The sequence below is a fragment of the Sarcophilus harrisii genome, chromosome 2 (assembly GCF_902635505.1).
Source record: "Sarcophilus harrisii chromosome 2, mSarHar1.11, whole genome shotgun sequence".
NCBI classification, from domain to species: domain Eukaryota; kingdom Metazoa; phylum Chordata; class Mammalia; order Dasyuromorphia; family Dasyuridae; genus Sarcophilus; species Sarcophilus harrisii.
Genome location: NC_045427.1, coordinates 45,707,327 through 46,825,685, shown reverse-complemented (window position 1 = coordinate 46,825,685; position 1,118,359 = coordinate 45,707,327). Strand labels below are relative to the sequence as shown.

The 1,118,359-nt window shown below is 38.9% G+C and overlaps 7 protein-coding genes and 4 long non-coding RNA genes across 15 annotated transcripts in view; 7 read left to right on the top strand and 4 right to left on the bottom strand.

The window, feature by feature from the left end:
- Positions 1 to 243,835: 243,835 nt before the first annotated feature.
- On the bottom strand, positions 243,836 to 245,203 carry LOC116421089. Its single transcript, XR_004231406.1, has 3 exons — positions 245,058 to 245,203; positions 244,143 to 244,240; positions 243,836 to 244,061 (listed from the first exon to the last, which is right to left on the bottom strand). It is a non-coding gene; the product is annotated as an uncharacterized LOC116421089 (long non-coding RNA).
- A 65,572-nt stretch (positions 245,204 to 310,775) lies between these two features.
- ACSF3 (acyl-CoA synthetase family member 3) lies at positions 310,776 to 537,174 on the top strand. Its single transcript, XM_012540377.3, has 10 exons — positions 310,776 to 311,081; positions 346,398 to 347,117; positions 348,749 to 348,904; positions 373,856 to 374,010; positions 378,375 to 378,520; positions 396,988 to 397,100; positions 432,775 to 432,901; positions 509,563 to 509,697; positions 513,304 to 513,415; positions 535,861 to 537,174. Exons 2-10 carry the CDS (start codon positions 346,425 to 346,427, stop codon positions 535,976 to 535,978), a joined length of 1,755 nt encoding a protein of 584 aa, XP_012395831.1. The 5' UTR covers positions 310,776 to 311,081; positions 346,398 to 346,424; the 3' UTR covers positions 535,979 to 537,174.
- Positions 537,175 to 596,798: 59,624 nt separating this feature from the next.
- On the top strand, positions 596,799 to 627,333 carry CDH15 (cadherin 15). The gene is given in 15 exon segments (XM_031950125.1): positions 596,799 to 597,045; positions 614,696 to 614,848; positions 615,585 to 615,740; positions 616,098 to 616,242; positions 617,013 to 617,173; positions 620,304 to 620,432; positions 622,344 to 622,529; positions 623,064 to 623,317; positions 623,474 to 623,616; positions 624,151 to 624,387; positions 624,927 to 625,009; positions 625,011 to 625,167; positions 625,369 to 625,505; positions 626,329 to 626,496; positions 627,116 to 627,333. Coding segments are annotated over 15 exon segments (2,520 nt in total). The 5' UTR covers positions 596,799 to 596,835; the 3' UTR covers positions 627,317 to 627,333.
- A 174-nt stretch (positions 627,334 to 627,507) lies between these two features.
- SLC22A31 (solute carrier family 22 member 31) lies at positions 627,508 to 640,442 on the bottom strand. Its single transcript, XM_012540371.2, has 9 exons — positions 639,931 to 640,442; positions 637,361 to 637,464; positions 636,959 to 637,113; positions 635,817 to 635,985; positions 632,665 to 632,807; positions 631,702 to 631,810; positions 630,680 to 630,894; positions 629,604 to 629,715; positions 627,508 to 629,099 (listed from the first exon to the last, which is right to left on the bottom strand). Exons 1-9 carry the CDS (start codon positions 640,303 to 640,305, stop codon positions 628,655 to 628,657), a joined length of 1,827 nt encoding a protein of 608 aa, XP_012395825.1. The 5' UTR covers positions 640,306 to 640,442; the 3' UTR covers positions 627,508 to 628,654.
- Positions 640,443 to 640,496: 54 nt separating this feature from the next.
- Positions 640,497 to 705,453, top strand: LOC116421308. The gene is made up of 3 exons (XR_004231623.1): positions 640,497 to 641,124; positions 655,580 to 655,670; positions 705,282 to 705,453. It is a non-coding gene; the product is annotated as an uncharacterized LOC116421308 (long non-coding RNA).
- On the bottom strand, positions 670,905 to 999,420 carry ANKRD11 (ankyrin repeat domain 11). Of its 5 annotated transcripts, XM_031950121.1 has the most exons (14): positions 999,339 to 999,420; positions 910,182 to 910,258; positions 833,334 to 833,420; positions 791,687 to 791,831; positions 744,163 to 744,301; positions 704,496 to 704,666; positions 703,818 to 704,021; positions 702,315 to 702,457; positions 701,883 to 702,030; positions 694,695 to 701,383; positions 677,537 to 677,635; positions 677,303 to 677,446; positions 676,290 to 676,382; positions 670,905 to 675,584 (listed from the first exon to the last, which is right to left on the bottom strand). In XM_031950121.1, exons 4-14 carry the CDS (start codon positions 791,771 to 791,773, stop codon positions 675,399 to 675,401), a joined length of 8,103 nt encoding a protein of 2,700 aa, XP_031805981.1. In that variant the 5' UTR covers positions 791,774 to 791,831; positions 833,334 to 833,420; positions 910,182 to 910,258; positions 999,339 to 999,420; the 3' UTR covers positions 670,905 to 675,398. The 5 variants fall into 5 exon arrangements, with proteins under 5 accessions (XP_031805981.1, XP_031805980.1, XP_031805982.1 ...); XM_031950120.1 differs by lacking the exon at positions 833,334 to 833,420; XM_031950122.1 differs by lacking the exons at positions 833,334 to 833,420; positions 999,339 to 999,420 and adding an exon at positions 938,605 to 938,871.
- LOC116421309 lies at positions 738,601 to 741,507 on the top strand. The gene is made up of 3 exons (XR_004231624.1): positions 738,601 to 738,685; positions 739,539 to 739,690; positions 740,518 to 741,507. It is a non-coding gene; the product is annotated as an uncharacterized LOC116421309 (long non-coding RNA).
- LOC116420959 (translation initiation factor IF-2-like) lies at positions 997,716 to 1,002,150 on the top strand. The gene is made up of 4 exons (XM_031949229.1): positions 997,716 to 997,736; positions 999,035 to 999,552; positions 999,769 to 999,877; positions 1,000,134 to 1,002,150. Exons 1-4 carry the CDS (start codon positions 997,716 to 997,718, stop codon positions 1,000,578 to 1,000,580), a joined length of 1,095 nt encoding a protein of 364 aa, XP_031805089.1. The 3' UTR covers positions 1,000,581 to 1,002,150.
- A 13,985-nt stretch (positions 1,002,151 to 1,016,135) lies between these two features.
- LOC116421307 lies at positions 1,016,136 to 1,018,400 on the bottom strand. The gene is made up of 3 exons (XR_004231622.1): positions 1,017,831 to 1,018,400; positions 1,016,633 to 1,016,682; positions 1,016,136 to 1,016,289 (listed from the first exon to the last, which is right to left on the bottom strand). It is a non-coding gene; the product is annotated as an uncharacterized LOC116421307 (long non-coding RNA).
- Positions 1,018,366 to 1,104,659, top strand: SPG7 (SPG7 matrix AAA peptidase subunit, paraplegin). The gene is made up of 17 exons (XM_012540383.3): positions 1,018,366 to 1,018,688; positions 1,026,106 to 1,026,208; positions 1,028,947 to 1,029,036; positions 1,050,655 to 1,050,896; positions 1,062,874 to 1,063,013; positions 1,065,907 to 1,066,009; positions 1,067,006 to 1,067,131; positions 1,068,198 to 1,068,360; positions 1,068,844 to 1,069,017; positions 1,079,695 to 1,079,819; positions 1,081,103 to 1,081,205; positions 1,083,376 to 1,083,486; positions 1,090,375 to 1,090,490; positions 1,092,462 to 1,092,618; positions 1,094,761 to 1,094,927; positions 1,096,426 to 1,096,503; positions 1,103,770 to 1,104,659. Exons 1-17 carry the CDS (start codon positions 1,018,377 to 1,018,379, stop codon positions 1,103,983 to 1,103,985), a joined length of 2,526 nt encoding a protein of 841 aa, XP_012395837.2. The 5' UTR covers positions 1,018,366 to 1,018,376; the 3' UTR covers positions 1,103,986 to 1,104,659.
- Positions 1,104,660 to 1,117,893: 13,234 nt separating this feature from the next.
- Positions 1,117,894 to 1,118,359, top strand: part of RPL13 (ribosomal protein L13) — an 11,052-nt gene continuing 10,586 nt past the window's right edge. Inside the window, exon 1 of the mRNA XM_031950119.1 lies at positions 1,117,894 to 1,117,916. The gene's annotated coding sequence lies outside the window, so the exon portion shown is untranslated. The remainder of the gene's footprint in view (positions 1,117,917 to 1,118,359) is intronic.

Sequence of the window (1,118,359 nt, the reverse complement as noted above, 5' to 3'; positions counted from 1 at the left end):
AAATTATGCATATGTTTTGAAAATAAAAAAGTTTTAATAAATAAAAAGAAAGAAATCTGTGTTCTAGATGTCTCTAAGATCTTTCCTAACTTGAAATCCTATGAGCCTACAATAGATTTTTTTAATTGAACCTGTAATTCCATTGGTATACACTCCCACTGAGCTCTGTCAATACTGGTTGGCACTTTCCCTGCAATTCATGATCTTTGTTATCTGGGCCACTGAGAAGTTAAGTGCCTTCCCCAGGGTCACCTAGTCAGTATTTGTGAGAGGCAATTCCTTATTCCATTTATAGCTTCTCCTAATCCTATAATCTTATGGGCTATTGCCGTCTATTGAAGATCCATACAACTAGATGGAGATGAAAGGTTGGAGGTCAAGGGGAGAAGCAACATATAAACATCCTGGATGATTGATTTGATCTTATAAAATCTACCTGATTTCTCCATCTCTTCACTCTCATTCTGGAGGCTAGGCAGACAAACTGTTCAAATCCTTGTATTCTTAGCTAAAAGCTGTAATCAATTTCCTAAACTAGAAGTGGGGAATTCAATCAATTGACAACTATTTGCTGAATAACCCAACCCTGTCATAGGCATTCTATAGGGTATAAAGAATTATTTTAGACAAATATTAGCAAAGTTCCTATTACGTTTCATGTTCTTTGGATAAAAATCATACAATACCATGATCTTAGAAGAATCAAAATTCCAAGTGACCCAGAAGGCAATGGAGAGATAAAAGGTGAGTTTCATCAGGCTCTGGTAAATTAACAATGATTATTTTCATGAGAAAGGAAGCATAACATACACCATCAAGGAAAGGTAAAACTAGAAACGGAGGTGGACCATTTATGTATTGAAAATGAGAGATAAAGATTGTAGGAGGAAGGGAAGAGGATAAGCATTTATTAAGTGCCTACCAAGTGCCAGACACTATGCCAAGTGCTTTACAAATATCTCATTTAAGTCTCACAACAAGCCTAGGAGGTAGGTGTTATTATTATGCCAATTTTACATCAGGGAAAACTGAGGCAGTCAGGTTGAGCAACTTGCCCAGGGCCATACAATTAATAAATATCTGAGGCTGGAATTGAACTCAGGTCTTCTTCCATGGCCAGAGCTTCCCTAAATGCTACCATTTAGAGATGGAAAGTATCATGGAGAATAAGGTAATAAAAAAGGGTAAGTGACTCATTGAGAGTCATTCACATTCACAGCTACTAGCTAAGTAGCTGAGGTAGAATTTGTATTCAGGGCTTCTTGACTCCGAGGCCAGCACCCGCCCCACTCCATCTTCACAATCAAGAGAACCAGAGGAAAATCTCCATTATGTTGGGTAGGTCTTCAGATGAAGATTTATGGAATGATATAGACAAGAATTGTACAAAAGGAGTAGAGGAAATACATATATTAAAGACATGGAACCATGAAAGTAGAAAAGTCTAATTTTTTTCTTTTCTAACCCTTTCTATACCAACATTCCTAGAATCTTTGTCTATGTACCGAGTTGTTCCCTCCTTCCATGAAACACTTTTCATTCTGCTGGAATAGCTTAAGGGCCTAAATTATTTTCATGCATGTATTTGTCAAGGCCATTTAGATTTGTAACACCAGACTTTCTCTCTGAAAAAATAAACAAAAAACAACTTTCATGACCTTCACCTGGATGTATTTGTTCACGTCAGTTCCCTGGGCCCTCAGGACTAACTCTTGAGAAGAAATGTAAAGGAGATTCTGTCCATGCAAGTGCAACCTGTCCAAAAATTTTTCACCAATATCTCCTTGTGCTTTTTCTTTGGCAGTTTGCCCAGGTAAGACTTGGTCCAACTTGGAAGCAAAGAATACATCCTGCTGCCACCAAACAAAAAGATGGGCAAAGGGAAAGAAAACCACATTTCTAAGTGAAATGAAGACCGATGAGTTCTGCCTTTGCTTCATCCTCATCCTCATCATCATCACCAATCATCACCACAGACATCCTGCTCAGAAATCTTTAGTGATTTCCTATTTCCTGCTTGGTGAACTTTACTATCCTTTTTCTAGTTTCCAAGGCCCTCCATGAAATGCGTACCCCCCAACTTTTCCAGGCTTCTTATTTCATTTTATTCCTTTTTCTGTTCTTTAAGTTCTAGCCAAACTGGATAATTATCTGGTAGCCTGAACAGATTCCCTGCTTTCCAACCCTTATGCCATTTCTCATACCACATTCCCTAAGTCTGAGGCTTCCCTTTGCAGCTATTGGGCTTCTACCTATCCATTAAAGACCAATTTAATATCTGTGAAATCTTCCCTGATCTTTCAGTCTATAATAGTTAATTTTCTTTGAGCTTACATAATAATTTGTTTAGTACCTACCTAATAAACTTATTATTTTTGAATTTAATCGTCATTCTCCCTATTCGGGTCATATTCCTATTTGATTTTCAGCTTCCTGAAGGCAGGGCTTTGTCTCTCCTAAACCTTGTGTAACACAGGTTGATTGCACTACAGAAAATATTCTCTTCTTTCCTCTCTTTCCTTTCTTCTATCAGTGTCCAGCACAGAATGAACACAATTAGTCCATACTAAGTGTAAACTCAATGGGATTGAATCAAAATAATTAGCCAGTGGGGAGATACCTTTGAGGACGTCAAATGGGGGGATATTTTGAGTTCCTCAAAACGTTCACCCATACTCTACTTATAGTTTCTAGGTAGGCTAAGGTGCCCTAGAATGTCATATAATCCTAGAATTCTAGAAGAGCTGAACCTGTGGTTTTTATCAATTGATCAATCAATTGGCATTTATTTCAATCTCAACTGATTTGACACTGAATACTGTAGCACTATAGACTTTAGAGCTGGAAGAAACCATAGGAATCACATAATCTACATCATGAATTCAACACAGGAGGAAACTGAAGCCCAGAGATGTTGGCATGTGCCCAAGATTATCCAGTTAATGAGTGACAGAGTTGAGACATGAACTCAACTCTTCTGAATCCAACCCAATGCTCTTGGGATGATAGTTTAGAGTTGGAAGGGACTTTGGAGCTTTTTTTTTTTTTTTTTTTAAAGGCTTATTCCTTTTAGATTAGGAAATTGAGTCATAAAGAAGGTAAGTTATTTGTATTAGGTTACACAAAATGATCAGTGGGAGAAGCAGGATTTGAACCCAGATTCTATGACTAAATCCAGTCCATTGTTTACAGATTGATCTATGATCTAAGGAGCAGCTAGAGGATTCAGGACACTTACTAGTTGTGTGATCCTAGGCAAGTCACTTAAACCATGTTTGCCTCAGTTTTCCAATCTGTAAAATAAGCTGGAGAAGGAAATGGCAAATTACTTGGTATATTTGCCAAGAAAACCCCAAATGGAGTCATTAAGAGGCAGACAGGACTGAAATGACTGAATAACAAACCTCTAGGGAATGGGTTGTCTCCAGAAGGGGAGATAGGACACTAGCGGGAGAAATCTTGATGTGACAGATCAGTATGCATTGCTTATGCTGTCAGTATGATGAGTTTTCCCTTTCAAACATGGGGGGGGGGGTGTGTGTGGGAACAGTTATATTGAGGTTACTTAGGAAACCGTCCCCACTGGTATGACCTTGACTTTGGTGATTTCTAAGATCCCCCTCGCAGCTCAGCATTCTCTGATTCATCCCTTCGGCCATAGAAACAGGGCCACTGTCTTCCTGTCTAGCCCCTGTGAAGGAGGAGGAGGCAGAGCTTTGATCCAAAGATTTAACCAAAGGCAAGCTGTCTGGCTCAGCCCAGCAGATACAGGGAATGGCTCTGCTGATAGGGCAGTTATCTCTCTGAAAGCAGAGGCTGATAACTGCCGTCCCTGCACAGCCAGGAGTGAGTTATCATCAGCCTCTTCCTCGCAGATCTGACCCATCAGGATCCATTTACTTATCCCTGCCGTTTGCACTCCTTTGGCCCTGCCAGAAAACAGAACTGCTCCTCCTTGGCTGAAGCACAGAGAGGAGAAACATTTGTTTTGACAGAGGAAATTGACTATATGTTGGTTCCAAAGGGCCATCAATCAACTGTTCTCCTTGGTGTATTTAAAATTCCTGACCACAATCCTCCTTGATTTCCAACTAGCCAAAGACCTTTAAAGGGGGCTTGGTGACATTCTGGTTCCTAGAAGGTGGGTTAAAAGAAAGACTCAGTAAAGATACCACGTATCCCTTTCAATTCAATTCATTTCAACAGGTGTTTACCAGATGTCTACTGGGGTCCTAGCCCTGTCCTAGAGGATGGAGAGGGATACCCAGGAAGGCTGTAAAGCCATCTCTTCCCTCGAGGATCTTCCTGAGAGGCAATGTGTCACGTAAGTAAAGTCCTGGACACATGAGGTAGATCAGGGTCATTTTCTCAGGGTGGGACCGTCCCACCCCACCAATCAGTGCCCTTACCTATTGTTCTCTCCACTACCGCACATTGGTCTGAGGGATATCTGTGCAATGGGAAGCACATGGAATTCAGGGGCAGAAGCTCTGGGTGCCTTTCCTGTCCTGGCACTACCGCAGAATAAGTGGCTTTACCTTCATGGGCCAGTTTCTTAGAGGATAAACCTATTTCTACCATTGGTCTCATGGTATAATTTTGAGGAAATTGCTTAGTGCAGACTTTAAAACAGCATAGAAATTGGACAGCTAGATGGTTCAGTGGATAGAGAACCAGCCCAAAGTTGGGAGGACCTGAGTTCAAATCTGGCCTCAAGACACTTAACACTTCTAACTGTGTGACCCTGGGCAAGTCACTTAACACTCTCTCTCTCTCTCTCTCTCTCTCTCTCTCTCTCTCTCTCTCTCTCTCTCTCCCTCTTTTTTGTGCCCCTTATCTTTCTCTCCTTTTTTCTCTTTTCTTCTCCTCCTCCTCTTCCTCCTCCTGCCTCAAAAAAAGAGAAAGAAATTGGAATCATTAATCACTGGGAAGACAAATTAAACAAATATGGTACATGGTACAGGAGAAGGAAGGCTAGATTTGGAATCAAAGAACCTGGTGGGCAGATCCCAGCTCTGTCACTATCTACTTGTAGCACCTTGGGTAACAAGATCAGCAAGAAAACACTGATTATACATCTCCTATGTACCAGATACTATAGTGGATGCTGAAAATACAAAGACTAGTGGGATAGTCTTTGCCTTCAAGAAAGTTACATTCAAATGGGCAAGATACAATGTGTGTGTGTGTGTGTGTGTGTGTGTGTGTGTATGTATGTATCATACAAATCAGATACCAGGTAATCTTGGTGAAGAGGCAACACTAGCAGCTGGGTAGACAGAGAAAGGCTGAGTCTTGAAGAAGACCAAGGTTCTCAGAAGTGTAGGAGCTCTAGAAAACCATTTGGGCACCAAGGTAAGCCATGTATGACATATGCCAGGAAAATCAGTTTGACTAAACTGTAGAATAATTGGACAGTAGTTATATATATATATAGATTGAAAGAGTAGGATGGGACAAGTTGCTTTAAATGTCAAACAGAGGGGGTTGTATTTGGACCCCAAAACAATAGAAAGCCACTGAAATATATTGAGTAAGAATGGGTTAACATGGTCAATCTTGTGATTTAGAAAAAACTTTGGCAGCTGTGTGGAGGCAGAGTGGGAAAATGGGGGTGTTATGTCCTGCCCCTTCTTCACTTCCAGTTGTGTCCAAGTGCCATATCCTTGGCAAATTACCACTCCCTTAGAAGTGCTTGCCATGTGCCAGTCATCACTTGTGTGATCTTGGACAAATCATTTAGCTGTTCCTGGCCTTAGTTTTCCTGTCTGTAAAGTGTGGGGATTGGACTAGATGGTGTCTAATGGTTCTTCTGGCTTTAAATTTAGACTCCTATGAAGGAGGTAACCACAATAACCACCTTTAATAGATGAAGAAATTGGGTTTAGAGAGGTAAAATGCATAGTTCATGGTCACATGGGTAATTGGTGTCAGAGGCAGATCTCAGATCCATGTTAGCTTGCCTGACTCCAGGGTCTGTGTGTCTCTTCATTACACCACCATTCAACAAACAACTTAGTGTTACGTGACTGTGAATGTAATCCATGGGTTAGGGTTATGGAAATAGGTTCTTGCAACATAGGGAGGATAGAACTCTGGGATTCTAGTCTAGGAGAATGAATAGAGTTGCAGGACATGATCCTGACTGCACAAAATATAAAATTCATTGTGTGTTTTCTCTCTCTCTCTCTTTCTCTTTCTCTCTCTCTCTCTCTCTCCCTCCCTCTTTTTCTTTCTTTCTTTCTTCCTTCCTTCCTTCCTCCCTCCCTCTTTCCTTTCCTTTCTTTCTTTCTGTCTTTCTTTCTTTCTCTTTTCTCTTCCTTCCTCCCTCTTTTTTTGTGCCCCCTGTCTCTCTCTCCTTTTTTCTCTTTTCTTCTTCTCCTTCTCCTCCTCTTCCTCCTCTCCTCCTCCTCTTCTACCTCCCTCTTCTTTTTCTCCTCGTTCTTTTCCTTCTCTTTCTCCTCATCCTTCTCTTTCTCTTCCTCTTCCTTCTCCTCCCCTCCTCTTTTTCCTCCTCCTCCTTCTCCATCTCTATCTCTCCACCTTCCTCTGTCTCCTCCCCTTCTCACTCCTACCTCCATGTTCCTATGATGTTGACAAACCCTAAATCACTTTAGAGACTTTGTGGGGGGAGGGGTTTGGGATGTTATGGTCTTCTTCTAAGTTTGTGTCTTGGACATTCTTGGTACCTTAATGGGGAGTCTTTTTAAAAATTATTCATTCTTCCAATCTTCTTTCTCCGCTTGGGAATTTGGATAGAGCCAGGCTCTGTGTTTCTGGAGGAAGAGTCATTTGCTGTAAAGGGATGAAACTCTGAGTTGATGTACTGGGGTCAGGCAACCAAGCACTTAAGGCTAATTACCGATTGGACAATACTCTATTAGCATATGCTTGGAAAATGGCCCTTCCTAGTATTCTGTGTTGGCTCGATCTTTTGGTGTATACTGAGAATTGTGGGAGGGATTAGAGGGTGGAGTAAGACAATCCAGAGTCACTTTGGTGGTAGATGAAGAGAAGGATGATCGTGGAGATACTGCGTCCATTCCTTTCACCCCTACCTCTAAAGACCAAGAATAAAGACCAAGGACTTTTGCTTATCCTAACTCCTGTTGATTCTAAGGTATCCAGGGTGCTTGCCTTATATGCTCTTGGTCTGTATTATTTGGGATACTTCAATGACATTCTTCAAGCATTAGGTGCCATATTTTTCAAAATGACAGGGTCAAGTCTTTGGCTTGAGTCGCCTCTGTGATCCTGGGGACCCTATGTTGTCTTCCTGGACTTTCTAGGCTTCAGGATTCTAATTTTGGTCTAGGCAACACAGTTTTAGACTTGCCCCTGGGTGGAGCTCCAGTAGACTGCAGCAGCTCTGATCAATAGTTGCTGACCCCAATCCAGTCAGATAATGGGAAGTCTCTGTAGGTTCACAGTGACAAGTCTGCCCCCCTATTCATATATCCTGTATGAGAAAAGTTCAAACCCGGCCCTGAGCTGAACTCAGACTTTCACAATCCTGCTTTGGGGGACAGGTCAACTACACTGCTGGGGTATCCTTTCCTGCCATGGTTACTTGCCGATGGATTGAATCAGGTTAGGGAAAAAATGACCCACTCTGGTTTCTCCTTACACTTACTCATCACAACTCAGTCTGGTGTCCTTTTTAGATCTTTGTTGGAATAGTTGTAAGGGAATTTCCTACCCCACCATCTTTGCTGATCTCCTTTTAAGTGCTATAGATATGTATAGTCTAAAATAAAAAATCAGGGACTTTTGTAATTGTAGGTCATAGATCACTATAGTCTCCAAAGAATTGAAAGTAACAATCATTAAAAAGGCAGTGGAGAGGTGCAGAGTGAGTATGAATGGGCTCCACCATATTTTAAAAAGCAACATCTCATCAAGGAGAAACAGTATAAAGCATATATCAATGAAATATTTTGGGGAAAGATTATGATGAGAAGATCAGATGGACTTACTGTGTGGTAAGGGTAAGGGATAGGCACTAGATGGCTCGTGTGATTCATTGGTGCCCTAATGATTTGGGTAACTTAAGGAAGGCTCCTTGCACATTTGTTTGATGCTCTATGACAAAATTTTGGGTGTTCCTGGGTTTGAATCTTGTGGAAATTCACTAGTTATATAGCCTCAGTTCTTCCTCATCTGTAAAATGTAGAAGTTGGGCAAAGCAATGCGAGGTCTCCTCTAGCCCCAGATTTATGCTAATATGATTTTTTTGAGGTTACATGGTGAGTCATTAGCAGAGCAGGGTTTAAACCTGTGTCTCCTGATTCTGAGACCAGTATTATTTCTACTCTCCCAAGCTTTCCCTCCTCCCACCCCTGCATCCTGCTTTTATGGAAAGGGAGGAAATGATGGGGGGGGGATGCTGTTTGTTATTAGAGATTTTTAAAAGCAGCTTCCAGAGATTTGGTCCAGAGTCAGCATGCATGCAATCTCTACTCCTAGGCTACACACTCTCGATTCCCAGTGCTGGATAGTAACAAACATAAAGAATGACAGTTCATGAAAAATCCAGACATCATCGAAGGATGGTCCCTCCCTTCTAGCTCTGTCTATAGTCCTTTGTCTAGAAGGCTGTGTATAAAACATATGGAAAAGTGAACTAAAGGGTTTCGTTTTTATTTCCAACCATAAGATTTTATGATCAATATGCAATTGATGAAAAAAAACATAATTAAACAGAATTCTTTTCACTAAAAATTAGGATTCATTGAGATTTGATGGCAAACTATTGATTAATCAGTTATCTATTAAGTGCCTTAAATGTGCTCAGCATTATACAGGGGTCTGCTGGAATCAACCCTAACTTGCTTGGGAAATCCTATTGTTAAATTTTCAATATGATCGTCTATACCTTGGGAATTGGTAAATGATACAAATCATAGCTTGATTTATTGTTTTGTTTGTTTAGATTTGATTGTTTAGACTTAGGAAAGTGCTAAAGAGTTAAAAAATGCCAATTAAACTTAAAATTGCACTATGCACACATTTTCTCCCTGAAGAGTCAGTTGTTAAACATTTACCAGCAGATCCCACACTTAGTATAGCATAAACCCTGACCTTGAGGAGTTTATTATCTATTTATGGAAAGCCCCATAGTGGAATAGAAAGGCCTTGGAATCAGAAGAACTCTGGAGTGTTCTCTTACAAAACAGAGTAATTAATTTACAGAGGAGTTGTGTACAATTCAATTAAACATATGTTTATTAAATACTTTCTATGTGCTACTATGTGCTGGCAATACAAAGATTGAAATGATATAGTCCCTGACCCTCAAGGAGTCACATTCTATTTGAGGAAAAGTAAGATATGTGCAGTTATGTAAATGTTATATACATAATAGTTACATATAATTTATAATATATTTATATGTAATACATAATATATGTATATGCATGTAATATATATTATAGATTATAACATATAAACATTCTATGCGCTATACACACACATGCACAAAATAAGATGAGGTGACAAGTTCCCTAGCAACAGAGGCAATGGCAAAGACTTCTTGGAGGAGGAGACATTTGAGCTGGACTTTGCAGGGGGTTGACTTCTGAGAAATGGAAGTAAGGAGGGAAGAGCATTCTAAACATAGAAGTGGATGGAGGATTGCGAATGCAAATGCAGGAAGGTGGGAGATAGAATATTGTGAATGATCTTTCAAAATTTCCTTTGCAAATTGTCATATTTTCCTGTTGAAACAACGATGCTCACAGTAGTTAACTGCCCAGGTCAACTCCACAAACATATTTCATCCAGACGACAATGACATATGACACATCACTTAACTGAGAGTCAGAATTCAGCGCCCTGGGACACAATTCCCCATCCCAGAAGCTGCTTCAGGTCTTTTGCTACCTGTCGAGAAGGGAACATAATGGTGGAGTTCTTTGGGAACTTGGTACAACATCAGCCAGACATGGATGAATGGAATATTCCTCACAGCAAAAGCTGAAGAATGCCTATGTGTAATTAACTGATACACCAGGTTGTAGAGACTTTACATCTGGGGCTAGATCTGTGATTTCATCTGGAGGGAGACCTCCCAGTGTTGAGACTCCCTCTACCTGAATGAGCTCTGAAGCTCCTTTGTAAGTCTGGGACACTGAAAGGTGAAATGCCTTCCGTCACACAAAGAGGTTCGCTGGGGAACAACTTGACTCCCAGATGGTTTTGACTCCAAAGTTGGTTCTCCAGCCCCTATCACAGGGGCTAAAAAAATCAATAGCACTTATTCAGCGCAAGGAAATCACTGTGCTACACACTGAGGAGACACATGGGAAGGGGACAGGCTTTATTTTCAAGGAGCTCGCATTGGAATGAGGAGACTAGTCGGCTGCCAGTAACATGGAACCGTCCCATGGTCCTTGGGGGCAGGAATAATGCAAATGCCAGGACGTCCTCCTTAGTGACATTCCCACGCAGGAAATCATATTGTTTCTAACCGGAACGACTGGGTAGCGCCAAGGACTTTGTCCATAAGACCTTTCTGTTCTGGGTCTAAAATGTGCATGTATGTATATGGGTATATGCATATGACTGTGGATGTATATGTGGATGTATATTGTAGATGTGTGTATGTATATTTAGTACAGATGTATGTGTATATATGTATGTGTATGTTATATATATATGCATATGTATATTGTGTCCACATTGCATATATATACATACACATGTGCATGTTGTGTCTACATATATCTATGTGCTCATGTGCATACATACACACATTAAAATGCTTTGTGTGTCCAAAATGCAAGTGTATGTATACCTATATGTTTATATATATATATCATATATTCATACATATGATAAATCTATGGTACAAAATCATTTCAACTCTTCCACTAATTAAATATCTCCTGGTCCCAACTCAAATTTTATTTATTAGGAGTAGTCTTGGGGATAGCTATTCATAGCCAGGAGCATGATACTTGCAAGAGATTATAAAGGAAGCCAGTGTGGGGTTTTAGTTAATTCCAGGAGTATTTGCCATGAGGATATGTCTGTGCATCCCTGTGGGCTGGGAGCTTAGGGGAGAGAGACAGAGAGACAGAGAGACAGAGAGAGACAGAGAAAGAGGGAGAGACAGAGAGACAGAAAGAGAGCGAGACACACACACAGAGACAGAGAGAGAGGGGGAGGAAGAGAGACACACAGAGAGAAACAGAGACAGACAGAGAGAGACAGAGAAAGAGGGAGAGACAGAAAGAGAGAGACACACAGAGAGAGATGGGCAGAGAGAGATAGAAAGAGAAAGAGACAGGGAGAAAGACAGGGAGAGAGACAGAGAAAGAGGGAGAGAGAGAGAGAGAGAGAGAGAGAGAGAGAGAGAGAGAGAAGCAGAGAGAGACAGAGACACAGAGACAGAGAAGCACAGAGAGACAGGCAGTGAGAGACAGACAGAGACAGTGAGAGACAGAGAGACAGAGACAGAGAGACACAGGGGGGAAGGACGAGAGAGAGAGAGAGAGAGAGAGAGAGAGAGAGATCCATTTATCAGCCAGAGAACAGTGAATGACTTTGGGGATCGATTGATATCCAACCCCACATGTGTCACCCACCACTGACAGTTAGTTATCGACAGTGCCCGAGAACCACAATGAAGCCTGTCAAGTGTCCAGATGAACCCTGTCCATTCTGGAGGCTTCCTGTGATCCTGGCAGCCAACATCAGCACACCTCAGCAAAAGAAAACCATTTTTCCTCCAAACAAACAGATAAAGAAAATACAACCCACCCACAATCCTGGAAAGACTCCTTTTGGCAAGATCTAAGCAGGAGAGAGAACATGGCGTGCAGTAATCCCGCTGGGAAGAAGGAGACATAGCTTAAGACTCTTCTTGGCTGAATTTTCTGAAATCCTGGGCCCCGTATCTGGAGACTTATTCAGCTGGAAAAATGTGTATCTGCTCAGCCCAGAGCATCCCCCTTCTCTGCCTGGCTCTTCCCATCCTACATCCTGCTCCTGCTCTTTGCCTCCTCTGGCTACCCAGACACAGCCATCTGCCTCAAGCAAACCCACTCATCATCCTGCCAGGGACACATGAATTCCCAGGAAAACAGCACAGAGAGGAGAGGGAGAGAGAGTGAAAGGTTTATGTGTTGTTAATAACTCATGTTTCTATTATACTTTTAAGATTCACATGAGTATTTCCTTACAACATGCTTTGAAGAGAATAATGCAAATATTTTTATCCATAGTTTACAGATGGGAAAACTGATCCTGGGGAGATGGGGTGGAGTTAAGTGACTTTCTGGTAGGTGTCAAAACTGAGATTTGAACTCAAGTATCCTGATGTCAGATTATTTATTCTAGAGGATCTCTCCCAATGACCACTTTAATTTACTTTTTGACCTGGCAATATCTCTTTGATTCAGTTCTTAACTTGCCTACTTTTCAAATGGATTAAAAAAAACAAACAAAACAAAAGTTCAATCATGGGATAGACTCAGAGTTAGGAAAGAGCTTAGAGGTCCTCTAGAGTTAACTCTCTCATTTTATAGATGAGGAAACTAAGGCAGGTGAAAAGTGACTCATCTTGAGAGATAATTTGGTCCAGCCCCTCATTTTTTCACTATTCTCCTCTTTATTTCTTGAAATTCTTAGTTCCCTTCTAGATTCAGCTCAAATATTTACATGATAACTTTTATGACTTCTCTCACTTTATCCCAATTAATCAGTTATCAGTACTCTCCCTCCCCTCTGAAATTACCTGTCTATACCTGTGCTTATTTATTTTGTAATATTATGGTTTTTCCCCTCAGTAGATTGTAAGCTCTCTGAGGTCAGGGACTAATTTGTCTTTGTAACCCCATCACAAAGCCGGATGCTTAGCAGACATTTAAATATCTTTTGAATTGAATTATTGAATTGCATTTTCTCAGTGCTGATTATACGGAGTGAGAAGATGAAGGGAATGAAGATAAAAGTGCTCAGCTGTGGTGGTCAGAAGTGAACACAATCTCAAACTGCCCGGCATGCTGCAGAAGCTACATCAAAGCTTCAAGTTCTTTGTCAAAACCATCTCTAAATGTCTCTAAAAATGAAATCCTAAGAGCTTTGGACATCATAGGCACTCAAATATTTGTTGAAGGATTTCATTAACTGCCCACCTACTGTGTACCGACTTGATGATTTGGAAGATACCAAGAATTATAAAGTTTTAAACTTCTCTTTTCCATCTCCTTCAGCTCCATCTAAATGGGAAGATTTGCCAGGTATATATGAAATGTTAGCATTATGTTATGGAAAGAATATAAAATTTAGCCTAAGAAAATGATAGTGACTTCACTATCAATGGAGATTTTCAAATGGAACTGAAATGATTATTTGTCAGGAACATCATAGAAGAGATCCTCAGTGAGACAGAGTTTGGACTCAGTGGCATCCAAGGTACCTATCATAGTTTGTGATTGTGTGATCTGGCTTCTGTGTGCCTCAGCATTCTCATCTGCAAAATGGAAGAAGACTCAATGACTGCTAGAGTCACTTCTGTCTCTAGATCCTATGACCCAATGAAAAATATCTAATGATTGGTATAAGTTGTTGGTAAATTAAACAATTGTTTGATCATTGATACAGATGATTGGAATTCAAGGAGAGAGAGATTACCTCGGGCCCATATGATCAGGGAAGACTTCAAGGAGGAGGTGAAACATGAGCCGGACTTTGAAAGATGGAAAGATGTGGAAAGGCAGAGAAAAGCCTGAAGCACACTGAGAAGAACCAACCACAGCAGAAAACAAACAAAAGCTACTCAGGTTTCTTCTTTTTGACAAAGTTACTAGACTGGTGGATAGGATGATTCTGGGTAAATCAGTTTCCTCAACTATAAAATAAGTTGGAGAAAGAAATGGCAAAACCTCTCCAGTATCTTTGCCAAGAAAATCCCAAATAGGGTCATGAAGATCTGAATGTGATGGAAAACTACTGAATGAGAAGAAGATGAAGGAAATGTTGTAGATACAATTTAATAAGAGCTTAGCAAAGAATTTGATAGTCTCTAATGCTACTCTTCTGGAAAAGATCAAGATAAATGGACCAGTAAATCATGCAGATATGTGGATTTGGAATTGATTGGATGGTCAAACTGTTTGTCTGATGGCTCTAGCACTTTGTACTGGCACATAGTAGGTACTGAATGCTTAGTTGACCTTCTGACAGTGTAATGGCTTATGAATCTATGCATGGCTCTGTGCTAGTTCCTATTCTTCTCAATGACTTGGATAAAGGCAGAGATGGCCCACTCATAACCAGTCTAAGATGGAGGAGGAGGAGCTAGACACATTCTTCTGAGATTAAAAACTCAAGAACATTGTGAGATATTAGTCAAGAAAACTGATGCAAGGAGGGAGAAAATGATGAGCCTGATGTTCCCTGTCCTGTTGCCCCACATCTGGAGTATTGTGTCCAGTTGTGGGCATCACGTTTTAGGAAGAATATCATTAAGCCAGACAGTATCTACAAAAGATACAAACCAAGGTGGTGAAGGGACTTGCGAGCATGGCAACAGTTTGTGAGGACTGGATATATTTAACCAGGAAGAAAGGAGATACCATCTTTAAATGTTTGAAGAGTGGTCACGTGGAAATGAATTTGTTCGGTTTCACCCCAGGGGACAAAACTAGGAACAATGGGTAGAAATTGCCAAGAAGTTACCAATTCAAGTTTGATTCAAGGAGCAGCTGGGTGATTCAGTGGACAGAGTACTTGGAAACAAGAAGACATCTTCATGAATTCAAATCTGGTTTCAGACACTTATTAGCTGTGTCTGGGCTTGTCACTTAACCTTATTTACCTCAGTTTTCCTCATCTGTAAAATGAGCTGGAAAAAGGAAATGGCAAACTACTCCAGTATCTTTGCCAAGAAAACCCTAAAGGGGTCACAAAGAGTTAGATATGGCTGAAATGACTCAACGATAAGGGGAAAAAACAAACCTCAAGTCTCCTATAATGAGAGCTGTCTAACTTGTACAAAGAGACTTTTTATTTCCTATCCTTTTCTATAACACTTATTAATTTATGGAACTGTTTTTTTTCCTTAGTGCAGTTTTGTTTCATGTGCCCATTGGATTACAAACTTTATTGAAAAATACAAAACAAACAAAAACAAAAAACAAAAAGAACTGTCTAAAAGAAGAATGGGTTGCATTCCCTGCCCCCATTGCAGGAGGTGATATGTTCCTCTCATTAGGGACCAAGGGCTAGATGACCAGTTGTCCATCCTGTTACAGAGAGGATGTTTGTCCAGGTATGATTGGACTAGCTGTTATCTGAGATCCCCTGCAACTGTCCAATTATATAATGGTGTGAAATCCACATGGTGTGTTTGGGAGACTGGCTCAAGTGGGAAAACTGGGCAAGTTGGATTAGAAACCTGAACGGGGAGGGGGAGAATCAAGCTTTATAAGATAAGGAGCTTTATGCTTTCTTTACATGTGTGTGTACATTTGATGGTGATGTGTGTTTCATTGCTATTCAGTGCCCATGGACTGCAATTTCCTCCTATTGAAGCCATAATTTACTACTGGGAAAATAAACATTTGTGTTTGTTTTGGTTTGACTGCTCATATGAATTTTAATAATTTGAAACCTGCCTGCTTTCTATTCATGGAGATATATATCTCATGTTACACGTCACTCAAAGGTGAAGGCTGCTTAGATGCATGATTTACCAGTGTGGTGTAGTGAAAGGTCACTTGGGCTGGAAGCCTCGAGCCCTGGATTCTAGCCCTGATCCTGCTTCCAACTAGTGCACGACCCTGAGTAAATAACTCTGCTCCTTTGGGTCTTGGGTTTCCTACCTACAAAGTGAGGGTGTTGGACTACATGACCCCTAAGATCCTTTCAAACACTGTTATTTTCTGCTCTTAGAATTGATAGATCACTGGAAGAGGTAGGAAGACTTGAGTTCAAATCCTGCATGAGACACTTACAAGTTGAGTGACTTAAGGCAAATTATTTCATCGATGACTGCCTCATTTTCTCTAATTGTAAATAATAATTATCAATTAATTATTATAATTGTAGTATTATCACCTGAAATAAGTGGAGGTAATAATAGCACCTACTTCTGAGAGTTGTTGTAAAGCACAAAAAATATGGTGTCTGGCACCATATTCGTAGGCCCTTAATAAAAGCTTATTTCCTTTCCTTCCTTGTCTCTTTTTTCTTCCTGCTCTGATGTTCTCTATCACAAAGTCTTTCTAGCTCTGACATTCTGTTGTAGAAAGAGAATTGAGGGAGAGCTCCTGGAATTAAATCCTGTCTTGCTGTGTGACCATAGGCTTGAGTTAATCTCTCTGAATCTCAGTTACCTCATCTATAAAAAGGAGATGAGACTAGGAGATAGTCGTTGTCAGGATTAAATTGAATAAGGTCCACAAGTGTCCTGAAAACTCTTCAATGCTCCGTAAACAGCTTTGAGGATGCTAACGTGAAAGCCCCCTCCAGTTCCTAAAGACCGTGTTCGATCTGCTTTTAAATTTTGGCGGTTACTCTGTTAAGACTTTGCTTATCCACCTATTTTTCCCAGGGAGACTTGGTAACTCCAAAGCATTTGGCCCTTTCCCTCCTCTGAATCCTCACTGCAGTTTGAGTTGGGATCACTCAGGTTCATGTTGAATGATTCTCTACTTCCTCACTTTATTCTGAGCTTCATTGGTAGAGTGGGAGCTCTCTGGGAACAGGGTCCTGGTCTTATCTTTCTCCTGCAAACCCCTCAGTAACAGTGCAAGGCTGGGCATATTGAGGGTCCTGAGGAAAGATCTTCTACAGATGAAGGATTGATGGTTTCTGTGTACATGGCAAACCCAGAAGGAGAGGGTGGAGGAGAGTGGAAGGTGGTTCAGGTGATTAGTGCTAAAGTATCTGGGAATGAGAAACTCCAATGGAGAATTCTTGGACCTTATGAGGTAGGTAATGATATACAGGGTATAGTGGAAAGCATATTGCTGCATCAATAGGCAGAGGTCCTGAGTCTGAATCCTGCCTCAAACACTTGCTACCTACTCTGTTTCAGCAAAGTCACTTCCCCTCTATTATTTCAAATGAGTTATTTGTAAAGTGATGAGCAAAGGATTTGACACATAGTACAAACGTAATAAATTTTCCTTTCCTTTCCTTTCCTTTCCTTTCCTTTCCCCTTTCCTTTCCCCTTTCCTTTCCCCTTTCCTTTCCCCTTTCCTTTCCCCTTTCCTTTCCCCTTTCCTTTCCTTTCCTTTCCTTTCCCTTTCCCTTTCCCTTTCCCTTTCCTTTCCTTTCCCTTTCCTTTCCTTTCCTTTCCTTTCCTTTCCTTTCCTTTTCCTTTCCTTTCCTTTCCTTTCCTTTCCTTTCCTTTCCTTTCCTTTCCTTTCCTTTTCCTTTCCTTTCCTTTCCTTTCCTTTCCTTTCCTTTCCCCTTTCCTTTCCCCTTTCCTTTCCCCTTTCCTTTCCCCTTTCCTTTCCCCTTTCCTTTCCTTTTTCCTTTCCTTTCCTTTCCTTTCCCTTTCCCTTTCCCTTTCCCTTTCCTTTCCTTTCCCTTTCCTTTCCTTTCCCATTCTTTCCTCTCCTCTCTTCTCTCTTGCTTTTATTTCCTTCCTTTATCTTTTTCTTTCCTCCCTCCTCCCTTTCTTCCTACCCTCTTTTCTCCCTCCTTTCCTTCCTCATACTCAATTTCCTCATCTGTGAAATGACAGGGATGAAATTTATCATCTATAAGATCCCTTCTGACTTAAAATAATCCTAAAATCTTTAGAAATGGCAAGCTTGTCAGAGGAGTTGAGATATGAAAGCAAAATCATTAAGGAAGGGAGAACAAAATTTGAGGATGGAGAAGGAGATTAGGAAGAAAGAGGAGGAGGTAGTCAGATGGGCATTTTTCTATTTATAGATGATCTCTACCTTAGTAATTTTTCACCAGGATGGATCATAGGATTGAGAGCTGGAGGGAACCTTAAAGATCATGGGTCCCCAGCCCCCTTATGTTTTAGATGAAGAAATTGGACTCTTTCCCCAGGTCACACAGTTGATAAATAGACAAACAAAAATCTGATCTCAGTTTCTTTGAGCTCCAATTCAACACTATATTTAAGAGGGGAAATATTTATTGATCTCTTTTGTCCTCAACGCTTCTTCTCTTCCTCCCAAAGAACCAAGCCTATACAATTCAAGGAAAGACAGGGTGTGTTTGTGCTGATAAATATTTAACAACCAGCTTTTCTCACCCCAAAATTGTAAACTCTATTCAGCTTTAGACTTAATCTGCATTTTTAAGATTTTCTCTGTCATTTTCTTAAGTTGTAATAACCAACAAAATGAGAAAACAGGCCCTGCCAATAGTGTTTGCCAGTTTCTGAGATGTGAGTGCTCAGACAATCTCTTCTTAGCTGGTGCCAAGTGGCTTCAGTGTATCCCTCCCAGGGATTGTCCAGACTAGAGTGTGGGTTCTACGAAGGGAGGGACCATTTCACTTTTGTCTCAGCACCTAGCACACTGCTTAGTATACAGTAGATGCTTAATAAGAGCTTGTGGGCTCGGTTGGCAAAGCCTCCTAGTATGATACTTAGAACATCTAAGAGCCCGGAACCCAAGTCAGGAGAATTAGTTTTAGTCCAGGCTCTGTGACGCTGGGCAAGTCATTTTTTTTCTTCTTCGAGTCTTAATTTCCCTATTTGTTCAAGGAGAAATTTGGCTAGTTCCAATAACCTATGAAATTTGTTTAATTATGAAGAATTGCTTGTTAATACTTATTAATAAATAAATGTGATGGAAGGAGAAAGAAAAAGTGGGAATTTTTGAAGACCTCAGCTGTTCTTTAGGATGCTGACAGGCAAAGACAAGACGGGAGGCTTCATTCTCCCGGGAGAATTGGTGATGGAATCACTGTTTCTAGAGCACTGAATTTGGAACACTTGGGTTTGCATCCTGGCTCAATCACTACTTTATGACCTCATTAATGACTCTAAGCCTCAATTTCCATATCCATAAAATGGACATGATACCAATCACCCCTAGCACCTTCACAAGATTGTTACAAGTGTCTGAAGAGACAATGTAGAGTAATTAAAGTGGCATATTAATTTCAGCTGTCACAGAACATGAAAAGCAGCGTGTGGTACAATGGTTAGAGAGCCAGCAGAGCGAGGAAAGCCTTCATTCAAACCCCACTTCTGACAGTCCCTGGCTGGGTGACCTCAGACAAATCAGAAGTGACCCAGGGATTGCTTTGCTTTGGGAGAAGGGACCTCCCCTTAACTAAGGAAATCATAAGCCCGGTTCCCGTCTGTATCAAAAAAGCAAGTCAATGAACTGTGTGAGTGTCCCCACCTGAATTGGACCCTTTTCTTAGTTCCTGGTTTTTTTGCTAATGAGGTTTGAGGCAGCCTCTCCATCACAAAGAAGGGACAGAGGAGAGCTTTAGGGAATACAGCGACTTCTGTTTGGGTTAGCATCCTTCCTGACTGTGAAGAGGGAGACAAGGGGAGAGGTGGGGGTGGGAGGGAGGAGGATGGAGGCTGAGGGAGAGAGGCTATGGGGGAGGGGAGGACATGACAGTCTCCTCTCAGCATTTCCATCTTCCCCAGCTTTTTTATCTTCTCCTTAGTCTCTGTATTGCTGCAATTACCGACACTTTAAAACACAATGATCTGGCTGTTAATGTGATGGATGACAGCAGCTTTCTGTCTGTCTGGAAACTGGTTTAAATCATCCCCCAGAGTGAAGGAAGTTTCTGGAATTAACCCTTTGTAGCTTTTTAAAAAGACCCTCCATTTTGTTGTGGTTTGGGAGAAGGGGATTGTTTTGAAATGGTGGAATAGTGATTGTAGGTATTAGATTCTTTGATTCTAGAGAAGCCAGAAAACCTTGGTTCCGGGAGGGAAATGAATTCATCTAGTGACATTTCTTTGCTAATGGTTCTATCCTATCGATTCACTAAATGTCAGAGCTGGAAGGGACTTAGAATGTTGAAATATCAGAGATGGGAGGGTCGTTAGAACATGGAATATCAGAACTGGAAGGGACTTTAGAATATATAATGTCAAAGATAGAAGGGACCTTAGAACATAGAATGTTAGATTAGAAGGAATTAAAATATGCAATATCAGAGGTAGAAGGGACCTTAGAACATAGAAGATTAATGCTAGTGGGAAGAATAGAATGTTCTAGTTAAAAGGGATCTTAGAACTTATAAAATAATAACTTCTTAGAGCTGGAAGGGATCCAAGAACAAAGCCATCATCTGAGGGACTTTAAACAAAGAATGTGAATCAAAGATTACAGAGCTCTAAAGAGAGACCTTAAATAAAATGTCAGACCTAGACGGGACCTTAGAATATACAACGTAAGAGGTAGAAGGGATCTTAGAACATATCATGTCGATACTAATAGAATTCACTAGATAAAAGGGACCTTAGAACTTACAAATCATAACATTTTAGAGCTGGAAGGGATTTAAGAACAAAGAATGCCATAGTTGGTGGGGGAAGGTGTTAAACAAAGCATGCGGATCAGAGAATACAGAGCTCTAGACAGGGACCTCAAATAGAATATCAGATCTAGAAGAGACCTTAGAACGTTAGAATGCTAAAGTTGGAAGGTACCTGAGAAAATGGATGTTCAGAGCTGAGAGAAATATGAGAAAATTGATTACCAGAGCTAAAAGGAATGTTAGAAATGACCTTGATCAGTCTCAGTTCCCCTGTGTGTTATGTAGGGATAAAATTTTTTAGCTCAGAGTATTGTGAAGAAAACATTTTATAAATTATAAAATTGCAAAGGAAGAGAGCTATTATTATTCTCATGTCATGAGCTCTAAGTCCTAGGCAGACCCCCCACTTACATAAGCATGATCCCCCTGAATCCTCCATAAGTCTTCCTTTCCTTTTCCTTCTCTAGTCTCATACAACAGTCTCCAAGCAGAGAAGACTTTCTTCTTTTTATAGCCATTTGGATTGGAACCATTTTTGTAGCCCAGGGAAGATATCAATGCTATTGGAAAAGAACCAAGGGTTATTTCTAGTGAGGATAATTCTGGAGCTTTCTAACACCTGTGAGAGCAGAGTAATGTTAATCTAACCTGACTCTGTCCTTTCATAGATTCAGGGAGCTGGAAAAAACTCAGAAGTTGTCTATCCCCACTGTCTCATTTTACATTTAAGGGGGTAAATTCCCTCATGATGTTTTTGCAGATACGATGGAGAAAGATGGACTAGATGCTTATAGAGTGTAATAAATATTTTTGGGGAGTCCCAAAAAGTAAAGTGATTTGGTCAACGTCACATAACTAGTTAGCCCCTGAGCCAGGTGTCCTGAAAGGAGACAGCGATCTATCTTCAGCTATCCACACATAAATGTACAGATTACAGAGTAACAAACAAGGAGCAACTAAAAGGGGCCATGAACCTGGAGTCAAATTCAATCTCAGAGACTGGGTTCTTGTTCAATCATTTAACTGTTTCTGGAACTATTTTCCACCACTATACAATGGGAATAGCAATAGTACCTCCCTCCTAAGGTTATTGTGAGGATTTATGAGATCAAGTTTGCCTCCTTAGGTCAAAATAATATATAGCTTTTTACCTATATAAGTATATAGTTAAATATCTAACTATTATTTTATCTGTATAGCTATTATTATAAACTAAGGAGACACATCGACTTTTTAAGTATCGTTGAGACTTGTGGGGGTGAGACCTTCATTTGAAATATAATACTGGCAGGATATAGTGTATCCAGAAGGAATAAAATAGTTAAAACTTGATGTATATTGTATATTAAGAAACATGAGAAAATTCAGGAACTGGAGGGGGTGGGGAAGATGGTGAAATGCATTTGGATGAAGATCAACAGAGGTAGAACCAATATTGACATTGGTGAATACTACAAACCACCTGGACAAAAAGAGGAAGCAGATGAATAGTTGGGGAAACAGATTACTTGCTAAACAAGGACATTATACAGGTGTTAAAGCTTAGAACAGACTTAAGGTTTTAAGGACAAACTTCATGGTCATGATGAAGGCCTTCAATGCTCTGAAAATCCAGCTCTCTGCCAAAAAGCAGACTACCCTTCATGATAATTTTGTGCTTCAGAAGGTGGAAGAACTAATGAGGTGAATTGTTCTGAATCTAAATCTCCTCCACAGCAAGAAACTGGTTTCTGGAATGGAAATGATGGGAACTTCCCAGGAAAGAGATGACTATTGTAGAATTTGTGATAAGAGAGGAAATGTAGATATAAACTGAGATGTATCTGAGGTTTTATGAGAACAGATTTCTGAAAATTCAGAGAAAGGCTCAGAACTGTCTAGGACAAATCAGCCCAGCTGATTTGGGAAACTCTCAAAAATGAAAGTCTGAAAACAAAGAGATAAATAATAACAATGAGGAGGAAAAGGGAGAGTTGTCTATTGAGATGATTGGGATGTGCTGGGAACTAACCAATTTAGGTTTCTAAAAAAGACACATATAGAAGATTGAATCAAAGGTGGATAAAGAAGGATACAAATTACAGACCCCATGGCTCAGGGTGAGTAAAATGCAATGGATGGACAGCTGAGAGAAGGCAGAGGTGGTCAATTCTTATTTTGGTTCTATCTTTTTCTGCCAAGGATAATGATAATTGAACTAGAAAAAAGGGAACAAAAATGACTGAAAGGGAGTTGATACTCAAGATAAGTAAGGCCATTACAAAGAAGTCCTAGCTGTCCTTAATGACTTCAAGCTCCCCAGCCCAGCTGTACTCCATCCATCCTAAGGGACTGAAAGTGATTTTTTTACAGATTATAAATGAGATTGCTGAGCCACTGTCAGTGAGATTTGAAAGATTGTGAACAATGTTCAGGAGGACTAGGAAAGGATAACTGTTGTCCAGTTAAAAAACAAAACAAAACAAAAAAAGGACTAGGAAATTTATAAATTATAGATGACAAAGTTTGATTTGGCAGCTAGGTGTCCCAGTGAATCAAGTGCTAGATCTAGAGTTAGAAGATTTGATCCAGTTTCAGTTAAGTCATCTGACTCTTAACCTCTATCTGCCTCAATTTCCTCATCTGTAAAATGGGAATAATAATAGTAACCTGCTTTGAAGAGTCATTTTAAGTATCAAATAAGATAACGTATATAAACCTCATTGTAAACCTTTAGGTAATCTATAAATGTTAGCTATGGGGAGCGAGGTGGCACCATAATGCATACAGTGCCAGGAACTCATCTTCTTGAGTTCAGATCTAGTTTCAGACACTTACTAGCTATAGAAACCTGGGTAAATAAGCCCATTTGCCTCAGTTTACTCATCTGTAAAATGATTTGGAGAAGGAAATGGCAAACCATTTCAATATCTCTGCCAAAAAAAACTCCAAATGGAATCATAGTCAAGCATAAGTGAAATGACTGAACAGCAACAAAATTAGTTATTATATTAAAGAAAGTGAGGATCACAAAGAGTCTTCCATTGTGGCTTTATTCAGGATAGACCATGCCATATGAAGCATATTTAATTTTTTTTGATCTGGTTACAAGACTTGTAGATTGGGGGATGCTGTGGATGTAGCTCACCTGGACGTTAGCAAAGCGTTTGATAAATTCCCTCATCAGCCCTCTTTGTAGTGGCTAGAAACTGGAAACTGAGTGGATGCCCATCAGTTGGAGAATGGCTGAATAAATTGTGGTATATGAATATTATGGAATATTATTGTTCTGTAAGAAATGACCAACAGGATGATTTCAGAAAGGCCTGGAGAGACTTACACGAACTGATGCTGAGTGAAATGAGCAGGACCAGGAGATTATTATATACTTCAACAACAATACTATATGATGACCAGTTCTGATGGATCTGGCCATCCTCAGTAATGATATCAACCAAATCATTTCCAATGGAGCAGTAATGAACTGAACCAGCTGCGCCCAGAGAAAGAACTCTGGGAAATGACTAAAAACCATTACATTGAATTCCCAATCCCTATATTTATGCCCACCTGCATTTTTGATTTCCTTCACAGGCTAATTGTACAATATTTCAGAGTCTGATTCTTTTTGTACAGCAAAATAACCGTTTGGTCATGTATACTTATTGCGTATCTAATTTATATTTTAATATATTTAACATCTACTGATCATCCTGCCATCTGGGGGAGGGAGTGGGGGGGTAAGAGGTGAAAAATTGGAACAAGAGCTTTGGCAATTGTTAATGCTGTAAAGTTACCCATACATATAACCTATAAATAAAAGGCTATTAAATAAAAAAAAAGATAAATTCCCTCATGATGTTTTTGCAGATACGATGGAGAAAGATGGACTAGATGCTTATAGAGTGTAATAAATATGGAACTAGGATAGCCAGAACCTAATTTCAATGACAACATGGTAGATCTAGTAAACTAGAAAACTAGTGAAAGGGAATCAAGATAGCTAGGATGTTGCATGACAAAGTCAAGATCCCAAAAGGTCCTTGACCAGTTAAAACACTGGGGGCATATCTTAAGAGATGAATTTTATAGAAATAAATGTCTTATGTTTCACTTCAAAAAATCACTTTTGTAAGTAAAGATGGGGAAAGGCTAGATTAGCAAATTTGTCTAAACAAAGATTTGAGACTCAATGAGAGTCCTTAACTTTACATATTGATTTATTGATTCTATTGGTACATATTGATAGATCTATATTGATGACATCATTCGATCTTCAGAGTAGGTAGTCCTCATTATGATTGACCACTATCTCAGCTGCCATTATAATGTCAGCATCTCAAAGTTAATGCAGGGGCTCCTTACATTGTGTCATAGTCCTTTTTGGTGACAAAATAGTGAAGCCTTCCCACTCGTTTTTAAATGCATCAAAAAATACGTAGGATACAAAAAACCCAATTATATTGAAATACAGTTATAATTTTTAAAAGTTCATAGACTCCCTGAATTTTTTCCATAGATCTGTATGGGAGAACATGAACTGGCTTAAGAATATTTGTTTAGAAATTATTTAATTTAAATTCCGGGGGCTAAGTCAACACAAGTTATAAATGACAAGCCCAGAATCTGAGCTTAGTTCTTCTCTTTCTAAATGATAGGCTCTCAACTAGACTCATGCTTGTTCTTCTTCCAGAAAACCACCTTCTTGCCTCAGGAGAAACTTCTGCTCTAAAATCCAACTCTCCTGATTGATGACTCTCTGGTCCAGATCAGACACTGTTTCGAGAGGAGTTCCCAGCCAACCTCACTTCACTCCCAAACCAATTCTTTTTAGACTTTTCTACCTCTTCATGAGCTGCCTTTCCCCTCCTTGGGCCTTCCTCTTTCTTTTCCAAATCCCCTTTATTTGTTGTCTTGGACCTGTATTTGTAGTTCTACCATTTGGCACATTTCAAGGTATGTAGAAAGTGCTTAATAGTTCTTCCTATCTCTTTCCCTTTCTGATTCCCCTTTTCCTTCTCTTTTTTTCCCTTATGCCCTCTCCCTCCTTCTCTTCCTCTCTGTCTCTCTCCCTCTCTCTATCCTTCCCTTATTCTTTCTTTTCTGTGCTTCTCTCTGTCTCTGTGTCTCTTCTCTCTGTGTCTCTCTGGTCTCCCTGTCTCTGTCTTACACACACACACACACACACACACACACACACACACACACTTCCTGTCCACTTTAGACCTCTGAATGTTAGCCCCAGTCTACCTACTCAGACTCTAAACCTTGTTCATGTTCTCTAGCTTGGTACTCAATCTGCCTTCCCTGTTTGCTGCTCTGTCCTACTGACCCAGATGCTGGGGTCGGTCTCCTACCCCTTCTCGGTCTGGCTTGACCATGACACACTATTGCTAATATTAAGATACTGTGGGAACAATCACAAGAGTAATTATTTTTGGACTTAAGACTGATGTTCTAAGAGAATTCCCAGGATGAAATCTATAACAGTGATTAGAAAAGAGACTTGGGATTGTTTGTATAGAGGCCAGCCTATGGTAGATAGTGTAAGGAACAAAGGGGAGGCTGAGCACCTAGGTTCTAATTCTACTTCTGAAATTTATCTTTGTGGCACTGAGAAAGTCATTTTATAAGGTTTATTCTCAGTCTTCTCATCTATAAAATGGCAATAACAATATTTATATTAGCACTGCCTACCTTCCAGGTCTTTTTGAAGTACTGTATTAATATGAATTGTTTTTATTTTAGAGAGGCAAGTGTGAAAAAAAAATGAGAGTGGGAAATGTTGAGGAAAGCCCCAGGCTAAGAAATCATGAATAATTCTTCTTTAAGTGACAGTTTTGAAATGTGAGATTTAAAAAAGAAATGACACTAGATCACAGGAAGTCAGGTATTAAGACAAGTAATGCTGAGAGAATGAAGAATACTTGAACTCATTTTAAATGTTTCTAAGAGCAGAGATGCTTTCCTGTTATTGGAACAACCGTTCCAATAAAAAATTTTCACAAAATCATGAGATGATGAAGTGGATTTGAGAGGAAGCCTAGAATTAAGGGTTGACTGGGGGACCTGGAAGAAGGAGGACCTGAATTCAAATCTTACTTCTTTCACTTATTTGTTTGATCACGGCAAACTCACTTAACTTCTCTGAGCCTCAGTTTTCTCATCTGTAAAACAAGGATATAATGCCTATAGAACCAACCTCACAGATTGTTGTGAAGATCAAAAAAATATAATTCTGAGAAAGAGTTTTGCTGCCTTAAAGTGTTACAAAAATGTGAGCTCTTACTGAAAACAAGAATTCATTGCTATCTGATTCGCTCTTTACAGTAGCCCTAGGACACAGGGTTATTGTTTTTGTTATTATTGTTGTTGTTATTATCGTTGTTGGTGTTGTTGCCTGTCCTCAATAGAAGAAACTTAAGCTTATAAGTTCCTGAGACAGGTTTCAAACTCAGGTCTTCCTGACTCTAGGTCTAGTATACTAGTATATAATTACATAATTATTGTTATATCTATAGATATATATCTAGCTATCATCTAGTCATCCATTTATCTATATATTTATCTATCTATCCATCTATCCTTATCCATTCATCCATCCATTCATCCATTTATCCATCCATCAATTCATCCATCCATTTATCTATCTACCCATCTATCTATCTATCCATCCATCTACCTATCTACCTACCTACTTACCTATCTCATCACACACACACACACACACACACATACATATATATATGTATATTTACATACATATATACATACACCTACAAATATTACCTGGCTGTGCCTGAATTTCCCTAGGAAGTATTAGAATGATTGGACCTTCCCAAATCTTCTAGCTCTAGGAACCATTTCCTGCATCATAACAGTAGGGAAGACCAGAATGTATTAATATGCTAAGATCCTTATGGAAAAATAGTTTACAAAGAAATGAGAGCCAATGGGCACAGCCCACATCTTTTTTGGAAGCCATTAAAATAGTTGATTCTGATTTCAGATAAAACAGGATGAGTAAACCACTGCCTGAATAGGAAGTAACACCACTATTCTTTGGCTTCATAAAAATCAAGAATATTTTACAATCTTCTCAAAGTCTGAATGCCTCACTAGAACTTTCTGGCATAAGAACTTTCCAACAGTGTCATTTGGAAGAGATTTGGAATCAGATGATCTTGGTATCAGTCCTGGCTCTGCCATTTCACTTGATAAATCACATCACCTGCTTATGCCTCAGTTTTCTAATCCTTAAAATGGAGATAATCTCCTTCATATATTCCTTCTCCTCCCCTCCTCCCCTCCTTTTCTTCCTCCACTTCCTCCTCTTCTTCCTTCTACCTACCATTAGGTAAATGACTACATAAATTGTAGGTACATGTAATAGAATTTTACTGTGTTGTAAGAAGTGATAACTGATGAATAAAGAGATAAACAGAACAATTTATACTAATTGAAGCAAAATGAAGTGAGCAGAGCCAATAAGATTTGCTTATCAGAAATAAGCAAACAATCTGTACAATGATTACAATAATGTAAATGTAAAAAACTAGGTAACAACAAAACAAAATTGAAAACAAATATTGAAACTATAACAACTAAACTCTTCTAAAGAAGAGAACTGAGAAAACACTTCTTCCAGCTCTTTTATATAAATAAGGATCCACAAGTACTAAGTACTTTTTTTTAAACATTAGTTTACTGAATTTTTCTTCCTTACTTACTTCTTTTCTTTCTCCTTTCTTCCTCCTTCCTTTCTTCCTTCCTTCCTTCCTTCCTCCCTTCCCTCCTTCTTTCCTTCCTTCCTTCTTTCTTTCCATCCTTCTTTTCCTCCTTTTTTTCTTCCATCCTTCTTTTCCTTCTTTCCTTCTCTCTCTCTCTCTCTCTCTTCTTTTTTCTAAGGGATTCTTTTGGGGCAGCAGTGAGGGCAAGGGTAGAGTGGGAAATAGTAGATGATATCAAAACAAAAGATATCAATAAAATCTGTCAAAATATAATTACTATCAAAATTATTACTTACCAAGATGCGATCTAGTAGCTAGAATTCTGTTCATCACAAGAGTTCTAGCTTTCCTGAATTTTCAGATAACAAATCTCCACATTACAACTACAGATTTTAAAATATCATTGAAAATTCAACCAACAAACTGCACAAATTGGAGTATTATCACAAATAAATTGTTCTCCACAATAATCTAGGCATATAATCAATTCAGAAAATCTTAAGAACAATATTTTGAATAGATGTTATCTTTCCAAACTACTCATAATCTACAAGCATGGAATAGAAAGTTTTCAAAATTTAGAAATCTAGTAGAAGAAATTAACTACTTGTGGTAACAGAATGAGGTATAAAATATACCCATCATCTTGTTTGCTACCAGAGCTAAACCAGCAATGAATTTACAGCCTAATATTTTTATTTAACTATAAAAATAACTTATTTTTAAATCAAGTTGTAGAACATTAAATATAAAGAAGTAGTAAGATAGTGACTTGTTCTAACACTTTCTGTGTCTAAATTCCATTGAACAAGATGAGAATTCTTTTAATTATTATTATTGCTATTAATAATCAAAATGCATCAATAAATCCGTTATCTTAAATGTCTTGGTAGAAATCTGTGATAATGAAAAACTGGGGCAACAAAGTTCCAAGCATTATCAATTTATTGGCAAAGATAGCAATTGCCAATAAATAGGATCTAAGACTCCTCAGTAGCCAAGAATACTGTGGAGAGTTTACAAAACTTTCTTAAATTAAGACAAATTACAAAATATTTAGTACTATGTGTGTTTATGTATTTCTAATTGATTGGAACAGAGGATGCTAGTCACAAGTTATATCAGCTTACCATAAGGTGGGTTAACACATCCTAGGAGCCTTGAATAAGGACAAGAAAAAAGAAATTGTGGTTCTGGAAATGTTGAACTGAACCCTAAGTAGTAAACACTCCTTTTCTTCGATTGGCTAGGTATTACACAAGCTTATTGATTAATAAACTATTGACCATATCAGTATTGTGGAAAATTCATATTCCTCATTAAAAATGAGGAATTATCTCACAGTAAAAGAGGAACATGGACTCATATGGAAAGAAGAGGCAATCTTAAAAACAATGTGCTTAGATTTACAAGATTGGAGAAGTTAAAATCTAACATCTTACTAATACAAGGTAGTATGATTAAGTTCAATTAATCAAGTAGACCTAAGCAAAAATCAGTCTGATATTACTGATTGAGTCTAATTCCGGATTTGAATTTCTCAAGTTCCCCCTTTGATCCTTGAGAGACTAAGCTCTCATGGATTATCTGGGAAATCATCAAAAGCTTCTCACTGATCTAAGGTTTGCGGAACCAGTTTGTCAGAGAATTGATCTAACTTTGAAAGAAAGAAACAGATTCCCTTAAGATTATAGTCAGTTTTCCAATTTCCAAAGAAAGATTCTTGGTCATTTGTAGTCGAGCTTTTTAAAATCCCCAGATGATGGAACTTCTTGAATTGAGACTTGGCCTTTATTGAGACAATATTTAATGCTCTCCTCAGACTGATTTTTTCCACATAGATTAAACACAAGATGAATACATAATAATAAGATATAAGACCCCATTTAATTTTAGTAGGGAACATCTTCCTCTGCCCTAAAATAACCCAGAATAATAATCAAGAAAACTGAGAAGAGGGATCCCACCAATCCCCACTATCTGTTCCATGTGTCTCTACTGATATCTGATGCCTTTCAGACATAATTAGTTGGAGTTCATTGATATTGATGACAGTATCTTCAGACTTATTAATGTAAGAGCAGCAAGACTGATTAATAACAGCACAAGCTCCTCCTGGTGCCCCAGCAAGAAGGTGTAATACTTGATGATTTTGTAGTATTATTTCTGCAAGGGAACAAATTTCAACCTGAAGGGAGGTGATGACACTAGATATTTCAGCTAAGGTCTTAGTTGTGTCTTAGGCTAGCTTTTCAATTTCAGCTGAAATATTTCTTATTGGCAGAAATATTCCATTCATACCCAATTGTGGGAGAAGAATCCATGACATTCTCTCTCGATGTTATGCCCAATATATTTCCATTTGTCTCAAACAGAATCATATCTGTATGTCTCTTCTTTTTTGTCTAAGCCACCATATCCCTAGATTTTTAGTGATTTTATTTCTAATTTAACCTGTAATTGAATAGTTTGAAATAACTGAAAACAGATGGGGGTGGGGGAAACCAATAGACAATCCCACATTCTCTATATCATTCAGAAGAGAAGCCAAGGCTTCTCCTGCACAAATGAAAAATTGACTTGAGGTCAACCAATCATCACAGTATCTAAAATTTTTTTGATATGTTCCAGAAGCCATTCTGTTATCATAAATAAGTGTTAATAAAAGTTAATGATAAAAAAGTGTTAATAAAAAAAGTATAGTTTCAAGGTGAGCCATTAGAGCTATTGAGCCAGTCTTGGTGCAAATCAATGATTCAGCTCCATTTATGTCAGGAAGTGGGAGAGTATAGTTACATTGTGTTGAGTTTCCTATGTTTATAAATTTATTATTGCACTCTGTTAATATAGAAAGGGAAAGTTGGCAAAAGTAGTTTGAGGCCAAGTTTTGTAAAAAAGATACATTGACCCCAAATGTGGTAAGAATCTGGGGGGTTTTGAGGGTCTTAACCATTATATGTATTTGCATATGCATTATATACATTATAACCATTATATGTGGTTTTCAAGTTAGTTAAGTCATAATTGCTACAATTAATTTTACAACTGACAAAAATGGAATAGAGCAAAGACAGAGATGTCTTAGAGATATCTTTGCTTTAATAAAAGGGTGGCCCAAACGCATTTCAAAAGAAGAGATATATAATTCCTATCTTGGTCTGCTTCACAGATAAAACAAACTTCCAAAGGGTTTCAGAACCACTGTACTCCTCTGGAATGGGCCCCACGGGTCAGAAGTACCCTGGAGAAGGTGATTGCAAATCCAACATACATGAGGCCCAATAAACTTAACATCCCATAAATTATGTACTACTTAACTATGAGTGTTAATAATGGCATTGTTCCTCAATCATATATTACTAGGAAGACAGGAGTCTATTTAAGTAGACTCCTTTAAGTTATTAAATTAAGTTATTAAGTTTAAGTTAAGAATATTGTTGTAAGAAAACTAGGAGACATATTTAAAAAAATACTATTGTTAAGGTTAAAGCTAAAGTCTTTTCCTAGTCCCTGTTCTTGTTGTCACAAGGGATAATGAGATTGTCAGGGATTCTGCTGGGGAATTGGTTGTTCTTTGCTTTCTTCAGGGAAATATATTAGAATCACTTTGGACTGGTGAGAGTGGAGACCATAGTCCCTGTCTCATTGTAACTTTTAGGAGTTGGGGTATGGGAGCTGGCTTTCTGCCATTAGTTAGGCTGGTGTTGTCTTGATCATTTGGTGTGCAACCAGTTTGCAGATAATTGATCTGTCCTGGTGGTGGTGGTCATGGTCAAAGCCTCCAAAAGCAAAGGATATTTGTCCCCCTACCTTCCAAGATGGCTGGACTAGAGAGGGCAATGGGCAAAATAGTATTGGAATCAGAAGAAGAGTTTGAGAAAGAGTTGGTTGTGAGCTTGGTCCTGTTCTACCACTTATACACACAAAAGAATGGCAAAGTGAAAAGCAGCCATTCTCCTAGAGATATCTGATTTTTCATTCTGAGAAGAATTTAGTCCACTGTGGAGGGTTGCTTGGGATAATATAAATGCTTAACAGACTGGAGCGATCATTGTTTATAGCCATATGGAGCATTGTTTCTAGAGGTAAGTTTTATGTGGCAGAGGGTATCCAAGAGTCCTTTCTCCGATTTTGATGGCAATCAGGATGGTTAGCAATGTCTGGAAAGTGCTTTCCCTGGCAGACTGAATTCCATGGATTCAGTGAAAGTTGTTGAGGTAGATCTTATTATTAGGGGGAGAGTCGGGTGGTGAAGAATCCAAAAGTTCAGTCTGTCCTCCAGTTCCTGATTCACAAAAGTATTTTGGTCTATTTTGTAGTTCCCAAATATAAGTAGCAATGGATGTATCTCCTCCCAGCAAAGATGTATAAACTGGAGGCAAAGGCTTTGCTTTAATAAAGGGTGGCCCAAAAGCATTTTAGAAGGAGAGATATGTAATTCCCATCTTGATCTGCTTCACAGATGAAACAAACTTCCAAAGAGTTTTAGAACACAGTTTGCTAATCCCGGTCTTAAATTCTTTATTCATATATTCAACCTAACCAGAACTTTGTGGGTGGTAGAGAGTATACTTAGGAATTATCCCTAGAGTGGATATATTTGGGAAGAATGGAATCAATGAAATGAGATTCCCTGTTTGAATCAATGCATGCTGGTGGATCATAGCAGGATACAATTTCTTTGAGAAGAATCTTACTACAAAAATCACTGTGGCATTAGAACTAGGAAATGCTTCTACCAACCAAGGGAGCTCAACTACAATAACAAAGTAAACTTTATAATGACCTGATAGCTATATCTATACATCTATATCTTTATTGATATAGATATAGCTATCAGGTCATTTTATATATATAATATGTATATTATATATATATGTATATATTTAGCATTTAACCAATATGCTTTTCAAAAATGTCCTTTGGGACATTTACAAATTTATATATACATATATATATAGATAGATATAAAATCAATTTGTAAATGTCCCAAACATATATAAGACAAAGGTCAATCACCACAGACAACTTTTTGAAAAGCATATTGGTTAAATGCTTCACAACTGGGACCGGCAGTAGTGATATGACTGGTAACTAGGGTAAGGCCATCCATGCCCACCGTATCGTATCAACAATTTCCTGAGTGCCAAAATAGCCCCCCTTATGAATGAAAGACACATCTAGTGATAAAAGTTTTGGGGAAGGAATGGTTTGCCTTCTAAAGTCACCTTGATCCCATCTACCTATTTAAACCACTGTTTCCATTTCTTGAACTCTGAATTCTTACAGACAAAATCAAAATTATCTTCTCTATGAAGGGAGAGAGGAAAAATATATTGAGCAGCAAAGTTGGCAATGGCATCTACATAGCTGTTCCTCGTGAGACACGATCGGTTCCATTGGTGTGAGGAGAACAGTGAACAATGGCCAATCGAGCCAGTAATTTGATGGCAGATAAACATTTTTTGTTAAAGTCTGCATTGGTGATGTCTTTGCCCGCAGAGGTTAGAAAGTCTCTTTTCAACCACAGCATTCCAACAGTGTGACAAATACCAAATGCATACCGTTACTCAATGTAGATGGTATCACTATGCCTATGGGCAAAATGGCAGGCTTCTGTTAGAACAATTAGCTCAGCTGCCTGGATGCTGAGATGAGAAGGCAAAGAGGCTGACCAGATGGTGTCATGGTTGGAGACCACAGCAGTGCCTGAGTACCGGATGCCATCTCTCACAGAAGAGGACCCATCAGTATACAAAAAATAATCAAGACTTGACAAGGGGGTGGAGAGGTCATTGTAAGGTTTTTCAGTCATGTTAACTGCAGAGATATAGCCCTGTGGTAATTCCTCAGAGAATGGTAAATCAGGGAGAAACATAGCAGGGGGTGAGGATGGTACACTATATAAGAGTCATATTCTCTTTGCCTAGCAAAATCACTTCATATTCAGCAAGTCTGATCAGAAAAGGCTTGATTTCTAGGATGAATGGCTCTTTTTGGTAGGTCGTGATATCAGGTTACTAGGTAGAAGAAGATCACTTACTACAGTCAAGCAGAGCTTTTTAAGGTAATTGAGCCTAAGTCTTGTAAGATTTGAAAGAAAATACCTTTGAGACAGGTTAGTCTATGTCCACTGTGCCTTTAATCCAGGTAAAGACAAGCAGTAATTGCAAATCTGGGTGAATGGAAATGCTGAAAGAGGCTGAACAAAGATCTATCACAGTAAAATAGGTAGCCTCACAAAGAATGGAAGAAACAATAGTGGCTGGGTTGGGTATTACCAGGTGTTTAAGAATAATTTAAGCATTCGTAGCATGTAAATATTGAACAAGTGATAAACAGGTTTTCCATGAGGGTCTGATTTAGTTTTAGTTTTTTTTCCTTACAGGCAGAATAGGAATATTATAAGGATATTTGCGTGGAACAATAATAGTGTGGTCTCTCAGAGAATCAATAATAGGCAAGATACCTTGAATAGCTTCTCTAGAAAAGGAATACTGAGATACAGATGCAGTGCCTCCACGTGGTCTTAATAGTACCAGGAATAGTTAATTTCAATAATACCACAATTTAGGGTGATATGGCCCATAAGGAGACAAGAATGTCAGGTGGAAGGTTTGAAATAGGAAATAAGGACAGCAACTCCTTTGCAGAGGGCCCCTGAAACTTCAAAAAGTCATCTTTGTGGTCCTCAGAAATATTTGTCAAGAAATAATCAAAGAAGATCCTTTAGGATATATAATGTTAGGGAATCACCAAGGGAATATGAAATAGTGGCCTTCAACTTACATAAGAGATCTTTACTTAAAATACTAGCTGGAGCCTAGGGCATAAAAGGAAACGAATGTTTCATTGAAATGTGGTCTATGGTAACTTCTTGGAAAGAAAATTTTAGGATCAGCTGGGACTGTCCAGGAACTCGAACAATATTCTATGATCCAATAGAAGTGCACTCAGAGTCCAGGACCTCAGTTAGGATTTGAACAAGCTGTCCAGTATCTATCAAGCAATCATAAAACATTTCACCAACCTTAGCAGCAACATGGTGTTCATGAGGATGAGGAAAGGCAAAGACTAGAATAATAGATGAGGATCAGGGAAAAAAAAAGAACCCTTATTAAAATATAGAGTCCCCGCTGTATCTCTTCACCCTCCTGCTGTAGGTGCCTTTTTTTCCCTCCCATTGGCTTCTGCATTCTTCAAGTCCTAGCTTTTCTTCTTGCATTGATTGTACTATCATTCACATGGCCTCTGGTTTCCTGATGGAGGATGAAAAAGAGTTGGGCCAATTTGGCCCATGGCCAAATTTGTTTGCATTTTTTGCTTGGGTTCTTTTTTGTCTTTTCTTTCTTTCCCTCCATAAACACAGAAGATGATACTTTTAAATTCACCTATACTCTCTTCATGCTAGCCAGAGCAGCTTTCGTGCAAGTATGTATTGATCTCTGGGATGGATTGGTTAACAAAAGTTGCATTAATAATCCCAGCATCTATTCCTGTATACAGCTTAGTGCTCTTGTATAGCCTATCATAAAAGTACTTAGGAGCTTCCTTTTCTTCCTGAAAGGCCTCCAGAAATTTATTCTAATTATCAAAATAGCTGCCACATGCTTCCATTCCCTAGATCAAGGATTACAGTCTGGTATAATTCCTTGGGTTATTAGGGTTCCAACTGGAATCTTGCAAAGGCCAGTTGGAAAGACACCTTCCCTTATCCCTACCCCCACAGAAGGCATGAGCTTGTGTTTGTAGCCTCTATGAAGGCAGTTCTTTTTGTTGGGTAGAGTAAGTTTTCTATTGAATCAGTCACATCTCCCCAGGTTAGGTTGTGCACTCTAAATATAGATTTAAATTGAGTTAAGAAAGCCACAGGATGTTCATTAAATTTAGGAGTATCTCTCCTCAATGTGGAATGGGTATAGAGACAGAAAGGTTGGTCAAGCCTTAAAAGCATAATATTTCCCAGCTGAGCAATATTATGTATGAATCTTTCTTGGACAGAAAAGACACCTGTAGCCAATTTCTCTCGTTCAAAAGAAATTAAATTCCTTTCCATAGTAGAGAGAGAACAGAGTGGAGGAGCAGAAGAAGATAAAACGGGATAGAGAAAAGAGGGCCCTTTAGGAGGCTATGAACACATCCCATTGGATGGAGCTGCCCAGTAAAACCTCAGTACATTTGCTTTGAGTGATTTTGTTTAATTGTTAGTCTTAATTTCCTCAAAGTACAGTAATCAACTGAATCTCTTACAGTCTTGGACCAAATATCACATAATTTAATGTTGCGCTATTTTGTCATACCTGTCTGAGTGGGAAGTTTCCCTTGGTTCCAAGATGTAAGGAACTTTTCCTGGGTGGAGGATGTCCTTTGGAACAGTACTAACTTGTCCCTCTCCTGAAATATTCCTCAAAGGGGATTTGAAAAAGAATTTCTCTGAGACTATATTCTAGAGAATATTTTGACAAATCTTTTTTTCCCTAAACCTCACAAAAATTTAGTAAGAGTTAAGTTCCTGCTAGCTAGTTTCTGGGCCCTTTGCCAAAGTAAAATGATGATGGGGGGTACTTCCCTTACAAAAAGCTGTCAAGGGAATAAGGGGGATCCTCAAACAAGGCTGTCTCGGGGGCTTTACTCTGCTCCTGGCTGGATCACCGATTGTTGCATAGACACGTGAGATAATGAGAAACTGAGGCAACAAAGTTTCAAGGATGATCAACTTATTAGCAAAGATAGCAATTGCCAACAAATGCCAACAAGATTCCTCAGTCGCCAAAGACACTATGGAGAATTTACAGAGTTTTCTTATAGTCAATAAACTGAGGCAAATTACAAAATCTTTAGTAACATGGCTGTATATGAATTTCTGAATGGTCAGTACAGAGAATGCTAACCAAAAGTTATATCAGCTTACCTTAAGATAGGCTAGTACATCCTAGGTACCTTGAATATGGACAAGAATAGGAAAATTGTGATTCTGAGAATAGGAAACTAGAATTGCAAAGCAGTAAAAACATTCCTTTTCTCTGATTGGCTAGACATTACACAAGTTTATTGATTAATTGGCTCTTGCCTTTATCAGTATCACAGTTTAGCTTCATGTGGATAATTTATAAGTTTTTGTGAGTCAAAATGAGGAATTAGCTTGCACTAGGAGAGGAACTTTGAAAGGAGAGGTCTTATATAACAGTGAGCTTAATTAAGTTCACAAGAATTGGAAAGTTAAAACTTTAACAACTTACTAATATAAGGTAGTCTGATTCAATTCAATAAATCATAGCAGGCCTAACAAAAATCAGTCTGATACTATTGATTAAGCCTAATTCTATATTTGCAATCCTCATGAGTGTTGGACTTTCCCTTTACCAGTAAAGATTATAACCCTCTCATCCTGGGTAATTATTGCCTAGGGGCTTTACTGGATCTTCTGTAGAAAGATTACAAGATTATGCCAGAAGAATTTGCCTTAATATTTTGTGAAGCACTCAAGGATTCTCTGTTATTCATCTGTCCACTATACTATGAGTGCCTAGAAAGCAGAACTGTCTTTTGTCTTTATAGGTATTTCTGGTGCTTAGAACAGTGCCTGACACATAGTAGGTATTTATATATGTTTCTTGACTTATCTTATTATATTGACCAGCCTGCCTCCTTTTCTCATCACTCACTTCCTTGATGTTTTCTTACATGCAAATTTTCACTGGTAACATGCTATAGCCTAAACCCATCCAGCATTTTTTTTTTTTTTTTTTTTTTTGCAATTTGCACTGATCTGACATCCCATAAAAATGTAATAATACTAACAATAGGAATAATGGTATTTTTGTTGATTATCAATGAAAAAAAAATCACATATTCCTTTCAGGTAGATTTGTTTCAAAGAATTTTTGATGTTTCAGTTGGTACAGTGGTTCTCAAAGTCTGGTCCAGAGCATCCTGGGGATCTCTGAAATCCTTTCAGAGAATCTACAAATTCATAATTAGTTTTTATTTTTAATGTGATCAATATCTATAACTATAAACCACATAAACAAAAACTCTTTGGACAGATCCTCAATCATTTTTAATAGGATAAAGATATTGAGAACAAAAGTTTGAGGACCACTGGTTTAGAATGACCCTTCTATTTTCCAGGTTTGGGTTAATCTGATAATTTTAATCCCAAAATAAATGAGCCACAAAATGGCCACTTTCTTTATATGGATTGGAACCTAATTCCTGTGACCCATAGACTGCTGCTGTTGCTCATTCACTTTCAAGCCCATAAGGAAATAAACTCTTATCCCATCTTTGACAAGTTGAATCAACACGGGTGGAGAAGAGTGCTTATGTATATTATTTTATGCTGGGAATTTAATACTCCAGCTGTGCATACATACACATCCTCTGGTCTGAGGGCAGACACTATAACATTGTGTGAGGTGACAGCCAGGTAGCAAGGTCTGGTGCTTAGGGATTCTAACAGGTGGTATGCACTGGATTGGGTGCCAAGTTTATAGCTGGTCATCTCCCTTTTGTAGATGGCAGTAATCTCCATTCCTCGAGATCAGACTTACTTCCCTAGAATCCCCTGATCCCAATGAAATTGTATTAACTTGTCTGAAATGTTGTAAAGGAAATTCATGTTTTAGAAACCAATTAAACTAAAGTGCTCTTGAATTCAGAATTCCCTAATTGTACTCTTTCTAAAGAGAATTGGATTTAGAATCAAAATTCAGGGCTTTAAACCTTTAACCTTAAACATTATCAGTGTGACCCTGGGAAAGAGCCACTTTACTTTTCTGGGAATCAATTTTTTCCATCTGTAAAATAAAAACAGTTGGGTGGATGACCACGGAAGATCCCATCCATACTAAAACTTATGATCTTACTTAGAGTTTCTGATGGTATTTTATTTTCTAAAGGTGGTCCATCACCATAGTTTTCTGTTTGTTTTGTTTTTTTAATCTGTTCTCTCCTTTTATCCTTTCCTTTTATTCTGCCCCTCCCGTCATTATTTCCAGTTTATCCTGTACTTATCTTGCTTGTTCATAGTTGATTGCATGTTGTTTCTCCTGACAAGATCATTTGTAAGGTCCCGTCCAGCTTTAAAATCCTGAGATTCTAGAATTGTTACTCCTTAACTTTTCTGCTTGGGAATAGCCCATCTAGTCTACTTAAATAGGCAGGCCATAGGTATTTTATGTAATGCTCCTATGCTCTACTTCTCCCAGAATATATGTTATTTGTTTAAATTAAACAGTCATGATCCTAGTGTGTGCTTGAAAGGAGGGATGGGGGCAATACCCTGTACCACAAGCCAAGGGATCTGATTCCAGTCTTATGTTTCAGATTCTGCTTTCACAGAGAAGTAAGTGTCTCTAAGAGACAGAGCACTGGGTTTGGAGTCTGGAAGTCATAAATTCCAATTCCAACCTCAGACACTTACTACTTGTGTGACCTTGGGCAAGTAACATAAGCCTGTTTGCCTCAGTTTTCTCATCTATAAAATGAGCTGACGAAGGAAGTGGCAAACCATTCCAGAAAAACAACAACATCCACCTCTAATTTATGGTGCGATCTTAAGCAAGCTACTTCCCCCTTTTTGGAGCTCTCTTCATCTGTAAAATGGGGGCTTGCTTTATATAATTCCTAAGATCTTCCTGGTAGACAATTCTATAATGTTCTCAAGGTAATATGTTTTGGGGATATCTCCCTGCCCTGCCCCATCCTTGAACCCATTTCCTTCCTTCCCTCAGTCCAACCACCACTTGAAGTCTTTCCAGATGCCCCCTGGCCTTTTCCTCTCTAAACAACAATAGCCCACACAGTTGTATGTTTAGTATTTTGTGTAAATTTTGTCCTTAAACAGCTGATCTTGGAGTTAAGAAGACTTGGTAGGTCAAGTCTCCCCTCTGATACATACAAGTTGTAGTATCTGGGGCAAGATACTTAATCGCTCTAATCTAGTCTAGGGCAAATCTCACTGGGATTCTTAATTAGGATTCTGTGAACCTTTAAAGAATATTTCCATAATTGTATTTCCATATAGTTGGTTTCCTTTGTAGTCTATATATTTTATTTTATGCCTTTAAGAGCAGCATTTTGAGAAGGGATCCATTGGCTTCAGCAGAGTACTGCCAGAGGGATTTAGACCCACTCCTAGACCATAACTCACAGAAAAGGTAAGGCTGTGTATGGGGAGAGAGAGTTTCTCACCAGGAGCATCCTATGCTAGTCAGTTCTGGTCAAACACTGGATCCATTTCTATGTGTAATTCTGATTTTCCCAGACAGAATGCAAGCTTCTTGAGAGCAGGAATTTTTTTTTTTTTCATTTCTGTATCTGTGTCCCTGTGCCTAACACACTGGCTGGCACGTAGAAGGTGTCCAAATAAATACTGACTGATGATTGACTGACTTGTTGGACTAAATGGCATTGAAGGCCCTTCTGAATCCTAGAACTCTTATGGTTTCCCCTTTCCTCCTGCCCTCCTGGAGTCTTTCTGCTTAGCTCTGGTCCCCAACATGAAAGTTGTTCATGCAGTCTTTCCAACTGCAGACACTAAGAAAAGCAAGAAGTGACTGGAGTTTGGTCTTGGAGAAACGAATGGATGAATGACTAAATAAATAAATAAATATAGGAGAACATTCCTCTTCCTCTTCCCTACTCCTCCCCATAGCTGGCTTCCTCATTCTTGTCAGCTTTGTCTGCTGTGGGAAGGGAGATTAGGCAGACTGGAGGGCCGCCTCTGAGATAAGGCAAGTCTAAGTGTAGGAAGGGCAGCTTCTAGAGGAGGCCGGCAGTGTGCCCAGTGGGGGAGGCCAAATCTGGAGGGGAAGGTAGAGATAGCTTGGGAGAGAGATGTCAGGCCAAGATCAACACAGGGAAAGAGATAAGGGGCTCTGCCCAGGACAGCCCTGCCCCGTCACACCCTTCCAACCTCCCCCCCCCCCCCCCACCCCAATCCTGATGACAATGGATGGCCAGGGGAGTGGATGCCCTAATGAGTTTCTGTCAGTCACTGGGACACATGATTGATGGCTCTGTGCGAGCCACCTGAGCTCCAGGGATTAAATGCACATGTTATGTCAATTAAAAAAGGGGGAGGGAAGAGAGGGAGAAGAAAATTTTAAAGAGACAGTGTTTCTTCTCATCTTAATCATGATACCAATATCTTCAAATCTTCCAAAGAATCAATCAACCGATCACTTAATCAACCAAGCATTCATTCCAAAGACTCATAATAACCCAGAATTGGAAAGGACCCCAGACTCCAAAGGGGATTTTGTGTGCAGTGCTAAGGACTGCGCCTAGACCTGGGATTACAGTGGCTCAACTCTTGATCAGAAACATCAATCTCCTACTAATATATTAATCTTACCTAGTAGTATACTCATCATCCTTCTGACAAAATGGCTCTTTTTAGTGATTCTAGAAGGGGAACTGACAAGCCCAAACAGTTATAACTGAAGTTTAGAGGTTTTTTTTTTTAAATTTGCAAAGTATTCTACATTCTTTCATTAGACCTTAATGACAAACCTGTGAAGTTGGGACTATAGGTATGATTGTTTCTATTTTAGAGATGAGGAAACGGACTCAGAGTGACTTATCCATAGTCAAAACTCATCACAGTTAGTCTTTGAACCCATATCTTCCCAGTTCCAAATCAAGATTTTTTTCCCCTACACCTGAAGGTCATGAAGCTGTTAAAAATTCCACAGATGGTCCTCAGAGGGGATATTTCTCCTCTATGTGTTCCCCCCTCCCTTTTTCTCTAAATGATTTTCATTTCTTTATATGCCTAGTGCTTAGGATAATCTGGCACATAAACAATAAATGCTTAATAAATGCTTGTTAATTAGCTGACTCTCACATGTATCAATGAGGAGAGAACTAGTGGCTTTCTTAGTTTAAAAGAATCTTGAAATAACATGCTAATGGAGCTTACCCTGCCTCTTTTTTATATTTTATTTTCAAAACATATGCATAGATAATTTTTAACATTCACTCTTGCAAACCCTTGTGTTTCAAATTTTTTTCTCCTTCTCTTCTCTCCACTCCTTGCCCTAGATGGCAAGTAATCCAATATATGTTAAACATGTGCCATTCTTCTATACTTATTTCCACATTTATCACGCTACAGAAGAAAAATCAGATCAAAAAGGAAAAAGAAAGAAAACAAAATGTAAATAACAACAAAAAAGTGAAAGTGCTATGCTGTGATCCACACTCAGTTCCCACAATCCTCTCTCTGGGTGTAGATGGCTCTCTTCATCACAAGACCATTGGAACTGACCTGAATTATCTCATTGTTGAAAAAGAGCCACATTTATCAGACTTGACCATCGTATAATTTTGTTATTGCTGTGTATAATGTTCTCTTGGCTCTACTCACTTCACTTGGTATTAATTCATGTAAATCTCTTTCTGAAATCATCCTGCTGATGGTTTCTATAGATAGTTTGGTTTCTATAATAGAACAATGATACTGCATAACATTCACATACTATAACTTTCACCTTGTGTCTTTATCCAATGAGATCAAGTACTTTGGGGAAAATCTACCTCTCTCTCTAGAGATTGTTGGTAGTTAATGTCAGATTGAGTCTTCCTTGGAAGTCTTCCTAGCTTCAAAATATGGGCCCTTTAAGTCCATCAAGAAGAGGTTTAAGGACACGGTTTCCAGTGATTTCCTTTACCTAGAGTCCTCCACTTGGAGGGTCTTTGGAGACCTGCTCAGTGCCAGCAGCTCCATAACTTTCCCCCTCCTTTGCTACAATATATGACTTTTGCTTTTTCCCTTGGAGACAGGAAACAACTGATCAGTCGTTACCTATTATTACTAATATTGTACCACTTTAAAAGTAGTGGTAGTTCCCCTAAATAGGTTTGTGATCATCTTCACTCAAGGTCAGAGAGACAGTGACTTGCCCATGTTCTTGAATCTGCCCTCAAGCATGACTCTCTGGCCCCCATGCCACACTGCCTTCACATCCTCGGAGGGCAGTGAGTCACCCCTGCTAGCCAGCTTTCTTGTCAGCAGGTTATATAACATTGGCTCCTCTAACCTTTCCCTGTGAGTCACATTTTTAATTATGAAGCCGGGGTTTGTCTTTGTCTGGTCCCTGGCAGGATGGTTCAGTGCTGGCTTGAGTGGCTTCTCCATCTCTCTTAAGCAGGGATGGAATTTCAGATGGGCTAATGTGTTGATTTATTTTGCCTGACTAAACTTATTCATCAAAATTCAGAGCTTTTCTTTGTGTGTGTATTGGGGAGCAGCTCTTTGTGGGTGATGATTAGGATAGGCACTATACGCAAGATTGCATTAGTGTACAGAACACACGAGTAATGACTCTCAGCTGATACAGGTCATCACATCTGCAACTTATGTTAGACTTATGAAAGGCACTGAGACTTGGTTAGGATTTTATAACCAGTATATGACAGACATGGAACTTGAAGCCAAGAGGACCTGGTCAATTTTCTATCTTATCTACTTTACCATGCTGCTGGTGATAGAGTGGAAGGAAGGAAAGAAGGAAGGAAGGAAGAAAGAAAGAAGGAAAGAAAAGGAGGAAGGGAAGCATAAAATAAAGGAAAGAAAAAAGGAAAAAGGAGAAGAAGGGAAGGAAGGGAAGGAATGGGAGGAAGGATAAAAGAAAGAAAAGAGCAAAAAGTAATGAAAGAGGGAAAGCATGAAAAGAAAGAAGTAAAGAAAGTAAGAAGAAATGACAGAAAGGAAGGTAGGTTAGCACCTTCTCTGCAACTTAGAGTCTATGAATTTCTTAAAACACTAAAAGATCAAATGACTTAAGCAGCTTCACATACTCAGTGTGTGACAAAGAAAGGACTTGAACTCAGATCTTTCTGGCTCCATGGGCTCTAAGCATGCACATTGCTTCTCGATTAATGTGTGTGTGTGTGTGTATAAGTAGAAAAATATATACAAATGTATGTATGTGCATTATATACATGCAATAAACATATATGTACATATCTACACGTGTATATACACATTCAAAAGGAAGTTGAAAAATGCAAAAGATAAATTTGTCATCACATTAAATTTAATATACTTAAAAACAAACATGATGAAGTAGCAGAAGCTTGAATTTTTACATATAATTGATTTTGTTCTTTGTTGAAATGTTTATGATTGTCAAGTTCATAATAAAAAGAAAAAATAAATTTTAAAAGCAGGGCTGGTACAAAGCAAATGTTGCTCTCCCCGTCCTCTTGTTTCACACTTGTGCTAATAAATCCTCATGACAGGTTGACCCTAAGTGAGCTATTGGCACCCAGCAATACACAGTGGAACCCTGGGTAAATCCTGATGGGCAGGAAGAAAATTCCCAACACGGGAGCCTGTGTGTATCCATCCCCATCTTTCCAGACCCCAACAGTAAGTTCTTTGAGGGTAGGGATCTTTTGAGTTGTCTTTATGTGCCCAATACCTGGGTCAGTGCCTGAAATCCAGTACTTGCTGGTTCATTGCAACTCTCCAATTTTGCTTAAAGCTTTACTTCATATGAGACTCCATATTTCTCCCCATCCCTGATCAGTTTTGGGGGATATAATCTCCATGTTACAATTCCTGGCCCCATGTACTTTCATGAGTGGAGAATATAGGAGGGAATCACCGATTCTTAGGCTAAGGGCAAGGGCCATCCGAGGGCAGGCTCTGTGCCCTCTCTCTGGCCTGGGCCCCACACTCCAGAGTGCCAAGGGCAGACCCAAGTACACTGTGGGGCATAGTGAAGATGATGAAGATGTCTTGATTTGGTTTCACTGGCATCCTGCTGGCCCAGCAGGAAACACAAACCGTTATTATTAGCAAATAGAAGCTGGCTGTGAGTTGCAAATGTCTGCTCAGTCAAAGCACAAGTCTGGGTGGGACTGAGCTCCTCCTCAGTGGGGAGGAAGACACAGGCAGCCCTCACAGGTTGGGGAGTGTGAGTTCAAGGAGCCCAGGATCTTACGAGAGGATGTGGTTTCAAATCCTGTCCCAACACTTACTACCTGTCTGGGCAATACATTTCCCTTCTTCCAGCCTCAGCATCTCATTTCTAAAGTGAGTGATTAAGCCGGATGCTTAAACCAGATCCTTTCTAGCTCCAAAGTCCAGAAGCTGTGATCTTACCCAGCCTTGAACAGATGATTTTACAGTTTGATAGTTAAAGCTTGGGGCTAATAAGACATTAGAGGAGAGGAAAAAGAGCCAGCAGCTCTGACCCAAACCCCAGCTCTGTCCTCTGCTACTTATGAGACTTTGAGCCAATTGGTTTGTTTCTTGGGGTCTCATTTTCCTTCTCTATAAAATGAGACATTGCTGAGGTCCTGTAGACTCAAATGTTGTATTCAGATTCTTGTTATAAGGTGGGGAAGGGGGTGGCTAGAGTAAACATGGAGACCAGGGCAGCTATCTCACTGAAGTCTACTATGGATCAGAGGCAGAACCGGCAGCAAAGTATGGGTGATTTCAGTGAAATCCATCATCATAAATGGAAATACAACTTAAAACATGTGTCCTAGGGGAAATCAATCAATATTCTTTCCTCCTTCCCTCTCCTCCTCTTTCTCTTCCTTCCCTTCCCTTCCTTTTCCTTTTTTTTCCTTTCCTTCCTTCCCTTTCCTTTCTTTTCTTTTCCTTTCCTTCCTTTTCTTCCTCCTTCTCTCTGTTCCTTCCATCCTGCCTTCTTTCCTTCCACCTCCCTCCCTTTCTGTTTCTTCCTTCCTTCCTTCCTTCCTCCTCCCTCTCTTCATTTCTTCATTCATTTTTCCTTCCTTTCTTCCTATTTCCCTCCCTTCCTTCTTCTTTTCCTTCCTTCATCTTTTCACCCTTCCCTGCTTTCCTCTATTCAAATCTATCCATTCATTGAAATAATATATCATAGAAGCACAGAATGTTAAGACTGAATAAGTATCATCATCCATCATCATTATCATCATCATCACTGATCTTTGAAGAGCACATATCTTATTTCACCTCATAACGCCCTATGCGGTGGGTGCTCTAGTTCTTACTTGCCCCATATGAGGTGAAATGACTTGCTCCTGGTCACACAAAGAATACGTGTGTTAGGCATAGAATTATTTATTACAATTTTCACATCATGGAGGGAGAAACTGAGGAACAGGGAGAAAAACCACTTAGAACAAATTTGGTAATTGGCTTATCACATGGCAGGCCCTGGAGGGTTTAGATAAAAGTACAAACAGTAAATATGATCGGAGTTCAGCAAAGGGGGACATCAATGGAGCATGGAATGTTCGGGGAAATCTTCATGGACGAGGCTGGATCACAAAGGATAGAGAACCTCTAGATCATCAGGAAAGAGTGGGGAGATATAGGTATGTCCCAAGAGTAGAACAACACTGCATTCTCCCTCCTCTCTGTCTATCTCCCTGTCTCTGTCTCTGTCTCTATGTGTCTGTGTCTGTATCTGTGTCTGTCTGTCTGTCTGTTGCCTCTCTCTCTCTCTCTCTCTCTCTCTCTCTCATAAGGGAACCACAGGGACAAGTAGGTGGTGCCATGGGGCATAGAGTCCAGGCACTGGAGTCAAATGGGTCTGAGTTCAAATCCAGCCTCCAACACTTACTTACCGTGAGACCCTGAGCAAGTTGGTTAACCCGGATTTCCTCCCCCTCAAAATAAATAAAGGCAAAAAAGGGAACAATAAACAATTAACCTTTTTGGAGAGCCTCACCCTGCCCCCCTGATTATCTGGAGACAGTACCTTGGGAACCTTATAGAAACTAGTGCTAACAGAGCTTCTGGTATTTTAGAGTAAAATTCTAAACAGGACAAAGGCCCTGAGGGATCAACTACTTCCACCTCCAAAGCAGGTTGGATGGTTCAGTGGATGGAGCACACTGATTCTGGAGTCAGGACAACCTGAGTTCAAATCCAGTCTCATATACATATGAGTTGTATGACCCTGGGCAAGTCACTTAACCCTGTTTGCCTCAGTTTCCTCATCTGTAAAATGAGCTGGAGAAGGAAATGGCAAATGCTTTAGTATCTTTGCCAAGAAAACTCCAAATGGGATCCTAAAGTGTCAAGACTGACACCCCCATTTTCCAGATGGAGAAACTGAGGCCCAGAGGGGAGACAATCTGTCCTTGGTCATACTTCAAGTTAATGTCTACAGGAATATATTCAGCAGAATGTCCAGGGCAACATGCTCCCTGAAAACTTTCTTCACTATCCCCTTAAACCAGTCATCACAGGGAGAGGGTAAAGGATAGATCTCAGAGTACGACTCCCTCTTCTATCTTATGACATCTCTAGGCCCTTAGAAGTTCTGTGAGGGCAAGGATGCTGGCTTGTACCTCTTTATATTCTACATAGCATTAAAAATACAGCCTCAATATTTATTGATTGAATGATTTAGAATCAGGCCCCCTTAACAACTTACAAATGGTCCCAGTGCGTCAACAATGTCAATAGTACATCATGTCCAAGGTCCTGATTTTGGCAGGAGCATCATAGGATGGATGGAAGTCTTTCCTGATTACCTAAGTATTAGGAACAGGTTTCCCTTGATTAATGTCACCCTTCCCAAATCAGGGCCCTCCTAGGAGCAAGGGCCTAACCCAGAAACTAAATCCCAGAACTCCAAGAATGCAGGCACTGAAAGGAACCTTAGAAACTCTTGAATCTCACCTTTTCATTTTACAGAAGAGGAACATGAGATCAAGAAAGGGAAATGTGACTTATCCAAAGTTACATAGTTAGGAAGTAATCGTGGACAAGAACCAACAAGGAACAAGTCGGCAAGCTTTTATTAAGTACCTGCTGGTTGTTGGGCAAAATCGTCCCTTGCCCTGTCGGAGAACATAACAGTTTCTATGTTATTGGAGGAGACAACATATATATATATATATATATATATATATATATATATATATATAGTCATGTACAAAACACATGGAGCTATTTATAGATAAAACATCTAAAGCAGATACAAGTTAACTTTCAAACTTATATTAGAATGTAACCTTCCTCCTTGGACTCTAAACTCTCTGCAAGTCAGAATTGTTTCATTCCTTGTATCTATGTCCCCGGTCCCCAGCATGGGACCTGGCATATAGTGAGCGCTTAATCATGCTTCTTGATTGGCTGCTTAATTGATGGAGAAGAAGGTATTAGCCCATTCAGAATGGCTTTGTACAGAAGGGCCTGAGTCCTGAAGGAACCCAGATTTCCCTGCTGCCTGTACAGCACTAGTTCTACTACATAGGTCAAATTTTAGTAATTTTAGGTTTGGGGTTCAGAAATATTTGGGGTCTTTCGGGACTTCTTACTGATACCAAGTGTGGGGTCCATTTGCCATAGATGGGTCACCTGGCTGCAGGGAAATTTTATTATCTGGCCCCATAGGCTTAGGATAGGGCATGACACACTTTGTATAGTGAATAGAACGCTAGAATTGGCCTCGGAAAAACTCGGATCCAGATCTTGCCCGATGATTACTAGCAGTGTGACAGTTTGATTAGAAAAGCTAGAGATGAGGCTCTTATAGTCAGAAAATCTTGATCTCTTGATGACATCTCTTGATGGGATTGGAATGAATGATTTCTAAGGTTCCTTCCAGCTCTAGAATCTCATTGATTCTACAAGCAAAAAAGGCTGGACATTCTAGGCATAGAGAACAGTGTGAACAAAATCACTAAGGCAGGACAGTGGAGTGAATAAATAGGTCACTTTGGAAAGGAGAAGCAAGAGATAAGATTGGAAAGGGAAGGTGGTCCCAGATCTTAGAAGGCCTTGAATGCCAAGCCAAGGAGTTTGAATTCAGTGGTAGGCAACAGGGAACTGAAGGACTTTGTATGAGGGACTATGAACAAGGTAATTGAGTCTAGAACGAGAAAAGACTATCGTTCATCTAGTCTGACCATTATCATCTTGCACGATGACACGGTCCTCTTTGTGAATGAAGGAGGAACAACAATTATTAGGCAAACTGAGGTCAGCCAGGTAAGTGACTCAATCACATACATGGGATTTGAAATTCTCTGACTCTAAGTTCGGTGCTTCTGCCCCACCCCCAACATGTGAAAGATGACTTGAGAGAGAGTGTGGGAAGGGGAGGCTTTTGGATTTGACCTTTGGGGCCTTGGAGAGCTCTCAGCCACAGAGGCTTCCTGTCCGAGATCTCAGACAAAAAGCAAACTGCTCTTGCCCGTCTCTCAGGGGCCTCCAAAAGGAGTCTGACCTTTGATAGTGGCTTTTTACTCTCCCAGCACGGTGGGATAGATGGGCCAACTGCAGCTGCCAGGTCATCTGCCTCCCCATCCAGATGGCTGTATCCTCAGAGCCTGGGAGCATTGATGGACAGGAAACCAGAAGACATCAGCCTCCAAGAAAACAAAGGGAGCTCCCTGGGGGAGTGTGTCGACCTGGGCACAGAAGTTTCCTGATTTGGTGAGTTCTGCTGGCTCAGGTGCCTCTGGTTGATTAGCTCAAATCCATCTGTTCTACAAGGGTGGTCCCAGGCTCAGCCTCCTGGGAAGCTCTTTTGGCTTGACATGGACCATCCAGTGGACAACTTCTTTGGATGGATAAGAAAAGCAGGTGGCACCTGGAAGTAGCACTTTCTCTGTCTCTCTGTCTCTCTCTGTCTCTCTCTCTCTTTCTCTGTCTCTCTCTGTCTCTGTCTCTGTCTCTCTGTCTCTCTTGCTGTCTCTCTGTCTCTGTCTCTCACTCTCTCTCTATGTATCTCTCCCTGTCTCTGTCTCACTGTCTTTCTGTCTTTCTCTCTCTCTGTCTCTGTCTCTCTGTCTGTGTCTATCTCTGTCTCTATCTCTCTCTGTCTCTGTGTTTCTGTCTATCTGTCTCTGTCTCTGTCTGTGTTTCTATCTGTCTCTGTCTCTGTGTCTGTGTCTCTGTCTATCTGTCTCTGTCTCTGTCTCTGTGTTTCTGTCTATCTGTCTCTGTCTCTCTGTCTGTGTTTCTATCTGTCTCTGTCTCTCTGTGTCTGTGTCTCTGTCTATCTGTCTCTGTCTCAGTCTCTGGATCTAGAGAGATCTCTGTCTCTCTGTCTGTCTCTCTGTCTCTTTCTGTTTTTATGTGTATGTGTGTATGTGTTTGTCCCTCTTGTTGTGAAATGCACCCAAGTCACAGCTGTCTCTATTAGGTCACGGAAGGGAAGGGGAGAGCATGACTTTCTGTCTGCCACCTTCTCAGGATAGCCCCAGCCCAGCCCAGAAGGGAAACACCTGATGATTTCAGTTTCCGACAGGAAGCCGCCTGCTTCTATCTCCCCTAGCCTGCTGGGTAGAGATGAGTGCCTGCTGCTATCTCCTCCTGCTCCCACCAGATCGTAATCTCTGATAATTATATTTGGTCTCAGCTAGCCCTGAGCCTGAACAGCACATCCCAGTAGGACCATCGAATCTGAATCCATTTTACAGAAGAGAAAAGTGAGGCGAGAGAGAAACTGACTTGATCAAGAGCATATAGCTAAGTGGCTGGCATGTGAAGCATGGTCTTCTCCCTCTAAATGTAAAGTTTGAAGAGATACTGGGGACTGGTTCATCCAGTGCCTGCCTTTTACACAGAAGGAAATTGAGGCCTAAAAAGAGGAAGATGATTGTACATGCTCACAAAGAAAATACATATCTTAAGTGTGTGTGTGTATATATATATATATATATATATATATATATATATATACATAGACATATATCTGTAGATATGCTTCAATGGGGACTTGAACTGGTTCTGTTTTAAGATAGAGATAAATGTAAATAAGTCATTGAAAGATCAAGAAAAGATGTCCTCACCCTTAATTCCTTTCATAGAATTCATGGCCAGCAGAGACCTTAAACTGGTCAGGAAAGCAGGAAGGAGATAATTTGGATAAGTATAGACCTGGATTTTAGATTTTCTGCATAGAATCAGGCAGATTAATTCAAAAAAGTTGAAGCTAGAGAATTTGGGGAAGGGTCTTATGGACCCTTATGGTTCTGAAAGTTCTATCTCACCTCTTTCCTCTTTCTCTCTCTCTCTCTGTCTCTCTCTGTCTCTCTCTGTCTCTCTCTGTCTCTCTCTCTCTCTCTCTCCCTCTCACTATCTCTGTGTCTCTCTGTGTCTCTCTCTTTCTCTCTGTTTCTGTTTCTCCATCTCTGTCTCTATCTCTCTTTCTCTGTCTCTCTGTCCCTGTCTCTTTGTCTCTGTCTTTCTGTCTATGTCTCTCTGTCTCTCTCTCTCTGTCTCTCTGTCTCTCTCTCTCTCTCTCTCTCTCTCTCTCTCTCTCTCTCTCTCTCAGCAGGACAGTGGAGTGAATAGGCCCCTGGATCAGGAGTTCCTGGCTCTAGCTGTGAGTGCCTTGCCTTCAAGCATCCCTCCCATTTACATTAAATAGATATTATTGGTGTCTACTTATGAGTTCATTGTCTTTCCCATAAGAATGTGAGCTCTTTGGGGAGCTTTTTTCTTTTTCTTTTTCTCATCCTCCTTGCTTTAGCACAGCGCTGGGATATAATAAGCACTTAATAAATGCTTATTGACTGACTGACCTATGAGAGAAGAAATTGCTAACAATCAGAATGGTCCCACAATGGGACAGGAAGTTCTATGAGCCAGAGGACAGTAGTGAAGATGGTGGGCAGTCTATATGAGAAGCCGTTCACCTCGACGTGGAAATCTTAATTCAAGCACATCTTCCATTGAGTAAATCTAGCCAATGAAAACCCAGATTTACAAAAAAGAGAATTATGTCTTTGATCTTCCTCTCACCAAAGAGATCCTTTAAATAACCTGCTTCCCTAGCATTATTAAAAAGTGATTTCAATTTGATTTACCTTAATGGAACTGTGGTTTCATTGGGGAAAAGAAAGCACTTGGAATTCCCCCAACAGGGGGGCAGCCCATACCTGTCCTGAGTCCTTCTTTTAGTGATTCAATGAATCCATGATCTCATTCACATGGGCCTACCCTCCATTGATACAGACTTTAACATTTTCGTGCCTTCTGATTCTGTGTGATTCTTGGTTTTTTTCCATCTTTTAAAGCCTTCATAGGGATAAAGTGTCAGAGAAGTACCTGGGCTGCCTGCCACCAACTGCCCCTCATTCTTGTCCCATGAAAGTGAACCCTAATACTGACATCATTCCATTCCTCTCTACCCCACCTTGCATTATGCCATACGTCTCCCTGTACATCTTGCACCATTCCATACATCTCAGTACGCCTTATGTTATTCCATACATCTCAATATGCCTTATGTTATTCCATATATCTCAATACGCCTTGCATTATTCCATACATTTCTGTATACCTTACTTTTTTTTCACAGGTTGAGACTTTTGGTGTCAGGAATTTCTGATGAGGAGTCTTTAAAAGGAGGCAGATCAGCAACATGATTACCTTAGAAAATTGTTTGGGATCCTGAGAAGTTCAATGGTCTTTCTAGTGTCTAGAGTCACAGAATGTGAACCCAAATCGCCCTGAGGCAAAGATTCCCTCATTCTTCCCTCTGCCAAGCTTCCCAAATGTTGCAGCATTTGAGATACTCCGGGCCCCTCCAGGACACAAAAACCGTCTTGGATGTATTATCTCACTTGATCAGGCAGAGTAGGGAAGGGAATGATTAAGGAAATGGGTCTGGGATTCAAACCTGAGTTTTCTGACCTTAATCCTTGTCCAGAGCTTTGTGTTTATTATTTTTACTCCTTTACTATGCATTAAAACTGTGCTAGATTTTAAAATCTTTTCTCTATCTTTACATGTAATTGGGAAAAATACTATTAAATAATTTTTTAAATAATCTTTTCTCATTAAGGTCTATTTCTGTGACTCATTATGGCGGGAGATGATCCTGGGGTCTTAATGGCTTCAATGACCAAACATGATATCTTAAGTCCTATCAACCTGGAAAGACTTTAGATACTAGCACAGTGGCAGACTCAAACCTGTTCTTCACTGCAGGGTTGGTCCCCCAGCAGATGAGATTTTTCAGCCACAGAACATCATGAGGACATGTCCTAAGGCATGGAGATAATTGCACTATTAGAAAGAATACTCTGATGAAATCACAAATCGGCAAAATATTGGAATATTTTTCTCTTAGGCATTTGTCATCCATTCAGCTTTCAACTGATAAATACTTATTAAACACCTACTGTATATCAGGTACAGTTCTAAGCACTGGAAATACAAAAAGAATTAAAAGACAATTCCCGATCTCGAGGAACTTATAATTTAATTGGGAGACAACATAAAACAAATATGTTTGTTTTTACAAAACAAGATTATCCAGAATAAATAGGTAATATTTAATAGAGGAAAGGCACTGGAATTGAGAGGAATTAATGAATGTTTCCTTTAGAGGGTGGAATTTTAGTTGGGATTTAAAGGAAGCTAGGGAGCTCAATAGATAGAGAAGAGTGTTCCAGGTATGGAGGACGGTCAAGGAAAACGTCTGTAACTGAGAGATAGTGTCTTGTCTATGAAACAGCCAGGAGGTTTAGTCTGGTTATGGTACATGGGGGAGTTTTTTCTTTTTATAATTTTTTCTTCTCTCTCTCTCTCTCTCTCTCTCTCTCTCTCTCTCTCTCTCCTTTCCTTCTTCCCTTCCTTCCTTCCTTCCTTCCTTCCTTCTTTCCTTCCTTCCTTCCTTCCTTCCTTCCTTCCTTCCTTCCTTCCTTCTTTCTTTCCTTCTTCTTTCCTTCCTCCCTTTCTTTTTTTTTTTTTTCAAAAACTGAATCTGAAGTAACACCCAATGAAGAAAAGCCCTTCACCAATGCAAATCAATAGAAACCCCTAATCTAACAGAGTTGCCTGGGGCTCTGAGAGGTTAATAATAATAGTTAACATTTGTATAATGCTTTAAGCTTTTCACATATTATCTCATTTAATCCTTACTACCTTGTGAGGACTCTCATTTTACAGATGAGGAAACGAAAATTGACAGAAGTTCAGTGTCTTGCCATGGTTCATACCATCAATAGTTGTCAAAAATGAGACTTGAACTCAGTTCTTCCTGATTCCAAAGCCAATTAATTCTCTTTCCACTAATGCATGTTGCCTCTGCAGGGGGAAGATAGCACCTCTATCATAGGCTTTCTGAGTTGGTGAGTGAGATATAATACCTAAGCTTAGGGGATATATTCTGAGCCATAGTATTACTTGGACTGTAGTCTAGTGAATTGCAATATGATGAGGGATTTACTGACCTAGAAAGGATACTCTTAACCAGAAAAAAAGATCCATTTTTTTTCAGGAAAAAGAACATATCATTTCAAACTTTACCATTGCCCCTCTTCCCCAGATGATTCTCTCTCTGACTTCATTCTTGATCCAAATCTCTAACTTTAACCTTTAAGGATCTCCAGTCCCTCCTCCCTCTAAAATATCTGTCACTGTCTTCCTTCCTTACACACAGATCCAGCCAAGTCACCCCAGTGCTTAAAAAAGCTTAAATAGTACTCTTCTGACCCTGAAAAAATCCCCCAAAATGTGCCTGCCATTCAAGGCCCTTTGTGATTTGGTATAATGCAACTTTTCCAGTCATCACATATTGAGGTGTATAGTAAGTTATTAATGTGTGGTTTTTTTCTTCCATTTGCTCATTCATTGGGGGTCAGAAGGGAATGATGGATTTGGAGTCAAAGTTTAAATCCTGCTTCTAACATCTATTAGCTGTATGACCTTGCACAAATCATTTAACCTCACTGGGCAAATCAATTTAACTTCAGTTTCCTTACATGTCAAAATTAAGGAATTGGAATAAATGACCTCTAAGATCATTTTCAATTCAAATTCCATGATCCCACAATCCTCTATTATTCTCCTCCCTTCCCTAATTTTATCACATACTCTACTGTACTCAGGTAGAACTGGACTGCTCTGTTTCTCTCCAAATGCCTTATACTTTCTCACTATGTCTGGAGTGTCCTCCCTTTCTCACTCTCATCTTCCCACTTGGGAATAATCTTCCTCCCGGATCCTCAGCTACCACTTTGCTTTGTAAGAGAAAATGTCACATCCTAGCCTTGGGTGTTTGTATGTAGGTCATATTGAAGGGGATATAGTTTCTAAGGGAAATATAGCAGTAATCCTAAGGTCCCCTGACTTTAGAGTGCTTTTGCTCTAACAATCTTTCTGTCAACGATTCTCAAGTCTTCTGGCCTTAGGATAGTTCTACTAACATTACTGATTGTCAGAGAGAATCTGTTGGTCAGTAATAGCCAAGTTCCTGAGACAATAGTGAATAGACCACCCCTCGAACCTACCTGTAAGCCATAACATTAACAAATAAGTAACACACAAAGCTTTGGTCTCTCTAACTTATCTTATAAATTTGTCTTCTTGCCCCTAGTTCTTTGCTAAATCCTTTTGGAATTTAGCCCACTTCAATTGGTGTTGCAATTACAATAAACTTTGCTCCTTGACTTGGAGATGGGGTCAAACCTGCAAATTCTTTTGACATGTCTCGAGACACTAGTCTCTTGGGGGTCTCCTGAACCTCAACAATATCTTCCCTATAGATTGTAAGGTCCATGAAGATAGGGACCAGTGTTTTTACCTCCTATCTGTGTCTTTCTTCCCCAGCACATTGCAAAATAAGAACTTAATAAACGTTTCTTGAATGAATGAGAGCTCTCATCACTAAGTTCCCTGAACTCAGAAACATCCTGTCATTTTCAATTGTCTTTCTCTTGTTTGAATCTGACCAAACCCAAATCTGACCTTTTTGATTTTCAAAAAGGGCTCTGGCGAATTGTTCACAATGGCTGGTTCTTTGGTCTGATTTGACCCCCTTACTTCCTGGGAATTTCCCTCCCCCCTTCTGCTGTTTCCCAGGAAGGGAGTCTGCTCGCCTTAGTTTCAGTGGCTTTCTTGCCACTGCAGATGTGCCCAGAGCAGGCTTTTTGCTTCTGCACAGGGTGTTCTTGGATGCTTATGGCTACCTGACAGATTTCTTGGGGCAATTGGGTTATTTCACTGTATGAAGATAGACTTTCCAGGCTAGGAGGAACAGTTTCAGCTGTGTCTCCTTGTGGCAGGCTTTCTTTATATGCTACCAGTGGGACTATACAAGGAGACTAGGGTTCAAGTCCTGGACCATTGGCCCTGGGACCAAACCATCTCAGTTTTCTTCTCTGTGAAATTAGGGGACTACATTAACATTGGGGCTTTTTAACTGAGGTCTAGGAATCTGAGCGTTTTTTAAAGTATATTTTGATAATTGTATTTCCATATAATTAGCTTCTTTGGTAACCTTATGGATTTTCTTTTACGCATTTAAAAAACTAAATTTTGAAAAGGGTTCACTGGCTCCCAAAAGGAGTCCACCCATGAATGGCAAAAGTTCTGATTTTCAAAAAAGAGAAGAGAGTGTGGACTCCACTTTGAGTCTAAGTAGGGCAGAGTAAAACAGGATGTCTAACTCCTGGATGCTCTGCCACTCAGGACAGTCGAACATTATATTCGTTTACTAAGTCAGACCAGTTCTGGAGACTATGATGGTAATCAAGAAAGTTCACCTAGTTTTTGGTGAAACAAAATCCTGCCATTCTTGGGGAAGATATGGAGACATGTGGGCCAGATGAAAGTCCAAGCAGATGGATTCAGTACTGATTGTGTGGACAGATCCTCAGAGTGTTGTTTGTCAGTTAGGGAGGAATACTGCAGGGAACAGTCCTCTCCTGTTTTCATTTGTATCTGTGACTGAAATAAAGGATTATGTGATTAGCAAATTTCCCTGTGTCACAAAGCTAGGAGGGGAGGATCAATGCACTTTGTGGGAGAGTCAAGATCTAGGAAGATCTTGAGAAGCTTTGTAGAATGTTGGGTCAGCTCAAATAAGATGAAACATAATAGGAATAAATATAAACTCTTATAAGTAGGTCCAAAAAATCAACTTCATGAAAAAAAGGGAGAGTTAGAATGGCTAGCTAGCAGTTTACCTGAAAAAAAAAATAATTGTACAGTTCATGGGAGTCATTAAAGTGATACAGTAAACAACTAAATCAGCACAACATTGAGAGGCAGAGCATCTGTTCTGTATTCTGGCAAGTCAGATGACAATGGAGTTTGGTGTTCAGTTTTGGGGACCATATTTTAAACAGGACATTGAGTAAGCTAAAGAATATCCAGAAAAGGGCAACTAGGCTGGAGAAAGTGGCGACCTATGGGGTTATATGAAGGCATTAAGTCAGTTTAGACTAGAGAAGAAAAAACTGCAGGAGACCATGATAATTATCTTTGAGTTTTGAAGGTTGATCACTTAGAAGAGGGATTGAATTTTAATTTTGATTTAATTTGAACTTTGTTAGACCTCAGAAGTCATAAATAATGGGAATTTGAAAAGAGGAAACTAAGTTTAACCCAAGTTAAAAATTTCTAATACTTAGAGCTACTCAAAAGTAGAATGAGTTGCCTCAGGAGGAGGGAACAGGGAAAAGGAACAAACAATTATTAAAGGCCTGTTACATGCCAGGCACTGTACTAAGCACTTTGTAAATATCTCATTTGATCAGTGCAGGCTGGTTCTATAATTAGCCCCATTTTGAAAGTGAGAAAACTGAGGTAGACAAAGGTAAAGTGACTTGTTCAGAATCATGAAGCTAATAAATATCTAAAGCAGGATTTGAATTCAGCTCTTCCTGCTCTATCTTTTGAGCCACTGAAGTGATTTTACAGGTCTGAGACAGACTAGATGAATCTTGAATGTCCCTTCTAGTTTCTAAATGTTGGGCCTGAAGTCAAGTAAAAAAAATGTTTAGGGAGTACTAGATATGATCAAATCAAATACTTCCTTCCTATGAATGATATTTTCTCAATATTCAACTGGCTACAGCATCTTCCTCCCTTAATTTCCCTCATTTTCCTCTCTTTTGGAAAGGGGGACCTATACTATATTTTCTGGTATCCCTATCAGCCCCTATGGTCCTCTCTGTTCCTCACGTCTGGAGATAAGGGAATAGCCTAAGTGATGTCCCACTCCAGGATGCCGTGATTCCCATCTCTGGCTGACGATCTAACACTCTTGGCTGGTAGCTGAAGGGTTTGGGAGGAAGGGAGCAGGTTCAGGAGAACAAGTATAGGGTTAAAGGCAAGGCCCCACTAGGTCACACATGTTGTATAGACTGTGGCCCCAAGTTGTACCTGAGGACTAGGTGCTTCCCAGCAAGCCTCAGTTCAGCAGGAAGCAGAGATATATCCCTGGGGTAAGCTCCCTTCCTCCATCCCTGGCAGCTCTTGAACTGGGAGAGGCTACTTAGTGAAGCTTTTGACTCTTCTCTGCTAATCTACCCCAAGCCTTCCCGTCTTCCTGGCTCCATAACACTTATTGCTTGGGCAGGCCAGGCTGCCTAAAAGGGATGATTTTAGGGCCCCATCCAGAAAAATACTCCCCCTTCCCCTAGTGACTTAGCTGATGCTTGAGATTCCTCTCTGAGGTTACAAAGTCTTTTCTTACACAGCTTGAGAGAAGGCTCACCCTATAAATCCCCCCTGGGAGAGGGAGCAAAAGGGCTGAGAGGCACATGTGGACTGAAATGAGTGATGGAGAACAGATCCTTTCCTGAGAGCACGTTTTGCTAGAGTAGAGGGGGGAGGGGATCATCAGGGCCCTGAGCATCTGAAGTGGGGACAGGCTTATTGGGGGAAGAAGTAAAGGGCAAAGAAGGAGAGGTTGTGGGCTGCAAAGACAAACACTGACAAAGCCCGCAGGAAGGGATAGGATTATGCAGAATTGTAGATCATCACCTCCAGTGGGCAGAGAGACATAATGAGTTACTAGAGGTCTAGTTCTGTGCTTCTAGTTCAGGCTTGGAAACCAGTTCAGGGGCTAAAGCGGGAATCAGGAGTGCAAATCAGCCCAAGCTTCCAACACAGAAAGTTCTCCTTTTTTGGGGGGAGGTTTAAGCTTCTTTTAGTAGCATGTTCTCTAATGTTATGTACAAAGCTGGGGGGGGGGGGGGGGGTGTAATGCTGATATTCACCATTTATTCAGGGTGTGACCAGTATTTCCTGGGCTGGGAAAACTATCTCTAAGAATGAGATAGCACCCTTCTATTGAGGGCTGTCCTGTCTTGGGGCATGCTATTGTGCCCACCTGAAATTACCTCTCCCCACGGGAATGCAGAGAGGCAAGAATCAGGAAGAAGATTGAGCTCTGGAGTCAGGTAAACTGGCTGGGAATCATCAGGAGATCACTGATTTAGAGCTAGAAAGGCCCTTAGTGGTGGAGCCCAACCCCCTCATTTTACAGATGAGACCACTGAGGCCCAGAGAGGTTAAGAACCTGCCCAGCATCTCATAATCAGTAAATGTCTAGCGAGGGATTTGAACTCATCTGCCTATCCCCAAGCCAGTCCTCAAAAAGCCCACTATCTCTCTTTGCCGTGAGTGAACCAGTCACTTAATTGCATCTACCCTTTGTAGATTTTGATTGGACCCAGTTGTTCCCATGCTATTTTTCTCCATTAGCATGGGAGCTCTTTGAGGTCTGACACTGTTTTTACCTTTGGTTTTTGTTTGTTTTTGATTTCTAGCACAATCCCTGTATAAACGGTCACACATATAAACATACGTACATATTTGTACAAATTTACACAAACATATGAACGGATATAAATTTGTACACACACATATTTTCCTGTAAATCATACATTTTATACACACACATATATGTATATGTGTATATATATGTGGATACACATCTTCACTTGCCTTTTATAGGGTTGTTGGGAAGATGAAATTAGAAAATAAATGTGAAGCTTTTCAAGCTTTAAAACCCTTTAAAATACAACTACCACTACTTATTATTAAGCACTTAATAAGTGCTTGTTGACTCATTTATGATCCTTATACTATCTCCCTCACCAGCTCTTACCCCTTGCCCCTTAGAGAACTCTGGAGCCATTATTTCTCCAAGTCTCCCCACCCATCCCAAGCCTTCCTCATCCTTCCAATTGTCTTCTCTCCCTCTTCCACGAAGCTTTTTCTCCCGGAGTGTTCCAGGCAGAATGCACTGATCTCTCCCCATCCCAATGGCCTCCAGGGACTTATCTTCCACCAAGCATTGCAGAGTTTATGATATTCGGTTTAGCACTTTATCATTAACTGTCGAGTATTGTTCTCTAATCATTTCACGTCTGTCTTGTTTCCCAGCTAAACCGTAAACTCCCTTCCCCGTGCCCCTTGCCTCTTCCCTCTTCTCTCATCCCCCTTCCTCCAGCACACTAGACTTTCATCTCTGTATGGATGTCCTAGCTGATCTCATAGGCTGTGGGAGGCTTCCTTGAGAACCTTGATGAGGTATAAGTAGGAACTAGCATGGAGTCTTGCATTACCATATGCGCTTAAATAAATGTCTGCTAAACTGAAGACAGAGGCTGTGTCTTGTACATTTTCCTTTATCCCTAATGGTGCCTGATTCCTAGTAGGTGCTAAGACTTGCTGAAAAAGTGAGACATTCTTTGTATTTGACAAAAAATACTAACAGAGGGCAGCTGTGGTGCAGTGGATAGAGCACCAGCCCTGAAGTCAGGAGGACCTGAGTTAAAATCTGGCCTCAGACACTTAACACTTCTTAATTGTGTGACCCTGGGCAAATCACTTAATCCCAACTGCCTTGGCAAAAAAAAAAAAAAAAAAAAAAAAATACTAACAGAGATTGATTAGAAAGTTTTCAGATCAAACCCTATTATTTTGTGGATAAGGAAACTAAAGCCAACAGCAGGTGCCCAGGTACACAATGCTAATAAATATCTAAAATAGAATTTGAACTCAAGTCCCTGACTTCAAGCCCACTATCCATTCTCTCAACTGATTATGGGCCTCCTAACTTGAAAAAGAACAACTGGGTAGAAATAGAACAACTGAGAACTCTGATGTAGTTTGTGGAGCTAGGAGGACAGGTTCTCTAAGAGAGGAACTGGCTTGGAGTGCTGATTGTTTGGACCTCTTTTTCAGATAGCAGTCTGATGAATTGGTCTCTGCTGTCTTTTTCAATTTTGAAATTTTGTGAGAATTCAGGCTTAGGGTTAGCAAGAAAAAGCAACCTGCATCTCTATGTTAAAATCAATTTGGAGAGGCTTCCGGACATCCAAAAGAGAGGGAAAGAGAAGCCAGAGAAAGGGGGGTACTGGAGGGGGAACAGCCAAGAAAGTGGTTTGGTTCCACTCAAGGAAGGAGAATCAATCAACCCTTTCTCAGCTTTCCATGTTCCTAGTTTAGGATCCAAGGATTATAAAATTAGGGAACTTAGATGTTATCTAGGTCAGCTCCTCCATTTCAAAGAGGAGAAACTGAGACCCAGTGAGACTAAGCCCAGAAGCTGTGATATGAACCCAGGTCCCAGAAATTGCAGGTCCAGTGTCATGCTTCAAATATACTAAATTATTTCTAAATGTTTCCAGGAGAGGAATGAAGGAGACCTGGAGCACCTGGATGGAGAGTGGGTGTAGGGAGAGCCTCTACATCTCTAGACTTTCTCCTGCAGCTACTGTAGACACCCAACCTCCCTCTGGCCACTGCAGTGGGCTTCCCGGCCCCACAATCACCCCTCCCTCAAGGCTCCTGTCAGTGCTGGAATTTCTCAGCATTGGTAGTGGTTTGAGCCTACTCTGATGCTGGGGGGGGGGGGGGAAGGGGGAGACTTGGGGGAGTTGGGTTTCCTTGCCCACGGACCCGAATCTCTTCGTCCTCACTGATCCACGCGTGAACTCCGGGGCCAGGCTCCTGAGCTCCGGGATTCAAGTGCGTCCGCGGCTCAGATCTGCCCAGGAGCTGGTCTGCTGGCAGCCCCACGCTCTCTTTTCAATTTCATGTGAAAGGGAAGCGCTCCCCCGCCCCTCCTCCCCCCTCCCCCCCCCTTCTGCCTGCCTAGGTTTTCCAGCTCTGTAATTCAATGCGGAATGCTCGCCGGAGATAAGGAGCTTGGTGCGCACCAGTGGGCTGGGAAAGACGGCTCACCCGCTCCCGAGTTATCACTCAGCGCAGCTGCCTCCACCGAGGTGACATCTGTTCGACAGGAAGGCCTTCTCGCAGTTTCTCTCTCCTCTCTCCTTTTTCCCCTGTCCTCTCTTTTCTCTTTGCCCCAGCTTTTCCTTTCTCTTTTTTCTCTTTACCTTCTCTCTTTTCTTCCTTTTCTTTCTCTTTTTATCCCTACTTCTTCTCTCTCCCCTCTCCTCCTCCTCTTCTTCTTCCTCCTTTTCTCTTTTCTCCTCTCTTCCTCCTCCTCCTTTTCTTCTTCTTCCTCTCCTCTCTTTCTTCTCCCTTTCCTCTTTCCTCTCCCTCTCCTCTTTTCTCCCTCTCTTCTCTCTCTCTCTCTCTCTCTCTCTCTCTCTCTCTCTCTCTCTCTCTCTCTCTCTCTTTTCTTCTTCCCCCCTTTTAGGAGAGAATACACTCACTGCCACCTTTTCTGGGAAGATACTGAGTCACCTGGCAGGGAAGTGTTTGGAAGCAGGATCAGGGGATCTTGCTCCAACCCCCGCCCCTGGGTCGAGGGAGGGCCGGAGAAGCGGGGAGGAAGAGCAGCCGGGGGCACGCTGAGGGCCCGACAGCCTCCGTCTGTTTCCCAGTTCAGTTGTGGCTCGGCCCCAGTCACATCCTTGCACAGGAAGCCGGGCCCAGGGTGGGGCGTCAGGATCTTGGGGGTCCCGGGCCTGGCCCCGACCGTCGGACCGTGTGACCACCGGCCGGAGGCTTAACCCTGGGCGCCGTCGCTTCCTCGGCCTCCTGCGCCACCCAGATAGCGCTGGCCCGTCGCCCCTGAGGATGGGGCCGGGTTCTCGCGGCCAGACGGGCCACTTTGAACCTTCTTCCTGCTCGGGCGTCGAGCAGCCCGTGTTGTTCCAGCGGGAAGCCGCCTGAGCAGGGGGATGGAGCTCCGGGCTCGGGAAGCGGAAGGGCCCTCTGTTCTATTCCTGGCCCCACCCCTGACACATGTTGGACAACCATGGCCAAGTCATCTCACCGGCTCTGTGCCCCTATAAAGGGGGAGGGGGGCGCATCTGGCAACAATCCCCCTCTCCTCTCCCTCTCCCCCTTGATCTATGAACACAAACCTCTGTTAAAATCCAAGACTGAAAGGCACTTAAAGAAGGCCAGAGCAAACAATTCAACTGATGATGTGGCCTCCTGGCCACCTTCAACTCCCTTCACATGCACTCATCTGGACCCCGGCCCCCCCACAGGTGAGGTTCCAGCGCTTAGGCCCCCCCGGGCAGCCCCCGAGTTCATCACTGAAATAAAAGTAGGCTCTTTATTCATTCCAGCGAATGCACAGGTGAGAAGCAATCAGGTATGGGCTCTAGGTTCCCTCAAACAGAGGCACTGGGGAATCTGAGCTCCTATAAATGGCTTCCCTTGCTGCTTCAAACCTTTCTTCTAATTACCCTAACCCTTCTCTGTGACCTTCTAGTGATACAGCAGAGAGGCTTCGGGATCAGAGAAGCCACGGGAACACAGAATAAGCCTTGGAGCAGAATGCAAATAATAGACCCCCTCTGGATAGCTTCCAAGATCTGATTGGGCAGGGTCACCATCGTTTTGCAGAAACTCTGCCCTCTCTTCTCTTTTCAGAGTAAGAATGAATTTCATGCTGAAAGTGCTTTCATGAGAAAGGATTGGGAACTCAGAACCAGGCCAAATCAGACTACATGTTCAGGAATGGGGGTCACATTGTAATTGATCATTTATTCAATCAGCTAGCAGGTATTAAACACCTATTGTGGGCCCTGTCCTGTGTTGGGCATTGAGTTACAAAGCCAAAAATGACACCCCCATCCCTCTACCTCCTCAAAGAATTTCCGTTCTATTGGGGGAGAGACCAGAAGAGAGACACTTTCTTTATTGGATTAGATCTATGATTTAATTGGTATATGCAGTTCCCAGTAGGGAAACTTTCCTAACCCAAACAGATTGGCACTGATTCTGTACATTATAGTATTAAAGAGTTAGCTGCTCCCCCACCTAGTTATATGTCGATGGCAGGATTTGCATTTCCTGACTTTAAGGCTGCTCTTTTCAGAGGGAAAGCACCAGTCCCCGAGCAAAAGTCTAGGAAGAATCTTCCAAAAGGAGTTCTGATTGAACTCTGCTTTCAAGAAAAGGAAGATCTCTGAAAGGTGGAGGTGAGGAGAGAGGGCATTTCAAGCCCAAAGGACGGATGAGGAAAAAGAGGGAGAGAATATGGAATGATCCATGTGGGGACTGCAGGGAGGCCAGTTGGCTGGACCATAGAGTTGGTGAAAAGGTACAATAAGCCTAGAGAAGTTGTTACCTCCCCAGACTCTTTGAGGATCAACTGAAATAATTTATTACGTCTAGCACTTTGCAAACCTGAAAAGGCTATTTAAGTGGTAGCTCTGATTGTTGTTATTTTAATATCTTTTCTAAAGGTTCCTACTGCCAGTGGCCATCCCATGTAGCCATGTTCAGCTGCTGCTTTCCTCCTCCCCCCACTGCACACTCAGCCTCTCCCGGGGGGGTCAATTCCAGGTTGCCACCCGCACCCCCCAAAGTCTCTCTTAAGTAGGCCATTTGCCAGCATGCCTTCGTTGCTGGGGTGGAACTAGCTGCATACGGCTATTTAATGATGGGAATTTAATTAGCTCTTGCTGCAGTTCCACCACCTCTCATCCCCAAGGGGGGAGAGGGGGAGAAAAAAATCAATATGAATGAACAAAAGTCAATCCAGCATGGTTTACTGTTGCTCTGTCACAGAAACATATTTGTAATAACAATTCCTGGTTTCTGCAGCCTTCTACAACATCCCTCCTATCATCCTGGACATTGTGGAGATGAGGAAGCGGCTCAGAGAGATGAGGTGGCTTGCTGCTGGGCCATCCGGCACTGGCTTTGGAACCCAAACTCCCAGAAAGGCAGTGTAGTAGGGGAGATAGAGAACTAGTCCCGGAGCCAGGAGAACCAGGGTCTGCCATGTACAAGCCATGTGACCCGGGCTAACTCAGGGATTCTGGAAAGGGAAGGTGCAGACCCGGGGAATCTCCTCACCAGCGAGTTAATGAAATCACAAAGCCAATCCCTATGTCTCCTGACTCCAGGTGCTGTGCTCCAGTCACGCTGCCTCTCCATAATAAGGATGACTGGCCCTGGAAGGTCTGCAAAGGGTTTTACATACATTATCTCATTTGAGCCTCACAACCTACAGGTATCATTATGCTCATTTTACAGATAATGAGATTGAGTCTTAAAGAGGTTAAGTATTTTCCCTGGTCCCACAGGTAGCAAGTGATTGTTGGAGGAAGGAGATTTTGACCTCAGGTCAAAGCTTCCCTCCACCACCTTGCTTCATCCTTATGGCACTTTTAACAGATAAAACAGGCTTGGGTTGGGTTTCTTTTTCTTACATTCACATTCAACTTTCTTTCATCCTTTATACTTAATTTTGGATGCCACCAGAGGGAGGGGTAAATGGTTTTAAGCCCCTAACTGGAATTCTGGAGAATTTTCTTTACTCCTAAGTGCACATGGCACCATGAGAAAAAACTCAACTATTAGTCTGGAAACTAGGGTGTCATTCCTAGCTCTCTACAATTGTGTCTTGGGGAAATTACAGGCCTCTCCAGAACTCAGTTCCTTCTTTAAAATGACAGTTTTCTCTCTAAATGTCTGCAGAGCTGTCAGGTGGAAGAGGAAGTCACTTATTCTGGGACACTGGACAGAACTAAGACCAATAGGGAAGAGAGACTTGGCCAGTTTCAGGGATACAGATTTGGGTATCATTTAATGGAGAGCCAGGTGGCATAATCTATTGAGTGCCAGGCTTGAAGTTAAGAAAACTCATTTTCCCCGAGTTCAAATTTGGCCTCAGACCCTTACTGGCTGTGTGACCCTGGGCAAGTCACTTTACTCTGTTTGCCTCAGTTTCCTCATCTGTAAAATGAGCTGAATAAGGAATTGGCAAGCCACTCTAGTATCTTTGCCAAGAAAATTCTAAATGAGGTCATGAAGAGTGGGACATCACTGAAATGACTGAACAATAACAATATTATTGTTATTGGGCTTTCTAATACCCATCATGGAATAGGAAGCTTTGTGACATACTGAGTCACCATCATTGGAATTATTCATCTAGAGCAATGGTACTTAGCCTGGGTTTTTTTTTTTTTAATATTTTGATAGCTATCCTTTTGTAATTCTATATGTTGTACTTTATGCATTTACTTTATGCAAAAACTTGATTTTTAGACTTCATCAGTTAATCAAAGAGGGCTAAGACACTAAAAGCTTATAAACCCTAGTCTAGAGTCTGCTAGACTCAGATCATTTTTAAAGCCCTTCCACCCTAAGCTCTGACAAATCTCTGATAAAATGTTGTCCCTCTCAGAGCTATTCACATTTTAAAACAGGGTGTGGAATTAGAAACTGTGGCACATTCAGGGAGGTCTTTGGGGGTGATCATCCTCACACCCCTCCAAGTATATCACATAATGGACCTCTTCTTCCTAGTGTGTACATGGATGTCCCTGTCCCTAAACTCACAATGTTAGAGAAGTATTCATCTCTTTACTTTCCCTCTTCCCCATATCCAACCTCTGAGAACCATTGATTTCTCCTTCAAGTTGTCCTTTTGATTTGTCTTCTTTCCTTTATTCCTATTTCTATCCTTCTAGATTGGGCCTTGTATCTGGATCAATACCACTGCCTGCAACCACCTACATGATCTTGTTTAGTCAATGATCACTTCTTCCTATTTCCCTTCCCCCACCCCTTTACATTTTTCCTAAATGACCTCCTAATCTCCATCCTTTCCTTTTTCTCCCCCAATCTATGTTGGGGGAGATTCCTCATGACACTCACTTGGTCCAGAACCCACAAAAGGTCCCCATATATGACAGCCCCTGTTCCAAGAGTCAGAAAATCCATAGCCACACGTGGTAAACTGCCCCAAGACCAGATTAACCCCAGCTCTCCACTCTGGGGCCACACCCATGAGCCATTGTTATCCCTCCTTGGTCCAATCCATTAAACACCTGGTTCTAAGAACGAAACTTGGGGACAAGATGGCCCCATGACTCTGAGAGTTCCATAACTGGGCTGGGCAAGGATGGCCAACCAAGAGGGGAATGATAATGCTCACAACACTAATCATCATAATAATCCTGGAAGGGAGAACCAGGAGAAGCAGAGCAAGACAGACAAGGCACATGTGAAATTGAGTAGGTGGAGAAAGATGAAAAGTCGGCTTTCCTGCCTCCCTCCCACCCTCTTCACACTTCAACCACAAGCCTCTCTGCTCCATCTCAATGGAAACCCCAGTTTCCCCACAGAAGACTAAAGGCAGGAAATTGGACGGCAGATGCTTTTCATAGTGGGGGCGGCTCTGCATTTTTGGCTTTGTTTTCAGAGATTCATGAAACCATACCATGGTCAGACTGTCTTCCTGTATGCCCACATTTGGACTCATTCTCCCTAGGGGGACAACAAGGCATCTTCTCTATGGAGTAAGCATGGGTTTCTCACAGCTGAGAGAGCTTAGTAGCCTGGAAACCTTAATAGTCCACACCCATAGATGGGCTGGAACTCCTTGAGAAGACCAGGACTATTTAATTTTTGTCTTTGTAGCTTCTGGCACGTAGTAGGTGCTTAATAAGTGCATCCTGAATCCTTGTTGACTGATATGAAGTTGCCTTTCTGCAAAGTGACCTCACCATCCCCTCCTGGCAGAGCTAACTTTGTGCTAGAGCTCCTCTTCCTTTCCCCTATTGTTCCTGGGAGGCAGGGCAAACAGGCTGGGCAATTCGCTCTTAACAATGATAGCTGGCACTGATTAGTTTGTAAAGGTCTCTACCTGTATATACTTTGAGCTCCACAGCAATAAGAATAAAAAAATCCCCATTGCACAGATGAGAAGACCAGTAGCAGCAGATTATGGAGTGGATGAAGGGCTGACCTCAAAGACATAAAAACTCCCATTCAAGTCCTGTCTGGGACACCTATGGATTGGGTGATTAGGTAAATGACAACCTCTCAGTGTCCCAGCTGTCTCTGCAAGACTCTACATAGCAGAGTAGTTTTCTATTAGCATTAGTTAGGGAAGAGTCTCTCAACAAGTCACCCTGTGGGTTTTTGGGAAAATTTCCCAAGATCTCCATTCTCCTAATGACCGAAAGGCATTAATGTATGGGAGAAAGAACCTTGCTCTTGAAGACAGAATGACTGAACCTGAATCCTGGTTCTAACTCTGGATGACTCACTTAGGAAAACACTCAACTGCTCAGAACCATGTTTTTCCCATCTGTAAAATGGGGATGATGATAATAATTAAATTACCAATCTCACAGGATAGTTGGATAGAAAGCATTTTGTAAACCTTCAAGCTCTGTAGAAATGTGAGCCCTGATGATTATTTTGTTATTGAATCCAGGTTTTTTTTTTGCCTCTTGGGACACTTCCTCTGATGTAGTCTGCCATGAGAGGGTAGAGCAGGCCTTACTCTCCAGGACTATGCTACTCACTGTGGAGAGATACTTCCCCTTCAAATGGCAGGTTCCTCTAATACAAGGGCTTTTAAACCTTTTTTGTGTGTCTGGAACCCCTTCTGGGGAAGCCTTCAGGACCCCTTCTCAGAATAATGTTTTAAAATGCATAAAGTAAAATACATAGGATTACAAAGGAAACCAATCATAGTGAAATATAGTTTTATATGTATATATATATATATATATATATATGCACACATGGATATATACATTTGCATATGTGCAAATATTGGTGTATATATATATATGCATACATATTGTTGAGTCATTTTAATTATGTCTGATTCTTTGTAACTGCTTTTAGTATTTTCTTGGCAGAGAAACTAGAGAGAGCCATTTCTTCTCCTTTCTTTATTCAACTCATTTTACAGATGAGGAAACTGAGGAAACCAATTAAGTGACTTGCTCAGGATCCATAAATTTGGATCTTCCTGATTCCAAATCCAGCACACTATCGACTGGTATTACATAATACGTATCACACACACACACACACACACACACACACTTATATGTATGCAGTCAGTTCTGTTATAACAAATATGCATTCCTAAAAATCACCAACTATGGAAAATATAATAAGAAACAAAGGTCTTGTGGGGCAAATGGAGTTAGGTCACTACACTCAAACACTTCATCAATGACAAATTATAGAAAAAAAGAAATGAGTCTAATAAAAATAGTAACACAGTTCTATATTGTCAAGAAATATATAAATACAACAATTAATAGTAATGTTATCCTTGATTTGGGGCTGCTGCCTGGCTTGCTTCCACTTTTGGGAAAGTTGGGGAGGGGGACTGGGCAACAGATGAGACACAACTTCTATTGCACCTGAAGATATACAATAAACATGGCACTTTACCTTGACAAAGACCTGAAGTTGCAAGTGGGCAGTAGAACTTGAGACCTACTTGAAACCACTGTGGTCATGACTTGAGGAACCTCTGCCTTGGGATCCAGATCACCAGCAACACCAGCCACTGCTCCATCAGGGCCATAGATAGGATAGCCTTATGACCAGGAATCAGAGACTGATGGTCTTGCCTCCTCTGCAAAGGACCTCAGGATCTACTGTCTAGATGATACTAGGGCCCCAAAAGCAGCCAATGAGGACCATCTCCCTGGGGCTTTTTCCTAGGCAGATGCTTTGGGAATGATAAGGGGCTAAAAGGTCCAGATCATCCACTGGCCAATCCAGGACACCATATGTCTCGATCTTTCAATGTTATTACCCTCTTATCACCCCCTAGTAGCTCTCACTCCAGTCTGGTCAAGGGAGGTGGCCCTTGCAGTGCTATTCCCTCAGTTAGAGTCAGACATGTCCCTTCTGTACAGGTTCTGTGGCCAGCACACATTACCAGTGGTCACCCTACAACCTCACCCATTGTATGGCTAATCATCTCTGTGGTACAGTTTTCCTTCACCATGACACTTTGTGTAAATAAATGCAAATTCACATTAAACTCAAACTATTCCTTAGTATATCAGTCATTTTGGAACAAATTTATATTTTCTAAACAAGCGTTAAGATAAACCAAATGTGTTTGGATACATAAGTAAATACAGATACATGCTATATATATGTGTCTATATGTGCATAAATGTGTGTACATACACACGTTCATAGATCGCAGAATCTCTTATTTACTGTCGTAAAACCAATATTTCTCATTGGCTTATATTTCTGGATTGCACAGGTCTTTCCATCTTCCTCTAACTCCTATCCACCTGCCTTCTGGATATTTCTCTGTTAATTCTCAGTCTGTCCCCGGTTTCCCTTTTCAGACTTATTTCACACTGTTTCCAGTCACACAATCCAATCAAAGAGTCCTATTGCTCAGCCTTATGTATTCTCTTGAGCTGGATCTGGAACTCCCTGCCTCCCTTTTTCTGGTAATTTTCATTCTTCTTTTTCTTCAAGGACTACTTCCTGAATTCCTTCCCCTCTTCCTCCTATTCCCCCAGCTCGGGTGGGTGAGTAGGTGGGGATCTTTCCCTTCCCAGGTTCCTTATAGGTCCTTTATCTGGACCTTTCATTGAATAGTGGAATTTGGAAATTCAGATTCTGACTCATCCTAGCTGACTGAGTCTCAACTTCTAGAAAACTCAGTTTCTTTATATGTAAAGAAGGGGGTTGGGCTGATGGACTTCCCTTCCTTACTTATATATATGGCAATACTCCCTACCCCATCCTCCACCCCACAAACTCTAAGCTACTTGAAAGCAGGGATTGAACTCTTTTGCTTCCTCAGCACTAGCATAATTCCTTGCTCATGGTAGAAACTTAACAAATGTATGCTTAACTGACATTTATATTAAACTTTTATACATATTTAATAATTAAATCTTCACAATAGCCCCATGAGGTCAACACTATGGTTATTATTACCCCAATATTTACAGAAGAAATCCTTTTTGTCTCTTTGTACTTATTGTGCCCTTCTTTTCCAATGTCAGCAAATTGAAGGACTAGTTTTCCTTCTATATTTGTATCTTCAGTGCTTAATATAACACCTCATACATACTAGGTGCTTAAAAATGTTTAAACTGAAGTGAGAAGAACTAAGAGATCATTGTACATAGCAACAACAAGATTATGTGATGATCAACGCTGATGGACATTGCTCTTTTCAATAATGACATAATTCAAACCAGTTCCAATAGGCTTGTGTTGGAGAAAGCCATCTGTGCCCAGAGAGAGATTTTGGGGACCGAATGTGGATCACAACACAGTTTTTTCACCTTGTTTTGTTTTGTTTGCTTTTTCTTTTCTTTCTCAGTTTTTTCCCTTTTTGACCTGATTTTTCTTGTGCAGCATGATAAATATGGAAATATGTATAGAAGAATTGCACATCTTTAACAAATATGGGATTGCTTGCTGTTTAAGGGAGGGATGGGGGAGGGCAGAAGGAAAATTTGGAACACAAGATTTTGCAAGGGTAAATGTTGAAAACTATCTTTGCATGTATTTAGAAATAAAAAGCTATTATTTAAAAAAAACTATTTAATTTGTATTGAATCTAAAATGTTTGGATTTGCTTACTGCCTCCATCTCCATCACCATAGAGCATGGACAAATGTTCCTAGGTAATGGGGTATTTCTAAGAAGTCTTTCAAAGTTCTTGACAGAAAGTGGGCCTGTAATCTCAGTCCAATATTATTGCTATGTTGAATTGTATGGGTGTCTCTCTGACTCTGGGATTTCATTATTCTGTTATTGAAAGAATCAACCTTGAAATCTATTTATATATGACAGGGATCAGCAACTTATGACCTGCCTAGCAAAGATAATACATGAACAGACCCATTTATTGGCATCTGTACCGGCTGTCATTACCTCATTCTGTTTCCTATTCAAAGTCACCATAGTACTCTCTTCCTATACTTGGGAAAATAATTGACATGTTATCACTTGTACCTGATATACACTCAATTTTTTCTTCTTTCTACCCAACCTTAACGAAAAGGCCACAATATAGTCCATATTCTGGTCCAGTCCCATCCTCCAAGGGGTCATAACCTTGGCAGATCAAAGTTCAGATGGTACCAATCTCTACTCATCATTGACACTATTGACTAGGTCCAACATTGACCATTCTCCAAATGGGTGAACTCTCTTCATCAGGATAAGTCAGTATAAGGAAGATACTTTGACCCTTAGTGCTACATTCCCATTTAGACCCCCAGCTATGGCTTGCTCCCCTCCATGACTTAGCTTAGTCAGTTTTTTGAGAATTCAGTTGCCGGTTGGATGGAGTCGAGCTCGATGCCTCCCAGATGTAAACCTCCCACTGAGCCTGGCTAACAAGTGGTGATTTGGTTCCAACTCTGCCCACATCCTCTTTCCCCAAGAACAGGATTAGGGACACTGGATCTGAAACATCCTTATCCTTCAGGGTTCTCCTGTGTTGTAATGGAGTTGCTCCGATACTGTTGTGCAAGGTGAAAGCTCCTAATTTTAGCTGAAATGGCAGAAAGCGCCCACAATTTGAACTTAAAAGACAGGGCTTCAAATCCTAACACAGCTCTTTACTACCTGGTATGACTTCTGGTAAATCACTTCTCCTGCCTGAGCTTGATTTCTTATCTCTAAATAAGAGGGTTGGAGAAAATGTTCTCTGAAGTCCTTTGCAACTTGAAAAATCTATGATCTTGTGAAAGTGACTCTGATATCTGGGCCACCAGCTGTCTGTTTCTTTGGAAGAGATGAGGACGTTGGCCTGGGCTTCTTGCTGTCACTTGAGCATCCTACTGGCAACTAGAACTATATTGGTCTCGAAGTCAGGAAGACCTCAGTTCAAATTTAGACTCAGATACGTACTTATTAGCTGTGTGACTCTGGTTAAGTCATTTAATCTTGTCTGCTTAAATCTCCTTAATTGAAAAATGAGAATCACAATAGCAGCTCTCTCTCAGGACTTTTGTGAAGATCAAATGAAATAATATTTGTAAAGTGCTTAGCATAGTACCTGGCACATAGTAGGTACTTAATAAATGTTCATTTCCTTCCTTTGAACCGATTCCCTCGATACCTCGATACCTAAAGAAATTTTATTCTAAAATGTAGAGGGCCAGAACTCTGGAGAATTATACTTGAAACAAGGTATAAATGCAGTGGAACTGATGAGGTGATAGTTCTCTAGTTCATATATAAACTTAGTACTTAGCATGGTGACACATATTCAGGATGCCGTAATGATGTAATTGTAATAAGGTATTTAAGGGCATGGAAATTATTCATTCCATCTTTTGACCAGCCTCATGATGGCTGTCCTGCCTTCATCTCTTCTCCATTAAGACCAACAACTTGGACTGATCCAAAGGACCTCCAGAAAGTTATCCTGAACATTACACTAAAAGAAGAAAGAAAATTCACTTCCCATATCCAATTAGGAAAGAGAATGGAAGGGCTTAGTGGCCATTATACTCTTGTTAAAACCATTGGGATTTGATCCTTTTCTGAGGTCGTGTTTGATGAGGAGAGGACAGAAGGGCACCATTCACCCAAAGTAAGAAGGGAAGAGGGTCACTGTTAAGATATGAGGTCTTGCTCTTCTCTTGAAATAATGACATGGAATAGTTCAAAGAATGCTGGTTTTAGAGTCAAGAGACCTAAGCCGAAATCACAGCTCTGCTATTTATGTCTTATGGGACTTTGACCTCAGTTTCCTCATTTGTAAAATATGGAGATTTGACTAGATAACCTCCAAGTTTTGTTTTGTTTTGTTTTAGCTTTGAGTCCTATGATTCTTGATGGGAATCACTGTATTTTTGCCTCCCGGGGTTAATGTGAGCAAGATTCTTGTAAGCCACAAAGTGCACTAAAATGGGCTATTGTTAAGGCCTTTGCCACAGCTACCCAGGATCACATGAAAAGTTAATGGAAATTCCAGGACTAGAATCCATATTTCCTAATTTCTAGCTCATGCTAAGTTCATCTTCATCATGCCTCGAGAGAAGTGATATGTACCTGTCCATTTATTAAAACACAGATATAATTCTATAGAGCAGTGGTTCTTAACCTGAGGCGAGTGAAGTTGTTTTAAAAATATTTTGATAACTGCATTTCAATGTGATTAGTTTCTTTTTTAATCCTGTGTTCTTTATCTTACGCATTAAAAAAAAAGCTCCATGTTGAGAAGGAGTACCGATGCCCTACCAAACTGTTGTCAAAGGGGTGGGTGATCTGATGACATAGACCTTGGAAGGACCTGGGGCTTTCTAAGAATCCCGAGCCAAATATTTAATGAACAGCACCTTCTTGTTAAAGATGGCCCCAGAGCAGTAAGTCTCCTGCAAGGGTGTCTTGCCAAGAAGCCAATTCTTGCAGCTCAGTCACCTGGCTGCCCAGAGAGATAAAAGACATTGAGGGACTTCTCATCTACCTACCCCAATTGCTCAGGGCCCTGCTTCTTTTTCAATGAGGTCTTTAGTTTTGAGCCTCTGGTTAAAGTCCTTATCTCCTTCCAACCTGCACAGATCCTAGAGACTTTTGTTAACAAGATGGAGTGGGGGGTGGTAGTGGTGGAAGTGGAGGAGGGCAATATGTGGTACACAGTAGATTCTAATAAATAATGAGTGACTGAATAGATAGAAGGGTAGAAGAATGAATGAATGAGCCAATAGGGCTTAGGAAAGATGGTGGTTATTGGGAAAGGCAGGTAAGTGAGCACGGGCAGCCACCTGACACCCACCCCTTTCTTGAAGTGTCCCAGAGGAGTCTGTTACATGATTATAAGGTGATAGGATTTAGACATATGAGACCTTAGAGTTGTAAGAAAACTTCTCTCATCCCATACAACCAAGTCAACCTTCTATACCTTTTAAGGCTGAAAAGAATCATGCAGGCAACAGTACTGGCAAACCGTACTGTGCCATTGCAAGGTTCCAACCTGCCCAGAGCCACAAAGCCTTCCTTTGTCCCAGTCCCACATAATTCCTGTCTGATTTTCATTTTCTTTCCACCTTAGTCCCTTTCCCATTTGTAGTTGCTTTTTAGGAAGCAGGACCTGTTTTTTTTTTTTTTTTCCTTCTGCTTATCAGCAGCAGGGATCCAACTCAATGAACATGAGAATCCACTTACGTGCACAGCCATCTGACAGAGCATGAACTCATCTTCCTCTTCAGGTTCATGCCTCAGAGTGGCCCCATCCCACCCTGCCCCATCTCTTCTCTGGCCTTAGCATCTGCCTCTTGGTCAACGCAGGAGAGGATACATGCCTGGCACCTGCTGGCACCCTTGCCAGTGAACACCTGCCCCAGCTGTTAGGGACCATTCCATTACAATGACACTGTTGTTGATATTTGGGGTGAGTTCTAGGGATGTCAACAAAGCTGAGAGCCTTGGGCATGATGGCTTGTGGGTGGGGAGTATTCCTCCCACCTGGCCTGCCCTGCCCTCCTGCTAGTCTCTTCCCCCACCCTCACCTCTCCCCAAGAGCTCCCTTCTACTTTCTTGAAGTTTTAATATCCTTACCTGGGCCACCTTTCCTAGGACCTCTGGGCCGAGGAGGAACGCCATTCTCCATCATGGAAGATGCTCGGGACATGTGGATCCAGTGTGTATTTGTGTGTGTGTGTGAGAGAGAAAGACAGAGAGAGAGAGAGAGAGAGAGAGACAGAGAGAGACACAGAGAGAGAGAGACACAGAGAGACAGAGACAGAGATAGAGAAAAATACAGAGAGAGACACAGACAGAGAAAAGAGACTGAGAAAGAGAGAGACAGAGAGATGAATGGAGTGGAGATCAGAAAGATCTAGGAGAGCCTTTCTAGGCAGAATGCCCAAGGCTGCAATCCTGACCTTGAACTCCCAGAGTTCTCGCAAGGCATAAAGCAGTCCCCCTAGTTTGGAGCTGGTGATCTTGCTGAAGAAGCTGAGTCTCTGCTCTTCTCTCCTTAGCGTCTCTTGGGTCCTTTGGTCTCATAGAACAGGACAGTCCCAACAGGGATATCCCATGGGATGAAAAATTTGAGGACTGATGGGGTCCCTCCCACCTCCCAGTACTCCTTGCTGTTCAGCCTTCCCCACTCAGTGGCTCAATGTCTTGGGGAAGGGGTGGGTGGCTGCAGGGTGCCCATGTGACAGCTGGGGCGGGTGGTGAGGGGAAGCTGCGGAGGGAGAGGTCTCCCCCGGCCAGAGGGGAAGGCAGCCAGCTGTGGCTCAGTGATAATGCAGTGAGGGGAGTGAGGGGGGAAAGCAGAAACGGGCAGCTGCACCCTTGCTCTTCCCCCAACAGGAACCATCTGTGACCAAGCCCTGCTCTGCCTTCCCTATCGACCATTCCGGTCTGACTTTCCAACAACTTCCTCTTAGCGTTAACACTGGTTCACCAAGCTCAGAGCAGAAGCCTTGGGGCTGTAGCGGCAGTCCTAGTCCTGACAGCCTCAACAGCAGCAGCAGCCTCACCTCCTTTGCACGGGCACATGGGACCATTTTGCATGGAGTCCTTCAAGGCTCTCTAAGGATGGTATGTGCCCTCAGTGACTTAGTGAGGGCCTTAGAAGCCCTTGAACCTCGGTCATGGACCCCTAAGGCTCTCTCCATTCTTTGGCAATTCAGCCGTGTCCTTAACCCTTACTCTATTCACTCTGACACAGTCTTCTTCCTCCAATCACAAAATCTTGGCACCATGTTCTTTCAGCCCTGGACTCCACCCTAAGTCTGGCCCAGTCAGGGCTCTAGAACAATCTCTCCCTCCTTCCCCCTCCTCCACACCATCTCCTCCTCAGTGCCCCACCCCAAACTCTGTGACTTCCCCCAGCCGTCTATCAAAGTCCCTTACTCCCACCAAAGGGCCTGCATCTTTGATATCATGGTGCATGCTGGGAAAGATCTGCCTTATTAATTCTTGGTCCTCCATCTCTAGAGTATCCTGGCTTTCAACTAGAGCTAGAGAAATTCTCTCCTGCTGTTACTTGCACTCAGTGATAGTCACATATTTTCATCCTCCCCTCCCTCCCTTTCCCACCCCGCCCCTTTCCTGTAGGACTCCTGGGACCCTCCTGCCTCATATCATCCTTACACACATGGATAGCAAAGAAAGCCTCTCATTTGTTTCTGTCTAGGCATCATAGCAGATCTTATAGTCTAGAGAGAGGGAGCTCTAGGTGCTAGCTGGGAGGGGGGAGGAGGGAGCCAATTCATCCCTCTTAAAAAAAAAAAAAAACCTTCCCAGTGTGTGAGGGCTGCCACTGCCCAAACGGATGTTCCTGCAGCTTCTAGGTCACACAGGAGTCCCTGGAGTCTTCTCCTAGTTTTTCTGGGTGTCCTAACCCCTCTGTCCCCAAACTACCATTCTAGGAATTTGGTGCAGCATTAAGGATGCTGAAAATACTTGTTGAATGAGTGAATGGCTCCTGACCAGTTCGGCTTTGAGAAAATGTCATGGAAACAGCTTGAAGAACAAGAAATAGACCCCAGTATGTTTGGGCTACTATTCTGGGCTGCTTTGGGAGGAGAGCAGAGCTATTTACTTTGGAAAGGCAAGCAATGGGCCTCCGCTGTAGGTCTGCCATTTGGGATGGAAGAATGTTGTGACTGCCCTCCCAAGGAGCATCATTTCCTGATAATTGCCTTCTCTGTTCCTTGACCTCCAGCAGTCCTCCGTGAGACATGATCTATATTCTCTATCAGGAGTGGTTAGGAGAATGGGGATGAGGGAGAGAATGAGGGAGAAAAGGCAGGAGAGTTGGGGATAGGGGATGACAAGGATCATTGAATGCCGCTGTTGAGAGAACAAAACCTGAATGACAAAAAATAAACTTGACTTTGATTGGTGTGTAGGTGTGCATATTTAGGGCAGGTGGGGCACCAGGGATAGTTAGTTAACCCCCTGTACTAAACATAGGATAGTAACTAGCCCTTCTCTTGCTGGGGCAGTCCCCACCCGCTTACCCAGAGAAGACCAGACAGATGTTCAGCTCCCCATAACCACCTGTGGGGGACTGCCTTCCCCTGCAGATGGAGGGCACTTCTACTTTCACGAGGACTCAGGATTTCCTTTCCTGACCTGCCTTCTATTCTGATCATCAGGGCCTGAGTGAGATCGATTAAGACTGGCAGAAGAAAGGAGAGAGGAAAAAGAGAAGATAGGGGAGAGAAAGAAGAGGAGAGGAAAAGAACAGAAGAGGGAAGGGAGAGAAGAGGAAAGGAGAAAAAGAAAGAAAAGAGAAGAAACAGAAGAAAAGGAGGAGGAGGAGAATAGGAGGAGGAGGAGGAGAAAAGAAAGAAAGGAAGTAAGGAGAAAAGAAAGAGAAAGAAAGAAAGAGAAAGAAAGGAAGGAAGGGAAAGAAAGGAAGGAAGGAAGGGAAAGAAAGGAAGGAAGGAAGGGAAAGAAAGGAAGGAAGGAAGGAAGAAAGAAAAAAGAAAGAAAGAGAAAGGAAGGAAGAAAGAGAGAGAGAAAGAAAAAGAAAGGAAGGAAGAAAGAGAGAGAGAAAGAAAGAAAAAGGAAGGAAGGAAGGAAGAAAGAAAGAAGAAAGAAAGAAAGAAAGAGGTACTGGAGACCAGAGGAGATCATTATTTCTAGGTTCTGATGCTAGTGACATATTGAAAGAACTGCTGTCTCCAGAATCAGAAATTCAGTCAAAGGTCAATCATCCTGGCCAAGGATTATATCATATCTCTGGTCCTGGTTCCTCACCTGTAAAGTGGGAATAATAATGCCCTCACTGCTTATCTCATAGGGTTATTGCATAGAAAGTGCTTTGTACATTTTAGGGGAGTGTAGAAGCTGAGTTGTGGTCTTTCTTCCATTTCATTCCGCTTAGGCAGCCTTGGGGCTCTCTCTGCTCCCATTCCTTCAGGACAGTCAGTTCTCACCCGGGATGCAGACGTTGGCTGTGGCTTTCGAGAGCTGCTAAGCCTCTGGTTGATAATAGTTTGTGGGAGGAAATGGTGAGAGAGCCAGGGGCTTGCAGTGAGCGTTAAGCTGCAGTTGGGTGTGCGGACCTCCCTCTTCTCTCCCCACCCTTCCCCACTTCACAACTGTAATTCTGTCACTCTTTCAAAAGATTCCTGCTTTGTGGTTTAAAAAGAAAAAAAAAAAAATAGCTGGGTTGGGCCCAGTGGGAGTGGAAGAAAAAAAGAGGGATGTTGAAAATATGGCCCAAAGTGATCCTCTTTGCCAGGGCATTTTTGCTTCCTAGATGGCTGAAAAAAAAATGTGGAATTTTGGACTATGGAGAGCAGCCTCCTAGTCTGCTTTTCTTAGGGGAGTTGATCCCTTTGGGATTGATCTTGACTTCTTATAAAAGGCCATCTTGATGTTGACACTGGGGTGTGACGGGAAGCCTCCTGGACTGAAGGAAAGCCAGATGGATCTGGTTTCTTTGCCATTGACCAGGTTAGTGACCTTGGGTCACTTCCTTTCTCTCACAACCTCAATTTTCTTTTCTGTTAAGTAAAAACATTAGACTAGAAAGAGGTCATATAATATAATACTCTTGTATTCAGAAGACCCTAGCATGATGTTCTAACCCTTCACTAGGCACATAATCCAAGGAGACTGATTTTTTTCAACCCATAAAATGGAGAGGAGGCGAAGACTTTCACTTCCTACCTTAAAGCCTCATTGTGAAAGAAATACTTTGTAAATCTTAAAGTTTACAAAGTAAATACTCCACATTCTACCCTCACTCCTTTGCACCAGTGAAACTTCTGCTGCTTAGAATGCTTCCATTTCTTCAAGGCTTATTTCACTTACTGACCCTTCCAGTGAGTCTTTCCCAATCCTTCCAGCTGCTAATGATCACCTCCCCTCACCCCTTCTCACATTATCCTGTATTTATTCATCCTATTGCAATGTTGTATCTCTCAAGGTCTGTTTTCATTTTTGTCTGGATTTTTTAGCACCTAATGGCACATAGTAGGCACTTAATAAATGATCATTAACTGACTGTATTTGCTAAATAGACACAATTTCCAAAATGCTATAAGGACGCGAGTTATTATGGTTACTTTGTCCTCTGGAGATGGTCTAGATGTGGACTTACAGCACCCTCCACTCCAGGGTAATCCAGACTAATTTCCCCCCCAAATTTGTGATCCTTTATTCACCTATGTGGTGAACCTAGGCAAAGATTTGGGGATCTTTAGGGGGAATGGGAGGAGTCGGAAAAGCAAATGATTGGGGGGAGGAGGGATGGGGTTGTCCGAGGGGAGGACTGGGTTGGCCCTGTCACCTGCTTTGTCAAGGATGAGTTAGTAATGAGCAGTCCCTTAGGGCCATTTCATTCATTCTTCACTCCTCAGCACCTGCTTCGGGCATCTGCCCCACAGGCGGCTCAGTCTGCCCTGGGGGCAACACTTCCTGGTTAAAGGCCCTTTCAACCTGGCTCTCTCCAGCTGACTGCGTCCATTGCCGTCTCACCCTCTCTTTCAGATTGGGAAGTCCCTCTTTCCAGCCCCAGTTTCTCTCTGACTTCTAGCTCCCGAGGGGAGCCTGGAGATTTCTCACATCCCCATCAGTTAGTGAATGAGGAAGGGCTGTTAGGGCAGAGAAGACCCACAGATAGAGCCAGATGTGTTTCAGTTCATCTCTGAAAAGAGAAGGATTTGGGGGTGTACCAAGCTTGAGCTTTGTCTCTGACAATTATTCCAGAAGCTGGGAAGATCAAAGGCTGTCTGGACCTAGTGGTGGGTGAGATGGGGTGAGCAGTGAGTAGCTTGAGGAATAAGGAAACATTTCTCGTGGAAAGTGTTACTTGGGCTGAGTTTTGAAGGAACCAGATTATTCTAAGGGGCCACCAGTGCAGATACTTCTTCCCTTTTCCTTCCCCAAGCCCCATTTGTCTTATGGAAATGGCCAGCTATGGCTCTAAGATAGAAAACATCAGTTTTCTCAAAGACCCCAGTCTTAGAGATTTTAAAACAGGCTCATAGCACATAACCCCAAACTGGGGGAATTAGAGAAACCAGACCGAATGAGAGGGTATCAATAATACATGAGAAAACTAATAATAACGAGATAAATAATAAATGAGGAGTGGAATGAAAAACACATGCATAGCCTCTCCCCCCAAACCTCAGCTCCCACCCCTCACCCCACTCTGAGCTCTCTAAACAGACCAAGTTTTAGCCCAGTGTTAAAAGATTCCAAGGAAAAATGTTCTCTCTGCTCTCTTCCTCCTGGGAGGAACCCCGAATGTCTTTTATACATGGACCTAAGAGCTTCTTGGCCCCTGATCCAGAAATGCAGCCACCTCTGCATTGAAATAAACTCCAGTTTTCCATCAGCTTCTCTTTCTGGGCCAGTATTACCAGTATACTTCCCCCAAGCCATTAGTGACTTCACTAATGGGATTTCAGTAGGGGAAAGAGGGAGAGTGGATAGTTTGCCTGATGAAAAAAAAAGCCACAATCCTCAAGCAAAAGAAAAGGTTCTGGATAAAACTTGGAGCCAGTAATTGAAGGTTTGAGCAAAGGGAGAAGTCTTTAGCTCAAGGTCATACGACTGGCTGCTGGTAGATCCAGAAATAGAAAGAATGCAGTTCTCCAGACTGCTTGTCCTCTATACCACACTGCTTCCATTGACCAGATTCAGTTGCAAAATCTCTTGTGAACTTCAGCCTCTTAGGGGAAGAGACTGCTTCTTATTATATAATGTCCACCTCATTAAGAAGAGGCCTCCACAACTAATATAGACTTTAAGCCATTGGATCTCTCTTTTGGGATAGTTTGTTGGTCATAGAATTTAGAGCTGGATCTCTCCAGTGGTCTTTCAGACCGCTAACTCTGAAATGGGGTTCTGATATTGGAATTAGTCAGCAAATCCTACTTCAAGTCTATCAAACATGTATTAGAGGCTTGAAAACAAACCGTCTTTCACAGAGCGCTGAGAAGTTGTTGATTTCTACTAGGCTATTATAGGAAAGTGGCAGTAATAGGATGCTCATTTTACATTTTCAGGTGGGTGTCTAGGAGACCAGTGGTCCTTAAACAGTTGGGGTTTCAATCTGCCAACTTCTGGAGATTTGTATCACTCAGATCTCAAAACCAGGCATTCACAAAAGCCAGAAGCTTCCCTGAACCACTGCCAGGACTAAGTTTTTCTAGTCTTGTTCCCTTGAATGAATTGTAGAATAAGTCAATTGGGTGAATTTCTGGTGCTAGGTCTGACTGCCTTGATGAGCTTTTCCAGTTAGCCAAAGTAAATATTAAAATGTGACAAGTGCAACCACACCAGATAGAGAGATAGATAAAGCATTTATTAAGGACTTCCTAAAGGCTAGACTGTGTGCTAAGTCTGGGGATGCAAACACAGATGAAACAAGTATTTACCAACAAGGAGTTTACAGTCTAAGGAGGGAAGACAAAACATATGTTCAGTCATGTCTGACTCTTCCTGGCCCTATTTGGGTTTTTCTTGGCAAATATACTATAGTGGTTTTCAATTTCCATCTCCAGCTCATTTTACAGAGGAGGAAACTAAGGCAAATGGGGTTAAGTGACTTGTCCAGGGTCACATAGCTAGGAAGTGCCTAAGGCTGGATTTGAACTCAGAAAGATGAGTTTTCTTGACTCTAGGCTCTATCCACCATGCTACTAGCTTCTAGAAAGCCAGCAGAGGGAGAAAGGAAACTTTCTGGGACCATGTAGAAAGGAAAAAGGAGACCGAGTCAGAGACAGTTGAGATGAGATTGGTTTCTTTCTTAACACTATGGTAGATGGTCACAGGGAGGAAGTTATCAAGGAGGAGGGGAAGGTCCCAGGCCAAGATCTTCATGTTGTAAGCAAATGAGGCAGATGAACAAAAGGGGGAAGAAATCTAAAATGTATGGGAGCAGTGTTGTTCATCTAAAAATATACTACCCTTTCACATTGACACAAAGTAAAAATTATATATGATCTAAAAACATTACAGTTGCATTATGTTATAAATACAAAAAGATGATAACAAATTATATTATAATATATCATACATGATATATTATACATATAATATGAATTTTAAATATATATATATATATATATATATATATATATATATATTCTGGTAAACTTACCATTCATTCCTGCTCCCCTTTATGTATTGTCTTCACTATCTCATTAAAATGTAAGTTGCTTGAAGGCACAGACCTTATTTGTTTGTATTTCTCTCTCTCTCTCTCTCTCTCTCTCTCTCTCTTTCTGTGTGTGTGTGTGTGTGTCTGTCTGTCTTTTATCTATTTAATATGCTCCACAGAAACAGTGACCTTAATTATTATAGGCATCGATATTTTTCCTATTCTCTCTTTTCCTTGCCATCATTATACAAAGGTATCATCAGTTTCTGGGATTCTATGGTGGCAATCAGGAACCCTATTAATGGATTCCTGCAGGAATGTAATATAGGAAAGGATAATGATGAAACTTGGCAATCAGGAACCTTATTAATCCCTTAATATAGGAAAGGATAATGTTGGAACTGGAGAGGAAAGTATTAATCCTCCATATTCCCACAGCACCAGCTAGGGCAGTTGTAAGCAAGAAAATTGTGATGCAGACCTGGAAAAGCTTGGTGAACTTTGCTCCCAGGAGGGCCCATTTAGGTAAGAAGCAAATGAAAACCATTTTTAGAATTTTGATGAGGGACTCCTGAGACCCCAGGAAACCTCCTTGCTGAGACTTTTATTTGTCCTTATCTTCCTGAATTCCTTTTAAACCTCATTTAAACTTGTGTCTGCATAAGGGCATTAAAATCTCTCTCTCTCTCTCTCTCTCTCTCTCTCTCTCTCTCTCTCTCTCCATATATATATATGCATATATATATATATATATATATATAATTTTTTTCCCTCTTTGTCAAAGGACTGATTCTTTTGAACCCTTGGGCCCTGAAGGGTCCATTGTACCAGATGCAAAAGAGAAATCTGAAATATCCCTATATGATCAATTCTGCCATTGTTGGTCAACTTAGAAATGCAAGATTGAATCCTGAGTGCAGGTCAGTAGCAAAAAGAATAAAACTGCTTTGTCCATGGCTGCCCTATGTGGTCCATCTTTGACCAAGTGGGGGATCATCTTTGACCAGTTCTGGGGGATTTGAGGCAGTTAACCTCCCATGATCTTTAGCAAAGAGCCCCCATCTCTTTTTCTATGGCCGCTTTGCTCATGAGTCCATCATACAAAGACTAGGGAGCCTAGACATCTCCCACTTAAACTCATAAGCTGAGTGAATCTGTCACAGCCACTGTTATCTTCTACCATGGTAGGGTATTAGCATAGGACACATAAATGGTTAAGTGATTAATATTCTATCCTGAGGCTCAAATAACCATTCAACTTTACCACTGGGTGTGTCCAAGAATCAGATATGAATAGTATAGCTGTCTACCCTCTCCCAGTTATTATCCTCAGTGTATCTTACTAAGTGTATTAACCATCTAAAACTCATTTTCTTGTGTTCCTTGATGCTTTCCTCTTTATCTCCACCACCCGTCATTGGCTGGAGGTCAGCATTTAGCCAATAAATATTTCTTTTACCCCTCTCCCCACCCATTGCAGGAGTCTATATTGCTTTTGGCTTATAGTTTTAGAGAACATTTTTAAAAAAAGTTTATTTGCCTCCATTTTACCTGGCCAACAATGATGGCTCTAAGGCTCAAACAATATTTGCAATTATTCAATATGTTGATTCCTGGGATGCATTTGGAAGAGGATGAGATCACTATAGGATATTATGATCTTGACCCCACTAGTTCAGTGGTGAAATGGACTTTCATCTTTACTCCCTCAGTACCTCACAAACATAAGTTCACCTACTGAGGGGACTATATTCCTCATTGATTTCCTCTGGAATCAGTGTCATTTCTAAGGCAGTATCTGGGAGCCTCTTAAACATCTCATTATTTCCTTTGCTTTAGTGCATCATGTAAATGACCTCCTTCTCTCATTAAGCCCTGGCTTTCTCTGTAGGGGAGCTCAGCACTCACAATTTGACTAAAGTTGAGGTACAGACCAAAGGCAGAGAGCATAAAAGCCAGGTCTTTTCTGTCTCCTTGGTGGCACTATTTCCTATTCCAGAGTCTTCCTCAAATACCTAGAAAAATTCTGTTATCTCTCTACAGATGTAATTCCTTTCATTTTGCTTTTGTGCTGATTTCCTACTCCGGGAGTTGAGGTGGTAGTCAGAAATGGTGGATCAGATGTCAGGGGTAGGGCAAAAGGATTGGGATGGTCAGACATCTCTAATCTGAATGATTCCTTCAGGTCTTCCCAAATGACTCTAATCATTGTATGTGTGTGTGTGTGTGTGTGTGTGTGTGTGTGTGTAAATACATGTATATTCATATCTGGGAGTGGACTCTTCCTGGCAGTATAACTACCTTCATAAACAATCACAAGCAGATATTTCTGCTGCCTTTCTGGTGCCCTTTGGGCATTCCTATTGGGAATCTTGCTACACTAACCTATATTCCTATAGTTCTTCCCACTTAGCCCAGTCCCATTCCATCTAGACAGAGTGAGCAACTGCCACCCAACACCAACAATCTTTCTACTGTGTTTTATTTTCCTGTAGTATTCCAGTGCAGTGATCACCATTCTCTCTCTCCCCATGACCTTACCCCAGACCTTCCCTATACATGGCAATCTCTCTCAGCTCTCTTGAGTTTACAGGAAATAGATAGACAAGAAACCTGGACTGGACACCATAAGTGGGTGGCCCTCCACCTCTGAATTAATAGGTTAGAAGCCTCTACCCTACCCAAATTAAACTTATGTCAGATCCCTAGTTAGTTTCTATTTTGGAAACCCCACTTCTTGTGCCTATTTGTCTTTGTCAAGTCTTATTTAAGTTTCTGCTATCAAAATTAATGAGTGTGCCAGGCTTCAAATCCCCAAAACATTTATTAGGGGCTTGAAAAGCTCCAGCAATGAAACAAAATACTACCCATGTGGCACTGAAAAACCATTGACCTTTCATGTGGCAGAAACTATAGAACTGTGACAAGCATATTGTGCGTGGCTGTGTTGTAAGGTGAGTGCTCTCGCATCCAAGTCAATGGTTCTGAAACAATCTTCATCTGGGATTTCCACGTGGCCTCTAGAGTCGAGCCTGCCTGTCACTGGAGACACAGTCAATTGCATATTAGCCAGGTGTCAAGGCAGGACATCATCTCATAGGCTATCAGCCTCTGGGTGAAGGCTTTTACTAGGCTGGGCACTGGTTCTTTCAAAACTCACGCTTTAGAGCAACTTAGTAGCTGGACTCCTGGTGGTTTATCCTGATAAATCAAGGACAAAAAAGTAGACCTAGATGATATTTCCTTCAGGGGCCAAAATGACTATGTAAATGATGAAGGACAATAACAGCAGAATGTGTAAGTGCTGAGTGTTGCAAACCAACTTAGCTACCCAATATATTCCTTCATTTTATAGAAAACTGAGAACCAAAGCAGTACAAGTAATTTGAACAAGGTTATCGACACCAATGTCAATGTTTGAATCCAAGGCTTTTGACAGCCCGTGATCTATGGGTTTCCAGCATGAGACAGTGGGAAAGTCAGTGATAAAGAGAAGATTGGGGGCAGCAAGATGGCACAGTGGATAGAGCACTAGCCCTAAAGTCAGGAGGACCTGAATTCAAATTTGATTTCAGACACTTAACACTTCCTAGCTGTGTGACCCTGGGCAAGTCACTTAATCCCAATTGCCTCAACATAATCATAAAAAATGAAATAAAAAAGAGAAGATTGGAAAATGGTGCTGAAGAGATGCAAATCCCTCCCCAGCCACTAGAGGGAAAGTGATCCTAGCCCCAGGGTATTTTCAACAGTTGGGGATCAGGGCAGAGGGGATAACTTCTCTTTTTGACGCCTGGCCATAGGAATAGGTAGCCAAGAGCCTAGCAGTCCTGGGCCTTCTGGCTAAAACCACACTTCCCAAGGCGGAGCAAAGTTGAGAAGCAAACCAAGTTTGCTTCCAGATCTTCAGAGCTCATCCCATTTGCAACAAGGCTCTGTTACCTAAGGATCAGCCCTACTTCTTATGTATCATATCCTCCTCTCTGCCTCCTCTGGCAATCAAGACTTTGCCTGGTTTATTAAATGGAAGAACTAGGAGATGATTTTTTAGTTCCAGATCAGTCAATGACAATTTTGATCTTGAAATTGTCAGTTTATTGTCTCAGTTTCCCATTCAATGAAATTGGGATAATTATTTGTCTTGTTTACCTCACAGTTAGTACAAAGAAGCTCGTGTGTTGTCAAGGGCTTTAAAAGGTTAAAAAATGTTCCTTCACAGGTTAATTATATACTATTTCAAAGTCCGATTCTTCTTGTGCAGCAAAATAACTGTATGGACATGTATACATATACTGTATTTAACCTATACTTTAATATATTTAACATGTATTGGTCTACCCGCCATCTGAGGGAGGGGGTGGGGGGAGGAGGGAAAAAATTGGAACAAAAGGTTTTGCAGCTGTCAATGCTGAAAAATTACCCATGCATATGTTTTGTAAATAAAAAGCTATAATAAAAAAAAAGTTTAAAAATGTCTGTAGCAGCTCTTTTTATCATGGCAAGGACTTGGAAACTTGCATGGACGCCCATCAATTGGGAAATGGCCAAATGGATTGTGGTGCATTAATGTAATAGAATACTATTGTTCTATAAGAAAAGATGAGCAGGCTGATTTCAGAAAAGCTTGGAAAGGCTTATGTAAACTGATGCTGAGTGAAGTGAGCAGAACCAAGAGAACATTGTACACGGTGACAGCAAGATTATATGATGATCAACTAGGAAAGACTTAGTTCTCCTTAGCAAGATAATGAGCCTAAATAATTCCAAAGGACCTATAATGGGAAATGCCATCCGCAGGCAGAGAAAGAACATGGAGACTGAATGTGAATGGAAGCATCCTATTTTCACCTTTTTTTCCTTTCTTGTGGCTGTTTCCCCTTTTGTTCTGATTTTTCTTTCACAACATGACTAATCTGGATATATGTTAAAAATGATTGTATATGTGTGACCTATATCATATTGCTTGCTGTCTTGGGGAGGAGGAAGGTAAGGGAGGGAGAAAGAAAAAAATTGGAACTCAAAATAAATGATGAAAACTATCTTTAAATATAATTAGAAAAATAAAATGCTACTAAAATGAAAAATAAGAAAGGACTGTTGTTATTTTAAGATTTACTTTCTGTGTTTGACTTACCCAGTAGTCTCAGCAAAATTTCAAAGCTCATGCAGCTGAATTCAATAAATACATGTGGAAAACCTCCATGAGTAAACCCTATTTGTGCTGTGTGCAGGGAGGGAAAGATGCAAAGGACTATAATGCTGTTCCTGACATCAAAAGCTTAAAATTGAATAGACCCAGAATCACTAAATTTCAAAGCTGGAAAAGATCTCAGAGACCATTGAGCTCAACTCATAGCTGACTGACCCTTCACCACACAACAATAATTGCCAGAACTTAGAGTGCTTTTAAGATTCACAGACCACTTTCCTTATGTTATTTCACATGATCTTCACAACCCAGTAGAGTAAGTACTCATAAACTCCATTTTACAGGTGAAGAAACTGAGGCAGCAGAATTAAAGTGACATGTCTTTCTGACTCCAAGTCTGGTGCTCTGGCTATATGTCACCTAGTTGCCTCTTGACATATCTGACAAGTGGTCATCTAACCTTTTTTTGGAAACATCTGTGGAGAGGCCTTTGATTCACCCCAATCTCACCTCCATCTGTGAAGTCCCTCCCTTCCCTCAAGGTCCAACTGAAGCCCAACTGTTTCCATAAAGTTTTCCTTGATCTCATCAAATGAAGACTTGCCTCCTTCCTCAAATTTTTCTCTGTACTTTGTCTGAATCCATTCTCTTTTAGGGTGGAGATTATGTTGTTTTTCATCTTTGTATTCCTAGCAATTGGTTTAGCACCTTACATCTGTTGTGATTGAGTCATATTTTAGTCACGTTCAATGCTTCATGACCTCATTTGGGGTATTAGCAGAAATACTAGAGTAGTTGTCATTTCCTTCTCTAGTTCACTTTACTCATGAGAAAACTGAGGTAACCATGGTTAAGTGATTTAAGTTAACCACATGATTAAGGTTTACACAGTTACTAAATATCTGAAGCCAATTGGAACTCAGGAAGATAAGTCCTCCTGATGCCCAGCCCGGTGCTCTTTCCATTGTACCACTTAGGTATCCTGGTAGTTATTTATCAAATTCCCTTATATAGGCTTATATTCTCTCCACCTATGATGGGAGTTTTATGCAAAAGCTTCATGCTTAAACCCTGGGAAGGGTTACAGTTGAGTAAAGTCCGAGAAACATAAAGAGGCACAAACAGGTTTGTGAACAAGACAATACTCCAGTACTTCATCGATCTTGGATTTTATTATTATAAAACTTCCATTCACCCACATATTTCACAGCTTTTCTAGGATGTAGTAGACAGTCTTCCACAGAATGGCTAGGCAGAAAAATTCATCACTGTGAGACCAACCTGGGGAAGAGGCTCTCTTATCTTAGTTCATGTGGTCCTTGGTTGACAGAAACATATACCACCCCATTGGACATGACTGGGAGGCTTTTCCAACTTGTTGAGAGAACCTGCTGAAGCTTATATATTGCCTTTCATAGCCTTCAACAACCCAAGGCCATCTCAGTGCCAGGAAGAGGCCACTAAAGAATTGAAGACAACATTCTTTGTAAATGGCATCCTAGGTGGACAGCCCCTTTGTTGATCTGCAGAGAGAGCCCTGCCACACAAAGCTTTGAGAGCATCCAGCACAGCCAAAGGGGAATTGGGACCCAATGAGTCATCCACCCACCACACAGGCTGTACATATCTCTACAGGAATCACAGGATCATGGATTCAGAATAGGACGAAACCTTTGAGATTATAGAGTCCAACCCCCTCATCTCGTTGATGAGGAAACTAGCCCAGAGAGCCACTACAAGTAGTAAATATTGAAGGCTGGATTTGAACCTCAGGTTTTCTAAACTTTAAATTCAGTACCCAAACCACTGTGTCCCTCAGTGCAGGCTCACTCAGAGCAGGCTGGATTATTTTTAAAGAAATTTTATGATTTTATTTAATGACTTCTATTTCTTCCCTCCAAAATTGTCCCTGAAATAAAGACCCATCTTTTTTTTTCTTTTCTCTTTTCTTTCTTTCTTTCTTTCTTTCTTTCTTTCTTTCTTTCTTTCTTTCTTTCTTTCTTTCTTTCTTTCTTTCTTTCTTTCTTTCTTTCTTCCTTCCTTCCTTCCTTCCTTCCTTCCTTCCTTCCTTCCTTCCTTCCTTCCTTCCTTCCTTCCTTCCTTCCTTCCTTCCTTCCTTTCTTTCTCTTTCTCGTTCTCTCTCTCTTTCTTTCTTTTTTCACAGTAATATTTTCTAGTGCTGCTGGATGTCTGTAAGTCATAGAACACTATAATCTCTTAAGAGCTGTAGTTCTTATCCCCCAAGAGCAATGGAGAAGTACATGTACAGGCAGCAAGAGCAGCATAGGAAAACAGGAACAAGAACCAGAGACTGGCTGACCTGGATGGGCCGTGTCTGCATCCTAGGAAGGAATAATCCCATGTTTTTCAGCACAGATGCCTTGGCCTATGGGTTGCTATTACTACCTGGACTCAACACGCTCAAGATCATCTGCTGGGAGAAGGGGTTTTCGAGATTTGTGAGTGATGTGTGAGGTGGGGTGGGTCCAGGAGAGTCCAGGTCTGGGAAACAGGCCTGACCCCTCCTTAAAGGGAGGAACAGAGCATTTAGAGTTGCAAGGAGCCTTCGAGATTATCTAGTATCTAGTGATTGTGGCTGCTTAATCTGGCATCGGTGAAATGATTCTTTCTTTCTTTCTTTCTTTCTTTCTTTCTTTCTTTCTTTCTTTCTTTCTTTCTTTCTTTCTTTCTTTCTTTCTTTCTTCCTTCTTTCCTTCCTTCCTTCCTTCCTTCCTACCTTCCTTCCTTTCTCTTTCTTTCTTTCTTTCTTTCTTTCTTTCTTTCTTTCTTTCTTTCTTTCTTTCTTTCTTTCTTTCTTTCTTTCTTTCTTTCTTCCTTCCTTTCTTCCTTCCTTCCTTCCTTCCTACCTTCCTTCCTTTCTCTTTCTTTTTCTTTCTTTCTTTCTTTCTTTCTTTCTTTCTTTCTTTCTTTCTTTCTTTCTTTCTCTCTTTCTCTCTTTCTCTCTCTCTTTCTCTCTTTCTCTCTTTCTCTCTTTTCTCTCTCTCTCTCTCTTTCTCTCTCTCTTTCTCTCTTTCTCTCTTTCTTTCTTTCTTTCTTTCTTTCTTTCTTTCTTTCTTTCTTTCTTTCTTTCTTTCTTTCTTTCTTTCTTTCTTTCTTTCTTTCTTTCTTTCTTTTTGACGTTTTGATAACTACTTCACTCTAACTGATTTTTGTTTCTTCTTATCCTGTGTATTTTATTTTATATATTCAAACAGTTGATCTAAGAAGAGGCCTGCAGGCGTCATCAGAATGCCTACAGGACACGCACAAAAGGTTCCGATCTCCGGGCCAGTCCCAATTTCTCATTTTACAAATGAGGAAACTGAGGCCCCAGAGAAGCATAATGATTGGCCCTCCTTCAAAGGCACGCGGCAGAGTCGGAATTTTGAAGCCAGATCCTCCGACCGGGAACCCGGCGTTGTTTGTTTTGTTTTTTCCCGCTCTGCCAGTCGGACGGTGGGGTAGGTTTGGGTAGCAGATGCCCGGGTGAGGGGCGGACCGTGCCAGCAGGTCCGGGAGCCGCGGCGTCCGGGCAGAGGCCAGCGCCGGCCCCCCCACCTCCCAGCTGCCGCTTCCTCGGTGGGGCGGGAGGCAAAGTGGGCCAAGCCGGGGGAGCAGCTGGTGCCCCCCACTCCCGTCCCCCTCCCCCGAGCCGAGGGAGGAGGGCCCCGCGCCGCTCTGCCAGTCCACGCCAGATTTTGCCGCAGCTCCCCGGCTGCTCCCCCTCTCCCCCACTGGAAGAAAATTGATAATTAACCTTTTGTGCACGTGGCTACCGCGTGGCCTCGGCGGCGGCGGCTGCAGGGCGCTGATAGGGAAATCGCGGCCCCGCAGCCCGCGGCGGCCGCCGGCGCCCGCTCGCCTCGCAATCCGCCGCTGCGCCCGGCCAGCCGGTGGGCAGAGATAAGCAGGTGCTCGTGCTCGCGGCCCGCGGCCCCCGGCACAGTTACCTGATCGCTCTCCAATCTCTGTGAAAAGCGCTACTTGAGGTTAGGCTAATGTGATAGGGAGGCGCGATTGGGGCGCGGGGAGAGAGCCCCGGCCCGCGCCCCCTCCTCGCCGGCCAGCCGCGACCTCCTCCGGGCGCCCGCTTCTCTTCTAGCCCCGGACCGCCTCTCCGACGGAGCAGCTTCTCCCCGCCCCGCGCCGGCCCAGCCCCGGCCACTCCTCTGACATCCGAGCTGGCTCCGTCTCTCCTTTTGTCCCCTTGTCCCCCAGTCCCCTCCGCTCCCTCCCCCTTCCCGCGCCCCGACGCCACTTTCTCTAAGGCCTCCAGATCCCCTTCTCCCTTCCCTCTTCCTCCCGTGTCATCTGTTCTCTCTGCCCCGCTTCCAAGATCCCTCTTTTGAGTGCCAATCAATCGAGGGCTCATTAAGCCTGGCTAATTAAGCCGTGAGGGCAGAGTGTCCCCAGCTTGTTACCGACATGGTATTGACCTCTAGAACCGGAGACCCAGAGGGACTGTCTTCTCTAACCCGCTCTGGCACATGCAGCTCACTCTGCCCACACCAAGGCACGGCTCCTGCCAGGGCCGAGATTGATAGCTTTTGAGCAGAATGGGACCTTAGAGATCGCCTAGTCACAGAATCTCAGCGATGGAAGGGACCTCCGAGGCCATCTAGTCCAACTGTACTGAACCAAAACTCTGCTCTACAAAATAACATGACAGGTGCTCATCCATCTTTTGCTTGAAGACCTCCAGTGAGAGGAACTCACCGCTCACACCACTTTGGGACAGCTCTAATTGTCAGGAAGTTTTGTCATTCATCAGGAAGCAACAGCTCTGTGTGATGGGCAGAAGCATAACTAGGACGGGGATAACAGGAACTTTTCCTAGACTGGCAAAATTTAGAGGGGGCATTGACAATATTTTAGTCCTTCAGCATCATAGAAACAAGAGGGCTTAGCAGGAACTAGTTAAAGTAGGAGGCTATCAGATGAATATACTGGAGGTGAGCTTCCCCCATCCCCACCCACTTCATCCTGATTCTGTGCCCACCCCACCCCCCAACTCCCAAGTGATGACTTCTGACTACATAGAGAGTTCTGTAGCATGCCTCTTCCCATCCCCCATCTCCAACTGAATTAAGGACACATTTCATACTGTCCCTGCTCAGCATCAAATCTCTAGCTCTGGCTCTGGTGATGCAGTGTAATCAGTGTTGTGGAGGATGCCCAGAAGAATAAGCCTGGGTCCCTACCATCACTGATCTGACAGTATAATAGAATGATAAGACTTATCCATAAATGACAGTCAAACAGGTAGAAAATGCAAATGTTGGAGAAAGAGACAGAGACAAAGAGCTATAATCAAAGGGCTGGAAGGGACCAGAGGAGTGAGAGGATCCATCTGCTGCAGGGTAGAGGACCCTTTAACTCTTAAAGCCCTTCAGACCCGGGGCTTTTCAGCCTCAGTGGCGATCCTCCTCTCCCACACTCTTCTCTTTGGCCAAATTGGCCTTCTCTTTTTTCCTTCCACGTGACACTGTCTCTGAGTCTTTCCCTTGGCAGTTGCCCATGCCCAGAATACTTTTCCTCTTCAATTCTGCCTCAGAGTCCTGTTCCTTTAAGACAGAGCTCAGGCACTATCTTCAGCCTGAAGCCTTCCTGATCCCCAATGGCTCCTGCTTTGCCTGCCCAACTGCCTTGTATTTAACTACTTCATCTGCCTTCAGAGTTATTAACTTTGTGCCTTATGTATGTATGTATGTGTACTTCCTATCTCCATCATTAGAACATAAGCTCATTGCAATAATGATTGCTTCATTCATATGCACTTGTGTCCTCAGTATTCAGCAAATGTTTGGCACAGAGCATGGACTTTATAAATACTTGTGGTTGAATGGATTTAGGAAATCTTGGGCTGGAATCTTGACAATCATATCGTGGTCTATTTGCAGTGTGATTTTTTCCCTTAAGAGGTCTTACATCTAGTAATTATCTGAGGGGATTTGAATCCAGTGCTCTATCTTCTCTTCCACCACTCACATACATGCCCATAATATAATAAAAAGGCTTTGATTGAATATTATAGTGTTATAAGAAAGGACAAACAGGATGATTTCAGAAGAACCTGGAAAGACTCACATGAACTGATATAGAGTGAAATGAGCAGAATCAGTAGAACATTGTACACAGTAACAGCAGTATTGTACATTGAAGAACAGCTAATGACAGCTATTCTCAGAAATATGAGAATCCCCAGACAATCCTAAAGGACTGCTAACATGCTAACCACCTCCAGAGAAAGAACTGATATTGTCTAAATACAGGCTGAAGCATATTCTGTCTGGTTCTCTCTCTGTCTCTGTCTCTCTCTCTCTCTCTGTCTCTCTCATCTTCTTGAACAAAATGTTTAATAAGGAAACATTTTAAAGGATTGCACATGTATAAAGTATATCCGATTACTTATTATCTCAGAGAGAGGATAGAGGAGAGAAGTAAAGGAGAGAGAGAATTTGGAACTCAAAACTTTAAAAAACCCAAATGTTAAAAATAATTTTTAACATGTAATTGTGGGGAAAAAATAAAATATTGTTTTAAAAATAGTTTTATATAATGCATTGGCTTGTATAAAATGACTTCAACACATGTATATATCTCTTAAGCTGGAGGTACCCATACAGGAAGTGTTAGGGACCTGCTTCTGGAAGAAGATATTCTGCATTTCCCTGCTTTGTAGGTGGGAAGAAACACTTCCTCCTACTCAGTTTAGTTCTTTCCACCTGTGTGATGGGTGAAAAAGACCTTTGCTCCTTGGAATCTGCCAGAAAAGAGAGACTATCTCAGTCTGAATTTTAAAAACTCAGTTTTCCCTATTTATACAGCCAGTGGATAAAATCTATCTCCCATTTACATGGCAGTTGAATATCAAATGTCTGGTCCCAGTAGTAGGTCCCTGCGATGGGCACCTCCATTTTACATGATCTGGTCCCATAAAAAAACCCATTACGTTCAGAATTATGGAATCTTCATTGAGAAGAGACTTTGAAGGCTATGAAGAATAGCCACTTTATTTTGTAGAAAGATAAATAGGTACAAAGAAATTATTTACAGCTAGTTAGTATTAGAACAAAGGCCAGAGCAGATTCCCCAATTTAGTGCTATTGCTGTCATACCATCCTGTCTCTTTCACATTTATGTTATAATTTCTCATCCTATCAATCTTTGATGTAGATAGGGCAGAGATCCTTCTCTCCGGGTGACAGATGAGAAGGTTTAGACACTTGCCCAAAATCATACAGCTAATTAATAGCAGGACTAGGATTAAGTAACTCAAGATTTCCAGTACATTTCCCCTAGTCTAGTGGCCTTTCCACTATCCCATGTGGGTCCATAGTCCTTCAATGATCTTTCAGTGATGTATTATCATCCATTAGATACAAGGGTGGGGAAAGAAAAGTGGCTATTGCATTCTGGAAGTATGGCAAAGGGAAAGAGATTGTGTGCCTTCCTACTGAAAAGGGAATGAAAAAGGAAAAAAAAAAAAACAAAAGGAGAGACCCAGAGGATAAAAGGGAAATGGTTTCTGAATAGCAAGGACAGGCAGGAAAGGCTTCTTAACTAAAGAAATTAGGAAAATAAAAGTGATTTGTAAAAGGTTGAAGGAAGAAAAATGAGAATCAGAATCATACTTTTGAGGGTTGTAAAACTGACAAGGGGGGAGGAAAACAGTGAGAAAGGAGTAGAGAGAAGTTGATGGGAGAGAGATGTCACAAGGGCATGAAAAACTGTGCCTGGTTTATTTTCTTCCCAGAGGAGATGAGACGCAGACAGGAAGAAATGGGAAACTGATGGAACTGCTCAAGATGAAAGTGCCAGGCAGGGAATGAAGCCGGTAGAAATTGTTGAAGATAAGGATGTGTCTGTTGGGAGCAGTGTTAAGATAGGGATGGGATCAGGGAAGGACACAGTTCTTTATCTCTGAATGGCCCAGAGAAAAGGAAGCATCCTCTCCAAATTATAACACCCCAGAATGTGAGTGGGAGGTTTTTGGAAGAGGAGATAGAGGAGTGGGGAGAAGAAAGGAGGAAGTTGGAGAAAGATTAGGAGGAATGAGAGAAGGAAGGGGATGATGGAAAAGAAAGGGAGTAGAATCAATGGAAAAGATCTTCGATGTAATTTGCATCAACAGGTACTTGAATATAAACATCCATCTACCTAATTATAGACAATTAGTCATCTGGCTTCCTTTTAAAGATCCCTGATCATTGGAAATTATACTAGTAAAATCACTAAGCTGCCTATATCCTTTGAGCTTGCAATTTCACTACTCAAAATATGCCCCAAGCAGGTCAAAGACACAGAGAAAGGTCCCAGATATTCAAAAGTTTTATAGTAGTGCTTTTCATGTACCAGAACCCCAGAAACCAGGTGGGTTCTGATAAAATGGGAAGTGACTGAGAGTATCGGGGTATATTCTTTTAAAAATAGTATTCTATATTAAGAGGCGAGGAAGAGGAAAAATTCAGAGAAAACAGAGAAGATTTAAATGAGCTGCTGCAGAGTGAAATAAATAGAACCAAGAAAACTGCTTACACAATAGTCACAAAAATGTAAAGGACAACAGCCTTGAAGGATATCAGGACTCTAAGTAATTCAGTGGTCAGAGGAAGACAAAGGTCTTCCTCTTCTTTCAGCAGAGAGGTGATAGATTATAGTTGTGGGATGTCATATGGTCAGAAGTGGACAATATATTGATTTGGTTTGCTTTAACTGCACTTTTTAGTTATGAGACAGGATTCTTTGGTTGGGGGTGGGCAGGAAGGGTGTGGCTGACATATAAATTGACCTACAAGACAAAGAATGACTTTTTTAAAGATATGAAGTGATGAGGAACTCACTATTTCCCAAGACAGCCAATTCCACTACTCAACTTTTGGACATCTCTGATTGTTGCCATTCCCCCCATCCTTGTTTGTTGTCACAGAGTGTGCCTCACTACAACTTTTGCCCAATTTTTTTCAAATTTTGGCCCAGCATAATAATTTTGATCTCTCTTCCGCAAGACAGATCTTGAAGTTGGCTATTATATCTGCCTGAAGTCTTTTTCTTCTTTAGGCTAAACAACCTTTGTTCCTTTGACCCGATTCTAAGACAACATGATTCTGAGCTCCCCTTCTTCTACTCTATTTGCCATTCTGTGTATATTTTCTAACTTGTTAATTTTCCAACTTCTAATCCTAAGAAAAGGTGCTCACAATTGAATATCTCCCAATAGAAAAGGTCTGATCAACATAGCATTTGGGATGATAGCATCTCCTTTTTGTCCAGTCACTGTGTTATTATGCTTAAGTTGTTAGTGTTTCTTCGATGTCCCACCCCTAGACCAATTTGTATAGTTTTATAATTACTTATCTGTATACATATTGTTACTTCTTAGTAGAATATGGGCTTCTTGAGGGCAGGAGAGTTTTATTTTTATCTTTATTTCACCAGTTCTGGTGTATGGCACATAATAGGTACGGAATTAATGCTATTGACTTGAATTGAGATTCAATTAGTTTTTTGGCTGTCACCTCATATTGTTAACTCATATTAAGCTTGTAGCTCGCAAAAAAAAAAATCCTGGGCTTTTCTGCATGAACTGTTAGCTAACCATATCTCCTCTGTCCTATATATGTGAGGTTAATGTTCTGTATCCAAATGTAGGTCTCTATGCTTCTCCCTATTAACCTTCATCTTATTAAATTCAACTCACTATTCTAACCTGTCATGAGCTTTTTGGATCCCAGTGCCAGGCAAACCTCATCAGCGCTGTATCATCAGCAGATATCATTAAGTAATTCGTGTATACCGTAAGCTCTGGGCTCACTCTCTTTAAACCCCCATTTCCACAAACAGATCAGAATGAGGTTAGCTGCCTTGTTGCTCTTCTAAGGGTAACCCTGAAGGATTAGGGTCTTTCTAATGCTGTCACTCATGAGTCCCCTATCCCCCAGTTTGCTTCCACATTGATTGTCATTTGATGTCAACTGGCTAATCATATCAATTAGCTTTTAGTTAGGAGAATTTACTAGGCCACAAAATGAAGCTCAAAACATTAACTTCAAAGATCTGGGACACACGGCCTTGCAAGCAAGTACAGGACTAAACCCGAGAGAGAACACGTGTAGCAACAGGGTAACTCACAGCTTCTGGTTGGATAGAAATCTTTTTCTCCTTTTGTGGAAACTGAGGCAGCTAGATGACTCAGTGGATAGAATGCTGAGTTTGGAATCAAGAAGACCTGAATTTAAATCCAGTTTCAGATACTTACTAGCTAGTGACTTCACCCTGTTGATGTTAGTCCACTATAGTTGGAAATAAAAAACAATTTCAATGTCTTTGCCAAGAAAACCCCATGACAGTATGGTCCACAGTCAGACATGATTGAACAATATTGACATGTCTGCTACATGATGTATTTCATTCACTAGGTTTCCTTGTAGAGTCCTGAAATTGCCAACTGTTCCCAGCCCAGCTTGGATAGACATTTATGGGAAGTCTATATCTCCAGGCCTTTTGGAACTCCCAAAGTTTACCTCTAGTCAAAGGTGTTGGGAGGAGACTCCCCTCATTCCCTCTCAGGGGTTTGACTGAAGTGCTCTCTCCTGGCTTACCCTTGGAAGGACAGCTTGTTATTTTATAAAAATCTGTGACTGGGTCTCCTCAACCAATTGCAAAACACTTCCTGTGTAGGTCCTTTCATTTCACCCAATGGCTTGAAGCCTTTGTCTCTTTCCCAAGTTGATTAATCAGGTTGTACAGCTTTAGCTCAAACGCTTTGTGATTGACTGATTCAACAGATAAGCTCTCACCCAACAAAGATGTCAAGGAATAGCATCTTTTTAGTTACTTCATTTGGGGTAGGATTGGTTGATTTATTGATTCCATTGATCCCCATGTTACATTTTCATTCCAAACACTGATAGAAATATCCGACAGAACAGGGCCAAGTAGAAGTCCCTGGGTACTCTGCTAGAAATTTCCTTCCAGACTGACATTAATGCATTATGTCCTACTTTGGGGAGTCTGGTCATTCAAGCAATTCCACATCTTTCTTACTGAACCATTGTCTAATTCATATCTCTCCATCTTGTCCATGAGGATATCATAAGAGACTTTGTCAAATGCTTCACTGAGATCCAGAGAGGCTGTGTCTACAGTATTCTCCCCTGGTTCACCCATCTAGTAAACCTGACAAAAAGGAAATTAGTCATCCTGTCTACACTTTGGTCATCTTCTTCCTGCCAGAAGCTGGACTCTGCCTCTGGGACCCATTATTCTGAAAGGAGAATTTCTATCTCCTTGTACCCAGACCCCAGGCAATCATAAACTTCTAGGTTACAACCAACCCAGGATGTGGGCCACATATTTTCTTCCTCTACCCATTTCCAGTGCCAGGTGCTGTCTTTTTCCATTAATCTCCTTGAGGGCAAGCCAAAAGACCCAGGTTCAAATTTTGGTTCTGCTAATTATCACTTGTATGACCTTGGAAAAACTACTTTCCTTCTCTGGTCCTTAGTTTATTCATCTGTCAAAAGAAAGAATTGGGGGGGGGGGCGGAAATGATGCAAGGATGTTGAATGGATGATCTCAGAGGCTTTTCCAATCCTCCATTTTTTATTCTATCATAGGCTTAGAAAACTCTTCCTAAAATCCAAGGGGCCTCTGGAGCCCCTAGATTATTGTCAGACGTGGGGGAGGGGGAGTCATAGGATTAGAAATTTAGAGCTGCAAAGTAGTCTAGAGATCATCTCCTTCAGTATCTGCATTTTATAAATGCAACAGATCAAGATTTGTAGGCTAGGTGGTTGGTTTTCCCCCCCAAGGTGTGGGGAAGACTTCAGGAGGAGATAGGTTAGTTAAGGGAGAAAATATTAGCTCTTTTTGTGATGCAGATCTTACACCATTCACTTGAGTATTTGAGCCCCACTAGTAGGTAGTGAAGTGGATAGAACACAGGGCTGGGGGGTCAGAAAGACTCATTTTCATGAGTTCAAATCCAGCCTTAGACCCTTCCTAGGCATGTGACCCTGGATAAGCTACTTAACCGTGTTTGCCTCAGTTTACTTCTCTGGAAAAAGGAAACAGCAAACCATTCCAGTATCTTTGCAAAAACAAAACAAAATCCAAATAATGAACACTCATGAACACTCAGACAAGACTCAACAATAGTAGGTATATCTCTCTGGATATATTCCAAAGTCTTTCCCCCACTCCCACTCATTCTCAAATCTAATTTGATCTGTCATAAAAAAAATTGACTCTGTGATAATTTGTACTTAAATTTACTTTATTTACTTTATTTATTTTAATTTACTTTATTGTTGTCAAGTCCAACACCAGAGTTCGGTTAAGTGTATAAACCACACTTTCTATCTGATATCTTGGATAAATCACTTAAATTCTTTTGCTCATTTTCTCTACTTGTAAAATAAGAGAAAGGAACTGATCATCCAAAAACCCAGACATTGGCTGAGGGACACCAGTGGGAGACATAAGACACTGAAAGGATATATACCCAGACCCTACCCCTGACAACTTTGATCCTAAGTCTGTGACATTTTCTGTGACCAATGTACAACCTTGAAAATTTAAGACATCTAGAGGATGTACCCATAATGCATATTATGCCCACCAAACCACCGATGGCTACCGCTGATCAACAAATTACACAGGGGGTCTATATGTCACTTCAATATAATGGATCTCAGGGCCATAGGTAGTAGGGATGAAAGGGACCTTAATGATTATCGAGTTCAATCCACATCTTAAAAACACATTTTGTCATTTTGTGGTTTTTTAAAATGTTGAACTTCAATACCAAATAAAAGGAGCATTTTCATATAGATAATAGAATAGGAAAAAAGGATTGTATGTGAAACTACAGATCTTTATTATTTACAGTTAGCTTTTCTTTTTAAGTAGATAATAAGATCAATTGCTGGTTTCCAAAGCTGTCTTGCTTGTCTGTGATTCCTTCTGGCCTTCCTTCTGTTCTCTTCTGTGCATTTAAAAATATGTTTCATTTACTCTCCTTCCCTTCCTCTATTCCTCCCTCCTTTCTTGCTTCCTTCTTTCTTCCCTCTCTCCCTTCTTCCTTTTCTCCTTCTTCCCTTCCTTTTTTTCTTCCTCTTTCTCTCCTTCTTTCCATCCTTACTTCCATCCTTCATTACTTATTCCTTCCTTTTTATCCTTTTCTTTCTCCTTCCCTCTTTTATCCCTTTTTTCTTTCTTTCTTTTTTTCTTTTTCTTTCTTTCTTTCTTTCCTTCCTTCCTTCCTTCCTTCCTTCCTTCCTTCCTTCCTTCCTTCCTTCCTTCCTTCCTTTCTTCCTTCCTTCCTTCCTTCTTTCCTTCTTTCCTTCCTTCTTTCCTTCTTTCCTTCCTTCCTTCATTTCTTCCTTTTTTTTCACTTTGATGAATTTTGAGCTAGTTGGCCCAGCATGGCACAGTTTCACTCTGTCTTCATCTTCAAACATTCTAAAAAATTGTGCCTAAATGCTTTCTCCACTTGGGGGGGGTATAAAAAACAAGATTTGTGAGATGCTGACCGAGCAGCCCTCAGGGAAGATCATATCCTCCAGTCCTCATATGTTCACTTGGACTGGTGATGCAGTACATCACAGTAATCTCAACTCTCTCAGGATACACATTGCATCCTGACTGGTAATGGAGTCCAATTGCATTTTGCTCCCTAACAACTCAGTGAATCAGTTAAGTGCAAGTTAATTAACTCCATTTTGATGAAATCCAGAGGCTCTAAAAAGGGGCAGAATTTTCTGAAGTTAACATAACCAGGAAATGGTGGATAACTGGTTAGAATATTTGAAGATATCTCAAACTGAACATATCCCAAATAGAAATCAGCATCTTCATCCTCAAGCCTACCCCTCCTCCAAACTCCCTTTTTGATGTCAAGGGCACCCTATTCTTCTACTTACCCATGTTCTCATCATCAGTCACCCTTGACTCTAACTTCCTTCAATCTTCTTGTCTAATTAGTTGTCAAGTCTATCTCCACAGCATCTCTTTCATGTGTCTCCTTTTTTCCTACTCAAATGGCCATTATCCTAGTACAGATCTTTACCATTTGTGGATTGTTCTACTGCAGTAACTTTCTGTTCGGGGGCTCTGCCTTGGATCTAGTCCTCTCTAGACATCCTCCATGTAGCTACCAAACGGAAAAATCCAGGTCTGACTACATACTCCCCAGCTTGTGAAAGTCCAATAGCTGCCTACATTGTCAAAGCTAGAAAATAATTTAGAGACCAAATCTATCTCACTCGTTTTATAGAAAAAGATCTGGAGCCCAGAGAGGTTCAGTGTAGGGATCTTGTTCTGCACAGCCCCAGATCGGGGTTCTTAACCTTTTTTATGTGTTCTGGAGCCCTTTGAGAGTCTACTAAAACCTCTGGACCCTTCTCAGAATAATAATTTTAAGTATAATAAAGTGCATCACATTTCCAAAGAAATCAATTCTATTGAATTGAATTTATCAAAAAAACAAAACAATAACAACAAGGTTACAAATTCCAGGCTAAGAATTTCTGCTCCTTTGACCAAAACCCAGGGTTGGAGAGAACGAGACCAAATGTGAATTTTTATGAGCAGGTGGGCTAATGTCAATGACATCACGTAAGGTAACTCTGCTGACTGGAGAGGCGGCTCAAAGTTCCCTACCCCAAAGCAGCCACTGCTTTCTGGTGACCTGGTCACTCCAGATCCTTAGGGTGATGGGCATCAGGAATTACGGCTCTCTGCACCAGGCTTCCCATTCTGCCAGGATTTACAGTTATCAGATGGAGGGCTCCAGCGCTGCCATTAATCTTCCCACTTGGCTTTCTGTTGTCTGAAGCTGCCTTCTGGCTTGAGCAGGGAGCTGGCTAGGAAATCCTGAGGCTTTTTGGAAATACCCAGTCCGAGGCTGCCATGTACTGTTACAGCAGGAAGGAATATCATCATCATCATCATCATCATCATCATCCTCCTCATCATCATCCTTATCATCACCATCACCATCATCATCTTGTAAGTTCCATAAGCCTTTATATACATTATCTCAGTGGAGTCTCATCATGTTAAGTAGCTGCCATGAGCATCCTATTTGATAAATTAGGAAAATGAGATTCAGAGATATAGATAGCAAGTGAGACCAGGGCAGTGAGTGTCTGAGACAAAATTCAAACTCAGATCATCCTGAATTTTATGGTGTCCTTCTGACGCTCATAGATTAGAGATTTCTTCATCTATCTCCTCATTTTGTTGATGACAAAAAAGATGGAACATGGCAGGATAGAAGCAGAGTGGGGATTAAATCCCAGACCTCCTGAGAACCATCTTCATGCTTTGGGTTCTATATGGTTCTATGTAATGTTCAGAGCCATGACTAGGTATTTTGGTGTTTGTGCTGCCGTTTTCTCTTCCCAGATGATCCTATAATACATTCTACTCCTCCTAAGTACCCTATAAGGTTCTAAATTTAGAATTAGAAGGGACCTCAGAGTTTTATCTAATCCAAACTTTTCACTTTATTGAAGTGCAAATGCATGGCTCAATGGATAGAGCTCTGGGTTTAGAGTCAGGAAGAACTGAAATCCTGCCTCAGACACTTACTAGCTGTGTGATCTTGGACAAGTCACTTAAATCATATTTGCCTCAGTTTCCTTACCTCTAAAAGAAGCTGGAGAAGGAAATGGCAAAACCACCCCAGTGTCTTTGCCAAGCAAATTCCAAATGGGGGCCACAAAGAGTTGGACACTGAATAACATAAGTGCCTTAGGAGACAACTTGGTGGTGAAATATCCAAAAGTCCCAGACTTAGAGTAAGAAAGAGCTGAGTTCAAATCTTGTATCAGACACTTATTAGCTGTATGATCCTGGATAGGTCACTGAATTTCTCATTGCCTCAGTTTCTTCCTCTATAAAGTAAAGGGGTTGGATTTTAGGGCCTCCCAGGTTGCCTGCCAAATCTAAATTTATGATTCATTTTGATGTCTCATTGAGGCGAGAAGTTCTTTGAAGAAAGAGAAGGATCTTCATCTTTGCATGATGAATTGCTTTGCTGGAACTTCATAAACGTTTGTGGAATAAATGCATGAATAACTGATTTTATAAAAGGGGCAGTAGATGGTTAAAGGAGGCTGCAATATTTCTCCAAGGCCTCTCAGTACCCCCAGAATTACAGAATGTCCAAACCAGAAAGACATCTGACATCAACTGAACCAAACCCCATCATGTTACAGATGAGGAAATTACATAGTAACTGGTCCAAGGTCATCTGGCTTGCGAATGGCAAAAAAGAACCAGCATCTAGGTTCCTAAATTGCAAGTCTGCATTTCTCCCATTTTCCAATATGGGCCTTTCACTGGAAGGGAAGAAGATAGCCTTTTATTTAGGATCATAACAAGGGGGAGGAATAGGAACGTTCCAGATCTGTGACAACTGGGCAGACAGCAGAACAGTATAGGACAGGGGTCCTCAAACTACGGCCCGCGGGCCAGATGCGGCAGCTGAAGACATTTATCCCCCTCATCCAAGACTATGAAGTTTCTTTATTTAAAGGCCCACAAAACAAAGTTTTTGCTTTTACTATAGTCCGGCCCTCCAACAGCCTGAGGGACAGAACTGGCCTCCTATTGAAAAAGTTTGAGGACCTCTGGTATAGCAGGTCAGCTATCAGGAAAATGGAATCTGGCTCAGCTTCCAAGATCAGAGTCTGGCTCTACCAGGAGTTTCTTTCATGCTTTCTTTTGGGGTAAGAGTCCCCCCAAATAGCAACTTTCCAGTGGGAAACAAGGAAGAAGGAAGATATAATAGTTTGGGGAGTCAGGAGATCTTGGTTTGAAAGCCAGCTTTATCATCTATTGCCTATGTGACTTTCAGCAAGTCACTGTGGCCCTCACTATTGTCATCTGTAAAATGGGCCAGTGATTCCTAAGATCCTTTCCAGCCCCAAATTCTAGTCTTCTTATGGTGATAAGTAAGTGATATTAACTACTGAGAGAAGCAGTAAAAGTTGGGCAGAGCAGAAAGGGGTCCTGAATTGACTCCTCACTTCTGTGTACCTTCCCCTCCTAGAGTTCTAGAGCAGAATTTGGCCTCAGGATTTTGCCACACCAGTCCCACCAGCCCTTCCAGAGCACAGAGGGCAGAGGGGCGAAAGAAATTTGATCTTCTTACAGGATTGGAAGTTGTAATGTAACCTAGAGACACTTTAGGTCCACTGCCTCCTCCTTCATCTGCCACCCTGAGTTTTACAGATGAGGAAATAGAGCCTCTTCCAGGTTCTCCGACTCCAAAGTCATTTCTCTGTGCCCTATAACCTGCTACCTTAATCTGTTCCAAACTTTTAGCTTGAGATATTCTATTGATTTGCTTCCTTGAACTCAACCCCCATTTCACCACCTGAACACAAGTATCACGTGGGTTGAGTTCTAAGACTAGGTGCCTGTATCTGGGGTGTTTATAATAATAGCAGCTTGTATTTATATAGTGCTTTGTATTCTTAAAGTGCATTTCCTCCACCATCTCAGCTGAACCTAATAAAAGCCACCCCTGTGTGAGGCTGTGAAAGTAATATTATGCCCATTTTCCCCCTCAGGAAACTGAGGCTCGGAGAAGAAGTGGCTTCCCAGGCTGAGCTTGGTGAGACTGCTGGTGCAACGTTCCCACAAGACCCTTCCAGGCTCACCAAGAAGGCAGACCCCTGTCTTGCTGAGTCGTTTCATCCCAGGTGGTGGAGAGAGACTCACAGACTGGCTTGAATGCTGGAGGCAAAAAATATGGGAGATTGGGACATATTTTGATGTAAATATTTTCAGCCGATGGAATAGCTGGGAGAGCAGGTCTTGTTACTGTATTGTCTCCATAGAGGCATGAAAGGGATGGGCCATATGGCGTGCTCACCAAGCTGGTTGGATCGCTGGAGGAAGGATATACTTGAGATGAGATTTGTTTTTTTCTCGGCAGACAGAGCCAACTGTTGCCTAGGTTAGCTGCTTCTCGCCTAGGGGAGGGGTGGAGGGAGAAGAAGGGAGAGTTTTCCTTGGGAAGATCAGCCACAATTTGGAAAGACGGAACTGATGTGTCCTTGCTTCTCAGACGCTTAGCCGGGGCTCCTTGAAGGCCACGGACCTTTTATGGTACAAAATGGAGGTGGAAGAGATCTTAAGAGTTCCTTAATGAATGAATAATGAAGCATTTTTTATTTTTTACTATGTTTTTACTATGGGTTTACTATGGATCAGACATTGTGCTAAACTTGGGGATATGTGTACAGGTAAACTTTTAGGGGGTGTTATATTCCAGTGGGGGAAGACAATTCAGAAAGGAAAGTTGGAAAGGAAGACCTATTGAGGAGGTCTCTGGTTACTGCACAATGATGTGACTCTGGATAAGGGGAAAAAAAATGAAAACTCACTTCTCAGAAGCCAGGTTGATTCCAGGGTTTCAGTTAGTTGGGGGTGAAAAGGATAAGAGAACTGGGGGGGTAGGGGGTAGGAATCCATCTAACCCAAAGTTCACATGGGGTCTGTCGCTTTTAAAAATATTATTTATTTCAATATTATTGTAATCCTATATCTTCCATCTTTCCTTCCTTCTTTCTTTCCTTGGTTCTTTCCTTCATCCCTCCCTTCTTTCCTTCCTCTTTCTTTCTCGATGTCTCCATCTCTGCGTGTCTGTCTCTCTCCTCTTTGTCTCTCTGTCTCATTATCTCTGTCTGTCTCTCTTCTCCCTCTGTTTCTTTCCCCTCTGTATCTCTATCTCTGTCTCTCTTTGTCTCTCTCTCTCTCTCTGTCTCTCTCTCTCTCTCTCTTTCTCTATCTCTGTCTCTCCCTTCCTTGCCCAAGATCACCTAATTAGTAAATACCTGAGGCAGAATTTGAAATCAAGCCTTCCTGACTTGAAGTCCATTACTTCCACCATTGTGTGGGAAGAACCCCTTCCCCCCCAATTTTTAAAATCTTTATTCCAGTGCAGGAGAGGGGCAAATATGGGAAGATGGCCTCTGGACTTTCTCTCTGAAAGGATGACTGGGAGACAGTCAGGATCTTTTGCTCATGCCCAAGACACACATTAGGCATTGTCTCCTATTTCTCACTAGGTCTGCATTTACTAGGTCTTAGATTATGAGCACATGGACCATCACAACTGGAGAGGACCCTCGAGCTCACTTAGTCTAAACCTCTCATTTTATAGATGAGAAAACTGAGGCAAAGAGAAAGTGACAGATAAAAGGCAGAGTCAGAGCTTAGATGCAGCTCTCCCAACTCCAGATCTGGACCATTCTTTCTAGATGATGTCGCCTTCTTTCTTCAAGGACAAGGTCATTCATTTCTGTATCCCGAGAATCAGAGACAAAGCACATTCAGAGCCACATAGTTGACGCTCAGCAAACACAGTTGCTGGACCCCAGCACTCTTATACAACAGTTATTATACAATGTTATTACTACAGATGCTTCTGTAAAATAAGGTAGTTATATAGGTTGAGTTTTAAGATCTTTTCCAGCTCAGCCATCCCATTACGTCTTTTCTACTTCGAATGTTCTCTTTTCTAAGTTCTCGCCCAATTCTAACATTTTACGTTCTAGGGTCCTTTCTTGTTCTCCCATTCTCTGTTCTAAAATCCCTCCCAGCTCCGACATTCTCTGTTCCAAGGTCCCTCCCAATTCTGTGTTCTAAGGTCCCTTCCAGCTCTGACGATCATAGTGGGACAATGTCTACAACAATTGTAATGTGATTCTTGTCTTTACAGGATATCTGGCTAAAGCACCAAGTTCACAGAGCTCATCCGGGACGGGGTTATCTCCGGGCCTCGGAACTTCCCCCATGCCAAGCCCAGGAGGTGCTGGGAGAGATACTGTTCACGGGAAGGGCTCGCTTTCCTGCTCGGGATATGATTAAGTAACAAAAGCGAACTCTGTTGGGAAAATCAGTTGTGGCATCCACCATCTGGCACTGACCCATGGCTCAGCCTTTTTCTGAACTTATCTCTGCTGGCACGGTCCTGTTACTGAACATGTTATCTTCCTGAGTCTTGATCAAGGGATTGTTTGGTGTAGGAGTGAGAAAAAACACTACCAATTATTTTTTAAAAAACCCAAAACATAAAGCCTGCTTGTCTCTGGGTCTCAGTTTTTCCATCTGTAAAATGAGGTATTTGCACAGGTTGAGCTCAAAGATCCTTTCCAACTCAGACATTCCATATTTTAAAGCCTTTCCTCCCTCTAATGTTCCTTTTTTTTGAAAAAGAGGTCTTTCCTGGTTCTAACATTTTATGTTTTAAAACTTCTACTAGTTTTGACATTCTTGGTTCCAAAGACCCTCCCACTTTTATCAATCTGTGCGCTAGGGTCCCTCCCAGTTCTAACATTCTGTGTTCTAAGGACCCTCCCAACTCTGATATTGTCTATTTTAAGGTCCATCCAAGTTCTAACATTCTAAATTCCAAAGTCCCTTCCAGCTCTGAAAATCCTTCCTAATTCTAACAGTCAGTGTTCTAAGATTCCTTCCAGCTCTGACATTCTCTGTTTCAAAGTCCTTCCCAATTCTATCAATTTGTGTTCTGAGGTCCCTGAGGTCCCTCCCAGGTCTGACATTCTCTGTTCCAAGGTCCTTTCCAATTCGATCCAACTGTGTTCTAAAGTCCCTCCCAGTTCTAACATTCTAGGTTCCAGTTCTAGTATTTTGTGTTCTAAGATCCCTCCCAGTTCTGACATTCTCTCCAGTTCAGTGGATCTGTGTTCTGTGGTCCCTCCCAGTTCAAGATCTCTCCCGGTTCTAACATTTGCATTCTAAAACTTCTTCCAGCTCTGACATTCTCTTCTCTAAAATTCCTTCCAGCTTTGCCACTCAGGGATTGTGGGCTTCTCTCTCTCTCTCTCTCTCTCTCTCTCCTCTCTCTCTCTCTCTCTCTCTCTCCCTCTGTCTCTCTTTCTCCCTCTTCTCTCTCTCTCTCTCTCTCTCTCTCTCTCTCTCTCTCTCTCTCTCTCTCTCTCTCTCTCTCTCTGTCTCTCTGTCTTCTGTCTCTTCTGTCTCTGTCTCTCTGTCTCTGTCTCTTGTCTCTCTGTCTCTGTCTCTCTTCTCTGTCTCTCTGTCTCTCTCTCTCTCTCTCTCTGTCTCTCTCTGTCTCTGTTCTCTCTCTCTCTTCTCTGTCTCTCTCTGTCTCTGTTCTCTCTCTCTCTTCTCTGTCTCTCTCTCTCTCTCTCTCTCTGTCTCTCTCTCTTCTCTCTCTCTGTCTCTCTGTCTTTCTGTCTCTCTGTCTCTGTCTCTCTCTCTCTCTCTCTCTCTCTCTCTCTCTCTCTCTCTCTCTCTCTCTCTCTCTCTCTTTCTTTCTCTCTCTCTCTCTCTCTCCTGTCTCTTCTCTCTCTCTCCCCGCTTCTGTTTATCCCTTTGCCAGCTGCCCGGCCACAGCTTGATTTCCTCATATAAGCCCTTGCCACTACTTCCCGAGACACTCCTGTCCTGCCCCCCACCCCCTCTCCCTTAGCTTCTCCTTCCCCTGTCCTGCTCATGACGTCACACACACCCCCCCCCAGTCCCAGCTCCGGCTGCAGAATGCTGTTTGGCTCTCTCACACCTGCGCTCTGTAATCAGTTCACATCAGCCCCTAAGTCTAACTGAATCCAAAAATATTAAACCGGGGCCCATCTGTCGTCCAACTGATGAACGCAGATGTGCTCTGGATTTCAGAGGCTGGCTGGCAACCAGTCAAAACTGTCATCAATTGCACCTGCTGCCACACATTTCCCCTTTTTCGATTTAGCAAACCCTCTCCTCCGAGAGAAATCCGACCACGCCAAGTTCTCTCTCCGGCCGGGAGCGCCCTGAGGGGTCCCTGCTCCCTGAGAGGGAAGGAGACTCCCGGCCCTGGCCAGGGGCTGGGGAGGGGAGGGAGTGGGATGCAGCGGAAACCAAGTGAATCGAGGTCATAGGATCTTAGATTTCTGTCTAGAAGGGACGTCGGTTCATCTTTTTCAGCTACTTCATTTTGCTGAAAGGGGAAACCTTGCCACCGAGAGCCTCAGAGGGACGATTTGAATCCGGGTTTTCTGATTTCAGAATCTATACCACCCGCTTTCTTCCATCCCCCAAAGCCCTCTCCCCTCCCTCTCGTCCCCTCCCCAAATTGATTCAAGGAGCGTGGGGAAGGGGAAGGGTTCCTAGAATTGGGTTCTATGTGGAAGATGGGACCTGAAAAAGTGTGGACCCATTCCCCAGAGAGTGGAAGGGCGGGCTGGGGGCGGAGAAGTTACCCTAAGGGGGCCGGTAAGCCGCGGGGTCGGAGCTGTGGGCCGGGAATCCATCTCCTCAGACTTTTCTCTGGACAATTCGTCATGTTTGCTGTATGAATGCTTTCAATCTGCTCTCCATAGCTCATTTTCATTACAGGATTATAGAGCTAGAAAAGCTCTCAAGAGATTATTTGCTCTAACCCCCGGAATGTCTAAAACATCACCATCGCCATCATCATCAGAGCCGACATTTATATAGGGCTTCCTAGTTTACAAAGCATTACCCATCCTTTATCTCATTTGATCCTCACGCTCACTCTGATTCAGGGGCTAGATATTGCTATCTCCTTTTTCCAGGGACTGTTTGTTTCTGACAGATTGCTATCTCCTTTATAGAGAAACTGAGGCTGACTGACTGAGTCACTTGCTTAAGGTTATAGAGCTGTTGAGTTTGAGTCAAGACTTGGATCCTGAAAACCGTAAGATAGGAATTGAAAGTCACTGGAGAAACCAACTGACATGAGGGGACCCAGAGTCACCAATCTATTAAGTATCTGACTTCCAATCTAACTCTAAAAGGGCAGTTCTCTGCTATCTGCTATCCCAAAGGGGTCAAATAGAAACTGGGGTTACCAAACTCTATGTAAGGATCCCTGAAAAACCACATATTAATATTATCTATGTTCTGTTGTATTTCGATTTATTTTATTAAATGTTTCCCAATTTTAATTTGGTTCAGGCCATATTCAGGAGTGTTGGGGGCTGCCCATTTGACATTTCTGTACTATACCACGCTCCCCATCTCTCCAGTTTTCAGATCCTGAATCCATTGTTCTTTCCCATAGTTCCCAGCTGCCTCTTGTTTAGTCATTTCAGTCGTGTTTAATTCTTCTGACTCCCTTTGGGGTTTTCTTGATAGGGGTTCTGGTCCTTCTCCAGCTCATTTTACAGATGAGGAAACTGAGGCAATTAGGGTTAAGTGACTTAGCCAGGTCCCAGTTAGGAAGTGTCTGAGGCCAGAAGATGAATCTTCCTGACTCCAGGACCTGCACTCTAACTCACTACCCACAACTGCCTCTTATCACCATTCAAACTTTTTTTTGAGCTTTTTGTTGTCATTGTTGTTGTTGTTTTGCACGCCTTCAAAATGTGTAATAACGGGCATGGGCTTCTCGTTGCATCATGATAGACATCAGCATTATTGCCCATCACTATCCTTACCCTAATTTACATTTTTTACATAATTTACATGATTTACATTTACAAAGTAATTTAGAGCATACAAAAATAGACACTCTCATTGATTTGTCAGAACAATTCCTTGAGAGAGGAAGGGCAGAGAGAACCAGCAGCCCCATTTTGTGGAAGAAGAGGCTGAAAGTCAGAGGGAAAGTGATGGGATGCCATTGCGAATAGGCAGCAGAGCCAGCCCCAGTTGTCGTCGTTGTTATTCTTTATTTGTATACCACTTTAAGGTTCTGCAAACTGCTTTACATGTGTCATCTTGGCTCCTTATGACAACCCTGCGAGGGAGGAGCTACCATTATGCTCATTTTAAAGATGAAGAGACCAGTGCTTTGACAAATTAAATGGCTTCATCGCTTGGAGAATGGTTGAGTAAATTGTGGTATATGAATGTTATGGAATATTATTGTTCTGTAAGAAATGACCAGCAGGATGAATACAGAGAGGCTGGAGAGACTTACATGAACTGATGCTGAGTGAAGTGAACAGAACCAGGAGATCATTATTTACTTCAATAACGATACTGTATGAGGATGTATTCTGATGGAAGTGGATCTCTTCGACAAAGAGAAGATCTAACTCAGTTTCAATTGATCAAGGATGAACAGAAGCAGCTACACCCAAAGAAAGAACACTGGGAAATCAATGTCAACTGTTTGCATTTTTGTTTTTCCTCCCGGGTTATTTTTACCTTCTGAATTCAATTCTCCCTGTGCAACAAGAGAACTGTTCGATTCTGCACACATATATTGTATCTAGGATATACTGCACCATATTTAACATGTGTAGGACTGCTTGCCATCTGGGGGAGGGGGTAGAGGGAGGGAGGGGAAAAATCAGAACAGAAGTGAGTGCAAGGGATAATGTTGTAAAAAATTACCCTGGCATGGATTCTGGCAATAAAAAGTTATTTTTTAAAAAAAGAGAAAAATTAAATGGCTTGTCCAGAACACACAGCTGGTAAGGGGAAAAAAAGACAACTCAGTGCCATCTAGTTTCCTGGTTAAATGGACTCAGGAAGATTTGTATTCAAATTCTTCTTTACATACTAGTTGTGTGACCTTGGACAAGTCATTTAATCTGCTCCAATACTCTGAAAATTGAGATAATAAAAGCCCTTCCTTTCAGGTTTGTTGTGAAGGTCAAATGAGATAATATGTGTGCATTGCATGGTATCTGGCACATAGTAGGTGCTTAATAAATTCTTATTTCCTTCCTCCCTTGTCTCCTTCCTTCTTTCCCTCCTATCCCTTCCTCCCTTCCTCCTTTTTTCTCTTCCTTGTCCCTCCCTTTCATTCCCCTCTCTTCCCCTCTCCTCCTCTCTCCTCTTCTCCCCCTTTCTTTTCTCCCCTCCCCTCTTCTCTTCTCTTTTCCCCTCTCCTTCCCATTCCTCTCTTCTCCCCTTTCCTTCCACCCTCTCTCCTCTCCTTTTTCCTTCCTTCCTCTCCCCTTCTCTCCTTTCTCCTCCCCTTCTATCCTTACCTTTCCTTCTCCTTTCTCTTCTTTCTCCCTCCCCTTCCTTCCCTCCCTCTCTTCTCTTCTCTTCTTCCCTCTCCTCTTTTTCCCTTCCCTCTCCTTCCATTCCCTCCTTTCCCCTCTCTTCTTCTCCCTTCCCATCTCCTTCTCTCCCCTCTCTTCTCTTCTCCCCTCCTCTCTTCTCTTCTTCCCCTTTCTTCCTCCTCTCTTTTCCTCCCCTCTCCTTTTCTCCTTCTCCTTCCCATTCTTCTCTTCTCCTCCCCTCTCCTTCCATCCCCTTTCCTTTCCTTTTTCCTTCCTTCCTCTCCCCTTTTCTCCTTTCTCCTCCCCTCCTCTCCTTGCCTTTCCTTCTCCTTTCTCTTCCTTCTTCTTCCCTTCCTTCCCTCCCCTCTCTTTTCTTCTCTCCTTCCCTCTCCCCTTTTCCTCTTCCCTCTCCTTCTCTATCCTCCCTTCCCCTCGCCTTCCCTTCTCTTCTTCTCCCCATCTCTTTCTCTCCCCTCTCTTCTCTTCTCTCCTTCCCACTCCTCTCCTCTCCTCTCTTCTTCTCTCCTCTCCTCTCTCCTCTCCTCTCTTCTCTTCTCTCCTCTTCTCTCCTCCCCTTTCCTCCATCTCCTTCCCTCCCCTTCTCTCCTTTCTCCTCCCCTCCTCTCCTTGCCTTTCCTTCTCCTTCTCCTTCCCTCCCCTCTCTTCTCTTCTCTCCTTCCCTCCCCTCTCTTCCTCTTCCCTCTCCTTCTCTATCCTCCTTTCCCCTCTCCTTCCCTTCTCTTCTCCCTTCTCATCTCCTTCTCTCCCCTCTCTTCTCTTCTCTTCTTCCCACTCCTCTCCTCTCCTCTTTTCTTTTCTCCTCTCTTCTCTTCTCTTCTCTTCTCTTCTCTTCTCTTCTCTTCTCTTCTCTTCTCTTCTCTTCTCTTCTCTTCTCTCCTCTCCTTCACTCCTCTCTTCTCCCCTCTCCTTTTCTCCTCTCCTTCTCTTTCCTTCCCTCCTCTTCTCTTCTTTTCTGTCCCTTCTCCTCTCGTCTCCTCCCCTCTCCTCTTCTTCCCTTCCTTTTCCTTCCCACTCCTTCCCTTTTCTCCTCTCTTCTCTTTTCTCCTTCCCTCTCCTTCCATCCCCTCTCTTTCCTTTCCCTCCTCTCCTTCCCTCTCCTCTTCTCCCCTCCCCTCTCCTTCCATGCCCTCTTTGCCTTCCCTCCTCTTCTCCCTTCTCCTCTTCTCCCCTCTCCTTCCTTCTCCTCCCTTCTCCTCTTTCCTCCTTTCCTCTTCCCTTCCCTCCTTTCCCCTCCCTTCCTCTCCTTGCCCTTCCTTCTCCTTCTTTCTCTTCCCTTTCTTCCCCTCCACCTTTGCTGTCTCTGCCACATCACCATCACCGGTAGCCTTGCCATCACCCTTGCTCTGCAGTAGGTGCCCATTTGCCCCAGGCTCAGCTCTGAGTGCCACACAAGTTTCCTGAACTGACCAATCCTGCTCTTGGAGAGAATGCCCAGCCAGAAGCAAAGGATAGGAAGATAAACCAAGATCCAAGCATCTCCCCAGACTCGGAGCCAAGTTGGCCAGGGTCCTTCAGAGGCAGAGATCGGTCTTCCAGGTCCCTGAACACGTGAGGGCTGAGCCTGGTGGGAACGAGGAAAGGAGCTGCACAATATGGAGTCCCATTTCTGTCAGGATCCCGAGCCAGGCCTGGAGGGGCCTGCAGGGAGGATGTGGCGGCTAGCCACAGATGTGCATTTTTCATAACCAAAAGATTTTAGCTTGAGGAGGAGGCTGAGTAACATATTGTACCTGTGTCTTCTATGCATTAGTCTTCGATCTTGTTTTAGAAGTGTCACACAACGTTTTTTAATAGCCAAAGTTATTATAGTAGAGTTTATTAATGTACAAAGTAGACTTATTAAAGGAGAGCTCAGAAGGAAAACAGTTGGCCCAAGATCACACAGCAAGGCAGACCTGTAGAATGTGTGAGCTGGAAGAGGCCTTGAAGGTCCCTGGCCTTTGGGATCCCAGGGGCTCTGCCATTAAAAGTCACCAGCTTTTAAAGCTTCTCTTTATCTTGAATAGAATTTCTTCCTCCCTCGGCCAATTGGGATGGCTGATGTTTTCATGGAACTGAGAGCTAGAACAGAAACCGAGATCATGGCTTACCCAAGATCTGGATTTGAACCCAAGACTCTCTCCATCCATCAAACCACACTCTCTCTTTGTTGAGTGCCCAGGATCCCAAAGATTGTTCTGTTTCTGTACTTCCTAGCTAATACACAAGGAATGCTGAACCTCTGCCAGACAAGAGACCGGGTCTCCTTCTTCCCACTTCTGCACAATTGTGCCAGGACTTGGGCACCAGGGTGCCATTCTAAGGGCGAGTGTGTGGAGTTTGTCTGACAAATGTTGGCTCAATATTTTGCAGGGACTCTGTCCCTTCCCCTACCAAGATTCCTAGAGAGCCCAGGGCCCTTCGGCATGGCTCAATGAGGGCCAAGGGCCGCTGTAAATGAATTTAGATGTAGACCCAAATGGGGCTCCATGGAAAAAGTAGATGGACTGAAATTGGTTTGTTTCACTGGCTCTGGGCTCCATGCCTCTAAGTGACCCACATTAGTCTCACTCAAGTGACTTGGATAGACTCAGCAGAGAAGTTGGTAAAAGTCAATTGGGTTAATAATATGGGTTTTGAGACTAATTCAAAAGTAGCACTTATTGAATATATCCCAGTGGTGTTTTCTAATAGGTCAATAATGAACATTTCCAAAAAAGAAGTTCCCCCAAAGGCGGGACTCTGGGGAACCGCATCAGGACTGGCATCTGTGCCCTAATCTCCCCACCCATGCAAATACGGCTCTTTCCCATTCCTCATATGCATATTTTATTTGTCCAGAAAGAACTGGAAAAGCCCGGCCCCAGCTGCAGTAACATGCATGCTTCCTTCCTGGCATCTTGGCGGGAATGGACTGTCTTTGGTTCACCGCGGGCCAAATCAGATGGCGGTTTAAGCTTCGGCTCACTCAGGGAACTCGACAGGGAGAAGTGGGACCCTGGAGCCAAGAGAGGGAAGTTATTGGAGGCTTATTGTTCTGCTCTCATAGGATGGGGAGTTAGAAGGGATCCAGTGTCTCAGCCCACTTATATGATGGAGGAAGAACCTTTTTTATACACAGGGTGAACTACTTGACTCCTAAAGTCCCTTCCCACCTACAAATTCTTTAATTTTTAGGACTCAACTTGGGGAATATAAATATATTTGTCCAATGTCATACGGGCAGGAACCAGGTTTGAACCCAGGTCCCCTGATTCCTATCTCACTGTGCTCTCTTCACTATTTCTCTGTAGTCTTGAGCAATTGCTCTAATAGAACCTGCCCTCCTCACCAGGCTCCCTCCTGACAAACGAAGAAGTTTCCTAGGCGACCACATTCATTCATTCAATAAACGTCAACTGGTACATCCTCCATATAAGTTTGTGTGCTAGAGATACAAAGAGAAAATGACAGTGGGATCCTCAGGACTTTGCAGTCTAGGAAGCTGGGAGTTATGTAGGCAAAGAATGCCAGGGAAAGGTAGAATGAGAAAAGAGCCACAAGAGATTCCCAGAGTGAGCTTAAAATTCTGAGAAAGGAGAAAGATTGCTTTTGATCTACAGGAAAAAGGTGTAGAGATGGGGTAGCTATATGGTGCAGTGGATAGAGTGCCAGTCCTGAAGTCAGGAGGACCTAAGTTCAAATCCAGCCTCTGACACTTAATACTTCCTAGCTGTCTGACCCTGGGCAAGTCACTTAGCTCTATTATCACACACACACACACACACACACACACATACAGAGAGAGAGACAGACAGAGAGAGAGACAGAGCAGTGGCTCCCTATTACCTCCAGAATCAAATATAAAATCTTGTGTTTAGCTCTTAAAGTCCTTCAGAACCTAGTCCCTTTCTATCTTTCCAGTCTTCTTATACCTTACTCCCCTCAATGTGTGTCTCCATCTGATATTAGATCCCATATCTTGGGAAGTGGGGTCTTTTCACAGACTATCCCCCATGCCTAGAATTCTGTCCCCCTTTACATCCTCTTCCTCTTCCTCCTCTTGGCTCCTCTAGCATCCTTCAGGACTTAGCTCATATCCCACCTTCAGCAACCCCTTTCTCACATCCTTCTGAGATCACTGGAAGATCAAGGGTCATTAGTATGGTACCAATATGTGTCTGTTGCCTGTTCATTTACTCTTCGTGTATCTTGCTTATTCATAGACACCTATATATGGTCTCTACCAGCAGAATGGGATAGCTTTGAGAGAAGAGACCATGGTTTTTCCTTTTTATAGCCAAATGAACATACATTTGTGGTTCAGTCATATCCTACTCTCTGAAACCCCATGGGGGGCTTTCCTTGGCAAAGATATCGGAGGAGTTTGCCATTTCCTTCTCTATCTTGATGAACAGATGAGGAAACTGAGGCAAATGGGGTGAAGTGAGTTAGCCAGGGTCATACAGCTAGGAATTATCTGAAATCAGATTTGAACTCATGAAGAGTTTTCCTGATTCCAAGTCTGTCCACTGCAGCACCACTTAACTACCCCAGCACTTATTCTTGCATAGTACACAGCAAGTGCTTAATAAATGCTTGTTGATTATCTGTACAATCTGACTCTTAACATCACATTTCTGGACTTATTTCACATGCATGTCCTTCACCCATTAGACATTCCAGTCAACTGACCTACTTTCTGTTTCTCCTATAAGATATCTCATTTCTCCCATCTCCTACCTTTCTACACGCTGTCCCAGTGCCTGATATGCTCTCCCTCCTTACCTCTGCTTCTTAGAAGCCTTATCTCCCTTCCATTCCCACCTCACTGGTCACTTCCTTCCCGAGATCTTTCCTCACCTCCCCAGTCATTATCCCAGAAATTATTTTGTACACATTTTGTTGTATTTGTTGTTCTCTCTCAGGAGAAAATAGGCTCCTTAAGGGTAAGCAATCTTAACCATGTCTTTGTATCCTCAATCCTAGCCAGATACTGTGCACACAGTAAGCACTTAATAAATGCTCGTTGAATTGTATGGGGGGAAATTGAGGAATCAGCTTTTACAGAAGGTGTTTGAATGTGACTTTGGTGGAAGGGGAAGATTGGGCAGGCTTTTAACAAGCAGTGATGAGGTATTTGAGGAACAGGGAACAGTACAAATAATGGAATGGAATAAGCATTTATATAGTGCCTACTGTGTACTAGTCACTTTACAAATATTATCTCATTTGAGCCTTACAAGCTGTTTTTTTTTTTTACTATTATCCCTATTTTGCAATTGAAGAAACTGAGGCAAACAGAGGTTAAAGGCTTTATCCAGAGTCACACATCTAATAAGAGTCTGAACGCTTCCTGAATCCGGACCCAATACTCTGTCCACTGGGCCCCCAGCTGCCTCAAAGCACAGAGATATAGGAAGAACCACAGACTTTGCTACGTCTAGATGGGAATTAAAAAAAAAAACCTGTTATAGAGGGTAATGTCCCCCCTTCCCAGGAGCCTCCCTTCTTTGACTCAGAGGGAAATTTATCACCTCATATTTGAGGGACTGATTCACTAGGTATTCGATTGGAATCATGTGATCTGGCGGATGACAAGCGTACAGGACAAATCCTGGCTCCTTCACCAAATTATCTAAGGGAGTCCTCACGGTTCCCCCCACCTTTGGGCATCAGCCCCCTTAGCTGGAGCTGAACCAGGTGTTTGGACTCAAAAGCTGTTCTCACATGTCAGCACCCCGACTCCTTTTGGGCTGAGCTCCCTGTTCCTTTCCAAGTTTAGTAATCAATGGGGCCATGATCTTCCCTCTCCAGAGGAAGGGAGGTCCGGGGCCCCCTCATGCTTCCTTTCGTTTCCATCTCTTCTCTTGAACCTGACTTTCTCCTTCACCAGCCACCATGTTATTTCCACAGGTATCCCTCCAGGGGTTTCCCCCCAATCCTATTGAAGCATATGTTCCTTGCGGGCAGAGGCTGTCCTGATTGCTTGTACTCCATTTGTGTCCCTAGTGTTTAGCACAATGCCAACTATATAATGTGATTACTATACTTGATCTTTCTCCTCTGTCTCTTTTCTCCTTTTTCTCTCTTCTTTCCTTTCTTTTCTCTTTTTCTCCCTTCATCCCTCTCTTTTTCTCTCTTCTTTCCTTTTTTTCTTTCTCCCTCTCCTCTTTCTTCCTTCTCTCTCCCTCTCTCATCCCTCTCCTCTCCTCCTTCACTCCCTCTTTGTGTCTGTATCTCTATCTCTATGTCTGTCTCTGTCTCTCTGTTCCCCCCACACACACCTCCCCTTCCCCCCTCCCCCCGCTGTCCCTCTCTCTGTCTCTGTCTCTTGCTCCCTCACTTCCTTATCCTATTCTGTCTCTGGTTCTCTCTGTGTATCTCTGTTTCTGTACCTTTCCCTTTTTCTCTCTAAGTGTCTCTGTGTCTATCTCCTTTTTTCTATGTCTGTGTGTCTGTCACTCTCTTCCCTTCCCTTTCTCTTTCCCTCCGATCCATCCTTCCTTATTCTTCCTTTCTGTCTCGTTCTTTCCCCTCTCTCCCTTCCTTATCTCCCCCTGTCTCTGTCAGTGTCTCTCTGTCCCCCTCCCTTCCTTATCTCTCTCCATCTCTCTCTTTCTCTTTCTGTCTTTCCCTCCCTCTCTATCAGAAGGGCTTAAAAAGCCATCTCCAGAGCTGTCCCGGGAATCCAAGGGGAGGCTGGCTCTGCAAGTGCTCTGCGAGCTGGAAGGCCTCTGTGGGGTGGAAGGGAGCACTGTTATTGTTCTGACAGGGCTGTGTCTTTTTTGGCTGACCCGAGATGAGCTCCCCGGCAGAGGGCTGGGTTCCCGAGCTGTCAGAGCTCCTGCGAAGAGACAGCTCCTGCCCCGGCACCTCCTCCTGGAGCCCGGACCCTCCGCTCTGCCACTTGGCATCCTGACTGGCGAGGCTGGAGCTCTAAATATAGGTGCCACCTTGTATAGGAAACAGATGGAAGGCAGGAGCCCCGCTGGGCCCGTCAGCAGCCCCGACACAGCTGGCCCCGGGCTGACAGCTCGATTTTGTGAACACTCAGCAGCAACAGTACTTTTGGCTGACAGTGGGGTGGGGGTGGGGGGAGGGAGCTCACCGGGGGCCTTGGAGCCCCAGTTAGGTGGGAGGCAGAGGATGGGCCGGGGGAGCAAAGAACAGAGAAGGTCAGAGGGGCTGGAGCTGAAGAGGCACGAGGACGTAGGGTAGGGGGCACCTTATCTTCAGGTGATGAGATGGGGGCAACCAGGAGAGCGGAGGTCCCGGGCCCAGCAGGGGATGACAGCTCACCGGCAGGTGACAGATGGCCCAAGATGGCCTGCTTTCCCTTCTATTGTTTCTATTTGGGGCTGGGAGGGAGGGAAGGGAATCCCAGGAGGCTTGTGATCCAGTAGGTGGATGCGAACGCTTCCTGCTGGTAACCTTGACCATCTCAGGCATTTCCTATCCCAGGGAGGCGGCTAGCTAGGTGGTGCAGGGGCTGGGGGCCCGCCAGGAAGACCTGCTCTCAGATACAGCCGGTGTGACCCTGGGCCAGTCATTTCACAGGCTGCATTCAGTTTCCTCAACTGCAAAATGGAGACAATGATAGCCTCCCTTCCAAGGTTCTTGTGAAGAAAAAAGAGATAATATTTATAAAGAACTGAGCCCGAGTAGAGACTGTGTAAAGCGAATTCCCTTCTCCCAGTGAAATGCAAGGAAACCAGGCTCAAACCGAGACTGGACACCGGATTTTTGCCTCAGGGCACCAATGTCTCGGCAGGAGCACGGTTCCTGGCCCACTGGTCCTAATCAAGCCCAGGCTGCCATTCCCACCATCCAGTCATCCTAGCTCCTGTCCCTGTCCCTGCCCTCTACACTCACTGTGCCCCCTCCTATCTGACCGCCTCCCCACTGCCACCTTCTTCCCGGGTTTGGGAAGGGCGAGAGCCACCGTGCTTCAGGGCCAGACTCCCAGACAGCACTACCCGGGCTTCCTCTGACCTCCGCCAGAGTTGGGGCCCTTTTCGTATGATCAAAGGCTCCATCCCAGCACCTTTTGCTGTAGCCAAAACCGGGCCTGGGAGAGTGAGTGAGTGATTGTTGACAAGAGGAGTAGCCGGGGGCAGATAAACAAATTTAAAGAAATATCATTGTACCCTGAGATGTGAGGAATATGAGAAATTTAGAGAAACATAGAAAGAGTTACATGAACTGATTCAGAGAGAAGAGGGCAAAATTGGGAGAATAATATATACAAGAGCGGAGAAAATGCAAATAAAAAGAAGCTGGAAGATCAAGCCAAGTCCTAAATAAATGATTTTAAGTATTTTTTTTTTTGCTTTCAGATATCTTTTGTTTTTATTTATCTTTTTAAAGAAAATCTACCTTTTAAAGAGATACAATATCTTTTTATATATTTTTGCTCATATATATATATTATATACAAATATATATATAGTATATATATATATATATATATATATATATATATTTTTATTTTTTTTGCTGAAGCAATTGAGGTCAAGTGACTTGCTCAGGGTCACACAGCTAGGAAGTGTTCAGTGTCCGAGATCAATTTTGAACTCAGGTCCTCCTGACTTCAGGGTTGGTGGTCTATCCACTGCGCCACCTAGCTGCCCCTCTTATATATCGTTTTAAAACAAAATATATCTTTTGTTTTTATAACATATAGATTTCTCCCTGTATGTCTCCCTTCTTCTTACTAGAGAGTTATCCCTTTCAATAAAGATAGTTTAAAAAATAATAAGAATAAGAAAAGGAGCAGCTGGAAGATCTGAGTTCAAATTTGAACTCAGACATTTAACACTTCCTAGCTGTGAGACCCTGCAAGTCACTTAACCACAATTGCCTCAGCCAAAAAATAATAATAAATAAAATAAGAAAATAAATTAATTAAAAATAAATTTTAATCTCATGTTTTATGCAATGAAGTCTCAACCTCTGCAAAAGGATGAGAGTGGAAGAGGAAAGAGGAAAAAAAAGTTGGTATCTTCTCTCAGAACTCTTCCTTGGGTTTAATTTGTTCTTTAGAATTTCACAGCATTCAGTTTTATCAGGTTTAGGTGGTTCCTTTTCCATGCCCATTATTGTCATGCCCATTGCTTCCCTGGCTAGGCTTACTTTACTTTTTATTCTTTTCAAATTTCTCTGTACCATAGTCTTCATCATTTTTTACAGCACAGTGAGATCTTTGACCTTATGCCCCATGAAAATGTTTTGCTATCCCTTACTCCTTGAGCTTTCTCCATGGTTTTTAGTTCCCGGATGCTGCAAAAAGGTTTGTTATTCAATTGTTTTATTCTTTGTGACCCCTTTTGGGGCTTTCTTGGTAGAGATTCTGCAGAAGTTTGCCATTGCCTTTTCCAGCTCATTTTACAGAAAAGGAAACTGAGGTAAATGGGGTTAATTGACTTTCCTAAGGTCACACAAACTTAACTTGAATTCAGGTCTTTCTGACTCCTCGCAGGATGGTTTATCCACTATGCTACCTACCTGTCCCATTCTAAAAACAATGCTTGAGAAGTCAAGTCAACATTTAGTAAGTATCTACTATCTACTATGTAAGTATCTACAGTCAGACACTGTGCTGATCATTTTACAAGTATTATTTTATCTCTCTTTATCTTTTGGGAACCCTGGGAGGTAGGTACTATTATTATCCCTATTTTACAGTTGAGGAAACTGAGGCAAGCATGTTAAGTGACTAGTTCAGGACCATACAACTAGTCAATATCTGACACTGACTTTTAATTCAGATACTCCTGATTCCAAGCCCAGTGCTCTATCCACTGTACTACCCAGTTGTCTCTGGAAACAGGGGACTACCGATGTGGAAAGCTGCATATGCTGTCAGATATGTTTACTGTGTAGATTGCTTTTCTTTGTTACGAGGAAGGGTACATTAGGTTAAAGTCAGGGGAAGGTACATTGAAAAATGATTATGTGATAGAAAAAGGAAAATAAATCAAAAACTCTTATTGATGGAAAAAGACAAATCAATAACTCTTATTAAAATCAAAGAAGTTGAATCCAATGGTCTCAAGAATCTCTTCCACCCCTAAATCCTATGATGTCCTGAAATCCAAGAAAATTGTATATGTCAAGTGTCTAATACTTGGCCTGAGCTAGTTCTGCTTGGGCTGGCTAAGTCGTAAAGTGAATCGAATGCATGCTCTGGAGTGAGGTACATCTAAGTTCAAATCTGATCACAGATACTAGTTGTATGACCTTGGGAAAGTCACCGAGTTTGCCTCAGTTTTCTCATCTGTAAAATGATCTGGAGAAGGAAATGACAAAACCACTCATGTATCTTTGCCAAAACAAAACTAAATGGAATCACAGTCAGATATGACTGAAAAATGGATTCTCATCATCACATAAGTTCTGTCTAGCTAGGTTATTCAGAGCTTTTGTCTTTGTCTTTGAGGCAGACAAACCCATTTTGATCCTAGCTAAATATATAAAGCAAATTAATCTCTTGAATCATTATATACAATATTGAGGAAACATGAAAGTGACTTGTTTATTTGTTTACCTATCCATTCAGCCATGTATTTATTCATCTGTTTATTGTTTTGTGTCTGTAGCTATCTCTTTCAATCTTCTTCTTCTTCTTCTTCTTCTTCTTCTTCTTCTTCTTCTTCTTCTTCTTCTTCTTCTTCTTCTTTTTCTTCTTCTTCTTCTTCTGCCACTGATGCCATAGCAGATAGACTGCAAATAAGGTTTCTTATTTGTTTTCATAAAAGGTATTTACTTTCTTTTCCACTTTTAGGAATTTTAGTCAATCAACAAGCACTTATTAAGTATTTACTATTCATAAAGGTACAAAGAAAGTCATTGTTCATAAGGAACTTATAATTAATGTGGCAAAAGCTAGGTATATCCAAACTTTGTTGTTTAGTTATGTTTTGAGTTGTATCCAACTCTTAATGACTCCATTTGGGGTTTTCCTGGCAAAGATACTGGAATGGTTTGCCATTTCCTTCTTGCTGAAGGCAAACTGAGGCAAATTGGGTTAAGTGACTTGACTAGAGTCACACAGCTAGTGGGTATCTGAAGTCTGAATTCAGGTCTTTCTGACTCCTGATTTTCTATCTACTGTGCCATCTAGCTGCTACCATATATATGGCAGATGGAAGGTAATCCCAGAGTTAAGTATTTGGAGTGGCTTGGAGGGGACTGTGGGGGAGGAAAGACCAGAATAGACCTCCTGTAGGACTTGGGATTTGAGCGGACACTTGAAGAGAGAAAGGTGGTAGAAACAAGGATTCCAAGCATGGGGGACAGCTGCTACTTTTGGGGAGTCTGGCCAAATTTGTTGGGAAGCCCTTAGGGGGATATGAAGCCAGCCTCTATTCAGGGGTCCTCAAACTTTTTAAACAGGGGACCAGTTCACTGTCCCTCAGACTTGGAGGGCCGGACTAGAGTAAAAACAAAAACTTTGTTTTGTGGGCCTTTAAATAAAGAAGCTTCATAGCCCTGGGTGAGGGAGATAAACGTCCTCAGCTGCTGCATCTGGCCCACGGCCGTAGTTTGAGGACCCCTGCGTCTATAACAATCTCCTCAGCCCTGTCTGCTTCAGCTCTCATGTGCTCCCCAGAATAAAAGACAATGGTTATGTCCTGTATTCTGGTGCCCCTTACCAATTCAGGATCATAGAATTCACATTTCCCCTGTAGGTCAGGCTCTCATCACCTCTGGTCTAAATGATTGCAACAGACTTTTGCCAGGGTCTCCCTGCCTTTACTTGCTCCCCATGTCAGCCTCGGGCACAGATCTGACCCCAGATTTCCATATTTAATACACTTCCATGCCTTCTTATTGCCTCTAGGATCAAATGTTTTGGGTTTTTTTTTCCCTTGGTGTTAATAATTAGGCCAAAATTTGCACAAGGAGCAGAGAATTGATCTACACTTGGTTGCATCACAGCTTCAGAGACTGCATTGAAGGTACAATCATCTGCACCAAGAAAACACAGGTGATCCATCAGCCAGACGTCATCTATATGTGGAACCATCCATTACAGCAAATGAAGAAGTCTGAACGCTGTGGATAAATTCACTCACTTTGACATTACGGTATCCAGGGATGTCCATACTGATAATGAGGCTGCCAGAGCTAGCTCTGTGTTTGGGAGGCAGAGAGGAGAGGTACCGGACTGACCCCACACTGAAGTCTACAGAGCTGTTGTCCCTGGGGGATCTGGATGGTCTGCCAGTACCGTGCCAGGAAAGTGGATCTCCTCCACCTGAATCGTCTTAGGAAGACCCTGAGGATCACCCAGCAGGTAAGATATCAGACACTGAGGTTCTTCCTTTCTCGAACTAAACTGCCAAGCATTCCAACTCTACTGCAGAGAGGGCAACTCCATGGGGCTGGTCACAGTGTCCGGATGCCAAATGTACACTTTGACATTTTATGGAGAACTCACACAGGGCAAGAGCTCACAAGGTGGTCAGAAAAAGCTATACAAGGACACTCTCAAGGTCTCCAGAATTGACTGTATGACACAGGAAACACTGACAAGGGACTGCCCCGCCTGGCAGGCCCTCACAAGCAGAATTGAATTAGCGCAGAAGAAACTTGAAATATGCAAAGTTAGAGAAGCGACTCCAAATGTTCAGAGGGACTTTTGTGTCCGACCTGTGGCTGAGCACTCCGAGCTCCTAACGGTCTGATCAGCTACAGTCGGACACACTAACTCAGCCCTAACTTAGTGATATCCTTTTGGTCCTCCCTGAGAATGGACAAATCAAACCAAAGCAGGATCAGATGCACCTCCCTGTTAGCTTTGTCTCTCCTTATCCCAACCTATCTGTCCAGTTCCCAGGGATATTCCTCTCCCTCCCATCCTCTGCAATTCAACCAACATGGCCTTCTTTCTGCTCCATCCCCAGGATTCTGCCTTTTAGGTTTCTGCTGTCCCACCCACCTCTAACGAATTCCTTCCTTATCTCTGACCCAGAGTCCCTCACTTCCTTTAAAAAGCAGTTCAAGCCTAATCTTCTCCTTGAAGCCTTCCTAATTGTCCCCCTACTGGTGCCTTCCTCACCAAATGGTCTTGTACTTTTACTACTTTTATATATTGTATATAATTGCTCTTTATTTATAGCTGTGCTGGATCTCTCCTCCCTCGAGAATATAAGTTATTAGGAGTGATCATTGCACTCTATGAATATATCCCTGCAGCTCCTGGCACATAGTAGGTGCTTAATAAAATAGATTGATTTTTCTTCTTTCCAGAAGATCAGTCAAGTTTATTTTATTGAATGAGAAAGAAATAAAGGAAATGCACATTTATAATTTATAAAACTCCTACAGATATCTTATTTTATCCCTTCAATACTCCTGGAAGATAGGTGATATTATTATCTCCATTTTACAGATGAGGGAACTGAGGGAGACAAAGACACAGAGGGTAAATGACTTACTTGAGAACACACAGCCAGGAAATATCTGAGACTAGATTTGAACTCTGGTCTTTTTGACTCCAAGCCCAGTTCTCCATCCATACTAGTTGTCTCCATTCATTGCTATTTGTCACATAAGATATTTTTTATCTCCAGTCTCTATTCCTCTGCACTGGTTGAACCATTTGCCCGAATGCCCTCCTACCTCACCTCCTAAATTCCTCTCTTTATTTCACAATTCTGCTCAACTAACCTTCTACTTTCACCTTGCTTGATGATTGATTAATTGATTGCTTAAGACAGCAAGACCCTGGGCATCAGGAGATCTGAAACATGTCTCAGCTCAGCCATAAATTGTGTAATCTAGGGCAAATCACCAACTTTCTATGACCACATAATCTTTAAAGTTTCTTCATACTTGAATCCTTTGAAATAAATGATTACTTCAGCTCATTTCATGCCATCTCACCCCAAGGTCATGATCATATTATATTCAATTATTGCATTATATTGTTAGGTTATGTCATGTCATCATATCACATCATGTGATATTACATTATATCACATCCCATCATTACATTATATATCATATCATTACATTACATTATGTCACATTATCACATCACATCATTAAAATCATCTATAATTTATATCTACAATATCTGTATATTATCACTTCAATGCTTGATAGTGATATATTATTCTCAGGTTGTTTCAGGAGAACTGAGAACATGTCTCAGAGGGCCTAAATGACATTGGAAAGCTAGGAAATATCTGTGACATAAGTAGTTGACTTCAATGAGACTTTGATTGATGATAGCTACCATGCTCCATCTCACTCTCAAGGTCATCTATTCATCATTTGCAATAATATATTTTTCAGGTTATGTCTCATGCATGGTGAACCATTTGCTACATTTCTCCTTAACTATTATAATTCTTCTCATTTGACTTATCACATCCATTATGTCATAAATTTATTCAATATAATTGATGACTTATAATGTTGTCTTTTAGTAGAAGAACTTCATCTGGGAGTGAAGACATTCAGGAGCTAATTCTGTAACAGCAAATACCAACTATTTATGAGTCAATAGGGATGCTCAAATGTCTCAACTTGTCCTGTGAATCAATGTTAGTCATTCATGATCAGTGATGACTTCATGAGGCAGAGGTCTTTAATTAAGGTATTAAATTGTTAGTTCTGACAGATATTCCATTGTGATTAAGTTATTCAATGATCAAAATTATATTCTTTTAGAAAAGTACTGGCAATTAAAGTATCTCAAGTTTCATGTGCAAAAAGAAAAGAATAAGTTGTATTCAGGTTGTGATTTCATTAGGGGCAACGAAGGACAGGAATGGAAGGAGTTGAGGAAGATCAGTGAGAGAAGGAGATAGGAGGAGTTAAGTTGAAGGCAAGGTTTAAAGAAGGAAGGAACTGAAGGAAGGAATATAGGTTTCAGTGATAAAGATTTAATTTGTTTGAAGAGAAGGAATGAAAGGATAGTTTTATGAATGGAAGAAAGGTAGAAGAAGAAGGAAAGGAAGGAATGAAGGAGGAGAAGGAGGAGGAAGGAAGGAAGAAGGAAGGATGAGTAAGGAAGGAAGGAAGGAGAAAAGGAAGGAAGGAAGGAGAGGAAGAGAATGGAAGTGAGGGAGGAAGGAAAAGGAAGTAAGAAGGAAGGAAGAGAGAAGAAAATAAGAAGATGGAAAGGAAAGGATGAGGAAGGGAAGGAAGGAAGGAAGGAAGGAAGGAAGAGAAGGAAGGAAGGAAGGAAGGAAAGGAAAGGAAGGAAGCGAAGGAAGGAAGAGAGAAGGAGGGAAGGAAGGAAGAGAAGGAAGGAAGGAAGGAAGGAAAGAAGAAGGAAGGAAGGAAGGAAAGAGAAGGAGGAAGAGGAAGGAGAGGAAGAAGAAGAGAAGGAAGAAAGGAAGGAAGAGAAGGAAGAGGAAGAAGGAAAAAGAAGGAAGAGAAGGAATGGAAGGGAAGGGAAGATGGAAGGAAGGAAGGAAGGAAGGAGAAAAGGAAGGAAGGAAGGAAGAAAAAGGAAGAAAGAAGGAAGGAGGATAAAGAGGAGCAAAGGAAGGAAGGGAAGGAGAGAAGGAAAGAGAAAGGAAGGAGGGAGGGAGGAATGGAAGGAGGGAGGAAGAAAAAGGAGTAAAGGAAGGAAGAGAAAGAAAACTAAAGGAAGGAAGAGAGGAAGGGGGAGGGAGGAAGGAGGAGGGAGGGAGGGAGGAAGGAAGGAAGGAAGGAAGGAAGGACGGAAGGAAGGAAGGAAGGAAGGGAGGGAGGGAGGGAGGGAACTGTGTTGCCCAAGTGGAACTGGACAGTTGGGTCCTCAGTGAGGCAGCTACTCCTCCTCACAGATGGCTGATTGGACCATGATACCAGGAAGGTGATGTCATGGCTTGTACATGAACTGGATTTAAGAGAGGCAGAGCTGCACCACATCATGCTGTATCATCCTATATCATCTTTTATCTTTTATCACATCATATACTGTTATATCACGCTCTCTCGGTTATATCGTCTGTGGCTAAGTAAGAAAACACATCTTTTCCCAAAGACATTGCTCCTCTTCACACCTAGTATTTCGGTTGTTTAATCTGATAATGCGCGCGCACACACACACACACACACACACACACACACGTTTGATTTCGTTTGGTTTTCCCCACAAAATTCAAATTAAATAAACATTTCCTGTTTTGTTTTCTCCAGAACAGAAATTCTTTTTTGTTATCTCAGCCTGGGTGAGCTGGGGTGAAGGGCCCGGGATGGGGCTAAGATTCCCCTCCCATGTGCAGGCAGGGTAAATTCTTGACATGCTTGAGAGAGGGATCTCGGGACGGGGGGAGTTCTGCATTCGATCACCAGACGTGGAGTGGAGGCTGATCTCGCTCTTGTCTGAAGGATGCTCTTCCCTGCTGCACTGTCCCCTCCCCTTCCTCCCCTCTCCCTCCCCCAGCTCATTAACTGGTTTAAGGAAATGCCCATAGGAGCAAAGGATTATGGTCTAGAGGGAACTTTATTTTAAAGACAAGGAAACTGAGACCCAGACAGGGGAAAATATTTCCCTAAGGTCACAAAGTTCCTAAGTGTCAAACCTGAACCTGTTGAGGTTTTGAAGCTGAAACCCAAAGTGTTATTGGGGCTCCTGAATCAAACCCAGATCTTCCAACGCCAGGAACAAAATTCCCCATTACTAAAGACCTCTTGATCTATGTGGCTAATAATTTGGGGATATCCCAAAACTGCCAAGTATGTGCAAGGAAAATGGGAAAATTTCAAAGCTTCAAACCAAACTGATTTTAAGTCACGTTAGTTTAAATAACAAATTCTCACAATCCATTTAGGGAGGCTCTTGGTTCCCTTTTCCTGGAAGTCTTCAACCAAAAGCTGGGGAACCATTTGGAATGACTGTATGAGGGATTTCTCTTCAGGTAATACGTGCCCCTGACCAATTTCCTTCTAGACCAATTCCTTCCTAGGGACCTGGAATTCTCATCTCCTGAATTTGGAATCCTCTCCCACTCAGCTAGCTGGCTGCAAACTAACTTGTTCTTTTTATATGTAGCCCAAGAGCCATGACTAATTTATTCTGTATTCCAGCCAAACTAGCCTCCTAGCTCTTCCCCATCTTTCAGTTCTGTCTCCCACAACATGTACTCCCTCCTAATCTCTGCCTCTCCAGGCTCAGCTCGGATGATAATTCCTGACATGAAGCCTTCCTTGATTCCCCCTAGTCGCTAATGTTCTATTTAGGCTATCTCATATTTATCTAATTGGGTACAGATCCAGTAGACATAAGCTCCCTGAGGATGGAGGATATTTTTGTTTTGTCTTTCTTTTCCCAGCACCTACAATGCATTATATGTAGTAGATGCTTAATAAATACTTTTAAATTTTATTGGAATCATGTATTGTATATGACTAGTAGCAAGCAAACCCTTTTACTTCAGGTCAAGGATGAATCAGTTTTTGTTTTTGTATCTTTTGGCACATCAAACAGTCCTGTATACACAGTAGGTGCTTAATAAATGCTTGTTGGAATGAGTTAATTCAAACCAGAGAGAGGATCATGGGAACTGAGTGTGGTTCACCACATAACATGTTCACTCTTTTTGTTGTTATTTGCTTGCATTTTATTTTCCTTTTCTTTTTTACTGGTTTGATTTGATTTTTCTTGTGCAGCACAATAATTGTATAAATATGTATGCATATATTGGATTTAACATATTTCTACCATGTTTAACAAATATTGGATTACTTGCCATCTAGGGGAGGTCGTGGAGGAAGGGAGGGAAAATTGGAACACAAGGTTTTGCAAGGGTGAATGTCAAAGAATTGTCCACACATATGTTTTGAAAAATAAAAAAGCTTTAATAAAAAAATAAATGTTTATTGGATTGAATTGAATTGAATTGTCCAAGGTCACCCAACCAATTAGTGGCAACTGGGACTTGAACTCCGGTCTTCTGAATCTTGATCCATTGATTTTTAGGGCACATCATGGGAATCGGTGATTTCTGTCTTCACTTTTACTGATCTTGATTGATTCTTTGAATTGGGAGGATGAGTCCATGAGTCAGTAAGTATCTATTAAGCATCTACTCTATAGCAGACACTGTGTTATGAGGTGGGAATAGAAAGAAAGACAAAAGGCAATCCTATCCTCAGGGAGCTCCCATTCTGATGAGGATAGAACAGTGTTATTAATCAAACAGTGCTGTGCTAGGACCCAGATGGCTTTGAAGGAGAAAAGGAATTTATTCTAAAGAATGAAGAGCTATCATTTTCTTGCAGCGACCTTTCCCAACTCCTTTCACTTGGGAATGGGGCCAGATCCTGGAAGTCATCATCATTGGTTTGATCATTTTGTCTTGTTCATTTGGATTCTTTGGTGCTTTTAGGAACTTATAGCTCAGTTGACATTAGCTTTGACTCTTGAGCTTGGAGGAAGTCCAGGACACATAAAAGGGATATAACCTAAGTGTGATGGAAGGAGAAAAATAGAGAAAAGGGACATGGAGGGCTAAGAGGCTGATTGGGGTCTGTTTGTATGAATCCCAATGTAAGAGTCTCGACAGAGATTTTTTAAAAAGGTTTGTCATAAACCAGGGACAGAGGATATCGAGGAAATACAGACTGGATCAAATTCTTGTTCTCTAAGTAAATGCTTCTAAGATGTGAAGAAATATATCTACTATGTTGTCCCACAATACCTGTCTGTCTTAACATCTTAGGATGTCAGAGCTGGAAGAGACTTTAGAGATCACTAAGTTTCAGCTATTTTTAACCTGGGGTCCATCAATAGCTTTCAGGGAGTCCATTAATTTTTTTAAATGTTTTTATAACTCTATTTTAATATATCTTATTTTGGACCCCTGGTGGTATGGTGCAGGGCTTCTTAAACTTTTCCCACTTCCGATCTCTTTTTGCCCGAGAAATTTTTATGTGATCCTGGGGATATACGTATACAAAATAGGTATATAAATAAAATATTTACTGGTAATAAATCATCATTTCATGACCCCCACATTCAGTTACACAATCCCACATGGGGTTACAACTCACAGTTTAAGAAGCTTTGGTGTAGTGGATAAGGAGCAAGGAAGACCTGAGTTCAAATCTGCCTTCAGATACTTCCTAGCTATATGACTCTGGGTAAGTCCTTTAACCCTTTAGTTTTCTTGTCTGTAAAATGAGCTGGAGGAAATGACAAACTAATCCAATATCTTTGTCGGACAAACCCCAAATGGGATTATGAGTTGAACATAACTGAATGACAACAATATTTTATTTTATGCATTTAAAAACATGATTCTGCAATGCCTAAAGGGCTATAAAACTCTTTGATAGAGTAGATCTCCACTAGATCTGTATCCTAAAGAGATTATGAAAGATCCCACATGTACAAAATGTTTGTGGCAGCTCCTTTTGTAGTGGCAAGGAACTGGAAATTGGGTGAAGACCCATTATTTGGGGAATGACTAAATAAGTTGTGGTATTTGGATGCAATGGAATATTATTGTTCTATGAGAAATGATGAGCAGATGATTTGAGAAAAGCTTGGACTTACATGAACGGATGCTAAGTAAAGTGAGCAGAATGAAGAGAATTTTGTACACAGTAACAACAAGATTATAAAATGATCAACTATGATAGATTTAGCTCTTCTCAGCAATGCAGTGATTCAAGAAAAATGTTTGTGGCAGCCCTTTTTGTAGTGACAAGAAACTGAAAATCGAGTGGATGCCCATCGAGTGGATGGGGAATGGCTGAATAAATTGTGATATACGAATTTTATGGAATATTATTGTTCTATAAGAAACTATCAACAGGATGAATACAGAGAAGCCTGCAGAGACTTGCAGAAACTGATGCTGAGTGAAGTGAGAACATTGTACATAGCAACAACAAGATTATATGATGATCAGTTCTGATGGATGTGGCTCTGTTCAACAACGAGATGATTCAAGTCAGTTCCAATGATCTTTTGATGAAAAGAGCCATCTACACCCAGAGAGAGGACTGTGGGAACTGAGTGTGGTTCATAACATAATATTTTCCACTCTTTTTATTGTTGTTTGCTTGCATTTTGTTTTTTTTTTCTCATTTTTTTCTGGTTTGATTTGATTTTTCTTGTGCAGCACAATAATTGTATAAATATGTATACATATATTGGATTTAACATATATTTCTACTATGTTTAATATATATTGGGCTACTTGACATCTAGGGAAGGGAGTGAGAGAAGGAAAATTGGAACACAAGGTTTTTCAAGGGTTAATGTAGAAGAATTATCCATGCATATGTTCTGAAAAATAAAAAAGCTTTAATAAAAAAAAAACTATATTTACCTGTAATTGGAAAAAAAATGCTATTGCAAAGGAAAAAAAGAATATAATTCTTACACACACAAACACACACACACATACACACACACACACACACTCACTCAACAATCCCAAAACAAAAAAGCCTGATTCTGAGAAAGGCTCCATAGGCTTCACCAGACTATTGCCAAAGGGTTAAATCCTCATTAGTTGAAATTCTTCCATATTTTTAAAGATAAAATGATGCACAGAAAACTTTCCCAAAATCACACAGCTAAGAAGTAGCAGAATTTTACTCCCTCCCTCAAATTTTGTCCCTTTAAAATCCAGAGGTAATCATAGAAGAATAGTAGGTCTAAAACTGGAAGGGATTTTAGAGTCCACATACAATCCCCTCATTCTGTTTCAGAGGATCACACCTGTGATAGCAAAGCTCCCAGCTGAAATGAAATATAAATTTGTGCTTTTTGGCTTAAATCAGGTATTGATGGAGTACTTAGAGCTCTAAATGACCTTGAGAACCACCAAACCTTTCATTTTACAGATAGGGAAACTGAGGCTCAAAGAGAGTAATTGACTTATCCAAATAATACCCCTAATAAATGTAAAGGATTTGAACCCATAGAGGTCTTCTGAATGCTTAATCCACCATTTTATACACTGCATTTAATGCCTATGTGACTTTGTCCTGCACTTCCTATGACTACCACCAAATCACTTAGTGATAACTAGCATTTATTTATACAGCTTTTAAAAGTTTGGAAATCCATGCATCTCTGCAATCTCACTGGATTCTCACACAACCCCAGGAGGGAGGAGCTGTGAGCATCTGCCTTTTACAGATGAAGAAACTGAGGTTAAGAAAGAGGGTAAATGATTTATTCAGGATCATAGAGCTAGTAAGTGTCCAAGACACGATTAAAACTTTCTCACTCCAGGGCTGACACTCATCCCCTTTGCTACTCAACCAGCCACCAGACTCCCACCCTCAGCTTCCTCATCTGCAGCATGAAGGGATGACTAAATAACTTTAGCTCTGGAACAATGAGTCTATCACTAGCTGGGATCACACAGCTCGGAAGAGTCGAGAATGCGATTTGCACCGGGACCTCCCCTGATTCTGAGTCTCAGCCTTTCTCTACTGTGCCCAACAGGCTCTCTCATCTACTATGGATCTGTCCCTGTGACTGACCGCACAGGAGCTAAGGGTCCTCATAGGAGATAAGACCTGTTTTCTGATAACAGAAGAGCCTATAAGACCTTCACCCAATTCTCTGCCAGTTCTAAATCTTACTAACTTAGAAGATAAAAATTGGCTTGACATCAGGGAACAGTGTGCTGGATGCTTAATAATCCATTCTCCAGAGGGGGAAAAGTATTTAGAGAACACCCTTTTAAACTTTATCCTGCATTATTAATACTTTCTCTATTGCAATTCTAAGTCTAGACAATCAATAAAAAGACAAAACAATAAATCAAACCCTGATTTTTAGCATTTGCTCACTGAAAATTTAACTATCATCTCTCTGGAACCAGTTCAAGCTGACTCCAGCAAACTCCTGGATGGGATCTTATTTTTTTTGGAGGAGTGGGGAAGGGTTAATTGGGAGGGTTAATTGCCTTGCCCAGGGTCACACAGCTAGTAAAGAATCTAAAGCCAAATTTGAACTCACGTCCTTCAGACTCCAGAACCAAGGCTCTAATCACCTTGCCACCTAGCTGGCCCTTGGATAGGATTTCAAAAGGCAAGTTTTTTTGAAGTTTACCTTCAAATTACAATGTAGCTCCAGGAATATGCTTGTTTCAGATCCTGAGGCTATGAAAACAATATTTGTAGATGAGAAGATGAACTGGGTCTGAGAAAGAACAGGCAGGGGCCCCCTGGGAATCTTGAGAAGATGCAATTTGCCTGTTGTATCTGTCCTCCTGTTCAGACTTAAAACAACTGAGCAAGGAGTTGCGATTTCAGAGGCATCATGGGTGAGGGAAAGACCCAAAGGATTCAAGGACTAAAGCTAGAAGGAAACCTGGGTGTAATTCCTCTGCTGACAATCACACTGCTTAAGCTGCCAGTCGGTATGACCTCATCTTTCTCAGCCTCCCTCTAAGACGGGGGATAGGGACAGGGATCAGACCCATGATGTCACTGGCGTAAGGAGTTGCCAGTTAGAGCAATTAACTCCTCTGGTGTGAGGGCTGCCCAGCCCTTTTCTAGACTGCTCCTCTACCTTTGGAGTCCTCCTGATTCCCAGCTCCCATCTGTGGCTCCCAGAAGCTTCAGGATGTGCAGCAGCCATACCCCAGTGCACAATGGAAAACCAACAGACTTTCAACCTGCTGGGGAGTTAGGGGGATGTCTACCCTAAGAAGGTGAATGTTCCTCAGTGGAATGGGAGATCAGTTTGTTCCAATAGCTAAGAAGCAGCTGGAGCAGCCCTCTGGAACACCTAGAGCCTGGTATCCACTGCATCTGGGAGCCATTGCCACGCCTCCTGACTTCTGTCCAATCACAGGGCTTTGAGGACTTGGGAAGAGAGCGAGTTGGATAACTCTTCACAATTCTGCCTCATTCCCATCCAATTCAGGTGATATCATTTGTCCTCTGTAAAAATGAAGACTCTAGGAGTCTAGAGAACTGAGAATATGTGTCAAAGGTGAGACCTGAATTCCTAGCTCCGAGTCTGTCTTTATCATCTGTAAAATGGGAATTTATGATAGCCATATCACCAGCCTCCTAGTATTGGTGGGAAGTTCCAAAGAGGTAACATATAAAACACATCGACAGCCTCAAGTGCGTAGAATAATGTCAGTCATTGTTAATAGACCATCAGAATTCTTGGAAAGCAATCAATAAGCATTTATTAAGCACCTGCTGTGTGCCAGGCATTATTTTACTAGGTACAGGTGATACAAAAACCAAATGAAACTGTTCCTTCCCTCTAGGAGATCCTATTCTCCTAGCGTTTTTCATTTGATCTTTGCAGCCCAAGCATCTAGTCCCAGTAGCAGCAGGTGTATAAATGCTCACAGGATTGAACTGAATTACATTGTGTGACTTTAAACAGACCACCTCTATCTCTGGTCTTCAGTTTTTCTCTGTCACATGAGATGACTGAGTTAAACGAACTGAAGGGCTCCCTCAGGCTCTAAGTCCTATCATCTTTAATAACAATAATAGTGGTATTGTTCAGCCACATCTGCCTCTTCATGACCCCCTTGGAGATTCTCTTAGCAAAGACACTGGGCTGGTTTTGCCCTTTCCTTCTTCAGCTTATTTTACAGGTGAGGAAACTGAGGCAGGCAGGATTAAGTGACATGTCCAGGGTCACACAGCTAGTAAGAGTCAAAAACAGGCATCTTCTTGACTCCGGGACACTTGGCCACTTTACCTAACAATAGCAATAGCTCCCATTAATAACAGCGTCATGTACGTAGTGCCTACGATGCTAAGCACTTTGCAAATATCTCATTTGATCCTCGTAACAACCCTGGAAGAGAGGGGCTCTTCAGCAGGAGAAACTGAGGCAGACAGAGGTGACTTGTCTGGGATCAGACCCTAGAAAGTGCCTGAATTCGGGTCTTCTTGAGTTATGTGTGAGTGTCTCTGCACTCGGCGGGCTGTGTGAGGGAGAATGAATCAGAGTCCGGATGCCTGTACAGCCAATGAGCTTGAGGGGATGTTTGAAGGTTAAACGGCCTACATTTGCCAGTGCTGTAATTACGAAGAGAATGGCATTTTGAAGTTTGGATAAAGCTTTAATTGAAGTCCTGGCTGCCACTAATTATGTTAAAAGGGGAGTGCAATGGGCTTTTTATTAGTTAATGAGGATTTTTCATTTTGAGGCCTAATGGTCGTTAAATTAAAATGGTTTGTTTTCCCCGTGGTGGGGAGCCTACTAGAAGCAGCCAGTCACCTGGGCTGAGAGGATGGATGCCTGGGGCTCGGAGGGGAGGCTGTGGAAGCGGAGGAGAGGGGGAGGTCCCCAGGACCAGAGACCCATTGATGGGTGAAGGAAAAGCTTAGATCCCTTTGTAGGCGAGCTTTCGCTGGCAAACAGACAGTATTTAGTGAAAGAACACTGAAAATGTGGGTTCAAATCCTGCCACCTGCCTTAGGTGTGTGTGGACTTGGGAAAAATCCCTTGAGCTGTCTAGACTCAGGTCTTTCCTTATGAAATGATTATATGATCACTAAGAGGGCCTTTTGGGCTTTAACTAGGTATGACTGGAGAGTCAGCCACTAAGGGTTATTCATTGCCTACTATGTGCATTGTCCTGGCTATGGGGCCAAAAGAGGTAAAAGTACCTGCCCGCAAGGTGCTTACAATCTGAGGCAACCAACACATAAACATAAATATACAAGCACAACACATAAAGGAGAAATTGGAGACAATCCCAGAGGGAAGGCGCTAACATTAAGGGGGGCCCCTAAAGGCTTCCCCTACAAGGTGGGGTTTTAGCAGGTACTTGAAGGAAGCCATTGCTGCGATTCAAATCCATCCCTTCGGCCCTTTTTGTCCAATCCCTTGGTGAAACAGTGATGTCTAGTTTGTAGTAGGTTTGATTTCTTTCTCTCTTGCACTCCTCAGATATCACTTTGTGCTCCCATGAAGTCCTTGCTCCTCCATGGGGGAGTAAAGTAAACCAACAGGCTTCAAACCCATCAGTGAATTAGGGGGTGTCTACCCCAAGCATATGAAGACTCCCCCCGAGAAATGGGCAGATGAGAAAAATGTTCCCGATGGCCATGAAGGGGGCTGAAGCAGGCGCTGGGGACGAGCGTGGTCAGCCCCTGAAGTCGCCCAAGTCGTCCACTGCATCTTGGGCCACTTGCCTTTTGTCCTGCTACTGGACTTCTCTGACTTAGGAAGAGAAAGCGAGACCGATGACTTTGTGCGATTCTGTCTTGCTTAAATCTAATTCACAAGCAAGTTAAAACATCTTCCAGGATGAAGAGGTTCCCGTTGCCTGACAAAGTTCAGGAGAGAACAGCTGGTGGGGAATGAAGATATGGCTAGCCTGAGCCAACTGCTAGAGCCCTTCTTCCAAGCTGCCTTGGATGTAACTACTTTGTCTATATATGTATTTATTAATTGTATATTTATTCTGCACAAATTTCACAGGTGTGCTTGTCTTGATTACATTAGGATGTAAACTCATTTTGAGGAGGGATTATTACATTTTTTTGGACTTGTGCTTCTAGGGCCTGGTTTAAAAAAAATACTTGTTAAAGGGCAGCTAGATGACTCTACAGGCCAGGAGGATCTGAGTTCAAATCCAGTCTCAGACACTTAATACTCACTAACTGCGTAACCCTGGACAAGTCAATTAACCCCAATTGCACCCCCCCAAAAATACTTGTTGATTGCCTGCATTAAATGGATTCTGATAACTCCAAGCACTATGGTAACTACAACTCTATGTTAGTGTTGAGAAGCCTATTATTTAATCAGATATTCCAGGTGACCTTGGACAAATACCATTAACCTCTGGGCAAAAACTGGGTCAGTTTTTAGATATTAGTCTAATATTATGTGGCTCTGTGATTCTCTTGTCATGAGGAAGAGGAATTCAATTAACTTTGGATAAGGTAAGAGGGCAAAATGAAGAGCAATAGGTGAAAAATACATGGAGACAGATTTCAATTCCACAACACTAAAGTTATAATTAGGGGAAGTTAACCAGGGCTCTATCACAAGGTGCCAATTTGGGGGAGGGCATGATGGCACCCTGTCTTTGTCCCATTGCCTTATGTCCCTTGTAGACTCCCCTATCAAGTCACTGCAAACTCCTCCCCTAGAGTCTGTCTTCTGTCTCTTCCATTCTACCATATCCTATCCTCTCTTGCTCGTTGAATGGGGAAGGCATGGGAATTGGTCCTTATCTCCTCTAGGAGAATGCCCTGTGTACCAAAAGGGACTCTCCTTTCTCCTATCCCTCTGATTATCAGCCACTTCTACTCCCATCCCCAAGTGGCTTGCTGTCTCCTGCAGCCTCTAGGGGGTTCCCCATTGGGACTAAAGCCTATGGAGCAAATTGTCATCTCAATCTCCCCTTCCTCCTGCCCAACCTGGAAAGAAAGGGAACAGATTTTCAGGCCTGATCTCTGTATATGAGAGACCTTCTGCCCCGCCACCAACTCTGCCCTAGGTATCAGAATTCTCATTATGACTTTGAATCGAGCAGTCAAAAAGAAAATCAACAAACAAAATGAGTTGAATTGTGTTTTCAATGAGAGCATCTTCTCATAATGATATGTATTCCAACAGAGGTTGGATCTAGGAACTGGAAATTTTTATTTTTTTAATCTTATTTTTATTGATGTTCTTTGCTTTTATATCACATATTTTTAAAAATCCTCCTCCCCTATCCAGTGTGCCATTCCTTGTAATAAAAAAAGAAAGAGAGAAAGAGGGAGAGAGAGAGAGAAGAAAGGGAGAAAGGAAGAAAAGAAAGAAGGGAGGAAGGGAAGGAAGGAAGGAAGGAAGGAAGGAAGGAAGGAAGGAAGGAAGGGAAGGAGAGGGAAAAAGGAAGAGAGGGAGGAAAGAAGAGAGAGAGAAATAGAGGGAGAGAGGGAGACAGAGAAGGAGAGAGAGACAGAGGTGGGGAGAGAAAGGAAGAGACAAAGGCAAAGACAAAGAGACCTCTCAAAAAGAGAAAAAATGCAAATTAGACATGCAGGGAAGAGAGAAGGGAGATATTCTTATAATGGGGGTGGGTGTGGGGGAAAGGAGGTTAGACCAGGATGGACAATTTAAAATCGGAAGGGCCCTTAGAGGTCAGCAAGACCAACCCACTCATTTTCCAGATGAGGAAGCTGATGCTCAGAGAGGCCAGGCCAATTGGTCATAATTATTAGAAATGGCAGCACCGGGATGCAAATACAGATTCTCGGACTCACAAACCAGAGCTCTTTCTCTTACAACCAGATGGCTGCCTCTCAACCCATCCTCATATTTTGTCAAGAGTATTATAAATTCATAATCAAAAATTATTTTAAAAGATATCAGGTCCCTTCCAGCTCTGAGGTTCTTTGCTGTTTCCTTTTTGTTAGAGTATTCAGACATTTCTCATGCTCTCTGTGGATTCTCAGAAATAAAGCTCTTTTAGGATTCTCAGGAACAGTTGCTTGGTCCGTGGCAAACATGATGCAAAGGAGAGTCAAGAAGGTGAGGAGTGTGGGGCAGCCATTCCCCTGCCCCATGAGCTTCAGCAGGTCCCTGTCACCTCCAGGTCCCTTATTGGGCATTTAAAGCTCTTGGTCTGGTGCCTTCCCAGCCTGATTCCGCTTTGCTCATCTCCATCCACTCTAAGATCCAAATACTCTGCCCACTTGTAGTTTTCCCAACACAACATGCTTGGGATGCTCTGGGCCCGGCCCACTTCAACTCTTCTGCTTCTTCTTCCAGGCTCAGATTAAGTCTCACCTTCTGGAGGAGGCATTTCCTGGGTCTCTCCACTTTTCATCAGAGCCCAACTGCTAATGCCTTCCACTACCAGATTGCTGTAGACATTTGTACATACCTAGTTATTTACATAATCTCTTCATTAGAATATAAGCTGACTCTACTGGATCTGTAGCCTAGAGATCATAAAAAAGGGAAAGGGACCCACATGTGCAAAAATGTTTGTGGCAGTCCTTTCTGTACTGGCAAGGAGCTGGAAACTGAGTGGATACCCATCGGTTGGAGAATGGCTGAATAAATTGTGGTATATGAATATTATGGAATATTATTGTTCTGTAAGAAATGACCAGCAGGATATTTTCAGAAAGACCTGGAGAGACTTACAGAAACTGATGCTGAGTGAAATGAACAGAACCAGGAGAACACTGTACACAGCAACACGAAGATTATGTGATGATCAACTGTGGTGGACTTGGCTCTTTTCGACAATGAGGTGATTCAAGGTAATTCCAAAGGGTTTTGGATGGAAAAAGCCATCGGCATCCAGAGAGAGAACTATGTGGATTACAGCATAATATTTCCATCTTTTCTTGTTTGTTTGTTGTTTTCACATATTTTTCCCTTTTAGTCTGATTTTTCTTTCATAACATAATATGGAAATATGTTTAAAAACATTGCAATGTTAAAAAACATTGTCTTGGAGAAGGGGAAGTAAGGGAGGGAAGGAGAAAAATTTGGAACACAAAATCTTCAAAAGTGAAAATGATTTTTATGTGTATTTAGAAAAATAAAATACTATTAAATTTTAAATTTTATTTTTAAAGAATATAAACTGAGTGGGGACAGAGATTCTTTTTGCCTTTCTTCAAGTGCTTAGCATACTAATCCCTTAATAAATGCTTGTTCACTGACTGATCTTCAGGGAAAATTGCCTGGAATAAACTGCTCTTTTGAAACACTTATTGGTGCATTGGTCCATCAGTTCTCCTTGACATCTTGTTGACTTCCCTGGCTTTCAACCCAAACTTTATTTCTACTACCTCCCTTTCCCTTTGGATTTGGTGACATCTCCTAGGTGAAGTCAATCTCAATCCCTGTGTCTCTGTCTCTTATCTCTCTCTGTCTCTTAGTAACAGTATACTTATATCTCCTCTACCAAGGACTCCAACATTTAATGTGTCTCATATTTATGTTGTTCTTGTTAATAATGGTTAAAAATAGAAAAATGTGAATATTAACTAATATAAATAAGTATAAAATATAAGAATATGATATAGCAATAAAATATATAAAATAATAATAACAGATATATTAAAGTATGAGCTCCTTAAAGACAAGAACTGTCTTTTTGCCTCTTTTTGTATCCCCAGTGTTTTTGCACAGTGCCTGACATAGAAAGAGCTTAATAAATGTTTATTGATTGACATTTTAATAGTATTTTGCTGGGAAAGCATACTGCATCCTGCATCCAGGGTGTCCCAAAAGTCTTATTGCAGTTTTAAGTTTTAATTATGATCCTCACAAGCATATGAGGGAAGTTTTATAGTTATTATTATCATTCCCATTTTACTGAAAAGGAAGCTAAGACTGCGAGACAGGGGCGGGGGGGGGGGGCGCAGCATGATATGGAGAGTAGGGCATAAGAGTAGAAGTCAGTGAGATGGTTCAGATCCCTCCTTAGCTTCCTAGCTGTTTGATGCTGGACAAGCCAACAGTTCATGATTGAAATCTCTCAATTGCAAATTGATGAGGTAGGAATTGATGAAGGTCCCTTTCCACTCTAATGTCTTATGATTTAATCAGGGTGACAGGTGCTGGGTCTGAGGTAAGATTTGAACATGTCTTTACAACTCCAACCCAGCGGTCTATTCACTATACTATCATGTGTCTTGTCTCCTTCCCTTCTTCCAAAGAATCTGTAAGAGAAGCAGCTTGGTGTTGGATAGAAGACCTGAGTTCAAATCTAGACTCATATATGCATTAGCTATGTGACCCTGAGCAAATCACTTCATCTGTCTGCCTCAGTTTCCTCATTTGTAAAAAGTGGATAATAATAGTATCTACCTCCCAAAGTTGTTGTTAGGATAAAAAGAGAGAGTATTTGTAAAGAGATTTATTCGCAAACTTCAATTGTAAAATTTGCACCAGATGCTTTTGTTGTTCAATTACATCCAATTCTTCCTGACCTCATTTGGGCTTTTCTTGGAAAAGGTACTGGAGGTTATTTTCTTCTCCAGTTCATTTTATAGATGAGGAAACTGAAGTAACAAGGGTTAAATGACTTGGCCAGGGCCACGCAGCTGATAAGCATCTGGAGCTGCATTTGAACTCAGCTGTTCTTCAGCACCATCTAGCTGCCCCATAGAAATGTTCAATATTATTTTCACTAGGTACTATCTGGGCTGAAGTCAAAGCTCCAGTATTTAATAGCAGTACAATTGTGGAAAAGCTCATTTCTCTGAGCTTGTTTTCTCATTTAAAAAATGGAAACATGTTTGCCACAAATTTTGAGAAAGCAATCAGCAAACCTATGGATTCGGAGAAGCAAGAGTTACTATTCTTCGAGGGCAAGGACGATGGCATTTTTCATCTTTGTGTCCCCAAGCTGTGCATACAGTAGGTGCTCAATAAATGTTTGTTGAATTTGGTTTCTGAGAGAACTCAGGATGTGTTGGAGAGCCGATAGCTAAATTTCCAATATGGGATTTCCATTTCAGAAACTGACAGTCAATTGCTATAAACCAGGACTTGATTTATGGTTTTGTTGATTGTTTAGACAAAAGGAATTGTTGATAATACAGAGTAAACTTTAAAGTGTATGCAAATTGCACTGCTCCCCCATTTGTTAGACATTGACCAACACACTTTTGGAAGTGCTGGCACATAGTAGGAGCTTAATACTCACTGGCTTGATCTGACAGCTTCTTAGAACTCCACATCATTTCCCAGGCTTTTCCCTGAATTAGATGGATTCCTCAAATCATCATCAGCGGGCAGCTCTTTCCATCCCTGGGGACTAGGGGAAGGTCAAAGATTCACCACCACCAATCCAAAGGGTCCTGATTTCCACACATCTCCCCTTTTAAAGCCACATGTAACCATTTCATCCCAGTTCCTCCCATTCCCTCCCAATCCCACCTTTACTCCTCCTCCCCACCCCCTCCTTCCTCCACTCCTATCTGTGTACTGCAATCCCTGGTTATCTCATCAGACTCACAAAGGCAAAGGTTAAAAAAATACACGCGCTCCTTTCAGTTTCCCCGGTCTGGCCTTCTTAGATTTATCAAAACTAAGACGATTTCCTCTTTCCTCGCCTGTGCCTGATATTCTTAAAGAATGTTCTTCTGTTGCCTTTTGTTTCCTGAACACAACATCCCCTCCATTAGCCGGGCTCTTCCGGACTCTCCCCCGCCCCATCTCCCAACTAGAGAGGTTCTGCGAGTTCTTTCTCCACCGGCCCCCGGCTTGGGAGCCACTTTCCTTGGACCGGGCCCACTTGGAGAGCCTGGCTGCCCATTGGGTCATCCTCCACTTGTTGGCCGAATGACCTTGGACCCAACTCTCCTCGGGACCTCGGCTGGGGGATGGGTGGGGTGGGCCAGACAATTCCTCCAGCCCTTAGCGGATCTAAATCGGGGACTCTGCCCATCTCTGAGGTCCCTCTAAAGTGGGGAAATTCGAAAGGGGAAGGAAGAGATGGGGGGAGGGGAGAAGTCAAGAGAGAAAGAGAGGGATGGAGCCGGAGGGAGAGAAGGGAGGAGGCCAGCCGTTCAGACCCCTCGCGGTCTCCTCCCATCCCATACATCACCCTCTCCAGCCTCCCCTTTTCTTCTATCCTCCCCTCCTCTCCTCCCCAGACTGGGGGGCGGGGGGAGGAGGGACAGTGTAAGTGATCAATAGTCATGCCTTGTTGCAAAGAAAATATTCACTGAAAGACATTAAAATGAAGTAAATAAAAGAGATAAAAATGGAAATATCAAGCCAGCAACTTCTTCTCTTCTGATTAGAAAGGCAGCGAGGGGCAGCGGCAGGCGGGGGAGCGGGCGCCGTCCCGGGAAGAGCCAGCTGCAGCAGCCGCCTGGGCCAGATAACGGGGCTCCCGCAGCCTGCACTGCCGAGATAAAACGCCGGCCCCGCGCTCCGCGGCCTCAATCCCAGCCTCCCCATCAATATTAATACGGCCTGACAAACTGGCATTTAAGATAGAATAAATATAGACTGCTTCTGCTATTACCAAACCTTATTAATCTGCTTGCAGGCATTTAAATGCCGTGGAAAATATGGAGTTTACCAGCCCAGTCTTCAATAGGGGGACAATTCAGCGCTCCTTTCTTCTCCCCCGCTTCTTCTGGGGGCCCATTGTCTCTGGGGCTTCAGTCTCTCTGCTCCAGGGTGAACTTTCTCGTGGCGGGGAGGGAAGGGCCGGGGAGGCGGAGGAAAGGGGGAAGGGGGAGTGGGGAGGAGGGAGGTACCAGTGGGAAGGGATGGAAGGGGGAAAGCTCAGGCCCGCCTGATGTCCCAGCGCCCTGAATCCCAGGCGGGGGTGGGGGTCAGCCCCACTTCGGGGTCTCTTTCCAGCTCTGCTCCCTGCAGTACATCTTTTCAGGCCTCAGTTTCTCCATCCTTCTAAGGCGATGCTTTTTGCCTTTGGATCCCCACAAGCTGGTAGGCTTAAAAAAAAAAAACAAAAAAAAAAACAAGCTTGCTGATGGATGGGCTGATAAGAGGGTCGGACTAATAATTACTAAGTGTGTGACCTTGGTCAGGTCGAGTTACTCAATCTCTCTCAACTGCAAGACCTCCAAAATCCCTCCCAGGAGGAAATGCTACAGGGAGTAGACTCAGAGAGGATCTAACTTCTCCAGAGGTCCAGTGGAACCTCTGATTTTTACTAGTGGTGACCTGGTGAAGATACATGCAGGGGAGGGAACAAACATTTATTAAGCACCCACATAATGCTAAGGACTTTTTTTTTTTTTTTTTAACAAATATTCTTTCATATGATTCGGGCCAGTTTCAATGGGCTGGTGATGGAGAGAGCCATCTGCACCCAGAGAGAGACCTGTGGGAACTGAGTGTGGAGCACAACAGTATTTTCACTTTTTTTTTTTTTTTTTTTTGCTATTTGCCTAGAGTTTTTCCTCATTTTTTCTTTTTGATCTGATTTTTCTTGTGCAGCACAATAATTGTAGAAATATATATAGAAGAATCACACATGTTTAAAATATTTTGCCATCTAGGGGAGGGGATGGGAGGAGGAATTTGGAGCACAAGGTTTTGCAAGGGTCAATGTCGAAAAATTAATCTTGCATACATATGTTTTAAAAATAAAAAACTTTAATTTAAAAACTCTCATTTGGATATTACAACAACCATCTGAATGAGCTGCTATCATGATCTTTCTTTTATGTTTGAAGAAACTGAGGCAGACAGATCAAGTGACCTCCCCAGAGTCACTCAGCAAAGGATTTTCAGGGGCTGGATTTGAACTTGTCTTCCTGACTGCTGGCCCAGAACTCTATCCATTGCACTATGTTGCAAATCGGTTTATCTCTTTAAACCATAGTTTACTTTTATCTGTAAAATGGGGCTAATGATGCCACGTATTCCCAACAGGATATTGAAAAGATTAGATGAAATCATGCATTTGAATAGTTTTCAAACTTAAAATCCATGATATAAATGTTAAGCTATTATGATGATAATCTATGATCCTGTGACCCGAAGTTCATATATTCCACATGCAGGTAAATCCCTGCTCTCCCTCCCAATTTTCAACATCACCAAGGCAACGTGGCAGGACTGAGGTTGGCGCCTGGCAACATCTCCTCTCCCTGTTCCCCTTCTTTCTCCTCCTCTTGCCACATCCCAAAGTGTGATAGAAAGATTTCTACATTAAGAATCCAAAAACTTAGATTAGATTTCTAATCATTCTTCTTCCCAGCTATATGACCAAGGCCTAATCTCCCAGGATTTCATTTTGCTCATCTGTAAAATGGGATAATAACTTTGACCCAATCATCTCTTTAGGCTGTGTGAGGATCAGATGGGAAGGAAGTAAGGAGTAAAAGAAGGAAGGAGAGAAAGAAGAAAGGAAACAATGGAAGAAGGAAGGAAGGGAGGGAGGGAGAGAGGAAGGAAGGAAGGAAGGAAAAGAGAGAGGGAGGGAAGGAGGGAGGAAGAAAGGGAGAAAAGGTGGAATGAAGGAAGGGAAGAAGGAAGGGAGGAAATAAGAGAAAGGGGGAAGAGAAGAAAGGGAAGAGGAGAGAAAAGAAGGAAGGAAGGGAAGAAAGAGAAAAAGAAAGAAGAGAGGGAGAAGGAACAAAGGAAAGAAGGCAGGAAGAAAGGAGGAAGGGTAGAAGGGGGAGGAAAGTAGCAAAAAGTGAGGAAGAGAAGAAAGGGATGAAGGAGGAAGGGAAAAGAAGGAAGGAAAAAGAGAGGAAGGAAGGGAGGAAAGAGATAAAGGAAGAAGGGAGAGAGAAGAAACAAAGGAATGAAGGCAGGAAGTCAGGCAGGCAGGAAGAAAGGAAAGAAAAAGCATATGTTGAGTGTTTACTCTGAGAAAAGTACTGTGCCAAGCTCTGAGGATACAAACAGAAAAAGGACTGAAGTCACTCCCAAGAAACTCAGAGGCAATATTGTTGCACAGATATAAAGTGTTAAACATAGGGGCTTCTGATTATGTTTCGTCTTCTTTAATTAAACCACAAGTATTCACTGAGCTCCTACTTTGTGTCCAGCACTGTACTAGGCATTATGGGAATAGAAAAAGAATATCCCTGGCTCTTGGCCTCGGTACTAACATACAGAATTATTATCCAAGGATTACAGGATGTGGTGCTGGATGGAAACTTAAGAGAGGCTCAGGGTCAACTCCTGAATATTACAGATGAGAAAACTGAAGTCCAGAGAAGAGTAACTCATCCTGGCTCATTCACACATAACAAGTAGATAAGATTCCAACCCAGATCTTCTGACATCCGGTTTAGAGACTGACTCCAAGGGAAATAGGAAATTAAGAAAGGGGAGTGGCCAGTATGGATTGAAGTAACTGGGAATGGCTTCAGGATTTAATGAGGCTTTAATGCTGGGTGGGATTTAACAAGCGTAGAGAAGGTGGGAGAAGGGACAGAGAGAATTCAAGTAAATACACACAGTAATTAAGCTCTGCCTCAGTTTCTTCATCTATGAAATGCAAATAATAATAGGATTTACTTCCCAAGGTTGTTGAGAGAACAAAACATTTTATATTTGTATTTGTAACATTTTTGTTTTTGTAATTTATAGCATTTGTTAAGTGCTTTGAAAAGTTTAATGTGCTATATAAATGCTAGAAATTCTGTTGTTACAAGCTCCTTCTGTATGCAGAGTGCTTAAGTAAGTTTGGGGGACCATTTGACAAATAAGATCAATTCCAATCCTCATGGACAATTCAATCTAGTAAGTTCTAATAACGGATGGGAATAATTAATGACACAAACATAGATAATTATAATAAATAATATCAGTCAAAAAGTACATTAGAGAGATGTAAGAGAAAGAGCTCTGTGAGGTATAAGGAGAAAGGCTGTTATCAATAGTATCAGATAGTTCACATTTCTCTACCTCCCTCCATTTCCATGTGAGCAATAGAGCTGCCATAGGTCTCTATGTCCCCTTGCCCCATCCCTACCAGCTTTAAACCTGGCCAATCCCTACCATCCCTACCAATTTTAAACATTCAGTTGAGAATCCTATTCAATTCAGATGAAGAAATTGAAACTATTTCTAGTCATATGAAAAGATGCTCTAAATCACTGTTGACCAGAGAAATGCAAATTAAGACAAGTCTGAGATACCACTACACATCTCTCAGATTGGCTAAGATGAGAGTAAAAGATAATGACAAATGTTGGAGGGGATGTGGGAAAACTGGGACACTGATACATTGTTGGTGGAGTTGTGAACGGATCCAACCATTCTGGAGACCAATCTGGAATTATGCCCCAAAAGTTATCAAACTGTGCATACCCTTTGATCCAGCAGTGTCTCTACTGGGCTTATACCCCAAAGGGATACTAAAGAAGGGAAAGGGACCTGTATGTGCCATACTGTTTGTGGCAACCCTGTTTGTAGTGGTAAGTAACTGGAAAATGAATGGATGCCCATCAATTGGGGAATGGCTGACTAAATTGTGGTATATGAATGTTATGGAATATTATTGTTCTGTAAGAAATAACCAGCACGATGATTTCAGAAAGGCCTGGAGAGACTTACATGAACTGATGCTGAGTGAAATGAGCAGGACCAGGAGATCATTGTACACAGTAACAACAAGACAAAAAATGATGAGTTCTGTTGGACGTGGCTCTTTTCAATAATGAGATGATTCAGGCCAGTTCCAATGGTCTTGTGATGGGGAGAACCATCTGCACACTGAGAGAGGGCTGTGGGAACTGAGTGTGGATCACAACATAACATTCAAACGCTTTTTGTTGTTGGTTGCTTACATTTTGTTTTCCCAGTTTTTTTTTCCTTCTTGATCCGATTTTTCTTATGCAGCAAGATAACTATATAAACATGTGTACATATATTGGACTTAACATATATTTTAGCATAATTAACACATATACTATCAGCCATCTAGGGAAGGGAGTAAGAGGAAGGAGGGGATAATTTGGAACAGAAGGCTTTGCAAGGGTCAATGTTGAAAATTACCCATGCATATGTTTTGTAAATAAAAAGATTTAATAAAGAGAGAGAGAGACAGAAAGACAGAGACAGAGAGAGACAGAGAGAGAGGGGGTGGGGTGGAGAATCCTGTTCAAGCTACTTTCCTGGAACTCATTTTGTGAAACTTAGTCAAAAGAGGAAAATGTCAATTATGGTATTGCAGGAATGACTTTGTGTGGGTTACATGCAAAAGACAAGAAGGAAAGCACCCTGGCTAGATTGTGGTGGGCATGATGTGGGATCCAGAGAAATAAAATTGAAAGAATGGGGCTCTGAGAAAGAAAAACTCATTTGCTGCCTGGGACATTTATCCCGATCTTACATGTTTCTGAGAACTCCCAGCTCAGATGGAGCACCTTCATCTTCCCAGGTTCCCTGGATGCCCCCACTACCAGACTCCTCTGGAACCTGAGAGAGAGAAGAATGGAAGGGTACCCGAAGAGCAGCTTCAAACCAGGGTCTTTGGTTTCTCTCTTCAAACCAGGACTTTGGACACAATGCCTTATTTCTCCAGGGCTCAGTTCCCTCTTCTCTAAATTAAAGGGATTGGAAATACGTTGCATAGTGAATAGAGCATTAGTTTTGGAATCAGGAACACCTGGATTTGAATTCTTCTTAAGTCATTAGTTATATTATCCGGGCAAAACCCTTGACTTCACTGTACTTTAGTTTCCTCATTTGTAAAATGAGAAAGTTGTATTCAGTTCTTGAAGGTTTTTAGTTTTAAATTTGTGATCTTATGATCTTGGTCAAGTCATTTGTCCTCTCTGTGACTCAGTTTCCTCAGCTGTTAAATGAGGAGGATGGATTGTAATTCTGCTTTAAGCCTATGTTCCTACATTACATGTGATGCAATAGAGATTCTATTGAAGTTGGAGTGCTTAACACAGTGCTTGGCACATAGGAGATCATTATTAAATACTAGCTAATTAATTGATTAATCAGAATCCAAGGGCCCATATTAAAATCCCTACTCTGTTGCTTTCTGCCTTAGAAACAATCCTGGGCAAATCATAAAACCATTCTGGGTCTTAGTTTCTTCATCTGTCAAGGAGCCTCTGAAATCCCTTTCCAGTTTAGTCCTATCATCCTATGACAGAAAAGTGAAGGTGATGGAGTGTCCTCTAGGATGGAGGACACTGGGCATTTAGTATTTCTAGCAGGACCTGCCTTCCTTGCACTGTGATGGTGGCATTTGAAGATTATCAATATGTCTCTTACTTACCCATAATTCTCACCGTTAGAATTTTATTCCTTTGAGTTGACATCTTTTCTAAGTTCCTAAAAACTCCCCTGCAAATGGACTCGAGAAGAGCATATCAGCTTTTTGGCGACCCATTAAGGAGATTCCATGGCAAGGAGGAATGGCCTCATCTCAGCTCTGCCAGACACTGGCCATCTTCCTGGGCATCTTGCCAAGTTCTTCCACTGCTCCCCATAGAGTCACAAATTATTATTATTATTGCTGAGGCAATTGGGTTAAGTGACTTGTCCAGGATCACACAGCTAGGACATGCTAAGTGTCTGAGGCTGGATTTGAACTCAGGTCCTCCTGACTTCAGGGCTGGTGCTCTATCCACTGCTCCAACTAGCTGTGCCTGAGTCACAAATTATTACAGTTGGAAAAGACCTTAGTGACCTAAAATTCTCTTCCTCTTCCTTCATCTTAGAGATGACAAGAGTTACAGAGAAGAATGGTGATGTGCTCAATATCATATAGCAAATTAATAGTAGAGATAAAACTAAACCCCGTTCTCCTGTATCTCAGGCTAGTCCCCCTGTCCATGAATGTCCATGGCAGTCCCTCTGAAGGATAACCCTCTTTGGTGAATTCCTGAGTGACCAGCAAGACTTGGACTTGAAAACAGACCACCAGAAAATTAAGTAATCTCTTCAGAGGCCAATTGTGTATGTCTGTATGTACATATATAAATATTTTGTGTGTGTTTGTGTGTGTGTGTGTGTGCAAATGGATGTTAAGAGGCAATTGGATCATGGGACACAGTGGAAAGAAAATTTGCTTTAGAGTTCAAAGACTTGGGCGCAAACTCTATCTCCAATGCTTACAAGTCTTATGGAAGCTTGGGATAATCATCTCTCAGTTAGCTCATGTTTCAAATTAAGAAGTTGGATCAGAGGGCCTCTGAGGCCCATTCCAGCTAAAATCTCTATGAACTCTCCATGTGTGCCTCCCTTCCTAATGTATATGTGATAAGCAACCTATATCAAACTGTTTACCATCTCAGAGAGTGAAAGAGATGAGGTGGGGAAAGAGGAAAATTTGGAACTCAAAAACATTTTAAAAATTAATGTTAAAATTTTTCTTTACATGTAACTAAGAAAAGATGAAACATTATCTTTAAAAATTAATGTATATGTAGACCTGAAGTGTTCTGTGCTGAACCAGGTCTCTACCACTTTCCAAATAATTTTGTTTTTGGAAGTATGGGGACAGGATTACACTATTTGAAGTTTAAGGTACCTTTTCACTCTGTGACAGTTGGGACCTTAAGTTTGAGAGACATAGTTTCTGGGTAATTGAATGATTTTTATTAATAAGGCCAGCTGGTTACTAATAAAAGGATGGTCATTTGACCAATTTTCTCAGACCAAAACAATCATGGTGGTGGACTCACAGTTTATATGCCCTCCATTAAAGGCTTATGTCACTCCATGGTCATATCACCCCAGGACAGAGAAAATATCTCTATACCAAACCACTCCCAGCTTTGGGCTATCTAAACAAAAGAACCTGTCTTCACCCAAGCTTGAGTAGACACAGTGGGCTTCCCCAGCTTAGATTAAATTTCTTGCAAGGTTGACTGAGGTCTGAACACTGTCAAAGAGAGTCAATTTAATCTCATAATCTGTAATATCCTTCTGAAGAAAACCTGAACTTTTAAAATGAAGGATTTTGAAGAAGGGGGAGAGCCTCTAAATCTCCCCAAGACATTGTTTATTAATAATCATTTCTCACATCATCTAACTATCCTAGGCTTTAGTCTCTTTGGGAATAAATGAAGGAGCTAGCCACATTGGGTCTCCTCCTTTCCAACTCTAAATCAATTAGACGTCCTATAGTGTATCTCACCATCCCCAACCCACCAGTCTCTGGGACCAGGGCTGCCATTAATATCTGTTGAATGAGAAAATAACTAATGGCAAAAAGCTACTCGATTCAGAAATGCATTGGTATTGTATTACAACAGAATCTACATGCATTTGAAAAAATAGTCATATGTATGTGTCAGGATATTCAGTCTACAGAAAGTTCATTTGCTGATGTTTTAAAAATCAGTTTTTATCAATATTTTTAGTTTTTTTGTCAAAATATTTTCCCCAATACCCTTTCCTCTTCCCCTTACATTATAACAAATTACATATAACAATTACATATTAACATTACGTTAACAAATAATATATTGAAAAGAAAAGGAGGGGGAGTGGGAGGGAGAGAGAGAGAAAGTGAAAGAGAGGGAAGGGGGAAGAAAGGAAGGAAAAAAGGAAGTAAGGAAAGAAGAAAAGAAAGAGGAAAAATCAGCATAAGCAATCAACATTTTTAAAAAATCCAACCACATGTACAACATGTAACAACTATGGAACTCCCACCTACCAAAGGGGTAGCTTGGATCTATCCTATGATTATTTTACTCCTTCAATCACTCCAACAAAATAGCTAGCATGAGTCAGCATTATAAATAAGAAAGCAATAAATAGAAAGCAAAAAAGAAAGTCCTAATGAAAAGGACAACTACATTCCCCTCCCAAAAAATCAAAAGTAAATGTTGCAAAATTATAAAAATCAAGTGTGACTGGAAAGAAAAGATATGAGAGGATAGATCCAAAAATACAAAAAAGGCAAAAAAACATGACCCTTGCTCTAATGGCAGCAGGAGTATGCCAGCTTGAACCAGCTTCGGGAACCAATTATTAAATTTTCGGTGTGAGCATTCACACTACAAACACTACACATAAAGGCTAGATTTATTGTTTTAATGATTGTTTAGACTTTAGAAAGTGATGAAGAAAATGTTAATAATGCAGATTAAAATTAAAAGTGTGTCCTTTGTTCATTCCCTATACCCTCACCTTCATTCTATTTAAAAAAAATTTCTTTTTTTTATTATAGCTTTTTATTTACAAGACATAAGCATGAGTAATTTTTCAGGACTGACCCTTGCAAAATCTTCTGTTCCAACTTTTCCCCTTCTTCTCCCCACCCTCTCCCCTAAATGGCAGATAGACCAATACATGTTACAGCAAGAAAAAACGGATTTAGAAATAAGGTAAAAATAACCTGAGAAGGAAAACAAAAATGCAAGCGAACAAAAACAGAAGGAGTAGAAATGCTATGTTGTGGTCCACACTCATTTCCCATAATTCTTTCACTGGGTGTAGCTGGTTCTTTTCATTATTGAACAATTGGAACTGATTTGCTTCATCTCATTGTTGAAGAGGGCCACGTCGATCAGAATTGATCATCATATAGTATTGTTGTTGAAGTGTATATTGATCTCCTGGTCCTGCTCATTTCACTCAGCATCAGTGCATGTAAGTCCTTCTAGGCCTTTCTGAAATCATCCTGCTAGTCGTTTCTTACAGAACAATAATATTCCATAACATTCATATACCACAATTTACCCAACCATTCTCCAATTGATGGGCATTCATTCAATTTCCAATTTCTAGCCACTACAAAGAGGGCTGCCACAAACATTTTGGCACATACAGGTCCCTTTCCCTTTTTTAGTATCTCTTTGGGATATAAGCCCAGTAGAAACACTGCTAGATCAAAGGGTATGCACAGTTTGATAACTTTTTGAGCAAAGTTCCAAATTGCTCTCCAGAATGGCTGGATGTATTCACAATTCCACCAACGATATATCCCACATCTCCTCCAACATTATCCTTTCCTGTCATCCTAGCCAATCTGAGAGGTGTGTAGTGGTATCTCATTTATTTTGCATTTCTCTGATCAATAATGACTTGGAACATCTTTTCATATGGCTAGAAATAGTTTCCATTTCTTTATCTGAAAATTGTCTGTTCATATCCTTTGACCATTTATCAATTGGAGAATGGCTTGATTTCTTATAAATTAGAGTCAGTTCTTTATATATTTTGGAAATGAGGCCTTTATCAGAGCCTTTGATTGTAAAAATGTTTTCCCAATTTACTGCTTCCCTTCTAATCTTGTCTGCATTAGTTTTGTTTGTACAAAAACTTTTTAACTTGATATAATCAAAATTTCCTATTTTGCGATCAATAACGATCTCTAGTTCTTCTTTAGTCACAAATTCCTTCTCCTCTACAGGTCTGAGAGGTAAAATATCCTATGTTCTTCTAATTTATTTATAATCTCATTCTTTATGCCTAGATCATGAATCTATTTTGACCTTATCTTGGTGTGTGGTGTTAAGTGTGGATCAATGCCATACTAATTTCCAATTTTCCCAGCAGCTTTTGTCAAACAGTGAATTCTTATCCCCAAATCTGGGGTCTTTGGGTTTGTCAAACACTAGATTGCTATAGTTATTGACTATTTTGGCCTGTGAATCTAACCTATTCCACTGATCAACTAATCTATTTCTTAGCCACTATCAAATGGTTTTGGTGACCGCTGCTTTATAATATAGTTTTAGATCTCGTACAGCTAGGCCACCTTCATTTGATTTTTTTTCATTAATTCCCTTGAAAGTCTTGACCTTTTGTTCTTCCAGATGAATTTTGTTTTTTTTTTTAGGTCATTAAAATAGTTTTTTGGGAGTCTGATCGGAATAGCACTAAATAAATAGATTGGTTTAGGTAGTATTGTCTCGCTCAACCTATTCCAAGAGCACTTAATATTTTTCCAATTGGTTAGATCTGACTTTATTTGTGCTTCACCTTCATTCTTAAATATTTATCCACATTTCCCATTATGGGTGAGACAACATGCAAACAACTATGTACAAAGAATATTATCTATCTGGATGCAAATCAATAACTGTATAACTTTATCTAAACTCTATAAATGTCCCTATGTCCACATAGATATAAATGTTTTAGGGATTAAATGAGAGAATAACAGAAATATTATGTTTATGTAAATATAGTCTATATATACACACAGATATCTATCTAGATATAGATCTTATGAAAGATAACAAAATATAAGTGTTGGAGATAGATATTAGATAGAATGATGGATGAATGGATAGGTAGATTGATGGATGGATAGACAGACTTGAAATTAAGATTTTAGCTGAGATATGAAGGAAATCAGGGAATCCAAGAGGAGGAGATGAAAAGAGAGCTCCTGGAATAAGGAACATCAAGTGAAAACATTTGGAATTTGGAAATAGACTGTTGTGTGTGAAGAAAACAAAGAGGTCAGAGATACTGGATCACAGAAAATGGAAGGAAGGAAGGTGTAAGAAGACTGGAAATGTAGGCAGAGGTCAGGTTATGAAGGACTTTCTGTTTCTTCAGGAAATAGAGAAATAGTATTGGCATAGAGGAAAGAAAATGTTGTGTTAGGAGGGGTCTGGGTATGAATGCTGGTTCTATGTGAAGTTTACTAGTTAATTTCTCTGAAACTCATTTCTTCTTCTATAAAACTGATATGATTCTTTCACCTGAAACATTTTCCATGAAGGAAACTTGATATAATCAAAATTTTCTATTTTGTGATCAATAATAATCTCTAGTTCTTCTTTGGTAACAAATTCCTAAGAGACTTAAGCTTGCCCAGTAAATCAATAACAGAGTTAGGGTCTCTTCTCTGTCCTATTGTATTGTTGATATGGCACAATAACTACACAGGAAGGGAAGGAAGAATAACAAATATTTACTAATATTACTAATTTATTAATATTACAAATATTTACTAAGCTCCTACTATGTCCAAAGCATTATGCTAAATACATTACAAATATTATCTCTGACCAGAAGTCCAGGTGCTTGGTCCTCCTTAGGCAGGGAACAGTTTTTCCCTCATACTAACCCAGCCTCCTCTAGCATTAGCTAGAGCTGTCCCAGGAGCCAACCCATCTCTCCCCTAGAGTGAGCCTCATGCCTTCCATTCATTGACTACATTAATGATTTTCCTGTGAGAAACTGAGTTGCTTAAATAGCCCCTTTAATTGCCCCCCTTTTGATGTATCTCTGTACATACCAGCTTTACTCATAAGAGTGACACAGTCATTAACCAAAGCACTTAACGAAATTAACTATTAATGAGCTTTCCGAAAATGGAGCCTGTTCTGGGGCTGTCTCTTGGGGAAGGATTCCTTTCAGAAGGACGCTAGTGACCTGCCTTCAGCCAAGAAAGCCTATTGACTTATTTTTTTCACGTAGTTATGGGCTTGCCCAGAACTATTCACACACAGTCTCTCAGTTTCCCGATTTGTGACCAATGGCAGGGATTTATCAGAAAGCTTGTCAGGATTTGGGATTCTTCCCACAGTCAGTTAATAAGCCTTTATTAAGCAGGGCATTGTGCTAAATTCTGGAGATACAAAAAGAGTAAAAAAAAAAAAACAGTCCAGGGAACAGATTTTTTTCTTTATGTGGAAAAACTAGTTTATCTGGAGAATGAATACATTTTTGGATCTTGGTCTCATCCATCTGCTTTCTCTCTAAATTCTATGCTCCACCTGCTAAGTTTTTCTCTTCTCAGTTAGCTAAGGAGACATCCCCCCCTCAATCCACCGAGGTGTAACTGTTCCCTGCTTCTCTCCCTAATCTCCATCAGAACCCCAGGGATCTCTCAAAAGAGCATTAGGCTGGGAAGTCAAGAGCCCTAAGTTCTGATCTTTATTTTGCCATCCCTTCTGTGACCTTGTCTCAGTGACTTCCTCTTCAAAAAATCCATCATCACTTGGCTACTGAGATGGTATTCCTAAAACACAGACCTGACCATGTCTCTCCTTTTCTCAAAAATCTTTTCCTTTCCTTACTGTAGCCAAGAAAAAATGCAAAATTCTTAACCTGTCACTTAGAACCCAGCCACAAACCTGACTCCTACCCCGGCCTTCCCAGTCTTATTTCCTACCCCCCCCCCCCCCCTACACACAGTTGTGCATTCTCCATTCCAGCCAAATCAGTCTTTTAACTGGTCCCACAATGCAAGATCCCTCTCTTGTTCTGGCCTTTAACAAAAATCTAGGAACTTCCTTTCTCACATCTTCCTCTCCTCCTCTCCCTCCTTACCCTTTTCCATTCCTTTTTATTCTTCATCCTTCTTTCCTCTGCTTCTTTCAAAGTGCAGAGTCATCCCACTTCTTCCAGAAGACATTTCCTTGCTTTTCCTTCCCAACTTCAGTCTCTTCCTTTATGTATGTTATCATTACCTCTGAGCAGCGTGTAAGCCCCTTAAATCCAGGGACTTTCATTTTTGTGGTTCACTCCAACTGTTTCTTGATATTATTTTTGGCCAGATCTTGGACTTCATCTATGTATGGAAACACTCATTGCGCAAACTCTCTCCAGCCAGTATAAGTCAGACAGAGGACTCAATGCAGGTATCCTGACTCTCAGTCCAAAGCTCTGTTCACTCCACTATTCTGCCTCTCATTGAACAAATAATCTGTCGTTCTTAGATCTTCTCTAAGGACCCTTCCATGCATGAACTTCCACATTCTTGTGTTGAATATTTAACATAATGAACATAATAGTTTATGTTTTAAGGTCTGACTTATCAAGACCCCTCCCAGTTCTCTCTGCTCTAAGGACCCTCCCAGCTCTGACATGTTCTATATTCTAATGTCCTCCTGGTTCTGACATAGTCTATATTCTGAGGTGCTTCCAGCTCTGATATGTTCTGTGTCCTGATATCCTCCCAGCTCTGACATGTTCTGTGTCCTGACATCCTCCCAACTCTGACATGTTCTGTGTCCCGATGTCCTCCCAGTTCTGATATGTTTTGCATTCTAACGTGCTCCTGACTCTGCCATGTTCTGTTCTGAGGTCCTCCTGGCTGTGATAGCCTATGTTTTAAGGTCTTTACATCTCTAATATTCCATGTTTCAGAAGTCCTTCCAGCACCCACTTAACATTGTGTCTAAAACAGCGATTCTGTCTCATTTGGGAATTCTTTCTCCTGGAGAAGTTGGGTTGCTATGTGACTATTTGCCTTCTGGCTAGGCACTTGCCTCCAGAACGAAGGCTTAGAGTTGTCCTGGATTCTCCAAGAAAATGGTCTCTGAAGGACTATTTACTATGGAAGGGGAAGAAACGAAATCGTCTTGGATCAGAAAATTCCCTGGGGAAAGATTAAAAATGCAATTAAATTTAAAATAATTAAATCCAATTAAAAAATAACCATGGAGGGAATACAAGGAAACCCCAACTCATTGTTTCCCAGTGGCAGAGTTACTGGGATGATGTCCTTGTTCTTGCTTGGCTGCCTTTCCACTCCCTCGTAGACCCTGTGGCCTCTGCTTTTAGGAAACAACATTGAAAGCCTTGATATATTTGCCCTTCTCCTCTAGGTGATCTCCAGAGGCCATCTGCCTCTGCTTTGGAAGCTACGGGGGCCCTGGGACCACTCAGTCCACATCTACAGTGATTAATGAGAGCACTTTGTCTCTGGATTCCTCTTTCCCAGTTCAGAACACTTTTCTGCCCATTCTGGGTCTGCCCCCTTCCTCAGTTGGCCTCCCGTTCTTTATCAAAACCCACTTTCAAGGACAGATGTTGGATCACAAAATGTAAAACTAGAAAGTACCTTCACCTCTACCTAAAATCTATTATTTAATTTTAAGGCAAGTCAAGGTTTTAAGCACATATTCGTCATAAATGCCAGACAGTGTGCTAAGTTCTGGAGGTACAAAAATAAAAAGATAGATAGACCCTGCTCTCAAAGAGCTTACCTTCCAATGAGAGAAGACAGGTAAGGTAAGGACAGTTTACCTGTGTGGTACGGATTGAAGTTTGGTAGGTCAGAGACACAGCTGGGAGGAGAGTAAAGTTTGGTGGATCCGGGCTTTTCTCTGCAATGGTGGTCCCAGGAAGAGCTTACCAATGCCAGAAGAGGGAGGAGAGCCAGAAAAAGAGAGCAATGTTTCAGGGAGAGGAGGTCCCAGAAGCAGAGGGAGGTTCTAAGGTGAGGTATAATTTAAAATATGATTTATTGGAGCATTTTGCCTGTACAATAGCCAGCCAGTCATTTCTAAGGTAAATAAACAGACCCCTCACTTCCCTCCCCCCCTCAGATTAAATTCCTTGTAGTAGGACAGATAGATGGCACAGTGAATAGTATTGGAAAACTTGAGTACAAATCCAGCCCTAGATACGTATTAGCCGTGTGATCCTGAGCAAGTCACTTAACCACTGTCTTCTTTCCTCATCTGTAAAATGGGGATAATAATGGCACTTATCTCCCAGATTGTTGTGAAGGTCAAATGAGATCATTGTAAAGCACTTAGCGCATAGTAGGTGCTATATAAAATTGTTATCATCATTATTATTATCGTTAATGACAAAATTACAAAAAACGAGAATGCGTCCAAGAACATACACAACATTCTGTCCTGGTCACCAACTCCATCATTAGAGAGCTGGTCAACTCAACCAGCATATCTTTTTTTATTATTATTTTTTTTATTTTTTTATTTAATAGCCTTTTATTTACAGGTTATATGCATGGATAACTTTACAGCATTAACAATTGCCAAACCTCTTGTTCCAATTTTTCACCTCTTACCCCCACCCCCTCCCCTAGATGGCAGGATGACCAGTAGATGTTAAATACATTAAAATATAAATTAGATACACAATAAGTATACATGACCAAAACATTATTTTGCTGTACAAAAAGAATCAGACTCTGAAATATTGTACAATTAGCTTGTGAAGGAAATCAAAAATGCAGATGGGCATAAATATAGGGATTGGGAATTCAATGTAATGGTTTTTAGTTATCTTCCAAAGTTCTTTCTCTGGGCATAGTTGGTTCAGTTCATTACTGCTCCATTGGAAATGATTTGGTTGATCTCGTTGCTGAGGATGACCAGGTCCATCAGAACTGGTCATCATATAGTATTGTTGTTGAAGTATATAATGATCTCTTGGTCCTGCTCATTTCACTCAGCATCAGTTCGTGTAAGTCTCTCCAGGCCTTTCTGAAATCATCCTGTTGGTCATTTCTTACAGAACAGTAATATTCCATAATATTCATATTCACCACAATTTATTCAGCCATTCTCCAACTGATGGACATCCATTCAGTTTCCAGTTTTTAGCCACTACAAAAAGGGCTGCCACAAACATTCGTGCACATACAGGTGCCTTTCCCTTCTTTATAATCTCTTTGGGATATAAGCCCAGTAGTAACACTGCTGGATCAAAGGGTATGCACAGTTTGATAACTTTTTGAGCACAGTTCCAAACTACTCTCCAGAATGGTTGGATTCGTTCACAACTCCACCAACAATGCATCAATGTCCCAGTTTTCCCACATCCCCTCCAACAATCGTGTTACTTTTCTATTTGTATCTCTACACTTGGCACACAGTAAGTGCCTAATAATTGCTTTATTTGTTCATTCACAGTGGGGTTCCTATATGGGATCTGGGTGACCGATGGACCTCCTGGCCAAGTCCTTTACCCATCAGAAAGATACAAGGAAGGCTCAAATTCCTAGATCCATCACTTTTTCTCTTTCAGTCTAAGCTGGTCTTAGAGCTAGTTTCCATGAGTTCCTTGTCTCAGAATAATTTTAAAACACAATACAGAGAATTACACAGGATTCTCTGCCTCCTCATTATCCTGTAATCTCCTTGGGAGCAGGAACTGTCTTTTTTCCTTTCTTTGTATTCCCAGAGCTTAGTAGGAGCTTAATAAAAGCTTGCTGACTGATTGCCTTACAAACCAGGTATATTGAAATATAATTATCAAAATATTTAAACAAAACAATTCCACAGACTCCAGTTTAAGAACTCTCCCTTCAGTCAGTCAATAGGCTTGAAAAAGGTAGTTGAAAAGACCTATCCCCACTCCAACCTCTGGTCTCCTGTATTCTGAATTTCCACCTTGAGGATTAAAGACATTTCTATCTCTGAGTTTTAAAAATTCAAGTTCTGCATTGGTAGGAGGGATGCTTAAGCCCCCACACGGCAGTGCTTGGCTGGATTTTGTGATGAGGAAGCAATCACCGAAAGTGGAGAGAACATCCCCTAATCACAGCCTCTCCTGGTTAGGTCTCTACTGGAAGAAAGCATCTCCAAGTACAAAGTCAAGTACAGGCTTTGACCCTCTGACCTTGCCCCAGTTTATTAGTGATAGCTCTAATCAAAGAGACCCAGACTAAGTGCCTGGATACTCACTGTAGACCTTGGCAGCCATGGAAACCTGAGAGTTTGGCTTCTTGAGAACTTGTTCAGAGGGAGAATTTTTCCTAGCAGGACAAATCATAATTCGTGTCTTGTCTTGTCCCAGCATCCATTCCTGGGTCAAATCATGTCAAGAAACACGGCCAGATTGGTGTACCATCTCCACCGGATCTTGACCCGGACAGTCGGGTCACCCATTAAATATTCAGGATGAACATTCACCCCTTGGAACCTAGCAACTTTCTTACTGTTTTGTTGATTGTCCAGGCTTCAGAAAGTGATGGGAAAAAAGTTAATGCTGCAGATTAAATATAAAAGTACAGGCTATACATTACCCTCCCAGAGAGCTGATTGTTAAACATTCACCAACATATCCCTGCCCCAACTGAGTAAAGTGATACTCTAAAACGATGGTACCCAGACCTAAACATGATACTTCATATGGGGTCTGACCATGGAAGATATAGAAGAAGGGGAAGGCATAAGAATAAGCATTTATTAAGTGCCTTTGCGCAAGGGAGGGGTCCTCTCTTACCTAGAACCAGCATGAAGCTGAATGTGGATTTGCCTTTGTTTCTCTTTTCTGTCTTTCTTTCCTTGTGCACGAGACTGAAAACAGCTGTGAGTTCCAAAGACAAGGGGAACAAGTCCAGGAAGTCCAGGAAGGGCGGCCGTCCTGGACTTTCACCTCTCCAGGACTGAGACGCCAAGAGATCACCTCTGGGACACAGTACAGTAGCTGATCCTCAGCCTTAATTAGTAGTTGCACCATATTTGGATGTAAACCAAAGCTATGTAGCAATTGTGTTAAGTCAGATCTCATTCTCCCCTGGAACCAGGGTGATTTGGGGAGAATATACTCTCAGATTTTAGGGGAAGTTAATATAGATATACTCTTCTTTTTCTATATCTTGCTTGTAAATTTGTTGTTTATTTTTCCATCATGTTTAACTCTTTGTGACCGTATTTGGAGTTTTCTTGGCAAAGACACTGGAGGGGTTTGCCAGCTCCTTCTCTAGTTCACTTTACAGATTAGGAAACTGAGGCAAACAGAGTGAAATGACTTGTCCAGAGTCACATCACTAGTAAAAATGTGAGGCTGGATTTGAACTCATGAAGAGGAGTCCTCCTGATGCCTCCCTATGCACTGTGCTATCTAGTTATCCTTGCTTGTAAATACTAGTCTTAAACACTGATAATAGAATGAGGGCTCAGGCTTTAGAGAAAAGATATCTGAACCCTTCAGGGGTCTCCTAGAATTCTGAGGAGAAAGTATAGCCAATCCTCTGAAGGAATGAGAATTTTATTATGATTATTATGAACAACAAATATTTATTATTATAAACCATTATTTTTGTTGACCATCCTTTTCATATTATTATTATTATTAACTATTATTACTAGCATACTATTACATATTAACAAATTATTATATACAAATATATTATTATTAATTATTATATAACATTATTATCTATACTTCAGAATCACCGAGTTTATGACTTCCTGAGAAAAGCCGCCCATAACTTCTCTTGAGGATCACCTGCTTGAGAATGTGATAGGTGGAAAAGGGCAACATAAAGACTTAGGGAATAAAAATGGATAGCTTGAAGTTAGTTTCAATTCAGTATAAGCTGCCCCTAGGCTCCCTTTCAGGCTGGGTAATTCTTGCACTCGTCTTCTGAGTTTTATCCTTAAACCAGAGGGAAGTACCAGGATACTGGCTACTTAGGAGGAGATCCCTTCCTTATTTGGGGGACTTTTTAAAGCTTATTTCTCCTAGCCTAGAAGTGTGAGGGTTATTCACAAGCCCAATCTCACTCCCATTATCAATGAAAGTTTTCCAACCTGGACTGGCTTGTCCCTTTTTAGGCACCCCAGTGTTCCTCACGATCATAACATCTTTTCAAAGGTTCACCATGTCAGCTATTAGCTGGTCAGCTTAGCCCAGTGCAGCCCAGAAATCCTGAGGTCACGAGATCCACTAGCCTTACCTCTGGTGTCAGGGATTGCAGATGGGTACCACAATACTCAGATCTAGGAGCTCTTATAATTAAGTTTCCAAGGTGTTGTAGAAAGACACTGCATTAAAATGTTTGTGGCAGCCCTCTTTGTAGTGGCCAGAAACTGGAAACTAAGTGGATGCCCATCAATGGGAAAATGGCTGAATAAATTGTGGTATATGAATGTTATGGGATATTATTGTTCTGGAAGAAATGACCAGCAGGGTGATTTCAGAGAGGCCTGGAGAGACTTATATGAACTGATGCTGAGTGAAGTGAGCAAAACCAGGAGATTATTGTGCATAGCAACAAGATTATGTGATGATCAACTGTGATGGACATGGTTCTTTTCAACAATTAAGTGATTCAGGCCAATTCCAATAGACTTGCAATGAAAGAGCTATCTGTATTCAGAGAGAGGATTATGGGTACTGCATGTGAATCACAACATATTTTCACCTTTTTGTTGTTTTTGCTTGTTTTTTTTTCTAATTTTTTGCCCTTTTTGATCTGATTTTTCTTGTGCAGCAAGTGATTGTGGAAATATGCATAGAAGAATTGCATATGTTTAACATATATTGGATTACTTGCCATCTAGGGGAGGGAGTGGGAGGGAAAAAATTTGGAAGACAAGATTTTGGAAGGGTGAATATTGAAAATTATCCTTACATATGTTTTGAAAATAAAAAGCTTTAATAAAAAAAAGAAAGATACTGCATTTAGACTGGGGGGAAGATCTGAATTCAAATTCTAGTTCTTTTACTTATGTAACGTTAAGCAAGGAAGGCATCCTCCTTTTCTGGGCTTCATATTTTTCCTCTTTAAAATGAAAGTCTTAACTTTGATGATCTCTAAGGATCCTTCCAGATTTAAATTCAATGATTTGTCTTATTTTATTTTTAATACCAGCTCTTTCTACTTTCCCCCTTTAACCATCTCCCTAAGTAACTCACGGTTCACTCTAGAGCATCCTGGGATTTGGGGAGAGAAGGGAGGAGGGACTAGAGCTCAGTTTGGGATGCTTAGTCTCCTCATTCTCCATCCTTCAGGGACATGGGAAGATTTTAAACCTTGGACTAAAGATGTTCATAGGGACTCCCTCCAGCCTGTATCTGTGAGGCTATCAGAAGTAAAACTCCAGCCCCCAGCCAGCCAGGCTGCCCATGGGGAGGATGCAGGCCATCTCTGGCTGGGGCTGAAGGAGGACAGCCCAGCTGGATGGGGCTCAAAGCCCAGCTAGGAGAGTCTCCAAGCAAGGAAGGAACTTCTCATTTTTTGGCTCAAGCAGCTCCTAGATTCTGAGGTTTGGGGGGAGGCAGTTCAGTAGCTGGGGAGGATACAGATGGAGTGAGGGAGCAAGGAGCCAACAGCGGGGAGAGAGGCAGAGCTGGGAAAGGTTGGTGATCTGAATGAACTCTACTCATTAGAAGTGCATTATTCATCAGCGGCTTCTGCTGCTCGCCATCTGTTCCTGCCCATGCAGCTACGCAGGAGCCTCCTGGCAAATGGCGGTGGCAGCGGGACCAGGCAGCCTCAGCCAGAATCTCAGAGCCCAGGCTGTCGGGGAGGGGGAGGTAGACAGGGTGGGGCCCCAGGGATACCAGAGCCATGCCTGGCCTTCCAAGGAGCAACACCAGGGGAGAACAAGAGGGAAGGCAGTCAGCTGGCCAAGAGTCTCAGGCCCTGCATCTCTGGCTGAGCATTCATGGGGTTATCAGGTCAAGACAGAGAGCCTTCCAACCAAAATTAGCCCCTGAAGAACTGCCAGGGTACAGGGAAAAGCATTCTTGATTTGAATCAGAGAACCTGGATTCGAATCCCAGCTCTGATTCATCCAAATATGATTTATTAAGCATTTTTATTTAAGTTTTGACAAATGGGCTGAACCAGACTTTCAGAGGAGCCTCTGATCTGATCAGGAGTCATAGAATAAATGAATGAATGAAAAAGTATCTATTAAGCACTTTACTCAAACTAGCCATTGGGCTAAGTACTAGGAATACAGAAATAAAAAGCAAGACAGTACCTGCCTTCAATGAGCTTACATTCTAATAGAGGAAGGCAGCCCATATAGCAAGTGGTGACTAGAGAGGAAGTCACAGAGACAGTGAACAGAGCCATGGGATAAATGATCAGTGGATTCTTTCCATGAGTGATAGTGCTTATTTGGTAATTATTATCAAATTTATTATCAAAATTAGAGCTAAAAGCAGAGAGTTAAGAAGGGAGGGATTGCGTGAAGGGGTTCTAAGAGTGGCGAGACGGGTCTGGCTTGGGCTGGATATAGAGAACTCTCATTAATAGGGAGTCTCGGAGTCGAAGATGGAACACCAGGTTTGAGGTAGAGGTGGAAGTGGACTGAAAAGGAATGGTATGGAATAAGTGACTGGGTTAAATTGGTGCCAGAAAGAGGCAGCCAGTGGTGCATTAAGCCTAGACCCAGAAAGGCTGAAGTTCAAGTTTGATGTCCAATGCTTACTAGCTCTGTGACCTTGAATTTAGTCTCTATTTACCTCAGTTTCCTCATCTATAAAATGGGAATAATAATAGCACCTACCTCCTAGGGTTATTGTTGAGTATCAAATGAGATAATATTTATAAAGTGCCTGGCATATAGTATATAAAATCTCTTATTATTACTTGTCACTCACTGTCTCATTCTGGCATGGGAATGACACAGCAGAAGAATGATCTACCAATTAGGAAGATTAAAACAAAATCAAAAGATGAGAAAGGAAATGGCAAAAGATAAAAGCAAAATATCCTCAGTGGGTTTGTCAGGAGGTTGGAATGGACTGTGTTCCTGAGCACTAAAAGAATGGACAGGTGTGATTGATGAGCCCTGTCAGTGGTCTCTGAAAATATGGTGATGAATGGAGGCTGGAGTTCTACAAGAAAGACATGTTTTTCCAATTTTTTTTAAAAAGGGGGGAGGAGAGGATAGAATCTTCAAATTATAGAGTGGCAAACTTCCATTCACACCCAAAGTTTAGGAACTTTATTAAAGAGATGGTTTGTGGGCATTTAGAGAGGGAAGCAACACTCACCAAAAGTCAGGGTCATGTGATTCTATTGTTCCTTCCCTGATCTTAAACTCTATCCAATGGTAAATTAATTCCTTTTATTCTCAGACTTCTTCCTTGCCGAGGCCTTCCTGGAATGATAGAATAGAAATACTGGACATAGAGTCAGGATAACTTGCATGCGAATCATCCCTCAAAATCCTTCTAGTCATGTGACTCCAGACAAGTCAAGGCACCTCTCAACTCATTTTTCTCATCTGTAAAATGGGGATAATAATAGCACTTTCCTTCCAGGAGACTTGTGAAGATCCAATGAGATAAAATCTTTATGCTGTATCTTAAAGTGCTGGTTAAATGCTATCATTTTTATTGCACTTGTGGAAATGGCTTCCCCTTGAAGCCATCCTTCCCAGTGTCTCCCTAGTAGAATACAAGTTTCTTGAAGATAGAAAATGTTTTTGTCTTTTCATCCTCAGTCTCTGGTGCATTGTCTGGCACAAACACAATTGGCACATAATAAATGCTTATTGAGACTTGTGATGGAAAATGCCATCCACATCCAGACAGAACTATGAAGACTGAATGTGGCTCAAAGCATAACATTTTTTTACCTTTGTTGCTGTTGTTTGTTTGTTTTTCCTTTCATGTGTTTTTTCCCTTTTGATCTTTTGCATAGCCTAACAAATATGGAAACATGTTTAGAAGAAACACACGTTTAGCCTGTATCAGATTGTTTGCTGTCTGAGAGAAGAGGGAAGAGAGAGAGAATAAAAAAGAAATAAAAGGTTTTGCAAAAGTGAATGTTGAATAAAGAGTGGTATCATAAGCAAATTCAAAGGAAAAAGGATAGTTTATCTCTCAGATCTGTGGAGAAGGGAGGAATTTTGGTCAAAGAAGAACTGAAATGCATTATTGAACAAAAAATAGATAATTTTGATTATATTAAATTAAAAAACTTTTTTTGCATAAACAAAACTAATGCAGACAAGATTATAAGGGAAGCAATAAACTGGGAAAACATTTTTACATTCAAAGATTCTAATAAAGGCCTCATTTCTAAGACATATAGAGACTGGACTCCAATTTATAAGAATTGAAGCCATTATGAACAATTTTCAGATGAAGAAATTAAAACCCTTTCTAGTCATATGAAAAGGTGCTCTAAATCACTATTCTTCAGAGAAATGCAAATTAAGACAACTCTGAGGTACCACTACACACCTCTCAGATTGGCTAAGATGACAGAAAAAGATAATGAATGTTGGAGGGGATGCGGGACACTGATATGTTGTTGGTAGAGTTGTGAAATGATCCAACCATTCTGGAGAGCAGTTTGGAACTATGCTCAATAAGTTATCCAACTGTGCGTACCCTTTGATTCAGCAGTATTTCTACTGGGCTTATATCCCAAAGTGATATTAAAGAAGGGAAAAGGACCCTCGTGTGCAAAAATATTTGTGGCAGCCCTGTTTGAAGTGGCCAGAAACTGGAAACTGAGTGGATGCCAATCAGCTGAAGAATGGCTGAATAAGTGATGGTATATAAATATTATGGAATATTATTGTTCTGTAAGAAACGATCAGTAGGATGATTTCAGAGAGGCCTGGAGAGACTTACATGAACAGATGCTGAGTGAAATGAGCAGAACCAGGAGATCATTGTACACAGCAACAAGACTATGTGATGATCAATTCTGATGGGCATGGCTCTTTTCAGCAATGAGATGATTCAGGCTAGTTCCAATGATCTTGTAATGAAGAGAGACATCTCCACTCAGAGAGAGGATTGTGGGAACTTAGTATGGATCACAATATATTTTCACTCTTTTTGCTGTTGTTTGCTTTCATTTTATTCCTTTCTCATTTTTTCTTTTTGATCTGATTTTTCTTGTGCAGCAAGATGATTGTATAAACATGTATGCATATATTGGATTTAACGCATATTTTTACCATGTTCAGCATATATTAGATTACTTGCCATCTAGAGGAGGGGTTGGGGGAAGGGGGGAAATTGGAACACAAGGTTTTGCAAGGGTTAATGTTGACAAATTATCCATGCATATACTTTTTTTTGCTGAGTCAATTGGAGTTATGTGACTTGCCCAGGGCCACACAGGATGCATATTTTTTAAAAAATTAAAAAGCTTTAATAAAAAAGTGAATGTTGAAACTATCTCTGCATGTATTTGGAAAAATTAAATACTATTAAAATTAAAAAGTACTAGTTGAATGTATGGCTATAGATGGAATGAATGAATGAACACATTAGGAAGACTGCAGACTAAGGTAGTATATCCCAACTCTCCATCACTTATTAGTTCTACCTTACCCCCATCATACTTTCTCATTCACTTCAGGGAATGGGGGAGGCCTTTTTCAGACTCTGCACTAGGCACTTTAGTCCCTGCTGCATAAATCAAGCTAGAGCATGGAAGCCTCCTCACCTTTGGTCCAAACCCAGCAACCCCCTTTCTCTCCCTCTCTAACCTTCCCTGGTCCAGTTCCTCCTCCCCCATTTGCCTTTCCTTCTCTGCCCCTGCACTCCTGGGTCTGCCTTGAGTCACATTCCCAATCTCGGCAACAGCTGGCTGCGCTTAATTAAAGCCCTGGGTGCACAGTTCCACCTGGCAAAGAATTAACAACAATTATAAAATAGCAAACATTAGAGGAGGAGGTGTGACTACGCTCGTGTGGCCCGGCCTTTGCCATTTAGGGATGCTCCCATTTCTTCCACTTTGTGGGGCTTGGTAACACTGGTTCCTGAGGTCCTCTTGCCCACATATCTGCCTGGTCCTAGAACCTGCTGGTGGGAGCAGACAGTGGTGGCCAATTCTCTGGCCTCTGTAGGTTCTCTTCAGGGCCTGGGAAGAAATAACAAAAAAGCAGGACCCTGGACCCCTTGTGCTGGTATGATGGAGTCGGGTACTCCAGAAGGGAGGGACCTTGGAGACCTTTCATGTTGCAGAAGAAAATACTGACCCATGGAAGTTGAGACTGATCCCAAAGTCAATCAATTGGTGAGTAACCTTATTAGGGCTAACCTAGGTGCTGGGAGGAGAAGGGGAAGGACATGAGGGAATGACAGGCCTTTTACCCACTTCCCTGGGGAAGCTACAGCTAGTGCTGGATTTGAGTTGCAGAGGCAGAGGGCAATGAAGTCAGAAGGGATTTTGAGAGAATGAGTACATATGGGGATAAGGACTCAAGGCTAGAATGGTGAAGTTCAAATAGAGAAATGCTCAGTCAACAAGTATTCATTAAGTGCCTACTACGTGCCAGGCACTGTGCTAAGTATTGGAGAGCCAAGGAAAAGCAAAAGCAGCCCCAGTCCTTAAGGACCTTACATTCTAATGAGGTTGAGGTGATGGGAAAGCATGATACAAAGCTGGGACTTGGAGTCAAAGACCTGCATTTGTAGGTTTGTTTTCCCCATCTATTTGTTGTGTATCCTTTCCTTTCTCTGGACCTCATTCACTTCCTCTGCAAAATGAGGGGATTAAACTGGATGATGGCTAAATTCTTTCCAGCTGGGTTTCATGGGAGATGGAGCTTGAAACTCTCTTCAAATACTTAAAAGTTGTGTGGCAAGTCACTCCTTCACCCGCCGTTTACTCATCCATAAAATGGAGATACTAATGGCACCTACTTTATAGGGTCACTACCTGGCTTAAATGAGATAAGGCCCTTGGCAAATTATAAAGGATCATATCTGTGATAGCTCTTCCTTGGAGACTTCCCTTGTGCGGCAGAACTGGGCAGGGATCTCAGGAAGATGGTTAATGTGGGGCCGGATGATGCTAGAGGATATGGTTGGACCAAATTAACAGAGCTGCAGTTAGGGGACTATTTTACAGAAGAGATTACGTGACCAGGGATGATCCAAACCAAAGTTATTAGGTACTCAAGTCTTATACACAGCCCAAGTTGTGCCTGGGGCTACATTCAAATCCCATTCTTGTTTATGTTATTTTTAGGGCATTTTCTGGATGACTACTTGGGATTGGTGTCAAGTCCCCTCCTTAGTGATTTTTCTAAATATGGCAGCAATCAGGGACTCCAATTCCTTCTTTTGACAGATGAGGAAACTGAGGCACGGAAAAGTATTTGTCACAAATCACATGATGACAAGCCAGCAACCAGTTGTAGTCATCTGAGCCTCAAACTAAGGTTTTGAGGTCAGTGAGCATCCTTGGAGAAAAGGTAGTCAGAATCTCAGAAGCTTACTCTGGATGGCACTTTAGCTAGCGTTCAATAACTAACCCAGGGGTTCTTAATGTGTAGCCTAGGGACCCTGGGGATCCCCAAGACCTTTTCAGGAGGTCCATGAGATCAATACTATTTTTATCATACTACTAAGATGTTTTTATTTAAAATACAATAAATATCAATTGATATAATCCACCTAAACAGAAGCTCTTTTTTTGGTAGGGAGGGGTTTCCTCAATAATTTAAGAATTGCTATTCTAATTCACATTGAAGAGAAATTTCTTCTACAACATCTCTGAGAAAATGTCATCTTTCCTCTGCCTGAAGACCTCCAGTGATAGGAAATCCGCCACCTCCTGAGGCAGCCCATTCCATATTTTGCCAGCTCTCATTGTGAGGGAGTTTCTCTTTATATTGAGCTGAAATCTGCTTTTTTTCAATTACATCCATTACTTTTAGTTCATCTCCCCGGGGCCAAACAGAACAAATCTCATTCTTCTTCTGTAAGACAGCCAGCTCTTCAAGTATTTGAAGACAGGAATCATGGCTCTCCTAGAGCTTTCCTCTAGGCCAAAAAACAGCCTCAGTTCTTTCAACCAATCTTCAAATGGCACTGAATGTAGGACATTAATAGTGGTGGTAATCACAGAACCGGAAGAGGCTTTAAAGAGCCCTTTGGTTTACTATCCTCTCCCTCTAACCCCCATTTTATAGAAGAGAAAAGCTGAGATCCAGAGAAGAGAAATAGCTTGATCCAAGATCCTTTGGAACAGAATTATAGTTTAAACACAGGTCTCTAGAGTCTTTATCCAGAGCTTTTGGACTCATTCAAGACTGGGTTCAACCCCACTTTTATCTTTCTCATTGACAGACACTTAACTGAGTCTATTTCCTTGTCTATATGATTGGAGATAATAACACTTATAATAATACTCTGATTTATAGGATTATCTAATAACTACAAAGTGCTTGCAAGCTTTTAAAGTGTTATCTCAAATGTTACGGGTTTAATATTATTATTATCACTACTACTAGTACTACATTAACTTTGTGCCCATTTCCTTTTCTCTAAAATGATTTCTTCACATTTTTGTGACCCTTTTCTGGTTTATAATGCCTCAATTTCCTCTTAACAACTATGCAAGGTATCTAATACAAGTATTATTCTCATTTTACAAAAGGAGAATCTGAAAGAGAATTGATTTGTAGCAAAATACCAAACGGAACAGGATTCTTTCTGATGTACAATATTTCCTTCCATCCCATGTTGGGATGAGAATCAATCCCTCAACCAACAAATATATGAAAGATAAAGAAAAGTAAAATTATATAGGGAGCTTACAGTTTAATTGGGTACTCAAGACATACACAAAACAACTAGAAAGCAATTCAATGCCTCCCCGAGTATCCCTGACAACAAGTATATTTGTAACTCAGAGGAAGGAGAGATCAAAGCAGACTTTCTAAAAGAGAGGACTACAGAAGAGACATAAGGACTTTGAAGGAAAAAGTTGTTCAATAAATCTGCTCCCAAAAACTCCAGCAGTAACTTAAAGCTGGTGGTCCTGTCTCTTAAACTTCATGAAAAATCTGAATATGATATTCAGTCCTAGGAATAACCAACATTTTCTGGTGGGTAGGCAAGCCTTCATCAGGAGAAGAGTGGTAAGAGAATGGATTTGAATTACGAGTCAAACATAAAAGTCAAAAGACTAGATCAGGCCATATTAATAATTCTTGGAAACTCTAAAATCAAAAGACTCAAATGTGATTATTTGGGTTAGGAAATCAATCAGTACCCTGATATAGGGATGAGTGGAAGAGATTTGACTTTTTGGCCAACTCAATCTGTTTCTTCATTGTTTTGGACTTTTATGAATACTGCAGTATTGTCTAATTAAACTTAGAATTTGAGGCCCTGGATCCACAATTTTGGGTCAAAGATTAAAAACTTGTGTGACTTTGGACAAATCAGTTATGCTCTATGAACATAGATAGCAGCATGAGCAAAGTTTGTGTCCTGGGTTGCTCTGCTGTTGGAAGCCTAGATGGGCTATCCATCCACATTGAGTGGGACATCTCCAGGTTCCACTTGAAGAATTATAGGATTCAGAGCTGAAAGCAATCTTAGATTTTGTCTAATCCAGCCATCTCATTTTATAAATGTTGAAACTGAACCCCAGAGACAGAGAATAATTTGCCTAAAGTCATTCAGATAGTATGTACAATATAGAGGGTCTTCATATAGTTTTAAGCTTTAATAGCCTTAAAATGATTTAAATAATAGCATTAATGATTTATTATTTACAATAATTGTATTATTTATACTTTAATAATAATGTAAATAATAGCCTTTAAACTATTAAAGCTTTAAAAGGCACTAAGGCTTTGGGGATATACTATATAGAAAGTAATAATACAGGTATCTGAACCCAGTGCCTCTGATTTCAAATACAGCATCTTGGCTGAGCTTGCATTTCTAGGGCATCCAAAGAATGTAAACAAGATTAATTGCACAACATTTAGTGCTTCTTAGAAATAAAGGTGGACCCACCAGGAAGACTTCTTTCTGGGTCTGTGGTGGGTGAGAGGAAGAAGAAGGAATTATAAGGGTTAGTGGAAAGATCAGGTTCTGGGAATGTGAAAGAACTCAGAAAGAATTGCGTGTAGGTCCTTAAGTGAAATGTTTTTCTTGGTTTCTCAAATATTTTCTTTTTTTCCCAATTACATGTAAAAACAATTTTAAACATTTTTTGAGTTTTAAAATCTTTCCCCTTTCCCCCTTCTCCTTTCATTGAGCTGGCAAGCAATTTGATAAAGGTTATACATATGCAATCATGCAAAACATATTTCTATATTAGTCATGTTGTAAAAGATAACAGACCAAAAACAAACAAACAAAAAAAAAACAACAAGAAAAATAAAGTAAATAAAGTATGCTTCAATCTACAATCAGACTCCATCAGTTCTTTCTCTGGAGAAAGATAGCATTTTTAAAAAATCATTCAAAATTGTCTTGGATCAATGTATTGCTAAAGACAGTTAAGTCATTCATGGTTGATCATTGTACAATTATACTGTTTTCTTTGGTATACTGTTTTCTTTGATCTGCTTTACTTTGTATCAGTTTATACAAGTCCTCCTAGATTTTTTATACATATAGATCCTTTTTCTTTTTTGGTATACAGATATAATAGTGATATTGTTGAGTTAAAGGATATGCTCAGTTTTATAGCTCTTTGAGCATAATTCCAAATTGTTTTCCAGAATGGTTGGATCAGTTCATAACTCTACCAAACAGTGCATTAGTGTCCCAGTTTTCCCATACCACCACCAACATTTGTCATTTTTTATGTCAAATTATACAATCTAATAAGTTGGTTTAATTTTCACTTATTTAATCAATAGGGGTTTAGAGCATTTTTACATGACTATAGATAGTTTTGATTTGTCTGAAAACTACCTATGCATGTTATTTGACCATTTATCAATTGGGGAATGACTTGTTTTCTTGTCAATTTGACTCAGTTCTCTATATATTTGAGAAATTAGGCTATTATCAGAGAAATTTGTTATAAAAATTTTCCCCAGTTTTCTACTTTCCTTAAAATTGGCTGCACTGATTTTGTTTGTGCAAAACATTTTTAATTGCTTTGAATCAAAATTACCCACTCTATATCCCATGATGCTCTCTGTCTCTTGTTTGGTCATAAATTCTTCCCTTATCCATAAATCTAAAAGTAAACTATTCCATGTTCCCCTAATTTGCTTTTAGTATCACCCTTTAAGTCTAATTTAGAAAATATTGTTTAGGTCCAACTTTATTTGTGTGAAAAGTGTTTTGTAAATGTGTTCATAGAGTTCCTGGGTTTGTATTGGCAAATAGAAACCCAAGTATTTTATGTTGTTGTATTGCTTACAGTTACTTCAAATGAAATTTCTCTTTCTATCCCTTGCTGCTGAACTTTGTTGGTAATATATAGAAATGCTGATAATTTATGTGTATTTATTTTATATGCAGCTTTATGAAAGTTGTTCATTGTTTTAACCAGTTTTTTTAGTTGAATCTCTAGAATGCTCAATGTATACCATCCTATTACTTGCAAAGAGTAATAACTATTTCCACTGCCTATTCTGATTCCCTCGATTTCTTTTCTTTTTCTTCTCTTATTGCTATAGCTAGCATTTCTAGTACAATGTTGAATAATTGTAGAGAATATATTTTCCTTCAATGGCACTGAAAGCAACCTGAAAGCACAGTGGGGAGAAAAGACAGTCACTACTATCTCCCCCGAGTTCCTACTATATCTTCTCCTTCTTATGGTCCAGGGAAGGCATGGTGGCCCCCAGACAGAGAGGTTCAGTTACCATCTGAAGACAGGAAGTAACTGGGAAGAGACTATTCAATGGGAGTCAGGAAAGTGTCCTACATAGAAAAATAAATTTGTCATTAGAAGATTGAAACTGTTTAGCATGGAGAAGAAAAAACTTAAGAGAAACATCATATGCTGTCATCAAGTATTTGATGGATTGTCACATGAGAATTACAGAACATGAAAATTGGATGGGTCCTCAATGGCCATTAAAATGATCTAAATCAGATAATGTATCTGATTAGAAGTTCTCCACTTCACACTCTAGTGTATAGACCTCCAAGGAGGAAGAAACCATCATCTCTCCAAACAGCCTGCATTTGAGGACAACTAATTATCAGGAAGGTTTTTTTTTCTTTCTCCTTGACTGTCTAATCGAAACCCTCTTCTTTACAATTTCTACCCTTTGCTTCTAGTTTGTCCTCTGGGGTCAGACAGAACAAGTATAAACTTTGTCCCACAAGACTCAAATATAGCTATCATGTTTTCAAATATTTGAAAACAATTATGTCAACAAGCTTTTATTAAGCACCTGCTATATGGCAGACACTGAATTAAGCTCTGGAAATATAAATCCAAACAGAAAGATGGTCCTTGCCCTGGAGGAGCTTATCTTCTAGTAAAAGCAAGGCAACACCTAAAGGAAGCAGAAAGGGAAGAGGGAAGAAGGAAGAAGAGGGCATGGCAAAGAAAATCCAGAGAGTCAGGAGTGAAAACTAGAAAGGAATGAGGATATGGCTGATCTGGGTGCTTTCCTTAAAATGGAAGTTCTGACAAGAAATCAGTCAGATAAAAAGGCTTGGGTGGCCTTTTGAGATGTTTAGGGATAGAGTGAAATTCCAGGGTGATAAGGCTTCCATGGTTGTTGATTGTTTTTGAAGAGGACCAAGGACATCATGTGATGATGTCTTGACTTGAGTGTGAATTGGATTTAAGTGAGGCACAGGTGTGCAATTGTCAGCCTCACTCTTTCTTCCAGAGTCACAGAAATCCAGTGGTAAGACAAAAGTCAGGATAACTGACAATGTCTCAGGATGCAGTGGATGATGGGATGCAATGAAAGATCTTGGTCTCTTCAATGCCTGACCAAGCTATAAGTGCTCCATAGTACCTGTTTCAGCCCCTTTCATGGCCATGAAACAAAATGTACTTATCTGACCATTCCCCCGAGGGGGGGTCTTCACATACTTAGGGTAAACCCCCTTCAATTCACTGACAGATTTGTGGCCTGTCAATCTGGTTTAGCCCAATGCCAAGATGATTTACTGGGCTGTAGCCACTGCTCATACTATAGGTTCTCAGAGTCACAGATAAGAGTTGGGTACAAATGGACACCAAAGGTGGATGAGCAGCTCTGAAAAAGGCTCAGCTAACCATCATACCAGAGGTACTAGCCCTCCTTGAATACCCTTTCACCCTGTGGCTTGGCAGAGAAAGTCTAAAGAATCAGGGGTAGAAGCTGTTCAAAAGAGTCCTCTCTGCAGCTTCTTTCCAAACAAAACCTGTCCAGTTCCTTCATATGGCATGGACTATCTTCACTATTCTCTAATGGAACCTTTCCAGATGATCAATGCCCTTCTTAGACTGAGGTGCCCAGAAATGAACGCGATATTCAGATGAGGTCTGATGTGGGGAGAGAATATCCAAGTCATTGTCCTCCTGTTACCTGAAGCTCTGCCTCTCTTAATATAGACCAAGATCCCATTAGCTTTTTTGGCTGCCACAGCACCTTGCTGACTCATGTTGAGCTTGCAGTCTACTAGAAATGCAAGATGTTTTTCAGATTTACTATTAACAAGCCATATTTCTCCCATATTGTATTTTTTAGATTCATTTTTTTTCAACCCAAGTGTATGACTTTAGCTTTATCCTTACTGAATTTCATCTAATTTGATTCAATCCAATGATCAAGATCATTTTGAGTCTTGATTGCTATCCAGTGTATTAGTTCTCCAACTAATCAATAAATGTTAAGTGCCTGCTATATGCCAGGCATTGTGCTAAACACTAATCTCTCCCTCCTAGATCAGTGTCATGTGTGAATTTGTTAAACATGCTTCTCTGCCAAATGCTAAACAGCCCCAGGCTAACTATAGATCCATGGGTGCTACTTCACTGGAGAATTTCTGCCACGTTGACATTGAAAATTATCTTCAATAATAATTCTTCTTTGAGTATGGCCTCATAATAAATTTTGAATCCATAAATTGTATTAACATATAATACACATCTTTATTTCTTCCACAAGAATAGTACGGTTTGTATCTATCAAAATCTTTGCTAAAAACCTAGGTCAACTATACCCAAAGCATTTTTTTCATCTAATGGTTTAGTAATCCTATCAAAGAAGGAAATAAGGCTAGTCTGGCATGATCTGGGTATTTTTGTTTTGTTTTGTCTTATAAAGTTAGCTGGTAATCACTGTTTCTCTTTCTAGGTATTCACTAACCAGCCTTTTAATGATCTAATCCAGGATTTTCCAAGGAATTGAAGAATTCCTTCACTGGAAGAAGGATCCAAATTCAGCTTGACTCCAGAGAACAGAACTAGGGAAAATAGGTAGAAATTGTAAAAGGGGAGTTTGGCTCAATGTCAGGAAGAACTTTTTGCCAATGAAAGGTATCCAAAGATGAAAAGCAGATCCTCAGAAAGGAAGGTCCTCTCCATGGGGGTCTTCAAGTAAAAGATGGATGACCACTTGCTGGGGGAAATCTTGAGGGAATTCCTGCTTGGATATAGGTTTGCTTAAAGAATCTCTGAGATAATTTCCAGGTTTGAGTTTATGTGGGTTTGAGTCCCAGTTCTTATGCTTACTACTTAGGAAAACTCAGGCAAGCCACTAAGCCTCTCCAAATCTCAGTTCCATGAACTTTAAAAAAGAATCATAATTATGCGATGATCAACTCTGATGGACGTGGCTCTTTTCAACAATGAGGTGATTCAGGCCAATTCCAATGGACTTGTGATGGAGAGAGCCATCTGCTTCCAGAAAGAGAGCTGTGGGGATTGAATGTGGATAACAACATAGTATTTTCATCTTTTTTTGTTGGCTTGCTTGCCTTTTTTTCTTTCTTGTTTTTTTTTCTTTTTGATCTTATTTTTCTTGTGCAGCATGATAAATATAGAAATATTTATAGAAGAATTACACATGTTTAACCTATATCAGATTACTTGCTGTCTGGGGAATGGAGTTGGGAAAGGGAGGTAGGAAAATTTGGAACACAAGGTTTTGCAATGGTGAATGTTGAAAACTATCTTTGCATAGGTTTTGAAAATAAAAAGCTATTATTTTATTTAAAAAAGAAAGAATCATAATAAGAGCTAACATTTATATGATGTGTTAAGGTTTGCAAAACACTTTACAAATACTACATATCATTTTATTCTCACAACTAACCTGGAAGTAGGTACTAATTTTATTCCCATTTCACAGATGAAGAAACTTGGGCAAACAGAGGTTAGATGACTTTCCCATTTAATTTATTTGTGCATCTGTGCTCTTTCCTTGGAAGGAAAAAAATAGTGTTGCTTATTGCCAGGTTTTTTGTTTACTTTTCAGATTTGTGCTATGAGATTTAATAATAAAACAGACGTTGGGTTTTGGGGGGAAGGGTGGGGGAAAGGATATGGTTTCTGATCCCAATTCTGCCCCATACCAAATTGTATGATTTCAAGGGGAACTTGGTTTTTCTCCTCATTAAAATGAAAGAGCTGGATTCAGTGTTCTCTAAGGTCCCTTCCAGCTCTAGGGTCATTTGCAGCTTTGGGTTTAGTCACTGAATCCAAGCAGTGACCAGCCACCGGATCAGGAGGCTTGGCTCAGCTCAGAGCTCCACTCCTTGGAGACTCGCTCCTAGCATCAGGGAGAGGTGAATTCTATTGGGTGGTGCTTAGAGCTTCTTCCATCTGTTTGCCTGTCTGCCTCTCCCTCCCTTCTTCCCTCTTTCTCCCTCCAATATTATTTCCCTCTCTCTTTCTTTCCTCAGACATATCCTCTCTGCAACAACAAAGAAAACAATGAGTGTCAGTTACCTCTTCTCCTCCCATCCCCAGGCTCTCTCTCTGACACACTGACATCAAAACCTATTTATTAATCTGTCTCTCTCCCTTTTTTTTTCTTTCTTTGCTTCTTGTCTTTATTTCTAGCTTTATGTTCTCTCCTCTCCCCTTTCTCTTTCTTCTTTCTTTGTCCTTCCTCCCTCCTTTTCTCCCTCTTCTCTCCCCCTTCCTCCTTCTCTCCCTCTCTCCCCTTTCCCTCTTTTCTCCTTCTCTCTCTCCTTTTTCCTTTTCTCTCCCCTCCCTCCCACACTCTCCCTTTCCCTCCCCCTCTCTTTCTCTCTCTTTCCACCCCCACCCCTATCGCCCTCCCTCTCTCCCACCCACCCCTCTTTCTCTTTTGAAAGGCAGGAGAAATGGAAGTCAAGATCTTCTCTTGGCGATAATTATTGAAAAGTTCAGTGCAGAGACAGGCAGTGATACTGTGAGGAGGAGCGAAGGGGGAGAGAATATTAAAATGCATGTGCACAGCTTGGCTTTGCAGCAGATGTTGGCATAATTAGAGAGGAAAAAATTATGAAATTAATTTGTGGTTCAATGTAAATTTCAGCAATGGGGGGAAACTCGGCTCCAATCACCTCATGTGCACAGATAGGCAGGCCCACGCGCGCACACACGCACAAGCACACACCAGCTGCCAGAGAAGTGGTAATTGTCAGAAAGTATCCAGGGGGAGAGAGACTAGCAGGAAAAGAGGGAGGGGCAGGGGAGGGAGGCAGGAGCCCCCTTCTTAAAGATACAGGTGCTCCCATCAACCGCAAGGAGACAAACGGCCCCCATGGCCGGGACTTCTGAAGTGGATGGGAGGCAAGGCGGGGTAGGTACCCTGGACAGCTCCCTCAGACTCCGGAGGCCATCAAACCAGTGGCAAGAGCCCAAGCTTCTGCAGTGTGGGGCCGGTCTTCCTAAGGTCCCCCTGAGCATTCCGAGGTGGAGGAGTCCTGAGAGACCACGGGTCCAGGGCTTTTGTGGACCCTTTGGTCAAGTATGAACCCCTTTGCAGAATCCTATTTTTAAATAAAAGAAAGACAATCTAGTTTGTTTTCTTGCTCATTTTCCCCCCTTTTTGAGCTGATGTTTTTTGTGCAGCATAAGTATATAAATATATATACATATCCTGAATTTAACATATATTTTTTCTTAGCATGTTTGTTGTGGAAATATGCATGGAAGAATTGCACATGTTTAACATATATTGGATTGTTTCCCTTCTAAGGGAGGGGAAGGAGGGGAAATTTGGAACAAAGGTTTTGCAAGGGTCAATGTTGAAAAATTGTCCTTGCATATGTTTTGAAAAAAATAACTTTTTTATAAAATAAAATAATAAAAATTAATTTTAAAAAATTAAGAAATTTTTTTAAAAGAAAGGTATGCTAAATTTCAGTGAGGCGTAAGGAAACAAAAAGGTATGAGGTTTTCCCCCCCCCCCCCATCCAAGTTCATAACCCCCATTGAAATCTATTCATGGGTCCGGGGTTAAGAACCTTTGATCTAGGCCAACCCTTCATTTAACAGAGGCAGAAACTGCTTTCCCAAGGGCAGTTAGGTAGGAAATAGCCAAATGATTCCAGCCTAGGCTTTCTCACTCCAAATTTAGGGCTTTTTCTGATTAAGCCACCCTCTCTCTGTTCTCCCCCACCATAGTTATGAGGCTTTTTTCCTTTTCTTTTCTTTTATTCCCTTCTCCCTTTTTCTTTCCTTTTTTTCTGTCTTCAATTTATGCTGTTTGTTCCTCTCCTTCCTTCCCACAATGTCTTAGGGGTTAAAAAGATTACTGAAACCTATCAATCAATCAATGAACAAGTATTTCCTGAGTTTCTACTATGTGCCCAGTCTTGGACTGGACCCTGTGAAGGATAGACATGTCCTGTCCTCACGAAGCTTACAATCTCATCATGAGAGAAACAAGATTTATGAATCCATGATTTCACTGATTTGGGAGTTCCTGCTCATAACAAGACTTTTAATTCATCCATGCTTACTCATGTTTACTAGTTCTTGTCCATGTCTTCCCATAAATGTGACCCAGGGTGTCTAGAAATGTGCTAGAGGCCTTCTTCATCTTTTGCTGATATCACGAGCTATCTACCTATCATCCCTCACTCTCACCACATGACCAAGTCAGGTTAAGTCAACAGGCATTCATTAAGGTCCTACTAGGTATCAGACAGTGTACTTAGTTCTAGAAATACAAAAAAGTAGGAAAAAAACCCAGTACTGTTCTCAAGGACTTCAGTCTACTGGTGGAGACAACATGCAAATAACTATGTATTGGAAATAATCAATAGAGGAGACTAACATTAAGGGAGATTGAGAAAGGTTTCTTACAGAATGTGGGGTTTTAGCTGGCCTTGAGGGATGCTAAGGAAACCAGGAAGTAAAAATAAGGAGGGAGATAATCCCAGATTTGGAAGAGACCCAGTGAAAATACCCAAAGACTGTATCATGTTAAAGGAAGACCAAGGTTTTAATGCCAATGGATCACAGAAAACATGGAGGAAATTAATTTATAAGAAGCCTGGAAAAGTAAAAGGGAAACAAATTAGAAAGTGCTTTTAAAAAGTCAAACAGGATTTCATATTGGATCCTAGAAGTAGCTGGGAACTATTAGAGTATATTGAATAAAGGTGTGATATGGTCAGATCTGCTCTTTAGGAAGATCAGTTTCAAAGCTAGTAGTGAATGGACTACAGTGGGGAGAGATTTGAGTAAACTATTAAAATAGCTCAGACATACTCTGCAACAGGATAATGACAGTGTCAGAGGAAAGGAGGGGACAGATAGGGAGATGTAATAACGGGGGAGGGGGAGATGGAACTTGACGCAGATTAAATATGGAGGATGAAAATGAGGAACCTAGCTTGTGATCCTAGGTGAATGGAGAATATTGGTGGCCTCAACAATAATAGGGAAGTTAAGAATGTGAATGGAAAAGATAATGAGTTCAGTTTTGTATATATCAAATTTAAAATGTCCAGAAGATATCTAGTTTGATATCCAATAGGCAATCGAAGATATAAGACTTATGATCAGGAGAGAGGTTAGGACTCAACAAGTAGATTTGAGAAATTTTGATCACAGATATGATAATGGATTCTTGGAGCCAAAAGATCACCAAACAAAATGGTAAAGAGGGGAAAAGAAGAGAGTCTAGAACCAAATCCTAAGAGATACTCATTGTTAATGGGCATAACCTGGATGAAGGTACAACTTTTCTCATCTGAACGTTTGATACAAATGCCATTTATACTCTTAACAAAGTCATCAATAAAACAAAACAAAACAAAACAAAAACATTAAGTAACACGGTGTCAAATACTGAACCCTGGAATATTTCACTGTAACACTATTTTCAAACTGATTTTATACTATAAGTGACTTCAAGTCAAGCCATGAAACCAATTGTAAATCTTTGTAAGTATATGATCATCTAGATCACATCTTCCACAAGAATAGTATGAGAGACTATTCATTGCTTTGTTAAGACTGAGAAGATCAATATATCAATACCATGCCTTTCAGCTACTTGGTCAGTAGTACTTCTGTCTAAAAAGGGAATACTGTAACGCTGCCATGACTTATGGAGGCCATGCTGGCTCTTGGTAAATACTACTTGCTTTTCCCAACATTTCATTCAAAATCCCTTCTAGGATTTTCCTAAGTCAAGCTCAGTGGTCTATAATATGCAGCTTCTATTCTCTTCCATACTTTGGAATTCATGTGCTTTCCCCCAGTTTTGTAGAACCTCTCCTGTTCTCCAAAACCTTTTAGGTATCACTCACATTACCAATTCTTTTATATATAAATATGTAGTTTAAATATATACTATATAGTTTTAAATATATAAACACACAGTTTATTGGGACCAGGTAACTTGAATTTGTCAAGGGCAGTTGAATATTCTCTTAGTATCTTCTTACTTAACTTAACCTGCTTTTATGGTTGAGACATTTCTATTAAGACCAACTCTGCATGACCCCATTTAGGGTTTTCTTGGCAAAGACACTGGAGTGGTTTGCCATTTCTGCCTCCAGCTCATTTTATAGATGAGGAACGGAGAATTAAATGATTTGCCCAGGCTATTAAGTATATGAGGTCACATGTTGAACTCAGGTCTTCCTGATTTCAGATTTACCACTCTCTCCACTGCTCACACTTGTCTTAGCTACCTTCTCCCTATCAGCCATTTCTATGGTGTCCTTTCCAGTGCATATCATTACAAACAGCGATCTTGTCCCTTTTTTGATTCTTTTCTTTCTCCTACAATAGTTTAAAAATCCCCTTTTTTGTTATTCTTAATTTTCCAACTATATTATGACACTCTCTCAGACTTGTGACCTGTTTCCCAAATTATTTCCTAATATAGTGCCTCTTTTTGTCCAGGTGGTCTGTATTTTATTCTGATAGCATCTTTCACTACTGATCTGCAATCAACCGCTGCCCACCATGCTTTCCCCTCTCTGGTTCCTGGATGTTGTCAAATGGGTCTTTGTACTATATAGGGCTATCTATTCATCCCTTTTTTTCCTATCTTTTTAAAAAATAAGGTTTGGTCATTCAGAATAATATTCTAATGATTTTTTTCAAGGTTATAGTCTAGTCATGGATTTGATCCTAACTAGTTTTAGTGATTCCAATGCAGTGAAATTTGCACATATAATAATAATAATGGCTTATATTTATATAGTGCTAAAGGTTTGCTAAGTGCTTTACCTGTATTGTCTCATTTGATTCTCACAGAAATCCTGAGGAGTAGGTGTTATTGTTATCCCCATTTTATGGATGAGAAAACTAAGGTTGAAAAATGTTATGTGACTTGCTTAGAGTCACTCAAAGTAATAAGTATATATAAGAATTCAAATCTTCTTGACTCCAAGTCCAACAATTGTACTGGTTTACTGGTCTTTCCTTATTGAGTTAGGAATTTAAGACAAATGAGATTAGATTATATAGTGGGAAGTTAAATTTAATGCCTTCCTCCCATCCCCCAGGATAAAAATATAAATGGATTCAAAGAAGATTTAGATAAATCCATAGATTCCAGGCCATAGAACCATTATTTTATAGAGAAGGAAACTAAAGGCCAGATTTGTGAAGTGACTCATCGCTTGCCCAAAATAACCCAGGAAGTAAGGAGCAGAACCAGAATTTGAACTGTGTATCATGGATCATTAAGGAAAGTTAGCAATTTAGGAGGGGAACATCCCTAACTTCTGAGTATTCCAAAAGTCAGCCTTTCCACTCTTCCACAAACTTTCTCCATCAATGCAGGGATCTTGAGCTGAACAAGCTATGGATTGGACTCTGGGAGAACAATTGGTCCTCATCTATCAAATGGGGATATCGCCTGAAAGGATATAATAACACCCAACTAGGGGCACAGTAGATAAGCTTGAAGTCAGGAGATTTGAGTTCAAATCCTGCCCCAGAAACTTACTAGTTGTATGATCCTGGCTAAGTCACTTAATCCTATTTGTCTCAGTTTCTCTATATGTAAAATGAGGATAATAATAGTATCCACTTCAAGGGACTATTGTGAGAATCAAATGAGGTAATGAATGACAAATGCTTTGGAAATCCTAAAATAAGTACCTTATAAATATTAGTGATTATTATTGTTATTTCATCACAAAGATAATAGAATGATTCCGTGAGATAAAATTTAAGTATAGTTATAGACAGATGAAACTTCAAATGCCTAAATAAACAAATAGACCAGAATTTGTTGATACATTCCAAGATCGTGCAGGTATTCTGATGTTCTTCCATTAAAGATGCTCAAAACATTTTGGACACAAACACAGTTGTCCAGCTGCACAGAATAATTGATGCCAGTCTTTTCTGAGAATAGATAATCAATATAAACCAAAGAGAGTTAGAACAGACTGTCCATGGGGGTCCAGGGCTAGGATGCAGGTTTGGGACTACCCCAGTTGAAGCATCCCATTGGTTTCCAGACTTTGCTGTGAGGAAATAACCCTAGTCCCTTGAAGCTATGAAATGGTTCTTCACCATCTTGATTAATCTGCTTTGAACCTGCTTCAGTGTATCAAGGACCTTCTTAAATTATGGGTCCTGAGGCCTGAGCACAATATTCTAGATGTGGTATGGTCAAGAAAAAGGACAGACAGCAGAATTATACCCTGTTGGATACAATGCCTCTCAATTTACTCTTATCATAAGTTTTTTTTTTTTGCCATGCTATAATGATTCATATTGAAATTGGAGACCATTATAACCTTTAGATTTTTTTCAACAAATAGTTGTCTAGTGTAGTTCCACTATTTTCCCCTAATAAAGTTGATTATTTGAACCCACAAGTAGGATTTTACATTTATCTCTATTAAATTTCAGTTTATTAGTTGGGGTCATTGTGCTAGCCTGCCAAGATGTCTATCTTGAATCTATCGTCCAGATCTAAACAGATGATGCTGTCAATCAATCGATATTAAGTGCCTACTCTATGTCTAGGGCTGCTAGGTGGCAAAGTGGACAAAGTGCCAGCCAGGAAGACTCCTCTTCTTGGGTTCCAATCTGCCTTCACATATTTACTAGCTGTGTGACCCTAGACAAGTCACTTAGTCCTGTTTACCTCAGTTTCCACAGAAGAAAATGACAAATAATTCCAATATCTTTACCAAGAAACCCCCAAAGTGGGTCATGGACAGCTGGACACGATTGAAACAACTGAACAACAATGTGCTAGATTTTGTGCTAAGTATTGGGATACAAAAGGAAGCCAAAGACAGATACTACTGTCAAGGAACTCACAATATAAGGATGCATTTTGCTAGCTATATCTCCTAGTTTTGTGGCAGATTTTAAAGCTTACTATCTCTGGTTTTATCCAATACATTGACTGAAATATTTAAGAATGAGACTTTACCCTTTGCAAATGGAATTCCAGGGTCCAATACAATCCATCTGAACCTCAATAAGAAGGCTGGAGAGTTCATCCTTCATGACACAAGAAAAGGGAATATGGATTTTTATAGCTCCTACTTTGTGTCAGGTACCATGTAAAATGTTTTTTTTAAACAGATGTTGGTTTCATTTCATCTTCACAATAACTCTGTGAAGTAGATGCTATTATTATTCCTATTTTACAGTTGAGGAAATTGGGATAAATAGAAGTTAAGTGATTCATAGTGTCTTGAGGACAGATAGGATCTTCCTGATTCCAGACCCAGTGATCTACCTACTATTGCACTGCCTATCTACTTCACTGTGTTTACATAGTGAAGGTTATGGCACATACACAACAACCTGACATTTGTTTACTCTACATCACCCAACAATCAATGCATAGAGTGCTCAGCCTTCTCTGGCTTTAAGCTCCTTTAACCTCATCCTTTATCCAATTGCTGGGATCCTGGTATTTTGGTACTCTATTCCAAGTCATCCAAGTGAAGAGGGATATACAGTGTCATTAATGAACATAGAACTGGGGACCAGAGGACTGGACCTGAATTTGTATCCTTGCCCTGCCAAATCCCTATGTTACCCTGAGACAAATCTTGAACCAAGAACCTAATCTGTCTGGGCCTCAGTTTCTCCATTTGTAAAATGAGAACTTAGAGTAGATGACTTCTAAGGATTCCTTCCAATTCTAAATCTATCTCTAGCTTACAGTCTAAGTCACCTTACTTCTGTGAGGCATCAGTGCCTATTATCACACTATTAGGAGTCAGAAACTCCAGTCAGTAAACCCCAGTGCTCTTTCCAGTAAGCCATTCTGCCCTTACTATCCCTTTCAGATGGTCCAAATCTTGTCCATAAGCCAAACTCATGGAGCTGATAGAAAGAAGATAATAAAGTATTTGATATGACCCTAGTTTTCAGTAAGCTCACCTCTCAAAGGGAGTTCAATGTCAGCTCCATGAGGATGACTAGTGTTGGGGTCACTGTTCTCCCTCTAGGGAGTCAAGAGAAAACCATCACTTTCTCTCTTTCCATTGCAGTGATCATATCCTTATTGTCCAGTGCAGATGACAGCAATTTAATCCAAGACTATTTGAGAATGTTCTTTGAGTGGGGGTGGGCTGCATTAAGCTGTTCATACTATCTTATCCAATCTCTTTTCTAATCAAGAACACACATACACTGATTGGGAGAAGGTTGAAAACAGTTGGGACCGTAAAGGACCATGGAATGGGGGGCTGGAGGGAAACCAAGTAGTTTCTGAGAAAATTAAATCCCCACACTTGCCCTCTCATCTACATGATTCCTTAATCAGACACACTAATTGATGGGCATGTCCCCTCAGACTTCTCACTGCATGCTCTGTCTTGTTTCCTTAGACTGGCAGACCCTGAAATTGGTAAGACTTAAGGTTACCAAGCAGGAAAGAAGGGCTTAACCCACATAGAATGTTACAGTTGGGAGAGATCTTCTTGTTGTTCAATTGACTTTCAGTCATGGCTGACTGTTCCTGATCCTATTTGGGGTTGTCTTGGCAAAGATACTGCAGTAGTTTGCCATTTCCTATTCCAACTCATTTTACAGATGAGGAAACTGAGGCACCAGGGTTAAATGACTTGCCAGGGTCACACAGTTAGTGTCTGAAGCCAGATTTGGATTCAGGAAGATGAAATAACTGATCCAAAGTCATACCAACAATAAATAGGAATTTGGGGGGTGGAGAGAGAGTGACTAGTTGGGGATGTTTAAATGTTCTGTCTTCTGACTGTATAAATATGTATACATATATTGGATTTAACATATACTTTAACATATTTAACATGTATGAGACTACCTGCCATCTAGGGGAGGGGATGGAGGGAAAGAGGAGGAAAATTTGGAACAGAAGGTTTTGCAAGGGTCACTGTTGAAAAATTACCCATGCATATGTTTTGTAAATAAAAAGCTATAACAAAAATAATTAAAATATTCTATCTTCAGTGAGGGGCTTGATATGAGAAGAATAGACAATCTGCTTTGAGATGCTCTAACGACTGAGGGAAGGGAAAGTTGTTATAGACATTCTATGCTCCTCTGACCTCTATCATCCTAGGTTGTTTTTGTTTCAGCACCAGGGACAGGATTTGAATCTAGATCTTTGACTCTAGGTCCAATGCTTTTTCTACTATATTATACTCTTGATAATGAATTAGTTCTGAATAGAACTGTGGTCACTCTTGGATAATAATAATGTCAGAGAGCATAAGTCCATGGGAGACTCACATGAAACTTGAGCCTGAGATAGCACTCACTCTGTTACCTTCTTGTCCAGACTGGAGCCTGAGGATTCTTTCTCTTAGCTTTTTCCCCATCTGACCTTTTGGGCAGAGCCCTATCTTCAGCTGTTGTTCTATCAAGAAGTGTCATGTCTCGATCCTGCTGGGAACTGGGTGTCACTTGTCAATCCATAGCTGTCAGTACCTTGTAAGGGCCTTGTTATGCACAAAGTGAGGGGCCACCACCCAACATGCTGACTTATGTCTGAAATCCCTGTGACAAAGGACAGGAATAGCCTTTTATTCTACACAGTTGCAACTTACACAAAGAAATAAATGATAAAAGTTAGATTCCCATCTCAACTTGTCCTGGCTTCCATCTTCCTAGTTTGGTCTCTGACTCTGGAGATGAAGTCCAAGGCAATGGCACCATCTTCTTGGAAGCCTGGCTACCCAATAATGAGACCCAAGGGGAAGATTCCCATCTACCTGTAGGGAAACAGCCACACTGGAGAGGTCACCCTTGTGCTCCCCTGACTGCTGAAATTGGGACAGCCTGGGATGGCAAAGGTCAGGAAAAGAAAATATTGGGGTTGAAGGGGTGGGGTCCTTCTCTGGGTCACAACAAAGAGCCAATTTGAATCAGATCATCTACTCTTCTCCTCATATCAAAGAGAGAAGACTTCAATGTCCCAACCCTGCACTCAACACTCGCCCAATTCACTCCTCCCTGGAACAGGAGAACAAGCATCTGAAATCAGGGTTGTAGCATTGAACTGATTTCTTTGTTTCGATTCCATTAAGATGGGAATGGGGTTTTAACAAAGCTGGAAGGACTAGTGTACCTAGTAGATCTGTGTATATTTGTGGATCAGTTTGTGATTGTATGTATCATCAGTGTGTGTGTGAATGTTTTCAGCAAGTACATGCTAATGTATGCATGTTTCTGCACACATATGTGTTCCTGTGTATGTTTTTAAGTGTGTGTGTGTGTGTGTGTGTGTGTGTGTGTGTGTGTGTTGGGGGGCATTTCCACCATCCCCTCCCTTCATGGTTCCACTTCCCAGCTCATTAAGGCTCTCCCATTATTCTGACATTTGTGCGCGTCACGTACCGGGAAGAAGTAATTTACTTAGAAGAAATTAAAAGTTCATTTTAATTGAGCGCACACTGCAGTATGCAAATGAGGAGCGCATTATGTACACTGATGCAGAGACAAAGGCTGTAATCAGCGGTTAACCCCCTGTGTGCTGGCCCCCTCCTTGGCTGCTGCCTCAGCCCCAAGAGCCCAGGAGAGATTGCAGACCATAATGGAGATGGCTTCCACTGTGTGAAAGGGGAGGGAGGGCACTGTCGGCAATGGCCAAAAACTCCTCTCCCCTGAGATCATTCCTGGGGGGGCAGTGCCCATCATCTCTCCCCTCTCCTACCACGTAGCCTGAGTCTTGCTCCCAGCTGCCCCAGGAACGTGAGCCAAAGATTTCAAAGTCTGACAGCAGCCAGATGTGCCCGAACCCAGCCCCTGGAAAAAAGCACACACAGGGCCCAGGGAGCCAAGTCTCAGGAGGCCCCATGAATCTCGGAATTCTATTCCAAAGGAAGCAGGAGCAGCCAGGTAACGAAGGAGCAGAATCTGTGACAAAGGTCCTGCATTGGGCCAGAGCTCCGTGGATCCAGGCTAAATATCTTCCCCAGTGGTGAGTGCTGGGTCTGAGCACATATTAGAGAAGCAATACAGGTCAGGAGACAGAAGCAGCAGCAGTTCCCTGGATCAGCAGCAGCTCCAAAGGTATCAAACCACAAACTCCATAACCCAAAGTGAGATCCCGACGAAGAAGTCCGAGATAGAAAGAACCGTAAAAACCACATGTCCTCAGCCTAGCCAAGGACTTTACACGACTCCTCTAGCCCTTAGAATATGAACTGGCTTGTTGTGCTTCTCAGGAATCTCAGAATCACAGGACTTGGTGTCCCCTATATGTAGGATCCATAGCTTTTCATTTGAGGCATCCTTTGAACGCCAGCTCTTCTTCTGTCCCATGCTACCAGGTCACCCTGCAAAAGAAGAAGCAACAACACTGGATGTTACTGAGCACTGAAATAGAGTCACAGCTAGTGACCTAATCTGAACCCAGATCCTTATCCCTCCTCCATTACGTCAGGATGCCATTATGGATCCTATGTGTAGGGACAGATGTTGGAATGGGTTTGACTTCAGGGAGAGAACACCCAAACCTGACAGCCCCTCAGAGGCTTAACTGGGAATTTTTACATCCCAAAGCAAGTCCAGGACAAGTGGTATGAGTTTAGGGTAGGGAGTAAGACAGGTCACCTTAGAGGGACAAACCCTGGGACCCAGGTTGGGGAGATGGCCATAAGAGATGGGGGAAGCAAGATAGGATAGGAGAAGGGTTGTTCCCAGCATGATGAAGGACCACAAATACTGTCATCACCCTCTATGTTTGGTGCCCCACCCTAAATACAAGTCTGGTTACCCCTAAGCCATGGACCAGGAGAGTTTGAATGTTCCATCATGAATGGCTTCTGAATTTTCCAACCTGTACCTTTGGTCTCTTTCAGTAAGAGAACCTACTTATCAGATTTAGGTCCATAGGCTATTAGAATTGGAAGCATCATTAGAAAACCTATCATTTAAAGTTAGAGTGGACCTTAAAAGTTATCTAATTCTTTGTATAAAGATAAAAAGACTTAAGTACAAAAAGAAAAAAAATAGATTTGCTCATAATGATACAGGTAATTAGTAATAGAGCCAGAATGTAAATCCAAATTTGATGCTGTCTTTGCTACCCAAAAAGCAGCACTTCATTTTTCTCACATTAATCAGCAAGAAGAGAGGGTCTCTATGAGATTGAGGTAAGGAGCGAGTGCATTCCAGGCAAGGAAGCAGACAATGGAAAAACATGGAAATGACTTCTCCAATAATACACGAGTAGGGCTGGGTAATGACAGTCACAATTCAAAATCATATCTTCCAACTTCTCCCTGATATGAATGTCAATGTGAATGGCAAATTCAATCATTTTTCAGGGCTCTCACTACCCCCACATGGGAACTGGACAGGCTGGGATGGAGTGAGGTTAACTGCTTCCAAGATGGATGTCCATCCCCTCTTACAGCCGGTAGAGAGAGTGGACAGTGGCACTCTAGAGGGTAAAAAGAATAGGGACATTGTTTTCTTTGGGTTCTAGGTTTCCCCTCCCAGAAAAGAGTCCTACAAATGCCCCTACAAGAGTCCCTACAAAAAGGAGATTAGGAGAAAAATAAGCACGATGTCAAGCTCAGCATCAGTATACATCCTCATCACCTCCTACAGAGGACCTCTTGAAAGGATTTCTCTGTCCTCATCACTCCCATAACCTGCCTTATTTAATGTTCCCAGGGACCCTATGTATTGAACACCCTGAAGAACAAATATTCCAAACTTTTCATTTGACAGGGAAGGAACCGAAGAACAGGGACAGATCTGACTTGTCCCAGTTTATTAAGCTATTAAGGGTCAGAGTAAAGATTTGAACTCAGTTTCTCTTATGTCAAATCTAGTCTGCTTTTCACTGTATATACTATACTGCCATTTCCCCTAAGTATCCCTAACCCCTGAACCTGGGATCAAGGCTTTAAGATGGATTGTTCTAGGTGCCAGAGTTGTTCTTAAGTTTGTGTGTGTGTGTGTGTGTGTGTGTGTGTGTGTGTGTGTGTATGTGTGTTTACTACCTGTCAGACCTGGGATTTTTTAATGACCGTGAAAATGAAACTAGTTCGCAGATGTGAGATGACAGCCAGCTGCAGGAGACAGACAAATTACCTCCAAACCCAGTTCATGACGCCCACAGATTCCAAACAAAGGGAGTCATCTCAGCTCACTTGGATGAGCAGGAGACAGCGGGGAGCCCAGCAGCAAGCTGTTCAGAGCCCTCCTCGGGAGCAGCGAGGCAGCCGGCCTGGAACCGGGGGCGGGCCACAGAGCCACCACCCGCACCAAGGATCTCCAATAACTGTTCTTCCCCAATCTTGCCCTTAACACACTCCCCAGAATTCCAAGCCAGCCTCAGCCAACCTCTTTGTGCCATAGAAGGCCACCTACAGCACACCCTCACATCTGGCCAGAAGTTTCCACTTTTAAGAACACAGGATTTCTGGCTGGAAGGGACCTCAAAGTCCAAAGATCTCATTTGCAGATGAGGAAAGTTAGACTCTGGAAAACAAAGAGATTTGGTTTAGCCAAGGTCACTAATAAATAGCAAAGTCAGGATCTGAATTCCTGTCCTATGCAGTGCTTTTAGCAGTTAGCCAAGATCTATTAAGCACCTGTTATGTACCGGGCACTGTGCTACTCCCTGGAGATACAAAGAAAGGCAAAGCCAGTTCCTTCCCTGAAGAAGCTCCTTGTCTAATGAGGAAACAACATGTAAATAATTATAACAGACAAGATATACACCAAAGGCACTGCCCCACTTTGGGGGCCATGTTCTAATCTTACTTTCCCAACAATCCATTGAGGTTGATGGCGGAAGCATTGTCATCTTCATCATCTAGCTTAGGGAACAGAAACATAGAAACCCATCCAAAGCCTTAGTCTGGACCAGAAAGTTGGCAGTATGGAGAAAGTGCTGAATTTGAGATGGGCACTGAATTCAAATTCTGGCTTTGCTCCTTACTACCCGAATGCCCCAGAGCTATCATTTGCCTCTTTTTTTCTGTGCCATCATTTCATCTACAAAATGAGGAGTTTGGATTGGATGACCTCTTAGTTCCCTTACAAGTCCGGACCTCTGATTTTCCAACACAGGGTTCAAAATTCTAGTCCAATGAGTATTCTTAGTCACAGATTTTTTTTTGTAGGACAAAGCCTTTGTTCTATGGTCAAAAGAATACCCTATGACTTACTGGTAGAAAAGAAAACCTTTATAGTGGTCCTCTATCTACTACTCATATTTTCATTATCTCACTACAAGAGGAAGGAAAGCAAAGGAAGAGGCAAAGAGGGGATTGGTCCAGACTAAGAATTTGGGGCTGGAGTTGGAGAAAAGAAACAGAAGAAAAGAAGGAGCCACAGAGTCACAATACAAAATATGGACTTCCTTGAGGTTTCCCTGGCATTTTCTCCCACTAATACCTTGCCATGGCTTAAGATCAGCCCTGAGACACAGTAAGACACTCCAAGAGGAGTCTTCTAGAATAGCAGTACCATCTCTCTGTGTGTGTCTGGTGCTTACTGGATATGGTAAGCACTTTCCAGCAACAGCAGCAGCAGTCACTCAAGGTCTACAGGCTCTGGTCTCTGAATACTCTGCACAGCCACCCTTGACCACTGGCACAACTGTGGATCTCTCAGAAGTCACTCCAAGACTACCAGTGGTATAAGGACTTTATTTTAAGACCACATTGATTTAAGGAAGAGAGGCAATCAATAGCTCCATTAATTAAAAAAAAAAACACCACCACTCCATCCCATCCCATCTTATCCCATCTAAATCAATCCTGAATTTAATAAACATCCCTTGTGAGTCGCTGAGCACCACTAACTTGGCCACTGAAAAAAAGTACCATATTTAGATAAGACAGTCCCTCTACAAAAACAAATACAATAATAGGGCATGTAAATATCCTAAGAGAAGAAGTGGGAAGATATAATTTCCTTCACCAACGCAGACTGCAAACCATCTGTGGCTTAGTAGATAAATCCTAAGAAGTTATAGGATTGGTCATACATCTGGTGTCAGAAATGAGATTTGAACTCAGGTCTTTCTCACTTGAAGGTCAGCATTCCATCCATGATGCCTTATATAACTTTCAAACTCTAACTATAATATATACTACATGATAAATTCCTAAAGAGGTGCAAATAATTTGCTTTGTGAGATGTCTGTAGAAAGAGACATAGTATACCATAAACAAAGAAGATGTGGAGGTGGGGAAAACATAGAACAGGTATGGAAGATGGTGAGTTGTCCATTTTAACTGAATCAGAGAGAACATGTAAGAGAGTGATGTGATAAAAGGCTACAAAAGGTAGAGTGCTGCCAAATAATGGAGAATTTTGAATGGCAAGCTAACATTTGAAATGTACTCATGGACGATAAAGACAATAGAATCATAAATTTGGAGTTGAGAAGCCATCAAGTTCTACCCCTTTACCCCATTTTTCAGGTGCGGAAACTGAAGCACAGAAAAGCTAAATTATTTTGAAGCAGAATTTGAACAAAGCTAAATAGAGAAGCAAACATCAGACCAAGTAAAATCAGCAACAGAAGAAACATCAGGTTATAAGAAGACATGGATAATGTGAATGACGGATTCAAATCCAAGAGCTATCCCCAAAGTCCTAGCAAGGAAATTCATGGCATGAGTGCAAGGTTGTTATTTTCTCTGTAATTTAGAGTTTTGGAGCATCATCTGGGCAATTCCCATCCCATGTGTGATCTTTCTTACTGCTTACTACTGTAATAGTAATGATAGTCTGGTCTATTAGGGCAGGGTTCTAAGAGTTAGCTAATCTGAAGAATAGTCTTTCCTGTTGCTAGCCCAGCAACAGTCCTCTCCAATTCTAAGGACTTAACCTCAATGGCTCCTAAATTCATGGCATTGGGTTTGGATTGTGGTACTGACAAATCCCCTACAATGGAAATTTATTCTACAATTTCAACTTGTCTAGCATTACGAAGCCAGTATTAGAAATGAAACTTGAACACAGCTCTTCCTGGCTTCTGGTTAACTCTTTTAATTGTTTTTTTTTTTAACCGGGAGTCTTAAGATTTAGTGGAACACAGCAATGGCCATTGGAAAAGAAGGAGTCTGAAGACCCAATTTCTAATCGTGATTCTGCCATGAATCCCATGTGATTACTTACTTAACTCAATTCTCTTTTCAATAGAGTGAGGAAGTTAAAGACTTGGGCTGATCTCCAGGTCTTGGTACTTACTAGTTATGTTCCTTTGAGCAAATAGAAGAGGTAAAAGTCTATCTTGCCAACTCTGTTTCCTCATCTATGACACAAGGACTCCAGACTATATAGTGTTACTAAGATAAGAATTGTACTAGCAAGTGTTGCCTCAACTCTGTGGGAGTGAAAGAACTAGAGATATTGTATCCTCTCCAGGAAGTTGTGAGGTGGTGGGAGCAGAATAGTGTATGATAGGATAGGGAGGGACTCACCTGGGGTGTAGCCACTGGGGAAATGAAAGGAATCATCTGGTAACTCCCAATTTTAATTTCATATTCTTGTTAACTGGGTCTATGTTGTAGGAAGCCTAGAAATGCTCTCAGTATCCTCTATATTTTGGCCCCCTGGAGCAAAGTACTGCTCATCCCACTTCAATTACAGTTATAAGGTTTCTTCTAGCAATGGTATTCTATGTTGAAAGGGCAATTCAACTCTAAAATCTTATGATTCTACTTTGCCTGATCCCTGGGACTGTTTCCTCCTCTGGGTTTTTTTATGGTTCCTGTGGGATGTAGGTCTGTCCTTTTAGATCCAGGTGCTTGAGGTGAAATTGAAAACTGAGAGGCAGTTGTTGGAGAGCACAGGGACAGGGAAGCAGCAGAAGCTCTGGACACATCCCCAAGGATTTGGTCAGCATCAAAATAAGACACTGTACTTTCAAAAAGAGTTCGTAGGCTATCACCTTGTCCCAAAAGGAAATGTACTGGCACCTCCAAGTCCAGGTAAGCACTTTATGCTTAGGACCTCTTCTCTGCTGAACATTCCCATGAAGCCTTTAAGAGATAACCTGTATAATAAAATCCCATTGTGGAAACTCCCTTCCCTAATACAGATCATCAACTATTATGAATTCATGATTTTAGAGGTACCTGAAACACTGTGATTTGCCCAGGGTCACAGAGCCAGGATATGTCAGAGGCAAGAATAGAAACCAATGCTTTGTAATTCCAAGGTTGACCCTCTATCTGTGCTGTCTTGGTAAATTCACTTCACCTTCAAAATCTTCAAAAGTTCAAAATCTAGAAGTGGGCAAAACTCAGCATTCAACTGGTTCAAACTCCTCGACTTACAGGTGGGTAAAATGAGGCCCAAGGTGACAAAGTTGTATGGCTATATAAGATCTCAGTAAAACATTATCAACTTAAAATACTTTAAAAGAGTCATGGTTCCATTGGCACTGGCACTCTCCATTCTGGGCCACAACCTTTCCAGGCCAAAGTAGAAAATCTTCAATTTCTGGGATTAAAACCAACTGGTCCCAACGTGATGGGTTGTGATAAACTGCATCGCCATATTTAGCTAGACTGGTCCTCAGAGGACAAATAGACCATCTGTAACTGATAGGAGTTTCAAAGTTTCTCCAGCCTCCAACCATACCTTCATCACTTCTGTCACTCACTGTAACCAGAATGGACTTTGGCCCGGGATACCAAACTGTAGAGGGAAAACAAGGTTATTGCTTTCTCTCCACTGGCATAGCCTTTAAGACCACAGAGTCACTTCCATGCTCATGATCAATCAATCAATAAGCACAGTAGGGAAAAGTACCAGCTCCGAAATCCAGGGAAATGAATTCAAACCCTACCTGTATCATTTATACCTATATGACCTTAGGCAAGTAAATTAACCTCTCTGAAAACATCATCTCCTCATCTGTCAAGTGAGGTGATGGGATTATATGGCCTTCAGCACTAGCTCTTATGATCTTAGATATGTGCCAGACATTGTATGGGTACAGCAGAGGATCTTCGTGGAGGTTGCCATTTGTAGTTGACTAAACTCAATACTTCTAGCAAAAGTTATATCAGGAGCCCCCTGCCCACCCAATATAACACCGATTCTCTGAGAAAGACATGGTTCTTTTCTTTCCCTTCCCCTCAGCCTCCCACTCAGAGCTTTCTTTCTAAGATTACCTTCCATTCACGTTGTATAGATCTTCAATGAACATCATTTTCTGAGTGTTGTCCTCCTCCATTAGAATGTGAACTCTCCGAAGACAAGAATCGTTCTTGCCTTTCTTTGTATCCAGAGATCAGCACAGAGCCTGGGAAATATCAAGACCTTAACAAAGGCTTGTTGACTGATTGACATCCATCATTCCAATTTGCTTTCTTTCCCAGGAAAAGTACTCATCATCAATTCACAGAATAACTTTACAGAAATCGTGGGCTCATCCATTTAAAATTAAAAGGACATTCATCTAGTCTAGTCCACCTTACTTTACATATGAGGAAACTCTAGGGTCTCTTCTGGCTCTGGCCTTCTGTTTTCTAGGATATTACCAGACCCTAACAATTTGTATTTTGACAGAATCTTGCAAGGAGTTCATTACCTCAACTCTATCCCCTTCGGTCCTCCCAGGAGGCAAAATTGTCCCTGACTCACACTAATATCTAGAGAATCCAAGGGAAGGCAGTTGGGATGGGAGCTAGAAGTATGTGGGGTTGGGGGAAGGGCAGACAGATGATCACAGACAAAGCCTTTGGGGGCTGAACAAAGAGAATTTTGGAATTGGGCCCTTCCCCCACATCTCTATCCATCAAAATCCAAGCTATTCTTCAAAGCACAGCTTAGACACCACCTCCTCTATGAAGTCTTCTCTGATTCCCCCAGATGAAAGTGATTCTTCTGTGCTCCAAATTACCATACCATTCCCATGGCTCTGATTCAAATAGGATCTGTGATTTCCTCAGGTGGGTAAGTCACACAGTAAGTTCAATGTGTGGGAACTCTGTCCATCAGTGCAGAAGCAGTCCTGAGAAGATGTCTCCAGTACAGAGAGGTTAAGGGTCCGAGTCTCATCGGAACCCAGGTATTCCCGAATTGAAGCTTATCACTCTTCCCCGCAGTTTGATGCTGCTTTTTCAGAGAACCACATAGATCTGGGGCTGGAAGGGAATTTAAACATTGGCTCCAATCTCCTCATTTTATAGATGAGGAAACTGAGACCCAGTGAGGTTTAAACGATTTTCTCAAAGTCACACGAGTATTTAGAGGCAGGCAGAAAGATAGATACAGACATAGACATTTACATATCATGTATACATAGGTTTTTATGTGTATGTAATGCTGCCTTAGGTGGGTACATATCTTATCTCTCCCAAAAGACCATAAATGTCCCAAAACTAAGGACTGATTCCTGGGTATATTTCAATTTGCCGACAGTATCAAGGACTGACTCTTTAATGAAGAGCCACTGAATAAATATTTGTGGAATGAAAAATAAAACGAATATGGCTCTAGAACCCAACGTCTGGTCTCTAGGTGTGCGAGACTGGTGCTAGTCTCATCCCCTTCCAGCTCACACTCACGAATACTTTTGATTTGGGTCACGTATTTCCTAGGAGTCGATGTCTGCTAGAATCGAAGCCGACTGTTGTATCCCCCGGCACTGGCTGCCAGCCAGCGGGGTTCATCACCTCACTGTCCGGTACCATGGGGGGTCCCGGGTCAAGGCCACGGCTCGGACGCTGGCTGAGTCCTAGGGGCCAGGGTCAGGGCAGACTACTCAAAAGCCTGCTGGGCAGAGGCGCCATTTCCCATGCCATGCCCGGCTCTCGAGCCACCCACGGCTCCAGATGGCGGGCCTGAAAGAGTTAAGTCCTCTGTGATCAACAGCAAGAAGCGAGTGGTAAACAATTTTTCTCTCCCTCTGCTAAATTAATATGCAAATTCCTAAGCCCCCCTCCACTCTTTTCCCCTGCCTTGAAATTAGCGAGGTAGAATGCTTGGGCTAATTATGCATTCAAACGAGCAGGCTTCGTTAATGTGGCACTAAGAGGATGCTGAAAATGATTGTGAGGAGATGAAATTGAAATTCGAGCGTGGCACTCCTGATGCATCTGGAACTGCTCTTGCATGGCCTAGCAGATGTAACCCGACAGTGACCGCCAAGCCTCGAGCCAGCGCCGGGGGCGGAGCTAATCTGGCTGCACAGAACCGAGACCCTGCTAGAACCCTGACCCGAGCGGAAGAGGGGACGGGGCTGGGGCAAGCCGAGACCTGCCGTGGCAAGCTGCCCCCCACAGCCCAACCCCGTTAAAGAACGGGCAGCAGACCCCCCTAAGGGGAGCCCCCTGAGAAGACTTTGGGTGGGCTCCCAATCACCCCCTTGAAGAAGGGAGACCCCACTGGCTGCTGCTGCTACCATATAAAGTCTCCAAGGTTTTCATGGGGAGCAGCCACCATTCACTAGCTCTTCGGTGGGGTAAGTGGGCAGTGGTGATGGTAAAGCATACAATGGCTGCCTGGATGCACAGGTGATGGCAAGCCAGTCACCAAAAGAAGAAAGAAATTCCAGGAAAATTAAAGAACCAAAGAAAGGAAATCAATTTAGGCACCTTAGTTTTCTATTTCCAAACAATCCCATTTCCCTTGACATAAAAGACCAAGTCATGGGACCAAAGGATTTCAAAGGTAGAAATAATGTTAGAGATGGCTTAATCAAATCTCTCTGTACAAATGAGGAAACTGACCCCCAAGAGAGGGGGAGTGGCTTGGACTCCCTCCTTTCTTCATTCAGTTTTATGGTGCCCCCTAAAATTATACCATATTTATTTTGAATATGGATTTTGTAATTGGAGGCTTGGTAGAGAGGAAGAAGAGCTGCTTTGTAGCCAGGAAGATCTGGATTTTACTCTTTGACCCAGATCGGCTGTAGGACCCTGGGCTGCTAAACTACAGAAGAGATGTTGTTCTAAGGGTATTTTCTATGCCAACAAAACCCACAGATTCAGTTTAAAAAAAGGTATTATTTTTGGTATTAACTGGCTTTCCACCTCTCCCTTGACTCAGTAGAATAAAACATCTTAGAGAGAAGGAACTCTTTTGCTTTGATTTTTATCACTGTCAGTGGTACAGTGAAGGCCAGACCTGGATTCAGAAAGATTCATCTTCCCTAGTTTACTCTGGGTTTGTATCTTGGCTTAATCCCTATCTGATCTTGAATGGAGCCCTTCCACTCTTCCAGCCTCACTTTCCTCCATTGTAAAATGAGATTAGACTATCTGACCTCTATGATTCCTTCCAAGTCAGTTAATCCTGTTTGCCTCAGTTTCCTCATCTGTTAAATGAACTGGAGAAAGAAATGGCAAGCCACTCCCGTATCTTTGCCAAGAATTCAAATCCATTAAATACCTACTACGTGCTTGGGGTGATAGTAGGTCCTAGCCAACTAAACAATAACAATAGCTAGGACCTACTATCATCCCAGGAACATAGTAGGTATTTAATAAATTGGAATTGAAGTGCCCATTATCACACATAAATCAACCTTGTGCAAATAATGTTCTTTTTATGTTATTCCATGTCAAAACACCTTAGTCTGACATTCTGAGCCATTTATTATGGGGCCTCAATTTTCATTTCCAACCTTATCTGCTTCCCTAGCTGACCTTTCTACTTCAATTTTTCTTCGTGGCCCCTTCACTGCCATGATGACTTTGCTCATAGCATTCCCTCTGTCAGACATGCCCTCCCACTTCCTCTTCTTGAGTTAATTCCTACTCACTCTTTAAGACTTACTTCTTCATGGTCTACCCCTGATATCTCAAACCCTTAGAAAATCTTTCTTTCCCATGAATTCATGCATCCTCTAACATCTGAGTCTTCAGCAGCCTTGGAGCACTTGGAGCTTGGTCCGACATCAACAGAGTCCTGGGCCAACACCAGTTCTCTTGGCTTTTGTCTTGCCACTAGACTTCAAGGACTTTTCAAGGGAGAATTAGGCTGATGACTTTGTGCAACTCTGCCTCCCTCCCTAAGTCCAATTCATACACAAGTCAAGATAGCGCCTGTTATGTCATTGGTCCTCTTTGTAATGAAGGATGAACAACAATGCTATCTGGGCTTCTCGTTTGACACGGCACATACCCAGCTTCTGGCATCTACTACATTGATAATTAGTTACTGTGTGAATAGTTCATTTCTTCCACTCGATTTCAAACTTCATAAGAACAAGGGATTGTGTACCACACTTTTATCCTCCCCACGATATGGAGCTGAGCATTTAGTAGATGCTTAATACACATTTACTAACTGAATGGTTGGCAGACATCCTTGGGCAGCCACTGCCTTGCTTGAAACTTGAATGTTGCTATCAAAAGGCAACGGGGAGGCTGCCTGAAATGTTTGCTGAAGGGTCTGTTCTAGGAGCTAAGCAAACACCTCTGGGGAAAGGAGTTAGAGAAGGAACATTCTCCTAGTACGGCCCGACAGTGTTCTGCACTGCACTGGCTCTGTGATCAGCAACTGGGTGTGAATCTTGGCTCAGCTTCCTATCTGAGCTTGAGTAAATCTTTTCCTCTTGAGCCTCATTTTTCCTCATTTGTAAAGTGAGATTAGGCTACATGATCTATATGATTCCTTCCAGCTCTAAATACCTTTCCCACTGGTGCTCACTGATATGGCTTCCTGGATCTGAGCCACACAATAGAGTGAAGACCCCTGGTAAAGGGTCAAGAAAGCATGGGAAAGGGCCTCCTCTTCCAAGTAGAGGGCTTGGACCATGGAAGAAGTAACTCTTAAAGGATGGGTAAGAATTAGAGCAAGAAGAGGAAGTGGAGGCACATGTCTGGTACTGTGAGCAAAAGTACCATGGCAATAATGAGTAAGACATCTGAAGGGACCTCAAAGAAAAACTGAGTAGAAAAGTCAGATAGGGAAACAAATAAGATTGGAAATGGAATTGGAGCCCCATGATAGATGGCTCTGAATGTCAGACTAAGGATGGAATAATATAGAAAGAACATTAGTTGCCCAAGGTTGATTTCTGTGTGCCCGCCATTTATTTCCTCTCTTTCCATTCTCACCCAGTACAACCCAAACCAATTCAGTACGGGCTCCATTCAATGCTCCAAGATCCTTCTGCATTCTAAGGTCCCTTCCAACACTGATATTCTATGTCTTCTCAGCTCTGACATGCAATTCCATGATTCGCCCAGTCTACATATTAATTAGCTCCTCTTGCTTCAGATTGTTCTGAAATATAATGGCAGCCGAGTCTGGCGGAGAATGCTTATTCAAACTGGGAAAGATTTGGAAAGTAAATGCCTTCTATGTGCCCAGTCCCATACTCTTTACCAGGAGAGGCAAGAGTTCTTTCCCTCTACTTCCTTACTTCTAGTATCTTCCATTTCCATTGTATGGGCCCTATATGTATATACCTTATCGATTGCCTATTTTCCCCATTAGAATATGAATTGCTCAAAATCAGGGACAATATTTTTGTCTTTCTTTGTTTCTCTCAGTAGTTAATGCTTAAGTAAATGCTTATTGATTAACTAATTTTACCCAGAAATAGAGATAGGGCTAAGTCTGGGCAAAGTTCCCTGAGCCACAGAATTCTATATTCATGGGGTTCCGTTGTTTGGAGCCTTGTCCCAAGTGCCTCTGGATCAATAAGAGGAACCTCCTGATCCCTTCTATGTAGAAGACCACAGGGGCAAGAAAATCAATAGAAGGCCAAGGCTTTGCTTTCCAGAGCCTGGGGTGAATCCTGCTCAAGGAAACCTACCTCCATTCTATGGATTCTATAAAATGACAGAAAGATGGCTTCTCCCTCCCTTCCCCACTTCACCCTGCAAAGCTGATAGTTGAGCAGCTACGTGGGACAAAACAAGATTTTGATGTTCCTTTTTTAAAATGTGTGTGTTTAAAGTGCCATAAAATCCCACTCTCCACAGAACAGATGTGTTTCTCAAGTCACAGGCGTTCTAGGGAAGGCTCAAAGTCCCCACTTTCCAAATCTTGCCCAGGTTACACATGCATTTTTCACCAGCTTCTGCTGCCATTATATTTCAGAACGCTAATCTGAGCCAAAAAGAGCTAATATCTACCGTGGGCAAATCATGCAGTGTCAGAACTGAAAAAAAAACAGAATATCATGCTGGAAGAGACTTTAGAACACAGAATGTCAGCTCCAGAAGGATCCTTAGAGTATTGAATATAAGCCCAGGAAGGGACCTTAGAACACAGAATGCTCTAGAAGGAGTTTTAGAGTATAAAATATCAGTGCTGGAAGGGACCTTAGAACACAGGATGTCAGTTCTAGAATGCTTAGAACATTGAATGTTAGCCCCAAAAGGAATCTTAAAGCACAGAGTGCCCAAATCTAAAGAGAATCTTGACTATAGAATATCAAAACTACGACCTCAGAGAATATGTCAGAGATGGAATGGACCCAAGAACATAGAATGAAATATAGACTATCAGAGCCGGAAAGGACCTTAAGAGATCATCTGCAAAGTCCGCCCCCCTCCCTTTACAGATGAAGAATCTGTGGCCCAGAAAGAGCTGGTTTCTTAGAGTAAAAATGTCATGAGACTAGGAGACAAGAGAAATGGCTTCCACTCTTGAATCTGCCATTAACTGGCAAAGCCTCTTCTCCAGGCTTCATTTTGTCCTTTTTCTTTTTCTTTCCTTTTTTTGCTGAGGCAATTGGGGTTAAATGACCTGCCCAGGATCACACAGTGAGGAAGTATTAAGTGTCTGAGTTCAAATTTGAACTCAGGTCCTCCTGACTGCAGGGCTGGGACTCTATCCACTGCACCACCTAGCTGCCCCCATTTTGTCCTTAATAAAAAGAAGAGGTTAGATTAGGAAGATCTGTGAGGTCCTTTCTAGCTCTAAAGTTAGGGAATTCCTCATTCTAGGGGAGTGACTTGACCAAAGACATTTAAATAGTAACAAATCTGACACTAAATCCCCCACTTCCTTCCTCCTTTCCTCTCCCAGGACCTCTTTATCACATGGTTGGAATTCAGGAACGAGAGGGAGCAGTGGGGGATGAGTGCCCATTATGGACATGAGGTTATTTAGGGGCCATCAATGCACTTCTGCCTCTGGTTTGGGGAAGGGAGACTAGCAGCAGTTTCTCCCCCTTTATCAGTCTTGAATGTATTGGATTCTGGCTTATCCAGACAGCTGTGTGTGAATGCAGAGCACCAGCCCCAGGCAGGGGCTTCGCTGAGCCCTGCCTGGCCCTGACTGTGGCAGTGATGGCTCCAGGGCAGAAGGAAGCCTTCTGGAATTCCCAGGGCATGGGGGTGGGGCAGGCCCGAACTGCTGTGGCCAGCTGGACATACATCTCCCTGGTGGTTCTTGTAAGTCAGTCATGAGATCCACTTCCTTTCTCAAGAAAAAGAAAACATGGATATTTCAAGGAACTTATAGCCCTTTTCACACCAGATTCTCTTGCATAGTAATGTGACCAGCTGTTTCCCATGTCCAGGGAGACCAGAGCAAGATGGAATGGACTTAAGCTACATACAAACCAGGGGAATGAGGCTGGAGAGTCTTAGACTGGGCTAAAATCAAGGAAGCTGCTGGAGAGCTCTCTTCATTAAACAATTGGAAGAAAATGGATGAAGATAACTTTCACAACTATGGCGTGAAGACGAATTTTTAACCAAACAACGGAAGAACCAAAGATGAAATAGATTACTTAGATGACCTGTACAGTGTACAAAACTGCAAAGTTTTTACCTGAACAAAATCAATGCAGCTAAGATAAAAGCACCTTACATGGGGAAAAAAAATCTTTTCTTTAAAGGTATCTAAATAAGAATCTAATAGCCCAGATAATATAATTATCATAAATATAAGTCTGAAAGCTATTATTCAATGCACAAATTGTCACACCATTCTCAAAAGAATGCAAACTATTAACAATCATATAAATGATTGTGCCAAATCACAGATATTGAGATACTGAAATCAGAACAACTGAGATTTCACCTTGACCCTAGCAAATTAGTAAAGTTTACATTAATTCCTTGAAGCCAGACGCTGTCTTTTGCTTTTTTGTGTGTTCTAAGTATTTCGCACAGTGCACATCACATAGTAGGTACTTAATAAATGTTTATGTAGAATTGATTGAAATATTCTATGTTGGAAGAGTTACAAGAAGAAAGACACACTAAGGCAGTGCCTAGAACACTTAATCAATGCTTGTTGGCTGACTGATACTGATCCCACCCTACTACCTCCAAATCTGTTGTGTACACTTTTTCATTATCCTCATCTCCCCACCTCCAAAATCTTGGACTCTTCCCCTAGGAATAGGAGGAAAGATGGTCATGACTTTATCTTGACTAAAACCAGACTTTAAAGTACTTCCTTTCACCTCCACACCAAACCTTGCCTTCCTTCCTTGCTTTCCTTCCTTATTTTCAGTTCCATATTCCTGTTTATATGTTGAATTCCCCAATAAAATGCAAGCTCTTTGAGGGCAGGGACTATCTTTCTTGCTTGTATTTGTATTCCTATACCTGACACATGATCAAATCAATACATTTTCTGTCTCTGTCTCTGTGTCTCTGTCTGTCTTTCTCCCCTCTCTTCCTCCCTTTTTCTCTTTCTTCTTTCTTCTTCTTCTTCTTCTTCTTCTTCTTCTTCTTCTTCTTCTTCTTCTTCTTCTTCTTCTTCTTCTTCTTCTTCTTCTCTCTCTTTCTCTCTCTCTTTCTCTCTCTCTGTGTCTCTGTCCCTCTGTTTCTCTCTGTATGTCTCTGTCTCTGTCTCTCTGTCTCTGTCTCTGTTTCTCCCTTTCTGTCTCTGCCTCTGGCCTTAGGCAAGTTATTTTTGATTCTCTAGGCCTCCATTTTTCTTTCTATAAAACGAAGGGATCAGATCACTAAAGTCCTTTGTATCCCTACATTCTATGATTCTTTCATTGTAAGTCATTCATTAGATGATTCAATTCATAATCCATCACTGGTGGCCCACAGCAAATGTTACCCAGACATGGACCTTGGATTCCTTATCTGTAAAATGGGAGGCTTGAAATAGGTCACCTTTTAGATCCCTTCCAGCTTGAAATTCTTCAAGTCCTGTTCTAGAGCAACTACTCTAAAGCCCATTTCAAAGAAAAGGAAATTGAGGTATAAAGAAAAATCTAATTCCTACAGAAAGGCAGGGCAGGAGCAGAGGCTAGGGGTAAGACTTCTAGTTTGATTCAGCAGGCACAAGGACTATTTCTTCCAAGCCTCTGGCCACTGAGCTTAAGATGCATCACAGGATTTTGAAGCATTCTGCAGCCTCTGGGAACCATCCTGAATTAGGAGATGAGGGTTCTTTGGCCACTCACACCTGGCCCTCCCCTCTTCACACCTATTCTCACACCAGTCGAGAACAAGAGAGACAAATCACACCACACCTGCTCTCCTAGCAGCCCACCCAGGCAACCCCCACCCCTTCCCTTCAGCTAGGAAGGAGAAAGGTCCAGCTTTCCAAAAGGAAAAGGGTCAAGAGGTCAAGTGGAAGCAAACAAACCCAAAGCCTAGCAACCGGCGACATAGATGGATGGATTATGTTAAATATTCATCAGACAGGAGGAATTTACTGGAATGGTCCATAAAGATGTAATGTGTAATTTGAAGCATTCTCCTAGCACCTAGGGCAGGGAGTTGTCAGCTGAACGGATGGAAGGCAGCAGAAGGAAGATGGATCGCCCCAGAGAAGCGGGAGATCGAGAAGCCACCAATGTCTACTGATCAATATGGATCCACAGACTCTGAGTGGCTCGATAGTAATAAATAGAAGAAATAAGTAGACAGGCAGATTAATTAGCCTCTGCACGGAGAGCTTTAGCTTTGAGAGAGGCGATGGGCAGCCAAGGATGATGACCAGAAGGAGGGATTGATAGAACAAGAAGGGATTGATAGAATTAGGAGGGATTGATAGAACTAGGAGGTCAAGAGGAACAATCAAGTCTAGACGGGTTCAAAAAGAGATCTAGGGGGAAAGTCATACAGGTTCCACCCCACTGAAGCCAAGCAGGTATAGTATCAAACTGGCCAGAACAAGGAGCCGGGGTCCAGGAAAGAGTCTCCGTCCCAGCCACAGGTCATTCTTGTCCAATAGCCAAGGACAACCGATGAAATGGCGGCTACCTCATCCCTCCCTTCCCACAAGAAATAGCAAGAGCCTTGGATTTCCAGTCAGGGGACCTGGCTTCAAATCCCACCTCTGCCATTTACTACCTGTGGGACTCTGGACAAGTCACCTCAATTCTTTGTGCCTCAATTTCCTCAGAGAAGCTGGAGCTAGGTTTTCTTGCAGTTTCCTTTCCACTCTAAAATTGATGATTCTATGAGAGTGGCCATAGGGACAGAGACACCTGGCAGATCCCAGAGGTGAGATCCCGAGCCCCAAACCCGGTAGTCTGTGGGGGAGGGAGGAGGTCCATGAGAAGGGATACCGATTCTTTCCTGAGCCAGCCTTCTTCCCCAGCAGTGGCTCCCCGACCCCCACCCCACCCCGCTTGGAGACACACAGCTCCCCGAATTTCAGGGTTCCGTGGGTTCTCTCCCCCCCACCCCCACCCCCGCCTCCCCCTCCGCCGCAAAGTGTTTTTGTCTCTCTGACTATGATGCATGGCGGTGCTAATTCGCCGTGTGCTGCCATTAATTCTAGCACAGCTGCTGCTCGCTCCCTCAAGGCATTTCGCTAATACTCGGCTTCAGAGCTGCTCGGCAAATTAACACCATTTGTTCTGCAGAACATGTTTTATTTCTACACTACATGCATAGCTTATTATTCTGCGAGCAACGCGGGGAGAGAGGGAAGAGAGGCGGCTGGGACCCGGGGAACCGGCTCTCGGGCCGGGGAACGGAGGGGAGGCGGGGGAGACGCGCCCCCAGTCATTACACGGGCCCCAGCCTCGTTCGGGCCCCAGCCTCGTTCAGGCCCCAGTCTGAGCCCGAGTGGAAGGAGGACAACAGGAAGCTGGAGCCGTTCAGGTGTCGGGCCTCTCTTTATGCCGGCTGCCAGTTTCCTTAGACCATTAGCCTAAGAGGTTCATATCTATTTACTAGCCATGTCCTTGGGATTGGTCATAGTGCCGTGGTTGGCTGGTCTCATTCCCTGAAGCCTAGACTTCTACGATGGCCTCCCAAATGGTCTCCTTCCCTTCATCTCATCCCTCTCCAATCCATCCCACACACAGACACCAGATTGCTGCTCTACAAACCAATATCTGACCACGTCACCCCCATCTCCCATTGAAAAATCTTCAGTGGCTCCCCATTGCTCAGTATTGAAAGTCCTCCCTATTCTGGCTCTGTTACCTTTCTCGTCTAATTTTATGTTATTCCCCTTCATGCACTTGCTGTTCTAATCAATCTAACCGGCTAACTTTTCCCCTGCAGGACATTCCATGACCTGCCTCTGTGCTTTGCAGAAATGGTCCCCAAAGTCTGGAATACTCCATCACCAAGGAGCAGAATCCCCAGCTTCCTTATAAACACAGCTCAGGAGCCATATTCATAAGTTCCATAAATGTCTCTCTTTTAAATTGCTTTGGACGGCCTTTGTATACTTTTCATTTAGTTACCTGTAAACATGGCCAGTGTTGAATGTAAATTTCCCCAGGACGGGAATTTTGTTGTCCCTGTTGTTCCCTCAGCATCCAGTACAGTTCTTTGCCCATAGCAAGCTCTTAATAAAAGTTGGTTGGATTGAACCGAACTTATCAGTGGAACAGGTTGCCAGGCAGATGCCAGGACTGATAGAGGAAGCAATAGTTAGCATTATTGTGAAGAGTTTCTGGGTCTACTATGATTGGATTAGATGATTTCTGATGTTTCTTCCAACTCTAAGTACTCTGTGATTCTAAAGAGAGCTGTGTCTCATCCAGGAATCGCTTCCCTGATGGTGGTGAGGAGGGGGGGAGATAGTATTGGAAGAAAAAACCCCAGGGCTCAAGTGGGTTTGAATCTGAAGAACTGGGAATAGGATACCTCACTTAGGAGCTAAGGAAGGAGACTTCAAGAGGGTAGTGAAAATTACAAGGCAGGGAATTCGTTCAAACCACTGGAAGTTTTAATAACTGAGATGAGTTTTGCCCAAGAGATCAAACAAATGACCACTTTTCCTCCTCTATGTTTTATGTTCAGAATTTTGGTCCTAACTACAGCTAAGGACTATTTCCAGCTGAAACTCATGAGATGCTTTCTATACTTTTTCTTCCATTATTCATTATCTCTTTAGGCTTCTCTCAGTCTCCACTGAACATTCTACCTTTTCTCTTCATTCCATCCAGTCTTTGTTTTATTCTTCCCTTTCATCTTGATTGACCATTTTAACTCTTCTCTATCTAACCAAATTCTCCTCCATCCTCTACTGTCATTCAACCTTTTCTCCATCTCCACAATAGTCCAGCCTTCCTTCTATTTCCCACTGTCCAAAAATCTTACCCAACTTTCTGTCAATCCTTTCTTTTTGGTAAGGCAATTGGGGTTAAATGACTTGCCCAAGATCACACAGCTAATAAGTGTTAAGAGTCTGAGTCCTGGATTTGAACTCAGGTCCTCCTGACTCCAGAGAAGGTACTCTATTCACTGCACTATCTAGCTGCCTCCTTCAGTTGTCCTTCCTTTATTTCACACTGATTGCCCTACTTTTAAGTGAGAACAAGAGGAACAAATGATGAGCAGTTAAAAATGTCCATTCCCTGGAAGGAATGTAGTATGGTAAGGAAAAGGATACCATTCATCACAGATACACTAAATCTGTTCCTTCCTTCCTTCCCTTTTCCTTTCTTTTCTTTTCTTCCTCCTTCCCCTCCTCCCTTCCTCTCTACTTACCTTCAATCCTTTTTTCTTCCTCATTTCTTTCCTTCTTTTCCTCATTTCCTTCTTCCCTCCTGCCTTCCCTCTTTCTCTCCTCCTTCCTTCTCTTTCCTTCCCTCCCTCGCTTCTTGCCTTCTTGACTTTTTCCTCCCTTCCTTCCCTTCTTCCCTTTCTCCTCCTTTCCCTCCTTCCTTATTGTCTTCTTTTCTTCCTTCCTTCTTGTCTTCTCCTTTTAATTTTTTCCATTTATACATTATACCATCTGGTCATCCAACAACAAGTTGGTACTATGTGCCTAGCTCTGTTCTGGGTCCAAGGAGGATCACAGAATCATAGACCCAGAACTGGAATTGATTTTAAAAAGCCACCCAGTTCAATCCTCTCATTTTTACAGACAATAAAGATACAGGAACATATAATAAATAGAACTTGCCTTTTCAGAGATCATAGCCTTGTTGGGAAGCTAAGAAAAAAACCAATGGAAAAATAACCTTTAATTTAAAATAGCCCAAGATAAAGATTAAATTGGATGGAACAAGTAGCCCTAATCTACAGGTTCACAGGACAACTACAGCAGTTATTTTCAGCAGCCACAGACCTAAAGGGGAGGCTTCTTCACCAGGTTCTAGAAGCATTCAAGGGAAGCTGTAGTGATTTGCTCTTTTGGGGAGGGAAGACTATGGTTTTTGATTCTATTGTCCTGCCTTCTGGGATGGGTGAACAAATGAAAATGAGATGTTGCTTGGTGTTGGGAAGGGAAGAGGTTGTCTGTCCCAAGGCAGTTATCCACATTCTCCACCTAGCCTCAGATCATGCCTTGGTAGCAGCTTAGTAAGTCAAATTGTGAAATGAGGAAGAAAAATCCATCCTAGATCAAGAGAATTTCTGGACACAAAAATGAAGACCATTCAGATTCTTTAAAAAAAAAAAAAAAAGGTAGATCTTCTTCCATTGATGTTGGTGCCCTGCCCATGACAGGATTCTCCAACCCAAGGTCTCCACAGTTGGCAAAATCAAGGGGGCTGGTGCTAGCTTTGGTTCACTATTGATTTCCTGATCTGATCTAGAGGGCTAAGTTCAAATCATCTGGAAAGGGAAATTTCTCTTCATACACTCTCTGCCTGAGATTGATAAGAGTTATGGGCAAAACTAGTTAGGGTTTTCCCTGTGACTTCCTCTCAGAGACCTTTCAAAGAATCAAAGCAGTCAGACTCCTTGAAGCTAGGGTAAGAATTCAATAAAAAATAAATGATACAATCCAATTCAAGAAAATTAATGGGCGTTGTGGAACTCAAAAATGGAAGAGATGGTAGAGATTACCTTTTCTGCTACCCTCCTTTATTTGATAAGTGAGGAAATAGTGGACTAGAAAAGTTAATAATTTGTTCTGATCACATAGGTATTAAGCATTTGAAGTAGGTTTTAAACTGAGATCCTTGACTTGGAGAGGAAAGAGCACTGAACCAAGCCTTAGACTTTAATTCAAGCCCCAAATAAGGCACTTCACTATTGTTGTATGACTTTGGCCAAGCAATTTCCCTTTCCTAGGTGTGAATTTCCTCATACATCAAATGATCTCTGGAGTCCCTTTCAGTTGTGTTAATGACCTTCAGTAAATCACTTTATCTTACTGGGCCTCAGTTTCCTCATCTGTAAAAATAAGGAGATTGGACTAGATGGTCCCTGAGGTATCTTTAAGCCCTACATCTCCATCCTATACCTCTATGATTCCAAATCCATTACCCAATTATTATCTATTATATTATATCTTTATCTGTCAAATGGTCACTATGTACTAGGCACTAAGCTAGGTACAGATATCGCAAACTTCCCCTCTTCCATCCCACCCACCATCAGCTACTTTCGCCCTAGCACAATGTGTTATTTAAAATGCTCTTGCAAATAAGAAACATCAACCTTCTCAAAGCAATGGGAAGATGAATGAGGATTTTTGTTTCTTGTTGGGTATAGATTGTCCTTCATCCTAAGCAAGTAAGCAAGTGACTTACTTGGATAAATAGGTCAATTCTTCATTGCCTCTAATTAAAGTTGCAATACTGGCAGGGCCTCAGTCCAATGTGTTGACACCAGTATCCTCAGAGATGGGTATATACTATTAACAGGTAACTTGGACTGATGAGGAAAAAGACCAGATCTCAGAGGATAAAGGAGTATGTATATATATATATATATATATATATTTCATATATATATACACATACATATATATACATATAGAAATATCTATGTATATATATACATACACATATAGAAATTATACACACACACACACACACACACACACACACACATATATGGAGTGGAATAGCAAATGTGAGATTTAAGAGAGACAGCAGAGATCACTTAATCTATCTCTCACATCACTAAAAATCCTTTCTTTAGTATCTCCCCCCCCCCCAAGTGGTCATTTAGCCCACTTGGAAACCTCCAGTAATAGGGAACTCACTACCTTCCAAGATGGGCAATTTTAGACCACTTTCATTGTGAAGAATCTTTCTTTCTACAAAATCTCCCCAGTCTTGCATTTCTAACTACCTATTGATATCTTGAACCGAATATCTCACAGACATCTTAACTGAACATGTCCAACAACTCATCCCCATGCTCCCAAACCCTTCTCTTTTCTTGATTTTCTCATTACTACTGAGGGTACCACTATCCTCCTCATCACATGGGCTGTCAATCTAGAAATAACTCATTTCCTTATTCCTCCCTCCTCCATTTGCATCCAATCATTTGGCAAGTGCTATTCTTTTTATTGTGGTGGCATCCCTCACATTTTCACTCATTTCCCCTCATCCCTGAACTACTGCAATAACTGATTGTCTTCCCAATCAAGTCTCTCCAATCCCAGTCCATCTTCCACTCAGCTGATAAGCTGTAAAAACACAATCATGCCATGCCCCTATTCAGTAAATATCAGTAGCTTCAGGATCAAATGTAAAATCCTTTGCATTGTTTTTAATGCCCCTCATATCCTGGTCTCTTCCTACCTTTCTGGTCTTTTTACACTTTACACCCTACATGTACTCTGAAATCTAGGAACATCAGACTCCTTTCTGTTCCTCGAACATGACAACCCATCTCCCATGTCTGGGCATTTTCACCAAATCTCCTCCATGCCTAGGACTTCCTCCCTTTTCATTTGGGTATCTTGACTTCCCTTGGTTTCCTTCTGATCTCAGTTAGTCTCACCTTTTGCAGTAAACCTTTCCCAACTCCTTTGATGTTTGTACTTCCTTCATCCTGTATATGTCTTGCTTGTCCATATTTGTTTTCCTGTTGTCTTCCTCCATTCAACAGTGAGCTCCTTGAGGACAAAGGCTCTCTTTTTGTCCTCTTATATATTTCTAGTGCTTAGTGTAGAGTAGGCACTTAATAAATTTTTCTTATTTATCAAATAACAACTTATTTAGAAACATTTACTATGTGTAAGCCTTCTCTTCTCTAGTTTAAACATTGTCCAAGAAGGTCTTATCCAACACCTTGTTCACCTTATCTTGGACATACCCTAATATCTAAATGTCTTTTATAAAATATGATGTCTAGATCTGAACATAATAGTGCACATGGGATCTGGTCAAGGTAGAAGACACCTATTTCACCATCTTTCTAATTTTTAGTTGACGTCCTTCACTGTTAATTGATATTGAGACTTTTTTCAATGCCTCAAAAACTCAGATCTTTTGCACATGAACTATTCTCTAAACACACATCCCCATCTTGTACTTATGAAGTTGACTTTCTATACCTATGCAGAGAACTTTACAAGCACCTATATTAAATTTCAATTAATTAGATTTGGCTCATCATTCTAGTCAATTGAGATCTATTTGGCTTCCTAGGAAGCTATCCCTGCTAGCTTTGTGTCATCAGTTAATCTGATAAATAAGCTATCAGTGCCTTCACAAAAGATCCTTTTAAACAAACTTCAGTTAATAGACATAGTAAACTGAGGCAAAGGGACCAGAGCAGCCTCTCTAGACCTTAATTAATAAGTGTGTAGATTCTGTCCTATAATATATGTCATGTCTATGTAGTATAAATACTACAATACTACACTATTTGATCCACTCCATATAATAATAAATTAAATGGCTAGGAATCCTTGTCCCTGGTACAGTTCAGTTTCATTTATCCATTTTTCTGTTCTTTTAGCTATTAAAAAATCTAGCTGTCTTGGTTCCCCATTGAAGTCAAGAAGGAAGAATGGGAAGGAGAGTCATATAGCCCATTGGAAAAAGATCTGGCCTTGAGTCAAAGAACATGAGTTTTTAGTTTTTGCTATCAATAATTTCGTGTGATATTGGGAAAGTTACTTCATCCCTCTAACGATGGTTTTCTCATCTTTAAAATGAAGGGATTGTACTGTCTGCATCTTGAATTTTTATGATTTGGCCAATTTTGAAGGGTTGGCTCCTAGTAAATTCCCAATATATGTATATATGAGTAACTGATTGGAAGAAATGCATTGTTTCTGGAGTCACAGGCTGTTGGTCTTATTGTTTGGCTGTTTTTAGTCATGTCCAATTCTATGTGATCCCATTTGGAATTTTCTTGCCAAAGATATAGACGTGGTTTACCATTTCCTTCTCTAGCTCCTTACAGGTGAAAAAATTGAGGTAAACAGGTATAAGCAACTTGCACAGGATCTCACAGCTAGGAAATGTCTGAGGCTAGATTTGAACTGTATCCACTACAGCACCATCTGAGTTCTTGAATTCAAATCCTAGCCTTCCTGTTTTTTTGCTGTGTTGTGAGTTCTTGAATACATCACTTAATTTCCCTGGGCCTCAGTTTCCTCATCTGTAAAAAGAGGGGATTAGAATGTATGGTCCATCCTGTCCTTATGATTCATATTCCATGGTCAAGTGTCCAAGAATTGTCACTTGTGAATCAACCCTATGATCACATAGGGTTTAGCTAATGAGGACCTAGAAGATCATTTAGTCAGTCATTTACAGAGGGAAAAGCTGAGACCCAGAAGGGTAAAAAACTGGATCCCAGCCTCCACATCCAAAGTTCTCTCTACTACACACCATGTCTTAGTTCCAGAATTTCCTGCTGACCTTTCTCTTTGAATGTTCTGGCCTAACAATCTTGCCTTATTTCAGATAGCCTCAGACTCTCGTTGAATTAAACAAGTGTGTGTGTGTGTGTGTGTGTGTGTGTGTGGTTGTGTGTATGTATGTAGAGGAAGGGAGGGGAGGGAGGGAGGGAGGGAGAGAGAGAGGAGAGAGAGAGAGAGAGGAGGGAGGGAGGGGGAGAGAGAGAGAGAGAGAGAGAGAGAGAGAGAGAGAGAGAGAGAGAGAAAGAGAGAGAGAGAGAGAGAGAGAAAGAGAAGAGAGAGAGAGAAGAGAGAGGGAAAGAGAGAGAGAGAGAGAGAGAGAGAGAGAGAGAGAGAGAGAGAGAGAAAAGACAGAGAGGAGGTGACAGGGAAAGGGAAAGACAGAGACAGAGATGAGAGAGAGGAGACAAAGAAACAGATAGGGAGATAGATACAAAGACAGTTATAGAGGGAAGAAGGAAGGAGGAGGAAAAGGAGGTGAGAAAGAAGGAAGAGGAGAAGAAAGAGAAGGAGGAAGAAGAAAAAGAGTAGAAGCAGAAGGAGGAGGAGAAGGAGCAGAGAAGAGAAGAAGAGATGATGAGATGGAGAAGGAGAAAGAAGAGAAGAAAGGAATAGTGAGAAAGGAGAGCAGAGGGGAGGGGAGGGAATAGAGGAAAAGGAAGGAGAAGGGAGGGGAAGGGAGAAGAGGGAAGTAGAGGGGAGGGGAAGGGAAAGGAGAGGAGGAGAAGGACAACAGAGAGGAGGGAGGGAACAGGAAGAGAGGGAAAGGGGAGAAGAAGAGAGGGACAGGGAAAGGAGAGTGGGAGATGGGGAAGGAAAGGGAGAGGAGAAGAGGGAAGAGGAAGGAAAGGAAGAAAAGAAGAGGGGAGGAAAGAAAAGAGGAGGGGAGCAAAGAAGAGGGGAAGAAAGAAGAGAGGAGGGGAGAAGAGAAGAGGGGAGGAAAGAAGAGAGGAGGGAAGTCAGATTTTCTATTGCTGAAACTTTTCCCATGGTAGTGGCAGATAAGGAAGGTTCAGGGTAAGAGGAAGGGTGGGCAGTGGATTCCAGGACACTCCTGCCATCTGGAAGGAGGGGAAGGTGGGCTAAAGCAGGTCCAGGTCAAGGATAAGACTTAGGAGCCAGGCAGCTCCTGGGGCTTTGTCAGAGTGCTGGGCACCCGGGCCTGGTTTCCATGGTTTAGAAAGCTGCAGAAGGCTTTCATGTCAAAAGGCAGAAAGACTCTATGAATATTTCATTAGGAAAGCAATGTGCTGTGCTGCGGGGAACATCTGGCTGGAGTCTCCAGGGACCTCTGGCTCAGTGCAGGAAGCAAGGACTGTGAAATGTGGAAAGAGAAGAGAAGAGGAGGAGGAAGAGCAGGAAAAGGAGGAAGAGAGAGACAAATGGAGAGAGAGGGGGGACTAGAGAGGGAAGGAAGGAGAGAAGATAGAGGGGGAGGGAGAGAGAGAGGGAGGAAAAGAGGGAGAGAGAGAGATGGAGGGAGGAAGAAGGAAGGGAGGGAGAAAGGAGGGGAGGAAAGAGAGAGGGAGGAGGAGAGAGAGGGAAGGAGGGAGAGAGAAAGGGAAGGAGCGGGAGGAGGAAAGAGAGGGAAGGAAAGAGGAAGAGCGAGGGAGGGAGAAAAAGAAAGAGAGACAGAGACAGAAGCAGAGACAGAGAGAGAGAGAGAGAGAGAGAGAGAGAGAGAGAGAGAGAGAGAGAGAGAGAGAGAGAGAGAGAGAGAGAGAGAGAGAGAGAGTGTGTGTGTGTTAAGAGATGTGCATGGAGGAGGAAAGGTCCTGTGCATAGAAATCCCATCTCCTGCTGTTTGGACAGAACACTGCTGCTCTCAATTCAATTTACTTATATTCAATAAGCATTAATTAAGTGCCTGCTGTGTGCCAGGCCCTGGTGATCCAGAGACAAACACACAACCCACTAACTTTACCTGTCCCCATGGAGCTAACAGTCTGCATAGAGTGGGCAGGGCCTTCTCCTACAGTGCATCAGTCAGGCACCAGACTCTGGCAGCACCATGGGATCATGGGTATAAAGCCGCTGTCAACCCCAGAGGACTCTAGAGGAAGACTGCTTCTGTTACACTTCTGTTCAGAGACATAGAGAAGCCCTGGCCAGGAAGCTGGCCTCCGTACTAGGAAGACCTGGATTGAGATTCCATGTCGCACTCTGGTTGGATGACCTGAGGAGGGTGCTTGACTCCTCAGGGTTCTAGGTCCATGGTCTAGGCAGCTCTAATTCATACATTGTAGAGAAAGTGCAAGCCCAGCCCGAAGAAGGTCCCAACACCAATGAAATCTCAGCTCCTGTCTATCTTCCGTCGCATGATTTTCTCTGGATAGGACTCCTCCAGGACTCTAGGGAACATAGGCCCAGTGAAGGGCATGAGAGAGAGTGTGGGGGCAGAACACAGATGGGGGCATCCATAGGAAGACCCCAAAATGGCAGCATAACAATGGTGCACGTTATTATAGAGTTTTATGGTTTACAGCACTTTTCTCACAATACACACACACACACACCGCTTGGTAGCCTGGATTTGGCAAAGGATGACTGCATTGTTCTCTTCATTTTCTCAATAAGGGCAGACAAGGAAGAGAGAGATAAGAGATGCTCATGGAGGAGGAAAGGAGAAGAGGGGGTCAGAGAGGTGATTTTCCCAGTTATATTGCAAATGAATAGTTATAGGGAAAGAAGGAAGGAAGGAAGGAAGGAAGGAAGGACGGAAGGAAGGAAGGACGGAAGGAAGGAAGGAAGGAAGGAAGGAAGGAAGGAAGGAAGGAAGAAGAAGAAGAAGAAGAAGAAGAAGAAGAAGAAGAAGAAGAAGAAGAAGAAGAAGAAGAAGAAGAAGAAAGGGAGGGAGGGAGGGAGGAAGGAAGGAAGAAAAAGAAAGGAAGGAAGGAAGGAAGGAAGGAAGGAAGGAAGGAAGGAAGGAAGGAAGGAAGGGAGGGAAGAAGGAAGGAAGGAAGGGAGGAAGGAAGGAAGGAAGGAAGGAAAGAAAGAAAGGAAGGAAGAAAAAGGAAAAAGAAAAGGAAAAAGGAGGAAGGCAGAGGAAGGGAGGGAGGAATCAGCATGGTTTAATGGAAAGGATGGTGATTCTGCTGTCAGAGGCATGAGGTTCATATCCTAGTCCCATCACTGGGGCTGTATGATCTTGAGCAAGGAACTGTTCTAAAATTTCTTTCTTTCTTTCTTTCTTTTTTTTTTACACAGTATATAGAGGGCTAAATCCTGAATTCAAATCTGACCACAGACACTTACTAACTGCATGATCCTAGTAAAGTCATTTAACTTTGCTTTAGTTTCCTCATCTGTAAAATGAGGATCCTAACAACCCCCACCTCCCAGGGTTGTTTATTGTGAGGATCAAGTGAGAAAAACATAAGTAAAATGCTTTGACAATCTTAAAGAGCTAAGTGAATGTTGGTTATGATTACCCCCCCCCCCTCCAAGGGCTCTTGTATATACATGGAACAGGAAAAGAAATTGCAGATTCATTCCACAAAGCTATAACACAGTCACCCAGTAACCTTCAAAACTCTCCTGCTTGTCTAGGCTTATTTGGGGCACTCTGGACCTCAGTTTCTCTATCTGTAAAGTGAGCTGTTGGACTAGATGGGCCTTTAAGTTCAATTCCATCTGTAAAATTCTCTGGACTGGGCAGCCTTGGTCAGGCAGCAGGATAGCAGAAGGGAGAATGGGGAGGGTGGAAGTTTGATTCCCAGCTGCTCTTTCTAGTTTGCCCCCTGTTCTTCTCCAGGTCCCCCAACCTCTCCTAGGTTTCTTATCCTTTTTTTCTACCCTAGCCTGAGCCTCCAAGGTAGAGGATGAGGCAGGAATCAGAGCCAGACCAGAGATGTAAAAGCCACTGGATTCTAAAGGGAGCAGGTGGGATCTGCTCTAGAGACATCCACGGAAAGCAAAGTTGGCAGTGAGCTCCTTAGAGGAAGCCTTACTCATCCTGGACCAGCAAAGTCGAGGACACCTGTTGCTTTCTGTTGAACTCTGGGTAGTTGGGGTGCCCAGGAAGCTCATTGTCTCACAGAGCAGGAGCAGTGAGCATCTTGTGTGAGCTGCAGTTTTTGTTAAATTTCAGGCTCCCAATACTTGTTGAGAGAGTACCAACCAATCCTCCACGGTGTCCCTCTGCCTCCCTCCTCCTCCATCCCTTTCAAATCCCTCTTGGAGTTAGGGGCTAGTCTGCCACGGGCTTATACCTGGTCCAGAAAGGAGGGGTGGGATATCCCATAGCCAGACTTGGCCATGGACTGAGGTACTCCCATCACCCTATCTATCCCACTGGAGGCTGACGGATGGACACAACTAGGCTATCCAAAGGCGGTACTGGGGGCTGAGGTTTTCCTCTCAGGAATACCCCACTGGAGGTATAACAGGATAGAAACAGAAGGTGTAGAGAACCAGATACTTCACAAAGTTATGGATGGAAAGAGATGACAATTACCCAGTGATCAAAAGGCAGAAGTGGACGTCCAGGGGAGGCTAAAACTCCAGCTGTCAGGTAGTGTGGTAGATAGAGTGCTGGACCTGAGTTCAAATCACCACAATGAAAAACAGGGAGGATCATAAGCTTTTCCTGCTACATGGAACCTAGCAGCACATGCTGAAAGCAAAGGATCCTGGTTCTCAAGAGAGGAATCTGAAGTTGTTCAGGCTTCCTGGAGTCAGGAATGAGCTTGAGGTCACACCCACCCACCCACACCCATACCCACACAGTATCCATGTTCCTTCCTTTCTGGAACCCATCAGCCCCCACACCCACAGGGATATCTTTGTCCCATCCCATAAGCTTTCTCATGTCCGCCATCTTGAATGAGAGCAGCGAGAGGTTATATGGTCTCAGAGAAGGAGCCTTAAGATCAAATGAAATCAGGGTTCAAATGTCCCAATTGACACTTCCCAGTTGGATGGCCTCAGACAATTTACTTATATCCTATCTCTTTGCCTCTGTCTCTAAAATGAGGATAATGATATTTGTAGCGGTTGCCTTCCCAGGTTGTGTTAAGGATCAAATGAGAAAATACATATGCAATATAGACACATTTAACCTATTCCTAGACCCCAGACAACAACGTACTGTTCCTGTAGATGAAGCCTCTGACATTCTGTGTCTTTTCTGCCCAGAAGAATTCTGGAACCTTTGTCTGATTGAGATCTGCCCAATGCCCGTCACCCTCTTTCCTTCTCTTCCAGTCTTGGATTTGCATGTTAGAGTCCCCTATCTCTCCCTCCCCTTCGAGGGTCTGCTCAGTGGACCTTGGGAGCTGTACAAGGAATCGGTACCCCAATTAGCCCTTATTTCTTCTTGCTCAAAAGCCTCTATAATCCCATCTACCTCTAAAGTGACAATCCTATGATCTCTGGGCTCCCTTTCCCCCCTTTCCCACTGTGAGCATGGCCATACCTCTGCTCCAAATTCTGCCTGCTAGGCTGAGAGAGCACATCCCAGCTCCTTTCTGGCACAGCTACTCTCACGGGCCACGCTCCTCCCCGGTTTCCCATTGGAACGGGGGTCCCTACCTGAGGCAGGTGAGGTAGGGCCTCTGGTGATGCTTTTTACCAGTTCTTGGCCCCAATCTGAAATGCAGTCCGACTTCTCTAGAAAAGAGCTGACTATCCTTTGAAACTAACAAGGGCAAAGAGTACCAGGGAAAACCTCATTTCCAATCTGTCCTTGCATCCTCCCTCAAGGAAGGGCATATCAATGTCAGCCTGGTGAATAGTCTTTTCCATTCATTTCAGCAGCTTCTAGGCTTGTCCTTCATAATCTGTCTTGACTATAGCTTAAGGACCTTTGTCAAAATCCTGCCATGGCTAGCGGCAGGGCATCCACGGGATTTGTGGGTTGAGTTGAGGATTCCCTTTGGAGGGAAGGAGAAGAATGTACCCCCAGCCCATCAGAAGCCATATACTGCTAGCGGAGAGATGAAGACTTGGACGCCTGGTCCCCAAGCCAAAGTCTGGACCAGTAATACTAGTTTGGGATCCCTTCTCTCCTATAGCCACTAAAAAAACCCCACGTTATCTGCGGGATTCACTTTCTGCGGCAAAGGAAAGCCCGCAGCCTGTGGCCCCAGCCCCAGTCTTGCCTGCTGTCCTACTTCCCACCTGCAGATCAGTCTCAGACTCAGAAGGATGATGCCCAGTTTGTTCCAGCTGCCCCTGGCGGGGTTGGGCTGGGGGGAGGGATACATTATCCTCAGAGCAAAAGGGATGGCCTGCCAAGTCAGAGACTCGGTCCTTTCCTAAGCAGCAGCCTGGCTCCTGGGCACACCGATATTTGAGATTTGTTCCTTTGCCCGCAATACTTGGCTGTGATCCCATCACTTTGCACATAGGGACCCCCAGTGCAGAGCCAGAGCTGAGAGGAGGAGGCATGGGGTAGGGGGTGAAGGGAAGGAAAGGAATCATGTCATGGGGTCTGACTCCCCAGACCTTCCAGGCTCCTCTCAGACCCCTCCTCTCCCAATACACACACTTCCCAGACTTGGCAACCTGTCCTTGGCAGGCAGAGGCAGTGGGAAGGAATAGACTGACATTCAAGGAAGGCTTTGCAGGAAGTCCCCAAAGAGAAGGGAGAACAGACTTCAGTGTCTGGGATGTAGGGAAGGGGCTAAAAACGATGAACTGATGGGGAAAACAAGGAAGGGCATCTGTTAGGAGGGGTGATGCCCAAGAACGGATTCTTCCTAAGATGGGTGGGGCACCCGGCAGATGGAGCTGAAGATGGTCGCCATGCTAGGGTCTGCAGAGCCAATTCATACGCTTGGTCTCGGGCTCCTGTCTGCTCAGTCCCCGTGCCCCTCCCCCTACTTCTCGCCTTCTGCCTCTGCCTGGGCAGTGCCAGCTCCCAGAGCCTTGACATATCCCGGTGGGAATGGATGGGGTCAGCACCCTGCCACCTGGAGTCCTCACACCTCTCAGCCAAGTTTGGCCCCAACCACGAGGCCCCAACAGCACAGGGCTGACTCCGTGCCCAGGAGCTGATGCCAGCCGATACACCCAGGAGGTCGGGAGGGCACCCCCACACGGGCAGAGGCACGGGCACGGTCGCTCCTGCTCACGGACCTCACCTCTCCCAGCCGATTTGCCAGTCCCACTCAGCCCTGGCACCACTCTCCCCAGCCCTCCCAACCCCGTTCGTTGGGTCCCCAACCTGGAAGTGACAGAGACCAGCCGGCCACCCATTACCTGCGCTGCATATGTCGCCACATCTCTCCCGGCTTGCTTGCTCACTCTCCGGGTTCGCCTGCATGCTGCAGCCTTGTCCTCCATGGCACCTCTGCCAACTCAGACGCCGCCTGCTTCAGGAGGAGTTGCCAGCTATTTGTTGTGGGTTTTGTTTTGTTGGGTTTTTTTTTTGGCCCCATGCTGCCTGCTGGCACTTTGGCAGCAAGAGCCTTGTCGCTCCATTGATGGCATGTGTCCATTTCTCCTCCCTTCCCAAATCACCCTCCCTCACCTCTTCCTTCTCTATGCCTCTGGAGTCCCCTGCAGTGCCAGCTCCGAGGGAAATTGGCAGGAACTAAACCGGAGAGATCCTCTCAGCAGCTGATTGTAGCCACGTTTTTTTTTTTTTTTTTTTTTTTTTTTTGGTATTTAAAACACACACACACACATACACACACACACACGCACATACAACCCCCCCACCCCCCAACAAACAGGCAGTCCTTCTGTCAGGAACAGACCCTAGCCAAGTGAGCCAAGAAGAGGGGCATGCAGCAGGGAGAGAGAGAGATGGGCTCCTTTGAGTGGGCTAGTAACTCTCTCCAGCCAATGACTCCATTTCTTCCTCTCTCCCCATCTCTCTCCCTCTTACGCAAACCAACGGGAAAAAAAAAAAAGGAAACTCAAATTCATGTCACATTTCTGAGCTTCCTGATTGGTTACACCTTTTTTTACTAGCCTGGTCCTTAAAAGCTCAGTTCTACTTCTCCCCACCACGTCATTCCCACTTTACAGTCTGCTTCTCTACTACCCTCCTGATGGGCTATTGGGTTTGGTGGGCTCTTGGGAACCTTCTGCATGCGACCAATTCTGTCCTCCAGACCTTCACTCCTCTCTGACCCACCTTTCCACTCCCCAGAGACAGATCTTTTCTTGGAAAACCTCCTGCTACAAGGAGAGTTTCTTGGATCCCTTGGCTACCATCATGAACCATTCCTAAGAGATTACTTGGGTCTTGAAACTCAAGCTGTGGTCCTCACTTGGTTTCCACAACCTCCCTTTCAGGACTCCATGGTCATGGCATCAAAAATGCCCACTTCATTACAGCCTCATGTAACTGATGCTTGGGGCTCAAGCATAAGACCTTCCATTGCTCTCATAGAATCATTGATTGACAGCTGAAAGAGCTTCTGGGAGGTAGGGGAGGGGAGGCCATCTATTTCAGCACCTCCGTTCCACCTTGGCAGATACCTCAAAGACATGGAATGACTTGTCCAATGTCAAACAAGGAACAATAGCAGGTCTTCACTCTGCACTCTTTCCAATAGACCATCCTGTCTCTCAATTTGGAACTAAAAAAAGGTTTAGGAAATTTCTAATCCAATACACTTATTTAACAGATAAGGAAAAAAAACTGGGGATACGATGTGATTTGCTTAAAGGATGCATAGGTGATGAGCTGGAGTTTGAACACCAAATTTTTGGGTCCAAATTTAGTGTTCTTTCCATTACTCCATGCAATATTTTCACTTCAGTCCCTACTTCTTACCATTATCTTCCTTTCCCTTTCCTCTTTCCCCCTCCCCTACTCCATTCCTTCTTTGTCTTGCATAATTCCCTGCTAAAGGTTAACTTCTGTGTTCTAATTCTGTTTCAACAATACTCAGTAGCATATGACTTTGAACAAGACTTTTCACCATTTAATTTGAGCTTTCAGTTTTCCTGTCTACAAAATGAGGATTTTGGATCGGAGCTGGAGCTCTTGACTCTTAATGGTATCCTAGACATCTTGAGGTGCCTATGGAGCCATCCTCAAAACCATGTTTTTAAATGCACAGAATAAAATTGATGGGAGCAAAGGAAATGAATTTAATTGAAATACAGTTATCAAAATGTTTTTTAAACTACTTTCAGGCACTCCAGGGTTAAGAATCCCAGGATTAGATGAATTCTTTTTTCTTTACCTAACTCATTTCTTATGACCTTCTCCTCCTCCTCATCTTAACTAGACATAGAGAAGGCCATACTTTTGATCTTTTTAAACTTAAAAGTATTTCATGTCCATATTCAAGAACTCTAGTCTTCCTTTATCCAGTCATAATCTGTTATCATTCCTTTCTCTCTACCTAACAACAAAAGAACAAACCCTGTTCTTTTTTCTTTTTTTTATTATAGCTTTTTATTTACAAGTTATATGCATGGGTAATTTTTCAGCATTGACAATTGCAGAACCTTTTGTTCCAACTTTTCTCTTCTTTCTCCCCACTCCCTCCCCCAGATGGCAGGTTGACCAATACATGTTAAATATGTTAAAGTATGAGTTAAATACAATATATGTATATATGTCCATACAGTTATTTTGCTGTATAAAAAGAATCAGACTCTGAAATAGTGTACAATTAGCCTGTGAAGGAAATCAAAAATGCAGGTGGACAAAAATAGAGGGATTGGGAATTCTATGTAGTGGTTCATAGTCATTTCCCAGAGTTCTTTCGCTGAGTATAGCTGACATAACCTTGTTCTTAATCCTTCTGATGACCTCCCATTCCTCTGAAGGGAATTTTACAACCCTTGCATGGATTACACTCTCCTGCCTTCCCTATCTTGACCCCTTGGGAAAACAACTCAACTTCATGGTTTCATTTTCTCTTGGGTCCTTTGCACCTTCATCCTATTGATAATCTTGCCTTACCAAGCCCCAGCCTTGTATTACTCCCAACATCTACTGCTTCTACTCCCAAAATACTAAATGAAGCTGAAGAAAATCACAAAACCTCTAATCAGATCTCTTACAATATGTTACACAATCTCAACTGAGTCCTTGCTGTGCCATGGCAATTCTTTCACACCTCCCTAACTGATTCATTTTCCCACTCAGCAGAGCATCTTTTTAAAATCTCTTCCTCCCCACTCAAACCTTCCATGATCCCCTTCTTCTCTTAGAGAACTTTCCTCACATTTACTGAAAAAATGAAGGCTGTTTGCATATTGCAGAAAAATCTGGAAAGACTCAAATGAACCAATGCTGAGAGAAGTATGCAGAACCAGAAGAACATTGTATATAGTAATGGCAACATTGTGCAATGATCAATGGTGATAGACTTAGCTCTTCCAATGCAATGATTCAAGACAATTCTAAGGGACTTGTGATGGGAAATGTTATCCACATCCAGACTCTGAATGCAGATTAAAGCATACTATTTTCACTCTTTTCCCTTTCTTGTGTTTTTTTTTTCCTTTTGTTCTGAATCTTCTTTCCCAAAATGAATTATGTGGAAATATGTTTAACATGATTGAACATGTATAATCTGTATCAGATATCTTGCTATCTTGGTGGGGGAAGAGAGAGAGGGAGAAAAATTTGGAGCTCAAAATCTTACAAAGATGAATGTTGAAAACTATCTTTACAGGTAATTGCAAAAAATAAAATATTACTAAGAAAAAATAAATAAATCTACAGTAGGCAATGGGAGTCTGAATTAGTCTGAATCTAAAGATAAATTGACAACTGCTTTCTTTTTCCCTCCTCCTCATCTTCTGCCATTAAAATGCCTTTTCCCATTATCACCTTCTTCATCCATGATCATATGAAGAGATTGTCCTTCTTGGCAAGGTAAACGCCTTGACAAGTACAAGGGCTCCCATCTCATTCCATCTTCTCCAGCACATTGACCCCTGCATCATCTCTACCCTCTCACTAATTTCATTTTCTCCTTATCTAAGCTATTTTCCTACTGACTACAAAAAAAGCCCATGTCTCCCAGGTCTCAAAAAGCCCTTATTGAATCAGTCTTTTCCCACTAGCTATCATCCCTGTATTTCTCCTCCTCTTTGTGGCTAAACTCCTCAAGAGAGCCATCTACAATCAGTGCTTGCATTTCCTTTCTTCTCTATCTCTTCTTAACTCTTTGGCTTCTGACCTCATCATTCAATGGAAACTGTTCTCTCCAAAGTTACTGTTGATGTTTAAATTGTCAAATCTTAATGGCCTTTTCTTAATCTCATCCTTTTTGACTTCTCTAAATCCTTATGTTTTTCTCTCTAGATTTTCATGACACTGCTCTTTCCTTGTTCTCTTCCTCACTTGTCTGATTGCCCCTTCTCTTTTGCTTGATCTTAATCCAGGTCACCCTAGTTAAAGTGATTAAAAATTATCCCCACAAAGTTCTGAACTAGACCTTCGTCGTCATCGTCGTCGTCGTCGTCTTCGTCGTCTTCTTCTTCTTCTTCTTCTTCTTCTTCTTCTTCTTCTTCTTCTTCTTCTTCTCTCTCTCTCTCTCTCTCTCTTCTCTCTCTCTCTCTCTCTCTCTCTCTCTATATATATATATATATATATATATATATATATATTACTTGATTATCAGCTCCCATGTATTCAATTATCATCTTTTTGCAGATGACTCATAGATCTAATTATTCCATCCCTAACTCCCAACTTCTAGACTCATGTTTTCAACTGTTTATTGAACATCTCAGATATCTTAAGCACAAAACGTCCAAAACTCAATTCATTCTCTTTCCTCTCAAACTTCTCCTTTTCCTGGTGAGAATATGCCCATGCCCTGAGACACCCAGGCTCATAATCTAAGGGTCAACCTCAACTCCTTACTAACCTCTCTTATGCAATCTATTGTCCAATTGAAGGTCAATCCCACCTTCAAAATCTTCTCAAAAGTACATCTCCTACCTTCTCTCTTAAGACAGAATACTCCTATGAGAAAACTCCAGAACACTAAGTTGACAAGTCTCATGGCTTATGAAGAAGGCTCAAAGTCCCCAGTGGGCAGAATTTCAAAGTGTGTCATGTTATAAGCCCTCATCACCTATATCTCAACTATTGCAATAACTTGGTATCTCAAGTCTCTTTTCCATTCCATTACATACTCTTAACTGTCAAAGTGATATCCCTAAAGTGTAGATCTGACCATATCACACACACACACACACACACACACACACACACACCCCCCTTTTTAATAAACTCCCTATGGCTCCCTAATACCTCCAAGATCAAATACAAAATCTTCTGTTTGACTTTTAAAACCCTTCATAATCTGACTCCCTCCCACTTTTCCAGCTTGCTTATCCCTTCCTTACTCAAGTCCACGTACTCTTCAATCCCATAACTATGACTCTTTGCTGATTCTTGAACAAGGCTTATCATTTGCATATTACATACATTTTCACCCGCTGTTCCCTATGCCTGGAATTCCCTTAATCTTCACCAACATTTCTAGGCTTTTCTAGCTACTTTAATGCCCAGTCCTGCCTTTTGCAGGAAGCCCTTTCCTAGGGACCCACATGTGCAGAAATGTTTGTGGCAGCCCTTTTTGTAGTGGCAAGAAAATGGAAAATGAATGGCTGCCCATCAGTTGGAAAATGGCCGAATAAGTTATGGTATATGAATGTTATGGAATATTATTGTTCTATAAGAAACAATCAGCAGGACAATTTCAGAGCGGCTTGGAGAGATTTACGTGAACTGATGCTGAGTGAAGTGAGCAAAAGCAGGAAATCATTGTACACAGCAACAATAATGTTATACTATGATCAATCTGATGGACATGGCTCTTTTCAACAGTGAGATGATTTAGGCCAGTTCCAATGATCTTGTGATGAAGAGAGCCATCTCCACCCAGAGAGAGCACTGTGGGAACTGAATGTAGATCACGACATGGCATTCTCACTCTTTTTATTGTTGTTCCTTTGCATTTTGTTTTCTTATTCATTTTCTTTCCTTTTTTGATCTGTTCTTTTTTTGTGAGGCAAGATAATTGTACAAATATGTTTACAGATATTGGAGTTAACATATATTTTAACATGTATAACATATATTGGATTACCTGCCATCTAGGGGAGGGGGTAGGGGGAAGGAGGAGAAAATTTGGAACACAAGGTTTTGTAAGGGTCAATGCTGAAAAATTATCTATGCATGTGTTTTGAAAATAAAAAGCTTTAATAATAAAAAGAAGCCCTTTCCCAGTCCCCCTTACAGCTAATTATTTCTCTCTGTGATTATCTTCCATTTGTCCTATCTATTCACGTTGCCTTTTCCATTAGATTGTGAACTCCTTGAGGACAGGGACTCTTTTTGCCATTCTTGCATTCCTAGCATGTCATGACATCACCCCCTTATGTCACGATCCTTTTCGAGAACAAAGAACAAACAAGAAAAATTCCTACCACTTACCACAGACATGGTAAGCATTTAACAGATGCTTGTTGTCTTGAATTAATTTTCTATGTTGTGTCCTACAATCTCTTTACCCTGAAAGAATCCCTATTTTGAAGTTTCTTTCATCTGGGACATTCTCCATTCTTAAGTTTGTCCTAGCTCAGATATTCTATGTTCTAAGACATACAGGAGATTAAAACAATACAAGGCAACATATAATAAATCCCAGAGGAACAACACATAGTTAGAACTGTGATTTATTCCTAGATTTCACTATCAACTAATCCCAGGGAACAGAAAAGGGGTCTTCAAGACCAAGGAAGGACCAGTAAACACTCCTTTAAATCTCTCCCTTTTCCTCCTAGCCTTTTCAGCGTCTCTCCTCTCCACCCTTCCCCTCCCACCTTATTCCCAGGCTCCACTTAGGACTTCACCTGTCATCTCTGATAGATCGTCAGAGTCAAGGGACACCCAGCTGGGGTCACCTCCCTGCTGCCTTAGGGGAATGTACATCTCATCTATCACCTTGGGGCGGCAGACAGGGTCAGCTGGAGGCAGCTCCCTGGAGCCAACCCACTGACACATACCTTCAGAAGCCACCAGCCCGGAATGTTAAGTACCTCCCTGCTGCTCCTCCCCCTTCTCTGCCCCTCTGAGATGGGGGAGGGGAGAAGAAAGATTGAGGGGGAAGGAGGAATCCCATCTCTCCGCTGCTAGGAAGGGGCAAAGTCACCCCTTGCCTGACCCAAGGAATTCGGGCTCTTACCCGATAAGCATTTACAGTGTTCCAGGTACCAACTTCCCATCCTGGGATTCCAGCCCCCCAGCCTAAATAATTCCCCACTGAGGGCTACCTTCTTCCTTTAGTAGGGTGCCTTTGCTGCTTTCTGGTGCGATTGGCTGCTTAGAGGGAAGGAGCCTCAAAAAAGAGGGAGGAAATAGAGTTAATGGAAGCCACCCTTCTCATCCATCCATCCATCCATATCTACAGCAAACAGCAGTGTTGGACTGTGTGAGCGTATGGACAGTGTGTGAGAAAAACAGTGGAAAGAACACTGAGTTGACAAGTCCCATGACAGGTTATGAGGAAGGCTCAAGTCCCCGATGGACAGAATTTCAAAGTCTATCTCTGTCAGAAGTCTGTTACAACAGAGAGGAGGCTGGTTTTGGAAGGGACTAGCTTTGAACCCTGGCTTTGTTATTTACAACATCCATGAGGTAAATCAACTCCACCTTTCTGGCCTCAGTTTCCTCATTTGTAAAATCAGGATGTTGGAATTAAAAGTTGCTTCCAGCTATAAATCTTGGATCCTATGATCCTTGCTCTTCACTCTAGTCCGGACTCCATTAACTAACTTCCTCATGACTTTAAACAAATCACTGTAGCTCTCTTTGGACTAGATCAGTGGTTCTCAAAGTGTGCTCTGGGAACACCTAGGGGGTTCCCAAGACCCTTGCAGGGAATCCAAGCAGTCAAAACTATTTTCACATTAATAGTGATGTTTTTATTTCTCATATGGTAAATATCAATAGCTATAACCCCCATAAACAAAAGTACTTGGGGTGGGGATGGGAGGTGGGGGTCCTCCACAATTTGTAAGAGGGTAAAGAGGTGTTGAGAGCAGAAGGTCTAAAACCCTCTGATCTCCAAGACCTCCCACTGGTTCTCCTTCAGTCAAATAAGGATTTTAGACTTCACCAAATGATTTCATAATTTTAATTATATAATTAGTAATATAAATAAGTATATAACTAATAAATAAATGATTTCATTTTACTATTCTGTGTGTGCATGCACCCTTCTGTATTAGAGTGTAAGCTTCTTGAGAATAGGGATTTTGTTCTCTGCACATATATCTCTAGAGTCTAGCATGGACAATGGCGTTTAGGAATCCCTTCATAAATAGTTATTGATTGATTTCTGGGTACTTCCTTCACTGGATCCTGGATTCGGGATGAAAAGGGAACTTGGAAGATGTCTAGCCCAAGGAAACAAGGCTCAGTAAAACTGAGTGACCTGCCAAAATGGAGCAGAAAATGGAGGTAGGGCTGGAGGATCCAGGTGCTTTGATTTACATTGAGAGTCTGGTCTCTTGCACTGCACATGCAGCCTCCCAACTAGAGGGAAGGAGAGGGTGACCCTAGAGGATGAAAAGAGCCATCCTTCTTCCGTGCAAGGGACGAACCATGAATTGTTAGAATTGGATGAGCTTCAGAGGACATGTATTTCAACCCCCTCATTTTACAGAAGAGAAAAGAGACTAAAAAAAGGTTATGTCACTGACCCCCCAACCACACAATGAGCAGCAATGCTGGTACCTCAAGCCAGTTCTCCATGTGGCAATCTTGGTGACTTTTGCTTTCACCATATTGTAAAGCAAATAAAGGAATGGAGTCAGGAGGACCGGAGATCAAATCTAGGCTTTGATACTTACTAGCTGTATGACCTTGGGCAAGGCTCAGTTCTCTTAACTGTAAAATGGGGATCATGAGAGCACTTACCTCCCAGAATTGTGAGGATCAAAAGAGATAATATTTTAAGTGCTTTGTAAACCTTAAATGCTATGTAAATACTAGTTATTTTGTAAACCTTAAAGGTGAGGTATGTATTATTAGATACCTAATGTGTGCATGTGTAAGTATATGAAAACTCTCGCTCTGTTAGAGACCCCTGATAACATTCTGGGAAACTCTCTTCAGTCCTTTTCATAAGGTCTAGGTCCTTCGGCTACTTAAAATGATGTTGACTACCTTTTTTGTTGTAACAAAAGGTTGAAAAGTAGATGTCCACAGATCAGAGAATAAACAAATTGTGGCACTTGATTGTAATAAATTGTTTCTGTACTATAAGAAATAATCTCTATGAAGAATTGAGAGAAGCATCAGAAAATGGATATGAGCAGATGCAGAATGAAGGAATCATACTCAGGAAAATGACCTATACAATAACTACAATAGGATTAATATATGGTATGACATCATATATCATATGATGATATGATATAACACCATATTATATAATATAATTCATTTCATGGCATGAAATCTTATCACATGATAAGACATAACAAAATAATATTATATAATATATCTTATACTATAATTAAAATATAATATTATATCATATAATATGATGACATAATACTATATGCTATAATATAATTAATAGATGGCATGTCATAATATCATATCATGACAGAGTGACAATATAACGGGATATAATGTGATTACTAAAGGACATCATGTCACATGACATTACAATATAATATAGAATAATATAAATATACATATGAAAAGTATAACCACTAAATCACTCCTACCTCTCTACCTGCCAACCCTGAAGTTGATAGTATATAATCATAATGTTCAAGTCTGACCCTGAAGAAGAAAGAAGAAAACAGATCCCCTTTCTTTCTTTGCAGTGGTGGGGAACTGTGGGTGAGGAACACTATACATAAGATCAGGCTCAGTTGACGTGTTGGTTAGTTTTGTGGTTGTTTTCTTTTCTCAGTGCTTTATTTTATTTTTTATTTATATTTATAGTATTACATTTGTTTATAAAGTACTTTATAAATGTTAGCTCATTTGATCATCACAAGAGCCCTGGGAGGTAAGTATTATGATACAAACTAACATTCAGGAGTTTTAAGACACTTGCCCAGTGAATATCTGAGAGAGGATTTGAATTCGGGTCTGCTTGAGTTTAACACAATACCCTGCAAATACTAGGTGCTTAATAATTGCTTGTTGACTTCATTTACTGATTCTAAAACCTTTACTGAAGAAAAGTCCTGAACACCACTTTGAAAGCTCTTACTCTGGTCTTTTATCTCACATAGAAAACATCTCTGACCAAAGTGGTAAAGTTTCTTGTCCTCTGTGCTCCAGTTTAAATGGCCTTTCCTCCAGGAAGCCAAGCATGATTTCTCCAGAAGACAATTATCTCCCTTTTGTCAGAATTTGTAGCCTATTTTTTATCGGTAGTACTTGTGAGGGAAGGTCTGAAGAGGGAGGTCAAAGTTCTGATTCTTTGATTTTATTTATATGGAAATTGAGAAAAATATTTAAAATTTAAAAAAAAGAAATTGAGAGAGATGACTTGTCTATGATTCATTAACTTAGTTACCTGGGGCACCCCAAGAGTTAAGTAATTTGGTCATGTTTGCACAGCTAGTATATGTCAGAAGTGGCACTCGAATCTAGGTCCTGATTTCAAGGTTAGGAAGGAAGAAAGAATTTATTAAACACTTATTATGTGCCAGGCACTGTGCTAAGCACTTTATAACTATTCTTTCATGCGTTCCTCTCATAACAACTCTGAGCGATGATCTAAATGATCTTCATTTTTCAATTATGAAAACTGAAGCAGGCTACTATTAAGGGACTTGTCCAGGATCATACAAGAAGGGAGTATTTGCGGCTGATCTTTCTGAAGCCAGGCCCATTGTTTTATCAGCTACACTACTTAGTTGCTTGATCAGGGATAGAGTTTTATGGATCCCAGTACAGTTCCTCTCAAGCTTCACTCATATGCTTTTTAAAAATAAAAAATCATAGAATGTTAAAAGTAGAGAAAAACTCATCCAACTCCATTATTTTACAGGTGAGGAAACTGAGGTCACAAAAGATGAATAAGGTTACAATTTGGTGTTAGAATTTGAAGTGATTTTTTCTAAAAGTGAGTTTACCTTCCCAAAGAAGGAAGATAAACTTCTACTAATCAGAAGATCTGGGTTAAAAAACATTTTTGAACTGTGTAACCTTCATCAATTTACTGCAAGTATCTGGACCTCAGTTTCCTCATCTATAAAATGGGGCAATAATGTTTCTACTACCTGCTTCAGAGGGATATTGTGAGGAAAAGGCTTTATTTCCCACAAATCATTAAATAATTGTCTTTTTATTTATTTTGTTAAATATTTCCCAGTTCCATTTTGGCATTTTTAAAACATTGATCTTTTGGGTTTTTTTCTTGCTTTCTCATTTATTTTTTCCTTTTTGATCTGATTTTTCTTATGCAGCATGATGAAATGTGGAGGTATGTTTAGAGGAAATGCACATGATTAACCTATATTGGATTGCTTGCTGTCTAGGGGAGGGCATGGGGAAAAGGGGGAAAAAAATGGAACACCGAGTTTTGCAAGATTGAGAGCTATCTTTGCATGTATTTTGAAAAATAAAAAGTTATTTTTATTTTTTAATTCATCTTTTAAAATTTTGAGCTTTAAATCTCTTTCTCCTCTCCCCCATCCATTGAAAAGGTAAGAAATGTGATATCAATTATATTCATGATGTCACAAAAAATTTCCATATTAGCCTTGTTGTAAAAACACAAATGCAAGAAAAATAAAGTCAGTGAAAAGATGAACTGTTATCTATTCTACATCTCCCATGGATTAGGGACTCATGACAATGAGGAAACCCATGATGCTTTGGGGATTTTTCGATTCTTTGGTCAAAAGCTTCTCCATACTTCATAATACAAGGATATAGAGGGATAAGGACAGGGATAGAGACTGGATCTGGATTTGGTTTTCACATTTGGCATGTGAACCTTCCATTTAATGAAACTCTTTCTCCCAATGAATGCAGTTATACCTTCTCTAGTTGTGCTCTAAGACACCGACTAACAATGGAACCTGCATTCTATTTGTTGTTCTTGCTGTTTGTCCTTTGTTCTCAAAGAGATCATAACACCAGAGAGGTGATTCCATGACTTCCAAGTCCCCAGCTTCACATTCTCCTCCCAAGCCATCTGATGTAGATCAGGACTACTAATTCAGTGGGAGACCTTGCTTTAGGGATTAAGTGGCTCAGCTAAAATCCTGCAAATAGTCTATACTGGAGGCAATATTTGAACCCAGGTCTCTGGGCTTTAAGACCAGCTCTCTATTCATACTTCTTATAATATCATTAATTTCAAGGTAGAAGGGACCTCAAAGGATATCAGATCCAATAATCTCACTTTATAAATGAGGAAATTTGAGCATAAATAGGGAGGTTGGTTTGCTTAAGTGCATTTGGGTAGTAAGTGCCAGAAGTTGTGAATTTGAACCCTGGACTTCTGGCTTTCATTCCTGGTTCCATTATTGAATGCCAAGTAAATACTCATGGAACGAATGAATGAGTGAGTGAATGAGTAAATGAATGAAGCCATTTAATATATTAGATTATAAGCTCCTTGAGGGCTGTATTTGGCCTTTCTTTATATCTCCAATGCTCAGCACAGTTCCAGGCACATGGTAGGTGCTTAATAAATGTTTGTTGATTGACTCAGTGATATATATTTGTGGGTCTCAATTAGCCATTAAGTCACGTTTGCACTGTCAGTTTTCCAGGGGCCAGTCAGGAAAGGGTTAGCTGCTACCTTGGATGGCAAGCTGGCACGAGGCAGACAGGAATCTAAAGCCCAAATCCAAGGCCGCAGAATGTCCCCTTTCAGGCTGGACCCAATCAATTAATCGGGTTTCTCCTGACTCCTGCCATATGGCTGGCCCCGCCAGCTCGCATTTAATTTACTCTGGACCTGAACTGCCGAGGCAGAGGCTCCAATTCATCCTGATTCAATCAGCCCTCATTGCCCAAGCAGCAGAGGCTGCCAGGGAGTCGCCCCCCAGATGCTGGCCTGATCTGCTCCGAGGGGCTGATGAGAGGGATTAGAGCAAGGTCAGATCAGGCTGAGCCTAGCAAACGGAGTGCAAGGGGTGGAGGGAGGGAAAAAGAGAAATGAAGATGAGGAAGAGTCTGCTTGGAAGATAGACTAACCATTTTCAGGGGAAGAGGGAAGACCAGGGGCCTCTAAGAGAACATCTGGCATGAGCCGGCCCCAAGAGAAACTAAGGTTGGGTAGCAGAATTCCTCAGCCTGGTATATGGGAGGTCCAGGCGGAGATACTAAGGTGAGACAGACTTGGCCAATGTGGGTGGAAAGTAGGAAGCAGAGGCCAGTTACTCATTGTTGAAGAAGTCCCTTAGGAAGGGGAGCTAAAACTCTGGATTCTGAGGGAATACAACAATCTGTTAGAAACAGAAGCATTGCAAGTCTTGGCAAGACAATTCAGGCCACATTTAGGTGGAGGAGAGAGGGGAGAATCATGAGAAATTAGGTAAGAGGCAGAGAGAGGTTCAATGACTCGCCCAGTGTCACACAGCTAGTAAGGTTAAGGCTTTATTTCCACACTCAGCATTCTATCTATTGCACTACCTACCTGCCCAGGAGAGCCAAGGGTTTGAACCTGGGTCCTCTGGCTCCAAAATCCAGTGCTCTTTTTGCTCCCCTTGTGTCCCTGAGGGATCCTTCCCTGAGGACATTAGCATAATCCAAGTGAGAAGCAATGAGTGTCTAGACTGGGATGTGGGAACGGAGAAGAAGGAGATATGGGAAACTGGTGAAGGAATAATTGAGCAGGCCCTTAGAGCCAGATTTAGCCCCTCTAGACAACACAAAATTAGCAACCAGCAGGAACAACCACAGGGACGAATTAACTTTTTAAGGTAAAAGTCGGTTAATCAGAGAAAGACTTTGGACTTTGGGACAAAAGGCCTTATAGGTAACATTCTATGAGGGAACAAAGCAAGAGCAGAAAAGGGGCAAATGGTCACTAGGGAAAGGGAGTGGTGCCTTCTGGGAGTTTGTCAATATGATTCATTTTTCTTGCTGATATCAGAGTCAGGCCTGTAAGCCAGGAAGATCTGGATTCGGGTCCTGCCTTTGACACATATTGATCTTGTGAATGACATATTACCTTGGGCAAGGTGCAATGGTGTCCTAATGGCAACTAAATCTAAGGACTGTTCGATAATTTAGAAAACCACATATTGTCCATGTTTTATTGTATTTTTATTTATTTTGTTATCTATTTCCCAGTTACATTTGAATCTGATTCAGACCACAATCTGGACATCTCTAAGTAACTACTGTAGGTTGCAGAAAAGGTACCAATCTGAACTGAGAGATCGTGATTTCTCAAGTGGAATGCCATGTACCCATGAAACCACAAGCCAGATTCTTTTCTGATCCCTTCGTGCAGAGGAGGCACTAAGCTCAGTCACTTCTACCCTTTGAGCACTGCCAATACCCATTAAATTTTGGCTAAAGCCCCAGTCACCCCCTTCCCACTTTTGGGACTGGAAATAGGTAGCCAACTAGGTTGGAAGGAGAGAGACAGTAAGAGACAGAGACAGAGACAGACAAGAGACAGAGAGCAACAGAGATTGAGAGAGAGATAGAGACAGACAGACAGAGACACAGAGAGAGACAGAGAGAGAGACAGAGATACACAGAGAGAAACAGAGACAGAGACAAAGACAGAGAGAGAGAGACAGAGAGAGACAGAAAGAGGGAGAGATGGAGAGAGAAAAGCAGAGAGAGACAGACAAAAAGAGACAGAGAGACAGAGAGAGAGAAGAAATTTTGGGAAATAGAGGAACACGTTCTCTTCTCCAGATTTGTCCTTCTAGCTATGTGACATTAAACAAGCTAGATAGTCACTCTGGGCCATAGTCCTTTATCTGTGAAATGAGAGGTTTGTGCTGGACAACCCCTGAAACCCTTTTTAGCTACTGTAAGGTTGAGATCTCAGGAGCCTACAGCTGATCCCCCGTTCTTTGTCCTTTACCCCCCATCACATGGACTAATGGACTCAGAAGACAATGCCGGCCTCAGGAGCTCAGGCTAGACAGAGGCCACACAAAGCCCCCTCCTAGCTTGCTCCAGCCCCATCTCCTCCTTTAATGGACACGGATGCAATTACCCACTTGCCACTTTCAGAGCGTGTGGCCTGGCCTTCTCCGGACCGGCTCCAGGAGAGCTCACCACAGGGCCGCTCGATTTGAGCATCCCCATCCAGACACCGGCCCCTCGACTCCCCAGCCTCCCCGAGCCAACCGCTAAATTGCTAATGGCAGCTGGCGCTGCCACCATGTCTTAAGCTATTGCTGGCCCCTCCTCCCCAGCCCCACATAAAACAGTGCTGTTTATGACACAGAAGTAATTACTCTAAAAAAAATAAATACGGATGTTACTGTGAGTAAAGGCTAATGTAATAAAAGCTTTTAGTTCAATCTATAATTAATCAGCCAGCAGCTTAATGTAGAGAGAAGGGAGCATTGTCTGCTCCGGACCAAGTGTTAAATGGTGTCCCCATTTAAGCTGGATCAGGGGCAGAGGGAAGACTTTGTAAAGTCAGATAATGGCAAATGCATGACTTGCTATTTCTCTAGGTTGGGTTATGGGTCTGTCTTTGGACCTTTGTTCATCTGAATGATAACAATAGGCCCTACTATTCTTGAGGAGTAGTAGGCAAAGTATGGCCTGATCCACTAAAGTATTCTCTTTCCTGGGTCATAAAGGAAGAGAGCTGGGTGCCCCTCAAAGCCAAATGATTTTTGGTTTGTATCAAAGCATTGAGGCCTTGAATGAAAGGCTGGAAGCCTGGAGAAGGTAAGGAGGAGGAAGGAAATACAATGCTTCTGCCACCTCCTGCCAAGGGTCCAGACCTGAAAATCCCTTCCTGTACAATACTGGGCTTTTAGCCTTTCAATATTTTGTGAGGGACAGAGAACAGGAGAATGAAGAAAGATGTTTATTCCTTTGAACAACTGTAGGGAAAGTTGGGCCTGACATTCCATCAAAAATAGGGTTATATAATCTGACCCCATTTTACAGATGAGGAAGCAGAGACCCAAAGCCATCGTATGACTGGCCCATCTTCATATGGGCAGTAAATAGTAGGCCTGGAATTTGAACCCGATTTCTCCAACTATAGATCTTTTGACAACATTATCCCATGCTGATTTTAGTGAGGCTCATTTCAAGAAATCGTGCTATTTAATGAGGCAGAAGACAAAGGACTGGGCATCTAAGCCACTGGACACTTGGGCCACTGAGTAATTGGGCAGTTAGGCTGCTGGACAATTGGACACCTGGGCTGGTAGATAATGGGGTACTCAGGCCACTGGGCAACTGGCACCTTTGTATCATTTTCTCTCTGAAATTAATCTGACTTTTCTACCTACTTGAAGACCTGGCTGGCCAGTGCCAGGGGCTCCCAAATACCTGACCTGTTAGATGTGACTCCAGGACTGAATCGGTGAAGAAATGTTTGACTCATAAAGAGTTAGAGTGATCTTGTTTGATCCTTTAGGAAATCAGGAAAAGCTGACCATCTTTGGGAAACCTCCACCTAAAGCCCTGGTAGGTGCAGCTCTATCTCAAATCATTACTGTTTTTACATCTTGCTCTCTCCTCCCCCTATACTCATAGATACCCGGAGTTGGAAGGGAACTTAGAGGCAATTTTAAAGACAACCTTGTCCTTTTACAAACCCTGTCCCTTTTATAAATACTTAGACTTGGAGAAAAGAAACAATTTCCTTGAGGAACACAAAGATGATCAAGGCTGGATCTGAATTCAGAACAGCTGACTCTGATTCAATTTTTACCTAATTATAGAGAGAAGCCACCTGTCTTCCCTTTACTCTCCTTTCCCCCCACTAAGATTTCCAACATTTTGTCATCCTAACTGGCCAAGGCCAATGAGTTTTCTCATATTCTATATTTAGTATCCTTAAATTATATTTTGAACTCAGTTCTTCCCCCTACCACTTTGAAGTCCCACCATTCCTTCTCTCCTGCTCTCCTTTTTTTTCTTTTCCTTTTTTCTCTTCTTTCTTCTTTCCACATAAGATACCATACCTTTACCTGAGGGTTCTCTGCCCAAATAAATTTTGATCCCTGAAACTTCTCTAGATGTCTTCGGGTTTATGAGCTAGGATCATGCTTCAAACCAAAATCACTGGCTTTCATTGATTGGCCAACAATAGGTTCCAGACCAAGCCCCACTTGGCCATTGTTTGAGCCCTGATTGGCTCAGATGAATGTGAATAGCAATTGTTTCTTTTTTTGGCCAGAAACACTGAGGGTCTTCTCCTCCCAGATTCATTTTTTTAATTAGGTAAAAGAGGCTATTCTCTGCCTCATTTCTTACCTAGCCTTAATCACTGAGTGGGTATTGCCTGAGTCAAATTGAGACCTGGAAAAGATCTTGGCTTAAAAAGGCCAAGGTCTCCCACTGCATCCAGAGCAGTCCTAGACTCCAGGTTTCCTGATCTATGTCTTGCTACTGGATCCAGATGAGTCTGGAGGAGAAAGTGAGGCTGGCCACGTTCTACAGCCCTCCCTTACTTCAATCCAATTCACTTGCACATTAATCATGGTTGTCTTTGAGAAGAACGGACAAACAACAACAACAAACAACAACCCTTCCTTTGGAATTAGAGAGGAAAAATGAGTTTAAATATATGCATATTTATACATATGTACAAATTATATAGTTATATAGATATTATTTGTAATATACAATTACATAGATAAATAATATATAACTATATAGATATTACTTATAAAGTTACAAATTACATACACATATGATGTACAATCTATCAAGAAAGAAAGTAACCTTCACAAAAATTATAAGGTCCTTCTCAAAGATCTTGAACTCTACAGCTCTTAGCTCTCTGGCCTGGACCACCAGTTCATTGACCTAGTCCATAGCTGTTCACGTGGTTTCCTAATAGAATGGCTAAGCCCTGTTTGGTTGAGAAGATGAATGTGTTTGGAGGTCACATGGGCTGAACATCTTGTTCAGGTTACTCAGGAGAAGCAGAAGAGCAAGGACAGAAGAGCATGGGGGATTGTATCAATGGGAATCCTGAAAGTATGGTCACCAGCAATAGATGAACAGATATGGGAATTCAAGTATAGACTCAAGATAATTTTAGAAAATAGTTGTTCTGAGATGTATTTGGGAGAGCATCCAGACCAACAGACGCTGTTGGCCACTAGATCATTTGTTCAACTATCAAATAATAATGGGGATTCTTGGAGATTTGATGTTATAGGAAAGAAGAATGAATTAGAAGCAAAAAAGAAATCTAGGTTCATATCCTAACTCTGCCTCTGATCCTAATCAAATTGCTTCTCAGTTTCCCTATTTAAGATAGGGACAATAATAATACCTGTACTATCTACTTCATAGGGTTATGGTGAGGCTCAAATTAGATGGTGGATATAAAATGCTTTGTAAACCATAAAGTGCTCTGTAAATGTCAGCTACAAAAAGGATAGCTGACATTTATATAATTCTTAAAGGTTTGCAAGAGCATTTTACATTCATTATAATTTTTGATTCCCACAATTACCTCATAATATATTATTATTATTCCCATTTTACAAGTGAAGAAACTGAGGCTGAGAGATGTTGAATGACTTGTTTGGTGACAAATTTCTAAACGACAACTAGAAAATATAGGAGACAGAATTTGAACTCAAGTCTCCTGATCCTAGATCTAGTATTCTTGCCACTACTCTATGCTGCTTGATTATTATTAGGTAACCAGGGTCCCCAATCATCACTGAGACATTCATTAATATGTTTGGTATTTTGGGGTAATTTTAATTATGCAGCTACTTATTGAGTTCCCTTTCGAATACATATTGTCTATTCACAGATTATGAATGATGCACAAATTATAGCAAAGCATTTAATTAAGACCAAAATGCAAAGTAACTCGTAAAGGAAAATAAATGTACAACAGAATCATCCTCAAGACACAAAATGGGTGCAGCTTCCTGAAGGATAATGTACTGGAGGGGAAATGACCAATTTCTAGGAGGATGGATAAGAAATAAGGAATTCCTGGATTCAGGAAGTCTTATAGCCAAGAAGGTCTGGGTTCAAACCCAGCCTCAGATATTTGCTAAACAAATAACTGTGGGTACATCATTCAACTTCCCTCCACCTCAGCCTCCTCGTGTATAAAATGAGGGGGTTGGATTAGACAGCCTCTTTTAAGTTGAGATTGATGATTCTGTGATTCCCTATATGAAAATGATTGTGTAGTTTCATCTTTGTAGTTATCCATTCGTTTTCTAGGTTTACTTTGTAAAGAGATTATCCAATCTTTCAACTGTTGGTATAGGATGGCTCTCCACTTTTTTTTACAAGGACATTTCTCTTTCTCTTCTCTTCTTTCTTCCTCCCTTACTTCTTTCCTCCTTCCTTTCCTTCCTCCCTTTTCCCCTTTCTTCTTTCCTCCCTCCTTTCCTTTTTTCCTTCCTTCTTCCTCCTTCTTTTTTTTCTTCCTTCCTCATTCCCTTCTTCTCTCCCTTCCTTCCTCCATTCTTTTCTTCCTTCTCTCCTCTCTCCCTTCCTCATTAATTTCCTGCCTTCCTTTTTTCTTCTCCTTCCTTCCTTCTTCCCTCACTTGTTTCCTCTACCCTTCATTCTTTCCTCCCTGTTTCCCTTTCTTCTTTTTTCCCTGTCTCTTTCTTTCTCTTCTTTCCTTCCATCCTTCCTTCTCTTCTTTATCTTTCTTCTTTTCTCTCTTTCTCTCTTTTTTCTTCCTTGCTTCTTTCCTTTCTTCCTTCCTTTCTCTTATTCTTTCTTTCATGATTTCATGACTTCTTTCATGATTGACCCAATCAGTCAACATGCATTTACTAAGTGCTTACTATGTGCTGAGCACCATATTAAGTTTTGGTGAAACAAATAAAAACAAAAATCAGTCCCTATCCTCAAGGATTTCACATTCTAATTGGGGACACAACAAACAACTATATATACCTATATACATATGTACCAGATAAATTGAACATAATCTCAGAAAGAAGACACTAGCAGTAGGAGGATTAGAAGGCAAAAGCCTCTTTCAAAATGTGGGATTTCTTGAAGGAAGTCAAGACATAGAAGTGAAAGAGGGGAAGAATCCTGGGCATGGGGCGGGGGCAACCAGTCTAAAGGTCCAGTGTTGAGATATGGAATATCATGTATGAGGAACAGTAAGTGTGTGGAGAGGAGTAAAGAGTAAGAAGTCTGGAAAGATAAGAAGGAGTCAGGTTGGGAAGGGCTTTCAGAACTAAATAGAAGATTTCCGGCTTGATTTTGAAGGTAATAAAGAGCCACTAGAGTTTATTGAATAGAGGAGTGGTGTGGTCAGAGCTATGATTTATGAAGATAGTTTTGGCACTGATTGCAGGTAACTTGCCTAAGGTCACATAGATAAGTGAAAATGACATGATTTGAATACATGACATGGTACACTAATCCAGTTTAGTTCTTTCTTAATTAAGTGTCTAAACTCTAAGATACCACTACACATCTGTCAGATTGGCTAAGATGACAGGAAAAAATAATGATGATTGTTGGAGGGGATGCGGGAAACCTGGGACATTGATGCATTGTTGGTGGAGTTGTGAACGAATCCAACCATTCTGGAGAGTAGTTTGGAACTGTGCTCAAAAAGTTATCAAACTGTGCATACCCTTTGATCCAGCAGTGTTACTACTGGGCTTATATCCCAAAGAGATTATAAAGAAGGGAAAGGGACCTGTATGTGCACGAATGTTTGTGGCAGCCCTTTTTGTAGTGGCTAGAAACTGGAAACTGAATGGATGACCATCAGTTGGAGAATGGCTGAATAAATTGTGGTATATGAATATTATGGAATATTACTGTTCTGTAAGAAATGACCAACAGGATGATTTCAGAAAGGCCTGGAGAGACTTACACGAACTGATGCTGAGTGAAATGGGCAGGACCAGGAGATCATTATATACTTCAACAACAATACTAGATGATGACCAGTTCTGATGGACCTGGCCATCCTCAGCAAGGAGATCAACCAAATCATTTCCAAAGGAGCAGTAATGAACTGAACCAGCTACGCCCAGAGAAAGAACTCTGGGAGATGACTAAAAACCATTACATTGAATTCCCAATCCCTATATTTATGCCCACCTGCATTTTTTATTTCCTTCACAAGCTAATTGTACAATATTTCAGAGTGATTCTTTTTCTACAGCAAAATAACGTTTTGGTCATGTATACTTATTGTGTATCTAATTTATATTTTAATGTACTTAACATCTACTGGTCATCCTGCCATCTGGGGGAGGAGGTGGGGGGTAAAAGGTGAAAAATTGGAACAAGAGGTTTGGCAATTGTTAATGCTGTAAAGTTACCCATACATATAACCTGTAAATAAAAGGCTATTAAATAAAAAAATGAATTGAAAACACCTTAAAAATAATAAAAAAATTAATTAAGTGTCTAAATGGCTAAAATTATTAGATTTTTTTTCAGTCTTCTTTATTGTTGCCATCAATGAAGCATGAAGGCTACAGGACTCCACGATTTTGCCATAGACTAAGAATTCTTCCAGGACATTCTGAATATACTTCATTTCTAAAAGACAATTTTTTCAAGATTGTTCTCCAAAAGATTGAGATCATCCGTGGACATTTTCTCATCTACCTCATACAATGTGTAGACACAGGTTCTCAATCTCTCCTCAAATGGCCTTTGTCTTAGGGGAAGAAAAGAAGAGAAAAGGCATTTATATAGTGCCTACTACATGATATTCTGCTGAGGATTTTACAAATATTACCTCATTTGCTATCCCAAGGTGAACTTTAATGGATCCATCCTTGATATGGAAGGCTCATTGCTTTTTCCCCTGCTCTCCCAAAATGCTTCTTTAACTTCCTGTATTTGCACAAGAAGTATGGATTTTCAGGGTGTTCGGATATTATACCCTATTTTGTCATTGAAATACTATGTAAGACTTTGAATGGCTTGGAGTCAGTGCCAATCAGTGCTGAAACTCAAAACCATACATGACAGCATCTGTGGTACATCCTGTGCTAGGATGGTAGGGATAGGGCAGGGAAGAAGAGAGAATCTTAAGACTAGGGAAGCAGGCACCTACTATTTTAACTGCTGCTCTGGGGTTTCCTTTTAGCACAGATTTCCCCTTTATTGGCACATCTAGGGCAGCCTATCCTAGTTGGTTACAATCATCCAAGTGTGACATTGGAGGAAAGGAAGCCTTATAAGAGGGACATGAGGACAACTGAAATCTCTGGCAATGTCATCCCAGGGCTAGATATGAAATAAAGAAGAGAAACAGGCACTATGGGACTGATGGAAGGTATCATAGGAAGCAAGTGGATTCTTTAAATGTTGATGCCCTAGAGAAAATCCCTAATTGCCTCAACTAGTTAAAGCTCTACTAAAACCTCTGAAATATTTATAGGTCCAGACCTGTCATGGGTGGGCCCCTTATTGCTGACACTCAAAACTCTAGTTTTGAGGAACTTCCAACTCACTAATAAGTCTAATAAGAATGGTGCTCTTCATTCACAGAGACCCATCCCCTTATAGGCTGTGGAAATCCATTGCCCAAATGTTTTCCTAGAGCAAATGAAATATCACTGTCACTTGGGATCCAATGTTTTGCTTAGCCAGACACTGAAACCTACAGTTCTAACAGACATGACAGCATTAGAAGCAAATATATCACCTTCAATCTTCACTGTTGCTGTAACACAAGTGGAAAGCACCCAGGAAGAGTTAGTTAAGCAAGAATTAAGTTTGTCAGAGCCTCTCCAACAGGAAAGGCTCAACCTAATACTAGTCTGTCTTTCAGCCATTTGGATCCAACCTTGTTCAGTGGGATCTGAGTGATATGAATTAGTCGCTTGTTTGGTGTTTATGGCCTCTACCTAACAATGGTCGTGGAGTCATTCATTGATGATCATAGTAGCTCCCACCAACTCCTTTGTCCATTGTTGTTGCCTTGATTCCCCTCACCAACCAAATCAACTCTAAGTAACTTCAGGATCATCCTTAATATCTATATGTTGCTGGTTCTAATGATGCCATTTTGTCCTCTGCCAGACCTTAATCTTTTGGGAAAGTCTATATGGTCCATGATAAGACTCTCCAGAGCACGCCTCCTAACCTTAACACAAAAGCAGACATCCTGTTCTCTTTCTCTCGAAGTGACTTTTTGTGTAACTTGAATAGCTTTGGCAGTCTGGAGAAGGCTATGAAACCTTTCTCAGAAGAACATTTTTTATTGTATAAAATAAAACAATAGAGTTTCAAAAGAAACCAGTTAGGCTGAAATGTAGCTATCCAAATAGTTTTCAAAAACAAATTCACAGCCCTCACTTTAACTACTCCAATAGAGGGTATCAAAGAACTTTTCAACCCTATCAAGGTAGCTGTCCAGTATATGAAGAGTTTTGAACATGATGCTGTTGTAGCTTCAAAATATATACACAAGGTTAAAAACTGGGGCACCTCTGCATCATCTGCATGGCATATTACAGGAGCACACTGATTTTCCTTTAAAGTCATTTGCTCCTTTTGTTTATGAGGAAAATGAGATGTAGACTGAGGTTAAATCAGTCAACTGATAATAACAACAGCAACAACAAAACAATATGCCAGACATTATACTAATAGGAATAGGAAGAAAAATAAATAATCAAAGAGCCCACAGTTTGATGAGGGAGATGACATGTAAACCATCATGTGCAGATAAGACATAAACAAGATAAATTACAGATAATCAGAAAGACTTCTTAAAGGATGTAGGACTTTAGCTGAGACTTTAAGGAAGACAGGAAGACTGAGAATGGAAGATGGGGAGGGAGAGAGTTACAGGCATTGGGAATAGTCAGTGAAAATAGGTAGAGTTGGGGGTAGGGTGGAGTGTTATATGTTGAAAAACAGCAAGGAAGCCATTGTCACTGAATCACAGAGTATTGTGGGAGATTGGAGGGAGTAAAGAAAGGTACAAGATGAATTAAAAAGTGGGAAGGGGTCAGGTTATAGAGGGTTTATAACAAAATAGAAGAATTTCTATTTTGTCCTAGAACTATAGAGAACCTGTGGAATTGATTGAATGGGGAAAAAGAAGGGACATACAATTAGACCGGTGTTTTGGGAAAATCAATTTGACATAAACGTGGAAGATGGACTGGAATGAGGATAGATTTGAGGCAGGAAGATCAACCAGATGGTTATTGTTCATCCTAGAGGATCAATTACATCACAGATGACACTTTAACTTGGTTGTAAATCAGATGTAAGTGAAATAAAAGTTGCATAGAATGATCAGTTGCACTCTCTCTTCCAGTGTCATCAAAATCAGTGGCGAGACAAAAGTCAAGACCGCTGGTAATGGGTTGGGATACAATGGATGACCTTGGTGTTTACACTATCCACTATCTAACCAAGCTGTAAGGGCTCCACAGCATCTACTTCAACTACTTTGGCCATTGGAACAAATTGTTCTCATCACTCCAATCTACCAGAGAATTCTACATGCTTGAGGTAGGCATCTCCTTAATTCACTGATAGGGTTGAGGATTGTCAGCTACCTTCAGCCCAGTTTAGTCAAAACTTGAGTTATGGCCATCGCACATGCTCTAGCTTCTTGGAGCCATGGATGAGAGCTGGGTGACAAAGCGACAACGTAGATAGATGAGGGTTTGACAGTCCACACATCAGTGGTACTAGTCCTCCCTGAACATCCCTGAACAACTATTGTAATAGTACATATGTAGAGAGATGAGAGCCTGCAACAGAGTAGCTAGTGTCAAAGGAGAGAAGAGGGCATATACATGAGAAGTTTTGAAGGTAGAAATGAGAGGACTTGGCCATAAATTGAATATGGAGAGTGAAGGAGTCAAGGATGACTCCCAGGTTAAGAATATGGGTGACTGAGAGAATGTCGGTACTTTCTGCAGTAATATGAAAATTAGAAAGAGTTGGGAATTTGGAGGGAAAGATAATGAAATCAGTTTTAGATATGTTGAGCTTAAAATGTCTGCAAGACATTCACTGGCATGATTGATAGAGTGCTAGGCTGGAAAACAAGAAAATTCATCTTCCTGAGTTCAAATCTGGCCTCAGACACAACTATGTGATCCTAATCAAAACATTTAATTCTATCTGCCTCAGTTTCCTCATCTGTAAAATGAGCTAGTGAAGGAAATGGCAATATCTTTACCATGAAGATCCCAAATGGAATTACAAAGAGTCAGACATGACTGAAATGACACAATAATTCAAGATGCCCAATAGACAACTGGAGATGTTGGACATCAGGAGAGAGATTAGGACTGTCCAAATAGATTTTTAAATCATTTGCATATATATGATCATTGAATGCATTGGAACTAATGAGGTCATCAAGGGAAATAGTATAGAAAAAGAAGAGGACCTAGGAAAGAACTTGAGGGGTTCCCTACAGTTAGTACATTTGATCTGGTTAAAGATCTAGCAAAGGAGACTGAGAGGAATAATCGGATAGATAGAAGAAACAAGAGAAAGTAAGGTTGATAAAACCTAGAAAAGAGAGAAGGAAAATGGATGATCCAAAGGGTCAAAGGCTAGAGTAGTGGCCAAGATGGATGAAGACTGAGGAAAGGCCATATGACAAGTAATCATTGGTAACTTTGGAGAGTAGTTTCAGCTCAGTTCATTTATCCAAGGCCATATAGTGGCAGACATGGGATTTGAATCTAGATTCTCTAACTCTAAATCTAGTCTTCCTTCCACTGGATCTAACCAGGTCTCCTATGGTACCTGTCCTGATGTTTTCTGTAGCCTTCAATATCAAGTCCTTTGTAGTTGTACTTTGTCATTGTTGGCATTAGGTTATTGATTGCTTGGAGAAATATTCTTACTTTCAGTAGACATTTATTAAGGAGGACATTTTATCTTTTTTATGCTATGAAGGTGTTCATCAACTCCTGTTCTTCAGTGGGGAATTTGGTGATTGACTTTCAACTATCTTCCTCACCATTGATTTCTTGGGGAGTTTAGGAATGCCTTGTAACCATTTCATCTGATTTTCAGTAAAATTGTTGTGGTACTTACAACCTACATACACACCTACCCACCTCCTCACCCCCCCCCCCACCATAAACACACACACACACACACACACAACATAATATAATATATCAACAAAAGCTTCACCTTTACTTTCAACTGGTACCCTCAAAATAAATAAGCTTCAGTGAGGATCTATTCCTACTACTAAGTACCTGTTGTCCAATATTTGAGTAAATATGGTAGCTGTCTACCCTGGCACATCAGTTGGTAATGTCACTTTCACACAGGGATGCTTTCACACACAAGGTCACAATGTTTGCTTGAATCAACTTAGCTTGCCTGGGAATAAAGTGTGTGCTGGAGAATGGCTGTCAAGTTGCAGACATGACCTTGAGGAGAGAAAAACATTCCTCAGTGGATATCTGTGGTACAAATACAGCAGCTTTACTTTTATCCAACACCCTTCATAACCGGTACATAGATACCCAGACAAAATTCACAAATTCTCATAGATGGTTTATAACTATTCATGAAAATCCATAAATACTTTTAATATCTCAAATGAATACCCACAAGTTCCACTCAGCTCTGGAACTTCTTGATAACTTGGATTCAGTGAGGACAGTTTGGAATAATCCCATGTTTGTGAAAATAAGCTTCCATTGCACCATGTGGTCTCTAGTTACAAGCCATGAAGGAGCCATAGATAAAATAACAGAGTAATTAAGACAACAGCAAGGCAATAAATACGTAGGAAAATAAATGGGTAACAAAACCATTCTCAACAGATCAATTCTTCCTCTTTGTCTCCCTTCTTCTCCTTCTCCCAGACCACAATATGAGAACAATCTCTTCTAGACTCATATGAGATAAGGAAGTAACCAACTTCAGGAGAGACTCACATGGCCAGTGGTAAGAAATCTAAGTTTCAGTTCTGTGCCCTCTTGGGTAAAGGAATTTGCATTGGCTTCAATTCCAGACTGCCTGCTGTTTGAAGTCAATTTTCTGGTTTACCTTTATCCACAGTTTCCAGACTTCAAATGTAACATGCAGCATCAGCACCTCCTGCTCACCCAACTACATTTCATGTCATCGGGGGGTGCCATTATTTTCAGTATGGCCTCCATGGCCAGAACAAATGCTATACTACTGTATTTGCCCCAGGCAAAGGTTGTCACCATTCCCATAACTCTCTTCTTCTTCATCTAAGCTCCTGCTTCCTGATGCAATCACTGAATTCAGGAACAGGTCTCATAGGAACTCGATGCCCTGGAGTTTGAACCGATGAATTGAAGTTGCCTTGCTTCAGCCATTATGTGCAATGAGGTGGGACAGAAATAAGCCTTTATGGGCAATCAGGTCAGAAGGGAGTGACAGTCCAAAGTGCCCCATTACAATTATATAGTGCATTAAAGATTACAAAGCCTGGAAAAGAGAAGGCTTAGGGGGAACATGATAATTGTCTTTAGTGTCTGAAGGACAATCATTTGGAAGAATTATTGGAATTGTTCTGCTTGGTCTCAAAGGGTAGAAATAGGAGAAATGGGCAAAAGTTGCACAGAAACAGGTTTTGACTTGATGTAAGGAAAACGTTCCTTAAAAAAAATAGTGTCTAAAAGTAGACTGGGAAGTTTTGGGAGATAAGAGGAGGGGGGCAGAGATAGAGGAAGAAAGAGGGGCTAAAAGAAAAAGCGGTAAAATGAAGACTGAATGGTTACTTATTGGGGAAGTTGTAGAGAATGTTTATGTACCAAATCGGTACTTAGTACAATGCCTGGCACATAGAAGGTGGTTAAAAAATGTTTATTGAATGATTTTGAGACTGATTCCAATTCTGAAATTCTATAATTTGATGAAGCACTTTCCTTACAACAAGTCTGTGACACAGGAAATACAGGTGTTATTATTATTTCTCTATTTTACAAATGATCTTATAGTACTTTATCCCACATTTGCATTTATTATATTCTAACTTATACTAAGTTTATCTGAAGCTCAGAGAGGAGAAATAACTTGACAACCAGGGTCACCCAAGTATATTGACTTTGGAAGTCAGGATTCAAAGTGAGATCTCCTGATTGAAAGTTCCCACTCTTTCTAACATCCCATTCAAGTCATAGAAAAGATTCCAGTGATGTAACTGAAACACTTACTGGAAACATCACCAAAATAGACTTTAGAAGAAAAAAACCAAACCCGTATAAATTTGGACAATGACTCAAAAGTCAATAGAGAAGGGCATAAAAGTAAAACCAGTTTTGTTCTAGTGATTGGGGTCTGGAGATTTTACACCCACAGATCAGATATTTTACAAAACTGAGAAATGACTGGTTTGGGGGAGATTGAGATGATATTTGCCATCTCCGTCCCAAAAGTCACTTATTCTATATTTATTATGTCAATAGGGCACATGAAATTCTGATGAGTTTATTTCAGATTCATAAAATCATAGAACTTCGGTCTAAAGAAGGACCCTCAAGGTTTCAGCTAATCCAGTCTTCTGTGGGTAGATACCACAGCTATATTTCCTTTTAGCCAATAGATTCATGGGATTGTAGATTCAGACCAGAAAGCAACCTTAAATGTCATGTAGACAAACATCCTCATTTTCTATATAGGGAATGTGAAGCCTGGGAGAGAGAAAATGCCCTTCTTTGAGATTATATGTTTTTAAGTAGCAGAATCAAATTTCTGACTCCTAACACACCTTATCTAATAGATCCAGCTGATTTTCATGAGGCAAGACCATTAGAGAAAGGTCAAACAACTTGGTAGCATACCTAGCATATAGAAGAGCAAGAATTATAACCCTGCTGTACAGTATACTGCTACCCATCTGAGTTAGAAAAAGCCTTGGCCATTGTATTCTGCAGCTCAGAAATATGCTGAGGTAGGTCGTAGTGATTGCTGATGTACAGTCATTTTCAATCATCTGTGACTCCTGGTGATCCCAAGTGGTATTTTCTTGCCAATGATATTGAAGTTGCTTTGCCATTTCCCCCTACAATTCATTTTACAGATGAGGAAACTGAGGCAAATACAGTTAAGTGACTTACTCAGGGTCACACAGCTAGGAAAAGTCTGAGGTCAGACCTGAATTCAGTAAAATGAGTGCTCCTGACTAGAGGTCTGGTATTCTATTCACCATTCTACTTAACTGCCCTATGCCCCATATTATAGTAGAAGACTCCCAAATGATGAATCACAGAATCAAAGAATCTTCAGTAGAGACTTAAGTAATCAATTAGTCAGACACATACCCAAAATAAAACCCCTCTACATGAGTGGGTGCCCCATCACCACCTCAGTCCCACACCTAGTCTAGTAAGTTTATAAGTAGCCAGTATAAAAGGGCAATAGCCAGAAACAAGATTGCAAAGGGGAAGCTGGAAATCACATACAAACCATTCTAAAGATCAAAAGAGCATAACTTACAAATTATATCATTGTTGTTCATTTGTATCAATACTATCAGATACTTTGTGTCCCTATTTAGGGTTTTCTTGGCAAAAGTACTAGAATAATTGGCTATTTGCTTTTCCTGCTCATTTTGCAGATAGGAAATGAGTCAGATGGGGTAAGTGACTTACCTAGGGTCTCACAGCTAATAAGCCACTAAGGTTAGATTTGAACTCATAAAGAAGAGTGTTCCTAATCCCAAACCCACTGCTCTATGCACTATGGCACCACCTAGCTGCCCCAAATTATATCCTATATTAACCACAGTTACATTCTCATATGAAGTTCCCATCTTCATAACATGTGCTCCAGCAGGGGAAGCTATCTTGGCTCTAGCTGCTGTAAATCCCAGACCAATTCCAGACTGCCATAGTTCCAAGCCAACCTAACTTAACTTGGGATGACATGCATATACTAACTCTGAAGTTTTACTGATAACTTTGAGATGACTTGGATATACTCATTTTGAAGTTTTACTGATAACTTTGAGGTGATTTGGCTATGTTAATAAACTAAGCCCAAAGTAGCATTGATCAGACTTGATCTGTTTCCCCCTTCCCCCCCAAAAAAACTCCTTATTAAATTATTAATTTAATTAAATTGAGACTTCAAACTCCTTACTCCTCTAGCCCTCAATTCTCTACCCCTCTAGTCCTCTTCCTTCCTCTCCAGATCCATGTCTTGTATACACAAATCGAATCCATTTTTATATGACTGATACTCTCTGCTTCTTCGACTCCCCATCTTCTTCCTCACACTGCCTTTCTTTACCATCTCATTCCCCCATCCCCAACCATGCCATCTGCTTCTGTACCCTTTTTGCACGCGTCTCTATGCTTATCAAAGTATGATTGCCTCCTTATTTTCCCCTTACCAATCATGGTCTGTCCCAGAGAATACCTAAAGGACTTGGAGTATCCCTGCCCACATTTTGTAATTTCACAAATTAATGATCAGTCCACACATCCAGCCTTTATTTGAAGACCCATAGTAAGGAGAAATTCACTAATCAGCAATAGTCAGCAAACATATATGAAGTGCCTACTCAGCTCCAGGTACTGTGCCAAGAATTCAAATAAGACAAAAGAATGACAGTTTCTGCCCTCAAGGAGATTACAATCTAATGGGGAACACACTACACAAAAGTATACAAGTAAAAATGTCTGGGGGAGCTCCTGTGGAAGTATCCAATGAGAAGCTTGGTAAAAAAAAAAAAAATCAAAGTTCCTAAATATTACAGCTAGTTTAAAAATAAGTTAATCTCTGTCCTGACCCCCCTTCTTAAATGGAGATTTTGGACTTCATGGCTTTGCCGTCTAATCACTACTTTCTGAGAACTTCATTCCATTTCTGGATAGCTCTAATTGTTATTCTTTCCAAGAAGCCCAAATTTCCTCTTTGCCACATCCACCAGTGTTCCTAGATCTTCCCTCTGGAGACTACAGAGTAAATCAGATTCCTCCTTCATGTTGCAGACCTTCGAGTGCATAAATACAACAATCTCCTAAATCTCTTCATCAGGCTAAATATGCCCATTTCCTCTGAATTGTCCTTATACGGCAAGAGCTCTGTAGACTCTTCACTATCCTGGGCGTCTGTCTCTTCATGCTCTCCAGCAATGTCCCCCCTAAAATGGGTGACCTAGAACTGACAATAATATTCCAGATGTGGGCAAAAATAAAGCAGGATTGTCACCCTTCTAAAGCTGGACATTATAAATGAAGTCCTGCTTCTCTTAATAATTAAGTGCTTACCACAGTGCGTGGCACATAATAAAATGCTATATAAATACATGTTCCCCACCCTTCCCTCTATAATGCTGCCTCGGATCTTCTTAATGACCATATCATATTGCTGACTTATTGAGCTTGCAATACAATAATGCTGCCCCCTACCCACCATTTTCCAGTTGAACAATCTATCCATAACTCACCCATCTTATTCTTGGAAAGTGGAGTTTTTTGAACCACAATGTAATCCTTCATACTTACCCCTTTTAAATTTCATCTCTTCAAGCTCCCTGTCTACTTGTACCTTTGTTCCCATTCCTTCTATTTTCTTCATCAGTTTGTCTCTCCATCTTTAATTTTCAATATTTATTATCTATTGTCATCTTTGTTCTTCCATGTCTATTGTCTCCTTCTTTGCTCAGACAAACTGCCACTTCCTCATCTTTTAAAAGCCTTCATTTGACTTTGCCATCCAGGCAAGTTGTCATTCTCCATCATTCTTCCCATTCAGAGCCAAAGACCTAGGAAAAAACTGTTTTGAAGAGTATCTCTTTACCTGCACGTCCTCTCTTGTTTGCTTATATTCCAATGTCTTCCAACCTCAATATGCAGCTGAAACTACCCTTTCCAAGGTTATCAATGATCTCAAATTAGTACCCTCTTTTCAGAATTCAGCAAAAATATATGTGGATACAACATAACTGGTCTATACTCTATATGCAGACCTATGAATCCTCAACCTTTTTAAGCTGTCTACACTACAGCATTTGATCTACTTGACAGCCTCTGTTCATTGGTACTTTCCTTCCTGGGTTTTTATGGCACTGCTCTCTCTCATCGTTTTCCACTCACTTGTCTGGTGACTCCATGCCCAGCTCTGCCTTGGGCTTCAGTTTCTTCCTCCAGAAGATGAGGGGATTTTTAACCCCTTATGTGTCACAGACCCCTTTCACAGTCTAGGGAAGCCCTTCGCAGAATTATAGTTGGTTTTGTTTTCTTCCTCTCAGCCCCTGGAACTCCCTCTGACTATCCACATCCATGGACTACTCTCCCTCTCCCCCTCCAATTCCTGATTTCCCTAGCTTTAAGTCCCAACTGAAATATTACCTTCTACAGGAAGCCTTCCTCAACACTTCTTAGTTCCAATGCCATCCCTCTTGTTAATTATTTTATATTTATCCCCAGTACAGCTTGCTTTGTATATATTTGTTTACAGGTTGTCTCCTCCATTAGATGATAAGCTCCTCGACCTGTGGAAAATCTTTTTGCATTCCCAGCTCTTATCATGGTGCCTGGCACATAGTAGGCACTTAATTGATTTTTAAGTTCATAATAAAAATTAGAGTTAGTGAAAATAAAGATGTAATTCTTTCCCATTTAAATTCATGAACTTCCTGAAATCTATCTACAGACTGCTTGAGAATCCCCCAATGTTAAGAACTCTTAGATTTGGGGCAGCTAGGTGACCCAGGGGATAGAGCACCAGCCCTGAAGTCAGGAGGGCCAGAGTTCAAATCTGATCTCAGACACTTAACACTTCCTGGCTATGTGACCCAGGGCAAATCACTTAACCCCAATTGCGTCAGAAAAAAAACAACTCCTAGATTAGATTATCTGTATGGCTTCTAGCAGTCTATGATTCTATTTATGATTGCCCCAAAGAGTTAGAGTATGATTTGGGAGAAAGTTCCCAGTCCTTCCTTTCTCAGGGCCCATAACTAATAGGGAGAAACCAGGGTCTTATGCCAAATTCTCAAATTTAGACAATGCTAATAGCAGTAATTGGAAATTTTTATTAGGTAAAAACGAGATTAAGATCTAATTGTCAAGAATAATTAGCCAAAGTAGTAGCATTCAGATGGCACGTTGGCCACACCCTAAATAAGCTCCTCTCCACTTCCTGTGTTCCCTCCCCCAGGGGTAGCCTCCCAGAAGCAGCCACTCAGTGCCCCCATCCCGGGGACCAGGGTCCCAGGGTCTCTGTCTCCCCCATGAGGCAATGCCCCAGAGTCTCTCCCCTAATAGACTTTTCGTTCAGATGTCTTTCCTTGAGGCTTCTGTCCTAGCCCCACTTCCCACCCCACTCTTCCCATGCTCTGCCAGCCGCTTGCCCTGGATGCTGGAATTACTGATTAAATCCCTATTTCCCATGGGCCAGGGAGGATTTCCAGAGCCTCCTCCCCAAGGCTTTAAAAGGACTTTGGTTAGACTTGGGTATCTGGGCTGCACCAGGCTGAGAGGCGCCGAAGTGAGGGGAAGGTTTGTCAGATCTCCCTTGATTCCTGAGTGTTCTGGAGGTTCTAAGCAGTAACTCTTGGGGTAGAACAAGGGTCCCTCTGTGGTGGGAAGGGGCGAGGGTGCATCGGAGCAGGTGTGGGGTGTGCGCACAGCTCAGAGGCTGCAGAAGATGTTCATCCAACAGGTGTGGGCTGGTCAAGCCCCAGAGGAACCAGGAAAGAGGAAGGAAGACTTGGGTGGGGAGAGAGGGATGGGGAACTAGAGGGGTGGGGGGAGTTTCCCAGCCTCACATCTGCTGTGCACACAGCCAGCTGTCTCATCAGTCTAGAAGCCCTGAGCCCCGGAAATGTGATCTGAGCTTTAACAAGCCAGTGACACTGACCTCTCTCCCATCCAACTCCCAGCCTGAGCCACGCACCCTGCCTGACATATGGCTCCTACGTGAAGCCTGCCATCCTTCTGTCTCACCACAGTCCCCGGAGCTTTCAGGGAAAGAAGGGCTGGAAGATCCCTTCCCTCCCATCCTACCTACACTGCATCAGGGCTGGGGCTTGGCAGGGAGAAGTGTGGAGGTCAGAGCACCGAACAGGCCTGATGTTTGCCACCTGTCAAGAAAGGGGTTGGGGTCCAGGACTAAGATGGGAAGGGGGCACCCTAACCAGCAGCTCAGAGGAGCTGGACATTGCCTAATCCTTGATGGGAACAAACCCATTCTGGACTTCTGAGTCACATTATCAGATAGGGGATTTTAGTGTAACATAATGGGAAGTGTCCAGAATGGAAATCAGGAGATCCAGATTTTAATCCTGATTCTGTCACTCATTTGCAATGTGATCCAGACACTTAGATACCCTGGGCCTAGTTGTCTCATTTTTGTGGAAATATCCAGCCTGTTTCAAGGGTTACTGTGACTCAAATAGCAGAAAATAGAAGCTGTTTTCTAGGTGTTAGAGCATCCTCATCCACTTGGTTTGGAAGTATCCAAGTGGTACCAAGATCACAGTATGTGGAGCATTTCTCCCCTTGGGTCACAAGGCTTCCTTGAGGTTCCTAGCTCATTTTGGTAACCAACACGGCTCCTGGATTTCTGGTTTTCTGGATGGTTCTGACCTATTCATATGCTTCTCTTTGACTGTCCTGACAACTTCATTTTTCTACTCTATAAAATTATTGGTTTGGACTAGATTAAGATGCCTTTTAGCTCTAATATTGTATGTTCCAAGTTCTATGTTTTATGTTCTAAGGCCTTTTCCAGCTCTAATATTGTATTCTAAGATCCTATCTAGCTCTCATATTCTATAGTGAAAGGCCTATTCCAGCTCTAACATGTGTTTTTGTTTTGTTTTTCCCCTGAGACAATTGGGGTTAAGTGACTTGCCCAGGGTCACACAGCCAGGAAGTATTAAGTGTCTGAGGTCAAATTTGAACTCAGGTCCTCCTGACTTCAGGGCTGGTGCTCTATTCACTGCACCACCTAGCTGCCCCACATTGTATGTTCTCAGATTTTTTCAGCACCAATATTCTATGTCCTGAGGTCATAAAGAATCATAAAATTAAGAGCTGGAATGGCCTTAGCCATCATCTAACCATCAAACCTTTCATCAGCAATTCCAAGCTCTGACCTACTTAGTAGGGTGCCTTTTCTCCCTGAGATGTTGTGTTCTAAGGTCGATTCTGGGGCTGTTTCTAAGCTTCTAGTTCCTTCTGACCCTGCTTTCTTTCCCTTCTTTCCACTCACTCATTTTTTCCCACCTCATTAGTCTTACTAGCTACCAAATTAGACTTACACTCAAGAGAAAGTTGACTTCAGAGCATGGTGGTGCCATCTATTTTTTGATGCTTTTTAATATTTGTTATATTTATATTTGTTGCCCTTTATTTTAGAAGAGGATCCATAATATCAAGGATAAGGTCTTGATTTGCAGATGAATTAGATTTAAGTGAGAGAGAAGTGGTCAAGTTCAAGTCAACCTCACTCTCTCTTCTTGAGTCATAGAAGTCCAGTAGCAGGACAAAAGGCAAGATGACTGGCAATGGCCCAGGATGCAATGTATGACTTTGATGTCTTCAATGTCCCACTGAGCCCTAAGCTCTCCTCAGTACCTGCTTCTGCCCCCTTTATGGCCATTGGAACAAATTGTTCCCATCTGCCCATTCTGCCAGGGAAGTTTTCACATGCTTGGGGTAGACATGCCCCTAACTCAGTGACTGGCTTGAGGTCTGTCGGTTGCTCTCCGCCTGGTTTAATCCATTTACTGAGACTGTTTTACTGGGATGCAGCCACTGTGTGTGCTATAGCTTCTTGAAGCTACAGATGAGAGTTGAGTGACAGATGGACACCAAAGGTGGATCAGCAGCCCTAAAAAGGGCTTGGCAACTCTCACAAAAGAGGTGTCTGATAGTCCCTCCCTGAACACTCCACCTACCCATTTATTAGCTTGTGGTTATTGGCAGATCACATAATTTACTTCCATATTTTGAAAATGGGGTCAATAATCCCTCATTGGGTTGTTTTAACAATCGAATAGAGACTTAATAGAATGTAAGCCTCTTGAGGGCAGGAATTGTCATTGCATTTTTGTATTTGTATCTCCAGCAACTAGCACAATGCCTGGAACATAGAAGATATTTAATAAATATTGATTGATTAGAGATAGTTAATAAATATTGATTGGCTGATTGGCCTGAAGTAAAGCATATAAAGTATCATGAAAACTTTAAGAGTCTTTTAAAATATATTTTATTTTAAATTATTTCTCCTAGAATTTTCTCTTGCCAGGCACTGGCACTCCACATTACTTCTATTTCCTAATGTCTCCTCACCACGTCCCTAGATAGGTCCTCTGCCTATTTCTTTTCCAGTATTGTCTTAATGTGTTGTCTTTATCCATTAGAATGTAAGGTTCTTAGTGAATAAGTGAACCTTACTCTCATCAGAATTAGCTCCAAGAGGAAATAATATACATACTTAATAGGAGTATAGAAATGTATTTTATCCTGCAGGAAAATAAGAAGGGAAGGAGATATGGGAAGAGGGGAGGGTGATAAAAGAAAAGGTGTATTGGGAAAGGGAGTGGTCAGTACCAAAACTCTTCTGAGGAGGGACAGGGGGAAAGGAGGGAGAGAATAAATGGGAGAAAATACAGTTAGCTATAGTAATTGTAAAAAAAAAATTCAAAGCAAGTTTTTCTGATAAGGCTTCATTTCTCAAACATAGAGGGAACTGAGTCAAATTTAAAAAAAAAAAGAGAGCTATTCTCCAATTTATTAAAGATCAAAAGATATAATCATGCATAAAGGTCTATAAATTCATGCATATCTTTTGACCTAACAACACCACTACTAGGCATGAATATCAAAAGAGATTTGGAAGAAATATAAGAAAAATGACCTATACATACAAAAAATATTCATAACAGCTTTCAAGGCAAAAAAATTGGAAATTGAGAGGACGTCCATCAATTGGGGAATGATGGCTCAATAAACTGTGGTATGTTTTTGTGATGGAATATTATTGTTCTATGGGAAATGATGAGCAGGATGCTCTTAGAAAAAAAACCTGGAAAATCTCCCATGAACTCAAGCAAAGAGAAATGTACTATATACAAAGTGATAGCAATATTCTGGGATGTAAATGACTTTGCTATTCTCAGTACAATCATCCACAATTACTTTGAAGGATTTTTGATGAAAAATCCCATCCAGAGAAGTAAGTGATTGTGTCTGAATCCAGATTGAAGCATTCTCTCTTTTTCTATCTCTCTCTTTCTTTTTAACTTAATTTTTCTTGAGGGCTTTTATTTTTAATGGGTGGGGGGAGATCTATGAATATTTTTACAACTTGACTTTTATGGAACTATTTTTGCATAACTTCACATGTGGTTTCTTAATTGTGGGTGGGAACAAGGGAAAGAACCTAGAACTCAAAAAATTTAAAAACAAATATTAAAAAATGTTGTTTTGAATGTAATGAAAAAAATTAATTTTTTAAAAAATAAAATAAAATTAGATAATGTACATAAAATGCCTTGAAAACCTTAAAGTGCTAAATACATTGTTATTAATTAATTAAGCACTTAGTAAAAATTAAGTTTTTTAATGAGAAAAAAAGAATGTAAGCTCTTGAGAGTGGGTACTATTTTGTTTACTTTAATTTTTTTATCCAGTGCTTAGCACAGGGTCTAGTATATAGCAATTGCTTAATAAATGTTTTCTCAATTTATCCATCTTTTGTTAATTTTTATCTGTATTTATATGTCTGTGTACATATGAATATGTCCATTTATCTATCTATCTATCATCTATCTATTCAACTATCTATCAATTAACCTACTTTTCTCTTTAGAGGACAACAGGGAGATTTTTTTCTTTCTCTCTTGCTTTAAATGTAAAAAGAAGACTTTACCTTCAATCATCACCTCCAACCTTCCCATCCTCTCCTGTCTTGCCAGGGTCAGGCAGCAAGTAACTTTTATACCTACCTTCTAATTCCTCAACTCGGCAATATGATTATTTTACAAATCATATTTGCTTATCCTCCTCAGAATGTCCTTTTCTTCTCCCACCCCCCCCCCAAATAATAATAACCAGCATTTTTATAGAATTTTAATATTCACAGATGTTGTTTGTTTGCTTGGGTTTTTTTTTTCCTTTCTCATGTTTTTTTTTTTTTCATTTTGATCAGATTTTTTTGCACGGCATGACAAATATGGAAATATGTTTAGAAGAATTGCACATATTTAACTTATATCAGATTGCTTACTGTCTTGGGGAGGAGGAGGGAGAGAGGGGGAGAAAAATTTGGAACACAATTTTTTGCAAAGATAAATGCTGAAAGCTATCTTTGCATGTATTTGGAAAAATAAAATACTATTAAAATTAAAAAACAAAGTTCAAAAAACACTTTACAAATATCTCATTTGTTCCTCATAACAACCCAAGGAAACAGGTCTATTATTATCCCCATTTTATAGTTGAGAAAATTGAGGTAGACCTGAGTTAAGTGACTTGACCAGCACATACAGCTAGTAAATGTCTGAACCTGGACTTGGAAATTGTCTTTCTGTCTCCAAGTCCAGTGTTCCATCCATTGTGTCACCAAGCTGCCTTAATCTTTTATTACAGCACTTAAGTATGAGACAGACAAAATGATCAAGATAGAACAGTCATTATTAGGTCTTGGTGCAAAGCTCTTCCCATTTCCCCCTCCTTGGGATAGATTGTACTGGAACCAAATTTACGTGACGGTATTCCATTGTTGTTGTTATGTAATCATTTTCAAGTTGCATCTGACTCATGATCCCATTTGGTGTTTTCTTGGTAAATATACTAGAGAGGTTTGCCATTTCCTTCTCCATCCCATTCTACAGATGAGAAACCTGAGGCAAATAGGATACAAAGCTAGTAGGTGTCTGAGACCAAATTTTAATTCAGGTCTTCCAGCCTGTTGCTTTATCTGCTGCACCACCTAATTGCCATGTAGGATTCTCTACAGAGCTCCCAAATTGGGAGCCCCAGACCAATTGCCGTGAAAACAATTAGATATTCATGATCTTAAGACCATGGCATATAAAGACTAGGTGAATAACTGAGAATTTTGAACATGGAGAAAAAAAGATTTGAAGTAGGTATGCAGGTATTTGAAAGACTGGCATAGTGAAGAAGGATTGGATTTATTCATCAAGACCTGAGGGCAGAAGCCAGAGGCAAGAAGTATAAGGTAAAGAGTCTGGTTTCAGTATGATCTAAGGAAATATTGCTAGCTATTGGAGCTACCCCAAAGTGGGATGGGCTGCTTTGGGAGAAAGGGGGTTCCCCATCCCTGAAGCTCTTTAGGGAAATGACTACATAGGGATTTTATGTTATAAATTTTACAGATTGAGTCAGATGACCTTCATAGTCTCTATCTTAGAAAAAGAAAGTGAACAAAACCATAAATAAGCACCCTAAGGAAAAAACCCCAGGACTGGTGGATTTACAAGTGAATTCTACTAAACATTTACAGATCAATTAATTTAATACTGTATAAAGTGTTTTTAAAAATAGGTAAAGGAGTCCTACCAAATTTCCCTAATAAATATTGATGCAAAAGAATTTTAAAAGATACTAGCAAGGAGAATGTAGTTATATGTCACAAAAATCATAATATGATGACCAGGTGGAATTTATACCAGAAATGGAAGCTGATTTATTATTAGGAAAAGTAGAAAAATAATTAATCAATAAATCAAAAAGTTATGTTATTATATCAAATAATACAGAAAAAGCTTTTGACAAAATTTAACATTCCTATTACAAACAGTGGAAAACATAGGAATAAATGGAGCTTTTTCTTAAAATGATAAGTGGTATCTCTCTATGATCAAGAGCAAGCACCATCTGTAATGAGTTATAAACCAGATCAAGAAGGAAGCAAGGATGTCCATTATCACCACTATTATTTAATATTGATTTAGAAATGATAACTCTAAAAATAAGACAGGAAAATAAATCGAAGGACCAAGAATAGGCAATGAGAAAACGGAGCTATTCTCTTTTGCAGATAATATAATAATATAATATAATAAGAGAATCCAAGAGAATCACCTAAAAACTAATTGAGATAATTAACTTTAGCAAAGTTATAGTATATAATATAAATCCATTTTAAATCATCTACATTTCTATATATTGTCAACAAAACCCAGTGGGAAGAGATAGAAAGAGAAATTCCATTTAAAATAACTGAAAAATATACAATACTTGAGAAACTTCCTGGCAAGATACACACAGGAAATATATGAAAATAATTACAAAACATATTTCACATAAATGCATATATAAACAATTGGAGAAATATTAATTGCCCATAGATAAAATGGTCCAGTATAATAAAAATAACAATACTTTCTAAATTAATTTATTTATTCAAAGCTATACATAATCAAACTACCAAAGAACTATTTTATAGAATTCTATAAAGTTCATCTTGTGGAACAAAAAGTCAATAATATCAAGGGAATCAATGAGTGGAAAAGTGAAGGAAGGCAATCTAGCAGTACGAGATCTCAAACTTACTTCAAAGCCATAATCATCAAAACAATCTGGTACTAGATAAGACATAAAGTGATATGTAGATGTGAAAGCATGCAGAAGTAAATGATCTACTGCTTAATAAGGCCAAAGATACAAGTTATTGGGCAAGAATTTACTATAAAACAAAAACTTCTGGGGAAACTGGAAAGCAATCTGGAAGAAACAAGGCATAGACCAACATCTCACACCTTACATTAAATAAGCTCAAAATGGGTTAATGATTTAAACATGAAGGATGGCATAAGTAAATTACAGAAACATGGAAAAAATTACCTGTCCAATTTGTGGATAAAGAATTCATGACTAAATAAGAGATAAAGGGAATTTTGAGAGATTAAGTAGACAGTTTTAATCATCTTATATTCAAAATGTTTTGCACAAATAAAGCCAATGCAGTCAAAATTAGAATGAAAGTAAAAAACTGGGGGAAATATTTTTAGAACAAATTTTTTTGATATGTTTCATTTCTCAAATATACAAGGAAAAGTCTCATGAAAATCATTTCCCATTGATAACTGGTTAAAGTATATGAAGTTTTCAGAAAGAGAAATTAAAGGTATCAATAGTCATATAAAATGTCCTAAGTCATTAATAATTAGAGAAATTCAAATTACAATAATTCTGAGTTACCTCCTTATAGCCTTATAGTCCCTAGATTGTCTAACATGATAGAAAATCATAAAGAAAGCTGAAAGAGATATGGGAAAATGTGTACTATTACACTATTACTGGAGTTGCCAACATGCACACAGGAATGGTTCAATCTTTCTGGAAAAAAAAAAAATTTGGAACTTTTATTGCCCAAACTGTCCAAACCATTTGATCCAGCCATATCACTATTAAGACTGTATCCTAAATATATCAAAGGAAAAGGAAAAAGAGCCATATGTACAAAAAGATTTATAATAGCTTTTTTGTGATGACAATGTATACTAATTGGGAAATGGCTGAACAAGTTGCGGTATATGAATATGATTATCATGCTCTTTAAAGGCAGAAAAATTCTGGGAAGACTTACCCGAGCTGATGCAAATTAAAGTGAAGGGGGAAAAGGAAGATTCTGGGAAGATGGCAGAATAGGTTGATAAATTTCAAGCTCTTCAGATTTCCCCCACCAATAGAATACATGTGCACCTCAGGGAAAACATAGACTGGTGAAAAATTAAGAATTAGGGCAGAACAGGGAGGAGATATAAAGAAAGTCCCCAAGCCAGGATTAACCCATGTGAAGTACAAAGACCTCCAAACTAGCTCCAGAGAAACATCAAGTGGAGAGCCCTGGGGCTAGCTGGGTTTGTCTGGAGTCTCAGTAGGAACCACAGAAATTTTCACCTCCCAAACAGTATGTGAAATTAAGGTCTGTGTCTGGGCAAACTGCTGGAACCTCATCTGATTAGGAGCACCAGGTCCAGCTGTGCTGCAGGGACACAGACTTGGACAAGAAGGAACCCACACATCCATAAGTCCAGAGGTGGGGGGGGGCAAGGACACTGCTAGCTGTGGTCACTTGCTGGACTCTTGATTTGGGGTTTCTGGTCAAAGGGGAGAGCTGAAGTGAAGCTAGAGGCATCAACCCCTCATTCCAGGATTAGAGGTGCTTACACTAATACCTCTTATTTTTAAAAAATGAACCAACAAAGAAGAAGACCTCATCATAGAAACTTACTATAGGAACAGGGAAGACTAAAGGTTCATCTTCAGAGAAGGATACTGAAATGAAAAGGGCTTCTTCTACCCCAAAAAGTAATGTGAAATGACTGCCCAGAGAGAGTTTATAGATAAACTAAAAAATAAATTAAAAATCAAATGAGAGACATTAAGGAACAACTAAAAAAATAAAAGTAAAAATCATCCAAGAAAAATAAGAATATTATGAAAAAAGTTAACCAACTAGAAAAGGAGATATAAAGTCTCAAAGATGAAAATAACTCTTTGAAAATTGGATTGGGCAAGGGGAAGCCAGTGAAGCTATGAAAGACCAAAAAATAACAAAGCAGATTCTAAAGAATGAAAAAATAGAACAGAATGTGAAACATCTTATAAGAAAACAACAGATATGGAGAAACAATCAAGAAGAGAAAATATAAGAATAATTGAACTGATTGAAAGCTGTGACCAAAAAAAGAACCTTGACACAATAATGCAAGAAATAATCCAAGAAAGTTGTCCTGAGAGGATAGAACATGAGGGAAAGTAGAAATAGAAAAAAATCTACCAATTACTACCTCAACAAGATCCCTGTGGAAAACACATAGGAATATTATTGCCAAATTTTGAAATTCCCAGATCAAGAGAACATTTGGCAAGAAACAAGGAAAAAAACAATTCAGATACATTGGAGCTACAATACAAAATGTACAAGACAGCAGCAGCCACAATAAAAGATTGCAGGTTCTAGAATCAAATCTAACAGTCAAAAGAACTAGGCCTGAAGCCAAAAATATTCTATCCAGCAAAATTATCTGTAATATTCAATGATAAAAATTAACATTCAATGAACTTGGAGATTTTCAGAACTTTCTATCAACCAAACCTGAACTTAATAGAAAATTTAACATATAAGAGCCAATATCAAAGATCAATTTCAAGGAATACAACATAGACAAATTGTTTATATTTTTTTATATGGGAAATTTATACCATATATTTAAGATTAACATCAAAAACACAGTAGTTGAAAAGAAAGATTGGGGTAGAGTTAAGGCAAAAACAGTAAATATGGTATACAAATGAGGTAAAGAAGAAAAATAGACACAGCGGCATTAGAGGGGGACGGAGGGGCTCAAAGTCCTGAAAACCTATTCACATTGAGAATAGGTTGAATAGGCCATATTCCATATATACTATGAAGGGTATAGGCCCTCCAAAATCTAACAAGAAATAAGAGAAGAGGGACAGGCAGCAGGGGAAATAAAGAGTGAGGGAAGAAGACAAGGTAGGGATCTATAGGTAGGGGAAGGAGGGAGAGAAAAGGGAGATGGCTCCATCCTAGTCCTCAGATTGCTTAGGCAGGATATGTTTTAATGACTTGTGACTAGGTAGAGGGAAGGGGCGTCTCCCACCTGACCCTTCGGACAATTTAGCAAGTTGTATGAGAGAAAGGGAGAAAGAGAGAGAGAGAAAGAGAGAGAGAGAGAGAGAGAGAGAGAGAGAGAGAGAGTAATAGCAAAGCAAATTAAGGAGCAATAGGGATAGGAAAGATATATGTATGTGTATATGGGGAGAGACAAGAAGGATACCTATGTATGAGAGAAAGGGAGAAAGAGAGAGAGAGAGAGAGAGAGAGAGAGAGAGAGAGAGAGAGAGAGAGAGAGAGTAATAGCAAAGCAAGTTAGGGAGTCAATAGGGATAGGAAAGATATATGTATGTGTATATGGGGAGAGACAAGAAGGATACCTATGTATATATCTACATAAGTATACATGACTATATCCTTTCTTAACTATAGTCTGCTTAAGGGTGGGAGGGGGTGAAAGGTAGAAAAAGAATAAAATAAAAAAGGTGCACAACAGAGAACAAAGAACAATTTACAAGGAAGCAAAAAGAAGATACTCATGAATATAATTTCTTCTATCTATATATGTATACATACATATATATATATATATATATATATATATACACAGATATACTTTCTTGATCTGGTAATTTATTATATATTTTGAATCCTCTCTGATGTTCTGCTGGACACATGACAATGTTCCCTTTTGTTTTGTTTTGTATTCCTTTTCTATTTTTTTCTTATTCTGTTTTTTAAATAAATTTTTTTTTTTAAAAATGAACAGGAAAGGGGGCAGGTAGGTGGCACAGTGGATATAGTACTGATCCCTAGATTCAGAAGAATCTGAATTCAAATCTGTCCTCAGACACTTACTAAATGTGTGATCCTGGGCAAGTTATTTAACCCCAGTACTTTTGGAAATAAATGACAATGCAGAAAGTATCCATGGGTCTTTTCCTAAAAAAAAGAAATGAAGAAATATGACTCCTAAGAACATTATAGCCCAAATCAAAGTCTTCCAGGTTAAAGAAAAAATACTGCAAGCAGGCAGAAAGAAAATGTCCATATACTAAGTAGTCACAATCAGGATCAACCAAGATTTATGAGTAATTACTATACAGAAACAGAGAGGTTGGAATAAGATATTCTGAAAGGCAAAGAATATTGGTTTATAGCTATGTATCATTTGTCCAGCAAAACTGAGTATCATCCTACAAAGAAAAATGGATCTAATGAAATAGAGATTTCAAATCATTCCTGTTGTAAAAGCCCATGGCTGAGTAAAAACTGAAAAACAAACATAGAAGTCATGACAAACATAAAAAAGTAAACACATGCAAGTAATCATAAGGGCTAAATAAAAATAAATTATTTAAATTCTAAAAAGGAAATAATAAATGGGTCCCCTCAGAATCCTATTAACATCAGAGTAAAAGAAGAAAGCTAATTCTACAAAGGACTTGGCATTGCTCTATTATGTTTCAGTTAGCTTAAAAGAAGAATAGAAATGGAGGGGAAGAAGAATACTTTATGTGGGAAATGGAAAAAGGAGAATGAGGAATATTTATATCCCAAAATTGGGTTGTGAAAGTAGAAATTTATATAGGAGGAAGAGATAGGGGAATGGATAACATTTGAATCTTGTTCTTTTTTTTTTTTTTTTTTGGTTTTTATTTAATAGCCTTTTATTTACAGGATATATGCATGGGTAACTTTACAGCATTAACAATTGCCAAACCTCTTGTTCCAATTTTTTACCTCTTACCCCACCCCCACCCCCTCCCCTAGATGGCAGGATGATCAGTAGATGTTAAATATATTAAAATATAAATTAGATACACAATAAGTATACATGACCAAAACGTTATTTTGCTGTACAAAAAGAATCAGACTCTGAAATATTGTACAATTAGCTTGTGAAGGAAATCAAAAATGCAGGTGTGCATAAATATAGGGATTGGGAATTCAATGTAATGGTTTTTAGTCATCTCCCAGAGTTCTTTTTCTGGGCATAGCTGGTTCAGTTCATTACTGCTCCATTGGAAATGATTTGGTTGATCTCGTTGCTGAGGATGGCCTGGTCCATCAGAACTGGTCATCATATAGTATTGTTGTTGAAGTATATAATGATCTCCTGGTCCTGCTCATTTCACTCAGCATCAGTTCGTGTAAGTCTCTCCAGGCCTTTCTGAAATCATCCTGTTGGTCATTTCTTACAGAACAGTAATATTCCATAATATTCATATACCACAATTTATTCAGCCATTCTCCAACTGATGGACATCCATTCAGTTTCCAGTTTCTAGCCACTACAAAAAGGGCTGCCACAAACATTCGTGCACATACAGGTCCCTTTCCCTTCTTTATAATCTCTTTGGGATATAATCCCAGTAGTAACACTGCTGGATCAAAGGGTATGCACAGTTTGATAACTTTTTGAGCATAGTTCCAAACTACTCTCCAAAATGGTTGGATTCGTTCACAACTCCACCAACAATGCATCAATGTCCCAGTTTTCCCGCATCCCCTCCAACAATCATCATTATTTTTTCCTGTCATCTTAGCCAATCTGACAGGTGTGTAGTGGTATCTTAGAGTTGTCTTAATTTGCATTTCTCTGATTAATAATGACTTGGAGCATCTTTTCATATGACTAGAAATAGTTTCAATTTCTTCATCTGAGAATTGTCTGTTCATATCCTTTGACCATTTTTCAATTGGAGAATGGCTTGATTTTTTATAAATTAGAGTTAATTCTCTATATATTTTGGAAATGAGGCCTTTATCAGAACCTTTGACTGTAAAAATATTTTCCCAGTTTATTGCTTCCCTTCTAATCTTGTCTGCATTAGTTTTGTTTGTACAAAAACTTTTCAGTTTGGTATAATCGAAATTTTCTATTTTGTGATCAGTAATGATCTCTAGTTCTGCTTTGGTCATAAAGACCTTCCCCTTCCACAGGTCTGAGAGGTAAACTATCCTATGTTCCTCTAATTTATTAATAATTTCATTCTTTATGCCTAGGTCATGAACCCATTTTGACCTTTCTTGGTGTTCGGTGTTAAGTATGGATCAATGCCTAGTTTCTGCCATATTAGTTTCCAATTTTCCCAGCAATTTTTATCAAACAGTAAGTTCTTATCCCAAAAGCTGGGATCTTTGGGTTTGTCAAAGACTAGGTTGCTATATTTGTTGACTGTTTTATCCCTTGAACCTAATCTATTTGTTCTTATCTTAATCTTATCTTAATCTAATTGTTCTTATCTTAACTAGTCAAAAGTGGAAAGCATGTACACATACATATAGTTAAGTACAAAAATACATTTATTCAACAGGAAAATAGAAGGGAAAAGAGAAAAGTAGAAGGGATGAGAGAGGAGGTGGGATAAATAAGTCCTAAGCAAAACAAACTTCAAGAAGGATGAATCTTGAAGAGATCAAAAGAAAAGAAAGGATAAGAACTTGTTATAGCATATGAATGTGATGAATACTATTGTACAATACAATAATATTAATAATGAAGGAGCTTAGGAAGACTTACGAACTGATGCAAAGTTAAATAAGCAAAACCAGTAGAACAATTTATAAATAACAATATTGTGATCACAAGAAATTTTAGAAACTCTGGTCAGTATACCCAGGATTTCAAAGGATGTGTAATAAATCATAGTGCCTATCTGATGGAGAGGTGGTAGACCAGTTGGGGCATATTTGGAAGATATGGTCAGCATGAAAATTTGTTTTGCCTGATTATGCTTCTTAGTAATAGGAATTGGATTTTTGTTGATTTCTTGATGTGAGGTGAAAGAATTGGGAGGGAGAGAAGGCAGATTTTCATTGATAGAAAAAAAATTTTTTACAAGGCTTGAGGTGAGAAAGGATGGAACATACACTCTTCTGATGCACATTCTCTCTCTTGCCCCCATTCTCTCTCTCTCTCTCTCTCTCTCTCTCTCTCTCTCTCTCTCTCTCTCCTTCTCTCTCTCTCATACTAAAATTGCTAAAAATTGCTCTCATGCTAAATTGCCTGAAGGGTTAGGTGGGAGACACCCCTTCCCTCTACCTAGTCACAAGTCATTAAAACATCCTGCCTAAGCAATCTGAGGACTAGGATGGAGCCATCTCCCTTTTCTCTCTTCTTGCCTTTGGCATAGGACTTTATAACCACTTGAAATATCTGCAAACTTGCCTTCCACGAGCAAGATGGCAATAGCAACTTACTTCAAAGAGGCAGTGACTGACATCTTGAGGAAGAATCTACATTGACCACCATCAGAAGAGACTGCTTAAGTAGAAGCAGAGGAGATTAGAGCCAGTGGAAGAATGAATATGTAAAGGAAACACCTAAAAGATCAAGATTGGCTGTTTGATTCAATGATTCCTAAAACAGAGCAAAACATAAAATGGCTAATTAGCTGAACTGCCCAACTATATTATGTCTTGATGAGGCTTAATATAGTAGTAGTAGTAGTAGTATAGTAGTATAGGCCTCCCAACCGATTGTAGCCTGGCTATAAATTGTTTCTAAATCTTGTTTAAGTCATTTTTAATGCACACAGTTATCCCTTTATGCTTAAGATTTCTTTTCTGTGTAGGAATAAAATACCTGTCCCAAATCCTATTCGTGTTTATATGTTAGGTACATTTTTTGCTAATTCCTTCTTTGGGGATTAGAGTCAAAAATATAATTTCCTCCAGAATAGCCAAGATGGGGGTGATGAGGCAATTAAAATGAGATTAAGAGTAGATTCACTTGAGGAAGGGTCAAATTTCCCAAGCATTGAATTGGGTATATGATATCATGAATGGATTCAGAACTGTGAGAAGGAAGACTTCAGTCTCCAAGAGTTCCAAGAGAAGTTGCCTCTAGACTTCATGCCAGATAAAGTATATAAATAGAACCTATAAGATTAGGAAATGGTTCATGTAGAATGTGGGAAATTAGTGAGTAAAATGGACAGTTACTCTGAACTAGAGTGGTCAGGGAAGGCTTCCTGGAGAAAATGGAACTAAAGCTAGTCCTTAAAGAGGGAAAAGTCATTCTAGAAAGTAAAAACAATGGGAGTTTAGAGACAAGAATGTGAATGGTATTCTTAGTGACCTATTTGGTTAAAGCAGAAGGACCTTGAATATTATCATCCCGCCACTATCTGGTCCCAAGAATTGATCACACTCTCCTTGGAGAATAAGAAGGGATAGCTGCTATAAACACTAAAGAGTCAACTAAGGCTCCTCCTGACCACTTTGGGACCCATATCCTTTCTACTAGCCATTACACTGACTCATAACTCCATTGAGCTGAAGATGGAGGATGATCAGTCAGTCACTAAGTATTAATTATGTACTTACTATATGCCAAGCACTTGCTAAGCACTGGAAATACAAAGAAAAGTAAAAATGACCCTTGATCTCAAGAGATTCTCATTCTAATGAGGGAGACAATGTGAAAATAACTAGGTCCATTCAAAATATATACAATGTCAACGAAATACAGTCATGACATATACAATGTCAATGGGAATGCATACAATGTCATGATATGTACAATGTCAATAGAATACATTACAATGTCATGATATATACAGTCAATAGAAAAATATGTCATGATATATACAATGTCAATAGAATACATACAATGTCATGATATATTCAATGTCAATGGAATACATACAATGTCATGACATGTTCAATGTCAATGGAATACATGCAGTGTCATGATATATTCAATGTCAATGGGATACATACAATGTCATGACGTATACAATGTCAACAAAAGACAGCTTCAGAGGAAAGGCTCTGAATGGGATGAGGATGGGGAAAACTTGGAAAGATCTGAAGAAGGCATGATTTGATCTGAGTCTTAAAGGAAACCAGGGAAGCCAGAGGCTGAGGAGAGTGAAAGCATTCCAGCTAAAGGAGTGGCCACTTGGAAACCATACTAGAGAAGATGCTAACTAAATTTTAAACTTGGGTTCAGAGTTTAGGTTCTTAAAAATAAATAAATAAATTAGAGAACTAACCATTATGCCACCCGGCAATTTCATAAGGCTACAAGTCCTTCAAGACAGCTGCAAGGTGCCAGAATGGCTTGTTTCTTGGCAAAAATAAAAACAAAACCTACAGGGGGAGGAATAGAACACCAAGTCAAAAAAACATAGAGCTGAATATTTGAAATATTGTCCAGAATGTGATAGACTCCCAGGACCAAGAATGGCTCTGAAAAGTCACCATGTTCAGCCTCCTGCCTCCAAATATTGCATTCCCTAGACTATTCTAAGCAAAATTTGGGAGCCTGTATTGTGAGGTTGTTCCATAATTGATGCATGTGGATCACAGGACTTTAGAGGTCATAGATTAATGCCCTTATTTTATAGATTTACAAGGAGTTTTAACAGGGAGTTTAACAGGGAAATTAAGTGACTTTTCCAAGGTCATATTAAAGTACAGGAGTGAGTATCAGGAGCTCTGGACTTTTAGTCTCACCTACCCCACTAAATGGTTTTATTATTATGACTAAGTCATTTCTTTCCCTATGCCTCAGTTTCCCTATAAGTAAGATAATCTCTGAAATCCTTTCCAGTTCTAGTAAATGTAGCCCTTTGGAAAGAGTTTGATGGAGTTCTGGCTTCCTCCCTCACCCAGCAAATATTGGTTCATCCTTGTCCCTCCTGCTTTCTCTGGCACTGGCCAGTGTAGGGGAGGAGAATGACAGATGGTAAGTGTGAAGAGATAACAGGAAAGCAGGTTGTACAGACACAAAGGAGTCAAGTCAGCTTTCTCCTGCCTACTTCAAGCTCATACTTCCCCAGTAGCCATCACATTGACCTGCCTAGAGGATGCAGGGCTCCATGAGCAGGCAACCTATGTTCTGAAAAACTGAGGAAGGAACAGAGACAACTTGAGCCTTTGGATGGGTGCCATTGAGTTAGAATCACAGGATTTAGAATTGAAAGAGGGCTCTTCAATTTACAGATAAGGAACATGAACATATGATGAGGGGGACATTACCTGTCCAAGACTCCTGATCTGAGGCTTGAAACCCCCACTTCCTAATTCCCAGGCCAAGCCTCTTTCTAATATACCATGATGTCTCCCTCACTTTGGGGTCACATTCTTGTTTCCAGGTAGCCACCAACAGGTTGATATTTGGTCTCTAAAGAGAAAAGGATGGATAACAAAGTAACAGTCAAGCTGTTCATTCACTGTGCCACCTGACATATGGCTCTTCTTCTCACTGAGCCTGGGGATCCCTGCCCCATCCCATAAGCAAAAATAAAGTCAACAATATTTATCAGCTGCCTGTGATGGTTCAGGGAGGTCTGAGAGATAAAGGCCACAGTGTGACCTGAGACAGCTCAGAGGACAGATACTGGGCTCTGTTCACCAACATCAGGTCAGAAACCTTCACTTGGAGTTGTCTGCAGAAAGTTTTATCTAAATCCTGAGACCTGGAACTAAAATGGTCCAGAGAGATCATCCAGTCCAGTTCCCTCATTTGACAGAAGAAAAAAACTGAGGCCATAAAAAGGGAGACGGCTAGCTTAAGGATCCAACTAATGAATAATAGAACCAGAACTCAACCTGGGTCTTCCCTTGCCAAATCTAGTGCTATTTTCCCCACCCTGCCTCCTCTATTAACAGAGGCCCAGAAATAGTTATAGAACAATACAAATAGAAGAAAGGGGACAGAAAGTGTTTTCTGTGGGGGGTCTGGGTGTCCACAAATAGGTCAGAATCTACCTCATTGCTTACGTTTCTGAGCTTGGGGTGAGGAGAGGCTACAAGTGTGCACATAGCTCACAGAGCTGTTTCATACCAGCAACATTCATTATCTCTACATGAAACATCAGTTTGCATACACAAATGAGCAGATATAGAGTTTAGGGACTCTTTTCTCCAAGCTGTCCTATTAATAACAAGATTTTTAACTGCTCAGCCAATATCGGTTTAGTTCAGCAAAGCGTCTCTGCAAAGAGACCAGAATAATTGAATCTCTGCCTTCTAGGAACCTGAAGATCTTAGAAAATATAAGTTTCTACTTCTCAAAATCACAAAATCTAGAATTTAGAGCTTAAAACTGATCTTAGAAACCATCTCTCCTAACCCTTTCATTTTTATAGATAGAGAAATTGAGGCTCAGAGAAAATCTGTGTAAGGTCTTGTATATATTTTTCAATGTTGTATATTCTATTTATTTTTAAAATTATCTTTTTTCAGTTATTGAACATTTAATTTTTCTTGCCTCCCACTTCATCCCTCCCCCAAACTTGGGGGAAAAACAAAAACAAAATCCTTTTAATAAATAAACATTGCCAAGTAAAATGAATTCCCATATAGTCCATGTCCAAAAATATATGTCCTGGGTCCATCAGCTCTCTGTTAGGAGGTAGGTAGTTGACATCCTCAATTAGTCTTCTGAAATCATAATTGATCATTGCATTGATGAGAGTTCAAGTTTTACAAAGCCATTTATCTTTTTGATATTGATTTTGATATTGATATTTGATATTTTGATATTGATACCTTATTGATATTGATTATTGATATTTGATATGTATTCCATTGACATTGCATTTATCATGACATTATTTGATCTGATTTGATATTTGATATTGTTTCTGCATAAATTGCCTGGTTCTGCTCATTTCATTCTACATCAGTTCATACAAATCTTAACAGGTTTCTTTGAAACCGTCCCTTCTGTCATTTCTTTTAGCAAGCATGTACATGATAAGGACATAAGATCACAGATTTAGATTGGGAAAGGTCATACTAGGCCATAGTCCAGCCCCTTCATTTTACAGATGATGAAGCTTTTGACTTCATTTGGCCAAAGTCACACTGGAAATAAGGCTCTGAGGTCAAGTTTGAAGCCAGATCCCCTGAATCCAAACCAATATTCTTTCTACTGTGTTATTCTGCCTTCCTAATTTGGGTATTTGAGTCCTGGCTCTGCACTCAAAAATTCTGTGCTTTTCTCACTACTCCAGGCTGTTTCCTGCTTATGAAAATGGGCCAGGCAAGAATGACATCCTTCTGTGTCTTCTGAATTTCCCTCCCAGAAATAGAAACCTGCACCCAGGAAGAATATTCTACTTTGCCCACAGGATAAATCAACCAAGTGGCTGGTCCCTTCCTGTCTCTGAGCCTTAGTTTCCTTATCTATAAAACGAGAGGACTAGACTAAATGAACTCACATTTCCCTTCCAGTTCTAAATCCTGTAACACTGTGGAAAAGCAGTTTCTCTCTGCCTGGAGACCTGGCATCCTGGGAATTTGCTGGCCCAGATTAGAAAAAGCTGCCCACGTTGGTAGAAAAGTTGTCCTAGCTAGGACCGCCTCCCCCCCATAATTTCCCCTTGCAGATTTTAAGCATTCTCCCTCCTATAGCTCTGTCAGACATCTGTGACTCCAGCTGTGGGCTGGGACCACTGATGGCAGAAGGAAACTTTAGCCTTGGGAGCTGTCCCTCTGCCACGGATGGCCACATGCCTTCACAGCTGAACATCCCATCACCAATGAGCCAGGGCCCTCACCCCTGAGGGGCTCAACTTTCCCAGCCAGGCCCCATGGGCCCCAACCCCGATTCATCGGTGCTGATGCGTTCAGTGAGTAGGTGGTGGAATGTTCCACCATCAATTCGCCAGACGCAGTTTGCTTCAGCTCACAGGAACTGAAATCTCTGAGACTGAGTATTGGGGTGAAATTGGGGGAAACACAATCCTGGTTATGGTCAGAGCAAGAAGGCTAGGGACTAACCTGTCAGAATTACCAAGTGTCAGAGGTGGGCCCAAATTCTCACTTATTTGGGGCATCCAATTTCCTCAAGACTCCTCACTAGCAACCTGGAGTGAGCTGTTTATTATCTAGAGTGAATAGGCTAGGAATAAGATCACATTCCCTAACATCCCATCTACCTCCCACCTACATCTGCTGTTCTAGCAAGATCAAAATTGCAAGGAGGGAGTGCTTCTTTTCACCCAGCCAATCAGAAAATATTTATGGGGTGCTAACTGTTTGGAAAATCCTGCAGCTGGCAGTTGACTTAAAAACTAAAAATAACAATAATAATACCAAGTCTACCAAGGTTTTACAATAATACTGTAAGGTAGGCACTAAAGGTCATAGACCCAAATAGGAGTTTTTAACCTGCAATCTTACTTTCAAAATATTTTGATATTTTAATATTTATTTTTATATATTTATATATAAATGTATATATTTAATATAATTGACTTACATTATGCCTTAAAAATATGATTCTAAGAAGAAGGTCATAAGTTTCACCAGACTGCCAGAGAGGTCCTTGGCACAAACAAACCTTTATTAAACCCTACTATATGCCAGAAACTGTGTTAAGTAATGGAAGGTATGCACAGCAGCCACACCATGATAAAAAACGACTCTGAGCAAAAGCTACACAAAGTTGAGGAAAAAATCTGTTGGCGAATTAGCAAAATGTGAAGCATATGAAGACTTCTCCTGGCGAAATGTGTGGAAGAGAACAATCTGTTCAATGGCCATTAAGCTGGCTAAAGCAATCACTTACAGCATGAACAGAATTAAAGGTAACATTGCATTCTGGTCCATTGTCCATCGTACTGACTTTAGTCTTAACACTGGACTTTGATGACTCCAGAAGAGAAAGTGAGACTGGGGACTTTGTGCAACTCTGCCTTCCTTAAATCAATTTATAAGCAAATCAAGACATTACCCATCATCCACTATTTTACCCCAACATCATGATGTCATTGGTCCTCTTAGAAAATGAAAGATGAACAAGTACATGAAATGGGGCAATGTGTACTTTCCCATTTAGGGGCCAAGAAGTCAAAGACAGACTGAAAGTGCTGGAGGTACTTTCATGTACTTCATGTCTCCTGGAGTACTGACTGCCATGGGTACCAGAAGTTCCTATGGGAACCAGGCTGAACATCAAGCCTCTGAAGCCACTCTTGCACATTTCTCTCTTCAGCCTCTGCCTATCTTTAGGACAATAGGATGATGGTAGAGAACATTCAGATGCGAGGCTGGAAGATCTAACTCCAGTGGATGACTCTGAGACTCTATTCTCTCCTCACAATTGGAAAATAAAGTATCTTCCTTTGTTGCCAACAAATATTTGTTGAATATCTATTTAGACTCTCCTGATTCTATGTATTCATTAGATTCATAGGTCTTTACATAAAGAAATGCAATCACTAAACTATTTATGCCTTTTTAAATCCAGTGATGCTGTTCTTTGGCAAGTTAGCCAAGGAGATTGAAAATAGAGAGAAAGGAAAGGACCCAGATGTGTAAGAATATTTAGAACCAGATTTTTTTTGTAATAGCAAAGAAATGGAAACCAGGTAGGTCCCCATCCACTAGGAAATGGCTGAAAGTATTGTGGAATATTAATGAAATGGAATTATGATGAACTTAGCAGATTCAGAGAAAGATGGGAATTGACTTGTACCAACAAATGCATAATGAATTCAGAAGGACCAGACAGCAAAAGTACAAGAAGTCAAGTCAAATCAAGCATTTATTAAGCAATTAATAAATGATAGCTATTATCTAAGTGCTGGAAATACAAATAAAAGCAAAAGGGGATAGTGCCTGGTCTCAAGGAGCTTATGTTCCAATTAGGGAAGATAACATTTAAGAGGAAGCTGAAAAGGGGGTAGGAGAGAGCATTTTCATGTAGGGATGGGATATACATGTAAAAAGTTCAGATAATTAAGAATGGAATCCAGAGAGTAGTGAAGACTTTCCTTAGTACTGCATATTTTCCTTAGTAGTTCTGGAAGGAAGTGACCACTCAAGAGGAAGGAACCACTAGATCAGAATGACCTGGCTGAGGTCAAGGAGCTGGACTGATCCGGTTGAGAGAGACCTTTAATATGTTTCATCATATTTAAGCATCTTGGCCCTTGGTCTCCACCAATCATCAACTGCTCCCGTGTCAGACAGAACCAGCTTCCAGCCTTCCCATTATTCCAGAAACAAAGTCCCTCCTGGAAGCTCCCAAGGGAATTCATCTCCTCCACATTGGAGAGAGTGATGGGACAGAGCTGATCTGTCTGAATGTAAGTACCTAATACAAGCCTGAACCCAATATCTACTCCTATCTTGACTACCAGGCAAGGACCAGGGACTGGACAACCACCTTACTTATTGCCATGTGCAGAAAATCTCTCCCATCCTCCTTTTTTTCTCTCTCAGGGAATGATCACCAAATCAATATCACCTTTACTAGGGTGGACAGTGTGACAACCTACAGCCTCTGAAACCCCACTCACTATTCTTGGGATGCTACTTAGTCCAAATATCCTCCCTTTGTTGTTGCCTCATTCCCATCCACAACAACCTTTTTCTCAGATATCCCCATGTCCACTCTTTTATATTCCACCATTGTGCTCTTTGGAACCCTTGTTCTGTCAACAAACTGTCTTTCCTATTAGATCTGGAAATCAAATCTCGCCTTCTGTCCTTACTAATAGCAATTTGAGGCAAATTACCTAATTTCTGTTTGCCTCAGTTTACTCTACTGTAAAATGGAGATATCCTATCACCTACTCCTTAGTTTATTGTGTGAGGATAAAATAAAACAGTATTTGTAAAGCATTTAGCATAGAACCTGGCACAGAATAAATGTTATATAAAAGGTAGTTATTGTAATTAATTTTATTATCATAACATAAGCTTCATATATTTTTATTTACTGTTATTTCCTTTCAATACACAGACCTCACCCTGCAAGGAGTCAATGGAGAATTTGGGGGGGGGGAGTTATGAACTTTAATAGGGAAAAAAATTGCACTCTAATTTTTTCTAACCTCTCACTGAAATTCAGCATTTCCTGCAATTAGTCAGTCAGTCAATAAGATTAAGTGCCTGTTATGCCAGATACTGTCATTTTGAGAAGAGACCCATAGGCTCCTCAGATTACCACAGGGATCTCTGATAAACAAAAATGATTAGGAACCCTTCCCTGCTCTAATAGAACGTAAGCTTCTTACGGGCAGGAATTGCTTTGTCTTGTGTTTAATGCCAGGTCCACGATAAATGTTAATTAAATGTGAGTGAGTGAAATGAATTGAACTTTGAGGAGATGCCAAGGTGGGCACTGAGCAGCTCATCCCAAAGCCCCTTGAGGGGTCTCAGGAGCTCAGAGTCAGCAGCTGTTCCTGTGTTATCTCAGAGGGACTCCGTGTGTACACACATCCTTGTCCTCGGTATTTGAAGACAATTCACTCTGCTGACAGCGTTGTAATCTCTGGCAGCTCTTGGGGCCTGGCAGACATGTGGCGGGCGGCCGTGGGGGCACTGAGCACACACACACACACAACCAGCTCTGCTCAGCAGCTGGGGCTCTTGTTTGCAAGGTATGACACCCGTACAGTACCTGGAGTCTCCGGAGGCAGATGAGAGGAGTGAGGGAGAAAAGAAGTCATCCTGCCCCTACTGGTCTGCTCTTCCTGACATTTGGGTCTCTGTCTCAGTAATGCATCCAACCACAAGGGAAGAACCAGGTTTCCTTAGGGTAGCTGCTCTTCATCCCAGGTGGATACTTCAGTTACAAATACCATGGGTGGCCAACATGTGTTCATTCAAACCTTCAGCCAAACCATCAACAACAAGCATTGATGAAATTTCTACTCCATCATTTTCAGCAGGTAGTACTATGGAGGAAACACTAAGAAGGATGAGCAAAGCATGACTCCTGACCTCAAGGAGTTTTCTATAGACTAACAGGGAGGTATATATGTAACTCTGCATTGGAAGCATCTCTATCTCCATGGAGATACATACATGTCTTTCTACATATATATAACTTTATATGTGCATAGGTATATATGTGGTTTACCTGCCTATATATGTATAGATACATATGTGTAAATGTTTGTGTGTATACATATACAGATTGATATCTAGATAGATATAGATGCAAATAAAGTTGTGTATATATATACATATATTTATATATGTATACATACACACATATAAATACAGATATACATTTATCTATCTATTTATCTATCCATCCATCTATGTCCCAGAATTCTCTTATCTCTTTGCCAGAAGCTTTGTCCCATCCCCACCAGAGGCTTCTAAACTGGGGTCTGCTCTCCAGAGTGCTGAATCCTGGGTATCACCATTTCTCGAGAGCCTCCAGTCATGTTTACTCCACTCTTTGCTCTCCTGACTTCATCTTCTAACTAACCTTTCTCTCTTTTTTTCTAGATCTCCTTAATGTGTTCTCTTTTGCCCTTAGAATGTAAGCAACTCGAGGGTAAGATCTATCTTATTTACTTGTCAGAGTGTCTGACATAATAAGCATATAATAGATAACTCATCTTTACAACTATCCATCTATCTATCCATCATTTTTCTACCTGTTTCTGGCCATCTATCACTCTCTCTTTATTCATCAATCTAATTTAACTAAGATTTTGTGTCCAAATAATAATGCAGACAAAAACTGATTTGAGTCAGGAAATAGCACTTTGGGCTGAGGCATATCATAAGATCACATATTTAAAGCTAAAAAAAAAGACCTTTGAATTCAACTAGTCCAAATCCCTCATTTTACAGAAGAAATTTCTTGTCTAAATGATACACCTAGGTGACAGAATTGGGATTTGAACCAGGTCCTTGGGCTACAAATCACTGGGGGATTGGAATTGAAAATTAAAAAATTAAAGAAAATTAAATCCATACACTAAAGGATTTGGGAAGGGGAGGGGGAGAACCTTCCAAGCATAGAAAACATCATTGGCAAATATCCACATCAATAAAAACTTTGGACTTCATATATTATCTTTGCTCATATTTCTATAATGTATTTATCCTATGGTGGTGTATTTTTTAATTAAAAATTTATCAACATTTTTTATTTAATTTACATCACCAAAAATTTCCTCAGTATCTCCTCATATATTATTATTATCTATAAATCAGGTCCTTGGGCTACAAAACACCAAGTGATCAGGGTGGGCTTCACAAAGGAAGGGGAGTTGGACCTGAGAATTAAAGAAAAAGTAGGATTTGGGAAGGGGAGGGAGATAACCTTCCAAGCATAGAAAACAACACTGGCAAGTACCCAAATCAATAAAGACCTTGGACTTCATATATTATCTTTGCTTTTATTTCTGTAATGTATTTATCCTATAGGGTTGTATTTTTTAATGAATATCTTTTATTGACATCTTTTATTTCATTTATATAACCAAAAATTCCTCCAGTATCTCCTCATATATTGTTATTATCTGTGTATGTGTCATACTCTTAATAGACTGTAAGGCTACATTTTATTTAAATTTTGAGTCTTCCCCAATGTCTAAGTGCTCTGTATTCAGACAGAGCTTAGTATTTGCTTATTGAATAAATGAATGAAGCTCTAAGTGAATGAATAGTATTATGAGAGTCAGGTTGCTCATAAGGCTTGGATTCCATGGGTTTCGGGAAAGCATTTTATAAACATTAAAACATATATAAATGTAAGTCATTACTGCTATTAATACTGGAGACTAAAGGCCACCCAAGTTACAAGTCTTTGTATAAAATGATGTCATTGTGAGTCAGGAGGAATAGGTGTCCCAGGATTTTTTGCTAGCCTTTCTTCTCTCTCATCTGGCTTTCAATGCCCATGACTTCCATCTTATTCAAAAAGTCATTTTCATGACTTTAAATGCATATTGAGATTTAATTTTTCCACTTCCAAAGCAGGTTCATGTATCAATCCACTCATCCATCCTTATATCCATACAGCCATCCAGACACCCTTACATAATCTATCCACCTACCCACCATCCATCTATCTATCCATTCAGACGTCTGTTTTTCTATCCATCCCTCCAGTACCCAACTATTCATCCATCCATCCATATTCATTCATTCATTAATTCATTTAACAGTATTTATGGAATACCCACTATTTGCTCATGTCTAAATGCAATTCTGATGTCTAAAGCAAACTGGGTTCTTTCTGGGGTTAATCTGAACTGAACATGGTGCAGTGGAAGGTATAGCTTACAAGCCCTGGATTCAAATCCTCACTTTGTTACTTGTTACACAGGTGATCGTGGACAAGTGTCTTTTCTGCCTCAGTGGAAAATGAATTGACTTTTGAGATCCCTCCAGGCTCTAAATCGATGCTCCTTTGAGTATTTCCTGGCCATGATGGAGTGCTCTCCATCCAAGCATGGACATATCCATGACACTGATTTTGCCCTCCTGTTTGGGACATATCAAGCTCCCAAGATGGAGAGTCTTAGAATCACTTGTATTGACTGAGGGTCTGCAGAACTGCTCTTTAGATTCAGTGTTGGAGCTCTTCTTCCTAGACTGAAGAGATAAAAATGAGCAAGAAGAGCTCAGTTCATGTCACTGGTGCCTTTGAGAAGCACATTCCCAGGGCATCCAGGGAAGGAATGGGGAAGCAGTTCAAGAAGGAACACTTATTGTCTTCCCTTACTCTCATTTCTCCCAGTCCAATCTCTCCATGACTACTTGTGTCCTTGAGTCAGAAGGACATGGTTCCAGAGTCAGCTGTGCATCCATCCCTTCTTCATACTAAGGTCGGAGGTGTCTGACCATCCATCCAGTGGGTTCTCTCTGCTGCTGTTCTCTGGGTAGATCAGCAGGGGGCACCAAACAACAGAGTGGCTGGACCCCACTAGTAAGAAATAGGATCATTTAGAGCTAAGATTGTAGAGGTCATCTAGCCATTTCCTTCATTGCACAGATGAGAAAAAAAATGAGGAACAGAGAATAAAATAACTTACCCAGTGTCACACAACTAGTTAATTAGCCAGGAATGGAGCCTGAATCCCTAACATCCCTTCTAGGGTAATTTCCACCATCCTGGGATTTGAACCTGTGACTTCTGACTCCAAATCATCATATTAGGGTTAACATAAGAGAAATAGGAAACTATAATTTTTTTGCTGAGGCAACTGGGGTTAAGTGACTTGCCCAGGGTCACACAACTAGGAAGTGTTAAATGTCTGAGATCAAATTTGAACTCAGATCCTCCTGACTTCAGAACTGGTGCTCTGTCCACTGTACCACCTAGCTGCCCTTGGCACTATAATATTAATCACTGACATTTCTAAGTGAATATTTCACTCGAACCCTGCAATAACTCTGTGATGAAATTGGGGCTCAGGGAGATCGTGCCTTGTACAAGATAATTAAGTTAGTAAATGAAAGGAATTGAAAACAGAGCATTCTATCCACATTATGCTTCAGTAAGTGAGCAATATTTCGATTCCATTATAGGCCAATGAATATTTCTTGGGCACTCATTTACCAGGATGTACTAGAAATTAGAGATATGAAGAAAAAAATGAACTGATCCTTTCCCTGAGGAAACTTATATTCTCCTGGGTAGTGTTGCTATGAGAACTGACTGGTCAAGAAAAAGTCATGGAAGCTATCTGATACTGTGGAGAGCAGACTGAAAAGGAGGGCAGCTGTTCATCGTTTTCTGAAACCTACTAGGTGCTTAATAAATGTTTTTCTGAAACCTACTAGGCGCTTAATAAATGCTTATAAATTGATTTAGGGCACTTTGCAAGATTAACCCCAGAAAGAACCCAGTTTGCTTTAGACATCAGAATTGCATTTAGACATGAGCAAATAGTGGGTATTCAATAAATACTGTTAAATGAATTAATGAATGAATGAATATGGATGGATGGATGAATAGTTGGGTACTGGAGGGATGGATAGAGAAACAGATGTCTGAATGGATAGATAGATGGATTGTGGGTAGGTGGATAGATTATGTAAGGGTGTCTGGATGGCTGTATGGATATAAGGATGGATGAGTGGATTGATACATGAATCTGCTTTGGAAGTGGAAAAATTAAATCTCAATATGCATTTAAAGTCATGAAAATGACTTTTTGAATAATCTTTGAGCTTAGGTCTCATGGCAGCTGTTTTATTCTGAACATTCTTTGGTGTTTGATATATACTTTTTAATCAGACCATTTTGTGAAATATTTTGAATTCAGTTTTGTATTTTACCTGAAAACAGCTGAATGGGAGGGGAAATAGGAAAACCACAAACCAAATAGAAAAATAAATAAATAACAATTCAATAAAAATCAGAACCAAACAGTGTGTGGCTCTGGAGCCCCACAGGCTAGATTATGCACTGGCTTTTGGATTGATCAAAATGTAAATGAGGAAAATAGTAAGAGAATGGAATGAAATTCGGGCTAAAGGCAAAAGATCCTTTCTAGCTCAGACTCAATAGCCAGGAATGTGGCCACCATCTTTTAAATATCAATGTGTCTTATGTCTACTGGGATCTGGGAAAAGAGCATGTCTCTTGCTCTCCTGGTACTCTCTGGTGGATAAGAGATGTCAAAGCATTTTCTTACTTAGATAGGGAAGGCATTTGAGAGAATAGAATGTCAAAACTGGAAGAAACTTTAGAACATAGACAGTGAGAGCTGGAAGGGACATCAGGACATAGCATGTCAGTGCTAGGAGAGACTATCGAATATCGAATATAGAGCTGGGAGGGACCTGAAAATCAAATTCAGAAAAGAGAGATTATCTAGTCCACTTAAAATTTTCAGATGGAAGAAAGATAATTTCCCCAAAGGCACACACATAGAGCTTGGATGAGTTAAATGAGTCATCCTGAGACTCCTTGTAGCTCCTTACACCAAACAGGATTTGAGTGTAGTCAACCCTATGTACAATTATACAACACAGCAGACCACTAAGAAGACCTCCTTATTGCAGTTTGTCAGGCCACATATGATGTGCTGAATTCTCATGAGAGGCAGCCAATGGCGTGTTCACAAAGAATGTGGTGAGAGATAGACACCAAGGTATATGAGAAAGAAGGCTTTCTGCAAGTTGGCAGAGAATAGGGTTGATGACCAATGGTCTTCAGACAGATGGAATAGTCTATTGCATTGAGAAATCCCAAACTAACCACTATCTCAATACAAATAATTAAACCCAAATGAGTTCTTTGGTAAACAGTGAATTCCTCATCATTAGACATCCTAAAGAAGAGGCTAGATGACCATGACCAGGGAGTAAAGGGAGTTTCTCCAGTACAGGTTAGACCAGATACTCTCTGAAATTCTTTCCGGCTCTGAGTTTCTGTACATGTAATCCTGACTTCCCTAGCTCCCCACCTGGTGAGTGTTGCTATAGAGATTCCAGACTCCAGAAATAGAGAATAGACTTTGCCCCCAAGTTCACAATTTTGTTGATGTCTTTGAACTCAGCTTTGAAAAGCTTGGGAAGTCTGGGGGAAGAGGAAACCAGAAGAATCTGATCATCCATTTTATATAAGCAGATGAGGATGGGGGTCAAGCCACATCTGAGTTCCAGAGGCCAGCTCTCCTGTCCCCTTCTTCCAGGTCCCTTGTGGGGTCCAGCAAGGTGGTAGCTCTGTCTCCACTCTATTTCCTGCTTGATTAAAGGAGGAAGAAACAAACCAAAAAAAGGGGGGGGGAAGGGTTAACCCCAGGCTGAAGACAAAGCAATAAGTGGACATTTATGGTATTTACCTGACAGGGTTCTAAATGCCCTTGTATTGTTATCCTATGTCTGATTTTAAACAAAGAAAACTCAGTGTTGCCATCAAATCTAGTGTGATTAATGCTGGCTTAGACAGAAAAATGAGAAGTTGTCTTTAGAGAGATGGGATATACAATTCTTCTTGTCTCAGCCTAAGAGCCTAGGACTACAGCAAGGGATGGGAAGAGTAGACATTGATTTCATATGGAAGTCCCTAGGCAAGAGAGACTTACTAATATCACCTCCAGAGGCAATCACGAATTTCTAGTTAATCTTAGTTTCCTTATCTGTAAAATGAGGGAATTGGATTAGATGATCTCTGACAGTTCCTTTCAGCTCTTATAGATCTTTTGATTCTATCATTTTTTCCTCTCTCTTTCCTAGCCAAACCTCTAGAAAAAGCCAGTTTTGCTTGCACTTCCTCTCCTACTCATTTCTCATTCCCTTGCAATCTGGCTTCCAATATGGTCAGTCAAGTAAAATTGTTCTCTCCAAAGTTACTAACAATCAATTAATCGCTAAATCCGATGGCCTTTTTTCAGTCCTCAACCTCCTTGACCCCTCTGTAGCTTTTGATGCTGTTGAAAGTCCTTTCAGCTGAATATTCTCACCAATGCAGGCTTTTAAGACACTGATTTCTCCCAGTTCTGCTACATAACTGACCTTTTTTGCAGGATGGTCAGTCATCTTCTGTCCCTTGAGCACTGGTGTGCCCTGTTGAATGCAGACATCAGAGGGGCAACCTGACCCTGATTTCATGATTGGAGCAGGTTCAAATCAGTTGTAGCTGGTCTTGTGTTTTCTCTGCACCTGGAGCCTGTTCTTCTAACCAGATGTCACAACTCTCTGAGCCTCCCCAGCTTTTTCTATGAACTTCTGCCTGTTTTGCAAAACAACTTATGTAACTGCTTCAGGAGGCTCTGCCTTCCATGAGACTCCTTTCCTGTTGAAGTATATTTAAATCCTGCCACTTCTGCCCCTCCTGGGTACTCCAGTACTTCACAGCTGTCCTAAATTACAATTCTCTTGCTGCAATTAAAGACCCTTATTGTTGCTACTTTGGTGGTTCCCTTTATTTCACATTGACAGCTCCAGGGTTCTGAACTGGTCTGTCTTCTCTTTTTCCTCTATACTATTTTTCTTGGTAATTTAGAGTTTCAACTAGTATCTCTTTGCAGAGGACTACCAGACCCTTTATCCAGCCCAGATTTTTTTCTCCTGAATTCTAATTCTGTATCAACAATTACTTATTGACTATCTCCATGTGATTGTCCTGTATCAAATCCAGTTCATTCAAACAAAACTCATCTTCTCTCCTAAAACCACTTTACCTCCATGCTGTCTTATTTCTATGAAGAACACCACTATCTTTTTAGTCACTCAAATGAACAACCTCAGCATTATTCTCCATTCTTCTGTCTCCTTCATCCCGTCATATTCAATTAGTAGATTTTAACCTCTATAACATCTCTTACATTTGATTCCTTTCCACTCCCTGGTTATCATCCTAGTTTAAATTCTCATTTTCTCTTGCCTACCACAGCCTGCTAATTGAATCTAATTTCTAATCTCTCCCCTTTCCAATCCATCCTTTACCAGCTGCTAAAAAACATCTTCCTAAAGCATGTCTAGTTTATACCCTTCCCTGCTCAAGGATCTTTAATGGCTCCCTATTACCAGGTAGTCTCCTCACCTTAACAAGTTGGCTCTGAAATGGGGCTCTACTCTACCTTTCCTGGGTTCTTCAACATCTTCACAAATCATATCTCAGATAAACAGGCTTTTTTTTTCTTTCCTAGATTCAATGTTTCATGTCCATGTGTAGAAAGTACTTCTGCCTCAGTCACTAGCTCTCTTCAAGGCTCCACTCACTCTCAACCTCCTCTAGGAAGCCTTTCCTGATCATGCTAGGTCTTTGTGCTTTCTATATCCTCAAACTACCATGTTAACATTTACTTATCAACAGGTTACATCCTCAGGGGCCCTGTAAACTCCTTGACTGATTTGTTGTTGATGGTTGCCCATGGTTTGTATCTTTAGCACTTATCTGGGTGCCTGGCAAGCACTTGGACACTTAATTGGATTGAATTGAAAACTACCAGATGATTTTCAAATATGAGCTCTTTCCTGCTCCACCTCCAAACCCACCCAGGGTCTTTGGTTCCCTTTACCACCAACTGGAAATAGGTGCCTTTTTTCTTGTTCCAAGTACAAAAATTCCTAGTTAAAAATCCTGCTCCTCGGGTACCCATTGTGTATATGGCAGAATCCAGATTCCTTGTCTGGACTTGAAGCCCCTCCACCCCACCCCCAGTAGAGTGAAACTACCCTTGCCAAGGTTTCCTACCTACTTTTCCGGCTTTGTTCCATATTTCTCTCCTTCATATATTCTGTGTTTCAGCCAAACTGAATTACTTGCTGTTTTTGAATCCCATCCTGACCTCTCCTGCTTATGTTCATTCTCTCCAACTGTTCTTCCTGCCTGCAATACATTCCTTCTTTATCACCACCTGCTGAAATCCTTCTCTGCCTTCAAGGCTCAGCTCAAGTGCCTCCTTCTCCAGAAAGCCTTCCTTAACTGTCCCCAGCTAAATGTCATCTCTGCCTCCACATATTTGTTCAAGAACAAAGGGTGAACAACATTCTGTGAAGAATTAAAAAATATTTTTATGTTTGCATTTCAATATAATGAATTTCCTTTGCAATCCTATACCTTTTATTTCATGTATTTAAAAACATGATTCAGAGACAGGAAACTTTCAGCTTCAGGGAACAACCTAAGGGTTACAAAAAAAAAGTGAAGAACCTCAATTTTTACCCTCACTTTGCCCCTACTTTCTTATCTCGTGTTTCATAGTTACTTATGTAGGTATCTTCTCTTCTCCTTCTGGAACAATTAGACCTTGTCATCCTGGACCATCCATGCTGCCCCCCACCATTTCCCATTAGTGAGTTCTTCCCAGGGACCTCCATTTTGGTGACAGGCCTGGATTGGCCATATTTCATTTTCCTTGCAACTGGATTTCTTACTCTTTGAACTTTGCCACTATATTCCTGAGCAGTTTGTTGCTGTTCCTCTCCCTTTGGGGTTTTCATGGCAAAGATATTAAATGTTTCCTTTTCCAGCTCATATTACAAATGAGGAAACTAAGGCAAACGGAGCTAAGTATCACGCAGCTAATAAGTGGTTGAGGTCAGATTGAATGGCCTGCACTCTATCCACTGAACCACCTTGCTGCCTTCCCAAATACGTACCTTCTCTCCCGCTCCCTTTCAGCTCCCTCTTATTTATCATTTTTATTCTCCAGCATGTAAGCTTCTTGAGGACAGGCCTTTTTTCTGTGTTTTTGTGTTCCCAACACTTTACAGTGTCTGGTTCTGCTGCCTTGCCCACTACTAAATTGTAAACTACTTGTGGGCAGAGAGAATATTGGCTTTCATATTTGTATTGCCAGCACCATAGCCCCGTCTGTAAAAATATTGACTTGTTTGTTGCATGGAACTGTACTAATTCATGGTAATTTCTCTGAGTGGCCCGTGAATTCTTTGTCTGCAGCAGCCTATGTAATTGCTGCCTTCGTCTTAGGTAATCAATGGGTTTTTCCACTTCATCTCACCTCTAGATTGGATACTCCCCAAGGAGGTGCTTGAATCCATCCCACTCCTTCTCAACTCTTGTGTTAGATGCACTATCCTAATCCTGTCAGCACTGAGTGCTGGACAGTGTCAAGGCCCACATCTCTGGCAGTCTTCCTCTTCTTCCTCTTCATTTCGTCTCTGCTCTCATTCAGCTTCCTCATTTCTATGGCGGACAGGTGTTGTACTTTTAGCTCCAGGGAGTAGTGTGGGGGCAAAAGCAGGAGGTGCCCCTGGCCAGAATTTGGCCCTGATTCTTGGGGAGGGAGAGCCCCTCAAAGAAGAAATGATAATGACATCCTAGAACCATGTGGTATATTAGAGCTGGAAAAGATCAGTCCCTTCATTTGACAAATTAGGAAACTGAGGCTGAAAGAGAGACAATGAGAGGGAGGGGGGTGGAGAGCTGTGACAGAGCGGGCGGGAGGAGGCTGGTACAAGGACAAGGCAGTCTGTGCAGAAAGAATGGCACTGTGCCGATTTTGCTCAGTGAAGGGAGCAGAGCCACAGGGGGGAGAGGAGGAGAGGGTAGGGGGGGCAGGATTGTTCAGCTGTCGTTTTGATTAAATCCAGATGCCCCCTTACTACACAAGGCAAATGTGCTCTAGGGAACATTTAAATTAAAAACACAAGAAACAGAGAAGTGTTCCTGGCAAAATGGAATTGCAGGGAGCCAGAGATGCAACAGCAGGGACCAGGGAAGTCGGCTCCTCGGCAGATGGAGCTGGCTTAGTAGGGTGGGTGGACGGGGGAGGGTGACAGGGTCCCCAGTGGACAGAGAACTACAGCCACCTGGTGAATTTCGTTGCTCTCGCCTCCCTCCCCAAATCACATCTTCTGGGAATCTGTATTGCAGCCCTCATCCCATCTCTCACTGTGTGTACACACACCTGTTCCAATCCCCCTGCTTCAGATGCCCAGGTATGGGAAGACAAGAGCTTCAGGGAAGGTTGATCGCAGATCACCGGGGTTCTAAATACATAATCAATGGACCTACATAGAGAAAGGATTTCACCTTGGGTACTGCCCACTCCTTCAGGCCTGGTTAATTCCTACATCCTTCTCTTGCCGTGGATGGTAAAGCTTGGGGTAAAATCATAAGGAGTAGGGGACATTCATTGCCAGCTGTCTTATGCTGATGTCTGGAAACACACACTGGGTTTGGAGCCAGAGGACTTAGGTTTATGAGGTTATGCATGGGATCATAGAACTGGAGCTGGAAGTTACCTAATGGCTGCTCAGAGGTATTCCTATAAATGTTTAACAACTGGCACACACACACCCCCCCCCCCCATCCAAATGCTACACAATGCGCTTTTATACTTAATATGCATTTTCAACATTTTCTTCATTACTTTCTCAAGTCTAGACAATCAATAAAAAAGTAAATCTAGCACTGACTTGTAGCACTGGCCAACTTCTGTGGTGTAAATGCTTATGTTGAAAGTTTAATAATCAGTACTCAAGATCCAGATTGAGTAGGCTCTAGTCGATAGATTGTCCAGTCTAATCAGAGAGGATTTGGGCTTAAAAAGACTTGCTACAAACCATACCTGACAGCAAACCAGGCCCTAAACTCAGCTCTGTCCCTTATGATCCATGTGACTTTCAGGCATTTCACTTCTCTGAGACTCAATTTTCTCATCTTTAAATTTCCTTCCAATTGTTAACTTTCTATAATTCTAGCTCTAAGAGGAGGCGAGCAGTCGAGTGCTTTTGTTAAAGATTCAGGTGGCCATCCTTCACATCTAAGGACAATGTTGTGCCATCTAGGACAAAGCTCCCACTGTTCCCTCCTCCTTCCTATCTATGTCATATCCTCTGTTTTCTTATCTCACTCTACCCCACCCATCCATTGTGTCCTTTGGAATCCTTATTCTATTGTTGTCAAACTGCTCTTCATGTTACACCTCAGAAGTTAGCCAGTGCGATAAATCAGCATTAGATTAATTTTTCGTGCCCTCTCTCTAGAAATTATTTGCATATATCTTATATTTATTGATATACCTACATGTAACTTTCTCCCCTACTGAATGTAAGCTCATTGAAGGAAAGGAGCATTTCAATCTGTTATTGTATCTCTAGTGTCTGATACATGTATTACTCAAGAAATACTTGTTAATTTGAATCGAATGAATGGCCAATGGCCATCAGATTCCCTTTCCATCAGTCAATGCTAGGATATCTCACATCTTTGGTCCTCAGGTTTGATTAGAATGGATATTAGGTACCTTGCCAGAGCAAAGGTAGGATTCAAATCCAGGTGATACATTTAGAGCTGGAAGGAATCTTAATATTTTCATTTTATAGAGGCAAATCTGGAATTTAAACCCAAGTTCTGGAATTTGAATTCCAAATCCTACAAGTCTCTGATACCTTCTTCCTTTCGGATAGCAGGGAAATGGCCTAAATAACACTTCATTTCAGGTCTAGGATCTAGCTTTTAAGTTAAGTAATTTGATCAATCAGTCAGGATGCCTGGGGACCTCTTAAAACATCGGTTGCATAAACACCCACAAGCCTACTGGTCAATAAGGAAAACCATAATCCATAGTCTTTTGAAAGAGTGACAATGAATCCACTGTGGCCAAACAACAGAGACAGAGAGAAAAGTTTCCAAGTACATCCTTCCTCCCCATCCTTCCTCTCATCAGTGCCTATATTAGGACTCTGAAAGTGATTGAGCCCAAGCTCATTAATATGCAGCAACAAGCAGTGCGGAAGAGGAATTCCAAGGTTTGGCATCTCCCACTGACACCAGTGACTTTTGATTGAAATGTTATGTCTCCCAGCTGACAAATGCATTATTGCCAATCCACGCTATTGTTCCCCTCTGCTGCCTCCAAGCTAATTTTGTCTTTTGTATAGCACACGTGTAGGGGTAGGGGGTGAGGTAAGCTATGTTTGTGCACGGGTGTGCAAGCATGTGTGCATAAGGGCTGGATTAAATAGCATGTGTTTGAGCAACGGGTAAATCAGTGAGTGGTGAAGATGTTCCTAGATGTCTCGCTGCTGTGGGCTCACGAACCTAAAATAAAAACTTCAGGCAACAAAGTTGTGTTACATTAAGAAATCTATGTTCCTGGGCAGCTAGATGGCTCAGTGGATAGAGTATCAGCCCTGAAGTCAGGAGGACCTGAATTTGAATCTGGTCTCAGACACTTTACACTTCCTAGCTGTTTGACCCTGGGCAAGTCACTTAACCTTAATTGCCTCAGGGAAAAAAAGAAAGAAAGAATGAAAAAAAGAAAGACAAGAGAGAAAGAAAAAAGAGAGAGAAAGAGAGAAAGAAAGAAAGAAAAAAGGAAGGAAGGAAGGAAGGAAGGAAGGAAGGAAGGAAGGAAGGAAGGAAGGAAGGAAGGAAGGAAGGAAGGAAGGAAGGAAGGAAGAAATCTATGTTCCAACAATGGCAGAGTTTGTAGGATCATGGATTGTAGAGATAGATAGACAGAACCTAGAGATTTCTAGTCAACCCTCACCCTTTGGACCAGTGAGATTTTATTATTCTCATTTCACAGGTGAGGAATCCCAGGGCCAGAAGGGTTGTGATAAATTATGCCCAAGGTCCCCCACACAAACATTCTTGAATCACTAAATTGAATGCATTGCTCCACCCATGGGAAGCTTAACCTTCTTGTGCAGAGAGAGAAACCACCCAAGAATCACTACTTACTTCTTATGACTCTGCCAGAAATGTCATGTTCTGGCCAAATGGGCCTCCTTGATGCTCCCTGTACATATGACATTCTGTCTCCTGGCTCTATGGTTTTCTAAAAGCTCTCCTCTATCCAGACAGATTCTATTTCCCCACCCTATGATTGAACTGGCAATGTTCTCTAAGGGGGGAAAATGTATTCATGACACATTTTTAAATTTAATCTTCATTATTAAAATTTTCTAAAGCCTAAAAAATAAAAAAAAAAATAAAAGAAATCAAGTTCTGATCTGTAGCATTTGCTATTTTCCAAGGTATAAATGCTGAAAATAGGCTCTGTTTAGCCAGTATAAGCTGACTCCAACACATACCTGTTGGGATGTCTTGAAAGCCTTAGCTTTCTCCCAGGCTCAGCTCAAATGCCACCTCCTACAAAAGGCTCTTTGTGATCCCTCCAGCTAGATGTGGTTTGTTTGCCCACATTTTGTTTCTCTCCAATAGAATGTAAACTCTTTGAGGGTGAGGACTGTTTTTGTCTTTGTAGATACCCAGTACTAGAAATAGAGAAGTAGTAGTATAGTACAGTAGTTCTCAAACTTTTGTTCTCAGTCTCCCTTTATAACTATAAAAATTGCTGAGGATATTCCAAAGATTTTTTTTTATTTATGTGGGTTATATTTATAGATATTTATGATGTTAGAAATAAAGACTAATTTTGAATTTGTAGACCCTCTGAAAGGGTTTCAGAGATCACCCTTCTCTGGACCACACTTTGAGAACCACTGATATAGTAGAACTCCAGATTGAGAAAGGGAGCACCTAGGTGGTACGATGTATAGTCACTGGCCTGGAGTGAACTCGGTTCAAAGATGATCTCAGATACTTACTAGTCTATGTAACTACTGATCTGGGGAGTCATTCAACTCTCTTTGCCTCGGTTTCCCATCTGTCAAATGGAGAAGGAAATGGATACTGCCACATCTCTGCCAAGAAAACCCCTAATGGCATCAGAAAGGGTCTACAGGACCCAATGAGATGGAGAAAAGGGACATCCAAGTTAAAGTCCCAAAGCTCCAGGCAAACTTCTTAACCTCCATGGGTCTCAATTTCCTTATCTATAAAACAAGAGGTTTGGAATCACTGGTCTCTAGGGTCCTGTCTATCTCTCAGGTTATCTGAAATGATTTTCCCCCTTTTTTCTATTTCTGTGTTAAGAGAGGGAAATGTCTTTCTATGCATCCCTTGCTTCTACGCTTCCCTTGGCTCAGAGATATGACAAAGGTGTCACAGCTCTCCCTGTCACTACACCTTGGAGAGCTCTCCCTCTAGGAGGGCTGACAGCTCTAACCCATGTGTGCCAGGGCTTCATGCCCAGGGTCTGAGTATCTCAGAGGGCTTCAGAGGCTGCTTCTGCCAACAAGCGCCATCTGGCTCATTCGAGTAGAGGGAGAGACTGAGGTGTGGAGCAGCCATGCAACAGACAGGACCTGGGCCACCGGCATCCCCGCCCACGGCACTGGCTAGGAGCTGTTGCTGCCTACTGAAGCCAAGCGGGCGACAATTTGGCATGAGAAATGGGAAGGCGTCAATCCTCGGGAGGCGCAGATGGCGGAGGGATGCAGAGCTCATGGGCTCTGCGGGCAAGGCGGAGGGGGTAGCGATGGGCTAGGGATGATGGAGACGGGAGAATGGAGGAGGAGGAGGAGGAGGAGGAGGAGGAGGAAGAGGGAAAAGAGGAGGAGGAGCGATCAAGGAGGAGGAGGAAGAGGAGAAAGAAGGAGGGGAGAGGCAGACTTTTCCATCATCTGTAATATTTGGAAACAAATCAAATTTCCAGCTGCGAGGAAAGGCGTCCGTAGCCACAGGTAGTTGACAAAGTAGCAATGCTTGGCATCCCAACTGGCGCTGGGGGAGGAGGAGGGGCAGGAAGCCCACCCTCTGGCAGCTGCTTTGCAAAGCTGGCAGATGCGCCCCGACGACGTGCCATGTGTGTGGAAGCAGAGCCGGAGTCTCGAAAGCAGGGGCCCGTGCCAAGTCGGAGCTCATCTGCTGGGAGACATGTTCTGGTACTCAAACAATTTCGCCCTATTAGGCTTGCCTCTCCCTGCTCAGCAGAAGAAGGTGTTCCCAAACAGGAGGCTGGGGGAACCCGCTGCTGTCGCCATGAGGTGGGGGAGGGAGTGCTGCCCAACTGGGACACCTCGCGCAATTAGCACCCAGCTCCCCCACCTCTGCTGTTTCCTCTCTCCTCCAAGGGGTTTGCTGTTTGTTTGTTTACACCTTCTGGGAAAGGAAGTTTGCTTGTACCACCTTTTCCCCCATATCTGCCGCACTGCCAGCCCCGGGGAATCCCGCCGCCTGCTTCTTCCTGTTATATGGCAGCACCGGGCCTCTGGAAGAATAACTTTGGCTTTAAAACCAGGTCACAGGGGCCGAGGCCGACCTGCCCGTGTTGCCCTGGGAGGTGGTCTGGGTTAAGAAGGAATGCTGGGTTTGTCATTACAGAATCTCAGAATTGGGGAGGGAAGAATTCTCAGAAACGGCGTCATCCAACATGTTGAAAATCCAACAGCATCATCAACAAGTGGTCATTCAGTCTCCTCTTGAAGATCTCCAGAGAGGGGTAACCCACTTCCTACTGTTCCCCTTTGGACAGTTCTGATTGTTAAGACATTTTCCAGTCATAGAACAAAGTAGCAGAAAATTGAATCAAATTTCCCTGAGCTTTGTTCTATGAGGGGAAAATGTCTTACTGATATGCCTTGTATAGACAAGCAACCTTAGCTCTCTAGCCCCTGGCTTTCTTCTCTGTAAAATTAGATAACCTTTAATGTTCCTTTCAACGCTAGAGACAAGGATCCCACTCCTCCATTTCGTTCCTGTGTTCTATCTTATCACAAAGGAGATTGATCAGGGGAATTCCCAAATCATCTTTAGAAGATGGTTGCCCTTTGTCTGGGACTTTTGGAGGCACTTCCCTCAAAAGAGGCTGGACATGTTCATTGTACCTTGTGAAAGGACAAAGGCAACTTGTAATGAGGTCTCAAGGATTCAAGTTGCCCCAAGAAGAATTGGCTGGTTTGGAGTCGCCCCTTGACACCTCCTAGGGTCTTAGTATCTCTGAGGACAGATGGCCAGTAGATATTTGGCTGGCTAGGACTCTTACCACTTCTGGACTTTTTTCCTTGTATCTTTCTTTCTAAGTACTGCAAGTGTTGCGTTAAGGAGGGGCAACAAGGATAAGGAAACACCTTGAGTTTGACTAAGTTGCAAACAAGAGAGCAGTTCATTCACATTGTTAGTCCCGGTAAAACTCTTATCTCTTAGTTAAAGAGGGAGGTATATCCTAGGCATCTTGGTCTGAGGTCATAATCTTCTACCCAGAGAAAATAGATTCTTGGGTCAGTGCCAGATAGAGAAGTTGGCTCAAGGATGGTTTTCAGGGCAAAAATCTGAGGAATTGATTCCCCAATTAATAAATGACCAAAGGATATGAACAAGCATTTTTCAGATGAAAAAAATCAAAGCTACCTATAGGCATATGAAAAAGTACTCTAAAACAACTCCAAGATACTATTTCACACCAATCACATTGCCTAACATGATAAAAAAGGAAAATCATAAATGTTGGGGAGGATTTGGGAAAACTTGAAAACTAGTGTACTGTTGGTGAAGTTGTGAATTGATCCAATCATTCTGGAAAGCAATTTGAAACAATGCCCAAAAGGTTATAAAATTGTGTGTAAGACCCTTTGATCCAACAATCCCACTACTAAGTCTTTATCACAAAGAGATCATAAAAAAGGAGAAGGACCTACATGTGCAAAAATATTTATAGCAGCCCTTTTTGTGGTGGAAATATTGAAAATTGAAGTGGTGCCCATCAATTGAAGAATGGTTGAACGGGCTGTGGTATAGGAATGCAATGGAAAGACTTGTATGAACTGATGCAAAATTAAATGAGCAAAACCAGAAAAATATTGTACATGTTATCAATAACACCATGTGATGATCAAGTATGAATGACTCAGCTCTTCTCAGCAACACGATGAGCCAAGCAAGTACAAAGGATTCATGAAGGAAAATGCTGTCCACATCCAGATAGAGAACTGATGTACACCCATTGTAGATCTGAAGCATATTTTTTCACTTACTTTATTCTTTTTCAAGTGTTTTTTTTCTTTTGATCTGTTTCTTTTTTCACAACTGTGACTAATATGGAAATGTGTTTTACATGATAACACATGTATAATCTGTATCAAATTGCCTATCATTTTTGGAAGAAGGGACAGGAAAGAGAGAGAAAAATTTGGAACTCAAAATCTTATAAAAATGAATGCTAAAAATTGTCTTGACATGTAATTGGGGGGAAAATACCATTTGAAAAAAAGGAGCTGACCTAGAGAGAAGAGAGAAATTTCTGAGCACAGTAACTCTTAGAGAAAGAAGTGAGTCATCCATGTGGCTGAAGTAAAAAAAGGATTAAAGATAGGGAAGCCAGAGAAATGAAGATTGTCAATTTTCCTGCTGCCCAACATCTCTTTATTCCATCAATTCAGAGCTGGCTATCCAGGAGTCCCAAAGTGTGTGTGTGTGTGTGTGTGTGTGTGTGTGCGCGTGTGTGTGTGTGCACGTGCGCACCTTCTGAAGGGAGCTCACACCACTGAGTAATAACATAAATTTTAAAAAGAACATATAAGACCTTGAGGGAAAGAGAGTATTTTTCCACAGTTTCATGGTCTTATCTTGTTGCTAACCTCAAGTTTAACTCTATTCTCAGGAGAGCTTATGAACTACAATGGGTGCTTTATATGTTTTCTATATCTGTTTATGGGCTCCTGGATATTCTTTGTGTCTTCTGAATTTCTGGTAGGATGAAATAAAGGTGGCCCTATATCTATAAGCGCCAGTTATCAGGGGTGCTTAAATAATTTTTGCAGGCTTTGCTGTCCACATTTATGGAAACCTAGACACTATATTTGGAGATTTCCTAAAGGAAAGCTCTATGGGCTTTATGAGCTAAAGAGAGATACTGATTCTTTAGCATCAGCTCCTGAAATCTGGCCTTGATTACATTGTTATTATTAGTTCTCCTAGGTGCCCTTTCATCCCTACTCTCAGAGCTTAAAATTGTGCTTATTTCCCTTTGTAATTGCCTTTTCTCCCACTCTGCTAAGTATTCACCTTTATTTTATAACCTCCTCTTTGGAGTTGGGAACTGTGATTAGTTTTGATGACACCCATCACTTAAGTGACATATATCAATGTGTTTCATTATATCATATACCTTAGTCCTTAATATCATGCAAGATACCAAAAGTATTACCCTATTAGCAATAGGAAAGACTTTTTAGTCTTAAATCAGATCTTTCAACTTAGAACCCTAGGATTCTGTCACTCCAAAACCCAGATCAAAATTTATAGATTTAGAGAAGGGACCTTGGTAACCATAAACTCTAACCCTCTCATTTTACAGATAAGTAAGTTTAGATTGAAATTGAAGCCATTTCATAAACAATATGGCATAAGGATTCCATTTGGAAACCATTTTTCAAGGACCTCTTCCTTCTTTGCTTTTCTATTAACTCTCACAGAATTCATCTTAAATATGCACAAATAAGAAAAGCATCTGATTAAAATGCATGAATGTTGCAGAAGTATTGGTGATTTAGCAATATCTGATTCCTAATTCCACTAATCTAAAAGATAAATTTAGAGTCATAGGTCACCTTAAAAATAGTCCAATTCCCTCCCATTTTTCATATGAAAACTGAAGTCCAGAAAAGTGAATGACAGAATGAAATAGTCAATATTTGAACCCAGACCTCAGGCTCCAATGCATTATGCTGCATCCTTATTAATACTCTCTATCTGACTCAAATTATCACTTATGTATTTATGTTTGCTCATTATTTGCCTAGTAGAATATTAGTTAATCCTTCTTTAAAGTGGCTCCCTGTTGATTACCTACAGGACCATAGGTTGGGCTCAGTGACTTCTAATATGCTTCCAACACTAAATCTATGATCCTTGACCTGCTGTTCAAGATTTTTCACTCTGTAAGTGCTTAATACATAACCTTAAGAGTCAGATCCTGAAATCTGACCCAGTTACTTACTACCCAGTGGAGCAGAGCAGGATCATTCCTAACTCTTGCCTATTTCTTTTCCCCCTTAAAATTCAGTTAACTTCACTTGACAAACTTCTAATATGCAGATTTTAATAAGCAGTTCCTGGTATATGGTAAATGTTTGTTGACTGATTGATTGAAAATACTATATTAAATAGTGGTAATACCAAAATGAAAGAAGACAAAGCTCTTGTCTTCAAGGGGTTCATAATCTAGAAGTACAGATAGAACAAGTCCACAAATCAGAATAATACAAGCTAGAATGCAAAGGAAAGATCCAAATGTAATGCTATGAGAAATTTGAGGAGAAGAGCTAGAAGGTTCAGGAAAGCTTCATGGATAAAATGGCACCAAAGATGGACCTTGAAGGAGAAAAGGGATTTTAATGATTATAAACTCAAGGTGGGGAATCCATCATGGTACAAAGGAATGGGATGGATAAAGCTACAAAGGAAGGAGAATGATGGGAGTAGGAAAAACAGGCTTTCCTTGATTTGAACTTAAAGTATGTGGAAGACTTAAGATAACCGTCAGGAGAAGATTCGAGCCTAAACTGTGATGGGCTTTGAAGGCCAGGCAAGGTTAGCTGCTGAATCATTTCAGTGTCAGACCTATAGATCAGAAAGATGACTCCAACTAGGGGCTAAAGGAAGAATTAGAGAGGAGGGAATCTAGAACTAGGGATGCCACATAGGAGGCTATTAAAATTGTCTAAGTAAGAACCAACGGAGTTTTTGCAATGGCAGCAGACAGGATGGAGAGAATATAAAAGATACTGCCTTTAGGATGGGCAGAGCTTAATTGACTGAAGATAGCAGATGAGGGAGAAGAAAGAGTTGTTGCAAATGTTCCTTCTTTTCCATTCTTTTTATTTTGCTGTTCAATCATGGCTAAATCCTCTTGACCCCATTTGGGGTTTTCTTGGCACAGACACTAGAGAATTTTTCCCTTTTAGGCCTAGCAAATTCTAACTATTGAGAAGCCTTTTTTCAAGCCCAAACTGAGCTCTTTTGTTTTTTCTGAACTATTGCAATTGTATTTGGTAGCTATGAATATACTGAAAAGCTAGAAAGGGAATTACGTATTGTGGCTATAGACAAGGAATGGATCTGAGCTCTCTAGATCTGAGAACATTGGGGCTCAGAGAAGGGAAGGATCTTGCCCAGTGTGGCAGAGGGAGTGAGAATCTGGGTCAGGATTCAAATTCATGTCTTCTGACTCCAAATTAAGTGCTGTTTTCACTCCTCCAGGGACCCACAGCGTGATGTGTCTAAGTACCAGACAGTGTATCTCAATTATTCTCTCATTGTCTTATTTAGTTTAGTTATATTTAGAACATCTGACATTTATATTGAGTGCTAAGGTTCATACCCATTTATTATCTCTCAGGAGCCATGATAATAATAACTGGTATTGAGTTCTTTATTTTAAATAAGGAAACTGAGGATCAGAGAGATTAAGAGATTTGGCTATTGCTTGCTAGTGCAGCCTTCATTTCTTTATCATCCCAGAGAAACTATAAACTTCCCAAAGGCAGGTATTCCTTTCTCCTGTGCACGTCACAGCCCCAAGCTCTGGGTCAGGGATGAAGAAGATAGCTGTTGACCAAAAACTGGGCCAGGAAGACCTTGGCTATCCAGAGAGGTCTTATTAAGATGCTGTCTATCGGATGGAGGTGGACACTATGGCCATGGGGACCACCGGTCTCCCAGCAGCCATCACTGATGTAGCTGTTGTTACTGCTGTGACAGTGGCTAGCTGGGAGCACTGACTGGGGCCCCACAATCTGACAGCCGGTCCTGCCAAAATCTGGCAGGGATAGAAGGCAGGGGGTGGGGAGGGCAGGGGCGGTGAGTGGGAGAGGAGGAGGAGCGTTATGATCCAAGTGACATTTTACCCTTGTTTCCTTCTCCCTGACTGATAAATCGAGTTGATGTGCAGGGTTGGGGTCCAGGTCTACCCTCCAAAGTGGGGATGGGAGATGAGAGCTGCAGCGAATCTGGGAGCACCTTTGGGAAAGCCAGTGGGGGGAGGGGAGCCTGCTGAGGCTGTTAGCAATTCAAATAGATTGCAGTTGAAAGGTAAAGCGTTCACAGTTTGCTGGAGTTCCCTTTGTGAGCAAACTGCTGGCAGCCAGATCTGGGTTTTGCTTTAATCTAGTGAAAAGGTGTGACCCAGACGCCCCCGGCAGTTTGGGCTCATTAAGCTGGAGGTGTGAAACGAAATGAGAAGGAAAGAATGAGATAATTCCAACCCAGTTCACTGCCAGCTCCCCAGCCTGTCCTTGTCAATGCCGGCTGCTGAAGGGATGGAGGCTTGGGAAGGCCCCTGGCTGGAACCGGGAGCTGGAGCGGGGCTCTGGACTCCTCAGAGTCACTTCTGGGTGGAAATGTAGGCTTCAGAAACGAGGCCGGAACGTGTGACTCAGACACAGCTAAATGGTTTCTGGGATCCTCATCTGTGAGAAAAGACCTCCTGGCTTTGGTTCTCAGGGTAGGGGGTTCAGGAGCACAGTCAGTAAACAAGCAGTTACTGAGAAGCATTTACTGAGAATCAGGTACTACATGAAGTGCTGGGAATATAAAGAAAGGGCAAAAAACATGATTCTTGCCTTCAGGGAGCTTTCATTCTAATAGGGGAAGAACTTCCAGGTCATGTGATAAACAAGAGAGAACTAAACATTTTCTCGAGCCCCTCAATCTCTCAGATCTCTCCTAAACAGAAATTAGGAACCAAAGATAAAGAAACTTCAGCTATTTCCATGTATTAGAGCATCTGGAATCCAAAATTGAAGGTTCAAAAACTAACCAACCAATCTATGAAATGACATCTACATGGAGCTCGCTCAGCATCCCTCCCCACCAGCAAGGAAGCAGGACTAGCCAGACCGCATAGGGCTCACAAAACCCAACCTCATACTCATGCTCTGGTCTCCTCTCCCCTTTGCAACATTATAGAGATCAACCAGCAGGCGGTGGAAACTCCAACAGTGTGTTATTCTGCCAAACATCTCTGCAGGAGAGCCAGGAATGGAGGGAAAGGGGTGGGTAGAACCATGTCTGGACTGGAAATAAAACTTACCACCACATCTCATCCTTTCTCCTCTCAGAGCCTCAGAGAACCAACTGGAAAGATCAGTGCACCAGCAAGACAGCTCTCTGAATTGGTGGTACTGGGCCAGAGACCCGAGGAACACTGGGAGTAGGACCCATGAAAAGAGAAGACTAGAGTGGGGGGAGATACTCCACTAACCCTGAAAGTATGCAGTACCCACCTGGGGGCTAGTTCTGTACACCTAAACCTCCTGCAGAGACTCTTTTAGGCTGCTGGTCAGTGAATTGCCTAGTGGGAGGAGGCTAAGATTGAGTTTCAGCCCTTTAGGGCTGAATCTGTGTGTTGAGGTTCAAAAGAGACTCCAAAAAATTGGGGTCCCAGACCTGTATCACAAAGTGTCTCAAAAGAATTTGCAGGCTTGAACCCATCTCCAAGTCAAGGGGCAAAATTTATTATAATTGTAATGCCAATCAAAGTGGGGTAAGTTCCCAAAGGATTTAGCAAAAAACCAAGAGCAAGAAGGTAAATTTTTAGGAAAAGATATAAAGATCTGATTCTTCATGTCACTGATTTGCTAACTTTATAGCTTAAAGGTAGGAATGAGGAGGGCTCTAGTATGCATCTCACCATTTGGCTTAGAAACTGTGTTATCACTAACCAACAGATTGTTACCTGGCAGTTAGCAATGTTTGGAGTGTAATGCCGGAGAAACCGAGGCAAGATAGAGATTAGAGAGTTTTTAATATTTCATTTGAGAGGGAGAGATTGTCTGGGGCCAAAACAGGATCCATGTTGACCCTAGCAGACTGAATGGGACTTGAGTCTCAAGACATTCAGCAACATGTGAAGAATTCCAGGGATTCTTTATAGGGCTCCAGCAATCAGGAGAGACAAAGGGGGGAGGGAGGTGTAGAGCACTGGTGAGTGGGAATTTTCTAGAATGGATGAAAACTTCCATTCTGACAGGTTGTGGGTGAAGACCATAAATTCTGATAAGAGGAAGGGGCTAGGAGCCACTGAGTCTGAGATAGGAGATATGCTTCCCTATCTCTAAATAACCTATCTACAATTTATGGCTCTATGGAATGCTAATGGTCAGAGCTAATTATCTCTATCCTAATTGATATCCATTCTAATGGTCAGGAAGGGAGCTTGCAACCAGGGGAATTGAGGCAGAACAATTCAGGGAAACTGAAGTAGAACAATTTAGAGAAACTGAGGCAGAAAATTCAGGGAAACTGAGGCAGAAAATTCGGGGAAACTGAGGCAGAACAATTAAAGAAAACTATGGCATAACAGAGACTAAACTCTAGTATTCCTGAGGCCAGGAGACTTTAGGATCATTGACAGATTGTTAGAACAATAGCATTTCTAAGGTCAGGGGGCCTCAGGATTACTGCTATCTTTCTCTTAGAAGTTGCACACCCATCAAGAGGGGAGGCTGTCTCAGTCAAAACATGAACAGAGGAAAAGAAGGAGGAAAGATAAATTATCAAAGATCTCAGGAAGAAGATAAATCAACAGGGGAAACATTAATGGCAGAAAGAAATATGGGTCCATATTTGGTAAATGTGTTCAGGCATCTATGAGCAAATGCTGCAAAACAAAGGAAAATGATCCAGCACTTGAGAGAGAAGACCCTGTGGAATTTGAGAACATGGAACTACCTCAGAACTACCATTCTTCACTGATTTAAAAGAAAAATGAGAATTAAGAGACCAGAATTTATGGCCTGTATCCCCTAAATAATGAGCAGAATAGAATAACTGAAACCTCACCAAAGAAACAAAAGGAAGAACAATATATTAGTAACGCAAATACACAGATGTGAAGGACAATCTAGAAGAGAAACAAAACCATATATATATATATTATATATAATATTCTCTATAGCATATATACTTTAAAAAGGACAGGGAAGCCAGGAGGCAAAGACAGAGCATTCCAGGGATGGGGGAGGGCAGCCAGTGAAAATGTCTGGAGTATAGTATGTGAGGATCAGCAATCAGGACAGGGTGGCTGAATCATACAGTGTAGAGTCAGGAATAAAAAAGGTGTAAGAAGACTGGAAAAGTAGAAAGGGGCCAAGCTGTGAAGGATTTACCCAACCGGGAGGGAGACTGATCATCCCCTCAGGTTGGACATGGCAAAAATCCTTTGCAGTGTTTACCTGCTGAACCTGGAATCCCATCTGCTTTGCCAGTGGCCATAGAACCCACCCAGACTGGTTCATTCTGATCCCCAATAACTAAGGAGTACCTGGAGACCTTCCATTCGAACCCAATTCCCTATACCAGAGGGTGTCTTGAAATTTCTAAGAATATCCCAGCCCACTGGCCAAAGCCACAATATGATTTCTTACTCCTCCATACTTGCATTGTATTGACTTAAAATTAGAAGTGCAAAAACTGGCTGTTCCTAGGGAAATGGAATCCTAGGAAGTTCCTCCATGACCCAGATGACAATAGTTGCACATGCCATAGTTTCAGTCATCTGGCTCTCCTAAAACTTTTCCCCTCAGAGATGGCCCCAAAACTTGGAGCAAATGGGAAAGGCACTCTTTCCTCCTCTTGGATTTAATTTAGGGAAGAAGCCACTGAAGGAGTAGATCATGAAGCACTATATTCCAGAGAGTCCCTGACTTCTAGAGATTATAAGAGCATGTCACAGACTGTAAGTCTTAGAGAAACTGGTGGGAACTTGGGATAAGTTTGCATTTATCTGGGAGTGGATTTGGATAAGTTTTTCTATTACTTTGCTTTGTTCTTCTGGTCCAATTAAATATTTTACTATTTCAATGTATAAGCCTACCTGGTCTGTTAAGTTGAGTGTAAAATGAATTTATTTATATATTTCTTTTATTATTATTTTTAGTGGAATGATAGATTTCATTCTGATACATTAGTAATTTCCCAATATCTTTCAAAGTACTTTCCTATTTAAAAGAGGTAAGCAAAACCAAATCAATAGTGTATGGTTCACTTGTAGTTTTTTGTAGTTTACGTCTAATAATACTAACCTTCCTAATTTGGAATTAACATTGTCCATTGTATTTGACTTAAGTTTTATTGTACTTTTGTGTTTCTTCATTTAAAGTTATAGCCATAAAATATACATTTTTTGTCTTCCTTCACTCTATATCAGTTCATACAATTCTTCCATGTTTTTAAAATTTTTTTCACATTCCTTGTTTCTTAAAAAGCAGAAAAAATTCCATTATATTTATAGCCACAATTTAGTTGGGTATTCTTCATTTGTCGAGCACATAGTTTGTTTCTAGCTTTTTCCTTTTGCAAAGTGTTGATATGAATATTTTAGTATGTACAAAACCATTTTTTTTCTGTCATTAACTTCCTTGAAGCATATGCCCAGTAGTCAAATTATTGTATGGACAATTCAGTAACTTTTATCACATAATTCCAAATTCTTCTCTAGAATAGTTTCCAGACTAAGACAATTCCAAAAGACTTAAGATGAAAAATGCTACCCACCTCCAGAGAAAGAATTGATGGTTTTAATACAGAATGAAGCATATTAAAAAAAAAAACTTTTAACATTTTTTCTTGTTTCTTTGTAATATTAAACAAAATGGCAAACTAATTCTTGAATTGCTTTATTGTCAGTGAATGAATAAGCCTGTTTTCCTACAGCCCCATTAACAGCAGATTTTTTTCATTTTTAATTATTTTTTTCAATTTGATGGGTATGAGGTGATGCCTTAAGAGTTGTTTTAATTTGCATTTCTCTAATTATTAGTGATTTGGAGCACTTTTTCAAAAAATGGCTGACAGTTATGGGGTCGCTTCCAGGATTAAAAGGGATTTGCTGAAATGGGCCCTTTTGTTTGCCATATGGAAGGAAAGGACACATGGCTTCCAGAAGGAAGCAGAAACAACAAAGGGAAGGTACTAGGGCAGTATATCAACCACATCAGGACCAAACCAAAATAGGACCTTTCAAGTGGAGAATTAGGGATAACCTCCAAGGCCTAATCAGGGAAGGATATCACTAGGCCATGACAGGAAGGAATCTGATCATCTCTCAAGAAGCTACTCTTAGGATCTAGTACATATCTCAAAGGATCTAGACCTAGGGCTGGGATGGACTTCAGAGGCTAACCTCTCATTTGACAAATGAACAAACTGAGGCCCAGGGAGGCTGAATGATTTTTCCAAACATTTGAACCCAGGTTTTTTGACGCCAGAGACAATGCTCCCTGTCATGGACCATTCTTCCACCGGTACAGGATGCTCTTGGGAGGATTCCTAGATCTATCTTCATTTCATGATTCAGGGCAGCTCAGAGAACAAAAGAAGTTCTAAGGTCAAGAGCAGATTAGTTATTCATAGGGAGAAATGTGGGCCTGTTCTGATGGGGAATTCTGGTTCCTCACCTCTGAGATCACAGGTTGACTGAGAAACTCATTCTCTAGCATAGAATCTTTTAGATATAGGAGATCCAGATATGGGAGAAGGGGATACACATTTCAAAACAGAGACAGAAGGAAGGAAGACTGGAGAATGGGAAGAAAGGGTGTGGACAACTTTTCTGGGTGAAGAAAGACTAGAATACAACATATTATAACAATAGTTTACTTTCTTCTTTTAGAAAATTGTTCATATCCTTTAACTGCCCATTAGTTTTATTTCCTATTGATTTAGGATTTCAGATATTTATTGGTGATCTTTGATAAGAGATATTTTTCTTAACTTCTACCCTTTTTTCTAATTCATAATTTTTAAAATAAAAGTTTATCAATTCTTAATTAAACAAAATAACATTTTTTGTTCTTTTACAGGGTTCTTCTATGTTTATAAGTTTTTTTCCCCCTATCCAAAACTGTAAAAGAAATAATATCCCATTTTTAAATTTTGCATGGTACATAAAAACACATATATAATATATATGCATACACATATATGCAAATATATATACATGTGCATGTGCGTGCATATGTGCATATACAAATAAGTACATACATATATGTATATACACTTACGTGACTATATACTTGGAATTTATTGCGCTACATCATGTAAGATGCTGCTCTAAATCTATTTTCCACCCAATAGTAGAGTTAAATTCAAATGACCTACAGAAATTTTCAGAAAACTGAATGGAGACTTGAGCTAAATAAGATTATATTATAGCCATTTTTAATACTTCCACATTATACCTAAACCGATCTGAATCTATAGTTGAGGAGAAATGTGTTTAATTTGTGAGAACCCTACAGGATACCAATGGAATTTAGATCAAAGGCTTTCTGCAGAGAGCTATGAAAGGTTATTTTTCCCCCCCAAGGTTTGGACTGTCATTGACAGTTGTTTATTCAACATAATGCCAGCTTTAAACCTAGCATTTATTAAGTGCCCAATGTTTAATCTAGGTAGGAAACAGGCAAGAAGGTAAAAAGGCAGAATAGTATAGTTGGGGGGGGAAGTACTTTAACACACAGAAGGCCTGTGTTTGAGTTCTGGCTGTATCTTATAATGAATATATAATATAATATATATAATGAATATATAATATAATATATAATGAATATATAATATAATATATAATGAATATAATATATAATGAATATATAATATATCTCTCTAATTCTATTTTCCTTATCTTAAAAAAGTGGAGTATGGGCAGTGAGATGATGCAATATATAAAATACCATCCCTGGAGTTAGGACCTTAGTTTAAATGTGGCCTCAGACACTTACCACTTACTAGTTGTGTGACTCTGAGCAAGCTCCAATTGTCTCATCAAAAGAAAAAGAAAAACAAAATGATACTTGTCTCACCTACCTCAAAGAGGTATTATGAGGAAAGCACTTTTTAAACTTTAAAGGTTATAGAATATGAATTTAAAAAGGAAATATCACGTTTTGAAAATAAAAAGCTTTATATATATAAAGAAATATCAGAAAGCTGTCCCGTGTTCTTTGTAGCCTCATCTAGCATCACACTCCATCACCTTCATGCTCCAACTATGTGACCTGGGTCCAATTTCATAAACTTGAGACAGAAATTTGGGGTTGAAAGTTAAAAAATAATGATGACTTGAAGATAAAAAAGATAAAAGCAATCATCGATCAGTTTTTGCTGCCTTTCTTAATTAGGTTTCCTGGATTGTTGGAAGGGCTGAAGGAAATGGTATCAAAATTATTACTAAACTTTAACAAGACCTGCATGACTGTGTAGTGTGATGGACAAAAAGCCATTCTCAGAGTCAGGAAGTTGTGGATTCATTTATAGTTTCAGACACATACTGGTTGTGTGATCTGGGCAAGTTATTTCACTAACTTGGCAGAGCTCTAAGATAATAAATTACATAACAGTTGCCTGAGGGAATTACCTCACCATAGAAGTTCCTTCCACAGATCAAAGGTCTGATCAAGACAAAAAAAAAATCAGCTTTAGTAAGCACCTACTATGTGCTAGATATTGGGATACCAAGAGAAACATGAAGCAATTTATGATACATTTAGATCAGACAATATACACAGTATATATATATATATATATATGTTTGTAGACACACACATATTGTCAATTGGCTAACTGCTTAAGATGAAACTCACTGGGAGGTGCTCCTGAGAGATACAATTTAGCATTGTAGACCCTCAGGATGCCTTGCCACAGATGATCTCTAGGGATCCAATTCTTTTTTTTTTTTTTTTTTTTATTTAATAGCCTTTTATTTACAGGTTATATGCATGGGTAACTTTACAGCATTAACAATTGCCAACCCTCTTATTCCAATTTTTCACCTCTTAGCCCCCACCCCCTTCCCTAGATGGCAGGATGACCAGTAGATGATAAATATATTAAAATATAAATTAGATACACAATAAGTATACATGACCAAACCGTTATTTTGCTGTACAAAAAGAATCAGACTCTGAAATATTGTACAATTAGCTTGTGAAGGAAATCAAAAATGCAGGTGGGAATAAATATAGGGATTGGGAGTTCAATGTAATGGTTTTTAGTCATTTCCCAGAGTTCTTTCTCTGGGCGTAGCTGGTTCAGTTCATTACTGCTCCATTGGAAATGATTTGGTTGATCTCGTTGCTGAGGATGGCCAGGTCCATCAGAACTGGTCATCATATAGTATTGTTGTTGAAATATATAATGATCTCCTGGTCCTGCTGGGATCCAATTCTTAAGACTAGCCAAGGGGTGGTACATGCAAATTGATGGATCCTGGTCGAGAATTTTAATTTCAAACTTTAAAATACATCAATAATTTACATATACAATAGTAATAACAAGTTTTACTCACAGTAAACAAATTCTTTTTTATTCCACCCTTGAAAGAAATGAAGCAAACTAATCCTACATATGATACATATGATATGTGATATAATATATAACATGCATGATATATAATCTATTGTCTTCCCTTATTTATGTTTATTCTTAATAATTCATTTGTACAAATTCGTTTGTTTGTTATGTCTCCCCTTATTTTGTAAGCTCCTTGAGGGCAGACTACCTCTTGACTTTTTGTATCCTTAGCACTCAGTCCAGCGCGGGCACAACGTGGGTGTTTAGTTGTTGTTCTGTCCTTCATTCTCAAAGAGAACCAAGTGAAATGGTTTGAGGGAAGGAGGGCGATGAAGTGCAAAGTCACCAGGCACACTTTTATCTCCAGAACCAAGATAAAGATCAGGAGGAAGGCAGTAGGTGCTTAATAAATGTTTACTGAATGACTGATATATACCCACACATGTACATGAATATAAGTATGTATCCATATAAACAAAAACAAGTATATGCACACGCCATATACACCATACACACAATCTAGGAATACTTACATATATACATGCTTATATGTGTATATATACACATATACATTAACAACTACTTGGAGAGGTCTAATTCTAGGGTTATCCAAAGGCAGCCTTTTTGTACTCAGAAACAGTCTTTCTGAGTTATTTTTGAGTTATATGTGTATACGTACATATGTACTATATACAAATATTATAAATATCACTATCCTTCCAGTCATCTTTTTATCCTCTCCGTTTATAATCTATCTTTCCATCTATCTATTCATCCATCAATCCTTCCATACATCCATCCATTCATTCTTCTATCCATCTATCCTATTTTTCTTTCTTTCTATCCATCCATCAATCCTTCATCCATCCATCCATTCATTCTTCTATCCATCTATCCTATTTGTCTTTCTTTCTCTCCATCCATCAATCCTTCCATCCATCCATCCATTCATTCTTCTATCCATCTATCCTATTTTTCTTTCTTTCTCTCCATCCATCAATCCTTCCATACATCCATCCATTCATTCTTCTATCCATCTATCCTATTTTTCTCTCTTTCTATCCATCCATCAATCCTTCATCCATCCATCCATTCATTCTTCTATCCATCTATCCTATTTGTCTTTCTTTCTCTCCATCCATCAATCCTTCCACACATACATCCATTCATTCTTCTATCCATCTATCCTATTTTTCTTTCTTTCTCTCCATCAATCCTTCATACACTCATTTACTTATCTCTTCTTCTATCCATCTTTCCGTCCATTCATCTATCTCCTCTATCTAACTCTCCGCCCACCCCTCCGTGTATACATCCATCTCCTGGTAGTTTCTGAGACAGAGGGGGAGGGCATGGGTTTCACTGGAAGTTTAGGCAGTCAGAGCGGAGTCAGAGACCCGAGTCCAAATCCCAGCTCTATCACCTGGGGCTTGTACGACTTCGGGTGTATCACCGACCCTCCGGGTGTCTTAGTTTCCCCACCTGTAAAATGGGCGGCCGTAGTTTGTTCTTCCTGCTTGAGGGGACCAGGATGATGTCATGTCTGGCCAATGGCCAGCGCGTCCGGCTGCGCATGCTCCCTTCTTGGAGCCACAGGGGAGCGCTGGGGCCAGGGGGGTACCAAAGGTGGAGGGCAGCAACAACCAATCCTCCTGAGCACGCCGTGCAATTCTGCACAATGGGTAGAGCCCCTCCCGCTCTAAATCTCCCATCCCGAGTGTGGACTTCAGCTCTTCCTCCCCTACTCGGAGTCTCAGTTTCCCCTTAATGACAAATAAGAGGCCCGGTCCCAGCATCGGGGACGTTTCCGCCGCGGAACCTCAGGAGCCGGGCGCCCGGGGCGCGGGGAACACGTTCTTGGACGCACGCGCACTCGCCCTTGCCCAGGTGAGGGTCCCTCCCGCCAGGACTTCCCGGCGCCTAGTCCCTGCCCCGGGCGGGGCGTGACGTCAGTGCCCGCTGCGTGCCCCCTCCCCTCGGCGGCCGAACGTAACGTGCTTCTCTTTTCTGCGGCCGAGGCAGCGGGCGGCGGCGGCGGCGGCGGCGGGGGCTGCAGGTGAGGCGGGTCTGCGCAGCCGCGGGCTGGGGCGTCTCGGGACAGGAAGAGGGCCGGGCAATGGCGGGGCTCGCGTCCCAGGGACGCTTCCTGTTCCGCCTGACCTTCCGTGGGGCCTGTTCTCCCGCAGACTGCGCGGGGCTCTAATAGGAAAAGGCCTGGCGTCGGCGTTGGCGGAGCCGGGTTTGAACTCTCTCCCTTTATGCGACCTCTGAGCCTTCGCTCCATCTTCCTGGGCTTCAGTTTAATGAAAAAGAATTGCACCCTCTCCCCTCCCCCCCCGCCAGAGGCTACCAGAAATCCCTCTTCCTTTGCTATTGTGTTACATTTTCCCTCCCGTCTTCTCTCCCGCCCCCACCTCTCTAGAACTCCCCGCGCACTTCCTCCAGCTAGTCAGGCAGCTCAAGTTCTATTTGTCCTGTAAAGAAATAGGCACGTTTCCTCCCTGACCCCGCCCCCTCCTAAAATCTCCCTGTTTCTATTGAAGGCGCGATCATCCTCCCCAACCCCTGGGAACCCTCCCGCCTACAGGGGGAGCTCCTAACCCGGGGTCCGATAGAGTCTAGAGGGTTCTGAACCTGGATAGGAAAAAAATCCCGCTGATGAATGAATAAAGCATTTATTAAACTCTTACTGTATACAGCACATGTCAATCACTGGAGATACAAATGAAGCAGTCCTGCTCACCAGGCGCAAGTCAAACGGGGAGGTCCCATGGTCTAAGCGGCCATAAATGCCTTCTCTCTAATGTTTTGCTGATTGTGGGATTAGGATGTTAGTGGCGGGATTTTTCCTTTCTCACTTGCAGGAGCAATTTCCAGGATACTTTATTTTGAATGAACTTTGATTTCTTTCATAATTCTGTATGTTTTATTTTAAGTCTTGAAAGTATCGTCCATAGACCTCTATAGATAGTCATATAGATCTGTGACACAAGAAGGGCGAAGAACCCTTGGTGGAAATCCCGTCTGCTTCATTACTCACCTCATCCAATCAGTTGCCAAGTCTTTACCATTAGAGAGAAAACGCACTGAATCTCATATCTCAACTGAACTCTGAGGCCTTGGCTAAATTAAGTCATTAAATAAGCAGTTCCTCAGTCTCCTCGTCTGTAAATTGAAAGGGTTGGACTACACACGCTCAACTCTAGACCACGATGCTTTTATTTTCTTTGTTCTTCTTTTCTGTTCTCTCCATCTGGAAGGTCATGACCCCATAATTAGATTTCTGACCTCTAGTCCCTCGCCTTTCCAATCCATTCCTGAAATTATGAAAATAACTTTTCTAAGGAATGACTGACCAGGCCATCCCCCAGCTCAAGCATATTCCGTGGTTCCCTGTTGCCCACTTGCCTTTAGGATAAAATACAAATCTTACACCATTTAAAAGCTCTTCATAATCCATTTTTAGGCTACTTTTCATTTCTATTTCACTACCTCCTACTAAACTGGCTTATTTTCTCTTCCATTTTTGATAGGTTGTATACTGTGCTTGGAATGTATTTCATCCTCCCTTCAGCCTCTTAAAAATCCCTCATTTTCTCTCAGGACTTAATCTGTGGTGCCATCTAATACAATAAGGAAATCTTTTCTGACTCCCTCTAGCTTTTAGTCCACTTTCTCAAACCACCATGTATATACATGCGTTTACAAATTTCAGGGGTCCTCAAACTATGGCTCTGGGCCTGATGCAGCAGCTGAAGACGTTTATCCCCCTCACCCAGGGCTATGAAGTTTCTTTATTTAAAGGCCCACAAAACAAAATTTTTGTTTTTACTCTAGTCCGGCCCTCCAACAGTCTGAGGGACAGTGAACTGGCCCCCTATTTAAAAAGTTTGAGGACCCCTGGCTTTACATGCTATTATGTGAACACTTTCCTCCAGCTCCTACCCTGTACCAACTCCTCAGTAGAATCTAGGGTTTTTAAGACAACTTTTTAGTGTTGTCTTTATGGCTTCGGTGCCTGACATAGAATCCTTACACAGAGAGGGTATTTAATAACTGTTTGTTGGATTGACTTAGGATGTCATTGAGTTCATCTCTTCTTATAGAAAAGGAAACTGATGTCCACTGATTTACCAAAAAAAGCATTCAAATGATAAGTGGTAAAATCAGGATTGGATTCTTAATCAGCTGATTCTTTTTTGTCTTTTTTGTTCTTCCCGTTACCCCATGCTGACCTCGCATCCAAACTGTCTTATTATTAAAGATCTCCGTATTTTCCCACAGAATTTTATTTCATGGTTCCCTCCTCTATCTCATTAGAAAGTTTTTCCTGATAACTAAGTTAAATATTCCTTTTAATAATTTGGGGATATTTCTTCCAAGTTATACCCTCTACTGAGACAGAAGAGCTGGTAAACACCTTTCCTAATTAATCCTTCACTTGGAATTTTAGAGATGGAATTTAGCAAGTCCCAAGCTAGTAATTTTGAATGACCTTGTGGGTCATCTCCAAGCTGTCAGAAGCCAAATCATATCTAAGGTTTGACTCATTTGCTAGGTAGAGAAACAAACAGATCTGATAAATGACTTCACCAATCACAAGGTTGTATGTCAAACTGGATAGAGCACTCAGCCTAACGTGAAAAAAGATGAATTCCAATGCAGTCTCAGACAATTAGGTGTGTGATTCTGGACAAGTAATTTAATGTCAAGTCTGCCTCAATTTCCTTAACTATAAATTGGGATGATAACAGCATCAACTTGACAGAGTTGTTATATCAAATGAGACATTTTTAAAATACTTAGTGCATAGTAGGTGCTATATAAATATTAGTTATTTTTACAACTACCACCACTAGTTACTACTAGAAAAATGCCAATATCTAAGTCCTGGTCTTCTGCCTACAAATACATTGGTATTTATGCTGTACTATCATGTGAATGGTATGCATCCACTGGCCTTTTCTTCTTCTCTTTTTCTAGATTAGATAATCCATAACTCTCATAGGGTAGTAGAAGGGGCATTAGTTATGCGTCAGAGGGCCTGGTTTTGTATCTTCCCACCTTCAAAATTTTCTACCTGCACAACTTTGGAAAATACTTCAATTTCTTGATCCTTAGTCTCTTCATCTGCAAAATAAAGGGATTGTACTAGATGATTCCTGAAGCCCCTTCCAGGTCTGTATCTGTAATCTTATGTACTCAGGACTGTAATTTCAGGATGTTTCTTTGGAACTTCTCCATCAAACAAAATTTAATTTATATTTCAGAAACTTTATAAATGTGGTCTATATTTAGATCAGCTTTTTGGGTTGTCTATCTAGCACAGTATCATAGTCTAACATTAGACACTTATCATCCACTTGGTTTTTATTGTGTAAATAATTAGGCCAATTTTTTGAACAATTGTACACTGCACTTAGAAAGTTCTATTGTTGTGGGGCTTTATATATTTGTATATAAAACTGTTTTTCATGGCTTCGCTTGAGAGCAGAGTGGAAGAGAGGGAAAGATTTTTGAACTAGAAGAAAATATAGAAGCCACCTAGTCAACCCCCTCATTTTACAAGTCAGGAAATTGAGGATCACAAAAGTAATTTCCCCATGGTCATACAGGGGAGTGACCATGACTGGATTAGTGGATTGGTGCATTAAGTTGGTGGGTTTGAATTAAGCTAAACACAAAGTTTAAAGTAATTGGTCAATAGAAACAACGTTTTACTTCCTTAATGATGAGCTGATTAGCAATGACTGGGTTTCAAATGTGTTTTTCCTCTTGATTTTCTATGCACCCCATGTAGTGACTATCGTGTAGTGCTGTGTAGATGTCTGCTACTTAAAAATAAAATTTTAACCTTCCCCACAGATATCAGGCTGATAGTAATATCTGGCTGCTGTAGTAACAGCACCAAAAAAAAAAAAAAAAACAAAAAAAAACTCATCACTATGTAAATAGGATGTAACTGAAGGGAAACATTCTTGAGGTCCATTTTAAATAATTATTTGGTTGAAGTTTGGGTGTGGTATCAAGTAAATTAGGTGTCTTTCCATTCATTTAGAAACCATTCTATTTTTGTTTGGAAGGTATTATTAGCAAACAACATGCATTTTTCTATTTTTATTAGCATATTCAGGCATTTCTAATTCGCTTCACTTTTACTGAGTCCTCCATCCCCCAGATGTATAGCTGGCACCTTGAGCAAAGGATATCAAAAACAAGAAATCAAAAGAGACTTTAAGGCTTAGTTCAGATGCCACCTCCATCAAGCCTTTTCTGATTTCCCCAGGTGCTAGTGCTCTCCCCACTTCTTTGTAAAATTTTTATCCCGAGTATATTATAAGCTTTCTGAAGGCAGGGACTGTTTTCTTGTTGCCTTTGTGTTTCCAGTATCTAGCACATATGTTTTGCACCTAGTTAGTAAGCACTTAATGTTTGTTGGATCAGTTTTCTCTGAGGAAATTTTTTTTAAAAATAGGTTTAAGCTAAGACAGGGTAGAGTTTAATAGAAGAAAGGGGTGTTTTTGTTAGTTTAAAAAAAACTTTCATAAAATTTTTACTTAAGTAGGTTATAGAGGTTTTATACTTAGTACTACATATGTAGTATGTATACATAGTAGTACTAAGGAAAGCAACAGACAGCCATTGACCTAGTTAGTGATTGAATCTTCTCACAAATGTGTTGTATGATCCTTTTCAGACTCAGTTTCTTCCCCTTTAAAATGAGAATGATAATAATAGTACTTTCCTCCCAGGGTTATTCCTGTGATCAAATGCGATAACATATGATATGTCTTTCTAACCTTAAAGTACTATATGAAAACAAGCTGTTATTATTTACTTTGCTGAGATTCTTTGCGGATTCCTCCTAGTCCTCTGACAGGGGAATGAATGAGGTTTGCATTCTCAGAGAACTCAAAGACTAGTTTGAATAGGTAGTTGGTTCATTCAGAATAAGGAGTGACAATAAAGTTTAAAATATCATTTGCTGTCTTTCATATGTGAAGATGATGTTACTAAACATCTACCCTCTCGCCCAATCCCTTTACTGACCAAATGTTCACATTTGTAAGAACAACTGTTCCAGCAACAGGACTTACATCCTTGAAGTGAGAAAAACGGACTCCACATGGAGGACTTCAAAGATGACAGTTTGAAGTTAATTCTTTGATGTGCCTGATCTCACTGATGCTGGTGCTCCCTCCGACAGTGTAGATTACAACACAAGCTTGCCTTCTCATCATGCCCCTCTCTGCTACTTGTTCTTCAGTAAATCCTCCCCAGGGAATCCATCAGCATGCTCTGGGAACACAGGCCATCCTTTGGCTAGCCTTTGCTCTTACTACATGACAAGCTCACCTTGTTTTATAGTGTGTAATTCTCTGATAGCTTTTTTACTCTTCTGAGCAATTCTTAGTCAATAATATGTTGTAGCCCATTAAAGCCCACTGTGCACTAGTCCATTGCCCCTTCGATGACTCAATTTTAATTCTTTGGAGAGAATAGTATTCCATGATCCTTAGCCATAGTGCATCACAGATGAATATTGATGTTGAAAGATGAGCCTTTGTTTCAGGGAGAAGCTTAGAGTCGTTAAAAGCACTATAAAATTTCCTAAAGCCAATCTACTCCTCTTGCTTTTTACATTTAAGCCCAGTCCATGATCCATTTGCAGTGGCTATCCAAAATATGTTTTCTAATAGATCGACTTTTGGGGCTGTCTATCCAAAATGGTTTAACATTAGGCATTCATCATCCGCTTGGTTTTTATTGTGTGAATAGTTAAATCAATTCTTTTTTTGAACAATTGTGCACCTCATTTAGAAAGTTCTATTGTTGTGAGGCTTTGTGTAATCAGTACAATGTCATGTATAAACAGTAGCATTTCTATCAATTAGCTAATTGTAAAGATGTCATTTGCTGTAAAATACTATTTGTGAAAACTTGCCTGTTCACTTGTATTATCATATCTTCCTAAATGTGTGTAAATCATTTTCATAAAGATTTTATAGAGATGGGAAAGTAGTTATTTGATTTGGTATTTACTGGCACATTCTCAGTTGCCTTTTTGGATAGTAATAAGAACTATTTTTTCCCCAAGAAATCTGGTATCCTATCTTGAAGATTGTTCTCAAATGCCTCAAAATTATGTCATCTCCTCCATAGATTTCTTCTGTGTATACCTAGTCTTGTCCATCTGCCCTTCTGCCTTTGTTTTCTTTAGTTTTGCTTCTGCTTCCTCATATAAAACCCATGAGGCTATGATCTTAGAATCCAAATGTAGTATCCCTTGACTTTTTTCCAACTTCATCCTTAAATGCCCTCAGATTGATATAACTTAGATAAGTATCTTGCCAAGTTTTCTTTAAACTTTTTTTTCCTTCACTGCTTGCTGTTTTATGAGATTATATTGCTCGTAATCTTTTACCATCTTCTTCTGCAAGTTCTTACAAATGAGTTTATAATAGAAAATGATGTTTCTCTTAGTTGGTATTTCTTTCTACATAGCAAGTTGAGGTATTGGCTGGCTAAAGCATTTACTTGGTACTTTTGGTCTTCTCATTGTGACAATTGAGCTAAACTTCCTTAAGGAAAAAAATGACTCTATGCACAATAGTATTTTTTCATTCCACATGTTTCAATATCAATAACATATTTAAATAGTTCAGGTTAAAGTTGCCTTAGTTATGTATCATTTTTATTCTTTTTTTTTTTTTTTGGTATTGGTTTTAGTCAAATAAATATTTTTTAAGCATCTACTATGTACCAGGCATTGTGCTAAGTGCTGCAGATCCAAATTCAAAAAAAAAGAAAGTTCTCAAGGAATTTACATCAATTTTTTTTTTTTTTGATGGGGAAGATAATACATAAAAGGAACCTGAAAAGGTGGGGATGGGAGAAGGCATCTGACTCAAGGGCCATAGTGGAGTAATCAGTATAAGAAGTCCCAAAGAAGTGCAGCCAAGTGAGAAATGAAATGTCTGAGCTGAGCCTCCTCCTTAAATAGAGATTTGGAGTTTATAGCTGTACCTTCAATCAGAGAGGCAGAAAATAGTGATAAGGTGGAGTCCCAAAGCTGGTGATATTTTTCTAATAATGAGCTTCTTGCAACATGGTGTAGAAATTCCTGGAGAATTCCTAAAGTAGTACAACCAAGTGAGAAAAGATAAAAAAATTTCATTTTGCTCTATTAAAATAATAGTGTAATTCTGCAAAGCTGATTTGTAATAACTCCTATATTAGTAACAAGTTGATTACTCTCTGCTGAAAAACAATTTCATTTTTTTGTGATGGCTGTTCATGGATTGACATGGACAAAAAATTGATCAACCAGTGGCTATGGGTGATTAGTCTCTGTGTAATTAGCCAGGCTTGGAAAACTAATGTAACTTGTTGCTGGACCACCATATTAGAATCTGCCAAAGACTGTGTTCCATTATTGTAGCATTTGAAAAGCTAGCGTCATCTCCACACCATTAGGAGGCATTGGACCAGGTCTTTATGGAGTTATTTGTATTGCTCTGCCAACTCAATAGATTGACCAGTCCATTATGTATCATTGGTCCAGTTTTGTTTTTCCTCTTAGAGAAATTATTATACTAACCATTGATTTGGGGAAATCAAAATCCTCATTTCAAAGTTCATTCTGAAGGTTGAATTAATTTTCTCCCAAATTTGTGAAATTTAGAGGAAATAATATAATCAAAGTTATATTCCTTCAATCCCTCATTGTAAAATTCATTTTTTCTCATTACTTGTTAACTAATCAGAGTTGATTGCCATCCCTGAGAGCACCCACTTTTCCAACAGCATATAAACTGTGAGCTCACTCCTATGATGAGTTTTTGGCATTCAAGAGTGTCACTGACCCTTATAATAATAAAATGAGTGATTACCCAGAAATTATGTCTCTCAAACTTTTTAAATGTCACACCTCTCTGAATTGTTAGCTTACTTCTTTAATCATGGATTACACTGAATGTTCCAGAGCTTGAGATTCAGGTTAGCACAACGTCCACAAGAAACAACATCAAGACTAAATCACCCTCTATAAAGAACCCCTCTTCCACTTAGAACTTAAGTATGAAACCTGAATTCATTGCCTTTCCCTCCAAGACCTCCCTTCTTCCTAACTTTTCTACTGCTATCAAATGCACCACCATCTTCCCAGTCCTTTGGCTTGATTCTTCCTTCACTCTCATTCTCTGGATTCTTCATAACATTTCTTATGCATTGCCCTTTCTTTCATCTGACACTACCACCCTGGGGAAGGCCATATTACCTCATACCTGAAGTAACACAGTAGCCTTGTGGTTGGTCTCCCACCATAATTCTCTCCCATAATTCAATAATAACTCAGCTATCAACCTATTTTCCTAAAGTGCAGATCAGGCCATATCCCCCTGTACAATAAATTTCAGTGACTCACTGTTTCTTCAGGATCAGATATAAAATTTACTTAGTCCTTGATAATCCAATCCCTTTGTACTTTTGTGCTTTTTCCAAGTTTCCCATGTACTCTTTGACCTAATTTTGCTCTCTTTGCTCTTCTTACTTATCTTCCTATATGATCTTTATCTCTCCACTTTATGCATTTTTCCTTGCTGTACTCCATGACTGGAATGCTTTCCTTTTTTTTATTCACTTCTTTGCTTTCCTAGATTTCTTTCAGTACTCAATTAATATCCCACCTTCTGCAAGAAGCCTTTCGTTAATGCTTATGTCTTCCCTGAGATTATTTCCAGTTTATCTTGTATATGTCTTGTTACTGTAAAGAGCTCTTTACATGTTGTCTTCCTCATTTGATTAAACTTTTTGAGAGATGAAACTGTTTTGTTTGTCTTTTTGCTTTTCTTTGTATCTCCATTTCAGTGGCACACATCTTTAGTGAGCATACCTCCTCTGCTTTGTCTTACTTGATGTAAATAATCTGAGAGGCATTGAATGGTTATTTCTGTTTCATTTTTCAGAGAATCTTTTAGAATTTTAAAATGTACATGTAAAAGTATTTTTAAGATTGTATTTTACTCCACAGAGTCGATTGGATATTTTTTTTGGAACAAAAAATAAGCATAGTAGAATCTTGTATTCTCTAAAAGTCACCCTGTCTCTTCCTATTTATTTGCCATCAAGGAATTATGTGTGTATCTTCCTAAAGATGAGAAAGTAAGCATATGGATTGAGAGTTATTAATTTCTAGTCTTTTTTGGGGAGAATGATTATCTGTGTTTTTTTCCTCAATCTTTTGGTATTTTCCCCTATCTGAGAAGTCTTAAAAAATGTGATCCCTCAGTATTTTTAAGATTAAAAACCATAGCATGGATTTCCTCTAAGAGTTCTTGTTCTCAAGTGGTTCTGGTCTGGCTGAGTTTTTTGACTGTCACTCTAAATTTGACTTCAAATTTCTTTTGTTGGAAAGTTGGTGATTTTACAGCCATTAATAATAGTGAAATATATTATTAAATTTGTGCCATTTTCCACCAATTTGTTACTTACCTTCTGTTGAATGCTTTGAGGAAGATGTGGCTCATTTATTTTGGTATTACACCAAGCATAAAGTACACTTGATTTTCCTTCAGCTTTTCAGTGTTTGTTGAGGTGATACTACTCCTAATTTCCCACCATTCTTTTTCTTTGGTGTTTCATAAATAAGTTTGTATTTCAATATTTGCTCTAGACTGCCGTTCCATTCTAGAGGTAATTTGCAGATTTTGTGGCTGAAGCAGTTTGGAGGATTCTTGATCTCTTTGTTGTGGCAGGCTGCTTCACATTGTTTAAATGTAGGCAGAAAGTGATGATAATCAAGGTCTTTGCCTTTATTGTTTCCTTTTTCCCCAACAACATTATTTGAATAGGTTCAAATTATTGCAATTGAATGCAACGTGTGTTTTCTCATATTTATCCTTCTATCTGATTCGATGCTTATTTTGACCTTCACTTTATTAGTTGATGGCCTGGCCACACAGAGAACCAGCTGATCTCTGTTATGATATTTGATACCCATGCCTTCTAACTCTTTTCAGGAAAGTATAAAGTACTTCTTCTCTTATCTCTGTGCCTTTGTGTTGGCTATTTCCTTTAATTTCTTTTTCTTCTCTTACTGCTAAAGTTAACATTTCTAATATAATATTGAATAGTTATGGTGATAGTGGGCAACCCCGTTTCACCACTGATCTTATTGAGAATGTTTCTAGTTTATCCCCATTACATATGATGGTTGTTTATGGTTTTAAATAGATGCTATTGTTGGTGCTTTTAAAAAAAAATCACATTTCTTTTTTTCCTTTTATTTATTTACTTTTGGTTTTCAACATTCAGATTTTGAGAAAGAAGAAACAACAACAGCAAAAAGTGAAAATATTATGGTTTTGATCCACATTCAGTTTCCATAGTTATTTCTCTGGATGCAAATGACATTTTTCATCCCAAGTCTCTGGGAATTGTCTTAGAACAATGTATTCCTGAGAAAAGCTAAGTCTGTTATAGCTTGTCATCACACAGTCTTGCTGTTACTGTATACGGTGTTTTGGTTCTGCTCACTTTACTCAGCATCAGTTCATACAATGCTTTCTAGACATTTTTGAAATCAGCCTGTTCATCATTTCTTATAGGACAATAGTATTCTATTACATTCATATACTATAAATTATTTAGCTATTCCCAACCAATGGGCATTCTTTCAGTTTCCCATTTATCACCTTAATACCACAAAAAGAAGTACTACAATCATTTTTGTATGTACGAGTCCTTTTCCTTGTTTTGTGATCTTTTGGTATACAGACCCAGTAATGGCACTGCTGGACCAAAGGGTATGCATTGTTTTATAGCCCTTTGGACATAGTTCTAAATTGCTCTCCAGAATGGCTGCATCAGTTAACAACTCATATATTTCTTAATAGCAATGAACTAATTAAACAAAAATTACAACTCACAATATGGTTTCTACCTTATAATAAAGAAAAATAGTGAAACAAAAGTGACTAACACTGCAACCATGTCTGACAGTATGGAAAGTTCTGCACTTCCCTACTTCTTTGCTAAGAAAAGTGTATTTTCTCCCCGTTTTTTGAGATCATGGTTGGTCATTTTGGACCAGAGTTTCCAACATAATTTTCAGGATCCTCCTTTACCATCCTAATGCTTAGCACAGTGCCTAGCACATAGTAGAAGCTTAATAAATATATGTTTTATTACTAAAGCTTTTTATTTGCCAAACATATGCATGGGTAATTTTTCTAACATGGACCCTTGCAAAACCTTTTGTTCTAAATTTTCCATTCCTTCCCCCCCATCCTCTCCCCTAGCTGGCAGGTAGTCCAATACATGTTAAATATGTTGAAATACATGTTAGATCCCATATATGAATACATAAATAAATAATTTTTGACTCCTCTTTGCCAGTGTTTGCTTTGAAGTCACTAAATATCGAAGTACATTTTTTTCTTGATTTGGAAGATCTTCTCAAGCTTGTTAAAAAATCTCTACCTTCTGTGCAACAAATTATCGATACTTGCCTTCCTGATTTTTTGTTGTTGTTGTTGTTGTTGTTTATGCCTATGAGCTAGGAGGCATTGTATTGGATAGAGCAGTGGGCCTGGAGTCAGGAAGAACTCATCTCCCTGAGTTCAAATCTAGCCTCAGACACTAGCTGTGTGATCCTGGGCAAGTCACTTTACCCTGTTTCCCTCAGTTTCCTTACCTGTCAAATGAGCTGGAGAGGGAAATGGCAAACCATTGCAATATCTCTGCCAAAAAACTCAAATGAGATCATGAAGCGTTGGATATGACTGATATGATTAAATAACAACATGAGTACTGCAAATGAGATGATCAAGAAATTATATTTCTTATGATTTTTCAAGAACCATCTAACTCTTGTTTCTTCCTTCCTCCCTTTCCATCTCTCCCTCCCTCCCTTTCTTCCTTTCTCCCCCCTTCCTTCTTTCTTCCTTCCTTTCCTCTCTCCCTTCTTCTCTCCCTCCTTTCCTCCCTTCCTTCTTTCCTTCCTCCCTTTCCTCCTCCCTTCCCCCCTCCCTGTCTTCCCCCTTCCTTCCCCACTCTCTCTTCCCCCCTTTTTCCTCCCTCCCTCCTTTCCTTCCTTTCTTCCTTCCTTTCTTCCTTCCTTCCTTCCTTCCTTCCTTCCTTCCTTCCTTCCTTCCTTCCTTCCTTCTTTTCTCTGCCTTCAGGCTGTCTCATTTTGTATATTTTCCTAGGTTTCTTTGAATTCCTCCTATTCATTATTTTGTGGAGGATGCAAAATATTCATGTCCCACAATTTTTATTTTGTTCTTTCCCAAACAGTGATCATCTACTTTGTTTCCAGATTTTCACCACCACAAAGGGTGCTATTATTAATTTCTTCCTATATATTGGACATTTCCTTCTATCATTGATCTGCTTGGGACATATGTGCCTATGAGTAATCTCTTTTTGTCAGAGGACATAGACATTTTAGTCACACACCCACACCCATGCATATACCCACAAATTGCTTTCCAGAGTGATTAAACCAATGCACAGCTCAACCAACAGCATGACACTGGAAATTGGTTAATGTGTGAGGATGTCTCTAAAAAGCATTTAGTGATTTTTTTCTTCACTTACCACTGAACACTTAAATTGCATAATTGAGAAGAATTTAATAACTGTCTGTAAATATTTAGTGCATTGTTGGTGCTAGGATATTAAATACTAATTAAGACCAGAGAAGAATTATTTATGGTGGTTAAAACCGGAATACAAGGAGAAAAATCAAAGGAAAAAAAGTCATAAAGGGCATTTAGCCAGCAGAGATCTGCTTTCTGCCTAGTTAGTCCCATGGGAATGAAGGAACTGGGTTAGCAGTACTTGGGGCTAGAGTCTGTATTGTTCAGTCACTTGAAATCGGGAAGATGAAGGTGGAAGGTGGGACATGTTTGATGGTTTAAACAATAAAGTAAATGTTTCATGAGTCCCCTTTAGTATAATAGTCTTGGAGTCGTTCTTTCTCTATAATAGCTGCATTTGGTTGTGAATTGAGTACAATTCCCATGTGGGCTCTGGAAGCATAAAGGAAAATATCCTAAGTAAGTAAAGTAAGTGAGGTGTATTTATGAAACTTTGGGAGAAAATAATGTATGTGTTTTGTATTGTGATTGTTTTTTTAACTAGCCATTTCAAAAAATGATTGTTTACAAGACTTTTTTTTTATTAGACTAGTTAAATATAATTTGGATATCATTTAAACTATAGTCAACAGTTGAGTTCTTTATGTTGAATTTTCTGATGTATATCAAATTGGTAAGGGAGTAATAACTGATACATAAATGTTGCAAAATTGCAGTCTTTTAAGTTAGTAGGGATCTTAGAAAACATTCATTTCAACCTCTACCATAAACATCTTTAATGTCCCTGGAAATCAGTCATTCAGTCTCCACTTGAAAATCTCCAGTTATGGGGAGCTTAATGGATGACTTAGTGACCTCGAATTAGACACCATTCTCTTCTGACCTTCATTTTCCTGTTTTGTAAAATGAGAATGATGACACTTAAACGGTCTACAATATAAGGTTTTGTGAGGAAAGAGTTTATAAAACTTAAAGTATTCCCTTCATGGATATTCTGTTATTCTGAGATAGCTAGTTTGAGAACATTTCTAATTATTAGGAAGTTTTTCCTTATGTTGGAATATATACATAATTCAAAATTCTTTTATGTATGTGTGAATATAGATGTATATGTATAAATATTATATATATATATATATATATATATATATATATATATATATTCTGTGGGGGGAGGGAGCGGTGCAAATTTCTTTTGTACTGCTAGTAGAAAACAGTTTGGAATGAAGGAACTCATTGATTCCCCAAATGATCTCCAGTCATCTTATTTTCCTAGATTTTCTTTTCTGGATGTTCTGGTTTGTCAATGTCTTCCTAAAATATGGAGCCCGGAATCCAGTACAGTGTTCCATGTACAGTAGGATTCTTATCGCCCTCATTTTAGATGCTTTGGTTCTATTAAAATTAAGTTAACTTTTTTTATCTTATGTGGCATAGTGATTTACCCAGAAGAGGTAATTAATAATTGATGCTGTTTCATTGACTTATGTGTTAGTTGACTCCTGCTGGTTTTGCAGTCTTGTATAGTTGGTTTTTCAAGGTAACTATAAGATTTTATACTCATTTCTGTTAAATTTTATCTTATTATATATAGTGCATCATTCTATTCTGATGAGATCTTTTTAGATAGTAATTCCATTATCTAATATGTTAACTATGCCTGTCACTTGAAAATTTGGTAAGTCATGTGTTCCTTTTCTCAGGACATTTGATAAAAATGCTGATCATTCGGGAACTAAGGACAAACCCAGAATTATAGAATCACACAAACCCAGAATTGAATCTTCAGAGTTCATCTTTTCTAGCCTGTCCCTGGCAGGTATTACTTCTAATATATCCTTTTCCCCCTTTCCTCTTCCTTCTTCCTTCCTCCTTTTCCTCCTTCTTTCCCCTCTTCCTTCCCTCCTCCTCCTCTTCCTCCTTCTCCTTCTTCTTCTTCCTTCTTTTTTCTTCTCTCTCTTTCCTCTCCCTAATTCATTCCCCTCTCCTTTTTAAAGAAAGTTGTATTTTTTGATTTAAAAAAAATCTATTTTTCTCCCTCACCTTTTTCTAATTTGTGGGGAAAAAAAAAAGGAAAGGAAAAAGCTATTGTAACAAAAATGCAAAAGTCAAGAAAAACAAATCTTTATGTTACCATGTTAAAAAAAAAAAAAAAAAAGTCTTATTCTGAACCCTGACTTCATTACTTTTTGTCAGGAAGTGAGTTCTAATTCCTTGAAATTGGAGTTGATCTTGGAGTTGATCAGACTTCTTAAATCTTTCAAAATTGTCTTTACAGGTTTGTTGTTATATAAATTGCTCTTTTGATTTTATTTACTTCACTCTACATCACTTCCTACATAACTCCCTAGTTTTATCCCAAACTGTCTTCTTCATCATTTCCTATGGCTTAATAGTATTCTGTTTCATTTATTTGCCATAATTTTATTTTTTCAATTTTTGAAACATTTTTTCAATTTTAAACATTTTTTCCTATTGCCTCCTAGTTCCATTGGGGGGGTGGGGAATAGAAAATAAAATATTAAAAAAACAACACAGGCATCAAACACAACAAATTCCCACACTGGCTACATCCAAAAATTGTATTTTATTCTTTAACCTTATTTCATTACTTTTTGTCAGGAGATGGATAACATGCTATTCAAGTCCCCTCAAATCATATTTGATCAATGCAATGAACAGAATTCTTAAGCCTTTAAAGTTGTTTGCTTTTTCAGTATCGTTATTGTATAAATTGTTCTTTTGGTTCTGCTAACTTCATTCTGCACCATTTTATACAAATCTTCCCAGGTTTTGATGAAATCACCCCTTCATAATTTTTTATATTGCAGTAAAATTTCATTGTATTCATATACCATAATTTATTCAATCATTTTCTAATTTGTGAGCCCCTTTTGTTTCCAATAGTTTACCCCACAAAAAAAAGCTGCTATAAATATTTGTGCATATAAGACCTTTTCCTCTTTCTTTGATTTCTTTAGTGTACATTCCTTGGAGTAGTATTATTGGGTCAAAGGGTTTGGGGGATATAGTTCCCAGTTGCTTTCTAGTATAGTTGTACCAGTTCACAGTTCTACCAACAGAACATTAATGTGTTCGTCTTCCCATGGACTTTCCAACATTTGTCTTTTATATATATATTTGGTCAGGTTTGCCTATCAGATAGTTGTAAAGTAGAACCTTAGAGTTACTTTAATTCATTAGATATTTGGAGCATTTAATATGGCTCTATATAACTTGGATTTCTTCTCTTGAGAACTGCCCATTCATATATCTCTTAACATTTAGCAATTAGGTAATGACATTCCTGTAGATTTGATTGTTTCTATCTTAAAAGTAAAATCTTATTGTTAACTTACTATAGTTAATTTTTTTTAACTTTCTAGGGCTTTTAAGAAAAATAATCATATCATTTGTAAAACTAGTAATTTTGTTTTATCTTCATATGCTTGTTCCCTCAATTTCTTTTTCTTGTCATATTGCTCTAGTTAGATTTTCTAGTTTTTTATCAAATAGGAGTGGTAAAAGTGGAAATCATTATTTTACTCCTGATCTCATTGTAAAAACTATTATATGTGGCATCTATGGATAGAGGGCTAGAATCAGGAAGACTCATCATCCTGAATTCAAATGTGACATTAAATACTTACTAGCCATATAATCCTGGGCAAGTCTCTTCACCCTGTTTGCCTCCGTTTCTTCATCAATAAAAGGAGCTGGAGAAAGAAATGGGAAACCTCTCCAGTATCTTGCCAAGAAAGTCCCAAATGAGGTCAGAAATATCTGACAAGACTCAATAACAACCAATATATAGTGCTATCTCTTGGTTTTAGATATATTATACTAATATTTAAAAAAGGTCCATTCTTATATTTTCTAATGCTTTTAATGGATTTTAAGGGAATGGGTTTAAAAAAAAACTTTTTCTACAGCTATTGCTTTAATAATTTTTTTTTTTTGGTTATTAATACAGTCCAACCCAGTATGTTCATGGTATGTACTCCTTGTAATATGTTGCTGTAGCCTTTTTGCTAGTATTTTATTTATATTTGGTGGAGGTTTTTTGCATCAGTGTTCATTAGTTATATTGATTTATGTTTTTCTTTCTCACCTTTGATACCTCTTGGCATAGGTAGCAAGATCGTATTTGTATCATATAAGGATTTTGGTTGGTAGAATTCTTTTCATCCTATTTTTTCAAACTATTGAGATAATTTTTTAAATTAATCATTCTTTGAATATCTGATAGAATTTGCTTGTTAATTTATCTGGTTTTAATGTGTTTTGAGTCTTTATGTTTCTTGTGAATAGCATGATGTTTTCCGTATCATTCTATTAGGTTCATCTATTTTCTGGGTAAATTTATCCCATTAACAGTTATGATTGTTAACTGTGTATTTTTCTCCATCCTGTTCTTTGTTCTCTACTGACTATTTGCCCTACCCCCCCAAAAAAGTGTACTGATGGAATAGTACACTCAGTACCAGTGATCTTTGCTTGATGCAATCATCTTATGCCCCTATGCTTTTCCTTCCCTCTCCCCTCTCCCCTACCACACACTATAATCATAGTTTTTTACCCTCTCAAACTCAACTTTATGCTCTATCCCCTATAGTGAGTCTGTTTTGCTTATGATGAATACTTCTCTGAATTTGTTCTCCATTTTATTCCTATTTCTCTTTCCTCTTTTCCTTCCATTTCTCTGTTAATTGTATTTATATACCACTTCTTTGTGTATGTATATATGTGTATATTCTATCTTTCTTGATAAGTTGAAAGGAAGGTTCAAGTGTTGCCTATTCTTTCTACCCCTTCCTCCACATCTGAATAGTCTTTTTCTTACATATCCCAGTTATGTGAGATGTGTTCCCCCAACCTTCCTCCCCATCCTTTCAGTAATGTATTCCTTTTTTTCTCCCACCATAGCTCTTTGGTACCTGAATCCTTTCTTTCCAGCTGCTTGCAGTATTTTTTCATTGACTGGAAACTCTCGATTTTGGCTGTGACATTCCCAGGAGTTTTCACTTAGGGGTTTCTTTCAGGAAGTGACTAGTGCATTCATTCCATTTTCACTCTGTCCTCTGGTTCCAATGGATATTATGAGCAGCTTCCTTTTATGATTTCCTGAAATATGCTCAAATTGTTTTGTTTTTGTTTTTTTCTTAGTCATGGCTCTCAGATAGTGCAATGATTCTTAAATTATCTCTTCTTGACGTGTTTTTCAGGTCAATTGTTTTTGAAATGAGATGCCTTACATTTTCTCCTATATTTTCAATCTTTTGACTTTGTTTTAATATTTCTTGTCATCCTGTGGAGTTAATAACATCTGTTTGTTTCATTCTAATTTTCAAAGAATCAGTTACATAGGCAAGAGTTTGTAGCTATTATTACAAAGATGATAATTTACCTTCTAAGTCTTTCCTCCCAAATAGTCATTCTTTTCCCATTCTTCCTTCTAGGATGCCTATTTCATCTACAAAATCATTTTTAAAGTCTTGATTTATTTTTTTCTAGAAATCCAAGTTGACCTTATGTTCAAGCTATTTTTCTTGGGGGTTAGGAAAGGGAATAACCATCTTCTAAGTGCTTAAAATCTACCAGATAACTGAACTAAGTACTTTACAAATATTGTCTCCTTTGCTCCTTACTGACTCTGGGAAATAGGTACTTACTGTTATCCCTATTTTACAATTGAAGAGATTGAAACAGACAAAAGTGAAATAATTTACAGATGTCAAAATAAGTATCCAAGGCTTCATTTGAATTTAGATCTTACTAACTCCATTCCCAGCACTCTATCCATTTAATCACCTAGCTGCCTGTTAGGCTTTGCTTTTAAATATTTTGGAGGTAGTTTTCTCTGGGGTATCTCTGGCGCCACATATGCCCCTTTATGTTGGGAATCTTTGTTTATTCATTCTTTTTGTTGGGGCCAATCTCTTTACACTTCTAGAAGGAATATTTGGGCCTTGTTTGATCCTGATTTGTTGGTCTGGAGGCCTGCTATTGCTTTCTCAATACATTTTCTTTCAGAATCTCAGGAGCATCTCTGAGCAGAGACTTGCCAACATGTACCCCAAGTGGTCTGACCTCGGGTAAAGTTTGATTACTGTCCTGGGCCAAACTTGCCGGATTCTAAACCCAGTTCAGTCTGGTAGATTATACTAGTACTGCTGCTAGCCCAATATCCTGTCATTTAGCTGGAAAACTTTTCAGGCTCAGAGTGATAAAACTATAGAATCTCTTTTGTTTTCAGCTTTGAGCTCTAATTTCTCAGATTAGGATGGAAGCCAAACTCACCATGGTACTCTAGAGTCACAAATATAAATGCTGCTTGCTTCTATCTTTCCTGATTCATAGCCATCCCTCTTTCGACTATACAGCCATCCGCTGTCCCTAAGCTCAGATGGCCTTGGTGCTGGTTCCCTCCCCAGTACAGATTTGTGATCTAACTACAGTCAGTGAGACAGAGCTGCCTATTGGCTGCTATTCCTATTCCATCCACAGCATCAGGGCTGTCCCTCCTGGATCAGTGATTGTTTCTAGACTAGTACATACCTACAGCTCCAACTTGAGTCTCAATACATAGCTTCTTTCCAGATAGTTCTGGTTCTCCAGACCTTCAGAACCCTTCCTGTCTCCCTATTCTGGCCTTGGCTGGAAATATAACTGATTTTTCTTTGGCTTTCTTGATTATGACTTGGTCTGGTTCTCTTTGGATGTGTATTGGGAAAGTTATAGAGCAGAACTTGGCGATCTTTCTTCCTCCTACTCTACTATTGTACCTGGTCTTTTGTCCAATTTTTTTGAAGCTCTTTAGAGGAAGCTTATTCCCAATCTACTTTTGGACTGTTCTTTTTTTTTTTTTTTTTTTTTTTTTTTTTGATGGCACTCTTTTAATGTAAACATTATAATTTTCTTTTTTTTTTAAATAGCTTTTTATTTACAAGTTATTTACATGGGTAATTTTACAGCATTAAAAATTGCCAAACCTTTTTTTCCAATTTTTCCCCTCCTTCCCCCCCCCCAGACGACAGGATGACCAATAATGTTAAATATGTTTAAGTATAAATTAATTAAGTAAATTAAATACAAAATAAGTATATATGTTGGACTGCTCTTATTAAAAAAATTTTTCCTTTGTTGTTGTTGTTCAGTCATTTTTTTTCCAACTATATCCAGCTCCTCATGATCCTGTTTGGGGCTTTCTTAGCAGAGATGCTGTAATGGTTTGCCATTTCCTTTTCCAGTTCATTTTACAGAAGAGAAAATTGAGGCAAATAAGATAAGTGAGTCACCCAGCATCAGATAACTTGTAAATGTCTGAGGCCAGATTTGATTTCAGGAAGATGAATCTTCATGACTCCAGGCCCAGCACTCTAACCATTATGCTATCTACCTGCCTCAAGTTGTCCCCAAATCTATTTTCCTAGAATTTCTACCTACTTTTCTTGCTTACAATCCACTAGAAATCCAAGCCCCTTCCAGGTTGATATCAATCCATTAATTATAACTGTTTTGGTCAGGACATGCAATTTGTTCTAAATTCTCCCAACCATACTACCATCTATATAGACATCTACAAGAATGTTTTGAAAAACTCGGTCAGATGCCTTCCTGAAATCCAAGTGTGCTGTGTCTGCAGCATTCTGCTGATCTGTCAGTCTAAATAAAGTGTCTGTTGTCTTTCTCATCACCATTGTCATTGTCAGAGAGCCAGAATCAGAGCCAGGAAATCTTCCCCAACAAACTCTGGCTATGTGATCCTGACCAAGACACTTAGCTTTTCCATATTTCAGGCAACTCTCTGAGTTGTAGAGAAGGTGCTGACTGCCATTGGCTTCCCACCTTTCTCCTTCTCTTAATAATAAAGAGTAATGATAATGATGATATAATCTCAGAATTATAAAGGACCTCAGATAACATCTGCTTTAATAGGACTAGATTCTTCTCTTCAACATTACTGATAAATGATAATCCTGCCTTTGTTCAGACCTCCAGTGGGAGGCCATCATTGCCAATTTTCATAGTTCTAGTTGATTATTCTCTTTGATTTCTTTTTAATTATGAATCTAAAAAACATCAAATAAACACAAAATTCCAATATACAAGAAGGGGGATGTATATGAAACCATCATTTTCTCTTCTGTAGTTTGTTTTTTTAAATAAGTATATTAAATTTAACAAGGTAGTAACAAACTTGCTTATTATGTTTATGTCACCCTCTTAAGAGAAGAAAGCTTCTTTTAAAAAATTTCTTTCTCTGTGTTTTCGTGTTTTATTGATGCTCTTTTCTTTGGCAGCTCTAATTAGTAGGAAGTTTTTCCTGACACCAAGCCTAATTTTGTTCTTTTCAATTGCAACCTCTCGCTTCTCCTTCTGCTCTCTGGGGCCAAACAGACCAAGTTAAGTTTCTTCCCCACTAATACTTAATAGCACTGACACACAGTTCTCTAGCTATTAAAGATTTATAAACTTCTTTCTTCATCACCCTGTGAGGTAGGTAGTAGAAATGTTATTCCCATTTTACAAATATGGAAATAATCTCTAGGAAATAAATTGACTTGTCCGTCCGTGCTCATGCCGCTAGTAAGTGCTGAACCTGGAATAGTGATACATCTACTTGTTTTGCCTTGTTTTGTGTCTAAATTAATATCTGACACTCAAACTTTGCTGTTAATGATTCTAGTTCATTTTTCTGCGGCAATAGATCATATCTCTGTAGAGCAGAGTTGTCCAGGGGCATATTTGAGGATGGGGTATTTAATATCCTGGAACCAATATGATGTTTTCTTTTGTTTTGCTTTATAATGATGTTTGCCTCCTAAAGTTTTGTATTAATTCCCCTAGCTTAGTATTTGCTTTATCTTACTTTGTACAAACTCAGATCTTAGTTGTCACCACAAAACCTTCACTGTGCCAGTTTTAATGTTTTTCAAGTGATTTTTGCAGTATCCACTCAAAATGGAGTGGGAACTGTGGAATTTATGTCTTTTGTTCCAGTAAGTCTGAATTTGAATCTGCATTTCACCCCTTTCTGGAGGTATCACTTTAATTTACTCTTTGAGGTCTGAATGCTATTTATGAAATGCCTGATCATTTATATCATCACTTTTAAGAGTTCTTTATTAGCACTTAATTCCCTATCATAGCTACTTTCACAAGTTATTAATGTTGTCTTAATTTTTTTAATAGAGAAATTCATCTAGGATATTTTTACTTTCAAGATTTACTAAGAGTCACAAAGGAAGCCAGTGTTAAGAGCCTACTATAGTAATAGGAAAAAACAGGATTAAAGTGTAAGGTACTCAGCTAGTCTACCCCTCTCATCTGATTTACCAAGAAACATGCAGATCACATAATCATTAGTGCCAGACCTGGGATTAGAACACAGATTGGAGGCTCATTAGAATTTAGAATTGTAAAGTACTTTAGAGAGTATCTAGCTCAAAGCCCAAGGGTGATCCCCAAACATCCTGGTCTATATCTTGCCACTGGATCCAGATGGCTCTAGAGGAGAAAGTGAGTGACTTTGCATAGCCCTCCTTTACTTCAGTCCAACTCATTTGGATATCATGGCAGCACCTTCATGGTGTCATGATCCTTTTTTGAGAATAAAGACAAACAACTCCAAGTCCTTATTTTTCAGAGAGAACCCTTGTTGAGATTTATACTTTCAGATAAATTGCCCCCAAGGCAATCTAAAGTTCCAGTTCATTCCTGGCCAGTTAGCTCATCTTAGTTTCTGTGACAGTAGGATTAAATAATGAGCAAAGTGCCTTTTCTCTTATGGTGATGGTACTGATGCTGCCCTGAGTGTGTACCAAGCCAATTCTCTGAAGTCTTTTAAGTGCACTGGACCAGGTCATGTTGAAACTCGTTGTTCTAGTTAATCTGGAAGGCTTCCATGGTGCAAAGAGGATAATGTAATTTTTGGAGCCTCTGAGTTGTGACATTGCAGCCAACACCTGCTCTTTGTGCCTTACAAGGAAAAAAAATGGAATAATCTGATAGGATTTCAGTCCACAGTACAGACCTTCTGTTTGAATAGTGAACTGGCTGCCAGGAATGCTGGGCTTTTTAGCTTCACTCTGGTAAGTGTAGTTTCTTCCAATTAACACCCCTGTTAACATCTCTCTTTCTCTTTCATCAGCAAGAATCTGTCCTTGAAGCCATAACCTCAAAGACTGTAGTAGTCCCTTTTCTATTTGCAGGCTCGCTTTGTTTTTATATTTCTCTCCAGTTTGTAAAGCAAATACCAAAGGATTTGTAAGAATTTGTTAGGCGTGAGAAAGGAAAACATGTTAAGCTATCATGGTTTGGTTTTCACTATTATTTTCCTTCCCCAAAAATATCTTATGTGTTTATTGCTTTTCTTGTCTTCTTCTTTTCTGAAATTTACCCCAGATGTTTCCTTATCATATGAAGATTTTCTTTAATGTAAAAAAAAAAAAAAAAAATTCAAGAAGTATGTGGAAAGTAGCAATTCATTTTAGAACTTTTTTTATAGGCAAACCAGATATGTTAATGTGATTCTAAAAAAAATTATAGTATTTTACTGCTTCCAATAGGGGAATTCCCCTTCCAATACTCTATTAACCCTTAGACAAAATTTGGTGTCAGAGTCTCATTTATTTAAATGTTGCCTATTTCAGTAACTGTATACTTACTTGGTGGAGCCTGGTGAGATAATGTGACTTTAGCTGTAACAAGTAAGAATCCCGTATAATGTTTAAAGCAGCATTGTTGAAGCTAGACTTAAGGATTGCATAAGTGTACTTTTGCTTTTTACCAAAATTCTGCCTCAAATCGTCTGCACTGCCTTTGGGCAAAGGAAAGAATAGAACATCTAAGCTATTCATTTTCTCCCAACCTCTCTAGGAGGCTAGAGGTAGCAGTTACTCCTGGTGGTCAGGAATGGCCAGAGAAAAAAATTCAGGAGAAGGCTATAAATAAGCAAAAAGCAATTTAATTTACTTCGTGAGGTGGGCAAGAGCTTTAGATAGAGAACTTAATAGAATTGATTCTACTTACTGGCCTTAAAAATTAAGAACATAATAACTGCTCAGCATCTACATGGCAAATAACATGTATTTCAGTTCTATGATATAAGAACATATATAGGCAAGAAAGACAAAAGTGCTACAAAGAAATAGAGGGGAAAACACTGTAAGTAAACATTGGACATCAGAGATATAGTTACAAAACAGGAGAGAGCTCCACATAGAGAAAATAAGAGATGGACATAGTGAGAAGACAAAGAGACAGGTGAGTTAAGGGTGAAGGTAAATTGCTTAAGTGACATCTTGTTCTTGGGCTGTAGGGAGCAGAATAAGTTATCATGCATTATCATTGTCTTTTGAAATTGTGCTGAGCTTTCTAAAAACATCACCAGCTTTTTATTTATTCAAAAAAATTCTGTCTTATTTTTGTTAATGCATTTTGCTTTGACATCACATTCATTTCCAAATATATCCATCCCTTTTTCCCTATCCATCAAGTTGAAAAATATAAAAGAAGGAAAAAAAAACAGATCAATGATGTCAACATGTCAACCATGTTCGATAAGATATGTACTATTTCACACCCATAGTCCTGTTGCTTCAGTGAAGGGGAAAAAGTACATTTTCTCAACTCTAGGGCCAAGCCCAATCAGTATAATTACTCAGTGTCAGTGACATATTTTGTTCTTTCTTTTTATATTGTTGTAGTTATTTTTATATTGTTTTCTGTTCTGCTTACTTCGATCTGTATCATTTCGAATAAGTTTTCTCATGCTTCTCTGAATTTTTGTAGTCTTCATACAATTGACTGAGTCCTACTTTTGTTTTCAATTCTTTGCTACCATGTAAAGTTCTTAAATTCTATTGATAGTTTAGTATATATAAAACCTGTCTTTCTGTTTATGACCTTTATGGGGTATATCCCTTGCAGTGGAATGAAGGACATAGACATTTTATTTTTTTAAGTCAACATTTTGTTTTTCCCCAATTTCCCCAATATAAAAACAATTTTAAACATTTAAAAAAATTGAATCTAAATTCTATTCTTCCCTCCCTTTTTTCCTCCCTCATTGAGAAGGCAGACAATTTGATATAGGTTATACATACACAGTCATGCAAACCATATTTCCACATTAGTCATGTTGTGAACAAAAACTCAGACCAAAAAAAAACCCAAGAAAAAAAAGTATGTTTTAATCTGCAATCACTTTCTATCTGTTCTTTCTCTAGGGGTGGGTAGTATTTTTCATCATATGTTCTTCAGGAATTATCCTGGATCTTTGGATTGCTATAGAATAGCTAAATCATTTACAGTTGACCATTGCACAATATCACTATTACTGTGTACAATGCTCTTCTGGTTCTGCTCAATTCACTGTGCATTGGCCCATGTAAGTCTTTCCAGGTTTTCTGAGCATCTTATATTATTCCATCACAACCACATCACAAATTGATGGCCATCCCCTCAATTTTCAATTCTAATATTTTTGTACATATAGGTCCTTTCCCTTTTTAAAAGAAATCTCTTTGAAATACTTAGTGGTGGTATTGTTTGGTCAAAGAGTACGTATAGTTTGATAGCCCTTTAGGCATAGTTCCAAATTGTCTTATAGAATAGTTGAATTAGTTTACAGCTCTACCCACAATGCCTTAGTCTTTCAATTTTCCCAAATCCATTTCAACATTTGTCATTTTCCTTTTTTCTCATAATTAGCTTATCTGATAAGTATAGGATGGTACCTCAGTTATTTTAATTTTCAGTTTTCTAATCAGTGATTTTGAGTGTTTTTTCTTTTAAAAATACTTAGTATTATATTTTCCCCAATTACACATAAAACAATTTTTATATTCATTTTTAGAACTTTTGAGTTCCAAATTCTTTCTCTTTCTCCTTCTCCCCATCATTGTGAAGACAAGCAGTTTGCTATAATTGTTATATATATGTGTAGTTATGTAAAACATTTCCTTAATAGTCATGTTGCAAAAGAAAACAAAAACAAAAAACTTCAAGAAAAATAAAGTTTAAAAAGAAGTCTGCTTCAATCTGTATTAAAATGTCATCAATTCTTTCTTTGGAGATGTTAGTAGTTTTTACTCCTTCAGAGTTGTCTTGAATTTTATTATTAAGAATAGCTAAATAGTTCAGAGCTGATCATCTTGTATCGTTGCTGTTACTTTGTACAAGGTACATTTCACTTTGCATCATCTTAGTCTATCCAGATTTTTCTGAGAGTACCTTGCTCTTTTCTTATAGCCCAATAATATTTTATCATAATCATAGAACACAATTTGTTCAGCCATTCCCCAGTTGATGGACTTCCCCTCAATTTCCAGTTCTTTGCCCTCAGAAAAAAGCACAGCATTTTTTTATGTTACTATAGATAACTTTGATGTCTTTTTTCTGAAAAATGCCTGTATCCAGGCATTTATCAGTTGGGGTATGGCTCTTATTATAATTTTGACTGTTTTTATGGTTACCGTTTTATAGTTTATGATAATATAAAATAAAATAATATAATAATAAACTATTTTATGGTTTATAATTATTGTGTATTTCCCTCATTTATCCTACTTTCTCACCTCTTACCCTGTCCATCATGAAAAGTGTTTAGCTTTTGCGTTTTAGCTTCCAACTACTACTTCTTCCAATTTACCCTCTCTTCTATCTACCCCCAATCTCTCTTCCTCCTCTGCTTTCTGTAGGGTAATATAGATTTCTATACCCAACTGAATGTGCATGTTATTCCCTCTTTGAGCCAGTTCCAATGAGAGTAAGATTCAAGTGCTCCTCCTACCTTCCCCAACTTCTTCATTATAAAAACTTTTATACCTCTTTTATGTGAGATAATTTGTCTCATTCTACCTCTCCTTTTCCCTTTCTCCTCCTGCATTCCTCTTTATCATTCCTTCATTTCACTTTTTTTTTAGATATCATATTCAACTCACTTGTTTTCCTTGTTTCCTCTTTCTATCTGATCTAATAATGATAAGGTTCTTAGGAGTTACAAGTATCATTTTCCTATGAGTAATATAAACAGTTTAATGTTATTGAATCCCTTATGATTTCTCGTTCCTGTTCACCTTTTCATATTTCTCTTGAGTCTTAGCTTTGAAAGGCAATATTTTTTATTTCAGCTCTCGTATTTTCATCAGGAATGCTTGAAAGTCTTCTACTTCATTTAATGTTTATTTTTTTCCTCTGAAGAATAATACTCAATTTTGCTGGATAGGTGATTCTTGGTTGTAATAATAGTTCCTCATATTCCAAGCCTTCCAGTCTTTGATGTAGAAGTTGCTAGATTTTGTATTATCCTTAATGTAGCTCTATGCTGTTTTTATTGTTTCTTTCTGGCTGCTTTACATATTTTCTCCTTCATCTTGGAGCTCTGGAATTTGGATGTTATATTCCTGGGACTTTTCATTTGAAGTTCTCTTTCAGGAGATAAATGGCAAATTCTCTCAATTTCTATTTTACTCTCTGGTTCTAGAATATTTTCCTTATAATTTCTTAAAAGATGATGTGCAGGCTCTTTTTCATGGTTTTCAGTTACTTTAGTAATTCTTAAATTATCTCTCCTTGATATATTTTCCAGGTCAGTTGTTTTTCCAGTGAAACATTTCACATTTTCTTCTATTAATTTTTTTGATTTGTTTTATTGTATTTTGATTATGACATCATTTGCATCTATTTACTCAATTCTAATTTTTAAGGAATAATTTTCTTCAGTGAGCTTTTGTCCTCCTTTTCCCTTTGGCCAATTCTACTTTTTAAGAAGTTCTTTTCTTCAGCGAATTTGTGTGTGTGTTGGCACCGAATGTGGGACCAAGAACCTTCATCTGTGACCCAGAAATTAGGATGGAGAAGGAATCAAATGGGTGCCAATGAGCTGTATTTGCCTTGTCCATCAGAGAGAAACAGAAAAAGAGAAAAAAGGAGAAGACCTAAGAACCATCTGACGCTGAAAGAGCATGGATGATAATGAGACTGTTACAGAACTTCAAAACCCACAGGAATCATTGGATTTCCTAAGATAAAAAAATTGTTGTTAAGACTGTTACAAAAGAAAGCAGGAGATATTATGGGCCAGAACTCTGAACTTGAAACAAAGGATTCTTACAGGGTGCTAAGTCAGTGGAATTGATAGAGACAATGGTTATCTAATTGAGTGCCAAAATGTAATATTCTCTGGTTCAGTTTCCTTGGGGTCTCTGGGAGCAGCCTTCGTTTCAGTTCAGTAATCACCACAAGTACAGCCAAATGTTAAAAGTCCAAATCCTTTATTGTCTCCTTCAAAGTCCTATCTCCTTCACTTGGGGCTTGGCTAGTTTTCTGGAGGCCTACCTCTGTCCTTGGTTCCGAGAGCTTGAGCTCCTGCCTCCTTCTCTGCCCGCTGAATCTCCCCAAATCCAAAGGTTTGTGCTTCAGCCTGCAGCCACCACAAAGGTGGATGATGGAATGACTGTCTCAGCCTCCGAGAGCATCTAGTACGCTTGTCTTTGGCCCTTGAGAGCTTCTCTTCTGTGGCTCTCAGTCCCTGCTTATATGCTCCACACTGAGTATACACCAATCATTATATCACTAGGAAACCATTATTTGTTGTAGGATTAAATCAATCATACTGAACCATGCTAAACTAGATAACCAATATCTCTATCAATTCCACTGACTTAGCATCCTGTAAGAATCCTTTGTTTCAAGTTCAGAGTTCTGGTTCGTAACAGGACTCTGTTCCTGAGGTAGAAGGATATTGTCTCAAGCTTCAGATGTTTTTTATAACTAGTTGTGGATGTTGATGAGCTTTCAGTTCTAATCTAAGGACAAGTGTGTCTCCTGGCCTGTGCTTTGGTCTTTCGGTGATCACAAGTACTTTTCTGCTTTGGAACTGTTATCAGGATTCATGCTCCACTACAGCTATAATCTCTAGTGTGTTCCTCCTTTCCCTGGGATTATGACCTAGGACTGTAACCTGGATCTGAGAATAGGGCCAATGCAACAGTCTTGTACCTATTTCTTTCTTTTTTTTTTTTTCCTGAGGCATTTGGGGCTGTATTTATTTCTTACAAAGGAACCCCTATAATCTCCTTTTGACCAATTAACCAACCCTCTTATTATCTGTGGGCTGAGAAATATGGAAGCAGCCAGTGCTGCTTTTGATTCAGTTATCTCCAAAAAGTCTATTGCTAGTTTGCTGGGGTACAGACTGTGCTCCATTCTCATCCCCTTTACTAGACTTTCCTACTCAACTTTTACATTGTTTTGGGCTGGAAAATTGTTTCATTCTATCCTTTTACGGGTTCTGCTGCTCCTGAGGTGTTATTTAAAGTTGTTGAAAATGTGGGGGAACTCAACTTCAGGTGAGTTTCTACCCTTTCCACTCCATTGATTTTAGTTACTTTTTAAAATCATAATTCTCATTTGCTTTCCAAAATAGTTGGGTTACTTTGCAGGTCCACCAACAAAGTATTTGTGTGCCAATTTTCTACAGTTCCTCCAACATGGACTATTTCTAAATCTGTTGTCATCTTTGCTAATTTACTGCATATGAAATAGAACCTCATAGATGTTTTGGTTTATATTTCTCTCTTTGTAAGTGATTTTTTTCCCTAGATCTTTCTGAACTAGGAACCAGATTTTCTGTTTTAAAATAGGAATTGTGTTTACAAACTTGAGTGTTCAACCTTTAAGTCAACAAACATTTATTAAGTGCTTACTATTGCTAGACAATATACCAAGTGCTGGCAATACAAATCAAAAGAAAGACAGTTTTTCCCTTCAGGGAATTTAGTGTTCTGATACAGGAAGACTACACATCAGAGTGAGCTGAACAGGAAGAGAAATGCATAGATGAAGGTACCAGATGAGAATGTCTGATAGAGTTGAGTGGAGCCATAAACATATGGCTAACCTGGACCTCCTTAAGATGGGGCGTAGGAAGGAACCATCCAATCAGAGGAGAGGAAGGCCCTTCCAGTGTATGAATTCCAAAGCTGGAGTGAGCTTCCCAGATGAAGAGGTTTCTAGTACTTTGTTAGAGAAAGTCCAGGAGAGGAAGACTTGACCTGAAGGTATCCTTACCTGTCTCTCCCTGATCTGTCTTTCTCTGATTTCTGACCTTCTTGGTGGCATTTAGAAGGTCTGACATATATGTGAATGAATCATTTAGATTTTCAGAAATTTAATTTGGAACTTGAGAGATCTGAGTCAACTTCTTCCTTCTCAATGGTCAGTTTCTTTCCCCTTCTAGAGCTGTCTGTTTATCCTCTCTTTGTCCAATTTTTGGTCCCAATAAGAATGAGTCCCAAACCCAGGGTGGAGGTGAGGGTAGGCAGTATGAGACCCTTTCAGGAACAAATAGGTTAAACATCACAGCTGGATGTCTGGAATCCTCTCTCTCCATTCCTCTGCCTTTTGGCTTCTCAAGCCTCAACCCACATCTCACTTTCCACAAGAAGCGTCTCTTGATCCCCTTTAATGCTAGTGCCTCCCATATGATGACTTTGTCCATGTTTTTTTTCTCTATATATTTTGTTTGTCTGTTTGCCCATTATCTCCCCTTTACACTCTAAGCTCCTTGAGGGCAGGTTCCAATTTTTGCCTTTCTGTGTATTGCTTCACTTAGACACATAATAGACATTTAGTAAGGACTTGTTGATTGACTTCAGCCTGAAAGATGGGATGGTGGGGTGGACCAGAGAGGGAACAGATTATTCTCAGAATTAATTCAGCCCATAATGAACAGAAGGTGTCTAAGCCTTCTCTGCAAGGCTTGGGGTCATGAATGTACTTTTCCTTTTTCCTGTGAAAGACAGTCTGGAAAGAGGAAGGGATTCCTATAAAGCTTAGAATTAGGAGTTGGGGTATCCAAATAGCTTCTGGCAAAGTTAAGCTATTCACATTGAGAATGAAATGTTTTCAGTTTTGCTCTCTATGAAAATAAGGTTTTAATATTCTTTAGATAACAAGAGACTAGCTTGATTTTTTAAAAAATTTAATAATAGCTTTTTATTTTCAAAATACATGCAAAGATAATTTTCAGCATTTACTCTTACAAAACCTTGTGTTCCAAATTTTTCTCCCCCATCCCCCCCATTGCATCCCCTAGATTGCAAGTGATCCAATGTAGGTTAAACATGTACAAGTCTTCTAAACATATTTCTGCATTTGTCATGACCAGCTTGATTTTTTTGAACTTTTAAGTTAAATTTCATTTGTAAACTGTTGCTAGTGCATAAGTAATTAGGAAAAGTCCTCCACTCCCACCCTCTCCTTAAGTACTTTGAAAAGAGACTTATACATATCCACTTAATTCTAGCTTAGCATTCTCAGTGGGAAGAATTGCCCTGTGGCAGGATCCTGTGTCCAGTGGTACGTGCACAAATTACACTCAAGTCATCAGGCTAAATTTGGCTAATGGGGAAAATTGGAAGGAGCTGCAGGAGGCTTTGGGGGGAAGCATTCCTAGGTCAGCGTTCTCTCTGGCTCACCAAAGGACTCCAGTTGAAAAACAGCCAGCTCTTCTGCCCTCCTGGTGAGCCCTCACTTGTGCTGTTCACTTGCCAGATTAATTAGGTTGCTCTTCAGTGGGATAGCAAATGGACAACATAAGTGTTGTAATATTAAAGAACTTGAAGAAGACCTCCAGTGTGTATATGGGGGAATAGGAGAAGGGGCAGAGAATGGTTCTTGTTAGGTGATTTACAGAAAGACCTGGATTGGGGTCACACAGGTCAAGAAGGAATAGATGTATTGTAATACTTTTCCACAGAGTCCTCACACTGATGAACTTAGAGTAGCCGATGGGTCAACCAAGAAACCTTTTAAAGGTACCAGTCAAAGAGTGAGAATGAAACTGTTCCTCCCTTCCTATATTCAGTCAGTGGAAGCATCATGTGTATATATATATTACATACATATACACATACACGTGTGTGTGTGTGTGTTTGTATGTGCAAAGCCGTGACCCGTTGGGGAGATGAGGAAATGTTTTATGCAGAAGTTGTTGTCCACCCTTAGCCATGAAGAAAACCAAAGATTCCAAATGACGACAGTAAGGTAGGAGGCCATTCCAGGCAGAGAGTAATAACTGATGCACAGACTTCAGGCTGGGAAATCAAGTGTCATATATGAGAAAGAGTAAGAAGCTGGACTATAGAGAATGAAAACAGAAATGATGTATCATGAAATAGAAATGGTTGGTTGCAATCAGGTTGTAAAGGGCAGGAGGTTTGTTAAGTATTGGGAGGAGGATATCAGGCTATCATTTGGCATGGCATTTAAACTTTTAAAAAGCAAATGCCACCCTTCTAGCATAAAAATTCACATGATTTTTTAAAATTGCCATTTACAGTGTGATCATGTGACATATAGGAAGCACGATAATTCCTGAAATGCTGAAGATGAAAACAGTCAAATTTCTTCATCTTTCTTCATCTGCTCATTTGAGTCCCTTGATGAGAAGAAGTTAGCTTTTATTAGCCAGGTTATTCATATTTTCCAACAACAAGGTTTTATTTTTGCTTTTGTTTTAATCATTCAAAACTTAACCTTTAGTATATTACTTTAAGATCTGTTTTGTTACTTAGCAGTTTTATTACATTTATGGGTTTTTAAAAATATATCACCTCCATTTCCCAAAATATTCTTATCTCTCCCTGAAAACCCTCTCTCATAACTTCAGAAGAAAAAAAACCACCAAAACAAATCATTTTATCAGGACAATTAGATGTTATTTTTTTATTTATTTTTTATTTTTTCAAAATTTCTTTTTTTTTTTTTAATTTAATATCCTTTTATTTACAGGATATATGCATGGGTAACTTTACAGCATTAACAATTGCCAAACCTCTTGTTCCAATTTTTCACCTCTTACCCCCCATCCCCTCCCCCAGATGGCAGGATGACCAGTAGATGTTAAATATATTAAAATATAAATTAGATACACAATAAGTATACATGACCAAACCGTTATTTTGCTGTACAAAAAGAATCAGACTCTGAAATATTGTACAATTAGCTTGTGAAGGAAATAAAAAATGCATGTGGGCATAAATATAGGGATTGGGAATTCAATGTAATGGTTTTTAGTCATCTCCCAGAGTTCTTTCTCTGGGCTAGCTGGTTCAGTTCATTACTGCTCCATTGGAAATGATTTGGTTGATCTCGTTGCTGAGGATGGCCAGGTCCATCAGAACTGGTCATCATATAGTATTGTTGTTGAAGTATATAATGATCTCCTGAGGACAATTAAATGTTAAAGTGGATATAATGCTGGGCCCGAAGTCAGGAAGATTCTCCTCTTCCTGAGGTCAAATCTGGCTTCAGATACTTAATAGCTGTGTGACCCTGGACAAGTCACTCAATCCTGTTTGCCTCAGTTTTTTTCATCTATAAAATGAGCTAGAGAAGGAAATGGCAAACTACTCTGGTTTCTTTTGCCAAGAAAACCCCAGAGAGGGTCCCAAAGAGTCAGACATGACTGAAAATGACTGAATAATAAATCAACTTATCAAAAAAAGTCCTACATAATGTGTAGAGTCTCACACCCATGAACTCACACTTCTGCATAGAAGCAGAGGGAGATGTTATTTCATATTTCTTTTTTGGAACCCACGCTTGGTCATTATGATTTAACAACATTCAGTTATGATTATTTTGTTGGTATTTTTTCCATTTCCACTGTTGTGGTCTTCATATATATATTGTTTTCCTGGTTTTGCTTACTTCAGTTTTTATCAGTTTATAGAATTTTTTCATGTTTTTCTATATTATGTTTATTGTTCCATTATAAGTTAATAATATTCCATTAAATTTATGTACTCCAATTTGCCTATCCATTTTCCAACTGATGAGCATCTACTTTATTTCAGTTCTTTACTTTCACAGAATAGCACTATTATAATTATTTTGGTATATGTGGAACTTTTCTTTTTTATCATTGATCTCTAATGGGACCTCTGAATTAAACATAAATATTCCAGTTACTTTCCTGGTATAATTCCAAGTTGTTTTTCAAAATGATCAGAACAATTCATAGGCGCATTTAGTGTACCTGTCTTTCCATAATTTCTCCAACATTGACTACTCATATCTTTTCTCATCTTTGGCAATTTGCTGAGTGTGAGATACAACCTCAGGATGTTTTAATTAACAGGTCTCTATTATTAGTAATTTGGAGTATTCTTTCAAATGATTATTAATCATTTGCTGTTCTTTTTCTTGAACACTGTTTCCTTTGGTGAGTGGCACTTGGTCTTATACGTTTCTGTTTTGTTAAATCTATAGTTTGAGTGTCAGAACTTTACAGAAATATTTAATCCAAAGATTTTCTCCGTAATACTTCCCTTCTTATTCTAAATATGTTAATTTTTTTTTCATGCAAAAGCTTTTAGTTTTTTTTTTAATTTAATTGACATCCTCTTTTTTGACATCACCTAATTTTCCTCCTGTATTTCTCACTTTTCTCATAACCATCTATTATAACAAAGAGGTTTTGTTTTTTTTTTTTTAAAGAGAAAATGAAAAAGAGAAACAACCAAAACTGAATTTAAAGCCTTTTATAGTCTAGCCCTCCCTACCCTACCTCTCATCTTTCCAGTCTTTTCACACGTTACATTTCTTCCCTCAACATCTGCAATCCAGTGACTGGTCTCCTTGCTGTACTTAACATAAGACAGTCCATCTCCTTAAACTACCACCCTCTCCCAGGCATTTTTTATTGACTGTCATATACTTGAAATTCTTTCTTGCCTTACTTCTGCCTCCTAACTTTTCCATGGCCTTGTATAATCCCACCTTTTACAAGAGGTTATTCTTGATTCCCCTCCTTCTAGTGCCTTTCCTCTATTGATTATCTTGTTTGTACGTAGTTATTTGCATATTGTTTCCCTCATATGATTGTAAACTTCTTAAGAGTAGCCACTATTTTTTACTTTTTTTTGTATCCCTAGCACTTAGCACAGTGCCTCCCATGTAGCCAGTGCTTAATAAATGTTTGTTAGTTACTGATTATAGATACTATGCCATCCATCCTTCTTACTATACAACTGACCTGTCTACTTTTCCAATTATCCATGTCCTTTATGATGGTTTTCCCATTATTTCTTGTGCTCAGGACATTGTCAGTAATATGTTATAGTCTGCCTACAGCTACCATGAATCTCCCCACTGTTTTGAGGGTTCTCTTGAGACTTTAATTCTACATGTAAGCAGTATAAAAAGAATATTGAAACAAAGTGGGCTTTTGTGGTAGAGAATAAATTGGGATCATTGAAAAAGTTTGCCTGATCTCTTCTTCATCTCCGGACTTGGCTCATTGTCCATTTGGTGGAAAGTGAGGAAGAGAGTACTAAGAATTGATCCATGAATTTTTAAATACTCAAAAATAGTGCATTGCAAAAGTATCAGTAGTTCATTTGTGTATGTTACTTTAAGCTTTGAAAAGTAAACTAAATTTCATTTTGATTTTATTTGTAAGACTTTAAAAATTATGAGCATTCTGACTCAAATTTACCTCTTTTATGTGGTAAGGAAAATGTTTATGTTTATATAAATAGTAACATAGCTTGTAACATGTTTGTTCATAATTCCTTTTTTGCAGCCTTGAACCTAGATAAATATAGGTGAAATGTTTATCAGCTTGAAGCCTCTCCATATGAGCTTGTCATTCCAGCGTCTAGTTCATGCCCTGACCTATTATCGGCAGGGTTCCTTAAGACTCAGAAAGCATGGCCATCTCAGAAACCATCTGCACACAACCAGAGTGACCTATTCAGAAAATATTGCTCCAGTGTTCACCAGAGCTTTGGCATATGGGGACAAAATCGCCCTGATTGACCACCGTGGACAGTATACATACAAAGACCTTTACTACAAAAGTCTTCGTTTGTCTCAGGAAATATGCAAGATTCACAACTGCCCCAATGGAGACATTAAGGGAGAAAGGATCTCCTTCATCTGCTCCAATGATGTGTCTTATGTCATTGCCCAGTGGGCATCCTGGATGAGTGGAGGTATTGCTGTTCCTTTGTATAAGAAGCATCCAGCATCTGAGCTGGAATACGTCATTCAGGATTCCCAGAGCTCTTTGGTCATTGCAGGCAGTGAGTATGTGGATCTTTTAACTCCCATTGTTAACAAGATAGGGGTATCGTTTTTGCCCCTTACATCGACAGTCTATGATGGAATAGCAGATGAACCAACCCAAGAGTGTGCTCCCCAATTGGAGTGGAAAGATAGGGGGGCCATGATCATCTACACAAGTGGGACGACGGGCAGACCTAAAGGAGTCCTAAGTACACACCAGAATCTAAAAGCAGTGGTGAGTTGACTTGCTGGTGTTGTTCTAGAGTATCTACCTCTGGTGAAAAATGTTCAGAAAGGGGTTCATAATAATATAATTGTCTCAAGAGTTTCCTGGTTTAGACTCTAGAATTAGGAGCTAATAACCTGAGGTAAAATTTGGAGGTCCGTTCATTTAATTTTCTCTAGGATAACTAGAAAGGTATCACTCCTTAGCTAAATTGTTGTTCAATCGTTTTTCAGTTGTATTCAAATCTTTGTGACCCTGGTTGGGGTTTTCTTGGCAAAGATACTGGAGTAATTTGCCATTTCTTTCTCTAGCTCGTAGATGAAGAAACTGAGGCAAATACAGTTTTTTCTGTATTTTCTACTTGCCCAGGGTCACATAATTAGTAAGTGCCTGAATCTGGATTTGAACTCAAATCTTCTTGACCTGACACTCTACCCTCTGTATCACCTAAAGTGCCTCCTTAGCTGAATTAGATCTTGGCTGATTCGAGTTATATGAAGAACTTATGTCATTTAGTTAAATAATCCCTTCCCTTTCTGCCTAACCCTCCACACAGTTTCTAATGATTTTTTTTAATCACAGATCTCTGACCCTGTCTTCCCCACTTCTTCCCACTTCATAAATTCCAATTGCTTTCTTACTTTCTCTAGAAATAAAATATAAACTCCTTTGTCTGGCTTTTAAAGTTGTTCAAAGCCTGGTCTCAACCTATCTTATCAGCCTCATTGCACCTCACCTACATGTCTGCCTTCTCTGGTCCAACCAAACTGGTCTTCTCTCTGTTCTTCACTCGTGGGTCACCCTCCTCACATTGCCTTTGTTCTGGCCATCTTGCATACTTCCCTTAACCTGAAAGAGTCATTTTCTTCCATCAGATGCAGATCAGGAATCACCTTTTAAGTAAAGTCTTTCCTGACACTGCCTGTGTCTCCAAAATCCCAAATTTACTTAGATCAATATTGTCTAGATCTATACATGTACATGTCTCCTCCCTGAGAGAAGGGATTATCTCATGTTTGTCTTTATTTCCTCACACACTAATTCAGTGCCTGGCACATTCATGCTAGAAATTTAATAATTAATAAATGCTTCCTCATTGATTAAAAGAGTTATGTATTACTTTTTATTAACTAATAATATGACTTTTTTGAAGATAAACAAGGGAAAATGATTAAGACAATAAATGCATTAATTGTCAGAAACTTATTTCAAATAAATAGTGGTTCTATGAGAGGCAATATGGAAAGAGTACTGAATTCAAATCTTGTCTCTAGATTTGTTAGCCGTGACTTCCTGGATATTGTTTTTCTCATCTGTAAAATGAAAGATTGCTTTAGCTATCCACTGAAGTTCCTTCAAGCAGTAACATTTCTCATTTATGTGTATTTTTTTAAATTAAGAAAATATTTTAAAATACATCATTATTCTTTCTTTGATTATCTTTGGTGACTTCTCTGGAAACTTTTATTATACACTATGTGTATTTTAGATTGAAAAGCTAACAATAATCGTGTTAAAAAATAGGAAAGCTTTCCACAAGAACCTATCCTAGAACTTCCTTTATTTAAGTCATAACAATGCTCATTGACACCTGCCTGTCATTCTGTGTTTTCCAAGGCCTTGTGTTTGCTTCCTTTCAGATAACGGGACTTGTTGACAAATGGGCATGGACAAAAGATGATGTGATCCTTCACGTGCTTCCATTGCACCATGTCCATGGTGTGGTCAACAAGATGCTTTGTCCATTCTGGGTAGGGGCTACCTGTGTTATGCTGCCTGAATTCAATGCCAAAGTGGTAAGTCTGATGTTATTCTAGCTTACAGAATTCACAGGTAGAGTGCCAGCTCTTGTGTGTGAATTATTGAGGGACAGGTCCTTCTCTCCTTCTTTTCTATCTCTTGGGCATTTTGCAACTTCTTAGGATTTCGTTCAGAAGATGAGGAAGATCAAAGAGAGAAGAGGAAATTCCCGTCTGCATTTTTACTAGCATGAGGAATGTAGTGGATAAAGATTTAGATAAATCAGGAAGACAAGTTTAAATGCTGCCTCAGCCCCTGAGCAAGTGGCTTACTCTCTCCAAGCCTCAGTTTTCTCATATGTAAAATGAAAGGGTTGGTCTTGATGGCCTCTGAGATCCTTTTAGTTCTAAATCTACAGTCTATGGTCCGTGAGCTCTCCCCACTGTGATGCTTGATTGAAGAACAGATTGTTGAGATGATCTGTTTACGTGATGATTTCTTATTTGTCTGTGGGCGGAGAGAGCCCTGGATTTGGACTTTCAGGGTCTGAATTGTCTTAGCTGTTTTACATATCTCTTATGTGACTTTGAGTCAGACATTTAATCTCTCTCAGCCTCAGTTTATTCCCCTGTAAGTGAGGGAGGCTGGACTAGATAGCCAGTTGATCTCTTCTAACTCTTAAGTCAATGATGCTACGAGCCTGTCATTTACTCACAATAGTCCTGTCCTTCATCAAGGAAAGCTGATAGTTCTCCAGTGACATTATGTATGAATTTGGTTGCAGTGTAGAATAAAATGTACTCTGTAGGTCTTAGAGTTTATGCTTTCTGGAGTGAGACAGGAGGAAGGCTGAGGTGACCGGAATAATTGAATGTGCTGTCAAGTAAGGTAGATTGCCCTTACTAGAACAAATGGCCCTGAAGCACATTTATGTGATGTTAAGAGGATCATATTTTCTGATTGATTAGCATTATAATGTTATACCACCTCAAAAGTCTCATTCATGAAAAAAAAAGTTTGACATTTTTGAAGAAAAATCCTAATTTTATGACCAAATATTAACAGCAGTTCTCAAAATAAATTACAAAATATGAAAACTATCTCATTTTGACATTTTTATACCTGAAATTCTATTGACATTTGGCTAAATTGATGTGTGCCAAAGAGGCCTAACGGACTGCCTGTCTCTTTAGAGACTATCTACTAAGGAAGGACATCTCTGCTTCCTATTTACACTTAGCTCAATGTCTGGCACAGAGTAGGCACTTAAATGCTTTTGGCTTGATTGGACTTGAAAGCCTATAAGGATAAAGTGGATTTCTCTGGCCAAAGCAAGTTTTTTCTTTAAAAATATAAAAAGTGATATTTATTTTGTGTTTGTTTTTATTGTAGTTATGTTATGTCTGACTCTGTGATTCCCATTTGGAGTTTTCATGGCAAAGATTCTGGAATGGTTTGCCATTTTTTTCTCTATCTCATTTTACAGATGAGGAAACTGAGGCAAAAAGGATTACATGAGTTGCCCAGGCCCATGTAGCTAGGAAGTATCTTGAGCCAGTCTTTCTGCTTCCAGGCCTAATACTATGTCTACAATGCCAACTGCCCCATTTATTTTGCTATGGGATTAAAAAAAAAACACACTAGGATTTCTTAAAAGTACATGATTTATTTGAAAAGATCTAATTTACTTTACATGTCCTGCTTCACTGGGGGAGGATTTATCCCATGATTTTTTTACATCAGATCTCTTTGATATGACTCTTCCAACAATGCTGGATAACTGTGAATTATGGAATACCTTAAAATTCATAAGAACCAAAAATTATAGGCAACCCAAAGGGCAATGAATGATGTCATGTTGGGTGCCAGTGATCCAAAGGGAAATGAATGATGACATATTGGATGAGAGAAATCCAGAAAGCAATGAATGATGTCATGTTGTGGGAGAAAGATCCACAGGGCAATAAGTGACATCATGTTGGACTCCAGTGATCTAGATGGCAAAAAGTGATGTCCTGTTGGGCACTAGGAACCAGAGGCATGAATGTTGCCATGATTAGTGCCAGAGGGCAATGAATAAATACTGTATTGGGTGCCATTGATCTGGAAGGTAATGAATAATATCATGTTAGGTATTATGAGGCTGTTTCCAGTGGTAATTTGTGGGTTAGAACTGGTGCAAAGATATCATCTAAAATGTTTGGATTTGGACTAAATATGAGGGATAATTGCTAGTCAACTGCCCCAAATTTATGCTGATATCACACAGAGATAGGTCTGTGCCATGAAGGTATATGGAAGGATATTGACAATTGCATGGGGGGAAAAAGGCATGAATGGAGGTGAGATCACAGTAAATTTCTTTCAAGTGTCTGTGTTGGAAAATACCATTTATAAAAAGAAAAAATTAATGGTCTTAAACTTATTTTTATGGCCAAAAGCTTTGATCTCTATCCCTGAACGATGGGTAAAAATAAATCATGCTCCAGTAAAGTTCTTTTTAGAGGATATTGTCATTTTTCTTCATTTCATCACACATATGTGTTGAACAGTATACAGTATTGCCCTTTCCTGGAGCTATTTGTGTGATAATCTTCATCATAATAACAACTCACATATATATTATTTCAAGGTTTCCAAAGTATTTGGCTCACAGCAACTTTGTGGTGAACTTGGTGCCAATATTATTATATACATTTCACAAATGAAAAAAGGGAGGTTCAGAGAAATGGATTGATCTTGACCTTAGTTACTTGGTTCATAAGTGTTAGAGCCTGTATTTGAAACTGGGCTTCCTGAGTCCAGCATTCATTCACTCTTTGCTTCCAGCCAACTGTTCATCCCAGCTGTGGGTCAAATCAGCTTTTTGAGGATGTCTAGAAGCTGTATAGAGGCGTATGTAAAAATCTCACTAAAGTCAATCACTAGTTTGAATATTTCTTGATGCCAATGGAAATATTTTCATTTTTTAAAAAGATACATTAAAGTATCATAAAACACATCCAAATCAAATAAATATTGACTAAACTATTAGAGATTTCTGAATAGTTGGGATTCCAGTGCTTTCAATTCCCAGTGCTTCTGATATCTTCGGTGAGCTCCGCCTTTATGTTTTTTCCTACTATATTCCATCTCAGTGATGAGCCACTTCAGCCTAAATGATGTGTTGGAGTAATTAATGGAGGGAAGAGGAAGTGTTAGGCTCAAAGATGAGATGGACCAAAACTGTATGCACACTTCTTTACGTCCTGTGGCATTTAGTGATTGATGGCCCCTTCCACACTCGTGTTTCTCTGTGCTGCTCTCCCAACATCCTTGGATCAATGAGCTGACGTTGAAGAATGGGTTCTGGAGGAGGGAGGGAAGAGGGGCACCTGAGGCTGCTCGCAGCACTCAGCAGGGATTGACAGCTAAGGGCAAGAGAGGACAGCAATTGAGGACATTTTATATTGACCCTGAAAGCTGACCTTGTGCAGGTGAGGGTTTGCTGAAGAGCTGTTTGCGATGCAGACGCCACGGGTAGCTTGGTCCCCAGAGTTCTGCTGTGCTGTTGGGTCTCTGAAGGATGTAAATTGCCCTTTTTCCCCTTGCCTCCTCTCCCCCTGTTTTGAGGGTCTCCCCTGAGAGTGGAGTGGTTTGATTGGCACTACAAAGAAGCCCACAAGGGTAAATCAGACTTTCTTGTGTAATTTAATGCAAGCCACCATTCAGTTTGAGCCTATTTTCACCAGCTGTTTACAGAATGCCCTTTGCTACTGAAATCAACTTTCAAAAAAGAAGCACAATTTCAATTGAGGTTTTATCAGGAGTGGGAGTTTTGCTACTTTAGGTTTAAAAGTGGGATGGGAGCTAAATCATTTGACAGGTGGACTGAAAAGGGGTAAAGGACTAGCCCATATCAGACACATATGGCCTTATGTGGCAGTGGGTCAAGAAAGTAATGATGGGTTGAGTCTTAATTTGTGACATTTTATTATATCAAATCAGTTTTTCTTTATCAAAAACAAATATGGATGGCACAGGTCCAGATCTGATGTCTGCTTGGTATCTATGAGATTCTGCTGGACTGAACTATATTCATACCTACCAAGGTGAAGAAAATGCACTCTACAGGATACTGTCCTTTGGAATAACATGTAGGTAGGACTTTGTGTTTCTAGCAGAGTGCTGGTAGAATCAAGTGCTAAAATATCACAGGAAAATAATAGATTAAAAATAAAACTAAGCATGGGTAATTTTCCTCTTCAATTAAGATAGATTCTCAGTCTAAAGACCAGTATTTTGTAAACCATGAACTCTGGAACTTTAGTAGTCCAGGAAGGTTACTGATGGCCATCACCTTCTCTCACTTTGCCTCTTGTTCCATGAGTGGACAAATAGCAGTGATTACATGGGAAAGAATATAAGAAATATCTCATGATTAGTACTTTTTCTGTCACTCAGGAGATTGAGAATTTTCTTTTATGTTTTTGTCCTCTCTTGGAGCTTCACTTAGGTATAAGAACTGAAATTCTGTATCCTTAGTCAAATATTCAGGATACAAAAACTTCTTTACTACAATGAGAAGAATTGGAAAATACAAAATATAAAGTAAGTGCAGGAAAGTAAATTACAAGTATTCAGTTTGGTGGTGCTTAAAATATAGCCTTAGTTTATCAATTCTAATTGTTTCCCAGGCCAGCTTATTTACTTAGCAGGAGGCCTCATACAGGCATAGTCCTTTCTGGCTGGGGCTTCTGGTCCACGATATTATCTGTGCTATTCTTCCACCCCTTCCACACTGACCCATTCTTTCTTCCTCTGGGTACCACAGTTTGTTTAGCTATTCCCAAATCAATGGATTAGGGCTTTTTTGTTTTTTTTTTTTTAATATTGCAATCTTATTTCAATAAACCTCCTCCTTCTCAAATCCTCCCACAAAGTAAGAAAAACACTAAAGACAAATCAACCTACATTGCTAATGAATCTGATCATGTACACAACACTCTATGCCTTTAGTCTTCTACTTTTCTACTAAAAGGAGGAAGGTTTTTCACACCATTTTTAGGTCACCTACAACTTGATACTTTAAATGTAAGATTTTTGTCAAGTGACCAAAAAATAGTTACACTATACCAATAGAAAAACTAAACAGCTTCCAAATTGGATTTTTCATTGGAAGTGAAATTGGAAGACATCAAGATGTTTTCCTTTTCAGCTTTCTCTCCTTCAAAGGGAAGGATGTACCATAGATTCTTCTCAATAAAGTGCCCAAAAGAATTAGCAGAGCTGGTTTAATCATATATTTTTAGGTAGTAGGAAATGTTGTTTCTTTGGGATACTAGATTATCTCATTTTGCAGGAATCAAGTATCATTACCTCAAAGATAATGGCAATAATATGCCAGCATTAATTACAAAGGATGAAGTAGAATAATTTAATAAGAAAAATGGGTAAGATCCTTCAAATTTAATTGAAATAATAATAATAATAATAAAAACATTCATGAGACTCCTTAAGATTTGCAAAGCACTTTACAAATATTATTTTGTTTTCATAACAATCTCTTGGGAGGGAGATAAGAGGTTCCAGGATAAGTTTCTATTCAGAAACCCACTACATCCAGGGCCAGACCAAAAGGAGTTGATTACCGTACCCTTTTAAAAGGCCAGCAAAGGGCAGATCTTGAACTGTGCACAAAGTCCCAATTGTGGAACTAAAGCTAGAAACATGAGTAAGTCAAAGAAAACACTATTTTGTAAGGTAGAATAGATTTAAGAGCACACACACACACACACACACACAAGAATAGGAAGTAATTTTGTAACAACTGGAGGTACAGTTCAAGGTACAAGATATTCTACATGAATATCTTGAAGAAATGAAACCAGATTTTAAAAAATGAAATAAAAGCCTTGGAAGAAGAAATCATTTAGAACAGATATGATAAACATATCCAAGAAATAGATTCCTTGAAAACTACAATTGAACAAACAGGAATCAATGGCTCCAAGAGACAGCAAGAAATATTAGAACAAAATGAAAAAAATTGAAAAATATAAGAAAATGTAGTATTTAATTTAAATATAAAACATAATATTTTAATATATATTTAAATTTAATATATGATTTTTAATTTAATATAAAAACAACTGACCTAGAAAATGAATCAAAACGAGATAACTTAAGAATCTTTGAATTCCCTACAGACTATGTTCTTAGATCTTCAGAGTCCTCTGTGGCATCTCAGGATCTTATCCTGGGCTGTCCCTGTCTCAATGCTGTTGTTCTATATTGGTCATTTCTACTTCCTGAATGCTTCTATGGTCCTTACCATCGAGCTTTCTGATGATTCTGATTGATAAAGGCTTTCTGACTTTCCTAAGCCATAGTGGATGGAGTTTCCTTGCCTATTGCTGCTTCCAGACACAGAACTCTATAGGAATCATGTGTTTCTCTGGGAAGCTGACTGTTTATATGCCTGTGGTAATACAGGGTTGGCTGTGTTGGCAGCTTCCTTTCCTATTGCTCATGGATTTCTGACCAGCTTTTTGTACAATTCTAGTGTAGAAAAAGTCATTTACTGTAGTTTCTAAGTGGATTTCTCGATCATTAGTCAGTCTGCTACAATTTTCAACTTTTTACTGGAATTGGCGCGTGAGAACTGGATGATCTACCCCAGTTCAGACCTCTATCTTGACCAGAAGTCTTGAAATTTATCAATACATGCCATTTGACCATCTCATGTTATTCTCATTCATGTTCTATAGACCCTCTACAGACTAGTTACCAAATATGCTTGAAGCCTTCTTCTAGGTCATGTTAAAGTTTATAGGTAGCACTCAGCCTATCTGTTATTTTTTGTACTTACCACATGACTCCATTCTCATTGACAAATCATCCATCTTGATGAATTTTCTTCTGTGACTTCTTGATCACTGCTAATCCACTGTGGCCTCCTTACATTCGCTATGCATAGCTTCCCTGACCTTTGCATCACCAGTACTGTGATTCCTGAGATTGCAATACTGTACAACTGTCAGCTGTTCAATATTGCACAGAGAACAATTATGTTGAAAAGTTGGGTCTTTGCACTGAGGATCAGTGGGAGAATCGTTAAAAATACTGCCCATTTTCCAAAGAGCAATCCAGCAAACTTTCTTCCTCCAATTCTGTGATTAACTCATTGTTCACTTACATTGCCTATCATCAATATATGTACTGATGCACATATGAATTCAACAGACTGGCCCTCCAGCTGCTTGTCATAATCTGGAGGATAGATATTTAGTTTTCATTCATTTAGGTTTTTACTTTCTAATCCACAGGCCATCTGCTCAATAGCCTCACCAGCAGCCTTTCTTCCCCCTTCCTTGACTACCACTCCTCTATGTAAGTTGTCTTCTTCCTCCAATTAAAATATGAACTTTTAAAGGACTGGACTGTCTTTGTTTTGTTTTGTTTTTAAATTATGGCTTTTTGTTTTCAAGATACATGCAAAGATAGTTTTCTACATTCACCCTTGCAAAACCTTGTGTTCCAAGTTTTTCTCCTTCCCTTACTCCTCCTCCCCTCCCTAAAAAAAGCAAATAATCCAATAAAGGTTAAACATGTACAATTCTTCTAAATATATTTCCACATTTATCATGCTGCACAAGAAAAATCAGATCAAAAAGAAAAAAAAATTAAGGAACAAAGCAAGCAAACGACAATTAAAAAAAAAAAAAAGGTGATAATACTATGTTGTGATCCACATTCAGTCCCCATAGTCTTCTCTCTGGATGCAGATGGTTCTCCATCACTAATCTATTGGAATTGGCCTCAATCACCTCATGTTGAAAAGAACCAAGCCCATCACAGTTGATCATCACATAATCTTGTTGCTGTGCACAGTGATCTCCTGGTTCTACTCACTTCACTCGTCATCAATTCATGTCTCTCCAGGCCTTTCTGAAATCAAGATATTGATCGTTTCTTATAGAACAATAATATTCCATAATATTCATATACCATAACTTATTCAGCCATTCTTCAGCTGATGGGCATCCATCCACTCACTTTTCAGTTCCTTGAAACTATAGAAAAGGCTGTGACAAACATTTTTGCACATGTGAGTTCTTTCCCCTTTTTTTAATGATCTCTTTGGGATACGGACTGAGATTATCTTTGTATCCCTAGTTTTTAGCATAGTGCTTAACATATACAGTAATTGCTTAATAAGTGTTTATAAGTATTTATGCATTCACATATAGTAAGTGCTTAATAAATGCATTTTCATTCATTATTCCAGTATGATGATTTCTTTGGAATAATCGTGGATCTCCTTGTGAAAGCTCCATAGTATTTCAAGGCTTGATGCAACAGCACAGTATCATCCATCAATAGGCGTTTCTAGTGAATTTCACTATCAGGTATTCCTCTTCCATTTGGACCTTCCTTAAGTATCCCTGTGCATATCTACAAAATATTAAAGACTTCTAGGTGAGTGGATTTTCCAAAGAAATAGGAGACAAGACTCCTACAGAATGAGAAGATTCTGAAGGTTGGCAGTAGGTACTGGTAGAAGAAAGGATCCCATATTATTGAGGTCATGGATTCAGCCAAGTATCAAAGAAGCAGTTCCAGACCTGCCATCTGGATTTATACAAAAGTTAAGTTTTGTGGGACTTATTTACTCTTCGCTTTGTAAAATGATTTCCTGTAGGATTCCTTTAAACAGCCATATGTCTTCATACTTAAAAATATAATTTGATTTGCACACAATTTTCCAGAACCTGTTTATACTGTGAAGTAACTAAGGTATGTGTATTCACTAAACACCTATAGTAGAGATCTTGACTGGGCAGGCTTTCCTTATTCACCCTGTTACTGTTTATAAGCCTCATCCTTGTTTTGGAGAGGACAGAGGAGAAAGAGGGAGAGAGAAGGAGAAGGAATGGAAAAGGGAAGGAAGGAAAACAGTAAGAGAGAGAAGAGCAGAGAGAAAGGATGGAGATAGAAGGATAGAGACAGAGAGAAAGGTGGAAAAGAGAAGAAGGGAAGGAAAGAGAAGAAATAGGGAGGAGGAGAGGGAGGGAGAGTAGGACACATCCTGTCGATTTTTTTAGTGTTGATCATGAGATTGCAGCAGCTGAAAAACTGGAATTTCACCCTGTATGTGGGGTGTGTATGTATGTGTGCCTGCGCATGTGAGATTACCTTCCTTGCTACTAATTATAGTCCTGTCTGATTTCTATGTGGGCCAGAGTACAAAAGGATTCTCGTTAATTTTAAGGGTTCATATCATTTAGTATGCCTGATAATAGCACTGACTGGCATTTACATAGCACTTGAAAGCTTGCAAAGTACTTTCTGTGCAATATATCATTTGAACCTTAGAAGAGCCCTATACAGTAGGGACTTTGGAAGTCTTACCCTCATTTTACCAAAGATCAGGGAGATAACCATCCCTGGTCACATGCCTAGTGAGTGTCAGAGCTGAGATTTGTACTCAGGTCTTTCAAGCTTCACTTCCTGCCTTCTGCCCATTATTCCACATGTCCTAATTGGCTGTTATCATAATTCTTGTATTTGCTATTTTGAAGTGAAATTTTAGAAATTTTGCTCCCATTTCCCCCAATTGTTTCTATTTGTTTCTTTGGAAACCAAGGATCTACCTAATATATTGAAGCAGTTATCTAATGTCTATATCTTGGTGGTAATAAATGTGCTTTATTTCCATATTGAAATCTTTTTTTTTTTTTATTAAAGCTTTTTATTTTTCAAAACATATGCATGGACAGTTCTTCAACATTAGCCCTTACAAAACCCTGTGTTCCAATTCCTCCCCCTCCTTCTCCCCTCTCCTTCCCTAGATAGCAAAGAGTCCAATATATGTTAAACATGGTAGAAATATATGTTAAATCCAATATATATATATATACATATGTACAATTATCGTGCCACACAAGAAAAAAAGAGAAACAAAATAAAATGCAAGCAAACAACAACAGAAAGCATGAAAATGCTATTTTGTGAACCAAGTATAGATGGTTCTCTTTATCACTGAATAATTGGAACTGGTTTGAATCCTCTCATTGTTGAAGAGAACCACGTCCATCAGAATTGATCATCGTTTCTTGTTGTTGCCATGTACAATGATCTTCTGGTTCTGCTCCTTTCACTTGGCATCAGTTCATGCAAATTCTCTGAAATCATCCTGCGGGGTCATTTCTTACAGAACAATAATATTCCCAAACATTTATATACCATCATTTATTTAGCCATGCTCCAACTGATAGACATCCACTCAGTTTCCAGATTCTCGCCACTACAAAAAGGGCTGCCACAAACATTTTTGCACATGTGGGTCCCTTTCCCTCCTTTGGGATATAAGCCTTATAGAAACACTGCTGGATCAAAGACTATGCACAGTTTAATAGTCTTTTGAGCATAGTTCCAAATTGCTCTCCAGAATGGTTGGATCCATTCACAGTTTCACCAACAACGTATCAGTGAGCCAGTTTTCCCACATTCTCTCCAACATTCATCATTATTTTTTCCTGTCATCTTAGCCAATCTGAGAAGTGTGTAGTAGTTTCTTAGAGTTGTCTTAATTTGGATTTTTCTGATCAATAGTGATTTAGAGCATCTTTTCATATGACTAGAAATAGTTTCAGTTTCTTCATCTGAAAATTGTCTTTATATCCTTTGATCATTTATCAATTGGAGAATGGCTTGAATTCTTATAAATTTGAATCACTTCTCTATATATTTTAGAAATGAGGCCTTTATCAGAACCTTTAAATATAAAAATGTTTTCCTAATTTATTGCATCCCTTCTAATCTTGTCTGCATTAGTTTGTACAAAAACTTTTGAACTTAATATAATCAAAATTACCTATTTTGTAATCAGTAATGATCTCCAGTTCTTCTTTGGTCACAAATTCCTTCCTCCTCCACAGATCTGAGAGGTAAACTATCCTTTGTTCTTCTAATTTATTTATAATATCATTTTTTATGTCTAGATCATGAACCTATTTTGATTTTATCTTGAGCTACAGTGTTAAGTATGGTTCAATGCCTAATTTCTGCCATACTAATTTTCAATTTTCCCAGCAGTTTTTGTCAAACAGTGAATTCTTATCCCAAAAGCTGGGGTCTTTGGGTTTGTCAAACACCAGATTGCTATAGTTATTGACTATTTTGTTCTGTGAACCTAATCTATTCCACTGATCAACTAGTCTATTTCTTAGCCAATACCAAATGGTTTTCCATAGTGGAATCTTTATGACTATTTCTAGTATAGGAATATAGAGTTTAGGGATAAAAGGGAACTTGAAGGTCATCTACTCTGACCTCATTTTATAGATAGGGAAACTGAGACTCTACGTAGTAAAGTTATTTCCCCCCCAAAAACACAGAAGTAACCAAAGTCACATAAGTAATAGCACTGGAATGTAAAATTAGGTGCTCTTTTTGAAATCTTGTGCCATTTCCAAAGCTAAATCACAGTACCATCCACATGGATCATGGGTTAGTATATTTACTTTTCATCTGAACCTCATTTAAAGTTTGGTTTTATTTTTATAGGATTGGGTTTTTTTGTTTGTTTGTTTTTTGGTCTTGGTTGGCATTCTGACCATGTGAAGAATCCTGTTGTAGGATAAAGAGACATAAGGTTAAATACTGAATTTTTATTTTGGGTTCCAGAAGAAAGCCCAAATCATGTATTGGTTCTCATATTTGCCAGAGTTTTGTTGAGTGAAGAATCAGTTCCTTCCTCAGAAGCATTTGTTATCTTTCCAGTAGTAAGAATTTCAATCCCTGGATTTATTATCCACAAGAACACTGGGTACTATTTCCAGGCAATATTGAGTTAGTTATCTGTGACCTGATTGTAAGATGATTTGGTTGAAAGTCAGAAAAGAAAATTTGGAGGACAGCAAGTAATAGATGTATGGATTGGGTTTGATAATTTCTTGGAAACTTTGAATCAAACAAGTGATAAAGTTTTCCTTTTCTGTAAATCTGTCTTTAGCCCTTAGCTTCCTTTCCAAAGTAATGTCTTTTGATGTGTGGATATAAAATAAAAAATGAAAGCCAGAGCCTGTCATGTGCATTTATATTTCTAGGTCCCAGGGAAAAAGCATTTGCTTCTTTCAGCATGCCTGAAGCATAGTAAGGAGTTTAAAAGCTTCAGCCTGGAATGCAGAGGGACCATCAAGTAACACTGATGAATAAATGATAAAAACCCAAGTCATGGGGAGCACAAACAGTTTCAGGTTCTAATGACATGAGAATGAAGCTACAGATGACCTGATTTCCTTTTGAAAAAAAGACTGTTTCTGTCTCATATATTGCTGTGAACAGCTTGTGTTGAGCTAACCACTGGGATTTCCACCGTTTAAGAGAGAGCAGAGTTCTTTGAGCACTGCATAGAGACTTGGTTCTCGTGTGAATAGAAAAATAAATTTAATAAGGCAATGTTGAAATTGTACCATTCTCTTCTGTGTGTTCGTCAGTGTTGGGCAGTATGCTAGAATTGCTGCATATCTGGGAGTCCTCTAGATCTTGTGACTTTCTGAAAATTGATTTCCATCTTACAGCCATGTTGACTACAACCCTGGGATCCTACATGGCCTATTAACACAATATTGTTTCTCTGAAAACTGCAAACCTTTTGAAATCCAGGAGAGAGAGAAAGGGCATGGGGAGGAGAGAAAAGGACTTTCCAGTTTTCAATTCAATTAACTTCACAGGAATTATTTAATTTGTAAATTTATTTTTATTAATACTAATTAATAAAATTTAGAGCTTGAAGGCACCTGAGAAATGATCTAGTCCAATTCTCAGTTTTTAGAAAAGGACTAGGTGGCTTGTGTTAGGTCCTATTACTGGGGCTTAACCTATGCTACTCTGACTCCAAAGTCAAGTGTCCTTCCCACAATAGCATGCTGTTGTTCAATGTAGGTCATTTCAACAAATATTCAATAATTTTTTTTGTCCTGTGATGGAGAAGATTCAAGTTTAGAAAAGACACAAGCCCTGCCCTTTTGAAGCTTATGGATCTATAAGGGTAAAACACCTTTCCACAGATGGGTGGATGGATCCATGCAAGTGTGGAAATAAATGCTACATACATCAAGATCTTAAAAAAGGTGCTGTTTAATTGGGGGAATTGAGGAGAATTGTTGAGCATGTTCATGGAGAAGATACCATTTGAGTTGGGCTTTATAGGAGGGGAATTCTACAAGGATAGATGGAGGGATATGATATTCTAAGTATGGGGGACTGCATGAACAAAGACAGGAGCAAGAAAGAGCTAGACATATTTGGGATCAGAGTATGAAGTGCAAGGAGGGAAATAATAATGAGATAAAATTAACTGAGATAAAAGTAACATCAGACTGAAATCTCTGGGCATTTTCTCTGGTTCTACTCCATGCCTGAAATGCTCTTCCTCTTCCCATTCCCACTGGCTTCCTTTTAAGTTACAATGAAAATCTACATCTTCTACAGGAAGCCTTTCCTAACACTCTTATTTGGAGCGCTTTCCCTCTGTTAATTATTTCCTGTTTATTCTGAACATAGCTTGTTTGTACATATTGTTTGTTGTTTTCCCTATTAGACTGTAAGCTTCTTAAGGAGCTTACAAAAGACTGACTCTTGCCTCTTTTTGTATTCCCAGGGTTTAGCAGAATGCCTGCCACATAGTAATAAATCTTGAGAGACTGAATGACTGAATGAATGTAGAGAGACCATTGTAGAGCACTGATGATTTAATTACAAGATTAAATTGTGAGGGGAAAGTTTTAGGTATGAAATCATGAGATAAAGTAGCACCAGTTTGTGAAAAAGCTTTAAATGCTAAGAAAAAAAGACTGGAACTTTGTTCAGAAGATAGTAGTGGAGACAAGCAGAGGTGTGACATGAGCATTTGATAGTAATGAAAAGGAAAAGCTTGAAGAGATTAAGGATACAACTTAGCCTGTATGAATAACAACAATAATATAAATCATTTGTATAGTACTTTAAAGTTTACAAAACTTGTTTGACATATTATCTCATTTTATCCCTACAACTATTCTGGGATTATTATTGGTGTTGGAAACTGAGGCAGATAGAGGTTAAGTAATTTTCCAGGATCACCTACTGGTAAATATTTGAACTTGTGTCTTCCTGACTCCAGGTCCAGTGCCATATCCACTCTACCATCTATCTAGCTGCTTCTTAGTGAAACTGCCATTTAAGAAAAGGGTATTGTTTCTCTTTTATTAATTAAGGAATGAAAAATAATTTAAGTACTCGGGGTAAATAAAAGCACCAAGCCTTACTAGAATATCTTCTCATGAAGTTATTTTGAGCAAAGCTTCTTAAACTGTAGGTTATTGATGCGGGAAAGATTCCAATCTTTGATTCCCAACCCTCCCCCACCCTCCCCCCAGCTAATGTAAATTACCCTTTGACTCACAAATCCTGGTCCCTTTGAATTCCAATAGAAGATCCGGACCTGTCCCAGCCCCACCCGGATCTGAGCCAACTACACCCCAAAGCCCCTCGAGCTAAGTCTCAGACTTAAAAGGACCACACTGGGAACCCCTCTTTGCAGAGATTCCAAACATGGTCGCCATGTGAGGACCCTCTGTCCACTGGACTCTCTGTCCAGTGCCCTCCTTATCTCTACCTTCACCCATCTCCTACTACTAAACTCAGTAATAAACCTCTTTTATTAATCTAGCTCTCTGGGCCAATAAATGCTTTTATTGGGAATCCGCGCCGCTACTAGAACTCATATACCGCCGTATCCTTGCGCCGAATCCAAGGGGGTTGAAGGGGAACTCTGTTTGACTCCCTGTACCCCAAACCTGCCACTAGACCTTAACTAAACCCTAATTTCATTTAGGTACCCCAAATGTAGACCTCAACATGTGGTCTACACCTCAACATTATGACCCCTAAGGGGACTGAAAACTGAATGTAGGGGTTGCAAAATTATGATTTATTATCACTAAATTTTGTTTATTTTTTATATACCTATTATCCGGGGTCACATAAAAATTTCTTGGGTAAAAAGGGGTCACAAGTACAAAAAGCTTAAGCCCTGATTTCGCAGCATTCAGAGAACCTTATTATCTAACTTTCTCCCAAAACACACCATTACCTGCTTTCTAGTGAATTCTCAATGAAAAGTAAGTCTTCTACCTCAACTCTGTTGCTACATGGCATCATTTCTTAGCTTTTGTAGGATTCCTACTGTGGGTTATTCGGCAAAGATCAACATCTTCTTCCTTAGTGATTTTCAGCAAAGTTGAAACTAATTTTCATTTGAACAAACCAGGAGAGTTCATTTTTTGCAATGAAATTGTTTTGCCAATATCATTTGGCTGATTTGATCTCCTTGGTTGCGTGGAAGATGCCTTTAGATTGCCTCTCTGCAGGCTGGAGCCAGTTTTGATGGGATCATTGCTTCCTTCCAATTTGTTTTTATTTTTTCCTGCCTTTTATATGTAAACTCAATGGGAAACATTACTATTTGTCATTTTCAGTGTGATTTTTCACTTCAGCCACATTTCCTCCTCACACCAATCCCTCAGTAATTTTGATCTCGCGATTGGTTAGGCTGTCTACAGAATTTTTCTTGACCTCTCCTGAACTTGTCTTTGACACCAGACTCTGCAATCCATTTGAAAGAAAAGTATTTGTCTTTTCTTTAAGTGCTGTGCTCTGAGTAGAAACCAAGCAAGTGGAATTTGGAATTTTTTAAAAATTTGTTGTTTGAGTTAGATGGATCTTTTTTCAAATCAGCTTCAAATTTCTCCCTCTCTCCCATCCTCTCATTTTGGTTTCTTATTACCCTTTTGCCAACCTTCTCATTTTAAGAGTTTGTTATTTAGCACATTTTTATATAGTGCTTTTTTGTTTGTTTATTTTGCTTTTTAGTACTTAATAAATGTCCATCGAAGTTCCTCTTAAAGCACATAAATTTTAGGTGTGGTGGTAATAAAATTAACTTTAGCATCATGTTCATATTGAAAAGTAGTCAGGTCAAGGAAAGGACTTTCCACTAGAGAAACACCTACTTTGAAAGTGAAGTTGACCCTTCATGATTCCCTGATTCAATCAGGCCTATCTTGCCATAATAATAGTTTAATATTTTAGCAGATTTCCCATCTTAATATTTTGGATATTGCCTTCTTCAGTATTGATCACAGCTCATCCATGTCTTCGATTAGGTCCTGGGTAACTAAGTGGGGTTGGCAGAGAAAACCTGAAATAAGGTAAGATTATTTCCCTGAGAAATAGAGAAGGGCATTGATAGAAATCAGCTCAATCTTACAGTTCATCCCTCATGGAAGTCTTTGGTAACTCCACTTTATTGTATCCAATCAGAAAGCAAACCCTCAAGCTTAAATTTCCCTTATAAATCTTCTCATAGTCTACATTTGCTGAATCTCTTTTGGGTTAGTCCACCATGATGTTCTGACTCATGATGTCTTTCTACTTCTTATAGGTAATGAACTCTTAAACTCCTATGAATTTAGCTTGTCAGTCAGTGTACCTGACTGACACCTACCTCATAATGTATTCCCTTTTTCCTGGTTGTCACCTCCACTGGGGAACTTATCTTTTCCACTGTTAATTGTTTAAAAAAAAAAAAAAATCTTTTCTTGCTAACTAGATGCTCTTCCAAATCTATTTTATGTTTACCACTCCTGGTACATATTTTATCTCTTCATTTGTCCTAAAACCTTTCATAAATAAAAATGCCTTTTGACAAAAAGAAAGGCCATTATGAATTTTTCACATTGCTACCAAACCCCAGCGTTTGGTGCCAATTGCTCATCCCAGGCTCATCACCTTCTCATTCATGTTTTCTCATACGTCTTCCTCAGAAAATCCTCCCAGTACAGTAGAGATCTCTCTCTAGGTTAAAACGCATACACAACACACACACACGTTTTCATATTAGTCATGATTGAAAAAAAGACAGTCTCCTCCCAAAATGAAAAAAATAAAGTGAAAAATAATATATCTTGATCAGGATTCAGATTCAGATCAGCAGATTATATTCAGATTCAGATTCAATTCGTTCTCTGGATATGGGTAGTATTTTTCATTATGAGTCCTTTGGAATTATTTGAATCATTGTCTTACTGAAAAGAACTAAATCATTTACATTTGATCAATACACAATGTTGCTGTTACTATATACAGTGTTCTCCTGGTGCTGCTCACTTCATTTTGTTTCATTTCATGTAAATCTTTTCAGATTTTTCTCAAATCATCCTGCTCATTATTTCATATAGCACGATAATATTCCATTACAGTCATATACAACTTGTTCAGCTATTCCTCCAATGATGACATCTTCTCAATTTCCAATTCTTTGCCACCACAAAAAGAGCTACCAAAAATATTTTTGTATGAGTAAGTTATTTTTCCCCCCTTCCCTCGTTTTAAAAAATCTCTGTGATACAGATCTAATAGTGGTACTGCTTGGTCAGAGGGTATGCAGAGTTTTAGAGCCATTTGGGCATAGTTCCAAATTACCCTATAGAATGAATGGTTGGATCAGTTAATTAACACCTTCACCAACAGTTCAGTGGTGTCTCAATTTTTATTGAAAGCTACTTTTGATAGACACATGATAAGGGTAATCACAGAACGAGTATTTGGGTTGAAACTCTATAAGGTTGATTCTAGTAATCCTGTGAGTGCACAAATAAACCGAGCTAAATCAAATGCACAAATGTATTATGAATTTACGGAGCTTACACTAAAACATGCACAGAGCTAGTCATTAGAAAGCCATAGTTACTTTTCAGCCAAACCAAAGGGCTTTGTTAGATCTTGGGTCAAAGGAAAATTGTATTCTTCTTCCAAGTTATAGTCAGTGATGTGTTGATGCCTAAAGGAAGTCATTGGACTTTCAGGAAACATTTTTCTCTACCTTGAGAGGACAGTGGTTGGTTTACCCCTAGATTTGTGATGATTGATCATACTAATTCTTCCAGTCCTAACTTTAGATACTGTTAATAGTTATGAAGTTATCTATCCTTTTAGAGAAGTGAAAATTTCCCTCCATGATTTACTCGATGACCTCCTATAGCAGTGAATTGCAAACACAGCCTAAATTTTTCTGTCCATTAATTTCATTGTAAATTCCCTTGTTCTCATATTATAAAACAGAATGAAAGCAAGACTGATAAATTTTTACTGTTGTCTCCATCATTTTTTAACATGACTAAATTCCTTTCAATTTTTTTTTCTTGGCAGAATAATCCTGTTTTTACCATTGTGGCTTATTTATGCCTATACTTTTATCATCTTTTATGATAATCCATTAAATGCAATAAGTAAACAGATCTAAGTGGGCTGAATCAGTATTTTGATTTCCAAGCAATACACAAAGACACTGCCAGGAGCCACGACGTTGGTGATTCATTAGTGAGCGTCCTTCTGAATCAGTCATGGACCAGTATGCTATTTTGCAGCGTAGTTGCCAGAAATCCTGTATCTCAAATGAGGCTGAAAGTACCATGGTGAATTGTTGGGAAGCCATTAAGACAAGTGCTAAAACTGGTTTCCACACTCACTGACTCTCATAGTTGCTTAAGAAGCTCCTTGCATGTATTCAACTAAGATTTTCTAATTTTAGACATCTCTAACTAGGGACTAGGTTTTCCCACTTTAAAATGTGGTGAAGGGTTAGGGTTTTTTGGGTGTTTCTTTTTGTTGTTGTTATTGTTGTTTGTTTGCTTTTTAATTACCTGTCATCCCTACAACTATGTAATTGTATCAGTTAAGTATAGAGTAACTGGGAACATGTATTCCTCCCCAGAGAAATGAGATTTTAGTTAATAACTGCATTTAGATTTAGAAGGGGATGCTGCCATTTATATGAGGACCTGTGGGAGTGATTTGCTTTTTTTTTTTTTTTCCCTGATATTATACTGACAACCATAACTTACCAAGAATAACCCTTGAAGTCTCCAGGTGAGTTCAAGAGCATGTTAGACCTTGGTTCTTCCAGTGTTCATTGTCCATACAGTCTCTTGCATGTGATTGATGTATCTTAAATACAAAATCCAAACCTAAAAATAAAAACCCTTTCACGGTATTATTGGATGACCAGAAATCTGTTGTTGCATTTAGCTGTTTTTAGAGCCCCTGGGCTTCAGCATGTTATCCAGCCAAAGAGAACAAAATAATAAAAACAGAATGATGGGTTGTCGATATTCTGCACTTGTGATTGATGAGTTGACAGTGACAAGCAGGAGAATAGACCAGGAGAGATAAATTGTGTTGCTCTAAATCAAAGGAAAGCCACTAGTGATGTCCTCCTCTGAAAAGCAAAATCTGGCAGTTTATTAGATTATCCAAAGTCCAGGATCAATTAATTGCCTCAGGTAATTCCACTCCTTGATTTCTTTGGATTGGAGGCATTTCATTGAGAGGAAAAAATTTCTAGTGGATTGGGCCCTGAGTCAGAGACAGATGACCTGAATTCATTCTCAGTTCCTCTACTGACTGACTCACCAGATGACCCTGGGAAAATTATTCAACTTTGATATCTGCCCTTTGCCTGCCTTATAGCAGTCTTATGTGCAGACATGGGAGATAATGTAAAGCAAAGTTTAATGCGCTTCCTTGTGAAATGCAAAACATAAAGATACTGTAGGATCTTTTATATTAAACTAATGTCAGAAGCAAGACTAACACTCATGAAACAAGGCTCATCTTTGGGTCAGACTTTTATTGCATTTGCAAGACTTGGTCAGAAAATAAGTTTTTAAGTTTAATTACTGTTGTATTGTTGTATTGTAGTACAGTGGAACTGTAGTATAGTACCCACAGTGCATCTGTTAACAGTTTAAATATTCTTTCCAGTGATGCACACCATAACCTACCCATCCTATGTAACACACAAGTCACTTCCCATCCATCCACTCAGCTATCAGTGATAGGGCAGGTTTGACCATAACATACACACACTCTGCTCTACTCAGTAAACTTTAGTGATTCCCTCACACCTTGAAGATCAAATATTAAATCCTCTGGCATTCCAAATTACATCTTCACCCCTTCACTTTACACCTTAACCCACTCCCAAATAAATGCCCATGTACTCTATAATCCAATGAAATTGTTCTTGCGTTTCTGTCTCCTGTCTTGTCTGTTTTTCCTTTGACTCTTAACTTCTTATAAGAAGCCTTTCCTGATCTCCCTTGACACTAGAGCTTTCCCTCTGTTGAGTATCTATAATTTATCCTATCTGTAGTTTGTTTGTTCATAGTAGTTTGTGAATCTTGTAAGCATCTTAATGGCAGGATCTGTCTTCCCCCCCTCCCCCTTTTTTTGGTATCTCTAGCACTTAGCATAAAGCCTGATAGATAGTAGATTCTTAAAAATGTTTATTAATTGATTGACTGATTTATATTCTTCCATAAATTTGCTACAGGAGAGTCCGCTGAGGAACCTGTGCTCAGGAGTCTTTTTTGTGTTCTCTTGAATGTTGTGAGGGTACAGATGGAGGACACAGATTGTCCATATGATGTAGTCATTCTGTTGGTAGCTTAGTATTTTGTTAAGCCTTTGGAACTTGGAGTCCTGATCCATCGTTAGTTAAATGACTATTTCCCTAGATACTTTGAAATATGGTTATTAATTAAAATTCCATTTCTTTAGTACTGGTGAAGTAAAAGCTGGGGTTCTATTTTTATGCTTAAAAATATCCAGGATTAGTGATTTCAACCTTGAGAGTGCTCCCTTTTCTTGCAGATCATGGCCCCTAGATGGCCTTTGAGTGTAGCTGTGCCAAAAAATACATTTCCATGGAGCCAGAATGGAAACGAGCCTTTGAAATCATTAAGAAGAGAGAGAGACAAAAAGAAATCTCTTCCAGCTCTTTCAAAGAGAATTCACAAGGAATCTCTAAGGAGGGGATTCGTTTGCAAAATGGGGGACATGTTTTTACTGCAGAAATTTGATCTTTTGGAAGAGATATTTTCAAGCAATTGAAGTTATATGTGAATTGTTTAAGAGAAAGGTAGCATCATAGATGTTTCTTACTTGGTGGTCATTAGAAAATTTATGCCAAGTCACAAGAAATTTTGGTTTCTGTTAGGCGATTATATTTTAAAAATAGCAAGACATTATTTAAAAACTTGTGGTGCAGTTTCTTAAAAGTACTTTGTAAACCTATTTCTGAATATACCCTAGATGAATGGAAAACATATGATTTGGCTCTAGAGTCTGTTGCCAGCTAAGAATGTTTTTTATATTGTGAACTCCTTGAGGGCAGGGACTGACTTTTGCCTCTTTTTGTGTGCTCTGAACTTAGCAAAGAGCCTGGCACATTGTAGGTATTTAATAAGTGTTTATTGAAATTGGCTGATTAAAAAATGTTTGCCATCTTATGATTTGACCTAATCTTTTTCCTTTGTTTCTGTCAACAAGGATTGTTGTGGCAGCAGGGAATAGTAGAAAGAACATGTAATTTGGTGTTCGGCTATCTGGCTTCAAAACCTTGCTCTGATGGTTACTTATGGTGAGATTGCAGGCCAATTATTTAATCTCTTGCAGCTTTTCTGTCTTCATCTGTAAAATTCCAATAGTAACACTTCTTACATTCCCTATTGAACAGGATTGTTTAGGAAGGCACTTTTAAAATATCGGAAGTGTTCTTACTATTGTTGTTGTCATTATTATTGATTATTTAATGCCAAATTAACTTTCATTAAGAAGGTGGGAGCTTCACTAAAGTAGAAAGTAATGAAACTGAGCCAGGGAACAGGATAGAGGGGAAAGTAGTAGAATAATTGGCCAACAGTGACAGCATGAAGGAGAACCTCTTCACATTTGATATATTTACATTTTGGCTTTTCCCCCCCATATCCTCATGTTCTGCTCTATCTCTATCTGAGAAGGTGGTGGTAGGGGATGTCCACTGTGGACTGAGGTGGGCATTGGGAAGAAAAAGGTAAAAAAAAATCAATCCCCCCTCAAAAAAGTTAGACATTAGGGATACCAAAAAAGGTGAAAACAGCTCCTGTTTTCGAAGAGCTCATAGTTAAATGGATAAACTGTGGGTCCTCTCATCTCTACCTATTGATTTACGCGTGATCCTTGAAGTTACTGAAAATGAATTGATTGAAGAGAAGCAAACAAAGCTTTTGTCTACATTTTTTTTTATATTACTGATCTGCTTTATTAAATCTTTCCAGAGGAAAGCTGACTTCTGCTGCTTGTAGGTCAAATATCAAATCCCAGTCACTCTTTGCTTTTTATTCTCAGTTATATCTTTGTCTTTTTGTGTTTCCTGCTGAAAAGCATGCTACCCTGAAGCAGGTCAGGTTAGAGGAGGTCCCCTGGTCTGAATCAAAGGTCATCCAGAGTGGGAGCCACCAATTACTTTCATTGGTCTCATTTCTGATTTCTGCTGATCCTATAGCTGATGCCTTCCTTTCCTTTTCCTCCCTGCATGGGAGGCATCTAGAGGAAAAATATTCCCTATCATAATTCAGTGCATGAACCATAGTACCATTTAAGCCTGTGCCTTTTTTGCATCCTCTTTACCAAACCTTGATGGCAGGAAACAATCCCTTGATGAGTAGAGGGAGGAATGGAGCCAAATTTCAGAGCTCCCCCTCCTACAGGAAAAGTGCCTTTGTTAAATGTGTCTTCCTGTATTAAGGGTGACAACATTTCAAAAGAGAGCTGATTGTTCTCAGGCAGTGAAACGAAAGACAAAGCAAGTGAGGGAGAGCAGGGAGAAGGTGGGGGCTTCACTAAAGTAGAAAGTAATGAAACTGAGCCAGGGAGCAGGATTGAGGGGTAAGTAGTAGAATAATTGGCCAACAGTGACAGCATGAAAGAGAATCTCTTCTTCACCTTTGATAAATTTACATTATGGCTTTTCCCCCCCATATCCTCATGTTCTGCTCTATCTAAGAGTGGGTGAAGGTGGTGGTAGGGGATGTCCACTGTGGACTGAGGTGGGCATTGGAAAGAAAAAAGTAAAAAAAAAAATCAATCCCCCCCCTCAAAAAAGCTAGAAGTGGTGGTCCTTTGGGGTGGGAAAGAACTAGTTGGGTGTAAAGAAGAAATTAAAAGGAAAGGTCAATCATGTGTTTATTAAGGGCAAAGTAATGATGCTGGGTAAACTCTCAGCTAAGTAACGTCCATAATATCTTGTGGATAAAATTGTCAGTATTGAACAAAATTGATACTAGAATTAAAAAAGTTTAGGAACCAAGAAGGGTTTCTTTCTTTCTTTAAAAAAAAAATAGCTTTTTACTTTTCAAAATACGTGCAAAGATAGTTTTCAATATTCACCTTGCAAAACCTTGTGTTCCAAATTCCTCTTTCCCCACTTCCCCCCTGTATTCAGCAAGTCATCCAATATCCAAACAATGTACAATTCTTCTAAATGTATTTACACATTTTTTCATGCTGCACAAGAAAAATCAGATCAAAAGAGGGAAAAAAACGAGAAAGAAAAACACAAGCAAACAAACAACAACAACACATCAAAAGGTGAAAATAACATGCTGTGATCCACATTCAGTCTCCATAGTTCTCTTTCTGGGTGTAGAAACATCACAAGTCTATTGAAATTCCCTTGCATCATGTCATTGTTTAAAAGAGCCAAGTCCATCACAATTGATCATCACATAGTCTTCTTGTTCTTATGTACAATGTTCTCCTGGTTTTATTCAATTCATTCAATCATATCAAGTACAGTTCATATCAAGTCTTTCCAGACTTTTCTGGAATCATCCTGCTAATCATTTCTTATAGAACAATTATATTCCATAATATCCATATACCATAATTTATTTAGCCATTCCCCCACTGATGAGCAACCAATCAGTTCCTTTGCCACTACAAAAAGGGCTGCCACCATGTTTTTGTACATGTGATCTTTTATGATCTCTTGGGATACAGCCCCAGTAGAGACACTGCTGAATCAAAGGGTATGCACAGTTTGATAGTCCTTTAGGCATAGTCAAGAACACTTTCTTGAATTCACCAGCAAGGGAACCCTTGTTGGTTCTTAAACTTTCTGGTTCTGTTATTGGTTTGCTCAACATTGACAATCTTAGCCACAATTTCTTCATCTGATTCAGTGGTCCCGGAACCATTAGACTAGGAGAAAACATGTGCTAAGAAAGGTTTGATACTCTGAAGCAATCATTTGAGGATTCTTCATTTTAAATTAGTTATGGAATGAGAGACAGAAGTAGTGTTAACTGGGAAGTTAGTCAACCCCTTGATGATAAAGAATTACTTGTACTGTCCAGAAACAAAGCATAAAATGTTGATATACTTTCTAATTTCTTTAATAACTTAGGAGATTAGGAGATAACATTTGGAAATTCTGCTTTAGATTATCAGGAAAGCACTGACTTTCTATATTCAGTCATATCTATAATATTTTGTTATATCGAGTCCAAGCTTGAATATACAGACGTACATTAACATGTATGTCAGTGTTATTGTATAGGCACATGTGCATGTCTCCCAAAGTGCATGTGTATGTGTGTGTGTACATATATCATATACCTTTCAGCAAATTACCACTTTTCATTCTATGTATATAACTTGCAACTGCTTTATAATATATAGGTATTTCAATAATTTCATTTTGATTGGCTTCTGCCAAACACATATTTCTTGTCTCTTTAGTCACAGCAGTAATGGTATTAATCTAAATAAAGTTCTGTAATGCTCTTTAAAAAAAAAAAAAAAAAGATTGATTTAATATGCTTTGTTGGTATTTTCCTTACAAACAACATGGACTAACCTTTGACTCTCCATAATCATCAGAGTCAAATGCTAATTATTGGTTTAGTATATACACTGACCCATTTTGGTGATAGATGAGGTGATTATTTGATTATTTTCAAATGAGCTATAATGTTTTAGAATATGCTTATTAGGATTTTCATGCTTAAGGAAAGATTTAAAGATGGAGAGCAATGATCTCTGTGATTCATCTGTTTTCTTTTTTATTCAAATAATTTTCTTTCTTTTCTTGCTAGGTTTGGGAAAAATTTCTAAGTTCTGAAAAGCCACGGATCAATGTTTTCATGGCAGTGCCTACCATTTATTCCAAATTGATGGATTATTATGATAAACATTTTACCCAGCCTCATGTCCAGGATTTTATACGTGCAGTTTGTAAAGACAAAATCAGGTAACTGAAGAACCCAAATATGAACTGAATCAACTCTGGGATCAGAAAGCTTGAGTTTGAGTTACTCTATCAGTAAGTAATTGGAGGACCTCAGTGCAGTTGCCCAGCTTGCCCAGGGCTCAGTTTTCCTATTTTTCTATAAAATGATCTCTTAAATAATTTTTATGTTCCTTCCATTTCTAAATATTCTGATTCTTTAAGGCTATGGTTTGTTCTTGAGAATATTAGTTCTGTTCTATGTTAAGAGACTTTACTTCCCATTTAACTTGAATATGACATATGGAATACTTAGAAAATTGCCCTTTGGTTCAAAGTCATGCCATTCAAAAACTGTAGTTCATGAGCCCCCACCAGTGTGTTTACTTTTATCAGCTGGTCAAGAGACATCAATTTAAAACAAAAGACATTTAATCAAAGCATATAGAAAATTAATTTAAAGACAAAGATTCCTACATGCAAAAATGGGATGTCTTTTCCCACTACTGCATTACTAGTCAGTCAATAAACGTTTATTTAATGCCTATTGTGTTGTCAGGCACTGTGCAAAGAACTTGGAATATAAAAAGAGGCAAAAGATAGTCTGTGACCCCACAGAGCTTACATTCTAATAGAGGAGACAAGAAGTCAACAAATTATATATTTGTGTGTGTATACATATATGTACACATACATGTACACATATATATATGTATAAACACACCCAAAATTGTAAATAATTAACAGAAGGAAGTCATTAGAATTAAAGGGGGTTGGGATAGACTTCCTGTAAAAGGCAGGAGTTTAGCTAGGATTTGAAAAGAGCCAGGGAAAGTAGTAGGCAGAAATGGAGAGAGAATTCTAGCTTGGGGGACAGCCAGACAAAATTCTCAGAACTGAGGTCACAGAAAAGCTATAAGGTCAGTATCATTATAGCAAACTGTAAGATATAAGAAAGATAAAAGGAAATTAGACTATAAAGGGCTTTGAATGACAAACTAAGAATTTTGTATTTGATTGTAAAGGACTGGAGTTTATGACATGATCAAACCTATTCTGTAAGTAAAATTGGCCAAATGTAGAATGGATTGGAGTGGAGAGACTTGGGACAGGCTGCTCACCAGCAGTAATTACAGTAGTCTAACCATGAGGTGATAAGGACCTGCACCAGGGGGGCATTGTCAGAGGAGTCAAGGGTATGTATCTGCATCACTTTCACCAGCTGGCCAAGAGACATTAATTTAAAACAAAAGACATCTAATCAAACCATATAAGGGGAAAGTTGACAGACCTTGTAACAGCTTAGATGTGTGTGTGTTGTGGGGGGAGGAAGTGAGAGATAGTGAGGAGTCCAAGGAAACCCTAAGTGGTGAATGTGAGGGAATGACAGGATGGATTTGCCCTCTACAGCAATAGGGAAGGTAGGAGAAGGGGAGGGTTTAAGGGAAAACGTGGTAAGTTCTATCTTTGATGTGTTGAGTTTTAAGATGTCTATTGGAGATTCGGTTTGAGATGTCTAAAAGGCAGTTGGATATGTGAGGCTGGAGGTCACCAGAGAAAAAAGGATGGTGATTAAATCCATGGCAGCTAATGAGATCACCAAATGAAGTAGTATAAAGGGAGAAGAAAAGAGGGTCCAGGATAGAACTCTGCAGGACACCTACAGTTAGGGCACTAGTGTCTGCGAGTTGAAGGAGATGCATTCAGAGAGCACAAATGGCCAGGTAACATACATGGAGGGCATATATGTAGGCAATACCTGTGACCGGGTCGTATTCATGAAGGAATTCATACATGGTCCAAACAACTGATAATTTCATTATTCTATGATTTCTGCTACCTTATAATGATATCATTATGCTATTTGCTGCTACTTTCTACTAAAAGTCACATCTCTTTTCTGAATGTGTTGTCTCTTCTGCCTCTTACTTCAGTGGCCTAATTGTAGCCAAGCTTTTTCTTCTTTTACTGGCATCTTCTGGGTTTTGCCTTTTCATGATCAGATGCTGGCTATCCCATCTTCCATCTGCTAAGGTATAGGGACTAGAAAACCCTTTCCAGACCATGCAGGGTAACAGACCTTTAGTCCATAAGGTAGGATACAAATCACCATACTCAGCTAAGGTTGACTGATCAAATGCCAGCCAGTATGCCCTCAGGCTAAGATTGAATCTAATCTTTTGACTGTGTTCCCTCCTTCTGATACTCTTCAGTTTAAAAAGCAAATGAATGTAAGCAAGGACAAAAAGTAAGCAAAGAAATCTGCCTTAATTATGAGACTCTGCCCATGAAAAACTTCTTGAGTTTTGTGCGTCTGTATTGCCAGTTGAAAATCTTAAAAAAAACAATTTTTTTAAAAAATTTAATTTCTTGGAAAGTTATGAGGAAGTTGATTGAATTAGTAAAGAGTGGTAACTTAGTTTATCTATCCTTTCTTTTCTTGGCCCATCATTAGTACTAAATCTGTTTTAGCTGTTATCCTTTTCATCCATGTACTTAATTGATTTGCTGGTCCTAGTTTCAGTTTGTTTCTGCATGAATCCAACCTTGGCTTCTATATTTTCCTTTTCTTTTTCTGCTCTTCAACTTTTCTGTCTCCCTTCTGGCCTAACATTCTATCTACTATGGCAATTTTAAATTGCTGTACCAATGATGAGAGTCAGTATGGTGTAATGGAACAGGGAAGGGAATAAGCATTTATTAAGTACCAAGTATGTTCCAGGCATTAGAAATATTATTTCATTGATCCTGGGAGGCAGGTGCTATTATTTTCCCCATTTTATTGTTGAGGTAACTGAGGCAAAAAAACGTTAAGTGACCATCTCAGGGTCATACAACTAGTTAGTGTCTGAGGCCAGACTGGAACTTGAGTTTCTGCCTCCAGGTTCGGTTCTCTATCCACTGGCCACCAGCTGAATCAGGGAAGGCCTTCAATCCTGATCATCTGTAAGACCACAGTGTGGTCTCTGGGCATCTGGGCACAAATGCTACTGGGCATCATCCCGCTGAGCCTCTCTCAAATGGTTCTCATCCTTAAAATGGGAATAATAGCACCTGTCTCACAGGGCTCTTACAAGACTCCAGTGAGATACTGTATTCAACTGTTATTATAAATATTGTTATAATTATCCTTTCCCCTCTCCCCTTATATCACTTCCAGATCAAGGTAGTTTAATAGGAACCTTATGTTATGTTTACTGCTTAGGGAATGCCTTGTATGTGGAATTTTATGTGTTTGATGTGGAGCAAATTTGGGGTAAGGAGGTAGAAAAAACGGAGTCTTTTTAAATGCAGTAATAAGATTTTTGAAAATCTAAACCTCTGGAAGCGTGGAAGACATAACTTAAGCATAGTTAAATTTTAAGTACATTTATATACATATCTGTATTCTATTTCATATAACTTAATTGATGATCTTAGAAAGGCTAGGGTAATAGATTGATTAACTTGACCCTCATTTTACCAATTAAATTTGGAACTGGCCAAAAGAAATCCATTAGATTTTGTTCCTATTTTCCTATTTCTTTGCTCTTTATTTTGTGTAGATTTTTCAGTGAAAATAGAGTCCCTGTTTCTGACATTCCCTGTTGCTTATCATTTACCTGAACTTGCTCTCTTTTGTGACAGACTGGCATTGTATGGCTATTGATGGAGATGTCACATTTCCTGTGCTAGAGATGTGAATGGGGAATAGGTATCAGGGCCCATTGAAATCTGAATAACCATAGATAGAAATCAGGTCATAGGAAAGGAAAGAAATAAATGTGATACTGAAATATACTCTAAAACCTCACTAATTTATACTAGTTGGAGAAAGCCAATCAGAATTATAGATTTTATTTAAGAAAATGCAGTACTTAACTACTTGCAAGTTTCAGCAGTCACTAAGACAAATAGCTAAATAAGCATTCTTTAGTAGAGTTTCTGTTGGACCTACTTTAAAGAATTAAGATTGAGAATCAGGAATGATTTGTAGTTAGTATATTTAAGGAATCGTTTGTAATTAGCACGCTTGAGGAATCGTTTGTAATTAGTACATGCAAATGGGTACTCCTGAAAATAATTTGCTCTTATGAGCTGGCTAAACAGGCCCCTTTCCTTCTTGTTTACACTCTTATAATCTGTAGAATAAAGCTTTTAAACACACACACACACACACACACATATACAAACACACAACAAGGTGAACTCCAGGCTAACCTGCAAGCTTGATCATGAATTTTAAAATAGTGAGGTCCAAATTAACAATCCCCCATGTGTTTTTGTTGCACTTGGAAGGAATTGTTGATTCTTTCTTTAAAATGTTGAACATATTCTTTTAGTGTAGAGTATCAAGATCTGTTAGGATTTAAGTACTTTTCCTTTCTTCTTTGATTCTCATTCCTTAGATTAATGGTGTCAGGATCTGCTGCCCTACCGGTACCCGTCCTACAGAGGTGGAAGAATCTTACGGGGCACACTTTGCTAGAGAGATACGGAATGACAGAGATTGGAATGGCACTGTCCAACCCACTGAAGGGTACTCGTGTCCCAGGTATGATCACTTTGAAACCAAGGAGGGCTCTTTCTATTTGATTTTCTATTCTCTTCTTTATGTGATATGGAACTTTCATGAAAGCAGGACTAATAATATGTTCTAGCTATTAGACTAGGGCTTTAAGTGAAAGTAACCCATGGCAAGATGGCAGACCTGCCAGCCAAGGTTCTGATTGTAATTCTCCCAGAAGCCTAAGCTTTGTGTTGCCACGACACCAGAGGAGAAATAAGCCATCTATCAAACATTCTTGCTCTACTTCTTTTTCCCTGGGTGTCTGTAGTGATAATATTGATGATTGAGTGGAGAGATGCTCCTTGTACCAGTGGTTTTTCTGTGCTTCTAGGATAGAATAAAGGAATGGAGAAATTAGTGGCCACCATAGTACCATATGTCACAGCATTTCTAAGGTGCATATGGCCTGGTAACTCTGGGAGAAGTTTCACTCTCTTGGTTTGGATCATATGACAGTGGTGAACCTTACATCTTCACTGGAATTCTAGCTGCTACTCTCCTGAATAATAAATCAGTAGCAGTAGCATTATAATAGTTGTAATAAGTCTAGGAGGCAGTATTTCTCTTGCTATTAAACCATTTCTATCTCATTTGCTTCCCATTCTGGATCTTTTAGTTTTTCTCTATGTCACTCCATATTTGTTTCTTTTCACTGCTTTCCTTGACCTATAAATTCTGAGCTACAGAGGTTTGGACTAAATCTGGAAACCAAGAAACAGTCCTAATTTGTTCTTTCTGGACCGTTGTGAATGCCTGGATCTTAGCCCTTGTGGATTCCTGCTTTTATCTTTTATAATTCTAATCCTAGATATGGTCAAATTGCATCAGTTTTTTAATCTATATTTTTTTCATGTGCCTAAAGTCTTAGATGTTGAGTCTTAATATAATCAAATGTTGCTTATACTAATGATATTTCCTGTTCCTTACTGAAGTTAGAGTCTCTTGAACTCTTGTTTGTAGATTTATGCAAACTAATCAATAAGAATTCCCTTTTCACTTTTTCATTTAACCACAAAGTCCTGCCTCTTGTCTTCTAGATACAGTTGTAAAACTAGTTAAGATTATGACAAGTTAATAGTTAGACCATTGTCATAATCTAGAGTTCATCATTGGAAGATTGCATTTAAAGAGAGTTCACTTCTTCCATTCCAGAAGTTTAATTCTGTTAATTTCATAGTTTATAAACTAAAAACACAGTATACATCATTGTGTTGCCTGATTACCTAAAAATGCCACATATATAGCATTGAATCAACTGTTGACTAATTTGCTAAAAACACAGTATGTTGTTGTTGTTGACTTGTGTTGATTGCTGCCTAGTTCTTTTGTTTAAAAAGCTTTGTGTTGGAAGGTGAGAAGCACTGTGGCCTTGCAGATAGACAGCCAAATTGGGAGTTAGTTAGATCTAGATTCAAACTTGATGCTCCAGATACTTAAGTCTAGAAATTATAGAAGAATTATCATACTAGGAGCTGTCTACTCTGACCAAATATGTTATAAGAATTGTCTGGGGAAAAAAAATTTTTTTTAAATTTATTTTTTTTATTTAATAGCCTTTTATTTACAGGTTATATGCATGGGTAACTTTACAGCATTAAGAATTGCCAAACCTCTTGTTCCAGTTTTCACCTCTACCACACCCCTCCCCAGATGGCAGGATGACCAGTAGATGTTAAATATATTAAAATATAAATTAGATACACAATAAGTATACATGATAAACTGTTATTTTTCTGTACAAAAAGAATCAGACTCTGAAATATTGTACAATTAGCTTGTGAAGGAAATCAAAAATGCAGGTGGGCATAAATATAGGGATTGGGAATTCAATGTAATGGTTTCTAGTCATCACCCAGAGTTCTTTCTCTGGGCATAGCTGGTTCAGTTCAATACTGCTCCATTGGAAATGGTTAGTTGATCTAGATTGCTGAGGATGGCCTGGTCCATCAGAACTAGTCATCATATAGTATTGTTGTTGAAGTATATAATGATCTCCTGGTCCTGCTCATTTCACTCAGCATCAGTTCATGTAAGTCTCTCCAGGCCTTTCTGAAATCATCCTGTTGGTCATTTCTTACAGAACAATAATATTCCATAATATTCATGTGCCACAATTTATCTAGCCATTCTCCAACTGATGGGCATCCATTCAGTTTCCAGTTTCTAGCCACTACAAAGAGGGCTGCCACAAACATTCGTGCACATACAGGTCCCTTTCCCTTCTTTATAATCTCTTTGGGATATAAGCTGGGGAAAAAATTTAAAAAGCATTTTCTTGCCCAAGAAAAAGATTGGACAAAACAATTGAAAGAAATTGTTTTGAAAACAAATTTTTGAAAAAAAATTTCTCTTTTGAAATCTTTCTACTAATAATATTTTTAAAAGACATTCAATGGAAAATATTAGATGCTCTGTTAAGTCCTGTAAATAAATATAAATGTTTTTCTTAAGTGTTTTACAAGGGACAGTTCAGTGATAGAATAATTTCAGGGAGAATGGTAATAAAAATAAAAGCAGCAAAAGTTTGCAGAAAGAGAGAGACAGACAGACAGACATTTTCATTCTGAGGATTATTACTTCCTCAGTCTCACAGTCTCTGGGAACATCAGATTAAAGTTAAATTAGACAGTTTCTTTAAGAGGTGGCCCTTGCATTTAATTCTACAGGAATGTAGCACATTTATTTTCCTAAGAAAACTATACTCAGCACCCTTCTAATACATAGTCTTCAACTGTTCCAGGTCCTTATGGACTTTGCAGTATTAAAATGCTTTGTAGTTAATAAGCGCTCAGAAGAATGTGAGACCATGCTGTATTCCTTGGAAAGAAGGGAGGTTATCTGAAAAAGGGAGCTATATATTAAAATATTTTAAATGCTCTAATAAGTCATTTGCCTCTGTGTAAATGTTTTTCTTAAGTATTTTCACAGGGGTCAGTTCAGTGATAGAATAATTTCAAGGAGAAGATACATAAAAACTTTGGAGAGAGAGAGAGATATTTTCATTCTGAGGACTATTACCTCCACAGTCCCACAGTCTCTGGGAACGTCAGATCAAGGTTGATTTGAACAGTTTCTTTAAGAGGTGGTCCTTGCATTTAATTCTACAAGAATGAAGTGCATTTGTTTTCCTAAGAAAAATTATACTCAACATCCTTCTAATACATAGTCCTCAACTGTTCCAGGTCCCTCATTCCTTGGAAAGAAGGAAAGTCATCTGAAAAAGTGAGAACTATGTATTAAAAAATTTCAAATTAGAGTCATTATCTGACTATTCTCATAAATTAGAAATGGAAATATGGTAGATACTAAAGTAGATTACCACTTCCTTTTCCAGCTCATTTGATGGTGAATAAGGGTGATGAGGAGGAAACTGAGGCAAGCAGAGTTAAATGACTTGCCTAGGATCACACAGCTAGTTAGTGCCTGAGACCAGATCTTAATTCACAAAGATGGCTTTTGTTCACCTCAGTCCTAATACTCTATTCACTGTACTATCTAGCTGTCCCTATCAGTTTCATATAGGAACATCTATGATAGTAATAGAAAACTATTACTTTATTTATATACATGTATTTATATGTATATATAAATACATATAAAAACATACAAATAAATACATATATTTCATTAAATATTTCCCAATTACATATGAAAATTTTTTTACATTCATTTAAAAAAATTTTGTGTTCCAAATTTCCCTCCTTTCTTCCCTTCTTCTATCTCTTAAGAAGGTAAATAATACAATATTATTTATACACGTGAAATCACACAAAATATATTTCCATATTAGCCATGTTGCAAAAGAAACCATATACACAAAAAAACCCAGAAACATTTTTTAAAAAAATGTTTAAGGTGTAATGCCATTACTTTGTCACAGTAATTCAGCTTAATTCAACATTTCTCTAACACCTATCATGTGGCTACAATTGTTGGTATCATGGAAGAGGAACCATGAAACAATAAAATAAATACAACATAATACAATACATATTTATCAAATGTCTGCAGAACTCTGTTAGTGTGATGCAAGTTTAGAATATTAGACATATTCCCAAGAATTACAAAATAGAGTGCTCTGTGAGAGGGCTTAGGGGAAAAGAGGGAAACTTCTTGGTAGCATTTGAGTTGGACCTTGATTAATTATTAGGAATTCTATGGAAGACAGCATGATATAGTAGAAAAAAGACTAAACTGGAAGGCTTTCACCCTGGTCTCAAAATGAACTAGTCATTTCACATCTCTGAAACCTGTTTTCTCTTCTCTCACTAATTCCAACTGTATCATTCTGTATACTAATGAGATCAAAATATATTTTTCAATTCTTAAAGTGCTATATAATAGTTAACTATTATTATTATTATCATGTTATAATGAGACTATGATAATTAGATAGTAATATATAATCAAATATCACTATGTAGGATTTAGATCTTGTTGGAGGTTCATTTATCCATTGGTAGTCATACAGCCATGGAGATTTATATAGTCATTGAATTTGTATAATCATTGGAACTTATGGAGCTATGGAGCTGTATACATTCATTGGGATTTATATATCCATTTATATATAAGAATACTAATGATCAGATGCACAGGGTTCAGTATCATTAGTTTCTTGCTGTTGCTCTTGATATTTTAGCTACTTTTTATGAGGCTCTTCATGTTTCATTTGCTTTATTTCTTGAGTAGGTACTGCTTTTATCCACAATCAAAAAAATGAGTTTTCCTTTACCAGCAGACCCTAATTCCTCACAGCCATGCCAGCACACTTACAGAGGTGCTCATTCATAAAGATAGACCAATGAGAGGAAGAACCTTGCTCTCACCAGTAAGACAAATTCCTTATTTTGAGTGTCCAAACTCTGCTTTATTTGTCCTTTGACTGGAATGATGAAAATGGCAACACTGAACAAATACAGCCTAGAGAATGGCTGATTTCATATTATTAAATTTGAACTTTGCCATTATGGAATTCATGATAATTTTGGACATGGACTGGGCTGAAGTTTACATTTTCACTCATGCAAATATTTGTTGATTGATTTTCACCGTGTATCCAAAGATCATTTTTTAAAGCTAAATTAAGAGGGATATTTATCCCACATTCAAACTTTATATTTTTATTTCTATTTTATATAATTTATTATATATAATAACATATATTTGTGTATTATGTATTTTTCTTTTTAAAAAATGACTTTATTGACACATTTTGCTTTTAGATTACCTTCACTTCCCAATATATTATTGCCTTAAAACCATTTTTTCAGCAGCAATTGACTATAAGTATTGTGTAAATCACAGATGCCACTTGCTCAATTAAAGTATGTCAGAACCTCAGCATATAACTCAATCCATATGTTTATGTTATTGTATATAATTCATTTATAAAGTTGTCTTTCTTTTAAAATAATATTATTTTTACTTCTCTCATTCAGATGGTATTTCCCCATTTTTCTAGATTTATAACGGTTTCTATTTTTTTAAGTATTTTTCTTAAGTCATTCTTAATAAACAGTGCCAATTCAAATGTGGTTCAGAGGTGTAAATAGAGTTCAAAACTACTCATCATTCTCCATAACTCTGATTATTTGCTTCCATATCTGATTCAGAGGTGGGCTCTCTTGTCAAGGTTAATCCCTTTGGTGGTCTTGAAATAGTGTTTGATAAACCCCAAAATCCAAATCTTTGGGGCAAGAATTCATCATTTGGCAAAAATCTCTAGGAAAATGAAAAAATAGTTTGGCAGAAACTAAGCATAGACAAACATGGATAAATAATTTAGACATGAAAGTGTTATCATAATAAGGGGACTTAGGAAAACATACCTGTCAGATTTATGGATAAAGGAGGAGTTGATGACTAGATATTAAAAAGGACATCAGTGATTTTTTGATTATTTGATTTGTTTTTAGTCTGATTATTGGATTACATTCCCTTCTTTAGGAAAAGCTAACCCTAAACTAAGACAGACTAACATGATCTCTTAAATCTAGGTTACCTAGAAATTTAGTGAATCAATAGATTAAGAAGACTTTGTCATTTAGTAGCAGATAATTTAAAATAACACATAGTAAAATAATAGTAAGATTACTCTTTTAAAAAACTAGGTTTTCCTTTCTGGCAGAAAAGAAGGTTTACTTTCTGGCAGCTGGAGAAAAGTTAGCTAGACGTTAAATTCCTTTTTCTAGTATTAGTGAACAATCTTTCCCTTTTTTTATCTTGAACTAGAGTCTAAATCGAATATTCTAAGGAAGATGCTAACTACTGACCAAAAGTTCCTCTCTGCCAGTACACTTTCTGGTTACAAAAAGCACTACCTGGCAGGAAAGAACTTCTGGCATAGGATTAGGAAAGTCTGGGAGAAGCTAATTAGTCAGTTGAATTGCCTTGTCCATAGAATTGTAATTAAAACAATTTCTGTAATTTTTCCAATTCCTTTTTTTTAATTGTAAAAACCATCTCTGTAAATCACTCTTTGTGGGGTTAGGTGACCTAATTTGGTATACAAATGCTACCCTTGCAAATCATAGATGGCTCAGTTACTTTTACCTCAGTCTCTTTTTTTTATTTCAGATAAATCAATTTTAACAATCTGACATAGGATTTGGGGAAGTAAAACATAATTGTGTTTACATGAAATTAAAAAACTTTTGCAACAAAACTAAGCAGCCAAAATTATAAGGAAAACAAGAAACTGGGCAAAATTTTATTGCAAGTTTCTCTGATAAAAACCTCATTTCTAAATATATAGAGAACTAAATCAAATTGATAAAAATAAGAGGCATTCCACAGTTAATACATGATCAAAAAAGATAAGAAATTTTTGGAAGAAGAAATCAAAGTTGTCAACATGAAATCATATGAAAAAATGGTCTAAATGACTATTAATTAGAGAAATGTAAATGAAATAAACCAAGATGCCATCTCTCATCTCTCAAATTAGCTAAAGTGACAGAAAAGGAGGAGATGCTGGAGTGAATGTACAAAAATTGAGATGCTGCTGCCCTGTTGGTAGAGTAGTCCACCAAATTTCTGGAGAAAAATGTGGAACTATGCCTAAAAGACTACAAAACTTTGAATACCTCTTGACCCAGAAGAGTGGTCAAAGAAAAGAGAACACAGCTTATTTTTTTGGGATGACAAAAAATTGGAAGTCAAAGGGATGCCCATCAATTGGTGAATGACATATAACTGTGATGGAATACTATATTGTTATTTTAAAAATGGTGAGTAGGATGCCTTCAGAAAAAGCTGGAAAGACCTATATGAATATCAGATACAAAGTGAAGTTAACAGAAGTAAGAGAACATTATACACAGTAATAACTATATTGTAAAGCTGATCAACTGTGAATTAACTTAGCCATTCTCAACATTACGACTAAGACAATTCCAAGGGATTCATGATGAAAAATGATTTCCAGACAAAGAATTGATGGAATCTAACTGCAGGTCAAAGTATATTCTTTTTCACTTTATTTTTATTTTTTTATTTTGTTTATGCCTTCTTTTATAACATGGCTAATATCAAAGTATATTCTGCATGTTATGTTGTTGTTCTGTCATATCCAACTCTTAATGACCCCATTTGGGTGGGGAAAGATGCTGGAGTGATTTGTCATGTTTCTAGCTCATTATATCAATGAGGAAGCTAAGCGAAATTGGGTTAGCTGGTAATTTACCTAGAATCACACAGTTAGTAAGTGTCTGAGTCTGGATTTAAACTCAGGTCTTCCTGATTCCAGACCTGGTACTCTATTCACTGCTCCATCTAGCTGCCTCCTTGTATAATCAGTATCAAATTGCTTACCTCTCAAAGAGTGTGGTGTGGCAAGAAGAAGGGAGAGAACTTAGTAGCTCAATTTTTTTAATGTTATTTTTTTACACATAATTGGGAAATATTTAATAATAAAAAGACAATTCAACATTCTCCCTCCCAAACCAAGAAACTCCCAAAGATTAGGATGATTCTAACCAGAAGAATGACATGTGGAGCCTTTGATTACAAGAATGAAATGAGGCCAGAGGCCAAGCATAAGGGCATGAAGAGATCCCAGTTTCAGGATGAAGGGCCTGATGCTGTGCTAGGAGCAGGAACAGATGCTAATAGTCAGTTCTTTTGCTCATTTGTCAGAACTGAGCTACAGATCCAATGCAGACTGTGTAGGAGACTTGTATCTAGTGTGCTGAACTAAGACAAAGAGTAGTCACACATCTGAGTAGGCAAAGAACAAGAATGGAAAGAAGCAGCAATTTATCACAGACCCTTGTGCAAATTCTTAGATTCATTCCTTAACCCAGTCTGAAGCTTATAGATGAATAACTAGAGAGCAGGGAGCTCAGACTAAGGGGGAGGCTATAATTCTGTTATTGTAATCTTCTAATTAGCTAATAATGCTGCTGATCTTTTCTTATAGAACAATAATATTTCATAACATTCATATATCATAACTTATTCAACCATTCCCCAGTTGATGAGCATCCACTCAGATTCCAATTCCTTGCCACTACAAAAAGGGCCGCTATAAACATTTTTGCACATGTAGGTCCTTTTCCCTTTTTTATGATCTCTTTGAAATATAGACCCAGCAGAGACTGTTGGAGAACCATAATTTTCTTCTTCTTCTTTTTTTTTTTTTTGAGCCATAATTTTTTTTAAAAAAGGATAAAATACCTATTACTAGGTGGATTTTTTCTTTTTAGTTTTTAAAAAATTTGTTTTGTTTAATTTTTTTACCAAGTGGATTTTAAAGTGAATTTTATCAAATATACAAAGAACAATAAGTTCTAATATTATATAATCTGTTTAAAATAGTAGGAAAAAGAGTCCCACCAAATTCCTCCAAAAATACAAGTGTGATCTTAATACTTAGACCAAGAAGGGTCAGAACAGAGAAGGAGCACAATAGCACTTATCTCATAGTTATTGTGAACACATGTGAAAACATATGTAAAACACTGAAAATCTTGAAATATTATGTAAACACTAGCCATCATTATCATCTAAGTTTCTTCTGTATACTATTCCTTTTCTCATCCTAGAAAGCCAAATTTATAACAGAATTTTTTTCAGTGGAAAAAGAGGAAGAGCAGAAAAATTCAGGAAATCCAATTAATTCATCCAAAAAAAAAAAAAAATCTGATAAACCAGCAATGTTCCATAGCTTTGAACGATACCACCCTCCCCTTACACATATGCTCCTTTTCAAAGGTGTGGGGGCAGGTGTCTTGTCATATCTCCTTTTGGAGGCTAACCTTGTAATTTTGTGACATTTTTTTTTTTTATTCTTTTGTGGAAATTCTTTCTCATTCATATCGTTGTAGTCATTATTGTTTTACTGGTTCTCCTCCCTTCACTTTGAATCAGTTTGTTTAATTCTTTCATGGTTTGCCAAATTCATCATATTTGTTGTCATCTTACAGCAAGGTATTATTCCATTACATTAATGTACCACAATTGATTTAGCCATTCTCCATATGATGGTCATCTACCTTGTTTCCAGTTCTTTGCTGCCAAAAACAAAAAAAGTGTTGCCATAAATATTTTAGTATAAATGGAGCCTTTCTTTTTATCAATGATGTCTTTTGGGTCTATGGAATCTCTGCATCAAAGGATATATAGAAATTTTAGTCATTTTATTTGTTTCTAGAATGGTTGTGCTCATTCATAGATTCACTCACAACGCATTTTTCTGTCTTTCCACAACTCTTCCCAATTAATATTCTTATTTTTTTTTTGTCTTTTCCAATTTGTTGAATGTGAAGTGAAACTTCAGTGTCATTTGACTTATGTTTTGCTTATTAGTGATTTGGATTATTCTTTTGTATGATTATAAGTAGTTTGCAAATCTTCTTTTGAGAATTATTTGTTTATATCCCTTGACCACTTATCTGATTGGAAATGGCATTTGGCCTTAGTATATGTTTCTGTTAGTCATATATATATATTTTTAATAGCCTTTTATTTACAGGATATATGCATGGGTAACTTTACAGCATTAACAATTGCCAAACCTCTTGTTCCAATTTTTCACCTCTTACCCCCCCCACCCCCTCCCCTAGATGGCAGGATGACCAGTAGATGTTAAATATATTAAAATATAAATTAGATACACAATAAGTATACATGACCAAAACGTTATTTTGCTGTACAAAAAGAATCAGACTCTGAAATATTGTACAATTAGCTTGTGAAGGAAATCAAAAATGCAGGTGTGCATAAATATAGGGATTGGGAATTCAATGTAATGGTTTTTAGTCATCTCCCAGAGTTCTTTTTCTGGGCATAGCTGGTTCAGTTCATTACTGCTCCATTGGAAATGATTTGGTTGATCTCGTTGCTGAGGATGGCCTGGTCCATCAGAACTGGTCATCATATAGTATTGTTGTTGAAGTATATAATGATCTCCTGGTCCTGCTCATTTCACTCAGCATCAGTTCGTGTAAGTCTCTCCAGGCCTTTCTGAAATCATCCTGTTGGTCATTTCTTACAGAACAGTAATATTCCATAATTTTCATATACCACAATTTATTCAGCCATTCTCCAACTGATGGACATCCATTCAGTTTCCAGTTTTTAGCCACTACAAAAAGGGCTGCCACAAACATTCGTGCACATACAGGTCCCTTTCCCTTCTTTATAATCTCTTTGGGATATAATCCCAGTAGTAACACTGCTGGATCAAAGGGTATGCACAGTTTGATAACTTTTTGAGCATAGTTCCAAACTACTCTCCAAAATGGTTGGATTCGTTCACAACTCCACCAACAATGCATCAATGTCCCAGTTTTCCCGCATCCCCTCCAACAATCATCATTATTTTTTCCTGTCATCTTAGCCAATCTGACAGGTGTGTAGTGGTATCTTAGAGTTGTCTTAATTTGCATTTCTCTGATTAATAATGACTTGGAGCATCTTTTCATATGACTAGAAATAGTTTCAATTTCTTCATCTGAGAATTGTCTGTTCATATCCTTTGACCATTTTTCAATTGGAGAATGGCTTGATTTTTTATAAATTAGAGTTAATTCTCTATATATTTTGGAAATGAGGCCTTTATCAGAACCTTTGACTGTAAAAATATTTTCCCAGTTTATTGCTTCCCTTCTAATCTTGTCTGCATTAGTTTTGTTTGTACAAAAACTTTTCAGTTTGGTATAATCGAAATTTTCTATTTTGTGATCAGTAATGATCTCTAGTTCTGCTTTGGTCATAAAGACCTTCCCCTTCCACAGGTCTGAGAGGTAAACTATCCTGTGTTCCTCTAATTTATTAATAATTTCATTCTTTATGCCTAGGTCATGAACCCATTTTGACCTTATCTTGGTGTACGGCGTTAAGTATGGATCAATGCCTAGTTTCTGCCTCTGTTAGTCATATACTGTAGATATTAAACCCTTATTATATTATTATATTATAATATATATTAAACCCAGAAAATTCATACTAAGATTTTTTTCCCCAGTCAATTGCTTCCCAAAAGGTAAAACCTTGCACAGGTAATATGAGATTTCCTCCATCTATTTCCTTTACAATCACAAATCTAGCATCTATCATAGTATCCTTTGCTTATGAGGCCACAATGAATTGTTCACATTTCTCACTCCCTTCTTGGACAAGTTCCCATTATTTAGTTTGCATGGATTTACTGATTAGGAGGTCATGCTTGATGAACTTGGGTTAGCTCCATTGACATGTGCTCAAAAGAATTAGGCAAAGGTGAGATCATTGTGATAATTTACTTTTACTGCCTTTCCATAATCCATAGATCCTGTCTAATCCATAGACACACAGTGTCAGTAGTTAAACTTTGACATGTTAAGAACTAGATGTAAACAAGAGCCAAGGAATTGGAAATAGCCATTTTAGAAGAGAATATGGGGCAGTATCAGGGTATGTAAGTGCTGAACTTGTTTATTCATATAACATCGGTTGAGTAGGGAAATATGGCCTTTGGGCAAAATTATAGTCAGGTTCACTTAGACTAACCAGCCAAGACTAAATCATAGAAAGAAAGATTGTGTCACTGGCTAAAATTGGGTTTTAGCATCATTCTACTTCAAAGAACATTTAGCTTTTTATTAAGTGACTGATTATCCAGCTTATGGATTATTGCAGAAGCTTCTGATTCCTTTTTCTCAAGTTTTTAGTCTGTTTTACTATATGTTATTGTGTTGCCTTCAGTATATGGGAAGGTACCTTGAACCAGTTCATCTTTCTATCTTACAAAGTCTTCAATAAGTTTTGGTCGGGGGAAGAATTTTCTATTAGATTATTTGTGAATTTTAACTCTTCATGTCTAAACTGGAGTATGGATCCCATTGCCAAAACTCCATACCTTTGTCTAATTCATATATGGCAAGTTATAGTTTGCAGATCAAAATTTGAATATATCCATTGAGTTAGAGATTTCTAGAGTAAAAATAGACCTTAAAGATTATTTATTACAGGGCTTCTTATCCTTTTTTGTGTCCTGAGTTCCTTGGACCAACCCAGCAAAGCCTATAGACTCCTGCTCAGAATCATATTTTTAGATGCAAAAAATAAAATATGTGGAACTATATAGGGAACCAATTAAGTTGAAATAAATTTATCAACATACTTAATTTGTAGACTCTAGATTAAAAACCCCTAATTAAGAAACCCCTAAGTTTTTCTTTTTTTAACTCCATTTTTATACAGAGAAGGAAATGGAGGCAAGAAAGGTAAATTGTCTCGCCCAGTTGGGCAGAACTCAATATCCAGACCAATCCTTTGTTCATTGCTCTATTTTTTCCCTTTCTGTGAAAGGATCCAACTCCCAATAATCAGAGTTCTTTAGAAAAGCATTATTAAACTGGATGAAGCTTGAAAGAGCAAGACCATCAACTTCTTGTCTCACTTGACTTAGAGAATCTCCTTAAGTAAGGTATTCACCCTTTGCTTCTTTCTTCAGTCTTGAGCTTATTGGAGTAAAAATCCTATTGAAACAATAATATCTGTATTGGGACAGAACATATATTAGAACATACTGTTAGAAAGATCACATTGAGGGTAGTTTATACAACCCTAGGCACCTGCAGGATATCCAGAATTTGAAAAAGACGAAGAGGGTTGTGAGGGGCCTCATGGGCCATAATTATTAGAAAGGATAAGAGGCTGAGACTGAAAGGAGCAGGCACTGAGGGAGCCAAAGAGAAAGTTCTTTATAAAAAGAGTAATTAAAGTATAGAACAGATTCCCTACGGCAAATGTGGGAGCTGCAACCTCAGGCATATTCAAATCAGAATTACACAGACACTTAAAGAAAGAAACCACTACTGGGGGATGAACGTTAGACAGAAGCTGAGTTCATTGGACCCAGTGATCATCCTCTGTCGCCATTATCACCTTCATTGCAAAATGATCGTTGTAACTCTCCACTAATTGAGGCAAGGCAAGTGATTATACACTTCTGGAAATGGAAAGTTTATCTGGAAAGAAATTATAGTGCAGAAATTCTTGAAATCCTAAATTAGTGGCTTTAAGCATTTACCCGAAGACACAAAGACAGTAAATGGAAAACGAGGGGAAGGAATGGGGAATATACGCTGGCTCCTGGAATTGTGAATTAAATTCTAATTGTTTGTCCTTTTACCTTAAACCATCAGAATGACAAAATTGGTTCTATGTTAGTTCTTTGGTTTTAAGGGAAAACATAAGATCCCATCCAAGATCCTATATTGCTTTCATTATGAGCATGGACAGAAAGAGATGGTTTTTCAGAGATACCCATCTCAAGTACTCTTATCTCTTTGTTATTGTTGATGTCATTGTCTTCTCCCTAACTCTCACTTCTAGTTTTTTTTTTTCTAATTTACTTTTGCCCTCCCCCCCAATATCATGAGATTTCTTGGAGGCTCGAGGGATCCAGAATCCTACTTCCTGATCACTTGGAGTCAGTGCATTTTTGTCTCCTCACACATTCTACTGTCATCCCAATTCTTTTTTTTTTTTTTTAACATAAAATGGGTTTTATTCTTCTTAGAATTTTCTTTTTTATTAAAGCTTTTTCAAAACATATGCATGGCTAATTTTTCAATATTAGCCCTTGTGAAACCTTGTGTTCCAATTTCCCCCTTCCCCCAATCCCTCTGCTGGGTGGCAAGTAGTCCAATATATGTTAAACATGGTAGAAATATATATTATCCTAATTTTAACAGAAAGAGATTTACACCATAATTGAAAAACAAATCTCCTTGAACTAGGCTCTTTCCTGGACTCTGCCTTTCTTTAGTAAACAAAAACAGTCCCCTCTTCTACTTCCTGGGGCTTCTAACCTTTTTTTTGTTTTTGTTTTTGTTTTTGGCTGCCTTCCTCTGGTCAGTTAATATGCTCTTCCCCTTGTACCCCTGCAGCTTTGGTTAGCTCATGAAGATCTAGTTAGTTTGTATCTTTATCTTATATTATGCAAGAAATAATGCAAGCTCTGAATCCTTTCCCCATCAGATAAGTGGTATAAATATTATGTGTATGTATATATTATATATATAATATGGATATATGGATCTAAGATCTAAGAGATCATCTGTCCATCTTCAGAGTGGAAAGTTGACCTGCCTGAAGTCACCCATGAATAAGTAACTGAGTTAGGATTCGAATCCAATGCATCTTTCTCCACATCCAGCATTCCTCCCACATCAGAATTCTTGGATTGTTACCACTGATGATTTCTGAAGTCCCTGAGATTATCACATAATTCTCTGAAATCTTTTTTTCAAAAAAAATCGAGATTCTAGGGGGTAAGGTTGAAAAAGGGAAGGAAAAAAAAAAAAAAAAAGATGTGAAAGCAATGTTTGCTTGTATATGGTTAAAGCCCTGTTTAAAATGCCTCTGTTTTCACCAATTCTCCTTCTAATCCCCCTGGTGCTATTACTGTGAAGGGAGATGAATAATTCATGGTCCGAATGCCTCACTGGGCCTAATCACCACTTTAATTGGAGGCTTAGATCAGAGGCAGCTAATAGCTCCTACTGCGGGACTCCGTGTATTGTTGACAGTGAGCTCGCTGAGTACCTTATCGTTGGCCTGTTTCAATTCTCCCAGGACACAACCACATATAACCGCATCAAGGTCCCCAGATACCAAGGGACAGAGACCGCAGGGCCAATTAAATTTATCTGGGAAGAGCTGACAACTTTTTTAAAGAGAGGAGAACTGTTGGAAGAATAATAGTGTCACTTCTTCCTGACTGCTGCCTGGAGTTTGACACAAGGTGGGCAGGCTGCCAACATTTCTTAAGATTCATGAGCCTTGGACTAGGGTGGAAAGGAGGGAAGAAGGTGGACTGGTCTCAGCTTCAGCCCGAAATGTGCCCCATAGTGGAGGGGGTTGGGAGGGAGACTCTGGGCCTGGTTTGTGCTTACCATCTGCTTGAGGTCTGAGCCGTTAGTTACCAGTGTGAACTTTATTTTAAAATATCACAGGGCCTGTGAAACTCAAGTCATTATCTTTGCCTGGAGATTTTAATTATATTGTTGCATTTGTGATGCTATAATTAAGATTCTGTCAGCACTTTCATTATAGATCTCGTTTCTCAACGGTTTGTAACTTTTGCTTTTGAAAGAGGGGGAAAAACACCCTTTCTGAACAAAGCTGGAGAGAAGGTTGTTCACAGCCAAGGAAGGGATTTTATGGGTGTGTCTGGTTTGTTGTGTTTAAAAAGAGAGAGAAGGAAGGAAGGAAGGGGAGAGAAAGGAGAGAGAGACAGAGACAGAGACAGAGAGAGAGAGAGAGGAAAAAAGAAAGGAAAGAAGGAAGGAGGAGAGAGAGAGAGGAAAAAAGAAAGAAGGAAGAAAGGAAGGGAGAGGGGAGAGAGAGAGAAAGAGAGGAAGGAAGGAAGGAAGGAAGGAAGGAAGGAAGGAAGGAAGGAAGGAAGGAAGGAAGGAGGAAGTATGGGAAAATGTTTTGAGAAAAGAAAAAAACAACATAGAAAAAACCTATAGGATATGGCTTCTGAAAACTGTGACAATCTATCATCTCAACATGTGTGTGTTAAAATGGAGAAGAGTGCTTTGGCAAGCTAAGCTTACTAGATTTCAAGTCCAATGTTCACTGATACTATTAACAAATTTTACATGGCTGGTATCTACTCATTTATTTTATAGCCAGAAGTCTCTTTTCTTGTTGTCTAAAAGAGGCAGTACTGATGATCAAAGAACAAAAAAAGATCAGGTCTGCTAAATTTTAATTCTATGTATGTTTAATCATACAAAATAATATATGTATGTATAATCATATGTACGGTAGAAAAATAAGAGAATATCATAGTATAACTTAACCCAAGTATATATCAGCATTATAGCACTATTATTATGAAAGTAAGTATATTGCAAGTATACTTAAGAACGTGGCATTCAAAGACCATAGATAATTTTCATGGTCTTCCTTGATTCCCTGGTTGAAAATTATCTTTTCTCTTATGGCTCTCATAATACTTTTTATAACTCTCTAATTCCCTAATAATATTTTTGTTATTCAGTTATTTCAGTTATGTCTGACTCTTTGTGATCCCATTTGAGGTTTCCTAGGGCCCTTTGCTTCTCCAGTTCATTGGACAGATGAGGAAAGTGAGGCAGACAGTCACACCACTAGTATGTCCACAGTTACACTGCTAGTGAGTGTTTGAAGCCAGATTTGAATTCAGCAAGCCCGGCACTCTATGCACTAAGGCGCATAACAATAACAAATGTCTTCAGCCTTCTAAATTGATGATTCCCTCTATGAGGACAGGAATTATGTCTTATCTAGATTTTCTTTCTATTCTAAGCACCTAGGACAGTGCTTCACACATAATGTATATTTAATAAATGGTTGTTAATTTTGGGGGTGGGGGTCCCAAAAGTAGGATTTGGGAAGAACCACTGGAATTTCTTAGGAAAAGAAAAGGATATTTTATACTTTGTTTTATATGTTAAGATGTTGCTACTGACCAGCACCTTTGCATCCTTCTCAAAGTGATGATGGATGTATGCAGTCTTTCCATTTCTCTTAGTATCAGTAACATAAATTTGCGAAATAACTTCTGGGGGGAGAGGGCAGGTGTTGGAACTGAGTGCAACAAACTGGAATTTAAAGGAATCAAACTCCAAACCTCATTAGCTTTCTCCTTTTTAGGAACAAACTGGTCACAAAGAGGACAAAGCAAAAAGAAATAGACTCTAATTTTAGCAAGAGGAATTGGAATTCTATATAAAGAACTTACCCAGAGTGAGTGTTATTAAGTCCTGGAACAGATTATCTAGGGAAGCTGTAGAATTGTCTTCTTCCTCCTTGTTTCTCTTCCTTTTTTTCCTCTTTTCCTTTTCTTCTTTTCTTCCTTCCCCATTATTGGAAATTATTTAAATGAAGTGCTTAAATATGGAAGTAAATTTCCATAGACCATGAATGCTTATGAGAGGTAGCATAGTATAGTGGAATGAGAACTGGTCTCAAAGCCATGGAAACCTGACTTCAGATCCAGCCTCTGAGACATATTAGCTGTATGATCCTGCCTAAGTCCCTGAACTTCTCCATCCTCTAGGCAACTCTTTAAAACAGGCAGTTGCCAAAAAGATGGCCCAGCATTTGTAGAGGGAATTTCCTTGTCTGAGAGTTCCCTATACCATTGAAATTATGGATCTAGTCCTTATGTGTATCCCGCTGGATGCTTAAAATAAGTTTCCAGATGGTTCTTTCCAATCTCCAGCTTTCTAAATAAAGCCAACCTCTGGTCCCTGATTTTCTTCAGGGTTACTCATTCTTATCCATGAAGGATGCTTATTAAAGCGGACCATTAGAGTCTTGGTTGCTGCAGACTTGGGAAATGCCAGATCAATGGACTATCTTGCAACTTAATAGGCAATTGTTCTTGACACTGTCAGATTTCTCTTGCTTTGAAAAATGAAACCTATAGGATTAATGAGTGTTTTGAACTCTGGTTTGCTCCTATTGTGTTTTATACACAATGTATTGATGTAATATAAAACCAAGGTAATTCTTTGCAGTTCTTACATTGTTCAGCCTTGCCTTTTCTGTCAATTCAGGGTGGTCCAGAAGTGACAAACTATGTAGCAATCATTTCTTTTTCTCTTGTTCACATATGGGCCCACATGGGCACTTGAGATCAGCTTGTAGAATTGTATTTCTGATGTGAGTACATGGTGAAAAGCATCTCTTTCATAGATTTAAAAGACTCTCGAATTAGTACGCTGTTCCAGAAATACTTAGGTTCAGGCTGTAAGAGCATGATTTTACTAATATGTGAGGGTGTGATGTTAAAGCCACTTAAAATCCCAATGATATGAAATTTCTGATAGCTAGATAAGTAGGTAGGCTTCCCCTTTATAAGTATAGTTCATGAAGCTTTTGGGGTTAAGATTTTCCACTAGTCTTCTTGTACTTAACATGATTTTTTTTGTTTTTCCCCTTTCTCTTCTTTTTCCTAATAGGTGCTGTGGGTACTCCATTACCTGGAGTGGAGGTGTGCATTGTCTCTGAGAACTCCAGGAATGAGAACTACCCATACCTCATCCATGCCCAAGGAGACCAGAATGGAACTAAGGTACTACAGAGTATGTTGAGCAGCCTGTTATCGAAATGCTTTTTCTAGCATTATTGTTAAACCCAATTCTTGACAGTAAGGAATGTTCCATCTGATCAGGAAGATAAGATTAATATACATGTCAAAATAAGAGAACAATTCCAATGTAAGTAAATTCTTACTTGGGCATTTAGCTGGCACCATAGTGCATAGAGCAGTGGGCCCTGAATCATGGAGATCTGAGTTCAAATTCAGCCTCAGACACATACTGGCTATGTGACCTTAGGAAAATCATTAATACTTACCTTAGTTTCCTTAACTGTAAAATAGGATCATAATAGCACCTACCTCTCAGGATTGTTGTAAGGATTAAGTATTAGTAAAGCACAATGCCTTGACCAAAGTGCTATACCGACATTAATAATAATTAGAATTATTATTATTATAGTGTAATAATACTGACTTCCTTGACTTCCTTCTAGTCTCCCCAAAAGTTCATCTTCTACAGGAAGCTTTTCTCAGCCCCTCTAATTCTAGTGTCTTCCCTCTTTTAATTGTTTCCTAGTTATCCTGTATATATCTTGTTGGCATATATTTATTTGCTTGCTGTCTTCCCCAGTAGATTATGAGTTCTGTGAAATCAGGGACTGTCTTCTTTCCTCTTTTTTATATCTCCAGAACTTAGTGTAATTTGGGTATACAGTAGCCATTTAATAAATGTTTATTGACTGACTAACTGTTGTTCATCCTTCATTTTCAAAGAGGACCAATGATACTTGACTTTTGCATGAATTAAATTTAAGTGAGATAGAGTTGCCCAAAGTCATCAGCCTCCTTCTTTTACTGAGTCATGGAATTCCAGGGGCAGGACAAAAGTCAGGACAACTTGTGGTGGTTTGGGATGCAGTAGATCAGCTTGACATAGCTGACTAGCCCTGGTGCTGGAAATCCAGAGGAGAGAAGGGGATTCTTAGAAGAAATGTTTCAAAGGAAGGATCAAGAGGATTTGGCAATGTATTGGAAATGAAGGATAAGAAGAGTAAGGAGTCCACTCTCACATCAAGGTTGCAAACTGGGGTGACTGGTAGAATGGTAATGCCTTCACCAATCATAGGGAAATGAGGAAGAGGAGAGGGTTGGCAATCGGCAACTAATTAACTAGTTGACGCTAATTAATTATGAAAGATAATTAATTAGTTCGGTTCTGAACATGTTAGTTTACCACAGGACATTTTGAAATGCATGATAGGCAATTGGAGATGTGAGATTTAAGAAAGGTACATGTAGAGAAAGGTACTATCTACCTGTCCATTCAGCTGTCTGTCAGGAAGAGAAATATTAGTATGACCAGAGTAATTGAGAAATGCTTGTTAGAGTAGGTAGACTTGGTTGAGCTGAACCCCTTGGGATGGGTTGGATTTATATAAGGAAAAAAGAGGGGGAATTGAATTGCATTTATTTGTCATTTTGTGGGAGGAAATTCAGCAAATTATTAATGTCTAGATCTTCCTTTACCCAGAAAAGGACTAAGAAAGGCCTTTTATAGATGAAAGTTCTTTCAACCTCTCCTGTTGTTTCCTATAAAATGTTTAGGGTTACACTTGAATGCCTGAATACAGTATGAATGAATAAAAAGGTGTTTTTGAGTCTTCATATGGGCAATGTACTAGAGATACCAAAAACAATCCTAGCTCTGAAACCACTTGCAGAATAATAAAGAATAGATAGATAGATATGGATAGATACAGGTATCTATCCATAACTAGATATCACTTTATCTATATCTATTTATATTACTATCATATAAAATGATCTGTATATAGACATAGTTTGATACATATAGGTAGATAATCTAGATATAGATGTAGTGATATTTATATATGTAAATATCTAGATCTCTCTATCTATGAGTTGCACTGCAGGGTATATAGAAGGCCTAGCAGTAAGACATGACAAGGTCCTGAATAGGTGTTAAGTAGGACCGAGTGGTCAAGCACTGCTGGGCTGATGGTGAAGGCCATTGGTCCAAATGTTGCTAGAGTATGGAGAAGAAAGATAAGTCATACATTAACTCATACTTAGTATCATTATCTCGGTCACTGGTATAATAGGATACTTTCATTTTTTAAAAAATTGTATACAGCTTTTAGAGGTGAATTGACAAATAGGTGATGGAAAAGGAAATATAGAAAGTAATTAATAATTTTTCATGGAAATATAAAAATTAATTTTAAATGTAAATATTTGTAAACATACATTGAATTAATTTTGTTGTTTAAAGTTGTGTCATTTTTCGGTGGTGTCTAACTCTTTGTGGCACCATTTAGGATTTTCTTGGCAAAGATACTTAAGTGGTTTTGCCATTTCCTTCTCCAGCTCATTTTACAAATAAGAAACTGAGGCAAACAGGGTTAAATGACTTGCCCAAGTTCACCCAGTTAGTTAGTGTCTGAGGTCAAATTGGAAGGTGAGTCTTCCTGACTCCAGATCCAGTACTCTATCCAAGATGGCACCACCTAGCTGCCCAATTGTTTAAAGTTAAATACAGTTATCTTTAAAATAAACTCACCTTAGAACAACAATAGTTACAAGCTTTGAGTATGAAACTTATCTGGGCAGATTGCCAAAGGTTACTGTTACATTTACTAATGGGAGAGTTCCTGAGCAGAGATCAGAAAACCAAGACATTAAGCTAACTTGTCTCCTCCAGTCATATTGCATAATCATGTTCATATAAATATGCAATTTTTTAAAATAAGATTTTGTAATGAGAAACAAAAGTTTAATAGTGACACATAAAGAATAATCCATTTATATGTATGTATATATACATACACACACCCCCATACATATATATGTGTATGCATACGTGTATTCATAAGTATATGTGTACATATATACAAAAACTCAAAAGTTTAAAGCCACTGATTTAGAGAACTCAAAGACTGATGGTCGGGTACCGCCTTTATTTTTAATACAGTTCTTTATCATGGACATAAAAAAAAATCACAAAACAAAAAAAGCCATACATTTACAATTATTTTCATGTAAAATTAATTTCTACATTCTATGGCTATAAAAGCCCTCTGTCTCCTTCCTATTTTCTGTTTGTTCATTGCAAATTTGTATATATTTTTATTTTAACATAAACATAGTGTGTATATTGTTCTGGTCTGTTACCTCTGCTTCATTTTACTTCATATAAATTTTTTCCCATTTCTTTATTGTCCTTCTATTTATCATTTTAATGGCATTGTAGCATTCCATTACATTAATTTACCATAGTTTATCCAGCCATTTACCAATTGTTGGACATTTAAGTTAAGTTGTTATCAATTCTTTGCAACTACTAATAATGCTTATATGTATATACATATTGCTGTATGTATAAATGCATTCATATATAACAGATATTTCTCTTTTTTTTCTTTTTGCTAATACTCAGGATATCTTGGTATATTTTGAATAATTTAGTCATTGGGTCAAAAGGCCTAGTTATCATTGTGATTCTTGTTGCATACTGCCAGATTTTTCTCCATAAACAATTCTGCCAATTTGCAATTCCATTACCTGTCAATCAACAAATATTTGTTAAATATGCTATATACCAAGTTTTGTGTTATGCCCTGGGAAAACAAAGACAAAAATAAAATGATTCTTGCCCCCAAGGAGTTTATGTTCTATCAAGGAATATAAGTATACCTGGTTCTCCAAATAATGTGTCTTTTCTCATCGATGCAATTCATGATCTACCGCTTACCTAATGGAGTCCATGACCCCTCTGGAGAGAGTGGGGCTGATGACTTTGTATGTCTCTGCCTCACTTAAATCCAATTCACTCGTAAGTCAAAACATCACCCTCCTGATGTCATTGGTCCTTTCTGAGAAGGAGGAACAACAACCAGAGTATATATTCTGTTGTCTTGTTTGGGAGGAAATAATTGTTGATTATAACAGAAGAGTCAGTAGTTTTCTTTTATGAGCTGTGGAGGGCAGGAGAGAGTGAAATGTAATTCTGCTTGTCCCAGAGCAAGTAATTATTTATTCTTAGCTGGTAACATTGAAGCCATTTTGTTAAATCTCCTTCTCTTGCACCTTTCAGGAGGTTAGGGAGCTGCTATACACTTTTGAGGACTAGTTAAATTTTGGCACTACTTTCAAGGCTCTCTGAGAACATTATTTACATTTCAATACTTCAGGAAAAGATATTATTTGCTGGAGAAAATATAAAAGCAAAAGAAATCTAGCTGTGGTACAGCTTTGTTTTGAAAAACTTTATCAGTTATCATTGTATAAGGGACATCTGCTCCTTGGTGATTAACATATTAGATGAATGTCATTTTTTCCTCTCTGATAAGAATTTGTGTTTTTCTTATTGCTTCCGCTAATAAGTCCTGATCTTGCAGTTTTTTTTTAAATCTGAGTTTGTGCTCACTATCTTGTCATTGTTAAAATTATTTGCCCTTATTTCGAACTAACCATTCATTTGTTGGTAGCTTAGATGTTTTCTGCCCTTGGAACTGGTGTGACTGGTCCATGGGGACACTTGACAACAGTCATTGAAGAATCTGTGATTTTGTCAGTTTGGATACTCTCTTTATTGATAGAATCTATTGATTGTCTTTACCACTGAGCATTTATTAAATACCTCCCATGTGCTAAATCCTGAGGATACAGAGAATCAAAAGCGTAGTCCTTGTCCTCATGTCTAATGGGAAAGCCAATATGCAAATACCTATGTTCAGCCAGGATTTACAATGTCAACGGAAGGTCATCACAATCCTTCTGCACCATAGTACACAAATAGTCTTCATGGGCTGATGTGGCCAAAAACTTCGCTCTCACAAGGCCAGTCTCTGAACTAAGCTGAGCTGGTCCTCAAAGAATAGCCAGGCTTTTCTGGCTTGGAGACCCTTCCAGATTGAATATGCTGCTAGCATAGTCTTTGGGACCCCATAGTCACCTCCATCACGTGAGGAGGTATCACAGGAGGACTTTAGGAGGGAAATAGACAGTAAAATGGATCTTTTCAGCCATCTTGATATCCATCCACAGTCAGGAGCAAAGAATCATTCTTGCCAAATTGCTAGGAGCTGAATGGAAGAATGTATATAAAAATCAAAAGACTGCACATGATTTAGAAATGCAATAGAATAGAGCATATATTTAGAACTGGAAGGGGTCACATAGATTATCTAATTCAGCTTCCTTGTCGTGACTTTAGCTAGTCTATAAAGATTCCTTTCTGCTTAGGACAGATTGGGCATAGAATTATATGTATATCTGGCTCAAGTTTGTTTCCTCTGAATGAATGCAGGTTTAGAGTTTTCCAACTGATTGATATATTTGTCTTAGCCAGCTTGTAAAAGTTCCTCACTGATATTCACTGACCTTTTTAATGCCCGAGACATCTCACCCCAGAGCCTTTGGTCCTGAACATCTCCTTGCTGGTGAAAACTATAAGCACATCCTTACACTGTCTGTCCAAGTCCAGGAACCTCAAGAGCTGAGAGTGCACATGGGGCCGCTGTAGCAGCCATTCTTGTGTATAGAATTTGCCTGATAAGCAGTCTGATGTGATTCATGAGTAGAGAGTGTGGTAAAATATACCTGGGTTCATCTATGATACTGTGGTGGTTTATGGGCCATCCTGATAAACCACTCACTGCACAAATGAAAGAAGGGATCCATACATGTGAAGCAGTTTACTCAAGGTCATTCAGTGATGAAGTAGCAAAGCTACATTCATGCCCATGAAGGGTGATGGGAGCATTGGAAAAAAATGTTGTCTAGTCATTTTTCAGTCTTGTCCAATTCTTGGTAATCCGATTGGAGTTTCTGGCAAAAATACTGGAGAGCTTTGCCATTTCCTTCTCCAGCATTTTACAGATGAGGAAACTGAGGAAACAAGGTTCGGTGACTTGCCTAGAGTCACACAGCTAGACGTGTCTGAGGTTGGATTTGAACTCGGGAAGATGAGCTTTCCCTACTCCAGTGAAAAGGAAGCTGATTGTATTAAAAAACCCAAGTTCAGACCTTGATTTTGAGGTTTATGAAGTTTAAGAAGTGTGGCCTTGCACAAGGGCATAACCCCTCACCTCAGTTTCTTCCTCTGTGGAATTGGGGGTTAAACTGGAGGATTCCTTGGGCTCCTTCCCACCCTAGCTCTGGGATTCCACATCCTCTGAAATCCAGAACCCTTTGCTTTGTGCCATCCTGTCTTCTGCCCTCTGAGGAAAGGAGGACATGGAGGAGGGCGGGAGGGACGCCGGAAATAAGGCTTACCTCACAAGTTGTTCTGATCAGATTTAACTGATCTAATCTTGACAAAAGGCAGGATGCTCCATAGTGCTAGGTTCTGATGGTACTATTTAGTCAGGAATATCACTAACAGAGATAGAAATGGCGAGTGATTTATTTAAGTGCCTAGTTCATTAAATAAATAAGATGTTAATAACACAAACAATATAACTTCATATTCTGTATTTGTCCCGTCCGCCAGGTGCTAGTCACCTGATGAGCTCAGGGGCTCTCATTGTGCACCCTGTTCTCCTGGAGATAACTGTAACATTGCCAGAAAGAAAGCGGGAGGGGGGGTGGGGGGGGGGTGAGAGTGGGGGAAGGGAGTATGTTTTCTAATTTTAAATTAAAAATAAAATTTAACTACTTCACACCTGCAGTGGCAAGCTAAAGCCCCCACCTGATTATTTTTCTGCAGTCTTCTTCCTGTTTGCCTGCGTTTCTTTAATCATTTATATCTACAGAGAGTTCTTCCCTGAAACATGCTTAAAATAGGAAAAACCTGGCAGTCCCAATCCCCTTATCGTCTTCACAATCAAAGGGAAATAAGCCTACACTTATTTCCACATGATGAAATAGCTCAGATGAAAAGAGGAATCCATTTGGCTGGTAAAGATGGTGTTGGGTATATTGATTGGTACTCATGGGCTCTTCTATTCCTCCTTATTTGTAAAAATAGGAGGAAATAAAGAAATGGAAATTTATTGTCATATTCCTGGCCCAGACACCTGCCTTAAAGACAAGATTCTTGGTATTTAAATATTAAAACACTATGGATATTGAACTAGTGACAGCTGCTTTTAGAAACCCACATGTTGACCCAGGAGAATTACAGGATAGCCCCAAAGACTGCTTTGGTGATAGCCACTCTGGCATCTTACCCAAAAGCTAAGGACTGCACTTAATTAATATGAAATAAAATAAAGGATGCTAATTTCTTCTCCAGAGTAGCATCACAGTTAAAGAATGTAACTCATAAAACATAGGCTGGCCCTTGGACCAAGTGCCGGAGTCACACATCCATAAGCTTATAAGAATTAGAGTATACTCACTTTTTAATTTGAAGTCTACCTGTGGGTCTTTCTGCTCCGACTTGTACATTAGTCAAGGGCTTTGGTGCTGCCTGATGTTTTAGAATGTACAGGTTGTATTTGTATTTGAAGGCGTGGGAGCTAATATGTGTTTTTATCACATTGGTTTCACTTGAAGATCAAAATATCAAGGCTCCTAACCTGGTGCATTTGATTCTAGGATCAAATGGACCAGGGCAACATTTCCCAAAGTTACTTGATGACAGAAGACTTGGATCTGAAATGTATTGAAAGAACCTGTCAGTGCTGCTGCTAGGGGCCAAAGGCATATGGACTCCCCCAGAGTTAAAGTAGAAATTTTGCACCAAAATAGAAGAAATTAAATCCATTTTCAAGCAAAAAAAAAAAAAAAAAGCCATAAGTCTTGATACATGAGTTCATATATAATATTTCAGAGGGGAAAAAAGATCACTAGCATAGAATTTTTCTAATCCAAACATAAGGAATACCAGGGTTTAGTGGAAGATATTTGAGCACAGCTTTGTAGAGTACAAGATAATGGTCACAGTGTATTAGCATCATCTGGAATTGAGAACACTACTTTCCTATTTTGAAGGACTTTTCAAGACAGGACTTTTCCTTTTCTTTCTAGTCTGTTTCGGGGCTTTGTCCTCTCTAAAAAATGGCAGCCCATTGACTGGCTAGTCTTTGTCAATGTTTGCCAAACCCCTCACCATACTTGAAGAAAGGAGCTGCTAAAATATTTGTGCCACGATCACTCTGGCCTTTTGAAAAGGGAAAATGGAACTGATAACAGCAAATAAATTCAATCTCACCATCCATTTGGGCATTTCCACATGCTTCAGAAACGGGTATTATTTTTCAGAGATAAAATAACAGCTTGTGAGTGTGTTATATATTCATGCTCCAGGCTTTTTCATATTTCCCATGTTTCCCAGAAAGCCTCCTCACTCTCTTGCCATCACCATCATATTATTATTAAGTATACAGTAAAACCTCACTAGACCAGACAAGCTGGGGAAAGGAACTAGACCTGAAGTAATTAAAAAAACCCTGAATTCTAGATTATTTGGGGGCAGGAGTGGTAAGGGGAGAGTGGAATTGGTTTTATCATTTCTAGAGATATCTGGTAATCAAACTTAGGCCAACAAAGTGTAGTCTAGCAATATTTGTAAGGAGACTTCCCTTAATGTTTTAATGTTTGTAAGGAGTTTTAAATATATTATCTCATTTTATCCTCATGATAATGTTGGGGAAGTGGAGAGGCAGGTACCATTATTATCCCCATTTTACAGATGATGAAACAAAGGGAGACAAAAGTTAAGGGACTTTTTCCAGTGTCATACAGATAGTAAGTGTCTGACACAGGATGTGAATTCAGATCTTTCTGATTTATCCATTGCACCCTGTGGCTGCCCTTTTAATTTGTAATTAAGCCAACAACTGTTAATGAGTAAATAAGACATTCTTAAAGACCAAAGACCTGTCTCAATACTTTAGGGTCCTATGATTATTGCCAGGTCAGTACTCCTCTCTCCCAAACTCTGTCAACTTGGTAGATGGTTATGGATTAAATATGCATTACCCTAGAGCTAATCATATGATATGTTTCTCTGAACTTAATTAAGCTGGTCCTTGGACAGCAAGCATTCCTTCTTCTTCTTTTTTTTAATTAAAGCTTTTTCTTTTCAAAACATGTGCATAGGTTCCTTGAAAAACCTTGTGTTCCACTATGCTCAAAAAGTTATCAAACTGTGCATACCCTTTGATCCAGCAGTGTTACTACTGGGATTATATCCCAAAGAGATTATAAAGAAGGGAAAGGGACCTGTATGTGCACGAATGTTTGTGGCAGCCCTTTTTGTAGTGGCTAGAAACTGGAAACTGAATGGATGTCCATCAGTTGGAGAATGGCTGAATAAATTGTGGTATATGAAAATTATGGAATATTACTGTTCTGTAAGAAATGACCAACAGGATGATTTCAGAAAGGCCTGGAGAGACTTACACGAACTGATGCTGAGTGAAATGAGCAGGACCAGGAGATCATTATATACTTCAACAACAATACTAGATGATGACCAGTTCTGATGGATCAGGCCATCCTCAGCAACAAGATCAACCAAATCATTTCTAATGGAGCAGTAATGAACTGAGCTAGCTATGCCCAGAAAAAGAACTCTGGGAGATGACTAAAAACCATTACATTGAATTCCCAATCCCTATATTTATGCACACATGCATTTTTGATTTCCTTCACAAGCTAATTGTACAATAATTCAGAGTCTGATTCTTTTTGTACAGCAAAATAACGTTTTGGTCATGTATACTTATTGTGTATCTAAGTTATATTTTAATATATTTAACATCTACTGGTCATCCTGCCATCTAGGGGAGGGGGTGGGGGGGGGGTAAGAGGTGAAAAATTGGAACAAGAGGTTTGGCAATTGTTAATGCTGTAAAGTTACCCATGTATAAATCCTGTAAATAAAAGGCTATTAAATAAAAAAAAAAAAACAAACCTTGTGTTCCAAATTTTTTCTCCCTCCCTTTCCTCACCCCCTAAACAGCAAGTAATCCAATATATGTTAAACATGTGCAATTCTTCTATACATATTTCCACAAGTTATCATGCTGCTTAAGAAAAATCATATCAAAAAGGGAAAAAATGAGAAAGAAAACAAAATGCAAACAACAACAAAAAAAAAAGTGAAAATACTATATAATGATCCACATTCTGCCCCCATGGTTCTCTTTCTGGGTATAGATGACTCTCTCTATCACAAGACTATTGGAACTGGTCTGAATCCTCTAATTGTTGAAAAGAGCCACATCCATCAGAGTTGATCATCACATATTTTTGTTGTTGATGTATACAATGATCTCCTGGTTCTGGTCACTTCACTCAGCATAAGTTCATATAAATCTCTCCAGACCTCTCTGAAATCATCCTGCTGATCATTTCTTATAGAACAATAATATTCATATACCATAACTTATTCAGCCATTCTTCAACTGAGGGGTATCTACTCAGTTTCCAGTTCCTTGCCACTACAAAAAGGGCTGCCACAAACATTTTTGCACATGTGGGTCCTTTTCCTTTTTTAAAAAAAAGTCTGGGATATTAAAAGAGATATTGAAAAGCTAATATAATATAGTATACTCTTTGGGATATAAACCCAGTAGAAACACTGCTGGATCAAAAGGTGTGCACTGTTTAATAGCCCTTTGGGCATAATTCCAAATCGCTTTCCAAAAAATTAGTTCAGTTCACAACTCCACCAACACTATATTAGTGTCCTAGTTTTTCTACATCCCCTCCAATATTCATCATTATCTTTTCCTGTCATTTTAGACAATCTGAGAGGTATATAATGATACCTTAGAGTTTTCCTAATTTGCATTTCTTTCATCAATAGTGATTTAGAGCATTTTTTTCATATGACTATAAATGATTTCATTTTCTTCATCTGAGAATTGTCTGTTCAGATCCTTTGACTATTTATCAATTGGAGAATGAGTTGAATTCTTACAAATTTGAGTCAATTCTCTATATGCTTTGGAAATGAGACCTTTATCAGACCCTTGGTTGTAAAAATTTTTCTTAGTCTATTGTTTCCCTTCTTAATCTTATCTGCATTGGTTTTGTTTGTACAAAAACTTTTTAACTTAATAATCAAAATTTTCTATTTTGTATTCCATAATGTACTCTAGTTCTTCTTTGGCCCCAAATTCCTTCCTTCTCCACAGATCTGAGAGATAGACTATCCTTTGTTCTTCTAATTTGCTGCTAGTATCACTTTTTATGTCTAAATCATGAATCCATTTTGACCTTATGTTGGTATAGGGTGTTAAGTGTGGTTCAGTGCCTAACTTCTGCCACACTTAATTAATTTCCAATTTTCCCATCAATTTTTGTCAAATAGTGAGTTTTTATCCCCAAAGCTGGAGTCTTTGGGTTTATCAAACACTAGATTACTATAATCATTAACTATTGTATCTTGTGAACCTAACCTATTCCACTAATCGACTACTCTATTTCTTAGCCAGCATCAAATGGTTTTGATAACCACTGCTTTATAATAGTTTTAGATCTGGTACAGTTAGGCCTCCTTCACTGACAGCAATCATTCCTTAAGTACCCACTATGTGCCAAACACTGCTAAATGCTAAAGATTTTTTTAAAAAGGCAAAAAAGACTGTCCCTGCTTCCCAAGAGTTCACAATCTAATGGGAGAGACCACATGCAAACAACTATGAACAAATAAGATATAGACAGGGCTAATTGGAGATAATCTCAAAGGGAAGGCATTATGATTAAGGAAGAAATTTAGGAGGAATGGCTTTTTCAGAAGATGGAATTTTAGTTGAATTTTGAAGGAAAAGAGAAGTTTTCTAGGAGGCAGAGATGAGGGAGTGGAGGTCAACCAATGAAAGGAGTGTTTTATATAAGGAATAGTAATGAGGCCCATGTCAATGGAATTGTAGAGCATTTTAGAAGTATTAAGATAACTAGAAAGAAAGGGGTCAGGTTACTCAGTATTTTAAAAGCCAAACAGAGGTACCCATCACCAGATCTATCACTTTGGTAGAACATGCTGAAGGATCTGTTCTTCCTACATAGACCTAGAGAACCCTACATGACCTTCATGTTAGGATGAGTTACCCAAGTAAAACTTTATTAGCAAGCCAAATAATACTTGAAAATAATTTGTTCTTTTAAATAATTTAAAGTAATCCACTTTCCTAATCTTGTTTGCATAATTAATATGTATTATATCTAAAGAAAAGATTTGATGAACAAAGTTAAACTTCTTTCCCACTCTCTTCCCGAAGTACTGATTAAGAAGGTTTTCTAGTGTTGCAATGTTAAAGCTTAAAATCCTAGTTTGCTAAGAATCACTCTGAACACGTGAGAGCCTCATCATTATTCTCGGCTTGCCAATAAACAACCCCCTGGACTAGAATATGCAGATGCAAAAATGCATTATACAGCAGTAAGCAAATGAACTGCCAAAGACTTTTTTGAGCCAATTGGACAGTAATATGTAAATGAACTGACTGTAATGTCTGTAGCCTTCACTATAATTCTGCGCTTACAACTGAACATATGCAGAAACCATGACTGGTTGTCATCTCCAGGCATGGTCCCAACCTACTCCTGAGACCTCATTACTAAAAATAATCCTGAACACTTAAAAAAAGTATAGGTCATATTGCAAGAAATATGGTAGACGAGCAGTCAGGATTCTCACCTTTAATGCAAAGACCAGTCTCCACCTACTGCTAAACTATGAGAGCAAAGGGTAGAGCACAAACCATGAGACTAAAAAGAAAAGACTCTAGAATAAACCCTATTGATAGAGGAAATAGAAGGATTATTAGATAGTTTTGTTGGGATCAAAACACACTGGCTGTTTGCTTACAGGAATCAAGAAAATGGAAAAAGAACAGAGGGGAGAAGGATATTCTGGTAGAGCTGTAACAGCACCAGAATCTGAGGTTGTCAAGATAGATAGCTGTCTAGATTGTAACATAATGACGGTGGAACTTTTTGATATTATTTTTTATTTTAAAACTGAAGTTTTTATAGAAATTCTACTCTATCTGCCCTCCTAGGTGTTGATTTTGTCACTGGGCTGTTATAGTAAACATTCAAAGCCTCAAGTGTACAGTTATGCAAAGGAGGCACATTTTCGATCCTAAAGATTTTGCAATTTCCAGATTTGTCTAGAGTCTATGGGAACCTCATCCTGGTTCTATGTTGGAGTTCCAAAGCAATTAAAATAATTCTCTATCAGTGATTATAAAGAAGGAAAAGGGGAAATGGGTCAAAAGTGTAATAGGTAATTACTATCTAAAAAATCAAGGAGATGAGTTGCTTATTCTATGAGGTGTCCCTTGCTTAAAAGTCCTGAATGATTCTGTTGCCTATAAAGTAAATTTCAGATTATTTCAGTGGCTTTTAAGACCCTTCATTTTTGGATTCTCTCTGTTCTTCCATGTTCTATACCACTTGGGATAAGATAAGGACAGAGACAGTTGGGGATATAGGATTTTCCAATAGACCCAAACCAGCAGATAATGTCTAATAATGGCCTATTAGCCAGGAATCTTAATCTTAAATATTATATAGCTCTATTGTATTCATCAATGGCTTAGAAACTTGGACACATGTTAGAAACATTGATTATCTAAATGCTTCCCCAAATGTCTATAACTCTAGGAAATCAAGTCACACTTGAAAGTAACACAGAAACAAATGAATGAAGCAATGTGGCACAAGTGTGAGGAGCATTGGGTTTGGAGCCAGGGGATCAAGGGGTACAAATCCCTCCTCTGACACTTCACCACCTGTATAGTCTTGGACAAGTCCCTTAATTTCCCTGAGCCTCAATTTCCCTCATCTGTAAAACAAAAGTATAAGATTAGATGGTCTCTGAGGTCCTTATAGATCTCAGCCCATGCCTCTATGCTTTTGGGCATCTCATTGAAACTTCACTTTAAAGATAACTGAGTCTTGACATGATCCTCTGACAATGCATCCTCTAAACCACTGGGTCTGTAACACTAGACCTTTTGGATGGCATCTGTGCTTTTTCCACTTTATTCTTCTAATTAGGATTGTGACTTCAGATCATAATAAAGTACTCTTAATATATTGTGTGTATTGAAAGATCCCAGTGCTCCCAGTCTAGGTTGTTTATAACAGGGAATTTAATGCTAATCAGTGTTTAAGTACCTGGATTCCCAAGGAAGCATACCAGTATTTGTCAAGGGTTAGCACACTGTAGTGTTAAAATATCATTTCATAAAATGTCTGCTTTTCTTATTCACAACACAATAATAACAGCTGACATTTACATAGGACTTTTAAGGTTTACAGGGTGCTTTTTATATAAAACACTTAAAAATGATGCAAGATCATTTTTCTGTCCTGCTTGTGCTTTGCAGTGATTTTAAAATTTATTCCCCACTGTCACATCTTAAAAAATAAGATATCAACATTATCTTAGCAATATATCACCAGGTCCATGAACACTTTCCATTTTCTCATTCAATCGCAAGTTGTTTTTCTTCTACTTTTTTCTCTCTGGTGGAGTCAACGATATAAGAAGAGCTTAAAATACTTTTCCCAAGTAGGTCTATAATACATAATCTGACACAGATGGTGTTTGGGAAAGGATGTATGTGTTTGAGTAAGGGGTTGAGGCCCATTGCCATGGCACAGCCTTGTGTACATGGGCCAAAGAAGAAAATGATACAACAGTCATTTCCAGCTCACTCCTCAGACACACCCAGGAGGTGAAGATTACCCTTTGGAAGCAGTACATGCTTAGCATAAGTAGCCCCAATATGATTTTTACATTATAGAATCACAGCCCAAATTCAACATTAGGATTATGGAAATGCAGGGAAGCTCAGTCATTGCTGATAGGATACAAACTTGGAGAAGCTTTGAATAACAATATGACAGAATAAAGTAAAGTTATTTTTTAAAAAGACAAAAACATTTCTCTTTGATCCAGTGATTCCACTGTTGGAAATATGCCCCCAAAAGATTATTATTTTTAAGTGTTATTTAAAAACAATGACAAAAGAAAATTATTTGTAGAAAGATAATGGCATTATATGTAATTGCAATCAAAAAATGGCAAAAACTTAAACATCCAACAACAAAAGAATGATTAAATAAAATGTGGTACATTAATATAATGAAATATAATAACATCATTAAGACCAAAAAGTATGAGGTAAAGAAAGAAAGCTAGAAAGACCTTTATGAAATAATGCAAATCTTTTTAAAAATGGAATACAGATGAACTTTAACTATAGAACAGTAAAAATAAATGGGAATGAATTGATAAACAAAGAATCCTAATGAAGACTTAGAGGGAGAAACTGAAAAATTGTTGCAATACTTTATGCATTGGAATTAATTAATTTGAATTTAAATAGCTACTAACTAAGTTTGGTTGATTATATCGATGTTCAATAATAAGTTTTTAGTAAAGCATTAATTTGTTTAAAAAGAATGGGAAAAAGGAATGCCAGCCATTTTTGTAAAGGACCAGGAAGCCCTTGTTTCTTAGAGACATGAACAGAACCACTCCTCCAGGCTTTTCTTTGCCAATGACTTGCTTAGTTATGTACTTAGCCTATTGAAGTTGGAGTTGAAGTAGTTGGAAGAGATTCTGAAATAAGATAATTTGATGGTGTTGCAGGAGAACAGAGAAGGGGATAACAGTCTATACAAACTTTCCATTCTCATTCTCATGTTAAAGCAGAAGACTCTTCAAATTTTTTGTGTCTTGAACCCTGTTGGCAGTCTAGTGAAGTCTCTGAAAGCCCTTCTCAGAATCATATTTTTAAATACATAAAGTTAAATTCATAAGATCATAAGGAAAACCAATTAGATTAAAATGTGGTTATCAAAAAAAAAAAAAGTTCATGAATCTCAGGTTAAAAACTATTTCTGAAAGGTAACCTAAATGCAGCATCCTTTCACCTGAATCTGAAAAGCTTTAAAAAGTCTCCCTTTGGGGTTGGCATTGTGTATTGCTTTTCCTGATTCATTATTCACCCATTGCTCCTGTTAGGCAGGATGGGTTCCCTGAAAGCATTTCTTTATCTTAACCTTCAGGTGAATCTTCTACCAGCAAAATGCTCCAGACTCTTAAGTTTCTGAGATATACTTCAGTTTATCTCTTTACTCATCCTTAGCCAGATAGCCTTTTATAATCTCCAGGCACTCTAGGCTAATGGAAGTTTTTTCCTGGAATTAGGGGATGGAGTTAATGGGGTGTGTACATGAGCTGCAAATTGAGTCCATCTTCTCTTAAAAGTGACCCATCTGGGTTTGATTGTTTCTGAAATAAAATGAACAGAACTCTTGATCCTTTAAAAAAAAAAAAAAAAAAAGGATGGGGGGAGGTAGGAGAGGTGGTGGTGGAAAAGGACAAATATTAAGACATTTTATTTGATTGCTTACTGATTTGTTTATTTGGACCCTCAATCAACTGAGACCATTTCTATCCTCATACCTATTCACCAAATTTTGGATCCTCCAGCTGGCTGCTTTTTCTCTTAAGAGATTGTAGCCATTCTTTCAGGGATATGATGCTACAGCTTCCTCAGCAAACTTCTTCCAAGAGTTTCCTTCCTTTTCTAAGATGATGCCTGCAAGGCCTGAGTCTCACTCTCATTATTTGGTTTAGAAGTCTTAATATCCTTCTGTGAACACATCCCTAAATCCTGGAGAAAGACTGCTCCCGAGACTTCTTTCTCCCTACATAAAATGAAGTATGGGGGCTTTGAATCCGAAGTCATACTGCCCTCGTGGCTCCCACTCACATTTCCTTTTCCACCCACCCAGGACTGCCAATGGCTAACTACTTGGCTAGCGCTGATCTTTGCATCTTCTCTCTGGGTTCTATGCAGGAGGGGGTTAACTTTCCCCTGCATCGAATATTTGTTTGCTTTGTTTGGTATGATGCATATTTCATATGCTGTAGCTTCCCAGCTGGCAGAAGCCTGTAAACCTTGTAAGCATATCGGGTATTGTCTCTTTATTTATTTATTTTTTATTTTTTTCCCCCAAATCGCTCACTTACACGAGAGCCAAACACCAGTCATTGACAATAGGGGTCTATCAATAGATAAATGGTTTCACAGCTGTATATAATGCTACACTATAACCAGAGCTTTTATATGAAATAATTTTCTCGTGCTGAGGATGCAAAGAGATCCACACAGGATGTGTAGATCACAGGGGCTGGCAGCAGGAGGACACTGCCAGGATGGGGTCTCTGCTTCTCTCTCTATTTCTTCCCTTTTAAAAAAAATTAATTATCTTGTTGTTTATCCATATGCAAGCTGTCATTCTGGACAGCAAACTGCTCTGTTATTGCTTCTCCTTTCTACAGCCACCAGTACCTCCCATCCTCTCCTTCCCTTCCTTTTCTTCCCTTCCCCATCCCCCACCTCCCAATATCGCCACCATCTGTTACTTGGTTGAGTGTGACCAACTGCTGTACCTTGGAATACATGCAGAGGGAAGTGGTAAGGGAGACTGAGGGGAGGACATGAGATACTGGGAAGAAAGCCCAGCAGGGGCCGGACAGTGCTAGGGAAGAACAGAAGGCACCCACTCCAATACACACTGGGAACCATAAACTTGACTGTGTACCTTGACTTTGGGGGTGTGGTAGATTTACCATCTATATGAAAAAAAAATATGACCAGGAGACAGCTCAGACATTGACTTAGGAATCCAAAAAAAAAAAACCTATATCTAAAGTCATTCTAGCTCTATGGCTACAATTCGGTTCTCCTCTACTCCTGATTTAGAAGTATAAAGGTAACCTCTTGACTGCTTCAAGTCTTTATATTTATCTTTTCTGTACAATCTCTGCAAAAAAGGGGTTACAATCCTCATTTTGCTGTTGACTTGGTATATCACTTAATTTCTCCAGGCTTCTTTTTTTATGTACAAAATAGATGTAATAATGTCTTTCTCTGTCCTAGTGTCCATGATACTGTGGGTCCTCTGTGAGGACACTGTCCAAAAATTCTGGGAATTGTGAGAATCACCCAGGCTGTGACTAACTCATTCTTTTTTTTTTAAATACATATTTTCATTGACATGGTTTGAAGTGTTTTTTAAAATCCTACATTTCCCAATAAATCTTTTCCTCCCCACACCCCACAAGAGCTATCCTCTTATAACAAAGAATAAAAAAAGAAGGGAGAAAAAACAGTCCTGCAAAACTAATGACATTTCTCATTCTTATTGCAATCACATATATAGCACATTTTCATGAAATTCTTAGTAGCTTTGTCAACGGCTTTCTTCCCTGTATACCTAGGGCACCTTAGGGCATTTTGCTTGAAGTAAATGGTAGTTAAAGAAGTAAGTCAAACTTTTCAATCACAACTACAGTACAATATCTCTAAAAAAGGAAAGAGCTAAACCCCTACCTGGGCAATTCATTTCTCTTATGACACTAGAAAATGAGCAGATTTAAAATCTATCAGTAAGGAAAAATTATTAACTGGTTACATTTTTGCCAGTGCTTATACACAATAAAAGATATAAAAATTAACATATGCCTCGACCCAATAATTCCATTATCCTGAAAGTCTTGTGGGTTTTTTAAGAGCTTTCTGTTTGAAGATTTTCATCATAACATTATCCATGACCACAAAAAACAAAAATAGCTCCCCAAACTGGAAATAACCTAAATCTGCAACAGTAGGAGTTAACTATGGGACATTAAAACAATGGAGTCCTGACATGCCATTAAGACCACTGTGTGTAAGAAATACAAAGAAATATGGAAAAACTTTTGTGAATTAATACAAAGGAGGAAAAAAGCAAAAGCAGAAGAATGGAGGGTAACCTTTCAACCATAGAAAAGGAAAAGTGACCAAGAATGAATGGTCAAAGGACATTGATGAGGAAAACTTATAGGAGAGAATTGAAAAAAATGTTATGATACTTTATTCTTCATAGTTAACTATTATAAATGTTCATCATCTCATATTAGCAGCTTTAGTTGGTTGTATTGATATTTAATATTTAGTTTTTAGTAAAAACAAAAATCAGTGTCAGATTGGGGTTGAGTCTATCTTCCATCTCTTAATGGCAGTAGAACTTTCAGTAGTTATGGACAATGTCAAAGAAATGTCAAAAAGCTATTTCTCCCAAATGTATAGCCCAGATATCATCTGGAAAGGGCACATGAGCTCTACAGTATGAGTGGGCAGCAGTATCATAGGTATGGGGGAGAAAGGCTTAGGGTCACATAGCATATGTTGATCTTGTCTGGTTTTTTTCCCAAGAAAGGTGAGAGGGAGGGAGGGAGGAAGAAAAAAGGAAAGAAGGATGGAAGGAAAGTGGGAAGGAGAGAGGGGAAAAGGGAGCTAGGGAAGAAGGAAAGGGAGAGAGTTGAGAAGAAAAAAAAAGAAAGAAGGAAGGAAGGAAGGAAGAAAAAATACAATCCTTAAAAATAATAATCCAGTTTTACAGAATCACAGAGATAGAAGGAACGTCACAGTTCATCTGATCCAAACCTTATCCAACCAAAGATCCCTCAGATGATGTCCCTGGCAAGCAGTCATCCAATTTCCATGTCAAGAAATGGAGACCCAGCTCACTGCCTCCTGAGCCAACTTTTGTTGTCTCCATGTTTTCTTTTGCATTAATCCTAAATCAGCCTTTCTGCTTCTTCCACTCATGGTCTGGTTCTGCTCTCGGGGATCACCATGGCAAGTCTCATCTCTTGCAGATACTTGGAGATTGCTGTCATGTTCTGCCCAACTTTTCTCTTCTTCAATATTCCATTTGGTTGATCTCTTAAGAGCATGGCCTCCAATCCCCTCAACATCTTAGATACCCTCTTAAGGAAGTTTCTCATATGTAATGCCCAGAACTCAATGCAAGACTCCAGAAGTCTCACTAGCCAGAAAACTAGGATTATCACCTCCTTATAGAAGCCTCTTTATACAAGGGCAGCTAGGTGGATAGAGCACTGGGCCTGGAATCAGGAATACATGAATTCAGATCGGGCCTCAGGCACTCATTCACTCTGTGATGCTGGACAAGTTACTTAATGTCTGTTGCCTTAATCCACTGGAGAAGGAAATGGCTCCTATATCCTTGCCAAGAAAACCCCATGGACCAGTATTGGTGTGCTGTGGTCCATAAAGAGTTGCATGTGACCGAATGAATGAACAATAATAACAGTGTTAGCCATTATACCTCTTTTAATGAAGCTTAAATTTACATTTTTTTTACCTCTGTTGTCTCACTGACAACTCACGTCATCACTTAGAATTCACCATTTCATTCATGAAGGATTTTTTTGGATTTTGTTTTCAAATTTAAAGAACATTTATTTTCTCTCTCATCAAATCAATCAGTATCTTTAAGTCTTTCAAAACTGTTCATTTTTTACATGTTGCTGTTATAATAAAATTTGTTCTCCTGGTTCTTCTTCTTCATCATCACAACTAGCATTTATATAGCACCCACTGTGAGCCAGGTACTGTTCTGAGGATGCTACAAATATTATCTCATTTGATCTTCACAGGAATCCTTTGAGTTGCCATTATTATCTCCATTTTGCAGCAGTTAAGGGACTTACCAAAATGCCCAAAGGTCATACACAGATGGTGTCTGAAACTCGATTTGAACTTAGGACTTTCTGACTTTGGATCCTGTGCTCAATGAACTAGGGTGCCACTTGTTGCCACTTTGTTGCCTTCTGTTCATTTTAATAGAAACATTTAAAAGGAAATTTTGTGAATGAAATAGTGTATTAAGGACCAATATCTGACAGTGGACTATGGGGAAATATAAGTATTCTGAAATTTAAAAGTCCCCTCAATGTGCAAATTGATGCATTTTTTTTTTATTCCCAACAACCAGCACCATGCCAGTAGTACATTGTGGTATATGCTTAATAAATATTTGTAGATTGATTGTGTACTCCAGCAAAACAACCTTTATTAAGACAACCTAAGTTTCTAAATAGGGAGCAGGTAAAGAAAACAATGGCATGAAAATTTTTGTATCTTTGCCCAGTTATGGCTGGCTGCCACAGAAGTTGAGATGTGCCTTCTCAAGTGTCCTTTTACACATCTTTAATGAGCAGGGTCTGGAAAGTAGGAAAACAATCCGATAGCTCACTGTATTTATTGCCTCCCCAAGCTCACTAACAAGAAAAATTTGAACTCTGGAGTACAAAGTTGTCGACTAGATGGTGACTCAGTCCTGATTTATGATGTTGAAATCTGTCTTAAAAAAGGTAGCATCCTGAAAAGCTCAGCGGAATCCCTTTCCAACTGGTATGGCCAAGCATCCACATTCTTGTCTAGGCTAACTTTGTCATGGGCAAAAACAGATAGAGAGACAGAGACAGACACACACACACACACACACACAGAAATACAGAGAAAGAGAGAGACACACACACACACACACACACACACACACACACATACACAGAAAGAAAAAGACAGACAGACAGAATGTGTGTGTGTGTGTGTGTGTGTGCGCGCGTGTATGCTTTCCTTTTTTCAAGATTGTTCTCTTCAGATCAACATCTTCTATTGGGGTCACATTCTTAGTATCTTCCAGGCCTTTCATCTTATAATTGGTAATCTTCTCAGATGGAAAATAAATGGATCTTATCATTCAGAACCTTTTATTAAAGTGAATATTCTATACTAGGATTCCCTAAAAAAACATGTGGTATGGATGGGGCTAGATTTGGAAAGTTCTTTTCTCCCTCTCCCTTCTAAATCCTTTAAAACAAAGTAAAACTTGTCACTTTTTCAGGAAGAGGGAAATAGCAGTCTTTCTAAATTACTTCACACTAACCTTCTTCCAGAGAGCTTGCCTCTGGCAAGATGAACATTTATACAAACAGTAGGATTTATTGGTAAGAGTTTTTATGGTAATGGAAGAATTAGGTCAAGTTCTATGTGTCCATAAACCAATTAAGAATAAATTGGATGGGGCTTTTTGAGATTTGAATTGAATTGTCCAGGCAGTATTTGTATATCTTTGTTTCCAGTCCAGAAGTCCAGTAACTGTGCCTATCAGCAATGAAAATCAATTCCCCAGAAGAGTGCCTGTCTGTGGATTGATTAGACAGCTGTTTGTATTCAGCTGCTGATCAGCACGTACCAGGAAGGGGTCATAAATGATGATTGTATTCTCTGATTATTACTGTGTATTGTGGTTCTGGGGAACTGCCCTCTGAGGGACTCAAAGTACCTTATGAATCTCATCTCATCTCTCCTTACAACTTGATGAGTAGATTAGGGTTTTTTTTGAATCATTGTTTTATAGATGAAGTTGAGTTTTGAAGTGATAGAGAAAAAACTTCTCAGCTGATTGGCTGAATCAAATTAAAAACCCACCTCCTAATTCCTGATTTGCCCTAACATCAAATAGACTCTCCTTTATCCCTGCTGGTTCATCTACATTGTGATATATGTCTTTTATACCTTATATTCCTTAAAAGTCAACTAAGATTATTGATGAGAAAAGTTAAAACTGTGGAGGAAATAGTGGTAGGTCACCTTATGGAAATTTTACCCAAGTTCATTAGGTACAAGGCAGGAGTGTTTAACATTTAGAATCTTCACTCTTCTGAAACTTGTCCTATGTAGCATTGATCTAGGACAGTGGTTCTTGCACATGGTCTTTGGTCTCTTTACATTTTTTGTTGTTGTTGTTGTTTTTTGCCTTCCATAGTTTATTTAAAATATGACTTTCATTAACAAAAATTCCATTCACAGACTTTTCAAGAACCTATATCTTGCATAATATAAGACAATGATATAAAGATTGTTTTTTTAATTTTGTTTTTTATTCCTTTATACTCTTAATTATCTAGACCCCAAAGAGCATTTGTTTATGCAGATTATATTTATTGTTGTTTGCTACTTTAGAATGTATTGATTATTATTATAGATTCCTAGAGAGGATCTGGGAATACTCAAGGGCCCTCAGAGTACACTATTTGATGTTAGGTCAACTCAGGAAGTAGGAGACAGGCTTCTGATTTGATTCAGCTGATCATAGCTAAGAAGTTTTTTTCTTTCAATCATTTCAAAACTCAACTTTATCTATAAAACAATAATTAAAAAAAACTCTTATCACTGATCTAGGAGATTTAAGGAGTAAGGGGAGTATATGTGAGAAAAAATAATCATAGATTTGGGATCATAGTGCTCAAAGGCTAATCAAAAGGTCATCCAATCCATTGTAGAGATTTCACCTAAACCATTTCACAAGGAATCATTGTAGTTTCCCTTAGTAATATTTTTTAGGACCTTGTTGTTCAACTGTTTGAGTCACAGCCAACTCTCTGTGACGCTGCTACAGTGCTTTGGTATTTCCTTCTCCAATTCATTTTATAGGAACTGAGGCAGGCAGACTTAAGTGACTTGCTTAGGGTCACACAGCTAGTAAATATCTGAAGCTATATTTGAACACTCTTAGATGAATCTTCCTGACTTCAGACCTTGTGCTCTATGGACTATGGCACCACCTACCTACCCAAAACCAATTTCTAACATCTTTGTTGATTCTTTTTTTGTAGTTTCAGTAGTTTTTTTTTTTTTTTTTCCCAATTACAAGATAGTTTTCAATATCCATTTTGGTAGGATTTTTGAGTTCTTCCAAATTTTATCTCCTTCCTTACCTTAGCTTCCTCCTCCTCAAGGCAGCCAGCAGTCTGATATAAGTTATATGTGCACAATCATTTTAGACATATTCCAATATTTAACATGTTGGGAAAGAAAAATCAGACCAAAAGGGAAAAAATATGAGAAAGAAAAAGCAAACAAACAAAAAAGGTGAAATTAAATAGGATGCTTTGATCTGCATCCAATCTCTATAGTTGTTTTTTTTTTTTTTTTTTTTTCTGATTGCAGATGGCATTTTCTGTCTCAGGTCTATTGGAATTGTTTTGGATCATTGTATTGCTGAGCAGAGCCAAGTCTATCATCTAAATTCTGTCTAACCTAACAGTAACCCATTTCTTTTTTATTTTTTTCTTAGTGAAAAAAGTCTAGCCATCCAGTGCTCCCTCTTATAATTACCTTTCATGTGTTTAATTGTAACAGAGTCACCATTATTCTGTCCCTCTTTGTCAGTCCTTTTTCTACTTAGCTTTATGTAAAAATCTCTATATGATATAATAGATAGAGTTCTGGCCTTGGACTCAGGTTATCTCTGAATTTAGATTCTCCTAAGATACTTTTTTAAATGGATGACCCTCTGAAAGTCACCATACATTTCTCTCCACTTCCATTTCCTTATTTGTAATATGAGGTAACAATAGCACCTACCTCATTGGTTCAGGGAGGAATAGGGAAGGGAATAGGAAATAAGCATTTATATATTACCAATATATATAAGCATTTATGTGATAAGCATTCAAATAGTATCTGTTGTGCACTACTCTCATTTGGAAGAAGATAACATATGTAAAAGGCTAAGTACATGCTTGCTATTTTTATTAGTTGTAGTAGTATCCCATTTTCTTATAAGATTTCTTTTTTAAATCCTTTCATCATACTTGTCTTTCTTTAGGCCCTTTAAATTTTTTACAGATCCCCTAAATTGAACAGACAGTAAACATAATATTGCAGTAAGGACTAACCAAGACTAAATATCAACAGAGAATTTCTGCACACTTCTCACATTCTTCTGTGTGTATTTCTCAATTTTTTAAAGTTTATTTTTATTTTATTATTTATTATTTTTTTTTTTAGCATTCTTTTCTTTTAAAATTTTTAGTTTCAAATTCTTCCCCTCCTCTCCACCCTCTCTGTTCACTGAGAAAGTAAGCAATATGATAGTTGATGGGATTTTTTGTTTCTTTAATTTTTATTTAATTTAAATTTTTTTAGTGAGGCAGGAAGGGTCAAATGACTTGGCCAACATCACAGAGCTAGTAAGTGTAAAGTAAAATGTCTGAGACTCAATTTGAATTCAGGTCCTCCTGACTTCAGAATCAGCGCTCTATCTACTGCATCACCTAGCTGTCCCAAATGTTTTTTATTTTCTTTTAACAGCATGACTGATACATAGTACATCCATACATATATGTTTATATACATTTAGTTTACTCTACAGTGACCTATATCCCAATATTTTTTGCAGTAGTTGTGAAAAGCTAATCTCATTTCAACCTTGTACTTATATAGGAATATTCTATCTTACAGCAAATTATTTTTTTTTCTGTTCTTGTTAACTGTAATTAAGATCTTATCACTTTTACAATCTTTGCCTAGTTAATTTGGAATCTCTGATGTTACCCATTTTATCCAAGATGGTGACAACTGTAGGCTTCCCAAGTGGGAAAGGAAGATTCAGCCATTAAAAGGGTTAAGTTTAGGTTGTACTTAACACAATGCTTGGCACATAGAGGACATTTAATAATTTTTTTGTTTGATTGTGTTAATTTTTTTTTTTAAGGCTCAGTCTTTATTTCCCCCTGTGAATTCTGCAGATGACATCATCATTTTGATAGGATGGTGAACTCCAAAGAAAATGGGATTAGATTCCAAATTGACTAGACAAAGTTTGAGTAAGAAGATATTAAAGTTAAAAGGTGAAAGGGTGAGGAGAAGGGATGATGCCCATCATAACTGGATAAGATAGGCCTCAGGAAGGCAAGTTGACATGATCTAAACTTGCCAAGCTGGCCACTCCATTTGGACATTCATTAGCCAGTGACTACTTCAGAAAGAAGAATTTCTTATTTCTCCTCTGGGTGACTGAATTAACTCCTTTCTTATAGTAGCATATGGCTAATTAGTCTTCAGCGTAACACAGTGAATAGAGGCTGCGATGTGGACAGTAACATACAGCCCTGCCATGTGGTCTATGCTGCACTGGGGAAATTTGAACTTTCTCTTCCAGTATAGATAAACTAGCTAGAAATTTTTACAGCCTATTTGAAAAGTCCTGTCCTTTTTTTTTTTTTAATGCAGTCTCAAAATAAATTATTTTAAAAAAGGTAAATCTATTTCAAATTACTATTAGAGTGAATCAAAAATGATAGAAATCATTAAATTGATTACTTGGATCAAAATGCATCATTTTTATTAGCCCAGTATGATGAAATGGTTATAAGCTTGGTTATAAATTGCTACAAGAATGTTCTTTTTTAATTCAGTGATCTTTTTCCACTTCTCTCTATTTTCTTTCCCCTAAGTTGTTGATGAGTGTGGAGGTCACATTTAGGATCCTTATGGTATTTGTCCCATTATTAGGAAATTAAATTGTGCCTGCATTTTCTTTCTGTTGGAAACAGATCATCTCCCACACATTGTACTTCAGCTAGTAACTTTGCAAACTCTAAATCAGTCTCTTATAAACCCAGGTTTTTTTTCCTCATAATAATAACTGACATTTATAAGATGCCTTAAGCTTTGCAAAGCATGTTGCATACCTAATGTCAGAGGCAGCTAGGTGACATGGGGAATGGAGTATAGGAAGTGGTCAGGAAGATCTGAATTTGCTTGCCCTTCTTCTTGTTTCCTCATCTGTAAAAGAGGCTCAAATGAGATTATACACACACACACACACACACACACACACAAAAGAAAAGTTTTGGTGTCATTTTAAACTTTCATAGCTTAAAAGCTATCTTAAATACTATAAGCTATTAAGACTTCAGACTGTACCAAAACTTTTGGGACACCATGTAGGTAAAGTGCTTTGCTTGTTATTATTAGTTATTGATTTCTTTTGATCTTTGCAAAAAGTTAAATGCAACAGATATCCCCATTTCAGAAATTGATAACAAGGATTCAGAGATTCCACCTTTACAACATCTCTCAAACACACTCCATTCTCTGATCTGATACTGCCCTCACTCTGGTTCAGGCCTCCTCATCTTACACCTGAACTATGGCTCTAGGCTGCTGGGGGAGTCTGCCTGCCTCAAGGCATTCCCCTACTCAGTAAACTCCAATGGCTCCCTTTCACCTTCAGGATCATTTAAATATAAATGCTTTGTTTGATATTCAAAGCCCTTCATAGCTTTTCCAGGTTTTTTACATCTTACTCCCTATCATGGACTCTTCTTTCCTGTGTCAATGGCCTCCTACCTGTTCTACAAATCAGACACTCCATCTCTCAGCTCTGGGCGTTTTCTCTGGCTGTCCTACATTCTAGACATGCCTTCCCTCTGCTCTGACTACTGACATCCCTAGCTTCATCTAAGTCCCAACTAAAACCACTTTCTACAGTAAACTTTCCCTAATCCCTCTTAATTCTTGTGCCTTCCCTTTATTAATTATTTCTGATCAATACTATATCTAGCTTGCTTTGTATATATTTGCTTGCATTTTGTCTCTTTCATTATATTGTAAGCTCCTTAAAAGCAGGGACTATTTCTTTTTGTTTCTCTAGCATTTAGCATAGTGCCTGGTACATAGAAGGTGATTAATAAATATTTACTGATTGATGGGTTCATGATCATATAGCTTTTAATTGTTAAATTAAATGGGCGTGGTTCAGACCCATACCTCTTCCAGCTTCCAAGTTCAAAGCTCCTTCCACGATACCATGTTGCCACATAATCATGATATGGCAATCCTTACTAATATATTCTCTTTATTATAATATCATTTCTATCAGGCTTACTATTAAAGAACTTCAAAAGTAAAAGTATAGCTATCAATGTATTGTCATCACCAAAGTCCCCCTTTTTATGGAACTTCCCTTTTTACCTAGAAAACTAATACATCCCCTAAGCTTTATGTTGCCTCCAGAGTACCATACTTCAGTCACCTATAGAAATATAATTTTTTTCATGTTTAGATTGCATTTCTGTTAATAATAGGGAACCCTATCCCTTGCTTCTGGAAGCAAAGATTAATTAAGAAGTTCTGTACTAGACAACTCTTTTTTTTCTGGCCTTGAGAAACTCAAGACTTCTTTGAGCTATCCCATAAGCTATCTTTATTCCAAGCCCTTTATCATTAGCAATCTTAGTTAGGTTACTAAATAACTAGCCCAATGCCTTTAGCATCAAAGATCCACCCAAAATTTATCACATTTCAGGGGCCTACCTTGTTATGTAGCCACCTCACAGGGTATTACAATGTCTGAAGTTGAACCTAAAGCCCTAGAAAAATCTGCTTCTCAGTGTTCCTTAAGAGTGCCAATGGATTCTGGACTTCCCTCCCCACCAATATGATAACTAGTTGCCCTCCCTTGATTCCACAGCACAGGAATTCTCTGAACTCCATCAATTACTTCTTTCTTTCTCAAGAACACTTTGGAGGCCATTTTTATATGATATCTTATATTGTACTTCAATTTCCTCATCTATAGGATGATCTGGAGAAAGAAATGGCAAACCACTCTAGCATTTTTGTCAAGAAAACCCCAAATGGGATCACAAAGAGTTGGACAAGACTGAAATGACTGAACAACAACAATAACAACAATAGCCTCAATCAAGCAAGGTTCTTTTTTGCCAGATAAGGATTCTCATATATATGTAAATATATTTTTAAAAATCCATTTTTGTTGCCCTCTAATTAAGGGGTAAAATCAAGGCCCATAGAGCATGCATTTTTTAAATCATTAAGATTTGACTTTATCTGTGGAATTTGTCATAACTCTTGTTTTCCCAAAACAAGTGCCTTATCTCTTGCACTGTCATTCAAGTGCAACCAGATGAATCTGTCTGTTGGTCAGTGGTTATCAAGCACTTATCTTCTTGGATTCTGAATAATTAAATGATAAAATTGTGACATTAAAAGAGTTAAAATGTGTATTAATAACCTACAGGACTATGAAACAAAAGGGACATTAATGATCATCTAGACTAGCCTTTTCATTTTGCATCTGGGGAAACCGAGGCCTAGATCATTGTAACATACTTAGTAAATTGGATTTTTTTTAGTGCAATGGCTTAATTGATTCAATATACACTCATAATTTAGGTCAGCGGGATCAACAAAGAGCAAGGAGGGAGAGACTTTCAAGATCTTGCAAAATAAGATAGCCATCTTTCTTTAAAAAGCAGCAGAGAAATGACTTGACTGCTTCACTATCAGAAAGGCACGTATATCATTAGAGGTGATGGATATATTCTAATCCACCTTCAGTCTCTCCCTTATGACCAACAGGCTTTGTGCTATTATTGAAATAAGTCACATTGTTTAGTTTTGAATTTAGATCTCCATGAAGGCCAGGAACATTAGTGTGCAGACCTTGTGAATCAGGTGTGAATGATTTGTCAGTTTGCAAAGCTTTAAACTTGTATTTTAATTTATGCCACTTCAAGGAATAGGGAATTCTGGCACCAAACTGGTGGCATCCTCTTTGGACACCAGGGAATGGTGCCAGTGACATTCTGCGTTCTGTGAGCAAAATCCTATTAAGATAACGTCACGGCCTTTCTGTTTTACTGTTTGCAAGCCAGCCATAACATCATTAAATTACACAACAGGGAGGTGCCTGCTGCCAAGGAGTTCCACTCTAGATAAGATGTGGATTGAGCCTCTGCCAAAATCTGAGTAGATATGACGAGAAATTTGGAGTTCATTCAGCGTACGATTCCTCTGAGATGGAGCAGCAGGCAGGTAAAGGCTCTGGGTGCAGTATTTCCCAAAGAGCAACACCCTGCCCTGTTTTGGGAGCATGTCAAGAATTCTGTATCGATCTTTGGGAGCTGCAGGCGGAAAGAATGGGTCATATTTCTGTCCAGGAGGGAGGCGCATCTTCTCTCTAAAGCACCAGGCAGTTCACCTCTGGAGGAGGCGCTAAGATTTTGGCCAGACTTTCAAGGACCCAAGGAAGAACATGAAGGGGGTTTGCTAAACATCAGTCCAAGCTCAAGAAAGATTGAGATTCTATTTAGACACAGAGACACTTCTGGGGCTCAAAGCCAGAACTACCCTTGGTTTCTCTATACATTACTATTGATTGGGCCAGTTCAGACAGGGAGCCAGGCACATGCTGGCAGGGAAACCTGTTTACAGTTAGTGTTTGAATGTGTACAAACAAACATATATGTATACATATACATGTGTGTATGCATGTGTGTGTGTGTGTATACAGATGTGCACATGTGACTGTGTAGGGGAGAGAGAGAGACCGTCAGGGGAGAGAGAGAGTATGTTTTTAAGTGTTAGGTCTTACTGCATGTGCAGTTATAAAGCATGGTTTGTGTTTTGAAGCATGGTAAGGGAGCCTTTGAGGCTATTGTTATTATGTTTGCATCAATTTTATTCAGATACACACAAATCACAGTCAGATAGTATTTTTTAGGTTTGTGCTAAGCACTGGAAATACAAAGAAAGCCAAAACAAATCAACAAAAACCAGTCCCTGGTCCCAGGAAGCTCCCTGTCTAGTGGGGGAAGCAGCATCCAATGACAGTGTACAAACAAGCTACAGATGGGATAAACTAGAGGTAATCACAGAGGGGAGGCACTAAGGTTAAAGAAACTGAGAAAGACTCCTTTCAAAAACAATGTGTTTTCAGCAGAGATTTGAGGAAAGTCAGGAGGTAGAGATGAGGAGGGAGACAGTTTCAGGCATTGGGGACAGACTGAGAAAATCCTGAGTCTGAAGATGAAATGCCACATGGAAGGTGCACGTGTGTATGTATGCAATATATTTGCATATAATATATAGATGGACTTGTATATACATTTATGCACATATATACATATGTATATGAGTGGAGGGAGAGTCCTTAGGTAGGCAGAGGGCAGAGACAACCCGTTACCAGATGGAACTTATAAATGAAGTCTAGCAAGTACTTGCTATCAATTAATTTCTTTAGTAGCTAAAGAGCAATGAAGAAACCCCATGGAACAGAAAGCCTAGGTGGGAAGAAACTTCTCAGACAGGATCAGTCAGTGTTAAGAACTGCAAGAATGTTTGTAGCCCATGACATTCTTACCAGCTGTTCAGATTTAACTCATGTCATATATGGAAATGGCATGCAAATAGTGTTCTTTTTTTTTCTTCCTTGCCTGTAGTGTAGGGACTAAGATCTGGGGCCAATATCAATAAGCACAGTAGATGGGGAGTTCTTTGAGAACAGTTTCTCAGTTCCCTCTTTGGATCTCTAGTCTGTATTTTGTTTGCTGAGTCCAGTTTGCTTGTTGTACGACTGATTCACATAACCTTGTGGCTTGAATTGGTATGACTGCAACCCAACAAGACGCATCTATCAAATCTACTTAAGACCTATTTAGTTTTCCCACTGAAGGTCCTTCCCGCAGAGCCAGATTTGAGACTATTGTTCACCTTGCCTCCTACATTTCATTATAGGTACTATCAAGGTTTGAATGGTCAAGGACCACAGGTGCCACCTGCTGCTATCTCTGGGGTACTGCCTGCCTGCCCCTTTGTCCGGTGGACTGTGACTCTTTGCCCAAAGCCTGGAAAAGTTAACACCAGGTTGGAGGTTGTCTCAGGGCTGCCAGCTTGGTGATAGTTATAGTCTCTGAAGCTGGAGTCACCCTAAGTCCATGAATGAACTGCCTTGGGAGCAGTTCAGTCCTTAAAAGTGGCACAAAAGGTGATAAGAGATGGTTACTTTTTCTTCAGGTATTGTCTATTTTAATCAACTTATTTTAAAGTGCCTTTCTTAATATTTTCAGGAATAACTATAGGATTTGGAAAGGAGATATCAGATGTTTTCCTCTGGGACTGCTCCTCAGTTGGTTTCCCTGGGCAGAGGGGGAATGTTACTTTTCCCACAAGATGGACATTTGGTAGCTGTTAGTACCGAGTGCCACACCTGGCAGCTGGTGTCCTCTCCAGTTGTCATTTTAAAGGCTGGGCCTTTTCCCAACTGACAAAATTATTCCAATTAAGTCAGCCAGTCCCCATTGAACATGTAAACCTGAACACTGAAAAGGCCAGTGTGGTTTCTTGGCAGACACCTTAAGGCTAAGGCTGAATAAACCACTTTCCGGGAAGGAGAATATTAGATCCAGTGACCTTTGTGGCCATTGAGTGGGAAACTTGGCAGAACTTATTTTGCCCACTGAGTCCAAAGTATATTTGAAAAAGACATGGAAAACAAGCAATATCTCTCACCAGGTTTTTTCCAGTGGTCATTTTACCTAGCAATAAGATCCCTAGCAGCAGTCTTCACTTCATTGTTAGGCTGATCTCAGAAAGACAGAATGTTTTTCTACTCATATTAGCAGGGAATTGAGGTTTTGGAAATATTGCTGCTAAATTTGGAGATGGGTGGAAAGAGAGAGGGAGAAAGGAAAGGAGAGAGAAGAGGCAGAAGGAACATAGAAGAAAATCAATATTGTTCCAGAAGGGGAAAAAAAGGCTATTATAGTGTTGTTATTTTTGTTATATTTACCAGGGTTTTTGCTAATAGGGTCCACTAGAGAAAAGTAATTCTCTTTGAGAAGCAAGCCAGCAAGATTGTAGATAAATAATATCACTTTATAAATAGTCCAGCAGAATAACCTTCAGCTGAGGCTCCTCTGTTGAAAGTAGCATGTGTTATATTTGTTTTGGCCTCCATATACTACAAAGAAGACTAATTATCTTGGACAATGTGTCTCCTGAAGAATCCCATAAGCACTCTGGTTTCTTTATGAACATAAGTGACTTCCCTATGTTCCCCTCTATATTTTTTTAAAATTAAACTTTTTTTCAAATATTAATCATTTATTTTTTCTCCATCCCCTACCACTGGGGGGGGGAAGGGGGGAGAAAACCAAAAAACCTTGTAACACTTAAACATTGTGCACATAATCACATTGTGCACATTAGCCATGTGCACAAATGTGTGTTTCACTTTGCATATTAGTCTATCCCCTTTCCATTGGTAAATGGGGTATCATCCTTCATCATCAGTCCTCTGGAATCATGATTGATGATTAGGTTGATGAGAATTCTTAAGTCTTTCAAAATTATTAATTTTACAGTATTTATTGATATTATAGTATAAGTTCTCCTGGTTCTGCTCACTTTACTTTGCATCAGTCCATATAAGTCTTCCAGCTTTATCTAAAGCCATTCCTTTCGTCATTTCTTATATCACAATAGGATTCCATTACATTCATATCCCATAATATGCCAATCAGTCTTTCCTTATTTGATGGACACTCCATTAGTTTCTAGTTGTTTGCCACAACAACAACAACAAAAAAAACTATAATAAAAATTTTATACCTATAAGATCCATAGAGCTATCTTACAGAGAAGTAGGATGAGTTGGATTTCTTGTTCTGTTAGGTATTGGTATAACTGTACATAATAATCTTATAGTATCTTAAGTTTCCATTCTCCCTATGTTTTCTGGAATACACAGGATGCATTATTTAAATTTTTAAAAATATTTTTGAAAGTCTTTCTGATCTTTTGCAGAATTTGTTGTTTCTGAATTGAATTGTTTAATTTAACCACTGTATATCTTAGAATTCACAACCGTGGGCTTTTTTTTTTTCTGGAAGTGACTTGTGAATTTTTTCCACTGGTATTTCATATTTTATATTCAGAAGTCCTGGGCAGTTTTCTTCTTTTTATATCTTGCATTATGGTGTTAAGAGGTTTTTTAGTTTGGTTGGTTGATTGGGTTTTTTGTCCACTCATCTTCTGTGAAATCATTGATGTTTATGTTGTCTTTATGAATGGTCAAGAAGAGTATATTTTCCTTGCATAGTGAGCATATTTTCTTTTAATGTTATTGTTGTTTGCTTCTTTTCTTTTAGATTGTCCTTCACTTCTATATATTTGCATTTAATATATGTTGTTTTCTCTTTTATTATTTGGTGAAGCTTTCTAGTTTTTCTATTCTGCCCCTTATTTTTGCTATGCAGACTGCAAATTTGTTCTCATATTTCTCATTTCTCTTTTTAACTTCTCATGGACAACATGTTAGGATTCTTTATGTTTTCACCTTCCACATGGTGCTCTGTTTCATCTAGTGCTGTATCATTTTCCTTTATTTTGCATTATTCATAGATGCCTGAACTTGTTTACTAGATCTGCAAGACATAGTTTCTTCTGTTGCTACTGTTTACCTATTGATTTATCTACTTATGTTTGAGATTTTTGAGTTTTTTTCTTCCAAAAATTTTTGGTAATTTCAGACTTTCTTCCTGGTTTGTTACTTACATGACCTGGAAGTGTATATCCTAAATTTCAATAAAAAACAGTTTAAAAGTCCTGGGAAATTAATTGAAGATGCCAGGAAGATCCTTTAATCCAAATTGTTGTGGACTATTGCAGAATACAAAACAGGACAAGACCTTGAATATGAGCTTTCTTGGGGAAAAGCCAACCAATTAAGGGCAATACTTGGGAGTTCAGAGCTACATATCTTATTAATATTCCAACTAGAAAGAGTCACAGAGTATCACTCCAGTCATAATGTAGATTGTCCTAGCCTTGAGTAATTTTGTAATTGGAGGCACTACAAGATCATTTGCTAAGCGGAATTAAAGAGATTTTTATCTAGAGTCTATCAGTCCATGGTTTTAAGGATGAGAAGCAGATTCCCACAGCTAGGAAAATCATCAGTTCTAAATATCCTCTAACCCCAGCTTCTCAATATCTATTTTTTCCTTTTGTAAGATATCCTGTTATTGTTTTTTGTGCCCCAGATACTTATATCTCCTTCTTTATACACTCCCCATTCCTTTGCTTATGGCATTCTACATGGCTAGAATGAATCTTCCTTTCTCAACTTCATCACCCATCCCATATTCATTTATCGGAGTCACTCCCTTCAAGGTTCAAGTCAGATGCTACCCTCTTCAGGTGAAGACTCTCCCTCTCCATACCATTTTAACCCTTGATGATGGTGATGATGAGGATAAGGGTGATGATGATAACTAACATTTATGTATCAGACAATGTGCTTTATAAATATCATCTCTCTTCTGATTCTTACAGCAATCCTAAAAATTGGGTGCAGTTGTTATCGAGGTAAACAGAGGTTTGCTTAGAGTTATATAACTAGTAAGTCTATGAGGCAAGATTTGAACTCAGCTCTTCTTGAGTCTAGGCCCAGAGTTCTATCCGAGTACCATAATTATTTGTATACGTATTTTTCTTTTCTCCTATTAGATTATAAATTCCTCCAGAGCAAGTTCTATTTTGTCTGTATTTTTGTATTTACTCTAGCTAATGTAGTATTTTGCTTCCAAGTAGTTGTTTAATAAAAGTGTAATTAATTAATGGATAGTTTTATAATTCCTTATTCTCATTCTGTCTCTTCTATTCATTGGCCCAGTTTTCACCTGTTGTGACAGTTTTTCCTTCATTCACTTCCTATTCCTATTCTTAGCCCCAACTCCCTCCATGGCACAACTGCTCCCTACTGGCTAGAACAGACCCTTGATTTCATCTACTCTGTGCAAGTTTGGGTTAAAAGCTGCCATCCAAATTTCAGTTTTGGGGCAAGCTTTGCTGTGTGCTCAGAGCAACATTTGACTTCATCACTGAAGTTCCCTAATTCCTGCAGTATAAGGAAAATCAGTTCTCTGATATTAACTGTCCAGGATCAAGCTGCAGGGTAGAAATGGCGGTAGCCAGACCCCTAGTCTATCAAAATGAATCAGTGACTATAAAAGTCTATCTATATTGGAAAAGTATTCAAGGAAAGAAAAGACTTAGAGTAGCTTTTGTTTTCTTCATTTCATTCAAAATCTAGCAAGCCCAAGGATGTAGAGAAAGGCTGCTGAAGGACCTCTTCCAGACACATAGGACACTTGTACCCTGCCCTCAAGTAGTTTACAATCAATCAACCATCCAGAGCTTATTGCCTGTCTTTACAGAGTCTTCTTTCTCCTGCTTTTCTATAGGTGACTGTGGGCTTGAAGGACAAAGAAGGGGAACTTTTGGTGAAAGGTCCAACGGTGTTTCGAGAATATTGGAACAAACCTGAAGAAACCAAGAATGCTTTCACAGCTGATGGCTGGTTTAAAACAGGTATGACCCAGTTATTCTTTTCATATACTTAATCTGAAAAAGAGATTCACTGAGGGTTGGTTCAGGCAGAGTGTAAGGGGCACTGACTCTGAGGTCAGAAAGCCCAGCGATAAAATTTATTGGGTGTGTGATTCTGGACAAGTGCCCTACCTCTCTGTGATTCTGTTTCCTCATCCCATAAAATGGGCACAATAGTACTTATCCTACCTCCCTAACAAGGTTGGGAGGAAAGATTTTAAACATGTACACATGTACACACACAGTGTGGGTTTTTTAATCTTTTTTTTTTTTAAGTCCCAAAGTCTTAGTGCCATTTTAAGCTATTAAGACATATATAAAAAAATAAAATTGAATAATTTTTTTAAAAGACATATAGGTATATATAAGCGCGCATATACACACAGGGTATCTAGAAAATATGAGTTTAGTTTTAAGCTTAAAATCTTGTATGTATATACAGACACATGCATGCATGTATGCACATATGTATGTATGTATGGAGGGGGGGAGGAAGATCCTAGATACTGTCTTGCATCTTTTGCATTCTTTCTTGGGGATCAGCCCTAGATTCCCTCTCAGAGCATCCTGAAGAACATAGGCATGTAGTGGAAAAATGATGACCAGATGAAGTGAGAAGACCTAATTTCATGGAGCAAGATAAAATGAAAGTGCCTGTGATTGACTCATGTGAGTCCTATCTGTGGGTTTTCTCTAATACCCAATTCAAAATGGAAACTACTCCAGGAACACTAGCCCTTCTGGTACATGAGAACATAACTCACTTTCCATAATGGACATGCTTTCTGAAAAGGTGTATAGAAATATCCCTAACTGACTTGTGTTGTAAATTGGCCCTTTCTTACATCAGTGCTGTTTTTTAATTTTTCTTTTAAAAGAGAGGCAGATCTGCATGAAGTATTGGTATCCCCTTTATGGGTCATTTTGGACTATAGGGGCTTGTTGTTTATCAAAGAGGTCAAATCGGTGAGATCACCTTGGTCCTTGTGGATCATTTCTTGGTCTTCTCTTTCATTCCCACTGACCCCTGATCCCAGTGGAATAAGTTTTAGGTCTATTTCTTCATAATATCAAAAGCCTCACACTATTAAGAATCCCATTCATTTATTCCCTCTGACTCTTTCCTGCTACTAACTAAGATCTAAAGCAAATTTTATCTGGATAGCCCAGAGGACTTGGAGGTAGTAAGTTGCTGTTTTTCAGTCATTTCCAACTTTCCATGGCCCCATTTGGGATTTTCTTGGCAAAAACATTAGTGTTGTTTGCTGTTTCTTTCTCCAGCTCATTTTACAGATGAGGAAACTATGGCAGGCAGAGTTGAGTGACTTGTTTAGGGTCGCCCAGCTAGTAGGTATCTGAGGCTGGCCCAGAAATCTATATATTATGATACCATCAGCTGTCCTGAAAATAAGTAAGATCTGAGTTCAAACCTTATTTCAATCATTTATTAGCCTTGTGATCCTAAACAAGTGATTTATCCTTTCCTCATTTATAAAATGGGGTTAATAATAACACCTATCTCACGGGATTGTTGTGAAAATCAACTGAGATAATTCATGTAACATACTTGGCAAACCTTGAAGCCTATATAAATGCTGGCTATCATTCTTCTTTATTTTACTTAACTCTTTTCCATACATTAAAGCTTCTTCTATATAGTCTGGCAGAGGCAAACCTGATCCATTATTTAAAGTAATGAAGGATGAAGGTACTTCATGCAACACTTGTCAGCAAGAGTCAAAGAGAACCCAGAATTAATTTCCATAGGATCTCGGAGGCTGTTTGTTTTGTTCATTTAAAGATGTCACAGCACCTCTGGAATTTACATGCAGGTCTCATTCCTGCTATGTCAGTGCATTCTTTCAACTTGGAGCATTTGAGAAACATCTGCTTCCAGCATGGCTCCCAGAGCAGAATTTTATGAAGGTGCCTCCTCTTTTTTGCCCCCCTCACCCTTGCCTCCAAACCTCACATTGTGCAAGAAGCTGTTAGGGTCTAGTCCCTTCATCAATAAGAATGGAAGAGTGATGTCAGAAATTGGGAGAGAGATCCAGTTTTTTGCCTATTTGTAACTTACCAGTGCCATAATCAGAGAAATGCAAGTTTAACAAATTGAGTCCCAGAATTTTCAGACTGGAAAGATCCCTGCTGTATGACCACTTAGTTCAACCTATACCCCAAAAGAAATCCCAGCTTACAAACTATCTGTTAAAATGGTTATCCAGTCTTCTCATGAGGGGTAACCCACTATGTCCTAACTCATTTATATAGGGCTAATAATTATGCACTTTTCCTGACAGCAGGTCTTAATGTCCCAAGTCCTTTTGTCAACAATTGTTGATCCCACTGACCCACTACACTCTTACAAAAAAATAGTCACAATTAGGAAGAAGGGCCACCATTTAGAACAAAACCCAGTCCTCCCTGAGGCAGGGGGTAAGGGGAGGTTAGTAAGAATTAACCTGATGTCTGTGAATTTTTTTTAAAGAATATTTTGATAACTTGATTGATTTACTCTGTAGTTTTATGTATTTTATTTTTCACGTTTTAAAACATAGTTCTAAGAAGGGCCTTTATCAAACTGATAGGGAGTCCATGGCACAAAAACAGTTTAAGAAGCCCTATCTAATATACCCTTACCCTAGAACTGATCTCACCCTGCTACTGCCATTATACATAAAGAGACATCCTCATGGGAGGATGGGTTAATGCTTGAAGCTGAACCCCAAATCCATTCCAACTTGGAATCATTTCTTAGAGATTTTACATCAGAATCTAGAGCAAGGGGACAAGAAAGGGATACTCCTGGGATTCACTTCACAGGGATACCTGAAGAACTTTGCAAGGAAAAGGAGCAGTCTTTACTCTTAAATGCTACATGTTCTTTATGCACAGAAAAGAACCCATTTTTAAAAACTTTAGATTCAAGAAGGGTTCTGTAAACATAAAGGGCACCTCACTCCTTAAAAAAGGGAATTCTGCAAATCAGGCCCTCCCACCCACTGCAGTAAATCCATGCTTCCTACCCAGATGTGGTTTTTCTTTCACCTCACTATTCTGCTCTCAAACAAGCTGCTTGGCCCCACTTTAAAGCTAAAGAGGGATCCCAGTGATAAAGCCGCATTATGTGGATGAGAGAAAGGGAAATTATTTGGGTTTTTTAATAATAAATAATATTGTTCCTATGGCCTCCTTGGAAGAAATGACTCCCAGGGTTCAAATCTCTCCGGGAGCTAGATTACATGGCTACTATGGCCAAAATTCTTCCTCCTGAATGCCTAGAGCTCTTAGTAAAGGCCAATGAATGAATGCAAGGGCAGGAGAGTGAGAGCCAGGAGGCTCCTCTGGGACAGCAGAGACTCTCCACTGCTCCTGAGACCCTGGTAACTCTCAGAGCTCCCACATGTGTTGTGCCCTGCCTTCCCTTGATGAAGTCCCCTGAGAAGGGAAGTGGGATGGGGTTCGCACACAGATTCCCTTCCCATCATTCCTCTCCAGCTCAGCACCTGTGGTCAGAGAAACCTAAGTTCACCTGCTTGGTGAGAAAGGATGAATGCATCTGCCCTCTCTCTAAAAGGGTCTGGCCTCCCATTTCTTATTGAATTGAAGCAGAGGGGATTGGGGTTTACTGAACTGGGAAAGGATTATTTGTAGAGTTCCTTAGGGTTTGGAGGATGAAAATGTTTATGACTAATCCCCAGAGAAAGTGGGTTCAAGACCTTCTCACCTATCACCCCAAAAATGTATTTCATATATATATATATGTGTGTAGTATGTATATTATAGATTTGTCATACATATAATATAGATACACATACATATGTCTGTATATACACATGCTACTCTGAAGTGTCTAAAAAAAAAGAATGTCACATATGACAAAATAAAAACACAGATAAGATAGCGCCATTCCTAATAGATTCACTCCAGTACTTGAAAACCTCTAGTAAATAAATACCTTTGCATTAATTTATTCCCTGATGCCTCTGTCCATGGTGGTATACTGTTAGCTTATTGACATGCATTCTCTTCGTATGTCCTGTTTTTCTTTTGTTCATTCTACCTCATTAAAGCAAGCTAATCTAGTAGACACAGAACTCTGCTTTTATTATGATTTTCATTCCATATATAAGAATCAGAGCATTGAAACCACTTCCCATTTTGATCTTATATATATCACTGCTGCAGCGTCCCAAACAGCCCTGAATTGGAATCCTGACTTTCTGGTGAGACTCCCTTTGTGGCCATCTTCCTTTATTTTTAACTTCACACTAAAAAAAATAAAAAACCTGCAAATATTTTTTCCCCTTCCTTTAAAACACTGGAACTGAAACCCTGTGAATTTTGCCAACAGCGAGGTTCAGTGAGTTGATGATGGCAGCACGCAATGGGAAATGTGGGGCAGTCAGCTTTAAAAAAAAAATTTTTTTTTTAGTCAACACTCCTGATGAATATTTCAGTTGAAAAGGAATAGCATGCATTAATTATTGTAAAGAGATGTCTTTAGGAGAAAATGATTTTGAAATTCAGTTTAATTTCATTGTAATGCGCTGCAAACAGGAAGGGAGTATGTGTGTTTAATTGGCTCTCGGGGGTGAGGCCTGGAAGATGGCATGCCTTTGTCACAGGCCATTAGCGATACAGACTGCATAATGAGAGAGTACAATCAGCTCACAGCTGCTGGCTCCGACGGGGAGAGAATGATATTAAATAGGAATCAGTATAAATTAAACTTAACCCTTTCCCTGTCCAAATCAAACTTGTGATTCAGAAGGGCTGAAGAGAGTCGGGGAACTGTGCAAAGAGTGGCTCCTAAGAGGGGTCAGAGGACCACTGGCTAGCTTCCCCACCTTCCTGCCCAGCTCCTTCTGTCTGCCACATATTTTTAGAAATTTTGAGAGGAAGAGTTGGACTGTGCTTTTATTACTTCTGTCCTCGCCTCCAGATCCCAGCGTGGCCTCATTCCCTTCCTCAGCAATGAAACCTGTCCTACTGCCTTTCTGGACTCAGTACTCTTTCTTCGGACTTTACAGCAAGTTATTTCCTTTCCCCAGGCTCTCAATGTCTGATAATCAACCACTCAACTTGGTATCTGACTCTACTTCCCTGTCGTTCCATTCCTAGGAGCATTTGTGTGCTCCCCATCAATTCAGAATGAGTAGGGAGTCCTGCTCTTAAGATGCTGGCTGTCTTCTGGACCACTGGCCATTCAATGTATTAATAATCCCCTGCTTTCTAGGAATCCTAGCCCACTGAGTGTAAGTGGAGCCTTGGCTTGGTCGAAGGGGTTCTTTAAGCTCTCATTTGGCATTTGGAATAGATAATAAATAATTTGCTGGGACTAAAGTTACTAGACTTTGTAGGAGTGTTAGGGTCCAGCAAATCAGCCAAAAAAGTTTGCTCTTCCCCCACCCCCCAGGAAGTTAACCTATATAATATATGCTAAGAAATTATCACAGAAAATCTCAGTAAAAATCACCAGGAGTTACTTTATGGGGAAAGCATGGGGTGGGGGTAGGGAAGGGAAGAAATGGACATGGGGAACAAAGGCAAGTGAGGAAGTCTTAACTTTTTTTTTTTGTACCATGGGCTCTTGGCACTCTGGTGAAGTCTTCTTGCATAAAATGAAATAAAATAAAAGGGGTTACAAAGAAAACCAATACTATTGAAATATAGTTATCAAAATTTAGGGGGGAAAATAAAGCAAGTTCATGGACCCCAGGCTAAGGACCTCTAATTTAATGCAATACGCCCAAGGGATAAAGATGGCCCCAGATGCAATGCCATAATAAGCTAGAAATTGCAGAAGGTGAAGTAACAACTGACCAACCCATCAACACAGATGCTAGACCATGATGAGAGCAAAATGCAGCCGTTTGGAATTTATGAATCTCCTGTACCTGCAGCAGACAGCTGTAGGGTAGGTTCACTGAACTTTCCATACAGAGCTTTTTAACATCTTTCCATCCTGCCTCCCCTGAGTCCCTGGGTGGATTCCATGAACAAAATGGAGAAACAACCTCATGATCCATTGAAGGCTCTCAGTCTTTTTGGCTGTAGCTTCCCAGACTGACTCCATGACTAATACCTCCTTATTCAGCTCCTGTGGAGCAGTCCCATATGCTGGGAAGTCTTAGCAGCGTCCTTTGGAAGGCCCTTAACAAGACGTTCACTTCAGTAGAGCCATATTTTCATCAGCATGCTCGATGGATAATCTTCGTGAATGGCTGGGGCCAAACATACTCATTCCCTGTTGCCCAGCGCTGGGGAGGAGCCCGTCTGAGTCCCACTGACTAGCCTTCACACCCCAGCCCCACACCATTGTGAGACTTGGCCTGAAAGGCTCCACAACTGGGTTTATCATTCAGTTTTTCATTCAGTAATTACTTGTCAGTCCTAAACATCCTGACCTCTGATTGGTTGTAAGTGATCCCAAGTATGCCAAAACATGGCTATGGAGATAGTGACCACATCTATGCCAGTCCCAAATTTGCAGGTGTCCCCTTCAGAATCACTTCCAAGTTTCAAAGTAGACCATCTGGAAGGATTAAGGCAGGTACCGTGGGATAAAAGTCCTTGTGACCTTCACTTTTCCTTCTCAAAGATGGGTATCATTATTTGTTGAACCTTAAGATTACAGATCCAGCCCAAAGCTTGATTTGCAGTTTTCCTTGGCAAAGGGGATGGGAAAGCTAAGTAGATTTGTCCCTTGGCGTCATCACTACTCATTCAATGGGGGTTTCCTCAGTCTTGTGGTCATTTTTACAGGGGCTAAGTCATGTGCAGTCTGCTCTTCTCCACCCTATGTCTGAGTCTCTTGTTAATCCTTAATCCTTCCTACTTGGGACCTTTAGGAACAAGAACTTGCTGATAATAAAAAAAAAATAAAAATAAAAAAAAAAATCTGTTATTAACTGACTAAAACATGAGGAAGAGGTTTGAATTGTGACTTGGGATGACAGTGATGACTTTTATAATACCCCATTTTGTTTTGTTGTTGTTTTTATGCTTACCACCATCCCCCTCTTCCCCTCATCCATGCACCCACTGCCAGCTCTTGAAGCAGAGAAGTGGCTTTATTTCCGATTCTGCAGGTGCCAAACTGTTTTAATGTGTCCCTACTGCTGATGAGAGGCAATTTGAGCATGATCACAGCAAGACCTTCATCTGCGTCAGTCTGTGGCTCCATGCTGACATCCAGCCCAACCAGTGGGATCATGGTGGGCCATTGACAGCATTTGTTGAGAACCCTTCAGGAACATGTGGAAGCCAGCACTCAGCTAGTGAAAGAATGAGAGAGGAATAAATCTGGGACTGGCATAGATGTGGTCACTATCTCCATAGCTATGTTTTGGCATACTTGGGATCACTTACAACCAATCAGAGGTCAGGATGTTTAGGACTGACAAGTAATTACTGAATGAAAAACCTTAGGAGTGTTGCCCTTAGGAGAAGTTGGACCTTCACTGGCTTTGGGAGTACGGCAATTCTCCAAAAGTCAGGATGTTAATGACGGGAGGAGGCTAAGAAATGGGAAGCAGCCAATAGAAGCAAAAGTGGAAGAGAAAACTCTGCAACTTTCAAGGGCTTTCTCCATATTTAATGTATCATCCTCATCATTTAAAAGATCAGTCACAGAAAAATGAGAAAAAGGAGTGACATCTCACTCATCATTCCAACTTATTTTAATAAGTACAAACTTATTTCTCTTTAAACTTATTCTTCCTGACTATTCAAATACTGCAACTCAGTTGGTACTGTGCAAAGTAAGAACTTTATTCAGATGAAAGTGGGGACTTAAATTTTGCCTACAATTTTAAGCCAGAATCTTGTGGAAGCCCTCAGATAGCCTCATGGATGGTTTGTGACTTTCACTCAGAATTTAGCCAGTGAGGAGGCAGGAGTTACTCATCATTCAGTTTAATTAGGGGGTCTTTCCCTTTTCTTGCAAGGAATATTCCTTTGGTCAGTAAATTGTAATTCAGGAATTTAGCAAAGCTATAGAAGTGAGATCATCTATGTAACAGGAAGCCTACATGTTAGAAATCAATCCCCATTCCTCCTTTTTAGTGGGTAGTTTTGACTTGCCCATAAAATTTCATCTTAGAGACACTAACTAATAGTTCAGTGAAGTGAGGGGAGTTTTTGGCCTCTGCCTAATCTATGAAGGCACTAGAGAGTCAGTCACACAGGGAAAGTGGTAAGGAGAGAAACCTGTGATTTTGCTGGTATAAATAGCTTCGGGAAGGACATCTTATCAGCACAGGTCAGCATCTTTTCTGCAACTTAGAACCTCGGAGAATTCCCCAGTGGCCTGAGATATTAAGGGACTTGTCCAGAGTCACATACTGTCACGCAAGCCTGATCCCCCCAAATGTAGAGTGGGAAGTTAAGCCAACAGACCTGGACCAGTTGCAGAGTCTGGTCCCTGCCTCGTTAAGAATTGGCTGCTCCATGATGTTTCCTCATCTAACTATCTTAGTGGAAAGTGCTAGTAGATAAAATTCCATTTGTGTTGGCAGAGGGAATCCTTTTTCCCTTTTGTTTAAGAGCCCATTGTGTTCAGTATCTTCTCTTGCCTTTTAGTTGTGGTTCATTTCTGCTGACATCCTGCAGATAAGTGAGGGTTTTCCTAGGGATCTTCTTTTGAGCTTTCCAAGTCACAAACCTAGATGATTCTTACCACTTGCTTTCCCGGGAACCTCCTCTCATAACATGGAAGAGCATGGGAAATTAATGCATCTGAAACAGATCCTTCATTCTTTGGTCTCTGAAGACTCAGGACTACTTAGCAATAACATCCTTCATTTCAAACCCCTTTAGTCCTGAAGACTTTCATGTCTCTTTTGAAATTCACTTATAATTTCTACATCTTGGCTCCACTTGTAAGAACTCGGAATTAGAGGTGACTGCAGAATCTTTCTTATGTTGCTCCTCCAACCATCATCAATAGCCCGCTCCCATGTTGGGCAGCATCAGATAGATCTCTGCCCATTGTTATTCTCAAGGCACTAAGGCAGGTAACATGCATTAGATAGAAACCTGGTATATAGTAACTATTTAATAAATGCTTATTGATCAATTCTTCATCAGTTCTGTTGTCTGCTGTTGTACATATCTTCAATCAGATAGCTTTGAAAGCAGCATTTCCTCCTCCCATTCAGTTCAAATTCATAAACTGCCTTTACATTTCCTATAGGTAAGTGGTGTCTGCTGGGACTTTCCCAGGGTATACATGTAGGTGTATGAAATGCATGGACATGTGGGGTAGGGGGGCAGGAATCCACATACACCTTTAGACTGTGCAGCCTAATCTCAGACAGTTTTCAAATGTGAAGCTGAATTTTTGTTCCCCTGAATTTGCCATTTCTTGATCTTTTCACTGTCTTCCTTTTTATTTGTCCTCAGTAATAAACCTTTTTTTTTTTTACCCCTGAAAATGTACAGTAGAGATTGTTGTAACAGCTAGCATTTATATAGCTCTTTAGGATTCACAAAGTGTTCCACAACTATTATCTTAGCTTCACAACAACCCTGGGAGGTAGATGCCATTATTATCCCCATTTTATGAATGAGGCAACTGAGGAAAATAGCTTAAGTGACTTTCCCAGGATGAGATTAAATTTGAACTCTGGTCTTCCTGACTCCAGAGTCAAGTAAGTACTCTGACCATTGAACCAATCAATGTAAAAAGAAATTCCAAAAGCAAGAAAAAAAGTTTCTAGAGAAGAAAGTTCAAGAAGAAAGGTTTTCTAGAGAAGAAAGAAAGTTTCTAGAGAAGAAAGTTTGAGAAGAAAGAAGGTTTCTAAAGAAGAAATTTTGAGAAGAAAGGTTTCTAAGGAAGAAATTTCAAGAAGAAAGGTTTCTAGAGAAGAAAGTTCAAGAAGAAAGACGGTTTCTAGAGATCTCTACCAGGATACAGTTTAGAGGCAATGTGGCCTGATGGAAAACATGTTTGACTTGAAATAAAAAAGCCATAATTTAAATCCTGACTTGGATTCTTGCTAGCTGTGTAACCCTAGGCAAGTCATGTAATCTCCCTGACCCTCAGTTTCATTGTCTTAAAAATGGGATGATAATTCTTATAGTACTGACCTCAAAGGGTAATGGTAAGGAAAGTGATTTGTAAAGAAATGGAAGTTGTTACCTTTAATGCTTCAGAGTAAGACAATCACTGATTAATGACAGTGGGACTTACTCTTTTGCCTTTAGCTTCGGGAAACAGAGTAGGCAGTGGAAGGTGATGTGTTCTGTTACATTTGGTGAAGCACTTTCATGAGGTATTAATGAGTGCAACTGGTCCAGTCAGTTTGGCCATGCAAATCCATAGACACCTATATGCCCGGGTGACCACTTAATAGACTAAACAAGTCAGATGGAATATGAGACATCTGGCATTGCTATTGGCAACTCCCCAGCCATAGAATAGCATGCTGGGGTAGCAGTGGGGTAGAGGGGAGAAAGGCTGCACTGGGAGTCAGGAGAGCTCTGGATTTGAATCCTGACTCAAAGATTTACCAGGTGTGTATGCTTGGGTACATTTCCCCTTCTGAGCTCTAGTTTTATCATCTGTAAGTTGGATATAGTTATACTTGTACTGACTACTTTGCATGATTGTTATAAGGAAATCTGTTTGTTCAGCTTTTGTTGAGCTATAGTTGTTATTCATTGATGTTCTCATGATCCTAAAGAATTTATGTTGGTGAGCCTATGGGAAGATAGGGACCATCTATACCCACTGGTGCAAGTAGAAAGTGGTTAAATTATCCTGGATTTCAGTTTGGAATTATACTCCAAAAAATAACTAAATTTATTCTTAATCTTTGATCTACTGATCTCATCTAGGAACAGACATACCTGCTAAATAAGTCAAAGACAGAACCAAAGATCACATATGTGACTGAACCAGTCAATCAATAACTATTTATTAAACTCCTTATAGCAATATATTGTGATACAATAAAGAACTGGAAAAAAATATATGCCCACTGATTGGCCTATGCCTGGGGGAAGGAGGAGAACTGCAATATATGCATTTAGTGGAATATTGTTCAGTAGGAAATTACTTATAAGTAGAATTTAGAGAAATTTGGGAAATTTTATATTAAATGATTGGGGTGGGGGGGGTTGGAGATAGAGAAAGGAGAAACAAGAGAACAGTCTATAAAATGACTTCAATAGTGTTAAAGAAAAGATCACTAAAGGAAGTTCAGCTCTGAAGTATTAAAAAGTCAGGGTAATTCTTAGGAGAACAGATATTGAAATAGACTTTGTTTTTCATGATTGTTAAGGAACTACTAGTACAGAACATTGTTGCATTCATTGTCAGATTGGATCACAGTATTGGATATTTTTGCCAAAATGTCAGAGTGAGCAGTCGAGAAAAATGGGAAATTATATAAAGACAAAAGGCATAAATGAGAGTATTTTTAGAAAATAAATATAGTTTGCAAAAGATACAACTTTCTCCTAGGCATTTCAAATAAGGAAGAATCTGATTAAGAAAATTCTTTCCGCTGCCAGTTTAACAGGTAATGGCAATTTTGTTTCATTGAAATGATTTAATATCAATAATAATAATAAATGAACATTTATTAAGAGATTATTATGTGCCAAGTATTGTGCTATGAGCTAGGGATACAAAAAAGGAGGTAAAAATCAGTCCCTGTCCTCAAAGAGCTTACAATCTAGTTGGGGAGATAACATGCAAATAAATATATACAAAGCAAACTATATCGAATAGAAAATAACATGAGTAAAGAGGAAGGGAAAAGGCTTTTTGTAAAAGATAGGATTTTAGTTGGGGCTTAAGGAAGCCAAGGAAGTTAGTATGTAGGGAAGAAGAAGGGCATTACAGGCATGAGGAACAGCCAGAGAGAATATCTAGAGCCAGGAAATGGAGTGTCTTGTTTATAAACAGTTAGGAGGCCAATGTCACATGGACATAAAGAGAAATAAGCTATAAGAAGACTGAAAAGGTAGAAACTAGCTTATGAAAGGCTTCAAATACAAACTATTTTGTTTGTTCCTGGATTCATTAAGGAGTCACTGGAGTTTTGTTGTGGGGTTTTTTGGCAGGGGACGGGGAGGAAAGTTTGATTGGACTGTGTCTTAGGAAAAACACTAGTGATTGAAAAGAGAGTATCAGAGACCTTGATTAGCAGTGTCAACGCGTTTAAATAACAACATAATGTACTTTGCCAAAAGTATATTATGCCTCATGTCTTATCAAAGCATGCATATTTGGCCCTTCCTCTCAAAAGATTTAGTAGGTCTGGAGTGTGAAATGGGATATAGCTGAAACATTTAGAGCAGGAATCCTTAAGGTTTCTGTGTGTCACAGACCCTTCAAGCAGTCTGGTGAAATCAATGTACCTCTCCTCAGAATCTTGTTTTGAAATGCATAAAGCAAAATGGTTAGGCTAATACTTGCACCTGCCTCCCAGAGTTATTGTGAGGATCAAGAGGGGTAATAGGTGTAAAATTCTTGGTAAACCTTAAATTGCTATGTAAATACAGGCTATTGTTGACTATTATTTTTAAAAACCAAATTCAAAGACCCCAGGTTAAGAACCCCTGACTCACAGAAAGGGGAAAGGCCAAGAGGCATGTTGAAAGCACATTGGGTCAAGAGAAGACAGCCATTTGAGTAAGCTTTGACAGTACCTCTTTAGAGAACTTCATTACTAGCATTTTTCTTGCCAACCCCTTGGCAAATGATCTGAGATTCCCAGCATAAGAGGAGAACTGGTTTCAGAAAACTTCCATGTGATTGCCAAGCCGCCTCCACCAAAGACAGAGTTGTTATTCTTTCTAATCACTTCCTAATAAAGAGTCCTTCCCAGTAGGTGATGCAGACCGTGGTTTTCCATTTTACTTCATCTGGCTTCCCACACTACACCTGGAGAGCTTCCCCAAACCCTTTTGTCTAGATCACTAATTTGGGGACTAAATCCATGCTTTCTGTTCTGTGTGTAAATCCTTGAAGATAGGAAGCATGCTTTAACGTAGTTCTGTATTCTCTGCCTTCCCCATCCTATCTACATCCAGCACAAGATTTGTAGAGTCATCCAACTTATTGAGATTCTTTGTACATCCCGAGTTCCACAAGCTCCCCAGGCCCCTGGGCTCCCTGCCTCTGCTCCTCCTGGAAGTGCTGGACACACTGGAATTTAAAGTCAAGGCCATCTATCTGGCAAGCACTTAACCTGTTTTGTCAGTGTTCTCCCTTTTCTCATACTTTTTCACATCGCCTTCATTGTTTCCCTACCTATCCTCAGCTCCCAAAGGGTAGTGAATTGTCATTTGATTGAAATAGGGAGAGTAATAATACTCTCTTTTGTTTTGCTTATTTTAGAATTTAATTAGATTCTCACCAGAGCTATGGTTTGTCCCTGTGGATAGAAGGGAAGGAGAGACAAAGATAAGACTGGATGTGTCTACTTGTAAGAGGGGGAATGGATGGATGGATGTTATCACCTGGCTGGGACACCTAGGAAAAGAGAAGGACAGAGATCAACTTTCTGTCTTGACTGTGATAAGTTGCCTGGAAAATAGCTCTATTTGTGTCACCTTTTAAATTTTTTTGTGAGGATCATTCACTCATCACAACAACTCCATGAGGTCGAGCTAATGTCAACTTCATCTAAAAAGTATCTGAGGCAGATGAACCTGACTTGTGAGTCCAGCCCTGTGTCCACCTCCCATTGAAAATGGCTTGCAGATTCACTTAGAAAACCACAAAGTAGCATTATCTATGTCATAGCATGCTTTTAGTTTTCTTTAACGCTTCCTACTCACATTTTAATCTGGTTGGGGCTGAGTTTTGCTGGCTGAGCCTCTTGCTTATTACTTCTCTTCTAAAAATATGTATAGAAACAGAAATCTCAGCTCTTTCCCCAAGTAAGTTTTTATCTTGAAGACCAGAACAGGGCACAGCAGCCTCGTCCTAAGGAATCTAGTCCCTCAAGGGACTGCATTGAGAGTTGACAATAAGATCACACAAGCACGATTTCCCTGAGGGAACACGGGCTGCCGTTAAAATTTGCCCATACATCCAGAAAATTAGAATCTGGTGTATTGGGGGAGATTTATTTTCAATTACAGGTTAAGGCAGAGACATGAAATAGCACTGGATTTGAAAGCAGTGCATAAATCCTGCTCTAAATCCCTGTATCTCAACCCCATATAATAAGATTTTATTGATTGCTATATTGTATCTGTCAGAATAAAACTCACTTAATGCATGCATCCAAGCTGGGAAGATAGGAGGCTCATTGGTAGGAGAATCTGATTCAGGAATCAATGCCCTTTGATTAATATGTTGTTAAGAAAGTAAGAGTTATTTAACGTGTTTGATGTGCATTTCAAAACGATGACTCATGTCTTTGAAGCTTCCTACTTGGGCTCGACAGAGAAACCCTAGAACAATTTCATATTTTTAAACCTTTCTTTCTTGAGTCCTTTGCAAATCTTTCTGAGATTATACTGCAGCTTTCATGAACTGGGATGAAAACTTATTCTGAAGACCCTAATTCACTTGATTGAGGGGTTAGAGCCCAGATGAATAGAGAATGATAGAATATTTGAGTTGGAAGGGTTCCTTCAAGATTATCATTTATCCAACCTCTTTCCTCATGCACAAATCATCTTTCTCCTTTCCTCCCTAAACAGAATTCCCAAACAGCTGGCAAACTCAAAGCTCTTCCCAATAGAAGGGAAGAAAAAACACAGGAGAGAATGCTAAGAAGCTGTAGAATATTTGGAACTATGTTAAGAGACTGTTAGTGGAAATGTGAAAATTCATCTCTTCTTTACTCTATTTCCAAACTTATATAGGTGCATGTTTGTTATATGTGTATTGTCTATCTGTGTCTGTGTGTGTGTGTGTGTGTGTGTAAAGATATATATATATATATATACATATATGTATATTTCTATATTATATATACATACATATATATGGAATTAAAATCTATTTGATCTTGAGGATTTGAGGCCTGATGTTTGGAAATGATTAGGAGTATTCAGGTTATTAGGCTAGTTAAAATCTTTAAGAAATGCATTATGGTATAATGAACTCAAGCCATGAAAAGGAAGGAAGGAAGAAAGGGAGAGAAGAAAGGAGGGAGGGAGGAATGGAAGGAGGAAAAAAGAAAGAGGGAAGAACTCATTTAGAGTCTACTATATGTGAGGCAATATGCTAAGCTTTATAAATATTCTCTCAAAACAAATCTATAAAGTAGGTACTATTCTTATGTCCATTATACAGTTGAAGAAACTGAAGCAGGTAACAGTTAAGTTATTGGCCACTACTGTTTAGACTAGATTTGAATTCAGTTTTTTCTTATTCCAGGCCCAACACTGTCCACTGTGTCATCTAAGATTAAGTTGTTGGATACATCCGGAGTTGGGAGTGGGGACAAAGGTGAATATCTAGAAAAGAAAACTGAGAAAGAATAGTCAAAGAACTAGGAGAAAAACTGGGAGAAAGTAGTATTGTGAGAAATCCAAGGAGGAGAAAATATTTAATCAGAGGAGATGATCAGTAGTTTTGGAAACTGTAGAAATAGCAAGAAGAATGAGGATTGAGAAAAACCATCTACTTGGGAATGAAGAAATTAGAGAAAAGAGTTTCAGTCAAGCAATAGGCTCAGAAGTCAGTCTATAAGGGGTGGAAAAGTGAGTGAATAGGCTGAAATGGAGACAACAAGTATAGACAGATTTAAAATTTTTTAATTTGCATGTGATAAGCCCAGTCAGTGGCTCCATGCACCAAGCATCGAATGTGTAGACAGGTAGTCCTTGTCCAATATGATCTCACATACTTAGTAGCTGTGTGATAGAGTAATCCACTTAACTTACAAGAGCCTCAGTTTCCTTATTTTGTAAAATGAACATAATAACAGCACCTACCTCTCAGGGTTGTTTTGAGGATCAAATAATATAACATGAAAAGTACTTTGCAGATCTTAAAACACCATGTAAATGCTAGCTATTATTATATGACCATGAGAAATGCCCTTCAGATCCACTGCAGTGGCATTCTATGCTGCTGACCCTGAATGTTAAATGTTTTGACTGATTTAATATAAGCTGGTTCTGAATGGCTGTAGCTTTACTTTTGCCTTACCATTCATTGTATTCTCACTCACCTTGGAGATTACATCCAGATCAGTTATTACTGACCAAGACACAGAGGTAGTTTTGCAGGAACACCCTGGTAATGTAGAAACAACCTCTGTGTGACTCTTAGAAAGTAAGCCATGATCTCCTTGCCCTTTCTTATACAATTCTCCTTTACAGTATTGTAGGAAGGAATAAATAATAGAAATGATGCCAGAGTGCACTGCAGATAAAAATGCTAAATAATAGCTGAGCTCACCACAGTGAAATGTTATTCCTAATGCTCTTCAACAACTGCATTCTGCTTCTTCTTTCCAGGACATGTCTACCTTACCCTGGGAGTAGGTTAGCTGTGATGCAAAAATTCTACAACTCAACTCTGTTCTAACCGTGTGCATCAAGGCTTGAAAAATGGTTCCAAAAATTAGTCTCAAGTGTCAAGGCTTAGGCATCCACATAACTTAACTTTTTTCCTTCTTTACTTCACTGCCTCCAGCTTCCACAGCTGGGAGTGAGATGAAGACCTTCCCACCTGCTCGAGAGGCAACCTCTGAAGTGTTCCCCTGTTAGTACTTTATTTTCAGCACATCCCTTCAGGAGAGGGGAAGACTGAAAAGAGGTTGATGGGGAAAGGTAAAAATGGATAGAGGAAGAGGTTGGGAAATATTGGTATGTTTTCTTTCAGAAAGAAGATACCCATGGAATAATGGAAAAGAGACAGGCATGGTATAGAGATAAGACAATAAGTCTGGATATGGTGAATTTTACTAGCTCTATGACCCACAAGGATTTTACTCGACCCTTTTAACCCTCTGTTTTACTATTTGTCAAAGAGGGCAAATAATACATTGTTCACTTCATAAGGTTACAAGAATAAGGTAATTTGTAAAACTGAAAGTTTTGTTAACTAGTATTAATCAGATTATTTTTCCATCTATCTCTTCTTTGGAAATTAAAGGGGAAAAGATAGGGGGAAAGTACAAGAGGTGCTGATTAAAGAAATGTGTTTTTAAAAAATAGTCATAGTAGTGAATATGAATGGAATAAATTCACCTATAAAGTGGAAGAGGTGAACAGATTGGATTTTTTTCCTTAGGCAATTGGGGTTAAGTGACTTGCCCAGAGTCACACAGCTAGGAAACGTGAAATGTCTGGGGTCAAATTTGAACTCGTGTCCTCCTGACTCCAGGACTGGTACTCTACCCACTGTACCATCTAGCTGACCTAACATTGGATTTTAAAATAGGATCCAACAGTATGTTTTTATGTGAAACAAAGATTCACACAAGTCTAGAATAGGATTTATTATGCATCAGGAGAATACAAAAAACCAAGGAGTTATGATCTCAAGCAAGGCAACAATAAAAATAGTTAAAAGAGGAGAACAAGGAAATTTCATTATACTTAAGGATACCATAAATAAGAGCTAATATTAGTTATAAATATTTTATCTATTAGCATGGCATCTAATTACTCTAAGGAAAACTTAATCAAATACAAGGAAAAATAGATAACAAAACTGTAAATAATTGGGGACCTCAATGTGAGGTCCAGATGTAGACAAAGCTCAGAGAGAGAGAGAGAGAGAAGAAAGAATTTAGGATGAGATTTTCTTTAAGTTAAAAATTATCTATTTATGATGATTAACAAATGGGAAAGAAATATGCATATATCTGAGCTGTGCAAGATATCTTTACTAAAGTTGACTGTGTGTCAGGGGTATAAAAACCTCAAAAACAAATGTTATTTGTTTATGAACTATTAAGCATATCTATTTCTATTAACTATTACTATGAACTATTAAGTATATCTATTATAGACTACAACCAATAAAATTTATCAATAAAGGGCATTTGAAGAAAAAATTCAAATATGAGTAAATCAAATCATTCTAAATAACAAATCTTAAAATAATAATATAATCAAAGAAAATAACAATGAAACACAAAACCAATACTTTGGAGATGTAGCTTTAAAAAGCCCTTAGGGAAAAATTTATAATCTCTATATATTTTCATAAACAAAAGAGAAAAAGAACAGATTAGAATTGGGCATGCAATCAAAACAAATTGAAAAGCAACAAATCAAAAAACCCCAACTAAACACAAACAGTGAAATTATGAAAATCAAAAAAGAAACAATTTTTTAAAGTGTGAGACTGACCAAAAGGAGAGGGGGGGAAAAGCTAGTAAAAATAGACAAATAGTTAGCTAATCAGATAATTTAAATGAGGGGAAAAACAAATTTTCAGTATAAAAAAATGAAAAAAGAACATTCCTAAGAAATAAAGAGGAAATAAGGGAAGTTATTTAAAACAATTTTGCTCAATTGTATGCCAGTAAAACTGATAACTTGAAAGAAATGCATAATAAAAAAAAATCAAAATTCCAAGATTAACAGAATGAGAAGTAAGAATTTAAATTATCCAATCCCAGAAGGGAAAAAATGAAGAAAGTATAAAGGAATTTTCAAGGGAAAAAGAAAACCCAGGACTAGCTAGATTTATAAGTGAATTCTATCAAATATTTTAAAGACTAATCAATTACAGTATTATATATAAAGTATTTGCCAAAATGAGAAAATAAGAGATAATCAGGTTCTTTTTGTGAGAAAATAAGTTCTTGACCAGGTAGAGCTAACTGGTTGTTGTCCTTTAGGCTCAAAGAGGACCAAAATAACATCATTATGTCTGGGTCAAGGTATAGTGTGTCTGACTGTGGCTGATCAGACCAATAGAAACTCAGAATGGAAACAGGGCACAAATAATCCATAGGAACCTTTAGAATGGGGATATCTTAATTTGCACATCTCATGTTTCTTTTGAGGTACCAAAATTCTGTTTTGCTCATAGAGCCAATGACTTCTTTGATGTGGGCACTCTACAATGAGCATGTGGTGTCTTGTGCGTGTCTCCCACATCTCACAATCAATTTTAAAGTTTCTTTAGAGAGATCCTGAGAGTGTCCTTCAGGGAAATGGTTGCCTTGTGTGAGTCCTCCATAAAACAGTCTTTTAGGCAACATACATTTGGCATTCAAACAGCATTGCTAGCCCATCGGCGTTGTGCACTCTGCAGTAGTGTTTGAGTGCTTGGCAGTTCAGCTCAAGAAAGGACCTCAGTGTCTTGGACCTTATCCTGCCAGGAGATCTTCAGAATCTCCCTAAAACAATTCAAATGGGCAGTGATTCAGTTTCCTGGCCTGACTGGTTTACCATCCAGGTTTCACAGGTGTACAGTAATGAGACGCTGTAGGCTTCAGTTTGGTAGGCAGCCTAATACCTTTTCTCCCACACTTTCCTTCAGAGCCTCCCAAATACTGAGCTAGCTCTGGCAATGGGTGTATCAACCTCAATATCTATGTGGGCATCCTTGGAAAATATACTGCCAAGATATGTGAACTAATCCTCAGGATTTCTCCATATATTATAGCTGATGGTCCTATGTACGAATGGTATGGTGCTGACTAGTGAAGAGCCTATTTCCTTGGTGTTGATTATCAGGACAAAGTTAACACAGGTATCAAAAATCAAACCATACTCTTTTGCACCTCAGCCTTAGATGCTGCATTGAATTCACAATTATCTTCAAACCAAAAGTCAAAACAACTCTCCCTCCACTTTAGTCTTGGCTTGGAGCCTTTTCAAATTAAATAATTTATCATTAGTGAGGTAGCTAATCTCAATGCTATATTTGTCCTTGTTGAAGGCATCTGACAATATTAATAATGCTAGAAACCAATGGAGCAAACACATAGCCCTGTTTCATCCCAGAGAAAACTCTAGGAAAAGGGCTGGGAAAACATAAGAGCATTATCCATTATCCAAAACCCACATAAGCTTGCCATCATGGAACTGATGTACATGATGGAACTTTTCTAGGCAAACAAATTTTGTCACGAGTTTCTGTAAGCCCTCATAAGTGACAGCATCAAAGGCTTTGGTCAAATTGAGAAATGGGTACAGATCTCTGTTCTTCTGCTGGCATTTCTCCTGAAGTTGTTGAACAGAAAATAACCATATCGATCATTCCTCAGCCCTCTCAGAATCCACACTGGTTCTTGGATAGATGACCATCTTCCAGGTGTAGGATCAGTCTATTAAAGAGGACTCGGCAAGAATCTTGCTGTCAATGACTAAGAAAGAGGCACTTCTATGATTGTTACAGATAACAACAGAAACCGGAGAAAGAAAACTATATGTCAGTTTCTTTCTTTTTTTTTTTTTTATTTTTTTTTTTTAATTTAATAGCCTTTTATTTACAGGATATATACATGGGTAACTTTACAGGATTAACAATTGCCAAACCTCTTGTTCCAATTTTTCACCTCTTACCCCCCCCCCCCCCTCCCCTAGATGGCAGGATGACCAGTAGATGTTAAATATATTAAAATATAACTTAGATACACAATAAGTATACATGACCAAAACATTATTTTGCTGTACAAAAAGAATCAGACTCTGAATTATTGTACAATTAGCTTGTGAAGGAAATCAAAAATGCATGTGTGCATAAATATAGGGATTGGGAATTCAATGTAATGGTTTTTAGTCATCTCCCAGAGTTCTTTTTCTGGGCATAGCTAGTTCAGTTCATTACTGCTCCATTAGAAATGATTTGGTTGATCTCGTTGCTGAGGATGGCCTGATCCATCAGAACTGGTCATCATCTAGTATTGTTGTTGAAGTATATAATGATCTCCTGGTCCTGCTCATTTCACTCAGCATCAGTTCGTGTAAGTCTCTCCAGGCCTTTCTGAAATCATCCTGTTGGTCATTTCTTACAGAACAGTAATATTCCATAATTTTCATATACCACAATTTATTCAGCCATTCTCCAACTGATGGACATCCATTCAGTTTCCAGTTTCTAGCCACTACAAAAAGGGCTGCCACAAACATTCGTGCACATACAGGTCCCTTTCCCTTCTTTATAATCTCTTTGGGATATAATCCCAGTAGTAACACTGCTGGATCAAAGGGTATGCACAGTTTGATAACTTTTTGAGCATAGTTCCAAACTACTCTCCAAAATGGTTGGATTCGTTCACAACTCCACCAACAATGCATCAATGTCCCAGTTTTACCGCATCCCCTCCAACAATCATCATTATTTTTTCCTGTCATCTTAGCCAATCTGACAGGTGTGTAGTGGTATCTTAGAGTTGTCTTAATTTGCATTTCTCTGATTAATAATGACTTGGAGCATCTTTTCATATGACTAGAAATAGTTTCAATTTCTTCATCTGAGAATTGTCTGTTCATATCCTTTGACCATTTTTCAATTGGAGAATGGCTTGATTTTTTATAAATTAGAGTTAATTCTCTATTTATTTTGGAAATGAGGCCTTTATCAGAACCTTTGACTGTAAAAATATTTTCCCAGTTTATTGCTTCCCTTCTAATCTTGTCTGCATTAGTTTTGTTTGTGCAAAAACTTTTCAGTTTGGTATAATCGAAATTTTCTATTTTGTGATCAGTAATGATCTCTAGTTCTGCTTTGGTCATAAAGACCTTCCCCTTCCACAGGTCTGAGAGGTAAACTATCCTATGTTCCTCTAATTTATTAATAATTTCATTCTTTATGCCTAGGTCATGAATCCATTTTGACCTTATCTTGGTGTACGGCGTTAAGTTATATGTCAGTTTCTATAATGAATACTGACGCAAAAAATATTAGATAAAGTATTGGCAAAAAGACTACAATAATATGCCCTTTTTAAAAAAGCATATGCAGCGTGACTAGGAATGCAGTTTTGATTTAATGTTAGAGAACTATAAAAATAATAGATCATAATAAAAATAAAAAAATTACAGTCATATCATGAGAGATATAGAAAAGGCTTTTTGAGAAAGTACAATACCCTTTTATATAAAAAAATGTGAATATGGCACAAATGACTATTCCTTAAAATGAAAAATAATATCTATTTAAAACCAAGAGCTAGACGTAGTTGTGATAGTCAAATGCTATAGGCCTTTCCAGTAAGATCAAGGATGAAGCAAGGATATCCATTGTCACTACTATTTCCAATGGTTCTAGAAATGCCCATTACTATAGCATTAAGATAAGAAAAAGAAATTGTAGGAATCAGCAAAAGCAAAGAAGAAAAATTATTGCTTTTTGCAAATGACATGATAGTTTACTTAGAGAAACTTAGTGAGTCAGCTAAAAGTTTATTGTGACAATTGATTACTTTTTCCATTCTTCTTTGCATAAGAAAATGTTCCTATGTGTTAATGTTAGTATAGTTCATAATAATGAAAAGGAAAAAATCAGGAATGAGAGAAAAATATAAAATTGTTGTATAAAAATGTGAGTAGTTATTATTCATTCTTAGCCAAGCCTTATCTCCTCTGCAAAAAGACGATTATCCCACAACCAAGCATATAACTCAAGAAGTTAAAGCCATGAACAAAGATAAAATAATCCCAAATTATTCCTTTCATAATAGTTAACATTTATAATAGTGCCCACTGTGTGCCAGGCACAGTGCTAAGTGCTTTACAATATTATCTCATTTGATCCTTACACTAACTCTGGGAGGTGGGTGCTTTTGGTATCCTCATCTTACAGTTGAGGAAACTAAGGCAAATGGAGCTTAAATAATGACTTGCTCAACACCATACAGCTCGTAAGGGTCTCAGGCCAGACTTTTTTTATGATGGAATATTATTTATTTTTTATTAAAGCTTTTTATTTTCAAAACATGTGTAGATAATTTTCAATATTCACCCTTGCAAAACTTTGTTTCAAAAATTTTCCTCCCTTCCTCCCTCCCCTAAACAGCAAGTAATTCAATATATGTTAAACATGTGCGATTCTTCTATATGTAGTTCCTTTTTTGTTTTATGTTAAAATCTGATATTGTATACATATTTATACAATTATCTTCCTGCACAAGAAAAATCAGATCAAAAAGGAAAACAAAATGAGAAAGAAGACAAAATGCAAACAAACAACAACAAAAAGACTGAGAATGTTATGTTGTGATCCACATTCAGTTCCCACAGTCCTCCCTCTGAGTGTTGATGACTCTCCTCATCACAAGACCATTGGAACTGGCCTGCATCAAATCAATGTTGAAAAGAGCCACATCCATCAAAATTGATCCTTGTATAGTTTTATTGTTCCCACATACAAGGACCTTCTGGTTCTGCTCACTTCACTCAGCATCAGTTCATGTAAGTCTCTCCAGCTTCTCTGACATCATCCTGCTATAGTTTCTTATAGAACAATAATATTCTATACCATTCATATACCATAGCTTATTTGGCCATTCTCCAGCTGATGGGCATCCACTTAGTTTCCAGTTTCTTGCTACTACACAAAAAGCTGCCACAAACATTTGTGCACATGTGGGTCCCTTTCCCTCCTGTAAGATCTCTTTGGGATGATTACAGGCCCAGTAGAAACACTGCTGGCTTAAAGTGTACAACCTGCCCCGTTTGAAAGCCCTTTGGGCATGGTTCCAAATTGCTCTCCAGAATAGTTGGACCAGTGAGGTCATATTTGAATTCAGTACTTCTTGACTTCAGCCTCAGTGCTCTATCCACTGTACGTAAAATATTTCACTTAATAAACACTGTGTTACCAAGAAATTTATAATAAAGTAATTCTCATAGATTTTCTTTCCCTCTTTCTTCCCCTTTCTTCCTATTTCCCCACTGAATGAAATGAATTTCTATACTCAAATGTGTGTGCATTTTTTTCTTGTTTTGGCCAGTTTGGTTGAGAGGAAGGTTCAAGCATCAGCTGTTTTTTCTCACCTCTTTGTGTTACTTCATCCATGCACCCTCATTATGTGAGATAATTTTCCCTAACCTTCCTTTCCCTCCCCCTGGGTCTTTTCTCCCCTTAATTCTTTTCTTAAGATCACCAAGACAAAAAAGCCCTCCCAGATTATGTCTAATTGAAATTTCTCTATGATCCCTGTACATGATAGGAAGCCATATGTTTGATCTCCCCATATGAATGTATGCAGTTTAATCTTAAACTCATTTACCTTTTCATGTAACTTCAGAAAAATAATGATGTATGAATGAATATAATAGAACAACATAATATTAGAAGCAGAGGAATTCAAAGAATCATAAGAAAGTTTAAATGACATAATGTAGGGCACAATAAGCAGAACCAAGAGAACAGTGTGTGTGTATATGTACATATATACACATATGTGTGTGTGTCCACTATAATAGTGTAACTAAATTAATAAAAAAAAAAAAAAAGAAAAGTGATCTCAGAAAATTTTAAAATGAGGAAAGATCTCAGAGAACAGATCATGAACATATATCTCCCCTCAGGTCAGAGAACTATTGTAGACTTGTCATCTGTGGTCCTGGGATAAGGTATTGTTTTTCTTTGATATGCAAAAGGGCCTAATCTGGAGGGGCAAGAATTGAAGGTGAAAAAAAAATGCTGCTTTTGAACCCACAGTTAAATCTGGAATACCTTGTCTTTCTTTCCTGGTGATAGGATCTATATTTCATTAATGTGTACCATATTCTACTACTCCCAAGACATACTTTCATTGGGGTTGGTCTACTGAAGCAGATTATAACCCCACTAGGCCCTGGTGAGTGGCTTTCAGGAACTGCTATGGCTAAGACATTTATCAGCCCCTTCCAAAGAAGAAATGAGATTATTGAGCCATCTCAGCTTGTCTTCTGGTAATAAACATTTTGTCACGGGGCCTGTCCTCAAAGCCTTTCAGTCTGAGGAAGATAAACCAGAATTAGCTCTGTAGTGGTATAACTTTTGAGAGCCTAGCCTCAGGTTACAAAGTTATGATGTATGAGTCACCCTTTAATAAAGAATTACTGAATGTTCTGCCAGAAAAAAGCCATTGAGTGGAGTGATCCAGCCCTGTGCAAGGGAGTTCCTGGTGTGGAAACTTCCTATACAAATGCAGACTAGCATCTCTTCAACAAGTTAGCACTCTTGAAGAACTGAGTGTTGTATGTGCAGGAATGCCCATTTCTACTCATTCTTTTAAACATGGACAAATCACAATAAAGTTCAGCCTTATCTGCTGGCAAAAAAGTCAGTAATCTTGCTTGAAGAGATACACAATCTCCTTCCTTCCAAGTGATTGGGAATAGTCTTTCCTTAGCACATTCCCCATCTCCGGAGACAAGCAGGTGTTTTCCAGTCAAGGGAATTGTTTACATTTGTGGGCGTAACACTGACACCTGAAACGGAAAATGCTTTAGCCTGATCAAAGCAGCTTATAAATAGAAATGCATCTAATTAGCATCCTAATATGCAATTTTTCTGTGTTTGTTTGCTACATTTGTTTCTCATAGTCATAAATTTGGTTAATACAAATTCTTTCTTAAAAAAATTATTGCTTAATTATAATCTCTTGCAGATGTTATGAGTGACTTACCGTTTTGGTAAACCCATACTTGGAAAGATTAGATCTCCTGGAGTTTGAGGGGGGGATTTTTTCCTAAGTCAATTTTTTTGGCTGTTAAGGACATTGGCCAAAGCTAGGCTTAGTGTACTCCAGAACTAGATGAGCTCTTTCTCCCTCCTTAATTTTATTCTGACAACAGCCCCCTGATAATTCCAGCCTAAAAATTAACAGTGATTTTTAACTTGTGAGAAAATTATGCCATGTGAAAATGTATCTAAGAGAATAATGGTGTTTCTTATACCAACTATTTCCCACTTTGTATTGTGAAAGTAAACTTCTGAATGCAGAAGTCTGACTGCCTCACTTCTCTGCTCCAAAGCCTTGAGTAGCTCCCTATTGTCCATCAGACAAAATATAAACCGCCTACCCTAGAATCAGAGAATTTTGTATCTGGTAGTGAGTGACCTTAGAAACCATGCCATTTACTGATTGTATTTCACATGGAGGCCTGGAGAGAGTAGATGGATTACCTAAGATAACATGGCAGAACCAAAATCTCCTTGGTCTTGATCCATGAGCTCCTTCTTTACACTGTGCTGTTTAAGGTCAAGCCATTTATGACCCCAGCCTGATTTCATGATATTCACCTTCTTATGTATAAAGAGCCTTTCTCTGGTTTTGTCCTGACTTCTGAAACTGTGCAAACTCCTTTGTCATTTCTGCTGGTTAAAATCCTTCTCTTCTTTCAAGATCCACTTCCATGGCTGCCTCCACCCCGAAACCTAATCCCCATCACCACCACCACCCTCATTTAACAACTGGAAGGGATCCTTCTTTCCCTCAATGCCTCAGTCCTCTGTTTAACTGCTCCAATGTACTTTAATCAAGCAATAATGAATAGGAACTATCTTGCTTCCTCACATATGTGTCCTTTGCTTAATAGAGCACATATATAAAAACTTAATACATGTTTTATATCTTATCTGATTGTCTATTAAATGCTAACTATATATATATATATATATATATATATACCAAGCATTCTGATAGGAACTGGAAAGACAAGTTCAAAGAATGAAACAATGCCTATCTTACTCTTTTCTTGCATGTTATTTGGGGTGATGACATATGTGTGTGTGTGTGTGTGTATCATGGTCATTCAGGTATATGTCTTATTCCCGTCTTTCTTCTATCACTTACATTTTAACTTAAAGAGCAAAGACTTTACAGTTTTATATTGGTATACCCAGTATTTAGCATAGTATTCAACATATACCAAGTCTCTAATGTTGATTGAAGTGAATTAAAGCCTTTTAGCAAGGAATGGAACTGAAAATAAGTTACTATAAATGTGGGCTTTATATAAGAGAGAGAAAGGGAGGAAGAGAGATGAAGGGAGGGAGAGAGATGAAGGGAAGGAAGGAGGAAAGGGGGAAGGAAGAGAGGGGAAGAGGAGAGAGGAAAGAAGGAAGAAAGAGATATGATAAATCAATGGATGGATAGATAGATGGACAGATGGATAGATAGGCAGATAGATAATTTATCAGGTACTTACTATGATGCAGGAACTGTACTAAATGCTGGGGATTCAGATACAAGCAAGTGAAGCAATAACTGTCCTCAAGTAGCTATTCTAATGGACAAAGCACACAATAAAAAAATCTGAAAACAAGAGGTCCCAGAATTAAGTCTTCACAAGCACATCTTTCCAAAAATTAAATTTTGTTCTTGTTTTAAACTAACAACACACATTTTCATCTCCATAGAGAATCCTAATTTAATCAGATTTAATCTATCTCAGTTCTTATATTGCCCAAATTTTGGAATATGTCATGGCAGCAGTTTTAAAGTAATAATTTTCTTGTATGTTTTGTAATAAGGAGCCAGCAATCTAAATTTAAAGATAGGTTAACATATGTTTGCCAATTGGCATTTTAAAAAAATTGGCTCATTATAAAAAATGACCTTCAAGTTGTTGAGGAAGTGCCATTTATGGTTCCTAGCTTAGAGCATTTCCAGTGGTCATAAAGTATGCCGGTTTCCTTTGGACAAGTAAGCAGCTTCCAAAAGCGCAGTCATTTTTCCTGCCCTTATTGCCTAGATATTCATTATTATAAATAGAAAGTTGCAATAAGATAGCCTGTCACGTTGGCATGGTTGTTTCAAGTTCACTGAAACACGGTAGAGTTGAAAGCAGAATGCTCCCTTAATTGGATACCAAAATTACCTCTATAATCGGGCTGAGCTCTTTAGCCCTTAATGTGCAATAAAGCTGAATTCTAATTATATAACACCACTTTGGATAACTCAGACTTAGGCTTGGTTGGTCTGTAGCATTCAGCACCGGTACAATTAGTTACTAGTGGATCCCTTCTATTCATTTGTCCTTTAACCCCTGCATACACACACTAGAAACCATCCCCTTCTATTTTATCCCTGGTAATCAGCTGTTGTCTCAACAAATGTGCCCTTGGCCTTAACTGCTCCAAGAGGAAAATTGGGTCCAACACCTTAAAGCAAAGGGCAGGTGATGGACAGTGAAAAACGCTTTGATACCCTCAGCTCCTTTCTGCCCTCTCCCTCTCTGGCTTCTGATCACTGCTCTACAAGTTATGTGCCCCCTCAGTTTACTAGGTCAGAAACATGTTCTTGATATGTTGTAGTGTCCTAGGTTTTCTTGGTCTCTTCTGCTTAGGTTTTTGCCACTGAGGTAGTGGAGGCAAAGGAGATATCCCTGATAGAGTATAAAGGGAGAATATTTGATGTGTTTGTTCTGTTTGCATGTATATATAAGATGCAGTATTTTATGCTGGTGTGTGTGTATGTGCACATGCGTGTTTTTGTGTGGAATGGTTTGATAGGTATAGCAAGGTGGGTAGAACTCATTCTCCACTGCTATGTCCCAATCAATCACCATATTCTAAAAAAGAAGCTGAGCAATAGGGTAAAGATCAATCATGACAGTGTACCAAAAGTTTGATGATATCCTGACCTTTCCAGTGCCTCTATTTGAGCATCAAGTGTCATCTTCCCTGTACCTTTCTCTTTAATATAGAACACTATCTCAAAGTACTATGGTGTTAATCCATTCAAGTTTTAGGCACTGAATTTCCTCTATAATAGGAATTTTAAGAGTTAAGTTCTTCTCTCTATCTCCAGGGGAAATGCCCTCAACTGGATTGAAAATCAGAAGAGAGAAGTTCATTCCAAGGAGAAAATCAATGATGTGAAATTGGGAACTTAAGACTTCTACACAGGGTTTAGCAGACTCCTTCTGGCAAATGCTGAGTCAATATGTGTAGGAAAAAAAAAAAAAAAGAGAAAGTAAAAAAACAAAGCAAAACAAACACTTGATTAATCAAGCAAAAGATCTGGCACAAAATTGGAAAAGCCCTCAAGAAAATAATGACATTAGTCAGATTTTGCCATAATGAACTCCAAGAGACTGTCCACCTTGTTGTATTTTTTTGGAATGTACAAAATCAGGTTAATGGTTTCAGTATTTATTGCTGGTCTTCCAATATTTGTTTTAGAGAAATAAGAAATATTTCGACATATTTCGATTTTGTTTTCTTAATTCAGTTTTGTTTTATTTTCAGTTCCAAATCTTCTTTTTCCTCCTCCCCCTTTACTGTATGCATTGAAAAGGAAAAAAATCATCAAAACCCCTACAAATATGTTTAATCATTCAAAACAAATTTACCCATTAACCATGCCAAAAAAAAAAAAAAAAGAATAAGAAGAAAGAAAGAGAAGAAAATATACTTTGTACTCTGAATCTATCAGTGTTCTCCCTCTATAGTGGTAGATAGCTTGCTTCATCAGAAATCCTTCTAACATATGACTGGTCATTGTGTTGACTAGAGTTACCAAGTCTTTCACAGTTGATGTCCCTATAATACTTTGTTCAGTGTATAGATTGCTCTCCTAATTCTGCTTCACTTTGCATCAGTTCATATACGTCTTCCCAAGTTTTTTTTTTTTAACTATCTCGATCATCATTTTTTATAGCACAATAGTATTCCATCACAATCATAAATCACAGTTTGTTCTCCCTAGTAGATGGAGATCTCCTCAGTTTCCAGTTCTTTAGCCACCATTAAAACATGTTATAAATATTTTGGGTCCATTTCCTCTTTCTTTGATCTCTTTGTGGTACATACCTAATAGTGATATCATTGAATTAAAGAGTATACATAGTATAATAACTTTTTGAGCATGTTTCCAAATTACTTACCATTATGGTTAGACTAGTTTCCAGCTCTATTGGGAGTGCATTACTGTACCTCTTTTTCAGCTTCCCCTCCAGTAGATTGTCATTTTCTTTTTTGTCATCTTAGTCAATCTGAGAGTTAGCTAATCTCAGAGTTGCTTTAATTTGCATCTAAGATGCAAATTTTTAGAGTATTTAGAGTATTTCTTTAAAGTATTTCTCTGAGTCTGATTCTTTTTGTACAGCAAAATAACGTTTTGGTCAGGTATACTTATTGTGTATCTAATTTATATTTTAATATATTTAACATCTACTGGTCATCCTGCCACCTAGGGGAGGGGGTGGGGGGGTAAGAGGTGAAAAATTGGAACAAGAGGTTTGGCAATTGTTAATGCTGTAAAGTTACCCATGTATATATCCTGTAAATAAAAGGCTATTAAAAAAATTAAAAAAAATAAAGTATTTCTCTGAAAATTGCCTATTCATATCCTTTAACCATTTAAAAATTAGGAACTGGTTCTTACTCAGGTAAATATGACTTAGTTCCCTATATATTTGAGAAATGAGACCTTTATTAGAGAAACTTACTGCAAAAGCTTTTCCTCCCACTTTCCTGCTTTTCTTATAATTTTAGCTGCATTGGTTTTGTTTATGCAAAAAACTTAAAATTTTATATAAGCAAAATTAACCATTTTACTTTCTGTGAAATTATTTATTTCTTGTTTTGTCACAAACACTTCCCCTTCCCATAAATCTGATGTGCAACTTCTTTTATGCTCTGCTAATTTGCTTCTATTACCCTTTAGATTTGAGTCATATATCCAGTTTGACCTTATCTTGGTATATGGCACTATGCCTACTTTCTAACAGACTGCTCTTCAGTTTTCCCAGGAGTGTTTGTGTTTTGTTTGCTTTTTGACTAGCAAGTTCTTGCTCCACTATAAGTAGGATCTTTGGTTTTATCAAACACTAAGGTTACTGTGCTCATTCTGCTTCTATATATTGTATACTTAATCTGTTATACTGATCAATCCTTCTATTTTTTACCCAGCACCAAATTGTTTTGACAAGTACATATTTTTATGATACTTTGAAATCTGGTACTTCTGAACCCCTTTCCTTCCCAATTTTTTCAGTGAGTCCCTTAATATCCTTGATTTTTTTTCCCAAATGAATTGTTATTTTTTTCTAGTCTAATATTATGTAGTTTAATATTCTAATATTTTCTATTTTTCTGTAAAGTAATTCTTTATAGTTTGATTAATATGACATTGAATAAGTTGATTTAGGTAATATTATCATTTTTATTATATTGCTTGCTTGGCCTATGCATGAACAATTATTATTTCACCAGCTATTTATATCTATATTTGTGTGATGAATGTTTAGTAATTGTGTTCATATAATTCCTGTGTGTGTCTTGACATATAGACTCCCAAGTATTTTATACTGCATTTATTTTAAGTAGAATCTCTCTCCCTGTGGGATTTTGTTGTTAAGATACAAAAATACTGATGATTTGTGTGGGTTTATGTGTAACTTTATTGAAGTTGTTTATTGTTTTGGTAACTTTTCAGTTGACTCAGGGTTCTTCCTGTAAACTGTCATATCATGTGCAAAAATATATAATTTTGTTTATTCATTATCCATGTTATTTCCTTCAATTTCTGTTTCTTATCTTATGATAATATCCTTCTTTGCTTCACCTCTGATCTTATTGGAAAGGCTTTCAGTTTATCTCCATTACAAATGCTAGGACTATGAGAAAAAAATAGAACAATTCAGGGAATGGCTTCTATAAGCCAAGGTTATGTCCTCTAGTCTACCAGCATTCTCTAGCAAATCACTACTCTCTCTACCTTAGATTTCTTGAATATAAAATGAGAGAATATAAAATAAGCTAAATAATCTATGACAAAACTTCCAACTATAAACCTATGGTCCTATTATTTTGCTGAACTAAATATTGCTTGAACAAAGCTAAACTGCCAGAGACATTGAAATCTTATTGTTCTATAGAGAATTTCATTGTAATGACATTTGTCACAACAGGATTTGACAAGTATAACTGAATTTAGTAGCATAAAACTATAGTAAACATTTTTCAGATGTTAGATAAGTAGATTGTCTTAGTCTTTTTTCTCTTCTAACCCTAAATACTCTAAGGAAGCAGAGGCTTTTGTTTCCTAATGTACACAAAACAAGACTAGATAGTTGTGAGTGGTGATTATGTGAAGAAAAATGCTTCTAATTTTTGAGACCCAAGGTGAAAATTTGCTTCCATTACATTATTAAGTAGATAATGGGAAAGGAAGTGGTAACCCCAAAGCTCTTAACTTTGGAAAGTCAATCCCTGTAGATTTCCCTCTAGACAAGTGAAGAATGTATTTACTTGAGTATAGTTTTCTATTGCTGTTATCAGAGAAAGAATGGGATTCCCTTTCAATTAAACCAATAATTTGATCAGGTCTCTCTCTTACCAGCCACTCTTTCTTGTATCTCCACTAGATACTAACTTTCTTGGTGAATGCTGGAAAAATCTTTCTCAAACAAAGAAATTGTCATTGATTTAGAAGGGAAAACATTCCAACAGCATTTATCAAGCAATTACTATGTGCAGAAAAGGGCTTACTGAACCCACTTCTGGGCTACTTATTCACCTTTGGTATCTACCTGCCCCCCCCCAAATCTCACCTGTGGCTCCATGAAGCTGCAGCATCTTCAGTGACTACACCCCAGTTAACCATTTCAGCAGATGGTTGAGGGGAATCAAAAGGCCTCAAACCCATTAATGAGTTAGGGAGATGTGTACCCCAAACATGAAGACATCCCTGCCCGTGGAATAGGTGGATGAAAACAATTTCTTCCAACAGCCATGAAGGTGGCTAAAATAGGTGCTGTGAAACCACTAGAGTCATTCACTGAATCCTGGGCCATCACTAATCAACTTACCTTTTGTCCTGACACTGGACTTTAGTGTTCCTGGAAGAGAGTACAACTCTACCTCACTTAAATCCAGTTCACACACAAGTCAAGACATCACCCCTTGATGTCCTTGGTCTTCTTCCAAAACAAAGGATGAAAAATAACTTTGTGCAAAACACTGTGATAAACACTTGTTCAGTTGTGTCTGATTCTTTGTGACCCCATTTAGGGTTTTCTTGGAAAAATACTGAAATATTGCGGTTTCTTTCTATAGTTCATTTTATAGATGGGGAACTGAGGCAAACAGGATTAAATAACTTGCCCAGAATCATAAAGCTAATAAGTGTCTGAGATTGGATTTGAACTCTAGAAGATGAGTCTTCTCCTACCTAGAACTATCCACTGCACCACCTAGCTGCCCCATGATAGATACTAGGGATTCAAAATACAAATATGAAGTAGTCCTTGCTCACAAAAAGCTTTCTTTCTGCTAGGGATACATACCAAGTAAACAAGCAAGTCAATACGAGATAATTTGAGGAGGAAGAGAGAATTTATCAGTAATAGGGATCAGGAAAAGTTTCTCATAGCAAGGGGCACCTGAGTTGGATCTTGAAACAAATTAAGGAAGAGGGAGTGAACTCCAGGCATAAAGGAGAGCCCAGAAAAATGCCATAGTTGGAATATCCAGCTTTGGAAACAGCAGGCAATTTTATTGAAACAGATTCTATGAAAGGAGGTAATGTGAAATAAGTCTAGAAAGGTAATGTGAAACCAAAATCGTGAAGGATTTTAAATAAAAAGCTGAGGATACTTAAGCAGAAAGAAGGTGGAGGATGAGATGGCCAGACCAATACTTTAGGAAGATGAGTCTATGTAGAGATTATAAAGAGACAAGACTACAAACTCAGAAAGCAACCCATAGACTATAACAGTGTGCAGGCAGGAGAGGAAGAGGATCTGAACTGGAATGGCGTCTATGTCTGGAGAGAACAAGGGACAGATCATAGGGATTTCATGAAGGTAGTCTTGGCAGCAGACTGGATATGGAGGGTAAAGAAGAATCAAGAATCAAGAATGAATCTGAGGTTCTGCAACTTGGTGGTGACCTTCATTAGAAATTATAAAATTGAGAGGATAAATGTGTTTTATGGGCCAGAAGATAAGGTCTGCTTTGTACATGATGAATTTTAGATGCTAATAGGACATGAGCATAGAAACAGATGTCCATCAGGCACTTGGTGATGTGAGTCTGAATCTCAGGATTGTAACCAGGTCTGGATATATAGATTTAGGGATCATTTGCCTAGAAGGAATCATTGACTCCATAGCAACTGATAAAATCCTTCTGAATGGAATGAGAGAGAAAAGGAAAAAAGAGAAGAAATGAACAGTTTAGCAAAAGAAACAAATCTGTCATTAATATACAGCATTAGACACCCATTTCTGGAGGGAGGGAAGTGAAGAAAGGAAGAAAAGAGGGAAAATAGAAAGAAAGAAAACAGGGGAGGGAGATCCTGACTCGTCTCTTTTTGAACCAAGCTTAGTCAATATAATTTCACAGTATTCCATTTTAATTGCTTTATAGAGTATGTTCTTTCTATTTATCTCATTGGAGTCATTCTCTTGCTCTTTCTCTTTAAAAAAAAAAATCTCTTTAAACTATTCATTTTGTTGGACTGTTTGGAATCAGGCTCATCTTTGTATTGGTTTACAATCAAACAGAATCACAAAATGTTTGAAATGGAAAAAACTTCAGAAGTGACCAAGCTCAATCTAGGCCAGCCTGTGCCCAACAAGAATTTCTTCTATAGCTCACTTGACAAGTGATCGGTCAACTTTTGTAAAAGCCCCTGAGTGTGAGGCAAGTCATTACCTCCTGAGATGACCCATTACACAAATATATCCCAACAAAATCACTCTTCATAATAACAATAACAATGACTTGTCTGAGAAGTATCCATCAAGCCACATTTATCAGACATCTACTCAATGTGTGCTAAGTGCTGGAGATACAAGAAGAGGCAAAAGACAGCCCCTGCCCTCGAGGAATTTACAATCTATTATTATGAGGGAGACAACAAGCAGAGAAATATATCCAAAGCTTGCTACATCATAAATAGGAAATAATTAAAAGAAAGAAGGTACTAGAATTAAGAGAAGTTGGAAAAGGCTTCCTGTAGAAAGTGGGTTTTAGTTGGGATTTAAAGGAAGCCAGAGAAGTCAGTAATTAGAGGAAAAAAAGGGAGAATATTCCAGGCATGGGCAATAGCAAGAGAAAATGCCCCAAACTGAGAGATGGGGTATCTTGTTTGTGGAATAGCCAGAAGTCTTGTGTCACTGGATCAAAGAATGAATACAGTTGGGAAGTAAATTGTAAGAAAACTGGAAAGGGGGGCAGCTAGTTGGTACAGTAGATAGAGCACCAGCCCTGAAGTAGGAGGACCTAAGTTCAAATCTAGCCTCAGACACTTAACATTTCCTAGCTGTGTGATCCTGAGGAAGTCACTTAACCCCAATTACGAGAGAGAGAGAGAGACAGAGACAGAGACAGAGACAGACACTGACTGGAAAGCTTTATGTTATAAAGCTCTGTGAAAGCCAAATAAAACATTTCATATTTGATCTTGAAGACAATAGAGGTCCAATGGAGATTATTGAGTAGAGAAAGTGACATGATTGGATCTGTTTTTACTTTGGTAGCTGAATAGAGAATCTTTTGAATTGAGGAACGAGGAGAGACTTGAGGCAGAGAGATAGATACCACCTCCTTCCAGCAGGTAGTGTAGGCTTGCAATAGTCTAGGCTTGAGGTGATGAGAGCCTCTGCCAATTGAAGTTGAGTAATATAATTTGTAGTGGACCTGGTAAACATAATTATCTCTACCTTCATTCAACAGCAAGTATATAAGAGCAAAAGCAATCTGAATTCCATCAGAAATTACCAGAATAAAACTATCACAGTGACTATAATAACCGACATTTACCTAGTACTTAAAGTTTGTGGTAGGTGGTTAATGATTTGATTAAAGTAACTTGCCAAAGGTGCTATGGATCACAAATAATTTATGTCCATTTACCATTTGCTGAGTTTGTTCTCATTTATTCTCCATTGCTGTACATTTACCATTGTTAAAGCATATGCTCTACATTATTTTTTCCATATAGGAGTGAACTTACAGTGATCCCCACATATTTTTTTTGCTTGGTATTCCTAGTCCTCATGACCAACAGCGTGAACTTTTGCAAAATGATTGCATTGGGCAAGGAATAATAATAATACCTGAGATTTGACTAGCCCTTAATAGTCAACCAAGCAATTTTCTCACAACAGCCCTGTGAAGTAGGTAGTAGTATTGCACTCTCCATACAGGTAAGGAGTCTTATCTCCAAAAGATTAGGTTATTTGCCTCAAGATCCCACAGAGAATTTTCTCATGCTGGATTCTAATGCTCTGTCCATCATAGCTTGCATAGCACCTCTCCAGTTTGTGGCAGTGAAGCCTGGCTGGAAGTTATGCTTGCCACTATGACTTCATCAACACCATACTAACCAGTAAGCTAATTGGACCAGATAAAAGTATTTTGGCAAAAATTGTACATTTTTATGGTACTAATCTGCCAAGATTTTTATATCTGAGACATTGTCAGCTCAGGCTTTCTTAAAACATTATAAAGAAGCATATAAAGAAACATATATTGCTGGAAACTCTTGAGCCACGCTTTCTCTTGGAAGGAGTCATTTTCCAAATAACCTGATGCTAGGTCTGACATTGGGATACTAAGATTTGATGGAGGTGACGTATTATTAAAATAAGAAATCTGAGAGGAAGATAGAGGTCTTAATTCCTTTACTTCTACAAAGAAATATTATTCCCCCAAGAAAGACAAAGAATGTACAAAAGACTAAAATAATATTCTTTACAGTTTGCCAGTGCTTCATGTTATCTCCTGATCCATCTGACAAGTCTATGAGACAGACATTATTATCCCTTTTACAGATGAAAAAAGCGAGACTTGAGAAAGGTTAGATGACTTGCCCAGATCACACAGCTAATAAATATCAGAGACAATGTTCAAACTCAGATCTTCCTGATTCTCCTGCCTCACACTGTATCCACCCCATTCTTAGCACCCTCTCCTCCTTCCCTGATAATGTTTGCCCAGTACAGGTAGTGTGGTCTGGAGCTTAGAGATAGAGGACAAGGCTGGTTTCTAAGCCTGACTCTACCATTTAGCCTGTCCTGGGTTCACCTTCCAGTCCTGTGCCTTAAGTTGTTATAGGGGTAGTCAGCTCTTCCTACCTACCTCACAAAACGGTGGGATATTGGTGAAAATCCTGTGGAATTATGCATCTAGGCTCTAGTGTCCAGCTGTTGGGACATACTAACTTGTGTCTGACCCTATGCAAATCACTTTTGTCTGCCTCCCATTTCCTCATTTATGAAATGGGGATAATAATAACATCCATCTCCCAGGGTTATTTTAAGGATCAAACAATTAAGATTTGTTAAGTGCTTAGCACAATACCTGCCATATTGTAGGTGCTATATCAATGCTAGCTCTCATCATCATTTATTATAATGAGGAGGACAAGGATGAGGATGAGCACTGGATTTGGCAGCAGAATACTTGGATTTGAATCCTGACTTTGCTAGTTATGTTTGATCAGTCAATAAGTATTTGTTAAGCACTTACTATATGCAGGGAAGTGCTGGGAATACAAAGAAACAGACTTAAACTCTAATGGAGGAAAAACATTCAAACAACGGTACATGTAAGATATAGGCAGGATAAATTGAATCATAGAGAAGATACTAATAGGGGGCAGGGATAGGGAACAAGTAATAATAGGGGGCAGGGATGGGGAACAAGAAAGACTTCCTGCAGAAGGGGAGACCTAGGACTTGGGCTGAATCTTGGAACACAAGGAGGTAGAGAGGTCAGGAAAGAGAGGCAGTAACAGACATTGTATGAACACTTGGTGCTGTCCTAAGTTCCAGAGACACAAACTCTACCCTCAAGGAACTAATAGTCGTACTTCAATTTCTTTCTTATAAAATGAAGAACATGAAGTGATTTTTGGAGTTCCTCCCAATTCTGAGCCAATAGAAACCCTGCATTCGTTTGGGGGAATAATTCATTTGTTCCCCCAAAGAGATAAGTGTTGTTGTCAGTAAGCAGTGGTTTTTAAAGCTTCTCTTCTAGCTCAGGGGCCACTTTTCTTTAGGGAAAAAAAAAAAGCATTTAATGCTTGGGCAGAGGCAAGAATCAGTATTGTCAGCAGAATTCCCTTTGTTCTTTTCTCCCTAAAAAGGTAAGAAAAAAGGTAGCATCTACTGGTCATCCTGCCATTTAGGGGAGGGGGTGGGGGGGGGTAAGAGGTGAAAAATTGGAACAAGAGGTTTGGCAATTGTTAATGCTGTAAAGTTACCCATGTATATATCCTGTAAATTAAAGGCTATTAAATAAAAAAAAAAAAAAAAGAAAGAAAAAAAAAAAAGAAAAAAGGTAGCACTAGAGCTCCCAGTCTTTCTGTCCCCTATACCAGCAAGGTCCAAGAACCACTTCCTCCAGGGGGCCAAAGAAAGCCCTTCCAATTATGTGGACAATTTTTAATGCAGCCGTAGAACTGAATCAAAACACCACTGAACCAAGTCCATGATATAATCCCACTCAGTAACTCGGGGGTTCCTAATATGTGAATTACTGGAAAGCAAAGCTACTAATGGTCCCGGGAGAGCTATTAGCATTCTCTCATGGAAGCTCATACTGAAGGACTCCTTAGGATGCATAGTAATTCCACAGCACTCATAGCACCACCTGATTGCCTCCATCCCATGAAAACAGTCATATTTAGAGATAGTGTACTTGAGGGCTTTCAGGGGAAAGCCCCCCATAACCCCATTGTCCAGGGCCTAGAAAGCCCTTATGATTTTTATAAAGACCCTAAAACTGAGTCCTAGGATAGAAGTCTTCAGGGGGAAAAAAAGCATCCCTGGAAAGATGATACAACTTCTCAGGTATATTCTAAAAAAAATTTGAGATCAGGAATTGGACAATAGGTTCTAGTCCTAATTCTGCCTATAGTATCCTGGGCAAGTCCTTTCTCCTGTCTCAACTTCAAGTCCCGCGTAAGTATTGTGATTTAAGTGGCTTCTGTGACTCCATTTAACACTGATACTCCATGAATCCAAGATTCCCGCTGATACCAGAAACTGTGTTGCCTCCTCTTTAGAGTAAAAAGGGCAAGCTACCCCTGAGGATTTACCAAATCTCACTGTAGGGCATGAGTTATAAATGGGGGAAGGTGGAAGGAAGAGAAATAAAAAGAGACAGAGACAGACAGAAACAGAGACAGAGAGAGTGTTAGAGTTCCTAATGGGAACAAACACTTAAGCTCAAATCTCTTGGAAAGGGATAATACAACAAACAGAAATTTTAGCTCTATTGCTTTCTAATGGCAGAAAATTTTATTTAGAAGTAATATTTTCCCCTTAAATTATAAAAGTGAAAATCTGTTTTGTGATGGTTCTAATGGTATAGGGACATAATAATGCTAGTTGCCAGTTTGCTGTGTTCCAAAGCCCCTCTGAGACAAAACTGGTTTATAAGAATCTTTATGGTGTGTCTAAAGCAGTCAGTAAGAACTGTTCAGCCTTAGAAAGCTGACTTGGTAGGCAAGAGGTTAGCAAAGGTGGGCATAGAGAAGAGAGAAGTGCTTTTCTTTGTTGCTGATTCTCCATGGCTCACTGGGCTGATTTCCTTGAAAGTGGCAGGAGTTTTTTCTATCAGTTAACCTGCAGGCAAAAAAAAAAAAAAAATTAATGGTGATAATACTAGGGCACACAGAGGACAAAATAATTAAAAACCAAGGCCAGAAGAACCTTGGAAGCCTGATGAGAAAGCACCTATTTCACTGGTATAGTAAATTTTCTGCCCATGAAACAAAAAGAAAACTAACTTTGAAGAATGGCACTCTCTAACAGCTAGATCTTTTGTTCTTCCTCTGGTCTGGAGAAAGCCAGTGGAAGACCACTAGAGGGCATTTTGCAAAGTCAGATGGCCCCAGTTATGAAAGTCCAAGAACTCTACCCAGGAGCCTGATCAAAAAATCCACTGATTAATAATAATAGGTTTCCTTCAAGAGAGGTCCTTCAAGTAGAATAGTAAAGGGAAATACCCATTAACAAATAATATCTTTTTTTTTTTACCAGCCCCAATTCACCCTTGACTGATGATCAGAAACCATGTGTTCTTGTCACCTTTCTATTCAACTTAATAATGGACTTGTCATTTTAGCAGGTGAGGAAATACTATAGGATTTCAGTGCATTTCTTTTATGCTGCCCTACATGTAAATCACACAGTCTGGAATGTCTAAATAAACTACCTGGCTGTTAAGTCAATGATGCAGAAAGCTCCTTATAGCCCCAGACATTGAATGGGCTCTGCTACACTGAGAAGGCAAAGAAAATTTTTGATTGTCAGATCTATTTACAATGATGCCAGCTACCTCCTTGGTTACATGAGGATTTTTGGTCATTTTAGTTGAAATTATAGGGGTGAGAATAGGTGAAACCAAAACCAAGGGCCTTGAAGAGCTCCCTTTGTAAGGATTTACCAGAGGTAGGAAGTGGTAAGAAAAAAGTTATTTTTTTTCTTCATTGACCTGTATCACCAAGTTTTGATGGCTCCTTTGGAGTATGAAGGAATGCACTTTTGGAAATTTAACCCACAAATAATAAAAAAAAAAAAAAAAAAAACTGGCCAAAAATGATTGGCTGCTTTCCAGTGGTAGGAGGATCACATATCTTCAATCAGATGGGAAATTAGATTGGAAAAAAACATATAGACATAATTAGAACAGTTATGCTCTAGCAGGATAAGGTGACTTAACAATTACTATCTCTTTCCTAATAAATTATCTGGATATTTTAATATTTGTCACCATGGTCATCTACTTTAGTCAGTCACTTAATATTTATTAAGCACCTACTATGTATTTCTAAGCCTTTGACAACAGAAAGCCAATTCTGAAAGATCTTACTACACTTGAAAGGTTTCAATTATGATCCTGTAAATGAACCAGCTTAGATAAATTCAGAAAGGCTCATTACCAGATATTTTAGTTACCATCCATAAAAGGTTTGATCAGTCAACAAGTATGATAAATTTTCTAACTATAGCATGTCTTGGGCTGTCTCTCCATAAGGTGGTTTTTGATCCATGTCTTTGAAGAGAGTGAATAAACCAACAAGATATAGGATCTTTGAATTATATCCTTTTGTTATGCTATCATCACACTTTGAGCCATCATGACTATGTTACCGTTGAGAAACTGAGATAGTTGATGACAATTTGGAAAAAGCATTCTCAATCTTGGATTTTTGCCTTTTACTATTTAATATCTTACTCATTTGTGTCTTTGATTCTGTAAGCTGGTACTTTTCATGCTTTTGAAAAAAAACTATTTTGGGGCTAATATTTGGTGATTGAATAAATTAATGAATCACTGAAGGAATCAATGACAGTAAGAAGCTGGGGAAAGAGGTTTTCTGCTTCATATAATAAAGACTTAATTGTGACTTAAAAATAAGAAGAATATTGATTTGTACCCAAATTAGTGCCACCCCAGATCAGGTTCCCTAAAAATTTGTAACCTTTCTTTGGTTCAGTCAATTCTTGTTTATATGTAAATGGAATACTTAAAGTTTGTTGGTCATTCAGAACCTCTTCTTTGCCGGTATTTTGAATGAAAACCAACCATGAGCACTATCACTAGAAAATAATTTTTAAAAAAGAAAAAAACAGGAACAGAATTTGAAGCTAATGAGTATTGAGAGTTGTCAAATATTGTTTTATTTGGAATCTTTTTCCTGTATTCCTGAAACAGTAAGAAGAATCAGCAGGATTTTTGAATAAAAGCACAAATGCATAAATATTTCTCAGGCAACTAACCAGGTGGCATGGTGAATAGTGCCAGATCTGGAGTCAGGAAGACTCACCTCTCTCAGTTCAAATCTAGCCTCAGACACTTTGTAACTGTGTGAATTGGATAAAGCATTCCATCCTGTCTGTCTCAGTTTCTTCATTTATAAAATAGATAGAAAAAGAAATGGTGAGCCACTCCAGGATCTTTGCCACAAAAACCCCAAATGGGATCATGAAGAGTCGAACATGATGAACTGAACAAGAGCAACAAAAATGTTGCTGCTACCTTGGAGAGCGAGCCATCTCCCCCCGCTGCACCACCCCCATGGGCCTCAGTTTCCTAAGTGTAAGTTAAAAGATTTGAACTAGATGTTCTTGCAACTCTGAATCCTGTGAGTTTCTTAGCTTAGGAAAAAGATTTTGTCCACCCATGAATATCCACTTAGGAACACTACCATGATTTGTAATAGATTACAAGAGCTAAAGAAATTCAGACTGCTTAGCTTTCTGCCAAACTGGAACTTCTCCCTGACACTGAATAGTAAGCTTGAATGTACAGACACTAGTTTACATATACTGAAGGTAGAAGACAGAATTAATGTGGTATCAAGCTCCTATTAGGAATAACTATAAAGAATTGTGTCCAATTTTTGTGTCTTTAAAAGACTACACATTGGATTTCTTGAATGGTTCTATAACATTCCCCTGTATGTCACTATAAACATTAGAGTTAGGATGGGATGAACAGTGAGTGGAGAACACTGACCTGGGAGTCAAGACATCTGAATTCTAATCCCTATTCTGCCAAAAACTTGCTTTGTGACCTTAGCAAATCACTCAATGTCTTTGGGTCTCCATTTTCTCATCTCTAAAACGAGTGTTTGGACTAGATTATTTTTGGATAATCCAAACTAAAATTCTCTCCCCTGCTCTAAAATGATAATCCCATAATCCTTAAGTGAGTTCTCCAGTGATCAGGAATCTTGAAACACAGCTCATCCACCAGCTTTTTCCATTCCTCCCAGCTCTACTAGAGAAGGGATGTGTGACACCTGGGTCTCCAGTGACCCACAAGCCTTTGGAAAGGTCATATGGATACCCTGAAGCACAATTTTAAGCATTCAGCATAGCTATATACTCTGAGGGACTCTGAATGGATTTCATTACTGGCAAAGACATCAGGGCTGGGAGAAAGAAGCTAAACCATAAATAGATAGGCTTTATAGACATTGGCTGGGATGACACTGCACTACCCCATGGACTGCTCTAGTGCTTTTGCATTAATGTATCAAGTGTGAACACAGAGAATAGATCAAGGGGGCCCAAAGAGGATATTTTAACCCAGAACCTAAAACAGTTCCTCATACATTGTGATATGTATAAAATGGAATGGCCAAAATAAGTATCAGTGTCCATTTAGTGAATTACACTAAAAATCAGCTGGCTCACAACATAGTATCTGAGGAAGAAGGGGTGACGGGAACCATTTGCAATCTGCATTGTCTTATCTGAGGCTTTTTGCCCCCCAGATGCTTAAAGAAACTCCCAAAGTATTTTCTATTCTGCTGCATCTCAGCTTTCATCAGCTCAGCTACATTGCCATTCCGGTGAGAAGCTGCTCATTAGCACAGCTCTCTGTAAGATGCCCTTGAGTGATTTTTTTTTCAGGTGTAAATGCCAGGGGAGGCTATACCAGGTCCTCCCATTCTTTCATCTCGGCAGGGTTTTGCCCTTTCTCACAGCGTGGCTTCGACAGAAGGCTCGGTGCTGCTGTGTATAGAATACAAACAAACTCCCTGGTTCAGAGCATGACAAGAATTCCATTTTGAGCTTTAAATTTTTTTCCTTTTTTTTTTTTTTTTTTTTAAATTTTAATGCTGTATGCTCCAGGGGTCTTTGGGAGAAGTTTTGAAAGCTTGCCTCTGTTTCTTAACTCCTTCCCACCCAGAGATGGTGTTCCTCCTTCAGAAAACGTTATCTGACAGTCTCCACAAAGAATGGAGAAAGAAAGACAGGCACTCAAACAAATGTCATCTTAATACCCTTCTGTGTGACTGAGAGGGGCTTTTCAGGCGGAGGCAGGAGCTGTTAGTTGGCAGGAGTGCTGAAGTTCAGCACACATCCATTCTGCCTTCTTCCTTTTGAGTTGAAATTAAGCATGGGCCGACATAATAGGGTAGCAGGGCTTGCTCTTCCGTGTGCACACACAGCAACGACCATTACTGTTAATGGGAGTTAGGCACACAGGGAGAGGCGAGTGTGCCCTGAAGCTACAAATCTACTCAGCAATATTATTATGTAAATAAATGGTGCTTGCACATACACCTGCTGTTCCTGCTTGTGGTAATGTTCATGGCAAGATATGTAAACAAACAGCTATTCAGTTCTAATAGATTTATTTCTTTTCCTGCAGCCCATTATATCACTTCCAGATTCCATCTAGATACTAATTTGGAGCCCTGCTAGATAAAGGATCCCTCCCTCCTTTTTTAAGTCATCTCTATCAGCCTTTAGTTTACCTAGGAACAGCTGGTTTATGATTACTGGTAAATCAGAATGAACCCCATAGCATTAGAAACCTACTATTCATTCATGCCAGGACGATGGGAAATTTCTGGGGATCACCTACTTGTTTATTGGCCTTTTAAAGAAAACAACCATTGTTATTGCCAGATGACGGTCTGTAGGGCTGCCAGGTAGGGGAACTGTGGAGAATTTCTCAAATTCCAGGAAAATTGTTCCTCCTTTCTCCAAAAATGGAGGGAGAAACCATCACTTAGTTTGAAAAAGAGCCCTAAGCAACATAGAATTGCAGGAGAGAGAAAGGAAAAGAAAGAAATATGATAATGGGAAGATAGAAATGAAGATGAAGGTAGAGAATTGTTATTGGTTTCACTCCTCAAAGTGTCCAATTTCATTTGGAATTATAGAAATTTAAATTCAACAAGTATTTAACATTTGTTTTAGATTATGAAAAAGGAAAACGAGGGAACACTGGAAATTGCCATTTTTGAATGGAAAACTAGGCTTCTTACTCCTGCTTTTCATGAGTAGAATGGCCCTGGAATGCAGTGATTTGATCTATAGAATCTGATACAAAACAGTTATGGTAATGCAGAAGAAATAAGAGATAAAGGCAGATATTTCAACACAAGTTGGGTGTTCTACATTTCAGGAATTAAGAGTATGAGTGATACAACTCAAAGAGCCTGGGGTTTGAATGTAGATTTAAATCATGGCTCTACTGCATAATATCTATGTGAGTTTGGACAAGTCACTTTTGCCTCTCCAGGACAGTTTTCTTCTCGGGAAAATAGACTAGATATTACATAAAGTCCTTTCCAGCTCTAAATCCCCTCTTCTTATTCTTCTTGCATATTCACTTAGTATAAAGGTACAATCTATTGAAGAGGCTTAATCACTTTTTCCAAGGTAGATCCTAGCAAAAGAGAAGACAAATCCATGACTTTTAAAATTAGCTAATACCTTCAGAGCCTGTGTATATGATTAACAAGCATGGTTTCTTTAAGAAACCAGAAGTTCCAAAACAGCTATCTTTTTTTTAAGATGGCTTTTCCCTTTCAGACTTTGATGCTCTATTAATGATTGGAGTGGAAACCACTCACATGCATAACCTTGATAGACAGAAATGTAAATGTATTCTTTGAACAGATTTGTTCCTAATATAAAAGCTTATTCATTATTTTCGGCCATTGCCTTTCCTTGGAGTATGAAAAATTTATTCTTCAAAGCCACTTTGGTGAATATATTAGGTTTACAGGATTGGTCCACCTTATTCTTTTCTAGATAACTCCTATTTACCTGTACTGTTGAAGGATCTGATTATGGCAGTAGCATGGATATTAGAAATATGGAAATAATCCAAAGACAGTAGGCTAGTATTCAAGTCAACAAACATTAAGGGTCTACAAAGTGCAAAAGCGCATGCTGGGAATACAAAGATGCCCTAAAGGTAGGGGTGGTGGTAGTGGTGATGGTGATGGTCATTGGCCAATGACTTTTGCAACTCTGCCTCATTTAATTCCAGTTCATGAATGAGTCAAGACATCACCCAAATTCCTATTGCTAGGAATATAAAGATGCTCTAAAGAAGCTCACAGTCTCCCAGAGGATGGGGAGGGAACATATACACAGACAAATATAAAACAATGTAGAGTTTGATAAGCCCAAGAATGATGTGCAAACCATTTTCTCTAGGAAAAGTTGAGGAGGATATAAGTGAATACTTCCATGAAGGTGTTAAGAAAGGCTTTATGAGAGAGGTAGTATCTAAGATGTCTTGATAGAAGAGAAGAATTTTGAAAAGTTGCCATGGGGTGGGAGGATAATAGAGGCATGAGGAATACCCTGTGCAAATGCATTTTGTGAGGGAAAGCATATTAAATTTAGGAACTGCTACGAGTTCAGCCTTCAGTTTCGATTTTCTCTTACCCATTCCCCACTTTTTCTAGAGCTACCAAAAAATAGGAGAATTGACAGATGAAGGGACTAGAGTAGAATATTTCTAAGATCTCCATTAAGCTTTAAGATTCTATAATTATAATTCACAAGCAGGAAAGGAAATTCACAATCCAGAGTTGGGCAGATCTTTGTGAGCCACAGAAGGAATTCCCTTTTTGCTTTTTTTTTTCAATTAAAGCTTTTTATTTTCAAAACATATGCATAGATAATTTTCAACATTCACCCTTGCAAAACCTTGTGTTCCAAATTTTTTTCCCTTCCTTCCCCCCACCTCTTCCCCTAAATGGCAAGTAATCCAACATATGTTAAACATGTGCAATTTTTCTATACATATTTCCGTAATTATCAGATTAAAAAGGGAAAAATGAGAAAGAAGACAAAATGCAAGCAAACAGTAACAAAAAAAAAGTGAAAATATTATGTTATGACCCACACTCAGCCCCCCAATCCTCTCTCTGGGTGCACATAGCTTTCTCTATCACAAGACCGTTGGAATTGTCCTGAGTCACCTTATTGTTGAAAAGAGCCACATCTATCAGAATTGATTATTGTGTAATCTTGCTGTTACAGTGTACAATGTTCTCCTGGTTCTACTCACTTTACTTAGCATCAGTTTATCTAAGTCTCTCCAGGTCTTTCTGAAATCATCCTGCTGATTGTTTCTTATAAGAACAATCATATTCCATAATATTCATATACCATAATTTATTTAGCCATTTTCCAGCTGATGAGCATCCCCTCAGTTTCTAGTTTCTTGCCCCTACAAAAAGGGCTGCCACAAATATTTTTGCGCATGTGGGTCCCTTTCCCTCCTTTAAGATATCTATGGGATATAGGTCCAGTAGAGACACTACTAGATCAAAGGATATGCAGTTTGAGAGACCTTTGGCCATAATTCTATATTGCTCTCCAGAATGTTTGTATCAGTTCACAGATCCATCAACAGTGTATTAGTGAGGGACTCTTTTTTTTTTTAACAAGGTTCTTACAGCTTGTTCAAAGAATCCCTATGAAAATAATAGACTTACAATAAAAGTTGTATCTAAATCTTCCCTTAAAGAATACCTATGTCCCTATGAACCCTGTGTTCGTTTGTGCACACGTATATTGTATCTCTGCTGTGGCATATTTAACATGTATAGGACTGCTTGCCATTTGGGGGAGGGGGTAGAGGGAAGGAAAGGAAAAATCAGAACAGAAGTGAGTGCAAGGAATAATGTTGTAAAAAATTACCCTGGCATGGGTTCTGTCAATAAAAAGTTATTAAAAATAAAAACAAAAAAACAAAACAAACAGACAAAAAAGAATACCTGTGCAGATCCTTACTCTGGTGCAATCCTTTTTTGGACTCCTGCATCTGTGAGTCTTTAACCTGCTGAAATGATCAGGATGAGGAACTAAGATTTCCTAGGATTTTCAGGAAGTCAATGTTGGTTCTGCTTGCCTTAGTGTTTTCTCTCACCAGGGATGAGGCAGCCAGGTATAGTGGAATGAGCGCTAAATTTGAAGCCAAAGGGTAGTGTGAAATCCATGCTTTTCTTCTGTGTGACATTGGGCAAGTAAGTATGTGACTATTTGAGGGCTCAACTTTAAATTGAGAGGCCATGGTAAGACATTCTTCAAGGGCCTTGCCATTTCAGAGACACAAATACTAATAGCTAGTCTTTATGTAGTGCTTAAAGGTTTACAAAGTACTTTTATTTTATCATCTCATTATTATCTGTGAGATAGGTGCTATTATGATTCCCATATTACATATAAGGAAACTGAGGCTGAGAAAGATGACTCTGCTTGCCTTGAATCAAAATTATAACTGGTAAATGGCTGAGACGAGATCTGAATTCAAATATTCCTGACTCCAGGTCCACCATATTGTTGCTTCTGCAACATTGGCTGCTCAAATAAATTAACCAAACTCGATGAAAAACAGATACTGATTTCTAGCAAAAGTTTCTCCATCATTGTCCTACTTATGTCAAAGAAGTGAGCATTTGTTAAGGAAATAGAATCCTAATTTGAAACAGTTACTGATTATTCTTTACCATTAGCTATAAAGAGGCACCTTAGGTTAATAAGGGATTCAGTAAATGGCAGTCTAATAATAATAATAATAACTAGCATTTACATGGTATTACTGTTTATATTACACTTTACATATACTATCTCATTTGATCCTCAAAACAACCCCGAAAGGAAGGTACTATTATCTCTATTTTACAAATGAGGAAACTGAGGCAAACAGAGGTTACATGATTTACTAGGGTCAACCAACTAGTGTCTGAGGCTAGATTTGGACTAAAATCTTCCTGACTCCAAGTTTGTCACTCTGTCCAAAATGCCACTTAGCTGCCCTATATCCAGTTTTGTCCTTGTTTCACATATATATCTTCCAGAAGAAAAAAATAACTACCCAGCTACAACAGAAAAATGAGAACAAGACTATTTAGTTTTATTATGAATCACTTTGGAGTCCTAGATAAAAAGTATTTGGATATATATATATATATATATATATATATATATATATATATATATATATATGTCATGATTTTCCACTATTTTTAAACTAATCCTTTTCAAGATTTTAATTCAGATCAACTGTGACTTATAAAACTTTAGACCTGTCTCTTAGAGAAGCTTCAGAAATTCAACAACCTACTTGAATTATTTATTCAACTTTCTCTATTAGAACGGAGTTTGGGGAGAAGAAAATTCACAGAATAAAGCTAGACTTACATCAGTTAATCGGTGAGCATTTATGAAGTGCCTGGTGTGTGCCAGGAATTCTGCTTGGCCGAAGCAAAAATGATCATCCAGATCTTATAAGGAAGAAAGGAAAAGAGGTAGAGGAAAAAGAGAGGGAGGAAGGAAGGGAGAGAGGAGAGGAAGAGGGAAAGGGAAAGAGGAAGGAGAGAGAGGAAAGATAGAAAAGTAAAGGGGAAGAGAAGAAAGTAAGGAGGAGAGATAGGGAAGAAAAGAAAGGAAAGGAAGGAAAAGAGATTTTAAAAAGCAAGGGAAGGAAGGAAGGAAAAGAGAGTAAGGGAGGGAGAGAAGAAATGTCACTACCTACTTTCAAAGTTGTGGTGAGGAAATCACTTTTTTTTTTTTTTTTTTTTTTATTTAATAGCCTTTAATTTACAGGATATATACATGGGTAACTTTACAGCATTAACAATTGCCAAACCTCTTGTTCCAATTTTTCACCTCTTACCCCCACCCCCACCCCCTCCCCTAAATGGCAGGATGACCAGTAGATGTTAAATATATTAAAAGAGGAAATCACTTTTTATATTTTAAAAGCCTCATATAAATAACAAGGTGCCATAGTGGATCAAGTGTGCTCGTCTCCAGAAATATCTAGCTCCATATTCATAATATTTCTGTGACCACAAGCACATCATCCTTTCTGTATTCCAGCTAACTCTTTAAAACTCACTTATAGAGGAAATACCTATCTGAAACAGTGGAGGTAATTTCCACATCAGAAATTTCCATATCAGCAAAGTCAGAGATCCAGACCAAACAATAAATGTGAACCATTAAGATAAAATGTATCTATATTGGATTTAATATATATTTTAACATGTTTAACATATATTGCATTGCTTGCCATCTAGGGAGGAAAGGGGATATTTGGAACACAAGGTTTTGCAAGGGTCAGTGTTGAAAAATTATCCATGCATATGTTTTGAAAATAAAAAGCTTTAATTTAAAAAAAAAAAAAAAAAGGTAAAATGTATCTGGAGGACAGCAACCAGCATAGTGGATAGTCTAGAGGCAGCTGCATGGCACAATAAATAAAGGGTTGGACTTGATGTCAGAAAGAAATGAGTTCTCGAACACTTACTAGCTGTGTGGTCCTAGGCAAGTCACTTAATCTCACTTTACCTCCTCATCTATAGAATGGGGGTAATAATTAGAACACCTACTGCCGGTGGTACACACCTGTGATCCCTACTCCCAGAGAGACCCAGTCTGGTGGGTCACTTTAAAGAGCTAAAGAGTCAGAATAAGTGTCTGAATTAAATCTGCCATCCGGAGTGGGGAGAAATCAAAACAGATGACGTAGAGGGAAAATATGAGCCTCCTGCTCAGAATTCCTGACCGGGTCAGAGTTTCTATGCTGATCAGCAGTGGGAATCAGGACCGTGAGTGGCTTCCAGCCAAACCTCAATGCTACTACTACTGCTACTGATAATAATACAATATTATTATATTATACTATTATACTATGTTGTCTGTCTCAGAGTTGTGAGAATCAATAGATAATACATAAAATGCTTTGAAAAACTTAAAACGCTATATAAAATGTGGCTACTACTGTATTATTATAGATTCAGAATAAAGCCAGAGAAGGAGCTGGTCATGTTCAGTCCAGGGAAGCCATCTTCAAAGCACTTAAAAGGCCTGTCATGGAGAAAATGGAGCTATTGCTCCAGAAGGCAGAGCCAGTCCCAATATGTCACAGTTTCAGACAGGCAAATTTTGATTCAAAAAGAGAATGTCAGGCAACTCACATAAAGTGTCTCCTATGTGTCAGGGGCTCGCTAAGTGCTAGAGATATGAAGAAAGGCCCTCAAGGAGCTCCCAGTCTAGTACTGGCAGTAACATGCAAATAATTATACATGTAGGATGCATATAGGATAAATTGGGGCATTTCTGATAATAAAGGTCCCTTTTACCTTCTCCCACAAAAAAATAAAACTTACCTGATGCCTCCTTTCAACATGAAATCCTCAAAAGGCTCCAGAAATACTTTAATCCATTTCTGTTGGGCGGGAAGAACTTTAGCTATGGTCCTGCCCGTAGACCAGGTTTGCTTTCTGAGATTCAGCCTAGGTAAGTATAAGGAGGCTTATCACCAGCACACTGGCCTTAATGAAGGAGAATTCTTTAATGACTGTATCATGAAGCAAAGAAAAATGTTTGAATAGGCCCCGGGCCCGTGTGACCTCATTTTGCTTCCATAGTGGTGGTAATAGAATAGTGTAAAAAAAGGGGGGAGGGAGGGTCGCAGAGGATGATAAAATCAGAGTGGTGGTTTTTGGCATTTTTTTTAAATCATCTATAATAAGGAACTAGAGGGAAAAGTGAACTTTATTATCAGAAATGCTCCAGTTTATCCTCTATGTCTTATATGTACATAATTATTTGTGTGTTCACCTCCTCCTCCAGACTGTAAGCTCCTCAAGAGCAGACTTTGTCTTTTGCCTTTCTTTGTATCCCCAGTGCTTAGCCCTGGCACCTAGTAGGCATTTAATAATTATTGACTTGACTTCCTTCTTTTGAGCCAGTAGAGTATCAATAAACTCTAGCACTTTAAATGTAAGCTATTTACCCAGCAATTAGTGAGTTCACATATATTGGAAGAACCAAACCGTTTCAATATTGACATTCTTGTTATAAGCAAACCCACAAGACAAAGCTTGATTGGAAGGATAGTCCTTAGGTTCTTCTTGGAGAGACAAATAAAGCAATATTCAGATGCAAAAAAATCTGAGAACTGGAAGGGACCTCCCAGACCACAATAGTCCAACTCTCCCCTGAATAATAATCCCTCCCCTCAACAATATACCTGACCCGTAGACATGCCATCTTTATTTAAAGGTCTCCAGTGAAGGAGAGCTCATTGCCACTCAGAGTAGCCCAACCCATGTTGATGACAGTTCTTAATTTTAGGATTTTTTTTCTAATCTTAACTTTGCTTCTTTTTTTTTCCTCACTTCCACTTATTTTTGGATATGCCCTTGCAGTCATACCAAACCAGTCTAATCCTTCCATATGATAATAACCATATAGACACTTTAAAGATAACTTTTATGTTCTCCCCTAAGTCATCTCTTCACTAGCCCAACCATCCCTTCTTTCATCACTCACTTCTCACTCTGCACAATTTTGAGATCCATGCCATCCTTCTTGCTTTCCATTCAACATTCTCAACTTGTTAATGTTCTCCTTAAAATAGAACCTAACACAGTTCTCCCCATGTGTCAGTGAACTATTATATCCCTAGTCCTGGTCATCATGCTTCTCTTAAGGTGACCAGAGGCACTTGGTTTTGGGTTTCAGGAACACATTATCTACTCATGTGGTTGGAATTCGATTCAATCCCGAGGTCCTCTTCAGATGACCTGTTATCTAGTCATGTTTTCCCATCATCTTGGACCTGTGAAGTTGATTTTTTAATAGGGATGCAAGAATCTCTTTAGCCATTATTAAATCTGTCAAATAAGACAGTTGAACTACATGATCTCTTAAGTCCTATGAAATAAATTACATTTTATTAGATACCATCCAATATCTAGCTTGTCAAGATTTTTTTAGATTCTGATTCCATCATCCAATTGGTTGGCTATTGCCCATAACTTTTCATTATCTTACCAGCAAATTTAACATGCCTGCTCCCTATGCCTTTTTCCAAATTATTGATAAGAAAGTTAAATAGCACAGAACTAAACATGGCTTCCAGGATCCTTGCCCTAGAGGTCTCCTTCCAAGGGGGCATCAGATCATGAATGACAGCCCTGTGGTTTCAGGCATTCTACCTTCTAGGTCTATCCAGATGAATTATAATTTAGCCAACATCTCTCCATCTTGTCCACAAAGTAACAGGAGAGTCTTTGTCTAATAGTTTCTTAAAAATCAACTAAGTCCCTCTAGTATCCTCCTGATCCAACCTGTTACAAAAGGAATTGAGGTTAGTTGGTTATACATTTGTTCTTTGTTGCTGGCTTTTTATGATCTCTGCTTCTGTTTCAGTAAAGTTAGAGCTGACCCCTACCCAGGGCTAGCAAGAAGCCTTACTTAGTACACTTCTTAGTCATCTAGTTTTGTGGTGCTTCTGCTGAGCAAAAACACCAGTGTAGAGTTAGCTACAGTTTACATACCATCTGTTGCAAAGGATGGAGAGATAGAGAAATGTTATAAAGAACTTGGCAAAATAACCTAAATCAAGTCAATATATAACTTGATATTTGGTGGTTTCAGTGCAAAAGTAGAGTATGGGACAGGGGAAATGGGTGCAGGGCAGATGGTGGAAAACATGTTGAAAAATATCTCTAGAGATTAAGACCAAAAACTTGTAGCTTACTCAGAGGCTTCATGTCATTCTCAACTTTCTGCTCTCTCACCACAGCCCCTTAGCCATCAGTTGACAAAGCATGTTGATTCTACCATTATCACTCTTGTGCTCCTTACTCTTTCTTCTATTGTGGACATCACTTTGCCATCACCTCACACCTGGACTATTGCAATCATTGTCTTCTGCTTGGTCTCCCTGCCCCAAATCTCTCCCTACTCCAGGCCATCTTTCACTCAGCTATCAGATGGATCAGAGGATCAGATGCAGGTCTGACCAATTCCACCATCCCATTCCACAAATTGCAGTATCTCTTTATTACTTCTAAAATCAGACATAAAATCCTCTGTTTGGTTTTTAAAGGCCTTTATGCCCTGGTCCTTTCCACCTTTCCAGTCTTATACCTTACTTCCTTCCAAGCACTCTGCAGTCCAATGCTACTGATCTCTTTGCTGTTCCTTGCACAAGACAATTCATCTTTCAATTTTGAGAATTTTCACCGGTTGTCCCCCATGTCTGGAACTCTCTCCCTCTTCATCTCTGCCTCTTGGCTTCCTTAATGTTCTTCAAGAGCCATCTAAAATTCCACTTTCTACAAGAAGCTTTTCTCCATTTCCCTCAATGATCCATCTTTTATTCTAAGGTTATCTTCAGTTTATCTTGTATGTGGCTTTTTTGTACATAATCAATCAGTAAACATTTATTATGTGCCTACTGTATTCTGGGCACTGTGCTAAGTGCTGTGGACAAACTAATGGGGAGACAACGTGCAAATAAGTCTGCATAAATAAGCTAGATATGTGCTAAATAGGAAATAATTAACAGAGGGAAGGCACTAGAAATAAGAGAGGCTTGTAAAAAGCTTCCTGTAAAAGATGAGATTAGAACTTTAAAGGAAGCCAGGGACATCAGTAGAAAGCGTTAAGACAGGAGCATTTTATGCTGTCCCTCCATGAGGGATGGTCAGAGAAAATTCCTGGGACCAAGAATGGCCAGGAAGCCATTGTCACTAGATTGAAGACTACATGTCAGAGAGTAAAATAGAAGGCTAGGGAGGTAAGAGGGGCTACATTATGACAGCCTTTTTTTTTTTTTAATTAACATAATTGGCTTATTTTCTTCCACATTAGATTAAGCCCTTTGAGAACAGTGATTGTCATTTGCCTTTCTTTGTTTCCCCAGTTCTTAGTAACTGGCTTCTAGTAGGTGCTGATTAAATGCCTCTTGGCTTACCTCTTGTTTGTATATCATTCAAATCAGTTCCACCATGCAGTGTGCCAGGTAGCGTGCTAACTGCAGAACATAGAAAGACAAGACTAAGATAGTCCCTGCCGTCAAGGACCATATAGTCCAGGGGCTGACCTGGATCCTTCCCCAATTTCCGTGAAATGTTAAAAGACCTAAGAGAACAACAGATAGATCCTCTACAGAACATTCATGGGAAGGGACAGAAAAGAATTACATAAGAAGAAACATAAGATGAGCTGTGAGCTTCATTATTAGAATAATGTCCTACGTGGAGGAGATCATAGATTCATGAATGTGTCAAATAAGAGGAAGAAATCTCTAATGATAAAGGCTGCCCAGAAATGAACTCTCTCTCCCTCTTCTATTGAAAACTCATCTTGTAACAGTGAAAAGGTCACACAAAACCAACAACCTAAAAGCCTCTAGATCTGACTCGTACACAGCATTCCTCATCCTTAAGCCAGTGTTGAGTTGGGGGGCATGGAGGGAAGGCGAAGGAAGAATGTGATATCCTGCCTAGAAGGATAGTTGGGCAGAAGAGGAATTCTTTATTCTGCTGGTCCCAAAGGACATCACTTGGAACGCCAGATGAAAAATGGAGAGAGACCTATTCTAGTTTGATACGGGAAAAGCATTTCCCAACAATCTAAGCAATTCACAAGTAAAATGACTCTCCTGGAGACAGTGTGTTGTTCTAGCATACGAATGTCTACTTGTTGGGGAGTCGTAGAAAGAGCTTCTCTTCAGGGACAGATTGTTCTAGGTGACAACTCCAAAATTCCATGAGTGTGGGAGTACTTTATTTTTTTATTCTGCTTATGAATTTAGCAGATATTTTCTATAAGGAATTGTATTCAAAAGAAAGTAATTTTTCTTCTCATAGCCATCTTCTAACCTTCAGCCTCTCCTAAAATAAGGCCATCAAATTTAGATGTTCCTGGAACTGCCATTCTGCATTTGGGTCATTACCAGACACAAATTGTCACTGGGTGACACTGAGCTCATCCCAGCCTTAGGATGGGAGGCCTCTAGTGGTGAACAGCGCAGGGCATCAGAATTTTACTGTTCAGAGCTCCCCAAATCATGGCCATTTGTGCGGGATTAAGCTCAGCTCAGAAGCATCTTACCATCGCCTCTGAAAAGTGTTCCATTCCTCCGGAGCACAGCTTGAGTGCTGGCATTGGATACTCAATGTCTACCGTCCATTCATGCCCTCCCCTCTCCCACTGCACCATAAATAAATTCTCCCAGTCCATCCAAGCACACTGTATCAATCTTGTTTAATAGACTGGAAAGCTTATTGCGTAGCGGCAGGTCGCAAGGAGTGTCGAGGTGATGGATTGTGCCTTCCCAGAGTCGGGCGTCGTTGATGTATAATGAAATATTTATGATTTATTCCAGCTAATAAACTAGAATGAAGTGTGTGATATATGTGAGCAGATGGGTGAACTATTGATGCTGCTCTCACTGTGCATGGGGGAAGGGAAGGTTTATGTCCCCATACTTTCAGAGTCTCTCTCTTTCTCTCTCTCTCTCCTCTCTTTCTCTCTCTCTCCCTTTCTCCCTTTCTCCCTCCCTCTCTGTCACTTTCTCTCTCTCTCCCTTCCTCCCTTTCTCCCTCCTTCCATCTCTTTCCTGCTCTCTCTTTTTTCCTTTCTCCCTCTCTTTTTTTCCTCTCTCTCCTCTCCTTTTTTGCCTTCCCTCTTTTCCTCCCTTCCTCCATCTCTCCATCATTCTATTCCCTCTTTTTTCCCTCCTCTCCCCATCACATAACAAAACATTTAGCTTGGTGGGACCTGGATGTGCCAAATCCATCATTAATATTTAACTCATCCCTGGTGAGAGTAAGAGGGAAGATTCAGCAATGTTTTGGTTGAGAAAAATTCCTGGTGTGACTGTGTACAAAAAACCCAAATACTTGGATCTAAATTATTCGCACCAAAGAAGAGTTTAGCTTCAGAAAGTGGCTGATTGAGGAGTCTTGGCAATGTCCCACCTATTGTCCCCAGTTCCAGTCATGGCAATCCAGACCTTTTAAGAAGCAAGGGACCTATGTGGCCAGTTCACTCTTGACAGAAGCCAAGCAGGGTCTCTTGCCCGACAATCAGACTCAGTTCCCCAAGTCCACTGAAGTCATTTAGTCCCAGTAAGGACCCAAAAGATCCTTTCTGACCTTGTGACTCACCCAAGTTCATAAACTGATAGAGATTTAAACCCAGGTTCTTTGACTTCCAGGCCAGTGCTTCCTTCCACTACTCTCAGTACCCGACTCCAGCTCTGCTGGTTCCTTGTTCCACTCTATCAACACCTCTAGCTGCCCTACCTGCCCCATCTACTTGACTTGTATGGCTTCCACTTTGACTCTGAAGTTGGTTGCCCTTCGCTTACAACTACAGCCTCCGACTCTGGCAGACCAGCACCTACTAACTTCTCATCCACCATCGAATGTCAGCCCCCAAAGGTGGTCCGTAATACCCTCTAGACACAGAGCAATTAGAATGAGAGCATTAGAAACTGTGAACTGAGCCTCCGAAGCCTTGGAGTCGAGCCCAACCTGAAAAGGAATCCCCTTCACCACCTCTTAAGCTGGCATCCGTCCTTTGCTTGCAAAGCTCCATGAGAAAGGCGTTCATCCTGAGGGGGCCATTCTATTTTGGGATGGCATTTTCTTACATCGGTCCCAAATCTGCCTCTTTCATCTAGTGAGTGTCTGAGGCCAGATTGAACTCAGGTTTGCCTGGCTCCAAGCCTGGCACTGTGGCATCTCCAGCTGCCCATTATCCCAGTCGTATTTGTTCTCTTCTAGCAATTTTCCCGAGACTGACATAAAGGAGTTCAGTCTGAGAGGAGACCAGACCCCAGAGCCTGGCACTGGCCCTAGCTGCAAACTGATCACAAGCCTCTTCACTTTTGTAGTTCTTTTTAAGTACTTGCATTATGAATAAGCATTAGTGCTATTGTCTTTGATGGGATGAAGAATGAGATGGAATTGAGTTCCACTAACCCCATTATCCTCTTTACTTTGGCAGAATCCTGCAAGGTCTTTTCATTTAAAAAATGAAACAAAACACCTCCCTGGTGGACCAAAGAAGGCTGTATTCTCTAGGATTCATTCTCTCTCTCTCTCTCTCTCTCTCTCTCTCTCTCTCTCTCTCTCTCTCTCTCTCTGTCTCGTTCTCTCTCTCTCTCTGCCCCTCCTCTTTTTTTTTTTTTTTTAGGAAAAAATTTTTTTTCCTGGGTCTGTTTAAAAGTATTCCTTCTTTCCAAAACCACCCAGAACGTTGACAACATCCCTTCCCTACTGTATGATTTTAAAAGGCCATGCAAAACCAAAGGCATTAGGAAGCCCAGAAGATATATTTCAATAATCTACTTTCATCTTCCAATTGGGCTATCACACTGCCATGTTAAGTGCTATAGGAAGATAAGGCAAAGTAAAGGGCTTGTATTTTCATGATAGCATAATCAGTTATTTTCTATGTGTGCTATTTAAGACAAAACCAGGGGTACAATTTTTCAATATGTAGACAGAAAAAATACATAAGCCATTAGATTTAGACACTTAGGAAGTAAAGAAAAACACATACTTTTAAGAGACTTTGAATTGTATTCCATATCCAAGATACATTCATCTTTTTAGCTTATCTTCTTTTGAGAACTAACGAGGAAAGGGGAGGGAAAAAAGCCAGCCTTAGAAATTCACCCATTTAAAATGATGTTAACGATTTATATATGGGGCTTAAAAACCAGATGATAGCAATTTACTTAAGATTGAAGCAATCCTTCACTTACTGTAGTTGAATATCACAGTGGTTTAGTCATATGAATAAGTACCCAAAAATCTGCCACCCATATAAGTCTCCTGCACCCTCTCAAAGCATGTACACATTCCTGTGTTACAGTTTAAATTAGGAAAGGGCAGAGAAGGGAGACATGACAAGGGATAGGGGGAAATGTTTTTCTTTTTTGCTTTCCCTTTTTCCCCCTAACTTGTTTCCTTTTTGTACAATCTTAAAGAGCTGAAGAAGACATTAGACGTCCCTTCCTTCCAGTAAGTGCTCAGAAATTATCTGCTAACTTAAATTCCCTCTGTCTAGGTTTCTACCATTGCAAGACCCCATCCACTAGCCTCTGTTTAAACATGCTCATTGATGGGGAATATCATGCAACAACCTGTTCTATTTTTATATCATAATCAGTTTGTCCTTATATTGAATTAGAAAATGTCTAGGAGTAAATTTTCATAGATCAGTCCTGTTCTGATCCAGCTAGAGAGACTGTTCCCTCATGCCCATGACACATCCCCTCAAACATTCAAAAACAATCCTTTGTATCCAGGAGGTGTTTAATAAAACTTTTTCAAGTGGATTTGAATTGAGAACAGCTCTCATATATCCACAATGCTGACTTCTCCAGGCCAAGCAGATTTCTTCAGCTGTTTTTCATATAATATCAGTTTCAGTCCTCCACCCTGGTTATCTTACCGGATTCAACCCCATCCAGTTTGCCAATGTTTCTCTTAAAATGTGGTACCCAAAAACAAACACAGTAGAACATCTTTTGCGAGCAAGATGACAAATTACCATCTTAAACTTGTTGTCCCATAGACATCTTAACCTGAATATGCCCCAAACTGAACTCAATATTTGTCCTCCTAAACCCTCTCTTCCTCCTAACTGTCCTGTAACTATCTAGACCAGGGCTTCCTTTTGTTATGTGATTCCAGGCATATAGGTATATAAAATGGGTGTACAAATAAAACATTTACATTTACTGATAATAAATCATATTTTGCAACCCCCATATTCAATTTTAATAACCCATATGGGGTCACAAACCACAGTTTAAGAACTGGGTACCATTCTCCTCCCATTTATCCATCCTGTCAACCTAAATGACTTCTCAGTCTCTCTCGCCCTCCATAGATTTTATTGGTTGCCAAGGCCCTATTGATTTTTAACTTCAAAACATCTTTCATATATCCCCCTTTTCTCCTCTCATACGACCACCACCCTAGTGCCAGCATCCATTCCTCATGCTTGGACTATCGCAATGGCGTGCAAAGGTCCCCTGCTTCCCATCTCCCCACTCAAGTCCATCTTCCACTGAGCTGTTAAATTGATCTGCCTTAAAGCTGACCACTTTGCCCTGCCCTCCCCCATTCAATCAATGACTCCCTATCACTTCCAAGTTCACATATCTTCCCCACCCCCAAATCCTTGGAGATCCTTCCCCCATCCCCACAGATCCTTGGAGATCCTTGTTGCTTCTGTCATTAAGACCCTTTGTGTCTTGGCTTCAGTCATTTTCACTGGCTTCCCTTAGGCCTCCTCTTCTTGTTTCCTGGCTTTCCTCAAATCTAAGCTAAAGTCCCTTACACTTAAACGCCTTTTCCAGTCCTCCTTTAATACTGAGCATTTCTTTCCTGTGAGACTATCTCCAACTTGTCCTCTCTATAGCTGATTTATATGTAATTGTTTGCATGCTATCTCCTGATTTGGGGGCAGAATTTATCCCAACCTTACCTCTGTTAAGGAAGGGTGAGAAAGGGAAGGGCATTACTTCCCAGGAGCAGCTTTGCTCTGTCCTGAACTTTGGACAGTTAATTTTTTTAAATATAAAAGTAGATTATAACTGTCTCTCATAAGTTTCATTTTACTGGTCTTCTAGATAGTAATCCTGAGCAGAAATCAACAAGATGAAATGCAACAAGCCAAGTGGAAAGTTTTCGCAAGGCCAAATTTTATTTAGGATAAAAATCATTTTGCTCAGCTTTGCTTTAAGAAAGCAAAAAGTGAAGGCAGGTGCATGGTGCACAGACCACCGGCTCTCAAGTCTGGAGGACCAGAGTTCAAATTTGAACTCAGACACTTGACAATTATGAGCTATGTAACCATGGGCAAGTAACTTGAGAGAGACAGAGAGAAAAGGAAGGAAGGAAGGAAGGAAGGAAGGAAGGAAGGAAGGAAGGAAGGAAGGAAGGAAGGAAGGAAGGAAGGAAGGAAGGAAGGAAGGAAGAAAAAGACAGAAAGAGAGAGAGAAAGGAGGAGGAGGAAGAAGAGGAAGGAAGGAAGGAATAAAGGAAGGAAAAGACAGAAAGACCACAAAGAGAGAGAGAATATTTGTCCTCCTCTAGTCCTCTCCTTCTTTACTTCCTTAAGCATCATAGGATACAGTTTATCTGCTCCCAATGACCTCTACTTCCAACTGACACCTTTTGTTTGGGATTTTGTTTGGGACTCTCCTTTGCTGCACAAACAAGCAGAGTAAGATTTGAGCAGTTCTTTCTTCTCTCCATTTTCTACTCTCATCATTCTTTCCACTTAAGCAGATATTTCTATATTCCTTTGATTCTCCTCTCTTCTTCAAAATAGCTTTTTCAAAAAAATTTTGGGGGGAAAGGGGATTTTTTGCCTTAGTTTGCTTGACCAGCTTCCGCTTATTATGTAGCACCTCTGAGTGAAGATAGCACTTCTGAAAGTGTTCTTCGAAAATAGGACCAGGCTTTTGTATCTATTCTTCAATAGAGCCATACCTCAGAGATATTCCAGAACTGGTCAGTTCCAGATCACTGTAATATTGTTTGCCCTTCATTCCCAAGGACATGACACGGGGAAGTGATACCATGACTTGCAAGTAAATTGAGCTCAAGTGAGGGAGGGCTGGGCAAAGTCACCAGCCTGGAGGCACCATAGTGCATAGAGTGCCAGGCTTGAAGTCAAGAAGCCTCAAGCCTCATCTCCCTGAGTTCAAATCTGGCTTCGGGCACTTACTAGCAGGTGACCCTGGCAAGTCGCTTCACCTACTGGCTTTAGCAATAACACAAATATCACAATAAAACAAATTACATGAATTTTTGTTTTGTTTCCAAGTTCATATAAAAGTTTTGTTAACACCATACTATAGTCTGTTAAGTCTGAGATAGTATTATGTCTTTTTTAAAAATGTAAAAATCTTAATTTAAAAATATTTTATTGTGAAAAAATGCTGAGCCTTCAGTGAATTGTAATCTTTTTGCTGGTGGAGAGTCTTGCCTTGATTACTGATGGCTGCTGACCAATCAGGGTGGTGGTTGCTGAAGGATGAGGTGGCTATGGCAATTTCTTAAAATAAGATAAAAACAAAATTTGCTGCATCGATTAAGCCCTCCTTTTACTTGAATACTTAGAGGCCATTGTTGGGTTATTAATTGGCCTAATTTCAATATTGTTGTATTTTGGGGAATAGGGAGAGCCTGAGGAGATGGAGAGAGATGGGAGAAAGGCCAATTGGTGGAGCAGTCAAAACGCATACAATGTTTATCAATTAAATTTGCCATCTTCCAATGGTGTGGTTTGTGACACCCCAAGATAATTACAATAATGATATCAAATACCACTGATCACAGTGGTAATAAACATAATACAAATAATTATAATAATGAAAAAGCTTAAGATATTGTGAGAATTATCAAAACATGATACAGAGACATCATGTGAGCATACACTATTGGAATAATGATGTCAATAGATTTGCTCACAGGGTTGCCACAAATTTTACAAATTTCTATTTTGTAAAAAAAAAAAGAATGCAATATTTTCAAAGTGCAATAAAACAAGGTATACTTGAATTTACTTACTCTTGCTTCTTTCTTTTGTATGTGTCTTTTTAAAATCTAAGTTGATTATTAATGAGTTCTCTGTACATTCATATTAATCTATTTAGACACCATCTTTTCCTCCTCTTCATTACCATTTCTCTTTGTGGCTCCAGAGTTTCATTCTTGGGAGTTTCCCATCCATTCTGGACTGGCTTCCTCTGTAGACTTTTAGCCCATGGGATACCATCTGTCCTTTCTTTGAACCCTTTGAAATCTACTCTCCTAAAATCTCCATTGCATGTCAGACAGCCAGCTTTTCTCTTCTCTATCACAGATTCTAAAACTGAATAATTATTGTCCACCCCATCACCACCCCAGATTCTCATCATCTTCCCTATCTCCAACAACCATTATCTCCTTAAAGGTGAAAAATACCTCCAGAGGAAATTTTCCCTCTAACCTTTGAAGGATTATCATTAAACAAGTGAAGAAATTGATAGTTGCTCAGATTTTGGCAGAGAGAGCTCCAGATTATTGACATCCTGTCGCTACTATATTCTTCTTTCTTGGCAAAGTCTGGGGACTTGAGTGTGCAATTTTAGTGACAGCCATCCCCTTTCTCCCCACCCCCACCCCCAACAATCACAAAAAGTCTCCTTCTTATTCATTTTTTTTCCCCGTAGCTTGTTTTGTTAAAGAAATATCCTAAGAATACCAAGAAAGAAGTTTGGGGATTTCATTCTATCTCCAGGGAAGATACACATTTTATTTTACAGGTTTTGCACCTCTTTTAATTATCCCAGGAGGCTGACCACTCACAAGGATTTTACCCCATACTTGGTTAAACAATAATTTAAAAAGTTTCTTCTTACTGAAAATCTGATAAGAATAGAGCTGAGAGACAGGACTAGGTGAAATATTAAATTAGAAAAATAGAGATGAAAATTGGGCTGGTGAGAAGACGTGAAAAGAGATTAGAAGGATAGATGATGAGCCAAAAAGAGCCAGCCATTAGAAAGAATGGGGATTGTTGATTTAAAGTGTTTTCCTCCAATTCTGAAAGTCCCAAAGAGATCATTGCACCCATTTTTATGATAGTGGAGTAGGTGAAACTAATCAGAATTTAATGCAGTTAGTCCCTTACCTAGCCAACAGACCTGGTCATTTTAGCATTCCTCTTTTAAAGGAATAATTTAATACTCTTATTTGACTGCTACTCTAAAATGAATGATTTTGATGAAATGAGTTGTCACATTGTGAGTAATGGCTACTTTTGACTTTCTACCTTCCCCTCTCATGGTCTCCCTGACATTCACATCACAGACTTCTCTCTATCCATCCCACCTACCCACCCACCTACCTTATCCATTGCTATATTCATTAGGGAGCTTCAGCATTCTTAAACAAATCACAAAAATACTTAATGGGAATGACCACCACCATCACAGAACAGTGTCACACAGTGCCTTGGTGAGCCGACTTCTCATTGCTTAAACCACTAGAGTTGAAAGTATATCCAGGTTACTTGTTGTCTGGGGGAGGGGTTGGAGGAAAGAGAAGGAGAAAAATTTGGAACATAGGATTTTACAAGGGTGAATATTGAAAACTATCTTTGCATGTATTTTGAAAATAAAAAGCTATTATCAAAAAATTTTAAAGGGGAAAAAAAAAGTATATCCCAAGGATTTCTTGTGTTTGAGTAGGAACAAGAACTAAATTTGGAATTTTCCAAGTGAGTAAAATAGAATGCCATCTTTACACCTTCTTTCTTTCATTGTCCCTTATTCTGAGAAGCAAATGCCCTGTTAAAGGCAGCATCCATCGAACCCATTCCGATGTACTTTCTATTTGTTTTCAGTTGACCAAGTGAACTGTCATGTATCCATTTAGCCCATAGTTTGTCCTTACCTATCAAGAAGCCAGAAATTTAATGGCAGCTGCTTGTAGGCTATGGAGGAAACAATACTGGAAAAGATTTCCACCTTGAAAAAAGAATTGCAGGGTACTTGTTATTTACTGGAGGAGAAGGAAGGAGAAGAAGGAAGAGGAGAAGGAAGTAGAGGAAAAGAGGAGGAGGAAGAGAAAGAAGTGGAAGAGGAGAAGGAAGTAGAGAAGAAAAAGGAAAAGAAAGGGGGAGGAAAAAGAGAGGAGAAGAGAAGAAGTAAGAAAAAGGAGGAAGAGAGGAGGAGAGGAAAAGGAGGTAAAGGAGGAAGAAGAGGGAAGAGAAAGGAGGAAAGAGAAAGAAGAGCAGGAGGAAGTAGTGGAAAATAAGGAGAAGGAAGAAGAGTCAAAGAAGGAAATGAGAGAGGGGGAGGAGGAAGAGAAGAAGGAAGTAGAGGAGAAGGAAGAGAAAGGAGGAGGGAAAGGAGAAGGAGGAGAGAAGAAGTAAGAGAAAGGAGGAAAAGAACGAAGAGAGGGAAGGAAAGGAGAGGAAAAGGAAGTAGAGGTGGAAGAGAAAGGAGGAGGAGAAGAGGAAAGAAATGGAGGAGGAAGAGAAGGAGAAGGAAGTAGAGAAAAACAAGAGAGAAGAAGAGAAGGAAAAGGAAGAAGAGGAGGAGAGAAGTAAGAGAAAGGAAGAGGAAAAGAAGGAAAGGAAAACGAAGTGGAGGAGAGGGAAGAGAAGTTGGAGAAAAAGGAGAAGGAAGAAGAGTCGGAGAAGGAAGAGGAAGATGAAGTGGAGAAGGAAGAGGAGGAATCACTGTCCTAGGCCCATTTAAAAGTTGTTATATCATCTTAATAGATGGCTTGTGCTTCCAACTGAGGGCAACATTTTACCTCAGAGCTAATGTCTCTGTGGCTTTAATCATGCCCTTGAAAGGTAAAATAAACGGTTAAGTGCTGGATCATTAGGTATCAGAAAGCCATGATTACTTTTTGGCTACAATTCAGGGCATCAGTATCTTACAGACACCAGTGTCCTTTACCAGTTACAGTTTGAAGCAGCACATCTGCTTAGGCACTGAGAGGATGTGAGGGGCTTCCATTTTGTTTGTGTTTCTCTTTCCTTCGGGGGACTCTTAGGAGACCTGACTGGATATAATTGTGTTCTTTAGATACAGTGGCAGCATCACTGACCCACTGTCAGTAAGACATGAATTTAGGGAGTATGAACTTGTACTAATATATCTCTGCCAGTTCTCCTCATGACCAGTGGCAAACATTCGTGAGTTGGCTGACTAGTGAAAACATGATGGACTTATCTCTTTCAACAAATATTTAATAAGATATATTTCCAGTTTGTCTCTTTCAGAGACCAGTGCTGTAGGGGAGAAAATCTTTTACCCATGTCATGATAAATCATATCTTAAAGTGAACCATTGTAAGGGAAGGAAGGTCCTTTTGACCTTTTTTGCCACTTCCCATACTTTTAACCATCTCCTCCTCCTGTATAGTCTCTCATCCCTTGGCTTCCATGATGCTTTTTTCCTCATAGTTCTTCAACCCATTAATCTCCTCTCTCTCTCCTCTCCCTCCCTTTCTCCCTCTCATATTGATCTCATCCAATCCTAAACCTTGCTCTTTCCTGAGCTCCAGTCCTACATCTATATCTCTACATTGAAGTCCAGTTGGCATGTCCAAACTCAACTGGACCAAAACACAACCCTTCAACTTTCCCACTCCAGATTTCTCTGTTTCTATTAGTGGCTTTACCATATTCCCAGCCATCAGATTCTGAAGTTGGGATTTATTTTTCAATCAGTCACTACATCTTGATTTTGAAAGTGAAATCAAGATATCTTTCCCCTTCTCTCCATTCACGCTGCAACCACTCTAATCCACCTCAGAACCACTCGCCCAGACCACTGTTATCATCTCCTACTTGATCTCCCCGCTTCCAGTCTTTGTTCTCCATAAATTCATCCTTTATGCACGCACCAAAATAACCATCCTACAGTACAGGTCTACATCACCTCCCTGTTCAGAAATTTTCAGTGATCTTTACTACATCTAGATAAATTCACCAGTCTGGCAAAAGTCCTCCACAGTCTGTCTTCAGCCATTTATTTCACATCACTATCCTTCATACACACTGTGCTGCAGCCAAACACAAACTATTAACTGTTCCTTGGCCATCTCCTCTCTTTCCCTAAGCTGTCCCTCACGCCTGACATATACCTTCTCCTCATCACTCCTGTCTTCATCATCATCATCCCCAAAAGCATTTATATAACACTTTTTGGTTTACAAAATTTTGATATGATCTTATTTGGTTTTCACAAGAGTTCTGCAATGTGCACGTGCATGGATATTCGTGGTATTATTATCTTCATTCAGCCCTGCACCTTTGTTTCCAGTTTCAGCTGCCACTTCCCTAGGATGGGTAAAAGTCCTTATGCCCTTCTCAGATAGTCATAGGACACCCGGTTGGGACCTCTGCTTTGCTTTCCTTACTCCCTGCTTCAAATGCTTTTCTATCCCCAAAGTAGACTGTAATTCTTGAGAGCAAGAACTGACTCATTTTTGTGTTCTCAGCTCTTAGCAGACTTCCTAGCACCTATTAGATATCTAATAAATGCTCATCCAATTGAATTGTGTGTCCATAAGTGTCTTGTTGCTTTTGTCAGCCTGAATATATTTATTATCCATACAAGTTCCCAAATGGGCAAGTAAAGGGGTAAGGGGTTTGGGTCTTAAGCAGCAACTGAATGAGTTGTGACACCAGCCAGTATAAATGAAGTGAATCTTGGGGTTTATAATTTAGTTAAAGAGATAATAGGAACACATTCACATGAATACATTGCTGGACCCTATGGCAGTGATTCTAAGTATGGTGGAGATTCAGATCACAGAATTTCAGGGTTGAAAGGAATTTCATTGACCATCTTGGCTAACCTATACTGGAAAATCTGCTCTATAACATACCCAAAAAGTGGTCACCCAGCTTTTCCTCCAATCTTCAAGTCTCTACTTGAAGAACACATTGCCTCCCAGATAGTCCATTATACCTTTGGATAGCTCTGCTCGGTAGGAAGCTTTTCCTGGCATCAGGCCTAAATTTGTCTCTTAGCAGTTTCCACTCATTATTTACAGTCCGAAAAGAACAAGGCTAATCCCTCTTTCCAGATGACAAACTTTCAAATATTTGAAGATCCCTTCTTCTCTTTCCCCAATGAATCATTTCCCTCCCTCAACTGGTGCTAATATGGCATGAATCCTAGAAAGGAGAGCTACATCCCAAACAAGGATAGCCAGAGACAGCTATATGAATAAGGGAGGGCTTGAGCTGAATCTCAAAGGAGGTATTTTTTGATGGAATATGCACTGAGGGCTAGGTCCTTTTCAGGATCTCACTTTCCTACTTTGTGAAATAAAGGAATTGGACTAGCCCCTTTCATCTTTGACATTTTCTGCTTTAAGATCCCTTCCTGTCTCTTTCTTTTCCAGATCCTAGTATCCCAAGTCATTTATCTCCTTTGAGCCCTATTTTCCCCTTTCTGTTCCTTTACCTGCTTTGCAAGGACTGACAAGCTGCAGTAAAATGTATGAACGCACTGTGAATCGTTTGGAGAGAGTGTTACAGAATACCAGGTGGTTGAGTGTCACTGTTTAAGTAAGAAAACCAAACTGAAGAAATGGAAGCGTATGTTTGCACATGCCGTTATCAACCTTTGGAAATGATTAACAGGCTATTAATGCCTGTCAGGCATCCCTTTTGCCATCAAGGATGTTGTTTTGTGAGTCTTTGGAAGTTGTAACAATCCTCAACGACGAAAGCATGTGGCCTGCCTCTGGACAGACCTGGACACCGTGGCCCATCGACATCGATGTGGAGAACAGAAGGCACCATCTAACATGGCAAAGGCTCTCTCAGTGGCAGAGGGGAGAACTTTTCGGGCCACCAACTTGACCGTCTCTGTTAAGGGACATTTTTAGCATTCTGCTGGCATGTCGTTGATCCAATTACATGGTATAACATTGATGATCTGAGACCAGAGTGAGAAGTAAACATGCCCTACCAGGCTCTGGATGCGTGGCTGGTGCCGGGTCTGGTTTCTGTGTCTGATGCACTGCCATTGTTTTAAAAGGAATAGCAAGATTTTTTTTTTTTTAAAGAAAGCCACATTTTTTAACAAGTCTCATTGGAGTTGGCAAACCTCATTGGCATGGCAGCTGCCTGGTGTGTTATTGTTCTGGACATGCTAGTTGTTAGTCTGGTAACAGCTGGTACGGTGCAGAGGGTAATTTCTGTCTGTCATCTGTGGTGGAAAGAGTGTACTTACATTTCCTTACCAGTCATTCCCAGGGGCATCTGCCTGAAGCAGAGGGATAGGTGCCTGTGGCCACATGGCGAACCAGAAGGGTCCAAAGTGAGAGTTTTAGAGAAGGCACCATATGGGGTGGGGAAAGAGGGAGGGCTGTTTCCTAACCATCATCGCCACTAAATATTGATTAAGTACTGATATCACAGGCTCTTAATGCTGGAAGGGACCTTAGGGATTCGATTCCCCCTTACTTTACAGAAGAGGAAACAAAGGCACAGTGACCTGTCCATGGCCATAAAGAGTCAGAATGAGAAACCACGCCTTCTGATTATGTGTTCTTTGTGTGCGCTTGACGCTCTGCTAGGGCCCACAGGAAAGAAAATTGAGCTGACTTACTTAGCCTAAACCCTTGGAGCACCTAAGGCAGGGGATATGTATAAACAGAGGTGCATTACAAATATCACACACACACACAAAAGAATAAGATGCATGTATCCCAGAGCCACTAATAGCCAACATCAGACTTGATACTTTAGGGGAAAGTTTAAAATGTTAAAATGCACCTGGCTAATTACTCCAAGAACAAAATCCTTTGGGGGTGGGAAAGGTTTTCTTTCCATAGATCTTGAAGTAGGAGAGAAAAAGAACTACTAAAGAACAGCTTCCTTTTTTCTCATCCATGACCACACCCTCCCATGAATATGTCATATTTGAGGGAAAGAAGGGGGCCTAGTATCACCCCATGATCCTTGGATCCAGAAATGGAAGGAGCCATAAACATCATTGAGTTCCACCCCCTCGTTATTTTTTTATTTAATGTTGCAAATTAGCAACATTCTATTTCCTTTTTTCTCACTTCTTCCCCATTGGATTAAAAATAAAACAATGCTCATGACAAATATGAATAGTCAAGCAAAACAGATTATTGCCTTTCTTTCAATCACAGGACCTGCCCCTTTTAGGCACGCCTGTTGCCTTGGCTTGACTATGTCCAAACAATTTATGTCTCAATCTGCATCCTGATTCCATCATATCTATTACTGGAGGGGGAGGGGAGGAGGCTCTAGATTAAACACATCAGAAATGGTCAAAATATGATTTTTAATTAAATGGCTAAGAACTTACTTGGGTGCAGTAGGATGGCAGAAACTCAAATTGCAAGAAACCTAGTCCAGCCTGAGACTTTGAGTCCCCCTCTGCAACATATCAAACAAGAGTCTATTCAACTTTTGTATGAAGTCCTGCACTGTGGTGCAGCCCTTAAGAGAGAGCTCTCATTATTTGAAAGTTTTCCTGTAATGGACAGATGGATTGAAATGACTGAAGAAACAAAGTTTTCTTAGTAGATCACTTTATTAAGTAATGTATGCCAATTGTATAACAAATGGGGACCAGGCCTTCTAAGCGTGTGGTGGACCCCAAATACAGAGGGAGACAGACTTTTATGCATTAAAAGATAACAATTAAAAAGATACAAACCAGGATACACAATTAGGTAATCTGATTTCTAATTGAAGGAAAGATGCTGGATTTTCCAACTTGGAAGGGGAAAGAGTTTCAGTTGAATTGGGAGGGGGCAAGTAGGTTTTTTCCTGTTCCAGAATTGGGAGATGCTGATTAATTGCATCCACCTACATTTTACAAAACAAGAGATGTTTTTTTTTTCCATTTTCTCATGAATAAATTACAGAAAAACGACAAGATGGAGGATAATACATGTGGCAACAAAAGATGGAGTCAGTGTTCAAGAGAGGGAATCCAATTGGTTCTCTTGATTCTCACAGCTGACCAACTCCATTTTGTAATCATTCTTCACTCTATTTCTTCATTCCTTGCATTAAGCCTAAATTTGACTTTTTGAAGTTTCTACTTTTTGCTTCTAGTTCTGGCCGCTGAGACCAAGCAAAATTTAAAAAAAAAAAAAAAAAGTTTATTCCCTTGTCCATGTGATGGCCTGTCAGAGATTTGAAGACAATTATCTTACCTCACCCTGAATCTTTTCCTCTCCAGGCTGAATATCCCTGGCTCTTTAACATTCTTCATATGGCATGGTCTTGAGGTCCTTTATGATCCTAGCTGCTCTCTGACCTGGCACTGTCTCATTCATCAGTGCCCTTCCTAAAATGTGGAGCCCACAAATGAACTCAGACAGAGTAGACAGTGATGTTGTCACGGCACTATTCCTGAATACCAGGCTTCTCACCAAAGCCTCCAATTACATTAACTTTTTCAGCTGCTCTCTCACATACTGACTCATAGATTTTGCAGTCTGCTGAAATCCCTCAGTTGTTTTCCCATAACAATACCTACCAATCTTGTATTTGTGAGGTTGGTTTTTGAACTCAAGTATAAGACAGCATTTATCACTATTAAATGGCATCTTATGGGATTCCTTAACTCTGCGATTGCTGGTACCCATATCCTAGAATGCAGTGGAAATTACTTTGGGTACATTTCCGTGTCCACTTTTCTGTGCACAGATACATATACTTATACTCTATACTCTATACACATACTTAAAAGCAAGAGCTATTTTTTACTTTTTGTGTCCTTAACATGGTAACATTTAGTTAGTAAACATTAATCAGACTTTTATGTGACAGGAATTGCAATAAGCAATACAAAAAGAGGGAAACAGGGTGCCTGCCTTCGAGGAAATCAAAATCTAATGGAGAAGACAATAAGCTACATTCAGGACAAAACAGAAAAAAATTAAAAGAGGAAAGACATCACAGTTAAGAGAGGTTGGGGAAAGCTCCCTGTGGAAGAAAGGATTTTTTGTTCAGACTTAAAGGAAGCAGGGAAGGCAATAGAGGTGAAGATCTTAGGTATAGGGGACAAGCAGGAAAAAATGCCTGGATCTAAGAGATATGAGTGTCTTGTTCCTGGAACGGCCATCTATCACTTGCCAATGTCACTGGATCAGTGTATGTTAGGGAATAAGATATAAAAAGACTAGAAACCTAGGAGGGGACTGAGTTATGAAGGGCTTTGAATGCCAAGTTCAGGGTTTTGTATTTGATCCTGAAGACAATAGGAAGTGTTGGAGGTTACTGAATAGGAGAGAGACATGATTGGACCCAGGATCCATGTTTTTGTTTTTGTTTTTTTATTAAACCTTTTTACTTACAAAGCATATGCATGGGTAATTTTTCCAACACAGACTTTTGCAAAAACTTTTGTTCCAAATTTTCCCCTCCTTCCTCCTATCCCCTCCCCTAGATGGCAGGTAGTCCAATACATGTTACATATGTTGAAATACATGTTAGATCCAATATACATATACATATTTATACAGTTATTTTGTTGCACAAGAAAAATCAGATCAAGAAGGAAGGAAAAGAAACTGAGAAAGAAAAACAATGTAAACAAATAACAACAGAGAGAGTGAGAATGCTATTCTCTGGTCCACACTCAGTTCCCATGTTTCTGTCTCTGGGTGTAGATGGCTCTCTTCATCACTGAACAAATGGAACTGCTTTGAATCATCTCATTGTTGGAGAGGGCCCCATCCATCAGAATTGATCATCGTATAGTCTTATTGTTGCCGTGTACAATGATCTCCTGATCCTGCTCATTTCACTCAGCATCAGTTCATGTAAGTTTCTCTAGGCCTCTCTGAATCATCCTGCTGGTCATTTCTTACAGAACAATAATATTCCATAACATTTATATGCCATAACTTATTCAACCATTCTCCAACTAATGGGCTTCCACTCAGTTTCCAGTCTCTTGTCACTACAAAAAAGAGCTGCCACAGATATTTTTGCACATGTGAATCCCTTTCTCTCCTTTAGTATCTCTTTGGGATATAAACCCAAAAGAAACACTGCTGGGTCAAAGGGTATGCACAGTTTTATAACTTTTTGATCATAGTTCCAAACTGCTCCCCAGCATGGTCCATATTCAGGACCCGTGTTTTTGAGAAAAATCACTTTAGTGACTGAAAAGAAGATTGATTGGACTGGCACTTATAAATGCTCATTGAATGAATTAATAAATTTGGCCCAATATTATAGCCTCCTATGATGTCTTTGGATTCTGACTCCATCATCCATTACTTTAGTTCTCTACTCAGCTTTGTAAGCTTGCCATCCATGTCTTTGTTCAAATCATTAATTCAAATGTTGTTTAACAGTTTAAAAAACCAGCACCTGATTTCTGGGGTCCTCCTAAGAGAATATTCATTCCAAGTTGACATCAAATCATTAGTGACTATTTATAGGATCATTCAACTTTTTCTGAAATATATTATATGTGTATATATATGTATATAATATGTTATATATATTATATTATATGTATATATATTATATGTATATATATTATACATGAATATACTCTAGTATAACATAATATAATAAATATAACCTAATATAATACATATGTAAATAATATATGAAACATATTATCTCTTAACCCACATCTTTGGAGTTGGTAGATGGTGTAGTGGATAAAGTGCCAGACCTAGTGTCAAGAAGATCGAAATTCAAATCAGGCCTCAGAAATTTACCATACACAGATTACTTACCCTTCTTCACCTTAGTTTCCTCGTCTGAGAAGGAAATGACAAATCATTTGAGTCTCTTCACCAAGAAAACCCAAAATAGAGTCACAAAGAGTCATTCATGGTTATCATGACTGAATTAGAATGTATTTCCCTACATTTTCCATTACAATAGCATTAAAGATTGTTCAAAAAAAAAAAAAGCTTTCTTAAAATCTAAGTAAACCATTTTTTCACCATTTCCCTGATTTACCTGGCTAATACTAACTACATTTATATGTTGAAGCATTGGTGAGGGAATTTCTTCACCAATGCAGTTTGCAGCCCCCATTATATTTCTGTTAAAAAATGATGGATTCAGAGAAGCATGGAAAGACTCACGTGAACTGATGCAGTGGGAAGTCAGCAGAGTTAAATACACACGCGCGCGCACACACACACACACACACACACACACATCAACTACAATAATGCAAATGGAAAGAACAGCCACAAAGCAATTAAATATGAATGTTTGTAGGAAAAAAGAAAGGAAACAAGCATTTATTAAGCAATTACTGTGTTCAGGCACTATTTTAAGTGGCAGAGGGATGCCCTGGGGTGAGAAGACCAATGAGTCCCGTTCCACTAATACAGCCTTGGCCAACCTTTAGGCGAAGGCAGAGGGAGGAGGGAAGGTGTCCTCTGGCCACCAACTTTAATTTCAGACTCTTGATAGGGGAAGCAGGGGGCTCTTAGCTTTAACGTATATGTCAGTCTTTCCATTTAAATTTCCATTAAATGGTTGTTCTTCCAGGACTGAGGGAAGTTCCAGGATGAGACAACAGCAGAGGTATATATGGTTTGGGATTTCAAAAGTCAGGAGCAGGGCAGAGGAGAAAATTTACAAAATTACAAAGAATAAGCATGGGTCCCATAGATGAGAGAAAAGATATACCACTGCACTTCTTTACAGAGGCCAGAAGTCAGTGGATGTGTTATATATGTTTTCAGACTTTTCTGGTGTATTGATCTATTTTGCTGATTATTTTTCCCCTTTTTCTTTCTTCAAAAAATCTTTCTTATATGGGACAAAATCCTTTGGGAGAAAGACAAGGAAAGGATACTGAAAATTTGGGTGATGTAAAACAGATAACAACAGCTCGATAAATTGTATTTTAAAAAATGATGCCTACTTGCCCATGAGGAAGCCAAGCCAGGGAAAGGTTAGATGGCTTGATCATATGACTAAGGAACTCAGAAAAGTCAAAAGCAGGATTTCCAGTGCAATTCTCCTCCTACCATACCATGAGCTTTGCTAGGTTGTAAACACTGCCTCTAGACATTGGAAACCTTCCTAATGGAGCACCACCTTCTGTTTACTTTTCCAAAGCAAGTGGACAGCCTCTATGATGGCCTGGGTTAACTTGGAATTTGCCTGCCATGGAATCACCCGTGGAACAAAAGGCTTTTCCATTGCCAGCAAATGCCTCAGTTTTCTTACCTCGGCCTAATTTTCCCTGCTCTCGAACTCCCTGGGCTCCGTTAATCCTGTCTCCTTCTGTACATCTGAGTTTGCTGATCTGCCCGGATACCATGGCCGGCTCCCGTGTGTGAGCTCTCCGACCACTGCAGAAAGGGCTGTCAGTGAAACCCCAGTGGGGACTCAAGCTCAGCATGTGGACACAATGGAACTTTGCATCGTTAAGGAGAGAAGAAAGATTGACATCTAGGCTAGAGCCGATTCCCCCCCCCCCCACCCCACCCCCGGTGCTCCCATCAAGAATCTGAAATTTAAATCAGAGGCCAGGGGACCCCTTCCTCCTCCCTCCGCCCTTGGCCCACAGGTTGGCCAAGGCTGCATTAGCAGAACAGGACTAATCACATTAAGCAGCCATCAAAGTGCAACAGTTTGTTAAGCATTTAGCCAGGTTGTGCTGGGATGACCCCGCTCCTCCATCTTCCCAGGACCCAGAAGAGTGGCTAATTACCAGAGCAGCCTGCCGTACTCTTTATTCTTTCCTTTCATTCTCCCACCCTCCTTCTGAACCCTGCAGAAGGAATTGACTTTCCTCTCCTATCATCCCCAGTGACATCGATGCCCTTTTATAATTACAGCTCCTCCCGCTCCCTCGCCTGGAAAAACTGCCAGCTCCTCTCAGAAGTCATCAGATTCACATCTCCTGGCTTTAGGCTGCCCTTACGGACTCCTTAATCTGAGGATCTCAAAGCTATTCGCAGTATGGTTGCAAGCCTCACATGCCCCGTTGCAGACAGCCAGCCCCAGAGATACTTAGTGATTTTTGTCAGGGACGCAGTGACGATGGGATAGATTCCGAGAGTAATAACCGATACTCCCAGAAAAAACCTGCTTGGGCTGCTCCTTTCTAATTTCTCCCGTGGCTAAGTCTTTCTTCTATTGAAGAATGGCGGAAAAAAAATATATAGATTTCAGATTCTGCTCAGTGTTTAGATCAAAAGATCTTTTAGGGGAATCAGTCGTCAAGCATTTATTGAGCACCTACTATGTGCCAGGTACTTTAGGAATACCCAAAAAAAGAGACAAGTTGGGACCACTTGAGGGGGGGGATAATTAGTCTATGTTCATTTGGCCGTCTCTTGGGTGATAGGACAAGACCATCAGCCAGATGATAAACACCCAGGCCTGGGTTTCACAGAGCTTTCTAGTTTTGTGGACAACAAGTCAACAAGCATTTATTAAATGCTTCCTAGGTGCCCCATTCACTGGGGATAGTGACAAAAGCAAAGCCATGTCCCTGCCCTCCAAGAGCTTCCAGCCTGCTGAGGGGGAGCATCATTATGTTGGGGAAATGGAAAAGACAAGATAACTTTGTGTGAAGCAATTGGAGATACTCAGCAGAGGAAAGATACTGGGATTGATGGGGTCCGTCAGAGCTTGTGCCTTACTGGCCTAGCCGCTGGCGGTCATTGTCCCCTCCACCCACAAGGAAACATGAAGGAGGACTTTAGTGGGGCCTGAGTGATCAACATTAAGTCTTTTACATTGCCTCTGGAGGCATCCAAGTCTCATTACCACTTGCCCCGTTCTCAACATTGATGGGACGGCCAGCTAAGACTCCTGTTTCAGGTGGTGAGTTGTCATGAATCAAATAGAAGTCATGTTTAGCCTTCTTACTACTGGGCCTGTATCCCAAAGAGATCATAAAAGAGGGAAAATGACCCACATGTGCAAAAATGTTTGTGGCAGCCTTTTGTGTAATGGCAAAGAATAAGAAATGAAGTATATGTCTGCATTTGGGGAAAGGCTGAGTAAGTTTGGGTATATGAATGTAATGGAATACCGTCATTCTGTGAGAAATGATGAACAGGCTGATTTCAGAAAAGCCTGGAGAGACCTACATGAACTGATACTAAGGGAAGTGAGCAGAACCAGGAAAACATTGTACAGTAATAGCCAGATTATGGGATGATCAACTGTAATAGATTTGGGTCTTCTCCGTGATTCATTGATCCAAGGAAAGAAAGCCCAATAAATTTTGGATGGAAGATATCGTCTGCATCTAGAGGGAACTGTGGAGACTGGAGACTGGATGTGGATCAAATCATACTATTTTCACTTCTTTTTCCATTTTTGTTTTGTTTTGTTTTTCTTTCTCATAATTTTTCCCTTTTGTTCTGATTTCTCCTTCCCAACATGACTCATATGGAAATATGTTAAAAGCAAATGTACACATATAACCTATATCAGATTGCTTGTTGATTAGCAGAAGAGGGAGGTAAGGGAGGGAGAAAAAAAATTAGAACTCAAAATCTTACAAAAATGAAAGTTTAAAACCATTTTTACATGTAATTGAGAAAATAATGTACTATTAAAATAAGTTTGTTTTAAAAGTCACATTTAATCCCACAACTTAAGACAAGAAAACCTCAACTTAATATAATGGAATTATCCAGTAAACCGAAGTTTAACAAAGTTAACAAGCGGTATTGTTCAAGGCATAAACACTAACAGAATTTGCCTCTTTTTTGTAGGAGATACAGCTGTATATAAGGAAAACAGGTATTGGATCATGGGCCGGACATCTGTGGACATCATTAAGAGTGGGGGATATAAAATTAGTGCTCTGGAAGTGGAGCGCCACTTACTGAGCCATCCGAATATCCTGGGTAAGTGTCTACTCTACCAGGTTCTTCTCCACTTATCTGAAGGGACTCCCTCTTTCACCTGGACTAGAAATGCAACAACCCTTTATTGGCCCAGTGCCAGGGCTGATAAATACAGAATTTTTACTCTGCTCCATTTTTCTAATCAGGGCTGCTTTTCCTCTCCTTAGGCAGCCTGGTAGCCTCTCTCCAGTGTGCTGGACTTAGTTGAGATACTTTATTGGTTTTAGCCCCACACTCAAGTGACCCACTGTCCTCAGCTTCCCCCAATAGTAACCAATCAATCAGTAAAGTACCTACTGTGTGCAATAGAAGGGGTCATAGATGTGCACCACCATACTGGCTCATTTTTAGAGTTTAAAAAAATTTATGTGTGATCTTTAATTTTAGTAAATTTTTAAAATTTTACATCATCTTCATTTCCAAAAGAAATAATAATAATAATAGTTATGTAGAACACTTTTAGAGTTGCTGGGCTAAAATGCCCTATATCGTATCATTTGATGCTCACAACAACTCTGGGAGGTGGTTGCTATTGTTAGCCCCTTTTATGGTTGAATAAACCGAGGCAGACAGAGAATAAGCACCCCAATATTCCAATGTCTGAAGAAGGAGGTAAACTTAGGGATTCCTAACTCCAAAACCTGCACTCTCTCCTCTGGAGCAGCTAACAGCTTTTTCTGTCACCTCTTCAGAGTCATCCCTTATAGGAAAGAATAAAATGGAAAAGAGATCAAAAGATAGTTATGCAAAATTGACCAATACATCGAAGATAATACATTCAGTCTTCCATACCCAGCATTCTATGCCTCTTCAGAGAAAGGAGAAAAGTACGTTTTCTCATCACTTCTTCCTGGCCAAATTTGACCAAAAATTAAGTTTTGTTAATGTCATTTGTCTTTGCATCATCATCAGTTGGGGAGGGGAACTCTTTCAGATTGAATCCTCCTTTATAACCACTTACTCCCCCCAAAAAAAATTTAAGCAGAGATACCTGGTACAATGATCATATATATATGATTTTATATATATATATATATACACACACACACACACACACACATATATATACACAGGATTTTGTAATCCCACCCTAGACAAGCTCACTCTCTGTGGAGAAAAGAAGGGCTTATTCTATCTATCCTTCAGGACTAACGTTATTTTATTTATTATTCTGAAGCTGGCTTCCTCTCATTTACATCGTTGTAGTCCTTATATTCTTTTGGTTCTGCTCATTTTAGTCTACATCAGTTCATACAGATCTTCTAATGGTTCCCTGAATTCCACATATTCATCAAGTCGGGCCATTTAAAATAATCCCAACAATGAGTGATCATTGCCTTGGGACATATTATTCCATCTCTCTGATGGTCACCCCATTGGCTTCTGATGGTAATGTTCTTTACCTTCACTAAATTCCTTTTCCACTGTCTTCCTGTGGCTTGGAGGGACCCTGGGCTAGTCCACTGGATTCGAATTCTGGCAAGTTCAGTGATAATCTAAACACTGATTTTGGTAAGTTCAAAGAACTCAAAATCTTACAAAAATCAAAGAAAACCATCTTTACATGTAATTGGGAAAATAATAATATTATTATTAGGCTTAAAATTCTCAAAGAATATCTCCTAAGTTGCATGTAATTTGTAAATTGTATGTAATTGTAAATGTGAAGTGTAAGTTGCAGAGTATATACCTCCATTAATAAAATCACATTGGAAAAGGGACTCAGTGGAGGAGATGAAAATTAACCATCAGAAAAAGCCCTGAGGGAGAAGTGACCACCCCCTGGACCTCTCCGGCAGCACTGCTGTGAGCCTCAGCTCAGCACCGGGTCTCAGGATTCGGTCAGCTCAGGCCATTGTGTCTGGCGAGTCTTGTGGTCTTTCCTGATGGCCGGTGGCAGTGCTAGCACATCTCTTATCATCATACACATCCTCCTCGCTTCCTTGTGCATCATTTTATATTAGAGAGACTTGGGTTTTCTGAGGATGAAACAAAGCCCAGGGCAAGGGAGGGCATTTCCCCCTGAAGCTCCTGCTGCCAGTCCCATGCAGTATTTATGCTGCTCCTATATCCAGGAGCAGGTACCCCTCACTCCACCCCATGTCACCAGCTATGGCCAATGCATCTCTATGTTGTTTTCAGTCTTCAGGGACCAAAAGTCCAGCACATCCATAGTTTCAGTAAAGGGCTGCTACCTCACAAAAAAGAAAAAGAAAAAGAACCCTGATAACTATCCTGGATTTTTCTTTGAGCAATACTATACTATTATTCATGCCATAGCCTCTTAATATCAAAATTTAAATATTGAAGAGTTTTGGTTATGGTATTAGTGATCACGTCATAATCTGGATCCTAGATCATCATCCTGAATGTCCTAGAAGTCCATAATGTCATCTAGAAAAACCAGAGAATAAAGCAGAGTCACTTTAAGGGGTTCAGTCATGGTCAATTATTCAGTGATCATTTTATTTAGTATAATGGGGAAGAAGCTGAATTAAAAATTTGGGGTGTCATTTTGGTTAAGAATCAAGGACTGATTAAGAACAAGTGGGACTAGAGAGACTGGTGATTTTTGACCTTAAAGATACCTCTGTCTCCTTTTAAGATTATATTCATTCTTTACTAGATCTGTTAAACTGTTAAAACAGTGTTCCTATAGACTGGAACAATTGAGTACACCAAAAGATAGGAATAAACAGAATTGTAGACTATTGCCAATCATATAAAAGCAGGCTCCAAATTGCTAACAATAAAAGAAGTGCAAATCAAAACAACCCTGAGCTTTAACTTTATACCCACCAAAATGGTAAAAAATGACAAAAGATGGAAATATCCGCGTTGGAGGGTTTGTGGAAACATAGGCCCACTGCTTGCTGTTGATGGAGCTGTGACTTAGTCCAGCCGTTTTGTGAAGCAATTTGGAATTATGCAAATAAAGTGGCTGCAATGCCCATACCCTTTGATTCAGAGATTCTATTATGAGACATAAAACCCCAAGGGAGTCACTGATAAGAGAAGGTCCCCATAGGCACTAAAATATTTATCTTAGCCCCTTCTGTGGTAGCAGAGAACAGGAAACAAAGCAGATGCATGTTGGTGGGAGAATGGCGAAAAAAATTATGAATTTAATAGACTATTAATTACCATTCTATAAGAAAGGACAGGCAGCCAGGTGGCACAGTGGACTCCAGGCCAGGCCTCAAGTGAGAAAGACTCATTTTTGTGAGTGCAAATTTAGCCTCAGATAGTACTTGTGTTACCCTCAGTAAGTCACATCACCCTATTTTCTTCATCTCTAAAATGGAAATAATAAGATTACCTCCCCCTACTCCATGGTTGTTGTGAAGATAAATTGAAATAATATTTATGAAGTATCTTGCAGACCTTAAAGCACTAAATAAATACTAGTTGTTAGCTATTACTAGTATTATTTCAACTTGGGCTTCCAACACTGACTATATTGCTAACTCTTCTAAAAGTCTGCACAGCATTAAGGTATTCCTTCTGCCATGTTCATTATTTGATTTATTAGCTGAACCTTCTAGATATTTTTCACTATATCCTCAGCTTTTCAGAGTGTCTTCAGACCACTTCTTTTGTCCACAGACGTGGCTGTCATCGGCGTTCCAGATATGACATGGGGCCAACGGATTGCTGCCGTGATCAAGCTTCGTGAAGGCCAGTCACTTTCTTACAAGGACCTGAAAGAATGGGCAAGGTATGGAAATTATTTGAGAACCACACACACTACATTATTCCTGGCGTCCTCCTAAACCAGTTTTAGATCAGCCTACATAAGAGTCTAGGGTCACTATACATACAGCATGATTTGGAGATTGTTCGCTAGGTAAACACTCCTCACCTTCTTTTCCCCCTGCCCCATAACCATTTCTCTCTAGCTCAGGTAAATAGAGCCTATACTTTTCTAAAATTTTTATTATTTATTTTTAACATCCTTTTCTTCTTAAATATGTTTGTTTGTTTTGAGGGGCCTTGCCCAGGGTGATACAGATACTAAGTGTCTGAGATCACATATGGACTCAGGCCCTCCTAACTCCAGGGCTGGTACTCTAGCCACTGTACCATTTAGCTGCCCCTCTTTTTTAAACTTTGAGTTCCAAATTCTCTTTTTCCTTCCCAGCTCTTTCACCCCCGGGAAGGCAAGCAAAAATGATACCATTTATATATGCAAAACATATTGTAATATTAGCCATATCACCAAAAAAGCAAGAAAATTGTACTTCAATTTGCAGTCAGAATTCATCAGTTCTATTTATGGAAGTGGATTTTTTCATCATAATGCCTTTGGAAATGCCTTGGATCACTGAATTAATCAGAGTAGCTATGTCTTTCTCAGTTTATCATTCCATCATTGTTGTTACTGTGCACAATGATCTCCCATTTCTTCTCACTTCACTTTGCATCAATTCATATAGGTTTCACCATATTTTTTCTGAAACCACTGTAACTCAGAAGTACTTCATCACAATCATGTGTCATAACTTGTTCAGCCATTTCTTAACTGATGAGCATCCCCTCAATTTCCTATTCATTGTCAATACTAAACGAGTGCCATAAATATTTTTGTACATATAGATTTTTTTTATCTTTTTTAAAATCTCTTTGGGATACAGAATGAATAATGGTATTGCTGGTCAAAGGAAATGCACAGTCTTATAACTCTTTGGGTATAGTTCCAAATTTAGGGTATAGTTCTGCAGAATGATTGGACTAGTTCATAACTACATCAACAATTTATTAATATACATATTTTCCCTCATTCCCTCCAGCATTTGTCATTTTTCATAGAAGTGAGGTGGTATCTCAGAGTTGTTTTAATTTATTTTTCCCTAATCAACAATCTAATCTAATTTAGAACATTTTTCATATAACTATAGATAATTTTTATTTCTTTATTATTGTTTGACCATGTATCAGTTGGGGATGGCTCTTATTTTTATAAATTTGACCATTTCCCTATATGTTTGAGAAATGAGGCCTTTATCAGAGAAAATTGCCCTTAAATGTTTTTGATATTTCTTCATTTTCTGTGGTACTTTTTAGCAAATTATAGTTTCCCCAATTATTTCTTTTAATTAGGTCTATTTTTGTCTTTGCTTTTGTGTGATATCATGATTGCTATCCCTCCCTTTTTTACTTCTACTGAAATATGATAGATACTGCTCCAGCCCTTTGTTTTCTCTTTATATATGTTTTTCAGTTTCAAGTGTGTCTCTTGTAAACAACATATTGTTGGATTCTGGCTTCTAATCCATTCTACTATCTGCTTCCATTTTATGGGTGAGCTCATCCCATTCATCTTCAGTTATGATCAATAAATGTGTATTTCTCTCCATTCTATTTTCTTCTGCTTATCCTTCTCTTTCTCTTTTTATCCTGTCCCTCCTCTTGTCTATTTTGCTTCTGACCAATGCCTCCCTTAATCCACTCCCCCTATCTTTGTTATATCCCCTTCTCCTCTTTCCCCACTGGAAAAAATAGATTTTTATATCCAACTGAGTGTGTGTGTGTCTTCTTCCCTCTTTGAACCAATTTCAGTGAGAGTAAAATTCAAGCATTGTCCACTATCTCCACCTTTTCTCCTCTTAATATAAAAGTTAGTCCTTGAGTACCTAATAGAAATTACACTTAAAAAGATATAAATCTTCTCCTTATTCTCACTATTGAGGACTGAGAAGTCTTTTAAACCAAATTTGGAAGTATTTCCTCCAGTATGACCTCAGGGAACCTGGACTTGACGTACAGAATGGAGCGTTGTGGGCAGACAAATGGGAACATATTGGGCAGAACCTTTGGGGGTTAACAAGTAATGGATATCTTTCTCAATCTGGAGAAGAAATCCAAAGGGGGGAAAATGTGTTTGACTCTCTCAGAGAAATCCATGTGGATGGAACTGAGATGCAAAGTAAATCCAGCTGTAGAAATAAATTATTCAGGATGAGAGGCATAGAGAAGGAATATTTGTGAAGAAGCAGACAGATTCCTTATTTCTTTATTCCTCTCTTGCCCCCAGATCAGGAGCAAGATTGTTAATTAGCTCTGTTCCAAAGGCCTGCTCTAAAATGCAAACACTCTTGGGGAGGAGGGGAGTTAATGCTCTATTTCACCCTCAAAACAGAAGTGTGGAGACCTCAATTGTCTTTGTTTGAAAGCAAATTTGACTCCTGAGCGCCTCACCCCTGAAGCTGCCTGCCCTCCTCCCTCCGTAATGTGACTGCCCTGCCATATACCACACTTGCCTGATGAGCATTGGCAAAGGGAGCCACTCACTGCCCTCTTTGGATTCCTACCATCTTAAGAGACCAAGTGTCCCTAAAACATAGGATGCTTTTGCCCACTTATTCTTGAAATGTCTCTCTTTTCTTATCTGGATGTTAATATCAACAAACATTTCCATCTCCAAAGAACCAAAAAAAGAAGTTGTATATGAGACCATGAGTTTCTATTGATGTGTATTCTGTTTCATGTGATTGTGATTTTTTTGGTCCCCCTTCTTTCTGTTCTTTTCACTCTTTGACACACTTTTCTTTTTTGGTATTACTCTAACTGCCCTCCCCTACCCACCTATTCACCCCCTGCCAAATAAGAGCCTTCTCTTGCAACAAATAAATAAATAGAATTCACAAATACTAAAAATGTATGCTTCGTTCTGCACCTCTGGTCCACCACTCGGTGCCAGGAGATGGGGAGGTCATCTGCATTCTTATTGTCAGTCTGCATCGTCACTAGACTTCCCTAGAGACAGTCACAGCCTAAGACCTTCTTAAAGGCAGTCTGATAAGCAGACTCTGCTCTTCCTCCTTTCTCCTCATCTCCCCCTTCTTTTTCTCTTCTTTTTGCCTAAACTTGCCATGGTTCTTAGTCCCTTCTTCCCTCTGACAATGTTCTCTCCCATTTCTTCCCCAGAAAGAGCTTGATGATCTCTGTTCTCTCTTGACCTCTTGTAGTCTCTCAGGGATCAAGGCACTAGTCTCCCCACAACTGCTGTTACTTGTTAGGTAGTACTGGTCACAATTCTGGACAAAGCCCAGGGTCTAAAAGCAGAGAATCTTGGTGGGAAATTTTCAAGCAAAGTGGAAATGGGCAAGCCATTTCCAATTTACCCAAGAAACCTTCCTCCTGGTCCCCCTTCCCCCATCACTTCCCACCCCAATTCGCCTCCTTCTCCTTAGCGCTAAAGATATTTTTGGCGCGTCCAACATGATTTCACAAACAGTAGGAATCCTTGTTTCATCAGGGGCGGCACAGCTGGGCAATTAAAGATTCCCCTGGATTTGCAAAATCACAGTTGGAAGACTACAGTTTAACAAAGGCAAGGAAGATTCTGGTTGGCCGGTTGCTGCTTTGATTAAACAATTACTTTGGTTTGGAGGGAGAAGGGGGGTGGGCTGCTTCTCAAGCACCCTAGGCTGAGAGCCTTCCTGGAGACAGCTTCCCAGAGTCCGGCTCCCCAGGTGCAAAGTTCTGCTGTCTGTCTAGCATTCAAGGCAAATCACACGTTAACCCTTTAGTATCCAAAAGAAGGTTCAGAGGAGGCTGATAGTCTGTATTTCCCATCAGCGGGGCAAGGCAAACCTGGTCCTGCAGACCTGTTCTTTCTGGCTCTTTCTCTGGGATCTTCCTTTGAGGTCTTCTGGTCCTTCCCCCAATGCTAAGAAGGTCTCCAGCTAAATGGTCATCCATCCTCCATGACAGACCCTCCCTGGCTAGAGATTTGTGGGTCTCCCTTCTGCAGCACTTCCCAGGGTTTAATCATACTTTCTTACTTGGAGTCCAATCCAGGACCCAGGCTAAGAGACTTTTTTTTAAAGAAAAGATGCTGTTCACTTCTCATAGCTGAGCTTGTCTTTCAGGAGGATTTAACCAGGTCATAAAACTCAATGCAAATGCATGGAATCCTCCCAGGGTTATCAGCTGCCAGAAAAGCAAGAACAAGACACTGGGATACAGAGCTCAGGGGGAGCTCAGGCAGGGGCTATCATGATTAGCTGAAACCAATGGCAAATGATTGCGTCCACACTGCTGCCAGGACATTTGAGAGAGAGCCAGGCAGTGCAACGGGCCCTTGGTATCCAGAGAGTGCTTTATATGTGGTGGTAGTGCTGGGAAAGAAGAGCATGTGCTCAGAGCAAGTCCAGGGGAAGGGGCTGATTGAGGCCGGGAGCTGTGGTGCAGCTGTGGCTCCTTGTGCTCCCCCCAGGCCTGGGTCCTTCTCCTTTGGGGTTGTCGTTGTGTTGAGGGAGGGTGACTGTATCCGTTGAGAGTATGACTTGTTTTGCTTCAGAGCCTCCACATAACATGAAGCTGAGCCAGAGGAGTGAGCCACAAGCTCCCCCTCTGTTTTGTCCCCACTGAGCTCGCACTCACTTTTCCATCACTAGAAAAAGGTGCTCTGTGGCAGGAGGGGTCATTGTTGATGTCCAGAGGAATTTATTAAGCTCCTGATGGGATGTGACGGGAGGCTAATGATTCCAAACTTCTCTCCTAGCAGTGACATGAAAAATAACAGCCTGGCTACAGAGCCATGGCTCGTTCCCGGCCTTTCAGGCTGGCCTCCTGCTTGCGCTGGGTCATGGCAGGCCTTTTCTGTGTATCTAGTCCTTTAAAGTCATAGCTGAGCTCTGTGAGGCTCCCCAAAGCACCTCGCCCTGCACGGAGAGCTCCATCTTCATCCAGAAACCATGCCCAGCTTTCGGGGAGAGGGGGAAGGAGAGGCTGAGGGCTTGCTGCCCCTTGTGTCCTGGGTCCCCGTTGCTCTTCACTGGCCCCTGCCTTTCTTCTGGCTCATCGCCAGCCCCCCAGAGTGAAGCTGGACAGCAGCCTGACAGTCCCCTGCCAGTAAAGTCTCATCCCAGGGGTCCTCCTCAGCCCTTGCTGCTACGGCAATGAGGGAGAAGAAGAGGCTGGAGGAGCTTGTGTTTTAAAGGTGCTAAAATGGTGATTGGTGCCCTTCTCCCTTTGCTCCATGCTGCATTATTAATCAATGACAAATGGAATCCCTCCGGTCATTTTTTTTTCTTGTACAGTCCTTTTGTCTTTCTCAGGATGGTGGTAGTCAGGCAGGTTTCCCTGTCCAAACAGCCCTGTAGCAGGGAACTTTTCCTTGATTTCTTTTTTGGAGATTTTTCAGTGTGTGTGTGTGTGTGTGTGTGTGTGTGTGTGTGCTCCCAGATTCTAGAACAGTATACAAGAGGGGTTTAATGAATGTTGGTCGGTTGATTGGTGCCATTACTCAGGTGCTCTAATTGAGTTACTGGACCAGAGCTGCTTGAAGCCAGCAGGTGATCTGAATTCAGCTTGGCTTCCTAGTGGGGCTACCTGAACCCTGTGGATTTGCTTCTAGCCCCCTAATACACGTGCACAGAACACATTTTTTTCCCTAGATGTAATCTAAATCACAGCCCAAAAATCTCTCAAGAAAGGAAATCTACTTGTTTCAACTTGGCAGTTGAGAAGGTTTTTTGTTTTTATTAACAGGTATGTAACTAAACCTCAAACCCGCAACCCTGGACTTTTCCTAGTTTCCCATCCCCCATGTCCCCTCCCTTTCTCCAGAGCCACAAAAATCCTGTGAATTCTAACCCCAGTGTCTCTGTCCCTTCCTCTTATGCTTTCTCAGGTCCTCGATCTTGTCTTCCCACCACTGGTTTCTTTTGATCCAGTTTGGTCTTCCTAGAGAATATTTCTGATCATGTCACATATACACGGGCAACTAGGTGGGTGCAGCAGATAGGGTGCTGGGCAAGGTGAGTTCAAATCCTGTCTCAGACACTCACCAGCTCTGTGACCCTGGGCCAGTCACTTCACCCTGTCTGCCTCAGTTCCCTCATCTGCAAAATGAGCTGGAGAAGGAAATGGCCAGCCGTTCCTTTATCTTTGATAAGAAAACCCCAAATGGGGTCATGAAACAACCCAGCAACAACAATACACATACACAGCCCTTCCTTCTCCTTTCACAAAATGTCTTTGGCTACTACTGCCTATAAAAGAAGGCTCAAACTCCTTGGGTTTGCTAAGGCTTTGGCCTCCATCTGCTTTTCTGGGTTATTTTTCTTTGCACCCCTACATATACATATACATAGTCAAGCTAGGTGACTGAGGATTCTCCAAGCACAGCCCGCACTTGACCTTCTACAGAGATTAATCCTGTTCCCTCTGTCTGAGATTCTCTTCGGGCCCTGTATCTCCACTTATTTAGATAGTTTGAAAATCCAAACCTTTAAAATCCAGCCCAGACAACAGCTCTTTCATGAAGCCTTCCTTGTCCGTCCCCCTCCCACCTTCCTGTGAACACCCATAACATTTTATTTGTACCTCTCATTTTTGCTTAATCATTTTCATTCATGTCCAACTTTCATGACACTTTTTGGAGTTTTTTTGGCGAAAATACTAGAATTCTAGTATTTTCCTTTCCTTCTCCACCTTATTTACAGATGAGGAAACTGAGGCAAACATGGTAAAGTGACTTACACAGCTCATGAGTGTCTGAAGATGAATTTTAACTCAAGTTCCTGACTCTAGGCTCGTATGTGGCACCTATCACATGGCCACCGTTTGTTTTAGTTACTTATTCCCTTTTGTTATCATGCTTGCCAGCCTATAAGCTCTTGGAGGAGGAGAGGGGCCACATCTTTATCTCCCCTGCAATCCTATTCCAGGTACTCGGCCGACTGCAAATACTTGTTGTTGAACTGCGTGGCCCATTCTGTCATAGATTAGGAGACACATTTCCAGGCCCCCAGTGACCTCAGTCCTTGAAAACACAGTCTGCAGCACAAAAAACACGACAGTGTCAAGTGGTGGTTTAATAGAACGTTTATTAAAGGCTTACTGTGTACCAAGAACTAAGAACACAAAAAAAAAGTGAGATGGTTCCCACCCTCACAGAGCTTACATTCTCAGTCCATAAAAACACCAGTCTGCAACATATAAAACATTATAAATGTCAAGTGGTTTAAATAGAATATTTATTAAGGGCTTACTGTGTACCAAGAACTAAGAAGAGAGAGAGAGAGAGAGAGAGAGAGAGAGAGAGAGAGAGAGAGAGAGAGAGAGAGAGAGAGATGGTTCCTGCCCTCACAGAGCTTGCATTCTAACACAGGAAGAGAAAAAATAAGGGGAGCTGAACATGGGACATGGAGGTGGGCCAGGCCAGAGGGTGAGCCAGTAGAAACGGAGCAGTGTGACTGGGCCTTCTTAGGACGAGGAGGTTCTCGCCCATCACCGAGTTGGCCTAAATAAGCACAAGAGACAGGCTGGTCCATAGAGACCCGTTCTGTTAATTTTCTGTTCATTGTCTTTGGCAGATGCTAACCAGACAATGCAGATCTTTTTGATTAGACTCTGTGTGTTGCAAATATTCTCCTGTAAAGGATAGTTTACCTCTCAGATCTGTGGATAAGGAAGGAATTTGTGGCCAAAGAAGAGCTGGAGTTTATTATTGAACAGATCATTTTGGTTATATTAAGTTAAAAAGTTTTCATACCTACAAAACTAATTTATTAGGTAGAGTTCCCCTCAATGCCCCCTTCTCTCTAGCTCCCATCTAGGATCACACAGCTGCTATCCCTCTGAGACTTTTTGTTTGGTGCTTTGAGGACATTTATCCACTGTCTCTGATCCAAAGGATCAGAGCCAAAGGAGGTCGACTATTCGGGACCATACATCTCCTTTATTCTCTGGGTCACCTGCGATTTTGGCGTGGGGGCTTCGTGAGCCAATCTTCCTGGGGCACCGGGTGCCCTCACCCTTGGGCATCCAGGTTGGCGAGGATGCCCACCCCAAGCCTTTCCCCGGCCCCCCAGGCTCCCAGGCTCCAGAGCAGCTGCCTCCCCTCTTCACTCTCCCTCTTGCCTCTCGCCCTGTCTCCCTCCTTTATTTTAAATGTCACTTCCATTTGTTTTCCCCACTTTTCATGCTCCCTGGCAGGAGACACATGTCCCTCTTCAGAGTGATTCATTTTGCAGCCTTCGCCTCCGATCGAGCTCTGCGGTGACAGGCGCCATCCTGCGTTGAGCCGTCCATCTGGCAGGAGGTGTCAATTGTCGGGTTTGGAGGCAGGTCGGGAAGCTTTGTGGGCTTGGCACGTGGTGCCGGAACCCGTGCCAGGGAGCCGCCTGTCAGCACTGGGCAGGGCCCCAGGCTGGTGACACGGAGGCAGCTGGGGAAGGAAAGCTCCCTCTCAAAGGGCGAAGCTACTGCTCCTCTGCCAGGGAGAGCACACGTGAAACGGCTGGCATTTACATGGCATATGTACATCGTTGCATCTGAGAGGCAGGAGCCCGCGAGACCTGTAGAAGAAGGGTGGTTCTCATTTCTCAGGGCAAAGTAAGATTTCAGGGCTGTTAAGTCCTTTACCCAAGATCACCACATGGCACTGACTGAGCTGGGACTTGAACTCGGGTCTTTGGTGTTTCCTCCATAAAGTCACTAAGTTGGGAATTTCTTGAGGGCAGGAGCTGTTGCATGTCTGTCTCTGTGTCTTCAGTGCCTGGATGTAGTGGACAGTTAATAAGCGCCTCTTGGTTAATGGATGGATTGGTCTACCTCCCCTGTGCATGTACCAAGATTGTGTGCACTCCAGTAGTGAGAAAGACTGCAGTGTTCCTTAGGGTTTTGACTTCTTAATAATGTAACTGTCTGTTTATCTGTTGTTTGGGCTCCATTACCTAATTTTAGGAGATGACTAGTATCTATTAAAATCTATATATTCTTCTAATTAAAGGGTTATGCTCTTCCTTTCCATATGCAAGCAGACTCCCACACAAACAGACTTGTAGGGAAGCGTCTGTCCCTCTCTGATTAGAGTGTGTGTTGCAAATACTCTCCTTTAAAGGATAGTTTTGCCTCTCAGATCTGTGGATAAGAAAGGAATTTGTGGCCAAAGAAGAACTAGAGTTTATTATTGAATGCAAAGTAGATAATTTTGATTATATTAAGTTAAAAAGTGTTTTACCAACAAAACTAATGCAAATCTTCTCCTTCTTTAGGTACAGAACAGCATTCTTCTAAACTTTCCTTTTGCAACATTGACTGTCATTTAGAATTAGACCACTCCCACTCTCCATGCCCCTGCCCCATTCCCTTGAAAGTTTCTGCTCAATGCTTTGGGGACCCTGATCCACTGCCCCAAATCTCCAAACCAAAGAAAGCCAGTTATTAAAGACAATATTTCAGCTTGCTTACATCCACCAGGGATCTCCCCATTGTATTCTGGGTCACCTGCAATTTTGGTTCTTCCAAGATCTGTTGTTCCTTGATTCCTAGCCATATAGCGTCCCCGAGAGAAGATTATCAAATGAAATATATGGGCAAAGCTTTTTGAACAATACAAAAGTTAGTCATTAGACTATATTCTTCTGGAATATAAACTTTATAAGCATGGGGACCCAAATCTTACTGACTCTTTGCATTTCCCTTACTGCCTTGTAACGTGCTCTACAATGGTGATGTCAAACTCTTTAGAAATGGGAGCTACTCTTCATTTCTAAAATATATAGAGAATTGAATTAAATTTATAAGAATACAAAGCATTCCCCTATTGATAAGTGGTCAGATAAAGAAATTAAAGCCATTTTAGCCAAATGAAAATATGCTCTGAATCACTATTGATTAGAGAAATACAAATTAAGACAGCTCTATGGTACTATTTCACAGATCTCAGATGATAGGAAAAGATAATGTTGAATGTTAGAGGAGATGTGGGAAAACCGGGACATTGATACATTGTTGGTAGAGCTGTGAACTGATCCAGTCATTCTGGAGAGCAATTGGGAACTATGTATGCCCAGAGGGTTGTTAAACTGTGCGTACTCTTTGCCTGCAGTGTCTCTACTAAGTCTGTATCCCAAAGAGATCATAAAAAAGGGGAAAATGTTTGTGGCAGCCCTTTTTGTAGTGGCAAGGAATTGAAAACTGAGTGGATGCCCATCAGTTGGAGAATGGCTGAACAAGTTATGATATTTGAAGATAATAGAATATTATCCACTAAAAAATAACGAGCAAGCTGATTTCAGAAAATCCTGAAAAGACTTACACGAACTGATGCTAAGTGAAATGAATAGAACCAAGAGAATATTGTTCATAGCAACAAGATTATGTGATGATCAACTGTGATGAACTTGGCTCTTCAACACTGAGATGATCCAAGGCAATTTCAATAGATTTGTGATGGAGAGAGCCATCCACATCCAGAGAGAGGATGGTGGGGACCGAATGTGATTCAAAACATACTATTTAAACCTTTTTTTTTTTTTTTTTTTTTGTGGTAGTTGGCTTTTTTTTTTTCTCCCGTGGGTTTTTTTTCCCCCTTTTGATCTGATTTTTCTTGTGCAGCACAATGAATATGGAAATCTGTTTAGAAGAATTGCATATGTTTAACTTACAGTAGCTTGTTTGGTGTCTAAGGGGAGAGAAAAAACTTTGAAGCACAAGCTTTTGCAAAGGTGAATGCTGAAAACTATCTTTGCATGTATTTGAAAAAATAAAAAACTATTATTTAGGAAAAAAAATGAAAGCTACTAAACCATAAATAAGCATCCTTGAAGGCCATATATCAACTTAGAAAATTACTTGTTAACATTATATGTTAGTTATGTTACATTATGTATGCATTTTTGTTTACTTTGTCAAATATTTCCTAATTAAATTTTAACCTGGTTTCAAGGACAGTCAGGAATATTGTGAGCTGCATGTCTGAAACCTCTGCTTTATATCCAGCAAGCTTTAGTAAATGTTTATTGAGTTAAATTGAATTAAGCAGCAAAAATGTATAAATGGTTTTAAAGTCTAAAAAAAAATACAACAAAACTTAATACCAATCAATGTTTCATCAGCCCTTTACATACTGATAAATGCATACTTTAACACCTCAGTACCTTGGGTTTGTTCTTTATTGAGCAACAGATCTTAATCAAACTACTTCTTTATCCCAATTATCCTTTTCAGAGGATGTGAGAGAGAATATAAGTGGCTGAGAAATAAATGGCTATATTATAAACAAGGATTTTCAGAAGAAAACTTGATATTTAAGGTCGCTATACAATCTTCTTAGTTTCTAGTCCAAGATTTTGATTGGTGTATTTTACCTTACTTTTCTTTCCCACTAAATTTGAATAGTGGCTTAAAATGTAGAAATGACAGGCTTCTGACCAGGAATGGAGCCTACCTAACAAAGCCTGCTAAGAATGATTTGCCTGGAGTTTAGCAAATCTAACAATATTAAATTGAAAGGGAAATAGTGTCTATTTATATCCTAGATATCACAGGAAGTAGTGATGAAGGAAGAAAGGAGGGAAGAAAGATAGATCCATGACCTCAAAATTACAAACAAAATGAACTAAAAAATCCTAATCTAAGGAAACAACTTTGATCTCAATTGTCAGTGAAACATAGTGGCTTAGTGGCTTTGGAAAGGTCAAAGAAACAAGAGATGAAACTAACTGATGGTGGGACAGTGGATTGAGTACTTGTATATTAATTAATAAAAGTTAAGGAAACTTACCATGTAAGGAAACTCAGATACCAGAGGTGGAGGATGTGAAAATCCAAGGTAAGAACAAAACCAATATATTCAGTTTCTCCTCTATACTATCTGGAGAGGAAGAGGAAATGATGAAGAGTTTGAAAAAACGGACTACAATCCTGACAGAAGTAGAATAGAGTAGTGATAGGAGATTTGTGTTATCCAGACTCTGCTGGAACTCTCAGACAAAAACAGAGCAGCTAATAATTTCTTGACTTTCCTAAATGATCATTTCATCCTTCAAAAGGAAAAATAACTAACAAAGGAAAAATTCTAATTTGGATCTGATTCTTGCCAACAAGGAAATAATAAACCGGGGTAGAAATTATGGGAACATTAAAAGGAAATAACTTTTCTGAAAAGTATGAATAGTCTAGCATATACACTAAAGTTTAGGAAGAATTAATATTAAAGGGTTCATGAAATATAACTATAATGAAATCATCTCAGGAAAAATGAGGAAGATCTAAAAAATGAAATTTGAAGGCACAAAAAAACAGTTCTAATGAAGAAAAGAGATAATGGTCTCAAGAAACCAATGTGGGTGTACATGAAACTCCAATCCAGTTTAGGTTTTTTAAAAAATCAGTGACATTTTTTTGTTTTTAGATAATCTTCATTTCCAAATATATCCCTCTTCACTCCCTATCTAGCAAATCTTGATATAATTTTTTGATATAAAGGGTTAAAAAGAGGGGGGGAAAAAAGACAGTTCAGGAAAAGTGTTCAACATTATCGACTGTATCCCATAGCATATGCAATATTTTACATCCCTTATTCTCCCACTTCTGTTAAGAAGAGAAGAAGGTATATTTTCTAAGCTCTCCCCCAGAGGCAACTTTGATCATGTATTGATCATATACTGATTATTTATATAATAATAATACAGAATGCCTATTTTAGTTCTTCCTGTTTACATAGTTACAGCCAATTATGTATATGTTTTCCTGGTTCTGCTTACTTCACCTTGAATCAATTTATAGATAGTCTTCCCATGATTCTCTGATTTCTTTACATTTGTAATTTTTTATGGTACAGTAATATCCCATTATTTTGTGTACCACAGACTATTCAGTACTAATTTATCAGCATTGACTTTGTCTCCAGAGCCACAAAACCTTCCAGTTTATATTTTTAAAAGATTTTATAGCTAATAATAATGATAGCTAACATCTAGATACTGTTTTAAAGTTTACCACTCACTTTACATGCACTATCTCATTTGATCCTCACAACAACCCTGAGATAGAGATGATAATTCATCATCATTTAACCTATGAAGAAACTGAGGCCGAAAGAGGTTTAATGTCCTGCCCAACTGTCTTGAGAGGGAATTAGAATTTAGGCCTGTCTAAATTCAAGTGAAAGGTTTTCTCCACTCTGACAATGGAAGCAAAGACAGATAACAAGATGAATACAAAAGTGGCTCAGACCTTTAAGAGGAAGGTCACCAATGTTAACATCAGAATGAGTTATGGCTGACAAAAAGTCAAGGGTAGCAAGAAGAATTTTGTTTGCATGTGTAGTGGGGAGAATTAAAGTAGAAATAAAATCTCTGCTTAGGATGAGTGGGCTAAGGATAATCAGCAATGGAGGGAAGACAGAAGCTGCTGAAATCACATTTTGCTTTCACTTTCTCTGCCAAGGAAAATTATCTTTGGATTTGAAAGAACAGAACAAAAATGGTTGGTGGGGAGATGATTGACATCCAAAATAAATTAGGAGATAATAACAGATCACCTAGCAAACCTTGCTGACTCCCAATCATCTGGTTCAGACAATATCCTTGGGTACCAAAGACTGACAAAAGGTCTGAGGTCTCAAGGGACTAGAGGGTCCCATGGTATCTTCAGATCAAACACGAAAGTAATCGTGTGTGTTTTGATGTCAACTTGAAAAGAGAGCTCTGTTAGAACGTTCTATAGACAGCAAAATGGCAGGTGACCTTAAGCTGGGAGGGATAACTAAAACACTAGATGACTGCACAAGCCCTGTCCTCCATACCTAGGAATGCTCTCTCTCCTCACTCCTACCTCTTAGTTTTCCAAGATTCAGCTCAAGCTCCACCTTTAATGGGAAGGTTTCACCAATAGTTCTGGTCTCCCCAATCCCTTTTGAATTGATCCTCCATTTACTATGTAGCTTATATTTACCTAGATATTCACTTGTGGGCTCCCCCATTAGAATGCCAGCTTCTTGAGAAGAGAGACCATATTTTGGGTTGTTGTTGTAGTTCATTTTTTGCCTTTCTTCATATCCCCAATGCCTACCATAATCTTGTTGATTGTAGAGAGGATCATTTTTAGATATTGATTGGACCACACGGCCTCTGAGCTCCCTTCTAATTCTGAAATTCTGTAACTCTAAGACTATCAATTGTTGTTCGGGAATGTCCAATTCTTCGTGACCCCATGAATCAAACTGTCCAGAGGGTTTTCTGGGCAGAGATACCAGTATCTCTGGTTTGCCTTTCCTTCTCCATTGGATTAAGGCAAACGTTAGTGATTTGTCCAGGGTCCCATAAATTTTAACCAAAGTTTTACTGACTCCAAGCTCAGCACTCTATACACTGGGCCACCTCCCTCCCTCAGAGGTTTCATTGTTGTTCACTCAGGTCCAACTCCTTGTGAACTCATTTGGTATTTTCTTGTCAGAGATACTGAAGGGGTTTGCCATTTCCTTCTCCAGCTCATTTGACAGGTGAGGAAACTGAATCAGATAGGGATAAGTGACTTGTTCTGGGTCACACATCTAAAATGTTGGGCCAGATTTGAACACTAGATTCTAGACCTAGATACTTTACCCACCACGCCACCTGGCTTCTCGATTCAGGGATTTTCATCTCCCTTTTGGGGGTTTCCTTAGCAAAGATACTAAAGTGATTTGTCATTTCCTTCTCCAGTCCACTTCTTTTTGCTGAGGCAATTGGGGTTAAGTGACTTGCCAGGGTCACACAGCTAAGAAATGTTAAGCCACATTTGAACTCGGGTCCTCTGACTTCAGGGCTGGTGCTGTATCCACTGCCCCACACCAATTAGCTGCCCCTCCAGTCCATTTTACAGATGAGGAAATTGAGACTGAGAAAGGCTACAGAATTTACCCATTGTAACACAACTAGTAAGTGGTTATGGAAAGACCATTCTTAGGGGGGTCCTCTCCCTCTCATTCCAATGTTCCTTCCACTTTCCAAAGCCTAGTCATGAAAATAACTATTGAAAAATGACTTGCTTTAAAAGGATCCCAGGAGATAGTCTATAATTTATCAGGAATCCATATTCAGAGGCCACCCTGTATGTAAAACCAGAGAAACTACCACTTTTCAATGAAGTGACTGATCTGCTTCCTCAAGGATTTCTGAGCATTAATAATATTTAAGCCAATGTCTTCAGTATCATCATGAGGTTCCTTATTCATTTTTATAATTTCTCTAATAGCCTGAAGAGTGATAGTTTTCTTTAAAAATGATACAAACATTAGGACATGTATCATGCTATACTGGAATTACAGTGAGTGGAACCCAGCCAACACCGTATTGAATAAATATTGGTTATGAAGTTTTTCAAGAAGATTTTTCTTCTTGAATTTTCTTATGCACATTTCTCATTTTGCTTCTCACCTCAACTCCCTTTTCTGATTCTGAATTGCACTAATTCAAGGCTCTGATTCTCGAAGCTCCCCTATTATGGTTGTTCCTCCCCTACTAGAAAACCCCCAACCTCCCCAACTTTAACCTGTCTCCGTTGTGATCACCAGCATCCATAGTTTGCCATAGATATGTTCCATGCTCTCTGTTTCTCTCACTTTCCAGATATCCTGGTCTACTTCTGCCTCCCACCTCCATTAACATGATTCCCTTTTGACCAAGATGGAAAATTTCTGCCCTGACTTAGATATCTAAGTACTTCTCTTTATACTTGCTCCTTCTGGGAGCTCATCCATCTTCTTGGATCTAGCTTCTGTCTCTAAATTATTCTCAGCCTCATCCTTTCCCATTCTGACTAGTCCAGCTATGTTCCATAACCAGTGAAACTGGGCTAGTTAGATGTACAGACTCCATTGTGTTCAGTAAAACATGGAGTCCTTATCAGCATCATAAGGTCATGGTCTTCAGGAAGGAACTTCAGCAGTCACTTGGTTAGAACCTAGTCTTTACATATATAAATACACACATAAGGATAGATAGATAGATAGATAGATAGATGATGGATGGTCTTTATATAAACCCTCACTTTTTTAGATGAGAAAACTAAGACCTAGAGCAGCTAAGTGACTCCAAATCCAGTGTCTTTGCTTCTCAAAAAGGGGAAGTTGTAAGACCTGCAACTCTTAGAGTGATCATTCTCTAACCCTGTGTGTTCTCTCATTTGACTCTAGCTATTCATCTTCCTTTGTACATCATCTACCTAGGTAAACTTCCCCATTACTCTGAATTATACTCATCCTGCTGAACCCAAAGTGCACAATTTAGAGTCAATTTCTTATTTTTCTACCCACTCAAATGCTATACCCTGGAAGCCTTCCCTCAGCAGGTCCTATAGCTACCTGCTGTGAAATCCCATGGGGTCCTAATCTATATTCCCTAATAGGATACTTGGATTTACTCGGGATCGGGGTTTGTGGACAGCTAGATATTGATTCTGGTGAAGGAAATGGCAAACCACTTTGTCAAGAATGCCCCGAATGGGGTCACAAAGAGTCAGACGTGACTGAATGACAACAATAAAATATTGATTCGTATTATTGTCGGTGACACTCTCAGAAATCTGTCTAGTTAAGAAGTGTATGAGATACGGAGAATGATTATGTCACTCGCTGATTCAAATCAGGTAACATCTGTTAAGCCCCTTTGATGTTCATAGCACAGTTCTCCATACTGAAGGAGAGGGATACAGGGCAGTCATTAGAGTGGGTAACCCGACGTGAACAATGAGTGCTTGTTAAGCAGATACAGGACAATAAGTGGACTGTCAACACAACGCGGGGCGGGGAAGGATGCTGGTCCAGTTGGGTCTAAGAGCGAAACCTCAGCAGCTGGTAGGAGAATTTTTGAGTCATGAGACAATGGGAAAGAAATACAGGAATCATAATGATGCTTCAGTGAAATGTTCTATATCATTATGCTTGCTAGAATGTGGCACAGATATTTTCAGCCATTAATCAGAAAACAAAAGGAACTGAATGTGGCAAATTATTTATTTGCTGGTAATACATTTTTAATTGCCTGTTCATTCTAATGGGGTTTGCTGTAACTATGCCTGAGTGCCGTGGCCTTGTGTTATTGATTCCTTTGAATTCCAAAGGGAACCGGAATATGGTTATTGGTTAGGAGGGATTGGGAGTGGACCACATGTGTCAAGTGTCACTGGATGGAGCAGGGGAGGTCACAGCTGAGAACACCTGGCACTAGGACATTTGTTTGAGGCGGGCGACCTTGGGAACCAGTAGAATTCTCAGGCAGACATCTGCCTTTGTCCTCCACTGTCCAAAGTCCAATTTATAAAACCCAAGAGAAGCATCTCTTGCAGAGATTGAGGAAATTTGAGATTATTGCAGATCCCAGAAGACAGTCCTGGGGTAATAGTCCAAAAGACACTTTTGGGGTAAATGTTTTTGTGGGGCAACTTGAAATGGGCCTTAACTCATCATTCACAATAGGAAAACACCTTCCTTACTCCCTTTGTTGCACACACATACACACACTCACTTCTAGTCTCCCTTTCCCAAACCATGGCTGTGTGAAACCTCCCCAGAACATGTTCATGCCTTTGGTTCTTTTACAGCCCCAGGTTCCTCTTCACAAGACTTGACATTCAGTCCAGACTGCCAGGACTCAATGTCTTCTGTTTTTGTACATTTGGGACCATACTGACCATACCGAATGTATTCAATCATTTGATGTATAGCACCTCCTATCTGACAGGTTCTCTCCTAGGTGCTGGTGATGTAAGTAGAATGAATGAAATAAACCCTGCTCACCAGGAGCTTGGGGCAATAATGTCCCAATTTATGTAATCAGAATACATATGAAAAAATTAAATGCAAGGTAATTGGGAGGGAAGGGCTCTAGTAGTTAGGAGGAATCAGGAAACAGTTCCTACACGGTCCTCATAAAGCTAGAGCTACACCTTGAAGGAAGGAAGAGAGGGATTGTATGAGGCAGGGATGAGGAAGAATTGTATTCCTGGCACTGGGTGTGTTTACACAATCAGTGTAATTTTTCTGAACACTCATTCAGAGGAAGGTGGCCCAGGATGGCGGGGAAGCTAGAAACCTTCCCTGTCAAAGGTAGATTGAAACACCTGAAACGTTTGTTCTGGAGAAGACTTGGGAGTAGAAAATTGGAGAGAGGCACAAGTGCTTCTTCAATTGTATGTAAAGACAGATTGATCTTGTTCTTTTTGTTCCCAGAAAACAGAGCTAGAACTAATGGGTAGAAGTTACAGGGCATCAGATTTTGGCTAAATATGAGGAAAATATCTGGATAATTACAGATAGCCCAAAATGGAATTTCTTGTCATTTGGAAGTGTTTAGTGGAGACTGGATGATCATTTATTGTAAATAGTTTAGAAGGGATGCTGGCATTGAGGAAGGCTAGATTTAATGACCTCTAAGATTTCTTCCAACTCCTCTCATTCATTAAACACTCAAAGTAGGAATGGAGGGCAAACTACCAAAAAGCCAAATGTAGGGAATTAGATGTGAAAATTGAGTTGAGCCTAGAAACCCTCTCATCATGACATTCTGCTGGCCATGGTAATAAATATCCACATGAGAAATTTTCTGTATAAAAAGTAGAACTTCACAAGAAGAAGAGCTCCCCATAAATACTTAAGCCCATCTTTTAAACAAAAAAAGCCCAACTCTCCCCTATCCACTTTAGAGAGTGATACTGGCTACCTTGGCCAGCATTTTCGCAGTAACCAAGTGTGTAGATTTATATTGTGCACGTGCGAACACACACACACAATCACGTCCTCGCAGGTCCATTCCCATGCCTGTGGCAGGAAGGAAGTCCAGAAATAGTCCTGATCCCACCAACAGCTGCCAGCGGCACACAGATGTTACCTACCCATGTAAGGTTGCCCACCCAAGGGGTTTCCAGGAACAGTGTCACCCACAATCGGGGCTTCACAGCTGTATCCAATCACAAGTCAGCACATAGTAGAGGGGCCATAAATTGCAGCTTCCATCCCAGGATCCCCTAGTGCTGATGGGTAAGCCATTGTTGCTGCAGGAAGCCATGGCTGTAACCCTGTCAGCTTGCAGCAGGATGCATTAACAGCACCATGTTATTGCGTGATAATGGCGCCATTAAGGCATATCACCAATGTACTCCGTCGTGTCCGCTGATGCTTGCTGGTTGTGGGCAGATGTACACAGACCTATAAGGCTATTAGACTCATGTTTATTCATAAACAGCACCATCTGTTAAGGCCGCTATTGGGGATTTCTCAGCCACATCCAATTGCTGGTGATGCAACATGACACAACTGGAAATACCAAAGAGTTAATCCCCTGCAACTTCCCGGAGCTTGGGCCAAGCCGGGCAAATGGCCACTTGCCCATGAGGAGTAATGGTTCGTATTAGACACGCGATTGAGAATGGTCATTTCACTTCCTTTACCTGTGCCCGAGCCCCGTGGGCTAAGGCGACTGTGGTCAAATAAATCCGGCCAGTAAAAAATGAGCCCTTGTTTACCAAGATGCACTAGTACACAGTAGATGGAGGGGTGGCTTATGGAGGCCTTGTGGCTATGGAGCTCTCTGATTTAGAGCACGGTCCTTGTAAATCCAGGGTTTGCAGTTTTGCTCTTTTTGACATCCTTTTTGACATCCTTCCCATGATGCCCTAAGTTTCAGAGGAGAAGCATGATGACTGTATTTAAGCTTCCGAAAGGTTGGCCCTCGCATGGGAGAGTAGTCTCCTGTGTGGGGACAGAACTTAAGGCCAATGGGTGGAACCAAACAAAAGGGCAGGTATTGACAAACAGAAGGAAAAACAAACTTTAAGGTAAAGGTGTTGAAGCTCTCGGGCTGCTTACGATTCCAAGACTCTCCGAGTCCATCAGTGGAATGATGGACTGCCATTGGAGTTAATTAAATTCCTCCTTCCTAGAAATGTTCAAACTGAGGTCAGGTGACCATCTGTCAGACATGCTGTAGAAAGGATGCCGGTACTGGACGGGAGATTGGATTAGGTGACCTCTAAGTGCCCTTCTAGGGTTGAGTCTGATTCTGTAAAATGTGGGCCATTGGCCAGAAGTGAAACAATCAAATCTATCACCATTACTGGAAAATCAACTCAAAGTGTGTCATCAGTTCACAGTAAGTGAAGTATAATCATTAGTGAGAGGAGAGGGAGGGGATATGGGGGTAGACGGAGACAGAGAGAGACAGAAATCGAGAGAGGAGGGGTCCCCTTCCCCTTTGCTCACTGCTATGTCTTTACATTGGAACAAATCTGCCCAGACTATGGACTAGACAACTCTTGGGAACCCCAAAGAATTGGACATTCAACAGGTGCTCTCATTCAAGGGACCTCTAAGCAGATGGGCACACCCCCAGGAGAAGGGGCAGTACGAGTTTTTAGGACTCTGCCAGTTCTGATGGCCAGAATGCTCAGATTGACCCTGGACAGTTCTTAGGAAAGTTACTCTCTAGTGACTTCAAAATGCTTCCAAAATATCCTTGAGTATTTGTCTGTGTCACTTGTTGTCTCTGATTAAAACTCAGCTCCCAGGAATTTATGTGCCTGTTCATGCTTAGTACATAGTAGCTGTTCATTAAATATTTGTTGGCTAAATCTGGAGTCATCACCCGTTTCAAGACAACATGTTGAATAAGTGTGCTTTTCATGTTGGTGAAGATGGTTAAGTTCTGTCAAAATACACATTGGCCCAGCCCAAGTAAAGTTCGATTCTTTTTTCATGGAAAGAAAGACAAGGTTATTATGGTGAAGCATGGGAACCAATGCAAACATATATTTCTGTTTTGTGATATCACATTGTCTGAGGACTTTGCATTTCATATGTGGATTGCCTGATTCCCTGCTAGGGTTTATGGACTATTGAATCAGAGAATCTGCCTGCTATCACTGGCTTTGTGACTTTGGGCAGACTTGGTCCTCTCTCAGCCTCAGGTTCTTTATATGTATATGGTGTATATAAGTAAATAAAGGGGTTGTATATAGTAATCATTCATTCATTCATTTAATAAGTCTTTATTAATTGGCTACTATATCAGACACTATGCTAAGTTCAGGGAACACAAAGACAAAAAGAGCATCTGCCCTCAAGGACCTTACACTCTACTGAGGAGAATGAAAGCACGCATGGGGGAGGAGATAAATGTAAAAGAATTTGGGGATCTAGGGTAAACACTGGCAACTAAGGTGATGGGAATAGACATCTAAGGTAGGAGGTAGTACTTCAGCTGAGCCCTAACTCAAGCCAGGCATCCCAGAAGGCAAAGGTGAGGAAGAAGTGCCTTCCAGGTCTGAGAAATAGCCTGTTCCAAGGCATCAGATGTTGGCTGGAGAATAGGAAGTAGAGCAGTTTAACCAGAATACGAAGTGCATGATGGGAAATAATTTGTCCAGAAAAGCAGAATGAATCCAGATTGGAAAAGGGCTTTGAGCACCAGAGGAGCAAGAGTTGATATTTGGTTCTAGAGATAATAAGAAGCCATCAGTGAGCAGGAGAATGATCCAGTCAGGTCTGCTGCGCTTTATGAGTACCAATGGGGCAGCTCCATGGAGGATAGAATAGAAAGGCAACAGCTTGAAGCAGAAAGCTCCATTAGGAGGCTATTGTAGTCGTCCAGGTGAGAGCTGATTGCATTATGGGAAAGAAGGGGATGAATGCAAGGGGATGTAGAAATAGAATCAGTGAGACTTTTGGAAATGAATGTTACTGGTTATAATGAAGAGTGAAGAATCAAGAATGACTTTGGGATTACAAACCTGAGTAACTGTAGACAGGTGAAGGGGTCCTCAATAGGATTAAGAAATTCAAAAGAGTGGAGAGTTTGAAGGGGAAGATTATAAATTTGACTTTGTTGACAGTGAATTTGAGAAAGTGATAGCATATCCAGTTTGAATGGTTTAATAGATACCCAGTGATGTTGAGACTGGAACTCAGAAGAGACCCACAAGCTGAATATTTAGAGCTAGGTGTGATCTGCATAGAGATGCTAAAATCCCTGAAAAAAAAAAAAGGCCCAGGACAGAATCTTGGGAGACATTCACAGTTAGGGAGCAGCAGAACATGCATGATGCTCCTGAGAAGGACCATCCATCATACACATAATGGTTAGCATATTGTCTTCCCATTAGAATGTGAGCTCCTTGAATGCAGGGACTGATTTTTTTCTTTCTTTATATTAACAGAGCTTGGCACAGTAGGTGCTTAATAAATACTTATTGATCATAATGAGCAAACAGTCATAAAAACCCGTCTTGTATGGTCTGCACAAGGACATCCAATCCAAGGTTGCTAATCGTATTCTTTCCTTCTTCTGTTCCTATCTCCTCCAAATCCATAACCAGAAAGTACTTATTTTCTAGACTCTTGGAAAGAACTGGTCCCTCTAAAAATACAAATATTTTTGTCTTTTCCAGAGAATACATGGCGGCCTACACCATCCCTTCTGAAATTATGTTAGTCGAGGAAATCCCACGGAACCAGATGGGGAAAATCAACAAAAAAGATCTACTCAAGCAGTTTTACCCTGCTTAGATAGGCCCAAGGCCTGACCTCCAGCTAAAGCCAAAATGACCGGGGCCCTCTTCATCAGAGTTTGAAGCTGCCCATTTGCTCTTATGAGTCCTCCTAACCTTTCACCACAACATACCTTTAATAACACAATACAGTTGGGCCTTGGAAAGAGGCAAGAACAGAGACATCTCTTTTAATCACCTGTTTCAGAGCTGCTTAAACAGAATTAAGCAATGGAGTATTAGCTTTAATCTGGTTTTTTCTGCAGTCTTATTAAACGCAGAGCAATCAAAATGCCTTCCCCTCCTACCTTTCTTAGAAAAAAGGCCACTTTTCATGCTCTCCTCCCAATCAGTATCTGAGGACGTTTAGTCGATCTTGCTTTTTTAATAAGCCTCCGGTGTGTCAATAGCAGAACTCCAGCATAAAGGTTCTGTATAGAAGGGGAAAGTCAGCTAAGGGGCTGCTGGGATGCTTTTCCCCTCAAATGCCCCTCCATCCCTCCTCTGGCTCTGGTCATCCGAGGCATTTGACTAGGGGATGGTGGGGAGGGCGGGGACGGCGGCCAGCTTCCAAGTGCTTTGGAGTGGAGTGCCCCTATCAGTGGGAGTCTCCCCAGCCCATCAAGCAATACCAATCGAAAGTTACCCTGTACAGGAGTGACAGAGCAAGCCCTGCTTTCCCTTCGAGCTCCACCCTCACCACTGATCCATCCACCAAACCTGGGCCCATTAAGGGCTTCATTAAGGACAGGCCATGCAGTCTCCCAGACTCTTGGCTCTTTACACAGTGATTGGTACAGTCGTAAGATATTTGCAGTTTAAGCCTGGGATCATTTCTTCTAAACCAGAATATAGGCTAAGTGGTCATTACCTCAGCAAGTTAATTCTTGGACTAAGCAGCCTGCCCTGCAGACCATTAGTAGTCACTTCTGTATCATCCTCCAATAGGAGCAAAAGTGTGGGTGACACCATTAAACTATAGAGTAAAAAGCTGGCTTGACACCTTCATTTCCTGGGGAGCTAACTTCCTCATTGCCTATGTAGGAACTTCGGGGGGGGGGGAGCAGAACTCTCATTCCCTTCCCCACTCCCAGCCTCCTCTCTCTGGGATGCTCATCTTCCATACTGTTTATATCGTTCAGCCTCAGGCCATATGCAACTTATCCCCAGATGAAATTGCTGTTTAAATTAAACTTCTCTCCTTAGCCATCTTCACTGATGCCTGCTAATTTCTTTCATTCCTTTCCACAGTTTTCCACTGACTTTCTGCCACCTTTTTGGGGGGGAAGAGGAGAAATGGGGGGGAGTGGGCTGAGAGGTGAGGTTTTTAAATTTCTTTATGGAGCAGTCAAGCGGACCATCATTTAGGAGGATTTAATCTCTTTGGGAGAATTTCTAATAACCCACTGTAAATTGATATGTGTCTGTTTGCATGCCCCACCACACGCCTCCTTCTGTTTTCCTACAGATGTGAAGATGCAGTAATTAGAGAAGCACAAATAAATACAAACTGCTCCTAATAACCCAGACTTATCCCAGGGGCGGGGGCAGGAGTGGGGCACTCTCTAGTTTGCTTTCTCTCCCTCCCTTCCCCCTCCCCGATCTTGTCACCCAAACCCCCCGGCAGGAGCTTCAATGGCAGAGTCAGGGAGAAGGCTGGGCGGCCGCCCCCTGAGAATGGACCCCGGGCCCTTTCCCAGTCCGTGTGTCATTTACTGATCCCGAGCAAGACCAGCCTCATGCACAGTGCAAGCCCTAAGGAGAAATGAAATTGCCCAAATGTGGATCGCAGTGTTCAGAGCCTGACCGTGGGCCAAGAAGCAAGAGCTCTGCCTGGGTCCTTGTTCTGGAAGAGAAGGTTGGTGAGGAGAGGGATGGTTCAGGAGAAGAAAGAACTGCCCAGAATCATGGAGCCCTGAACTCACTCCTTATTGTGTGACCCCGGGCAAGCCACTTAATCTCAGAGCAGCCTCTGTTTTCTCATCTGTGAAACAGGAATAATGAGTGCTACCTCAGGAAGCTGCTGAGTATCAAATAAAATAACACATTTAAAGAGCTCTGGAAATGACAACTGTTACAATATCCTCTTTTAGTTTGCAAAGCACTTTACTTGCATTATCTTATTTAATCCTCACAAGAGCTCGATGAGGTAGTCTCTGGTATCCCCACTTTACAGATAAGGAAACTGAGGCTCAACTTAAGGTTGTCATCAGGTTATACAACTAATCAATGCCCGAGACACTTAGGCCCTGACTGAGGCTTGGGGTCTTTCTGACTTTAAGCCCAACATTCTGCCCATTGTACCTTTTAGGGGCCTTCTATCAAAAGCTTGTGGGGTTTATAGCCGGAGAAGAATAAGATCAGTGGTACCCCCAGCCAGCGATGTGAAACATGGCACTCCCCTGGTGTTCCCACCCCCAAGGCTCTCTTTGGCTTTCTGCTGTATTGCAGAAAGTTAGTTTGTCTTAAGTCATAATGTTGTCGATCATTAGTTTTCTTCAAGTATTGGTAAATTCCAGAAGGGGCAGGTCTTAAAGCCAGCTCCTTCTCTGTCAGAATTTCAGTTCTTGCATGTTCCTACCTGAGTTTCTTAATGAAACCAAATTAAGATTCAGAGAAGGAAAAAAGCTGATATTAATCTAGAGGTAACATTCCATTTTTTGAATCATTCACTCATCTATCAAACACCTACTATGTGCTGGATGCTGGGGATAGAAATACAAATAAAGAAATAATCTCTCTCCCACAGGAGCTTACATTCACTGGGTACAAAATAAGAGAGAAAAACAGGAAGGGAAGGGAAGGGGGGAGAGAGAGAATAAATAGAATGGATAGATGATAGATGGATGGATGGATGAATGATAGATAAATAAGAGATGACAGGGGAGAGAAAGGGGAGAAAGATAAATAGAATAGATGGATAGATAGAAGATGACAGAGGAGAAAAGGAAAGAGGGAGAGGGAGGGAGGGGAAAGAGGGAAAAGGATGAGAGAATAATAGAATAAATAAATAGATAATGACAGAGAGAAGGAGGGATGGGAAAAGAGAATAAATAGAATGGATAGATGATAGATAGATGGATAGATAGAAGATGACAAAGGGAAAAGGGGGGAGGGGAGAAAGAGAATAATTAGAATGGATAGACAATATAGAGATAGAAAGATGATGGGGAGAGGAAGGAGAGATAGAAAATAAGTAGAATGGATAGATAGATAATGACAGAGAAAGGGAAAGAGGAGGGATGGCGGAAGAGGGGGAGGAGAGAAAGAATAAATAGAATGAAAGGTGACAAAGAAAAGAGAAGGAGGGAGGGGAAAAGAGACGGGAGGGGAGAATAAATAAAATGGATAGATGATAGACGGATAGATGGAAGATGACAGAGAAAGGGAAAGGGGGGAGAGAAAATAGAATGGATAGACAATATATAGATAGAAAGATGACAGAAGGAAAGGAAGGAGAGAGAGAATGGATAGATAGATCATTTATGAATGAAAGATGACAGAAAGAGGGGGAAGGGGGAGAAAGAATAAATAGAATGAAAAATAGAAGATGGTAGACAGATGAATAAAATAGATGAATAGATAAGACAGATAAAGTATTGTATATACTGTATATTCTGTATGAATAAATACAAAGTATTTGGTGCTGGGGATGGGAGAACAATGTCAACTGAAGCAAACAGGAAAACTTTTAGGGTCCATACCATTTGAGCTGAGTTTTCAGGGAAGCTATGAACTCAGGTAGAGGAGAGAAGGGCGTGTATTCCAGGCAGGGAAAATTCTGTGCAAAGGCATGGGGATGAGAGATGGGCTGTTGTGTGCAGGGGACAGTGAATGCCTAAGGCTGGTTTGCGTGACTGGTCATCAGCAAGGTTTGCAGCAAATTCCCATTGATCGGAAAGTCTGGTGTTATTTCTCCCTGCCCCACTCCTCGCCCCAGGCCCCGTATCAGTCACCCTGGGCTTCTCTTCATGCCTTCAGCGAAAGGGTGGCAGCGGTTTCCGTGCCCCTTCAGTCCTGCACAAACATTGCTTTCTTCAGACACTGCAGCCAGCCAGACCCCCCTGAAATGCTAAGACTCTGCTCTCAAATTAAAACCAGAAATCAGCTATCAGGGGAAGACTATTGCTGACAGCTTGATTAAAAACCCATTTGCCAATCTCTCCCCCTTCACTCACTCGGTCTTTTTGATCTCTGCTTTTGGAGGACTGGGAAGAGAAATGTCCCTGGAGCATCTCCACCGGGTTCTGATCCACTGAAAAGGAGATGGGAACAGTTTCAGTTAAATTGATGAATGGGACACACACTTTGGGAGCTTCATGACCTCTCCCTATCTAAGAGTATGGCGAAGAACTAGCTATGTTTCCTAAAGGGCATTTTTGGTCTTGCATAAATGAAGATTCTGTTATTACAATGATTAACAAAATTCTAGGTTGCCAAAGTAAACAAGGTGCAGGATGGAAGTGAAGCTTGTAAACAGGTTTAAAAAAAAAAAAACCTAAATAAGTCAAAAGAAAAGGAGGAAAGAGGGAGGGAGGAGGTGACGTGGTTGTTTTTTAAGTAATCCAAACTTCTAAACAAGCACCAAACATTTACCAGCCCCTAGGCAGCATGGGAAATGAAGGCAGTTCTTTTTACCTGTCACCAACAACGTACCTATTCTTGGACAAGTAAGCTATAACCTTCCAAAATGAAGAGACCTGAATTCTAGCAATGTAGCCAGCTGGCTGTGGGGTTAACTCCTAAGATATAATCAGGGAGCCTCAGTTTGCAAGATCCTGTGATGTGGCAACTACAAGGCTTTATCTTGCATCACTCGAATGCAACTACAAAGCTTTATCCAAGACAGGGTTCAACAAAGAGCTTAGGCCCTGAATAGTCAATAAATATTTAGTGATCATCTACTATGTTCCAGTCACTGTGCTGAGCATTGTAATACAAATACAAAAATACGGTCTCCTGATCTCAAAGAACTTACAACCTAATAAGACTTTTAAAATGTCCCCAAAAAAGTGATAATAGAAGGAGAAGTAAAGCCTTAAACTCCCAAGCTACCTTGACCTACCAGCCTGACAAGCCGATCGCAAATCACAAATTACTTCCGCCATCTGCTTTCTCTACATTTGGTCTCAGGCCATGGAGAGGGGCTGGAAAAAGACCCAGAACCCTGCAGATCTGGCCCATGCATATTCAGGCTGTCCAAATTTAATTCTATCTTTGCCATTGCTTGGAAGTTTTTTATTCATCCCTTATCAATTCCAGAAATGAATTTCCCACAGTGACTGGATTCTTGCTCCTCAAATTCTCCATCCCACCTTCATTCTTTTTAAATGTTTTATCGATGCTCTTCATTCTCTTGGTATCTGGCTTTGTCTTTCTCTCTATCTCTCCCTCTCTGTTTTTCTCTATCTCTGTCTCTATTTGTCTCTGTCTCTTTCTCATTCTGTGTGTGCATCTCTGTCTTTCGGCGTGTGTCTCACTCTATGTGTATCTTTGTCTCTTTCTGCAGTGTCTGTCTCTGCTGTCTCTGTCTCATTCTGTGTGTGTCTCTCTGTCTCTGTCTTTCTGCATGTGTCTCTGTCTCACTCTACATATATCTTTCCATCTTTCTGTGGTATCTCTGTGTCTCTATGTCTCTCTATTTGTCTCTGTCTCATTCTGTGTGTACATCTTTGTCTTTCTGCGTGTCTCTATGTGTAAATTTTGTCTCTGTCTTTCTGTGATATCTCTGTCTCTGCTCTGTCTCTGTCTCTGATTCTGTGTGTGTCTGCCTTTCTGCATGTGTCTTTGTCTTTGTCTCACTCTACACATCTTTCCATCTTTCTGTGGTGTCTCTGCGTCTCTCTTTCTCTGTCTCTGTGTCTTTCTTTCTCTATCTCTCTCCCATTTCTCTGCCTCCATCCCTCCCCCTCTTTCTTTTTCCCGTCCTCTCTCCTTTCCTCCCTCCTCTCCTTACTCCCGCATTTTTATCTCTAAGCTAACTCCTCTGTCTGTATTCCATCTCCCTCCACTCCAGTATCTTCAGTTTACCTCTCTCTACCATCTTTTTTTACTTCACTACCTTCAAACATACACAGGTTTCTACATAAAACAAAGCCCAGCCCTTCACTGGCCCCTTTCTATCTCCCTGTCTATAAGCTACTTGAACACAGAGCCTGCTTCAGTTTTACCTTTATCCATCCCCAGCACCTAGCACAGAGCATGACACAAAGGCCTTTGATAAATGCTTCTTAATTGATTCATTGATCAATCTGTTTTCTTTTGGGGATTCCACTTTCTTTCGCCCCCTAGCTTTGAGGGCTCCCCCACATTTCAGCTCTTGGTCTTCTGCATATGGCTTATCCTCTGAGTGCTCATCAAATTTTTATGACTTCGACTGCGCCTGATTGCTGATGATTCCTAAATTTGTATCTCCAGGTCTCTTCTTTCCTTTGAGCTCCAGGCCTGTTTCTAGCTCCCATTTGGAAGTTATAATTTCAGCCAACTCAACATTTCTAAAATCAAAAGGATAGAACTTAGTAACTGGTAAAACTCTCCGAAATCACATTGTTCAACACTTCCCTCCATCCTATTGTAAGTGAAGAGCCTGTGACACTGACTAATGATTTCTCCCAAAATCACCATGAGCGGGCTGTCTCCCAGTTCCTAATCCAGAGCCAATTCAGACCAATTTTCCCATGAGACCAGCTTCTCCTCTTGACTCCCCTGAGACTTCTGCATCTTCTGTATATTGTCCCCTTTTATCCCCCCACCTCCAGGCAGTCACAAAACCCCACTGGTGCTTCTTTTGACCTATTTCTCTTTATTGCTTTCCTTTAATTTTCACAGTCACCTTTCTCATTTAAGTCATTATCTCATTCCCAAATTACTGCAACAGCCTCTTACTGGTCTTCCTTGATTCCATTTTCTACTCTCTTCAATCTATATATTCCCTGTTGCTACCAGAATAATTGTTCTCAAATTTTGCCTTTCATTCCATCATTGTTCTCACTTTTTAAAAAATCACCATATACGCCTTCCTAACTTTCTGTCCCAAGGCTAAATTTCCATGTCTGGGTCTCCACATCCCATGACTCCCAGAACATCCTCATCTGCACTGCCTGCCTACAGCCTGGTCATACTGGACTGGAAGTGAGAAATAGAGACTTATGGCAAAAGGAGCACGGGACTCGGTTTAAATCCTGGTTTATTCCCTGTAATTTTGGCCAGACGTTCTCTGTCTAATTTTCCTCCTATGTATAATAAGGAGTTAAATCCAATGACCTGGGTTTAAATCTAACTTCTATTTCCTATTACTTTCACGACGCCATAGACAAATCATTTAACCACCCTGGACTTCAGTTTATCCATCTGTCAAATGGTTCAGTGGACTTGAATTAGGTCATCTCCCAGGTTCTTTCTCATTCTAAATCCTGCAATCTTTGAAATTCACTTTGTTCCTTCTTGCCTCCTTTAGTTTGGCTCTTACTTCCTAGAATGCCTTCTCCACTCCCATTCCTTTCTTTCCCGTCTAAATTCCTTCCCTCCTTCAAAGCCTCCTCAAAGCCCTCTTCCTTGCAGAACTTTTCCAGTCTTCCCATTAGATTATACACGGCTATAATATAGATAGTTATAAATTAGAGAATATTAGCATGAGGAAGAATCATAAGTGCTAGTAATATGTTCAATTGCCTCAGTCATGATCCCAATAGTATTTCACTTTCTTCTACAGCCATTTAACAGATAAGGAAACTAAGACAAAAAGGGCTAAGTGATTTGCGGAGGGTCATAAAGTTAAGTGTCTGAGGCTGGATTTGAACTCAGGTTTTCCCGACTCCAGGCCTGGGTGCGTTATGCACTTGTGCCATCTAGCTGTCCAGGTGCTAATAATAGCTAGCAATAGATAACCTGTCAAGGTTTGCAACGTTTCATTTTATCCTTACCTAATCCTGGGAGGCGATGCTATCATTACCCCATTTTACATATGGGAGAACTGAGGTGGACACCGATGAGGTCAGGATGACACAACTATTCGGTGTCTGGGATACAATTTCCGCTCCATTTTTCCTGCGGGGAAGGGCTCCATCCACCGAGATGCCCGGATGTGGCGGAGACTGAGAGGCCAGAGTCCAACCTTGTCCCTTTGACAAATGAGGAATCCAAGACCCAGAAAAAATCCAAAGACCAGAAAAGTAAACAACAGGAGGACTCGAACCCAGATCCTATGACTTTTGTGTCTTAAAAGGACAGAAATTGTTGGTCCCGTGAAAAGAGTTTTGGATAAATCTACCTAACATTTATAAGCCAATCAGGCAATAAGAAGCTCATTAACCACCTACCGCTACCGTAGCTGCTGCTCTAGCATTTCTCTAATGCCTACTATGTGCCTGGCACCTGCTAAGTGCTTTATAAATAGCTCATTTGCCCCTCACCACCAGGCTGGGGGTCGGTGCTGACGGGATCCCGATTGGACCGACGAGGAAACCGAGTGCAACCGAAGGGAGGTACCGTGCGCAGCATCCGCCGTATCTGAGAGCTGACTGGTTCTTCCCGGGGGTATAAGGCAGGGAAGGCGCCCCGTTCCAGCACGAGATTGGGGAGCAGCAGGGGTGAAGCGATCTGTCCCTCCAACGCAGCCGCTAAGTGTCCAGGACCAGGATTTGCACGCAGGTCCTCGAGCCCCTAGATCAGGCTCCGAGCTTCACGGCCCGCGGCCGTCGTTCCCCCAGCGAGGAGGAGAGAAGGGGGATGGCTCCCGGGATGCGGTCGGCCACAATCCCAAAGCGGGGGCTCGGGGACGGCTCCCGGCCATTGAAGCGCTCATCTGAGGCGGGGGGCGGGAGGAAGGGGCCGGGGCTCGGAGCTCCTCCGGGAGCGGGCCCGGCACCCCCGCGGCAGCGCTAGGCCCGAGCCCCCGCTCGCACTCGCCGTTTGGGGGCCGCAGGAAGGAGAGCTCTTTCTGCAGGCGCCTGATAAGAACTCGCCTTTGTGCAGCTCTGACATTGAATAACTCTTCCCCGGGCTTCGACGTGCGCCCGAGCCCCGCGGCCCCCATTGGCTGAGCCGCCTCCGGCGACTGGCAAACCATTGTTTTCCGCCTCGGCCCGGCTCCTTTCCTTTGGCCCCTCACCGAGGCCGGGGGAAAGGGAGGGGACGGGCCGGGGCATCGGTGCCGAGGGACTTGGAGAACCAGGGAGAACTGGGCGGGGACCCCGGGTGCGCTAGGGAGCCAAAGAGCCCCCGGAGAGAGAGCAGGGCGAGAAAGCAGAGCGAGGCGGGCAGGGACTGGGCGCGAAGGGCACCTCAGCCCGTCTCCGCCTCTCGGCTTCCCCTGCAGACAGTCTACACAGCGAGCACGGAGTTTCCCAGACCGGAGAGACCGCGGGTCCGCACCGGCTCGGGAAGGGGAGCGAGGTTTCTGAGGGTCGTCTCCCCAAACTCGAATGTTTGCATGGGTTGGCACGGGCGCCCTTCGTTGGAAATGGGATTTCATACCCCTAGGGAACTAACTCCGGCCGGAGAAAGCCGGCGCCGGGGCCGCTCCGAGACTCGGTGACATGCCAGGGACCTCCTCCATGTCAAGGGACCCCCGGAGCTCCTACGCGCCAGGCTGGACTGGAGGCCCGGCCTCCGACTCCAAGAGCAGCCCTCTCTGCACAGCTTCCTGCCTCCCCGCAGCTGGGCCAGCCAGTGCCGCGGAGTGGGGTGGCCGTGGGACCGAACTCAGGCTCGGAGAGCCGGGACCCTGTCCCTTAGTCTGCCAGTCTCTCCAGTCTGGGGAGCTGGGTGGGAATCAAGTCAGATAATACTCGTAAAGTCCTTGGCACACAGTAGGCACTTAATAAATGCGTCTTTTTCCCCCTTCTGTTCCTCCTACTTTTTCACTCTTTTTCCCCTTTCGGAATAGAAAGCGTTCAAAGGTTCAAGGATTCTTTGAACTCTATCCCTCACTTAGCCCACAGTCCTTAAGACCGAGTCTGATGATGAATCAGGCTGGTCTCCTTGCCCCCATCACGCTACTTGTAAGTGGCAAAGAGCAGGATTTAAATCCAGGCTCGAAGGGTCTCTATCCCCTTCTAGGGTTCCACTATTTGGGGGCCAGGTTCTGGGGAGAGCACAGAGGTTTAGCCCACAAATGATATTTTCTTATTCTGATTGTGTCCTGAACACTCATTTCCCTGCTCACCTTCAGGTCTGTCCCCCAATACTTCATTCTGAATTTTAAAAAAAACTGATCAGAAATAGCAAATAATCCATTGATTGTCTCAAGATAAATGCTCCCTTTTTACAGAAGCCATTGGGTCACAGAATAATAATACAATTATGGAATATAATAGCTGCTGCCCTCCATCCCTCAGCTCTGCTGTTTGAAGGTCATGTACTTCCTGGGGAATGGATTGCCTTGAATTGATGGAGCCTTGCCTTCCAAGCATGCATTTGTCCCCTTTTGACTTCAATGGTGTGTTGCAAACTGTTTGGAAACCTGGAGACCAGGTACAGAAAAAGATGGATCACTGAGAGCCCCTCTGGGTGGCAGAGAGAATAATCTAAGGTCTCGGAGGGAAGAGGACTGCCAAGGATGGGGAGAGAGGAAGTATGGGGGCCACAACAGAAACATCTTCAGGGCCTGGTTTTTCAGGCCCCACAGGAGCTGATGGGTAGCTTGGACCATCCATCTTGCCCACAGCCCGTGAGAAAATTGAAAGGATGGATGGCAGGGGTAGAAAACAATGGCAGTTCCAGGTGCCAGCTTGGAGGCGGGGAGGGGGATGAGGGAGCGAGCTGGGCACCTGGCAGTGAGAATGATGGAGCACCCCGGCTACTCCTATGGAAGGAAGGGAGTCTGCTGGAGTGAGTGCAGAAATTACTCAAGGAGGTAGGAGGAGAGAAGGAGGGACCAAGAGGGATTGGGGAGAAGGAAGATGGGGAACGGAAGGCAAGTCTGAAGGATAAAAGGGAATGTGACCCAGAGCCTCAGAGCAGCACAACTGCTGCTAACAAGCCCAGAGCCTCGGATCTGGAGTCAGAATCCATGTGACCTTGGCCAAGCTTAACCTCTCTGACCTTTCTCCATTTCCTTATCCGCAGAATGAAGTGGGTAGAACAGCCTGATCTTTATGCCTCGAGTTTCCCCCCAACTCCCATCTATTCTCCACTCAACCACTTATATTTTCCCAAAATGCAAGTCTGCTTCCCCTACTCATTCTACTTCAGAGGCTCCTATTGCCTCCAGGATCAAAGGCAAAATACTCTATTTAGCTTTCAAAGCCCTTCCTAACATACCCCTCTCCCCTTTTCCAGGCTTCTTGCATTTTGCTCCCCTTCATGTATTTTTTTTTTTTAGGCAATCAGATTAAATGACTTACCCAGGGTCACACAGTTGTTATTTGAATTCCTGACCCCAGGACCGGGCTCTAGCCACTGCAGCACCTAGCTGCATCCCCTCCATTTATTTTTTAATGCAGTGACACTGATTCTACCAACAAGACACCCCATCTCCTCTCTTGGGGCATCTCTCTGGCTATCCCCCATGCCTGGAATATTCTCTCTCCTGCATCCTAACTAATTTTCCTTTATGTCCCAACTAAAATCCCACTTCCCAAAGAAAGCTTTTCCAGCCCCTCTTAATCCCAGTGCCTTCCCTCTGTTAATGGTTCCTTATTTATCCTGGTTTTGGTTGCTTTGAATACATGTGTTTGCATGTTGTCTCCTCCATTAGACTGAGCTCCATGAGGGCAGAAAGTGTCTTCTGCCCCTTTTGTTTCCCCAGCGCTTGGCCCAGAACTTCGAATGGTGGTTATTGTTCAGTCTTTTTATTGTCTCTGATTCTTCATGATCCCAGATTTTCTTGGCAGAGATTACAGTGATATGCCATTTCCTTCTCCATCTCATTTTACAGAGGAGGAAACTGAGGCAAATTGGTTCAGTGGCTTGTCCTATAACTGAGGCTAGATTTGAATTCAGGTCTTCCCAACTCCAAGTCTGCCCACTTCAGCACCACATAGCTGCCCCTCCTGGCACAGAGTAAGTACCTAATACAGGTTTACTGAACTGAATTGTTTCTTCCTATGATCCTTTGTCTCCAACTTCAACAATGAGTTGGAAACATTTGACTGAGTAGGCATTTCTCTCAGGGGGGCAGTTTGATCTCTAGGTTGGAGGGAACCCCGGGAGGCTCCTGTAGTACATCCTAACCCTTTTCGGGCTGATTCATCTGTGAACTTATCTGGAAACAAGCAGAACTTGTGAGGAAGAGAGAGACAGAGACAGAGACAAACAGACACACAAAGAGAGATGGGAGAGGAAAGGGAGAAAGATAGAGACAGACAGAGACAGAGAGAGGAAAAAGAAAGACAGAAGCAACAGGGAGATCTCTCTCTCTCTTTACTTCTTGCTCCTTCCCTTTCCCCCCTCTCTCCCTCTCTCTTCTCTGTTTCTCTCTTTCTTTCTGTCTCTCTCTTTCTCTGTCTCTATATCTCTCCCTTTTTGTCTCTCTCTTTTTGTGTCTCTCTCTTTCTGTCTCTATATCTCCTCTCTTTGTCTCTCTCTGTCTCTCTTTGCTTTTCTCTCCTTCCTTTTCCCCTTCTGTCCCTTTCTCTTCTCTATCTCTGTGTGTGTGTCTCTCTTTCTCTGTCTCTGTCTCTCTCCCTCTTGTACCCCCCTCCTCTGTCTCTCTTTCCCTCTCCCTTTCTTTGTCTCTCTCTGTCTCTGTTTCTCTCTGTGTGTCTCTGTGTCTCTCTCCTTTCTTCTCTCTCTGTCTCTCTGCTTTTCTCTCCTTCTCTTTCCCTTCTTCCTCTCTCTTCTGTCTCTCTCTTTCTTTCTGTCTCTCTCTTTCTCTGCCTCTCTCTCCCTCCTTTCTCTCCCTCTCTCCTTCTCTCTGTCTCTCTCTCCCTCTCCTTCTCTTTGACTCTGTCTTTCTCTGTTTCTCTCTATCTCTCTTTCTGTCTCTCTCTTCTCTCTTTGTCTCTCTCTTTCTCTGCTCTTCTCTCCTTCCCCTACCCCCTCTCTCCCCTCTCTTCTCTGTCTCTTTTTGTGTCTCTATGTCTCTGTCTCTCTCCCATCTTTCCTCCTCCCTCCTTCTCTCTGACTCTTTCTCCTCCTCTCCCTCTCTTTGTCTCTCTCTGTCTCTGTCTCTTTCCCTCATCTCTCTCCTTCTTTCCAACTTCTCTGTTTGTCTCTGTCTCTGTCTCTCTGGTCTGTCTGTCTGTCTCTGTCTCTTTCCCTCATCTCTCTCCTTCTTTCCCCCTTTCTCTGTCTCTGTCTCTCTCCTAACCCTTCCTTTTCCTTCCTCAACACCAATCAGACTACCCACCAGTCTCGCTGTCTCTCTGCCCATCCCCAAGGCTTTCAGCATTAACCATCCACAAATCATCCACCATTCACCACCAGTCGCCGTCCATCTTCTTCACTATGGTCCCCACCAGCAGCAGCCTTCATGCCCTCCTGCTTTCACATGGATTTGTGGATCCAGGGAAGTTTAGATCAGGAAGATGAGGACCAATCCCTTTCCTAACAAAGAAGGGAGCTCTGAACAGGAGCTTAAAAAAATCTTAAGAGTTCCCTTTCCTACAGAGAAAGAAATCAAACCACAGTTGATCTTGTGCTGGGCCTGGAGTCAAAAAGGCTGAGCCTCCACTTGTGCCTCTGACAGAAGCGCACAGGGTCCCAACAGCAAGGGCAGTTTTAAGAATATTGTAAAACCACGCTAGGGAACCTAGTTTCAGGTAAAGCTTAATGCTGCACTGGAACTTTTGGGACGCTCTCTATAACCCTGCATCATTGTGATCCCAGCCCTTTGGAGCACTCCAAGGTCTCAACAAGCCCTGCCTATTTTGTCAAGTGTTCGGGAATACGAAGACTTCTGGTGGGAGGGCTCCCAAGCCCTCTCAGGGCTGCCTTCCACCTCGAACATCTGCCTGATCCACCCGCCCTCACCTGCGGCTCCAAGAAGCTGGAGCTCGGTAAAGCATTTTGGCCGATAGCTCGATCACATGGAGGATGACCAACAGGCCTCAGACCCCTAGTGGGGGGAGCCGGTGTCTGCCCCCGAGGAACGGACGGATGAGAACAATTTGTCCCACGGCCACGCAGCAGATGCTGGCCGTGGAACACTCGGAGCCCGGTTAGCCATCAAAGGAAGATGTCAGGGTCAGCCACAAGCCATCTCAGTCATCCTGACTCACCTCCAGACTCCCGCAACTCTGGAAGAGCGAGATCCACTACTTCACCTGTCTCCGTCTCACTTAAACCGAATTTGTGCTCAAGTCAGAGGACATCAGCCATTCTACCATTCTGAGCTTCCTCGGGGTCCTTTGGTGGCCGGCGAGTGACAAAGCAGCAGCTGCACTGGGCCATGCAGACATAATCCTACCCCACCGGGTCCAGACCATGGGGCCGTCTTCTCACTGGACTGAGGGATTCAGCAGCCCCCAGGGATCTGAGCAGCCTTTTAAGGACCACGTTGCTGCTCCCATCAGGAACTGTCCCAGCTCCCCGACTTGGCTGCTCACCACGACCAGCGACGGTCCCAACCTGGTACACAGAAATGCGCCCCACCTCCTGCACAGATGATTCCACTCAGCATTAGACGTGAAAGAAGAACAGTTCTTGTTGCAGAACTCGGCAGGTCACACACCTAAAGGGCAGCCCTTGCCAACAAGGATGGCAAACGGAGGCCAGGTTGTCCAAGCTGGAGCTGGATACGTTTCTGGGATGGCCGTGGTGAAGGGGAGCAACCTGAAGCTGCTATAGATTTTGCAGTCAAAGCTAATCTAGTCAACGACCCAAGGGAGTGTGAGACAGGCTCAGGATGATGCAATGGCCACTTTCAGGGCCTCAGTTTCTTCAACTATAAAATTTGGGGATGAACTCAATGACTCCTAAGGTCCCATCTAGCTAAATCTATGATCCTTTGGGCCATTATTCTTGGTCAAGAACAGGAATAAACCAGTTATGAAGCTAAAGCCAATGTCTTTTGTTATTGTTGTTATTTTTTAATTTTAGCAATAGTATTTTATCTTTCCAATTACAGATAAATATAGTTTTCAACATTCATTTTTGTAAGAGTTTGAGTTCCAAATGTTTCCCCTGCCTCCCTTCCCTCCCCTGATACAGGCAACAAGCAGTCTGATATAGCTCATATATATCCAATTATTTTTAAGCATATTTCCATATTAGTCATGTTATAAAAAAAATCAGAACAAAAGGGAAAAAACACCCCAAAAAGGGTAGAAATAGTATACTTCTATCTGTATCCAGTCTCCATAGTTTCCTCTCTGGATGCTGATGGCATCTCCCATCCCAAATCTATTGGAATTGTCATGGATCACTGTACTGCTGAGAAGAGCCAAATCCATCACAGTTGATTATCACATACTCTTGTTATTATTGTGTACAATGTTCTCCTGACTCTGCTCATTTCATTTAGTTTCAATTCATGTAAGTCTTTCCAGACTTGTTCATCATTTCTTATAGAACAATAATATTCCATTACATTCATATACTACAACTTATTCAACCACTCCCCAGTCAATGGCATCCACTCATTTTCCTGAGCTGTCACAAACATTTTGGCACATGTGGGTCCCTTTCCCTCCTTTAAGATCTCTTTGGGATATAATCCCAGTAGAAACACTGCTGGGTCAGAGTATGCACAATTTTATAGTTCCATATTTGTCCCCAGAATAGTTGGATCAGTTCCCAACTCCACCAACAATGCATTAGTTCCCAGTTTTCCCAAATCCCCTCCAACATTCATCATTATCCTTTTCTGTCATCTTAGCTGATCTGAGAAGTATGAAGAGGTACTTCTGAGTTGTCTTAAATTTCTCTAATCAATCGTGATTGAGAGCATTTTCATATGACTAAAAATGGCTTTAATTTCTTCATCTGAAAATTGTCTGTTCATATCCTTTGACCATTTATCAATTGGAGAATGGCTTGTATTCTAAAAATTTGAGTCAATTCTCTATCTATTTTAGAAATGAGGCTTTTATCAAAAAACTTTGGATGTAAAAAATTTTCCCCCAGTTTTCTACTTCCCTTCTAATCTTGTCTGCATTGGTTTTGTTTGTACAAAACCTTTTTAATTACTATTATCAAAATTCTCCATTTTGCATTTCATAGTGTTCTCTAGTTTGTCTTTGGCCATAAATTCCTTCCTTCTCCTCAGATCTGAGAGGCAGACTATCCCTTATTCTCTTAATTTATTTATAAGATCATCCTTTTTGTCTAAATCATGAACCTACTTCAATCTTATCTTGGTATAAGGTGTTAGGTGTTGATCAATACCTAGTTTCTGTCATAGTATTTTCCACTTTTCCTAGCATTTTGGGTCAAATAATGAGTTCTTATCCCAGAAACTGGGTTCTTTAGGTTTATCAAACACTAGATTAGTATAGCCATTGACTATTGTGTCTTATGAACCCCAACCTATTCTACTGATTGACTATTCTATTTCTTAGCCAATACCCATGACTGCTGCTTTATAATGTAGTTTCAGATCTGGTACAGTTAGCCCACCTTCCTTTGCATTTTTGTCATTAATTCCTTTGAAATTCTTGATCTTTTGTTCTTCCAAATGAATTTTGTTATTATTTTTTCTAACTCTCTAAAGTAATTTCTTGACAGTTTGATTGGTATGACACTGAATAAGTAGATTAATTAAGGTAGAATTGTCATTTTTATTGTCAGCCCACATACGAGCACTTGATACTCTTCCAATTGTTTAGATCCAATTTTATTTATGTGAAAAGTGTTTTATAATTGTGCTCATAGAGTCCCAGGCTTTGAATTGACAATGAAGGAGAATTTAGAGCGGAGTTTAATGGGGATGCCATCTTAGGTTCATCTGGAAGAACTGGGAATGTTCAGTGTGGAGAAGAAGAGACCAGCGGGAACATAAAAGTGGTCTTCAAGTCTTTAAAGGGCCATCATATAGAAAAGAGATCAAACTTCCTGTTTACCTCCAAAGGACAGAGCCAATTAGTCTTGTCTAGGAATGGAGTCAGGAGGTAGTGAGTCTCCCCACATTAGAGATTTCCTCGGGAAAACCAGGTGACCATATATCTATTATGTTGCAAGTAGGATTCTTTCTCAGATATAGACGGGACTAGATGGTCATTGAGATCTGTTGCAACTGTCGAATCTGGGACTCTATTAGCAAAATAGTAGTATTAGAGTCTCCACGACTAAATACAAAAGCTTTTTCTTTAAATACCATTGCTCCTCTCCATCCTGTGTAAAGATGGATTGGCTCTGACCAACCAATAGGCTCAGATGTCAGTCCCCACCTTAGCAAGCTTTGGAGATGGGCTAGCTCCCTGACCTAAGCAGTGTTGTGTAATGGGCTGAAGCTGGAGTTGAAGCACGTGAGGCTAAATAGTAATTGGACCATACTCTATTAATATAGATGCTTGGAGAAAGAATGGCCCCCACCCACTCTTTGTGCAAGTCCTGATGTGTTGTATAGGAAATGACCATTTTGATGGGTGGAGGCAGAGGGGTGGAGAGAGGTGGGGAGGGACTGCTGGGTGGCTTCTTGTCACAGGTGCTCACATTGCGATCATGATTCCCCTTCACCGCTGACCCTTCTTCACCACTACTGAGAATAAAGATTGAAGATTTTCCCTTAACCTGAATTCCTGACTCCGGCTGATTTTAAAATACGCGGTCATCACAGTGTTGTTTTTGATTGTAAATGTTTCTTGCTCATTTACATTGCCTTCATTTGAATATAGCATTTGGGACCTAACTCCAAGGGTGTCAAATGCAATGTAATTTATTAATTAACGCCTTTGTGTTCATGCCCTCTTATGCAAGGCACAACACCCATGAAATAGAGGAGAGGTGTCTAAACCAGTTCACAAGATATGTCCTAATGGGAGAGACATGATACACAGAGGAAGAAAAACAGAAGGCTAAGAGAAAGGGGCAGGTTTAGACCTAGAGCCACAGAAAAGTGGGAAAAGAAAGAAGGAAGCGTTTTATGTGCAACCTCGCTTTTCCTCCCTATCCTCCTCTCTCCAATTGATAGTGGGTTTTCCTAGCTCATCAAAGATGGCGGTCAATCTTTACGAAGACCTAGATTGCTTTTTGCTCTTGATAAAATGTGCTTTTGTCCAATGGACAGGAAGTGCCCTCACCATTGCTGGCTTCCCCTTCTGTCATTTTCTAGCTGTGTCACCTTGGTTGTCATTCCACCTGCCTCAGTTTCCCCTTCTGAAAAACGAAAGGCTTTGTTAGATCGATATCCCTCTTTGAGTCCAGAGAAGAAAGAAGTTATATTTCTTTGCTAATCAAGTTGCACCTACATCCATAGTGCCTAATTTCAACTGTGTTTTTACCTGTGAAATTACCACAAATTTATTCTTCATATATATCTTATTTGGACATAGTTGGTTAATATTGTCTCCTTCATTAGGCTGTGAGCTCTTTGAAGGCAACAGCTGTTTTTGCTTTTCTTTTTGTCACTTTTGTCACTTAACAAAGTGACACATAGTAAGTACTTAAATGCCTCGTGACCAACTGAATTGTGGGCTCTGGGGCAGATTCATGAGTAACTGTCCTTGGAATCCATCTCCATCCTCTGGGATCCATTCTGTGCCTTCTCTCCATCTTTCTCCAATCTCACCTATTCCTGTATCTCTCACTGAGCAACAGGGAGAAAAGACTCTAGAAATCAGTGGCAACTCATGTGAGGGACCCCTCAGCGTCACTATCTCTGCCACCCAGGCCAACAACATGGCCACAAGAGCTACTTTCCTCAGATCTAGGGCTGATACTCTGCCATCGTGTCCCTTTTAAGAGTCATCATCGTCTTCTGGGTGTGACTGGAGGTTCTCAAGGCTGAAATCCAGCCCGAGTCTTTCCTGAGCCTTCTCTGATCCCAAAGCCAGCCTCACTGCCCTTTTCCACTCTTTGGGGTCTATTTCTTCTCTTCCAACTTTAGACAGTGGTTAGGGCTATCCAGAGCCACCCTTTATCCTGGCTGCAGGAGGAATAAACAGTGTCCTTTGTTAAAACATCAACGATGCAGTAAATTTTTTAACTTACCAAATAGATCAATATCAAATTATCATGTCTCACATTCATAACTCTTAAGCAAGCAACAATGGGGGGAGACAAGGTCACTGGAGAATAAATAACAGCAAAACCTCTTAATGATCTATCATTCCAGACAACCCCAGGCATCCAGCGCCAGGCCACTGACAAGATCATTAATAAAACTCGGTAGGAGCTCTATTGATTGTTTTGATGGATGATCACAGGTAGCAAATACTGTAAAACACCTGGTTGTCACACACAGAAATGAGTAGCATGGGCTCCATGCTGGGGGAGGGAAGTGGGAAAGAGGGGGCTGTGGAGGGTGAGAGCCTAGATTTCAGTTGGGAGGTTTACTCTGGGGGATTTTCAAAGCAATTTCCCCTCAGAAGGTGAATGTGAATCCCAAGCTCTCACCCACCTGGCTAAGAGTCAAAGGTCTCTGGCCAAGAAGAGGCCCAGAACAGAAAAGGAGGGGAGGCTGGAGAGCAACTGGGGGAGAAAGGGTTGCGGTTGGAAGATTGTCATGACATCCTGAACTGATAGAATAGAGCTCAGGGCAAGAGGCTTCTGGAAGAAGGGATTGAGAGCCCCAGAGAGCATATTTCCAAAAGGAACCAAGAAAAATTAGCTTAAGGTGGAGTGTTTGTAAAGGGATCATTTTTAAAAATCATGATTCTGTACTCCTTGCACAATACCCAAGCAGCTGGTGGTGCAGTGGATAAGCAAGAAGACCTGAATTCAAATCCAGCCTCAGATACTTATTAACTGTATGATACTAGACAGTCACTTAATCTATGCCTGCCTCAGTTTCCTCTGCTGTAAAAGGAGGGTAGCAGTAGTACCTACCTCCCAAGGTTATTGTTGTAAGGAGCAAATGAGATATTATTTGTATAAAGGGTTTAGCACAGAGCCTGGCACATAGTAAGTAAATAATAAACATCCCTCATTCTCTCAACACATGTAACACCCTCGGACCACCCCCCTTTTTTCCCTTTCTGTTGCACTTATTTGTGGGATTGCTTGATCAGCACTTTCCCTCACTGAGAGAACTCTCAGTTCTCTATCTGGGGCTCATATCAACCTTGAGACCTAAAACCTGAGGGTCTCCCAAAAGCCACAAATCTCCATCCCACTCTGGTGGAGAGTCACAGCTAGAGCTTCTCTTCTCTTCCCTTCCCCATGAAATAATGCACAGAATCTAGGCTCCTTGGGCTCCCTTTTTGTCTTGGAATCCTGAGCACCCTGTGTCCTTGTGCCGCAGACAGTAGGAACCTAATAACCAAATCAATGAATGGCAATATGTTCACTCCGCATGATGGGCCCCATGCACCCTTGCATGCAGCCTGAGGACCTGACGCGGTTCAGAAATGTAATCCTTGAGCACTTTACACGGCCACGGCATCCGGCCACTGGTGTCCACATACCGCAAGAGCAATTTGTATTGTGGGATAAGGAGGGTCTTGTATCTCTCCTTAGGGCACTCAGATCACACAGCCAGTATGTTTTATGAGGTGAGGTGAGACTTGAACTCAGATCTTCCTGACATCAAAGCCAGCCCTCTGCCCACTACAAGATTATGGGATCATACAGTGAGAAGTGGAAAGGACCTCATGATCCAGCCCAACCTCATCACTTTACAAAGGAGGAAATTGGGGGGCTGAAGTGACTTCAGTGAGAGTTGGAAGGGACCTTAGACTCCTCCAGACCAACCTCGTCACTTTACAAAGGAGGAAATTGGGGTTCCGAGTATTGAAGTGACTTGCCCAGTCACACGGAGGCTCTGAGCACTTGTCCATATTGACGCGGTTGCATTGCCGGGGTGGGTTCATGTGTTCTTGTGTGGGCTGCGTACACCAGGGAATGTTTTCATGGTCCCCACCCCACCAGATCCTCTCCCAGACGTGAGCAAATGTGCCTGTCTCTGCCACCCCAGTGGGTGCCTCTCCCTTTGATTAACTTGCGATTCACGTTCACCATTGACAGTCTGATCATATATACACAACCATTCAATTACTCTGTAATGGCTACAGGCTATTAAGTCATCAATCTACTTCATTACAGCCTGCCAGCCCTTTCCCGACCACCACGCAATAAAAACCATTAAAACAACAGCAACAACAACAAGCCACATCTTTAATGCATCAGTGACATTCCCTTTAGTACCTGCCTTAATAGGGAAAAGCCATTTCTTGGTTAAAAAAAACAACAACCACCCTGGAGCCGCCCAATTATCTGCCTTGCTTCAAAAACACCCTCCCCCCTCCCTCCCACCTCAGCCCGTTTGTGCATCCAAGTGACAGTCGATAGCACAGAGCCGGAGCTGGGAGCCACCCATGGAGTGCCAGCCGTCACCCAGGGGCTGCCGATACAGTGACAGTGAGGGTGAAGCAGGAAAGGCTTTGGGAAGAAACCCTTTTCCCTTTTTCAAACCTTCCCCCAAAGCTAAAGGTAAAGAAGAACGAGATTCATCAGCTTTGTGGTCTCGGGCACTGGATGGGTGTTGCCTCAGACAACCTGAGACCTGTTAAGGACCTGAGCTTAAAAAGCCAGGGTCTCCCCCTGCCTCCAGGGCCGTCTCCAGTCCCCATCTATGTCTGGCCACTGGGCCCAGAGGGGTCTGGAGGAGAAAGTGAGGCAGTGACCTTGTACCACCCTCACGCACTCACTCAAGTCCGATTCACTTACTAGTCATTGGGGCTCCTCAAGGACAGAAGACAAACAACACTGACTAACTGACAATATTTGGCCGGGTCCAGCCGTCGGTCATCCAAAGGCTCCAGAGATTGGAGCTGGTGGGTGTGGATGAGAACACAGTCAGGATCCGCAGGGCGTGTGACTGAATGGGAATGATATTCTTACCGTAATGTAGACCATGTTAATCTGGGACAGAAGAAGCTTTTGAGGTCCCTACTCTGGAAAGACTGATCAAAACCCCAGGACGGGGAAGAGTGGGATTCCTGAAAAGCAACCGGATCAGACCAGCCCACTCAGCAAAGTCCAATATAATACAGTTACTTTCTCTAACCAATTAAGCCTAGTTCTTTCCTCTGAAGCAGAACAGAAGAAATGTGTGTGCCTTTGGCCCATTGATATTATAAGTAAGTCTACAACCCAAAGAAGTCAAAGTGAAAAGGTCCTATATATACAAAAATATTTATAGTAGCTCTTTTTTTGGTAACAAAGAATAGGAAACTAAAGAAGTACCCAATAATTGGGGAATGGTTGAACAAATTATGATATATAAATGTACTGAAATACTATCGAGCCACAAGAAATAAAAAAAGAAATCATTTCAGAGAGACCTAGGAAGACTTGTATGAACTGATGCCAAATGAAGTGAGAAGAATCAAGATAATGATTTATTCCATAATTTTATTATTGTAAAAATGAACCATTCTGAAAGATTTAAGAGTTCTGATCAACTAAATAATCAACCTTATCCCAGAGGAATGATGAAGAAAACATTGCTCACATCACGATAGAAAGATGATAGACTAAAACATAGAAAAAGAAATATATTTTTGGATGTGGCCAATGTGAGAATGTATTTTTTTAAATTATGCTTGTGACACAAGAGTTTGAGCTTTCTTTCCTTCTTTTCCTTCCTTCCTTTCCCTCTTTCTCTCCTTCTTTTTCCTCTCTTCTTCTCTTCCTCTCTTCTTTCTTTCCCCTCTTCCGCCCTCCCTCCTTTTCTTCTTCCTTTCTTCTTTGCCTTTCTTCCTTCCTTTCTCTTTATTTTTCTCTCTTTTCAGTGAATAGAAAGAGGTGAAGGGGGAAAATACAAGCTTGTTAAAAAGGAAAAAAAACAATTTTAATGAGGAGAGGGCCTGGGTGCCAGATTAGAAATGATAAGAAACTTCAGGAAAAGTTACCATTGCATTTGTGACAGAGGGAAAGTTGGACATACTCCAGGACTTTACAAATATTATCACATTAGATACTCAAAATAACCTTATGTTTTTGACCCAAAAGTGCCATTACTGGGTCTGTATCCCAACGAAATCATAAAGGAGGGAAAAGGACTCACATGTGCAAAAATACTTGTAATAGTTCTTTTTGTGCTAGCAAAGAATTGGAAAACAAGTATATGCCCATTAATTGGAAAATGGCTGAATACTTTGTGGTATATGAAAAAAATGGAATATTTTTGTTCCATAAAAAATAATGAACAAGCTGATTTTAGAAAAGACTGGAAAGATTTACATGAAGTGATGCTAAACAAAACAACCAGAACAGGAATACATCACACACAGTAACAGCAAGAATGTGTGGTGATCAACTATGATAGACTTCGTTCTTCTTAATGGTTTAGTGATCCAAGGTAATCCCAATAAACTTTGGACAGAAAATGCCATCTGCACACAGAAAAAGAACTGAAGAACATGAATATAAATCAACATGCTATGTTCACTTCTTTTTTGTTTTTGTTCTGATTTTTCTCTCCTGATATGATTCATAAAACAATGTGTATTTTTTAAATTTAATTTTAAAAAGATAAATATAGCCCACAAATAAAAAAACCTTATGAAATGTTGCTATCCTCATTTTACAGATGAAAAAAACTTAAGTCTGAGAAAGGTTAAGTGACTTACCTCACTGAAAAAAAAACTGAAGCAGGAGTTGAACTCAGATATCCCATGGAGAACTCCGCCCACTACCCCATCTAGCCCCTCCAACAGATATGGAATTTGAAGACAATACAAAGCTAAGAGTAACAGGAACTGTTGCATGGGAGAATAAGGATCCAAGAAGATTCCAACAGGCTAAAATGTGGGATCAAATCAAACAAGAAGAAATACTAGCATTCCATAGGATGAATTTAGAGAAACATGGAGAGAGATTGGTATTAACAGAAGTAAAACAAAAGAAGCAGAGTCAAGAAAAAAAAAATTACACAATGACTGTTCTGATGTAAATGAAATTATGCTAAAGGGCAGCTAAGTTCAGGTTAAATGTAAAAATCACTCTTTGTTCTCAGGGAAAGATGATGGCACACATTTCCACTCTCTCGGCAGAGAGGTGGAGGAATATGGGGGAGGAACGTTACATGTGTCGTAAGCCGAATCAGATGTCCTGTGGGTTGCTTTTTGCTTAACAGTTTTTCTTTGTTACAAGGAAGAATTCAAGAATGGTAATATTGGTAAAACATTATGGCACGAAAAGAGCATCAATAACAATTTTTAAGAAAGAGAACTAACTATAAAACCCAAACAATAACCAAGCCTGTCTCCTGAGGACCCACATTGAAGCATTTTCCTATCTCCTAAAAGAGGAGCAATGGACACAAGGTTCTAAGATGTACACTTTTTGGACGCATCACTTTGTGGATTCATTTTGCTTGTTTATAGTTATTTGTTACAAGGATATTTTTCCTTTCTTCTGGGTATGGGTGAAGATGTCTGGAGCCATTGTAACATTTTTTAATGATTAAAAGAAAATAGACAAATGGGAAAGTTTGGAAAATAACAAATAAAATTTACTACATACTTTTTAAAAACCAAACTGTAAAAAGAACATTCAAGGTTTCCTCTAGACTCCTCTTTTCTCTGTGTTTGGAAAGGCTTAAAAAAATTAAGTTCAAAAAAATATATAAAAGAAAAGACAGTCCTCCCCAAAGCCCTACATCTAATAGCCTGGCTTCTTTTTCTGCCCTGTTGAATTAATCAAAGAACCTGACCAGAGCTGCCCAGTGGCAGCACCAGGGATCTCAGGGAAGCCCCTCGAGTTGTGTCTACACTCCCCTCAATGATCTTCCCATGAGCAGCCAGTCGGTCTTGCTTTCCATCTTACTGACTATTAGAGAAATCATCACAGAGATCAGTGCATCTTGAGGGTAAATTGACCAGGGGTCTCTCTCTTCCTCCTGACTTGAGGCTGGAGGGTGAGATTAAACACAGGAAGAAGAGGGCACTATGAGACCAAATTGATTCTATTATAGCAATTGATCTAATCGGAATGGTCATTAATTTGATTTATACTGTTTGGGAAGCTTTGCTCCTAAATTTGTCACCAGTTCACTTTATATTGATTGAAACACATTAGCCTTGTTGAAGAAAGAAGCCACAAACAGCTCCCATAGCTAGCGGAGCCTTTCCTTTGGGGTGGGATGTCTCCTAAGTTGGAGAGTTTTCCTTTCTCTGATCTCATGTTGCTTATCTAAGGGCCCCATGAAGTCCTTCTAAATACAGAAGGACTTAAGGGGGGGAGTATTTGAGGACAGAGTTGGGTCACATTCAGGAAATAGGGCAACAGTGAAAGTTTCCAGCCAAGCCCAGTTTCTTCTGTGGTGACCTCAGAAAAAAAAAATAGCAGAGAAGCAAAAGATCAATAGACAGGATACGTGAGCTAAGAGAAAACCTGGTGAGGTAATCCTCTCCCTCCTGCTAATATACAACAAAATAAACCCAAGATATCAACTCATAATTAGAACAATTACTAAAGAGACCTCCATCCTCCTATCCACAGCCTCATCTAGAGCTGGGAAGGGGGGGGGCAAGAATGAGATAATAGAATCCTGCCTCGGTTCCCCTCCAGGAGACCTCAATGATACGTTAACCCTCCAGGACTATGGGATGGAAGAGGACACAGACTAAAACAGGGATAAACAGCTGCATGCAAGAACATGGACCCAACTTAAGGTATCTAACCAGGACTGTGATGTGGACAGCTCCTGGAGACAACCACAATTCCCGCAGGACAGGAAAGGGCACAGGGACATCAGAACTGATGCTCAGGCATCTTATCCAGGGCCACTCACATTTTGTGCCTTGGCCACATGGACTCCAAGAGTAGATGGAAAGCTCCTAAAAATATTAAAGAATTTTTTTAGCTCCTATTGTGTGCCAGGCACTGGAAATACAAAGACAAACCTGAACCTGACCTCAAGAAATTTTCTGTATCCTTTGGAGAAAAACGACATGTATGTATATAGAAATATATAAAATGTACTCAATGTGATTTGGGGAGAAGGGGATAATCAGAAAGGATTTCATGTTGAAGGTGACATTTGAGCTGAACCTTAAAGGAAACTTAGTGTGATTCTAAAAGGTAGAAGTGAAAAGAGGGTACCTCCCATGCTGAAAAAGCAGCCATTATGAAGGTGTGGCAATAGGAGAGGGCATACCATGTATGAGGTACATGAAGAAATTCAGTTTTGCAGCTCACATTAAGGATAAGGGGAGTGATGTGTAATAAGGCTAGAAAAGTTGGGGTCAGGTTGTAATGGGTTTAAAATGCTAAACACAATTTGTATTTCATCCTAGGGCTAATTGGGAACAATTATAGTTTATTGGTTAGGTTAATGACAAACAAGACATAAAGGATGAAATTCAAGTTCTTGAGGGAAAACTTGGAAGAAAAATAAACAGCCGAAAACAGAAACTAGAAAACCTCACTCAAGGCATGGGTATTCTGAAGAACACTGGAACAAACAGAATTAAAAATTTAATGGTACAACATGAAGTATTAAAACAGACCAAAAAAATAGAAGAACGGATGGTGTGTGAAGGGACATAGTTTAAGAATCATTGAGCTCTCTGAAAATCATTTTGAAACAAAAAACCAGGATGTTGAATTTCAAGAAATCATTTTTAAAACAAAATCTTCTTAGAACTTCTGAAACCAAAGGGCAAAGTGAAAATAGGCAGAATCCATCTGAAATTTAATCCATCCAGAAATTATTGCCAACCTCCAGAGCTTCTAAGATAAAGAAAATAATTTAAACAGACTAGAAAAAAAGAGATACCAAGGCATGACAGTCAATATCACACAAGATTATGCAAAAAATGCTACATAGAAAAGGAAAGCTTGGTATCTCTTGACATACCAAAAGGCAAAAGAAAAAAGACCTCCAACCAAGATTACAATGCTGATGAATACAATCTTATTGGCAGGGAAGGGATTTTTATAGATTTTTTAATAGATTTTTATAGATTCAATGACTTTTTTAAGCATTCTTGTTAAGAAACCCAGGGCTGAGAAATTTTGAAATAAGACAAAAGAAATCTAGAACAATAAAAACTTTCAAATAACTTGAAAGAGCTAAAGGATGATTAAATATTCACATTCCAGAAAGGGAAGAAGAAACTTGTTCCTTCAGAATCTCATCATCTTCAACAGTCAGTGAGAGGACAAAGAAAGAGAGGACAAAAAAAATCTTCAAAATGGTTTTTGTTTACCTTTTGAGAGAGAGAGAAAGAAGGAGGAGGAGGAGGAGGAGGAGGAAAAAGAACAGGAAGAAGAAGAAGAAAGAAGAAAAAGAAAAGAAAAGACCTTGGGCAAAGAATTTACTATTTCTCATGATTGGATATGACAAGGGAATATTCTATAAATTTCAAAATAGGACTTAGAATAACGGGCATGTCATAATTCTCTCTTTTGTTAAGCAAAGTAAACTTTCCGGTGGGGAGCAGAGAGGAAAAGAGTATAAGGTAGAAAGAAATACAATAAAGTCGATAGAAAACTCAGTGTGATCGGGGGAAAGAAGAGGAATTTAAAGATGGTAGAGAAAGGAATAGAATGGGGGAAGGCATAAGCGATATGGAGTAATCTGGAAGGAGAGAATTAGGATGAGATAATTCCAATTATACATTACTAGAGTTGATTTCATTCCCTATCTTTTCTCAACTTATTATTCCTTGTAAAGAGTAGAGTGGGTGCAAATACAGGGACCATTATCATAGGATATGATGGAAAGAAAACAAAGCTAATAATCATAATCATGAATGTAAATGAGAGAAACTCACCCATAAAAGAATAGAGAGTTGTAAACTGGAACAGAAATCAAAATTGTACAATATGTTAAAGAAAAATATTTAAAGCTAAAACAGGTGACACAGTGGATAGAGTGCTAAGCCTGGAGTCAGAGGACTGAGTTCAAATCTGTCCTCAGACACTTATTAGCTATGTGACCCCAGGCAAGTCACATAATCCTGTTTGCCTCAATGTCCTCATCTGTCAAATGAGCTGGAGTAGGAAACAGCAAATTACTGTAGTATCTTTGCCAACAGGATCATGAAAAGTTGGATATGACTAATCAACCAAACAACAACAAAAGCAAAATAAAGTTTAAAAAATAAAAATAACAAGCCCCATTAAGTTCAACAATAGCAAAAATTAAAAAAAAGAAATAAATCATAATGATTAGCATTGAATTCAAATAAGGGGCTAGACCAGAATATATCATGCCTCCATTGAATTTTTTAAAAGAGCAAGGATGGCAATCATGATCTCAGTTAAGGAAAAGTCAAAACAAGCATAATTAAAAGAAATAATCAGGGAAATTATATTATTCTTCAATTATGTTTTGTGTGAACATCAACTGCCTCCCTCTCCACCCTTCATTACTGCAATTGGTTCTACCATTTACCCCTACTCTATTTCATCCAAGCTGTTGAGTTAGTTCTTAATGGATCCTGACTCAATTATCTGGTGCATAAGCTTCCTGGTTTTAAGATAGCTGGCAGACCTGGAGTCAGGAAAACCTGAGTTCAAATCCAGCTTCAAACACTTACTAGATATGTGACCATGGTCAAGTCATTTAACTTCTGTCTGTAAGATAGGGATAATAATAGCACCTACCTCCCAGGTGTGTTGAGAGAATCAGTTGAGATATTTGTGAAGTATTTGTAAAGTGCCTGATATACAGTAGGTACTACATAAATGTTAGCTATTATAATTGTTATTAAAGCTCATAGGACTTACAAGCTAACAAAACTTTAGAATTCATCTAACTCAATCTGACTTTATCTCAGACTCCTCTGATGGACAAGATCAAAGAAATGATTGAAAATCATGTGATTACATTTTTAGCATGAGCATTTACAAACCTCAGAAATCGGTAAAGATTACAAATCAGGGCTTGATTTGTTGTTTTACTGATGGTCTAGACTTAAGAAAGTGATGGAGAAAAATTTTAATAATGCAGATTAAACTTAAAAGTGTATCATATTTATATTTCCCCCCAAAGATCCAGTTGTTAAATATTTACCGGCATAATTCTACCAATTCCACAATTTTTTAAGACCATCAGGGCTTTCAAATTGAGCTTGAGGGGCAACTAGGTGGCACAGTGGAGAGAGCACCAGCTCTCTCCTGCAGTCAGGAGGATCTGAGTTCAAATCGGACTTAACACTTCATAGCTGTGTGACCCTGGGCAAGTCACTTAACCCCAAATGCAAAAAAAAAAAAAAAATTGAACTTGAGCCCCTGAAAGAAAAATCTCTCTTAGGACTAGTCGGTCAATAAGCATTTATTGGGGCTTGTTATGTGGCAGGCACTGTGCTAAGTGCTAGAGATACAAAAAGAAAGCAAAAAACCCAGTTTTTGCTCTCAGGGAGTTTACATTCTATTGAGAAAGACAACAAGTACATAAACCAGGTCCAACATAAATACAAATTAGTCCAGGGATTCTTAATCCCTTATGGTGCCATAAACTTGTCTGGCAGTCATTTTGGTTTATGAATCTTTTCTCAGAATAATTTTTATTTCACAAAATTATATAACTGCGGTTATCAAAATATTTTTGACCCCAAGGTAATAGCCCCTCCCATGAACTGATGGAAAGCAGATGAACTCAGAGGTCCATAACCCACATCAGACAGGGGAGTTGTGTGACTGGGCAAGTTGCTTACTCTGTGCCTCAGTTTTCTCATCTGTAAAATAGGAGGGGAAAATGAGGGCATCTCTATGGAGATGGGTCTATGGAGTGCTGGAAGGCAAAGGCAGATAACGATTCTGTGACCCTTGCCCTGACCTGAGGGCATCAACAGTGCCCTGGCATAAGACTGGCTGGGGAGGAGCTGCTCCTTCTGATCTTGTAGGAGACCCCAGGTTGAAGCGTGTCTGTAATTCCAGTGATGTCTTTTAGAGTCCCTCCCCATCAAGTTCTCCCAGTGACGGGGACAATGGGTCCTGGTCCCCCATGAATCTTATCCCGGCCCCTCCGTGGCAGCCCTTCATCTTCTGCCTCCACAACCATCGGTCGTTTTTCTCCCCCTGCCCCCCTCCTTCCTCTTTCCTCCCTGCTGCATCATTTGCTTCCTCTTCTAGCCATTCTCCCTCCCTCCCTCCCTCTCTCCTCCTCCCCCCTACCAAGGCTCGCAGCTGCATTGGAGTCTTTTCAGAGGCAGGCAATGCTGGAAGAATAGGGAGGCAAATGAGGGTGAGATTCAAGTGGCCTGTTGGGGGGCCCTCGAGTCTCTATAGCCCAATCACCCCGCCAGGAAAGGAAATCCATCACCTGGGCTCCTTTTCTTCCCTCTCCTCCCTCACTTCCCTCTCCTGCCTTCCCCCATCCCAGCAGGCACCTTCACAGAGAAGGAAACAGCTTGGTCGACTTGTCCCAGATACTCCAGAGAGACAAGGTGGCTCCTCCTGGTCTAGACCAGGGGCTCCTTTTCTATGTGTCCTACATCCCTCCCAGAATCAGGTTTTTTAATGCATAAAATATTACAAAGAAAACTAAGTATATTGAAATTCAGTTCTCAAAAAAAACATTTTTAATAAAGACCTAAGGTTAAGAAACCCCAACAGCGATTGGTATGAAGACGCCAATTCCCAAGAATCAGTGTCATGGGTTTTATAAACAGCAGCAAATGCTAGAAAAATTGCCTTGTTCCATTTTACAGTTCAAGACACTGAGACCCAGAGTGACTTGCTGAGATCAAGTAAGTCTTGATGGTTCTCTCTGGGTGCAGCTCCTTCTATCTGTATTTGGGTGTAGGGGGCAGGATGGAGTAAAAAGGGAGGCAAGCTTCCCCAAATACAAGTAGCAGAGGGGGACAGATAGAGGAGACCTGGAGAGCTCAGAAAGCAGAGGTGGCTCCTAGAGGACAGGGGGGCTTTTCCAAAGGGTGCTTGCAAAGCTGAGTTAGGCATCCTGGACCCACGGGGGTTCTGGGACCCTCCTCACCCGATTTATGGCTTACATTAGACTTTAGGGGCCAGGCTCTGGTGGCTTTATTGCTGCTGTTCTGGCTATCAGCTGCTGCCTTCTCTCTCTCTCCTGTGCCCACCCGCTTTTTCTCCAGCAGCCCAAACTTCCCTGCCTGAAAGCACTTCATTTTTAGGGATTGTAATTGAGTAGGGTGAAATGGAGGGAAACAGGGGGCTTTCTCCATGATGTGCTCGCCTGGTTTATAAAGGGACAGGGAAGGGGCTCCCCATTTCCCAAAAGAACACCTGTCTGGGGGAACCAATAACCGGTTGAGGAAGAAACCATAGGGACCATTAGCCCTTACTCCCTCATTTTATAGATAAGGAAGCAGGTTGATTAATATGTCCAAGGAAACACAGCCATCAGTTATCTGATGTGACTTTTGAATATAGGTCTTGCCGACTCCAAGTTCAGGACATTTGGCAATGGTGAGTGCCTCTTGCCATCTGAAATCTAGTATTGGGGGCTCCCCACAGATCACCCCAAAATTGGACTGATACCTGGGTCTTCCAGGAGAGAGAGTTAAGCCTCTTCTTCCTGGCAGTGCTCATGGGTTGTACACCCCTTAGCTCTATACTACCCGTCCCTTCAAGGCATCCCAGTCTCCGACACTTAATATGAATTAACTGCTTGCTTCAACAAGTACTTCTTAATTACCTATAATATGCCAGGCAAATGGTGCTAGACTTTGAGAAAGAGACAAAAATCATCATCATCTCTGCCCTCATAGAGCTTATTTTCCACCAGAGGAACACACAGAAACAATCAGGATGGCCCACTGGGGCAAAGACAAGATCTGAATGCTGGAAATCTAATAGCAAGCAAGAAAATCAAACCGCCGTAAGGGCTTCAGAGGGTCCATCTTGGCTCTTATCTCTCAAGTAGACTGATATGAGATTGGATACATCGGTGTGACATAGGGGAGAGCCTGAGTTCTTGAAGCCCAAATGCTGCCAGTCCCCTCATGGTGGAAAGGCTAGCCACCTGTGGACCTAGGTCACGCCACTTAGAGGAACTATAGGGGGAAATAAGTGTATTTTTAGTGTATTAATAAGTGTATGCAAGTGGTAATGAATCACTTCCTGGGTCCAAGGACTGATTCAGGCCAAGCTGACCGATTTGCCTTCCCGGGAAAACTTTCCAAATGTATTTGTATGTTACTAGTCCTTTTTCCATCTCCTTGACTTACCCAGGCTTTCCTCTAGACCTAGAATTTTTTTTCTCCTTATTTCCACTTCTAGAGCTGCCTAGCTCCTTAAAGGCTTTAACAGTGTGACTCAAACCAGTTCCAATTGTCTGGTAATGAAGAGAGTCATCTACATCCAGAGAGAGAACTATGGGAACTGAGTGTGGAACACAACATAGCATTTCCACTCTTTCTGTTATTGTTTGCTTGCATTTTTGTTTTCCTTCTTAGGTTTTTTTTCTTTCTAGATCCAATTTTTCTTGTACAGCAAGATAACTATACAGATATATATATATATATATATATATATATATACATATATTAGATTTAACATATACTTTAACATATTTAACATATATTGGACTACCTGCCATATAGGGGAGGGGGTGGAGGGAAGGAGGGGAAAATTTGGAACTGAAGGTTTTGTAAGAGTCAATGTTGAGAAATTACCCATGCATATGTTTTGTAAATAAAAAGATATAATATAAAAAATAAATATTTATGGGGGGGAAAGACTTTAACAGTAAAGAGGGCATTCATATTAAAGAAATCACAGTTTATTTTGGAATATTGGCCCCCAATTACCTAGGACATTGTTTTGATATTCATGGAAACTAAGTTTAAAATTTTTTTTTAAAATTTTTTTCAGCTAGAAAGCATTTTTTCTCTTCTTCCACTTTGCATTAGAAAATAAAATTCTTGGAATGAATATGCAATAACCAAGCAGAACGAATTACCAAATTGTCTGGGGGAGAGGGGATTGTAGCTGTATCTTTAGGGCCCCTTTTCCTCCCAGCATCATCCTCCAATAGAAAAATATATAAATAAAAACAAACTTTGTGCAAGAAATATCCATAATCAACAAAAACAAATTCTATATTGGCCATGTCCAAAAATGGACATCTCATTTGCAACCTTTCTGGCAAGAGATGGCAAGAGAATGCCTCATGATCACTCAGGAATACTTGATCAGAGTCCCTAAGTCTTAAAAAAAGTTGTCTTTACAGTGTTTTTCTCACTGCATGTATCATTTTTCAGTTCATGTCACTTTGTATCAGTTCATAAATTTTTCTTAGGCTTCTCTGCATCTGTTTCTAAGGGCACAAGAGTATTCCATTTTCAACTTAAAATTTTCCCCAAAATGCATGTGGATATTTAAATTATTATTAATTTTGTTATTATTAATAATAATTTTATTGGATCTTTAATACAATGATAAATAAAAAATCTTTGATAACTGATAATGCAATAAATAATGAAAAGAGGAAAAAAGGGATATCACATGAGACTTGTTTGAAAGGAATCTAGTGTAAAGGGATTGTGTCGGTAGAATATATGAAAAAACTCTTCTTGATTCTCCTCCTTCTTCATGGACCACTGTGTTTTCTTCGCTCTTTGTTCTCCTCCAATCATGGATAGTTTCCAAGGTTTACCTCCATGTCTCTCCTGCCTGTCCCTGCTGCCTCCTTGCTGATTCAGGCCTTTTTCATCACATGCAGAGCTTCCTACCTTCTGTCCCTCCCTCTAATGCCCCTATTCCAATACATCTCACACTTTGACACCAAATTGTCTTAAATCACCACTTTGCTCCTGTCATTCCCCTATCTGAAAACCTGATTTAGCTCCCATTTCCCCCAGGGAAAAGTTGACTGGCACTCAAGACAATATCAATCAATCCTAGATATTTTCCAGCTTCACCTCTCACTATTTCCCCATGAGAGTTCTTCACCCCAAATTACTTTAAAAATCTGCACTGGCTCCCTATGGCCTCTAGGATAAGTAAAAATCATCAGCCTTTCCCGTTTTATTTCATATCATTCCCCTTCACACATTTTATATTCCAGTCAAGCTGTCCTGCTTGGTGCTCTCCACAAATGATGTCATATCCACAGCTTTCGTGCCTTTGTATAGTTGCTCAAGTCCCTCTTCACCTTGGAATCCCCAGACTCTTTCAAGCGACAGCTCAGCTTTCATTTCCTATACGAGCCTTGTCTTGGTCTTCACACACAGACACACATTCAACCTTCTCTCCCATTTAAAATTATTTTATGTTATTTTATATTAACTTGGCTGTAGACATACTGTGTCTCCCCCATATAATGTAAGCTCCTTAGGAAACAGAATATTATGGGTTCAGTACACATACTCTATACTGTAATGTGTGTGTATAGACACACATATACAATATAATGCAGTATAACACACTATCGAGACTATTATAGTCTCTATTCACATACACGATATGGTACACATAGTAGGTTCTTCATAAGTGTTTACTGTAGAGAGGGGGGCCATGTATGTGAGGAAGGAGGGAATGTGTGAGCATCGTCCCCAGGCAGGGGCGATCTCTGAACACTCCGTGGCGTGTGACAGACAGGACAGACAGACAGAACTCTCTCGGCTCTTGGCCGTGGGGTGAGTGCCTGACATGACCCCCCTTCCCGGGGCTGGCCCCAATCATCCTTCCCTTCCCTCCTGGGCTTTTTCCCCAGACACCTCCTGGTGTGGGTACCTTCTATCTTGCTGTTCCCAGTGCACACACAGTGACAGTACACACACGTGCAAATATACACCCCTTTGTAAATAGATCCACATATTTCCTAGTCCTAGAAACATAATCATTGTAACAGGAAAGAGGGTGTTCCCCCAGCCCCTTTTACTTAAAACAGCCCCTAAATGCCTAGCAGAGGGTGAGCTCCTTGAGAGCAGGAATTATCTTTGCTTTGATATCCTCAGTGTCCTCAGTGCTTAGCACACAGTAAGCGCTTAATACATGATTTTTTATTCATTCATTCACACAAACAAGCATTATGCTCCTGAGCCAGTTGCTCTGTATTGTTCTCCTGATGAGAATGGCGGCTGGGCGCTGTCCGTTGTAGCCTCTGTGCCATCAGAGCCTCCGAGTTGAGGGCATGGGCTGTAGAACCGGTCAGTCCTGAGTGGTCTCCATTTCACAGACCTCAACCCAGGGAACTTGACTTCCTACAACCCCCAGGCTAATTCACTGAGTGTTTCCATGTTCCCCACCCCTTTGTCTGTTCTTTCAGCAAGTCCCTTCATACGGGGCTGCGCCTATTTAATGACCACAGTAACTTACATTTCTAGAGGGTTTTGTTGCATATTTTTCTCACAATAAGGTGTGGGTAGTACAGGGAGAATTGTAGGACTTGGAAAGAAAGACCCCTAACTATCACCTTCTAAGTGACATCTTTCCTGATCTCTAACCTTCTCCTCCAGGTTCTAACAGTTTCACCTCCTAAAAATAATTACTGTATTTACAGGCATCTATGTTGTCTCTCTAAACTCCCTGAGGGCAGAGGCTTTTTTGTCTGTATCTGTAGTGTCCAGCTCAGTTCTTTGAGAGCCATCATAGAATGGCCAACATTAATAGAGCACATTAAAGCACTTCACATATGTTACAACTACCTCAGAAGAAGGTGCCATCATTAAATAGCACAACAAAAATTGTTCCCATTTTACAGATGTGGACACTGAGGCAGGCTTTATTTTCCCTAGATGATCTCTAAGGCTCCTTCCGTTTCTAATATCTTTTAATTCTATTTAAATCCCCAACGGGTACTAATTAGCAGGTTGCACAACTACCAAGCGCCTGAGGTTGGATTTAAACTTAGACCCAATACTCTATCTGCTGTGCCAGGGTTGCCACCATACTAACATCACAGTCAATAAGTCAGTCAACAAGCATCCAGGCGATGTGCTAAGAGCTGAAGATACAAAGAGAGAAAAAACCACAGCCCCTGCCCTCAGAAAGCTCCCAGTCTGAGGAAGGGGACGAAGAGAAACAACAATGTACACACAGGACATGTGCATTAGCCATGGGAAGACTGGGAAGAGACTTGCTAAATTTGAGATTTGGGTTGAGTCTGGAAGAACGCAGAGGAGGGAGGGGGGAGAGAGTATTCCAAGCAGGGAGGAAAGCCTGCTCAAGGCGGGAAGCTCAGAGACGGAGTGCCCGGTGCCGGGGCTGGACCCATAAAGTATAGGAAGCCTGGAAAGTTAGGAGGAAGGCAGGGTGTAAACACAGTAAGTACTTAATAAATGCACATTGACTGAAGATTATTTGATCTAATTCGACCTCCTTATTTTGCAAATGAAGGCACTATAACAGAGAGGTGAATCATCTTCAGGATCACAAATGCAGGACAGGGGAGAGACGCTATGCAAACAGAAGTCCTCTCATTCCAAATCCAATGTTCCTTCTCAGCCCCACTTCACAGAAGAGAAAACTGAGGTGGGAAGATATTAGTTTCCAACTCTCATACCAGCTCACCAGAGTTCTTATTAGAAACATCATGCTGCCTCTTTGCCCTGGTCCACTGAGATCACTGGACCAGATGAGGTCACAAGCCTTCCGTTCTGTCCCCAGAGAGCCCCCGTTAGCACACATAGCCGTAGCATCCTAGGGTGGCAGGTCAGGGGCGGGGGTCCGGGGGGCACAGAGTCATCGGGAGCCAGAGCCTCCAACAGAGAGACTCAGCCTTAGTGCAGCTGCCAGTGCATGCCATTGTCACTTGGCAGAGATGATTGGATTTGATCCCTCCCCCGAGAAGCCCCCGTTCTGCCCGGCTCTTCGATGCCAGTGGCAGGAAACATCTGTCTGGCCGCCCCCCGCTGCCACAGCACATTAGGGTCAGGGCCGGGCTGGCACGGCCAGGGGCTTGCCCAGGAAGCGGCCCGTGGGGAAGAAGCTCGAGCTGACTAGAGGCGGGCAGCGAGGGAGGGAGCCAGGCAGGGAAGCGGAAACAATTCCATCTCCTGCCAAGATGATCTGCCACCCGCTTGATGCTTGTCAAGGGCATAGCTGGGGGTGGCGGGGAGCGGGGGAGAGAAGGAGAGGGGGAGAGACGGCTAATCTGGGAAGGGGAGCGATGTTGCCCTGAGGTTGCCCCGAGGCTCTGCTCGTTGGGGCTGGGCAATGGCGGAGTCTTCCTCGACCCCTGAGCTGCTCAAGCAGGACCCACCTTGGGGGCTCCGCTCTCCGAAGCCTCGGCACCCTGTCCCTCTGCCAGGCTATCTGGGTATCATCTCCCCCCAATTGGCTGCATCTTCTCTCCACAGTCTCTGTCCGGTGTCAATGAGGAGAATGAGAATGGGGGGATGCAGAGACCACCCAACTTTTCCCCTTTCACTAAGGGAGAGCAAGAAACAAAAGCTTCTTTTTGACCCAGATGTCACACACTGTCACTGTCTTCTAAGCCTTCTCTCGTTTCCTCCATGATCCCCATGAAGCCCACAATCTCCTCTTCCCTGACACCAGCTTGATCATCAATCAGTAGAGCCCACATTTGGGGTCTGTGAAGTGCTTCCCTCATCACAGCCCTGGGAAGTAGGTGGGCGCAAGGATCTTATTCCCTATTTTACAAATAAAAATACAGACAGACTCTCTGACAGAAAGTTTAGATCCTTTTACCCCTCTGCTCATAGATAGAGACTAGAAATAGTTCTAATTCATCATGGGGGAAATGCCACTGTAATTCAACTCAAAAACATTTGTTAAATGGCTGCTACCTACCAAGCCCGTGGTGGGCTCCACCCCCCTCCCAGGGTTATCGTGAGGATCTAATGAAATAATAATCGTAAAACGCAAGGCCCAGCACATAGTAAGAGATATATAAACGTTAGCTGTTATTATTAGATCCTTTCTATAAAATAAGACCCTTCAAGGATCTGATCTCTAGGTTTCTTCCGGCCCTGAGAGCACAAGTGAGCTCTCCCGGCTCTGATTCCCCTTCTTTCCATCTAAGGCTCCTTCTCCCTTTTATTCTAATTGTATGGAGGTTTTTATTTTCCCTATTAGATGGTAAGTAAATGGCTCAAGTGCTGGGTGTTTGAAGGCCTGGGAATGGCATTTGCCGAACTGCTAAGTTATTTGCGAGGACTTAAGAGCAGCATCTTACTCAGCTCCCCAAATGTTTGTTGAGTTGAATTGAATAAATGTGGTCAGGGCTGCTCAGACCCAGGAGAAGGACGGGAGTCCCCGGGCGGAGACGGTGGCAAATCCGGCCCTGGCTCCGAGGGGGAGTGATGGCCCCCTCGAGAGCGTCTCCCCTGCAGATGAGGGCCAAAGGCACCTGGCAGTGCCGGAGAGCTTCAGAGAGGGGGGACTCCCTCAGGGTGGCTGCTGCCTTCGGTGACCCTTCTGCTGCTGACCGTCTGTGGCTGGGAAAGACTGGCCGACTCTGGGCCAAAGTCTCTAATTTTAAACCTCTCAGAACTTCGCCAGGCCGAGTCTTGCCTGATGAGCATCCCCCGTCTGGGCAGACCCGCACTCAAAGACTTTTTAAGCTCCGTAAATCCAAAAAGAAGTTTCCAATTCTCCGGAAAAGCTTTCGAGACCCTCTCCGCCTCGGTGGGGTTTCATAGAAGGATCCTAAAGAATCAACCAACGCATCAGCAGCACGTAGTCAGCCCCTACTGTGTTCTAGGTGCCGGGAAGACAAAGCGATCCAGGTGGGAGAGCAGGGAGCATGAGTTTGAGGAGGGGGGATGTGCTTGTGGGAAAGCAGCTCCATTGGGAGCTCAGGTTAGCAGAGCATCCTGCCCCCGACTTGTCTGTCAGCCGAGTTAAAAGGATGCCCCCCGCCTCGGGCCAGAAAGGGGCTTCTGGGACCTCTCTGTGGCAGTCCTGAATCCTGCACGGGGAGATCCTGAGGCAGAGCCACAGAAAGGGATGAGTTTGAGTCCTCAGTGAGCAAAACAAAAGGTGAGCCCTTTCTTAGCGCCTGCTGGGGATGGGCCAAAGCCAGGGGGCACGGGGAGAGAGCCCCGCTAGGGACAACTCCCAGGAAACTGGTCTCTGCGCCCTCCCCTTCCCCTCCTTCCTCCCCTCGTCCAGCCGGGTTCTCATCGGCTTTCCTTGGAGTCCCAGTGCCACCTGCTGGCCCAGGAGAGGACCAGCCCCTGGCTGCCAGCCCCACTCTCCTGACCTTCTGGGGGAGCAGCCCCGCCAGCGTTGGGGGCAGCGGCTCCGGGAGCTATTGGTGGCCAGAGCAGCTGTAGGGGAGCCCCGGGGGCCGCGCAGAGGCAGCCATCGCGCCGGCCTGGGCTGCTCAACTGGGAAAAACTTCGTCCGGTGCCCTAGTGAGAGGAAAATGGGGACTCACCAAGGCCGGAAAGCCCAGAATTTCTGGGGTTTTCGGCAGCGCTTGGAGCCTATGTCACCTTCTCATGTCCACACCATGGCTGTAAGCCGACGGTGAGTGCCTCCCGTCTGCTCTCTGACCCCCCCTAAAGACAGGAGCCGGCCTTTTGGGGTCCAGTCTTAGCCTCTGCAGCCTGGGAGCCCCATTCAAGGGCCCTGGAGAGCCCTCTTCCTCCGGTCCTCGCCACCCCCGGTTAAGCGGGCTGGTAAGGGGGGCTCAGATCCCACCTTAGATCCCAGCACAGGAGGGTGGGAAAGTGTCCCAGACTCACCGGGGAGCTGGGTTTGGACTTGGTCTCTGACACTGACCAGCTGAGTCTGAGCTCGTCATTTGTCTGTAAAATAGAAATATCTACGCGCCTCGGAGAGTTATTGTGAGGAACAAATGCCATCGGGTATTTAAAGTGTTGTTCAAATTCCAGCTCCTGCTATTATCTGAGCTTTCAGGGATATAAGTCAGGGAGGGAGAATGGGTCTGTGGAAAGAGGGCTGGCCTTGGGAGCAAAGGGACCTGCATTCAAATCCTAGTTGGAGATGGATGGCCTAAGTCAGTTTGGGGATGATAACGGAGTCTCTGGTTTTCTGAGTACAGAGGAAACGCCTTCATGACCCAAGGCTCCCCAACAGCAAGTATCATCACACAGGTCCTTCAGGGGCCCCCCATGTACCTTGTAGAGACCAGAGCCCACCCCCTTCTCAATGCTGAGCCTTGAAGGGACTCCTGGGAGGGTCTCAAGAAGCATTATATAGCAGATAGAGTGTTGGGCTTCAGAGGTGGAAAGACAGGGATTCAAATCTTGCCCCTGACAACAGCTAAACCAGGAGTCCTCAAACTACAATCCACGGACCAGATGCAGCAGCTGAGGACGTTTATCCCCCTCACCGGGGGCTATGAAGTTTCTTTATTTAAAGGCCCACAAAACAAAGGTTTTGTTTTTACTATAGTCCAACCTTCCAACAGTCTGAGGGACAGTGAACTGGTCCCCTATTTAAAAAGTTTGAGGACCCCTGGAAAAAGTACAGCTTAATACTGAGCCTTGAAGGGACTCCTGGGAGGGTCTCAAGAAGCATTATATAACAGAGTGTTGGGCTTTAGAGATGGAATGATAGGGATTCAAATCCTGCCCCTGACATTTACAAACAGTGCAACTGAAGACAAGATTCTTGAGAGAAATCTCCGTTTTCCCATCTATAAAATGGGTGTGCCATTAACCTCTCCAACTTCAGTTTCCCCATCTGTAAGATGAGAATGCTATTCAACCATCTAATCTATCTCCTCACTGATGTTTATTTTATCTAGCCTCTGTGTCTGCAAATAAGAGGTTCCGTGTAGCCTTAGCCTCAGTTTCTCCATTTACAAGGAGGGCTATTTAGCTCAGAAGGTGATTGTGGGGCTCATAAGATAAACTACCAGAGCCCTTTTTATATTATGTAAAAACCAGCAGCTACAAAGGCCGTGTTGGGCTAGACTTGAAGAGCTCTGTTGGTGCTCTCCATAATGGCAGCTCATCCGCTCCATCTCTGAGTTCCAGGTTCTCCGTCCTCACCCTCCCCTTTTGCTGATGACGTTCCCACTAGCACATAAAAGTCGACTCCAGTGACAGAGCCAGAAACAAACCTGCTGCAGCATTTGAGGGCCCGTGGGCTCCCCTGGGCAGGGAATGGATTCATCTGGACAACCAAAAATGGTAGGAAAGTAGAGGGATCTCCAAGCTTGAGAGCCCTGTGGGAAGTACCTGTGATCATTTGCATGGCTGCACAGGTATACCTATACAAATTGTTTGCCTTCTGGATGAAGACCAGAGGGGAGGGAGGGATGGAAGGAGAGAATTTGAAATCCAAAATCTGAAAAAAAAATATATTAAAACTGCTTTTATATGTCACTGGGGGGAAATAGTAAATCAGATTACATGATGCTTTACAATTTGTAAAGAGCTTTTTGTGTGTTATCTAAAACGCTTGGTCGTCTCAACAACCCTCTCAGGTAGGTGCTATTATTGTCCCTTGGATGGAGGAACTGAGGCAAGCAGAGCTTAAGTGGTATCATCTGAGCCTGGTTTTGAAGTCAGATCTTCCCATCTCCAGACCCAGCCTCTGTCCTCTGGGCCACTGTACGAAAGCTTGTGGGACAGGAGGGAAAGGGAAAGTGGGGGAGGGAGGTTGGGAGGGATTGCCCTGAAATTTCATTTTATTTGTTTTTTTTGTTTGTTTGTTTGTTTCAGAAATAACTCTGCAGATAGAGCACCAAGTATGGAGTCAGGAGGACCTGAATTCAAATCCAGCCTCCAATACTTACTAGCTGTGTGATCCTGAGCAAGTCTTTTAACCATGTGTACCTCGGTTTCCTCATCTGTAAAATGAGCCAGAGAAGGAAATAGCAAACCGTTCCAGCATCTTTGCCAAGAAAACCCCAAATGGGATCACAATGTCAGACGTGACTTCAACAACAACAACAACAACTCTCAGCCTGGTAAGCATCTCTGTGGGATGGGGAAGAATGGGCGGCCAGCCAAGGAGAGGCAGGCTGTCTCCTACATCCTCCGGCAGTCCCATACTGCTGCGCCATCTTGTCTGCCATGGGGATGGGGGATCCCCCCAAGCCCTATCCTAGCAACCACCGCAACTCTGTGCAGCCGGGCCCGGGCAGGGGTCAGCCTCAGACCCCTCCCCTGCTCCCAGGACCCTCTATCCCTTTAGTAAGTGAGATTAATCTCCCCAGTCGGGGCCTCTCTTTTACTTTTGGCTCCAACATTCATTGTTGGGTGAGGAAAGGGGAATTAGCCATTAGTGGGGGTGGGAGGGAGAAAAAATTGAAACACAAGGTTTTGCAAAGGCAATGTTAAAAACTATTTTTGCATGTATCTGGAAAATAAAAAGCTAATAAATATGAAACAATTGTATAGCACCTTACACATGTTATCCCACTTGAACCTTACCATAACCCTGGGAGGTGAGATGATATTACTATCCCCATTGTACTGAAACTGAGGCTTACAGAATTCAAGTGATTTTCCCAGAGTCACACAGCTCATAAATGTCTGAGGCAACATTTGAACTCAGGACATCATAACTACAGGTCTCATATTCTAAACACTGGGAGACCTGGATGTCCGTAGGCTCATTTGTGGTTGTTCAGTCGCTCAGTCCGGCTCTCCGTGACTCCATGCAGGGTGTTCTTGGCAAAAATACCAGAGAGATCTGCCATTTCCTTCTCCTGTTTTCTTCTTTAGAAAACCCGATTTTTACCGATTCATAAATAGAGAGAAAGGGGACTTGAAAGTTCATTTCACTCGTGTGTTAGCTAGAGAGATCAAGGTCCCATCAGAAGCAAAAAGCAAAACTGGTATTTGAGTTCCCATTCTCTGACTCCAAATCCTGTTATTTTACAGTGATGGAAACCGGTCAGGTGCTGGAGAAGAGGAGAAGGAATTAGGGCAGCCCAGCCCTCAGGGGCACTGGGAAGAGCAAGCTGGCGGGGTAGATGCCCAAGATGCCGGGACATTTGGGGCGACAACTAGGACCCACGGGCTTAGACCTCTGCCTTCTCTCTTCTTGGTCCTGTTTCCCTCCCCTTTGCCAGCCAGGCTATAAATCAGATGCCCCCTTTGTCCGGGAGAGGCTTCCCTGACCCCTCCAGATAGTTTGGGGAGTCTGATTCCTGGGGCCAGTGGCTGCCTAGGGAGGGTCTGAGAGCTGGAACAAGAAGCATCTCTTCTCTCCCCGAGGCCTCTGGGAAGCCAGTGCTGATGGCATCAGAGCCCCGAGGCCTCCCTTAGGCAGGCTGGCCTCCTTCCAAGCTCCACTGAGGGGACAGATGGTCTCAGCACCTGCACAGTATCTCAGCAATCTGGAGAGGGAGTGAGCACAGGCCGCCGTACTTTCTCCCATAGCCAAGGAGAGCTTGGCTCCCAAACACAGCCATACCCAGTGAGGGAGACGGGAAACAGGGGATGAGGGATGGGCAGGAGGGAGGCTAAGCCGGTCCCCAGGGTCCTGCCTTAACACAAATCAGTCAGGACGTTTTTTCTCTTGAATGCAGCCAGTCCACTGGGTCATCCAACAAATACCAGAAAAATGGTGCATTATGTTACTGACCAACTGAATCAAACCTCTCCTTCTTTGGATCCCCTGTGCTTAGCAAAGTGCCCGACACATAGTAGGTGCTTAATCAATGCTTACTGGCCTTCTGCTAAAAAGAACACTCAATTAAAAGTCAATAGAGTTGAGGTCTTATCCGGGCTCATTGCCCAGAGAGCTGGGTAACTGTGGATAATCTCTCTGGGTCTTCTTTTTTTCTTCCGCAAAATAACCCTTTCTTGCAAGTCTGATTTTTGTCAAAGCGGGCACTGTCTCTGCTGACAAGGATCACCGGCCCCTGACCGAGCTGGTGAGAAGCCATTCCCAACCCGGGTGGAGGCAATCACATCCAAGAGATACATCATTCACACCTGGACACGAAGCCTCCCCCATTTGGTTCACACTGGAGACTTTCAACACGCCAGAACTCACGCCCTTCCCCACCCTAAAAGCACAAAAAATTTTGTAGCAGCTCTTTTTGTGGCGGCAAAGAATTGAAAATTAAGGAGATGCCCATCAATTAGGGAATAGCTGAACAACTAAGGCGCATGATTGTGGTAGAATACCATTGTGCTATAAGAAAGGGGAATAAGTGATATTAAGTGAGAATGGATACTTCTGTGGTTTACAAAGCATACTATTCCATTTATCCTCCCAATAATCCTGGGAGGTTAGTGGTACAAGTATTACTTCCATTCTACAGATGAGGAGATGGGGTTATTCTACATGTACTTATTAAGTATTTATTACATGTCAGGGACTGTGGTAAGCATTGGGAATACAAATAAAAGCAAAAGGTCGTCCCTGTCCTCAAGCAGCTTACATTCTAATGGGAGAAACAACTACAAATATCTATATGCATTCGAGATATGTGGAAGGGGTTGGGCTCCCCCAATCACTAAATTCCCTTCCACTTCTAACAACAGAGTAGAAGCCTTTTGAAGTCAGAACTCTGAGTAGCAAGAGATACAAAAAGAAATTCCATTTAAAATAACTATAGATAATATAAAATATTTGGGAGTCTACCTGCCAAGGCAAAGTCAGGAGCTATATGAACACAATGACAAAATACTTCCCATACAAATAAAGTTAGTTTCAATCAATTGGAAGAATACCAACTGCTTATGGGTAGGCCAAGCTAATATAATGAAATATTATTATATATGATATGCATAATTATATATAATAGTTTAATATAATATAAATTATTATATATAAATACTATATAAAATATTTTTAAACAATTCTACCTAAATTAATCTACTCATTCGGTTCCATACCAATCAAACTCCCAAGAAATTACTTTACAGAGCTGGAGAAAATAATAACAAAGTTCATCTAGAAGAACAGAAGGTCAAAAATGTTAAGGAAATTAATGGGGAAAAAAATGCAAAAGAAGGTGACCTAGTTATACCAGACCCAAAACTGTGTTATGAAGCAGCAGTCATCAAAACCATTTGGTACTGGCTAAGAAATAGAATAGTAGATCAATGGAATAGATTAGATTCACAAGACACAATAGTAAATGATTATAGTAATTTAGTGTTTGATAAACCCAAAGACCCCAGCTTTTGGGATAAGAACTCATTATTTGACCAAAAAAAAAAAAAAATGCTGAGAAAATTGGAAATTAGTATGGCAGAAACTAGGCATTGACTCACACCTAACACCCTATACCAAGATAAGGTCAAAATGGATTCATAATTTAGATATAAAAAGCAATACTATAAGCAAATTAGAAGAACAAAAGATGGTCTACCTCTCAGATCTATGGAGAAGAAAGGAATTTGTGGCCAAAGAAGAATTAGAGTACATTATGGAATGCAAGACAGATAATTTTGATTATGTTAAGTTAAAAAGGTTTTGTACAAATAAAAACAATGCAGACAAGATTAGATGGGCAGCAATAAACTGGGGGAAAATTTTTACATCCAAGGGTCCTAATAAAGGCCTCATTTCTTAACTAGAGAATTGACTCGAATTTATAAGAATTCAAGCTATTCTCCAATTGATAAATGGTCAAAGGATCTGAACAGACAATTTTCAAATGAAGAAATTAAAGCCATTTCTAGTCATAGGAAAAAATGCTCTAAATCACTATTGATCAAAGAATTGCAAATTAGACAACTCTTAGGTACTACCACAAACCTCTTAGATTGGCTAAGATGACAGGAAAAGATAATGAGGAATGTTGGAGGGGATTCAGGAAAACTGGGATACTAGTGTATCGTTAGTGGAATTGTGAACTCGATTCTGGAGAGCAATTTGGAACTATGCTCAGAGTGTTATCAAACTAGGCATATCCTTTGATCCAGCAGTGTTATTACTGGGATTATATCTCAAAGAGATCTTAAAGAAGGGAAAGGGACCCACATGCGCAAAAATGTTTGTAGCAGCCTTTTTGTAGTGGCAAGGAACTGGAAACTGAGTGGATGTCCATCAATTGGAGAATGGCTGAATAAATTGTGTTATATGGATGTTATAGGTTATTGTTCTATAAGAAACGATCAACAGGATGATTTTCAGAAAGACCTGGAGAGACTTACATGAACTGATGCTGAGTGAAGTGAGTAGAACCAAGAGACCATTGTATACGGCAACAACAAGACTTACGATGATCAATTCTGAGGAAAATGGCTCTTTTCAACATTGAGGTAACTCAGGCCGGTTCTATTGGACTTATGATGGAGAGAGCCTTCTGCATCCAGAGAGAGGACTATGGGGACTGAATATGAATCACAATGTAGTTTTTTTCACTTTTTTGTTGTTATTTGCTTGCATTTTGTTTTCTTTCTCCTTTTTTTTTTCCTTTTTGATCTGATTTTTCTTGTGCAGCATGATAATTGTGGAAATGTGTATAGAAGAATTGCACATGTTTAAGATATATTGGATTACTTGCCATCTGGGGGGAACAGAACAAGAAAAAAAATTGGAACACAAGGTTATGCAAGGTGACTGTTGAAAACTATCTGCATATATTTGGAAAATAAAAAGCTTTAAAAAAGAAGAGGAAGACAGGGATTTGGGGAGAGTATCTTTAAATCCTCAATGCCGTTATTAAGTATGCACCCGAAAAATGTTGGATTGGGTCAACGTTCTATGATTCTACAGCAGGATCTTGATGGAAAGATGGCACCAGAAAAGATTTAGTTCCTTTCCTGCACTTTGATTGCTCCAAGCTGCCCAATCCTGACATCTATTTCTTCATAGTCCTGGATTTTGAACTGTCAGGCACCTCAGAGTCTACCTAATTTAATCCTCTCACTTTACAGAACAGGAAGAGGAGACCTAGAAAAATTAAATGATTGGCCCAAGATCACATTGGCTTTAAGTGGAAGAGAGAAGATTTGAACTTGTCCTTTGGGATCCCAAACCTCACTCTTTCCATTACATTACAGACTTAATTTAGATTCTCTCTTCTCCTCAGCAGAGGGTGCTCTCTCCCTACAAGTTTGCACAGGCTATGGAGCAGAGCCATTAGGCAACCCAGCTTCTTCTCATTCTCCATTCTGGGATATCCAAGTCCTCTCAGATACTAGCAGGATTTGGAGTGGAGAAAGAAGCCCTGGACTCCCGAGGAAATGCCTGGGTTGCTCACAGGAGATATCCCAGCAAAGGGAAAGGGTTTTAGAAGGCTGGATCCCCCTCCTGACACCGTTCCAAATCAATGCAAGAGAAGGCCTGCTTATCATTTTCCCTCTCCTTTCCCCAACTCTTCTATTTGCTGTATGATTTTGGGCAAGTTACTTAAGGCAATTTTCTTGATCTCTGTAAGCCTTAGTATACTCATTTATAAAATAAATGGAATTGATACTCTCTAAGACACTTGCCAATACCATTAGTAGGTCTATATCCCAAACAAAACAAAGAAAAAGAAAAAGAACCGATATGCACAACAATAGTCATAGCAGCTCTTTTGGGATGGCAAAGAATGGACAATTAAGGAGATACCCATCAATTAGGGAATAGCCGAATAATTGTGGTATATGGTTGTTGTGGAATACTATTGTGATATAAGAAATCACAAGCAGGGAGGTTACAGAAAAAACTGGGAAGACTTCGAGGAACTCATGCAAAATGCAATGAACAGAACCAAGAGAACATTGTGCATAGTAACAGCAGTATTGTAATGATCATCAGCTGTGAAAGACCTGGCTACTCTGATCAACACAATGATTTAAGACAATTCCAAAAGATTCATAATGAAAAATGCTATCTGCTAGGTGGCACAGTGGATACAGCACCAGCCCTGAAATCAGGAGGACCTGAGTTCAAATCTAGTCTCATGACATATAACATTGCCTAGCTGTGTGAACCTGGGCAAGTCACTTAACCCCAATTGCCTCAGCAAAAGAAAGAAAAAGGAAGAAAAGAAAAATACTGTCTATCTCCAGAGAGAAAACTCTGGTAAAGATCAAAACATACTCTTTTCACTTTATTTTTTCTTGTTTTATTTTTTTTTTTACAACATAGCTAATATGGAAATGTCTTACAATGATAATATGTATAGTAAATATTATATTGCTTGCTTCTCAATGGGCAAGGAAGGTCTGGAAGAAGAGAATATTTAAAATCAATAAATAATACATTTATCTAAGATAATAGCTCTACATCTATGATTTCTCAGAAACTCACTGTTCTATCTAAAATGGGTACTTGCTTTCCCACATACAGGATGTTGCATTCCCATTTTATGTTCCTTATATATACATAGAATTGTCCCTTATATCTGGCAATACTCTCCCTATCCTCTATCAGAAAGTTCCACTTAAAATTCAACTTAGGGGCTACCTCCTAGAAGAGACTTTTCCTGATTCTACCAGGTGTTCTCTTCCCACCAAAAAAAAATTGTTTTGCATTTATTTTGTATTTACTTATTCATGCATATATTATTTCCCTAATGGAATGGAATCCCTTGGGATGCGGATTCCTTGTTTCTGTGTCCCCGTGGCCTAGCACGGTATCTAGCACTAATCAGGTACTTAATAATGCTTATTAAATTGACTTAAATCTCATGATCCTACAATACCAAGCCTGGATCTCAAATAGACCGGTAGAGAACAGCCATTTTAGGATGCTGAGAGACATCAGAATAGAAAATAGGTCCAGTGAACATGATATATACTTAGACACCTGGGAGATTTATGTGAACTGATGCAGAGTCAAATAAGCAGTCAGGAAAACAATTTACAAAATCACTACAACAATGGAGAGGAAATGAATCATAAGAAAACGGTCAAAAATGAATATTGCAAAGTTATAAAGAACAAAGCTGACCTTGGAGAAGCAATAGGAGACGGTGTCTCACTCCCAACTTCTTTGCAGAAGTTTGGAAGGGAGGGGCTTTCCAATGACCAACTGGTTCTTCTGTCTATATACAGTCCAGAGTTTTCCCATGACATTTCCATTGCACATCATCACAATTCTCCCAGAATTGTGGGAGGAATCCTATCAGTTTAATACACTGATGCACTCTGTTCAGGTTAATGAAGACCGGGCTCATCGGCCAGTCCCGTTCAATATATCAGCACAGGAAGATATATGAAATACACAGCAGGAATAGGAAAACTATATACAACAGTGTAAAATGAAACAACAACAATAACAAAAACCTAAATTGGATGCTGTGCACAGTGTAACGACCAAGGCTGGTCCTGGCTAAGAAATGAGAAAATGTTCCTCTCTCCCTACCAGGCAGACTTGAGGCACTGTGCGTGTGATGTATTGCAAATGTTGTCAGACACCACCATTGGTGTTGGTTGGTTTTGCTGAACTATTTTTCTCTCTCTTTTAATTATTTTGTTCCAAGGGATGGTTCACTGGGTAGGGGAGAAAAAATCTATTTGGAAGTAAAAGTAAAAAACAAAATACGTGGGCAAAGGATATGCACTGACAGTTTTTAGACAGAAATCAAAGTTATCTATAGTTACATGAAAAAAGGCTCTAAACCCCTACTGATTGGAGGAGAAATGCGAATTAAAGCAGCTCTGAGGTGTCCGCCTCACACCCATCAGCTTAGCTAATATGTCAGAAAAGGAAAAGGCTGCAGTTGTAGTAATTGTGTACATTGTTCTGGCTCTGCTTTTGGGGGGGCTCTGTTTTATATCACCATATAGAAATCTTCCCATAATGCTTGCAATTTTTCATATCCACTTTCCTCCTGGATCTCAATCCTCTGTTACAGCTACAAACCACAAAATAACTATTCTACAATCAAGGGACACACTGTTTTCAATTTTTTGGTATCACAGTAGCACTGGGGGCAGCTAGATGGCGTAATGGATAGAGCACTAGCCCTGAAGTCAGGAGGATCTGAGTTCTAATCTAGCTTCAGACACTTAATATTTCCTGGCTGTGTGACCTTGGGCAAGTCACTTAACCCCAATTGCCCCAGAAAAAAAAATAGTGCTGATATGCTTTTTCATACAGATAGACCTTTTAGTGCATTCCTGGGTTGCTAAGTCAACAGTAGGATCAATCATTAAATAAAAGGATATGAAGAGTTTTGTGATTTTTCTTGCATAATACCAAAATATTTTCCAAAATACACGGACCAATCCATAGCTGCAACAGCAGTAATGTATCATGCTTATTTTCCTAATTCTTCAACACTGAAGCAGAGTCACATTTGTTTTACAGAAGTATTTTTACTATAATTTTTAAAAAGTTTATATGTCATAGGGAGTATTTGTTCTTTTAGTGTTTGACTTACAAATTTACAAATTTATTGGAATCTGGAATTTTAATAAATAACAATAAGCTGGTCTAGTAAATTTGTTTGATTGTTCTCTCCCCTCCTCACACACACACACACACACACACACACACATCCCTCAACATGACAGTTTTTTATGAATTGTTTGATTTCTCTGGCCCAGAGCATTGAGATTAAGTGATTTGCCCAGGATTTGGCCAGTGTATTTCAGAGACAAATCCATGTCTTCCTGACTATAAGATCAGCTCTCCATGAATTAAACCAAACTGCCTTTTGGCATAAAGTAAGTTCTTAATAGATGATTTTTTTGTTGTTGTTGTTCATTTATTCGTTAGTTAGGAGGCTATTACAGCAATCTACACGGGAAAGAGATGAGTACCTGAATTAGGGCAGTAGCAGTAGGAATGGGGAGCTAAAGCCATTTGGAAGAGAAAAATGAAAGGACTTATCAGCCAATCAAATATATCAGAGGAAAGAAGGAAGAAACAAAGAAAATGACAAGGGGCTAAGTCTGGGTTCCTGGGGGGTTGATGGTGTATTTATTGCCTTACTTCTTTCACATCACCTTCATCTTTGAATGCATCCCTCCTACTTCCCCACTATCCTTCGTAACAAAGAACAGAAAAGAGAGCGAAGCAATACAGCAAAACTAATCAATATGTCCACAGAATCTGATAGTGTATACTGTGTTCTATACCCATAAGTCCCCACTTCTGCCAAGATGAGAAAGAGGCGCATCTTTTCACTCTCCTCCAAAACCAAGTATAATCACTATAGTTGTACAGAAGTCCATCAGAATTTAATTTAAGAAGACATTTATGATGCAGTGACTATGGACAAGTTAGCTGATAGAGCTATAAGATATTACTATCTTATATATATTCCATGAGAGCAAGAACTGTCTTTGCTAATTTTGAAATCTCCAGAATCCAAAAGAGTGCTCTACATAGAATAGATGGCTTGATAAATGGGGGATGAATGAAATCCTGACTGATTAATAATTCTTCCAGGGAAAACAGAGCATTTTAAACCAGGGCCAAGGTGCATATACACCTAACTGGTATATACAACATTCTACCCCCCAGGGTCTCCTATATCTCTGCCATGAGGAAGGAAACTGGTAGAACTCTAACCTCACTTACCGTATCTGTGGCCATCTTGGACGTTTCTCTTCCTCTAACCTTACCAGAGAAGGTTCTGGGATTGGCCATCAGGGTTAGACACAAGGATGGACCCAGTTCATCAGAGTGATAACCCTAGGAGACTTTGAACTATCCAGAGTTAGGCAAAAGTGAGTCTTGGGCCCTCAGGATATGTGATGTGGGAGTCAAGGCAGGAAATAAAAATGGGGGACAATGTGTCTGAGGAAGTCAGAAAACACAGTTATGTAGACAGTGGAAAGAGAACTGGATTTGGAGGTCAGGAGAGATCTTTGTTCAGATACTAGCTCTGGTGCTTACCAGCTGTGTGAGCCTGGGCAAATCACCCAAACTCTCAGTTTCCACATTTATAAATTGGGCCCAATAATACATGGCATATCTCACAGATACATGGAGGAAACATTTTTATATTTCAGAATACTATGATGGATCATGGTGATCATGAGGAGAGCTAACAATGTTTTAAGGTTTATAATGCATTTTACATGGGCTATCTCTTTTGATCCTCATGACAATCCTGAAAGGTAGGTGCTATTTTTATCCCCATTTTACAGATAAGGCAACTGAAGCAGACAGTGATTTAGTGACTTTCTAATAAATGTCTGTGCCAGGAATTCAGGTCTTCCTGACTCCAAGTCCAAAGCTCAATCTAATGTGCCAAAAAGGAATATGTTACAATTTTATAATTTCATGATCTTTGTGTCCCCTAAGAGCTCTGTCTTCATGTGATTCTTTGTATTTACTGAATACCTCTAATGTGCCCTGCTTTGTTCTAAGTCCTATGGGGGCTTCAAGATAAATCTATGGCAACTTCTGGGGAACTTACAGTTGTACTGAGAAAATAAGACTAATATAATTCAACAATTAAGCACCTACTATGTGCTGGGGTATAAAGACATAAATAAAACAACCCCCGCCCTCAAGAGGTTTAGATACTATTGAAGGGAAACAACATGTATGCAGACAAATAAGATACAGATACGTAAGAGAGATTTTACATATTTCTATGTATAATATAAATATATTATAACAATATTAGTATAATATAAAATTATTTAATATATTTAATAATATTATACAAATATATATTATATGTATATACATGTGTGTATAGTGTGTGTATATAAAAATTATAAAGTAATTTCAGGATAAGGAAAGCATCAGCAACGTGAGGGTGAGGGGCAAAAATCTATACAGATTTCCTGCAGGAGGGCTCCCTGAGATGTTCTTGGGAGAAGGCTGATGGTTCTTCAAAGTGGAGCTGGGGAGAGAATATTTCAGAGATGGGGTGGGGGTGGGAATGGGCACTGTTTGGGCACAAGTCAAAAGGCAGGAGACCAAACCCTCTCTGCAGGGACCAGCAAGAGGCCGGCATGACTAGATCACAAGAGTGTGTGAAGGGGGACTGTATGACTCAATCTGGAAAGATGATCTGTTGGAGCCAGACTGTGAAGGGCTTTAAATGCCAGGCTGAAATACATTTTATCCCTGAGGCAATAGGGAACCACTGAAACTTCTTGAGCAGAGGAGGAACATGGTTACAGGATAACATGAAACAGTAACAGTACAAAGCAACATATTGGCACAGAGAGTAAGCAGTAGGGAAGCACTGTCGTGTAAATCCCTTGCACTCAGCAAAGTGTCCGGCACATCATTGGTTGGGCGTGAACCTTCATGCTAGGAGAGGACCCAAATAACCTCACCATGTCAGAGTCAAAGTACAGTGTGTCTGACTGTGGCTGATCAGACCTATGTGGGCTCGGGAGGCTCTACCACAGGTCGGGCACGAAAAGTGGGAGCGGAGATGTCTCCAAATCTGTGCATCTCACACGTCTTCTGAGAGCCGTAATTGTGCTTCGCTCACAGAGCACGGTGTGGGCATGCCACGCTTGCCAGTCCTGTGCCGGTGCCCCCATGTCACCCAAAGTTCTGGAGAGAGCTTGAGAGTGTCCTAGTGTCACCACTTTTGAGCTCTACGTGAGTGCCTGCTTTGTTTGAATTCTCTGTAAAATAGTCTTTTCAGCAAGTGTCCATTTAGCGTTGGAGCAGTGTGGCCAGCCCCAGGAGCTGTGCTCCCTGCTGGGGAGTTTGAACGCTTGGGAATTTAGCTCAAGAAAGGACCTCAGGGTCTTGCCAGGTGATCTTCAGAATCTTCCTAAGACATTTCAGATGGAGGCGATGCCGTTTCCTGGCAGGGCCTGATGGACTGTGCTAGTTTCACGGGCATACAACAATGAGGTCAGCACAACAGTTCTGTGGGACTTTGGCAGCCTAATATCTCCTCTCCCACACTTCCTTTCCCACAGCTTCTGAGCTTCCAAAACAATGAAATGGCTCTGGCAATGCAGCCACCAAGCTCATTGTCTATATGGATGTCCCTGGAAAATATAATGCCAAGGTAAAGTGAATTTATCCACAGTATTCAAAATTTCTCCAATTGCTGTAACTGAAGATTCCACATAGGGATAGCGTGGTCCTGGCTGGTAGAGATTCTGTTTTACTGGCATTGTCAAGTTAGAATTAGCACAAGCAGGGCAACTAGATGGGCAATGGATAGAGCACCAGTCCTGAAGTTAGGAGGATCTGAGTTCAAATTTGACCTCAGACACTTAACGCTTCCTAGTGTGATACTGGACAAGTCACTTAACTCAAAGAAAGGAAGGAAGGAAGGAGAAGGAAGGAAGGAAGGAAGGAAGGAAGGAAGGAAGGAAGGAAGGAAGGAAGGAAGGAGGGAGGGAGGGAGGGAGGGAAGGAAGGAAGGAAGGAAGGAAGGAAGGAAAAAAAAGAAAGGAAGGAAAAAAAGGAAGGAAGGAAAAAGAAAGAAAGAAAGAAAGAAAGAAAGAAAGAAAGAAAGAAAGAAAGAAAGAAAGAAAGAAAGAAAGAAAGAAAGAAAGAAAAAGAAAAAAGAATTAGCACAAGCAGCAGAGAATCCTTCCATACTCTGTTGCATCTCAGCCTCAGGGGCTGCACTGAATGCACAATTATCTACAAACAAAGGCACCCATCAACTCTCCCTCCACTTTAGCCTTGGCTTATATCCTTTTCCAGTTGCTCTTAACACTATTTTTGTCCTCACTGCAAGGACTGAAAACATCACTGAAAACTTCAGATTAAAAAAACCTGAAAGCAAGCACCCAGCTCTGCTTCACTCCAATGGTGACTGAGAAAGTGCAAGAGCCTCCTCCATTATCCAGAATTTGAGCAACCATCCCATCTTGAAACAGACATAAATACTGATGAACTTTGCCATGATTTCCCACAAGCCTTCATGTGTCAAAGGTCTAGATCAGATCAACAAACATTATGGACAGACCTCTGCTCCTTGCACTTCTCCTTTGAATTGCCAGGGAACAAAGACTATAACCATCACTTCTTGACCCTTTGTGAAGTTTACACTGGCTCTTGGGTAGATGATCATCTTCACCTGGAAATCTCTTAAGTTTTTTAAGGAGAATTCTGGCAAGAATCTTACTGGCAGTGACAACTGTGATTATCTCAGGACAACCTATTTCCCTTTCTTTTAAAGAGATGTACAATGGAGGCATGCTTGAACTCCTGGGGAATAACCTCCTCTTGCCATATAACCTGGAAGATTTCAGTATGAAAATAAAAATTTTATAGAAGCAGGGGACCCCCTGCCTTCTGAAATAGAATCAGCACCAGACACTTTGCCTGAGAGAACCTAATAGCATTCAAAACTTTTTCTTTCATTGGAACTTCAGCTAGAGAGGGATTCACTTCAACCCTAAGGTAAATAAATGGTCAATGGCTCTAGCATTGACTGATAATGGTTTGCTGAGAACACTGTAGAAGGTATCTTTAGGATTATGTCCTTATCACTAATCAATGTGGCTTCATAACACCGAATAGTTGAAATGCACCATGGGTCTTTGGCACATAACTAATTTTCAGACCATCATAAAAGCATTTCGGATTGTCACTAAAAGTGTAATACTGAATTTCAGCTGCTTTTTTTTTTTTTTTTACTGAGACAAGAATCCTGCTTCTCTCTAAACTTCACTTTTAGTGTGCATCTTATTTTTATAATAGCTTTTTAATTTTTAAAATACATGCAAGTATAGTTTTCAACATTCACCCTTGTAAATTTTTGTGTTCCATATTTTCCCCCTTGGATAGCAAGTAATCCAATATAGATTAAACATGTGCAATTCTTCTAAACATATTTCCACATTTATGCTACATAAGAAAAATCAGATCAAAAAGGGGAAAAAATGAGAGAAAAACAAACAAGCAAACAGCAACAATGGTGAAAATGTCATGTTGTGATCCACACTCAGTCCCCCTAGTTCTCTCTCTGGATGCAGATGGCTCTCTCCATTGCTGTTGTTGTACCTCACTCCTCTTGGGAGGCACATCAGCTTGTTGACTAGATTGGTTTTGATTGAAAAACTATACCAGTTTTCCAGCACTCCCCAGAAAAAAATGATTACCCAGCTCTGACTTGGGTATGCTAGCCTTCATTGGCCAACCTTGTCGCTCAGAGCTGCTATTTGGATCTGATGTCTGCTCAATTCTCTTGAACAAGAGCCGTTCATCTTTCAGATCTACTGGATTTCGTGTTGTCCACAAGCATGCACACATTCCATGTACCAATGGTGAATAAAATCATATTTCTAAAAGTTTTTTATGAATTTTTTGCGTGTTTTGACTACAGGTAGTCACAGTCAGAAGACCAGTTTGGGTAAAGTAGGCAATTTTAGGGGGCTTTTTTTAACCAACTCCTCATACCAAGAAATGAGAAACGTGGTCCTTCAAAAAGGCTACTCAGACACCCAGGCTGCCAAATCCCAAAGCTGCTTCAGTCCAGTAAGATTACCCTATAGCAACCCAACATAGAGCTCACCGAGTATCCACACCTACTTGCCCATTGCCACAGGACTTCCAGGTAATAAAAATGTTGAAATTATTCTGGGTGATGAGTTTTGACTCACACATAAATTGGATTTAAGGGAGGCAGAGTTGTGTGAAATTGTCAACTTCACTCTCTCTTGCAGAGTCATCAAAGTCCAGTGGCAGGACAAAATAAATGATCGCGGGCAATGTCCTGGAGGGTAGTGGGTGACCTTGGCATCTTGCATGTCTCACCGAGCGCTCTCCAGTGCCCGTTTCAGCCTTCATGGCCATTGAGACAAATTGTTCTCATCCACCCATTCATGCAGGGAAAGTCTTAACGTTCTTGGGGTAGAGACCCCCCCCCAACAAACTCACTGACAAGTTTGAGCCTGTCAGACACCCTGACTTAGCTTGTCTACCAAGATAGTTTTACTGGGATGTGGCCACTGCATGTGCCAACAGCTTCTTAGAGCCACTGGTTAACAGTGGGGTGAATGAGGAGCCCCGAAAAGGGCTCAGCAGCTCTCACGCAAAAGGTACTAGTCCTCTCAGAAGCCCGTATATCCCAATAAATGCTTATTGATAGAATGGCAGATTAGAGGAATTAAAGGTAAATGAGAATTGGAGTGGTTGGATAAAGGCTCTACTGGGCAAGTGGTTCTAGAGGTAAAATAGGAAGCATAATAGGATTTGGAAAAGTGGAAAGGGACAGATACCCTAAGTAGGAGGCAGAAAGGCACAAATGAGCAGAACGTTTGCTGCTCACTGCCCCATCTTTTGCCCTTTTTTGTAACCCCGGCACATAGAACAGGCCCTGGTGCATAGAAGGTGTTCAATAATTGACTGGTTGGTACTGTAATTTTCTAAGACAAAATAACAGCCTTTAAGTAATCAGAAGACTGTCATAGAGAAAAAGAGCTTAGGTAAAGTTAGGTAAAAATGTAAAGTCTTACACTTGAGATCAAAAAATACATCCCATGAGTACAAAATGGCAGAAAACTGGCTAGTTAACTAGTTCATCTTAAAAAGCTCTGGGAGGGGGGGATGGTCGATCCCTATTTGAATCAGAATCACTCCTTAGTCTGAAGCAGCAACCCAGACAGGTATGGTCACCCATGGCTACGTTAAGAAATGCCCAGAATTAAGCCGGGGTGCCATTACTGTAATCTGCTCTTGGCAGACCACATCTAATGCTCAATTCTAGGTTCCTCATTTTAGGAAGGATGCAGAGAAGCTTGTGAGCACTCGGAGGAGGACCAGGGTAGTGAAAAGCCTCATGATCATGCCATTACAATAACTGACTACAGGAAAAAATGACAATCAGTCCCAGCTGGGGAGGAGGATGGAAAGAAAGGCACCTTAGCTGTCTTCAATCATTTGAAGGACTTTGCCATGGAAGAGGTCCTAGATTTGATCTGCTTACCCCCAGAGGGCAGAACTAGGTGTGAGGGAGAAAATTTGCGGAAGCAAATTTTATAGAAACACCCATCTGGACCTTCCAAAGCAGTCTATCCCCACCTCTGGAGAACTCTCATTATTAGACAACTTTTCTCACTTAGACTAAGATTTCTTCAGCTTTCTTGCTGTTACCTCATATTGTTGACTCAGATGAAGCTTGTGGTCTGCAAAAACAGTGGGATCTTTTTCAGAAAAACTCCTGTTTCATCTTGTCTCCCCCAGTTTGTACTTGTGAAGTTGATTTTTGCACTTTTGTGATGCTTTATATTTACCCCTATTAAATTCCTTCTTATAAAGCGAGCCCAATCTTCCAGCCTGTTAAGATGCTTCTGAGGGCTCATTCCAATCGCTCAGAGTGTTGGTTCTTCCTCCCAGCACTGGCTCATCTAAAATCGGATAAACACGCCATCTCTGCCTCCGCTCAAACGTACAACGGCCCAGGGCCAACTAACTGCGCATTCCGAGGATATCTCACTGCTGACCTTCCTCTACATTGACATGGAACTATTAACTGTCTGGGTGAGAATATTGAGCCGTTTCAACTGCAACTACTGCAGATACTACTCTCTCTCCTAATTTATGTAATGGTCAGTTGTGTCCGGCTCTTCATGAACCTTTTCATTGAACCTTTTCATTGGTTTTCTTTGCAAAGATGCTGGAGGGGCTTGCCATTCCTGCTCTGGATTATTTTACAGATGAGGAAACTGAGGCAAATAAAGTTAAGAGACTTGCCCAGGATCACAGAGCTAATAAGTGTCTGAAGCTAAATTTGAACTTGTTTTCCTGACCTATCCATCATTTAAAAAAGGGGGGGGGGAGGAGCTAGGTGGAGCAGCCAATAGAGCACCAGCCCTGAAGTCGGGAGGACTTGAGTTCAAATCTATACTCAGACACTTAACGCTTCCTACCTGTGTGATCCTGGGCAAGTCACTTAACCCCAATTGTCTCAGAAAAAAAAAAAAAAAAAAGATTAGGATCTAATAAAAAGAACCTTCCTCAGCCAAGGAGAGGGAGAGTAAAAAGGGGATGGTCCACCCCAGTGAATTCCTCCTCACTAAAGAAATTCCCACCTGTGCTGGGGTGGATTCTTGCTCAGGGATGGGTTGGGAGGGAGAAGGCTTTTGAGGTCTCCTCCAAATCTGAGACTCTGTGATTAGACAACGGGAAGCAACAGGCAGAAGCTATAGAAAGGCAATTTGGAGTTTGGTGTTAGAAAAAACTTCCAAATAATTAATACTATCCAGAAGTACCATTGGTTGCTTCATGAAGTAGGGAAATCTCCATGACAAGAAGTCCTCAAGTAAAGGAAAGCTTCTTAAATTAAAAGTGGGAATCGTGAAAAATTAGGCAACAGTAAAAAGTATCAAATATTCCTTAATTCTTATTACATTTCCTTTTTTTTTCTTTTGCTGAGGCAATTGAGGTTAATAAATTTCTATTATATTTCCTTTTTTTCTTTTAAGATTTAATTCTTTATATAAAAATAAAGAAGCACATCCATCTCCTTAGCATGCAAATTTGGTTTCATATTTAATAAAGAGTAAAAGTATATTATAATAAGGAATTGGTTTAAAATAAATTTCTTTGTGAACTGATCCAACCATTCTGGAGAGCAATTTGGAACGAGGCCCAAAGGGCTATCAAATTGTGCCGGCACTGTCTCTACTGGGCTTGTATCCCAAAGAGATCATAAAAAAGGGGAAAGGACCCACATGTGCAAAAATGTTTGTGGCAGCCCTTTTTGTAGCCGAAAGGAATTGGAAATTGAGTGAATGCCCATCAGTGGGCTGAATACATTGTGGTATATGAAGATTATGGATATTATTGTTCTATAATTGATTGGCAGGATAATTTCAGAAAAGCCTGGAAAGCCTTACAGGAACTCATGCTGAATGAAGTGAGCAGAACCAAGAGAACATTGTACACAACAGCAACAAGATTATGTGATGATCAACTCTGATGGACTTGGCTCTTTTCAACAATGAGGTGCTTCAAGGCAATTCCAATAGACTTGTGATGGATAGAGCCATCTGCATCTATGTGTCTATATTTAGACTGAATGTGGATCAAGTTTTGTTTGTTCACCTTTTGATCTGATTTTTCTTGAGCAGAATGATGAATATAAAAATATGTTTAGAAAAATTGCACATGTTTTACCTGTATTGGATTGCCTAATGATTAGGTGAGGAGAGAGGAAGGAGGGAGGGGAAAAAAATTTAGAACTCAAGGTTTTGCAAAGGTGAATGTTGAAAACTATCTTTGCATGTATTTGGAAAAATCAAAGGTTATTATAAAAAATAAATCTCTTTATGATTTATTATCAGTAAATGTTTGATTCATATACCTACCAAACCCCAGTTTGAGTAAAAATTTCTCTGGTGAAAAGGGATGGGGAGTGGGAAAAATTTAAGAAGCCCTGAAGTAAAGCCTCAGGTTCCTTGTGAGGAATACGGTAAAGGGCTCAGGTTGGAGGCTGCCTGACCTACGAGATCTCTCCCGACGTGGAAGTTTCATGAGTTCTTGGCTGTAAAAAGAGGAAGCTGGAGAAGGTGACTCCCAAGTCAGATGGTCTGGGATTCTGCCTCCTCTCTGGGTGGCTAAGTAGCCTCCCTCTGGGCCGGAAGACTCGCCTCTAGGGTCAAACCCTATATCCTATCCTTATTCCCATAAACATTTCTGGGATGAAATGTTTCTCATGGGCGGACAGCTAAGTGGCAAAGTGGATAGCGCACAGCCCCTGGACTCTGGAGGAGCCGAGTTCAAATACGGTCTCAGACACTTACTAGCTGTGTGCTCCTGAGCAAGTCACAACCACAATTGCCTTGTCAAATATATATATATAATATTTATATATATAAAATATTATATATATGTATGTATAAATTAAAAAGCCTCCTCTCTTGAGTAATCCCCAAAGGGCCTTAGGACTTCTTCCCCGGCCACTCCTGCCGCCGGCGTGCCCCATTGGACCATCCTCTTTCTCTCCCCATTTTCTTTGGAATCGCTCCCCTTGCTTGTATTTCCCGGTACGTTCTTGAGCTCCCTCCTTACGGTGGCGGGCGGCAGCCCCCCTGAGGTCCCGAGCCCTCGGGCATCATCAAGTCCAGCTCCCACTTGCTGCCGCTAAAGGGTTAAGCTTCCCCTCCCCGTGGGGGAGGGGGCGCCAGCTGACCCCGGGCAGCCCCGGCCCGGGCTGGGTAATGGGGACAGCTGCGCTCCCCTCTCCCCCCTCGGCGCGTTAGTAACGCACCCGCCCGTCTGCCCCGGCCCCTTCCCAGCGCCAGCCCGCCCCGGCGCTCACAGCACATGTGCTGTCACTCAGCCAGCCACCGGCTTATTTTAGCTCGGAGCTCGGGCGCTCGCCCAGAGAGAGAGCGGGCACTCCGGCCCAGAGAGAGCGGGCACTCCGGCCCCGAGCTCGCGGCTGCCGCTCCCGGCCCTCGTAGCCCCGCTTCAGCTCCGGGGAGGGGGGCGATGGACACAGCCCTGCTTTTCGCCCTCTGCCTCCTGGCCCAGGTAAGCGGGGCTCGCCTGCCGCAACTTTGCCAGGCTCCCCGAGCCAGCCACTGGGCGAAGGGAGGGACGGGGAAGGCTTGGGAGGAGAGAGTCGGGGGTGGGGGTGGGGGTGCTGGGGAGACCTCTTTCTCCTTCCGCAGGAGAGTCGCACACAGCCCCAGGTGGGGGGAGGAAGGGGAAGCTTGCTTAGGGAATACCTGCAGGGGGAGGAGACTCCCCCAGCAAAGTGGGGAAGGAGCCAGAGAGGGAAGCGCGAGCTGGGACTTGGGGGGTGAGAGCTGAGGGGGGAGGGGGGCGCCGGACTCGGATCACTCAGGGGAACTCCGCAGACGGAGGACCAGCGTCCCGGCTCCGGATCTCCCCTGCTTCCAGCATGCTGTGTTCTGGAGTCAATGTTCCCTGCTCTGAGGTTCTTTCCAACTTCGTGCTAGGGTGGGAGGCCACCTGTGTGTTCCTGATCTGTGCCAGGCAGGGTGTTTGTGAATAGGTAGCCTGAGCCTCCTGTTTGTGTTTCGTGGGGGTAGAAGAGAATGATGGGGTGAATAAGGAACCGGCTTTCATTAAGCGTTTGATATTAAGCTGGGGGAACCGGACCCGACCCTCTGAGAAGGAGCAAGTGAAAAGAGGGCCAGATTTGGGGACAGGGTCTGGGTGGGAGTTGGAATTCGGATTCCTGTGTCCTATAGGACAAATTATTTTACCTCTCTGGGTCTCAGCTGTAAAGTGACATGTTTGGACTAATGGGCTTCCTTCCAGCTCCCCCTCTCCCTCAGCTCCCCTCCCCCTCCCTAACTCCCTCAGCCCCTCCCTTCCTCCCTCCTCTCCCTCTCTCATGAGATATACATATCACAGAAAGATTTTATCTCGAAGATCCCTTTAATCCCTAAATCTTGGATCCTATGAAATTACAAAGGGGACCTTTTAAGCTGAGGTTCTTAACATTTCTGTGGGTCCAGAGGCCCCTTTTTCAATCTGGGGAATACTGTGGACTCTTTCTCAGAATCATGTTTCTAAATGCCGAAGATAACTGAGAAAAGATAGAAAAGATTAATGAAATTATCTTTTCCCATTTCAGTTCACTGACCCCTTGAAACCTATGAGTCAATGAACCCCAGGTTAAGAACTTTGACTAGGGCCTTCCAACTATACTCTTTCTCCCAGGGGAGAACATTAGCCCCCCCCCCGATTTCCCCAGATTTCCCCAGTTCTACAGATTGTTGGGGATTTCAAAGTCAAATTGTCTTAGAGGTGGCTAACTAGTATCTCAGTGGTTAGAGTACTGTGCCTGACACATAGTAGGTGCTTATTAGAGTTTCGCTTCCTGACACCCAGGGATTCAGGATGCCAGTTACTGATGTCTTCTGGTGGCATTGAAATGCCCTCTCCCATTGACCCACAGTCCCTCATCTTCTAAGAACACTGGTTCTAGAAAGCATGGTCATTCCGTCAAGGGCTACATCTCCTCTAAAGCACTTTAGAAATAAGAGGGACATTAGAATGTGGAGCCTTAGACCAGAGAGTGGGCTGGAAGAGACTTCAGAACAAAGAGGGTCAGAACTGGGATGACCTTTGGAGCCAACTGGTTCCATAGCTTCATTTTCCCGATGGATAACTTGAGTCCGGAGAAGTCCAAGGTTACACAGGACCTGTGTCTGAAGAGATCCCCAGTATTTCTTGTGCTGACATGTGTGTCTCACATTCACACACTCACACTCACACTCACACATACACACTCACACTCATACTCACACACACACTCATACACTCACACACACTCATACTCACACACACTCATACACTCACACACACACACTCACACACACTCACACTCACACATACTCACTCACACACAAACACACACATACGCTCACACACATACTCACACTCATAGACACACACTCACACACACACTCACACACTCACACACACTCACACACTCACACTCTCACACTCACACACACACTCACACTCACACACACTGGTGAAAGAATGTCTTTCTTGCCCTCGCCCAGCCCAAAGCAGCTGGCTCTGGAGCGAAGCAGGACAGCTGGCTCTTTGCAATGTGTCTGCCTTCGTGCAGCACAGCAGCTGGGGCCAGCTCAGGCTGAAGGGGCCTTCAGGGAGACTGGCCTCTTGGCACCCAGGCAGCCCCTCCGGCCAGCCCCGCGCTGCCCAGCCAATGTGCCCCCGTCTGCTTCCTGCCCGGCCCCATCCTGGCCAATCTGCTCCCTCCCCGAGCCGGGATACAAAGGGCACGCATTGTCTCCATGGGGGCCCGTTGCCCATCCCCAAGACCCATCCCTTCCCAGACTTGGCCACAGTGCCGAGTCTGGACCAGAGCTCATGCCCATGGGATCCTGGCCGGAGCCAGCCTGAGTGAATCTGTCACTCACTATTGCCTTTCTGCGTGTTCTTTTGGTCTGAAGTGACCACTCCATCATGGGAGGTTGGGAACCAGCCCCACAAGCCTTTCAGAACCCGTAAGTGGGCTCCCCCCTGCAGACAGGGGATGGACAAGGCCCTCTGAACCCCAGTTTTTCACCAATTTCACCCAGACACTGAGATTCTCTACAGGATCACAGATGACTTGAGTGGACCTAAGCAGGTCTTAAGGGACTGAGCTGTCCTCTGCCTCGCAGGCAAAGCAGGGAGGCAAGGTCTCCCCAAGTCCGAGCCATGAGGTTCCTACCCTGTGACCCCATCCCTAGAAGGTTGAAAGCCTCCCCAAGGCCCTGTCCCCACTGCAAGGCCTTCAGTGCTCTCGCACTCGTGTCCCCATCAATGCAAGGAATTCCAAAATGCAGACACCCCCTCCGTTAGTGCTACTGGGCCCCTCTCTGAAAACCATAGTCTTAGGGGTGCTCCTCAGGCAAAGGGGGATTAAAGGGACGGGTTTAGGATTGTGCAGTCAGTGGGTAAGAGGCAGGCTTTGAACCTGGTCTTCCCGGCCATCCTGCTCCACTCCGGATGCCATCAAAAACATGTAGTAAATTTTTAATAAATATCTGCTGAATGAATTAAACTCTGGCAGAATATGGAAACACTACTCCCCAAAGCTTGGCCCCTGGGACCTGGTGTCTTGGTCTTGCTATGGCCTGGTAGGGTGTAAATCTGTGTCAGGTGATCACTGCTGGGCCCTCCTGCTCTAGCGAGGGACTGGGTCTGAGTTCTAATCCTGCTCCTCCCTCTCTGTGCTGGTCACACAATGGAGCTTTAGTGCTGGATGTCAGGGACAAAGGGGGCTGGGAAGCCTAGAAGCCCAAGGAGGGGGGCTTGGTGACTCTTGTCAGCTCCTCCCTAGGCTTGGCTCTGGCCCAGACCCACAGGCTCCAGCCTGCCCTGTAACAACTGGGTCCCTGGAGGGCACAGAGGCGCTTGTAGCTCCCTTCTACCCCCTTGGGAAGAGCAGGATTTCTTTGGAGACTCAGGCCTGGCCGGTCTCCAGCCTCCCCCGCCCCCATCTCTCTGCTGTCTCTCTAGAAGCTCCTTAGAGAGCCGCCACCTCTGGGCTGACCACGTCCTGCTGGCTCAGCTCTCCCAGGGTTAACCTCAGGCCCCTAATCACAGAGGGCAGTGTGGTGGCTCATGGAGAGCCAGGGGCTCATGGTGGGCCCAGTGGCAGCTCATGGTGGGCCTGGGGCTCACAGTGGGCCCGGGGACTCATGGTGGGCCTGGGGGCTCATGGCGGGCCCGGGGGCAGCTCATGGTGGGCCCAGTGGCAGCTCATGGTGGGCCCAGTGGCAGCTCATGGTGGGCCCAGTGGCAGCTCATGGTAGGCCTGGGGGCTCATGGCAGGCCCGGTGTTGGCTCATGGTGGGCCTGGCCCTCCAGCCCACTGCTGGACCCTTAAGCCAAGCCTAGTAGGGCACAGGTTGGACTGTCTGTAACCCCCAGGACTGTTTCTGGAGCCCCATAAGGGATCTCTCTCCTAGAAAGGCACAGATAAAAATAAATAACATTCCCAATATCTCTCCCTTTTCCTTCCCATATTTCCCCTCTTGGGGGTTTCTGTTCCCCTTTCCCGGCTGAAAGCTGCAGAGGGCGTGGGGGGGTGACTTCTGCCCCCGTCCTAGGCACAAGGCAGGCAATCCTTCTACACCCTCCCTCAGGAAGAGCATTAAAGCACCCCAGGGAGACAACAGGAGGTCTGGGCTGTGGGAAAGCCTCAGGCCCAAGGGCTGAAAGCCCAGGACATCAGCCAATGGGAATGTGGTTCCCAGGAGCTACTAAAGCTCAAATTAGCTCCAGAGGGAGGAGGAGGAGCACATCTCTTCCTAAAAGGCAGAAGGATGCCAGTGTCACGACCTAGAGAGCCTCCCCCCCCCCCAGCCCGGCTCAGCTTTCAGCCCTTTGTCCTCCTCGCCATCCCCCTCCCATCTGTGAGCACAGCCAGCTGTCCTGGGGCCCCTGACCTTTCCTCTTCAGCCCCAAGAGGGGCCCTCCCTCTGCTGGGGCCCCAGGAATTGGGGTTCTAGCGTATCCGGGGGCCATGACCTTTCCTCTTCAGCCCCATGTGGGGCTCTCACTGAGAGCAGACCTAAGAGGGGCCTCCCTCTGGGCCCCCAGGAATTGGATTCTAATCCTCTTTCCACCAATAACTTGCTGTGTAACCTCACAAACTACTGCTCTGGGTCTTACTTTCCCCCACTTTGAAACGGGGATTATAATTCGTGTCCCATCTGCCTAAATGTTGGTGGGTTCAAATCATGTACATCTATCATTCATTCAATCAATCCTTCATTCGCCTCTATTAATGAGTCACATTTTAATACATTTTATGACGTCATACGACATTCCGTTTTATAATATATTGATTCTACTTTATGACTGTAACATTATCTACAATGATATTCATAGTCACTGCGCAGAGTCGTACCAGCCGCTCTAGGAAACGCAGGAGATGTAAGACATTCTGTCCCGGCCTCCAAGGAGCCTCCAGTCTAGATGCAGGAATAGGAGAGCCCCTAGTACGAGAGATACGCCGAGGGAGGCCGTCCATGGGATACTGGATGGAACCTCAGAGATGGTTTTGACAAGGAAATCTGGGGCTTAAATATGTTAAATGACCTGTCCGTGGGCACATGGCTCCGAGCTTTGATTTACCTTTTGTGTCTCCATGGATGAGGGATTTGGCAAGAGAAACCAGACAACAGAGCGGGGGTTGCTCTGTGCAAACCCTTCCCCACGGTTGGGGAAAATCCATCTCCAGTCCCCTTTTTTGTCTGAGAATACACGGAACGGGCTCCTTCCTAACGTCCATCACTTGGAATTCCTTGCTTCCTTCTAAGCTCATCCCAAGAGCTGGAATCCCTGGCTTCCGCCGTCTGCTCCATCTTACCACAATATTCCTTAGCAGGTAGAGAACGTGCACATCAAGTGTGTGGTGCTCCCAACTCCCCAGGTCCTCTCCCTTCTTTATTTATATATATGTATGTGTGTGTATTTGTATATATTATATATAATCATGATATATAATATAAATATATATAATATAAAATATAAAATACATATATTTCTATACACACACATATATTTGTGGATATATATCCTTATTTAGTGGCTCTGTATTTATTTATATGTCCACAGACTGTCATTCCCCACTCCCTCCCCCATAAATGTAAGCTCCTCAAAGGCAGATCAGTGTCTTTGCATTCCCAGCACTGTGTACCAGGTACACAGTAAGCATTTAATAAATGCTCATTGAATAAATGAATCTGATGGATGGTGCAATCAGGATCAAGAAGTTAGAATTGCAGAGAATCTCAGGGCCCATTTTCTAGGGGAGGAAGTGCAGGTCCCAAGGAGTTATGTGCCCTATGAAGGACATACAGGGAGGGTCCCAGGGAGGATCGGAGCCCAAAGCTGAGGCTTTGAGAAGGAAGGCAGGATGGTCGATGACGGAGATGGAGTCGGCCCCTTAGAGTGGCAAAGTCCATTGGGGATGGGTAGGAGGGCAGCCTTGAGAACTTGGAGCGGATGGGATCAGGTGCCTGGAGGTGAGAAAGCTTTGGGATTTCCTGAAGAGAAAGGGGCTCCCTTCCCCCCCTCCCTCTCCGGGATGTGGCCGCCACCCAAGGAATGGGGCGTTGGGGCTGTGAGGAGGGGGCTCCCTCCCCCCCGACTCCTCGGCTCTGGGGCTCCTTCCCCTGGGCCGGACCACAGCTGAATCCATTCCAGACATTCCTGCTGCCTGCCGCGGACCCCCGGGATGGGCAGGCGGGGGCCCAGGGCCAGAAGGGCCAGGGGCCCAGGGCCCACCCCCCCCCCCCAGCAGCTAGACCCTCTCTCCAGGGGAGAACCTCTCTGCAATCTTGGCCCCAAAGGGAGAAGAGAGAGGGATCCTCTTCCCCATCATCCCATCTTTCACCTCGATCAAACCCCATGACTCGGCAGCCTCCAGGCCGGGTGAGTCGGCCTCCCTGATGTTCCTCGGCCTCCGAGCCTCCCCCAGGACACAGCACTTCTGCCCAGCGACAATGAAGGCTGGAAGGAACCACAGAAACCCTTCTCAGGTGAGGAGGCTTGAAGAAAGGATCCTGTCTGGGGAACGAAAGCTGCCTCGTGCTCCCCAAGAACGAAGCCCCGTCCCCACCACTGTGTCCCTCCCGTCTTCCAGGACACTGAGCTGTGCCCCCGGGTTCCTTCCTCCTCCTCTGCTCCTTGTCCCCAAAAAGAACCAAAAACGTTGGGGCTGATGTGAACGACTGGATTTCAGTGAGAAGAGAGTTGGGGGAATCTGGGGATCTGGCTCTTCCCGAAGTGACAGGACAAGGATCCGGTGGCCATCGATGGCCCAGGAGGCTGCGGGTGACCTTGGGGTCCACATTCTGACCCCGCTCAAAGTGCTCCACCCTCGGGGGCCTTCACGGCCATTGGAACAAACTCTTCCCATCCACCCGTTCCCCAAAGGAAAGGCTTCCCGCCCCCTAACTCCCCGCAGGCCGAGGCCGGGGGCTGGATTTAGCCCCTCTGCCACGAGGCTCTCCCGGAGCGTGGCCTTGTGTGTGCTCTGGCTTCTCGGAGCCCCTGGGGAGAGGGCTTCCACCTTCCCTGCGTCTCTCTCTGGCTTGGAGGGACCCCTGTCTTCCCGAAGGCACCGGGGGGCTCTCCAAGGGTGGAAAGGCTTTGTGAAGGGACCATTAAAAAACTCAGAGATTCAGGCCTTGGAGGACACGGAGCCCCCTCTTTCATCATGCAAAGAGAGAAGCTGAGTCTCAGAGAGCAAGTGGGTGACGATCCCAATGTCTGAAGCCACATTCTGATTTCAATTCCATTCTTTTCCCCTGCCCTGCTGCCCCTCTGACCAATTTTTGGCCACAGAAACTCTTAGTTTCTTTCTTACTAAGAAAGACTTACTCACAGAGAGGGTTTCAGCCTGCACAAGGAGAGACCGTCCCCCACATAAAATCACAGAAATAACAATACTGTGAAGTAGGTGGGACTGAGCAATATTGCACCCATTTCACAGAAGAGGAAACTAAGGCTCGGAGAGCTTCCATAATTTACATCTGCTTTCTAATCCTGGACTATCCACTGGAGACACCACGTATTATTGTGCAGTAATGCTCAGGCTCCGTGGGAGGTAGGGGGAGGAGGGGCGCTGGGTGTCTGTCTGTCTGACTGTGCGCCGGCCCCGCGGGCTTGTGACTGTGCCTTTGTGCCACATCTCCGCACGCATGTGGGGGTGCCTTGTTTGGGAAGCCGGGCACCCCGCGTTTCAGGAGCCGATTCCCAGGCTTTTTTTTCCCTCGGACCGGCCACGTCTTCTTGGAAAGGGGTGGTGGGAGGATAAAGAATGAGTGTAACAAATGCTCATTGAAGCCTGGGCATTTCAGAAGGAGCCCATCCCTTCCCTGCCCACCGCAGTCTCTGATCTGGGAGCAAGGGCCCGGGGCCAGAGGACTGTGGCTTCCCTTCGACCTCCTGAACCCAAGCTATGGACGAGCGGGGGCTCGGCGATTCCCAGGCTCGGGAGAATGGGGAGCCTGGCTTCCCGCCAGCCCAGCGGACCTCCTGGAATGCCCGCCTCCTGCAGCTGCCAGGGAGGGGAATGGAAGGGAGCGAGGCAGCCGGGATGAGACCGGTGGGAGCCAGCGGACGGGCCGTGATGGTCAGAGAGGGAGAGCCCCGGGCACGGGGAGGGGGGCTACCTGAGGAGGGGGGCTGCACAGGGAGGGGGGGCAGGGGAGGGGGCTGCTCGGCTCCTGAGAAGGTTCTTGCTCCAAACCAGCAAAGGCAGACTCTTAGATCCTCAGCGTGACCGGTTCCGAAGTTCCTGCCCACTGTTTCTTCTACTCTGGCTAGTCCAAGTTTAGGGACACTGGGTTCGCTCTGTCGTAGTTTGCTTGGTTCTAACCAGTCCTGGATGGTTCTTTACCTTAAACAAGACCTACCTCCCATCGGCTGGTGGTCTATATACCATCCAAAGATGGCTATAACCTGTAAACAAAGAAAGTGCTTTGAGTTAGAGTCAAGCCAACAAACGGGGGCAAGTAGGTGGTGCTCTGAGTCCTGGAGGCAGAGGCCCTAAGGTCCAGTTTGACCAGATATTTATTCATCGTGTGGCCTTGGCAACTATTTAACCCCAATTGCCTTTAAGAAAACCAAAATTAAACCAAGAAATGTGTATTGAGCATCTGCTAGCTGTCAAGAACTATGCTATATATGTAATTCTTGACAATATATTATATTATAGTTCTTGTATATAGTTATATATATAGTTATGGACAATGTATTATATGTATATAATCTATATTATATAAACATATATATATATGATATAAAGAAAGGCCAAAAACCAGAAGCTCATCTTGAGGAGCTGGGATGTTGTTATTTGGAATAGGGAAGCTCCCTGTGACTTTCTCCTCCCCCTTGTGACCGAGTCGTTTCATTTGCCAGATGGCAGGATGCTGTTGAGGATGGCCACGTGGCTATAAGACGGAATCTCCCTTTCTCAGGCACCTCATTTCGTTTGTACTGAGGGTGACTATAGAATCAGTCCCATTTCACAGATGAGGAACCTGAGGTCAGAAATGTTGAGATTCTTGACCATGATCTTTCATCGACCTAAAGGCAGGGCTTCAACCAGAATCCAGCTTTCCAGATTTCCACCCAGAGTTCTTTCTTTGTGAAAGGCAGGATGGTGAAATAAAAAGAATACTGGACATGGAGGTTACCTGGGTTTAAAGCTTGGCTCTGAGACTTACTAGCTTTGGGATCCCCAATGTCCCCCACCTTTAAAAGGTGATTGTTATTATTCCCACCAAACCATCCTCCAATTAAGGCAGAGGCTTTTAACCTGAGTTCATTCCTTCCCCATCACATCTATAGATAGATTTCAGGGAGTCTGTGAACCTGGACTGGAAGAAATTGCATCTTCGTTTTCACTTACCTCTGGTTTTCTCTATAATCTTGTGCATTTAAAAATAGGATTCCAAGAAGGGTCTATAGCCTTCCCCTTATGGACGCACAAAAAGCACAGCCGCCCTGGTCTCAAGCTTGGGTCGCTTGGTCACAAATGGCTTCTCTCATCCTGTGCAGACCATCCAAGCAGCACCTACAGCTTGGGCCCAGGGCCGCTGGGCCTTCTCTTTGTGCAAGGCAGAGCCAACCTATGGCAGACACCGTTCTTTAATGGGACAACACAATTAGAGGGAAGCAGGAGGTGAAGGGACAGGAAAGTACAATTTGACTCTGAACAGAACAGAACAGGAAGAAATAGAAATTGGATTTCAAGTGATTTTGAGTTAGACCTAAAGAAGGACTTTCTAAAAGATAGAGAAGGTTGGCAAGGGATGAATATGAATCCCTCTTTAGAGAAAAGCTCCAAACTTGGGGAGTATCCTTGTCTGCTTGAGGTGTGGTCAGTACAAAGGCAAGAAATAGGAGAGAGATGGGGAGAGAGAAAGGGATAGAAGGAAATGGAAGAAGGAAAGAAGGAAGGAAGGAAGGAAGGAAGGAAGGAAGGAAGGAAAGAAGGGAGGAAGGGAGGGAGGGAGGGAGGGAAGAAAGAAAGAGGAAATAAGACAAGAAAGAAAAAGAAAGGATGGAAGGAAACAAGTATTTATTAAGAACTGACCACCTGCCTCATCACAGATACCTTTTTTGACCCTTACAATGACTCTGGGAGGTGGGTTTTATTATCATCCTCATTTTACAGATGAGAGAACTAAAGAATAGAAAGTTAGTGACCTTATGAGCAGAAGAGCCAAATTTGGAGCTCCGGCCTTCTGACTCCCATCCTGCTGGTGCGTCTGCTCTGAGGCTGAGGGGAATGACCCAGAAGGTGTTTTCCAGCCTGGGAGACTGTCAGCCCGCCTGTGTTCTGTTGCTTTTTAGCTTCTCAGTGCCTTGTTCTGCTTCAGAAAATGTCTGCTGGCAGCCTGAGATATTAGGAGCACAAACAGGGAATGATTTGTGAAGGGATTTAATGGACCCTGTGGAAATGAGCCGGGATCTCCTTGGCCCCATCCCCTGCCCCACATCTTTGGTTGGTGCTTTCTGCCCCCCAAGCCTTAAGAAGCTGGAAGCAGAGTCTTGCCTGATGAGGACAGGAGGCAGAGGGGCTGAGATGGGGAGAATCTCCAAAGGTGCTGGAGGGCGGCCTGGGGATCTGGGAGGCCCGAACAGCCAGCAAGCGGCAGTCATCCCCCTAATGCAGGCAGGTTGACGCAGAAACTGCCCAGCCTGGAGATGGTAAATGGGAGGCACCGTGCCAGTCGCATGGTGGATGCTCTGGGGAGGGGAACTCTTCTGGTCTGCCAGCAGCCTCCTGATCGCCAGCGAGGGAAAAGCTCCAGCACAGGGCCTGAATGATAGGAAGCCTGGCTTTGTTTCCCTGACATTGGGTGCTCTACTGTTGAAATTGGCTCATTTGTTTTAGAAAATATAGACCCCTGAGGACCCCGTGCCAGACAGATTTCTCACCATGGGCTTTCTCGGCATATCTCCTGGGCAACCCTTTACAGAGCTAGAGGTCCAACTAAGCTCCCTTTCAGCTATGAGTCTATAATCCTGTGTTTTGGAGAAAGAAACAGACAAGGAAGGAAAGAAGGAAGGGAGGGAGGGAGGAAGGGAGGAAGGGAGGAAGGAAGGAAGGAAGGAAGGAAGGAAGGAAGGAAGGAAGGAAGGAAGGAAGGAAGGAAAAGTAGACTTGTGCTTTCCTTGGAGTAGGAACTAATTCATCTCTAACTTTTTCCCCTGGAAAGCCTCCTGGGGCAATGAGAAGTTCCCTGGTTTGCTCAGGGTCACACACCTGGTATGGGCCAACAGCAGAACCTATGCCAGGCCTTTGGGGCTCCCAATTCAGGTCACTCTCCATGATGCTCTGCTGCCTCTTTTGAAACAGTAATAAGACGAGCCGTGGGCTCTGAGCCAGCCCAGCCCATCTTGGCTTGGATTCGCACGACCCGGGCCGGTGGGTAGGTGCAGGAGGCTGATTTATTCCCCAGGGCCCCTTGACTAAGGCCAGGCCTGCCCTTTTCCCCCTGAGTCAGAGAGAGAATGAGACCCCACTCACCTAGATAGTGGTTTGGGGATGGGGGAGGAAGAGATTTTTTTAAAAAGTAGATATGAGGAAGGGGGGAGGGGAAAGGAGGCTCCATCACCTGTTGGAAAATGGATGAGTAGGGAGGGAGAAATATGCTTGTAATGCGGACCCCAGCTGCTGGCAGTGCAGCCCTTCGCATGCTTTCCCCTAACTTTCCAAGTCTTCCTCCATCCCCCAGGTTAGAATGTGGTCAGGGCAAGGCAGGGGTGGGGGCTCCATTCCAGTTCTCCCCCTCCCCCAACTTCTTTGACCCCTTCCACCCCCTTGGGGTGGGGGGAATGGAATTGAGGGCCTGCTCAGCTGTGCAGAGGGGGAGGGGAGGGAGGGTCTCCCTGAGCCAATGGGAACTCTCCCACATAGGGGGACTATTGGTCTAAAGCTGGTCTGTCACTGTGCCTGAAATTCCACCATTAGAGTGTCATTCATTGGGGTTAAGTACTGCCTTCTCCTCCCAGCATCATTTTAACAGGAATCCCCATGGAAGATTCCACGTCAGGCCATGCCATGGGCACCTCAGCCTTGGGGGAGCTCTGGGGCTGAAACAGGGGTGTTCCCAGAAGGCTGCCCTGGACGAGCTCACCGGGCCTCTCGGTTCTGTCCCCGCTGCCCGGGCCGAAGCCCCGGCTCGCTGACAGGCCCCTCCCGCAGCCAGACCGGCTCCCCCCCGGGCCAGCTTTGGCCCTTGTGCCATCTGCTTCGAGCCCGGAGGATGAGCCTCGGTCCTCTGATGAGAGCAAAGCTGGAGCCCTCCCTCTCCTCCCGCTCCCTCCTCCAGGCCGCTTGGTCCCCTGAGCCCATTTCCCCTCAGAGAGGGAGGCCCCCCACGGGCGGTCCCGGGCCCACGGGGGCAGGTCCCCCTCCTCAGGGCCCTCCCAGCATGGAGCAGGTCCCGGAACATCCAGCCTCCCAAAGTAGAACGGCCGAGGGGAGTCCCCACGCCGCCTCACGGGGCTCCTCCCCCGGCCGACTCACTCACCTGGAGGCCCAAGGACGGAGGCTTAAGGGGCGGCCTCTGCTCCGGGAACTGCACGGAGGCCACTTAAAGTCGGAGCAACCCCTCCCCGACGGCGGAAGCCAGGGCCTCAGAAGCAGGCGAGGGGCGTCAGCCTGGGACCCTGGGACCGGGAGAGAGCCAGAGAACTCCGGAGCCACGAGAGAGCGTCCGTCAGGACGTCCCAGGAGCCGGGACGAGGCGCCGAAGGCGGCCCTGACGGTCATGTCGGAGCTAGAACTCCGGCTGCCCCCCTTCCCCGGCGCGGAGACGTTGGGGATCACCGGCCTGGAATCATCAACAACCGTGGGAAGTGGAGAGATCTGCGAAGCTTTCTGATCCTTGGTTTTCTTTTCTACAAAATGGGAATGTTCCCCTAAAGGAGGCCGGATACTTCGGGGGAAAGACGGCTCATCGCTTCTGGGACCTATCGCTGCTTTTCCGCTTCCCCACCCGCACCCGCCAGCATTTGGAAGTGTCCCCGGCACGAGACCCGGCTCATAGGGCTCAGTAAATGTTCCGGATCCACTCACTTGGGCGAGTCATTTATAACTCTCTGAGACTCGGTGTCCTTATCATATATTTTATACACATATTTAGAAAGATCTTCTCTTTATAAATTATGTCTATGATACGGTTCTACTTATAAATTATAATTTATTTCCTTCTCTACAATCGGGCCGCTGAGGCGCCCCTGAGATCTCAGTGGCTGTAAATCTGTGGCGGAATCAGTGCTTTTCCTGTCTCCGGGGTCCAAAATCCAGCAGGTCTCCAGCTCCGCCACCCCCTTATGTAGTTAATGAATGGGCGTGGGGGTATATGAGCATATGTATAGATACACACGTAGGCAGAGGGGATGAGGGGGTGACTAGAGAATGGCCATTTTCCCCCAAGTGCCTCCTCCGGGTGCTCCAGACTGGGCTCATTCCCAGCTAAAATAGTCACATGTTCCTGGGGTTGGAAAGCAGGTCATTCTGGGAGTCAAAGGTCTGCTGGAGATTCCAGGAGGATCCTGGTCAGTCTGGGGGGTTGGCAAGGCTCCCCCTGGGATGGATCAAATTGACCCCCACGCTAAGGAGGTCTCTTTCCCGGAGCCTCCGGGGTTGGGGGATGGAAAAGGAAAACCAACTAATGTGAAGAGAACAATGGAAACATCCCCAGAGTTGGCCATGGGGGTTCAGAAGAGGCTGTCCCCATCCTCAGCCCCCCCCCCTCCCCTCCTCCGCACAGCCACAAACCCTTCTCGTCCCCACCCCTCCCACCCAACTTTTCCTGGCAGTCCCGCATCTCCTCCCCCACTAACCACCGTCCCACCCCGCCCCTTCTCCACCCTAACCATACCCCTAGTTCTTGGAGTACATAGGAAGTCTTACAAGTACATGGTTCAGCAGGAGGGGGGAGCTGGGCCCCAGGGCTTAATCCCCGTGTTCTTGAGCCCAGCTGTTTTTTCTGCAGCTGTTCTGGCTCATCAGGGGACATCTCCCTATCCCCCCTGGAAGACTACTCACTCCCAAGCCGAGGGGAGGGAGAAGGAACCAAGTCCGTGGGGTTATTTTGAAACAAAAGAAGTCGCTCCCTCACCCCGGGACAGGAGGAGGGAAGAGAAGGGGCTGCCTGCTGGGAAATAGGGCACAGGAGCCGGTGCATCATGGCCTGCTCCTCTGGAGCATCCCTCCACCCGTAGCTGCTTAGGGTCTGGAAGGGCCTCCTGGGCCTGCCTCATGAGGCAATCAGAGATGGCTCAAAATCACCAGCTGGAAATTGGAGCTTGGGTTTGGGGTTCCAAGGCTTGTCCTCTCTCCCCTGTCCCAAGGCTACTGCTTAGGGGAACTTGAGGCTCCTCACACGGACAGAGCCCCCAAGAGTATAGGGGGTTGTGATTTCTGTGTGGCGAGTGTTGGGGGACAGCAAACAGGAGATGCACGCCACAGAGGTAGAGCTTCAGGGAGCATGTCGCTCGGGATGGAGACTCCCAGGAATCAAAACAGTCTGAGCCCAAAGCCTGGAAAGGGATTTGTCATCTTATTGCTGCTCCCCTAATGGGAGTCCGGGGAGGAAGAAAATCAAAATAATGGCAATAATAATAATAATAATAACAACCGACATTTGTCAGGTGCACAGAAGTCCAGCTTACTAGCTGTGTGACTCTGGGCAAGTCACTTAAGGGCTGTTTGCCTCAGTTTCCTCATCTGTAAAATGGGGATAATAATAGCACCAGCTTCCCAAGAATCATCCTGAGAATCAAATGAGATCCTTGAAAAGTGCTTGACACAGAGTAACCTATAGAAATTCTAGGAATAATTGGTGTTATTATTATTATTTATAATAGCACCTACCATCCAGCGTTATTATGAGGATCAATGAGATAGTAATTATGAAGCATTTAGCAAATACCTGGCACATAGTAGGCACTATATATATGCTAAGAACTTTTATTACTACATTTGTATAGCACTTTAAGGTTTACAAAGTATATTATCAACAAGCATGTATTAAGCACCTACTGGGTACTGGGATGTTACTACATTTATATAGCTCTTTCAGTTTCACAAAATATGTTATCAACAAACATGTATTAAGTGTCTACTGGATACTGGACACTGTAAGCTTGAGCTTTAAGGTTTACAAAGTATATTATCAACAAGCATGTATTAAGTGTCCAGTACTCAGTAGGCACTTAATACATGCACATTGACAAGCAGAGATAACAAACAAGCTATCTATAGTTTTGATGGTGGCAAAATTAGACAGAAGGCACTAATGGTAGAGGGAACTGGAAAAAAGCCTCTTGAGGAAGGTGAAGGAAGCTACAAAGCAAGGTAAAAGGATCTGAGAGTCATCAACCGAGGATGATCACAGAATCTGCGGGAGCTACTGATATCACCAAACAAGGTAGGAGAGAGAGAGAGAAGACCAAGAAGGAGCCCGTGGGGCCATAGTTAGTGGGAATGTCCTGGATGAAGCTCTGGCAAAAGAGACCAAGAAGAGGCAGAGAGAGAGAGATGAACCAGAGGGAATCGCTCATGAAAACCTAGAGGAAGGATTACCTGGGAGAAGGTGAGTGATAATGTTACAGGATACAGAGAAGCCAAAAACACAGATTAAGAAAATGACATTGGGTTTGGAAATTAAAAGAACCTTGTTAACTCTGATTTTAGTTCAGTGATAAGGCTGGAAGCCAGATTGTAAAGAATTTAGAAGAGAGTGAAAGAAGAGGAAGTGGAAACATCAGTTTAAATGGCTTTTTCAAGGTTACTCATGTCCTGATGCATTGTTCATGGAGTTGTGAACTGATCCAAACATTCGAGAGACTAATTTGGAACTCTGCCCAAAGGGTAAAAACTGTTCATACCTTTTGTTCCAGCAAATACTGCTACTAGGTGTGGATCTCAGAGACCATTAAAAAGGGAAAAGGTCCTACATGTGCAAAAATAGTTATAGCAGCTTTTTGTGGTTGCAAAGAGTTAGAAACCAGGAAATGTCCATCAACTGGAGAATGTCCATCAACTGGAGAATGTCCATCAACTGGGGAATGTCCATCAACTGGAGAATGTCCATCAACTGGGGAATGGCTAAACGGGTTGTAGTATATAATTGAGATGGATCGCTATTGTGCTATAAGAAATGATAAGCAGGATGATTTCAGAAAAACTTTGGAAGACTTACATGAAGTGAAGCAAAGTGAATTAAGCAGAACCAGGACAATGTCATGATCAGTTCTGAAGAACTAGGTTTTTCTCATTGATACAATGATTCAGGACAATACCAAAGGGTTATGTTTAAAAATACTGTCCATGGGGCAGCGAGGTGGTGCAGTGGGTAGAGCTGAAGTCCTGAAGTCCTGGAGCCCTGAAGTCAGGAGGACCTAAGTTCAAATCTGGCCTCAGAAACCTAACACTGCCTAGCTGTGTGACCCTGGGCAAGTCACTTAACCCCAATTGTCTCAGAAAAAAATATACTGTCCACAACTAGAAAGATAAATGGTGGGTTTTGAGTGCAGATTGAAGCATATGTTTTATGCTCTTTATTATTTTGAGGGACAGTTGGTCTGGAGTTTTCTTTTGCAACATGGCTAGTATGGGAATGTTTTTATAATGTACATGTATAATCTATATCAATTTGCTTGCCTTCTCAGGGGGAGGGGGGAAATAGAGAAGGAGGGAAACAATTTGGAAATCAAAACTTAAAAAAAAAAATCTAAAACTGTTTACATTTAATTGGGAAAATAAAATTTTAATTAAAAAAGGTTAAGCATGAAAGGGAGAAAGCTATAGAATGATAGCAGGGATAGTCGGCTCAAATCAGGGTTTTTTTTTTTTTTTTAAGGATGGGACACATAGACATGTTTGTAGTCAGAGAGATTAAGGATTAGAGAGTGGGGATAATTGGAGGGGGTGGAAATCTGCTGGAAAAGGTGGGAGGGAATTTGGTTATATCTCATTTGATCCTCGGAACAGCCCCAGACAGACTGACTCAGTCCTCGTACCACAGCTAAAAATGCCAGAGCTCAACTTGAATCTCTCATGGGACTTTATGAACTCCCTAACAGCCCTTTAGGTCTGGCCACAAGAGAACGTAAGATTCTTTAAGGGAGAGATTGTCTTGCTGGTATTTGTAGCCAGCTCTTAGCACAGAGCCCTGTGTAATACTGGTCCCCTTCCTCCCCATCTGTCTCTGTCTCTGTCTCTGTTTCTCTGTGTGTGTCTCTTTCTCCCTCCTCCTCTGTTTTTTTTTTTTCTCTCTCTCCCCCCTTCTACCCCTCAACTTCTCTTTCTAATACCAGACAGAATCTGTGCTTGAACTAAGGTTCTTTCCATATTGCCATAGCCAGGGTTCAAGCTCCTGGGCTCACAGCTTGGGAGTCACACTTCCAGCTGGCTCAGCGCTTGGTCGTCCGTTCAGGTCTCAATCTCCCATCACACTCACCTGTGCTGCCGGCAAAGGCTCCCCTAACTGCTCAGGTTTCTTCTCTGGGGTCTCCTCCAAGGCTAGGAGATATCCCTACCTCACTTCCTATTAAGGGAAAGCCTTTGGGTAAGGTGACCCAGCCATGCTGGGGGGTGGGAATCAGATCCGTCCACCAATGCTTTCCATCCATCATCTAATTCTAGGGTCTCAGCCTCTCCCTGGGGATGACGGTGCCTCCCAGCCCACTTTATCTCTGGCGACATCCAGCTGGGCTGAATCGAGTCCGGAGAGCCTGGGTCATCCCGCCCATCAGCGTGTCCGAGAACCACAAGCGAATTCCCTACACCCTGGTGCAGGTTGGCAGGGGCGCTCGGGGGCCTGGGGCAGGGGCAGGGGAGGAGGCAGGCTTTGTAATTACACTGAAGCCCCTGCCACTTGTAGGCTAGGTTCTGAGGATACAGAGATGAAATAAGTATATTGTACCTACTCTCAAGGACCTCATGGTCTAATGGGAAGAGTCGGAGGAGGGATAGAAGTGGGAGGCTAATAAATAAGTATAAAACATGGTAATGTGCAGGGGCAAGGGAGAATCCAAAGGGTTCAAGGCCAGTTTGAGAAAGGACAGCACTTTGGATGGGAGGAGAGGTCTTAGGGAAGGCTTCCTGGAGGAGCCATAAAGTATGAGAAGGATTTCAGCTGAGGCACCTTATCCAGAATCCCTTGGGGGGTGAAAGCCCCTACTATTAGGAAATAGTCTCTAAAGGACCTGTATCCTAGGTTACAGGTCAGAAAATACACGTAAAGTCATACAATTAATCTTTCACCAGGAGGGATCATAGGGAAGATGGAGCCTCCAAAGGCTCATCCCATATCCCTGAGTTCCCATTTAGAGTAAGAAAGGACTTTAAAATCTCATCCAGAGCCATCACTTTATAGATGAAGATGTTGAGAACTCACCAAGTTTTAACTGACTTGTTCAAGGTCATATGGGGAGTAATAGGAAGAGCAAAATTCGAACTCAGCTGCCTCCTACTCCCTCTCCTATAATCCAGCTTCACTGATCTTACCAGTCTGTTCTCTCTCCCGGAGCAGATCAAGTCGGATAAACAACAGCTGGGGGGTGTCATCTACAGCATCAAGGGCCCAGGAGTAGATGAAGAGCCTTTTGGAATTTTCTCCATCGATAAGTTCACTGGCAAGGTGTTCCTCAACGCCATGCTGGACCGAGAGAAGACTGACCACTTCAGGGTAAGGGCTGCTGCCAGGAGGAGCCTGTTCTGGCCTAACCCGGACCCCACAGCTCAATGCTCCCACATCCTTCTGCCCGCTGCTCTTGACCTGTTCTTGGGCCCTGCAGAAAAGCCACCTGAGGCACCCAGCTTCTAGCTCTAGAGACTACAGTCCAAAGTCAGCCTTACCCAGAACCCATCCAGAGATAAATAAGTGAACTCTCTTCTGCTAAACAGATGAGAACCCCGTGATGCAGTGTAGTGTTAAGTAACCTTCCCAAAGTCTCTGGATTTCGGTCCCAAGCTCTTTGTGCTTCCCACGCAGCTGCTCGGGCAAAGTGCCCACCTAGCCAACCCCAGCTTTCTTCTCACTTAGCTAAAAGCTTTTGCCTTGGACCTGGGAGGATCTACCCTGGAGGACCCGACTGACCTGGAGATTGTGGTAGTGGATCAGAATGACAACCGGCCGGTCTTCCAACAGGAGGTATTCACCGGCCATGTCCTGGAGGGAGCCATCCCAGGTGAGGCTGGCCAGCTCTCCCCTCAATTCCTAAAATTCCCACGTGCCCCTGGGGGAAAGGCCTAAGACTAAGATAATCTGCTTTCCCCAAAGGGAAGAGCTCTGTGAAAATAAACATTAAAATCAGGCCAGAGACCACCTAGGTCAACAGCCATATTTGATCAGGAGTTTCCAAAATTTAAAAATGTTTCCAAAGACACAAAAATAGAAAGCTTTGGAAAATAAACTACCTGCAATGTATTTATAGCAAAAGAGCTGAAATCTTCCCAACAGAGGATAATGACCTTTCCCCTCCAAGCTTATCAGAAAGCCCTGGGCAGTGATGATATATGGAAATATAATAAGATCAGTGGTTTGACTTCCAGACCAGAGTTAATCTCATCACTAGAATTGTTTATGTTGAATATCGGATGATTTCTTTATTGAAAATGAATTCCATCTCCCTCCCCGATCTGTGATATCAGCTCCAGTAAAATCACAGGCTTTAACAGATTGGAAAACATGGAGCTAATGCTGTTTGCTCAAATACTGGAGAACTTTCACTGTGATGGTCCGGGGTCGACATTGGGACCTTTCCCAACAACTGCCCCTCTCCGTGGTGCTGGAATGTCCACCAGGCTCCCCGGCGTTTCCTATTGGTTCTTTTTGGTCTGATCCCGTAGATCTGTATGTACCCCAGTTTCTGGGGTGCTGAGCGAGCGAGTTCTCAGCTCGGAGGGTTTGGGGGCCTTGTTCTGCTTAGCTGGAAGGCAGCATGTCTGTCCCTCCCAGGCACCTACATAACAAAGGCCGAAGCTACGGATGCTGACGACCCAGACACAGACAACGCGGCCCTGAGGTACTCCATTCTGGACCAGGGCGAGACAGAGCTCTTCAGCATCGATGAGCACACGGGGGAGATCCGAACCGTGCAAGTGGGGCTGGATAGAGAGGTGAGGGCCCTGAGGAGCATGAGCTGGGGGGGGGGGGCAAGGTGCTGTCCTCCCCACAGGGCACCCTGAACATTCACCTGTGCATTACTATGTACATATATATAGTATATTTCCACATATATAGTACAATGATATATATATATAGTACAATTCTCTCTATATAGTATATTTCTATATATATAGTACAATTCCATATATATAGTACAATTCTATATATATAGTATATTTCCATATATATATAGTACAATTCCATATATATATAATATATTTCCATATGTATAGCACAATTCTATATATATAGTATATTTCCATATATATAGTACAATCCCATATATATATAAAATATTTCCATATATGTAGCACAATTATATATATATATAGTATATTTCCATATATATAGTACAATCCCATATATATATAAAATGTTTCCATATATATAGCACAATTCTATATATAGTATATCATATATATAGTACAATTCTATATATTTAGTATATTTCCATATATATAGTACAATCCCATATATATATAAAATATTTCCATATATATAGCACAATTCTATATATAGTATATTTCCATATATATAGTACAATCCCATATATATATAATATATTTCCATATATATAGCACAATTCTATATATAGTATATTTCCATATATATAGTACAATTCTATATATATAGTATATTTCCATATATATAGTACAATCCCATATATATATAATATATTTCCATATGTATAGCACAATTCTATATATTTAGTATATTTCCATATATATAGTACAATCCCATATATATATAAAATATTTCCATATATATAGCACAATTCTATATATATAGTATATCATATATATAGTACAATTCTATATATATAGTATATTTCCATATATATAGTACAATCCCATATATATATAAAATATTTCCATATATATAGCACAATTCTATATATATAGTATATCATATATATAGTACAATTCTATATATATAGTATATTTCCATATATATAATACAATTCTATATATATATATAGTACATTTCCATATATATAATACAATCTTATATATATAGTACATTTCCATATATAGTACAATCCCATATATATATAAAATGTTTCCATATATATAGCACAATTCTATATATAGTATATCATATATATAGTACAATTCTATATATTTAGTATATTTCCATATATATAGTAAAATCCCATATATATATAATATTTCCATATATATAGCACAATTCTATATATAGTATATTTCCATATATAGTACAATCCTATATATATATATATATATATATATATATATATATATATATATATATATATATTTCCATACATATAGCACAATTCTATATATATAGTATATCCATATATATAGTACAATTCTATATATATATATATATAGTATATTTCCATATATATAGTACAATTCTATATATATAGTATATTTCCATATATATATAGTACAATTCCATATATATATAATATATTTCCATATGTATAGCACAATTCTATATATATAGTATATTTCCATATATATAGTACAATCCCATATATATATAAAATATTTCCATATATGTAGCACAATTATATATATATATAGTATATTTCCATATATATAGTACAATCCCATATATATATAAAATGTTTCCATATATATAGCACAATTCTATATATAGTATATCATATATATAGTACAATTCTATATATTTAGTATATTTCCATATATATAGTAAAATCCCATATATATATAATATTTCCATATATATAGCACAATTCTATATATAGTATATTTCCATATATATAGTACAATCCCATATATATATAATATATTTCCATATATATAGCACAATTCTATATATATAGTATATTTCCATATATATAGTACAATCCCATATATATTTAGTATATTTCCATATATATAGTACAATCCCATATATATATAAAATATTTCCATATATATAGCACAATTCTATATATAGTATATTTCCATATATATAGTACAATCCCATATATATATAAAATATTTCCATATATATAGCACAATTCTATATATATAGTATATCATATATATAGTACAATTCTATATATATAGTATATTTCCATATATATAGTACAATCCCATATATATATAAAATGTTTCCATATATATAGCACAATTCTATATATATAGTATATCATATATATAGTACAATTCTATATATATAGTATATTTCCATATATATAATACAATTCTATATATATATATAGTACATTTCCATATATATAATACAATCTTATATATATAGTACATTTCCATATATAGTACAATTTCATATATATAAGTGCCATTACTGTACCGTAAGTTTTATTAAGAGTTTTTTTTACATATGTTAGCTAATTCTCATGGCAGCCCTGGCCTGGAAAGGGGTAGGCCCCGTTATTATCCCCATTTTACAAATAAAGAAATTGAGGGGGAGAGATCAGGCGAAGTCTTGCCCAGGATTACACAGCTAGTGAACTTCTGAAGCTGGGTTTGAAGTCAGATGTTGCAGAAAATAAGTCCATCCCTCTTTCCACTTTCTGCTGGAGGTGTGCCTACACTGCAGTGGAAAGGGGCGAGGGGGACTGTACCCTCTGGAACTTTAGGTCTTTCTAACTTTAGGCCATTACTGTCAGTAGAGGGGAGAAGGTAGGACCTTTTCTTTGCTCTACTTTCCGGTTCTTAAAAAAAGGTTTTTTTGGGGAAATTGAAACTGTGGAGGCTCATCACTTCTTCCCCCTAGAAGCAAGCCCCCCAGGAACCCAGAGGGCTACCAAGCACCAGCTGGGAGAGGGAGGGAGCTTGGAGGAGCAGGTGATGGGACCTCTGAAGCTACCTTCGATCCCCTCCTTCCAGAACTTCATCTCTTGGGCTTGGCCCCCAGGAAAACCCCCAGTCAGGGGACTACCAGGTTTTCAGTTCCTGAGTCTGAATCTCCAGAAAATCTCTCCAGAATTCTTTACCCCCCTCCTATTCTGCAATCCAGCCATCCCCCTGCCCTGACAATCAGGCTGCTCTCCAGATAACTGATGACCTTTCCCAGCTACCTAAGATGGTGCCTTTATTTCTGGTCTCTCCATCATTGCTTGACTTCTTTCCCTTCCCCCAGGTGGTCGGAGTATACAATCTGACTCTGCAGGTGGCCGACATGTCTGGGGATGGGCTCACCAACACTGCCACAGCCATCATCTACGTGGACGACATCAATGACAATGCCCCAGAATTCACGAGGGAGGAGGTATCGCCCCTTTCTCCGCTCTCTCCCCGTTCCCACTCCTGGCCCAACCAGCCTCCGTGAGAATTTCAGGTTCTTCTCCACTCCCAAAGCCAGTCCTGGTCTTAGCACCGAGATTTCTCTTCCAGAAATCTTTAAAGAACTTAGTTGTGAGTCATGGGTGGGATTTGTCTCATGGTTGAGAGTCCCAAAAGGGAGTCAGTCAATCGATAAGCATTGATTAAGTAAACGATGTGCCGTGCACCTGCTAAGAATTTGGAATGGCGGGGCTGGCTTATAAAGGGCTTTAAAGGCGTAATGGAGGCATTTATATTTGACTTTAGAGATAAGAGGGAACCATTGAGGTTTATAGAGCAGGAGAGTCACATAAGGAAAATCCCATTGGCAGATTTGTGGAGTATGGATTGAAAAGGGAAAAGACTAGAGGCAGGATGATCAAATAGGAAGCCATTAGGATAGTTCACTTGGAAGTTATAAGGGCCTACACTAGGGTAGAAGGTATATAATAGAAAGGAAGGATTCTATTGGTGAGAAGTGATAGGGATAGAAATGATGAGTGTTAGCAAAAGGTTGTATTTGTGTGATCAGAGTGAAGGGTCAAGGGAATAAGGAAATATCTTTAGATCAGTTTGCTTGCTGTCTTGGGGAGGAGGGAGGAGAGAGAAAAAAACTGGAAAACGAGGTTGTGTGAAGGTGAATGGGGAAAATTAGCTTTGCATGTATTTATTTATTTGGGGCTCTTTTTTAATTAAAGCTTTTTATTTTCAAAACATATGCATGGATAATTTTTCAGCATTAACCCTTACAAAACCTTGTGTCCCAATTTCCCTTCTTCCCCCACTCCTCCCGCTAGATGTTTGCATGTATTTTTAAAAAAAATAGTTAAAAAAAAAAAAGAATGGAGGGTCAAGGAGAATATTGGACTTATGACCTTGGGCAGCCTGTGAAAAGGCAGCCCCTTGAACGGTAATGGGTGGGTTTGAGTATAAAAATCATGAATTCTGCTTTGGAAATGTAGAGTTTGAGATACCTCGAGGACGTCCAGTTTGAAATACTTTGTTAGGCAGCTGATGACAGAGGAGAGTTCTGGAGGGGGCTCACTGAGGCTAGATTCAGAAATGCGTCCTCTCTGCCCAGAGATGGTCAGCCTTGTTTGGAGCCGGAATAATCAAAGCGGCTCATGTTCATATAGGGTTTTCAGGTTCACAGAGCGCTTCCCTGAACACAACTCCATGAAATATAGAGTGCAGCTGTTATAATCCTAATTTTTTAAACTATGGAAATTATAATTCACTAATTATGTGGCAGTTGGAGCATTTAAGGCTAGTTGTGGGTTAATGCATCTAAACTGACATATATCAGGTTGAGAAAGCATATAGTTAATCAGTGCAATGTATAGCTTAACTTCCACAATAAGTTAACTAGTTCAAATTTCTCTTTGACATTACGCTGCGGAAAATAAAAAACAAAAACCAAAACCCTTTCCCTTTAAAGATAAAGCAAAGAAACATAGTGTGTCTTATGCTTCATTTTGTGAAGCATTTTGCAGATGCCTTCTTCAGTTACTCCTAAACACCCGATTCATTGAAGCATTTTCCTTCATATTCATCAGTGCAAACTTAAGCTGGCTGAAGCAACCTAACAAAGTAGCGTCATGTTCTGGTCCTGAGAAAGTGACCTTTCAACAAAACCATTTTTAATTTTTAATAAGCTATTATTGATAGCTAAATAAAAATATATTTGAAAATAATTATTAAATTATTATAAATTATACAAATAATAAGATAAGGAAATTGAAGCCTGGAGAGGGTGACTTCGAGATCACCAAAGGCAAAATCCAGTCCCTGCAGGGCTCCCCTCCCTCCCACTGCCCTGTCCTTCCTGGGCAGTAACTGGGCATGGGGTCTCTCCTAGTTCTCCGTGAGAGCCGACGAGGCCGTGGGCGGCATAGATGTGGGGAGGCTCGAAGTTCAGGACAAGGACCTTCCTGGTTCTCCCAACTGGGTGGCCAAGTTCACCATTCTGGAGGGAGACCCCAACGGGCAGTTTGCCATTCGTACAGACCCCAAGACCAACGATGGCATCCTGTCTGTGGTGAAGGTGAGCAAGCCCGGGATGCAGACTGTACCATGTGTGTGTGGGGGGGGGGATTTCTGATTCACTGACTCTCTCCAGATGGGGATGGGCAGTGGGTCCTGACTCATTTCTCAGCCAGTTTTAGGAGCTGAGTTCTTGGCTCCTTGCCTGGAACCGGCTCATCACCACTCTCCCTAGGAAACCTGCCCTTTACTCCAGCAGACTGTCACATACTCTTGTTAATCAATGTGCATTTATTAAGCGCCTACTATTTGCCAGCACTGGGGATAGGAAGACGCCCTCCAGGAAGGGAAGAAGGAATGAGAAATGGGGGAGGAGGACCTATCTCCGTCCTGGAGCCTGCAGCTTCTGTCCCATCAGTCCAGGATTTGGGGGTTGTTTTATTCACATTCGGGCTTGTTAGTGTTTGGGAGGAAAGATGTGGCACGGCCCTAGATAAGCCCCCAGGCTCACAAATGTGAGCCCCGCATACTGGGGAGGGGAAGAAGGAGCCAGAGGCTCTCACAGGCAGCAGCCGGGCCTCTGTGCTTCCCACAGCCCTTGGACCATGAGAGCAGGGAGCGCTACCAGCTTCGAGTGGCCGTGCAGAACGAGGCCCCCCTGCAGGCGGCCGCCCCCAAGGCTGCGCGGGGCTCGGCCACGGTGGCCGTGGAGGTCCGCGACGTGAACGAGCCGCCCGTCTTCCACAGCAACCCTCTGCGAGCCAGCGTGGCCGAGGGGGCCGCGCCTGGGACCGCCGTGGCCACCTTCTCGGCGCGAGACCCGGACACCCGCCAACATCAGCGCATCAGGTGGGAGCCGGGGGGCGGTGGGGGGCTTCTGGCCAGGGCCGGGGGCGGGACGGAGCAGCCACGGGCGCCCACAAAGCTGCCTCTGTGGGCGTGGAAGAGCGCCCACGTGAAGCGCAAGCCCGGGCCCCCCAACATCTGACCCCCCCCCCCCCCCAGTTACTTCAAGGATTACGACCCCGAGGACTGGCTTCGAGTGGACCGGGCCACTGGGAGGATCCAGACCAAACGCGCCATCAATCCAGCCTCACCCTTCCTCAAAGACGGCTGGTACAGGGCCATTATTCTGGCCAGTGATGATGGTGAGGGGATGGGGGGCTCCTTTACCCCATGGAAAACCATAGGCTCCAAGGTCAATAGGCAGAGACCGCTCGTGCTGGCCACGGCCATGAATTTCATAGGTTACAGACAGGTCTGCAAGGACCAGGTCTGCATGTGGGGGGGGGGGGGGCATAGGAGTCCCCTGGTCTGGGGGTCCTGGGTCCGAGGGAGATGGGGCCTTTCAGCTGCAAGGACTTGGGGTTCCAGAGAGAAATCATGGGGCCTACTGGGAGGCAGCACAGCCTGTCAGGGTTAGAGAGACTCTATAGGGTCTTAAACTGAGCTTTTCCTTACCATGGACTGGACCACTGAGGCGTCCCCTCTGGCCCTTTCTAAGCAGAAACACCCTCTCCAATGCCAGGACGAGTGGCGGGTGTTTAACAGAGAAAAGCAGATTTTCCCATCCTCAAGCACCGAGTCCCTGTAGCTCACAGTTGTGTCCCGGGACAGAGGTCTGGGGCGGGCGGAGTCCCTGGGCCCAGAAATGATAGGCAGCCCCCCTCCTGTGCCCCCAGCCTCCCCGGCTCGCACAGCCACCGGCACCCTGTCCATCGAGATTCTGGAGGTCAACGACCACGCGCCCCTGCTGACCTCACCCACTGGCACCCTGTGCAGCGACCCCAGCCAGGGGTCTGGGCTCATCCTTGGGGCCACCGACGAGGACCTACCCCCACACGGGGCCCCCTTCCACTTCCAGCTGAGCCCCGGCTCCCCTGAGCTGGCCAGAAACTGGAGCATCAGCCAACTCAATGGTGAGAGCCAGCCCTTCCCAAGTCACGTAATGCACTCAGGAGCCACATTCAATGGGTCTGGGGGCTTTGGAGAGAAAAGGAGGGGCTGCTGGAGGCAAGGGGGTCTTGTAACAGGCCAGGGTCAGTGAGACCTCCAATGGGGTCCCATCGAGCTGGATCACGAACCTCCCTGAGGAGGAACTGATACCGACAGCGGACTCACGGGGTGGCCCCGGGGGTCAGGTGGGGACTCATGGGGCGAGACCCCCTATGTGCCAGCTGTTAATGAACACCGCCCATGGGGGCGCAAGAACCAGCAGACTGACCGTAAGGATGATCAGCCATCCTCAGTAGGCTGAAAAAGTAAATGATTTATTCGAGGTGTCAGCACCCAGCAGCTGGGACCGGAAGGCAGGCCTCTGGGCCTGGTACATGATGACTTGGCAGAGGGTGGGATGGGGGCAGACAGACAAGGAAGAGCTGGGGGGAGGGGGACTGTGTGACAAAGATGGGGGGCTGTTCTCCCCCATGCCCTCCCCTAATAACTCCTCTCCTCCCAGTGACTCACGCCTGGTTACGCTTGCGGACGGAGGCTCAGGAGGGGCTGTACAGTCTGGCCCTCCTGCTCCAGGACTCGGGGCAGCCCCCCCCAGCAGCTGGAACAGCTGCTCAACGTGACCGTGTGTCGCTGCGGGGAGGCCGGAGTCTGCACTCCTGGGGCGGCCGCCCTGATGGCCGGGGGGGCCGGCATCAGCCTGGTGGCCCTGGTCATCGTCCTAACCAGCGTCATCCTTCTACTCTGTGAGTGAACGTTCCTCATCTCCCCCCATCTTCCTAGAGATCTCATCTGTTTTAGCCTGATGCCCCCAACTCCTCCTTGGGGTCTCTCCCAGATCCTCCCCCACCTCCTCATAGGGACCCACAGAGACCCCCTACTTTCCATTTGGGGGCCCCTTGGCTCTTCCCCTCCATACCCATGGGAGCTTCCTTCCCCGGGGACAGTGCTTATATTGCTGGTGGCCATCTTTGAGCGCTTTCGCCAGCGAGTTCGGGAGAAGGGGCTGCTGGACGCACTGCCGGATGATGTTCGGGACAACATCCTCAACTATGATGAGCAGGGAGGGGGAGAGGAGGATCAGGTGAGAAAGGGGGAGGGGATGGAGAGTAAGAGAGGAGGTGGGTTGGGGTAGGAGAGGGGGGACCTGCGGGGGAAGGGGAGGAGGGAGGACGACTAGGTGACCGTCGGAGGACGACGACCTGGAGACAGGGCGAAATAGGGAAGAGGGTTTAGGGATGGACCAGGACCCAAGGACAAAGGCCTAGATAGTGTTGGGCCTTCTCCCAGGAACCCAAACTGGTAACTGAATTTCTCCAAGTCCCATAATCCTAACTTAAATAGCTTGTGTCTATATACATTGTGAGGTTTGCGAAGCATTGTAAATGTTCTCTCCTGTGGGGGATATCACCTCTAACTTGGTCAAAAATCCATAGTTCCCAGCAAGGATCAGTGGGGGAGCCCCGGAGCCAGAATGCCCCACAAGCGCTGGTGGGTTACCCCCTAGGGCTCAGCCTTTCCCCCATCTCCCCCAGGGAACATACTGAGACTATTGCTAATGAAGGGGGCCTGCTGGCAAGGGCTGCAGAATTGGGGCACCGGCGGGTACCCAGGACTTGGGTCCTGCTGCCACAGCCCACCCCGTAAATGGTCACGTCCCAGGATTCAGAACCGGAGGGACTCTCCAGCTGCCTTCCCTACCCTGTAGGGGAAGAAATGGACCCACAAGGGGACCAAGGCCCCAGAGTTACCGTCCCGTTTCTCGGGGTCTGGCGATCCCATGTGCCGTTTATCAAGGCCCAACTCCCCCTTGCCCAGAAGGCTGGCGAGCGGTCCACGGGTGAGCGTGAGTGGTTCTGCTGGGCCAGGGAAAGGGCGCTGCTCACATCGTTTGTCCCCTGCTGCAGGACGCCTATGACATAAACCAGCTTCGCCATCCCGTCGAGCTGGTGCCTCCAACGGCTTTTCGGGGGAGACAGCCCCTCCGCAAGGACGCCCCCTACCACCGGATTCCGGCCCAGCCCTCCCGGGCCCTGCCCACCAGCCCCTCGGACATTGCCGACTTCATCAGCGACGTGAGTGTTCCCAGGGCGGATCCAGAGACGGAGCTGCGGGCGGGCGGCCTCCTGGTCCTCCTTATGGTCCCCTTGTAGTGTCCTCCTGACGTGCACTTCACAGACCCCATTCATGGCATGTTTCCCGCTTCTCTTATGGCTAATCCTCCCAGGCCCTATGGCCACTGCCTCAGTTTCCCGAGGACCTCCTATCTCTCCCAAATCTACTGGGGATCTCGAGGAAAGGGAACAATAAAAACAAACAGCATGTAATGCAAAAAGCCATTTCATTCTGACTCTCCGATACACCGTCCCAGCAATTCTCAGTGTTGTCGGGGACCTCGTGGGTCCCCCAGACCCTCCACGGGGCCTGCGTAATAATAATGCTGACATGTTCTAGTTCCTAATACAGTGACTGTCAGTAGATTAACACGCAAACAGAAGCTCGATGCTTTTCTAAGAGCATAAAGGGATCCCGAGACTAGAAAGCGTAAGGAGCCCCCCCTCCATATAATTCCTCTTACCTGCACCTCTGCCTTCCCAATTGTTTTCAGTTAATTTTGCTCTGGGTTTTCTGTCCTTGGGGCACTGGCCCAGAACCCCCACCAACCCAACTCTCCCATCTTGCCCGTGTCCCCAGGGTCTGGAAGCCGCAGACAACGACCCCAGTGTTCCGCCCTATGACACGGCGCTCATCTACGACTACGAGGGAGAAGGCTCTCTGGCAGGAACTCTCAGCTCCATCCTCTCAAGCTTGGGGGATGAAGACCAAGACTATGATTACCTCAGGGACTGGGGTCCCAGATTCACTCGGTTGGCGGACATGTACGGGCAGCACTGAGGGGCAGGGAGGACTTGGGGGTGGATCGGGGGAAAGAAAGCCGAAATGGAGAGCAAGCCTCCTGAGGGGAACACACTGACTCTCACAGCTGCAGCCCTGGCCTTTGTGGGGCTCAGACCTTCCTGCGGCTGAGGGGCCTCTCCTTCCCTCCCAGGGGGCTTCCTGAGGGCCAGGGGAGCCCTTCTCCTTCACCCCAAGCTCTACCTCCTCGGACCAAGCCAGAGGGTCAACCCTCTGGGGGGAAATCCCTTTGCCTCCCATAGGCTCCCCCTGAGGTTCCAGAGAAGACCCTCAGGGGGACAGGGAGGAACCAGGGTCATCAGCCCCTGACTAGTCATGGTCCATCCAAGTTCCAATCGCTTTCAAGCATTGGATTGGACTTGCCTTATTCTTAAAAGGTCGGGGGTGCTGTCTGGTGCCCCACGTGCTCATGAGGAAGCAAAAGCTCTATGGTGCTACTGGTTTAAACCTCCGGGGAGCAATAGGAGAGAGGTCTCCAAAAGCCAAGAAAAATAATGGAAATCCGGGGACTGAGCCTGAGCCAGAGCGGCCCGCGGACGGGGATCCTGTCTGGCTGCCCAGACACGAGAGGGTTCGGTTAGCAAGCCTCCCTCTCCCACCCCCTCCCCGGCTCCCAGGCGTGGCGCGGACCCTTCTGTGAAATCCCCCCCAACCACCTCCCATCTCCTGTTTGCCAGCTCTGTGCTGTTTTTTGTATAAGAGGAATTAGCTGCATGAGGCAGTTTGAATTAAAAAAGAAAAAAACCAACAGCTTAGAAACCTTTCTGTATCAGGCCCTGGATCATCCGCAGGGAGCTAGCAGGGTGCCAAAAGCCAGGTTGGGTCTCCCTGAGCTCCCCGAGGAAGGAAGGGCGGGGGTCCTGGAAGAGCTAGGCAGAAACCCAGAGAAGGGGATGCGGAGGAATCAAGGCGGTTCTCAGGGTGCTTTTCAGTGAGGGGGAGAAGCCCTGGCTCCTGGAAGCCATCACAAAGCCGGACACTGCCCCAGAAAGAAACTGCTTTCTTGGGGCGAGGGCTCCTGGGCTGACAGCAGGGTGGCCAGAGGGGGCCTGTAGCCTCTCAGGGGGAGAGCTCCCTTGGTCCGGAACTCGTAGGGAAGTTGGGAATTCCTGCCCTATCCTAGGGAGCGCAGAGGCTCCGGGGCAGGGGCAGTTCAGGCTTCCCAGCATCCTTCCTTTCCTCCCATCCAGAAAACAGGGGAGTTGGCGAGAGGGAGCCGCCGCTCCCCATTACCATAAAGGTGACAGTGACAAAGCATCCTCCTGTTTGACAAGGGCTCCCTTCCCAGGGCTACAACAAGGGCACGGGTCGGGGTAGTCACTGCGGGTGCTGCTCAGTGGCTTGCACTCGCCTCGCCCCCCGCGTGCCCAGGGCCCGGGTGCCCAGGATATTCCAGATGGATTCGTGCCTTTCACCGCCATTCTCTGGGTTGGAGCCCAAAGTCCCCGATCTGAAGAGCTGCCGCTGTCCATAGTGGGTCTGCTGGTGGTGGGGCAGGAGCAGCGGGACATGAGGGTCCTGGGGGGTCCAGCAGGGCAGGAAGAGCAGGGACGACTGTCTGCCCTCAGCATCCTCCAGGGTGTCGGGGAGGGTCCGGCCCTGGCTCTCGGGGAGGAGCAGGATGCAGAGCATGGAGAGCACGGCGAAAGAGGCAAACACCAGGTGGTGCAGGAAGAAGCTGGGGGTTCTGGAGAAGCTCGTGATGGGAGTGGTCACTTGTCCCAGGAACCCGGCTGCCAGGATGACGCCCAGGCCGCCTCCTCTGAGAGACGGGGAGCAAGGGCAGCACTCAGGAACTCCCCCTCGTTTCCAGCCCTCCCCCCGCCCAACACAGGGCTGGCAGGGAGGGTGCTACCAGAGCCAAACCTGGCTTTCCTGCCCTGGAAATGGGAAGGCCTGAGGGAAAACCTCCTGAAAAACTGGGAAAACGACTGAGGTTTCTCCCTTTCTCCTCTTCCCTACCCCCCCCCCAAAAGGGAAGGGTCTCTTTTCCCTCCAGGCTGTCTCTATGTCCTCTCCTCCACTCTTTCCCTGGCAGTGCCAGGCTCAGATCAAGAATATTCAGGAGGTACCGGACTCACCCTCACCCTTGGGGGATCCTTCATGGGTTCAGGGCCCCCCCTTTTCCCAAGACCCACAGGGAGACAGTGAAGCTGGGAGGTCGGGCGGCAGGACCGCTGGGGCTGGCGCGGCCACGCGGGAAGGACCACCGGCGGTGGGCAGGCTCCTGGGTCTCCCGCACCCCTGGGCTCAGGGCAGGGCTTACCTGAGCACGGTGGGGAGGATCTCACTGGAAAAAAAGATGCTGAGCACAGAGATAGCCTGGGAGGCCAGGAGCCCCAGTCCGGAGAGGAACATCACCATCCACACCGGCAGGTCTGGGGGGAGAGGAGGGGGCCGGATCGCTGCTCACCCACCCCTTCCCTTGGCCCCCCGGCCCTGGCTGACCTCCAGCCCCTTCTCCGGGGGCCCGGCTTGTCACAGCTCAGGAAGTCTTCCCCAATTACTCTAACTGGCCCTGAGCTCTCCCGCGTCTGAATCTGGGCCTGTCTTAGAATCACTGTCAAAGGAGCACAGATCTGGAGCCGAGAGGGGCCTTACAGGTTAACTTGTCCCGATCACCTTGTGATAAGAAAAGCTAGAAAAGAACTATATTGTGATATGTAAACAATGTAAATCTATCAATAATAATCACTAAATCATTACAATTATTAATAATATATAAAATAAATATATAATAATAAATTATTGTTAATAATAATAATAATAACTAGCTTTTATATTGTGCTTTAAGGTTTACAGAGAACCTTACATATGCTTTCCCATTTGATTCTCAAGACAGCTCTGGGCTGCCAAAGACAGCTAGTATTATTATTATTCCCATTTTACAGATGAGGAAACTGAGGCACAGAAAAGTTAAATTACTTGCCCAGGGCCACAGTACCAGGGTAAGAGGCAGGATTTGGACTCGGGACGCCTAGTCCAAGGTTATACCGAGAATACGGGCAGACCTGGAGGGCGGAGCCCGGCACTGCGGCCCCCAGCTCAGCGCTCTCTGTAGGACATCCCACTGTTCTGTTATTTCATCTGTGTCCTCTGAATTCCTCAGCTAGACTGAAAATCCCAGAGGGGGAGGAGCCGTGCAAAGAAGGGGGCCCTGGGAGGGGCTGGGGAGCCCTGGCTGGCTGGCTAACCTTAGACAAGCTCCCCTCTGGGGGGTCAAATTCTCCATCTATAAAACAGGGAAGTGGAGACATTTCTTGGAGCCTGGAGGTCCCATTACCTGCTCACCCCCCCCATCTCCCCCAGACCCCATTTCTGCTCCCAAGGCTTTCCCCTTACCTTGGCTAAGGGAGAGAAGGAACAGGGAGACCACACTGATGATGACTGTCCACAGGAGCAGGTTAGCTCGGCGGCCATAGCAGCAGGCCATCGGGATCAGCAGGAGGCTGGCAGCCCCCTCCAGCCCAGCCAGCAAGAAACTGGCCGTGTCCATGGAAGGCAGGTGGGGCATCAGGTGCTGTGTGAAGTTATAGCGAATGCCGTACCCGAGGAACCTGTGAGGGAAGGAGGCAGGATGCGGTTTGGGGGCCAGGCTGACCTCGAGCCTGAGTGGGGGCAGGGGAGGCTGGGGGGTCAGCCTGGGAAGAGACCACCTGAGGAGCAAAAAGCAAATGTCAACGCTGGAAAGGACCTTAGATTTCATCTTAATTCAGGGGTCCCTAACATGGGGTTCACAGGGAGACTTCAGGAGGTCCGCAGACTTGAATGGGAAAAGCGTTATGTGTTTATTTTCACTAATTTGGGGTCTCCTTTAATCCTAAGCATTTTATTTAGTGCCTTTAAAAGCATTCTTCTGAGAAAGGGTGTCCAAGCTCCACCAGACCGGCACAGCCCAGCCCCCTCTACGGAGCTTTCCCTAATGACTCCGGCTGTCACCGGCCCCTCCCTCGTCCGGGTTTGGGGGCTGCAGAGAGTCAGCGGGATGCCCCAAAGCTCGGGTGCCCTGTGCTTGAACGGGGGCCATTTCCAGGGATGGGCAGGCAGCCTCTGCCAGGAGGCTCCCGGGGGGGCTGCAGGGTGCTCGCTGTCTCCCGAGGAGCCTCATTCCCCTCCGGGACCCTCCTAATTGTTGCTCTGCCGAGCTTAGACCCGTGTCTGCCTCTTTTCCTCGGAGGGGCCCGGGGAGAGGAGCGATGACAGAACTACAGCATTTACCGCTTGTCAGGCCCTCCCTCCCAGCGGCCCTTTTGGAGAGGAGGCTGCAGTTTGATTTCCACTGCACAGAAGGCCTGGCTGACCCTGCGCCGCTCCTCCCTCAGCCCCCGGCCCGGCCCCCCGAGCCCTCCCGGGGCTTTCCTTACGTGGTGAAGGACAGAATGAGGATGTTCCTCCAGGTGGTCTGAGTGCTGAAGATCTTACAGATGCAGTGATACTGGGGCAAGGGCTTCATGGCAAACAGTCTGTCCAGTCCTTTGGGTGTGAGGAAGGGAAAGAGTTAATTAACCACACCCGGCCCAGGGAGAACACAATGAAGTCCGAGAGAGAAAGACCTCGCCTTCCACCCGATCCCACCAGGGAAGGGTCCTAGTGGACCTCTGAGGAACAGATGCCTTTGTGTCCCGATGAAGCACCTGGGAATGGCCACCGGAGGAGCTCGGCACCTTACTCCCCCACGCCCCCAGCACTGCCATCGGGCTGAGGCTGCAAGGATGCGTCCCTAGTCTCTACCACGGCTTCTCACAACTGATGGGACTGAGTCCCAGCCTGGCATTCAATGCCTTCCAGAAACACGGCCTTTGTCGGCCTGACTTCTCCCCAAACACGCCCCTTGCACAATCCTATTCCAGAGACCAAGAGCCCCTGGTTCCAGCTTAGCAGATGCTCAGTAACATTGAGCACCAGGTGCTCCTCCTCCACCTCGGCTCCTCCACGTGGCTCCCAGCCCTATGTCCAGGAGCACCGTCACTACGTGCTCCTCCTCCACGTGGCTCCCAGCCCTGTGTCCAGGAGCACCATCACTACGTACTCCAGCTCCTCCACCTTGGCTCCCAGCCCTGTGTGTCACAGGGCCATCTCTACAGCCCTGCAAGCTTCCATCCTAGTGACAATCCGAACCAGAGTAACGTAGCTGGGAGGTACAAAGTCTCAAACCCCAACTCTTGCCTGCCTCAGTTTGCTCCGACCATAAACGGGAGTCCCGGCGTCTCTGAACGCCCGGGTGGCTCTGGGAGGAGCCTGGGGCTCCCTCTGAACCGCTCCTGGCGGGAGAGCCAGGGGGGCCGGAGGTGCAGGAATGAGAGCGGGGCAGAGCCGGCGACTCTCACCTGCGTCCACGGCAAGGTTCACGGAGCTGGACTCGGCAGGGCTGAAGTTGCTCTCGGCCATGTGCCACAGGACCCTCTGGGCTCTCTCCAGCTGCCGAGTGGCCACCAGCCATCGGGGGGACTCCGGTAGCAGGAAAGGAAACCTGCCGGGACATGACCGAGGGGAGCGTTTCCTCCAAGTGCCCCCCAGCCTCTCTGCCCCCCGCCCCCCTCGCAAAGCCAGGGATCCAGCTTCCAAGCCCAGCTCAGACCGATTTCCTGCAAGAATCTTCATTGAGAAACAAAGCCCGACCCTCAGGGGCTTTCCTGTCTCATCCGGAGCAGCTGGGAGTCTGTCTCCTGGCTGTTCTCACCCACAAGATGCGGGCTTAAGGTCGGTCAGAGCCGAGGGACCCTCACAAAATCTCCCAAGCTTCCGGCAATCCTTTGTGAGAGGAGGGGTTGGATCTGATGATCTCTGTGGTCCCTTCTAAGGCTAAACTACAATCTGTGATCTCGGCCACTCATCGAGGCCCAGCAGATGGGGAAGGCCAGCTCTGGATGGAGTTTTTCTGAACTTCAACAGGCCCCTGGTAACTCTGAGCCCACGATTCCCTGACGTGGCCTGTGTGCAGGAGTGTGTGCATCCCTCCCTCAACAAGCATTTATTAATGTAAGCCAGGCACTGCGCTGGACTCCAGAAATACATGAGGACCCCTCGCATTGGAGAGGGGGCAAGGAAAGGCAGGCGAGAGCTGACGGGGCCGGAGAGCCGTGGGGCTGCATGGGAAAGGGGCTACGGAGGTAGAAAGGGCAAAATCGAGCAACGGCTTGGAGACCCGAGCTCGGGGAGAGTAAGAGAACGCTGAAGTTACAAATGGGCAGAAATGGGTTAGTCTGGAAGAGGTTTGAGAGGAAGAGAAGTTGTTCTTCGTCAGACATTTTGCACTGGAGCCGTCTCTGGGACATTTGGCGATCTGAAAACTGAAATGTGCGACGGAAGCTCAAGGGAGAGACTGGGGCTGGATGTGTTGGTTTGGGAATCATCAGCACAGAGAGGGTCGTTAAGCCTCCAAGAACATGAGACGAGACTGGAGGAGAGGAGGAGAGGACCCTCCAGAGCCTTGGGAAACGTTCACATTGGGGGAGCTGATGTGGATGAGGAGCCAATAAAGGAGAGTGGGAAGGAGCCCACAGATGATTAGCAGGAAAAGCCGGGAAAGAACCGTCACTCAGACCCACAGAAGCAAGGAGAGCCGGTAAGAGGGAGCTGCGCAGTGTCGGATGCGGCACACAGGGCAAGAATCCGTCAGCTTTGGCAACCAAGCGATCACTGGTAGCTTTCGAGTGAGCGCACTCGAGCAAATGATGAAATCAGGAATCAAGATTACAAAGGAGCGAGAAGAAGGCGAGAGAAGAACAAACAGGAGCAGGGAAATATCCAGCTTTTGTCCCCTTTGGCCAGAGGGAGAAGAAATGTAGGGCAGTCTCTTGAAGGGACGGCAGACTCTAGTGAAGGCTTTTTAAGGATGAGGGAAATGTTTGAAGGCAGCAGGGAAGGACCCCACGGATAGGAAGAGATTAGAAAGAAGACAAGAGTAAGGATGCTGCCTGCTAGAGATAGGATGGACACGTGGAGAGGGCTTGCCCTTGGCAACACAAAGGGCCACCTCACTGACAGACACTGGGCAGGTGGGGGATGATGTCAGACGGCTTTGAGGTGAAGAGAAAGCTCCTGTTAAATGACCCTTAAGTTTTCTCAGTAAAATAGGTGAGATCTCCCGTGAGGGGAGGGAGAGAAGCGGGAGGCTTGAGAAGAGAAGGAAAGAGCTGTTTTAAAAAAAAAAAAAAACAAAAAAAAAAACTCTTGTGAAGATAGAGATGGTCAAGTCTCAATTATAGGAGAAAGGGAGCCATTGCCTGGAGGGAGGAGAGCCCAGGTGAAGCTGGCTGCCATGACTACATCCTGTGCCCCAAACAGGCATGGACAGGGTGTGACTTCATTCATCGTGTTCCTTCAAGCAGCATCACACGTAGGAGCAAACCCGAGCAGGCAGATGGTGGGCAGGAGGAGGAATGACCCAGCCGTGGCAAGGGACTGGCAGTAAGGGACCAGAGAACAGGGCAGAGTGGAAATGGGGGGAGAGGAATGATCTGAGGAAGGACATAAGGACTGGGGGAACAGAAGTCATGAGAAGGGCAAAGAATAGGCTTAAGAATGGTGAGACACAAGAAAGTGTGGAATGATGGGAGGTTATAGTCAGACCAGGAAGCCAAGGGTAATTTTTAACTAGAGAAATGGACAGGGAGATCCAGCCTGTGACTTAATCCTATATGGAATTACAAGAGCCAGCACACCCACAGCACTTGAAGGTTTGCAAGGACTTTCCAGATGTTATCTTATTTGATCCTCAAGACAAATCCTGGGAGCCAGGTGCTTTTATTATCTTCATTTTAAAGATTAGGGAACTGAGTGATAGAAGTTAAGTGATTTGATGATAATTATAATAGCCAGCTTTTGTGTAGGGCTTTTAAAAGAAAGACTTGCAAAGCACTTAGCAAATTTTAGCTCATTTGATCCCCCTTGAAGGTGGATGTCAATATTAGCCCCGCTTTGACACCCAAGGAACCTGAGGCAATCAGGCTGAGCGAACTGCCTGGGGTCACCCAGCTAGAGCCTGTCTGAGGGGGAGGCAGAAGTTGGAGCTTCCCGATTCCAAGCCCGATACCCTCCACTTTCTCCAACCATTTGCCTCCCAAAAGGTCACATGCTTTTGGGGGGATCAGGGCAGGCATCACCAGATGGACCACAGAGAAAGGGGAGCGTGGAAAGAGCTCTGCACCAGACTAGGGAGAAGGAACCCTGCTTTAGTCCTTCTGACCCTCAGCCTCCTCCTATGTAAAATGGGCACACCCTGATTCATACCATCTACCTCCCAGGCTATTAGGAGGAAAGTGCTTTGTGAACCTCAAAACACTAGAAATGTGATTATGAAGGAGGAAATAAGAGCCCAGAGGGAGAAACCGACCAGCCTTGGATTGGAGCCAAGAGCACCAGACCCTGTTGAACTCCCCCCCCCCACCTCCCGGCTCCAGCCCAGAAGCCTGAGGACCTCTTAGTCTGTCCCTGTCCCTGGAGTCCACCTGCCCCAGCAGCCTCGAGGGGCACTCACCCCCAGAACAGCAGCAAGAGGCCCAGGATGAAGGTCACCAGCCCCTCCAGCAGCCTCCAATCCTGACATACGGCCGCCAGCTCCGGCACCGAGACTGTCCCCGCAACGAAGAAGAGGTTGGCCACCATGGTGGCTGGGAGGCGGTGGTTGGGGTCACAGATCTCCAGCCCTGCCAGGAGGGAGGGAGGGGGGATGGGGAGACAGCACCAACAACGGCTTCCGGGGGAAGCCTCTCTGGGAACCCACTCGAGCATTTTCTTTCCCTCCCAGCTTTCCAATCTCAAGCAGCGACTTCCCCCATTGGCCCCCCACACTCTAGCTGTCCCAGGACAGAAAGGGGAGCCTTGACCTGACGCGCTGCATCTCCCTTCCCGGAGGAGTCTTGCAACATCAGAGCCAGGAACACTCATGCTTCCGTGGGCAAACACTCAAGCTCACTGGGCAAACAGGAGTGGGGCCCCTCACCTCCGCCTTGGGGCCCCAAACTCCCTCCCTCACATTCTAGAAAAGCTGCTTTTCCCCCCCTTTGCCTTCTGGCCCCTTTCCCAAAATCCCTCCCCCTTAGGAGCCAGTCCCGCTCCCTTACCTGTCACCTTCCTTCTGGAACCTGCCTCAACTTACTTAGGGCCAAAAACAAGGGCCCAACACTTCCTCAAAGTGGGGGGGACTAGAACTCCATAAAGGGAACCGCCTAAGGATCAAGTACTTGGGGCCGGGGGGATATGGGAAGGTTCTGGGGCCCCATCGAGCTTTCTAGAGCTCCCAGGTTTACAGAGTGCTTCCCTTAGAGCAAAGCTGTGAGGTCGGCGCCTCCTCTCTCCCCCAGTAAGAACCTGAGAGGTTGTACACAGCCGTACAAGCCCCATAAGCTCATCTCTACAATGGCCGTGGTGATTGTCCAAGGACCCCTCCTGGTTCTAAATCTGTCACCTCAGTGAACAGGGGCAAGGAGGGCAGGCTTCCGTTTCTGGGTGTGGCACGGGGTCCAAAGTTGAGCTGTTTGGCCAAGGTTTTAGTCTTTAAAGATCAGGGGGGAGACGTGAACCCTGGTTTCCCGACAGCCCGGCCACCACACCACTCTGCCTTCCAGATCACGGAGCGAGTGGAGCGGGCTCCCAGAACCCCTACTCCCTGATACTCACGGGTCACATAGAGCGAGAGGAAGGCGCCAGCCACGGAGGCCCCATACAACATCCTCAGGGACAGCAGCATGGGGTAGCTGATCGACAGGGTCACCCCTAACCCCAGCACCGTGGCCAGGGTCAGGGACAACACAAAGACGACCCGACGGCCATACCTGCAGGCACAAAGGGGTGGTGAGAGAAGGCCAAGAAAAGAGGGGGAGGGCCACCAGTTGACCAGCCAGCCAAGCTGGCAGAGGCTAGAAGTACCCTGGGGGAAATCCTTATGCCTGGCAGAGCTCAGGACCAAGGGATGCTCACAAAATGAGAATCGCTTCGCAGAGAAGGTGACTCCCTCAAGGGGAACTATCTCTTTCCAGGCTGAGGGGGGAAGAGAAAAGGGGCAAGGGCAGGGACCCTTACCAGTCACAGGCTGAGCCCAGGATCACACAGCCCGACAACCAGCTCAGAAGAAAACTTATCTGCTCCAGGGGCACCTTCCATCCATTCTCACACACGAGATTCCACTGTAGGAAAACGGAGAAGACACCTGTAAGGGGTCCACAATGGCCCCACCGAGACAATACAAGACTGGACATCATTTCATCCTCATTTTCCCCAATGAGAAGATGATCACAAAACCTCGGAGTTGGAGAGGGTTTTAAAAACCCATTCAGCTACTTCCTTTCCCAGAGCTGAAGTTTCATGCTTATGATCACATCAATGGCAGAGCTGAGATTAGAACTCAAATCTCCTGACTCATAGTTCAATACCCTCTGACTTATACATCAATACACTTTCCACATTCACAACCCCCCACTCCAACATCCTCTTTAGCATGCTAGAGTCAAGAGAACACAACATCAGGAATTAGAAGAGCCGGGTGGGAATCCTGCTTGAGTCAGTTACTATCATACAATTAACTGTATGACCTTAGGCACTTAAATAACTGCATCTCTCTGGCCCTCAGTTGTCCTCATCTATAAAACCGGGGGTTGGACTAAACCTCCTTCTGACGACCCTTCCAGGCCCTCCCTTCGTTGTTCCCCATGTCTGGAGACCAGGACTAACCACCTCTATATAGACCCCAGTTTTTGGGTAGAGGATATGCTGTTTCCAGCTAACCTGTACCAAGTCAGGGTGTCTCCCAGCTAGGAAGTAAAGAATAAATCTCAGTACTGCCTTTGGTGACTGGATCAGGATATACCCACAACCTCCCTCAAGCTAGAGTCCACTGGTCCATGGGAATTATAAGACTTCCCTACCCAACAATTGGGGGTGAGGGACAGTTGAAGGAAGAAAAAGAAAGAGAGAGGAAGAAAGCTTCCCACATGGCAAACTTTAAGTGCCCAGGATGGAAGCTCCAGAATGAGCATTGTCTCTGAGATGAAACATCATGGCACGTCCCAAAAAGTAGGGGTTTCTAATCTTTTTTGTCTCACAAAACCCTCAGGAAGTTTGATAAAAAGCCTGTGTAACCCTTCTCAGAATAATGTTTTAAAATAATAGAAAAAAATGTTAAATTTTGGCTACAGTTTTGTGACAATAAAGGTGTGTTTTTTTCCCCATCTAAAGGCCCACTCACTCATCCACGGGGATCCACAGACCCCAAGTGAAGAGCCCCTTCTGTTGAGGATCCAACCCAACTGTCATCATTTCTAGGCAACCACAGAACCATAAGATTTCAAGATGGAAGGCTCCTTCGAGATTATTTAATCTAATTCTGCTGTTTTACAGAGAAAGCAGAGGATTCAAATAAATTGCCCCAGGTCAGACAGCCAATAAATAGCAGAGGTAGAAGTATCAGGTACTCCTGTAGGTTCAAATCCAACACTCCTTGCATTAAATTGCATTTTTAGTCCCTGCTTTTATTCTTTAATAATTCTTTTTATCTGGACGCTCTCCCTTAGCATCCCAGAATGAGCTAGAGAATCTGAGCACAATCCAAATGACCCTGCCCTTTTCTATTGAGGAATACAGCCTGTTTCCTCTACTTGCCTCAGCTTTCCCTCACACCTTCATCCCCATGCTACTATGGGTCAGGGAGTTATCAAAGAGAAAACCACTGAAGAAGAAGTAGGTTTGAGACAGTCAAATTGGGATCAGATGGTTTTCCCAATCCAACTCACCCCTTTTCCCCTCCTGCCTCATTCTGGAATAGTATCAGAGGCAGACCTCCATCAAGGAGGGGACTTTCAGTAGTCTCTGGTGTGAGTCTCAAGCTAAGAGTAAGTGGAGGAGAGGAAGGAAAAGAAGGAGAGGAAAGGGAGGGAGAAAGAGGGGAGGGAGAAAAGAGGGAAGGAGAAAGAAGGGAGGGAACAAGAGGGGAGGGAGAAAAGAGGGAAGGAGAAAGAAGGGAGGGAACAAGAGGGGAGAGAGAAAAGAGGGAAAGAGAAAGAAGGGAGGGGAAAAGAAGGGAGGGGGAAAGGGAAACAAACAGGAGACTACAGCCCCCTCCCATCATTGAATTTGAACTGGAGAGCCCTGAGAGAGCTGCTTGTCCAGTCTACCCTCACTACAGTTCGGCTCCACACACTCTCCGTGAAGAGGAGCCCTAAATACTTCCTAAAAACTCTTAGGAAGTTTTATTTCCTGACACCAAACAGCCCCCGACGGTGCTCCGAAAGCTTGAAAGCCTCCATCGCATCTCCCAGCACCCTGTGCTCCAGGTTAAACACTGCCGCCAGCCCATAAAGCAGCAGGCCTCGAGGCCCCCTTGTCCCCTGCCTCACACAGTAGCGGACCCTGGCATCCGAGCGCAGATGCCCCGGATTGGGGTCCGCGCGCACCCAAGCTGAGCAGCCCCGGACTTTGGGGTGCCTGTCCCCCAGCTGGTAAAAGCGCAGAGAGAAGCCCAGATTTGGAGCCAAGAACCTGGGCCCGAAGCCCTGCTTACTAACTCCATGGCCGTGAGCGAGTCACCGCCCCTGGGCTTCCTCCTCTGAGGAATGGAGAGCGCGGGGGACACCGCCGTTCCCCTCGGGGCTCCGCACCTGGATGATGGGGGTGCTCAGCAGGCCGGCGGCGGGGCGCGCAAACTCCCAGCCTCGGGTGCAGGGCCTGGTGCCGTTGGGCTTGGGGTCCGGGCCCGGGTACTGGAGCAGCAGGCAGGGGCTCCAGCTGTTGGTGAACGGCAGCCGCGGGAGGCTGACGTTGAGCAGCGCCCGGCCGGCCAGGGAGCGCAGCGTCGGGGGCAGCAGCGCCGGGTCGGGCTGGCAGTGGTGAGGGGGCGGCTTATGGAACAGCAGCAAGTCGGAGGTCAGCGCCAGCGCCAGGGCCACGTTGGGCAGCCAGGAAGCGGCGACCACGAGCCGGAGCCGCGCTTTCCAGGTGCGCCACCGGAACATCCCGAGCGCGTCCAGGTCCATGGCCCCGGCGGCAGCACTGAGAGCCCCCGCGGCTGGGGCGCAGTGAGCCGGAGGGACGGGGCGGGGCGGGGAGGGAGGGGCGCAGCCCCCGCCCCACCCCAAGCCCGAGCTTTAAAAGGCGCGCGCCGAAGCCTGGGCGGGATTCTGGCCGGCTGTTGGGGCGTCTCGGAAGCTTCTCCCCTACTTTCCCCCCCCCCCCCGCCCCCACCCAAGGACCACCCCCTACCCCCCCAGGGAGACCCCAAGGCAGGACTACGGGCCACGGTGCTCTTCCCAGCGGCCCCAAAAGCGGCTCTCCAGGGTGGCTGTCCGGGAGCCCCGGAGAGGGGGCCGCTGGGCCCTGCCCTCGAGGAGCTTACAGTGAAACGGGACAACTTCCAGTGAGCTGGAAAGGAGCTCGGGGGTCCCCATCAGCCACCCTTTATCTCCCAGAGAAGCCGGAGGGGCCGCAAAAGCCAGCAGTTGCCCGAGTCAGGCAGGGGCAGATGGTCCTCTGGTTCTCCCGGATCCAGGGGTGAAAGCTGGCCGGGTACCCTGGGAAAGCCCACGAAGGGCCGCTGGTGGCCGAGGGGAAGCGCTGCCCTGGGATACGGGAGAGGGACGCCATTTCCGGGAGGCCTTGTTCTGACCCGTCTTAGGTTCCCTCCAAGCCAGCTTCTTTGACTTTGGGGAACGTTCCCCTCCCTTTATTGAGAGAGAAGCTGGGGCCCAGAGGCAGCGAAACCCCATGTCCAAGGAAGGAAACCAGCATTAATTAAGCACCAGGCACTGTGCTAAGCATGTATCAGTATTATCTGAGACCCACTACGACCGTGAGAGGTAGGTACTATTATTCCCGTTTTACAGATAAGAAAACTAAAGCACACCCTGGCCCAACTTCACAAAGTCAGTATCTGATGATAAATTTGAACACAGCCCTTCCTGACTGCGTCCAGAGCGCCATCCACTTGAACTACCTGACTACTACTGTCCTGGGGAGGAGGAGATTGCAGGGGACTGGTGCCAAGGGAAAAGGCAGGGAGGGAGAGATGAAAGGAGGAAGGAGAAGAAGGAAGGAAGGAGAGAGAGACACACAGACACAGAGACAGAGAGAGAGAAACAGAGTTTAAAAAAAAAAAAAAAAAAGGAAAGAAAAGGTCTCAGGAGATTTGAGAATTCCAGCAAAAACTGTAAACCACTTGGCTGGAAAGTCGGAGAAGGCATTTTTTATTCCTGTATGGATTACACCACATATCCTTTCCAGCTCCAAGCCTCTGTGATCAGTGTGATACAGGGGAAAACACCACATTTGAAATCAGAGGACTGGGATTCAAATATGGATTCTCCCACTTATTCTTCGTATGATCTTGGAGAAGTGATTTAATGTATCCACTGCAGTTTCTTCATCTGGAAAGGGGGAGGGAGAACAGGACAAAAGGAGCTTTATGACTCTTTATGAGTCAAGGACATCATCTCTACCCACCCTATGTGCCTCCTTTATCCGCAAGACACTCTTGCAGGGAACAGGTAGGATTTTTAAAACTCTGTCGGCTGGAGATCTGGATCTAGCAGCAGCTTAGGGATAGAGCCAGCGGGCAGGACATCCAAGTTCTGTCTCTGCCGCTATCTTTGTGTGACTGGATAAATCACTTCTCTTTGGCCCTTGGGAGAAGGAAGCTATTCTAGACCCAGCTCTACCAGAAACTTGTGTTACCTTAGAAAGCTCACCTAGCCTCTTGGGGCTCTCAGAGTTCAGCGATCAAGTGTGGATGATATCGTAAGCCATTGGACTTAGAAGCTGAAAAGGCCCTGGTTCATTATCTTGCCTGAGACATTTACTAATTCTCTGGCACACGGTAAATATTTAATAATAAACATTTGTTGAATGAGCCTCGGTTCCTACTCTGTAAAGTGAAATAGTTGAACCTGGTGACCTCTATGGTCCTTTTCCAACTCTAAATGATGCTATGATTCTATGAATAATATGCAAAATTATCATTTCCATGTCAACGATCATTTCTGAAAAAGGAAATGGACAGCAAAGGCAAACGCTGCTGTTTTTCAGTTTTTCTAAGAGCTGGTTCTGGAATTAGGGGCTCTTTTTATTGCGATCCATAATACACACAATCTGTGATATGATCAGACATATACCCAGCTATGGATTTCAGTAATTCTGGGTATGATGCGTTGCCCTGTCGACTGTGATCTGTGGTGTGCGGCTGCCACTCGGTGGTCAATCCGGGTATTAGCAACTATCCCTCCCAGGTTAGCTTCTCTATTCAGGAAGAAATAGGCAAAAAAAAGTGTAAATCATTTGCAGCTGGACCTGGAGAAGTGATTTCAGGTGGAAAGGGGAAATGTTGGAGGATGTGGAAAAACTACTAATTCGTTGCTGGTGGAATTGTGAAATGATCCCAACCACTCTCGTATCTTGCCAAGAAAAGCCCAAATGGAAGCACAAAGAGTTAGACAAAACTGAAAATAACTGAACCACAAATAAAAAAATCATGAAATCCTTTATCACACTCGTGCAGACCCTCACCACCTTACACCTGGATGACTGTAGTGGCTTCTGGCGGGTCTTCCTGCCTCAAGTCCAGTCAGTCAGCAAAGTCTGATCATGTCACCCTCCCTACTCAATAAATTCTAGTGGCTTCCTATTACTATTAGCTACAAATACTTATGACACTCAAAACCTTCATAAACTAACCCCCTCCTAGCTTTCCAATTTTCTTATACCTTATTCCCAGAGAGGTCATCTTTGACCTAGTGGCAATGGCCATCTGGTTATTTCAGAAGCAAAACCCTCCATCTCTTAGCTCTGGATATTCTTTCTGGCTGTCCCCCATGCTTGGAATAGTCTTCCTCCTTTGCCCTGGCTTCCTTTAAGTCCCAACTAAATCCCGCCTTCTACAGGAAACCTCCAACCCCTCTTAATTCTAATGCCTACCCTCTGTTTATACACACACACACACACAAACATGTGTAAGTATATGTGTGTATATATACACACACACACATGCATACACTTTGCATCATATGTTGCTTTCCCATTTAGATTGTAAGCTTCTTGAGAGCAGAAACTGTGTTTTGCCTCAACACAGGGCTTGGTTCATAATACACATTTATTAAATTGAATTTTACCACCGGAGGCAGTTATTCCAAATATTGTTAGGATCATTTACATAATAATAACTGTCATTTAAATACGCACTTTAAGGTTTGCAAAGCCCTTGACAGATATCTCATTTATCCTCACAACATCCCTGGGAGATGGATACAGTTATTATCCTTGTTTTACAGATGAGGAAGCATGTTCACATCACAAAGCTAATAAGTGTTTGAAGTCAAATTTGAACTCAGATCCTTCTAACTTCAGGCCCAAGGCTTCAGATTGCCTAGTTGTCTGAGGTGTTAAGAGGTTTTTTTTTTTTTTTTAAATTTTTGGAATAAAATAAGCATTTCCATAGCAGAGTACAATAAAAAAGATGATTATACATGAAACTGCACATCTACTATGTACAACTTGCTATTCCTTTCAAATCAAACAAAATCATCATGTAAATTTCTATTTTTCCCTTTTTCTTCTCTCATCCCTCCCTTAGAGATAGCTATCATTAGACATAAATATATGTACACACATATGTATGTATACATGTATATGTGTACATGTGCTTATATGCATTGCAAGTGTGAATATATGTGTATACATGTGTGTATTATACAGATGCACACATGTATATATGCATATACACACAAATATATGTGTAAAATTCTCCTAACTAGGGGTACAGTGGATAGAACATCAGTCCTGGAGTCAGGAGATCCTAAGTTTTCAAATTCACCCTCAGATACTTACTATGTGACCCTAAGCAAGTTCCTTAACCCTCATTGCCTCCAACAAATAAACAAACCTCCTTCTAAAGTTACTAAAGGTCTCTTTATTGCCAAGTCTCATGACCTTTTATGCCTTTGATGACCACTGAGCACTCTTTTCTCTTGGATAGTACTTGATCATATATTTTCATGAATGCTCTCTTCATGTTTTCTTACCTATTTAACCACTCTTCCTTAATCTCCAGGCTCTTCATCTGGATCACGCCTTGATAATGATATTCCGATCTTTTTTTCCCTTTTATAATTTTTCATTTGGTATTCTCAGTTCCTAAGGATTGTTATAATATCATTTATTAACATCATTTATCATTTAATTATTCTTAAACCTACTTATTGAAATGAACCAAACCTTCTCTCCTGATTTCCAGTCTTACAATCCTGATTGCCCATAGAACATTGGAACTAGGTATCTCATAGACATCTTAAACTCAGCACATCCAAAATTAAACTCTGTCCTCCCTGACCCAGTCAAACTTTCCCATAACTGTCTAGCACACCAGCATTTTCCTGGCCCCCGTGTTCACAGCCTAAGTATCAGCCTCAATTGCTCACTCTCTCTCACTCCCCCCCCCCATATCCAATTTATTGGCAAAGTTTGCGAATTTTACCTTTGTAATATTACCCAGCACACACTCCCTTCTTTCTTCTGACACTGCTACAATACAAATATCTCCCATTCCCCTCCATCCTCCCCAGTCACCGTCAAAAACACAAGTCTGACTATGTTACCCTTCAACAAACTCTAATGAGCTCTTTTCCATATCTTTATTGTGGCCCTATTATCTTTTTCAGATCTAAATCTATGATATTATAAGCTATTTGTCCCAGACTTATGTCATCTAAAGATTGAATAAACATGACACAGCTTCATTCAGGTCACTGACAAAAGTATTTTACAGCACAGGACCAAAGTATATGATTGGGTTGATCTCATGTGAGAGAGATAACCTACAAAAAAAAAGTTTACTTTCTATGTAATATTAAAAGATCTAGAAAAAGTTGGTCAGACCCACTCTACTGGAAGACACACGCACAATGGGATCACAAATAGAAGAATAGCACCAAGGACTGTTCCAAAGAATAATCCACTAAATATTTCCAAGTGACATGAACTCATTAATAACTACTTTGGGGGTCTGGTCATTCAAGATTCAACCATGTCTATAGTATTTCTCAGCTATGCCAGTTTTTCTTAAGTAATGCTATTTTTAAAAAGAAAGTTCAGTTAGTTTGTCATGACCAGTTATTGATGAAGCTATACTAGCTTTTAACGATCACCACATTCTGAATTCTAAATTTCTCACAAATTCTCACAAACCACTCCTTTAACCATACATTTTGGAATTTTGTCAGGAATTAGATTTGAACTTATCTAATAATGTGAAGATTTCATCTTATTTCCTTTTATGAAAAACAGGACATTTTTCCCTTCACTGATTCTTTAGTATCACTCCCATATAAAATGTACATTTTTTTTTCAAAGATCATCAGCAATGGCTCAGCAATCATATTGGCAAGTTCACTTCAATACTTCCAGGATCAAATATAAAAACCTCTGTTTGGTGTGTTCAAAGCAGGATCCCATAACCTCCCTCTCTCACTACTACTTTTCCAGTTTTCTCATGCCTTTTCCTTCTGTTCTCTGCTATCCAGTAACATCTCCTTGGGGGTATGGCGGTCTTTTGCTAATTATTATCATGGAAGAGATTCTTAAGTCACTGATAGTCTGGACAAAATGACATCTAAGTTTCTACTCAGCTCTGATATTCTGATTTGAATTTCCATCACAGCACACACAAGAATGTTATTGTTATATAATTATATGTGCTTCCTGTTTTGATAAATTATTTGTTCCTGTCCTTCCTGCATTAAAAAAAAAAAATCTTTTTAATCAGCAAAAATCCATCTTCTGTCCTTCCCACTCCAACTTCCCGCCACCAACTGAGAATGAAAGAAAAACAAAATCCTATTATAAACATGTATAATCAAGCAAAACAAATTTCCACACTGGCCATTTCCCAAAAAGTATGTCTCAAATGCAGCTTGAGTATTTTATTTCTCTATGAGGAAGTAGGTAACATGTTTAATCATTATTAGTCCCCAAGAGTTGTGGTTGATTATTATCCCAGAATACCTAACTACTTCAGAATAGCTTATCTTCACTATATTGTTGTCTCTGTAAATTATTCTTCTTATTCTGTTCATTTCATTCTATATCAGGTCATATGTCTTCCCATTTTCTTTCTTTCTTACAGCATAAAAGCATTCTACCACATTTATATACCATAATTTGTTCAACTATTCCTCAGTTTATGGGTATTCTTTCAGATTGCCATTCTTTGTCACCTCAAAAAAAAAAAGCTATATCAATACTCTGATTTATTTATTACTTAAACCTTATTAAATTCATCTTTAATTTTTAGGACCTATAATTTAGAGTTTACTTGGCGATTTTGGGTTTGTTCTTTTGCCAGTTTTTTTTTAATTGCATGCCCAATTCATTGGTCTGTTCTTTCTCTTTCTGTTCTGAGATAGAAATTTTTCTGTGATTCTTTCTTTGCCTGTATCCCATGGATTTTAGCATGTTGTCTCATTATTGGCATTTTCTTGAATCAAATTATTGTTTCTTTGATTTTTTTTCTTTAAACCACTCATTCTTAAAGATCAGGTGTTTCATCACCAATTAGTTTTTAACCTATGTTTCTAGGGTCCCTTATTAATGTAACTTTTGTTGTATTGTGATCTGAAGAGAATACCTTTAATATTTCTGCTTCTAATTATAAATTTTATATCCTACTATATAGTCAATCTTTGTAAAGAACTGCTGAGAGGAAGTGTTATGTTTCTTTTTCCAATCAGTTTTTTCCAGATAACTATCACATCTGACTTATCTAGAATTCTATTCCTTAATTTTGTTTTTATTACTATACTATTGGTATAGTAACCAAACTATACATTTGGTTAGATTTAATAAATTTTCAGAATTGAAGATTAAAGATTCCCTACTATCTCTTTACCTCTAATTCACTTAACTTTCAAAATTTTAGATTCCATTGTATTTGGTGCATATAACTTCAGGATAAATGTCTCGTTGTCAGTAGCATCTTGTATCAAAATGTAGCTACCCTGTTTATTTCATTTAAATAAATCTACTTTAGTCTTTAAAAAGCTATAAATGTTTTTGTATATCTTTAGAATTTGTTTTATTTAGGACAAATGCCTTTCTTAAGCCAGCCTTCCTCTAATTCCCCTTCTCCTTTTTTTCCCTCTTCCATTTTCCTGTGGAATGAGATGTATTTTTGTACTCAGTTCTCTTTGTGTGTCTTCTTCCTCCTTTTGTCTAGTTCAAATGAGAATGAGGTTCAAGTGTCAGCTGCTTCTTCACCTCCCTCATCTTTATTTGTATAGATGTCTCCTTGTGTTCCTTGCTTGTGTGAGATACTTTTTCCTAACCTTCCTTTCCCTTCCATCCCCCCATGCATTCCTCTTCCCTTTCCTTTCCAGTCTTATTTTCAGATTATCAAGATGTAACAGAATCAATCCCAGGCTTTTTGTTTATATAGATTCCTTGTATCATCCCTGATGATTATAACATTTAAAGAGCCACATGTATCATTTCCTCATATGAAAATGTTTATACTTTTTTAGTCCTTTGTTACAGTTTTTTTCATATTTCCTTCTTTATTTTCTCTTAACCTCAGAATTTAAACTCCAAAATTTCTACATAGCTTTGGTCTTTTCATTAAGAATGTTTGGAAGTCCTTTGTTTTATTAAAGATCCTTTTTCCCATCTTTAGGATTATATTCAACTTTCCTAGGTAAGTTTTCTTGGTTGTAAGCATATGTTCTCTGCTTTTTAAAGATAATAGTTCAGGTTCTCTACTTTTTTATGGTCGTGGTGACTAAATCTTGTGTGATGCTGATTGTAACTCCTCAATATTTGAATTATTTCTTTCTGGCCTTTTGTAGGTGTCTTAAAGCTAGAGGTTAATGGCATGCCCATTTTACAGATGAGGAAGCTGAGATTCTCTCAAAAATCTTGTCTTCAGTTGCATTGTTAGTAAGTGTCAGGGGCAGGATTTGAATCCTAGTCTTGCCATCTCTAAAGCCAGCACTCTGTCTGTTATATCATGCTTCTTGAGACCCTCTCAGGAGGCTCAACATTGAAAATAGAGTGGGTTCTCATGGCTGTGAGGTACATTGTAAGGGGAGGGCTGAAGAGCCAGAAGTGGCCCATGAGACAATCTTCTGGGGTTGGAAGGACCTCTTTCAGCACCTCTGATACTTTGTGCTGGCAGTGTGAGCCTGTGTGTTGGGCTGGTACTTCGCCTTCCATGCTGTGTTTGACTGGCTACCAGAAGATGATGGGTTCTGCTCTTTTTTTTTCCTGGAGTTTTGCATGTTCCTATCTCTTAGCACCCACAAATCTCAATCTAATAGAGTTCTTCTTTCATTGGAATTAAGGAGGCAGGATAAATGGTGACAACACTATCTCTAGAGTCCTTCCACTGATACGTATGACTTACTTTTTCATAAAACTAGCCCCTAGTCTTATTAATAATTTAATGGTTTTTTTACTTTCAACTTTATTCATCACTTCTTTGATTCTCAGGATTTCCATCTGGGTATTTAATTGGATGTTTTTAATATTTTTAGGGGTTTTTTAAAGTTTTATACCCAATTCACTGCTCTTCTCTTTATTTTATTAATGTAAGCTTTTGGAAATATAATTTTTTTCTTAAGTACTCTTTAAATATATCCCATAAATTCTAGTATCTTTTCTCATTGTTGACATTCTTTTTAATGAAATTATTGTTTCTATAATTTGTTCTTTGACCTATTCATTCATTAGGATTAGGTTGCTTAGTATACAACTGAATTCATGTTTCCATGGCCCTTTATTTAAGGTTATTTTGTTGCATTGTGATCTAAAAAAGATTTACTTCTGTTTTCTGCACTGGGTTGTGAAGTTTTTGTACCATAATACATGGTAAATTTTCATGTAGGTACTATATATTACTGAGGAAAATGTTTATTCTTTTCTATTCCCATTGAGTTTTCTCCAGAGGTCTATCATATCTAACTTTTCTAAAATTCTATTCATCACTTTAATTTCTTTCTTATTTATTTCTTGATTAGACTTATCTAGTTCTATGAGGCCAAAATTAAGGTTTCCCACTACTGCCTATTTCTCTCATTTACTTTTTATTTTACTATTTATTCATTTACTTTTCCTCTCAGAATTTGAATGATAATACCATTTGGTTCCTATGTGTTTAGATTCCACATTACTTCATTGTCTACAGTATTTTTCACTTCCCTGCCTATCTCTTTAAATTGCTTTTGCTTTGTTGGAGCTATCCCTACTATTTTTACTTCAATTGAAGCATTAATACATTCTGTTTCAGCCCCTTATCTTTACTGTGTGTGTGTGTGTGTGTGTACTTCAAGTGTATTTCTTCTAAACAACATAGTGTCAGATTCTGATTTTTAATTTACGCTGCTATTCATTTCCATTTTGTGGTTGACTTCATCCCATTTTTATTTATAGTTATGATGATTAACCATTTCCTTCCATCCTGCTTTTTTTTCCTCTGGTTATCCTTTTCTCTCTCCTTTTACCTTGTCCCTCCTCAAAAGTGTTTTGCTTTTAATCACTGCTTCTCCCCAACTGCCTTCATATTCCCTTATCTCTCTCCCCTTCCTCCCCTCCTACTACCCTCTAGGCTAAGATTTCTATACCAAATTGAGTGTATGTGTGTGCATGTGTGAGTGATTCTCTCTTTGAGCCAATTCCAATGAGAAGATTCAAATGTTGTCTGACATCACCATCCCCCATCTTCCTCTGCACTTTAAAAGCTTTTTATAACCTCTTTATTTTGAGATAATTTATCCCAATTTAACCTTTGATTATTTTGGAGATCATCCATCAGAGGCAGCTCAGACGTATGCCCTCCATCTGTGGACCTTTTTTTTAATATATAACTTTTTATTGACAGTACATATGCATGGGTAATTATTCACACCATTATTTATCCCTTGCACTCACTTCTGTTACGACTTTTCCCTTCCCTCCCTTCATCCCCTCCCCTAGATGACAAGCAGTCTTATACATGTTAAATATGTTATAGTATATCCTAGATACAATATATATATATATGTGCAGAACCATACAATTCTCTTGTTACACAGGGAGAATTGGATTCAGAAGGTATAAATAACTTGGGAAGAAAAACAAAAATGCAAACAGTTTACACTCATTTCCCAGTGTCCTTCTCTGGGTGTAGCTGATTCTGTCCATTATTGATCTATTGGAACTGAGTTAGATCTTCTCTTTGTCAAAGAAATCCAATTCCATCAGAATTGATCCTCATACAGTATTGTTGTTGAAGTGTATAATGATCTCCTAGTTCTGCTCATTTCACTTAGCATCAGTTCATGTAAGTCTCTCCAAGCCTCTCTGTATTCATTCTGCTGGTCATTTCTTACAGAACAATAATATTCCATAACATTCATTTACCACAATTTACCCAACCATTCTCCAATTGATGGACATCCATTCATTTTCCAATTTCTAGTCACTACAAAAAGGGCTGTGTCTTATGAGTTATAAGAATTGTCTTCCCATGTAGGAATGTAAACAGTTTAACCCTATTAATTTACCTTATGATTTCTTTTTTCCTCTTAATCTTTTTATGCTTCTTTTGAATCTTTTATTTGAAAGTCAAAATTTCCATTTAGCTCTGGTCTTTTCATCAGGAATGCATAAAAGTCCTCAATTTCATTAGATTCCTTTTTTATTTTTTTCCATTGAAGGGTTATATCATTTTGCTGGGATGTGATTCTTGATTATAATTCTAACTCCTTTGCCTTTCAGAATATCATATTCCAAGTCCTCTGATCCTTTAATGGTGAAGCTGCTAAATCTTGTGTTATTTTGACTATGGTTCCATGATATATTTGAATTGTTTCTGGTTTCCTGAAGTATTTTCTCTTTGACCTGGGAGCTCTGAGATTGGCTATGATATTCTTAGGAGTTTTCATTTTGGGATCTCTTTCAGAGAGTTGATTATTTCAATTTCTATTCTACTCTCTAGTTATAGAATATCAGAACAGTTTTCTTTGATAATTTCTTGAAATATGGTATCTAACCTCTTTTTTGTATCATGGCTTTTAGGTTGTTCATTAATTCCTAAATTGTGTCTCCTCTATTTATCTTGCAGTTCAGTTGCTTTTTAAGGAATATTTCACATTTTCTTCTATTTTTTTCATCCTTTTGATTTTGCTCTCTTGTTTCTTGATGTCTCATGGAGACATTAGCTTCCATTTGCCCAATTCTAAATTTTAAAGAATTTCTTCATTGAGTTTTTGTACCTCTTTTTCCACTTAGCCAGTACTACTTTTTAAGTGCTTTTCTTCAATGAATTTTTGTTAAGTCTTTTTCTATGTAGCTAATTCTGGTTTTTAAGGAATTCTCTTCCCTGAATTTTTGTTCTTCTTTTACTATTTGGCACTCTTTTTCATCCTGTAACTGTGACGAGGGTTATCACTCCTGCTCGTGCTCCTACTTACCACCTAGATCCCCGTTTGGGCAATGCAACAGAGTCCTGCTCTCAATGTCAGCAAAGGATCCCCTATAACCTCCTTCTCACCAGTTGTCCAATACCTAACTATCTGTGGGCTGAGAGCTCCAGAAATTCCCCCCAAGACATTAGCCATGGTCTGCACTGCATTGTTCTCCATTTCACTCTCATCCCAGTGAGACAAACTTATTCCTGCTGAATTTCTAAATATCTTGGATTTCAGTATCATTTCATCCATGTTTGTTTTGTCACTCCAGAATTCATTTTGAAGTGTTATGTCAATGTTTGGGAAATAATTTAGGAGAACTCAGGCAGATTCTTTTACACTCTTCACCTCTCCTTTTCCTTCCTCATTCCTGCATTTGTTCCTGGAAGTCCTTCTTTTACCTTCCTTTGTCCTTCCTTCCTTTCTATCCTTCTTATCCTTTTCTTTTTTCCTTCTTCTTTCTGTTCTTTCCAGCAATTCTAGCATTTCTATCCTTCCCAATTCCTTCAAATGAAAAAAAAAAAGAAAAACTAAACTTTTATAACAAATATCATACTTAAGCAAAACAAATTCCATCTAAAATTGTCTCCTTCAGCATAACATGATTTATCAATAGTCCTCTTGAATCATGATTTTTTAATTGCTTTGATCAGAGTTCTTTTTGTTTATTTATCTTTTAATAATTTTGTGTTTTTCCAAATACATGCAAAGATGATTTTCAGTATTTACCTTTGCTAAACCTTGTGTTTCAGATTTTTCACTCTCTTTCTCTCTTCCTCCCTCCCCAAGATAGCAAGCAATCTGATAAAGGTTAAACATGTGCGATTCTTCTAAACATATTTCCATATTTGTCATGCTGTGCAAAAAAAATTATTACTCAGAGTTCTTAAGTTTGTTACTGTTATTGGCTTTGCACTGCTCTTGCAGTGTTCAGTGGTTCAGCCTACTTTACTGCATTGATTCATCCAAGTGTTACCATGGTTTCCCCAGAAACAGCCCTTTTGTCATTTCTTGTGTCACAATGACATTCCATTACATTCATATGCAATGATTTGTTCAGCCATTCCTCTCCTTTAGTTTCCAGTTCTTTGCTACCACAAAAAGGGCTGTTATAAATATTGTTTACAGGAATTCCTTCTACAGTATACTCAAAAAGTGATCATTCACCTTTTGTTTGAAAATCTCTTGTGAGGAGAGCCTACAATTTCTCCTGGTAACCTACTTCACTTTTGGATAGCTCTTATTGCTGTAACCGATTCTGTATGAGACTCTCTTCATTGGTAGAAATTGATGATTCAATATTCCTTGACTTTTTGAGGGTCATGGTTGTTGGGTACTTGGGAAAAAATGAGAGATTTTGGTTTTCAGGCTTCTGGCTTCAAGAGATAAGATATGCGCGATACCAGACGTCCTTTGAGTCTCTTTAAGGGAGAAAAACTCTGGGAAGAAGCCAACATATAGAGAGTTGGCATCTTAATCATGTCCTTAACCCCAGTTTATTACACTGGAGACTTGAGGGAATTTTTTTTTTCCCTAGGTGAAATCTGGGACCTTCTCTCTTGTTTGAGCTAAGATTTCCTGCTCCCAATGGAAGAGTTCATTTACTCTATTATCTGCCATATTCTCATTTATATACTTTCTCTGTGTTCTTTTTTTTTTTAATCAGCTCAGATAAATGGGTTTATTTGCTATTTGTTATTTGTGTTCTTGTAGAATTGTCATTTGGGGTGAAAAGGGGTCAAGCTTTGATATAGATGTAAATATAACTTGGGGCACACTTTCCCCATTAAGAGATAATAATTGGGTGTGACCTAGCTATACCAGACTTAAAACTATATCATAAAGCAGTGGTTATCCCAAGTAGTTTGTCCTGGCCAGGAAATAGAGGGGTAGACAGTGAAATAAGTTAGGTATCAAGACATAGTAGTCAATGATTATAGTAATCTAGTGTTTGATAAACCCAAAGAACTCACTATTTGACAAAAATTGCTGAGAAAACTTGAAAAGCGTATGGCAGAAACTAGGCATAGACCAACATCTCACACCTTATACCAAAATAAAATGGGTAATGGGTTCAGGATTCAGACATATAGGATAATGCTTTAAGAAAATTAAGAGAACAAGGGATATTTGTCAAATACTTGGAAGAAGGGAGGAATGTATGACCAAACAAGAAAGAGAACATTGTAAAATGCAAAATGGATAATTTTGTTTACATTAAATTTAAAAGTTTTGGCAAAACAAAACCAATGCAGTCAAAATTAAAAGGGAAGCAGAAAGCTGGAAAATATTTTTTACAGCCAGTGTTTCTGATAAAATTGCTCATTTATAAAATATGTAGAGAAGTGAGTCAAATTATGAGAATACAAGTCATTCACCAGTTGATAAGTGGTCAAAACATATGAGCAGGCAATCTTCAGATGAAGAAATTAAAATCATCTATAGTCGTATTAAAAAATGCTCTAAATCACATCTGATTAGAGAAAGGAAAATTAAAATAGGCTAAGATAACAGGAAAAGAAAATGATAAACATTGGAAGAGGAGTGGCAAACTGGAACACTAATGCATTGTTGGTGGAGTTGTGAACTGATCCAACCATTCTAGAAAGCAATTTGGAACTGTGCCCAGAGGGCTATCAAATAAATAATCCATACCCTTTGATCCAGTAGTATCTCTACTGGGTCTGTATCCCAAGGAGATCATAAAAAAGGGAAAAGGACCCACATGTGCAAAAAATGTCTGTAGCAGCTCTTTTTTGTGGTAGCAAAGAATTGGAAATTAAGGGGATGCCCATCAATTGGGGAGTAACTGAACCACATGTGGTATATGAATGTAATGTAATACTGTTGTGCTAAAAAATACTGAGCAGGTGGATTTCAGAAAAACCATCTTACATGACCTGATGCTGAGTGAAGTAAGCAAAACCAGGAACGCTGTACACACTATCAGCATACTCAGTATACAGTACAGTATACAGCATTGTATGATGCTCAATTATGATAGACTTAATTCTTCTCAGCAATACAATGATCCAAGCAATTCCAAAAGGCTTGTGATAGAAAATGCCATCTATATCCAGAGAAAGAAGTGTCGCCTGGAGAAGGATGGGAAAAGGAAATGCTAGAATTACTTAGAACTCAAGTCTCCCTTTCTGCAACCCATGATCTCCTGATTAGTGACTGGGTCTTTTAGACTCTTCCCCCTCCCCCATCTCTGTCTTTCTCTCTTTGTCTCTATCTCTCTCTGGGTGTGTCTCTGTCTGTCCTTGTCTCTGTTTATGCCTCTGTCTCTCTATGTCTCTCTGCTCTGTGTCTGTCTCTGTTTCTTTGTCTCTCTGTCTCTGTGTCTATCTCTATGTCTCTCTAACTCTCTCTTTCTCTTTCTCTCCCTCTATCTCTGGCTTTCTCTCTGTCTCTTGTCTCTCAAATTCTCTCTGCCTCCGCCTTTGTCTCTGTCTCTCTAACTCTGTATCTGCCTTTGTCTTTGTCTCTGTTTCTCTCTGTATGTCTCTCTGTGTGTCTGTCTCTCTTTTTCTCTCTGTCTCACACACCTCTCAGTTTTAAAATTATAAAACACAATCAAATCAATCCTGCCCTTTTGCTTGGATTTCTGGTCTAATTCCCATATGTTCCTATTCACCATTTCTGTATCTTTTGGCCCAAAGTGCTCCTTTCTGGCTACCTCTCTTCTATGTGTGTAGCCTCCTCCATTAGAATGCAGTGTCTTGCCTTGAGGTCCATGACTTTTGTTTTTGAACCTCCATCTAGTTTTTTTGATCAATGCCTTTATTCATTCACTTAAAGTATTTTTCCATGTTCTCTCCTTTAGGGACAAGCAGAAAATACAGCTGATCTTCCTGCGTGATAACCATTCAGGGATCGAAGTCATCTCTTGGGTAAATATCCCCAGCCTTCAGAAGGTGAGCTGAGAACAGGTCTTAGTTTTTCGATGTCTATTCTAATATATTTCCCCTACAACTGAAGGCGGTATTTCAGAGGAGGGCTGACCCGACCACAAGATAGTGGATTGACCAGTTTCGTAGTCCTAGACACTCTGCCCTCACATTAGCTTTCTTGGCTACCCGGCTCTACTGCTGACTCATTTTGCAATCCAGTTTAACACTCAGATCGCATTTGCGATCCAGTCCATACCTTGTCCTTGCTAAGTCGATTTTTATTTTTTTACGTCAAATGCCAAGTGTTGCATGCATTTGAATTTTGGCTTACTGTTTTAGTTTAGCAGACATGTTATCTCCTTCCTTTGTTTGGCATCTACCACAGGCTTCCTAAGTGTGAATTTCCCATTACGCTCTATTCTGGACTTTAGGTTTCTCTTCATTATCCCCCTTGATCTAAGCAGCTCCCAAAGGTCCAATTATCTCTATACTAATGACTAACAAACCTCTATATATTATATATATAGATATATATATTACCCCACATAATGTGATGATGTAACTGAAACAGAGTGAGAGGTTTGGAATCAGGTTCTAAGCTTGCATCCACATTTTCTCTGTAATGCTGGCCCGGTGCTTGACTAATTTGTGCTTCAAGCAACTAGCTAGGAGTTATTTACTAACTATGCAGATAAAATCACACATCCCACTCTTATGAGGAAGAAATAAGAATACATACACATGCATATATATATATATATATATATACACACATATATAATGATATAAATGTCAGCCTTTATTAACTAAATAAGCCTATAATTTTCCTTAGTGTTGTCTTTGAACCAACATTCTATTTGCATGAAAATGAATTGGTAAGAAAAGCACCTTTTTCTACAATTGGAAACAATTTGTATGATATCAGGGTTATAAGTTCTTTGAAAATTTCAGAAATTCCTCTTTTGAACCCACTTGGTAAACCTTTCATTATACAAATATAATTTCCTGAACTCCGTGGAACAAATTGTACAAACCACTAGGAAAGTAGGCAAAGTTCTCCTGTGTGGTACAGAATCAAGTGCCAGGGGGTAGAGGAAGACAGGAAACCCCATGTGATGTCATCCTTCTCCTCTCTCTCCCTTTTTTTTCCCCTGAGGTAATTGGGGTTAAGTAACTTGCCTAGGGTCACACAGCTAGGAAACGTTAAGTGTCTGAGACCAGATTTGAACTCAGGTCCTCCTGACTTCAGGGCTGGTGCTCTATCCACTGTGCCACCTGGTTGCCCCCCCTTTCCCTTTTTTAAAAGACTTTTAGGCTCACTAAAATAGAAATGTGTACATACACACATATACAGATATACATGGACATGTAGGTATAAATGTGTATTTTGTGTAAAGAATTAAAGGTTAAAGTTCATATACACATATACATGGACACATAAATATAAATGTATATTTTGTGTAAGAAATTAAAGGTTAAAGTTCAGGTTAAAATTCTCTTTGTTCTTATTTCTCCTTATTTATCACTTTCCATTGGTATGATATTTAAATGGTTTGAGAGACATAACTTATGGGTGATTAGTCATTTTATTAATAATGCTAGCATTTTATTAATAAAAGGATCAGTGACACTCTCAAATACCAAAGACCAATCATGGCAATGGGCTCACAGTTTATATGCCCTAGAATAGGGGTCCTCAAACTTTTTAGATAGGGGGTCAGTTCACTGTCCCTCAGACTGTCGGAGGGCCGGACTATAGTAAAAACAAAAACTATGAACAAATTCCTATGCACGGTGCATATATCTTATTTTGAAGTGAAGAAACAAAACGGGATACAGTATTTAAAATGAAGTAAAGTTAAATCAACAAACTTACCAGTATTTCAGTGGGAACTATGGGCCTGCTTTTGGCTAATGAGATGGTTAATGTCTGGTTCCATATTTGTCACTGCTAGTTGTAACAAGTGATGCAAGTGTTCCTCCATTAGTCTTGATCTGGTTGGAGATTTCAAATGTTTCATTCTAGAAAAAGTCTGTTCACAGACATAAGTGCTGCCAAAGATGGTTGCCATTTTGAGTACATGGTTGCTGAGATGAGGATATGTCATAGAGGGGAGAGATGCATAGAAATTATGAAGGCTGCTTGACTTGAATGTGTCTTTCAGAGAGTTATAATTCTGCAGTTCAGCCAGATCCATTTGGTAAATTGTGTCCACATTTTCAATGTCAATAGAAAATGGGTTACAGAAAAGCTGTTCATGGAGATGAAACTCTTTAAATCTAAATTGGAATTCCTTTTGCAATTTTTCCAGTGAATCCACACATGTTTTGTTTGGGAATGCAATCAGCGGTTTTTCTGATAATAGATTTTGAGTTGTGGGGAGGTGGCAGAAATTTTCCTCCTTCACTTGTCTGATAAGGAGGCCTAATTTTACTTCAAATGCTTTGACATGTGATTGCATATCACAGATGAGCTTCCCCTTTCCTTGAAGTTGCACATTGAAATTGTTGAGTAGCTCTGTTACATCTGTCAGAAAGGCAAGGTGCCATTTCCATTCTGCATCATTGAGCTCTGGTACTTCTTTGTTTTTTGAAAGCAGAAAAGTTGTAATCTGTGGAAGTAAGTCATAGAAACGTTTCAAAACTCTCCCTCGACTCAGCCAGTGGACTTCTGTGTGATATAGAACACCTTCATATTCAGCATTTAGCTCAGACAGAAATTCCTGAAATTGTCTGTGATTTAGTGCATTAGCTCTAATGAAGTTAACACAAGATACCACAATTTTCATAACAGAGTCCCACTTCAGTGATTTACTACACAGCGCTTGTTGGTGGATGAGGCAGTGTATGGCTATTGGATGAGAATGGTTATGTTTGTCCATCTCCTGGTTAATTCGAGCAATTACTCCTTTCTTAGACCCCACTAGACTAGGAGTACCATCAGTTGTCACGCTGGCTAGTTTAGCCCAGTCCAGCTCCAAACCATTCATAGTTTGGCAAACCTTTTCATAGATATCCTCTCCTGTAGTTGTTCCTTTGATGCTTTGCAGTGCAGCAAGCTCTTCTATGACTTCAAAATAATCATTTGTCCCACGAATAAAAATTAGAAGTTGTGCAGAATCATGAACATCATTGCTTTCATCAAGTGCCAAGGAAAAATGTGAAAAATTTTTTTATGGAGTTTTGCAAATGCTGATGCAGATTGTCTCCCATTTCTTCAATCCTCCATGTAATTATAGGTCCTGAAAGACTCACTGTACAAAATAAATCGGCCCTCTCTGGACACATCTCTTTGGCAACAGAAAGAAGGCATTCTTTAACAAATTCTCCCTCCACGGATGGTCTGCCAGTGCGTGCTATTAGCTTGGCAACTTGAAAACTTGCAAGTTTTCAGTGTTTTCAGTGAAATATTTAGCTGCTTGTGCTTCACAAAAGTATTTTGCTGAGTTGTCAATGTATTTTTCAGTTTTAATATTTTATTTTTTCTCACTTCTCCAACCAAACTATCATATTTTATATCTTTATGTTGAGTTTCATAGTGTCGACACAAATTATATTCTTTGAACACAGAATATAGTGTCTGGCATATCAGACATACAGCTCTTTCCTTGTACTACATGAAAAAGTAACCATAAGTCCACTGTTCTTTGAATATCCTATACTCCCAGTCAATTTTTCTTTTTCTTGACATCATTATTTCCTAGGGATTCCAAATTGCTATTAGTAAAATACCAATATATATATATACAGCGCTACAAAAACAATATACCAGCAATAACTTTGCCCACACCAAGACATACAGACTGCAATGCCCAACTTCTTCCAAGCTGCCTCTGCGCTGTGATGCCTCCGTTTCCCACACTCTCCCTCTCGCTCTTCACACTCCTGCTTCCGATCTTCATTGCTGCAGTGAATTCCCCCTGCAGCTGTGACATGCACAGCATGCACTGTACACCCCCACACCTGTCTGTTGTAGTGGCTGCCATTACTGTACAAGGCCACGGGCGGTCAGTTCTTCATCTTCTGCATCTCTCTCCCTTCCCCACGCCACACACCCTGGCCTAGGAACTCGCCTCACCTAGTATCACCTCACACTCTGTCTCTGCCGCCTCAGCCTAGTGCTGGAAGTGTGAGCTGCTAATGTAAGTTCAGGCTGAAGTCACTTCTGGTCTGATTTTGCCATAGCCCAGCGGGCCACATAAACGTCCTCAGCAAGCCCATCTGCCTGCTGGCCATAGTTTGAGGACCCCTGCCCTAGGAGAATGGGTGTTCCTGAGGATGGAAACCAACTCTGATTGGTTAGAAATTAATGAGAGAGAATGAATATTACAATGAGAGTCGGACCTATTCTAATGAGGGGTTGGGAGCTATAACTTCGATTGTGTCATTCACTTCTAAATTGTCCAGCCTTGGGCAATCTAATCAGAGAATCCATCCTCTGTACAATGGGTTTCCCCACATCAGATTAAATTCCTTGTTAGGTTGAGTGGAATCTGATCTAGATTGAGGAGAAAGTTAATTCATCCTTCAGAGACTGAGTTTTTTGAGGAAAAGAGCAAAGTCTTGGATCTCCCCAGATCATTGGCTATTAATAATCATTTTTCTCAGCCAGAATATTTGTTTTATTTGAGAGCCCTTAAAAAGTTCTTGAAAATCCTGAAAAAATATTGGACAAGATCTTTGGGCTCCTTTCGAGCTCTGTGATTCTCTGACCCAAAGGAATGAAGCTCAGTAGTGAGCAGCAGCCAGTATGAGAGGAGGTATTTGGTTTTGTTTCACTAAGGCTGGAGGTAGGTGTAAAGGGAATGAATATCTCTCAAATCCACCTATTAGCAAGGGCAACCCTCTTCCATGGGGTTATAGGAGTTGAGAGACCTTAGAGAACATCCAGTCCTACCCGTTTATTTTACAAATGAAAAAACTCAGAACTAGAAATTGGAAGTAAGTTGCCCAAGATCACAGAATTGTTAAATAGCAGACCTAGGATTGGAACTTGACTCCAAATCCTGCACCATATTGTCTTCTCCATTTTTTTCTTACCTTCTCTGTTTTTCTTTTTTCTTCTCCCAGTCCTCTAGCACCCATGGACTGCTAGAGACTGCTTTGGTGCCCTGGGTGATTTCAGTGGTGAAATAGTTGCTCCACTGATGTAGGTAGTCCAAAAAGTGAGAATGCATGAATTCATGGGCATCCCCAAGGGGCTACCAAAAGCCTTGGTGTTCTCTTACACACCTGAACATCTCTCAAACTCTTTTTGAAAGAGTTGTTGTGTGAACAGTATCATCAAAGAAAGGATGTAGCATGAGAATTCTGAGGGTCATCCCCTACCTTTTTCCTTTGCAGCTCACCTCCTATTCACCCAAGTATGTTTCATTCTTCCCTAAAAACATAGTGGAAATATATTTAAAACTTCTTTTTAGTTCAGCTGAAAATATAAAGAAATGAACATTTCTTCAGTCCAAGAAGATTCTCTCCAAATTTACTTGCAGGAAGAAAACTTTATCCTTCATGGAAAACAATGTTCTCCACTAAGAATTCTTTCTCTTAGACCTAGCCCCTTTCTCTTAAGAAGGTATATAATGTGTGAAAGGCCTTGAAAAATGAATGAATGATGATAATCAAACTTAGGACATCTAGGTGACAATAGAATACTGAACTTGAAATAGAGAAAATTTGAGTTTGAAATTGTGCCTTCAACACTTAATTTTGTAAACTAAGGACAAGAAGGTTGAGAATATGATAAAATATTTGTAAAGAGATTTTTAAATCTTGAAAGTACTATATAGATGCTAACTGTTTTTGTTATTTCATTAGATTGTGAGCCTCTCGAGGGCAGGGACTGTCTTTGATTTTTCTGTGCATCCCTAGTATTTACTTAGTACAATATCTGACGCATTATAGGCACTTAATAAGTGCTTTTCAAGTGACTGGCTTTGAGAGGAGTGGTTAAGAAGAAATTGAGTGACTTTAAAAGAATGATTTTCCAGGGGGCATTTTCAAAAAAATCAAGGGATTATTTTTCTTAGATAAATTAAAATGTTGGCACTAAAGTAAAACTTTTTTATACAATATTCCTATAAATGTCTTATGTTAGAGACATGTCTAAGGGGATAAGAAGATTGGCAGTTGGAACATCTCTCAAGTAGATCAGTTCCTTAATTTAGAATAATGAAAAATGAATTTAAATTTTTTTTTAAATCTGGGAGATTTGTACCTAAGATGTAGATTATGATCATAATCATTTCCCCTTACTATAGTTTGCATGTTCCTTTAGTTCCCTGCTTAGAATGTGGCATCCCCTCCCCCTAAATTCTACCTGGCCCAGGCCAAATCTCCCCCTTCCTCCCTGAATGTTCGAGAATAATAAGAAATAAACATGGCTGAAAAAAAGAAATAGAAGATTACATACTTTTGCAGAGGAGAGGGAGAAGGAGGGCTCTCTGTTCATATATTATATGGACATTATATATGTTTTCAATTCAATAGCAACTCAATTATATCTCTCAATTCTTTCAGTACATGGGGATATAGTTCATACAAGCCCAAGCCCTATGATTTCAATTTCTTTGAAAACAGCAATTTGATAGCATCTGACCAGTTCTCTTCACTTATTTTGGGTTTCATCTCTCTATTAGTCATTTTTGTTCAATCCTTCCTCTTTCAAAAACAGAAGAAAAATAAGAATTGAATTAATTCTGATTCCTTACAATTATGTTAGCATTAGCTCATCTAACCTAAGACAGAGAATCAGTCTCCTTAAATATTTTCTAATTTACTTCCTCATTTGAATCACTAAAGTTTGAAGTCTTAAAAGTTTTGTTCTTCAGTCTCCTTAAATATCTTCCCCTTTCCTCATTTGGATCACAAAAGTTTGGAGTCTTAAAATTTTGTTCTTGAGTGTTTTCTATCCCTTTTTGGCTGACTTCCCACTATAGAATTTCAGGCCACAGCCTCCTATTCATCCTAACTCTGAATTCAGAATTCAAACTGTAACTGGCTTTTGCCTCTTTTTTCTTTCACACATTCTTAGATAGCATGATCATGTTCTTAAGGCTCCTATCATATCTACTTAGGGAACTGGTTTTTGGCATTGGTTAGAATCAAGACTAGAAGAGCAGCCCACTTTGGCATTTCCTCTACCTTTAAATTTCATGAGAGTAACTCAAGATGTAATCAATGGTTCTGCTTTTAGTGGAGAAAGTAGTGGAGAGTTCCAGCCACTATGTGGATAGTTGAAATTTCCCATCACTGCAGTATCTTATCTCCATGACAAGATTGTGAAGTGCTTCCTAAACTCCCCATCCATGTCTCCATTCTGGCTCAATGAACTATTGTTAACTTCTTATCATGTTATTACTTCTGTTACTCTTGTCTTAATACTTTCCATCATGTTTTTGCCATCTTAGCTAATAGAGCTCCTTATACGAGTATCACCACCTTCATTTAATGTTCATTTGAATCACTTTTCTCCTTCCAAAATCCAGTCTTGAGCCACATTCAAAAAATGATGGAGAGAATAGTTTCAGAAAAACCTGAAAATTCTTGTATAAACTGATGCAAAGTGACCAAAACCAAGAGAATATAATTTATTATAAAGTAACATTTTAAAGGCTAGCAGACTTAAGAACTCCGATCAGTGCAGTGAACAATCATGATCCAGAGGACCAATGATGAATCATGCTACCCACCTCCTCATGGAGAGGTTATAGATTCAAGATTTGTATTGAAATGTATATATATATATATATATATATATATATATATATATATATTTCAATATGGCCAGTTCAAGAATTTATTTTGCTTTTGTATACTATTTGTTACAAGTTTGCTTTTTTTAAAAATCTATTTTGGGAGGAGGAAGAAGAGGGATTTTCCCTCCTCCCTCACTGCTTTATAATATAATTTTAGGTCTGATAAAGCTAAGCCACCTTCCTTTGCTTTTTTTTTTTATTATTAATTCCCTTGAAATTGTTGACCTTTTGTTGTTCCAGATGAATTTTATTATTTTCCTAGCTATATAGAGTAATTTTTTTTGGCGGTTTGAGTGGTATGGCACTGAATAGATTTTTTTTTTTTTTGGCTGAGGCAATTGGGATTAAGTGACTTGCCCAAGGTTACACAGTTAGGAAGTATTAAGTGTCTGAGAACAGATTTGAAGAACTCAGGTCCTCCTGACTTCAGGGCTGGTGCTCTATCTACTGCACCACCTAGCTGCCTCAATAAATAGATTAATTTAGGTAGAATTGTCATTTTTATTATATTAGCTCAGCCTACCCATGAGCACTTGATCTAAACAATTTCCAGTTATTTAGATGTTATAACTTTATTTGTGTAAAAAGTGTTTTGTAATTGAGTTCATATAGTTCCCGGCTTTGTCTTGGCAGGTAAATACCTATATTTTTATATTAACTACATTTGAGATTTTTCTTTCTATCTCTCGCTGCTGGACTTTGATGGTAAAATATAGAAATGCCAATGATTTATGTGTGTTTGTTTTATCCAGCTACTCTGCTAAAGTAAATTGTTTCTAGTATTTTTTTAAGTTGATTTTCTCTGCAAATACAACATCATATCATCTTCAAAAACTGATAATTTTGTTTTCTCATTACCTACTCTAATTCCTTCAAATTCTTTTTTTCCCTCTTATTACTAAAGCACACATTTCTAGTACAACACTGGACAGTAGTGGTGATAATGGGCAACCTTGTTGCACCCCTGATCTTACTGTGAATGCTTCAAGTTTGTCCCCATTACATATAATAGTTTTAGATAGATATTACTTGTCATTTTAAGGAAAACTCCATTTATTCCTATGCTCTCTTAATATTTTTTAGTAGGAATGAATGTTGTATGTTGTCAAATGCTTTTTCCACATCTATTGATATAATCATAATTTCTGTTAGCATGGTTATTGATAGGGTCAATTATGCTGATAGTTTTCCTGGTATTGAACTAGTCCTCCTTTTTGGTATGAATCCTAATTATCATAGTGATAAATTGCTGTAATCTCTGCTAATGCTTTATTTAAGATTTTTGCATCAATATTCATTAGGGAAATTGGTCATAGTTTTCTTTCTCTGTTTTGGAACTTCCTGGTTTAGATATCAGCATCATATCTGTGTCATAAAAGGAATTTAGTAGAACTTCTTCTTCCCCTATTTTCCCCAAATAGTTTATATAGTATTGGAATTAATTGTTGTTTAAATGATTGGTAGAATTTACTTATTTAGTTTTAGGGGGAGTTTTGAGAAGCAATTGGGGTCCAATGACTTGCTCAGGGTCACACAGCTAGTAATACATGTTAAGTATCTGAGATCAAATTTGAACTCAGGTTCTCCTGATTCAAAGGATGGTGATCTATTCATTGCACCATCTACATGCCCCCAAGGCAGAAATCTATCTATCTCTGGAGATTTTTTTTTTAAGAGAGTTCATTAATGGCTTAATTTTTTTCTTCTTTTTTTTTTCTCCAATTCTCCAATTTTTGCAATTGGAGTTAAGTGACTTGCCCAGGGCCATACCACTAAGGAAGTATTAAGTATCTAAGACCAGATTTGAACTCAGTCCTCCTGACTTCAGGACTGGTGCTCTACTGCATCCCTCAATTTTTCTTTTTAAAGTGGGAATAAGTAATTTATTTCTTCTGTTAATCTGGGCAATGTGTATTTTTGTAAATATTCATCCATTTCACTTAGATTATCAGATTTATTGGTATACAATTGGGCAAAATAGCTCTTAATCATTGCTTTAATTTCTTCTTCATTTAGTGGTTAAGTTCACCCTTTTCATTTTTTGATATTGGTAATTTGGTTTCTTCTTTTTTTAATTTAATTAACCAAAGGCTTATTTTGATGGGGGTTTTTTTCATAAAAGCAACTCTAAGTTTTGATTACTAGCTCAATAGTTTTCTTTCAATTTTATTAATTTCTCCTTTGGTTTTCAGAATTTCTAATTTGGTATTTATTTGGGGTTTTAAATTTGTTCTTTGTCTACCTAGTTTAGTTGCATGCCCAACTCATTGATCTATTTTTTCTCTATTTTACTCATGTAAGCATCTAGAGATGTAAAATTTTCCCTAAGAACTGCTTTGGCTATATCCCATAAGTTTTGGTATGTTGAATTATTATTGTCATTCTCTTGGATGAAATTATGGAATGTTTCTATGATTTATTGTTTCACCCACTCATTTTTTAGTGTTAGATGATTTAATTTTCAATTTTTTTTTTACTTTATCATTTTTCCTGGCCCTTTATTGAATGTTATTTTTATTGTATCATGATCTAAAAAGATTGCACTAAATATTTCCATATTAGATTGTGGGGTTTTTATGCTTCTAATACATAAATTTTTGTACAAGTGCCATGTACCTCTAAGAAAAGGTATATTCCTTTCTATTTCCATTCAATTTTCTGCAAAATTCTATTCATTTCTTTCTTATTTATTTTGTGGTTAGATTTATCTAGTTCTGTTAGAGAGAGGTTGAAATTCCCCTACTTGTGTAGTTTTCCTGTCTATTTTCTCTTGCATCTCACTCAAGTTTTCCTATAAGAACCTGGATGTCATACCACTTGGTATATATGTGTGTGTGTGTGTGTGTGTGTGTGTATGTGTAGTATTAATATTTCTTCATTATCTATGGTACCCTTTATCAAGATGTAGTTTCCTTCATTATCTCTCTTAATTAGATCTATTTTTGCTTTTGCTTGATCTAAGATCAGGATTGCTACCCCATTTTTTTTTTTTACTTCAGTTGAAGCATAATAGATTCTGCTCCAGCCTTTTACCTTTACTCTGTATGCATCTCTCTCTGCTTCATCTGTGTTTCTTGTAAACAACATATTGTAGGATTCTGGCTTTTAATTCACTCTGCTATCTGCTTCCGTTTTATGGAAGAGTTCATCCCATTCTCATTCACAGTTAAAATTACTAACTCTATATTTCCTGCCATCCTATTTTTCCTAAGTTATATTTTTCTCCCTCCCTTTCCCTCCTCACCAGTGTTTTGCTTCTGACCACCACCTCCCTCAATCTGCCATCACTTTTTTTCAATCCCTCCCCCTTTTTATGCCTTTTCTCTTCTACTTCTGCCTTCTCTTCTATTAACCTTCTTCTTTCCCCTTCTAGTTCCTATACAATGACAAATTTCAAAATCTAACTAAATATGTATGCTATTCCCTCTTAAAGCCAAATCTAATGAGATTTAAGATTCAAACAGTACTCATTGCCTTTTTTTCCTTAACTGTAATATGTCTTTTGCACCTCTTCATGTGTGTAATTTAGCCCATTTTATCTCCCTTTTCCTTTTCTCCCAGTACAATCCGCTTTCCCACCCTTGATTTCTTTTTTTATAACTTCACATTAAAGTCAATTTATACCTATACCCTCTAAGTATACCACTTCTAACTTCACTGACAAAGATAATAGTTCTCAAGAGGTATACAATTTATCTTCCCATGTAGGGATTTCTCTTGAGTCTTGTATTTGAAGATCAAATTTTCTGTTCAGCTCTTGTCTTTTCTTCAAAAATGATTGAAAATCGCCTATTTCATTGAATGTCCATCTTTTCTGAAAGATAATGCTTAGTTTGGGGAGGGAGGGTAATTGATTTTCTTGATTGCCGTCGAAGCTCCTTTGTTTTCCAGAATATCATATTCTAGGCCCTCCAATCCTTTAAAGTGGAAGCTAGGTACCCTGGGTAATCCTTATTGTGGCTCCTCGATATTTGAATGGTTTCTTTTTGGTTCCTTGTAGTATTTTCTTCTTTTGATAATTTTAGAATTTAGCTACAATATTCCTTAGAGTTTTCATTTTGGGATCTCAGGAAGTGATTAGTGGATTCTTTCAATGACTATTTTATCCTCTGATTCTATGATATTAGAGCAGTTTTTCTTGGATGAGTTCTTGAAAGATGTGGTCCATCCTCTTTTCACCATGGCTTTCAAGAGTGCAGTACTTCTTATTTTGTCTCTCCTGGATCTATTTTCCAGGTCAGTTGTTTTTCCAGTGAAGTATTTTCTTCAATTTTTTCTTTTCTTTTTTTTTTTTTTTTTGGGGGGGGGGGGTATTTGTTTTTTGATGTCTCCTTGCGTCATTCGCTTCCATTTGTCCAATTCTAATTTTTGGTGAATTATTTCATTCAGTTAGCTTTTTGTTTTATCTCCTTTTGCATTTGGCCACTTGTACTTTTAAAGGAGTTATTTTGTTTAGTAGATTCCCCCCCCCCCATTTTGCCAATTCTCTTTTTCAAGGAATTTTTTTCTGTTTCACCAAATTTATTTTTTAAGAAGTTGTTTTCTTTAGTATATATTTTTTCATTTCATCAAACTTATTTTTTTAAGGAATTGTTATCTTCAGTCAATTTCTGTATTTCCATTTATAAACTGATGACTTTTCCCCACCCCCAACCTTTCATATTTTTCCTGCATAGCACTTATTTCTTTTTTCCCATTTTTCTTCTCTCTCTCTCTCTTTTAAGATCCTTTTGGAACTCTTCCAAGAGAGCCTTTTGAGCTGGAGACCAGTTCATATCTCCTTTGAAATTTCACCTGAAGGCATTTTGCCTTTGCCATTCTCTTCGGAGTTAGTGTTCTGATCTTTGTCTCCATAGTAGCTTTCTATAGTCAGAGCTCTTTTTACTTTTTTGCTCATTTTAAAAAGTTGAGCTCTGCTCTTAGGGCACAGGGGAAATTATCCTCAGTTCTTTTGCAGGGGGACAGAGACTTCTCACTGACTTCACTGGGCTAGGGTTGGGACTGGTGCTGCTGCAGGCTTTCCCTCCACAGAGTGGGCCTAGCTGAGTCCCACCTGTTACACTAGGGTTTGGAGGCTCACAATTTGCTTTCTGCACTTGTGTTGGAAGTCTCACAGCTAAGCTAGTCTGCTGATCCACGGGCCTTCTGAACTAGGACAAGACTGCTGTATTTTGGCTAAGGGCCTCCTGCTAGATTCCCCCCTGCATTACCTCCCTCTCCAATGAGACAGACTTTTCTTGTTTCCTTACAAGGTATCTTAAGGTGCCAGAAAAATTACTGCATTCTGAATGTTTGAGGGTTCTGACACTCCAAAATCCATTCAGAGGCTTGATCTAGCATTGCTTCTGAGGGAAGCTGGGGAGACCTCAGGCAATGTCCTCTCTACTCTCTGAATAAAGTGGGGGTGGAGCCAACATGGCAAAGAAAAATTTTTTATTAAAAAGCTCTCATTCTCCACATTTTCCTCCCGAGATGATGTTCTCTCCAGTCCTCGCTAGAGTTTTAATTTCCCAATTAAGTATTTTTGTTCTCATTTTAAAGATTATTCTTGCTGGGGGGGGAAAAAAACCTGAAATGAGAGCAGTTTCCAATACTCATATAATTATAGTCCCCACCACTGTGTCCTTTATATCTTCTTGTTGCTGGTGATATGTGGTTTCTTAAGCCCTTTCATTTGACCACTTGGCACGTCATGCATTATTTTACTTTGCATTAAGAGATGAGCTTTAAGTATGAAGATGCAATTCAGTATAATACTCATTGCTCCAAAAACTCTTCAGAACAAAGGCAGTAGAGACAAGAAGAAACTCCAAGCATCACTTACCCAGGCTCTTAAAAACTTGGTGTTAAGTAGTCATTATGCAATTAGTAAGTACCTACTATATAGAGACCGCTAAGTGCTTCAGAAGTGGGTCAGATGGAAGATCTGGGTTCAAATCCAGCCCTAGATACTCTCTAGCTGTGTTACCCTGGACAAGTCACTTAACTGCTGTAATCTACTGGAGAAGGAAATGGCAAAGTACTCCAGTGTGTCTGCTAGGAAAGCTCTCACGGACAGTACTGATGGGATATAGTCCAAGGGGTCAGGAAGAGTTGGACGTGACTAAACAATATGTGAGGCAACTGTGCTGGGCTGGATAAAACAAAGTAGGGTAATCATTACTAACAAAGGCTTTTGGGGAAGAGTGGGAAGACTTGCATGACGTGTTATAGGGCCCATTAAGGAGAACCAGGACAATGACATACACAGAAAGTACCATGAAGTATGTACATGTGAACAAGAAAGCAGAAAGTGAATAGTGTTTATTGCTCTAACTTGGCCCCAGAATAGAGGAAACGTTCCTTTTCTTGAGGATGGGATACGGATATGGATAGATATAGAATACTTCCATATGGCACCAAATTTGGTTTGCATCATGCTTTTGCTTGTAATCTTTGGTACAAGGAAAGACTCTCTCAGTAGGGGAGGGGGAAGATATTTGGCCATAAATTCAAAAGTAAAACCAAAATCTTGAACTAAATGTCACTGCTTCTGATGTAGACCTCTTCCCTTCTACCCTTGGCCGTTTCTTAGGATTCATCAGTTGATGTCCCTTTGAGAAGTTTCCTTCACACATTTCGCTCATCCTCATTTCCTTCATTCATGCTTATCCACCTTTCCTAGCTCCATAACACTCATAAACTGGCTTCCTCTACCAGTCCTGAGCTGGAAGTCCTCTCTGCTTCCATTGGAAATGAGGATTTTGTATGAAACACTATTCAGTTTCTGCTTTGTCAGCCACAGTTACTGTACTTTGTTTAATCCAGCCCAGCAGTGCCTCGCATATTGTTTAGTCACGCCCAACTCTTCAGGGCCCCTTGGACTATATCCCAGCAGTACTGTCCTTGAGGGTTTTCCTAGCGGAGACACTGGAGTACTTTGCCATTTCCTTCTCCAGTAGATTACAGCTGTAAGTGACTTGTCCAGGGTAACACAGCTAGAGAGTCTGGGGCTGGATTTGAATCCAGATTTTCCTGACCCACTTCTGAAGCACTCAGCTGCCTCTGTACAACAGGTACTTAATAATTGCATGTTGACACCTAGCGCTATGTTTTTTAAGAGCCTGGGTAAGAGATGCCTGGAGTTTTTTCTTCTCTCTACTGCCTTTGTCCTCAAGAGTTTTTGGAGCAACGGCTGTAGGTGGCTGTGTGGGAAGACACAGTTTTGGTTGGGTGCCAAAGTTCATCCTGAACCGTGTCTCCGGCCTTTCTTGGAAAAGCCCCTTCATGATTTAGGTTGAAGCAGCGACAGCTAAAGACCTGTCTTGTCTCTAGAAGCTTTACTGGGGAGGGGCCGACCCCTTCAGGGTTTAGGTTGACGGGGTCTGTGGGAGGAGGAAGAGCTCGTAGCTCAGGGAGGTCTGAGGCGTCAGCGGCCGAGCTCCCTGAATGATGTTTGACACAAATACTCGGCCCCCATCTTCCCCCACAGCCCCGGGAGACTTAAAAAAGACAGACAGAGTGATGGTGGTTGTTTTTTTTAAAATTTATTTACGAACATTATCTCTGAGGGACAACAGCATGTCTCTGGCGCTCATCTCTGTACATGCAACTGTAGAAAATAACATTTGTATTCACTTTGTCTCTTTCTGCAGGAAGTTGTACAGCTAATGACAGTACTGTAGCGGCAGAGCTGCGCCGGGGCAGCACCAGCACTGCCAAACAATATGTACACAAACTACATTGTAAAAAAAAATTACATTGTTACATTACAGACAATGCACTCTCGCTGCTGTTTTAACCCCACATTCTACGCAAATGGACCTAGTACAAAGAGAAGGGTGTGAATTGACCTGTGAGCTATTTACACCTATGTACACTCAGAAGCATTACAAGGAGGGAAATTTACACTGTCCAGGGGGAAATCCACAAAGCACATGGGTCAAAGGTAATACATTACTTTTGCTATTGTTGCTTGAAATTGTTGATTAAAAGGACTCTCCATGCTTATACAGATTAATTTATGGTTATTTAACCAAAAAGAAAAAAACAAAAAACAGCAAAAACAAACAACAAAAAAAAAAACCCGGGGCTTGAAAGATATCTGACCATAATTTGGTATTTCCCTTCTAGAAGGGGGATGGAGGGAGAAGGGGGAGAAAGACTTAGCCCAGTTCATTCTTTCTGAAGATATTGGGGTATTTCTTCTCCCTTCTCCCTTCACCCCTGGAAATAAATCTCTGCTGGCCCTTCCACAGTGAGGAAAACCAGCCTCTGAATTTGTTAACTGAGACTAAAAGAAAAAAGGGGTTGGGGGGGATGTGGGAGGGAGAAGAGAATAATAGGGGTGGATGAGGATCTGAAGAGTTTAAGATAGGAAGGAAAACATTTGTAATACATCCATGAAGCTCAAAAATACTGGCTTGAGGGGGCCTGGTCAACATTCCACTGTGAGCACCCAGAAGCGCATCCTCACTGTGCACTTGAACAAGGTCGGGGGCGTAAGGGAAGGGGGGCTGCACGTAGCACCCATGGACAGAACATGCCTGTGGGGGCAACTAGATGTCCAGAAGAAAAATCAAAGTCAGAGAAAATTCATAGCAAACTGCCCACCTTACACAAAAGCTGTAAGTTCACTGCCCTGGCTGTTAGCCGCTAGGAGGGCGGCCGTGGACTTGTGAAGCAGCCCTCGGCCTTCTCCCTAGGCCTGGAAATCTAAAGGTGTCTGCTCCAAAGCCCCCCATTCTGTTCTCTCTAAGGGGGGTGTGGAGGCACAAAAGCAGATGGCCACTTGGTTGCTGATAATGAACAAAGGAGCCCGGGAGGAAGTCTCCTTTGACTTGCCATCTCTCCCATCCCCTCCACCTCCCCCAGCCTCAAATTGTCTACAAAAATATCCTAAAGATTCTTTTAAGAAACCCCCCCCCCCCCCCCCCAAATACTCCTCCTAAGTCCCACAGCACCTGGCAGTTGATGCTGACTCTTCCTTTGGGAAGAGCTGGTCTGAACATAGGGCGCTTCTTGGGTGCTCCCGCCCCAGACCCTCCATTTGGCTCCTCGCTTTGCCTTCCCAACAAGGGTGTGACTCCTAGACCCCCAGGGTATGGGTGGAAGGGAGGAAGGAGAGGTGACTGGTTAGAGGAAGGATTCCATCTGTTTCTCCCATGGACAAAGCCAGACTTCCTCCTCCTCTTTAGCATTCAGGGACATCAACACAGGAAGAGAAGACACCAGACAAATAAAACAATTGAAAACACTTTAAAAACGCTGATAAAGTTGGACTTCTTTTCAACAAGTCAAGAGCATACAGCATAACAATAATTTCAAGTCACCATTTGTACAGCACCAAATGTCTCTTTGCACACATTTCTGGGCACATTTGTGGAGGCCCAGGGTCTCAACTGTCATGCAACTAGCTCGTTTGGAAGAGGCTGGAGGGAGGGGGGGGAGAGGGACATATCTCTCACTTTAGCAATCTCCTAAATTTAGCATGGAGGACAGGGTTAAAGAAGTACTTAGAACCTGTTTCCACCTAAAACTGTTTCCACCCTTCATCCTGGTTTTGAATTTAAGCACTTCCCACTACTGCTCCAAGGATGGGGCCTTTATTAAGGCAACATAATCCAAACCCTAACCTGCCTGTCTCTGCATAATGGCTACTCGGGTTCCGTTTCGCCGCTCGCTCTTGGAAGCCCTTCACATGTGCTCTCCAACCAAACTCTGTCTCTGAGAAACGATCTCAAGGGGCACACTTGTGTTGCCACACAGCAGAATCCCCAAGGAAGCTTTCTTTCACTCTTGGCCCCTTCCTACCAAATCCTTGGCTCCCTTTTACCATCTGACGTCCGCCGCCCAGCCATCCTTGATGGTGTCCTATAGCCACCATGGAAACCAACAAGGTTCCACTTACAGTGAGATGCAGTTGGCAACAGCTCCTGCGGAGACGCGCCAAGGCAAGGAGATGCTTTCTCAGGCCATGTGGCTCTCTGCCCTTCCCCTTTGCCCCCAAACAAACAACTTCTAGAATAGAAACCTTCACACTATGTCTTATTTCTAGGCAAATGGCACAGAGCTCAACCGAGGTGACATTGAGTAACTGACCCAACGATTTAGTGGACGGTTCTCCTCGGTCAGGGGGGATGAAAGCATCTCCTGTGTGGCCTTCCTTCCTGTTCTCCATAGTGGCCCTGGTGTAGAGGCAGGACAGAAAGGAAAAAATGTCAACTTCTCCTTCCTGTGCACTAGTCTGAATTGAGTTCAATTAAATAGACAAGCTTCTTCCAAACAGGGCCTTCGGTGGTCTCTGTGGAAGGAAGGAGGAGAGTACAATGCTGGGAATGACCATCCTTGCCTGCCAGAGAGCTCCAGATTCCCCCCATCCTTAACTTAAGGTCATCTCTTCCACAAAATGCTAAGATTTCCTCCTTTGATAAATCACTTTCCATGCTTTCTAAGGTAACAATAGCTTTTCCACTAGAAAAATAAGACCGTTTCCTACGGGTCTAAGGAAGCTTAGCAACTCCACTACAGAGCAGAGAGTGAATGAATCCCCCTCCACCGAGGGCAGGAAGCTCATCTTAAAGCAAGAGTGGGAACAGCCTTTTCTTCCAGGCCCCTCTGAGCTAGGCCAGAGCTCTCCCTCCCAGCCCCAGCCCCCTACAGAGAGGAAGACCCTGCACAACCCCAGGGAAACAGATGGCCAGCTGGACCATGTGGGTTGGTAGTTTTGCTACTTGTCCTAACTTAAAAGGACGGGGGGGGGGGGGGGGGGGGGGGGGGGGGGAAGAGAGAAGGGGAGGGGGAAGGGTTAAAAGTTTTGAGAAGGTGAAGAATGCAAATTTCCAAGTGGAGTTATCTTGTCTTTCTTTTGGTTAGAAGACAGGCTTCAGAATACTGAATGTTGCACGCCATTTTGGCCCTTCTGTTTCCTTGAAAGGGAAAGTGCTGCCTAATGTGAACTATACATATACAAAGATAATTTTAATTAATTTATTTATTTCTTTACACATAACTGAAAGTGATGTTACAGTACATAAGTTATTTACAACTGTGCAGTAATGTGTTGCAAAATAAATTATCTAGAAGGCAGCAAAAGTACATTGTTAATGTATATAAAAACTGTACAGCATTTATGGGATACATTTTTATATGAGTATTGGCTCTGTAGTGTTTCAAGTTATGTTCTCAGAAAGAGAAACAAAATGCCCAAGATTAAAGGAAAAAATATATAAACCACATGGATTTGACTCCATTAAAAACACAATTGGCAGAGTCCTAGCTCTGGGTCACCACATGCCCCTGCGCCTTCTGCAGGGGTCAGATGGCGCCGCCTGGGCCCTCGCTAAACACAAGCGTCCACAGCCCAGCTGTCTGAAAAAACGGGGACCGGTGGCTGCCCTGGGATTTTAGCTGGAAAGCATCCTTAGACTTGGAAGTCTATTGGCTCCACCCCATTATACCTTTGTTCGTGAAAGGCGGGTGCGGTGCCTTTTACTTTATTTTTTTCTATTAGATCCAAATGGAACGAGAAACTTAAAAAAAAAAATATGAATTCTCTTCTGCAACTTCTCTGAAATGGATCTGCAGCTGAATGGAAAACACAGATTGAAAATTGCTGTCTCCACAAAGATGGAAACCCCCATGGCTGCTGGCCCCTGCTCAGCAGATGGTGGCAGGGCGCCCTCGAGCCCGTGCAGGCCTCCAGCGGCGTTGCTGTCTGGTCAGACCACGTAGTGTGCAAGCTTTTCACCCTCCGCTGAAGCACCTGGTTTATACAAGAGATGCGGTTCCCACTTCTGTGGCTGGGGGCCTGCCATCAGTCCAGAAGTGACGGATACATTGTGAAGAAAGTGCAACTGTTCTCTCGCTCCCTGTCCCCCACCCCCCTGAGAGATGCTTCTTCCTTCCCACCCAGGGATTCATCAACAAGCATTCGGGATGAACAGGAGCTCAGCCATTCGTTCAGAAGGGCTCCCGCCATTGCCAGTTTCCTGTAGGACTGTCTTGGGATCTGGTCTTGTCATGCTGGCAAGAGCACAAAGTCATCGTTGACATCGACCATTGGCACATAGAAGGACGGCACCTCGTTCACGCAGAGAGACTTGTGACCAGCGGGGTCCAGCTCCTGGACCTTCAGCTGCCACTCCATCCTTTGCACCGCATTGAGAGCCGCCGCTTCATGTTGCTGCCGCATCAACAGACATGTCTGTGTAGGAGACAAGACCAAATGGTGAGGAGGGGAACCTATGCTCAGTCACCCCTCAGCAGGGGGATGTTCTGTCCCTGAATGGCCACCGGAGTCAAGGGCACGTTGAGCTCCCAACAGCCTGGGAGCTTTCAGACAGAACAGCATTCCCTCACGTCCCCCAATAACATACTTAGTACTACACAGCCCCATGGCTCTCCCTTTAAATTAGGATCTCCACCTGACACTAGGACCATCGGGTCACTAAACGTGACACAGCAAGCTGTCTGATGGAGGTTCAACCCAGAGGACAGATCTGACCCTGAGTTATGGTGACCTGGCCTGCACTTAACCAACCCTCATGTGACAGGGGGATCAGGTAGTCAAGCAGCGACAGCGTCAGGATGATGAGGAAGACCGCTATGAATCCTTCCCGGCGGACAGAATCGAGAGGGTCTCGTCCTGTAAATTCTCCTGGGGTCAAGACACGGCTCTGCCGCAAGGAGAGTCCCAAGGAAAGGGAAGGCCCCATGTCTCCCTGCACTCAACTACATCACCACACTGACTATACTAGCTTTCAGAGATAGAATTAGAAGATGAAAACAAAAAGAGACAGAAGTAAATTTGTAATGTTTGTAAAAGTTTGATGGAACAATGAAAGACTCCACAAATGGCTTCTTTGGGCCTAAAAATACTTCAGAGTGCAGAGAAGGAAAGGGTTCTGACCTTCATCCGGTCGTATTTGTCATCCACATCCTGTAACCAGGAAATGAATTGTCGAGCATTGAAACGATCTCTCACTGACTTATTTTCATCCCCCTGTGGAGCCAAATAAGGAAAGAGAAGTTTAATAAAGGGGAACAGATATGATGGCTAGAAATGTCCTATCCCATCTTCTAGGGAAAGGAATAAAAACACATTAAAAAAACTGACACCAGAGACTCCATCCTGCCTAGGGAGAGTGGTGAGCCATCAAGTCAAACAGACCATGTTTATAACTCAGACCTTTTGAAATCTTTGGAGAAGAAGTTTCTTAGCCACAGGCATCAGTAAAAGTCCATCCGTCCTATTGCTGGCCTCATGGCAGATTAGCACAGTAACAACAGCCACAGACAGAAAAGTTTAGGAAGAGACCAGGGAGACTGGGCTACCTGTATGATTCCAGTGGGCTGGAGGCTCAAGTGCCCTCCCTGGGAAGGCTAGAAGGGCTGGGCCAGAGGCCTGGCTCTGCTCACCCCCACCAGCACTGTCTTCCCGCTGAACTTGACTTGTGTTCCTCACCAAGGGCCATAACGAACTTCAGAAAAGCAGGAAGTTCCAATGCTCCTGATGCTTTTTAAGTCAATAATCACTAAATATGTAAGTGCAGGAAAGCCCCATGTTTCTGATTTGTTCTGGCCTGTCAGGGACTCAACTTAAAATATAGATTAATGCAACACTGTGGTGACCTGGGAGGAAGGTAGAAGAAAAAGAACAGCTCTGGCTGATTTTTATTGGTTTATATCATTGGGCAAGGCAAGCCCAAAAGAGATGTGGAGTTGTTGTGTGCTCAGGAGGAAGTAATTGTTGCTCGGAATTAAAGGTTAGGTCAGGATGGCAATTGAGAAGGATGAATTAAGAAGGAAGAACTAGTGGGCCTCCACTTCAGCCTTTTCTCTTGCAAAAAGGAGCTATGATATCAGAAAGATCCTCCAAGGACAGCCAGAGAGGGCTCCCCACGCCTGGAGGAAACCGCTGACCTGACTTTCCAGGGGCATGTTGTAGACTTCGGAGTCCAGCAGCATCGTACAGGCACTGAACGGGACAGCCTGGTTAGCTATTGTCCGCGCTGCTCGGCAGTGAACCCGCAAGATCTCCTGTTCACAGGAAACAATCAGCTTTTCCTGAAAACAAGAGCAAGAAGTGATTGAAGCAGAGGACTGAGATCCAGTCAACAAGTTCTCCCATCTTGATCCTCTCAAAAACATTCTTACCCGTTCTATGCTGTGCTGGAGACGCAGTTTCCCCCTTACAGTCTCCTGCTGCTTAAATAATTCCTTCAGTGGTTCTGCCAGAGATGGCGGTGGGGCAATCTGCAGACCCAGAGAGAAGCATACACCAGTTATATGTGGCTGACAGAGCCTTTAGCTACTGTCAATGACAAGGAGTGGCAGTAACAGGAAGCTTCCTTTACTTCTTTCCCCAAGTTGAACTGATTATTTCCAAAGGCCAATCGGCTACCCACCCCATGATGCAGCATGACTTTTGCCAGGTCAGTCTTTCTGGATTCCACAGGCAGCTAGGTAATGCCATATAGTGCACAGAGCACCGAATTGGGGTCCAATTCCACCTGAGACATTCACTCGTTATGTGACAATGGGCACGTCCCTTAACCTGTCTGCTCATGTCTCCCAGATATAAATAAAATAATGGCATATAGCAGGCACTTACTATATGTCTCTTCCCTTTCCTTCCCCTGTATTAAAAGGAATTAGCAGGCTTGCATAAAGTTGCTCCAAAACCATCAAGCTCTACTCAGCTCAACACTATGGAGGGTTCCATGGGCCTAGTACCAATGGGGCTAGCAGAGTTCCCTCAGCCCCTCAGCAGTCTTAAATGGTTCCTACCCTAGATTCTGCCTCCCCTGCCTCAAGAAATCTTGATTCCAACTTGGATTTGCTCAGTGCTACCCTGAGGCTTAGATCCCAAATCCTTTCCAATCCTTTTCCCCTACAGAACTATTCTCTTCAGCTTTACCTGGGCACTTAACTCTCATTTAGAATATAAGTAGTTCTGGGGCAGCTAGATGGCACAGTAGATAGAGCATCAGCTCTGAAGTCAGGAGGACCTGAGTTCAAATTTGATCTCAGACACATAACACTTCCTAACTATGTGACCCTGAGCAAGTCACTTAACCCCAAATGCCTCAGAAAAAAAAAAAAAAAAAAAAAAAAAAAAAAGAATATAAGTAGTTCTCCTACTTATAGGACTCAGAAGGACTGAGGTTATAACTTTCCCTCAGTATGGAGAACTCGGTGAATTCTACAGTGACTTACATCTTGAACAATCTTTATTTTTACCACGGCCAAATGGCTGCTACCCATAATAATGCATATTAGTTTCCTTCTTATGAGTAAGTAAAAAGACTATAAGAAATCTAATATTGAGGAAAACCAAGTTTCTTTTTTTAAAAATGAGGAAGGACTTTATATGAAAACAAAGAAGAAAAAGGATTCAAAGAATGAGGAAGCACTTTATGTGAAAACAGAAGAAAAAGGATTCAAAGATAGTACAACAGAGAATAGAAGAAAGAGGGCAACCAAACACTTGGAGTCAAAAGCAGATATTCCCAAAGAGGAGATACAGGCTGAAGATAAACCTGCCTCACAGGGATTAGATAAAATCATGTACTTACCCAGAAAATTAAAAATAAAAATCAGGTTATTGAAAATGAAAAGGAAGTAGAAGGGAGAAAGCTATTTAAGTAAATACACTAAGCTAGATGCAATGATAATCAGTCTAGCAGGAAAATCACTTGGAAGATCACACACAGGAAAATAAAATGCAGACCAGGAGCCACTGAAAACACAATGCTTTAGAAGCAAGGTGATGGCCCTGGAATTAAAAGACCAATCTTCACATCCTAATTATCACCAATGTAACTCTGTCAAGTTATTTAATATCGTTTTGGGACTGTTTCATCATTGGTAAAATGATGGGGTTGGGGTAAAGCTCTGAGATTCTTCTAATACTAAAACTATAATTTTAAGTCTTTACCCAAAGAAATGAATAAAGTATGAATAACAGGCAAAATAAACAAGGCAAATCTCTCACTGTAATTCTTACTAAGATTTGGTGGAATAAGAACTATGACAAGATGGCGGCTTTGGAAGAGGATTCCAAAGTCAATGAAAACAGAATAGGTGACAGAGCAGTAAGTGACACTGTATTTAAGAAAACATAGAATCAGAGCATGCTAGGAGCATTTCAGTGTTGACCAACAAAAAGAAAAGAAAAACAATACTATCATCAGAATAGAATGCTGTTGTTTATCCTTCATTTTCCAAGAGTATAATATCATCACGGGGAATGGACTGGACTGCAAGAAGCTCTTGCTAAGCACTCTTCAGGATTGCTCATCTACTTTTGGTTTCCACCTGTCAACTCTCATAAGCACATACTAAAAGCCTTGGAGAAAAAGGCAAAAGGGAATAAGGTTGACATTGTTAGGACACAATAGTGATTTCAGATGTCATATTTCCTGGAGTTCTCTCTCAATTTAAGATGGATCGGGATCAAGAAAGAATACTTTCTTGATTTGCCTTATTGAAAATATCAGCATTCAAAATGCTGAGTAACTTCAAAAGGGAAATCATATTCTGAATTTCATTTTTACCGCTAAAGAAGAACTGGTATCCACTGTGAAAATGTCAGCCTCGGATGCTCAAAAAGTTATCAAACTGTGCATACCCTTTGATCCAGCAGTGTTTCTACTGGGCTTATACCCCAAAGAGATACTAAAGAATGGAAAGGGACCTGTATGTGCCAAAATGTTTATGGCAACCCTGTTTGTAGTGGCCAGAAGCTGGAAAATGAATGGATGTCCATCAATTGGAGAATGATTGAGTAAATTGTGGTATATGAATGTTATGGAATATTATTGTTCTGTAAGAAACGACCAGCAGGATGAATTCAGAGAAGATTGGCGAGAACTGATCATGAACTGATGCTGAGTGAAATGAGCAGAACCAGGAGATCATTATATACCTCAACAACAATACTGTATGAGGATGTATTCTGATGGAAGTGGATTTCTTCGACAAAAGAGAAGATCTAACTTAGTTTCAATTGATCAAGGATGGACAGAAGCAGCTATACCCAAAGAAACACTAGGAAATGAATCTAAACTGCTTGCATTTTTGAGATCTTCTTCCTGGGTTATTTATACCTTCTAAATCCAATTCTCCCTGAGCAACAAGAGAACTGTTCGGTTCTGCACACATATATTGTATCCAAGATCTACTGTAACCTATTTAACATGTATAGGACTGCTTGCCATCTGGGGAGGGGTGGAGGGAGGTAGGGGAAAAATCAGAACAGAAGTGAGTGCAAGGAATAATGATGTAAAAAATTACCCTGGCATGGGTTCTGGCAATAAAAAATTCTTATTAAAAAAAAAAAGTCTTTAAAATAAAAAAAAATTAATTTAATTTAAAAGAAAGGAAGGAAAGGAAGGAAAGGAAAGAAAGGAAAGGAAGGAAAGGAAGGAAAGGAAAAGAAAGAAAGAGAGGGAGAGAGAGAGAAAGAGAGAAAGAAAGAAAGAAAGAGAGAGAGAGAGAGAAAGAAAGAAAGAAAGAAAGAAAGAAAGAAAGAAAGAAAGAAAGAAAGAAAGAAGAAAGAAAGAAAGAAAAAGAAAGAAAGAGGAAAGAAAGGAAAGAAAGAGGAAAGAAAGGAAAGAAAGAGGAAAGAAAGGAAAGAAAGAAAGAAAGAAAAAGAAAGAAATCTAGATTCCAGAAGAATGGATTTGAAAGAGTTCAGAGGAAGGATCAATAGGATGCCATGGACTAAAATCCTCTACTGAAAGTCATCCCACACAGGAGGGATGGGAACTGCTCAAAACTAAAATTTTGAATATAAAAAAGAGAAGCAATTCTCATGGGGAAAAGAAAGTGGTTTATAAAGAGACTGACAGATACACAGAAAACACACATACCAATTTAAAATTTTTTTTTTAAATGGAAGGAAGGCTGGAAAAAGCAAATAGAAACAAAAGTATAACATGATTCTGTAAGAATTATGTCAGAAGTGTTAAAAATTCAGATGAGCTGAACCTAGAGCGGAAAAATAGGTAATACACTTAACTATAAGCACACAATTCACAGCATTAAATGACTAGAGTAATCTAAAACTTTTGGGGGGAAGAGTTCACAATTTGACAACATTTACTAGGAAAACTGGAGAGCAGTTTGGCAGAAACTAGGCATAGATCAGTATCTTATACCTCATAACAAGATACAAAATGACATAAAGAGCGATAGCATAAGTGATTAGGGGGAGCATCATTGTTAGATCTGTGGATAAGAAAAAGAGTTTATGAATAAAATAAAAGATAGAAAAGACGACAGGAAGTAAAACATCATTCTGATTATATGAAATAAAGTTTTTGTACAAACAGTACACAACTAAATTTAGAAGCAAAAGAGGAACCTGGAAGGAAAATTTTACAGTAAGTTTTTCTGATAAAGGCTTTGTATATTAAATTTTGGGGAATGGAGTCAAATCTATAAAAATAGAAACTAGTCCCCAATTAGACACTGGTCAAAGAATATGAACAATTTTCAGAAGAAGAAATCAAAGTTATCAATAGTCACATGGGGAAAAGACTCTAAATCACTATTGATTAGAGAAATTCAAATTAAAACAACCTCTGAGGTCCTCATCGATACCACTACTAGATCTATATTCTAGTTCTTCTTGTGATGGCAAATAATTGGAAATCAAGGGGATGCCCATCAATTGGAAAACAGTTGAATTTGTTCAGTTTGATGAACATCCCCTTGATTTCCAAGTTGTGGCATATAAATGTGATGGAAAACTATTGTGCTACATAAGAAATGACAGGCAGATGTTTTTAGAAAGACCTGGGAAGACATATAAACAGATGCAAAGTGAAGTGAGCAGAACCAGAAAATCACTTGGAACAGCAATATTGAAAGGATTATCAACACAATGATCCAAGATAATTCTAAAAGACCCATAAGGAAAAATCCTCTACCTCCAGAGAGAGAACTGATGAACTCTTTGTCCAGATGTTTTTATTTCCTTTATTTTTCTTGTTTTTTTCTTTTGTGACATGGCTAATAAGGAAATGTGTATTCTATAATTTCACATGTATAAGCCAGGAGGAAAAAAATTGGTAACTCAAAATTTTAAAGAAAGAATGTTAAATTTTTTTTTAACATATAATTGGAAAACAGATAAAAAAGGATCAAAGAAGAAAGAAGACAGCTGAGGTAGGATAGTTTGAGAAGGTAGAGAGAAATTCTCAGCTCTTATTTTACATTTATTTCCTAAGCCAAACAGAATAATTAAGATAGTTCAATAAGGATCTTGTTCCAAATGGGAATAGGATGTCTAATTGTTTGTGCTGAGCTCAAAACATCAGGCACGCTATCCTATGATGAAAAAAGATACAGATCTAATTACTAAGCATTGTGGAAAACAACACACACACACACACACGAATGATTTTTCAAATATCCTAAGCTTCCAATTCAAACAATAATTCCTATGACTTATTTCTCCATGTACCCGAGTTATAAATATAAAAAGTTATACCATTCACATTATTATTTCTAACTGTTCTACTTTATAAACTCTGAAATTCCTTTATTGGATAATCACCTATTGTTCCATTATTCCCAGACCCCTAATCCTGTTCTTTGTCTTCTTCATGGCTACGCCTCCTGTTCTAACTCCCCTACCCTGGCTACATTCAACTCCTTTCCCTATTGGTGAAACAACTTAATCCTACACTATTCTCTGCTTTCAGATTGCCCAGACCCACTGGTTACCAAACCTCAACCTTGGATTACTCTTGACACCGCCTGCCTTACAAAAATGCTGACTTGGGTATCATCTCACCTCAACTGATCCCTTACTGCAGCAAGGCCAACATTTTATTTCTCCCTAATTGAACCACTAGTCCACTCACTCTCCACAGCAATTATGCTAAACATTCTCCTCTCGCTTTTAGCTCCTTTTCCCTATTCTCTCAACTAAAGACCCCAGCAAAAACAAGGGGGGGGGGGAGGGGGGAGGGAGGGAGAGAGAGAGAGAGAGAGAGAGAGAGAAAGAGAGAATTTAATGAGATTTCTCCCTTCTCCATTTTTATTTTATATAAATTAAGATACTTCCCCTCTATATTTTCTGTCTCACACATTCTCATTTAGGGTTTTTCATTGTCAAGGCCAAGGCTTCTGACATGTACTCTTGATGCCATTTCTTTTAGCAGACTGAATATAAGAATACAGAAATGTGAAGGGGGGAAATCTCTTATCTGTTGACTTTGACGTCCTTCAACCTAAAAAGACGTCCATATTTCCCCTACTCTTAAAACCTCTCTCTGCAGTCAAATATTTTCCCTGATAGCTATGTCATCAAGGTCACAAGAATATATTAAGCACCGAGAGTGCTAAGCACTGTGCTGAGTGTTGGGGATACAAAGAAATGAAAGAGTCTCTTCTGAAGGAGCTCACAGTTTATCATCACATGCAATCAATAACAGTTGTCCCTTACACACGGAAGGGGTTGGGATGCCAGCACAATTGTGATCTGAAAAATCTACACAAAAAGTTTTAGCCCTCCAGAAAGAAAAGTCTGAATTTTTCCTTTTCTGAGTTTACTGTACCTTATTATAAAATTTGGGTTGTTATTATGCAATAGTATTCATTATTTTTATCTCTTTCTCAGTTTTTAAACTTTTTCTGTGTCATCTGCTGGCCTTCAAGTGTGGTTTCCTGCTTCTGCAGAACTCCCCCCAAATTCTCATTTAATTTTTCATGCCAGCCTATGACTAACTGAAACTGTGATAAGAAAAATCACAATGTGGAGGGAATACCTATATATATATATAAATGATATATGCAAAATAAAATGAAAATAATCACAGTGAATAAGATTAAGGAGGACTAGGCTTCTTATAGAAAGTAGATCTTTATTGGAGTCTCGAAGGAAGGCTAGGGAAGCAAGAAGTTAACAAAAAAGGAGAAAGAGCTAAATATGGCAGAAAGCCAGTAAGCACGAATGACATCAAGCTGTCTTGTGTAAGATAACAGAAAAAAAAAAAAAAATGAATGTAAAAGAGTTGCAGAGTTATGCAGAAGGGAGTAAGATTTAAGAAGGAAAAAGGAGTAAAGGGTCAGATTATAAAAGTCTTTAAAATCAGGACTTTATACAGTGTGTGTATGCTTGTACGCACCTTGTACAAATATAAGTAATGGTAGCACACCAGAGTGATAGCAGTGTCAAAGGAAAGAAGGAAACTTATATGTGAGATGAGGGGAAGGTAAAATAACAAGATGTGTCAGGTGATGGGCTATAGGTGAGAGAGAGTAGAACTGAGGTTGGGCACCTGGGAAGATGGTGGTACTCTGGAAAGTAAAAGGGAAGTGAAGAGAGCAGATAGGGTCATTTTGGGAGAAGGGGAGAGAAGGTAAATCAGTTAAATTCTGGACATGCTGAGTTCCAGATGTCGATGGGAGGTCAGGAGAGAGGTTAAAACTGGACAGGTAGGATAATTAAACTCTACAGAGGGAGAAGGGGACAACTGGCTTCTCAGGAGATGACAGCCATTAGAATTTTGACTCCACGATGAATAAGGATCATAATAGTACCTATACCCTAGGTTGTTGTGAATCAAATGAAACATTTGTACAACACTTAGCCCACTGCCTAACGCAAAGTAGGAGCTTAATAAATGCATGTTGTATTCCTGAAAGGGGTGGGTAGCTCTAAAGGGATGTTGGGGAGACTGATGAGATCACTGAGATGGGGACTATTAACAATTGAAGAATTAATTCATGTAGGTTCTAATCTTCTCTCTCTCTATCCCTTCATGGCTTACCGTCTTGGAAAGCCATGACATTCAGTGCATCTTCCCTTTTCCTCTTACTACAATGGAAACCTTTTACCAATGGTTCTAGCTTCTGACCTCATCATCCAAAGGAAACTTCTCAGGAAACTTCTATCTCCAAAGTTACCAGTAATCTGTTATCTGACAAATCTCATAGTATTTGCTCAATCCTCATCCTTCTTATTATCTCTGTAATATCTGACAACATTCACTGTCTTCCCCTGGTTCTCTGCAGTGCTGCTTTTCCAGATTTCTTTGCAGATTTTTCATCCATGACATAGTCACTATCAATATTCATATCACTGCCCTAGGGCCCCTCCAACTTTATATTATTTCATTTAGTTATGTTAAATCTGTGGTGTTCAATATTTATATATTTGTATAAATGATCACTATATCTCTCTGTTTGACCCTAATCTTTCTGCTGGACTCCAGTTCCATACCAAGTGCCTGCTGGACATATTGATTGATCTGTATAACACAGACACATCTGAAGTTCACTATGTCCAAAACAGAAATCCTCTGTCACTATTTGATATCAAGAAGAATGTTTCCAGGCACCAAGGATCCCAATCTTGGTGTCCTCTCTGCCTATTCAGTTTCATCCCACATTTCCAAATTGGATCATTTTGAACGTTACTTTTTTTTTTTTTTTGGACTGTATTCACATCCCCTTCAAACTCAACCTCAAGACATTCCATTTTAATGCTACCCACCCAGCACCTATTCCATACCAGGTAATATGCTTTGCTCTTCTTGTTCATTAGAGACCCTTCTGTAGCATAGTAGATAAGTCCTGGCCTTTGAGTTAAGAAACTCAAGTTCAAATCCAGCTGCATTCATCCACTAGCTGTGTAACCCTTACCAAGTCATTTAGCTTCTGTGTGCCTTTGTTTCCTCATCTGAAAGAGGAATAATAGCACCTACCTACCACGGTTGTTATATCAAAGAGTTATTATCTAAAGTGCTTAGCACAGTGCCTGGAATATATATGAGTTTGTCTAACAAACCCATCCTTCCTTCCTTCCTTCCCTCCACTCATATATACACAACTCCAGCTGACGTCGTTATCAATTTGCACTAATGAGTTGGTTTACCTGCCTTAAGTCTGTCCCAACTCCAAGCCACCATCCACTTGACTGTCAAGGTGGTTTTTATCTAAAGCACAGTTCCCTAGCATCAAAGTCCACCGCTTGGCAAGGAAAGCTCATAAGGCTCCTGCCTACATTTCAATTCATCTCATATTTTATGATCATTCTGCCCCAGATACCTACCATTCCTTATATCTGAAGCCATCTGGTTTCTGAGCCTATAGTGTTCTGCCCCCTCACCATGATGCTCAAATCCCACCTTCTGAGGAATGCCTTTCCTGAGCTGCTTACTTGCTCATGCCTTCCCCTGTTATAACTAATTGCCTTCTCCTCTAAAAATTATCTACTTTTCTAGTTTTTTCATATGTTATGGCTTCTTGAGTGTAAAGATCATTGTAAAATTGGCTTGTCCCAGTTTCTGTCACGTAATGCTTAATAAATGCCTGCTGACTGTGTAGTACTGATAGTCTAATGAAGAAAGACAAATAATACTGTTTGGATATTCCAAGAAGGGAAATGAAAGCCACTTTCAAAAATGTGGAAGAAAATAGTTTTATGTTTTTATGGAACTAGTTAACATCCTTAGGTGGGAATATCCTCACAATTACTCTTCATGTTTAGGTTAAAAAACAAGGAAAAGAATGAATCAAAATTGGTACCAAACCCCCTGCTTTCTTCTGAGGCAGGGCTCAAATATTCCTAGAAGAACCTCGATCAAATCTAAGCTACTTTTTAAAGGACTTTCACCTTGTTGCTGGAGCCATTAGCAATTTACAGTAGTTGTTCGAACAGGTGTTTTGATATACCACCTTTGCTGTTAGCAATTTAAGGCTTGTTTATCCAATCTTATAGAACACACCCAGTTTTAAAACAGGCTCTGGTATTTCCTTAGCTTTCTAAAAAGGAAGGTGCCTTGAGGAACAGGAAGCATTTAAAATGGAGTCTGATGATACAATTCCAAGTAATCCTATTAGGGAAAATGGGGGAAAGCCTTAAAATTAAGAAAAACAAAAAACAAAAGAAAAAGGGGGTATCACAGCTCTGTTTTGATAAGGACATATATAAAATTCTGTGATTCTGAAGAGATGAAACTAAAGGCATGAAACAGAGAACAAAAGTAAAAACATAACCCAGTCTTGTGAGGACTGGATTCAAAGGTTAAAGCCCAGAATGCAGTGACTTTCTAAGATAGCAGAAGGGCAGGAGCAAAAGACAAGTAAGGGATTGGGATGCTGCCTACTACAGGTCCTGGATAAGAAAATATGCAAACCTCTGTTCTCTGCACTAGGAAGAATTGACTTTTTTTTTTTTAAACAGAGAACAGAACAAATGTTGGAAAGAGAACTGAACCTCATGAGAGACATTTAAGTGCTTGCCTACCTACTATGTGCCGAGCACTGTACTAAGAATAAAAGAGAACATTTAGTGCTTTACAAATTCCAAGTTACTGGGTCATGATAGATACTTACTGGGAAACTTAAAGATGAAGTTATAAGAATGGCAGTTCCTGGTACTTTATGGGGGACAAAAAGACAGGGAGAATGGAAAATTATCCTGGGGGAATGGAGACTTGAAAACGTGTCAATTTGTGCCAATTAAAAAAAAAAAAAAAAAAAAAAGCTCATTCAAAATGTTAGGCCAATGAGTTATGTTCACTCCTGGCATAATTTTAGGACAAATAAAATTAAAGGAACTGTCTGTGAGAGAGAAGAAATGTTCATTATTGAGTTAATCTTATTTTCTTTCTGAAAAACGTTACTAGAGGCAGGTAAATGCTACAGACCTATAGTACCTGGATTTAAATGTTCAAATCATGAATTTCAGCAAGGAATCTTAACAGTGTCAGATAGAATTTCATGACAGTACAGACTCAGAACTGGATAAATGTCTGGCCCCAAAGAGTGTGGGGTATTTAAAGTATTCATGACAGCCTGACACAGGATTTTGGCCTTGGTCCAGATAATATTTTCTCTCCTTTTTTATCTAGTTCACTAACCCCCTTCCCCCAAAAAAACATTAATTGTATAGATGACCAAAAGATAAGGATAATGTATTAGTTGTCAGAACTGGGACTAAAAAAACCCAAACAAGCTAAGCAGAGCAGAGAACTAAGGTGATATTAAGATTAAATTTATTCCTATTAAATGTCAAGTCATGTGTTTTAAATTTTAAAAACCAAGTATATAAAGCATAAAATGGGGATGATATGGCCAGAGAGCAGTTCACAAAGAAAAAAAACAAAAACACAAACTTGATAGTTCACTTGAAAAAAAGTTTATACTGCGTGGCCAAGTCATACCTGCAATGTGGTATCAAATTCTGAAAGATGTTTTTTAGGAAAAATACTGACAGGATGGTGCATGTATTCAAAAATATGACCAAAAAACATGATGGGGAACAAAAACAGACCATCTGAGACAGGATCAGCTAATATAACTGGAAATGTATAATCAAGAGAAGACATCCATTTAGGACTTTACCTTTCCTAAACTTTTATGTCTCCAGGGGCTCAGCCCAGAAAACGATAGATACTACAGAATAATTAACATACATTTGTTTTAAGTATAGGGGGGCAAGATCACCACCCTCACACATATGTGTAGTATTAATTCCACATTAGATGAAGGTCCTAAATGGCAGACAGAACTAGAACCCAAAGTTCTTTGTGGAGGCAAAATTTGATTCAAAAAATACAAAACCCTCTATAGCAATTCAAGCTCTCCAGAAATGGGATAGGATGGTTGAAGACATATCAAGTTCCTTGTCCCTGCAGTCTTTAAGCGAAATGATATAAAAAGGATTCTTGTCTTAGCTCTGTGTTATACCAGACGGGTCTAGAAGGCCCTTCTTGTTCTGAGATTCCATGATCTGATAATAAAGAATAATACTAAAACTGGCAACTAAAACTTTATCATTAAGAAGAATGTTGAACATTCTCAAAAAAATGGCATGTCCTGTCAATATTCAGGGAAGTGTCCCTCTTTCCACAGAAGAGGAATCTGTAAGAATCCTCAACCTGCCTCTCAAGGTGCTTGAGAAGGTAGAGCCTAATAAGCTGACCTTTGTCACCAACAACATTATGCTTTACAAGCACCAGTTGGAAGGATTAATTTGGCAAAAAGCCTAAAGATAAAATAAGTAGACTACTGAGGCTTGATTACTAATGAAAAAAAAAAAAATTAGGGGCTACACTAATGATAAGTGATTAATTTTTTCTCACTCTTTTCCAATTTCACTGTGGCTGACAGCACATTAGATTATAGACTCCAAAAAACTGTATTTAAGGCTTGGAAAACCTGACACAAACATTTCACCTTTCTCATCCCCTGAAAATATATAAAAATCATACTGTAATCAAAATTTTCAAAGATAGGCAGATTTTTCAAAAAGTGATTCTATATATTTAGTAAATACTGAGTACTGATCTCTTAAAAAGAAAAAGTCATAACGGTTCTTTTTAACAATGTGGTAATTCAAGACAATTCCAATAGACTTGGGATGGAAAGTGCCATTCACATATAGAGGGAATGTGGAGATCGAATTTGCATCAAAGCATAGTATTTTCATCTTGCTGTTGCTCTTCGCTTGCTTGTTTTTTCCCCCTTTTGTTCTGATTTGTCAAGCATGCCAAGCAAAAAATAATAAATCAGAAATATGTTTAGAAGAATTGTACTCATTTAACCTATATATCTCACATTGTTTACTGTCTAAGGGAGAGAGAAAAATCTGGGAACACAAAGGTTTTGTGAAGATAAATAGTGAAGATTCTTTTTGGAAAAACAAAATACCATTAAAAATATTTTTTTTTTAAATAAGAAAGTTTTTAATGGTTCTGTTCCCAACTCAAATCTCCCAGTCCCAGGTCAGTGAGCAATGCCCTTTGCTGGGCACTTTTAAGACTTGAATAGCACTCTGCAATATGACATTTCACTGAATCTTCCTAGCAGACAGGGAAATGCACGTTGCAGATGTGTTAATTATGCCAATTTTAGAAATGGTAATCTGTACATAGTGTCCCATAGAACCATCTTTTTTTTTTTCTTTTAAAACAATAGCCTAGGGAGAGTGGTAGCACAGTAGATAGAGCACCAGCCCTGAAATCAGAAGGACCCGAGTTCAAATTTGGTCTCAGACACTTAATACTTTCTCACTATATGACCTATGGCAAGTCACCTAACCTCATTTGCCTCAGCAAAAAAATGAAATGAAATAAAATAAAATTATCTTTGTATATATTTTCAGAATAAAAGACTATTTTCAATATTTACCTCACAAAATCTTAAGTAGAACCATCTTTAGAGCCAAATTCTCAACTTTCTTTGAGATTTGCCAAGGATTTTCAAGTACTAAGGAACAATGCTGCCAAAAATGCACCATAAGCTTATGCTGGGGTGGGTTCTCCCTCCCTTCATCACTCAGTAACCTTTCCTTCTTTGAGGTCCATACAATCCTTATCATCCACTCACCCAATCAAAATCCTAGTATTTGTTATCTACAGAGCTCCCTTTCCTTCCTTAATGAATTTGGCACATGGCTCACAATTGTTTTTCTCCTTCAAACATACATGTTGACTGTCCCTCAAACACTCCTAACTACTTGGTTCCTCCATCTAAACACTCAGCTCCCACAATCTACTTCTAAAGATGCTCATATCCTTCAATCTTGCCACCACTGGCATGTACCACACACTTCCTTATTCGAGACTTTGAAATCTCCTTTTCTGACCCTAATCTATTATCTTCCCACTTTTCCTTCTTCCTTCCCAAAGCAAACCCTAATCTCCATCTGCATTATGATGTCCAATCCTTCAACCCCACTCTGTTCTCTCCCAGGTCACCCAGCAGTAGATCATCTCTCCTCTTCCCTCCATCCTGATCCTCTAGTTCGGCTCTCCTTTTCTTCTCTTGAATCCCTGGCCTCTTCATCATACTGCCAATTGTGTCCTGCTAAGCCTCAGCCTTGGATCACACTCCCACCATTGCTAATTTTGCTTACATGTGCTACTGAATGAAGGCAGGAAAAAACCATGCAATCATTCTGACTGGGTCCCACTACAAATTTATGTTACAAAATCTCAATGAGGCCCTTGATACAGCTGGGCAATTCTTCTATGCGTCTCTTGCCAACAAACCATCCCACTCTCCATAGAGCCTCTTCCAACCTTTTTCATCCATCCTCAAACCTCCTATAGCTTCCCTACTTCCTAACCTCTCAGCTGAGAATCTTGCATCATATTTGACAGAAAACATCTCCAGAGTCCTCTTCTCCCTTCTTTCTCAAATATAACCCTAATACTTTGTGCCACGACCTTCACCCTTATATCACATAATGAAGTGGCCCTTCTCTTTGTTAAGGAAGATCCCTCTATAAGTAAGCCCATTCATTCCAACTTGTCTCTTTCCAAGAAAATGCTTCTGCCCTGCCCCAAGACACCCATATTCTCTCATTTATCTCCAGTTTTTCCCTAGTGAGGGTCTCAGGGCAGCTAACATACATGATGGATAGAGTGATGGACCTATAGTCAGGAAGACCCGAGTTCAAATATGGCCTCAGACATGTCTTAGCTGTGTGACCCTGGTCAAGTCACTTTACCCTATTTGCCTCAGTTTCCTCATCTGAAAAATGAGCTAGAGAAGGAAATGGCAAACCACTCCAGTATTGTTGCCAAGAAAACCCCGAAAGGGGTCAAGAAGAGTTGGACCTATCAACAGTTCTTTCTACTGGCTCCTTCCCTATTACTTACAGTTACGTCCATGTTGCTTCTTTTCTTAAAAAAATCTTTACTGTATTCTTCTATCTCCCATGATTATCATTCTCTTTGTGGTAAAACCTCTGGAAAAGGCCATTTACACTAGATGCCTCCATTTCCTCTCTGCCTAATCCCTGGATCTCCTAACTGTCAAATCCAAAGGCCTTTCTTGTCTCAATCCTTAACTGTCTGGAACTCTGGTACTTGTAGCTTTAGACACTGAAGATCTCCTCTTTTTCTTGACTCACTCTTTCTCTTTCCTGGCTCTCCTTCTCCAGAATCCTTTCTGGAGTCTCATGCCATGCCCTTTAGTTAGAAGTGTCCCATTAGGGCCCTGTCTTGGACTATCTTTTCTTCTCCATCGACACTTCACCTGATAACCTCATCAGCTTCCACTATATGTGGATGAGTCTCAAATCCAGCCTTAACTTCTCATCTCCAAATGCCTTCCATGTATCTTTAACACAACACGTTAAAAATTAAACATTATGTCTTTTCCTCTAAATACCACCCCTTACTTCCCTATCCCCTTAATTCCCCAGGACTGTAATCTAGAAGTGACATTAGGATAAACAAAGCTTCCTGACTACTACTCACTCATTTCTCATGCAGCATTCCCAACCTGGTGCCCAGGCCTGTCAATGCCATCTCCTTTCTGCCCTCCCTCATCCTCTCATGCCTCCACGACTTGCCAGGGATTCTCCCTGCCTCAAGTCTCTCCTCACTCCAGTCCATCCTCCCTACTCTGCCACCAAAGCAATTTCCCTAAAGTGGAGGATCATTCCCCCCTTCAGTAAGCTCCAGTGGCTCCCTATGCCTCCAGGATCAAATACAATATTCCTATCCCTGCCTACCACACCTTTCCAGTGCTATTTCTCTTTACTCTCCCATCACATCCTCTTTGATCTTGGACTCCTGGCTATTCACAAACAACATCCTTCATCTCTTGGCATTTTCTCTAGCTGACACTATGGAAAGCTCTCCTTCCTCCTCTCTGACTACTCTCTTCTCTGGTTCTCTTCAAGTCCCAACTAAAATTACACCTTCTACAAGAAGCCTCCTCCAGTCCTTCCTAATTCTCTCTACATAAGCTTGTTGACATGTTAAACTGTAAGCTCCTTAAGGGGAGGGACAGTCTTTTCTGCTTTTCTTTTTATCCTTAGTGCTTAGGCACTAAATAAAAGCTTATTGACTGACTGATGAAAGTAGTTAATTATGGCAAACCAGAATTTTTCCTTAAAGATTCATACACCTCATGAAGAATATTGACAGTCAAGTCAGAAAAGGTGGGTATGGCATTTAGATTGTTAATGACTTAACAAGTAAACAAGTTGCTTAAAACTAACAAAAGCTTGGTAATAGGTCAAGCTTCAAATTCCTTGAGCAACACTAGAAGCGGATAAAAATATAATTAGGAATGCTAAACAAAATAAATAAAAATGCAATAAAGATATAGGTAATGTTAATTTGTGGCTTTCTGAGTCAGTATACAATCCGACAGAAACCTATTGTTATTAGGGTCTCTGGTCCCTTGGAGTTTTAAAATCCCATGACAGAAAGCAAAATGGTGTAAAGGAAGAAAGGGAGAAAAGAGGTTATGATGCTTATTAGTGTGATTTTTCTGGGATATGTAGATCACAACCCTACTTCCAAGGTAATTTATAAATATTTATTGCTAGGGAGACAAAAACCCAGGAAATCTTTGCTAATTAGGGAGAAAGTCCCAAGTCAAGTGATCCTAAAACTAATAGCCATAAGCTAACGCTTCTCAAAAACAAAACAAAACAAATCGGTTAACTTTAATGTAAACTATAAATGCAACTAGTGTTTGCTTAGAATGGGCAGGGAAGATATTTCAGGTTTCCTGGTTTACTCAAAATTGTCACTATGGTGAATTACAAGACTAAAAATTATTTATCAAATACACACACACTCACCATACCAAATATAATCTTTCTTTGATGATCCAAAACCCCTTAGGATCTGAGTACATTATAGGATCATCAATGTAAATATTAAGTCATGTTATACAAGCAGTAAAATAAGAGCCTTGACTAAATCTGGACTGATTTTCTGGCTTGGAAAAATTCCCTATCCCAATCATCTTCTCTCATAAGCATAATGTGCCAAAAAGAGAAAAAGGGGATTCTAGGAGATACATCCAAACAGAATAGATTTAGAAGGACTCCCCTTGATTTTCCTTGATTTTAATCTCCAAATATGCAGAAGAGGAAGGGGCAGAGAAGCAGACTTAAACAACAGGGGAACATCTGCATCTTTTAGAAATACATTCAGGAAGCAAATATTACCTCACTCTAGAAGGATCACCATGTGACTTATCCACCCCAGGACAAAGAGGTCAAATTTTACTTCTTCAGGTCAAGCGACGTCACCGCCTGGATGGCTTTCCTACCTTCTAATTATCAAGAGAGTCAATAGCCCCAGTGTACTGACTATAGTTAGAGGATGTTAATTAGGACTTGTATGTCAGAAGACTAATTGTGGATCTCAGGCCAGTCATTTATCCTTTTTTTCTCACTAGTAAAATGGGGATAACAACAGCACCTTCCCCACAGGGTTGTTAAGATCAAATGAGATAACACACCTTAAAGTGCTTAAAAAAAAAAAGAAGTCAAATTGTTGTTATTAATACCTCTCCTCCAGAGAGTGCAACTTACCACTGGAATGTGAAGCTTGCTGAGAGGCTTGCCATCCAACAGGTAAGAACCTGTGTAAGTGACATATTCAGCATAACACTGGGGGGCCTGAGGAGTGATGTAGCAGAGAATTTTCCGCTTTTCCTCAATCTTTTTCCTGATCTGAAGGTATTCAAAATATGGATTTGACCTATCACTATGATAAGGTTCAATGTCATCTAGTTTTATAGCATCTACGATGGCTGCTAATGTCTGCTGTATCATCTCCCTTGTTTGCTGGGTGGAGGTATTAATTTGCTGCTGCAGCTGTTGGTTGGAGCGTTGGAAACGACGTTTCCGGGGGTGTTGGGCTTGAGAATCTTCTTCTTCTGTGACTCGCCCCTTTGCTCTGGTAGAAGGAGTCGAAACTGGTGGAAATTCTTTTTCCGAGGGGGAGGTGTTTTGTTTATTTTGATTAGCTAGCATTTGAGCACGGTTCCTGGTGATTCGTTGAGGAATTTCTTCAACTTTGGGAGGTTTTGGAACTTCAGGTACTGGTTTAGGTACAGATTCAGCAGTTTCTGACTGCGTGTTGCCTTGGGGCAGTTCCACCTGGGAAGAAACTGTCTGACTGACAGTGCTTCCTATGACTTCCTCTTGAGTACCCGCACCATCGACACTGGCTTGGGCCAAGTTCTTTTCAGCACAGCTCTCCAGGCCACAGTTTGTTACAAAGGAGTCTTCAGGATTTGTTTCTCTTTCCTGGTCACCTGTCTGAGGAGGAAGTTCAGCCGAGGCCGCTGGTGGAAAAGAGTGGGCTTCTAACTGTTCGGACGTCTTCTCCTCAGACATGCTCCCTGCTTCCACAGCAGCCTCCACACAAAGAGCTTCTGGCTTCGGTTCCTCTGGTTCTGGCCCTGGCGCCCCAGGCAGGAGGGCAGCTGCCTGGCTAGTGGGTAGCTCCTCTTGCTCTTCTGCAGTCAATAAAGAAAGGTTCCCACTGAAGACTCCCGGATCTCCAGGATTTGTACTTTCTGAGGCAACAACAGTACTGTCTCCTATAGGTTCTGCTTCAGTCATTTCAGCATCTGGGACATCTTTATTTTGCAATGGAAGTTCTGGTAAAGAGAAGGGACCCAGATCTAAGTCATCTTCTGCGTTGGTAAAAGGATCAGGCCATGCTACTGGTTCTTCTTGATTTATGACAGAAATGTTATTTTCCAAAAAGTTGTTTTCCAGGGAGCCCAGAGCTTCGACCTGAGTTACAGTTGGTATGCATGTGGATTCTTGAACGATTTCAGGAGTTTCTTCTGGAAGAGGCTTACAGTTAGTAAAGAACGAGTCTAATCTAGAAGGGGGCATGTAAGAAGTCTGTTCCTCTGATGATGTTATTTCTCCTGGAATTGCTTCTTCAGCAACTTCCTTTACATCATTAAGGCCTGGTTCAGACACAGACAAGGGGTATGAAATAGGAGAAACTGGGTAAGGAGAATCAGAAGGTATAAAAGGTACAGGAGCTGGATGTATGGGATCTGTAGAACAGAAAGGTTTGGGAGACTCTGAAAATCTCTGTGGGGATTTAATCAGAAGTTCAGATCCAACAGTCCAATTAACAGGGGTTTCAGAGGAAGTTCCAATTAAACTTTGAGTAATAGGTTGCTCTGAGTTTCTGGGAGGGTTTGCCCAATCTGCATTATCCTCTTCTGATATAACAGCATTAAAGGGGCCCTCTTCAATTGGCTGCAGATAGCTAGGCTCTGGTGGAATAATAGCAGCTGTTGCTTGTTGGTCTTCTGTGGCATCCAATGGGATGCCCAAATCAGGGGGAAGAGCACTTTCTATAGATGGGGCTAATAGCTCATCTCTATGAGAAGGAGAGGATTTTGCTTGCAAACCAGAGAAAACACTTTCAGGAGATGGGGCAACATTTCCAATAGCCCCTGGCGTACAATGTAATGTTTCAACTTTAGGTGAAGGAATCCCATAATCTGGAGAATAGTATCCAGGAGACAAACATGGAAACTTTTCTGCAGGAACAGATGGTAAAGGAACCTTTTCTTCCATTAAATGCTGCACAGGTGAATCATAATTTGATGTAGCAGGTACACTTTGCTGTCTGAAAAACTTATCCCCAACAGTGAATTCCTCTTCAGGGGTTCTCCTGATATCAACAGAGATTGAACGATAAAGGTTTGTAGGGAGAGTCCTTGTGGGAGTTTGATTTGGGTTTTCTGGAAGCCCTCCAGAAGTATTTGTGTATCTGTCAAAAAAGGATGGTGAGCATGCATTCATGGACATGGTGGAGACAGGAATAGAATGCTGGGAATCAGCACAGTCAAACATTAAATCAGTATAATCTTCATTGCTACACGAAGGCGTTCTAGGAGTCTGCATCACTTCCTCATAACTAGGACAAGAAACCACTGAGGCTGGAGCAGGAACCCCAGTGGGGCGGCTCTGGTCTGGTCGGGGAGAGGCAGGCAGGATTTCTTTCATGTGAGGACCAGCTAGCCAATCTTTAGAGTCAGTGCCCACCACGGGGTGGGGCTTGCTTTCTGTTGACGGCCCAGGAGTCAGCGGCCCAAGCTCCTTCATCTTTTTCTCTTTGAGCTGAGAGTCCGGTCCAGGTGGTTTTTTAGAAGGCAGATCGAGGCTCCTCTTCCTCACCTCTTCAGAGGACTTCACTTTATCCTTCAGTTTAGGGTCCCCAGACCTGTGTCTCATCTTCTCCATCTGCTTCATTCGTTCCTTGTGCCTCTTGTGACGCTCTTCTATCTCCAGGTCTTTTTGGCACAGCATTCTCTCAAAACTTGTCATCATCAGGTCACCATCTCCTAGAAGTTTTTCTCTGGGCCTGGTGTCTTTCTTTGCTGTGTCTTTGGATGGTGGAATTTTGTCATTTCCATTACTGATCTTCAATGAGTCAGATTTTTCTTTCTCTTTTAATCTGCTTTCACTGAGCTTGATACTTTCATCCTTTGATTTATCTTTGAAAGTATTCACTTGAGAATTGTCTTTCTCTTTATTCACAGACTTCTGTTCATCCTTGTGATGCTTAAAAAATCCATCTGTGTGTTTTTCTCTGTGTTTCTCTTTTTCATCTTTCCATTTTTCTCGATGCTTATCTCTTTTCTTCTTGTCTTTAGTTATACTGATGGAATTTGAAGTGTAAACTTTTTCCTTTTCTGACTTCTTGGAAAGTTCCCTCTCAGAATCATTTTTGTCTTTCTTTTCAGTTGAGAAAAATTCAATAGTTTTGTCCAATTCATCTTCTACATCAGCTTTCATGTTATATGACATGCCAAAAGCATCACCATCCAAGGAGAAGTCTTTTTCATACTGTGCTGATTCTTTTCTACTGTCCTTAAAATCATCACCTTTTTCTTTTTTCTCAGACTTCTCTTTCTTGGCTTTTTCCCTTTCATGACTTTTCTTTGATGAAGATGAGGAATGCCTATGTCGCTCCTTTTCTTTCAATTTGTCTTGTAGGGAAGAAAAGGACATAGCATCCTTGAACTTGTCCTCAGCAGGTTCTGTGAATGATGATTCAAGGAGACTGTTCATGCCTGGATCCTGCCCTCGATCTGTAAAGCTATCAGATGAGAGTTCACTTATCTTATCATTGGAGTCATCTCTATATTCATTGAGAGCTTCTTCTTCCAACTTCTCCAACAAGCTTTTCTCCATATCACCCCCCTTTGAAGATTTTCTCTCTTTGGAATGTTCTTTATCTGACTTTTCTTTATGTTTGTTTTTAACTTTGTCATCAGTGGAGTGTTTCCTTTCCACCTTTTCAGGAATTTTTTGTTTACTTTTCTTTTCTTGAATAGAGTCAATAGAAGTTCTATCTTTCCTATCCTTATATTTTTCAATAGAATCTTTGTCTTTCTTCTCTTTGTGTTTTTCAAAGTTTTTTTCTTTTTTATCTTTTCCTCCTTCTATTAATCCCTTTTCCTTTTTCTTCTCTTTGGATTCTTTGTCTTTCTGCTTATCTCCAGAGTGCTGCTTATCGGAAGAATATTTCCGATGTTTCTCTGAAGTGTAAGGTTCTTTATCCTCATCTTTTTCTTGTACATTCTCCACTCTTGGCACTTCACTGCCAATAGTATCCCCAATTTTGAATCCACTGGTATTATACTCCTCTTTTTCATCTTCACTTTCATCTGTGAAAATATCTGCAATGTACCAACTTTTGTCTTTAGTCTTTTTTTCATCTCTTTTTTCAGCAAAGTCCTCTGAGATGGATCCTGAAAAATTTTTGTCTTTCTTTTCTTTAATTTGATCAAGGGAAGACTTCCTTTCTTTGTCTTTGTTATGCAAATCCTTATATTTTTCCTTTGTCTCTTTTTTCTCTTTAAAACATTTATCCAATTCTTTGTCTTTCTGATTTTTTTCCAGGATGGATTTTTCATTTTTTTCTTTGTCTATTTCTTTAGATTTTTCTTTATATTTCTCTGATTTCAGCTTCTCTTTTTTGTCCTTGTCACCAGTATCTTTTTTATCCTTTTCTTTCCCTGAATGATGTCTTTCCCAAGTTTCTAAATTTTTTCCAAATTCTGAATCTAATTTGTCCTTAAAAAAATTCTCACAACCATATTCTTTAAGGTCATCTCTATAGGTTTCCTCTTGTTTAACTTTGGCATCTTTCCTGTCTTTAGAACTATCAAATGAATCTTTTCTCTCTTTGCAGCTATCACCCATATCTTTTTCTTTCCGATCTTTAATGCCATCTGCGGAATCTTTCCTCCTTTTCTCTTTTTCTGACAAGTAACTGGGAATACTTTTGTGTTTCTCGGCTGGATCTTTCTTTTTTTCAGAGGTTTTGTCCAAATAGTCTCTATCTTTCTTTTTAAAGAAAGAGTCTTTTTCATTACGTTTTTCATTATATTCTCTCTTTTCTTTATTTTTGTTATCCCTCTTCTTTTCCTTTGTTTCCTCCTTCACTGTCTCCAAGATTAGCTTTGCTACAGAGTCATTTTTTATCTCCCTATAGTCTGTCACTGGAGAATCCCAACTGTCTTCCCCTTTGAAATCAAATGATGAGTCAGATAAATCAGAAAACCATCTCTCTTGTTGATCATCAGAAAGGCTGAATTTGGTATCTTCATTCTCTAAAAACTGACTTTTATTACAAAATTCATCAAAACCAGATTCTTCCCTATAAACTTTTTCTTTTTTAAATTTTTCTTTATCTTCTTTAAAAGTCTTTTCTTTCTCAGATTTGGACATTTTCTCCTCCTTCAAGTCATTTTTCTTCTCTGACTTTGATTGTTTGTCTTTTGATTTTTTCTTTCGTTCTTCCTTGTGAATTCTAAGTTTTTCCTCTTTTGGAGACTTTTCCTTTAATGATTTCTCCTTTTCAGTTTTACTCGATCGGTCTTTCTCCTCTCTGAAAGCTTTACTGAGTTCTTTGTTCCCCTCTTTGACTCTTTTTAGTGACTTTTCTTCTTTGGAAACTTTTATGATCTCATCTTTAAACAACCATTCTTTTTCCTCAGATTTAGTTTTGATTATTTTCTCTTCTTTCTTGAAATGTTCTCTATCATGCTTTAATACTTTTAATTTATTTTCAATTGGATTTTCACTATCAACAATTAAGGCCTTATCTGACTTCTGCTTAGAGTCCTCATAATCATAAGGAAAACTTTTCATTTTAATATCTTGATTGTTTGAACACTGTCCTTTATCTTTGTTTTTGTGTTTATGTTTTGTTTTATGCTTTTTAACAACTTTTCCCTCTTTATCTAGTTTTGGAATTGCTCCATCCACATTGGAATGGAATGAATTCTTCTTTTCAGATACGGTATTATGAGGAGTATTTTTCTTTTTGTGTTCCTGTTTCTTTCTAACTGGTTTTAGTGATGCCAAGCTGGAGTCTTCAGATGTATAATCAGACTCACTTGTCAGTCTTGTCCTTGTAGAGTCTGATAAGGAACTGACATCTGACCAAGCTGGAGAAGAAATGGTTTTCCAATTATCCGTTCTCCAGTGCTTGGAGTGCTGTTCTGCGAGATTCGAGTTATGTTTCTGTGATGCTAAACTTCCATGAGAAGAAGTAGATGAGGCAGAAAGTGAGCTGAAAAGTGAGGGCTCCTTTAACACGATAGTGGAGTCCTTGATACAATTAGAGCTTTCAACAGAGTCTCTATCATCCTCATCACTCTCCAAATTCTCACTCTCTGACTCTGAAGAGCAAAACTTATCATTTTTTTTGCCAAATCGAACTTCCTTGCCTTTTGTCTCTTTCTTCCGTTTCTTTTTAACTTTATTTTTCTCTTTCTGTTGTTTGATGTTAGATGACTCTCGTGCCTTGTTACTGGGCAATACAGAATGAGCTGAAAGTCTTAACTTCTCTCCAGTGCCCACAGTGACACTTGCATCCTCTTCATCTGAGGTGTCTGAAAGGATGCGATGGGCAGCTTTCTTTGGTGCAATTGTGTTATTTTTAGTATATGTTTTAACTTCCATTTTGGGAATAGATATAAAACTATTTGATTTAGTTTCTTTTCTGTAATCCTTTTTCAATAAATGCTTATCATCAACTGGAGGAACTCTGTCTTGTTCATCATCCTCATCAAATTCATATTCATCTTTCACAGGAGTAACTGTTTTTGGTGGCTCTTGATTCTTGGCCTTATGCTTTAGGCCTTTTTCAAATTCAGAGTCCGTGTTATTGCCATCAACTGAACTAGAAGGTGCAAAGGATGGGGCATCTTCTTCTTCTGAACTCTCTGTTAGAAGTAAAGACAAGAAAAGAAAAGCATTGGAATGGAAGGGTCAGAAATAGAAACTTTCATTCCCTTAACAAAAAGAAGGGAAAGTGCACCTTTTTGAAACAGGTATATTAATGTAACGAATAAAGAAAAACAGGAAGTCTCCTTCCACTTTATCCTCCTTCCGGGTAACCTATACACATTCCAGGAGAAGTAATGATCCTGATTCAGTAGAGCACACAACTATTGCCCCCAACTTTTTAAATTTAACAGTGGTAAACAGGAAACTGAGAAACAACAATTGGAGACAGTTACAATCCACTGTAGGTGAGGTCTGCAGGTATAAGTAGTAATGAGTTCCCAAGATTTGATAGCCCAAAAGTTTTATAAACTCCACTTCTTAAGATTACGTTAGAAGTCCTCATAGTTTTCTAATCATGACAGTAAGTAGCTATAATCTCTGTGTTAACATGATCATACACTTTAATACCTACACTGAGAAATGCTATCTTCTTACCTGTTGAACTCTCTTCACTGGAGGTATAGGTACCCTTCCCCAGTAGGAGATTCACCATTGTTGGAGAATTGGCTACTTTCAAAGGCGTCTCTCCTTTCCTGTTACTCTGATGAGGATTCCCTCCATATCGCAATAGTAACTTAACCACCTAATAAAACAAACAATAATCTCATTAGAGAATCTTTTCTGCAAGTGTAATTCATTTTGTAATATGAATATAGATCAATTTTTTCTCATTAAGAAAGCTCTTAAGACACAGAAGAGTGAGGAAACACCAATGTGCGGATCGTAATAACAATACAAGAAAGTATTTAGAAGACCAAGAAAAAAAAAAGGGAGGGGAGGTTACCTATAGAAGCAATTTGAAGGATAGCTGTCAAAAAAGAATCATGGTAGAGCCCGCAGAACAACCCAGGAAATGAGGTTACTCACCTTGTAGTGACCATTATTGGCTGCATCGTGCAATGGGGTGTCATCATCCAACCCCTTTGTATTGACTTCAGCACCTGCAGCAAGCAACTGCTTTGCAACATCATAATAACCTCGGTTACATGCCTCGTGCAATGCTGTCCAGCCTGAAAATGGATGTGTGATATTTAATATTGGTGAAATGACAGTTGAAGAACATATTGGTATGGACTCTTTTAGATTTCTGTGTCCCAAAGACTTCAATTCTTCTTAACTTCCGTGAAAAAATTCTAAAATCCCATCTCAGAGACAGTGTTCTATTTATTATTATTATTATTATTATTATTGGACAATTATAATACTTGGACAATCTCAGAACAATGTGGAAAGAAATCTGAATTGAATGAACCAATTCTCCAAATAACCTGAACAGGCTCAATAATCTTCGTCAGTGGTGTGGAAGAAATTCTTTTTGATTCCACAGAGAAAAGAGCCAGATAATTTAAATTCAGAAGCCCCAAAACACAGACCCACACCTTCAAAAACTATAAACAAATTTAACACTTTAAAAATTCCAATCTCAGATATATTTCAGGAACCACAGAAAAAGGAATACAATTTTGTTTAAATACATTCACTTCCTTTACATTTTCCATGAAACACTGATTGTAATGATACATTCTCAGAAAAATGAAATTACATATAATATATATATATATATAAAAAACTCTTCATATAAGAAAAGATACCATTACATATGAAACACCCTTTTCCAAGCCCTAAAAAGAGAAGTTAGATGGAACAAAAAAATTTAAACAGAATCTCTTCAATGGTCACAAAATATCAGTGATGGAAAGGACCAGACCTTAGAAGAAAGCATCATTATCCAACGTCCTCATTTTTGGTTACTTTCAATCTTCATCTTCCTCTGCTTTTCCTCTTGCTACATAAAAATATTATTAATACAGATAAAAGATGAAAATGCCTTAATGTGTCTTTCTATTTAAGGGAGTCTTTCTGGCATTCAAATACTGTCATATGATACATTCCAGGTACGTACATGACAATAAGAGAAATATAAAAACCTGAAGAGTCTGAACTCAGGCATTCTTATATATATCTTTATCTTTTCTAAGTACATCTGACTGTTTGTAGAAGGGAACTTGGTTATATTTAGTAAGACATAATCCACTTTTATGGGTGAAAGTGGATTGGAAATTGAAGAGAATATAAGTTCCATGAAGATAGAAGACTCTCTGAGTCTGTGTGTCCCTAATACCGAACACACTGTCAATACCACAGGTGGCATCTGTATTTGCTGAACTGAACTAAATAAAGCAAGAGCACAAGCCTTGAGAGATTAAATAACTTACCTGATTTCACCCAATCAGAATGGGAGTTCAAGTGCCTCAGTGCAACATCCCAGCTTGTGGCTCAGCATACCACTGGCTTCCTCCAGGCTAAGGAACTCCCATTCCTCCTATAGATGATCCCAGGGAAAAAGACAAGGCCACACTGAAGGGTTACCTGCAAAGTCTTTCACGTTGACATCGGCTCCCTCATTGATGAGCTCTTTGATGCGCCGGGCATCTCCTCTGATGGCAGCTCGATGCAGTCGAGTTTCTCCACGCTCATTTCTCTTATTTACTTTATCTTTGGTTTTGGAGGCAGAGTTAGGAGTTCCCTTCTGACAAACTGTAGACTGAGAGGGATGCTTTGGTGTTGTGTCTACTGCTCAACAAGGAGATCACAAGGGAAGAGTTTTACCAGAAAGGAAACCCACAGAGGGAGCTGTTGCAGCATTTCAAACTCTCAGAGCCGTCAGCGCCCCCCCCCCCCCATCCTCTCCCCTAAATCGCCACAATGCCTGGCACGACTGGGTAGGGTAAGCACAACGTGTGCTCTTTGCTGTAGGAGGCTTAAAGCTTTAAATGTGAGGTAAATTACTTAGCACTTCCATGGAAACAAGGTACATGAAGATCCACGGCCAAACAGGTTTTTCCTTTTTGTTTTTAATTGTACGGGGAAAAGAAAAAATTCCATCAGGGACACCACAGGCAATGTGAGGCCACCTCCTATCTTCAATGCAGCAGGGCCCTCTGAGGTCCCTTTCTGAATGGAGCCCTGGCTCAGAAAGGCTGGGTTCTACCTGGCACTGAGGCCATGGCCTACCCCTGCCCCCAAAACCATCACTTCCACGCTCACCTGGGCTGTTTGCAGACTCTTCTGCTGTCATCTGCATGAGAAGGGCGACCTGCTGGCGCTCTGACAGTGGATAACCTGCTCTAATTCCAGATAGCCCCATTCCAAACAGTAAACCAGGTTTCCTGGTGGCGGGCTCCTTTTTAATCCTCTTCCGCTCAGGACCCTGCTTTTCTGTGAGGTACGTGAAAGGGGGGAAAAAAAAAAGGGAGGGGAAGATTTCATCTGGTGGAAACTTTCACAAGTGAAATAGTGACTAATTTTTAAGGGAAGAACTAATAGCGGCATTTTCATTCAATCTGACAGCTTAAAAGAACAAAAAGAAAGGTCATTGAATATAAAAAACAAAAAAAAATCGGAAACACTGATGCTACCCAAGAATGACTCTCCTGGCATTACTTCTGAAATGTAGAGCAATTTAAATGCCCTACAAATCAGCCAACAAATTCAATACTAAGACTTCAGCTATCAAACCTTCACCCCACTGTGCCTTGGCAGTAAAACACACAAGGTACAACCTCATTTGCTCTTTTGAACTTCTCAGTAACATTTGGGGCCAAAAAAATAACAACATACATGGGAAACCTTGTTTAAAAGCACTTTTTTTTCTGATATGGGTCAGCTTGGTTGCACATAAAGCAAGTTTTTAGCCATTAAGTAAAGGTTGCTATTAACATTTCTCTTTCCCCCCTCCCCCCAAAATAATGCAGAGGTAAAAGGGGAAAAATAGTTAAAAATAAATAAGTCAAGGCCAACTGATCAGTACTGTACCTTTCTTCTTGCTTCTAGGAACCTCCATTTCATGCCATGATGCTTCGAGGAGTGTACCAGCCTTGTAGTACCACAACATGGACTGAACTGGAGGCATCTAAAAGCATCAACACAAAGCACTAACAAGATACAATGTAACAGCTCTGAAATGTTTCCATCTCATTCTCTTCATAATAAAGCAAATCCTCGACTTATTGTCTGAACCGTTACAAAATATCCTGTCAATTGGTAGCAAAAACACATTGTGCTTTTCTTCCTTTAAAAAAAAAAAAAAAAAAAAAAAAAAAAAAAAAAAAAAGGAGTTGGAGGGGGACAGGGGAGGGGGCAGAGGAGAGGGAAGGAGGGGAGGAGGGGGTAATACCTTCAACTTCTTTATGGATGTTTTCTTCCCATGCAGACAATTGGGAAGTCACTAATCTTTGACTTCCTGATCAAGGCCGCAGCAAAGCCAGAATCTAAAGCTCTTCTTGATTAGCTAGAGCCTGGCTGCTGGTACCTGGGATCTTGACAGAAATTTGTGATCTCTAGGTTATTATATACATGGGGATCCTGGGAGTGATGGCTTTTCAAAAAGCAAATTGTTGTATATCTTTTTAAAACTCTTTGTAGGGAAAGTAGGAAAAACCATAAACTGGAAGGTTTCTCCTGAACTATTTCTCTGCCAAAAATCTTTAAATTTTTGGAATACAACTTGAAAGTCAACATGATCATAGCATCCATAATTCCTAGTAATATTTGGTTCTTTCTAAAAGTTCATTTGAAGTGAACACCAAAGACTAACTCTTAAAGAATTATTATTAGTTTCTCAGGAAAAAAAAAATTTTTTTTTAATTTAAGAGCCCAGAGAAGTGCCTGTTCTGTTATTAACACTTTGAAAAGAGGCATATTATTGTTTAAGTGTGAGCTACTCATCTAAATCCAAAAAACTCAAATCAACTGTAATTGTATTTATAAAATTTTCCCATATAATGTACATAAATATTGAAATTCCAGAATATGTCTATTATAATGCTACCACCTCATGGATGCCTCTTAATTGACGTGGATAAATTTCCATTCCTGGGGATATTTGTTCCTCATTTATATTGTGACTTCCATTTTAAGACCTTTATTAATAGCCTGCACCATAAATTAGATTTGCTTCCTATATGGATTTTACTGTTAGAAAATGGCTAATAACATGGCTCTCAAAGTAGTCATCCCATCAAAAAGGCTGATTTCTTGAAAAGTATATTGAGATAGTTTTGCTTTTTACACTGAATCTTTTACTTTGCTAGGAATGTGTATAAACAGACTATATGTTTGTGTTACTTGGACTCCTAAATACATTAACTTGCTTTATAAATATCTGGCAAGTCTGCCTAAATACATAGAGCAGGGGTCCTCAAACTTTTTAAATAGGGGGCCAGTTCACTGTCCCTCAAGACTGTTGGAGGGCTGGACTATAGTAAAAACAAAAACTTTGTTTTGTAGGCCTTTAAATAAAGACACTTCATAACCCTGGATGAGGGGGATTAAACATCCTCAATTGCCGCATCTGGCCAGTGGGCTGTAGTTTGAGGACGCCTGACATAGAGCCAAGAGAAGCATGGGAACATGTCGGGTAGAATGTGTGCACAAGAATAGGGGGAGAAGATAGAAAGTTGTTAAAATCAACTACACTAGATTTCATGAGGTTAAAAGAGAAAATAAATTCTAGGAAAGAGATTCACTAGAGAAAACTCATCTAATATTGTGAAATTTAATCTCTATTATTCTGGAGATATACAAGCAGACTCAAAAGGTCAAGTTAGCAAGGATAGGTATTTTGTACATTTTTTTTTTTTTTTTACTCTAAAGCCTAGAAAGGCTATTATTATGCTTAGGGATAGAATTTGTGAACTTTTAGATAAAACAGATTTCTAAAAGTATGCTCCCTGTAGTAGATAGTTATAAATATCTTTTTTAGGTTCAAAGGCTAAAAAAGTTCCATGCTTAGAGAATAAGCACGATTTTCTATCCTTGTTCCTATCTATCTTAACCCATCCAGGCATATTCAGAATGTATCAAAGACTTACAAAAAAGTGGTATGGAAAAAAAGCTACTTCTATATTTCAGCAAAACTGTCTAAGACAGTGGTATCAAATTCAAGTAGAAATGGATGCCAGAAAACCACACATTAACATTACCTGTGCTTTACTGTATTTTTATTTATTTTGCCAAGTATTTCCCAAAGACATTTTATCTGATTTGCCACAGCCTGGAATCATAATAAATGACAATACTGCCAGATGTCTTCTTTTTTCTCTCCAAAGACAGTTCAAATTTCAGGATGTTTGAGATAATATTAAAGGATCTCTTACCAAAATTTTTCTAAATTATGAATTTATTTCTATGTAGTTGTAAAAAAATTTTTAAGATATGTGTCCATCTATTTTAATTCTGGCAATGTGAAGAATATATGTTTCTAACACATGCTTATTATCCTGTCTTCCTGTCTCTCTAATGCCCATTCTACAAAGCAGTAAGGAAAGATAAGACTGCTGTAGAAATCTGTTGTACATGTCACCCTACATAAAATAATTTAACGATATCCTGCCAATACCTCCATGCTTAGTAACCCAATACTACTAGAACTAATTTTTATTATGAAGGATCTGGCAGAATATTTCCTGATACCAGAATATTTCCTAGTGCCAAATAAAAATCTGATCTGAATCATTAAGAATGTAATTAATAATAAGGAGCTGAAACAGGCCACGGTTATAACTAGAATGGACCATATTCAGTCTGAGTGATCAAATCCAAGATGAAACAGGTTAAAACAGCTGGTTCACATAACCCTAAAAATGGGCTTACATATATAGCTGAGATTTGAACCAAAGAATCCCAATTCCCACCCTCCATCTAGGGCCTAAAGAAAACGTTGATGCCAGGAACAAAGTCAGTCACTATTTAAGATGCTGTGCTAAAATGCTTTGGAAGCAACAAAGGACAAAAAGATATCAGCCCTTAGGAAGCTCACAATCTAAAGGATGAGACAACAAGCAAACAAACTTGAGATAACAGAAGACTCCAGCATTAACAGGTATCAAAGGAGACTTCCAGAAAAAGATGCGACATAAGATCAGGGAAGACGTGAAGAAAGAAAATGTGAGGCAAGAAAGACAGTCAATGAAGCTGGTGGAGAGTAGAGAGTCTTGTGAGAGCACAAGCAGACCAGTGACACTAGGTCACATGGGCTTTAGAGAACAACTAGAATTGACTAAAGAATGGGAGAAGACGACAATATGGTTCATAAGACAGATGAGGAAAGATCTGAGGCAGGGAAACCAAGCAGAAAGGTCCAGGGGGAGATACCAAGGGCCTGCATCCAGAGAGGGCATCAAGAAGATGGAAGGATGGGGGAGAGGGGAGATCAGTACAAAAATATAAAATGATACAATTGATAGATTGGAAAGTAGGGAAAGGTTGAGAGAGATTGAGTAATCAAGAATAGCAACATATTGTGAGCTTAGATGATTTAGGAGGAAGATGATACCCTTCACAGTAATGGTGAAGTTGGGCAGTCATCAAAGCAGTAACAAATACATGTTATTTCCTGAAATAATAGTTAACAGGATTTTAAAGAGCTTCAAAGTTTGCAAAGCACTCTACAAATTTTATTTCCAAAGTCCTCCATAATCCAGTCCTTTTCCACCTTATCCCTAGCCCCCAAATATTTCCATTCCAGTAACACTGGTCTTCAGATCCAGAGAGAAAGCCAAAAGGATGGGCCAAGTATAAGCAAGAGTAGCCCCCTTGAAGTCCTGAGTGAAAGTTTTGTTATTCTTTAAAGCTCCAAAGTTGGGCAGAGGAGAAGTTTTGTTTCCAGGATTTTTCTATATATTATGAACTTCTATAACAATTACAATCTTTGAATGAAAAGTCACCTTGATCCACTATGAACAAAACTATCATGACTATGATTCCAGAGTAACTTGGAACCTGAAATGTCTCACTAAAATTAGTAAAAAGTCAATTCCATTTAAATATAATACAACAAAATTATGATGTCATGGAAGGTACACAATGAAAGTATCCTAAGCTTCTCCCTATAGTTGAATGGCTCTTCTAAAAATTTCTCCATTTAAAGGAGTAGTTCAGGCTAATTTGTTCTGAGATCAAATGAGATGATATTTTATCAAATGAAATACCTGTAAAGGGATTAGCAGAATGCCAAAAAGTAGGCACTTAAATGGTTATTCTTCTCTCTTCCCCTCCAGGTTAAATTTCTCTAGCTGGGAATTCTCTGTTCTTTTCAATTCTTTTCACATGATGCTTTCTCCCACTAAAATGTAAGCTCCTCAAGGACTGGGACTGTTTTTCTATTGGGACGTAGTGAATTCTTAAGAATGCTAGTTGATAGAGTGGATGCCCATCAGTTGGAGAATGGCTGAATAAATTGTAGTATATGAATATTATGGAATATTATTGTTCTGTAAGAAATGACCAACAGGATGATTTCAGAAAGGCCTGGAGAGACTTACACGAACTGGTGCTGAGTGAAATGAGCAGGAACAGGAGATCATTATATATATTTCAACAACAATACTATATGATGACCAGTTCAGATGGACCTGGCCATCCTCAGCAATGAGATCAACCAAATCATTTCCAATGGAGCAGTAATGAACTGAACCAGCTACACCCAGTGAAAGAACTCTGGGAGATGACTAAGAACCATTACATTGAATTCCCAATCCCTATATTTTTGCCCACCTGCATTTTTGATTTCCTTCACAAGCTAATTGTACAATATTTCAGAGTCTGATTCTTTTTGCACAGCAAAGTAACCGTTTGGTCATGTATACTTATTGTGTATCTAATTTATATTTTAATATATTTAACATCTACTGGTCATCTTGCCATCTGGGGAAGGGGGTGGGAGGTAAGAGGTGAAAAATTGGAACAAGAGGTTTGGCAATTGTTAATGCTGTAAAGTTACCCATACATATAACCTGTAAATAAAAGGCTATTAAAAAAAAATGCTAGTTGATAGTGACTCTCATTTGATCCTCACAAACAGCCTTTGTGAGTTAAGTGACATTATCTCCATTGTACAGGACAAGCAGACTTACCTAGGTAAAGTCACTTATATAAGCAGCTATGTGAGGATGATTCTGAACTCAGGTCATTGTAACAAGTGCTGATCTTCATTGGCAATGAACTCTCCTACCCCCACCCCCAGCCCAGTTCCTATTATTGATAAAATCACAAAAACCTTCAGCTCTTATTACATGGGAAATATTTAATACCTGTTGAGTGATCACATGATATAGTGCAATGAAATGACAAGAATCAACCCAAGCTCTCATCTGCTGGGTGGCCTCAAAGAACTCAGCTTCCTATACTCCATCATTCCAGTTGCTTGTACTTTATCTATTTGTTTGTTTGTTTTTTGGTAGCAAGTCCTTCTGTAGCTTTATTGTTGTTGTTGTTATTATTATTATTGAAGCTTTTTATTTACAAAACATACGCATGGGTAGTTTTTCAACATTGACCCCTGCAAAACTATGTGCTCCAAATTTTCCTCTCCTTCCCTCCATCCCTCCCTTGGATGGCAGGTAATCCAATACATGTTAAATATGTTAAATCCAATAGATGTATACATATTTATACAATTATCTTGCTGCACAAGAAAAATCAGATCAAGAAGGGGAGAAAAAAAGCTAAGAAAGAAAGCAAAATGCAAATTGCTTGTACTTTTAAGTGTCAACCATTATCACAAAGGATTATTGTGGGAATCAGAAATGAGAACATAGGAGTTTCTGAAAAATAGAAAACACTCCAGACTTGCACAATGCATTACTACCATTTTAAGACAAGTTTGGTGACCACAGCAACAAACAATTAACTGAATTATCTACCTTATGGTTCATTAATGTAAAGTTTGTCTAACCTAGTGGAGAAGCAGTTCCCTTAAGCTCCAAATAACAGTTTGATTCAACCATGACTGTATTGTGTTCAATATGGAGCCTCATTGTTTTATGAGGAATTACTAAACACATTTTTCTAGTCTGAACCCCTAGTTTTCCTTTTAATATTGCATCTGAAGACTTATTTGAATGTACTATCTCTAAAGAATGTCTCTCTCTCCTTTTTGGTTCATGAATGAATAGCTGCCATATCTTTTACTCAGTCTTCTCATTTATGCCTGGCTATCCAGGAATAGGATGATGAAAACGTAAACTCTCCACTACTTTTTCTACCTTTCAAATTCGGTGACTGAAAGTTTCAAATACTAAATTATTCCCAAGCTAATTCTTGGATTTTTTGCAGTTAGATTTTATACATGTGCATGGACATATCAAAGCTAATCTATTTCACAAAATGGTGATTAAACTCCAATATAACAAAATATGGGAAAACTCAGAAATTAAAAAAGTCATGATTTTTTCCAACTTTTTCCGAAACTCTTTCATTTGCAAAAATGAGCTTTCAGTTATTTCTAAGTCATACAACCTGGGACCTCTTACAATCAGTATTATTCTTACCTATTAATCCCATTTACCACATAGCATGCACCTTCCTCCCAGGTCAAATTTAGTAAACATATATATATGTGTACATATAAGCATTACCAAATTCTCTCATACAAGTGCAAAAAGATTCTGTTCTGATATGCATATGCACCTAGGTACATCATTACATAATATATTTATCTCTTGAACTGTATTATTGGGGGAAAAAAATTTCTATTTCATTATGGCATGGCAGTATTATTTGGGGTCCTAAACTATCATTTTAGGATTTCAGGCTTTGCCAAGTCAAACTTTATTATTAAGCTAAGGCAGTCAGGCACTTTGCTAATCACTGAGGATACAATGCTCACAATCTTTATTTCCACACACATTAACCAAGACTAAAACAATTTCAGTATGGACATGGCAGCAGACTACATGCCAACTGTTTGAGCATTTTTCTAACTAGTCTTTATCAAGCTGATAAGCTAATTAGCTTCAAAGTGATAATTATTTTTTTCTCAAAGACCATCTATTTGTGGAAATCTATACAACTTTAGGGAAACATCCTTTTTTCCCCCCTCCCTGAAGCAATTGGGGTTAACTGACTTTTGCCTGGGGCCATACAACTAAGAAGATTTAATTGTCTGAGGTTGGATTTGAACTAAGATCCTCCTGACTTCAGAGCTGGTGCACTATCTGCCTCAAGGAAGGATCTTGAAAACAAAGAAAAAAGAAAACACTCCAAACATGCTGGAGGTAGTGTTTTTTTTTTTTTTTTTTTTTTTTTAAGTTGCTGCATTGTCAGGAGCTAATTTAGTCTAATCTCTCACTCTAGTTGAGGAAAATGAGATCCAGGAAATTTAATTTGTCTAAACTAACTAAAGCTGTGAGAGGCAGAGCAGATACAACTCAAAAGAGCTTCCCCAACTCTTAAGGTTTGTGTTCTTTGCACACATGATGTTCCAATAGGACCTATAATTCTTTCAAGGCTCAAGCATTCTAAAGTTCAGAATAAGAATGAATTTATTATTACTTGAAGCACAGAACAATGTATTATAGCAAGTCATGTTCGCCAGAGGTAGCAAAGACTAAGGAAAGCAAAGGTGAAGAAAAGACTGGTCACATGACATCTCATGGCTTTTCTCAGCACTATTCACTGTCACTGCTTTGCCTCCTAGAAGCTCAACCTTTCCTATTCCAGCAGTCTCTGCAGCTACTGGCCCACCACTTTCAGATGTTCACAAGCCAGGTGTACTCCATCCACTCCTTACTCACTCTTCCCCATATTCTATCTTATCGTCTCATTCTCTTTACTATGTATGTTCCATGAATTGCTAATGGTCTTAGCAACAACAAAAGTTCCAAGTAATGGCATAACCAGTAAGCACAGAATTTAGAGTCACAGCACTTGGAGACTTTGCCTAAGTTACTTCTCAGTTCTGGGCTTTATCAATAAATTGCTATAAGAGTCTATACTCACTTAAGAGGGGGAAATTGAGTTATAATTAGCTCAAGTCACAGAACCAGTCATCTTTCAAGCCTCTTAAAATGATTAAACAAGCTAGGAAAAGGGAAAGGAAAAAGTCAAATTGCCTTGTTCAAAAATATTGGGAATTTTTCAAGTCACCAGTACTAGGTCATTCATTGTAGTTATGATGAACAGGAGAAAATTAGCCTGTCTTGAGCAAAAATTGATGAATTAAGCGGGAAAAATATTTCCTAACTGTTGTGTTATATGACACAATCTAGCTCTTGGGTGGCAACACAAGCTTTTCTAAGAAGAACAACATGGAAGCTAATTTCCTATGCCTGAAGATAGAAGGTGAATCACAGAAACAATGATGTTCATTAAGAAACGTGGAATTGAATCTTATCTCTGTTACTCAGGTTCTTTGACCAAGTTAACTTCACCTGTGAAATGGAGTTGAAAGTGATGAACTAGGAATATGAATATCTAATGGGTAGAGCTCTGTACCTGAAGTAAAAACGATCCAGGTTCCAATCTTGCCCCTGACCCTGACACCTTGGACAAATCACTTAAGAGCTTTTCAACAGAAATTGCTAATCTTAATAATGAGTATAATACCTAATTGAGTACCTATCCTATAGAACTATTCAATTTTAGTGTATTTTATTATTATTATCATCAAGAAAGGCTCTCCTACAAAAACCTCAATGTAATTGAACATCACCATTTCTTTCCTTTTGCTTTAGACTGTTAATTTCTCTATAAGACATGCTCAAATGTGCAAATTGTTGAAAAAGCTTTTCCTTGACCTAGCTTATAACTTAAGTCACTATTCTTTTCCTTCCCTTTCTTGCCAAACTTGTCAAAGTACAGTTACATTCATAGTCTCATATCCACTCACTCCTTGATAAATTAGAACCTTACCTCTTCCCCTCCCCCACTCTACTCTTAATTCTTCTAGTTCTTTTCTTTTCTGACTTATCATGACACAGCTGACCAACAAGGTCTTACTTGAATTCTCCATCCCACTGACAACTGCAACATTCCTTTCTCCTCATATTTTTTTCTCAACTTGTCTCCTTGATGGCTTCATTCCCATCATAATCAGTTTTATGAGGAAATTCCCCAATCTACATTTCCACAGTTTTAACAACTGTGTGCCTGTCTGCCTAGTGAAGGGGAGTCTATGATTCAAAAAATTGTTGCTATCTTTTGATTTTTGCAAGTGAAAGGGAAAAAGCCCATCGAAAAATTTATTAAATCTTAAGCTCCATGGTCTCATCATGAATGTCATACCTCTTTTGTTCTTGCTTGTGATCTGCTTAGACAATTTCTTATCATCAGTCAATGCGCCATTCCTACTTCTCTCATGTGATTCCAAACACCTTGGGTTGACCTTTTTCTCTGTTGCCCTTGAACATCCTTGTATAACTTGGATGCCTAATTAAAAGGCACTGAGTTCCAGGCACTCACTCACTGCCTCAAATCCTAAACCTACTTTAGATATGAAATTAATATTAAGAACCTAAATGTCAGTCACAAAAGAAACAAAGAATTGTTGAAATTAACAGTCTTCATGCATATACCCATTTAGTTATATAACTATCAATACTATTGTTTTAGACTTCCTTTAGATTATCATTTTTATACTATGTCTAGTAACTACCACAGTAATAAGTGCATCAATAATTACTTCTAAATGCTATTTAATAAGAGATTTGCTGCCACCATAATCGATAAAAGCTCTCTTTACCTTTTAAAATTCTCACTACTTAATGGAAAAGTAAAATAAAATCAAGCATTCCCAATGACACAACAATGGAAAAAACCCCAAATATAAAGTTTGTAAATAAAAAAGTTTCTGCTTTAATCTTAATAGAGATGAGAAAACCTAATATACCAGCAATTCCAAGAAAGATTGTTTCACAGAGATCAGAGAAAGTCTGGCTCTCTTTCAGAACTTTTATTGGAAGGAAAACAAATAAACAAAAAAGCTGGCTTTTCAATTGGGTGAACTTTGATAGAAACAAATATAATATTGTGACATATTTAACATGTATAGAACTGTTCACCATCTCGGGGAGGAGGTGGAGGGGAAGGAGGGGAAAAGTGGGAACAGAAGTAAGTGCAAGGGATAATGTAAAAAATTACCCAGGCATGGGTTCTGTCAATAAAAAATTATAATTATGAAAAAAAAAAGGAAAAGAAACAAATATAATACTTCTTCCTCTGACACATTTAAAATTTGAAAAATATTTCCTACTATAAAAAGTTTAAAAGGATTTGGGGAAAGCACTTTATGCCTAGAAAAAGCATTTTTCTCTGTATTCACTTATTTTCTGAGACAAACAACTAGACACACATTTCAAAATGCAGTTTTCTAATTCCCCAGAATTCTAGTGCCATCACTTCATCACTTCAGCTTTATCACAGAACTCTCTTGTTTCTTTATAAGGGCTAATATATTCATTATTTTTTTTAATCATACATTATCTTCTCACCTCTTTCTCTCTCTCAGGGCCATTCTAGAATCTCCACCTGCTCCCAGCAGCAGCTGGCTGCTGAGGCAGAAGCAAAGGCACTAACAGTCCCCAGGGACTCAATGAGGGCATCCTTCCCACTCAGACCCCGGGAGAATGCTTTAACATTCACCCTAAACTCATTTCCAAGATGTTGTGGATTAAAATAGCCCAGTTGAATGACATTTTTAAGGCTGGCCTTGTATGAGAGTCTCTGGCCCAAATTGAGTGAAGAGAGAGACCACCATAGCACACAGCCATTAGGGAGCAGTGGTGAGCTGTTGCTTTAGTTATGCTCAGGAAAAAATTTTTGGCTTTGCCACAATTTAGGCTTCAGCATTCCAATATAGATTCATTCAAGCTGGCAAAAAAGCATAGCCTATGTCTTATATAACCTTAAGTGGGAAAAAGCATTTCTGGGTTTTTCAGTAGCCAAAAAAAAAAAAGTTTCCTTCTCCTTAAAAATCCTTAAGTGATTTTCGGGCATCTACCCTACCTGAGTATTCATTCCAACTTTACTTTCCATACCAAAAGGCATGGAAAATCAGTGAAAAGATTTTTTTCCAAGAAATTTTTGCAGAGCTAAAATTGTTCATTCAAAACAGCTCTAACTTTAACCATGAAGGTGCCATAAAGAGTACAGACATTATGATGAAAGTATTTTGTTTAACTGAGTAGATATTTAAATCTCACAGAACATTAGATTTAAGGATTTGGGGGAAGAGGAAAAGGGGAGAAATAAGAGGTCTTCTTTTTATATGTCTCCCTCCTGCCTGCTAAAGGAAGAAAAAAAAAGTTGGGGGGGAGGGGGAAGAAGAGAAGGGGAGAGAGAGATTCAAACTGATCTTTGTATTTAGTCAAGTCTGAAAGTATCTGGTGGTACTCTACCACAGTACCTCACTCTCTGAAAAGATGGAATGAAGGAATTTTTATCTTGATACAATGGAATTATTTCCAACTGGTTAGGATGTTACACTTCAATAGCAAAAACTGCACCTACACATGATTCATTCTATGTGATCCTTTTCCATGTCCTCCAATAAAAACCTCCACCGAGGCATTAGAGATCCAACCCACACAGAAGAGATTTCCCTCAGGTCTTTAAATGTTTCATAAGTAATATTGTGGCTACCCAGTGTGGTAATCAGGTGATTCATATTTCATCTCATACTTTTGCTACCTGGCTTTGCTGATCATACATTTCCTCAAAGATATATTTTACATCATTTTTCTTGAATAATTAGAAATAGAATATAGCCTACAAATGCTCACAAGACATCCATACACACATTCTAACACAGAGCTACATGTGGTATATGTTTATGTAAAATGATGGACCTTACTGATTATTTTCAATTTATCTTGTCTGCAGCCTTTTTGTACATAGTGGTTTACATATTGTGCCATATTCATTAGACTGTGAGTTCCTTGAGAGAAGGCATTATCTTTTATCCTATTCTCTATCCCCACTGCCTATATCCCCTACAGTGCCTTCTACAGAGTAGGATATTTTAAAATGTTTATTGACTAAGTTAATGGGCATATCATTAAACATTTAAAATGTAAACCTTCTGACTAACTCAGAAGAAGAAAGTACAAGCACAATACTAATGCTTACTTGAGATCGAGCCATTTTTGTACATCTAGACCAGAATCCAAGGACGTCATTACATTACAACCTCAAAATGGTTTTTTCCAAATGTTTTTCACTTTGCTAATGTGATTCTCTCTCAGAGGAATTTCCTGAGTATGTGTATATGTATGTGTGTATATATATATATATATATATATATATGATCTAGGTTCTATGGAAAGATATAACATTATATAAGGCTTCTGATGAGATTAAGATGGAAAATAACTTCTGAAAGAACCTCTCTGCTATACCCTTGGTGTGATGAAGTATTTCCTTCATTCTTTATGCCTATTTTTAGAGAAAGTTGTGGTCATTCTTATGCTTTTTGTTAGTCTGATATTTCCTGTTTCATAATGAATAAACAACTTTTTTTCCCCTTTCCTAGTTCCATTAATTATATTACAGACAAATTGGACCTGATTTCAACATTTTTAGATTTTTACACAAGTTCCTGGTTTCTTTCCAAATAGGCGCTATTGTAGTCAACTACAGCAGAACAGAACAAAGGTCTATCTAATTTTCTTGGACACTGCTGCTATTTGCTTTGTTAACACCATTTGACTCAATTATCCTACAGTAGCAGTTTATGTTTCATATGCTAGTTTCAATTCTCGTATCAACTTGTAAATAAGTAGAAAAACTTATCAACACACAAAAAAGGGTTTTGGTAAATTTTTATTTCCATAAATCTGTGCTGATACAAATTAGCATTTCATTATTTCCTACTTGCTAGAGCTGACCTCTCACCATGCCAACTTCTGTTAAAAGAAATGAATATTGGACATTTGATTAACCTCCTGGATTTTACAGTCCCATTTCAAATACAGCCTGCAACTTAAACATTTATATTTTCCATACAAGGTTTAGTAAGGACTGAATTATATAGCATAAATATAGCATAGGGTTGTATCAGAATCAATACACAGAAACTTAAAAATCAGAAGAGACCTTACAGAAGCCATATTACTTGAACAATATTAATAAATAGAAAACAAGATAGAAAAGAAAAAGTAGAAAACATGCTTGGACTCTCCCAAATCCCTCTCCCAATAACTTTTAAAATGCCTCAAAACAAATTCTGGAGTGGCAAAACCCATAAAAGTATGGGATGAAACAATTTTGTAGTCAAAAAGACAAGGTTAGCAAGAAAGTTATGTTGCATCTGGGTAACAGTAGATTTCAGTCCATCTCAGGCTGTGCTAATGCAGACTGAATCAATAGCAGCAGCTGTGGCTTCTGGGGAGTTCAGCTGACAGATAGTAAGGGGGTGGAACAACTGGTCAGGAGGAGATTACAGGAGGATCTTTGTTGGCAGTGGTTGGAGGGCTCTGGCCCTAGACTCACACTCAGATCCCATTTGCAGTACTGGATGGCAATTCCAGGGCAAGGAGGAGCAAGAGCACACCAGAGCCTGTAGCAAGATATCTATCCTATCCTTAGGCTGATAGGAAGAGCAACAGATTAGAGAGGTAGTAGTAAGAAGCAAAATACTTTTGAGGATGGACAAGATGAAAGAAGAGAGTAGTATAAATAGGCAAAAAAAAAGGATAGAGGAAAATGCATAGCTAATAATCATAACTGGGGATGGAGGATGGGGAAATAAGAGTAAAATTTTCACATCAAGGCTTCATTTATCAAATCTATCAATAGTGTATATATGTGTGTGTGCACACACACACACACACACACACACTTACAGCACTAAAACAATTTTGAGGTACCACTTCCAAAATTATCAGTTTAGCTAATCTAACACAAAAGGAAAATGACTAACTTTGGAGGATATGGGAAAATTGAGACACTAAATGGACTGTTTGGTAGAGCTGTGAAGTGATTTTGATCATTCTGGAAAACAATTGAACTATACAAAACAACTAGAAAAACAAAAATATTCTTTGACCCACCCACCAACACCACTACTAGGCTTATATCCCAGAGATAACGCCTACCTATATGTACAAAAAATACTTATAGCAACCTTTTAGTGGTAGGAAAGAATTGAGAATTGAGGGGATGCCTATCACTTAGGGATGCCAATCCCACTTAGCAGAGGTAATAAATTAGATTAAAATGTAGACAAGGCAAGACAGATTTTGATCTCTAACACTAAGGGATCTGTCTGAATTACCATGAGGATTTAGATCACCTTTATCTAAACAGAAGTTCCCAGAGGCAGTCCAGCCTATGTTTGGAACATATTACTAGGAAGTTTTGGAGCACTTGGTATCTACATCTGCCTCTGACCCTGGCTTCTTATGCTGCCCCGGAAAAACAAAGCCAGTCCCTGTTTTAGTTGATGGCTCTTCAATACTGGATGACTACTATCATATTCTCCTGATCTTTTCCCAAGTTCCTCAGTTAATTTTCTTCCCTCAGTTAATTCTCATACAGCATGTCTGAGGCCCTACACAATCCTGATTCTATCTCATAGATATGCCCCAGATTACCTATGAATTTCCCCAAACCAAAAATAATACTCCAGAGATAATCTTAGTCAGGTAGGGGTGTGTGTGTGTGCTTTATGTATAAGAGAAGGTGAGACACTACCATCTATCTCCCTAGTTTCAAATTTCAACTTCCTTTATAAAGCTTAAGATTCAAGTTTTCTGAGAGCCATATAGACATGTGGTATCCAGAACTGAAGACAATCTCTAGATGTGGCCTGATTAGGTAACATGAAAGTAGATGATTACTACCTCTCCCCTACCCCCCCCCCCCCTCCCGCCCCGGTCCATGTTCTAAACATCAAACTTCTTACAATCAAATGCCTAAACAACAACAACAACAAAACATTTCTGAAGCAAGATTTAAACCCATGGCTTTCTGGCTCTATTACAAATTCTGGAATCAAAGAATTTCAGAGTTAAAGGTCCAATCTATACCTGAAAGAGATTCTCTTATGACACAACTGACAAGTGATGGTCAGTTTTTTTATCGAGACACTCAGGCAGAATGTGCCACCTTCCCAGAGGGCTCATCCACTTTCAAATAGCTCTTTATTAAGAAGCCTTTTTCTTACAAAGACAGATCAGTCTGCCCACTGGAATCACCATCCCTGGTTCCTCGTTCTACCTCTTGGAACTAAAGAGAACAATAACAATAACAATCCTTATTCCACATGAAAGAGGTACTTTTTTTGGGGGGTGGGGGGGAGGGAAAGAGTATGGTATGGACTTGGAACCTTCACCTTAACCCTTAGAATTGTACTAAGATTTTTGAAATGCTCCATCTGGGTGGTTTATCTTCCAAAAAACAATTCAGAGTTTCTTTCTTTGCTCATCTTCTAAGTGCCCTGTTAAATCCTGGAGCTATGATCCTTAGACATATGGTTTAGGCTATGTTTATATCTGATACCACTCTTGAAATAAAATTAAAAACCTCTCCCTTTCCCCCAACTCTCCTTAAAGAAAGCAGCAGTACAATACAATCAAAATTGTTAGGAGTTTAAGGTACTGGGTTGACTCTACCTCTGGCAATTGTAACCTGGCTGACCCTGAGAAATTCAACTTCCCTTAAATAAGGTGAAGTTTAATAATGTGCAAAATAAAAGCCTTGGATTAGATGGCCTTTAAGTTTCTATCCAGGGCTAACTGTACAGGCAGGTCAAGGAATCCTATGTCTGAAGCTGCTCTCCAAAAATCTGGAGGCAACTACAATGAGTATAACCTCTATATGTCTCACATGGAAATGTTACAACTAAAAAGAACTCCACAAAGTATTTTCAACCATAAAGAAGCAGCATTTAAAATTACTATATTCCTAGAGAATAAATAGAAGTGTGTCCTGGATATGAGAGAATACATGCACATAAGCAAGGGAATGTAAAAGGGAGTAACAAAAATGGGAGTGGAGGGGGAACAGGAAAGAGGGGCAGAAAATTAAGTCAAAGACTAGAAAAAAGAGATTCTTTCAGCTTACATCATTCCTAAAGTTAGGATGGATAGCTCTGAAAACTAATTACTGTTCTTCATAAGAACCTATTTGTAATCTATCCCAAAATGTCCTTGTAATCTATCCCAAAATGTCCTAATGATTTTTTTGAAAATCCATGTCATGGAAAAAAAGACTCCCCAGTTATTACCTATCAATAAAAAGACACTCTGATTCCTCTCTACTTAAGTCTTTATATGATTCATTCCAACAAACAACTGTGTATATGTAAATGTAAGGCGCTAATGGATTATAAAAGATTCTGACATGTAAAACAAAAAGGAAGCAATCCTAGCATTCAAAAAGCCTGAGTTTTGCTGGACCTCAAGAGGAAAGAAGAAATTAGCATGTTTACAAATTAGTATATAAAACCTTTCCTGAAACAAACTCTTAAGTTCCAAATCACTGACTGACTAGACTAATAGTCTATCTAGCTCTTACCACAAGCTACTTTGAATTTCCTTATATATAATATAGAAATTATAAATCTTTAAGGGTAGGATGAATATGATGCCTTACTGAGATAGACATACAGCTTTCAGTCAATTTTCAATTGCATCTGCCTCTTCTTCATGACCCCATTTAGGGTTTTCTTGGCAAGGATACTGGAGCACTTTGCCATTTCCTTCTCCAGCTCATCTCACATATGAGGAACCTGAGGCATAAAGTAACTTGCCCAGTAAATATCTGAGGCCAGATTGAACTCATGAAGATGAGTCTTCTTGTCTTCAGGCCTGATGGTCTATCCACTATGGCGCCACCTAGCTGCCCTAGAAATACAGCACAAAGCCTTGAATAAGAAATATATTTATAAATCACAAAATTATAATTAGATATTTTAAAACATACAGTAACCATTTATAAAAGGTACATTAAGTTAACCTGCTTTAAAATGAGGCACTTTTTAAGGAACAACGATGTAATTTTATAGCTTTATTGAAAAATCTTGAGTATATCTTGTAGAGAAAGAAAAATGCTAAAATGAGTTACTATACATTCAGTAAAGGTCAGAATCTTTTCACAATGAAAAAGGTACCTGAATTCTGTAGCTACATCAGAATTTCAGGGACAAGAATTTCAAGTAAGTGGATCAGTGGATGGGGTTGGAAATCTTTCTGTCATAGAGAATTCTTTATGTATTAGAATATAACATTTAGAAGTTGGCAATGTTGAATACTTCAGAATTAGTTATAAAAGTATCTGACTTCAAATTGTGCCATGAAGAATTTTTTTCCCAGTCACCTAACAGCTGCTGATATAAAATATGAACACTTTCAAATGCTAGACATTTTCATCTTACATACAACTCTATAGGGTAAATATTGTTCAGTTATTTCAGTTGTCTGACTTTGTGATCCCATCTCGATTTTTCTTGGCTAACATAGTGGAAGGGTTTACCATTTCCTTCAGCTCATTTTATAGGAAACTGAGGCAAACAGGACTAAGTGATTTGTCTAGGGTCACACAACTAGTAAAATGTATGAGATCACATCAGAACTCAGGAGATTACAAACAGTAATTGTCTCAAACAGTAATTTATACAGTATTGTTCAAAAAAGTAACTCAATTCAAATTCTCCCAAAAGCTTCTCTTCTTTCTATTACTGGAGAAGAACAAAAAGAATAATATCTAGCTGGATTTCCTTGCTAGATTTTCCCCCCATCTCTTTCCTTTTCTGTCTTCACTCACTAGAGGGATTCCTCCAAACTTGGAATTACAATGAATGACTCTCAAGTCCCTAGATCCCAAGGATTTTTAGGCACAAATGTTCTGAGTAATCACCTGATCTATCAAATGCTACATTTTTATAAATGATCTCATTATTAGTAATTCATTGCAAATTATGAAAATTTTCTGATTTTTCTCTAACCACATTTTATAGTCAAAGTTAAGTTCTAAGCTGAAACATATTTTTATCATGTGATGGTACATACAGGTGGGGTTCCATTCATTAAAATGTAAATTTCCTCCACTTTTTATAAAATGCACTAAGTCAATATTGGCTATGATGTGTAAAGGAGACTAAGAGACAAGGATGTGGACAAAGCAACACATTTCATCCTTAAATAATTATACTTGTGATTATGCATATGTAAAGGGGAGGAGAAAAATACCTAATGATGTCTAAATTGGGAGAGGGACATATAAAATGATCCTGATTACAACCTCCAAAGCCATCATAAAAGTTCATTTGTTGTGCCTATAAAGTTAGTGGATACTTTCAAAAACTCCTTCCTTCTTCCTAATCATCTCGTCCAAGAAGTGTCAGGTGTGGAATAGATCTAAACATGATTCCCCTGAGATTTCCCCTCTCAGATTGGAGAATAACAGACTGAATGCTCTTCCTACTGATGAGACCCTGAATGTGTTTTGGACCAAGAGAAACCAAAGAATTGATTCCTGAGGTAAGTAGGCAGAAGGTTCTGACAGAGATCAGTTTAGCCCTTTGGGGATGTGGTCCAATCTGAAATCCAAGTAATGTCAAACTCCTGAGATTCACCGTTGGTAGAGGTCTTACCTACTATGTCCTGTCAAGAATTCCAAAGAGAATGGCCATTGTGAATTCTTCACATGACCGAACTCCACACCATAGATCACACATCACTACAACTAGAGGAATAAAGTCCTATATAAGAGAAGCCTGGCAAGATTCCAAGTATATAACATGTATGTTTTTAATGTAACATCACCCCCTCCCCAAGTAGTCTTTCCATGATAACAGCTGACAACTGTGCTTTCTGCTTGAATTCCACTGAATTTTAAATGAAGACATGACTGATTTTTCTTTCTCTCCATAGACCAAGGGAATTCTATAAAACTTAAGTCTTAGAAATTGTGTGTGTGTGTATGTATGTGTGTATAGTGTAGTATAGTGTATGTGTATGTATGTATGTATATGAATAGGAGGGAGGTACCCCTAAATCCACTAAATTAAGTCAGTGGCTCCCATACAATTAAAACAGGAAAAGATAAACATACAGAAATATTTTCAAAGGTCCAATAAGAAATCAAATTTTAGAAGGCACTGATTTTTCCCCCATGGATATATACAGAACATTGAAACTAAAACATCCCCCCAAAATTCAACATATGCAGATACCATGCATAGGAGAATTAGAAAGTATCACAATGTGGCTCTCGTCAACAATGAGATGATTCAAACCAGTTCCAATTGTTCAGTAATGAAGAAAATCAGCTACATCCAGAGAGAACTATGGGACATGAGTGTGGACCACAACATAGCAATTCTACTCTTTTTGTTATTGTTTGCTTGCATTTTTTATTTCCTTTTCAGGTTTTTTTTTTTCTTTCTTTCTAGATCTGATTTTTCAGGTACAAGATAACTGTATAAATATGTATACATATATTGGATTTAACATTATACTTATATTAAACATGCATTGGACTACCTGCCATCTAGGGGAGAGGGTGGGGGAAAAGGAGGGGAACAGAAGGTTTTGCAAGGGTCAATGTTGAAAAACTATCCATGCATATGTTTTGTAAATAAAAGACTATAATAATAATAATTTCTTATTAATTATTATTAATAATTTTTTTACAAAAGATGTGAATACTCAAAAAAAAAATCACAAAACAAAGATCTATAGATTTCCCAATATACTCATGCAGAATTTATAACTTCTCATGTGTAGCTGGACTTTTGTAATGGATAGATAACTATTCAGAGAGGCATACTCTACATACAAAATATAGTCTAAAAAGCATACCAAATATAATAGCATGTTGTTGCATATGATTTAATGATTTTGTCTTAACATAAGGCCAAGTAAAGTCACCTGAACATCTTGCATGCTACATAAATACTTGCTTAAGACAAAGCAGAAATCTAGTGGTTTGCACCATTTGAAAATTGAAGTCACCCTTACTTCAAAAACAGGGAGTCTCAGCTACTACTACTAAATCAGGGAGTTTCAGCTAATACTTAGTTCAAACACTTCACCTCCTATGACTATTTCCAATAAATATACTTATCTATTTTTCTGGTAATATGCCCTACCTACTCAGCAGGAGGCAGATACTGTCAAGTGGTTTATATGGCCAACATATGTATTAATGAACATTAGAGGGAACAGGCTACAAAATGTGATGTATGACAAAATGATTAATTTCTGACATTTTTGGAACGTACTCTATCCTCCCAATGGAGAAAGTACAGGTAGACAACAAGAAATGAGGTTCATAAACAGGCTTCATCAGTTTTTGTGTAGTTTTTTTTTTAAATAAAAAAAGAATTTTTTTTTTTAATTTTGGAAATTAAGAAAAATGTCCATATTTACAAACAATATCCTGCTATTCACTACAATACTAACAAGAATTTAATACTGAAATAGCTAAAATGGAACTGCTTTGAATAATTTCACAGGTATAATCACTGTCATATTGTTCTTCTTAAAGGGAAAGGGAGCAGCAAGATGGAGAAAAAAATTTATAGCACAAAAATTTGTTAAATGAATGTAAAAAAATAATTCAATTGATAAATATTAAATTAAATAAATAAGAATGTTTGGCATTTTTTTTTAATTTTAAAGAAAAATCAATGGTGATTTCTTTTCCACATGATGGAATTGCATCTGAAAGGGCATAAACTGAAACCTGAAATGAAAACTTTAATTTCTCCTCTCAATGAAGCTCTTGGGGATAACCATTCATATCTTCTTATAATATTTCAGGTTTACTTAGCAGTCTTAGTGCCTACCTTCCTATGCAAGCTGTAAGAAAAACAAAGAAAATAGAAATACAAATATGTAGAGATTCCAAAGTAACACAACCCAGAATTCCATCTTGATTTCTTGATATGATGGAGACCTCCCTCAGAAAGAAGGCAAACTAGGTTTTATATAGAATACATGTGTATATATATGGCTGAGCAAATACCTGTCTATGCACGTATAAAAATGAAAATGAAGAGAATGAAGTTAAAGACAAATGAAAGAGCAATTATTAAAATAATTAACTAATAAAAAGCAATTAAACTTGATTTACAAATTTTAGTAAATTTTGTTTTATCACAAAACTATTTGTTTTGTTTATTTTTGTTAATTTAATCTGTTTATTTCTAACAAATTTATTCAAATTCCAAATTAAATTTGTTCAATTTTAACATGGAAAGTTAGTACAAGGAATTAACTTTTTTTCAGTTCATTGTATAGGTATAAGGAAAGGGGGCAACCAAAGGGGTTAACACAAGACAGACAGGGAGAAAGCACAATGTATATGGCATTGACTCAGCATCTATCTAGGATAATTAATAATTGTTAGTAGGAAGAAAAAATATGGTTAGTTTCACCAGGGCTTTTATGTTCAAGCTCTAGATTGAGCTTCAAATTTTTTTGTTTTGGCAACATAAATCTAAAACTGTTCAGACCACCCTGCTGCTAAAGGTAATGGACAGTATAAGAAGCAGTTTCTATTCAGTTTAAAAATATCCTAGAGCCAACAAAATGCTAGGAATGGCCATACGTGACCATACTGAGTGATCTTCCTTTGGTTTACCTTTTGGTTTGCCTCTTCATTTCCTGCTCTCCAAAACCCTCTTTATCAAACTCCCCAATTCTTTCCACGATTATCTTTTCTGATTCTGGATTGCTTTGCCACTAGCTCCTGACTCACATTCCTCAGATTCCTTTAAAGGGCAGCCCGCCCTTAGGTTCTTGATATGATAGGCCCTCAGAAAACTCCACTTTCACTGAAATTATTCGTAGACTGGTGAGACACCCAAGGAAGTATTAGAAAGAACAGAAGTGGTAAAGAGAAAATTAAAGCAGTTTTGAGAGACAGCAAAATCCAAAAGACAAAAAGCAGAGAGTATAGGGCACCTTCCAAAAGTAAGGAAGCCTTTCAATGTCCTCAGAGTCCCAACCTAATACAGTACCACCACCTCCCTGCCTTCCCATTATTAGTGCTTTCAAAACAAAACATTCAGAATCTTTTATACCACACTCTAGTGCTTTAGAGGAATTGACAAATTGTATGACCAATAATAATTCTATCATTGCATTTCTATAGTTCCTTTTTTTCTGAAAATCTCAAAGCATTTTTATATGCAGTAATTTCATTTGTCTTTGTAATATTTCTGTTAAGTGGACAAACACAATACTATTATCCTGGTTTCACAGATGTTTAAAAATAAGTTAGAGACTTTAACTTCTAAAAAAACTTTGCCCAAAATTGTGGAGCCAGTGTCAGATTACATGACACTTCTTATCATATCTCCTAACATGCTTTTTCCACTAAATTCTGTTTTTCTCCTATCTAACACAACACTGAGCTCCACAAGCCAATGGGGGAAAAAAAAAAAAACACATTAGTTCTTGTTAGCTAGCACACATTTCCATTCCTCTTCTGAATGCCTTTCACTTCTGGCCTAGCAGAACTGCTTTTGACAGTTACCTTTTGCATTTAAAAGCATGAGAGCAGTTTTTTGCTAGCAATTGATTCTTTTTAAAAAAAAAAAAATAGACATTTTCATTCCATGCTTTATTGTATAAGCACATAAATACATATGTACGAATAACTCCTTTCATTTTAGCCTTACCTAAATTAATTGTAGTACTTGAACTGAAAAGCATATATGTAGAATTTTAGGCAAACAAAATTTTATCCTGGGAAGGCTTTAGTATCTGAATAAGAGAGAATACACAACTTATAATAATGTTGAAGACAAACAAGCATCTCTGGCAACATCCTCAACTGAATTGTAACCTAGCATTTCCAACATCACTCTCATCTTTGTCATATGAACAAGAGATTTTCCATCCTTGACACTCTCAGCTTAGAGACTCTGCATCATGATCAAGAATCATTCAACAATTTCTCCTTCTGGGAAGGCCACATTATGTACATCATCTTCATATTATCACATAAATTTAAACCCCCTCAACTACTGATCCAGAACAGCACTATATCCTCTTACCTTCTCTAAATCATCCCACACATTTCTCTATTAAATTATCCTCTACAAAAAGAGTCATCAATAGCTCCTACTGCCCACAAAATTGTTCAGCCTATTATTTGATATGATGGGCCCACTTTCATTTAAATTATTTGTGGATTGGTGAAGAGAAGAAGAAAGCATTTATAAGAAAGTTCCCTCTCCAATCTGACTTCAAATAAACAACTTCATCAGACATATCCTCCTGTACTCTTCATGCACTCAACAACCTTAACTAGTCTACTTAAACAATCAACAACCATGCATTAAGGGCCTGCTATGGTATGCTTTGGCAATATTCCTCCCATTGAAAAAGCTTATACTTAGTCTACATATATACATAAAATACACAGAAGGTAAATTTCTGGACAACAACATAAGAAGGACCAGGAAAGATATGATTTACTGAAGGAGTTTTAACCAGATCAATTTTAAAGGAAACAAGGAATTCTACAAAGCAGTAGAGGTAAGATACATTCTAAGTATAAACATGTTTTGTACTTTGCTACTTGACATAGTTTCCTTTCCATATTCACCCACTTAGCTTCTATCTATATCCATTGTTGGGTGATTACAATGCCCATCCACAAAGTCCTAGTTAAATGTGAAATGTATATTCATCTTTTAAATTAAGTGGATTCAATGTCTGCTTTATTTGTCCTACTAGATGAATGTCTCCAAGGAGATATCCAGATCTCTGGACATAAACACTTAAACATTTAGTGAAAATATATTAAAATGCAGCTTTCAAACAAGACAGGTTTGAAATGGCAAAGTAATTTATTTCAACAACTAGATGCATATCTACCTACTCCTATCCAATCGATTCCCTCACCAAAGCAGTTGCCTTGAACTTTCTTTTCTTTCTCACGACATCCCATCTCCTAAATCCCTACTTCGCTGGGAAAAAAGAAAAAAAGAAAATCATTGGTTGAGAATCCTCTTTCCCCTCTCATTTCCGATCCCAGAAGTCCTTTCTTACTTTGTTTCCTTTTCCACAGTCTTTGCTCAAACCAGCATATCATGCCCTCACTTCTCATTCTCACTAGTTCTCCGATTCTTCTAATTTTCAATCCTCTCTAACTCCTGGTTCCTGTTGGTTTTTTTCTTCTTTAAAGTATAATAATAAGAGTTCTCTCTGGGAGAAAGCAGGTTTCTCGGGGAGGTTTTCTAGAGGCAGCCTTAGTTTCAGTTACAAGTAAATAATTACTCCAAAATCGCAGCCAGCTGATAAAAGTTCAGATCTTTTATTGTGTCCTTCAATATATCCCGGTTAGCTCAGGCCTATCTCTCTGCTTGGTTCCAAGAGCTCTTGCAGCTTTGTCCTTGGCTTCTGCCTCTGCTTTCTTCAGCCTCCAGCCACCCCCAAGGTGGAAGATGCAATGAATCTCTCTTGCCCCGGAGATAGAGCTTGTAGGCTTCCTCCCAGAGTGCTCCTCTCCGACCCCAGTCAATGTTCCGGGGGAAATTCTTCTAAGCTCTAAGAACTTCCTCCATATATATGATCTCCCAAAGGTTAACTCCTCCTTCTGGAGGCAGGGTTTAAGGGAGGTGTAAATTCAGATATCTCATATCTCATACTAAACCGTGTGAACTCCAATGAGAACTTAAATATTTCTTGTTTCTATGAGCTCTCTAAAGATGTGAACACAAACATTATTGTCTATCAGTATTAGCAACCCATCACCCTGCAAGGATTAGCTCTAAGGTGTGAACCAACAAGCACTGTATCAATTCTATTGAGTTAACAACAGGACCCTGACATCATCCTTGAGTTTTCACCTTTGTTTCAAGTTGAGGTGACACTAGGATTCCAACAGGTTCCTTCCAGTTTTCTTTTATCCTTAAAAAACCCTTCCTTAGATCCTTCTATCCCTGCAAGTTACATCATCCCCATAGCCCTTCTTATTTATTAGCTAAATCTCCCTGGAAAAATTTTCTACCTCACTATCTCTGCTCCTTTTTTCTCTCTTCCAAACTCCTACCAACTGGTTTCTGACTTCAGTTAACTGAAGAACCCCTTTTAATGACTTGTTCATTGCCCAACTTCCTGGCCTTTTATTCATCTTCATCCTTCTTGACTCCCTTGTACCAGCTGGCACTGTGACCACCACCCTGCTCATCTCCTTGCTCTCTAGATTTCCGGCCTGATTACAAGGCTTCACCCCAGGTTTTCTCTCTTTCCTGCTTTCCCCTTGTAATCGCATCAGCTCCCATAGCCTCAATGACCCTATATGTGCAGGGCATTCTTAGGTCTTCTTATCCAGCCCTAGCCTCTTTGCTGAGTTCCAGTTCGACATCACCTGAAATTTTCCCCATGAGAAGGCAACTCCTTTCAGGCAGTTCTTTTTCTTTATATACCCAGAATTGGTGGCACTTGTCAAAACTTGAGTATTTAAGTAAATGTTTGTTATAAAAGGTGTGAAAAGTATAACAGTTAGATCACAGAAAGAAGCCGAGGAACATTTTATTAAAATATTTAAATAAAGTCATGCTTGAGGAAATGCTAATCCCAAGTTTTATAATCAGAAACTCACTATTATTAAATAATATTTTTCTGCAAGCTTATGACCTCTTTAGCAGAAGCTCAAAGAAATCTATCAGTAAGGGTCAATAGTAAGGGTCAATAGAGACATATAGAAAGGCTGACATGATAGTGTACCTGTATAAATAATATATTTATACAATGCTATTGAAAAAATCAAAACTGATTCTATTTTGTAATTGATTCTATTCTGTATAACTGCCAACATTTCATATAGCTGCCTAAATCATGTTTCTTTGTCTCTGAATTAAGTTCAGAAGTTCAGTTTTCATCTCTCAGTTAAGTTGAAAAGTTCATTTTCCCTATAAATCACTTTAATTAAAAGAAAGACAATTATCTCTAGCTGCCCTTGTACAATTAGAAGAAATTTGCTATGTGTCATTAGTTATTCTTGCAAGTAGAATAAATTAATCAGAATTTTCTAGATGGAAGGAGAGTTTGCTGCTAGCCTACATTTCTGATTTCTAGCCAATAACATTCCCAAGCGTTCAATGTTTCAGATTCTGTAACCAATCACAGTGCTATCCCCCATCTAGGATGCTAATTTTCTAGATGGAAGGAGAGTTTGCTGCTAGCCTACATTTCTGATTTCTAGCCAATAACAGTCCCAAGCGTTCAATGTTTCAGATTCTGTAACCAATCACAGTGCTATCCCCCCAGTACTCCTTTTGTTTGTAAAAATAATCCGCTTTAATTAGAGGTATTTAGGCTTGCTAAAATCCCCTTTTATAGTTCAGTGCTAGCCTTGATCAATAAATTAAATTGCTTGATTTCAATTGCAAAACTTAACTGGAAGGACAAGATAAGCCTCCATTTCAAACCTGTTCTAACAATAAGGCCTTGCCTGACCCATGGTAATGCAGTATGGAGAGGGGAACATCAACAAGAAATAATGTATGTTTTTATTACAGATATAAGAAAAAAGCAAAATTCAGATGAAAGTATAAGACATTCAAATATGCTGAGATCAAAAGATGAATTATATAAATGTGCACATTCACATTTAATATGTTCATCATATAGTCAACAGAATGTCAAAAGTTCATTACTTCCTCAAGAAAACAGAAGTTGGTACCATAGCAAGTAGGAAAATACAGTTGCAGCTTTGTTTCCATTATGAATCTTTCAACTAAAATAAAAATGGAATCTAATTCAATAATAATAATAAAAACTTTATTAAGCATCAACTGTATGTACAGGACTGTATTAGGGAGCTGGGAGAAACACAAAGCTAGAATTGAAACAGACATACAACTCTAAAATTCAGTCATTAATAGTGAGAACAGAAACAAATGGTGATAATAATAAAAAAAATGCATTTTGTGTGCATAACAAATACAAAGGAGAGAGGAAAAAAGTTATTGCTCACTGAAGGAATTAGGACACACTTCATATTAGAAAGAAACGAGGGTAAAGCCTTCTAAACATATGGCATAGTCTATACAAAGCAGAAAACACATGGTATGTGAATAGGAAAAGTAAAGAGAATCTATTAGAGTATGTGTAGGGCATAGTATAGGAAGGCTAGAAAAGGAGATGAGTTTATGCCAAGAAGAGGTGTTTCAAGAGATAAAAAGGCTCTTCAATTTACTTAGTAGACAATAGAAAGCAACATAGGGTAGAAGTGACTGTGAATGGTTTAGATAAAAAGTGAACACCAGCATTTTCTTGAAGAATATACAATTTATTAAATTTTCTTCAAGTATAAAATGTGTGAGAGTCTTAATAAATACATTTTATTAATGAAGAAACTATTACTCCACTATTAATGCTGCTGCTGCTGCCACAACCAATGATCACCATGATCATTACTAGCTACATAAGCACTTGTTCCAGACACTATACTAAGAGCTTTCCAAGCTTTCCAACTGTTATCTCAATTGATCTTCACAAGTACCCTAGAAGGCAGGTGCTATTATGTCCATTTTACAACTGAAGAAAATTGAGACAGAAGTTAAGTGACTTGTTTATGGTCAGAGGTAAAAAGTATCTGACGCTGGGTTTGAACTCAAGTCTTTCTGATTCCAGGCCCAAGGCTCTATCCATTGTATGACTTAGCTATAATTGAAATGTTGGTTATCTTGGTTTCCTCATCTGTACTTTTCAGAATATAAGTTCTATAAATGTTTAATAATTGTACTGTAAGTAGCCGTTTAACACAAAATCCTCTTAACTTTACAAAGTTCATCTAAGTTTCAAAGGAATGGGCAGACAAGCCAACCTAGCATGATAACTAAGGGAGAATCAAGAAGAGGCATGTGCAAGTGGAACCATCCCAAACAAACTGACCACTGTGTGTCCTGTGCTCCTCCCTCCCAAAAGCTCGATGGATAATAGTTAGAATCTTGAGCCAAAGAGCCTTGGCAATAGCAGGCTACCACATCTGGGAAACTAGACCTAAACCCAGCCCCCGACAGGAGAAACTATTGTGGATAAGGGAGCCACTTTGCTCAGCACCAACTGCGTAAAGGCACAGGATCCTAGGAGTGATCTGGTAGTGCCCCCAAAACGGATTTGAGCCCAGCCCTCACAGCCATCATCCATGAAGAAGGCACCTACTATCCCCACCAGGGCCAACTCATAACCACAGGGAAGGCCAGTCAGGCTCGCTGAAGCAGCAGGTGAGGGACCCTGAGAGAGAGCATTCAGATCACCACTTGAACCATAAGTTATCCTGGGAAACTTGCCCAGAAAGGGCTACAAGATCCAAAAACAAAGTTTCAGCCACAAAAGAAATCCTTTAGTACTGACAGTGAATCAGGAAGTAATCTGATTTTATCAGTAGAAAATAATACAAAAGAAAAGGCATTGATATCTCTTTTCTTTGATCAAGGAACCTTTCCATCTGTTATGTATCATCTCCCCCATGAGAATCCTTGAGACCAGGGACTGGTTTACTTTCCTAAATCTCAAAGAATTTATTGCCAGATAAATGTTAAAGAAAAAAAAGTTTTGATAGTGATGGGTATTAGAAATTTTTCTACTAAAATACGAAAACTTTCTAAAACAGAAAAAAATAGAGCCTTTCTTAAAATGATAATTATACTGTACTAATTATTTGTAATGGGGATAAATCAGAAGCATTCCCAATCATATGGGGTGAAATAGGAATGTCCATTATCACCACTGTCATTCAACATTGTATCAAGAATGCTACTTACACTCTTTTTATATTGGCAAGGAACTGAAAATTGAGTGAATATCAATCAACTGGGGAATGGCTAAATTAGTAATAGCATATGAATGCAATGGGTTATTGTTCTATAAGAAATGATAAGCAGGTTGATTTCAGAAAAGCCTGAAAAGACATGACCTGATGCTACATGAAGCGAGCAGAACCAGGAAAACTATATACACAGTAACAGCTAGATTATGTGAGCATAATAATTAATGATAATTCTCTCAGCAATGCAGGAATTCAAGACAATTTCAATAGACTTGGGATTGAAAAGATTATCCATGTCCAGAGAGAGAACCATAGAAAATACATGTGGACTGAAGCATACATAGTGTTTTCACCTTTTGTTTCTTCATTTGCTTTTTCTCGTGTTTTTCCCTCTCTTGGTATGATTTTTCTTGTACAACACGACAAATATGGAAATATGTTTAAAAAGACTGCTTGCTGTTTTGGGAAGAGTGAAGGTGAGGGAGGGAAGGAAGGAGGGAGGGAAAACTTAGCAAGAACACATTACAAAACTAAATGTTGGAAAGCATCTTTGCATGTACTTGGAAAAATAAAATTATTATATAGGGGGAAAAATCTAGCTATAAGACAAGAAAAAGAAATCAAAGGAACAAAAAATGGCAATGAAGAAACAAAAACATCTCTCTCTACAGATGATATGATGGTATATTTAGAGAACCACAGAGAACTAGCTAACAAATATAGCAAAGTTGCAGGATAAAACATAAACTCATATAAATCATTATTAACATTTCTGTATTTTATCAATAAAATTCAGCTGGAAGAGACAGAGAAATTCCATGGAACATCACTGCAAACATTACGAAATACTTGGAAGTTTATTTGCCAAGATAGACCAAGGAACAAACATAATTATGAAATACTTTTCATACAAATAAAGACAAATCTAAATAACTGGAGAAATGTTAATTGCTCATGGATAGGCTGAGCAAATATAATAAAAAATGATGTATCCAAGTTAATTTACAAATTCAGTATCATGCTGATTCAAACTACAAAAAAAAATTTTTTTTTATAAAATTCATCTCCAAGAACAAAAGGTCAAGAATACCCCCCCCCCCCAAAAAAAAAAAATCAGTTCAAAAAACATGAAGGAAGGTAGACTACCAAGTTTCAAACCATACTACAAAATAATCTGTTGGGGCAGCTAGGTGGCACAGTGGAGAGAACATCAGTCCTGAAGTCAGGAGGATCTGGGTTTAAATTTGTTCTCAGACACTTAACATTTCCTATCTGTGTGACCCTGGACAAGTCACTTAATCCCAAATGCCTCAGGAAAAAAAAAAATTTAAAAGAGCAAATTAAGGAAGCAAGAAAAATTTTATCTGTCAAAACTTTTACCTGTCAGATTTATGGATAAGGGAAGAGTTTATGGCAGGGACAGAGAGGATCACAAGAAGTAAAATAGATAATTCTGATTTTATGAATAAAAGGTTTTGCGTGCATGTGCACACACGCACACACACACAAAATACAACAACAAAAACCATTGCAACCAAAATAAGAAAGCAGATAATTGAATTAAAATTTAACAAGTTTGTCTGATAAAGGCTTCATTTCTTAAATATACAGGTAACTGAGCCACATTACTAAATATGTACAAAAATAGTTATATATCAGCTCCTTCTGTGGTAGCAAAAAATTGGAAACCAACTGGGAAATGGCTGAATTGTGGTATATAATTAAGATAGAATATTATTGAAATAGGAAGGATGAGCAGGATAATATCAAAAATCTGAGAAGACTTATATGGATGATGCAAAATGAAGTAAGCAGAATCTGTACAATATTCTCCTAAGTAACAGCAGTATTATAAGGATAACCAACCATGAACTACTTTTATCTACTCTGATCAAGACAATAAACCAAAACAATTCCCAAGGATTCATGACTAAAAATACTATCTAGTTCCAGAAAGAAAACTGTCTGAGGGCAGATTAAAAACAAAACAAAAACAAAAACAATTTTTTTTTCAATTTCTTCATATTTCTTGCTTCTAATTGTTAAACAGTTTTACATGACTTCACATGTATAATAACATATTTGTCTTCTCGATGGGTAGGGGAAGGACAAGAGACAATTTGAAACTCAATTTTTAAAAACATGACATCAAAAAACCAAAAAGTAAGTAGGTCATATAGTAAAAGAAAAATAAAATGGACTCCCTGAATATCAAACAATTTAACCTCATTATTGTTAATGTAGTTATGATTGTACCCTCCTATTTTAGCTATCCTTAAATCCATGCTGAAGTAGTCAGTCTTCTATTTAAATTATTATCTAGTCTTACATATTCAGATTAAGTCTTACATAACTACTTTCAGGTTTTTAAACTCACTAAGTTTTATTATGGGCAATTCACACAATGTGCTAAAGTTGTAAATAAATAGGATCATAATTTGTTACCTATAATTCACAGATTAATTTAGAAATATATTACAAAATAATACTTTCAAATAAAGTGAGGTAGAAAATAAAATCTAAAGTCAAACTAAGTACAGTAATGAGGAAAATGTTGCAGTTTCAAACATGCAAACATTGTGGGATAAGCTTCAAAGTATAATAGATATGATTTGAAAGAGAGTCACAAGCTGTTTGGGGTACCTGGCAAAGGAAGGGACCCCAAAGACTAGATGCTACTTTAACCAGATACCCCAAGTCAATCACAAACCAAATCAATACTGCAATCTTGCCAGCTTCTTTTTTGAAAATTTCATTTCTATTATGTGGCATTTGAGATGAACTGCTTAGACTCTAAAAAGATACAAGTATTTTTGGAATAAAAAGAAAATACATTCTAATCAAAGGGAAAAGGTGAAATAAGTGAAGAGAAAAAGCATTAATTATCTACTATGTGCTACTAGTCACAAGACTGCTTTACAAATATTCTAATTTATAAAACCTAGCCCTTATAGACAATATTAACACGTAAATTTATTATTCAAAAATCTATCTTAAATCATTCCTCAACTTCCACTTCCTAATATGTACCAATACTAGTGTTTCTAAACCCAAGGTTGTCATCATGCACATTCTCTATCCCCTACAACACAATCCCCTAATTTCCATTCCTATCAATCAAGTCCCTACAATATCTCACACAAAAATTAGCTACTATTTCTACAGTGCCTGCTAGAATGCATATTGAATAGATAAAAATACTCAAGCTTTTTATCTTAAGCTTTTTCCTTTCTTGCATACTCTGAGGCCTGGATCCATTTTGATGACACATCTTTCACATGATACCTTTCTGGCACTGATTATAATTGACACACTGATCATGGGAGAGTTGGAATATTCCTTTCTCTCCATAGCTGCTTCAAAGTGCTATCACTTCAACTATGACTCAATATAACCTATCCCTTCTTTTGAAATTCTTTTAATCTATATTTATAATCCAATAAGATTCTGATGGTTATTTTCAATAGTCTTCTGAAATACTCTTTCCTTCCTTCCTTCTCTTCTTGTCAATTTTTGTCCCCACACTAGGAGACTTCAAAATATATTTTTCAATGACTTATTCCTCAATTCTATGTCAGCTACATCCAAAGATCATGGCCCCTGGTCTTAACCATCACCTGCAAGTGATGTTTCACGTTAATGAATTCTGACATTTCTTTATTTGATTAGAAAGTATTATTATTCTACCTCTCCTGCCTGACAACCTAAAAACCTGTTCTTCATCCTCATCAGACCATCAATCCCTCCAGCTCTCAATTCTTCCCCAGGTCATCACCAATGAACTACCTGTACTCTCTTCCTTTCTCCTCTGTAAAAGCAGCAGTCCAACACCAATTTTCTTTTTCTCTCAAGAAATCTCTCTCTCCTCTTATGCTATTGTCAGTCTTACCCTACAATACTCCCACCATCTCCTACCCCTGCTCTTACATGCTGCTGAATGAAGCTAGGGAAAGTCACAAAAGCATGATTACGGGGAATGCCACAAATTCATATTATATAATCCTGTGTGGGCTTCCATTACAACGAGGTAATCCTTTTATACCTTTACATTATCATACTCAGTAGAGTGGATTTTTCTAAAACTTTTCAGCACTCCTCAAACATCCCCTAACGTCACCTCATTCTTCTGTAAAAGCTCTCATATATGTTGCCTTCTTTCCCCTAATACTGCTCCCATCATGCCTCCATGCCTTCATCACCTCATACCTGGACTGCTCATAACAAGGCCATCTGCTAAGAATTCCCTCTTTTATTGGCTTCTTCATCTTACATCACTCAGATGCCTTCTGCCATTATTGCTTCCTTCACCCACTATACATAATAAGATGGCAAAGCTCTTCACATCACAAGTGATCCCACTTGATCCCATCTTCTCCAGAAAACTGTTTCCTCCACCTTCACCACTGTGTCACTTCTTTATCTCTGCTGGCTGCTTTTCTACCTGCCCATGTGTCCTTAATCATGAAAAAACCTTGATCTACTCATTCTTGCCAGCTACAGTTTCATAGCTCTCCTCCTTTTTGTGGGCAAACTGCTTTCTTTACTTGGTGTTTTGACCTCATTATACTTGGCACTGACTATACCTAGCTGTAGCTAGCACTGTGTACCACCCAGTTTTCCTTTCTTTGCCCTAGATTTTGATGATTCTGTTCCTATTTGTCTGACTACTCATCTCTGTCAACAATGCTGGATCTTCAGCCAGGTCACTCCCACTCTTTATGGTAAGTCCCCCAGGTCTCTGTCCTGGCCCCTCTTTTTCCCCCCTATTATCTCAATTGATGATCTCATCCAGTTCTGGGATTCCATTTTTATCTTAATGCAGATGAGTCTCACACCTGTTTGTCCCCTCCTGACTTCTCATCTCCCATCTCCAAATTGGCAGTCTCATAGAATCTTAAAACTCAACATCTTCAAACGGAGCTCATCATCATTCTCTCCAAGCCCTCCCCTCTTTTTAACTCCCCAACAACTCCTGACATTATGAGACCCACATTCACAACTTGAGTGTCATCCTTGACTCTCCACTGTCATCCTCCACTGGCAATATTTTGGCAATATCTTATTAAATCTTATTTCCATTTGTGTAAAACCTCTCGTATATGTTGCCTTCTCTCCCCTGATGCTGCCCCCATCATGCCCCCATGCCTTCATCACCTCATACCTGGACGGCTGCCACAGGCCAATGATTGCTCTCCCAGTCCTAAGTCTCTCTCCACCCTAATCCATCTTACATTCAGTAGACAAATCAATCTGTCTAAAGCATAAATCTGATGATTTCACACTCACACTCTAGTTGATCAAATCCAGCGGATCTCTACTAGTCTAAGAGAAAATACAAAATTCTCTGCCTTTCTTACCCTTCCATCCACTCTGTATACTCTTAGGTGTACTTGTTTATAAGGATTCTTTCCACTGCCCCTCTAGAATGGAATTCTTTGTGTCTAAAATTAGCACAGTGCCTAGAACATAAGTGCTTGGTAAATGTTGGCTGATTGACAGCCTCAATGGACATCCCCTCCCCTGTGCACACTCAGTTAGCCATCCTGACAAACTGTCTTTTCCTCTGTTCCTCAGACGCTCCATCTGCCTTCTCCACGTGGGCTTGTGCTGGTCATGTGACATGCCTGGACTACCTCTACCTCACAAGAGAACCTGTGAGACACAGCCTTCTGCAGGAAGCCTTTCACAGATCCTGGGGCCCTCCTTTCCCAGACAGTTTTTTAAAAGTGGGTATTTATTTCCTATTGTTGCTATATCTGTTTATAAGTACTTTCCTGTACTTCTTTTGAGTATAAATTATTTCATTCTTTGTATTTGTATCCCCAGTATCTAGTTTAATGCAGATGTATAGTAGCTAATTAACAAATGCTTGTCAATTAAGGATCCCTTTATCATTGAAGAGAGAAGTCAGAAAGGTCACCTTGGTATAAGACCCAATAACAACCTAGGGGAATAGAGAACTAGAATCTGAGAGGCCAGAGGAAAGTTTTGATTTTTTTTTTAAACAAGAGAAAATAGTATTTAATCAGAATGAATTTGGGATTTTTCATGATCAAGCAAAGCATGAAGTTGGCCTGAGGAAGAGTAGACCAAGGAGGATGTTAAAATGTCATTTTTATGGCAACTCAAAATGTGGAATTATCAAAAGGTAATAAAATGCATGGAAATGGGGTTAGATAGTTGTATATCCACAATACAACTATCAAATACCAAAAGCATGTGCCTTAGAAAAGATGCTAGTTAATCAGAATTTAAATTTATAGGTTTTGGGTAAAATAAGCATAAACCTAAGTCATAGGCTATAGGGGAAACCTACCACTTAAGAAACTTGAAATTATGGAAAAAAGAATTACAAGCACTCACCACAGCATACCTTCTATCTATAAGCAGGTGAGACATGATACTCACAAAGCCAGAACTATTCTGTCACAAAATAGACATTATACTGTTAGTAGCCACATTAAATATAAACAAACCAAGATTCTATGAAAGTAACAGGACTTAAGTCAAATGGAACAACTGTTTAATATCTAAATATTATTCTTATTTTCAGGCTTTCTGCAGAAGCAGCTGACAAAGAGAGTTTAGTCATATCTTCACTAGGAAGGAGTGCATTAAGTGTTATAGACACCAAGAAAGCAAAACAACTCTTATTACAGAAGTATCTGTGAGACCTATGACATTCACAATTTGAAAAAGTAAATTAGACAAGAATTATATTATTTGTAGTGTAATTGGATATGGATCACCGGATATGGATCACCATTACTTGTGACACTCTTTTGATAGACCAGCAACTCAGCATATTTTTGAAGTCACAGGATCACTAAAGTTTAGGAAATATTTTTTCTACAAGATTATGGGAGAATCTTATTCTTCACCCACGAGATCAGATTAGCATATGGAATCCCTAGGATTTTAATGTATATTCTTTTGACATATGAGGGACATTATAAGACAGACATGACATAGGCTAGGTATATGTAGGCTAAAATCACTTATGTAAAGGACTAGAGACAGAACTTCTCTCTCCACTCTGACAGAGTCACACATGAATAAATTCGACTCTCAAGCTTATCTGCTGCAGAATTTTGTGTGTGTGCGTGCACATGCATGTGTGTGCACATTCCTAATGTTAATTAGCTCCCAGCATAATATAAGTAAATAAGTAGATAACAGTCAACCAAGCAAAAAGAGCATTTGTAGAGTTTAGAGAAAGGTCCATCCATTACCATTTTATAGATGAAGAAATTGAGACCCACTGAAGAAAAATGCTTCACAGAGAGTAAGAAGCATAGCTAAGATTTGAAGTCAGGTGCTCTTGACTACAAACCCAGTTCCATCCTGATTGCTTGAAATAGAGTCACTTTGCTGGATGAAAAAGAGAATTTCAAAATACAGGTCAAGTAAATTTTTAGGAGAAAAGAGAGATACTAAACATCACAAATGTTCTGTATATTCTACCACCAAAACCACAATACTAAAAACATTAAAGGCAGATGTACAGGGAAGTTGAATTTTTAAATCAGTTGCCAAAATTAGGGGCAGGAAGAAAAAAAGAAAATATTTACATATTCATTTGCATAGACCTGCTACTTGTACAATTAAGCTTGAACTCTTCCACATTTACATTTTATAAAGTAGTCCTTCTGTCTTTGAACTTAATATCTAACAATTCCTTTCTACAATATTCCTTCTAGCTTATCACTAGGATTTTTTTGGGGAATACCAAGTTTAAAGCTTTGATTTCAAAAAGAAATCAAAGTAAAGTTAGAGACACTTTTAGTACATTAAGAATAGTCTAGGAGCCCAGAATTAAGATTTCCAAAGGATTGACTTCCAGAGAACAGATTTTTAAAATTTAAGATAGGGGGCAGCTAGGTGGTGCGGTGGATAGAGCACCACTCCTAAAGTCAGGAGGACCCAAGTTCAAATCCAATCTTGGACACATGACACTTCTTAGCTTAGCTGTGTGACCCTGGGCAAGTCACTTAACCCCAATGAAAGAGAGAGAGAGATAGCGAGAGCGAGAGAGAGAGAGAGAGAGCGAGAAAGAGAGAGATTGAGATTGGTTTAAGAGAATTTTGATGTTAAAAATACTTTCTACTGATGTAACAAACAAAAAAAAATGGTCATGATGAACAAAAAAATCTCTACAAAGATGTCCAAAGCTTACTAGGAAATTCTTATCATGATTTCCTAGTATTTAGATCAAAAGAGAAGCCACCAAAAGTCAGTACATCTATTTTCCAGATCCTCAGAAAGTAACTATTCCCAAGGTTCAGCATTGACTGCTTCAATTGACCAGCGATCTTCAAAATTGGGACCGTGCACTCCAATGTACAAGGCAAAATAATTAGTGAAGTGTGGTAAGACAACAAAATACTCCCATCAGTGTCAGGAGCCGTTCTATCCAGAAACTACAAATGGCAATGGGGCAACTTGCCCATAACTCTCTCTTTCCCTTCACACCTTTCACCAAAGGCTGGGCAACAGAGATAGAAGCAGGATGAGCGTGGGAGCAGAACAGCTGGAGACGAGCCTGAGACTGAAACTAGAGCCTCTTGAGTCATGAGGAACAGAGACATGGTATGTCTTATTCATGCAACAGACAGAAGGACAGTGTCACTAGCTGGAAGAGTAGGGAATGCGGAGTAAAGTGAAAGAAGACTGGAAAAATAGGAGGACAAGAGGGTTTGAAGGGTTTTAAAACAGATCCTTTTGCATTTGATCCTGAAATCAATAGAAAATCACAGAATTTTACAGAGTAAGCAAGGGGGACACGATGAGACCTTCAGTTTAGGAAAAATCACTTAGGAAGCTGAATAAAGAACTGATTAGAATGGGGAGAGACCGGAGTCAGACAGAGAACTAGTTGGCTAGGTCCAAGGGGTGGGGATGGTATTTGAGGAGAGAAGCAGACATACCAAGACGTTGCAAACGTAAAATTGCTTCAGCAACACCTTGGATATGAGGGGAATGAGAGAAAATGGAATCTAGGATGACTCCTAGATTGTGAGCCTGGAGGACTGGGAGAATGGAATTGAAGGAAGGTAGACAAAGGAGAGAATGAATTCTGTTCTGAACATTTGGAATTGTGATAAATGCTGAAAATACAACGAAAGTCAGAAGGTAGTCCTTGATGTCAAGAGCTCAGTTCTAATGGGGGAGACAATATGCAATAAACTATACTAGGATACTCTCCAGTCCACTTTTCTATCTCCTTATTGAGCAAAAAGCAAAGACAAGTGGCAAATCTAATCTCTGTGGCTTTCCCCAAGGCCCATTTAAATTTGCATAGAAACAGGCAACATAACAACTTCCCATCCTCACAGGTCTCATTTCCACCCATCCTTCCATCCTCACAGGTCTCATTTCCACCCATCCTTCCAACACCTGAGGATATTTTGAAGAATCTAAATATTACTCTTCTCTATCTTGAGATCTAGAAAGTTCCAAAATTAACAAAAGAACAAACAAGTTTTAGGGACCTCTCTCATTTTTTTTACTTTTTTGTCCTTTGGAGAAAATTACATCATACCTTTCCCACCCTCCCTCTCAAGATTTGGTTCAAATAAATACTTTTCTTTACTCGTGTATAATACTGAATATTTTGAATGGGTGTCTAGGAAACTGGGGGTGGTACCATAAGCTTTGAGTAGGGAACTAGTCTCACCTTATCACCATTTCATACTGTTCAACCATTCCATTCACGAGAGTGGGTGAATGAAGGTAGAACTTGGGTTGGGGGTTTATCCCTCGCCATCCCTTGTTTAAGATGAGGACATTTTGTGGAGGAATTAGGATTTAAGGAGACTTGAATGAAAAGAGGAGGTGGTTTGGCAGATAATGAGATAAAAGGTTGTTACAGAGTGGCCTGGAAGAAGTCAGAGGAGGGAACAGGAGAAAGGAATGGAGGGGAATACAAGGAAATTAGCTTTAGTTTGAAGACAATAAGACATTGGACAGCCAAAGGAAGAAATGAATCACTCTAAACTTACTATTTTCTAAATAATCTTAACATTAAAACAATTGTTTTTGTAATTGATTTGGCCTCTGGCTTTCAATTAAATATAGAGAAAGGCAGTCTTACTGAGATTTAATCAGGAGATATTTGTAATTAATAAAAATTGACTTGCAGAAGCTTAAAATCTGCCTTCTGTGCTAAGTGTCAATTAAAATCATATTGATTCTTTACCTGTATCTGAGTCTTTTTGATCTCCATTTGTTCCAACTGTGAAGGGCAACTTCCGTTTTGTAGCTCTTTCTTTTACTTCTTTCCCTCCATCACTCCGGTCCAATTTTGGAGTCTTGGTTAGAGAAACTTTATCTTTATCCTATAAAGAAAAAAGAAAATTTCAGATATATGTTAAAGAGCAACAAAGAAAAATACAGGAACAAAAAGTCTTAAATTGTTGCTTAATAAACAGTAAGTCAATTCAGTCAAGCACCTACTATATTCCTGGCACTGTGCTAAGCATTTTATGATTATCTAACTGGATTCTCACAAAAACCCTGGGAGGTAAGTGCACTTATAATTCCCTTTTTACAGGTGAGGAAGCAGGGTCACACAGCTAAAGTACTTAAAAAGCAGGTCTTTCTGATTCCAAGCTAAGCAGTCTATGGTTCACCTAGTTAATGCTGAGTTCTCCACATATAAATAACATCTTTAAAAGAACATTGTACATGACAATAACTATTATACAATGATCAAATTCTGATGAACGTGGCTCTTTCCAACAATGAGATGATTCAGGCCAGTTCCAATGATCTTGTGATGAAGAGAGTCATCTACACCCAGAGAGAGGATTGTGGGAACTGAGTGTAGATCAGAACACAACATTCTCATTTGTTGTTCTCATTCTTTTTGTTGTTCACTTGCATTTTGTTTTCTTACTCATTTTCTTTTTTTTTTTTTGGATCTGATTTTTCTTGAGAAAGAGCAAGAGAATGTGTGTGTGGTAAGCCAAGTATATAGTTTAACAATTTATGCAGTTTCCTAATAAGAGTATATATGTGTATATATATATACATATACACACACACACACATATATACATATATATATACACACACACACACACATACATACATACATACATACATATATCCTCAGACTCCTTATTAAAGGGTGGTAGTATAGTAATAAGGAAAGATCACTGAAGAGGAAGTCAAAAGGGGAGCTTCTAATCTCAATAGACTGTGAGCTCCTTCAAAATACTATTTAGGGGTTGAGAGAAGTGGGACCTTGGAGGTCTAGCACTTTGTACAAATGTCAGCCCATCAAAGGATTGAATGTCAGTTGGCTGAAAGTATAACCTTAGAAAAAAATATCCAGCTTGTATGAAGTCTCAAGTTTTAGAAAAAAGAACCTGTCAATACTATATTTACATTTGGTTAGATACTCATAGAGTTTGTATTCAAGTGAAAAGACAATATGAAAAAAAAAAAAAAAAGTAAAGAATAAGTGAATTAATAAGACAGACATACACATACACCCACACCCCTCACAGCAGAGAATGTTACTTAGTAAAATGAACAAATATATGATGTGAGAGATTATGCCGAAATGTACTGAAATATGGTAATAGCTAGCATGGGGTAATACAGGAGTATTTCTTTACTTGTATAGAATCTTTTAAACTTTTGACATGTGGTGAAAAAGAAACAGAATGGACAATAATACATGTGGAATCTAGGAAAAAGTAAAAAGAAAAAGATGTACTAGACACAGAATTAGAAAGATGGACCACCAAAGGAGGAGGGTGGACCAATAGGAAAGTACTCTGGAAGAGAGAGAGGGCAGTGGCTCATGCTTAAAAGTATGCCAACAGATGTGTTTAAAAAAAAAAGGGGGTGGGGGGGTGGGAGTCATATGGAAAAAGTGTACTACATGTGGCACAAGGAAAGTGAAGGGAACCCTCTGGAAGCCTAATGAGGCCTATAAACACATTGTCAGAATCGGGTTTTTAAAAGGATAAAAGGAAACCAAAGGTTAGTGAAAACTAACTCTGGTGGAGAAAAAAACTACATCTTTGTTTTCACTTGACAAGATTCTACTTGACACCCAATGATTAGGGGTCCACTGGCTCCTGGGAAAGCCCATTCCACCACTGAACAAAGCTGTTGGGAAATAACACATTAAATTTTCTTCTTTGGAATTCCTTGTACTGTTGGGCTTCAGAGACAAGACTCCAGAGAATTCAGGCCTTTAAATATTAAAACTTGGCTATCAGGGATTGAGTTCTGTGTAGAAAGGCTGCATACATCCTAATTCCAGTGGAAATACCATCCCTGAGCCATAATGGTTAGGGTTTCAAAACTGTTATCTCAGAACTCCTACATATGCTTAAAAATTGAGGACCCTAAAGAATCCTAAAGGACGCTATTTCTGAAGGTCATATCTCTTAAATTTAAATTTATGCAAAATTAATTTAATATAATAATAATTAAAACTTATTTCCAAAAGCAAAAAACTTTAATGAGAAGGGTTGCAATGTTTTACAATTTTGCTAATGGAAATGATCATTACAAATATTAACCTAGTTGCTTCTAGAATAATCCTTAAGAACTGAAAAAGACATTCTGATGTAATATGATTTTGTGGTCCCCTGATTTTAGTGAGGGGTAGGGTAGAGAGGAAGGGGAGCATAGGTGGGCACTTCTGTTTTAACAATAAGTCAGTATATTCTAAATCTTCTGGTTTGGTAGTCTACCTCAGGGGCTTCCTACACTCCCAATCTAAGAATAATCTGTCAGGGTCTAAATAGACCACTCACTCCTCAATTCACTGCTGATTGATAATCTTGTCAATAAGAACCAAATGGAGACCAATTTATCTCTGGGCCACAGAATTAGCAAGTGAATAGAAAACTGGATAAATCCGTTTCTTTGCTGCTTCTGTTTTCAATTTCTTTGGAATTTAATTTGCTTGCAATGGCATTACAATTACAATAAACTTTGCCCCTTGACAATGAAATGGGTTCAAATTTGTGACACCTGTCTGGGATTCCAAACTTTTGAGGTCCCCTTCCCAACTGCAACATTTCGTGGCCCAATACAGGGAAAGTCTGGCCTCACCTGACTTGATTCCCTCCTTGTCAAGGTAAGCCCCCCATTTTTTTCTCCCACAATCCTGTAGTGGGATACTCCAAGTCACTGGGAAAAGGCTTGTCTGAGTCATCAAGAGTTTTGTGTGCAGCAAATTCTCCCAGACTGGGAGATTCTTGAAATATTTGGCAAAGTTAACCTTGCCACTCTTTCACCTTCTCTGGGCCGCCACAGGATAGCTTTCAGCAAAGATGGGACAGTTCTTTCATGTCATTTTGTCTGTGTCTGCGTATCTGTGCAGAATTTCTGTGTCATGTTTGTTCTGTAGAATAGATTGCTAGATTTTGTTAACTGGAAAGATTTAAAACACAACTAAGAGGGGAAAAGCTTCATTAGACTTTTTAAGAAATTTTCCCAGCATTCGAAGTTTTGTTTTATGAACTTCAGCTCTGGCCAAGCTGGAGGCTACACAAAAAGGTTAGCTAATTTAAATTAAAATAACACCTTAGCAAATTCTCAAAGTTTTGAGAACAATGACTAAGAAGTTTGGCAATAAAATTCCTAAAACACTAGGGATATTTCCAGGAATTTCCCCATTCTGGAAGAAAAGAAAAAGGAAAAACAAACTAGGTAAATACTAACTTTTTGCTAATCCTTCCTTGACTCCTATCTTGTCCTGAGTCCCCCTTCTGCTCTTTTGGAAAAGCATCCCAGAAGGTATTAAGGGATCCTCTCTACTTCGACTTCCACAGAAATGGTCCTTATGTATTTCACAGTTATGGGAATTGCTAACAAGATCAAGATAGCCCAAGTCCCTCTGTTTTCTAACCTTTTTCATCTCAGATCAGATTAAAACTCAAATTCTGCCTCACTTGTGGAAACAGAGGAAGCAAAACCATGGGGCCCCTAAACAACCTTGCCGAAATACTTCCCCAGCACAGCTTGGGGGAGAATGAGGATAGAGTGGGCGTCAGGTAATATGGTCAGCATTTCCTGAGCCCTGGACCTGAAACTACTATCAAAGGGATATCCTGACACCAGGTTCTGTCCAGGAACCCAGCATGAGATGAGAAACCCAGTCTCATTTGGTAACTCTACATATGGTAAGACCACTATTCTATGTCTCAATTGTGGATATGCATTAGCTATGTAATTTATGGCAAACTTTTATCTCTGTCCAGTTTTCTGATTTGTCAAGAGAAATAATAGTTGCTGTGAAGACCACATGATTGCAAAAGTGCTTAACATAAAACCTCCTATATAAATGTTAACTGCTTTACTGGATATAATTGTTTGATATTTGATAACTTTATGGAGTTATTTTTAGATGTGACCAACTGATAAATGATTTCTGTGTAAATAAATTGAAAATTTGTCTGAGATATAATAATAAAAGCAATTTTAAAGGTGGTTATTTTCAAATTCATGACAGTGTTAACAGAAGAATTTTGAAAACTTAGGAACACAGAAAAGCAGTTTTCCACTGCTTTGAAAACTACTTGTCTAGAGACTTCTGAAAACCCTGTCAGTAAAAACTGGCACATTAACCCTTTTCCTGGCTCACCAAAAAAAAAAAAAAAAAAAAAAAAAAAAAAAAGGAAAATAACCAAATTGGAATTCAGTTTGTCTAGGTCATTTAATCAGAATCTAGACAATCTCATTAACTAAAGTTAAGTCAAATTTTAAAATCTATCTCAATTTTAAGATTATCTCATTTTCTGCCTAAAAGAGAAATGTCTTTAAGGAAATAGAAATTACAGGTAAGACTACTTAGGAAAATTCTAAACTTGTTAACTAAATTACTTGGAATTATTGTCATCATGTTAATAAGCCTTATCAGTTTATCTACAAATATGAGGTGTGAACTCCTTTCCCCCTTCACAGAATGGGGGGAGGTATCAAACAGCACAGGAAGCTCAGCCCCTTCCTTGGGTCTTTGTTAACTCTCCTTAATTTGTTAACTTGCCAGTTTTCTTGAAATCATCAGGGTAAACATGGTCAGCAGCATTGAGAACTGAGCCTGTTTTAGGATTTATAATTTTGAAACAAGGAATACGCTTATGAAGAATCTATAAGCTTGCTTAATGACTGATCCTTTGCACCAGGATAAATTTAAACATATAAAACTAACAAAATCTCCTATGTGGAAAAGTCCTAGTAAACTTTTAAAATAATGTATCTAGTCCTAAGCTGTGATTTGTAGAATTAGAGATAAAATCTCTTAGGACCAATATTCTTTTGAGTTCTGAATTTGATAGTTTGATCATTAAATCAGTAGCCCACCATTCGAGCAATGCTGTGTCTGGGTTAAAGCTGGGAGGACAACTTTAGACTTTGCTTAAAGTAGGATCCTTCTGACTCAGTTTCCCACCTGATTATTTCTGACTCTGGCTAATTATTAATGCATGATCAGCTGTCAGATCTCAGGATGCCTTATCCTATCATGTATGTGCTCTGAAGCTGAGGCCTGAAAGACCTGTTTTGATGCCATTATAATCATGTCCCTGCTATTTCCTCTTATAGCAAATTTCCGTAATAGAGTAAAGCCATAATAGAGTAAAGTAAAAACACAAAGGTTTTCCACTCTAGATCTTTATGCAAAAGGAAGCCTCTTTTGCATAAAGACTCACAATTCCTCTTTGCCCTTAAAGGGGCAAATCCAGAGGAACATAGCCCCCACACCAATGCACATGGCCAGTATGGGTTAGATGATATCTTGATCTGCAGCCCCACCAGAGGGGCTTCTCTGGTTGCAGCCATACAAACCCTAAACTTCATTCATGGTTCTGTGTGGAGGAGGGGAGCTAGAAGAGGGGAGCTTCTAAGTCCCAGAGGCCAGCCAATGGGAAATTCTTTCTGACCAGCCCAGCTCTCTGGACAGTGGCCCAGCCTTCACTTCTCAAATAACTCACAAGGTGGCTGAGACTCTTTAAGATGAGCTTTCTTACTTTTCTTATTTTCCACTTTTTCCAGGTGTCCCTCTAACAAGACTTTGAGGACAAGAGCTTTGCTCTTAGAGATACTGTGTCATCACTCTATGGCCCTTGCCAATAGGGAGATAGCTCCTTAGTCTTTAATCAGGCTAGGGAACTCCATGGACAGTGGGGGCATCTAGGGTTGTTAGGTGTGCCCTCAACATCCTCAAGGCAGCCCACATATAGGACCTGACACATTATTTACAAAGGCCTCATTCCCAAATGTCACCATCCCTATGCTGGAAGCCACCCCATCTGTATTAGCTACTTCCCCAGGTAAATAACTTTAACCTATCCCCTTGTCCTTTTGCCAGAAAGGACTTCTTACCAGCATAATATATTATGTATGTTGATAACCATTCCAAAATTATCCTGGTAAACTCCCCTATAATGCTTCTACAGTACCTTTCTTGAAGCTTCTTCATAATCTCCTGAGAACTAACATTCCGACCGATATAATGTCATGTAATTCATCTTTGGGGATAACTAACTAGGAAGCTACTACAAAACTTGACCTCAGGTACTATCTGTGCACCTAAGGGATATGCTTTTCTTTGTAAAAGTTGTTTTCCATTCCCCAGGTCATCAGAGCACTCCTTTCACTGTGTATAATGCCCCTGCTTCAGACACTGCCCCTTCAAGGAAACAAAAGTGGGGATTTGGAGGGGAACATTCTTGGGTATAGCCTCATCTCCCCACCTCCCAACTTTTCTCTGGGTGGGGTTCCTAAATTTTTGTCCCTACTAACTCCACTTTTATTTATTTTTGCTCATATTTGGCCCCTGCATTTTTAACCTGTGAGATTTTCTTTCCTCCAGGCTCCAAGCTATGAACTTCCACCCATTTATTCATCCTGAATACCATTGGCTAGCTAATTGATCCTGATACTGCAGCACCCTCTGAATGCTGTTGCTAACATCTTGCCTCCTCTCCCTGATCTGGGGACTAGACATGCCCTTTAGCATGAAGCAGCTTCAGAAGATGAGCTCTCAATTTGGGGTACAAACTGCTGAAGAGGGAAAAATGATGGAATATGATTTTGTGGTCTCCTGATTTTTTTTTTTTTTGGGGGGGGGGAGGAATTCTATTCTAGCAATAAAGCAATAAATGTTAAATCTTCTGGCTTTTGGAGTCTGCCTCAGGGATTTTCCACACTCCTAATCTAACAACAATCTGTCTGATTCTGAATAGACCACTCCAAACAGAGAAATGGTTCAAACCCACTTTTTTTTTTTTTTTTTTTAAAGCTGAGGCAATTGGGGTTAAGTGACTTGCCCAGGGGCCATCCAGCTATGAAATGTTAAGTGTCTGAGACCGGATTTGAATTCAGGTTCTCCTGGCTTGAGGGCTAGTGCTCTATCCACTGCACTGCCTAGCTGCCCCAAGCCTGCCAATTCTTTTAGTACCACTTATGTTTGTTGCCAAGTACTCAAAGATCTTCAATGATGAGCCAAAGTTGATACCAGAGAAATTTAAAAGTTACACAAGTCCATCTATATCTGTAGATTTAACCATTTGCCAGGTAAAAGTATAGTCTTGCAAATGAGATGCTGTTGTCATGTTTGCAGCTAAATCTTTAATTCACAAGTCTGCAGATTTGAGGAAATATCACCACATACATGAGGATGAAACTGAAAAAGTCAAGTAATGGTTTGGTATCATTATGAAGGACAATTAGTTGGCAAAGACCTGTTTGAAAACATCTTAGAAGAAAAGGAGTGGAACAAACCTTGAACAGTGGTTGTTTTCCAGCCAGCTATGCCCCTTTATTCTTCATCAAGCTCCGCATACCAATGCCTGTCTCCTTGCCCCTTGACAGGTTAACTTTTGGCTGTTTACGTTCTGTGATAAATGCTAGGGATATAAAGACTCTAAAGGATCCTACCTATAATAGAATTAAAGGGGGAGAATATGTAAAAGATGTAGTGCTGGAGTATAAAGACTAACCAGCATGGGACAAGGAAACCCTTAGAGATGAAACAGGTTTGCCAGCCAGAAGGATCCTGATGAGGTTAACTATGACTTAAGTCATAACTAAGTTTGCCTTCCATCAGTATTAATCCAATCAACTCCAGTGCCTCCATAATACCTCTAAGATCAAATATAAAAATTTGTTTAAGATTGTAAATCCCTCCATTATTCAATCACCTTCTGCTTTTCTGATCTTTATACACCTTTCCTTGTGCTACTTGACCTTGCTCTTTTTCCAAAAATTCTCCATCTCAGGATATGACTTTTCATTGACTATCCTTTACCCCTGTCTTCCTAATCTCTACTTCCCTGCTTCTTTCAAATCTTCATTTTTTCCAATCCCAGAAATTAGCACAAAGAACCTAAAATGTAAAAGGCATCTAAAAATGCCAACTGACTGACTAGTTAACTGATTGAATGCCAGTTTTTTTTAATAAACAAAACAATTCAAATATCCAAAATTAATATTGTTCTGCAAAACAATTTGGATAGTACATTCATTCAAACAGGGCTACTGATACTTAAAAGACTTTTAGAATGGTTTCTTTTGCTTCCAGAGCAAGTGAAATAGCTACTTAAGTCTCAAGTTTTTGTTTTGTTTTGTTTTAAAATTATGACCCCTTGCTGGGATAAATATCACATTTATTTTGTTCAGTTATTTTTCAGTTAAGTCTGACGAGTGACCTTCCTCGTGCTTACATGATTTCTAGGAGAATCTGAGAAAAGTTAGCCACAGAACAGATAGGGAAAAAATTTATGCTTGAAACAAAGAGCAATTAGGTGTTATTATGTACCATATCTATTTTGCCACTTTGAAAATCATGTTTGTGTCCAATTACCTAATTTGCAAATTGCTCTCCTAATTTCACCTTCACAATAGCAACATAAAATGATGTCTCTCAAGTTACTATCCTTATTTATCAACTTTATTTATCAATCATTTTCTACCCCTTTGGGGTTTTCTTGGCAAAGGTACTGGAGTGGTTTGCCATTCCTTTCTCCAGCTCATTTTACAGTTAAGAAAATTCAGGCAGAGTTAAGTGATTTGCCCAGGGTCACACAGCTAGGAAGTGTCTAAAGTTAGATTTGAACTCATTAAGATGAGTGTCCCAGATTCTAGGCCCAGTGTTCTATCCGATGTGCCATCTACCTGCCCCATTGTGTTCATCACTATGGTTCTAAATTACTTTTGGTTACTTCAAATTATTCTGAATAAAAAAGTAAAGGATTTAATGAAATAGGAGACACAAAGAATGTGCTGTAATTATAGAAGAGAATTCCCCAAGAGGAGTGCACTTTACAACACCGCTTGGAAAAATAGATGACCTCCCAAGATTCAGAGTCTTTACTAGGACTCAAAATTATGAAGGAATACCCGGATCCCCAAAGAGTTTGCCTCACCCCAATGGCTGGCTACCCTCTGGATTCAAGGTGAGACTATTTCCCTTTCTCTTCTAGAAGGCACAAGGCTGAGAAAAACAATCCCCATCTTCTCCAATCCCCAACGTGTCCCTCCTCTGAGGTTGAATAGAAGGGGGCAGTGCTGGTCATCAACAGAAGCTGTACTGATACAAGACTCTCCAACTTGTCACAGTTATACTCTACTGATGGAGTCTAAGTTCAGGATTAACAAGGAAAACCAAACAGGAATCAATGAAAATGATGGCTAGGGCCGATTTTTCCAAGACAAGAAAACCTAAGAGCTACCAACACTTAGTCACCAGCTTCCTAACTCCTCCATTGTTGTAGTGCTCTATTTAGAGAGCAAAGGAAGACCTCAGTGTTTCTCTCCTTCTAACAAAAGCTCCAGGCAATAGAAATTCTAGTTATGGCTCTGAAAGATGGCGACACCTATGAGGGAACAACATTCATTTGGATCTACTTTAATATATCTGATATGTTCAAATATGTGTTTTTAAATTGTTAGATCATACATACATACATACTTTCTAGACTCTTCTATCACAACATATCTACTCTCAAGTAAGGAGTCTTACTCCACTCTGATAAAAAAAATTTTAATGAAAATAAACATCTTCAAAAAGAAAAGCAAAACCTTAAGAAAAAATAAACCATCAAAAAGCAACATTTTGTTATAAAAATGTCTAAAACATTCTGTAAAGATATGAGAAAATATGCAAATAAATTTTCTAAATACTCTCATACGAAAGTAGCCCATAATAGCAAATGAAACAACAGAGGGCAAATGTCCATTTCATTTTTAACAGTAGATGACAGCAAGGCCAAAGAAAAAGGCAAGGACTGGTTTTATATCAAAAGAAAGATAGAGCTGAGTGAAATGAGCAGGACAAGACGATCATTATATACTTCAACAACAATACTATATGATGATCAACTCTGATGGACTTGGCCCTCTTCAGTAATGAGATGAATCAAATCAGTTCTAATAGAGCAGTAATGAACTGAACCAGCTACACCCAGCGAAAGAACTCTGGGAGATGACTATGAACCATGACATAGAATTCCCAATCCCTCTATTTTTGTCCGCCTGCATGTTTGATTTCCTTAACCTGCCATGGGGAGAGAGGAGAAATGAGGGGAAAAACTGGAACAAAAGGTTTGGCAATTGTCAATGCTATAAAATTACCCATGGACATAACTTGTAAATAAAAAGCTATAATAAAAAATTTTAAAAAGAAGTGCTACTATTCAATATGGAACTTTTAGAAATCCCAGCTATGAGTCTTAAATTTGAAAAATCCTCAAATAATGGACACAAAAAAAATTACATTACACATCTTGAAACGCATTCCTAAGGCGGAGCTTCTTAAACTTGGGTTCCATAAATTTTTATTTAGTATTTTATTTTTCCCCATTTACATGTAAAAATGATTTTTAATATTTATTTTTTAAACTTTGAATTTCAGAATCTCTCACTTCTCCCGCTCCACCCTCCCCCCCACTGAGAAGGCAAGCAATTCAGATAAGTTATATATGTGTAGTCATGAAAAACATTTCCATAATAGTCTTATTGTGAAAGAAAACAGACAAAAACAAATCAAAAAACACATTCAAGAAAAATAAAATTTTTAAAAAATTATGCTTCCAGCTATATTCAGATCCCATCAGTTCTTTCTCTGAAAATAGATAGCATTTTTTGTAAAACAAACAAACAAACAAAAAACAAAAAAAAAAAAAAACCCATTTTTTAAAAATGTAGATAACTGGTTACCTTTGTTATCTTAAGCATTTTACTTGATATATTTTACAAAGAGCTCAATAGACTTCACCAAACTAGAAACATTAAAAAGACTGACACTACATAAATACACATAGGAATAAAACATGCACATCATATTAGATTTTTAAGTTATATTTTAAGAAGGGAAAAGATGAGAAGACAAGAATTAATGGAAATGAGCTGGTGCCAGAACTGAAAAATGGGAGGGCTGGATTGCCTACAATATATTAGGAAGTTTACTTAACAATGCCAAATATCTCCCAGAATCAGAATTTCATCTTGTTAATGCCAGTATTTTTGGATGTAGATATATAACTGAATGATAGAAACACCCAAAAGGAAATGGAGACAATAAGGTACATAAGGCAAGTTGCGATATAATATTCAATATAAGGAATAAAGAATACAGGAGCAGTAATGAACTGAACTAGCTATGCCCAGAAAAAGAACTCTGGGAGATGACTAAAAACCATTACATTGAATTCCCAATCCCTATATTTATGCACACATGCATTTTTATTTCCTTCACAAGCTAATTGTACAATAATTCAGAGTCTGATTCTTTTTGTACAGCAAAATAATGTTTTGGTCATGTATACTTATTGTGTATCTAAGTTATATTTTAATATATTTAACATCTACTGGTCATCCTGCCATCTGGGGAAGAGGTGAAAATTGGAACAAGAGGTTTGGCAATTGTTAATCCTGTAAAGTTATCCATGTATATATCCTGTAAATAAAAGGCTATTAAAAAAAAAAAAGGAATAAAGAATACAATTTTTAAAAAATTAACTGCTCACATAGAAAAGTAAGAGGTAAAAGGGAAGGTCACTAACATGCTAAGCAGATCCTTTGTGATGAATTTACAAGAGGACATGGAAAAAGTACACAGAATAGGCAGGTATGGAGGGACTGAAATTTACATCATTTATAGGAATACTTTAATGAAGGAAATCACAGGATCATTTGAGTTTCTGAAAAGCAAGATTATTATTACTATTTTTCTTTTTCATTAATATATGTACAATATTTGGAATTGACCAAGTATTCTCCTGACCTTCTACTCTTCAATCTTTCCTTCTAGTTAAATTTTAGCCACAATACTACAGAAGCAAAAATGAACTTTCAGGTTTAAAGGCTGAATAAAAATTTCAATGCAGAGTTGTTATTGTTAGTAAATGAATCATTTGTCAAGAAAATCATTATGAAATCAAATTTAAAAGATTGTGGTTTTATAGTCACAAAACTTAGAAATAGTAAAATGAATTCTACACATTACCTATGGATTACTTATAACTGGGATTAAAAAGTGATGCCCACCAAATCTGGCAAAAATATTAGCTCTTCAGTATTCATTCATTTACATTTTTTTTAAACCGATGTCTTTTATTATATTGCAGACTTCTTCTTGTTACTAAATTTGAACCTTCCCCTTGCAACAAATTAGGCAAAAACATCTGCCACAGAAAATCTAACAAAGAAATGAACCTTGTATGATCCCATACACAGTACTTTGTTATAGCATTTCCCTCATCTTTACTGGCAAGAGAGGGCTGGGTATGTCTTATTATCTCCTCTCCAAAACTAGGGTCTTTTAAAGCTCTCTGCTGACTAGTGAACAACTCCTCTGTAGGTTTTAATTATCACATTTATCCAGATAATCCCCTGGCTCCCTGAGAGATATCCCAGGACACACTTCAAAGCTCCTCCTTGGTCTGTTCTGGCCACCCGACACCCCCTACCCCAGGCACAGCCCAGGCTTATGTTCAGGACATCCATGACTTCTCGCTCCTTGCGAAGTCAACTGTGCCTGTCCTTTTTAACCTTTTGTTCTTGCTGTTGTCCAGTCGTGTCTAACTCTGTGCCCCTATGGACCCTAACATGCCAATGATGTGGAACAAACAGGTGAAGTGACTTGTCCAGGATGAGGCCACATTTGAACTTGGGGCTTCTTGACACTAGACTGAGCACTCTACCTACTGCACCACCCAGCTTCCTTCTACTTTCACCATGTTTCTTGGATCCTCTTTCCAGGCCCTCTTTGGTCCTGGCCTTGAATTACAGACCCATCTCCCTCTTTCATGTCTCTCCACACTCCCACCTCACACTGAGATCACTGCTCAGACAAATTCTGACAAGTTCAGGTCAGATTCTGCCAGCCCCCTGCTCCAAGAGCATCACATCATTTTCTAACTGTAAGAGCAAACCAAAACACGTTTCAATATGGTCTGTCCCTACTTTTTCCAGATTTCTTGTACTATATTCTCCTTGGCCTCCATATTGATGGACATTACACTACATCTCGTCTCTGACCCTCTGCACTGGCTCCCCTTTACTTTGGAATAAATGCTCTTATTTCTCTGTACTATACTTAGTTGCCCAGAATACTCCAAACTTCAAGAGATGAAAATCCAGATCCTCATGAACTACTTCTGTCTCTTCCTCTCATAATACATTCATCTATTCCAGAGCTAATAAACTTGGTTTTTTGCTATACTGATAACTATAATGTATCTACTGTGAAGTTAATTATGTAAAAACATTATTCAGGAGAGGTACATGAGATTCAACAAACTGCTAAAGTCTCCCTCCCTCCCCTGATTTACTCAGTACATACCTCATATACACTTAGTGATTTTCATGTTGTTTAAAAAAATAAATGGACACTTCCTCAGAGGAAGTGTTTCTGTTTTTGCTTGGTAGCAATCAATTAACTCAAAAACTTTTTAAGCAGCTACTATGTATCAGGTACTTTCATAAGTACTAGGGATGCAAAAAGGGGCAAAATCATGGCCCTCAAGGAGCTGAAAATCTAATAGGAACTCAGGCATTACCAAAAAAAAAAAAAAAAAAAAAAATTAGGAATAGGAAGAAATTAACAGAAGGAAGGCACTGAATTGAGAAAGATTATCCAGTAAGAGAAGGGATTTTAGTTGAGATTTAAAGAAAGTTAGAGAGGTCAGTATTTGGGTGGAGGAAGAACGCTACGTAGTAAAAAGCTTTAAAAAAAAAAAAAAGGACTAAAGCTAAGAGAAAGAGTAAGGCCACTGTCAATGGGTCAAAGAATGCAGTTTGGGAGTAAAATATAAGAAGTCTGGAATGGTGGAGAGGAACTACGTTATAAAGGACTATGAAAACCAAGCAGACGATTTTATACACCTAGAGGCCATAGGAAGACACTATGGGGTTTTAAGTAGTTAATATTGACAAGATCAAATCTGTTTTAAGGAAAATCATTTTACTGGATGAATGTAAAGGGGAGAGCCACGAGGTAGACAGATCCACCACCAGGCTATTGGAATAGGCCAGGCATGAGAGAGGGCCTCTGTCACAGTGGGGACAGATCAGAGAAGAGACAAGAGCACAAATGATAGTCCAAAAGTAACCTCGGCAAGGTCTTGGCAAGAACATGGCTGTGAGTCTTCGGGGCTTGGAGGACATGCCTGGGGCAGTGGTAAGAGGGAATGGGGATGGTAGCATAAAAAGCATTTCAGAGCCTGATTAATACAATCTCCAAGGTCTAATTAAAAAATGCTTCTAGAATACACTCGTTCTCTTGACATTTTTATGTCATTGCCCACTCTTAGTTCGGCTTCTTGTCTCTTCTTGTTCTCAGCTTCTTTTCTTCTGTCATGGGCTCCTTCTAAATATTTTCTTTTTCTTGTGGTTTGAATTGAGAATTGAAGGTTGATATAAGAGTGTTCCAAATCACTATTGATCACAGAAATGCAAATTAAGACAACTCTGAGATACCACTATACACCTGTCAGATTGGCTAGAATGACAGAGAAAGATAACGTGGAATGTTGGAGGGGATGTGGGAAAACAGGGACACTGATACATTGTTAGTGGAATTGTGAACACATCCAGCCATTCTGGAGAGCAATTTGGAACTATGCCCAAAAAGTTATCAAACTGTGCATATCCTTTGATCCAGCAATGTTTCTACTGGGCTTATACCCCAAAAAGAACATAAAAAAGGGAAAGGGACCTGTATGTGCCAAAATATTTGTGGGCAAGCCCTCTTTGCAGTGGCTAAAAGCTGGAAAATGAATGGATGCCCATCAATTGAAGAATGGTGGGGTAAATTGTGGTATATGAATGTTATGGAATATTATTGTTCTGTAAGAAACGACCAGCAGGATGAATACAGAGAGTATGAACTGATGCTGAGTGAAATGACCAGAACCAGGAGATCATTATATACCTCAACAATGATTCTGTATCAGGATGTATTCTGATGGAAGTGGATTTCTTTGACAAAGAGAAGATCTAACTCAGTTTCAATTGATCAAGGATGGACAGAAGCAGCTACACCCAAAGAAATAACACTAGGAAATGAATGTAAACTGCTTGCATTTTTGTTTTTCTTCCTGGGTTATTTATACCTTCTGAATCCAATTCTCCCTGAGCAACAAGAGAACTGTTCAGTTCTGCACACATATATTGTATCTAAGATCTACTGTATCCTATTTAACATGTATAGGACTGCTTGCCATCTGGGGGAGGGGATGGAGGGAGAGAGAGTAAAAATCGAAACAGAAGTGAGTGCAATGGATAATGTAAAAAATTACCCTGGCATGGGTTCTGTCAATAAAAAGTTATTAAAAAATAAATAAATTAAGAGAGAGAGAGAGAGAGAGCGAGCGTGCGCTGAAGATTGATTAGTGTCCTACTGATTAGAGTATCAGATTTCGAATTCCAAGGCATAACAATCCAGGGAAATCTAAGTTCCAATCTTGCCTCAGACACTTAATAGCTATGTGGCCCTAAATGTAAGCTATTATTAGTATTATCAATATTAAGATGAGGGATATATATATATATATATATATATAGTTCTCTTCTGCAATTCAGTTCCAAAAGCATCTCAAACTGAACTGTCTAAATAAAAAATAATAATTTTTTTCATTTTTCCTCTTAAAACCATTCTTTCCCCAAATTTCAAGAATTCATCATTCTTAATCCAACAAGCTGTAAAATCTCTTCAATCCATCTCCAAATCATTTCTAAATTTCATTATCTACTCTCCCTGTGCAGCCACCTTAGTTTTAGTCCATATAATTCAATCTTGTATTGTTAATGAAATAATCAACTGACAAGACTACCTTGTCCCAACCCAAGTCCTGACCCAAGCCCAAAGGCCAATCCTGATATACTAGTAAGACAGGTTTGAACATGTCAGTTCTCAGCTTCAGTGACTTAACAGAACTAGAATAAAACAGAAAATACTTTGGTACTTAAAGTTTCATACAATCTGGCTTTAGGCTTTCATTATAACCGTACTCAATAAATGCCTACTCAGAGTCAGGAAAAAAGTAAAATAATTGTTCCCCCTCAAGAAAGTCAGTCTAAAGAAAAGAAAGAAAGAAAATAAAAAAAGTCACAATCTAATAAGGGAGACAACAAAGTATTATGTAAAATAAAAAGACTAAATTGGTAATAATCAACAATGAGAAGATACTAGCATTAAAAAGGGTAAAAAAAGAAAATGTTTCTCCTAAAAGGTGGGATTTAAGATGTTACTTGAACAAAATAGGGGAGGGAGGGAGAAGAGTGCACACTGTTTCCTGACATGGGAGACAGCTAGAGGGGAAGAAGTGCACAATAAGAAATGGAGTGTCCCACCTGTCAGATTGGCTAAGATGACAGGAAAAAATAATGATGATTGTTGGAGGGGATGCGGGAAAACTGGGACATTGATGCATTGTTGGTGGAGTTGTGAACGAATCCAACCATTTTGGAGAGTAGTTTGGAACTATGCTCAAAAGTTATCAAACTGTGCATACCCTTTGATCCAGCAGTGTTACTACTGGGATTATATCCCAAAGAGATTATAAAGAAGGAAAGGGACCTGTATGTGCACGAATGTTTGTGGCAGCCCTTTTTGTAGTGGCTAGAAACTGGAAACTGAATGGATGTCCATCAGTTGGAGAATGGCTGAATAAATTGTGGTATATGAAAATTATGGAATATTACTGTTCTGTAAGAAATGACCAACAGGATGATTTCAGAAAGGCCTGGAGAGACTTACATCTAACTGATGCTAAGTGAAATGAGCAGGACCAGGAGATCATTATATACTTCAACAACAATACTAGATGATGACCAGTCCTGATGGATCAGGCCATCCTCAGCAACGAGATCAACCAAATCATTTCTTAATGGAGCAGTAATGAACTGAACTAGCTATACCCAGAAAAGAACTCTGGGAGATGACTAAAACCATTACATTGAATTCCCAGTCCCTATATTTATGCACACCTGCATCTTTGATTTCCTTCACAAGCTAATTGTACAATAATTCAGAGTCTGATTCTTTTTGTACAGCAAAATAATGTTTTGGTCATGTATACTTATTGTGTATCTAAGTTATATTTTAATATATTTAACATCTACTGGTCATCCGCCATTTAGGGAGGTGGGGGGGTAAGAGGTGAAAAATTGGAACAAGAGGTTTGGCAATTGTTAATGCTGTAAAGTTACCCATGTATATATCCTGTAAATTAAAGGCTATTAAATAAAAAAAATAAATAAATAAATTTAAAAAAAAAAAAAAAAAAAAAAAAAGAAATGGAGTGTCCTATGAAAGAAGCATCAAGGAAACCAGTGTCACTGGACTGCAGAGAACATGAAGAGGGAGAAAGAAGAGCAGAGGAGTGGAGCAGTTTTTATGAAGAGCACTAAAAGCAAAAGCAAGGTTAGTATATTGATCCTGGAGGTGACAGTAAGCACCGGAGGATGTGGTATGTTTGTACAAGAGTGTATATAGGGAAAAATAACAACCTTAGCTTTGGACAAATTGAATTTAAGATGTCTATGAGATTTCTACTTCTAGATAGAAATAATAAAAAAGGAATTGGAGAGATAAATATGGTGGTTAGGAAATAGAAACTAAATTGAAACATCAGTATAGGGATTATAAATGAATCAATGAGAACTGATGAGATCACTAAATGAAATAGTATGGAGAAGAAATGAGCGTATAGAACAGCTTCTAGAAGTTAGCAGGAGTGACCTAGATGAAGCAAGTGAGAGGAAAGGATGTCATAATATGGACTGTGGGTGCCTTCTCAAGGAGTTTGCCCAGAAAAAGGAGGAGAGCTACAGGACAGTAGCTGATAGGGATGGGTGGATCAAGTGAAGGTTTTTTCATGACCAAGTAGACACAGGCCAAGGGGAGAAAAAGCCAACAGAGATAAAGGAAAAGTAAGACAATGTGAATGATGGAGAAATTTCTGTGAGAAAATGGGATCAAATGAGATCACTTGTGTCCGTAAAGAGCTCTACCTTGGGAAATAAGAGAAGCACCTCTTTGTGTGTAATGGTTAAAGGAAGCAATGACTTTAATATACTTAACATTTATTGGTTAACCTGCCATGGGGGGAGGGAGGGAGGGAGAGGGGAAAGGGGGAAAATTGGAACAAAAGGTTTGGCAATTGTCAGTGCTGTAAAATTACCAATGCATATAACTTGTAAATAAAAAGTTATAATAAAAAAATAAATAAAAAGAAAAAAGGAAGCAATAATGACAGAATGTATTCAAGTAATGTGAGGTGAAGAGGAAGTTAAAAGAGGGAATTCTCCACAAATGAGGAAAAAAACAGTAAGATTTAAAGAAAATAGAAGTTGATAAGTGATTTTTCAGAGTTCAGCAACATGAAAGTAGTGCAATGTTGACACCAAGAGTGTAATCTGTATATAGATGAGGTAGCATGGAGGAATGGTTCATTTGAAGTATGTTTAATATGTTTGAAAAACATATTAATATGCATGCTTAACCCCCATATAACAGCATGAATTAGCAAAGAAAGTTATTTCCTACAATTCAGCCAAACTGGTCAACAACTTTTTTAAAATTGTAGTAAAGTTTATTTGAAAAACACATTGCTTTATGAATCATATTGGGATAGAAAAATCAGAGCAGAAGGAAAAAATCCTGAAATTAAAAAAAAAAAAGGAAAAAAGAAGTGACTATAGCATGTGTTGATTTTCAGTCTCCTTAGTTTTTTTCCGGATGTAAATGGCACTTCTTGTCTCTGGACATTGAGATTGCTTTGAATCACTTAGAAGAACCAAGCCTTTCATAGTTGATCATCACACATTCTTGCTGGTATCGGTTACAACATATTCCTGGTTCTGCTTGTTTCACTCAGCCAGTTCATGTAAATTGTTCCAGGCCTTGCTATAATCAGCTTGTTCATCATTTTCTATATTAGAATAACATTCCACTACCTTCATGTACCACAACTTGTTTCAGTCACTCCTTAATTGATGGGTATCCACTCATTTTCCAATTCATTGCTACCATAAAAAGAGCTGCTACAACAGAATCAAGATTAAAAGGAAAAAAATTTCTGATAAAGGTCTCATTTCTAAAACTATATATAAAGAACTGTGTCAAATTTATAAGAATACAAGTCATTCTCCAATTGATAAATGACGAAAGAATACGAACAATTTTCAGATGATGAAATTAAAGCCATTTATAGTTGTATGAAAAAATGCTCTAAATCACTATTGATTAGAGAAACACAAATTAAAACACTTCACACCTTTCAGATTGGCCAAGATGGCTTCAGATGGCTAAGATAAATGTTGGAGGGGATGTGAAAAACTGGAACACAAATACATTGTTGGTGGAGCTCGGAAATGATTCAATTACTCTGTAGAGCAATCTGGAACTATTCCCAATGGGCTATCAAACTGTGCTTACCCTTGATCCAGTAATGTCTACTGGGTCTGTATCCTAAGACAATCATAAAAAAGGGAAAAGCACCCACATGTGCAAAAGGGTTGAATCCTCCCCTCCCCCCATATGTCATTCCATTTCCCACCTCTATGTTTAGGCACAAACTCTTTCTAAATTTGGAATGTTTCCCCCTTTTTTCCTTCACTTTTTTGAATCCTTCAGATTCCTTCAAGATTAAGAGAAAAACTGTTAAGTAGTAAAATATCTTTGTGGTAATTGGCTCTGAAAAAGGTCTTGTTTCCAACATGTAAAAGAAAAGGATATAAATATATAAGAATCAGGACATACTATTTGGCAAATGCTTTAAAATGATAAATTCAGTTCTCCAGAAAAGAAACCCAAGCAATTGACAACAAAAACAGTGTGCCAAATAAATCATAATTATAAAAATGCAAATTAAAGCAATATTGAATTTATACCTCAAACCAATAAAGTTTACAAAGATGACCACAAATTTTGGAGGGACTTCAGAAAAACAGGCCCATTAGTGTCTTGTTTTGAAATTATGTACTGGAAAGCAATTTGGAATTTTCCTCAGTTACAAAACTAACTGAATGAATCTGTAACCCAACAATTTCAATAGAAGATCTATAACCAAAAGAAATCAAAAATGAAAGGTTCAATATTTACAAAAATGATAATACTGATTCTTTTTACAATGGAAGATTTGGATACTAAGGGATAATTTCCATTTATTGAGGAATGGCTACACAAATTATCATATGTAATTGTAATAGTATACTACTGAGCTTTAATAAAAGATGAGATGGATTCAGAAAAATCTAGAAATATAATTGATAAAGAGTAAACTGAACAAAATTAGGAAAATATGTGATGAAAAATAAACAATTATAGAAAAATAAGATGTTTAATCCACACAATGATCAACTTCGACTTCAGAATATTGATAATGAAAGATAATGTCCAGTCTATGACAGATGAAAAACCATTAAAAACACATGTTTGGATATCATTAATGTGGGAATTCTTTTGCTGGGCTATACTAACATAACATACGGTTTTGGTTTTTACATAAATGTGGTGGAGAAAACAAAAAAAAAAATTTTTTTTTTCCATTTTCAAACTTTTATTCCTTTTTTTTTTTAATTAGCCAATATATTGCTGGTTTGGTGGCAAAAGACATTTTTTTATTCAGTGAAATATTTTCTCTTCCTAGAGCCCATGTAAAAGACAGTTATAAACATATGGAAACACTATGTTCAAGATGTTTCTCATCTCCTAATTCATTGGAAAATTAAAAGGATTAAAAGAATGAAGAAATAGCTGAGCTCTAAAAATTAGTGATTATAATATATTAAAGTCAACAAACACTTATTAATCATTTACCCTATGCACCAGGGACACAAATATGAAAAACACACACAAATCTCTATCTTCAATGAGTTTATAATCTAATGGGGAAAAACAAACAGAAAAGGAACATGAAGTAGGGGCAGAGGAGAGACAGTAAGTAATGTGAGGGGCAGGATAGAAATGTTAGAGAAGTCCCAAAATGGTGCAGTCAGGATAGAAATGATGAGAATACAAGATATAAGACATTTTTAAGATATTCTGTAACATTTTATTCCAATGCTTAAGGAATTTGCAATTTGCTTAGTATGGGTAGTCATAACATATCTCCCAGCCCCAACCCCTATTTAACAGTTGGTTTTTCAATGTTGCTATGACTAGAAAATGCCTGGAGGATTCAGCCCCACAACTCCCACCTTAGAAGTACCCTTTGCCCTGGGACCCTTTCCTTCCCCAATAGAAAGGTAGAAAGCTTCCTTTCAAGACCCCCCTTTAAGGAGGACACAGGCTTGATCATCTCTTCATGTTCTCCATTTCTTTCATGTCCTTCCATGCCTCCATTTCTGAGTCCTCTACCCCTATTATAAGGATAGAACTATCTTTCTTTTTCCTTATTTAGCACATGATTGGTAATACTGACTGGGACCAGGTAAAGATTTCTCAAAAACTCCTATGATGTTAGGCCCTAGGCCAAACTTGCAGAAAGTCACATAATCTCTAGGCCTGGAGTTCTGGAGGGCAGTAAAGGTCAGACCTTGGGCCTAAGTCACATGATCCCTATTCCCAAAGGGCTATAGGGCAGGAAATGATGTGACCCACAGGAAAATAACTGCTTGGGCCTCTCCTTGCAAGGACAGAATAAATGCTTCCTTTTTGTATCTGAAGATGTCTCTGAGTAGTTAATTGGAGAAGGGAGTCTCACACCTGGCTCACACAGTTGATGAAGACTCATCCAGGATCTGTGACTTCCCACAGAGATGGCAGGGGGTTGTGATGCAGGGCAGGTGCCAGGTTGGGTTTTCTCTGACCATCTTTGTGATCAGGCCCTCAGCCTCCCTTCTCTGTGAAGTGTGGACCTAGGAGAATTACTCAGAATCAACAGGAGAACAAAGGGCAAGTGCTCAGTCAGGTAACATGTGCACAATAAAGGGATAAATGGGAAGGAGCAGCCCAGATTCAAGTCCAGAGGTCTGTTGGAATCTTTACTAAAGTGTTAAGACATTTCTTTACAAAGTGTTAAAGACATTGGAGTTAATTTAATCTTAGAGTTATTTTGGGCCAGAACTTGAAACAAGATAGTAAGTGGAACTGATTGAACAATGCTTGTGTTCACACCTTTAGAGAGCTCATAAGTATCTAAGTACTCAATGGAGTTCCCTTGAGAATTCAGGGGTGGCTTAGTCTGAATTCACACCTCCCTTGAAATTCTTAGGACCAGAGAGCACTCTGGGAGATAACCCATAATCCCTGCATCGAGAAGGAGGAGTTAACCTTTGGGAGATGATATTTATGGAGGAAGCTCTTGGAGCTAGGAAGGAATTTCTCCGGAATATCAACAGGGCTCTGAGACAGAACACTCTGGAAGAAAAGACTACTCGCCACAGACTGGAGATTGAGAAGTCACGAGTCGGAGCTGGCTGGAGGCTGAAGAAAGCAGAGGCAGAAGCCAAGGACAAACCTGCAAGATCTCTTGGAGCCAGGGAGAGAGATAGGCCTCAACTAACCGGGCTAATTTGGAAGGAGAAATAAATGTTTGCAATTTTTACCAGCTGGCTGCGATTTTGGAGTAATTATTTATTTCAACTGAGACTAAGGCTGCCTCCCAGGAAAACAATCACAGAGTTAACCTCTGGAATTGGATCTGCTCTCCCCAGGGAAATCCTGTGTCCTGGGTCTATCCTTAATCTTGACAAACAACCCAGAGCAGGGGCACTCTGGATGACCGCTGGATTGGATTTAGGGACCCTAGTGGAAAGGGCAGCTCTGTATACTGCAAGATCTCAAGTTCTGACATTGGAACTGCTCTCCTCAGAGAGAGGGAAGAGAACAGCCCAAATCAAATCTTTGGAGCAAAGTGCATTTAATGAGATATTTCTGTTGTGGGGGGGGGAAGGAATGGTCCTCTCTTCCATGTAATTTTTGTCTATGTCTTTGTACAGAATATCTGTGTCATGTTGGTTCTGGAAGCTAGATTTTGTTACAAAGAGAAAAAGGCCTGAGTTTTTCCTATAGATTTCAGCTCTGGTGAAGCTGGGGACTGCAGAAAGTTAGCTAATTTTTGAGACCAATGACTTCTTTATCAGATTTACTTGCTTCATATTTGGTAACTATATGGGTTTTTAGATGTGACCAACATATAATACCAACATTGAGATAAATGAATTTTGTGTGTGTGTGAAGTAATTTGAAAGCAAATTCAACAAAATTAAGGCCTCTGTGAGGAGCATAAGTGGATAATATAGTCTTTTTTTTCTTTCCCCTTACCCCATTCCCTGACCTAAGCAAAGGTAAGTGGGACTAAGGAGTGAGAGGGGAAGGCAGAATAGGAGTCTGTTCCACCAACCACACCCATGGGACCTCTTTCTTCTCTCTCCCTCCCCCATGTGTTTCTCCTCCTCCTCAGACCAGGCCAGCCCCTATTGCTCTGCCCCCAACAATCCTCCTTATTAACTCCCTCTACTCCTCCTAGACATCTGAGGAGGGAAGTAGATCAAGTTAAAAAGTTTTCTGAATTTAGTGAAATCCATTAGATAGTGGATTTTCTGATCCCTCACCAATCTACACCTGGGGCCCATATGCACCTATTAAGAGGGGTTCCTTTAGCCCAAGGAAGGTTTAGGGTTTGTTAACCTCTTAGAACTACTGAGGAGAGGAATTTTGAGGATATGAAACTAATGTAAACTGTCCCCTGTACAGCAATTCTGGAGAGCAATTTGAAACTGCATACCTTTTGATCCAGTAGTGTCTCTGTATTTGCCTGTATCCCAAAGAGATCATAAAAAAGGAGAAAAGACCTATGTTTACAAAAATGTTTGGCTGTAACAAACATTTAACCCCTTAGCACTACTGAGGGGAGGAATATGAAACTAATGTAAACTGTCCCCCTGATTTTTTTTTTTTGGGGGGGGGAGGGTGAGAGTGAACCTGGGTTGGAAAGACCCTGAATGGAGACCTCTCCCAGTCTTTGAGAGCAACCCCACCCTCCTGTTCCTTGGGGAAACTCCCAGATGGTGACCTTCACCTGCAATTCAATTGGAGATATTGGCCTGGGGCATTCTCAATTCATTTCTTATACCTCAACAAAACCACTTATGGAAGACCCAATGGGTCTATCTAACAATTAGATTAGTTGTGGATCCTAACATATATACCAGGGTAAGTTAATGTCTATATTAAATATATTGTTCTCTTACTGAGAACTGTAGAGGGAAAAGGCCTCCATGGCAGAATGAGAAAGGCAATCTCCCTCAGCTGGGGTAGTAGCAGCTGGTCAGAAATACCCCAATCAGGACCTCAATGGCACCAAAACAATGAGGTTCATTGAGATCACTTGCAAGACCTAAGGGATTTAATAATTTTAGGAATTAAAAGTGCAGTGCCCAAACCTAATTAAGGCCTTCGACATAATACAAGAGAAGGAGGAATCCCCTTCTGAGTTCTTAAAGAGTACTGAAAGAAAGGAGGAGAAAATACTGGATCCCTGAGACCTGAACAAAGAATCTGTTAAGACTACATTCTGTAACAAACACATGTTCACACATAAGCAGTTGCAAAAGATAGCTGAAATCACAAGCCATTAGGAGACCTACTGAAGGAGGGACAATCTGGCCAAAATATGGGTCTTCTGAGCATTAGGAGTGTCAGAAGCTAAACTCGCATGTGAATGGGAAAGTTCCTCTAAATCCATAAGTAGTTTATATAAACCTCTGAGGCTCATCATTTCCTTTCACAAATAAAGAAGGGTAGGAAGGCAAAAGAAAAAGATCTGTTGGCTTGGAAAGGTGAAGATTTAACTCATCCTCCCACCCCCCACTAGGTGTGGTTGCTTTTTAGAAATGAGAACAAACTGCACTCACTTGAGAAACCTACCCACCCCCACTGGAAAATAGAAATTACTTTAACGTTAATTACTTTTATTGGTTAAAGGAATAGCTTACATGTCCATGGTGTAATAATAACTGAAAGTTTGTTTTTATTTTTCAAGTCTATGCTGCTTTAAGGCAAGGTCATTTTTAATACTTTAGCAAAGATTGCACCCACTACTTGGCAATGCAAGAGGTTTTGTTAGAACTGCAAGTGCTCTGAAAATGATTATTTCTACCAAGGTCTCCAATCTTCAGCAAATTAATTAATATTTACTTAAGTGCATAATGGCCTGTTTAATGAATATGATAATAAATATGATCTATAGCTTTCTTGAAGCACCTAGAGCAGAATTTTAACCTAATATCTATCCCAGCACTAGTTTTGACTGTCTCTTGCAAGCACAATTGATAGGCTATACACAATGGTTTGTAAGATATTTTAACAGACCTGAAACCTCTGATTGGTAAAATTTGCTATTAGATAAATTCTCTTAGGACTATAACTGACATGCTTTTGACTTCTGAATTGATTGAATAATGTAAAGTGATTTTGTGGTTCTCTACTGTTTGGGGGGTTTCTAATAGATCAATGGTCCCGAGTCTTAGGGCTTTGGAATCTGCCTCAGAAAACTTGCATACCCCTCTAATCTAATTCTGACCAGTCCTTAGACAGATAGGTTCTGGCTTTAGGAAACTCACAGATCAAACTCCTGAGACAATAGTGAATAAGATCACTCCTCAATTCATGGTTGATTGGTAATCTTGTCAGTAATAATGCAGTCACCTGGGAACCAAATTTTGGAGACCACTCCTTCCTCTACTCTTTCCTACTACGAGAATTAGCCTATCTATGATTGAAAGCTGGATAAACTTATCTCTTCAGTTTCTTTATTCCCTTAGAATTCAGTCCATTTTGTAATGTCGTTACTATTACCTTCAATAAACTTTGCCCCTTGACTAGGAGATGGGTTCAAGCCTGCAAATTCTTTCCAGACGCCTTGTGTCACTGGTCTGTGACACTTTTGGAGTCCCCCTTTCCCAACCTCAACATTTGATGGCCCTATGGGGAGAGTCTGGCCTCCCCTGGCTTAATTCCCTCCTTGTCAAGATAAGCCTCGAATTTTTTTCTCCCACAATCCTATAGTGGGAGCTCCCTAAGCCACTGGCAGAAGACTTGTCTGGATCATCACGAGCTCAATGCTAAGTTTTCCTGGACTGAGGACAGATGCCCAGGACTAGGAAATTCTTACAGTTTTTGGCAAAGTTCCTAGGGAACCTTTGCCACTGGAGAAGAGGGAATGCTATAAGATAGCTTTGGGCAAAATTGTATGGCTTTTTGGCAAAGATGGGACTGTCCTTTTTCCATATCATTCTATGTGTGTCTGTGGCTCTGTGTAGAATGTCTCTGTCATGTTTGTTCTGTGAGCTACATTAAAATTGAAAAAAAAAAAAAATCCTGAAACATCTCAGTTGTGGGGATTGTTAGCAAGATCAATAATAGTGCAAGTCTCTTCTGTTTCCTAACTCTTCTCATCTCAGAACTGTAGGGAAATTCAAATTCTACCTCACCTGCAGAAATGGGGGAAGCAACACCGGGGGGAAATGGGGGGAACCCCACACAACCTAAATACCCCGAACCCAAATTGGGGGAATGTAGATAGAGCTGGGGGGTCAGGCTCCATGGTCAGCATGCCCTGAGTCCTGGCACCAGTCACGCCAGCTTTCAGCAGGTTCTTTCTAGAAAGTGACTGGGAAGAATTTGGGTACCCCGGCAGCACCCAGAAAGCCAGTTAGCCTCTGCATTTGGTAAGACCACGATTCCCCATCTTAAATTATGGATATATATATTTCATAGTATATGTGTGTATGTATATATATATATATATATATATATATATATATATATATACACACACACACACACACACACACATATATATATATAAACACTATGAAATTTATGGCAAATTAATTTCTCTGCCCAGTTTTCTAATTTGTCAAGAGAATAATGTTATTGTGCAGTGCTTAGCATAAAATATGCTATTTAAATGTTAACTGCTTTATTGGATATAATTGCTTTAAAACATGCTATATGAATGTAAACTGCTTCATATTTGATAACTTTATGGTTTTTTTTAAATGTGACCAACAGATAAATGATTTCTAAACAATTTTAAAGGAAAGTTTACAAAAGGAATCTATTTTCACTGGCAGTGCTAATTAGAAGAGTTTTGCAATTTTTAGGAAAACAGAAAAGCAGTTTGCCACTGCTTTAAAAACTGTCAGACTTCTGAGGGTCTTGTCACTAAAAACTGGCACCTTAACCAAATAGAAATTCAGTGTGTCTGATGGCTCATAAACTAAAGTCAAGTCAATTTTAAAATCTATTCTATATCAATTTTAAGAATTGTTTCCTCTGGCTCAGCAGAGGAAAAAAGCTTAATCTGTATTTTAAGATTTCCTCATCACTTTCTTAAGTTTAGACAGTCAAATCAAATCAAATCAAATCCATTTTCCCCCTGTCTCCCCCCCCAAAATGTTTTGTTTTCTACCTAAAACAAAGGGAAACATATTTAAGTGAATAGGAATTACAGCTAAAAAAAAAAAAAAAAAACTATTTGGCTATTTAGGAAAATTCTAAAATTGTTAACTAAGTTACTTGAAGTTATTGTCATGTTAAGCCTTATCAGTTCCATTCCCTGTTCAGAGTACAGGAAGATGTCAAAAAGCCCAACCCAGGGAAAATACTAAGAATACTGTTGAGGTAGGCAATTTAGCAAGCTTAGCCCCTTTCTAAGATCTGTCAATTTCCCTTAATTTGTTTCTCAAAACCAACAAGTTATGTATCATCAGCCCTGAGAAGTAAACCTGTTTAACATTTATAGCTTCTAAACAAGGAATGCATTTACAAATTTTTAAGTCTGTATAATGATTGATCCTCTGTATCAGGATAAGTTTAGACATATAAAACATGTCTAACAAAATCTCTTATGGGTTTAAATCCAAGTAAATTTTTGAAATAATGTATCTAGCCCTAAGCTGCGATTTGCTGTTAGAGATAAAATCACTTGGGACCTTAACTGATATTCTTTTTAATTGAATTGACTGATCATTAAATCATTAGCACACCCTTCCAGGGAAAAGGGATCACCTTTTGACCTGTCTCACTCAAGGTGAGAATTAAGAAGCAGGTTAATTTATGAAAGATTCGGGGAAGTTACCCAAGGAGTTGAGGAGAATCCTGCCCTCTCTTTCAGGGGCACCTTGTAAAGGCTTTAAAAAAAAATACTAATCTGGACCCCACTGTTCTCAGCATGCATTTTATTAATCACTCTGCCCCACATATTCCGAGGGAGCTGAAAAAGTTAGCCTTGAACTCAAACTTCTGAAACAGCTTTTGGAGCAACCAATGCTGCTGCTGCCGCCTACAAATCACTTGTCTTCCCTTTTCCGTCCAGAGCCCCTCTGGTAGAGCCACCTATACACCCCTCCTCAGCTTGAAGCAGTTCCATAAGATGAGACCTTCGTCCCTTTGTCCCAAATGAAATCTGAGTCTGGACCACTTGAAGTGAGAATGATGTGACAATGGCCCTGAGGTCCCAGGCCCCCACAATGCTGTCGTTCTACAGATAGCACTGGCTGCCAGATGCCATTCAATGTTTAGTGACTGACAAGGAGACAGAAACTAATGCATAAAGTCATACTGGTAAGAGTTCCATACCCAATATGTACAAGGAATTGACGCACATTTACAATGTCATTCTTTATTATTATTATAATAGCTTTTTATTGACAAAACGTAAGCATGAGTAGTTTTTCAACTTTTCCCCTCCTTCCCCCCACCCTCTCCCCTAGATGGCAGGTATTCCCATATATGTTAAATATGTTGAAGTATATGTTAAATACAATAAATGTATACATATTCAATGTCATTCTTCAACAGGCAAGCACTCAACAGGTGGCTTCATTAGATTCAGAAGTCATTCATCTCACAAGAGATATGTATCAAGCATCTCCTTGCTATCAGGGCATGGTCCAGACTTTATATGGCTAAGCTTCTTAAACTGTGATTCACAACCCTAAATGGAGACTTGTAACAATGATATTGGAAAGAAATCTAGAATTATGCAAATAAAGTTTTTAAAAATTCATCCATTTTAATTCAAAGATCCAATTACTGGGCACAAATGCAGTTCACAAGAGGCCAGAACCAGCAGTTGTATTTCATATTTTTACTCCGACTGCTCAACATTTCCTTTGGAGGAAACCCTTCCAAAATCTTTTTTTTTTTTTTTTTCATAATCTCACTACATACACTCCTTGATATGTTTCCCTGTTCACCCTTTCCCTTGCCACATCATCATATGGGAGGTGAAGTTAAAATGCATGAAGCTCATTAAGCAGGCTCAATTAAAAATTAGCTTCTCTGGGCATAAACACAGGTCATTCACACTCTCAACCAGCAGCATCAGTTACTTTTGTTAACTTAAAACATTCTTTAATTCTCTTCAGCTAGGATGTATTGATCCCAAAACTTGTATCATATTCTTTTTCATCACAGCAGTGAAGAAAGAGGCTGTGAGACTCTAAAACTTTCAATTTTACTTCTTTTTTTTTTTTTTTTTAATAATTATAACTTTTTATTGACAGAACCCATGCCAGGGTAATTTTTTACAACATTATCCCTTGCACTCACTTCTGTTCCGATTTTTCCCCTCCCTCCCTCTACCCCCTCCCCCAGATGGCAAGCAGTCCTATACATGTTAAATATGTCACAGTATATCCTAGATACAATATATGTGTGCAGAACCGAACAGTCCTCTTGTTGCACAGGAAGAATTGAATTCAGAAGGTAAAAATAACCCAGGAAGAAAAACAAAAATGCAAACAGTTTACATTCATTTCCCAGTGTTCTTTCTTTGGGTGTAGCTGCTTCTGTCCATCATTGATCAATTGAAACTGAGTTAGATCTTCTCTTTGTCAAAGAAATCCACTTCCATCAGAATACATCCTCATATAGTATTGTTGTTTACGTATATAATGATCTCTTGGTTCTGTTCATTTCACTTAGCATAAGTTCATGTAAGTCTCTCCAAGCCTCTCTGTATTCATCCTGCTGGTCTCAATTTTACTTCTTACACATATCAAAATAACTATGGTGTGTCATTTTTTGTATTAACAAAAATTTTAAAACACAGTAAATGTATATCAACAGGGGAATAACCAAACAAAACAATTCCGAAATGAAATCACTGTGGTTTTAGAAGTGACAAACATGATGAATACAAAAAAAAAATTAAAAAGTGAAAACCTAAATTAACTGATACAGAGTAAAGTAAGGTAGAGCCCCCCCAAAAAAACCCAAAACCAAATGACTTTAACAAAGCAAAGGGAGAAAACAACTACATGTTGTTTTTAAAAAATCAAAAGTAAATGTTACAAAACCATAAACACAAGCATGGCTCAAAAGAAAATGTATTTAAAAACACTCATAGCCATTATCTTTGTAACTATGAAATACTGGCTTGGATTATGGACTTAAAAAATACATACACAAACACACATACACACACACACACACACACACACACACACACACACACACACACGTCTTTAATCTGAGCCTATACAGGTCTGGACAAAATTTGTAGCAATTAAGAGAGTAGATACCCATAAGAATATGTACCTATATACTATATTATGTAAGTATATTTGTATAGTATACTATTAAACGACATGTTATACCTATGATGTCAAGATTAAATATGGCAAAACAAGATGAAGCATCTTGAGATGAGAAAAAGAAAGGCCAGATGGGGCTGAACTCACAAGGAAGATATTACTCGGACCAAGTCCCGATAGTAGAAAAATGGAGGAAGATGAACAATTCTTTAAGAAATCATGCTCAGGACTTATTAGTCACTGCATATTTTCATCATTCCTGTTTGTTATAGAAATCTCCACACAAAAAGATCTTGATGACACAAGCAAAGTCCAATGATTTTTGAGAGTGAAGGGAGGTATTAATCAAGTGTGTCTGAAAGGATTCCCATCCTTGTCATCCTAGGCTGGCAGATGTGGGTTTAGTCTGGCAAAGTAATCAAGGTTACTTATGAGAGCATGGTGTATGGTAGAGGAAAGAAAGATTATCATCACCACCACCATCCCAAAAAAAGGTAGGGAGGGAAATACTGGGGAAGAGAAATAAAGAAAAAAAACAGGGGGAAACAAGAAAAACTGAGAAAACTAAGCAAGGCACAAAGAGACTAGGGGAAGAGAGAGCAGGAAAGCTCTGTGGGGTTGCTGGACTCTGTCAAGCCAAATCTAAGGGAGTATTTTCAAAACCTATGCTAATTTAGGAAATGTACTGACAGATTGGACTATATCTGGATGAGGACTGCCAAAATAGAGAAATTAAGTAGAGAGCAAATCACCAAAATGGGCAGTCACAGTGAAGATATATCTTGTTCTATGGGGCCCCAAAATGTAGATCAAGGAAGTATACATAGAGTGACAGATTTCAGCTGGGGAAAAGGAAAAATTTACTGACAGATTGGATTGTACCTGGATGAGGACTGCCAAAATGGAGAAATGAAGTAGAGAGCAAATCACCAAAATGGGCAGTCACAGTGAAGATATATCTTGTTCTATGGGGCCCCAAAATGTAGAACAAGGAAGTATACATAGAGTGACAGATTTCAGCTGGGGATAAGGAAAAATTTCCTCAAAATCACTGTCATTTTTAGCTGTGTCTGACTCTATGTACCCTAAGTTTCTTAGCTAAGATAATGGAGTATTTTGCCATTTCCTTCTCCAGCTCATTTTACATATTGGGAAACCGAGGCAAAGAAGGTCAAAGTGATTTACAAAGTGTGAGAGAAAAAAAAAACTGATGATTCTAATTTTAGGCATAGGTTGAAACTAACAAATTAGGAAGAAAAAAAAAAAGAAAAGTTCTGGAAACAAAGTTTCAGAGAGATGAATATGCATTAAAGTGGGCTTCATGGACACTAAACAACTTTTATGACCTTGGGCATGTGAATTAACATCTTTGAGAATGTATAATCTGTGGGTTTTTTTTTTTAAAGACATACATTTTTTTCATTAATAAAGCTATCACAAGGAAAGCATTTTGTAATCCCATTTAAGTCTCCTTGAACAGAGAAGAAAAAAGAGTCAGATATGAATAGTAAAGAAAATGAGAACAGAAATGATATGTAAATGAATGACAGATTTTAGGAGGAACCTCAGAGGCTACTGAATGTAACCCATGTCTAGAAATTTACTCAACAACTATCAGCAGGCTGATCTCTCTGCCCCCAAAACCATCAAGGACAGTTGTTCCATCTGACTCTTCATAACCCACCTGGAGTTTTCTTTGTAAAGATACTGCCCTTTTCTTTCTCTAACTCATTTTATGGACATAGACACTGAGGTAAACAGGGTGAAGTGACTTTCTCCAGGTCACAAAGTGTGTGAGGTCAAATTTGAACTCGGGGCCTCCTGATGCTAGCCTGACACTTTAGCCACTGTGCCACTTTGCTGTCCATTTCTTATTTCTCAAAGTTTACCTTTTAGAAAACTTGGTGTTTTTCCCTGACTTTTAAGCAGAAATCTGTCATACCAACATTTCAGGTGCCCTCTGGAAAAGGAGAAGAAGCATAATCCTTTTTCTGTCACAACAAACCTTCAAATTCATCAAAGACTGTAGAATTAGAACTGCTTGGAATTTCAGATAGTCCAACTTATGAATACACTGATATCTTCTCCTCTTCAGACTAAAAATTCCACAAGCAGCTAACATAAGCCCCCAAATGTAACTGATCAAGTTTTAACACAATACAAGCTTCCCAGGCCAAATCACCCCCTACGTGAGCTTTGGGGCCACTATACCAGACTGCCGCCACACTGACAGCATCGAGCCAGCCCTCACCTAGGTGGGACTGAATCTTACAGTCCTCCCCAGTGGCCTCACTCCTCCACTCACACTTCTTTACATTTACATTCACACCACCATAATCTTAAGCTCAAGTCCATTTCTTCCGAGTCCAATCCGTCTTTTATCAGATTGACTCAAGCACAGTTCTCACCATGTCCTTTCCTGACCCAGTGAGCTTCTATATGATCATTACCTCCAGAATCAAATACCTCCAGTTTGGCATTTAAAGATCATCATAACCTGGCCCTTTGACATATTTCCATTCTCCTCACTGTCTATAATTCAATTGCACCCCATATTAAGAATAATTCCTGAAATTAGCATTTCCCATTTTTGTGTCTTTCTACTGGCTATACTCCATGTCTGAATTGCTCTCAGTTCCTCACTTCCTCACTTCCCTCAAAAAATTGTCTTTGCCATCAGAATTCAGTTTAATTTATACTCCATAAGAGGTCTTCCATGATTTCTCCAGTCCTCTAAGTACTAATTCTTTCCTCTTTCAGATTTTATCTACTCAACATACAACATATATGTAGCTAGTTATTTAATCCTGTTCTTGCTTCCAACAACTCCTTTGAGGGCAGCAACTACATTTTGTTTCTTTATAAGCTGAAAACTCAGCACCTGAGCTGAAATACTTAATTAACTTAAAGCTTGCTCACTAATTTATCCTAATTTCATCATAGTGACTATCATTCATTAAAAGGAAATCAATGACAATTAGTGAAAACTGCATTCAAACCCAGATCTAATATTCAAAAGCTTGATTTCTTTACCCTTCCCTCTAAAAAAACAAAAACAAAATTGAAGATAGTTACTCTTACAGATTTGGACATTTCTGTATAAGAACCAAACCTCATTTTTCTAGAACTGAACACACTCACACAAAATTAGACATATGCTCAAATATTCGATTACCATAAATACTGCCTCTATTGATACACAATATAACTAATGCATATCCACCCATCTTGTGATTTTTGTCCAAATGGACCAAGTTTTTCTTCCACAGCTGGTCCAGTCTAAGTCTAATGCACTGAAGGTCTTTCTTTTGACAAAAATTGAGCATACAAAGCTCATACACATAATGTATACAAATATATGCATAAACATGTATATAAATTGCACACAAATAACACTCACAATATACTTCATTCTAGTGATATTATCAGTCCATTTTTTTCCCTAATTCAGTGCTAATTCATTATTCATTTGTTATGTCATATCTAAACCATATGCCTCTCCAATGCACTCTATAAGAATCTCAAATTGTAATGATAATCTGTGGGTGATTACCACATACCAATGGTAAAGTAATATTTTTTTTAATTACCTTTGTTTAAGGGAAAAGTTTGGGTCAGTATTGTGCTCAATCACTTGGTTCACCAGGATAACAATTTTTAGTGAAATGAAAATATTACTATAGCTGACAATTTATTGGAAAGAAAGAAAAAAAGATAAGGATCATTCCAGCTTTACAGAGAAAAACGTGCTGTAGTCAAATCAAACTCAGAGCAAGTAAAAGGAAACAAAAGAAGAACGATCATTACCCAGGTTCACACACATACTCTTCCTTTCTCTCCCTCTCCCTCTCTCTCCTTCTTCCTCATCTCTTTCTCTCCCTCTCCCTCACTACCCCCTTCCCCATTTACTCGATATTTCTCCACCAAATTGGCTAGGAATACAAAAATAACACCAACATTGAACAAAGTCAGTTTGATCTAAAAACGAAATCATATGTTATCTAAATAAAATGCTATCTACTTCCTGAAAAGAGAAATGATAGATTCAGGGTGAAAATCGGGAAATATGTTTTACATATGGTATAGATAGGAATTTTCTTTGCTTGATCAGATATGTTTGTTACAAGGATTTGGTTTTTCTAGTGTGCCATAAGAAAATAGTGAAAAAAGGGATGGACTCCATGAAATTAGAATGACTTACATGAAGTGACTGATGGGAGAAAATGTTGAGCAGAAAAAATTTATACAGTAACAACATAACACTGTAAAAGCAAACCGTTCCCAAAGGACTTGAACAAACTCAACGATGAATAATGTTCCAGAGAACTGATGAAACATGCTACCCACTTCCTAACAGAGAGATTATTAAATTAAAGTGCAAAAGACACATAGGGGTTAGGACTTCGAACAAAAGAGAAAGGAAGTAAGTATTTATATAGTGTGTCTACTGTCCTAGCTCAAATCTGTGCATGATCTTCAAATTATCCCTGTGATTAGGAGCTATTATTATCATCTCAATTTTACAAGTGAGGATGACTTGTCCAATGTCATACAGCTAAAAAGCAAACTAGGTCAATGTGAAACTCTGGTCTTCCCGACTTTAGACTTATCAATCCATAGAACCATAAGATAATAATTACATGCCCTATGGGAAAACATTTTGCTTGATTACAAGATTTCTCCCCAACCTCTACCCCCATCCCATCTCCCAATAGAAAAAGAGAATATAAAACATTAATTGGCAAAAGTATTTATTCACTGAAAAATAAAATTAATTTTTAAAGACAGGGCCAGTATTTCCTGTTCCAAAAAAAATGGGATCAAAAATCTAAAATTCGGATGGGGAAATGCACTGTGCAAGATAAAAAATATAACAACATGTTACAGGGTTTAGCCATATTCAGTATTCGTTCCACATTATTGTCCTATCTCCCATTCCCCTAATGTTTCAAAGACAAACCTGATTCATCATATCATCATTCATTTTATTTTTTTAAAAAATTTTTATTATAGCTTTTTATTTACAAGTTATATGTATAGGTAATTTTACAGCATTGACAATTGTCAAACCTTTTGTTCCCATTTTTCCCCTTCTTCCCCCATTCCCTCCCCCACCTTCACGGGCAACTTGACCAATACATGTTAAGTATCATCATTCATTTTAAGAGGCACCCAAGTATCACAGAAGAAAGAACAGCAGGTGCAAAACTGGGAAAGTTCAAGACAAAATACTGCACAAGATAGAAGCTCTCTCTCATCTTAAGGATCATAATTCAGACTTTTCAGAATATATTTAAAAGGTGCAAAATTTTAAGGGTATGCTGACACATGAAATAATTACAATAAAAATAGTATCTAGTATTTACAAAGAGGTCTAGATGTTTACAAAACAACCCACAACATACACATGGGATACCAAGGTGATTATTACTTGCATTTTTAAAGTGAAGAAACTGAGGATGAGTGATTTGCCAAGGATCACACAGCTATTCAGTGCTTGTGGCAGGATCTGAAGCAAGGCTTTTCTGACCACAGGTCTAGTTAGACTCTGTGCATTGGACCTATATATACCTACAATTCTTCTGTTCAGTTTCTAGGTTATATATGCACATGTATGTGTGTACAAGATCTTCAGAAGTTGGATAATGGCTATGGGATTGTCCCCCCAAAATTTTATAGTCATTTGTAATTAAGTACACCAATAAATGCAGGTAACATTTCAAATATATAAAATGCTTAAAATGTTATTTTGATTTCACAATCAGGACAGCTAGGTGGCACAAGGAATAGAGCACCAACCATGGAGTCAGAAGTTTAAATCTAATTTCAGAGACTTAGTAACTGTGTGACCTTGGCCAAGTCACTTAACTTCAACTGTCTTCCCTCTTCCCCAAAATAAAGTGACTCATAATTGGTACCATATTGACTTCTGGAAATAATTGGATTTTTCCTAATTTCTTTTTAACAAGATTAAACTGGCTATATAAACATATAATTAGCAAACTCAGGACCTTACTCTGAATATAAAAATATATGGTTATCTTTAAAAAGCTATATAATAAACAACCAATTTTGGGATCAAAACACATGTTGGATCTAGATTTCAGCTAGGAATTAAGACAAAGAATAATGAATTAGGGTTAGATGGAGAGTAATCTCTAGAATTCTGGTATTTCCTATGAATTTTGAAAATATACTCTTTCCCTTCATGATTCTAAAAAGATCATTTTGAAAAAAAAAAAAAATCATTGATTGGGAAACAGAAGGCCTTAAGACACCAAGAGTCCAATGTCCTTATTTTACAGATGAGAAAACTAAAGCACAGAAACATTAAGTGACATCACCAAGAGTCTGAGACAGGATTCAAACCCAAATTTTTCTGATTACACAACCGTTGCACCATCTCCTGACTTGGGGAATAAACACATTATCTGCATGAAAATATTCACAACAGTATTATGCAGAAAAACAAAAACCTTAAAATAACCCATGTGTCCAACAGATGGTGAGTGACGAAGCTAACAGTGGTTTAAGAACCTAATGGAATATTGTGGTACCCTAAGAAATGACAACATGACAAAGCTCAAGAACCTCATAACAATGACATGCAAGACTTCCTTGGACACACACAAGAAAAAGACTCTCAGGACTCGGGCCAAGTTGCATAGCTAATCTGTGACAATCAGAACAGGGAGGGTTGGATGCCTTTAGTTTGCATAGAAAATCCTCCCCCAACCGTACTCCTTCAGTCACAACAACAGCAAAATAATTGGAGGTACAATTTCTACTCCTCCAAGATCTAAGATAATTATGGGAATAGGAATGAAGGGAAGGGAGGGGAAATACAAGCAGAGGAATCCCAAGATTCAAGTAATAAATAGGCATAGGCATTTGCCCAGAGAAAGTCCCTTCTGTTTATTCTATTTTGCTCTTTTTTTGTTATTTCTTCTACAAATTCCTATTAGGGACTTGTCCCTGTCTTTTCCTACCCCAACAAAACCACTGTCTTCTCTTCTGAGTTTGCATCCTGAACTTGTCATCACTACAGAAACTGTTAATAATCAGGTTCTTTTATTTGCTTCCTCATTTTCCAGTCTATTTCTTGACTGTATTATGTTGAGAGTTGGATTCTGCTCACCTGGGGATGAGGGTATGATGGAAGATGACTTGATCTGGGGGGGCCTGTATGCTGTGGGTGTCATTTCAGAATTAGTTATTTTTAAAAGATAATTTGGAAGTCACATATTGAATAGCTTAATACTTAACAAGAAGCAGAGCCAAGATGGTAGAAAAAAGGCAGGAACTTATCCAACCTCTCCCACAAACTGCTCCAAATTCTTTTAAATGATTAAACAAATTTTAACAGTTCTAAGGCAGAAAAAAGAGCTTGTGGTCAGGTCCCCAGAAGGAGCTCTAAAAACAGCTGCCCCAAATTCCAGAAGCCTGGGACAATGCACCCTCCATCCTGGAAACAGGCCTCCTTTAACAAAGAGTTAAAAACTCAGTGATAGGCTGGGAAAATGAACAGGCAAAAGAAAAAATTTCAGATCACAGAAAAACTCCTTACCATATGGTAACAAAGAAAATCGAAACACAGTCAGAAGAAGATAAAGTCAAAGTTCCTACATCCAAAGCCTCCAAGAAAAAGAAGACTTGGTCTCAGGCTATAGATTAATTCAAAAGGGATTCTGAAAATCAAGCAAAAGAGATAAAGGGAAAATTAGGAAAAGAATTGAGAGTGGTTCAAAAGGAAATACAAAAGGTCAATGAGGAGAAGAATGACTTAAAAAGCGAAATTGGCCAAACGGAAAAGGAGGTAAAAAAAAAAAAAAAAAAAAAAAAGTCACTGAGGAAAATAATTCCTAAAAATTAGAATTAATAAGCAAATGACTTTATGAAAAGCCAAAATACAATAAAGCAAAACAAAAATGAAGAAAAAAGAAAAGAATGTGAATTATTTCATTCAAAAAACAAACAGATCCAGGAGAGATCATTTAAAAGCTATTGGTCTATCTGAAAGTCATGTTCAAAATAAGCCTGAACATCATCTTTCAAGAAATTATCAAAGAAAAGAATCCTGATATTCTAGACCCAGAGGGTAAAACAAAAATTCAAAGAACCCACTGATCACCTCCTAAAAGAGAACTCAAAATGAAACCATCAGAAATACTATACCCAAATCCCAGAACTCCAAGGTCAGGAAGAAAACACCGCAACTTCCAGTAAGAAATAATTTAACTTTGGAGCAAGAGGTTTGGCAATTATTAATGCTGTAAAGTTACCCATGTATATATCCTGTAAATAAAAGGCTATTAAATAAAAAAAAAAAAAAAAAAAAAAAAAGAAATAATTCATAGAATAAAAAAATTGAATCCAAAAAAAAAAAAAAAAAAGAAATAATTTAACTACAGTGGAGCCACAGTCAAAATAACACAAGATTTAGCAGGGCTTGGAATATGAGGATTTCTAGACAGCAATGGAGCTAAGATTGCAACCAAGAATCATCTACCCAGCAAAACAATATAATCCTTCAGGGGAAAAGATGGACAATGAACGAAATGGAAGATTTTCAAGCATTTGTGATGAAAAGACCAGAGTTGAATGAAAAATTTGATTTTCACACACAAAGGGAAAGAATTAAGCACAGGGAAATAATCAGGAAAATGTTATCATAAGGAATTTAATAAGATTTATCTGTTTACATTCCTACATGATACTTGTAGTAACTCATTAGAATTTTTTCATTATTATGGCTATATGGAAAGGGAGAAGTAGAATAGAGTAAATTATCTGTCATAAAAAAAGACAAGAAAAAAGTTTTACAGTGAAAGGGAGGAGGAGGAAGAGGACAAAGTGACTGAGTGAACCTAATTCTCATCAGAATTGGCTCAAAGAAAAAATAAGATATACATTCAATATGAGTACAAAAATCTTATCATGCAGGAAAAAAGGAGGTGAATGAAACAGAAAGGGGTAATGGTGATAAAAAAGAGGGCATATAAGGAGAGGGAGTGGTCAATACCAAAACACTTTTGCGGATGGGCAGGGTGAAAGGAAAAAGAATAGAAAGGAGAGAGAAAAAGAATTAGAAATAGTAACTGTGAAAAGAATTTTGAAGCAAGTTTTTCTGATATGGCCTTATATTTCTCAAATAAGGAACTGAATCAAATTTATAGAAAGTAAAAGCCATGACCCAATTGTTAAAAGATCAAAAGATATTATCTATGCTCAAAGCTGTATAAATTCATGCATATGCATTCACCTAAGATCACTGTTAAGCATGAATCCCAAAATAGATTTTTAAATTTTTTATTTTTTTTTACTGAGGCAATTTGAATTAAGTGACTTACCCAGGGTCGCACAGCTTAGAAGTGTTAAGTGTCTGAGACCAGATTTGAACTCAGATCTTCCTGACTGAGTCACCTAGCTGCCCCTCAAAATAGATTTTTTAAAAAGGAACAATAACTGTATGTACAAAAATATATACCTACCACCTTTCTTCTCAGGGCAAAAAATTGGAAATTGAGGGAATACCCATCAATTGGAGAATAGCTGAATAAAGTGGTTGTGATGGAATGTTATTATTCTATGGGAAATGATGGGCAGGATGCTCTTAGGAAAAAAAAACCTTATCAAGTTCTCCACAAACTCAAGCCAAGTGAAATGTTCTGTTATGATCAGCTGTAAATAACTTTGTTATTCTCAGCAATACAACCATCCACGACTACTCTGAAGGATTTATGATGAAAAATTCTATCCATACCCAGAGAAGGAACTGATTAGTGTCTGAATATATATTCATTCTCTCATTCTCTCTCTCTCTTTCTCATTCATATTCTCTCTCTCTCTCCCCCCCCCCCCACCCTCTCCCCCTTTTCACAACATGATTTTGGCGGAAATTTTTTGCATAAGTTTACATTGTGCTTTCTTAATTGGGCCTAGGGGTAGGAATAAGGGAAAGAATTAAGAATGCAACAGTTTTAAAAACAAATGTAAAAAAATGTTTTAAATGTAACTGGGGAGAAATAACAACAAATAGTGCAAAAAAAAACAAAACATAATAATGGGGAAGGGTTAGAGAAAGGACTGCAAGGAATGAAAAAATGACTGCAAGGTTCAATTTATCTGTAATTCTCCCATCCCTCATTTATTTCTCACTCCCTGGAGTTAAGTCTTCTAATTTCAGATTTCTCTCCCAGACCTACACCTTAACGTTTCCATTCAAAAATTGTCTACTTCAAAACATGTTTCAATCAAACTTTCTGCTTGAACTCATTCAAACTAATGAAAGATACCCTGTTCTTCTGCCAACAGATCATTTGAATTGTTAATAACATAACTCAAAGATATTTAACTGGTAGAATTTCAAAAAAGGGAACAAAATTACAGCATATAGAGAAGTACCTAAGTAGAGCGGGAGCGTGAGCTGGGAGCCTTTGACCTTTTCAACATTAAGAAAGCAGTTAAACTGTTGAAAAAATTTAAAATAACATTTGTTAATTTTCCCCAAACCAAAAAGCATATGTTTGTGAACAGTGCAACACTGTTCGTTTCAATTGAAATGATTTTATCTCTTCTCATTTTAAGGAATATGTTATAGTTGAGAAGGAATCCAATATACCAATCCCAAATAATAAACCTTTTTAAAATAATTATGTCAGACACATTCTCCTGGACAGTCAGCTACAAGAACAAAGTTTAAGTTTTCCTGTTTAAGAAAGGACCACCCCAGCTGCAGTTTAAAAGAAAGGATTCTACATTCTTTACTGGAAACAGGAAAATCTTCCTTCTCTTGAGCAGCTGTTGAATGTCACATTAGGCATTCAGCTCCAGCTCACTTCACAGGGGAATTTTCTTTTAACCCAGAAAAAAAGCCGCAGTCAGCCAAGAATTATCAGAGAAGCAGCCAATAACCTAGGAGAACCAAGGCTGTCTTGTTTTGTGGTTATTTTTTAAACACAATAAACGGAAGAGAAGAACTGACTAGTCAGTAGAGAAATAATAAATTATTTGTCTCATGCTCCAGATGTTCAAAAATTTTAATAATCATTGATCAACACAAGCAGATAAGGGGGGAAGACATTCCCTTATTCAGGAACTTTAGTGTTTGCTTAATGAAAGCCAAGTCCAAAAAGAGCATGGGGAAGAGATTGGCAGATAAAGTTAATGATGAGAGATCATGTCAAACTAGAAAGTGAAAATATACAAGAGAAGTTCTAGGTTAGGCATGTATCCTAAAGAATTTAAAGATAGGATAAAGACTATATATAACACTATTTTTTGTTGTAGCTATAAAGTAGAAGCAAAGGTACATGACCTGTACCAATGAAATGGGTGAACAAATGAGGATATTACTAAAGTACAAGAAATATTATGGAATCAAAAGTCTTTTGGAATAATACAAAAACCAGGAGAAAATTCCAAAGATGATTTTAAGATTACAAAGGAAAATACTTCTGAATGATTTGGGGAACTCTGAAAAATATAGTGATCAATCAAAACTTCTAAGAAAAGTAAAGCATACTTACTGACTTTTAACACCAACAGGCAATTGTACAGAAACAGAGATATGTTGCATTTTAAGTAAAATACAGATTTATTTTCTCTGACTACTCTTATTTTCGGATGGTTTCAATTTGTTTTGTTTTATTTTTTAAGATGAGGACAAGGGAGAATCTGAGTTAGGAAGCTGGTAGATGGTAAAGTAAAAGAAGACTTAAAAGATCACCAGTTTGTCTTATAGACAACATTAGAAGGGAAACAATAAACTGGGAAAACATTTTTACAGTCAAAGGTTCTGATAAAGGACTCATTTCCAAAATATATAGAGAACTGACTGTAATTTATAAGAAATCAAGCCATTCTCCAATTGATAAATGGTCAAAGGATATGAACAGACAATTTTCAGATGATGAAATTAAAACTATTACTACTCATATGAAAGAGTGTTCCAAATCACTATTGATCAAAGAAATGCAAATTAAGACAACTCTGAGATTCCACTACACACCTGTCAGATTAGCCAGAATGACAGGGAAAGATAATGCGGAATGTTGGAGGGGATGTGGGAAAACAGGGACACTGATACATCGTTGGTGGAATTGTGAACACATCCAGCCGTTCTGGAGAGCAATTTGGAACTATACCCAAAGGGTTATCAAACTGTGCATACCCTTTGATCCAGCAGTGTTTCTACTGGGTTTATACCCTAAAGAGATACTTAAAAAGGGAAAGGGACCTGTATGTGCCAAAATGTTTGTGGCAGCCCTGTTTGTACTGGCCAGAAGCTGGAAAATGAATGGATGCCCATCAAATGGAAAATGGTTGAGTAAATTGTGGTATATGAATGTTATGGAATATTATTGTTCTGTAAGAAATGACCAGTAGGACGAATACAGAGAGGATTGGCGAGACTTACATGAACTGATGCTGAGCGAAATGAACAGAACCAGGAGATCATTATATACCTCAACAACGATACTGTATGAGGATGTATTCTGATGGAATTGGATTTCTTCAACAAAGAGAAGATCTAACTTAGTTTCAGTTGATCAAGGATGGACAGAAGCAGCTACACCCAAAGAAAGAACACTAGAAAATGAATGTAAACTGCTTGCATTTTTGCTCTTCTTCCCAGTTTATTTATACCTTCTAAATCCAATTCTCCCTGAGCAACAAGAAAACTGTTTGGTTCTGCACACATATATTACTGTATCCAAGAGCTACTGTAACCTATTTAACATGTATAGGACTGCTTGCCATCTGGGGGAGAGAGTGGAGGGAGGGAGGGGAAAAATCGGAACAGAAGTGAGTGCAAGGAATAATGATGTAAAAAATTACCTGGCATGGGTTCTGTCAATAAAAAGTTATTAAAAAAAAAAAAGTGAGAAAATCAAGTCTAGGATGATACATAATCTCTAGACATATAATATCACTGTAATTCTCACGTTGCAAAAAAGGAACTTCCTGGTTTTTGTTATAATTAAGATGGGGCAGCTAGATGGTGCAGGAAAAAGCACAGGCCCTGGAATGGAGGATAATAATTAAGAAAAAGGGAAGTGGCAGAAAGAAGAAAGAAGGTAAAACAAAGTGCTCCATAGCTTCCTCGGGAGAGAAAGTTTGTCAAATGTAGACTTTAAATATTTGATTCATATCCCTAGAATTCTGAATTCTATACAACTGCTCAATTCAACACACATTGGTAGACAATAAATATGAATAAGAATAGATGAATTCCAGAATCCATGATTGTTAGTTATGCTTATACTGCAAAACCATTTTTAAGGAAATCTATAAATCAAAAATTTTACTTTAAAGAATCCATCAAGTGACTGGAATTACACATGGAGAAATGTGTAATGACATTCCTTATCACCATTTTTCGTTTGTTCCTCTCATGCCCAGAATCTTAATTATTACCTCCTTGCTAGGCTAGTTCTCAGAGGAAGTAGCTCCTTCTATGTAAAGGAAGTCTTTCATATTCATCCAGATTTCCATCTCGATCAGGGATATTCAAACTTTTAAAACCATGTTCCTGTTTTGAGCAACCATTATATAACTATACACTTACTCAAAAACTATAAACAAGTAATAATGACAAAATGGACCAAAAAAAACTTCATATCTATCCCTATAGATATGTAAAATACAATAGATGCAAAAAAAACTTATACTGAAAGATGAAATAATATTTCATCTCAGAATCAATGAAAAATCACTATTGGAGAATAATATGTCAGATGTGTTCATTTTCAATACATTTGGTAGCAGTGTAAAAAATGGGTTGGAGAACAAATACACTTGAGACAGGGAGACCTTTAACATCAATATTCTTGAAGAAAAGTGGTAAGGGCCAAAAATGAGATGGTGATATGGGTCAAAACTGAGATGGTAGTGGCTATATAAGGAAAGACAAATTGACTGATGCAAAGCCAACATATGTTATGATGGGAGAAATGACAAGATTTAGTAACTGACTAGATATAAGGGGGATTTCTCCCACAGACTAGAGCAGGAGATCTTAATTAGGATCTAGAAATTTATTTTGAAAAAATTTTAATAACCACTATTTTCCTTTATAACCCTATGTATTTTAATTTATAATCTAATAATCTGGGGAGAAGTTTATATATGTTTCAGACTAATAAAAGAGCCCATGACACAAAAGATAAACATTAGAAGAGCAGAGATAGGGGAGGTAGGTCATAGCTGGAGTAATAAAGGGACAAGCATCCCAGGATAAGAACATTATAGTTGTGAAAAGAAGTTCTGGATCAAGCTATCATAAAATGAGTATGTGGAAAGGAAAGAAAAAGGGAAGGGGGGAGGGGAGGGAGGAGAGACAGAGGGAGGGAGAAATCATGGAGAGCTTTAAAAACCAAACAAATGACATTGGATTGATCCAGATAATGCCAAGGTTAGTTTTTGGTTTTTTGTTTTTGTTTGTTTGTTTTGATATTCACAATATATAGACAGTTTTCAACCCTTGCAAAATCTGATGTTCCAAATTTTTCTCCCTTCCTTCCCCTCCACCACTCTCCTCCCCTAGACAACCAATATAGGTTAAACATGTTCAGTTCTTCTATACATATTTCCACAAATATCATGCTGCACAAGAGAAATCAAGTCAAAAAGGAGGGAGGGTGGGTGGAGAAGAAAAAGAAAGCAAACAACAACATAAAAGTGAAATTACTATGTTGTGATCCACAGTCCTTTCTCTGGGTATAGATGGCTCTCTTCATCACAAGATCACTGGGACTGGCATCAATCATCTCATTGTTGTAAAGAGCCATGTCCATCAGAATCGATCATTGTATAAACTTCTCATTGCCGTGTACAATGATCTCCTAGTTCTGCTCACTTCACTCGGCATCAGTTCATATAAGTCTCTCCAGGCCTCTCTGAAACCATCCTGCTGATCCTTTCTTATAGAACAATAATATTCCATACCATTCATATTCCATAACTTATTCAGCCATTCCCCAACTGATGGGCATTCACTCAGTTTCCAGTTCCTTGCCACTACAAAAAGCGCTACCACAAACATTTTTGCACATGTGGGTCTCTTTTCCTCCTTTAAGATCTCTTTGGGATATAAGCCCAGTAGAGACACTCCTGGATCAAAGGGTATGCACAGTTTGATAGCCCTTTGACCATAGTACAAAATTGTTTTCCAGAATGGTTGGATCCCTTCACAGTTCCACCAACAAATGTATTAGTAGTTCCCAGTTTTCCCACATTCCCCCCAACATTCATCATAATCTTTTTCGGAATTTTACCCAATCAGAGGTGTGAGGTTAGTGTCTCAGAGTTTCTCCAAGTTATCTTAGAGTTATCTCAGAAATTTGCATTTCTCTGATCAATAGTAATTTAGAGCATTTTTTCATATGACTAGAAACTTTAATTTCTTCATCTGAAAATTCATATCTTTTGACCATTTATCAACTGGAGAATGGCTCGAATTCTTATAAATTTGAGTCAATTCTCTATATATTTTAGAAATGAGAACTTTATCAAAACGCTTTGACTGGAAAAAAAATTTTCCTGGTTTTCTTCTTCCCTTCTAATCTTGGCTGCATTGGTTTTGTTTTTATAAAAACTTTTAAACTTAATATTATCAGAATTATTCATTTTGCATTCCATAATGTACTCTAGTCCTTCTTTGGTCACAAATTCTTTCCTAATCCACAGATCTCAGAAGTGGACAGACCATCCTTTGTTCTTCTAAATTTAATGCCTAAGTTCTGATAAGGTATACAATTGCTTGTATTTTTTTTTTTTAATTAAAGCTTTTTATTTTCAAAACATACATATGAGATTGGATTATTTGAGATCACTATTTGGTATTCAATTAGCTGGGGTTTTTTACATTTCTGAAATCATTCTTCAGTTTCTTTTGTGTTCTCATTCTTTGTTATATATCTATGCATACTAAGTTCTGATCATTCTTTTTTATCTCCTTTACATTTTTTTTGTAATTTCACTTTGAGCCTTTCCTATTTTATTTGATGTTTTTATACTCTTGAATTATATTGGAAAAACTTTATTAGTCCTTTTTTTGGTTGTTGCTGAGGCAACTGGGGTTAAATGACTTGCCCAGGGTTACACAGCCAGGAAGTGTTAAGTGTCTGAGATCATATTTGAACTCAGGCCTCCTAACTTCAAGGCTGGTGCTCTCTCCACTGCACCATCCAGCTGCCCCATTTTATTAGTTTTTTCAAAGAACCAACTTTTAAATCATCACTTGAGTCTAGTTTATATGTTGGGTTTCTAACTTTCTTTAAATGCCTACTTAGTTCATTAATTTTTTTTCCTATGTCAGTTGTGATATAGAATATTCTTTATTTCATCATTATCTTTCACAGAATTATCAATTCTTTCTATGATTTGTTCTTTGACCTGCTTGTTATTTTAGGAATTCACTGTTAAATTTTCAGATTTTCCTGAATTTTAGAGTCTCCATCTTGTTTGTGCTCCCTAGACTGATCACTATTTTCATTATAACACTGTCTTCAAATGACTGTGAAGACCAGCTCTCAGAATGTGATTCGACCGGTCTCTGGACAACAGACAATCTCCTTTTCAACTACACCTGAATTCAAAGCCTCTCTAGGTTCATAAGACCAGGCAGGGCTTAAATAACTTCATGCCTTAATGAGACATAAGAGGGTAACTTTATAAAAACTACCAATTACCTTTTTCCCAGTTTGTTTCTCCACCATGTCGTTGCTGAGAGAGAAATCTTCTAACTGTGGTGCTTTAGAACACCCACCCTTGGGCATCGTTCTGCTTTCCTTACTTGATCTTCATTTATGCTGCCATCGCTTCATCATCAACCGTCTGTTCAAAACAAAAAATAAAACGTTTAAATAGCTTTCAGACCTTTAATTCCAATAGTCACAAAACCTGCTAGTCTCATGCTAGACTAAAAACAATCACTAATAATTTACACAACAGAACTTGAAAATGAACATAACCAGCTATTTGCCAAGCTAAGATACCTGAAGAGAAAATTATAAGAATGTGAATATGACAGAGAAACCTCTGTGGAGAATCTAATGCTGATAGCACTAAACTGAGGATTAACTTTACCTAGCTTTATCTCAAAAAAGGCTGAAAGTGGTTATGATTATTAGAAATCAGCAAGGGGCTATCAATAAGTCAGTAGGGGATAAATTCATGTCATTTACTTATGACTTGCCTATAGGCAGGAGTTATTTTTTATGATTTCTTCCTTTGTAGAAGTGGTCTCCAAACCAAGCTCTATTACCCAAAAGACCCTTGTGTCCATTTCAAATTCCTCCCCTTTAGTATTTCTCTCTATTCCCAACTCTCTTTAGGTTCAAAGAGACCCAGCTGTTCCAATACAGAAGAAGGCTAAATCCTCTGGGCTGTGATGTGTTGAAAGGATTTTAAAAAGTGAAGAATGTGGGTTCCGGTTCTGGATCTGTCTTGGGTTAAGTTAATTTCCTGGACCTTGAGTGGATTTCTAAAATTGCCTTGGCTCCAATGTGCTCCAGACTTAGAGAGAAGTCAACAGACAAGATCCCATCATGGGCATCTTTTCCCTGACATTATTAGAGCTCCTGCCCTCCCCCTCACAGGTATTCCCAGATGCACTGCTGAGGTCCAGTCAAACTTTTGCCTCTATTACTAGGTGACAATCCAGCACGAAGAGTGACCAGGGGGGCACATATTTAGGACCCTAACAAAGATATTTACAACTCACATGAAGGGACATGAGCTTGTCTGACCATTTCCAAGAGCCTAGTCTGCAATCTATGGTTCAGAAGGGTCATGTGCTGTAGCTTGTAATAGGAGGAGCCAAAGGTAGGAGCATCTTCCTATCTTCATTCCAAAAGTCAAACATGAAGTGTTAACTTTTAGCCACAAAACTTTGAACCTACTGAGAACTCCTTTCTTAACAGCTGCTGTGTCACCTTTTATCACTCTGAGAATTCAAGGCTTCAACTTTTTTTTCTTCTGAAAAGAACCAAACATAGCCAGAATTAAGGACTATGAAATGAATCCACAGAACTCGTCTGAGCAAGCATTCTTAGTGAAAACAAAACAGTGTTAGAACAACTCTACTCCTTCATATGAAAAAGTTAATGACATGTCAATGTTCCCCGGGGTACCTGAACAACAATTATATTTAAAATCGGAGCGCACATTCTGGGGATAGTCTTTATTCAAAGAAATAGTCTTTCCACAGAAAATTGACTTTTCTAGCCTCTAAGATCTGTTACAATCTCCCTCTCTTCCAAATAAGAACATTTGGAAAAAAGAGATAAATCGAGATTTATTCTTCACAGAATATGTGATGTACTTTAATCTAATATACATTTGTTAACATTAAAAAAAAAAAAAAAAACCAAGTTTACAGTGAAGATGGCTTTCTCTACTGAGTCCATTTTATTCAAAAGACTTATAAATAAAATTTAAAAAAATAATAAAATCTCTAGAACACTGGTTCTGGAGTCATAGAATCCACCACTCCCAATGCCTACTTTAATGGGCACAATTCACTCATCCACCTATCCCAGTTTTCTCCCATTATGAAAAGTTTTGAATATTAGATTTGGAGGTTTCCTCCATTCAATCTATAATCCTGTTTTTTTTTCAGCTGGCTATGATTGGTCTCTGTTTTGAGTTTGATTATTAAGAGCAAAAATTAGACTTTTTATCAAGTTGGATCTGGATTTGAATCCTACCTCTACTTTGTAGAATTTCTGAAGATCATGTGAATTAATTATCCTCTCATAGTCTGATTACTTAAAAGTAAAATGGGGGAGATAACAGCTTTATCTCAAAGTGACTGAGTATTAAACCTGCTGGGCAAATAGTCATAACTGTCACCATCATCATTGCTCTCTGGCAAACACATGGACCTAGTAGCTCTGGTGTGTAAAGAGAGAGGTCTGGGTAGTGTGAGGAGAGAATCTCACATTCCAAACAGGGTAATAACAGATTTTTTTTTTTTTTTAAGTTCTGAAAAAGATGTGTTAGTGGAAATTGAGGATGGACAAAAACAAAAGGAAATGTGGTCTTGGTGGAAGTCTACAGTTTTAGGAGTTTTCTTCATAAAAGAAAAAAATGAAGCCACTTGAATAAATGAAAATACCGAAGAATAAGTATAGAAAAAGAGACAGGAATGGACATTGAGGAAACAGCACAGCAGATTTGTACATATAAGGTATAGTTCATGAAAAAGAAAGATAGCAAATCGTTTCACATAGTAAACAGAACGAAAAGGAATGAGGACATTCATTGATGAGACTTCTGGATTGGGATTACAGTGAACTCATTATGATGCATGTCAGTATGTTAGTTTTACACAGAGCTATAACTCTTAGTGTAGAAGAATTAGATTGGATTAACTCATTTTAAACAATATATTCTATTTTCTTCCAATTTGATTCTATATTATTGACAAAACCATGTATTTTGAATAAACTATTTCTAAACAGAACATAGATACTTGTACTTATTGTACTGCATACCTGTGAGTAGCTCTGTACAATTAATTTCTTACCATAAGGTAGCAAAAGTTTTTTTAAACACATTTAAAGAGCATCATGAAATCTAAGCCATATGTTCTTATATGATTACAAATCAATTTCACTCAAGATGGAAGACAAAAATTTTCCAAATGCAAAATATGATTAAAATCTTAACTTTATGGGTCCCACTATACAAAACTAAAGATGCATAATAAAATCCTATCATGTGATAAAGATGTAGACTTTAAGTCAAAATTAAGATTTGATTTTGATTATGTCTAGACCTCAGTCCACATGTGCTTTTATTCTTTAAAAAATTCTGCCCACAAAATGTCATTTAATTAGCTTGACTAAGATATCTATCTTTTCATGTAAGGCCCTGAAACCCGTTTTACCGAAAAAGTGTCAAGCAAATAAAAGCCAAATAGTCTTTCCACAGAAAATTGACTTTTTTAGCCTCCAAGATCTCCTATTACAATCTTCCTCTCCTCCAAATAAGAACATTTGGAAAAAGAGATAAACGGAGATAACCATCTTCACAGAATAGGTGATGCACCTTCTTCTTCATCTAGTTGACTCATTACCATTGGAAAGCTTTTTACCTCATGTAAATAGAGTACTGACCTATAATAACACTTTTAGAGAATGTTACCTTTACACAACAAAGACCAATAACTCACAATTCTTATTTCATTATAAAAGTACAGGTGAAAAGTCTATTGAGTTTAAGTTGGTATCTGAAGAAAGATCATAGGAAAAACAGGACTTTGGCAACAAAAATGGTATAATCTAAGTTTCCCATGCCATTTAGCTCCAATTACTTTTTATTACAATATTAGTCATAAAGCTCTTTTTACATCAAATTCAGTTAACTGCAAGACAATTAGATTTTTTGAAGGGGGGTTGGGGAGAGAGGGACTGGACTATCTGTAGTACTGGAAATAAAAAGTCAAATATATTGTGCAATATTACATAATTCTCAATACTTCCATAGAGTAACAAGAGAAAAATGTTTACATTTTGGGAAGTGGCTAATTACATTGCTACTGGACTTTTATAGTCAGCTAGCAAGCAAAACTCTGTCATTCCCTTTTCTGAATGGCAGCTATTCTCAGAGGCATTTCTCCCCCTTAAAATTAAAGAAAATTGTGCCAAAGAATTCCATACAGAAAAGAAGAGTCAGTTAGGAGCCCATCACTTCAAAATTCAAAGCATCAGTGACTGCCCATTAGGATCCTTCTTCCACTGACAAATCAGAATACCACTTCATAACAAAGTGGAGGAGCTTCATAAATAAAATGGGGGGAGGGGGGAAGGAGAGAATCACCTGATATTTGGACTGTGGTCAAATCTAAGTTCATCAGTTTGCTAAGACTTGAGAAAACCTGACCTACTGGCATCAACCCAAACCACAATTAGGTGTCTGAAGATTTCAGGGAAGACTTCATTAAAACTTAACTTTTATATAATGTCTTTATTGCTGTTGTGCTCTTTTAAATTCCACTGAAGAATCAGTGTAATACAAACCTCATTTTATCAATGAGCCTATGAGGTCTTCAGCACAGTATAAACTCTAGACTTAGCTCTTAAGATCTTAGGATTTTTCTTGCTTTGTTTTGGGCTATGAATATCAAAATAACACCAAAAGGTGGGGTTGTACAACTTTACATTGTAGGAGATATTTTTTAACATATATTTCACATTTTTAGACATAACACACTCCTAAATACATGCAGATGTATATTAAATATGAGAATCAACCAACATCATTTTAATATTTGTGCTTTCTCTCCAGTCAACCTGTGAGACAAGGAAAAAGATATTTCCATTTTAATACATGAAAAATACTAAGCTTCTAAAAGTACAGGGAAAAGAGGACTGAGTTGGAAATCCTAGTAACTTGGGTTCAAATCCTCCACCTGCCAATTATTAAATAATTAAGTGATTTAACAAATCATTTAAGCTCTATGGGTTATACTTTTGTTAACTATAAAATGAAATTAACTAGATCAGCTCTTGAGATCCTTCCTATCTCTAATCTCTAATCTTCAAACCTAAATTAAATCCCACTCATTTAATGATCCTATTCAGATTATGGCCCAAATCTTTGTTCCACAGGACACTTCATTTGAACTCCAGAGCAGCCCATGCAAATAGCCCCTGGACATATTATTTCCAAATTTTGCTTCTTTGCTATTTCTGTGTGACTAAGTGATGGCCCTAAATTTTGAAATCAAATAATTATCTCTGAGTTCAATGTATAACCTATGAGAATAAGAGGAACTGTAAAATGTGAATGGAATGCTTAATGCTTGCACTGGAGTGGGAAAGGCCTAGGACGGACCAAGTTTCCTCTCAGGAAGATCCTAGAAGGATGAACAGAAGCAAAGCAGGCCACTTCTTCCTCTCTCACACTCAACCTCTAAAAAGTGGAGATAATATTTCCTTAAATTGAATTAAGTACTTAAATGACATAAAACAGGTAAATGAATTTCATGATAAAACTTGAGAATGGCTGACTTGCTCCAATAGGACTTTCTTTATGCCATCTGAGTCCTCAAGACCTCGATTGCACTGGCCCCTCACCTCCATCTGCCCTTCTGAACCCACAACTAGTTCATACTATTCCCCTCTCATCTTTCTTCATCCTGGTTATTTATGTGTTGGTGACTCCAAAATTAGGATGTGAGCTCCTTGAGGGCAGGGAAGATTTTGCTCGTCCTTTCTTTGTATCAGCAATGCTCACATAGCACCAAGTTTATTAAATGCTTGAGGACTGACTAAATGTTAACAATTGTTAGAATTAAAAATTTTGTGAATTATTGGTTTTTTATTAGTTTTTTCATTTTTAAAAATATTTTCTTCAATAACACATAAAAATAATTTAAATATTCTTTTTAAATTTTAAATTCCAAATTCTTTTCCTTCCTACTCTCTCTAGGGATGGTAAACAATATAGATTATAAATGTGCAATAATGCAAAACACATTTCCACATTAGTCATGTTATAAAAGAAGCAGCAGATATCCATTAAAAAAAAAAAATACTACCACCAATATCCCCGTCAAAACAACATGAAGAATAATAAGCTTCCATCTGTATTCAGACTCCATCAGTTCTTTCTGTGGAAATAATTTTTTCCACTGTAAGAATTTGGAATTTTCTTGGATCACTGTATTTCTGAGAAGAGTTAAATCATTCGCAGTTGATCATCAAACAATGTTCCTGTTTGCTGTGTATAATATTCTCCTAGTTCTGTCCTTTTCCCTTTGCATCAGGTCATTTAAGTCTTTTTAGGTTTCTTCTGAAATCATCCTGCTCATCATTTCTTATAGTACAATAGTATTCCACAATTTCTTTAGCCATTCCCCAGTAAATGAACAACTCTTGAATTTTCAATTGTATGTGTGTGCCCACATGCATTTTTACAAATAGGTCTTTCTTTCCCCTTCTTTTAGACTTCTTTGGAATATAGACCTGGTAGTAGTATTGCTAAGTCAAATGGTATACACTGTGGTGCCACAGTTTCCTTTTATTGTCCTGCCTCAGTTTCCCTAAATTGTTCTGCCTCAATTATTCTGGTTGCTTCCTGACCATTAGCACTGAGATAATAAAGGCTCAGAGCCCCAACTATTAGCATTCTATAGGCAAATAAGTTATTTAGAAATATGTTTACATCTCTTAAGTTCCAGAATTTCTGTCTCTAGTGAATATCTCCTTCACTCTCATTTTATCAGAATTTACGGGTCCCACCCCCAACCTGTCAAAATCGAATTGATGGTCCCTTCCTTGAAATTCCTCTCCACCCTTTGCCTTTGTCTTCCCTGATCACTTGGAGCCATATATAAATTATTGGAATCTCACATTCTATGCTGGATTCTTTGAAATGAAAGTCCAATTCAGCCCAGGAGGCAGAATGGATTCCACTCTGCTGCCAGACTCTCTCTCCTTCTCAGAAACCCAAATAAAATATTGAAAATTCTCTAATCTCAATCTTGCCTCAGTTTTTCCTGTATTACAAAACAATTTGGGAACCTTTGGGGTACAGTTCCAATATGTTTTACAGAAGGGTTGATTAGTTCACAATTCCATCAACAGTATTATCAGTATCCCAATTTTCCCACATCCCCTCCAACATTTATCATTTTCTTTTTCTGTCACATTAGTCAATCTGGTAAGTATGAAGTGTACCTTAAAGTTTTTTTAATTTGCATTTTTCTAATCAATATAGGTTTAGAACATTTTTCATGCGACTACAGATAACTTTGATCTGAAAACTAGCCGTTCTTGTTCTATGATCATTTATCAACTGGGGGGAAAGGGTGTAGGTTGAGGAGGGATGAGAAGGAACTTTTATTCTTATAAATTTGACTCAGTTCTCCAGATACTTGAGAAATGATGCTTTTATCAGAGGCACTTACTGTTAAAACAAAACAAAACAAAAAACTGTTCCCCCCCCCTACATTTTTGCTGTCCTACTTGGTTGCATTGGCTTTAATTGTGCAATATCTTTTTAATGTAATATAATCAAAATTATCCATTCTACCTCTGTCTCTATCTCTCTTATAAATTCTTCCCTTCTTCATAGATCTGTCAAGTAAACTACTCACTCTAATTTTAATGATATCCTGTTTATGTCTAAATGTCTAATTATTTAAACAAAAATCTCTTAACAATATTACAAAAAGAACCACTGCCCCAGTACAAGAAGAGTGTACAATTTAATGGGGGAGATATCACTCAAAGAAATACATAAAAGTAAGTAATATATATGATGAATGGGAAATTAACAAGAGGGAAGTTACTGGAGAGTTATTGTCCAGACCTCTTTGAAGACTTCTAAGAAGGAGGAACCTATCACTAATCCTGGAGGTAGCATATTCTACTTTTGGACATCTCTAATTTTAGTGCTTCCTGACAACAAGCCTAAATTTAGCCTCTGTGCTAACCCACCCATGGTTCCTTCTTCTGCACTCAACAGCCCAAGAGAACAAGTTTAACATGTCCTCCACAGCAACCCTCTGTACAAAGTTATCAAATTCCTCCTAAATCTTCCTTTTTCTCCAAGCTTTAAAAAAAAAATCCATTCTTTTATTCAAGTGCTATTTCTGTATCCTAGACTTAAGACCTTTTCACCAAACATGATGGTTAACTCAGAATACCGAGATTCAACACTAGGTTCTTAAACTTAGTGCTCATCACTTTGTATGTAGACTGACCAGAATAGAGAATTCAGTGGGATTATCACCTCCCTAATTCCTGGAAGTGTTTTACTTCTTAAGGAAACCCCAAGGTACCATTGCTTTTTTTGGATGCCTATTTACACTGCCTCCTACTAAATTTGAGCTGCACTAAAGCACCCAGATCTTCTTTAAACTGCTATCTATCCATGATAGGATATTGTATATTTGCAAAACTGTTTTTTTGGTATCCAATTGAAAGACTTTACATTTATTCCTATTAAATTTCATACTCCTAAATTTAATCTTAATGCCTTTTTTAGCTTGTCAAGATCCTTTGGATTATAAATTTTCCAATGTTGGCCCTTCATTTCATTAACTACATATTTAATGAATATACCATCTATGTTTCATCCAAGTCACCATTAACAATGTTAAGTAGCAAAGAGCGAACACAAGATTTGTAGGGTAATTATATGGGGACCTCTAGGCACCCTAAAATTTAATCATTAACAACTGGCTTCTCAGTTGTTTACCTCCTGGAAGACTTCACTATCCCCAATTTGGAATTTTCTTGGCAAAGATACTGAGGTGACTGTGATTTGCCATTTCCTTCTCCAGCTCATCTTACAGATGAGGAAACTTTAGGCAAACAAGATTAAATGACTTGCCCAGGGCCACACAGCTAGAAAGTGTCTTGAGACCAGATTTGAACTCCGAAAGAACTGGAGTCTTCCTGACTCCAGTCTGGCACTCAATCCACTGTGCCACCTAGCTCATTACCTTTAGTCTCTGAATTTTTTTTTTTACACTGAATACATGTTTTATTAGTTATATTATTTTAAAATCATAAAAACCCTTGAAAGTGTTACCAGAGATAAGTCAAAAGTCAATAAATGTTTAGAAATATAAATATGGAGGGGAGTGGGGGGAGAGGAGACAATCTTAATGGACACACCACAAAGGAAAGCCCAAGGGGGAAAAATATAGGGGATAAAATACGTAATAGGCAGGAGACATAGTAGAGAAATTATAAAATAGTGCAGAGACAATTGAAAAATGAGAGGTTTGAGATAAGCCCCTTCTTGGAAGGGAGGATTGAGAATCCATGGTCCTAGAAATGACCAACAGGATAATTTCAGAAAGGCCTGGAGAGACTTACACGAACTGATGCTGAGTGAAATGAGCAGGACCAGGAGATCATTATATACTTCAACAACAATACTATATGATGACCAGTTCTGATGGACCAGGCCATCCTCAGCAACGAGATCAACCAAATCATCTCCAAAGGAGCAGTAATGAACTGAACCAGCTACGCCCAGATAAAGAACTCTGGGAGATGACTAAAAACCATTACATTGAATTCCCAATCCCTATATTTATGCACACGTGCATTTTTGATTTCCTTCACAAGCTAATTGTACAATATTTCAGAGTCTGATTCTTTTTGTACAGCAAAATAACGTTTTGGTCATGTATACTTGTGTATCTAATTTATATTTTAATGTACTTAACATCTACTGGTCATCCTGCCATCTAGGGAGGGGTGGGGGTAAGAGGTGAAAAATTGGAACAAGAGGTTTGGCAATTGTTAATGCTGTAAAGTTACCCAAGCATATATCCTGTAAATAAAAGGCTATTAAAAAAAAATAAAAAAATATATTAAAAAAAAAAATAAAGAACTTGGGGAAACAAAAAAAAAAAAAAAAAAAAAAAAGAGAGAGAGAGAGAGAATCCATGGTCCTATTCTCTAATTAGACGAAGAGAAGGTAGTGATGGAATTCCAAAACTGATGAAATCTTGCAGGGTACTGTTTTCCCAATGAGCTTCCTGGAACATAGAGAAATCCCAAAGTGGGGTAGTCAGCACCTAGATGAATAAATATTTATTGATTGTCTAACAATCCATTCATTGTCTCTCATTCTTTTTATCCATAGGAATGAGAGAGACTTTATAAAAGTCAAACTAAAATCTAGATAAACACAATATTCTTCTCATTAACTAGTTTAGTAACATTGTTAAATGAGGAAATAAGGTTAATTTGTTATGACTTGTTCTTCTCAAACCATCACAACTCTTTTTAATCATGTTTCCCCTTTTTAGTTATCCGCCAACCCCGTCTTAAATGAAGGTATCTTTGAGGAAGTTATAGAATTCTTAAATCAGCCTGAGTCTCTAATTCTTTTAGTGCATATCAGGCACCTTCTGGTTATGGTTCACTTGAAAAACAAGAATACTTAGGAATGGATCAAAATTCATACAGAATCTGAATAAAAGAGACTGTTAAGAGTAGCCACATTAGGGGTAGCATGAAATGAGTTGTGAATTAATTCAGTGTTTTAACAAAACCCTTATCTATCATATTATAGAAAGAAATGCAGACTATCCCAGTTAATGTGATTACTAAATGGTAATTTAGTAATTTTTTTTTTGAAAGACAACATTAGCCTGGGGAAGTTTGATGTATCTGACAAGGGAACCCCAAAACTCTTTAAAAATCCTTGAAGGAGAAAGTCTCCTTGAATTCTGTGCCTCTAGCCTCAGAACAAACAGCTTCATTCTGTTATCTAGGTGGAGCTAGCTGAGTCCTAGCTGAGCTAGGTAAGGAAATGTCATTCTACCATAATAGGGGTAAGGGAGAACATCAAAGATGGACTCAGTAAGGTTCTGCCCCATACAAATACTGCATATTAGAATTTTCACAAACCAAAGAACCTATCATGCAAAAAAGATAAATCTGGTCAGTCCCCAGAAATACTTGGCTGGGAGGGAGGAGGCTGCTATCAGCACTGAGACCCACCTGCTCTCATCTTTTTGATGGAATAAAAAAAATGCCAAAAATACTAATCCTTTACAATCAATATTCTACAAACTATATTATAGGTGAATCATATCATAGCTTTGATAATTAAGATGTAGTATCACAACCAGTTCTCTATCCTTTGGAAACTTTGATCTTTGTATCTTAGAGATTATGAGTATTTGAAATATCAATATTATTTTTCTTGATTTTTTAATGAACCAATGATGAACCAATATCAACCAATAGATGATACTATTCAGTCTGTGGATAATGGTCTGGGACCTACGGACTTAGTACAATTTGCTGTTTGAGCTTTTTAGAATATACATGTCACCTGGGAAAGCCAAAGTTAATAAAATAATTTTGGTCAAAGAATTATGGATAGCTAGGTCATGTCTAACTAGATATTTTTTGGCAGAGGCTGCGTTTTTGCAGCACATCACTCTATTGACACTTTTTCCATTGCATAGTCTAAATTTTCATCCAAGTACCTTAAGGATACTCCTTCAACATTTTCACTGATTATAACTTAATGCTGAATTATCATCATAAACTTCTCAATGTCCACAAAGAAATGTGTATCAGTCATTCACTAACATGTCCTTGGTTTAGTAAATGAAGAGTCATTTGACTATTCTCTTAAATCTTATTATTTCAGAGTTATACCCAGATGACAGCCACTTTCAATGGTATACCACAAATCAAAAGGGCATGTATGTAATGAAGCATTTAACTGTTTGGTGGAGGTAAAAAACTACAAATGACCTGAGAATAGGAGACATATTCAAAGACAATCCCACAGAATAGCCAGGATAATGAACCTAAGGACAGGTAATTTCTTAGGCTAGAATTTATTACAGATAAAGTTTAGGAGGTAATCCTATGTTATTACAGGTTAAGCCAACCAACATTTAATATCCCATTATCAAGATAAAGTTGAAATAGGTCTTTAATTTGGTTTTAAAGGGTGATAGTATAAGTTAATTAGGAAAACAGATCTGTGGAGAAGGGAAGAATTTATAGCCAAAGACGATATAGAGATCATTATAGAATACAAAATGAATAATTTTTGTTACATTAAATTAAAAAGATTTTGTACAAACAAAATTGAAACAGCCAAGATTAGAAGGGAAAGCAGAAAGTTGGAGAGTGGGGGAGGTTGAATTTCTAGTTATTTGAAAAAATGCTCTAAATCACTATTGGATCGAAAATGCAAATTAACACAACTCTGGGGTATCACCTTCATCTCTCTCAGATTAGCTAAAATGAGAGGATAAGATAATGATGAACATTGGAAGGGATGTTGGAAAACTGGGACACTAATACATTAATGGTGAAGTTGTGAAATGATCCAAACATTCTGGAGAATAATCTGTAAATATGCCCAAGGGGCTATCAAACTGTGCATATCTTTTGATACAGCAGTGTCACTACAGAGTCTGTATTCCAAAGAGATCATAAAAAAGGGGAAAGGACTCACATGGGGAAAAATATCTGCAGTAGCCCTTTTTGTGTACAAGGAACTGGAAATTGAATGGATGCCCACAGTAGGTGAACGACTGAATAATTTATGCTATGTAATTGTAATGGAATATTATTGTTGTTCTATAAGAAATGATGAGCAGAATGATTTCAAAAAAGCCTGAAAAGATTTCCATGAACTGATGCTAAATGAAGTGAATTCAAGAGAACATTACATACAGCAATAAAATTATGTGATGATCAACTGTGATAAATTTAGCCGTTTTCAACAAAGTGATGATTCAAGGACATTGTGATGTTCAGAACTATGGAGACTTGACTGAATGTTATTGTCTGCTTGTTTGTCTTTTTTCTCTCATTTTTTCCCCTTTTGATCTGATGTTTCTTGCGCAGCTTGACAGATATATGTTTAGAAAAATTGCACATGTTTAATCTGTGTTGGATTACTTGATGTCTAGGGAAGGGGATAGGGGGTGGGGGTAGAGAAAACTGGAACAAAATTTGCAGAGGTGAATACTTGAAAACTACCTTTGCATATATTTGGAAAAATAAAACATTTTAATTAAGCCAATTACAGGTCTTCTAGGACCTAGAGAATGGGGGTGGGGGAGAAGAAGAGGAAGAAAAGGAGGGAGGGAGGAGGAGGAGAAGTTAAGTTCAATTCTGTCAAAAACCTAAGCTACTGGAAAGATAAGTGGTCTTAACTGGATGCACTTTGATTTTGCAAATTTAAATTCAAGTAGGACCACTATCAGGTCACATCTTTCCTTTGTTGTATATTATAAGAAAGATAAATTTCTCAGGATGCTGAATTTGATAGTTTCAAATAATTATAAATAAAATAGCACTAATGATTACCTTGCTAACTTTAACAACTTATTCATTCTCTAAACAGTTGCACCATCACTAGGAAGTAACTGAATAGTAGTTGTTTTTGCTATGTAGAAATCTTTGGTTCTTAAATATTGCAGAAAAGTTGGGAATGATTCGATATCAACATCTAATTGCATTTAACTGGCCAAGAAGTATTTCACAACATGGTAGAATGCCTTGTCTAACATCAAAGAGCAAATGAGAACAATCAGAATAGTCCATTCTACTCTAGTTCATAGGGCTTCTGATAAGAAAAAGGATGAAATTAGGATGGAGCACCAGTTGAACAAATAACTTTTTTTAAAAAAAGCATTTCTCTATTGATGACAAATAAGCAATGAGCTAGGGGGCACCACAGTGCACAGAGCTCTCCTTGAAACCCCACCTCAGACACTCAGGAGCTATGTGACCCTGGACAAGTCCTAATACATCAGTTGCCTTAATTCCTTCATCTGGAAGCTGAGCTGGAAAACAAAAAGGCAAATAAGGAAACTAAAAGCCAAGAACACCTCAAATGGAGTCACAAAGAAGTATTCACAACTAAAAAGACAACAAACAACAACAACAACCACCAAAAAAAACACCATGCTTGGGCAAAACAAATCCATAATCTGCCAACTCAGAAGGATGTCTATTTCATTTGCCCGTTTAATCCCATCATCCTTCCGTCAAGAGATAGTAGCATACTTCAGCAACCACCTTCTACAATCATGGCTGGTCTGTATCCAGCCTGCTGGTCCTGGTCCTTTCTGTTAAAAGTAAAAGAAGAGATTTCATAGCAGCTGAATAAGTCTGCCTGTTAAGACTGTCTTTCACCTAGAACTCAAAAGATAGATGATAAACAATTCTAATGGTGACTAACCAAATAATCCTAAATTATCTTTAGGCCACAATTCATCCAAAAAACTAATAATAATAAATCAAATGATAGGTGTCTGAGTAATGCAGAGAAGCATTCACAGTAGAAATAAGTCACACTGTGAAAAGACACTATTCTCCAACAAATTCTTACTTGTGAATCCATTAAACTTCACACTAAATTAAGTTCTCCAAAGAGAAGATAAGGTATCTTGAACATGATAATAGGTGCATAATATTGTTTGAATTATTCACATATATCAGGGCTGAAAGTATAATGATCTTTAACCTTTAAAATACACAGCCCCTAGAATCTGTCAGAGGGAGGAAATGTGGAAATCACTCCCAAATTGGCAGACTAGAAAGACCAATCAATGAGGGGTCAGAAGATTTACTATTTATTAGGTGTGTGACACCCCTTAAGTCACAACCTAAGCTTCCATATATCAAATCTTGCTGATGCACAAAAGCATTTGGCTAAAACACACACTGAGTAATGCTGGGACTCTGGATTCACTATAAAGTATCTTAAACCTCATTACTCCCCTAATTTTACAAGAGACAAGTAAGACCCAAAGATAATTAATTACTTAATAAAGGTTATGTAAGTGCTAAGAAGGCAGAAGCAAAAAATAAAATGCACAACCAGAATTCACCCCCCCCCCATAAAAAATGCTATCTTATATTTATTTAAGATTTATTCTAAAGATACTTCAGAATATCTTTTAAGTCCACCACCAAATGTAAAATCTTTTAGAGTAAAGATTGTTTCACCTTTTACATTTGGATCACAGTGCCTAGCACTAAGACCAATAATACTTGATGTTATTTAAGGCGCTTTAACATAAACTAAGTACTTTTCATCTATTATCACATTAAATCCTCACTATCACCATCTCATGTTATTGAAGCTTAGAGGGCAATCATTGATCAAAGACTTCCAGAATTATGGGGATAAAGCAAAATTTGCACAAAGGAATTGATAGCCCAGCCCAAGTCTGAAGGGATCCTAGTCAAGTGATCACTAGAGAGAGGGCAAAAGATCATGGGGCCTAGTGGAGCAAGCAAACACAGCAAGGGGGAGAGAGCTAAAGCAAGTAAAAACAATGGAAAACAAAGTGAAAATGGGAGACAGAAGAGAAACAAATACAGATAGATCAAAAGGCAGACACACATACCCTGACAATTTGTTTTAGCCTCCTAAAGATTGAGATAATGTTTGTGCTATATGATTTCCCGTGGTCTAAGATGTATGTCAGAGAGAAGCTTTTTGTGTCCCGCTTGTTTATGGGGTTTTCAGGATACAGAAGAGGACCCTTTTACAGATTTCCACTCTAGAGTGAGACTGTCCCTTTTCCATGCCTTGACTTTACCAGGCTACAACAATATAGACAGTTGGATTGAAAAGAAAAGAGCCTGGAAACGATGGAGAAAATATAAAAACAAGCAAAGAAACGAATATTTTATTAAGGAATGCCCTCCCCCCCCTTTTAAAAACGGGGGGAAAGTAACTTATTTCAAGTTAATTTTAAGTGTTTATTGATTTTTGTTTTCTATCACCTTTATTTTATTTTAATTTTTAATTCAGCAACAGAAAATCTAAAGTAAAGAGGTTAGGGCTAGTGAAAGTCAAGAAGTGAAATCCATCATCCATTAAACAGTGCTGCTTCTCCTCAGGGTCCTTTGTTGGAACTTCAACCAGGGACTTGGTGTCCCCCGATTCTTAGTCCTAGGCCCTCTTTTCTTCCTGGATACTGTCTGCCACATAGATAGATAAGTAGGTAGATAGATATCTGATCAGTTCCCATTAGTTCAGTGGACTATATATATGTATGTGTACGTATGTATGTATGTATATATTTATGTGTGTATAGATGAGATCAGTTCCCATGAATTCAGTGACCACTATGTTGAAAATCCCCAGATCTGTCCTGAGTTCCAGTCTAATATTACTAATAGTCTCTTATTTGGAACTGAATATCCCAAAGTCATCTCAAACTGAGTCTACTGTGGGCAGCATCACTCTCTCAGTCTACCAGGTTTACAACTTCTGTGTCATCTTCAATGCCTTCTGTGAGTTTGTTCCACATCTAAGTTTTTGTTTCTATTTTCATAGCGCACTATAATTCTATCTACACAAACAGCAACCATCCTAACCCTGACCATTTTACACACACAGGATTATCATATAAAGGGGAAAAACCAGATTCTTGTATATGAGGAAACACTGTGTCTGTGTCTGTTTCTGTCTCTCTGTACATATATATATATATATATATATATATATAGATATATATATATAGATATAGAGATAGAGATAGAGATAGAGATATATAGATATAGATATATAGATAGATTTAGAATTGTGAAAACAGAAAACAATCATTGTTAACTTAAGAGTTTTAAGTCTATTTTGGGCATAAATTTTAATTGTAAACAGTAAGGATTCTTAAAAAGTGCTTATAAGGATTAAAACAAGCCTTTAGCCTTATGTCATTATTTTAAAAATTAAGAAAGGAAAAAAACTTACCCAGAGATGCAGAGTGAGTTAATACCATAAAATATATTAAAATGCAACGCAATATTATGCAAGGAAGACAATGTGTTATAAAGGCCTTAGCATCCAAGGCATACTGGCCTTCTGATCAGGATAATTTATACCTCTGGTTGCCTCATGCAAACCTCTTCCCAAGTTTTAGATGAAATACAGTTATATTTGGAAGGATGGGAGAACATATCTACATTGGGAGTTCTCCATGCCAATGAAATCATTTCTTATTATCCAAAGTTCACAACAAATAAACTGTTGCTCAGGATTTTTACCCACTAGACCCCTCTGTTCCAGGAAATCTCTCCTTTCTTATTTATTTCCTATTTTCCTGGCTTTCTTAACAACTTCTGCAAAAACTCTTTTCCTACTTAGCCTTAATGTCTCCCATATGAAATGACCTCCAATTAATCTGTGTCCGTCTCTCTCTCTGTTTCTGTGTGTCTGTCTGTCTCTCTTTCACACACACACACACACACACACACACACACACACACACACACACACTACACTTAGACCCTTCCTAGACAACTTCCTTTCAATTTTATTTTTACCTCTATACCTTTTTTTGGTGATTATTACTCTCAATAATAATGCCTTCTCCATTTGAGAAAAAATAATCAAAAGCATTCCAGAATTAGTATATATCCCTTACTTTTCCAAACAGGCAGATTTATCCACCCCAACCAGACTCCTAACAGCACAAAATGCCAACTTTGCTTCCTCAAACTCAAACATGGCAGAATTCCCCTTACTTAAATGCAAAGCTTGCCAAATGGATACAAAAACAAGTCTAATTACCAACAACTAAACTATCCCAAAATAAATATAAACCACGTCATCTCCTCCCCAAATCTCAGACAGCCACGTGCAGGCCACTGTGTACTAACATTAAATTGTGAAAAAGGAAATCAACTAACAAGGACAGAGAACAATTTTTAAGCATATCTAAAAAAAAAAAAAAAAAAAAAAAAAAAATCTATAATTCTATATAATTATATTTGCAACCAAAATTTTCACTATTTTCAATTTTACCTTTGGCCTAAAATAAGCAAATATTCTTTTTTTTTTTTTAACTTTTAATAGCTTTTTATTTTTCCAAATACATGCAAAGATAGTTTTTAACATTTACCTTCACAAAACTTTGTGTTCCAAATTTTTCTCCCTTTCTCCCCCAACCCCCTCCCCTAGACAGCAAGCAATCCAATATGGTTATGTATGTGCAATTCTTCTAAACATATTTTCATGTGTTTCACAAGAAAAATCAGATGAAAAGGTTTAAAAAAAAAAAAAACATGAGAAAGGGGGTAAACAAACAAACAACAAAAATGTGAAAATATTATGCTTTGATCCACATTCAGTCTCCAGTTTTCTCTCTAGATGCAAATAGTTCTTTCCATCACAATCTGGAAGCTTCTTCTGAAACAGAGACTTTTTTTTTAACAAAAAAACTTCTGTGATTCTGTTTCGCATCATGTACACATATTTTAGGAGCTAATATATAAGGCCCAAAAAATTCACAGCATCAGAGATCTCATCTAATCCAAATTTCATCCATTTTACTGTGCTTTTTTTTTTTAATCACTTTTTCAAATTCACTAGAAATATAAAGAAATTATATTTCTCTGTTCTAAAACTTCTTTCCAGACTTGGCCTCCCCCACTTCCACAAAAAGTACTTCTTTCAAAAATGAATTGAAGGTAGAAATTAAACTCTGAACAAGTAATTGTCACCATTTAAATCACTGGCTTTCAGACTCCTCTTTTCCCATCCTTTTAAAGGGAATGACCACACTTTTCCAATCAGAAAGGAAATTAATATTGATTGCAGAAAGAAATAGAGAAATTCATTTTTATTTGTTCAACAATTCAACAAAACATACTCACTAAACAAATATTTTCAAATGCAGAAAATATCAAAAAGACTAAGAATTGGAAGTATCAAGACAAAAACAAAACCAAAGAAGCCTGTGCCTTTTAAGAAATTTGTATAGTTATATGTTACTATCTAAGCATTTATGTTATTTATATTAAATGTCAATTATGTGATAGGCTTTTGCTAAGCATTTAGAAATATAATCTCATCTCTAAAAGCCAAAAGAAAATTAGAAAAGGAAACAGTAACATCACTATAGTATTCTGGGACTAACTCCAATAGTAGACAAGTTACTGTAGCAGCTATTTACTGCAAGTAAAGTCACTGAAGCCGTTCAAAATACCAGCAGATGAAACCAGATTCTGGAATGGATGAGAGAAAAGTTTGCATAATATTCACTACTAAGTCATCTTCTTGTAAAGTCAGACACAATCAAACAACAATAATCTTGGTGATCAATGTAATATGCCCATATTCAAGTCTATCTAAAAAGTACCAAACTTACTATACTTCAACTTTATTTTTAATTTTATTGATGCTTTTTTGAGATATAATTACATTCTGGTATTTAATGATTGCTTAATGACTAGCAAAGGTCAGGAGAAAAGATCATCTATAGAATGACACATGGTACAATTTTCTCCTCAAAATAATTTCATGTAAACAGTGGACACTTCTTTAGGAAAATATGATTCACTGCTCACATTTCTATGATCATGCTCCATTGGGTTTCTCCAACTTGCCCTATATACATCTTATGGCAGACCACTTCACCAAATGTTAATTGTGCAAACTAGACACATTATAATGGACAGCACAGATCAGTATCCTGGCAACAAAGCAAAAGCAAGCTTTATGAACCCAATTTCACATATTAATTTCAATTTTTCCTCCTGCCTATCGTAAGGAGAGGAATAAAATAGCCTGATACAAAGTATACCTAGGTAATTAAAACCAGAGCAGAAATCAAAGGGCGAGGCCAAATTGTTAAGAATAGAAAGAGAAACCCAGTCTTGTCTTTATAAAAAATCACAGAAATAAAGAAATTCTATAATTGCAACCACACTATAGAGGTACAATCCGTTTCCCTTAAAAATACAAAGAAATGGAAAGAAACACTTTTATAAACTGACTTTAGTTGGTGTTTCAAGTGCCTTTCACTAAGATAGCTGAAATCATTAAACCCCAGAAAACCAATCTGAACGATGGGATTTCAGGTCAGCCAGCCATCTTTACCTCCAGGTCTGCCAAGCAAATGGCCAGAAAGATAAAAAGTCAATCAGCATGAAAACCAAATAAGGATCAATGGAAATTAAGGGGGAGGGAATGTTCAAATTCATGAGTCCTTATTACTGTGTTGTTCTTCCTCAAATAAGAACAAAAAGAGAGACCAAGAAAGGAACAACATAGTGAATTTCTGCCATTAGCTAGAAAATCTGGTCCTATAGTGCGTGTAAAATGAAGTTCTAAAAGATTACACTATGGAACAGTTAACCAAATAATTAAATAATTCATTGCAATGAACCATTCTATTATCTGGTAAGATCATGACTAAAATAACCAGTACCTTTTAAGATCCCAAAGTGTCCAACATTCTGTTCCCATCAATGCCAATGCCTGTGTAATAACTAAAACATTTATTAAGGATTCACTACAAGTCAAGAACCTGTGTAGAATTGAGGAGAAACACACACACACACACACACTCAAGAAGCTTATTTTCTAAAGTTAAAAACCAAAAGAAAAAGAGGGGAACTGATATCCTCTCCCAATCTGGCGTGGCTGATCTGGGTTCCAGGAAGAATTCAACAGAACAAGGGACCCACAAGAACAAAATGAGGTGACAAAGTAGTAGCAAAAGGTGTGGAAGAGAAATAAAAATATGCATTAAGCATTAGTGTACATAACTCCATAACATAGACAAAATAAACTAAATATGATCTATATTTATTTCTCTATAATACCTGGTGAAAGATCTCTTTTAGGAAAAAAATACTTAAATATACCAATTGACTAAAAATGAATGGACAGACATAATATGTACAAAACAATTGGAAAAATTAAAAAAGCAATGTAGCACTATGTATACTTTTTTTTTATTTTAAATTTTAGACATCATGAGTTTTTTCCCATTTTTTATCAATATACAGCTTAAGGAAATTTTTCATTTTTAAAAATAAATTGCTTCTCTTATGATGACTATATTTCCAAAGTATTCATAGTCTATGAAATCCTAAATGATTTGTTGTTCATTCTAAGACAGCACTCCATTTCCTAGCAATATCATGAAAATTAAACTTGATCAATCCATTCAAAAATAATTATCAACTATCCCATTACAAACAATAGAAAACCTATTCCTTGCCAAGTCCCTGAAACATGGAATTTCTTTGTTTGACATGCTCCAAAACCCTTTGGTAGATGAACTTCCTGGCAACATTCAGTTTCTTTCCGTCTCTCTCACTCTCTCATTTTTTACTCCTAGTAACAACAGGTTATTTACTTAAATGAAGGAAAATTGTGGGGTTTTTAAAGCTATATTTAACCTCAAAAAATAAACACTGTCATTTTATTAAAAACAATTCCCAACCCCTCCCCCCTCAAGAGAGCAAGCCAAATCACACCCAGGCCTAACATTATTAAAATGTTAATAATCTAACAAGACTGGTTGCAAGCAAAACCTGCAGTCCCATCTGCTCTTATTCTGAATATTTAGTTTAAAAAAATAAATAAGTCAATATCTCTAGAATGAATGATTATTAACAAATACAGTTAAACGGTATACTAGGAAGTTAAGCACATTTCAGCCAATAAATAAATAAAAGTATTCAAATGTGACAAAACTATTCAATTTCTACCAACTGCTGTCCAATATAAGATTTGAGAATCAGAGAGATTATCACAAGGTGTTTGTGAATAAAAAGTAAGCAAAGCATTCTTACTATCTGTCTCAAACTTCAGTAGAAACTTTCCTGTAGTAGAGGCCCTCCATAAACAATTAATGACTAAACAAATCTTTATCTAAAGTTCAAGAGAACCCCAAGTTTCCTCTCACATAGGCAATACCATACAAAGAATTAATAGAAGACTTAAGTGTGCTATAAAAATTAAGTCATATAGCTATGATTGTTATTTTATTTTTCCCTCCCTCCCTTTCCTTCCCCCTCCCCCTAACATGGATTAATTCCCATCTCTAGGTAGATGATTCTCACTTTTATTTTTACAACCCTAATCTCTCTCCTGATTTCCAACTGCTTACTGGCATCTCAAACTATCTATCTGTGGTCACCTCAAATTCAATATATTGAAAAATATGAATCATTAGGCTCTCATCACATATACCCCAGAAGTCTTCTCTCTTCCTATTTGCTCATTATTGAAGGCAACAATAATCTCTTAGTCACCCAAGAGGTAGGAGGTCTAAACAGTTTTTGTAATAGTTGTTAACCGTATTTTTTAAGTGTAAAATAATCTGTATAGTAAAAATTCCTCCAAATTTTCTACCACAAGTCTTGTTTGCCTAGAGTAAAATCCCAATTATGAAATCTTAATTTATGTATTTGAAAACTTAGAAACATTTTTGGAATTTAGACCGAATTATGAAAAGGAGAAAGGAATACAGAATTCATAAGACAGTTTAGTAACAAAACTGGTATAGGAAAGTAATATATTAGTGACCTTTTTGCTTCTCTTTTCTGAAAGCAAAAGATGGTGGGATATGATTCATAATACAGTAATTCAAACAATGTGGGAGTGTAATGATTCAAAGAACACTAATTTGAAAACAAGCCTCTGCTTGAAAATAATCTTTGGCTAAATATATTTAAATTGATATATACTTTAACTGAGATTTGTTTCAAGCTCAGTAACAGTGTATTTGTTATCTATCTCCAGTTTAAGCTGCCAATACTATACTAAGGATGACTGGTCAACATTTCAAAAAACAAATAGAACAATTCACATGACAAGATATGGGGGGAGGGGGTAAGGGAAGAATAGAGAGGAAAGGAGATGTAATATGCAAAATTATTAAATTTAAATTTCAAAGACTGAGAGTAGTAAATAATTTTCATGGCATGAGTTAACCTAGTGTCTATAAACATCAACTGCCTATTTCATATGAGAAATTAAAATGTGCTTTCTGAGATCACATTTGGCATGGAGGGCCTTTGACTGTGACAGGCAAATGGATCAATTCCATTCAGAAGTAACCGCTGCCATGGCTTCAGCAAAAAGGTGAACACCTGGTATTCACCAAACACGTCTGGTGAACAAGGAAAGGTTAAGGAAAAGACTTCAAAATGTTCAAGATGCTGCATCCTTTATATTTAAATTTCATATATGCTGATTTGTTCAGAGAAGCCAGTGGTCCATAGCCATGTAATCCATGGCTACAAATTACACATAACAAGGCTCCCAAAGTAGTTGTAAAGATTATCTTAAAACAAGGGACGTGTTTGTGAGAGAGACAGGTAGACAGAGACATATACCATATAGCACTCAGCTTTCAAAAACAGTAAAGACATAGGGAACAACGAAGATGATGAATGTTGCCAAGAGGTCCAGAAGGATAAGGACTGAGAAAAAGTCACTAGATTTGATAATTAAGAAATCAAGTCAGATTTAGAAGGTTTAGAACAGAGTGAGAAGGGAATGAAGCCACTGATTATAATTTTTTCAAGGGATTTAGCCAGGAAAGAAAGGAATTATTAGAGAAAGTTATAAAAAATATAGTGTCCACAACAGCATCTGAATCGTGAGACTTCAAATTTTCTTCTTGGATTTTGTCTCATTTAGAGTTCAGCCCTCTCAGTGAATGAGGAATGTGGAGGGAGAAAGGTGGAGATGACCCACAACACTCCTGAGTCCAGCAAGAATCCTAGTTAAATTTTTTAATTATTTTTTAAAATAACATTTTAAAACTAAGTTACTATGGAATCTCTAGGAATCCTTATATAGAGGCACTTTCTATTTCATATCTGAGGTCTAGATCTAGAGGCCGGGATGCCAAAGAGAGTGCATTAAAGTCCTGCTGATTTTAAGTCAGTGATTGAAATTCACAAAAGTACAAAATTTTAGAAACAGTTAACTAACTGCCTTCTAGGCATAACTCTGATATAAATATCCTTAAACTGGCAGGTGAAGAAACTAAAAATACATAAAGGAATTGACTCAAGAACATACATCTACTTAGCTGCCAAATCAATATTAAAACCATAGTATCCTAAACTATGCATGGATTGGTGAAATCCTGTCTCTTAGAAATAATGAAATTACACATATGTTAATTGGTTTCCCTGAAATTTTTTGGAAGAGAGGAGGGGAAATAGAAGAGAGAAGGAAAGGGAGGGAAAAAAGAGAGAAGGAAGAGAGGAGAGGGAGAAGGAAGGAGAAAGGCTTCATGGCTTTGTTATATTGGAAAGCCCTTACTAAGGAAGTAAAGAAATACAAGGAGAAATATAGATTATATAAAAATAAAAAGTAGTAATAAAAATCTCTTAAAATAATCACCCATTAAAGGTGAGAACACACTAATTATACATCCTCTCGTGTGTGTGTGTATAATCTGTTTCTGCATCTGAAAAATGGAAAATAAGACCTGATGAATACTAAGATCCTCTCAAGTTTTAAATCTTTGCCTATTCTTAAGTTAAAAATCAAGAAGGAAAAAAATAAAATAATAAACTGGGAACAGTTGTTTGACTGATATTCAGAATTTATTCTTGTAAGCACAATTCTAAAAAGAGACTGCAGAGTAGCACAGCGAATAAAAAATTAAGTGTGGTTCTACGTGCAACAAAAGCTATATGACCTTAAGTTAGGTCATTTTAGCTTTCCATGCTAGTGCTCTCCTCTGACAGTATGAATTTTTCTACAATACAGGTGTGTCAGACAGCAGAGGACCTCTTGTCCCCCATAAACACACTACTCAAGCCAAATTAAAATTTAAATGGAAAATGTTTAATGAAATAAATAATGTGGTTTTTCTTTTTCTCTCCCCTCCCCCGGCAATTGGGGTTAAGTAACTTGCCCAGGGTCACAAAGCTAGGAAGTTGCGTCTGAGACCAGATTTGAACTTAGGTCTTCCTGACTTCAGGGCTGGTGCTCTATCCACTGCACCACCTAGATGTCCCTGTGGTTTTTATTTAAAGCAATAATGGAACCCCAACACCATGGATCTTCTTGACAGATTTAATGGACCCCATTTCCAATTCTGACAATGAAATAACAGGTCTGGTTATTATCCCTGATTTAAAGAAATTATCTATTTTTAAAGAACTCAGCAGCTACATTATTTGTGAACCTAAAGTGATATCTGATTTAGGCTAGATTTCATTTCACATGTAAAATGTTTTCTATCATGTGTAAAATATTCTGATATAAGGTAAGATCTAATCCAAAATATAAAAACTTAAAAGTATAATCTTATGGCTACATTTAATCATAACCACTCATTTTAGGATAGAAGAAGTCCCGATGCTACAATTTAATGATACTGGTGACAAACATCAGCAACTACCTTAATTATGGTCATTCTAATTAAGGGCATCAAACTCCAAGTACACAAAATTTCCAAGAACGTCAAACCAATGAGATTAAAATGCAATCGGAAAATGTTTGACAAAATAATTAAAAATCAACATGTTGCAGAGAATGTTAAATCGTACTTCTCTACTCAGCATTTCAAATTGTCTTTGTAAGAAATAGGATTTAAGGTACATTATGTCTTCTAGATCGGAGCTTCTTAAACTTTTTTCACTCAAGACCTCTTTTCTCCCAACAAATTTTTATGTGACTCCAGGTATGTGGATATATAATTATATAAAGTGTGCATACCAAATGAATTATTTATTGATAATTCATAACTTCATGACTCCCACATTCAGGTATATGAGCCCAGATAGGATCACAATCCACAGTTTAAGAAGTTTTATTCTAAACTATAAAGCTTAACTCTCCAACCATTACAATCAGAGAGCGTTTCTTTAGAGAAAATATATTAGGCATAAAACCAAAAAGAAATATCAAATATTTAGTTAGGCAGGAGAGGAATGATTTACTTAAAACTAATAGTTTTATTAATCTTGATTAAATTTATAGTTAGAATTCTATGATTTCATTCAATGGAAAAAAAAAAAAAAACACTTATAGTAGAGCAAAAAAAAATCCAAGCTCAAGTCATGTGATAAGGAATGTTCTTAAACAAAAGGGTGTGTTATAATACAGTCTATAGGTTGATGATTACTATAAAATAAATCAAATGAGGTCTTTCCCACTCTTCATTTCAAATAAAATTTTTTAAAATCAGCTCATCTAGAAGGGATTGTCAGTATGTTTTACTGTTCATCAACAATCATAACTCATCCAGCATAGGTGAGTTGTTAAACTACAATGTGATTCATACCAAAAACTTTTAAAATTTAAAAATAACTTTTAAAAAAGATATTCAACTAATTTGTTTAAGATCAAAAAAGGAGTATGACATGTATCGTAACCTTGTTTAACTTATCTGCAGATAAGAATACCTTACATGAAATGTCAGACGAGATGAATAAAAAACCAAAATTAAGGATGCCCACAGAAATTTATCAGTTCTCTTGGATATACAGGCAATATAGCATTCTGATAGCAAAAATGAAGAGAAATTAATAAGTTTGCTGATGAGGAGAGTTAATATCAAATAAAACTAGGATCTTGGCAACTAGTACCATCATTTCCTGGAAAATAAGGTAAGAAGAAATGGAAACAGTATCACATTTTACATGCTTAAACTCTAAGATAACTACAGGTGGTGACTGCAGCCATGAAATTAAAAGACTCTTCCTTGGAAGGAAAGCTATGGCAAATCTGGACAGCATACTTAGAAGCAGAGACATCAATCTATCAAAGCTACAGTTTTCCCAGAAGTAATATATGGCTTTATAATCACAAAATAGAAAATTTCGACTATACCAAACCGAAAAGTTTTTGTACAAACAAAACTAATGCAGACAAGATTAGAAGGGAAGCAATAAACTGGGAAAATATTTTTACAGTCAAAGGTTCTGATAAAGGCCTCATTTCCAAAATATATAGAGAACTGACTCTAATTTATAAGAAACCAAGCCATTCTCCAATTGACAAATGGTCAAAGGATATGAACAGACAATTTTCAGAGGATGAAATTGAAATTATTACCACTCATATGAGTGTTCCAAATCATTATTAATCAGAGAAATGCAAATTAAGACAATTCTGGGATACCACTACACACCTTTCAGATTGGCTAAGATGACAGGAAAAAATTATGATGATTGTTGGAGGGGATGCGGGAAAACTGGGACATTGATGCATTGTTGGAGGAGTTGTGAACGAATCCAAACATTCTGGAGAGCAGTTTGGAACTATGCTCAGTTTGATAACTGTACATACCCTTTGATCCAGCAGTGTTACTACTGGGCTTATATCCCAAAGAGATCATAAAGAAAGGAAAGGGACCTGTATGTGCACGAATGTTTGTGGCAGCCCTCTTTGTAGTGGCTAGAAACTGGAAAATGAGTGGATGCCCATCAGTTGGAGAATGGCTGAATAAATTGTGGTATATGAATATTACGGAATATTATTGTTCTGTAAAAAATGACCAACAGGAAGATTTCAGAAAGGCCTGGAGAGACTTACATGAACTGATGCTGAGTGAAATGAGCAGGGCCAAGAGATCATTATATACTTCAACAACAATACTATATGATGACCAATTCTGATGGACTTGGCCATCCTCAGCAATGTGATCAACCAAATCATTTCCAATGGAGCAGTAATGAACTGAACCAGCTACACCCAGCGAAAGAACTCTGGGAGATGACTAAGAACCATTACATTGAATTCCCAATCCCCATATTTTTGCCCACCTGCATTTTTCATTTCCTTCACAGGCTAATTGTACAATATTTCAGAGACTTATTCTTTTTGTACAGCAAAATAACGGTTTGGTCATGTATACTTATTGTGTATCTAATTAATATTTTAATATATTTAACATCTACTGGTCATCTTGCCATCTAGGGGAGGGGGTGGGGGAAAGAGGTGAAAAATTGGAACAAGAGGTTTGGCAATTGTCAATGCTGTAAAGTTACCCATACATATAACATAAATAAAAGGCTATTAAATAAAAGAGAGAGAGAGAGGAAGAGAGAAATTGATAGAGAGAGAGAGAGAGAGAGAGAGAGAGAGAGAGAGAGATTGATTGAGATTGATTTGGACTATAAGAAAAGCCAAATGCTGCAGAATTGCCACTTTCAAATTGTGGTACTGGACAAGACTTCTAAGAGTCCCTTGGATAGTAAGATAAAATCAGTCTGTAGTTAAAGAAACTAATTTGGGCTATTTAATGAAAGCTAAAATACTGAAGCCAAAGCTTAAAATATTTTAATTACATAATGAAAAGATGGGACTCACTAAAAAAGACCCTGATGTTGGAAAAGATTGAAGGCAAAAGGAGAAAAGGATGATAGAGGATAGATATGGATAGATAGAGCTATGGAAAAAATAAACACGAACATGGACAGGTATACATTAACTGAGAATAATATGAGAAGGACAGCAGAATGTAGTAAAGTATTTTGAAATTAGGGTAGAAGGGGCACTAGATGGCAACATTGGATAGGACTCTAGGCCTAGAGTCACAAGGACCTGTGGTTCAAATCCAGGTTCAGATACTTGCTAGCTGGGTGATCCTGGGCAAGTCACTTATCCCCAAATGCCACCAAAAAAGAAGAAAAAAAGAAATGAAACTATGAGAGAGAAAAAAGAAGAGATGGAGAGAGAGAGAGAAAAAAAGGACTGCAAGGGAATTTTGCACTTGTCTAATATTTTTCCATAGCCATATTACTGGATTTAAAAGCATTAAATGGTGAAGTTAACCCCTCTGGGTTAGTCGATTTACCCTAAAATCAGACAATCTGCTCCTAGTAAACTGCCAATGAATATATCTACATGAAGAGAATAACTACACCAAACCGTTTGTCTGCCTTTCAAACAGTGACTGGGGAGGAGGAAAATTCTGAAGCTAATCACTGTAGCAACGGGTCTAAACATATGTGCAGTGACATCAGCAAATTGCTAAAGCCTGCAAATAGAGGATAATAGCAGAATAAATATGGATTAATGCCAAGGACCACCCACCTCTCCTCTCTTTTCCTCTCCGTTCAGTTCCTTTTAACCAAAATAATTTAATACAATGTATGCAACCTTTTTCTTATTCCTTCCCATGCCCCAAACAATCTTCATCATCCATACTTATATAAAAAGTGAGGAAAAAGCTGGATCAAATATCCTTACGAAAACGTGCCTTGGAACAAGAAATAGCCAGAAGAGAGGAAATATCTATGTTTAAATTTATAAATACAAGTTTGAGTCAGATATGACTATTTATGGGAAACTCACTGGTCCACCACTTGCCCTTATCAACTATTCAAGCTAGGAAGTTAAGGGCCCCAAACAAGTGAATGATATAACACTAAACAATAAGATGATGAGGTGATGGAAAAAAGGCTATTGAAGCCAAATCATCATAAACACAAAAAAGTATGTGAAGCTGGGAATGGTGAGAAAAGAACAAAAAGGCTAAATCCCGGATCCTAGTAGGATCCAATTTGTGTAACTTAATGTAATTATCAACATTTGGTCACCAGAAGGAAGCATCCATCTATACAACAGTATAATCAATTACTCAATACAAAAGAAAAAGTGTTAATGAGTAATAAACAGTGAAAATAAAGGCAAAATAATACTTTATTTATTGACACCTCTCCGCTACTTGACATACATAGAACCTGAGCAAGATTTATCATCATGTTTAATTTTATTTACAAAGCCAATAGCTAACAACAAAATCAAAACTTCCTTAATTCAAGGGGTTAAAATATTTTACAGAGTAAATTTGTTTTAAGTGGCAATATTGTAATTAATTTTGTATGTAAACACACACACAGCTTTTTTTAATTCAAGAAAACCTCATCAGAAAAAAGTCGGTATTTTAGAGCACTATATAGAGACCACTTAGATTATTTGCTTTCAGCTAAAAATTGGTCACTGACTTGCAGATTCCAGGGAAATGTTAACAGGAAAAACAGAACAGGATCTGGAGAATTGCCTGAATTCTGCTTCCTTTTGTTATTATCTCTGTTGTAATCCAAAATGTTTGAAGAATATGGTGAATTAAAAGGCATCTAGTGGTCCAGTAGATATAGCCCTGGACCTGGAATCAGAAAGACATGGCACAGATATCAGCATGACCTTGCTCATGAATAGCACTTAACTCACAGGGTTGTTGTGAAAATTAAATGAGATATTTATAAAATGCTCTCAGCACAGTGACAGGTACGGTAAAGGCTACATCAAATGTTTATTCCCTCTATCTTCCTCCCCTAAGACGATCCATAAGAATCTCTGAATTAGATACAGGACCACCAGTCGCCCCTCCATCCCCTGACCCAGAAACTTTTATAATCCATGCTTTCATTCCACTCTCTTTTTATTTCTACTTGGATCTCTCCTAATAACCAATATTGATCTAGCAGCTACCTGATTGTAAGAGCAAACCAGTCACCTTAAGCAGAAAACTTGCTATGTTCAGCGTGACCCTGGAAGCTGCCCTGAAGAAATGAGGACTACCATCATGGATCATTTTTATCAAAATTGATGGAGAGCTTGATGAAACAAAGTTTTCAACATGTTCCAAAGACTAGAACTGAGGGCCTGATGACACACCTGGCCCTACCACACCAAGAACATTTTAGGCCGTTAGTATTTTTCACTTAGATGGTAACAGTGGATAAAGTTCAAAACCGGGAGTCAAGAAACCTGAGTTTAAATCCTGCTTCAGACTTAAGTAGCTGTGAAACCCTGGGCCTCCCTGTGTGCCTCTATTCCCTCAAATGTAAAATGAGCAGGAGAAGGAAATGGCAAGTATCTTTGCAAAGAAAACCTAAAATGGAGTCCTGAAGAGTCAGATACAACTGAAGAAGAACTGAACAAAAAATTTTTTCTCCGTGACAATTTTTAAAAAGCTATTATAAAAAGCCTATTACTTTACCCATTATTAATCTGATTTTTTTGTAAAACACTACTTGCAACCTTTCTTTTAAATCTCATAACTGTTCTAAAAGACTAGAATGAGTACACTGGTATTTTGTTTGAAAGGTATAATAGATCTCAATAAATAGAAAAGGGAAATATATTATTATATGTTCAATACCTTTTCAACCCTTCTAAATAAGGTATTAAGTCCACATAAAAAACTCCAAGTGACTCTTCCCTACTATTTCAAATGAATGATGAATGACATGAAGATGATAACATTTTATTTTATCGTGTTAAAATTTGGGAAGCTTTTAGAAAAAACAAGGCAAATAAAGAAAAAGGCATAAATTTACAGGAGTTGGGGTGACAGTGCATTGTCAAGAAATAGACTTCATGTGACTTTTTAAAAATCCATTTATTGTACCATTACTAATACATCTCTTAATATGAGATGCAATATTTTCCTAAGGTACATATTCAATTTTCTATGCAATTTTCTATTTGCTATTTGAATGAAAAGCCAGACTGAAAAACTCTATATAATACAGAAATGCTAACATAATTAACTCGAGTTCAAATTCTAAATTATAACAACTAAAATAACCAATAACTACGTAGTGCCTATTATGTGCCATACAGAAATTAGGAGTTTAATTATTGTAATTTCCTTTAATCCTTGCAAAAACCTTGGGAGGTAGGTGCTATTATTCATTCCCATTTTACCAATGAGTATACTGAGACAGACAGAAGGGAAGTGACTTGCCCAGGAGCCTATCACTGAAGCCACCAGAGGATCTTAACCTCCTCTCCCAAGTTCACATTTCAAATAACTGATCATCATCTGCCAGTTTTCTCCTTTCTCCCAGTCTTGGATAATAACTATCATTTCCTGTCATTTCCAAAAACTCCTATTTGGACCCTTGATCTCAAAGACTTCAGCAGGTTCAGTATGGACTACAGTGGACTAATGTTCAAATCCTTTTGCACTGGTTCCTTCTCTTCCTACTTACAAACATGCTCAAATTTTTCTTTCTTGAAAAATAAAAAGAGTAAGATTTACCCCATCATCTTTCTCCTGAAATCCAGTCCCACATGCCCAAACGATTACTGAACATCTTGTAAGTAAGCGCCCACAAGGCATCTCAAACTCAATATATCCAAAACAAACATCAACTTCACTCTCCTAGCATTCCAGTTTCTATGGACACCACCCATTCTTTCAGTCATCCTAGCTCATAACTCTACATTCACAATTAACATTCAGCTACCAAGTCTTATCAATTTAAAAACATTTCAATTTCTATAGATTACATGTGCTGTCTACTCACAATACAACCACCCAATTTTAGGCACTGGTATGAACTTATGTTGTACGGTCTTAATTTTTTCATTCTCTTCCTTTTCTCTTATACACAAAAATGCACATTCTGAAGTATGAAAGACCTTATTCAAAACCATCAATGAATCCTCATTTCTTGTAGAAGAATTGTTTCTGGCTCTATACTCTGAGTAACAAAAAAAAAAAAAAAAAAAAAAAAATCTGCCATGAATCCAAATAATTTGTTAAATTACTAGTAATGTTTTTTTAAATGATTTAAGTATAAACATTAATTAATAAAATAAAACCTGTGTGTGCCAGATACTGTACTAAAAGTGGTAGAATACAAAGAGAAGGGAAAGCTCACAATTTAATTAATGGAGGAGCTGACAAGCAAACAAATATGAACAAATAAGATATATACAAGATAAATAAAAAACAGATTAAAAAAAAAAAAAAAAAAAAAAAAACTAAGGGCACCAGAATTAAGAGGGCATTTCCTGCACAAGGGGAAGCAAGGAAACTAAGATGAAGAGGAAAAGCATTCCAGGTATGGTAATACGAAGAAAATGTTGGAAGATGAGAAATGAAATGTCTTATTCCAGGACTAGCAAGGGGTACAGTAACTCTGGATCAAGAGTCCAAGGTAAGAAAGCTAGCAGAGGATTAGATTATTGAAAGGTCTTTGAATGCTAGAGAACTGTATATTTGATCTTAGAGGTGATTGGGAACAATGTAGATTGTTGGCAAGAAGTGGGTGTGATCTGATAGTAGCTGAGTTTTGAAAATCACTGTGGTGGCTAAAGTGAGTACGGATTACAGTGGGAAGAAGCCTGAGGCAAGCATATGTGCCAGTAGACAATTAATACATTTATCCCCAAATGAGGTGATGAAATCCGAATCAGAGTGATAGTGCTTTTAGGGAAAGGAACAAATTCAAGAGATTTTACAAAAGGCAAAATCAAAATGCCTTGACAACAAAATAGATATAAGGAGTGAGAGTGAAATTAAGGATGATGCTTCAATTGTCAGCCCAAGGAAAGGGGAGTGGGAGGATGGTGTGTTGTCCTCAACATTAATATGGAAGTTTTGAAGGTGGGAGGATTTAGTGAGACAGCTAATGAATTCATTTTTGGATGTGTTGATTTTAAAATGTCTGTTGAGCATCCAATTTGAGATCATTGAAAAATTGATGTATGAGACTGGAAGTCAGAAGTTAAAGCTTACAGAAGCTACGATGATAAAACTTTTGCCCACCAAAAAACCAAAATTACATTTCACATTATGATTATTACAAAATGATATATGTAAGTAGGAAAATTCTAAATATAAAATTATGGATTTCTATTATATAATGTGGCTATTTATGGGAAATGTCACAAAAATTAAAATCAACAATCCAGCAAGATTATATGCTTACTTTTCTCATGTGCAAAATTTCTTATTAAATTTCTTTACAAATTTTATTGAACACAAACATTTTTATGAAATAAATTATGACATAAAAAAGTTAGGCTGGACAAAGATCCACAATATTTGGTTCAACATTTAACAGACACAGTATTAAATCAAATTGAATAATGAGTTTATCTGTTTTAATTTAAAACAGGAAGAAAGTGAAAATGTTCATGTGAATATGGCTTTTAAAATTGTTAAAAAAAAAAAAAAAAAAAAAAAAAACCGGTATGGTTTTATAAGTTCTCTTGATGAGAAATGGAAATTCATTTTATATTTTTACCAAAGTATTTGATTTTCTGCTGCAGGACAAAAGCAATTAAAGATTAAATAAAATAATTAAATAATAAATTTTGTAAGCAAAATTTACATATGAACAAATTTTTAGGAATTTCTCAACTGCTGCACTTTCATAGAAACTGTGGGTGACTGACCAATGTTGTCAACCAATTCATATGAAAATATACCCAATATAAAAAAGTAATTTAAGTAATAAATATGCTGAACTAAAAAAACAGCCTTACACAATGACAAACAATAGAAGGTTTATTTCAGTAGACTGTGAGGGTTGGTGATAGCTGAGATTTGTCAAACATGTTCAGTAATTGTGGTTTTCAGACAGCCTAAAATTTGTGCTACAAGAACAGAAATATAAGATACTGATGTCTCTTGATCATGTGACTATACAACTGATGATATGTAATTACAGGGTAACAGGGGAATCAAGCAGTTCCTCTGGAGCAAAATACAGAAAACAAGTAAAGGTGTATATGTGTCTAACAATCCACTGGGAATCTGTTTCCACTCTCAAATGTTGAATCTTTGTGGCAATTAGGAAGCAATTTGATCTCATGTTGAGAAACTGCAAGAACATTAGTCAACAATTTATTGAATCACTGTAAAGATAAACCTATACTGTTTTAAACCTATATGTATGTTTATTGACACAGAGAAAAAAATATATCTGTAATAGAAGTGGACCACTATTTACTGCCTACGGCACAAATAAAGATGTTTTAGTGTGGAAGCCCTGGGACCTCTGTCACCAACCTTTAAGGGTTCCCAAATTACTACGTGGGAATTCCTGCTATAAGAGAAGCAGACTTGCCATCTTGCTGGCTGGCTGGCCAGCCCTGATTTCAAGCCCTTCACAATCTAACTGCAAACCATCCTGTTAGCCTTACTTCCCATTATCCCATTAACATTCACATATTCCTTGTCACATAGCTATGTTAATCTTACAAGGAAAGACTCTCTTATGCTTCTCCTTATGGCTCAGTCTGACTGTCCACCATGAGCTTTATAATACATTGCCTGTCATACCAAAGTGAAGCTGTCTATTCCTGGCTATGTTTTCCTGAACTTTTCTATGAATTTTGTCAAATAATAAAGCACCAAGTATGTATAATACAACATAAAACACGATTTTCAAGATTTCTGTTTTCATGCATGTTTTGATTTCAAAGGTGTCAAGTTATCGTCCACCTTTTACCATTGTTACTCCTTCTTAACAATAAATTAAAATAGCAACTTTTCCAATTCTCAAGTTTACAACACTGTCAATCTCTGCCCAAATATTTTTTTTAGTCTGCTGTGCATTTTTGAGTCCAGTTATTTAAATAACAACATCCTTTAACATATAGCCACCAATGAAATTAATTCCTACTTCCAAGATAAAAAACTGTGTGGTATAGCATTTAATAAAAAAAGCTGGAGAGATATCTAGAAGCAAAGTTTATTATATGTTCTTGAGAATCGGGGGTCCCACCCATCGAGCAGACAATCGAAAGGAGGAAGCACCGTAGGGGGCAGGGTCAACACTTTTTATCCCTAATGTAAATACCCCCTCCCACCACTGACCCTCATCCTTATTGGCTGAGGATCTTACATTCTAAACGCGGGAACTACCCAAGAAATTGAACTTGACCAATAAGTACATAGTTGCCCATATTTGACCTAACAGAAAGACACTGATGTCATAGGAGGATAACAAGGGGATTTAAGTATGCCCTTAGGGGATAGCAGGGAGGGAACTTAAGTATGCCCTTGATTTGATGCTTAAAGTCCTTCAGGCCTACTCAAACTTTGAAATAGATGGAAGCCTTACTCGATTTTCACAACTGTCTTGAAAGATCTCACCTCGTCTCGTTCACAACCCACAAGCTACTGCCCCAAAGTAGTAAGCTTGGAGTCATGTCTAACTATCTCTTCTACACTAGTTAGTAACAGATTAAGTCAGTTTTCTCTTAAAATCCATTCCTAAGTTGACTATATAACCTAGAAATTTCATATTCCTTTAAAATGGAGGGGAGAAAAAGGAGGGGAGTCACCCATAATACTAAGACATTTTTCAAAAATCACACTCCAAATTCCAAAATCAATATTGATAAAATTATTTTCAACCAATTTGAAGTTCCTAAAGAAAGATATGTTTCCATAACCCACAAAAACCTATAATGTATAGAGCCAAAAAGGGCTTTAGAACAAAGTGAATTTCTCTCATTTGACAAATTCAAAGAAATAACAACCCAAAGGGAAGAATTTAGTGAAAGCTCAGGAATTTCATTTCCAAGGGCAAACAATCAAACAAAAACCATTTATCAAGTATCTACTATGTCTAAGGTACAGACAAGTCTAGACTCTGGAGATAAAACTACAAAGAATAAAAACACCATGTGCTTTCCAGGAGCTCCCAGGAGCTTCCAATCTAACAAATCTGTAAAGGCACCAAGCTTGCAAAGTAAGGGGAACAAGTCCAAGAAAGGAATTAGCCTAGAAATCTACTTCATCATTTCCTCAATCACTTTTGATATGCAGATATGTTCCCCAAATTCTTTCTGTGAATTGTAGTGAGACTTGTAGCTAATTAAAGGTTCTCTTTTCAGTATCATGACCACCACCACCACCATCTCCTTTTGGCAGTCTGGTGAAATCTTTATAACTCTTCTCTAATAGTGTTTAAGTGAATGAAATAAAATTAGTAAAATTACAAAAGAAATTTATTGAAATATTGAAAAGGTTATCAAAATTTTTTTTTCCAAAACAGCTTCACAGATCTCAAGTTTAGAATGGCTCATGAAAGGGAAGTATAGGTCAGAGCAAAGCAGGTGTCCTACTAGAATGATGTGAAACTGGTAACTAAATGGCAAGAGACAATTCTGTAATAAACATAAAAATCATTGCAATCACTTTTCCCCACTTGGAACTTGTAACACATAGTATCTAATGATACCAGTAACAATGCATTAAGATAGAAAGGATTTTTTTTAAAAGAGTGATGGCATCTATTCAAAATATATAATTTTTAAAAATGAATTTTGGGGAAAAGCTAAAAAATAATTTGTTTTTGATAAATGACATACATCTAATAGCTAATAAATGCAATATTTAATATAAGTACTATGTTAAAAAAAAAAAAAAAACAATAAGCTGGTAGGGAAGAACTGACTTAGAACCACTAGAAAAATCACTCCACTTAAAAAGGTAGAAGAGACTTTAGGAATATTAAGAAAATAGACTTAAAGGTGAAAGGAAATTTAGAAGCAGATTATGTCACAGATAAGGAAACTGAAGGTCCAGAAAGATTTGAGTTACTTGCCTAAGGGTTACACAGGTGGCAGATATATTATAAAACCCAGGTTCCTAGATTTAAAATTCAATGCTGTTTTCACTATCTTAACAGCCATGTTAAGATAGAGCACTAAAACAGGAAAGGAAAGATGCCATTTTTAAGACTATGAATGCAGTTAGAAATCACGCGTTATCACCCTCCTAAATAAGATATACAGGCAGAGCCAAACAATACACAGGTTTCAAGATTTCTTAGATGGTTTTTTAAATTTTTTTTTAAAAATTAGCAACCTCTTTGAAAGTAATAAACCAAAATAAGACAAAACCTTTGAATCCTTTCATGCTACTTTAACAATGGATTAAATTAGTGAGCAGAACACCAGCTGGGCAAAAGGCTGGGAACAATGAAGGTAAAGTTCGAATTCCACATCGTGACCCTAGCCAGGCTGTGGGCCAAAAGACTATAAATAATTGACAGGAGCAGCCAGCCTAGGCAGTCATCGAGCTAATGCACAGAACACCATTCCCCATTACATCACTACTCTTCTCCTCTATCCTATCAGCAATGTAATTTCACTGCTTTTAAATAATAAATTGCACGGGTAGTTGAAAATACTCCTTGCTCATTCAAGTCTTTCAGGGTGTTCATCTACTCAAATGAATTTTACATATGGTAAAATAAATTTTGCATTAAGCTAAACAAGAGTTCTCACTGCAAAGCAGCTAAACTGCACTTAGTAATTTAATGGTCTGCTTTCTTTTCCATCCCTTGGACAAAAAGAAAAAAATAAACATAGAACGGGTATATATATATATATATATATATATATATATATATATATATATATATATATATATATATTAGTAGATCTCTCAAAAGTTGCAATTGTTTGCACAAATCACTATCATAGTTACTAAATTAAATTTAACTTGCTAAGTCCAACTCCCCAGCATCAGCAATTTCACCATTTAATACTAGTGATAGATAAATAAAGCATTTAAGTGCTTACTATATTCCAGATACTGTAACAGCTGGAATTTTTGCTGCACTGGAAAATTCTGCTGTTCTAATCACTTTTGTGGGAGGTAGATAGTGTACAAATGTCTTCATTGGGCAAAAGAGGATTATTCAAGTTTTGTATACCCAAATATAAATAAGCAAGTTTTTAAAAAATCAAACATACACACAATTATCTTTGGTTGTTGGGTTTTTGTTTGGTGATTTTGTTTTGTTTGTTTTGCTTTGTTTGGGAGTGGTGGGGGAAAAGGAGTTATCCCTGGACCTAAAAAATTTCATAGCATGTGAAAAGTGTTTAACAAACATATGCTGAATTGAATACATTCTGCATATCTTTAAAATGGACATAAAATGAACCCAATTTTAAGCTCTACTAATCAAAAATATTTGAAATGTTTTTACCCACTAACCTCTAACAAGAAAATACTGAAATGACTCTCCTAAAATTAGCAGGTACATTCTGTTTTTTTTTACTTTCCTTAAAAGAATAAAGTCAACTAAGAGAATGATGATGTGTGCTTGTGCACACACATACTCACAGATTTTTCTAGTAAAAGCTCTAAAAGTTAGTATAGTATGCCTGTATGAAAAATGGCTTTGATTGCTCTGCTTCTCAACAGGGTCTCCTTAAAAATGATACAAAGCCATGGCATTAGAGGAACTCACATTCTAATGGAAGTTATAACCTACAAACTACATATACAAAAGGACAGATTAAAAGGTGAGACAGAAGGCAACTGGGAAACTGGAAATAATAGACAAGGCAATATGGAAGATTAGTCAGTAAGATTTAGGATGATAGAAGAAGCAATATGCTAGAGAAGTTAGAATATGAATGAGATCACGGGTGCATAGAGTGATATTTTCCTTAGCAAAGAAAACCACTACTTTCTTTATGGTAGCCAGGTAAAGGAGAGTAAGAAGGAAGACACCTGAATGATGTGAATGAAAGAAGAGAGAAGAAAGCTCTTAGTGAGAAGCCTTAATTTTTTCAGTGAAGTATAAAGCAAAGTTCTCAGAAGAGAGTGGGTGAAGTGAAAAAGTTTACACTGAGAAAGGAATTTAAGCAGGTTTTCTGGGATTGTAGAAAAAAAAAAAGTTTAGAAAGGTAGTTGTGCTGTGTGGGACAGTAATATGTTAATAAAGTATAAAAGAACTGCCTTGCAGCAGTGAATGCCCTGTGGAGATAAGAGTACCTAAATTTGCAGGGAACTGAAGAGAAAACAGTGGGTGAGACTAATCCAAAGTTATTGTTTCATAAGTTATGTCATAGCAAAATAAGGAAGGGAGGGGACTCGCATGGAGAAGACCTGAAATGGGTATATCCAAGGAGATAAGACAGGAAACCTAGGAAATTGGAGCCACTGAAGACATGATGGCCTGGGAAAAAACTGAGAAGTAAAGGAATCACAAACCATGCCAAAGATAAAGAACAAGTGTAGTAATTAAAAGGTTAAATTCAGATTAAGGAATTATAAATTTCATAAATATGGAAGTAGAAAGTTCAGGATTTTTACAAGATCAAATATTTCTGTGGAAGATTAAATCATGGAAAATGAGCAATTTGATAAATTAAGAGATTAGTTTGTTGAAGGGAGTATCAATATGTATGATGAAATCCTCTACTATAGATTCAGAAGTTGGAGAAGAAAAAAAGTATGAGTTAGATACTTAATTCTTAGAAGGACAGAGAATGCCTTGGGGGTTCTTAGAAATAACTACTAGATAAATACAGATTGAATCTCGAAAGAAAAGAGGTAACCTTAGTGGCAGTTGTAGAGGAAGAGTCTGGGAGAGCAAAGAATATTTAGTCCATTTTTTGCTGTCACCTTTTGAGTAACTAGGGAAGAATCATAGAGTGAAGATATATTAAGCTTACACAGAGGAAGAAGTTTAAGTAGGTTTTCCAGGACTTTAGACAATACCATTAAGGGAAGTCTCTCTTGGATGTGTTTCATAACCCAAGTACATACAAGATGTATAACAGCAAAAGTAAATGGAAAATCATTGAGAACTCAGAACAAAATTTCTTATAAAAAGTAACACTTGATCTGAATTTTGAAGGAAAAGGATTCCTTGAACACGGAGTAAAATGCCAGTTATGCAGCAAAAGTCACAGGAGCAGGAGGCAAGTGATATGATTATGAGCTAAAAGAAATTATAGGGGTGTCTAAAGACTGTCAGTTCCAAGTCTCTCCTTTACAGAAAAGGGAAAATAAGATAACTGAGATCACTTTCCCAAAGTTAGAATTTACATATGATAGAAGGTAAGTGGCACAAAGAACAAATAGGGCAGTGTATCTAGATAGGGACATCCTCTCAATGCAGTCTACAACTCTATATGATAGGGTTGAAAAGCCTAGAATGCAGGAACTAATTCTTTTCTCTATGTTCAGTGGTTAATAGAGTTCCCAAATACACAGAGGCTTTTATTAAATGCTTCCTGATCGAAAGCTTTTAATCCAAAGGAGTATCTAGAGGATCACTAAAACTTATTTATGAGAGAAAAATAGGTTTGACTTATTACTTGAGAATATCAATTCAGATTTAATTTTGGGAATGCAATAGCAAAGCAAGGGGAGAAGACAGAAGAGAATAAAATTAATAAATAAGCTGTTAAAAACAGAGAAGAGGTAGTGTCTGTGGAGAGATAAGGGAATATTCATAAAAAATGTGGTGAAGGTTAAAGAAGAGAAATACGAGTTTTAAACGTAGATAACTGGAAAGATGGCAATACCCTTGCCCAAAAAAGTGAAGTTAGGAGGGAGGGTGGGTTTGGAGGATGGGAACAAAGATATAATGCCCAAATGGTCAGCTATAATGATTGAAGTTTAAAAACTCTCTTATTTAATATAAGGATGAATCCTCATAAAAATCATTTTAAGAACATCTGTGTAATAGATTACATGGAGAGAGAAAAAACATAAGCAAGGACAAACAATTTTAAAAGAGCCAAGCAGAAAGGAGATAAAAGAACTGAAATGAGGCACAGTGAAGAGACAAGAGGAAAACAGAAGGTGGGGGAGAATCAAGATTTAGCAACTGACAAGTCAGGTGAGATGAGTGATGAATGGAGGAAAATATGATGATTGTGAACCTTGATAAGACAGTAGACCAATACTGTGAAAGGAGAAACAATCAAAGTTAGCACCATTATACTGCACTACTCCCAAACACAGCTGCCAAGGAGGAACCCTGCCCCAAGACCTCTCAGATTTTAGTCACAGAAGCAATGAGCTAGAAGTCCAATTCTAAAGCTCTGAGGAATTAAGTGATTTCCTCAGGATCACACAACTAATGTGAGAGGCAGGATTCAAAACCAGAGCCCTTCAAATTTTGGACTTCTATTATACCAAGTAAGATTAAAGGTATTAATTAATTTGAGCAGATGAAATATCAGACTATTCTCCAATTCAAAAGAATAAAAAGCTGATGCCACAAAACTGAACTAATGTATACATGGTTCTTAAGCACTTCCACCATTTGTTTCATATAGTTCTCATTCATGAATTCTTGATAAAGACTCAAAAGAAGCTAACTTGACTAAGCCTTTAAACCCAAATCACCATGGCATTCACTGACTGGACAATACCACCAATCCAAGTCTCATCTGTTTGTTGTTTGGATTCTGACAGTTCAGAGTGAGTGTAAATAGAGTAAAATAGCAATTTTTGTTCTGGCCAGAAACTTCCAGGCTCTTCCCTTCCCTGACCTATTCTTTTGACAAGTCAAATAAGGCCATCTTTTCCTTTAATCGCTGCAGGGATGACAAGAGTTGGGAAAGAGCTTAGCTTACAAAAGCCAGGGTTTGCCATTGCCTCTGGGGTCAAGGAATCATTTCCAGTAGTCCTGATTTGGGTCTTGTCACTGGATTCTGCTGGCCCTGGAGGAGAGAGGGAGACTGATGACTTTGCATATCTCTGCTTCACTGAAATCCAATCCATCATTTGCAAATCAAGATCTCACCCTCCTGATGTCTCTGGTCCTCTTCAAGAATGAAGGTTGCCTTCATCTAAATATTTCTCAGGACAGAGAGACCCAATTTAGTTTCAATTGATCAATGATGGACAGAAGCAGTTACACCCAAAGAAAAAAACACTGGGAAATGAATGTAAACTGTTTGCATTTTTGTTTTTTACCTTCGGAATCCAATTCTCCCTGTGCAACAAGAAAACTGTTTGGACCTGCACACATACATTATATCTAGGATATACTATGACATATTCAACATATATAGGACCGCTTGCCATCTAGGGGAGGGGGTGGATGGAAAAATCGAAACAGAAGTGCGTGCAAGGGATAATGTTGTAAAAGTTACTCTGTCAATAAAAAGTTACTGTAATTAAGAGAGAGAGAGAGAGAGAGAATATATACATTGTGTTGAACAGTTTCTATATTACAAGAATAAATTGCTTCTTAATGTTTTCATATATAAATAAATATTTCTCAGGATAATGAGGTAGACAGGCAGATATATATCTATGTACATACACATACAGATGGATGTGTGTGTGTTTGTGTGTGTTCAGTTGTTCTTCTAACTTCTAACTTCATGATTCCATTTGGGATTTTCTAAAGAAAGATAAGTGGAATGGTTTGCTATTTCCTTTTCCAGCTCATCTTACAGATGAGGAGCAAATAAGGGTTAAATGACCTTTAGGTAGTGAGCTTGTAAAGACAGATCTGAATTTAGAAAGAAAAGTATTCCTGACTCAAGGTCCAGCACTCTACCATTTAACTGCACATATACATTATACACATTTAAATTAATGTGTATATCTATTTAAATATACATGCGTTTATAGCTTTACATGTACACAACAACATGAGTATATGCCTAGATGCACATGTCCTCTGTTCCCAACTTTCATTGCTATCACTACTCAGAGATCTTCTTGAACCAGAAAAAAAGGGCACTAGTTAGAATAAGAAAACTGAGTTCAAATCCCATCTTGGATATATTTTGGATATAGTGTATCTTTGTTATACTACATACACATACACACATACACACACATTATAATTTTGGAAGTCATATCAATGGAGAATGATACCATCTCTTCAGCTCCAAGCACCATCGCCCAGTCATCATCTCAAACCCACATATCCCCAACCCTAAATGCTCTGCAAACCTCCAGTCTCACCTCCCTAACTCCCCACTGGAGAACTAGATTTTCAGGAGATACAAATGGCATATGTTCCAAACTGAACTCATTTACTTTTCCCACAAACTCTCCCCTCTTTTTAACTCTCCCATTACTGTTGGGGGTAGCCCCATTTTGCCAGTTTCCTAGGCTCACAACATAGTTGTCCTTTTTAATGCTTCACTCTCTTGCCTCTTATCCCCCATAGCTAATATGACCATTCCCACCCCATCTAATAAACAAGAAGTTCCCTATCATGTCCAAGACCAAAAAAAAAAAAAAAAAATCCAATTTAATGTTGAAAGGACTTCATCATTAGCCATCTCCCATACATTTTCTGTCTTATATTATACATTTATATATTATATATTATACGCTCCCCCAAAAGTATTTTTTGAAGCAATGACACTGGCTTCCTTGCTATACCTTAAATAAGACACTGCCATTTCCTGGCTTCCAGGCATTTTTGCTGACTGTCCCATTTTTGACTTCCCTGCCTTTCTTTAAGCTATATATAAAATCACATATATTCTAAAGGAAGCTTTTCCTTTTCTTCTTTACTTATCGTGCTCCCCTCTGAAATTATCTATGATTTCTATCCTGTATATAGCTTATTTGTATATAATAGCTATTTACATATTATCTGCCTCATCAAACTGGGGATTCTGGGAGAATAAGAGCCATCTTTTATCATTCTTTTAATCGGCATGCTTAGCACTTAATAAGTGTTTAATAAAAGATTTGATACCCACTGTGGAGTTCATTTTTGTCACCCTAAGGGTCTCCTTAATGAGGAGAAAAAAAGGGAATTTTCGATTTCAATCCCTTCCTATAGAAATACCCATTTTATGATGAAGGTGAAATTAGGAGAGCATTTTTCAAATATATACTGGGACACAATTATGTGTGTGTATGCACATGATGTAGTATTTAATAGACTGTAGAGAAAATGCTGTAAATGTAACACATAATTGTAATGTACTTCTCTAAAATATAATGTTCTCTGGGAGCAGGTTTCTTGGGGGGCTTCTGGAGGCAGCCTTCGTTTCAGTTCAGTGTAATCACTCCAAATGTAGCCAGGAGTTAAAGTTCAAATCCTTTAGCCTTTCAGATCTTGCTTTCAGTGTTCTCCACAGGACAGCCTGCCACCACTTCTCTATCCTTCTTTGTTCTGCCCAACTGCGGTCTCTGGCTTGTGAATCTCCTCTACTGAATTCTGGCTTGTGAATCTCCCGAAGTGCATCCTGATTGAGGCTCCTAGCTTATATATGCTCTCTTAAAGGTGTGAATCTTGTGGAACTGTAGTCAGTACTAAATACATCTAGAGAACTATTAAGCACCCTGCTAAAGAACCACTGTCTCTATCAATTCCACTGACTTAGCACCTTATAAAAATTCTAACACATAATTACTCTGTTTTCAAGCATAAATACCTTCCCTATACACTTTATGACTGATCTTTCTCGCTGAGATTCTCCCAGGAGTCACAAAACTTGAAAAAGGTAGATCTGTTAACTTAAGAAGTCAGCACTGAGTGAGTCAGAACTCCCAGGAAACAGGCAGGGAAAATTTTGGTTGCAAGCTAGGCTTCCAAGAAACTATCATAAATGACAGTAATGACTGCAAATGGGGGAAAGGGAGTAGAGTAGGGCTCAGGGGCAGCCTTCTTATGTTAGTATCACAAGAGTCAAGAAAGAATAAGGGGGAAAAAGGAAATATCAATACTCCACCTTTAAAAAATGTTTCAGGACTGTACATTCTGCACACATATATTATATCTAGGATATACTGTAACATATTTAACAGGTATAAGACTGCTTGCCATCTAGGATAGGGGGTGGAGGGAGGGAAGGGAAAAGTAGGAACAGAAGTGAGTGCAAAGGATAATGTAAAAATTACCCATGCATAATGTTCTGTCAATAAAAAGTTATAATAATAATAATAAATGTTTCAAGGCAGATGGCACAAATCACTAATGCAGAGACCACAAGGGCACATAAAATTGAATGCTGATATAGAGACATTACTATCCAATATCTTATCACCAGCTTCAGGTGATAGCTTCATACTGCTGAGGAATATGATTACAGAATCATGGAAAGCAATAACAGATGCAAAATTAAGTAAGCAGAGAGAAGAAAACAGCACACAAAATTAAATCAACATACACGGAAAGAAAAGCAAGGACAAAACAAAAAAGTAATGTTTCAAAATTATAAAGAATCAGCTTGGCCTCAAAAAAGAAAAATGGAAATAAACTTTCTCTTTCCTCCCACTTTACTCCCTAATCAGCATAAAGGCTCTGGGATAACTATGGATGTAGAACATCATACATAAATTTGGGGGAAGGTGGAGAGGAAATGTATTAACTGATTTTGATGATTTATATTGCTGGAGATAGATTATTCCACATAAATTGAGGAAAGAAAAAAAGAAAATTACCTTATATTCTATAATTTAAGTAGCTACTAATAGGGCTAAAGTGATTGGAAGAAGAGCATCTGGAAAAGACTTCATCTAGCTGGAAAGCAAAGACAATCATAAAGAAATATTTATTTCAGGCAGCTAAGTGGCGCAGTGGATAGAATACCAGACATGAAGTCAGGAGGATCTGAGTTCAAATGTGACCTCAGATACTTAACACTACTTCCTAGCTGTGTGGCCCTGGGCAAGTCACTTAACCCCAATTGCCTCAGTACAAAAAAAGAAATATTTAATTCATAGTAAGGATGAACTTTTAAGATACTTTCTAGTTTTAAAAATCTGACTTTTAAAAATAATAGCTCTTTCACGATACCTTCCATGACCAATGGAGACAGTTTTTTAAAAGATATCTTCTACTTTGGAGCCAGCAAGGTTTAAGAAATCTGGAAAGGGACAAAGGAATGTAAGTTTTGTACAGCAAATAATGTTTTTCCCCCCTACAGGTAACAGGAAAACACTAAAGCTCAGTCGATAAAACATTAAGTTTCTATTATGTGGCAGGTATTGGGACACAAATGTGAAAAAGAAAGACAGTCTCTGACCTCAAGGAGCTTACAGTCCAATGGAGGAAGAGAACATAAAAGAGAACTGAAAAGGGGAAGTGAACACGGAGATATAGTAGAAAAGCAGGTGGAACTAATGAAATGTCTTAGGAGAGGTCAGTCTTGTTGCTTTCTTCTTAAAGGAAGAGTTTGTGGTTTCATTCACCAAAGAGCAGAAGGCCAGAGATGAGTTATCATAACAAGACTGAATGGATCTTATAATATGATGAGATTTCCCAATAATAAATTTCCAGGGGGATTAGTAAAAAAGCCAGAGAATCCCAAATTAAGTGCAGGTGGTTAGGTAATGAGAAAATATCTGAATTCTGTGCATAGAACTATGTGACAGGACCAGGCCTAAACTTTAAAAAAAAAAAAAAAAAAAAAAATCACCTTGTAAACTGAATAGAGGAAAAATAGGAAAAAAATAGGAAATGGAGAAATCTAAGGACTTAGATTTAAGGCAATTGCTAAGAGGTTCACCAAGGATAATAAGGGCCTGAACTATGATTGTAGCATGAGCATATGGAATGTGTAGTGACAGAAAGTAATATACATAAAAGATGTTATAAAAGACAAAAGACTATAGTCAAAAAGACATTAGACAAAAGACTATAGACAAAAGTCTATCAACCGCAATTCTTTCATCTAGAAACTAGGGTGGTAGAGTAATGGCAGTGAGATACAGTAAAGTGACATCAGCAGAAGTATACTGTATATCAGCAGAAGTATACTGATTCCTATGCCAGGATTCTGAGTGACAGAATTATAGGAAATTACAGAGTAAAAGACCTTCACCACAATCTGTCTTGACCTAGAAGTATTCAAGACAGCCTTCAAAAATTCCTCAAATATATTTAACCATAGATCATATCTCCTTAACTCCACTCTATGAGGGGTCTCAAAAAAGTCAATTTATACCAATGCTGGAATACCAATACTTAAGATATTAACAATTCAATCCCAAAGTTAATTTTATGAATGCAGATCTTATTTACTAATTCCAAAAGTGGCATTATAGTGTAGAGGCAAGCAAACATAGCATTTTCCAAGAAAACTTTTCACGATGACCCAAATATCTAGGGAAGTATTTTGTTTTTGCATGTAAACAGAATGTATTGAATAGAAGACTAGAGGAAACTAAGAGGATATACTATAAAATCTCTTCCCTCTGCCTACTTTCTGCTCCACTTGATAGTCAAACAACAATTGTGCAGCTAGATTCTTATTTTTAACAGACTTAATTGGATTTTTACACTCCAGAGCCTCTGCAGTAAGAGACTGCAGAAAGCCTACAATCCTTATTGTAATCTGGGGAGAGAAAGAAGATGAGGGAAACTGAATTTAGAAAAGGTAGGTAAGAGATACATCTACATCATATAACAATGCAGTAACAATGCAGTTAGAACAAACCAGGGCCAGTTAAGCACTATTTTGTTAATCAAAGGATATAACAATATCTTGGAAAAGGATCAACAGCCAGCCATTTTTGGTGCACTAAAGCAAAGAATTTTAAGATTTAAACATAATATATTATTATAATAGTCTCTTAGTGTGAAAATGAGAGCGTTTCCCATGCAAATAAACATCCTCATCTTGAAACATGCATTTTCTTCCTTTAACATTTCAGTATGTGGGTACAATTATAATACTGCTGTTTTCAGTTAACAAAACAAAGTTTATCCTCTATCAAAACCAATCAACTTTCCCCACTGTTTTAAAAACAGTAATGTATAAGTGGAATTGCAAAGAACTTCCAATTTAAGATAAATCAATTTGGAAATATCTTATATTTGCACTATAATAATGCAATGAAAGAGAAAGCATTATTTCTATATTACATAGGATTCAATCAGAAATTAAATTGTGTCGAAATCCTTCAGGCTTCTTTATATGTTGGCTATTTATAAAAATTATAGCTCATCAGAAATGGTCCACACTTGGAATCTTCTTCCTCACATCATCTACAGCAGTCTTTCCCTTTTTTTCAACTAGTATCTTTTGCTCCTTATATCTCCTACTCTTTTCTTTGCCTCATTTTCCTTCTCTGAATTCAGCATGCAATCTTTCTCTGTTTTAGGCAAAGGCACAAATATCCCATTTTATGGGCATTAATGTGAGAATAATAATAGAGATGCCTAAGGCACCAGCAGCAACCTGCTCAGAACATCAAGTATATATCTAGCGTAAGTCACTTTTAGAAGTCAAATTTTCAAAAAAGATGGGAAGGGAATGACATAAGCTATATTTCTGCCAATAATCATTTTTATTATGGGATTAAAAGTAGCAATTCCTAGAAAGGCCAGAATCTGTCTATTTCTTAGGAAAGGCTCCTAATGGGCAAAGTTTTAGTACATCACTACTATAAGAGGCAAAGGGGTAGAATAACGCCCACACACCCCCATCCACCCATCCACAAATGTGAAGGCAATTTCTGTGGTCTTCCAGTTCTGGCATGGAGGTAGTAGGAAGAATGTATTGATGTTGAGTGCTTTTTTTTTTTAACTTAAATTATTATTTCTCTAGGTTGGAGAGAAAGGAAAGGCAGCAGGGAGAGTGGAGAAAAAGAAACCACGAAGTCTTTGAAGTCAAGGCTTTAATTCTCCCTTACTTAATCTATTCTGCACCGACAGCTGCAAATCTTATTTTTTTAAAGCTTGAATAGCACAATAATCACATCTTCCCATTAAACTAGGCTGCTTATGTAAGTGGAAAGACTTTCTCTTAGACTAAAGGAATTCCCCTTCTTCCAAGGGTGCGCTAATAAACTAGAGCACAATGAATTTAGACTGAAACATAACATAAAAATGGTATTAAATCTCCAACATGACCTGATTTTGTATTTCCCCAAAGTCTAATAATAGGTACACCAGAAGAGAAAAGTTGAATGACATCTCTTCTCAATACTTTATATTATTCCTAAATCAGCACCAGCATAATAAATCTTATAATAAAAGATGCTTGCTTCTCACATAGGACAAAAGTTCTGGGTGCTCTGTACAACATATCTAAAGAAAATTTTGAAAGAGAGGAGAGGGAGAATCTAAAATCTTTCTAGATTTTTAGGACCTTCTTTAAATAGGCACATTTGACAAATTTTTAGGATAATTAAATTCTAAAATTTTATTTCAAAATAATATTACCAACATTATACTATTGTGCCACAGTGCTCTTTTATTATCGTGACTCAGTTTCCCTAAATTATCTTGCCTCAGTTTATAATTGTTCTACTCAATCCTGCAAAACCACCCCTCCCTCTTAATCAGAATATTTGATAAGGATAAAAGATCTTATATTTTAGAATATCAGAATGCCTCTTCCCAATTCAATTTATCAGAATATCAGATACCATCTTATCAAGATGCCTCTCCCCATCTTTGGGGTGCCTCCCCCCTATATGTCATCCCAATTTCCAGGGGCTCCCCTTACCCTGTCAGAGCCAGATTATCAGAGTCCCGTTCCTGCTCTTTGCACCCTGACTCCGCCCCTGCCTCAGTCTACCTCCTGTGTCTGAGCCATGTGTATATAGGTCATTGAGAACTCACACTGTTTCCTGGATTCTTGGAGACGATAGTCTCATTCAGCCCTGACACCAAACCATGGATCCAATCGGTCCCAGTAAATCTTTTCCTTTTAAATAAATTATTAAATACTCTCTAATCTCTATCTTGTCTCAGTTTCTTTGGCATTACAATGCCTTTAAGTTAAAAAGGTATAAAATTCACAAAAAAATCAAGAAATAAGGGGAGTGAAAACTGTCTTTTAGTTTGGAACACTTGCTTGCATTCTCTAATGAAAAATAAAAACAGCTGTCTTTTTAGCTTACTGAATATAAATTCTTTTCCTTCTAAATAGGCAAGTGGCCATTTCCCAGAGTCCATTAAAGTCTAAAAAGAAAATAAAGCACAGAATTTGAAACGATGTTTAGATCCAGTAAAACAAGGTATGCCTTTCCCAATCCTAATACTACTTCATAAGCGGGTTGAAAAAAAATTTATCACTTCAAAGTTCACTACCGCATATAACACTTGTCAGTCAAAATGATATATTGCATAGTAATAAATTTAGTCTAACATATTTATCATTAGCTTCTTTACCATTACAGTTACACAGTGTCCTAAAATATATGTGCCCAGTGCTTGACTCAAATCCTTATGTATAGTAAATGTTAGGATTCCTTTATTCTAGCTAACTCCAGAAAGGATAAAAATAAATTATTATTTCTATTATTTCAAAATGGAAGAGAATCAAGAAGGATTGTAATAGTGCATTTCTGTCCCTCCCCTTGGATGACTAAAAAAAAAGGATCACCTTGAAATAACCTCTTCCTTTGGTCTCCAGAGGTGATGGTGTTTGTTTGTCCTATTTTCTAGAAGACCATCATATCAAGGAAGGCTGAGCAAGATCCCTTTTCCTCTCCAATGCCATCTGGGTTCCAGTTATCAGATAGAGATCAGGACAACTGGAAAAGGCCCTGGAAGCAGTAGGAGACAAGGGCCTTTTTAAGCTAAGGTCTTTACCAGGTCTCAGTTTGACCTGGTGATTAAGGTGAGGTAGTAACTGAGTCAAAGAACAACCTCTTTCACCTACCCTACATGGATGGATGGATGGACAGACAGACAAGACATATATAGCTACAGATACATAAATAAATAAACCACATGACCACATCCAGATAAATGAACAAATAAAATAAACAAAAGAATGAATATATACATATATATGTATATGTATATATATATATAAAAAAATATAAACACACACACACACACACACACACACACACACAAATGAACAAATAAACAAATGATGAATACCACATAGATACAGGCATACAGATCTGGGAGGGTGAAGAGTCTCAGGGTTTTTGGCCAAAACAGAAATGATTGCCATGTACATTCGCTTAAAGTCAACACGGACCCAAACACCCTGAAAGAATCCTTCCCACTTTGGCAGCTTTCTCTTCCTCAGAAAGTCGAACAGTTCAGTCATCCTCCCTTCTCTCTGGGGCTTCCACTTTGTTTCCTCACCCCCGTTAGAGTATAAAACCTTCCCTGGGAGAGCAGTAGCCATACATAGCCTGATCCACCTGTTTCATTTTTCCTTAGACAGTCTGGTGCCTCTCCTGCTGCTCCCTGGCATCCATGTCATCAGTGCCATAATTAGTGGGATCCATGGAGAGGCTTTAGCCCAACTACAAGACAAAACTCTCATGCTCTGCTAGAGTACTTCCCTCAGAAGCTCAGCCGAGAAATTGTTTTGGCATGTGTTTGTATTCTTAGCAATTAACATACTTCTAAGCATATATTAATAAATGCTTCTTGAATAGACCTGACTTCTTGAATGAAATCAAAGAAAATTCCTTGAATAATCTGAAAAATCCCTCTATCGTTGAAATCATAGACAATTATCACTATGCTTACAAAGACATATACATATACAAATACACAACACTATTTAATATTAGAATTTTTAAGGGGCCGATTTAGTGAACCAAAGGATATCCATATGCAAGATTGACAGTACTCAAAGGTGATTTACAAATAAAATACAATGGGGGAGAGGTGGGGGAGAGGTGAGGGAGAGAAATTATTTCCTCTGCCAAATGTGATAAGTCTAATTTACTCTGGGAGTGATGTGATGGGGCTTCTAGGGAAGATGAAACAATAACCCGAGCTCACCTGGCCTTGGGAGTGATGTAGCTGGAAATGTTTTCCCCCTATGTTTACTGCTCCAGTTTATTCTATACGACCAAAATGCTATGGCTACTATATTGCCAGCTGTCAGATAATAGCCTTTTGTTCAATTATAACAGAGTTTCTTAGACTAATTAGCAACAATAATAAGGTGCTTAAAGTTGATGCAGGCACAGAGCAAAATTAGGTGTCCCCCACTTGAACATTCAGGCCTAAAAGCACACCTCTGGAAGGTTACCACATCATCTATCCAGAGAATTGTGGGTATTTATTGCACTTGAGCACAAAGTCAGAACCAGACCACGCCTCAATTCCACCTCTAAGCCATAAAAATAGCATATTAGTGACAAACACCTGGTTTCAACTTTTTCCTATAAATTTATCTGCTTGTCCAGGCTTCTTTGCTAACTTCTTTTAGAACTTAACCCATTTTAACTGGTATTATAATTATAATTTATTCCTTGACTTGGAGATAGGACCAAGCCTACAAATTCTTTTGAGAAACTGGTCTGCAACCACAACTTTTGGGGTCCAACTTGAACTCCAAACGAGTACTGAAATGTAAATAAAAGGAAAGTTTCTCAATTATGTTTATGTAAGGGAGGAGACTAGAGAGGAGATAGGAAAAGTATTTAAGGAACACCTAGACAAGACGAGGGCTTCCCAAGCCCAACTTATTTTCATTGACTTGGTCCCCTAAAAAGAGAAGAGGAAAGCCTGTATTCTTCCTACTATACAGTAATGAAATAACCACCCCCAAGAACCTAAAGATTATTTATATGGTAAATCTAGACTTAAAATCCATTGGTGATTACAAGCTTCTGTGTGCAATTAAAATCTAACCCATCCTCTCTCAACCCCTGCTGATAAATTCATTTCATACAAAGGGAACATATGAATTCTAGTTACAAAACCTTTACCAAAATAATAACTAAATGAGGTACTGCCATTATAAAACCAAGGTCTTCTAACTAAATGTCATTCCTGAAGATATTGGATACAGTCTTCTAATTAGTATCTATCATGTGTTAGGTATATATAAAAAACACAACAATATATCAATAATAGAAGCATAAATGCTTTTTTTTTTTTTTTTTTTAAATGCTGGGGTAGAAGGAGGAGGTACTCAACACCATGGCAGAGGCAGGATACTAGAAGCTGAAATAATATGAAGTAGTATCAACATAGAAGGTCCCACTTGAGTTGATCTTTCAAGTGAATAAGACATTCCAAGACACGGAGAGAAAAATGACTATTCTAGGTAAGAGACTTGAGGATGAGAAAGGATGAATGGCTTGCCTCACAACTCTAATGCCAAACCTGCAATAAAGGAAAGGATTGCCAAAAACCTCAAAAAGGGCCTAATGCAGAACTCCTCCATTTGCAAGATTTTACAAACATATACACAATTTTATCCCAAAACTGAAATTGGAATAAGACTCCTAGATATTTTGTATGGGAAAAAAAAAAGTAGGGGAGAGAAAAATGAATCTGGGATAGCTACTTCCTAATTCTAGTAATTTCTACTTAATAATACTGTGCCTATATTTCCTTTCTCATTCATTAATCCCGACACTTTCAATCTAAAGGATTTAAGTTATGAATAAGTGTAAATAAATATTTCAATTTCCCCCTTTGGTTTCTTTTTCTCAAAATAAGTCAGATTACTGCCTAGGATATATATGGAGGCATACATGCACTACTTAGTAATGCAAAAATGAATTCTACTTTTCTGTCACTTATAAGCAAATGTTTAATTCAGTATACTCTATTTATTCACTACAGTACTAATCTAAAAAATAATAATAATGTGTTTTACCCATTATGGAATTGTGGAATGTGGAATTATGATAATAAAATGGTTAAAATATATATAATGTTTTTATCCCAATGCATGGCATATAGCTCAAGGAAGTCAATGATTGTGGGAGGGATTTGGAGTCCAAATATCCTAAAATATTTAAGATAGGGCTTTTTGTAGCAGCAAAGAAGTAGAAATTAGGAATATGTCCATCTCCAGGAAAATAACTAAACAAATTGCGTTACATGGACATAATGCAATATTATTAAATTGTAAAAAATTAATGTGATTAATGCAGAGGAAGCATGAGAAGATAAAGTACCTGATACAAAAATATACCTACATCCACAATAGCAAAAAGTGAAACTGAATTCTGAACAATAACAAAGACCAAGCTTGAATTTTAAAAAAAAAAAAAAAAAGTGAAGAATCTATCTCCTGATCTTCACAAAAAAAGATACCTACAGGGATAGAATAACCAATATATTATTGGATTTAGCTAATACATTGGTTATTTGGTTGAACATATTTTATTCTTTATGAAAGTTATAAGAATAAGCATCATTAATTTGCATTTTTGATGACTGATCTGTGAATCATCTAGGACAATGCTCTTTTTACTTCTTACACAATCACATATGCTAGATATCAGAAGCTTTTTTTTTGGAGAGGGGGGAGAGACACATTTTTCTTTTCTTTTCTTTTCTTTTTTTTGGGGGGGGTTTCATAAATTCTTTTTTTTTTTTAAATTATAATATAACTTTTTATTGACAGAACCCATGCCAGGGTAATTTTTTTACAACATTATCTCTTGCACTCACTTCTATTCCGATTTTTCCCCTCTCTCCCTCCACCCCCTCCCCTAGATGGCAAGCAGTCCTATATATGTTGAATATGTCACAGTACATCCTAAATACAATATATGTGTGCAGAACCAAACAGTTCTCTTGTTGCACAGGGAGAATTGGATTCACAAGGTAAAAATTACCCGGGAGTAAAACAAAAATGCAAACAATTTACATTCATTTCCCAGTGCTCTTGTTTGGGTGTAGCTGCTTCTGTCCATCATTGATCAACTGAAACTGAATTAGGTCCACTTCCATCAGAATACATCTTCATACAGTATCGTTGTTGAGGTATATAATGATCTCCTGATTCTGCTCATTTCACTTAGCATCAGTTCATGTAAGTCTCTCCAACCTCTCTGTATTCATCCTGCTGGTCATTTCTTACAGAACAATAATATTCCATAACATTCATATACCACAATTTACCCAACCATTCTCCAACTGATGGGCATCCATTCATTTTCCAATTTCTAGCCACTACAAACAGGGCTGCCACAAACATTTTGGCCCATATAGATCCCTTTCCCTTCTTTAGTATCTCCTTGGGGCATAAGCCCAGTAGTAGCACTGCTGGGTCAAAGGCTTTGCACAGTTTGATAACTTTTGGGGCATAATTCCAGATTGGAGGGACATATTTTTCAAACGAGGTTTTCTTGAAAGAAAAACTGACAGTTGAGGAGATATCATTTCAGAAGGCCACAAAATTTCATAGATTTAGTTATTAGGATGCCAGCAAGCACCAAGATTAGCACTGCTATGTTAAGCTTCATTTATACCAAGACTTTCAACACTGTTTGGTCATTCTGAAGCATCAGGACTGAAAGTGCACTCTAATGGTAATTTTTTCCACTGGTAAGTTCTCTACCTATTGGACTCAAATTCATGTACAAAGATGTGAATTTAAATAGAACAAAGCAGAGCCAAAGAAAGCCAAAGGGAAAGGAAGATGAGGACAATGAAAACCAAAAACAAACTCATCCTCTTCCCCCTAAAAAAAAAAAAAAAAAAAAAAAAAAAAAAAAAAGGACCAGAAATAATTATGTTGTCCCCCTTTAAAAATAACTGAGATTTGAACTACTGAGAACTGGTGTCCCGCATTCCAGAAAACTTCAATTAAGGAATCATGTTGTAGACAGGGATATTTTTAGCAAGTACTGGAAAACTTTATCAGAGAATAGTCAGACAACTTGTTTCCCTTTTAACATATTTCAATGTGTCACAAGTTAGGTTTTATGCTCAAGATTCAGTATCATTATTTTCATTTCCAGATGATGACTCTTCTTTCTGGTAGCTTAATACCAGAAGAGGAAGAGACAGACAGAGACAGACACTACATTTTTCATAAACTTCTTTATTATAATGGTATCAACAATTAAAAAAAACACACAAATGATTACACTTACTATTATTATAGGTATGAAATACTAAAAGGCTTTCTGGTGATGTGATCTCCCACCACCACCATCCAACATGAATTCACAATTTCTTTCCCCTCCCCCCAATTTCTTTATTTTCAACACCCATTTGCTTTGTGAATCTTTTGGGGAGAGAAAGATCAGAGCAAAGAGAAAAATCATGAAAGAGTCAAAAATAAAAAACAACCCCCCCCAAAACAAAACAAAACAAAACAAAACAAAAAAACACCAGAAAGAAGTGAACAAACATAGCATGGGATGATTTACATTCAGTCTCCTTAGCTCTTTTTCTGGATGCAGATGGCATTTTCTGTCCAAGTCTATTAGGATTGTTTTGGATCACTGAACCACTAAGAAGAACCAAGTCTCATAGTTGATCATTGCACATTCTTGCTGTTATTGTGTACAATGTATTCCTGGCTTTCCTTGCACAATTTCATTAGCTAAAAGGAACAATATTATCTCAGCTCATTATATAAGAATGAGCTAGCTAATTATTCCAAATTGACTTCAGGATGAGGAATAAAATGGTCACCTCAGCCAAAATGTTCACATATACAGAATCAAAACTATTCACATTCAATAAATTCCTTCTATGAAACTGCATTAACAATAAAACTACTTATTGTACAAGACTCACCAGTACTTGGAGTTAATTCCAAGATGCTTTTATTAACATGCTAGTCAAAAAACCTCTACCAAAAAATTCATGAAAACTAAAAGTAAAATAATATTCCTTAATAAATAGTTTAACACAAAAATCCCACTCCCAGACAAAAGCTGAATTCTACTGAGCTGTCCAAATGTGTCTCTCTCATTTAAATTATAATTTTTAATAATATTGTTTTAATCTTTTTGCTAAGTCATGCAGAAGCCTGTGGAAGCCATTTTACAATTCAACTAGAGCCTCCACATGGAAATCTCAGAAGGGGCTGATCTGCAACCAGAACCAACCCATTTCTCTTCCCCTCCTCCCACCCTCCCACCACTGCGGCACCGCAGATGGCAGCAGTGTGACCTCGCTGTTCCTGCCTCCTTGTTTTGATCCTGCAGAATTGATTGTTCAGGCTAATCCCACACTCTGAGCTTGGCCTGCAGCCAGAACTGTTATTAATGGCACAAAAGCTTCTCATTTCAGCTACTTTTACATCCGCTAATGCTGCTGTTCCCCTCTCTCCCTCCCTACATATTACAACCTAGAGATGTTATACTTTCATGAGCCACCTTTAACAGTCCTCACACATAATTCTAAGAGTCCAGTAATATTTTAGGTATTTAGGCCAAAATTATAATCACTAAAAGATTCAAAATAAGGAACAGGGAGGCATTCCTCAAATTATCATGTAAAATCTACAAAATAAAAAACCAAATAGAAAAATTATTAACACAATTTTTAAAAACCCAGAGAAAACATATTCTTTTAAGCAATGGTACTTTACTTGTACATTATTTAAATTCAGGGAATAATACACTATCTCCTAAAACACTTAGGGAAAAACAGAAGACCAAGCCTTGAAAGACCTGAAATCAAATTGTTGCTTTCTAGTATTTAATTTTCCTTTTCATATAAAAGACTATTTTGACATGAAAACAGGGACAATGTCATATGCTTTGGAGTTCCTAGATGAGAGATTAAATCAATGGACCCAGGCCAAATTCTCTATGATAAAAAACATTCAAAGAGTTTCCTTTTCCCCTTCACACAAGAGGGGCAAGAGTTTCTTTTAGTTGTTTCATATCATATAAAATGTACATTATTGGTGCCTGCTTATACAAAGTAGGAGATAAAAACTGAGACAAAGAAAAATATTATAGTCAATTATACTATACAAAAATGCTATAGTCAATTCAGTCACATAAGAAAGCTGAAAGTCTGCTTCTTTGCGCCTTGCAGTCCACCTAGTCCCCACCCTCTCCACTCCCTTAACTACTCCTTACCTATTGACACCAGCTTGATGTTGATTGAAATGCAATTGGTATTTCATTTTCCACTGGTACTTCATGGCATGTTAAGCTTATTAATAATCCTCACACCTCCTTATCTTCCAGATCTCAGATGTTATCAAATCTTGCTATTTGTTCCTTCACCAAAACCACTCTTCTCAGACCATCCAGCCCTGTACCTGTTGTAGGCCTTTTTAATTATTTCCCACAGTAAGTCCCAAGGGTAGGAGGTGTCTCAGCATGTTGAGCTTCCAGGTGGTGAAACTAAGGGAAAACTAAGGGAAGCAAATGCTCTCTAATTCCTTCAACTCTAGCGCTAGCTCTTTCTCAGATAAAGCCGTTTGTCTCTCATTACTCCACTACAATCAAGTTCACACATTTCATGTAGAAATCTTTTTCAATGCACTAAACTATGCAGACTCCCCTCCTTCAAAAAAACTCTACACAGTATGACAACAAATTTGAATGTAAGCTTTGAGATTTAAAAAACAAGAGCTCACTAAACCATAAAAACTGCCTCTCCAATCCTACTATACCCAAGTTAAGACTATTTACTATCAACTAATCTGATGTTTTCCATTCCTAATATTGCTCTTTGAACAAGACTGACTATTCTGATTTTTTTTTTATTAAGCATCCTTCTTTCCTAAACAGAACAATAAACATGCCAAATATCAAACTTCAGAGATTAAAATACAAAGCATTAATACTTCTAAATCAATGAAAACTACACCAGAACCCAGGTTTAAAGGGAAGGTCAGAGTGTTCTTTCAAACTTCCAAGTTGATAAATACTCCCCAGCCAAAATGAGATGTGTGCAGCAAAGTTCACCCAATCCCAACTTCTGTGGTAATTATGGAACAATAATCAGATATACTTCTCAAATTTAAACCTAAGTATTTGTTACTGTAGGGGACAATCAAAATACTCGACATAAGATAATAGAGGACTTAATTTTTTTTTTCATCATACTACATACATAGTATCCTAAAAGAAATCTGACCTACAGATATATTTAACTCAGTTGTCTTGAGGCCATTGTGTACATGTGTGTACAAGAGCATCTATGCTCTTGTTGGCAGACGTATTTGGACAGGCCGGTTTACAGAAATTTCCAGCAGTGCCTTCAAACTGAAACAGAGCCCAGAAAGTTTTCTTTTCTGTTCTATTGGCAACTCATCTCAGCAACTTGCCTGAGGTACTCAGAGAGTAAGAGGCTTGGCCTAAAGTCAAACAACCAGTAAGCCTAAATCCAGCAGGACTCACTTTGAAGTCAACTCTGTTTAGGTGCCTCTTCAGTAGGATTCTAGCAAACTTATAGAGCTAACAATTCATCATAAGTTCAAGATAATGAATTCTACTCAAAGTGGAATTATTATTAGGAAATTTAGTTTCACGGTGTTAAACAATATTGGGATTATACATGCTAGATAAGAATAAATCATTTTTTTCAATCACTCAAAAGAAAACGTAACAAAATAAGATGGGTTTGATTTTTTAAAAATAATGACAGCTGGCATTTATATACCACTTTTCCCAGAAAAATATGATTCTGATGGCGCAGAGATAAATACTCAGATATTTCTTTTTACTCTTAAAGAGTAATTTCAGGAACTATAAGTGTATGTGACTGGACCAGGGTCACATAGCTAGTATGATGATGGATTGGAACCCAGATCTTTCAAACTCCAGGAAATGCAGAAGTTTGCAAAAAGCATTTCTCACAATTGATGCCACCATGCTGGAGAACAATTTAGAACTATGTGCAAAAAGCTATAGAATGTGCATATTCTTTGATCCAGCAATACTGTTACACATTTGTATCTGAAAGAGATTTGAAAAATTCAAGAAAGGGGAAAGTACCTGAATGAGATAGACAGGTGAAGCTTTCTCAAGAAGTCCATGAGACTAGGCCTAAGTCACGTGATCCCTATTCCAGAAGTCTGCAGAGCTAAAAGATCAGGTCTTGGGCCCAGGTTGCAAGAAGTCACATGGTCCCTAGGCCTAGAAGTCCCTAAAGGCCAAGATCCTAGGTCAGTGGCAGGAAGTGACATGATCCCAAAAGAAGCAGACCACATTGGTGACCATTGGTAAATAAGGATTTAGTCTATCCAATGAAAAGGCTTGGGTCTTTTGCTATTTAACCAGCTTTCCTGTTTCTGGCTTGTCAGGTCGAGGAGTTGAGATGTTTCCCAGGCCTGCTTGGGCCTCTCCCTGCAGGGACTAAATAAATGCTTTCTCTTTGTACCTCAGGATGCCTCTGATTAGTTAATTTGGGGAAGAGGGTCTAGCACCAGTCCCACACATACCTATTTTGTGAGTGTGTATATAAGGTAGATTAGAGAGGAAAGGGGTAAGGGAGGAAGGGAGGAGGGGAAGGAGAAGGGGAGTGGAGAGACAAAGATATCTATCAGTTCTTTTTGTGATGGTCAAGAATTGGAAACTGAAGGGATGTCCCTTGACTAAGATATGGCTGAACAAGTTGTAGGATATGATTGTAATGGAATATTGTACTATAAGAAATGACAAGCAGGATGATTTTATAAACTCTTGGATAGATTTACCCAAACTGATGAAAAGGAAGAAGTGATTAAAACCAGGAGAATGCTGTACATGTAATAACAATATTGCACGATGGTGGTCAACTGAATGACTTAAGTCAGTCTCCTCAATATAGTAAATTATTTATCACCCAAAACAATTCCAAAGAATGGTGAAAAATGCTATCCACCTCCAGAGAAAGAACTGATGGTATCTGAATACAAAGAGAAGTATACTTGTTTTCTTATTTCACTTTTTTTTTTTTTTTTGGGGGGGGGGGGGGGAATTGGAGTTTTCTTCAAAAAAAAAATGTCTCATATGAAAATAGTTTTACAGGATTGTACATGTATAACCTATATCAGATTGTTTACTGTCACAGGAAGGGAAGTACAGAATTTGGAACTTAAAACTGATGACTAACTTTAAGACTAATACAAATAAAGGGATATTTTTATTAAAAAAAAAAAAACACGTAAAATTTTCCTTAAAATTTTTTAAAAATGCGATGAGTGTTACTAAGTCAAGGAAGATGAATTTTATGACCTATCAAGATTAAGTGAGGGGAATGGGGAACGACTTTATTTTTAAGCAGAAGAAAATGTGTCAAAAATGAGAATTGATGAGTTTAATTTCAGTGATCCTTCATTATCACTACACTATGGACAAACATATAGCATTAGGCTTTAAGAAATGATAGATAATATATTTGTTGAAGGATTTTTCACAGTCCACTTTTAAAATCAGTTTTTATATAGAACTTGCCTAATATATGGAGTTTTTCCAAAATGAGCTCATAAGGGCCTGAAAAAAAAGCTCAATGATCCTTTTGGACAAAAAAAACGCAAGATAATGTTCTTATTTTTCAATTATCTACTAACATTTAATAATTGCATACAAAACTCAGGTAATGAGATAGTTCTCACCAAAAATACTGATATTTTTCAAATTCAAACTACCCGATACCATTGCTTCAAGTAACAACTGGAAAGAGTTTCTTTTTTCTTTTTTTTTTTGGACAATACATTAATTTATCAAAAACTGCTTTTTATCCCCAGTAAAGAGATAAAGCAATAAAGAGAAGTTATTATATGCTAGGAACTGTGTAAACCCGGGGGATATAAATAAAAGCAACTAAGGCTCTGTGGCCAGCAAACCAGGCTCAAAGAGAAAGAAAAAAATTAACCCAGTCTAGTTTCTCTCACTCAAGAGATGGGGTTGAAAAAACTAAGCAGCATGATGTGGAAATGGCCTAGATTTTCAACTTCAGGCATTTGGAAATTCCTAAAACACATAGGTCGAATGTATTCTTATTTCTAGAAATGATTAAGCTGGCTTTCTTTCTTCTAGCTAACACACAGGACTTGGCATACAGTAGGTGTATAATAAATTTCAACTGATTCGACTTGCAATTCTTTCACTTAAAATGTTTTATCTCCTCTTTCTCTCCCAAAGTCCTAGTCATTCCAAATGACAAATGTTCAAAGAGAAATCCTCTTAGGTCATGAAAAGTTCATAAAATATGCTGGCCAAAAAACAGCTTTCTTCTATGAAAACTAAGGGACAATAGGCAAAACTTTGTCCAATTACAAACACAAAATAAATAGTCCATATCCTGAAGCTGAGAACATTCTACATTATACCACAGACTTAAGAATTAGCAGGAGAAGTAAATCCAAGAAATGGGAAAAGTGAAACACTTACTGGCTAGGTAAGAGAAGTCCTTCCAATAAAAATATCAGCTAAATTCAATTTTCCCAGAAGTTAGGGATTCTGAGAAGAAAGGGGAGGACGACAACAGAGCTGGACTGAATTGGGGAACAATCCAGGCAGAAATGACAGTCTGTTCCAAAGAGTTGGAGGACAGAATTTCAAGTTGAGGGAGGAAAAGCAAATAGGCCAATTCAGTTGCAATAAAGAAAACATGAAGGAGAGAGTACTGAATTAACTTGGGAAGGATGGGCAGAAAACTAGATTTGGGGATGCTTTCAATTCCAGAACAAGGGAGTTTTTATTTAATCCTAGAAGCAATAGGCATTTAATATTTGTTAACAGAAGAGTGATAAGACAGTTGTGTGTAAGATGAAGTGGAGAAAGATGAGCTTTGAAGTAAGAAGACCAATTAGGAAGCTATTACAGTACTACAGGTAATAAAGAGAAAGGGGAAGTGAATAACAATACACAGATAATGGTTTTTATTTTCTTTTTAAAAAGGAACAGGGGCCTTGTATCCATCAATAAGAGAGGGAAGGAGACTGAGAATGAAACAGAAAAAAAATCAGGAAAGGGTCAAGTTCGCAGAAGAGTATGAGGGAGTAAGGAAAAAATGTAGGAGTTGAGATGAGGTGCAAAAAAAAAAAAAGTCTACTTCCTCTTCTGACAGAAGTAAATATGGATTTGAGAATAGTGGATAGAAGTTCTTTGATAAAGAAGACCAACAAGGAAGCTTCAACGACCAATGTGACCTCTTTTTCCTAAGAAAAGTGAGAGGCCGGGTCCTCAATCAGAGTACTAAGGTAAAAGATGCTAAAGGAGAGGATGACATGTAATCGAATCAGGTAAAAAAAATTTCCCTATAAAGATGAGGGCTCAGCTGAGATTGTTTCCCTGCTATCTCATAATAAGCCTGTAAGCACCTTGAGAGCAGGGACTGGTTTTGGCTTGGCTTTTCTTTCTAGACACTGAATCTGATACATAGTAAATCTTTAATAAATAAATAAAATTCACAAAGAAAACAGTTTGTCAACATAATTTTCTCTAAACAACCCACATCAACTCCAAAGCAGAAGACAAAGGGAAGGAGCAATAGGGAGAAGTCATGGACAGGGGGCTAGTATGGGCTAGACAAAATGTCAAGAGATTCAAGGACAAAAGAAGGCATGTGGTTCAACTAGTCAACTCTAAGCCAAAACTAGGAAGGCCGGAGAAATTATTATGAACTGGGAGAACAAGAAGGGACAGGGGAACAAAAATTCAAATGACTTGAAAAGGAAGTTTAAGAGAAAGAAGGCAAATTAAAAGGTAGAAACATAGAAGGTTATAATTGGACAGAAAAATTTCAGTTTTCAAGATATTGGTAACACAAATGATAGATACCTAAATTATGACAATCCCTCTTCATAAACGAAGGCATTAAAAAGATGAGTGATGAACTGTAAACTCTAATATCAGAAGTCTATGAGCCAGGTATTGAACTCCTCCAAAAAGTTATATCCAAATTAATTCTTAAGCCCTAATACTAGCTGTCATATACCTAAATTCAATTAATCTTCTTTGCAAAGTGTCTTTTGATACTGAATATACAACTATATTCTGATTAGAAAGCATAAATAATGCCACCATATTATATTCTTGAAACAATGCAAGTAAAAAATCCAAATAAATAGCTTCTTAAACAAAAAAAAGGAAAATAGCTCTCATCTTTTCTTTTTTTTTTTAGATGTTAAATATATTAAAATATAAATTAGATACACAGTAAGTATACATGACCAAAACGTTATTTTGCTGTACAAAAAGAATCACACTCTGAAATATTGTACAATTAGCTTCTGAAGGAAATCAAAAATGCAGGTGGGCATAAATATAGGGATTGGGAATTCAATGTAATGGTTTTTAGTCATCTCCCAGAGTTCTTTTTCTGGGCATAGCTAGTTCAGTTCATTACTGCTCCATTAGAAATGATTTGGTTGATCTCGTTGCTGAGGATGGCCTGGTCCATCAGAACTGGTCATCATCTAGTATTGTTGTTGAAGTATATAATGATCTCCTGGTCCTGCTCATTTCACTCAGCATCAGTTCGTGTAAGTCTCTCCAGGCCTTTCTGAAATCATCCTGTTGGTCATTTCTTACAGAACAGTAATATTCCATAATTTTCATATACCACAATTTATTCAGCCATTCTCCAACTGATGGACATCCATTCAGTTTCCAGTTTCTAGCCACTACAAAGAGGGCTGTCACAAACATTTGTGCACATACAGGTCCCTTTCCCTTCTTTATAATCTCTTTGGGATATAATCCCAGTAGTAACACTGCTGGATCAAAGGGTATGCACAGTTTGATAACTTTTTGAGCATAGTTCCAAACTACTCTCCAAAATGGTTGGATTCGTTCACAACTCCACCAACAATGCATCAATGTCCCAGTTTTCCCGCATCCCCTCCAACAATCATCATTATTTTTTCCTGTCATCTTAGCCAATCTGACAGGTGTGTAGTGGTATCTTAGAGTTGTCTTAATTTGCATTTCTCTGATTAATAATGACTTGGAGCATCTTTTCATATGACTAGAAATAGTTTCAATTTCTTCATCTGAGAATTGTCTGTTCATATCCTTTGACCATTTTTCAATTGGAGAATGGCTTGATTTTTTATAAATTAGAGTTAATTCTCTATATATTTTGGAAATGAGGCCTTTATCAGAACCTTTGACCGTAAAAATATTTTCCCAGTTTATTGCTTCCCTTCTAATTTTGTCTGCATTAGTTTTGTTTGTACAAAAACTTTTCAGTTTGGTATAATCGAAATTTTTGTGATCAGTAATGATCTCTAGTTCTGCTTTGGTCATAAAGACCTTCCCCTTCCACAGGTCTGAGAGGTAAACTATCCTGTGTTCCTCTAATTTATTAATAATTTCATTCTTTATGCCTAGGTCATGAACCCATTTTGACCTTATCTTGGTGTACGGCGTTAAGTATGGATCAATGCCTAGTTTCTGCCATATTAGTTTCCAATTTTCCCAGCAATTTTTATCAAACAGTAAGTTCTTATCCCAAAAGCTGGGATCTTTGGGTTTGTCAAAGACTAGGTTGCTATATTTGTTGACTGTTTTATCCCTTGAACCTAATCTATTCCACTGATCAACTAATCTATTCCTTAGCCAATACCAAATAGTTTTGGTAACTGCTGCTCTATAATATAATTTTAGATCTGGTACAGCTAAGCCACCATCATTTGATTTTTTTTTCATTAATTCCCTTGAAATTCTTGACCTTTTGTTTTTCCATATGAACTTTGTTGTTATTTTTTCTAGGTCATTAAAATAGTTTTTTGGGACTCTGATTGGTATAGCGCTAAATAAATAGCTCTCATCTTTTCTTTTGAATCAAGATACTGACAAAGGATTAAGGGGGAAAAAAAGTTTGCAATTAAAGGATGGCAACACTATGTTAACTCCTCAAAAACTCAGGCTACATTCAATTTTACCTTGAATTTATTTAGTATCTTTTTATTCAACCAGGTTCTTTGGGAAGTTGATATGGCAACTTTCTCAAAGAGGTCTAACCAACAACATATTCAAAATATACTCTCTTAGCTTTCCCTTTGCTCTCCCCATCTCACAAACCTTGCACAGCAAGGGATACTCTACTGAAAAGCAGGATTTTAGTAAAATGTGTTACAGCTGAATTCCTTAGGCAATTTTTAAAGAATTTGGTGTGGAGAGGTTCCACAGGAAGACATTTTAAAATGATCATTAATATCCTTTTCTCACTCTCACTCCACATGTTTTTGTTTTTGTTTTTTTAATTATAATTCTAAATTTATAAAACATATGCATGGGTAATTTTTTCAATATTAATCCTTGCAAAACCTTCTATTTCAAATTTTCTCCTCCTTCCCCCCACTCCCTCCCCTAGACGGCAGGTAGTCCAATACATGTTAAATATGTTAAAATATATGTTAAATCCAATATATGTATACATATTATAGTTATCTTGCTGCACAAGAAAAATTGGATCTAGAAAGAAAAAGGGAGGAAAAAAAAAAAAAAAACCAAGAAGGAAAACAAAAATGGAAGCAAACAATAACAGAAGAAGGGAAAATACTATGTTGTGGTCCACTCTCTGTTCCCATGGTTCTCTCTCTGGGTATAGATGGCTCTCTTCATTCCTGGACAATTGGAACTGGTTTGAATCAACTCACTGTTGAAGAGAGCCACATCCATCAGAACTGTTCATCATATAGTCATCTTAGTCAATATGAGAGGTGTGTAGTGGTATCTCAGAGTTGTCGTAATTGGCATTTCTCTGATCAATAGTGATTTGGAGTACCTTTTCATATGACTAGAAATAGTTTCAATTTCTTCGTCTGAAAAATTGTCTATTCATATCCTTTGACCATGTATGGACTGGAGAAATAGTGGTTTTGTTTTTGTATTTGTATTTGTTTTCCCCTGAGGCAATTGGCCTTAAGTAACTTGCCCAGGGTCACACGGATAGTAAGTGTTAAGTGTCTGAGACCAAATTTGAACTCAGGTCCTCCTGATTTCATGACTGGTGTTCTATCTACTGTGCCACTTAGCTGCCATTCACTCCACATGTTTAAACTGCTGCTCCTTATTACTTAATACAGGTTCAAATATAAAGTCAATCAAGTATTTATTTAGCTCCTACTAAGTACCAGGTCTATGCTAAGCTGCCAAGAGATACAAAGAAAAACCAAAACAACTCCCCTAAAATAGCTGCAAAAAGTATACAGCAACTAAAAATACTAGCAAAGAAGAATTTTGCATTCCCAAGAGAGATAGATACACAAAAGGGAAGAGAATGGGGCAAGTACAAGAGAAAATTTTCAGAGTACAAGCAGGAAGGGAATGAGAAAATGAAATAAGTCTGGCCTGCCTCCTTATTTTAGAAAAATTCTGAGAGAGAAAGGCCAGGGGGTTAGAAGGTGCTTGCAGCGTGTCATTTCAAGGCCGGAGTAATGAAGCTGTAGCACCGCTGAAATTCAAAGCACAGTTCAAAGGTGAATAATTTACCTTCTTCCCTATCCAGACTTATTCCAGCTTTTTTTCCCCCCAAGTTGGTTATATGTTCTTCTCTTCACCTCTACCTCAGGGGTGCAATGGAGAGTACTGTGCTAAGAATCAGGAAGAACTGAGTACCAAGCCAGTTTCTGACTCTGCCTAGCTGTGGGACATTAAACAAGTGATCACCTCAAACTGCCTCAGTCTCTTCATCTGTAAGATAGGGTTAACAATAGAAACAACTTCTCAAATAAGATGACAATTATATAAAGAACTTACACGGTGCCTAATACTTAATGGTGCTATATAAATGCTTATTCCATTCCCTTCCCTGCACTAAGAAGAAAGATTAACTCCCAAAGTACTGGACTAGATCAAGACACAAAAAGACACACAAAGAGGACCTGAAATTTCCCTGATGATGAAGCTGACTGGGGTCCAGAGAAGTTAAGTTTCAGGTGCACCCAAATCCCACTGGCAGAAAGTGGCAAAAGCAAACTTTGAACCCAGATCCTTAGAGTTCAAATCCAATGCTAGGGGAGTGGGAGGACCCTGAAGGCACTATGGGTGTATAAACAGCCTTCATCTCTTTAGCATTTATAAATTTATAAATATATATAAATTTAACATAACTCCACAAGGTAAGCTAAAATGTAAACTGAGGCTCAAGTCAAATAATTGTACTACTTTTCTCTCCAACATGGAACCACACTTTGTTCCACATTGCACACTTTTAGATTAAACCAACACCCTCCCCCCCCAATAGAGGTGGGTAGTCCACAGCCATTATACACTGAACAGCTTTCATACTTTTTTTCATACTTTTCATATTTCATTCAATATAATCTCTTCCCTCTCTAAAAATACTATTTTACAATAAGGGGGTATTCTCTAGCACCTACTAAACATTTTTCCCTACTGTTCTGGATATTTTTTAAATGACAAAACAAAATCAAACATTAAGCATGCAAGATGCACAATATATTGGAGTAATATTGCCTTGAAAATGAAAGTTTTATATTAAAAAATGAAATAAAAGTAACAATTAGTAAGAAATTGAGTACTGTATAAATAATTTAAATACCATGTATACACATGTGCTAAGCTAAATAAAGGGCTTTTGCCCATTTCTTAACAATTACACTTAGAATATCAATTAGCAAGTCAGTAACTTGGATTCAAATATGTCCAATTTCTTAAATACATCCCATCTACATGCCTTACAAGTAACTGAAAAAAAATATATTATGCAGTCTTGCATCATTTGTTTTTGTAGCACTGCTTGTTTCTACATTCTGGGTGTCAAGGTGAGAAAATATGTCTGACCAAAAATAAGTCTCTTCATCTGACACCACCCAAAGCTCATGAATTCATGAGCAAGTTCATGTATTAAGTGGTATGGAGAAGACATGAGGCCTTCTCAAAAAACTGACCCTGCCACAGTATGGGACTACAGTTCCAGGAAAATCCCTTTGTTTATATCCTTGCTTAATCTCAAACCAACCTCTTTGTAATCTATAGTCCCCCTGTTCTTGCATTCAGAGGGTGGAGTGGATTCCAGGGATAGACTGTGAGTCCTGATATGAAGTCAGGGACAGATGGGGCCCAAGATGGGGTAAAAATTACTTTAGGGTATAAAAACCCAGGCTTTGTAGCCTGTGCTTAGCTTGACTTCACTAGATACCGGTGAAGGTGACACCCCTTTTCTGCACGAAAGTTCTGGCTCTAAGAACTGTCTTTTTGAATTATTTTGGATTCCTGGTCACTACCCCACAAAGTTTGATGACCTGATGTACAAATTAATAACCCGGGAGATTCTTATCCATATTAACTATTTATATAGCCAATTCAGCCCTTTCTGTTATCATTTCTCTCAAAATGCATTTAACTAGTACTTGCTATACTAATTGAATTTTAAACAAAAAGAGCTAGGAATTAGGAGTGTCTTCTGTGGCCCGTTTAAGACAATATATGACATCATTTGAGCATGGAAATTACAAATGACAAGGGGAAAAAAACGAGAAAAATAGTCCCATGAAAAAAGAACATAACACATATGTTTATAAGAATATTCCCTTGTTCACACTGACATTTTCATTACCATCACCCCTTGCTACAAGCAAGTCTTACCTCTGATTCAGAGTCTTCTCATATTATACTCTCCACATTTGGCAAACCTACAGCCTAAAAAAAAGCATTCTCCTTTCTCCATCAATTAACCCACCATTTTATTTTCTCAAAAGACTTACTGAAATTTGAAACTTTTCAAGAAATGTTCCAACTAAGCTCAACACTAAACTTTCCCCAATTGCTAAACTTAGGTAGATTCCCAGGAAATTTCTAAGAAATTGCCTAGCTGGAAAATATCACATCTAGAAGTCTTTGTAACATTCTTAATTTAGTTCAGTAAATGACTGATTAGTGGTCTCCACTGTAACTCATATGAGGATACTAATGCTGTGCCCTTTGTATTGTGCATATAGAACGCCCTATGTTTAAGCATTTAGTACTGCCCCAAAACAATTAAATGAATATGGACATAGCAGAAAATCTCATTTAAAAAAAAAGTCTCGAGGTCAAAAGAACATGAAAATGTAATTTCAAAACAATAATACATAGCTGTTGATTATTTAAAATTTTATTTTTTTCTTAATGAGAGAAAAAAAGTACATTTATTATTGTAAGAAACAAAATATCTTACTAAGAACTTCACTGGCTCACAGATGAATGCAGAAAAAATTTGATATTCTTGCAAGAATTGGTGCCTAAAGTGAATAGACATACCTTTGAAACTCCAAAGGCAGCATTTTATTTCCAATCCAGAAGCACAAGTGGTCTCCCCTGATTCCTCATTAACTGGATGTTACAGAAGTTACTTGACAGGACTCTCCACCCCTCTTTACACAGCCAGTTCCTGCTTGTTTCCAAGGAGCTTACTTTCTTTTGGGGGGAAAATAAACTCTACCCTTGATTATTCCTTGATGTTCTTATTGGTTTCAGTTTTCTAAGAAGTTTCATTTCTCCAATTTGATTTTCATAATTGTAGAAACCAAATAAATGGCCATCCAACTATCAACTGAGTTACTGCATCACTGAACTAGAGGAACCTCTTAAGACATCAAGACCAACCCCATCATTTTACACATGAGGACACTGGAATCTGGGGAGGTTAATGATTTACATAATATTATAATGGAAAAGAGTCAGGAATTAATTGAAGTGAATCCAGCAACCAGTGACAATCTAACATGTCATTCAATTATCAAGAGCAAAGGCAAAATGATTTAAGATGATATAATTTTAGTTTTGATGTACTCTATCTAGCTTTAAATTTCCATAGCGCAGGTATGCTTCCTATTAAGGGAAACCAATAACAAAACTACTCAGATACCACAATGAAAAAAAGATTACATTTCACATAACTATATTTCTTTAGAAAATAGTACAGTTGTCTCAGGTGACTTTTTTCTTTCCTTCTTAAAATCAACTTCTTGGTTTCTTTTTGGGGGAGGGGGGAGAATATTGTGACGCAAATCTGTATAACAATGAGATAAATGAGATGGTGATTTAAAAAACAAACAAACCTAAAACTACTTTTCTCAGTGAATGTGAATGAGAGGGGTGGAAAAAAAGAGAAAGTTCCAAGTAAAACAAATTTGGGATCTTAATCTGATAGAGAGAAGGGATGAATAATTCTGCCAAAGAAATCAACCGGGTTATACCTTGGAGCAACCAGTTTGCCAATAGGACTACAAGTATAACAATACTTATTGCCCATGTACATTCCTCCAAACAAAAGTATCATCAATAAAAACAATCACTCAAATGCTATTTTTAAATAACTCAGTTGTATTCATTCTCCCTCTCCCTTTCCTACTCCTACTCCTGTAATATTCCTGGTTCCTTCATTTTTTGGCTTTTTTTTTTCTCCTATAGTGATTACCATTAATTTAAAGGAGCAGGAGCAGCTGCATGGCTTGCTTTAAAGCACTGAGTGATTAAGGAGTATAAACCATAAGACAATGAAAACTCTATACCAAAGCTGCTAAAGAAGAGCTCATTGATTTATCTAACGACATTAAAAATTAAGGGCCATTTAACTAACTAAATAAAAACACAATAGAAAATAATATTAGCAGTTTTCTAAATCAATTATGTAATTTACAATTCCAATTTGAGCTAAATCATTAAAGGGGGATCCTTTAAAAAAAAAACAAAACTAAAACTATCAGGGTACCAATAGTGCTAATAATAGCCACTTAAATAACTAAGAAGAGCAAAACTAAATATGAAAGATCCACACTTTGGGGAAACAGAAGCACTTTCTATTTCCTCTAACAACACTCTTATGCCTTTGTATTTTTTCACCAATACTCTGAGCAGATTATAGCACACAGCACAAAGAACCAAATCAAATATATGACACCTAAACTGCACTCTCCCTCAGGGAGAAAAGGAAATTTAAGAAGCAAATTAATGTTCTTAAGGTCCATATTTCAACTTAATTATTCATCACCCTTTTGGGGGAATGAACCCCTTCCTTCATCACATAACATCTCGCTAAAAAAAAAAAAAAAAAAAAACACACACCTTCTGATACAGAAAGGCTTCATTCCCAATAAACACTTAATACTTAATTACTCATCAAAAAAAAAAAAAAAAAAAAAAAAAAAAAAAAAAAAAAAAAAAAAGAAAGAAAGAAAGAAAGAAAGAAACCAGCTATTTTTGGAATGCACGTTTTCTCCTGTAATTAAATGCATAAGTAGAGTGAGATCTAAAATACTGCAGAAGCTTGTTCTCTAAAGGAAAATAAGAATGATGTCAGTGCACAAGAAAAGCATACAGTTGGAAACTAACACTAATCACAAAATGTAGTAAGTCTCCCAAATGACCTAACCAATTAAGATTTTCTCAAATACTAGGCTTTAAAATCTAGAGACAGAAGTATACTATACTTCACAACTAAAGGATTTTGGTATATTAGTGGCTCACATTACCTATCTCATAATCACAGCAACAGTAAAGCCTAAATAAAAGGAGTATAAAACTTCCTTTTTGCTCAAATTTTCCTCCCTCCCTCCTCTCTCTCTCTTTTTCATCCCTCATAGACACACAGCATGATTATAGAACTATGTAGTTAAGGGAACCATATTTGGCCAAACTCTAAAATGTTTTTCGAAACAAATCCAGCTCCCCAAACTGTTCCCTAGAAAGATAAAACAAAAGGAAAATTAAAGGAATAAGTTTGTACTATTTGCTAATTTTTGGAGTAGGAAAAGAATCACAAACAGAAATCTCTTTGTTAACTGTTAATTAACAATTAAGACTATATAGAATGTACCATAAACAAGGATACTATAAAGCCACGACAAGTGTAGAATATTTCACAAAAAAATTTCAAGAAATTACATGCTTTATATAAAGTAGTGCATCTATTCTTATTACATTTTCCCCCTTAACATTATTAATACCCTCAGCTAGTTCACTTTGGTTTCTGTGCCCTGAGGACTATTAATCACTTTTTAAAATGCTTTGAATCCCCATCTCCATTATTATCAGAGTAAATAGAACTTTACAAATGTTGGCTTAAATTAGTTCTGCTGAAACTCAACTACTGATAATTCCTAAAGCCCCAGATAGAAACAAACCAGTCTGGTACCTTCACTGTCATTCTAGCAGAAATCCAAAAATGGCCCACACCCAAGAGCATGGCTCTTTACCACATTAAGAATCAGGACACACACAACAGGAAGACTGGAGACTCACTAGAAAATATCAAGGTTAAGAACTGTTATTTGGAATGTTAGGACCAATTTGCTCTGAAAGGCTTGAAGAATGTGACACGTAATTGTAATTTACTTTTCACCTTACTAGGCCTGGTCTCACCCACGTAGCACTCTTTATATATTCCTTCAAAAAAAAAAGAAAATCCTATTAAGTATCACATCTTCATAAAAACTATATGACATATTCAAAACATCTACTTTCCCACCTTCATCACAGCCTTCCTTCTAAAAGCCCAGTTTGATTGGGAAAAGTTGTAAATTTCCTATTGATAACTCTCTTCAATATTAATAACAAAGGAAACTAATAAAAGCAGAGAATTCACACTACCTCTTTAAAGAATTACAAAGTGTTTTATAGTAGGAAACTAGTGGAATACAAGTTATGTTTTTAAAAATCAGATGTTAAAATATCTTTAAAACATGGCATTAAAATGCAAGCAAAGAAAAATCCCATAAAGTATAGAACTAAATTAATCTTTCCTTAATGGTGTAAATATCTATATAAAAACAAAGAGCAAAGATCATAGGACACATGGATAAACTATAGACCTAATTAATAAGATCAAGATAAAATAAAGCTGGCCATATCAGCACTATAACAAAGTATTAGAAAGTATATAACTATAGGAAAAAGACAAAGAAATTAGGGGAATAAGCATAGACAACAACAACAAAAAAAAAAAAAAAAAAGAAAGAAAGAAAGAAAAGAAAAGAAACCTAGAGGGTTAGTAAAAAAAAATAAATAAATAAACAATAACTTCATAAAAGTTCTGGATACAAAATAAACCAACACAAATTATTGGTCCTTCTACAGACACATCCCCCTCCCCAAAAAAGGAAGGAAAAGAATAACTGGACAATGTCAAACCCAGGAACTACAGTACATCACAAAATAATCTACAGAAATATAGGTCTGAATAAACTGGTTACACGAGGCCTACGTAACAAAACAATTTGATAGTTAAAAAAAAAAAACAGTCAGTTTATTTATTCAGCATCAGACCTCTCAAATTACCAAAAAATTATTTCATACTCACCTAATAAAGGAAACAAATAGTCAAGCATCTCTAGGGAAATAAATTTTTAAAAGAAAAAGATGAAAGAAAGTCTAGCAGTACAAATTAGACGAAAATAACCACTCAAGTGGTTTGGTACTGCTTAAAGAAAAAGGAAATTAAGGAGCCCTGCATAACTTACATTAATTATGATAGTATTTTATAAATGCAAAGGTGACAAATACAGAGTAAAGGATTCCTCATTCAACAAAACTGCTGGAAAACCAACCGTTTGGCAAAAAGTAGATTTAAGATAGACAGAGCAGAGCCAAAATGAAAGAGAAAAGGCAGTGACTTGCCTGAGCTCACCCCAAAACCCATCAAACCACCTTTAAATAAAGCTAGAAAACAATTTCTGGAGTGGCAGAATCCACAAAAGGACAGGGTATAATAATTTTCCATCAAAGCCAACTTAGAAGGTCAGCAGGAAAGGTCTATCTTACCAGAGTGAGAGTGGAGCACAAGCCAGCATGGCTCGAACCCTAGCAAATTATGACTAGGCCTTGGAAGCCAATGAATCAGCAGCCACAGGAACTACTTCCAAAGTTCTAAACTCAAAAATAGTAAGGGGGTCAAATAACTGATCAGAATCACAAGGGGTTTCTGCTGACACTAAGGCAAAACTGGTACTTTGTCCATACCTGGATTGTGGATGGCAGTCCCGTGAAGAAATGCACTAGCATACCAGAGCATTTAGCCCCTTGAAATGGGAACCTTTCATCACAATTTCAGAACAGAAACAATTTGTCATTGCTCACAAATACAACACAAGCCAGAAGTAGTAAAAATTACTCTCCTTAAATCCTAACCTCTTGGGAAAACTGAAAATTTACAGGTCCCCAGAAGTATTTTTGAAAATAGCTGTACCTCAAAACCACTGAAGCTTGGGACAATCCACCCTTCAGACTTTAAGCAGAGCCTTACTTTACCAGTTAAAAGTACATAAGCTGGGGAAATGAACAAACTGAGGGAGAGGAGAGAGTGTTACCATAGAAATTTACTATGGTAAAAAGGAAGATCAAAGCACAAAAGAAAGTAACGAAATCAAAGTTTCTATATCCTAAACCTCCAAGAAAAGCATGAAGAGCTGAAAAACAATTTTGAAAATCAAGAGACAGAGGGGAAAAATTGGGAATAGAAATGAGAATAGTGTAAGAAAAAGAATAAACAACCTGGTAAAGGGCACATACAGTCATAATCTAGTGAAGAAAATAAAAATAAATATAATAAATTAATATATAATAAAATAAATAAAAATAAAATTTAAAAAAGACTAGGCCAAATGGTTTTAAAAAAATAAAAGGCACAAAAATGCCAATGAGGAAAAGAATGCCTTGGAAAGCAAAACTGGCCAAATAGAAAAAAAAAAAAAAAAAAAAAAAAAAAAGAAAAAAAAAAAAAAAAAAAAAAAAAAAAAAAGCATTAAATAGTAGTATTGGCCAAATGGAAAAGGAGATACTAAAAGTTTAATGAAGAAAATAAATCCTTAAAAATTGAAATTGAAAAAACAGAAGAAAAATCAAGAAATAAAACCAAGAGAATGAAAAAATTTTCCAATCTCATCAGAAAAACAAATGACCTTAAAATATTAAAAAATTAAAAAAAAAATTAAAAGCATAACCAAAGAAAATTGCCTTGAAAATCTAAAAGCAGAGGGTAAATAGGAAGTAAGGTGGAAAGGGAAACCATAAGATTAAACTGTTTATGTTCCTACATGAGATGATAGTCATAACTCTTAACTTTTTTATTATTAGGGCACTTAAGGTGTGGGTATGGGGGGAGGGGCGGGAAGGGATGAGAGAGAGAGAGAGAGAGAGAGTGTGTGTGTGTGTGTGTGTGTGTGTATGTGTGTTACACACAGAAAGACAAGAGGTCACAAATGTTGCCTGAATGATATCTTTAAAAAATTAAATGAAATTGAGAGAAAAGGCGAGGAAGAATTACTCTATTTAATTTCACACAAAAGAGTCAAGAAAAAAGCTTTTACAATTGACAGAAAGAGGGAAAATGAGTGAATCTTACTTTCATCAGAATGGGTTCAAAATGGGAATAATATCCACAGTCAATTGGATATAGAAATCTATATTAACCCATAAGAAAGTAAGAAGAAAAGTACAGAAAAGAAAAAAGATGGGGATAGAAGAAATAGCAGGTTGGAGGACAGAATAGTCAGGAGCATAACATCTTTAAGGAGGGATGGGGTAAAAAAAGAGAAAGAATAGAATAAGTGGGGAACTGTGGGAGTAAGGGTGGAGAGAAATAGCAATATAAACTGTGAAAAATATTGGAAGAAAGTTTAATAAAGGTCTCATTTCTGATGTGATGGGCTGAGGTTTGAGTTGATGCACTGAGGTCCCAAGTACATGAGGCTAAATAGTAATTGGGCTATACTCTATTATAAATATACATGATTGGATAAAGAATGGTCCCTGCCCACTCTCCTTGCAAGTCCTGATGTGTTGTAGAGGAAATGACGATTTTGGTGGGTGGAGGCAGAGAGAGGAACAGGAAGAGAAGCTGGGAGAGATTGGACCTGGATTCTTTTCTCCTAGCTGCTGGTCTTGTGACTGCTGATCCAGCTAGCTTCTTGACTCAGCTGCACACATTGCTATCGCCGATTCTCTTCCACCTCCGATCCTTCTTCACTGAGAATAAAGACTGACGATTTTCCCCTAACCCGAATTCCTGACTCCTGCTGATTTAAAAATACACGGTCTTCACACTGATACATACAAAAATGAGTTAGGTTTATAAAAAGTTATTCTCCAATTGATTGCTAAGCTATTGAAGCTAAGTATAGCCACATTAAAAAATGTTCTAACTCATTATGGATCAGAGAAATACAATGTACAATTCTGAAGCAATAACCTCATACCTATTAGATTACCTAATAGTAGGACAGAAAAGAAAAATGAGACATTAGTGCACTACTTCTGATGAAGTTGTGAACTGATTCAACCATTCTGTAGAACACTTTCAAACTAAGTCCAAAGGTTATAAAACCCTAACCTAGCAATAATACTACTACTACTAGGTCTATATTGCATAAACTATTTAAAAAACTAAAGTGAAATGGAATTATCTCTACAAAAAATATAGCAATTCTTTTCTGATGACAAAGAACTGGACATTGAGGGGATGTCCATCAATTAGGAAATAGCTGAACAAATTGTGCTATGTGATTGTAATAGAATCCTGGTCTACTATAAGAAATGATGAGCAGGGTGCTATCAGAAAGATGTACACGAGCAGATGAAAAGTGAAATGAATTGTGTATAAAGTAAAAGCAATACTGCAAGATAATTCGCCATTAATGACTTACCTATTCTCAGCAATAGAATGATTAAAGACAACTCTGAAGAACTTGATGAAAAATGCTATCCACCTCCAGAAATAGAACTGTTGGTGTCTGAATACAGAATGAAACCTATCTCCGCCCGCCCCCCCCCCCCCCAAGCTTCTTTATTCCTCTTGAGGTTGAGGGAGAAGGGGGATGGGAATTCTTATGTATTTTTTCACAACAGAGACTATAAAGAAAGGGAGAGAAATAAAATTAAACTCCAAATAGCTATTTCAACAAAACAAAAAAGTTCACATCTTAAATTCATCAGAGGAACAAGAAAAGAAATAACCATTTTAATGAAAGATAATTGTGCTTTATTGATAGATACAAAAGACCAATGAATCTGAAAAATAATTCTGATTACATAAATCAAAATAAAAAATTCTCATCATTAATACCATTTACATTAAAAGGGTATATGGACAGGTAGTTATCAAAGGAAGAAAAGTTATCAAGGGACACATATTTTTTAATGCACCAAATCATCAATAATTATAAAAACGCAAATTAAAACTTTAAAGTTCAAAATTACACCAAACAAACCGGCAAACAAAAAGGCAGGAGTCTGTGACTTTGGACAAAAGATCTACAGAAAAACATTCCAAAATACTGTTAAGACCAATTATTCTAGAAAGGAATTTTAAATTATACTCACAAAATTGCCAAACTGTACATACACTTAAGATTCAGCAACATTATCACTACAGTCACCACAATATATATAACAAAAGGAAAAGGATTTATATATTTTGTTGTAGTAAAATAATGGAAACAAGTATGTGTCAATAACAAAAGAAGTGAAATATATTTTATCCATGAAATGGAATATTGTGTCCTAAGTAATAATGAAAAAGATAGTGTAACACAAACCTAGGCAGTCTTTTATGAAATGAGATAGAATGATATGAATAGAGAGCTGAGAAAAGATATACAATAATATTTTTCAGAACCACTTAGAAATGTTGAATAAAGTAACCACCAACTTTCACAGAATTGGTAATGCAACATGTTACCTCCTAACAATGAGGTGATAAAATCAAGGCATGGTCTAAGACATATACTTTTGAACATGAACAATGCAGAGATTTATTTGGCTTGATAAGACATATTTGGTTTTGTCCCCCCACCATTCCCCCAATTTTCTAAGGGGGAATGGAAGAATGAGAACAGTGTAAGCAGATATTGAGTTACCAAAAGGAAAAACAAAGAAAAGTAGACCACTGAAACATTTTAATGAAAGGGAAAAATCAAACAACCTTGAAAACAGCATAAAAAACATTTAAGACCAGGCAAAAAATATTTTTTAACATTTGAGCACACTCACAGATACATACGAATGGTCTTTCTATTATGTTTTCTTAATGTTTATTTTATTTAAGCTCAAATTTTTTAAAACAGCAAAATAAATGAATGGCTAAAAAAATAATAATAATCACATAATGAATAAAGGAAACCCACATTTCCTCCCTATTGCTTCCCTTTCCTGTACTTACTACTGTCAGGAATAAATGAAAACTTATATTATTCTAGAGCACCAAAAAGTTAACAGATTAATATAGAAAAACATTAGTAGATGAGCCGATAAAATACATTCTTATCATAATCCATCACATCAAATGACCTCAAGCTACAGAACTGGCTGAAATATACCAATCAAATTCATGCTTTGCATACCCAATATTTATTATACTCAAAAAGATCATACATACATACACACACGTATATGAATGGGGGAGAAGGAGAAAGGAGAGATACAAAGGAGCACAAAAGCATGGGGTAAATGATTTCCACTGACTCAAGCTAGAAAACAAAATGTTTAAAACTGATTCATCATGTAGCAGAGCAAATCAAATTAAGACAGGAGTTTCACATTTAAATTTCTTGCTTTGAGATTTTAAAATACAAAAAGTGAACAATAGGTTGTAAAATTAAGTGATTTACTTCAAAATTTATCAGTTTGGGGCAGCTAGGTGGCACAGTGGACATAGAACACCGGCCCGAATTCAAATCCTATCTCAGACACTTAACACTTCTTAGCTGTGTAACCTTGGGAAGTCATTTAACCCCAATTCTCTTGTTGCACAGGAAGAATTGGATTCAGAAGGTAAAAATAACCTGGGAAGAAAAACAAAAATGCAAACAGTTTACCCTCATTTCCCAGTGTTCCTTCTCTGGGTATAACTGCTTCTCTGTCATTGGAAGTGAATTAGATCTTCTCTTTGTCAAAGAAATCCACTTCCATCAGAATACATCCTCATACAGTGTTGTTGTTGAAGTATATAATGATCTCCTGGTTCTTCTCAATTCACTCAGTATCAGTTCATGTAAGTCTCTCCAAGCCTCTCTGTATTCATCCTGCTGGTCATTTCTTACAGAACAATAATATTCCATAACATTCATATACCACAATTTACCCAACCATTCTCCAATTGATGGGGATCCATTCATTTTCCAGTTTCAGGCACTACAAAAAGGGCTACCACAAACATTTTGACACATAACAGGTGAACAACTATCTCAGTAAGGAGTCTCCCTGACCCCTTGCAATTTTACCCAGAACAACCAAAGTCACTTTCTTGCAATCCAGTTCTGACTAGGACTCTCCAATTCATCCAATTCCAGGTACTACCACTATTTCTAGGGAAAAAAATGCAAATGCCTCTGTTTCAGCTTTTATAGCCTTGGGGCTGTGGCCCCCAACCTATACAAACTTACAGAGAAAAGCAGTAGAGACCCAAGTTCAAGGCCAGCCTCAGAGACATACTAGCTGTGGAGCCCTGGGCAAGTCACTGGACAGCAGCATACACCTTACTTGGTTATAATGTAGAGGATCAAATGAAATAATAATTGTAGCCTGCCAAATGCAGAACCTAGAACAGATCAGACACTTAATAAATTCAAGTTTCAACACTGTACTCTACAATCTAGCTCAAAAAGGTCTCTCTATTCTTCTACACTCTACTTCTAGTTTTTATACTGGCCTGTCATGGTTCCAGATGTGCTCCTTCCTCCTTTCCTGCCTGGCACCAACTAGATAGACAACTTAGACAAGACAGACAGACAGACACATACACACACACACGCACACACACACACACACTCATTTTATAATTATATTCTGGATGTTTTATGTGTGCTTATTATTATCTTGATTAGAATATACACTCCTTACAAATTGTAATTTAGACCCTGAAGAAGGAATCTTCATCAGCTACTGAAATTATTCATTTTCAAATGAGGAAACTGACATTAGGAGAGATTAAATGAGTTTGGCTAAAATCGTACCAGTCAGGCAAATCCAGAAGCAAATACCCCAAGATGAAACCTTATAAATCATACCCTAAGATCAGAATTAGACGAGTTAGTAGGCACAATGTCATTACTTGGTATATAGAAAGATAAAGCTGGATGGTAAAATTCTTTCCTGATGTCACTCATAGAAAAGAATGTATAAGAAAATCATGACCCCTTATGACCCCTTATGTTTGTGGTCACCATCACTCTTTCTCTGTCCCAGTCATCACTGCTGAGCCCTCTCACTGATTCAGCCTTAATTTTTAGATCTCATAAAACATATTCAGAACCATGTTCCATCAACATGTGCTTTCCACAAAAGAACCTTCATACTTTCAGCCAAGAGTTGCAAAATCTGATGCTATCTGATGCTGAGGTCAAAGTAAAATGTTGTCCCAGAAGACAGGGAGATATAAGAATCAATGATATACTAATTAGAACAAAAATCTTTTGGAAATCAAAAAATTTGCTTTCCAAATAAACTCATGAAGATTAAGTCCAATCATAAATTGTGCTAATACCCCAAAGCCATTGTAACCCACTGATTTACTTTGTACATAAGGATGTCAGAACAAATGCAACTGGGCAAGTGAATTTTAGGAACAAGATGAAACAACTGGCATGTGACATTAAAGACATATGGGCAATATCCCTAATTTTAAAAAAATCAGTAATCATATCAAAGCAATTCCTCACTTGTAATACATAACCCATGTTTCTTCCCTTCTTTCCATATTTCCCATCACCAAGAAGTTATGTGCTCTCAATTTCTCTTACCTGAATGTTATCAATGGTCATCCTCTTCTCATATTTCCCAACCAAAATAGAAATCCCATTTGAACCTGACTCATCCTCACTCCAAGACCAATATTCTATGCACTTTCCATACTGCCTTTCATTTGACTCCTATAACACACCAAAAAAAAAAAAAAAAAAAAATACCTGGCATAGAGCCATTTTATAGTAACTGAATTAGCTGGTATGCCTACTGCCAAAATGTAGCAGATGCTATACATATAACTGCAGCCTTTCAGTGAATTTTCTTATTCTAAGAACCATAAGAGTATAAAATTATATAACTAAAGCTTTGTTTTCCATGTGTGCAATGCTCAGTGATGCATGGCATAACTGGGGAAAACCACCCCTTGTTTCTCCTTTAATGCAGTACATTTTAAAATTCATTTGTATTCTTAGCCTCAAGAAACAAAAGGGGGCAAACTCCTGCCACTTAGAATTTGTTTTTAAGACTGTTTTAAATAGGATTAAGACCTAAAGTACAAAACTTATAATCCTTTTAAAAAAAATAAGCATTCTATACATCCTGAGAGAGTAATGGTGAAGCTTCTTAGATTACACCAAGTTTGTTACTATCCAAGTTAGAAGGAAAATTACCCCAAAAGTCACTCTTTGATAAAGTTTTAGCCTGATGTCACACTGAAAATTAAGGATACCTCTGGGGTTCTTGAAAACTGTGATGAAAGAAAAACACCAACTTCAATAGTTTCTTTCTTCCTTTAGTTCTTTTCAACAATTTTTATTTTCTGAAGAGATACCAAACTTAACAATGAAGAAATTCATCTCCATAGGCTGTTAATTTCAGGATGACTTATTTGGTAATAAGAGCACATTAAACAAAATCCAAAAACTCCCCAAGTGACACTCATGTCTTTTGTTTATTTATTCTGTGGTATTCGTTACAAAACACTTCCTAATAATATACTAATATAAGAACCAAATGTTAACAATTTTTATATGATCACTACATTCACAAGAAAAAGGATAAAAATATTACAGATAAATATTCTCACAGGTCTTTTTTGGAAAAGAAAGTAACTAGCTGCTTGCTTTGGTTTCAGAATCAGTCCAAGGCAACAAAAACATCATTCCATGGGGCATGTGATCATTTCATGTTGCAATGCTTGTGTTTAAGGAGTTAGAAAAAAACAATTTCCACTCATGAATCAATAAACATTGTACAACAAATTTTGTTGTAGAGGATGAGAACCAGAAAAATTCCTTTAATAACTGCGTAAAGACTTTCTAAATTAAATCAACATATTCTTTAATCTTAAAATAATAGTAAACACAGATAAGGACAATGAAAAGTAAGTTGAAAAACGTGATTCCAGAATAAGAAGAGAAAGTAATGGCTTGAATAGAAGCCTCATTACTATATGCCATGAATACTTTAAAAAAAAATCATTAAGATCATCAAAGTCATAAAAAGTCATGTCAGAAACTTAATAATCTCATGAAAAGCAGAAGATTGTGTTTCATTTTTTTAAACTTTTTTTTTTTTGTTTTTCTTTCTTTGTTTCTTTTTTTGGCTAAGACAAGTGAGGTTAAGTGACTTGCCAAGGGTCACACAGCTAGACAGCATTAATGTCTGCAGTCAGATTTAAACTCAGATCCTCCTGACTTCAGGGCTAGTGCTCTATCCACTGAGCCACCTAGCTGACCCAGAACACTGCATTTCAACAAATACAAAACTCATTAAATGATATGAGTATTCCTAAATTTATATGATGGATTTCTGAGAGCAAAAATAAAAATTAATAAAGATAGAGGAAAACGTAAAAAAAAAGACAGAGAGCAAAATATCTATCTAACATTTATATTATTTAAATGCACAGGCACACAAGGACAAAAAGTTTCATATATAAATTTACAGGGAAAATTCCACAGCAAACAGAGCAAACAAAGCAAAACAAAACACAACAAAACACTTTAAACCGTCTAAGTTAATAAACAATTAACATACAAGGTGGTGGGAACAAATGGCAAGACTGGTTCAAAATATTACTTAATTGTAAAACCTTCCGAAGGAAAATGGAAGAAAATTCAAACCATTATAGCCCCATAAAAGAGTGACAAGCAGTAGAATAAAGAAAAACAGTGAAGAAAGGTGTAATGGAGAGACCTACCTTAGCAATGTCACTCTAAGGGAATTTAAAGATGAAACTGAAAGAAGGGCAAAAAACATATAGAAAAATCTGCAAAGATTTTCACCCTTATCTCCTAGCCACCAAAGACAGAAAAGGTTATATTTGTTTTACTTTTAATGATAGCTTTTAATTTTCAAAACATGCAAAAAGTTTTCAACATTCACTCTTATGAAACTTTGTATTTCAAGTTTTGTTTTGTTTTTTTGATCCCCCCCCACACACACACACACAAAGAGCAAGCAATCCAAAAGCAATTGGAATTGGCAGGAATCCCCTCACTGTTGAAAAAAGCCAAGTCCATCAGGGTTAATCATCACATGCTGTATAGAAAGAGTATCTAATTCTACTCCATTTAGCATCAGTTCATATAACTCTCCAGCCTTTCTGAAATCTGCTTACTTTCTTTGTTAGAGCACAATATTCCATAACATACAGATACAATAACTTATTAAGCCATTCCCCAACTGATGAGCATCCACTCAAAGAAAGGTTTTATTTATCAACATCGTTTCCTGGATAGATTTATAGAATAAGCAGAAATGGCACTAAATAAACTAAATTGTGGGGGGAGAAAGCAACTATGAGAACTGTGTATTTAGACAGACTATGCATGTGGACAACGGACTAGATGAATTTTAACAAAGTTCTTCATAGTAGTTTTAAGTATCTTTTTGGAAATAAGGTTCATCTTTTTTTTATTTTTTAATCTGAGTCATATAGCAAGAGCAAGAAATAACCAAGGGACAACCTATGTGTCTCAATAGTTTCCTCATAGTGCCATTACAACATGAGAAGGCTCACCCCAAAATGGATCTCCCTGGAAAATTCAAAGAAGGGACAATAATGATAATTATACAAGATAGAAAGACGCAGACATATATTCTGATTTTCATCCCCTAACAGCTTGCATGCACGTATGTGTGCGTACACACACATCCCTACCTTGACCAATGAAATCACAGAGCCTGGGAGAATTTTGGAAGGTTGATTGAAATTAGTCTGTGAGCTTTTGGGAAGAGAGCTTTTTCTGGTATTTGTCTTTGTATTCCTAATACTTAGTACAGTGTCTGACATATAGTTGGCATTTAATAAATGCTTATATTCTGTAAGATATGGCAAGCAGTTTCATTAACCCCGCTGCTCATTAACTCTTTATTCTTCTCCATTATGCGAAATGGGGAGGGGAAAGAGAAAATGAGAAAGGACTAGGGAGAAGGAAAAATGCCCATAATAAAATGGATATTATGGCCAAATGCTACTTCTTTGTGTTCTACATGTGCACAAGTTTTGTAAAAGATATGATTCAAAAAACTGTATAGTTAATAAAAGGAGTGAACTGACTAGTCCTAGGGGAAAGCAAGGGATAACAGAGCTATAAAAACCTGAATACAATTAAAAGACTTCAAAGAAAGCCTCCAGTTTCAATGGGATAATAAAGGAGTGGGGGACAGAGTGCTGTCTAACCAGTTCTACTGGATAATTAACCAAGTGCCACTATTTAAACCCATCCCACAAACTTGTTCTATGTCTCCTTGTCTTTTTTCTTAGTGTATTCATCAATCAATGGGCTCAAGAATCATCTCTAAGTAAAGGACTCCCAAAAAGTAGTCCTCATTTTTGTCTGATGGACAATGCTCCTTAGAAATCTCAAACCTAGTTTTGTCCAAAATAGTAGGCATCTGCCTGAAAAAACCTCCTCCAAATTTCCCTCGTCTACCATAACAGTTGCCCAGTTTTACTGATTACAAATTAGTAATATATAACTTCTATAATGCAAAGCCACGAACTAACCTAAATTCAGGCTCCTCATCATTTTACCTCAAACTGTAGCTTCCTAATTAAGACTACCTAGTTCCTACAGAAATTATTATTATTAATTATTGTTCTGTAAGAAATGACCAGTAGGATGAATACAGAGAGGCTTGGAGAGAATTACATGAACTGATGCTAAGTGAAATGAGCAGAACCAAGAGATCATTATATACGTCAAAAACGATACTGCATGAAGATGTAATCTGATAGAAGTGGATTTCTTTGACAAAGAGACCTAATTCAGTTTTCATTGATCAATGATGGACGGAAGCAGCTACACCCAAAGAAAAAACACTGAGAAATGAATGTAAACTGTTTGCATTTTTGTTTTTCTTCCCGGGTTATTACTATAATTAAAATAAAGAAAGAAAGAAAAAGAAAAAAATTCAAGTTATCAAACTTCAAAGCCTCAAAAATAAAGTATTAAAAAAGTTTAAAAAAAAAAAAAAAAGAATACTTAGTTCCAATTATTTCCTTATCTCCTGTCTTTCTGCCAAAATAATGTTATTAAAACACTGGTAGGTCTGATCACGGTGCTTTTCTGCTGAAGAATTTTAATTTCCAATGGAAAATACACAAACTCCTCTCTGTTTAGAATATGATGGCACTCAAACTAAAGATAAATCAATAAGAAAACAAAATGCAAGCAAATAACTTGCTTGTTGATAACAAGATGTTATAAATTATATTAATTTATATTATAATATAATATAAATTATATTATATTAAAAATAAGAATGTTATGTTGTGATCCACATTCACTTCCTATATTCTCTATCATTACAAGAACATTGGAACTAACTTCAATGATCTCATCCTATGATCTTCAGTCTTGACTTGTTAGTCAATTTAGTTTTGCCTTCCTATTTGTTAGATTCTCTAAAATGCTAGTGTCGCACAAAGGAAAAATTGAAAAAAGGACAAATATCTTAGTTTTAACACCAATGCTATTCTGATAAATCATTTTTTCCCCCTCTTCCTGCAAAAAGTTTTAGGATATCCTATGTTATAGGAAAAACTTATCTTGTGTCCCGGCATATGCTTACTACATATATACTTCTACATATATACTTAATACATACTTATTACATATATACTTACTACATACAGACTTCCTGATAAACCTAGCTAAATTTATTTAGGTAGAATAAAAATATTATTTGAAGAAAGGAAAAAGAGTGAGTGTGTGTGTGTGTGTTTGCTGAGACAACTGGAGTTCAGTGATTTGTGCAAGGTCACACAACAAGGAAGTAGTAAGCGTCTGAGGCCAAATTTGAACTGGGGTCCTCCTGACTTCAGGACTGGTGCTCAATCCACTATACCAATTTTAGCTGCCCCTATACAAATATTTTTTAATACAATAAACATTTACTAAAGCATATATTCTGTTCCAGGCACTGTGTAGGCCTTAGGGTTCCAAATAAAAAAAAGAAAAAAGTCCCTCTCTCCCCAAGGAGCTTTCTTTCTTTCTTTTTAAAAATAGTATTCAATTTTCAAAATACAAGCAAAGATAGTTTTCAACATTCAACCTTGCAAAACGTAGTATTCCAAATTTTTCTCCTTCCCTCAACCCCTACCCTTTTCCCTAGAGACAGCAAGTGATTCAATATGTGTTAAACATACGCAATTCTTATGATGTAAGTATTTCATATTTGTCACTTGGCACAAGAAAAATCAGATTGGGGGGGGGGGGGGGGGGGGGGGAGAATGGAAGGGGAGGAAAGTAAGCAGACAACACAAAGGGTGAAAATACTATATTTTAGTCCACAGTCCCCACATTCCACTCTCTCTTATAGTCCAGATGGCTCTCTCCATCCCAAGTGTATTGGAATTGGCCTGAATCACCTCATTATTGAAGAGAGCCAGGTCCATCAGATTTTATCATCTTATTATTTTGTTGCCTTGTGTAAAGTTCTCCTGGTTCTACTCATTTCATTCAGCATCAGTTCATGTAAATTTCTCCAGGCCTCTCTGAAATCATCCAACTGGTCCTTTCCTAAACAACAATAATATTCTATAACATTCATATATCATAACTTATTCAGCCATTCTCCAACTGATGGGCATCCACTCTGTTTCCAGTTTCCTGTCATTACTGTCATTACTGAATTCCAGTCCAATTGGCCTGTCATTACTGAAAACAAACATTTATTTAGTAAGTCCTTTTCCTTCACACCAACCATTGTGCTAAAGGCTAGGGATACAAGAAAAGCCAAAAAGAGCCCCAGCTCTAAAGGAACTTAAAATCTTTTTTTTTTAATTTCAATGTATTTTTCTTTTCTTTTTTTTATTATAGCTTTTTATTTACAAAATATATGCATGGGTAATTTTTCAGCATTGACAATCGCAAAAGCTTTTGTTCCAACTTTTCCCCTCTTTCATCTCACCCCCTCGCCCAGATGGCAGCTTGACCAATACATGTTAAATGTTAAAGCATAAGTTAAATACAATATATGTATACATATCCATACAGTTGTTTTGCTGCATAAAAACAATCGGACTTTGAAATAGTGTACACAACCTGTGAAGGAAATCAAAAATGCAGGCAGATAAAAATAGAGGGATTCTGAGTTTTATGTAATGGTTCATAGTCATCTCCCAGAGTTCTTTCACTGGGTGTAGCTGGTTCAATTCATTACTGCTCTATTGGAACTGATTTGGTTCATCTCATTGTTGAAAAGTCATGTCCACCAGAATTGATCATCATATAGTATTGTTGTTGAAGTATATAATGATCTCCTGGTCCTGCTCATTTCACTCATCATCAGTTCATATGAGTCTCTCCAGGCCTTTCTGAAAATATCCTGCTGGTCATTTCTTACAGAACAATAATTAATAATAATAATTTCTGTAGGAACTAGGTAGTCTTAATTAGGAAGCTACAGTTTGAGGTAAAATGATGAGGAGCCTGAATTTAGGTTAGTTCGTGGCTTTGCATTATAGAAATTATATATTACTAATTTGTAATCAGTAAAACTGGGCAACTGTTATGGTAGACGAGGGAAATTTGGAGGAGGTTTTTGAGGCACAACAGAACAATAATATTCCATAACATTCATATACCACAATTTATTCAGCCATTCTCCAATTGATAGGCATCCACTCAGTTTCCAGTTTCTGGCCACTACAAAGAAGGCTGCCAGAAACATTCTTGCACATACAGGTCCTTTTCCCTTCTTTAAGATCTCTGGTATATAAGCCCAGAAATAACACTGCTGGATCAAAGGGTATGCACAGTTTGATAAATTTTTGAGCCTAGTTTCGAATTACTCTCCAGAATGGCTGGATATATTCACAATTCTGTTTTTTTTTTTTTTTTTTAACAACTTTTTATTGACGGAACCCATGCCACGATAATTTTTTACAACATTATCCCTTGCACTCACACTTCTGTTCTGATGTTTCCCCTCCCTCCCTCCACCTCCTCCTCCAGATGGCAAGCAGTCCTATACATGTTAAATAGGTTACAGTACATCCTAGATACAATATATGTGTGCAGAACCGAACAATTCTCTTGTTGCAGAGGGAAAATTGGATTCAGAAGGTATAAATAACCCGGGAAGAAAAACAAAAATGCAAGCAGTTTACATTCATTTCCCAGTGTTTTCTTTGGCTGTAGCTGCTTCTGTCCATCCTTGATCAACTGAAACTGAATTAGATTGTTTTGTCGAAGAAATCCACTTACATCAGAATACAACCACTGTATTCACAATTCTACAATGTATCAGTGTCCGTTTTCCAGCATCCCCTCCAACATTCCACATTATCTTTCCCTGTCAGTCTAGCCAATCTGATAGGTGTGTAGTGATATCTCAGAGTTGACTTAATTTGCATTTCTCTGATTAATAATGACTTGGAGCATCTTTTCACATGGCTAGAAATAATTTCAATTTCATTTTCTGAGAATTGCCTGTTCATATCCTTTGACCACTTATCAATTGGAGAATGACTTGATTTCTTATAAATTAGAGTCAATTCTCTATATATTTTGGAAAAGAGGTCTTTATCAGAACTTTTTACTGTAAAAAATGTTTTCCCAGTTTATTACATGAATTTACAATCTAAAGTGGTGACCCAACATGTAAACAACAATATATAAACAAGATACAGAGCAGCTAAAGTGGGAGTCATCTCAGAAGATCTTCTAATATAAAGAAGATAAAGAAAGCAAGTCAGAGAAATCTAGAAGCAGAGAATGAAGGGGGGGGGGCGGGGGGGAGGTAGGAGTCGGGGAGAGTTTGCAGGCATGGAATGAAAAGAGTCTGAAGGTAAAATGCCCTGTTTAAGGAGCAGTAAGGAGGAAAGAGAAGGGATGGAGCAGCAGCAGTAAACAGACTGAAGGATTCATTTTATAACCTGATCCGAAGGAGGACAGGGAGATCCTGAAATGTAATGAATTGGTGGTTGGAGTGGAGAGAATGTCAGAAGATTTGAGAGACATTTGCATAGATAACATCATTCAAACTGTCTCAAACACTGCAACACAAACTGACACCCTCTCAGTGAGAGAAAGAGATCAGAGAGTCTTGGGATACTCCACAGGCCTGTGTGAGGATCCAGCTCTGCCAGAAGAACTTAAATGCTTGTGGCAGCTCTTTTTGTAGTGGCAAGAAACTGGAAACTGAGTAAATATCCATCAATTGGAGAATGACTGAATAAATTATGGTATATGAATGTAATGGAATATTATTGTAACATAACACACAACTTACAAGAGAACAAACATAAAGAAGAGAGTGGATCAGTAGTGTCAAGAACTTCAGAGACCTCAAGGAAACTACCAAAAAGGTCATTAAATTGAGGCTCTTCACCTCAGCAAGGGAAAGGGAGAATGTGGATAGTAGCAGGTTCAAAGGAATGATCACCCTTTTGTGTAGCGGAGGTAGAGTGGAAAAAGTGGTCATGGGAAATGAGTTAAGTTGAAGAAGTATAAGGTTCAGATGTTCATGGAAATATCAGTAGGTATTGGGGGAGGGACAGTGTCTGGCAGAGACAAGACAATCCTCAAGGGGCTGTGGGTGGCAGAAGAAGGTAATCTTGAACACCATGAGATGATGTACGCAAGACAAACCTTGACATGCTACGCAAACTCCACTTCAATTTGTGTTTTCCAAAAGACAAAAAGGCGAGTAGGAAGAATTCATTAGCACAAAAGAAAAACACAGCCACTGTTTTATATATCTATGTAACTCAACTATACTATATTATATAACCAGAGCTTACACAATGCCACAATAAAACATGGGAGGCAGTCTTAAAGGAGAAGACATCAGCAGCTCAGAATTTGGATGCTCTCTTTCCACAAGGTTGTGTCTGAGCTGAACACAAAGTAGTCAACAACTGAGATGAGACCATTCAGGACTTGCCCCTCTACATTCTAAGGTTCCATCAGAGGTTTATCTCTTTCCACAAGGTGATTATGTCTCTGTGTAACAGACTAGAGGACAGCTCTGTCCTGCAACTCAGGAGCAGCATCCTGACAGCTCCACAAACTGGGGAGAGAGGAACCAGATTGACCGGGCTGCTGGCCATAACTTTTCAGTGTCATTCCAACAGAAAAACATTTTGCCAGTTCCCATTAAAGAGTTTATGGTCTAAAAAAAAAGTCTGCTATGATCTGTACGGAAAGAGCAGTACAATTTAAGACCAGTCAGGATAATATAGATTCAGAGAATAACTTAAAGTTTTATCTGTAGCTTTGGAAGGTGTTACATGGAAAAGCAATGCTCTGCTACAATTCAGTTTTCCAAATAAGTATTACATATAATTGATCATTTTCCCCCATGAACTGGGGGGAAAAAAATGACACTGGCATTTGTATGAAAAAAAAAAAATCACCTTTTTATAGGAGGATTTTTAGAAACTGCTTCTGCAATTTATAAATTTATATAAATAAGCTATGTAGCTTTGCAGTTTAAAAAGTAAATCTGTTATCTGGAAAACATCAGAATGTTCCATGTAAATATGATTAGAAAATTATTGATCAAGAAATGTTTTCAAATTTGTTACCAACTCATAGAACTACAACCAGGGATACAAAGAAAAACAAAACAAAGGTGGGGGGGGGGGGAAGGGAAAGGACAGGGCAGGGCAGGGAAGGGAAGGGGAAAAGGGAAGGGAAGGGGAAAAGGGAAGGGAAGGGAAGGGAAGGGAAGGAGCTTACCATTTCTTCACAGGAGATTAAAGGAAAACGTTCATTATCAGACAAAATTAATACATGGTAACCAAAGGGAAACATGGTTGTAGCCAAGTTTTTTTTGTTTCGTTTTCTTTTGTTTGTTTGTTTTTGGGGGGATAATGAAGGAACAATAATTGAAGGATCAGTAAAGCTAATAAGAGAAATCAATTGTGCTTTGAACCAATAAGAGGTTATAAAAGAAGGAGGCTTGAAAAAATAAGCAAGTCCAAGTGTGAAGCTCTTTCAATACCCACAGAGAGATTGGTGCTTGATGCTAGAGAGAATAAGGAACCACTGGAAGGTTATTAAGAAGAGGAGGGGCTGCCTCCCATCTGCAGTGAAGCAGAATTACTGGTAGCTGTCCAGAGGATGCTGTGGTGATGCAGTATGGATAAAAGACTCACTAAGCCTCTAGAATAAAATACAGCTGTTGGGCGTTAAAACGCCATTCCAACCTAGTCCACCTCTCCTAATTAAATCCAGGAAACCCAGCCTGTATGCTTTGCACAAGGGATTCCATTTCTTGCATTTTGCCTTTGAGTAGATGCCTCTCCGTCTGATGCTCTCTTCCCTTCCCCTCTATCTCCTGAAATCCCAAATTCACTTCAAAGCTAACCTCAAATGCCACTTCCTACATGAAAACTTTCCCTGATCCTTCTATTACTGCCCACCCCTTATTAAACTGACATTGGCTTTATATGTATTTTATATCATCTTGTATGCAAATGTTGTTTCCTTATAAAATGAAGGGACTTTGAGGATGGTCTCTACACTAAGTCTTCAGCTTGGGATACTTAATAAATTCTTGCTGAATATAGAGATAAGGACCTATTTTGGGTCTACATATGATCATTTCCTGTCACAGGGAATAGGCAAGAGAGCAAAGGAAGGCATAGTCAAGAAATGTGATGACTGTACTCTGGCTTCTTAGTAGCCTTTCTGACATAAACATAACACACTAAATTGTCAAAAATGTCCCCTTCTCTTTTTACTTGGCTATATTCCCAGGTCACCAAGTCTCCGAAGCCACAAAGCAGTAGCTCTAAAACCACTACCATTGAGGAAAACAAAAAAGATACCATAAAACAGAGTAACAGTGAAGCCAGCCAGTTTCCTAGTGTCAAATACCTGACAATACAGTGAATGGTTGGATGCAATAGTCAAAGTCAGGAAAGAGAGAAGCTATGCCTCACTCTGGAATGTGATTACTCTCATATACTTCCTCTATCTAGCTGCTAAGCTCCAATTTTTGATAGGAAAAGATGAATGAAAGGGTTAAGGACCAGGTCAATTCCCCAAAAGCCTCCACAGCTGTGGCTCATAACATCTGAAGGAGTTGAAGGGCAGCCTTTGCTGACATAAATGTTGAGGACTAGGAATAAGATAAATTGGAGGCTGAGGGAAGAGGAGAGAGGTCAGACAACATAACGGCTTCCCAGTCAGAGAACAGCAACTGCCTCTCAGTCAGAGAAATTGGAGAACAACTTGACTCTCAGTCACCTTGTATCATCCTCTCACAAGAGGAGATCCAATCTGGGTTGGATCTCATGCACCCACTGCTAGGTGACTCCTGTATATTTCAGCAGTTCTCCCGTGTATTCCAACATGAAAGTGAGAGCCAGATACAAGGAAGGGTTTTAATAGATTACTCTTTCCATAAAACTCACATATGCTGAGATCAAATAGACAGTTTACCATGAAGGAGACACCAGATGTTTAATAGATAAGTAAGCCATTACTATACTAAAAACCTCGTGGGAACTCCCCTTACATAGAGGACTGAGTTTAACAAATAAATGCATGCAGTGGTTAGTAAGAACATAGTACCCTCCCCCTTGATGGAAAGAATAGGAGAGACCCATAAAAACAAAGAGAAAAAAATGGAGACAGAAGAAAAAGTGCAGAGAAAAGAGAGCAAGAGAGCAGAAACCAAAAAGTCAAAAGCCAGAGCATTTCCAATTTCCTGTGTTAGGTCCAAAAGTGCTCCACATTTAAGACTAAAAAGCTGCCAGAGGCATGCCAGAATCAGTGTGGTAAACTGTAGGCTCCAAACAGGAGAGTGAGTCAGCCTCCAAGCACTGTGGGTGACTCCATCAGGTTCAAGGTCAGGATCTGAGAATACCCAGTTAATAAATGAGAATCAGAAATGGGATTGAATGAAGACGCCAAGAAAGTAGTGCTTGTGAGACCCAGAAGGCCTCCAAAAAAAAAAAAAAAAAAAAAAAGCTGGACTTTTTTTTCTCCTTCCTTAAGCAGCTACTTGAATCTCAAGTTATTCTGACATAAAAATAGCAAAATTTATCATAAAATAAATGGAACTGAATTTTTAAAAAATTAGCATTTCCCAAATCTTCTATAAGAGAAATGTAAGCAACAATAATTTAGAAAACAGGTTAAAACTAACCTTCCCAAGGGGACAGAAATTAAAATAGAATAGACATGAGGGAGGATTATTCACTAAATAACATTGAATTTTTGGGTGTCTAACATCACTCTGAATTGGCTGAGTGATTGTCTTAATAGAACTTTCTCACAATTCTGCTGAATAATAAAAAATAATTTGTGCACGAATGTTTGTGGCAGCCCTCTTTGTAGTGGCTAGAAACTGGAAACTGAGTAGATGCCCATCAGTTGGAGAATGGCTGAATAAACTGTGGTATATGAATATTATGGAATATTATTGTTCAGTAAGAAATGACCAACAGGATGATTTCAGAAAGGCCTGGAGAGACTTACACGAACTGATGCTGAGTGAAATGAGCAGGATCAGGAGATCATTATATACACTTCAACAACAATACTATATGATGACCAGTTCTGATGGACCTGGCCATCTCCAGCAATGAGATCAACCAAATCATTTCCAATGGAACAGTAATGAACTGAACCAATTACGCCCAGAGAAAGAACTCTGGGTGATGACTAAAAACTATTACATTGAATTCCCAATCCCTATATTTATGCCCACCTGCATTTTTGATTTCCTTCACAAGCTAATTGTACAATATTTCAGAGTCTGATTCTTTTTGTACAGCAAAATAACGGTTTGGTCATGTATACTTATTGCGTATCTAATTTATATTTTAATATATCTACTTTATCTATTTTAATATATCTAAAATTTATATTTTAATATCATCTACTGGTCATCCTGCCATCTGGGGGAGGGGATGGGGGGGTAAGAGGTGAAAAATTGGAACAAGAGGTTTGGCAATTGTTAATGCTGTAAAGTTACCCATATATATAACCTGTAAATAAAAGGCTATATAAAAAAAAATAATTCTTAGCTCATATATTTCAAAACCCTTAACAGAAGAGGATATTAAGATTTGGGGATTAAAAGTTATTTACTAGAAAGCTATAAATCTAGTGAAAGACAGAAATGGAAACAGAACCCAAATTCCCTGAATTCCAATTCAGTTCTTTCCAATGTCTAATGTTTCTGAAACCATCACTAAAATACCTCAAAAGAATTAGCACTTTTTTCACAAACAGGTCTAAGTTAAAGTAAAACTCCATCAACTTAAAAGAGGCATTTCCCTGTGAAAAACTAAGCATATGTACACCCTAAATATCAAAATCTACAACATTCTAAATGGAGGTCCTTATAGGTTCTGCTAAAAAAAAAAAAAATTTAAACGAAAACTTACTGATCTTCTATAAGAGGATGTTTTTAAATAAACCCTTTTTTTGGGTCAATTTTACATACAACTAAAATTCATACTATTACACACTTACTTCTATAAAAATTGTCCTTTGGGCTGTATCCTCAGTTTGTCAATCTCTAAACTAGAGAAACATGCTCAAAAAAACAAACTCAGCTCAAAGGTCCAAAGCTCTATAAATAATCTCTTCCCAACAGAGTAAAGCTTCCCCTATCCAGAAGATAAGAAAGACAAAGGTTCTCTCCCTTCCCTTCTCCTCATCCATACGTTAGCTCCCAGAAACAAATGTATGTAATGCTCTCTACTTTGGAGCTAGGAAGGCTAAGGAAGAATGCCTAGAGACAAACAACCAGCTTTCTCCAGACTTGCACTTGCAGCTGTGGTATCTAATGAAGAAGAATTCTTTACTGTTATCCCTCAAAAGTCCTACTTGGTGGTGGGAGGTTAAAAAAAAAAAAAAAAAAAAAAAAAACTTTTACTGCTTATAAGAGCACAAAGAACTGAAAATAATGAAATGTATATTTTCTAACATTTCCAAAAACATGAATCAAAAGCAGACACATTTAAGGTCTTCCCTCTCCTCCCCCCCCAAAACTGGCTTTTCAATAAATATGATGTTTAAAAGTGGGCTAGACGACATGATGCTAATTTATATCTTATTTTGAAATGAGGAGTGCTATGATGATATATAACAAGGATTTATTTTCAATAGTCAATGAGCAAAAAAGATGGTATTTAATTGGAAAATAATTTACAGGAGAAAAATCCGGCTCAAATGCAACATTTCAGTGGAAAAGAGCAAAAGGAAAGAGAGATAGAGAAAATATGCATTTATTTTATAACAACAATTGAGAAAAACTGTGAAAAATACTTTATGTCAATATTTTTCCATTTTAGCCAATCAAATCTAAGAAACAGGTCCAACTATTATCCCTGTTTTGCATTTTGCAGGTGATATAAATGTCTATTGTCACATTTGAACTCAGGCCTTGAGCCCAAATCTAAGCACTCCACCTCCTGTTATTTATCTATCCAACTTGGGGGAAACAAGTCAGTCAAAATTCCTGTTGTCAGTAAGAGTGTGTATCAGAAGATCAAGGCCAGTTCAAAGTGTATCACTTTCTGTCCTCCTACCTGGACAAAGGAACTGAAAAGGTAAAAAGGTGATAGAGGTATCATGTGTGTTCAGACCTAAGTTATTAAAATACTCCAGCCATGCAGTGGTAAGAGGGTAAGAGAAGGGAATAAATTATATAAAACACCAATTAAGTGCCAGATACTCTGCCATATGTAAATTATTATCTCACGAATCCTCAAAACAAGCCTACAATGTGGATGCTAGGATACTCTGATTTTGCAGCTGAAACTGTAGATTTCTGCAACTAAAAAAATGGCATAAAATGGCAAAAACTAAAAAATGGCAAGCAAGATTAAAATGACTCCCCCAGGGTAATACAGCTCCAAAGTATCTGAGGCTATATTAAATTTGGGTCTTCTTAACACCAGACTCAGCCAGCTGAGTCACCTAAGGGAACAGGGAAAACAGCAGCATTAAGAACTATATGAACAAATCATATATAAAGACAGATATAAATAACTAGAGAATTACTTGGTTGTGACTGAATCAAACCAATATAATAAAATGACAAAAATACTAAAATTAATTTACTCATTCAGTGCTATATCAATCAAATTACCAAAGATTACTTTATAAGCTAGGGAAAAAAATAATAGATTCATTTGGTGCAACAGAAAGCCAGGAATATCCAGGCAATCATTGGAAAAAAGGGGAAGTGAAAATTTTGAGTATATAAAATTAAAATTTTCTTCAAAAAAAAAAAAAAACACCTAAGCAGTTAAAATTGGGGGTGGGGAGGGGATAAAACAAGAAACAGGAGAGGGGAATCTCTGTAGCAACTTTCTCAGAAAAGAAGATCTCATTTATCAAAAATTTAAAAGAATAAAACCCATTCCACAATTGATGATTGGCCAAAGGATATGAATAAGCAACTTTTAAAGAAATCAAAGCTATCAACTTATATGAAAAAAATAGTCTACTGATCCAAGACTCTGGGGTAAGCAATTTGGAACTATGTGCAAAAAGCTATCAAACTGCACACCCTTTGATCCAGGAGTGTTTCTATTGGGCCTATCTCCCAAAGAGATCTTAAAGGATGGAAAGGGACCAACATGTGCAAAAATACTTGTGGCAGCTCTTTTTGTAGTGGCAAAAAACTGGAAACTGAGTAAATGTCCATCAATTGGAGAATGACTGAATAAATTATGGTATATGAATGTAATGGAATATTATTGTAATATAAGAAATAATCAGCAAGAGGATTTTGGAAAGGCCTAGAGAAACTTACATGAACTGATGCTAAATGAAATGAGCAGAACCAGATCATTATACAGGGCAACAAAAAGACTATATGATGATCAATTCTGATGGATGTGGCACTTCTCAACAATGAGATGATTCAGGTCAGTTACAATGATCTCGTGACGAAGAGAACCATCTACACCCAGAGAGAGGACTATGGGAACTGAATGTGGCTCACAACATACCATTTTCATTTTTTTTGTTATTGTTTGCTTAAGTTTTATTTTCTTTCTCATTTTTCCCTTTTTGATCAGATTTTTATTGTGCAGCAAGATAATTGTAATTGTATAAATATGTATGCCTCTATTAGATTTATATCTATTTTTACCATGCATATATTGGGCTACTTGCCATCTAGGAGAAGGGATGAGGGAAAAAATGGAACACAAGGTTTTGCAAATGTCGATATTAAAAAATTATCCTTCCACGTGTTTTAAAAATAAAGAAAAAAAAATGTTCTAAATCACTAATAAGAGAAATGCAAATTAAATAACTGTATACCCCACCCCACCCCACATCACACACAGATGGGCTAAAAGGACAAAAAAGGAAAATGACAACTGTGGAAAAACAAGCATACTAATGCACTACTGATAGAATTGTGAAATGTTCCAACCATTCTGCAAAACAATTTCCCAAAGAGTTATCAAACTGTGCATATAATTTGATCAAGCAACATCACTATTAAGTCTGCTCCAAAAGAGGAAATATTGCATGAGTACAAAAATGTATGTAGTTGCTTTTCTGTGGTGGCAAGAACTGGAAACTGAGGTGATAATCCTCAATTTGACAATAACTGAACAAGCTAAGACTTGTATGAAATGATACAAAGTGAAGCAAGCAGAACAAGGAATACAATTTCTGTAGTAACAGCATATTATAATCAATTTTGAAAGACTTAATTGATCAAATAAAATTCCAAAGGACTCATAGAACACACATGTATTATATATTATATATTAATATGGAATTATTATCATATAATTCCATATTAAATACATACTAATTAATATATATGTGTGTGTGTATGTGTGTGTATATATGTATATCCCTCTTCAGAAGTAAAACAGATGAATTCAAGTGCACAAACTGAAGCAGATTTCTTCCTTTTTTTTTTTTTTGGTGAGGAGTGTTAGGCTATGAGAGAGAGAGAGAGAGAGAGAGAGAGAGAGAGAGAGAGAGAGATAGCGATAGCTAAGGGAGAAATTTTTTTTTTAACATGAGTATATTTGTAATGGAGTTTACTTTTCTTGACTTAGCAATGAAAAGGGAAGAAGAAAGAATTTGGAAATGTAAAATTTTTAGACAGTAGCAAATTTATAGAGAACACTTTTAATTTCTAGGGAAAATATATTTAAACTTTTCAGTCAATGTTAATTAACTTAAAAAGTCAAAGTAGTAAAAAATAAGCAAACTGACTATAGAGTTTAAAATATCCTGATTTAATTAAATCTATCCCCAAATTTAGAGATATTAGAGGTAGAGGTGTTCTTCCAAAGAAGGGTAATAATCACTTTTACATAACCTTTAGTCCAAAATTAATTTCAAATCTTCATCCTTACAATGTCTGAAAGAAAGACATTGTATAAAATTGAACACAATTAATGACCTTGTCTCTAACACCCTTGGCTTTCTCATATATGATGACTTCAACGCATCAATCAATATACATTTATTAGACATTCATTAATGAGAATACAAATATGTAGAATAAAATAATCTCTACTTGCAAAGAAGATGTATATGTATATGGGAAAGACCCAAAATACAATTACACACTGAATAAACATTAAGGGACTAAAAATTCCAGGAAACAAAATATCAAAGAAAGAAAGAAAAATTTGTTAAGTAATAGTTTGAGTGAGAGCAGTAATGTTTAAAGGGAAAAGGAACCATGAAAGGCTTAATTTAGAAAGCAGGATGCAAGAGGAAAGAAACCATGTCTAAACAAAAACAAATGGGCATCTAAGATGTCAAGAATAAAGATTTTTGCTAGAATGGCAACTGCAACTTGAACCAAAATGTGATTCAAATCTTCTAAATACTGGTTCAATGGGCTCTTTCTCTTACAAAACAGAATTAATGAAAGCAATTTTTCCATTTCATTTAACAAGGAGCAAGCAAGAATCGCCATCCTCTTATAAAAGCCTTTAAGTTAAAAAAGAATTGGGGATTTTGACCTACTAAAGTCACTTTCTATGCCATGTTCACCACAAGAGAAACTACACAAGCAGATTGCTTAATTTTGATCAAAAAGAAAGGGGAATTAACAAGATTTTCATTAACATTTGTTTACAATGTGTGCAACCTATTATTATATTTAAAGTACAGTTACTGCCATTTAAACAATTTTTAAATAAAATTTTCAAGCTATGTTTGAGGGAAATAATGTGTAATAAAGATTCAAAAGGTAGAATGAAGCTAGATTGTGAAGGGCTTTGAATGCCTTTTTTTTTTTTAATCCCCGAGGCAACAGGGAGCCACCAAATTTTTTTGAGCAAAAGAGTACCAAGCATGCCTTTGTCTATTAACATATATTATGGGCTTACAAAGAAATAATCTCTTCTCCCAAAATATTGTATATTCCAGTGAGAAAAAATATGGGGAAAAATAGTGTTATAGGGGACCGAAAGGATTCTCCAGACAACAGCTATCTTTTTTTTTTCTTGACACAGACAGGTATTTCATAAGAATTCAAAGGAATTCAAAGATCAGAATCTAGTCTAATCCACTCATTTTATACATTAAGAAACTAACAATCAGAAGGCTTGCCCATGATTTTGCAAAGGCAAAAGTGGAATTTGTAGCCTCTGGTCAGGGCTTTTCCCCACTCCATCAGACTCTTTAGTTTTTAGTCTTTTCTTCCCTAACAAGGGAAGAGATCTTGAATAATCAAGCCATCATTGTGACACCATTGTGTCAGTCTCCAGTTCCATTACTGAAAAGGGCTTCAAAAGAGGTTCCACAACAGAGCATTAAGGTTGTATTTGAAGACTTCAGGAGCTTTAAAAAAAGACATACATGGTCGCCTAGAACTCTTTATCAACATCCTACCCACCATGAGGGAAAGCATTGCAGTACAATGTAAAAATATACTTGGTGTCAAAAAGCTGGGTTCAGAAGTCTTGGGTGCTATCTTATCAACCTTAGAACTAGATGGTCTCTAAGATTCCTTCCTGATCTGGATATATTCTTCATTCACAAGTATGTTATTCCTGTTGCCTCACCCAAATAGCTCATCTTAAAATCCCAACATACTTAGTCTTGTTTTGATCTCAGGAAAGATGGAAACTATACCAACATCAATCCAGTAATAGTTTTCAAATACATTGTTGTTGATGCATGCCTATTTTTGGCTTTACATTATCGTAAACCATAAAATTTATTAATTATTATTGTTAAAACTAACGCCCCCAGCTGAATAATCTACAGCTCACAAATAGAGAAAAAAAATAAGTCTGATTGGGCAAACAGAATTAAACTAAGGTCGGGAGAAAAATAATACTTATTAGTAAACAATACTAGATTAGATTAGATAACTGGCCAAATCACAACCTCTTTAAACCGATTTTGTTATTTAAAATATTTTTTTAAAATCATAATAGCATAGTATTGCTATATATCTAGATCTAGCAAAATTGCTATAGCAAATAATTTTGTACCAGTTTCAGAATCATTGTAGAGAAATGTAAGGATATATTTTGAGTTTGCCAATTTCCTAGGAACTACAATTATTTAGTCATGATTCTCGAGTTTTGTGATCTCCTCAAAAAATATTAAAGATCATCCTAAGAATAGTTAAGAATATAAAGGACAAAATCTAACTTGAAAATTGTGAGATGGGGGCAACTGGATAGCACAGTGGATAGAGCAACAGTCCTTAAGTCAAAAAGGACCTGAATCCAAATCTGATCTCAGACACTTAAGAGTTAACTAGCTATGTGACCCCCAGGCAAATCACTTAATCCCAAATGCCTCAAAAAAATAGAAGAAAGAAATTATACTACCACCAATTATACCATCACCAATTATATTTGTCTACAATTCTCTTTTTATGCCTTTATCTTTTGTTGGTCTAAATTGTCTGTGTGGGGGTCTACTGTGACTATATCCACATAAAAGAACTTTGGAGACATACTTTTGAATCAGAAGCTGTTTCTTTTACAGTTATTTTTTTTTTTTTTCTGAAAAGACTAAGACCTTTTTGGTTAATTTTAACATTTTATAGGTAATTACTACAATTTCTTTTAAATTCTCCATTTTCCTAACATATTGCATAGTAGACTCTCATAATTTTATTTTGTTGTTGTCATCTCCATTTATTCATTTTTCATTCTGATGGTTTGATTTAGTTTCCTTTTCATTTGAAGACAAAGTGTGCTGTTTTGGACAATGTCTCAAGCCAGGAAGACACTGGTTCAAATTCTATCTCTATTAAATACTGAGACCAAATTGCATTGGGAGAGTGAAGAGAAATGCAGGGAAAGTCTGTCTCCTGAACCAGGTTAATTGGGGTCTATTGATTTTAGTAGTTACTGGGTTTATCAATTTCTCCTGGTTGTAAAATTTTCCTATGTTGCCTTAAGTTCAATTTCTAACATATTAAAACTGACCCTTTTTTTAAAAAAATCCTGCATCTGTTATTTTTATTGTTAAAGCTTTATATTTTCTCTGTGTAGAGATGGCTCTTTTCATCACAAGATCACTGGAACTGACCTCAATCATCTCATTGTTGAAGAGAGCCATGTCCATCAGAACTGATCATCACATAATCTTGTTGTTGTATAATGATTCTGCTTATTTCACTTAGCATCAGTTAGTGCAAGTCTCTCCAGGCTTCTCTAAAATCATCCTGCTGGGGCGCAAATTTAGTGCAGTGGATACACCAGCCCTTAAGTCACAAGGACCTGATTTCAAATCTGCCCTCAGACACTTAACACTTCCTAGTTGTGTGATTCTGGGCAAGTCACAACCCCAATTGCCTCAGCAAACAAATAAAAATAAATAATTTTTTAAATGATATATAATAAAATCATGCTGCTGATTGAGTCTTATAGAACAATAATATTCCATAATATTCATATACCATAACTTATTCAGCCATTCCCCAACTGATGGGAATCCACTCAGTTTCCAGTTTCTTGCTACTATAAAAAGGGCTGCCATAAACAAATTTGCACATGTGGGTCCCTTTCCCTATCTCTTTGGGATATAAGCCCAGTAGAAACACTGCTGGATCAAAAGATATGCACAGTTTGAATGTTCTCAGAAAGATGACTTTTCCTAAGATGACTCTTATCTGCATCTCAAAAATTTTGGTTAAGACTCACTATTATCATTTTTTCACACAAATATTGCTTTTACGATGTGTTCCCTGATCTATTCATTGTTTAGGATATATATAAACTAAATATATTTAAATGTGTTTGTTTCTATGTCTATTTCCTATGCTACAGAATTAATATTTGTTACACTATCTTTAAAAGACATATTAAAGGATCAGTTGAAGAAGCTCAGGATGCTTACTATGGGGAGGAGAAAATTTTGAAGGATTTGAAGACAGCTATTGTATCACGTCTAAGTCTCTGGTGCGTTGAATATTGTACTGGCCCTGGAATTAAGAGGCCTAAATTCAAATCTAGCCTCACCTAATAGCTATATACCCTGGGCAAGTCACTTAACCAATAGCATTGAGACAAAAAAGGACAAAACCTGAAACCCTCAGATTGCTTAGTGCAAAGCAAAGTGTGAGAAGGGCACTATGTTCCTTAAGGAAGGGACAACAACATGCAGATATTTTCATTCAGTTTCCTATACTCAACAGTTCTAGATCTAATTTCTTTATGTATGGTCTAGGGATACAAGAAGTCAAGAAAACATTTCTTAATTTTTTATTTATTTATTTTTGAGGCAGTTGGGGCTAAGTGACTTGCCCAGGATCACACAGCTAGGGACTGCCCGAGGTCAAGTTTGAATTCAGGTCCTCCTGACTCTCAGCACTGGTGCTCTATTCACTGTATCACCTAGCTGTCTCGCCAGAGATATTTTTGCGAAAAGTAAAAATAACAGCTAGCAGTGGGAAACACAGATCGAAACTCATACTTTTTCACAACAAACTTTCTCTTTACCTTCTTCTTTTCTTTGTTTCCTAAAAGGAGTGGCTTATCTGAATTTAAAAAAAAGACAAGTACAGGGCACTTCTACTAATGCAAACTACCTACCATATTAAAAAGAAAGGAAAACTCTCTAGAGCTATCTTGTCTAAAGGATGACATATAAACATACTACTATCATAATAACCTATTTTATAGTATCTTGAAATTTCCTCCTACTAGAGGAGGCAACATAAAATCCTTGAACAACATAGTGGTGAATATCAATCATTTAAAAACTCATAAATTACAGCACACGCAAAAAAAATGTTATCACACTTGAATATAGGAGCAGCAAGGCTAGAGCCTTGGCAGCTTGACCAGTCACCTGGTTTAAATTTTGGTTCTTGCAATGTCTAGTTGCAGTCCAAGGTGGCAAATATCTAGGGTCAGCAGAATTTTTATATCCTAGAGAAAGACTAATCTCCACACATGGAATTCATAAATTTCTTAATGAAGAATGGGACAGATAATTCTTCCAAATAGTTTCTGGCAAAGACAACAGTATGACTCAAAGCAGATACGTAACCACAGCAGTACAGAGGCTTAATAAAAGAAACATGACCAAAGACACAAACAGATCTGATAAGGTAAGGAAATAAAAAAAAAAAACATGGAAAGGTACAAATGCACAAAGGGAAAAGAAAGGGAAAGTGCTATCTCTAAGCTTCAGTTGTTATGGATTCTATTATTATTATATCTATGCAGATGATCCCAGAACTATACAGATACCCTAGTCCCTCCCTTAAAATATATTTTCACAATAACACAATATAATATAAACCCAACTTCATCATAACATATGGTCTTTCCAACATGTGATTCTACTAGGTTCCTATCATTTTAAATCTTAGAAATTTTGAAATTAGAAGATCACATCACAAAAAGGTCAATAAGACATGAAAAAAATTATGAGACTCAGCAATGAATTTCTGATTAGAAATTTTCAACTCTAAAGACTAACAACATCAAATGAAAAAGAAATCAATGAATTAGACATGCAATTTTTTTTAAAAGAAACAATAGAAAGATTCTCAATTAAATAATGAAGTAGAAATACTGAATGCTAAGGCTTTTAATAAAATTAGGAGCAAAAGTCCACTTAACTGATAAATAAAAGCAGTCAGATTTGGGGGGGGGGTGTACAAATAATCTTATTTTTAAAGTAAGAATAAAGCCAAATTACCCATTTTTTTTTAAAATTATGATTGGGGGCAGGAGGGGAGGAGATTAGAAGGAATTATTTTACCCAACTAGATACTAATAAAACTGATAGCTAGAGGAAATAGATGACTATTCCCCAAAGGATTCAGCATGACCACAAAATAAATAAATAGCTTTGGGCAGTTCAGTGTGTGTGTGTGTATGTGTGTGGAGGGTGGGGGGGCAGGGGGGGAGAGAAGAGGAGAGGTAAGAAGGGGAGGTGAGAGGAGAGAGAAGAATTCAACAAGCCATAAATGGATTCCCAAAGAAAAAAAATTCCAGGACCAGATGGATTCACAAGTGAAATGTATCAAACATTCAAACAATTTGAAAGCCACATAGACTGCTTACAATAGTTGTGTGCATGTGTGTAAGTGCACCTCTTCATCATCATTATACAAATATAATAAGGGTCTTGGTAGCTAAACCAGGGAATCAAGTAGAAAAAGAAAACTACAGACCGATATTTGCTAATTAATATTGAACACAAATGCTCTCTCTTTTAAGAAGTCCTTCCTGATACTTTCCAGAAATAACAATGTATTTATTTTCTACCTACATCACCATCACTACTAAGTACTCACTTTGTATGTAACCTGTATAAAGTCTGGCACATGAGCTATAATAAACACTTGATCAATTGCTTTTAGCAAGTACAACCCAGAGCTAAGTTAGCCCTCTTAAGTATTACTGTCCCCCCTGTATTAAGTCTTGTTCAAGATTACATACACTGCTAGCAATGTGAACATATCTTCTCAATTCCATGGCCAGAGCTACTTTGTTACTCTAGGTTGCTGCTATTTATCATTATTATCATGTTTATTTTTTTTTTTTTACCATTTTTTTTTCCATTTCCATGGGGAAATGGATGAACAAATTCATACTACATGACAAGTAAATTAATATAATTGCAACCAAAGAACAGAGAGAGAGAGAGAGATTGGTATTCCAAACACACTTGGAAAACCTTATAATGGAGAGCAAAAGTGAGGAGAACCAGAAGAATACTATAAACTTTTGCATAAAAATTTAAGAATTCTTTATAAAAAATGTTGTACAGAAAGATTTAAGAATTCTAATCAAATTCAGCCTACCACCTGTTTGTTGTCACAAAGAACTAAGAACAGGAAATGGTTTTTCCATTTTTGTAATTGGTTGGGAGAAAAAAAAAAAATCAAAAGAATATTCCTTGACATAAAAATTACATAAAACTTAAAAATTTCAGTATCCATAAATAAAGTTTGATGGGAAAATAGCCATGCTGGTATTAGATATGCTTTCCACTACCATGGCAGAGTTGAGGAGCTGTAACAGAGAACCAATCTGGCAATCTTTCCTTCCTTCCCACTACGCTTGGTATACTACAAACTACAGTGAAAAAATTTTACAACATTTTAAGTGCCACATTAAAAAAAAAAATCATAAGCGAATATCCATCTTTTCAAAACAAAAGGGGAAAAAAGAGATGAAAAAGGGAAAATTATTTTATTAGGATTTTTCAGCTCAGGATCAAGACTGGAATTTTTTCAAACCAAAAGTACCAAATCATTATAATCAACATTGAATGGCTTTGAAGATTAGCCTTTTCCCCAGATTTGATGCTTTTTAATGAAGCAAATGCTACTTATGTGAAACATATTACAATGATGTCAAGCTTTATTATATACTTCTTGTACTGTCAAAACCTTGATGAAAGTGGAAAAGAAACCTTTACAATTCAAAACCTTTGCAATTATAAATAAGCTTTCCCTAATCTTTGATTTAAATGTTTAAGATATGCTAAAAGACAAATAAGGAGAAAAATAGGATTCTATAAATGTCATCCAACTAATGAATGTGATCAATTAAAATCATATATTCATGGACAGCTGTATTTGAAGTACCTATCTGAGTGAAGACATTTTTAAAAGTATAATACAAGGTAACATTAACAGATAAACGGAATATAATCTAATAAGAGAGAATACCAACTTTGAATTCCAGTTATACAAAATGTTATGCCCAGCAAAGGCTTCTTATTATTATTAAGTCACTAATTATACTCTCCCTTTTAAAAATTTTGTTAATAAAAAATTTGTGAGAATTTGTTTTCCTCCTTGTTATATAAGCACCTACACACTCTCAATTTTATATCCTGGTATGCAAAACATAAAATATTAACTGGCTCTATGCTAGAAAACTTTGCCAAATCTTGCATTATGCATTATTGCATTATGCAATACCATATCACTTAGAATCTAGTTGTAAGCTAATAAGATGATTCCTATATCTATAGAAATTCATTATTTTCCCCCTTGAGGCAATTGGGGTTAAGTGACTTGCTCAGGGTCACACAGCTAAAACATGTTATGTGCCTGAGGCCAAGTTTGAACTAGGGTCCTCCTGACTTCAGGGCTGGTGCTCTATGCACTGTACCACCTAGCTGCCCTGGGAATTCATTCTCAAAAGCCTCAAACTTAAAATCCCCATATCCCATGGTCAACCTCTCTTTACACCCCCACTCCCTCAAAAAAAAATCACAGGAAACCAAGGCAAACCTTTCTAAGAAAGTTTATCTCAATGCACAAACAAAACAAAATTAATAAAAGTCTAACAAGTCGAGAACAGTAGAAATTTGCTTACATGGATTGCAGTCATTATCACTGATGGAAATTATACACATTTTAATCCTAATACATCAAGCTATTTAATGCACTGCCTGCACAGAAACAAGAATCGGGAATGTAGCCATTTAATCACTCTCAAATGTCTACTATGACCTACTACAACTCCAAAAGGGCTACCTCAACCTTCCCATTCCTTCACCTCTACACACAGTTGTCTAAACTTTGAAACCACTACAGATATCCCAATAACTGCTCAAGACCCCTCTGGAACCTCCCAATCTAAAGAAGGTCTACTCAATCTCCATTACATGTTGAATCTATCCAATCTCTTATCCTGTCCTACCACTACATGGGAGTTACCAGCTAGCTCTATTTATCCAACTCTAAATTTTCTCCCACATCTGCCTATTAAACATATTGAACAGAATGTCTTATAGAGATCTTAAACTTCACATGTCCAAAACTGAAGTGATCCTCCTCACCTAAAAACTTCCATCTCTTTTATTTCCTTCTTACCTCACCTCAAACTTCAACTACTGAAACAGCTTTCTGATTGATCTTCCTGCCTCCACTCTCTCCTAACTACTTCCATTATATGGTGATGATTTTTCTTTAGCAAAAGCATTTTGGTGGACAATGTATTAGAGTACAGAAAGACCTAACTAAGGCAAGAAGATCAACCAGAAAGTAGATGCAAAAGTGAATGGAGCCAGGGAAGAGAATAACTGACAATATATACAAACACAAACCAGCAGTTATGTCTCACCAAAGACATAAGACAACTGATTAGGAATGAAATATATATATATATATATAAAAGAAGCAAAAAACTAACCCTATGCTAGATAGGAATGAAATATATATAAAAGAAGCAAAAAACTAACCCTATGCTAGATAGCTTTTAATTACGTTAAAAGACATATGCTATCCATACATGCAAAACACTAAATCTCAGGCCAACAAAAAATTCTAACATCATAATGACCAAAAATAAATAAATAAACTAGCTGCCTAGAACTTCTCAACACAGAGACAAAGGAGGAGAGGGGAAAAGAAGGGGAGGAAGAGGAGGAGAGAGACAGACAGTAAAGGTTAGGGGAGAAAAGTGAGGAGAGGGAGAGAGAATGAGATTATGAGTGTCAAGGATGAAAACTCCAAGACAAAGTGGTTAAAAGTTGACAATTCAATTAAGAAAAAATAAATTCTGCAAGCAACCAAGGGAAAACAACTTCAAATACAAAGGAAATGAAATTGGAATAACACAAAATTATTCTGCACCCACCAGAAAAAGGGAGAGGGAATGTGTTCCAAAGAGCAATGGAGCTCAGGATGCAGCCCAGGGTGACCTACCCTGAAAAATAAGAGGTGTAATCATAAATGAAAAAAGAAATGGCAGTTCAACATTAGAAGCATTTTTATAAAGAAAATCAAATCTAAAGAGATTTTTTTTTGCTTCTTAAACACTCCAGATCACAGAAATGTATAAACAACGAATAAAGTAGCCAAGGACATCAACAGCAACAATGAGTTTTAAAAACAAAACAAAACAAAAAAATTCTTTCTAAATGTACACAAACAGATAAAGTGAAAAAACACTGCACTGGTGGTGGGAAAGAGTGGCACTCCTTCCACTGATAAATGCTCCGCTGGGTATTAGAAGAAAGATATTCTGTAAAGAGAGATGAGGACTTTTGGTATTTTCTGCAAGGCTTAATACTTGTCTTGGAAGGCAGAGCATTAGAGCTTTTGGAGGTAACTGGCCATTGAGGGAGGGAGTAGTGTAAGAAACCAGGATCTTAACTAAGAATCCACTTACTTGCTGATGAAGGCAGGAAAAGTCTTTATTTTAGGTTCCTGCAATATAGATTTGGTGTATAAGCAAGTATAAGCATACCCTTAAAGCACAAAAATACAGTCTTTTATTCTCTGTCTGGACACAAGTCTGTTCCTATATCTGGGTGCTATATAAGATTGTATCCTCTGAAAGGCCTAATTCCTCTAATAAATGAGCTTTAAAAAGTTTGGGGTGAACAGGAAGAGAGAGGGGCACAGGACAATATGCACAATTTTCCACAAACACCACAAAGAAAGAGCATTTTAAAACAAGATGAATGACGTTTTGAAACAACTATAATTTACAAAATTGTTCCTCATCTTTCCCAGCAGTTGAAAATGGTATTCCTCTGACATTTATATACCTTTTATATTTTATACAATTTTGTAATAAAATTTATATGCTATTGCACATTTATCTCATTCTCTGCATTTTTTGAAGGAGAGAAGCAAAATAATGTGTGGGTATTTCCAGTTATATTTTCAAATACTGGGTCACAGAGACTCACAGGAACTTGGCCAAAATAAATTACCAAAATAAATATGTTTGAAGGTTGTCTCAGTAAGGCCACTTGCAAAGTGAACACTACAAATTCGCTCTTGGTACCACTTTAAAAACTGGTCATTCTAATTATTGAAGCACCCACCTAACTAACACAATCAAGTTATAAGAAGTCACCTAAGTTCTTACCTATTATCTAGGAATGTAGCAAATTTCCATTCTATTTTTGGAGACCAGCACATGTTGATCCTTACTAGCTAATTCTCCCTAATATCTTTTTACTTATGAGCCCACCCTAAATCCAAACAACATCCAGCCATCTGGCTAGATTCAAAAATTAGACAACCACAAAGACAACCTAATTCTCCTCTATTATATTCCAAATATATTGGATATTTTCAAATATTCTCAAGGAACAACTCATGAAAAGGGCGAATTATTTTAGGGAGCTTCTATGGTTAAATACTTTGCTGTGTTACTGGAATAACTGATTCAAAAGTTCACAAAATGAGATACATTAAATGCCAACATCATGTTTTGAATGATCATAAAATTCCCTTTGTCACAAAAAATATTACAATGCCAATACCCTGATTTGGAAGAGGTTAAGATAAAATATAACTGTGGAACTGAAGTCATCCAAGAAGATAATAACTAGAGCAAAATATTATACACCCACTAGCAAGGTCAGTAACTACTTAACAAGCTTTGACTTTGGAGGAATGCAAAGCATGTGAACAGACAGTCTCAGGTTGCCCACAGTGTGATATCAACCTAGAAAGTCAACCCAAGCCTACAGTGCATCAAGCAATAAATGCTTATTAAGGGTCTACTGTGTGATAAGTGCCAGTAGTAAGCATTGGTGACTCATAGTCCCTGTCATCATTTACAATGAGGGAAAGATAGCAACCACACAAAGGGATGCTGATGGGGGGGAGAGGGGGGAAGGCAGAGGAGAAGAAAAGAACAGACTTTAAAGGCAAAGTCTAAAGTTGTTCAAGAGTGCAGCCACATGGGAAATGAAGAAATGGAGGGGCTGTCACTCTCTTCCCCGCCCCTTCCCCAGGAATTTCAAATCAGAGAGACAGAGAAGAGGAAAGAAGTTTAAATACCAAGGCTGCCTGGATCTAGGCAAGTCATTCTTGCTGCCTACTTTGTTGTCTTTCCAATATTACTTGAAAGTTCAAGTCAGAATACTCCAGGCAAAAAATAAGGATTGTAAGTCAGAAACATGGGAACAACTCTTAACTACAATATGAACATTAGACTGGATCCTAAACAAGTGTCATTTGGGACCAAGAGAAAAGCTGTCACTACAATGTACACCCCTAACTTCTTTTTTTGTTTTTAATAAAGCTCTTTATTTTCAAAACACATGATAGATGACATTGACCCTCGCATAGCCTTTTGTTTCAGATTTTCTCCTCCTTCCCCCCACTTCCTCCCGTAGATGACAAGCAATACAATATGTTAAACATGTTAAAATATATGTTAAATCCAATATGGATAAACATATTTATATAATTCTCTTGCTGTACAAGAAAAATCAGACCAAAAAAAGAAAGTAAATGAATGTAATGTTGTGATCCACACTTCAGTTCTCTCAGACTTCTCTCTGCAGGTAGATGGCTCTTTTAGTCACAAGATCATTGGGGCTGGCATCAATCATCTCATTGTTGGAAAGAGTCATATCCATCAGAATTGATCGTTGTATAATCTTCTTGTTGTCCTGTACAATGATCTCCTGGTTCTGCTCATTTCACTCAGCATCAGTTCATGTATGTCTCTCCAGGCCTCTCTGAAATCATCCTGCTGGTCATTTCTTATACAGAACAATAACATTCCACAACATTCATATACCACAATTTATTCAATCATTCTCCATTTGATGGGCATTCTCTCATTCTCCAGTTTCTTGCCACTACAAAAAGGGCTGCCACAAACATTTTTGCACATGTAGTCTCTTTACCTCCTTTAAGATCTCTATGGCATATAGGCCCAATAGAAACACTGCTGGATCAAAGGGTATGCACAGTTTGATAACTTTTGAACACAATTCCAAATTGCTCTCCAGAATAGCTGGATCTGTTCACAACTCCACCAACAATGTATTCGTGTCCTAATTTCCCACATCCCCTCCAACATTCATCCTTGTCTTTTCCTGACATCTTAGCCAATCAGACAGGTGTATAGTGGTACCTCAGAGTTGCCTTAATTTGTATTTCTCTGACCAATAGTGATTTAGAACACCTTTTCAATAGAAATAGTTTTAATTTCTTCATCTGAAAATTGTCTGCCTAACTAACTCTTTCAGGCTATACAATAAATTAACACGTAATATGATACTTTTGTGACGGTGTTGTTTTTAGTCATGTCAGACTCTTTGAAATCCCCCTTTTTTGGGTCATTTCCTTCTCCAGCTCATTTTACATATTAAGAAACTGGAACAGACAAGGTAAAGTGACTTGTCCAGGGTCACAGTAACTAAGTGTCTGAGGCCACATTTGAACTCAGGTCTTCCTAACTTCAGGGATAGAACTTTACCTACTGTGCTGCCTAGCTGTCCTATGGTATAGAAAAGTATAAAGAATAAAAGAATTTCTTCCCTTTGTTTTTATGTAGTTGTGAATTTCATCTCTACTTAGTTCTACCTCAATCTGTTCCTGCCCAGATACAAAGGCCAGTAACTAATGCAGAATTTTTGAGAGAAACTATCTACCTAAATAATTAAGAGGGGTTGTAGATTCCCCTCAAAGGCCTTAGGAATAACCACACTTGAAAATACTGAATAATATATTTAAAAATACTGAACAATACTGAAATATGACATTCTAAAGTCATTGATTCCTTGATCCTAATCCTAATTAATCCTGATTCCTAATTCTGTCCATAAAAAAAAGACACTTTTTCCTCTCCTTCCCCCCCCACACACCTGCAACACAATTATCATTTTAGACCTAACATAAGAAGCAAAAAAATTCTTTAAAGTAACAAATGAGTTATTCCTAATAGCCAACATAACAATTTCTTGTCTAAAAAATACCTCCTCTCTTTTTAGTTTACATTAGAAAACACAGAAATCAGAGAACAGCTCCCTACCAGTTTGGAAAATGCAGAGGAAGAAAGAAGCAGCCACAATTACTACTGGCTAGCTCAGCTTGTCTGGTACAGTTGGTGTGTGGGTGGAATTCAGCTCTTCCCTTTCTTATTTTACCTAGCTTCCAATTTTTGTGTACCTGATGTTTCCTGCCAATTCCATCTACTTGAAAGATGGGATCGTAGCTGTTACTGTTTTACAATAGTTGCTGTGTTTCTAAAAAGCTAGGAGTGCTTAGAGGGAAAGATTACATAACAGTCCATTTCTATAATTAGAAAAATACAGGTACTTTTTCTTTATTAGCATGTAAAAGTATACATAATCTAGATTACCTGTAGATTTAGGGTAATTTATAGTAGAGCTACATTTCAGTAAACTATTTTATCAAAACTAATATTCCAAAATATATTAAATGACACCTTATTCAATTACTTGTTCTTCCCTTTTTAATGAAAAAATTCACCATAAAAAATACTAACATCTATTTTTAATTCCTAACAAGAATTATTTAAATGGAACGAAAATATTTTATCTTTGTCATGGTTTTATTTCTTCTTTCACAACATGATTAATATGGAAATGTTTTACTATCATGATAGCACATATGATCTATATAAAATTGTTGTTTTCAAAATGGAAGAACAATGTAGAACTCAATAGTTTTAAAATAAAGGTTTAAAATGTTTTTACTTGTAATTGGAAAAATAAAATACTATTCAAATAAAATGAATGAAAATAATTTACCCAAGTCAAAGTGAAAAACATGGCACATCATTAAAAATATATATATATTTTTTTTAACCTAGGCCTGCCAGTAATGTCACAGCAACCTAGCAAACATGATCAAAATATCACAGGAAAATATTATATGACAAGTGTTTATCATGACTTTCAGACAAATGTTAAAGAGAGAGGTGGGAAGATCAGGGGCAGAACCAGACAACCTCCACATTTCCAGGGACCCTCTCCCACAGTTACCATATTTTCCACAGTGTTCCTTATCCCAAACTCATCCCCTCCACCCCCCATCAGTTACCAAATCTTACCATTTTTATATCATATATCCCTCCTTTCTGTCTACTCACACATCCATCAAATCTATCTATTACTCCCATCCTTTTGCATTGGTTCTCCACCCCACCCCATCACAAATGAATAAATTGTACTACTCCTTCTGTCCATCAAGTCAGTTCAAGACCCATGAAACCTGTCCTGATCTCCCCAATTACCTTGTATTAAACAACTACCCTGATTCTATCAACCAATCAGTAATGTCTTAAATGCTGGCTATATGTCAAAGATACAAATACAAAGAATGGAATAATTACTACTTTCAAAGAAACTTGTATCCTGATGAAGATGACAACAAGCATGTGTTCAAACCAGTTCAATATATGATTTTTAGAAGGATAGGCACATGCATTTGAAAGAAAAGAGTCAGGAAAGTCTTCTGGGAGTGAAGGGCAATTGCCATGCAAAAGAACAGAAATGAAAGATCTTTCTGAGGAAGAGAGAGGCCCACTTTGGGTAGATGTAGAGTGTGGAAGGGGGAGTGATGTCTAGGTTGTAGAGGAATTAAAAAGTCAGCATTTATTTATAGTTTTACTGGAGACAGTAGGAAACCAGTGAAGTGGATGGAATACAGAAATAATGTTGGTCAGTTCTGCAGTAAGGAAAATTCCTTTAATGATCGTGTGTAGGCCAGATTGGAGTAGTCCTGAGAAGGGTGAGAAAGGGAAAGCATATATATATATATATAAATAAATGTATATATCTCCCCCCTAGAACATAAGTTATTTATTGAAAGGTAGGATTATCTCATTCTATTTGCAGTCCTAGAGCCTAGAACAGTGCCTAAAACATAGCAGGTTCTTATTAAAGGCTGACTTGACTGATTTATTTAATTAACATCACATCAAGTGAAAGTGTTTTTCTTTGGCTGAGGACATTGACCAGAAATTTGGGCTTTTACCAATCCATCATCTTTTCAGAAATAGAAAACCTCCTGTCTTCTCAACTATTTCAACGTGCCCAAGATCTGAAGCACCAAAGATGATGTAAAGTAGTACCAACCCAGGTTGTGAGCATGTTTTTCTTGCCAAAGTCTTACAAAATAAAAATCACACCAACTGCTGTTAAAATAGTAAGCTAAACTAAAGAAAGGTTAAAAATACATGATATATTCTACATGAGATCAACAAATCTTGGGGCTAGAAAAGGACTTTGAAAGAGCATCGAGGATATTCCTCTCCCTTTGTGAAAATCACCCTTAAACAATGACCAGATGGAAGAAAATGTTATTTTTAAACAATGTCCATTTGAGGAACCTAATAAGTTTCAATACATTTTTTCCTTTACATTTACATAATGCCATAGGCTTAATACCACTTTCAGAAAACAAAATATTACAGTATAGATGACTAAAGAAAAATACATGACAAAACAAATAAAAGAAAAGAGAGTCCCCATTAATACCTTTTGAGAAATTCTTCCCTATAGGTAAAAAAGGCACTGGAGTTTAAATCTGAGGGGGGAAAAAAAATAACTTCTCTTCCTGAAAGTGGCTGTTAAGATTAAATAACTTAGTATGCATAAAGTCTCAGCACAGTGCTTAGAATGTAATTTAAGATATGCTTTATTCAATGATATTCCTTTTCAATAATTTTCAAGGTTGAGGGTGAAGGGGGGGGGAAGAGCAACAGACACATAAAGCTCATTTAAGTTTATGATTTCTCAATGTCTTAGTTTCAATGCCCATGTAAATAAGCTTCTCTAACTCCATTTTCTCAGTTCTATGATACACACTCTCACCCCATTTCGTGAAGGTCACTAAACAGAAGGACTAAGTTAAGTGAGGCTGGGCCAATAAATCAATAAGCATGAGTCAAGAGTTGTGCACAGTCCCTGGAATACAAAGAGAAAGGAAACAATCCCTACTTTTGTTGGCTCCCCACTTCTAGCTCCTCAGTACCCAGCACTGAGGTTGTGCATAAACTGATTTATATAAAAAATACATATACCCAACTCTATTAGGAAAACAAATTATAAATGTCTTAAGGCAGCAATTAGTGACTTTTGCCAAAGAGGAAATAACACCATTTCATTCAAATACTGTTAAAAAGGACCAAAGAGCCACTATCATGTGAATGGATTTTTAGTTTAGTTATAGATGGCGACACTAAACATCCTAAACTGATTAATATTCTGTACTGAAAGATATAATTTCCATGTCACAAAAAGTTTCTAGACAGAAATATATTAACAAAATATCTAGTATAACCTTTCTAGGAAGGAGAGCTCTTTATAATTCTAATTCAAGGCAATAGAGACTTACTGATAAGACTGCTTTCTTTTTGTCAAGGATATCCTTTTTAATTACTTGAAATAATATTGAAGGGAAAACTTGATCTCAAAAGGTTAACTATTATTGAATTACATGTTGTTATATCTACTCTCTCCATATCCTCAAAAAAAAAAAAAAAAAAAAACTATTCATAGATTCCAATTCCCAAATAAAATAAAATCCCAAATTAAGGACCTCAAAAATCATAAATTGATCTTTCTTTTGGCTATGCAACACAAAACCCTCTAACCATAACAATCCTCTAAAAAGGACTTGCTTATTTCAGTTTCTTATACTATTTCTTCTACTTACCCTACCTATCTCTTAAAGCATAGCTCAAGTGAAGTAATCAATCAACGAACATTCACTAATTACTCTGTGCCCCAGCAATATTGTACACAAAAAGTCTGCTTGACTTTACTCCAGCCCAAAGATCTTTCCATTCCCAAGATGTTGCCTCCCTTAGCATGCATTCTTGCTTCACAGATAATCCTTTTATTGTTATTTATCCATTCTACTTTTGTCTCTTTAACTAGAAAATAAATTTTCACAGGGGGAAAAATGCCCCATCCAAAATGAAGTGTTCAGGCTGTTTTCACAACTCAAATGGACCCTCATTCAACTGAATCTCCTAAATGAATATCTCATTATTGCAAATAAGTTTTGAAACATTAACAGATCCAACTGTATTGGACTCCACTCTTTTCAACAATGAGGTGATTTAAGGCAATTTCAATACACTTATGATAGAAAGAGCCATCCACATCCAAAGAGAACTATGGAGACTAAGTGCAGATCAAAGCATAGTATTTTCACTTTTGTTTTCACTCTTGATATGATTTTTCTTGTGCACCATGATGAATATGGAAATATGTTTAGAAGAATTGAATATGTTTAACCTATATTGGATTGCTTGCTGTCTATAGAAAGAAGGGGAGGAAGGAGAAAAACTTGGAACACAAGATTTTGCAAGAGTGAATATTGACAACTATCTTTGCATGCATTTGGAAAAATAAAAAACTATTAATAAAAGAATTAACATTCAATATTTCATTAATTGGATTCTGCTAACTACAAAAAAATTCACACAAACCTCATTCCTCAGTCATGTTGATTCCTCTCTCTCATCATACCAATACTAAATAGCAAACATAAGAATATATATAATCAGAAGCATTTAAGTTCCCTTTCCACAGAAAGTCCAAATTTCAACAATAACTAAAAGGCAAACAGCTAGAGGAAACAGTGACAAGTCAGCAGTGTGCTTCCAAGTATCCTACTTCACTAAAGACTGAGATTAAAATAATAAAAATAAGGAAATCTCCTTGAGAACAGGCAAGCAGAGGAAAGAATTTCTTTTAAAATCCAACTGGTCCCGTTGCCTGATTAATTTTAAAGAAAAGGCAAAATTTAACAGGTTTTACTAGTACTTTATCTCCTTACAAAAGTATTGGATAATAAAAATGGTAACGTGAATAACTTGCTTTGCCAACACTCCTACTAGACACACCCAGTCAAGAAAATCATAACCTGACATTAATTAACATTTTTCCTTCCCACTCTTCCTTCCACAAAAGAAGGAAGAATCCTGCTCAGTTTGTGGTCACTAGTTTGAAAATAGTCATGTGCCATGTAGTGGAACTTTTCTCAAAACCACAGGGAAGGTCAGCCAAGACAGACCCAATGCATGGCTAACAAAACTTTATTACCTTTAGCTGTGATTATTTTAAGACTAAAACAAGAAATCCTATTTTAAAAAATGAACAAAAATAATATTAATGATCGTCCCTTTAAGGTCTCTGAAAACAATAATACTAATTCACAAAAGTATAAAAACTAATATTATCCCAAATTGTCAATACTTAGAAACTATAGAATATTTGCTCATTCTTTATTATGCATCCCTACCTACTGACTTGACAACCTTAAGTGATTTTTATCTCAGAGGTAAGATTCAAACACCTAAAGAGAACACAAAAAACGGATAGACTTATATCTATCTACTCATTTAATTACACAAAAGAATAATACAATATAAAAGCTATTCGTTGATATCTAAAAGCGAATTATTATCACACTAAGAAAATACTGAAAACTACAGTAATTTATCAAAGATACAGGATAAAACTAGACTCTAGCACAATCACATAAAAAAGGCAATCATTTAGCTAAAACTTGTCATTAAGACCCAAGAAAAACAACTTGTAAAATGATATAGTATTTTCACAAGATCTCTGCAAAACAATTTAAACAGCATAAAAAATTGAGCAAAAGTAAATCACTAAAATATTTACCGATTCCATAGCTGAAAGCAGTCTTTTATCAGGATGTATTAAATCCAACACGAGTGTGTCACAAAGCAACAGTAATTCTGAAACAAAAGAACAAAATTAGTCAAAGTAAATATTAACTTGTTAATTCCATCCTTTAAAAGGAAATCTTCGCATTTGGACAAAATATTAAATGCAAAATATGCTAAAATTATAAAGCTAGTGTTATACACCGAAAATCCTGTACCCATTACCAATCAATAAGGTTGACCAGTTCTACTGACAAACATTCCCCTCCCCATGCATCTCTCATACTCTAGTACTCAATAACAAGCAGTCTCTCTCCTCCCATATCCCTAGGGGCAAAAACAATACTAACATCACACCTTCCAGAATAGAATGTAGCTGATTTGAGGTGTAGAGGGGAGAGGAGGTCAGTATCAAAGCAAGACCTTCAATGAGATCCATACTGACTTTATGTGCAGTAAATAGAAGAATTATACTTTTGCTTAGAATACTCAATCTTCCCTTGAAAACAAGAGACGAAGAAGGAAGGGGAAACTGCTATCAAATCACCAAGGCTTGCACTTTTTATGATCCTCAAATCCTCACACCTGTCACATCCCCCAAATATTCTTTGTAATTTTCTTACTATGGTCAAAAGTATCATTAACTATCCCAGACTCTCATCCTAGTTGTCCTTTGACTCCCCATCCTTCTATCTCAATCTTTATCCAATCTGTTACCAAGGGTTATCCTTGTACTCTTGTAATATCTGTTATATATACTTCTTTCTCTATAAGTCTGTCAACAACTTGATACAAGTCTGAATTTCCATGCCTGATACAGGTGGGAAAGCATGCAGGCTTGTCTCCCTGACTAAAATCTCTCAACTCTAGTGACTCCCCATTACCTCCTGTGTTTGAAGATCAAAGACTTCAAAAGTTATTCCTCCTCTTCTATCCCCCAAACTCATACTTTAAGCAATCCAGTGACATTGGCCTCAATGTTCCTCACAGATGATACTGCATCCCCCAATTCCAACCATTTTCAAAAACTATTCCCTGTAATTGTCTCTTCACTTACATTTATTGGACTCCTGCCATCTTTCAAATCCCAGCTAAAATCCTACCGTTAGCAGGAAGCTTTTCCCTATAACCCTTAATGCTAAGTGTATTACTTCTATTAATTGTCCCCAATTTGTCCTATTTATCTTTTTTGTACATAGTTGTTTCATGTCCTCTTCCTTTCCTATTGGACTGTGAACGCCTTGAGAACAAAAGCACTGTGGCTCTGTGTGCATTGAAATGTTTAGTATCTATTTTTATTTTGGGGTATTTTTCTTGTAGGGAAGGAGGATGAGAGAGAAATGTTGACCTTCCAGGGAATCCCAGTGTTATCAGTGTCTGGGACATAGGAGAAGCTTAATGGTTCTCCTATGTAATCTTCACTAAATTCTCAGTCATCGTCGTCGTCATCATCATCATCATCATCATCCAGGCCCTTCGTTACCTCTTTTCTAAATTTTTTTTTAAAGTCTTTATAATTCCATTCCCTGACTGAAAACTCTCTCCATAATAAACTATTTTCCACTCAGCTGACAAAGAAAATTTCTAAAAACAGGTCTAATTATGTTCCTTCCTCCCTTGCCCACTAAGTTCTAGTGGATCCTATTCCTTTTATTGTTTATCATATGACCTGTATGACTCAGCTTCGCTGGCCACATTAAGGTTCCCAGTCAATAAACAAACATTCAGTAAGTGCCTACTATGTGTCATACACTGTCCTAAGCACTGGAAAGCCAAAAAAAAAAGGTAAAAAGAGAGCACCTGCCCTCACTGAGCTCAACTTATGTGAGGAGTCAATGGTGCAAAGAATTATCTTCAGGCTGCAGGAAGAGTTGTGAAGGTCAAAAAAAGGATTTACTATTGATCCTGGAGATAACAGAGAGTCATTCAGGATTACTGAATATGAAGCTGATAAGGTAGGATCTGCACTTAGGGAAATAACATTGGCAGCTGGAGAACAGACTTGAAGGCAAACAAATAATTTAGCAGACTCCCAACAATCCAGGGTGACAAGGGTGTGCACTGTGGTAGTAGGAGATCATATATTCAAGAGATATTAGAAATGTAGAATAAAATAATACTCCCTGGCAAAAATTGGAGGTTAAGGATGAGAGAAAGGAAAAAAATGTGGAATTATTACCCAAAGGTGCGTATTGAAAACTATCTCTACATGTAATTGGAAAACCTTAAATACTATTGGGGGGGAATTTATAAAGCATGAGATTTTAATAGGGACATGAAGGAAGCCATGGAAGCCTGAAGAGATGAGGAAGGGGAGAATTTCCAGCATAAAGATCAGCCAGTAAAAATGTCACATAGTAGGAGATGGAGTATATTGCTATAGAAATTCTGAGGAAAGTAATGTCACTGGATGGCAGAACCGGAGAGAAAATGCCCTACTGTAGTACGAATATTAGAAAAAGAGGGGCCTAGTTTATGAAGGACTTTAAAAGTCAAAACAGACAAATTTTACCAGTATCCGAGAGGTAACAGAGAGCCACTGGAATTGAATGAGAAGGGACGTATGGAAAATTTAGATCTGTGTTTTAGGAAGATCAATTTAACAATGAAATGAAACATGGACTAGAAAGACTTGTGGAAGGACAACCAAGTACAACATTATTGCCACAAGCCAAGTATGAGCAGATATGGGCCTGTACCATGGTAGTAACAGCATCAAAAAGGAAGTATATTTAAGAAATGTGACAAACTTAAGAGAACAGCCCTTGGTAAATGACAGGATGAGGGGCAGGAGACAGTAAGTAGCAGAGGTTTGCTAAAAGAGTGAGGAGTTGAGGATGGCACCTAGATCAAGAACCAAATTACTAGGAAGACTATCAAACCATCAATGGTGACAAGAAGATTCACAAAGGAAGAGTTTGGTGACCAAAGTAACTGATGATGTTTGGCACATACTGAATTTAAACCGTCTTCGGGGCTTCCAGTTCCAGATGTCTAATAAGTGTTTGAAGATGAGAGACTGGAGGTCAGAGAACAGGTTAGATTTGCAAAGTAGATATGATCATCATTTGCAGGATACCCACCAAAGGTTAACAAGTGGGACCTTATGGAGCAATTTATTCAACAACAATATTATAAAGACAAACTATTTTGAAATACATGGGGAATTCCATCCACAAAATGACCAACCACAATTCCATACAGTTAAAGACGAAACATGCTGCCCAGATTTTGATAGAGGGGTGAAAATTCAGAACAAAGTAACCTTTAGGGCATGGTCAATATGGAAAATTTTGCCCAACTATACATTTTCACATTGACCAAAGTGTTCTTCCAAAAACCTAGGTTTAACAAAATCATATCTCTGATTAATAAGATACAGTTTGTCCCCATCACCTCTAGGATCCAACAGAACCTCCCTTCCATTTAGTATTCAGAGACATTCATAAATTGATCTTTCTATCCATTATTATATCCTACTCTTTCTCTTTAGTACACTTTCTTCCCAATCATACTAGATGCTTTGCTATTATCAGCCAAAGCAAACACTCTGTGTTGGTCTAGGTTACCCGCCTTCCATCCTGCCACCAAAGGATCAAGAGTTGTCTAAGTTAAGCTCAATAGTAGACAGCAAAATTCCCGAACTGTGAGTTAAAATCAAGAGGCACTATTTGGTAAGGGATTAAGATTCATTCATTTTCTCTTGTACTTTTCTCCAGAACAAAAAAAAAAAAAAAACTGCAGTCAATAAATCAATCAATAAGCATTTATTAACCACCTACATTCCAGATTCAGTACTGCAATACAGCCCTGGAGACACAAAAAAGGTCAAAAGACAGCACTTTCTAGAACTCAGGAAATGTGGGAGATAACAAGAAAATATGTAAACAAACAAGCATATAAAGAACAAATAAGAAATAATTAAGAGGAAGGCTGTACTACAGTTAAAAGGAGTTATGAAAGGCTAACTTTAGAAGAGGGAACTTTAGTTGTGACTTAAATAAAGCATAGAACAATCAATATTACAGGACAGAAGAGAAGTTGGAAGGAGTAAAATGCTAGAAAATTGGAGAGGTGCCCCTTACCCCATTTAGGTTAGGAGAAATTTTGCCAAATGGAGAATTTTGTATTTGATCCTAGAGGTGATAAAAGATAGCCACTGGAGTTTACTGAGTAGGGAAGAAAACTTGCTAGAGAATTTGTTTTCAAGGACCAAAGAATCCTTTTGTTGATTACAGTATAAAACAGAAATTTGACACTTACCTCCTAATAGGCTCTAAAGGGATTCATATGTTTTAATAGTCTAGAAGCAAATTCCCTTGGCTTTTGCTCCTTAAGTGTGCTAAAAACTCAATCTCCAAGAAGCACTTCACCAAACTAATTTTCATTGTGTCTTTTGATCACTGGGGCTCCATGTTTTAAAAAAAAAAGACTCCCATACTTGATTAAACAGATTTGACAAATCTAACATACTTTAAAATAGGACTACATTTTATGAAATGATATGTGATAAGTTAAAAAAAAAAACAAAACACTGATTTCATGCCTTTTATAATCAAAACAATTCTGAGAAGGTAAAATAAAGGTATCATGCCATTGAGGGGATGGATAGGTGAGCATGAGGTCTAGGTCTTAGATAGAGGGTACTAAAGTTTTAAGAGTATAAATGTATTTGCATATTTTATATTTTGATGTATGCACACACACAAGCACAACTTTGTACTTTATGTCCATTTCTTCACTCAAGATTTATTACCATCTCAAATATTTATATATGGCCTGTATGTGTGCTGTTGTTTGCACAGTCTTCCCCAACTGGAAATATAAGCTTCTTATGGACAAAAGCCAGTCTTTTTACCTTTCTGTGTATCTCTAGTGATGAATAACAATATCTGGAAGGTAGTGCTTAATAAATGTTTACTAAGAAAATCATTAAACCCTAATAATATGTTTAACACTTCCCATTAAAAAATACATTTGAAGCATTGTATTGATATCATACATTTAAATTTCCACTATACAAAGAGGGTAAATAAGCACTACATTCTGGAATGGGGGATATTTTTAAAACACTCATCTTGCAAAAAACAAAACAAAATAAAATAAACACAAACACCTTACAGCAACTCATACAGTGTGAAGACTCAAAAACCTCTGTGTCCAATATCTAAACCTCTTGTATTCTCATATAACAACTTGGTATGGCAAGATATATAGGTGAGCAACTGAAACAAGACTATGGCTTCTCCTGGTGCCACACCTTTATCTACACCAAGATCTTGGTGCAGGCAATTCCTAAAGTATTTGACAACAAAAACAAACCAAAAGCACCATCCTAAATTATAAAATTAAATCATTCCTATAAGAGAAATAACAACAAGCACTTCTTAAAGGAACTACAGGACAGAGTGAGAGAACACAAGACTAAAAGATTTCTTTACATAAAAATTAATTTCAAAAGCAATATATATATATGAAATAATTTGAATGCTTAAGCCAGTAAGCAAGTACAAATACTAGATAAGAAAAATATTCAATTAACACAAAAGTCACTCTGTTTTCAAGCCACATAAACCTGTTATTTAAATTCAACAAACTTTTTTGGCAAAAAGGAGGTAGGAATAAGAGGAAGGAATTATCTAAGCCAGTTGGGAAACACTCCAGGAAAAGCTATCGCATATAACAATAAGTAATTTATTGTGTGCAAGACATCATCTATTAGAATTGCTTACAGATAAGAATTCTTCACTTTGGACTAGTGTTAAAAGTATCCAATTTTGTTGTTTAAACAAGAAAAGTAGACTGTCACATAAAAGGCTAAAGATTGTCATCAAAAAGACATTTCTAGCTAATAACAATTGTGGCAAGAACCTTGTTACTAAAGAGTTGTGTAATCTCTGTAGATATTTTTAAAAGTAAAGGAAGCGGTAACTGTAATTAAAAATCAAATCTCTTCCACACCCATTCATTCTTTCCCAACATTTGGCAACCTTCCATCCTCAAACACTTCCAAAGAAATAACCTAGGAAAGCGCTGTGCTTGGAGGGGGTGTGTTAGGGATAGGATACTGTATGAAACAAGCAGTACTAACAAAGTACTTTACAAAATGCTTATACATCTATTCATAATTTCTAAAATAAAGTAACTATTTCCTAAACTAGACTGCCTTGGTGCCAGAGAACTGGGGAGATTCAGGGCCTAGACACTTGAGTTCAAATCCAGCCTCAGACATTTATTATCTGGGTGATCCTTGGGCAAGTCAATTAACTTTTTTTTTGGAGGGCGTTGTCTCAGTTTCCTCCATTGCAATATGGAAGAGTCTCATCTATTTCATGTAATTGTTGTTAGACTTACATAAGATTTTTTCTTAAGTCGTTTAACATAGTGCCTGGAACATAGCAAGTATTATCTAAATGTTTATCCTCTTTCTTTCCTCACCAAGAAAGATTCCTCAAAGCTGCCAACTGAGAACAAAAATGAAACAGGGAAGGGTTAATATTAACGGTAACAAATGAACAAAGTAGCAAGTCTTTCCCTTGGAGGCCAAATAAATTTAAGCAGTTTCATCAAATGATCAACTCTGATAGACTTAGTTCTTCTCAGGAATGTGGTGATCCAAAACAATTCCAAGAGACTTGGAATGAACAATGATATCTACATCCAGACAGAGAACTATGAAAACTGAAGGCAGATCAATTTTTACTTTTTTACTTGTTTGCTTTTTCTTCCTTCTTTATCCTCTTTTGGTCTGATTTTTATATGGAAATATGTTTAGAAGGATTGCATGCATTTAACTGCTTGCTTAAATCAATCAGACTGCTTGCTGACTTGGTAGAACACAAAATCTTTCAGGTATGACTACTGTGGCAGCTAGACAGCTCAGCAGATAAAGCACTGGCCCTGGAATAGAAGGACTTCAAATTTTGCCTCAGACCCTTACCCACTTCCTAGCTGTGAGACCCTGGGCAAGTCACTTTAACCAATTACTTCACCTGCCTTACCCAAAAAAAGAAAGAAATGAATATAGAAAATTATCTTTACATGTATTTGGAAAAAGAAAATATTGAGGGGGACGTAATGTTCTTAGTGGAAAAGAAGACTGTTTTCTAAACATCTGTCCCATTTCAGCTGAAGCACTAGTTTATCCCTTTACAAAGTTTCCTTCTTGTCTATTTCTGTATTCATCTTAATTTCTGGGTCACAGATGTAGGTCCTTGGCCCCATGTTGGGTGCCAAAATTTAATGTTCTTAGTTCAGTTTTCTGGGGGTCTCTGGGAGCAGCCTTCCTTTCAGTTCAGTAATCACCACAAGAATAGCCAGGTGTTAAAGTTCAAATCCTTTATTGTCTCCTTCAAAATCTTGTCTCCCTGCCTAAAGCTAGTGTCTTAGAGGTCTTCCAGAGTCTTGGTTTCAGTGGAAAAGCTAAGGACAGTCCTGCCACCAAGGTGGTGTGAGATGCAATGAATGACTCTGAGTCTGAGGGCTTCAGCCTCCAGTCTGCTTGCCTTGCCTAGCTCTGAATTTGAGTTCTCTCAGTCCCCAGGAGCTTGACTAAAGGTGGAAATGAATCTCTCTCCTTGGCTCTGAGAGCTTGGTTTATATGCTATACACTGAGTATAAATCAATCATTATATCACTAGGAAACCATTATTTGTTCTAAGATTAAATGAATTATACTCAACTTAGAGAACTATTGAGCACCACGCTAAACTAGATAACCATTGTCTCATCAATTCCACTTAGATGGAAGGAGTAAAATGCTAGAAATTTGGAGAGGTGCCTCTTACCCCACTTAGGTTAGGAGAAATTTTGCCAAATGGAGGACTTTGTATTTGATCCTAGAGGTGATAAAATAAAGCCATTGGAGTTTACTGAATAGGGAAGAAAACTTACTAGAGAACTTGTTTTCTCAAGAACCTTGTAAGAATGCTTGTTCACTGAGCTAGCTATGCCCAGAAAAATAACTCTGGGAGATGACTAAAAACTATTACATTAAATTCCCAATCCCTATATTTATGCACACATGCATTTTTGATTTCCTTCACAAGCTAATTGTACAATAATTCAGAGTCTGATTCTTTTTGTACAGCAAAATAATGTTTTGGTCATGTATACTTATTGTGTATCTAAGTTATATTTTAATATATTTAACATCTACTGGTCATCCTGCCATCTAGGGGAGGGGGTGGGGGGAGGTAAGAGGTGAAAAATTGGAACAAGAGGTTTGGCAATTGTTAATGCTGTAAAGTTACCCATGTATATATCCTGTAAATAAAAGGCTATTAAAAAAAAAAAAAAAAAAAAAAGAATGCTTGTTCAGAGTTCTGACCTATAACAGGATAGGAAAAGCTAGCTAGTTGGGGAGATAGGAATACAGAGAGAAAACAATTCAACCTATAAAGTTCCAATTGATAAAGTAAAAATGGGAGAGAGGGAGAAAAGTTTTATTAAATATGGAGTTCCTAAATCACTAATCTTCCCTCTTGAAAATAAATAGATGTGGGCCAGACTGGTGGCACACACACCTATAATCCTTGCTACTAACCATTGCCCATTCTAATGGCCTCTTTTCAATGCTCACTCTTCTTCACTTGCCTTTTAACACAGCAGACTATCTTTTTCCAGATAACAAATTTTGTGAAAAGCAGACAATATTTTCAAGTTTTTATCCATTAAATCGTACAATGAACAACTACGATGGTATGAGAATTCTTGAAAAGATAAAAGTCAAACTAGAAAGCATGATATTTTTTTCAAATTGGAGACTGTGATTCCAAGATATAATCTACAAACAATATTTCAGAGACCCCCAATCAATCACTTAGCTGATAGAAAGAGCCAAGATCAGAACTGAGGCACTCTAAGATTAAATCAAACATTCTTTCTACCCCATCATATCACACATTACTTCTGGCAAGAAAAAACAATTTGGGGTTTCATGCCCCGCCTTGTTCTTCTTGTCTCTTAAGGTATCTGTCTTACTGACTCTTCAAAACATGGACTTCTGCTCACTTAGTCCAACTCACATGATTGACAAACAAAATAGTAGCTGCCTTCAAGGAACTTACATCCTATGAGAAGGAAACAAAATGCATGAATATTAGTGAGGTTTTTTTTTAAGCATTCAGGGGAATATATAAGAATAGACAACATAATAATGGGGAGGAGGAGGACAGTCGGGGGGGGGGGGGGGGGGGGGGGGGGGGGGGGAAAGGAGGGGAGGAGAGGAGGTTACACATAGGCAGTTCCATGAGGTGGGAGCAAGGAATGGGGGAATTCAAGGAGGAGAGAATCCCAGGACTAGGATGAGAGGAATCTTAGCTTGGGCAAAAAAATCACGAAGATGGAATAATTTGCATGATAAATGGTAATCAAGGCAGTCTGGCTGGAATGGACAGTGGAGGGAAAGAAGTAACAGCACTACAGCTGGAGTAAAAGATTCTGATGCTAAAAAGTAGCTTGCATTTTATTGGAGAGTCAATAGAAAGCCATTGGAACCTACTGGTCAAGAGAGTGACCTGAAGTTATGGTATACGAATGTGACAATACTACTGTGCTGTAAAAAATGATGAAAAGATTGGTTTCAGAAAAACCTGGGAAGACTTATATGAACTGTTTATTCAGTAACAGCAAAATATTGTAACAACAGTGACCTACCAACTTTCAAAAGGACTAGTGACAAAAAATGCCAAAAGATATAAGACCAGAAAGCAGATTAAAGCATATATTTTCTCTTCCTCCTCCTCCCATCCCCTACCTCATGGAGCTTAAGCTAATGAAGAATTTTTTTGTTTTGTATGATTTTCTATGTATAATTGGTTTTGTATTGTCTTCTCGCTAGATGGAAATCAGAAAGAATCTGAAACTAAAATTAAAATACAATAAGATAAATTGTAAATAAAATTTTAAAAAAGAACTGTTTAGCAAAGTGCTTTAGGGGTTACATATCACTTTGGCAACTAAGGATGACATCAAATTTGAGATCTAAACAACTGGAACAATGGTGACAAAAAACAGGAAAATGTGCAAAAAGGATGACTATTGAGAATATTTTGGAGAATTTTTGTCTTTTGTGAGGTTCAAATGCATATAGGACATTCAGTGAAATACAGAAGTTATAAGAATCTAGGGCTAAATGTATGAATCTATGAATCACTTGCAATATAGATAATAAATGAACCAATGGGAGCCAATGTGATCATTAACTGAACAACAAAACACTAATGATGGTCTCAAAAAGGATACAGACAAAAGCAACCAGAAAGGAACAAAAACAAGACAGACCAATGCTATGGAAATGTAAATAAAAGAAAAGTTCCCAGGAGGAGAAAGTGTTCAATAACAATGAATAAAGAAAAGAGGATACTTGGGAAAGACACTAGGAGCTTGCAAATTCTGGCTTTGTAAAAGATAAATCACTATAAATCACCATCGTAAAAGTCAGCTAGCCACCACCATGCCTCCAAAGTTCATTTTAATTAAATAACTCTCAATATTTTCCTCATATAGAAGTAAAACACAGAAAATAATATTGTGATACATAATATAGATTTCCCTATAATACCAGGAGTACAAATAAAGTGAATCAGAAACTATTCAAAGATTAAAGTCTCACGGAATTCACAAAACCTTATTCTAACTGCTTGAGGCAGCTAGACAGGACCGATACTTCTAAAGACTAAAAAATCAAGTGATGCCCCCAATTATTCCTGGCTGTATGACTCTGGGCAAGTCACTGAACCTCAGTTTTCTCAACTGTAAAATGGGAACAGAATCCCAGAATCACTCTAGGATTATATGATTTTCCTTCTGCCACATAATCAATATATCAGAAATAAAATTTGACTCCAGAGTTTCCTGAATCCAACATGTGCTCTCTTTCTACTATGCATTATTTCAACTAATATGACCTATGTGTGACTTTTATGATATTGTTGAATAATCAAGAAACGTAAAACTTCTGAAGTTATTTTGGGTTATATACGAGTTAATGAAAAGATTATTGGACATGCAATCAGAAGATCTAGATGTAAAACTGGGCTCCCCTACTTACTCACACTAGCTTGATTTGAGTCCTGGGTAGCCCTGATTTAATGACAACTCCTCCAGGCTTCAGTGTCTTAAGCTATAACACAAAAGATCTAAACCTTAAAGTCTTATCAATTATCATGATCACCATACAGAAGGAAACCAAAAACCACCTTTATTTTATGGTCCAGAACTTTTAGGGAAAGGGGGAGGAGAAAGCATGTCCCTGGATACACTCATGACTCCCCAAGTAAGTGGCATACATTAAAGCAAGCAAGAGGGAGAAAGTGCCAGAAAGGAAAAATTTCCATTTGAATACTGAAAAGGTCTGGGAGGAAATGATATGAAATGTGCATGATTTAAAATCTAAAAGCTAATAAAAAAAATATTATTAGATGTCAAATCGAAACTATTGTAAAAAGCTTTACCTAGTAATTATGGGTTTGGTTTAAATCCATGTGTTAAAAATATCATGACATTATAGATTAAATACTAAAAAAAAAAAACAAAAAAAAAAAAAACAGGCTCTACCACTGATTGCCCATATTAGCTTAGACAAAGACATGTAATTTTCCTGTGCCTCAGTTTCCTCAACTATAAAATAGAACTCTATCTGGCCAATTCTTAATCAAAAGGTCCCTTGACCTACACGAACACAGCTTTTCCATGGTTAACACTCCCTTTTCCATATGAAAAGTTTCAGACTTAACTCTTAATTTCGGCATTACACGCCATGCCATGGCCTACTCCTGAAAGAAGTGTCATTTTCACTGCTTTCATTCACACATGTGAATGACATTCATTCACACATGTGAATGAGGTATCACTCTACTCCTTTCCCAATTCTTCTTACAGCAGCATACAAAATTTAAACAAAAATTGTTTAAAATAGTTCAACATCCAAAATTTTCAATTATAAAACAGTTCTTAACCCCAATTACCTCAGCAAAAAAAAAAAAAAAAAAAAAAAAAAAAAAAAAAAGAAGTTAAGCGACTTGCCTAGGGTTACACAGCTATAAAGTGTCAAGTGTCTGAAAACAGATTTGAACTGGGCTGGTGCTCTATCCATTCTGTCACCTAACTGATCCTTACCTAACATTTTTACAGCAGCTTTCTGATAATAAAGTCTCAGTGCTTGGACCAAATATCTCCAAATCACATAATGCCTCAGCATTTTACCATTTCTTATAGATGATTACTAATTTTCTAGTGAGAAAGTTTATTATCATAATATAGAAAGTAAACTTATCTATACGATGAAAATACTTTCATCTGACTAAATCTTTGAAATACCTATCTTCAATATATAGTTCAGCTAAGCAAACCACTAGTTAGTTATGAAGACTGCCCTTTGCATTTCTGACACTGAGAAGCCAACACTCTTCTGGTCTCAGCAACAATCAAAACAACAAAACTCCCAAAGGTTGGTTCTGGTAGCCTCGGCCTTCATATCATTAAAAAATATTTGACCAAGAGGATTGGTCAAGACAGTCACAGAAATTTACAAGAGGAGGGTCCAAAAAAACAAAGAAAGAAAAGAAAAGAAAAGGCCAACGACAAATTTTTGAGAATATCATCCACCTTAAAGAATAAGTGATTCAATCACATCTACTGCCTGTTCCAGTTTTATATTGATATATAATACTATAATTGAAAAACTACTTTAGGGAATATACTTTGATTCTAGATCTTTGCTTTATTTTGTTGGAAAACTATAGTTTTTAGAAATAGAATGGAATCAAGGCCAAAAAGAACATCTCTTACAAGAGCATAGCTCCTCCCAAGCCTAAAAACAGACCATCAGAGCCTAACAGACTACTGCACCAGAGGAAAGGCACAAACCTTCCTGTTCTCTACACCTCCTGATCCTCCCTTGACTTACTGCTTCATTCCCACTTTGCCAAGAATGCCCACTATTGCTAAATGTGGACCTCTTCACACCCCCACTTCTATTGGAAACCCAGAACCCAACCCCTCTGATATCAGCTCCATCACTTCTAAGACCCTTTTGCACCTCATCTCAATTACAACCCATTATTTTCGGCTGCTTGATAAAACAAATATAAACATTAGCTTTATATGTTGCCTCTAACCAATATAATGGAAGCTTACTGAAAAAACAACTGCCTCAATTTTTTTTTCAGTATTTCAAATACTTGGCAGAGTGTGTGGCACATAAGTAATATGAAAGATTTAGGTAGTATAAGATCTGCCTGTACACTTAATCCCCTCAACTAAGAGACTTGAAGACAAAGCACAGTGAGGAGGGAGCACTAAGGTAAGAAGATATAAACAGGATCCATTTTGTACTAGATTCCACTGATAAAAATGGTTAATAGGAGAAAGACTAATAACTACAAACAGTGTAACAAGGAAAAAGGAGTCTTTTGAAAAATCACTGATATTACTGGGCCCCTAAGTATTATAATTGGAGATCAAGAGAGGAAAGGTATTGAACAAAGACAATAGATAACCATATTCCTTTTAAAAGGGGCAAAAAATGTTTGTGGTAGTCCTTTTTGTAGTGGCTAGAAGCTGGAAAGTAAATGGATGCCCATCAGTTGAAGAATGGTTAGGTAAATTGTGGTATATGAATATTATGGAATATTATTGTTCTCTAAGAAATGACCAGCAGGATGAATACAGAGAGGCTTGGAGAGACTTACATGATTGAAATGAGCAGAAATTGAATTGAAATAAATAATTGAAATGAGCAGAACCAGGAGATCAACATACACTTCAACAACAATACTATATGAGGATATATCTTTGACAGTGAGAAGATCCAATTCAATTCCAATTGATCAATGATGTACAGAATGAGCTACACCCAGAGAAAGAACACTAGGAAATGAATGTGGACTACTGCATTTTTGTTTTTCTTCCCAGGTTATTTTTACCTTTCTGAATCCGATTTTTCTTGTGTAACAAGAGAACTGTGTGGATCTGTACACATATATTGTCTTTAAGATATACTTAACATGTTTAATATGTATGAGACTGCCCGCCATCTAAAGGAAGGGGTGGAGGGAGGGAAGCGAGTGCAAGGGACAATGTTGGAAAATCACCCATGCATATGTTCTGTCAATAAAAAGCTATAATAATAAAAATAATAAAAAAGGGAATGGCACATTAACACACACACACACACACACACACACACACACACACACACATGCAAGTTCTCCCAGAAATAAATAACTAGTCCCAGGGAAACAAAAGCAGATAATCTAGGCAAACAGAAAACATAATAAATGCAAATGAATGGTCAAATAAAGGTGGCAAATTGCATAGAGCAAAATAAGCATTGTCTCAGCCAAATTTAAACAAATAAAAGCATAATTTTAGGTTCATAGAATCAACAGTATTTGAATTCATAAAATTTAATCTGTTTAGACTAAAACCAAAAGACTAATCTGTTTAGACTAACATCAATAGAAACACACATTAAAAAACATTTATTAAACCAAAGAACTGTAGATAGCTGCAGTCACATCCCCCCCCCCCCAAAAAAAAAAAAAAAAACAGCTAGCAGCAACTTGCCTCAGAAATCTGAGAAGGAATTCTGATGGGGATGGGGATGGGGATCTGGTTACCATTACATACATTTCTTTAGAAAACAAAACAAAGCAAAGCAAAGCAAACACCTTGTCTAACAAAAGATCAGCCTAAAAGTAAAAATTTAGAAATAAGTAATGAGAAATTCTTAACATTAATAAGAAGTAATAAGCAGCAAGCACTAGAGGCCATGGAGCTAAACTAGAGCTTTTAAGATCGGTATAACTGTCAGCAAACCACCTCATTCCCTTAAGATTCATTACTTCATTTGTGAAATGGAAGTAATCTGACTAAATTTCTCAAGATACATTTCTATTCATAATCATATGAACTTAAATATCTACATCAATTTGGGAAATCTCTAGAATATCACAAATTCATTAGCAAAATCTAAAGATATGAATCACTGTATGCTATGCACATACAAACTGATTACTAAATTCACCATTTAATGGCCAGATCAAAAGACATTACAAATAGTTGTATCCCTCATCAAATGAGGGAATTAGGGATCCTCTATATTTAGAATATATCACATTCCTCTTCAACCTTTTTTCTAAATTTCTTCAAAACTTAGATCATGCACCAAAATCTTTTGAGACCTACTCTCTATGGTTTGAAGGGACTCCCTCCATGCCCAATTATCATCAATTTGTTTCATATTTACCTAAAGTTGCATCTACTTGACTAGAATATCTTGTCTCACAACATGAGAACAAGCATTTCTCAGGCACTGAGTTGAAAAGAAGGGATTTTACTTCTCTCTCCTTTATCTTCTTCAAGAGTCACACCTAGTACATAAGTAGTTGGTACATAGATGCTTACTGAGCCCAAACCAAAAGTTAGCAGCAAAGGGAAAAAATTTCTTTTTAGTAAACAGCTTTGAGAACAAGGTTGACTACTAAGCTCACACTGACTCAGACAGCAGAATTAGGTGCTGCTAGCAAAACTGCCTTCTGGGGGTGGGGAAGGGAGGAGAACAGAAGCAACTCAATGGACCTCAAATGCTATGGGGAGTAATTATTTGGTCATTTCCTCATATCTTTCTATTTTAACTTAACTTATGCAGCCCAGTGGATGACTAATTTCAATAAGAAATTTTTAAAAATTAAAAGCAAACTGTTCACCAACTAGAAATTTTTTTATTATTAAAAAGGAAAGGATTTTTAATAAGAACTAACTTTCATGTAGCTCTATTTGGCAGGCGCTGTGCAAAGCACATTACAAATATTATTTCATTCAATCCTTCAACAAAACTATGCACATTTTTACAGTAGAGGAAACTATGGTAGACAAAGGTTAACTGACTTGCCTGGAACATACTCAATATCTGAGACCCAGCTTTGAACTAAAAATTTTCTTGATTCCATCTATTGTACCCCTTAGCTATAAAATTACAAAAACCATAAATGACTTCACATTTTCTGTTAGAGATGGGATTTTAATGGAGTCTTAGAAGGAAGCCAGGAAAGCTGAGGACGGAGAACATTCTGGGGATAAGGAACAGCCCAAGAAAATGCACAGAACTGAGAGACCAAGTGTCTGCTCCATAGAACAGTCAGAAGGCCAGCATCAATGGATAGAAGATGACATGTTGGGGAGTAAAGCCAAACAATATTTTGTTTTGATTGAGAAAGTGATAGGGAACTACTGAAATTTACTCTGAGTAGGAGAATAACAGGGCTAGAACTAAGCTTTGGGAAAATTCCTTTAGTGGCTGAATAGAGGGAAGATTGCAGGGAAGACAGACCTGAGGTAGGTACCCTATCAACAGGCTACTCAAAGTAAAAGAAAAAGCCCAAGAGACTGTAAACCTTGGAGTCTACAATAAAGAGAGTTCAGATTACTGAAAAAGAGAATCCAAGTAACTGGACAGAATATCCTTGGTGGGAAGAACATGTTTCTGAAGTAAAGGTTTGGAATAGATTCCATAACAAAGATTCAAGAGTCAAAAGGGGGAAATTAAAAATAAAAAAGACTGCATTACAATCAAAGTTAAGATGAAATGAGGTAACAAAACTGTAGAAAAATCCACTTAGTGAAACTGCCTGATCTCCAGTTATATTAGTTACCTAGGATTTTTACAATCATCTTTTCCAGTTTCTCATTTTCCAGTCCATAATTATAGCAAAATGATTACTGATGACCAAGCCTAGCTATTACTATAGCAAGATCAAAGTTTCAAATGTCAATATCTATATTAAAGTGTAAAAAGAATTCAAGTTACATGACATAATGAAAATGAAAAAGATTCCAAACACAGATTGAAGCAAATAAAGAACTAGGGCACATACAAGGGGGAAAAAAAAAAGAGTACCAAGACAAAATTATCTGTATCTGGTCACTTTCCTAAGATGCATTTTACATCATATTTCATTAACAGCTCAGCACAGTTACACAATGTTTATCAAATATTAAGTACACAGCTTCCTGAAGCTTCAAAACTTCCTCAACCAACATTCCTCTGATCTACCAATCAAATAGCTCCACCCAAAAATAAATATGTAAATATTTGGTTGGTTTGACTTGACCTGTTCCTGACAAAGCCCCTTTGTAACTAACCCTTCATTTTCTGGCATTTAATAACATATTGTTACAGATTTTGCCAAGAATCTGCCTACAAGATTTCATCCTGTTCCCATTTTTTGAAAAGAACCTTCTCCAGGACTGAGATACCTATTCTTGTCTCAATCCTTCAACTGTCACTGACAGAAGGCCTGCAATTATACCAGTTAGTTCTTTCAATAAATAAAAAAGTATTTAATAAATGTTTTCTGATTGACCAATCAAGTGAAAGAAATACAAAGAAAATTCAAGGAGAGCTCTAACCACAAGATGATTAGACAACAGGGAAAGGCCAGGAGTTTATGAAGGCTAATCCTCCTCCTCCTTCCTTCCCCCCATGCTTGGAGTTCAACTTTAAACAATTCTCACAGAAGATAATACCTCTGGAAAAGACCTTTGGGAGACAGTGCTACCTACTCTGGCCTGTTAAATTTCAATGAATAGATATGTGTTTTATTGTTATTAGGTAGAATTATCATTTTTATTATATTCTATTCATCATTTCTTTTATTGACAAAACATATGCATGGGTAATTTTTCAACACTGACCCTTGGAAACACTTCTGTCCAATTTTTCCCTTCCTTCTCTCCACTCCATCCCCTGGATGGCAGGCAGTCCCATACATGTTAAACAATCATCACTTATTTTTAAAATAGCTTTTTATTTTTCCAAATGCATGCAAAGATAATTTTCAACTTCACCTTTGTAAAACATTGTGTTCTGAATCTTTCTCCCTCCCTTCCCCCCTTTCCCCAGGCAGCAAGTAATCCTATATAAATTAAACATATGCAATTGTTCTAAACATATTTACACATGTCATATTGCACAAGAAAAATCAGATGGGGGGGGGGAGTGGGAAACATGAGAAAGAAAAAGAAAAAAAGGTAAAAATACAATGCTTTGATCTACATTCAATTCTCATAGTTCTTTCTCTGGATATGAATGGCTCTTTCTATCACAAATTTTGAATAAAGCATCTACTGTACTATTCATTGTAATACAAAGAAACAAAAAAATTCCTACCCTCAAGAAGATAACATTCTAATGGAGGAAACAAGCTATAGAGGATAAATAATTAAAAGAGTGGAGGGAATAGACTTAAAGAGGGCTCGAAAAAGGCCTCCTGTAGAATATGGGGTTTTAGGTAGAAGTCAGTAGTCAGAGATACAGAGGACGTGCAAAGTCTAGGAAATGGATAATAAGCCCATTTGACTGAAACGTAAAGTGCACAAGAGAGAATGATCCAAAATAGGGGAACGGAGGAAATATCAATGACACACTTGAGAGAGAGAGAGAGAGAGAGAGAGAGAGAGAGAGAGAGAGAGAGAGAGAGAGCACAGAAAAATATTCAAAAGGAGGAAACAAAGCAAATCACTGTTGGCATGACTATTAAATTTCATATATATTTTCTTTAAAACTTGTAAAAAGAGATTCATAGGGTCATATACAACCCACTTTCTGTTGTATGTAGAAATGTGGGCACTGACACAGAAATGTTGCTATTTATTTAAAAAAGGGAAAAAAATAAGATGGAAAATGTACTAACTGGAAAAGTTGTCCTAGGTAGTCTAGTTATAGAGAACTTTAAAATTCCAGGAAGGATTCTGAATTGTGGAAATTTTTCATTTTCACTCAAAAAAGAAAAATCAAGAAATACACTTGCATCTACCAAGGGAATTTTAGACAACCGTCACTTGTTACATATACTGAATGAAGAAGTTAACAAAATTTAAAGCTTTCATTAAAAAAAAAGTTTGAGAAGAATTATAAACTGGACTCAGGATGGGAATGGGGTAAACATCTGCCAACACAATTTAAATGACCTGATGTATTAAGATATAGCATAAATTTCCAAAATGCTACAATTTCAGGGAAAGGAGCTTGCCATTGCACATCTATGACATCAATGCCATAATTGCTTTCCTAAAAGTGTTTTTAAAAAATATATAGGTTTGGGAAAATACACAATTACTATCTGCTGTCCTCTTGATGGAGTTCTATGGAACATTTGGGGATATTCAAGATCTAATGCACTTTTCATGTCACACCCCTTCCTCTTCTTCAAAAGCCTTTCTTTAATTTACTAAAACAGAAAGACAATCCAAAAGAAGATGAATTTTTAAAAAAATTCTTTTCCTCTCAAAAACTAAAGGTGCTTTTAGAGACTGCACAATACATTTTAATATTCTTTTTTTTCCTAAAATTCATTTCATTTTTTCTAATATTTTAATTTTTCTCCAGTTATATAACAAGACAGTTTCTGCACTCATTTTTACACAATACAGTTCCATATTTTTCTCCCTCCCCTCCCTTCTTCTGAAAATTGATAGCTTAATATTGTTCATACATGTGCTATCATGTAAAATATATTTCTATAAGTCACAGATGATACGTATTCTTTTTTAACAAGTTTAGAAAAGTGTAGGAAAAGAGGGCCTAGGAAGAAAGGAATAAGAGAATGATGAAACCCACACCAGAACCAACAGACAGACCACCAAGCAACAAATCCAAAATGTTCAGTGGCCCTTGACAATTTGACCAAGTTCATAATGTCTCCTTCTCTGGCATCATCTCTTGAAAGGTGACAAGACACTGTATGGTATAAGCTTCCCTTAATACATTATCTCCAAGTCTCATCAGGCTGTATACCAGAAAACATGGGAGAGATGTATTTTTATCAGCCTTTGAATTCTTAACAGAAATGTCCTTTGCTCTTTTATCAGATCAACAAATGGGGTACAGTGACAATATCTTCACAATATCTTATCACAGATCAGTCCAACCAATCCCAAAGAAAGTAAACAGTGATGATACTGAGCCTAAATATATGAAAAACTGAGCTTGCATATCCTTAGTTACTATTCTCTGTTCTAAAAAAAAGGATGTTGAGTATAATTTTTCTTAGGAAAACAAATGCGCTCCATTCCTGTAGAATTAAATGCAAGGACCACCTCTTAAAGAAACTGTCCAAATCAACCTTGATCTGATGTTCCCAGAGACTATGGAACTGAGGAGATAATAATCCTCAGAATGATTCAATCTCAAATCTCTCTCAATCCTCCCTCCCTTTCCCTGACTTTGGTGGCAAGATTCTAGCCAGAGTCCTTCTTGATAGGCTGATCCTGGAAGGAGGTCATTTACCTCACAGCCAGTGTGGCTTCAGAAGGAGCTGATATATGATGTTAGCTACACAATAACTCCAGGAGAAATGCCAGGAGCAGAACCAGATCTCTACAGACCATTTGTAGATCTTATTAGGCTTTTGATTCTGCCAAATCGTGAGAAATTAAAGAAAATTATGTAAAAATTTGCTTGCCCTAAAAAAGTTCATCAGAATTGTATGTCAATTTCACACAATTTCTGGCCAATAAACATTTCTCTTGAGCTTTCTCAATCACCAATGTGTGTCTGCTACCATGCTTTTTTAGAATCTTGTCCGCCATGTTGTCAATGCCTTCAATGAGAATAAATATGCCATCAAAGTCACCCATTAGTGAGGCAAATTCTGCAACTTGAAAAAGCTGCACAGTAAAGCAGAGAAAGTAGCGATACATGATTTGTTTGTTTGCAGATGATTGTGCGCTCAATGCAGCCACTGAAGCTGAAATGCAACTAAATATGGACTGATTCTCTACTGCTTGCACTACTTTTGGTCTAACAATTAAAACCAAGAAAAAACTGGTACTCCATCAGTCAGCATTACTTTATTCAAATGTGAAACCAACGTTACAACAAATGGAGAAGTTTTGAATGCTGTGGATATATTCACTTACCTTGGCAGTATACTTTCCAAGGATGTCCACACTGATAATAAGGTTGATACACACTGTCAGAGCTAGCTCAGTATTTGGGAGGTTTTAAAGGAAAGGTCATATACAATCAAGAAACAGGAATCCAAAAAGAAATGTACTTAAAAAATAAATAAATAAAAAAGACTCCAAACTAAGCAAATGAGATTCCAAATCATATCTGGCATAAGCAATCAGGAGCAAGCAGTATGCAACACTCTACCTGCCATAGTGTTACCATAGTGATACTAGCTATATACAAACTGAAGAACTGCTTACACACCACATTAATATTTATTTTGTAAAAAGTTTTTAATTATCTTTGCATCTATTTGAGAAAAATACAACTTTAAAAAAAAAACTTTTCAAAAGTCTTGACAATCTTTGCCTTACACGACTCTAAAGTATCAAGTAAGATCTTTCCCATAAAAATTTAAAAAAAATTTTAAAGACATATATCACCTAACAAACCACTGGCAATTGAATAGATGCTGAACAAATTATGGCATATGAATGTAATCGGATATTATTGTGCTATAAGAAATGATGAGTAGGCATATTTCAGAAAAATACAGAAAAAAGAAATGACATAGGCAAGTGGGCAGAACCAAGAAAACATTGTGCAAAATACTACTGTACAATGATCAACTTAGTTATTGTCAGCAACACAAAGATTGATGGCAATTTAATGCTACCCACATCCCAAGAAAGAATTGATGGAGTCTGAATACAGATCAATGCATAATATTCTTCACTTTATTTTTTTTCTGTTCTGGTCTGTTTCTTCTTTTACAGGATGACTAATATTGAACTATATTTTACATGATTGCATGACAATGTATATAACCTATATCAGAGGGAGGGAAGTAAGGAAGAAAATCTGGAACTCAAAAAAATTTAATTGGGAATTGGAAATATAATTGGGGAAGAAATAAAATACTATTTTAAAAACTAAATTTTAAAAATACCACCCCATAACTATAACTGCCAAAACAGCAATATATAGTTAAAGTTTCCAGAAAGTTATAGTCATACAGAATAAAAATTGGGACTGGAACTCCATAGTGAGTTTATCATTATAATGATAAAATAGCCTAACAGAAAAGGGAACAGAAGGGACAAAGGACAAGACAAAATTCAATTGTATCTCCTCTTCTAAGCCTTATAGATATTAACACTCATATAATGAATAAATGAAAAGAGGGAAGAGTAACTTTATAAAACTCACAATACCTAGAGAAAACTACATCTTTTTTTCTCTCTCAACATTCTTTCATTTTTTCAAATACATTATACATATACAGTACTTTTAAATATATTTCTATACTTTTCATGTTGTATAATATTCTTCTCTAAAATGTAATATTCTCTGTTGAGATTTTCTTGGGGTCTCTGGAAACCGCCTTCATTTCAGTTCAGTAATCACCCCAAATGCAGCCAGGGATTAAGGTCCAAATCCTTTATTGTCTCCTTTTTATCGGGCCCAGTTAGCTTTCTTAGAAACCTATCTCTTTCCTTGGTTCCAGGAGACAATACTTTTGTCTTCTCTGCTTCTGCCAGTTTCTTGAGGTCCTCTTGAATGTGTCTTGGTTTCTGTAGGGGAGAAAGGAAGACCGACACCACGGTCTCTTGTCTTCCCTATAGCTCTCCTGGCTGAGTTTGTCCCAGCGCGCGAATATCCTCTCTCATCATAGGTGTGAATCTTGTGGAACTATAGTAAGTACTAAGTACATGTACTGAACTAGAGAACTGTTAAGCACCATGCTAAATAACCATTGTCTCTATCAATTCCACTGACTTAGCATCTTGTTTAAGTTCCGGCCCATAACAATCTTATGAAAAATGTCAAGAAATGTCAAGAAAAATCAGAAGAGAAAAAAAAGCATGAAAGAGAAACAAAACAAAACAAAAAACAGAAAAAACAAAAGATGAAAATACTATGTGTAGATCCACATTCAGTCTCCATAGCCTCTCTCTGGATGAAAATGGCATTTTCCATCCGAAGACAAGCACATTATTTGTGAAATCTTGATTGTCAGCATGGACTTAATATTCAATATCAATATTCAAATAATTTTTATTCAATTTAAGACTATAAATGAGATAGAACATAATAAGAGTTAAACATCTAGTCATTCTTCTCCTTTCCATGAAAATTGGCAAAGTAGCCAAGGAAAAGGCCCACATAAGTAAATACAGATTGATTCTGTAAGGCAGTAGAAACTACTGTAGATGGAAAGGTACAAAAATGTAATTCACATAAAATAGCTATAAAAAAAGATTTTTGTAAATTGAGAAATTAACTTGTTAAAAGATATCCTCTGGGAGTGTAGTAAAATATTTTTCCATTATCAGAATCAATGTACCAGAAGCCTAGGCTTTTCCTGATGATGCAGGAGGACTGAAAGACTTTAAGCAATTCTCCTCAATTGGCTTCTTTCTGCCTGCTAGGGACTGAAAGAATCGGTAATATCGTGTTCCCTTTACCTTTCTCCTGACTTGACCTGCAGGGAAGGAGAGAAAAAGTCACCCCCTCCCCAAAAGAAAAAAAAGTTACACGTACAATCTGTAGGCAGCTACCAGCTAGCTGCCTAAAAAAGTCCTTGAAAGGCCACCCTGAGGGTCAAATCACTAGAGAGGTAAATAACCTAACTAAATCAATTCCTTAATCATTAGTATATTCCTACCCAGTAATTCTGAGCCCATCGGATATTATTTATTCCCCTAGTATCAGATCTAAAACTGGATTATAAAGCAGCAAACATTGAAATTGGATAATAAATAAATAAAAACTCAAAGGCTCAAGCTTTTGGGAAAAGAATTCACTATTAGACAAAAATTGTTTGGAAAGCTAGAAAATACTATACAAGAGACTAGGCATTAACCAACACCTAACTCCCCATTAGCAAGATAAAACTGAAATGAGTTCATGATTTAGATATAAAGCAGGGGTCCTCAAATTTTATAAATAGGGGGCCAGTTCACTGTCCCCTCAGACTATTGGAGGGCCGGACTATAGTAAAAATAAAAACTTTGTTTTATGGTATGTGCCTTTAAATAAAGAAACTTCATAGCCCTGGGTGAGGGGGATATAAGTCCTCAGGTGCTGCATCTGGCCCGCTGGCCTGTAGTTTGAGGATCCCTGATATAAAGGGTGATACTATAAACGATTTAGGAGAACAAGGGAGTCCAACTCTCAGATCTGTGGTGAAGAACCAGAACTAATGCAATTAAGATTGGAAGGCAAGCAGAAACTAGGGGAATATTTTTTGCAGCCAGTGATTCTGATAAAGGTGACATTTATAAAATATAGAGAGAACTGATTCAAATTTTAAAGAATACAAGCCATTCCCAAATGATGGGTATCAAATGGTCAAAGAATATGAAGTCATTTCTAGTCACATGGGAAAAAAAAGTTCTAAATCACTATTGATTAGAGAAATGCAAATTAAAACAACTCTGAGGTACCATTTTACACCTCTCAAATTGGCTAAGATGACAAGAGAAGTGAATGACAAATGCTGGAGGGTATGTAAGAAAAGTGGGACACTAATGCTTTTTGGTGGAATTGATACAACCATTCTATAGAGCAATTTGGAAGTATGCCCAAAGGAGAACGAAACTGCATACCCTTTGATCCAGCAGTGCCACTACTGGGTCTGTACTCCAAAGAGATCATCAAAGAGGGAAAAGGAACCAAATGTGCAAAAATGTTTGTAATGGCAGTCTTTCTGTGCTGGCAAGGAACTGGAAATGGATGCCTACCATTTAGTGAATGACTGAATAACTTATGGTACATAAAGGTAATGGAATATTATTGTTCTCTAAATAGTAATTATAGGGGCAGCTAGTTAGAGCAGTGGATAGAGCACTAGTTCTGAAGTCAGGAGGACCTGAGTTCAAATCTGGCCTCAAACACTTAAAACTTCCTAGCTGTGTGACCCTAGGCATGTTATCAATTGCCTTAAAATTGTTGCATAAAGTTTACTTTCCTAGTTTAGTAGTGAGTACTGAACAAGACAGATTCAAAAACCTCACTTCAAAAAAGATTTTTCTACTGTTCTAAGTATGTATACCTGTTTTTACTCATGTTTTACATTTTATTTTCCATTTTAAAAGTTAATAATCTAGAGTGGATGCCCATTAATTGGAGAATGTATCAATTATGGTATATGAATTATTTGGAATATTATTGTTCTGTAAGAAACGATCAGCAGGATGATTTCAGAGAGGCCTGGAACTGATGAACTGATACTAAGTGAAATGAGCAGAACTAGATCATTATACGTGGCAACAAGAAGATTATATGATGATCAATTCTGATGGATGCCTAACCCTAAATGCGCGCTGGCTCTCTTTAACAATGAGATGATTCAAACCACTTCCAATTTGTAATGACCTTGTATTTTAAAATCAGCTGGAGTCAGGAATTCAAGTTAAGGGAAAATGTTCAATCTTTATTCTTTGTGGAGGTGAAGGGGGATAGCATAGCAATGTGAGCAGCTGTGACAGGACCCACCCAGCAGTCTCTTTCTCCTCTCTCTCTGCCCCTCTGCCTCCACCCACCAAAATTGTCATTTCCTATACAACACATCAGGATTTGCACAAAGAGTGGGCAGGGTCATTCTTTCTCCAAGGATATATATTAATAGGGTATGGTTGAATTGCTATTTAGCCTTCCCATGCTTGGGACCTCAGTGCATCAACGCGAGCTTCAGCCCATTACACCAACTGTTCAGTGATGAAGAAAGTCATCTATACCCAGGGAGAGAACTGTGGGAACCGAGTGTGGTTCACAACAGAGCATTTTCACTCTTCCTATTGTTGTTTGCTTGAATTTTGGGTTTTTTTTTTTCCTTCTTGATCCGATTTCTTGTGCAGCAAGATAACTCTGTGTGTGTGTGTAGGATTTAACATATATTTTACTATATTTAACACGTATAGGACTACCTGCCACGTGGGGGGAAGGAAGGAGGGAAAGGAGGGGAAAATTTGGAAAAGAAGGTTTTGCAAGGGAAAATGTTTTGTAAATAAAAACCTTTAATAAAAAAAATAATCTAGATTTTTTTTAAATATACAAAAAAAACCTAATAGCTTTAAATTTAAGAAATCATGAAAGAAGCTTGATCAAATTCATGGGAAGGATAATCTGTAAATCCAAATGAAGGATGATGGGTTCCCCTGTCATTATCAAATTTTAGGATAAAACTTACAACTAATGCTCATACTTCATAAATAAGAGAGAAGCCTAATAGATCCTCTGATGGAATGGGATAAGAGAAAGCATATATAGGGGAAAACTTGAACTGCAAGGCTGATAACAAAGTTTACTTTTATTGTCAATAACATCTAAAGAACAAAGAGACATCTATTTTTTTGCTATTCTTTTAAGATTATTTCCTTTTATTCTCCAGAAATGTTGATATCCCTAAGCTATATTCTAAGATGCTCTAGAAATCATACATCATCTTTAAGCACATTTTAGATGCTTTTCTTTGACATTAAAATTTATTTATTCCCTTGTCATCAAAGTTTTTGCTGCAGACAAAACTTTTAAAAGGCAGAAATCAGATAATTAAAGTACAAGATAAATACTGAAAATTCATATCAAATAGCTTCCAAATTAAGACTGGGTATGAATTTCTTTTACAATATGTGTACTTTCGTATTAATTTTTCCTCCAGAATTCTATAAAGAATTTATAACTAAGCTGACACATTAATTACTAATTATTACATGATATAATCTCCCTTCAAGGAAAGAAAAAATTGTAGACTAAACTGCCTTTAACTGTGAGCAGTTACTACTATCTGCTAAATCATCATTCATCCACTCTGTGTGTTAAAACTTTGCATCCCAATTCGCATTGTTGGTTCCTTACAACCAAGTTTGTCATTTAATTAGCCTGAATACATAACTTTATAATTGTCCCAAAACTTTGGGTATAATGTGGATACTGAGATTGTCAGTCACCCTAGATTCTATGTAGGAGTGAAAAGAAATATAATAAAAGCAACCTGGGTAGATGGAGGGGGTTGGAGTGGGGGGAGAGGGAGAAAGAGAGAAGGAGGGAAATGGAAGGGAAGAGGGAGAGAGAGGGAGAAGGAAAAGAGGGAAGAGGGAAAGAGAGGTAATGGAATTCTTCTTCCGCTATCTCCCATCCCCCACCTCCCCAATAAGCTTCCTGAAATCATGGACTTTAAGTACCTTATAATTGATAATTGAATGGCTATCACTATGAAGATCTACAAGTCAATCAATAAATATTTATTAACCATGTCCTATATTCTAAGTTACACTGAGCTAAAAGCTGGGGGAAGAAGCAAAAAAAGTCCTACTCTCAAGGAATCACCAGTTTATAGAGACAACATGTAAACAATGTACAAACAAGTTATAAACAAGATAATTGGAAATAATTAATAGAGTGAAGGGAAAGGAAAGCACTGGGACGTAAGAATGTCATAATTTGCATTCATGACAAACCGTAGAGTAAGATCATATAGAAACATTGCTATTAGACAAATATTGACACAGGTTAAAATATTTTATTTGTTATATCCAAATTCCATTTTAATCTCTTCTTTTTCTTTTTTCTTTTCTCTTCTTTTGCCGGTTCTATAATCTTGTAGCAAACTGCAATATAGAAAGGCTGACTATCCTGGGAGAATAAGATCAGAAAGAGAATGACAGAGCAATGCAGTCCTATCCACTAAAAGAACTCTTATCTTCATCAATTTGAAAGTATCTGGGGCTTATTTATAGCAATGTCTTTAGTCCACAAAGACCTGGAAAGGAAATGCCTTTCTATCAACTGGGAAAAGGTTAAACAAATTGTACTATAGGGGTACAATTGAATATATTATGGTATAACAAACAAAAATTTCGATGAATATATGTAACTATGAAAAGATACTAATGCAGTCTTGCAAATAGGCTATTTAAAAATAATAATAAAAAAAAAACTCCAAACAAAACTGTTAAAACTCAAAAGTTGTGAAATTTAAAATGATCAAGTTCAGACCCAAAAAGGAACTAGCAGAAAATAGCTTTCCACGTCCCTTTGCACATACATAGTAATGGATAAAATAACATTTTATTCAAGGTCAACTTTGTTTTCATTCTTTTTTTTTTTTTTTAATGTAAGTAATCACTCTCTAGGGAACAGTAAAGAGAATAATAAAACAGGAAATGTCAGTAACATTAAAAAAATCAATAAAAAATATATTTTAAAAAAATATAAGTTCTGAAAGAATGAACAGTTCCCAAGCAACTGTATTTCTAGCGATTGCCTTTTCTTCTTCAGTTTCAGTGCAAGGCAAATTTGTTGTGCCCAGATGCCAGAATGAAGTTAACAACAAAGTATCAGTAGGTAGGTACCAGTAGGGTCAATAAACATTAGTTAGTAAGTAAACATTATTTATTAAATATCTACTATGTTTCAGGGCACTGTGTAGGGATACAAATACACAAACACTCACTCTTCTTCTCCTTGTTCTTAAGGTTAAAATCTCATTGAAGGAGACAATACACAAAAGGAAGGTGAAGAAGTAGAGTCTGAGGAGTACACTTCAAAGAAAAGTAGCTGGTGGGAATCTGGCACCCTCTTTAAATAGTAGCTTTTCCAGGCAGAGGGGAGACAGTACTGATGAGGTGAATGAGTCTCGAAGTTAATGCAATCTTTCAGGATGATGACAGGTTCTTAATGAAAAGGAGGAAATGATGGTCAAAATTTAAAAAATATATATCAAACTGACATACACACATGCATGTTACACAGCTCAATTTTTAAATAAAACAAAAGGCTCCATCTTTTGTCCTTTTTTCCCCTTAACTGCTATGATAGATAATGTCTTTCTTCTGAAAGATGAAATAAAATTAGAATATACAACATAACTTAAAAAGGAATAAATTGTTAATAAAAGATTCATTTCATTTACAAAAAAAATCAGGCAAAGAAAAGATGCTATAGACAAAAGTAACAAATTTAGACAAGTTTGTAATCAATAGATTTGTGGCTTCATGTAAAAATTTTTATTGCAAAAACTGAAATGGAATAAATTGACATTTCTTTTCAATTATGCATATAACATGCCCATCTTATTTAATGTAAAGTACAGAATAAACTTTTTTTTTTTATTTTAAAAGGAAGACAACCATGTTTTCAGCAAAGTTTGACAACTTTGGTTGGCCCATTGGTTAGGACCATGTCAAGAAGGAACTGTTTTTTTAAAGTTTTTTTGGAAGGGATGCCAATGAGAGGTTTAATGGGGTACCTCCTAGTATTCAAACCAACTGAATTATATTGGCTACTTCTTTATATTCATATACTTATATAGCATGTCATAAAATATCATAAGACACATCTACAGTGAAAAAGGTAATCCTAGAATGTAGAAGCTTGTGGCAAGCAATAACATAAGTAACTTAACAAAATACTGAGAAAATAACCTCTCCCCAGAGTGGATGATCCTGTCTGAGCTCATCATTCGCTCACCATATATAAATTAGTGAATCACCCAGTTCTCCTTGGGGGTTCATTCCACTTTCTAACTATTTAGCTTATGATTAGAAAAGAAACTCTGATTAGAGTTGTCCCAGCTGCTTGTACCACAGATCTACTAGGGGATATGTGAGGCTACCAATACACATAAGAAAGCTGAAGAAAAGAGAAATACCGATGTGTATTAGTTTGTACAGGGACTGTCATGATGATGACTGATATCTTCACTGGTTTATGAAAGAAGAGTAGCAAGGATATCAAAAAAATTATGTTACATAATCTCAAATGCATTCTCACTGTAGCAAAGCAGTTCTTCCACACATTGCTGACAGAATCACGATCTCTTTCCCTTTTCCCCTCTTCAAAATCCTATGACTTGCTCCCCACATTCTCAGATGAGAATGCTTCCTAGAGAAGAGAAGAGAAGAGAAGAGAAGAGAAGAGAAGAGAAGAGAAGAGAAGAGAAGAGAAGAGAAGAGAAGAGAAGAGAAGAGAAGAGAAGAGAAGAGAAGAGAAGAGAAGAGAAGAGAAGAAATCATCCTCAGAGAACTTCTTTATCTTCCTCCACCTACCATCATTCATTCAAATGGCTTCCCCACCTCCTTCACTCATATCACATGAAGGTGAACCTGGCCCTTGCCTCCATACAATATGCAATCTTGATCCCAGTTTTGGTTCCCATCTTCTCTAAGCAAAATGTTTCATCATCTGTGTTCTCAGTTATCTTCAATCTCCCCCCTGTCTATTTGCTGCTTCTCTAGGGTCTATAAACATAGACCAGATATCTCCCATGCTTAATTTTTATGCACATTGGATACAAACAACTTGGGAAGGTGGAGTGGTAGGGGAGTTAACTATTGTCCTATCACTCTGCCTCCTTTCCTGGCAAAACTTGAGAAAGCTTTCAAAAACGAGTATCCTTAGGGCAGCTAGACAGGATGATGGAAAGAACACCAGCCCTGGAGGTCAGGAGGACCTATTCAGATCCAGCCTCAGAGGCATAACAACATAGGTATATGATCCTGAGGCAAGTCACTTAAAGCCCACCCCAAAAAATGAAATAAAGTGATGTCAATGGACATATAATTCAAAATGTTGCCTCACACCTCAAGATTGGCTGACAGGAAAGATAATGATAAATGTTGGAGGGAATGTGGGAAAAATGAGACACTAAACATTGTTGGTGGAATTGTGTATGGTTCCAGCCATTCTGGAGAGCAATTTGGAAATGTGCCCAAAGGGCTATTAAACTGTGCATAACCTTTACCCAGCACTGGGGTCTGTATCCCAGAGAACATAAAAAAGGAAAAGGGACACCCATGTGCAAAAATATTTGTAGCAGCTCTTTTTGTGGTAGCAAAGAATTGGAAAATGTGTAGATGTCTGGAAAGATTTACCCAAACTGATGTTGAAAACTATGGAGCTTGAATAAATCAATGCTTTTTTCTCTCCTTTGATTTTCCCCTTTATTCTGATTTTTCTCTCCCAGCATAATTCATAAATCAAAATATACTAAAAAGGGAGGGAGGGAAGAAGGAATGGAGGGAGGGAGGAAGGAAAGAAAGAAGAGATGGGTACCTTCCTCTTTCTCCTCTGAAGCTTTTTTTTATAGTCTAGCTTCAAACTTTATCATTTACCTGAAACTGCCTTCTCTCTAAAGTTAATTCCCAAATGTAAATGCATTTTTAAATTCTCATTTTCTATCGATATATTTTCTGTTATCTTCTTCACCTTGATACTCTAGGTTTTTGTAATACTGCTTTTCTGGTTCCCTATTTAATCACTCTTTCACAATCTGCTTTCCTTCATCCAGCTCACATCTCAAAAATCCTGGGTGTCGTCCCCCCCCAAATTCCATCTTAAGCATTATTCTCTTCTATTTTATTTTGCTTGGTGATATGTTAAAGACTCAATGGACTCAATGACCATCTCTTTGCTTTTTATTTAACCAACCCTAACTTCTCAAATCTCCAAACTCCCACTGGCAACTGCCAATTGTACACCTTTAATTCAATAGTTTCAAATCTAAACTCATTACTACTCTTTACCCCAAATCCTCCCCTTTTCCAAATTTTTTATTGTCAAGAGTAGCACCATCCTCCCCCCCAGTTAACCAAGTTTTAAAAAATCAGATTATGTCCTCTCCTACTCAGTCACCCCTAATATCCCATTTACTTCCAATCTCTGTCACTTTTGCTTTCAAATGTGACACAGTGGGTGGTCAACCAGGTATAGTATCTACCTCATGTATAAAGTATTACAACAGCCAGAAAGTGAACTCCCTGTCTTACCTAAGTCTTTCCCCATTCCAATGCAACCTCTGCAAAGTAATCTTCCTCACTAGAGCCCAATTCAATAAACCCTAGAAATTCTCTACTACTTCTAAATATAAAATCCTCTGACTTTTAAATCCTTCACCCACAATTTGGCCTCTAACCTCCTTTTATTCCACCTCGAGTATACTACGTACACATTGACCTTCCTGGTATTATTCATCCAATTATACATTCAGACTCTGTATATGTTATCTCTCATCTCCAAAGAACAATTCCTTAAATACTAAGCTAAAACACTAATTTCTCTGAAAAGCCTTTGTCACTCTCTATCAATGCTCGGATACTCCCTTTGATTCTGCCTCCAATTTACCCTGAATGTATCTTGTTTAACAGAATTGTTCCCATGTTCTTTCCCCTCACTAGAAAGGGACATTAGAGCAGGGACAATTTTTGCCTTTATTTTGTATCCACAAAACTAAGCACAGTACCCTATGAAATAATAAGTAACTTAAACTGTAAGTTTAAAAATGCTTTTTGATTTCACTGCAATATGACAAAAGGAATTCATAAACTTTTAAGAACAATAATTTTCACTAGCACAGGCAAGGCTTGCCACATAGTTACAAACTTGGTTTAACTCTACATATTATAGACAATTCAACACAACAGACGTCGACTGAATATGTACTATGTTCAGGGGCACTGTAATAAGACAAGTTCCTGAACACACAACTACTCCAGATTCTGCAGGTGGGCAATGATCTGGTACAGAATAGGAAAAGACTGAAAGAGAATTTGGGAAACTGTCCAGTGTTTTCAATAATCTCAAACTGCTCACTACCAAACTGTTCTCCTGAATTTCAAAACAGTGGTACAAAGGTAAAGACACGTGATGACTATAAGTAAGCTCAAATCTTTGATCAATATTAAATTGTTTGAGAGATGTGGTATAAAACCATAAAGATCAGTTGACAATTCCTTAAAAGCTGGTTTCCATCACTACACTGAAACTCCTCTTCAAAGTTACCAGTAATCCTTATTACTAAATGAAAACCCAATGGTCTATTATTAGCATTCATCATTCTTGAACCTTCCATCCTGACACACACTATTGATCAACGTGGACAATCTCTTGCCCCTCAGCTTAGTTTCCTTGGCTCATTCTATTGTCTTACCACACCTGTTTCATTTATTAGAAAAATTATTTATGTTTTTCTAACTCCCTAAGGTTCTCTGCTAACATTTGTTTTGTTCTGTCCATACCATCTTCCCTTGGCTTTCTCATCAACTCTGCAAGTAACTACCAACTTACACATCCAGCTCGAATCATTTTGCTAATATCTGAAGTGAAATGTTTTATGCAGGAAACACAAATACAACATACATAAGAACAGAACTCAACCTTCTTCCAAAATCTACCCGACTGCCAAATTTCCCTATTCCCATGACATTATTTTCCATTCACCCAAGTATGCCATCTCAGAATTACCATGTTCCTCCTGACTATGCTTCTGACTCTTAGGATTTTTTCTACCATGACTAGGCTGCACTCTCATCCTGGAATTTTCTCTCCAGGCCAGGAATCTCCCAATCCTGCTTTTTAACTGGGGCCTCCACTTTGGGCCAAGGTCAGGGTAGCTAGGCTTCATTTTAGACATGTTTCTCACTCTGTGGAAATTCACTCACCATTATGCCCCATCTGGGGATGGTCAACCATTGGGGTAAGAATGAAGTTAGCCCCAATTTGGTAGTACATATTAAAGTGCATATAATTTTAAAGGAACCACAAGTTCTAAACCTTTAAGGAAGGTTTTTGGAGAGGCTTGGGCAAAAATCACAGTAGATCTACACCCAGAGAAAGGTCTATGGGGACTCAGTGTGGACCACAATATAGCATTTTTACTCTTTTTGTTGTTTACTGGCATTTTGTTTTCTTTTTTTTTTTTTTTTTTTTTTTCCTTTTTGATCTGATTTTTCTTGTGCAGGAAGATAATTGCAGAAATATGTATAGAAGAAATGCACACATTTTAACATATATTGCCATCTAAGGGAAGGGAGTAGGGGAAGAGAGGGAAAATTTGGACCACAGGTTTTCCAAGAGTTGATGTTAAAAAATTATCCGTGCATATTTTTTGAAAATAAAAAGCTTTAATAATAAAAAAAGTAGTATGTATATAAAAAAAATCACACTAGCTAAAACATGGGTGGTCTACTTTCACTGGTGAAAAAAAAAGGAAGATAATGAAGTATAAAAGGAGATGGGATGCTGAACTTGGAATCCAAGGAATTCCTGAGTTCAAGGAATAGGCACTTGTCAGAGTCATTACATAAGATCTGGGTGTCAGGGGCATTTTAACGTCTGGAACTCCATTTAACTAATATGTAAAAAAAAAGGTGACTGGACACAAAAACTTCTACCTTTAAATATAAGATCTTATGACCTTATGGGAGGCAAATGTAATTCCTTGAAGATAAATAATATCTAAATTTCAAAAAGTATTAACATTTCTTCTATAAGGAAAACATTTAAGTTTGGATCTCAGCATCAAAAAATAAATAAAACCAAAAAGATATTTTATATCATTAGTCAAAAAAATTAATCAAATCATTTTATTCAAGTATACTCTTAAGGTTTGAAATCTAAGCTTCATTCTTCATTGAATATTTCTAAAATTTTCATTTTATAGTTCCATCAAAAGGTACATGGTAAACTAGTGCATCTAAATATGTTACATTCATCATCTCAATACAACTTTTCTCAATTTTCATGGTATTGTTTCATTCAGGCCTCAAATTATTTTGTCCTAAGAACACACAATTCTCACACTTAGAAAGGAGCTTTATATTCTTAAATGCGGTCTGTTATGATTCTATATCGGTTCCAACCACTGCCCAATCACTCCCTATACCAATACACCCTTCCTATCCTTTTTATTTCTAATGTGTGATTCTGAGATAATCAACTTTCAAAATTCAGCTTGAAAAGTTTCTCATTTCTAATGTCCTTTACTCATTTCATTGATATTGAATACCATACCATCCTTTTCTTTGCCACATTCTATGTTCCTTTCCCAAGAATTCTATTTCACTTCTTATAATGTCATAAAAAGCTATAAAAGTTGGAAATGTAATTAATCCTATTATTACTCTATAAATTCATTTATAAAGTAATAATAGGATTAACTAGGTCTGTTACCTCTTTTTTAAATACAGAAAAACTTTGATGAATGTGAGCCTAACTGACTTTCATATCACTATCAGGGCAAAGCAACAAATTTAAAGAAAATAATTAGATAGATAATAGAGATCAGGTATACTCCAGTTTCAACTTCAGACCAACGACTACAACTTGAACATGCACTTCATTATTCAAAGATGACTGCTATTCAGTATGACAATCCTTAATCAGGGAAGGATAATCAAAGGCAAAAAAAATTCAACGTACTCAGACATGTACTTAGTAAATGATTATTAATGGCAAAGACAAGGAAAGACAGGTGACCCTTTCTTTATTCTACCCAATTAATATTTTCTCTACCATTTTCTTACCTTTAGACACCTGACTAAACAATAAATCAAGCATTTTGATTAGATACAAATGACTTGTAGCCTTTTGTTTCTGATGCGACTCTAAAAACATTATCAGCTCTGGTGCGTACTGACTCCAACACATCTCTGGACTACGTTATGAGAAAGTTAAAAACGTAATTTTTTGGTACCATGATGTTTGAATTTTTTTTCAGAATTAAAGAATAAAAAATAACCACAAAAGATATGAAATAAAAAATAAGATTTTACTAAAAAGAAAAGATTAGAAATTCAAATTATGTGAAACATTTATTTTGTGTTTTATATGCTAGGCACTGTAGTAGGTACTGGGTTTACAAACAGCATCTGCCTTCAACTGGAAGTATGGAAAGATGTATGAACAAAATAAGTACATTAAGTACAACCAAATAATTTCAGTGAGAACTCAAAGCACTAAAAATTAAGGTGACATAAAAAAGTTCAACAAGTATTAAGCACTTTACATTTATCTCATTAGGTTCTCAAAAAATAACCCAATAATCTAAGCATTATTATTACCACCATTTTATAGCTAAAGAACAGAGGCAAACAGAGGTTTATAACTTGTCCATTAAGTATTATTAAGTACCATTTGAACTCACATCTTCATGACTAAAGTTTCCTGGAGAACTTCCTAGAAAGTTGGCTTTTCTAGGAAGATGACTTCAGTGTTGTGCTCTGAAATACCAGGATTTCTACATGCAAGAAAATAAAGAAAAAGGGCACAGAGGAAGGACCTGATACAAAAATTAATTTAAAAAAACAGTAATTCATTAAAAAGAAAATTAATTAACTCTGGGAGTCAGGTTGCCTTGGTTGGACTATTTCTTTAGGTACCATTCTTTAGTCCAATGCAAAGAGCAAGAGGTTAGAACTAACAAATCAATGTAGTATTCTATCACTTCATTTTCTAATTCTTTGCCACTATAAAAATGTCATATAAATATTTTTCATATGTGTCCTTTTTCTTTGCCCTTGATCTCTTGAGTTATAGACACAGTAGTATTGCTAAAAGAATGACAAAAATAAAAGCTTCAGAAAAGCCTGAGAAGTCTTAGTAAATTGATTAAATGAGTAGAACCAAGAGAACACTATACATAGTAACATTTTAATGACCATCAACTATGATGGACTTAATACTCTAATCAAAACAATGATTGAAGACAATTCCAAAGAATCCATGATGGAAAATGTTACCCCACCCTCCAGATTAGTCAGAAGCTATAAAATGTAATTTTTTTCACTTTTTTCTTGCCTTTTTTTGGGGGGATTGGGAGAGGACTTGAGGGGGGAGGGGTTCCAACATGTCTGACATGTTTTGCATGATTTCTTATCTGATACAATGTCACTTGCCTTTGCAATGACTGCAGAAGAGGGAGGAGAGAGGCTGAGGATCTGGAACTAGAAATTTTTAAAAATTTAAATTAAAACAATTTTTAAGGAAAAAAGTTTACATATAATATGTTCATATCTTTTGAAGCAGAAATCAATCTTGTAAGCATATACCCCAGAATAATCAAATATAAGAAAAACCTCACCAAAAACCAAAATACCTACAGTAGCACTTTTTGTACTGTGAAATGGGTAAAAATGTCAATTGGTGTTTTCAAATATAAAGATTTTTATGAATTGATACAAAATAAATGCAGGACCAAGAAAACAAAATGTATGATGACAATATAAAAAAGAATCACCATTATTGAAGCCAGAAGCTATGAAATAATAACCAAGCTTATCCCCAAAGAATAAATACAGGAATGAATTCCCTCTTCCACTTAAGAGGATGGAGGAACAGGGGTAAAAACTGTGGAAGAGGAACACTGCAAAAGTTAAATTTGAATGTTGTGGTGTTTGGCTTTATTTTTTTTTTTAATGTTCTTAATTTAAATTTATATGGGATAGGTATTTGAAATGAGATATACTGGGAAATATGGGTGAAGTAAAAACACAGATTTCTCATGAAATGTCTTAAAGGATATATTATTTGAATTTAAAATGCCTATTTCATGATAATTATCTTTTAATTTAACATGTAATTCTACCTTCATCTAGACATTTAATTTTTTAAAAAATAATCTTTCAATCTTGTATATTTAAAAAGGACAAAATTTTGGGTTTTTTTTTTAACTTTACTTTTTTTTTTAAACTGGTACTACTTTTCTTCTTTCTACTAGAAACTACTTGAAAGTCACATGAAATCCTTCACTATCTTCTTCCATTTATATATTTTAAATTGGTATAACCCATGCTTACCCACTGACAAAATACCCTATTTCCATGTACTTTTATCTACGGGGGAAAAAGATCACTGGTAGAAGCAATTATTTATATGTACCATTAAATCTTACTTGTCTTAAATTCTCTATTCCATTTTCCTTAATCTACTCAAGTATTACAGAAACCATCTCCCCAAACTATTCATAGTAATTTTATTTTTTTTTAAATTAAGGTTTCAAATAAGATTTTTGAGTAAGTCATTTTAATATCAATCACTAACTCATGCCTTACAGAACTTCAAAAAGTAAATCATCATTATCTATATATGCATCTATGTGAAAGCTATGTTATAATATAATTACTGTTGTTCATCCATTCTCAAAGAGGAAGAGACTCTAAAATGATCTTAACCTCTTCTCCAGAAAAAAAAAAAAAAATCTAATTCAAACTTGGGATTCTTAGTTTCACTTTTTTTTTTTAAAAAAAGATATTTAAAAGGGCACCCGACCCCAGCCAATGTTAAGGGGAAAGATGCTGTAAGACCTGATAACTTCATCATGTGACAATACCCTTAATAAATACCTTTATAAAGGTATAAATAAAATAACTATTATCCTGCAAATTTCTATTAATTCAAAGTCAAAAACTAGATGGCAAAAAGATTTAATCAATTTGCAAAGAAAGGGAAATGTTTCCATACAGAAAATCTATAGGAATTAACTGTAGAAAATTAAATTAGTTACTCAACTTAAATTAGGAACTTGAAGTAGCTGTGGAATAGCTCAGACAAAAGCCCTCAATAAGAAATTGGGGAGAGGAGAGAGGAGTGTCTTATCTTTTCCCCATTTTCTTGACTAGAGGAAGACTTTTGATCAGAAAGATCAAAAGACTTGTCCAGGTTTGATGGTGTTCCTGGGAAATGTAACCAAGATACTAGAGAGAAGCCAGGAAATCACCTAAGCTCTCCCCAGTTTCCCTCAGAAACAACATTAAATGAAACCTCTAAACTGATTCTGGAGTGACAAAATCCACAAAAAGACAGTGAAATAATTTTCAAGCTTAAGATAACTGACAAGGACTTCCAGAAAGGTCTTATCTTAACTTGGGTAGAAGGGAAGCACAGCCCAAACTTGTCAGGGGAAGTCATGGCACAGTTCAGCAATTGAGAACCCTTAATCCTGGCTCAGCAGGCTAGGAGTAGAGTACACCAGCTCTAAAGCCTCCAGTGTCAGTACAGAAAGCAAACTGCAAAGCCCAAGAAATCCCAGCATAGGAAACCAATAAATGACGCCTAGCAAAAGAAGCTCAAGATAAAAAAAAGAAAAAAATAGAGACAGAGAGAAAGAGCACCCCAACCGTAGAAAGCTACAATTGTGAAACAGAAGATCCAAACACCACTCCGAAGAAAACAATGTCAAAATGCCTACTTGTGAAGCCTCAAAGGGAAATAATATGTTTCAAGACCAAAAAATCCTCCTAGGCGGAGAGCTCAAAACTATTTTTAAAAATCATATAATATAGATTAAAGGAAAACTGGGGCAAAGAAAAAGTATACAGGAAAAGGATGAAGAAGAAAGTCAACAGCTAGAAAAAGAAAACAAAAATTGACTGAAGAAAACACCACCTTAAAAAAATAGAACTGGACAAATTAAAAAAAAAACTCATTTAAAACATAGAATTAGCAAAATGGGAAAGGGGAAACAAAAGTTCAATGAAGAAACTCATTCCTCAAAAATTGGAATTGATCAAATGGAAGCTAATAATTCTAAAAGACATTGAATCAGACAAACAAACTAAAAAGAGGGAACAAATAGAAGAAAATGTAAAATACGTCACTGGAAAAATAAATGACCTGAAAAATAGATCCTGGAGAGATTAAAAATTACATGAAATCTGTAAACAAAAAGAACTTCAACAACATCTTTCAAGAAATTATCAAAAGAAACTACCCCGATATCCCAGAACCGGAAAACAAAATAGTAATGGAAAATCACATCCTGAAAGAGGAATATTTTAGCAAATTCCAGAATTATTCATGTCAATTACTCAGAAAGAAACAATTCAAATAGCATGGAGGCAGTTAGGATTACCTAGGACTTAGGCAGTTTCTATATTAAAAGCTCAGAGGGCTTAGAATATAATATTCCAGAAAGCAAAGGAGCTTAGATTACAACCAAGAATCAAATAACTAGTAAAAATTAATATAAATTTTTCAGGCATAAAGATGCTCATTCAATAAAATAGGTAACTTTTCAATTTCCAAATTCCTGACCAGAATTGAACAGAAAATTTTAATTCTTCAAATACAAGATTCAAGAGAAGCACAAAATGGTAAAGAGGAAAGATTAAAAAACAAGCATGTTATTCTGTAAGATTAAATTGTTTACATCCCTGCATAGGAAGATGATACTTGTAACTCTTGAAAACTGTCTCTCTACTAAGGGAGTTAGGAGGAGTATTCATGGACAGAGGGTGTCCTTTGATATGTTTATATAAAAAAATTTAAGGAATGAAGAAAAAGAATTCTACTGGGAGAAGTGAAAAATGGAGATGGCAAAATAGGGTAAATTATATCATTTGAAGAGGCACAAAAGACAATAGAAGTCTACAGTAAAAGTAAAGAAGAAAAGGGACCGAGCACTGTATGAACCGTACTTTCTTCAGATTTGGCTCAAACAGGGAACAGCATACATACACTGTTGGGTACAGAAATTTTTCTTACCGTATATGGAAAAGGGCAAAGGGGAGAAAAAGAAGAGAGAGACACACCCTGGTTTAAAAAGTGGAGGGCAGATTGAGGGAGGCCATGGTCAAGAACTGTTAATGGGCTGAGGTTTGAGTTGATGCACTGAGGTCCCAAGTACATGTGGCTAAATAGTTATTGGACTATACTCTATTAATATACATGATTGGATAAAGAATGGTCCCCCGTCCACTCTCTGTGCAAGTCACGATTTGGGTGGGTGGAGGCAGAGAGAGCAAGGAAGAGAAGCTGGGAGAGATTGGCCTGGGTTCCATGCTTTTAGCTGCTGGTTGCTTGGCTGCTGGTCTAGCTAGCTTCTTGACTCAACTACACACATTGCTATTGCCCATTCCCTTCCACCTCCGATCTTTCTTCACTGAGAATAAAGATTGACGATTTTTCCCTAACCTGAATTCCTGACTCTGGCTGATTTTAAAATACACGGTCTTCACAAAGGACACCCCCCCCTTCTTCTCCCCCCCACCCCCCAAAAAATACATAAATAAATCTAATCCTAAAAAATTAATATGTCAAACAACAAACCATGGAAAAAATGAATTTCAAAGAGAAAGACAACAATGAAACAAAGTGACCACACCCAAAGAAGTCCTTAGAAAAAATTTTATACATATAAATGCTTGCATCAATAAATTAAAGAAAGAAAAGATCAATGAATTGGGTATGCAACTAAAAGATAGGGAAAAAACAAATTAAAATTCCCATTTAAATATCAAATTCAAAATTCTGAAAAATCAAAGGAGAGATTAATAAAATTGAAAGAAAACTATTGTACTGACAAATAAAAAGCTACTTTTTTATAAGAAAAAGTAAAATAGATAAATCTTTGTCTAATTTGATTTTTAAAAAGAAAAAGAACATCAAAAGTGAAAAGGGTGAATAAACCAAAGAAAATTAAAGGAATAATTAGAGGTTGTTTTGCCCAACTAACTGCATGACAATAAATCTGACAATTTAAGTTAAATGGATGAATATTTACAAAAATATGAATACTCCAGATTAACAAAAGAGGGTTTAAAATACTTAAAAATCCCGATTTTATAAAAAAAAAAAGCTAAACAAATCATCAATGACTGGCTAAGAAAAATATCAAGGGCCAAATGTGTTTACAAGTGAATTCTACCTAACATTTAAAGAACAATTAATCTCCCTACTATATAAATCATTTGGAAAAATGAAAAAGCAGTACTGCCAAATTCCTTTTATGACAGAAATATAGGGCTGATACCCAAACCAGGAGCCAAAATACAAAAAGACAATTATAAAGTAATTTCCCTAATAACAATTGGTACAAATTTACTTAAATAAAATATCAGCAAAGAGATTACAGCAACTTATTACAAAGATAGCAAATAAAAAGTTTTCCTTAAAATGTTAAGCAACATCAATCTAAAACCATCAGCAAACACATATATAATGGGAATAAGCTAATGGCATTCCTAATAACTTGAAGGATGACACATAACAATATTGATGACAAAACTTTTTCATTATACTGTACTAGAAACGTTGAGCTTTTGAAGTAAGGGAAAAAAAAGAAATTGTAGGAATTAGAACAGGTGAGGAGGAAACAAAACTATCACTGCAGATGCTATGATGGTATACTTAGAGAATCCTAGACAATCAATTAAATACTACTTGAAATAATTGAGGAGCAAGTGGATCTCAAAAAACCTGGGAGAGTCTTAACATGAAGGGATACTAAGTGAAGTGAGCAGAATCAGGAGAATATTGTTGTACAGCAACACTGTGATAAATAACTATGAATGACTTAGCTGTTTTCAGAAATGATCAAGATAATTCCAAAGGACTCATGATGGAAAATGCTATCCACATCCAGTTTCTTTTATTTTTTTTCCTTTTAAATATTTATTTATTTAAATTGTAACTTTTTACTGACAGAATATATGCCTGGGTAATTTTTTTTTACATTGTCCCTTGCACTCACTTCTGTTCCCACTTTTACTTTTCCCTTCCCTCTCTCCATCCCCTCCCCTAGATGGCAGGCAATCTTATACATGTTAAATATGTTACAGTATATCCTCGATACAATATATGTATGCAAAACCTAACGGTTCTCTTGTTGCACAGGAAGAATTGGATTCAGAAGGTAAAAATAACCTGGGAAGAAAAACAAAAATGCAAACAAGTTTACACTCATTTCCCAGTGTTCCTTCTTCTGGGTGTAGCTGCTTCTGTCAACCAACTGGAACTGAATTAGATTTTCTCTTTGTTGAAGAAATCCACTTCCATCAGTTCATGTAAGTCTCTCCAAAAGCCTCTCTGTATTCATCCTGCTGGTCATTTCGTACAGAACAATAATATTTCAATTTCATCATCTGAAAATCCACATCCAGTTTGATTAGCAGATTGAGGAAACTATTTTCAATTTTTCTTTTGACATGTAACTGAAAAAAATATATAATACAATTATGGGGGTGGGAGAGAATTCCCAGAATACAGTGGCTGGTGGCAGTATCTAAATGGATACAGCAAAGAATGGACCTTTGGAATTTTAAAGGGCTGTTTCTCAAGGGAATTTCAGGAAAACTTAATTAAGGGTGAGGAAATCTTCCATTAAAGCCTAGTTCAATCTGTATACTTTTGGAAGATATGAACCAGACTTTGCGGAGATGTAATTGGAATTCCACCTTTGAGATTCATTCTCAGTATATAGCCCTTTGTAAAAGTCAATTCATGTTTATTGATATTGGGGATATAATAATTGGTTAAATGATATTGGATCTGACATTAGATGATGGCTCATGAGTAACAGTAGTAGGAGGACAATCATACACTACCAATATACTAGGATATCCCAAAGAAGGAAAATACTTGCTGGACAATAACTTGGTTTGTTTTTTTTGTTTTTTTTTTAAGCTGAAGACACACACCTCTTTGGGGGGGGGGGCGCGCGCCGGGGGGAGAGAATGGCCAATTTTACCAGAAAAGACCTTTGGGTATGTAAGCCCAACGCCAATTCTCAAAAAACCTCCAGGGAATATTCATTAAAATTAGCTAAATACTTTTAATTTGAAATTATAAAAAGTCACAAGGAATTGTGCAATTATTTTTAATTCCTCTTTTTGCTACCATTTTAAGTCATTTTACAATTACTTTTCAACCAGTATAACATCCCTTTGAAATAAGGTAGTGAGTGACTGTTCTCCATCTCTCTCCTTTCTAACTGAGAAATAACTGCTCCCCGACCCATCCCATACCCTGTTTCAGGCATATGCACTAAAGTCTTTGTATGAGAGTGGAAGCCTTCCACTCTGGTGCATTGTCCATCCATGCAGTATGGTAAGAAAATGTAACAATCTATTATGATTAGAGCATCATAAAACTGCAATTTTCTTTTAAAATAAGAAATGAGAAATTGGGTCTCATCTACTAACAGTTGCGGGTAGCCGTGATCAAATAACCAGCATTCAAGATAGTCCATCTTCCAGCTCCTTTCATTTATTCATAACTTTACTTAAGATGTCAAGTAGGTGGTGCAGTGGATAGAGCACCAGCCCTGAAGTCAGGAGGACCTGAGTTCAAATTTGACCTCAGACATTTAACACGTCCTGGCTGTGTGACCCTGGGCAAGTCACTTAACCACAACTGCCTCAAAAAAAAAAATTATGTCTCTACCTGAATGGTCTATATCTAAAGAACAGAGAAAGGGAATGTTTGATTATATCATATTGAAGTTTTTGTACTAACAACTAATGCAGGCAATATTAGAAGGGAAACAATAAACTGGGAAAACATTTTTACAGTCAAAGGTTCTGATAAAGGACTCATTTCCAAAATATATAGAGAACTGACTGTAATTTATAAGAAATCAAGACATTCTCCAATTGATAAATGGTCAAAGGATATGAACAGACAATTTTCAGATGATGAAATTGAAACTATTACTACTCATAGGAAAGAGTATTCCAAATCACTATTGATCAGAGAAATGCAAATTAAGACAACTCTGAGATACCACTACACACCTGTCAGATTAGCTAGAATGACAGGGAAAGATAATGCGGAATGTTGGAGGGGATGTGGGAAAACAGGGACACTGATACATTGTTAGAGGAATTATGAACACATCCAGCCATTCTGGAGAGCAATTTAGAACTATGCTCAAAAAATTATCAAACTGTGCATACCCTTTGATCCAGCAGTGTTTCTACTGGGCTTATACCCCAAAGAGAAAGGGACCTGTATGTGCCAAAATGTTTGTAGCAGCCCTGTTTATAGTGGCTAGAAGCTGGAAAATGAATGGATGCCCATCAATTGGAGAATGGTTGAGTAAATTGTGGTATATGAATATTATGGAATATTATTGTTCTGTAAGAAACGACCAGCAGGATGAATACAGAGAGGATTGGTGAGACTTACATGAACTGATGCTGAGTGAAATGAGCAGAACCAGGAGATCATTATATACCTCAACAACGATACTGTATGAGGATGTATTCTGATGGAAGTGGATTTCTTCAACAAAGAGAAGATCTAACTTAGTTTCAATTGATCAAGGATGGACAGAAGCAGCTACACCCAAAGAAAGAACACTAGGAATTTAATGTAAACTGCTTCCATTTTTGTTCTTCTTTCCGAGTTATTTATACCTTCTGAATCCAATTCTCCCTAAGCAACAAGAGAACTGTTCGGTTCTGCATACATATATTGTATCCAAGATCTACTGTAACCTATTTAACATGAATAGGACTGCTTGCCATCTGGGGGAGGGGGTGGAGGGAGGGAGGGGAAAAATCGGAACAGAAGTGAGTGCAAGGGATACAGAAGTGAGTGCAAGGGATAATGTAAAAAATTACCCTGACATGGGTTCTGGCAATAAAAAGTTATTTAAAAAAAAAAAAAAGAGAGAGAGAGAAAGGGCTAGGTAGAGCATAAAAGAATACCATACATGTATAAGAAACTCATTAGTCAAGAAACAATTAGAGTTTTTCTCTAGAGTTTTCTTGAGAAAGTTCTCAAACTTTCCTAAAATGGGGAGAGGAAGTAGACAAAAGGGGGGGAAAAAAAATCACAGTGCTCTGCACACAGTAGGTGCTCAATATTTAATTAATTCATTTTTATCGATACTTAAGGAATAAAGTTAAATATTCAAAAAACTGACAATAGCTCATAATTACATATATTTTAGAAATAAAAATGCATTATTTTGCACAACACTTCAGACATGAAAATATGGTAAAGGAGATTAATATGAAAGAAATAACAAGGACCTACTGCAGATTTTATAATAGAATATTTTTGCATCAACAATGGACTAATGTTTTATGTACTACACACAAAAACATCACTATCACAACATCTGGTGGATCTTGACAATGTTCCAAAGAACTGATCCCCCATAAAAGGAGAAAGGAAGAAAAAAAAATTAAAACCATGAAAAAGTGAAAACCCTTCCTGTCTTGAGGCAGCAGAAAACAATGCACCACTCCCTTTCCTCTCAAAACCTGGGATGCTTCTATATGCACTCACTCTGAGCACTCCCCAACATGGGATAATCATCTTTCTTCATACTGAGAAACAGCTGTTTCAACGGGTGTTAAAGTCTGGAGGAAGTTAAGGGACATGGCTGTGTAGAAATAACTCTTCCTTCCCCAAAAGCTAGAAGCCTTTCTTTCTTGAACTTAACACAGTAATTACATACGTGCACCACAATGCTTCTCCTATCATCTAATTTCTCCTTTTAATTTTTCTCAACCTCGTGATTGTTCACAAATTCTTTTGAAAAATCAGAATTCATGCTGAAACTATGTCATACTGTTTTGTGGTCTTAGACCTCACCCTCTGATTTAAAAATTCCAAGGGCAAACATGAAAAAAAATTTTAAAAGCTAGGGAAGGGTGAATAAGAAGACATGCCAGATAAGACGAGAAAAACACAAGTAGCTGCTGGTGCCTTAAGTACAGGGAGCTCCTCAATCTTGGCAATTACCCACAGTGTTGCCAATCTTAGTATAGACACCAGTCCAGAATTCTTAAACCAAAGAGACTCACAGGTCCCATTCCAACAGCAGCAGAGACTACAGACTTGTGTCTATTCCAAGAAATTTTCAGAAGGATCAATAATTGAAAAGTGAAAAGTTCCTTCCCTAATTACTATTCACTTGCAAAAAGTATAACTTATAAATATTACTGAACTCTTTCCATTGATTAAGGTGATAAAAGTATGTGAATTCTGAAATGGAACACAATTTAAAGTTCAATACAACTATTAAAATTTCTAATAAACTGAAGAAAAATGTCAGTAAAGTTAGAGGCTTCCTTTGTTTAGTACTTGGATCAAGAAGGCAAAAAGTTAACTAATCAATTTAATGTTGGTGATGCTAACACTGGAAGCAATGCTAACTGCAGTACAATGTTGATAAAATAAACTGATACATTCTTTCTAACTGGTAACCAGGCAATATAAGAATTATAAAACCCAGAGATCCCCTACCTAATATTTAATAAATTGAAAAAAGTGAAAACATATGGAAAGTCAGAAAGACACATACATAATAATACTCTCCTTAAAATAAGAATTGGTCCAACCATTCTGTGAAACAAATGTTGAATTATGCTCCTCCAAAATAATTTAAATGAGCACGATACATTTTTTATATGTGAGACTGCTGCTAGTCACATATACCAAATCAAGATGATGAAAAGAAAAAGAAAGGCCCTAAATATACTAAATGTTTGGGACTCTCATTATACCTTAATAAACAATGAATAAGGAAGTCTAAGAAATATTGAAATATCTAATTCAAATGCGGCAGAGTGAAATAGAATCAGGAAAATATGCACAGTGAGTACAATAATGCAAAGAAAAGGGAAAAAAAGCCCCAACACCTCTTAATTATAACAAAAAAAATCTTGGTTCCAGAAAAGACCAAAAAAAAAAAAAAAAGTACTTCCTTTTTCTTTTGTAAGAGAGGTAGAGGACTATGAACATGAAAATGCACAAGCTGTCAGAAAATTCAACTTGAGGGGAAGGGGGTTAGGAAACACGCTGCAGGTTTCAAGTAAACTAGACTTGAAAGGGGGAAGGGTTTCAGAAATGAACACAAATTCAGTATAAAAACAAGCTGAGGGTTTATTTAGGCTCAATAAAAATATTTAAAGTGTGTGTGTGTGTGAGAGAGAGAGTGGAATGGGGGGAGTGATTGTGTGTGTGTGTGATTTAAACTAAATGGATAAAAGGCCTTCCATTACAAAAATATTTACAAATGGTTTTATGTACAACAAAAAAATGTTTAATTAAAAATGGAAACAACTCATTCAATGAGTAAGGAACAGCTGAGCAAATTGAGCTACTATAGCAAGCAATGTAAGGGAATATCATTGTGCTCTTAAAGAGAAATATGATAACTATAATGATTATATAAACAAAAAAGTTTAAAATAGTTATATAATCATACTCTATTGATGGTGTTATGCCTTTTTAATGTTCATCGTATGGTTTTACTGGGATATTTAGTCCTTATTTTTATTCAGTCAGTTAAATTTTTGATTTAAAAAATAATCTGGCATACTACTGAACTTCATATGTGGAAATTATTTGAAGCCAATTTCTACATTATAAACTCAAAAACTGATGAACCTGAAGTCCTTAATTCTAAAGTCATCTGAAGTATACAACACATGGTCCGGTATAATTACTTTATTATTTTTTTAAAAACTGAAATAATCCCCCCTTCAACTTTATAAGAACATTTTGAAGGAAAAAAAGAATTTCACACATAAGACTGCTGTTCCAATCAGAAGTTTCCTTGGGTGATACTAATTAAATGTGGGAAAATGTTACAGTCATTTTAAGTCCATAATTATCAGAAGCTATAATTAACATACAACAGTCGTTATGGAACACACAAAGAGTACTTTTTATAAAAATTCTTTTGAAAATCACTTATCCAGTCAATTTTTTCTACTGATATAAAAAAGTAGTAAAGGGAAAGGCCTTCCCTATGCCATAGAGCTTATCTGTGTGGTTTTTTAAGGGTCTGTATATAAATAATAAAACTCTGAAAAACAGTTCTGTTCTTCTATCCTTTTATTATTTGACTGTCATGTACACCTTTCATATTTAATCTAACAAATAGATATGAACATATAGATATAGACATGAGATGGATACATATGAGAAGAAAGGAAAGAGACAGGTACAAAACAACCATTCCATAACAGATAAACAGTCAAAATATGAGTACTTCTTTAAAAAACTGCAAATTAACAATCACAAGGGAGGAAGTTCCAAACCACTAATGAAGAAATACAAGTCAAAACAACCCTATGGATTCTTCTTACACCCACAAAATTGGGGAGATAGGGAGGAGGGGAAACAGAAACAGAAGTCAGAGAAGATAGTAATGTTCCATATGTTGGAAGGGTCACCGGAATGAAGATAAGCAGTCTTGTGCCTATTGGCTAAAGGTATAACCTTTTTGCCAATATATATAGTATATACTGGATAGCCACTTTGGAAAACAATTTAGAATTATGCAAATAAAATGACTCAAAAGTCCCCATATATCTACACAAAAAAATTTTTACCAGTTCTTTTTGGGGGTTATTAACTGGAAATTCAGAAGATTCCCATCAACTGGAGAATGGCTAAACAAATGATGTTATATGCCTATTAGATACTATTGTGCTACGCGAAACGACACATAGGATAACTTCAGAAAAACTTGGAAAGATTTATATGAACTGATTTGAAGTGAACAGAATTAGAACATTGTACATATAGTAACAATAAATGCCATATGATGAAAAACTGAATAACTTAGCTATTCTCAGTCATGATCCAAGATAATCCCAAAGGACTAATGATGAAGCATACTATCTGTCTCCAAAGAACTGATAGTTTCAATACAGACTTAAGCAAGCTATTTTTCACGTTCTTTATTTCTTTCTTTTTCTTTTGAGTTTTAATATGGAAATGCTTTTTATGATTGCAGATGTATATACCAGATTGCTTACCTTCTCATGGAGAGAAGGCAAAGAGAGACTTTGCAAAAAAACCTTTTAAAAAATATTTATTACATGTTTTTAAACATGTAATTACCAATAAAAATAAAATGTTAAAAATTTTAAAAGTTCATACTTTTGACCTAAAAATTTTCATTACCAGGCTTATTATACTTCAAGGAGGTCAGTGACAGAAAACCCCCATATACACCAAAACATTTATAGCAGCACTTTTTGATAGCAAAGAGTTGGACACAAAGTAGATGCTCAGTAACTAGGGAATCGTTAAACGAACAGTGGCATAGGAATGTGTTACATGAAAAATTACTATGTTGTTAAGGTAAAGGGAGAAAGAGAGGAAGGGAAGAGATGATGACAGGAATGAATAGATTTGTACACTCATACAGAGTGAAATAAAATAATATGCATAATGAGGACAATGTAAACAGAAAGAACCATTAAAAAAAAAGTTTTAAAAACCATAAAGAACATAACTCCAAAGAAGAAAAATGACAAGATACCCTAAACATTCTGTAGATCTATGTATCTATTCTACTCATATTTTTAGACTTTTATGATTTATTAAATCAGTGTTACTGATTTTTCTTTTTAAAATATTATGGGGATAATCCTCTAGGAGTAACAGAAATTTTAGTTATGAATAGGTATCAATGAAACAAAACACATTTTTAAAAAATGTTTATTTACTCCTTCTCAAAAGATCACACACTAAATATTTATTAAATATCTATTATCCACTAGGTACCATGCTAAATAAATATTAGGAATACAAAGAAAGGCATAAGACAATCCCTTCCCTGAAGGAATTGAGGGAGGGGAGAAGAGAACCAACACATTAAAAAGGTGGGGGGAGGGGAGGGAGAAACTGAGTGTGGACCACAATATAGCATTTTCACTCTTTCTATTATGTTTGCTTACATTTTGTTTTTTCTCAGGGGTTTTTTTTCCCTTCTTAATTCAATTTTTCTTGTTCAATAAGATAACTGTACAAATATGTATACATATATTAGATTTAACATGTATTAGATTACCTGCCATTTAGGGAAGGGAGTGGGGGAAAGGGAGGGGAAATTTGGAACAGATTTTACAAGGATAAATGTTGAAAAATTACCCATGCATATGTTTGTAAATAAATGAACGAGGAGGAAAAAAGCTCAAGGGAAATGCTGAAAAGGGAAGAAAGAAAGGATCTCTGGCATGATGATGTCTTTCAGCCAGATGGGGAAATAAACAGGGGTCTTCCCTTAAAAAGAGGACCTGGGAGGGGCTGAGTTCAACTTCCATTCTCTCCAATCAGAGAAGGAAGCCTAGGAGACAGGCGATTCACAGCTGATTTGATTTCAGAAGATGAGTTTCTGAAGATAAGTGCAGGTGAGCTGCTATTGTTCATAGTTCATTCTTGAAAAGGACCATGACATCGGGGTGGTGAGGCCATGACATGGATTTAAATGAGTGTACTGTGCAAAGTCACCAGGGGAATAGTTAGGTGAGAAATGATGAGATGTCTGCACTAAGCCTCCTCCTTAAATAGAGGATCCAGGCACTGAATATACAAAGACAAAATAAGAAACAGTCTCTGTCCTCAAGGAATCTGCATTCCAGTGAGAGACAACATAAAGATCAATAGACACAAGCAAAATGGACAGAAGGAAGGTTGTGTTGGGGGAAGACACCAGCAGGACATTATTAGTCACCTTTAGCAAAAATCTATTTACCAAAAATCATAAATAGACGGGACTCTAAGTTCTCATTCAAATCACATTCTGTGACTTCACCGACCACCACACTGGGAAAAGAAAGGAAGGCAGCATCTGGGGAGTTAATACAACCACCACATGAGACATCAAGTCCAGAGTTTTCCAACATTATCATATACAAATTATTAATGTTTCTGAAACACTTCAAGCTTACCTGCCAAAGAGCCTTGTCACTCAATATGCCTAATATAAAAAGGCATTAACTAGAAGGAAATAAGGCTAGGGTGGCAAGGTCTTTCTTGTATTAAAAATTGGTCTCTTTTTCCTTAATTTCTTGGAAAGGTAAATATTCAAATATGTAAGGGACCTGGAGGCTGAAGGCCTAGGCCTTTGTGAATCATAATTTGGCTGTAGGATTGTTTGTTAACATGGGTAATATTTAGATTTAATGATTATCTCTAAAATATTCTTTAAACTCCTTGAAAATCAGCATGTTAGAAGTGCTGGAAAGAAAGCAGAAATGTCAGAAAAATGAGGTCTGCCTAACAGAAATGAAGGCAGTAAGTGTAACCAGTTATGCACCATTTCTCCAGTGTCAATCAACAGAAAAGAGCAAGTCCTGGACTATTTCCTCTCAGAGGATTGAAAGATAAAGTAAAATAGCCTTTTTTTTTTTTTAAACAATCTAGTAGAACTGTTTGGACATAAACAAAATCCTTCTACTTCTTTGTCCAGTTTATTACCTCTCAGAAAATGGAATAAAAACAGCGAGGTGGTACAATGGCTGAAGCCCTAGATGTAAAGTCCAGCTTCTAATTCAGGAACACCCAAGAACAAATTGAGCCTCAAACACTGGCCGTGTAAACTCAAGTAAATAATTAACCTTTCAGCTTCAGTTTCTTCATCTAGAAAATGGGATGGCAGGAATAATACCTATCTACCAGGATTGTTATGACAGTAAAATGAGATTTGAAAGGTCCTTTGCAATCTTGAAAACACTATATACATATGCAGTTTTGTTATGTAATAAAGTTCTGTATTAGATAATTAAAAAGGCAAATTGTTCTTTACTCCATATAAAAATGAGAAATTTATTACAGAAAAAGAGGTAGGGCCTTATTTAATTAATCTACATCTAACCTTGAAACAGTATTTGTTCTATAAATCCATTGGCAATAACAATTGACACCAAGCTCAACCTCAGAGCAATTCATAACTATGCAAAATTTATTATTTTATAATTCACTAAAACAACATGGTGGCCAAAAATAATTATTTCAGACATAGATGCATTTGCACTAACAATACAAAGTTATTAAAACACAAATAAAATACATTTTCAAGATATTAACTTGCCCAAAATGATCAAAATTGCCCTCTGGGTCTCTTTGGAGTGTTTTGTTTTTTTACCTATGCCATCGTATCATTCCCACCTGCCCATTCATATATCCTGAAACTTAGAACTCTTAAGACTAAACAATATTTTAAGAATAGAAGACTTTAGAGTTAAGTAAGAAGGTCCAATTCAGGACCAAGAAGCAAAACCATGACCTTAATTAGCAACATTCAATTCCACAATTCTAATACTTTACATGATACTACAGAAACTTTGACTACCTTCAAATTCCAAGCATTGAAAGGTACATGTACACAAAACTGAAGACCTAAAATTTTGTGAGAACAAGATTTCAGATCTGAAATTATAACACGCATATCCTATTCCAATTATTTAGTTAGTTCCCAAGATTCCCGTGACTAAACAGCAGCAAGGCAAGAGACAAGACAGTTTTGTGCTCTTACCCCTCCCCCGAATACCAAGCTGCTTTTACTGAAAGCAGCAGGACGATTAACATAGAACTCCATTCTAAAAGCAATGTAACCTAGCACTTGATTAGCAGTCACTACCACATTGGACTGAGTTTCTATGACAACCAAGAAGAAAATATTCAGCAAACCAGTTTTACATGGAAATTATTCTTCATTACAATAAAATGTTGCAGCTAGGGAAAGGATTTTTATCAAAACCAAGCTAGACAGAAGACACCAAGAACATTAAGTGTTATTTATTCTTACACTCAAAGCATACACACAAAAAGGCTATAGGATTCTAACAGTCCAGTAACTCTGGCTCCTTATACCAAAGGTCTAAAACCTGTTTTACTAGCACCACCACATAATTATGGGGAAGGTAGATGCCTCATCTTACAGGAAGGAAACCATATCCAAACAGTCATTACCCAGACAGCAAATCAAAGGAGAACAGACAAGAAAACCAGCACAAACGCTGTTTTGGCCTTTGAGGCATCGTTCCCTAGATATATCTCGGAGGAAAAAAATCACCTCAAAAGCAATCTGAGAATATAACATGGCACATACACTGACCAAAACTTGATCAGAGAGAAACTAAAAATATCATTAAATGAGGCATAACACCTGTAACTATTTTTATAATTGAGCAGCCAAAAATCCAATAAATATCACAAATAAAAATTTTTTATTAAAATCTTCTTTAATATTTCTGCCATTAATTCTTACCCAGTAATAACTTCATATTCCTAACACAGGGACAAAAGTCTTTAAAAGACTTTACCTCCACTTCCTCATAACCAATGGTATGAGAACATTAAATTAGAAAAATTCTATATTATCTTTCTGCTTCTAAGCCAATTTATAATCTAATCTATAAAATAATAAAATAACTGCCGTGCTACTATGCAATTATTCCTATGCAAATCTGAAAAGGAAATAAAGCTTATGAGCCAAACTTAGGAGGGATGGCACAGATAGATTTAAAAATCAAAACAATCAAAAATTTTCCTCCAAAACTCCTCATACAGGTTTTACCAAAAGGAACAACATAGGTCAACACACCCTGATTCAACATATGAATGGAACCACTGAAAGTTATCAGTGGAAATTCCTAAACAAAACAACTTTACATATACTAAGCTTGGAGAAAGGTAAAAACCCATTTGCAAATGTCTTCTCAGCCTTCCAGATCTCCCTGAAGCTTTTACTTAATTATGCTAAAATTAAGAGGAAGTGGATCACAATAGGGTTAAACACATCTCTCCCAATATTGCAGCCCCAAGCAGAAAGCAGGAATGGGTCAGAGGCCAGTGGGCTACAGCCCACTCTTAAAACAAATCTGCACGGTCTGTAAACTCCTTGAGGGTAGAAACCCTCACTTTCCTTTTCAGTAATCCCAAAGATTACTACAGTGCCAAGCATACAATAGAGCTTAAAAAGGCTTGTTTGATAGATTGAATTAAAGAAAATAGGGCTCTAAAATAGTGGGGTCAAATGCAAATAGAACTGGGTGGCTCACCCTGACAGTGGAATCTTGCCAGATAGTAAGTATCCAGATTTAGAAAATCGCCTATTAACATCATCTAGGGTCTGTGATATTCACTTTTTTTTTAATTTTGTTTTGCCTTTTGTTTATGAAGGTTGGAGATGCCTGTATCGTATATGAACCATCAAAGAAATCCCTGCTCCTCTTTACAGACTGAAAAGGTAGCCCGTTGTTCCCATAATCTCCCAATGGGAGGGCCCAAAGATGATGATCACATCACCTCATTATTTCTGAATTTCCTTTCATAATTTATAAAATTTCAGATGTCTTATTCTTCTATGGAGTTGAGGGAGGGGGACCTTGTACATTGTAAAAGAAACTATGACATAGAGACTAGACAGACAGCCTGCCTCAAACCCTAAATTCAAGTTCCTCTCCAGGTTAACCCTAAGCAAACCACTTCACTCGTCCAGGCTCTAGGAAATCATCCACAGTTCTAAGTTGCAGACATTCACCTGGAAGTTTCCTAAACCTGTGACCTCTCGGGTCCCTTCTCTATCCTTATCTCTGCCTAGAGTCAATAATTTCTTTTTGCTTATAAAACCAAAGATCAAAAACACCCAGAGGTGTTTATATCCTCTGGGGAGATATTCCATGTCTGCCCTTACAGAATGCTTTTTACCCCACACTTGGAGGCCACTCGGTACAATGCCAGGTTAAAAGTGGGGACAGCTATTTGACACAGTGGATAGAATACTGGCCCACACTGCCAGATAAAGTGGCCTATAGCTTTTGGGACCCCAGAGACCCCTTTCCCATTTTAAGGGTTCATATTACACCTCCATATCAATAACACATTAGGAACTATACAAAAATAGAACATAAAAGATCTCCATATCTAGAAAAATGATAAGAAATATAAAAACACATGCATCAGTATAGAATTTTTTCCTTTTATTAATATATATAAATATATCTTTTACAAGTCAAAAAGAGACTTCCCAAAGCTAAACTTTAAGTTAATAAATGGTTAGAGTTTGGTAAACGTGAAGAATGAGAATATTCCACATAAGGACCAAATCACAAAATGAACCTAAAAAAAATTCAAAGGAAAAGTAAGATGTTTCATTTGGACTTTATAACTATTTCATTAGATTAGTTTGATAGAATTTATACCTCAGGAAGCTATATCGATTTCAAAACAAATGTCTTTTTCAGTGCTTGCAATTTTCATTTTTAAAAATACATGTTCCATTATGCTCAAAAAGTTATCAAACTGTGCATACCCTTTGATCCAGCAGTGTCTCTACTGGACTTATATCCCAAAGAACTACCTACTAAAGAAGGGAAAGGGTCCTGTATGTGCCAAAATGTTTGTAGTGGCTAGAAACTGGAAAATGGATGGATGCCCATCAATTGGAGAATGGTTGGGTAAATTGTGGTATATGAATGTTATGGAATATTATTGTTCTGTAAGAAATGATCATCAGGATGAATACAGAGAGGCTTAGAGAGACTTACATGAACTGATGCTGAGTGAAATGAGCAGAACTAGGAGATCATAATATACTTCAACAACAATACTGTATGAAGATGTATTCTGATGGAAGTGGATATCCTCAACAAAGATCTAATTCAGTTCTAGTTGATCAATGATGGACAGAAGCAGCTACACCTAGAGAAGGAACACTTGGAAATGAGTGTAAACTATTTGCATTTTTGTTTTTCTTCCTAGGTTATTTTTACCTTCTGAATCCAATTCTTCCTGTGCAACAAGAGAATTGTTCGGTTCTGCACACATATATTGTATCTAAGATATACTACAACATATTTAACATGGAAAAGATTGCCTGCCACCTAGGGGAGCTGGTGGAGGGAGGGAAGGGAAAAGTGGGAACAGAAGTGAGTACAAAGGATAATGCTGTAAAAAATTACCCATGCATATGTAGTGTAAATTAAAAAGTTATAGTTATAAAAAAAAAATAGTTCTTTAGTTCAGTATGATTGATTTAATCTTACAACAAATAATGGTTCCCTAGTGACATAATGATTGGTTTATACTCAGTATGTTGTAAATGATCTAATTATAATTGAGCATATAAACTGGGACAAACTCAGCCAAGGCAGACTCAGAGACAGATTCATTCCATCATCCACACCTTGGTGGTGGCTGGAGGCTGGAGCACAAGTCCTTGTACTCGGAGAGATTCAGTTCATCTCATACCACCATGGTATGGTGGCAGTCCTGTCCTCTTGCATTTCCTCCACTGAGACCAAGCTAGCCTGGGACCCCAGGCAAGGAGACAATAAAAATGATCTTGGGATGATTTCGCTACTGAAAAGAAGGCTGGTCCAGAGATCTCCAGAAAAATCAACCAGAATACTATAAGTGGAGATGGAAAAAAATTGAAAACTGAAATAATTTCCATTGTTTGTTGTTGTGGAATGGTTGAGCAAGTGTAATAGATGAATGTAGTAGAATACTACTATTGCAGAAATGAGTTTCAGAGAAATGAGGAAGATATGTGTGAATTGATGCAAAGTGAACAAAACTAAAAAATTTATAAAATAGCACAAATATTGTTAAAAAAAAAAAAATTTGAACGACTCCCTAAGAACCCTGTTCAATACAATGGTCAGTCATGACTAAAGACAACCTAAGCCTCACCTCCAGAGCACTGATGAACTTATATACAGAATGAAATGTTTTTATGCAAGCTTAATGAGTTTTATCTGCATAGTAATTCTTATTTCTTACAAAGCTAAGTCAGACCTCTCTGTATCCCACTCCTCCCTCTACACACATACACCAATCAAGGAAAAAGTATGGGGAGGAAAAAAAAAACTTGGAAATTGACAAAAATATGTGTATGTATACACACATACATAAGATATGAAGATGTCTAACACACAAATATACACATAAATGACAAGGTTAGAACTTCAGGCTTTGAAGATGGGAAAAAGACAAAAGCATTTTCTTTATAGGCTTATTTTTTTTCCCTGACTTGGCAGATTAAGATAATATTTTAATTCATGTTTGTCCATTTGCTTATGTTAACTGTTAAAATGCTTATTTTTAAAATTATGCTCATGTGTTCTTTATTTTCCTAAGTATGAAAATTACTATGATCTATGATTCCAAGATGTTTCCAGGCAGGTATCATAATTACCTTTCATAACATCCTAGATTTAGAGCTGAAAGTACCCTTATAATCCTTTAAATTATCCAGTCCAAAACTCCTATTTTCTTATTACTTTACTAAGGTTGTCTTATATCACTGTCATTTCCCAATAAGTTTCCTTCTCCTACTAGCTTCCCTTATAATAACTGAAAAGGAAGTTAAACAAAACCAAAAGATATGGTAACTACTGTCTCTGACAGCACAGCAACCTGAAGAAATCTGAATCCGTCACTTCTCTACTTGGTCTCTTAAACCAAGGTTGGTCACTTAATTTAATATGAATTCTTATGTTTTTGTAGGGAACTACAATATCATCTAGGGGAAGGGTGAAGAGAAGGAGGCGAAATGTCAAAACAGAAATTTTTGCAAGGGTCAATGTTGAAAAATTACCCATGCATATGTTTTGTATATCAAAAGCTATAATTTTTTTTAAATGAATTCTTATGTTTTAAAAAATTATTGAAATTTATATGGATCTACTTGTTTAAATTAAATTCAACACTATGTACAAGGCACTGTGATCACAAAGATAACATAATCCCTACCCTTGAGAAGAAATTCAACTGAAGGGGATTCAATATGTTTACAAGTAAATAAATAAAAAGGAATGTCAAAAGAGCCAGATGTATACCAATATCAAAATCAGTAACAGACCCAAGTGGGAAGGTGGTGGTAAGATGCATTCTGATGGGAGCTCAAGACTTCAGGTTTTGGAGGTTAAGGTAGTTTCCACTTATAAAGAAGACCTGAAGACAGGAAATGCACAGGAAACAGCTATAGGCGATTTGGGGCTATATAAGGAGAAAGTGAAAGAGAATATATAAAATAAGATCATAAAGACAAATAAAAAGCAACATAGGAAAATTTTTAAATGCTATACTGAAGTACTTGTTTTTTACTCTATAAATAATAAGACTTAATGAAGACTTGAGAGTAGAGAGTGGAAGGAAGAAAGATCAGAGCTATGTTCAATCAAAGAGCACTTATAAAACACATAGGAAGTAGCAAACACTGGGAAAATAATATTACCTAAAATGTTTGTAAATTTGTAAAATGCAAGTATAACAAATCTAGAAAGGCAAGGAGGGGCCAAGTTAGGAAGGGCTAAAATGTCAAACAGAATATTTTATATTTAATCCTAGAGAAAACTGGACACCAATAAATACAGTGGAATAGGGACAACAGAGGTTAAAAGACAGTGAAGAACAGGCATAGGGAAAGTACCAGTGAGAGGAGATGAAATAGTAAAAAGGTCAGTTTGTCATGACCACGGTGTGAATAGAGGGGAACATAAACATAAAGTAGAAAAGCTTGGAAGACTAATAAGGGAGCTAATGTAAAGGAGAACTGAAACTAGGGCAGATGCTCTGTAAATAAAAAGAGGGCGAGGAGGCCAGAAATGCTATGGAGATAGGCCTGAGACAACTTGGCACTTGATTGGAAATGAAGGTGGAAGAAGAAAGAAGTGGACAGGATAAGCCAAGGTTGAGAACCTATTTGAATGGACAACAGAAATAAGCAAATCTGGAGGCAAGAAGAGTAGGGGGTGGAAGAAAACTGAGTTCCATTTTGGACATCCAAGTAGATTGTAGCTGGAACTTAAGAGAATCAGAATTGATATATATTTAGGAGTTATTCACACAAAGATGAGAATTCAATGTACAGAGAAGCTTATTAGGCTACTGTAAGACAGCCTAAGATTTAGAAGAGAATAAGGTGAGAGCAGGCATAAAGGAGAACAAAGCCTAATAACACAGGTGTATCAAGGAAAGAGATGGTTTCAAAAGTTGCAGAGCAGTAAGGAATACATGAATGAAAACTAAATTTTACTACCTCTAAGAACACTTGGGCTTGAACGAGGAAGCCTGGTTCTAACACTAAATTCATTGCGGAAGTGTGCTTTTAACTCCCTAAACTTTGATGAAACTCTTTTTCTCATCTATAAAACAGAATTAATAATACTTGATACTTGTATTGCACTACCTCATAGTGCATATCTTTTGAGGTAAGAGTAAGTCTTAAATATGCTACTGTTTTATAATATTGCTGCTTTATAATAGTTTTAGGTCTGGTACAGCCAAGATCACCTTCCTTTGCATTTCTTTTTTCCATTAATTCCCTCGATATTCTTGACCTTTTGGCCTTCCAGATGAATTTTGTTATTTTTTTCCTAGCTCTCTATAAAATAATTTTCTGGTTGTTTGGTATGGCACTGAATAATTAGATTAATTTGGGTAGAATTGGCTTTTTTTTTATTAGCTCAGCCTACCCATAAGTAATTGATATTTTTCCATTGTTTAGATGACTTTGTGTAAAAAATATTTTATAACTGTATTCATATAGTTCTTAGGTTTGTCTTGCCGGTAGACTCCCAAATATTTTACAATGTCTGCAGTTATTTTAAATGGAATTTCTCCAAGTCTTGATGCTGGGCTTTATTGACCATACATAGAAATTCCTGATTTATGTTGGTTTTATTTTATATCCTGCAACTTTACTAAAGTTGTTAATTATTTCAAGTAGTTTTTTAGTTGATTCCTTAGGATTCCTGAAGTATACCATCAGAGCAAAGAATGATAGTTTTGTTTCCTCATTGCCTATTCTAATCTATGGATTTCTTTTTCTTTTCTCAGTACTAAAATTAGCATTTCTAGTACAACAGTGAATAACAGTGATAAAAATGGGCATTCTTGTTTCACTCCAATCTGTTTTTATATTTTTAATAGCACTACAATCATAAATGGTATCCTGCTGCTCTAACATCTTTCTCCCTTTGTCTTATTCAAAATTTTCTGAAATCTACTTCCTTCCATGACAACTTTCCCAAGAAATGTATACATGTCAGACTACATCATACAACATTCAACTCAGACTCTCCTGAAGCCACCAAGGCATCAGGAAATGAATTCGTGGAATCCAATTTTTTCTATATTCTTGCCATTTACTTCATAGCTGGAAAATATACCAAGGGTAAGACATTCTTTGGATAGGACACACATATACTTATAGTTTAGGGGACAATCAATATTTATTACCTCAAAAAGTTCTCTTTCCCAGACACAGAAAAGGGGTTTAATCATAAAGAAAAAAAATTATACATATAATCAAAATATTCAAGAATTACACATAAATGCAGCAGTATTCCAAAGTATTCCAAATTAGAAAATTAGTCATTCTAAGCAAATAACAATTTATCTATTTAAGGACCAAAAGAATTTTTGTGTTAACATTCTGGAATGTAAATCATTCTCAAATATATTACACAATAATCTGCCTTCTCCAATGGACACCTGGAACAATTTTATAGGCTCTCTTTGATTCAGGTTACTCATATCTGTACAATAACATTACAGGCTTTTTTCAAACTCTCCCCAGGTAAGATTTATACCAATAGCAAAGTCTTTCTGGATCCCTTGATAATGTTTTTAGGCCTGAAGAAAAATAGAATGCTTTACAAAATAAAAACAAAATACTTAATTGTCCCTGAGTGTCTTTGCTATGAGAAGTATCAGAACCTCAAATATTTAGGAAATCAAGTCCATCTATTCCATCTTTCCAAACCATGAATCCAAACTACACCATCTACAAGTGGGCATTCAGTCTTAAACCTTCAGGAACAGAGAATTTGCTGTTTTATGAAGTAGTCCAATTAATTTGGGATATCTTTATTAGAAATGTTTTCTTTAAACTGGGACACATTGATGCATTGTTGGTGGAGTTGTGAATGAATCCAACCATTCTGGAGAGTAGTTTGGAACTATGCTCAAAAAGTTATCAAACTGTGCATTCCCTTTGATCCAACAGTGTTACTCCTGGGCTTATATCCCAAAGAGATCTTAAAGAAGGGAAAGGGACTTGTATGTACAAGAATGTTTGTGGCAGCCCTTTTTGTAGTGGCCAGAAACTGGAAACTGAGTGGATGCCCATCAGTTGGAGAATGGCTGAATAAATTGTGGTATATGAATATTATGGAATATTATTGTTCTGTAAGAAATGACCAACAGGATGATTTCAGAAAGGCCTGGAGAGACTTACATGAACTGATGCTGAGTGAAACCAGCAGGACCAGGAGATCATTATATACTTCAACAATAATACTATATGATGAGCAGTTCTGATGGATCTGGCCATCCTCAGCAAGGAGATCAACCAAATCATTTCCAATGGAGCAGTAATGAACTGAACCAGCTACGCCCAGAGAAAGAACTCTGGGAGATGACTAAAAACCATTACATTGAATTCCCAATCCCTATATTCATGCCCACTTGCATTTTTGATTTCCTTCACAAGCTAACTGTACAATATATCAGAGTCTGATTCTTTTTGTACAGCAAAACAACAGTTTGGTCATGTATACACAGTAAGTATACTTGACTAATTTATATATTAATATATTTAACATCTACTGGTCATCCTGTCATCTGGGGGAGGGAGTGGGGGGTAAGAGGTGAAAAATTGGAACAAGAGGTTTGGCAATTGTTAACGTTGTAAAGTTACCCATACATATAACCTGTAAATAAAAAGCTATTAAAAAAAACAAAAGAAATGTTTTCCTTATACTTAGTCAAAAGCTGCCTCCTAGGAATTTCTACCCACTGTAATCAGTATAGTGCAAGGCCAAACAAAAGTCTCACCTGACTTCCAAATGAAAATCCTTTAATTATTTGAAGGCTGTTTCAGATTCCCCTTAAATCTCCATTATTCCAGGCTAAACATCACCTGCCCTCTTCTAGACTCCCTAAGTGTACACAGTAAAATTGGTTCCCAGAATTGGACTGCAGACATGATACAAAAAGATAAGCATTTAACAGACTGAGCAACCTTCTAAACACTAATCTTCCTTCAGCAGGTAATGCCTCCAAGTTTTTGCCTAAATTTATACTAAGCATGCAGGCTCCAAAACCCCTTTTCCATCTTTTAAAAAACTAACTGATTTACAATTTTATCTCCTGAATCTGTGCTTAATGAAGCATAGGACTTAAAATTTAATGGGGAAAATGAAAAAAAAAAAAAAAATGAAAATTATATGTCAGAATCAGCCAGTGTTCTTGCCTATGATCTTTTTAGATCTCAATTCTTTTATGCAAATTATAAGCTTTCTCTTTCTGTTTCATGTGAGCTTAAAATTTACTAAGAATTACATTAATCCAAAATACTAGTTTAAAATGCTGAATCAAACAGAACTTTGCAGGACTCTTGCTGGTTACTCCCCATTTTGATCCTAATTTATTAATCAACACTTTTAATCCAATCAATTATCAAGGTACATGAACTGTGGAGCAAGTATTTGGCGACTTGCCCAACCCCAATGCTGTTCATGCTACCATTTTCTGCTGGTATGTCAAATAGGTACAATGGCTGAATCATTGTGTTTTGAATAAAAGAGATGTTACTATAGCAACTTGAATGATAATACAGATTAACCTTGCTTCATGCAATTAATATAATTTGATTTGCAAATACATAACTCTTCAAAAAACATTTTTTAAGAGACTTACTTTGAATTGGTCCCAAATGCAGTGTAATGACACTTTCCTAAAGCAATTAATGAACCCCAACAATTTAGTTTTTTATATATGCACATATATACATATTTTTATATATGCACATACATATTTGAAAGTGTGAGTGGGGGTGCAGAATATAGTAGTGTGGATAGAGGGGCCAGTCTCAGTATCAAGAAGACCTTGATTCAATCCTATATACATCTTATATTTGGCTGCCCTGGCAAATAACAACCTTTCATTGCACCCAAGTTCTGCTCCAATATTATAAATTGCAGTACATACATTTGCTTGTCTACAAGAGTAGCAAGTTTCCCCAGTAAAAGCTACCTGCACTGAAGGAATCACAGATTCAGTATACAATGTTTTAAAAGTCAAGACCTAAAATGCTTTAAAATTCACTAAGACTTTTGGAACATAATGAGCATGTGTCAGAGATATACTGAGGTTGCTTAAAACATTGCAGAGCCATATGCTGTACCAAGCAAAAATTGTCATTTTATGCCTCAAATATATTCATTAAAGAAAATAGTACAATATGTTATAAATTTATGATTTATTTATTATTTACATTTATTAACATCCTGACCTAATTTTATTTTATAATTGCTAACCAATTTTTATTACTCAGATCTTTATTAACACTTAAGAAACAGATTCCTATTTGTATAAAAATTACATTTCTGAGAAACATTGCTTCTCTCTAGTTGTTCAAGTAAAGCATGATGACTTTTTTCACTACCAACAAGAAACTTTGTAACTGGCTTAGTGGGCTAGAAAGAAACCAGTATGCTTAATAAACCTATCACAATGAAGATAATATTAGTCTGTAATGAGGAGAGGGAAAAAATTTCTTCACTACTGCACTCTATTTGTTTTCTTTAAGAAGAAAGAAAACCGTGTGAACTGGGGATTCATCTGTGATATTTGCCAAAAAAAAAAAAAAAAGGAATGACTTTGAGGGGGACAAGTTTTCATTTTCTGAAGAAAATCTAGAAAGTGAGCCCTTTGTGAAAAATTTGTCCTAGTATACCGTTTTCTTTTCATGAATATTTTTTGAGGTTTTTACCTAGAGTAAAATAGACAAAGAATCCAAAAGTCTATGAACCAAGATAATTTATTTTTAAATGTATTTATTCAATTTTTTAAAACATCTTGCTTTCATTTTGCGTGTTCCTTTAAAGCATATCTCTCTTCTGTCATTCTTAAATGGCACTGTTCTATTATGTCCCTCATTTCAGTGGCTCTGTATCTTCAAGCCTAAAACCTAAACTTACTGGTTCAAGAAAACAAGCCCTCTTCTGAAATCATACTTGTATTTCCCAGTCTTTCCTTCTGCTCCTTTTCATAAACCTTTTAGTCTCCCCAAAAATTCAACTCCAAAACTTATCCAAAAAACATACTTATCCTCATATACAAAGCACCACCCCCACTATGAAATCCTACACATTCTGGCAAGGACTTATTTGAATGATGTCCTTTCCTAAAACCTGACTTTGTCAGAGATGAACACAAATAGCACCACTTACTATTTTTAGGATCCACTTAACGACGATATTACCAATAGTTATCTAGTCATATGTTATACCTCACCGTAGATCACAGTAACAATCACTTGAGGGCAAGAATTGCATTTTTTGACCACTTCTCCAAATTCACTCTTTAAATATTTGTTTATTGATCAAAAGAGTGTCCAGAAGCATGGTACTAAGCACCAGCACTATCATATTTAATAAGATAATTCAATACTAGTTTAAATTTCTCTGAGAAACCATCAGTGGCATGGTTTCTCACAGAAATACCAAACAAGTGTCCCATCAGTGTCCCATCAATATTTTCTAAACACAGCTACTATTTCCAGAAAAAGGTCTGGAAATGATCAATCTCATCTCTACCATACATTTATTAAATATTTGTTCAGCCAAATTTTTTAAATGTGGTAAAACATTGTGTCAAACTAAATATTTCCTTTCATTTTAAATTCACAAGCACAGGTTGACCAAAGAAGTCTCCTGACATGAACACTTTAGTTCCAAACAAGCTTGATTAAGACCACTAAGTTATTTCTATTTAATTTGATTTGTTAAGTACATAACCTTTAAAAAGCTTCAGGGCAAACAAGTATAAAACAATAAAACAAAAGATTCAAAAAGCTAGTCTCTTTCATACAAAGCCCTTTAAACTAATCTAATAAAAAGCTAAACAGATCTGCCTCACACAATGACCTTTAAGATAATTTTAATATAATTATTTCCTTCATTGACAACTATTTTAGTTGCTATATTCATGGCTGCAAACATGATCATTAAAACTACCCAATAATTTCCATTATATAGCCAGATTTCAACACAATATGGCTTTTAAATCTACTAGGCACTCTTAAGAAAGGAAGAGTTGGAGAGTATTATTTTGCAAATCTCTGTGTATTTACATATAACATACTCACATAAGTATAAATACTAGACATAATGTGTTAATAGCAGAAATGACGAAAGGTAAGGAGAGGAAAAAAAAAAAAGAGGCACCAAAAGGAGAGGAAATAGACCCTCAATATCAAATGCCATATTGCAACTCCCAATTTTTTCTTCTTTTTCCTAGGGAAATTTTTTCCAGAATCCTTGATGGCAATTCAGTCTCACTTCAAGCAAACTTCCATCCAGTCCAGACTCCAGCTAGAAATTTTGCTTCTTTTGAGTATAAAAGAATTGCTAAATTTTCCTGGGACACTAATATATTGGTAGTGGAGCTGTGAACTGATTCAACCACTCTGAAGAGCAATCTCAAACTGCCCAAAAGGTTATCAAACTTGCATACCCTTTGATCCAGCAGTATTTCTATTGACCTTATATCCCAGAGATTTTTTTTTTCTCCCAAAGAGATCTTAAAAGAAGGAAAAGGACCCACAAGTGCAAAAACCATTTGTCCCAGTCCTTTTTGCAATGGCAACAAACTGGAAACTGAGTGGATGCCCATCAGTTTGGGAATGGCTGAATAAGTTATAAGTGTGGACCACAATATAGTATTTTCACTTTTTTGTTGTTCGCTTACATTTTGTTTTCTTTCTCATTTTTTTCCTTTTTGATATGATTTTTCTTGTGCAGCATGTCTATACAATATGTATAGAAGAATTGCACATGTTTTAACATACTGGATTGCTTGCCATCTAGGGGGAGAAGTTGGGAGGAAGGGAGGGAAAAAATTTGGAACACAACGTTTTGCAAGGGTGAATATTGAAAATTATCGATGCACATGTTTTGAAAATAAAAAGAAGAAAATTAATGGAAGATATCCAATAGAGGGAAACAAAGAGTATTAAAGGAAATAAAACTGGGGGTCAGTAGTAAGGCTAGGGCTTGGAAAGTAAATCTGAGCATCCTAAGTAACCAATGAGTTAATAAACCTATATAGTAAAACAGCCTAGAGAAAGGAGAGAAGAGAATGCAACAGGCCACACACAATCAACCAGCAAAGGACACCAAGAAGGAAGAGAGAGAGAGACCCCACAGTGGTGTCATCAGTGGGGGATCCACAATGTTAAAAGCTTTAAATAAGTCAAGAAGGATGAGAATTAAGGGGAAAATTCATTCCACTTGGCAACTTAGGAATCCTTTGTCAACTATGGAGAGTACTTCACTTATATTATGAACAGAAGAGAAGGAAAAGCAAGTTATACCACTGGGTCTGGAGCAGTGGGCCCAGAGTCAGGTAGAAACAAGTTCAAATCCATCCTCACAAACTCCTTGCTGTGTGATACTGGGCAAATCACTTCACCACACTTTGCTTCAAATTGTTATCTGTAAAATGGGGGAAATAATAATATCCCCACAACATCCAAAGTTGTGACAAATCAAATGGCGTGATAATTATGAAGCCAAGCTTAGCCCAGTGCCTGGCACATGATGGTAGTGGGAATGAGTTTAACAGTAACAATAATAAAGGAGCAGCAGCTGGCATTTACAGCTTGCTTAAGGTTTTGCAAAAAGCACTTTAATACAAATTGTCCCCAAAACACCCTGAATTACCTCAGTTGACCTTCACCATGATGGGAGGTGGGGGGAGGAGGTGCTATTATCATCATCCCTTTGTAATTGCCATGTCAAGGAAACTGAGGCACAGAATAGCTAAGAGACTTGCTCAAAGTCACAGAGCAAAGAAATGTCTAAAGAGGCATTTGACCTGGTCTTCTCGTCTTCAAGTCCTACTCTTGAAATAAGATGAAGTATAAGACTGGGAAGAATAAAGCTAGTGAAAGATTCTATCACAAGTTATGATGATTAAATAATCAATATCAGTCTAAGTAATAATAATAAAATCAAAAGATAGTCCTTAACCTTCAGTCTAAGATCACAGTTTTAGGTGACTAAAATTTTCTATTATCTCTTCCCATCTGGTTTCAAGTATTAGTCCTATCATAATTTTCAAGCTGAGTCAGAAACAATACTAAAAAAAAGGAAAATAAGACCTCCCAGCAATTCATTGTAAGAAAGTATCTTTTTTTTTAAATTGTTACACGGGCATTCTGTCAAAATACTTTTTTTTAAACCGCTCTAAAAGTAACACAGAAAAGACCAGAATAAAACTTTTGTTATAATTCTTGTTTTTAAATGCATGGTTTTAAAAATATTTAATATTTTTTACTTTCCAGTTACATATAAAACGATTTTTTATATTTGTTTTTAAGACTTTGACTTGCAATGAGATGAACCAAATCAGTTCCATTTGTTCAACCATGAAGAGAATTAACTATGGAAAATGAATATGACCCACAACATACCATTTCCACTCCCTCTGGTTTTAGTCCGATTGCATTTTTGATTTCCTTCTCAGGTTATTTTTACCTTATGTCTAAGTCCGATTTTTCTTGTGCAGCAAAATAACTGTATGGATATGTATACATATCTTGTATTTAACATATACTTTAACATATTTAACATGTATGGGTCTGCCTGCCATCTGGGGAGAGGGTGGGGGAAAGGAGGAGAAAGGTTAAAAAAGAGGGTTTTGCAAGGGTCAATGCTGAAAAACTACCCATGCATGTATCTTGTAAATAAAAACCTAAAAGACTGATTTGTAAATTCTCTCCTTTTTTCCTACTCCCACTGCCCCATCAAGGCACACATGAAGTTGTACAAAATATTTCCATAAGTCATTTACATACATAGTTAAAGACATTCTTGAAATCATCCAAAATTCCCATAACTTAGCCAGCAACAAAAAACAAGATGAGTTAATGTGCATGCAGTGAAAAGAAAAGATACAATCAACTTTGCTAGACTGTATTTCTCAGACATACAAAGATTCATAGAAAAATACTATCCACATTCAGAGGAAATCTAAATGCAGATGGAAGTATATTATTTTCACTTTTTTGTCTTTTCTTTCTCTGATTTTCCTCTTTTTGTTGATTCTTCTTTCACAATCTGAGTCATGTGGAAATATGTTTAATAGGGATTATACCTACATGACATAACTGATTGATTATCCTCAGGGCAATAAGAGGGGGTGGAAGAGGGAGGTAAAAAAAAGATAAATGGTAACCTAATATAATATATAAACATAATAAAGTGAATGTTGAAAATTAATAAAATATTTTTTAAAAAAGAAGAACCACCCAAATAAATAAATAAGGAAAGAGTTGTCTGGTCTCTCCTCTAGACACACTCCTTCCTGTCCTTTTGGAGAAATTTCTGAAAGATGGTCTAAAAAAGAATTGTAAACTCCCTCAGGGCAAGTACTGTCATCTGGCTCTTTTTGTTTGTATCACCAGCACTTTGTCTGATATAGTAGACTTTTAATACACTTTCTGATGATTTTTGAGTCCTTGTCTAAGGCTTTTACAAAAAGGAGAATTCCCTTGGCACCTATGCCTGTGACAAAAGAAATAGGAAGTTCATTTCACCTTTTCATAAAAATCCATGACTATGAACCTATACCACAGAATACCAAGTTCTGCTGTGAAACTAGTCCAAACTATCACGGATGCAAACTTCCTTTGTTACCTCTATTTCCTCACTCCCTTAAATTTTCCTTTACCTGAATTAGCAGCCTAAAGAAAATTAGGTTATAATTCTCTCCTTAAACCTTTTCTAACACCATAAGTGGGCAAGAAGGCAAAAAAGTGCTATGTACTTTGATTTTAAATTACACATTTTATGGTATATAATGTTGAATCAGTAAGAAATCAAAATTCAATAAGAAATTTTCTAAAAATTCTGTGATTTCCATGAACTGGCATTAAGTGATCTTCAAATGCCAATATTCACACAAGAATTTAGAAACAGGAACAGTGTTCAAAACAGGAGGTTCTCAAACTCAGTTTAACCTTATTAAAGGTTATTTTAATTAAGAAACTGGAACTACTACCTATTTCCACCAAAATATACTCAATGAAAACCAACTTTATTAACTCAGAAGACTCATACTCTTAAATGCCAAATGGGTAAAAGAACTGTTTCCTACTGAATGGATGCCCATCAATTGGAGAATGGCTGAATAAATTGTGGTATATGAATATTATGGAATATTATTGTTCTATAAGAAACAACCAGCAGGATGATTTCAGAAAGGCCTGGAGCCACTTACATGAACTGATCATGAGTGAAATGAGCAGGACCAGGAGATCATTATACACTTCAACAACAATACTATATGAGGATCAATTCTGATGGAAGTGGCCTTCTTCAACAATGAGATGAACCAAATCAGTTCCAATAGAGCAGTAATGAATTGAACCAGCTACACCCAGTGAAAGAACTCTGGGAGATGACTATGAACCACTACATAGAATTCCCAATCCCTCTATTTTTGTCCACCTGCATTTGTGATTTCCTTCCTAGGCTAATTGTACACTATCTCAAAGTCTGATTCTTTTTGTACAGCAAAATAACTGTTTGGACATGTATACATATATTGTATTTAACTTAAACATATTGGTCAACCTGCCATCTGGGGGAGCGGGTGGGAGGAAGGAGGGGAAAAGTTGGAAAAAAAGGTTTTGCAATTGTCAACGCTGAAAAATTACCCATGCACATATCTTGTAAATAAAAAGCTATAATAAAAAAACAACACCCCCCCCAAAAAAAAAACAAACTGTTTCCTTCATTATCAGCTGCAAGGTAAAACAGCAGGAGACAAATGGTTCATCAACCAAGCCTAAGATTTAGGTTCCTAGTCAAATGATTTTTTAAAATATATATTTATAGTCAGTCTTCAGATCTACTTGTTTTTACCCATAAATTTTTTTTTCATTAGTCTTCCTAATTTCAACTTGTTTTCATCTAGTACCACCATCTGTTGCCTTTTCTAACTTACTCCAATCCAAGTGATTTTATGCTCTTTATTTTACTATCTACTTCCCCTACATGAATATTTTTTTTTTTCATAAGGAAAAAGTTTTTGGACTGGACTATTAGTTAAGTTCATACTTTATTTATTTAAATGAAGCAAGCTTTTCAAAACTTTGCATTTAAATGGATCTTTGTTTTACATAGTTTTCCATGTGCCTTCTGATAGGAAGGGGGGAGAGAGGAAGAAAGAGAATCTGGAATTCAAAGTTCTAAAAACAAATGTAATAAAATCATTTTGTATATAACTGGAAAGATACATATACACACACAGACACGCAAATAAATTGATCTTTGAAAGATAAGTCATACATACACACACACACACACACAGGTACAAACAAGTAAAATGATATTTGGAAACTATGATAAAAGTGCCACGAGCAATTCAAAAGAAAGAAATAATCTAGGAGTTCAGGCCACAGAAATTATCTCTGACTTTTTCATCCATCACAGCCTTTCCTGGTCCCTTTCCTTCTTCCGAGTCACCAGACCCTGCCAGTTCTATCTACACAAGGTCACACAGGGGACCCACTTATTTTACAGAAGAGGAAATGGAAGACAAAAGAAATTAAGTTATTTATCTAAGGTCACACAGTTCACTACTGATAGAACTTAAACTAGAATTCAGGTAAGTGCCCAAAATATTTTTTTCCCCTTTGTTCTACAATAGGAAAGCTTCCCCAAAATATCTCATTTTGCTAAAAATTTACTTGGCATATATCTGTCCTTTCTTTTTCACTCCCAATGAGTTAACTTGTTACCTAGGAGACAAGTCAAATATGCTGTGAGTATGGCTTCAAAGTATAATTAGGAAATATCAAACATAATAAATAAAAACACAACAGAACATAGATGTTAATGTGTTTTTCTAAATCAATATATGTAGCCCACAGAGTGGCTCTCATTTCTACTTGAATTTGACACCAGCATTCTAGACTATAATATCCCCATATCATCCACCTAATACATGATGTCACCATCAATATTCCTACAAGTATAACTCGGCTTATGTCGTGTATTTACACAAAAATTTTCAATGTCTAGCAAGCAAAGTAAAAACTTTTTAGTTTGCTGACATTCAAGACTAGGAAGCCCCAACTTATCTTTCCAGCGTTAAGATGCATTATTATATCTACAAAATCAATTGTCCTTTGTTCCAACAGGAAAAGATAATGAATGTTGAAGGGGATGCATAAAAAATGGGACACTGATAATCCAACCATTCTGGAGAGCGATTTGGAACTATGGCTAAGTAGTTATCAAACTGTGCATACCCTTTGACCCAGCATATTTCTACTGGGATTGTATCCCAAAGAGATCTTAAGGGAAGGAAAGGGACCCAACATATGCTAATTACTAAATTACTAAACATAACCAATATTTTCCTGGGTCTACACTTTTGCTCATGCCATTCTGTCTGTACACAAGGAGAATGCCCTCCCTCCTCAATTTTACCTAACAAAAAGCCAAATCAAAGTCTAGGTCAAAGGTAGTTGTTTGCCAAAATATTTATTATAGTACTTTTTGTTATAACTAAAAAATAGAAACTAGGGAGATATCTATCAATTGTGAAAATGACTGAACAATTTATAGTACACATGAATATGATGGAATACTACTGTACTATAAGAAATGTTGGGTGTGATGAATGCAAAGAAAATGTAGATTATGTATGAACTGATACAGAGGGAATCATGCAGAGCCAAGAAAATACACAAAAATATATACATAACTAAAATAATGTACATGAAAAAAACAAAGTACCAAAAGAAAAAAAATTAAACTATGAAACAGAATTATAAAAATAAGACTAAATTGAAAAAGTCTGAGAAGACACTCCCAATTTATCTGGTTAGGATATGAAAGATCCCTGAAGGTACAAGCTGCACATTTTCAGGCTCTCAATGTCTTAATCAAGAATGCTGTTTTTTTTTCACCCTCTCTTAAAAGAAAATACTACTTGTCTTATGGGTTGTTTTTTTAGTAAGGGGAGAAGAAGGGTAAATGGGATATTTAAGGTGATTTAAGAAAAAGAAAGGGTCTACTAAAAATTATTTTTAAAAAATGCACCAATCATAAAAAAATATTGCTCCCTTAATTAGCTATACAACTATGTAAAAACTGTGCCAAGAAAATGATTACTCGGATTTTAATATGGGCCTAAATGAAAATGGTTCCATTCTAGAAAATAATGGCCAGAGTTGTTATTTTCAACTTTCTCTTGAATTCCCCACCATTGCCATAGTCTATTTTTTGAGACTAAAAATAGGGGCCAAAGGAATCAGACTGATGTTCTTGGTTCTTAACAAATTCCATGATCAAAAGATTTTTTTGATTCATGAATTAAGAAGGCATTATTAAAAACTCACTATGAGCAAAGGACTCTGCTATAAACAGAAGAATATATAAATTGATAGTGATCAATCAGTTCCTGGTCTCAAGGCATCTAAAAATGGAAGCGGCACAAAGATATGGAAGATTTCAGCATCAAGTTAGATAAAAAAGTCCAGCAAAACATTTTAATGCCTCTTCTTTCATATTATTACCACTGATAAATCAAATCAATTTGAATGAGACACATACTCAAGATGGCAGAGTAGGGACCTAACTGAACTCCAACATTCCCCTTTGAACAACTTGCCAAACATTGGTGGCTTTAGAAAAATAGAAAAATAGGAACCAGATGACAGGTTCAAGGATCAAGGAGAACACTGTAGAGCAGCAGAAGCCCTACTTTGATAAAAACAAGAGGAATGACCACATCTTTCTCCTAGGATCACAATACCTTAGAATCACCAAAAGCTTGCAGAAATCCACAACTAAGTCTAAAAACAGTAGCACAAATAAATCTCAAGTTTGGCATATTGCCTCTCCACCTCAAGATAAACACAGTTGAACTTTAACATAAAATAAAAAAGTCAAGAAATAGGCTGAAAAAATGAGCAAACGAAGAAAAAACTTGATAATAAAAAGTTACTATAGAAGGAAGACTACAACAATCTCAGAAGACAGCAATGCAAAAAGTTATAAGCAAAACCAGAAAAGAAAAACACCAATTTGACTAAAAAAAAAGAATTCCGGGAAGTTAAAAGAAATCAGGAGAAAAGAGTAATGCAAAAAAATTAAGAAGCAAAACTTAACAGTTGGGTAAAAGAGGTGCTAACCTGAACAAAATATACTGTTTAAAATGTTATCCTGTTTGCTTAGTGGCAAAAGAGCCATGCGCACGCACACACACACAAAAAAAATCACTGAAGAAAGTAACACTTTAACAAGCAGAATAGTTTAGATGGGAAAAGCACAAAAATTCACTGAAAAGAACTCCTTAAAAAGAATTGGACAAATAGAAAGAGATACAAAAGCTTACTGAAGAAAAAAGTTTCTCCAAAATTAGAACTGGGCAAGTAGAAGCTAATGACTCCAATAAACAAATAAACCAATAAAACAAGGCAAAAACATTAAAAAAAAAAAATAAAATAAAATAAAAGAAAATGTCAACTATTTCATCGAAAAAACTGACTTCGAAATGGAGATGATACACTAGACAAAGAACTAGAGATCATTATTGAACACAAAATATATAATTTTGATTATATTAAGTTAAAGGTTTTGTAAGAACAAAACTAATGCAGACAAGATTAGAAGGTAAGCAATAAACTGGGAAAACATTTTTACATTCAGAGGTTCTGATAAAGGCCTCATTTCTAAAATATATAGAGAAGTGAGTCAAATTTATAAGAATTCAAGCCTTTCTCTAATTGATAAATGGTCAGTATATGAACAATTTTCAGATGAAGAAATTGAAACTATTTCTAATCATATGAAAAAGTGCTCCAAATCACTATTGATCAAAGAAAAGCAAATTAAGACAACTCTGAGATACCACTACACACCTTTCAGATTGGCTAAGATGAGAGGAAAAGGTAATGAATGTTGCAAGGGATGTGGAAAAACTGGGACACTGATACGGTGTTAGTGGAATTGTGAACTAATCCAACCATTCTGGAGAGTAATTTGGAAGCATGCTCAAGGGGTTATCAAACTGTGCATACCCTTTGATCCAGCAGCGTTATTACTGGGATTATATCTCAAAAGAGATCTTAAAGGAGGGAAAGGCACCTACATGTGCAAAAAATGTTTGTGGAAGCCCTTTTTGTAGTGGCAAGAAACTGGACACTGAGTGGCTGCCCATCAGTTAGAATAATATGAATGTTATGGAATATTTTTGTTCTGTAAGAAATGACCAGCAGGATGGTTTCAGAAAGGCCTGGAGAGACTTACATGAACTGATGTTAAGTGAAATAAGTAGAACCAGGAGATCATGGTACACAGCAACAAGATTATAGGATGATCAATTCTGATGGCTGTGGCTCTCTTCAACAATGAGATAATTCAAACTAGTTCCAATTGTTCAGTAAGAGAGCCATTTACACCCAGAGAGAGGACTATGAGAAATGAGTGTGGACCATAACATAAAATTTTCACTCTTCCTGTTTTGTTTGCTTTCTCAGTTTTTTCCTTTCTTCTAGATCCGATTTTTCTTGTGCAGCAAGATAACTGTATAACTATGTATAGGTTTATTAGATTTAACATATATTTTAACATATTTAACATGTATTGGACTATCTACCATCTGGGGGGAAGAAGGGATAATTTGGAACAGGTTTTACAACGGTCAAAGTTGAAAAATTACCCATGCATGTTTTATAAATAAAAAGCTTTAATAAATTAAAAAAAAAAATCACTGGACTGCCTAAAAGCTAGAGCCTAGACATCATCTTTCAAGAAATTAACAAGGAAAGCTGCCCCAATGTTTTAGATCAAGAGGATTAAACAAAATTGAGAGAATCCAATTTCCTCCTAAAAGAGATCCCAAAATGAAAACTCCCAACAATATTATACCCAATCCAGAGCTCAAAACAAACACCATTCAAATGTCAGGAAGTCATCAGGATCACACAAGATTTAGCAGCATCTAGATTTAAAGAACACAAGCCTTGGAACATAAGCCACATTCCAGAAGGCAAAAAAGCTAGGATTACAACCAAGAATCTCCTATCAAGCAAAATTGAGAACAATCTGGCATGGGAAAAAAAGAGCAGTCAATTAAATAGAGAATTTCCAAGTATTCCTAATGAAAAGGAACTAGAGCTGAATAAAAAACTTGACTTGAGAAGAATAAAAAGGCAAACACCTGCCAGAGGCTGCTGGAGGTCTAACTCAGACCTGTAGAATGGATCTCTTCATGTGAGAGGATGATAATGATACAGGGAAACTGAGAGGCAGTTGCATTCTTGGACCTCTCTCCTCTCTCTGTCTCCAATTTATTTCATTCCCAATACACAAGGAACATCTTCGAAGGCTTTTTTGCAACTCCTTTAAGTTTATGATTCACAGATGTGGAAGCTCTCAGAGAATTGACCTGCTCCTTCACTTAGGCATGGTTCTTAACAGAAAAGAGATCATAAGGGACTCAACAAAGTTCCCTGTAAAGGGCTTGAAACTCTTAAAAGGTGTCTTTGAATCAGACAACCTAGCACTTAAAGCTAATTACCTATTGGACAATAACTCTATTAGCATATATTTGGGAAAATGGCCCTTCTCACTATTCCACACTGGCATGATCTTCTGGTGTATACAAATAATCTTGCAGGAATTAGAGGGTGGTGAAACAAGACAGACTCACTTTGCAGCAGGACCAGGAGGTTGGTGGAGAGCTTGTGGCAGTTTTGTCCATCTCCTTCACTTCTCCCCCTAAAGACCAAGGACTTTTGCTTATCCTAACCTGAGGTCTCCAGGGAGCTAGCTCAGAACTTACAGTTCCCTATATGGGAAGGTGATATATGTAAGCTCTTAAGAACTTTATCATTGCTCCAAGTCATTATTAATCAGAGAAATGCAAATTAAGACAACTCTAAGATACCACTACACACCTGTCAGATTGGCTAAGATGACAGGAAAAAATAATGATGATTGTTGGAGGGGATGCGGGAAATCTGGGACATTGATGCATTGTTGGTGGAGTTGTGAATGAATCCAACCATTTTGGAGAGTAGTTTGGAACTATGCTCAAAAAGTTATCAAACTGTGCATACCCTTTGATCCAGCAGTGTTACTACTGGGATTATATCCCAAAGAGATTATAAAGAAGGGAAAGGGACCTGTATGTGCACGAATGTTTGTGGCAGCCCTTTTTGTAGTGGCCAGAAACTGGAAATTGAATGGATGTCCATCAGTTGGAGAATGGCTGAATAAATTGTGGTATATGAATATTATGGAATTTACTGTTCTGTAAGAAATGACCAACAGGATGATTTCAGAAAGGCCTGGAGAGACTTACACGAACTGATGCTGAGTGAAATGAGCAGGACCAGGAGATCATTATATACTTCAACAACAATACTATATGATGACCAATTATGATGGACCAGGCCATCCTCAGCAACGAGATCAACCAAATCATTTCTAATGGAGCAGTAATGAACTGAACTAGCTATACCCAGAAAAAGGTCTGGGAGATGACTAAAAACCATTACATTGAATTCCCAATCCCTATATTTATGCACACCTGCATTTTTGATTTCCTTCACAAGCTAATTGTACAATATTTCAGAGTCTGATTCTTTTTGTACAGCAAAATAACGTTTTGGTCATGTAAAAAAAAAAAAAAAAAAAAAAAAAAAAAAGAACTTTATCATTACCACACTTAGAAGTTTACATAAACAAAGAGGCATGGATCTGAGTTGATTATCTTAGGATAATCTCAAAAAAAAAATGTAGAAGCAAGAAGGAGGGATGCACTGGGATAAGAGGGAAGAAAACACAGAATAGGGAGAATTTTCTCACATAAAAGAAACTAGCAATGAAGAACTTCTATTATGGGGGTGAGGATATGGGGGAATAGTACCGGGTATGGCATGAATCTCAGTCTCATCAGAATTGGTTCAAAGAGGGAAGAATACACCCACACACATTTACTCATTCCATATAAAATAGACAAAAAGGGGAATAAAAGACATGAGAAAAAAATGATAAAGGGAAAGGGAAAGTACTATCAAAAGCAAAACAGACTTTAAAAGAGGGTCAGGAAGGCAAAAGGGGAAGAAAGGATAAACAGGGGGAGAGGAATAAAGGGAAATGCACAGTGAATGAATATAATAGGAGAATGGAAACCAGAATCCAACAATATGTTGTACACGAGACACTTGGGATAAGAAAAACATAGAATTGAAATAAAGAACTAGAGCAGAGCCTACTATGCTTCAGCTGACATGAAAAGGGCAAGGGTAGAAATCACGATCTCAGACAAAACAAAAGCAAAATTAGACCTAACTAAAATACATCATCAGAGAAATGACATTTTGCTAAAAAGTTAATGAAGTAGTAATAAAAAATTTCACAGCAAGTTTCTCCAATAAAATCCTCATTTCTTCTCTCTCCCTCCCTCAATAATTCTTTTTGTTGTTGTTTACATCAATATTTTTTTCCCCAAATACATGTAAAGATAGTTTTCAACTTCAATTTTTATAAGACTTTTTGTTCCAAATTTTTCTCCCTCCCTTCCTTACTTCTGCCCTCCCAAGTCAAAAAGCAAACTGATATAGGTTAAATGTGCCATAAAGTCCTCATTTCTTTAGTAACTTTAAAAAAGTATATATGTAAAGATAGTTTTCAATATTCACCCTTGCAAAATCTTACATTTCAAATTTTTCTGCCTCTCTCCCCACGAAAACAAGTAATCCAATATAGGTTAAAGTCATGCAATTCTTCTAAACATATATCCACATTTACTATGCTGCACAAGAAAAATCAGATCAAAAAGGGGGAAAAAATGAAAAAGAAAAAACAAACAAGCAAACAATTTTTTTTAAAAAGGTGAAAATACTGTGCACTGTGATCCATGTGCGATGATCCACATTCAGTCCCCATAGTCCTCTCTCTGGATGCAAAGATCTCTCTCCATCGCAATTGAAATTAGAAAACACTCATTACTGTAGTACACAGGGAACAGAGTCAAATTTATTAAAATAAGTATTCTTCCATTGATAAATGATCAAAGACTATGAAGAGGCAAATTTCAGAAAAAAGAACCAAAGATATCTATAGTTATATGAAAAAAAATCTCACTATTGATTAGAGAAAGGCAAACTAAAACAACCCTGAGATACTGCTTCACATTTATCAGAAATGACAAATGCTAGAGAGGATAAGGAAAAACAGATACTTTAATGAACTGCTGGTGGTATGTCCAATCAACTATGCCCAAAGGACTCTTAAAACCATGCATATTCTTTGATCCAGGAATAATACTACTAGGTTTGTACACCAAAAGGATCAAAGAAAACAGAAAAGGATATAGATGTACAAATATATTTATACCAACTTTTTTTGTGGTGGCAATCAATTAGAAATTGAGGGGATGCTTATCAGTTGGGAAACGGCTGAATAAGTTGTAGCATATGATAGTGATGAGCATTGTTGTGCTATGGGAAATGACAATGGGAGATAGAAAGTCAGTAAAAAAAAAAAAAAAAAAAGGCAAGACCTATATGAATCAAGGCAAAATAAGAACAGGAAAATCACTATGCACAGTAACAGAAATATAGTAATGATGATCACCTATGAAAAACCTGGCTATACTGAGTAATACAATGATCTAAAATAATTCTAAAGGACTCAAATAATACTATTCACCTTCAGAGAGACAAATGCTAAAATCTAAGAGCAAAATGAAATACAATTTTCTTGTTTTTCTTTGATTTTTTATTGTCTTTGTTTCTGGAGGGGCTTTTTGGTTTTTTTGGGGGGGGGTTTGCAATATGACTAATATGCAAGTGTTTTACAAAATTTTACATAAATATAATTGATGACATAATGTTTGCCTTTTCAGTAGGTAGGGAGGAATCAATGGGAGAGAATAGGGAACCCAAAATTTAAAAAGCAACGTGGTATACTGAGATCCTTAAGAATAAATAAATAACGGATTGGAAGCCAAAAAAACAAATCAAGTTTCTGGTGCTGATGCAGTGCCAAAGGATTTCTTTGGTGTCAAGAATTTTCTCTATGATTCTTAGTCTTTTTAAGAGCATCTGCTTCTTCAAGAGGAGCTTCCTCTTCCCAGATGTTTCTCAGGATGCCATCTGGGGGGACTCAGCTATTCACCAAGGCTCTTGATCTTAAAGCTAAGGCATCTCCATTGTAGTCTATTGTTGTCCTTTCCATCAGGGAGCACTGTACCATTATTTTGGCTTCTCCTCTATAAAGTTGCCTCTTTCACAATCTAATACCCTTAGATTCTACTACATGGAGGCAGAGGGGTCAAATGGACAGAGAGCTAGCCTAGGAACCAAGACTATCTCCATTCAAAAGTCCTGCCTCCACATATGTAGGCTGCATGAGTTTAGACTTAACTTCTCAGTGAGGGCTCCTCCCCCCATACTCTCTGGCCACACACCATTCTAAGGCTGTAAACTCAGAGACAAAGTATTACTCTGCACTAGTGGAGAAGGCTCCTTCTACCAATGAAGTCACGGATATTGTCCTTATGTGATTCTGTACTACTCCCTAGGAATGGGAGTGGAGGAGAAATAAAGGTTGAACAAGAAAGAACTGAGGCAACAGAGATTAAAGAATCTAAGAAAGACTACAAAGACTAAATTTTGATTCAAGGATTTTCCCTCATCATTTACAAGACTTCATTATGAAATGAGTTATTAATTAATCTTTTTTTATTAAAGTTATTCCTTCAAAATAGCTCTTTTAATAAATCAAACAGGATAAGAACTCAAATTTTGGAAGAATCGGGATCTAATCTCTTCACCATGGTAAATCAGAAACTTCTCTCATAAATCCCAGAAAGCTTACATCTGATGAAAATTATTTAAACCACAACCCAAATGGATTTATCTATCCCCCCCCCCCCCAAGTTCCAAATTACATGCCAAATTTTAACATTTTATTGATACAGTTCTTCTGGCATTGTTATAAGAAAAGCTTCTGTAAAAATGTTCAATGTTAGCACTCTGGTCTAATGTATTAATCTTGGCAAAAGTCAGTTTCAAAACCAAGATAAGGGAAATAGCATTATGGTCAAAGAACTAAGCATTCTAGAAATAATGATCAAAAGTCTGTCATGGGACTTTAGCAAACCCCCAAGAGCCTTATTCATACTTTTCAGATATCCTAGTCTGTTTCAAAAAATGTTTCCAAAAAGTAACTAGAGAGAAACACTTTTAAAAATTATGTATATCTTTTCATTAACCAGACAGGTTAGTTTTTAAGAAAAATAAGTTAATTCTTTTTGAAATTCTTCTTTGAGGGACTTTTTTTAAATTTTTATTTCCTGTTTTACAGGATGTAAAACCACATGTAGAAGCATGTTGCTTACTAACAAGATTTAATTTCTTAAAAGAGTAATAAAAAGGTTCTTCCTCTATTTCTCCCCCATCACTAGTTTAGACATGTTCAAATAGCATATTCACAATGATCTAAAGTTTACATTATCATCCTGATTTAAATGAAATTTCTTTTTTTTAACCTTTTCTAGATATATGATTAGGGAAAAGAACCAAACAAAATCTTAATGACAAATTTATGAATCAACAGATCTACTATTCTTCCCATTAAAAAATATTTCTGAATCCCAGAACAATCATTAATTACAATGAGTCCAAGTCTGGAAGCCACCACCATTAGGAAAAGGGATCCAAGGATGCCTGCTTGCTACTGAAGAGAATCAGGTGAAAGCAAAAATGAGGTCATTTTGCTGACTACTCCATTTCACTTTAAATGAAGTTGTTATTATACCCTAATTCTTAAAGCATTTTAAAAATCTCAACTTTTCAACCATTCAATAAAGGTCATTTTTTTCTAGAAATAAAACAGCATTGGTAGAGTTCTGAATTTTATTTAATTCTGACAAACAGAAAAAGATTAGTTCAAATTTACCAATAAGAACATTTTTGTATCCAAAATAAGGTGATTTCATTTTTAAACTGCTAACAAGTACTTACTGGTTTTTTTTTACAAATTTAAAAAAAAAAAAAGACTGCCTACTGATTTTTATAATAAAAGATAATTGACTAGACAGATGCTAAAGGCAATCCTGGAAACTTAAGTCTTATATATACCCAGATGGTAAGGATCCAGTAATTTAGATACGCTTCACATTATCAACCTGAGAATGAATTCAACCTTGTTCTTGGGGGAGGGGAGGGAGAGAGGGAGAGGGAAAGAAGAAGAGATTTAATAGTAAACTTCTTGATACTGAAAATTCAATCCTATGGCTATACTTTCTTTCTTTCTTTCTTTTTGGCCAAATAACACAAAGAATTCTACAATTGTCCGGACAATAGAACTCAAGTCTATCAACAAGCTTTTTTTATTTTTATTTTTAAATATAAATTTGTTCTTTGTTTTTAGTAGAGACATTAGATTATCCTAACTTGGCTCACTTAGCTTTCACATGCCACTGCTCCACCCTCCTTCTCCCCTTTGTCTCACCAAGTATCAGACTCCATTACTGTTCCCTTACTAAAAGTCCAGGACTTCCCTAGGCCCAAACATCCCCTCAAGCTATTATTATTCTATCACAACCAAAAATCTAAGAAAAAGGTGTCTATATTCATTGCCTTTACTTCCTTCCTCCCCCTACCACACTCATTCCACTACACTTTTCACAATCAGACTGTGATCTCTAAATTGAAACCGTTTTCTCCAAAATTGCCAATGATCTTTCTCTTAATTTCCAAGTCAGATACTCTTTTTCTCAATCCTACCATTTCAAGACCTCAATGCAACATTTGATGCAGCTAAATGCCTTCCCCTCTCTACAAATGGTTCCTCTCAAGGTTCCATACATGGTCCTTTCTTCCTTTCATATGCTTAATCATTTTATTCAATTCTACAAATTCCTATGCTGATGACTCCAAGATGAAAAATATCCCCTTCTTCTTAGTCTTCAATTCTCCATCAACAATTTTATAGACATTTCAAATTAATTTTCCTGAAGATATATTAACCTAAGCATAGCCAAAACATGGAAGATCTTCCCCAGATCAGGAAGTTCTTAAATTGGAATCTGTGAACATGGGCTTTTTACAATGTATTTCAATAAAATTGGTTTCCTTTGCAATTCTTTGAATTTTGTTTTATGCCTTTAAAAAAATAATTGTGAGAAGAGCTCCATAAATTTCAAAAGACTGTCCATGAATCATATCTATGACACCAAAAAAAAAAAAAAAAAAGGTTAAGAACCCCAAGTTCATAATTTCAGCATTTTTCTCAACTCTGTACTCTCCCCTCACCCCACATATTCAATTAATTGACATATCTTGCCCTTTCTATCTCCACATCTCTCACATCTGATCCCTCCTCTCTCTACTCACAAAGACCACCTTATCTCAGACCCTCATCGTTCAGATTGGTCTCCCTGTCTACAGTCTCCCTCCTTCCAATACATGCTATAAGTGCTGCCAAAATAATTTTCTTTAATTTCCATTAACTGCAGATTTTGACCATGTAACGAACTCTCTTACTAGATCAAGGCCATTGGCTTTCTATTGCTTTTAGAATAAAAAAAAACTTAAGGCCTTACACAGCCAGGCCCAAACCTCTCCTTCCACCCTTCTCCTACACTACCAGATCTGGCCCAACTGGCTGGCCTCGTTCCCTCACACTCCAGCATTAGGCCCCAGCTTCTGCACTGCCCAGCCCCCAGGCCTTCAATGCACAAACTCCCTCCTCCTCACCTACCAGTCAAGAGTCCTTTTTCCTTAAGACACAGCTCAAGAATTTCTGCATTAGCCATTTCTGATTTCACAGCCCATCACTTCTGGTGTCCTCCTTACCAAACGAACTTGTGTATATTTGTATTCGTTCAGTTTATAATTATAGTTATACATTCCAATGCAAACTCAACAGGAATAGTCTACTGTGTTTTATTCTTTATATCTCTATGCTTCATATCTCAAACCATCCAGGGAACAAAATAGGAACTTTTTGCTCTCCACACCTCTCAGGGATGTCATCACAGAATCAATCGCCATATTTAGGCAAATGACTCTCAAAAGTAAAAGAAAAAAATCCTAATATCGAAATCTAGAGCTGGAAGAGAAAAGAGAGGTTAATACCCACATTTTAGTACTGAAGAAAGTGGTGCTCAGAAAATTTAAGTGACTGCAACCTTACAGGTTTTTTGCCTTTGTATGCCCAGCACTTGGCTCATTCATTGCCTGGCACATGGTAGGCACTTCATAAATGACTAACCCAAATTAGTCATGAAAGTGGAATTCTGCCTCCAAAGACTCATCTTCCCCTTAAATCTCCTCCAAACTCCTTTCTATGGAGAGTGCTACAATTCCTCCAGTCACCCAAGTTTACAGCTTTCTAGTTGCTAGCAACTCTTCCTTACTCATCACCCTTTAGGTGACAATTATTGCAAGTTCTACCTGTGTGACACCAGTCTTCCATTCTCTTCACTCAAAAAACCACCTACATACTTCAAAGTTTCATCACTTCTCTCCCAGACAAATCTTCTAATTGTTCCCCTGGATCTATTTTTTTCTCTCCTCCAATTCATTCTCCAAACATCTCCCAAAATGCTCTTCCTCAAATATAGGTCTACCCATGCCATTCTGCTGCTGAAGAATCTTTAATTGTGCCCTATTGCCTATTATTCATCAACATTCACTATTTTCTTGTGGAAGGAGCCTCTCTATTACTATTACAAGCACATAACCAACCAAGTTTTAAGATGAGATCAAGTAAGATTCACCAGTTTCAAGATAAGACTGAAGAAGGTTCACAAAATTTCAATTCAAACCCCTAAATAGGCAACATGTGTTTTATGAAGACATGAATACATATACATACACAGAACACATAAAAAGTATTTTAAAATTTTAATGACAATGACAAACTGGCAGACATTGGTATAATGAAAAATCATGTTTTGCTATGCAACTATTAACTGGTACATATTTTGCTATTTAAAAAAGCCTTAAAAATGGCAGTTTTGAAAGATCTGTAGTAATGGACAGACCAAAACATCTGTATTTTGGCAAATGATGAAGATTCTTCTTTGAACTAGCATTTACTGATACATTCTAATTATTTAATTGATGATGGGCTCATTGCCCATATGTAAAACAAGTATCCTCTTCTTAGTGATTAAACATAACTTTAGTATGTCAAGACTGCTTTAAAACCCAAACCATACAAAGCTTTATAAATATTGTCAAATGCAAATAGCATAGTTCCTTTTCTAACTAAATTTTTACAAAGTCCTATTTGTCACTATGTCAACATGATAATCATAGCAAAAATGACAACCACTAGTCATAAGCAGCCCATCTGGTTTTAGTAAGATGAAAGGCAGTGTGATTAACATGGCTAGTCAACAGAGAAACTATAGAAAAACATGTGACAGTTGTACTCCAAGTTAAACAGTTGCCACACAATCAGAACAGCAAATAAAGAATTGAAAAACAATTTCACTTTAAAAAAAAAAATTTCCTGCAAATTAAGACAACTCTGAGATACCACTATACACCTGTCAGATTGGCCAGAATGACAGGGAAAGATAATGCATAATGTTGGAGGGGATGTGGGAAAACAGGGACACTGATACATTGTTGGTGGAATTGTGAATACATCCAGCCATTCTGGAGAGCAATTTGGAACTATGCCCAAAAAGTTATCAAACTGTGCATACCCTTTGATCCAGCAGTGTCTCTACTAGGCTTATACCCCAAAGAGATACAAAAAAAGGGAAAGGGACCTGTATGTGCCAAAATGTTTGTGGCAGCCCTCTTTGTAGTGGTCAGAAGCTGGAAAATGAATGGATGCCCATCAATTGGAGAATGGTTGAGTAAATTGTGGTATATGAAGGTTATGGAATATTATTGTTCTGTAAGAAATGACCAGCAAGATGAATACAGAGAGGATTGGCGAGACTTACATGAACTGATGCTGAGCGAAATGAGCAGAACCAGGAAATCATTATATACCTCAACAGCAATACTGTATGAGGATGTATTCTGATGGAAGTGGATTTCTTCAACAAAGAGAAGATCTAACTTAGTTTCAGTTGATCAAGGATGGACAGAAGCAGCTACACCCAAAGAAAGAACACTGGAAAATGAATGTAAACTGCTTACATTTTTGTTCTTCTTCCCAGGTTATTTATACCTTCTAAATCCAATTCTCCCTGAGCAACAAGAAAACTATTCGGTTCTGCACACATATATTGTATCCAAGATCTACTGTAATCTATTTAACATGTATAGGACTGCTTGCCATCTTTGGGGAGAGGGTGGAGGGAGGGAGGGGAAAAATCGGAACAGAAGTGAGTGCAAAAAATTGTAAAAAATTACCCTGGCATGGGTTCTCTGTCAATAAAAAGTTATTTAATAAAAAATAAATAAATAAATATAAAAAAATAAAAAAAAATTTCCCTACTGGGCTTATATCCCAAAGAGATCTTAAAGAAGGGAAAGGGACTTGTATGTACAAGAATGTTTGTGGCAGCTCTCTTTGTAGTGGCCAGAAAATGGAAACTGAGTGGATACCCATCAATTGGAGAATGGCTGAATAAATTGTGGTATATGAATATTATGGAATATTATTGTTTGGTAAGAAATGACCAACAGGATTGATTTCAGAAAGGCCTGGAGAGACTTACACGAACTGATGCTGAGTGAAATGAGCAGGACCAGGAGATTATTATATACTTCAACAGCAGTACTATATGACAATCAATTCTGATGGATCGGGCCATCTTCAGCAATGAGATGAACCAAATCAGTTCCAATGGAGCAGTAATGAACTGAACCAGCTACACTGAGTGAAAGAATTCTGGGAGATGACTAAGAACCATTACATTGAATTCCCAATCCCTATATTTTTGCCTGCCTGCATTTTTTTTTATTTCCTTCACAGGCTAATTGTACAATATTTCACAGTCCGATTCTTTTTGTACAGCAAAATAATGGTTTGGACATGTATACTTATTTTGTATTTAATTTATATTTTAATACATTTAACATGTATTGGTCATCCTGCCATCTAAGGGAGAGGGTGGGGGGAAAGAGGGGAAAAATTGGAACAAGAGGTTTGGCAATTCTCAATGCTGTAAAATTACCTATGCATATAACTTGTAGATAAAAAGCTGTAATAAAAAATAAATAAAAATAATAAATAATAAAAAAAATTTCCAGTTTGGATCAAATTACAGAATTTATCTTGAGTAGTTTTTCACTAAATATTCACTAGACACCCACAGTGTCAAGGGAAAAAAAGACCAACTTGACCTTTGGTCCCTTCTCGTTCTATCTTCAACATTGTTAAGTTCTTGTTCTACATCTTGAAATACAGAAACAGAATGGCTGAATGGGGGAAGAGATGTAGAGAGGACTAAAGACATGGCTGTTCAATTCAAGTTTGAGAATCAGAGGTGAACAAATTATTTTCCACCTTTAAGTTGGAAAGCAACCTAAGACTGCTTCTGCAACTCTCACAATACAACTAATAGATCTTCCAAGACTATTAATATTTCAATGAAATGATTGGATGGATCAAAAAAAGTATTAGTGCAGATAATAACCAAGCAAACAAATGACTTCAGGGTTCTAAGAACTACCTAAATTACATCACTGAATGAATTTGCCCAAACCAAGAATATGCAAAGGCATCTTCCAAAAAGTTGATATAATCATAGATCACATCCCTGGGGGGAAGGGGAAGGAAAATGCAACACAAGCTGGATTCCATTCCTGTGGGAAATGATATATGTGGAACTCCCCCCACTAATTTAGAGAATAACAGTATAATGAAAAGAGCATTAGATTTGGAATCCAGAAACCTGTTCAGATTCCAGTTCTGCCATATACTACTACCTGGGCCCTTATTGGTCTTGTTTCCAGTCTCTCCTATCTCCACACTAATGTGAATCTAAGTGCCAAATTAATATTCTTAAAACAATGCTCTTGATCATTATCATTACTCAAAAAGCTCCAAAAGAACTCTATCAGTTTTTAGGAAGAAATACAAATTCCTTTTTTTGGAATACAAAGCTTTTGCCCTCACTCTGAATTAGCCCTCTTCACAAACTCCACGGTTCAGCTAAATTGACTGATTTGTTACCTCCTCACATACCACTTTGCACAAGGTAATCCCCTATGCCTGGCTTTGTAAAAAGGCCTCAATTACAAAGTTCAGCTTAAGGACCTACTTCTATTCCAAAAAAGCCATCATGATTCTGCCCCATGCCAAGGTGCTCACTGTCTTGTCTTCTCCCGGAAAAGATTTGAGTTTTTTCCCCCATATAAGTAGTCCAGGCAAAATACACAACCTCCTTGAGAACTGACTTTTCTATCTTTATGTCCTGCCTTTGAAACTTATTTTGTGACCTGGAGCAGGTCATAACCTCTCAGGGCCCCAGTTTCCTCATCTGCAAAACAAAGTTGGAAATAAGATCTTCAAAAGAGCGTTCCACTCCATATCTATGATCAACTGGAAATTCTCCCTAATTTAGTTCTAGAGAGTTGCTGAGACACGGAGCTGTTAAATGCCTTCTCCACTGTCAGTTATTATAGGTCTGAGGAAAGCCATAAATCCAGGTCCTTCTGCCTCCAAGGCCAACCAGAGCTTTTCACTTATGGCCAAGAAAGGAAGATAGGAAAATTCTAAATACTACGCTTCATTTCTAGAGAGTGAGAAGGGCAAGGGATGTTTAGCCCACGGTTCAAATCACTGCTTTCAACACTCACTCACATGAGAAAAAAAGAAAGCTATTGTACAATAGGTACACTCACACCTGCGCCAGGGCTTCAGGAGGCCTTATCTACCTACTGCTCGCCAAGTCTTTTTGATCCAAGTATCCAAGCCACGGAGCAGCTCCTCCAAACCCAGTCCAAGTTAGTACTTTAACGTGTTTCGCAGAAAACAAAACAGAGGCAGAGCAACTAGAACAGAACCACAAGCACCGAGGAGAATCTCGGCTCCTCAAAAAAACAGCAAGCAAGAAAAACAATAAGAATAAAAGAGCCCAATCCCTAGCAGACTGACTTGGGGTAGCAAAAGCGACCACACACGCACGCACACACACACACACGCACACACAACACCACACCACCCAGCCAGGGGATGATGAAATGAGGAACGGAAATTAACATTTCAGGCAACGTCTCACATTGTTCCTTGAAGCCCGATCTGCTGTAGGAGCCGCTACCGCGGCGGCTCCGCAGCTCCCGGCCCCTTGCCCCCTCCCCCTCCCCCTCCCTCTCTCTCACTCTCACACTCTCACACACACACACACACACACTCTCACGCGCGCACTCACATAACACGCACAGCCCGACGCTGGCTACCCGCATTCCTCCCCCCTTCCCGACGCTGCCCCCAGACGCCCCCGCACTCCTTCCGGGGGCCTCCTCCTCCCCCTCCCTGGCGCTGCCTCCCCTCCCCCGCTCCGGAGCCCACCCTGCTCGGGGTCGCCTCTCCGGCCCCACCCCCTCGGGAGCCCAGGCAGTCCTCCATGAACAGCTCCCGGGTTCCCGCGGCGCTGCTTAGTGGGCCTGGGATCCCCGGCGGAGGCTCGGCGGCTTCAGCGGCGCGGCCGGGCCCGGGGATACCGGGGCCGCCGCCACTGCCCGGCCTTCACCACACCCCCTCGTCGTCGTCCTCGCGTCCCGTCCCGCGGGCTCGGGCCCGCTCCGCGGCGGCCTCTCCCACGCCCCGCCTGCTCGCTCCCGCCGCCGCCGCCTCCCCCGGGCCTGGACTCCGGCTCCCCGCCCCCGCCCCCAATCGCGGGCCCCGAGGGAGGGCTCGTGCACCGCCCGCCGAGCCTCGCCCGGATCAGGCCTCCCCTTCCTACCTCCAGAAGGCCGCTCGCTCCGGCCGGGGCTGCGCGGGGCGCGAGCGGGGTCAGCGACGCCAGGCCCGAGCCCGGCGGCCGCTTCCCATGAAGCCCCGGCCGCGTCTGCCGTAGGGGCCGCGTCTGCCGCGGGGGCCGCTTGCGAAGGCCCCGCTCAGCCGCGGGAACGACGGGCCGTCGCCGCCGGCCTCGGCCTCCCCGGGAGTCGACGACGGTAAGAATCAAGCGCCGGAGGCCGGGATAGCCGGGGCGGGAGGCGCGCCCGCCCCTAAAACGACGGCCCACGGCGAGGGGGCGGCGGACGCGGGCAGGACGAGGGGCTGGGCTGCTCTCTTAGGGGGCCGTCTGGCCGCAGACTTCGCGGCGGCGCTTCCTCGCCTGGGGCTCCCGATCCATAGCGCACAGTTCCAAGGCGGCCTCTGACTTCCAGGACCCAGCGGCGGCTGCGGCGGCCGCAGACCCACATGAGACGCGCACTCCCATTGGCCCGCCGTGTCCGCCGACGCGATTGGCCCGCCGGACGGAGCACAAGAGACTGCGTACGTCACGCCGTCGGGGAGGAAGTGCGCTAATAGGGGGCAAAGGGGCGGGAGTGGGGAAATGGGCATACCCTCCCCTCCCCCAGAGGACAGACAGAAGGCGGGACGAAAAGGCACGATTGGTCGGGGCTGTTTTCGACGGTGTGTAACTACGTAGGGTGGGCGCGCGAGGAGGAGATCGGTGGATTGGCTGCCAGCCCGGATTGGTCATTGGGTGGTTCTTTAGCGTTTCTCATTGGTGATTGGTCCTTTCTAGATGCCGGAAATGATCGGGAGAGCGGCCCAGGGCTCCAGTGTGAAGTGGAGGAGCTCTCGAGCGGAACTCCCTGGGATTCTCGTCTCCTTGGCCCTACGCGGCCTGACCTGGCCTGGGATCTCGCCCGACCTCCATGGCTCCTGCTCCGAGGGCCGGGCGCCCAATCCCGCAGGGTCACGGCGGGCCTTGTCCTTGCATTTATCCCCGGGTGGCCTCCGGGGAGCCCAGCCCAGGCCCGGCCCTTCCTGGCGGGAGGAGCGTCCTTGGATCCCGCCGCGTAAACACGGGGCTCGGGGAGCCGCCCCTGACGCGGCCCGCCCGCCGCCCCACCCCCGGCAGTGCCGAAGCGCGGGGCCAGGCCTGCCCGGGACCAGGAAACTGTGGGGCTCCCCTCTGAAGGGTTTCCTTCGCAATCCCGTGCATTTTCATTGTAAAAACTATTTTTAAACTACCCGGCGCGGGGTCTGGCGCTCCCAGCCAAAAGTAAAAGACCCTCGGCTTTTTAGCTCCCCGAGAGCCTTCAGAAATGGGAGATGTGCCCTCTTCCCTCCTCTCTCCTAAAATCGCCCTTCGCAGCCTAGAGCGGGGTCTCGACAAGTGCTTGCTGGCCACAAGGCCCCTTACAGGGGAAGAGCCGCTTCCGAACTTCCTCTCGGGCCCCAGCTCCGGCCGGAGTCCCCGGTGCGCATCGGTGTCGGTTGGTTACAGAAATGTTAGTGCTTTGGAAACGCTTCCCCACAAAACGAAAAGGGAAGGAGTAGTACAAATAATGATGAAAAACCAGAATTGCTGCTACTGGGCAGCGACTTGCCGAGAAATCGTTCCAACGTTTAAGGGGCCGCTTGGGAGGGAGGCCGAGTCAAAACAGGAAGAAAAGGAACAGACGAATGAGCGGGGAGGGCGAAGGGGCGGCCGAATGTAAAGGAGCACACTGCTTGGGCTCGGCTATTTGAATCTTAGAGAATAGTAACTATCCGGAGCCAAGGAAAGCTTCCCGTAGGAGATGGCCCCGGCTTGATTGAAGGAGGAATAAGTGCAGAACCTTGGGCACAAACGCTGAAAAACCGAGTACCCGAAGGAGAGCAGTGGGCAGTAAATTTGGTCAGGAGGCTGGGACAAAATGATGACCAGCCTTAGATACTAAATAGAGTTGGAACCAGAACCCCAAGCATAGGAGCCTCCTGCTCTTTCCATTATACTAGCTTTGAATATTAGATGAGGAGGCGGCAACTGGAGAAACTGGCCTGATAAAAAGACAATGGGAAGCCTTTCCCTTGCCCCCCAAATACCATTTACTGTAGAACCCAAGCACAGAGCTGTACCCCACTACTTCCAAATGCTGAGTATTCTACCCACCTCCTTCCACTCCCCTCCTCCCAGTCTTGTACACAGGAAGGACTTAGAAGGTCATGTGTCCTAGGAGGGATTGCACTGGCTGCCAGTCTGTTTAGAGGTAATATGATTATAGGATTTTAATATTGAAAGGCTTTACGTCATGTAACCTACTCCCAACCCCCATTTTACAGATGACAAAACTTTGAGCAAAGTAATTACTATTTACTAGTTACCTCCCTTCTTTGTGTAAATATCAATGAATAGACTAACCCCTCTTGGCTTCAGATTTTCCACATTAATAACACAAGTTGTGACATGCTCGGTGTGTATAAATTTTTCATTTAACTTATTGACAATATACACAGTGAAAAATCACAGGTTCTTCATAACCTTTCACTATGTGGAAAACATCCTGTTCTAAGTATAAATAAAGTATGAATTGGAGACTGCTATGTGATGCATAAGACAATTCCCTAGACATGGATTCTGAGAGCTCTTACTTGAAATCTGACCTCATACCCTTTGTTAGCTGAACAAGTTAGGTCTCTGTCACTGGCCTACGTTTTCTCAACTGCTTCCCACAATTGGGAGAATCAAATGAAATTATATTCATAAAGTGATTTACAAAAATGTTATCTAGTTGCTAGATATTCTTATCCAAGCAAATTTCAAATTCTATAAAGTCAACTGAACTAAACAAGCATTAATTAAGCAGTTCTAGGCACTGTAGGTTCCTGCCCTCAAGGAGCTCTCATTCTGAGGAGAAAAGCCAAAAGTAAATTCACCCCAACAAAATACTTGGTTAGGGAATGGAAAGTAAAACTAACCTCAGAGATTGGATGAAGACCAGAAAAGGCCTCTTACAGAAACTACCTCCTTGAGCAGAGTCTTGAAAGAATTATTCAGAAGCAATACCCTTCACTTATGTAATATAAATGCAAGGCTTTGAAAATAAAAATTAAACAAATGTTAAGAGACAAGTAAAGAATGTGCTTTTTATTTTACTCAAAGACATATTTAGAGTGGGAAGGGAAGAATATTCAGGCGTCTTAGAACCAGGACTGTGTGTCATCAAGTCCAATATCTTCATTTTACATATGATCAAACTAAGACTCAGGTTAAGCAATTTGCCCAAAGTCACACAAAGCCCCCAAACTTAAAATCCAGCTAATAATGACTCACTCTTCTCCCTCTCCCTCCCAGAGAATGTCTGCTGACTTAAGGAAATTCTCCACTTCATGGGGTAGATCCTCTAAGAAAAATTAATGGAGAAATACAGGAATGTGTATCTCGGAATGAAGTGGTCCAAACCTCAAAAGGGAATATAGACAATGATAAGTCATGGAATAGTAGAGAGTTGTGGGCTTTAAAAACATTCTTTTCTGGTTGGATTAAAATAGAACAAAGTATTAAGTAATCCTAAATCCTGTAAGCAATTTCATAAATCCCAGTCAAAACTTGTGTTCATTGGAAAGAATTGTATGTTTATCTAAAGAAGGGCAGAGGAAGTGGAGAAAAGGAAGGTTAAGTGGGGAAAAGGCCCCATTTCCATTGTTTCACAACAAGCCAGGCTGTTGGGACACAAAAAAAACTACAACAGATCCTTTCTGGATCCTGCCTGTCTGCTGTTCAAGGCTCCTCCCACAAGAAAAAGTGATTCCCACCTCTGGTAATCTTAAAAAAAAGCTTGAGGATAAAATATTTTTGCCTACTTGCACCAAACAAGTAACAATTTTAGATAAATGAGTGGAAAAAATGCTAATTGGATTCATTTTAATTCCATTGTTTTTCACTAGGGGTATAATGGCAACCACTAAACAATTTCCAAAGTAGTGACAGCTTTGTTTTTGCATGTTTTTCTTTTGACTGAGAAGGGTGGAGGTGGGGAAAGAATATGAGGAAATGTTCCTGGTATTAAAAAAAAAAAAAAAAAGACAGCAATAAAACTTTTTTTCTTTTACTTTAATGGACTGGGAAGTTTGTTGAACTTGTTTACAATGTTACTCAGAATGAAATAAGTACATGTTACAGTTAGAGCATTTTAATTTTAAGTTATTTATACCCTCCAAGCCATGTATGAAACCAATCAACTAATATTTATTAAATATCCAAGTTTGCTTTCTGTAGCTGTACAACAAAACTAGATCTTGTTACTCTCAGTCCCCTTTCATAATAAAGTGGAAAACAGTAAAAATCGATCAATAAGCATGTATTAAATGCCTACCATGTAGTGAAAAATAGTAGTAGGGGATGATTTCAACATCATTTGGAGCCCTTTGCAAATGTTACTGATCTAATTACATTCTGGGTTTGCCTGACATTAGGTAGTACCCTTGTACTGAAATAAGACTTTTTTTATATTTAAGTTGTAGATTTTTTTTTGTCTATGTAAAGAAGCTGAGCATTTCAATATTTAATCTTTCTTTTAACAACCCAAAAATCATATGTGAATGGTCCATCTAAAATAATTTTTTAAAAGTCTCAAAAGGATTTTCCTCACTGTTGTTTATGAAAATCTGACAATTTGACATACCCTTTAAAAAGTGGTGGACATGTGACATCGAGGTGCTAAAGCACATGGAGCCGGGAGAACCTATATTCAAATTTGAATTCAGACACTTAGAAGCTCTTTGACCCTGGACTTTACCCTGATTGTAGCAAATAATATTTAAAAATAATAATAATTTAAAAAGACTTATTTAACTTAGAAAAACTAATCTTGAAAAATAAGTATCATTAATTTGTGTTAAGATTTCAAATCAAGACGCAAAACATAAATCTGAAATAGCTTTTATCTCAAAGTAATGAGATTTGCTTAGGTTTACTAGAGGCAAATAAGTTGAAACTTTTGTAAAGCCTTGTTCAACCTCTTCCCAAATTTGTAACCAAGCCAAAGATGAATTGGCTGTGGAGACTACTATTTTCTTAGCCCTAAAAGTGACTCCTTGGAAGCACAAACGGGACAGCAGCACTTGTGACTGGTGCCAAGGCTGAAGTGTTTCCAGGAGTGTCAACTCAGAACTAATTCAATTAATATTGAATTCTGTCAATATTTCAAAAATAATTCTTTCCCATGTGTCCTTGTAATGTCATGCAGAGAAGAGCAAATGAAGTCTATTATCAGTTTCCACTAAAAATCAACTGTACTCTCAAATAACTGTTCAGAAAAATAAGGTTTATTAGCTATTCCATGGCCACCAGTACAATTGTGTCACCTTTGTCTATCATTCTAAGATCTCCAGAGTACTTTCCTCACAAGCACCCTGGAAGAGAGGCAGTACAAGTGTTACATCCACTTTCCCCCCAGAAGCTAAGACTTAAGTCACTTAATAGACTTCAAACTCAGGATCCTATGGACTTCACCCAGGTTCCTTCCATGTCACTAGACCACATGTTCTCCAAGGTTACAGTTCTCCCAGCCATTCCTGAAGACTCATTGATAACATGCAAGCAGCTGATCAGAGTCCAGAAATTCCAAAGTGTCACATGTCACTGAAAATGGAGTCAAGATAAGCAGCCGTTTATTTGTGTGTGTGAATTCTTTCACTGAAGTCCTATCTACTCCGTTATTGTATAAAATGAGCAGAACCTAGAGATCATTGTATGTGGCAACATCAATGTTATAGGACAATGATTCAGATCAATTCCACTGATCTTGTGATGAAGAGAGCCATCTGCACTTAGAGAGAGGACTGGGAACTGAGTGTGGATCACAACATAACATTCACTTTTTTGTTGTTTGCTTACATTTTGTCTTCTTACTCATTTTCTTTCTTTTTTGATCTGATTTTTCTTGTGCAGCAAGAGAATTATATAAATATGCTTACACATATTGGATTTAACATATCTATTTCAACATGTATAACATATTTTGGATTGCTTGCCATCTGGGGAGGGGGTGGAGGGAAGGAGGGAAAAATCTGAAACACAAGGCTATGCAAAGGTTAATGTTGAAAAATTATTCATGTATATGTTTTGAAAATAAAAAATAAAAGTGGCCCTAAAGCTGTCAGCAGAGCTAGAACTTTGGCAGGTCCCACAAAACTGGAAAAGCTGATAGGGACCCAGCAATAGACTGTCAGGCTGTGGTCCAAGGACTATCCCAGCTAAGCTCTCAAAGAGACTCAGACATTCTGTAGGTGATGAATTTCATAGCCATGGAAACTTTTGAAAAATTACCTTTCTACAATATCATGAAGGGGTTTCAAAATTCATCATCAGAGGAATAAGAGAATAGGGAAAATTGCTGTTTGTTGTTCAGTCTTGGCAAAGACACTAGAATGGTTTGCTATTTCCAGCTTATTTTACAAATGAGAAAACTGAAAATTAAATGATGTAGTCGCACAGCCATTTGTAGTCTAAGGCCAAAATGGAACTGGAATTCTTCTGATTCCACTTTATTACCTAGCATAATTATAACCTGACATCCTTCCACAACTTAGAAAAACTACTTTCAGAAATCTAGGGATGGAATTCTTATGAAATCTATAGAGTTATGTTTCTATAGATAAAAGCCTGCTATTTTGTGAGATTGGTAATTTGTTTCCATTTGAAAAATAAATCAAGTTTAAGTTATCTTTGATGTAATTAACATTTCTTTTGTAATTAGTACACAAGGTCTACACTATCAGAATATCTACTGAAGCAATATTTTTTTTGGTAATCACCTCAGTTTTTTGTTACCAATAAAAATCAGAGATTTAATTTTTCAAAGTCTTCTAGATTGATTTTTTAAAAATGTTTATCTGATTTTAAAAATTGTACCCTATACAGGGTGCAATCTAAAAATCTATGTATAGAATTAAAACATTAAACTAAATCATACAACAATAGGTGCCGTGATAATAGCAAAAGGCAAATTTGTTTGTATTTTATAAAATAATCCCAAGAATCAGGCAGTACTCAAACACTGATTTAAAAGCTCACTCTTACATCATAACCTGAGTGTCCATAGACTCAAACCTTTTCAAAGCAGGACAGACAAGGCATTTCACAAAGGGCCTTTTGAGGAAAACACATTGCCTGAATTCCCTGTAGGAAAAACTTGATAGTGTACGATAAAAGTATACCAGTTTTTTTCAGTAGTCTTAATGGGGAGGAAGGGAAGGGGGAGGGGAGAAATTGCTCAAGTGAACAAGGGCCCAGGCAAAATTATGGCTATGTTAAAATCAATTCTTTCAGTTGGAGTAAAAACTCAAATAATTAATAAAGACCATAAAGCTGTCCCCGCTGAGTTTTTTGTTTGTTTGGTTTTTTTAAACCGAATGGATGGGTCATTCATATTGGCTCATACTGTCAGACAAAACATATTAATATGGACTTTGCATTGTAGACATAAACCTGCCAGGAACAATTTTATTTATTTCAACATTATTCTATGTACAAGATATTTCTGTTCCCCTCCTATTTTTCCAGTCTTCTTTCACTTTACTCTGCTCCATGTAATCCAAAATCTAGTATCTCTGACCTCTCACAATATCCTTAATTTCCTTAATTCAGTTTATTTTCACTGTCTGTTCCCATGCTTGGAACTCTCCCCTCCATACCTGAGGGTGAGCCTGCTTACTGGCTTCCTTTGAGTCTCTTTCCTGCTCTTGATTATTTCCAAGTTATCATGTTTTCATCTTGTTTATATATAACAATTACAGATCTTTTCCCAATGAAATTGTGAGTTTCTAGAGAGCAAGAACTGTATTCTTGAATTTCTCTATATTCTCAGCACTTAAGTACCTGGAACATAATAGGTATTTAATAAAAGCTTGTTAATTTTTACTTTAATTAGAGAAAGATCCAAATTGGCATAGTCCTTCCATACCCTTGAGACGGACTCTTTGCCTCAAGATTATTTAAGGTAATGTTTATAGGAATTTTGAAGAAGGTAAAAGATATGTCAAAGTACAATTTGAATTTCACATTCCAAAACAATACTCACTACTCAGTTCCTAAGTTACCACTCTTCTCAAAAACAGAAAAGGGACTCCTCCCTGTAATCATATCAATACCTGGAAATGGGGTAAAAGGTCAGTAGTCCAATATGTCCAGGGATGGGGAAGGCCACAATCTAAACATGACCAGAAGCATTCTTTGTTTGATTTTGATTTGTTTTAATCCATTTCCCTAAGAAAGGTCTGGAAAGGCCTATTGTCTTTGATCTAACCCCTTACAGTCAGTGAAAAGTTTATTCATTTATTCTATTATTTATTTATTTATTTATTCAGTTTTTTAAAAATTCAATACTATCCAATTTAATATTTTTAATCACTTACTATATCAGTGAAGTTTAGAAAGAACTTTTTGAGCTGAGAAATATTTTCTTCATTTTTCCAGAAAAATTAAAAGGAAAGGTCTTAAAAATTCTTCCACAATCCCTAATGTCCATTATACAAAGAAGATAATCAAGAAATATTTTTTTCAAAATAGATCTAAGTGCTTTCTGTGGCCAGAATTCTTACTATTTTTATGTCATGAAGGTTACAAAATTTAAGGTCTCTGAGTCTATCCATCAAGGAAAGACACATATGGATATCAAAGTCAAGCCAAAATAAAAGTATTTTCTAGGATTGTTGAGAGGTTAAAACCTTACTATGTAAATGATAGGCTATCATCATCAACAACAACATTCTTATTAATGATAATTATAATAATAACAATTATGAAATCAATAGGTAAATAGGCTCATTAAGTACTGTTAATGAATGAGAATGAACAGATAAAGAGCATTTATTAAAACTTGTTTTGTGTTAAGCATTTCTTAAAAAGTGAGGACAGAAACTTACAGTTTAATTGGGGGAGATAATACCTTAAAAGAAAATTCAGCTGCAGAACAGATGGAAAGGACCAGAAAGTCGAAAGGATCCCGTGGAAATTCTTGTGCATATTGTATTTAATTATACATAGATTTTCCACTTACAAAAATTAAAATTCAGTGATTATCTCAGGCATTATAAATTCTGCATGTAAGCAAAAGACAAGGATTTTTATATCTAATAAGATTTGCAAGAAAAATATTTTTATAAATTTAAATAAATACACCATAGTTCAGAGATTCAATAAAATGCTATTCAAACTTACATATCATTTATTTGTCTTATAATTTCATTGATATAGAAATTCCCTCCCTCCCTCAATTAGCAGAGATCCTTGCCTTGTTTTTCCTAGCAGACTTTAAAAATATATAAATCAATAGTCATAGTTTCATAGCCAGAAAAAAAAATAATGCTTTTAATTTTCAAACACTAATATTTTGTAATTTATACCTTTCAAGATACTTTCATTTACATTATGTTGGTTAAACTCACAGCAACTGGGAAAGGATTCAAGCAGAACTCATTGCTGAACTGGGTATCAGAATAGACCTGTGTTCAAATTCTGCTTTATTTTTATCTCTAAAAGACTCAGTTTATACTTAGTGAAAGAGGAATTTGACATAGATGGCCTTTAAGGTCTCTTTCTCCTCTAAATCTTGGAGCCTGCTAGATAGAATTGATTAAGAACAACAATTTTGCAAATGGGCCTGTAATTTCATTGACATTGGGAGCTACCTAGTGAAGAAATGCCAGGTTCACCTAGCAGGTATGTGTTAGAAGCATGACATGAACATAGTTCTTCATAATTTGAATACTGAATCTGTATTCCATAAGCCAAGCATGCTCCCTCTCAACTATTAAGAATAGTTCAACACTGCAGCCAAAAGTATCATATCCAGAAAAATTATCTATAATATTGAGGGAGAAAAAAATGAGCAATTCAATGAAGTTGTATATTTTCAGGACTTTTTATTAGCTAAACCAGAATGTAATAGAAAATCTAATATATAAGAGCTAATATCAAAGATAAATTTTAAGGAACTGACACAGACAAATTGTTTATGTTTTTTTTTTTTAAACATGGGAAATGTATACCATATGTTTAAGATTAACATCAACAATAAGGTAGCTCAAAAGGAAGACTGGGGCAGAGTTAAGTTAAGAGTGAAATTATGTTGTGTAAATGAGATGCGAAGGAAGAACAGATACAGAGGCATTAATAGGGGTAGAAGGGCTCATAGTTCTGAAAATCTACTCACATAGGGAATGGGTTGAATAGACAACATTATATATACACCATGAAGGGTATAGAACACCAAAATCTACAAAGAAATAAGGGGAGGAGGGATGGGTGGATAGGGAAGCAAAAGGTGAAGGAAGAACACGAGGGAGGGATCCATGGATGGAGATAAATTAAGTAGAAGCAAGAGAAGTTAAGGAGCAGAATTAAAGGAAAAGGCAGGAATAGGTCAGATGTGTGTGTATGTGTGGGGTCAGGGTGTGTGGGTGTGTATATATATATATATATATATATATATATGTATATATATATATGTATGTATATGTATATATGAATACATAAATATCTCCTTTCTTAACTATATGAAAGGGGGAGGAAAAAATAAAGTAAAAAATGGTGTATATGGTGTAAATTATTAGTTGTGTATTAGTGTAAAGTAAAAAATGGTGTAAATAACAATTTACAAGGAAGTAAAGAAAAGATGGACACCTATGAACATAATTTCTTCTAATAATATATATACTTTCTTGAATTGTAATTTATTGTTATATATTTTGAATCCTAGGCACCTGCTAGGCACATGACAATGTCTCTTTTGTTTTGTCTTATTTTGTATTCCTTCTCTATTTTTCCTTTTTCTTATTTGTTCATTTATTTATTTATTTTTGATGAGGCAAGTGAGGTTAAGTGACTTGCCCAGGGTCACACAGCTAGGAAGTATTAAGTGTCTGAGGACAGATTTGAATTCAGATCTTCCTGACTTCAGAGCTGGTGCTCTATCCACTGTACCAACTAGCTACTCCTCTTATCTTGTTTTTTAAATAAAATAAGTTTTAAAAAATGAATAGTTCAACAATACTGGAAAGCAGATGCTGTTATTATCCGAATTTTTGTTGTTATTCAGTCATTTTTCAGTTGTATCTGACTCTTCATGACCCCATTTAGGGTTTTCTTGGCAGAGATACTAGAGTGCTTTGTCATTTCCTTTTCTGGTGTGGTTTACAGATGAGGAAACTCAGGCAAACAGGATGAAATGATTTGCCCAGGGTCATACAGCTAAGACATATATGTGTATTAAGTCATCCTACAATGCTGGAATTTTCAAGAGGTATGGAAATGCCAATGCCTTCAACTCAATGCCCTCAGCCAACAATTATCCTAAGAAGGAAACCCTATGTAGAAGCAGACCCAGCAACTGCTTCTACAGGTAGTATTTTTTATCCACAAGTTCTGAATATAGTTCTTGCCATCCAATTTCTTGGAGTTGTCAAATGGTTCAACATCAGAAATCATTTTCACTTTATCAGTGGATATGAAATCAAAGAGGAAATATTACCATATTCTTTGTTGCTGTCCCCTGGGACCATGGGATCCTTCCATCTGACTTGGAGCTGAAACCTTTCCCATGGATTCTCTCTCCCATCTTAATATGAATTTCTTAAAAGCAAAGATGATTTTATGGTTCTATTTTTATTCACAGTGCTTTGCCCATAGAAAGCACTTAATAAATTTATTTTTCATTCATTCCATTATCTGAAGTAGGATTTGAACATAGATCTCCTTGATCCCAATTTCAGCCTTCTCTTCTACTAAATATACCATACTGACTAGATTAGCCACAAAAATTAAAATGTGCCCCAGGAACCAGGGCTTGATAAGAATTAGAGGAAATTTTAAGAAATATATCTGTGAATAGTCAATAACTATAGCAATCTAGTGTTTGACAAACCCAAAGATCCCAACTTTTGGGATAAGAATTCATTATTTAACAAAAACTGATGGGAAAACTGGAAATTAGTATGGCAGAAATTAGGCATGAACCCACATTTAATACCATACACCAAGATAAGATCAAAATGGGTCCATGATTTAGGCATAAAGAATGAGATTAAAAAAATTGAGGAACAAAAATTTATTCAGACCTTGGAGGAGGAAGGAATTTTGACCAAAAAAGAAAGAGATCATTATTATCCAAAATAGAAAAATTTTATTTATATCAAATTAAAAAGCCTTTGTACAAACAAACAATAAAACAAGATTAGAAGGGAAGCAACAAACTGGGAAAACATTTTTTAGAGTTAAAGGTTCTAATAAAGCCCTATTTCCAAAATATATAGAGAATTGACTCTAATTTATAAAGGAAATCGTAACATACCTGTAGACTGGTAGAATGATAGCAAAATAATGCAGAATGTTGGAGGGGATGGGGAAAAAAAGGGACACTAATACATTGTTGGTGGAATTGTGAATTACATCCAGGCCATTCTGGAGAGCAACTTGGAATTATGCTCGTTATCAAACCGTATACCCTTTGACCCAGAGTGTTACTACTGGGATTATATCCCAAGAGATCTTTAAAAAGGGAAAGGACCATAGGAAAATGTTTGTGGCAGCCTCTTTGTAGTGGTAGAAACTGAAACTGAGTAGATGTCCATCAATTGGAAATGGCTAAAAAATTGTGGTAAATGAATAATATGGAATATTGTTCGATAAGAAATGGCAAAGGATGATTTCAGAAAGGCTTGGAGACTTACACAACTGATTTGAGTGAAATGAGAGGACCAGGAGACATTATATACTTCAACAAAATTATATGATGACAACTGATGGAACCCACCAGAATGAATGAACCAAATCATTCTGGAGCAGTAATGAATTGAACCATAACCCAGAGAGAACCTGGGGAGATGACTAAAACATTAATAAATTCTAACCCTATATTTTTTTGCCGATTTTTGATTTCCTTCACAGGTAACTGTACAATAGAGTCTGATTTTTTTTTCAGCAAAAATAATGGTTTGACATTACTTTTTTGTATTCAATATATCCTCTAATATATTTAAATGATTCATTCCCTAGGGAGGGGGGGGGGGAAAATTGAACAAAAATTTGGAAATGTCAATGTTATAAAATTCCCTATTAATTTAAAATAAAAAGCATTAAAATTAAAAAAAGAAATCAACCTTTCCAATTGATAAAGGCCAAAGGATATGAACAACAATTTTCGATGATGAAATTGTATTTCCAATCATATGAAAGTGTTCCAAATCATTTGATCAGAGAAATGCAAATTACATTATAGAAACCGAGATACATTACACATCCGATTGGTAAGATGAAGGAAAAATAATGATGAATGTTGAGGGATGGGGAAAACTAACACTGATGGTTGTGGAGTTGTGAAGGAATCCAACCATTCTGAGAAACTGAATTATGCCAAAAATAAACTGATATCTTTGTTCTTTTTATTTTTTTTTTTTTTATTTATTAGCTCTTTTTTAAGGATATATAATTAATTTTACAGATTAAAAATTTTAAATTTTGCCAATTTTTCACCTTTCTTTTATTTTCCCTAGATGGGATGAATAGATGTTAAATATATTAAATATAAATTAGATAAAATAAGTTACATGACCAAACGGTTACTTTCAAAAAGAATAGACCTGAATTATTGCAAAATTAGCTTTGAAGGAAATCAAAATGGGGTTAAATATAGGGATTGGGAACAATGGGTTTTTCCATCCCCAGAGTTCTTTTCTGGGAAGCTAGTTCAGTCATTCGTCCATTAGAAATGATTTGGTTGATCTTTGCTTTGAGGATGGCCTGATCCATCGAACGGTCATACAGAGGTTGAAGAAAAGAATCTTCGGTCCCTATTTATTGACGTTGGTAAGTCTCCAGGCCTTTGAAACCCGGGTCATTTCAAAAAGAAATATTTCATATACCACAATTTATTCGCCTTCTCCAACGAGGACACCAAGGGTTTTCAGCCGATTTTGGTAAATTAGGCCTTTCCCTTCTTTATACTTTGGGATATAACCCAGTAACACCGCCGGATCAAAGGGTATTGTGTATCTTTATCCAGCAGTACACACTACTGGGCTTATATCCCAAAGAAAATACTAAAGAAGGAAAGGGACCTGTATGCAAAATGTTTTGGGACAGCCCTGTTTGTGGTGGCGAAACTGGAAAAATGAATCAATTGAGAATAGTTGGGAAATTGTTATGGTTATGGAAATTATTGTTCTGTAAGAAATGATCAGCAGGATGAATACAGAGAGGATTGGAGAGATTAAGAACGAAGCTAATGAAATACAGAACAGGAGAATTTAACTCAACAATACTGTATGAGGATGTATTCGATGGAAGTGGAACTTCACCAAAGAGAAGATATAACCCCTTCCAATTGATCAAATAGAATCAGCATCCCAAGAAGGAACATGGGAAAAATGAGTGTAAACTGTTTGCATTTTTATTTTTCTTCCCAGGTTATTTTTACCTTCTGAATCCAATTCTTTCTGTGCAACAAGAGAACTGTTAGGTTCTGCACACATATATTGTATCTAAGATATACTATAACATATTTAACATGTATAAGATTGCCTGCCATCTAGGGGAGGGGGTGGAAGAAGGGAAGGGAAAAATTGAAACAGAAGTGAGTGCAAGGGATAATGTTGTAAAAAAAACTACCCATGCATAGATACTGTCAATTAAAAGTTATAATAAAAAAAGAAATATATCTGTGAGCAAGTAAAAATGGTAATTAAAATTGAACATTTAACCCACAACTGTGATATTATATTTTTGTTTAGTTAATTCCTTGATAACTTGGTAAAATTTTTTGAGAACTTTGAGAACTTACCTAGGCAGAGGATATTTGGACCTAATTAAGGTCCCTAATTAAGAACCCAAATTGTTTCCTTGGGAACAGAGGGCTAGATTATTCCTCATTCACTCTTCCTGTCTGACCCTGAAATATGTCATCTCACATCTTGCCATCGGTATCTAATTTGTATGAATGAGAGATTTCTGATTATTAATCTAATTAAGTTACTTTGAGATCTCAAATCCCTTAATTCTAAGGAATAGCAAAATAACTTAATGCAAGATAACTTCTAGTAGGAAATTCTGATTTCCTGCAGTCAAGGATAACTTCAGACAACCAGGAATAGGGGATTATAAAGACAACAACAAACCTAGAGGCAGAAACTTTTAAGTTAGGCAAAGTGGATGAAGTACTGAATTTGGAGGTACTAAGGTAAGAACTGAGTTAGAGTTCTGCCTCTAGCTCTTCCTGGATGTGTGATCCCAGACAAATGACTTAACCTCTTTCAACCTCAATTTCTTCATTTGTGAAATCAGGATTTCAGTTTACTGATTTCTAAAGTCCATTCTAGGCTAAATCTATAATCCCACTGAGTGCATTAAAAGCACTCTTCTAGAAATCTTCTTTAATCACTCTTCTAATCTTTAGGAGGTTGAGTGACATGCCAGAACCATCTTTTTGACCATCCAAAAGAGTATCACCAATATAGAATTTCAATGCTGAAAGGAACCATAGGGGAGTCCTTTCATTGTAGAGAAGAAACTAATATCCGGTGAAGTGACTAGTCCAAGATCACATAAATTTTTGATGTCAAAAACTCTGACTAGAATTGAGGGAGTATTAGAATTATTCTTAATCAATCACTTCACAAATAGGGAGTCAGAGCTCTATAAACAACAGTGATATAAACAACAACAACAAAAAAAGATACATTCCCCCAAGAAATTCACTTTCTAGTGGGAAAGACAATGTATTAGTAATTAAATCCATAAGAAATTGATATAGAGTAGATAAAAGGTAATCTTAGTCTGGGAAAGGCTTCCAAACAGAAGTGTAGATTTGAAATAAGTCTGAAAGGATGTCAGGGGAACCAAGAAGCAGAGGTGAAGAAGGGGAACTTTTCAGGTATGGGAAAGAGCCAATAAATCCTTAAGTCATAGAAATGAAACAAAGTAACCTTCATTCTCTGGCTGGGAGGTGAGTATTGTCCATCAGTACCCTCTAACTCAAAATATCTTGTAATCCTATCTTCTCTATTAGCTAAGGATTCTCTCTATGTGATGCTATCTCCTCTTCAGCCTAGGAACTTCCTCCTTGAAAGGCTGTGCCTACAGACCTGTTTGCTTTTAGAGGTGCTACTCTGGATTAAGCATTGCACTGATTCTTAAATCTTTCAAGGTTGTAGTTAGTTTAAAAATTGATGTCCTTCCTCATAAATCTGTAAGCTCCTTCAGTATACATTTTTGCCTTTCTTCTTATTATTATTAAATTCCTTTTTTGGGGAGTGGGGCAAAACAATTGGGATTAAATGACTTGCCCAGAGTGACACAGTTTATAAGTATTAAATAATTGAGGCTGGATTTGAACTCAGTCCTCCTGATTTCAAGGTAAATGCTACATCCACTCAGCATGTATTCATGTATTCATCCCATTCAATTTTAACAATGGGTTGCTCCAAATATAAGCTAGGTTGGCAGAGGGGAAGTCTGATACTAGAAATACAGCGCCAAAACAGGACTGGGTTTTCTGAAGATACTAAATGAATTTCCATTTTGGGATTGTCTCTTTTCAAAAAGTTTGCAACATTCACTTTTGCAAAACCAATTTTTCCCCCTTTTCTCTCATTTCTGCCTCTTCAAGATAGCAAACAATTTGATATAAGTTAAAAATGTGGAATCCTTCTTAAAATATTTCTATCTTTGTCATGCTACACAAAAAAAGAAAAAGAAAAAAGAAATCAGATCAAAAAGGGGAAAAAAACAAGCAAACAACAACAGAAAAAAAAGGTGAAAATACTTTAATCCACATTCAATCTCCATTGTTCTCTCTCTGGAGGTGGATGGCACTTTCCATCCAAAGTTTAGTTGTTATTTGTTGTGTTGAAATTGCTTTGGATCTCCTCATTGTTGAAAAGAAGTAAGTCCATCACACTTGATCATGAGATTTCATCTTAACAGAAGAAAAATCTATTTTATTGAGTATAAAAATTGAACCTATTTTTTAATTCAAATTTTAAAAACCTTTTTAAAGAAACATTGATTTCCCCCCATATTCCTTTTCCTTCCCAAGTTAGAAAATAAAAAAGGAAAAAAAAAAACTTTGTCACATATTGTGGAAGAAAACAAATTATCCTATATGCTATGTCCAAAAAGAAATCTATGTCTTATTTTGCCCTAAATCCATCCCATCTTTATGAGAAAGTAGTTTTTCATCATTTCTCGGAAATCATGGAAGGTGGATGAGTTGAGGAGAGAACAGAACATATTCGTAGCTTTCCAAACTTTCTCCTTACCTCCCATCCTGCATCTTCACCTGCCTATTCGATATCTTGAAATGGATATCCTATGGATAAATCAACATAATGGAAACTTGATTCTATCTTCACTGTCCTAAGACTTTACTTAAGCAACTAAAATCTCATCTATGGTCTCTTCACTCCAGTGCTGCTACCACCCCGAGGGTCCAGGCACCCCTCCCCTCACATTTGGACCATCCCACCCTAACGCGCCCCTCTCCTCAAGTATCTGCCCATGCCAAACCATAAGTCAGCCGACAGATGCGTCCCTCTACTCCATAACTTCCAGTGGATTCCTATTACCTCAAGGATCAAATATGGGGTTCTGTTTGGCTCCCTATTACCTCAAAATATTAAATATGGGGTTCTGTTTGGCTCCCTATTACCTCAAAATATTAAATATGGGGTTCTGTTTGGCTCCCTATTACCTCAAAAAATTAAATATGGGGTTCTGTTTGGCTCCCTATTACCTCAAAATATTAAATATGGGGTTCTGTTTGGCTCCCTATTACCTCAAAATATTAAATATGGGGTTCTGTTTGGCTCCCTATTACCTCAAAATATTAAATATGGGGTTCTGTTTGGCTCCCTATTACCTCAAAATATTAAATATGGGGTTCTGTTTGGCTCCCTATTACCTCAAAATATTAAATATGGGGTTCTGTTTGGCTCCCTATTACCTCAAAATATTAAATATGGGGTTCTGTTTGGCTCCCTATTACCTCAAAATATTAAATATGGGGTTCTGTTTGGCTCCCTATTACCTCAAAAAATTAAATATGGGGTTCTGTTTGGCTCCCTATTACCTCAAAAAATTAAATATGGGGTTCTGTTTGGCTCCCTATTACCTCAAAATATTAAATATGGGGTTCTGTTTGGCTCCCTATTACCTCAAAATATTAAATATGGGTCCTGTTTGGCTCCTTATTACCTCAAAATATTAAATATGGAGTTCTGTTTGGCTCCCTATTACCTCAAAATATTAAATATGGGGTTCTGTTTGGCTCCTTATTACCTCAAAATATTAAATATGGGGTTCTGTTTGGCTCCCTATTACCTCAAAATATTAAATATGGGTCCTGTTTGGCTCCTTATTACCTCAAAATATTAAATATGGAGTTCTGTTTGGCTCTTATCCCCTTCACAACTTTTCCTATAGATGCTCCTTCTACGGCCCAGCACCCCAGCTCCTTACTTCTCCCTTCATTCTGCAGTTTAGCGACCCTGCGGGGAGGGCCGGGGGAGGACCGGTCATTTCCGGGCTGCAGCATTTTCCTCTGGCCGTCCCTCATGCCCGCCACTCTCCCTCTTTATTGCCCTCTGCTTGCTTGCTTTTAGGCCCATCTTTTATAGGGAGTCATTTTTGATCCTCCTGGATGTCCTCCCTCTGTAATTATCTTAAATTGATGCCGTCTATACTTGGTTGTTATGTGGTGGTTTGCCCTCGTTTCCCCCATCAGCCTGAGGGCTCTTTGTGTGCACGCTCAGCACTCAGCAGTGTCTGGCACATAGTAGGTGCCTTATAAATACGAGGAGATTCGACGTGGTTTTTCTGCAGGAAGCAGGCCTCTGTGAATGATTTCGGGGCAGAAATGCGTGCAGTGCTTGGAAGGGGAGACGACTCCAGGGAATTATTAGCGCAGGTCGGGATGGGAGGGGGGGGGGGAAACAAGAGGAGGGACGCAGGACCAGGCCCGGCATCGACCTTGAAGAGTCTGAATTGTAGATGTTGGAGGGCGAGATGACGCATGCGCAGAACTTTCCTGTGCGTCCGCTCCGCGGATTCTCCACAGACAGCGCCAGGACCCCTTCGCGCCTGCCTCGTTCTGGGCCGAGAGGCGTCGTGTGCGCAGGCGCCGCTCTCGGAGGGATCATGGCGGCGGCGCTGCTGCTGCTGGTTTCGCTCCGCCGCCGGCCGGGCCGATGGCGGCTCCAGGCTGCGGGATCCGGCTGGGGGCTCCGGCCAGTCGCCGCCGCTGCCGCTGGGCTCGGGGACAGGCGGTTCTGCTGCTCCTCGGGCGGTCCTGCTGGGGCTGGCGGCCCAGTCCTACAGGTAATTTCCTGGGCCTGGCCTCTGAGCTCCGCCCGCAGCGGGGAGGGGGGGTTGGAGGAGCGGGCCCCGCCTCCAGCGGGCCCCGCCCCTTAGCCCTCCCGACGCCCCTAGGTGGGACCCCAGTTTCCTTCCCTCCCGTTGCCCTTGCTCCGGGTTCCACAGACATGGCCTTATCTAGCGCTCCCCAAGGACCCGGCACTCTTCCCTGCCCTCAGGGAGACCCCATTGTGGTGGGGGCGTAGCCAGATCGGGGGAAGAGCGCCCGCCAAGTCGGGGGACCAGGGAGGGGGGCGGCGGAGGAAGAAAACCTGGACTCAGCTGGAAAGCTCCTCGGAGCTTTTCGCGTCCAGCTCACCCGCTTGACCTGTGGGGCGTGGGGGGAGAACCTTGTGAAGCCACCTCCGGCCCGTTTTCCTATCATTTTCCGCTGGCTCCCGTGTGCAGTCTGAAGCTTGTGGAGCTTCTATTTCCATTCTCCTTTCTACTGATGATGATGCATATCAAGAACTTCCAAAAGTTCCCTTTGTCTCCCCATCTATGAATACAATCTCGGCCTCATCAGGGTCTTTTTGGTGAAATAGCTCCACAAGCTCATTGATCCTTAGCATCCCAGGTGACTCCCCCAATAGAAAGAAAGTTTGCATCAGTACTAGGAGAGACTTGTTCTGCTTGGCTGCAAAGTGCAGGAATGAAATGTATAGAAGTTGAAAGAAAGGTTTAATGCGTTCATAAAGAAAAGTTAACGAATGGAGATCCAAAAGAAATGAAGGGTTTCAAGAAACAAAAGTATGAGTACAGTTCATCTTTGCTTCATCCTTTTGGTTTTTGTTATGGACCCTTTTGACAGTTGGGTGAAGTCAGAGTCATGATTTTTAATGCTGAAAATAAAATACGTAGGATTGCAAAAGGTAAGGGAACAAGCATTTGTTGGGTGCCTGCTATTGATCAGTTACTGTGTGGTGCGTGCTTTACAAATAGCTCGTTTCATTTTCACCAGTGTTTGCTCAGAGTCTTAACAGCTAGTAAGGCGAGAAGAATTTAAACTCAGATCTTGACTCCAGCTCAGTCAGGCTTCCTGATTCTATCTACCTTTTTCCAATTATGTGGAAATATAGTTATCAAAATATTTTTAAAAATCCATGGGCCTCAGATTAAGAATTCTTAACTAAATTAAAGTTTGTGAAATGTTTTATGTATGCGATTTCATTTAAGCCTTTTCCTGGCTGTACTCTGTGAGATAGATAATGGATATTCTACCATTAGACTTCTTAGCTTGGATGCTGGATGACGGCTTTAAGGATGTTGTAGATAAGAGTTCCAGTTTATATGCAGGTTTGATATGGGGTGTCCTGGAGAAATTCTTGTTCTATACAATTAAGAGGTTGGACTAACTAGTCTTTGGCTTTTGTCCACTCCTTTCAGTCATGTCTGACTCAGTCATTTGTGACCCCATTTGGGTCACATTTGGGGTTTTCTTGGCAAAGATACTGGAGTGTTTTGCCCTTTTGCTTCTCCAGCTCATTTTACAGATGAGTAAACTGAGGCAGATAGGGTAAAGTCATTTGCCCAGGATCACGCACACAACCAGTAAGAGACTGGATTTGAACTCAGGAAGATGAATCTTCTTGACTGTAGGCCCAACCCTCCATCACTGCCCCACCTAGCTGTTCCACTTAATGACCTAATGATCTTTTGAGATTCCTTCTTACTCTAATTATATAAAACATGCTTTATTTATGGATGTGATGCTATGAAATATCACAATTCCAACTATGTATTTTTTTTCTTTTTTTTTTTCTTTTTTTTTTATTTAATAGCCTTTTATTTACAGGATATATGCATGGGTAACTTTACAGCATTAACAATTGCCAAACCTCTTGTTCCAATTTTTCACCTCTTACGCCCCCACCCCCTCCCCTAGATGGCAGGATGACCAGTAGATGTTAAATATATTAAAATATAAATTAGATACACAATAAGTATACCTGACCAAAACGTTATTTTGCTGTAGAAAAAGAATCAGACTCTGAAATATTGTACAGTTAGCTTGTGAAGGAAATCAAAAATGCAGGTGTGCATAAATATAGGGATTGGGAATTCAATGTAATGGTTTTTAGTCATCTCCCAGAGTTCTTTTTCTGGGCATAGCTGGTTCAGTTCATTACTGCTCCATTGGAAATGATTTGGTTGATCTCGTCCAACTATGTATTACTTGTTACATGTTATATAAACTGCACTATTAGTTCTACCCAGTGTGTCACTTGGCAGGAAGTGTTCCCACCAACCCAAGCAAGCACTATATCATGGGGCTAAGTAACTTGTCCAGGGTCACACAGCTAGATGAAGTCTTAAGTGTCTGAGATCGGATTTGAACTCAGATCCTCTTGACTTCAGGGGTGGTGTTCCATCCACTGTGCCACCTAGCTGCCCCAAGCCCTACATCTTTTTTTTTTTTTTTTTAATTTAGTATTTTATTTTTTCAGATACATGCAAATAGTTTTCAACATTCACCTTTGCAAAACCTTGTGTTGCAAATTTTTTTCCTTCTCCTCTGCCTTTCCCCTTCCCCAAGGCAACAAGCAATCAGATATAAGTTAAATATGTGCAATTCTTTGTCATGCTGTACAAAAGAAAAAAGAGATCAGACCAGAAGGAAAAAAAACAAGCAAACAAACAACAACAGAAAAACGGTGAAAATACTATACTTTGATCTGCATTCAGTCTCCATATTCTCCCTTGATGGAGATGGCTCTTTCCATAATAACTCTATTGGAATTGCTTTGAATCACCTCATTGTTGAGGAGAGCCATGTCCATCACAGGTGATCGTCACATCGTCACTTGTTGCTGTGTACAACAGCCTCTCGGTTCCACTCATTTCACTTAGCATCAGTTCATGTAAGTCTTTTCTGAAGTCATCCTGCATATCATTTATTATGGAACAATAATATTCCATAATATTATATACCATAACTTTTTCAGCCATTCCTCAACTGATGGGCATCCACTCAGTTTCCAGTTTCTTGTCACTATAAAAAGACCAGCCATATCCTCTTCAGGCTCTATTTCTAATTCTTCCAGTCCTTTTCAGGTCCCTTTTATGTGTCATCTCCACCATTAGAATTGTAAACCCCATGAGGACTGCATTTCTTTTGGCTTGTATTTGTATGCTCAGAGATAATATGATGCTTGGCACACAGTGTTTATTTCTTGACAAAGTGGATGGACTATTAGAGGCAATTCCTGGGAGAAGCTCAGCCACTGAATGCTCTTTGGGACCATTTGTCCTCATTTTCCCATGAAGTTTTAATCTGTTATCTTTCTGTCATTCTATCTCTTCCCCTACCTTTGTGCCAAAACAAACAAAAAGGTAAAAATTGCTTCAATCCACATTCAGTCTCCAGAGTTCTCTCTCTGGATGTGATTGGTATTTTCCATTCCAAGTCTATTTGAATTATGAGTTTGCCTCTTAATTAGAACCCAGAAACTTATATCTTTTTTTCTTTTAGTCTGGGGAAGGACCATCTAGCTTTGTATTTGTATTACCAATCCTTGGTACAGTTTTTGGCACCGAATACTTAATAAATGTTTTTCATTCATAGTTTAAAAAAATTTAATCTTATTAATTACCCTTTGTTTTTACATTGTTTAAATTTTCCAATATGTCTATTCCTCTCTTCTCAGAGAACGAGCCAATATAACAAAGATTTTTTAATAGAAAAATAATTTAGCAAAACTGATCAATACTTTTTTTTTAGATTATATATGTGCAGTCTTGTCGGACATATTTCTATATTAAGCATGTTTTGAAAGAAGAATTAGAACAAAAGGGAAAAACCATGAATAAGAAAAAGCAAAAAACAAATGAAAAAATAATGAAAAGAATAGGCTTTGATATGCATTCAGGCTCCATAGTTCTTTCTATGGATGTGGGTAGTATTTTCTGTCACAAGTCACTTGAAATTGTGTTTTGGATCACTGCACTGCTGAGAAGAGCCAAATCTATCACAGTTTGATCAATATATTTTTAAAAATTTGACAAAAATGATTGTTATGTTAAAAAAACTTGACGCCGCATGCAATGTTCCACATTTGTAGAATTCCCCACCTCAGCAAAGGAGAAAGGAAGGTTTCTTTTTCTGTCTTTTTTTTTGAGGGGGGACCAATTTTGTTTTTTAAATTTTGCAACATTCATTTTTGATTGTTCTGGGGGGGGGGGGTTGATCTTGCCATTGCCATTGTTGTAATTATTATGCTTATTGTTTTCCTCTCTCTGCTTTTCTTTTAGTTAGTTTTTGAAGGTCTTTCTGTGCTTTTTATTTGTCATGTTCATTGTTTATTATTATTGTTTAATTGCTTCCAAGTCTTCATGACCTTGTGGGCCATGCTGTTAGAGGGGTTTTCTTGGCAAAGATGCTGAAGTTGTTTCCCATTTCCTTCTCTAGAAGATTAGGCAAACAGGTTAAGTTATGTGCCTAGCTAGGGTCATACACTAAGTGAATATCTGAGGCCAGATTAAAATTCAGGTTTTCCTGAAGCGGGGCCATACCTGCGTCTTTCATTGCTTCTTAGAGCATAGTAATACTCTATTACATGTACCACAATTTGTTTAGACATTTACTGTTGAATGACACCTACTTTTGTTTCCAGTTCTTTGATACCGCAAAAAAGTGCTGCTACACATATGTGTTGGAATACATATATTGGTTGTTTTCCTTTGTTCTTGAAGAGGACCAAAATTGATGCAGTGTGCACAGGGCAGATGCTCACACAGTGGTCAGGAAAAGTAATACAAGGACACTTTCTTTTGTCTTTCTGTTGGAATTGCTTTGAATCACCTCATTGTTGAGGAGAAACAAGTCCATCACAGGTGAATATCACATAATCTTCTTGGTGCTATGTACAATATTCTCTTGGTTCTGCTCATTTCACTTAGCATCAGTTCATGTAAGTCTTTTCTGAAGTCTTTCTTAAGAACTTTAGAGTTGATTGCAGTTGATTGATGGGAGACACTGGCACAGGACCTATGCAGCATAGTGTACTCTCATCAGAGTAAGTTCTGTGCTCTATGAGTAAAGCAGATTTGAAGTAGCTCAGAAGAAACTTGGGATGTGCAAAGTTAAGAGAAGTCACCTCAAATGTTCATAGGCAGTTTTTGTGTCTGACCTGTAGCAAAGTATTCCAAGTTCATAGATCTGATCAGCCACAATTAGATACATGCTGTATATGTTGGAATACGCCCCCCCCTCCTGTTTTTTTTAATTGGTGACCTCCTTGGGATAGATACCTAGTTTAGCCATTTCATTTTCATAACTAAAAATTGCTTTCCAAAATGGTTGTACTAATTCATAATTCTGTCAGCAATGCAGTAGAATGCCCATCTTACAACTTTTCTAACTCTTGACTGTTCTCAAATATTTTAATATTTTTGTTAATTTGAATTGTATGAAATAAAACCTCAGGGTTGTTTTGATTTGCATTTCTCTTGTAATTGGAAACCTTCTTTTATAAAGTTAAAAATTACAAATTCTTCCCTTGAGAACTCTCTTATATTATTTGAACACTTATTTATGAAGTAATGATTTTTGGTTTTATATATGTTCTATAGATTTTTGTTAGCTACCAAATGCTTGTTCAAAAAATTTGACAGTGGTTTCTTTCCCCCAGTTAGAAACTTCCTTCCTTATCTTAGTTACATTTTGTTTGTGCAGAAACTTTTAAATTTTATTTAATTAAAATTGTATTTTTATTAAGTGGTGTGTATGCACATATGCACACAACATGTATATTATGTGTATATATTTACATGTGTGTATTTGTATGTATATATGTCTGCATATATATGTAAAACTCTTTAAGCATTATATATAGCACTTTGAGGTTGGCAAAAGTTTTAGATAGGTTATGTGTATATAACACGTCAAAAATGTTATATGGGTTATAGATATGTTGTCACCCCTAATAGAATGTAAACTTTTTGAGGAAAGGGACTGTTTCAGTTTTCTAACTCTGATTCCTAGCATAGTGCTAGGCATATATAATAAGTACTAACTATGTGGTCATTGATTGATTCTGTGGGTCTGAATACTTGGGATTTTTCCCAGATTTGCTCAAATCACTTTTGTTAGTTAATTTCACATATGAATCACTTCTGTGTTTTTTTCCTTATTAGAGAGAATTTTTTCCTTTGAGTTTTCCATAGTTGACCTCATATCACATGACCAGGAAATAAGAATTATTAGGTAGTGGATAGAGTGCAGAGCCTCAGGAAAAGATCAGTTGAGATGTGACTTAAGACACTTAACGAGTTATGTGACCCTGGGAAGTAACTTACCCTGTTTGCTTCAGTTTTCTCATCTGTAAAATGGAAATAATGTTTCTTAACCTGTTTTCCTACCTCATAATTCATTGTGATGATTAATATTTAAAGTGCTTTATAAACTTAAAGTAATATGTAACTATTTCTTATTTGTAACATAGCTAGTTAATATACTAATAAGAAGCCAATTTTTTTGTCCTTGATTTTTTCAGTAGGGAAGAGTTAAACATTAAAGTTAGTGTAACAATTTGTTTTTAATTCAACAGACACTGCTAACCAAGAAACAAATGAATATGGAGTAATATTTCTTTTTTTTTTTAGCTTTTTATTTTCAAAATACATGCATAGTTTTCAAAATTCAACCTTTCAAATCCTTATGTTCCAAATTTTTTTCTCCCTCCTTTCCCCCTGCTCCCCTCCCTTAGGCAGCAAGTAATCTAATATATGTTAAACATGTACAATTCTTCTACACATATTTCCACAATTATGTTACACAAGGAAAAAAATGAAAAAAAAAAGCAAACAACAACAAAAAAGGTGAAAATGCTGAAAACCACACTCATTCCTCATAATCCTCTCTCTATCACAAGAGACATTGAAATTGGCCTCAGTCATCTCATTGTTGCAAAGAGCCACATCCATCAGAATAATCTTCTTATTGCCGTGTATAATAATGTTCTCTTGTTTTTTGCTCACTTCACTTACCATCAGTTCATGTAATTCTCTCCAGGCCTTTTATGAAATCATCCTGCTGATCATTTCTTACAGAACAATAATATATAAAGTAATATTTCTGTGGCACAACTGTAAGAGCAGTAAATGGAACACTGGGCCTGGAGTCAGGAATATTCCTTTTCATGAGTTCAAATCTGGCTTCAGACACTCACTAGCAGTATGAACCTAAGCAAGTCTCTTGACCCTGTTTGCCTCAGTTTCCTTATTTGTCAAATACAAGAGAAGGAAATGGTAAATGACTTCAGTGTCTCTACCAGGAATACCCCAAATGGGGTCATGGAGAGTCAGGCAGGACTGAAATGAGTAGAACAATAACAATAACACTATATTTCTTTGATCCCTAATACTGTTTTTTTTCTTTTAGAGTTTACTTTTGAGGACATTGTCTCCTACCTTTCAAGGAATCAGAGGACTGCTGTTGAAACAACATCTAATTCAGAATCCAGTCAGACTCTGGAAACTTTTAGGTATGAACCTTTTGGGGGAATATTAAGTGTAAGCTTTTGAAATGCAGTTGCCATTGTAGTGGTAATAGGAGTAATCACTATCACCACAGTGATAGATGCCACTTAGTGCTTTAAAGTTTGCAGGATACTTTCTTTTTGTTCTCTGTTGTCTCATAACACTTTGTGGGGTTCCCTCTTATCCAGAGTCACACAGCCAGCTTGAGAATGTGAGCTGTTTCATACCCACATCCTGGTCCTTCCTGACTAATGTTTGCCTTTCCAGAGAAACATGAGGAAGAAACAGCCAAGCCAGAATGGGCCCCCTGCTTCCCCTGAATAGCTGTTTGAGCTGAGGTCTGAATTTGCACAGCTATAAAGTGAAAGACTTGAAGAGATCTTCTGACACTACAGTGTCATTATTCTAAATTAGAAATAGCTAACAATGTTGCCAGTTTCGTACTGACAAAAAAAATTTAAGCATCTCTTCATTTGGTGATAAGAGGCATTGTGACAGTGGATCTAGAATCTGAGTTAGGAAGGACCTAGGTTTGATGCATGTAGGCCATGTGACCCTGGGCAAGTGTCAGCCTCCTTTGATATGGATGCTTCCTGTAGATGTATCAGATAAGGAGTTGCCTGTATGGCAGGAAAATCACACATTGGTTTCTTAAAGGCAGCTAGATGGTACTGTGGATAGAATTCTAGGCCTGGAGTCAGGAAGATCTGAGTTCAGATGTGGTCTCTGTCACTTACTTGCAGCATAATGCTGGACAAATCATTTAACTTATGCCTCACTTTCCTCAACTGCAAAGTGGAGGTAATATGTATTATGGAGGCAGTGATGAGGATTGAGAAAATATTTGTAAAATTCTTAATGCAATGTCTGGCACATAGTAAGAATTAATAAATGCTTATTTCTTTTTTTCCCCTTCCATCCTGTCCCTAGGCATTTGTCTACCAGAAGAATTTTGACTTCTGCTCTAGCATTGTTTTATTCTTTATATCCCTAATGCTTAGCATAGTACCTAGCACAGAGTTGGTACTTAAGAAATGTTTGTTAAATTTCTTCTATTAGTGAAATTCATATTGCCACTAGGCTATGCTACAATTAAGGAAGGATGATGTATTTAAGGTCTGAATGATATTTTTTTCTTGTTTGCTTGACATGGAATTGTTTTTCTTTTTATATAAAGTTTCTCATGTAGCAAGAAATGACATTGTGCTACTTGAAAAATAAGTGAATCTCAGTTTTAAAACTTTTTATTGTAAGCTTCAATTAAAATAAACCTCCAGATATGTAAACAAGAATGAAAAAAAAAATTGTTCTCCAAACTGTATGAATCTGTTTTTCCATGTTGTCTTTGGCCTTCTGTCAGCTGTTGAAGGAAGTAGCTCTGTTGCAGATCTGTGGTGTTGCTGTGAATGTTTTAGATTCAGAATGGGACTGAAAATAAACTACAAAGAATTTAGCGCTTAAAATAGAGAGGTATTGCCCTTTAATGAGTCACTCTACTAGTTGGCTGACCTCCTACCTAATGCTTTCTTTTAGTCCTCAGTTAAAGAACCTTTAGCATAGATACTGTACATCTCATGTTCAGCTTGTTTTTATTGTGGAGAAGCAGAAAAAGATGGAAAATTGCAGAATCCTAATTACCAGCAAGCAGCCTGCTATCCATATGTAATAATGGAGATTGTGTATGCATGCCACTTGGTTTGAGTCAGTAGCCTGCACATGAGAATTCTATGTGATTTTTCCTTTTAAAATGTACTTAAGAGTGAGAAACAGGAAGGTGTCATGACTTCATGATTTCAAAATAATCCTTTTAGTTTGTGACATTGACTCTCCAGTTTAATTTGAGTTTCTATCAGTATTCCTATAAACAAAGTTACAATTCAGCCCACTGCTGTGAGATTTTTGCGTGTGTATTTATAAAAATAAAACTTTTGGTAAGGATATTCTCTTGTCCAAAGACCTTGGACAAACTGAGGCCTTTATTGGAAAAGGTAAAAGGTACTGTCTATCTGGCTATATCCATAGTGACAAGAAAAAAGTGGCTATAAGAATAATCTTGGAGTCAGAAAGACCTGAGTTAAAGTTCTTCCTCTGAAACATTAGTTATATATCCATTATTGAGTGTTAATCTCTCACTCAGGGTTCCTTGCAACTCTTGCCAGTTTGTGTTTGTGGAGAGACTTTATACCTTAAATAGCATGTCTGGACAAACAAATTTCCACTTTAATTATCTACTTAAAGAGTTTTAATCATCTCCTGCAACATTTTCCCAGTACATTTCCATAATCATTGAATATGGCTTGCTTTACTATAGTTGTTTTAAACAGTATCATGGGAAAAATTATGGGTTTTTATTATTATTAAAGCTTTTTATTTTCAAAATCTATGCATAGATAATTTTCAACTTCATCCTTGCAAAACATTGTGTTCCAAAATTTTTTTTTCTTCCCTTTCCCTTCTCCCCTCCCCTAGATGGCAATTAATCTAATATATATTAAACAGATTCAATTCTTCTATATATATTTTCACAATTATCATAATGCACAAGAAAAATCAGATCAAAAATTATGTTTAAATCACTTATCACTTTATATTTCATATATCATGCTCATTTGGATGGGCATACACATCTATTGAAGGGGTAAAATTTCTTAAATGTTGTGTCTTGTTTCATTTCATCATTTAGTAAGCTTTTCTTCCTGCAGTTTCGTACCTTGACACTAAATACTACATATATTCCTTATAGGTGGTACTTCTTATTTTAGTACCTCCAGGATGAAGCAAAAGAATAAGGAGAAAGAAAAATCCAAGGAAAAAATACCAGAAGATGATGAAGGTGGGTCTGTAATTTTGAAATTGTTGTTATGTCTGGTTTTCAGAAATCACTTGACTTTTCTTAGTACAGACAAAACAGTAGTGTGCAAAGCCAGCCTTACAAAGAGTTTATGTTCATGAAATGTGACAATTCTATGTGTTGCTTGGCATTTTAATCCATTCAGTCTTTATATGTATTTAATTTATGGAATACCACATTTTCATGAGCTGTGTTTATAAAAAATTTTTCTTTTTTGTTTCATTTTTCTTTTAATATTAAAAAAGCAGACCCATCTCTGACACCATCACTTCATTATCTCTTTCTCAGACTCCTGTTTCATAATACAAGTTTATGTATTGTGTATAGTACTTTTAGCTTTACATACTCCTAGATATTATTCTCTCACATTTGGAGTCTGTCTCCTTTCTCCCAGTATTTGTAGTGGTGGGAAGGAAAGAATGAGGATGATTTAACTACAAGTGCCCAACTGCCGGCTTTGGTCTGATGACTGCTGCTATCTTCATACTCCAAGGGCTCTGAGGTAATGGAGAGAAAAGAATGGGTAAAGATACCATCCCTTTGGACTACTAACAACAGGGGAATGGATTTCCTTCAAGGCTCATTTAAGCTACGACCTCTTTTGTGGATCCTTCCTTGACCCACTTTCTAATGGTTATTGCTTTTTCCCTCTTCAAATTACTTTCTATTTTCTTACCTGTGTCATATGTTTTTCTTTTTCTTTCTAGCCCCGTTTACCTCAGTGCACCTTGAAGTTAGGAATTGTTTTATGTTTCTGTTTATAAATATCTTATCTTAGCATATAATTTGCATAGTGTCTCACAGTTTTTTCAATTGAGTTGAAAAAAATTCAATCATTGCTTTAAGAAAATACCTTTGACTTATCCTTCATGCCAAATAGCACTGCTTTAATTGTTTTGAGGTGAGAAAAGAGAGAAAGCCAATTTGAGACATTCCTTGTCATATGCCTATGTGATTAGGAGTATTTGAGTCAATATGTCTTTGGGAATAATTAATGTTCATGAAGTTCAGACGTTTGAACCTGTTTAGAGTAAATGTTCTGCTATGGCAAAAGTAAAAACCTCCAGTGAAGATCAGAACTACTTTGGATCTTGAGGACACTAGAAAATACAGTGGTATTGGAAGAAGTAACTTTTTAAACTCAGTTGTCTCTACCTATAGGATCATTTCCAGAAGCTCAAAAATCCTTGCCAATAACTGTTATTGTTCTTCCTTTTAAAAAAAAAAATCAATAGTATTTTATTTTTCTAAGTACATGTAAAGATAGTTTTTAATATTCATTTTTTTCTCTCTACCTTACTTCTTGCCTCTCTAAGACAGCCAGCAATCTGATAGAGGTTATACATGTACAGTTATTTTAAACATATTTCCTTATTAGCTATTTTGTAAAAGAAAAAAGCAAACCAAAAAAAAAGGTGAAAATAATATACTTCAATTTGTATTCAGTCTCTACAGATCTCTCTCTGGTTGTGGATAGCATTTTTATCCCTGATCTATTAGAATTGTCTTGGATCACCACGTTGTTGAGAAGATCCAGGTCTATCATAGTTGATCATCACATAATCCAGGTCTATCATAGTTGATCATCACATAATCTAGCTGCTGTGTATAATGTTCTCTTGGTTCTGCTCACTTCGTGTTGTTATTGTTCTTCAGGGGCATCTTAGTAATCCCTCTTCACCTGTTTTTCTCTGGTTTTATCCTCATCACCTTAAATTCACAGAAATTTCCATTCCCCATACCTCCCAACAACCAAAAGATGGGATGTAAAAGTGCATGACCAGGTTAGTTTGTTTGATTAAAATATTCCATAATCTAATCTTTAGAACTTGAGAACAACAAGAGAAACAAAAGCAGGGCTGGCTTCTTTGTTTAATATATTGCTTCCATCTCAGATATTGAGTTAAATTGTAGAAACAATCTCGGTGCTGCTGCTGCTGCTTTTTTTTTTTTTTTTTGCTGAGACAATTGGGGTTAAGTGACTTGCCCAGAGTCATACAGCTAGGAAGTGTTAAGTTTCTGAGGTCACATTTGAACTCAGATCCTCCTGAGGGCTGGTACTCTATCCATTGTGCCACTGTGCACACACCCTCTCACCTCCCCCCCCCCCCCCCCCTCCCAACATTACATTCTCTTGGAGGAAGATGACACTTAAATTGGGGCAGGGACATTTCTCTGATGACATGATGTGGAGATGGAAGTGGCTTGGCTTCTTTGATGCAGTAAGCATTAGCTATTCTTAGGAAAAAAATATTTCCAAAAGGTAGTTTATTGTTTTTTGTTTGTTGTCTTTTAAAACTACTGAATCACAATATGTGAACAAGTTTCAGCTGCTTTTTCAATGTGGTCTGGACTAGTGTTTGACCTAAATATTTCTCTTAATGATCTTTCTGACTTTGGTGGTTTTGGCAATAGTTACAGGTTCTTCAGCTAATTGGCTTTTCTGTGTAATTTGATTTTGTGAGTTGTATTTTCCTGGGGCAGGGTTGGAAAAATCTAGGTTTTAAGTTTGACTTCTAAACCTCTCTTGCCAGCTTAGAAAATCCCATGCTTGCTTTTTTAAAGATTCTGAATTTTTATTCTGAACTTTAACAAAAATATAATAAAATTGACATTTTCATATACATAGAATGTTAAAAGATCATATATGAAAATATAGGTCTATAGTGTTTATACTGCTTGTAACTTTCAAAGCTGTTCTGTTTGTTTGTTTTTCTGTACTTCCTTCTGTTTTCTTGTGCTCATTTTAGAACAATTTGAGTGATAATCATTTCTTCTCTTTCATTCTCTTACTATCTCCTTCTTTCTCCTAATTCTGTTCACTTTACTCTGTAACATTTCAAATGAAGTCATTCCAGGTTTCTTTGAAATTGTCCCTGTGTCATTTCTTTTGGCAGAAAACTTTTACTATTTTCACCTTTTAAATATTTTTGTTCATTTAGATCCTTTTCCTCTTTATTTCATCTCTTTGGGATATAGACCTTGTAGTAATATCACTGAGTCAAAGGGTATAGACAATTTAATAACTTTCAGGCCCACTTCTAAATTGCTATCCACTAGCAGTATGTTAGCCTATTTTCCCACATCCTTCCCCACATCCATACCACACATAACATTTTTACTTTTTCATTATCTTTGTCAATGTTCTTATAATTTGCATTTCTGCAGTTATTAATGATTCAGACCATTTTAAAATGTGATTGTTGATAGTTCAAATTTCTTCTTGCTCATATCTCTTAATCATTTATCTATTGAAGAATGGCTCTTGTTCTTATATATTTTAATCAATTCCTTATATCCTTTGGAACTGAGAACTTTATCTTAGGAACTTACTACAGAGATTTTTTTTTTCTCCAAGTAATTATTTCCCATGAATTTAAGCTATATTAGTTTGTATAAACTTTTTCAATTTTAGGCAATCAAAACTGTCCATTATATCTACTATCTCCCTTGTTTGGTCATCAGTCAAATCTATACTTAAGATAGGGTCTTTGGATTTACTGTGGTACTATGTTTATTTGCTTCTGTATCTTTACCTAATTTGTTCCTCTAATAAACTTCCCTTTTGATCAGTACTAAATAATGTTGCTATTTACTGATTTGTAGCATTGTAGTCTTCTTCCTACTTTTTTTCTTTATTTCACTTGAGATTCTATAACTTTTTTCTAAGATAAAATTTGTTATTACTTTTTCTATCTATAATTTCTTGGTAACTTGAATGATAGGACACTGAATAACTAAATTAATTTAAGTAGTTTTGATTGCCATTTTTAATACATTGTTTTAGCCTGTCCATGAGCAATTAATATTTCTCTAATTATAGAGGTCTGTCTTTAAGATTGCTTTGTAATTACATTGATGTACTTCCAAGTATGTAGGAAGTGTTAAATGTCTGCGGTCAAATTTGAATTCGGGTTCTTTTGACTTCAAGGCTGGTGCTTTATCCACTGCATCACCTAGCTGCCCCATTTAGGCAGTTTTTTTAGGTGTTTTTGTTTGTGGGTTTTTTTTTTTTTTGGTTTTTTTTTTTTGTTTGTTTTTGGTATTGATCTTTCTCTGGTTTCTTAATTAAGGAATTCAGAGATACAAATTTTCCCAGAAGGACTGTGTTAGCTGTGGTTGATATGTTTTGCTGTATTGTCTAATTATCGTTTTCTTTTTTATTTTTTTAGAATCATCACTTTATTTATTATTATTTTCTTACATGAAAATTTCTATTTCTTCGATTTGTTGTTTGCCCCCCCAATTCTTTAGCATTAAATTAGTTTCTAAGAAACTTTAATCTTTTCTTCAGTGCCTTTTATTAAATTTAATTTTTATTAAATAATGTGCTTAATTTTTTTTTTTTTTGCTTTTCTGTAGTTGGTATGTTTCCATGCTCTAATATGTTATCACTTTTTGCAAAGATGGCATAAACTGCTGAGAAATATGTAAATTTCTCTTGTTTTGATGGAATAATCTTTAGAGGTCTGTTATAATTTTTCTAAAGTTTTTTTCTTGGATCTTGTTTATCATTTTGTTAAATTTTTCCAGTTCTAAAACAGTACATTTAGGGTACTCCATTATTTTGATTTTATTGTCTATTTCTCCTTGAAATTCAGTGAAATTTTCCTTCAAATATTTAGGTGCCATGTTTTTGTTTGAAAAGATAATGAGTATTGATATTAATTTGTTGGTGCTTTTTAGTATAAGGTATTATCCCTTAACTTTTTTTGTTCTATTTTTAATTGTTTCCTTCTCTGAGTTCATTTTTGTTGTTTTCTGCTTTTTTAGTTCTTCTGAAGAATAATAATTTTTGCTCAGGTGTCCTTTTCAAAAACATAGTTTTAGATTCTATTTTCTAATCCATCTGCTAGCCTCTTCTATGTTATGGGTGAGTTCATCTTATTAATTATCATTTCCCTCTGTCATTTCCTTTTGCATTTTTTCCTCTCATAGAGAAGATAGTAAAAGAAAAGTTTGCTTAATGCTAGTCATCTTATTAAACTGCTCTATTTTTGCTTGTTGCTCCTTTTCTTCTTATCCCACTTTTTGATCACAGCTTTTTAGTCTTTCTTTTTAATCTTTTCTTCACACTTCAATATTCTGATTGGGAATTTGTTTTACCTATCACTAGGCCTTCTGTACAGACCTACCTTTCAAATCCTCTTTTCCCTGCCCCCATCTATTTCCCTGTTGAATTTAATTTATTTCTGTACCATCACTGAGTATGTCTTTATGGAGGGAAGGGTATTTGTCTAGTTCAAATGAGATTGGGATTTATGGGATGCCCATACCTTACGTATCCTGTTCTTGATTGTTCTTCATCTCATACAATATTATATTCAACACTGTTTCCTCCCCATTCTTCCTTTGTAAATTCCCTTTTTCTCCCATTAACCTTTTTAGCGTCATTAAAACAAAACAGGACCAAAGAATTTTGCTTGTTTTACTTAACTTTTTTTAATGATTCGAAGACATTAAGGTTCTTGTTTCTTTTTTATTCTTTTGCCCCCTTATTTTCTTTCACTCTTAAAGGTAAAATGATTCAACATTTGAACTTTTCTAATTAATCAAATATATCTACTTTTTTTTTGCTTTTCTCTTCACTGACATTTTTTTTTTTTTTTTTTTTTTCTGAGGAAATGGGGATTAAGTGACTTCCCAGGATCACACAGCTAGGAAGTGTTGTGTCTGAGACCACATTTGAACTCAGGTTCTCCTGACTTCAGGGCTAGTGCTCAATCTACTACACCAGCTAGCTGCCCCTTCACTGACTATTTTATATTCTCAATATTCTTTGTTTTCATCTCTGCCTACTAATTCCCTGTTTTCCTTTAAGTCTTTGCTAAAATCCCACCTTCTACCAAGAAGCCTTCCCATTTCCCTTTGATACTATCACCTTCCCTCAGAGATTATCTCTAATATATTCTGTATGTTTTTTGTTTTCGCACAACTCTATATTTATCTCCTCCATTAGATGGTGAATTTCTTGTGGGACAGACTGTTTTTCCTTTCTGTGTCCTCAGTGTTTAAACAGCATGGAGCCTAGCACCTTTTTTTTTGACTTGATTCTATTTTATTCATCTGTTTGCATTATAGATTTTCTATTTAACTTATGACTTTTTTCTCAAGAATACTTGGAAATACTCTCATTCAAGGTCCTTTTTTTCCTTCTGTGGGATTATGTTCACTTTCATTGGGTAGGTTATTCTTATTTGGAAGCCTTTAATCTTTTTCCTTTTGGAATGTTGTATTCCTAGAATGCAGGGCTGGTTCAATATTAGGAAAACTATCAATATAATTGGCCATGTTAATAAGCAAATTAACAAAAACCATATGATCATCTCAATAGATGCAGAAAAAGCATTTGATAAAATCCAACATCCATTCCTATTAAAAACACTTGAGAGTATAGGAATAAATGGACTTTTCCTTAAAATAATCAGCAGCATCTATTTAAAACCATCAGTAAGCATCATATGTAATGGAGACAAACTGCAACCATTCCCAATAAGATCTGGAGTGAAACAAGGTTGCCCACTATCACCGTTACTATTTAATATTGTATTAGAAACGCTAGCTATAGCAATAAGAGCTGAGAAAGAGATTAAAGGAATAAGAATAGGCAATGAGGAAGCCAAATTATCACTCTTTGCCGATGACATGATGGTATACTTAGAGAACCCCAGAGATTCTGCTAAAAAGTTATTAGAAATAATCCACAACTTTAGCAAAGTTGCTGGTTATAAAATAAACCCACATAAGTCATCAGCATTCTTATATATCACTAACAAAATCCAACAGTCAGAGTTACAAAGAGAAATTCCATTTAAAGTAACTACTGATAATATAAAATATTTAGGAATCTATCTGCCAAGGGAAAATCAGAAACTTTATGAGCAAAATTACAGACCACTTTTCACACAAATTAAGTCTGATCTAACCAATTGGAAAAATATTAAATGCTCTTGGATAGGGCGAGCAAATATAATAAAGATGACAATATTACCTAAACTAATCTATTTATTTAGCGCTATACCAATCAGACTCCCAAAAAACTATTTTAATAACCTAGAAAAAATAACAACAAAGTTCATATGGAATGTTGTATTCCTAGCTCTCTGCTTCTTCTGATAGCTGCCAAGTCTTTGGTGATCCCGACTGTGTTCCCTATACAGTGATTCTAAAATTCTTCTTCATCCATTTCTAGGTTAATTGTTTTCTGCAGAATCACTTAGAGCTGGAAGAGAATGGAAAGATTGATTCTAGCTTTTTCATTTTATAGATGAGGAGATAGAGGCCAGAGAAGTTATTTGCCTTGCCTAGGTAAACAGCTTTTAAGTAGATGAAATGAAATTGAATGTAGGTCTTCTTGACCCCAACTCCAGTACTCTATCCATTGAATAAATTGTACTTGATTTTTTCTAATGAAAGTGAACTGAGGCCATCAATCTCTTAATAGTCTCTATTAATAAAGTTCTTTTCATCAAAGAAATTAAAGGAATTAAATGAGGAAACAAAACTCACTCTTTGCAGATGATATTTATACTTAGAAAATCTTAGAGAATCAAAAATTAAATCAATAAAAAATAACTTTAGCAAAATTGCATCAGCATTTGTATAAACAACTATTTACTCACAGCAAAAGATAGAGAAATTTCATTTCAAATACATGTGAATAATATAAAGTACTCGGGAGTCTCCCTACTAAGACAAACCTAAGAATTATTTGAATACAACTATAAACAATTTTCACACAAAGTCAGTTCTAAAAAATTCAAAAAATAATTAAATTTCTCATGGGTAGGCAGAACAGTATAATAAAAATGACAATGCTATGTAATTTGTTTATTGAGTTCCATACCAATCAGACCATGAAAAAATTATTTTATAAAGCAAAAAAGAAATAATAATTTATCTGGAAGAACAAAAGCTCAAGGATATTGAAGGAATCAATGAAAAAAATGCTAAAGAAGGTAGTCTAGCCATAATATATCTCAAATTGTATTATAAAGTGGTAATTTTCAAAACAGCCTGGTACTGGCTAGAAAATAGAGAGATGGATCAGTGGAATAGATTTGGTACAATTACATTATAGTAAATGACCATAATAATTTAATATATGACAAACTCAAAGTTCTAAGATTTTGGAACAAAAATTCATTGTTTGACAAAATCTGCTGAGAAAAGTAGGAAAAAATACGGCAGAAAGTAGGTATAGACCACTGTCTCATGCTCTATGCCAGCATAAGATCCAGATAGGTATATATTTTGCTCATAAAGGGTGATGCCAGAAAATAGATTAAGAGAGTTTATAATATGGAATAGTTTATCTGGCAGATTTATGGATAAGGGAAGAATTTAGTACCAAAAAATATATGGAGACCATTACAAAATGTAATATTTTGATTTTATAAAATTTAAAAGATTTTGCACAGATAAAACCAGTGCAACCAAAATTATAAAGAAAACAGAAAAGTGGGAGAAAATTTTGCAGCAAGTATTTCCCTTTTTAAATTTATTTTTATTTTTTATAATAGTAGCTTTTTATTTTTCAAAATACATGCAAAGATAATTTTCACCATTCACCCTTACAAAACTGTGTTCCAAATTTTTCTCCCTCTTCTCTCCCCTAGACATTAAGTAATCTGATATAGGTTAAACATGTGCAGTTCTTCTAAACAAATTTCCACATTTATCATGCTGCATAAGAAAAATCAGATCAAAAGAGGAAAAAAATTAGCAAGCAAACAACAATAATAGAAAAGGTGGAAATATTATGTTGTGATCCATATTTAGTCCCCACAATCCTCTCTGTATGCATTTGGCTCACTCCATCACAAATCTATTGGAATTGGTTTGAATCGCCTCATTGTTGAAGAGCCAAGTCCACCACTGTTGATCATCACATAATCTGCAACAAGTAGATAAAGACTTCATTTTTTAAACATAGAGAATTGACTCAGATTGATAAACATACAGTTATTCCCCAATTGACAAATGGTCAAAGGACATGAAGGGCAGTTTTCAGCAAAGAAATCACAGCTCTCTCTAGTCATCTAAAGAAATACTCTAACTCACTGTTGATTAGAGAAATGTAGATTAACTCTGAGGTGGTATCTCATACCTATCATAGTGGCTAATATGACAAAACAGGAAAATGTTGGAAGGGAAAACTGGGTTACCAATGCATTATTGATGAAATTGAGACTGATCTAACTATTTTGGAGATCAATTTAGAACTGTGCCCAAAGAGCTAAAAAATTGTATACCTTTTGATCCAGCAATATCACTGCTAGGTCTGTAGTCCAAAGACTTCCCCAAAAAGGGGAAAGAACCTATTTATATCAAAATATTTCTAGCAGCTCTTTTTGTGGTGACTAAGAATTGGAAATCAAGGGGATATTGAAGAATGTTGAAATTGAAAAATGGCTAAACACTTAATTGTAATGGAATATTATTGTACCATGAGAAATGACAAAATAATTTTAGAAAAACTAGGAAAGACTTACATGAACTGATGCACAGTGAGGTAAACAGAAACTGGAGAATGTTGTACGCAGTAATAGCAAAACCCTTGATGAAGAATTGTGAGTGACTTAGCTTTTCTTAGCGATGCAATTATCCAAGACTATCTCTTTTTTTTTTTTTTTTTTTTTTTTTAATTTAATAGCCTTTTATTTACAGGATATATGCATGGGTAACTTTACAGCATTGACAATTGCCAAACCTCTTGTTCCAATTTTTCACCTCTTACCCCCACCCCCTCCCCCAGATGGCAGGATGACCAGTAGATGTTAAGTACATTAAAATATAAATTAGATACACAATAAGTATACATGATCAAAACGTTATTTTGCTGTACAAAAAGAATCAGACTCTGAAATATTGTACAATTAGCTTGTGAAGGAAATCAAAAATGCATGTGGGCATAAATATAGGGATTGGGAATTCAATGTAATGGTTTTTAGTCATTTCCCAGAGTTCTTTCTCTGGGCATAGCTGGTTCAGTTCATTACTGCTCCATTGGAAATGATTTAGTTGATCTCATTGCTGAGGATGGCCTGGTCCATCAAAACTGGTCATCATATAGTATTATTGTTGAAGTATATAATGATCTCTTGGTCGTCCTGCTCATTTCACTCAGCATCAGTTCGTGTAAGTCCCTCCAGGCCTTTCTGAAATCATCCTGTTGGTCATTTCTTACAGAACAGTAATATTCCATAATATTCATATACCACAATTTATTCAGCCATTCTCCAACTGATGGACATCCATCCATTCTCCAACTGATGGACATCCATTCAGTTTCCAGTTTTTAGCCACTACAAAAAGGGCTGCCACAAACATTCGTGCACATACAGGTCCCTTTCCCTTCTTTATAATCTCTTTGGGATATAATCCCAGTAGTAACACTGCTGGATCAAAGTATCCAAGACTATCTCAAAGGACCAGTGATGAAACATATGCTTGCAGAGAAAGAATTGATATTGATTGAATACTGTCTGAAGCATGCTATTTTTCACATTCTTTCATTTTTCTTTATTATTCAAGTCGTGTACAAAATGACTTATGTGGAAATGTTTTATTTGATTGCATATGTATAACCTATATTTGATAATTTAGCATCTCAGAAATAGAGGATAGGAGGGATGAAAGGAGACATAGAATTTGGAACTCAGGTTTTTTTCATCTATGTGTACAGAATGAATCTATATTCCAACTCCTAGATGTTACTTTTATAGCTTTATATGTAGAAGTTTAAGAATCAGGTCTTTAATTCTAAGAATTTTAATTCTCTTAATTTCATGAAAATTTATTTTGTGAATTATTTCTTTATCAAGTTGTTTCTTGATAGATTTTCTACTTTCTGTGACCTGAAGATCATATACCAAAACTTTATCAGTCAGCAAGCATTTATTTATAAAGCGCCTATAAGATAGATAGCTTGCATTTTCTTCAGCTTTTTCAGTTTTTTAATTTTTATTTTGATATTTCTTATCTTTTCTGTTTGCCCAATCTAATTTTCAAGCAGTTCAATACTTGGATAAGGTTTACCACCATCTCTTTTAATTATTTTGCTTTTAAAATTGTTTATTTTACAATGACATTTAAATCTTTTGCTTCATTTCTTTCAAATACATTTGGCAGACTTTGTGGCTAGGATATTCTTTTCTCTGAGCTTTCACTTAGTCATGTTGTTGAATTACTGTCCTCTTTTGAGTTTACATTTTGAACCATAATATTTTTTGTTTTTGCATTTTCTTCTATTATCCATATCTCGTCTCAGATTTTAGATTTAAATAAAGCAGTCAAATTTTTATTTTTTGGTTTTGGTTTTGGTTTTGGTTTTGCTGAGGCAATTGGGGTTAAGTGATTTGCCCAGCGTCCTACAGCTAAGAAATGTTAAGTGTCTGAGACCAGATTTGAACTTATATACTCCTGACATCAGGGCTGGTGCTCTATCCATTGCGCCAGGGAGCTGCCCCTAAAGCAGTCAAATTTTATTTGATGTATAGCAATTGCTTCAAGAAGGATAAAAAAACTTAGAAACTTCTTGAGCCAACAAACATTTGATCTTCCTGCCAAACAGTAAGAGATATTAGACAAAGTAATACTATTTTAGTATTACATACTTATTCATAAAATATTAAAAGAATAAAAAGTTGGGCTATTTGTGGATAGCATCAGTTTTTTTTAAGTTTTAATTTTACAAATACATGCAAAGGTAGTTTTCAACATTCACCTTTGCAAAATCTTGTATTCCAAATTTTTCTCTCTATTTTCCCCCTCCTCTAGACAATAAACAATCCAATATAGGTTAAACATGTGCAATTCTTCTAAACACATTTCCATATTTGTCATGCTGTGCAAGAAAAATCACATCAAAAAGGGAAAAATTTACACGGAGGAAAAAAATAACCCAAGTAACAAAGCAAAAAAAAAAAAAAAAAAGTGAAAATACTACACTTTGATCCATATTCAGTCTTCATAATTTCCTCTGAGGATGCAGATGGCTCTTTCCATCACAAGTCTGTTGGAATTGCCTTGAATCACCTCATTGTTGAAAAGAGAATGTCATCAGGTTTTAAAACAATGAAAAACAGTAGAAGGAAAACCAAGTTTGCAGAAAGATTAACACAGGACCAGTTAAGCTAGATTGTTGTGAAATCAGTTCAGGCTAAAAGGCAGAAGAAGAATAAACATGAAAAAATGGAAAAGATTTGTAAAAATGTCCACAACAAAATTTTCTCTATCAATGACAATGTTGCCATCACATTTGGGCTTTGAAATTTTAACCTCAGTTCATACAATAGAATAAAAGAAGACAGGAAGAAGCCCTGAATTGAACCATTACTTATTAGGGTCCCTCTCTCCCTTCTACTTAGATCAGTTTAAATTTTTTTTTTCTTTAAAGGGTAACAAGACTGTTACCTGGAATTGATTGCCTTAGGAACAATCAATAAAATGTCTTTGCTGTGCCATATTTTTGTGACTTCATAGTCACTCAAAGGCATAAAAAGGCCCACCACGGGAAGTCAGAACTCTTCAGGTCTGACAGATGTCCCAAGTATATGTTACCAAATCTTTCCCAGACCAAATTCTTTCCATCTGGAGATGTCTGGGGGTGTGGGACTGGAAGGGAGTTGTGGCTATGGGTGAGAAGAGAAGAAAATATGCTAGAGATTCTGTGGAGGACAACTCAGGAATATAGGGATGGGGTAAATGAGTTTAAGGTTGCCAGTCTTGGTGATTAGCAGGATGATGGCTGTCCTTGTTTGAAATTAAGCAGTCAGGAAGTCAAGTATATTTAGGGATAAGAGAATGAATTCTGTTTTAAGGAGTTTGAGATATCTGTGGGTCATCTGAGTTGAGAAGCCCAGCAGTTGCATGATGGAGCTCCAAAGAGAGGTACTTGGATAAGGAGATTCAGGAATTGCTCTCTATAGAGGTGAACATTGAAGTTGTAAAAATGAATGGGAGCATTGGGAGAAAAATGTAGAGTGAAGGGAGCCACTATGGAGGAGTGATAGAGAACAAGGAGGATTGTTCTTGCATTGATATAGTGCCTTAAGGTATCTGCAGAGTAGTTTTCAAACCTTGAAGTCTTCCGTGTTTTAGGTAAAGAAAAATTTTTCTCAATGTAAGACAAAAATGATCACCTTGGTCTAAATTCAAGATTGCTCTTGATTTAAGCTCTTCCATTGATTTCCTCTAAATCTTGTTTTCTTTTGAAATTCATCTCACATTCATTGCTTACTACATTCCTATTATTTCTTGGATCAAGCTTATAATTTCATTGTTTCTTCATTGGGAGTTTCCTAAAACATGTTTTGCCAATGCAGGTCAGTACTTGCTCCGCAATTTAGTCTTTGAGGGTTGCCTGCCATCTCAAGAAGATAAGAAGCTTCCCCAGGATCACACACAGCCAGGAACTTTAGCCAGTGTTTGGTTCAGGTTTCGATCTTTTATCTGCTGCCATGTGCTTTCTCCATTTCTCACCATAGTAAAGCTTAGCTTTCCTTAAATGCTTTCAAGGCTTTTCCTCGTGTAATAATTCCCCATCTATGTTTGTAGAGAACTTTATGAGGTGCTTTCCTAAGTAGTGCTTGCCACACTTATTCACCTATATTCTGTTTGGGCAGATTTTAAACAAGAATTTTCTTTTTAAATTAATTAGTGTTTTTCCCAGTTATGTGTAAAAACACCATTTATTTATTTATTTATTGGTTATACGTATACATTCTTTTAAAAAAAAAATTTTTTTTTAAACATATTTCTTGATGAATCATGTTGGGAGGGAAAAATCAGAACAAAAGGGAAAAGTTACGAGAAGAAAAAGGGGGGAAAAAGTGAACATAGCATGTGTTGATTTACATTGTTTCCATAGTTCTCACTCTAAATGAGGATGGTATTTTCCATCCAATCTTTATTGGGATTGCCTTGGATCAGTGAAGCACTGAGAAGAACCAAGTCTGTCCTAGTTGATTATTGCACAATCTTGCTGTGACTGTATAATGTATTCTGGATTCTGCTTGTTTCTGTCAGTACTTTTTACTGTCTTATTCTTGTTTATGCTTCTATGCCATCATTTTTGTTGCTTCCAGTGCTTGGAATTGGCCTCCTTTCCCCGTTACACTAAGGGTTCTTTTTCTTTACTGTTTCATGAGTCCTTTTGGCAGTCTGGTTGATTTTGTGCATGCCTTCTAATAGTAAGGCTCTATTTAAAAATACATAGAATGTGTAGGATTACAAAGAAACCAATCATATCAGTGTCTCTAGCACTGTATTTGTAAACAAGTTCATGGACCCCAAGTTAAGAACCCTTGCTCTATAGAACAAGAACCTGTTTATCCTTTAAAGACCTAGTTCAAATTACTCTATTAAAAAAACCTTCCCTGATATAATTCTCTGATCCCCTTTCCTTTAGGTTCATGTTGCATTTATACCACATAATTTAGCCTTTCATTACATAGTGTCTTTCATTGCTCACTATTATTTAATATGTGATTTCTTACCAATTTGGCTTTCTAAGGTCACTGTATAAGACAGAATTCTGTGGTTCCCTGTAGCACCTATCATAGTTTTGAGTATATAGTAGTCATGTGGTGATGAGTAAAGAATAACATTTTGCAATGAGTGATAATAAGGCCACTAAGCTAATAAGTTAATATGATGAATTGATGTATTTTGGAATATCTAGTTCATGTTGATAGGAGAGGGCTTGGGTTTTATTGGAGAGATCCCTAGAGGAGATGTATAAAGGTATATTACTTCTATTTATAGCCAAATCATGTCTTTCTAAAAGTCAGACTTAAAACAAAGCAAATGGAATTTTTAGAAAATGCTTTGTGCTTGAAGAGCAAATAATTTTAGCAGGATAGTTGGATCATGTTATCTTTTTTTGCATAAGGTATTAAAGCAGACTAATGAGAAATAATAGTGCTACAATCTTTAGCCCAAGTTTCTACTCACAAATTTAATCCCTAGTGTAAGTAAATATATTAATGCTCAGCAATATGAATTAAATTGTTTTATTCTTTTTTTTTTAAATAATAGCTTTTTATTTTCAAAATACATGCAAAGATAGCTTTCAACGGTGTATTATTCTTATATCATATAATTGTCTGGAGAAAAAGCATCTCTATTTTTATTATTACTAATAATTATTTAATTAACTCTTGGAACCTTTTAGAGAGATGGAATCCATCTCTCTAACAATGCATTTCCTGCTTTTTTGTTGTTGTTGTTGTTGTTGTTTGAAAACTGTCTCTTGAATCAGAAAACTAAATTAAAATTAAGTATCAGAAATGATTTTTAATGCTACAGCATTTATGTATCTGAAGTTTTAACTTAGGAGAAAATTCTGCATTCTAAAATGAGTAATTACCTGGGTTTTACTCTATTGTGGAAATTGAGTTTGAAATGAAGTATAAGAATATCCTTCTATTTTCCAATTGCAGTTGTGCTCATTTGGATTTCTCTCCTAAGCTGAACCAAAAATTATACTCATTATTCTAAGTGACATTACTTTATCCTGTCACTCCTGTTGTAGGCTCCTTTCTGCCTCTTGCCTGGTCTGTCACTTTTCAGTGGCAACACCTCCACTAGCCAGTGAAGGAGGACCTCTTTGCCTGTCCCCTGCCTGTGGCTTTCAGGTACAGTTCATCAGGTTGGAAGCATCCTCCCTGTCTTGGGTTTCTTTTTGTCTGCTGGCCTACTTCTGTGTGGGGAAGCTTGTATGTGCCTACTCCTCTGTTTGAGTGTAATTTAGTATGTCCAGAGAAACACAAGGAGATATGAATAAAGAAAGGGAAGAAAGACAAGGAGGATCTTGAATTGCTAGTGTTAGAAAGCCTCAGGATATGAAGAGAAGTGGGGTTTGTTCCTTCTAAACCTTGAGTAAGGTTCCTGGATGTGATCCTTAGAACTCAGTCAGATTCATGATCTTGGAACCAGTTCCCATTTCTGCAGGCTCTTTTTCCATTTGTGAGAATATATTGCCTCTAGCCTCACTCTAGGGATCACATAGTTTTTTTTCTCTTGTTAGTCGCCATGTTACCTTCCTCTTTGTCCTCCTAGCCACTTTATTGGCTTTCCCTTCCTTCAGAAAGACACTGCTTGCGCTGTGAAGTCTTCTCTTATTCAGTTTTCTTGGGTAGCTCCTAGCATTCTTATTCATCTTTTTAGTGTGTCATATTTCAACTTAATCATTTGTGTACCTGCTTTGTTCCTCTCCCAGATCTTATTCTCCATCTAGATCTGACCTCATCTTCCTAGAATTTAATGCTGATGAGTGCTGTATTCATGCATAGTCCATGGAGTTGTTCCTGTCATGGATCATGCCTACAAGATCTCTGGCACTTCATCCTCTCTTCTACACCTGTGCAACATCCTGCCTTTCTTTGAGACCTGGTTTGATCCATTCTAATCTGTTAAATTTCCTGAAATAATTTGTAATCCACACTCATCTCTTCTTTTAGAATTTCAAAAATCTCAGAGTTGCAGAGTGCTTCATATTTTTGAATCTGTAGGAATCTCTAATATGACTCAAGTAAATATATAAGAATGTGGAACCCATTACTTAAAATTTTTAAAATTGATTTATTTTTATGTCACCAAAATTCTCCTCTTTATCTCTCTTGCTCCCAGAGTGAGAAAGATTTTCCAAAGAGTCATTCCATATAACAAGGAATTTTTCTATTATTTATTGATGTAGTCTTTCACTTTGGTATAACTCTTTAGGAATCTTTTCCATTTAGGGATGTTTTCCATTGTTGTTGTTCTGTTGTTTTAAGTCATGTCCAACTCTCTGTGACCCCATTTGGTGTTTTCTTGGCAAAGATACTGGAACTGTTTGCCATTGCCTTCTTCATTTTACAGATGAGGAAACTGAGGCAAACAGGGTTAAGTGACTTGCCCAGAGTCATACAGCTAATAATAAGTCTTCCTGATTCCAGGCCAGGGATCTACTGTGCCATCCTAGCTACTCCAGTTTTTCTTTACATGAAGCCTAAGTTAACTGTTTATAACTTTTACCCTTATTCTTTGCTGCATTCTTGAAGGCCAAGCAGAGCTAGTCTAGTTCCTCTTCTGTGTGATGATTCTTGAATATTTGAAGCTGTTATGTCCCTTCTCTGTTTTTTCCTGTCCATGTTAAATTAACTCATCTTTTCAGTCATGAGTTATCATTTGTAGAGATCATTGTTGGAATGACACAGGACAGCTATTGGAATACATGGGAGCCACCTAACTGGCTGTCTCCAACCCAGAATGGATCTCCTCTTGTGAGAGGGTGATACAAAGAGACTGAGAGGCAGTTGCTGTTTTCTGACCTCTCTGACTGGGAAGCCGTTGCGTTGTCTGACCTCTCTATTCTTCTCTCTGCCTCCAGTTCATCTCATTCACAGTCCACAACCCCTGTGTCAGCAAAGGCTGCCTTGTAACTCCTTCAGATGCTATGATCCACAGCTGTGGAGGTTCTCGGAGAATTGACCTGTCCCTTAACAGGTCATTATGAACTAGAGGAAGCTTAAGTTTAGACTTAAGTTTAGAAACTAGTAAATGAGATTAGAGTTCTCTAAACTTGGCATAGCATTTAGAATATTAGTGCTTAGTTACATGTTGTTTCATTCTGTTTACTAATTGTTTCATGTATGGAAAGATTTCTTAACTAGATTGTAAGTTCCCTGTGGTCCTTTCCCAAGTCTTCTTCTCTTTTTTGAGTAACATAAACCCCCTTCCCAGTGATTAAATTAAACTCTCTGCCTCTAGCTGCTCCTGCCTTGTCAGCCTCCAATCCTGGATTATTTTCATAATCTACCTCCTTTGAGCCTACCTAAATTCTGCTATATAGGGCTGAAAGAAGACACTAAACTGTTCTGACTAGGTTTGTTAATAATGTTATCTAATCTTTTATTCTTTAATATATACTTTATCTCACTCACCACCAAAGCTGTTCCCTCTTTTCTCTCCATAGGCCTTCTATAACATCCCTTTTCCCATCTAGTCATTAGCTACTTTATACTTAACCGAAAAAATTGAGGCCATTTGTCTCTAGCTTTTTCTTTTACCTTTTGTAACTCTTGAATCATCTGAAATCATCCCACAGTTTTCTTTCTTTGATCAAGATGACTCTTCTCGTCATTACCAACCCCACTGCATGTATCCTTGATCCCATTCTCTTCTCTTGAATTGCCTCTAACAGCATATTCTACTCCTAATAGTTTTTTCCATGCTGTCTGAAAACTTTAGTGTTTACCCTATCCCTAAAAATCTTTCAGTAGAGCCTTGTATGCTTGTTATTTATTGTTCTATCTCTTCTTTTCTCTCTTTGAAAGTCATCTGTACTTAGTACCTCCCCTAGATTTCCAATTAAATTTGTCAAGTACCCCACTTTCTCTTCTGTCACTTTCCTCTAAACTGTAGCTGTCAACATGGACATCTCATGCCCGAGAGATTGCAGGAAGCTAGTTGAAAGGCAATTGAAAATGTTTAACAAAATGTGTAAAAATAAAATACAATATGGTTAATGTTAATTTGTGGCTTTCCAAATTAATATTGGTCAACAGGGATATCATTTCTTTGTTTCATACCACTGCTCTAAATCAAAGTTTCTTAAACTGGGTCTTAGGCCCATATAGGATTCCATAACTGAATGTGAGGGCTTGCAAAATGAAGACTTATTATCCATGAGTTTTTTGTTTTCATACTTTATGTGCCTATATTCCTGGGGTCATGTAAAAATTTCTTAGGTGAAAATGGGTCACAAGTGGAAAAAGTTTAAAAAGTTTACTGTGAACTTTCTGCATTCTGACTCTGAATCTCAACAAACAATTGAAATTGGTTTCTCCAAAATTATCTTTAATTGCCAGATCAGCTGGCCAGTAGCATTTGCCACTATTGACTACCTTCCCTTGCATAACTTCTCCTTTTGTTACTTGTGACACTGGTCTCAGTTACTTCTTTGTCTTCAAACTCCTTTACTCTATCTCTGTTATATTCATGAACTGAGAGTGTATTGCAGATCTCTTTTATGAGTCCTCTTTTCTTTCTTCATTCTCTCATTTGGGATCTCATCAAATACTGTGGAGCAGTGATCATCTGAAAGCCTCCAACCCACAGGCCCTGAATCAAGGAGCAGCTCTTGTGTAGATGGAGCCCCTCTGTCCCATAACTGATCAGCTGATGGGACAGGCAAGCCAGCATAGCTAGAAAGTGGTACCCTACCACGGAGACAAGAGGCAGTTGTGCCAGATGGGCTCCATTACCTAGGCCATTATTCCCTTCATATTCTGGTGGAGACAGAGAAGTAGCTTAGGATTTTGAGCCCCCAAACCCTGGAGATATAGTGTTGCCCACCCCATTCACTCTCTACTTGGTTTGGTTCCAAATTGCCTCTTGTAGCTACTATCATTGAGGGGAGCAATCTTTTGAAGCAGTTGCCTGTTACCGCTACCAACCACTGACCCACTGTAGCTCATTGGTAGCTAAGCCAAGAGTTCTGGAAACAGCAGCACCCCCTCAATTCACTGGCCTTGCTTTCAGCCTGTTCCTCCTTGCCAAGATTCAAGTAATAAACTCTTGGGGATATAGAATCTGGCATTTTCCTCTAGTGATATTGCAGCTCCTATGTGCCGAGCTACTTAGTAACTCTAGTTACTAAGATCTGGAAAACAACGTGCTTCTCTCCAAAATCCTTAGCACTGTTGAATAGTTTGACATCAGAAACAAATAAGTTTTTATTAATGGAAATTACATTAAGGGAGATTCAGAACTATACACTTTGCCAACTGCACTCTAGAAATCAGGGGGCCTTTCAATCCAACTTGCCTCTGAAACCTGTATGTATTGTCGTCTTCTAGAATATAAACCCCTGAGATCAGGGACTGCCATATTTATATTTGTATCCCCAACACAGCACATACTGTTCACTTAGTAAGCACTTATTGCCTCATGGGTATCTCAGACTCCGTGTATGTCCAGCAGACTAATCTTTACCCCCAAATCTTTCTCTCTGCCAACTTTCATTTTATTGTCCAGTGTATTGCCATCTTCTGCCTCCTGTGTTTGTAAACTTCTCATCTTTGAGTCTTTGTCCCAGTTAGGTGCCAGATTTTGTCATTTTTGCTTCCACAGCATTTCTCACATACTTCTTCTCTCCTCACAGGCACCACCTGTGTTTAGACTTTTGTTACCTGTCTTCTGGTGCTGTAGTTTCTTGTTGTGTCAGTTTGTTAACATTTATTAAGTGCCTAGTATCTGCCAGACACTATGCTAATACAAAAAGGAGCTCCTAATTTAATGCATCTTCCTGCCTCCAGTCTCTCTCCTTTCCAGTTCATTCTCCTAATAGCTGCCAAAGTTATTTTCCTGAATCTGGACATGTCACTCCTCTATCCACTATGCTATCCCACTCTTTCCCTGTCCTTCCCAAAACTTCAGTCATTCCCTAATGGCTTTAGGAATAAATACAAAACCTCTCTTTGGTATTTAAAGCTCTCTGCAATTGGGTCTCTTTCTTTCTAGTCTTTTAACATATGACTGTCCTTCATGCACTCTGTAGTCCAGTTAAACTGCCCTCTTGGTGTTTAACCAAGTGGAGGTGCCTCCACTTCCTATTTCTAGGACCCTTATACTGGCTGTCTCCCTTGCTTAGAATACTCTCCCTTCTTATCTTTTCTTCTTAGACTCTCCAGCTTACTTCAACACTCAGCTCAAATACCACCTATGCTTGAAACTTTTCTGGGTCTTCCTAAATCACTAGAGCCTTCCCTTTAAGATCACCTTTTTATTCACTCTGTAAATATCTTGTATAGTCTATTTATGTACAGATTGATTCTCCATTAGAATGCAAGTTCCTTGAGGGCAAGAACTATTTTTGTTCTTTCTTTGTACCTCTAAGGCTTACTTCACATGTGTCTCATGACATTATAAGCTTTTTAATAAATACTTATTAATATAGATTATTTACAGAATCTTTATAACTGTAATATTCTGTGATTCTGTCTTAAATGCTTTTGTGTCCCTCGTGGCACCTAGCATAATTCTGAGGATGTCATTGGTATTAATGATTAATGAAAGGAATGATTTACCATAATTTATAGGCTCATAATTGAGGAGTTTTCTAGTTTAATCCTCTCATTTTACAGATGAGGAAAATAAAGCCCAGAAAAATAAATTGTCTCCCCCAAAGTCATATCTGGCATCTGAAACCAGAACTTCTGACTCTAAGTCTAGTACTCTTGACACTATATCACTATATCACAGCTGCCTCATTATTGAAGGCAGTTTTGAAGCAGTGGACAGGGATTCTCCTATAGATTGTCTGATATGTTCTTAGACACTAGGATGAACAAGTCATATGATTGGCATTTGCCTCAGTAAAACTGGTTAGGAAATTGTTCCCCTTTCCCCCCCCCCCAAAAAAAAAAAAAACACCAAAACAACCTATATAATATATGCTTTCTTTCTTGAAATGAATTTTTTAAAGAAGAGAGTATATAAAATGAAATTTATTTTAATTAACTTCTCTTTAAATATTAATATGATCTTATCTTTTGTTCCTTATCTATTTATTTATTTATATCTTTTCCATTGGTTTTCCCATTTATTAAGAGGAAAAGAAACGGAAAGAACGGGAAGATCAGATGTATCGTGAACGATTACGGACCTTATTTGTCATTGCTGTTATCATGAGCCTGCTGAACTCTCTAAACATTAGTGTGGCTAGCATTTCCTGGAGCGACTTTGTGAATGAGATGCTGGCAAAGGGGGAAGTGCAACGGGTCCAGGTGGTGCCAGAGAGCGATGTAGTGGAAATCTATCTGCACCCAGGAGCTGTTGTATTTGGCCGACCTGTAAGTAAATCCACCAACTTATAAATGAATTATAGGTAAATCTTTTTTTGTTTAGGATTTTAGTGTGACTCTGATCTTTGTTTTATTGTATAATTTTTTGTGGCCTAGGGGAAAGAAATCTTGAGGTGCATCGTTTTGTTATGTAGATCACTGCTCTAATTTGTTGGTTTTATAAAATGTAATGTGGGAGTTTCCTTAAAAGAGGCATGATTGTATTTTAAAGTAATTTTAACTGTGAGAAGTAGTTAGTGCCTATTATGTGTTCAGTTAGAGAATCAGGGAAACTTGATGTAAGGTTTAAAATATGCTGTTTTGGACATTTACTGTTAGCTTTGTGATTTTTAGACAAGTCATTTAGCATCTGAGGACCTTGGGCTACAGTAAGATTATAAATTACTGAGGAGTTACAGGTCTATATTTTCCATACTCATTTCCCCAGACAGATGTTCAATATTGTGCTGCTGTGAGCTTAGGATATAAGGGATAGGGAGGGTATGACTCTCCAGGACCCTAAAATCAGAGAAAAAAAATAAGATTAGCTGACATATAGAATAGTAAAAGTGATCTAAATAAGACCTAGTTCATATTATGCAGAACTGGAATGCTATAGGAAATCATTGAGAAATTTAATTTTCAAAGACGTCTTCCTTAAGGAGAAAGACCTTAATTTGGGCTTTGAAGCATGAAGATGAATACGTTTATATAATTGGGGAAAGAAAAGAATACTTCAAGTAATAAAGCCATGAAGGTAGATTTGTTAGAATAGAGAGGAATCTAGTTTGAATCCATGGAGAGTGCCTTTGGCAAGGAATAAGTAATAAGACTCTATAGGTAGACTAAACCGAGCCTTTTCAAGACTTTGAAGGTCAAGCCAAGGAGTTTCGATTTCTTATGTCAGCGTCAATGCCAAAGGAGTCAAGGAAGGTTTTGGAACAGGAAAGTGATGTGATGAAAACAGTATTTAAGGAAATGAATTAGAAATTTGCAGAATGAATTGGAAGGTCAAACACTCGAAAGGCCAGTTAGAAATCTCTTATATTAATCCAAATACAAGAAGCTGAGAACTTGAAGTAGGGAGCTATGTAAAGATAGATGAAAAGGTAAATAAGAGATGTTTTATAACTTAAATAAGCAAGTCTTGGTAATTCTTTAATTATTAAGGTAGTGAAGGATGAGTTAAAAATGACAAGCTTGGGTGACTAGATGCATGTTAATGCCATTGTCAGGGGGAAGGAACTCTCCTTATAGGGGATGAGTTAATTATAAGATACTTTAAGGTTGAAATGATAAGACTTATACATGGGAATGTTTTATGTAGATAGAAATGCAAAACAAATTCATTTGCATGTAAATCAGGGAATTTTTTTTTTTTTTTTTTTTACAGATAGGTAATTTTCTTTAATATATGTTCATAGATTTAGTTAGAGCTAACTTTGTTCAATTATACTATTTTTACACAGTAGGTTATACAGAGGATCCTGTTTCTATATCATTAATATTTCCCTCAGAAAAATAATTATAGGTATCAGTAATGGCAAGCATCAAATAATATCACAAAGAATGAAATCAAATCCCTTTTAACTTTTAACAGACAGAAAAAAACTTAGTGTGATGGGAGTTATCCTTTGAGTTGAAAATCTCAAACTGGATGTCCCATTGCCATGTCCCAATACAAAAATAAACTCTTTTATCTTCCTTCTCTTTTCCTCTACCTGACCTCTCATTACTCTCCTTATTACAGACATTACCACCATCCTTCCAGTCAAACAGACTTTCAACCTAGATATTATTGACTTCCTTTTCTCACTGGCTACTCCTATCCCCCAATATTCAATTTAAATTAAAGAATTTTCAACATAGCAATGAGCATTGGAGCCTTAGGAATAAACATTTACTAAATATCTACTGTATGCTACATATGAATATATAAAGGGAGAAGAGTGGAGATAAAGTAACTTGATCTGTGGAAAGAGAATTAAGATAGAGAATGATGTATGGGAGGTCTATGTGTACATGTGACTAAAAGAAAGAATTAGTGGAGAAATGAGGTGAACATACAGGAGATGGTGGAACTGTAGGAGCCAGAAGTGTGACTTAGGCTGTTAGGTAGTTTAGCTTTAGAGAACAAGAGAGACACATGAAGATATCTAAACCATAAGATAAAAACTAGTAATAACTCACATTTATCCTTACTGTATCATTGCCAAACACATGGTATCAATATCAAATAGATCAAAGCTTCCAACATAAATATGATGAAGATAGCCACTCCTATTCAGGTATGCTACTGAATGGAGATGAGTTTGTTTCTTCCTTTTCCAGTTTCTACTTGGGCTTAAGTTTGAATACTCTAAAATATATTAGACTGGGTTTACATATTAATTTCCTAATTCCCATTTTTTTGCTCTTAGAATAATTACTTAGGAAAATAGATTTAGAGCTAGAAGTGACCTTATATAGGTCATATATTCCAGTCGATTTTTTATTCGTGAAGATACTGAATCCTAGAGAGGTTAAGTGATTACTGGGTGAATGTTAAATATCAAATTCCAGTCCATTGTCTCCAAATCAAGTGGTCTTTTCATTGCTTCCCTGAATTTACCTCTGTGAGTTTCTATTTCCTCCTATGTAACATGAGATGATTGGAATGGATTACTTCTGAAGGCCTTTCTAGTTGTAAATTTATATTGTTTTATGAATAACTGAAGAATGTGGGCCTTCTGCTACATTATTCACTCTTTCCTAGATAAGCCTACAATACTTAAAACATGACCTGGGTGTCATAATGTATCTCAAAAAATGAATTTTTTTTAGTTGAATTACTGGATTTTACAAGTTGCTGTGGCCAAAGTATTCATCATCAGTCTTTTGACAGTGAGTCTGTCCATGATTAGTTAAGTCTGTCTTCAGAACACAGAGGTTTGTGTTCTGTTGCAGGAATTATAGTTAAAGCATTTCCATCATAACACAACCTGCTAGAACTTGTGTTCACTAATGTAGTCCTTGAGAACCCAGGCTCATCTCCAAGTACTGATGAGTCATTGTTGGGGGAAGCATTCAGATCAATGAGATCACTGATCCATTTGAATATTTGTGAACTCTTTTCATAGTATGCTTTTCTTCAGAATTGATACCGTCAATCCCATTTCCCAAGCTGCTTTCTTTGCTCATTCTTTTAGCATTAGAGAAAAATAGAGATGCTACCATTTTTTGGTCTAATGAATGTCTGAAGTATACATGACATTGTATTGGATGCTATAGCAGAATGTAAAGACTAAAATATGCATTCCATTTTTTTGAGGATCTTACATTTTCTAGATAAAGAAATGAGATAAACATTTCTGAAGTTACATAAAGGTATATTCTTGGTAATCTCTGAAAAATATAAGATATTTAAATAGCAATTCATAAAACAATACACATATATATCATGTGATCACAGAATTTTAGAATTAAAAGGGACCATCTAGGTCAAACCTGACTGAAAAAAAAAAGTTTCCACTATAATGGACTCAGAAAATAGTCATCCAGATTCTTCCTGAAAGTACTCATGAGAAAAAAACTTACTTCTCAAGTTAGTTTATTGGGCTATTGGACTTTAATTATTAGGAAATTTTTCTCAACATCAAGCCCATATTTTATTTTCTTCTAACTCGCACTTTTTACTCTGGTTCTTCCTTTAGGCATAAAAAGAAAAAGTCTAATTTCATTTCCATAGTGTAAGACAGCTGTCATGTGTCTCTATATCTTATCTTTTGTGCTGAACACACTAAATTCTTTTAGCTGAACTTGAGTCTTCACCACTCCAGCTGCCTTTCTCTGTTCATCTGTAGCTTGTCATTGTTTTTTCTAAATCGTGGCTCTCAGAATTGAACATAGGACAACAGTTGTATAGTCTGACTAGGACAGTGTATGAAAGGACTTGAATTGCCTGCTCTGGTTCCAAAAGTTTTGCCTACCAAGATACTGCTGACGATTCCATTTGCTTTTTTAACTGCCATATCTTTCTGTTGATGCTTATTGAGCTTCTGGTCCATAAGAATTAAGCCAATAATAAGCACTCTAGGAATTTAGAGGAAGGAGAGATAACTTGGGTAGTTAGGAAACTCTTGCTCTGTGGAAGTGATAACATTTGAATGGGATTGTTTGAATGGCAATCTTTGCTTTGGGTCCTTGATAAAATTATGGTACAGGGGAATTATTTAGGAATAAATCAGTAATAAGTCATTTTATGCCAAGAAGCTAGAGTATTACCATTTCATCATGAATGTCTTTTTATCTTAGTATCAAAATCATTCTTTGGGTTTAACTAACATGATAGAGCAATAATATGCATTAGGTATAGCACCCAGCACAATGCTAGTTATATATGTCATTAAATATGTAATGATTTATTTGATTGTAACATTTGTCTGCTTAGCTATCTCTTATCTGCACTTCATAGTGACTATATGAAGAGGCATTGTTACGGAATATTTTCCAAAGTCAAAAAAAGAAATCTCACAGCACAAGGAAAATGAAGATTCTTTTCTTAAGAATTTTTTTCTTAAAAAATTAATTAATTTGTTTTCTGATTATGCTTATATATTAACTTTTCAAATACACATTTCTTTGTGGATCATGTTAAGAGAGAAAAATCAGAACGAAAGGGGAAAAACCATAGGAGAGGGAGGAAAAAAGTGAACATAGAATATGTCGATTTATATTCAATTTCCATAGTTCTTTCTGGAGGCAGATGGTGTTTTCTATCCAAAGTTTATTAGGATTGCCTTGGATCACTGTATCACTGAAAAGAACCAAGACTATCATAGTTGATCACTGTACAGTCTTTCTGTTAAACTGTGCATGATATATCAGAATATATATATATAATATATCAGAATCAGAATTATGCTTGTTTCACTCAATATCAATTTGTATAAATCTTTCCAGGCCATTCTAAAATCAGCTTGTTCATCATTTTTTATAGAACAATAATGTTTCAAGATTATTTTTTTTTTAAATGTAAGTAGTATTTTACTTTTTCAATTGCAGGTAAAGATAATTTTAAACATTCTTTTTAAAATAAGATTTTGAATTCCAAATTTTCTTCCTCCCTTCTCCCTAAGACAGAAAGCAATCTGATATCAGTTATACATGTTCAGTTATATAAGACATATTTCCACATTAGTCATGTTGTGAAATAAGAAACAGAAGAAAAGGAAAGAAAAACTACCAAAAAAAAAAAAAGTAAGTGAAAATAGCATTCTTTGATCTGCATTCAGACGTCTTCAGTTCTTTTTTTGAATGTGAATAGTATTTTCAGTCATGAGTCTTTTGGAATTGTCTTGGATTGATATATTGTTGAAAAGAGTTAAGTAAGTTATAGTTGATCACCATACAGTGCTGCTGTTACTGTGTACAATATTCTGGTTCTGCTTACTTCATTCAGCATAATCCAGATTTTTCTGAAAACTGCTTCCTCATCATTTCTTATAGCACAATAATAATCTATTACATTCATATACCACAGCTTATTCAATCACTCCCCAGTTGATGGACATTTCTTCAATTTCCAACTCTTTACCACCATAAAAAGAGCTGATCAAAATATTTTTGTACATGTAGGCCCTTTTCCCTTTTTTATGATCTCTTTGGCATACAGACCTACAATGGTATTGCTAAATCAAAGGGTATGGCCTGTGGGTATAGCTCCAAATTATTCTCCAGAGAGGTTGGCTCATTTCACAACTATACTAATAATATATTACTATCACAATTTTCCTATGGAAGGTGAAGATCCTTAATGTATGCACAGAATCATGACATTGCAAGCAGCTAACTTGATCCAGAAAAGTACTTGATTAATAGGGAACTGTCCCTGGTATCAGTTGAAGTACCTAGAAAATGATTTCTGCCTCCCTCTTCTTTTTTTTTTTTTTGAATATGCTTCCCTCTTAAAATTTCACTTGCATTAGATTGTTAAAGGCATATATATATTTTCATGGTAATGAAATAATTCTTATTTGTACACTAGACTCACAACTATTCTGATGCATGAAAATGAATGACTGATTTTGATCAAACTAATGATTTTAGGGGCCTATCTGGGAATTCTTGGGAACTGACCCACTCTCAAATTTTCCATTTTAAATTATATGTTAATTAAGATATCCACTTAAATGGGGGTAGTAGTGGTAGAAAATTAATTGTTGCTGGATGCTTTTGGGAAGTTCTCATTGGCCAAAATAGCTTTGCAATAGGAAATCTCTCTTTTTCCTCTTTCCCAGTAGAGTTTACTGAGTTTTTATAAAAATTAGAATATGATATGATTGTATAAAGAACACACATTGGAAGTATCAACTTTAAATGACCTCTGGATGGAAAAATTCTAGAATACTATTTCCTTATACTGTTGTTAATAACATTCTGTGGAAATCAAGTATTTTGTCATGTAGTTCCCAGGTCTTGTGGGCCTTTATTATCTTCCTTCTGATCTTTTTATATTCCCTCAAATTGAACAAGTGGGTGACTTGTATGCTTAGGTTTTGATTTCCTGATAAAGTATTTTTTAACATTATAATAACAACTAATATCCCAGCAGGGTGGTTACTTTTTGGGAGGAGAGGACTAGGACTTTCTATCTCATTCAGGTTGCAAATCCACTGACCACTAACTTGCCTAGTACTAATATCAATCAATTTGGAAGTTCTATTTACTCCATTTTTCTGACCTGGACCTCCTTAGACAACCTGGTGACTTTTCTCAGTGTCATATTTGTCCTCTGACTTCATATGGGCAGTTGATGGGCTTTAGCTCTCCTATAGCTTACAACTACTAAACTAGAGAGACCTATGAGCCTTGGTCTCCCTTGAAGGCTAGGGATTATTAGGGAATGGAGGGGGAGTGCACTAGAAGAGGATTCTCATTTCTATATGATATAAATAAAATACAGCACAAATTTTCATATATACTCTAAATATGGATTTGTGTTTATGAATGTTTATATTATATCCACAATCATGGAATATGTGGCGAGTATTAATTATTTCCTTCATGGACTTTTCATTTAGACTGGAGTAACCTAATTGTTCTCACTTCCTCTAGTCTCTCTTTCCAGTTCCTCTTCCTTATTACTACATTATGGATATTTCTGAAGAACAGATGTAATGAAGTCACTTAGATAGGTGTTCAGAGAACTCCAATGGCTCCCTTTTGGCTATAGGATAGAATAAAAATTCCTGTCTGACATTTAAAGACATTTATAATCTGGATTCAGTTATCCTTTCCAGACTGATTATTGTTCCCCCTCAGACACTTTCTGATCCATCTCTAACTGACCTGCATAATTGCTATTCCCTGTACCTTACATTTTTTCATCCATTTCTATCCTTGTCCTTTATGCTCAAAGTGCTCTTCTTTCCATTTTTGCCTCTTGAGATCTCTGATTCCCTTGAACTTAAATTCAGTTGCCACTTATGGTGGTCAGGAATTGAATATTGAGGGGGGATGTCCATCAATTGAGGAATGACTAAGTAAGTTGATATATATGATTGCTATGGAATATTATTGTGCTAAAAGGAATGATGAGCTGCATGGTTTCAGAAAAAAAAAAAAAACTAGGAAAATGTATATGAACTGATGAAGAGTGAAGTGAACAGAACCAGAACATTGTACCTGGTAACAGTCATATTGTACATGGAACAACTGTAAATTACTTAGCTTTTATCAGTATGATGATGATCCAACGTCTCAAAAAAATCATGATGAAATATGCTGTTTGCCTCCAGAGAAAAAACTGATGGCATCTGAATACAGATTGTAGCACATTATTTTTAACTTTCTTTCCTCTTTTTTGGGGGGGAGGGAAGATTTTGAGTTTTTTCTTCAAAATGACTAATATGGAAATATGTTTTACATGGTTGCACATGTACAATCTATATTAAATTGCTTAGTGTCCCAAGGAGGGGGCAGGGTAGGGAGGAAAGAACAGATTTTGGAACTCAAATTAAAAAAAAAAAATGCTTGTTAATTTTTTTTAATTATTTAAGCAGAGGAAATTTTAATTTTTATTTTATTTTTCCCCAATTGGATGTGAAACAATTTTTAATATTTGTTTATAAACCTTTGAGTTCCATTTTTTTTTTTCTTCCTCTCTCTCTACTCTATCCCCACCAACATTGAGAAGGCATTTCTGAAGTTATGTAAAACACTGGAGCAAATTTCTTTTAGCTAAGTTTTTTTTTTTTTTTTTTAAATTTAATAGCCTTTTATTTACAGGATATATACATGGGTAACTTTACAGCATTAACAATTGCCAAACCTCTTGTTCCAATTTTTCACCTCTTACCCCCCCCACCCCCTCCCCTAGATGGCAGGATGACCAGTAGATGTTAAATATATTAAAATATAAATTAGATACACAATAAGTATACCTGACCAAAACGTTATTTTGCTGTAGAAAAAGAATCAGACTCTGAAATATTTGTACAATTAGCTTGTGAAGGAAATCAAAAATGCAGGTGTGCATAAATATAGGGATTGGGAATTCAATGTAATGGTTTTTAGTCATCTCCCAGAGTTCTTTTTCTGGGCATATTTAGCTAAGTTTTTAATGGTAACAACCACTAATTTATTTTCTTTCAATATCTTATTTTTCCAAATATATATAAAGATAGCTTTCAGCATTCATTTTTGTAAGATATTCTGTTCCAAATTTTCTTTTTCTCTTTGCCTCCCAGCTCTGCCCAGCAAACAGTCTGATTTAGGTTATATTTAGTCTTTTTAAGCATATTTCCATATTTGTCATGTTGTACAAGAAAAATCAGAATAAAAGGAAAAAAACATGAGGCAAAAAAACCCAAATCCCCCCCCCCCAAAAAAAAAGGTGAAAATACTCTGCTTCGATCCACATTCAGTTTCCATAAAAGTTCTCTCTCTTTGAATGTGGATGGCATTTTCCATCACAAGTCTATTGGAATTGTCTTAGATCACTGCATTGCTTAGAATAGCTAAGTCTTTCATAGTTGATCATCACATAATCTTGTTGTTACTCTTCTCTTGATTCTGCTTACTTCACTTCACATCAGTCCATGTAAGTTTTTCAGACTTTTCTGGAATTATCCTGCTCATTGTTTCTTTTCCTTTCTTTTTAAAAATTTAGTTTCAATAGTTTCATTTTTTTAAGTACATGTAAAGAAAGCTTTTAACATTCATTTTTGTAACACTCTGTTCCAGATTTTTCTCCCTCAGCCTGCTCATCATTTCTTAATAGAATAATAATATTCTATTACATTCATATACTAACTTATTCAACTATTCTTCAATTGATGGGTGTCCACTCAATTTCCAATTCCTTGCTGCTACAAACATTTTTGCATATGTGGGTCCTGGGGAAAAAATAATATTTTTTTATAAGATTATAAAAAGGCAACACACATACACTTTAGTTAGTATTTCTTGGTCTACAACATTTTCTCATTTTGAATTTATTGTTCTGTATATTTATTGTCTTCTGCAGAGACATTTTCTTTTTTTGAACATCTAATTGAAATTATATATGTATAGGCAATTCTATAGTTCTTGGCATAGTGGTATTCAATAAATGCGTGTTGAATTAATGAGTGAAAGATTACATTATAGTTTGTTGGCACAGAAATCAGATTAAGGTCCCCTTAGACTTGAGAATATACAGAGCATTTGGAACTCAGTGGTTTGTATTCCATTCCTATATATTTTTATTTGCTTATCTTGGTTTTGAAAATAGATTGTTTAAAGGTGAGGAAAGTAGATGAACAGTTTTGCAGGTGAACATCCTTGCATCATCATACTTACTGTGTCTGTCTAGGGTCCTCTTTGTTTTCATCTCCATATCTTTTACTTCTTCATGATCTCATCAGCTTCCATAGGTTCAGCTATCATCTTTATGCAGATTACTTCCAGAGATATTTATCTAAATTCTAGTATCCTTGATTATATTTTCAGTTTTTTCTGGAGCACCATTCTGGCATCACCAACTACCTTATTAGCTATTTTAAATTGAATAACTTAAAGGTTTGTCAAATTCAGAATATCCAAAACAAAATTCATTTTCCAACTATCCCCTCACCTGAACTTATGGCACGACTCTCCTAGTCACACGGGTTCACAATCTTGGTACTCTTGATTCCTTTCTCTTTTCCTCCTTTCTCTTGCTCATCTCATATATCCCATTTATGGGATTATGGGTTAGTTGCTGTACTGTCATTTCTGTCTGTTCACACAGTGACCATTCTCTTTCAGATTTTCATCTCTTTTCTTCTGGATTGTACTGGCCTTCTAATTGGTCTTCCATCCCTAGTTACTTGTCTGCACTATTGCCAAACTGACTTTGCATAGGTCATAGCATAGGTCCAGCTATGTCACCCTAACACCTCCGTAATAAAATAAACCATTCTTTGGCATTTCACAATCCTGCCCCTTTCTACCTTTCTAATCTTCTTATATTCTTCCCAGACTCCCTGTAATCCAGCCACAGTGACCTACTTCTTGTTCTTTGGACATGTTCTTTCTCTTATCTCAATACCTGTCTAGTCACCATTCTTGAAAAGTTCTTCCACTTACTCTCTAACCCTTAAAATCCCTGATTTCCTTTTAAGACTCAGCTCATGTGCCACCTGTTCTGCTAGAACTTTTCTGATTCCTTCCATTTGCTAGTAGCATTTTTCTCTTGAGGTCATTCTATATTTTTCTTATTTTTGGTAATGTGTACACACACACACACACACACACACACACACACACAGAGGCAGGGACTATTTTTGCTCTTCCTTTGTATTCTTAATACTGGTAATTTGTAAACATTTAATAAATTATTTTTCATTGACTAATGAATAATATGAATGAAGTATAATGTAAGGTTGGATGTGATATGGGGCAAAGTATCTTAGGTTTTGTTTTTGTTTTTGCTGAGGCAATGGGAGTTAAGTGATTTGCCCAGGGTCACACAGCTAGGGAGTGTTAAGTGTCTGAGGCCAGATTTGAACTCAGGTCCCCCTTCCTTCAGTGCTGGAGTCTATCCACTGGTCCATCTAGCTGTCCCCAGGTAATTTTTCCTAGGAAGATAACATGTAGCTGCTTACAAATAATTAAATAATGAAATTTTCAAACAAAAAACTTTTATAAAGAATATAAAGGAATAAAATTTAGAATTATAGAAAAAACACAATAGAACCTTTATTGATAGAAATCTGAGAAGAATGGAAATATTTCGGTTTTGAAGATTTTGAAGGCTAAGTTGAAATTCCTTTTTCGTAGTCATATATGGAAATTACAGAACTGGAAGGAACCTTGAAACCCTCTGGAAATGGAGGCTCAATTAGGTGAAGTTACCCAAAGTCACAACAGTAGCAAATGACAGAATTGTTATTGGAAGTTAGGTCTGACTCCAAGTCCAGTGCTCATTTTGGTTTGCTATGTTGTCTCTCTTATTGCAGTTTTTTTTTCTGTTGTTTTCTGTTTATTTTTTTAAATACCCCAATAATTAGAGCATATGGAACATAATATTTTTATTTAAGTTTGAGATGTCATTTGTGCTATATAAAGTTGTGGGTGATACAGAAATTAAACAGTGTTTGCATTAAGTTCAGGATATGAGGTTAAAAAAAAGCTTTTCCTTATTATCAGTTTGTTTTCCTTTAGTCTTCCTTTCTCCTGACAACAGAATTTATCTGCTGAGAGTGGGAGAGGGAAGGAGAATATCTATCTGATAGAGCATTTTCATCATTTGGATTTTTGCTGTAGTTGATTCAAAGAATTGGATTTTTTGAGACTGAAATAAAAAGATTTATGTTTTCACACAAGCTTAAAGGTATTGATAAATTGTTCCTTGATTATTCAGGTGATGGGATAAACAGTGCCAATAGATTTATATGATTCTGACAGTCCACTACTTTATTGTCATATGTCTTGGGTTTGGAACTAGTTCACATCCCTGTCCTCCTCTGCTTTGTGTCCGCAGCGGTTTACCTTGATGTACCGGATGCAGGTTGCAAATATTGACAAATTTGAAGAGAAGCTGCGAGCTGCTGAAGATGAACTGAACATTGAAAGCAGAGACCGGATTCCAGTCTCCTACAAACGGACAGGCTTCTTTGGAAAGTATGAATGTGGTCTCGATGTTTCTTATGACTGCTCTAAGTAGGTCAGGTTCATTTCTACTAAGTCACGATAACATGAGAGAATAAGAAACTCCCAAATAGATTTGAAACTAACTGGAAGTGGTGATCTCAAGGGCATTTATTTAACAGTGTAATTCCTTGTGGGAACAGTAATTAATGCAAGAAATACTTAAAATTTAGACAGGAAAACTATAACTTGGCTTAAAACATTTCAGTATTTTCCAGTTTTTATGATTTATTTATTAATTCATTAAATTTGTGAAGTTGTGAGTTTTCCACAAAGAGAAAAATAAAAAGTATGGAAATGAAGGACTATTGTGTTTTCAGCAAAAGAGCTATATATGGTCATTTGACTGAAGTTGTTGATCCTGAAACCTGATGATTTCAGAAGTAGTAAATTTAGTCAAGAAAATTTGGACTTCAATTGCCAAACAGTCATGAGATTTAAAAATCATATATTTTGAGCTATATCATCCAATTCCTTTATTGTACAGGTGAGGAAGCTGAGGCTTAGAGAGATCAAATGACTTGTCCAGAATCTTGATAATAAGTAACAAATTTGGGATTTGAACTCAGTTTCTCTGACTTGAAATTCAGACAAAAAATAGATTTGATGTTGATTTGGAGCCTTGTGAGGTCATTTTAATGATAGAACACAGTGCTAGGAGAATCAAGTGTTCTTCTCTCTCTCTCTCTCTTTCTCTCTCTCTCTCTCTCTCTCTCTCTCTCTCTCTCTCTCTCTCTCACACACACACACACACACACACACACATTTAAAACTTAACTTGAAAGCCAATGATCCTTTATTGAAGTCAAACTATTGAGAGGATAGAAGTTCTGGTTTTACCATAGGAATATTCCAGGCAAAAAGAAAGAACAAGGAGAAAATGAACTTGTATCATATGGATGACTAGATATTTATTCAGTGCTTCTTATGGGCACTAGGAACACAAGCATTAATAGTCAAAGAGGACTTCCTCATGAAGAATGAAAAGAAGAAAAAGGAAGGAAGCAAGCAAATATTTCTTAGTTGCTTACCATGTGTCAGGCATTATGCTAAGCACTGAGAATTCAAATGCAAGCAAAAAGAGTCTTTGACCTCAGGGGGAGTACTTCTAATAGTGGGGAAAAAAACACATAAAAAGGAGCTTAAAAGGGATGGGATGTGGGGACCCTGATTTAAAGTCAGAAAAGTGGTCAGAAGGTAAATGAAGGAAAACTGGCCTTGTTCCCGTCAACAAAATGGATACTTGTAGAGGAACTCAATGATGAGGAGAAGGGAGGTGGACCTTATGGAGGGATATTTCGTGGAGATAAAGCCACAGGCTGGGAGAATATTTCAGACTAGGAAGCCTCATGTGCTGAGTAAATTTCCAGTGTTAGCCAATAATAAAGGCATAATTTTGTGGTCCAAAAATTGAGGAACAGTGTCAGGAAGATGACGAAATGAGTGGAACCTACGTATATAGGAGAGTTTAGCTTTAGGGCTGATGGAAAGATGTGCTGATCTTTAAGATACAGCAATTGAACTAGTAGCAAGGCTTTTAGTGTACCCTGTTGAAAAAAGGAGTTCCCAATGGGGTTTGGGTTGGGACTATTAGGGGATGAAAAACATCCCTTCTTGGTTCATTACTAGTCAAAATTTTTTCCTCCATCTGCTTATAACCCAGTTATTTTGGCATAGTTTTTTAGTTGCAGTGTTTATTTACATTTCTCTTTAAATAAACAGTATGTTTTTCAAAATAAAATTTCTTGAATCATGAAGTAACTAACATTTATCATTTGTGATTACCACAAGTCCATTAACTGCTAAATCCTTGAGGAAAGAGTTACTTTGATAGAAAAAACCCCTTTTCAACCTTTTGTGTACAGTAAATGATTCCACTGTGGGGATCCACATAATTATTTGCTTTCCTTTTTTTTTTTTTTTTTTTGACATGTAAAACTTGAAAAATAGACATTTCTATAATCTTTGTTTACTCCCTTGATCAGAAGAAATAAGATTGTTTCATTTGAAATATACAAAACCTTTCAGAACCAGACAAGCAGAAGTGCTTTTTATTGAGTAATACTATGGCAGAATGCCTTCAGTCATGGGGGAAAAAAAAAACCCCAAAAACAAAAACACCACTTTGGAAGGAGTTATGTCACCTCCTGTTTCAAAATGCTGTGAGTGATTAGTGGTGGTTCTTCACATGAGGGCCTTATGTGGCCAAATTTAGTATTGCTGGGATCCCAGTCTCTTAAGTTCTTTCTTTCCTGAGTGGCACAAAAATGTCCTTGGCCTCCCATGATATCAAAGAGTGGGAATTTGCTCAGTGGTGAGATTCCCTGTGTCTTTTTACTTATCCTATTTAAGATCTTTTAGTTCCATGTGGAACTTGACTGTGTTTCTTTAAGAAGCTTAAGGATTTCTGGCTCTATGACAAGTGTGAGAAAGATGGATGAGATTTCTGCTATGCTCATTATCCTTTTCTAAGTGAACACTTGATCTCGGGTCTTGGATCATTTCTGTACAATATCTGGAGTACCTCATATGAACTCAAGATTCAGTTTAAATGATTTGATGAATTTATGGAATGTGAATAGCTAGAATTTGATTTGTAGCACAAGCTGCTTAAGACAATGCATCAAAGCCTTGTATTATGTCTTTTGAAATTTTGCTTATATGTGAAAAAAAAAAAACCTTATCTAAGAGACTATCAATATGAATTGGACAAGAATTAAGTTGATGGCATTTTTTTCCTGTAAATCTTAGGAATTTTTCTCATCTTTGAGAATATTAAAGAACTGTTTACTATTTGTAAATTTATTACTTTGTTTCATTTATAATGGTTTTAAACATATAACTTGTCTTTTTTTGTTCTTTTTAGTGCACTTTATGCCCTGGGAATGACAGCTGTGGGTGTGGGCATATTATGGTGCATTTTCCGCCTTGCTGGGATGACAGGAAGGGAAGGGGGATTCAGTGCTTTTGTAAGTTGCATAAATCATATTCAATTGTATTTACAGCCTCAGAACTTAGTTTTTTTTTCTTCTTACCAGATGTTAAAATGCAAATAAAAAATGAAAATGAATTCTTGAATTATCTCTAGTTCTGATATCGTGTCTTGAAGTAACTGGTTCCATTACCCCCCCTTTGAATGGCTAAGTTAAATTAAATTCATTACATTTTGCTATTTTCAAAACTTGCTAATCAGTAACAGTTTTGAATTATTTATTTGTATCTTTTCTGAGCTCAGGAGTTGAGAAGTATTCAGTCACCAGATAGCAATTTTTTAAAAGCAACTTCTCTAGATTTTAGCATACCTCTGACCCTTCTGGTCTTGATTATAACTTAGCCTTCCTTTGACAATTCCTTCAGTCCCCTTTCTCAGTCTCTAAATTTTTAATGTTACTAACGAGATTGCATAGTCTTCTTGTGGACAAGCTAAATAGAGTTTTTGGATTGGATTAGATTGATGCTATGTGAACAAAGTCTAAATCCTTATCAAATGATTAATTTAAATGCATTACTATAGATTGAAGTGTAGTTTGGCTTGGGAGTAAGGGTAGAGGAGGCCCTATAAGCTGAGTATGTGAGATAATTCACAAGTCATTTATTCACATTGGCAGTCATAAATAACAACTTCTGAAAGTTTGTAGGAAGAGCCTAAAAATTGCTGTTAAATGCCACCAGCCAGCCACATTTTTTAATAGCCAGTTGTATTAAACATTGATGTTTTTTCCATGCATCATTGAAAGAAATTTACTTTCTTTTCATAAAGTCTCTGCCCTTAATAAATTCAGCTCTTTGTTATAGGGCATTGTAGAGAGAGGCAATACTGATATGGGAAAGAAATAAATCTTATGTGCATGTAAGAGGTGAACAAAAACATGGATAGGACAAAATACTGGTACTGATGGACTGATTCTTTTCTCTCCAAAACTTATTCTTTCAAAATTGCTTGTTTTGTATATTTTCTAACATAGAATCAATTGAAAATGGCTCGCTTCACTATTGTGGATGGAAAGCTTGGGAAGGGGATCAGCTTCAAAGATGTAGCAGGAATGCATGAAGCCAAATTAGAGGTCAAAGAGTTTGTGGATTATCTAAAGGTGAGAACCAAAGATTTTGGGGCAAAAAGACAGCTGAAAATGTAGAGGAAACCTAAAGACCATTGCAGTCACCTCTGAGTTTTTTATATCCTAAATAAGAAAGAAGGAAAGGCAAATCTAGTTTTCCTGAAAGAAAACATTATGTCGGGTTATTTTTGTGTAGAATAGGCATCATCTTCAGAACCACAATTCTTCTTTATAAAAACCCAGACCCACCTGTGTTGTGTATTAATCAGTAACTTTTGTAGTACCCATTTAATTTGATATTATCTATCTCTTTCCTCGTTTCATTGAGACACACCTGATACTTAATGAATTAGCCAGACCCAGCTTCTAACCAGCTAGGAAAGCAAACTAAATTTGCCTGAAACATTTTAAGCCAGGGGTCCTCAAACTTTTTAAATAGGGGACCAATTCACTGTCCCTCAGACTGTTGAAAGGCTGGACTATAGTTAAAACAAAAACTTTGTTTTGTGGGCCTTTATATAAAGAAACTTCATAGCCCTGGATGAGGGGGATAATCATCCCCAGCTGCCGCAGTTGGCCCGCAGGCTGTAGTTTGAGGACCCCTGTTTTAAGCCCTTGATTCTCTGGCTAGTACCTATACTAGCAATTATCCTGACTGCAAAGTTGATTCCTTGGAAAGGCTGAATGTTTTTCCCACTTTGAGTTTGCAACCATCAGGTCATATGTGAGGAAATAAATTAGTTGATGAACATTGTACTTATAATAATCAAAGGTTTCTCTGAAGAAAAATGAGATAATGTCCCTTTGTTCCTTCTTTGCAGAGGTAGGAAATTGTGGTTTTGAAACACTGTTAAGCCTCTTCTATGTCTTATTTTGCTGAACTACTTTTTCCCCTTTTTTCTTTTTGTGCAAAAGATAACTTGCTGAGTGGGGAAAAGAGAAGGGATACATTTAGAAATGAAGGTCATGTAAAAACAAAAAAAAAGTCAGTAAAAAAAAGAAGAAAATAAGTTAGTCGAATCTCTTAGTGTTATTTCTTCTTAAAAAATGTCTGAAACCCCAAATGACTATGCTGATATAGCATGTGTTTTACTTCTAGAGTCCAGAGCGTTTTCTCCAGCTTGGTGCAAAAGTCCCAAAGGGTGCTTTATTGCTTGGACCCCCAGGTTGTGGAAAAACTTTGTTGGCCAAGGCTGTAGCTACAGAAGCCCAAGTACCATTCCTGGCAATGGCTGGTTCAGAGTTTGTGGAAGTGATAGGAGGTGAGTCATTCAGCAAAGAATCCATAAAGTCCAGGAGGGTGGTGGGGGAGATTGTAATAGTTTTTGAGTACCCCAGTTAGTAAAATAAAAGTTGAACCTGTTTTGGAATTTCTCCCACTTTGTGCTTGTTCATTCTTCACATGCAAAATTAATAGAGAATTGGCAAAGAAATGGAGAAAGAAAATTGAGATACTGTAGCTTTAAATTGAATTTATTAATCATTTTAGATAATTCTGTCATTAAAGTGGACAGTTTTCACTTAAACCCAAGAGGTCTACAGTTAGTAAGGTCTGTAATTTGGTGTAGAGTGAATATCCCTTGTCTATCTGTAACTATATTTATATATAATGGCATCCTGTTAGGATTTGGAAGTTATTATTGTAAGTATGCCTATACTTAGGTAGGGGAAGATGATTGCTTTACTAGCTAATTGGTATTATCTCCTAATTTTTTGTTTCTTATTCTTTCCTGCATTCTTCTCAGGTCTTGGAGCTGCTCGAGTTCGGAGCCTGTTTAGAGAAGCCCAGAACCGGGCCCCTTGTATTGTGTACATTGATGAAATTGATGCTGTGGGCAAGAAACGATCTACCACGATGTCGGGATTCTCCAACACGGAGGAAGAACAGACTTTAAACCAGCTTCTGGTTGAAATGGATGGTGAGTATGCTGCCGACCCTATGTCCAGCCTTTCAGTTTGTCTGAAAAACAGTCTCTGCTCTCTGGTGGGAAAGAGTTTTCTGTGTTTAAAAAATTTAGTTTTGACTCCAGCAATTTTTGCTGCTATGCTTCTCAAAGGTAGAATGTGCGCACAGTGCTCCAGTGCCAGAGCTGAGGAGAGCAGCCCAGCTGTTCATCCTTACAGCCACCGACTGGCTACCTTTACCTTTACTTTTCCTTCCTCCAGCTGCATTCTGGGTGGTGACCACCATTTTCCTTTACTTTCCATCTTCTCTAGACAGGCTGGTAGGCAGGTGAGCCAGACGAAATTCCCCATTCAGTCCTTGCCCCTTCCTCACCTATACAAAGTGTCAAGAGGATTGGGTGGCCTTGTTTCTGCCTGGCTTCTTCCCTTGCCCCCAATTCAGCAGAAGCAATGTATATGAAGCAGGATTTTTCTTTCCTCCCTGCCTTCTCCTTGGCCGCAGCAGAGTATGAGAAATAGAGGAATTGAAACAAAGAAAGTCTCTGAAGGAGGAGCAGGCTATGCTTCATGGGAATGAGAAGTAGGTGGCACGAAGCAATGGAGGTGACTACAGAACATAGAGGTACATACAAAGAAGCACAGAGCTCTTTTACATCAATCACCAAGGTGCTCAGGTCTAGAAATACAAGAATCACAAATGAAACAATCTCTAGTTGCTAGGACCTTACGTTCTCAGATCTACCAAAATTCCTTTCCAACCCCACCATACTCCCTCAGTACCCAAAGAAAAACATTGGACAAATAGCTTAGAAGCAAATGAAGAAGACTATCAATCATCGAGAAACCAGTCTCTCCAAGCACTTTGATATCTGGCCTATTAGCCACCCTCCAGTCCTGAAATGTGCCTTTCAGAGACTATTTCCCTCCCTACCCTCCACTAAATCTGATAAGATAGAAACTTAATGTCCAAATATTAGTGAAAACTATTGCATAATTATAATTATTGGATGAGATTTAGAAAATGATTATTACAATTCAGGAAGTGCACTCAATAATGTGCTTCTTCCATTTTGATTTACCTACCTTTGTTATCTTTGTTAGTTTTTACAGGTCATTTATTTTGAGCTTTGGAAGGGACCTATCAACTTTTAAGTTCAACTTATATATGAAAGGGGGCACACCTACTTTTAGCACACCCAGTAATAAAGGGTCATGTAACTTTCAGGCCTCTAAGGAGACAAAAGCCTCAACCTCTCTAGGCAAATCATTCCACTTTTGGATAGATCTCATTGTTAGGAATTTTCCTTTATACAAAGGCTAAATTTGCTTCTTTGAAACTTTCACCTACAGTTTCATGTAGCCAAACTGAACAATTTAATCCCTCCTCCATTTGATAGTCCTACAAATACTTTAAAAACATCCTCTCCTTTTCCCCCCATCCATCTCATCTTCTCTTCTCTAACCTAAATGTGCCCAACTTCTTTAACTGATCCATATAAAATGGATTTCCTCCTCAGAATAGTCTCTGGCTTATCAGTAGTCTTCAGAAACTAGAATTGAACATAACTGAGGTTTGATAAGAAACAGAATACACTGAGACAATTATTTCCCTCTTCTTGGAAGCTAATACCAAGTATTGAAATAAACCAAACTGAGAACCAGACCTCTGAATAATTGTAACAGAAAGTTTTAAAGCAAAATTGTAAATAATAATAATGATGAAGCATATTAAATCATATTGCCCTCAGTAAAATTATTTGGACTTAAAAAAAAAAATGACTGAAAAGGGTTTTGTTACATTAATAAAGAAAATATATTATTTTAAAATATTTATTTTGTTTTTTTATTCTCTTCTTTTTAGTTTCCTTTTTTTGTTTTATAATAAACATATTATATTAATATAGTAACATAATTTATAGACCAGTATACGTATATTGGGAACACCTGTTTAAACAATTTTTTTTACTTATGATATTCATTATCAAAAAAGTTTATATATCTTTGTTCTACAGGTAAGTCCTCATTCAGTAGAAGCTTTTTTTTTTTTTTTAATACTGCCTCTCTTGTATATCATTATTGCTGTCAGTATAAGACAGAAATCAGCTATCTTCCTATAACATCCCAAAGGTTTCCTTTTAAATAATCAGTTACTTAGCAAGTTAAGCTTCCTAATAATTCCCTCATTATTTATTATCTCCTTAAATTTCAGGTGATATTAGATAAATATTAGATTAGATAAATAAATAAATCTCATAAATAAATAAAGATAATTCAGATAATTCAGATAAATTTCAGATTAGATAAATATTAGATATTAGATAAATGAATTATACTCTCCCTCAGGCCACTAGATTGCCTCCTTTCTTTTAGATGTAATTGATAGTGTATGCTTGTGTAAACCAAGATCTCTCAAGATTTCTGAATGGTTGCTAGGATGAGCAAATGATTAATATCACTTTGTTTTTCAATCTAATGGTTTCATCTTCCTTTGTGACTTTTGGCCCATCAAAAGGGGATATAGCTCTTAAAACAACTAGAAACATTAGTACTGTCTACCACATTGCCAGACTCAGCAAATAGCATTTTTGATTTGCTGACCACAGACATTAGTTAAATAAACCAACCGTGATTAAAATGTCTGCATAAACAACCCCTCCAAATTTATTCATTTTTAATAAATAGCCATTTTGTGGATTCTAAACATGTGAAATGACACAAAGTAGATTGTTGTACAGGAAATCGGAATTTTGCTGCATAATTCACGTACCATTTAGGAGAGACTGCAGTGTTGTCTTCTTATAGGAGATCTATTTAAAGGTTGAAAAGAACTAATGAAGTGACTTTAGATTTAATGCTTTTTTCTCTTGTTTATCGAGCTATATCAATGTAATTAGTTTATTTAACGTTTTACCTGTATTGAACAAACTCCTACTTTCCTTATGAACTAGAGAAAGATGTGGATTTGATGGTAGCATAGTTAAGTGATGCATTGTTCAACAAAGAACAGTTGTCAGTGGGATGGATGTCAATCCCACTGATACCATTTTAGAGGGGATTTTTTGGTGACATACTCCAGAGAATCTATGATTGCCTTTGTTCTAAATTTTTCATAGGTGAATAGGATGAAGTTTTAGATGACATGTTGAGTTACACTTTCGTGTGACACAAAGCTAGGAGAGATAGCTAATATATTGGATGACAAAGTTAGAATTCAAAAACATTTTAACAGGCTGGATGATGGGTTTAACTTTTTCAAAGATTTGTGATTTTTGTCAGTCTCATTTTGGGAACTGTATATACTGATCAAGTTCATAAACATTTTTAATTTTAACTTTTTCCTTCATTAAGTATAATGATCTTACCTGAGATTGCAAGTAGAAGGGGAAAAAAGTGTCTTCTTCTACCGTCTTTTATTCCTTTGAGCCATTCTGAGATAGCTGAAACTTATCTGTTTCATCTTCTTGCCTTGATTTTGGGGCATGACTCTTTCCTTTCTGAGTCTCAGTTTTCTCCTATTAATGAAAAAGTTGGAATAGATATTTTCTACACAGAGTTTTTATCGACCAAGGTTTATGAAATAAAGTATACTATGGATAATTGAAAATGTGTATGGCACAGTTCATGTATTGCTCTCAGTTTCTTTGGAAAGATGCATCTCATAGATTGTTATTGTGGACATTAAACCAGATTTTAATATTAGATATTAACATGATAATTTCTGCTTTGCTTCAGAAGACCAGCTTTTTCAAGTCTCTCATTATTTTGACCTACCAGTTAATCCATAAATATTTATTGAAGCTCTTCAATAAATATTTATGGACTGGTAGGTCAAAATAATGCCATTTATGCCTTGGATGGTCAATAGTTTAATACCCAAGTTCTGTTATATAAGAAGCCAGTATCTTGCTTCATAAAATCAGATTCCAAAGAGCTAATTTTTGGATAATAAATAGATGATAAATTGTGATAAAGCATAAATGATAAATAGAAACATCCAGGTGGTTCTAAAAGTCCTCAGTTAAAGGACTGAGAAGCGTCCTTTAAACTAAGAGATAGCTCCCCATATGAATTTTCATGCAAGTAGGACTACCATAAGATATAATGTCTCCTTGTCTTCCTGATAATTGGGAAATCCAGATATCTCACAAGATAGTCATCTACACAGCTATACAATTGACACAAGGAAGTCAGAAGAATTCCTTTTTTGTTTCTTTTTCCTCCCTCTGTTAAATATAAATGTAATTGTTAATATTCATCAAATACTAAGAACCAGTTAGGTATTAAAACTGAAATATCACTGTCATGTTAAAGGCTTCTTTAACATGTTAATAAGGCTTCCTTTATAAAAATTCGTTGAGATTTTGTAAATCTAAACCTCAGGAGCATTTTTTGTTAAATCTCCTAGCAATCCTTTGATGCAGCAGAGCAGATACTGTTTTCCTTATTGTACAGATAGAGACCTTGAATTAAAACTCAGTGAGATTAAGAGATTAAGTGATTTGACTATGTTCCCAAAACAAGCAAATCACACATTCATGATTTGCACACAGATCTTCTAATACAATTTTTTTCTTTTTTGTATACAACAGATTACTTGAAAAGGTGGAGGGGGGCAGAGTAGGCAGGGGGAAAGGGGTCAAAGAGTTTCTACTTGTTAAGCTCAGTAAAGACTTTAATCCTAGAATGATAAAATTATGATAAACCTCAAAGGCTAAATCTGGAACATAAATAACTGCTAATAGCAAATTTAACTAGATATTTAATGATAAAGAATTAGATGCTGATAAGTAAGTTGGAACAGTGTATTCATCTCTGCTTTCAGGAAATTTTCGTTTTTCAGGTATATCTTCCTATTAACTACCTAAAAGAGTAAATATTTGAAACATAGGAGTTGTATTGAAACTAGTTTGGCACCAGGAGCATAATTAACCTACCTTGTCAGAGGTCTGACTAGGCTTTTGAGGTCTCTCCAGCTTGGAGAGTCTGAGATTCTCTTAGGTGTGCAAATATCCACAGGCCTAACTGGCCACTCCCAAGCCTATTGCCTTTAATATTGAACTGCCTGAACAAATAGTGCTAATTTTACTCTTTTGCTTTGATTTTTTTTATTTGCCCTCAGATAGACAGCCCCAGATAGGTGAATTAACCAAATTAGCTCCTAAAATTAAGACAAAGGTTGGCTTTTAGCTAGTTCTCTGATGTTATTGTCAGCCCTGGATAAGTCTGGTTTTACCTGTTCTAGTTTACTTCAAATATAGCTCCCCACAACATAAAGGAAATCATTCATTTGGCCTTTTTTGTTTGTTTTTACCAGCCACCTTTAAGGTTGGATAGTATTTTACCTCTCTCCACTCAGCTTACTTTTAGTGTTTCAAAAGACGACTGTTTTTGGAACAAAATTTAGCCTTACAACAAATGTCCATTTTGTATCACTTTTTAGGGGGGGAAAAGATAAAAAAATAGCTCTTGCCCTCAATGAGTTTTCATTTTTTTCCTAGTAAATTTATTTATTTTTAATATGTATTACATTATGAATCATATTGGGAGAGAAAAATCAGAACAAAAGGAAAAAAATCATGGTAGAGAGAGGAAAAAAAAGTGAACATAGCATGTGTTGATTTACATTCAGTGTCCTTAGTTCTTTTTCTGAATGCAGATGGCATTTTCTGTCCAAAGTCTATTGGGATTGCTTTGGAGAATTTTCACTTTTTTTTTGGAAAGGAATTTACATAAATATATACAAAATTACATTTGATTGGCATTATCGGACATAGGGATTGAGAAAGAGTGGGCATTTAAGGATGACAACAGGAGTGTAAACCAGAGCACCTAGAAGAATAGTGGTGCAAGTTCTAAATTAGAGTGATTTTAGGCAGAATGGTGAATTTAGTTTTGTACATGTTAAATAGAGGCAGGAAAAGGAATACTGCATTGGGACTTGGATGTGAAAAAACTGGTCCTTTCTTGAAACTGAGATGTCTGAAGGGGATGCTAGTCATCCCCTTTTTTGAGTCTTCTCAATTCTATAAAATGAGGGGATTGCATTAGATCTCTACAGATCCTTTTAATTTTTAGTCTTTTTGTTTTTATGAAGCCACAAAGGTACTGCTCTTCTGATATAGAAAATATTACTGGAAAAGATGTGACCGTTAGTTTCATTTAGGGAAATTTTTTTTTTTCCCTGAGGCAATTGGGCAATTGACTTGCCCAGGGTCATACAGCTAGGATTTTTTAGTGTTCGAGGTCAAATTTGAACTAAGGGTCTCCTGACTTCAGGGCTGGTGCTCTATCCACTGCACTACCTACCTGCCCCTTAGGGAAAATTCTTAGAAGGGCTGGTATAAGCTTCTATAGAAATTTCTTCCAGAGAAATGAATGAATCCAAGCCAGCCTTGCAAATTAGCACTAATGTCCCAGCCTGAGTGTCCCAAAGGTCAAGCTTAAAGGAATCATTTATGTTATGTTAGCAAATAAAAATTAATACAATTGAAAATGTGACCCGCAGCAATGGCATGATGGTACTGTTTGGGTAAGCTCACTTCAAGTGCATTGTGTCTTTGATACTGGATTCTTGGCAGAATTGGTGAAAGGGCCGTGAAATATTTTGAAGCAGCTTGACTATTTTTTAAAGATCTGTCAGTAGATTTATTTCCTTCACGGTCAGATCTGCTGTATATGGAGTAAACAGGGATGTTTACAGTTTTGAGATTTGTCAGTTTTGACATGGAATTCCAAGAATAGTTGTACCAGATGACCTTGGTCTGGTTGGAAACTTAAATAACATTCCAGGTTCTTGATTAAATTAAGAAAATCCTTGTGCATAAAAATCAGCCTTGCATTTTTTCCCCCTTTTACATTAGAATAGAGAGGGAAAAATTGTTTCATTTTTGTTAAGTCAACTTGGGACTTTCTTATTTAAAAAAAAAAATCCCTTTCTGCCCCTTAGCCATATAATTAAGGTTTGGGGTTTTTATTTTTGCTGCTGCTGTTGTTTGGATTGAAACTGGTTTCCTAACTCTGGTCCTTATTTATATACAACTGGCTCTTATTAGTGATTTCTACATTAGTCACTATTTGCCTATGCCTTCTCTGTAGGCATTTCCGTAGCCACTATGGTTACTGATTGCTCTTTTGCACTTCAGTAATAGTAGTCTGTCAGCATTGTATCCTCTGTCCTTTTTTCTGAAGATTTTTAATTTTTGTATAAGTGTTTGAAACATAATCTCAAATGTTATTTTCCATTCCTTCAAAGTGACTAATAGGGGAGTATTTAAATGAGTGTGTCAGAATGACTTCACATTGTGATGATTACTCCAAACTTTTTTGGCTCACCCCCTAAAGGTGTGCAGCATTCCTGCATCTGAGTTGGATGAGGAAAAACCTGCTCCTGGTCACTGTTTGGAGGTGCCTCTGGGGCAGAGGTGAGAGTCTCTCTGATATGACACCAAGTGCAAAGCTTAGTTCTTCGTTCTCAGCTTGAACCCTTAAGTTTAGGTCAGGGCACGAGCCCTGGGCTAGGACTAATTTACTTTGATGCCGAAACAACCACCTCTGGCATCAAGTAGTGAACACTAAGATAACCTTGTTTTTTATATTCCTAATAACCTCTGTCAATTATGGTGGTTCCTTTGAGAGAGAGTTGGATGTTCTAGTCCTTCCTTACTCAAACCCAGGCCAAAAATTGCTTCTGAGACGTGCCCTCTATCTTCTGGGAAACCTCCAACATGACTCCATTTCTCTACATGTGATTAGTAGAACATGGGAGGAAAAGGGTTGGGAAGATGACTCGGGAAACATGGCATCAGGAATATGTGTCCAGTGCAGGTCAAATCCTGAGCAGCAGGTTTCCTTTGAAGGAGAGGAGGGACATATTAAGAACATCTTTCACTTTGAGTACCATCACAAATATCCCTCACAAATGAGGGAAGTCAACCAGCATTTCTTATCGATGACTATGTGCCAAGCATTGGGCTCAGTTTGAATCTGGTTTGCTTTTAATATTCAAAAATCCACCATGGATACTCAAAGATCTATAAACAAAACAACAACAACAACAACAAAAAAGGCAGTCCCTGTCCTCAAAGAGTTTACATTATGATGCCAGAAGCATCACATGAAAGCAACTGGGAGTACCTGCAAAGGGGGGAGGAGAGGCTATGGTGACAAAGTTCTGATAATAAAGTGTGGGGTTATCTGGGCCCTTACTGGAAGAACTCATCTTTGGGAGAAAGGGGTTGTAGTGGGGAAAGGCTTCAGTGACCTTATAGCTCTTTTGGGAAATTGAGATTTATTCCTTGTTCTCCATATAACTACTTTTTTTTATTTATTATTATAGCTTTTTATTTACAAGTTATATACATGGGTAATTTTACAGCATTGACAATTGCCAAACCTTTTGTTCCAATTTTTCCCCTCCTTCCCCCTCATCCTCTCCCCACTGATGGCAGGTTGACCAATACATGTTAAATATGTTAAAGTATAAATTAAATATTAAGCATACGTGTCCTAACAGTTATTTTACTGTACAAAAAGAATCGGACTTTGAAATAGTGTACAATTAGCTTGTGAAGGAAATTTTAAAAATGCAGGTGGACAAAAATATAGGGATTCTCCATATAACTTTTGAAGTTTTTTTTATGTCTTTACTGTTCTGCCTTAATCATGATATCATATAATTGTGTGGCTTTATTGTTCCCAAAGCAACTTCACACTCATTTCTTATTTGATCCTCATAATTATCTAGTGAGACATGCAGAACATGTATCATTATCCCATATTATAGATAGTAAAACCGAGGCTCGCTGAGGTTATATGACTTGCCCAAGAATCACACAGCTAGTAATTGGAGGAGACAGAACTATAACAGAGGTTTTCCAACCAAGAAGTCAGTGTTCTTTCTCATGTGACCGTATTTTCTTTTGAACCAACTGTGGCTTCCCCCTCCCCTCCCCCCCAAAAAAAGTCTTGGCTACTTGTTGAAGAAATAGTATATTTTTAACATTGCACTCACTGGGTTGACCTCTTTAGAGGCAGAGCATTTCAGAAACCTAAGATAAATACTGGTCTAGATTCCTGAGGGAAAATGATAGAATCTTCATTCCCAGAGGTATGTTAAAATAGACTAGATTCCTGATAGTTAAGGCCCCACCTAAAGGGCAGGGAAATGAACTGATTAGCTCTCTGGGATTCTCCCATCCCTGTTGTCCTTTGATTTCCTGGATCAACATTTCACTGGAATTGATATTCTGCCTTTGAAATGTAACAGTGGCTGAAGTAAGAAATGTGTGCTTTGTCTGGAGCTTCTGTTTTTATTTAAGTCATACTTATTTTAATTAAGATATGTTTTTTTTTAAATTAAAACTACAAGCATTTATTCTTGCATCCTTAAGATGATAATGTACTTAGTAATCTTGCAGTATAAATAAAGCTTGTTAAGTCTCATGTGACTGACATCCTTCTAGTTTCTCCTTTTTCCGTGCCAGACTAAACAACACTGAGGCTTCATCTCTTAGAATAGCTTATTTAGAATTCAGGAGGGATTGTGGTGCTGCAAGATGCAAGCATGTTTGGGAATAAGTCACCCTCTCCTATTGCTTATATAGAAGCAAAACTGCTCTCTGAGGAAGATCAGTTCCTTTTGGTGAGAATCTCTTGTTTCTGCAGTGCTAGTGCTTGGAATCTGCAGGGCCTATGACTCATCCAACATGAGCACGTGGGCCTGATAGAGCTCTCGCCTTGGAAGTCTGCTGCAGACCTCGCAGCTTCCAGTTTGGCTGCTGGTGAGAAAGCAGAATTGAGTTTTTTTGACATCCATCTGTTGAGAGGCAGAAATTTGCTCGAAGATAGCAGGGTTTGTTTATGGAATTATCTCTGTAATAGGAGCTTCTTTCTGGTGACGTGGCCTGATAGGTAATTGTAAAGGTGTTTTGTGTTTTGTTTTGTTTTGTTTTGTATCAGCTGAGCTTAAAGTTTAGCAAGATAGAGGTCACTGCATTTTAATGGTATTCATTAGTGATTTTTCCTTTTACAGTTCTTTTCTAAGAAACCCTGTGCCTGAAAAAACCACTGCTATCAGACCAGTAATGAAATACTGCAGAATGTTGCAGATAAAAAGTCATGGCAACAGAAAACATCGAATAAGCATGAAGGAAAATCCTCTATAGGTCCTTAGGTTCTAGCAGTAAAATTCGTTTTTGTGAAATCCCTCTCCCAAGAGTTCTGGCTAGAATTTAGAGCAGGGAATTATGAGGCTACCTCCAACCCAGGGATTTGTGGTTGTGCCTCTGACCCAGCCTTGTTATATAGCTGGTTCTATGGGCAAAAAGTGTTGAATCCTTGTCAGAATTGTTTTGGATGAAGGAAGGGAGTAGGGATTATTTACTAGCAGTATTTATGGAGCTCTGTCTAGGAAGCTAGTTCAGGGTGCCCGTGCTCTCTGTTAGATTTCTCTAGAAAATTCCTGCCTAACTCTGCATCCTGTAACTTCAGCAGAAAATAGAAACAACAAACTTTACACATTGCTTGAAAATTAGCATTTTAAGAAAAAACAGCTTTCTCTTCTCTTTAATTTTTTTGTTACCAGGGATGGTATCTCTGGATAAGGGTGGAAAGTGGTGTATATTTATAAATAAAGATGTTATGAAAACAAAAGGGAATAATTTTCAAAAATAATTAAAATGATCTTTTGTCAGGAATGGGAACTACAGATCATGTCATAGTGTTGGCTTCTACCAATCGAGCTGATATTTTGGATAATGCGTTGATGAGACCAGGGAGACTTGACCGACATATTTTTATTGATCTCCCTACATTACAGGTAAGAAATACAAGTTTGACTTTCCTTAGGCTTATTTATAAAGCCTTCTAAAATTTTTTCCCAGTGAATAGCTATATTCTTAAGCTTGTGAAAATTAAAGCTCTCCTATGTGCTGAGGGCTCTTATCAGTTAATGGAAGGAGGTGATGAGAAAACCAGCCGGAAGCTGATCCCTTGGCTGTTCCTTATTCCCAGGGCCCGGGCTGTTGTGGGATTCTTTTGTCATGGAAATCGTGGTGGAGTGAAGCTTTTTGGCTTCCTCTCCCTGGAAGGGAGCTGCCTAAACCCGCTGGGCAGTGAGCACTGCCCCCACTGGGATGGCCCTTGTTTGTAACATTCCTCCAGTGCAGATGGAGTGAATTTCCTCTCCTCTTATCTGTCCAGACTTTATTTGGCTCACCGCTTTCTCTTTGGTTTTGCAACTTGTTTTTGTTCGTCCACTGTTGTTTTTCCTCTTTCTCCCTGAGCATCTGGGGTTGGATTTGCTTGTCTGGATTGAGTTTTACAGCAAATTCACTGAAACCAAATCCAGAAAGGAAAATAAAAAGAATCCCATTCTTCTCGCATGGCATCTCTTCCTTCCATCTGCAGCTTTGTAGACATCCTCAGAGTTTTCATTTTAAATACCTTAAATGCTTGATATTATCTGGCACTGAAAGCCTGAACTGTGCAGCTGCCCCTGAAGGAGGAAGGGAAAAAGGCCCTGGCAACTGAGCTCTGAGTGTTTTAATCAGGACCTCCTGGACCAGCTGAGTCATTCACTCCTTGGCTGCCTGCCACCCCTCCTCCACCTCCCAGCCTAAGGTTGAACACAGCCTGGACTGGTAGAAGGGGGTCTTTGTAGCAGCACCTCCAGGAACAGGAACTCCAGCCCGGTGTGGCGCTTTGGTCCTGTGGGAGCAAAAGGAAGGGAGCAGTGGGGACAGAGGGAGGGCTCCTGGGGCAGAATCAAAGTCATACTTGAGTAATGTCACCCTGAGAAAGGAGCTTTGGGAAAGCAAGCTAGTGACTCACAGTAAACCCCCGCAAGGCAGGACTGTATTTGGAAGCAGAGCCATGACCAAGCCTCCGCTCAGCAGGGAAAGTGGGTGACTCTCCTGGGAGCAGAGATACGCTTCCCTCTTGTGGCTCTTCCTGGGGTGGCTAGAGCCACGGCTGTTCCGTAGACACCGGGCTTCCCCTTTGGCAGTTGGGCCCATATCCCCCATACCTCCTCCAATCAACATTCTGATCTGCTTGTGGCCCCCGCCCAATTTTGTATGATGTCCTTTTGTGTTATGACAGGAAAGAAGGGAAATATTTGAACAGCATCTGAAGAGTCTGAAGCTGACCCAGACTGGTAGTTTTTATTCCCAACGCCTAGCAGAGCTCACGCCTGGGTTTAGCGGTATGAGAACTCATTTCTCTTTGGAATGTTTTGCGTCTAGTGCTTTATGTGGATCTCTTTTGATGCTGATTTATAGGTCCCTAGAGTTTGCAGTTCAAAGCGTTTCCCCTTCCCTTTTTGTTCTATTGTTGCCTTTCACTCCCCCACTGAACCTTTCCATTTATGAAGTCAGCCACCAAGCTGCTAGCTGCCTGTCCCACTTCTGTAATACTCACCTCTCTGTGCTTCCTTATCGGCTCCTGAGAACTGAAATTGTTCAGTGTAATTCATCAAAGTCTGACTGCCTTTACTGGTGGCTATAACAACATATAGCCATTGTTTCTGCTCTGGTTCTGTTTGGATCACTCTGTATCACTTAATACATGTCTTCCCATAATATTTTAAATTTCATATTCCTTTCTTATAGTAATATTCCATTGCATTCTTGTATCAGTTTGTTTAGCTATGTTGCAATGGATGAGCATCCCCTTAGTCTCTAGTTATCTGTTACTAGTTAGTATTATTATGAATCTTTAGTTATAGAGAGGACTTTACTTGTTGTCATTGACCTACTTTAGGTATATCTCTCAATGAGATTACTAAATTAAAGGTATGAAATTTAATGACTTTTCTCAAAGAATTCTCCTTAAGTCTGTATTGGATTTGTGTTCCATCTCTTTTAATGCCAATGGAGATGGACTATTCACTTTTATCCCAGGTAGATATCAGTATTATTTAAAGTTCATTCCACATACTTGGTTGTAAGTATGGAACTGTGCATCTTTTTGTTTCTAAGGGAAACAATTCAGACAAAGTCTGATTTGAGAATAAGTTTTGCATTGCAGAACAGGTGGAAGATAAGTTAAATCAATAACGTGTAAATAAATAAATAACAGTCATTTCCCCACCCAGGGGAAAAATAAACAGAGAGTATTTCACTAGATATTTAGACTACCCACTTATGGTAGGTCAAATTCTAAATAAGGAACTCAGTGTCTGCAGCAATATTCCTATCCCTAAGTTATTCCACTTCTCTCTAGGGCTTATATGTGCCTGTTTGCACATATAAGACATGGAATTTCCTTCCTGAGTTTCTTGTTCTATCAGGCCATAAGGTGTACTAGTTCTATTTTTTTTCGGCATTTTACTTCCTTATCCACAAATTCAGACCATATGTTCAAATTACTCTGGAGTGAGAGGTTGGTTTGGCAATTTTAGGAATACCCTGACATATTCCGCTAGTTACAGAAATGACCACTCCATCCTTCTTATTCTGAATATAAATTTCATCTTCTATCCTAGTGATCCATTACAATTTATTCATTCCTTTTACATCTGACCCTTGTGTTTTCAGTGAGAGTTATAAGTTTTAATTTAGTAGAAATAAACAATGTCAATGAAGAGGGGGTTTTTTCCCTCAGTTTATTTTATGGGAATCTAAAGGCTCTAGGTTTTATGAGTTAAGGTTTAAAGCCTCATAGCATTTATTTTATCAGCATATAATGCATGTCTTCTTTGGTCCTTCATCTGTTTAACAGATTTTTTTTCTTTTTAGTAACAATTATAGAAGTCTTTGCCATAGTCCTTGCCCAGAAGGAACTTAATATAATAGAATAAGCTAAAATAGGTACATAAACAATGGTAGTATAAAGTATATCATTGTTAAAGTGACATAAAGAGATAGAAATGAAGTACTGTTTCACTTAGAGTTTCAGAGGAGAAAGAGATCTTGTTTTGAATGACCTTCTATAGAGTTTTGTCTAGCAATGCCTTTTGTTTTTATATCATAGTTTTATATCATAGTTAGCATTATAAAACAGTTTATGTCTTTCTACAACAACCCTGGGAGGTAGGTGCTATTATTATCCTGAATTTACAGATGGATAAATTGAAGCAGAGTTGATTAAAAGACTTCTCCAAGGAAACAAAACTAGTGAGGTTTGAGGTTGGCTTGAACTCCAGTCTTCCAGACTCCAGCTTAGAGCTCTACCACTGTACCTCCATGAAATGATGTAATGTACAAGCAGTATACAAACAAAATACAACACTGTCTAATCTATTCTGAGTCTCGCTTTTGTTGGGAAAGCCTCGGGATTTGTCATTTGCCAATCCCTTTGTTTTACATATAAATATTATAGCAAAATTCTCTCTATATATTCCATTAAATGTGGTCAAACTTTTTAACTTATAGGAGCTGACATTGCAAATATATGTAATGAAGCTGCTCTACATGCTGCAAGAGAAGGACACAAATCAATTGATACATTTAATTTTGAATATGCTGTGGAGCGAGTAATTGCAGGTACTGAGACTTTCTGTTCTTCTGTAAAATTGTTTCTTTTCCATTCTTAACATATTTTTTATTATACAATATTTATTGAATAGATAAACCTGTAAAATGGGAGGTCAATTAAATAAGAATATTTCAATACCCCTTCTAAACATACATCAGTCTTAAACTTTGGAATCAACTCATTTTAGGCTTGGACTTTATATGATTTGGGAAGAAAAGGAAAGGTAAAGAAGAATGTAAGACAAATAAAAGAATCTTACCTTCTTTGAAGACAAGCAACAAACATTTATTAAGCACATTTCTTGGTGCCAGGAACTGTGCTAGACCCTAGACAGCCAAAGTCAAAAATGACAGTTGTTGGCATCAAGAAACTTATGCTCTATCAGGGAAGAGTGATTGCATGGATAGAGACAACCTGTACAAAGGCACTGCAAAGGTAGTGAAATGTCTTTGCATGTAAGGAACAGCAAGAAGGCCAGTTTGACCAGATGACAGTCTATGAAAGGAAGTCAGGTATGAAAAAGGTTGAAAAGGGAAGCTAATGTCTTGTTATAAAGGGTTTTAAATGCTAAACAAAGGACTTTCTTTTATTCTTAGTGGAAATGAGTATATAGAGTAGGGAGGGGTGTGACATAATCTTACATGTGATTTAAGAATATCACTTCGGCAGTTGTGTGGAGAATGGATTGGCAAAAGGAGAGACTTGAGATAGAAAAATTAGGAGGCTATTTCAGGAGCTCACAGGACAAACGATGAAAGCCTGATCTACTAGTTGGGTGACTATGTGACTGTAAGAAAAATGTAGAAATGCAAAAAGCAACTTTTAGAATATATGGAGTAGCAGAAGAATGAAGAGTCAAAGTTGACTATATTTGTATAAAGATGGGTGATTGGAGGAATGATGGTGCAACCCTATACAGCAGTAGGAAAGAAGTAAGGCATGGAGAATAGATGATGAGTTCTGTTTTAGGTTAAATTTATAAGTTCCTGTAGGACATCCCAAAGTTTGAAAAATCCAATAAGTAGTTGTTGATGTGGAGCTAGAGTTCAGAAAGAGGCAAGAGTTGGCTACATACATTTAGGAATCATTTCCAAAGAGAAGCTAATTGAATCATGGGAACTAATGAGGTCACCAAAAGTGAATTGTTAGAAGAGAATTGAAGGGGGCCCAGGGCAGAGCACTGAGGTACATCCACAGTTAGAGGGGTAGACATGAATAACCAGCATGGAAGACTGACAAGAACTGTCTAGATTGTAGGAAAAGCAGCCAGTTCGTAATGGCATCAAAACCAAGGAAGTAGAAAGTAATCAGGAGGACAAAGCCATCTGCAGGATCAGGTGCAGAGAGGTTGCGAATGATGAACAAAGGTCAGAAGATTTGTCAAGCCAGAGATTGTTAGTGACTTTGGAAAGAACAATTTCATTTGTGTGATGAGCTGGATTAAAGGGGATTAAAAATGAGTGAGAAGACTATAAAAGGAGGCAAGAAATATTAATGGCTTTTTTTTTTTTTTTTTTTTTTTTTTTTAAAGAAATTGGGCTGAGAAAGAGAGATAAGATACAGAAGGATAGCTTTAGGGGATCAATTGTCAAGTGAGGGTTTTTTCAGGATAGAGTAGTCTTAGGTGTGTTTATAAAAAGTAATGAATATACTGGTATCACTTAGAGTGATTGTAAGGGCAACATGCTAGAAGTGCCAGTGAAGGAGAGGAAGGGTATGAAAGAGTAAAAGTTACCTTTGGCAATTAAACCCAAAAACCTCAGGACAAGCATTTCTTCTGCTGTTCTACCTAACCAAAATGTTAGATCTTTGCGAGAAGGGACCACCATACTCTTCTCTATATATCCTTAGCACTTAGCAGAGTGCTATGTTAAATTAAAAAAAAAAAAAAATGCCTTTTCGTTCATTTTTATCAAAGTCTGTATTAAAGGAGAGAATTGAGGGAGGAGAATGGTGGTGCATGATGTCAGATGATGGAGATTTATAATGGGGGGAAGAAGAGGTAACTCACAACAACTAGTCTTTCTTAGTATAATGTGAAATGAGGGGTCTGCTGGGAGGAATACATAGAGAATAGGACAACCAGGAAGAAAGAGGGAAATTGAGCTGTATGAAAATTAGTTGAAGGAGCTGGGGGTGATTAGCCTAGAGAAACCAATCTACATTACTAGTGGCTGGAAGGAAGGAAAATGGGGAGAGAACTCAAAACCATACCGTGTGAATATTGCTGGAAGTATAGACCTAGGAGAGATTCTGATCACGCCCTTCAAATATTTGAACAACTTGCATGTGTTAGAAGAATTAATCTTATCATAGGGGATTTCCAAAAAACATAATGAGGACCAATGAATGGGATTGCAAACATTTCAAAGAAAAAGTTCTAATCAGAGTTTTCTGAAAATAAAAATTGATATTTTATAATATAATAGATGATTTGATCACTGGATAGTTTTAAAAAGATACCATAACTTAGGATTCATATATCTGGATTTGACTGATGATATCTAAGAATCTTTCTAACTAAGGTTTCATCAGTCTATAAATTATTCACAATGTATTTTTCTATCTTGTTTAAAGTATTTAGAATTCACATCTTAACTTAAAAAGTTAGTACTAAAATACATTCTAAAAACATACTCTTTTTAAATTATCAGTCACTTGGATTATTTATTGTCATCACTTGCATATAATCTCTGAGATGATCTATTGGCATCTCAAATATAACATGTCTTATGCCAACTTGTCCCTTTCCAGATTTCCCTGTTTCTGTGGAGGGTGCCACCATCTATCTGTCACCCAATTTAGTTGGCTTGTAGACATAGTTGACTCTTTCTATAATTGCTCCATTTCTAGTTGTTATCAGTTATTTTCATTAATTCTTTCTTTGCTCCCTTCTTTCCATTCATGTTGTTATTGGCTTAGTTCAAGCCATCATTTCCTCTCGCTTAACTTTTTTTTTTTTATTCAATCTACTTATACAGTAATTTTCAGTATGTATTTGCCTGATTGTTCATCCAGTTTCCATGCTTTCCATTCTCCACACTATCCTCCACATCATTGCCTGACCATGTGTTTGCTTTCTTTGAAAACCCATCTTTGGTTACCCACAAACTGGTATTTTAAAGTTCTTCTCTGACTGACTGTCATCTACTTTACAGCCTTGTTTCCAACTATCCCCTTAATGAACTCTTTGTTCATTATTTATTCAGTATTCAGTATATTTCAGTATTATGTTCAGTATTTATTAAATGATGTCTATGTGACAAGCCCTGTAAAAAGCAACAGAGATTCAAAAACAAAAAAGAAAGTCTTGTCCTCAGGCAGAGAAAATAGCATATACATAGATAAATATATGTCACAACATAAAGTACTGCTTCTGGACCCTTGGGGACCATGGTGTTTGTCCTCTCCCTAACTCACTCACACTTCTCTTTTAACTCTGAACCTAGACATGATTAGACCAGGTGCAGTCTTGGTGGGTGGTTTGGCCTCTCAAAGAGAAGGATTAGGTTCTTTCTTGAACCATCTGATTCATTATATTCTCACCACAAAGTCCCGGGGAAAAAAACACATAAAGCTTAAGTTTGGTTCATGCCTGGGGTCTTCCCAAAAGGAGAGGAGTACAGACATATGCAATGTCCAATGTAAATTAGATGTAGGACACTTAATTATTTTTCCACACAAAAAAATTTTCCACATATTTATTATGAGTGATCCAGGAACACACATTAAGAGGGATTTAAACAAGTAGCAATAATTTCTAATTGACATTATATTGTCCTAAAAGGTTGAGATTTTAAAAACATTAAAGCCTGAAACATTTTGTGGGAAAATTCATCAGTATTTTAGCCTCACTCCAGTTTTCACTGCCCAATCAGTTCCCTCCAAGGCCACATCTTCTGGCAAGTAGGCCAGGGCTTGGGCTAATTGTGCTTCCTGCCATCCTTTTCCCCAAGAAGGATGTGATGGCAGAAGATTCCAGCTGCTTCTAGTCACCTCTGACTGATGGATTCAGGATCTTTTCTATTTTTAACCCTATGAGACAATAAAACTAAAAACTGGGGAGCAATTCTCAGCAACTAGAAAGAAACATTGTAATTGTGGTAGATAGATTGTATGATAGACTAAAAAAAAAATCCTGTTTATCTACTGGGACATCTATCTCTTGATCCCTCTTTATTCATCTACACTCAAAGGAGGAACACAAAATGGGAGTGGCCAGTCTCAGGTTTGCCTAAGCCAATGCCTGGACCGGCATCCATGCAAAAACAGTTCATTATGTTTTCTAAAGGCAAAAAAGGACACACAAAAGGAAGCTGTCTCTTTAGTGGGTGCAATGTACCATACCTGCCTTGCTGTCATAGGACTTGAGCAACATGTGGCTAGGAGCAGAGATAGTAGATGGTGCAAGTAATTGAGGATTTGAATAGACACAAACAGTAATTGCAGGGGATTGGGGAGAGAGCAAGAAATTTGAAATTAGAACAGGAGTTGGCAAACTAAGGGCCAAATTGCCACCTTCTTCCCTCAGCGAAGAATGTTTTTTTTTACATTTTTAAATAACACTTTATTGTATCTAAACAGAAGGACTGGATTTGGCCTTTTTGCCATAGTCTGTGAAATGAACTTGAAAAGAATTCTCTTTTCACCTCTGTCTCTTAAAATCATTAGTGCTCTTCAAAGTTCAAATTAGGTTCTACCTTTTCCTATCCCCAACTGCTAGGATTCTCTCCTTCCTGAAACTTTTTATCATATTTTATCTTTTATCATATTTATTTGGTTTTTAATGTATACCTTTGTAGGTTCCTTGGATAGAGACTTTTCATTTTTTTTCTTTATATCTTTAGTAACTTGCACTTAACAGGCATTTAATAAAAATTTGTTTGTTTTTGAACTAGCCATTGGGGTGCTTCCTTCCATTAATTCAGAGAATTGATAGTCATTTATAGTCTAAAATATAAGATGATTATTTATAAGTCATTAGAAAATAGTTTTATTTTTGTAACCAATTAAATTCAAATAAGAACAACAGTAAGGTTTTGAGATTTGTATTTTAAAGAAATATCTTTAATATTGTCCTTTCCTTTTAAAAAAAAATACATTCAGGTTGTCAAGATGGAATTTTTAAATCCTTTCTGTTTTCCTCAACATTAGCTTGTAATCTTAACTACAGAGGTAGATGTATTGGGAAGTAGATAAAATTCATATTGTAATGCTAATTTACTTTTGTTGTTGTTATTGTTAATTTTGGAATTTTTTTTTTGCTCTGAGGAGTTACCTTTAGTCAAATAAGTGAAATTTAGCCAAGGCTTGTAGTAAATACCTCTATAGAACCTTCATCTTGTAGAAGATCCACATCAGTAGATATAATTTGACTAAGGAATCAAACAGTTTAAGGGGGAAAAAATGGAAAAGTTCTTGCCAACAGCAGAAAGCAGTTTTGGTTGACCTAAGATGAATTTTTTAACAAGTGTAGTTGATGGAAGTCTCACCTCAATCTGGGTGACCTGCTTTCCTCTTCCCCTTCATACAGATATGAGCTGTATGACCTTGGGGGACCCCTCCCTTAATTGTGTTGCCTAAAACTAGTTCTTACCATAACAGTTACTGACCTACATTAATAGTGAAAGGTTTTCTCACTTTCTCTGCCAGTGAAATCCCTAGTTCTGAACAAAGAAGACGAACCTCTGGTGTTTTATAACAAAGACTCTCTGAGGTCTCCCAAGTGTCGGACTGACATCTGGCTGGTGATGCTGTGCTTTCTCAAAAGGAGAAAGGAGGACAGCAGAAGATAATGATGATCTCTTTATTTAGAAGACAGTCTTGTTTTTTCCAGTGCATCCAGAGCAATTAAAGTTGAGAACTAGGCTTACCATACTAGTTTAAAACAATAACATCAGTGTACCTTCGATATGTATTGTACTTTATAGTTTTCAAAATGCCTTTGCTTTTGTTATCATATTTAGTAACATAATAGTTTTTCAAGGTAAGCAGTGTGAGGATGAAGAAATTTAAGTCCACATATAGATACCTGGCCAAAGTCACACACAAAGAAGTAGTGTCCACATTTTCTGATTCCTCAGACAGTTAAGCTGGGGGAACTTCTTGGACATTTCCCCCTCTATTTTAAAAACTCTTTTTTTTTTTTTCACAAATATTGTTTTTGTGGTATAGGCTTTGTGACCTAGAACAAACTTTTTTGTGATGGAAGTTCATAAATCATCACATACTTATGTGCTACGTATAATTAAATCTAATCTGGAACTGTGACCCATATTTGAAGAGAAGTGTGCTTTCCATCTGTTATATCCAAATGCCAAGTTATATTACAACGCTATAAATTGTTTCATATCCAACCCTAATGGGCACTTCTTAAAATATCCAATAGAGACATCTAACAGTGTGATAATCAACTATTCTGAACTTAAATCTAATTTGCTTTCACGTTAGATATTTTAAAGGAGATTATAAATGTTTTTGAAAAATAGTATGTTTTTGAGCCTCTTAGACAGTACAACCTATATGACAGTGTGACAGGATCTATAGCCTCAGGGTCCAAGATCTTGGTCCAGGCCTGTACCTCTGACCAACCTGGGGAGCTGAAACAAATCACTTTATGTCTGTTGATCAGAGACAGGTAAAAAGAAGGAATTGGTCTTCATGATTCCTAAGGTCTTTGCCATCTTTAAGTTCTAGATCTGTTCCCCAAAATGCATTATTTGCAGAGGAACCCTTTTGATGATATTAAATAACATGAAAGTAGCAGTAGGAAAATGTCACTCTCTAACCACCTTTTGCCCTTTGTTGAAGTGGGTAGATCAGTCTGGAAGAGGAAAACATGGCCAGAGAAATTGAATAATTGGTACCTCACTTCTTAAATCTTTGACCTTCTTTAGGCACTGCCAAAAAAAGCAAGATTCTGTCCAAGGAGGAGCTAAGGATTGTGGCTTTTCACGAGTCAGGCCATGCTTTGGTTGGCTGGCTGCTGGAGCACACAGAGGCAGTGATGAAGGTAAAGACGTGTCACCTTGGGGGTCTGCCTTCTCAGCTGATTGGCACCAACTCCCACTTTTCTCTGTTCATACCACAGTTATTTGAGTTTATGCCCTCATCTTCATCGTGTTTTTACATCTGTCCTTGCAGTTCTTCAAACCATTCTTCATTCAGCTGCCCAGTGGAGACTTCTAAACCCCATGTCTGATTCTCATATTCTCTCTCTCTGTCTCTCTTCTCCTTCCCCCTCCCTCCCTCCTCTCTCTCTCTCTCTCTCTCTCTCTCTCTCTCTCTCTCTCTGTCTCTCTCCCTCTCCTTTTCCCTCTCCCTCCTCCCCCTCCTTCCCCATTCCTCTCTCTCTTTCCCCCCACTCTCTCCTTCCTCTTTATCTTCTTCCCTCTCTCCTCCCTCTTTCTCTTCTTCCCCCTCTCCTTCCCTCTCTCTTCCCCCTATCCTCACTCCTCTTTCTTCTCCTCCCTCTCCCTCTCCCTCCCCTTCTCTCTCTCTCTCTCCCTCCTGGGCTTTGGACAGAACACTCAAACCTGCATTGCTCTTCTTTGTATTTCTTTATTGCAACCCCTCCTATATCCCTTCAAAGTTCTTCTCAAATTCTATGTCCTTAAGGAGAACTTAACTGATTCTTTCCATTTTTATTCAGCTCTTCATAATCCACTTCCCATACCCCTCAAAAAAATCACTTTTCATTTACTGAATGTTCTATAAAGTCTTAATAAGCTCTTTAAGGGAGGAGACTTTCACTTTTTAATATTTATATTCCCCAGTACAACCACAATACCTGGCAAGTAGTAAGTGCATAATAATTATTTGTTGATTTTTTGAAAGAAAGTTTATCCTAGTGAGTTAGAATGCAGAAGACGTGGATTCCAAACCATCTCTGATCCATAGGAGCTGTGTGATCACTTGACCTCCCTCAGATCAGTTTATTTCTTTCTAAATTTGAAGTGAGAGTTCCTGTAATATTTAACCTCCCAGCCCAATGGTGAGGCTCAAATGTGAGAATATTATTAAGTAATTTGCAGACTTTCCAGGATTGTAGATAAGAAAATGTTTATTTCATGTATATGTTAGGCACCCAACCTCAGAAGGAGCCTGGGCAAGTCATTGAACCCCTTGGGTGGTCCTTGAAATGCTCTATGGTAGAGTTTCCTCATTAGAAATTCCCTATACCAATGAAATCACAGGTGTAGTCTAAAGTAAATGTTTATAATGATGATCATTATTACATGACCAACATCTAGAACATTGTGTATCTGTATACTACAAGAAAACCACACATTATTGAAAAGGATTAAGGGATGAAAGTACAAGAGGAAACTTGCATCTATTAAGATTCTTATGAAACCCCATACTTTGCTATCAATTCTGAGGTACTACAACTAGTAGAACTAACTTTTATAGGCATCTTACATGATTTTCATTTGCCTCAGAATCTAAACTTTTGTTAGTGAGAGATATGTATTATTTCCAGACAACTTTAGGATCATGCATTTCCTCTTGCATTTAAGAGAAGTTCCTATCTGTAGGATGATTTAGAAAACAATTTAATCAGGGCGCTTGTGATCTCACAAGCTCTGTTCTGCTTTGTTATATTTAGTGAATTACCCTGGAATTAAAGAAGCAATGGATTATTAGAGAATTTGCTTTATAAATGTCCCATTACAGTGTATGTTAGTAATTGAATTGGTGTGTGATTTTTTTTTAGGCATTTTGCATGCTTCAAAATACATTCAACCTCAAAACCACTGTAATAGTGACTATAAACTGAAAGTTCCTTTTTACTTCTACAAATTGTACTGCTTCACTATTAAAATTCTATTGTCCAAATTAGTTTGGGGTGTATGTATGTTCTTTGTAAGCTTGAGATTAAAAATAGCATCAGTGTTGCATTACTTCCTCTCAGATTGATTCTTTTGTGTTTTTTAAGTCTCCATTGTTTATAAAATTTGTGGCCCATTTTGACATTTTTCAGGTATCCATAGCACCAAGGACAAATGCTGCCCTGGGATTTTCTCAGATCCTCCCCAAAGACCAGTATCTCTTTACTAAGGAGCAGCTATTTGAACGGATGTGCATGGCTTTGGGAGGCCGAGTGTCTGAAGCCATTTCTTTTAATAAGGTTACATCAGGTGAGAAGCCAGCTCTTAGATGAATCATTGAACAGTTTTTTAGCATTGGGTACACAACAGTAATATCCTTTTACAGAAGTAATAGCAAAGCCAGATTGTCTTCTTTCAGAGTTAGTGGTCATGAATAGGGTCACAAAATTTGGAATAAATTAGATGGTTTCCTGGAATATCCTGTTTAGGTACTCAGAAGAGGAGATATCACTAAAAGAAATGTGGAGCTTTAAAAACATTTTTTAAAAAATTCTTGGAAGTTGAAGTGTATTTATTTTTGTTGTATACATATTCTATATCTGTAATTAATTTCAGTGTTTAAGAATTCTGAATTCACATATTTCTTTTTATTATTATTATTATTATAGCTTTTTATTTACAAGTTATATGCATGGGTAATTTTTCAGCATTGACAATTGCAAAACCTTTTGTTCCAATTTTTCCCCTCCTTCCCCCTCTCCCCTCCCCCAGATGGCAGGATGACCAATACATGTTAAATATATTAAAGTATATGTTAATACAATATATGTATATATGTCCATACAGTTATTTTGCTGCACAAAAAGAATCAGATTTAGAAATAGTGTACAATTAACCTGTAAAGGAAATAAAAAATGCAGGCAGACAAAAATAGAGGGATTGGGAATTCTATGTAGTGGTTCATACTCACTTCCCAGAGTTCTTTCGCTGGGTGTAGCTGGTTCAATTCATTACGGCTATATTGGAACTGATTTGGTTCATCTCATTGTTGAAGAGGGTCATGTCCATCAGAATTGATCATCATATAGTATTGTTGTTGAAGTATATAATGATCTCCTGGCCCTGCTCGTTTCACTTAGCATCAGTTCATGTAAGTCTCTCCAGGCCTTTCTGAAATCATCCTGCTGGTCATTTCTTACAGAACAATGATTCCATAATATTCATATACCGCAGTTTGTTCAGCCATTCTCCAATTGATGGGCATCCACTCAGTTTCCAGTTTCTGGCCACTACAAAGAGGGCTGCCACAAACATTTTTGCATTTACAGGTCCCTTTCCCTTCTTTAAGATCTCTTTGGGATATAAGCCCAGTAGTAACACTGCTGGATCAAAGGGTATGCACAGTTTGATAGCTTTTTGAGCATAGTTCCAAATCGCTCTCTAGAATGGCGGCATGTATTCACAATTCCACCAACATGTATCAGTGTCCCAGTTTTTCCACATCCCCTCCAACTGAATTCACATATTTCAGTAAAAGCACTTCCAGAATCAAATCGCTATATGCCATAGAGATGGCATCTATTCCTGGTAGTAAGAAAGAGGTCAAACAGCTTATTCATGACCATTTCATTGGGGATGTTTATTTTGGTACCTGAATTAGCCTTAATATTAGCATCTTGTTTGGAGAAGAGTAGGTAATAAAAACCTTAGGTAAACATTTTTAGCTTAATTAAAATTGACATGTATTTAAGAACTTAAAAAAATCCAGATTGGTTTAATACAGAGTACAGCTCCTATTACAAGTTAGTTAAAAATGAATGTTCTTTTGGGCCTTAGAACCCAAACCCCAACAAGTATCTTTAGGGATTCAGCTGTGAAATATTCACCTGGTTTAAATTCATACTGTCAGTGTGTGGAAATTTGCAGTGTTAAGTATTAAATTTCAATCTAAATTCACAAAACAGCATTAACTTAAACTTAAATGTGATTGTAATGAAACCGATATCAGTAAATATAACTTGACTGAGGAATCAAACAAAAGTTTATGAAAAAAATGGGGTGAAAGAAACTCAGCATTGCCATATAAGTGTATTCATAATAATTGTTAATTTCCCTAATGCTTGGTTTTAATAACATTTAGATATAAAGAGTTTATTTTCCTATTGTTTATGGTATAGAATTAGATATAGAAATAGTTGGTCTTTTTGTTTTAGATGGTGAAATAAGGCGACTAGGAAAAAGTGTCATTGACTATTGACTTATGTCTCGTTATCTACTGTAATCTTTGATTCTATGGAGAATGTCTTAAATTCTGCCGTTAGATTCAGGTTCAATTCTGCCATCAGATTCAGGTTTGTACTTAGAATAAAGTCTTACCAAGAGAAATCAGTTAAATTGCCGAACATTTAAAAAAAAAAAATCTTTTTTTTTTTTTTTATCGGAATTGTATAGGGGCACAGGATGATTTAAGGAAAGTCACTAAAATAGCCTATTCCATGGTGAAGCAATTTGGGATGGTGCCTAGTATTGGCCCTATTTCCTTCCCTGAACAGCAGGAGAGCACATCAGGCATAGGGCGACGACCCTTTAGCCAAGGGCTTCAACAAATGATGGATCATGTGAGTATATATACAAAGGCAGCTGACAGCACAGATCCTAGATATTTTGTTACTCTTGTTGAATGGACTAATTCCTTAGCAAGGGAATCCAAGTTGATAGGGAAAATCCTAAAAGCTGGTGCCCTTATCATTAGAAGCAGCTGTGGTTTTCTCTTTTCTAAAGCAGTTTATTGTTCGGGAAAGAAGAGGGAAATGTATAAGAACTTAACACTTTTCTTTGTTTTTATGAAACGCATAGCTTTTCAGGGTTTCTCACCATTCCGCGTTATCCACCATTCCTAGTTGACTCTAGTTTTTCACATCTTAATGTTTTACTAGTCTCTGAAAGAAAAAAAAGCAAATAAACAAAATCAGCAACAAAAGGTGAAAATGCTATGCTTCGATCCATATTCAATCTCTCTCTGGATGTGGGTGGTGTTTTCCATCCTAAGTCTATTGGAATTATTTTGGATTAGCACATTGCTGAGAAGAGCCAGGTCTCTCATAGTTGATCATCACACAATCTAGCTGTTACTGTGTACAGTGTTCTCTTGGTTCTGCTCATTTCATTTAGCATCAGTTCATGTAAATTTTTCTAGGCTTTTCTGAAATCAGCCTGCTCATCATTTCTTATAGAACAATAATATTCCATAACATTCATCTACCACAACTTATTCAATCATTCCCCAATTGATGGGCATCCACTGAGTTCCCAGAAAATAGTTAATCATTTTTGATTATTTCTTTGTCATGGTAGAGCTGGCTATAATATACAGCTTTTCCTAATCTCCCAAATAAAATTAGTAACAGCTGAAGAAACAGCTGATCATGAACTCTCTCCAAATAGAATTAATAATAAAGAAAACATCTTGCTCCAAACTTGACAAGAAGATAACATAAGCATAGCGTCATTCACATTTTTGTCGTTTGGTTTTTACCTTATTTCTTTCTAGATTAAGGACCAGCATCAATTTCAACTCCAAAAAATTGAGTAGTCTGTCTCCTAAAATATAGCTTTCCTGTGTTGCCAGGTTTAAAGTTATCTTTGGGTCAGGGAACTAGCATGGGGGTACACCCTGACCTAGGGAAATAGTAGAGAACCAAAGAGAAAGAACCCAGAGCATCATTAGGGAGCTGAATGACCCTTAAAGTGCACAGAATAGAGGGGACTCAGTCCCTTCTTCTACTTTATCTGTTGATGAAAGGGGGCTCTGCATGAGCCTTAGCTAGCTGTGAATGAGGGCCCTGTATACAAGGCACTATCCTGGGGAAGAATTGCCTTAGTTGCTTGCTTATTCTGGGATTTAATAGATGTTTTTGTCATAGAATTTAGAGCTTGGTGTGGGATCTTAAAGAGTTCACTTAATCCTATTTTACTGTTTTACTGATTAAGAAACCATCATCCAGAAAATTAAAGTAAATTGTTTAAACTGAAGTATATTTTTTAAAACTGGAATTAGGAATTGTAGCCATAAATTGTAGATTCTCACTATAGGAAATTTTCCTCCTTTTCCTACAGGAAGCAAAACAGCTGGTGGCTAAAGCATACAGGCACACAGAGAAAGTACTGCTGGAAAACCAAGCCAAATTGCATTCGGTAGGTGTCCTGTTGGGGTTTGGGGCTCTCTCTGTGAGGTCTGGGCTAGTTAGAGCACTTGTGACCCACTGAGCTCTGGGTTCTGTCTCAATGAAGTAGACTTTCTGCTTCTTTTCTTCAACCATCTTCCTCTTTCATCTGCTTTTCTCCTTTTTCTCCTTTCATGTCTTAGTAGTAACCACAAATATTGTATGGCTGAGCTAAGGAAATTACTTTTTATTTGTCAGAGCCTATTAATAAGGAGGCCACTTTTTGATTCTGTTCCTGTTATCTTTACAAAGGGGAAGAACTCTGTTTGACTTCAAGCTACACCCCTAGCTTAAAGATTAAGCTTTAAAGATCCCAAAAATTGTGGTAGGAAAATATAGGGTTCAGTATAAATTTGTCAGCATAATTCTCAGCTTGTGTGTGACTAGTTGGTTTTGTGAAGTGGGAAGGGTCAGAAATACCATTTTATATAAAGAACTAGAGAGAAGGCAGCAATTGGATTATGATTAAAAACAAAACAAAAGTGGGAAGTTAGTATATTCAATTAATACATTTGTCTCTGAGGCCTCTTAGTGACCTTCCCATCCTTCAGGTCATCATGTATCGAATTCTATAATTTGGTTTCCCTGGTTCTGGTGTTGCTAGGTAACCAACCAAACAGACATTTACATACTCTTTTGGGGCAGTTGGGCCTGCATGGGAGGGATCCAAGAAGCCAGACCAAGTTAGAATCAGCATTTGCTAAACTCTTTCAGGGAGGTGAGAAGTCCCAGAAGAGAAATGATCTTGAGCTCTTTCTCTTTCCTTTCTGTCATTGTTCTCCTGTCCTGTCTCTTCTGAAGAGAACATTTAGTGTCCAGAACATCTTGGTGAGGTCTGTGATTAAAATCCTAGAGTGTAAATTGGTATCCAGTCCTGCCCCTCCTTCTCCAGTTGAGAATGTGGGCCCACGAGGTGACTACCAAGGTCACAGGTGCAGAATGAGGTTTTGAGATTGGATTTAAGGTCAAGTCCTCTGACTAAAGCACTTCCAAAAATAGAATGGGCTGTTTGGGAGGTCACGTGTCCCTTCTTGTTGAAGTCTTAACTGGAAAGGTTGGATGAGCCTCTCTGTTGCACCCTAGGGATGATTCTTCTTAGGTCTAGGTGGTAGGTGGTCACAGAGGTACCTCCTACTAATGAAATTCTGTGATTGCAAGCCTGGCTCCTCCCTGTTTTACTAGGATTCTTTGGTAGCCACTTATGTGAAATAGTGCAAAGTGAGGGGCTACCTAAAACATGGGCTCTGCCTTCATGAAGCAGCTTAGCCTGGTAGGGGAGAGGGCGCCTCCACAACATGGGTAGCATGACACTGCAGCAATGGCAGTGGATTTGGTGTCAGACTCAGATCCCCCTCTGCTGCTTACTGCCCTAGTGAACTTGGACCAGTCACTGCTTTTGGCCTTCCTTACACTTGACTTCCTGGGGTCCAGCCTCAGGCTTTGAGGAGGCATAGTCATTTGCCTCTCTCGGTATTCTCAACTTTTGTCTTAGCACAATTCATAGCATTATATGTTGATTTATGCAAGGTTGTCTTTCTCATTTGGATAGAAGCCCCTGGAGAACAAGAATTGTTTTCCTGCCGTCTTTGTATCCAATTGCTTAGCATGAAGAGGCTGGTCCTGCTGTTTCCTTCATTCTCTTCTGACTCTAGATCTGGGACCTGTTCTAAGTCATCTATTGCTTTGATTGCTGATCTATAACACCTGGTATCTAAGTGATAAGTCAGAAAAGAGGGCCCTGTAAGGAATGCCTTGTTGGGGTCCAACACTGGGACGCAAGGGACTTTGCAGAAGAATTGGATAAGCCAGCCAGTGCTAAAGAGAGAAGCTCTTGTATCAGTCCTGTGTCATCGAGTCAGAGAAGGAATAAAGTTATTGATAAAGAATGGGCTCAGGATAGCCTGGAACTGATACTTTCACAGTGGGCCTGGGATTGGGGAAGGAAGAGATAGAACCCTTGGTTTCACCCAAGAGCCTCCAGTCCAGCTGTCTTCAGGCTGCAGAAGGAGTTATTAATTCTCCACTACATGATTGCTTTAAGGAGTTGGTGCATGACTACACATAGCTCTATGGACTCCATGCTTCAGGATAGCACAGTGATCAAAGCTGTTTAGGTGTTTTAGGTTTGCAGTCATGTGGGGCTGAGGTTGCAGAAAAAAGATTGGGCAAGATATTGGTTGCAGGGGAAATATGACTAGGACTCAGAAAACATGTCAGATGTAGAAAGAGGAAAGCTGAAAAACTAGACTAGAACAGGATAGTGATCATAAGGTAGATGCATAGGAAATGGTCTCTCATGGAAGAATGGGAATTCAGCAAGAGAAGTTCATTCCGGACAAAAGCACCAAGGTGTTCAGGGTGTAGGAATGAATCTGGTGGCCTAGAGGCTAGAAGTAAGGAGAGCATCAGATCGAAGAGGTCCTTGAATGTTACTCATTACAAAGGACTTTGAATTGACTTGTTAGGAGGAGTTACTGAATTATTTTTAAAAGTCTGGTAATAGTGTAACAAAGAAGTTCAAAGAGCAAAGATTAAATATGTGGGAAGACCTACTGGGAAATTACCAAAATACTCCATGAAGGGACTCACTACTTTTGTGCTACCAGGGAGGGTAGTGAAAATAAAAGGGAGAGATCAGATGCCAAAAATTTGGTTGTGGAAGAATTGATAGGGTTGAGCTATTGCTTGTATAAAAGAGGTCAGTGAGGAAGGAAGAGTCAGAGAGGACAGCAAGATTTCAATCACGGATTGACCGGATGGGTAGGTATCCTTGATAGAAAAGGTGACATCAAAAGGAGGCTTAGAAAAAAGATAATGCAGTTATGGACATGCTGAGTTTGAAGTGCCAGTATGACAACCATGTAAAAATGATTTGTCAGCATTTGAGAAGTTTGGATAAAAATGCAGATTTGAATTTAAGTGTGTGACCAGAGGACTTAACTCTCTTTGACCCTACACCTGGCACAGAGCTGGATCTTTCAGCTCTGTGTTCCTATCCCTCTTTGGAAAGCTTTGATTTTTCTTGTGAGAACAAGAATGATTTTGCAGAATCTCAGAGGTATCTACAAACTTTCTTCTCAAGACAGTAATGAAGTTTTTCCATCCTCTGCTTCCTTGGCAGTGAGGATACATGGGCTTCAGTTCCAAGATAGCTAGGCGGCTAGAGGGGATGTGGATGATTTCCCAAAAGCCATCTCTGAATTTTAGAAATTCTCTGTATTGACATCTGTCAGTTAATCCAAGACTGTTACTACATCTTCCAGGGGATGCAAAGTGTTGAATGAGTGAATAAATAAGTGAAAAAATCATTTTTACATTCTTAACTATGTGCCATATACTGTGCTGAGTCTTGGAATACAAAAATAAAAAAGCAAAGCTTTCCCTATCTTCAATGAGCTTGCCTTCTAATAGAGGAAAGCAATACGGATTGGTCAGTTTTGGCCAAGGAAGGGTGTTTTGATCAAGGCAGTCAGAAGGGTATTGAATTTTTTTTTTTTTTTAACATTTCATTGGAATTTTATTTTAATTTTTTTCACTTATTAATAGTTTTATTTTTCTTTCCAATTACATGTAAAAATAGATTTCAACATTCACTTTTTTTTGGGGAGGGAGGGCTGAGGCAGTTGGGGTTAAGTGACTTGCCCAGGGTCACATAGCTAGGAAGTGTTAAGTGTCTGAGGTCAGATTTGAACTCAGATCCTCCTGATTTCAGGGTTGCTGCTCTATCCACTGCCCTATGTACCTGCCCCCAAAATTCACTTTTGTAAGATTTTGAGTTCCACCTTTTTTTTCCCCTCTCTTCCTTCTCTCTCCTGTCCCCAAGACATCAGGCAATCTGATACAGATTATATATGTGTAGACATTGTAAACATATTTTTATATTAGTCATGTTGTGAAAAAAATCAAAATGATAACAAACCAAAAGAAAGGGGAATAAAAGGTAAAATAATATGCTTCAATCTATCTTCAGTTTCCATAGTTCTTTCTCTGGATTCATTTGGCATTTTCCATCCTAGGTATATTGGAATTGTCTTGGATCTCAGTGGAATTTTAATATCAAGATTTGTCCAAATAGACATTTTATAAACACTACAAAAAAATCAACAGCATAAAATTAAATAAAAATTCTCTGTAATCATTTTAGTTACAAACTCCTAAACACACAATATACAAACATTACAAAATATTTTACATTAGAAAGAAAAAGCAGCTTTAATTAAATACAGTCAATAAAAGAAAAAGTTCCTAAACTCAAAACAGATTTTATTTAAATGTGTAACTTTTCCTCTTTTTAAATCATATATTGTTTACTAAAAAAAAAGTCACTTTTTTTTTTCATATCCTAATCTCCATATTTTCAGTGTATTTTTTCTCAAGTTAAAATGTTTTAAATTTCCAGGCATTTTGGGTCCAGTCACCAAATAATAATTCTCAAGTCTACATTTTTTCTTGAGAAAATAAGGAGTGCAGAAGTTAGAGAAGCTCTTCAAACAATATCTGGAAGGTCATTTATCTATTCCCTAGTTCTTGCCCTGATTTTCTAAAAATAATCCTTTCATCTTCTGGTCTGATTGGGGAAGAACTAAAGCAATTTATGCCAGTATTTATGAGCACCTCTTGAAATGTTCAAACTCTTGGAAAAGGTTCTTCTTGACCCAAAGTCATTATTTACTTTTAGTGATGGGCTCTGAGCTCTGTCCCACCTAGATGACTGACAGCATCTGGGAATTTTTTTTTAGTGTAAGTAGCTCTAAAAAACAGCTCAAAGATGTAAGGTCTATGATCAATGTTTAAAAGGGGCAAGGAGGATCAGGGAGAAAAAGTGTGAACAAGTGAAGAGTGGATGATGAGGTGGCCAATAGAAAGATTAGAGAACTGGGTTCAGATCCTGCCTGTGGTAATATGCTTTGGGATCTTAGGCAAGTTATCTCAGGTGGCTTCAGGTTCCTTATGTATAAAATATAAATATTCCTTTTGCCTTTCTTTGAATCCCCAGTGCCTAACACAATGGCTAGCAAATAGTCTGTGTCTAATAAGTGCTTGTGGACTGACGAAAATTTGCTCTTCCAGCTCTAAATATATGATCCTGTGTTCTGTCTGTGAGTTTTTTCTCTGTGATAAAGCTCCTTGCTATAGAAGCAGTCCAAATGACATCTCTTTTTTTGATGGCTATTTACTTTTTTGTGAGTGTTAAGTTTATTCATGAGAAACTTTTTTTTTTAACTTTCTTTTTTTATTATTTAATAGCCTTTTATTTACAGGTTATATGTATGGGTAACTTTACAGCATTGACAATTGCCAAACCTCTTGTTCCAATTTTTCCCCTCTTTCCCCCACCCCCTCCCCTAGAGGGAAAGATGACCAGTAGATGTTAAATATATTAAAATATAAATGAGATACACAATAAGTATACATGACCAAACCGTTATTTTGCTGTACAAAAAGAATCAGACTCTGAAATATTGTACAATTAGCTTGTGAAGGAAATCAAAAATGCAGGTGGGCATAAATATAGGGATTGGGAGTTCAATGTAATGGTTTTTAGTCATCTCCCAGAGTTCTTTCTCTGGGTGTAGCTGGTTCAGTTCATTACTGCTCCATTGGAAATGATTTCGTTGATCACATTGTTGAGGATGGCCAAGTCCATCAGAATTGGTCATCATATAGTATTGTTGTTGAAGTATATAATGATCTCTTGGCCCTGCTTGTTTTCGCTCAGCATCAGTCATGAGAAACTTTTAAAATAGCTCTACCAGGTCACCACTATTGATTCTTTTTTGGAGGATTGCAGGATCAAAAGTGAAATGAGACAGTTCCATTTCTTCATTCTTGTCTCCTTTAAGAATTTTCACTGGGGACTCCCGAGCTCTTTAGCTTTCTCTCATTACCATAAGTGAAAATGTAAGGAATAAGGTGCTTTCTGAGTATGCATTGAAAATAGACACATATTATCACTGCAGCAGGAGCTTAGGAAAGCTGTGTCACAAGAAGATTAAAAGTTTGAAAAGCCATCTAACTCTTTTAATCTGTTTTTCAAACACCCTAGAGTATAATTTATCTGTTGCTTGACTGAGGCCCAACCTTTGAGTTTGATAGCACACAGACAAGCCACAGTTTGATCAGTTTTTCCTACTCAATGTCTCTCTAAATATTGTTTGAAGAACAGGAATTTGTTGGATAAATGTTGGAAATCCCATTATCAGAGAATTCTGGTGAATATTGAAGGCCTTTTTCCAAGGTCTGGACCTAATCCCTGCTTTTTAGCCTTAACTTCCACTGTTGTTCTTCACATACAATATATTTCAGTCAAATGTCATTTTAATCAAAGCCTGAATTTTCCCTTATCTTTTCCTTGCTCTTGCTGCTCCCATTCATTTGCCCTTATCTCCTGTTGAAATCCTGCCCTAATCCCAACCACAAATACCTCCTTCCCCATATGGAAAATTTCTCATTCTCTTCTGTGTTCCCATAACACTGTACACTCTTCCTATAGCAATTTTTCACATTTTACCCTTACTTAGAGAGGTTTTTCCCTAAACCCTTTGTGTTCCTTGAGGTCAAGGATCATGGTTGTTCGTTGTTGAACCCAGCATGATGTCTAGCTCTGTGTTTCATAGGTATTAAACCTTCAGTAAAATGTTTGTCAGATTTAAGACTTGGCTCACCAGAAACAAGGAATGCTTATTCTGCTGGCATTCTTCACATTTGGGTTCAGGCTTGTTGACTCTGCTTTGCCTCTATGTCTTATTCGAAAACTTCCATACACTCCTTAGGCCATCTTATGTCAGAGGTGACTTTATCCCTTCCTCAGCATCACTCCTGGATGTCAGTACCTTTCCTCTTCCCCGGCTGCACTGATGACAGAGAAAGAGAGAGAAATATAGACAGACGTATGTGTGTGTGTCCCAAATCCTAGCATCTGCTGCCTGACAATAAGGAATTGTTAGGAGAGGGAGGCAGAGCTTCCTTCTCAAGATGGGTCCTCCTCCTGTCCCCTTCTTGTCACTGCTTCCATGGGAAAATGATTTGTCCTGGAGCTGGCTCGATAGTCTCACAGAAATGCCCCTTTGAGCCCCATTTCCTGGATCCTGGGAAGGCTGAGACGTTTGTTAGCTGGCATGGATGTTCTGTGAATGGCTCTCCCTTTCATTCAGGGGTCCCCTGGTCTCAAAAGGCTCTTGTCTCTGTCTCTGAGCTGGCTCTCAGGCTCACACAGAGCTGTGCTTGTTCGTTGTAGCTGGCTGATGCTTTGTTGGAGAAGGAAGTGATAAACTATGAGGACATCGAGGCCTTGATCGGGCCACCTCCCCACGGGCCCAAAAAAATGATCACCCCACAGAAGTGGATCGATGCAGAGCGTGAGCGGCAGGGCCCGGAGGAGGATGAGCCACCCCCCGCCCGGCACCCCCGTGACGAGGACCTGGACGAGGATGAGCCAACCCAGCCAAAGTAGTCTGCATGCTGCCCACGGGCATCCCCTTCAGTGACCTGGGTTTGCAGCTCCTGTGTCCAAACCTCACCCTGACCCCCTGACATCGCATCAAGGACACTGGGCAACCTCCCCAGCTGCAGGTCTGAGCTGCCCTCATTCGGCAGCCATCAGTAAATCCCTTTGCAGGGAATTTGGGGTTTTTATGTCTTTTCCCCTACGGGGACACTCCCCATCACAGATGTTGCATATCACCTAGAGGTTTATAAACACTCATGTTGAGAACATAGAGGAGGGCAGACCTGTTGTCCATGGAGAGCAGTGGTCACATTCTTAGGAATCACATGTCTACCTGACAGTCAGTATATGACCTTTCCCCTGGTTCTTCTGACTCTCTCACAATAAATAATGAAAGGACTCTACCACTCCATAGATCTGGTAATTTATTATATTTTTTAACTGGGAGCCTTCTCATTCTGTCATCTGGTAGGTAAATAAACTAGCTTACAATATGGGAAATGAAAGAAAGCAAATTTATGGGATTAAAATATCTTTACTTGATGCTATTTAACTGAATACCATGTTTACAGAGATAATTCTTAATGCTTTATTTTCAAAGTATTTATGACACCATGTTATTTACTACCTGGGAGAACTGTTGTAATGTTTGTTTAATAAATTTTGGAGGCTGACATCCATCTCTGCACAACTTAACCAGGCCTCATAGAGAGGACTGGTTGGGTTTATGTGTCTGTCTGATTTTTTCGACAATAGTTTGTAGATTCTATTGTTAGAATAATTCAATTTTGTAGGAGCCACGGATTCAAAATCATTTTTAATCTTTAATTCAGTACATCTGTCATTCACTATTTGGAAGAGCCCATTTTCATCACTGCTGGATGGAGATTCATTTTGGTTTACTTCTTCCCCAGAACATGAAGAGAAACAACTTTATAAGAATATATCTGTGATTTGTTCAACACTTTTCCCCATCCCTCAATTTTCTCTGCAGAGAACTATTTGGAGGCACAGATTGGGGGGTGGGGGGATAGTGGTCTTGAAGGAATAAGATTTAATATACTAAATTGCTATTCTCAGAATTAGTGTACAACAAGAAATGTCCTATTTGTGTTACTTATGTGAACCCAGGCAGCTGTTACAAATACCTGTAGGGAATGAATTACAGGATGGCAATTTTGTTATCCCTGAGAGGGCACTGAAACAAATTTGCCATATTGCTTTTTGGCGTAAGCCCCAATTAAATCCAATTGGTATTTACTGGGGCTGTTTCATTCACAGACAGCACTCTGCTGCCCCCAGGATTCTGTGGTAGATTTCCATAGCCCAGGAGAACCTTGAACTAACAGTATACAAGCTCAGGATAGTTTAGGCTCACATTTGATTTTAGAATGCAGCTCTTCATTCAGGTGACCATCCAGAAAAGTCTACAGAGGGGACCCAATTTAGTTCACACTCACCTTGTGACCAAATCCCCAAGTGAATTATTCTCCTATTGAGCTTTAACAAATCATTTGTTAAACTGTAGGAGCACAGGAAATCACAAGGGATGCAGTCTAGTATTGTGGGAATAGTGGTACACTTAGAAGACACCCTCTGTGAGTGGGCTGACTTGTACAGGTCACTTCTAGGAATCTTGATTTTCTCAACTGTACACAGGAATGATAGTTCATGGGGTAATGGTGAGATAATAAATCATATATATAGATATGTCTTTGTAAACTTACAAGTGTTATCTAAAGAGTATCTTTTATAGGACAAGGAATCCATCTCCAAGAAGAAATATCAGTTGATTAGTAATCATAAACACTATAAACAAAGGAATGAATTGTAGGATGGCAGTTTTGCATCATGGTAAGGGAACGGACAAAATTCCAAAAGCCCTGAAATGGACCAGTCCTCCAGACTGTTAGTCCAGAGCAGACTTCCTAAAGTAGCAGCACCATATTGGGAACGGTCTCCTGGCTTAACTTGGAGTCTGTTCAGAGTCTAGGAGCACTGCACAGCTGAAACAAAGATGTCTATTAGTGGGTAAGTCCTGGCCATACTTTGAAGCCTCTGACTCACATGATCCCTTCCATGTACTAGAACACTTCATTATTTCCTGTCAGACTCGCGTGTATCTTAGAATTATTTTTTTTACTTACTTAGACTATTCCAGGATAATGCCTAAGAGTGTTTTATTTCTTTCTAGATCATAACCCACTGATGTTCAAAGAGGTAAATCCAGTAAAGTTAGTAGGCAAGTTTTGAGAGAGGTGTTCTTATTTTTTTTTTTTTTTAGGTTGAACATGTGCAGTTCTTCTAAACATATTTTCATTTTTGTCATGCTGGGCAAGAAAAATCAAATCAAAAGGGAAAAAATAGGAAAAATCCAATCAGGCAACAAAACCAAAAAAGGGTGAAAATACTGTGCTTTGAACCACATTCAGTCCTCACAGTTTTCTCTTTGGATGCAGATGACACTTTTCTTCCCAAGTCTATTAATAGGCCTTGCCCTGAATCACCTCGTTGTTGAAGAGTCAAGTCCATCAGAGTTAATCATTATATAATCTTGTTGCTGTGTACAATATTCTCCTGGTTCTGCTTACTTCACTTACATGTAAGTCTTTCCAGGCTTTTCTGAAATCAGCCTGCTCATTATTTCTAATGGAACAATAATATTCCGTTAACTTTCATATACTGTCTTATTTAGCCATTCCCCAACTGATGAGTTCCTTGCCATTACAAAAAGAACTGCTACAAACATTTTTGTATATGTGGGTCCTTTTCCCTCTTTCATGATTTCTTTCAAGATACAGACTGAGGGAGGTATTCTATACTGGTTAAAATTCATGGAGATGAAATTCCAGGAAGAGAGTGTTAGTGTGTAAGAACTTCCTAAAGTGGAATTGATGAGATAGACACATATTTATCCTGGAATAGAAAGTGATTGAGGATCTGTAAAAAGGATTTATATTTAGCAAGTCACTCAAGGCAAAAATTTATAGTAAATTTCTCTAGTCTTTCATCACAAAAATGTAATTCACACATGAGTTCAGAAACCCGTTATATGGATAAAAGTACTTGGTGTACTATCTCCTAAAAATCTGAAGAGGAGTATTTTAAATACATGTATGGACCATAGTCACTTCTCTGGTACTAATCCAAATCAACAAACATTTTCCCTTTTTAAATTACATTTTTTAAAATAACAAAATTAAATGTTTTGCTCTCAATGCTTTTCTCTTTTCCCCTATGATATTGAAAAATAATATAAAAGTTTGTACTTAACAAATAAAATCAAACAAAGCAATATGTCCAGGAAAAATATGTCTCAATCTACACCCTGAATCTGTTACTTGATTCTCAGGAGGTAGTTTGTATGCTTCATCATTGATCCTTTGGAACCATTTCATTTCTTTGACCAATTTTTAAGACTGAAAATTTGTTTTTACAATGTTGTTTTTATATAAATTGTTCTTGTTCTGCTCATTTCACTCTTCATCAGTTTATACAAGTCTTCCTGGGTTTTACTGAAATGGCTCCCATCATCATTTAATCAGTAAACATTTGATAAGTTCCAACTATGGGCCAGGCACATCACTCAGTCCAGGCCGGGGATGATGAGGGCCTGCACTAGAGTCAGCAGTGTCAGAGGAAATATGTGTGTTTCAAAGTTAAAATCAACAGCTCATGGGGGTGATAGACATGTGCGCGAGTGTGTGTGTGTGTGTGTGTGTGTGTGTTAAGGGTGAGATGCATGATTGAAAGTCAGCAGAGGTTTGAGGCAGAATAAATAGATCTTTTAATCAGTTTAGAGATGTGATTAAATCCATGGAAGCTACTGAGATCACCACATGAAAAGGGATATAATGGCAGAAGAGAAAGGAACCAGAAGAGAACAACTAAAGGGTGGGATCTGGTGGAGGATCCAGCAAAGAAGACTGAGAAGGAAGCAGTGGTAAAAAGTCCAGGAGGAAAATCTAGAGAGCCAATAGCATCAAGAAAGAGTGATCAATAATGTCAGAGGCTGCAGAGTGCTTAAGTTAAATGAGGATGAAGAAAAGTTATTGGATTTGAAAGCTAAGACATTAATTTACAATCATTTTCATAAAATGAATGGTTAGAAGTCCAGATTATAAGGGATTAAGAAAGTGAAGGAAGACACTATAACCTCCAAAGGCAGAAGAGTAGATCTTTTGGAGGGTACTGGGTAAGATTGAGCATTTACAGGGCTTAGCTTTGGAAAGACCATTTTACCATGCGAGATGGGGGTGAAGGAAAAGAAAGTGGCCTAAAACACTAAGTGATAGAAGAATTTTTTCTGCATTTGAAATAGCACAATAACATTCATATCCTATGATTTATTCAGCCATTCCCAACTGAAGGATGTCTCCTTTCCAGTTTTCTGATACCACAAAAAGAGGCCCAATGAGCATTTTTCAAGTTCATACAAGGAATTATAACAAAAACCAGCCCCTGCCTTCAAGAAGCTTACATTTTGACTTGACCATTGTAAGCTAGGACTTCTTAAAATTTTTCCACTCATGACACCTTTTTTGCTGAGAAATTTTTAAGAGACCCTGAATATATGAAGTATATAAAATTGATGTACAAATCAAACAGTGATAATCATGATTTTGCAACCCCTCAATTAGATTACAAGATCCCCTTAATCCACAGTTTTGTTTTGTTTTGTTCACATTAGTATTTTATTTCTCCAATTACATGTAAGCATTCATTTTTGGAAGATTTTGAGTTTTCAAGTTTTTCTCCCTCCTTCCCTTCTCCCCTCACCAAGACAGTAAGCAATCTGATAGAGGTTATACTTGTCAAATCATTTTAAACATATTTCCATATTATTAATCATGTTATGAAAGAAAAATAACAAAGGGAAAAACCGTGAGAAAGAAAAAACAACAAAAAGGTGAAAATAGTGGGCTCCAAACGGCATTCAGTAATGCATATTCTCTCTGAATGTGGATGGCATTTTCCATTCTACAGTTTAAGAAGCTTTGTTCTCAGCAATATAATGATCCAAGATAACTCTGAAGAACTGTTCATAAAAAATTCTATCTGTCCCTAGAGAAAGAACTGATGGAATCTGAATACAGATTGAAGCATCTTTTTTAACTTTATTTTTCTTGGGTTTTTATTTTGGTCTATTTTTTTTTTTTTTTTTTACAACATGACTAATATGGGAAGCATGTTTTACATGTACAACCTATTTCAAGTTGCCTTCTCAAGGCAGTGGGGAGGGGAGGTTGGAGAGGGAGGAAGAGAATTTGGAACTCAATTTTAAAAATGAATGTTGAAAATTATTTTACATGCAATTAGGAAGAAACATTTATGGGAAAAAAATTTGAAAGCTTACATTTTACTGAAAGCAATGCAACACATAAATAGTTAAGCATGATGATTTGAGGAAAGAACAAGCAAAGGAACAGAAAATCTTGTAGGAGGTCAATCATGAATTCCCCTTGATGAGCGAGAGGGACTCTGAGAAGCTAAAAAGAGGAGCGGTATTGCAGGTATGGCCCACACCTGAGGGACTGCCTATGCAACAGGTGTAGAGGCAGAAAGTGGTTGCCAAGCTTGGAGAACGAGTCATTCAACTTGGCCAGTGTCCAGGGGGTGGATTTGAAATGAGCCTGGAAAAATCTCCTGGAGCCAGCTGGGGAATGACTTGACACGCCAAGCAGAAGCCAGGCAGAGAATGGCAGAAGGTTCTCAAAAGTAATGACCTGCCTGGGCCCAATGCACAGGGCAGCCCTATGGATGGAGAATAGCTATGAGAGACTGTTGGAATAGGCCCCTGAACCCCAATAGAACTTGATTGTTTTCAATAAAAACATCAATTCCTGCATACTAAAATCTAAAGATTTTAATGGCTTCTGGCTTCCTCTATGATGAAATATCAACTCTTTAGCCTAATGTTTCACTTTTATTTTATAACACTTTTTACAGATTTCACCTTCTAGCCAAACTAGACTATCCAGTTTAGTCTCGGCCATTTTCCAGCATTCTCAGAGACCATCCCCTGCCCAATACTTCTCCAATTTCAGCCCTCCCCTTCCTTTCATCTCTACCAACTTAAATTCTGTTCCTTCCAGGCCCAGTTCAGGTGCCACTTTGAGGAAACCTATCCTTTCTCCCCAGCTAAAAGTGCTCTCTCTTACTCTCTCTCTCCTTTGATTTTGTTCTGGATTGTGTCTATGCACCACTGGGTTGTATACTTTGTCTTATGCCAGCTACAGTTCCAAAGTAGAGATCATAATTGGGACTTTTTTTTTTATTTGAAGTTTTTTTTATTTTCAAAACATATCCATGGATAATTTTTCACCATTCACCCTTGTGAATGAACACCCTTGTGTTCCAATTTCCCCTCTTTCCCCCATCCCTTCTAGATGGCAAGTAATCCAATATATATAAAACATGGTAAAAATATATGTAAATCCAACAGATACATATATCTGTATTTATTCAATTATCTTGTTGCACAAGAAGAATCAGATCAAAAAGAAAAAAAAAAAAAGAAAAAGAAAATAAAATGCAAGCAAACCACAACAAAAAGAGTGAAATACTATGTTGTAACCCACACAGTTCCCACAGTCTTTTCTCTGGGTGTAAATGGCTCTCATCATCACAAGATCATCACAGAATTGATCATCATATAATCTTCTTGTTGCTGTGTATAATGTTCACCTGGTTCTGCTCACTTCACTCAGCATCACCAGTTCATGTAAGTCTTTCCAAACTTTTCTGAAATCAGCTGCTCATCGTTTCTTATAGTACAATAATATTCAATTACTTTCATATGCCATAATTTAATCAGCCTTTCCCCAATGAATGAGTATCGATTTTTCAATTCTTTGGAACCATAAATTTACCTTTTTTAATGTTCTCTTTTGATATTTCCCCCCTTGGAGCACTGCTGGATCAAGGGGTGGTGCAGTTTGATAGCCCTTTGGGCACAGTCACAAATTGCTTTCCAGAATGATTGAATCAATTCACAATTCCACCAGCAATGCATTAGTGTCCCACTTTTCCCACATCCTCTCCAACATTTATCATTGTTTTTTCCTGTCAGCTTTGCCAATCTGAGTTAAGACAGTTGTCTTAATTTGCATTTCTCTAATCAATAATAAGAGCATTTTTTTCATATGACTATAGATGACTTTAATTTCTTCATCTGAAGATTTGTCTGTCCATATTCTTGGATCATTTATCAACCGGTATTTTGGTATTGTATTTTTATTTTTATTTTTTTGCTGAGGCAATTGGGGTTAAGTGACTTGCCAGGGTCATGCAGCTAGGCCAGTGTCTGAGGCCAGATTTGAACTTAGGTCCTCCTGATTTCAGGGCCGGTGCTCTACCCACTTCTCCATTTTGCTGCCCCAGTGATTTGTATTCTCATAAATTTGATTTAGTTCCCTATATATTTTAGAAATGAAGCTTGTCTGTAAAAATTGTTTCCCAGCTCTCTGCTTCCTTTCTAATCTTGGCTGCTTTGGGTTTGTCTATGTAAGAACTTTTTAATTTAATGTAATCAAAATTATCCATTTTGCATTTCATAATGTTCTCTATATCTTGTTTGGCCATAAATTCCTCCCTTCTCTAAAGATCTGACAAATAAACTATTCCTTGCTCTTCTAATTTGTTTATAGTATCACTCTTTATACCTAAATCATGTACCATTTCAAACTTATCTTAGTATAGGGCATGAGATGTTGGTCTATACCTAATTTCTGAAATACTGTTTTCCAGTGTTCCCAGCAATTTTTGTCAAATAGTTCTTATCCCACAAGCTGAAATCTTTGGGTTTATCAAACAGTAGATTTTTATAGTCACTGATTATTGTATCTTGTGTACCTAACCTATTCCAGTGATCTACCACTGTATTTCTTAGCCAGAACCAAATGGTTTTGACAACAGCTGCTTTAGGTCTGGTACTGCTTGACCATTTTCCTTTGTGTGTGTGTGTTTTTTTTAATTAACTCCCTTGATATTCTTGACCTTTTCTTTTTCTAGATAAATGTTGTTTTAATTTTTTCTAGCTCCAAAAAATAAATTTTTGGCAGTTTGGTTGGTAAGGCACTGAATAAGTAGATTAATTTAGGGAAAATTGCCATTTTTATTATATTAGCTCAGATTAACTATGAATAATTGATACTTTCCCACTTGTTAAATATGAATTTATTTATGTGCAAAGTGTTTTATAATAGTGTTCATATAGTTCCTGGATTTGTCTTGGCAGTTAGACTCCCAAATATTTTGTATTGCCTGCAGTTATTTTAAATAGATCTCTTTCTATCTATTACTGCTGGGTTTTGTTGATACATAGTAATGCCAATGATTTATGTGGGTTTGTTTTATATCCTGCAACTTTGGTAAAATTGTTAATTGTTTCAAGTACAATACTGAATAATAGTTGTGATAATGGGCATCCTTATTTCACCTCTGATCTATTTGGAAATGCTTTTAGCTTTTCTTCATTACATATAATACTTACTAATGGTTTTAGATAGGTGCTACTTATCATTTTAAGGAAAACTCCATTTATTCCTATGCTGTCTAGTGTTTTTAATAGGAATGGGTGCTATATTTATCAGAAGCTTTTTCTGCATCTATGGAGATACTTCTATGATTTCTGTTAGTTTTGTTATTGATATGGTCAACTATACCATTAGTATTCCTGATATTGAATCAGCCCTGAATTCCTGGTATAAATCCCACTTGGTATATTATCCTGGTGGTAATTTTTTTGCTAATATTTTGTTTAAATTTTTTGCATCAATATTCGTTAGGGAGATTTCTCTATAATTTTCTTTCTCTATTTTGATTGTTTCTTGTTTAGGAATCAGCACCATGTTTATGTCATAAAAAGAATTTGGCAGAACTTGGAATTAATTATTTTTTAAAAGTTTGGTAGAATTCACATGTAAATCCATCTGGCCCTAGAGATTTCTTCTTAGGGAGTTCATTGACAGCTTGTTTGACTTTTTTTTTTTCCCTAAAATGAAGCTATTTGAGCACTTTATTTCAACTTCTATTAATCTGGGAGATTTATATTTTTGTAAATATTCATCTACTTCACTTAGATTGTTGGATTTGTTAGCATACAGTTGGGCAAAATAGCTCCTAGTTATTGCTTTAATTTCTTCTTCATGGGTAATAAGTTCACCCTTTTCATTTTTGATAATAGAATTAGTTTTTTTCTTTTTTTTTAATCAAATAAACCAAGTATTTTGTTGGGTTTTTTTCATAAAACCAACTCTTAGTTTTATTTGTTACTTCAATAGTTTTCTTACTTTAAATTTTATTAATCCCTCCTTTGATTTTCAGAATTTCTAATTTGATATTTAATCGGGAGTTTTAATTTGTTATTTTTCTAGCTTTTTTAGTTATATACCCAACTAATTTAAGATTAATTGGTCTTCATTTATGTTGGTATTTAGAGACATCAAATCTCCCCTAAGAATTGTTTTGTCTGCATCTCATAAGTTTTAATATGTTGTTCCATTATTGTCATTCTCCTGGATGAAGCTATTGATAGTTTTTATGATTTGTTGTTTGACTCATTCATTCTTTAGGATTAGATTGTTTAATTTCTAGTTTTTTTCCCTGGCCCTTTGTTGAATATAATCTTTATTGCATCGTTATCTGAAAAGGATGCATTTATTATTTCTGCCTTTGATTGTGAGGTTTTCATGCCCTACTTACTATATGGTCAGTTTTTGTATAGGTACCATGTAACACTGAGAAGCTTTATTCCTTTCTATCCCCATTCAGTTTTCTCCAGAGGTCTATCATGTGTAAGTTTTCTAGCATTCTATTGATCTTAACTTCTTTCTTGTTACTTTTGTAATTAGATTTAACTAGTTCTGAGAGGGGAAGTTTGAAGTCCCCCACGAATACATTTTTGTTGTCTCTATCTTTCTGTAACTGATTTACCTTAATATACATAATAAAATATAGCTTTATTCCTTCTCTTTTAATTAGATACATTTTTGCTTTTGCTTTGCTAACAGTTTTTTTGGTCTCAGCTGAAGCATAATATATTCTGCTCCAACCTTTTACCTTTACTCTATATATAGCTCTCTAATTCAAATATGCTTCCTGTAAGCAACATATTGTAGAATTCTAGTTTTTAATTTAATCTGCTATCTGCTTCCATTTTATGGAAGAGTTCATCCTATTCACATTCACAGTTATTACCAGCTATGTATTTCCTCCATCCTATTTTCTCCCCTTTATGCTTTTTTTCTCTTTCCAAACTGTCCCTCTACACCAGTGTTTTGTTTCTGATCACTTCTCTCAATCTGTCCTCCCTTCTCTTACCCCTTTATCCTAATTGTTTTTGCCCTCCCTTCCTTTTAGTCCCTCCCTTTTCTTTCCCCTTTCTCCCCTCCTATTTTCCTATAGGATAAGATAAATTTCTATACCCAATTGAGTGTGTATGTGATGAGTCATATGTGATGAGATTAACCTTCAGACAGTGCTCATTCCTCTCCCTTCTTTCTTTGCCTATTGTAATAGGTCTTTTGTGTCTCTTCATGTGATCCAGTTTTCCTCCTTTTATCTCCCCTTTCCTCTTCTCCCAGTACAATCATTTTTCTACACCTTAAAACTTTTTAAAATATCATCACATCAAAGTCAACTTAACCTCACATCCTCTGACTATGTGTACCCCTTCTAACTGCCATAATAAAAGATACAGTTCTCAAGAGTTACAAGTGTGAGGGATGTAGAAGACCCTTACCCAAAATGACTACTCAGAGATCACTCAGTAGAAGACAGAAAAGTTGTTTATTGAAAACCTCCAGAGGATGAACCGTCCCATCGCGAGATAAGAAAGAGAAAGCTAGTGGTAGGAGGGCTAAAGAAGTAGTAAAGATACATAGCTTTTATACAAGAAATTACATCACAAGTAAGAGAGCATTGAGAAGGGGAGGAGGAGGCATCTAATTGGTTGTTGCTATTTGGGGAGATTGGAATGGAAGGTTTCTGTTTCCCCGAAATCTCCTAATTTCAAGGAAACAGAGTCAGGCCTTCAGGCTTAATCAAGCAGACAGTGGTCTAGCTAATAGGCTAAATATCGATAAATGTCAAATACCAATAAATGTCATCAGCTCAGGTTAAGTAAATATGTTTCTAGCTGGCCAAGGCTCAAGTAGATATGAGCCTGCACATATTATACAGGTCATAGGGGAAACACAGAAATAATAAAATACAGAAAAAATATTCATACATTCCTGTAAGTTCTTCACCTTATCTCTCTCTATTCCATACACAAGTATCATTTTCCAATGTAGAAATGTAAACAGTTTAAGTTTTAAATAATATGTGGGTTTTTTTTCTTTCCCATTTACCTTTTTATGCTTCTCTTGAATCTTGTATTTGAGGATCGGATTTTCTGTTTAGTTCTGGTCTTTTCATTGAAATGATTGAAACTTCCTTACTTCATTGAAGATTCATCTCCTCTGGAAGATTATACTCAATTTTGCTCTTGTTGAATCTTGTTGATTCTTGTAATACAAGGTCCTTTGCCCTCTGAAATATGGTCTTCCAGGCTTCAAGATCCTTTGTTGTATAAATTGAGGAATACTAGGTAATCCTGACTGTGTCTCCATGCTATTTAAATTGTTTCTTCCTGGCAGCTTGTAGTGTTTTAAACTTGATCTTACAGTTATGGAGTTTTGCAACAATATTTCCTTGGAGTTTCCCTCATGGGATCTCTTTCAGGAGGTGATCAATGAATTCTTTCAATGACTATTTTGTCCTCTGGTTCTAGTATGTCAGGGCAGGTTTTTTTGGTTTGTTTGGTTAGTTTTTTGATAATTTCTTGAATGCTGTCCAGGTTCTCTTCTTGGTTGGGGCTTTCAAGTAGTCCAGTAATTTTTATATTATCTCTTCTGGATCTATTTTCCAGGTCAGTTATTTTTCCAATGAAGCATTTTATATTTTCTATTTTTTAACTCTTTTTAGTTTGATTCTTAATGTCTCTCAGAGTCATTAGCTTCTATTTGCCCAGTTCTATATAAGATTTTCTTCAATTAGCTTTGGTATTTCCTTTTCCATTTGATTAATTCTATTTTTAAAGGTGGTGGTTTTTTTAGTGGATTTTTTGTTGTTGCATTTAGTGATTGTACTTTTTAAGGAATTGTTTTCTTCAATTTCTGTACTTTCCCCCCCCAAGCTGTTGATTCTATCTCTTTCATCCTGCCCATTTCTTTTCCCAATTTTTATTCTACTTCTCTTATTTGACTTTTAAAATTCTTTTTGAGCTCTTCCAAGAGCTTGAGGCCAATTCATACCCCGCTTTGAGATTCCACACGTAGGCATTTGGCCTTCTTCTGAATTGGTGTTTTGGTCTTTCCTCCTACCACAGTCGCTTTTTATGGTCAAGGTTCTTTTTAAAAATACTTATTATTATTCATTTTCTTTCTTTTCTTTTCTATTTCATAACTTTTAAAGTTGAGCTCTGCTCCGGGGGCACAGGGGGCATTGTCCCAAGATTCTTGTGCCTTCTTTAGAACTTCGGCTTTGAATGCAGGGGTCTCTGGTGTTGGGTGACTTGCTCACAGCAGGAGGTACCCTGACTTAGTCCGGTCTGCTGTGGACTGGCAATTTGTCTTCTGGGTTCGCAGCGGAGTCTGCTCCGCTGCCCTGCTCTGCCCCTGCTTTACTGAAGCGGGCTCTTGTTTGTTGATCCATCCTGTGACGAAGATGCTCCCACTGGCTTTCCCGGACTCTGAGCTGGGCTGTGTGCCCCTTGCACCCCACTGAGACAGAAGTCCTTCCAACCTGTCTTGAGCTGGCAGTGTTTCATCTCTGTCATTCAAGACGCGTTCAGAAGTTTGGTTTCGTGTTATTTTGGCGCGAGCGGCTTCCTGACTTCACTCTGCCATCTTGGCTCCACCCCAAGCACGATATTAACATGTATGGGACTACCTGCCATCTAGGGGAGGGGTGGGGGAAGGAGGGGATAATTTAGAACCGAAGGCTTTGCAGGGGTCAATGCTGGAAAATTACCTGTGCAGATGTTTTGTGAATGAGAAGCTTTAATAAAAAAAAAAACCTAAGTGTTATTTTTGACTCAAAAGCCGCACGCGTGATGGCTTAAAGATTAGTCCTTGGCAGTGGTATCAAGGCGCACCTATGGGCCCCACTGACTTGTTAGGGATTGTGGCGCTGGGTGTTGCAGGAGCCTTATTCAGGGCCACACTCACGGGCATCATGGATAGAGACACCTTAAGGAAAAACCATTCCCCAGCTTCCCCTTAAAGTAGGCTTTAAGCATCAGGAAAGTGCTGGTGGGGACGCTGGGAGCGCAGGACCCAGCGCGCTGGTGTCTGGAGGCGGTCACCAAAGTTGGGGAACTACAGTTTCGGTGACAATTCACCAAATTGCTCGCAGCGCGGAAACCCGCGGCCAGACGTGCGCAGCGGGCAGTCCCTTTGGGGGGGGGGGGGGGGGTCATCCCTGTGACGCCGGCTTGGGGAAGGGCTTCTGAGCAAACGCGCGCGGCCCGGGCAGAGAGGGACGCACCAACCTCAGAGTCCGGCCTTCCGGCCTTGGCGCCCTCACCCCCGCCGCCCCCCTGCGCGCGGAAGCTGTGGTGCTCCCGGATTCCTCAGCCTTACATTGTGACAGGGCCAAGGGCTCGGTGCGGGGCCCGGCCGCGCAGACACGGCCCCCCTCCCCCCGTGGGGCTGCGTGGCGCGGCGGGCGCTCCCTCTGCCTGACGCGGCCTCCCGGCCAGAGGGCTGCTCTCTGAGCAGGGGGAGGGGGCCCGGCCCCCCGCGCCACCTAGCGGCTCTGCCCGGAACGGCACCACGACTGGGGCGCTGAGGGAGCCAGCTGGGCTGGGGGGTGGCCGGAGGCGGGCCTTGGGGGGAGGAAGAGCCGACGCGCCGTCGCTAGGGGGCAGAGTTTGTGGGAGAAGACTACAGGTGAGTGGCAGGGGCGGTTGACGCGAGGAGACTTGCGTTTCTCCAGCTCTGAGCGCTGGGCGGGGGCAGACGTGGAGGCGCGGTCGTCCGTCGCGAGCCCCTCCTCCGCTCTGCCGGGCTTTCTTCCCGCGTCCCGAGCAGCGCGCGAGGGCAGGTGGGAGCTTCCCCGCCGGCAGCGGCCCGGGAGAGGCGGAGGGGCCGCCCCGCACGCCCTACTCTGTATATAGAACACAGACATTTATGTATTGTACAGGCCTACAGAGGCGGGACAGCGGCGCGCACGCGCGCCGCCTTACACAGACGAGACTCGCACGGGTACGTCTCGGAGAGGAGACACAAGCGCTGAGCCCCACGGGATCCGCGAGGGGGAGCAGCCCCTCGGCCACAGGGAACGGGCGTGCGGAGAAGCCGGGTTTTGGAATGAACGTCCCCCGGGGAAAGAT

What these genes read in the sequence shown, in the direction of transcription:
- ACSF3 (XM_012540377.3), top strand. Translation starts at nt 346,425, where the DNA reads ATGTTTATCAGCTTGAAGCCTCTCCATATGAGCTTGTCATTCCAGCGT. An exon ending in GAGACCAGAATGGAACTAAG is followed by an intron (nt 397,101 to 432,774) that starts GTACTACAGAGT and finishes GCTTTTCTATAG; the next exon opens with GTGACTGTGGGCTTGAAGGA. An exon ending in TGATGGCTGGTTTAAAACAG is followed by an intron (nt 432,902 to 509,562) that starts GTATGACCCAGT and finishes TCTTTTTTGTAG; the next exon opens with GAGATACAGCTGTATATAAG.
- SLC22A31 (XM_012540371.2), bottom strand. Translation starts at nt 640,305, where the DNA reads ATGGACCTGGACGCGCTCGGGATGTTCCGGTGGCGCACCTGGAAAGCG. An exon ending in CCTCTCGCTCTATGTGACCC is followed by an intron (nt 635,986 to 636,958) that starts GTGAGTATCAGG and finishes CCCTCCTGGCAG; the next exon opens with GGCTGGAGATCTGTGACCCC. An exon ending in CTCATTCTGTCCTTCACCAC is followed by an intron (nt 630,895 to 631,701) that starts GTAAGGAAAGCC and finishes CTTCCCTCACAG; the next exon opens with GTTCCTCGGGTACGGCATTC.
- ANKRD11 (XM_031950121.1), bottom strand. Translation starts at nt 791,773, where the DNA reads ATGCCCAAGGGTGGGTGTTCTAAAGCACCACAGTTAGAAGATTTCTCT. An exon ending in AGAGTCTGCAAACAGCCCAG is followed by an intron (nt 704,022 to 704,495) that starts GTGAGCGTGGAA and finishes CTTGTTGAGCAG; the next exon opens with TAGACACAACACCAAAGCAT. An exon ending in CAGTGAAGAGAGTTCAACAG is followed by an intron (nt 701,384 to 701,882) that starts GTAAGAAGATAG and finishes TACTTCTAACAG; the next exon opens with AGAGTTCAGAAGAAGAAGAT.
- SPG7 (XM_012540383.3), top strand. Translation starts at nt 1,018,377, where the DNA reads ATGACGCATGCGCAGAACTTTCCTGTGCGTCCGCTCCGCGGATTCTCC. An exon ending in CTGTTGTATTTGGCCGACCT is followed by an intron (nt 1,050,897 to 1,062,873) that starts GTAAGTAAATCC and finishes TTGTGTCCGCAG; the next exon opens with CGGTTTACCTTGATGTACCG. An exon ending in ACCAAGCCAAATTGCATTCG is followed by an intron (nt 1,096,504 to 1,103,769) that starts GTAGGTGTCCTG and finishes TGTTCGTTGTAG; the next exon opens with CTGGCTGATGCTTTGTTGGA.
- LOC116420959 (XM_031949229.1), top strand. Translation starts at nt 997,716, where the DNA reads ATGATTCTGCCCCATGCCAAG. An exon ending in CTCCCCGGGAGTCGACGACG is followed by an intron (nt 999,553 to 999,768) that starts GTAAGAATCAAG and finishes TCTGACTTCCAG; the next exon opens with GACCCAGCGGCGGCTGCGGC. An exon ending in GACGGAGCACAAGAGACTGC is followed by an intron (nt 999,878 to 1,000,133) that starts GTACGTCACGCC and finishes GGTCCTTTCTAG; the next exon opens with ATGCCGGAAATGATCGGGAG.